The sequence below is a fragment of the Lissotriton vulgaris genome, chromosome 2_1 (assembly GCF_964263255.1).
Source record: "Lissotriton vulgaris chromosome 2_1, aLisVul1.2, whole genome shotgun sequence".
In the NCBI taxonomy this organism is placed as follows: Eukaryota; Metazoa; Chordata; class Amphibia; order Caudata; family Salamandridae; genus Lissotriton; species Lissotriton vulgaris.
The window spans coordinates 1,858,462,730-1,859,607,853 of record NC_141687.1 but is presented as its reverse complement, the minus strand read 5'-3'; the positions used below and the strand labels follow the sequence as shown (position 1 = coordinate 1,859,607,853).

General features: G+C 46.8%; 2 protein-coding genes across 5 annotated transcripts; one reads left to right on the top strand and one right to left on the bottom strand.

Moving 5' to 3' along the window:
- Positions 1 to 193,678: 193,678 nt before the first annotated feature.
- SPG21 (SPG21 abhydrolase domain containing, maspardin) lies at positions 193,679 to 568,449 on the bottom strand. Of its 3 annotated transcripts, XM_086958047.1 has the most exons (10): positions 527,161 to 527,253; positions 526,933 to 527,021; positions 524,031 to 524,124; positions 458,110 to 458,271; positions 358,895 to 358,975; positions 287,396 to 287,541; positions 283,995 to 284,103; positions 283,066 to 283,173; positions 273,632 to 273,772; positions 193,679 to 194,400 (listed from the first exon to the last, which is right to left on the bottom strand). In XM_086958047.1, the coding sequence occupies exons 3-10, from the start codon at positions 524,091 to 524,093 to the stop codon at positions 194,278 to 194,280; spliced, it is 933 nt and encodes a 310-aa protein (XP_086814173.1). In that variant the 5' UTR covers positions 524,094 to 524,124; positions 526,933 to 527,021; positions 527,161 to 527,253; the 3' UTR covers positions 193,679 to 194,277. The 3 variants fall into 3 exon arrangements, with proteins under 3 accessions (XP_086814173.1, XP_086814172.1, XP_086814171.1); XM_086958046.1 differs by lacking the exons at positions 526,933 to 527,021; positions 527,161 to 527,253 and adding an exon at positions 568,156 to 568,449; XM_086958045.1 differs by lacking the exons at positions 526,933 to 527,021; positions 527,161 to 527,253 and adding an exon at positions 548,817 to 549,712.
- A 452-nt stretch (positions 568,450 to 568,901) lies between these two features.
- Positions 568,902 to 1,112,986, top strand: CLPX (caseinolytic mitochondrial matrix peptidase chaperone subunit X). Of its 2 annotated transcripts, XM_086958043.1 has the most exons (14): positions 568,913 to 569,189; positions 602,624 to 602,784; positions 603,384 to 603,492; positions 700,895 to 701,049; positions 767,941 to 768,100; positions 820,858 to 820,899; positions 858,633 to 858,809; positions 906,856 to 907,020; positions 981,005 to 981,093; positions 1,025,225 to 1,025,389; positions 1,071,068 to 1,071,367; positions 1,071,982 to 1,072,074; positions 1,106,584 to 1,106,690; positions 1,111,649 to 1,112,986. In XM_086958043.1, the coding sequence occupies exons 1-14, from the start codon at positions 569,123 to 569,125 to the stop codon at positions 1,111,737 to 1,111,739; spliced, it is 1,881 nt and encodes a 626-aa protein (XP_086814169.1). In that variant the 5' UTR covers positions 568,913 to 569,122; the 3' UTR covers positions 1,111,740 to 1,112,986. The 2 variants fall into 2 exon arrangements, with proteins under 2 accessions (XP_086814170.1, XP_086814169.1); XM_086958044.1 differs by lacking the exon at positions 820,858 to 820,899 and having other exon boundaries at positions 568,902 to 569,189.
- The last annotated feature ends 32,138 nt before the right edge of the window (positions 1,112,987 to 1,145,124 follow it).

Below are 1,145,124 nucleotides of genomic sequence, written 5' to 3'. Positions count from 1 at the left end.
ATGCTCCCGTCTTACCTGCGGTCTGATGATCCCTTTCGTCTTGTGTCCACACTTGAACATGAAATCCAGTCTCAGCATTAGCCACCAATACCCTAAATCTATCTTCAACTTGATAAATTAATTTCTTTTCAATTCCTGTAAGTGTGCATGTTAACTTATGTCAGTGTGATTAAGCAGTATCGATTGTTTTTGGATGAAATAAAATATTTACCAGCAACCACAGCGGTTTTTGCATTTGCATGTTAATTCAGGATCTTGAAAAGTGGCACTTCTGAAAGGACCAAATCCTAATTTGAAAAATAATACTAAAAATTGCCCTTGTAAAATACTAAGAAGCAAACCACAAGTAATGCCTTATCCTTATGTCAAAGCAAAGTGATGGTAAGTGATGTCCTTAGCTGCGAAGCAGGCATGCAAACATAACAATCCCTCGCCTCCACAGTGCCCACATACTCCTAGATTAGGTTAGCATAAGCTACTAAGGTAAAATCCCCTCTAGACAAATTGGTATGTAAATGTTGCGCTCCTAACATCGCTAATGCCTCCTTTGACTCAGGTGAGGGTGTCTGTGTGGGTATCTCCTCTATGCTACCAGCAGTCTTAAACATAGCACCCCAACTAACACTTATTACTATCAGTGTTATGGAAGCACACATTATGCATTTACACTTACTATTAGAGTGATTAGTTTCCATTCTACTTTAGATTCAGACCAAGGTTCGGCAGAGAAATACCAGCTACAGAATCTTCTCTGTTCTCCACTTGTGCAAAGCGCAAACAGTCTCTTATTCAGAGTTCAATTTATTTACATGAATATACAGACTTCCTTAGCCCTACTCAGTGTTCTTCTAACTTGTCACACTCTAAATGACTCCTTCTGTTACTCGGGCCTAGGTGTACTTCTTTAAGCACATTTAGCCAGAGTTCCTAGTTTGTTATTCGCAATCTCTTATAAGTTCTGATCCCAATTCATGTACGAGCATCTGTAACAAATCTGATCCCAATTCTGCGAATTGCGGCCTTTGCGAGTCGCAAAAGCCTTGATACATCTGGCCCTTGATCTTCTAACAAATTAAATGGTGCTGGATCATTATGCTAATTTCAGTTTGCATCCATGTCACAAATTTAGGTACAAATTGTCCCATGTTCTTTTACTCAAGGGAATCTATCCCACTGTACTGCTTAAAAGCCTGTATACGCATAAACACATACATTTTCTCTCTAGGTTCCTGTGTGGTTCTGTCAATATTAATGTTCAACCCCTGATGGATACTCCACTAGTATACCAAACGCACAACTAGTATAGGTTATGACAATTAAACAGTTAGTACATTTTTGACTTGGCCCAGTAATCACTCATGAAAAAAAAAAATCAAAAAATGTTATTCTTGTATTTCTTCGAACAGTACATTGTGAATGCTGACACAGCCAGTTGAAAAATCTATATACAATAGTGCAAAAATTTGAATGCATCAACGTTGTTACATAATAATGATAAAGACAAATTAATTCGTACAGTCACTTGCTAAGACTCAAAACTATTGTATCAAACGTATAACATAGGAACACAATTTAGAAAAATTTTGGGAAAAAAAGGCCCAATGCATTTCGGGGGGTTCCCTTCTTCAGGGGCACTGCAAGAAACAAAACATTATATCAATTCATAATAACAAAATATATCAACACTTGATATTGAGAAACTTACAAAACTCGCTTGTGACCAATCAAAACATGCAGTTCTATATACACAACCTGATGAGCACAGACCAGTGTGAACAATTGTACCATATATGAGCTTATTGTACAGGTCAAAAAATAGGCTTTAAAAATTGAAAGGCAAAGTGAGTAGTAAACCACGCCACCAAAAGAACACCAAGAATATGTGAATTTTACCAACCAGTGTCACCGCTTTAAAACAAGCATCCTCACTAGAGTGAACAATCACGTGATTGATTGGAGATCTGAATACAACCATAAAACCAAGAAACTACAATTCAAGTCCTTATTTATGAAAAAACTCACTTGAAATGAGAGACTGGAGAAACAACGAATGTGGTGATAACAAGAAACTGACTTTGATAACCCTGCTGGACGCAAAAGAAACACCAGTCTGCTGTTACCTTCAAGCCTACTCCTAAGCAATTGAGCGTGAGTGAAAAAGAAACTCCGCTAGAACACTTACTTTGATAAAATACAGCTGTGCAGTGAAAAGTGATCACACTGTTGAATACATTCAATAGAGAAACTGTTCATATGCAGACACGGACATGAGAAAGTTCTGAGATCTCATACGTGTAAGACGGTGATATGTAAACGCACTCTGTAAAGAATAAAAGAAACAATTATAAGTGTATGGTTCACTCGAGAATGCTCACAATTCAAACCTGCCCCTTCGAAACTCGTGAAGCCGCCTAAGAATGAAAAAACCTACAACCTGGCTTCGTAACACTGATAACTTCCTAATCTGTAACATAATGTATGGCATAACTCATGAACCTGAGCAATATGAGGCTGAGTAAAACAGTAATTAAATATGAGCAAAGCATGAGCGGCGAACCTAGTTGAAGCGCTCTAAGTTAAACTAAATTGGCGTCTCACCTTCCGTTGAAGGCACTGCTACACTCGGGGTCGTATTCAGAATTACATGAACTCCGCTACGGCGACGGAGATGCCTGTTATCAGCGAACGCTGCCCAGCTGAGCCTGGACAATAAGAAAATAGCTGTTGTAGGCTACAAGAACCTCTATCTGATTATTTACGACTTCTGCCACTACCAAAAAAATATTCAAACTTACCGCTGAATGTCCGACCTGCACCAACTTGTGTACTCGGATCTAGTTCCTAGCACGCGACCCGCTTCTCGTCGAGAATCACTATTTCTAGTTTCAGTGCGCGCAGAACGAGGACTATGACACGCCACTGCTGTGGAGCCGCCATGTCTAAAACATACTGTATGAATGTTAAAGATAACAAATTCGCGAATCTTCAACGGAAGGTGAGACGCCAATTTAGTTTAACTTAGAGCGCTTCAACTCGGTTCACCGCTCATGCTTTGCTCATATTTAATTACTGTTTTACTCAGCCTTATATTGCTCAGGTTCATGAGTTATGCCATACATTATGTTACAGATTAGGAAGTTATCAGTGTTACGAAGCCAGGTTGTAGGTTTTTTCATTCTTAGGCGGCTTCACGAGTTTCGAAGGGGCAGGTTTGAATTGTGAGCATTCTCGAGTGAACCATACACTTATAATTGTTTCTTTTATTCTTTACAGAGTGCGTTTACATATCACCGTCTTACACGTATGAGATCTCAGAACTTTCTCATGTCCGTGTCTGCATATGAACAGTTTCTCTATTGAATGTATTCAACAGTGTGATCACTTTTCACTGCACAGCTGTATTATATCAAAGTAAGTGTTCTAGCGGTGTTTCTTTTTCACTCACGCTCAATTGCTTAGGAGTAGGCTTGAAGGTAACAGCAGACTGGTGTTTCTTTTGCGTCCAGCAGGGTTATCAAAGTCAGTTTCTTGTTATCACCACATTCGTTGTTTCTCCAGTCTCTCATTTCAAGTGAGTTTTTTCATAAATAAGGACTTGAATTGTAGTTTCTTGGTTTTATGGTTGTATTCAGATCTCCAATCAATCACGTGATTGTTCACTCTAGTGAGGATGCTTGTTTTAAAGCGGTGACACTGGTTGGTAAAATTCACATATTCTTGGTGTTTTTTTGGTGGCGTGGTTTACTACTCACTTTGCCTTTCAATTTTTAAAGCCTATTTTTTGACCTGTACAATAAGCTCATATATGGTACAATTGTTCACACTGGTCTGTGCTCATCAGGTTGTGTATATAGAACTGCATGTTTTGATTGGTCACAAGCGAGTTTTGTACGTTTTTCAATATCCAGTGTTGATATATTTTGTTATTATGAATTGATATAATGTTTTGTTTCTTGCAGTGCCCCTGAAGAAGGGAACCCCCCGAAATGCATTGGGCCTTTTTTTTCAAATTTTTTTCTAAATTGTGTTTCTATGTTATACGTTTGATACGATAGTTTTGAGTCTTAGCAAGTGACTGTACGAATTCATTTGTCTTTATCATTATTATGTAACAACGTTGATGCATTCGAATTTTTGCACTATTGTATATAGATTTTTCAACTGGCTGTGTCAGCATTCACAATGTACTGTTCGCAGAAATACAAGAATAACATTTTTTGGAAAAAAAAATTTTCATGAGTGATTACTGGGGCAAGTCAAAAATGTACTAACTGTTTAATTGTCATAACCTACACTAGTTGTGCGTTTGGTATACTAGTGGAGTATCCACCAGGGGTTGAACATTTATTAGGGCTGGCTGCCTTCCAACCAAACAGCACACAAACAATGTACTAAACATGCATAGTAACTAAGTAATAGAGTACTTATTAGGGAGTGCGCAGGCTGATCAATCTTTTTCGTATTCACTCTGTCAATATTAACCCAGATGAATATCCTGCAGAGCCACCTTATCCTTACACCATGTAATCACCTGATCATATTTTTTCATCACCATCCGTAAACGACTATGCGTCACTAGATCCCTTTCCGGCTCACCGTCTGGCTGTTCGATAGCTATTTTACCTGCCAACCACAAATCACTTGGGTCCACAATTTCAAGCAACGTATTAAGGTCAATCCATAATACTTTTGAGATTTTCACAAAACGATTGGCCTGTTTCTACCACTCTGTAGGTTTTTCTCCCATTCTCGGGAATCAATTGGTAAATGCGGCTAGATCACCCCTGCTCCAAGGCACATGTACATATCCTACACTTGGCACCTCTCATAATGGAAGTGCTTGAACACTCGCTCCCTTCTCTTTAGAAGCCTTCCTTTTTACCCATCTGTCTTCCCACTTATGCCAAATGCTCCAAATTCAAATGCACAATATTATTTCCTGAATCTGTGTTTTTTAGTCCTGGCTCTCTCAAGTTCTCTATGTCTTTATCACTAAAGGCAAACCAACGGTTTTCTGCAATGCCATAGTCTATTCCATGTAAACTTACTGGCCAATTCAGATGACTTTGTATGTGTCTTTCTCGCCGTTCTAGTAACATCTTTACTCATAAACAACAATTCATTCTAGTAGTCAGAGTCTGTTCGATAAAGCTCCAATGTTTCACTCATCATTGTATCCAACTCAGTCTTCAACTTGAGCACGTCCACCAAATCCACCTTTATGGCGGACTTATACCCTGACTCAGCACTGTACTCCCATTAGGGTTGCCATGTTCTTTTCAACCACATCTCTAAGTCCAAAGCATCAAATAAACTTTGACTCTGTTTCTCGGACTGTGCTATTGCCCACTCTGGGAAGTGTCTCCCACACAGGCGTGTTTAACCCCGTTACCTCAGAAAGGGGCCTAAGAGTTCTAGACCTAATTTGACTTCCAAAGAATCCACAGTCATTGCACAAGTGGTGCTCGAGTTTACTGGAGTCAGTAGAACAAATCTCACATGGGAATGTTCTGTTCTTTCCTGTGGTGAAACCCCCACTGTAACTACAGGTATTCTCTGACTTTCATTCCCAATCGAAGTGAGATCATAAATGGGGACAAGAGGACCAATAGTCACCTGTACTGCGAGAGCATCTGAAATCCTTTTTACAGGAGTAGAATTGTAATGTCCTGAACCTTCTGGAGCATATGTCCTCACCTCCATTCTTGCCACGCTTTATGTCATCCCTGTTGATATAAGTCCCACAACACTCAAATTAACAGCTATAGATGCCGAGGCACCTAGGGAATTACTTGTAGCTTCCTGACCTCCTCTATTTCCAAAAGGTGACTGACTATACAGAGGTGGAAGTTCAGCTAACAATACATCCAATAGCCTTTCACTTGCATCGCTATCACTGTCCTCATGCCCTTCCCCCTTCCGTCTTCTTCCTATTTACTCCCAGTATTGCTTCCTTCCCTCATCAATGCAGGATATGATTTCGCTGCCTCAATCATGTCTATGCCCCATCTCTTTTGCTTCTGTAAATGTAAATTGTAATGTAAATTGATACTTGTATAGCGCACTACTCACCCGCAAGGGTCTCAAGGCGCTTGTACGAATACCGCTGTGGAACCCATCCTGGCTTTCCCTGTGAGGCGTCCACTCCTGGGCACCCCCAAGGTGGAGGCCAGGCATCCTTAGCGTTGTGGGGGCCGTTGTGGAGATTATGCAAGCTATTGCCCAGATTTACATAGTGGGACTCCATGATTGGAATAGGCACTGAGGCGAGAATGATCAGGTCCGTGGAATTTTGAGCCCAAGACCCGCCGAGGCGGGGAATTGAACCCTGGTCCTGGGCCAGACCTCTGCATCAGGGTCTGCCACACTAAACATTGAGCCACACTTCTCCACATTATGGTTCCATTGTGCATCTTGGTGAGCATGCATTACTTTTTTCATCTTCCCCTGATTTTGATCTCTCTGCTTTGCATGTGCTGCACGCATCCATGCATTAAGTGCTTCAAATTGAGTGGGTCTTGGTAATAGTTTCATTGCAAACAACATTCCCTTGAAATATTCGAATATTCTCAAATTAAATGTGCCATAGTGTGGAAATGTCAAAGCACCCTCTTTTAAAGTGATCTTATGCCAATTCTTAAGCCAAATGATAGTGTGAAGCCCTATGTTTGTCGCCATATAGTAAGCTTCAATGTCGTCTGCTGGCGCCTCTTCACCCATTCCAGTAAGGACATGTACATATCCTCTAAACATCTCTCTGATTGCGCCTTAAAACACCTAATTTTATCTTTCTTGTTATCAATATCTTCAAATTTAACCAGTTCCATGCGTTGGATGTCTGGGTGCCATCCGATGCCACAGTGATCATGTGCGTCAGATGGCTCCCGCGTGTCCTTGCACATGGCAATGGAAATCCTTCTGGTGCGGGCTCCAGAGGGATTTCCTTTCCCCCTAACCTGCCTCCAGACCTGGGAGAGCCCCCACCCCCGTACAACAATCTAAACTGTCTTTCTGCCTCGGCAAATGGAGTTATAACACCCGATCCGCCCTCCCGCCCCAGGGGAAGGCAGACAGCCCACTAGACACCAGGGATTTTTTTTATAAAAGAGTTGTGGGGGCTGCTCACAATGGGTATGACCATGCCCTCACCCAAATTCTTTGGGTCCAGTCTTTCTGCCCCCCTGGTGGCAAAAACATACTAGGTAACATGGATTTTTATTCATGTGCATTTAAGGGGTGGAGGCTGCCTCCTAACCAAATTGCTACAGTTTTCCTCCCCCCTCCCCCCAGGAGGCAAATGGGGACATTAGCGCCTGAACTGCCATCCTGAGGCAGCAGAAAGCCCAATAAGCACCAGAGATTGGATTTGTTTTACACGTGGGGATGGGGGCACTCGCCTGCCCATTTCTCGCAGCTTCCACCTCTGATAATTGGACAGTCTTTCCGCCCCCTTAGGCGGCAAATGGGGCAGTAGCCCTCGATGTGCCCCCCCGGGGGGCAGAAAACCTACTAGGCAGCCAGGGACTATATTCTTCTAGTTGAGGGTGGGGGCTGCCTAGAATGGGCTTGCCAATGCCCCCACACCATTAACATTTGCCACAGTCCTTCTGCCTGCCCCAGGAGGCATATAGGGGCAGTAGCCCCTTATCTGCACCTTCCGGGTTGCAGAAAGCCCATAGGGACCAGGGAATACTTAATTTTTGTACGTAGGGGAGGGGGCTGCCCAAAATGGGCATGCCAGTGCCCCCACCCCAGAGCTAAATTTGAGATTTGCAGGGGATTCTGGGTTGGAAAACATTGGGGGATCCACACAAGCCACACCTCCCTGGACTTCCCCAGGTGTCAAGTTTTCACAACTGTCTGGGTTTAGTAGGTTTCTTTAGATGACCCCCTAGCAAAACCAGGTAGTTTTGTGATAGATAATTTTGATGTATTTACAATACATTTTGGGACCTTCGCTGTTGTGGGTACTCGGCCGACGCACACAAGTGGTGTACCATTTTTATCGGGAGACCTAGGAGAAATGCTGGGTGGTAGGAAATGTGTCTGTCCAGTTATACCACAAACTTCCCACACACATATGTAAGGAAAATTTGATTTTTTTGGTGCTAAATTTGAAGTTTCAAGGGATTCTTGGTAGGAAAATGTAGGAAGATTCATGCAAGCCAAATTTCCATGGACTCCCCTGAGTGGTTAGTTTTCAGAAATGTGTGGGTGTGGAACTTTTCCCTTGATGGCCGACGAGCCTGGGACCAAGAACGCAAGTGACTCCCTAGCAAAACCAGATCGTTTTGCAATCGATCTTTGTGAATTCTGCACAGTATATTTTTGGGCCATTTCCTGTCGCGGGCACTAGGTCTACTCACACGAGTGAGGTACCGTTTTTATTGGGAGAACTGGGGAAAGGCTCAGTGGTAGGAAATTTGTGGCGGTCGAGTGATCCCACAAATTTCCTACACAGGAACGTAAGGAAAACTTGATTTCTTTACCTAAATTTTAGGTTTGGCTTGGATTCTGGGTAGGAAAAGGTTGGGAGATCCATGCAAGCCAAACCTCCCTGAACACCTCTGGGTATCTAGTTTTCAGAAATATCTGGTTTGGTAAGTTTCCCTAGAAGGCGGCCAAGCCCGGTACCAAAAACACAGGTGTGCCCCTTGCAAGACAAGTCTTTTTGTGATCAATAATTCTGAAGTCTCTACAGTATGTTTTGGAACGTTTCCTGTCACTAGCACTAGGCCTACCCACACAAGTGAGGTACCATTTTTGTCAGGAGTCTTGGGGGAATTTCTGGGTGGGTGGAAGTTTGTAGCAGCCTGCAGATTCCAGAGCTTTCCATCACAGAAATGTGAGAACATTTTGAGCGATATTCTCAAGAACGTGTGATAATTACCGCAAAATTAGCTTAACGCAACTCTTCACATCACAGTCTATCACAGGAAAATAACGGCGTGTTAAAGTTGTATTCTCAACATGGCAGTACCATGCGATAGTCTCACGACAATGCGTCAAATACCCGAATAAAAATAAACGCAGTGCCGAAAAAACGTGAAACACGAACGTGGAAATAGTAGCGATGAGGTACAAAATCAGCGAAGACCAGCAACAGACCTACAATTCCCACATGTCATGCAGGAAAAATCACTATAAAAGAAGTAACAAACAAAAACAAAACAACAGCGAAGCACAATGGAGGTAGCCGGAGCAAGTACAGAGGACAACCAGAACCCCAGAAGCCCCACGGAGGACCAGCCTGGGACCTCGGGGTCAGGAAGGGCAAGGACAAGAAGAGTAGGAAGAAGCGGTTCAGTTAGCAGGAAAACAGGATCCTGATAACAGAGGTAGTTGAACACCCTCAGCTACTGTTCATCACCTCCACCGTGTCATTTACAACAGAAAATGGAATATGGCAGTCTATCGTGTACAAGGTGAATGCCGTTGGCGTGCTGAAGAGGACAATGGAAGAGGTCAAGAGGCGCTGGAATGATGTGAAGAGCAAAACCAAGCAGAAACTTGCCAACAACCGAATGTCAGCAATGCAGACTAGAGGTGGGAGTCCAGTGCCACATGAGGAGCTGGAGGAGATGGAGGTAATGGTGTACACAGTCATCAGTGGGAAGACTGTGGTAGGAGTTGGGGGACAGGACACTGCTCAACATGACCGGACACAACGGCACCAGGGTGAGTAACGACCAGGGGGGACAGGGGAGATGGGCACAATGGCACATATACACAATTAAGTAGAGCACATCTGCTGACAAACCATGCCCCAGACCGCCAACTCTCACCAAAAGACCAATGTACCCAAGTATGCAACATCTCAGCACTTTATAAGCACAGAGGCACACCGCATGAAAGGGATAAGGGGCAGCAAAATCAGAGCTGCAGGGGCGACTCACCCAAAATGCAGCACACACACATAACATGCAGAGCACATCAACATTGACAACAATGTGGTACAAATCACAACACGTCCACAACAGAACAGAGGACATAACTGGTACCGCTTGTGTGTAGATAATGGCCAATCACATTTGGCATTGCACGGAAATGTTGGTTGACAATGTACAAGTACAAACACACATCTGTGATGTCGTCAAAATGTACACTGTCCCGCATCAAATAGACAGCTCCTCACAAACAGTCATAATGTACACTGTCAAGCAGTCTGAATGTAAACATGTACAATGCGTCAACAAACATGTGAATACAATGTTAAACTGCACCTCCCCTTCACATTGCAGAGGGAAATCCAACACCTCCTACAGAGCAGGCCCAACCTCTCTTCTCTGATGATGAAGAGGACCACCACACCTTTAACTCTGACTCCCTCCAACAGCTCGTGGAGAGCCTCAGCACCCCACCTCCAGGAGCAGGGCAGCCCAGCTGCTACGAGGAGACCACCCCCCCTGCACAGAACACACAGCAGGCAGCACCCACCACCGCGGCTGCCACCTAGGACCCCCACGAAGAACACATGGCCTTCCAACGCCGAGTGTTGGGGTGCCAGGAGAAGCTGGCTGAACGGGTGGGGTTCAACCGCATGGCAGCCAAACTAGACGCCATACGTGGGTGTCAAAGTCCCATCAGGGAGCACTCACAGGGCCTAATTTATGAGAAATGACGCATCGCTGCGTGAAAGCAGCGATGCGTCACTTCTCAGTGTGCACTCCTTGCGACATTCCTGATGCGTTAAATTTAATGTATGACGCATCAGGTCACAAGGAGTTACAGATACGTCAGTATTTCTAATGTATCTGTAAGCACAAAAGTGACAAATTGCTAGAGTGTGTCACAAGAGTGATGCAACTCCAGCAATGCGTCCTTTCACATGGGGCAAGCCCCATGTGAAAGGGCCTGCGTCAGTCTTATGCCTGCTGTGAGGCAGGCGCAAGATTTTGACGCAACGGCGTCCTAAAAGTGACGCAGTGAAATCTCATAGATTTCACTGCGTCACTTCTATGACCCTTCCTTGCGTCAATACGCCCCCCTTGCATACATTATACCTGGCGCAGGTATAATGTGGCGCAGGGCTTTACAAAGTGACGCATCTATCTAGATGCGTCACTTAGTAAATATGGCGCAACAAGGCGCATTTTTTATGCCACTGGTACGTCACAAAAAGTGACGCACCAGCGGCGTAAAAGTGACGCATAGCCTCATAAATGAGGCCCACAGTCCCTAACAGACACCCACAGTCCGCTCCATGCTCTCCAACGAACCATGGCTGACATCGCTGGAGTCCTGACTCAGAGACAAGAACAAATGTCTAGTCAGAGTGGCTCCGGTGATGTCACCCAGGAGTTGGGAAACATGCCGAGGATCATGGAGAACATGGAGCGGACGCAGGCTGAAAGACCGACTGCCACGGCTGCACACCAGCGAGAGGTAGCCGGGGTTCTCAATGCCCTAAAGGCCCACCTCATGGCATTGCTGCCACAAGGCCTGGCGCCGATGCATGCTGCTGCTACCACTCCATCCACATATTCGCCACCTGAAGTGTCAGTGCGGCAGACATTCCACCTCCGGCCCCTGAGGTGTCACTGCCACACAGTGCTGGAGACAGAACACCACCACCCTCACATGAGGCACATGAAACAGCAGAGGATGGAGATGCGGATGAAACTGCCTTTGTGGTAAGAAGGACGCAGTAGCATTCATCTCGGCCATATGGCCGGTTTCTGCTTGGTTCTGCCCTCTGCATCATCACCTTCCACTGTCCCCCGGTACACTCTGCGACACTCACCTTGGACCTCGACATGGACTGCCATATTCTGTTTGGTCACCAATGACACAGCATTCAGACTGCAGACTGTACTCTTGCTCTTTTGATGAACTTGTCATTCCCTAAAGGACTCTGGCTGGCCCTCCATGGGCCAACAAAGTAAAGTGGGATTTGCAAGGCCCTGTACTGCTCCAGCTATGACTCTCCACTGAAGGTGTGTTAAACATTCATATTCACACAGATGTGTCATGTCTCTGATCTTTCAAGTGTGTAAGTATGGATGAATGTAGGATCAGTGATTCCCCCTTACGTCCATGTTGCTCATGCTGTGGGACTTGAGTGGCAGGGTGACACATTGTTGATTGTGGTCCAGGTGGCGCAGACACTACAACAGAGTCACACGCATTAGTTCCTTCCTTGTCCAGCCCAGTATGGAACCACGCCCAGAACCCCGGGGTTATTGTTCACACCCTTATGCCAGACTGGCATATGCCAGGCCAGCCCATTCCGCTTACGCTCACAGGGGGAGGGCAGAGGGGGGGCGACAATTCTACATGTCCCAGGTCTTCCCTGTTGTGATCTGCTGATCACAGGTCTAGTTGTCAGCATGCAACAGCCACTCCCTCACGTCTGGTTTACACCCACACCACACCCATCCAGCACATGCATCACAGGACATGTGACCCTGCCAAAAAAAAGGGCCTGGCGCACATGCTGGACGCCATTTCCACTCTATCTATGTGTATCCATGTGGGTATTATTTATGTATGAGGGCCTAGGGCCCTGCCACCTCACTATACCCAGTGCCGGAGGTGACAGGATGGCGTCTGCACAACAAGACTCAATCATAAAGGGTCCATGAGTCGCGGTGCACAGACATGGTAGCACCGGATACAGTGCGGCCGGCACAGGCACACCGCCACGGGACGGGGACTTTCGGTGCACTGAGGTAGGGGCACCTTAAGTGCCAAGCGTGTGTGCAGCCTGCGATGATGCCCCGGGCTTGGAGTTTGCACCGGCATGTGGTGGGCCCTCTTAGAGACACGCCGGTGGCTGGCAATGACTGCTGGGCGGCCGAGGGGCTGGAGTGAGAAGCCTGTGTGCGCAGGGGCGGGCAAGCGACGATGGGGTGTGCTACTGTATGGACTCTGCTATTCATGGCACTGAACTTTGTTTCAGATAGGGGACCTGGTGGACTGCAGTGTATTCCGGCACGTGGTTGGAGACACACCGGTGGCAGCAGGTGAGCAGTGAGGCCTGGGTCCGAAGTGTCGGCACTCTCCCTCTCCAACTTGTCCTTTCACTCTTTCCCTCTCTCTCTCTCTATCTTTCTCCCTCTCTCCATCTCTCTCTCTCTCTCTCTCTCTCTCTCCATCTCTCTCTCCTTCTCTCTCTCCATCTCTTTCTCTCCCTCTCTCCCCCTCTTTCTCTCTCTCTCCCTCTCTATCTCTGTCTTTCTCCCTCTCTCCATCTCTCTCCCTATCTCTCTCCCTCTCTTTCTCTATTTCGCTCTCTCTCGCCCTCTCTTTCTCCATCTCTTTCTCTCCCTCTCTCTTCCTCTTTCTCTCTCTCTCCCTCTTTTTCTCTCCCTCCCTCTCTTTCTCTCTCTCTCTCTCTCTATCTTTCTCTCTTCTTCTCTCTCCCTCTCTTTTTCTCTCTCTCCCTCTGTCCTTTGATGAGCGCATGACACACCTTCTTATCTAGAATTTTGTCTTGCATGCTGTGGCTTACAGATTGTCCTGTGAAGAACCGCCATGACTCTTCAAAATAGTTGTTTTGTTTTTATTCTAAATAAAACTAATAGTTTGGATTTTCTAAGATGAACGTTTGATTCTCCTTTTTCTGACCACACATGTATGTTAAGTGTTGTAATTGTGCGACATCAGGCGAATTGTTTTGTTCATGATTTCATAAAGTTAATGTAACATATCTTTGTCCCCGGGGGGTGTGGGGTGCCCGGGGTGGGCCCCGGGAAGGTGGGGTGAGGGGAGGGGCGGGACCTGGAGGCGGTGGCGTTGAGTGTTGTTGCCCTCTTGGAGCTCCGGGCAGCATGGTCACTAGCTCCATGGCGTCTGTTCTTCAGATGCGGCTCTGGGCTGGGCTCCCTTTTCTGGTGCAGGTTGTCATCTGACTTTACACAAGATCAGAGCAGGTGTTATATTCCTGCTGCTAACGCGCCTTATCGCCAATCGAGCTGGTCGTTGGGAATGGGGCGATAAAATTATCGGCAATTTGGCTGCGATACAATGCAGATAACTCATCGATAAATCCTTGAGAATATGCTCTTTTGTTTTTTTTAACAAAGTTTGATGTTTGCAGGAGATTCTGGGTAAGAGAACATTGTGAGAGCCACACAAGTCACCCCATCCTGGATTCACCTGGGTGTCTAGTTTTCCAAAATGTACAGATTTGCTAGGTTTCCCTAGGTGCCGGCTGAGAGTGGGTCCAAAATCCACTGCTAGGCACATTGTGAAAAAGGAGCCGTTTTCACAGGTAAAGTGTGATGTGCACAAGTTGCCTTTTGGCCCTTTTCCTGTCACAGGCACTAGGCCTACCCACATAAATGAGGTACCATTTTTATCGGGTGACTTGGGGCAATGCTGGGTTTGTGGAAGTTTGTGGCTCCCCAGAGATTTCCATCACAGAAAAGTGAGGAAAATGTTTCTTTTTTTTTTTAACAAAGTTTGAGGTTTACAAGGGATTCTGGGTAACAGAACCTGGTGAGAGCCACACAAGTCATCCCATCCTGGATTCCCCTGGTTGTCTAGTTTTCAGAAATATACAGGTTTGCTGGGTTTCCTTTGGTCCTGGCTGAACGGGGGTCCAAAATCACTGAAAAAATATGACGAGGCCACGTTGTTTTTTGGGCCATTTCCTGTCGCAGCACTAGGCCTCTCCACACAAGTAAGGTGGCATTTTTATCAGGCAACTTATTGGAACACAGAACAGAAGAACAGGTGTTATTACCAATTGACCTTCTATGCATTTTTGCCTCCCAAATGTAAGACAATGTGTAAGAAAGAAGTCATTTTGAAAAATGTCCTCTAATTCACATGCTACTACGGGTACCCAGAATTTTTGAGATATGCAATTAAACACTGTTTCTAAACTCTATATTTTGTTCCCATTCAGGAAATATATAGGTTTCCTAAAAACTTATTTTTCATTCTTTATATTTTACCAAATTAATTGCTATATACCCGGTACACAATGAAAAACTATTGCAAGGCGCAGCTCAGTTCCTGGCTCTGGAATGAGTTTAAAAGCACACAAAAAATAGGAAAAATAGGCTATGTTCCAGTAAAATGCCACATCTGTGTAGAAAATGTTGGTTTTCTGACAAAAGTCTGCCTGTTCCTGAAAGCTGGGAATGATTGTAACACCTTAAACCCTTTGGTGATACAATTTGCAGTGGAAAAAACATATGCTATCTTCTTCAGCACTTTTTCCCCATTTTTCCCAAAAAGCAAACTACATTTAGCTGTATTTTGGCTAATTTCTGAGTCCCCTCCAGGGAAATCTGCAAACCCTGGCTACCTGTAAAATGCTCAGGATGTTGGAAGACAAGGAGGCAAATTTCACGAGGACACCATATGTGGACATACAGTTACAGCAGCCTAAGCGCAAACTACCCCAAATAGCCAAGAAAGGCTTGGTGGGGAAGTGGGGTGGGGGGAGGGGAGGCCTAGCAGCGAAGGGGTTAAATCCTTGGTGTTCCAACAACAATACAATTTCAAATTTGTATACAACCTATTCTAGTGAAGCATACTCAGATGTCACACTAGCTGTCTTCATTGAACTCATTGGCTCACCCTCCTTCACAAATATTCCATACACTCACTCACGCATTCAATTCAACTATAAACAACAACTGTCTGCTTTTCTAAAAGAATCGATAGAGTACACTCATGCAAAGAATCCACACACACACATCCACAATGAAACCTCGAGCATGGGAATTGACCTAAAACCTTATAGAGTTCTTCAACGCAAAACTCCACCACACTATTCACAATTGTCCCATTCACACGAAGTTCCCTGTCTCAATTGGGCTGTCGAAAACGTCTCAGTACAAACCCCCACAAAACAGCAGACCAATCCTACACAGTGTCTACGGCATCTTACTATATATCCCAGCATCTTAGGCCATGTCGGACCTGATTACAACTTCGACAATAACTTGTCACCACATTCACACGACTTTCACGTCTCCACCAGACATCACACAACTAATTTTCCCCACTATCTAACATGCCACACACACACACACAACCCTACTAAAACTCAATTCTCCTGTGCCACTGGGTTCGCTGCACGTCACTGGAGTTCTTTTTGTTCTCCAACTCTAGTTCATAGACTCTAGGCTGTGGACGCTGGGGTAGAGATCTGGAGTTATTCCAGAATTGGTTCTAAATTTTCTCTTACTTTAAGGGCAGAACCATCCTCTGTAGCTACCATCTGGGAAAGTTTGAACCCATCATGCGCAACAATCTAATCAATGGTTCTTTTTTATACAGCATGAAAGGTAAAGAGAAAACTTCTTGCACAATATCTAAATTTCGAAATCCCAACTACTAAGTAAGAACTCGGGTCGTCCGCTAAATTGAGGTTTGGATTTCTATTTCAAATTATGAAACAAATTAATGTACACCAATGTAAGCATTGTGGTGTAGAAATGCTAAATAAATAGGATGAAGCCAAATCTCTAGACCCAATTCACCATATATAACAAACAGAAAACGACTAATTTGATTATCACAATATATGTTATCAGAAGACAAAAATGCACATTGGATTGCATCAAAATTCCCTTCATAAGCCCTTAAACATCCCTAATTGTCCCTGAACTGCCTAAAATGAAAATCCAAATGTAAAGATCGTTTCAGCAGAGATGGGAAAAGGTGTCGGCCATTAGAGACCTCCTAAGACATACTGTTATCGGGGTCATGTAGCATGAAGCCACGAGGGCAAAGTTGAGGTCTGGGCCACAAGGGGTCCTAAAGCAGAGCTGTCAGCTGTCTCTAACTATGTGACAACATAATCAATCACTAAATTAAAGCACCTTCCACAGTGTTACTGGTAATTTTCCATTATTCTAGCATCCTCCTCCTTCCAATCTCCACCAACATGTTCACACGTTGGGGTATTTCATACTTTCTTGGTGCCATCTCCTTCTCCCACGATAACTCATTCTCCATCACATTTATTCTTCTCAGGCCTCTATATCTACTAGGAACAATAACTCTTTCTCTCAACAAACGAAGTCTAGTCCTCTTGCAGTGGGGACACAGAATACATGCAGCGATGAAAGTAGAATGCGAATTCAAATGTTAGCTGAAAAATGAACAATGCACAGGTTATATTATGTGCGCCCTACTACAAGCAAAAAAGTTATCCTTTCAAAGCATAATTCAAGAGTTAAACACTGCAAGCCATAAACAGTGTCCCAACTAAAATAATCAAACAAAATGTATGTGCAAAACACGTTTACTTGTTATTCCCACCAGTTACATCTCTAAAGTTTACATGATATTCGCGTTACCTTAACCATCTTGTAATCCAGCTCTTATTCATAAATTAGTCACACTAAATATATGTGAGTACAGACTAACCTTAATTACACCGCATGTATCAAATTGCATTAAGGGTGCACGTTGCACGTAAAAGTCTTAAACATATAGATTGAAAACAAATACGGGATTAACATCTTATATCACTGCTCTTAAACGTGTTTGCATGTTCATTTTTGCAGTTGTTTTGTTGGGGGAAAAAATTCTACACATTTCTAGAGCAGGAATTCTTAAATCTTTCTTCAGAGATTTCAGCGTCCACATGACACATTTCCTATTCAGAACATAGACCTACAACTTCTTTTTTGGATTGAAAGAAGTGTGTGTATGTAGCAATTGGTACAGCTATAAGGCAAGTACTAGCAACTTGTATCCTTCTTTCTACAGAATGCTGTCACAATGCCTTGTTTTTGTACCTTCTATAGTAAAAGGTGAGTTTCAGAAATGATGACTGGCTTACATGAGCAGATGCCATGTCTTTCCTTTCTACATCTGCCAATTTAGTGCTCCTCATTAGAAGTCTTCATGCTCCTGAAAGATAGATGGTCTTGCGTCAGTCATTTATTTTCAACTCTACCGGATAATCGAGGAAGAGTTAACAACTTCATGTCCATGGCGGATCCTCCTCTCCTTTAGGAGAAATTGCAGGAGGCTGTTGAAGCTATTGTGCTTCCAGAGCTGGTTCCAAGGTAGCTTCTGAGTCTAAAGTCATTGAGCCTTGGCACGAGATGCTAAAGAGGGCTAATGATGGATCTTGCCCTGAATACCGGTGCCTTTACACTGTCGAGAATGCAGAGGTGCTCCATGAACCTAAGGAAACAATAAGAATTCCACACAACCTAATGAACACTAATTGTTTGTGCTCCACACAAAAGCATCAGGGCACCGTAATAAGGTGAGTTCGCCACACTGCTAAAAAGCTCAGTTTTATCTTGTGTGACACTTATGAAAAAGGTTAGGAACTTGGCTATGAGGGGAAAGTGGCTTTAGATATGGTTCCAAGATAGATATTACAATGCCAGTTTGATTGTCCTTTAACAATATGGTTGCTGTGTGGTTTCAAAGCTGTTCCTTATTTTCCAATCAATATAGGGTTGATGGATATTGAACCCATTTTTCAGTGACTGTTGAAGTGTGTACTTCAATTTGAATGGGTATGTTAGACCGGTCACCCTTAGAGTGGCTTTCCCCCAAACATATTGTCTTACTCCTTAATTTTACTGGCAATCTCATTGTTCTTAGTTTTGGGTCTCTGTGCACTTTACTACTGCTAACCAGTGCTAAAGTTCATGCGCTCACTCCCTAAACCATGGGAGCATAGGCTTATAATCAATTGGCACAATTAATTCACTTGTAAGTTCCTAGTAAAGTGGTACTACTTGTACCCAGGGCTTGTAAATTGGATTTATTCCATAAGTAGGACCCACGACATGACACATCAAGAGTGGGGCAGTAACTGAACAATAAAGTCAGTGGACTGAAAGATGCACCATAACAATTCCAAAATATAGAATTTACAAATACAAACCTTCCATAAAGAAGTACACTCCCTACAGCCTGTAAATTAAATACTTTCTTGTGGTCTTGCAACATAAGTGTGCCACCCACTTAAGCAGCCTGTCAAACATTTCTCAGATATGCTATTGTGGCCTTTGATCTTGTCCTTTTTTTAATACATGCAAGTACTCATATGATAGGCCCTACATAGCCCAGAGGGAAGGGTTCAGTGTATTTTAAAGTGTTGGGAAAGTTTGTTTAGGTTTTACATGTCTTGGTATTGAAAATTTCTTAAATTCGGGTTCCACTCATTGGTATATCTGTGTTGGGCAACGTTATGCGTGTCACTACGATGAAATCTTTTCAGGACATCAGGCATGAATATGACTTGCCACATGCTCAGTTCTACAGATACCTGCAATTGAGACATGCCTTTTCTCTGTATATTTTACATCTAGACTCCCTTCTCAAATTTAACCCTATCGAGGCGTAAGTCCTTATGGGGGACTTGGGCGATCATAAAACCGCAAAGATATACCAAACGTTAGTGATAAATCCCTCCACGACTTTAGATCCCCTCCGGGATAAATTGCAGACGGACTTGGGCCCCCTGGACAGCGATGATTGTCGAGAAGCCCTGGAATCCCCGAGATACACGGCAATTGCCTCCTGTCTCAGGCTTATTCAATTTAAATACCTGCATGCCACATATTTTACTAGGTAACGGCTTTGGAGGGCAAGAGTGATAGGCTCTCCCATGTGCCTTAGATTTGATAGCGAGAAGGGTCCATTACTCCACACAACCCGGAGCTGTGCAGCCTTGGGCCGGTTCTGGAGAGGGGTCATTCGCTGTCTATCTGAAGTATTAGGGTGGATTGTTCCTCATTCTCTTAGGCTTGTTCTTTTGCATATCACAGATGATAGGGGCAATATTTATAAAAGGCATTTACTGTTCTTGGGTCTCACTCTAGCTAAAAGAGATATTGCAAGGGCATGGAAGTATCCGTCTCCACCCAAATTCAGCGCTTGGAGGGTTGGTCTCGACTGGTGTATGTGTCAGGAGCAACCTATTTGTAAAGCGAGAGGGTGCCTTCAGAAACACTATAAAATATGGAAACGGTGGGCAGATTTTAGGGGCCTTGTACTCGAGCCATCTCCTCCACACCCTGCGGATGTTGAAACCATATAGAGGTGTAGCACTGGCCATATAGCTGTTCCGATGGACTTGAGGTATGTCATTGGGCGTGTAGGGCATAGCCGGGATTTTGTTTAACAGTATACGACACAGTGTGTTAAAATGTTTGGGGCTGTCATTCATTGTCCTGAATGGTTTCTTTTCTTGTTTTATAATTACTATATTATAGTCACCTGCCCGGTATTCAATATATGGAAGATTGTATGTTTTCATTGCCTTGTACTGCTTACGAACACTATATCAGCTGACTTAATAAAAAGTGTTTTGAAAAACAAAAACGTTTTTCTCTGCTGCAAGTCCTGCCTCTCCCATTTAACCCCTTCTCCGCGGGGCTAATTCCCCCACTGTGCTGGGGGTAAAGGGGGCGCACGCAGCGCAGCGGTGCTGATGACGAGCTCAGCTCATCATGCAGCACGGTGGCGCTGTGCTCATGACGAGCTGAGCTCGTCATGACCACGCCTGTTTCAATGGCACGCCCAGCACAGCAGGGGAATTATCCCCACATGGGTGCTGAGTAATGGTCATGACGAGCTCAGCTCGTCATGAGCTCAGCACGACCGTGCCTCAGATGAGATGAGGGACACCGCAGCACTGACTATCCTGTGTGCACTCTACAAACGTGGAGGCTTCAGGCATCCAGGAGGACTCCCGACATGGGTATCTCACACCGCATATGCCCAAGCTTTCCCCTGCTTATAATCTACAAACCGAGAGAATCATAGGGCAGTCATGATATAGCTACAGTTTTCCATGGAGGGCTGATATGTAGGCTCCCCCATAAGGGTGCAAGTAAAACATCCTGCACCTCACTACAAGAATCAGCTGATACCAACCAATAGGTGGCTTGCTCATGGGGCTGTATCCATGTTAAAAGGAGCACTATTTTGGGTATACCCCTATTATTATCCAACCGGATATATTATTCGAAAACCTATCAACATACAAAAGGAACTTATAGTACTTGACTGGAGACTCAGAACATAATTCACCCTCCACCCCCTTTAGACCATGTCTGCAACCTCTGCATTATCCTGGACAGCAAGTTATCTATGAAGAAACAGGTAAATGCAGTCTCTCTGCACGCTCTGGAAGATCTTCAGGTGCAGTGGTGGCTCCTCCGCTATGGCGGAGGATTGTCGCCCCACTGTTTTCTCGCAGTGCGAGAATCAAAAACATAAAATGGGAATAACTTTAATTTATTACCATTTTATGTTTCTTTTGTGGGCAGGGGAGGAGTGGTTTTCCCACTCCTAAGTGTGCAATGACTGTTTCGTCGGCCCTCTCAGGCCTCCCAAACCGGTCATGTGCACTTTCCCCTTCTCCATGCTGGCTGCATCACAGCCTGGATGGAGAACATGCCCACCTTTCCAGTCCCTGGCTGAGTGCTGTGTCACGGCGTCAGACCAATCACAATGCTGCATAGCAGCTTTGTGTTTGGCTTAGGGGAGGGAGCCTGGCTGCCTGCTTCCTGTTCCTGGAGCAGAGACAGGAGGGCAGGAGCCGAGCTACGGGCCTGGCAGAAAAGTAAGTTATTTATTTTTTCCATTATGCTCCCTCCCACGTGATTCCCCCGTAATCCCCCTGCGGCTGCCCCTCCCCCAACCTGAGAGCCATGCCGGCCACATACGGTTCAGGTGGCTCCTAGTCGACACTAGAAGATCTGTCACTCAGGCCCTCATCACCAGCAAGCTGGACTATGGGAACACACTCTACGCAGGAATCACTACACGCCTCCAAAAGAAACTGCAAACAATCCAAAACTCAGCCGAAAGACTCATCTTTGACCGACCGAGAAGGACCCACATCACACCCCACCTCAGGAAGCTACACTGGCTCCCGACCTACAGTGCTTTAAAGACAGTAGAGCTACCTCTAGGTCTCTAGGTTTGCAATCTCAGCCTAGAGGTTTTGGATACCGAAGATTTCAGGAATTTGGAAAGGCTGCTCCTTTTCGGGCCAACAGCAGCAGCAACGACAACAGGCGAACCCGCTTTATTGATCACACAGAGGGAAGGGTAGAGGTCATCTGCGGGGATCTGCTCTCCAACAAGTCTCCCCCTACTCCTCTCCTGTTCCCCAACTGGCTCCGCAGGGAAGCAGCTCTAGATTCCCCATCTTAGAGCATGTTGGACCCATGACAGGTCGGGTGTCCCATTTTCTACAAAATTGGAAATCTGTTACATCGGGTCTTTGAGTTTTGAATCTTGTAGAAAATGAGTATGCCCTTCCTTTCCGGGAGTTTTTCCATCTTTTCCCCCTTGCAAGGGGAAGTTCCCTAACTACTCAAGCTGTTTTTCCAAGAAATTGTTGTGACGTTTGGTACGGGTGGAAGTAGCCATGCCTGAATTTGGGTAGCATGGGCTATGCCTAAAAATAGGGATTGATTTCTATGTCTATATAAGGGCAATGTGAATTGTACCTCTATTAGGGCATGAATCGGGAAAATTCACTCAGAGCTTAAAACGCCACACAACACCCACTCCACTTTCTTATGTACGACATTACTAAGTTCTAAACACATTAAAACATATCTAAACATGATGTGTTAAAACCCACCCAAAATACCGGCGTTGGTCCCGCACACTTGGTTTCGACGCCTGAATGCGGCCTTGAGCAGTTTCTTGTGGGAAGGCGGCGCGGCACGAGTTGCGCTGCGGACATGCTTCCGCTCCACCTATACAGGGGGTCTTGCCACTTCTGGCCTACTATCATATTATCAAGCATCACACCTCCTTGTACTAAACGACTGGTGGTAAGCGGACAGGGGGGATCCTGCATACGCGGTGGAGCGATACCTTATGGGCTCTGCTTCCCTACATACGTTGTTGTACTCGGCGCCCCTCTGGGGATCGCTGCCGTCCGTCACGCGTGTGGTTTTCCAGGTCTGGCGGCAGGCCCTGCGCAGGGTGGGGTGGTGGAATGTCCTGACCCTGGAGACTCCGCTGTGGCAGAATTGTAGATTGCCTCAACTGGCGGCCCTGGTGGGCTTTCGGCAATGGGACACGATAGGTATTTCCACACTTGGAGACGTTATGTCTGGGGGGACGCTCAAATCTTTTGCTATGTTGCGGGAGGAGTTTGACATGCCACATGCCCATTTTTACAAGTACCTTCAGTTCCGGCATGCCCTTGCCCTGTATATCCGTGATGTGGAGGAACTGCCGGAGTTCAGTCCCATTGAGGCCAAGGTCTTTATGGGGGAATTGCCAGACAAAAAGATCTCCCGCATCTACCAGACTCTGGTACACCATAGCGCTTCAGATCTTGCCCACCTTAGGTCCCAATGGGAGCGGGATGTTGGGGAGCTCGACGAGGAAGACTGGGTTGAGGCCCTGGAGAGGCCCAGGGGAGCAGCCGTCTCCACGCACTTGCGACTGATTCAGTTCAGATACCTCCACCGTACATACTACACCAGACAGCGCTTGTGGAGGGCGGGATTGATTGCATCCCCGACATGTCTTAGATGCAACTCTGAGGTGGACACGCTGCTGCATACAGTGTGGGGCTGTGGGGCTCTTCAGAGGTTTTGGGACAGAGTGTTCCGGTGTTTGAGTGAGGTGCTGGCCTGGGAGTTGCAGAGGGACCCAAAACTGGCTCTCCTTCATGTTCTAGCTGGAATTGGGGGCAATAGATATAAGCGTCCTTTACTACTTTTGGGTCTGACTCTGGCCAAGAGGGACATAGCGAGATCCTGGAAGGCACCTCGTGCCCCCACCTTCACAGCCTGGCAGAATGGTATGGATTATTGTATGGGTCTGGAGCAGCCTGTCTATGTCGCACGGGGGTGCCCCCTCAATCACTATAAAATTTGGAAGAGGTGGGCGGACTACCGGGGCCTGGACTTGGACCCACCCGCAGAGGAGGAGGCCCTACAGTATGTTTGATGGCCCTACGGCCTTTGTTCTGGTCCATACTATGCAGCGCTTGGCATGACACGGACGGAGTAGGCAGCAGCACGCTTGGGAGGGGGGGGGGATTTAAGGGGGGGGGTGGACAGGGGCCGAGGGGTTTACTATTGGACATTTCTGTGTTTATATTCTTCTTCTGACTTATCGCCTAAGAAAATGTTTGCATGCTGTGCTTTTGATCATTTGCCCTAGTGATTGTCTCTGGTGTCCAGAGCATTACGTGCTATATTTTTGTCATGCAACCAATAAAATCTGTTTTAAAAAAAAAAACACCCAAAATAGATAAAAATGCATTGGTACTGGTTGTACACAAAAAGCATTTGTGCTGTAAGCGTTTAAAGCAATGTTTCATTCAAAGCATATACATGACATTTGAAAATGCTATCCGAATGAATCATGAAAATAAATTTATGAAATGGCTCTTAATTACAGAAGAAAAAGTCGAGACCATTCCTTGGCAGATTATATAAACTGTTTGAGTGTGGACAAGGCCAAATATTGTCTCTTGGAAGTTTTCAAAGAATTCTAGTTCTCTATGAAAAGTTCTACTTTCAGCAGATTACTTTGTGCCAAAAAATGAAAAAATACAAATTTGGAAAAACAAAAGTTTGATTATAGAAAAAAAGTTCCAAAGTTAGAAACTTTGGGGCATATTATCAAGAAAGCTTGATACATTATCGCCGCTTTTATCGGCAGGAAACTGCTGATAAAGCGGCGATAATGGGCTTGATAATATGCTCTATGGAATTCCAATCGAATCCCATGTTAGATGACTTCACATCTAACATGGGCTTCGATTAGAATTCCATAGAGCATATTATCAAGCCCCTTATCGCTGCTTTATCGGCAGTTTCCTGCCGATAAAAGCAGCGAAAATGTATCGAGCTTTCTTGATAATATGCCCCCTGGTTTTAAAAAATGAAGGTCGAATTCAGAGTCTCTCAGAACACTGCATGCCTAATTAAAAGTCAGTGTCATTGTTAGGAGAAAACATCAAATCTTCTGTAAAGAATTAGTCTACCATTGTAGGTGAAAGTTGGATTACCTCGTTAAGAAGATTAATCGCACATAGATGTGAAGCATCGCCGTCAGCGTTGGTCGCATTAGCAATGTTCAAATTGGATGGTACCTGTGTGCCGCTTTCCTCTCCTACCTCACCGTCAGCAGTTTGTGTCTGTGAGATCTCAATGAATGCTGTCATCAAAATTGGTATCTTGGGGACAACACAGTGCATGAGCCGTTACTGGTCCAAGCAAAGTATCAACATCCGTTGGCAGGACTGATGGGAGTGTGAGACAGTTGTCTAACATGCATTCTTCTCCACATAGCAGGCACCGTAGAACAGGTAAGATGCAATCTTGCCAGATTGGTCTGAATAACATAAACCATGTGGTATTTAATTCTCTTAAAACAAGTTTAATCCCACAATTTGGACTATGCGCTCACGACACTTCATTGCCAGTAGAGTATATTTTCCACAGTGAACTGCGTTTCGCTGGTGACTTGGCTTGCCATATCGAAGCGGGAGGAGCACAAATAGTATCCCTCCAGCGAGTCCCAAAACGAGAGTCAGTCTGCCAAACACAGAGTGCACAAAGTTTGGAAATATGCATATGACTGCTTCAAAAGGTGCTAACAGTCCCAAAAAAATGTCTTAAATACATGTACAATACCACTCGTATCAGACTTGTTTAAGATACGACTTAACTTCCTGAGAAATGTAAAGGGCAGTTTGTAGTTAATAGGGTGTGTATCTCTGCAGAAGTCCTTGTGACTTGCAGATCATAGGTCTCTTTGGCCGAGGTCAATGGCACAGTTTTCTGTAAAAGAATGGCTTTCATTCTGCTTAAAGTATCAATTTGTATAGGAGAGATGTTCAGTGAAGGCCATAAAGGTGACTCCCTGTCTGTCGTGGTTTTTGTAAACAATTGCATACAGCAAGTGACCCTGGCTGACATAGTTACAAGATAGGCTAAACCTGGCAACATGCCACAGCAGCTGTGATCATTCAACATAATGTAACTTCCATTAGAAAGTTGCCTAAAAATCGGATCAATCACTGCAGCTGGTGAACCTTGCAGTTGGTAGGAAACATTGTTAGAGGAACCATCGCAGGCCCTGTTTAAGTTTATACCCTGACAAAGGAGAGAGCTGCTTAGTGCGTTTTCACAATTATTACCACTAAGAAACACTTCTTTCCACCCCACTCCAACATCTGTGTCTGTAAGCTAATTCCCAGGATTTCTTAGTGTATTCTCTGCCCAACCTTTCATAGACATCCGCTGGTATACGTTTTAAGCAATACTGAAAATGGAAAATTGTACCAGGCAGAGTGATTGTACCGTGTATTATCCATTCGATGGCTGGTTATTCTGCTACTGTAAATGGCAATCTTTCCAGTTTTTCAATGCTCAGCACCGTATATTCTGCTCCCCTCTGTGCCAGTTTCATCTGTTTATCAGTGAGATTGAATTCTGAAAACAGTGACGTGGTATTGATTAAACACCAAGGCACATAGCCTGAGCAAAGGTTTTGTAACGACCAGCCTAATAGCATTATAGAACATAATTGTGACTGACCATGTTGCAACATGACCAAGTCCTGTCCCATTATGTCTATGGCAGAGGATACTATGCTGTCCAAAGAATATATCCTGGACGACAGAGTCGTTAACCCATTGTCAACTGCATCTGTGAGATCTCAATGAATGCCATCATCAGAATTGGTAGCTGCTGGGGACAACACAGTGCATGAGCCGTTACTGTCCAAGCAAAGTATCAACATCCGTTGGCTGGACTAATGGGAGTGTGAGACTACAGAGAGAGATTTCTCTAAATTAATACGATCAATTTCTCGTATTCGCTCTGCAGTCTCTGCTTGCGTAATCTTCCATGCATCATTATACATTGCATAGATACTGGCGTATATAAAATGTTTATGACGTGGTTTAGTAGGTCCTTGTAAGAAGTCCCTCAGATTAGTGCCATATTTAAGTAAAGATAAGTGTTGTTTAACTTCCTTTAGTGTACACTTGTGTAGCCATTCAAGGCACAGTTTTCCTACACTGTATGTTGTTACTATCCCCGGACGCTGTCTCTGAACATATCTTGGATCTGGCCTAGTGAATGTGAATAATTGTGTCTTATTCAGAAATCTATCTTGATAGTTGCTTGTGTCTGCTGGCCAGATTAACCATTTTTTCCAATCTGGATCTGTTCTGAAGCAAAATAGTATGTACGTCGACCTCCCCCTCTGAAGTGTTACTGCTATCAGGTGTAGGTGTGGGTATGGAGGGTTTGTTTAAACCTTTTATCTTGGCTAACCCAAGACAAGAGGTCTGTTGGACAGTGTCATTCAAAAACATTATTTGCTCCGGGATGATGTAAGGCTCTAAATAAAGCTTCTAAGCCCGGCACCTGCCAGCCTATTGTTCCCCAGACAGTTTTTGTCTCAATGTTGTCTTTACAAAAGTCGAAACCTAACGAAGACAGCTGAGCTTTAAAGGACCACAGGATAAATTTGCTTAGTATTTGTCAAAATACTTTTCATTCCTGGCCTATTACCATTTTTAAAGTAAAATGATTCTGGATTTGAAACATTAAAACCTGAAAAGTGAGCGGCCAGCCAAGATGGCCGCAGCTTTGAAGAGCTCTATGACCAGAAGAGCTTCCCCACGATATCCGTGTATTAATCCTGCCCCAAAAACGTCGCTACAACAGCGATTCCGAAACTGGAGCGCCTCCGCTACCTGTAGAACCTACCCATGTCGCGGAGCTCCCCCCCAAGGTGCAGATCCGCCGCCGTGACAAACGCGGCCTGTACTAACAGCCGGAGCCGGGGACTAAAGTAAGGCCGAGACCCGGTGCCTTGAGCGGCTGAGAGGACGCTGGTCCTCGGCGGTGGCCAGAGACGCCGGAAATGTGTACCAGGACCCCACGGGGACGCCAGCCAGCAGTGGGGGATCCCGTCTGCGGTCCAGAGAAGGCACGAGCAGACCCGACAGTGAGGGAGTGACGGAGCTGATGACCTGGGGCACCCTAGCGGCCGCGGAGCAGCGGCGACGGACAGCGGAGGCCCGCTCATCGCCCGCTGCAACCGGCGCCCCCCATCCCTGGTGTGAAGCGGAGGAATACTGACTCCGGGCCTGCAGCAGGTACGCAGCGCCGGCAAGCAGCCGGGGTGACATCACGGCACAGGCCTTTTCGCAATTGCTGGCAGACAGCATAGGAGTAGCATACCACGTGTGCAACTCGGAGACCGAAGGCACTCACGGTACTCCGGGAGCCCCCAGCAGAGAGGTGACGAAAACGGAGCAGGCCCAGATAGAGGGGCGCCGGGCGAGATTGACTGACCCAGGCCCGGGACGGTACAGCCGAGGTGAGACAGGCGCAGAAGCCAGATTGTACGCCGCTACTCCACAGCCACACGCAGGCCAATTGACAGTGCATCACGACAAGCGAAAATGAGCGGCAGGGGACCTAGGGCGCAACATGCTCCCCGGCTAGAGAAATATGCCTACACCAAAGACAGTGCTAACTCGGCGAAAGGGAAAACACCGCAAACCTCCACCCATGCGTCAGACAGCCCCGGCACCATCAGGGAGATCACCCTTAAAGATGTAATGGCGACTGCAGTCCTCCATGGGCACAATCTCAACGGACATTTCTTTCATGCGCGAAGACCTAGCCAAAGTGTCGGACCGCTTGGCAGAAGTGGAGAAAACGACGACAGGGCTAACGCCAGAAACGGCGGACCTACAAATCAAAGTATGCAAACTGGAGCAGGACAACACCATGCTAAAGACTAAGCTGGATGTGCAGGAAGGTAGATCCCGGCACAATAACGTGCTCCTGGTTGGCGTACCGGAGACGGTTGGGGGTCCTGCCCTTGACCTCTTCGTGGAAGACATTATCCAAAACCACGAGGGCTGTCTAATTACTTTTCAGTGGAACGGGCCCACCGCGTGCCAGGAGGCAAACCTCGCCCAGGGAATCCTCCACGTCCAATTTTGGCACGCATTTTTAACTATCGTGACCGTGACGCCATATTGCAGGCCGCACGGATTGCCCCACCGATTAAAATCGAGAATTCAGAAGTCATCTTTTACCCCGACTACACGGCGGCGGTGGCACAACAACGAAGGAGCTTCACAGAGGTGAAAAAGGAGTTCTGAGCAAAAGAAATCAAATACTCAATGATTTTTCCAGCAAGGCTACAAGTGGAGTCCGAAGGTTCTTCAAGTCCCCAGGGGAAGCAAGAAACTGGCTGGAGGGCTGGCGACCGGCACGTGGCCACAGGAATTGGGGCAACGCACGCAACAATCCGCAAGACGAGAGGCACCGCACGGAGGATTGACTATGAGGGAAGTGCATCACAGTTGATTTCATCACAGACGATGGACTAAAACTTTCAACCGGGATCCCGGTGGCGCTGCCCTGCTCTACGACTGTAGTTCATAAATGGGCTCTACTAGGGGAGGCGGGGGTGGGACGTTGAAAACGGAAACTACCGCAGCATATGGCAGATACAGGTTACAGGGGATTGGAAGTGCTCTGCTCAGTTGGAGAGGTGGATGGTTGTTGATCCGCCGGGCAGGGAGGCAGGGTGGGGGGCAGGGAGTTTTGGGTACTGTAAAGATGATGCAGGTTTGTTTGAAAGTTGAAGTTACACAGTCACTCCTCAAAATGACACATATCGACACGGACACTGGGCGCACCAACGGGGAAGTTGTTGCTGACAGCGCCAGGCCGAAGTACTCCAACCTATAAATGCAATGCCGGGTAGCAAAATATCGGGAATTGGCTCCCTGGCACCTCACATGGTCATCCCTCACCTGACGGTCATCTCATGGAACGTGAATGGGTTGGGACACAAAATTAAACGGGGTCTGGTACTACAATATCTGAAGAGGAAGGCCCCCACGGTGGTACTCCTGCAGGAAACACATTTGACAGAGATGGCCTGTAAGGCGCTGAATCGCTGGGGGTTCAAAATGGCCATGCATGCAGAATTCACCTCCGAATCCCGGAGGGTAGATATTTTAATTCACAAAAGCTCTCCACTGAGATCACGAAAACTTGGATAGATGACCAGGGACGATTCAACGCACTCACTTGTCAATGGGAGGGGCGCATATATAATATGGTCTCAGTGTATATCCCCCGACACTTCACCAAACAGCCTTTCGTGATCTCGGGGAACTCCTACTGGATCTACCTGAGGGAGACCTGGTAATAGGGGGGGGATTTCAATGCAGTCTGTGACGCGGCCATCGACCGTAACCCACCTAGAGAGGAAAATAGATCCAATCAGGATTTTCTTGACGCCATGGGCCTCATTGACATGTGGAGACTCAAGCACCCCACCGAGCAGCAATACACCTTTTACTCAGGAGCACATAACAGTCTCTCCCTTATAGACTATATACTAACACTAGCGGTAGCCCCGGAGAAGGTCACAGCAATTGAGCGCTTAGCGAGAGGGATATCAGATCACTCCCCCATACAACTTACCTACACTACACAGCTCCCAAAAAGACAAATAATCTACCCGCTCTACCCTGGCTACCTACAGAACCGTAAAATTGCGAAGGGCCTGGTAACTACCACTGACCATTATTTTGCCGAGAACACATCAACAGTAGATTCACCAACCACGCTCTGTGAGGCATACAAATAAGTAATCTGGGGCAAGCAATCTCGATTATCACCCAACACAAACGGGAACACAGACAAACCATTGAGTTCTTAGAAGCGACAGCGCTGCAGGCGGAAAGGGATCATGCCATGGATCCCAGCGAGGCCACAGCACAGACCCTGGCATTAGCAGCTCAGGAATTCAGAGCCTACGTCGAGGACATGGCAAAGACTAAGCACGCAGACACCATGCATAGGGTATACGAATTAGGTGATAAGACGGGGAAAATGCTCGCATGGCGGGAAAAAAAGGAGAGGGCGGATAGATGGATAGCCCAACTGACACTGGGGTATGGCACTCTGACGACAGATCCCAAATTGATTGTGGAAGAATTGGCAACTTACTATGCACAGGTATACACACCACGAGTAGAAGCGCCGGAAGAGGAGTGCATGCAGTTTTTAAATGACATACCACTGACCACACTATCACGAGAGGACATGGAAACACTTGAAGCCGACTTATCGGCAGAGGAGGTGGGAAAGGCACTTGGGGCGCTTCATATTGGGAAAGCAATGGGGCCCAATGGTCTACCGATATAGTTATATAAAAAAGTAGCAAGTAAGATCACCCCCCATGTGCTTAGCATGTACACCGACAGCCTCACACAGGGAACGTTACCCAGAGACCAAAGATTGGCAACCATTGTGACGATACACAAACCTGGCAAGCCCCCGGAACAACCCTCATCCTATCGACCAATTTCCCTCATAAATGCTGAAGCAAAGATCTTGGCAAAAAACACTAGCGCTCCGACTGCTACCCCATCTAACGACACTGATCCACCCTGACCAATCAGGCTTTATGCCTGGACGTAACACCTCCCTAAATCTACGGCGTCTCAATGGTGTGCTGGCCCATACCCCCTTGCTCCAAGAAAATGCGGCCATCCTTTTATTAGACGCGACAATGGCGTTCGACCTAGTGGAATGGCCATTCTTATTTGCAGAACTTCGAAAGATGGGTTTTGGCCCCAAATTCTGCAGGTGGATTAGGTTGCTGTAAATGTAAATAAATGTAAATGTCAAGGTATTTGTAGAGCACACTGTCACCAAGCGGTTTCCTGGCGCTATTACTCATACAAGTCTAGAGAATATCCCTGGAGTAGTAATAGAGATCACAGTGTACACAGGAATAATTACTATTCTGTATCCAAGACACCCATAAACATGTTGTCAAGGGACAGGCCAAAAACCAAAGTCTAACGGTTAGTCTTTTTATTAAAATAAATCCATAATATTACAGAATTAAAATTTCAGAAAAAATCAATTGTTCTGAAAACATACAGTGTAAACAATGTAGATTAACATTTCATACCTTTAAAAATAAAAATACATAAATGACATTTTCTCAATTAAAAAAGCTACATAAGAACCTTAGTGCAAAGCATATACAGTACAGTACAATGAATTTCAATAACATAAAATATACAGAATTACAGAAACACCCCAGTAACAGTACTCGCTCGAATGTTGTTTCAACCAATTTGTGGGATCCAATAGCCTTACTCAATTCGTATATTATTACCACAGTTGTTAAATTTACATATAGTTGGTATCTTCTAGGCTTTGTTGGATTCTCTATCTTTCTGTGCGTCGATGGGTTTCGGTGTTGGTACCATGGATAGGGTCACACCTTCCTCAGGACAATTAATAATGGGGTCCTCAGTTTCATATAAATTGTATCCTTCTGTGTATTAAAGAGATATGTATCAGTATGGTACACTGGAAAATCTTAACTTCACATTTTTTTCCCCTTTAATCAATTACTCGGCGGCCATCTTAAACCGGAACGAATCTATATATTCGAATGCTTGTCAACAGGGGAATTTTTTCATTTTTATGTTCTTACAACCTTATGGGGGAAGATTTATTACTTATTTGTGCCGCAATTGATTCATCACACACGCCCATATCCATAAGGCCAATGACCAAAGTGTAATGGAGGGTTTGAGGCCTATTCAGGGGCAATGAAGTTAAGAATGTATAATTTTATAAGTACAAAGCATGTATAACATTTCTAGAGAGATGATTTGTCATCTTGTGTTCTCTATAGAATAATGGTCATATAAAAAAAACCAAAAAGTTGAGACCTTAGAGATGCACCCAAGGTGGGAAACTTACACACAGTGAGCAATATAGATATCAATAGTAACACCAGAGTAACAATCAAGGTTAGCCTGTATACGATATTTCAGGAAAGATTCGTCCTAGGCTGAAAGTGTAATGGTATCGATGTAAAGTTAAGATTTTCCAGTGTACCATACTGATAGATATCTCTTTAATACACAGAAGGATACCATTTATATGAAACTGAGGACCCCATTATTAATTGTCCTGAGGAAGGTGTGACCCTATCCACGGTACCAACACCGAAACGCGTCGACGCACAGAAAGATAGAGAATCCGACAAAGCCTAGAAGATACCAACTATATGTAAATTTAACAACTGTGGTATTAATATACGAATTGAGTAAGGCTATTGGATCCCACAAATTGGTTGAAACAACATTCGAGCGAGTACTGTTACTGGGGTGTTTCTGTAATTCTGTACATTTTGTGTTATTGAAATTCATTGTACTGTACTATATATGCTTTGCACTAAGGTTCTTATGTAGCTTTTTTAATTGAGAAAATGTCATTTATGTATTTTTATTTTTAAAGGTATGAAATGTTAATCTACATTGTTTACACTGTATGTTTTCAGAACAATTGATTTTTTCTGAAATTTTAATTCTGTAATATTATGGATTTATTTTAATAAAAAGACTGTAAACGTTAGACTTTGGTTTTTGGCCTGTCCCTTGACAACATGTTTATGGGTGTCTTGGATACAGAATAGTAATTATTCCCGTGTACACTGTGATCTCTATTCCTACTCCAGGGATATTCTCTAGACTTGCTTGGTCTTAGTACCCTGTTCCCTGGAACACGAGGGATCTTCTCTCTTACCTTGAGCTATTACTCATAACGCTGTGGAACCCTTCCTGGCTTTCCTGTGAAGTGTCCACTCCTGGACACCCCCAGGGTGAAGCCAGGCATCTAAGCGCTGTTGGGGCTGGTGTGAAGGTTAAGCAAGCTATTGCCCAGAGTTGCAGCGTGGGGCCCATGATTAGAATAGGCACGAGGCGAGAATTGTCAGGTCCGAGGAAATTGAGCCCAAGACCCACCGAGGCGGGAATTGAACCCTGGTCCCGGGCCAGAACTCTCCATCAGGGTCTGCCGCTCTAACCATTGAGCTACATTCCTCCACACGGGTGCTGTACACAGCACCCTTGGCCCATGTGGTGGCAAATAGTCATATATCGAGGGAGATTGCACTGGGAAGAGGGACGCGAAAAGGCTGCCCGCTCTCCCCGCTCCTTTTTTGCATTAATATTGGAACCATAAGCGACATGGATACGCACCACACCATTGCTCCAAGGGCTAACATGGGAGGCGGACTGGGAAGACCGAATTTCCCTGTATGCGGACGACGTACTGATTTATCTGACGTCCCCGGCAGAGTCACTGGTGGTCTTCTTAGACATCCTCACAACGTTTGGCGGGAAGTCAGGCTATACCATCAATTGGTCAAAATCGCTGCTCTATATACTCCATGGCCCAGCACCAACACTTCCCCCAGACTGTCCCCTGCAAATTGCGACCAGAGTATTTAAATACTTAAGAATCTATGCCACCCCCCAAGATAATGTCTTTATGGAGGAAAATCTGATGAAACCCCTGCAGAGACTGAAATCAGACGTTTCACACTGGCGGTCCATCCCGCTGACGTTGTTGGGAAGGGTGGCACTTTTTAAAATGCTAGCACTTCCTAGGTTCTTATACGCACTCCAAAATACCCCCTTCCCGGTCCCTCGCTCATATTTTAAGGCAATTGATGCAGAAATCTCCTCCTTACTATGGGACAGGAAACCTGCCCGCATAGCACACTCTAAATTGCTGCGTAGTTGGTATGACGGGGGAATAGCCCTACCGAGCGTCAAGTTATACTACTGGGCCGCACAACTAACAATCGTCAATCAATGGCTTCACGCCCCACATGACGACCCAGCATACAGATTAGACAGGGATGTGTTGCCGGTAGATCATCTTATGAAGGCCCTTTACACAAACAAGAGACAACATACCCTGACAGGCCCCACGGCCCACACACTTAAAATCTGGCACACGGCACAGAAGGCTTTGGGATGGGAAGGAGTGCTAACACTGGCCACTCCACTCTGGGAAACGCGCAGACTGGGCACCTTGGCAAACACTAAAGGGTTCAAATAATGGGACCTAATAGGTATCACAAGCATAGGAGATCTATGGGTAAGAGGGGAGATTATTACATTCACAGCTCTCCAAGAAAAGTATGGACTGGCAGACACAGATCTCTACCGTTATATCCAAATCAGGCATGCAATCAAAGCGCTATCTCCCCGGGTACTAAACTAGCTGACGCATCGCCCCTTGAGGATAGACTCCTCACAGACCACATGACCAAAAAAGCCATATCACAGACATATCTGAAATTGATCAATAATCTCCCAGATCTGACTGTAGTTTTACGCAGCAAATGGGAGGTGGAACTAGGTGACAGAGGACTCTGATTGGATGGACGCATTGGCGTCGGCCAGGGAGGCGGCGATCCCATCCAGCTTAAAACTAGTGCAGCTCGAAGTGCTTCACCGGGTATATTACCCTCGTACCACGATACACAAACTTGGGCATGCACTAGACCCACTTTGTTTGAGGGGATGCGGGCAAGTAGGAACATACTTTCATATAATATGGGAATGCCCCAAGATACAATCTTACTGGGAGCCTGTCTTAACCGAGATCTCAGAAGTGGGAGGGGCGGAGATCCAGGCAGACCCTAAGTGCTGCCTATTGAATATATGGCAACCAACAGACCTGAATGTGGGGATGAACGCATGGGCAACACTAGGGATGGCATTGGCAAAGCGCAATATAGCCAGAAACTGGGGATCCGGGGTGCTACCCACGCAGTCGCAATGGGAAAATGATATGGACACAGCTATGGTAGCTGAAAAAGCAGTTTACACCCACTGGGGATGCCCCAAGAAATGATCCAGAATATGGGGGAAATGGAACGAATCCCAAGGGAATGTTTGTGAACCACCAAGTGTGACATTGACCCCTGAAAGTAGCCCCTGATCTGAAGGGAGACCACTGCCAAGCCGATAACAGGGAATGGAGAGGGCAGGAACGGTGGGAGGGGAGGAAGGGATGTTTACTATGGAAATGGAAATTGGAAAGTTTTGAATAACCTTGTTATGTATGTAGTGTCCGAGAACTATATGTCAATATTGCAACTGGAAGAAGACTGTAGTTAATGGATGTATGTAAACTCCTGACAATGTAATGAAAATAAAAAATGTTTTTAAAAAACTGAAGTATGGAAATTTGCCATAAAATGTTTTTGAGCTACCCTTTGGTGGTGTAGGACAATGTTCCCATTGGTTATAAGTAAATGCATTTCTAGGATTTGCAGATTTATGCAAGAAATGATGACCATACTGATTATAACAATACATTTGTTCATAATCTGATGAACCTTCTAAGTATTCATGATTTGTAAATTTTGCAGACATTTCTAAGTCTGACATCATATTATTAATAGTCTCGAAGTCCCAATCATCAGAAAAGGAATTAGAGGAAATAAAGTCACTCAAGGAAATCTTGAATTGGTGTGGTATATTCAACAGCTCCGCCGGACCAAGAATGTCATATTCAGTTCTGTCCCAAGCTATACCACCAGGTATAGGAACGGCTGTGATGGTCACTGATGACAAGTCTCTTTATTCACGATGAGATGATTTGTGTGGCTTGAATAGTAAGTTGATGTTCTTACTTGCTGTGTCCTTTTTAACATATCTTCCATTTATTAGCATTCCCAAAGTAAATACAAGAGTCAACCAAAGTAGAAGAAAAAGTACACCCAACACAATCCGAAGTTCAATCCATGGTGAAACCAGATAAGTATTTTCCAGTTGATGAAAAAGTTCTGTTGCTTGTTCTTTGAAAGTTCTTTTTACTGGCGTTGTTTCAGGTTTGCTGGGATCCTCGGAAAAGTATCAAAGTTAATGAAATAGTCAGAGGCAGTTCTGTCAATTGTTGTCAGAAACCCCTCAAAAGACTTTTGTATTATTTACCAGAGATGCACTGCAGTTGCCTTTAAGATACCTGCTATGAGATATCCACGCTGAAGAAGACGGAGTCTAGGATGGAGAGCCTCTCTTCGGGTCTTACTGCAGGAACTAGGGCGCTCCTCCAAATTGAGACTAGACCGGACGGCATCCAATTCCTGTTGTGGTGTGCGGTCTAGTTGTTTTTTTTTTTTTTAACACAGAGAACCACTAATGCGCCTGCGCGACCATCGCGCTGCGCACTTTAACTGTAGAATTCACCGCTGACAGAAGCTTTTGTGCCACGCTTCGTGTCAGAATAAGTATTGAACAAGAGTTTTGGCAGTCGATATATTGAACCGTGAGGGAAGTAACAGATTATTGTTCATATGTGTGCGGGAAAGGTGTTTTCTTAACCAAATAAATATTTGCTCAACAGAAGTTTTATAGTGAAGGCGATGTAAGAGTGAGAAGACTTATCAAGGCGCCTCAGAATTCTTGGTGAGAAGAGAAGGAGTTCAAAGTTCAGGGTTTGACTTCTGTCAAGAGAAAAACTCCACCCCTCAAGTAAGCGTGTTTGTTTCATTAAATATTTATTCACAGCGCTAAGCATATTTGAGCTGCGAATAGACAGTTAAAAAGACTTTGAGACTAACCCTGTATCGTGAGGAGAGCCTTTATGCAAAAAACGACAGAGACTTGAACTGTTAACTGAAAAAGCTCTCAGGAGTCAAATTGAACTAAAAGTGAATATCTGACAAGATTTAAAAGAAGTTTTATCAGTTCATTATCAAACCACGAAGGATTGAGTGACTGTTATGTTATGTTTTAACCCATTTGTAAAGCGCACGTAGACCAAGGTTTCATGGCGCTGTTCAGAGTAGGATGCGGGCAGGACTAATTTACTCATGTGCCTGTGTGAACAGCCAGGTCTTAAGCTGCTTTCTGAATCGGAGTAACTCAGAGCAGGAGCGGATCTCTAATGGAAGTGTGTTCCGGGGGGGGCGCTAGAGGGCGCTCTGCGGAATGGCTGGCTAGTTAGACAGCTCCGCCGGACGGTTCCGATTATCTGCAAAAACAACGTGAATGGGATCACGGAACCTGCTGCCAAACGGTAAAATCAGACAGCGGAGGATGATCGGCGCATATTGATATACTTTTCGCCGCTCTGCGAGCTGCTAGGACGAAGAACTCTGACTAGCAAGGATAGCAGAGGTCCGCGACCTAAGCGGGCAAGATGGAGACTGCCTGTGAACGGTCGGAGCAGTAAACATCGGAGACAAGTAGAGCACACACCACGGAGCCTCGCAGCAGCCCGGACACGGACCAGTGAGTAGCTGAAACAAAACAACGCACTATAGGCGGCCATAGACGAAATAACGAGTTAAACTGCGGCGAGAACACTGCTTGAGTTGATAGCGGCAGCTCGTCACTGGACCCCTGCCGCTTTATGGGTGAATATCACGTGTCGGACTGTCCGTAATGACTCTGGGTTCACTATAACGCAATGCTGCGAGAGAAGACACTGCCATGACTGCTGCTACTCAGCGACTTAGCGATAAAGCGGTCACAACCTGGTCTAGTGCAGCATTTCTGTATATAGCTGTGGGCGCGAAAAATGTCACCCAAAATGGCGGCGCCCGCTCTGGGGTAATCCACCATTGGCGCCTGATCGCTCACTGGGGCGTCGGATTGTAGCTGCAGCAGACGCACACACACAGGACAGTATGGAAACCCAAGTGCCCCGTTGGCGTATTCTTGCGAGCGATCTGCACTACTTCGTAATAACGACCATGCTGATCGCGCATGTGTAGCAACTGTAAATGTGCAAGTCGATGTGCTCAAGTCAACACACTGACCGTCACAACACGCAATACAGCTCTCAGCTGCCAGACTGAAATCAGCACCGTCCCCACGGCTGTCCCCACTGTAGATAAACGGTAACTATCTGCATTGAACACCAGGTATATGTGAAACGGGGACAGGTAAATACATGTCTTACTTCCGACAACATGTGTCAAAATTGACTATGTGCAAGCTAAGTGCCGTGCCTACTAAGTCGCTGCATGGTGTCAACAAGAGTCCACTCAGTATTACCAGAGGACGCTGGTGTGCCGCGTAACGGTGTGTTGCATCGCTCTTTACACGACTGGTGTATAGGGACTTTCACTGAAGTAACTGAAGCGCATAGTTGGGGAACTAAGCGCAGGTCGGTGCATCAATGTCTAGCGCCACTTGTTTGTGTCACAACGACTGTTTCTTCAACGTGATATACACCAAAGTTAACCAGTGCGTCAAATACCAACTTCCATGATCGCGCATGCCACTTTCACGAGTCGCTAACTGCCGTGTGCGTAACGTTCACACCCTCCAAATCTGAACTGTCCGACCATAATCATTGGCGCCAAAAACGATACTGAGACTGCCACACAGATCGCAACCCTGCACGCCAACAAGAAGCCATAGCCAAACGCGCCTGCTCTACAAGCCTGAAGTAGCAGAGTATACCGTCATCACAGCATAGTAAGGAGCAGATACCCTGCAGGATGGGGAAACCGGACAAGCAACAACCAAAACTCAACTTTGAACAACGTCGAACTGTGAGAGGGTCCCACCCCCACTCAGACACAGAGACTGAATCGGAGCGCAAACCACCCAAAAGCATGGAGGTGATGTTGAAAGCAATACAAGACAGCCTGCAGGATATGCATGGTAAAATGGACCATCTAACTACACGATTGGACAATATGGCGGCCAAAGTAAATCGGCATGGAGAGCGACTGGACGAAGCAGAGACAAGATTGTCCGCTGTAGAAGATGAATCACGTGAAAGCACCTCTAAATGTACAGGATTTGAGAAGATTCTAGAATTCATTAAATCCAAGTCCGAGGATTTGGAAGCGAGGTCACGCCGAAATAACATACGCGTAGCGGGCGTACCAGAATCAACAAACATTGGTAATATGGAAGCATATGTGGAGGAAATGTGCCTCTCCCTATTTGGCAAGGACAAACTGTCCCAAGTGTTCATTGTGGAAAGGGCGCACAGGACACTGGCACCGCGCCCACCTCCGGGTACACCACCGAGACCAATAGTGGCCCGCATACTAAACTACCGAGATAGAGATGCAATTCTACATATGGCACGTGAGCAAAAAGATCTTCAATATCAATCCAACAAACTTGCATTCTACCCCGACTACACGCAAGCAGTCCAACAGGCTAGAAGGGAATTCAATTGAGCGAAATCAAAACTGCGGGAACTCCAGGTGGAATACGCCATGCTCTACCCGGCGAGGCTGAAAGTCAACTGGGAAGGTAAATCCACACTGCTAACCTCGCCCAAAGCAGCAAATGATTTCATAAAGAAAATCACGAGCCACCGGAAAAATGATCAGCGACGACAGCAGGATCAAGAAGGGGACTGACAACGGAGAGAGGATGCAGCGTACCGGATAACCAATTTGCTGGATAGGACGCAACCATATGTTGGTGATGGTGCCGGCTCCTAGCTGGAGCCAAAAAAACAGGATTAAGCATGGCATCAGCGGGTAAGGATCAATTGCACCACAATATTGACTGTTACTGAGTGGTCTACTCCCCTCACCAGGTATGTTGGAATGTGTGAACTGTTTGGTGTATATGACATGACAAGGTCGGAACGAAGAGTAAGACACGGTCATACCGACAGCTCTTTACTAAATACTGACATAGGTTGTTCGTCTGCACCATTTGAGACTAATGCATTCTTTGTTGCAAATGAACGTCACTGACCCAATGTTACTCATCTACATAGCGGGGCAGTCTTTGGACCTACACACTTCTCTTTTATAGACAATGTCGATGTAACAGACACTGACCGCTGATGATATACAACTGTGCCAAATACTAATAATCTCCGACCTCTACAGCAGTGTGATAAATCACAAATCTGTACTGCACCGGTTTTCGCTCGCATAGCCCAGGTAGAACTGTGATAAATATTGCAGCATCATATGTTCCGCATGGAGACGCTCCATCCGTTATTGTAACTATACAGCCTTAACGAGTTACATAGCGTAAAAAAGTCTGTGGTACAACATATACTGCAAACGTAATATAGTTACGCTAGATATATACGAAGATACATGCATGTTATGTTATAATTATGTTTATGCACCTACTCGCATTTCGGGGAGGCTATGTGGAAATGTTGCTGCACCTTTGTTAGCTCCGTGAAGTTGTGCAGTCATTATGCATTGTTGTAGCATTCATGGCAGGTATCCTGTGACCTTATAAATCTATGTAACCGTCCACGTCCGTTATCTCGGACGGTGATGTGCAGTCCAGGCAGGCCCCCACATGGGTGACCCCCACTACAGTTTGCATATTAATGGGATGTTCATTACGGGTATGGCCTCAGCAGGTTTGGGCTGCTGTTGTGGGGCGGAGGGAGGGCGGGGGGGTAGTTCTTGTTATTTGTAGATCGGACCGCTTGAGATGCATTGCCTATAACCAGTTGTACCACTCTCATCACTACAAACACGGAAACCACTTGCATTACTCTTACGAATTACTGTGGTTCACCTTCGACGAGTCACGGAAGGCACGTACATTTATACACAAACCCTATCATGGCTTATCCCATATATCAGAGCCCTGAACGTCCTCTCATGGAATATTAGAGGGTACACCAACCCCAAGAAAATTCGTTGTATATTCGCCTGTCTAGACAGATGGAACATAGACATAGTTATGTTTCAGGAAACGCACAAATCTCCACACACACACGCTCAAGTGGGGCGCAGATGGGCTGAATCTAGGTTCTGTTCGAGATATTCGTCCTATGCTAGGGGTGTTTCTATATTGGTCAAAAAAGGCACAAACTTTAAAGTGAACACCACAAAACTAGACGACGGTGGGAGATATGTCATAGTGCAGGGTGACATACGGGGTAGGCAAATAACACTGGTAAACACATACGGTCCAAACACGGATACACCGGAATTCTTCAGTGAAATTTGGCACTATCTAAACACTGATACTGATCAAACAATACTGTGGGGCGGCGATTTCAACATTGCTCTAAACGATGCCCTTGACAGATCAGTAGGCACAATGGAACATCACACACGTGCTAGAACTGAGTTGCTAGACATTATACGAGATCTATCCCTACAAGATGTCTGGAGGGTGCGACATCCTGAGACTACCGAAGCGACGCACACATCGATGCCTCACGCTAGCTGGTCGAGGATAGATTATTGGTTGGGGACAGCTGACATTTTGCTATGGACACACGAAGTAACTCACATGCCCAAGACGCTATCTGACCACAACCCTGTCAAACTGTCATTAACCATCCCAAATTACATACCACCGCCATACAGTTGGCGTTTCAATTCCACCGCACTTACAGACCCACTATACGTTGATACCATCGGTAAGGCTATTGAAGATTACTTCAGTCTCAATGCAGACACCACGGAAGATGCGGGACTTCTATGGGAAGCGTTTAAGGCAACCATACGGGGGGTCTGTATAGGTACAACCGCTGGTATACTAAAAGACATCAGAGTACAGCTTGCCTGATGTGAAACTACACTCCGTGCTCTAGAACGACAATACGAAATAACCCTGAAACAAAACATACTAAGCGACATTAGAACTACACTCACTGAGCACCAAAAATTCGCCGCTGACGAAATTAAATATCTAAACAAACGACATGTGGCTAGAGCATACGGGGAAGGTGGCAGACCAAGAAGAGCCCTAGCTACTAAAATATGCACTGGGCACAAACAGCACATCATTACAAAGTCTGTTGGAGAGGATGGGAAAACTCACACCGACCAGACAGGCATACTTCAGAGCTTTGTACACACCTATCAGGACCTATATACCTCACGACCCATTGCCACACAACGCGAAACACTACAATACCTTGATGATATTGCTATTGGCTGGTTGTCGGATAACCAGAGACAATATTTGGCCCAACCACTGACAAAGGAGGAGATTGCTGAAGTCATAGCATCTTTACCGAACGGGAAAGCACCAGGGCCCGATGGATTCACTTGTGAATTCTATAAGACCTTCAGCGAATTACTGTCTCCATACCTACTAGATATGTTCGGAGAGGCACTAGAAGCCCAGATTCTTCCGGCCACATTACGAGAGGCTGTGATTATAGCATTATTAAAACCAGGTAAGGACCCCGGGACCTGCGCTTCCTATTGCCCTCTGTCGCTCTTAAATGTCGACTCAAAAATACTAGCTAAAGTTCTTGCCACCCGATTGCAACCACTTATGGCCACACTAGTTCTCCCAGACCAATCGAGATTCATCCCCTCTAGAAACACCACACACAACACCAGAACGTTATTTGCCACTGCACATTATCTTACACCATCCACCAAAGCAGCAGCGATCATGCTGGATGCTGCTAAAGCATTCGACTCTATTGAATGGTCGTATCTCATAACGATATTGCATAGAATGGGTTTTCCTCGGATCTTCATTCAATGGGTACAGCTACTTTACACCAAACCAGTGGCTAGAATTAAAATAAATGGTTATATATCGGAGGCCATCGCCATAGAGAGAGGGACGAGACAGGGTTGTCCCCTGCCCCCTCTCCTATTTGCACTGGCGCAGGAAACCTCTAGCCTGCATAGTTAGACAGAAACATCACCACCTTGCACTTCAATTCCCGAATAGGCCTCTGCATATATCCTTGTATGCAGACGACATGTTATTATATGTCAGAGACCCAGCTGTCAATCTGGACCCACTCCTAAGAGTATACATCCGATTTGGTGGGTACTCAGGGTTGCAAATCAATTGGGATAAATCCTCCATATTTCCATTGACTGACTCCACCCAACAACATACAACGGAATACCCACTAGAGTGGCAGACAGACCCTATCCGATATCTAGGCATTTGGTTCCACCGAGATCCAGAGGTGGTTATTAGAACCAATTATGGTAGGGCGATTGCCACACTTGAAGATAAAATCACAAGATGGATCCAACTTCCACTGTCGCTGGCCGATAGGATGGCGATTGTGAAAATGGTAGTACTCCCTAAATTGCTTTACCTTTTCAATAACATTCCGATACAACCACCAAGAGAGGTGTTCAAACGCATCACGTCCATGATCTTGAAGCTAATTTGGGCAGGTAAAAATGCACGCATAAAACTAGACACGTTAACGCTACCGATTCATAAGGGAGGTTGGGGTGTACCAGATTTTTGGTTGTACTACCTATGCGCACAGGCCCAATTTGCTACACATTGGTACCACACAACACCATATCTGACTCATGTCGCAGTGGAGGAAGGCGATGCAGCCCCGATCCCATTGGACGCTATCATAACGCATACCAGACCTCCACTCCATAATAAGGATATTAATACAATAGACACTACCAACGCTGCCTGGAGAACTCTGGGCCACATGATGCATAAACTCCCACTCTACGCTCCAGCACTGCCGCAACATCATCACCCAAATCTGTCTGTCACTAGTGAAGAGGTAGGCATGTGCCTATTAAGACAAGTGGGTTTCTGTACAATGGGTGACGTCTATAAGGATGGAGTCTTTCTAACAGATCAGGACTTAGCCTTTATTCAAAACCAGACAACACTCTTTCGCTTTACTTTCTACAGACTTAAAAAAGCGATGAAACAACACTTTCCGACATTCCCGAACGAACCCCAGACGATGGACACCCTACAACTCTTGATCACCTCCAAGAACACCTCACATTTGGTCTCGCGACTGTATACTCAGGCACAGACAGAACTAGATCGTAGGGCTACCAGGGCACTGGGAAAATGGAATACGCTTTTGGACACTCCTCTCACAGACAAAGAATGGGAGGCCACATGCACCCTCACGAAAATGTTAACGCCAAATGGCAACCTACGTATAATCCACTTCAAATACCTCCACCAGGTCTATTACACTCCTGCTCAATTATATAGATACGGACTACGCGAGGAAGCACGATGTAAAAGATGTGGTCATGACCAAGCAGATTTTATACACCTGGCTTGGAATTGTGTTGAGATAAAGGCTTACTGGGCAGAAGTGACGGAAAAACTGACAGAAATGGTGGGAGTGCCGATTGCATGTACAGTTACAAGTTGTCTACTGGGCCTGCTGCATAACGTGAAAGCGACGCGACATAAATTCTGCGTCATAGCATTATTATTAGCCAAACGCAGACTCTCAATGTGTTGGGATAGCTCACACACACCCCAAGTCAAACATTGGATGCAGGATATGGCGTATTGCCAAGATACTCTAAGGACATACGAGGAGTGCCTCCCACTGAGATCTAGACCCAGAGACTACTGGTCATACTTCACAGCATACTTAAACGCACAAATAGAGGACTAAGGGACACACAACATCACTGGTATTAGCTGATAACTAGCTTGTGTCTTACTGGATAGTGGTTTCACATATATTGAGTTATTGAAATGTGGAGCTGGAGTTGGAATGCGGTAGATGACTGATCAAGTTATGTTAAGTCATTCGTTATTTAAATAAAATTAGCCAAAAACTGAGACCAACTGATTTTGTAAACGCGGCCAGCCCACAGTGGTTGTAGGCGACTTGCTGTGTACTTTAACGTATGTTATGCATGCAGTTTGCTCATGTTTATCTGCTTCAACAACACGCTGCAGGTCTTCTCTTGTAAGGCTGTGGGTGCTAAGCTGTGTAACTTGTGTGCATACTGACAATAAAGGTCTTGGAACAAAAAAATGGAAGTGTGTTCCAGAGTTGTGGTGCCAGGAACCCGAAGCGACGGCCGCCATGTCGCTTCCGTTTGAACCTAGTACTCACTAACAGATTTTGATATTTGGAACGGAGATCGCGAGTGGGAGTGTGCCTTAATATCAGATTATTAATAAAGATGGGGCTATAACAATTTAAGGACTTGAATGTTAGGCAAGCTGTTTTAAAAATGGACCGTTGGAGCAGTGGAAGCCAATGTAGCTTCTTTATTAGGGGTCTTACCGATTGCCATTTTGCTGCTGATAGATCAATCTCGCAGCCTGGTTCTGTACCAGCTGGAGCCTCTTGATCTGATACAAAGGGAGTCCTCGATAGATTGAATTTGCATAATCTAGGTGAGACAGGACCAATCCTATCACAACTTGTGTCAGTGCTGCCTGGGTGAGCAAGTGGTGTATCTTCTGGATCTTTCGCAATTGAAAGAAGCATTTAGATACTACTGTACCCCCCTGAGTATTCAGACAGAGATCTCTATCAATAGTTACCCCTAGACTTTTTGTATTAAATAACTGAAATTGGCCGGTTCTGCTGGTCAGTCAGATTTGCATCCACTCTTCTGACAAAACTGTTTAGAGAGTAGCTAGCTTTAATATGACACAGGTAAAATGTTTGTTATGAGTTAGATGTAGGAAATTAGCTTCTAAAGAGTATAGTAAGCTTTGAAAGTAAATTGTGTGCCTTTTAATTACAGAAATCCTTTTCACCATTACAGAAGAGGAGCCAGTGTCCAAAGGCCAGTCTCTCTTGTTTTGTCTTCCACTCCCCCTTTCCCCCGGGCTGAATTTTGTGACAGTAGTGTTATCCTCTGTCGCAGACTTTAGCAGGTGGGATCTGGGGTGAGGTCATCTGTTCCTGAGGGAATCGCACTAAAGAATGAGAGATTCTGACAATTGTAGGGATTGCATCAGGATTTGTTGAAATCGCTGGAACCACTTGATCACTTGTTACATTTGTATAAGCAGATGCTATTTCATTGTAGACAGGCGCTTCTTGACAAACTGTTATTTGGGCCTCAAGAGGAACATGTTCCATGGCTTTGTTGCATAGTCCTTCTTTTCGCACTGCAGATTCTTGAAAGGTGATGAGTCTCTCTGTTTTAATCTCTTGGATAGTAGCCAGATTAGGGTGTCTGCTACATCTTTGGAGTCCACTTGGCCTACTGCTTATGATCCGCCACATGATGTGGTTTGACCAGGTCGATGGACATGAACCTGTTCTCCTTTTTACCAGCAAGGGGCGGCAGTAATACTGCTCTTGATCCGTGGATGGCTAGGACAGATACTGGTTGTCTGTAAGAAGGCCCAAATTCCTTCTAGTCCACAATCTTTTCTCGGACTAGATCCCCAATCTTTGGAATCCAGACAGGTCTCGCTGGGATGGATGTGTTTTCTTCAGTGGTCGTTGGCTTCAGAAGTACGTTAATTTTTTCTGGATCTTATTTCATTTAAGTCCTGCAAAACAGCCAAACGGTCTTTGATATCAGAGGGTTTGTGTTCTACCACTGAAGTGTGACAATCGAGATCCGATACAATCATTCATGTTCCAAAAAGGATTTCATATGGAGTGATTCCCCCTAGAGAACTTCTTGGCAGATTATTAAGACTACCTTGGACACTTATTAGATGTTTGACCCACCCATCACCCAAGCCTAATACCCTAGCTTTTATAATTGCTTTATGTCCCGTTATTTTCACTCCACTACCGAATTTCCCTCAGGATGGAATGGACTAGAGCACCGCCAATGCAACGCCCAATTTGACCATGGCCTCCTTGTAAGCTCGTGAGCTAAACGCAGGACCCAGGTCAGAATGTAGCGCACCAACTGCGTATGTGCCGATAAAGACTCGCAAATCTTTTATAACAGTTCGAGCGTCAGCCGAGCGCTGAGGCCACATCCAAAAACATCTTGTTTTAATATTTGTGGGACCGCATTTGTCCATGGGGGCGTCTGCGTGTAGAAAGTCTAATGCTGTCTAACAATGGTGTCTGTACTGGGCTGGCTACACTGTAGTCAGGTATCTGGCGGCGTTCTTTGCTGCGATCTCTGTTGCAGTTATGGCGGTTAATTGTAAATGTGACCATTCATCCCTGGCCACCAGTACGTCTCTTTTAATTCTAGTATAGATTTAGAGATCCCCTGATGTATCAGACCCTCTCCCAAATGTGCTTTGTGTATCAAAGCTACTCTATGTTTTCTGTTTGGAATCACTCTATCTCCCACTCCAGGGATTCGAGCAAAAGGAGTTTGCATCAATTATGTATGAGTATTTGAGTGGATAGTTTTGAGGTAACGCTGCACCGCTGCCTTTGCTTGCTGCATTGATAGCCAGCATTATTTCGCGTCTATTTTCGGTTTTGAACGAGTGATTGCCGCTATGGAAGCCGTTTGCACAGCTGCCTCCGCGGCTTCATCAGCCAATGAATTCCCTGCAACGTGAACGCCATCACGTTGATGACTCAGTGTATGTATCATGTGAGCCTTATGTAGTTCTTGTCGTAACTGAACTACCTTTTCGCATAACAACTTACGCTCGATTGTGCCACCTTTTGCATCTTTGTAACCGTTTTGAATCCATAATTGCAAGTATTCATTGTAAGTTTGAACACAATAATACGAATTGCACACTAGGAGTGTGGGGAATTCGCGATCAGTATTTTCAAGTGCCATCTTGAATGCTTGTAGTTCAGCTCGCTGAGCTGTACAATCTCCAAGAGATTGCGCTTTAGTGACCATTGGTCGGAATTTACCATCGTGCCAGCAACCTTTAACAATCGCGCACGCAGCACTATAAGCTTGTTTACCCCCTGTAGCGGGTCGGGCTAATCCGCCAGTATAAATTATACATTCATACTACTCTAGAGGCAGAATCTCAGTAGGCAGAGGACATTCTTTTTCATATTGTGGAAATGCTTGTGTTTTCAAATAAGGGTCAAAAACGTATTCAACGTCGGTTGCAGCAAGAGAATTAACCCATTGTATCCATCTCGGATGTAAAGCTTTAGCATTCAGAATGCTCGCTTTAGTCAGGAGTAACGACCATTATGCGCTTACTATCTTTTGCTACTGCAGTTTGAACCACTGTCAGAATTTTTTCTGTTGAAATGAATTTCATTTCTGCTTGTGTGTACAAGTGTGATTTGTAAGCTATTGGTTCTTTTTCTCCTTCATTAAAGGTTAATATGTGAATCTGCATTGTCCTGGAATGATTCGGATCACTAAGTTGCGTACATTTACGAGAATTTGTAAATGTTTTGTTACTAATATGTCTGTTTGCAATGTACGCAAAATTTCTGTGTGTTTTTGAGTCCACTTAACGGTTTTGAAATCAGGTTTGATTAATTTGTAGACAGGTTTAACCCTTTCTGCGTAGTTTAGAATGTAATTTCTTCCGAAATTTAGGAAACCTAGAATCGACTATGTTTTTCAGCATTTTCTGGAGGTTGGAGCAGCGCACACTTTTCTAAAAAGTTTGCTGCCAGGCTTTGGCCTTCACTTGATAATTCATATCCTAAAAATAGGACGTTTAAATGGGCAATTCTCGATTCCTTAAAATTGAATTTACACCCTTCAAAGGCAAAGCCAAGTATGATGGTGTCCACGCTGTTCAAGTGCCTATGCAAGTCATCGTCTGTTAGATAGATGTCATTGACATATGATAATGCCTCATCATCATAGCTTTGTAGTAACTCTGTTACTTTGGCTGAAAATAACCCTGGACTATTCTTGAATCCCTGGGGGAGATGACAGAATTGACGCTGTGTCCCCATAATTGAGAAAGCGGTCAAGTACCTACTTTCTGGTGCAATGTTTTGACAGAAGAAACCGTTAGAAATATCTAATGTGGTTTTGTATTTTTTACGCACTATGTCGTTTATTAGTGATGCACTATGTGCATTTCGTACTGCAAAAGTTTTGCAAAAAGAATGTAGATGTCTGTAATCCAAAACTAGATGATCTGTATTGTCTGGTTTGGAGACAGGAAACAAAGGATTGTTCATCGACGAGGTGCATGTTTAATTCACCCCTTGGTATTCAAGTTGATCTAATATCTCCCTGACTAGTTTTTTAGCTTCTTGCTTAACTGGATACTGCCTTTTTTGCAGTAGGTTGATTTTTTAACTGGATTTTATGGTGAGGAGAATCCTCATCCCATCCTACATGATTTTTATATAATGCAGGAGCCTGGGCTACTGCCCATTTCCTGGCATAAGTATATTTTAAATGAATTGGAATATGATTGGAGAAGGCTGGCATAATTAATTCTTGCCCGTGTGGGCACTCCCTGACAAATTCAGGTGGCCAGTCTTGTTCAGCTGGAAGACTGTCATAACCCTGAGAGTCTCTCCCAAAAGAGTGCTCTTATTTTTCTTGTTATGTCCCCCTCCATCCAGAGTGTTACTTCATATAACTTATGTGGGGCACTAACCCTAGTTTCTGCAGTTTCAACTTAGATGTACTCTTTCAAGTCCACTGTCTCCAGATGATCCTTCAAGTTCTTGCGAGCTGTGGTGACTTCTGCTGCGCTGTCAACATTATTTGAGCCCATTCCCCGTTCTTGAGTTGTGTCCTCAAGATCCTCGGCATGTCTGATTTTTAGATCTGCTACCTTCTTTTTGGTGAATTGAGATTTATTTTTCTGAACATGTTGATCTTCTTTGGACTTCACGCGTTCTTTCTTTTGTTCTGACCGGCCTCTTCTTTCGGATTTCTGTGATGAAGTCTGAAAGGTATGAGAGGAACATGTATCAGTATCTTGATATCTATCAGGTTTTTTCAAATTATCCCTATTCCTGAGGCTATACCTCCTTTCAGAGGGTTCCTTTTGAGGAGACCTACCTCTGGATTGAGAACGCTTCTCTTTAGAAGTTTGTTTAGTATTCTCCCACTTCTTTTTAGGAGGCTTAGGAGTGTTTTCAATAACGACCTTTAACTGTGTAATTCTACTAATTTTTGTATATTACTAAGTAATTGTTCATCCGACATTGATTCAATGTCTGGGGCAGGTCTGTAGCTGCCTAAGACCAGCCATGTTGCTCCTGGTCTACCCAGTGGACCGAACCTGGTAATGTGATGTATATGTTTTAGGGCGCCTTTAAACCAGAGTGCATGCTCCTGGTAAGTTAGTGGAATTTCTATATTCCTCTGGTGATTCATCTTCTTTGTAGAAGTGAAACACTTTTGTTCCTGGATTTGCTTCAAGGAAGACTATCCATGAATGGAATACCTCTGTCTGGTGATATTCGTGTGCCTCTATCACCAAAAATACCCTACCACCTCTTGCCGATGGGCCATTTCTTATAAGTTTTATAGTGATGGCTTTCCTTAGATTTTCTGGAATGCCTATAGCATCCTCGTCGGCTTCATTAAAGCCTGTTGCGTCAAGAGCTTGTACAGCGTTTTCGCCTTTAGCTCCACCGGCTTCAGTATTATTATCGAGGGACATTTTGTTGACTGAAAGTTTGCAAAGCAAGTTTCAAGGAACCAAAGATAAGGTGCACAATATTTTGGAACACTGTATCCTTCAACGTTGAAGGAACCAAAAACTAATACATAGGATTTTCGTCCTACTCAGTTATGGCGGATATTATCCCTTTACCCACTCCAGACGTCTATTGCAGTATTACAGAAAATGGGGTCGCTAAGAAAAGCACGACTGAGTTACTTTAGTATCTAGCGTTAAATTAGTGCCTTACCAAACGTTGGGCGCCATGTAGCGTAGTGCCTATATTCCCAATAGGCTCTGCGCATTGGAATAACATATCCTATAGATTTGACGTAGGACTTAGGTCAACTAGGTCTCTATCGAATATACTAAACTTAATTGTGAGTGTGCCAGCTAACTCAGAATTCACTAGAAACTTTCTCGAATACACAAGAAGGGATTAGTTTCTGACAACCGCTTAAACATGACAATTTTGTTTCCCAGGAATAATAAATATATCTCTCCGAGTCGCGGAAACAATAGATAAGTATTTCACTCAGTCAATCGTGCATGCTTTGTTTCAACAGAGTTGCAGAGAAATAGTGAGACAGACTTTTTCAATAAAAAGGTTTATTGAACAGTCTTCTTCCTCATGCAAGAGAAGTGAGCTGCTACAATCGTTATGGAGACTGCAAAGTATAATGTGTAATGCGAGAATAGTATTATAAAATAATACTGTAAGAGCATTGTATGGTTTCTAAGCCATATAAAAATACATACATAAATACACAGGCTAAAATACTCAACTGGTGCTTCTAAAATACGCCTATCCCAATGTACCTAACCTAAGTCTAGTACGCAGGAAGAAGTAAGTATTGTGTAGCATAGGTTTAGTTGTTTTTGCCAAGAATCTACCAAAGGTTTCTCTATGTTCTAATCAGCTCCATACCTTAATTAGAATGAAGGCGGTCTGGTATCTCGGTCTCGGGACTCGATTTCCCAACACCCCGCAAGGGGAGCGGGAAACACTGGAGCTGGATTCTCTGCAGGAGAAGGGCAGCCTCTTAATCAGTGCATCAGCTGGAGAGTCGGCTTCCTTCGGCACTTGCTGTAGCGAGCTGCGTCGGGCAAGTAGTCGAACAGCTCCGAACCACCGTATCTTGCTAGAGCAAGTGAAGGTATATTTATACCTTGAATGTTTGACGTAAAGTCGGGCATATGAACATCAGGAAAGAACCCCTAGGAAAAAGTTGTTCTTTGTAAAGTAACTGAGTTATTGGACAAATCAATATTCAAGCAAGGGGAAGTTCCCTAACTGCTTAAGCTGGTTTTCCAAGAAACCGTTGTGATGTTTGGTACAGGTGGAAGTAGCCATGCCTGTATTTGGGTAGCATGGGCTATGCCTAGATAAGGGATTGATTTCTATGCCTATATAACGGCAATGTGAATTGTACCTATATAAGGGCATGAATCGGGAAAATTCAATTGGACCTTAAAATGCCACACAACAGCACCTGCGCTATCTACATGGGGCATTCCCTGATTTGCATGGGGTCGTGCCATATGCAAATGAGGTAATCACTTTGCCTCAGCGCCAGAGCCGTATTACCGACTGCAACCACCTGCAAGGGGGTCTCAAATCCCCTTCAAAAGTGCGGGCAGGTTGCCACCTGCACAGTGAAGCCAAGGAGCTGCTGTAAAGCAGCTGCTCTGTTTTTCACAGGAATGCGCTGCTCCCAGGGCAGCATAAGTTAGCGACTGTCCTGGGGGCAGCGCATTCATGGTAATAGGACGCATTTTCACCGTTTGCATTGGGCTCACCTTTTTTAAGGTGTGCCCGTCCGCAAACACTGAAAAGACGCAATTACAATAATACAGCTTTTAATTAGCAGTGCGATTGGGCACAGACTCCATCATTAGATTGTTTTTCTATGCCATCTAGTTCAGACATGTACCGCTGGACCTCACAAATTAAAGTGATATACATGCGTGCCTCAAGTCCTCACAGTTTCCCCTCCAATCCCACCTCCAAGAAAGTCTGTTTCACTATGTATCGCTTGCAATATCTCTCCACTGCAATGTAATGGGAAGACCATCAAGCAATGCGGGACCCCAATCCTTGGAGCACCCACACCCCTCATGGACCTCATGTCCAGGGTCTTCAATCTTCGATGCAAAAGAATGTCCACAAGTGGTAGGTATTGGAACAGGTGCCATTCAGGAAATGTCCTCAATGACACACTAAACATCTGTGGGCAGACCCCAGACCTTAAAGGCGCAGAGTGCCTCTGGTCACGCTTTTTTTTTTTGTTCAAATCGTTTTTATTGAGCTAGAAAAAGGGGAAAGAAAATAAGGAACAAACAATAATATATACATACATAAATCCATTGTACAATAAAATAAGATAAAATATGCTTCCACATAGCACGTAGAGATCAGATGACATATCAATGGCTGAGTTATGTATATTGTGGTTGACATTGAGATCACATTGTTATACACATTAGAAGCTGTCTTAAAACAGAACATAATTCTCTAATATGAAGGCTATAGCAGCTAAGGCATCATTATAAGAGACAATAAATCGAGCATACGTGGACTAAAGAAAGAAAACAATTGACATACACTGTTATTTCTACTGAATGTGTTCACTAGTTAATACCATAAGGAAATATAAGATAACTCTATACCTATTGCCTAATACCACACCTACCAGTTATTCTACTTTTAGTAAGTTGCAGTATTACCCGCGTCTCATAGTTCCAGTATAGGGGGATTTGTCAAACACACATACGGTATAGATATCTTCCTAAGGTGGATCAAACGAGAAAGAGGAAGCGTCAAGAGCGTTCCACAATTTTTTGTTAGATACACGCCATGGGAAAGAGTGCAGGGCAGTGTTGTCTATCCCTCTAATGCATGACACCCACTCCTTCCACATTCTGAACGAAACCTCCGCGGCACTCTTCCTTTTACAAGACAACTTTGCACGCTAGTGTAAGTAGTAGGTCAAGTAGTTGACTGTCATGTTCTCTGACTAGCGTTGGTTCAATGGCACCCAATATTACATAGATAAACTCCCTCTTTGGTTTAATCCTAAATATGTGCTCAATGCAATCAAAGATGTTGGACCAGAATTTTTGTAGTAAGGGGCAGTGGAAGAGCATGTGTGGTAGGTCGCCTTCAGCTAGGGTACATTTCCAACATGTGGGGCTATCTCTTAGGTTCAACTTGAATAGTTTTTGGGGGGTCCAGAAAACCCTGTTTAGCAGCATGTAATTGGTTTGGGAGAGGATCGGGGACACCTTATGCGTAAGAGTCGAAGCATGAATTTTATTCCAATCAAGGTCTATGCCCGTGTTATTTGGTTCCTCCTCCCACTTAACCTTGTTTCGTCTTTGGGCTTTGCCTAGCGTTGGTAACAGCATTTTATAAACTTTCGAAACAAGGTGGCCTGTACTCAGGAGACGTGGGAGTAGCGATTTCAACCAAGGTTCTAAGGGTGTAAATGAGCGTGTGGATAAGACCGTTTTCAATTTTAAGAATGCATAAAAGTCTATTGGTTGAAGGCAATATTTAGCTTGGATCGTAGAGTACAGTAGTGGCAGTTGACCATCATATAAGTCCGAGACCATGTTGATGCCCTTAGTCGACCAATGTTCCCAGACGGGGGATGCCCCGTTAATTCGGATATTTGGGTTGTGCCATAGGGATGAGGAAGTCGTCTTTTTTACCTGGAGGCCAGTTTTATGGGTTTGATCTAGTCTCAGTAGTGCTCTCCTAGTGTTTAGCATAAAATACTTGGAATGTGAAAGGTGTGACAGGTCCATGGTAAGTATCGCTGGGAGAGGGGCTTTGCCTATGATGGAGCTTTCTATTTCAATCCATAGTGGTACATAACTTGAGACTTCATTAAACCAGTATGCCCCTTGTTTGCACAAAAAAGCCGTTTGATATTTCCTAAAGTTGGGAAGTCCTAGGCCGCCTTTTACCTTAGCTAGTTGAAGCTTTTTCATTGATACCCTGGGCTTCTTCCCTTGCCATAGGAATGTACTGAATAGTTTGTCGATTTTTTGTGGGAAGCCTTCTGAAAAAGTGATAGGGAGCATGCTTGCCAAGTAATTGATTAAGGGAGTGACCATCATTTTCAGTGTCTCCGCTCTTCCCCACCACAATAAATATTTTGGAGACCACCCTTCTAGGAGTTTGTTTATTTTCTTTAAGAGTTGTTCTTCGTTTATTTTTAGAGTCGTAAATAGATCTTTTTCAAATTCTAAGCCAAAGTACTTGAAACTCTTTGGTTGCCAGGTGAGCCCCGAATTACCTATTATGTCTTTACTACCCATATTATTGAATAGTTTGACCTCAGTTTTATCTTTATTTAAAGAGTAACCCGAGACGCTGGAGAATTCCTCTATGGTGGATAGCAAGGCAGGTAGTGCTTCTTCTGCTTGCTCAGTTAGAACTAAAACATCATCCGCATAGGCTGTAAGTTTTATAATGCAGTTGTTAAAGGGAATCCGTGGGATGTTATCATTGTTGCGGATTTGATATAGGAAGGGTTCAATTGCCAATAGGAATAAAGAGGGGGATAAGGGGCACCCTTGTCTAGTCCCTTGTTGTAATTTAAACGGGGAAGAGAAAGCCCCTCCCGCTCTTACCCTCGCCGTAGGGCAAGCATATAATGACATGACCATTTTAGTGAAAAAAGGACCTAATTCAAACTTGTGCAGGACAGCCTCAAAATATGTCCAGTCCACTATATCGAATGCTTTCTCTGCATCAAGTATTACGGCTGTAGTAGGCGTGGACAGAAATTTTGCCTTCTCGATAACATGCACCAGGATTCTAGTGAGGGATTAGGGTTGGAAGTACTTTCTGTATGCGTTGTGCCAATATTGAAGCCAGAAGCTTACAGTCCAGGTGGATTAGTGAGATGGGTCTAGAATTCTTTGGAAGTTTAGGATCTTTACCTTCTTCTGGTAGTGCGGCTATAACCGCTTCAGCTAGTGTCCCTTTTACCTCTCCGGTCTCACCAATCTCGTGGAACATATTTAATATTGGTGACGTAAGTGTCTGGGAAAAGCACTTATAAAATTTTGCTGTGAATCCGTCAGGGCCGGGAGCCTTCCCACATTTAAGTGATTTGATCGCACTTGTGACTTCCGAATCTGATATTGGTTTATTAAGTGTCTCACGTTCTGTCATGGTAAGTGTTGACAGATCACATTTGCTAAGATAGCTTCCCACCCTATCCCTCTTAACATTTTCGTTTTTGGCATACAGTTTCTCATAGAATTCTTTGAACAGTTCCGTGATTTTAAGGGGGTCTGAATTGGCCACTCCTTTGTCATCCATCAGGAAAGCATTTCTTGCGCTGAGGCCGCAACTGAAATCATAGGGTCACCAATATGGGTTCATAGGCCCAGCTAATTTTAAAGTGACAATTCAAGGTGTAACCCATGTTTTCTTGTCACACTTTTTAATGTAAGAACACTGTTCATTATCATAGAGACAGATGCTGGGCCCTCATCAGGATGTAGAGAAAAAAAAAATCTAAGAAACCCCAGATATCTTCGGAAAACTGGACCCGCCTGGGCGCCAAGGAGGAAGAAGGCATCGAGCAGGGGTGTAACAGACACCCTCGCAACACCTGCAGGGCGGGGGCTCCCAGTCTTCAGTACCTGAAGGGGGCGCCTCAGCTCATCTGTAGAGAGCTGTGTATGTCTAACTCTAAAGCAGTTGCAGTGTGCAGCCTGCTCTGAGCTCCTGTGGTGACCCAGGACTGAAGAGAAACAAAGTAACAACTTACAATGTTTCTCTTCAGTCAGAGCCAAATCCGGAAAAGGTATGGAGGTGGTGGCCCTCAGAGAGAGCATTCGCCACAGGGCACTGCTCCTCTGATGAGGTACGAGGCTGTACAATGCTGACTGGGGCAGGAAAAAGTTTGGAGCTCCAGTAACAGGACGCTGGGACGCATTGGAAGGTAAACAAACATTTGCAATGCACTTGGTCTCGAGTTAGAGCTTTTGGCGTTGTAAAGGACAATGTATTTTACCTATGCGTTTTTTTGAGTGGAGTTAATGTGTGTGGTGTCCAGTGGACATATGTGGTTTGGATTGGAATTTTTAGTTGTGGAATTGTGTTGTGTGGATTGGATCTGTGTAGTGAAATAATGTGGCATGGTGTGAAGTGTAAATATGTGATATTGAGTATACTGAAATTATGTGGAGTGGTATTGTGTGACTACAAAATGTGGGTTGATGGGCGCACAGCCGGTTTATGTTGAGTTTCTGCTGATATGTTTATCACACTGTGGGTGCTACATGCAGGTGGTGTGTCCGTCCAACACACGTATATCTAGCTTAGAGTTGTCGTGTCACCATATAACTTGATGGCATCCCTGTTCTTTGTGCACACCTTCGATGCTTAAATAATCAAGCTTCCATAGTAGTTGTCTCTTTTTCTTTTATTTTTTAGTTAATCATTATTGCTTCATAATGTGCATTTTTTGATAATCCTTATTTTTACATGTTATCTGTTCTTCGACTTAGCTCCAATGCATTTCTGGTTGTACCCTTCATCGGGGAGCATCTGCAAATAACGAAGATATAGCTAAGGGGCTACGAATAATGTACAAAGTTTACTAATCGTAGCATGCAGGTGGTGATGGGATAGGGTTAGTGAGGTACGTGCTGGCGTGGTCGAATTTAATATTCAAAAAGGAGCCTCAATGTGAGATCATTGGTCAAGCACCATCAGTCCCTTCGTGATATGATCGACAAGGACTCACCTGACCTTATTTTTCTCACCGAGACCTGGCTACAGGACACCGACTCTGCCATAATAAATCTGGCCTTTCCTCCCACCTATACGGTATTTACTCTGAACCGTACTTCCAGGGGTGGAGGCATAGCCATGGCGACAAAATCTTGCTTTCCGGCGGATTGGCAAGTTCTTGATCTGCCGATGTGCGAGAGCGCCTCCTTTAAGGTTAATGTCAGCCATCAGTTCACTCTTAGTGGCTTGCTAATTTATCGCCCCCCAGGGAATGACACGGTCTTCAAGGCCGCTCTCGTTGACATGGTTAATTCATTGGCTCCTAGATGTGCCAACTTTAACATCGTTGGCGATCTGAATATACATCTTGATCAGACGTCCTCTTTACCCATTAGCTCTTTGATAGCGGACCTTGAAGCCATGCAACTGAACCAACTTGTCACCGCCCCCACCCATATAGGAGGTCACATCCTTGACCCCTTTTTCACCACCTTGGACCGGGCTTTGGCATCTGACCCGATGGTGGTGGGATGGACTGATCATCTGTTGGTTAAAGTGTCATGTCCTTTGGATGACCAACAATTTAAACCTGTGGACAGATTGACCTTTAGAAGAAACTGGCGTAAGCTTAAAATGGAGGAGTTCGTTAAAATCCTGGAGGCACAGCCCTTGGGCAACCTGTCGAATGTGGAACAGGGATATGAACAGTTCTGTGCCTGGGTTCGTACTGCCCTTGATTCTCTTATACCAATGCGTTGGTCGAAATGTCATGCTAAAACTCGCAGCCCATGGTATAATGAGTCCCTTGCCGAGCTCAAGAGAACTTGCCGACAAGCGGAGAGGGCGTGGAGGAAGTCTTTTGACCCCACACTGAAATCACTGTACTTTACCCAGCTTAAGATCTATCACAGAGCTATCTGTCAAGCCCGGGCGGCATATTATGCCTCTGAGTTTTCTAACAGCCCTAACCCATCTAAATTAATTTTTAAGGTGCTCAAAGATCTGATGGGTAAACGGGCCACCTCGCTAGAAATCTGCACGGACTCTCATTGTGAAAGCTTGGCATCCTTTTTCGTGGAGAAGGTGCAGGTAATCTACCGAGGGTTTATGCCAGCTGTGCCCGATGTTGAGCCCAGGCCTGTTGGGGCTTTGGACTGCGAACCTCTGTCCTCCCTGCCTGCTTTGTCGGCTGAGGCTTTTGACACTCTGAGCCTCAAAATTAAATCTGGCTCTCCTCTAGACCCTTTGAAGCCAGAGCTTATTACTCTTCTCCCGCCCCTATGTCGTGAGCCCATACTGGAGCTGATCAATCTCTCACTAGCTGAGGGTGTGGTTCCTGCCTCCTGGAAACAAGCTGTGGTCAGCCCTATATTGAAGAAGCCTAGTCTTGACCCTCTGCTACCCGAGAACTACCGCCCCATCTCCCTCCTGCCCTGGACCGCCAAGGTCACTGAGGCACACGTGAATTCCATCTTGCCTGCCCATCTCTCTCGCAATAATATCCTTGACGAGAGCCAGAATGGCTTTCGTGCACAACACAGCACCGAAACGGCTCTGCTCTTTATGAGCGAACATCTTCGTTCGGTGCTGGATGCGGGGCAGACAGCGGCGCTCCTCTTGTTAGACCTGAGCGCCGCATTCGATACGGTGTCTCATGGCATTTTGTTGCGGAGGCTGGAGGAAGTGGGACTTGAGGGAAAAGCTCTTCAATGGTTCCGCTCTTTCCTCTCGGACCGGTTTTTTAAAGTGGCCATTCCACCTGGTCAGTCCTCTTTCCATCCTCTGGGGTTAGGAGTCCCTCAGGGATCTGCGTTGAGCCCCACTTTGTTCAACTTGTATGTGAAACCGCTGGCTGCTGTCGTTAGACAATCTGGCTTAACCATGACATCGTACGCCGACGACACGCAGCTGGCGGTGACACTCAGTGGGGACCCTGAGGTGACTGCCCCCAGGTTTCGCGCAGGGCTTTTAGCCGTGGCGGATTGGATGCGTATTAACTGTTTACAGCTAAACGCCAAGAAAACCGAAGTCCTGATCTTAGGAAAGCAAGCGGAATTGTGGGGAGATCAATGGTGGCCTCCTGAATTGGGGGTGACTCCCATTCCAGCGGCCGAAGTGAAGAACTTGGGGGTCTGGCTGGATTCCAACCTTTCTTTTACCAGCCATACAAAGAAGATCGCAGCCACCTGTTATGGTATTCTGCGAGGACTGAGACCAGTCCTCAAATTCTTCGACCCCCCTACTCGGCAACTGGTGGTCCAAGCCTCTATTCTTTCTCGGCTGGACTACGGGAGTGCTCTGTTGCTTGGTGTTAATCAGGCCGAGGCTACCAGACTGCAGAGGGTGCAGAATGCCGCTGCGCGGGCCATTGTGGGCCTCCCGAGACGATGCTCTGTATCTGCAGTCTTAACCTCCCTGCACTGGCTGCCGGTCAGACAGAGAATTAAATTCAAGGCACTCTGTCTGACATTTAAGATCTTGAAATTCTCGTCTCCTCCTGCCCTGATGGGTCTTGTTTCCCCATATGTCCCCAGGCGGTCTCTCAGGTCGGAATCTCTTCATCTAGCGAGCACGCCTAGATTTAGACTGAGTAGGATAGGAGGTCGCTCATTTCGCGTTATGGCGGCTGGATTATGGAACTCCCTTCCTGTCCATATCCGTGCCCTGAATAGCCTGACTCTCTTCAGACGTGCGATTAAAACCCACTTGTTCACCTCTGTCGACTGATCTCCTCTCTTCTCAGTGGCGATTTGTTGTGTTGTGGTACTTGATCAGGCGCCAGGACGCCCCTTCGCTGGGGCAGCTGTGCGCTGAATAAAAGTTATTAACATAACATAACATGGGATAGGGTTAGTGAGGTACGTGCTGGCGTGGTCGAATTTAATATTCAAAAAGAAATATCCGAAGAGCGTAAAAAAAAAAAAAAAAAAATAAGGCATGTGCTTGTTGGTGTTTAAGGTGTTGGTTCTCTTCTAATTCAGTTTGAGTGGCGATGGCCGGTAGATGATTTTTAGCCGTGTGACAGTGATGCGTTAAAAGAACGCGTGCTTGCGAATGGTAGTAAGTAACTAAAACACTTGGTAAACACTCACGTGTACCCGGTGCAATATTGGCATCTGTAAATAAATGTATAATCTATGTTCAAATGAACAGTTCGCATATATAATACATGACGCGTGAAGCGTTTACGCTAACATTACTGTTTTCTGGTGTTACTTACTGGTGGAAACAATTTTCAGAAGATTAGGTCTCCGGCGTCTCTCGAGTGCCTCACTTCACGGCGAATCCGGAAGTGTGTAAAAATCAACTACGGGTGGGATGGTAAAAATAGAGGTAGGGCTCCGATTGCGGCCATGTTGGATAAGTGAGTTAGGTAACAGCGAAAATGGGTAAAGAAAGGTGAAAGTTCGAAACGAACGTGGGGTACTAAACATATGAGTGAGAACGTACATTTCAATTTAACAAAACAATTTGACAAGAAAAATTTAACAAAAAATTTATACAAACATAATGTCTATAGACAATCAGCTGCATTCAAAGGAATCTTTGTAGGCGACATACAACACCAATAGAGGTGCTTTACAGGTAACATGAAAATTCCAAGCGGTCATTTAGGCCCATGGGTTTCATGGACTGCAATTTAAAAATCCATGCCATCTCTCTTCTTAAGAGTTCTTTATTATTGTATATTCCCTCATGTTTTTCAACAACTTCATGGATTAGAAACTTCAATTGTGAGACGTTGTGCCTGAATTCTGTGAAGTGGGCAGCCACGTTAGATTTGGCATTCTGTGTCCTGATATTAGATTTATGCTCGTTGATACGAGTCTTTATCTTCCGTTCTGTTTTGCCGATATAAATTTTGCCACACGGGCATTTGATTAGATAAATGGCGTTCTGTGTGTCACATGTGGCAGTGACTCTCAATTTTATTTCATTGCCTCTCATTGGGTGGTTTATCGAGGTGCCCTTGATAATACAATTACAGTTTCCGCAATTCATGCAGGGTCGAGCACCTTTGTGTATCATTTTAGCAGGTTCTTTTTTGTTGAGGATCTCTTTGATGTTTGCACTGCGTGTGTATGCAAAGATGGGGGTGTTAACAAAGAGGTTTCCAAAGTCTAGTTCCGCAGTTAGAATAGGCCAGTGTTTTAAAATGATCTTTTTGTAGGCTGTGCTGAGGGTGGAAAACTTTGATACGAAGACCATTCGGTCTTCATGTCGTTTGAAACTTTTTTTCAGCAGATCTTCTCTAGGGGTTGTTAAAGCTTTCTCCACGGCTTTTTTTATTATCCCGTCGGGATAACCTCTTTCTTGGAATCTTTTTCCCATTTCATTCAAGCATACCTTCATTTGGGTTTCGTCTGACGTGATCCTTTTAACCCGTAACATTTGTGATGTTGGTAAATGTTGTTTAAGAGACCCTTGATTTAAACTAGTGTATAGAAGAGTATTGTTCCTATCTGTGGGTTTTCGAAAGAGGTCAGTTTTAATGCCTTTCTCTGTGATTGGGACTTTTACATCAAGGAAGGTGATGTTTTTTTTGTCAGTTTCCCAAGTGATTGTATTCTCTCATTAGCTAAATTGAAGTTTCTCAATGCCTGTATTAGGGTCTCCTCCGAGTTCTTCCAGATGATAAATACATCATCGATGTATCTGGCATACATCTTAATATTTTCCATCCATTCCGGCTTGCTGTAAACGTGTTCCTCTTCAAACAGTTTCATGTAGATATTCGCATAGGTCGGTGCGGCACAATTGCCCATGGAAGTCCCGGACAGTTGGAGGTACCAGTTATTTTCATGTACATAGTAACTGTGGTAGAGCGTGAAAACTAGTAATTCCATGAGGAATGTCTGCATCTCTGTTTCAATCGAACTTTCAAGGATTGCTTTCTCCATTGCTTCTATACCACCGTTGTGGGGGATTGAGGTGTATAGTGAGCGAACATCTGCTGTACATAAAAACAATTCTTGGTCACTGGTGATTTCTATTTGTGCAAGTTTGTTCAAAAAATCAGTGGTGTCTTGGATGTGACTTCTCATTTCTTTTACGATCGGTTGTAAATATCGATCTATCAGCTTTCCAACTGGTTCATGGAGGAAGCCCCGTGTAGAGACTATGGGCCTGCACGGGGGGTCCATTAGATTTTTGTGAATTTTGGGGGTCATACTGATCGTTGGGCTTCTTGGAAATGGTTTAATAAGATATTTTCTGGTTCTGTCATCGATGATGGCTGTCTCATGTGCTTTATTGACTATTTGAGTAAGTTTCTCTTTGAATTCATAAGTTGGGTTATTTGGAAGTTTCATATATATTGACTCGTCATATATATGTTCGTCCATTTTCTGTCTGTACATCCCTTGTCGGCCTTCACACATTTGACGTGTGGATTGTTTGCAATTTTACGTAGGGTGTCATAGTCCTTTCTCGACATTTTTTTATGTGGAGATTTATTACAGTTCAATTTTGAAATGTCCTGTTTTATCAATGTCTCAAAGAGGTCTATGCTCTTATGACTGCTTGGAGCTTCAAAGGTGCTGGTTGGTCTTAATCCCATTAATTGGTCTGGTTTTTTGTTGGTTGGTGGATTCTTCTGGTCAAAAAATATCTCAATTTCAGTTTTCTTATGAATTTGTAAGTGCTGATTTGTAATTCTAAATGGTTGGTTTTCGTGGTTGGTATAAAAGATGTCCCTTTGGATAGTAATCTCATTTCATATGGATTTACGATGGTGTCAGAGATGTTAATAACGGATGTACCATGTTACAACGCATACCATTACAACTACCTACCGTTACAACGCGACCATTACAACGCATACCATTACAACGCATAGCGCTTTGAGGTGCTGGATAGTGGTAAGAAGGCTAAAACTTACCTGCTACTGACGCAGAAACGCAGAACCAGCGAGGAGCATTTTCTTGGGGTCGCAGGTCACCTGGAGAGAAGCCGCCACCGCCGAGAGTCATTTGCATACAATCTACACGCGCCGCCGCTCCGGGACTTCAATTCCCGGAAGCCTACGCGGCGGCGCGCTTTCCACCGACGCCAGGGCGCCAGGAGGCGCACAAAAGCGCCGGAGACACCGGCGGAGCGGGGGAGAAGGCTAAAACTTACCTGCTACTGACGCAGAAACGCAGAACCAGCGAGGAGCATTTTCTTGGGGTCGCAGGTCACCTGGAGAGAAGCCGCCACCGCCGAGAGTCATTTGCATACAATCTACACGCGCCGCCGCTCCGGGACTTCAATTCCCGGCAGCCTACGCGGCGGCGCGCTTTCCACCGACCCCAGGGCGCCAGGAGGCGCACAAAAGCGCCGGAGACACCCGCTTCGCGGGACGCGAGCGGGACGCCCGGACGAAGCCCGGACAAAGGGCGGGCCGTCTGAGGCCGTCCGAGGTCGGCCACGGTTGGGTTGGGCCAGGGACTTTGCCTCTAATTACATCATCTCCAACGCACGAGGCAGACCAGGCTTATTAAGCGCCAGGTAATCATTTACCCCACTATTTGTAGCACTTGTTTTTGTCTCAAGAGGATTTTTGTTGTCAAATGCCTGCAAAAAAGCAACCCACACCTTCTAATACAATGGAGAACTATCTTGTACAAGTTGTGGCAAAAATCAACACTGATAGAAGGACCTCACTGGGTCTGGAATCACCTCTACAATCACCACTGGTAGTTATTGAGAACGAGGATTCATTCACCTTGCTAAATAATAGCCTCCACGGCGGGGCACATGCCTCCCTCCAGGATTCAAATTGCATTCAGCCTAGCGGCATTGTTGCTAATACAGAAGAAAATAGTGACACAGAGGCACCAACTGTGCTTTCCGTAAATAGCGAGTCTGCTATTTCTACCGCTCACCCCATCCCCGCACCCAGGGTTTCAGGGGGTAAAAGGAAAGCCATACAAAAGAGAGGAGGCTTAAGGTCATCTAAAAACAAAGTCGCGTCGCCACCTAGGAAATCTATCGATGATGACGAAGAGGACTTGAATGGGGAAACTTATGTGACTCTTTCCGACGATTTATTGCAAAAACTTTGTTGTCTGATGGATACAAAAATTAAAGGGATGGTAAAACCCCTGATCAGTAAAATCGACAAATTAACTGCAGAGGTAAGCAAATTGGAGGGTCTATTGGGAAAAACTTTGGGGGAGGTGAGAAAACTACCAGAAGTCATCTCAACTTGTGTCCAGCCTCTGATGAGTGAAATTCAATCTAACCACTCTAACGGACCGACTTCTGTTGTTACACAAAATCCCCCGTTGCCCTTACTGGCAAACTCATCTGATAGGCCTCCCGGAGACGTTTCATCTGTCTTACCACATGGGGAATCAAATACCACGAAAGGAGCATCAGAGCTCGTCGTTGAAGCCTCACCATTAGTTCTTGTTCTTGCTAATGTACCCAAATTAGCCCCCGGTGATGTTGAGTCGACTGCGTCATTACTCAATAAATCGTTATCATGGCTAACTAATAACATGGCCATAACACCATGGGGCAAGGAGCAACTCGCGGAAGAACTGGTGAATGCACGAAGGGTCGAGTGGATTGGCAACAGGGCAAAAAAATTCAAGGGGGATTGCGTTGTACTTAACTTCTCTGACCCCGAGGTCCTGCCAAATATTTTACCAAATCTCCACCCGCCCCAGAAAAGATTTACCCCTATTGTTCCTCTGACTTTAGATTTCTTTTATCCTAGGAAAGGTAGAGGTCCCAATTGCAGCACTCTCAGAACAAAATGGAACGTTGTAACCAAGAGGGGCAGCAAGAACTCTGATCTTGCTGAGTGGGGTCTAGGAGTGGAAAATAGATTCGCTGCACTCTCCAACCTAGACGCTTGTGACTGACTACCATGCACCTCTACCATCGTGTCGCAAGTTCCTATGGCTGCAAACAATATAGTGGTTTCGAGTTGTTTTAAACCATTACAGGATGTGTCAGGCACTACTGTACCTAGAGCTGGTGTAGCTATTGCAAAACCTAATGTCTCTGGCAATGTTGATCTATTGTTAACAGGGTCGGATCATTGCACTTGTTCTACAGCAGCAAATACAACCGGGAATTTATTGTCTTGGAATATTGCGGGGCTTTGTTCTAAATTGGATTGTGGTATATGGTCTGGTTTTGTCAGCCAATACGATGTTTGCATTTTCCAAGAAACCTGGGCTGTAGATCCTGTATTTGCGCTTGGTTATTTGAATTTTTACCTCCCAGCCACTAAGGGTCCTAAAGGGCGACCGATGGGGGGACTTACGATATGGGTGCGCCAGGCTCTCATGGTTGATGTGAGTAATATTGAACTTCACCAAAAGGACATTCAGCTCATTCGATTAAAGGGTAGCTCATCTACCCCCATGGACATTTACAATATATATGCCAGGGGGGGAAATGTAAGAAAATCTGAGGTCCTTTTGTCTTTGTATAACTTAATAGAAACTCACTCAGCAGGGAATAATATATTAATAGCCGGCGACCTAAATCGCACTTTTGAGCCTTTAGACACTGGTGATGTACAATTGGGTATGGAAGAAGACACCCTATGGGATATCCCCGCTCTCACTACAGTCCCAATAACTCGTTGGACTGAGGACATCCTTGGCCTAAACGCTATGTGTTTTGAACACGGGTTAAGGGCCTTGAATGGCCGCACAAAGTCTGACAGAATACCAGCTATGACTTTTAACAACGGAAGAAATAAGAGCCGTATTGACTACGTAATATGTAGTATGTCTCTATGGCCAAAGGTCATTGATATGGTTGTGTTGGAAAGGTTAGAGAGCGATCATGACCCTTTATGTGTCCTTCATAACTGGTGGAAGTCTGATGTCGTCTTAAATATCTGTGCAGAACCTCTCCCGCCATTGATTATACCCACTAATGATATGCGAAGGCTGAGGTGGACCAGTGTTAAAACTGACCTGCTAGCTCTGGAAAAAATAAACATGGCAACTGACAAGGCCACTGTGGCCCTTGAGGGTGTGGTCGGGTTACCCCCTACCCAAAACATAGTTACTCAGGTCCACAACGACCTTTTCAAAGAAATACAATGCCACTTTTTAAAACCGATTAATAATAAAAAGCCAGGGAAACTTAGGCCAGCCAAATGGTATAACCAAGACTGTAAGGGGGCCAGGGCCCGTTTATGGGCCGCGATTAAAAATAAAAACACGGAGGCCACCAGGATGGCTAGGGCACAATATAAATCCTCCATAGTTAAGGCTAAAAAAGATTGGGATGAAGCCCACTGGAATATGTTACAGAGTGCCAGTGACCAAAATAACTCTAGGTTATTTTGGCATATAGTTAAATGGGGCCACGACAGGATTGAAGACGCCTCCACAAATAACGTCCCCCAGGATGCCTGGGTTAAATTTTTTAGTGAACAATATGCTTCGAGCGACCTGGCTACGGATAGCGTATGTGAACCCCATGCCACGACGGAAGCAGACACCTTTACGCAGCATGAAATAATAATGGCACTCAAAACTATCCATCATGGTCGTGCTCCTGGCATTGACGGTGTACCTGCAGACGTTTTTTTAAACGATACTGCAAGGTGGTCTAAATACATTCATCTGTTAATTAATCACATTGCCAGAGGTGCAGATATCCCTGTAACATGGAGGGGTGCCGTCATAATCCCGATATATAAGAAAGGGGATCGCGCTCTGCCTAGCAATTACCGTCCGATTAGTTTGATCGATACTGTTCAAAAGATAGTTGGTCGTGTAATTGTTAATAGGCTGCTTGATTGGGTTGAGGATAACAACATCTTATCCCCCTACCAAGCTGGCTTTCGCAGGGCAACCAGCACTGTGGACCAAGTCTTCCGTCTTCAGCTGATTCAGTGGAGGACCGTGGTACTAGGCGGAGGCAGCCTGTATGCAGCATTTGTTGATTTGCGGGCTGCCTTCGACCTGGTTCCAAGGACAAAATTGTGGGAAGTTCTTGTGACACTTGGGGTCCCCGGGGAATTGTTGTCCTTAATCATGCGGTTGCATGAGGGCAATTATGCCAAAATTCGCTGGGGTGGGTATGGTAATGACACCGTTGAATTCCCAGTTGAGCGTGGGGTTAGGCAGGGCTGTTCAATGGCGCCTACTCTGTTCACTCTTTTTATTAATGGTGTGGTTTCTTTAATGCAGTCCCAGGCAGTGGATGCTCCTTCTCTTGCAGGTGAAAAAGTTCCAATTTTAATGTTCGCCGATGATACTTTAATTTTATCAAAAACACCAGCTGGGTTGCAAAAAGCATTGGCAATATTTGATGATTTCTGTGTAGCCCACGGACTGGAGGTAAATGGGTCCAAGACAAAACTCATGGCCTTCAATCCTCACAGAAATTTTAAATCTAATATCTCGTTGGGTGGTCGTACCCTGGAGGTTGTTAAATCTTTCACCTACCTAGGGATACACATTTCCAACGATAACAGGTGGCGGTCTCACCTTAATATCGCCACATTAAGGTACAAGCAAATAGCCGGCACAATCATTAAAGAGCAAAGGAAATCGTTCACTAAGCCCATCAAACCACCTCTGATAATCTATGAGGCAAAAGCAATAGGGTCTGCCCTGTATGGTGCGGAACTATGGGGGTATGAAAACCTTCAGGAGCTCCAAACCTCAGAAAATAAATTTTACAGGAATCTGATAGGCGTCCCTCAGAGCAGCCCGCAATTGCCTCTAAGATATGAATTAGGTAGGAGAGCAATTTCTGATAAGGCTAAACTACGTCCGATTTTATATTGGCGTAGGCTTTGGACCACGCCAGAGCTCTCTCACTATGCAAATGGGTTTAAAGACGTTGTCAAAATTGACTGCTACAACAAAATTAAATGGTTTAAATCATTGAAGACCGCCTTGTTCGATATAGGACTTAACGCTCTTTGGGTTGACCCAGCTGGGGCCCTATTCCCTTCCAAATCCACTATAAAAAGTATCTACTGGGAACATGTTGTTAATAAAAGTATGCTTAGTTTAAATAGTGGGTCTATGACCACCAGCTACTTAGAGACCAAGTTGTACCCAATTTATGAAATGTACTGGGATTACATATTAAAGCCCATGGACAGGAAACTGCTTTTCCAACTGAGGGTTGGTTCTTTGCCTTTATCCAACTTAACATCTAAATGGAAAGCAGGGGGCGAGTCAACATGTCCTGCATGTGGGGTAGGTAATGAGACTCTTGGTCACTTTCTGTTCTCTTGTTCAAGGTACTCTATTCCTAGGAGAGTTTGGTTGGCTCCAATGTGTAGGAACCTAGGTACAAAAAATAGCATGGTAGCATTGCGGATTTTAAGAACTACATCTGCTAACTGGATTATTATTGCCGTTGCAAAGTACCTGGGGTGGGCTTGGGTTATAAGACAGAGAGTGATTAGAGGGCAATAACTCATTCTGTTTACAGGAATTGTTAGTACACGTCTATTCTCTGTAATAATTTATGATATATCCAGAGACTGCTCGGCCATAGTCTATTCTCTGGAAAAAATGATTATTTGGTCAGAGACTGCTAGACTTGTATCTATCTTTTATCTTCTATAACATATCTAATTTTAATGTATCATCGGCTAGAAATTTTATGATATATCTTCTTTTTTAAAAAATTGTTTATCTATGATCACTATTTTGGCACTTTTTCATATCAATCCTGCTTTTGATAATTCTCTTCCTATGTACTGTGTTTTTTATTAATTGTGTGCTTAAGTCTAATATGACGCTGCAAATTTAATTGTTTTTTATTATATGTATGTTTGTCTGCTTTTATGAGTAATACTCGAAATAAAGCACTTTGAAATGAAATGAATTCTAAATGGTTGGTTTCGTGGTTGGTATAAAAGATGTCCCTTTGGATAGTAATCTCATTTCATATGGATTTACGATGGTGTCAGAGATGTTAATAACTAAGTATTTCTCTTCTTCTTCTTTTTCATGCTCTGCGTGTTGGATTGGGTGGTCTCTTTTTCTTTTGTTCTTTCTAAGGCCCCTCCTGGGTCTTCTTGATTGTCCTGTCTTTCCTCTAAAAAAGGTACCGCAGTAGAGGTTTCTGCTGTGTTAGTAGTCTCGCGGGTTTGGGGTTGATCATTAGATTTATCTCGTCTAGGTGGTCGATTAGACGTATCACTTCCTGAAGAGGATGTATTGGTTTGGGGGTTAAACGGTTTGTTACGTCTGCGTTGGGCATACACGTCTGCCCACGTGTATACTTCCCCAAGCTTATAGTCTTGTGTGTCTCTCCTGAATTTTCTGATTTTTCGATCATTTATTTCTCTTGTGTGTTTTTCTATTGTTGCCTTGGTGTCTTCCAAGATTTTATTTAATTCTTCTGTAGTAACCATGTTGGTTAACTCGGATTCCACTTCTTTAATTTCCTTATTGAGTTCTGTTAGGATATTTGATAATTCCTGGACTATAAGAAGAATTAGATCGAGGCTATACTTATTTAACACAGCGTTCCATTTTTCTTGAAAAGATTTCGAATTCTTACATAAGGACGGTTTTAGCGCTATCCGTAACCCTCTGGGGATCCACATCGAACAATGGTATTTAAGTAGGGTACTGGCGTGGAGTTTTTGATTGATTTCTCGTTTGGATAAGTATAATAGTTGTCGGATACATTGTTCCTTTGTGCGGCTGGAGGTGTTTGTGGCTATATCCTCATTAATTAGTGCATATATGCGAGCTGTTTCACCTTCATCAAAGCCCAATGTGTCTGCTCTAGCTTCCGTTGATCTTGCAATCTCGTCGTATTGCATGTTGGTTTAAAATGGCGTGCTGTCCTTCAATGGGCGGAATGTATGTTTGACTACAAAATGTGGGTTGATGGGCGCACAGCCGGTTTATGTTGAGTTTCTGCTGATATGTTTATCACACTGTGGGTGCTACATGCAGGTGGTGTGTCCGTCCAACACACGTATATCTAGCTTAGAGTTGTTGTGTCACCATATAACTTGATGACATCCCTGTTCTTTGTGCACACCTTCAATGCTTAAATAATCAAGCTTCCATTGTAGTTGTCTCTTTTTCTTTTATTTTTTAGTTCATCATTATTGCTTCATAATGTGCATTTTTTGATAATCCTTATTTTTACATGTTATCTGTTCTTCGACTTAGCTCCAATGCATTTCGGGTTGTACCCTTCATCGGGGAGCATCTGCAAATAACGAAGATATAGCTAAGGGGCTACGAATAATGTACAAAGTTTACTAATCGTAGCATGCAGGTGGTGATGGGATAGGGTTAGTGAGGTACATGCTGGTGTGGTCGAATTTAATATTCAAAAAGAAATATCCGAAGAGCGAAAAAAATAAAAAATAAGGCATGTGCTTGTTGGTGTTTAAGGTGTTGGTGCTCTTCTAATTCAGTTTGAGTGGTGATGGCCGGTAGATGATTTTTAGCCGTGTCACAGTGATGCGTTAAAAGAACGCGTGCTCGCGAACGGTAGTAAGTAACTAAAACACTTGGTAAAAACTCACGTGTACCCGGTGCAATATTGGCATCTGTAAATAAAAGTATAATCTATGTTCAAATGAACAGTTCGCATATATAATACATGACGCGTGAAGCGTTTACGCTAACATTACTATTTTCTGGTGTTACTTACTGGTGGAAACAATTTTCAGAAGATTAGGTCTCCGGCGTCTCTCGAGTGCCTCACTTCACGGCGAATCCGGAAGTGTGTAAAAATCAACTACGGGTGGGATGGTAAAAATAGAGGTAGGGCTCTGATTGCGGCCATGCTGGATAAGTGAGTTAGGTAACAGCGAAAATGGGTAAAGAAAGGTGGAAGTTCGAAACGAACGTGGGGTGCTAAACATATGAGTGAGAACGTACATTTCAATTTAACAAAACAATTTGACAAGAAAAATTTCTTTAACAAAAAATGTATACAAACATAATGTCTATAGACAATCAGCTGCATTCAAAGGAATCTTTGTAGGCGACATACAACACTAATAGAGGTGCTTTACAGGTAACATGAAAATTCCAAGCGGTCATTTAGGCCCATGGGTTTCATGGACTGCAATTTAAAAATCCATGCCATCTCTCTTCTTAAGAGTTCTTTATTATTGTATATGCCCTCATGTTTTTCAACAACTTCAAGGATTAGAAACTTCAATTGTGAGACGTTGTGTCTGAATTCTGTGAAGTGGGCAGCCACGTTAGATTTGGCATTCTGTGTCCTGATATTAGATTTATGCTCGTTGATACGAGTCTTTATCTTCCGTTCTGTTTTGCCGATATAAATTTTGCCACACGGGCATTTGATTAGATAAATGGCGTTCTGTGTGTCACATGTGGCAGTGACTCTCAATTTTATTTCATTGCCTCTCATTGGGTGGTTTATCGAGGTGCCCTTGATAATACAATTACAGTTTCCGCAATTCATGCAGGGTCGAGTACCTTTGTGTATCATTTTAGCAGGTTCTTTTTTGTTGAGGATCTCTTTGATGTTTGCACTGCGTGTGTATGCAAAGATGGGGGTGTTATCAAAGAGGTTTCCAAAGTCTAGTTCCGCAGTTAGAATAGGCCAGTGTTTTAAAATGATCTTTTTGTAGGCTGTGCTGAGGGTGGAAAACTTTGATACCAAGACCATTCGGTCTTCATGTCGTTTGAAACTTTTTTTCAGCAGATCTTCTCTAGGGGTTGTTAAAGCTTTCTCCACGGCTTTTTTTATTATCCCGTCGGGATAACCTCTTTCTTGGAATCTTTTTCCCATTTCATTCAAGCATACCTTCATTTGGGTTTCGTCTGACGTGATCCTTTTAACCCGTAACATTTGTGATGTTGGTAAATGTTGTTTAAGAGACCCTTGATTTAAACTAGTGTATAGGAGAGTATTGTTCCTATCTGTGGGTTTTCAAAAGAGGTCAGTTTTAATGCCTTTCTCTGTGATTGAGACTTTTACATCAAGGAAGGTGATGGTTTTTTTGTCAGTTTCCCAAGTGAATTGTATTCTCTCATTAGCTAAATTGAAGTTTCTCAATGCCTGTATTAGGGTCTCCTCCGAGTTCTTCCAGATGATAAATACATCATCGATGTATCTGGCGTACATCTTAATATTTTCCATCCATTCCGGCTTGCTGTAAACGTGTTCCTCTTCAAACAGTTTCATGTAGATATTCGCATAGGTCGGTGCGGCACAATTGCCCATGGAAGTTCCGGACAGTTGGAGGTACCAGTTATTTTCATGTACATAGTAACTGTGGTAGAGCGTGAAAACTAGTAATTCCATGAGGAATGTCTGCATCTCTGTTTCAATCGAACTTTCAAGGATTGCTTTCTCCATTGCTTCTATACCACCGTTGTGGGGGATTGAGGTGTATAGTGAGCGAACATCTGCTGTACATAAAAACAATTCTTGGTCACTGGTGATTTCTATTTGTGCAAGTTTGTTCAAAAAATCAGTGGTGTCTTGGATGTGACTTCTCATTTCTTTTACGATCGGTTGTAAATATCGATCTATCAGCTTTCCAACTGGTTCATGGAGGAAGCCCCGTGTAGAGACTATCGGCCTGCACGGGGGGTCCATTAGATTTTTGTGAATTTTGGGGGTCATACTGATCGTTGGGCTTCTTGGAAATGGTTTAATAAGATATTTTCTGGTTCTGTCATCGATGATGGCTGTCTCATGTGCTTTATTGACTATTTGAGTAAGTTTCTCTTTGAATTCATAAGTTGGGTTATTTGGAAGTTTCATATATATTGACTCGTCATATATATGTTCGGCCATTTTCTGTCTGTACATCCCTTGTCGGCCTTCACACATTTGACGTGTGGATTGTTTGCAATTTTACGTAGGGTGTCATAGTCCTTTCTCGACATGTTATTATGTGGAGATTTATTACAGTTCAATTTTGAAATGTCCTGTTTTATCAATGTCTCAAAGAGGTCTGTGCTCTTATGACTGGTTGGAGCTTCAAAGGTGCTGGTTGGTCTTAATCCCATTAATTGGTCTGGTTTTTTGTTGGTTGGTGGATTCATCTGGTCAAAAAAAATCTCAATTTCAGTTTTCTTATGAATTTGTAAGTGCTGATTTGTAATTCTAAATGGTTGGTTTTCGTGGTTGGTATAAAAGATGTCCCTTTGGATAGTAATCTCATTTCATATGGATTTACGATGGTGTCAGAGATGTTAATAACGGATGTACCATGTTACAACGCATACCATTACAACTACCTACCGTTACAACGCGACCATTACAACGCATACCATTACAACGCATAGCGCTTTGAGGTGCTGGATAGTGGTAAGTATAATTTACTATTCTAACTCCAGTCCCCGTGGACCCTAGGGAAGGTGTTGGATAGTAAATTATACTTATTCCCTATCCTAGAGCGCCCCCCAGCGCAATGCGTTGTAATGGTATGCGTTGTAAAAGTCGCGTTGTAACAGTAGTGCGTTGTAACAAATGCGTTGTAACAGGTGTATACCGTTAATAACTAAGTATTTCTCTTCTTGTTCTTTTTCATGCTCTGCGTGTTGGATTGGGTGGTCTCTTTTTCCTTTGTTCTTTCTAAGGCCCCTCCTGGGTCTTCTTGATTGTCCTGTCTTTCCTCTAAAAAAGGAACCGCAGTAGAGGTTTCTGCTGTGTTAGTAGTCTCGTGGGTTTGGGGTTGATCATTAGATTTATCTCGTCTAGGTGGTCGATTAGACGTATCACTTCCTGAAGAGGATGTATCGGTTTGGGGGTTAAACGGTTTGTTACGTCTGCGTTGGGCATACACGTCTGCCCACGTGTATACTTCCCCAAGCTTATAGTCTTGTGTGTCTCTCCTGAATTTTCTGATTTTTCGATCATTTATTTCTCTTGTGTGTTTTTCTATTGTTGCCTTGGTGTCTTCCAAGATTTTATTTAATTCTTCTGTAGTAACCATGTTGGTTAACTCGGATTCCACTTCTTTAATTTCCTTATTGAGTTCTGTTAGGATATTTGATAATTCCTGGACTATAAGAAGAATTAGATCGAGGCTACACTTATTTAACACAGAGTTCCATTTTTCTTGAAAAGATTTCAAATTCTTACATAAGGACGGTTTTAGCGCTATCCGTAACCCTCTGGGGATCAACATCGAACGATGGTATTTAAGTAGGGTACTGGCGTGGAGTTTTTGATTGATTTCTCGTTTGGATAAGTATAATAGTTGTCGGATACATTGTTTCTTTGTGCGGCTGGAGGTGTTTGTGGCCATATCCTCATTAATTAGTGCATATATGCGAGCTGTTTCACCTTCATCAAAGCCCAATGTGTCTGCTCTAGCTACCGTTGATCTTGCAATCTCGTCGTATTGCATGTTGGTTTAAAATGGCGTGCTGTCCTTCAATAGGCGGAATGTATGTTTGACTACAAAATGTGGGTTGATGGGCGCTAATCCGGGTTAAGTTGAGTTTCTGCTGATATGTTTATCACACTGTGGGTGCTACATGCAGGTGGTGTGTCCGTCCAACACACGTATATCTAGCTTAGAGTTGTCGTGTCACCATATAACTTGATGACATCCCTGTTCTTTGTGCACACCTTCAATGCTTAAATAATCAAGCTTCCATTGTAGTTGCCTCTTTTTCTTTTATTTTTTAGTTCATCATTATTGCTTCATAATGTGCATTTTTTGATGATCCTTATTTTTACATGTTATCTGTTCTTCGACTTAGCTCCAATGCATTTCGGGTTGTACCCTTCATCGGGGAGCATCTGCAAATAACGAAGATATAGCTAAGGGGCTACGAATAATGTACAAAGTTTACTAATCGTAGCATGCAGGTGGTGATGGGATAGGGTTAGTGAGGTACATGCTGGTGTGGTCGAATTTAATATTCAAAAAGAAATATCCGAAGAGCGAAAAAAAAAAGAAAAAAATAAGGCATGTGCTTGTTGGTGTTTAAGGTGTTGGTGCTCTTCTAATTCAGTTTGAGTGGCGATGGCCGGTAGATGATTTTTAGCCGTGTGACAGTGATGCGTTAAAAGAACGCGTGCTCGCGAACGGTAGTAAGTAACTAAAACACTTGGTAAACACTCATGTGTACCCGGTGCAATATTGGCATCTGTAAATAAATGTATAATCTATGTTCAAATGAACAGTTCGCATATATAATACAAGACGCGTGAAGCGTTTACGCTAACATTACTGTTTTCTGGTGTTACTTACTGGTGGAAACAATTTTCAGAAGATTAGGTCTCCCACGTCTCTCGAGTGCCTCACTTCACGGCGAATCCGGAAGTGTGTAAAAATCAACTACAGGTGGGATGGTAAAAATAGAGGTAGGGCTCTGATCGCGGCCATGTTGGATAAGTGAGTTAAGTAACAGCGAAAATGGGTAAAGAAAGGTGAAAGTTCGAAACGAACGTGGGGTGCTAAACATATGAGTGAGAACGTACATTTCAATTTAACAAAACAATTTGACAAGAAAAATTTCTTTAACAAAAAATGTATACAAACATAATGTCTATAGACAATCAGATGCATTCAAAGGAATCTTTGTAGGCGACATACAACACCAATAGAGGTGCTTTACAGGTAACATGAAAATTCCAAGCGGTCATTTAGGCCCATGGGTTTCATGGACTGCAATTTAAAAATCCATGCCATCTCTCTTCTTAAGAGTTCTTTATTATTGTCTATGCCCTCATGTTTTTCAACAACTTCAAGGATTAGAAACTTCAATTGTGAGACGTTGTGTCTGAATTCTGTGAAGTGGGCAGCCACGTTAGATTTGGCATTCTGTGTCCTGATATTAGATTTATGCTCATTGATAAGAGTCTTTATCTTCCTTTCTGTTTTACCGATATAAATTTTGCCACACGGGCATTTGATTAGATAAATGGCGTTCTGTGTGTCACATGTGGCAGTGACTCTCAATTTTATTTCATTGCCATATTAGGATGTACGCCAGATACATCGATGATGTATTTATCATCTGGAAGAACTCGGAGGAGACCCTAATACAGGCATTGAGAAACTTAAATTTAGCTTATGAGAGAATACAATTCACTTGGGAAACTGACAAAAAAACCATCACCTTCCTTGATGTTAAAGTCTCAATCACAGAGAAAGGCATTAAAACTGACCTCTTTCGAAAACCCACAGATAGGAACAATACTCTCCTATACACTAGTTTCCATCAAGGGTCTCTTAAACAACATTTACCAACATCACAAATGTTACGGGTTAAAAGGGTCACGTCAGACGAAACACAAATGAAGGTATGCTTGAATGAAATGGGAAAAAGATTCCAAGAAAGAGGTTATCCCGACGAGATAATAAAAAAAGCCGTGGAGAAAGCTTTAACAACCCCTAGAGAAGAACTGCTGAAAAAAAGTTTCAAACGACATGAAGACCGAATGGTCTTGGTATCAAAGTTTTCCACCCTCAGCACAGCCTACAAAAAGATCATTTTAAAACACTGGCCTATTCTAACTGCGGAACTAGACTTTGGAAACCTCTTTGTTAACACCCCCATCTTTGCATACACACGCAGCGCAAACATCAAAGAGATCCTCAACAAAAAAGAACCTGCTAAAATGATACACAAAGATACTCGACCCTGCATGAATTGCGGAAACTGTAATTGTATTATCAAGGGCACCTCGATAAACCACCCAATGAGAGGCAATGAAATAAAATTGAGAGTCACTGCCACATGTGACACACAGAACGCCATTTATCTAATCAAATGCCCGTGTGGCAAAATTTATATCGGCAAAACAGAAAGGAAGATAAAGACTCGTATCAACGAGCATAAATCTAATATCAGGACACAGAATGCCAAATCTAACGTGGCTGCCCACTTCACAGAATTCAGACACAACGTCTCACAATTGAAGTTTCTAATCCTTGAAGTTGTTGAAAAACATGAGGGCATAGACAATAATAAAGAACTCTTAAGAAGAGAGATGGCATGGATTTTTAAATTGCAGTCCATGAAACCTATGGGCCTAAATGACCGCTTGGAATTTTCATGTTACCTGTAAAGCACCTCTATTGGTGTTGTATGTCGCCTACAAAGATTCCTTTGAATGCAGCTGATTGTCTATAGACATTATGTTTGTATACATTTTTTGTTAAAGAAATTTTTCTTGTCAAATTGTTTTGTTTAATTGAAATGTACGTTCTCACTCATATGTTTAGCACCCCACGTTCGTTTCGAACTTTCACCTTTCTTTTCCCATTTTCGCTGTTACCTAACTCACTTATCCAACATGGCCGCGATCAGAGCCCTACCTCTATTTTTACCATCCCACCCGTAGTTGATTTTTACACACTTCCGGATTCGCCGTGAAGTGAGGCACTCGAGAGACGCCGGAGACCTAATCTTCTGAAAATTGTTTCCACCAGTAAATAACACCAGAAAACAGTAATGTTAGCGTAAACGCTTCACGCGTCATGTATTATATATGCGAACTGTTCATTTGAACATAGATTATACATTTATTTACAGATGCCAATATTGCACCGGGTACACGTGAGTGTTTACCAAGTGTTTTAGTTACTTACTACCGTTCGCGAGCACGCGCTCTTTTAACGCATCACTGAGACACGGCTAAAAATCATCTACCGGCCATCGCCACTCAAACTGAATTAGAAGAGCACCAACACCTTAAACACCAACAAGCACATGCCTTATTTTTTTTTTTTTTTCGCTCTTCGGATATTTCTTTTTGAATATTAAATTCGACCACACCAGCACGTACCTCACTAACCCTATCCCATCACCACCTGCATGCTACGATTAGTAAACTTTGTACATTATTCGTAGCCCCTTAGCTATATCTTCGTTATTTGCAGATGCTCCCCGATGAAGGGTACAACCCGAAATGCATTGGAGCTAAGGCGAAGAACAGATAACATGTAAAAATAAGGATTATCAAAAAATGCACATTATGAAGCAATAATGATGAACTAAAAAATAAAAGAAAAAGAGACAACTACTATGGAAGCTTGATTATTTAAGCATCGAAGGTGTGCACAAAGAACAGGGATGCCATCAAGTTATATGGTGATACGACAACTCTGAGTGGTATTGTGTGTCATGGAGTGGTATTGTGTGTCATGGAGTGGGATTGTGCGTGATGGAGTGGGATTGTATGGAATGGTAATTTGTGTTGCGGAGTGGTATGTAGTAGAGTTTAGTTATGTGGTGTTCTGTTAAATATTGTAGAATTATGTTGAATTTTTGTGGTGTAGATTGGAATGATTTGTGGTGTGTGCTATAACCTTCTTGCCCCTCTATCTCCAATCACCCCTCCCTCCCGGCAGCCCAGTGGTATGACCCTAGTACCTTTAATGTGAAGGCTCACCTAGAATGTTAAGTTCTCTCCCTCAGCTCTGGCATCCAGGAGGCACAGAGTTCTCTTTGAATAATTAATAAACGTGAGTTCATCTTACCTTTGGTGTGACTTTTTACTACACCTTGTTGTGTAATTGTGCGGGGAATGAGATTTTGATATCAAATTATGATTATGATCAATTTAATAATTTATCTCATTCGTCATTTTTGGACCGTTTTTATCTGTCATTGAGTAAAAGACAACCCCACATAGGTTAGACAAACCCCATTAACTGACGCCACTCTGAAGAACCACTTACAACTGATAGAGTTTTAAGAGTTTTATATAAGGTTAATTTGAATGCGATACAATCCACTCAGGATAAAATCTCAAAGTATACAAAATACAAAATCAGTTACAATATCAGCCATTTAAGCTTCGATGTGTAGTGGTTCCTTCTGCGTCATCTGCAGTAAGATAAAATCATCAAGTTAATCTGTCCCTACTCTATACCACGTGACAACCCTACTTCGCAAGTTTCTTCCCTAAAAAGGTGTCAGCAGTTTGACTCCCAAAGAAGTTCAAACTCTCTTAGCCTCTAAAGGAAATCTTAAGTTTCAGAAGCAGTACCCTATCTGCCTACCCATCCGCTCTCTTTAAGGGTCCTCGGCCTACTGCTCCCTTGCGCTCTGATGTCTCAGCGCATCTGTTCAAGGCATCTACCCTTGCCTTCGCTCTGAGCAATTCACCCCTCTCTGATTGCCCTCTCCTGATTGCCAATTGCTACCTCCTCCCCGGGGTGCTGTCCCTAAAATACACAATCACCGTGTGGGTGGAACGCCCCTTGACGCCCACCACGGACTTTCCCCGATGATGTCAACTTCCTGCTTCTTTCATTGGTCCACTCCTTGCGTCGTCCGTTAAGTTGACCCTTCTCCTTTAGATGTCATCTTCATCATCTCATCGTCGACTTTTATTGACTCTTTCAGATCGAATATCATGTGAACTTAGACAAGGCTTTAACTTATCTGTACAACTTTCTAACCTTTTAGATCCTGTGAATGGTCTTGTCAAAACATAGTCCACCTCAAAAGTGTCTCTCCTCACGTTCGAGCAATAAGCTCCGTCCGGCATTGTCACCTTAAATCTAACAAGTGCTAGACTTCTTGGCTCTCACGTCCACATCAAGCTATTTACGACTTTTACAAGCCCACTAAATTTCATACATTTGACTATGCTCCTGCTAACTCTTGGTCAGTCAGGTTACAATCACAAATGACCTAAGCTCTTCCAGCATTCCTACAGAAACCCTCTACACAGTATAACCTTTGGCATACATTCATATATTCGTACTTTAGCAAAAGTCTTAGTTATACTTTGAATACGTTCTACATCAAATATATGTAATACATAGAATACGACTGCATAGAATATAACTTATGCATTTTCCTTGGTTACATTGTCACGTACGTTCTCTACATTACTCCACATTATATTCCTCCACGTCTATGTCTTTCCACGTTATATTTCTCGCCGCTTCTCCAATTCAAAGTTACACACGTATACGAATTCTACTGTGCACATTCTACATTTCGTAAACACTTCTACACATTTCTATATTTACCCATCATGTATACGGGCCTTCTAAATCTAATGCATTTTTAACATGTGAATACATTTACGTTTCCTATACCATATTATCACGTTAATTGGCTTTTATGCTATAATTGCCAACTTTACATTACGATATGCGTTTCATTCCTACGTTTATAACATATACATCTAAATATGGCTACGATATACTTTATTTTCAAATTGCGCTCTCTCAGTTCCCCCCTTTGATGACTTTTAGGAGTCATCACTAAAAGCAATTTGAATACATCTTTTATACAGAACTCGTTACATCAGTTCCTCTTTTCATCGATTCAAGTGTTCTCAGGCTTTTATACTGTTGATCTTGTAGAACAGCTAGTCTCCTTTCCTGGTCTCTCATCGATCTCTGTAACTTGTTCGACCTATACCACTTAAACAATTTTACTAATCCTAATAATGTAATTATACAAATCAAAACTATTAATACAGGCTTTAATATATACCAAACTATACTTTTGCCAAGATTAGCAAACCAACTTCCAACCTTTCCCACTCCATTTCCTACTTTTTCCCAAACATTTACTTTTGATAAATCTTCAATTTCTTGATGAATCTGTGTAATGTTCCGTATGACTTTCTCAAGTGGTTTTGAATTATCAGGAATATAAGTACAACATTCCTGAACTTTCAAAGCTTTACAAACTCCGCCTTCCTTCGCTAATATCACATCTAAAGCAAGTCTGTTCTGTAAAACCATTGCTCTAATCGACTGCATTTCCCCTTCTACTAACATTAATGATCTTGCAGTACTAGCAGACAATCTATCCACGACTGTCGCCAACCTTCTAATCTTAACATCGTTAAGAATCAACCCTAACAACGGAAACATCGCTCCAAATACATCTCCTACTACTTCTGCATCTCCTACTTCCCTTTTCGTTCTCCTCGAAGCCTTTCCTTCTATGATCGCTAAATCCTTTGCATGATATATTTTGGGGAAGACAATTGCCAAGTAACACGAACCATACCAATTGTCTGGAAGTTTTACATAGGCATTTCTCCCACATACAAAATACACATTCGGAATAGCTTGCATCCCTTTCATAAAATCTTTCGTGTAGTACTCTAGTTTAAAAGAGTGCTCGCAACTAACTTCACCTACAAATTCACTCTCATAATATGTCTTGCTTCGAGCTAAACATAACTTTCCTTTCTGCGTTCTATCCAATGCTATTGGACCATTGCTACCTTTCTTTTTATGTGCCTTCTCTTCTTCTGTCCAGTCTATTTTCCATTGTCCTGACATTTTTAGAATCTTCTGCCGTCTGCATCGGTCATCTACTTGTGCTATAAACCTTTTCTCTATTTCTGATACTTTGCAAGTCAGATTATTTCTACGTGCATATGATGTATCTAATGTGTCCCAAGGAAGAAAGAATTTAGCCAGTCTATCCTCCTTTTTGTAATAGTCCCACTTATTCATTTGCTTATAATTCGGAACTTCAGGCAGTACCGAATCATAATTTGAAAAGTAGTACTCAAATCCTTCTCTACCATAAAATATACTAAGCAGTAAACTACATGTTATCCCATAAGTCAATGGGAGATGGTGATATCTAATGCCTTCGTCTACAGAAGCCGGCAATTGCATACAAACGTAGCAATCTTTGGCCTCCATGGCATCGATATACTCATACAATAATTTGGCATATGCATTTGACCTAAAGTTTCCCTGTGATTCGTCTATATGTAATCTACGAGCTTCATCTGTAAGTAACGCCTTTTCACGTATAACAGTGCTCTCCTCCTTCTTTCCCACAAGAGCAGGTTTCAAGGTCGTTACAATTTTTACATTCGCTATTCTTTTATCATTCTCATCTCCTGTCAGGTAGGATATCGTTACTACTATGATTATGAGAAATATCACTATTGCTATAAGTGTACCTACTATACATCTAGCTTTTCTGTTTGGGTTGCCGTTCTCCATGTTATCAAAACAGCGTACCTCGTTCTCTAGCGAAAATTCTCTTTCCAGTCTTTTGGTTGCTTGTTTGCTTTCACAGTCTTTAAAGTGCTTTTTATCAACAGGTATCCTTTTCACAACAATGTCTTTTCTCTTCTTAGCAACAGACAACCCTAGCCCTTCTCCGTCCTCTAAATGTAATCCCTAAGTTTATTCTTCTTTCCACTCGGCGCTAGGTTATCTTCTTCTTTATAACCTACGTACAAAAGTCTTTTATGCATCAACAATTATTTTCGGACCTGCAGCTTTCACAACAATTATTAACAGTTCAAAGCGAATAACTTTTTCTTCTTCTTCTGTCATTTGCTGACCAGCTGTTGGAAACTGTAATCTTTTTAGCACTAGATCTTGAATTTTACTCAATCGTGGGGGTATGGGAAGTGTGAAAGTCAGTAACCCCTCAGTCTCGAGTCCAGGCGCCAACATCCATATCTCCACTGCCACAAATGGATCGAGATCGATTACTTTCACACTCTTCACTCTCCCAGATTTCTGTCCCCAATACATCTGCTAGATAAGTCCACTCTGGGGTGGCGTACCTCCTGCAGGGCACACGTACCCTTCTCGATCTTCGTGGACTCTCCGTTCCTGAATCTGTCGTCTCTTCCTCCTGATCCGATCCCTCAGCGATCGGGGCAAGAGTTCTTTCCTTCTTCCTTTCCGAACTTGGCCTTTTCCTTCTCTCCGGCCAACTGGCTTCTTCACTCTTTTTCTTTCCGCTCCTTGTTCTAGGACCTGTCTCTTGGTCACTCTCAGTTTGCTCGATATCTGTGTCGGACTCCCAATTACTTTCTTCTCCTGAGGCGACTTCGGTCCCACTAGTGTCCTGACCTTCGTCGTCCTGTTCCAACACAGTTTCAGTTTCTTCGATCACCTCCACAGCTTGGCTTTCCCCCTCTATGGCTTCTCCGCTTCCCGCCGGATTCTCATCCGAGAGAGGAGCTGTGTCTTCTGGAGGTGTTGGCACTCTTCGTGTGTGTGAGGCATGTATCCAGTTTGGCAGACCTCCACACTTCACTGCGGTATTCGTTACAAGTATGACTTGAAACGGTCCTCGCCAACGCACGTCTAAGCAGTTCTTCCTGACATGCTTCTTCACCAGGACCCAGTCTCCTGGACTCAGGTCATGGCACAAGTCTTGTACTGATGGAACCTCTGCAGCCTGGACCTGGAGGGACACAGAATTAACGGCATCAGATAGTCCCTTGCAGTAGTCCAAGATCAAATCGTCTGTGATGTTCACTAGCGCTGCAGTCGGAACCGATGGCAATCTCATAGCTCTCCCCATTAGCACTTCGTGTGGAGAGAGGCCTGTTCTTCTATCAGGTGTGCTACGTATGCTCATAAGAACTACTGGAAGTGCGTCTGGCCAACTCAGGGATGTCGATGAACAAACTTTAGCCAGTCTGGACTTGATAGTACTGTTAATTTGCTCTACAATCCCTGAAGCTTCTGGTCGATAGCTGCAGTGTAACTTCTGATCGATATTCAAAGCTGAACACAGCATCTTCACCACTTCGCTATTAAAATGAGTTCCTCTGTCCGATTCCAAAGAGGATGGCACCCCAAACCTCGGTATCAACTCCCTAAGTAACAATTTTGCTACTGTAAGTGTATCGCACCTACGTGTAGGGTAAGCCTCAACCCATCTAGAAAATATGCAGACAATCACTAACACGTATCTGAGTCTGTTACATGGAGGCATTTCTATGAAGTCAATCTGCATCCTATTGAAAGGCCCCCCAGACCTTCCTATGTGACTCAAGGTAACTGGTGTTCTCTTTCCCACATTTAGTTGCTGACAGATCGTACATCGCTGACACACTGCTTCTGCCGCTACTCTAAACTTAGGATTGAACCATGTTTGTCTGAATACTCTCACCATAGCATCTCTTCCTATGTGTGCTGATCCATGCAATTTCCTTGCCATTGGACTAATGAGTTCATTTGGTAAAACTGCCCTTCCGTCGGCAGAAACCCAAAAGTTCATCTCACCTTTCCCGCAACCTGCTGTTTCCCAGCTCCTTTTCTCCTCATCTGGTGCATTTTCCTGTACTGCTCTCAATTCATCCCATGTATCTACAGTATCTAGTAACATAGTCAATTCAGTTCTTTCTTGGATTCCCCCCACTTTTGCATCAGTGTGAGAATATCCCTGCTCTGCGCAGTAACGCGCTACTTCATCTGCGTATCTGTTTCCAAGTGATACAAAATCCACATTTTTTGTATGCGCTACACATTTGACCACGGCTATGGCCATAGGTTTTTGCAAAGCCTCTAACAGTAGTTTCACGAATTCTCCATTCCTAATAGGAGAACCCGAGGAGGTCATGTAACCTCTTTGAGACCATAACTGCCCATAATCGTGAACTACCCCGAAACCGTACTGGCTATCGGTGTATATGGTGACTCGAAGTCTGTCACCCGCTAAGCAAGCGCGAGTCAAAGCCACAATTTCAGCTACCTGTGCGGAGTGTACTCCTTCCAGGCAAGCGGCTTCTATAACTCTGGTAATCGTGCATACTGCATAAGCTGCTCTCAGCTGACCGACATCGCTTCTTACGCATGAACCATCGACGAAGAAAATTTCGTCTGGGTCTGTCAATGGCTCATTTACGATATCAGGTCTTGGTTTGGTACATAGTTCAGTCACATCGAGGCAGTCATGATCTGTACAATTTTCATCGTCCACTTCATTCGGAAGTGGCATCAAAGTTGCAGGATTCAAGACAGAGCATCTCTTTAGGGTCACATTCTCGGCAGCCAGTATGACTTGCTCATAGCGTGTGAGCCTGCTATTTGTCAGATGCTGAGTCTTCGTCCTGGTCATTAACAGTTCTACAGAATGTGGTACATACACTTCTAGCTGATGACCCATAACTACGCTTTCAGATCGTTCAATGCTGACACCCGTTGCAGCTACGGATTTGAGACATCCGGGCAACGCTGCGGCTACTGGATCTAATGTAGCCGAAAAGTACGCCACTGGCCTGCGCGCATCTCCATGGACCTGAGCTAAAACTGCTAAAGCGCATCCCTCTCTTTCGCAGCAGTAAAGCAAAAATGGTTTGGTGTAATCTGGCATTCCTAAAGCCGGGGCACGACATAAGTCCTCCCTCAGCTGCAAAAACGCCATCAAACACTCTTTGTCCCATGGTACCGGATCACTTACTCCTTTGTGCGTCAGTTGTAACAACGGTTTGGCCTTCAGTGAAAAGTTTGCTATCCACTGTCGACCATAACCAACCATGCCTAGAAACATCCTGACTTCTCTTTGTGTCGTAGGCGCGTTCATTTTCATAATCGCCTCTATTCTGTCTGGAGACACCTTCCGCTTTCCCTTTTCAATCCTATGGCCCAAGTATTGCACCTCAGTCTTACAATATTGCAATTTACTTGGAGACACCTTGTGTCCGTTCTCGGCCAAGTGATTCAACAAAGTGATGGTGTCTTCTCTGCAAGCTTCCTCAGTTTCTGACGCAACTAGGAGGTCGTCTATGTACTGGACCAGAACTGACTTCTTGGGCAGTACTAGACTCTCAAGATTTCGTTTCAATAACTGGTTAAAGATCGACGGGCTTTCTGTATACCCCTGAGGGATACGACACCATGTTAAGACGCGATCTTCCAGCTTGAAAGCAAAAAGATACTGGCTCTCTTCGTCTAACGGTATCGAAAAGAAAGCCTGGCACAAATCTATCACGGTAAACCATTCAGCTTGGAACGGTATCTGAAACAATATCACTGATGGATTCGGTACCACTGGACAACATGAGACAACAATGTTATTAATCTTTCGAAGGTCCTGCACTATCCTGTATTTTCCACTAGGTTTCTGCAAACCCATGATCGGGGAGTTACATGGACTACCCACGATCTCTTTCAGTATTCCCTGTTTAATCATGGATTCAATCACAGGCTTTATTCCTGCAATCGTCTCTGGCGTTAGCTTATACTGTGGTGTTCTTGGATACTCAGCATGGGGTCTTACCAAGATTTTTACCGGTTCTACTCCTTTGATCAATCCTATTTCTTCCCCAGTAAAATCCCATACCTCAGCTGAGACTTTCTCCCTCAAGTCCTGCGGAAGCTCCTCCACTGTTAAGGTAGGATATAGTTCCACACACTCCCTTGAGTTTACGACTTTAAAATCTGCATCTTCATCATTGGTCTGCACTTCTACTCCTTCTGGTGTGCAATGTATCGTGCAATTCAGTTTGCACAGCAAATCTCTCCCTAGTAAACACACAGGACTAGAATCGCAGATCACAAACTGATGTTCGTCACTGTAATTCCCTATCCTTACCGACACTGGTTCGGTCAAAGGATTCGTCATCCTTTTGTTCGCGACTCCTACCACCTGAACCGTTTCTCCTGATATTGGCAGACCCGGGACGACCGCAGATCTCAGCGTGGATCGAGTGGCCCCCGTATCCACCAAAAAGGTTGTAGGACATCCCGCTATTTCAGCCTCTACGTATGGTCCTCTCTGATCTACCTCCAAAGCGGCTCCTAGAGTACAATCTTCCTCCCTATTCGCCCGCTGCCCTGTAAGAGGATCAACATAGTAGCATTCTTCCCCTCCTACAAACAATGGCATCTGTCTGTAGGTTTTCCCTCCGTTTGAGATGCGAGGTGGTTGAGGAAACGGGGCTCGAGGAGTCTGAGTCCCCCCTTTGACAAACCTGCCCTTCGGGACTGTGGCTCCCTTAACCACGTTGTTCTGAACCTCTTCCTCCTCCTGCTCTAATTCTCCTGACTCAACATTGTAAGGACACTCGCGTCGCCAGTGTCCCACCTCATTACACTGATGGCATCTCGTCGTCTTTTTCAGTGTCGCGATATCCATTCTCGGTCTCGGTCTTTCTTCCTCATCTCTGCTCTGATTATTCTGTTTCCTTGCTTGCGTTCCTGTTCCCTGTTGCCGCTGTTTATCCTTTCCAGCAGCTTGCATTTGCACTAGCATTAACTTTTCTTTAAGCTTCTTTGCCTTAGAGTCTATCTCGTCACTACAGTACCTTGCGTATCTCAGAATCTCGTCTAACGGTTTGTTCTGCCAACAGATCAGATGCTGCTGGATCATTAGGCATATTTCTGGTCTCAATCCGAGGACAAACTTTGAAACAAACTGTCCTATATCCTTGGGATCCATCACATCTAACCCGCTGTATTGCTTGAACGCTTTCAGCAATCGCTCGTAAAACTCATGAACTGTCTCTTTCGGCTCCTGTGTAGTTCGATCTATCTTTACCCAGTCTATGTCTTGCACCGGCACTTTCTCCTTTAGCCATGTTATTACCCTCTCGTATTTTTCCATGACTCTAACTGATGGACCATTTGTCCGAATATTTCTCGGCGGCTCGCAAGTAGGCCATTCAACACTGAGCTTGCATGCCGTCCACAAATCTCCGGGTACTACGATATCGAACAGTGTGTTCAAATCGATCCACAGTACCTTCGAGATCTTCACGAATCTTTCTACTTGTTTGTACCACTCGACGGGATTATCCCTAAGCTTTGGGAAGGAATTGGTAAATGCCGCCAAATCCCCCCTACTCCAGGGCACATGAACGTAGCTTCCATTCGCGATTTCTCGCAAAGGGAAGGCTTCCATTCGCATCAGGCCTGCGTCCTGGGAATCCTCAAGCACACTCCGTCTAACGGAGCCCTTTCTGGACCATCTTTCCTCCCATCTATCCAGATCTCTCCATATTCTGATACTTAGGATCAGTTCCCTTATGTGTACCTTCAGCGCGATCGTTCTGCGATCATCCAAATCCTGATCCGTGCAAGTTAGCCTATGGTTACTCTGTAAAGCCTTAGTTCGTGACAGGTCTACCATGTACCTGTTTGCCAAATTAGATAAGTTCTCATGAGCTGACCTCGCTCTTCGAGTAATATCTTTGGATAGGAACAGTATCTCATCTGGTGTATACGAGGCTAGTCTCTCTAATGGCACTGTACCATCAATCAATTCATCCAGATCTGCCTTCAAACTCATTACGTCAAGCCGTTTTGCTTTTATTTCAGCTTTCAGCATCTCAGTTCTGTGTTCTTCTCTCATATCCCTCTCACCTCCACTATGCGCCCTACGCCTGAGCACAGGTGAGTTGTGAGGAGTCTTCCTCTCTTCTCTTCGTTCCCACCCCTCTAGATCCCAAGCCTTTCCATCTTCGCGCGGGGTATGGTGGAATAATGCTCCGTCCCCCAACCCTACGTTCCGATTTTTAGGCTCGGTTTCTCCAGATGTGAGATAGGATCCACCGTTCTGTTCTAACCCATTATAACTTGCTTGTTGTCTGGTGTCGCTTAATAAAATGAAAGGCCCTCGCCGGTCTTCCGTGTTCCCGTGATCTCTTTCGTGATCACCGGATGCATGGCGAGACATTTCGCGACCCCCTAGGTTCTCATGACTCCGTCCACTATCACCGGATGCATGTCGAGACGCTTCGCGACTCTCCATGTTTCCGCGATTCCAATGTCTCACATCCTCACCTGGGGCATGGTGTGTGCACCTAAAGGTATTCCGGTACTCCTGTGTCCTACGTTCCCCTTCACTGAAGGTGACGTGAGGCACTTCGCCACACCCTGCACTTCTGTCTTCGCACATTGGCCTATTGCTGTTATCAGTAGGATAAGTATCCCTTCTGCTCTCTTGGCTTCCTCTCTCCCACTCGGGACTGCTTTCGCCAGCTCCACAATGAGAGAGAATCCTGTTATCCTGCTCTCTCCACTCGGATCCCGTTTCTAAACTTCTATTCCGAGCTTCTTCGGCAGCGTCCCATTCTCTCAGGTATTCCCTTAATTCTTTATGGGTTTTCGGTTTAGGACCCCTCAAATCCATTGGTCCTCTTCGACCTCCCTGTTCTACCCTGGGACCCGTTGCAGAATCTAATGGGGTACTTCGACTTATTGGTGCTCGTATTTGCCTGTGGGGATTCATTGTGGCATTCCTATTCTCCACTTCTGCTCTTTCATTGTCCCATCGTGCCTGTTCCTCCTGCTGGACCCCTTCCGGGTTATAGATTGACACAATAGGGCCTATGGTGACCGGAACCTGCAAGGCGTCTGGCATTTGGTATGACCTAGCGCATTGCGTCTCTGGCACCTTCTGGACCACAAATCTTCCCACTACTCTCTGTTCAGAACTAGTTTGGGGTATTTCCTCAGCCTTAGTAGCGTCCCACTCGGTTACTGGGATCGACCTATATTCCCCCCACCTAGCTCCGTCCGTTTGCGGTAATATGGGACTCGCAAGTTCACCGCTGTATGGAGGCGGTCTATCCGTTAACAACCTTTCTATTAGATCCTCCTCCTGTTCGCTTTCCTCATCTTCTTGTTCTAGAGGTTTCCTTTCTCCCGTAGCCTCTATCATGGTGAACAGTTTGTCCGCTTCTATCTTCTGCACCCTCCATTTCTTAGCTTCCTCATCCCATTTAGCATCCTGCACTGCCTTTACCGATCTTCTCACTCTTTCTTGGCGCCTCTTTACGCCCCTTTCGTGTGCTGTTCTAAACCACACACCAAGAGCTTCAAATTGTGTTGGCCTCGGTAGAGGTCTCATTGAAAGCATCGTCGCTTTTAGTTGGTTCAACACCTCTAATTTAAACGTTCCAAATCTCGGAAACGCCAGTTCTTTTTGCCCTTCAGTTAGCCTATGCCACTCGGAGATCCATAATATCGAATGTAAGCCTACGTTGGCTGCCATATGATATGCTGGTGTGCCTTCTGGTGGAGCTTCTTCTCCGACATATAAGTTTCTCCTTTTTCTTTTAAAGATTTTTCCTAAACCCTTGAAACACTTCATTTTGGTCCTTGCTAATTCTTTTCCTTATTTGCGTCTTGATAACAACCACCAATCCCTGTACGACTCTCGCTAATCAGCCTATCTCAGCACGGTTCTACGCCAACCGACCAATCTCAGCGCTGCTCTACGCTGACGTCACTTCTTTCTTCAGCAGCTTCCCTCGTTTCTCAACTCGTTTCACGATTTCACATGCGTTTTCATTCATACATCGAAAAATGACTACTTCCGTCCAAGCGATCACTTTTCTCTGACTGTACGGCCACAGTCGAACTGTAATTGCTACCTCAACTGGCACAGCGTCTTTCCTCTTACGGTCGGACACTTGCCTTAACTGATAGGTTACTTACACACAGTAAACGTACGACCAGCGTCCGCTACTCATTCACTCACACATACGCTCCCCCTATCATCGGTCTGTCGGGAAATCAATGGTACCTCATGACCCCCTTTCAATGGTAGACAAATTACTCTGGGTGTTCGATACACCCGAACCACTTAAGTCCTCTGGACATAAGATTTCATCCGGTTGCGCGCGCTCACAACCTTCCCCCAATCACACTACAGGCATTCAACTCCGCTTGACATTACAACACAGGAACAACATAAAACACCGCAATCTTACAACGCATGACCCTTATACTCACTCTCGACCGATTCTGCTGCTTTTCTCTCGATGCACCGTCAGCACCGTCTTCGGCTGCAATTCTTCTTCTGGTCGACGATGACTAGGGACCTTGGGGTAAACTAAACCTGGCCTAGGTCGTCTTCCTCAAGAAGATAACCATCATTTCTCTGCTACCAACTGCGGGGAATGAGATTTTGATATCAAATTATGATTATGATCAATTTAATAATTTATCTCATTCGTCATTTTTGGACCGTTTTTATCTGTCATTGAGTAAAAGACAACCCCACATAGGTTAGACAAACCCCATTAACTGACGCCACTCTGAAGAACCACTTACAACTGATAGAGTTTTAAGAGTTTTATATAAGGTTAATTTGAATGCGATACAATCCACTCAGGATAAAATCTCAAAGTATACAAAATACAAAATCAGTTACAATATCAGCCATTTAAGCTTCGATGTGTAGTGGTTCCTTCTGCGTCATCTGCAGTAAGATAAAATCATCAAGTTAATCTGTCCCTACTCTATACCACGTGACAACCCTACTTCGCAAGTTTCTTCCCTAAAAAGGTGTCAGCAGTTTGACTCCCAAAGAAGTTCAAACTCTCTTAGCCTCTAAAGGAAATCTTAAGTTTCAGAAGCAGTACCCTATCTGCCTACCCATCCGCTCTCTTTAAGGGTCCTCGGCCTACTGCTCCCTTGCGCTCTGATGTCTCAGCGCATCTGTTCAAGGCATCTACCCTTGCCTTCGCTCTGAGCAATTCACCCCTCTCTGATTGCCCTCTCCTGATTGCCAATTGCTACCTCCTCCCCGGGGTGCTGTCCCTAAAATACACAATCACCGTGTGGGTGGAACGCCCCTTGACGCCCACCACGGACTTTCCCCGATGATGTCAACTTCCTGCTTCTTTCATTGGTCCACTCCTTGCGTCGTCCGTTAAGTTGACCCTTCTCCTTTAGATGTCATCTTCATCATCTCATCGTCGACTTTTATTGACTCTTTCAGATCGAATATCATGTGAACTTAGACAAGGCTTTAACTTATCTGTACAACTTTCTAACCTTTTAGATCCTGTGAATGGTCTTGTCAAAACATAGTCCACCTCAAAAGTGTCTCTCCTCACGTTCGAGCAATAAGCTCCGTCCGGCATTGTCACCTTAAATCTAACAAGTGCTAGACTTCTTGGCTCTCACGTCCACATCAAGCTATTTACGACTTTTACAAGCCCACTAAATTTCATACATTTGACTATGCTCCTGCTAACTCTTGGTCAGTCAGGTTACAATCACAAATGACCTAAGCTCTTCCAGCATTCCTACAGAAACCCTCTACACAGTATAACCTTTGGCATACATTCATATATTCGTACTTTAGCAAAAGTCTTAGTTATACTTTGAATACGTTCTACATCAAATATATGTAATACATAGAATACGACTGCATAGAATATAACTTATGCATTTTCCTTGGTTACATTGTCACGTACGTTCTCTACATTACTCCACATTATATTCCTCCACGTCTATGTCTTTCCACGTTATATTTCTCGCCGCTTCTCCAATTCAAAGTTACACACGTATACGAATTCTACTGTGCACATTCTACATTTCGTAAACACTTCTACACATTTCTATATTTACCCATCATGTATACGGGCCTTCTAAATCTAATGCATTTTTAACATGTGAATACATTTACGTTTCCTATACCATATTATCACGTTAATTGGCTTTTATGCTATAATTGCCAACTTTACATTACGATATGCGTTTCATTCCTACGTTTATAACATATACATCTAAATATGGCTACGATATACTTTATTTTCAAATTGCGCTCTCTCAATTGTGTTGTTGGTTTGCATTCTGTAGTTTACTGTTGAATTATGTGGTGTGGAATGGAAATGTGTAGAGTTGAATTGTGTGATGTGGAAGTGTCCGGTGTTGAGTCAAAATTATATTGAGTGGTATTATGAGTAAGGCTTCCGTTTTTCCGTTTTTACTGAATTTTACAGATAAATACAAACAGAAAACCATTTATTTTCTTGCCTGTATTTATTTTTAAAAGTGGAGAAAAACTGAAATTGGGTGCTTTTTGGGTGATTCTAAATACACTTTGCCATGTCTGCCAAGCCAATAACTGTATGGATTGATAGGTAAGGGGGTAAAAAAAAAAGCGATTTTAGTAAAGAGGCCTAAACAGCAGTAAATATGCACAAGGCGGATACTGAAAAGTGCATATTTCCATATAAGTGCATTGATTTATCTTCTGCAGGTCTTCATATCATTGAAACCTGGCAGGCATTCAAGCATGACTGCATATTTATTGGTTAAATAAATGCGGAAATGTACCAATTTCAGCTTTATTTTTTTCACAAAACTCATAATAAATATGGATAAATACAGTTAAAATTGACAAAAATAAATATGGATAAATACAGACGGAAATGTCAAAAAAATAAATACCATTAAACCGGGAGCCCTAATTATGAGGCATGGTGTGAAGTGTAGGTATGTGGAGTGTTGCTACATGGCATAGACTGGATTTATGTGGAGTGCATTTATGCAGTATGGAGTAGAGCATAATTATGTGGAGGTTAATTATGTGGTGCTGAGTGGTATTATGTGGAGTGTAATTATGTTGTGTGTTGAATTGTGTGGGGATGAATTGTGGAATTGTGTGACGTTTGGAATTATGTGGCATTGTGTGATGTATAATTGTGCAAAGTAGAACTATGCAGCATGTTGCAGAATTGTATTTTGTGGGGGGTAGCTATGTGTTTTGGAGTTGAGTGTGAATACGTTGTGTGAAGTGGAATTATATAGGTAGAAGTGGAATTATGTGTAGTTGAATTGTGTTGTGTGGAGTGTAATCATGTGGTTTGGAGTTGTATTAAGTTGTTTGGAATGTTATGTGTTGTTGAATAATGTGGTGTGAAGTGAAAATATGTGTTTCTAAATTATTTGGATTGTCATTATGTGGTATGGAATGTTGTAGAGGTAAATTATTTACAGCTGAATTGTGTGGCATGGAATTATGAGATGTTCAAATGTGCTGTGTGTGGTAGAATTAGGAGGCATGGATTTGGACAAGCTGTGCACGCTAAGGCTTTTATATCATGGGGTATAAAGTTGAAGATTGTCTATTTTTCTTTGTAAAAATGATATGGGCTGTTTCCTTACCTTCCGGTACATTTCTGCACAATTTGCTAAGCTAAATCGTATTGTTGCATTGTGTGCGCATGCAGGGAAGAACAAGTGTCTGGCAGACATGCAAAAAATCATCCTACGTCTCAGTATTCACTTCCACACGTCTAAGCAGTAATTCCAATCCTAGAATGAGTCACCCGTTTGCTTTACGACGACAGTTAGTAAAACATGTAAGTAAGTGGGTAGATGATGTAGCCTTGCCGTTAGAGCGGTCGACCTCGAAGCTGGGAAACGGTGTTCGAGTTTCGGCAATGACGCTCAACATCCTGTGATTCTGGGCAAATCACTCAATCTTCCGGTGCCTAACAAAAATGAATGTATAAGGAAAATGGTGCTCATGTAAAGTGCTCTGATACCTGATTGCTCGGGTCTATTTCGCACTAAATAAAACTCTTTTAAAAAAAAGTATGTGCTTTGCCAGCCTGTATAAGTAGCAAAGGATTTAAAGGGACTTGTTTTCGTGCAAGGTTTTGCTTTTCACAGTTCACGGAAGGGATAAAATACATCTCCAGATAATAATAGGGTTGACAGGATGGTGCTGTCAGAACTAGTAGCAAAAAATCAAACCTTCCACTGGAGCTGAATGGCCGAAGTTCCCTGATGAATATTTCCCAACTCCCCTACACCTCTGAACCAAAATCTCTCAGATATCAGAAGCACGGGGGAAAAAGGATAGGACAGAAAAGAGAGACTGCCACACTGGTTTCGTCACTGGACTCCGTCTAGAGCACACCTGACTGCACCTGTAAGGGAAGCACAATTATTTAGCCTACAATTCTAACATCAAGGTTAAGAGTGTGTGTGTCCTAATGAAAACCCGTGTATCTTAAATAGTGTGGACTGTAGCCTCTCTCCTATGATTCAATAACTCAAAACAAAGTTTCTTTCTCTTTACAATTCAATGCGTCAGAGATAATTAGTTAACTTCCTTCTTGACTGCAGAAATGAAGTTCCATAAAGCTAGCAATAGTTCGTGAAGACACTAATGGAGGTAAGTACAAATATATATATATATATATATTTCTGCCTACTTGTAGAATGCGGAGATAGAATGCAGTAGTTTTCGTAATGGAGTTTGTATAAGTCTCATGAACAGTCTCAAACAGAAATAATAAAGTAAGGCAATCGAACCCAAACCCTCGGATTCGGTACTGATGAAATAAGAGCTTGCTGTTTTCTTCCAAGCGAGCAAGTTCAAAAGGGTGAAATGAACTGCAGGATCTCAAGAACGTAGTCACGCCCAAGCAACGCCAAAGCAACAGACAAATTCTCAGTACATTGCCTTTGGAACAGCTTGATGCAAAGGTTCTCTGACTGACGACTAAACAGAGTTGCCAAAGCAATGGACAAATTCTCAGTACATTGCCTTTGGAACAGCTTGATGCGAAGGTTCTCTGACTGATGACTAAACAGAGAATTTACAACACCTCACCGGAAAGTTGTCTCAGCTGACTGACGCAGGAATTACTTGGGTCTCAATGCTCGGGAATGCGGAACTCTGGAAATTAACTTTAGAAGACGTTTCTCAGAAGAGAAACTCATAAACGCTCCTATCCGGCAAATTCTTCAGTTGAAGTGCGCCGTTGCTCATTAGTGCGTGCAGAATGCAGCCGCCCTGCCAAACAGGAGCGCTACAGTAGAGCATCAACCTACAAGAAAACAGCTATGTTGGAGAGAGAGAAAACTATTGGTAACTACGCACTATTCCAAAGAGGACTGTCTAGCCTGCGCCACTAGTTGACTCCACCAAATAGGAAAATGGAACTCGGAGATTGCCTGTCGTAATTTGAGAATTGGACCCCGAAACTTAGATTGATGATAATTTTGCCGAATCCTGACAGGTGCAATAGGAGAATATTGATACGTGTGGATCTGGTAAGGACTGGAGGCAGCAAGTGCTAGATATGCCATTTGCAGATGAAAATACAATCTTTTTTTCTCGTTATCCTCCATTAGTTAGCAGTAAGGAAGGGGGAAGAGACTAATTCACTGACAGCATTCGGTTAGTCTTAGGGAGACAAAGAATGCTGTGGTAGATGCCACTCGGAAGGCATAGGTATATGTTTCAGGAGCTACCAATAAAAGGAAGTGGAAATGCACTTTAGATATTGCCGGTATTGATGGCTACTGTGCGGTTGCAGACTTTGCTGGGTTGATAGTGGGTGGGGAAATGCTACGTTGTCACTGTAGGTTTATTTACATGAATCACGCTTTCTCTCTAGTGTTTGTCCTTGGCGTACTTGCAGACTGTTGCTACATATTGGATCAGGTTTGTCTTTGACAGGAGGTATGGTTTAGCGGGGTACATAGTGTAACTTAATGTTGGTGTGAGGAAATAAAAATCAGACCCTTTGTAAATTTAATATTATTGTGTGCATCATGCAGAGGATGAAAAGTAGCAGGTACGGCTTTGGTGCCGTAGAGGCTAGCAGGAAAATATGTTTTGGGGTGGTCAACCTGTTTTAAACTACCACATTGACATTGGGGAGGGCAGCAGCTGAAAGGCTCTGTCTGTACTGCTAGACAGTGGTCAGATGGGGACTGGCAATCAGCCTTTCTCTCGGTGGTGGACAGGGGAGCAGTGGGGGTGGCGGTTATGGGATCGCAGTGACATCGAGGGGTGGTTTTAAAGGTGGGCAGAAAAGCATATTTATGGGTTTCGTAGGGGTGAGAGTAGAGTGTAATGGATACATTAGTAGAAAGCACGATGGCAGTGGTCTGTGTGTGGAGGTGGTTAACTGAGCGGGCTTTGCTTGGAGGTGGGTCATCAAGTAGGAGGATGTGTTTGTTGGGCTGTCTGGAGGCAATGTTATGTAACTTTGCTGGAGGGCGCAGCAGCAGTATTTACTGATGTACGTAAATCGCCCGATAAGAGGGCGGATGTGACCAATGGAGGAACCACAATCCTTTTTGTATGGCTGGAGTGAACCGCCTTCATTATGGCGGGTCGCTGGCCTGAGAGCTTTTGACTGGCACGGAGAATGGGGGGCACCTTCCATGTACTTTGCAGGATGGCCCCCTCAAGTATTGTTACGCCACTGGCATAGAGTCCTCCGACATTTGCACCCACCAACTCAGCCCAGTACATCTGACGTCAATGAGTAGGAGGAAGAAGGGGCTCCATCCACTTTGGGTGTGGTCTGCCTGCGAGGCCCAGACAGCCTGACTCGTGAGCATGGTCGAAGCTTGGATCCAGAGTACCACTGCTCTCAAGAGATGTTGACCTCCGCACAAGAAATAGACACCCTCCGCTGTCTTCTGGTTCTCCTTTGCATCATTGGAAGGTGTCCTATCCACCAAAGCATTTTGACTCCCATTGGCCTTCGTATCCGAAGACACTTTCCGGCACCAACAAGCCTTCTCACCTTTCAAAGCCAGAGGCAACATCCATTGTGCACCTTTCTTGGCATCGAAACAAGGATAAATATCGAGGCCTGCTTCCACGGCTGGCTCCGATGACTTAGAGAGGCCAATCCTCAAAGAGCTGTAAGAGAATTTCAATGAGAAACAAAATTGGCTATTCATTAATCCCAGCACAGGAAAAATTACTGCCAAAGTCCCCCAGCCCCAGGAGAATTCAAACACCATCACAGGGAAAAGGAGGCATGTCTTTAGCCTCTTCGCTGCAGAGGTAATTCCCCCACGATGCGGGCGTCCACGGCGCCGCTGCGCTCCAGACGAGTCTAGCACGTCATGACTCACAGTGGAGCTGTGCTCATGACGAGCTGAGCTCCTCACAGACCCGCCCAATGATTAATTCTCCTGCGTAGGCGGGAAATTAACCGCACGTGGGCGGGCTGTGGCCGTTATGACGAGCTCAGATCGTCATGAGCACAGCTCCCACTGTGACTCATGACGAGCTGAGCTCGTCATGAGCATGGAAGGGGTGAAAGAACTTACTGCATACACTCCTTCAGAGGTCACACCAGCCACACAGAAAGTTCAAGGAGCTGCCGGCTGCCACTCCTCCTTTGACTTCTCCTCCTTCAATACCGCCGCCTCTCCCCTCACGTCTACCATACTCACCTCAAGGGTCACCACATTCATACTCAGACTAGGGGTGCCCACACACATCTCCAGAGGATTATGAGGATTCCTCCCAACCTCTCCCCAAGGAATACCCATTGGGCATTATGCTACCTATGATAAGGTATTTATGTTCCCTACTAGAGGTGGAAGACCTCCTCTTTTAAATGCTCTCAAAATCAGAGTGCTCTATCCAATTTGTTCAACCGCTCTTTGGTTTCAACTGAGTAATCATTTTGTGGTATATAAAAACTAAAGAAAACCAAGAATGTTTGTTAATTGGCTCTAAAGCGGAATGTTAATATTTGAGGCTGGTTTCACTGACAAGTTGTAAATATTTGCGCGTGTTCGTCTCACAATATGACGAGATATTTGATGTATTACTTCCTTGCTGTTAGGTGATGACGTTCTTTAGTGTGTGCTTAACTTGTGTGAGGAAGAAGGCCAAACCAGGATTTCCAGACTCCTTGTTGTGAAGAAACGCTGTCATTATTGCAGGGCTCGTCTTTAATTTAACAACCTTGTGCGTTGTGGGACTTTTAATCCACTTTGAAGAAAATATGCTCCTTTTCAAAGGTTAAATAATAGCTGATGAATTGATTTGTTTGGTTATATTTAAATATTTTCTTAAAGTTTAAACCTATTAACCTTAATAGAAACTGAAACGAAATCACGTTTTCTAAATTAAAGTGGCTCTGATTGTCAAATAAAATGAGAAATATTTTAGATAAACTATTTCCAAACTTCCCACACAGATTTTACCTTTTAAGTATTTAACAAATATTGTACAAAGAGTTTGAAACTTGTTTGAAGAGACGTAGAAAGCATAATGTGATCATATGTCTATGGGGCATACAATTTAAAATGAGTACTCTTAATGGGATATATTTTTGGGAGCAGTTTTAAAGGGAATCGAGGGTCTTTGAAGAAAACTGGGTAGATTTATGTTAAACGTCTCGTTATAATTTAACGTGGTATTTTAAGAAATAAAATGTTTCTTGGGCAGTGTGCTGAAGTACTGCGTTCTTACCCACATTCAATGACAACAGAGAGGTATGATTGCCCATGTTTCAAAGATCATATGAATTGCTCTCTCCCTCATCAGAGGGCAGTACCAAAAGGTGGGGACTGGGAAGGGATGCTGAAATTGGTTAGACATCTTCATGTGCCCCACTGAAGAGTGACTGGAGATTTGTCCTACTAGTGCCTTCCAGTCTGGCTATTTAGTACATGCGCCAGTGCTTAATTTGAGGCACTGGCACTTAATTGTCAACACTAGCTCTTGTAACAGCCCACCATAAGGTGGCGCTGTCTGGCTAATTTATTTATAACCACAACAGTTAAATATTAATTCAATATGCATTAAACATGACTATTTCCTGCCGCCCAAAGTATTCTTATGGTTTTCGGCGTCTGAAATGTCACACTTGTAGGTGTGTGGTGGTTAGTAATTGTGCTGTTACTATCTTTGGCAGTGATGGCAGGCAATGTGTGGTGCAAGCTTCAGTGGCCTCCTGAAGAGAGACCTGGCACATTTAATTCCCCCACAAATTAAGCATCGTCTTTACTCCCTGACAATATAGGGTCTCTAGCTTCACCTTGGCATATTCCAGCACTCTTTCTCAGGGTCATGCTGTGTGTCCATTTTTAGCATGCTCGTTACTCTCAGGCAGCCTGACCTCCACCTTCATCCTTTTTAGTCAAGCACAGGGCTACAGCCTGCGGTATGATTATCATTATTTGATTGATGTGAAAGGAGTGAAAATTATAAGGTGAGATAGGCATGGAAAAGGGAAAGAGAAAAGGAGGGGTGGGGGGAAGAGAGTAGGGAACACCTCACCAGTTTAAGGGATGGCAATGGCAGTCCAGGCACTAGACAATGCCATCTCTGGTTTTCATTCTCCAGAGGTCGACAAATAAAACATCTTTAAACTGGGTGACAGTTACATCACTTACAAATGGCAAGAACAATTGCTGGCATTGTTGCTGCGACGAACCACAAGTACATTTGAAGACTTCTTTGTTATGGTCCGTGCTGTTCCTGAGCTCAGCTCTCTTTGGCAGAGCCAGCTGCAAATAGGCTCATGGCAAATTATGCATTTGCAAAAATGTGGGCAAAACAACAGATTTAAAGTCTTTGGAAAAGCGTCTATGGCATATTAATTTCACAGGATTTAGTCTAGTGCAGTGACGCACTTGTGCGGTCACAGTCATCAGGCGAAAGAGCAGCTCCCTCGTAGCATTGGCAAAAAGCCCAGTGAAGATGTGATAAAAAATGAAAAATGCATGTAGTTTCTCAGCTTACTGATCCAACACTTATGATGAAGCAATTCATCCTCTCTAGTTCTGTATCTCCAGTGTAAGTAGAGTGGTCTCCCTTAACTTGGCATGCTACCCTCGTCCTTCAAGATCTTGGTAGGAACCCATTTATCTTGTGAAAAGTAGTTTAAATGCTTTTTGCAAAAGTACAGTTTTTTTCTTTTCACTTCTGTAGACAACACATTCGTGCAAATATTTTTTTCATTAGTGACCAAGTCCTAGACTGATGAAAGAAACCGAATGTCCATTAATTAGGTGAAAGCTGAAATGGCAGTAAAAGTAGATTTTGGGCACACTTGTTCTGAGTGCTATACTGTTACTATGGAAAAAACACAAATCAAAACAAAAATACCTGCTTCAAAGCAGTGCTTGAAATGGAAAAATAGAAGTGCAGGTACTCTGTACCAGACTGGTGCCTGCGTGTTCCTGAGAATTGCTGGCACTCTCCAATTAAATGTGTTACGTCTCTCTTAAGAAGTGCAGGTACTACCCGTCACAAAATGAACAAGCATTTGCAATGCAATAGGTCTCGCATTAGGAAAGTTTGAGCTATTGGTACTGTAAATGACAATTTTTTTATTTATGTGTTGGTTTTGAAAATAGCGAAATGAATAGCTTTGTCATTTACAATGCCAATAGTTTTAACTTTCGCAAATGTGACACCTATAGCATTTGTAATGCAATATGTGTTGTATTTACGTGACCTACATGTATTGATATTACAAATAAAAATGGCTTTTAATTTTTTTAAGAATTAATACTTAAATAAAAGTTATTGTAATTTATAATGGCAATAGCTTTTGTAAATATTTAACGATTATGTTCATTGTATTTTATTGTGACGGAAATCCAAGAACAGAAGTGAAATATTAACATCTTTTTGTGACATTTGTAATAAAGCTTGAAACATTGAGAGAACATATTTGAACCAGTTGTTGTTGAATGGTTGCACATATTGATGCTGTGGTGGCGCTCAGTGATGTTGTGGTGGTGACGAGTGATGCTGTGGCATTCAGTGATGCTGTGGTAGCGCATAGTGATGTTGTGGTGGCCCTGAGTGATGCTGTGGTGGCCCTGAGTGATGCTGTAGTGATGCGCTAGCTAGATAGAGTGAGTGCGATAGATAGAGTAAGTGCGATAGATAGATAGAGGGAGGGCGATAGATAGAGGGAGGGCGATAGATAGATAGACAGATAAAGTGAATTTGTTGCATTGAGTAGAGTGTAAGTATGAGGTGTGCAATTATGTTGCATATAATTATGTGGCACTGAGTGGTATTTGGAGTGTATGTTCCATTGCAGAGTGTGTGAGGGTGCAGAGTGTGTGAGGGTGCAGAGTGTGTGAGGGTGCAGAGTGTGTGAGGGTGCAGAGTGTGTGAGGGTGCAGAGTGTGTGAGGGTGCAGAGTGTGTGAGGGTGCAGGGTGTGTGAGGGTGCAGAGTGTGTGAGGGTGCAGAGTGTGTGAGGGTGCAGAGTGTGTGAGGGTGCAGAGTGTGTGAGGGTGCAGAGTGTGTGAGGGTGCAGAGTGTGTGAGGGTGCAGAGTGTGTGAGGGTGCAGAGTGTGTGAGGGTGCAGAGTGTGTGCGGGTGCAGTGTGTGTGCGGGTGCAGTGTGTGTGCGGGTGCAGTGTGTGTGCGGGTGCAGTGTGTGTGAGGGTGCGGCGTGTGAGGGTGCAGTGTGTGTCAGGGTGCAGTGTGTGTCAGGGTGCAGTGTGTGTCAGGGTGCAGTGTGTGTCAGGGTGCAGTGTGTGTCAGGGTGCAGTGTGTGTCAGGGTGCAGTGTGTGTCAGGGTGCAGTGTGTGTGCGGGTGCAGTGTGTGTGCGGGTGCAGTGTGTGTGCGGGTGCAGTGTGTGTGCGGGTGCAGTGTGTGTGCGGGTGCAGTGTGTGTTCGGGTGCGGTGTGTGTTCGGGTGCGGTGTGTTCGGGTGCGGTGTGTTCGGGTGCGGTGTGTTCGGGTGCGGTGTGTGTCAGGGTGCAGTGTGTGTGCAGGTGCAGTGTGTGTGCGGGTGCAGTGTGTGTGCGGGTGCAGTGTGTGTGCGGGTGCAGTGTGTGTGCGGGTGCAGTGTGTGTGCGGGTGCAGTGTGTGTGAGGGTGCGGCGTGTGAGGGTGCAGTGTGTGTCAGGGTGCAGTGTGTGTCAGGGTGCAGTGTGTGTCAGGGTGCAGTGTGTGTCAGGGTGCAGTGTGTGTCAGGGTGCAGTGTGTGTCAGGGTGCAGTGTGTGTGCAGGTGCAGTGTGTGTGCGGGTGCAGTGTGTGTGCGGGTGCAGTGTGTGTGCGGGTGCAGTGTGTGTGCGGGTGCAGTGTGTGTGCGGGTGCAGTGTGTGTGCGGGTGCGGTGTGTGTTCGGGTGCGGTGTGTGTTCGGGTGCGGTGTGTTCGGGTGCGGTGTGTTCGGGTGCAGTGTGTGTCAGGGTGCAGTGTGTGTCAGGGTGCAGTGTGTGTGCAGGTGCAGTGTGTGTGCGGGTGCAGTGTGTGTGCGGGTGCAGTGTGTGTGCGGGTGCAGTGTGTGTGCGGGTGCAGTGTGTGTGCGGGTGCGGTGTGTGTTCGGGTGCGGTGTGTGTTCGGGTGCGGTGTGTTCGGGTGCGGTGTGTTCGGGTGCGGTGTGTTCGGGTGCGGTGTGTTCGGGTGCGGTGTGTTCGGGTGCGGTGTGTTCGGGTGCGGTGTGTTCGGGTGCGGTGTGTTCGGGTGCGGTGTGTTCGGGTGCGGTGTGTGAGGGTGCGGGGTGTGAGGGTGCGGGGTATGAGGGGGTAGTGTGTGTGAGGGTGCAGTGTGTGTGAGGGTGCAGTGTGTGTGTATGGGTGCGTTGTGTGAGGGTGCGGTGTGTGTGGGTGCGGTGTGTGTGGGTGCGGTGTGTGTGGGTGCGGTGTGTGAGGGTGCGGTGTGTGTGGGGGGGGCGGTGTGTGAGGGTGCAGTGTGAGGGTGCAGTGTGTGAGGGTGCAGTGTGTGAGGGTGCAGTGTGTGTGAAGGTGCAGTGTGTGTGAGGGTGCAGTGTGTGTGAGGGTGCAGTGTGTGTGAGGGTGTGGTGTGAGGGTGCAGTGTGTGTGAGGGTGCAGTGTGGCTATAGACATGATCTATGAGCCATAAACAGGACCAGGCAGCTGTGCTCAGATCTTAAAGGGAGCAAACTTTCCAATGAATGAAGAAAATAACAAATAAGCTGTGTGTGAGGGTGCAGTGTGTGTGAGGGTGCATAGTGTGTGAGGGCGCAGAGTGTGTGAGGGCGCAGAGTGTGTGAGGGCGCAGAGTGTGTGAGGGCGCAGAGTGTGTGTGGGTGCGGTGTGTGTGGGTGCGGTGTGTGTGGGTGCGTGTGTGGGTGCGGTGTGTGTGTGGGTGCAGTGTGTGTGTGCGGTGTGTGTGTGTGGGTGTGGGTGCGGTGTGTGTGTGTGGTGTGTGAGTGTGCGAGTGTACAATGTGTGTGAGGGTGCGGTGTGTAAGGGTGCGGTATGTGAGGCTGCGGTGTGTGAAGGTGCAGTGTGTGTGTGTGTGAGGGTGCAGTTTGTGCGTGAGGGAATAGTGTGTGCGAGGGTGCGGTGTGTGAGGGTGCATGGTCTGTGAGGGTGCAGTGTGTGTGAGGGTGCAGTGTGTGTAAGGTTGCGGTGTGTAAGTGTGCGGTGTGTGAGGGTGCGGGGTGTGTGAGGGTGCGGTGTGGCTACAGACATGATCTATTAGCCATAAACAGGACCAGGCAGCTGTGTTCAGATCTTAAAGGGAGTAAACTTTCTAATAAATGAAGAAAATAACAGATAAGCTGTGTGTGAGGGTGCAGAGTGTGTGAGGGTGCAGAGTGTGTGTGTGTGAGGGTGCAGAGTATGTGTGTGGGTGCGGTGTGTGTGTGTGGGTGCGGTGTGTGTGTGGGTGCGGTGTGTGTGTGGGTACAGTGTGTGCGGTGTGGGTGCGGTGTGTGAGGGTGCAGTCCACAACCAATTGTTCACTTTGTACCTTTCATTAATCTCCTGGGCTGGTATGGTCAGTGTTTTCTCTCAGGTGGAGGGGGAAGCTGTTGTGCCGTTCAATATTCATAAAAACGTATTTATTTCACAATTCTGTGACCCCTTTAATATATTTTGCATCATTGATATTATTTGTTGTTGGTTTCAGGACCATAAGCCGTGATTACTGCGAGGCTCCAGAGGTTGATATCTTCCTGCAAAATCTCTAAAACATTTTAAACTAAGGCCTGTGCTTACAACCAAAATCCTAATTAATATGCTTGTTTAACTTCAGCCTGGCTTATAGCAAGTAGATCTTACGAGCTCACACCCCGAAAGCAAGTGGCTGGAGTGAATAATCATTTGAGTGCATTAAACCAATTTGCCACAAGATGTCGCTAGAGCAAGCGTTATGCACAAGGGTCTCAGTCGGTTGAAAATTCATGCTGCAATGGCGAGCACATAAAGTGAGCATGTGAAGGGCTAATTTAGGATATGTCTGCACCAGCGTTTTGGGCTGGTTGGTGTCTAGCTTTGCATCAGCGTGCATACAGTGAGCTGTGATGCTGCGAGCAATGGGGGCGGGATCAGTGAGCTAGAGGTGGTGGGGATCAAAGACGTGGCAAAAATACGTTTTTAAGTCTTTCAACTTCAATTAACTACTTATAACGCACACCTTAAATTAACAAGTCAAAACGAAACCTAAGAGCCGCGCGCGTGAGCTTCTACCATAGACAGCTCACGTCCCACGGCTCTTAGGTTTCGGTTTCCAAGGCGCATGGCAGAGTCGCGCTCGCACACATTCACAGCAAACAGCCAGCAGCAAAAGCGCGCCCACGAGGCCAAATCCAAGTCGGAAATGCGCGCCTCCGACTCGTGTCCCCATATATGTATACTAAAGTATACATGGAGGTCCATCGCTACGCTCGACCTAAAAAGTGCCGGTGCTCTGTATCACATGTACCGGCTAATTTGAAGCACTGCTTCAATGTAACTGCGCCTCTCTGACTAATAAAACGACCTGTTTTATTCACTTTTAATAAATATTTTTCAGATTTACATTCGGATTTCATTTTTTATTCTGCCATATTTATGTCAAAACAAATAAATCTAAGTGGCAAACAAAAATTTCTAAATTCTCACATTTCTAGAGCCTTGCACCTCCAGTTGTGTGAGAAAAGGTGAGTGATTAGGAGATAGGGGCTACCTGCTAAATAGGCAGAGCTCAAGGTCCGGTTTACTTTAAAGAAAGGTGGCAAACCTATCGGTCATGCAATAATACTCAAAAGAGGCACAACAATGTAAACAAGCAGCCATGGCTGACATCTACGGAATATTGAACTGCTAGTTAACTCTCAGCCAGGGAGGATAAATTATATTAGGCTCACTCTGTTGCATCAGAACGTTTAACAACTTGGGAAAGACTACAAATGAATGCAGTGTAGACCTTATGCTGTGGTTTTGCAAACGAGCCTGGGAACACACATTAAGTGTACCAGGAATTAAACGGTCACAAGTAAAAGTAGATAGTGGTGGCTTGAGGCTGACATTCCGGAAGCTGCTCAATACTTGGTGTGGTTGGTGCACTGTGTCGTGACCTGGGTAGAGGGGCATTAGGACCCTTTACCTGACTGGTGGGGTGGGGACAGGAACCGGACACCACTTCCGGTCAGGGGAGTGGGGAGGGTATTCAGAAGAACGAGGGCAGGAGGACGGAGGCACATGTGGGCAGCAGCAGCTATAGCAGAGATAAGAAATAAAGCATGTACAGAAACTGACCTGACTCTGGCGTGTTTCCTGGGGCGGAGAACACGACAACTGGCGACGAAGTCGGGATCTCAAGAATACATCAGACGCATGTGACCAGGTCCTTCTTGACCGAGTAATGGAGCCAGGAGACCACCCTGGTCCGATGGCGAAGAACAGGAGAAGAATCGCCACGACATCAGGAGCCACCCTGATTGCAGGAAGAAGCGGAGCCAGGAGCCCACCCTGGTACGAGTGCTGAGAAACATAGAAACGACGCGGGAGCCCACCCCAGCCGCAGTGAAGAAGCGGTAAGAGGCCCCCGACCACCTGACAACTAGCGGTGCACCCATCTGTGCACGTGAGCATCGTGTGTATAATGAAAAGAGGTGTACCAGACTTTCCCGTGCCCGAGCAGCATCATGAAAGACTGCAGTATCGCAACCAAATTCAAGGAAATATCGCGCCAATACAGCGGCCATTTTGGGGTCAGGCAGGAGCAGCGAATCAGCATCCAGGAAGGCCCGGTGGCCATTTTAAAGTCAGGTACACATCAAAAAGCATACAATAATGGGAGCAGCATCAGTAGCAATCCGCCAAAAATTAAAAGAACTTGATATTACTGAGCAACCGTATGAGCTTACCAGAATTTTTGAAAAATCATATGAATAACTAGGAAGAGATAGTTTGGGAGGGAAACCTGTAAAGCCTGAACTAGCAGAAAATCCTGAAAAAGTTTTTTTATCAAAAACAATTCAACTACTCCTAAAAAGAAATGGGAACATACTAGACAGTCACTTCCCAAAAAGAAGCATTCTCAGTCCAGAGGTAGGTCTCCTCAAAAGGAGCACTCTGAGAAGAGATATAACCTTAGAAATAGGGATAATATAAGAGAACCTGATAGATATCAAGATACTGATTCACGATCCTCTCGTACCTTTCAGGCTTCCTTGCAGAAATCTGAAAGAAGACAATCATAACAAAAAGAAGAATGCGTGAAGTCCAAAGACGACCAACACGTTCCGAAAAATAAGAAAACCCAATTCACCAAAAAGAAGGTAGCAAGTCTAAAAATCAGACATGCCGAGGATCTTGAGGACACAACTCAAGAACGAGGAGTGGGCCCAGACAATGCTGGACAGCGCAGCAGAGGTCACCATAGATCGCAGGATCCTGAAGGATCATCTGGAGACAGTGGATCTGAATGAATACATTCAGGTTGAAACTATCGACACCAGGGTTAGTGTACCCCATAAGTTATATGAAGTAACACTCCGAATAGAGGGGGATATATAAAGGAAAATAAAAGCACTCTTTTAGGAAAAACTATCTAAGGGTTATGACATCCTTCTAGCTGAAAAAAGACTGGCCATCTGAATTTGTCAGGGATTGCCCAAATGGTGAAGAGATCATTATGCCAGCCTTCTCTAATCCTATTCCTATTCATAAAAAATACACCTATGCCAGAAAACAGGCTGTGGCCCAGGCTCCAGCATTATATAAAAATCATGTGGGATGGGATGAGGACTCTCCTCACCATAAAATCCAGTTACAAAAATCAACCTACTGCTCAGAAGCAGTATCCAGTTAAGCAGGAAGCTAAAAAGCAAGTCAGGGAGATCTTAGATCAACTTGAATACCAGGGGTGGCTGAAACATGCACCTCGTCTATGAACAATCCTCTGTTTCCGGTCTACAAACCAGACAATACATATTGTCTAGTTTTGGACTACAGACATTTAAACTCTTGTTGCAAAACTTTTGCAGTACAAAATTCACACAGTGCAGCACTGATGAATAACATCGCTCGAAAGAAATATAAAACTACTTTAGATATTTCAAACTGTTTCTTCTGTCAAAACATTGCACCAGAAAGCAGGTATTTGACTGCTTTCTCAATAATGGGGACACAACACTTCTGACGTCTCCCCCAGGGATTTAAGAACTGTCCTGGATTATTTTCAGCCAGAGTAACATAGTTACAACAAACGTTTGATGATGAGGCATTATCTTATGTCGATGACATCTATCTTACAGATGATGATTTGGACAGGCACTTGAACAGGGTGACCACCATAATACTTCAGAAGGGTATTAATTCAACTTTAAAAAGTCCAGAATTGCCCACCTCAATGTCCTGTTCTTCAGATATGAACTTTCAAGTGAAGGCAAAAGCCTGGCAGCAAACTTTTTAGAAAAATGTGCGCTGCTCCAAACACATTGAAAAATCTACAGTCAAATCTAGGATTCCTAAATTTCAGAAGAGCTTACATTCTAAACTACGCAGAAAATGTTAAACCTCTCTACAAACTAATCAAACCTGATTTCAAACCTACAAATTGACTAAAAAAAACACAGAAATTTTGCGTTCAGTGCAAACAGACATGTTGGCAACAAAACACTTACAGACACGCGACAATATACGCAATCTTGTAATCCGAATCATCCCAGGGAGATGCGGATTCACATACCTAATCTTTAACGAAGGTGAAAAGGTTCCAATAGCTTACAAGTCACACTTGTACACACAAACTGAAATGAAATTCACTTCAACAGAAAAAATTCTGACAGCAGTTCAGACTGCTGTATCAAAGGAGAGAGCCCTAGCACAGGGTAAATGCATTAAAATCGTTACACCTGTACCTGCCTTAGAGGCAGTGACAAAGGCTAGCAAAGGCTAGCATTCCGATTGCAAAAGCTCTACATCCAAGATGGATACAATGGGTCAACTCTCTTGCTGCAACAGATGTTGAATACATGTTTGACCCCTACTTGAAGACACAAGAATTTCTCCAATACGAACAAGAATGTCCTCTGCCGACTGAAATTCTACCTCTAGAACATTACGGCTGTATAATGTATACAGTCGGATCAGCACAGCCCGTAATTGGGGGTAAACAAGCTGACAGTGCTGCGTTCGCGATTGTTAAAGGTCGCTGGCACAATGGTAAATTCAGACCAATGGTCACAAAAACTCAATCTCTCGGAGACTGTACAGCTCAGCGAGCTGAACTACAGGCTTTCAATATGACGCTAGAAAATACCGATCGCGAATTCCCCACACTCATAGCGTGCGATTTATATAACTGAGTCAGGAATTACAATGAATATCTGCAGACCTGGGCTCAAAATGGTTTTAAAAACACAAAAGGTGGCACAATCAAGCATAAAAAGCTTTGGGAACAAGTAGTTATTTTGCAGAAAGAACTACAGAAGACTCACGTGATCCATACACTGAGTCATCAGCGTGATGGCGTTCACGTTTAAGGGAATTCATTGGCTGATGAAGCCGCAAAGGCAGCTGTGCAAAAGGCTTCCGTATCTACAATCAATCGTTCGAAAACAATGATAGACTGTGAAACCATGCTTGCTGTCAATGCCACGAGCAAAGGCAGCGGAGCTGCGTTACCTCTAAATTATCCACTCAAATATAAATACATAATTGATGCAAACTCTGTTTCCTTTGCTGGAATCCCTGGAGTGGGGGATAGAGTAATTCCAAACAGGAACCAGAGAGGTGCTCTCATTTTTTAAGCACATATGGGAGAGGGTCTGATACATCAAGGGATCTTTAAATCTCTACTAGAATTAGAGGAGATGTACTGGTGGCCAGGGATGAAAGCTCATGTATACGAATTTGGAATTAATTGCGATGACTGTTACAAATACCACCAGCTTTGAATACCACCAGATTCCTGTCTACAGTGTAGCCAGCCCAGTACAGACACTGTAGACAGCATAAGGCTATCTACATGCGGACATCCAAATGGACTGATGCAGTCCCACAGATATTAAGACTAGATTAAATTGGATGTGGCCCCAGCGCTCATCTGACGCACGAACTGTTATAAAGGATTTACGAGTCTTTATCGGCACATACGCAATCGTCACGCTATATTCTGACCAGGGTCCTGCGTTTAGCTCTAGGGCTTACAAGGAGGCCATGGCTAGCTTGGGCGTTGCATTGAGATTTTCGAGTCCATTTCATCCTGAGGGAAATTCTGTTGTGGAGAGAAAAAACCGTGACAAAGCAATCTATAACAGCTAGGGTATTAGGTTCGGGTGATGGGTGGATCAAACATCTAATAAATGTCCAACATAGTCTTAATCACCTGCCAAGAAGTTCTCTGGTATGAAATCCTTTTTGGTACTAGAATGTTGGTTGAAGATGTCGATCGTCACACTTCAGTGGTGGAACAAAAACCCTTTGATATCAAAGATCGTTTGACTGTTATACAGGACTTAAATGAAACAAGAAGAAGTCTAAGCAATACCAGCGAAAAACATAGGACCACTGAAGAAAAACTACCTGTCCCAGCAAGACCTGTCTGGATTCCAAAGATTGGGGATCTGGTCAGGGAGAAAATAGCGACAAGAAGGAATTTGGGCCTTCTTACAGAAAACCAGTACCTGTACTAGCAATCCACGGATCAAGAACAGTAGTACTGCCGCCCCTTACCGGACAAAAGGAAAACCGGTCTGTGTCAATTGACCTGGTAAAACCCCACCATGTGGCCGCTAATAAGTAGTAGGCCCAGTGGACTCCCAAGATGTAGCAGACATCCAAATCTTGTTACTATCCAAGAGGTTCAAACTGAAAGACTCATCACCTTTGAAGATTCTAAAGTGAGAAAAGGAGGACTATGCAATAAAGCCATGGAACTTGTGCCTCTTGAAACCCAAATAACAGTTTGTCAGGAAACTCCCGTCTACAACGATGTAGCATCTGACTATACAAACATGTCAAGGGAACAAACAGCTCCAGCGATTTCAAAGAATCCGGATGCAATACCAACAATTGACAGAACTGCCTCTGGCTATTTTATTAACTTTGATAACTTTTCTGAGGATCCCATTGAACCTGAAACTGCGCCAGCAAACAAATCTTTCAAGGAAAAAGTAAAGGAACTTGGTCAAGAGCTTATAAATACATTTCTGGTTTCACCATAGGTTGAACTTTGGATTGTGTTAGGTGTACTTTATCTTCTGCTATGGCTCATTCCTGTTTTAAGTTTGGGAAAGCTGATAGATGGAAAGCACATTAAAATGGACACCACAAGTAAGAACATCAACTTGCTCCTGAAGCCACACAAATCATCTCATCGTGAACAACGAGACCTGTCATCAGTGAACATCACAGAGGTCCCACTACCTGGTGCAATAGCATGGGATACAACTGATTATGACAATTATGGCCCTGTTAAGCTGCTAAAGATTCCTCATCAATGTAAGGTTTTCTTGAGTGATTTCATTTCGCCCAGCACATTTTCTGAAGATTGGGACTTTGAGACTGTTATTAACATGATGGCAGACTTAGAAATGTCAGCAAAGTTTACAAAACATGAATACTTAGAAGGTTCATCAAATTATGAAGAAATGTATTGTTTCAATCATTTTGGCCATCATTACTTGCATAAATCTGCAAACCCTAGAAATGTTTTAAGTTATAATCAATTGGAACATTGTCCAACTCCTCCAAAAGGTAGTTCTAAAATGTTTCTTAGAAAATTTCAATATTTTAAAGGTTTTTATGTTACAAACCCAGAAAGCTTTTACTTTAAAAATGTGAATAAGACAGGCATGAAAAGTATGTTTACAAATACTAAACACATTTATTCTGCTGCCTTTTATGCTCAATTGTCCACCTAAGGCTTTGACTTTTGGAAAGACAACATTGAGACAAAAAAGTTTGGGGCACAAAAAAATGGCAGGTACAAGGTTTAGAAGCATTGCTAAGAGCCTGCATCATTTCAGAACAAATAATGTTCTTAAATCACACTGTTCAACAGACATCTTGTCTTGGCATTGCTAAGATAAAATATTTAACACCTTGGCTGCTGTGCATTTTCCCCTCCTGTGCTGGGAAACTTTGAATCCTACTCATCATGACGAGCTCAGCTCGTCATCAGCAAAGCTCAACTGTGCCTCATGACGAGCTGAACTCGTCATGAGCATGGAAGGGGTTAAACAAACCATCCATACCTAAGCCCACACCTGATAGTAACTTAACTTCAGATGAGGAGGTAGACGTAAATTATATTTTAAAACAGAACAGAACACATCCTGAATGGAAAAAATGGTTAATCTGACCCACAGACACTAATAACTGTCAAGATAGGTTCCTGGACAAGACACAAGGGTTCACAGTAACTCGGCCAGATCCAAGATATATCCAAAGACAACATCCAGGGATAATAACAACTTATAGTGTAGGAAAACTATGCCTTGAATGGCTGCATAAATCCACACTTCCAGAAATAAAACACTTATCTTTGCTTAACGATTTTTTTTTCTTTTTTTTTTGTGCAAAATACATGAGTCAGTAGGAATGAGTCACTCTAGTACATGGAATATATGATTGCTAGCATTCAAATCAATAAGGAAAAAATAAAATCAACACACTATTAATAACACTGAGACGTCCATAATACAAAAAAAGAGCTAAACAAACAATATAAACAGTCATAAATTCAGGATTACAATGTGAAGCGATGGATATACAGCACTTATATTGCAAACATCGGGTAACTCAGGGGAGGCCGAAGTTCAAATTTCGGACTCAAGGTAATGCGAAACTATGCCCCATATTTGCGCACCAAGCTTCTTTTTTCGATGGCCTTTGAGGGCATCTAAACTATACTCCTTATCATATACCGCAAAGAACTGTGCCCTCCATGCTTCAAAAGAAGGCTGTTCCTGGTGCAACCAAAAAGAGGCTATACTTAGTCTGTATACCGCTGTAACTAAAAATATTAAGTAAGCGTGTTGCTTTGATATTCCTGTCTCCGCAAATCCCATTTCTACACCTAAAAGAATCTGCATGGCGGAGAATTGCGTTGGAGTGCGAATGATCTCTGATAAACATTCCTCCACCTGCGTCAATAAACAAGCTAACGATGGACACCCAAAAAAAATATGAACATCGTCTGCAGATGGGTATCCGCAGCGGAAGCATTTCCTTATTAAATCCCCAGGCCATTTTGAGACCTTATCTGGTGTATAATAAAGATTAAAAAGTGATTTGAAGTGTTGCGCAGATAACTTTGCAGAGAAAAATACATTCTTGGCCATTTACAAAGAAGCTTCTATTTGTATATTCTGCCTCCCCAATTTAATCCCCCATTTAGAATTGTGTTCTTCGATATCATTGGCCTTAGTGCTTAACATTTGGCCATATAACGTGCCTATCCTTGCTGCTTTTATATTGTCTTCTATCAAGGGATTAACTTGAAAAATGTCTCCACTATTCACCAAGTAATTCCTAATTTGTAAATACTTAGCAAAGTTCTCCCTAGGGAGCTGGTACTGTTCACGTAATTGTTCAAAAGATTTAAGACAGCATTCAGAGTGGAGGTCGCCCACCACCCTTATTCCTTTCAACCTCCAATTATGAACCACCCGATCCCACAAATCAACTGGCCAAAATATTGAGGATACCAGTGGTGTATACCAAGAGATTTTCTCAAAGCCAAACATACACCTTAATACTTTCCATACCTTATATGCAGCCTCCAAGACCTTAAATCTCGTGCGCCTGTAGTAGCTCCACTCAAGGTGCAAGAACAAACAATTTTTGGCTTTCACCCCCAGTAACATCTGGTATATGGATGGGCATTCAGCAATATCTGTTAACAAAATGTTCATACCTTGAATCATACAAGCATAATAATACAGCGTAAAGTCGGGTACCGACCAACCACCTAACTTTCTTGGTAATATCATGTATCGCCCAGCCCGTCGAGCCTTACCCCCGGACCAAAAAAAACGCATACAAATAGCTTGGAGCTGTGCCAAGCTCGCCTTAGGAATTTCTAAGGGGACACATCTGAAAAAGTACAGCATTTTCAGGAGTAACATCATTTTTAGTAAATTACATCGCCCCACTAGGGAGAGATGCAAACATTCCGCCCGATCTAACTGTTTCCTTACCCCGATAGAAGAGCCTCCCAATTTGATTCAACCAGGGCAGTTGTAGAAACCCTAAGCTTAACACCCAAGTATGTAACCTCTTTACATACCCTTGGGTCGGAATACTTCGACATATTGGCGCAAAGCAACTGAATTTTGGTTGTGTTCAACTTATAGCCAGAAACCACGCCAAACTCTGCGGCCAAGTATTCAATCTCCTGCATTGCTATAGTTGGACTCGGCGTAACGACAGCAACGTCATCCGCATAGGAGAGAACCTTGAACTGATAGGTTTGTATGGTCATTGGTTGAATCCTAGTGCTAGATTCCAGCCTTTTTTAAAAACGGTTCGATGTATAATGAAAATAAGAGGGGAGAACAGGGGCAACCTTGCCTGGTACCCCTCTGTATTTGAACCACCTCCGACTTGAGTCCCATGGTGCTAATGCGGGCTACAGGTTGACGATACAGTGTCTGCAATGATGTAATGAACTCTGGCCCAAAACCCCGACGCCTCATAACATCCCATAAAAAGCACCATGAGACCCAGTCGAAGGCCTTCTCTGCATCTAATAAGATTAAACAGAGTGGTCGCCGGTTTATGTTAACATAATCGAAGAAAGTTATAACCCGGCTGACATGATTCGCCGTTCCTCGATTAGGAAAAAACCTGTGCTGTGTAGTGGAAACTAATGAGGAGATAACAGAGGATAACCTATTGGCCAAGATTTTCGAGTAGATCTTCTCATCCGCGTTCAAAAGCGAGATGGGACGATATGAGCCCGGCAGGTTCACAGGTTTGTCTTTTTTATGAAACAACTATACATGCTTCATTCCAAGTCATAGGGGGAGCGCCTTTCTGAGCCATTCTCACTGTTGCCAGAAGATCTAACTTCAAAACAGAAAAAAAAGTTTTGTAAATTTCCAAAGGTAGCTTGTCTGGGCCTGCCACCTTACCCCTTGTCAGCACGTTTACTGCTTCTTCTAATTCCTCTAGCAAAATGGGAGCTTCTAACCCTTCTATCTCCTCTGCAGGGAGATCTGCCATGCAATAATGGCTGATAAGAGTAGCGGCAGCATCCTCATCGTACTCATCTCTTCGATATAATACATCATAGAACTGTCTAAACACCTCCAAGATACCGCTTTCATTTTCAACAGAATCACCATTTGAATCTAAAATATTGTCTATCCGTTGAGCTGCCTCCCTCAACCTTAATTTTTGGGCGAGGCATCTGTCACTTGCCTTACCATACTCATAGTGCATTTGCTGTTTAATAAGACATTTTTTTGCAGTTTCCTGGGACCAATTAAGATTTAGCCTTGCTTTAAGCCGTGCCACCGCCGTGATCAAGTCAGTTATATCTTTGCCAGCCTGGATGCCCTGCATAAGTAACTCCTCAGCCTTTAGCAACTCTTGGTATAGCTCTTGGAATTTTGCTGCCTGTTTTTTTTTATTATACAATCCGAAGCTCAAGGCTTCCCCTCTAAAGGCGGCCTTGAAACTATCCCAAACGCAGCCTACATTGCTGCTCCTGCGATTAATATTAAAGAAAGTAGTAATCCATTGTTTCATATGTTCAATGAATTGCTGCTCTAATGAACAAGTTACTTACCTTCGGTAACGATATATCTGTAAGAAACAGTAGTTAGTATTAGATTCCTTACCTTAGAATATCCCCAGGCGTCAGACTGGATCCGGAAATTTTTGCGTAGCAATACCCTTGCGCGTCGGTAGGCGTCGTCTGCGGCTCCGCGTCCGTCGTCGACGTCGTGGGCGCCGTGATGACGTCGTCGGAGTACTTAGACGCCGCCTCTGCGTGCTGACGTCAGTTCTTAGACACAGCTTTTCCACGCCAGAAACGCAGAGCCATGTTAAAAACCAACACTGGTGCCATTAAAACTAGGGCCCTGAAAGGGGATGACCTTAACCCTAGATATCAGTTCGCAGAACGGGGAGGATGGGTGGGGCGGTAGGGAATCTAATACGAACTACTGTTTCTTACAGATATATTGTTACCGAAGGTAAGTAACTTGTTCATCTGAAAGAAACAGGTTACTATTAGATTCCTTACCTTAGAATAGATACCCCAGCAATACCAACGCCGGTGGTGGGTCTGCGAACCAATAATCACACCAGAAAGTCCTGGAGGACGGAATGGCCAAAGAAGCCATCCCTCCGGACTTGGCTGTGTCTTGCAAACGTGTGCAGCAATGCAGACGTAGCTGCCTGACAGATGTCCTGTAAGGGGACTCCCAGGCCCAGGGTAGTGGTAGCCGCCGTGGCCCGAGTGGATTGGGCTCTCAGCCCAACAGGAGGCTCCTTCTTCGCCAAGGAGTAACAAGCCTTGATACACAAGACGACCCACCGAGAGATGGTCCGCTTGTGCACCCCCGACCTTTCTTTGCGCCCACATAACCAATGTTATGTTATGTGGGCGCAAAGAAAGTTGGTTGGTTAGTTGGTCTTATATAGCGCTCAGCTACTCCAAAGGAGTGTCCCGGCGCTTTAGCAGATTTGGGAACAGATGACCAGGAGCGGACAGACAAGGCAGAAATTATTGAACAAAGAGCCACGACTTTAGAAAAAAATTCAAGAGGCTGGTATTTAATCTCAGGGAAACAGGCAAGGAGTTTGAGAGCTTGGGGGGCTAGATGGCAGAAAGAAAGCCCGCCCAGCCGGGCCCGTCTGGCAGGAGGAACAATTGCCAAGGCCAAAGAAGCTGACCTTAATGTTCTCAAAGGCAGATAGAAAGCCAGTCGGTTTCTGATATATTTAGCTCCTGTGCCATGGAGCGGCTTGAAAGCTAGCGTGAGAGCCTTAAAGGCCACACGTTTTTTAATGGGGAGCCAATGAAGTTTTTTTAGTAATGCAGTCGAGCTTGTTCTGCGATGAAGACCGAAAATGGCTCTGGCAGCAGCATTTTGCACAACCTGCAGGCGAGAGATTAGAAACTCCGGCAGGCCCAGGTAGAGCACATTGGAATAATCCAGGCGGCAGCCTTTCAGAGCCTGAACAGTCACTTTCCAGTGGCAGAGGGACAGCATAGGAAGGAATTTTCTAAGCATTTTTATGATGCCAAAACACTTGCCGACAAGGCCCAGGATCTGAGGCTTCAGCGTCAGTCCATCGTCGATCTGCACTCCCAGATTCTTGGCCTTGGGATAGACAGCCATGGGAGGGAACATGTCCGGTGGCCACCAAGACTGCCACCTGGGGTCAGATGGACAGCCAAAGAATAGCAGCTCCGATTTGTCGGAATTGCATTTAAGGCTGTGTTGCTCAAACCACTTGAAGACCGCCCCTAAAAAGCCTCTGATCTGCCTGCCATCGAAGTCAGCACCCTTCTGGCATCTAAAGAGAAGCTGGGTGTCATCAGCATAGGACACGATCTGGGCACCATAGGACTCCCCCAGAGCCGCCAGGGGTGCCATATAGATGTTAAACAGGGTAGGGCTCAAAGCAGAGCCCTGGGGCACCCCGACCTCCAATGGCGTCATCTCGGCGGAGAACGGAGGGGCCCAGACCGTTTGTCGGCGGCCAGCAAGGAAGGAATTAAACCAATTGAACACCGCTCCCCTCAGCCCGATCTCCTGTAGTCTGAACAACAGACCGCTGTGGGGAACGGTGTCAAATGCCGCCGACAAGTCCAGCATAACCAGCATGGCCTTACCTCCCACATCCAACACCTCTCTAATGGCATCAGTGACCTCCAGTAATGCCGTCTCCGTGCTCATATTGGCACGAAAGCCCGACTGGGTGTCATGCAAGTTGTTATTAGTTTCCAAAAAATCGGAAAGAGGCGTGGACGTGCTTCTCCACAACCTTAGCCAAAGCCGAGAGAAGGGAGATAGGCCTATATTTGGCATGCAGCAGCGGGTCCAGATTGGGCTTCTTCAAAAGCGGCAAGATCAGGGCGTGTTTCCAGGCCTGGGGGACCACACCTGTGCTCAGTGAACAATTGAGCACCGAGTTGACCAGATCGTTTCTGAGAGTTGGTCATCCACCCGGATCTATATATAACGAAAGCGCTTTTGGGTCCAGACGGTGGAGCCGCTCTTCCTCTTTTGAGGGATGCGGTGGCGGGAAGAAGGCGGGCAAGGTGATAGACTGCCCGATGTGGAAGGTCGTGACAACCTTGGGCAGGAAAGAGGGTCTAGTCCGCAACACAACCTTGTCCGGATGGACAGAAAGGAAAGGGGGTTTGCATGAAAGAGCCTGGAGCTCACTCACTCTCCTGGCAGAGGTGAAGGCAACCAGGAAAGCAGCCTTCAGAGTAAGTAGGCGGAGAGGACAGTTGTGAAGTGTCTCAAAGGGAGCACACATCAGAAAGGTAAGAACAAGGTTCAAGTTCCACTGAGGCATCACAAACGGAACAGGGGGGAACATGTGTGTAATGCCTTTCAGAAAACGAGTAACAATAGGGGACTTGAACAAAGATGGCTGATCAGGCAGCCTTAGACAGGCTGAAAGGACAGAAAGGTAGCCGTTGATAGTGCCCAGGGCAGAGCCCTGCTGGGCAAGAGAAAGAAGGAAGAGGAGAACCTCAGAAAGAGGGGCAGAGAGACGATCCACAGCCTTTGCTGTGCACCATGCCACAAATCTGTTTCACCTGCAGGCGTATACCGACTTTGTGGAGGGACGCCTGGCTGCCAGAATGACATTACAGACTTCAGGAGGCAAGTCAAATGGCCTCAACTGTCACCGCTCAATCTCCAAGCAGGGATGTGGAGACTGGACAGGTTCGGGTGGAGGACCGTCCCCTGCTGCTGCGACAGAAGGTCCTCCTTAAGAGGCAGACGAACCGGGGGATCAACTGACATACTGAGTAGCTCGAATTACCAGTACCTTCGTGCCCAGTCCGGAGCCACAAGGATGACTTGGGCCTGGTCACATTTGATCTTCTTTAGCACTCTGGGCAGAAGTAGTATAGGGGGAAAGGCGTACAACAGACCGCAACTCCACTCGCGACGAAAAGCGTCTCCGAGCGAGTGCCGCCTTGGAAATTCGAATGCGCAGAACTGATGACATTGCGCGTTCTCTTCTGTGGCGAATATATCTAATGAAGGCTCTCCCCACTGCTGAAAGAGGCCTTGCGCCACGTCCGAGTTCAGACGCCATTCGTGATCCATCATGCACCTCCGGCTGAGCTCGTCCGCCCTGGCGTTCAGAGAACCTGCCAGGTGTTGAACCATCAGGGTCACGCCCTGAAGTCCCAGCCATTGCCAAAGGCGCAGAGCCTCTTGGCAAAGGGTCCACAACCCCACCCCGCCCTTTTTGTTGCAGTACCACATGGCAGTGGTGTTGTCCGTGAACACCTGCACTACACTCCCCCGAACAGAGGGGAGGAACGCCTTCAGTGCTAGACTAATAGCCCGCAGCTCCAGAAGGTTGATATGGAGCCGGGACTCCGCCGGAGACCAGAGGCCTTTGATCTCCGCCTCTCCTATGTGGCCTCCCCAGCCCTGGAGGGGCGCGTCCGTCACAACCACGTGCTCCGGGTGGGGGAATGGAGAGGGATCTGCCGCTGACCCAATCGCGGTCCGTGACCCACCACTGCAGCGGTTTTGCAGTGCCCTCCGAGATCAGGACATGGTCGGACAGGTTGCCCTGATGCTGGGCCCACTGAAACTTCAGGTCCCACTGCAGAGCCCGCATCCGCCACCTGGCGTGATGCACCAGAAGGATGCAGGAGGCCATCAGCCCCAGAAGCCACAGCGTCAACCTGACCGAGATCCGGGATAGAGGCTGAAAGAGTGGAATCTGAGCCTGAATATCCCGAACCCGCTGTTCGGGAGGGTAAACCCGAAACTGCGCAGAGTCTAGAACTGCTCCGATGAAGAGGAGCTTCTGAGAGGTACACAGGTGTGACTTCGGCACATTGATGGAAAACCCCAGCTGGCGCAGGAGGTGTGCCGTTGTCTGGAGGGGGTTGACGACTGTCTGGGGCGAGCCCGCCTTCAACAACCAGTCGTCGAGGTAGGGGAAGACAAACCCCTAACCTGCGCAGATGAGCTGCGACCACCGCCATCACTTTGGTGAACACCCGTCTGGCGCTTGTAAGGCCGAAGGGGAGCACGGTAAACTGAAAGTGCTCGTGGCTTACCGTGAACCGCAGGTAGCGCCGGTCGGCAGGCAGGACGGGGATGTGGAAATTAGCGTCCTGCAAGTCCAACGCTACCATCGAGTCTCCTGGGTCCAGGGCAGCTAAGACCCGAGCCAGTGTCAGCATTTTGAACTTCTTCTTCCGGAGGAAGCCGTTGACGTTCCGTAGATCCAAGATAGGGCGTAGGCCCCCTTTGCCCTTCTTGGGTACGAGAAAGTAGTGGGAGTAGCAACCACACCCTACTTCTGGCCCAGGAACGCTCTCGATGGCCTCCTTGGCCAAGAGGGCCGTAACTTCCTCCCGTAGAAGTCGCAAATGATCCCCCAATACGCAGTGGAATTGCGGTGGCATGGCTGGAGGTGTCGCCTCGAAGGGGAGGGAGTAGCCCCTTCAGACGATTTGCAGCACCCACCTGTCCGAAGTGACGGTGCCCCAGTGGAGGAGGTGATGGCGAACCCTGCCCCCCACAGGCGTCACATGGGCCTGAAAGCATGGACTAGGAGGGTTCTGAAAAACAATGGTCCTTGACAAAAGGATGTGTGGATATAATAATTATAGGCCACAATGTGCACTACAATAGTAAACAAAGTCCAGCCGGACTTGCAAAATTTATTAATTAGTTCATATAACCAGTTGAGAAGAAACAATAAAACAGTGGGACACAGTCCTGTATCCTCAGTGCTTACACAGACTCAGAGACAATACAAACATATACAAAATACATCAGGCATGTAAACGAAAAATGGAGCAAGAGAGGGACTATGTAATATACTCGCTTCACAAATGTGGGGAACAAAACAAATTATGCACATAATAGTGAACTAATGTTAAGCCCACATATACTGTCGACGGCGTTTCGATCCTTTCATAGATAACGGATCATCATCAGGACTACCATTGTTTGCCTGATAAAAACCTGCAAAATGTAAACAAGGGGAACATAGAACGAGGAATTAATCGGTGTCTATCACATAGAATACTTCGAGAGTTAAAAAACTCATACCATGCTCTTAAGGTGTTGCTACTTCATACTCGTGTGGAAGGTGTCACACACACTGTGCTGGGCATACAAGGCGCAAGGTGCTACAAACCATGCAAGGATGAACACGGTGTACATAATGAATGTGAATCACTGTGCAAGAACACATGCCATTGTTGTGAAACATTTGGTGGATATTCAACTTGGAGTGGCTCAAATTTCTAAGCAAAATTTATAATTACATCAGAACGTTGAATCGCCCACGGTAATTTCAATGGTATTCTGGCAGAAGAGGTCACGGCTAATTAACCGAGGTGTGTAAGAGCGCTTGCATCTAGAAGAAGATGTCAATAAAAAGGACACGTTCCAGAACTCGGCAGCTTGGTACTAGCTCATGGAATAGTGCAAGGGGTTATGAATGCACAGCCCTGAATAAGGGGCAGCGCTTACCTGAGTCAGAATTAACCCGGCAGAGCGTGGGGCATAACGTAGCTGGTTGTTTTGAAGAAGGCTGCGTCGGTCTAGAGTTAATCTATAAGATCACGGGTAGGAGCCACTGTAAGCAGATCTTAGATTACTGGGCGTCCCGTTGTCTGCAGCGTGGGTCTTGTGGTGACCTGCCGTAGTAAGGGATAGGAGTGAGAGGGGTCAGCGCTCCGGTCGGTTCCATTATATGTGCTTAAACAATATGCATTACCCAAGGTTGCAGCGTTAGAAGGGGTATTACCTAGTCACTGCTGGGATCATAGCGCTAGTGAGGTAGAAATGAGGTCATCAACGGAATCCTTTATGGTTGAAAGACCTAAGGTGGGAAGGGAATACCAATTAATGGTGCCGCCATAAAGTGACCGTGCGGCGCGAGGAAAAGGATCTTACCCTTAACTTCAGCACGGAATTACGCTGAGTCGGTACCTGGAGGGACAAAATAATGCAAGGACTTAGCGGGCTGAGGGCAGTCCCTCGGGGGGGTTTTTTGGGGGGGGCGGGTGGCAGAACAGAGCTTACCTGCGTCCTTAGTGGAACGGCAAGGCGGTATCCCGGTGCACAATCGCGCCGTGGAGCAAGGGGAAGTGGGTGGGAACAACGGATATAGTCATTGCGGCAATAATGGGCGGGGATCAGGTGCAATTAATCCGCCATCTTGGAGTGGTGAATTAACCCGGGTTGTGTTCTAAGAGAGGTTGGGCGCTCGTCCTCGGCATAATTCCTACTGGTAAACAGACGTGGGAAATTGTGATTGTGCTTTAAGGTGATTTAAAAGTGAACTAAATTAATGCATTGGTGAAGTGCCAAATAGTCCATGCGCATTATGTTACACAGTTGAGTATGCAAGAACCTGATAAAGGAAGGGAAGTCCCTGTAATTTACAGCGACCCCAAAGACAGTTCTGCTATTCTAGAGGTAGATACCCAGAACCTCCAGTATTATAACAGTATATATGTCCTTGAGTCATTAATCACAAGAGCGAGGTCCAGTCCTCGGTACGATTCAGGCCATTGTGGATACTGTCAAGCAGGAGAATCATTTTCAATTCCTCTTTGTTGAGCAGAAGTCCGATATCTCCTCCACGTGGTGGTAGTTTCACACTCTTCAGGACAGTCCATTTTAGTTCATTGTCCGAGTGTCCTTTTGAGCAAAAATGGTCCACCAAGGGGGCGTTGGGAGTTTTGCAACGAATTCTGCTGCGATGCTGGCCAATTCTTGCCTTGACTTTCTGCCTTGTTTGTCCAATATATACAAGTTTACACGGACATTGGATTAAATAAATAACATCAGTACTGTTACAATTCGTGAAACTTCTGCATTCAATAGTGACTGTATTAAACACAAAGGATTTCCCCTCAATGGTGAGTTCACAGACATTGCATGAGCCACATTTTGCATGTCCTACCAATGGAGTTTGGGTCCATAAGGCGTCAATTGTGCTCAAGTTTGGGGGGCTGGGAAGAGCTGCGCGAACCAGATGATCTTTTAAGTTAGAGCTCTTTTTATATGCAAATAATGGTCGATCAAATTGCAGGGTACCTGCATTGAGAGTGGGCCAATGCTTCAATATACTTTTTTTGAGCTCATTGGATGAAGGAGAAAAAGTAGTAACACAAGTCAGTCTTGTGTTGGATTCCTTATCTTTGGGAGTTAGGAGTGCTTCCCTGGGGCAGTACCAGGCCCTTTTGACTGCTGTTCTCACCAGTCTGTTAGGATACCCTCTTTGTTTGAGTTTAGTAGACAGAATGGCAGCTTCTCTAAAATAGTCCTCCTTCGCATAGCAGTTCCGTCTAATGCGGAGGAACTGAGAGTAAGGTAGAGAATCTCTCAGGGCTCTAGGGTGATTACTGTTGTAAGCTAGAAGCGTGTTCCTCTCTGTGGGTTTACGATGTAATTTAGTGTACAAATGGCCATCCAGGTGGTATATATTGAGGTCCAAAAAGGGGATGGAATCTGTTTCAATGGTACTAGTAAATGTGAGCCCACAGCAGTTATTGTTTAACCAATGGATAAACTGGTTGAGGTTGGCCACATCACTGTTCCAGATCAAAAAGATGTCGTCAATGTAACGTTTCCAAATAACAATGTCAGGAGAGAAGGGGTTAGAAGTTGTTAAGATGGAATTGGACTCTATTTGATCCATGAATAGTATGGCCAAGTTGGGGGCAAAAACAGCCCCCATGGAAGTCCCCTTGATCTGTTGGAAGTATTGTTGATCAAAGGAAAATAAATTTCTAGTTAAACAAATTTCCAATAATTGGAGTATAAACACCGTAGGCATACGATGTGGTCTTGGTCTGGTATCTAAGATGTTCCGGATGACCAGAAGGGCAGCAGTTTGGGGAATATTTGTGTACAAGGACTCTACGTCCATTGTACACAATAGCTGATTGCTAGAACTGAAGGGTAATTCTTCTATAAAATTGACCATGGCCATGCTATCTTTGACGTAACACTGTGTACTTGGTACAAAGTCTTGAATGAAATAGTTAACAAACTTGCCCAAAGGTTCAAGGATAGAACCACATCCGGACACAATTGGCTGACCTGGTGGCGCTGTGGTGCTTTTATGTATTTTGGGTAAAGTGTACAAAACTGGCATACGCGGAGATTTGATGTTGAGAAATTGGTGCTCTTTCTGGTTGATAATTCCAAGATCTAGTGCTTCAGTGGTTATTTTTAGAATGATGGTTTGCAGATCCTTTGTAGGATTAGATGGAAGTTTCATATAGTGCTCAGTGTTGGCCAATTGTCTTAGGATTTCTTGAGTATACTCGTCCCTATTTTGTAGGACGATACCTCCACCCTTATCTGCGCTTTTGATGACAAGGTTATCTAGGTTTTTTAATGCGTTGATGGCTTTCTTTTCTACCAAAGGTAAATTATAGGGAATACATTTTTTCTTAGTTTTCAAGGTGTTGAGGTCATTATTGACTAGTTTCTCAAAGGTGACTACCTCTGGGGGCACCATCGACGCTGTTGGCAGAAAGGTGGAAGGAGGCCTAAATGGGGTATTGGCTATAGCCAAGGGTGATGGATTAGGTTGGAAAAATGCATCCAAGCGTACCTTGCGGTAAAATCTTAGAAGTTCCGTTTGGAGCTCTAAGAAGTCAGTGCGGATGGTAGGTACAAATGAAAGACCTTTACTGAGCAACGAGGTTTCAGTACAAGAAAGATTATGCTTGGACAAATTAAATATAGGGATGGCTTGTGACTGAGACATTGTAGACTCTACCATTTGTAGAATTTTTGTCTCGTCTGGCGTTCGCCCAGAGGGTTGTGCCATCGAGGGACCCGTTTGCCTCGGCCCTTTGCAGGGGTGTTGGATTGGCCCCTGTCTAAAAAAATATTTCTATTTTGGGGGGGGTTTCGGTTAGAGGGACCAGGGTTGTCACTGGAGTCTGAGTTGTCGGATAGGTCAGCGGAGGAATCGGAGAACCCTACCAATGTTTGGCGTTGATTGAATCTACCCCAGGGCCTTGAGTTGCGGGGGTTGGAGTATGCGCGTTCCAAGTAGAAGTCTTTCTGAAGATAAGGATACGCTGACTCAATGTGAAAAGATTTGATGTCTTTTTTCACTTTGTTAGATTTTTTGTTCTGCTCGATTCTATAAAATTCATCAACAGTTTTCTGGATTTGATCTAGAAGTTTCTTAGAATCAGGGACTAAGGTATCGTCCTTGAGGAGGGTTTTGAGGCGGATGCTGCGGGGGAAGGTGTGGACTGGCCTCGCCGTTGTCCCCGACCGCCTCCACGGCGGTTTCCACGGCCGCCACCGCGTTGGATGTTAGTCTGCGGTGCGTGGCTGGCAGCACGTGTGGGGGGGCCCCTTCCTTGGCCACGAAAGGAGCGAAAGGCAACCGTTTGCTGGCGCGGGGCCGAGAGGCCCAAGGACTTGGCCGTAGCCCTGGAGTTGTTAAAGCGCTCAAGCGCATGGTCTGCCTTGCCGCCAAAAAGGCGACGGCCATCAAACGGCATGTCCATGAGTGTATTCTGGACATCCGCTGAAAAGTTGGCGGACCTCAACCAGGCGTGGCGACGAATCGCCACCGTCGTTGCCATCGCTCTGCCCAGTGAGTCGACGGTATCCAGCCCACTCCGGATGGAAAAACATGCTGCATCTCGACCCTCCGCAAGGGCTTGGGCGAGTTTAGTCTTGACCTCTGCCGGGCATTGTGGCAGCACGTCCGCGACCGTGTCCCACAAAGAGTGGGTGTAGCGGCCTAAGAGGCATGCAGTGTTGGAAGACCGCAGTCCCAGACTAAGGGAGGAGAATATCTTCTTGCCGTATATCTCAACCTCTTGGATTCGCTGTCAGAGGGAGCCGACGGGAATGCGGTCTGGGAATTTGAGGCCTGGATGACCAGGCTCTCGGGGGTGGGGTGGGTGGACAGGAAACGAGGGTCGCCCGGTGCTGGGCGGTGGCGTCTGGCCACGTTCCTATCTACAGGCTGACTTGTAGCGGGCCTGGACCAAGTGCCCAAAAGAACGTCAGTTAAGGCCTCATTAAACGGCAGCAGAGGCTCAGCCGAGCTGGACTGCGGTTTAAGGACCTCAGTGAGGAGGTTAGTCCTCACGGCCGCGACGGGGAGCTCAAGGCCCTAGGCCTTGCCTGCCCGCGTCAATACTACACTGAAGATTGTCCCCTCCTCCGTAGCCACTCTAGGAGGCGAGACAAAACCAGTGTCTGGCGAGGTGTCCAGACCACTGGCATCCCCAAGTCCACCTGTCCAGTCCTCCTGGGACTGACACTCACGTGTCAGAGGGTCCTCAGACCCCTCCCAATACTCCTCATCACCCATCTCCTGATAATCAGGGTTGTCAAATGATGGGGCCGGTTCATTGAAGTAAAACTCCCCAAGCGGCGTCGAGAGCGGCGCCCAGCGGCGCCGCTCTGGCACCGGAACCGGTTCGAGGGAGGCATCGGAGACGGCGCCGCCCAAAGACGGCGCCGGAGGTGGACCCCGAGGGACCGGCGGCGGTGAGGTCACTCGGTCAACCGGCGACGACCCGGATCCAGAAGCGGATCCAGTGGGACCCTGCGGCGCCGGGCCCGAAGGGGTCGTCGGCGTCAAAGCACCTGCCGGCGGCGGGGCCAAAGCACCCGACCCGCTAGGACCCCCAGACGGGTCCGCTTGGCCCGAAGGCACTGCGGAACCCGCCTGAGTGTGGGACCTCATGGCCATGAGGAAGCGCTCAATCTCCTCTGGCGTCGCTTGCTGCCCAGGGACCGGAGGGTATGGGGCAGGTCGCGAGCGTCGGGGGGGGGGGGGGAGGGGGGGGTCGGAAGAGCGATGACGTCTCTTCAACTTCTTGTGCTTACCTGACGACTTCGAACCTGAGAAGTGATGTTGACTCCCGGAGCTATGATGGCTCCGAACCCGCGACCGGTCCCTCGACCTCCGTCCGGACCGGGACCTCTCGCGGCGCTGGCCGACTGCTGGAGCTCAAGCCGCTTGCAGGACTGCTCCCGCCTAGCTTTCGATGTTAAGGCCCGGCATCCGGAGCAGGCCTTGTCGTCGTGATCGACACTGAGACAGTGGAGGCACCGTCGGTGGGGGTCGGTGACCAACATCAGCCGGTCGCAGTCCTCAAGGTTTAAAACCTGGCATCCCTACAGGCACCGATCGGAGTCGAAGACTCGAAAGAATGATCAAAAAGATCTCAAAAAAGTTTAGTAAAAAAATGACTAAGGTACCACTTTTTCCGGATCTGCGCTGCTGGCGCGGAAAAAAGAAGAACTGACGTCAGCACGCGGATGCGTCTTCTAAGTACTCCGACGACGTCATCACGGGGCAAAAATTTCCGGATCCAGTCTGACACCTGGGGATATTCTAAGGTAAGTAATCTAATACTAACCTGTTTCTTTCAGATAATAGTTTACGGTCAAAAGAAAATCCCCTTGGCCTTGTGACTGCTACTATGCCCGTTATTGAAAGAACCGGCCCGTGATCAGACTTTCATCTGCTGTGGTAGACTATTTCTTTGCCAGCCTTGATGAATTAATGTTTTCTCCTGACACCGAGAATAACTTTTGAAATTAGAACACAGCGTCCTTTCGAACTCTGAAATTCGACCTTCACTTTTTGAAAAAAAAAAGCTTCTAACTATGGAACTGTATTTTTTCTACGATTTGATTTGACTTTTATCCAAAATTGAACTTTGGCACAAAAGTAATCTGCTTAAAGTAGAACTATTCATTGAGAACAAGAATTCCTTGAACACTTCCTAGAAACAATATTAGCCTAAACCACATGCCAAAACAGTATGTAAATTTTGCTATGGGATGGTCTCGATTTTTTTTCTGTACCTAAGAGCCATTAATAAATGTAATTATCGTGATTCATTCAGTTAGCATTGCTAATATCTTATCGTATGCTTACAATGAAGTCATTTGCTTTAAATGTGTACTATACAAAATGCTCATTTCAAATGCATTTTATATGATATTTTGGGGGTTGTAAACACATGCTCTAGATTAAATGTTTTAGTATTTACTCTTAGATGAACATAATAGCGTGGAGTAGACCCTATTGTAAGTTTCCCGATTCATGCCCTTATAAAGTTATAAATCACCATATCCTCATAAAGGCATAGAAATCATAACCATATTTAGGCATAGCTCATGCAGTCCAAATACGGCAGGGCTACTTCCACTAGTTCCGAAAATCCACATCGATTTCTTGGAAAAACCCGCCTTCAGCAGTCAGGGACTTCCCCTTGCTTGAATATGGATTTGTCCAAGAACTCATGGAGTTTTCAAAGAACTGAGACTCTTTGATGATGTTATTATGTCCAACCATACGTCAAACCCGGCCTCTTCAAGGTATAAATATGCCCACACTTGCGAACATACGTTCAGTGCATCATGAGAAGATGTAGCAATTTCCTGCGCTGCACCAATGTTTTTTGCCCCAAGACTTAGGTTAAGTGGATAGTTGAAGATTAAGTATTGGATTTTTCTTTTCCTTTTAAGGGAATAAGTCTATTTGAAGCTTGCCCTACCGTGTGTCTATATATTTTCTATTCGTTTTGTTTAGTTTCCAAAAGTGCTTGTCTAGTTAAGTTTCCCTAGTAGGTGCAAGGCAAACAAACTGGTTATGAATTGCAACCCAAATGGTTTGCACCTGTCTTCAGAGTGGGATTGACATGATCTCTCTTTTTTTGTTCAAGTAAAACATTGTTTTGGTGTAGTCTTTGAAGAATTTAACACTAACTACAGCAAATTAATTAAAATAGCCCTCCATACAAATACCAAGTATGTGCCAATTGAAGACAATGGTGTCTCAGAGCATTCGACTGAGACCATGACCCTTGATCAACAACATACCTATGTGAGCTCCCAAGCGTGGTTAGGGGGTACCGGTCACAGTCTTATCCACCAGCATAAGCAGTTTTGTACTGTCTGTGAAACAATCTATAGATATTTCCAGTACCTGACAGCCTTAGTTCATTGAAATGATGAACCTCTCGAAGAGCCTTAACATGCATGCGATAACAGGTGAGTGCTTAATGCCATAATTTAGAATACCTTAAATAATGTACTAGTAATGTCTAGTAAATTCCTGTCGTGCAGGTCTCAGACATTTTCTGAAGCTTGACTATGAAGATGAAAAAAGGATGAATAATCCTGTTTGTGCTGCTATGGCATTGCAGAACCTAATTTCCTATCCATCACCAACCAGTCATCCTGGTAAAAATGCACATATAAGACTCGAGACAGAAATGCTGCCATTGCAATAAATTCAGAAAGTCAATCGAAGTATTACAGTTCTGTGTAGAATCTAGGTTAGAAAGCATTTTTATAAACACTATGCCAAGAAGAATTCGCCGATGTGAAGAACCAGACATTTAATATATTGAGGGGGTCTCTGACACCATAGCTCAGTTGACATAGCCTCTTGTTTATTCTAAACCAAATTTCAGAATGTTCCTAAGAATGCCACCATAGCCTTCCTAAACATGTGGTGATTTCAGTGGTCAGACGACCTCAATGCAAGATTGTAATCAATAATTTCAGAAGCAACAGTCATCCATATTGGGATGCCTATAAATCTGCATATTGAAATCATCATCGAAACAAGAGTGCACTACGATATCAAGAGGCAGTGCTGGATTATAAACTCCACAAACATATGGAGTATTCTTTCACATAAATGGGATATTCATCCTCAAGACTTTATGGGGCTTCTAGGCTAATAAATTCCATGATGTAGTGAAACGTCATATCACTACAACCACATTTTAATGTATCTCTAATTGCTTGTTCTTTATGAGATGTAGACCTGAATGTCAATAGCTGGTCTTGCAGAGATTATCTGGGTCTTCAACTTTGTATGCCACCACGAAATTCTTGATGGTATATATGGAGTTTCAGAGTGAGAGAAGAAACTAGGACTGTATATATCTGGTCCTCCAGAAGAAAAACCTAGAAATCAGGAGGAACCAATCCTTAAGACAGGTGGCTTATTCTTGCAGCAGCTGTGGCAAGTTGTAGTTGAAAGGTAGGCAAACATAGTTGGAAGATGTATGCAGGAAGACTGGAAGTATGAAGTACACTCAGCCGCTGCCCCTGGAGGTAGTTGCGGCGGGGCAGAGAGGCGGGGCAGGGGAGGGGCAGGGTGAGGGGGTGCTAAAAAACGGCCTATGGATAATTGGAGGTAGGTACACAATTTAATTAACAAAACTAATTTCGTAGCGGGCGCTGCATCGCATTTTGCGATGCAGCGCACGCTACGAGATTCTAGGCAGAAGAGGCAGTGGCAGTAAGACATACAAGAGTCCTGAAATCTACCCTAGATGGAATGCGTCTCCAGGCAAAAGTTGCTTTGGAAACTCTAGTGTGCAGAAGTGTTGACAATACCATTCTTGGCGGTGGCTAAAAGATCAAGCCAGGGGTCTCCCTGTTGCTGGAAGACTGCCTGTGCAACTTCTGTTTTTTTTTTTTTTTTTTTTATTGATTCAGTTCAAAGCCATGTATACAAAAAATAAAGACATATCAATGTTTTTGCTTAATAATTAACATATTCAACATATATAGACATAAAGGATTGAGAATGGTTTTAACATCAAATAAATATAATCTAAACAGCAGCTTTATCTTATTTAATAACATAAATAATAATAGCTAATGATCCAAATAATCTATCAAAGTCTGCCATATTTTGCCTGTGCAACTTCTGGGTGCCTTCTGGGTGTGATCTACTAGCAGCCTGAGTTTGTCCACAGTGGCTTTATAGACCTCACCACGTGGGTCACCACTAGATAAATCTTTTGGCGGTCCAACCACTTCCAGTGGCATAAGTACTCCTGGCATAGGGTCTATGACTCCACTCTGCTTGTTGCAGTAGAAGTGGTGTTTTCCGTGAGACCCTGCACCGGCTGTCCATTGATGATAGGCAGAAATTCTTTCAACACCAAGTGAATTGAATTGCTCTCATCTCCAACAAGTTGATGCAGAGTTGAGTTTCCGCCGGAGACCAGAGTTATTTATATCCACCTCTCCCAGATGGCTGCCTCAACACTGTAGTGATGGATTTGTTCTTGGTAGGGTAAGGAGAAGGGCCTTCCACTGACCCAATTGGGGTCCAGAAGCTATCACTGCAGATCTTTTACACTCTCCCCTGGAACCTAGATACAATCCAACAGATGTCCTTTATGTTTGTGAGCAATTGAACCTCAGTTTATACTGCAGAGCCTTCATATGACACAGGCAGGTTACAGGCTAACTTTAAACACAAATGGAGAGGGGGAGGAAAATCCATTGTAAGTCCTCCCTAGACTAAATGCTCCAAAACAAAAAGGTATGGTAGCTCATGCAAGAAGGGGACCTCCTCTCCTATTTGGAAAGTCAAGTGGGAGCCTTATTTGGACATCACAGGAATTCTGTTGGATCATGTGGGAAGACTAATCATTTAGAAGAGGAAGCCTCACACACAGTTTGTCTCATGCTTCACTAGTGCAACCCTGCACACAGACTGAGATCCTCAAATCTGGCTTTATGCACTGTGCTTAGGTTCCAATTGGCCCTGATGGGAGGGCGTTCTTTTGCAGTACAAGGTTGAATCTCCGGAACTCCCTTTCTGAGTCAATTAGAAACTGTACTTCCCTTTTGTCTTTCTCCAAATGTTTGAAGACTTGGTTGTACTATGTGGGCCTTCTGCCCTCTTTTAGTCTAGCGCCTGCAAACCCCTCTAGATCTGTCTGTATAAGGTTGGTGCTTTGGTCTCTCTTTCTATGCTTAGCTCAGGGAAGCCCTTGGTGGGTAGCTGTGTGGTTTATAAGACTATAAAAAATAATAATAATAATAGTCAACCTCTCCCCAACCTGGTAGGACAGTACCGCCTGGACGGACTTGACCTCCTAATAGACTTGAAAGAAGGAGGGAGTTGTTAAAGTTCAACTGGACAGATGGCAGGATCCAGATAGAATAAAAATTCCTCGGGTACCCAGGAGTATTACCTTCAATGTTGGGGACCTCAGGTAAATCTAAAATAAATAAGATCCGTGAAGACTATGTCTCAATCCATCTCCCTAAACCAACATGTTTCTGCCCCTAGAGTTAGCCAATACAGGTCTTGGGAATCATTCTTCAGGGACAAGAATCCCTAGTGGACTGGCCTATTCGCCAAAAGCAAAACTTGGTGAAACCAAGAACCCAGGTGAATCCTAGCAGGACTTATGTATATTACACCTACAAAGGTAAACATTATATAAAGAAAGAGATATTAAAATACTGATTTAGTGATCCTAGCGCTAGCATGCAGAGTCAATGTGGTCTCAGTGTGAGAACACAAGTGACACTTTACAGTATGCTACAGAAAAGCACACGTGATAAGTGGACAAACGCACACGCATTTTAAAATAATTAATTAGCAAAAATAGGTCTATACCCTAATTTAGGTGGTACCAGGTACCCGTCTCAGAGGGGACAATATCCTCTTTAGTTGCACACTATTACAACAGGATAAATGGGGGAGGGTCAGAATGGTGCATGATGGTTCTCTATCATACATGGGGCAGATGGTCCACTCTACTCAGTCTGGTGAAACGTGACTGCTCATGTGTTACCGGATTAGCATCGCTCTTATGCATTTCTAACAGGAGGCATGACAAACAAGTCCAAATACTCTATTAATACTATTAGTCCGGGATCCTCCTTTTTAATCAAAAGAGAGCATGGTCAACCAGAATACATGGGCTTAGTAGCTGAAAGCATGCCCTTGGTAAATAACATATCTGCATTACCTGCAGTTAAAGTTTCAAAACTACACACATTTAAATGTAATAAGTGCTTCATAGTATATTTATCAGAGGATCTGTCATGGTGTGTATGTTGATACAGTGAAATCACCGTACAGTGCCGTTAATTCATTGGGGGCAATGGGGCCCACAGAGCTGCTCAAATCGCCTAAAACCCAGAATATTGCCACAGCTCATAATATTCCATTAGCCTGATTAGAGTTACTCAATAGTGGGATTCAAATATCTCCGCACCAAACATAGGGAAAATATTGTCCACATGTAAAGTAAGCACCAAGCATGCCAAAGTAGCGATACCTTCATTCATTTGTAAAAATCAATGTGTGGCTCGAAAGGGGGGCCCATAAGTCTGCTAAGAACAATATTTAGATTCCAGACTGGGGCTGGATTCGGTACCCTTGGAGGAATGACCTCCATAAGGTTTTCCAAAAAACACCCTTTCAGTGCAGGGATTTTTAAGATGGAGAGTGTTCTCTGTTCAGCGCATATGGAGCATTCGCAGCTAGGTGGAGCCTAATCTATGTGTAGAATAACTCCGACTTTTCTAAATGTACTAGGACAAATAATGTCTTATCCAGAAGGCATTATAGAGTTTATGTGGTGTGAAGGATAATAATGGACAAAACACTTTCCCTTAGCAGCACAGTAGGTGCGTGAAGCGAGTCTTCGGGCTTCTCTGAGTATGTCTATGTCCTTGAGGTAGATCCAGGTAACCAAACACTAGAAATTCAGGAGCCAAATCAACAGGTTGAGGTGTCTGACTTAGCTGTGGTTTTGTGTTAGGAGGTCAGGTCGACTGGGGAGTTTCTTGTGAGGGGCAATAGACTAGCAGTGTTAGGAACCATGGTTTTCTGGCCCACTTTTGAAGCCACCAGCATGAGGGTGATCAGGAAGCGGAGGCAAACATCCTGTTTGCCTCAGCTTCCTGATAACCCTGTTTGTACCCCAGAAACAAAGTCACAGTAACCCCATGAGACATTCCTTGTAAAAAGAAAATAAAAAACACAAATACAGTACATATATGATACACTTTAAAAGCAAACAAGGGAAGCCATCTTGAGGGCATCCAAGATCCAGCAGGAGGGAAATACGCTCTCCTTGCGTTATGATGTAAGGACCCACTTCACTTAATGCACAGTGCGTATGTAATGTCCTACAAAGCTTTAAGACTGTTGCGGTTTCAGTCCCAATCGTCATTTTACAAGACCATCCTCAGGATTTCACGAGGGTTATACAATTAATAGGGTATTGTAAGAAAGCACATATAAATTACCAATTATTCTCAACGCGACCTAAAACTGTGCAAGTATTTTCTCAACCAACATTAATATTTTAATTAATGAATTTCGGGCAACTACAACAACCATCTCAATTTCTTAATTTCTTTTTAGTACTTATAGATTCACATCGCAGGATTACGACCATGATTTCCAGAGCAACTGCCCCACCTTAGCTTTCATAAATCCAGTCATTACAAACATACATTCATTGTGAACTCATCCTTAATTATCAAAAAGTAGTATACACGTGTGTAATTAAAAAAACGATGTATTAATTCCCACAAACAAACATTGTATCTTATTTGGTCAAACACCCAGACTCAGGCTATTTCCGAACCTAACTGGACTATATTCTAACTAAAACCCAACAATAAACACACACATGAATTATCTCGTTGACGTTCCATGATTCCATCTGACAGCTTTGCTATTTAATACTGACATCATATTAACAATGCAATCTCAATTGGAATATATTTTTTCATCAAGAGATATCTGGCCATGAACTGCGAGCCTAGATACGGTCATTGTTAATTCCAAAGAAAAAAGAGAAGGGAAGGAACACATCGAACACGAGAAAAACAGAATGTACAAAACCAAGAGTCAGATAACTTTCTAGTTGCTATGAACAAAGGCGCCCATCGAAATGTAACAGCCCCTTGGAAATCCACAGCTCCTCCTCGTTCACCTTAATCAGTGTAAAGCTCTGAAGTGCTGAAACCTACCATAAATAGTTAGAAATGAATTAAACGCCTCATCCATTTACTTCAATTTACTCTAAACAGAGTCACACAGAATAGTCAGAGGCCGCACTCTATACAAACAATAAATAGACATTTCGTTATTCCCTGCATACCTACTATAAGTGCACAAAACTACCCAGAAACTACAACAACCATGAGTCACCTGGTCTGGCGATCTCTATACGAATTGCGTCCTTAAGATTAGATGAACGGGACGATGCACATATTCAAAACAATGCCCTATTAAGGGATCCTTGAATCTTGCAATAGAACTTTATCTAAAGGGGAATGATCTAGGTTGTGAAGAAAACTCATAACTTGTATCTAGCACAAAGAACGCACTCCTCCCCATATATAAATAACTACTCACTTAGTGCTCCAACCAGTTTTCAAAACTCCTCTCAGTCATCCGAATGCCTGACGAAAAGCAATGCAGTCTTCTAATTCAAGCTGGACCGCCACGAGGCAATTACCCCTTCGGTGCTGTAACGATATGAAGCTCCATGTCAAAGACAGAGTTTACAGGAAAGGAGTAATTGCCCAATCTAGTCTTGAAATATCCGAGCTAGCACGGTGATTGATGGCTTCAATCTGCGTATTGAAGCGTTTACTCACATATTCCTCCAATCAGATACCAGAACTCTCAACCAACACAGAAACCGAAGCATTTTAAAAAGGCAGGTTGCCTATTAGGTTGCTCTTCCAACAGATAGGAGCACCTGAGTGCTCCGAAGAGCATTGGACTGTGGGTGTACAAATCTGGCAGGGAAGTTTGGCATTTTGCATTTTCGTATGTGGCGAAAAGGTCTATGTTGGGTGCCTCAACTGTGAAAGTAGGAGAGTAGGACTTGTGAGTGGAGTTCACATTCATGGACTTGCTGCTGCATCCTGCTGAGCAGGTTTACAAAGGCCGTGTCCACTCCAGGAAGATACTCTGCAGGAGATAAACTTGGTGATGGATTGGCCAGGGCCAGATTTTGTTGCGCTAGGGCCAACAACTGAGGGGAGCTTGTGCCTCCTTGCTTTTGTGGGTAGAACGTTGCAGTCATGTTATCTGTGCGAACAAGGACTACCTTGCCTACAATCTGTTGAAGAAAGGCTTTGAGAGTTGGATAAATGGCTTACAGTCCCAAGTGGCAGGTGTGGAGCTTCCACTGATGAGGTGGCCACTATGGGCTGTCATGTCTTTGACGTGTGCTCCCAGTCAGCTACAGACACGTCCGTGGTGATTGTCACCTGCAAAACTGGGTCGATGAAGGGTCTGCCCCACAACAGATTGTTGTTGTTGTTCCACCACTGCAGAGAGCAATGGGTGCTGGCCTGTATCAACAAAAGATCCTCCACTTGTGACCACTGCTTTGAGAATCACGCATGAATTGAGAGCATGGAGTCTGGCATAGGGCACTATGGCAATGCATAAAGCCAACATTCCCAAAAGGGGCTTCACTGTACAAACAGGAGGTGGACTGAGTGGATGAAAAAGAGGCAGAGCTGAGAGAATGCCTGTACACTTTAGGTGCAGAGGAAAGCTTTGCCCACTACTGTGTATAAGACTGTCTATAGGAAGGGTTGGACCTGGAGCGGCTCCAAGTATGATTTGGTGGCATCACTGTGAACCCAAGGCTGTAAAGGAAGGACATTGTGGCCTGGGTGTGGGTTAGGCATTCCTGTCTGCTTGCACTCTTAGCTAGTCGTCTAGGTAGGAGAAGAAGTGAATTCCTCTCTTATTGAGATGAGTGACTACCATCACTACAACACATTGGTGAAGATCCTTCGGCCTGTGGTTACGCCGAAGTATAGTACATTGAACTGGTAGAGTTGACCACTTAACAAGAAACGGAGGCAGCGCTAATAAGCTGGATGAATTGGGATAAAGTAGACGTTGTTCAAGTCTAGCCATTTTTTGAAAACATATTTTATTCAAGGTTTTATCATCATACAATTCAAAATAGTGTTCGTATCCTTCGTAATGATCCAATACGTCTTCATATAGTTCCAACTAACCCCCCGATCCCTCCCCCCTTTGGCTATTGGTGTGGGCATATTCCAAATATACATTTCACAACATTATATCAATTATTAAGTTAACGTTCAGAACACATTTCACATCGTTGGTATCACATGTACTTTCCTCATACATTAAGCCTCATCGTTCCTTCATATGTCTTGCACAGCCTGCACCAACACTTCCCAGGCCCTGGCCAGTTCTAGAGCTTTTTCATTATCTGCGCGTTTAGCCTATCGCAATCTAATGATACTCTCACTGTTAGCCCATTTGCATAATTCTGATCTCCACCGCTTGCTCGACGCCCCTTCCTTTGATTTCCTGTGCCGTGTTATTTCCCTTTTGGTTAATACTAACCCTAGATCGATGAATTTGCTGGTTATTTTGGGTTTAGATATGTGTGGGAACCAGTGCAGCAGGCATACTGCCATGTCATAATCCAATTGTCTATCAGTTACATCATTTAGGAGTTCTCCTACCTCTGCCCAATATCGTCCCAGCACCGGGCAGTTTCAGAGCATGTGCTCCAGTTCCGCACCCTGTTCTAAACATCTAGGGCAAGCTGCGTCATGGACCTGAAAGTATTTCCGAATCCTCCCAGGGGTCAAGTAAGCTCGGTGCAGTATAAAAAACTGCATCTGCTGGAAACGTACGTTCCTGCTCCCCTTCCATGGCCTTCCGAGAATATGGGTCCACACTGTGTCCGGTATCGATCTGCCTATTTGTGCCTCCCACTTTAATTTCAGGTCATCTAGTGGTCGCAGTCCCTCGTGTAGCATCCGAGATTGAAGACAAGTAACCGCCTTAAAGGTTCCTGCCGCCATCACAGCGTATTGGCACGCCATGGAAGTTACTGGTTCCAGCAGCCCCCCACTCCAGTGCTTCCGAATTGCCGCCGTCACCGCTGCATCTATCAGGAAGCTGCCATCTGGGAGCCCATATCTCTCCTGTATCGCCTGGAATGGCATCAGCGTCCCTCCCTCATATAAGTATCCCACCATTTGAAGACCCAATCGTTCCCATTCCATAAGTGTGGACCAGTCCCCACCATGCGGTAAAGCTGTCAGCATCCCCAGTGGGATTTCCGGCGAATATGGATGTGTTACCCCTGCTCTACGCTGACTCCTGTTCCAACATAACCTCAGGGTTTTCTCCACCATCGTTAGATCCCGGGAGTGGAGTGTTTGTTGTAAAACTATGCACGAGAGCACATGCCTCTGTATCCCTGTGCCTCGCAATTGTTCAGGACCTCTAAATTCTGCTGCCACGTTTGTGTGAGCACCTGCAGCTGAGCTGCTAAATAATAGAGCTCAAAGTCAGGAACTGCCATCGCTACCTCTGCTTTGGGTCTCATTAGTGTAGTTAAAGCTACTCTCCGCCGTCCGTTGCCCCATAGAAAACCAATGGTCAGGGATCGCAGTTCTTTGAACATGCGCTGAGGGATCCAGATAGGCATGATCCGAAAATAATAAAGCAATCTGGGCAAGGCCACCATTTTAAGGAGGGCTACCTTCCCAACCACCGAAAGAGGGAGCGTGGACCAGAACGCCATGCTCCCCTTCAAGGCTCTAATACAACGCCCCACATTCCCTTCTAACATATCCGCAGTGTCATGATAGATTCGAACCCCCAGATACGTGAGGCATGTTGGTTCCCATCTCACCTCACTAATCCGCGTCAGCCGTTGAGCCTGTGGCTGCAACGGGAAGAGGCATGTCTTATGCCAATTTACCTTGAGCCCTGATAGCTCTCCATAGCGTGATAACCGGGATACCGCCCCCTGCAATGCGTCCTCTGCATTTGCCAAGAACAGGAGCAGGGCATCTGCATATAATGGTATATATTGTGGTATACCCTTCCACCACAAACCTTGGTAGTCCAGTCCCGATCTAGCTTGTACTGCAAGAGGTTCTATCGCTAATGCGAATAATACTGGGGACAAGGAGCACCCCTGTTTCGTCCCCCGCAGGACTGGATATGGGGTGGATATCAGCGCTCCGAACTGTACCCTTGCTGTCGCCGAGGTATACAATACTCTCGTCCATGCCCCAAGGTCCTTCCCTAAACCGAATCGCTCCAGCAATCTATAAAGGAACGCCCATTCCAGACTATCAAAAGCCTTCTCTATATCGACTGACAGGACTGCTGGTAGGGGAGCATCGGGATGGTCTCCTCCCATAATCCTTACTAACCTCCGAATATTCGTAGACGTGTTCCTAGTTGGAATGAATCCCGCCTGGTCCACGTGTACCAGTGAGGTCATATAAGGCAGCAATCGTGTTGCTAATATGCGGCTCAGGATTTTATAGTCCTCCGTCAGCATAGATAACGGCCTATATGAGGTCACATCCGCATCCTCCCTCCCTGGTTTTAAAAGGGGTATAATCAGTGCTTCCCGCATGCACGCGGGTAACCGGCCCAGCTCCTTGGCCTCGGTGTACACTTCCAGCAAGCGGGGTGCTACGATATCCACATATTGTGCATTAAATTCTATGGGCAGACCATCGGCACCCGGTGTCTTATTTCGAGCCATTTGCTTAATCGCGCATCGGATCTCGGGCAATGTAATATCCCTCCCTAATAGCTCCGCCTGTTCTTCATCCAGCCGCGGAAGCGGAATCCCCTCTAAGTATTCTTCTATGTCACTGTCGCTTACTCTCAAGTTACCCTTATACAAGGATTCATAATAGGTCAGAAACCGTGCCAGCACCTCATTCTGGGAATAAACCAGGTTCCCCTCAGCCGTCTCCACCCTCAGGACCGGGTTCCCCCTCGGAACCGGGTTTGCCAGCAGCACTAGTAGTGTTCCCACCTTGTCCCGTTCCGCATGGGCCTTTACCATATAATTCTTGTGGTCAAAACCTTGCAAGCGCTCCGTCTCAGCTGCTGCTGTTTCCTTCGCCTCCATAAGCTTCGCCTGTAGTAACGGCTGTTCCGGTCTCTGCCTCTCCACCTCCCTCAGGTGGTCCTCCGCTTTCTCTACTCTACTTAATATCTCTTTCCTTACCCCTGAATATTTGCTAATGCAGAGCCCGCGTACCACCACCTTAAAGGCGTCCCATTCTCCTGCTCTAGTTGACGCTGTTCCCTGGTTGTCTTCAAAATAGCGTTCTACTCCCTCCTTTACCTCCGATTGGAAAACCTGGTCTTCCAGCATTTCGGGACAGAGTCTCCAAGTAGGTATCGCGGATCTCACCTGCAGCCAATTAATATTCAGCAATTGTGGGTTGTGGTCCGAAATAGTCCTAGCTAAGTACTCAGTATTTTTTACCATGTGGGCTATGGAGTGCGAACATAGAATTGTGTCTATCCTGGGGGTGGTATGCGCGCCATATGTCTATTAGACCCCACCCGTCTTGCCAGTCTGATCGCTTCTTAGCTAATCGGCGAACTGGTGAATCAACCAGTGGGGAATGTGACCAATCAAAGGCCACGTCCGTTATTGAGTTAAAGTCCCCCCCCATTAGTGCTGGGCCAGTCAAGTAATTTGCCAGTGTCCCCGATATCCTGTCCAGGAAGCGTGCCTGATCTATATTCGAAGCATAGATGCTGCCTAATACCACATCCCTGCCATATAACCTCCCTTCCACTGCTACATATCAGCCTTCCGGGTCCGTGATGTGATTGGTGGCCTGAAAAGGGACACCTGCTCTCACCCAAATCAGTAGCCCTCTAGCAAACGCCGAGTACGACGTGTTAAAAACCTGACCCCTCCACCTTCGCTGCAACGCCTGCCCTTCTGCTTTAGTTAGATGGGTTTCCTGGAGCAGGTTCATCTGCTAGTGGAAAACCACTGGTATACCAGGTGCACTGCCTAAATAAAGTATCGGACTAGAATTTAAACAAATTGATTCATCATTGTTAACATTATTCATGAGATAATCAACAAAACTGTATACTCGTTATCATCTTTATATTTATATTCAGCTAAGAATTATGAAACAAAAACATTCATATTATGATTACTAATATCATGCGAAACAATATTATAATCCTGTATACTTCAAAATTTACAAAGGTTCATAAATTGATAGTCAATATAGAACGCTGTTACATGTGACATAAAACATATTTACAACTGCTTCTTTTTTGATGCCCAATGCATTTCGGGAGGAACTCCCTTCTTCAGGGGCTCTAATATGGAAAAAAACAATATGTAGAACAGCATATTACATATATATACTCTCATAAATTAAGATGCATATGTCAAAATCACTAGCAGTTAATTCCTCTACATTATCATGGTCAAAAGCGTCACAACACCTCATGTACCTACTGATAGTCAAATATCAAACTTGTTCACCAGCTCTCAATACATTAAAAACAACCATCATGCTGAAAATGACCTCACCCAAGTGCAAAATTAAGAATCCAAAAAGAGAGACAAAGTGTGCACAGACCAAAATGTTCAACATGCGGTTAGCTCACAGCTAAGCTAGTAACCACAAATATAACCAATGATTAAACTATCACACTCACTTCGCGATTGCAGCTGTCTGGAACTGCTCGGTACAACTGATATGGGAATTTTGAGAACGGTGAATAAGTGCTGCCAAATCTCAAATAATCATTGAATAACCAAATGCCTAAAAATAAGCAATGCTTAATAAATAATAATAAACATGACCACTCATCTGAGATTTGTCATAACAACAATATAAATGCATCTGAAAAAAGTTTTTATAGTATGCATGTGAAGAATCAAACACTCACCGTCTGATCTATGGGTGCATGTCAGCACCAACTTTCAAATATCGGGCAGATTTCTCTATCCCAAAAGAAAATACTGCATGAAGATAACTCTGTCAACAATAGAAAACAGCGCTTACTAAGTAAATATGCCGTACACCTAATCAGTGTGGTAAAATAACCTCCAAACTTGAATTCTTTTACCTTCTAATGTATTCTTCACCCTGTCACTGATCAAGCTCCAACACTCGGTCTTAGTGATCTTCTGTTGTGTTGTTTAAAACAATGCAACAAGTGTGAAGCGAACGTTAACTACAGTCTTGTGCCCTCTTCGTAACACTGAAATTGGAAGGTTGCTAAGATCAACAATTCTATGTACCTTAATGCCTCTTCTCTGTGCTGGAAACTGCCATGCGCCGAATACTGAAAATGCCGCTGCCTCGACGTGCGGCGATCATGTAATACCTCAATCCGTGCCCGCTCGACTTATTCGTTTGGAAAACGAAAGAGGACTGCGAGTGGCAGCCATCTTGTAATGGCCAAAGCCGATGTGAACTACTAAAATCGAATTAAGTAACTGCCGCTGACTGACTTATACTAAATTACTGGTAACTAGACAAGTTAATCCTATACTCCTAGTGCCAATTTCATCACACGCTAATCTTATCAACGAAGAGCAATTGTAGTAGACTATACTACTACACTATCCACCACTGTGCTTGCGATCTCACCATACTAGTACCAACCTCATAGGATGAACGTGAATGTTCCATAACGAAAGTAAAATGTGTTAATAGATGTGAAAAAATGAAAAAGATGAATGGAATGAATGACAAAAATAATTGAAATAAATGAAACAGGTATTTAAAAATTGAATTGAACAAAAGTGGTTAAAAATTTTTTAGTCACCATCAATAAACGTTGATTATTGCTCGCCTATCAGAAATCAATTGTGAACTGAAAGTGCCAAGATACCCAACAAATAAGTGAATGAAAAAATATGTTCCAGACCACCAGAACCCTTAGAATTTGACTCTTTTGTAGATACATTTACAAAACTAACGACAATATAAGGTGGACATCGTTGTGAAGATTGACCAATAATGTTACATTGCACAAGCGACAACTCAAAGAAAGCATAGCAATTCCATTCTGGCATTTAAACCTCCCGGGGTCAATGTCCCAAGGTGTTTTATCCACCATGCTTCCCTCTGAGCTAACGGATTGTGGGGATTGTGGTCTGTGGTTACAGCTAAGATTTCCAGAATAGTAAACCTCAGTTGTGCATTTGAGTGCTGTTTCTCTAGCCAATGAGAAGCAAAATGTGACTTGGTGGATTTGGTACGAAAGGTGCTTTTATGTTCTGTAATTCTTACTTTTATTTTTCTTGATGTTTTCCCTACATTTAATAGTCCGCATGGACATTTTATAGTGTATATTATATTCAGAGAATTACAGTCTCCAATGTGTCTAAAGAAAATGGTTTTGCCAGAATGTGGATGTTGAATAACATTTCCCACCATGACATTGTTGCAATGGACACAGTTGCGGCATTTCCGCATACCTAGATAATTTTGTTCTTCTCTTTTCTTGGTAGATAAAATGTCTTTGATGTTCTTACTCCGTGTATAAGCAAACAGAGGTTCTTCTTTGAAAAGTTCATTGAAATCAGGTTCTTGTCTGAGAAGGTCCCATCGTGATTTAATGATTTTCTTTATGCAATGAGATCGTATCGAGAATTTGGAGCAAAAACTTGACGATTCGATTCACTTTTAGTTTTAGAAACCATTAAACTTTCCCGATCTCTGAAAGAGATCTTTTCAGCTGCTTCAGTTAGGATGTCATCAGGGTATCCCCGTTCCACAAATTTCTCTCTTTGTTTTCGTAAACTGTCCTGCAGTTTATCTTCCTCGGAAACTATACGTTTGATTCTCAGCATTTGTGAATATGGTAAGTTCCTGATCAGCGATGGTGGATGAAAGCTTGAATGTAACAAAAGATTGTTCCTGTCAGTTGGTTTTGTAAAGACAGACGTCGCTAGAATGCCATTGCTGTTTGTAATCATTACATCCAAATAAGCTATCCTCTCTTGGCTTATGGAATGTGTGAACTTGATTCTTTCATGTTTGGTATTTAAATCAAAAATTAGTGATTCCAATGATTCTCTGCTGTTTTTCCAAATCAGAAAAATATCATCTATAAACCTGACTTAAAACGCCAGGTCAGCATTCCATTTTTCCTGCTTGAAAATGTGATCATTTTCGAATTGAGCCATAAACGTGTTTGCGTAGGCGGGAGCCCCTGGAAAACCCATCGAAGTTCCGCTTACTTGCAGATAGAATGTCTCACACCATTTAAGGTAACTATGTTGCAAACAGAAAGTAAGTAACTCCAACACAAACACTTTATTGACACTGAGTTCAGGCATTTGTAATAGTGCCCACTCACATGCTTCAACTCCTTCTTTCAAAGGAATGAAGTCACATCGATAGTACACATATACCATGATGGCTGAAAATGATCTTGTTGAGGCTGCAATAGTTTCAAAAAATGAGTAGTATCTTTGACATAACTGTGCCAAGATTGCACAAATTTCTGCAAGAAATGATCAACTAATTGCCCTGCTGGTGCAAAAATGGACTCACAGCCAGAGAAATGGGACGAAATGGCGGATTTGTTAAACTTTTATGCACCTTTGGAAGCATATAAAGTTGTGGTCTTCTGGGATATTGTACCGTGAGAAAGTTTCTTAAGGATGTATTGATCCATTCCATGTTCTCTGCCTTCTCAAGTATTTGACTGAGTGTATCCATTATCATCATTGTTGGATCCTGTTCCAATTTGATGTAAGTGGAGGTATTTGAAAGATGTTCCATTACCTTGGCTTCGTAAAAACTAGTGTCCATGACAACTAGAGCTCCTCCTTTGTCCGCCTTTTGGAAAATGATATCTTCATCAGCGCTCAGTTTTTGTAGCATGCTAATTTCATCTTTCCTTAAATTGGTTCTGACACGAGGACGTAAATTGAGCTGGGAAAAGTCATGGCGTACCAATGATTCAAAAGTATCTAATAATTTGTGAGATACTGGAGGCATGAATATACTCTTGGGTTTGAAAGGTCTCAGTTCTGGATCTTCTGCAATCATTGCTTCTGATATGGTAGTGTCCAAATTTGGTACCACATTCGTAAAAAAATGTTTCAATCTTAAGTTCCTCATGAATCGGAAAATGGAAATTTCTAGCTCCAATTGATTTGTGTGATATATTGGTACGAAGGATGTACCCTTGTTGAGAAAAGCTTCTTCGGCTTGAGTCATTTGTTTAGAGGAAATATTTATGACAAGGGTTTGCCTTTGCTTCTCATGCTCCCTGCATCCACTTCTGAATCTTTTCCTTCCTTGTCCACCTTTTTGGCTCCTCCTTGTTTTTTTGCGTCCGGTGGTTTGCCACTGGTGGGTCCCTTCTCTAAAAAAGCAGGGGTAGCCGGAGCTGATGCGGATGCAAGTTGACTGGTTGTTTCTTCCACTCTAGATGTGGATGGTTCCCCTGATGTTAATTGGGCTGCCGCTGATGGCCTTGAAGGATCTAGTTCAGTGTCTGACACAATTGATTCTTGTGAGGAAGTGTTTGGTTTCTGCCATGGACGTTTACGGGCGTATACCTCTGCCCAGGTCTACACCTAGTTTAATTTATAATCAATCGTATCTCTACGAAATTTGCGTTCTTGGATGTCTTTGCTGTAGGAATCTAATTTGCTGTTGATGTCGTCCAATTTTATCCGCCAGTATTCCGCATCGCAACGAGTAGATAAGTCTGTTTTAATGATGTGAATCTCTTCCTCTAATTCACTGATTGTTCTGGACAATTCTTCTATAAGAAGAAGAATAAAATCTAAGGAGCATTTATTAAGCACCGCCTGCCATTTCTCCATAAAGGCTTTATTGAATTGAAACTTGTACAGCAGAGGTTTAATTGGTAATCGGAGACCTCGCGGAATTCTTTGAACTTTATGATATTGAATCAACGTGGATGCATGTAATCTTTGACTCAAAGCTCTGCGAGTAATGAATTCAAGTTGTCGTATCTGCTGTGAAATTGAACTGCCTTGAACATTGAATGAAGGTGCATCTTGTATTAAAGCATAGATATCCTGTACTTGTGCTGGTGTATATGTTCGAGTTTCAGCTCTGTTATCTGTCAAGTTAGATATGCTGTGGAACGACATGATTAAAGTGGGCGGGGTGCTCCCTACTAGTAAGTGGCGAGTGTGAAAATGTTATAATGTAATTAGGAGGTGCACACCCTTATTTTTAAACAAGTGAAGCCATACACTAATGCAAATAATCAATGGATTGCGTGCTCCCTGGGTGGTGGGCAGCCAGCCCCAATTAATGTTCATCTGTTAGTGGAAAACCACTGGTATACCAGGTGCACTGCCTAAATAAAGTATCGGACTAGAATTTAAACAAATTGATGCATCATTGTTAACATTATTCATGAAATAATCAACAAAACTGTATACTCGTTATCATCTTTATATTTATATTCAGCTAAGAATTATGAAACAAAAACATTCGTATTATGATTACTAATATCATGCGAAACAATGATATTATAATCCTGTATACTTCAAAATTTACAAAGGTTCATAAATTGATAGTCAATATAGAACGCTGTTACATGTGACATAAAACATATTTACAACTGCTTCTTTTTTGATGCCCAATGCATTTCGGGAGGAACTCCCTTCTTCAGGGGCTCTAATATGAAAAAAAACCAATATGTAGAACAGCATATTACATATATACTCTCATAAATTAAGATGCATATGTCAAAATCACTAGCAGTTAATTCCTCTACATTATCATGGTCAAAAGCGTCACAACACCTCATGTACCTACTGATAGTCAAATATCAAACTTGTTCACCAGTGCTCAATGCATTAAAAACAACCATCATGCTGAAAATGACCTCACCCAAGTGCAAAATTAAGAATCCAAAAAGAACTTGAATTCTTTTACCTTCTAATGTATTCTTCACTCTGTCACTGATCAAGCTCCAACACTCGGTCTTAGTGATCTTCTGTCGTGTTGTTTAAAACACTGCAAGAAGTGTGAAGCAAACGTTAACTACAGTCTTGTGCCCTCTTCGTAACACTATAATTGGAAGGTTGCTAAGATCAACAATTCTATGTACCTTAATGCCTCTTCTCTGTGCTGGAAACTGCCATGCGCCGAAAACTGAAAATGCCGCTGCCTCGACGTGCGGCGATCATGTAATACCTCATTCCGTGCCCGCTCGACTTATTCGTTTGGAAAACGAAAGAGGACTGCGAGTGGCAGCCATCTTGTAATGGTCAAAGCCGATGTGAACTACTAAAATCGAATTAAGTAACTGCTGCTGACTGACTTATATTAAATTACTGGTAACTAGACCAGTTAATCCTATACTCCTAGCGCCAATTTCATCACACGCTAATCTTATCAACGAAGAGCAATTGTAGTAGACTATACTACACTATCCACCACTGTGCTTGCGATATCACCATACTAGTACCAACCTCATGGGATGAACGTGAATGTTCCATAACAAAAGTAAAATGTGTTAATAGATGTGAAGAAATGAAAAAGATGAATGGAATTCCAATTTCAGTGTTACGAAGAGGGCACAAGACTGTAGTTAACGTTCGCTTCACACTTTTTGCAGTGTTTTAAACAACACGACAGAAGATCACTAAGACCGAGTGTTGGAGCTTGATCAGTGACAGAGTGAAGAATACATTAGAAGGTAAAAGAATTCAAGTTTGGAGGTTATTTTACCACACTGATTAGGTGTGCGGCATATTTACTTAGTAAGCGCTGTTTTCTATTGTTGACAGAGTTATCTTCATGCAGTATTTTCTTTTGGGATAGAGAAACCTGCCCGATATTTGAAAGTTGGTGCTGACATGCACCCATAGATCAGATGGTGAGTGTTTGATTCTTCACATGCATACTATAAAAACTTTTTTCAGATGCATTTATATTGTTGTTATGACAAATCTCAGATGAGTGGTCATGTTTATTATTATTTATTAAACATTGCTTATTTTTAGGCATTTGGTTATTCAGTGATTATTTGAGATTTGGCAGCACTTTTTCACCGTTCTCAAAATTCCCATATCAGTTGTACCGAGCAGTTCCAGACAGCTGCAATCGCGAAGTGAGTGTGATAGTTTAATCATTGGTTATATTTGTGGTTACTAGCTTAGCTGTGAGCTAACCGCATGTTGAACATTTTGGTCTGTACACACTTTGTCTCTCTTTTTGGATTCTTAATTTTGCACTTGGGTGAGGTCATTTTCAGCATGATGGTTGTTTTTAATGTATTGAGCACTGGTGAACAAGTTTGATATTTGACTATCAGTAGGTACATGAGGTGTTGTGACGCTTTTGACCATGATAATGTAGAGGAATTAACTGCTAGTGATTTTGACATATGCATCTTAATTTATGAGAGTATATATATGTAATATGCTGTTCTACATATTCGTTTTTTTTTCATATTAGAGCCCCTGAAGAAGGGAGTTCCTCCCGAAATGCATTGGGCATCAAAAAAGAAGCAGTTGTAAATATGTTTTATGTTGTTGCGTGCTTATCTAGGTTCCTGATCGATACTGTGACCTTATGCCCCTATTCGGCTATAAATCCATTTATTCCCTATATTGGCATAACCGTTCAAGTGCGATTTTCTGAAAAGTCATCTCTGGCCTCACACGAACAGAGCCACATTCCAGCATGACTCTCTGCTACTTCCTTTGCGACCAATTAGTGCAATGACAGAGCAGCAGTCACTATCTGATATTCCTAGATAACACTCCGAGTTCTTCAACAAGATAAAAACTTAGCAAACCTGGAAATCCCCGCTTGCTATGTTTTGATTAGTAATGGAACTCTAATGAGCAACTGATAACTGTCACTTCCTAGTGACATCTTTAATTGACGTCTTATGTCCAGCAAACTTGCGTCAAACCCGGCACCTGTCAGGTATAAATATTACCAACGTTGCCTTAAGCAATGCGAGTTCGTTGCCTGTTGCTGATGCCAGCTGCCTGCATGACCCTGTGTTGGTAAATCTAGCACTCTGTCGCTGCAGCCTGCTATCCTGTGGTGGTGAAGCTGCTGATTACCATTATCGCCGCTACAGCGCGAACTATGGTGCAGTACGCTTAAGGAGCTGAACAGCCGTCCTCTGCGAAGACATCCAGCAGATTCAAGCTGCCCGCGGACGCTGTCCCCCCTCCTTCCTCGACGCGCTGAAGAGAAGCCGCTGCCTTTCTCGTGCAGAGAAATCCAGTCCCGGCGCTTCCGGTTTACCCTCGCGGGTGACTGGGATATCGAGAGAGACCCCTGAAGGAGATACCAATCCTCCATCATTCTATTCAGAGGTATGGTGTTGACTAAACCCTTAGACGAGAATTCTTGAAACAAACCTTGGCAAAACCAACTTAACTTAAAGCTACTTACTTACTCCCCTTTCACGTGTTAGGCTTAGGTCAGGCACACTGGGGTAGGCTTAGTTAGAAGCACCAGTTGAGTATGTTAGCCTAATGTATATATGACTGTATATATGTTTTATTACTTTTAAACCATTGTATGGCTAAGAAACCATATCAATGCTTTTACAGTTCTATTTCGCAATACTTATCTTACTGTACGTACTTTTTATAATAACAATTATTGCAATTGTGGCAATACATTTCTCTTGTACGAGAAGAAAGACTGTTCAATAAATGTTAACCTTTATTGATACACGCCCGTCTCTCTATTCTCTACATCTCGTGAAAGTAAACTGCACTAGACTGACTGAGTGAAATCTATGTCTATTGTTTCACACGACCCTAGAGATTGACTCTTGATCTGAGGAGCAAAGTTGTCATGTTGCACGGTTGTTGGAAAACTGAATCCCTTCTTGTCTGTGCCAAGGAAGCTGATCACTTCCTATGCAGAGAAGAAAGTTTCCAGTGACCTCTGAGCTAGTTGGTAACACAACCCAATTAAGTTTAGCATAGTCAGTGGAGGCCTGGAATATCCGCAGTTCCACGTCGATACTACTGTTTATGTTATTCCAATGCGCAGGGCCTAGTGGGAAACTAGGAACTACACTACATGGCGCCCTAACGTTTGGTAAGGCGATAAACTAATGCAAGACTTGTAGAGTAACTCAGTCGTGCATATTTCACACCCCTTTCTCCCGTAAATACTCCAATAGACGTCTGGAGTGGGTGAAAGGTTAAAATCCGCCCGACTTTAGTAGGAAGAGATTCCTATGTAAAGCTCTGGTTTATTCAACGTTGAAGGATACAGTGTTCCAAAATATTGTGCACCTAATCTTTGTCTCCTTGGAGACCTACTCTGCAAAGCCTGCATTTTTAAAATGACAGACAGTGAAGAAGAAAGGGAAGCAGTTAGACTGGCATCCCAGCTAATAGAGGAAGACACGAGTCTCCTAGAAACAGACCCGGATGCTATTATCATCCCGGTCCACTTAAGAAGATCTATAACGTTAAAACTTATAGATAACGGACTGACACCACAAGGTGGTACAGTAATTTTCGTGATAGAGGCTCACGAGTATCGGCAGACAGAGGTATTCTATTCATGGATAAACTTTCCAGCGGTAAACGCTAGAACAAAAGAGTTTCACTATTACAAAATAGAGGAACCTCCGGGAGAGTACGCTCCTTTCGAGGAGATTGAAATCCCACTTAAATTTCAAGAGCACCTGCTCTGGTTTAATGGCGCCCTAAAACATACTGATCAAATAACTAGGCTCGGTCCACTAGGTAGACCAGGAGCAACGTGGCCGGTTCTAGCCAGCTACACACCACATCCTGACATTGCAAAAATGTCTAAGGAAGAGCTGTTAGTACAGCTCAAAACACTAATTAAAATACATAGGCAATTAGTCCAATATGTAATGCGGACTGCAACAGTCCAGCCAGCTGTTAATTCACACCAGCTGACCCCTCATCATGGGAACACAAATAAAATTACACCACAGAACATACAGTCATGTCTTGGTAAAACACCCGTAAAACGGGAACAAATTCCTTTCTGGTTAGCCCAGAAAATCACTCAAATAGAGGCAGTATTTCCTGATACTACCCCTATTGAGAAACACAGAATCTTGACCATCTGCCTTCCTATGGGAATCGCACCACACGTGGAGGACTGTGACACTTGGGGTACAGTCTTTGCTTCCATTGACACAAAACCACACGGTGTTCCGTCTATGGCGGTAATACCAGAAGTGCTAAAACAGATTCAAAATGAATTCGGTCCAGAGCCCGCTTTAAATCTAGGTATGAAATTACTGAAAGACTTCAAGCAGGTCACGGCTATATTATTAGCCAACATTAAAGGTGAAGCAGCATCTGTGGCGATCCGCCAGAAGTTGAGGGAAACAGATATAAAAGATCCTGTTGAGCTTGCAAAAATCATAGAAAAATGCTATGAAGAATTAGGTAGAGACAGCTTGGGTGGAAAACCGGTAAAGCCCCAACTGCTCGAAAATCCTGAAAAATTATTTATTAAAAATAATTCAAACACTCCTAAAAAGAGCTGGGATGGAAATAAACAATCCACTCCCAAGGAAAAAGTTTTCCAGTCCAGAGGAAGGTCTCCTCGACGGAGGGAAAGAACTCCGACTCGAGAACGCCAGTCTCCCCAACGGGAGCCCTCTGAGAAAAGATATAACCTTAGAAATAGGGATAATCTGAAAAAACCTGATAGATATCAAAGTATTGATACACGTCCCTCTCGATCTCTTCCACAGAATTCGGAAAGAAGAGGACGGTCAGAACCAGGAGAGCACACCAAGTCCAAAGACAAGGAACCTGCTCAAAATAAGAAATCTCAATTCCAAAAAAAGAAGGTAGCCAGTATTAGAGTAATCAACCATGCCGAGAATACTGAGGACACAGTTGAAAAACGGGGAGTGGGCATTGACAATGCTGGACAGTGCAGCAGAAATCAGTATAGCGCGCAAGATCTTGATGAGCCATCTGGAGACAGTGGACACGAATGAATACATTCAGGTTGAAACTGCCGACGCCAGACTTAGCGAGCCCCATAAAATATACGAAATAACATTGCATATAGAGGGTGATAAGACTAGGAAAATTAAGGGTCTATTTTGGGATAAGCTCTCAAAAGGCTATGATATTCTGTTAGCTGAAAAAGATTGGCCCCCGGAGTTTGTCAGGGAGTGCCCTCGTGGCGAAGAAGTGATTATGCCTGCCTTCTCGAATCACATTCCGATTCATAAAAAATATACATATGCAAGGAAATGGGCAGTGGCCCAGGCACCTGCATTGTATAAAAATCATGTAGGATGGGATGAGGATTCACCGCCTCACAAAATCCAACTAAAAAGTGAACCAACTGCCCAATGGCAGTATCCAATAAAGCAAGAAGCTAAAAAACAAGTCAGGGAGATCTTAGATCAACTTGAGTACCAGGGGGTGATTGAAACATGCACCTCTCAAATGAACAATCCTTTGTTTCCTGTCTCCAAGCCAGACAATTCATATCGTCTAGTTTTGGACTACAGACATCTTAATACATGTTGCAAAACTTTTGCAGTACAAAACTCGCATAGTGCAGCCCTAATGAATAACATAGTTAGGAAAAAATATAAAACGACATTAGACATTTCTAATGGTTTCTTTTGTCAAAACATTGCACCAGAAAGCAGATATTTGACCGCTTTCTCCGCATTTGGGTCACAGAAAAAATTCTGTCGACTCCCACAGGGGTTCAAGAACAGCCCAGGACTATTCTCAGCTAGGGTAACAGAGTTACTACAAATCTATGATGATGAAGCATTATCTTACGTAGATGATATTTATCTCACAGACGACGACTTGGATACTCACTTGAAAAGAGTGAACACCATTATACTTGGGTTCGCAGCAGAGGGTTACAAATTCAACTTTAAAAAATCCCGAACTGCCCATCTGACAGTACTATTCTTAGGGTACGAATTATCAAGTGAAGGGAAAAGCCTAGCGGACAACTTTCTAGAGAAGTGCGCTGTACTCCAAGCTCCAAAAACGCTGAAGAATTTACAATCCATACTAGGTTTTCTGAATTTCGGAAGAACTTACATTCTAAATTACGCAGAGAGGGTTAAACCTCTCTACGAACTAATAAAACCTGATTTAAAACAAATCAATTGGACTCAAAAACACACAGAAATTTTGAGATCACTGCAAACAGACATGTTAGCAAAAACAAAATTAGATACACGTGACAACACGATCGATCTTGTAATCCGAGTCATCCAAGGAAGATGCGGATTTACGTACCTGACCTCTAATGAGGGAGAAAAGGTACCAATTTCAATTAAATCTCACTTGTACACACAAGCAGAAAAAACATTCAGTCACACAGAAAGAACTGTGAACGCAGTGCAAATCGCATTAGCAAATGAACGAGAACTAGCACACGGCAAACGGATTAATATCCTTACAGCGGAATCCGCCTTCGAGGCGCTATTCAGCCCAGTAAACCTGCCTACAGTGTCACTGGATCCGAAATGGATACAGTGCATAGATTCTCTAGGAGCGGAAGACGTGAAATACTATTTCGCCCCGCAATTTGAAGAACTGAATGATTTAGAGTATGAAGAAGAATATCCTCTGCCAATCGAAATTCTGCCTCTCCCACAATACGCCTGTATAATCTATACAGATAGCTTTGTACAGCATTTCAACGTAGAGAGAAAATCCTACGATGCAGCATGTGCGATCATTAAAGGTTGTTGGCTGTGCGGTAAATTCAGACCGAAAGTAACAAAAACTGAATCTGTAAGAAACTGTTCGGTTCAAAGAACTGAAATCAGATCTTTAAAGATGGCGCTCGAAAATGCAGAACGTGAATTCCCGACACTTATAGTGTGCGATTCTCATTTTTGCGTCAACTCTTACAACAACAGACTGCAGAGTTGGATCGAAAACGACTACAAAGATGACACAGGTGCCACAATAAAGCATAAATTGCTCTGGAACGAGGTAGCTCTTTTAAGTAAAGAACTACAAAAGATTCACGTGATTCACGCACAGAGTCTTCAACGTGATGGCGTTCCCGTTGCAGGGAATTCATTGGCTAATACAGCCACAGCGGAAGCAACTAACCCGGCTTCCGTAGCCACAAAAAAGCGTACAGATAAATACATAGACGGGGAAACCATGCTGGCAGTAAAAACGACCGTAAAAGGCGACTGCGCAGCACTACCCGTAAACTATCCACTCAATTATGCATACATAATCGATGCAAACTCCGTTCCTTTTGCTCGAATCCCTGGAGTGGGGGACAGAGTAATTCCAAACATGAACAGGAGAATATTTTTAATAGCAGACGCACACATGGGTTTGGGTCTAAGGCACAGAGAGATCAAGGAATCACTGACTGAATTACAATCAGTATTCTGGTGGCCGGGAATGAGTGTAGAACACCAAATATATGCAAACAACTGTGAAAACTGTAATAGGGATCGCAGTAAGGAACCTTGCTACCGGCTACCAGTCAGAAAGAGCGTAACGCTGCCTACACCCCATCCTGCGTCCTATTAATAGTTAAGACGAAAAGCACTTAAAATAATGAGGCCCCCAGCGCTCGGCTGACGCTAGAACGGTTATAAAAGATTTGCGAGTCTTTATCGGCACATACGCAATTACCACGTTCCATTTTGACCAGGGTCCTGCTTTCAGCTCTCGAGCCTATAAGGAGGCCATGGCTAGCATGGGAATTGGGTTGCGGTATTCTTGTCCGTCGCACCCCGAAGGGAATAGTGTGGTAGAAAGAAAAAACCGTGACATAAAGCAATCTATAACAGCGAAGGTATTAGGTTCAGGCGCTGGGTGGGTCAAACATTTAATAAGTGTCCAGACTAGTCTTAACAACATGCCAAGAAATTTTCTAAAAGGTTTCAGCCCATACGAACTATTGTTCGGAATTAGAATGAGAGTTCAGGACCTCGATAGTCAGATGTCAGTGGTACAAGAAGAAACAACGCACTTTGATGTAAAAGACCGTTTGGCTGTTTTACAGGAACTGAATGAAACAAGAAAATCATTAAGCAACATAAAGTTAAAGCAACAGCCAAGTACCACTGACGAGGCACCACCCGCAACAGCCCCAGCAAGGCCTGTCTGGATTCCAAAGATTGGGGATCTAGTCAGAGAAAAGATCGCGGTTAAGAAGGAATTTGGGCCTTCTTACAGAAAAGCAGTACCTGTCTTGGCAGTCACCGGAACAAGATCAGTTGTGCTACCGCCCCTTGCTGGTAAAAAGGAGAACAGAGTCGTGTCTATCGATCTGGTAAAACCACAAGCATGTGGCCTATAATCAACAGTAGGCCCAGTGGACTCCCAAGAAACAGAATACCCAAACTTGCAACAATCCAAGAGGTTCAAACTGAAAGACTCATCACATTCGATCAGCCTGCAGTGCACAATGAAGGACTATGCAATAATGCCATGGAACTCGTGCCTCTTGAAACACAGATTGAAACAGTTCGTCAAGAAACAACACCAGTCTACACTAATGTGGCATCAGAAAGTGCTACCGAAAGACAGATTGAAAGAACAATCCCATCAATTGACAGAACTGCCTCTGGTTATTTCATCAACTTCGACAACTTCTCTGAAGATTTAAATGACCCCGAAGTGATGCCAGAAACAAAAAAGTCTTTTAAAGAAAAAGCAACGGAACTCTTTCATCAACTGAAAGAAATCTACTTAATTTCCCCTTGGCTAGAGTTCTGGTTCGGTCTAGGTGTATTTTTCCTCCTGCTTTGGCTCATCATGGTACTGTGTTTGGGAAAATTCATTGAAGGAAAATATATTACAATGGACACAGCAAGTCAGAACATCAACCTAGTCCTGAAACCACACAGATCATCCCACGTGAAGAAAAGAGAACTGTCAACAGTAAACGTCACAGCAATTCCAATACCTGGTGGGGTAGTATGGGAGAAAACAGACTATGAGATCTATGGTCCGGTCGAAATCCTGAAGTATCCTCATCAACTAAAGGTTTCCTTAAGTGACTTTGTGACACCTAGTACATTCTCTGATAATTGGGACTTTAACAGTATTAATGACATGATGTCTGATTTAGTAATGTCAGCTAGATTCACAGATCATGATTATTTACAAGGTTCATCTAGTTATGAGCAGTTATTCTGTTATACCCACTATGGGGATCATTATTTGCATAAATCTGCACAGCCTAGAAATGTTTTTATGTATAATCAATGGGAACATTGTGCTACACCACCTAAAAGCAGTTCTAAAGCATTTTTTGAGAAATTCAAATACTTCTCAGGGTTTAACACCAGTGATGCAGAAACGTTTTATTACAAACTGTTAGATAAAACAGGAATGAAAACAATGCTTACAAATTCTAAATTGATATATTCAGAAGCATTTTATGACAAAATGATGACATTTGGTTTTGATTATTGGAAAAATAACATTGAAACGAAAACAATTTGGGGTTCAAAAGATTGGCAGGTGCAAGGCATAGAAGCACTATTTAGAACCTGCATGATACCTGAACAAATGTTGTTTTTAAATGACACAATACACCAAACATCTTGTCTTGGCCTAGCTAAGATCAAAGACCTTAAAACACCGTCTATACCGAAGCCAATACCAGAAAATGCAACCGCTGATATTGAGTTAGACGTGTCACAAATTTTACATTTCAACAGAACACATCCTGATTGGAAAAAGTGGTTAATCTGGCCTACAGACACAAATAGCTGTCAAGATAGGTTCCTGAATAAAACACAGGGGTTAAAAATGACCAGATTAGACCCTAGATACTCCCAGAGACAACATCCAGGGATTATAACAACATACAGTGTAGGGAAACTCTGCCTAGAATGGCTAACTACATCCACACTGGCTGAAATTAAGCAACACTTGTCTTTACTAAAAGATGGTGCTGATTTGCGCGACTTCATTCTTGGACCACGCAAACAGCGTCAAAAGCGTTTCATAGCGACCAGTATCTATGCTGCTTACAACGAGGCTTGGAAAGTAAAGCAAATTGAAACTGCTGAAAAAATACGAGAAATTGATCGTATTAATTTGGAGAAATCACTTTCTGTAGTAGACAATGGGTTAATGACTCTGTCTTCCAGAATATATTCGTTGGACAATATTGTATCCTCTGCCTTTGATGTGATAGACAGAGATTTGCTAATGTTACAACATGGCCAGTCTCAATTACGCTCTATTATAGAATTAGGCTGGACGCTGCAAAATCTTCGTTCAGGCTATGTGCCTTGGCGTTTAATCAACACAACGTCATTATTTTCCAGTTTTAACCTTACTGATAAACAGATCAGTTTGGCACAGAAAGGAGCAGACTATACAATCCTGAGCATCGAAAAACTCGAGAGATTACCATTGACAATGTCAGAGAGTCCTGTCATTGAATGGATAATACACGGAATTATCACAATTCCGATAACAACTTTCCGATTTAAAAAGTGCCTTGAGTACATACCTGCTGGCCAGTATGAACAATTGGGTAAGGGATATGTAAAATCCGAATGGAAATAACCATACACTCATTCTTGCTATAGTGACAGTGACAAAAATGTATTTCTTAGTGGTGACAACTGTAAACACTCACTAAGCGGTATACTTTTGTGTCAGGGTATTAATTTACACGGAGCATGTGATGGAAATTCAAACAACCTTTCATGCCACCAGCTAGTCACACCTGCAACTCAGATAGAGCCCTTCTTTATGCAACTCGCGAACAGGAGTTACATTCTTAGAACGGATCACAGATGTTGTGGCCTGACGCCAGGGAAAAGTTATCTAATACAAGTTACGTCCATGGTCAAATGTTGTATGCAAGCATTGTTCCCGAGCGGGCCTCCAGACATAGTGACTCCCCTCTGGCCTCGTCTGAATCTCTATTCTATACGAATTGATACATTAAGCAAAATGAAATCTGTACTTTTACAGACAACAGTGCCTATAACGTCATCTAAAGAGACGTATGATCTTCTAGTCGCAAGGACGGCTACTGAGGTTCATGACCTTTTATCAACAAATTGCCCCGTGCATTTTGTAGAAATATTCAGCCAACTCCTTAACATGTCTAGTGCAACAAGCATCCCAGGCATATTTAAGACAGTCTTTACAGGACTGCTAACACCCTTCCAGGCAATTTTGGGAATCTTTCCTAATTTTGTGCACTCCATTTTTGGCGGCATACCACTATTTTTTGGGACTCGTTGCAGGGATTCTATTTTTGACCCTCCTGCTACGTTATGGCAAGCCTCGGCTCAGACATAGCTCCCATGGGAATGGAAGAGACAATCCTAGCAATGCGCTACCGGGACAGGATAACTAACGTCCTCGGATTGGCCAGGCTGAGAGATCTAAACATGACCTGGTTCCTTTCATTCAGACCGATATGTCAAAATTGCATTTTACCTGTGCTACGGTGTATGCTTTGCGGCGATGAATGCGTGTTGGACATCTGTCTTTCACTTCCATCAGCAGTACCAATGGACGTCGATACTTTGCTCAGTCCAATAACGGCTCACGCATTGTGTTGTCCCCAGCGGCTACCAATCCGGATGACGGCATTCGTGGAGACTCCTGTACTACAGCCAAGTGGTAACAGTGGAGCGAGTGACAAAAGCAACATCATCCAGGTACAACGTTCTGTGAGCATTGCTGGTCCTGCCTTCGATGACAGCAATCATTCTCACACCTGCCAAGTTACAGCGCTATCTAATTTGGTTGAACTATCACCTGAATTTGTAGACCAATTCTTTGAGAGCCTGTCTGATACGATGTTCTCACCCACAGAGAAACAATAACTTTTTGAGAAGCTTTCCGACACACAGCGTTCCCATGAACTCTGAATTCGGCCTTCAGTTTTGATCAACAAAGACTGCAATAAGCTTTGGAACTCTATGTTTCCCCGTTCAAGCATTAAAATTTTTTTTTTTTGAATTGGACATTTTTAATAATTGACTTTTTTTTGGCACAAACAATTCTTTGCTTAACGTAAAAACTATTCTTAGAGAACAGAAGCTTCACACTTCTATTTCTAAACACATCTAGAGACATAACAACATAACACCAGCCTCTAGCACACATGTTATTACAATGCATTTTTATTTGATGATTTATCTCGCTTTTCTTCTGTCAGAGATACTTCATGTGTAATTCCTTTTGCATAATCGTTCATTGATTTCATATGCAATAATTTTTTGAATGATTACTATGCTTTAAAAAAACGTACAGTACCTAAATTCCATGTATTACAAGTACGCCTATTTCGAAGTCATTTATGTATTTTGGGGTGGGCAATGTTACACATGCATCTTATTGCTTAGTTTTAGTAATTTTGATGGACATGAAAACGTGGAGTGGGTGTTGCGTGCTTATCTAGGTTCCTGATTGATACTGTGACCTTATGCCCCTATTCGGCTATAAATCCATTTATTCCCTATATTGGCATAACCGTTCAAGTGCGATTTTCTGAAAAGTCATCTCTGGCCTCACACGAACAGAGCCACATTCCAGCATGACTCTCTGCTACTTCCTTTGCGACCAATTAGTGCAATGACAGAGCAGCAGTCACTATCTGATATTCCTAGAAAACACTCCGAGTTCTTCAACAAGATAAAAACTTAGCAAACCTGGAAATCCCCGCTTGCTATGTTTTGATTAGTAATGGAACTCTAATGAGCAACTGATAACTGTCACTTCCTAGTGACATCTTTAATTGACGTCTTATGTCCAGCAAACTTGCGTCAAACCCGGCACCTGTCAGGTATAAATATTACCAACGTTGCCTTAAGCAATGCGAGTTCGTTGCCTGTTGCTGATGCCAGCTGCCTGCATGACCCTGTGTTGGTAAATCTAGCACTCTGTCGCTGCAGCCTGCTATCCTGTGGTGGTGAAGCTGCTGATTACCATTATCGCCGCTACAGCGCGAACTATGGTGCAGTACGCTTAAGGAGCTGAACAGCCGTCCTCTGCGAAGACATCCAGCAGATTCCAGCTGCCCGCGGACGCTGTCCCCCCTCCTTCCTCGACGCGCTGAAGAGAAGCCGCTGCCTTTCTCGTGCAGAGAAATCCAGTCCCGGCGCTTCCGGTTTACCCTCGCGGGTGACTGGGATATCGAGAGAGACCCCTGAAGGAGATACCAATCCTCCATCATTCTATTCAGAGGTATGGTGTTGACTAAACCCTTAGACGAGAATTCTTGAAACAAACCTTGGCAAAACCAACTTAACTTAAAGCTACTTACTTACTCCCCTTTCACGTGTTAGGCTTAGGTCAGGCACACTGGGGTAGGCTTAGTTAGAAGCACCAGTTGAGTATGTTAGCCTAATGTATATATGACTGTATATATGTTTTATTACTTTTAAACCATTGTATGGCTAAGAAACCATATCAATGCTTTTACAGTTCTATTTCGCAATACTTATCTTACTGTACGTACTTTTTATAATAACAATTATTGCAATTGTGGCAATACATTTCTCTTGTACGAGAAGAAAGACTGTTCAATAAATGTTAACCTTTATTGATACACGCCCGTCTCTCTATTCTCTACATCTCGTGAAAGTAAACTGCACTAGACTGACTGAGTGAAATCTATGTCTATTGTTTCACACGACCCTAGAGATTGACTCTTGATCTGAGGAGCAAAGTTGTCATGTTGCACGGTTGTTGGAAAACTGAATCCCTTCTTGTCTGTGCCAAGGAAGCTGATCACTTCCTATGCAGAGAAGAAAGTTTCCAGTGACCTCTGAGCTAGTTGGTAACACAACCCAATTAAGTTTAGCATAGTCAGTGGAGGCCTGGAATATCCGCAGTTCCACGTCGATACTACTGTTTATGTTATTCCAATGCGCAGGGCCTAGTGGGAAACTAGGAACTACACTACAATGTCACATGTAACAGCGTTCTATATTGACTATCAATTTATGAACCTTTGTAAATTTTGAAGTATACAGGATTATAATATCATTGTTTCGCATGATATTAGTAATCATAATACGAATGTTTTTGTTTCATAATTCTTAGCTGAATATAAATATAAAGATGATAACGAGTATACAGTTTTGTTGATTATTTCATGAATAATGTTAACAATGATGCATCAATTTGTTTAAATTCTAGTCCGATACTTTATTTAGGCAGTGCACCTGGTATACCAGTGGTTTTCCACTAACAGATGAACATTAATTGGGGCTGGCGGCCCACCACCCAGGGAGCACGCAATCCATTGATTATTTGCATTAGTGTATGGCTTAACTTGTTTAAAAATAAGGGTGTGCACCTCCTAATTACATTATAACATTTCCTGGAGCAGGGCCACATGGACCCCTCTTCGCACCAAATAAGCATGTACCTTGTGACGCCTTGCCATGGTATTCAAACCCCGTACGTTCCATGTGATACATCGCAATTCAGGTAATGCCCCCATTGTGTTTTCTCCCCCGTTCCCTGATACTCATCTTATGTATGCCCACATCACAATTGCCGCTTCCATCAACAACATCACCCCCCCAGAACAGGACCTAATATGAAACAATCAGCCCCCATCCAAACCATGTTATAACTCACACAACTATGTCCCGTAGTAGTCACTACAGGTTGCCTTAAGGGCAACTGGAGGGTGCTCGGACCCAACAGGCAGCTATGCTGGCCTCTCACACCACTGCCTTATGATCCCCTGTATAACTTGCAAGATACATTCCCTCCCACGTTATGTCCAATCTTAATTGCGTTTTCATTCAGTTTTGTGTCAATGTGGTCGTCGTCAGCCGCCCTTCATTAAGTTTATTCATCCAGCATGCCCTCCGCTGTCCCGGGCGTGACCTCCGGACCCTTAGTACTGTCTGATTCCGAGTGTTCAGCTTCCGACTGCATCTTGTCCTCTTCCGAGTCGGTCCCCTCTACCGATTCAGTTCTCTGCGAGCCTGTGATTGCCGATGTTGCCGCCAATGCTCCTTGTCCCTCCACCGCAGCTTGTGATGACGATAGCATCTGTAGCCTTCTGTTTCTTCTCTGTATTCTCTGGGACTTTCGCATTTGTGGGGCCTCGGGTCGTTCCAAATGCATCTGCTCTGTTCGGTCCGTGCCTGCCCTATAAGTTTCCAACCATGTCCAGGCCTCATCCGGCATGTGGATGAACTGTGTCTTGCCGTCCACAATAATCCTCAGCTTCGCAGGGAAGATCAACGAATACTGAATCCCCTCCTCCCTGAGCTCTTTCTTAATTGCCAGGAACGTGGCACGGCGCCTTTGAGTCTCCTGTGTGTAATCCGGAAATATTGTCACTTTACTGTTCCCCGCTCGAAAGGGGCCGGCTGGTCGTGCTCTCTGGATCAGCAAATCCCTGTCTTTGTAGTGGAGCAATCTGGCTACCACTGGCCTGGGTGGACGGCCCGAGACTGGGGGCCGCGCCGGAACTCTATGAGCTCTTTCTAGCGTAAAAAAGGTTGATAGTCCCTCCGGCGCAACCACCGTCCTAAGCCAGTTCTCCAAATAGGCAATCATGTCAGCCCCTTCCGCTTTTTCAGGAAGACCCACTACGCGTATGTTATTGCGTTTGTTCAGACTTTCGGAGTCCTCCGCTTTTTTCTCTAATGCCTCCACGCAGTGCAAAGCGTGGGCCATTTTGGTCTCCATGGTAGTGTGAGCTGGGATCAGCTCCCGGAGGGCGTCTTCATTTGTTTTCACCCTATATGCTAGTTTCGATTGGTCTGCCCGCAATAGTCCAAGCCCAGTCGCTACCTCTGCAATGTCTTGCTGAAGGGTTTCTTTTGATGCTGCTATTGCGTCTAGGATCTTATCTAATTGTTGCTAAATGCCCAATTCTGGCCTCGCATCCACCTCCCCTTCTTCGGCCCTGTTTGCACCTTCCATGTCCACTGTCTCATCCCTCTTGCCTTTAGGTTTCATCTCGGCCAGCCCACTACACCCCGCTCTGTGCCAAGCGCCTGCGTGTCCTAGGGCAATGATGTTCTTATGTGGTCCACGGAATGCGTTGTAGTAGCCTGCAGGGGCCAACCAATTGCCAACACAGAGCCAATTCCCACCAGAGCAATCAGTAAGTATATCGCTGTCCCAGCGTGCCACGCGGTTCCTTAGTCCCAATAGGGGGGTGCCCACTGCTTACACCACCATTAATGCCGCTCAATCGGCAGGGGCAATTCACCATGTGCTAGTAGCCCATTGCAGCAATCTATCGCCATCGCATGCGGGCCTCTACGTCCGTGGGAATCGTAGCTCTCTTATTCCTGGGCCCGCAAGGAGCATGTTCCAGTGCGTAATGTCCGCAGCCCGAGGGACCGGTACACTGTCCCTCAGTTCAAAGGTCCGTGGACATTTACTATCCAGGTCCCAGGAGCCTGGCGCCGAAGACATAGGGCGCTCCTATTAGCACCCGGGGGGGGGGGGGGGTTTAAAGTGACCCCTTTCCTGCCCCCATGCTCCTGTGATGCAGGGCTCTGTGTTATGGGCCCCACTACGCCCACCGCTTCTCCCTGCCCTGGTGCATGCAGCGCCGCGCGCCCGTGGCCCGCCCCACCTCCGCAGCATAGGGCACAGACACACCGCACCCCACTCACATGGGCTCCGACATCGAGGGCTCTCATCAGATGCTCTCCTCGGCGCGTGCTGGCCGCCTCGCTGTCCTTTTCACTCCAGCTTCTCCGAGAACTTCAGGAGGCCATCCCCTCCCGTTGCAGGCTTCGTTTATACTGCGTCGCTCCCTCCAGTCTTCAGCCGCTCCACCATCAAGCGGCACCACAGGTCTCCTCTGATCTCCGGTGACACTTCACTCCGACGGTGTCCTAGGCGCGCCTTCCTGCAGTGTGTTCCGTCGTAGGCCTCCGTCTCAGCAACCGGTCCACCTTTCCGCCGCCATATTCTGGGTTCAGTCTTGAGCTGGCGCGGGATCCGGACCCCCAACCGCAGGGCTCCTCGCTATTGTTCTCCTTTCTTCTCTGCAACCAGAGCAGGGCCCCAGCTCACTTTGCGGTCAGAGATTGCCTCCTCCGCGGGCCCCTAATTCGCTCCGCTGCCCAGCTCGTCAACACTAGTGGAATTCTGCCGCCATTGTGCCGTCCCAGCTAGTCAGCTCCGCAAGTTGTGCAAAATGTCAACATGTTTCTTGCCTATAAAAAAGTCCATAAGGATCTCAGCAATTCATAAGGACCTGTAATCCTCATCTACTCTGAAGGGGGCGGCAGATTGTGTAAGGGAGAAAAGAAGTCAAAGTCACGTCCACTTATTATCAGGATTCTTTAGTAGTCCTTGGTGTGTGAAAAAACACAAATAATAAGTAAGGTAAAGAATATATACCTTCCAGAAAAAGGTAGCACAGGAAGGTTAAGGTAATGCAGCCCCAGCAGGGACAAGTTGTTGAACTTGCTCAAGTTGCGAGGGGGACCAAATGCGGTCCACGAAGTACCTGGTGTGGGACCTACCCTTGGCCAGCTGTTCCTGGGTCACACAGTCCCACCTCTACTCACTTCACATAGGTTGCCCTCACATAAACCATCCCTCGGGGTGTGTGAGGGCTCTTGTTCCTTATTGGAACTATTCCTGGACGAGCATTAACTACCCCGTCCTGCCAAGCACCTACCAGCAACTGCCATACTGACGTGGTCTGAAACCCTTTCCTCCTTCCAACTCCGTAGGAAAAGCATACTCTTTGTCTTAAGCTACTTCTATAATACCATAGTGTCCAGAAGGAGCACATGCCTGTTCAGCCCCTGAGGCACCATGCATAATATGACCCCTGGTCTGAAGCCTAAAATATGCAACAGCGTGTTAGTGCAAAACCAAACTAATAGCAAACCATCTACAGGAGCATCAGCTGCATCCAGATAAGATTAGATTCTCAGAAGTTATTTAAAATTATATTTCCTTACTGTAATACATTGTATTTTTTATTTAAATAAAGAATAAGGTCTTCAACATCTTACCACTGTTGATAACCACAGTAATTAATTAATGCTACTGCGTCAAAGTGTAGTCTCAGTCTTAACAGAGGCATCTAGTATTCTGCTTTGCAAATATAGAAGCAGCTGTGTACTGGATGCAGTTACACCAATCTCTTTGGAGACACTGTAATATTTAGAGGATCTTGCTTGGGAACGGATATAAATAAGGATATAGAGTTCTTCAGGCAAAAGTCTGACAAACTAATTTTACCTCCCATCAGGTTGTTGCAGATTTTTTCTATTTCTATAGCTAGGAATACTTAGTACCATAGCACGTATTGCATTACAAAGGACATACCATGTGAAGGAAGCGGGATTGCTCAATTTTCTCTCTGACCGGGAACAAATATTTCGGTCCCCCTCCTCTGTAGAACAGTGTAATATCCAACCACCACATCTGGAAGTGATGGGTGTAAAGAGAATTCGTGATTTTCGTCAGCTGGAGAGTCTGTTTGAAAGTCCTTCTAAAAACGTTTGTCCTTGTTTGCTATGTCTACATCTCCCCATTTGGCCTACGTGTGGTGATTGAGTAGGATATGGGGATACCCTTCTGTAGTTTTAAGTCTACTTTAGGACAATTTACAACAGAGAAAATATTCAGCGCATCTTTGAAATATTTTCTCTTTTCCCAAATAACAATGTTGTTTTAATGTATACAGCCAAACATGTTTTGCTGCCATAATTTTACTTATTTATTATTCGGCTCAAAGTAGTGGAGCCCAGTGCATTTAAGAAATATTTTTTTTACTGTGTTGGCTTTGTATATTGGTCTTTGAACTTTATGATACTGCAGCTGCTCATGTTTGAACAAGATGCTTTTTTAACATTTAGATGGCAAAGGCACCAGTGAGAGATACTAGGATTTTTTTTTATAACAATTAGATAACTTAGGAACCCACCTCGATAGTTCAGCAATAGGGCCTGGATCCTCACTAAAATAAAATGTTTGCAATGCCTATCATAAATCTGTTTGTACACATACGAGGATTGTATCAGTGCCAAAGTATTCTGTAGTCACACCCAATACATTTGCTTCACAGTAACCTTAACCAGACACTGCGGCATAAAATGCTCCTTTTTAGGTTTTGACTGGCCATGCGCTTTGCGCATGTGCCAAAAAACATCTTGAGTTGTGTGTGTGTGTTTGGGTCGGCCCTCGTCATTGATTGGCTGGCTCCGTAAATGGAGCCTTGCCATTTGACGAGGGGCCTGTCCGTCAATGCCGGACCAGACACGGGGGCGTTCCCGACATTCTTTGGCTTTTGCCGACGTCACGCGACGTCAGCCAAAAGCCGAAAACGCCCCCGAATCTGGTCTGCCATTGACGGCACTCGGCGCCCCCTCCACGAGTCCTGGAAGACAGAGGGCAGTACACCGGAGCTCGGCCGACTGACATAGGAAAACAGATGCCGGGTCTTGGGTAATGATGGCATGTAGAGCAGGAAGTGTCTAATGCAGGGAATATTTGAAAACGTTGCCGCCATCGTGTGTGTAAGAGGATGGTTTACATCGCACTGGGGGGCGGGGGAGTCCATGCCAGGTTTTCAAGGAGACCCCGAGCGACAATTGAGTAACTATCGTTCATTTCTTGAATGTAAATATCTCGTCCGTATCCGGCTGTCCTGGACTTTCGTTGGACACCCTGCGCTAGAGACATTAGTTTGATGCCAGGCTCACCAGTATAGATGTCGGTGTAACCCTTTCACTCTTCCACCAATCGCGGGGCATGACCTCGAGTAACGCGCCTGCATCTTCACCGTGCACTCCATCGCCTTCGTACCCTGAGCACAAAGCATTTCATCATTTAACAACCTACACAACTTTCAGCATTTGGGGCGACAGATTTCTCATGATGTTTTTTGGCATTTTGCTCGGCCGACTGACATAGGAAAACAGATGCCGGGTCTGGGGTAATGATGGCATGTAGAGCAGGAAGTGTCTAATGCAGGGAATATTTGAAAACGTTGCCGCCATCGTGTGTGTAAGAGGATGGTTTACATCGCACTGGGGGGCGGGGGAGTCCATGCCAGGTTTTCAAGGAGACCCCGAGCGACAATTGAGTAACTATCGTTCATTTCTTGAATGTAAATATCTCGTCCGTATCCGGCTGTCCTGGACTTTCGTTGGACACCCTGCGCTAGAGACATTAGTTTGATGCCAGGCTCACCAGTATAGATGTCGGTGTAACCCTTTCACTCTTCCACCAATCGCGGGGCATGACCTCGAGTAATGCGCCTGCATCTTCACCGTGCACTCCATCGCCTTCGTACCCTGAGCACAAAGCATTTCATCATTTAACAACCTACACAACTTTCAGCATTTGGGGCGACAGATTTCTCATGATGTTTTTTGGCATTTTGCTCGGCCGACTGACATAGGAAAACAGATGCCGGGTCTGGGGTAATGATGGCATGTAGAGCAGGAAGGGTCTAATGCAGGGAATATTTGAAAACGTTGCCGCCATCGTGTGTGTAAGAGGATGGTTTACATCGCACTGGGGGGCGGGGGAGTCCATGCCAGGTTTTCAAGGAGACCCCGAGCGACAATTGAGTAACTATCGTTCATTTCTTGAATGTAAATATCTCGTTCGTATCCGGCTGTCCTGGACTTTCGTTGGACACCCTGCGCTAGAGACATTAGTTTGATGCCAGGCTCACCAGTATAGATGTCGGTGTAACCCTTTCACTCTTCCACCAATCGCGGGGCATGACCTCGATTAACGCGCCTGCATCTTCACCGTGCACTCCATCGCCTTCGTACCCTGAGCATAAAGCATTTCATCATTTAACAACCTACACAACTTTCAGCATTCGGGGCGACAGATTTCTCATGATGTTTTTTGGCATTTTGCTCGGCCGACTGACATAGGAAAACAGATGCCGGGTCTGGGGTAATGATGGCATGTAGAGCAGGAAGTGTCTAATGCAGGGAATATTTGAAAAGGGCTTTCGTAGCAGAGTCGTGTAAACTGCACGGGGAGATGGAGGCCTGCGTTCAGAGTCGCAGGGCTTGTTGATCATCATTTGGGGGTTAAATCGCGTCAGAAGCCTCAGTCGGCTCAGTAAGACAGGCTTTTCAAGTTTTAGTCTTGGGAGAGGCCTTGCAATTGAGTAACAAATAATGCGTTCCTGTCTAAAACATGAAGAGCTATTAAGTCTGGCCTGAACCCGCGGTAGCTATGAGCTGTGGACAGTTTAAGATTTGGGTTCACTGCTCCATTTGCTGCAGAACACCCACCCCCTCTTAATTACGTGCACCCGTAAACTGGTGCCAGCTTAACCCTGTACTAGACTGAACTGATATGTTGTGCTTTGGGCGTGAAAAAATCTCCTTAATAGTATATTGACGCCAGGGCCTATTTAGGTCGTGGGTCTCGCTGGTAGCCATCGAGATCAAGAGTTACGTAAACTCACCATTGTGTTTTGCTCCAAACAGAGTGACTTCGGCGAAGACCAGATTATTGGTAAGTATAAAGAATTTCCTTTTTTTCATGTGGTGTGTGACGTTTAGAAAGGTGCGTCGTCTTTCCTCTTGATTCTGGCAAGCCTTCCACCCTGCTTGCTGTATCCTCACCCCCATCTTTCTTTCTTCTGCTCTCTGTAGATTGAGTTCACCCCAGACCAGCTCACTGGTAAGTGTTTAGGCTTAGAATGGGGCCCACGGCATCTGATCAGGCATCTTTGTTTCTTTGTGGACCGTGTGATTTAGTTGTGTAGTTGCAGTGCTCCCCATTACACTAACATGATTGAGTTTTCATTCGTCATCCCCTGTCCAGTGCCTGTTTCCGGTGTGCATTTTAACACTTCATAAGTTGATTCTTTCTGTAGTGCATTATGACAACGTAAGATCGCCTTAAGGTGATGATTGAGAGCCCCAGTGGTGGGGACCCCCACACATGTCATGGATGGTTCCGCGGACTGGTCTATCGCTATTGGCCACAGGAGTAAGAATATGGCTGAATTGTTATTAGGCTAGTACATACCCTATAATATAAAGCAACAACGTGATGGGTGGAATGCTTTAACAGCAACTGGTGTCTTGCTTGTGGCACATTTCAGTCCGCTGTTTTTTTTTTCTTGCCCAGTAAGATATTAGACATAGGCTAGATCTGTGACTTGGTCCTGCTTATATGGAAACTATCTCGACTCAGCTGTTGGGCTAGGTTCACTTCTAGAAGAGAACATAAGCACCCCCAGGCAGTATCCATCCATTGGTCCTCATCTGTGAGATGCAGATTGATTCCAGTGCCACACTGACTGCGGGATCCATGTTTGGGCTTATCTGCCATACCTTGTGTGTCTTACCTCGAAAAAGGTTAATGCGTGACGTGCTTGAATTTATCCCAGTCACTGGTAATTACTTTTAGCAAAGGTTAAGTGTTCACCTTTCAACTACTGGTTGCTGCATTTAGATGTTAAACGGGTGTTCGCGTAATTATGCAAAATTACAGCAAAGTTACACTCCAGTGCAGGCATAACCCATCGTTTAGTGCCATTTTCTTAGCGCAAAAGGCACCCTTGCATTCAAAATGGGCACAGGGATGCATTTTGCACTAAGAAAATAGCGCTAAATCCAACAGACCACGAAAACCAGCAGTTGCTCTTGCTTCCTAAATTTGTTATTGCTGTAGGATTTTTAAGCCAAATTACTCATGATTATGCAAATGGATTTAATTTTATGTCAGAGTAACACAGAATTACCACAATTACTTCACCTTAGTTAAAATTTTGCCCAAGCCTAGTTAAAATTACAAAATGGTGGGGGGGGATACAGAATATGTTGCATTATTGGGTCAACCCTTTCGAATAAATTGGTTCACCATCACGGTGGGCCTGGTCATTGGTACCCTAAAGCATCAATCTTTTGGTCTATTGACAGGTCTGGCTGTAGATACAGGGGTTTTAAATCTATTTTTGGGACTCCTTGTCTAATATAGCTGTGAATAAATTCCAGTGGCAATTTTACACCAACGAAAAAACCTAGTGTAAACAATATTTTTACAAAAAGCATGATAATGCCTTATTGAGAGCAGTGTAAATTTCTTTGGGGGGTGGGGGGGGGGGGGCAACAGAAAATCTATTTGGTACAAAGCTGGAACCGCAGCCCCATAGCTTGCTCATTGACCCCGCCCCCATGGAGCAGAGGCCACTTTAGTTGAGGGATAAAATGCCATGACACTGCCCCGATCTGTGGCGATGCTTTGCATCTCCCCACAAACCATGGGGATACTCGGGGTGCAAAGGCCTCCGATACTCTCCCGACTGGTTCTGTGTCAGTCACAGGGTGTTCTCTACAACTCACCCCTTAAGGTACACTTTGGTGCCCTGTGTGGGGATGCTGTATGGCTTTCTTGGGTTTCCCTGTTATGTCCCCGACTGCTCTTTATACTGATCTGAGCTGCATGTTATGGCTTTGAAGCAGTAGTCTAGATGTAGATTCTGACTGGCATTACGTTCTGTTTCTGGGATGCATATGGATTTAGGCGCCTGTTCCTGCCTTGCTCTGGCCATTCACTATCCGTACATGTTGGAGCTAAAGTCGCACATCGGAAAGGTGTGAACCCCAATTCTCTTTTCACATGAAGAAAATAGTTGTTTCCTTAGCCAGATGTGCACATTGTATTAGCCTCTCGCGGCCGATTAGTATCCGAGCCCCTGTGAAGCAACCCTAGTAGGGGATATTAAGTACCGTAGCAAGAACAGAACTTGCTGGTCTTCTTGTGGTGACGGTGTATACCACAGTACACGATGGCACGTCTGTCCAGTGCATACATTGACAGTGCCTCGGGCACACAGATGGCACTTTTGTGTTTTTTCATTACAGTGGCGTAACGCAAAATGAGGATCAACCCCCGGAGAGCTTGATGAGTGACTCCTTGAGTGTCCACTATCACAAATACTAATTTGCTTTGTGGCTGCCCGGGGCTCCTTAAAGGGTAGGGGGCTACGCCCCTGCCTCGGTACACTGATAGTGCTATGTTGTGTGGAGTGAGCACTTAATTTGCCGTTTATAACAAACTTTGGATGACTGTCTCGTAGAGTTGCTTGCTCCAGCCCCGTATTGGTCTCCAGCTTTCTGGACTTCAATGCTGAGATTGATATGAGTAGTGCAGTGACAGTTTCCATGGGCTTATCGGTGCAAATAGTCGCGTTATGGGAGTGTTCATTGATAGTCGGTCGCCGGTGAGCCTTGATTTGTGGGTGCTTTAACTTCAAGCAGCTCCAACTCTTCATGCTAGGAGTGAACCCGTTTGGTCTGTGTTGGGCTGGCCTTTGAGGGTGTAGCGATCACCTCGCTCGTGGGCCCAGCGTCGGGAGGGGCGGCCAGCCTGAAGAGTCCTGCGGCCAGCGGCAGTCTTCCCCACCTAAGATGGCGGGCCCGGTCCTCTCAGTTTGCTTTCGCTTCCTTATTTGGTGCGACAGGACGCGGCCTGGCGGGGGTGGGAGCATTCCTGTCTAAGAGGCCCTGCATAGCTGGAGGCTGCCCGCCCCGCCCTTCCTGTCTTGTCAGCAGGAGGAGGCGCTCACCGTGCTGCCCGGGGGAGTCCTCTGGCTTGCAGGAGGTCCCTGTTCCTACATATATATGTTAGTTACATTTAAAAAATCTGACCCCTTTGGTTTGCTTTACGGTTCCCAGGTGGGAGGGCCTATTGTATTTTATGGGCACATTTTGAGACACTTCATCCTTATTTCTTTTCGTTACTCCTCACTTGTTTCTTCCATCTTTCTCCTACGTATCCCAGTTTTCTCCCTTGCCGCTTTTTAGGTTTTGACTGGCGATGCGCACGTAGTGCGCATGCGCCAAAAAACCTTATGATTTGTGTGTGGGGTCGGGTATCCGCCCCAGTCTCCCATTGGCTAGCTCCATAAATGGAGGCTAGCCATTGGGAGAAGGCTCTGTCCGTCAATCTCGGACCAGATTCGGGGGCGTTCCCGAGAATTTTTGGCTTTTGGCGACGTCACACTACGTCAGCCAAAAGCCGAGAACGCCCCCGAATCTGGTCCGCCATTGACGGCACTCTGCGCCCCCTCCACGAGTCCTGGGAGTGGCCGACTCCTCTCAGGGCACCCGGTGCACTTTCACAACCGGAGCCTCACTGCCTCTCTCTGGTGTTCGGCAGCTCCGACTCCCAAGCTGCAGCTCAGGCCACCTCTTCCTGCGTCCCGCCGCCTCCGTGCGGCCGCCTCCTGCCCCAGGTCCTCCTCACCTCGCAGCGCCCGATGGCAGCTTTAGGCAGAAGGGGATGTCCGCTGCACGCCTTCTCGTTTGTCTTTGTTGCCGTCATTTTTCATGTGAGCTGATCTGGTGTAGCTAATGTTATTTTCTTATCCCTCCTGCAAGCATGAAGAACACTGGGAACCACCTTAAAGTCTATCTGATTATAATTCATAAAAGTGTCCACTTTACAAATCTGTTATTTCCTCGAGGACATTCTTCAGAAGAAAACCCTACCGTTTTTAATTGTATTTTATTTCGGAGCAGGTGACAATTATTTCATTGCTTTGCTTTGTGAAACTTCAAAATGTTTGTTTAATGTTTTTTGAAAACAGATCAATTACTCCTCTTCGTCCATATCCCTGGCCCAGCTCACAAAGGTATATAGAATTTCATAGTTCACTATCACAAATAATAAAGATTGCTTCCTTTTAAAAGTAAAAGCTTTTGTAGCATGCCGAGAGCTTGTTTTTCCTCAATGCACTGCAGCTCAGACATGCACACACATTCCCTCCCTGGCCAATTTCCCAATCCACATCAGATCGATAAATACAACATTTCAGGTTGATGGCCTTGAAGGTTTACAAACAATGTGTTTCTTATTTAGTCGGAAGCCCTCGACAAAAGCATAAAAATAAAAACACGTCACCCCACGCTCTTTGTTGCTGTCTCCTTGTTATAAAATCTCTTCCGTGCTTGTTAATATTTGATTTTGCAGCCACTGCTTGTCATTAGTACATGCCTTTGAGTAACTTTTTGTGGCATTCACTTTTTAGCCTGCAGGGCTTTGTTTACGTTTGTGGCTTTTGAAATCTTCATAACGTTTTGTCTTTCTTCTGTTTTAGCAACAGCACTCATTTTTTTTAATGCGTCTTTGGTACAATGCTAACTAGTATTTTTTTAATACCTACGCTGAAACAGCATCATAATACCCCGTAACTATATGTTTTAAACTTCATGCAAACACTATAACTGTTAAAGCAGGAGAAAACATACAAACAGCACATTTGTTTTATTTTATTAGTAGGTCCTTCAGCCTCTTTCTTCCCCTTCCCACGTCTGCCCCATTCCCCATCTCTCTTCTCTAGACTCTTTCTTCCGGATTGTCCTCCCTTCCTGTGTATCCTCTGCCTGCATTCCAAAGTCTCTCGCTTTCCGTTTGCTTTCACCACATCACTCTGGGACACCACCACATCACTCTAAAACACCACCATATCACTCGCATTAGGAAAGTGTAAGCTATTGGCTTTGTGAATAACAATGCTATTAATTTATTTATTTTCAAAGCCAACACATATTAAAATAAAATTGTCATTTACAATACCAATAGCTCACACTTTCCTAATGCCAGATGACAGTGGAATGCGGTGTGCCCAAACACCCCAGAAAAAGGGGCCAATCAGGGAAGCATTACAACAAGAGCCCGTAGCTCTCCTTCGTCTCTCCTCGCCCCCCCCTTCCCTGAGCCCGCAGCTCTCCTTCGTCTCTCCTCGCCCCCCCTTCCCTGTGCCCTGCCCTGCTATTGTAAATGCCAATGCCATTTATTAATGTTAAAAAAACATAAATAAAAATAATGTCAAGAGCAATGCCAATAGCTCTAACTTTCACAAAGGCAAAACCATTGCATTGTAAATGCTTGTTTCTTTTTCCACTCCTTCCAGTGTATTCACGTTCAGGGGAGTGCACACCTGAAGGTGAGTAATGTTGTGGTCGAGAAAGAAGTAGGCAAATTACAGATGGTGTGGGTGTATCCGCAGGTACAAACTCCAACACTTCGACCTGACCTTAAATGATGTTCTGTTCATGAACAGACCCTCACAAAGCACAGAAAAAAGTATTTTCAGATTGAGAGCCATTTTATATGGCCTTTTGAGATGGCGTCTTCGAAATCTGCAACACTAGAGGCTCAAAAAGTCTCTGGTTCCAAAGGAACACGTCTTCCAATCATTTTGGTGCTATCTTCTTTATTGAGGCTGTGCCTTCTCAATGTCTGGACAACCATGCGATTTATTCCAAAGGCATAAAAAAAAGAATACGATGATGGTGGCTATGTTATCAGGCATTGTGAGCTTAGTTCAAACATCCTGATTCACATAAATTCTGCCCACTGTCACCACATAGAAACTATTCATAATAAACACAAGGCTTTTTCAAACCCAAAAATGGTATATTAATGCACAGCTGCTCCATTTTGCAAACCAACAGGTTCATATAAGCTTCCCCATTGCCGTCAAACTTAAACCCTTTCTCCCACATATGACTGGGATTGACGCAATAGCTCTTGCTGTTAAAGCAAGCGTGAGGGTGTGGCATATTGGGTTTGCAGTATAGTCTTGTCATATTAGACTACAGTATAAATTGTGCTTTGGAATGTATAGTTATGAATGCTCCTAAGACTGACAGTTGAAAAGATGTGAAGGTCTCTGGGTGGTAGTTGGAGTGTCTTTACCTTGGAATAAACTCGTTCAACCGCTCCTTGTGTACTGCTTCCATGTTTCAAAGGATTAGTAGATTAAGGCAACGAGGATGGGATCAGTGTTAAAGCGCCTGTGAAAGCAAAGGGAAAATAATTCAGCGTGTTGAAAAAGCTAAGTGTCTGGACCCTGCTGTAGTGGCAAAAAAGAGGAGTGGAATAACCGGCTATGTGTTGACTTGAGGGAATTGAATAAGAGTCATGCAAGATATATTTCCATTGCCTAGTAAGAATGAGATGGTGAGCATGTTAGCTGGTGCCACATACTTTACCACCATGGATCCGAAGTACGCAAATTGTCATGGTAAGCTAAGCAAAGAGTCATCAGTTTTCATTGATATCGTCTATCATGCTTTTTGGTAAGTATGCCTTCAATATGATGCTGTTTGAACATTGCTCAGCATCACCTTGCTCCAAATACTTATGACAAACCGGTCATGAAAGTTGTAACTATAGAGTCAGATGTTGAAGATGTGCAGAGGGATTGTGACCGGATGATTTAGTCAAGGTTTGTTCTGTAACTGATGAAGGCATTGATGAAAGGGAATGGATGGAAGAGATAGACAACGACTTAGTGTTGAAGGAAGTGTGTAGTTTGGTTTGTGACACAAAGAGCTCAAAGTACATGGGAATGAAGGTGAAGGTTTTCAAGAGAGTGAATGAAGGAGGGTGAATAAATGATAGTCTCCTATTGAAAGAATCTAGATTAGTGCCGCCAAGCTTCAGAATGCACATTATATAGCTTACGCACTATTACCATAAAGAGGTAAGCAAGAGGAAATAGATACTGAGTAGTTGTTACTGGAGGCCTGAAGGACTTAATGGTAAAAAGGAAAATATGTGAGTGGACAGATTGTTGTTGGAGTGAGAATTTCTACCAAGCCGGATAGAAAACCAGAGATGGTTCTATAGGGATATTACCAAAATAGCCCTGGGAAGAGGAAACTCCTGAAAATCTGTCTTCTGTTACATTTGGAAGCAGTCTGTCTTATATTCTGGTGGCCATGGATATGCATTCCAGATGGCCTGAGATAGCTTTTGTTAATAAATTCTCCAATCATTCAGTTGTAAGGGCCTGGACTAGTATTTTTGCGTGTGAGAGCAATCCGAAGTTTGCAATTCATGACACACATTGAGTTTTACAAAGGCAAGTGAGGTAAGCCAGCGTGCTTTGCTTCTCCCTCCATTCTATCACCCTTCTAAGACCTTCGCAAAGTCTTCCCTGTAAATGGATATGCCACTTTAGTTTCACCCAAACTCTGAGCTCTTTCCATCACCGGAAGCACTGGTGAGACTTGGAAACCACATAATTATATGTCCTGCATATATAGTCAAGTGAAATGTCCTCTAAAATACAGAATATTCTCATGAAAATACCCCTTTGCAGCTGATGTATGAGCATATTGTTCTTTCTTTCGATTTTGTGCATAACGTTCTCACACTGCCTCCACCAAACTGCAAGGCCCCAGCATAGCAGAGAAATTTGTCCTGATTCGTGAATTTAGAACACTGTATTTTTCTGCCATTCACGTTTGGTGCACACAAATAAAATCTTCACTATTAGCAAATGTTCTGGCATGATGAAAATGCTGTTTCATACCTGGGTAGTTAAAAGGAGGTAAAAATAAGGCAGCACAGCTTTGTCTTTGGTGAGAGATTATTGGCCACTGTTGATGCCAACTTGCTCTTCCGTTGGTAAGCCAAATCAGACAGTGCAGTTAGTGTAAATTCTGTTGGTGTGGTTATTGCTGCCAACACGATTTGGATCAAAAGCAACAGAATTCCCTAATGAAGTCTATCATTAACAGGAATCAAAGGCCTTAAAGATGAAAACAAGAAAACAAGTTACTTACCTGTAACTGTAGTTCTCCAGTATTGGAAGCTTTCATAGATTCACATACCTGAATCATTTCCCAGTCGTCGAGACGGGAGTCTCCGGTACATAAACAGCAATACTTAGTAGAATAGCCATTTCTCTTTTGCAACCCATAACCTATGTTGTGTAAAAAAGGACCAAACTTTTCCCTTTGGCCAATCAGAGCTCCTCACCCTCTAGAACCCTCCTGAGAGAACCATCTGCCCCTCAGATTTTTGGGCACTTGTGCTATAACACCCTTTGTGCCTAATCCGAGGTGAGCCTCTCAGGGGAGAAGGGTGGGCGTATGTGAATCTATGAAAGCTTCCAATACTGGAGAACTACAGTTACAGGTAAGTAACTTGTTTTCTTACTCCAGTATTGGAGCTTTCATAGATTCGCATACCTGAATCTGAATAGTGAGTAGCAAAACATAGCACATTTTGTTTTGTCACCTACTTCTCTCAAATAGGTAACACATGATATGTTCTCAGAGCAGTAGCTGTATATAAATATGCATAGACAAATTATTCATAAATAATATACCAGACAGCATACAACACCAAAATGTGCTTCTCTTACCAACAAAGAAAGGAGGGATGACAAAGAAGGCTCACCGTTACTGGAAAAGGTTCCTCAGTACAGCTTGTCCCACTGCTTGCATGAGCGTCTAGGCCGTAATGTCTGGTAGAGGTATGCGTTCTCCTCCAGCTAGCCGGCCGGCAGATGTCCTGAATGGAGACGCCGGTAAAAAAACAGAGCAGCAGAGGTTGACACCGCTCTTATTCAATGTGCACGAACACGTGCACCCAACGGCTTCCCCACCACCTGATGACAGAATTGAATGGCATTTGAAATCCATCGTGCAATTCCCCGTTTTGACAACTGGAACCCTTTCCTAGGGGCACTAAAAGCCACAAACAACTGTGTAGATTTTCTTAAAGATCTTGTTCTTTGCAAATAAAACTTCAGACAACGCTGAACATCCAGAGTGTGGAGAGTCCTCTATGCAGCAGTAAATGTTTGAGGAAAGAATCTTTTAAGGATCAATGGCTCATTCATGTGGAAATCCGTTGGTACTTTCGGAATAAATTTCGTATTTGTTCTGAGCACCAACCTTTCTCTGAATTGCAGAAAGGGTTCTTGCATTGTAAGAGCCTGTATCTCGATCAATCAATCAATCATGACATTTGTATAGCGCGCTACTCACCCGGAAGGGTCTCAAGGCACTGGGGGAGAGGGGTCCGTTACTGCTCGAAAAGCCAGGTCTTGAGTTGCTTCCTGAAGGAGAGATGGTCCTGGGTTAGCCGAAGGTGGAAGGGGAGGGAGTTCCATGTCTTGGCTGCCAGGTAGGAGAAGGATCTTCCTCCGGCGGTGGCTCTGCGGATGCGTGGAACGGCGGCGAGGGTGGTCGATCGTAGCTGCCGGGTGGAAGTGTAGAAGGTCAGGCGGTTGTTGAGGTACTTGGGGCCCAGGTCCTGGAGGGCCTTATGTGCGTGGGTGAGGAGTCTGAACGTGATCCTCTTGCTGACGGGGAGTCAGTGCAGGACTCTCAGGTGGCCGGATATGTGGCTGTGTCGGGGGATGTCCAGGACGAGTTGTGCGGAGGCGTTCTGGATGCGTTGGGAGTCTTTTCTGAAGTTTGGCTGTGGTTCCGGCGTAGAGGGCGTTTCCGTAGTCCAGTCGGCTGGTGACGAGTGCCTGGGTGACAGTCTTCCTGGTTTCGGTGGGGATCCATCGGAAGATCTTTCGGAGCATGCGCAGGGTGTTGAAGCACGATGATGAGATGGCGTGGACTTGTCTGGTCATCGAGAGAGAGGAGTCAGGATGAAGCCCAGGTTGCGTGCGTGGTCCGTTGGCTTGGGAGTGGTGCCCAGGGTAGGGGGCCACCAGGAGTCGTCCCAGGCGGAGGGCGATGACCCCAGGATGAGGACTTCCGTCTTGTCCAAGTTCAGTTTCAAGCGGCTGTTCTTCATCCACTCGGCAACGTCTTTCATCCCTTCGTGTAGGCTGGTTCTGGCAGCGGCAGGGTCGTTGGTGAGGGAGAGGATCAGCTGGGTGTAGTCAGCGTAGGAGATGATGTTGAGGTTGTGTTGGCGTGCGATGGCTGCGAGGGGGCTCAAGTAGACGTTGAAGAGGGTGTGGTACGCCGCAGATGACTTCGGTGGCCTCGGATCTGAACGGGGGGAGGCGCACTCTCTGGGTTCTTCCGGCGAGGAAAGAGATGATCCACTCCAGTGCCTTCTCTTGGATTCCGCTGTTGCTGAGGCGCTGCACTAGGGTGCGGTGGCAGACAGTGTCGAACTCTGCGGAGAGTTCCAGGAGGATGAGGGCCGCTGTCTCCCCGTTGTCGAGCAGGGATCTGATGTCATCAGTAGCTGCGATGAGGGCGGTCTCAGTGCTGTGATTGGCTCGGAAACCGGACTGCGAGTGGTCGAGGGATCCGTTCGTCTCGAGGAAGGCGGCAAGCTGTCTGGTGACGGTCTTCTCAATGACTTTGGCAGGAAAAGGGAGGAGCGAGATGGGGCGGAAGTTCTGGAGATCGGTGGGGTCCGCTGTTGGTTTCTTCAGGAGGGCGCTGAGCTCGGCGTGCTTCCAGCTTTCCGGGAAGGTGGCGGTGTTGAAGGAGGCGTTGATGATGTCCCGGAGTTGGGGTGCGATGATGGAGTCGGCTTTGTTGAAGACGTGGTGGGGCCAGGGGTCGGTTGGGGATCCGGAGTGGATGGTGTTCATCGTGTGGGTGGTGTCTTCGGTGCTGACCGGGGTCCAGGCGCAGAGGGTGGTGGTGAGGGGCGTTGGTTCGGTGGTTGGGTGCGTGGTTGGTGCGCCGAAGCGGTTGTGTATTTCGGCGATCTTGCGGTGGAAGAACGAGGCGAGTGAGTCGCAGAGGTCTTGCGAGGGAGTGATGTCGTTGTTTCCAGTGCTGGGGTTGGAGAGCTCTTTGACGATGCTGAAGAGTTCCTTGCTGTTGTGGGCGTTGTTGTCCAGTCGTTCTTTGAATGCTGTCTTCTTGGTGGTGCGGATCAGCTGATGGTGTTTGCGGGTGGCGTGCTTGAGGGCAGTCATGTTGTCTGTTGTCTGGTCGTTGCGCCAGGCTTTCTCGAGGGTGCGGCAGTTCTTCTTGGAGTTCTTAAGTTCGTCAGTGAACCAAGAGGCTTTCTTGCTGCCGTGTCTGCTGGTAGAGGTCTTCAGTGGTGCGAGGTCGTCTGCGCAGTTGGTGATCCACTGTGTGAGGTTGCTGGCTGCTTTGTTGGGGTCCGATGTGCTGGCGGGAGGATTCTGGCTGAGGGAGGTGGTGAGCTGGTCGGCGGTGATCTTGTTCCAGCTCCTGCGAGGAACCCGTTGCGGGTGGTGGTGGGTTGTGGTTCTTCTGAAGCTGAAGTGGACGCAGCTGTGGTCAGTCCAATGAAGTCCGGTGGAGTGGCTGAAGGCGATGTACTTGCTGGAGGAGAAGACTGGGTCAAGCGTGTGGCCGCCGTAGTGGGTGGAGGTGTTCACAAGTTGCTTGAGTCTGAGGTTGGTGAGGTTGTCCAGCAGGGTGGTGGTGTTGCTGTTCTTGTTGTTCTACAGGTGGAAGTTGAGGTCCACTAGGAGGATGTAGTCAGCGGAGGGGAGGGCGTGCGGGCTGATGAAGTCTGTGATGTCTTCGCTGAATTGTGTGCGTGGTCCCGGGGGTCTGTAGATGAGGGTGCCTCGGAGTGTGGTCTTGGGGTCGGTGTGTATCTGGAAGTGGAGGTGTTCGGCGGCGGTGAAGGTGTCGTCGGCGCTGGTCGTGATGCGGATGGAGTTCTTGTGTACGATGGCGATGCCTCCTCCAGTCTGGTTGACACGGTCCCTCCGGGTGATCTTGTATCTGTCCGGGATGGCGATGGCGATGTTGGGCGCTGAGGATGCGTTGATCCAGGTTTCCGTGAGGAAGGCGATGTCTGGTGATGTTGTGTCGAGCAGGTTCCAGAGTTCGACTGCTTGTTTGTGAACGGAGCGGGTGTGGAGCAGGATGCACTTGAGGTGGTTGCTGCTGGTGCTCGGCTTGGCGGGTGCGGTGCAGGTCCGGAGGCAGGTGAATTTGTAGGCTTGGCAGGTGAAGGGTCTGTGGGTGCGTTTCGGGGTGGCTCGGTAGCAGGCGGGGGTTCGGCCGGCGTTGAGTGCGTTGAGGGTGGCGGCGTCGTAGGTCCGTCGTGTGGTCTGGCGTCGACGAGAGCCAGAAGTCCTGGCGCTGGGCGCGGTCCAGGCGCAGACCGGCTTGCCTTTGGAACGCCTTCGGCGAGGCCGCTGCGCGGGCTCGTTGCGCGTACGCGTGCACTCCGCCATAAATGGCGAAGTGGGAGGGAGGAGCAGCTGGGAGGCGGGAGCGGGGCGGCGAATGGGAAGGGAGACAGAAACAAAAGGGGCGGGCCGCAGGGGAGCAGCGGCGGGGAGCGGGGAGAAGGGCGGGAAACGCAGCAGGGGCAGAACACAGTATAAAAAAAATACAGAGGCAGAATACAGAAAATGCAGAGGCAGAATACAGACAAATACAGAGGCAGAATACAAAAAAATGCAAAGGACCAGGAACTCAGCTGCAGGGCAGCGGCGAAACTCGGCAGAAGCGGGGGCAGCCTGGGCTCACTCACGGGGAGTGTGCGCGGTGCGTGGAGCGACCGGCCCAGAACAGGGTCAAGGGTCTCTCCAACTCTCCTGGCTGATGTTAGAGCTATTAATAGAGCCACCTTCCAGGATAGGAATTTTAGATCAGTTTTGTGAATTGGCTCAGATGGTGGTTTCATCAATTGTGATAAAACAATGTTCAGCTGCCATAGTGGAGGTGGAGGCCTGATAGGTGGGTAAGCTCTAAACAACCCCTTCATGAATTTGTTTTACAATCCTTTCCGAACACAGAGACAGACCCGATGAGTTTCTCCTGTATCTAGAGATCGCCGCTAGATGCACTTTAATTGAGGCATGGGCCAAACCTGATTTTGCCAGCCGTAGTAAATATGGAATGATCTGATGTGCCTCTGCCCGCAGAGGATGCAAGTCGTTCTCCTGACACCACAAGCAAAATCTTTTCCATTTCATCGTATATGTTTTATTAGGGCTTTCAGCCCTTGCTTTTGCCAGGATCTCTCTGCATTCTGCCGGAATGTTTAACACCTTGGCTGCTGTGACTTTTCCCCTCCTGTGCTGACATTCTTTGAATAACATTGTTCATGACGACCTCAGCTCGTCATAAGCACAGCTCCACTGTGCCTCATGACGAGCTGAGCTCGTCATGAGCATGGAAGGGGTTAAGTGATTAAAATCTCTGTATTCAAGATCCAGGCCGCTAATTGCAGTGATGTCGGGTCTGGATGCCGCACCTGTCCCTGAGCCATAGTCAACAGTGCTGGTATTGGCTGTAGACGTATTGGTTCTGCTTCTGATAAAAGGAGTAGTTCCGTGAACCAGTGCTGCCTGGGCCACCAAGGGGCAATCAGTATCATACTGCACGGTTCCTTCTTCATCTTTGTGAGCACTCGCGGCAGAAGGGGAATCGGCGGAAAAGCGTAAGCAAAGACGCCTGACCATGCCATCGAAAACGCATTCCCCCACGATCCCTGCTGGTGATGCTAGCTTGCAAAGAATTGGCATTTCTTGTTCTGGGCTGTGGCAAACAGATCCACTGTCGGCATTCCCCATTTGCCAAAGATTTTCAGCAGTATGTCCTGATTTAGTTCCCACTCGTGACAGGTTGTCTACTGTCTGCTGAGAGTGTCCGCTGTCGTGTTCTGCTCCCCTGGAAGATGCACGGCTTTTAGAGCTACCTTGTGACTTATATTCCATTTCCATATCTTCTGAGCTTCCCTCGACAGGGAGAGTGATCTTGTGCCCCCCTGTTTGCTTATATAGTGCATCGCGGTCATGTTGTCTGTCCGCAATGACACAGATCTTCCTTCTACTCTCGGCAGGAAGGCTAACAATGCTAAACCTATTGTCCTCAATTCCAATAGGTTTATGTGAAGGTGTTGTTCCTGTTGTCTCCATCGGCCGCTGACCTGTTAAGTCCTGGAGGACTGCTCCCTATCCTTCCAGAGAGGCATCCGTGGTAACCACTAATGGAGCTGGCTCGGTAAGGAAGGAAAGACCCACCGAGATGTTGCTTCTGTGAGTCCACCACGTTACCGCCTGCAACATCGGTTGCTTGACGTTGATTTTGTCCTCGAAGGATCCCTTTGCTTGGCACCCCTGTAGATCTAACACCTCTTGTAATGGACGCATTCTCAATCCACAAAGGGGAATGAGTGGTATGCATTAAGACATTGTCCCCAGAATCGATTTGTACTTTCGGACTGAAAGACACTTTCTTTGCTTGAACTCCTTGGCCAGAGATACAAGTCCCAATTGTCTTTCTATGGATGGGAATGCCTTGTTCTGTGACGTGTCTAAGATTGCACCTAAAAACGTGATCCTTCTGGATGGTTGAAGAGAAGATTTTTCTACATTTAAAGTCAGACCCAGATCTGCAAATAAGTCCATGCATGCTGAAGTTGAAGCTTGAGCCGCTTTCTCCGATGGTGCCTTTATCAACCAATCGTCTAGGTATGGGAATATTTGGCGTTTTTGTCTTCGGAGACAAGCTGCCGCCGGCACCAAACATTTTGTAAAAATTCTCAAGGCAGACTTGAGGCGAACGGCAGGACTCTGAACTGGTAATGGTCCCTGCCCACTGTAAATCGAAGATACTTTCTGTGGGAAGGATGGATGGGGATATGAAAATATGCATCCTGTAAATCTAGGGAGGTCATTTGATCTCCTGGGTTTTAGAGTAGCAGAATATCTTGGGTCACCATTCTAAATGACTGTTTTTTGAGGTAGACATTTAGAGACCTTAGGTCCAGGATCAGACGGCACTTGAGAGAATTCTTCAGGATCAAGAAGAAACGGGAATACAATCCTTTTCTTCTTTGGGAGTTCGGTACCGGTTCTATTGCTCCCTTTCGGAGCATTGCCCGAATCTCCCGACGCATCTGAGATAGATGTTTGACTTCTTGATACGTAGGTGGTGTGGGAGGAGGGAAGTGTAGAAATTCTAGAGTATGTCCGAATCTTATTATGTGGAGGACCCATTAGTATGATGTTATCCTCTGCCACTGATGTAAATAGTGAGTTATTCGCCCACCCAGGGGAACATTTGGAGGGGTAGGACACCGAAGGTTGTCATTGTCTTTTATTGCTGTGTTTACCTGGACGACCTCCTCGTCCTCTGGGAGCGGATTTAGGGTAGCTTCCAGACTGTCTCTGTCCGTACTGCTGCCGGTATTGCTGTGATGAGGGAGAATATGAGGTGTATCTCTCTTGTTGGTATCCACCTCTATAAGATGGTTGTCCTCTTCCTGGGGCACATCGAAAGGGCACCTTCCGATACTGCAACGTACCCAAGGCCTTCGCTGCATCCGTGTCCTTCTTAATACTTTGAAGGGTTCATCTACCAGACGCCCAAACAAATCCTCCCCGTCAAATGGCAGATCCAGAATCTTATTTTGGACCTCCGGTCTAAAGGCAGTGGCTCTCAGCCAACCCTGGCGCCGTAAAACTGCTGCCCCTCCTAGGGAGCGAAAGGCTGTGGTAGCGATGTCCATCGCACAGTCGATGACTTCAGCTGAAGTCCTCTCCCCTTCTTGCAGAACCTTCCTCGCCTCCTGTTTACTGTCTTCCGGAAAGAGATCAACAGATGGTGCTATATCGCACCACATCTGCCTGTCATATCTACCCAGAATGGCAAGGGCATTAGCTGCTCTGACTAGAAGAGCTGACGTCGAGGAGAATCTTTCTCCTGCGTTGTTCACACGCCGTCCCTCCCTGTTTGGAGTCGCAGAAATAGGCGCCGACGGGTTCTTTGATTTTTCTTGCGCTGCCTGCGAAATTATAGAGTCTGGTTTAGGATGGCCCAGCAAACACGCTGGTGTGTCCGAGGGCGCCTTATACTTTTTGACCAACCTAGCGAGCACAGGTGTAACTGTCATTGGGGTTGTCATCACCTGCAAGCCTTCTTTCCAAGGCTTGCAGGTCAATGACTGGTATGGATCTGACTGTTTTATGTTAAGGCTCTTTTAAGTCATAAAAAAAGCGTTCTGCCAGAGTCGTCTTCATAGGCAGCTGAAATCTCTTTGCAGCTCTCTCCATCAAGTTGTGGAATCTACCAATATCCACTGGTGGAGAATCCGCTGGCTGTTGTGTGTGTGGGTGATACTGGAAATGGGATTGGATAGCCATCCCATTCTTTGTGGGGCTCCGTTAGCTCCCCTTCTTCATGATCGTCATCATCCGTGGTAACCGGGTCCTGGTGATGTTGGACCTGAGGTGTTTGTGGAGTAGTGTCCAGTAGCGATTCTCTGCTGCGGACTGGAGTAGCCGGAATAGAACGTTGACGTGAATGAGGAACTTCCTGAGGGAGGAAACCTCTTCTTATAATCTGCCAACATGAACTGTAAGTCCATCATCATGGCAGATGGCATGGCGACCATCTCCTCCTGAGGTACTTGTTGGTAAAGATGCTGTGATATTCTTCATAACCCTCTTCATCCTCATCCTCTTGACACTTCATGTGGAGTTGTGATGGGCTACTGGCATACCCAAAGGGCCCCTCATCCAAAGGGCAAGGAGTAATCTTGCTCGGGGAAGTCACTGCTGGTGTAATCTTCTTTCTTTGTTTTCTGGAGTTTCTCTCGTCGATGAGCCCGTCGACGAGATCGCCATCACAGTCGATCCCATCGTCATCATCACTGCAGTCGTCGATGTCACCGGCGTAGACGCTCACGCTGACGACACTATAACATTCTATGGCAGCTGCTGTACCTCTGTGGTTGTCGCCGTAGACGATGATTTCTTTGTCGACACTAGTCGACGATGCAGATTTTTTGCTTTTCTCCTCAGAAATACCAGAGGATGGTTTCCTGAAGGATCCTTGGACCAAAGGTGGAGTCTTTGACGGCTTAGAAGAGGCTCTCTTGGAAACCTTCTCTTTAGAAGGGTGTCCTTTGCTCTCCTTTTCTTTTGACTGAGGAGATTTTGAAGGACTACGCCCTGAAGACCCATGAGCAGCCGCGATGCGTCCATTGGGGCGTAGGGGCGTAGCCCCACTAAGCCTGGACGCACCGTGGCTAGCTAAATTACATACATAAAAATTCCCAATAAAGCGCCGCAGCGCTTCAATCCGGACCAGGACAGGCAAGGCGATAATGGTATGCGCCGGTGCGGTGCGCAGGGGGTGGGGGCGGGGCTGCTGGCCTGCTGCAGCTTGAGTGACAGTCTGCAGCAGGCCAGCAGCTGTAGTGCGCATCAGATTTATGGGCTAAGACTTGCCCGAGCATGCGCAACAAACCGAGTCCTTTGAGAGAGGGTCCGAAGGGGCTGGGGTGCTGATTTCAGCCGGGCCACGGGGTTTACAAGGCGCCAGGGCGAGTACCCTTTGTGCCCCCCTAGCCAATCCTGGCGCTGCATGCAGCGCCAGGATTGGCTCATCCACCACGCAAAATCCATCATTGGGTGGGTGGGGGCACACTGCTCAGCCCTGCTATCATGGCCAATCACTGTGTGACTTCAGCATGAAGCCATGCAGTGATTAGCCATTTGGGACGCGCGCGCCGTGACATTCATTCTAACTGTCTTTCTCTTCGTAGTGTCGCCGTCACCACGTGCAGCAGCAGCCAGTCCAGCCAGCAGACATCCGACGGTCCACACCACAACAGTCAGTCACGTCACAGATAGAGACAGAACAGTATTGAGGTGCGGGCGTGCTGTCTTAGTTGACTAGGGTTAGGTATATCGTGACGCCGGTGACATCATTTGCAAAAACTCCGTCTCCAGCGCTGCAGTGCACAGGCTACAGTGCACAGGCTACAAAGCCTCAGTGGAGTTAGGGCTGAAGACAGGATGTGCTTAGTGCTTTAAAATATTAAACATGTTATTTGCGTGCTGTGGAAGTAACCCTGAGGTAACATTTGGTACTGCGTAGCATTTCTGAACGGTGGCAGCGCATTGCGGGCACGATCCCCCTACATTGCCCATGAATTGTTCCAAGTAGTTTTCCTTTGATTCTATCTGACTTTCTCGACCTAGTACGAGAGGGCTGTCCTCAGGCTTTTGCTACGGATTCACGTGAGGCGGCAGCATAAACTTTTTGCACTATATCATATCAGTGGTAGTAGCCTAGCCATACCTGTGTTACGCAGAATGTCTCATGAATTAGTGTTTCTGTCCCATCTCATTCTTCCGGGTCACTGTGGTAAAGAGTGTCATGCTAATGCCTGCGCTGGAGTTGTGTGTGCCATGCCGCTGCAGGACTGTTGTTTCTAAGCCCCTTTTATGCTGTACCCGTGAGTGAGTTGGTGCTCACTTTGGAGCATAGACTGTTGTATAATGTTGTTTTCAGCAGCCTGGCAGTGGTAGCAGAGCTGCGTGACTTCACCAGAGCGCCTAGTTTGAAGCCCTTCGAGGTGTAGCTTTGCCAATTTTTTCTTGGACTTATTTCAAGTTCTTAAGAGGTTAGGTGTCTGTCGACTGTCTCTAGAACCAAACCCCCTGCTTTGGTAATTCCGACAGAAAAATGCAAGCCTCCGAGTTGGTTTTTGCATCGCAGCAGTTTATTTTGTGAATTTTGGTTTCCGTTTCTGGGATTAGTCCCCACCTGCGATTATTTGCATGCCAGTATTTGACTTATTAATATTACTCAAATGACATCCTGCCGTTTGTGCGTAGAGATTAAACACACATTGCTAGCAAAAGTAAGTGAGCTATAATAAGTCACATGCAAAGCGTATAATCAGTGTTAAATATTTCTCTCTCAACTGAGGCTATGCATTTACTAAATTCAAATTTATTTATTATGTTTTGGCTCTCAAAGAGGGCCACATAAACATGTACAAACAAGCAACAAAAATCATCACAAATGCAAAGGTAATAATACATAAAATTCAAACCGTGACAACAACACTGCAAACCCCCAGTCCCGCGAGGCCGGGTCGGCCCAATCTTCAGGAGACATTAATAAATAGTTAAAAATCCTTTAAAAAAGTTAAAAATATAAGCACAAAACATTTCATTCGGTGGGCAATAAAGTGCATTCAGGAAATCATGTAAAGTGACGATGCTGAGACGTAGACAAATTACTTTCAGCCATCGGTTGCGCAAGCTACGTAACATAGGACAAATCAGAAGTACGTGCAAACAGTCCTGGTTATTCAATTTACATAGATTGCACAATGGTGAAGTACCATGCCATTTGGATAGCAACACATTAAGGGGGATTAAGTCGTACCGTAACAAGAACCAAAATCTACGAATCCCGTGTGGTAAATTCCACAGGGCATACGGTTGAGGCTGTCTAAATCTATAGGAGGAGATGAGTGGCTCCACATTCCTTTTAACTCCGATTGTTTCTATATCAGTTAAAAAACAGTAGTCCCACGAAGCCTCCTTAAGGACCTGCTTTAACTGCGTGGGAGAATAGGAGAAGAGTGCACTTTCATCCAGCCTGAGAATTTTGACTGCCCTCCTAAAATTACTGACCAATTTGGAGAATTCCTTAAAATTGCCCAAAAGTTCTTTTTTGAGTAAGACTCGCAGGGTTCCCTCTCTTCCTCTGGCCAAACTGGCTACCCACCTTATCAAGGCACACAGCCCCTGAACCCAGGCACTCCTGAGTCCAAAATCCAACCTGCAGGCGGCCAGCGGACAGGCGTTGTTTAAAGAAGAGAGGGATCTTAGGAGTTTTCCCTCAATCTTGTGGCAAAAGGCCCAAAGTTTTATCTCTATTATTTCTATACCGTATAAGATGGTTGCGGGGATTTTAGCTTTAAAGACTTCAAGAAGGCTAGAGAAATGTCTTTTCCCCGTTGCCAGGTATAGAGACTTTAATCCATTGCCATGGGCAAGAGCTTTGCGAGAGCAATGCTCTATATGCGGGTTCTCACTCATATTGGCCGAGACTATTTTCCCTAGAAATGTGTAGCAAGTTACGACCTCCAGTCTATGAGCTCCGATAGCCCAACCAAAGTTTGTCGAGCGGCATTTCTTCCTGCCAGCAATGCACATCACCTTACTTTTATTGATGTTAATCTTCATATAATGGACCCCAGCAAAGTCCTGCAGAGCCTGGAGCCGGTTTGCTAAACCTGCGGGAGTTAAGTCAAGTAATAAAACATCATCCGCATACATCAGGCAGGCGATTGGCACCCCTCCTATCAGAGGTGCGATCCCCTCACTGTGGGACACTACAGCAGGGAGGTCAGTAGTATATAAGGAGAACAACAGGGGCGCCAATAAGCAGCCCTGTTTGAGGCCATTTTGAGAAGGAATTTTGGCCGAAAGTCCCCTCTCACCCCCCATTAAGACTCTGCACCATGTCTCGGTGTGCAGAGCCCGCAGCAGTTCCAACAGGGAAGTAGGGACACCCAATGACGCCAATTTTCTCCACAGCGTTCCCCGATCTACTTTATCAAACGCTGTGGAGAAATCAATAAAGGCAGCGTAGACAACACCCCCTCTCACCTGGACATATTTGTCAGTAATAACCTGAAGGGCAGTCAGGTTGTCCAGAGTGCCGTGTTCCCTCCGGAAGCCAGTCTGTTCCAACGGCAAGATATTTCGCTCCTCGACCCAATCAGACAGGGAACTCAGGAGGCATTTCGCGAAGACCTTTCCGATGGAGTCGAGGAGCGCAATCATGCGATAGTTGCCGGGGCAGTCCCGTGCCCCTTTCTTGAAGATGGGGACCAGAATGCTTCCTCTCCATGATGCAGGAACACATTTGGAAAGATGACATGCCCTAAACAAGGGAGATAAGATTTTGCTCCATGTTGATGGGTCCTTTTTTAGGACCGTCATCGGAAGCTCATCCGGTCCCATGGCCCCAGAGGAACGCATATTTTTTATAGCCAGCTCGATTTCTTTCTCAGAGGGAAAGAAGACCGAGTCATCAGGGGTGGCATAGATGAGGTTATCCGTACTTGTAATCCCATTCCCTGCATATAGTTCCCGGATATGAGAGGACCATATATCCTCAGAGATTGCTATGGGGATAGGGGCGTGGCGTGTACCACATCCTTTCCCAATTATTGCCCAAAAGTCTTTAATGTTACCACGTGCAGCGGATTCCCTTAGATTAATCCATACTTCATCCTCCTTATCCCGTTTAATTTTTAGCTTGAGTCTGTTTCTCTTTCTTCTTAACCTAGCAATATTTTTCCCTCGTTCTGGAACCCTTTCAGCGTACTGTGCGCGGATCAGTTTGTTTAAATCCCTGTTTAGATTACGGAGAGTCGGAGGGACTACCTCTCCTATTTTCCTAGGTGGGAGACGTTTTTTAGCATTCAAAGGAATCTTTAACATGAATTCCTCAAAACAAACTATTTCATTTCCTTTCCACTGTTCTATTCCTTTAAGGGTATCGGACAATAGCTCCTGAACTGCATTTATGGCAGCATTATTCCAGAAGCATCTTCCGGTAGTTGAGTGGAAGGTGACCTCCTTGCCCTTTAACGACCAAGGTGCCGTATTCAAGGAGTGGGCATTTACTATTAAGCTTCTCTTCCCAAGGTGAGAAGTGCGATCGGGCAAAAAACGATGCCACTCTTTGCAAACAAAATGAATAAATAAACTATTACAAAAAAGATGTATTTTTACTGAAGCTCCTATGACTATTGCTTAAAATGTGCTTTTCCGCTGAAGGAATTGAATTAAATGTTTGAAAGATGAATTGGCAAAGCTGATGGCTTTCTCACCTGAAAAACCATTGACATTGAATTGGGAACGTGACGTGTTAAAATATTACAAATGCATTTCTTGATTGCCACGCTGGTGTTTAGGCGTGCACAGCGTTATCTTTGAATGCCTTCTATTTTAAGAAACCTAATTGATTTGGACGGCAGAAAGCAGGTGTTCAGTATGGAGAGCACACGCGGAGGGCAGAGAGTGAATATGAAGGGTGTGACGTGTATGGACATGGTGTGCAAAGTGTGGTGTGCTGAGCAGGCTTTGCCAACACATGAAGAGACAGCAGTTTCAAGGAAAAGAACTAAGAGCGCCAAGATGGAGTCTCAGTAGATGTTCAGTAGACTCTGACATGTATCTTTTTCACTTTCTAAAGCTGCAGCCATTTTTAATTGAAGTAAGAGGCTATATGTTTTTAATTCGGCTGCGGATTTCTGTATTGCCTTTCCATTTCTCCCTACAATTCTTGTTAAAGGGGTTCTAGGTATAGAATTGGGGTGGATGAGGTGTGCACCTTCACTCTCTATCCAGACTTCCCTGCAGATGTGATCAACTCTCTGACGTGCCCCTGAACTGTGCATTGAAAAAGCCACCAGTAGTTAGTGTGTTTTACAGCTGTATTAGTCCGAAATTTTCAAATTGTTTTGTAATATCCTTTATCAAGTGTGGTTTTCCACTTTTACTTTCTGGGTCGGTCCCAACTTCTGACTAATGTTCATAATTCTCTTTTTGAAGGAGTGTTAAGCAAGTGGAAATGTATACGTTTAATGGGGAGCTCATTGTTGGTGCCATTTCTTTGTTGCTGAAACATGTTCATTTTGCTGTTGTAGTTCACCTATGATTCTATGTGGGTATGAATGCCCGATTTAAACTGCACCTGTGCGGTTCAATTCCACTTAATCTGACACACCCCCCAGGGTCACAGCATGCATTGGAGTGCCTGCAGGCAGCTGATGCTGATTCTGTCTGTGCACCTCTGCCATTCCCCAGGTTCTCAACAAGTCAATGTCAACAGATATTTTTGTGTATCCAGGTGGACACTTGTTTCTCCCATACAAGATCTTTAATAACTATGTTCTTGGTTTTGGATGGGTCCGAGTAGGGTTTTGGCTGGTAAGGTGCTACTCACACCCTAGAAGTGAGACAACAGTGCAATTAGTAAGTTATGGCTTATTTTAAAGATGTCAGATTATTCCATTCAGGCTGCCCATTATCATCAGATCTAAGGTGTTCAGTCCATGAGGAGAACACACCTCACTGCCTTATGTTATTCTGTCTGAAGTAAGAGGACATGGAAAGGGGTACTGTCATTTCCACCTCATTATCTGTAAAGGAGCACAGATGTGTCCCTAGAGGTTTCATCTCACAAAATAATTGGCAACTGAAGCGGACAAACATTTATTTAAGGGATAGATACATTTCCGTTTCTTCTAGAATCAAATTGTGAAGGAGTGCCTGCCCATCTCCACCCTTCACTGCCATCAGCAGTTTGTACCACGCCACATGCAGGTGATCAGTAGCTTCAGGGCGCTTGTGACTGGCTGAACAATAGATGGGGTGAACGTGATAACATGACTGAGGCAGGTGTACTAAGGCGGTTTCCCAACTGCTGTGCAACTTCTTCTACTCTTAGAGCTGAGATTTTCATGAAAGTCTTATAGTCTGAATTCAGCAGCGTAATAGGACAGAATGTATGAAGCTCTGTGGTTATACTGAATAAGCAGCTACCTATGTTATGCCATATATTAATGTAATAACTGCACTTTCACAATTACTTTATTAACCTTTCTGCTTTCTCAAATTTGCTTGAAAATGCACGATTTTTCTTCAAAAAAACCCCTTTTGGGGTTCAAGCTCGCTCGCTACGGTGCTGTATGCAAATCACTTTGCGCCTCACCACTTTAAAATCTCACCCACCGCCCCTGCCCATGAGTGGTCTTTTTTAGAGCCTTCTCAGGACGTTCCTCTGAGGAGTGAGCCTGAGGAGGTCTTGATCTTTTTCTAGATCTCCTAGATGTAGAGGAGGACTCCTGGTCACTATCACTAGAGACCACCTCCTTTCTGGCCTTGCTTTTCTGAAGCCTGGTGGTCTGATAAAGACAATAAATGCAGTCTTCATGTGGGTCATCAGTGTAGAGTCTTCTTAGAGCAGGTGGCACAGGCTCTAAAATGAGACCACTTCTCTTTCCCAGACATTCTACAGAATGTAGATGAGAACAGGTCATAATAATCTCAAATCCAAGAGAAAAAAAGATAGAATTCAAGTATCTATAAAGCTGGATATCCAGAGTTTGAGCAGAGCTCAAAGAAGACTCCCTAGCACAACGTGCCAGTAGAAAATCTGAGGGGCAGAAGGCTCTCTTACGAGGGTTCTGGAGGGTGAGGAGCTCTGATTGGCTAAGGGAAAAGTTTGGTCCTTTTTTACATAACAAAGGTTAGGGGTTACAAACGAGAAATTGGCCTAGGCCTCTTTTCAGTTGGCTATACTACTAAGCATTGCTTCTTATGTACAGGAGACTCCCGTCTCGACGACGGGGAAATGATTCAGGTATGTGAATCTATGAAAGCTCCAATACTGGAGTAACTGGCGGATACAGGAAAACGCAGTTTGGAGTTCTATTTAGCCATCATTACAGGCCTCATGTGCAAGAAGTGATGCCTCAAAAGGGAATGTGTCATATGACTCTGGTAAGGATTAATGCTACTCTTAATGTGTAAAGTTACATTCTCTTGATCTGGGTCTCTGACAACAGGATTCTTACTCTTCCTCGATCTGAAATATCTTCTGATTTAGGAGAACCTAGAAGTAGAACAGGAGTAAGATCTTTGGGTTCTGCCACAAACCCCAAATCTGCTGGAATAGGTGGCTATTTTTGTTCATTCAATGTGGATTCTCTTGCACCTGATCTAGGAATGGTCCATTGCAGTCAGTTTCTCAATATGAAGGCCTGAATTATAAGTTTCTCAGTGTCTGCCCAGAAAAGTCTTACGTAGCACGGAGGAGCCCTCCTGGCTCTTCTGCCAGTGAAGCAGTGAAAGGTGTTCTTCTCGGAAGGCAAAAACAAAATCTTATCAAAATTCCGAATTTGAGAACAAGCAAAATCCTTCGCTGTCCTGCAATGCCTTACTTGCCATTTCCTGACAAATACAGTATTAATCGATGACAAGAACATAAGCAGGAAAACAGTTAATCCATCAAGGACTTTCCCAGAATAGGAGAGGCATTTAGCAAAAAGAACTAACATAATGGGCGAGAGAAAAGCTAAAAGGAAAGCAGTCGAGCAAGAAACATCAGAAAATTAAACAAAACATTTTGTTTACAAAAGCAATGTTAACAATTTGGAAAGAGTTTTCTTTTCAAAAACTTGTTGGGGGTCCTGCATAGAGACAGATATAATCTGATGCTTACAAAAATTAATTTTTATAAACAAATTTGCTTTACAAAATCTATAACTTTATTAGACCCTACATGCATGGAATGTTTACTGTGGAGACGGGTAGGGTATATTTCAATTAGCCATGCACCATGGCTTATTTACTAGCCTCCTACAACTATTTTGTGGTATATTTTCCATGTTACGTAAAGAGCTGACCAATTCCACATTATCAATTATTTCATACCTATAGCAATTGGGTGAATTGAGATTTTTTTATTGAAAGATATTACCACAAAGGCACAAGATGATACAGATAGGATGCAACTGCCCATCAAGCTAGTGTGGCAGACATTAACTGTGGCAAAAACGTAACTCAGTGGATATTGACGCAGAATGAAATATGAAGCAAACAAGACTACTAGAATTGGCACTTTAAAAGTCAATTTACAAAATATGCAACCATATACAACACAATTATAAAACATCCTGACAAAGAGATAGGCAATTTCCATGTGCAATATATTCACAGCTTAAAGTAAAAAGAAGTCATTTACCATTTGAAATGATATGATTGAGTATACTTTCAGTAGCAAAACCTTTCTATTTTTCTTCTAAAAAAAAGAAAGAGCAAGGTTTAAGAATTGTATTTAGTTGCATCGTATTCTTATATACATATTTAAAAAAACACAAGTTACATAAAGTGTCCTGGACCTCTCAACGTTGAAATCCCTGCCCACGAGATAGCCTTTTCACAGACAAATGTTCAAATTGCATTGCTGGAACTGAGAAAGGCCAGGCAAAGACTGGGACTGATAGCGCAGAAGGCCCCTTACTATTCAGCATGACAAGGCCCAGTTGCTAAGGTTGCGCCTGGTCACCGTTTGAGGTCAAACTGCCTTTCTGAACTTCCAACTCCTCTGCGCTGACCATAGCAGGGTCAATTGCTGCGTACCGTGTGCCATGAAATTGCCGTAGATGAATCTAAAGAATGAAATGAACAGTGATTAAGAGGGACACTTTTATTTAACAGTCGAGTGTGCATTCTAAATCACAACATAGAAACAAATACCACACTAGCTATAGGAAAAACAACATTTAAAGCAAACACTTATGAACTGGAAATAAAGACCATTATGATTCGATTTCTTTCATATCTATAAACATATGACTCCCATCTTGTTGATTTCCAGCAAAATAATGACAAACTTGGAAACTGCACCTAAAAATAATGAATAATCAAAGTTCGCAGAAGCTCTTACTGAACATGCATGCCCAAATGCTTCTAGGTAGCTATGCTAATTCCCCTAAGCAGCTGCATAGCACTTCAGTCCCTTCATTCGTTCCAGATGAAAGAAGCCAAAAGGTAGAAGATACTCATGGTAGTAACTCATCATTAGTCGTCCACAGTCTCCTTTGCTCTAAACTCTTATTACATCCTTGCTGCAAGACATTTTATTGGAAAAGGTAAAACTAATGCAATTGTGTGGACACATGCTACTTCCTTTTTGTGCCTACTGGCTAGCCATAGTCTATACCTGCTGTAGGGCACAAACAAATACACAGAATGGAATTGTTTAATAGAATCATCTGTGTGAAAGAGTAGCCGAAGAACTTCCAGTAAGTCAATTTGGTGAATAATTTATATTTACTCTAGATTCATAGGGCATTTTAAAACACAAGAATTCTGATAGAGTGAAATACAGGTCTCTCGGTCTCTCTCTCTCTCGGTCTCTCTCTCTCTGTCTCTGTCTCTGTCTCTCTCTCTCTCTCTCTCTCTCTCTCTCTCTCGGTCTCTGTCTCTCTCTCTCTCTCTCTCTCTCTCGGTCTCTGTCTCTGTCTCTCTCTCTCGGTCTCTGTCTCTCTCTCTCGGTCTCTGTCTCTCTCTCTCGGTCTCCGTCTCTCTCTCTCGGTCTCCGTCTCTCTCTCTCGGTCTCCGTCTCTCTCTCTCGGTCTCCGTCTCTCTCTCTCGGTCTCCGTCTCTCTCTCTCGGTCTCTGTCTCTCTCTCTCGGTCTCTGTCTCTCTCTCTCGGTCTCTGTCTCTCTCTCTCGGTCTCTGTCTCTCTCTCTCGGTCTCTGTCTCTCTCTCTCGGTCTCTGTCTCTCTCTCTCGGTCTCTGTCTCTCTCTCTCGGTCTCTGTCTCTCTCTCTCGGTCTCTCTCTCTCTCGGTCTCTCTCTCTCTCTCGGTCCCTCTCTCTATATATATATTTATATATACCTATATATATATACATATATATACATACATATACACACACATATATAGTAAAATACTCATCTTAAATAAAATAAAACATTTTCAGTAGTTAATGGCCAAAGTGATTATCTGATATGCACCTATCAGAGAACATTCAGACCCCATCAGGGATATTAAGAGTTAAATGAATGCCTCCGTTTGTCATACAGTTCCTTTCTAATTCAGTAAGACTGTGTGTTTGGGCAAAATAAGCATCAAAATTACAGGGGACTGCGTCCACTTATACCATCAGAATATGTTGACCTAGTTCCGGGTTAGCTCACAGCCCTCCTTTTGGATCTCTAAACCTTACAATGTAATAGATTGTGCCTGCAATTTCAGGACATGATGAGCTTGATTCCTCCAAGGAAATCGTGGAAACCATCTACCTATTTGATTGTTTAACTCCGGCATGCCCAAAGGGAGACAGAAGGATACACAAATTGGCATTTCAAACATTTATTGAAGCAAAAGGATTCTTGTGTAAAATAGACGAGCTGCAAAGATTAATAGAAGAACACAAAGAAAAGTAACCAGTATTACAAGAATGGTGGAAAAGATAAACAAGTCAAGCATTGTGCATTTGCAATGATTATATGAATACGTATTATTGTACTTCTACCTAGCAATGCCCAGCCTTGAGAGCATAGAGTGGATGCGATTCTGCCAAATACCTTAAAATGATCTAACGTCCTATTTACCTGTGTGCATATGTCATCTGGTAGCCAGTCTGGTGTAGAACAGGCCGCCGTCCCTCTCAGGATAGGGATGAGATCACCTAGGCTAGGATTCAAGCACAGGGCAACTGCGATAATCCATCAAAATGATCCTCTGCTTAAGCGAAGGTTTGATGCAGTGTATATGATAAACTAAACCCATTTGTACTGTGCACAAGCTCTGGTCCAGCCGTCAATGTTGATTCTACCCACCCAATGCTGTTGCCGAACAGACAACAAACAAGGCCAGTGTGCTCAGTGTACCAGGTCCTTGAACAGAATAAGGTATGGTAATTTTCCTATCAGGAAATGTAATTGTAACCAAACCATTTCTAAGTACACTATCTCATGCCGACGTGCAAGCAAAGGTGTGCTAAAAGTCATTGTTTAAAAAGATGTCAACTTTAAACATGAACATGTAAAATGGAAGTGTCTGTGCAATGGGCCTATGCAGCCTCACAACAATATGTACCAGTTGAAGATCACTTCGGATGATTTGTTCAAGACATAACAGACCAGAAAAATCAGGTCCTACAAGATGCTCTCTGGAGAAAGGGGAACAGGCATAGGAGCAGGAGCAACTCAAAATAATGCATTATAAGAAATTACTGCAAGCACAAATGTTCCTGGTCTGGATTTGTGTATTTATAAGAAGCAGCTAAATAAGATTTACAGGTTTAGAGGTTTGCATCTGCATATCAGACCTGACTTTGCAACACACTAGTCAGTGAACATCTAAGAGTAGATTTTCTTTGCAGTATTAAAATGAGCTACACGTTCATACGAACAAGTTACTTACCTTCGGCAACGATATATCTGTAAGAAACAGTAGTTAGTATTAGATTCCTTACCTTAGAATATCCCCAGGCGTCAGACAGTATCTGGAAACTTTTGGGTAGCAATACCCCTGCGCGTCGGTAGGCGTCGTCCGCGGCTCCGCATCCGTCGCCGGCATCGTTAGCTCCGGAATGACGTCGCTGGAGTACTTAGACGCTTCCCTCGCACACTGTCGTCAGTTCTTATACACAGCTTTTCCGCGCCAGATACGCAGAGCCATGATAGAATCAACACTGGTGCCATGAAACTAGGGCCCTGAAAGAATATGACCTTAACCCTAGATATCGGTTCGCAGAACGGGGAGGATGGGTGGGTATGTAAGGAATCTAATACTAACTACTGTTTCTTACAGATATATCGTTACCGAAGGTAAGTAACTTGTTCATCTGAAAGAAACAGGTTAGTATTAGATTCCTTACCTTAGAATAGATACCCCAGCAATACCAACCCCGGTGGTGGGTCTGCGAACCAATAATCACACCAGAACGTCCTGGAGGACGGAACGGCCAAAGAAGCCATCCCTCCGGACTTGGCTGTCCAGGCAGTAGTGTCTTGCGAACGTGTGCAGCGAGGCCCACGTAGCTGCCTGACAGATGTACTGCAAGGGGACTCCCCGACCCAGGTCAGTAGTAGCCACCGTGGCCCGAGTGGAATGGGCCCTCAGCCCAACAGGAGGTTCCTTTTTAGCCAAGGAGTAGCATGCCTTGTTGCACAAAACGACCCACCGAGAGATGGTCTGTTTCTGCACCGCCCGTCCCTTCTTAGCTCCCACGTAACCAACAAAGAGTTGGTCATCCACACGGAACTGGCGTGTGCGATCCAGAGAGAAGGAAAGCGCACGTTTTGGGTCCAGACGGTGGAGCCGCTCTTCCTCTTTAGAGGGATGCAGAGGCGGAAAGAAGGTGGGCAAGGTGATGGACTGCCCAATATGGAAGGCTGTGACTACCTTGGGCAGGAAAGAGGGTCCTGTCCACAACACAACCTTGTCCGGATGGACAGAGAGGAAAGGCGGTTTGGAAGAAAGAGCCTGGAGCTCACTCACTCTACTGGCAGAGGTGATGGGAACCAGGAAAGCAGTCTTAAGGGTAAGAAGACGGATAGGACAGATGTGAAGCGGCTGGAAGGGAGCGCACATCAGATATGTTAGTACAAGGTTCAAGTCCCACTGAGGCATCACGAAAGGAACAGGGGGGAACATATGAGTGATGCCCTTCAAGAACATATTTACAATGGGGGACTTGAACAAAGATGGCTGATCAGGTAGCCTTAAGAAGGCTGAAAGGGCAGAAAGGTAGCCCTTGATAGTGCCCAGAGCAGAGCCCTGCTGGGCTAGAGAAAGAAGGAAGAGGAGAACCTCAGAAAAAGGGGCATTGAGAGGATCCACATCCTTTGCTGTGCACCATGCCACAAATCTGTTCCACCTGCAGGCGTATACCGACTTTGTGGAGGGACGCCTGGCTGCCAGAATCACAGTACAGACTTCAGGAGGCAAGTCAAATGGCCTCAACTGTCGCCGCTCAATCTCCAAGCATGGAGGTGGAGACTGGACAGGTTCGGGTGGAGGACCGTCCCCTGCTGCTGCGACAGAAGGTCCTCCTGAAGAGGCAGACGAATCGGGGGATCGACTGACATACTGAGTAGCTCGGGATACCAGTACCTTCGCGCCCAGTCCGGAGCCACAAAGATGACTTGGGCCCGGTCGCGTTTGATTTTCTTCAGCACTCTGGGCAGAAGTGGTATAGGCGGAAAGGCGTACAACAGACCGCAACTCCACTCGCGACGAAAAGCGTCCCCGAGCGAGTGCCGCCTTGGAAATTCCAACGCGCAGAACTGATGACATTGCGCGTTCTCTACGGTGGCGAATAGATCTAACCAAGGCTCTCCACACTGCAGAAAGAGGCCTTGTGCCACGTCCGAGTTCAGACACCATTCGTGATCCATCATTCACCTTCGGCTGAGCTTGTCCGCCCTGGCATTCAGAGAACCTGCCAGGTGTTGAACCACCAGGGTCACCCCCTGATGTTCCAGCCACTGCCAGAGGCGCAGAGCCTCCTGGCAGAGGGTCCACGACCCCACCCCGCCCTGTTTGTTGCAGTACCACATGGCGGTGGTGTTGTCCGTGAACACCTGCACTACACTCTCCCGGACAGAGGGGAGGAATGCCTTCAGTGCTAGACGAATCACCTGCAGCTCCAGAAGGTTGATATGGAGCCGGGACTCCGCCGGAGACCAGAGGCCTCTGATCTCCGCCTCTCCCATGTGTCCTCCACAGCCCTGCGTGCTCCGGTTGGGGAAGGGAGAGGGATCTGCCTCTGACCCAATCGCGGTCCGTGAGCCACCACTGCAGCTATCTCGCAGTGCCCTCCGAGATCAGAACATGGTCGGACAGGTTGCCCTGATGCTGGGCCCACTGAAACTTCAGGTCCCACTGCAGAGCCCGCATCCGCCACCGGGCGTGATGCACCAGAAGGATGCAGGAGGCCATCAGCCCCAGAAGCCGCAGCGTCAATCTGACCGAGAACCGGGATAAAGGCTGAAAGATTGGGATCAGAGTCTGAATTTCCCGAACCCGCTGTTCGGGAGGATAAACACGAAATTGCCCTGAGTCGAGGACTGCTCCAATGAAGAGGAGCATCTGAGAGGGGCACAGGTGTGACTTTGGCACATTGATGGAAAACCCCAGCTGGTGCAGGAGGTCCGCCGTTGTCTGGAGGTGGCTGATGACTGTCTGGGGCGAGCCCGCCTTCAACAACCAGTCGTCGAGGTAGGGGAAGACTGAAACCCCTAACCTGCGCAGATGAGCTGCGACCACCGCCATCACTTTGGTGAACACCCATGGGGCGCTGGTAAGGCCGAAGGGATGCACAGTAAACTGAAAGTGCTCGTGGCCTACCGTGAACCGCAGGTAGCGCCAGTGGGCCGGCAGGACGGGATGTGGAAATAAGCGTCCTGCAAGTCCAACGCTACTATCCAGTCTCCTGGGTCCAGGGCAGCTAAGACCTGAGCCAATGTCAGCATTTTGAACTTCTCCTTCCGGAGGAAGCCTTTGACGTTCCGTAGGTCCAAGATAGGGCGCAGGCCCACTTTGCCCTTCTTGGGTACCAGAAAGTAGTGGGAGTAACAACCACACCCTACTTGCGGCCCAGGAACGCGCTCAATGGCCCCCTTGGCCAAGAGGGCCGTAACTTCCTCTTGCAGAAGTTGCAAGTGATCCCCCGACACGCGGTGGTATGGCGGTGGCATGGCTGGAGGGGTCGCCTCGAAGGGGAGGTAGTAGCCCCTTCGGACGATTTGCAGCACCCACATGTCCGACGTGACAGTGCGCCAGTGGAAGTGGTGATGGCGAACCCTGCCCCCCACTGGTGTCATATGGGCCTGAAAGCACGGACTAGGAGGGGTTTGAGGCGGATGCTGCAGGGGAATGTGTGGGCTGGCCTCGCCGTTGTCCCCGACCGCCCCCACAGCGGTTTCCACAGCCGCCATCGCGCTGTGTATTAGTCTGCGGTGCGTGGCTGGCAGCACATGTGGGAGCGCCCCTTACCTGGCCACGAAAGGAGCGAAGGGCATCAGTTTGCTGGCGTGGGGCCGAGGCCCAAGGAATTGGCCGTAGCCCTAGAGTCCTTAAAACGCTCAAGCGCATGGTCTGCCTTGTCGCCAAAGAGGCGACGGCCATCAAACGGCATGTCCAGAAGGGTGGCCTGGAAAAGTTGGCATTCCTCAACCAGGCGTGGCGTCGAATTTTCACAGTCTTTGCCATCGCTCTGCCTAGTGAGTCCGTGGTATCCAGCCCACAACGGATGGACTAGCGTGCCGCATCTCGACCCTCCGCAAGGGCTTGGACGAGTTTAGTCCGAACCCCCTCCAGACATTGTGGCAGCACGTCCACGACTGTGTCCCACAGAGTTAGGGTGTAGCAGCCCAAGAGGCATGCGGTATTGACTGACCGGAGTCCCAAACTCTGGGACGAGAACACCTTCTTACCGAATTGCTCGGTAAGAAGGTGGAGGTGCCGTTGGGAATGCGGTCTGGGAAGTAGAGGCATGGATAACCAGGCTCTCGGGGTGGGGTGGGTGGACAAGAACAAGGGTCGCACAGAGCCGGGCGGTAGCGTCTGGTCACGTTCCTATCTACAGGTTGACCTGTAGCGGGCTTGGACCAAGTGCCCAAAAGAACGTAACACAAGGCCTCATTAAACGGCAGCAGAGGCTGAGCCGAGCTTGCCTGCGGTTTAAGGACCTCAGTGAGGAGGTTAGTCCTCACGGCCGCGACGGGGAGCTCTAGGCCCAATGCCTTGGCCGCCTGCATCAACACTACACTGTAGGCAGCCCCCTCCTCCGTAGCGACGGTTGAAGGGGAGACAAAACCATTGTCTGGCGAAGAGTCCAGCCCACTGGCATCCCCAAGCTCACATGTCCAGTCCTGTTGAGACTGGCACTCCTGTGCCAGAGGGTCCACAGACCCCTCCCAATCTCCCTCGTCACCCATCACCTGAAATTCAGGTTCAAAGGATGGGGCCGGTTCATTGAAGTAAAAATCTCCAAGCGACGTCGAGAGCGGCGCCGCAACCGATTCGAGGGTAGGATTGGGGACGGCGTCGCTCGGGGACGGCGCCGCTCTGAGGCGGCGCCGGGGGTGACACCCTAGGGGCCGGAGCCGGCGAGGTCGTGAGGTCAACCGGCGACGACCCGGATCCGGAACCGGATCCAGCAGGGGCCTGTGGCGCTGGGACCGAAGTCGCCGGCTGCGCCGGGGCTGAAGCGCCCGGCGGCGGCGGGGCCGAAGCACCCGACCCACCAGGCCCCCCCAGTCGAGGCCGTTGTGAGAGCGATGACTCCTTCCCGGCCTCTCATGCCTCTTACCTGAGGATCTTGAGCCCGAAGACGACTCCGACCCCGCGACCGGTCCCTCGACATCCTCCTGGACCGGGACTTTGAATGGCGCGGGCCGACTGCCGGAGCTCAAGTCGCTTGCGGGACCGCTCCCGTCTAGCCTTGGACGTCAGAGCCCGACAATCGGAGCAGGCTCGGTTGTCGTGGTTGGGGCCCAGACAATGAAGACACCGGCGATGGGGGTCGGTAACCGACATCAGTCGGCTGCAATCGATGCAGGGTTTGAGCCCGGGCATCCCTACTGGCACCGGAGGAGTCGAACGACTCGAGAAAAACAGATCAAAAGATCAAAAAAGTTTAGTCAAAAATTGACTAAGGGGTAGAGCTTCTCCGGATCTGCGCTAGCTGGAGCGGAAAAAAGAAGAACCGACGTCAGCCCACGAGGGCGGCGTCTAAGTACTTCGGTGACGTCATTCCGGCGCGAACGACGCCGACGACGGATGCAGAGCCGCGGACGACGCCTACCTACGCGCAGGGGTATTGCTATGCAAAAGTTTCCGGATCCAGTCTGACGCCTGGGGATATTCTAAGGTAAGGAATCTAATACTAACCTGTTTCTTTCAGATAGTGCATTATCATGCATGTATTTCCTATCAGCTGGAGAATGGAAATATTCCTCTTAATGAGTTATAAATTACAATTCATTAAATCCCAAGGAGCCAAGCACAATGATATGACAGCCTCTCAGCAATTCATTATGGGCGAGTGCTTTGCTGGACTGGTGTTGGAGGTATTCAAACGGGCAAATTAATTACTCTAGTAAATTAAAAATAATCAATTATAAATATGTTAAACCACTTTTGTACATATTAAAAAGGTTCACATTAAGAAAACAACCGCTAATATCAACAGCATTATCCTGCTGGAGCAGCATCACTTTGTAGCCTCTTATAAACTGTCACACACACTCTCACTGTCTATGCCCACTTTGCGCATCCTCACCTTTCTGCTCATTTTCCCTATTTGTACAAACTGGCGCTCTCTCTCTCTCCCTTAAAAGCAAGTAAGCAGGCTCTTTATATAAATTCAAACAACCCTTGAGTGCCACCCCCCCTAAAGGTGAGACCGACCATGCCCGCACCAACGATGACAGACACTGGACCCCCAAATTCCTCTAGCTAAATGTATAATAGACCATTAACCAAATATGATCTATTTATTTATCTGCAATGCTCTACCCACAAGTGGTCTAGACATCCACCAACAGTTAGTTTGGTACAATAAAACTTGCAGCTATTGGACGGTTTGTTAAAATACTAAATTATCCATAAATATAAATCCACACACAAGATGACAAAACAAAATCCTGTTTTTAACAGATAAGCTCAAGTTCTGATGAAAACCAGTCATCTGTTTTTATTTATCGTGAATGACGTGGGGGGTGTACAGTTAAGAGATTCATAACAGCATTTCATTTAGATAATTTTTACAATTCATGAGATGTCAGTAAAATAAAGTTGTATCTGCACAGCACTTTACTGTCTCAATTATAAACAGCTGCTTCCCCAAATTATACAAATTTCATCTTAATAAACATATATTGTTTAAATTTAACATATGACTAGCTTCACAATTCTTGAACTGCTTTTCTGCAAAGGGTGCTCAGGCAACATACTCGAGCTGAATTAATAACAAAGTTGGATTAATTTTCTACTCCGAAAACAAAATGTGAGATGGGTAAGCCCTACTGGAATAGATTTTTACTTGTCTGTTCTCAACTCCATCTTCACTCAAGTCTGAAATCAAAATGACTATCAAGAGGAAGACTTCAGTCTTACGTATGGATATTTAAGCATGACTGACAAAGAAGCAGGCACATTAAAGCCAGAGGCAGAAAAAGTTTCATGGCTAAATCACAAGACACTTATAATTAAACCAGGGACAAAGAGCTATATGTAGTCCTACAGCCATACTCCTCCTAGGATTAAGTGCTTAAAAATAACAACTGGAATAGGTCTCTCTAGGGAAGTATGGACTCTAAATCTGGTGGAATCTCAGTACAGACCAGATGGGTCACAGGGAATCCAGATGGTCAGATCTTAATACCCTCACACACCTGGTAGTGTGTCATGCTACATCAGAGGGCACTTCTCGTCAAGCCGGCGTTGCAATGCCTTACGGGCCTGGGGGCTCTTTGTCGGAGATTTTGACCTGTAGATGCCGTAAGATGAGTGCATGTAAGGGTTTATTTGTGCACATAGGGTGGTGGATAGGGGGAGAGTAAAAAAAAGTCTCTTGACTCATGAAAATTTATGGTGCTATCCTCAGGTCACAATGTACCCTGACAGCTACAAATGTGAGAAATAAGGTGGGGTCACCACTCAATAAAATCTTTATCGGATTCCTATAGACTTTGTACCTAGAGCACATGCAGGCCACCATACGAGTAGTATGGTGGTCACCATGTGCACTAGGTATTGATGCTGTGTGGCGCTCTTGATCAGCCTGCCGTCTAGAACACATGAATGCCGCTCTATCCGACGTAAGTGGCTAGCCCAGCTAGGCACTTGGTTAACACCCTGGGGGCCATAGTGACCCCAAATGTTAGCACATTTAACTCATAATGCTGGCCACTCACCACGAATCGCAGGTTATCTTCGATGCGCCGGGTGGATAGGTATCTGGAAGTCTGCTTCCTTTAGATTTAGAGTTGTCATGAATGAAGTCACCTTGTTGTAGCAGGCGGGTGACAAGTTGGAGTGTAACCATGTGGTAGTGCTCCTACAGGATGTATTTGTTTGAGGGGCTTGGGGTTGAGGATGGTTCTGAGGGAAACGTCCTTTTTGGGGATTATAAAATATATGGAGTACACCCATTGTCACCATGTTGTAGGGGTACTGGCTTTATGCCCCCCCTTGGTGAGTAATGCATGCACCTTCTCCTGGAGCAGTCACTGATGTTCGGGGAACAGTGTGTATCTCTGTGGTGGTGTGTGTGTGAACGCTAAACAAAACCCTTCCTGGCTGATGCTTAAAACCCACTAGTCGTAGGTGGATCTCTGCCCATCGGTGCAGTTAATCCTGCAACCTTCCCCAGACAGGTGTTGTATGGTCGAGGGAAGGGCAAGAGCATCACGGTTTTTGAGGCTCACCCCCTTTTGGGGCTGTGCCCTTTCCTCTTTTATTATTTCCCATATAGCCTCCCTTTTAGCAACCCCTTGAAGGAGTCTGCTGATGTTGTCTGGGAAGGTGGTGGAACTCACTGGGGTGGGAGTTTTTGCTGCACTGCAATACTGGTAGAGGCAAAAAAAGCTCCGGAAAGCTGGTGTTTGGAGGGTCCTCATGTCTTTGGTTATGTCATCCTTGGTTTTTTCTAGCACCTCACCTACTTGGGGTCCGAAGTGATGCTTCCCCATCGAAGGTCATCTTTAGGAGGTGCTGTTGAACCTTCAGCTTAAAGCCAAAAACTTGTAGTCATGCGTGGCCGCGTAGATGAACAACAGAATTCCTGCCACAGGCAGCTGTGTCTGCACCTAGAGCGCAGCGGAGGATGTTGGTGTTCAAAATGAATTTCCATTCTTCCACCAACTCCTATGTCGGTTTCCCGAATTGCTGTGGGAAATGTTGAACGAGGTCTTCCATCTGATTTCAGTGAACTCTGTTGTACCTGGAGAGATGCCCTACAGAATTGGAAATGCACCAATAGGTGGCAGATTGTGCTGCAACACGTTTACCACTAGCATCTATCTTTTTACTCTCTCCGTCTGAGACGGGGCATCCCCTATGCCCAGTGAATTGTCATGCTTACTAGCCGTGTGGACCACTTGGGAACTGAGGGCAGTAATTGGCCCCTGTGGTAGGGTGGGTCAGCGGGAGAAGCCTTGAACATTTTTTCCACCTCAGGCACAACTACCCTTGTCTTCACAGTCTCCTTAAAGATGTCCCCAGCAGGTATAAGCATACCCTTTAGCATGGAAAGGTACTAAGAGACCTCTTTATAGAGGAGAAGGTCTCCATGAGGAAGTCTAATTCCTTGCACTGGCCATGAATTTCCACATTGTGAAAGGTGGCCGCTGGGGGCTCCACATCATATTCTTTCCATGGATCAGGGCCCTGAGGATCATAGGTGTGTTAAGTATCGAAAGGAGAGCCCGGGCTGTTCCCTACTCCCAAATATGAAGAACCATGTGGCGAGTGCGTCTGAGTCCACAGGTGGCAGTGGAGATATAGGAAACGGATGAAGAAGAGGAGGAGTGTGTGAGTATAAAGATCAGCAAGCTTTGACCCTGCAGTATGAAATGCATGGCATAATCCATCGTAATATATCATTGTTTGACAAAGAGCAACTTTTATTAGAAATTCCATTTAAAACAAATAACCAGTTTGTTTTTCAGAGGTTGTTTGTCCTATTAATGTACAACTTTAAACATCTCATGATGCCCAGTGGAAGAAAAGATCTTTTAGCAGCTGCTGATGGCAAAGTAATAACTACAGGGATCTTTTCATCACAATGAAAGGAATTTGAAATATTTTGATTCAATTTCGCATTAGTAGACAGTATTACTATTTTTAATACATTTTATGTACAGGGGTTTAATGGAGAAGGCTTGTATCTTGTACTAAGAAAGCAGTGTTCCATGACATTTATGATTATGCTTTATGTATTGGTTCAAATATCTGCCTTATTAGATGAGCTCCTATTGTATTCAGCTCTCACACCAACAGGTTTGTTACCAAAGGAAGATAAGTATAAAGAGACCCTTAAAAAATTCCTTCAATACCCTGTGGAAATGGCAGGTAAGTATGTTCTAATAGAGCAGTATCTTGATCCAAATTCAGACAAGCTCAACAGATAAGGTTGTATTTCATGAGGGGGGCGTGGCCAGCCAGCAAACATGGTGGACGTGACTAAATAGAGCTCTGTCCTTAGACCCCCCCCAGTTCTCCTGCAATTATCCTCTAGAGATGCCTCTTCGTGCCCACGCTGAGTGGAGACGTGTGGGGGCGCGGTGAGGAGTCCCGGGGACTCAGCGGATCCCAGCTTGAGGCGGTGGCGGCGCAGAGAACAGACGGTCTGTGGCAGCGCTGCCCTGCTTGGCAAAGGCGCGTAAATCGCCCGGAAGTCCGGTGCCCGTTGGCGAGCCCCGCGCTGTGCAGTGGCCCTGCCGGGAGGCTTCATGCGTTGCTCTGGGCCCGGGCACCCCGCAGACCAGGCTGAGTGCTGCCCTCCGGAAGGATTGGCGGACCCTGTGGCTACCGAGGTGGGCGGAGAGCTGAGGTGAGGCCCTGGCGGCATCGGCGGACGACGCCTGGGAGGCTCCGTCAGGGCCTGTACTCGTGGCCCGGGAGGGCGGACGTACTTTATGTGGCAGAGACAGACGCACCTACGTCTGGGGGCGGATCAGCACTGGAGGAGACCGCGGTGACCGTTGCGGCCTACAATGCCGGGGCCTTGCGTCCCCCTCGGGGCCCGGGCCTGTGGAGCTGCGTGACCGCACCGGCCTGCAGTGAAGCGCCACATTGCTGGAGGAGCAGAAGCAAGTGGGCGACATGAACTTTATATGGTGAGGAGCGGGGCCTGGGAACGGACTGGAAAACTTGTGTGGAGGTGCTGCCGCATGGCAGAGGGTGCCCACTTGTCGCCCGGAGTGGTTGTGGTGGCGCCTCAAGACCATTGGCGGTGCTTTGGAAGCTGCAGAGATAGGGCCCGGAACGCAAGCAAATCGGGCTGCAGTGATGTGCTGGAGGCTGAGGGGCGAGACTCTGGTCCCTATGCAGGCCAGCTGGGTGGAGGTCCGGGCCTTGAGCTCAGAACTTTGGTTACGAAGTGTTGCCCTGCGGGTGCTGCTGGTGCTAGGGGCCATAGGGAACGACAGAGTCGGCGGCTGGGGCGGCTTGGGACAGCTGCCCACACGATATGGACAAGACCCGGGGGACTCCTGGATACTGAGGCGGCGAGACGCCACACCGTGCATAGTGTGACGATGGAGGGGGTAGCCCATTAGTGGAGACATCTGCGACTGGGCATTGTGGCTGCTACACTGGGACACTGCGGTGAGCCTCGCCGGTGCGGGCAGAGCGGTTGCGACCGGACACACCGGGGCCTGGGCGCCATTTAGAGTTAGGCACGATCTTATTATTATTATTATTATTATTATTAGGTTTCTTATATAGCGCCTGAATCGAACCCCGAAGGGGTATCTCCGCGCTTGCCTTGGGAACCCGTCCTGGCTTTTCCCTGTGAGATAGCCCCTACATGGCATCCCCAAGGTGAAAGCCAGGCATCCCGCCGCGGGGGGGCCGTTGTGGAGATTAAGCAAGCTTAATGCCCAGAGTTGCAGAGTGTGAACCCATGATTAGGTCAGGCACCGAAGCGAGAATTATCGAGTCCATGGACATTTGAGCTCAAGACCCTGCCGCGTCGGGAATTGAACCCTGGTCCCGGGTCTGAGCTCTGCTTCAGGGTCTGCCTGCTCTAACCAGTGAGCCACACTTCTCCACTTAGGTGCCATCACAGCCAGTGGGCCCTGCTTCTACGGCAAACTCTGCATCACGCGCAGGCATCAGGAGTTTGGGGCTGTGCTGGGCGCGCTGGACCCATTCCCCTGTGCTATTGAGGCCCCTGTAGCCTGGGGACACAGGTCAGGAGCGAGAGCTGCTTACTGCTGAGGGGACAGGCGCAACAGAACCCCTGGTGTGGGGTTGGATGGCGAACTCTCCCTGGGCCACGGGGTGATGGTGGATTGTCACCCGGGCTGCCCCCAGAGCAGACATTGACCACCTGCCGACACAGCTCCTGGCGGTGACAGGCCGTTTTATTTGGACAACTGCCCCCCGCCACTGCCGGCGCTGCAACTGGTCTGGTGAGGTGTTTCTTCCCCTAGCTTCAGAGAGTCTGACACCATGCGTGGATGCCTACGGCGCAGCAGCTGGTGATGGGAAGACTTAGGGATAAATCCCAATCTAAACAGCACACGGCGGGCGACCTGGGCTCTGCGCAAAGGCATCAGAGTGACAACATGGAGCCGGCGGCAGCCCTAGCAGCCAAGATGGACTCTGTGTTGGCGGCGGTGGAGCGCATCAGCACCACTTTGGAGCAAACTAAAGTGTCCCTAGAAGCCCGGATAGATACGGTCACATCTGACTTCACCCTCCTACATGAGGACCACTGTAAACTGTCAGAGTCCGTCGCCGCGCAACGTTGGTCGGTCCAAGAACTGCAGCCTGTGGTGCAAAATCATGCTTCAGTACTACAAGACATAATTGACAGGGTTGACGTACTGGAGGACCGCATTGAAGACTCGGAAGGGCGCTCCCGGCGCAATAACGTTCAGGTAGTTGGACTGCCGGAGGGGAAGAAGGGAAAGAGGCTGTATTCAGAGAATTGGTTGCAGGAACTCTTAATTCGGGGGACGCTGTCCCCACACTTTGTGGTAGAAAGAGCACACAGAGTGCCAGCGCAGACGCCGCGACCTGGAGCCTGGCTTCCCCCGTTCCTCTTCAAGCTTCTCAATTATCGTGACCGGGACGTGGTGCTCCATGAAACCAGGAAGTTGGGCGATCTCAAAGTGGGGAACAGCAGAGTGATGTTTTTTCCAGATTATACGGCAGCAGTGCAGAGGAGGAGAAGCACATACATGGCCGTGAAGAGACAGCTGAGGGAACTAGACTGCCCTACTGTTCCCCTCTCGTCTCCGAGTGGTCTCCAAGGAAGGTGCCCGCTTCTTGGATGCCCCATTGGACGTCTGGGCCTGGCTGGAAGAGACGGGACAATGAACAGGAACGAGACCCGCAGGCTCAGAGAGCGGGTGGCAGGAGCAGCGATCGAAGAGGCGCAGAAGGAGGGGGGCTCGTCGGGGTGCGGGCCTGGGCCAGATCGCACCCAGCCCGGAGAAGATGCGGCTGGAACGGCAAGAAGCACTTCAAGCGGTTGCGACCTTGGGAGTGGTGAACACCGCTGCCCACCCGGACGCTCGACCGCACAGTGACCTGGACATGAGTGGCTCGTCCTCCCCATCTACCATGCTTTCAGAAGACATTAACATGCCGGTGGTGACGCCCCAAACGGCTGACCGGATTGTGTGACTGAACAATGGACTAAGGCGACCAAGCCAGAGCTCCTGTCTCTGAATGTTCTCTTTTCTATATCCTTCTAATAATGTTGCTATGCGCGCTGCTGCTATGTGTCTTCTGCCAAATTTGTTTGCCCTGCATGGCGATCATGCACAGCTCAGTGTATGCAGATGCGTTTACAGGCCCGCAGTTGAACAGCGCTGAGCGAATACTACATGCAGGGGCTCCTCTATTGGTGACTCACATTGGCTCTGCGCGTTTAATCTTCCAAACCTCCTCATGAGCCTATTGAACGCCTGGGGGTCTGAGGCAGGGGTGTAACATAACTTGATTGTTGGCTACACACTCACCCGAATAGCCACTGTGCTGGGCTAACACCTTTCCAAGAGGTAGATCTATTTTAGGTTTGGAAGTATGTCCCGTTGGGAACTCGCCCATTTAATTACACGGTTTGTCATTGTTCTCACTTTTCAGATGCGGCACTTCGATTCCCCCTTCCATGATGTCACCCGTAGGCCCCACTTTGAGGAGCTCCCCCGACCCCGTGCGGGTGAGCTGCGTCCCGACACATGACATACACTAATATAATGACCTGCAACATCTGCGGTATGCACACCCCATCATGGCGCTACTCTGTCTTCTCCTATCTGCAGCGACACGAGGTGGGGATTGCCCTCCTCCAGGAGACGCGCATGACTCAGTTGGAACTCGACAGGCTCCGCAGGCACTGGAGGTGGCATATTTATGGTACGACCTTTTCTGCGCATGCGCGCGGCACTCTGATTTGGGTGAGGGCGGGTGTCCCCTTCGTATGTGACACAATCAGGTGGACCAAGAGGGAAGGTACTTCCTAGTATGGGGGCGGCTGAACGGTCATGAAGTTCTGTTAGTATCTCTATATGCCCCTAATACGGACCAGCCCTCCTTCCTGTAGTGCTTGAATCAAGTCCTTCACCCATATGCTGGCCTTCCCTGGTTGCTTGGTGGGGACTTCAACATTGTGCTGGATGTACATCTAGACCGATCTTTTCCTCCCCTCTGAGCCGCAGCGGTAATGTCGAATGTGCAGGCGTTCCGGGACTGGCTCTCACACAGGGGGGTATATGACCTATGGCGCGCGCAGCACCCTATAGATAGAATATACTCCTACTACTCATCAGTTCACGACTTGCATGTCCGGTTAGACCGAATAATTGGCACCCAGTCACTGCTCCCGCTCCTGGTCGAGTCAGAATACCTGGGTAGAACACATTCTGATCATAACCCCCTAGCTGGGGGGGGCCTGTGCCCATGTGGAGGCTACAGCCTGCCGCGCTCGAAGATGCTGAGTTCCGCTCTTCACTGGGCACAGCCATCCTAGCCTACTTTGAGGACAATGCAGGGACGGCAAGCGATGCCATGGTGGAGTGGGACGCACACAAAGTAGCCATTCATGGGCATTGCATGGGGGCTACGTGGAACATCCGTAAAACACTGTCCGCTTCCCTGACACGCCTGGAGTCTGAACTCCTGCGGTACGAGAGGGAGGATGAGGGGACTGGTGAGCACTCCCGCATGCTGAGTGACCTCTGTGGTAAGCATGCAGTTCTCATGGAGCAGCTAAGGTGCCACAACTACGCGGTGCACACGGCTAGAACGCACGCCAAGGCGGACATAGCTGGTCGGCTGTTGGCCTGGTTAGTACAGAGAGTAGGACGCGGTGCCCAGATAGGAGCCATTTGTGCAGGGGGAGGGGAGATGGTCTACACGCAACGTGAAATACATTGATCCCTGACTGACCACTACAAGCAGCTATACATAGCCTGCGGCATTGGCCCCAGACACATGCTAGACGAGTTCCTAGACTCTGCTACCCTCCCTATGGCCTCTGAGGAACACAGAGGCGCACTTAATGCCCCCCTCACGCTGGAGGAAGTGGGAGGCGCGATTCAGGCTATGGCGACGGGGAAAACCCCAGAGCCAGATGGCCCGCCTGTCGAATACTATAAGGCGAACAGGGAAATCTTAACGCCCCTACTCCTTCAGTTGTACAATACAGCGATCGACGCAGGTTCGTTTCCCCCATCCATGCGAGAGGCATTCCTGGTATCACTGCCCAAGCCGGACAGAGACCCCACAGCTCTGGGTTCCTACCGGCCGCTGGCAATGCTTAACGTTGACTATAAAGTCTTCGCAAAAATTCTTGCAGAACGCCTGGCGCCAGTGGTCCCCCACTTAATACACCCGGATCAGAATGGATTTGTGCCAGCGAGGTCCACGTTCCTGAACCTCAGGAGGTACTTCAGGGTAGCGGCTGAGGCAACGAGGGAATGGCCTAAGGCAGAGTGCCTGGTATTAGACCTGGAAAAGGCCTTTGACTGTCTGGAGTGGGGTTATCTGTCGGCGGTGCTAGCGAGATAGGAGCTGGACGTAGATTTCTTACAGATGGTTGACCTCCTTTACCGAAATCCAGAAGTCTGCGTACGACTGGGGCCCTATGTCTCGGAGGCTGTGGCAGTGGGCTGGGGGCACTCGGCAAGGATGTCCCCTGTCCCCGCTGCTGTTCGCGCTGGCCATGGAATCCATGGCGGCGGCCATGAGGCGGCCATGAGGCCCTGGGAAACGGCATTCCCTTGGGTGATGCTGCCCATCAGGTATCACTATATGCCGGTCGGTTGGTGTTTGTGAGGGATGTGGGATGCATACTGGACCAACTGGCTTGGTTGCTGCGTCAGTTCGCAGATGTCTCGGGGCTTCGGGTGAATGCAGGCAAGTCGTGCCTTTATGCATTTGGAGGTGGGGTAGAAGACCCGGAGTACTGCCTTGATGGCACGAGAGTCCAATGGAAGGGTTACACCTTCAAGTACCTGGGGATCCACATCTACCGTCAACCGGCTGACTTATTTGATGGAAACCTGGGACGGGCGGTGGCAGCGCTTAGGTCTCAGATAGGCTTTTGGTCCACACTCCCGATGATACCCACTGGCAGAGTGGCCCTTGCGAAAATGGTCATGCTCCCCCGCCTCCTGTACTACTTTGTTATTTTACCTTTATACCGGCCTCCTTTTTCTCCACACTCAACACGGTCCTGCGGGACTTCATCTGGGGTACGTCCCGGCACCAACTGGCGATGGGGAAATTGCTCCTACCCACGGACAGGGGAGGATTGGCCGCTCCTTGCTTCGAGCATTACTATCTAGCTCCTATGGATTGCCCGCTGGTTGGCGGATAAAGGGAGAGATGATACAGCCATTGGCGATCCGCCATACACTCTGGAGGGTGTCACTAAACTCTTTCACCCACTGACGGCGACCGAGCGACCCACCCTGCTGCTGCTGGTGGTGGCGTATAAATGCTTCCGCAGAGCACTGTTCCTCACACGAAAGGTGCTCTCCTACGCGCCTGCTATACCTCTAGAGGATTCTCGAGGTGGCCAAGGGGTTCTCACGTGCCCCATGTTAGAGCAGTGGCAGGAGGCAGATGTCCAGACGCTGGGCGACCTCTACAGGGATGGAGAGTTGGAGACTTATGAGACGCTGGTCTCTGAAGACAGGCTTCCTCCCGGGAGGTTCTTATTACATCGCTCCCTAGTGGCGAAGCGGACGGCCAGGTGGGAAGATGTCACGACGGAGCCTGAGCAGCACCTAACCATGCAATATCTTCACGTCATGGGGAGGGGTAGACATCTGGTTCGATGATTTGCTGCATCCTTACGGATGCACACGGAGATCAGTTTGGCCCCACTCCGAGGCAAATGGGAGTGGGATCTGGGAAGGACGCTCGCTGATAAAGAGTGGGAGAAAATCCTTAGAAGTCCGGTGCGCATCCCCAGAAACATGCGCTTTCGCCAGATCCAACTCTACGTTGTTCATAGAGACCATCTCACACCTGAACTAATCAACAAGTACTTCCATAGATCTGACGATTCTTGCCCCAGGAACGGGGCGGTGGATGCGGATCTTCTTCATCTTTTGTGGAACTGTCCTGGGCTGGGCACTTACTGGAGTGCCATCAGTGAGCTGCTTAGGAAATGTACCGGGCGTACTATTCCCTTTAATTGGCCTGAATACCTTTTGCATCACTTCCGGAGACCACCCAAAGACAAGGTGTCGTCCCGTTTCTTAGACCTGGGGATGGTAGTGGCAACGCACCTACTCACGAGGAGATGGAAGGCGCGTGATCCGCCTAGTGTGCAGGCGTGGACTTCTTCCCTCCAGGCTTGGGCCCGGGCGGAGTGGACTGCCATACCTAGGGAGGAAACGGTGGGGCTCCGCAAGGAACCAATGGCAGAGTGCTGGGAGCACATGCTTAACACCCTACAGCTACCAGATGGGGCTACAGATGCGGGGGCTTAGATATGCACTCTAGGGGGTTGGAGTATACCGCGAGCTGCTCTCCTGTCTGGACACTAGATCTACTGACCCACTGGGCTGTACAGGTTTGCAGTATAGGAACAGTTGATGTTGGAGGTGCGAGCACGCGTGGGGGGCGGGGGGACCTAGGGGGAGGGAAGGGGACCAACATGAATATGTGTCTGTGGTTTTGCCGCTGTTCGTTTTGTTTCTCTAGAGTTGTTGCATAAACATCATTTCTGTATGCAGGTCCAGGCCGTACAGGTACCCCACGTTTCAGCCAGTTCCGGGCGCTTATTCATTGTGTTTGAGATACCATATCTGTAACGCTGTGGCGCCTAATTGTCATGTTATTTTGTAAATTAAGGACTACTTGACATGCCCAAGCTGATGTGCTGTATAGATTGAAGCTCATACTGTATCGTTAAATTTTCAAATGCCAATAAACAGATTTGACAAAAAAAACCATTAAAAAAGGTTGTGTTTCATGAGGATGCATAGAGAAAGCATCAATGTTTCTCACTGAGGCCCTAATACACAATCTCTTCTATTTTAAAGAGCAAGTTTTACCAGTGGAATCTGCTCTGTGTGCTTAAAGGATCTTAGGGCAGTAGGTGGGATGTTCAACTAGCATATTCTAAGTCAGAAGTAGCCAGGCAGTCAGATGGAGGGATGCCACATTTGTTCTCAGTTCTTCAAAAGGAGAAAATGATCTATCTTGAACCATACTGGTGTCTGAAAGAAGAGGTGCAAAATTAAGGTCTGTGTATCAAAACTGTCTGGCCCAACTGGGGGGGACTACTATTACGGTGTACTGTTATCTTCCATAGAACCCTCGGGATGAGTGTTATCAGAATAAAAGAGTATGCAAATTTCTCTTTGCAGGGAATCAAACTTGCTTTCCCCAGGAAATAGAAAACCATTATCTTGTGCAGTTTTGACGTTTGTCTTTTTGACATATCTTCTGCTCAGGGCACATGCTGGTTTGTTCTGTGAGACTGAAAAGTGTTACACTGTTAGAATTATGATGTGTCGTAGAATGCAATGTCACAGTTCTTGAGCCTCTTTTGACAGCTTCTTGGTCTTTGCTCCTCTCCGCTTCTGAAAGCAATATAAAGTTGCCCATGTTGTTTGTTCTTATCTTGATGTTATTACATTTTATTCAAGGTAGGAACAACTTCATGGCAAGCCTGACACGCTCAACTCCATTGAGTTTATAAGTAATGTTTGCGTCTGAAGACATAATAGTCCGCTTAGTGAAAGTTAGTGCAGATGTGCACGTCATACCTTCATTGAGGAATCTATTCTCAGATGAAGACACTGTTTGATTTAGTAAAGGTGTTGTTCAGTAAAAACGTTTCCTTAACATTCCGCCTATCTATGGTCTGCTTAATTTCTTTGGCTATCAGTATGTAAGGTGTGCTACTGTTACTTCACAGTCATTCCGTTGTGAATCTTACTTTGCAGGAAAGTACATGAGGATGGTGGTTACATTGCAGGTAAATATATCATAAGTATTTGCTTTGCATGCTTTCAAGAGAATTACAAGACACACAATGGAGAGCGTTTTTTCTGTTTGCTAATAACTTTGGCCCCGTTTGACAAATATTCACAAATCTTTCCCCAAAAAAGTTCATCCAGCTCAACTGCTTCCTGGAAAGTTTCAAGGTGATCCGTCCAGCAGGGGCCGAGAAAAAAGGGTCCCAAAACTTAAAATCTCCATTCTTTTTCCAAAGACCGGTTTAGCAGAAACCTGTTGAACCGAATGACACCAAATTAGGCAAGAAGCTAGATCTTGGTCAACAGATTTGATTTATGTGATTTGGTGTAAAACCGTTCAGTAGTTTTTTTGTCAAACTCTTTTTATTGAACTTTTCCAAGCACGAATCAGAACGACAGTATACATTAGAGATCAGCCATTTATCGAACAACAAAGTGATAGTGATAGATAAAGGTGCTTACGACATTGCTTAACTCCTTGGACGCTCATGACGAGCTCAGCTCGTCATGATATACACCTCCATACACTCATGACGAGCTGGGCTCGTCATGAACAATGGGGAATCTCAAGTTCCAGCACAGGAGGAAAATAACACTAGCATCGATGGTGTTAAAACTACTTTTCTACATAAGATGAATTTACAATTGCAGCCGGTCAATGAAGTGGTGTGACCGAAGTGGAAGTTTTGAGTAAGTGCGTGAAAAGGGACTAAATGAAAGCTTTGGTTTCTCCGGATTGCTGTACTAGTTTCTCAACATACAAAAATTCTTTGGTGGCTGCCAGACGGTTTTCAGGTTGTAGAGCCCAGTGTTTCAGTGTAGTATAGTGATATCTTTTGAATGGTGGTATTCCGCAATCTTGTTGACAATGTTCAAAAGTCAGGATATTCCACCAATGAAAGATCTGAGATGACGAGACAGCCCGCTTCCCTTCAAGAATCAAAAAGACCTGGTAGAAAGGCTGGGACAAAAGCGGAGTTAAAGTGAATAGATGTGTATGGTGAAGGGAAAGTTCAGCCAGGCAAATGGGCAACCATGTCCCACACCACAAGAGTTGTTTGTGTAGGTGTGCTCAAGTAGGCACTTGGTAAACAATCGGTTTTTGGCTTCCAAAGGACATTCCAAATGTAGCGAACCACCACTGCCCTGTCCATATGGAGCCAAAGTTTGTACGACTCACTGTGGGACCATTCTATTACAACCCACAACTGAACTTCTTTAAAATATAGGTGAAAGTCTGGGAGGGAAAGGCCACCTGCCTCCTTTGGGAGTGATAGTTGTTTATAGGGAAGTCGGACTCTATGGTTTTGCCAAATGAAGCGTAGGACCAAAGAGCGGAGTTCCGAAAAGAATTCTCGGGGCACTACTATGGGCAGGCCTTGGACTAGATATAAGACGCGTGGCAGCACCGTCATATTAATGCGCCATTACCATGAAAGACATTTTTGGGACCCATCTTTTGAGATCCATTTTGAATTGATAAAGGGAAGGTAGAAAGTTGGCTGTATACAGATCAGAAATTCTGGGAGTCAGTTTTATGCCTACATAGACTATTTCCTTTTTCTTCCATTGAAACGAAGTCATGGACACCAGGTGTTTCATTTCATGTGTGCGAAGGGTTAGGTTTCGAAGAAAAGATTTGTGTACGTTTATGCGGTATCCTGCCACCTTCTCATAGATAGCTACTGCTCTTTGCAGACAGGCTAAAGAGATGGAGGGTGCAGTGAGAATAACATATCATCTGCAAAAAGAGATAGCTTGTCTTCTACAGATCCGAAAGGAATACCCTGAATTTCTGGTGTAGCTTGGATGGTTGCTGCGAGGGGGCATCCCTGGCGAGTACCCCAACTTAACTTTAAAAAGTTGGCGTCCACCCTGTTATTTACCACTTGTGAGAGAGGATTTACATAACACGCTTAAATCATATCATAGAATTTGTCGGTCAAGCCAAATTTTATGAAGGGTTACAAAGAACCAGTCCACCCGATGGCCTTTTTACCATCTAGTGCTAATAGGATAGCCGGAATCTCTTTTTTGGTGGCTTTTTCAACGAGGCAAACTAGCGGTCTCAAGATATCATGCATTTGACGCCCTTGAATAAAGCCGGATTGGTCTAGGGGAATCAATTTAGGGAGGACCTATTCCAACCATGTGGTCAAAATCTTAGTATAGAGCTTTGCGTTTAGGTTAAGTAAAGCTATTGGCCTGTAGGAAGCGCAATATTGAGGGCCCTTCAGAGGTTTAGGAATTACAGAAATGAGCGGTTCGCTCATTGAGGAAGTAACCATTTTGTTAGTAGTTATGTTGGTGAAATAGAAGTTGAAGATAAGGAATTAATTCTGCACTAAAAGTTTTATAAAGTAGCATGTAGCATCTAAAGGCAATGGCTCGGCCCATCTTAAAAATACTCTTCGCCCTTATGTTAAATCTAGGGTACTACGCTCCAACTCCTTATTTTTCCTAGAAACTCCCCGATTTAAGCGTTCCCGTGCTGGTGGAAAAACCTTTGAGGTTTGTGCCTCCAAGCACTGGAATAAGCTTCCGTTAGCTCTTCGCACTTGCCAGACAGAACCAGCATTTCGTAAATCCCTTAAAACCCTTCTTTTTTCTTCCTAGTTTGGTACCTCTGACCTGTCCCTCTAGTTCTCAGAGTCTCCCAGCGCCGGGATGCCCCGTTGGGGCCGCTGCGCGCTTTACAAAACACACTAATAATAATAATAATAATAATAATGGTGAATCCGTTGAGTCCAGGTGACTTTCGTGATTTACGATTAGCTATCGCCAATCAGACCTCCTCCTCATCTATTGGGTTGCTCAATTCCTCGTTTAGGGCCACTGATACCTGGGGCAGTGCTATTCTAGCCAAATGATCTTGCTGTCGGGCTTCACGAGGTGGGTCTGAGGTATAGAGATTTTAATAAAAATCATGGAAAACCCAGGCTTTGACACGTTCAGTAGTTGCGGGTTTCCCGATCTCTGTCCAAATTTCATTAATATATTCTTTTTCGTGTTTTATCCTGAGTTGGGATGCTATGTGGGTGCCTACCTCATTTCCCTTATCATACAATAGATGTTTAAACCTTAAGAGAGTCAACTCAGCTCTGCATGTATAAATAGCATTCAACTTAAACCTTAGGGCTGTGACCTTTCTCTGAAATGTAAGTGTTGGTGTTTCATTATGTGTTTTCTCTGTGGAGAGAAGTTCCGCTTCGAAAGTCCATCAATTCTGAGTTTCCTGTTTAGTCAAGGCAGAAGAAAGGGCGATGACCTTCCCTCAAATGAGTGCTTTGAAAGTATCCCAGATATTGAAAAAAATCTCATATCCTGTAGCTTATTTAGTTGGAAATATTCTTGAAAAGTTTTGCGAATCTCATCTCTAAAAAGACAGTCTTTAGTAAGGCATTCAGTAAAGAATCAGCAACGGAGTGTCGGTTGGGGAGGGGGGGGCCTATACTAGCATCAGCTCGACTGGGACATAGTCCGACACTGTTATAGGATGAAAGTCCCATGTTAAAATAGCCAGACTTAAAGATCAACTAATAAAAACATAATCAAGTCATGAATAGGAACAGAGGGAATGTGAAAAGAAGGTGTAAATCTTAGTGTAACGATACGTAGATCGCCAAGCATCCAACAAGCCATTCGTTTGTAAAGAACGTGTTTATGAAGGTGCCAGTGCTTGCCTGTTGTGGGTGTGTACTATCTATCTGTGGGTCCCAGATGAGATTGAAATCGACCATGAGTATAATATCGCCCTCAGCATATCCTCCTAAAAGCGATTGGAGAAAAGTGATCTGGGCTGAATTTGGGGCATAAACTGCAGCAATAGTAAAAAGCCTACCAGATATTGACCCTTAACCATTAAGATTTGCCCAGCCCTGTCCGTTTTGTTCCCTAAATGATGAAAGTTGAGGGAGGAGTGGAATAACCGGGCCACCCCACAGCATTTAGTAGGAGCGGATGATTGAAATAGTTGGGTAAAGCTTCACGCAACTTCCAATGAGTGTTCAGATGTTTTTGAGAAATTAAGGGTAAAAAACATTTGTATATTTTGGCAGTTGGTCTTGTGAGAGGCCCATGGGCGTCCCGTGAAAGCGCAAACTCAAAAATAGGCCTTCATGTTCTCGCAGGAGCGAGAGGCTCCCGCGAGTCCTGCAATAGCAAGCACTCTGATTGGATAGCTGTTAGAATGTTAGAAATAAAATGGCGACCATTACCGATTACTGTGAAAAATTCGAGGTGTTGTGGAAGTGAAATAAAAAATCTATATGAGGGGGCAGCAGAAAGGAATGCCGTCCCCCTTAAGTTTAGAGGAGGCTTCAAAGGGATAACTACTATGAAGAAAATAAATGTATATTGTTTAACACATTTTTAGGATCTGGCAGGACTCTCGTGAGAATGCGAAAAGTAAAAAGGGGTGGACGAGTTCTGAATACACTCCATTAGTAGTAATGCCTATTGTGGGCATTGTTTTTGAGAGCGAGGGTCTAAGAGAGAAGTACTGTGTTGAGTAGATTGTTAATTCCTATTTTCCCACAAAACTTTACTATCTTACTTGAATCTCGCAGTGTTGTGAACAGTAGAAAGGAGTAGTAGATCTCTGAATACACTCTGGAATGCACACCTGTTACTGTAGGAAGGCATTGTTATGTTTCGTAGAGTACCCCAATATAGGCTTGAGTAGTCACCTGACCATTCACCTACATTTACCGTACCACTGTATTACATAACAGGTTTTGGTATTGACCTTTTACCTAGTTAAGCGCTGCATAAATGCTGAGTTTTCCCTGAAAACTAGCCTCAATAATTATGCATAAGGATTCTCAGAATCACAGCAGGATCACCCCTTCAGCCATCCTTGGCTGACATGACAGCACGGTAGAATCCTCGGAGGGTACCTTTTGGGTATATATACACTACATCTTTGCCAGGGTGGGCAGAGGAGACTGGCGCAGGACGCTGCGGTTCCTGCATGCAGACACTCCAGCGCGCAGAGGGGTGTCCATAGCCTTCAGGTAATAGGGTTGGCTACAGCCTAGGGGGATTCTTGGCTCTACACCTACATACATGCTAGGCACACTTCGGTACATCAATTAGGGTTGCATCGTAGGAGTACGCATTATTATTGTCATGTATTGCTTGCATATATGCATTGTTTTTAGCACTATGGTAGGAATCTACCATCTCTTTACTCTGTTGGTGCTTATAATCATTTATATGTGTTTCTGTCTCATGGTTGTTTCAGCACACTTATTTCACACTAGAATGACGCCAGTTCAATAAATACTTATTGAAAAACGTCCCCACAGTTAATTCTGTGTATCTCTCTGAGACAAAGTGAGCACGAGTGACTGAGCGAATAGTACTGTACTTCTGAAGAGCCGGCCACTGGAAGAACTGGATGGACTGGGCCCCATGTCACAGCAAATGCCCTGAGAAACTGCACTGTGCGCTGTTCCCCGTTAAGCAGCTGGCCCCCATGACAAGAAGACTGCGCAGAACAGGCCCTGGTGGGAACTGCTGGAGCCGCGCGTGTGCCGATCGGGCCTGAAGAAGAGGTCATCCGGACTGACAGGGAAGTGAGCTGGGCCCTGGGGAGAATCGTAAAGGGGTGGAGAGACTCTGAAGCACCCCTTCAGACTTTGTACTCCTGGCTGGTCCTCTAGTCCTGAGGGGCCCCTCCCAACCTGCACTCAATGAGGAAGACCTCAGCTGTTCCTTGGGTCCCTTCCCTGGACCCCTGACTATTACCATCCTGCAGGTGGAGAGGACTTGGCCCGAGGGTCCCCACTCCTCCCGCGCCGGGGCAATGGCCAAGATCGTTGCATCCTACCTGGCGATCGGACCTAACCCCCCTTCCAACCAGCCTACCCGACAAGAGTGTGGAGGTACGCTCCCCTCTTAGACCTAATCCTGATGTCAGCGCTTGCCATCCCGGAGGGCCTGGACGCCGGCGGCGGGACCCACCTCTTGGACCCTGAGCCGTGTGGCATCAGCGGCTGCGAATGCTGGCCAGACCACCTTCCGAGAGGGAGTAGCGGTCTCCTTCTGAATCCCTCCTTGGGTCCAAGTGTTGAGACATGCTACCACTAGGGCGGACCCAGTCACACTCGGCATCCAAGATGGGGAAGGATCGGGCCTCAAGGAATCTACCACCCAGACCAAAATGGACCAGTATACCACGAACGAATCAGGCTCAGTTGAAGGGGCGACTGGGGGCTCTTCCCTCCCAGGAGCTGATCTCGCTGCATTTCTACAGGCTATTAGAGAATAAGATTGGAGTGGTCCGGTGGATGTGGCCCTTATTCGCCAAGACCTGCTCAGAGCTACAGCCTGTATTTCAGAAGCGGAGTCCCACATTTCTACAGCTGAAGACATCCCCCAACTGAAAGCGCAGGTAACCCACTTACAAGCCCACAATAAGGAACTACACAGAAGGGCCGAAGATGCCGAAAATCTGTCACGGCGCAACAACCTCCGCCTGGTGAGAATCCCATAAGGGGGTCGAGCGAGACCAAGTGGCAGCCTTCCTTGAAAACTGGCTAACCTCGTGGGTGTCCAGGGTCGCTCTGTCACCGTAGTTCGCTATCGAGCGGGCCTATCGATTCCTTGCGCCTAAACCACCTCCCGGCACCCCACATAGGCCGAATTTTAAACTTTAAAGATAGAGACGCTATCCTGAGTGCGGCCCGGGCCCAGGGCACCTTGAAGTTTCAGAACCAAACAATAATGATTCTCCCAGTTTACACTAAGGAGGTTCAGGCCCAGCTGCGCTCTCAAACAGAGGTCAAGCAAACATTTTGCAACTTGGGCCTTCAATACAGACTTCTCTTTCATGTCCGCCTCCGAGTTGTGTCCCAAAACAAAACACATTTTTTGGAGTCTCCACAATCGGCCTGGACAACTGAAGAATGACCTTTCTGGGTCCGCTCCAGATCCTCGCCTGGGCCATCCAGATCACAAGTAACTGATCAACCGTCCCCCAAGCAACGTAGGAGGCGCACACAATAACGTAGAGGCCGTGGAGCGCGCAAGGAGACTTCCAAAACACCTGATGAGATGGCACGAAAACCTGATGTTCCCAGCAGCCTGTCAAGCCTCTCTTTCCCCCACATCAGGATGGTTCTGCGGATGAACTATCCCCTGCACGGAGTCCCCCCCACGACATTAGATCCGGCAACCACGGACTCTGATCTCTCCAGAAGCCCTGCGATTTGAGGTATCAACACCACCATTGAGGGGCGGGATTGAGAGGTTCCAACGGGAACGCTGGAACCTTATATGGTATGCTAGAGGTTGGTACATGTCTACACTGATTGGTGGTTGTATCTGGTGTTTCTATTGGATTAGGGTTAATGTCCTCATTGGTTGGGTATTTGAGGGTGCGGATTGGTTTCTGGGTCTATGATTCAATCATTGTAGGGTTGGGGCTAGGGTTAGGATTTCTATTGGAAGTAGGGACTAGGGCTTCCTATGTTATTGGTTGTTGGAAGAAGGGTGGGACTAAGGCTAGGGTTAGACCTTTAATTGGAAGTAGCGATAAGGGCATCTGGTGTGATTGGTTGCTGGACTAGGTGTGGGACTTAGAATAGGGTTAGGCTTTCTATTGGAAGTAGGGACAAGGGCTACCTGTGCCATTGGTTGCATGGACTTGTTTTGGGAATACTGGTAGGGCTAGGGCCTTTATTGGACGTAGAGATCAGGGTTTTTGAACTGATTGGGTGCTTGGACTAGGGCTAAGATTGGCTGTAAGGTCCTGGTCTCCTATTGGCTCTAGATTATAGGGCTAGTGTTGTGATTGGATATGGTTAGAGCTAGGGTTCCCATTGGCCGAAGGGGTCACCTGATTACTAGAGCTATAAAAAAGGCCAGGCTTAGGGCGTCTCAGCCCGGGCGTCGAGGCTAAGGGCAGAGAGGACAAGGGCAGTTTCCTGTTTGAGCCTGTTAAGAGCAGAGAGGACAAGGGCAGTTTCCTGTTTGAGCCTGCTCGAGACTTGTCGGGACTAGGGCCAGAAATGCTGCCCTTTTTCTCATTTAGCAATACCCAGACCACACCATCCACATTCACAAACAGAGCAACACACTCACACCAAATGTACACCATGCACAACACTATGCACAAATTAATGTACCAGCCTGCACTACAAATCCAACCAAACCACATCTACACACCCTACAATCCCAACTACCACAAATATCCACCGTCACCTACAAACAGTACACAACTCTATCCTATACCACTAAACAATACACTCATCACTAACACAACGCCAATCAACACCATACATAACTACATCCCATTCAGACACACTCTCCCTGCTGCAATTACACCTAACAGACCACCTTTTATCTCCTACTCTACCCCTCCTTGCATCATCTGACACAGTTTACTATACCGATCCCCTAAAACAAACCTTTCTAAACTCTTTCCTCTGAGTCCTCCCCTCCAAAACTACTTTTTACTCATCCAATCCTCCTGTTGCGGAGACCTAAAAAAAAAAAAATTGAAAAGGATAGTGGAGGGATAAAAGAGTGAAAGATTTTTTTTAAATCAAAATTAACAGACTGACACGTTCACTTCTCAAATTCCATATTAAGCTATACTAATATACTACCCAAATAACTGAATAACCTATCCACTACTCAAATTAATTCATATTTACTGAACTAATTTTCAACAGTAATCCTTTCTCACTCCAAGTAACTGACTAATATCCACCACTGAAATTACTTCATATTTCACCATATTAATTCACCACTAATCCTTTGTAGGCTTCCTGAATAGTGTGCGTCAACAAGCGCTATATAAATACTAACCTTTGTCCTCCTCTATCCTACTGCTATCATTCCAAATCCAAATAACTGACTAACCAATCCACCACTTAAAATGTACTTGCATGTTTCACTATACTAATTCAACACTAATCCTCTATGGGTCCCGGAGTAGCGTGCTACTCGCCGAAAAAGCGCTTCGACGCCTCGTCAGGGGTAGTAAGCGCTATATAAATGCAATTACAATACAATTACAATACAGATCTTAGAGATAACTTTCAATGCGAACATTATATCCGATTATATGGAGGGGTCCACCACGCAGTTCTCAGCTAAACGTTTTAGTTTAGTTTAGCTAGTTATGTTTTACTTTGCAGGGCGACAGATGCGTCCGTTCCACAAGTATAGGATGAGGGGGTGGGAGAGAGTAGGGCGGGGAGGGTTAGGACCATTGTTCTCTGTCTAATTTCATGTTGGGATTTGCCAATGTTTCTCTGTTTCATTGTTTGCAGCACCTCGGCACTCGTTCATCACGTAGGCGTCGCAACCACACACCCCACAGGGAGAGGATCGCAACTGCGCCTTCCCATAAAACTGTACCAGTCCCCGGGGTTCTCAATGCCCCATGTCCCATTCACTCCTCACTCCCGTACTCCATGAACATTTACTAGGGGTAAGCCCCTCCAAATTTTATCCTGGAATATGAATGGTCTGCTAGACCACATTAAACGGACTGCAGCCCTTAAATATTCGCTCCTGGGAACTCAGTGCCCCTTCATGGCGAGATATGGCTTCGATAGGATGTGGCAATCTGGGTTCGAGCGAGGGTCCCAAGGGGTTGCAATCCTGGTACGACAAGGCTTTCCTTTCACGCCCAACCACATCACTACAGATCCTCAAGGCCGGTTTGTCACCTTATCTGGGACGCTGGAAGGGAACACCCTTAACTTGGTATCCATACACATACCACCAGCAACGCTCACCTCCTCTCTGAGACACCTCACTGCCCTACCCATGGGCCGGACGGTGATAGGGGGAGACTTTAATACAATCATGAAACCATTGCTTGACACAACTGGCACACCCACTCCTGCTAGGATAACAAACACAAAGAAACTGGTTGATTGGACAGCTGTGTGATGTCTGGAGAGTCAGGAACACCCGAAGCACTCAATTTACTCATACTTCGGCGGCACACTACACGCATTTACGAATTAAGAGGATCCTCATGCCTTCCCCCAAGTGCCAGAGGGTATCAAACATTGCCGTCCTCCCCCCGGGGAGTCTCGGCTCACTTGGCCCTAATTTTTCACCCGATACGCCTCGCTCACTGTGGCAACTAAATGCATTATTCTTGCAGGACAAGGAGGTCAAGAAAGCGATAGGGGAGGAGCTGCGCCAGTACTTCCCCGCTAATCTGGAGTTGGTCCCCTTCCTGAGCACCCTCTGGGAGGCAAGTAAAGCCACCGTCCGGGGAGTAGCCAGAGGCCAGGTCCAGGCACGCCGGTTGGCTCAGACCAGTCATCTAACCCTTCTTGAGGCGCAAGCAACGCGTTTCGAAACAGCCCCAAGTGATCTGCGAGACAGGCAACTCGCAGCCATACGTGAGGAGATCAAACTTATCTCCCTGGAGTGGGCCAAGATGCTGTGGCACGCCTCTGTAGTCTGAGTGTAAGACTGGGGAGGGACAAGAATGGGAGGCAGCTCCACAGCCTAGTCTCTTATCCCTTGGCCAATCGAATAATCCCGAAGTCCGTAATCTTTCAGCGACCACTATGCACATCTCACCTGAAATCGTGCAGGCATTTGCAGACTACTAAGCCCACCTATATTCCGCTCGTAAGCCTGACGCTTCCCACCCAGACATGCTTAGCCAAGCGGGGTCCAGCTCCCCTGCCTCGCAGAAACCAAGGCGACAGACCTAGATTTTCCCTTTGCCCCGAAAGAAATACACATTGCAATCTCTTCGCTGAAAGCGGGGAAAACGCCAGAGCCAGGCGGCTTCCCGCAGGAGTACTATGCCACTTAACGGGACCTACTGGTTCCCAACCTTGCTGAATTGTACCGACATGTTGCTGAGGCCGAGTCCTTTCCCCCTGAGAAAGACGTGGCAACTATAGTGGTGATCCCCAAAACCCAACCGCCCTCAGCATCCTGTGCGGACTACCGCCCCATTTCCTTAATCAACACCGAAGTGAAGATATATACCACAATACTGGCCCAGCGCCTGCGTTGACTGAGCAAACCAATACACCCAGACCAATGCGGCTTCATGTTAGCACGCAGCACTGGGCACTGCCTGAGGCGCATCCACCTGGCTCTAGCACACTGTCATCTCACACCCTACCTGATGCTCCTCCTTGTCGACTTTGAAAAAACCTTTGACACGTTGGACTGGCTCTACCTGGAGGAGGTTCAAAAAGACGATGGGCATGGGGCAGCAATTCAGACGCTTCGTTCAGGTCCTTTACAGCAATAGAGACCTGTCAGAGGCGTTCTCCTTCAAAGAGGCACGAAACAGGGATGCCCCCTCCCACCTCTCCTATTTGCACTGGCAATGAAGCCCCTGGCGTGCCTTATTCGGTCGGATGATTTGATCCGGGCTGGGCTTGGGAGAGCCACCAAATCGACAACATTGCCTTATATGCGGACAGTGTCCTGCTTTTTCTGGCGACCTAGCCAACTCTGGCACTCTGTGTCTCCAGACCCTCCAAACCTTTGAGAGCATCTCAGGACTACAGCTTAACCCAGCAAAATCGGCCATAGTCCCCCGAGATCCCTCGAGGGAATGCTTCGACTGGCAAACATCCAGCCCCATTAGGCGACAATCCTTCAATTATCTAGGGATATGGATCGCTCTGTTCCCTGAATTAGAATGGGGATTAAACATTACCCCGCTGGTTAAAAAAAACAATGGGGACCTCAAGTGCTGGCAAACCGTACCACTCATCCCTCTGGGGAGAGTGTCCTTGTTTAAAATGATGATCCTTCCAAGATTCCTTTATGTTATCCAGAATACCTACTTTCACTTCCCATGCAGCTGATTTAGGGAAATGGACGGTGTGGTAACGAGATTCCTGTGGGGGGGGGGGGGGGGGGGGGGGGGGGGGGGTGGGGGGGGCGGGGGAACCACACATCGCCCTTGCCTGGTGTTGGATTCCGCCCTTTGATGGAGGCATGGGCATGACTGACCTTCACCTATAATACAAGGCTACCCGGGTTTTGGCCCTCCACGACTGGTTCACTGGGGGCTGGTCTGACCTGGCCTATAGAACAGAGCTCAAGGTCCAGGAATGTCCCCAGATTTAGGTATTTCTATATGGAAGCCAAATAACGACAGCAATGCCGCCGATCACTGCGGCAGTCCTGATAGCCTGGCGTACGAGCCTAAGACACACACGTTGGGACAAAGAACTAAGCCAACAGACACCTCTCTGGCAGGGTAGGTGGCTGGGAGAGGTGACGGCACTCACGGGATTCAAACAATGGGATTATCTCCGCATATCACTACTGGGTGATGTCTGGGTGGGGATCACATTAGAAAGTTCCAAGACCTGCAGAGACACTACACTCTTCATACATCACAATTCTCTAAGTATTACTTGCAGCTACGTCATGCACTCCTTGTGCACATTTCAACGGGCACAACACTCTCCAAATTTAGCCCACTAGAGGCTCAGGTCATGATGGGAAACCTGGGGAAGGGTATCTCGGCTATACCGTACCTTGATTAATAACACCCCGATAACGCTCGCCCCACTCGGTGGGAGGGATGGTTGGGCCCCCTTGAGGTAGAGGACTGGGGCAACGTCCCTAATGGCCCCAAAACCATTACAACTTCAGCCAGAATCCGTCTAATCCAACTATATTACCTACATACCGCTTATCTCACCCCAGAGGGCCTTTACAGAGTAGGCCTACGCCCATCTCTGAGCTGCACGCGCTGTGGCCACGAACCGGCAGATTTTTATCACATGACCTGGACCTGCCCACGCCGAGCCTCATACTGGGCTGCAATAGAGTCCAAGCTCACACACACATCTTGGGATGGCAGGTTCCCCACGATCCCATACAACCCATTCTAGGAGTAATGGACTGCCTAGATGGGTCCAGATCTGACAAGGTGTTCCTGGGAACAGCTATCGCGGTAGCTAAATGCGATATTGCCGCCACATGGGCACAGCCCAAACCCCCCCCCCCAAGTATAACCAGGTGAAGCCAGGGAGTGGACTGGTGTGCCACACAGGAGAACCCCTATTTGAGGCCCGGGGATGCCCTAAGAAATACCACAGGTTATGGTGCAAATAGGCGAATCAGTTAGACTGACTATAATTGGAGCGCGCCTATATACACAAATGTAATGTTTATATGTCATGGTTGTGGACCGTGAAGCTTACATGTACCTGATCAATGCAAATGTAATCTGCGATGTCATGAAACAGGGATCAAATGTGTCATGCTGCTATTTGTCTGTTAAAAAATCATTAAAATTGTTTATTAAAATAAAAGAAAAATTACTTCCCACCCTTTACACCTATAAAACACACAGGACATACCTAAAATAACTTACACAATTGCCAAAATTAATTAAAAATCAATTAATTAAAATTAACAACCAATTCTTATATTGAAAATAAATTACTTCCCACCCTTTACACCTATAAACACCACAACACACACTTAAAATTAATTACACCATTACCAAAATTGACCCATTAATTAATTAAAATTCATTAACATTCAATTAATAATTAATTATTAATAAATTACTTTTCGCATTTAACACTATAACATCTCAATTAAACCAATATTAATAAATACCAATTATTCAATACATTTAATATAACTAAATTACTTCCCACCCTATACCCCTATAAACCCACAACCCACTATGGAACTAAAAGCGCAAAATTCAAATAAAAAATAAACATTAACTACTAAAAATGTAACATATATTAAAAATACAAACAATTCTTATACAAATATATATATATAATATATACTAAAATACATATTTTTAACTATATTTTTGCAAACTATATTAAATACTGATATTTTTAAAACCGCTATTACTTACCTTAAGTCTATATTCTTGACCACGACATTCTTGCTGTCGATATTTCTGACCCACAGTAATAATGACTCGATATTTGTGCAACTCGATATTTTGTACTCAATATTCTGTCTCTGCACCATTGCAATTTCTGATGATTGTGCTCATTGTTAGGAAAGGTGTGTACAGAGGAATGTGTTACTTTACAAATTGTTATGAAACCATGCTCAAAATCATATTAAAACTTAATTGTGAATAAAAAAAACTGCAGTGTGTGAGGCTGCGGAATATTTGAATAGAAAGGAACATTAAGTTAGTGGTGCAGAACATTTAAATATGTGATTGTGGGTGAAAAATTTAAAAATCTTCAGAGAATGTAGTGATATATCATCAATTACTGATCAGTATGAAACTTTTAATTATTGGATTCTTTTGTCTATTTTATTAATGAGAAAATGGAAAACAGAAGCTCTGTAAAACATAAGTACCATATCAAAATATGGAGGATAAAACAAAAATTGCTTTCTTGGAAGCAAAATGCAAAAAGAAAGTGAGGGAAAAAAATTGCACAACTGAGATTTGCTGTTGGTGCCTACGGCAACATTTGTACCCGTGAATACGTTTGTTCTGTGTAACTCTACTTGTTTTTGATGACAAAATGATCTGCTTACTTAAACAGGAAAAAGTGCTTTATACACAAAAGGAGTGATCAGCTTGAGCAGATCTAGATTCCTGTAATGGATGCAATATACACTAGTTGTTTCTAATTTCACTGCTGAAATCATTTTTGCAAATGAGTTCTAGGCAGTAGCCATGTTGGATAATTTGTCTTACCCACCTGTCTGTTGTGATGGAGTTCCAGACAGGTAGGAACTGTGAAAGTCTGCCCCCCACAGGAGTGGAATGCTGTAGGGGAGGCAGAGGGGAGTCACTGTTTAGGAGTTGTTGTTACTACCTCTAGCTCTTCCCTTGTTGTTATTGCCTCTGTATCCTCCTCTAAAATAGCCTATATTAGAGGAGGTCTGCGAGTGTGTTTTAAAAGATGATGTTGTGTCTGCGCCGGTCTGCTTGGAGCCTCCTCTATTAGAGGAGCGGCAAAAAGAACCTCTAGTTTGGGTGGATTGTAATGCCCCCATAGACTTGGCGGTGTCTGTGTCTTTCTTCATCTTTTCTAATGTGTTATCTACTTCTGGCCCGAACAATTGGTTCTGATTAAAGGGCTGGTTTAGGATGGTAGTTTGTACCTCTGGCTTAAAACCCGAAATGCGTAACCATGCGTGACACCTGAGAATAACACTAGTGTTCACTGCTCTGGATGCTGTGTCAGCCACATCTAGTGTGCATTTAATTGAGGCATTATAAATTAATTTGCCTTCCTGTAAAAGTTCTGTTGCCAGATCCTTGTGTTGATCTGGTAGGTGTTCCATTAACTTTTCTAGTTGATCGTAATGAGCCCTGTAGTAGCGTAAGAGTAAAGCCTGTGTATTTACTATGCGCCATATGTTTGTTGCATGTGCAGCAATTAGTTTCCCTGACGCATCAATAATTTTGGACTCTTTGTCAGGCGGGGGTGTGTCCCCAGAAGTTTGATAATTGGCCCTTTTGCGTGCATTTGACACTACCAAGGAGTCTAATGGCAGATGGCCCTTAATGTATACTGGATCAGCTGGTGCTGGCCTATACTTTTTCTCTATTCTAGGATTTAGCACCCTACACCGTACTGGATCTTTAAAAATCTCTGGAGCATGTTTAATGACTCCCTTGATCATTGGTAATATTTGGGTAGACCTTTGTGACTGTTCGGAAGTGTCTAACAAGAAGTCCTCCTCAATGGCATCAGAGTGCATAGGAACCCCATGGTAAAGTGCAGCTCTGTTTAATAAATGATTAAAACCAATACTATCCTCTGTAGGGGAAGGTTATGTTGGGTAGTACTGAGGATCAGGGATGTCTGGTGCATTATTTGGTGCAAAATTATATGCATCATCATTCTTAGGGTATTCTGTGTTAACATCCTCATCTAAAGGGTATGTATGTGGCTCTGGAACATCATCCCCCCCACCCAAATCATACTCCTCATCAGTGTGGTGTGATGATGCAGGAGATTGAATAGGAGAAGTTATAGGTTCCACATATGGAGTAATAGGAGAGGAAGAAGGTGAAGGAGAGGAAGGGTGCATTGGAGAAGTTGCACAGTCCTTTTTGGCAGGAACCACAGGTGTAAGTGGTGTGTCTGCTGGTCTCTTCTTATAAGGAATTGCTTCCACATGTCCAGTTTTTGGATTAATATGGACCTTTTTCTGTCTAGGATCTGGTCTAAACAGTTCTTCCTCTTCTATAATCTTCTTCGGCGTCAATTTTTTTCGGAGCAGATAGAGGTTGTTTAGTGCTTTTTGCCTTAGGAGGAGTAACTGAGTCTTTTGGCAATGTTTTCGGTGCCGAAGGTTGTTTAGCCTTATCTGGGGTCTTTGGTACCGATATTAGAGGTTTCGGCGTGGAGACAGGTTTTGCTGGTCCTGTGGCGCCGGAAACTGGCTCCCCCTTTTTGTTTTTTGAACCGGAAGGTTTCGGAGTTGAAGCTTTCGGGTTTGGTACAGGGTTTGGCTTCGGCACCGATGGTACGGATGCTGAAGTGTCCTTGTCTTTGGGTGCCGAAGGGTGTCTTGTTTTTGGTGCAGACGAGTCCTTCGGTGTCGAAGGATGTTTTGGTGCCAATGGAGGAGGTGTAACTGGCACATGGTGTTTCTTGGGTGCCGAGGCACCGGAAGGCGTATTCTCTTTCCTCGGAGCCGGGCCCGAAGGCGGGCGTTCGAGGGTAAATGTCGGTCTCGACTGGGCCCCATGGGCGGAGTGCTGACCGTTGCTTTCTGTTTGGGTAATGTCTGTCGTGCAGGTGCAGATGTACTCACGGGTTGTCGAGATGGAATCGAATCGTCCGAATCCTCTGCCCTGATATTATCTGGAGATCAGGCGAGTCCTCCTCTGCGCCAAGTGGAGTCTCGTCCTCGGAGATATCTTCGATTGGATATTCGTCCTCGGAGAAGTCTTCTTCGACGATCTCCTCTTCAAAGGTGACCTCCGGTGCTGGTGCTGATCTCATTTCGTGTCGACGGGCCCTCCTATCCCGGATGGTCTTCTTCGATCGGAAGGAGGCACGGGCTGTGCAGGTCGACTGGTCGTGTTCTGGCGAGAGACAGAGGTTGCAAACCTCGGGATGGTCGCTATGAGGGAATTTTGCTCGACATACCGGGCATCCCTTGAATGTAGTTCTGTCCATGAGGCGTAGGCCGCACCGCGCGGATGGGCCCAACGACCCTCATCGACGCACCGGAATGTAGCTGGTGATGCCGAAAGTCTATTCAATGTCGAAAGAAGTTTGTTTGAAGTTTCTCGCTTCGAAAAAGCAGAAAAAGTATTTTCTAGCCGGAGCAGAAAACTTTCATCCGAACCCAGTGGGGGAAAAAAACTATCTGAGGATGGAGTCGATGACCATGCGCAGTATTGTCCAAGGGAGGAGCCATCTATCTCGTGACTACAAAAAACTTCTTCCAAGAAGACAACAACCTGCAATCATCCGAGCCCAACACCAGGTGGCGATCTATTGCTAAATGTAGGATCTGCAGCTCATATGCCTCGAATAAGAAGATCTATGTAGTACAAATTCCAGTAGGCAAATTCTGCAAAAGAAGAGGAGGTGTTGGTGCCTTGTGATCGGAGGGAACAGAAATTGTACAAAATTGATGACGCTAATTATTCATTTGCTTTACAGTTGTTGATGTAAGAAATATAAAAAACGGATAAAGTTTGTTGTTTTTTGTTTTACAATTGTTGATGTAGTTTGTTAATGTAGTTGTTTGTAATGTTGTTAAATTGTTTTTTTAAATGAATGTTTAAAATTACTACAGATTAATTTTAATAGCTTTTAAAGATTTCAATATTATTACAGTTTTGCAATGTTGACTTAACGTGCCAGTTCCATCTTCAAAAACTAACTGTACTGCTGCATTCATATGTATGTTTAAGGTACTATAGTACAATTAACATATATAATGGAAGCTTATGGTAGCTGCTCTGAAAAGAGCTTTTCCAAATAACATTTTGAACAACAATTATTTTGTGTTTAACATTTTGAGCTTCTTTTGTAATTTTTTTTTTTTTTTTTTTTTTAAAAGGATGGAACGCAAATATGAAACGGAGTAAATAAAAAACATTTACTTCAAAACAAAGGAGAGGGGCGTGGCCAAGATGGCGGGGTGAGCGGACGCTTCCTCCCGTAGCTCCTCCGGCCCAGCTCAGCCCGAGCCCCGATTCCTGCGCTTCTCTCCCCCTGCGGCTGCACTGCGGGTGAGAGAACTGTGCCGGAGTTCGCGGGGCACATTTTGAGACCACTTTGACTTCTGTGGCCCTGGGGGAAGTCCCCGAAAAGTTTATTTGGAGACCGCTCCGAGGAGTGGAGCCCGGGTCGCCCCGAGGTGAAGAGCCGGGAGGCGGAGCGTATTGCGGCGCTGTCCGCACGCCTCGGCTGGGCCGAGTGCTGAAAAGCTGAAAGCCGGAGATCCCGGGGGAGCGGACTGGACGGACTCCGCGGAGTGTGGTGGCTTCCTGGCCGGCGGCCTGGTGGCGAGCACCATTGCTGGGCGACGAACCCCGGCCCTGCCCCGGCGATCTTCCCCCTGCTCTGGGTTTCGAGGAGCGCTGACTTGCGAACTCCGCGCCTGGAGGCTCTGGATGGCGGAGTTCGAGCAGTGCCCGAGCCGGGCCATCAACTGGTGGTGAAGGGAAACATCGGTTTCGCATTTTCCGGACCCGTTGCCGTTTGAGGGTTGCCCACGGACTTGCTGGCCCGGGCTGCCTTCTTGGGTTCCACCCTCCCGCCATCTTGTCTTTGTGTAGCTGAGCCCAGTGGCCCCTGCCCGCGCCCTTCTCACACGGGAGCCTCGGCTCGTCCTGGTACCGGCTCATCTGCTGCCCCCCCTGGGAGTACGAGGCTGGAGGCCTACACTTTGGACGTTGCTGCCTGCCCTGCTGGCCCGGGGGTCGTCTTGCCCAGGCCCGGGCCGCCATTTTGTCGCCTGTGACGCACTACCCTTGTCCCCGACGAGGGCCTCACATCTGGTGCCCGCGAGCGGTGGCGCTCGCCTACAGCAACTGCCCTGGGCTTCAACGGGGGCCAAGATGACTGGGAGACGCGGCGCGAGGAGATCGCACTTTGCCGGAAATGCACGGCAGGTCCCAGCAACTACGCGACAGGGCGCAGCCGTCCCTGGGGGCTTCCCGGACATCAACAGACGCAACCGTGGGCGAGCCACCGGTCACGAGGTCCTTCATGGAGGACTTATTCAGCTCCCTCAAGGAGGAATTTCAGACTCTTAAGACCGAAGTGGCCGGAGAGGTCCGGGAGGTGCGCAGGGAAGTCGAAGGCCTGGGTGAGCGGGTCGATGCTGTGGAGACGGCGGCCCAACGTCGCGATGAAGAGATAACTCATCTCCAGCAGGACGTCCTCCGCCTTCGGGAGCAGTGTGTCGAGCTCCAGGCCCACTCGGAGGACCTCGAGAACAGGTCCAGGCGGAATAACATCCGGGTGCGAGGGGTTCCATCCGCGGATGAAGGTGCGGACCTAGTGGCCTATTTGCAGGACCTGTTCCGCGACATCTTGGAGGAAGGAGCGGATTTCCCGATCCGCATTGACAGAGCACACAGGGTGGGCCGCCAGCGCCAGTCATCGGCACCCCCGCCTGATATCCTGGCGTTCCTGCCGGATTTCCCCCTAAAAGAGCGCATCATGACGGAGGCCCGCAGGAGGCAACCGCTGACCTTCCGAGAAAGACCGGTGGCGCTCTATCAGGACCTGTCCGCCATCACACTGCAGAAGCGCAGGTCTTTCCGCATCGCTACGGACTTTCTGCGAGAGCATGAGACAGCCTATTCCTGGGGTCACCCCTTCCGTCTTATTTTTCGATGGAATGGGGTGCTGCATCAGCTGCGCTCTTTACAAGATGTCTGTGGAGTACTGGGCCTTACTGCTACGGAGGAGGACGGGGCTACACCCGCATGGCGGCGCCCCGAACGGCGGGGCCGACGGAGATCGAGGAGGCGCCCATCGTCAGCGGCGGCGAGTCGTCCAGACTCGCCCACCATAAGAGCAGAAATGGAGGAGGCCCTGAGGACTGCGGCCAGGAACTTGCCTGAATCAACTGGTGTGGCCCTAACGGCCTAACTTTTCTCCGGGGGGAGAGACTCTTCGCTTTAACGATGCTGGGCTGGGGTTGGGAGCTGGGGGGGCGAGGGGGGAGGGCTAGACTGAGACTATGGGGTGTTGTTTTCTGTTTTTTGTTTTGGTTGGTTGCTATGGGTTGGTTCTGGGGGGGTTTAACTGTTGGTTTGGTGTGGGGGGGGTCCCGTCCGAAGCTGTCCGACCTTGTGCGCTGCTGCCTCTGGCCTCCCCTGCGCCCCTGCCTCGCGCGCCCCCTCCGCTGCTCCCTCGCTCGCTGCATAGCGCGTTGTTTCCCCGGAGGCGATGCCGCCCCTGAAAGTGGTGACCCTTAATGTTAAGGGTCTAAATAACCCCGTGAAGCGTAGGGCGATCCTTTCCCTGTTGGAGGGGTCGCGGGCGGATATCTGCCTCCTGCAGGAAACCCATTTACTTTCCAAAGATTGCCATAGGTTGCGCTCAGCCAAGTTCCCCACGCAACTCTTTTCCTCTGCTGCGACTAAGACTGCTGGGGTGGCCATTCTCCTAGCCAGCTCCTTCAGGGGGGAGGTGTTGCATAAACATGCTGAGCAGAAGGGGAGGCTTCTAGTGTATCGCATGCGTTTGGGAGGTGCTTCCTTTACGGTTGGTTCGGTATACAGCCCAAATGACCACCAGGATCGCTTCCTGGAATCAGTGTTGGTGGACGTTACTGCCTCGCCCGATCGCCATATCATCTTGGGGGGAGACCTGAATATGGTCTTCGACTCCACCCTGGATAGGTCTGCCCAGCGCTTTCCGCAGACAGGGGAGCTTTCTAGGGCGGTACAGGACCAGATTGCAGAAATGGACCTGCATGACCTCTGGCGCGCCATGCACCCCACCGATAGGGACTACTCCTATTTCTCCCACGCGCACCGCACGTATTCACGGTTGGACTACCTCTTGGTGAGCGGACCGCTTCGTTCGGCCGCCACAGCGGCAGACATCGGGGTCTTGTCCCTGTCCGATCACGCCCCGGTTTCCGGAATCTCTGCTTGGCCGGCGGCCCCCCCCTCTAGGGGGATGTGGCGGCTTCGGGACACGCTTCTCCATAAGAAATCGGTTGTGAAGCGAGTGGAGGAGGTCATCCAGGACTACCTGACCCACAATAACAACTCTGCCACGTCCCTGGCAACGCAGTGGGCGGCTTTGAAAGCGGTTGTCAGGGGGGAGTTTATCTCCATTTCCTCGGCGGAAAACAGGGAACGCCAACGCAAGAGGGAGGAACTGACGGCGCAGGTTAGGGAGCTTGAGCAGGTTCACCGCCGAACAGGGGCTCCTAGGGTCTGGAAGCAGCTGAAGGCGGCACGGAAACTCCTCTCTGCGTTGGATCTAGATCGGGCGGAGTATGCCGCGCTGCGCCTGAGGCATGCCTTTTACACCGGCGGAGACAGGTGCGGTAAGCTCCTGGCCCATAGGCTCAGGGCTGCGCAGCAACGCAATGTGGTGAAGGAACTGGTGGGAGTGGATGGGATCCCGGTTTCCGGTGACGCGGAGGTGGCAGATTCCTTTCGTTCCTTTTACGAGGCGCTGTACGCTGCAGAGCCTTCCCCACCGGGAGAGGCTGAGGCCTATCTGGAATCCGTGACCCTCCCGGCCCTGGATTCCTCCCAGGCGGACCACCTAGAGAGGGACATTCACGTGGAGGAGGTCATCTCCGCGATTGCACGGCTAAAGCATGGTAAGGCCCCGGGCCCGGATGGCTATACGGCCTTGTTTTACAAAACCTTCTGTCCCACTGTCGCGCCTCTACTGGCTCGCTTATTCAACTCCTTCTCCGAACCGGGAGCCATCCCACCGGACCTTCTCTCAGCGACTGTGTCGGTTATCCCCAAGCCGGGGAAGGACCGGACCCTGTGCGGCTCGTACCGGCCCATCTCGCTCCTAAATGTGGACCTCAAGCTTTACACCGGAATCTTGGCGGCCAGACTGGGGCTACACCTACCAGGTTTGGTGGAGGTGGACCAGGCCGGTTTTGTACCCGGTAGGCAGACGGTCGACAACACAAAGAGGGTGACGCACGTGCTGGAAAAGGCCTCACGCGTCCCAGGGGAGCGGATGCTGCTATCGGTCGACGCGGAGAAGGCCTTTGATAGGGTACATTGGCCATATCTCGAGCTGGTCCTTGGGAAACTGAGGATCGGCGAGAAGTTCCGCACTATGGTCTTTAACTGCTATAGGAGACCATCAGCGTCAGTGCGTGTCAACGGACACAGCTCCAACAGCTTTGCCATTGAGCGCGGCACGAGACAGGGTTGCCCCCTCTCGCCGCTCCTCTTTGCCCTTTATATGGAGCTGTTTGCACAGAGGATTTGCGATAACCCGGATGCTATTGGGGTGAAGATGGGGCAATACACGCACACTGTCAGCTTATACGCGGACGATGTCTTGCTGACCCTGGATGACCCCAAGCGGTCGCTTCCAGCCTGCGTCCAGGAACTGAACGCTTTTGCCCGCGTAGCGGGCTTTAAAATGAATATGACCAAGTCGGCTGCACTGGATGTGTCGCTCTCTGCCGACACCAGGCGGGACCTTCAGAGTCTCTTTCCTATGCAGTGGTCCTCCTCCACGGTGCCTTACCTGGGAATTTTGCTTGCTCCCTCCCTGCCTGCCATGGTTGCAGCTAACTATTCCTCTCTGGGCAAAAAGATCAAAGAGGAACTCGGCCGATGGAACAAGGGCCTGCTCTCGTGGTTGGGCCGTATCGCGGCGGTGAAGATGACGATACTGCCTCAGATCCTGTATCTTTTCCGCGCTCTGCCACTCCAGCCCCCCGTGGGTTGGATACGGCAGACGCAGGCAGACATCTCCCGCTTTGTGTGGCAGGGCCGTAAACCTCGGATGAAGCGGGTCCTCTCCATGCTTGCCCCGGAGGCGGGGGGTCTCGGAGTCCCGGACCTCCGGAAGTAATTTCAGGCGGCGCAGCTCCGGTATTTAGTGGAGTGGAGCCGGTGGGAATCGGACAAACACTGGCTCTTTCAAGACCAGGCAGTTGCAGGCCGTACCCTCCAGGAGGTCCCGTTCCTGCGGCGCACTCACCGCCCGCCTAATCTCTACGCCTCTTTTATCACCCGGGTCCCGCTCAGAGTGTGGGACGCGGTGTGTGAGCTGCGTGAGCTCACCACTTTTCCATCGCCGTTCACTCCCATTGCTGGCAATCCGGACTTTACCCCGGGTCTGGAGCCGGGAGCTTTTTCCCACTGGGTGAGCGCGGGTTGTAGGGCGCTTTTCCAGATCTACGGGCCGGAGGGCGTGCTCCCCTTCCAGCAGCTCCGACAGGAGTTTTTCCTGACGGAGGGGGACAGACTGCGATACATGCAAGTCCGCCACTGGGCTCTTCAACCCCCAGTGTGTGACGTCGCTGCCCGTTCGATTACGCCCTACGAGCGATGGTTGGTAACCCGGACCTCGGACGCCAAGCTCATCACGGATTTGTATAAGTTTCTCCAGCCCCCGCCGTTTCATTACCATAACCCAGGGAGGGAGCGCTGGCACAGGGAACTGGGCAGGACCCTGAGTCACAAGGAGTGGGACAGGATTGCGTATCGGGCAAGGCACTCTGCGTACCACACTGGGCTGACGGAAACCTTCACTAAAGTGTCCACCTATTGGTACTACACCCCGGAGCGGCTCTATGAGATGCGCAAAATCGGCGATAAAGGTTGCTGGCGCGGCTGCGGACAGGAGGGCACCCTCACGCACATTCTCTGGGAGTGCCCGGTGCTGTCGGCCTATTGGAAGGAAGTCTTAGATGAGGTGGATAGGCATTTTGAGATCGAGCTTCCGCGCTTCCCCGCGTATGTCTTGCTAGGCCTCCCCAATGACTTGATGTACCCGCTGAAATCCCGCAGGGGCAGGCAGATTGCGATTGCGCTAGGCTCCGCTGTTCAGAACATACTTGTGCTCTGGCGCACCCCTACTGCCCCCTCTATCACTGGTTGGCTGCATAGGCTCTGGCAGGTACTGGGCATGGAGAAGATGTCGCTAACGGTGGCTGGGAATGTTGACCAGTTTGAGGAGCTCTGGCACCCCTTTCTGGCACTACTGTCCACGGAATTTCACGAGCTCACGTGTCCACGGTATTTGCGCCTCCTTAGGCTGACGCCGCCGGCGGCTGCGGCGGAGTGAAAGTGCGGATCGGGGGCCGGGGGTTGGGGGCGGGAAGAGGGGTTATATGCTTCTAATGCTGACTTTCGGACGGGGATGTTGGGGGTATTGTTTTCTTTCTTTTCCTCCTTTGCTTTCCTTCTTCTTCTTTTCTGGGGTCGGGGGGTTGATGGAACGGTATGCTTCTCCTTTACTGTGTTGCGGGGTGTTATTCGGGCTCGGCCTTGCCTAGGGAGTGGGGGTCTACAGGGGGGTCGTTCACAATGCCTTATTGCCTTCTGTCTTTGCCTTGTTACCCTCTGGGGCTTCCTGCCTCCCTGCTTTTCTTCTGACTCGCTGCAACGTTCCGCTTCTTGTACTGTATGTTTGCTTGACCTCCTGCTCCCCTCCCCGTGTTTTTGTGCCTTAATAAAATACTTTAAACACAAAACAAAGGAGAAACAATTATTTAAAAAAACATGTGGAAAACAAAACAAACTACTGCCTAGGTGGGCATATATGATCCTGGACAAGCTGCCCCTGCTGGTCTCACAAGAAACCATTCTCTCCTTGCAGAAGCAGCAAAAAGGGGCTTTGTTCACATAAGCAGAGTGGTTATCTGCTTAAGCGGTGAATACCTGGGCGGGAACAGTGTTACTAGGTTGAAAAGATATAGATGTCCCTGATGAGTAATCAAGCTCTGCAGCACGGGCTAACTCAACATGAGCTAGGCGTAGAGGGTGCATAGCCTTCAAATGTTACCACATCCCAGTGGTACTCCTAGAATATTGATTACTCCGGCTGCCACTGCTCAACTCTTTTTTGCATATGTTACAAATTACCTATTTGGAAGACACTTTCTTCCCAAAAAGCCTCCGAAGAAAAATGTGTCAGACCAAGGCCTCCCTGGGAGGCTGTTGTGGTAACTTGCAAGCGCAGGAGTAGAGTTCTTTTCTGAATCAGATGATGACATTCTGATCACAGAAAGTCAGCAAAGTTGGAGAGGTAGCCTAAAAGGCCTTAGTACAGCAATACCCAATAGGTAAATGAAGCAACAAGGAAGGAATCTTTCTTTGCTAAATAAAGATATCCAAAAGAACCAATACAAATCTTTCCTTGGGATGTCTTTCTTATTACAGGCATCTCTTCGGGTGTCTCGCGAGAGGCCCAAAAGATTGCAAAAACAGAGCACTTTATTAATATCTCAAATTCAAAAACACATCAACTATTTTTCTACTGTAAGTAACACCTCATATCTTACTTTCTTCAAAATGACAAAAATGCAGGCTATAAACGTAATTCCAAATGTACAATCTCGCAAGGGGGTCGCAAGAACAGGACAGTAGTACAGGCACCTCTAAGCCCATGCAGGAGACAGTGTGTTCGACTTTCACGATTGTCTCGCGAGAGGCGTAAGTTTGTAAAGGAAATAATTGATACAATAAGCATACTTAATTTATTGTTAAAGATGAGAATTCAATAATAACTAATCACATGTAAAAAATCTTTGTGCAATAGATCAGAACGAAATGTATAACTATGATCTTGCAAGCCTCCCGCAAAAATGATCACACACCTTAACAAGCATTAGAAATGCAATAGGTCTCGGATTTATTTGAGTTAGAGCTAATGGCATTGTAAATGGCAATGTCTTTTAGCCATGTGTTATGGAGTGTATGCATGTGGTGTGCAGTGGAATTATGTGGGTTGGATTGGAATTGTAGCAATGGTGGCATGCTGTGCTTTAGATGAATATGTTTAAAAATAAAGTGCACCATACTGCGATTGCTACAATAGTTAATTGTGGATGCGTTAACAATTGATGTGTGCACTGATGGCTGGTGGTGTGTGTGCCTGTAGAAATTGTGCACTGATGGCTGGTGGTGTGTGTGCTTGGTGGAAGCGTGCACTGCCGGCTGGAGGGGTGTGTACTTGGTGGAAGCGTGCACTGATGGCTGGTGGTGTGTGTGCCTGGTAAAAGCGTGCACAGACGGCTGGAGGTGTGTGTGCCTGGTAAAAAACGTGCATTGATGTCTGGTGTTGTGTGCTTGGTGGAAGCCTGCACTGACAGCTGATGGTGTTTGTGCCCGGTGAAAGTGTGCAGTGACGGCTGGTGGTGTGTGTGTGTGTGTGTGTGTGGTTGTGTGTGTGGTTGTGTGTGTGGTTGTGTGTGTGGTTGTGTGTGTGGTTGTGTGTGTGGTTGTGTGTGTGGTTGCGTGTGGGGTGGTAAGTGTGTGGTGGTGGTGAGAGTGGTGTGTGTTGTCTTATGTGTGTGGTCTTATGTGTGTGGTCTTATGTGTGTGGTCTTATGTGTGTGGTCTTATGTGTGTGGTCTTATGTGTGTGGTCTTATGTGTGTGGTCTTATGTGTGTGGTCTTGTGTGTGTGGTCCTGTGTGTGTGGTCCTATGTGTGTGGTCTTATGTGTGTGGTCTTATGTGTGTGGTCTTATGTGTGTGGTCTTATGTGTGTGGTCTTATGTGTGTGGTCTTATGTGTGTGGTCTTATGTGTGTGGTCTTATGTGTGTGGTCTTATGTGTGTGGTCTTATGTGTGTGGTCTTATGTGTGTGGTCTTTTGTGTGTGGTCTTATGTGTGTGGTCCTATGTGTGTGGTCCTATGTGTGTGGTCTTATGTGTGTGGTCTTATGTGTGTGGTCTTATGTGTGTGGTCTTATGTGTGTGGTCTTATGTGTGTGGTCTTATGTGTGTGGTCTTATGTGTGTGGTCTTATGTGTGTGGTCTTATGTGTGTGGTCTTATGTGTGTGGTCTTGTGTGTGTGGTCTTGTGTGTGTGGTCTTGTGTGTGTGGTCTTGTGTGTGTGGTCTTGTGTGTGTGGTCTTGTGTGTGTGGTCTTGTGTGTGGTCTTATGTGTAAGCTCTTTTCGTGCACACTCACTCTTACTGTGCAGTCATTCTGCACTCAGTCTGCAGTTATTCTGCACTCACTATCATTCTGCACTCACTATCATTCTGCACTTTAGATGAATATGTTTAAAAATAAAGTGCACCATACTGCGATTGCTACAATAGTTAATTGTGGATGCGTTAACAATTGATGTGTGCACTGATGGCTGGTGGTGTGTGTGCCTGTAGAAATTGTGCACTGATGGCTGGTGGTGTGTGTGCTTGGTGGAAGCGTGCACTGCCGGCTGGAGGGGTGTGTACTTGGTGGAAGCGTGCACTGATGGCTGGTGGTGTGTGTGCCTGGTAAAAGCGTGCACAGACGGCTGGAGGGGTGTGTGCTTGGTGGAAGCGTGCACTGCCGGCTGGAGGGGTGTGTGCTTGGTGGAAGCCTGCACTGACAGCTGATGGTGTTTGTGCCCGGTGAAAGTGTGCAGTGACGGCTGGTGGTGTGTGTGTGTGTGTGTGGTTGCGAGTGGGGTGGTAAGTGTGTGGTGGTGGTGAGAGTGGTGTGTGTGTGTGTGGTCTTATGTGTGTGGTCTTATCTGTGTGGTCTTATGTGTGTGGTCTTATGTGTGTGGTCTTATGTGTGTGGTCTTATGTGTGTGGTCTTATGTGTGTGGTCTTATGTGTGTGGTCTTATGTGTGTGGTCTTATGTGTAAGCTCTTTTCGTGCACACTCACTCTTACTGTGCAGTCATTCTGCAGTCAGTCTGCACTCAGTCTGCACTCAGTCTGCACTCAGTCTGCACTCAGTCTGCACTCAGTCTGCACTCAGTCTGCACTCAGTCTGCACTCAGTCTGCACTCAGTCTGCACTCAGTCTGCACTCAGTCTGCACTCAGTCTGCACTCACACTCTGCACTCACTCACACTCACACTCTGCACTCACTCACACTCACACTCTGCACTCACTCACACTCACACTCTGCACTCACTCACACTCACACTCTGCACTCACTCACACTCACACTCTGCACTCACTCACACTCACACTCTGCACTCACTCACACTCACACTCTGCACTCACTCACACTCACACTCTGCACTCACTCACACTCACACTCTGCACTCACTCACACTCACACTCACACTCACACTCACACTCTGCACTCACTCTGCACTCACTCTGCACTCACTCTGCACTCACTCTGCACTCACTCTGCACTCACTCTGCACTCACTCTGCACTCACTCTGCACTCACTCTGCACTCACTCTGCACTCACTCTGCACTCACTCTCACTCTGCACTCACTCTCACTCTGCACTCACTCTCACTCTGCACTCACTCTCACTCTGCACTCACTCTGCACTCACTCTCACTCTGCACTCACTCTCACTCTGCACTCACTCTCACTCTGCACTCACTCTCACTCTGCACTCACTCTCACTCTGCACTCACTCTCACTCTGCACTCACTCTCACTCTGCACTCACTCTCACTCTGCACTCACTCTCACTCTGCACTCACTCTCACTCTGCACTCACTCTCACTCTGCACTCACTCTGCACTCACTCTCACTAAAATGGAAATAAAGATACACAATTCACATATAGAAGGGACCCTTCTATGCACCTCTTGAAAACAGCATGAGCCATCTGTTTTTTTCTCACTTCCAGTCCCCCAACCTTTTGACCCTTTCACTGTGGCCTCCCATTTCGTCCCTAGCTAAATGTTTTAAAAAAAGAAGGCAGAGGCAGGGTGGGAGAGAGCTGCGGTTCCACACTAACAACAAAGATTAAGAAAAGAAGAGTTTTTAATACCGAAAATGTGGCATTGTATTTATTTATTACTTATTATACGCTTTCATGCTGCCGAAAGCTTTTTAAGTCGGACGTGACTCTTCCTACTTTAACAGGTCCTAGCAGCAGACTGACCCTGCCCCAGCCCAGCGTCCCTCTGTGTCACAAGAACCATGCACTGCGACCAGACTGACACTGCCCCAGCCCAGCGCACCTCTGTGTCGCAAGAACCATGCACTCAGTCACTCTCGCACTCACTCTGCACTCACAGTCACTCTCGCACTCACTCTGCACTCACTGTCACTCTGCACTCTCGCACTCACTCTGCACTCACTGTCACTCTCATGCGCACGGACAGAATTCATGTCCGTATTACTTCATATAGCACATTTGTTACAGTTGTGTCACATTCCTACCCTTTCCTCTGGCCTCACATAAACCTGATTGCTAAATGTTTCAAAGAAGGCGGGTGAGGAGATTGAAAGCTTTGTTTTCCCACTAACACCACAACTATTAAGAAACGAAGAAATGAGCAAGATTTTCTCCACAATAAAAACTCCCTAAACCGTAATAACTTACATTACAAGTTAATGTTTAATACAAAATAGAACACTAAATGTAACCTGCTTACGACGTTTAATGCTTATAATTATCTGATGCTTAAAAAGTGTAATCGTGGTAGGTGTCTCATGTTATGTTATGTTAGGAGTATTTATACAGCGCACAGCTGCTCCAGCGAAGGAGCGTCCTGGCGCTTGACAAGGTATCCAACACAACACAACCAAGGGACCATGGACTCAGAAAGAAAAACTCAGGGGAATAACAAAGTCTTGATGGCTCTACGGAATAAAAAGAGATTATCAGTTGCACGAATCTCTAAGGGAAGAGAATTCCACAAGGCAGCAGCCCGAACTCGGAAAGAGCGTCCTCCAGCACGACTGAGTTTAAACCGAGGAACAACAGCCAGATCCTGACCCAGAGATCTCAAGGAGCGGGCAGGAACATAGGGCGTCAAAAGATTCCTAAGAATCGGGGCCGAGAGGCCCTTGAGAATTTTATAAGACTGGCACAGCACTTTAAATTGCTATGATGAACTATGATTGTCGTTGTGTAATGCTGGTTGTGACTGTCCGATGAACGATGATTGTCGATATGAAATACGCTTGTACTCGAAATCTCTACTTCATACAGTTTTTAACTGCACACTAAAATGGAAATAAACGATACACATATAGAAGGGACCCTTGTATGCACCTCTTGAAAACAGCATGAGCCATCTGTTTTTTTTCTCACTTCCACTCCTCTATCATTTTGACCCTTTCACTGTGGCCTCCCATTTCGTCCCTAAAAAAAAAAGGCACAGGCGGGGTGGGAGAGAGCTGTGGTTCCGCACTAACAACAAAGATTAAGAAAAGAAGCGTTTTTAATACCGAAAATGTGGCATTGTATTGAATTACTTATTATACTCTTTCATGGCGATGGCGAAAGTGTTCACAGAGAAGACGCGCTGACAGGGAGAGCTCCATGAAATGGATTAAAAAAAAAACGCAGTGGGACGGTAGGCCCGAGGCCTAAAAAAGAAAGAAACTCGAGAGTGGTGCACGAGCGCCCAGCATGTGTCTTCAATTATCTCTGCCGTGACGCCGAGATAATTGAAGATATATGGCCTTCCGGTGCGCGTAACAGACACCAATGGGGCATAGGCGGAGCTACTCGACCACCTATGGCCTACTGCGTGTTCTGTTTCTAAAGCACACGCACGCGAAGACCAATAGCATTGCACATACCAAAAAAAAAACACAAAAAAGCACGAGCAGCCTGGAATTCGTAGGTACGTTTTTCGAAGCCCTGAGAATAGGACTCTGGGCCAGGCCCACTGCTGAAGCAGTGGGACGGTAGGCCTGAGACCTAAAAATGGATGTACATAGTGAAACCACAGTTTATATTATAGGAAATATGATCAGCATCTTTTTTAAATATAAATATGAAGTTTATATAAAGACTATTAAAACTATGTTGGGAATATTTCTGTATATTAGTTACAAAAACTAAGAAATGTAACATTCTCAACGCAAACATTGTAGTAGTTAGTTTCTATGTATTTTTAAATATATTTTTGTTTTTCACTGAAAAAAAACCAAAAGGTTGAAGTAACATAGTTAGGTCTAATGAAAATATGAGTTTTTCATTTTAAAAAAACACCGTAGAAATTCACTGAGAAGAACAAATATTAAAGTAACGTTCTAGTTAGATGAATTTTTCAGTGACAATATCAACATTTGTAACTGAAAAAAACACATAGAAATTCAGCAATTCTAGTTAGTAGCACCAACTATAACTTGTGTCCCGGGCATGCACTGCTCATGACCTCACATATGGGATCACTGATGACATGTTCGATGACATCATTTATGACATCACTGACAGTTCAAAAAACATAATTGATGACATCACTGATGACACCATCCAAGCTTTGTTTTCACACACATTGCTGTATACATTGCTATGGCTTTACACATAGCATTGCTCACATTAACTATCAACCACATATATAGGGCTAACGCTCATTAAGTACGGTGTAAAACTGTATACAACTGTTGAGAGAAATCCAAAATAGTGAATGCCAATTCCAAAACCGATGCCCTACTATGTACAGTTTTTATCTGTATCAAACCCTTAACACAATAGGAACTTACATTAAAAAATGAAGCTGATATTGGTAGAGAACTGGGAACTATAAACAGTGTTTACTCTAAGGAGAGAGTTCATTTTATACCACACTGCTTGCAAACAGTAAAACTTTCATGAGAAATACACCACAGAGTATTCAAAAGAATCTACTAAGAAAAGTGTTCATTCTCTGCAACAGTTGCAAACAAAACACACAAAAACACTTTGCTAAAAATAATCAAGATCTGAAAGTGCGTAAAATCATACTACCGACATCCTTCATACTGTGGCAAAACTGTACAGATAGCCCTTGTTCTGAAGCAAAACAAGCATGCGTACATAGGATACTACCAGGTGCACACACTTTCTTGTTAAGTACAAATTGTGCCAACAAAATTCTCTCTAGTAACTCAGTCTGCTCACAAAAGATAGTAACTACTATGTAGAATCTTTCTTCTATTGAAAACTTTTTCTGCAGAACCAAAAAGCTGTGTGTAGCATAATGAATATAAGTCAATGGTCACTTGCACACAGAGTTACTCTTGAATGCAAACATTTATAACCTGTTAAGTACCTCTATACAGCTATGATGCAACAGAAGCATGCACATTTGTAAACACTTACACCCATTTGCTGCACCCAAGCTGTACACAATTATGTAGAATTAATATGGTAGTTTCTCGCCACTATGTAAACTATAAAACAAACTTATACACCCATTCAATGATATTGTTGATGTCATAAATTAAGTCATTGACCATCTCATGAGTGATGTCGTGTGAGGTCATAAGCAGTGCATTGTGGGGGCATAAGTTCTAGTTAGATCAGGTGTTGAATTTCACTGGTTTTGTACGTGTGAAACATGAGCCTAACTATAACGTCCCTTAACCTTTGTTTTACATTTTTTTTTATCCCAACAGTAACCTGTCGTCTTTGAGAGTTGGTGTGTGAGTTGCTGTGTGAGCGAGTGTTTGTGTGCGAGTGCCTGTGAGTATGTGTGTGAGTATGTGTGTGAGTGTCTGTCTGTGAATGCCTGTGTGAGGGTATGAGTGGGTGTGTGAGTGTCTGAGAGTGCCTTTGTGGGTCTGTGACTGGGACAGTGAGTGGAGCTAGGTGTCCGTGAGTGGTGTTTGGTGCTATGGGTATGTTAGTGGGTGTGAGTGGGTATGTGCGAGAGTGCCTGTCTGGGTCTATGTAAGGGTTTGTGAGTGGTGTTGTAGAGTTAGGGTATATGCATACATCTGGGTATTGGGAGAATTATGAACTACGCTCTCACGAGGAGACATAAAAGAAACGACACAAATTAGACCGTACATCCCAAATGAACTTCAAAATGGTTGTCACCTGTTGGACTTGGCCCTTCTGGCAGGTTCACCCCTAAACTTTTTGCTTTTAATGGTGACCTGGTGATGGTGATTTTTGGTTTCTGCGCACTTTCACTGTGTCGCAGTGGAAAGTGCGTGCGCACTCTGAGTGCATGTGGTGAGATAGGCCTGCCCTCCCATAGGAATGCATCGGGAATGTCTGTGTCCCTGGTAGTTCCTGATGCGTGAGGTGTGCAGGCTCGAGTTTGGTATGTGCGGACTCATGTGATTGAATGCTGTGCAATGACGTATGCATGTTTGTCTCTAATATGGAAGTGCCACTTCTAGACATGGGTGTGCGTGTGCAGTGAGTGTGCTGGCACGTGATTGGCTGGAGGTGGCTGGTGAGCCTGGCTCCAGGAGTCTGGATGGGTCTGCCCGGTGGTGAGTGTGGAGATTAGCATGCTGATGGCTGGGGAGGAGTGCACCTGGGTCCTGAATAGGGCTGGGCTTTCCCCACACAATGCTGGCTCCGCCCCCCGTGGTGCGACTGATGACCCTAGCCCTGCCAGTGAATAGAGTAAGGGGATAAGCACATCAAGAGTGCTCACAAACCAGCTGCGACTGGTTTTCCCCCTCACCCTGAGCAAAGACAAAGGGAAAAGGTGTATAAAAGAGGGGCTGTAACCCCATGAAAATGTTCTCTTCCAGGATCCTATCTGAGGGGGGGCTGCTGCTGTTGCTGGTTCCAGGAGGACCGCCACTTGGATTGCCTCCCTGCCTGGAGGCCCAGTGAGCTGGCTCTGGGCCCAGCCTTGCCCCCCTACCTGCCTAAAAGAACTTTGCTGAACTATGTTTCCTTATAGCGCTGGGGAGCGCTTTATTTTCCTTATAGCGCTGGGGAGCGGTTTATGTTACTTATAGCGCTTGAGAGCGCTTTACCTAGAGCCCTTCTAGCGCTTAGGAGCGCTTTATTTTCCACTAGCGCTGGGGGAGCGCTTTATGTTCACAGCCGGTGCCCACCCGGCATTACCTCGCTAGATAGCGGCATTACGAGTGCCCACCTCGATTGATTGATTGCTGGAGAACCGGAGCGTGCCACAAGTTGCTTTTCCCCCCACCAGGCCGCCGCGCTGCCTGCGACGACCCGGAAGCCGAAGGTGCCACCTGCAGCACGATAGGAAGAGCAGGGCGGCGGAAGGCAGGCGGGGCTCCGGTGTTGTGGGAGAGCCCCGCGCCGCCACGAGGGAAGAGACGCGCTGCCCCCTCCCCCGCAACCTCGTCCCAGCCGGAGAACCCCAGCAGAGAAGAGCCGACGCTGCGAGGAGACGTCGCCTCCCGAAGTATCTGGTGAGTGCGGGCGTGCCCCGGGTCGCTTCTCTGTCGGGCAGTATCAGGGGCCTACCGAGGGACGATCCCTGAGAGGCTCGGGGGCATCTTGTGCTTTGAGTCCCCAGAGGGGGGACTCCACCGATGGCCGCATTTCTTTAGGGCCCCGCCGCTCCAACCCAGGGGGCATTCCCTGTTAATCGAGGCTCAGCGCGCCCTTTGTAATTACGAGCCTGTGAGGCTCTGAGGGGCATTTCTTTGATTCAGAGTCCCCCGAGGGGGGACTCCAACGTTCGAGGCACATTTGTAACGAGCCCCGAGAGGGCTCTGGGGGCATTACTTGTTCTTGAGTCCAAGAAGGAGTCCAACAACGGGCCCAATCCTATTCGAGCCCTGGGAGACTCCTACATTCCAGGGGGATTTGCGAGGGTAGAGCAGCCCCAGCTGGCAGCGGGCCGCTCACCTAGTGGAGGCAGCAGTGATTAGAGCCCATAAGAGGCCCAGGGGCACAGTTGTTTTGGTTGTGAGAGCCTGCGAGGCTCCCACCATGCCCCACCTTTTGCTCAGAGCCCACGAGGCTCACAGGGACACAAGTGTTTGACCAGAGCCTGCGGGGCTCCACCGTGTTGGCCACCCCATTGTCTCCTACAGCTGCCCAGCACTTAGTGGGCAGCTGCTTCGTTTAGGCCCCTGACATTGGGACACAGGGCATCCTAGCCCCAACAAGGCCAGAGGGCCTAGGGACAGTCACAGGTGGTGACTAATGTGAGTTTTGCGCAATTGTGTTTTCCTGCACCTCTGAATGTGTTTTTATACGTGATGTGCCTTGTTCTTACACCGCTGAATGTATAATTATGCATCATTGTTTTCCTTCCCTACAAATCTGAATGTGTTGTGATGCATCATGTGTAATGTGCTTATACCCCTACAGGTAGTGTGATACTTAGGTGGTGGTTTTTCTCCTAGTACAGGTGTTGCTGGTGAGATCCTGGTTTCCTGCGTGACCTTTTCCTAAGGTGGTTAGGGTTGCGTAGGTGGTACTTACCTGTTACCAGTGGTTACTGGTTGTGTGCTACAGTTGCTATTTTGTGCTACAGTAATTTTATATTCTATGTTCTAAGTGCTAATTGTACCCAGTGCTAAGTTCTAAAAGTGCATATTCCTGACAGTGGTCCATGTGGCCCTGTCCTGTACATATCCCCTGTAAATTCTGCCCGTGCCTGTTGGCACATTGTAAAGTGTGTGTTTTTATCTAAGGTGTTTTGGTATAATACAAAGGCTATTTTAATATAGACTATAAACAAATGTGGGGGGTCGGTGGGGAATTTTTAACGACCGAGCAATGGTATCATCCCCTAACTGTAATTATAACCAAAAGATACCATCGGGTCACAAGAAAATGAGAGTAAACTGTTAAGGTATGTGTTGATTCGGGAACAGTCACCAACTCCAAGTTTGAATGGTACGTGGTGGCCATCAAATGATTCCCATCAGATACCCGTCCTGTGCCGCCCTACATCATTTGGGATCCTTCACCAGAAGGAATAGATGTTTAACCACTTAGGATTAGGTGAACTGTAACCTAATCAAGTGGGAGAAACTCAAATGTGCTGGTTTGTGTGTGTGGCATAGGGAGGGTAAAAATATATTTACCGCTCTGTACTCCGACGGACAGAGCGGTGCTCCGTTTTACCTGAGCTGTAGCCAGGTGAGGTGGAGAGCACATTCCCCACATATTGGGCGAATTTCAGGTGATATTTATTTTTCACTTTTCATTTTCAACCACATCATGCAGTAGCATTGACATAAGGTCCTGACGAAGCTGGAGGAGATCTTGAGACTCCAACTACCGCAGAAACATGTTGACCTTCAATCTGAGTATTTATATGTTGGATACCACTATGCACTGTTTTTAATATTGGGTGTGGATAGGAAATTATTAAACCGTTCTTTTTCCATTTCTACAACCCAATCTTAATTCACTCACTGTTATCACTTTAACACATTTATGCACTGCAACAAAAAATATATTTTTACCCTCCCTATGCCACACACAATCCCAGGTCCGCCTCCCAGGCCGCCCAGGACGGCACGACCGGCGGGGCGGTATCCCGTCGCATGGCCGAGTACAGTAATGTGATCAGCCGCTTCCCCCTGCCGCAGGAAAGAAGGATGTTGAGGGTGTGGGTCAACGGGGGCGCCTCTGGGAACTGGGGCCAGGTCGCCCTTGCCTGGAGTCCCCTATAGTGCAGATATTGTCCCCTGTTCAGGTCAAAGGCTTCCGTAGCTCGTTCAAAGGACACGAAGGAGTCGTCTGGATAAAGGTCCACCAGAGTCTCGCATCCGCCGTCCCGCAAGTCCCGGAAGGACATAATCTACTCCATAAGGGTCACCGGGGCCAAAATCCACACTGGCAGCTCCCTGTGAAAGGGGGCCCGCCGCAAGATCTTTTCAACAAACAGCTGCCAGACCCCTGCCGCATGTCGCACTACATAGGGCAGGGCATCGCCTGCTCCCCGTCTCTTCATCAGAGCCACCTGCAGTGTTGTCTCGTCCGCCCTGCCTGTCAGGAGCCGTAGTTCCCAATTATCCGTGCCCGCGAACCACCTCGCGGCTGGCAGGAGCTGTGCTGCGTAATAATAGAGGTCAAACCTCAGAGCCTCTAGGCCTCCCTCCTCCAAGCTCTGGACCACGGTATGCAGGGCGACCCTACTACGCCCGCCTGCCCAGAGCAAAGATGTGAGCAGCGTGTTGAGCGTACGGAATATTCGCGGGGGAGCGGGCATAGTGTATATTGCAGAACATAGAGCATTCTCGGCAACATCACCATTTTAGCAACCGCTAACCGCCCCATGAGGGAAAGAGGGAGCGTGTTCCAGAAGGACACAGATTGGTGCAGGGAGCGGAGCACCCGGTCAGCATTTTGGACCAGCATTTGTTAATCAGACGAGGCCACCTGGATTCCCAGATATCGGAAGGCCTCCAGCTCCCATTTCAGCCCCAGACATGGAAGGCTCACTCCCGGATCGACCGCACAGCCCGCCAGAGGAAAGATCAGGGACTTTCAGGGTTTATACGCAGTCCTGAGGCTGCACCAAAGCGGTCCAGCAATCGCAGTAAAACGGGCAGCGATTCGCTCTGGAGGTTAAATAAAATAGAGCGTCGTCCGCATAGAGGGAAATCACGTTCACAGTATCTCCCATCTTGATACCCCACTGCTCCATCTCCGTACGAACAGAGACCGCCAAGGGCTCCATCGCCAGGGCGAAGAGGAGTGGCGACAGGGGGCACCCCTATCGAGTGCCCCTTCCCAAAGACCATTCCTCAGAGCGGGCCGACCCAAGCCGGACCCTAGCCCGGGGTGCTCCGTACAGGATCCGGATCCAATTGCAGAACACTGTCCCCAGCCCCGCCATTCGGAGCACCTCCAAGAGATACCCCCAGCTGACAGTGTCGAAGGCCTTTGCCAGGTCAACTGACACCAGGACTTGGGGATCCTCCCTACCACGCACCTCATGGAGGATATGGTTCAGGCGCCGCAGTTCATTGCGGTGTTGCGACCAGGGATAAATCCACACTGGTCCAGATGGACCAAGTGTGCCATGTGTGGAGCCAGCCGAGTGGCCAATAGTCTGGTAAGGATCTTCACGTCCATATTGATCAGAGTTATAGGCCGGAACGCCGCAGGGTCGCAACTATCTCCTCCCGGTTTTAGAATCTTACAAACCTCCCCCTGATTCATGGTGGGCGGGAGGACGCCACACTCCAGGGCCTCATCATAGACCTGCAAGAGGAGGGGGCCCAGGACATCACCAAACGACTGGTAGAATTCAGGCGGGAAGCCGTCGTCGCCCGGGGCCTTAGCCCACGGAAGGGCGGCCAACGCCACTCACCTCCCGGAGCGTTAAAACTGCGTCCAGTTCCTCCGCTGCCTCCTTCGAGAGGGATTGGAGAGTCAATCCCTGGAGATAAGGCCGATAGGAGGCCTCCGTGATCGAGGGATCGGCAGTATACACCGCCTCCAGGTGAGATCGGAGGGCTCCGAGAATATCAGACTCCGAATGTACCATGTCCCCAGCAGGATCCCTCAAAGCAACTATCCGCTCCGGAGCAAATTCTCGCCTAAGAATCCAGGCCAGCAGTCGACCAGACTTGTCCCCTTCACGATGGAGACGCTGCCGATACTGACCCAGGGTGTACTTATCCAAACGAGTAAGAATGTCATGAACGGACACCTGGGCCTCTCTTTCTGTCTCTCGATCAGAGTCAACGGGATCCGATAGAGACTGACATTGCCGAAGTCTATCCTCCTCGTCCCGCAACTCACAGAGCAAGTGCCTCCGGACCCCATAGGTGAGGCCCATGCAGGCCCCACGCACCACCACTTTCAGAGCCTCCCATTTAGTGGAGTAGGGCAGATCATCGTCCCCCCAGTTTAGATCTATATAATTAGTAAGGGCCGTCGCCACATGGTCTCTTCCCACCTGGTCCTGCAAGAGGTCCATATGCATCCTCCAGGTCCAGGGACGGGAAGCCTGGTCAACCCACTGCGCCACGCACGTCACCGGAGCATGGTCCGACAGAAAATGGGCCTGGTGGGTAACCGTCAAGGAGAGAGACACAGCAATAATTGCAGCGGTTTTGTAGTTTCATCTCCCGGAGTTTTTGCTTTACCCCCAAGAAGGATTTTCTCTGCTCCTGAACTTGTTGGGTATAGTCAGGGTAGATGGACACCCGGCTATTCTCAATGGTGAGATCCGCTGATTCCCTAGCCGCTCTCAGGATACCATCACAATCCCTATAGTTCAGAATCTTTGCGATCAGCGCCCGGGGGAGCCACAGGACGCGGCGGCGGGACCAGAACTCGATGCGCCCGCTCGATGACAAAGACATCGGAGAGGCCCCTCGGACACAGCGTCGTTCGGATCCAGGTCTCCAAGAATCTCTCCGCATTACCAGCCTAAAGCCGTTCCTGTACCCCTAGGAACCTGATGTTGCTGCGACGCGCCCTCCCTTCTGCGTCCTCAGCTCTGCGCTCCAGGGCATGCGTCGTGGCCGTGAGGTGCGTGACCGCCTTCTTCAGAGAGGCCACCTCACCCTGCAGTTGTGTGATATTGCCCTCAGCGTCCGAGACTTTATCCGCAACCTTCCAGAGATCTGTTCGGAGCAGGTTGACGTCAATTGAGACCGTCTCAATCTGGCGCTCCAGTGCAGTATGTGAGCCCTGTATGGCCTTTTTTTTTTATGTTGGATTTATATTGCGCCAATCACCTACAGGTTTCTAGGCGCTTGGAAATCGATGGAATTTATACCGATGGAATTTGTACCATAACTACATACAACACAGAAGGTTAATACAACAGCCTATACTGCACCCAAAGCCTTCCCAAACAACCATGTCTTTAAAGACTTTCTGAACCTTAGGAGGTTTAACTCTCTGCGCAGTGCCTCTGGCAGCTTATTCCATAACTGAGGGACCAACACAGAGAAGGCTCTCCCTCCCTTAGTCACCAATCTGTACCGAGGACAAATCAGCAGCTGAGAAGCAGAGGATCTAAGTGTTCTTTTTGGATTATACACGGCCAAACGGTCTTTAATATAGGCCAGTGCATGGCCATAAATTACTTTATGAGCCGTGCATAGACTCTTGAACTCTACCCTCTCTTTTATGGGGAGCAAATGTAAGCTCTGCAATAGGGGAGAAGCTTTAGTCCTTCTTGGGAGTCCAAAAATCAATCAAGCCGCGTCGTTCATCACGACCTGCAATCTGTTAGTCAGAGTTTTTGGGAGGCCTAGGTAAAGGGCATTCCCATAATCTAATCTAGAGATAATGGTTACCGCTACGATTGTTCGCAGCATGTCCTGAGAAAGGACTGGAGCTAACTTCCGTAGCTGCCTGATGATGTTCGTACAGCTCCCAACAACAGAAGAAATTTGGCTGCCCATTGACAAATCGCAGTCCAACTTAATCCACAAACTCTTTACGGCTGCACTCGGCTTCCGAGTTGGACCTAACTCTGGTGGCCAGTAAAGATCGCTCCAAGGTGAGGTGGCCAATGGAATTACCAATACCTCAGTCTTATCTGGATTGATCTTCAGCAGATTTCCCGTCATCCACCCAACCGTATACCTCAGAATGTTCTGTACTTGGGACTGCGCGGCCTCAGTATTATCGATACTCAGAACAAGCTGAGTGTCATCAGCATAGTTAAAAACTCTGCAACCCATGCTGGCCAGAGACACAATCAGAGGCTGAAAATATAAATTAAACAGCAGTGGGGACAGTGCGGAGCCCTGGGGCACCCCACACCCTAAAGTCCCCATATCTGATGTCAAGTCCCCCAATTGTATCCTCTGTGTCCTTCCCAAAAGAAAGGATTTCAGCCACTTAAAAGCAACACCTTTCACCCCGAAGCTGTCAAGCCTTTCCAAGAGCGTGGCATGGCTGACAGTATCGAACGCCGCTGACAGATCTAAAAGAATCAGGGCGCTCGATTTCTTGATGTCAGCCATGCCTCTTAGTTCATCCAGCACCGAAAGCATCACCAATTCGGTGCTGTGATGTGCTCGAAATCCTGCCTGTCGCTCGTGGAGTAGATCATGGGACAAAAAACACCCAAAGGAACAGACCAGGTCTATGAGATGGTGTGTCGCCATAACAAGAGACTGTGAAACAATAGGATGCGTGTATGAGCAAATGCTGTCAGAGACATGAGTACATTTATTATGTGTCACTTTACACTTCACTTTCATTTGCAGTAGCTTTTTCTACATCTTTGGTCCTGAAGAAAGCCGGGGCAGTGCCCCTATGGCTGAAACATGTCGACCGTTCTGCATAGCGCCATCAGGTAGTCTTACTACTAGGCGTGTTTTTAACCTTTGACACACTGACTTTCTTTTAAATGTTTTCAAAGTCTATGTAGTCAATTTTATTTTTCACTCTCACCAGAGCACTGCACCTCCACCAACCTCATTCTAGCACAGACAATATGGCTAAGATCACGGACATTCACTCCCACACCGGCAATACATGGTCGGTTGTGGTATTGAATGATCAGCAATTCCCACATGACGTTAACTCCACCATAAGGGTGGGCTGATGGGTTTTGGTCTAGCTCATGTCTCTGACAGCATTTGCTCATACACGCATCCTATTGTTTCACAGTCTCTTGTTATGGCGACACCATCTCATAGACCTGGTCTGTTCCTTTGAGTGTTTTTTGTCTTGATATTAGGGGTATGAACAGACAGGTCATTAAATATTCCCCTCGACCCTCCATACACATTTTTGTTTTTGTTGTAGATCATGGGACTCCACGTGAAGGGATAGGAACTTCAGGATGTGCTGTTCTAAAATCTTGGAAAGAAAAAGGCAGCTGCGAAATTGGTCTGTAGTTCTTTAAGACCGCAGGATCAGCACCGGGTTTCTTCAATAAGGGCCTCACACGCGCTTCCTAGAATTCAATAGGTAAGTACCCAGTTTCTAAAGATCTGTTAAGGAGGGAGATAACACGCTCCTCCAGTATAGGACGTGCCTCTCGGAATACCCTGGGAGGGCACGGGTCAGCTGGGGAACCTGATTTAGTTCTACCCATCAGTTGCTCCAGACTCAGCACATCCATCTCTGGAAACTCCGTGATAGTGTGGTCCGTGGAGTTATGAGAATCAGGGTGTAGGACAAGTCCATTCATCGTGTTACTCTTTATTTCTGAGATGATGTTCTCCACTTTTTCTAGGAAATATCCCTGAAAAGTATTACAATCTATGCTGGTTTCTGAATTTTCCGGTTTCTTGCTCAGCTCAGCTAAAATTTTGAAGGTCTCTTTCTGAATATTCCCGGCTTTATTTAGACGAGACTCATAGCGCTCCGCCTTTGTTTGCAGTATAAGTTTTTTATACCTATAAAGGAAAGCTTTATACTGGTCCCTGGCTATATCATGTTTAGCAGTTCCGCCCGGGAAGGCTCGCTGGAGCCCTCTGGATCCCCCGCGCCCCCCGTCCTGACCCGACTGGCGCGCGATCCGGTGCGAGGGCAGGCGCGGGGTGGTATATTGTGTAACAGTGTTGGGCTGCGTGGAGCGCGACAAAATGTCCTTGCGCATTGCCACTATCCGAGACGTCGCAACCAGCACTCCAGTGGGGTATCCAAAGCACTCCCAGCTATTATCGCCTCAATGCGCGGCACAGGCCGGTTCCCCCGGGCCAGCTCACTGTACGCCTGTTGTCCTCAGCCTGCTAACCCTAAAAATCTCCAGGCCAGAAGTCACCGGGAGGGGGTCGCCAATCTCAGCAGAGCGTTGTCACCCGGAGTGCGGGGCCACTCTCCCCATAAACCGCAATCCTATTTTCGGGGAGGGGGGAAGGGCAGAGAGCCCCAACCCAGGAGGCCTACCAGGCAGGTCGGTCGTCCCCAGCTGTAGATCGAAGCGACTTCGCCCGGGCCAGTACTCAGGAAAAACACCGCTGGGGTATCCTCTGGGGGAGCGCCCAGGCCATTGGCGCTGTCCCGGTTGAGCAGGGTGGCGCACACGCCGGTCCTCACAGGGTCACCAAGGCAGCGTCCTCAGGGGCAATACGGGGCCACAGCCAGCCCCCACTGGAGGGGCACAGGAAAGGAATGGGGCCTGCTAGGGCAAATCGGTGGCAAGGCAACACGCCACCCAGTCCACCGTCCAGCAGCAGGGTCCAGGATGATCAGGCCTCTGTAGGGTGCAGGCCCCTCGCGCCACCCGGCCCCCGGGGGCACTCAGGCCAACAAGCAGGAGCGGACAGCTCGACCCACAGCCCCTCACCGCACGGCCACAGGCAGGGCCTCCCAGGCCCCCCACCAGTAAGTCTCCAACCAGGGCAGGGCGCCGCGGTGCGCCGTCAATGGGCATCAAGTCCCCTAGCAATCAGGCCCTCCGTTGCAGGCAATGGCCGCACTCCCGCAGTAGCGAGACGCCGGCTGAGCAGGGAAAGGAGTCGCAGACCAGGCCCCCTGTGCCTCCAGGTCCGCTCATCCTCTGTCCGCCACAGACTCCGCCGAACCCCTCCAGGACTCCCAGGGTAGGAGAAAAGGTTCCTAGGCAGCGCTCAGCAATAGACTAGTCCTCCGCGCCGCGGCCAGGGGGAGGGGCAGCCGCCGCGTCTCCCCCCGCAGCCCCCGAAGCAACGCCAGGGAGAAGGGCCGCCAGCAAGACTCGCCGGCAGTCCACAGCCTGCCTCAAGACGAAACCCCAGATGGCAGCGGGCTCAGTCGTCGTCAAGCGGCACCATGACCTCCGGAGACCGCAGGTCCGCCCCTCCGAGTCCACTCCGTAGTAGGCCGCAGACCCCGGCCTCGCGTAGGCAGAGGCCCGGTCTGCACAGCGCCAGCGTCTTCTTTGGTGTTACACGCGGAGTCCCGCCTCTGCCGCACACGAAAGGGGCCACCGGTGGGAGAGGAGCCCTCGACTCCCGATTTCAAGTGGGTAAGAGCCCAAAGAGGATGATATAAACAGGATTTCTGGGTCCACAGTCCGGGAGCTGGTGGAGCTCACATCCTGTCGGCCCATGCTGCTTGGCCACGCCCCCCGATGAGAGGTGAAGTTGATCTGTGTACCACACCTTTCTTGGCCAATCCGGGGCGATGAATATAACAGGTCCGGTCTTGGCGAATCTTCCTCAGAACCCAAGGAATCAAAGGTACGGGAGGAAACGCGTAAAGGAGTTGCGTGCTCCAATTAATTTGAAACGCACCCCAAAACTCCCTGCATCGGATACTGGAGACTACAGAACAACGGGCAGTGCGCGTTCTCATGAGAGGCAAATAGATCCGACCGAGTAGACCCCCACATCTGGAAGATGTAATGGACCACCTCCAGATGAAGGCGCCATTCGTGATCGGCAGAGTAATGCCGACAGACTGTCAGCACGAACATTCAGCACGCCGGCAAGATGATTTGCAAACACACAAATCTGATGGTTCTGAGCCCAGGACCAGAGTCGCAGAGCCTCTCGACAAAGACAATACGACCCTACACCTCCCTGTTTGTGGATGTACCACATTAAAGTAGTGTTGTCCGTCAAGACCTGAACCGATCGCAAAAGGAAGGAAGGAAAGCCTTTAGTTCCAAACGTATCACCCGCAATTCCAGAAGGTTGATATGAAGCAACCTTTCCTCTGGAGACCAAAGACCTTTGACCTCTAGATCGTCCAGATGAGCACCCCACCCTATAGAGTGGAGGCATCCGTGATCACACTGGAAGGGCTTTCCGTGAGTCAAGTTGCCTTGCAAACTCCACCAAGTCAGCTCCGCTGCAGCATCTCTGGAGATTCTGACTGACTTCCTGAGATCTCCGTTGTGTTGATACCACTGCCTGCGGAGGCACCACTGGAGTGCCCTCATGTGCCAGCGTGCATGGTTGACCAACAAACCGAGCAGGTGAAGGACCTTCAAGACCGGAACAGCAGCTCCATTGCGAAACAAAGGAATCATCTCCTGAATGTCGAGAATTCTTTGTGGCGGTGGAAAAGCTTGACACACAATAGTATCCAGTACCGACCCTATGAACAGGTTGCGCTGAGAAGGCACCAGGTGAGATTTGGGCACATTTGTTGAAGAGCCCAAGTTGAACAACAGCCGAGTTGTTCATCGCAGATGATGAAGCACCATCTCTGGCGATTCCGCTTTGAGCAGCCAATCGTCCAGATAAGGGAAAACTGGAATCCCCGACCTCCTGAGATGAGCTACCACCACTGCCATCACCTTCGTGAAGGCTCGAGGTGCAATAGTAAGACCAAAAGGTAGGACCGCAAACTGGTAGTGCTGCAATCCCACCTTAAAATGGAGATACTTCCTGTGCGACTTCAGAATGGGGATGTGAAAATATGCATCCTGTAAATCGATCAACGCCATCCAGTCCTCTAGCTGCAGCGCCAGATGAACCTGAGCAAGACCCTAAGGACCAGAATATGACATAACCTGCCATCCTTTCTGGGGATCAGGAAATACTGTGAGTATTATCCCTGACCCCTTTCCTGCTCCGGAACAACCTCTATCGCACCTTTTTGTAATAAAGCAAGGACCTCCTTCTGAAGAAGGAGCAAATGGTCCCCCGAACAAAAACCTTGGCAAGGATGGTAAGGAGGAGGAAATTCCTTAAAGGGAAGGGAGTGCCCATTTTCTACAAGGTTTAAAACTCAACGGTCTGACGTGACCGATTTCCAACCCTGTAGAAAGTGAGACAGCCGACCCCCTGCAGGACCCACATGATCGAGGATGGGGGATATAGGGCTGCTTTCCTGCGTCACCAGGGGGAGCAGAGGAGGTAGAAGAGGAGGAGGAGAGATTGCGGGCCGACCCACGTTGGTGACCTCTAGTTCTTCCTCTATAGGACTGCTGAAGTTGTCACAAGCTACGAAAGGAGGACCTCCCAAACCCTCGATATTTCTTATAACCGAACCCCCTTGACTTGGGTTGTAATCCCAACGATAGTGCCGTGGCTTTGATGTCTTTGAACCTTTGAAGAGCAGAATCAGCCTCCCCTCCTAAAAGTTTTGAACCATCAAAGGGAAAATCAAGAACGGTAGCCTGTACGTCTGGGGAAAATCCAAGCCTGTCTCCTGGTAACTATGGAGGAACTCATAACCCTGGCCACCGAATCAGCAGTTTCCAGGTCAGATTGTATAAACTGTCTAGCAGCAGCCTGAACATCCAACGGAACCTCCATTAAAGCATGTATATAACGGCCCAGCAAACAGGTAGCATTGGTTGATTTTAGTGCCATGCTAGAAGAAGAAAATACTTTTTTAGCTGACGGCTCCAACTTCTTAGAGTCCCTGTCAGCATGAGCCTGAGGAAATGCGCCTGAAGATTGTTTAGAGCAGGATGCCTGCACCACCAAGCTTTCTGGAGAAGGATGTGAAGGCAGAAAGGGAGGGTCTTCTGGAGCAGATCTAGATCTTCTTGCCACAGATTAAGATACAGCAGGAGAAGAGAGTGGTTTATGCCACACTTCCTGGATAGGCTCAGTTGAGGCTTCATTAAAAAGTAAAAAGGGCTCTACTATTGAAAAAGGCGAATGCAAAACTTCAGTGAGCAAATTCGGCTTCTACTCAGCAGTAGGTAGTTGTAAGTCTAAAAGCTCCGCAGCCTTTCTGATAACAGTATGATATGGAGCTATCTCTTGAGGTGGAGAAGCCCTTGACGAAGAAAGTTCCCACTCAGGGGAGGTATCTAGTCCACTTGCCTCCTGAATTCCTCCGAATTCATCTACAGATCCCTCTATCTCACCCTCTTCAACCTCCTCTCTCCAATACTGTTCTTCTTTCAACAGCCTCTGTGCCCCTCTCCTTGAGCGAAACCGTAGATGCAGAGTCTGCGGTGCCATACGCAGCACAGACAGCTCTGGAGCCAGCGTCGAAAGTTGATCCAAAGGAGAAATCGGCCGTCGCCATGGAAGGCACAAAGGGTGCCAGGGCATAATGCTGAGTAACGCCCAAATTGAAGACAAGTGGACCCACGGGACCCGAAGGTGCTGCAGAGGGGAAGGTTGCCTTGGCAAATGCCCCATACATTGCATTTAAAAAATACGTTGGATCCGAACCTGGAGTTGGAAACTGTGGATATTGAATCGAGTCAGCATCCACACGAGGAGCATCCGATGTCGGGACAGCCGGATCCACTAGTGGAGCCACAGGTTCAACCTTGTGCACAGGAGATGGATCATCCTGAACTGGTAAGCCCCCCGAATCCGGCGAACACCTCGGCACCGGAGACTGCGCCAGAGTGCCTTCTGGAGAAGGAGATCTTTCCGGCGTCACCTGAGGAGATGGCGAAGGAGACACCAAGTCCTTCTGACGACATCGAGGAGCCGGTGAAGGTGACCTCGAAGCCTTACCCTTCGATGAACGGCGCAGAGAACCATATCTCCCCTTCTTCTTGTGGTTCCTCAACTTTGACGCATGCAAAATCGACGATTTCGATCTTTTACGTCTCTTACTTCCTTCTTTGCCTTTGCCATAAAAAACTTGGCCTCCCATTCTTTTAGAGCCTTTGGGTTTCATCTCTCGACAACTGAAACAGTCTTCCACATCATGATCCGACGACAAACACCATAAACAATCTTCATGGGTGTCAGTGATAGACATGTGACCCCCACACTCCGTACAGGGCTTAAACCTGGACTTCCTCAAAGATGCCATCTCAACAGCAACAGTTAAAGATGAAAGAACAACAAAGTAATTCAACACTTTATGGAGAGTCCAGAAAACTGTTATGCTTCGACGGGGTGGATAAAAGGGAACTGACGTCATCACGCCGACGAGGCTCCCTTATGGCTCCGGTGACGTCATGCGGAGTCGCGAGCGGAGCCATAGTATTGGGACGTCCTCGTCTGTGTGGAGACCTAGGAAAAAGTTTCCGCAAAATGCTGGCACAGGGGATATTCAAGTGAGGAGTCCACAGGCAGATGTATCCATCAGAAGTCTGGTTTACAGTCACTTTCTTTACTTAAGACCTTTGAAAACACAAGAACGGTGCTGCACTAGGCTTATGCCTGCAGAGCAAAAGGTCAGCATAATCCTTAGCCTGGATCCTTTCATCCCTTTCACCCAACCTCCTGCAGTTCGCTTATAAGTAAAGTTGTTTTATTGAATGTCTGAGTCACGCACTTTCATTTGGCTGGAACAGGATAACGGCTTTCTTGTATAATAGATACGTGTCTCGTTTTCCCGCAAACCAGATCAAAGCATGCCATTATTCTGCAAGTCGGAACAACGACTTGCTCTGGGGGGACGCTGGATGTTGGAATAGTATAATTTACTATTCCAACCCAAGTCTGTGTAACAGTAGGGAAGGTGTTGGATTTTAAATCCAACACCCTCCGACCCCTACAGCAGGTTGTCGTATTGACTTGCGGAGTAATGGCATGCATTGTAACAACACAGTTGTTGTAACGACCGCGTTGTAATGGCATGCGTGGTTCTGGTTTCTGGATAAACGAGGTTTACAGTCTAGTATGGACCCAGCACAGCGTTTTTAATTTACATAATAAGAACAGTTAAACCTTTACTTTTCGGATTACAAAATATATTTGTACAGAGAATTCAGGTGCTCGTTATTTCAGTTTTCTTCACTGAGTTTTACACTTGCTTTGCTTTTGACAGATTCTCTTAATACCCTGTTTTATACTTTGGTGCATGCATATTTGATTGTCTTGCTCTGCTTCCCAATCTTCCTATATCCCCAGTCAGTGCCCCTGCTTTCCCAGTGTGCCTCTTTGGGAAAAACCTTAATCTTCACAGATGTTACGAACTCATGCGCTGTATCACAAGCCTTGCGTCCTTTACCATGCTAAGATGGTGATGTACTCGTCAGTGCAAGCAACACAAAGATTGACCTCGCCACCCATGATATATTTTTTAATGGGTTTCTTTAAAGAGGACGGCAGGTCAGACTGGCTGGGATAGTAAACTTTAAGCAGGCTGCTGATGTCCTATTTTCATAAGTTAATAATTATTTTTAAAATAAATTAGTCACCAAATCACTAATAGATTGCATCAAGTGAATCATCTCCCAATACAGAAACTACAGGAGCACCGTGGCCAATGAACGTTTTGTGCAATTGGCTCAAACATTTTGTACCACAGTTTACTATATATGAGAACTAAAAAGAACTAACCTTTTAGAGGGCATTCCGCTGTAATATCATGCTAAATGCATAAATGCATATGCTCCATTCCTAATCACATTGTAATTGCCAATAGAAATATTTTTTCTCTCGTTAAAAGCACACAGTAGCTATTTAACTATGCAGCGTTCTCCTTAAAGCAAATAAACACAAGCCTTGAGCCACACTGAAAAGTTCATTTTTACACAAAAACTCTTTTCGAAGTACTGTAGTTAACACTGCAAGGAAATAACATTGTAGAAGTTAACTAATATTATTTGTTGAGACAGCATGGTAATCATATTTGCTCCTGTCGGCTTCATTGCGTTGGATGGGCTTTTAGTTATAAACTAAATTAGATAGTAGGTTTAAGATTTTTTCTTTCATTATTTGGTTTTACCTGTAAACATCTCAACATATATTTCAGTACTAATTATACCTATTGGCATAGCAAATGACAATGTCTTTTATTTATGATAGTTATCAAAACAGATAAATAAAAGGCATTTTCATTTACATTGTCAATTACTTAAACTCTCGCAAATGCGAGATCTATTGCATTGCAAATGCTTGTTTAAATAGGCCCTTGGGAGGTGGTGGTCCCCAGGGCATAAACATGCCCTCGGAGGGGGGGCCACATGCTCCCCCCTCCATTATTTTGATAAACCTAGCATGCCCCAGGAACCTGGCCCACATGGGGGCTTCATTAAAAACAAGCGTGGGAACCCGCACTTTTTTGTTTTTGCTGCAGATTTGCTACTCCGTCGCAATATCATTGAAAAATCTTTTTTTTGCCATGGCGAGGTCCCAGTGGTATTCCTACCCTGTCCCACCCCCCCCCCCTTTTTTTTTTTTAACTTTTTCTTTTTCTTTTTTTTTGGCTTTGATGAAGTAAAGTCCTTAGATGGCTGTTAACTCTTCTTGGTTGAAATGTTGTCAGTCACTCAGATATCAGCACGGGGACTGTCGACTCCTCCGAGGGTACGCGCCTCCAGATACACACATTTGGTTTTCTTTTAAATACCTGAAAATCTACAGACTAGATTTACACCAAATAATAAAAAGCAGTCTTTTCTGGACCAAGAGCTGGCTTTCTGACAAATTTGGTATAATTCCATTCTGCAGTTTAGGCTGCAGTTGTGTCTGAAATTCCTATGAGAATTAACATGGGAAATACCCTTCTTTTGACACCCCCTCAAAATTTTTCTCGGCTCCCTCTTGATGGATCACACCAAAACGTCCCATGCACAACTAGAATCACCTGTGCCCTTTTGTTGAAAAAAAATGTAGTGAAGATTGGTCAAATGGTACCAAAGATACAGGCAAGTCAAAAAACACTTTCCCCACTGAAACTAGGTCCTAATTAGAACTCCCAACTATCTATCTATCTATCTATCTATCTATCTATACACACACACACACACACACACACACACACACACACACACATGTACGTATGTTCAGGAATGGGTGATATATAGAGACAGTGAAGGTTTTTAGGTTTGGAGGACAGGTAGTGAATAGGGGTAGTATGATGTGATTAGGGTTCTGGGATGGGTAGTGTATGGAGGTAGTATGGATTTTCAGGGATGCAGGTATGGGTAGTGCACAGTGTTAGGGAGGTGTTTTAGGCCTCGGGATGTGTTGAGGGTAGTAAGGTAGTCTAAAGGTTCAGGGATGGATTGTATATGTGGCTGGTAATGGTTTTTAAGGTTTCAAGTAAGAGTAGTACAACAGGGTAGTAAGGTGTTCATGGTCTGGGGGATGACCCTTGATGTTTGATTCAATGACAGAGTGTTGATAAGCCACTATTTGAGGTATGGACTTACTCTTTCACCTTGATGATGTAGGTAAGCTGAAACAAGGTATTTTGGTAGTAAGCTAGGTTCCGCGTTAAAGCTGAAAGGCAGTACCTTGAAGTGGTAGCATTGACTATCTACTATGAAAAGGAGGTATTTTCGATGTTTTTGAAGGCTCAGCAGATGGAAATAGACACCTTCTAAATCTAAAATAGTATTGGTTATTGATTGTAATACATCTTTATATTGGTAGCATTCTGAATGTTTCTTTATAAACTTGTTTGGTGTCCATAGATCTAGAATGGGCCTCCATGCTCTGTTCTTTTTCCAAATTTGAATGATTCAATAGTATTGTGGCACTGGCTCTAGGGCCTCCTTGACTGGAGGCGATGTTAATTCACCAAAGTGAATTCTACTGATGACCATGCTGAATTATGTCCAACATCAGTGGTCTGATTTGCCAGCCTGATAGATATGCCCGTAATCCCCCTCCCACCCCACCCCCCACACACAGGCATTACCTGTAAGGGGGATAGGCCACTCAGAAATTCTGGAGTGGCAGCTACTTTCTTAACCTTTGTTGGAAGATGGGTTTTGTGCGATGCTGCATTCCTCCTGTTACTCCTTTCCCATATTGAGTGGTGGTCTGAGACTGGATAGCAGTCTGAAAGGGAGACCAACGACACAGTTGAAAAGATAACTTGACCTGATTACTGAAGTCTGTAATATAAATAGGGCTGTCTCCAATGTAGAAAGCCAAGTGGTTAACTTATGTCAGTATTTGACTTCATAACTTGCAGGATCTCATTAACACACTTGCCAAGTAAATGTTGATCAGTGGAAGGCATATCAATCACTCTTGACTGTATTCTGGCTCGAAAGTTGTACTATAAAGCAGTATGTCTGAAAATGGTGATTGAATCATCCATTGATGAAGCTATGAGGGTCAAAGACAGGACCTCCCTTATCTTAGAGTGGTGTTAGTCTGTTCTCTTCAGTCATCAGTGAGCTTTTTGATGAACGGGGGATATGTCGTTCTATAGCGGTGCATCATAACTCAACACTCACTATGTTAGCCATTGCTGCAAATATGCCACTCTTTTTCCTGTAGTGTTGAATCCCTTTCTGAGAGGATCGGAGATGGTGTCGCTGGAATACTTGACTTCTGTCGTGCTTCTACTGAAATGACCATTTTGACTCGGGTTAGAAAGCATGCTGATATTATTTGGGGCATCTTGTATTTCTTTCCTAGTCTTACAATCAGTGTGGATCCTGTTACACAGTTTCACATGCAGAAAAGGCCCTCTGCCTATAAGAAGACCAAGATTGTTAAACAGAAAAGGCTTATTTTCAGTAGTGGTCATGGGCAAATCAAACTTCTGAGCCTCCTTGTCCACCAGCATGTGGAAGCTTTAACACATCATCTGGCGCAGTCTCTTGAGATATTTCTGGGCTTAGCTGCTCTCTGGGAACACAGTCCTCACATTGCGGGGCATGATTATCTTCCTGTGAGGTGTTACTGCCATGATTTGCATGTCTATCATTTTCCCTCGATCACCTACTTCTGATGGTGTATCATGCATAGTATCCCTACTTGGTAGTGTATGCTAGTTGAAAAGTGTAAAAAATCCACTGGTACCTAGGACCATTTGTGAACTGGGAGCTTGTGGTATTTCTAGTTCTAGAGGTTGACCATAGTAAGTTGCCATTTGGTAGTCATACAGCTCTTTTTCTTTGCCTGAATTCTATAACATGATATGGATGTCCACGAGGTGAGGCCATTCGTCCCCAGAAGCGGTCTCTGACAGCATATTTTCATCTGAATAAATCATCTCCCTAACCGATTATTGCTCACTGAATTCCTCACTGTGTGAGGAGCCTGAAACAGAATAGATCAAAAGTTGGGTTGGTGGTTGTAGAGGGATTTATATAGGAGACACCAACTGCAATAATGGTAATGTAATGGTAATAGGTTTCTGAGACAAAGCCAAGGCTACTAGTGTCGTGTGAGTGGATGAGGCAGATGTCACAGTAATGGAAGGCAGGGCATGCATATGCTATGATTAATTGCCCCAGATGTTTCAGTCACTGTAGTCACAGGAGTAGTAAATGCTGTCTTTGACGGAGATGGTTTTGCCATCGACAGGTACACCAATGGTGATTTCATCGACAGCAGTAACCTGGTCTTTGACAGTGATTTCTGTGTGTGTTTTTCGTTGATGGGGAAATCCTAAGTCTATGATTGAGTTGTCTGAGATTCCAATGTGGTTCATGGATACTTTATTGACAATGAGGTTTTAATGCTCACCAACGGTGTGGTTTTTGCAGATGGTAAGACAGTCATTGTAGATGAGGTTTTAGATCTTGGTGTTGTCAATGTGGTTTTCGTCAACAGATTCAAATGAAACAGAGTGCGCCACACTTTTAAGTCAGAGGAGGCACAGTCTTAAGAGTCTGAACTTTTCTTTCTCTGATGGTGAACCTCCTGACTAAGTTTGTGTGACCTCACCATGGCCAGAAGTTTTCCCTTCAAAGCAAACTGTTCGTGAATTTCACAGGACTCCGAGAAGCCCATTGGATTAGCCTTTTCACATAGGTCTCACCAGCTTGCACATCTTGCTCTTTGGAGCATTTGTATCAGAAGATGTTCCTCAAGATTTAGCATTCAGCTGAAATTTGCACAGATGTCACAGTTAAGGGGTCAGATTTATGCAGGCAAAATATATATATATATATATTTTGTGGGGGTCATCGTTGCAAACCGACCAGGCCTCGCATAGCTTGAAAAGAGTCCCTGAATGTGAGAATTCACTCATGGTTTTAGTCACCAAAAAATGAAATATAGCTCAAATCCTGAGACAAAAAAATAGAGAGTATTGCCTGCCCATTGTTCCTTAAGTTTCTTTAAAGAGTTCAGGTCAAAGTTTGCAATAAGGATAGCTGAGCAGAGCTCGGAGGATTCCCTGTTGCCAGATACCAAGCTAGAGAAAATCTGGCCTAGGAAGATTGGAAGCCTGAGCCCCTCCACCTCACTGACTGGACTTTGAGTTATAAAATCAGGAGGATGGCTTAACCCCTTCCAAGCTGATGACGAGCTGGGCTCGTCATGGTGTAGCCTCCTCGTACACTGATGACGAGCCCAGCTCGTCATAAAACAAGTAAAATAGCAATTCCCAGCACAGGAGGGGAATTGCCTTAGCAGCCATGGAGTTAATTAAGGCCTATGAATGTTTTCCATTTGCTATCAATGTCAAATGCTGCATTGAACAACAAGTTACGTACCTTGGGTAATGGAGAGAGCGAGAGAGAGAATAACTACAGATTCCTCACCTCAGAATATTTTCGGGTCTCAGACTGGGTCCTGAAAATCTTGAGCAGTACCTCGCACACTGGTAGGTGGTATCGGCAACTCCGCGTTAACATAATCTGCGTTGGATATGAAATGCGCAGTGCCTATAAAGACACCCCCCCAGTGTGTTCACATCTGTTTTTTCATGCCTATTCCCGCACCAAAAACAAGGAGCCATGTCTAAATGACGTTTGACCAGTGTGCAGGATATATTGAGGTTTTATAGGTGAAGAGCCCATTTGGCAGGATGGGGAGATTTTTAGGGAGGTGTGGGTGAGGAATCTGCGGTTAGGTAGAGTCTCTACGACAAAAAGCGTAGATTCCTCACCTTAGAATAGATACCAAAGCAATAACCCCAGCTCAGAGGTGGGTCTGTGAGCTGGCATAAAACAAAAAGTCCTTAAGGACTGAATGGGCAAAAAGCCCATCTTAGAGGAACTGAGCATCCAGGCAGTACTGTTTCATGAACATGGGTAGTGGCACCCATTTAGCAGCTAACGCAGTAGTAGCAGCATTGGCTCTAGTGGATGGTGTCTCAAAGACTTCAGGAAGCCGCTTCCTGGCTAGTGTGTAGCAGATATTGATGCAGAGTGCAATCTATCGAGAGATAGCCCATTTCCCCACTCCCTTGCCTTTCTTTGCTCCAGCAAGCTCAATGAAGAGTTGATCGTACACCTGGAGTTCTTTAGTTCGTTTGATTTAAAAGAGAAAGTTCTATTTGGGTCCAAACAATGAAGACTCTTTTGCCTGTGAAGGATGAGGTAGAGCGAAAAATGTCAGCAGTGCAATGTTTTGGCAGATATGAAAAGGGTCCACCTTTGGACGGATTCTAACACTTGGGTGATTATGAGGTCTGCGGTCCTCCGATAGCCATCATATATAGTTTTCAATAAACCAGGTTTAGGTTTGTGGTGCTCTCAAATGATGGGAAGATACACCCTTCTCCCCTAATTATCAATCCTAGGACTGAACGCCAATGATTATACTCATAAGGCACACACAATTCATATAATCACAATTATTTAAATTGTACTGTACAATGAACACAGAGATATTCTTGTCTTGACTGTTGGTTTTATTTTCTGTCTTTTTCTTTAAGCAGTTAGACCTCCTTTAGCCAGCACACGCTTCATTGTTTCGGGAAAGTATCCCTATTTTATGTCCAAAATATATTTGGTGTCCTTCCTTCTTCGCAGCGTGACAGTCCAGACCAAGATAAATCAATCAGTGTGCCTGTGGATGGCACTGTTATCAAATGATGAGATCTTTCACCATGAGGTATATAAAATGACGGTGTGTAGATGGGCATTCCCCCTATTAAGGACTGCCGAAAGATCAGCAGTAACACATATATTACTGCTAATTTCAAGAAAATGACAGCATCCCTCTTTTATGAGTAAGCTAGGAGCCTGTGAAAGTGTAGGTAATGGACGGGAACGTGCGTGTGTAAAGTCTGGGCTAGTCGGCTCCTGACATATATATATATATATATTTTTTTTCTTCTCTCTCTCCCTCCCTCCCTCCCTCAAATGTGGCAAAGGAGGCAGAGTTTCCAAAAATGGCAGGGCAAAACCCCAAATGACAATCTGAAGCACCCAAATGCCTGATGTTACTGCTTGCCTTTGGGGGTAGGGTCTGATCCTGCTGCCAACAGGGTGTTGCTGTGTTGAGGACATGCTAAAGAGGCTTGGAGGCTTAGCGTCAGGATACCAGGCTACCCACAGAGTGCTCTATAAACACTATAAATAAATATGTCGGATGCTGCCAGAAGGATGGGGGATTTGACAGTACACTTGCTCTGAGTCCCATGTCTTCTGTCTCGGAACAAGGGGGAGCCATCGAAGGGCAGGTCCATTAGTGATGATTAGACATCCCTAGAGAAGCCAGTGGACCTCAACCACACGCAATGGAGGAATACCACAGTGGACGCAATGGCCCTGCCCAGCAAGTAGGTAGTCTCCGATCCACACCGGATGGTGAACCTTGCTGCATCCAAGCCATCAAAGATGGTATTGCTCAGTTTAAATTCTTTCTCCACCATGATTAAGGGCACAAGTTGTGGGAGTACCAGCTAAAGAGACACACAGTGTTCACGGACGGTAATGCAAGGCTGAGAGAATTAAAATTCATCTTCCTGAAGGTATCCAGCCTCTTGGATTCCCTGCCCGGTGCAGTGGTAGGGAACACACTCAGGTTGACTTTGGAAGTAGAGGCCTGCACTAACAGGCCTCTGGGTGGGATGCTGAGTGAGGAAAGTTGGGACTTCAGGTGCGGGCGGTGGCAATAAGCAATTATCCTGTGCACAGTTACACCTGTGCAGGGTTTGGCCCAGGACTCAGAAGAATGTCAGTAAGGTCTTCACTGAAGGGAAGGCAGTGGCTCTGCAGAAGAGAGCCCCGGTTGAAGCACCTCTGTCAAAATGTTGAACTTAACTGTGATGGAGGGAAGAGGAAGGTAGAGATCCTCTGCCGCCCTCCCCACCACCAGAGTGAAGGATGCGCCCTCCTCAGGAGAGACCAGGTCAGTATCTGATGACATGGCCCAGATCATTGGTTTGGGCACGGAATCCATAGATGTCGTCATCAGCATCCCTGAAGTACAAGCCGTCCCCTGTCTATTAGTGGACCTGAACCGGATTGGTCAGGTTCAGTTGGTGCCGGAGTCGACATCATCAAGGTGGCACTGTCTTGAAATTGGACAGGACAATGGGTTCTGCGTGGTTTGCGTGGCGCTGGCAATATCCAATGTGGCATTGGGAGGACTCTCTCTCGTCCCAGTTAGCGTCTAGGTTAGGCTATCCGGCTGTAACACAACAAGGACCCCTTTCAACTCCATGGGGTCTAAGGCACACCAGACGACGTAGGAGGCTGAAAGACAGAGTGCATGGTGGTATACACCTTCCTAATTTACACAGGGGTTGCTCCGGCTCCAAGCAATTTAGGGAGGCATGAAGTGGTCCAGGCATCCAGCTCCTTAGACGGAGTGCGGGAGCAGGGCCTAGAAGCACGAGGTAGAGAGGGGGAATATTAAGTATGGTTCGACTTCCTTTTCTTGTGCTTCTTGGACTCGCCTTACTTTGATAACTTTGAAGACAACTTAGTAGACAACTGATTGCTGTACTGATACCCAAGGAGCTTCATAGCCGGCTTACGGATCGCTTTTGGGTGCATCGAACGACAGTAGGTGCTGGCCCTGGAGTCGTTGTCAGACACCAAAGACCGACCAAGTGAGCATCTGACACAGATCTTCCTGTGACAGTCCCCATGATGTTTGAAACCCATGGTTTTTTTAGGGGACTTGTCCACAGCACACTGGGAGCAATAGCTCTAAACAAATCTGCAAAGAGTCAATACAAATAAAAGTGGTCAAAAAGTGATTGAGGCAGCTCTCCCGATCCGTGCTATTGGCTCAGAAAGAAAGTATGTGACGTCACAACACCATGCATTTTACGTCGGACGCGGATTACATTGACGTCACCTACCAGCATGTAGAGGTACTACTCAAGATTTTCCCAATCTAGTCTTAGGCCTGAGAAATATTCTAACGTACGGAATCTGCGGTTAGAAGTAGTATCAGACAAACTGCTATGCTAACAATGACTACCAAAGGTACCCAGCTTAAAGTCAGGGAAGAATTCAAACATGTTAAAATGTACCACAGCAAGGTATATTCTCTCCCACTATGAACATTTTGTTTAAGTACCTAGGGAGAACAAATTGCATTAAGACACTACTATAACAAGGTAAGTACGCTCTCTCTTATATTTGCTCTTGCTGCATTACTGAGGAGACTATTTTCTATGTTAAGAGTCAACCAAATACACACCTGTACATAAATGTTTACTTCAGCACTTCTGCAAAGGTAAGGAAAGTTGCCCCCTGTTTTGAGATGAGCTCTTCTGGCGTTAGGATACAATTTATACATTTCTTCTTTGGCATCAGTTGAAAGCGCACTGTTGTCGAACACCTACATAGAAAGTAGAAAATTACTAAGAATTGTTATATGTAAAGAACTGCTTTTAATAGAAAGACTGTCCAGCACATTTTATTTTTATTAATTCATAATAACTGATCAGATGACCTTATACTTCACTGAAGCATTTTCATGCTATTAAAATGGAAAGTCACTTCCTTGTAGTACTCGCTCTCTTTTAAGGGAATCTTTATTGGACTCTTAAGGAACTGAATTGTTTTGCCCAGGTGTGGGATCCCTCAGGAGTTAAAAAAATATTTACTAAGTCTATTTTGACTTTTAAAACAAATTGTAGTAGTCCATTTTCAGACTTAATTGGCAGGTTTTAATTCATTCTTTTCTACAAAAAAATGCAATTAAGATTTAAATACCCTTGCGTAAAAATCGGTTACCTAGAAACATGAGATGAAAACAATTTTAAAGGAGAACGTATTTCAAACAGGGTACCGTGTAAAATAGCTGGATAGACTAAAGTGTGGAGAGGCTAAAAAAGCAGACATTGCCTTTTTAAGGGAGTCATAACAATTAGTATGCCATTATACGCTGGAGTGGCAGTGACTTCAATTAACTTTCACTGGATCTCACAAATATGAAAACCATTGGTACACCGGTCTGATGCTTTTACCAGATGTTGCTAATGAGTTTAATGAAGAACCACTTGAACGAGAATTAAGATTCCAAATACCTTTTCATTCTCCTACAAGAGATCGTCAATCCTAAGCAGAGAAACTGAAGGAGAACACATCGGGTAGATTTCCCTATGGCTGCAGAGGTTCCATATGGAGACTTGATCAACACAGAGATTTTGATCAAGATAGGAGTGTCCCCTATAGATATTAATTGAATTCCAGGTAGATTCCTATACAGTTTTTCAATAATCTAATATTTCATGGCAGTGGCCACTTTTCCAGCTGAAGAAATCTTTGGTCTGCCCATCGAAGATTTAGTAGCTCTTTAATGGGAAACAAATATAGCAGGCACTAGCCATCTCAAATTGGTCTGTACAGCAGTCTGTGAAAAGGGAGGAGTGGACACACTTCAGATAAACAGCTTTTGTCTATAGTAAGGTATTTGGGTTGCCAAGCCTTCTAGCATCTAGCATTTGAAGAGAACCCTCTGCTGTACACACAGGACTCTGAAAGAAAGTCAGGAAAGATATTGTTTGGTGAGATCAGGAACCACTTTAGTTTGGAAAGAGGATGTTTTCTTATTGCTCTGTTATTGTTATGAAACACCATGTACAACGCATAAGACTTGCGTGCCTGTCACTAACCTGATTGGCTGAGATAACAGCCACCAAAAATGCAGCATTACAAGACCAGTACTGAATAAGAGGCTGTATCTGTTCAAAAGGTAGTCACAAGTTTAGAAAGGACAATATACAGTTCCCACAGAGGGGAAGGCCTTGCAGGACGTTGAAATATATTTTTAATACCCTCCAAGAATTCGGTTATCACAAGACTCTGGGGGAAAATAGAGATTTGACCTGGATACTTGCAGTACGCTGTAAGCCAAGCCTTTAATGAGGAAAACTATCGACCACATTTGACTAGATAAAGCATGTGAGGAAAAATTGCTTCTTCTTGGCATTTTATTAGGTCATGGTTTTTTTTAATGCATTATACGTTAAACCTTCACCAATTAAAGATAGTAGAACGTCTAGAGGAAGGACTTGCAACTCTTTAAGGATGAAAATGCATTAAAAAATATAATATTTTAATCGGTTTTCATTTCCCCTAAAAACAATAAAACAAAACGTGCCACCATATTACATGTATGATTTACCAAATTACTCGAGTAGTCTGTTACAACTGACATCAGGTCAATGCAATGAAAGCGACAGGCACATGGGGCTGGGTTTCCTCAACACAGTCCATCCCCCAGTCCCTCATCCCCCAGGCTCGATCCTGGCCTTTCAATTTCCCTGGCTATCTCGCTCTGCCCCTCTCTTGAGGGAGCTGTCCAGGAAGCCGTGGTTTCCCAGTCCAAGTTGTGGTAGGTGCGCCACACTTGAAGAGTTGTCTGACAGAGAGAGGAGCACTCATTTAGGCAGCGTACAGGGTTTCCCAACATAGAAAGCCTCACAAAGTACAACAGTGATGCAACAAATTTAAACAGTACATGCAAGAATCACAGTCATGTCAATACTTGAGCCAATCACCTTTCCCCCATATCGTTTAAAGAGTTTGCCTTCCTGAAGTACTGCCATACAGGCCACCAAGGAGACACCACGTTTGCTATCTCTGTCCCCCCAAACGAGACTTGAAGGAGTTGGGTCAAACCTTGTAAGGAGAGGGGCAGGGTAAGTCCTATTCCTCACTAAACAGATCACAGCTCTAGTTTTCCTAAACAGGAACTGCTTCTCAATATCGGGACTAATCAGAAAACGGAGGTGAGGAACAGGATTGTGTCATCGTGGGGAGTAGTTCGATCTAAACAGGATTATCAAGTAAGTCAATATGATGGTAGATACTGGAATGATGCCTTGCTGATCAGAACTTGCTTTTTTGCAGACAAGTGGGGAGATAGGAGGGGAGAATTTTCAGGTTATAGGATAGCAGGTGGGAGAGGTTACAGAACTGGGGAGATGTCTTGTGAATCAGACCTTGTTTCTTGCAGGACATTTGATAAACATATTTTGGAAATACTTCTCACTCCACCAGATACTGCAAGCTTGCAATCTACTCCAAAATGTTCCATTTGGAATCCCATGTATTTGAAAATAAGATTAATAAATTAGTGGATCTGCAACATTCAAACCAGGCACTCAATTTCAAATGCAACAAACCCAAGAAAAGGAACATGCCCTTCAACAAACCCTACAGGTACAATAGGCGGGACTCAGCATTTGGCCAGCCAGTAAGAATCAAGCAACCTTAATACAGTTGTCTGATACCAATGCCACCACATCCAAACATACTCTTCCATCTTGCAAAAGTATAAGGAAGACGATGACTGAATATATTTATGGTTTTTCAGAGGGCTGTGAGGAATATCACATGACTCAGAGAAAGTTGCTACCACCATCTCACCGTTCTCCTAAATGAAGATATACAGTAAACATACCATGTTGTGAATCCTACTGGAGTTAGTGAATAAGAAGGAGTGGGGAAACAAATTATGGAAAGGCTTGTTATGATGAGGACGACAATGGTCAAAGTTCTGATCCTCCAATTGAAGAGCATGGAATCCCCTTGATAACTGTAGCCTTGCACAAAAGACGGACAAGTGACTACAGACCAACAATGCCACTAAGAAGGAGATCCAGTATATGTGTTACTGCAACAATATGTGGAGTAATTACCAGCATTAAAACAAAGGTGGGGATCATTCCTCCATACGGCCCATATGTGTGTGAAGTAAGTGTGAATGGGATCATCGCCCACAACCTGGTAGGCAGTGGGTGTCTGCAAATAGTGCTAAGCTCCGACCATGCACCAGAGAAACACCAAGGGGAAATTATTCCAATCACATGTAATCAAAGAGAAGCAAAAATGTACCTGCAGCATGTACACAGGTAAAGGGAAACCCCCCGCTGCCCAATCAGTTGAAGCCAGTTGCATGGCAAATTCATTACCCCTTAAATATTGAAAACAGACCTGCTCATCCATTTTGAGCTCACAGATATATTCCACTGCCAGTCCCTGCAAAATGGAAGCTTTTGGCTCACCATGCTAATGCTGGCAATGGAAAGAGGACGGCACACGGGAGACAAACAAAGTACTACAGCTACTAGCTTAGCCAATCTCGACCAAGTGGCGGCCAACCGGTGAATGGCTTTGTACATCCATTGTTTTCAATTAATGTCCTGATGGGTTTAGAATAACACAGGGAATTTAATTGTTTTCTTACGCCCTATACAACTACTTTCTCCCTTAATGGGCATAGATATGCAGCAATTCGAGGATAGTCAAAGATGCCAACAAGCACCAAAGGATACAGCAAAGTAGGTGTTACTACTGCAGGACCACCCGAAGTGTTGTATACCTACCTTCAATTATCTATCCTTAACTATGTCCAGAATCAATCTGAAAACAGCAGGCAGTAACTCCTACACCATAATGTACCCTTCTAACCTGTCTAAGAACGCTGCCAAAAACTTCAAACACAACCTAATTAGGAAAAACCCAGATACGCTAATCTCTGACCCATCCTTCCATCTAAAAAAGGGTTTTACTGTAAATGACCTTATATTTATCATCAGAAGAAATGCGAAATTGGGCAATGCCTTGACGGAGATGCTCAACATAAATAATATAAGAAATATCCCACATGGTACCAAGTTATCAATCGTCCCTTCTCTAAGGTTAAGAGCTGAACTATGCATAACCATTTACAAGAATGGCATTGTGTTGATACAAGCAGCCAACGAGTTGAAGAAATTTGACGACGTTTTTGCAACACTAACAGATTGTGTATTCAACACAAGTTCCAAATAATACCTTATTACACAAGAAGACAAACAATCTATCCCCATGACCATCAGAACAACAGAAGACCCCCAACAGCCACTACCTTCAACTATCTCCAGGGACTCACTTGACACAGGTCTAGAAGAAGAACCACTACAATACGCCAAATTCATCCCAACGCTAGTACACCGGGAAAGGTCCGATCGAATCCCCCAGGATATGCCTACCCCCACTCATATGCCATGTAGTGGGAACCCCCTTCCATCAATAGAGAGTAGGGAGCTTAACCCTCCTTTCAAACCCCTCACAACAACAGTACAAACAGCATTGGGTCCCATACAAAACTGGTCTCCTCCTAGTTTGATAATAAGATCACTGGACAAACGTAGTTCATCACATATCATATGCAGGAGAGGCTCAAATGAGGAAAAAAGGAACATCGGAGAAGTCACTGATCAGATTCCCCAGGTCACTAGACCCTCAAGCAAAATACAAAATAGGCAAGTACACCTACGGCTACACTAAAGGAAATCGAAAATCTCAAAAGTCAAGCCGACAGTATTTCACAGGACATACTAAATGCACTACAATTTAAGAGGAAAATACTAGGTCACAATGACTTCTCACTCAAATATTTAGCTCCTACAAGACTCAGTTCTTGAACTTCAAGGAATGCGTAAATGGACAGGCATGCCACCATCAAATAGACAAATTCAACCATACAAAAATCTCAAACATCTATCGGATGAGGAAACCCACGCTAACCTCAAGCCCCTGCGGAACTCCACCCCCCTCATTTCACAGAGCTCCAAAACCACCCACTACCGCTATCCTTGAGACACCTTCGCCCTCGCAAGCAACCATGCCACCTCTCGGAGGAGGAAACCCTAGCTCTCGTCCTCTCCTACAACTCTACCCTTGCCGCTCCCAGGTCGAAAGACCTCACTGAAAAGAAAATCCTTGCCATCCTCAGGGACTACAACTCTGCCTCAGTTACTCCTTGTTTACCAGACGTGAGTACCGAACATGCCATCTGCTCGGTCACTTTCAACCCCAACAGATCAGCTACCCTCCGGAACAGAAGTGTGATTCAAAGCAACCTAGCGCCTATACACCTGTCTGACCAGACTCCTGACTCTCCCTCTGACCCCTCCCTATCTGGCCTCTTAATCAACTGTCGATCGGCAGTAAAGCACACTGCTGATATTGCTCATCTCATCCTGAACAAAAATCTCGACTTAGCAATTCTAACAGAATCATGGCTCAACGAATCCTCATTTACCATGCCTGGACCTCTTAGGCCCTCCCAACTACAACATTGTAAGGCTGGACAGGCAATCTAGCAAGAAAAGAGGAGGCATCGCCTGCATCTACCGCTCTAACCTCCTCGTCACAGAACTACTGCCGAGACAACTGATTCCTGCGAATACCTCACCCTCTCCATTTGCAGCTACTCGACCCTAATATTCAATCTGCACATCTTTTACCACTCCCCAGGCATGAACGACTCCTTTGCTGACCACCTTATGGAATTCATCACAGCTAAGATTTCCTCCAACAATAAAGATATTGTCCTTGGGTATTTCAACCTGCACTGGAATGATCCCAAGGAAACCCATGTCAACGCCATCAAAGACCTCATGGCTGATCAAGCCCTGACCCAAGCCTGTTCACTCCCAACTCATTCGAAAGGGGCCACTCTCGACTGGATCATCTCTAAGGAATCAACAGTGAAGCTAATCTCTATAGTCCCATGTGACTGGTCTGACCATCACGCCATCGCCTTCCTATTACCTGGCACTCACAAGAAAAGAGCACCGCAACCGGTGATTCCTAAACGCTGGGTCAGAGACACCAAGAACCTGGACCACAGGAACTAAAAGCTCGCTGCTTATCGGACCCCCTCCCCCCCCGCATATTGCAAATGCTAGTGAACTCAACGATCATTTCTCTGCTGCTATATTGAAGATTCTGGATGACCTAGCCCCACTAAAGCTAAAAAGAACCTAAATCAAGAACTGAAACCCCTGGTTCACTGGATTCCTCAACAATGAGAGGAGATCACTCCGGCAATCCTAAAGAATCTGGAGACAGCACCCCTCTGCCGCACACCTAAAACTCCTCGGCCAGAAATGCCTACAACAGAAACATCCTCAAATCAAAAAAAAGAATGCAATAATTAACGCCTCTCTCTGGCATGTATCGATTCCTAATGCTCTGAAAGCCAGCCAAGTCCTCCCCGTTTTGAAAAAAACATCGCTGGATCCAGCTTCCCCAGACAACTTCAGACCTATCACCAACATGTCTCTCTTAGCTAAGGTGTTGGAGAAGTGTGTGCAACCGTAGCTAAGTCAACACATCAACAACTTTCACCTACTAGATGACTTCCAATCCGGATTCAGACCTGGGCACAGCACTGAAACCACCATGCTCCACATTGTTGATGATGCCCTCCAAGCCCTTGACCAAGGCAAAACCTGTCTCCTAATCCTCCTAGACCTATCCTCGGCCTTCAACACTGTCAATCATGAAAAACTACTCGAATGCCTCAACTTCAGGATGGGACTGGATGGCCCTGTTCTAGAATTGTTTAGGTCCTTCCTCCAAAACCGTTCACAGAGATTCCTAATTAACGGCAACCAGTCTGCTCCCTCTCCGGTCATGGTTGGAATCCCTCAAGCATCAACGCTGTCACCCACCGTGTTCAACCTTTACCTAGAACCACTTGCCCAAGTACTACATACAGCGATTACCTCCTTCCATATGTATGCTGACGACACTCAGATCTACATCAAAACCTCATCTTTGGAGATCTTCTCCCTGAACGAGACCCTGAAATTGACTGTCCAATGGCTCGCCTCCAATCAACTCAAACTCAACGCGAAGAAAACAAAATGTCTCTTACTTTCCCTTCCAAAAACCAACTCTGAGATTCAGATGTGGACTAGGGCTATCACAGCCTTAAATTGCCCACCGACAATCGTGGTCTATGCCAAATCTTTGGGAATAACCCTTGACTGCAACTTGAACATGCGAGACCACATCAACTCGATGGCCAAATCAGCCAGGTTCCACCTGAGCTATTTTGGAAACTGAAACCCTTCCTCGACGCTCCCGACCTAAAAATGGCAGTCCAAGCACTAGTCATCCCCAGACTGGAATGTGGCTGCTCTACCCTCTCGGGTTTACCCAAGATCTCCCTGGCACCCTTAAAAGCCTGCCTCAATGCGGCCGCTTGACTACTTACCGGCACAAGGAAATTCGACCACATTTCGCCACACCTGAAAGCTCTGAACTGGCTTCCTCTCGAGGCCAGAATCCAGCTCAAACTGGCTTGGATCACACACAAGACATTATACTCTAACTCCCTTGCATATCTCGCACAAGAACTTGTGGTATCCGGAAGAATCAGAAACTCCCGGTCCACCAGAGACCTCTTGCTCCAACCTGCACGCTTTTGGAAAAAAAACAACTCATAATCGGGCTTTCTCTGGGGCCGCACCAAGAATATGGAACTCACTCCTGCTCGCCATCAGAAGAACCCCTTTTCTAGCACGCTTCATAAAGGATGACAAAACATTCTTCGCTTACATTTTTGCCCTCAACCACCTCAGAGATCCTTATTTACTTCAGACTACTGCCTCCCCTCGTGTCTTGCTATCCCTTTTGTACCCAGCACTCCGTCCCCTCCTAACCTTTTGTATATTCTTATGATTCCTAGCTTTTTGTACACTTCCATGATTCCTGTAAAGCACTCGGATACCCTTACAGATCAAGTTTGCGCTCTATAAAACACAAAAATAAATAAATACCTTAAACTAAAGTTACCCTAGGATTTTGAGAAAAGTAACATCCCCATTTGGTTGGAGTCCTTCCACATCTGCCCAAACACCTTTTTCTCAGGAAGCAATATACTTTACTTTCAGAGTCTGTTTCTCCCAGAGACATTGTCAACCACATTGGTTCTAAAAGCTAATTTCCCCACAATAAATTTCCCAGTGGAGACAATGCCGAAGGGAAGGAAGACACCCAGAAGAAAAGAGAACAAAGAGGTAAAAGTCACTTCTGGAAACCAACTCTACAGGGTGAGCAGTTGAGTGGAGGCTTGACAACCACATTACCTTTCGGAAAGCCAAAGGACAAAGCGCGACACTCCAGTACGCCACATTGATTCCACACTTTGCATGCCTGGTAGATGAACTGCTGAGATGTTCAGGTTTTTCTGTTATTAGCCATTTCCATATGACTTGAGATTCAACAGATTGCTGTCTGGAATGAGTGCTTCCCTGTTTGTTCAGATAATACATTGTCAGGGTATTGCACAATCACTTTCATGGGTGAAACAACCGAAAACCTTACTAAAAGGGATCTCATTCTTTCACGGTTGTCCAGTTCAAACTCTGGTCACAGATGCCTCTTTCAGAGGGCAGGATGCTCACATGGGCCATTAAAAACAATTGTCAGTCAACAAAAGATGACTTTATCAACCTCCTAGAGCTAAGATCGGAACAAGCAGGGAAGGACTCATTCTAGATTGCTATCTGTTGAATCTCAAGATAGCATGATATATATATATATATATAACATGCTATCAGAACTATATATGTTTGCGTATAAGAAAGAAGGCCAATGATAGTAACAAGAAAAAAGTTAAAGATCCCACATTACAGTGAGGGACCATCTCTAGTTTACACATGCCTTTCAAGACCGTTGATGAACTTGGCCCAAGAAGACCTTTTCGAAAGTGATTATGTTTGTGACATTCAATAGAAGCTTCCTTACAAAAAAAATGTATTGCAGGCAACTCAATACGTTATGTTCTTTTCAGAGAATATTCAAGGCAATTTCATTTTAAAACTTCGCCTGCAAACTTACATCCATGATCGTTATTGCAGTGTCTCTGATTTTGTGGGGCTCCACATAGGAATTCTGGCAGTTCAGAGTTAGTCGAGAAGCCAGCTCACTTTGATTTAAACTTTCCAACTTTAGAAAAAGAGACAAACAAGTTAGAAGTTCTATTTCTGAAGTAATTTTGTGTCCGCTACAATCTCATGAAACACATTTTAACTGCTGTCCAAATCCGGAATCTTTCCTATTACACGTTGATAGTGGCGTTGTCTTTCCTGAATCCACTTTAAAAGACAAATATAGCAACTGCCTGTGCTACAAAAATAAATAAAAAGAATGACAAAAATGAATAAAAAGAAAGACAAGTTCAACACAGGCAAGCAATTTTTTTTAAAAAAGTGACGTGAAATAAAATGCTTTTTTTTTTTACACATCAATTAATAAAACTTACACTAGCCATTTATTAATCTGTCCTGTTTTATGCTTTGAACAGTGCATTAGAGAGACCATGTTAAGGGAAAGCACAAGTCCACTGACAAACTGTACAATTGTAGATCTTAATACAATATGGCAAAAAAACATTGGTGGACAATAGTGCTATGTGGTCAGCTTGCTATGCATGCCCAGTATGAACCAGACAGCTTTGTATTAATTTGTAGCAACAAACTGGAACCAAAACGTAATAAATAAATTATATATATATATATATATATCTATCTATATATATATAGATAGATATATATATACATACATACATACATACATACATACATACATATACAGCTGGAAACTACAGAAGGAAATGTACCAGGAAACAGTTTTCAACTTTTTAAGCAGGTAATTACATATCCAAGGTCTTTTAACCTGCATAATACTTGTACACATGAAAGGACTGAGAACCAAGACAAGCAAACCTGGTGAGGTCATCACACCCACAATATCACACGTAACCTTACCCGATCTACCATGAAATCAATACCATTGGCCATTACAGGATCCATGGGCCCAGACGCAAAGTTCCCCAGGACTATTTTTTTCAGCATGAATGCTGGCATCAACCAAAAGCTGTAACAAAAAAAACCCAGTTAAAATAGAGTATTGAAATAAGTTATTAAAAACCATGTAACACAAACAGACTCACGCACAGCTAAATGAAAACACTACTGTTTTTACCCAAGATGCTTTTAACCCTTGTTGCATGCTTGCCCTCTATACGGTGCTGATTCAGAAAAGGGGGTGGTGATGAACAGAGTGTCTGAATTAAGCAGACCACTCTTACCCAGTCCAAAGATCAGGGCTTGATCCATCACCGTTTTTTAGCTCACTGCACCATCCCAGCTCAGAACCTGGCTACATGCAAATTAGTCTGTTCCTGTCCCATTGCATGATGGGAACAGGGCAAACCAAACTACCAAGCCAATTCTTATACTGGGAAGGAAACAAGCTACCGGGGACCGGTTTCTGGCATTTCAGCAGTCGTCGGCCCCGGTTGCTTGAATCCTGATGGTGCAATGAGCAAGGGACTCACATCTGAGTATACCCTTCCACGCTTATGGTGGACAAAATGATTCAGAAAAGGGGGTGCAGCAACACCACAAAGAGAAGAGTATTCACATTCAGTGACAATATTTATAGCAGAAACTACCTTCGGGAAGAAGGAAGGGTTGGTGCAGGGAATTAACTTAGCGTGACAGAAAAACAGGCAAAACCACACGATATTGTTTGGGACTGGCAACTTCCAAACCCTGATGGGCAAAGAAAGTACAAGAGAACAGAAGTCAGTGAGACAAAGCTAGAAATGGTTAAATCCTTCAGTTGTGAGCAACACATTTTAACAAGCGGCCCATACAAATGAATTTTGTAGCAGGCTTTCCAGCAGCCATGACATCTGCCACTATTGGTGGTAAACCCATTTCTAGTTTATACAGATCATTCTTCATGCATGCAACTGCAGTGCCATCCTGCTGAAAAGGCATGTTTCCCCTGTGTGGGAGAGAAAGAGGGCTACGAGTTATACAAGATCAGCATATCAAATCCTCCTCACCTCATCGGAGGTCATTTCGATCAGTTGAGGTCTGTCGTCCAGCACCCTCCTTCTGCAGGACTTTTGAAAGCAGGATGAGTGGGAATACCTAAAGCAGACCCAGTGGCGAGTTGATCCTAAAGTCTTCACCCGTGTAACCGTTTGGACAGAAGCATATTTCACAAAAAGGAGCACAATTCCTGTGACTGTAGCGTAGAGATTTATGCATGGATATCCGAATGCGAAGACCTTTTCTGTCACTTTGGGATGAAGCTCCCACTCACGGCACTCTAGTGAGAGAAGAATTTGTGCATCTACTATCACAGTGAGGATGCCCTCAAGGGCAACTTTCGCCAGGAAGATGCCTGCTGCAAGGTCCAGCACTACAACACAAGGTCCAACACAAGGTCCACCAAAGTACACTACACTGTCTGTTGGCATAGTGAGCATTCGATTTAGTGTTCGATGGAATCTCTAAGGCCCTTCATAAGATGAAAAGGAAAAATGCCTTCAAGGCATGATAGACTGCCAGCAACTCCAGAACATTTATGTGCAGCTGTCGCTCTAACAGAAACAAAGGGCCCTGTGCAGTCATGTCACCCAGATGAGCGCCCCAGCACAAAGATGAGGCACCTATTAAGTACAGTGTCTTGTAGCTGCAAAAGGCTGAAGGGACAACCCTCCATAAGCTAGCAATGGCCCATTCTCTAATGCAGGTCCGAAGAACAGAAAGGAACATGTGCGCCTGAACCAAGAAAATCCTCTTGTGCTAGAGCTATCACCATCTTCTTAAACACTACTCAAGGGCCTTCATCTACCATCTCACATGTGGGACAGACCAGATGTGCGAGACCATCAAGCCCAACTAGTGTATGACATACAGAACTAGGACTGCAGCCACATTGAAAAAGATTGGAATCATATCCCGAATAGGTGCAAACCTTAGATGAAGAAGAAAGGCCCTCAGACTGTGTTGAACACAACACCTAAGAGGTCAACCTCTGCCCAAGACTAAGTGACTTCTGAGCATTGATGGAAAAGCCCAAGTCATGTAGAAGGGTCATGGAGGGCTGAAGATATCCGGTGACTAGCACAAGATGAGCTGCTTTTACTAGTCAGCTGTCCAAGCACAGACATACATAAACTCCTGATCTTCAGAGTAAATATTCCACGAAGGCCAAAGCTTTCATGAAATCTTGTAGGATACTGGTTTGACCACAAGACAGAGATTGGAACCTGGCCATTCTCACAAAGAAGTTCAAAAGCCTGAGCGCCGGAATTGCCCGATCTATTCATCTTTCCTAGAATCAAAGAAGTAAAGGGAATAAAATCCCTTTACTTCCTGGATCTAGAATCTCTTTACTTCTTGAATTTATTATACCAGTTCTAAAACCCTACTAAAACAGGCAGAAAGACTGTGGCTATCTAAAGAAGCTGATGAAATGGTCATGTAAAAAAAGCATGATTCATTTTACACGAAGCCCACCTGAAAAAAAGATTTAGAGAGGAAAAACAAGCTGGGATCTATTTAAAAATATACTGTCCCAGCACCAGCCTTGTTAAAATAATTATTAACCAAAACTAACATATGCTCTTTGAATTGAAATGCAATTTGGAAAGCCAACTTTGCTTGGCAGGAGGAAGAATTGAAGTATTAAAAAAAATATGCATCTGAGTGCCTACATTGAACCTGACTATGTCAGGAGCCTCAATCAGACAGGACATCAGAGTGTAGATTTGGCCAATATGGTTCCCAGAAGCTGTTCAAGGGGACAATAATGTGGCACGAGTATTTGGGACCAAGAGCTGGTGGCATGTTCAAATTGTGCCCTGGGATTCGATGGTTGCACCACTGATAACTAACTCTTTCTGTTGGGTCAGCTTTGCACTAGCACACAGTGATCAATGACTATTTTTAAATATATACAAAGAACAAGTGGGATTTTGTATCCGGTTCTATTCACAAGACTTCCTTTCATTATGAAACACTTTCTGTTGGGTTAGTTTTGCACCAGCACACAGCAATCAATGACTTTTTTGGGGGGGATTTATACAATGAACAAGTGGGATTTTCTCTCTGGTCCTATACATAAGACTTGCTTCCAGTATGAAACAATATTGGAGAATCGCAGCCTTCAGTTATTTCATATTGATCTGACTGTGCCGTCATCATCATGCAGTGGCATTACCCAGACAAACACATATCCCAAAAACTAGTATTTTGACGTCTTGAGTTATTGTTTTAGTCTGAGGAAGGTCATAATGAACAGGAAGCCCTGCACAAATTCATACATACACATTAGCCAAACAACAGCTTGTGCTTGCTTTCTTTACCTGCTAGCTGTCCAGGACTGGTTGAAGATGGAGGTGTCACTGAAAGCATTGCAAAGTATGAGGGACTGGACCCGAGGGGACTTGTGGGTGTATTCAGCAAACTTCTGAGCCAAAAAACCTCCTAAAGACGCCCCAAAAAGATGCACCTATTTGTGATTAAATACAAAAGTACAATTCTAGATTATTTTCAATAACAAACGTGAATATGAGACTTATGCTCGATTAACCTACTTCTGTTGTTACCCTCATTTTCACCTCAATCACACTGTCGGGCCTCTCAGTTCTTATGAAATTTTAATTGCATTATCCCCTAGTGTCCTAATCTACTTACTCGATTTAGGGTTCCATTAAACTCTGAAGCCAGCAAAAGGAGACTTGTTTATACTACACAAATAATAGAAAAGAACGAAAATAAATAATGAATCTGCTATATTCATGTTCACTAAACATTTAAATAGAGGAGCATATTGATAACCAATATATCCAAGAACCCATAGCCAACATACCAAACAAGCATCTTTGACTGCAGTTTAATTCATTTTTATACATCACATGCCAAATAAAATTCCCATTTCAAAGCTGTGTGCAATCATACCCCAAAGAGCAAGAAAAGCGAGTGAAATTAATGGAAAGTGACTTTTAAGATGAATCAATTTCTGAGATACTTCTCATCCCTTCACAACATGTTTGTAAATGCAGCTTTTAACAGCCATGGCCAAAGTAGCCCGTGGGAGGCTGCAATCATTATGACCCCATCCATGCCCAGACTCCTACTAACCCATCCAGACCTCGCAGCCTCCAAAGCTTTTTCACCAAATCAGAAAGAGGCAACTCCCAATGACAGTGGGAAAACTGTGAGGCTTTTGTGACTGAGAATAAAATCATCTAAATTTTAAGATGAAGGATATTAAAAGTTGTAAAGTAATTGCCTCAACCAACTATATGCTGCCAAAGAGAACATTCAGAAGGTCACAAACTCAGACATTATGTGCAATATCCTCCAATATGGGCTGTTTTATTTCGTTAAATAAAAGGGTCAAACCTGCACACTCCAATCTTTCACAAACCCATTTTAAATATTGTGGTATCTTGCACTTTCAGATGAGAGTTCCAGGCCGCGTATATGAAATCTGTACTGAGAAAATAAACCCAACAATATGCAAGCTGGGGTCCGTCTCTCGCATCACACAAACGTTCAGCACGAATTACTGGATTTTTAGATCAGAAAGTCCAAAAGAATGAAGATCGAAGACTATTATCCAAGCAAGCTATTTTAAACCTGGTCTGTAGCTGTGGCAAGAGGCACTGTAACATCAAACCAGAAGGTAAAAGTTATTTATCTCCAACAGTAGTTTTCCAGTGTTGGTATCTTTCATAAATTTAAATGCTTGATACATTCTCAGTCGATGACTAGCACGTCCCACTGTAACTTTAAAGAACATGTTTCTTCTGATAGAGACTTCTAACCGCAGATACCTCACCTTCTGAATAGATACCAAAGCAGTACCTACTAGAAGGTGGGGCGGTTAAAGGACTCAAACCAAAAAGTACTGTAGGATTGAGTGGGCAAAATGGACATCTCGGTGAACCTAGCTATCCAGACAGTAGTGCTTCATGAATGTATGGAGTGATGCTCATGTAGCTGCCTGATAGATGTTCAAGTCAGGAACTCTGCAAACCAACACAGTGGCAACCGCTTCGGCTCTGGTTGAATGAGCTTGCAGCCTTTTCACAGGCTGCTTTGCGGCCAACAATTAGCAGATTTTAATGCAGAGCACAATCCAGCAGAAGATGTTCCTTTTCTGCAAATCTTGCCTTTTTTTCGCTCTGGCGAACACCACAAAGAACTAATTGTCCACTCTGTGGTTTTGGTTACCACAAATGTTCAAACCAAGTGCTTTTTTGGGGTTCAAGTCATGAGGTCTCTCCCCTTTCTTAGTAAGGTGAGGCGGAGCAAAGAATGCCGGTAAGATGATATTTTGACCAACGTGAAACAGCATCACAACTTTCACAAAAAGGATGCTTGTGTCCGTAGAACCAGTTTGTCTGGGAAGAAGATGGAGTATGGCAGGTTGACACGGAGACCCACACACTCACCTACACGCTGTAATGAAGTTAAGGAAAAGAGGACACAGTCTTCTGGGTGAGATGCCACAAAAGACAGATGTGAAGCAGCTCAAAGGCAGCACACATCAATGATGGACCAAGTTCAAGTCCCACTGTCTCATAACAAATGGAGAGGAAAAAAACATATGTTGTGAGCCTTTCAAAAATCACTTCACAGCAGATAATTTAAATAATAAGGACTGACCTGGTAACAAAAAGGCTGAAAAGTAACCTTCAACGTAGCCCGGAGTAAAACCTGGCTAGGCGAAAGAGCGAAAGACAACAAACAACAAAACGTCAGATAACTTTGCCTGGAGGCGGTCAGTCTGCATGCAGTATGCCAAAACAAACAAGTTAGAAATTTGCCCAATTGACAGGTATATACTGAATTTGTCAAGGGATATCTGGCTACCAAGATGACCTCCCCATCTCTGGGAAAAGGTTGAAGGTGTCCAGCTTTGCCGCTCAATTTCCAAGAATTAAGGTGGAGACTGCGAAGGCCCGGGTGCAGGAACATGCCTGGTTGCTGCAGCAGCAGATGCTCCCAGTGGGCCAGCCTGATCAGAGGACAGATGATCATGCCTAAGAGCCCTCTATGCTTGAGCCGGGGCCAGTAAAATGACTTTGAGACGATTGGACCTGATCTTCTTCTGAACTCGGGGCAGAAGTGTTATTGGTAGGAAGGCATACAAGAGTCCCAAGTTCCACCCTAGATGGAATGAATCCTAGCGAAGAGATGCCTTGGAAAATCCAACACACACAACTGTTGACATTGTGGGTTCTCTGCGTTGGCAAATAGATCGAGTAAGGGTTCTACTCATTTGTGGAACAGTCCTTGTGCCACCTCCAGGCGAAACTGCCACTCATGACCTGCCTTGTGCTGACCTGGCATTCAAAGATCACCACCTGGAAAATTCCTTGATGGACCAGCCATTTTTAGATACATAGTGCCTCCTGACACAGTGTCCTGGCCTCACCCTCCCTGTGTGTCTGCAATACCACATGGTGGGGTGAGGTCCTTAAGCACCTGTACAAGCCTATTTTCGATGGATGGAAGAAAGGATTTTAACAGCAAGCAGATGGCCTACAGGTCTAGGAGGTGGATATGGAGACGGGGCTCTACTGCGGAACATAGCACTTTGATCACCAACTTACCCAGGTGGCTGCCCCAACCCAGAAGTCATGCATCAGTCACCACTGTTAGCGATGGGTGGGGTACGAAGAACGGTCTGCTGCTGACCCAATCTTTGTCCAGTAAAAACCACTGCAGTTCTTTTACTGTCTCCTCTGAAATCTGGACATGATGTTGGGACATGCAGGAGGCCATCAGTGCTAGCAGCCTGAGAGTTGACCTCACTGAAATCCAGGACAGAGGGTGATAAATCCAGGATCATAGCGACCTCTGACCCTGCTCGCAGGCAAGTCGCTCCCCACGCAGTGGCGGCTGGTGACATTTGAAAGTGGAGAGGCGTAAAATTCTGATGAAGCATTGTTGTGCACATGCCCAGCCTCTGTGCAGCTTTGTGCACAAGGCCAACCTCGATACAGTATCCTACACAAAGAAGGACGTTTGACAATGCTGGTGTCGGGCCTTCTAGGGCAGAGTAGACTGGCACTCTTAACACAGTACCGTGCACAGTCACCAGAGATACCACTGTAAGCATCAATCCCGAAACATCATAGCATGCACAACAGTGCAACACTGTGCACTTTTAATCTTCTCACAACACAAGTGCATGCAATCAGACCCCTCACACCACCGGGCATACAGCACACCCCCACAGCGCTGTTCACTCCCCTCACAGCACTATGCTCAAAAGCAGCCCGGGACACCCTAGCATCTTTGGAACAACTGAACTGTGTATGCATTTTGTCACTGAACATACAAGTTAACACTCAACACTGCACACTTTCAACGCTGATGCAGCACTGGCAGTGTACACAATGTCTCCTCTCCTACTGCACACCTGGACAGTCAGTACAGCGCTGCCTTGTACTGTCTGTGTACATTTTCATTGGCACACCATTGTAGAGGTAGTTTACAAAACTGTGCATAGCAAGCCCACAGAATCTGCTACAAAATAGGTTGACCAGTCGCCAGAATACACACTACTAGTACTACCAAACCAATAGGACTACTAACAAAACAATCTTAAGTATGTATGGATATGCACAGTAGACGAGGACCTCCAGGGTAATCAGCTGCTCATTTCTATATTTCACTTTTCCCTTTCTAGCTAGTTTAATCATTTGCTAACACACGGGTAACAGGAAGCTTTAATAAAATACAATGCAGCGACCATAACACGAAGGTAGCCAGATCCATGCTGTCAGATTATAAATCCTACATCGGACATCGCAATAATTTAAAACGAGTTTACAATTTCAGCTAGTTTACTGGTAACATCTTCATTTTGAGTCAACCTGTATTAAATGAAAATAGCTTTATTTTGACATGTATGGCAGCATCATTTTTCAAACCTATTTTTCATGTATAATAATTAAGCCAGAGCTAGACGTCCCCGGCCCTATGATACAAGCACGCAGCAAGTATTCACAGCTAACGGTTGTCCTCTGATAAACAAACACAAGGATAAACCTGCATAAGAAATTTGCAGTGAAGCCCTTGATTATTTCTTCCCTTTCAGATTCTAACCGTGGGTCTTGATTTGCTTTTGCTGAAAGATGACTAGGCCAAGGTTTAATGCACTGTTAGCCATGCTTAGCCCAGAAAAAAGAAAATGACCGACCGACCCCCCCTACTAGAGCGGCACACTATCGTCGCAGTTACTTGCCCTCTGAATTTATCCATCAGTGACCCCCAAACCAGGCATCATTCATTAAACTAACTATTTAACTCATTTTTAGGATTCTGAAGCCCTGGCTGTATTCGTAGGCCCGGAGCCGAGAAGTGAACCAAGATTTCAGTGGCGGCCGGCATTAGGGATGGGGGGGGGGGGCCTTTGGAAACATCTGTATTACACTGCCGGTAAATGTGCCTGTTAAAATAACTCTGTGTATATATATAGAATACATGCGACCAGAGAAGCGGGCAGCCATCAGCAAACGTAGAGGGAACTGAGACTCACGTTACTAGGCATGATTTAGGCGCCTCTGGTCCTGCATGAACGCGATTGAAAGAAAAGCGCTGTGAGGCCTGACAGCTCGGTATCATTTTGCCACTGAAATAGAGTTATTTTAACAGGCACATTTACCGGCAGTGTAATACAGACGTTTCGTTAGAAGAAACCACCGCGATACCAAATTTTACCAACATAATTGAAAACATCAACCGCCCTCACCCGTTACCAATCATTGGAGAAGGAACACTGGTACAGGTCCAGTACGAGTATCGATTTCAAGCAAATGCTCGTGCTGCTAAATATCGTTATAATACAAGAAGACTTCATAGAATGGTTCTTTTTACTGAAGAGGAACGATTGTATCTAGACTACGACAGAAACCAATTCTTCTTTGTCTTGATAAAGGTGGATAGAATCTCAACAAACCACCGAAACGCGTCGACGCTTCTGTACAGAGTGATTCATAACTCAGACACTGATGTTGACATATCATGTTTTAAGAGTGCACAACATCGGTGCTATAAAAAAAGAGACCAGAACACACATCCTGTATTGCACAAATTGCATGTCTTACTGTCTTTCTGTCTGCCCTTAGCAATATTGCTGGTCAATATTGAATGAATGTTTGTCATTTTATTGCTATAATTGTTTTAACCTGTGTCAAGCAGTATATCTTGTTTCTGCTTTTTTAATTTTATTTGTATACAATAAATTTTGCCAGTTTTATTTACCCAATATTTTCTTGTAATAGTCATTAGTTTTTACTTTACATGGTGTTCAAATATGTGATTTTGCTCAAGGGAATTGTTGTTTTATATTGGTTGGTTAACCCTATTTCCCTTGACCTGAGTTAAGGGGTACCTCTCCTTTTTTCCCGCAAAGTCACCGAAGACCAGCTGACCACCACCCTCGCCCAAAACCCACCAACCGACCCCACCAACCCAGACACCGCATCCCGCAACCTCAGACAGTGGATCGACAACTGCGCCAACACCCTCGCCCCACTCAAGAAACCCTCCAACAACCACGCCAGCAAGAGAGCCACCTGGTTCACCGACGAGCTGCAGACCTCCAAAAGCGCATGCCGGAAACTGGAGAAGATATTGCTCCACGAACGCACTCTGGACAACCACGCAGCCCACAAGGACGCCACCCGCAGACATCACCACCTCATCAGATTAGCCAAGAGATCCTCCTTCAAAGACCGCCTTGATAACAACGGACACGACAGCAAAGAGCTCTTCAGCATCGTAAAGGAACTCTCCAACCCCAGCGTCAAAGACATACCGCTCTCACAAGAACTGTTCAACTCATTGTCCATCTTTTCCACCGCAAGATCACTGACATCCATTACAGCTTCAACACCATGACCGCCCCGACTACGCCAGACCCCACCTCCCCTGTGACCACCAGCGCCAACCGCCTGACCACCTGGTCCAACGTCAACGACTATGAGACACGCATGGTCATGAACTCCATCCACTCAGGATCTCTGTCAGACCCGTGCCCACACCACGTATTCAACAAAGCAGACGCTGCCATCGCACCCCAACTAGGGAAGGTCATCAACATCTCCTTCGAAACAGTGACATTCCGGAAACCTGGAAACACGCCGAAATCAACACCCTCCTCAAGAAGCCCAAGGTGGGCCCCAAGGACCTCAAGAACTTCCGCCCCATCTCACTGCTCCTCTTCCCGGCGAAGGACATCGAGAAAATCGTCAACATGCAACTGGGCCGCCACCTGGAAGACAACAGCATCTTGGACCCGTCCCAGTCCGGGTTCAGACGAAACCACAGCACCGAGACAGCCCCATCACAGCCACAGACGACATCAGGCGCCAACTAGACAACGGTGTAACATCAGCCCTCATCCTCCTCGACCTGTCAAACGCCTTCGACGCGGTCTGCCATTGCATTCTAAAGACACGCCTCCGAGAAGCCGGAATCCAAGAGAAGGCCCTTGACTGGACCACGTCCTTCCTCTCCGGCAGAACCCAGAACGTCCGCCTCCCGCCCTTCCGATCCGAGGTCACCGACATCATCTGCGGCGTCCCCCAGGGCTCACCCCACAGCCCGACGCTGTTCAACGTCTACAGTGGAGAAGTGTGGCTCAATGGTTAGAGCGGCAGACCCTGATGCAGAGGTCTAGCCCGGGACCAGGGTTCAATTCCCCGCCTCGGCGGGTCTTGGGCTCAAAAATTCCACGGACATGATAATTCTCGCCTCGGTGCCTATTCCAATCAGTGTCCCACTCTGCAACTCTGGGCAATAGCTTGCTTAATCTCCACAACGGCCACCACAACGCTAAGGATGCCTGGCCTCCACCTTGGGGGTGTCCAGGAGTGGACGCCTCACAGGGAAAGCCAGGATGGGTTCCACAGCGGTATTCGTACAAGCGCCATGAGACCCTTGCGGGTGAGTAGTGCGCTATACAAGTATCAATTTACATTTACATTTTTACATTTACCTGGCCCCCCTCGCGCAAGTGGCCCGGTAACACGACCTCAACATCATCTCTTACGCTGACGACACCCAGCTTATCCTCTCCCTCACCAAGGACCCGCATACCACCAAAACCAACCTCCAGTAGGGAATGAAGGCAGGTGCCGACTGGATGAGGAACAGCCGTCTGAAGCTGAATTCTGACAAGACGGAGGTACTCATCCTCGGACCCACCCCCTCAGCGTGGGATGACTCCTGGTGGCCGACCACACTGGGAACAGCACCGACACCCACGGACCATGCACGCAACCTAGGTTTTATCCCGGACTTCTCCCTCTCCATGTCTAAACAGATCAAAGCTGTCTCCTCCTCCTGCTACAACACCCTCTGCAATGCTCTGCAGGATCTACAAGTGGATCCTGACCGAAACAAGAAGAACCGTGACACAGGCCCTAGTCAGCAGCAGACTGGACTACGGCAACGCACTCTACACAGGAATCCCAGCCAAACACCTTCGACGACTACAACGCATCCAAATGCCTCTGCCCGACTGATAGTCAACGTCTCCCGGCGCAGCCACATCACCCCCCACTGAGAGACCTACACTGGCTCCCCGTCGACAAGAGGATCACCTTCAAGCTCCTCACCCACACACACAAAACACTCCACAACGCCGGACCAGCCTACCTGAACAGCAGATTCAGCTTCTACACCCCCACCCGCCAGCTTCGCTCTGCCAGCCTTGCCCTCGCCGATGTCCCCCGCAACCAACGAACAACCTCCGGCGACAGATTCTTCTCCTACCTCCCCGACAAGACCTGGAACACCCTCCCTACCCACCTACGGTAGACGCAATACCTACTCGCCTTCAGAAGACTCCTCAAGACCTGGCGCTTCAAGCAGTAGCGGCACCCCCTCCCCTCAGCGCCTTGAGACCCTCACGGGTAAGAAGCACGCTTTACAAGTACTCTGATTGATTGATTGATTGATTGATTGGATGACCTGGACTCTCCTTTCCAGGATTGTTTTTTTTTTTTAAATCATAAAACCGAACCATGTTCAGAATGACTCAGATGAAGGGAAGTGTCTGAGAAGACGTCAGATGTGACTTTGGCATGCTGATAGTGAACCCTAAAGATGGCAGGTGGTTTGTTGTAAACTGGAGATAGTGGACTGCCTGCGGCAAGCCCGCCTTCAACAGCCAGTTTTCGAGGTAGGGAAAGACAGAGATCACTTAACTCCAAATATGTGCTGCCACTCCTACCATCAATTGTGTGAACACCCGAGGGGCACTACTGAGAAATAGGGCAACACAGCAAATGAAAAATCTCATATTACACCATAAATTACAGGTTGCGTCAATGGACCTGCAAGATGGGTAAATGGAAACAGGCATCCTGCAGATCTAATGCTACCATCCAATCTCCAGGGTTGAGGGTAGATGAGACCTTGGGCAGGGTAAGCATTTTGGATCTGTTCTGCTGGACAATGCTTTAAGAGGGCGCAGGTCAAAAAGACCGCCTCCATCCTCGTCTGTCACCAGAAAGTAGCTGCAATGACAGCCACTGGTCACTTCTGACAAAGGCACCCACTCTATTGCCTCTGGCTAAAAACAACTTACACTTCCTGCCAAAAGACAAACATATTGTCCTCCGTTAGTCATACCAGGGATGACAGATGGTGTGGCAGAGCAGCCACCCCTTCTGGACAATTTACAGGACCCACTTGTTAGATGATATGGTTTACCAACCCGGTAAGAATTGTTGAGTGGCCTTGCCCCACTAAGAGCACACTAAAGGGGTTTGGCAGGAAAGGGCAGCAAGTAGACTGCCTGGCATGCTGTCCATGAATGTGGAAGTGGGCGGGTGCCATGACCTTGACCATAAAACAGCTGGGGACCTCGCTGAGGCTGAAGTGGCCGTCTATGCAGGGTGTTCTGCCAAAGCCATGAAAAAAATTGTAAGATTGGTGTGGTTGGCATGGTAAAACAGGCAGGCCTAGGAAGTTCACTGAGGCCCAAGGAGTTCACTGTGGCTCAGCTCTCTTTGAAACCCTGCAGAGCAGAATTTGCCTGGTCTTCAAAGAGGTACGTTTGGCCAAAAGGCATGTCCATAAGGGACGGCTGGACATTGCATGAAAAACCTCTCAGGAACAACTAAGTATGGAAAAGGAGTAGTTTCTTACCTGTAACTCCAGTTCTGTAGTAGGGGTATCTCTGTTATAGTCATAATCTAGTGAATAGTCCCGCCCATGTGCGCGTACCCCGGAGCAATCAAAATAGTCTCTTAAGTTGTCTTCTTCTGCAGTCCTGCATAGACACTTAAGAGAAAATCAAAGACACATAATGCAGCCTAAAACTACAAGGCTACACTGGCCAGCACTTCATCTTGAAGTGCAAAAGATAGCCAAATAATATTAAATTTTATACACCTTGTAAAGTTTCACACCTAGAGAAATTCCCCTTCACAAAAATCCTTTGTCATGATAGAGAGGAAGGGTTGGACAGACAAGCCCCATAGGTTGCCATTATGTGTCTGGAAAAGGGATTCTGTGCCTTTAAGGAACTCTCCAGAGACCCTCGGTATCCCAGGATGCACAGCCAAAGGCCTTTTACCTTCAGTTATTTTTTAAGGTGTATAAAGCTAGGCCTGTAGCATTCAGTACATTATCATTTCATCCACCGGGGAGCAGAGTGGGCGCTTATGACTATAACAGCGATACCCCTACTACAGAACTGGAGTTACAGGTAAGAAACTACTCCTTCTGTAGTAGGGGATCTCTGTGTATAGTCATAATCTAGTGAATAGAATGGCAAGCCCATCCCAACAAACCAAACCAGCGATGGAGAATACAGATACTATTACTGTGCAAACAGATTTCTCAACGAAGCCTGCCCAACCTGAGCATCTGCTCTGGTATCAGAGTCCAGGCAGTAGTGTTTGGCAAAGGTATGGACCGACTTCCAAGTGGCAGCCCTGCAGATATCTGCAATGGGAACATTACGTAGCAAAGCCGCTGTAGCTGCTTTGCCCCTGGTGGAATGGGCCTTAGGCTTACCCCCGAAGGTCTTGTTAGCCTTTTGGTAACACAACTGGATACAGGACACTTTCAATTTAGAAATGGACTGTTAAGTAGTGGCAAGACCAGTCCTGACCGAACCATAATTGACAAACAATTGGTCTGACCTAAGAATGTCCTTAGTCTGATCTAAGTAGAACTTCAACACCCTTCGTACATCCAGGGAATGAAGAGACCTCTCTGCCGGAGAGGAAGGATGTTGAAAGAACGTAGGCAAAGTTATCGTCTGATTGACATGAAAATCAGAAATTACTTTAGGCAGGAACTTAGGGCGAGTTCTCATGACAACCTTAGAAGCATGAAACACTGTATAAGGCTTGTTGCAACACTAGGCCTGAAGCTCACTCACCCTGTGGGCCGATGTGATAGCCACAAGGAAGGCCGCCTTCCAGGAAAGATGCGGCAGAGAAGCCTTATGAATGGGTTCAAAACGTTCCTTCATCAACCGAGACAGCACCACATTCAGTTCCCATGAAGGCGACGGACGCCTAACAGGAGGAAACCCTTTCTTCAATCCTTCCCAAAAATCCTTAATTACAGGAATCTGGAAGAAGGATGTTTGTGAAGGGCATTTCCTATACGCAGTTAATGCTGTGAGGTGAACCTTAATTGAATGGAAATTAAGGCCAGATTGAGCCAAATGCAAGAGATATGGAAGGATGACATCTTCCTTGCAGGAGGTAGGATCAGCATTCTTGGACGTGCACCAGATGCAGAACCTCTTCCACTTATAGGCATAGGAAGTCCTGGTGGAAGGTCTCTTAGCTTCCTTGAGTATCTCCATGCAGTTGCCAGGCAAGTTCAAGTGTCCATACTGTACTATCTCAGGAGCCATGTCGCCAAACTCAACGATGAGAGGTTGGGGAGCACCACCTGCCCCCCGAACTTCGTTAAAAGGTCCGCGCGACATGGAAGCCGCAGGTGGGGTTGGAGAGACCGGTGGAGCAGGTCTGTGAACCACCACTGTCGAGTCCACTCCGGAGCAATGAGGATCATTCGCGCCCTAGACTGAGACAGCTTGATGAGCACTGCCGAAATCAGGGGAATGGGTGGAAAAGCGTAAAGAAAGCTGTTCGACCAGCTGATCCATAGCGCATTCCCCAGAGTCCTCGTTTGGTAAAACCTGGAGGAGAAGTCTCGGCATTTGCTGTTTTTGGCGGTGGCGAACAGATCTATGTCTGGAGTGCCCCATCTTTCGAAGATGTTTCCTAGCACCTCGTTGTTAAAGAACCACTCGTGGTTCTCCTGAACGAGCCTGCTGAGTGCATCCGCCTGAGCATTCTGCACACCTGGTAGATGGGTTGCCATTATCGTCAGTCCTCTGGCTAACAGCCAGTGCCAGATCGCCTGCGCTTCTTGGGACAGTGTGCGTGATCTCGAGCCCCCCTGCTTGTTGAGGTAATACATTGTGGTCGTATTGTCCGTCTGCACAAGCAAGGAGTTGGTCTGGAAGGACGGATGAAACGCTTTCAGCGCCAAATGAACAGCTCTGAGTTCCAGAAAGTTGATGTGGTACGTGGATTCCGCCTGGGACCACGTTCCCTGGATCTGAAGATTGTCTGAATGCGCTCCCCAGCCGTGGAGAGACGCATATGTCACAATAGTTTGTGTGGGAATGTCCTTGTGGAAAAGGACCCCCTTGAGGAGATTCTCTGCCGAACACCACCATCTCAGAGACTGTTGAGCGTGTAGAGACAGTTGGATCCTGTCGTCCCAGCTCCCTCGTTTCTGGTCCCATTGATCCTCCAAACATCCCTACAGCAGTCTCATGTGGAGGCATGCATGTGGTGTGAGGAAGATGCAAGAGGCCATCGACTCCAGAAGAGAAGACACCGTCCTTACTGTCGTTGATGGAACCGACAGGAGAGCCTGAGCCTTCCGAAGGATCGATAAGCGTCGCTCCTCCGAAGGAGACACGCTTGCTCTGATAGTATTGATGAGGCTCCCAAGTACTGCAGGTATTTGCAGGTATTAAACAGGAGTCGGAACGGACTTGGACATGTTGATGTGCAAACCCAGCTGATTCAACAGAACAGCCTTTCTATTGAAATGCAATTGTGCTTCCTGGAAGGTGGAGGCTTTGATCAACCAGTCATCCAGGTATGGGTAGACAAACACCTTGTTCTTTCTCAGGTGCGCTGCCACCACTGCCATGCATTCTGATAAAGTCCTGGGTGCAGACTTCAGTCCACACTGTAGTACGGTGTACTGATAGTGATTGGTGCCGACTGGGAATCGTAGGAACTTCCAGTGTTTCCGTGCAATGGGCCATGGAAGTACGCATCGTGTAGATCTATTGCGCAAAGCCAGTCTCCTCGCTGCAGCTAAGGATAAATTTGGTGCAAGGACAGCATGCAAAATTTCTCCCTGCGAATCCATTTGTTTGCTTGTCGTAAATCTAGAATGGGCCTGAACTCGTTCTTGTCCTTTTTGCGTACCAGAAAGAACAGTGAGTATAGACAGAGGGACGTCTTCTATCGCCCTTTTTCTTAATAGGGTATCGGCCTCCGCTTGGAGTTCTCGCAGCTGGTAGTGCGAAGGAACCGGCAGAATAGCTGGAGCAGGGCTGACAAACCGAAGACTGTATCTATTGCAAACAATATTCAGCACCCACTTGTCCTGAGTAATTTTTCACCACTCTGCCAAGTAATTCTGTATGCTTCCACCCACCGGAGCGGATAACCACCTCAGGGCTTAGACCCGGCCGGGCCCTTATTTGCCGAGGAGGACTGCTGTCCGCCTCTGCCCCTCTGAAGTTTTTGGAAGGGTTGTCGCTGGTATTGCTGTTGTTGCTGCTGTTGGCCCTGCTGTTGGCCAGCTTGGCGACCTTGCCCCCTTTGATACCTCTGGGAAGAGTAACGCCTCTGGAAGGGACGGTACGACTTCCGCTGATCCTTCTGTTTCTCCAAACCTACAGCCTTCATCATTTCCACTTCCCCCTTCATGCGGGCCATCTCCTCGTCTGCATGAGCCCCAAAGAGGGAGGATCCTGAAAAGGGCAAATTAGCAATCCGCTGTTGAGCCTCAGGCTTAAGAGAGGTAAGGCACAACCAGGAATGTCACCTCAAGTTAATGCCATGGCAGTACCCATGCGCGGCCAGGAGAGAGGCATCCGCCGTCGAACTGATGACCTGATTTGAGACCATCATGCCCTCATTCAGAAAGTCTTCCCTCCTGTCTCTTGGGAGCTCAATGAATTGTTGCAGGGACTCCTACAACTCGCGATCATATCTGCCCAAAAATGCTGATGCACTAGCTGCCTTCATCAAAGTGGCAGCCCTACTACAGAATTTCCTTCCTGCTAAATCCATGTGCCTGCTCTCCTTGTCCAGAGGGACCGTAAACGATGGGGCAGTTGAATGCTGTTTCTTGGCCGCTGTCACAATGACAGAATCCGGAACAGGATCTGCTCTCAAGAATGCTGGATCCGAATCCGGGGGGCTGTACTTCTTTTGAAGTCTCGATGGCACAGAGGCCGGCATCAGAAACAGCTCCATGGCCGGTTCTTCCAGTCCTGGCACCAAAGGGCGAGAGAGGTGTCTGCGCTGAAACGTTTCAAAGATCATGGAAGTGTTAGAGGTGGGCACAGTCAATGTGATGCCCTACTTCGCTGCCCCCCTCAGCAGCACATCTTGGAAAGACACAATGTCATCCACTGGGGACACACTCGTTGGAGGAGAGTCCTCCTCCTCCTCTTCCAGAGCTTTGGAAGAGGAGGAGGAGGAGTAGGCGTCCTGGGCCTTGAGTGCGAGTAGGTCCGGGAGTAATCAGATTCCGGTGACCCAAGGACTCGTCTCTTCTTACAAGCAGGCCTTGGGAAGGACACTCTGGAGGCTGACCTCTCTGAGTGCGAGCGCCGGCTCCGCCGCGACCGGTGACTCGCTGAGGACGACGAGACTCTCACCACAGAAGCAGTGTCGACGCCAGTGAACTCCTCAACGTCGACCTCGTCGGAGGTCTCGACGTCCTACCCCTCGACGACGACGTTGCGTCGAACCAGAGCCTCGGGTCGACAGGGAGCAGATGGTAGTCATACCTCTCGACGCAGACGTCCAAGCCATCGACGTAGACCGGGACCGGTGCCTTTTCTGGGCCTTTTCTTAACTGGAGAGCCCCCCAGAGGCCGATGCACGGGCAGAGGATGAAGACAGAGTCCCTCCATGCCCAGAAGTCCCACCTGTTTCTTGATGTCTCCTCTGCTCCAGGCCTTGGAGACGAATCTTCTCCCTGTCACGCAGGGTCCTCCTGGAGAAAGAGTGACAAATATCACAAGAGTCAGGGACATGGCTAGAAGGGAGACAGAGTATACACACTCTGTGGGGGTCAGATTTAGCCTTCTTCCTACCACACTCAGTGCACTTGTCGAATAAATCTGGCATTTCAACAATATAGAGGTGGCAAAACTGGTCAAAAAACACAGCAACTGGAAGAGGAAGACCCAGACTTCGAGTGAAACACTCAAAACACTGGAAAAGTTCCACAAATAGAAGATATACCCAAAAAGGTAGAGCTCAATGCTCCAGGGTCCTGCTAGCAGGAGCCGGAAAAAAGAATTGAAAGTAAAAGGCCTTTGTGCATCCTGGCATACCAAGGGTCTCTGGAGAGTTCCTTAAAGGTACAGTATCCCTTTTCCAGACACATAATGGCAGCCTATGGGGCTTGTCTGTCCAAACCTTACTCTCTATCATGACAAAGGATTTTTGTGAAGGGGAATTTCTCTAGGTGTGAAACTTTACAAGGTGTATAAAATTTAATATTATTGGCTATCTTTTTCACTTCAAGATGAAGTGCTGGCCAGTGTAGCCTTGTAGTTTTAGGCTGCATTATTTGTCATTGATTTTCTCTTAAGTGTCTATGCAGGACTGCAGAAGAAGACAACTTAAGAGACTATTTTGATTGCTCCGGGGTCCACGCACATGGGCGGGACTATTCACTAGATTATGACTATACACAGAGATCCCCTACTACAGAACTATAGCAACAGTAGTGCCAATTGTCTATTTGATGGAATCTGTGGTATCTAGGCCACAGATTATTGTAAGCTAGGCAGCCTGCTTTGGGTCAGAATGAGGTGGATAGCTTCTGGTACACCTGTGAGGATTTGAGCAACAGACTCCCAGAGAGGATGGCAATAATGGCCCAGAGACAGCTGGAATTGACCAACCGGAGGGCTAAACTAGTGGAACAAATGTCCTTTTCCCAAAGGTCTCAACTGTTTTAGATTCGCTATCATGGGGAGTAGTTCGGAAAATGTTAGGATTTCTAAGTAGTGGAAGCTTAGACCACTAAGCTTTAGACAGGGGTGCTGATACAAAATGGCAGGGTCGCAGGGGCAAATTGGTAGTGCCTCGCTATCTGGCGATTGACTGGGGGACAGAGCAAGGTTTGGCCAAGGCATCTTAGAGTGTGTCGTGAGTGTCTTGTTGACAGGCAGCAGGGGCTCAGTATCGGTTTGGAGGACTTCTGATAGGACATTAGTTGACAACTTCGGCCGCCCTCTGCATTGCATGACCATCGATAGGAGGCACTTTCCTCAGTGGCCGGACCAGGGAGTGAGATGAGGCCAGAATCAGGTCAGGTGTCAAGACCCTTTTATCCGAGAGGTCATCATACCAGTTTTCTTCGTGGTAGGGTTGGCCAATCTCATTAGCAGCATAATAATCATTGCTGGAGTCTGCTCCAAACAAAGAACGCAGTCTTCAAGACCAGGCCTACAATGGTGGGTCACTTAGTGGTCAGATGAAGGGTGCAGATCAACAAGAACCGACCACATCCCTCCCTGAGTTCCAAGAGGTACCAACTTAAAGTTTGAGAGAACAATGGGTACTTAGTCCTCCAGCATCAATGGAGTCTGCATCCCCATCCATGTTACGGGAATCGGCGTGGGTTGTGGAGCTGGTGATGGAGTCGTTAGGACACCGTAAGAGGCGTAGTGATGAGCTCAGAAGGTCCAACTGGCGCGGAGGGAAAAACCCACTGGCGGTATCCTAGATGGAGGGCTTCTCTGCTTCCTGCGGTCCACAGGTGTGCAACAGGGAGTCTAAAGGGATTCAAAGAACTGAAGCATTGTCTTGCAGAACTCTTGGATTTGTCTCAGTGGTGCAGACGGCCCTGGAAACTCAATTTGTTCCGGAACAAGTAGCAGGATAGGCTCTGACATTGACTGACTTCGGGAGCAAGATTAAGAGGCATGAAGACAATCTCATGAGATTGTCTTCATGCCTTTCCTAGTGTATGAAAGTGTTGGGAAGGGGCAGAGTCCCGCTTGGATTTTTTATGTTTCTTCTCTGACTTATCCAATGATTTGGAGCGAGAAGACAAGTGTCTTCAAATAGACTCCTTTCACTTCAGGCCCTGGAACGAAAACTAGTCAGATCCTTGGACCGGTCTTGTACATGGGGTCTTCTGATGCTCTGAAACGTACAGCTTCACCTCCCAGTATCGTTTGTCCTTTGGGTTGATTGACAAGCAGTCACTGCAGGCCTTGGAGTTGATTCCAACCCCAGGTACCACATACCTGCTTGTGACCGTCCCAATTAGGTCTAAACACTGTATTTTTGGGAGGCAACATTTCCCTTGCACGTTGAATTTTCAAATTTCTGAGGTAAATGGGTCTCTTGGGAGACAAGCAGTAACTCCAGACCCACGTCTGGTAGCACTGAAAAATAGGAACTGACATCGGTGCGTGGCGTTGATATTGGCCTTGCGGAATGACATCAATGCGGAGCTGCGTGGCGTAAAGAGGTACTTTTCAAAAGTTTCTGGATCCAGTCTGAAGCCTGGGGAATATTCAAAAGGTGCTGAATCTGCAGTTAGAAGTCTCTGAAAAAGCAGTACCAAGCACCAAATGGCTGAAGAGTCTTCAAATAGTGTTACTTTAGTAGCACATTCACCTCAATGAAAAAGACCAGTGAATGATGTGAGTGAACTCTGCCTCACCCTGCCAGAGGCCATCTCACATAAGATTTCCTACACGTGTGACAATGGTAACACTACAATGAATAAATCAGGGAGAGCCTCTGTATTTGGGGAGGAGTGAGGGAAGCATATGAATCTATTAAAGATACCTACACTGGAGAACAACAAATATAGATACGTAACATTTTTCTTCTTCAGAATTCATGTTCTCATATATACATTGCGGAAGGTGGAAAAAAAGAAAGCCTCACATAATCTAAAGAGATGGGCAGAACTGATTGAATCAAGGCAGTATCGCTGTGTGAAGGTCTGTCTGTTTTCTCAATGTAGCTGTATGATAGATGTCCACCAGAGATCAACCACCACAGAGGACTGCTGTTGTAGCACAGCCCATGTACAGTGGGCCATGACAGCCCTTGTATGTGGTCTTTCATGTGGCAGAAATTGTTGCTTTCACCCATCTAAAATTTCTTTGGTTTGATACTGGATAACTTTTACATGGATAATAAAATGACGAAGCCAATCGGTTAGATTTTCTGAAGACTTTTGTCCTTTCCAGATAAATCTTAAGACATCTTCATATGTCAAGTGAGTTAGTGAAGTACTGTTTCTGCTGCACCTGAAGGATTCTGGAAGAAAGGCTTGTGAATTACTGAATAATCTGTGTTAAAGTCTGTAGGATGTTCGGTATGAATTAACGGTTAGTACACAGCTGGAGCTATTGAACAAGTTACTTTACCTTCAGTAACGGATAAACGAGAATTGCAACTCGGCAAAATAATTATTTAGAGTAGTGAAGGAGCTCTGTAAACCAGCCAGCCTGTCTCAAACTTTGTCTCCTTCAGAGGAAAAATGTGAAAAGATCAGCAAATTTTTCGCTGATAAGATCAGAAAAATCTATTCCTCATTTGACACTAACAATTCCTTAGCCATAACCAACTGGGAACACCTACCCCCTCATGCAGAGGTCGCAATAGAGATGGGCAACTTCTCCCATCTAACAGAACTAGAGGTTGAGAGAGCCATGCTGGAAGTAAAATCAGGATCCCCCCCTCGACCCATGCCCCCACTTCATATTCTCCCAGATTACGAAAATAATATGCCCTTAAGTCACTCACCTTCTTAATAGATCCTTGGACACGGCAGAATTTCCAGAAATATGGAAACAGGCTGTAGTGACTCCTCTGCTGAAGAAAGCCGGAACAAATGTTCATAACCCAGAGATCTACCAGCCCATTTCTCAGCTTCCATATCTGTCTACGGTCTTAGAAAACCTGGTGAACAGACAACTGTCCAACTACCTGGAGGTTAACGAACTACTGGACTGTTCTCAGACTGGCTTTAGAGCCACTAACAGTACATAGGCCACTCTCCTAGCCGTCCTAGACAACATAAGATCACTGGAAAGGCTGTTGCCCTGATCTTATTGGTCCTGTCGAGCGGCGTTCGACACAGTCTCACACAATCTCCTGTTGGAAATTCTCTATGAAAAGGGTATCCACGCCAAAGCTCTTAAATGGCTCAACTCATTTTTGAGGAACAGAACTCAGATGGTACAAATGGGCCAGTTCTCCTCGAATCCAAAAAACATCAGATGTGGTGTTCCCCAAGGAGTCTCCCTAAGCCCAACACTTTTTAATGCCTATGTGTCATCTCTGGCATTGATAAACAAGAAATGGGGCTTTCTGCATCTGCTCCTATGCGGATGGCACACAACTGATGATAACCATTGAAGAAAGGCATGAGGACACCAGGGTCAAGTTAAATAACTGCCTCTCAGAGATGGCAACCTCGATGTCCTAACACTGCCTTAAGCTAAACGCAGGTAAATCAGAAGTACTGCTTTTCGGAGAAGCTAACTTAATCTGGGATGCCACCTGGTGACCACAATCCTTGGAAAATGCTCCAGCGCCTAAACAATGCGCAAAAAACTTGGGTATAACCATTAACAACACCCTGTTCATGTAGGATCATGTGCGGGTTCTGTGTGTAAGAGGTTTTGCGATTTTAAAGATCCTAAGAAGGCTTTTCCAGTGGATCCCACTAGAATGTAGAAGGATGGTTACACAGGCATTACTCATCAGCAGATTAGATTATGGAAATGCAGTGTATGTGGGCATGGCAGATCACGCCTACAAGTGCTGCAAAACGCGGCTGCCAAGCTTGTGTGTAACAAAAGTAGATTTAGTTCAGCATCCGCATGCATGAAACAGCTCCACTGGCTACCTATGCGCCATAGAGCAAGATTCAAGCTGCTGAGTCATTACATAAGGCACTGCATAACCTTTATCCTAGAATTCTCCAGAATAAAATCGAATTCTACGTACCCACGAGGGGCTTAAGATCACGACACCAAGCTCTAGCATGCCCAGAAGTATAAAAAAAGTAAGAGCAGGAGGCTGATCATTCTCATACCTGGCGGCTAAAGACTGGAACGCATTACCCCAAGACCTACGTCTTACTGAGGACGATGTAACTTTTAGGAAAAAACGAATAACCCAGTTTTTTCCTAGGACGTAAGTGTGAGCAGCTGAAGGCACCCAATATAACCTACCATGTGTTCCACAAGACAGCGCCGTGATATGCATCAGGATGAATGTTGCGCTTTATGAATAAATAAATAAAAATAACCATCTTTTTGGTGTATACTCTATCTTACCACAGACTCCTCACCCTGTGAATACTCACAGGCACCAGACTGGATCCAGAGATGGCTCAGGATTACTGCCAAACATCAACATTTTGTTTTGCCAAGTAAATGCTCAGAAGTTATGCCATAGCCACAAATAAGCACCACCCTTGCTCTGACATCAGTTTTGTTTTAGACTGTGTGTGCCATAGGACGCCATGCCTCTTAACTGATCAGAGGGGACAGCGTGCAAATGTCTAGTTTGGGAACTTTTTATAGCTGGATAAAAGAGTCCATTCCACAAAGCGGAGAAGTATGAGGAAGACGAGGAATCTGCGAACAGCGTTACTGACAGTAAGTAACTTGTTCTTCTGATGCATACTTCTAATCGCAGATTCCTCACCTCATGAACAGTAACAAAAGCAGTATGTCCTAAAGTAGAACTGATCAAATATGCAGGACCAAACAGGCAAAGTGCCCCTCCAACCACAATTATCTATCAAGGGAGTAGTGATTCGTGAACATATGATTTGAGGGCCACGTCACAGCCTGACAGATGTCCAAAACATGTGCTCTGTTGGTCAATGTCAATGCTTTGTAGAAGCTTTGGCTCTGGACGAATGAGCACTCAAACCTTCAAGAAGCTTCTTCTTGACCAGTCCATAGCAGATCTTAATACAGAGCCCTATCCACCTCGATATGGTCCTTTGCTGCACTGCTTTACCCTTCTTTGCAACACCGAACTTCACAAACAAATGATCATCCAACCGGTTCTTAGTGCTATCAATGTAAAAGTGAAAGACTCTTGTCCAAGCAGTTCAGCCTCGTCTTTTCTTTTAAGCAGTGAGGTTGTGTAAAAAATGCCAGAAGGGTGATGGATTGTCTGAAACGAAAAGTTATCACATCATTATGATGGAATTCCACCCTCGTCAACAACACCAGTTTGTCTAGGAAAAAAGTGGTACACAGTGGGTAAAAGGAAGGGGCCTGTAGCTCAGTCATGCGACAACCTTAGGTTATCGCCATGAGAAAGACTATCTGGAGAGTCAGTAGATGCCAAGAGCAGCTATGCGTCAGCTCAAATAGGGTACATGTTAGGAAAGTGAGAAACAAATTAAGATCCCACTGCATTGAGCTACTGTAAATCTAGCATGGGCATTTTTTGGAGGGGGGAGAGGGGAAGAGGGAGAAAACATGCAGAGTTAAAACCTACATTTTGATGTTGCTTTGGGAATGTTCCTTACCATAGCATGTTGCAAACCCCTGCCTTCTGCAGATGTGGATGTTGGAGTCTGGCTTTGGGCGGGGCATTATGTGTTGAGTGAATTCTAATGTACATCCATAAGGAACAACATCTGACACCATTCTGTCTGTCCTAATATTTTGTCAACTCCATGAAGAACGTACACTCCATGAAGAACGCTGCAATTTTCACACCTACAGTGTCAACACTGAGATGAAAGGAAGCAGTAGCTGGAGCTAAGGGTCCATCAGTGGCTGCATGCATTCTCTTTATTTTTGGTCTGTCTTAAAGGACGTCTGGTTACAAGGTGGACGATATACCACTGCTGGTGTGGCCCATATGGTTTTCAAGATTGTGGCTGCAGTTGATAGGTAGAGCATATCCCGGGCTGATATGACCCCCAATATGGTACGGTCATGCTATTAGGTATACAACAGGGGTGAGGAAGGCGGTGCATCTTTGGTGTAAAGGAATTTACCAATAGCCTACCTTTCCTCCTCTGTACTGTCAGTCCTCCAAGCTGGCAGAATCCTACGTTGTTGACATCCCTGCTGACGCCCTTCATAGATGCAATGTCGGACAACATCTGGTGGTCATATCTAACCAGTGCAGCCACAGCATTTGCTTCTCTAATTGACATTGCTGCTATAGAAGAGACTCTCTTCTAAAAGGAATCCATCATTCTAGAGCATTCTCCATCCGGTGGAGAGGCGCAGGGTGTTCCAGGGTTCCCAGACCTCCATTCCAGAGCTAAGGTGAGCATAAATGCTGCATGACAACTTAGAATTTGGATTTTATTTCCTTGTAGGAGTGAGACGCACTAGGCACCCAACCCCAGTTTGGAGGTGCCTGGCTCCCTCTCAACTGTGGGCGCCGTCTTGAATGGCCCAATTTTAGCTTTGATCACTTTATGTGATCGTTTCTCACCTCTGTAATTTTGTTTTGTCTTTGTTTCTAGGAACATTCCTCCAGAGGGGAGCCTGTGCAGGGTGTCTGGACCCAAGCTGAGCTCGTCATGAGCATCGAAGGGGTTAAGTAGTCTTTTTTATCTTCACACACGCCTTGTGCTGCTGTGGTATACATGCCCCCTTTATGGTGGGCTACTTAATGCACACACCAAAGACCAGCCCGTCTGCGCCCGGACTGCGCTCAGTGCCAGCCATGCTGGCAGTTTTCATCTCCAGCACTTTGGTCGGAGGACATATTCAAGGAACCAACTGCTCGAACTGAACCTTTCATGTAAGCATTGTCCAGGCCCCCTGTTTTGCCTAGACCTCGCCCCTGAGATGATTCACTGCCCGACTGCAAATTCAATCTCTTGAGCACAAAGCTGAAAACACTGTCCGGTAACTCAGCTTTAGTATCTATGGCACGATATCTAGCAGAGTCATTCCGTTGCACTTTAATTAATGGGTGCTCCTGAAGTAAACACACAATTGAGTTTGCTGATTTCATGGACTCACAAGCCATCAACATAGCATTTGTAAAGGAGACCTGGGCAGACAACTCTTCAGGCCCAAATCTAGCTATAGCCATTCCAACAGGCTGTGCCATCTTCAGGCAAGATCGAGTGGGCAAAAAAGGTAGTAGCTTAGCTTAGTTAAGCCAAAGTAATACCATGATCCTAGAAGCCCTGTTCTTTAGGATGGAAATTAATAATCAATATTCATTTAATGGTCACTTATCTATCAGCCCCCTGGTCCCAGGGCAGAAATCTTATTGGATATCATTTCTCAATCGTCCGATTTTAATTCTTAGACGACTTCAATTCATATAGTTTTGTTCTTGTAACTCAATCTCGGCAGAATCCATGGAAAGATCCCTAACCAAGAAACTCTTGTTGTTTAGCTTCACAACTGTCTCTTTCAAGATGGACTCGAACTGTTTAAAGCGTAATTCCAATAAAACAGAGGTCCTCCTGTTTGGAAATAAGGCATCCTGTTGGTCACCTTCCTACTGGCCTCAGGAGTTGGGCTCTCTCCCTATTCCAACAAACAAAGTGAAGAATCTGGGAGTCACCGTTGACTCCAAGCTCACGTTTGAAGGTCTTTTACACATTAAAGCTTCTTAGGAAAGTTTTTCGATTTATTCCTTACAATCTTTGAAAACTTGTCATCTCGGCCCTCGCCCTGTTCAGAGCAGACTATTGTAATGATCTTTTCGTGAACTGAAGGAAAAAATGTCTCACCAAAATCAAATTGTGCAAAATGCAGCTGCTGTATGCGGTTGGGTATTCCCAATCACAAATCTGCTACAACTTCATTAGCTCCTGGTAAAGAGACGCATTGACTATAAGGCTCACTGCAGGACTTTCAAAGCACTACACTGTGTAGGCCTGAGCTTTTTCACACAAAATCTCCAATGATACGTGCCAACTTGGTCGCTGAGGTCTTACCTTGCTCACAACCTAGTGATTCCCAATTTCAGGAAAGATGGCTGGGGTGGCAGAAGCTTTTTGGTAGGCACCAGACTTTGGGACTCCTTCCCCATAGAACTAAAAAGAGAACCTCCACTATTGGCCTTTAGAAAAGCATTAAAAACTTGGCTTTTCAATCTCTAGTCCGGTAGGTTAGTGTTTAGCGTTCATCTGCTCAAAAAGCTAGCATCTAGACACCTTTGGGTATTTGCAGTGCTTCATAAATCTATTTTTCATTTAATTCCGTTATTCATTTCATTGGACTAGCTCCATTATCAATGAATTCAATTTAGAGTCCTACTAAGCAGACTGGCGGTTTGCAGGTACTTTAATTTTTTGGTCTAGTCAGGGTACACCACAGAAGCTGGTGTGAGCAAAACTTGATGCCTTCTTGCCAGAAATTACCTGTTACTGAAATTACTTTGACTGCTCTTTTTTTAGGTTACCTGGAGTCAAACAAAAAGCAGTTTGTCAGAGAGAGGTTGAATCTCTTGGCTGCCCTTTCAACCAGTGTGATACCAGGAAATGTGATTGAATGGAAAGTCTTTTGGAGGGCCGGGGGCTCTGCTGTAGGTAGTTAACCCCTACCTCATGAGGGTTCTCGAACTTCACCCTACTCCACATTGGAATTCAGTCATCATTTGAGAAGGTAACTTTTACTGCTTTTTCTTGAATGTCTGCAAAATGTTGAACTTTATGGCATATATAGTCCACTAGGGCAGATGTGTCAAGGTCCTGTCCATGATTGTCTTGCTTTTGTGCTCGGGCAGTAAATTTGATGGTTGGTTAAGTTCTTTCTGTGCTAAGTCCCTCACCAATGGAGAAAGGTCTAATGTCTACAAGTTTCATTGATGGCTTAGTAGAAGATGGGAGTGGTGAAGAAGGCTTTGATGAAAATCACTGACTGGTTCATCATAGGTGGAGATCTTATCAGCGACAGTGCTGTCAAAAGTAGCCTTGTAGACACAAGCTGTTTAGATTCATGTATCATCCTTACTATAGTCATCGGTGATGGATTACTGACGACATTATCATCGACATTGGTACCCGCAACAATGCAACAGAAAAATGTCAAACGGCACTGTTAAAGGTGGGGTGTACGCCTTCCTTTTAATCTGTCAACATTCAGGTTATGGAGAAGAGGGTATCAGAAATTAGAGCCTTCTTAGGGATTTACTCCTCCGAGTTTTTTTTAAAGCAGAAGTGATCCTTCAGCTGAAGATTTATACTCACAGGGTTAGCTGCATTTGAGTGAGGCTTAGGCATTTTTTTCTCTGGGGTAAATTTTGGACCTGGGCCTAACTCATCCCCTAAGGAAGGGACTTAAGTTGCTTTTAGCCTTTTGAGAATACCTCAGAAGTCTCCCCTCTCGATAATTAGGAAATCTGGTTGACAAGGTCCAGAAAATATTGCATTTTCCGAGTATATGAGGAAGGTGAAAGCAATAAATACACTTTTTATGAGAGTCTTCACAGAACACCCTCACCATCCCACAAGTGTCCCAACCCTTGAAAAGTCTTTTTGATTATTGGTCAATAAATAAAATCAGTTAAAATCACCTTTTCCAAGGATTGTGGTGAAAGAGCTTGGCGCACACATAATCTAAGGATAGACCAATGATATAGTTTTCCCCAGTAAAAGTTGAACATATCGGTTAGAAAAGAGAATAAAGCTCGCAGACTCCTTTTCCACACAACATGTGGAAGAAATCTGAGGTGAGATTGTCTTTGGGAGGGGTGAGGATGAGAGCACTGACTCACCTCATTGACTGGAATTTGTGTCTTTTTCAATGAGATGAATGTGCTACTAAGGTGACACTGCAATTCAATGCCCAATACTGCTATTGTAAAGTTACAGTGGCACTCCCATCTCAATGACTGGGAATTATTTAATCCATGTGAATCTATTCAAGTCAATAATGGGGAACTAGTATTTTACATTTTATCTACCATATGTATATCACACAATTGATGCAATCAAGCTAAAATAGGCATTCAAATTAAATTTTGGGGTTGGGAGGGGATGGGGAGTAGAGTGCTCCCACTGAGTGTTGTTCATGCTATGTCCCAGGTGACCAAGGCAGATGAGCATCCTCGCAATGCCTTGAAGGTGGTGGACTGGAAGGAGAGATGATAATTAAAGCATGTAGCAAAGTAATTTTCATATTTTAGGTGCATATTGGGGGCAACATTATACTGCAGTAAGAAAGTCAGACCTTTTTTGCAAGGATTGCACACTTCCATGTTATATATTATAATTCTCTTTCATTCTTCTCCCACAGGTATTTTACTCGGAAAGGAAAGATTTCATGGATGAGGTGGTGACAACATAAGTAGGGCCAAGTATCTGGAAGAAGAGGGGTTATGCAAGTTTCACTTCTAGAGTATAATTAAGCAGCGGCCCACATGTCTGAACTACAGATTTCCAAAATCTCAGACAGACTGATCTTGCAGCTTTAGCTCTGGTAGAATGCACCCAAAGTCTCTCTGTGACATGGACACCATGAATTTCACCTGACAGCTTCTTTCTTAAAAGAGGATAAACAATCACAACAGACATAATGTCTCAAACTTTCTGCAAAGGTGCAGCCCTTTTGAAGTAGATTGAGACTACCCTGCAAAACGAATAGCCACCTCAGTAGATGATGGGTTAAGTAAATTGGAAGGATTATTTCCCGATTTTAAGTATAACCCAATACAAACTATTGTATATAAGAAGATGCTGCGCTTTAGGGTTATTTTATCACTATGAAACAAACTGAAAACTTATTTTAAAGCCAGAAATTGTAAATTGCAGATTCTTTTAACTATTTTGTTAGTCAATGGCAAAGGTTTTTGAAAAAAATAAACTCCAAAACGCAGAGTCATGAGTTTGAACAGCTTGTGACAATTTAGATCCCACTGGGGGTCTTGGTCTTCAAAATGAGGATAAGGATTATCAAATGACACTCTTAATCTAATGTATTTTCTTAAATGAGAGAATGTGGATAATTTTGTTAAAATAAGCAGCATTAGCAGAAAGGTAATTTATGCAGGAGTGAACTTTAGTGTCACAACTAAATAAGATATGAAAGAAAGATCATCAAATCAATGGTAAAACTTCAGCTTATTCTGCTGCTAAGTCAGCACTAGCAATCGTGGGAAAAGGAACTCAAGTTCTTTTGCATTTTTATTTACAAGACTCCTATGATAACTAGCTAACCAAAAGAACGCTAATCTCATGTACAGCAAAATCCTTTTTCTCTCTATCAGAATATCCAGAATTTTGTTCTCAGACAGACAGCTGAAAATCAGAAGCAACTGAAATGACAGCAGCCAGTAGACTGCTCCAAAAAAATCACCATAATCTTGTGGTTCAATGGAACTGAGGAACAAGTACAAAGAGTATTTTCTTATTTCAACTGAAAAATTCTCCTAGGTTCCTTTACCCATCTAAGACCACGAGTTGAAACAATTGGCCTTCTCTTTGGTTTTAGTGGTAGTCATGTATTTGTACAATCAATAACAAGCATTTGCAATGCAATAAGTCTCGCATTAGGAAAGTTTGAGCTATTGGTATTGTAAATGACAAATTTGTTTTTTATGTGTTGGTTTTGAAAATAGCGAAATTAATAGCTTTGTCATTTACAATGCCAATAGTTTTAACTTTCGCAAATGTGACACCTATAACATTTGTAATGCAATATGTATTGTATTAACGTGACTTAGATGTATTGATATTACAAATAACAATGGCTTTAATTTATTTTTAATAATTAATACTTAAATAAAAGTTATTGTAATTTATAATGGCAATAGCTTAAACTTTGGTAAATAACTTTTGTGAAGATTATGTTCAGTGTATTTTATTGTGACTAAAATCCAAGAACAGAAGTGAAATATTAACATCTTTTTGTGACATTTGTAATAAAGCTTGAAACATTGAGAGAACATATTTGAACCAGTTGTTGTTGAATGGTTGCACAGATTGATGCTGTGGTGGCGCTGAGTGATGTTGTGGTTGCGAGGAGTGATGCTGTGGCTTTCCGTGATGCTGTGGTAGCGCATAGTAGTGATGTGGTGCCCCCGAGTGATGCTGTGGTGGTGCTGAGTGATGTTGTGGGGATGCGATAGAGTGAGGGCGATAGATAGATAGAGTGTTGGCGATAGAGTGAGTGCGATGGATAGACAGATAGAGTGAGTTAATAATTTTCTGCTGTGGGCAGCGTGCTCCTCAGAAGCATTCCCCAGGTAAAGGGAGGCTTTGAGTGAGCCGCATTCCAGGCAATTTACAGTGACGGTATGACGAGAGAGGCTGAGAATGTGATGAGAATTGCCGACCTGCAGGCCTCCATTTTTGCTGATGCGCATGAATCTCAGTAATTAGTCTGCACACAAAGTGATAAATGTATCCCCCTTAGCCGTAGCCGTTGAACCACTGGCTCTATGTGTTGCATGCATGCGTTAATGTGGCAGTCTATTTTGGCCAGCAGGTGCACTCACAACAAAATGAAAATGAACTACTATTACCCAATGTAACGGTACTCAATTCATCCACCTTAGAAGCTGGAAGTGTAAGTTGGTCCTGCCAGGATGTGAATTGATGACCTTCATTACATAACTGCAGATGTACGCAGCGAGCATTTAAAACACAGAAAAATCTTGCTGTGAATGTGTGTGTGTGTGTGCGTTTGTGTGTGTGTGTGCATGTGTGTGAAAGAATTAGCACTAAATAGCACGTGTGTGAGTTGGTCCTGCCAGGATGTGAACTGATGACCTTTATTACATAACTGAAGATGTCAGCAGCGAGCGTTTAAAACAGAAAAATCTTACTGTCACTGTGTGTGTGCGTGTGTGTGTGTGTGCATGTGTGTGAAAGAATTAGCACTAAATAGCACGTATGTGAACTGATGACCTTTATTACATAACTGAAGATGTCAGTAGCGAGCGTTTAAAACAGAAAAATCTTGCTGTGAATGTGTGTGCGTGTGTGTGTGTGCATGTGTGTGAAGGAATTAGCACTAAATAGCACATGTGTGAGTTGGTCCTGCCAGGATGTGAACTGAAGACCTTTATTACATAACTGAAGATGTCAGCAGCGAGCGTTTAAAACACAGAAAAATCTTGCTGTGTGTGTGTGTGTGTGTGCGTGAGTGCATGTGTGTGAAAGAATTAGCACAAAATAGCACGGGTATTAGTTGGTCCTGCCAGGATGTGAACTGATGACCTTTATTACATAACTGAAGATGTCAGCAGCGAGCGTTTAAAACACAGAAAAATCTTGCTGTGAATGAGACTGGCTGGGCGTGATCTGGGCTACTGGCGGCACGGCAGCGCCGAGATCGGCCGCCGATCGCAGCGGCCGCCTGAGCGGAGGGAGAGACGGGGGCGCGCAAGATGGCGGCCGCGACGGAGCCTTGACTGACCGAGGGCTGCGCAGCGGTCCACACACCCGAAGCACACCGAAGGGGCGCGGCCGCCGTCAAGGACTATTCCGACGGCGATCCCCCCGCAGCGGGAGAAGCTCCTTGACCCTCGGCTGCGGTGCGCGGCGACCGCGACCGCTAGAAGAAAGGGCCGCCAGGTACGCCACTGCAGGCGGAGCTCCCAGGCGGCTTCAATAGCCAGGAGTGCGGTGGGACGAACTGCGACCCAGCCCTGGGCACCGAACTTGATGACGGGTGAGCGGGAACAGTCCTGAGAGGTGGACCACAGGGGACGGGGACTAGTGCAGCACGGCCCGGGCCCCCCCCGCCCCCCATCTCCTTTCTCTTGTCGCCCCCCCGCCGCGGAGGCTCGAATGGTGGATTAAGACATAGCGGAGGCGCCCTGCAGGCCAGCGGAGGTCCCCCGGCAGCGCCAACCCTCCGATAGCGCGACACACTTGAGCCGCTAGCCCAGGAGAGGGAAGACGGTATACCTCAGTCCCCAGGGAGCAAGCAGCACGGCAGGCGCTGCTTCTGGAGTGCGGCAACAGCGCAGCGGGTACCCGTGGCGCACAGGAGCCGGCCACGTGGCTGGGGCCCGAGGGGAGAAAGAACGATCATCCACAGATCCCGGGGGCCGAGAATCACGACAGGCGCCACGTCTGGGGCGCGACATCTGCGAAGCGCGACCCCATAGCGCACAGGGACAGGCTGCGAGGCTGTGGCCTGGGAGGTCTCAGCCAACCGGGCAGGCCGAGTAGGACGAGGTCAGCCACAATGGGGAAGCTGAGGACCAAGGAGGAGGAGGCAGCGACGTCTGATGCGGCGAAGGGGGGCCCCACCGGGCAGTCGGACCTGCAGCGATTGCAGGACCGGATACTGGAAGCCATAACGGCCACTCGAGACGCGCTCCACAACGACATAGCGCAAGTGGCGTCAGGACTGGGCTTGCTCCGGGCGGACCACGATAAATTAAAAGACAGGGTCAAGGACGCTGAAACCGTGATCAAGGACCTGGCGCCAGCTCACAAGGTGATGGAAGGGAAGCTAACGGAAGCCCTGGACCGCATACGCACCCTGGAAAGGCGGGCGGAGGACACGGAAAACAGAAGCCGGCGCAGCAATGTGCGGATCGTAGGCGTACCGGAGACGGAGGGGACGAGGGACATGGTTGCCTACATGGAGGAATGGCTGAAAACAGTGGTGGCGCCCGAAGGGCTCTCGTCATTCTTCACACTGGAGCGTGCACATAGAGTCCCCTCGGGGCCTCCCAAGCCCGGGCTTCCACCCAGACCGATCATAGCCAAGTTGCTTCATCACAAGGATAGGGATTTGCTCCTGCGGAAGGCTCGAGAGGATGGCCCCTTCCAGATTGCGAACAGCAAGGTCACACTTTTCCCAGATTTCACCTTCGAGACACAGAAGCAGCGGGCCTCCTTCCTTACAATCAAAAAGGAACTGCGGAATGAGGGGATAGCCTACTCGTTGCTTTTCCCGGCCAGGCTCCGAGTGGTGGTGGACGACAAGGCGAGCTTCTTTAACACGTCAGCGGAGGCCTGGGACTGGTGGGAGACGTACAGAGCTGGAACGGACGGCGCCAGGGTGCAGGAGGAGCGGGAGAAGGAGCGGGAGCGTTCGCCGCAGCGGCCGCGGAAGTCGAAGAGGCTGAGGAAACGTGGGCAGGGGAAGCTGGGTCCAACGGCCTCCCAGACTGAGGCAGAACGGCAGGCCGCACTACTGGAAGTGGGGAAGCTGAGTCGAGCGGAGGGCCCCGGCTCTGGGGTGGCCACGGACTCGGACACTCTTATATCGGCCTCAGGTTCAGAATCGGACCTTTCTGGGATTCTTCGGACCGGAGGGCCGCTGGTGACACCGCAGACGGCGGACGAGACCCTGAATGTCTGAACTGCTGGCAGAAGACTATGGGTAATGTTTGGAAAGCTGGGAGGGAGACCCATGCCTAAGTATATAGCGGGGGCTGGGGCACACCGGGGTGCTCATGGCAGGGAGGACATGGGAAATTGGGGAGGGAGCGAGGAGCTAGGCGGCGCAGCCCCCCTCTGGACAAGGCCGCGCTCCGTAGGCCCTTAAGGCACCCACGGCTGCGGCTGTGTAGTTAAGGCCTGGGTCAATCAGGTGCGGGAGTTTGGATGGGGACTGATATCTTGGTATTGGGGCCTGTTCTGGGGGAGGGGGGGGGGGTTCCACAGTTGGGGATTGTTTACCCTTTTTGAAGTTATTGACCCTGGGTATACCACGGGTAGGACTGTTGAGATGCTTTGTTTTGTTAAGGGGGGGCACCACCACCATTGAAGGGCGGGAACTGGAGGAAATGTGTCGACCGGATCACTGGGACAATGGCTAATGTGAATAAATTGAACTGTATTACCTGGAATGTGCGGGGCCTACATACCATGCAGCGCAGACACAAAGTACATGCCTATTTAGTGCGGAGGGGAGTGCACATCGCCATGCTGCAGGAGACGCATCTTACACGGCAGGAGGGGGCGGCGCTACAGAGAAGGTGGCGGGGGCAGGTTTTCCATACCAGCTACTCAGCATATGCTAGGGGGGTACTAATCTGGATTAGAGCAGGCACACCTTTCCAGCTCACGCGCCAATGGGTGGACCAGGAAGGGAGGTATGTGGTGGCGGAGGGGAAGCTGGAAGGTAGAGATATCGTCTTAGCTAACATTTATGCCCCGAATTCGGACCAGCTGGCTTTCCTCGCGACACTATCAGGAACGCTAGCTCACTCCCTGGCGGGCCCGGTCCTGCTGGGGGGTGACTTCAACTCCATTGCGGACCCCTTGCTGGATAGGTCCCACCCCCCCCTACACGATTCCCCGGTACACAGGCTATCTAGGGGTAGAAGGGAGTGGCAAGAGAGTTGGGAACTGACGGATATCTGGAGAGGGCAACACCCGGCTGACCGAGATTACTCATTCTTCTCCAGACTGCATGACTTGCATGTCCGATTGGACACGATACTCTGCTCCCGGGGGGTGCTGCCATACGTCACGGAATCGGAGTACCTGTCGAGAACGATCTCTGACCATAATCCACTCCTGATCCGGTTAGCTTGGGTGGCGGAGAAACCCAGGATCCCGATCTGGAAACTACGGCCTGAGACCTTAGAAGACCCCCTATTCGAGGCGACCCTGGCGGAGGGGGTGGCCTCATATTTCGCGGAGAATGAAGGGACGGCGACCTCCAGGGCGATGGAATGGGACGCCTTTAAGGTAGTGGTGAGGGGTATCTGCATCAAAGACTATGTAGGCGTGCGAAAAGTGTTGCTGGGCGATCTGGCTAAAGCGGATACCAAGCTGAGGGAAGCGGAAAGGGAGCGGCCCGGACACCCTGAACTCCAGGAGACACTCTGCGCGGCTAGGGAGGCGGTAGCGGTTGAGGTGGAGAGGCTTCGAGCCTTTGACTTCAAGAGGTATGTGCTGCGCTCCCATGTGGACGGCGACAAGGCGGGCACCCTTCTGGCGTGGCTTTCGAACCCCACTAGACGGTACACTCCCATACTCCAACTGAGAGATACGTCGGGCGTAGTACAGCACACTCAGTTGGGCATAGTTGACGGCTTCCGGAAGTATTACGAGGGCCTATATAAGAGTGCCCTGGGAGACCGGCCGGAACTAGCAGAACCCTTCTTGACGGGTCTACCCCTACGACGGCTGGAGGCAGAGCAGGCGAAAGACCTGGGCTCGGACATTGAGTTAGGGGAGATCAGGTCGGCGGTGCGACGCATGGCACGTAACAAGTCGCCCGGAATAGACGGGCTCCCCATAGAATTCTATGGCAAATATCTAGATATCCTGGCGCCAAGACTGTTGACCGTCTATAAAGAGGCCAAGGCAGCGGGCCAATTACCGCAGTCCATGCGGGAGGCATTGGTGGTTCCACTGCTGAAGCCCGGTAGAGAGAGTGGTGACCCGGCGTCCTATCGACCACTCTCTATGCTCACCGCAGACTATAAGATTTTGAGCTCCATACTAGCAGCAAGGCTCCTGCCACACATGACGGACCTCGTGCACGAGGACCAGAATGGTTTTATACCATCGCGCAACACCACAATCAATATCAGAAGGCTTATCCGTATCATGGACGGGCTGAACGGCGGAGCTGGGACGGAACTGGTCCTTTCGGTTGACATTGAAAAAGCCTTCGACAGTCTAGAGTGGGACTACCTCTATGCAGTAATGGAACGGTTTGGCCTGGGGGCTGGCTATATTCATTGGACGAAGGTCCTTTATGCGGAGGCGATAGCAAGAGTGAGGGTGGGATCATCGGTGTCCCTCCGATACCCGGTTGAGCGAGGCACCCGACAGGGTTGCTCTCTCTCGCCGCTGCTATTTGCACTGGCTATAGAACCGCTAGCGGCGCAGGCCCGGACTGGGCGGCACTTCCGTGGAGTGCGGGCCCGAGACGGGCAACACTTCATCTCGCTATATGCCGATGATTTACTGCTATTCCTCCATGACGGCGTAGAGGACTTGCAGGGAGCGGAAGCACTACTAGAGAGCTTCGGGAAGATGTCGGGCCTGAAAGTTAACTGGCCAAAGACGAGCTTGTTCCCGCTGCAGGAGGGCGCTGCCCAGCCACAACACCGATCGGAAGCAGCTTGGGAGCCTGCCTGTATTAAGTACCTGGGGGTCCAAATTTACCATAGGGCGGAAGACTTGCTTGAGGGCAACCTGGGGCGATGTGTGCGTGGATTGAGGGGCTGCATGACCTTCTGGGCCACGTTGCCGTTATCGGTGGCTGGCCGGATCTCCTTGCTGAAGATGGTTGCACTGCCAAGATTATTATATTACTTCCGGACGCTCCCGATCTGGCTACCTAGCTCCTTCTTTAGACTACTTCAATCTCTGATCACGACGTTTATTTGGGGAGCGGGACGGTGTAGAGTGGCGCTGGCCACGCTCTCTCGCCCGAAAGATGAGGGGGGATTAGCGGTTCCGGACTTCGAGCTTTATTACCTAGCGGCCCAACTGCAGATCTTCACGCAGGAGGTGGCAAGGGTGTTTCGGGGTCCGGAAGACGACATCTTGCGGGGAACGCCCAGGCACGTCCTGGCATATATCACTCTCCAACAGCGGCTGGACAATAGGGACTTATCGCTGGAGCAGCGCACGTACCGCCAATGCTGGAACCGGGCACAGAGGAGAGCCGGAATTCGGCGCCCGTATGCACCGGAGATCCCTCTGGGCATGTTAACAGCCCTACCGCATGGCGGGGACTGGTCGCATCTGCAAGGATGGGAAGAAGCGGGTGTGCAGGTGGTGGGGGATCTATACGAAAATGGCGCGCTGCTCCCGTTTCAGGAGTTAATGGAGCGCTTTGACATCCCAAGAGGGGGATTTTTGCTTCATGCAGCGATAACCAGGGCAATGCAGGCCCACTGGGGCACGGGACTTGAGGAGCCTGAGACGGCAGCAGCGTGCCAGTACACTATGATGGCGGCGGGAACACTCAAGGCGGTAACATGCCTTTACAATCGGATGATAAGAGAGAACATTCCTCCTCTTGCATCTCTGAAAGCCAAGTGGGAGGCGGACCTGGGTAAGGACATCCCAGACACAACATGGGCGCAGTTGATCCGAAGGGCCCGCAACAGCACAAGAAACGCTAGATTCCAACTAATCCACTACTACATCTTACATAGAGCATACATGACCCCGGTAAGGATCAGGCGATATTTTGGCGCGGAAACAGCGTCCTGTCCCCGGTGCCGTGATGAGGGGGCCGAATTAGTGCACATGCTGTGGGCGTGCCCGGCCCTGCGGGGCTATTGGCAGGAAATAGGGGTGGTACTGAACGAGGTGACTGAAAGGACCATAGACTATGGCCCAGCGGAATGCATCCTGCACTGGTTTCCCCATACCCCCAAAAACAAACTCACGAGCAAGTTCATTGATATGGGACTGATGGTGGCTAAGAGGGAGATCACTAGGAACTGGAAGGCGAGGGTGGGGCCAACTCCACGGAGGTGGCGGCAGGAATTCTTGAAGTGGGCGGCGGCTGACAGCTCTTACAGGTACCAGCTTGCGCGCAGGTCCCCTAGCCAGACAGCGGCAGATACAGCGACCTCATGGGAAGTAATGGTACAGGCACTCAGGGACAGCGAGGAGGATGAGGATGAAGAGGCCCCCGAGGCGGGAAGGGCGACAGACTAGCTGAGTCCCCGAGAATATCAGATAAACAGGGGAACAGGCACTAGTACTCCAGGAACGAACGCTATAAGTGCCTTAGACGGGTGGTGGTGAATAGGGTGGGATAAGGGGGGGGAGTTCTAGTTTTTGCGCAGGGGGTGGGAGTTGGGGGGTTAGCGCATAAGTTAAGTAGGACTGTAAAAGTAGTCATGCACACGATCCGGACACCGATTACTCCTTTGAACTGACCGTCAGGCATGTGAGCACAGAGATATCATCGCCGCCCGACCCCCGGGTTGTCGGCATAACGGCTGTGTACTGACCACCAATTAATATTGTATGCCTGCTCGATTTTATGAAGCTACTTGCACATGTATGGGCCTGTACAGGCATGACTGCAATAAAAATTATTAAAAAAAAAAAAAAAAAATGTTCTGCATTCTGTCCATCAGCTGTGGTTTTTGCATTTGCCATATTGAAACTGGACAAGACTGAGTGCACAGAAGAGAAGCCCAGCAAGTATTCACAGCATGAAGCAGAGGTGGGAAAACATGAATTAGAAGTGAGGGAACTGTGTGTTATAGATGAGAGAAATGTCTCTGTGCTGCCTTAGGGGCGTCCCTGTGCAGCGCCACACCTGTACAGAATCTGGCTTTTGAGCCCTGTATCGAGGGATGTACGACAACTTATAAATCAATTCTTATTGTACATGGAGTCATGCGCCATCCGCAATTTAGGTATGAATGCACTGCTCTGGTTCCTTCAACAAAATCAATGAGCAATCTTAGTGTCTTCGCTATAAATAAAATACACCATATGTATTTTCGGTAGCCTTCTGTCTGCACTTCAACTGTTGTAATAAGGGGTGTCAAAAGACACAAAAATAAACAGTGGAGCAACCAATGTAAAATACTTTGAGATCACACATTTTACACTGACAACTCAGCGGTGTGCCCCGTATGTGTTGTGGGGCATGTACTCATCGGCTTTGTGAAAAGATTTAGATAGCATTGCTTCTCCCACGGTTTAATAAAGCTGTCTTTGTTAGAGGCTGGACTGCACGGTCTTCTACATTTTATATGTACACTATTAAACACTCATCCGTTTGGGCTGGGCTATAATTAATTACGCAACCTCTCCATTACCACTGGCCATTTATAAAACATTTCAGAGTTCTATTAAGACAGTCCGCAACCACAAGCTTTCAAAAACAAGCAAACATCTTGGATTGTAGCCCTGATAAGACAGTCTTAAAGTAATGCCCGCTCAAAAAATATCACCCTGCTTCCAGCTCACCAACAGCTGGACATAAAATTTAAAAGAAGAGTGAGAATTTGAAGCCAGATTTACAGTAGGGAGGTGGCAGAGGCAGGAAGAAAGGCGGGGGTATCGGGCGGTAGGGTCTGAACTGAGTCAGGATATAAACACAATAGCATGTAGAAGTAGGTGGAAAACTGAAAACACGTGGTAGACTTTGGAGAGCATAATATGTGGCAAAAACTACACGTGAAAGAACAGGGAAAGGGAGTGGTATCAGAAGATGGCTGATAGGAAGCAGTGAGTGACGAAAGGGCTATGGAATGAAAGTTGTGTGAAGTAGGAGTCCATGCAACTGAAAAGATGCTAGCAATAGGGGAGTACAGGTCGAGGTGATGCAGAGAAACGTGGGAAAAAGAGATACTGATAAGAGGCTAGGGGCAAGGTCGCAGACGAATAAAGAGATGTGGAGAAACAGGAAGAAAATACATATGATTGTGAGTGGGAAAAGAGAGAAAAGGGATTCTATGAGCAAATGAGCCTAACAAGTAGAGGAGCTGGGAAAGAATCAGGAAAGATGTGGGTTAAGGAGAGAAATGAGGAAGTGTGCAGAGCGCAGGAGAGATGGGTGCGATAATGGTAAAAGGTTTGGAAAACAACAGACTCGCTCAAGCAAGAGATGAAAATAATACATTAAATTCTAATACACAGTGATTGGTGAGCGGAGATACGGCAAAGGAGGAGTGAGGCGAAGTCTCGCTATAAAAAAAACAAGTCGGTGGGGGGGCGGGGGAGTGAGCGAGTGGGAGGGAAGCGCTGGTGAAGCGTCGCGCTTCAAGAGCCTGGAGAGGAGGCAGGATGCGAGCGAGTGGGAGGGAACGGGCCAAGCTTGCGCTGGAGAAGCGTCACGGTTGAAAAATGCATTGTAGGAAATCCGGCTAGTTCAAGAGACTTTGGTTCAGATGTAATAGGTTCGAGTAATAAATTACTCGACCTAAAAATCATTACAAAAAAATGAAATGAGTTGATTCAAGGTTAAAAACAGTATTATCCGCATGCATATTTCTGCATGCATATTTCCCCACACATCAAAAATAATTAAATTTCTCAAGATAAAAAAATCAATTAAAATTGCTAGGATGATTAATAATCCTTTAATTTTATGGAAGTACATTAAAATTGATGTAGAAACAATGGCTAATCAATCTATTTAGATACATAAAACATGGGATGTTTTGATGCACCTAGACGGAAGTCCAGATTGAATGACTACTACTAAACTATTCTTTAATCTAAGAATTGTATTCAGTGCAATCACCATCACGCATTTTTAAAGTAACCTTTTCAAGTTCTCTAATGGCTAAATCTCACGTATATTGTTGGTATCAGGTCGGCTGTGAAAAAATTTAAAAGTAATGGTGGAGGCACCCAATCCGCCTGAGGCCATGATTGGTAAAGATTTTCTGAGTTATTGATGTGCAATTACCGATCTTTATTTGTACTCCGTGTTCATGTGCAATACACAAATGGCTGCTAAGAGAAGTTCTGGCATGCTCCATTGTCTTAATTTGCCCCAAAGTAGTGTTCTATTTATTTTATCAAAAGCTGCACTAAAATCCAGATAGCACGAATAGAGTAGAATGGCAATATCAATTAGCAAAAATTGTTATGATATTGTCTAATGTTTCCGAAACCTTCCGAAGCTCAGTCTGGTACAAGGGTATTCTATCCCTCTGTTGGACATTCTTCTAGTTGCGTATGAAAATGTTTGCATCACTATCCAGTAAAACTTCTATAATTTATGAAAGCTTACCTTCTTGAATATCGAATGTAGGAATGTAGGGCTGAATCTCTCCAGGAGCTAGGGATTGTGGCTATCTCCAGAATGGAGTTGTAAGGGCAACATAATGGTCATATTCAAAACTTTAATTTGGTTTAAAATATCAAAATGGGGATACAGTTTGGTCCAGGGGCACTATTTCCCAGACATGCCTCCAGGGCCTCTAATCATTTTTTCAGTAATAATCAATTTTGCGAATTTTGCCTTAGCTTCGGTGCAGGTTTTAATTGTCCATCAAAATACAACTCTGTTAACTAATGAATCTATGTCTCTGCATCAATGTTATTATATTTAGCTTGTTCTGATGTTCTAACTAAACCCTGAAATGTCTTTGAATCATGCCCTTCTGCCTACTACCTGATATCAATTTGAAAATAAAAATGTATTCCAACACTTTCAATTGTCCTCTGCTCTGATCTCCTATTACACTACATGTAGCAAAGTTAATTTGTTCTTTCATACCCCCTCCTGAGGTGGTTTCAATTAATTAACATGGCTCGAAGCTCAGCAGTGTATCAAGTATTGCATTTGTATTGACCGCTATTTCCTTTTTGTTTTGACTAGTGAGGTGACAGATTCTTGCCAACAGCTGAGGATACAACAATATGTCATATAATTACCAATGTTCTCAATTAGTATATCTCCAGACAGATTTCTCTCTATCAGATACAATAATTATCTTCACAGAGTGTTCTTTCCATTTAATTTTTCTTGGACTTGGTTACACCTCTTTTTCTGCTATTGTTTTTAGATTTTTGGCCTGCATAAACTCCTATTTGATTTAAACAGACTAGCATCAATGTTCACCATATTTTTTCTATTTGGAATGACTCTACTTGTAGTAGAGATGGAGTGGCAAAAGAACAATCTAAGAGAATACCTTTCGTGGCCCTAAAATGTGATGACTCTGCAGGAATATCAGGGAAGAATCAGCCATTCTGGTTGATTACTGGAATACTAACAAGTTTCAACAAAAGTTGGGATTAGTACTGCTAGAAGATTTCCGATTTCATGGCAGGTATCTCTAAGAAGGTTTGCAGTTCTTTCACTTGGTCAAGAATAAGGTGTTAAGAATCTAACACACAATTTAAGTCGCCAATTATTAAGAGATCAGCATTCACTGACCGAAGTAACTTTCTTTAAGTGTTCATGTAAGCCATTTTGTTCTATCTGTTTTTGTACCATGTCTGTCAGAATATAGAAGTTATAAACAAATTAATTTAGAAGATGTATGGCCCCTTGAAGATTAAGCTCAGAAACCAATACATTATTTTCATCATCCATCTATAAAGAACTGACATTACTGGATTTCCCATTATCCATCTGCAGAGGAAGTGACATCATTCCTCCCCCTCCCAGGAACACCTCTACAGCGCCCAGTGCCAAGAACCCTGGTCTTCACTCTGTGAAGATAATTATTGTATCTGATAGAGAGAAATCTGTCTGGAGATATACTAATTAAGAACATTGGTAATTATATGACATAGTTGTATCCTCAGCTGTTGGCAAGAATCTGTCACCTCACTAGTCAAAACAAAAAGGAAATAGCGGTCAATACAAATGCAATACTTGATACACTGCTGAGCTTCGAGCCATGAAAATTAATTGAAACCACCTCAGGAGGGGGTATGAAAGAACAAATTAACTTTGCTACATGTAGTGTAATAGGAGATCAGAGCAGAGGACAATTGAAAGTGTTGGAATACATTTTTATTTTCAAATTGATATCAGGTAGTAGGCAGAAGGGCATGATTCAAAGACATTTCAGGGTTTAGTTAGAACATCAGAACAAGCTAAATATAATAACATTGATGCAGAGACATAGATTCATTAGTTAACAGAGTTGTATTTTGATGGACAATTAAAACCTGCACCGAAGCTAAGGCAAAATTCGCAAAATTGATTATTACTGAAAAAATGATTAGAGGCCCTGGAGGCATGTCTGGGAAATAGTGCCCCTGGACCAAACTGTATCCCCATTTTGATATTTTAAACCAAATTAAAGTTTTGAATATGACCATTATGTTGCCCTTACAACTCCATTCTGGAGATAGCCACAATCCCTAGCTCCTGGAGAGAGTATGCTAGATTAGGAATGAATGATGAAGAATGCATGATGTTTTTTGATAGTACCTTCTACTTTGTGGGGTCCTAATCAATTTTCTTCTTTTTGTTAATAATGTTTCTTGCACTGAAATATTTATAAAATATGAAAAAGATGATAAAATGTTTCCTTGATCTTAAAGTGTTAAATGATAATAAATAGAAAACTAAAGTATTCTATGTCTATGTGAATATTTTCATCCATGTTGCATCCCTAGAGAAATATATTAGATTTATTCTAAGTTTAGAAAAATAAGTAGGTCAGTATAGAGGTTCTACTTTCTAGTTTTTTGCCTTCACTCCCTCCTCTAGACCTAAAATAAACATTGGGAGTACCCTGGTCTAATTTTCCTAAAACCTATTCAGCACCAAGATATGTTCCCAGGTGAAAGGGCACTCTGCAAATCTGAATAACATAACAGACTCAACAGGCAAACTACATTAGTATACTCCAACCAAGTTCTTATTAAGGTTACTAGCCCACCAGACAATCTGCCTTTATCAGATAGTTTTACTGCTGGTTTACTCCAAGATACTTTTGGAGCTCAATCCCATCTTTCACCCAAGTAAACAGATAATGTCAATCGTGCACACATTTTTGTTCATCTGTGTTTTTAGTTTATGTGCCCCTGCTAAAGTTCATGATAAGATTGGAGAATTTTGGTCACATCTTTGTGGTTTAATTTTTGGGTGTAGTTATGCCAAAAAACTATCAGATGCATCTAAACCAGGGCGTTAAGTCCAGTCTTCATTTATGGTTTTATCCACGATATGCATCTTTTCATCGCATTTTATTCTGCAATATAATGGTAATGAAACAATTGTGTTATTGCTGTAATTTCCTTTGTAACAAATTGCCAAGTGTATTTCTAAGGATGGATGTTGATTGTATTCTTCGGCCTAGTAGTACAGAGGTAACTTTACTGGACTGTCTCTACAGAAGAGAGGGATAGTTGATAAGGACCTAATCTACTTTATCTAGTCTCGTTTTTCAAAATAAATGTGTGTTCATGCAGCAGTACAGAGGTTTACTCTGAGACAGAAGTGATTTTAATACCAGGAATAAATTACACAGACTGTATATCAGTTGTCTTTATCCTTGCCGAAGCTGGGACCCTTGCGAAACAACTGAAGAAGCATGCCTCTCTTAAGGATGTCATGTGAACTTCATGTTTATAAAGAGGGGGAAAAATATGAATGCAATTTTAAGCTGGTTCCTGAATCACTGTTGATACCTTTTCGGTTGGTAAATTGAGGCTCTCCAGGTTTGGGAACGTATTACCCCTCAATCTGATCAACTCTATAATTTTCTATGTCAGTAAATTTGGGGCCATTGGCTAGATCTTATTGGATTGTCTTACCCCTTTTCGACAGGAGTTGAGAACACTCCAATTTTGGACATTCATTTTCCCACAAGGTATGCTGCTCAGCAATTCTCTTTAAAAAATGAATTGATCCATTAATTCTATCTTCCCAAATGGTGAAAATAGTGTTCTGTAGCGCAACAGGGCCCACCTTGGTTAGTTCATACTGCACTGCTTTGTTTGATACTGCTCTTTGCCGATTGGATCAAAGATATCATTTTTGTTATTATAGTTGATGACCTCTTCTCTGAAGCTCCTGGGTCTGCACGATTCACATTAAAGTGGAAATATTGTAACATTTGTAATATCTACTTGATCAACTGGATCCATTTTTAGGTTTCGCTGAGTCAGCGCATGCGCTGCTCTTCGAGCCATTTTGTAAGCGGGTTTTAAAAGTGCTACCAAAGGCTTGGCCACCAGCTTGCGATTACGCGCACAAGCGCTCGCTCCGCCTCTCCAATGCAGCGTGCCTCGCTCCACCCCTCCCCGACCACAGAGCACGTCGCCGCAATCGTGATCGCTTTCACGGTCTTTCGCGCGCTTGTTTCGCTATTATCACAAAGAGGTTTCTTTCATGCAAGGCTAGGAAATCTACAGTTTATTCTCTTCTTGTGTTCACCATTTGCTTCAGTGATTTCTAAGGACTTTAAGGTAAATTTCGAGAATTTGAGTTTTAAAAACATTGACAATTACCTATTTTGTCTGGAGTAGTGTTTCGCCATATTTCTGCATACGTAACATGCATTAGACAGAATGTGTTTTTAGAAGCTTTGTGTTTATCTGAAATTACACGCTTTGTGTATGAATAAGAAGTCTCTACATGCACAACACAAACACACAGTACCTGGACTGCAGCAGCTCTCTCTCCATCGGCTTCTCTAGCTCTTCCTGTCACTTGACCATTAGCCCTTCACCAATAGGCCCTCCCTCCCGGCCGTGAGGCTCTGCCCCCGATTCTCCACCTCGCTTTGCCCGTGACAGCCTCCATCCACAGCTGATGAGCATCGCCGGGCGTTGGCTGCGGCTGCTCCGCTATGGTGAGTGTTTTCTTGTTCATTCTTCTCCCGCTACAGCGTGTGCTGGCTCCGATCTTAACTCCAACTAAATCCCCGGGACACACAGCGGTCCATCTCTCTGGGTGACTCTCTTGCAGTCTACACCCATCAACATTCTGTGTCACTGGGAGGGCGGATCCCACTCATCCTCTTCATGACACACCCATTACTTGCCACAGAATAGTACATCAAACAATTTTAAGAGTGGAGCTGCTGGCTTCAGTGTTACATCAGTGAAGTCATTCCAGTAGCGATAAATACAAGCATTACACGGAACAAGTGTAGTAACCGTACTTTGCACATTAGCAAGATAGTGGTATTGGAGCAGTATGTGTCCAGTGGTGCATTTTGGAGCTCACTCTCCCGAATATGCTTCTGGAGCATTTTGTGATGGGTAATGCCATTTACACAAAGAGCACCTTCTCCATCAAAATGGCCTCTTCAAATGGCCACTAAATTAGCATCAGAAACGTAGTTTTACTATTCAACCTATATGCCAGACAATAACTTGCCCAGTTTGTTTTGATTCATTCATTTCTGCTCCAGAATGACAAAAAACCAACACAACCTCATTTATAATTTCCATACAATTGATGTAAAATTTAAATCCTTATAAAGCTCATTTACAATTTGAATTTTATTATGTACTGGACAATATTTGACATCCTGCAGCCGTTTCTTTGTGCTCTCTGTACCCCAGCAAGATTGCTATTTAGGTCACTTTAGTAATTTCTGTTACCTTGCAGTTACAGAAAGGAGCAGTAAACTGCAAACTGCATGTAAAAAGAACCTGCAATTTATCAGCAGACTTTGCCAGATATTTGACCTTGGCTTGGCTTCTGCACTCAATATCTGATATTGTGCTCTTTGCTTTATTTTTTGGTTTACAAGAGCCAGACAGCTGCAAAGTACTCGCAAACTCCTTTTTCACACACCACAATATTTTTCACCAGTTTCATTTACCGTTATAACATGGCCATTCAGCATTCTATACCATCATTAAAAATATTGCACCCCATCATGACACATATGCACACCGGCGTCATGGCATATGTGCACACGTCATAATACATGTGCAAACTTGCATCATGACGCGTGCCGATCATCTTGGAATACGTTGCTTTGATGAAAAGATTATTAAAAGATTGCAGGCCATACCTGGCATGAGTTAACGCATGCTGGTACAAACAAGCATTGGCAAAGCTTCTACTTCAAATACTTAAAGCAGAGACCTACTGACTTTGCCAATGCCTAATTTTCGAGAATGCAACTAATCTAGGGAGCAGTGAGCAAGTGAGGCGTTTTCTGGTGGGTAGTAAATGGTGACTGGTCAGGTTCTTGTGTGGGTAGTTTTGTTTATCACTGCTGCTCCAAGGCAATAAATAGTGTTGCACTGCAATCTAATAACAAAGTTCCTCTCAATGGACCCTTGACTCTCCAGGAGTAACACAGCTGAGCAGCCATGGCTTACTTCTAGGAGTTGCGGGGAGTTGGAAACTCAGACACTAGACCATGCAGTAAAGAACACTCTAACTTCAAGTTCAGTCAGAGCTATAGCTTCAAAGAACAAGCATTGTCATAGCCAATAGGTCTTGCCTTTGGGACTTTATAAGTGTCATGTGGTCTGCTGCTAATGACTCATCCCCAATGAAGTGGTTCCGACACCTTTATATGGGGTGGGAGCTAGGGGCATCAGTGATTGTAATTCCCTAAAATGGGAAAGACAAGCGACAATGCGCTTCATACAGGCCCATTTCCTTTTTAGGTTTCAGTCTTGCGATACACTGCGCAGCAGTGTTTGCGCAGCCGAAATTTAATGATTTGGAGTATGGGGGCTTAAATCCGCCCCTCCTCCATTGGCTGGCTTCCTAAACAGAGGCCAGCCATTGGAGGAGAGGGGCGTCACTCCGTTCGAGCCCCGTCCATTTCGGATTCTGGGGCGTTTTTTTTTCGTTTCTTTGGCCGTCACTCAACCAGAAAAAGAACACGCCCCGATTCCGAAAATCTCTGGCTGTGGGTCTGTTACTGAGACCCAGCACAATGGAGCTCAGTTTAGGCACTTCAGAAGGATGAAAGACTGACCCGGCGCTGCCCAGCCCTGGGCCTATGAACCGTAAGCTACATACAGATCCGTTTTGTTGCAGGAAGCGCTTCAGTCGCTGCACTGTTTTATTACCCAGTCGAGAAAGTTTCCTTCCGAATACCAGATCCGGACGAGGAGGGGCGGGGTGCCTCGAAGACATCCAATAGATTCCAGCGGCATCCTTTTATCACCTTGTTCCAGCCAGGAAAAAGAAACATGGCATCATGGCAAAGTTGTAGGAACGCGTTTTGCAACTGCGAGTCACAATCACTGACAGTTTGCACGTGTTCCCTGTGCACTGATCCTGCTCCGCAGTGTAACTGCTGACACTGTGTGCACGGATCCTCTGTGCTTCTCACCCCCAGCCTCAGGGCACACCTAGCTCCCACCAGGCGGTCTGTGCTTGAGACCTGTCCATTCCAACTTGGCGTAGGGCCATTTTACGGCCTGATGGACGATAATCTAATCCACCCTGCCCCCGACCGAGAAGGCCGCTGCCATAAATAATAACTTCTTTGCTTTGATTAGATTTGTGGCCGACTTTGAACTTTCTCTAATTAACTAAAGTGTTCATCACACACGGTGACTCGCCCCATCTCACCAAAGCTGCCACACTCCCCATACCCGCAAGAACACACACGCAATCACACTACTGGTAACTAACACACCTTCACGAGCGAACCCAACGCGATGGACAATACAGAACCGTCTGGAAACTCACCACTGGACTACTAACAAAGCTGCGATGACACACTGGGCGCTACAGAGGCGACAGGTCTTTAACGACCGATACATCCCCCGCCAGTAGGCTACAATATACACGACATTGAGGCCCATTGCAGGCAGCTGCTTTAGTGTGCCACCACAAAAGGCGTCATTTTGCAAACAATCACATCACAATAGCCATTTTGTTAAGGGGAATAGAAAGATACAAACAAAGAAATATTATTTTGCCTGGTGCCCCAGGAATCATTGTTCTACCTCTAGTTGAGGACAATTGAGGAATGCAAACAAAAGCATGGCAGGGAAGGGCACTGTGTTTGCTGAGGGGCGGGCAGACCCCAGGGGTGGGAGGTGGTTCTCGAGGAGGGACATGCTGCTTCTAGCAGGGTCTTTGTTCATTTCTCAGTTTCAGGAGTGATCTATCGCAGGACGCACCTGCAATGGGGGTGGGGGGCTTGATCTCTGCCCTCTGGGCTCACCTTTTTTGCATTCCCGGTTCTGAGTCTGCTGGTGGTGTTGTGACGGCTGACAGAGACCTGTAGTTTACCCAGGTACCAGTGGTAGCTGCTGCCTTGTAAGGGGTGCATCAGTCCTGGACGATGGTGCGGTCCTCCTAGGGCAGCCAGTGAAGGGTGTGACGTGGCTGTGAGGTCTGTTTAGAAGCAGCGACTCCTGCGAGGACGGGCACTGCCACCCTCCAGGTGGGCGACAGCCAGAGCCTGGACACTGGTCCTGAACTCTGATTTCCGAGGAAGGGTATTATTCTGCACAGAGGTGAGGTTGGTACCCTGCTCTTTGGGGCGCCTTGGCCAGTGTGTTTAGATGGAGGCTGTGGCGGCCCATGGTGATGTGAGGGACTTGGTACCTGTGTGGGTAAGGAGCTGGAAGGAGTGGAAAGAAAGGGTGGGGGTGGGGTGCGTTTGAACAACTTGGAAGGGACGCAATAACTTCATTTTATTGAAGCGTCACTCTTCACGTGAAGTTTTGGCCAACAATAGAATTACAGTCAAGTCTCCGAGGGGTTTAAAGTTGTGCCGTTTTTCTTGCCTTCTGCCCCCTTGATTGTGCTATTTTTCTTGCCTTCTGCCCCCTTGATTGTGCTATTTTTCTTGCCTCTGCCCCCCTGATTGGGGTCTGTGTGTGTTTTGGGCTCTGTGTGTGGGGTGTCTGTGAGTGGGGTGTCTGTGAGTGGGGTGTCTGTGTGTGGGGGGTCTGTGTGTGGGGGGTCTGTGTGTGGGGGGTCTGTGTGTGGGGGGTCTGTGTGTGGGGGGTCTGTGTGTGGGGGGTCTGTGTGTGGGGTGTCTGTGTGTGGGGTGTCTGTGTGTGGGGTGTCTGTGTGTGGGGTGTCTGTGTGTGGGGTGTCTGTGTGTGGGGTGTCTGTGTGTGGGGTGTCTGTGTGTGGGGTGTCTGTGTGTGGGGTGTCTGTGTGTGGGGTGTCTGTGTGTGGGGTGTCTGTGTGTGGGGTGTCTGTGTGTGGGGTGTCTGTGTGTGGGGTGTCTGTGTGTGGGGTGTCTGTGTGTGGGGTGTCTGTGTGTGGGGTGTCTGTGTGTGGGGTGTCTGTGTGTGGGGTGTCTGTGTGTGGGGTGTCTGTGTGTGGGGTGTCTGTGTGCGGGGTGTCTGTGTGCGGGGTGTATGTGTGCGGGGGGTCTGTGTGCGGGGGGTCTGTGTGCGGGGGGTCTGTGTGCGGGGGGTCTGTGTGGGGTCTGTGTGCGGGGGGTCTGTGTGCGGGGGGTCTGTGTGTGGGGGGTCTGTGTGTGGGGGGTCTGTGTGTGGGGGGTCTGTGTGTGGGGGGTCTGTGTGTGGGGGGTCTGTGTGTGGGGGGTCTGTGTGTGGGGGGTCTGTGTGTGGGGGGTCTGTGTGTGGGGGTCTGTGTGTGGGGGGTCTGTGTGTGGGGGTCTGTGTGTGTTGGGCTCTGTCTGTGTGGCTCTGTGTGTTGGGCTCTGTGTGTGTGTGTGTGTAGCTTTTTTTGGAGGTGGCCCTGTGTGTGTGTGTGGGTGGTTCTGTGTGTGTGTGTGTGTGTGTGTGGCTCTGTGTGTGTGGCTCTGTGTGTGTGTGTGTGGCTCTGTGTGTGTGTGTGTGTGGCTCTGTGTGTGTATGTGTGTGGCTCTGTGTGTGTGTATGTGTGTGGCTCTGTGTGTGGCTCTGTGTGTGTGGATCTGTGTGGGTGGGTGGCTTTGTGTGTGTGTGTGGCTCTGTGTGGGTGCAAATGCAATGGGTCTCGCATTTGCGAGCCATTAAGCTATTGGCATTGTAAATGACAATGCCATTTATTTATGTTTTAAAAACATAAATAAAAATAATGTCATGAGCAATGCCAATAGCTCTAACTTTAACAATGCCGAAACTATTGCATTGTAAATGCTTGTTTAATGTTGATTTTAAGTTATTCACAGGTATCCTGCCATCCCGCTTGTCGCCTCTCCTGCCCAGGTTGATCGACCCTGACCAAGCAGGTTTTGTCCACAACCGCCAATGGCGCGGACAACACCATCCACATACTTCATATAACGAATATGCTACTTACCAGTATGCATCTGTTCTTGGCATGTAGGGCTGCTGACATTCATATCTGTGCATAGATCGCCGCCTAGTGCTGGGTCCGGATGATCGCACATTGTTGTCCTGGAAGAGTCTTCGAAGTATCACGAGATAGGTGGCTCCTCCCCTGGACTACAGTGCGCATGGGCATCGACTCCATCCTCAGATTGTTTTTAGCCATAGTGGCCAAGATGGAGTGAAACTAAGTGAATGATGACCATACCAGAAGTATGTGTGAATGCTGCAGCCGCTACAGGCGCCGGGGAGGAGGGCGGGCGATATGAATGTCAGCAGCCCTACATGCCAAGAACAGATGCATACTGGTAAGTAGCATATTCGGTTCAAGGTATGTGGGCTGCTGAATTCATATCTGTGCATAGAATAGATAGCAGTCCCTCCATTAACGGCGGCCGCCCGTGCCAGCTGCAGCAGTTTGGAAAAGTGTTTAGTACAGCCTGCCCTACAGCTGCCTGCTGTTTGGAGTGCACATCAACACAGTAATGTTTTGTAAATGTGTGTGTGGTAGACCATGTGGCTGCTCTACATATGTCTTCCAAAGGAATATTTCCAAGGAAAGCCATGGAGGCCCCCAACTCTCGGGTGGAGTGGGCCCGCGGTGGAATGGTGAGAGTGCGCATGGCTTTCTGATAGCAGTTCTTTATACATTTAACGATCCACCTGGCTATACCAGCCTTGGAAATGGGGTTACCTTTGTGTTGTGGCGCAAAGGCAACAAATAGTTGTTTAGTCTTCCGAAAATCTTTGGTCCTATCAATGTAGTGCATTAAGGGCCCTTTTGACGTCAAGTGTGTGGAGCATTCTCTCTGCAAGTGACTCTGGATTTTGGAAGAACACAGGTAGTTCTATAGTCTGGTTGATATGGAACTGAGAAACTACCTTAGGAAGGAATTTAGGGTTAGTGCGAAGCACCACCCTGTTGGAATGAATCTGAATAAATGGCTCTTGGATAGTTAGTGCCTGGAGTTCACTAACTCGTCGTAGCGGCGTAATCGCTATAAGGAAAGCCACTTTCCATGTCAAGAACTGAATCTCGCAGGAATGCAGTGGTTCAAAAGGGGGACCCATTAGCCTGGTGATGACCACATTGAGGTTCCACTCGGGAGCTGGTGGCGTCCACGGAGGAATGACTCGTTTGAGTCCTTCCAGAAACGCTTTAATGGCAGGCACCCTGAAAAGTGAGAGGTGCTGTCTGTTTTGGAGATAAGCAGCTATTGCGGATAAATGTATACGAATGGAAGCATAGGCCAGATTACATTTGTACAGATGTAAGAGATAACAAATGATGTTTTGAATAGATGCATCCAGCGGGTTAATGTTGTGGTCTGCACAATAAATGACAAACCGCTTCCACTTCGCCGCATAGCATGCTCTGGTGGTGGGCTTCCTTGCCTCCCGGATGATGTCCATACAGTCAGGAGGTAAGTTGAGGTAGCCAAACTCCAAGACCTCAGGAGCCAGATCGCCAGGTTGAGCTGTTGCTGATGTGGATGCTGAATGTCGCCATGGCTCTGCGTCAAAAGCCTGGCTGTGAGGCGAAGCCTTTGATGCGGTACCACGACAGTTCCAGAAACGTGGTGTACCATGGTTGGCGAGCCCACGTCGGAGCAACCAGGATGAGAGTCATCGAGTGCTGCTTCAGCTTGCGTGCCACCAGCGGTATTAGAGGTGCTGGGGGAAAAGCGTACGCAAATTTGCCTGACCAGTTCATCCATATCGCATTGCCTTGCGACTGTGGGTGTGGAAACCTGGCGGCAAAGCTTTGGCATTTTGCGTTCTCCTTTGTGGCGAACAGGTCTATCTCTGGATGAGCCCACCTTTGGAAGTACGGGTGGAGTACTGATGGATGTATCTCCCACTCGTGCATTTGGTGGCTGTACCTGCTGAGCTGGTCCGCCATCAGATTGTCCTTGCCTGGGAGGTGTTTTGCCATGAGGAAGATGTTTCTCTGAATGGCCCACTTCCACATGCTCTGAGCCAGATGAGACAACTGTGGAGAGTGTGTTCCTCCCTGTTTCTGAATGTAGTACATGGCCGTCATGTTGTCCGTCCGGATCAACACGACCTTGTTGCACAGATGTACTTTGAAGGCTTTCATTGCCATGAAGATCGCCATCAGTTCTAGAACATTGATGTGCATCTTCCTTTGCTGTGGTGTCCATAGTCCCTGCACAGTGTAGTAGAGTACATGAGCTCCCCATCCCTGGAGAGAAGCGTCCGTCGTCAGAATGATCTGTGGCACAGGCTCTTGGAACGGTCGTCCCTTGCAAAGGTTTTGTGGATTCCACCAATGCAGAGAGTTGTATGCCCGACCGCTCACCAACACTAGGTCTTTCAACTGTCCGTGAGCCTGAGTCCACTGACGTGCTAAGCACTCCTGACGCGGATGCATGTGTAGTCTCGTGTGCGGGACTATGGAGATGCAGGAGGCCATCATGCCTATCAACTGCATGAACACTCGCGCTGGAAGCGAGTGTTGAGGTCTGAATTTTTGTATCAGCGATTGAATGCTGCTGACCCTGACTGAATTTGGCTGTGCTTATCGTCGCACCCAGATACTGCCGTATGTGGGCGGGTTGCAGGTGGGACTTTGGGTAATTCAGTGAGAATCCCAGATCGTGAAGAAGGTGAATGGTGTGGGACATGTGAGCGGCACACTGCTGGGCCGACTTTGCCTGGATGAGCCAGTCGTCCAGATAAGGGTAGACGTGAATGTTTTGTCTCCTCAGGTGTGCCGCCACCGTCGCTAGGCACTTTGTAAACACCCTGAGTGCCGTGGTGACCCTGAAAGGCAGAACCTTTAACTGGTAATGCTGGTTGTGGATGGTGAACCGGAGGTATTTTTTGTGTGACGGGTGTAGTGGAATAGGAAAATACGCATCCTTCAGATCTAAAGTTGCGAGAAAATCCCCCGGACTGAGCAACGGTAGGACTTGCTGCAGGGTCAGCATGTGAAAGTGCTCCGATAGGATGTACTGATTGAGGGGTCTGAGGTCCAGTATGGGTCTGAGGGACCCGTCCTTTTTTGGTATTAAGAAGTACAGTGAGTAAACTCCTGTGCCTCTTTCTTTCACAGGCACGAGCTCGATTGCCCCTTTTTGCAGCATGACGAGGACCTCCTGCTGCAATAAGTGCAAATGCTCGGCGGACATCTTGGGGGTATGTTGGGTGGAGTGGATGTTAACTCCAGACAATAACCGTACTGTATAAGCTGTGTGACCCACCTGTCTGTGGTGATGGACTTCCAGACTGGTAGGAACTGTTGAAGTCTCCCCCCGACAGGTGTTGCGTGGTCGGAGGGCAGTGACAAGGGGTTACTGTTTGTTAGTAGCGGAGGATCTGGAGTTGTTTTTTTCCATGACCTCTGCCTTTGGCGCTGTTTCCACAATATCCACCTCGACTGTTTGGTGTATGTGGTCTGCGTGCCCCCTTTATAGTACTGTGTGGTTTGGGAGAGCTGGCCTCTGGAAACACCTCTAGTGCTTGAGCGACGAAAAGAACCACCCCTGAACTGCTGGGACTGCAGAGCCCCCATGGACTTAGCAGTTTCAGTGACCTTTTTGATTTTCTCCAAGGTGGTGTCCACCTCTGGGCCAAATAGATGATCAGGGTTTACTGTCTGATTGAGAATGGTGGTCTGTATCTCCGGCTTGAATCCTGAGATTCGGAGCCAGGCATGTCGTCTCAGCATGACACTAGTGTTAATAGCTCTGGCCGCGGTGTCTGCCGCGTCCAGTGCACATTTAATAGAAGCATTTGATAAGAGCTTCCCCTCTTGGATGAGCATCTCAGCTGCCTCTTTGTATTCGTCTGGCAGGTGCTGTAACAGGGTCTCCAGTGTGTCGTAATGTGCTCTGTCATACCTGGCTAGAAGTGCTTGTGTATTTGAAATGCGCCAGATATTGGCCGCTTGAGCTGCCACCCTTTTCCCTGATGCCTCAAACACCTTAGATTCCTTATCTGGGGGAGGAGCATCACCCGTTGTTTGTGAATTAGCCCTCTTCCGGGCATTAGAAACAACAAGAGAGTACAACGGCAACTGTCCCTTGATGTAAGTAGGGTTACCATGCGCCGGTTTATACTTCTTTTCAAATCTAGGGTTTATCACCCTGGCTCTCGTAGGCTCCTTAAATATCTCCCCAGCATGCTTCAAGACACCCTTCAACATAGGCAGAGTCTTGACAGTCCTCTCTGAGATGGAAAAGGTGTCAAAAAGAAAGTCCTCTTCAATGGGGTCAGCATGGAGCTGGACGTCATGATTCTTCGCTGCCCTTTCAATGAGGGCATTAAACGTAGCTGAATCCTCTGTAGGTGATGTTTTTACAGTATACATCTGAGTGTCTGGGGTAGAGTGAGGATCACCTGGGTCAGCAGCAGCTGCCCAGGGTTCATTGGTATCATCTGGCTCAGTGTAGACAGGATAGCTGTATTCATCCTCATCACCTTCCCCAGTATCCACATCTGAATAAGTGGGTGAGACATCATGGCCATGTGGAGAAACCGGTTCCACAAGAACATGGGTCGAAGTGGAATCCTTTTTCTTCTTTAGTGGAATTTTATAGGACTCCATTGGCTGTTCCGGGGCAATTTTCCGCTTATGAAGGGAAAGTCTGCCTGTTTCGGCATCGATAAATTGTTCTTGTTGTTCTTCTAACGGAGATTTTCGATGCTTTAAGGCCGGGACCACTGTCGTCGACTTCGGCACCTTCTCGGGCAAGTTGGTGGCCATTCTAGGGGCGAAAGCCTTCGGCGCCACTTTCGGCGGCAACGTGAAGTGAATGGGCGTCGACGCCTTCTGAGGTTTATCGACAGGCTTCGAAGGTGGAGGATCTTTTGACCCGACACTCGAGGTCTTGTCCTTGATGCGCTTTAGGGAGTCCGCCACTTGCTTGGAGAAAGCGGCGGACGGCTGCGTCGACTCAACGGAATCCTTTGAGGCACCACTAGACTTGGACTCGTGGGTCGGTCCGCTCTTGGCCTAGTCTTGTCGACGCGGAGTCTCGAGAACCTTCGGATCACTGAGCCCTTTGTCGGTGTCGACCGTCTTTGGCGTCGATTTGTTCGGCTCGACTGCCTTGACCTTTGTCTTCGGCGTGCCAGACTTCGTCTCGACGCCCTTGAGCTGTTTCTTCGGGTCGATAACGCCCTTTTGCTTCGTTGATGCAGACAGGTCCGAGGGCTTTGAGCTGACCAAAGCAATACGCACTTTTGGTTTCGATGAGGGCACCAGTGCTTTCACTTGCGTCGAGACCGGTGTCTTCACTTTCGGTTTCGATTTCGCAGGGTGCCGCTCCTTAGCAATGTCCGTAGCCGAGCCCGAAGGCGGGCCCTTAGAACTCACTGGAAGAGCTTGGGTAAGGCCTAGTGGCGATCCCTCGACCTGAGCCTTTTGAAGCGTTTCGGCCCCAATGTCAGTTTGAGTTAGCTCCTCGCTCGAGCGATCTTCCATGGCCCCAAAGGCCCCGTCGTCGTCTCCTACCTCGTCGACGACTTCTTCCTCGTCGAGCATTTCAACATCCACGTCGTAGTTGTAGTCGACCTCCGATGCGGGATTCGACAGGTTCTCACAAATTTCCCGGTCAGCTCCTTCATCATCCCCGGCATCGAATATGTCCACAGGCGCCGGTGCAGTCTGCTGGGCCTCCTGGCACGCAGCGCGACGATGCAGAAGTCTTCTTGGATCAAAAACGGGAACAAGCCATGCAGCTGGCTTCATCATGATCCGGCGAGAGACACTTGTTGCACACCGGGTGGACGTCGATGTGGGGATACTTTGAGTTGCACACGGGACATCACTTGAACGGACTCCGTTGCATGATGGTTCGTCGATAAGGTCTCTGGTGTTGACTGGGCCTTCAGCGTCGAAAGCACGCGGCTCTCTGGAATCCTCCTCGGAACTGAGCTGGAAGAATCTGGCACCGAACGCAAGACTATACCAACGAAAAGCTAAAGGCCTTTTGGCCTTAAGAAAGTTTTAAATCGATTCCGACTAGAGGGAACCAATATACATCCGAACCCAATGGCGGAAAAAAACAATCTGAGGATGGAGTCGATGCCCATGCGCACTGTAGTCCAGGGGAGGAGCCACCTATCTCGTGATACTTCGAAGACTCTTCCAGGACAACAATGTGCGATCATCCGGACCCAACGCTAGGCGGCGATCTATGCACCAATATGAATTCAGCAGCCCACATGCCTCGAACTCGATAAAACCCTACGCTTAGACACTGTAGGAATGCTTCTGCCAATGGACGCTGAGAAATAAGACACTGGGTCATGTACCCTGGTGTCTGTCCGCTGGCACAGAGTCACCTTACCGCATTTGAGAAGTGGCTATTGTCCAAAGCTAACGACACCCACCTCATATCGCAGTTATATTACTTAATAAGACAGACTCCAACACCTCATAAGTCGCAGAACCAAAAGATATGGGAACTATAATTAGAACGTACACTTGCCCAGCGAGAATGGGAGGACATTTATTAGAGAGCTTAGCATACTGCTCTTAACGTGGCTAGCGTAGAGACAGACACTAAAATAACAACTTATTGGTATCTCACTCCTGTCAGACTCCACAAATGCAACCCAACAAAAGACCCCTTGTGCCGGCGCGAATGCGGCATACCTGGCACTTTGACCCACATACTGTGGGATTGCCTTCTGTTAAAGTCCTACTGTGTTCAGGTACTTCAGAAGATAGACACTCACTTTGACACTGAACTGCCACGGTTACCAGCATACATACATTCTCTTAGGTTTACCGAACGCTCTCATGTTCCCTCTCAAATCACGCTGGGGTCCCTAATTATCACTGGCCCTGGGTGCGTCTCTCCAAAACATCCTTGCACACTGGAGAACTAGCCGTCTAACAGGATGGTTGCATAGAATGTGGTACATTCTTGGCATGGAGCGGATCTCCCTTTCACTTACCGATAAGAGTGCTTCATTCCCTGCCCTTTGGAAAACCTTTTTATTGCTACTATCCTCTGAATTTAAAGAACTCACCTGACCTAGATATTTGAGACTACTGCGCCTTTCTGACCAGTTGCAGACGGTCCCACAGGATACGGCATAACAGGCCTGGCCGCTGTACAGATGTGAGAGGGAGGAGGGGAGGGCTTTTTGGGGAGGGGGAAGATGGTGGGGTTTAGTTAATAGTTTTATCGCTTATCCCACGTGGAGGGATGTAATAATGCATATTTAGTCTTTGTGGTGATTGCATTTATTGAATGCCCAAATTCAATAAAGAAATTTTAAATACGAATGGGGTGGGAAAATAGAAATTTACAGGTGGTGTCTCGGTTAGAAAATTTCAAGAGAGGTTAATGCTAAAGCTGCTGTCTATTCATCAACGGTTATGAAATACTAGAGCCTTTGAGAAGGACTGGATGTACTTCTGAGCCGATAAACTGGAAAGTAGTCTAAAAATAAACGTGCTCCTGAATTTCAGCTCAAGATCGAGTAGGATAGCATCCAGGTAGATACAGTGCCCCACGTAAGTGCTCACGACAGCTGCGTTGTTGCATTTTACATGGGGAATCTTCAGGGAGACCTGAACAGTAATTTTGTTGCTGGGGAAAAAAAGGTTCAATATTCAGAGATCAGTGGGACCAGTGGGGTAGACTACTGTAGTGGGTGGGGCTTTATGAAATGCAGCACATCCTTCAGGAATAACTCTTTGGGATGATGCAGGTTATTAAGAAGGCAGTCCAGGAAAGTAATGTAACAGAACTTGATGAGGAGAAGTGGATGGAAGCGCTGGCATCCCAGAGGGAGTGGGCGATATCCTCGAAGCTAAAACTGGCACCGCTGAAAATATTGCACAGGGTATATGTTACCAGGCCAGCTTTGGTCAGGATGGGGTATGGAACTGAACCTAATTGCAGGCGGCGGTGTGGCCGGGAGGGCACCTTTTTTCATGTACTGTGGGAATGCCCCTACATAGCAAGATATTGGAGGGCAGTCACCTCATGTATGGGGGAAGTTCTGGGGCAAACAATAACAATGGAGAGGCCAAGCGGTGTCTCCTCCATATATGGGACTCGACTGACTTGATCAGTAAAGAAAAAACTTGGTTAAAGATAGGGTTAGTGGTCTCTAAAAGGAACATTGCTAGGAAGTGGGGAGTTCAAATAGGCCAGACAATGGTAAAGGGACATGGACTGGTCCATGTTTCGAGAAAAATCGGTATAAGTCACAAGACGATGCCCTAGGAAATGGATAGAAATATGGGGGAAGTTATGTTATGTTATGTTAGTGCTATTTGTATTGCGCACGGCTGCTCCAGCGAAGGAGCGTCCCGGCGCACCGACAAGGTGGCGAACACAACACAACTGGGGAACAGAAATAATTATTAAGAAATTGGGGAGGGAAGGATTTAACAAAGCTCAGAAAATAAATGAGTTTTAGCGGCCTTGCGGAAGGAGAGCAGGTCACCAAAGGTCCGGAGTTTCAAAGGGAGAGCGTTCCAGAGTGCGGCTGCCCGCACCTTAAAAGAGCGGCCCCCCACCTGACTGAGTTTGAACCGAGGGGCTACCGCTAATTCTTGGTCTAGCGAGCGCAGAGTGCGGCCCGGGATGTAAGGGCGCAAAAGTTGGTGCAGTAAGGGAGGTGATAGGCCCTTCAGAATTTTGAAGGAAAGGCACAAAACTTTAAAGTGGATCCGCTGCCTAACGGGTAACCAATGCAAGGCTCGCAAAGATGGACCGGCCGAGCAAAATTTAGGAAGACCTACAATCGCTCTGGCCGCAGCGTTCTGCACTCTTTGAAGTCGAGTTAACTCAGCCTGGTTTAATCCTATAAAAAGGGAGCTGGCATAGTCCAACCGCGTCAAAACCGTTGCTTGCACCACCAATTGGCGAGTTGCGGCATCAAAGTATTTAAGGGCAGGGCGCAGATTGCGCAGGATGCCGAAGCAGCAAGCCGCCGTCCTTTTGGTGTGGCCAACGAAGTTGAGGGAAGGGTCCAGCCAAACACCAAGGTTTTTGATCTCCGCAACCGGAGTGGGGGTCGGCCCCAGATCAGAGGGCCACCAAGTATCTCCCCATAGGTCCGTCCGCTTCCCAAAGATCATCACCTCCGTTTTTTTGGCGTTTAGTTGGAGACAGTTGGACGTCATCCAACCAGCCACCGCCCTGAGTCCTTCTCTGAATCTTGGGGCATCCACCCCAGAGTCCCCGCTGATCGTGACCGCTAGCTGGGTGTCATCTGCGTACGACATCATGGTCATACCACAGAGCTTCACAACCTCAGCCAGCGGCCTCACGTAGATGTTAAACAACGTGGGGCTCAGTGAGGAGCCCTGTGGGACCCCAAGAGACAGAAGATGACATTTGGACTGGTAGGGCGGGGACGCCACACAGAAGGAACGATCCCTGAGAAACGAACGGAACCACTGGTGTGCAGTGCCGATCACCCCTATCTCCTCAAGACGTTGCAGGAGAATGTCATGGGAGACCGTGTCAAAGGCGGCGCTAAGGTCTAACAAAACAAGCGCCGCCGTTTGACCTGCATCCAGAACTACCCGAAGGTGCTCGACCATAGATAACAGTGCTGTCTCCGTACTGTGGCCAGCCCGAAAACCATTCTGGGTGTCGTCCAGAATGTTGGCACGCGACAGATGACCAGTGAGGGCGGTGTTGACATGCGCCTCCGCGAGTTTGGCTGGCCACGGGAGAAGCGAAATCGGGCGGTAGTTCTCCGATTTTGTAGGGTCGAGAGATGGTTTTTTCAAAATGGGCATTACTACCGCATGCTTCCATTTCAAAGGCACCTGGCCTGATGCTAGCGACGTGTTGATTAAGTCGCAAACCGGGCGAGCAAAAACCTTGTCTCTGAACATAGGTGGCTTGAGCGGGTCGTCCGGCGACCCCGACTTAACTCGGAGAGCCAAGGCCGTGTAAGACTCCAAAGAGAGAGAGGGGAGAGAGTCTAGCACCACCTGATCCAGCCGGATGGGAGGCCCCATACTGGTTTGAGCAGTGGAGGAGGGGAAGGCCCTATATATGGTCTGGACCTTCTCCAGGAAGAAAGCCGCCAGCGCTTCACAATGAATATTGGAGCTGATGGAGTTACCGGCCGGCTTCCTTGCCACAAGGTCTTTAAGGGCCTTAAAGATGGTTTTAACAGGATTCCCACTATTGCGAAACTCCAGAGCGTAGTATTCAGCCCGGGTTCTACAAACCGCGCGGTGATAAGACTTGACCGCAGCCATATACAGGGTTTTTTTGCTGCTGTCGTACCTCTTCCTCCAGTCTCTCTCTGCACGTCTGCGGACCCTTTTCAGAGCCCTCAGATTGCCATCATACCAGGGACTGGGGGCGCGGGAGCCACACTTACTGGAAACCATCGGGATAAGGGAGTCGAGGGCCCTGGTTACCCATCCGCAGAAATGGTCATAACCAGACTCCACGTTCTCCACTGCACCCAGTGGGTCGTCAGTGAGAAGGCGGTGGAGATCTTCTGCCTTTAATTTGCTCCAGCGCCGTCTGGGCATGGCTCGCAGTGGCACCTTAAGTGGGGCTTCGTCAAGAGGACAGTGAATGGTCATGAGTGAGTGGTCTGACCAGGTCAGGGGGACGGGGGGGGGGGGCACTGTAACCCCTTCTAAGTTAGAAAAAAAGGGGTCCAGAGTGTGGCCACCACTATGAGTGGGGTCCGAGACCAGCTGGAACAATTGAAGGGCCTCAAGGTCCGCCACCATCCCTCCCACAGAAGAAAGACACGGAGTGTCAAAATGGAGATTCAAGTCACCAATGATAGAAATATTGGCAGACCCTACTGCTAGTGAACTAACCGCCTCAGGAAGAGCCTCTCGAAATGCCACTGAACTACCAGGTGGACGGTAAATCAGCAATCCTGACAAGGTAAAATGCGGAGTAACCGCGACCTTGAACAGGGCGTTTTCGCAGCCCGTGATGTTCTGCACACTCCAGGCGCAAGAATAGCACGATTTAACAGCAAGAGCGACGCCACCCCCTCTCGAAGAGCGGTTGAGCGTGTAGATGGAATACTCAACGGGGAACGCCAGATTCAATACCGTAGAATCGGTGTCTTGCAGCCATGTCTCTGTCAGACAAAAGATGTCAGGGGGGTCATTGTCCACAAGATCAGCAATATCCTGATAGTGCTTGACCGCCGATCTGACGTTTAAATTCCAGATGGTGAGATGTCGCGGAGAGACCTTACTGCTTATGGCAGGCTGCACTATACAAGACCCCAAACAGGAAGGGGCTTCGAGTAGCCAGCCGCCACAAGCACAGCGATGGGGGACACACAAAGGGTTAACACGGACTTCGGCGCAGGGAGGCAGACAGGTGTTAAATGCCAGGAGCCTATCCCTGGTATACATAAGCATGGTTAGAGAAGCACCTGATGTAAGTATCGCCGCGAAGCCAGCGCAACCGAGCGCGGACGGGCGCAGACGGGCAGGACTCTGGCACGACTCCGGCCACGCCCGCTGCGCGATCCCGCTGCGCTAGGGGAGGAGCCTTAAATAGGTGTTCCCAGGCGTCACATGCACATTCAAGCGCTGTCAGCTGGAAAAGCCTCACTCCACTCACCCCACTCCAAGATGTCCGCCAAAAACGAACCAGGCACCCACCCCAGGACCAGACCCGCCAAAACGGCGGTGAAGGGGCACAATTTATGGTGCAGGTAAGGGGCAATTTAAAAAAGGGTCAAAATGACCAAAACAAACAAAAAGAATATATAACGTTTTTAAAACAGCAGTTTTACTGCAAAAACGCGCAAACACTCTCGCAGCAGCAGCTACCTTGTCAGGGGCTGCAAGCAGGAGGGACTCGCCCTAAATAGGTGTTCCCAGGCGTCACATGCACATTCAAGCGCTGTCAGCTGGAAAAGCCTCACTCCACTCACCCCACTCCAAGATGTCCGCCAAAAACGAACCAGGCACCCACCCCAGGACCAGACCCGCCAAAACGGCGGTGAAGGGGCACAATTTATGGTGCAGGTAAGGGGCAATTTAAAAAAGGGTCAAAATGACCAAAACAAACAAAAAGAATATATAACGTTTTTAAAACAGCAGTTTTACTGCAAAAACGCGCAAGCGCTCTCGCAGCAGCAGCTACCTTGTCAGGGGCTGCAAGCAGGAGGGACTCGCCCTAAATAGGTGTTCCCAGGCGTCACATGCACATTCAAGCGCTGTCAGCTGGAAAAGCCTCACTCCACTCACCCCACTCCAAGATGTCCGCCAAAAACGAACCAGGCACCCACCCCAGGACCAGACCCGCCAAAACGGCGGTGAAGGGGCACAATTTATGGTGCAGGTAAGGGGCAATTTAAAAAAGGGTCAAAATGACCAAAACAAACAAAAAGAATATTTAACGTTTTTAAAACAGCAGTTTTACTGCAAAAACGCGCAAGTGCTCTCGCAGCAGCAGCTACCTTGTCAGGGGCTGAAAGCCGGAGGGACTCGCCCTAAATAGGTGTTCCCAGGCGTCACATGCACATTCAAGCGCTGTCAGCTGGAAAAGCCTCACTCCACTCACCCCACTCCAAGATGTCCGCCAAAAACGAACCAGGCACCCACCCCAGGACCAGACCCGCCAAAACGGCGGTGAAGGGGCACAATTTATGGTGCAGGTAAGGGGCAATTTAAAAAAGGGTCAAAATGACCAAAACAAACAAAAAGAATATATAACGGAAGTGGAACGACTATAGAGGTACGATATGTGAGCCACCTGAGTTACCGACACAGCCACCCCTGGAGGAACTAACACCCTAATGTTCTATTTTGAACAATACTGTATACTTAGCAGAATACTATTTATTTTTATTTATTTATAAAGTTTTATATAGCGTGGACTTGATCCCGAAGGATATCAGAGCGCTTTACAGTTTAATGGAAATGAAGATAACAGATCAGTACATGAGTCAAATAGGGAATATACATAGGCATTAAATCAAATAGTGCACACATAAAAGACCATATATAAACCTGGGGTAAGCGAAGAGTGGTCTAATCGATAAAACAATGACAAAAGGGGAGCAAATACAATAGTAAAATACAAGATTGACAACCAATACTGTAGTATGTCCGATGTGATTAGAGGGGACAATCGTTCCTCTTGTTAATGTAAGAACTTATTCATGAGGAATCTTTTTGCTTCCAATTTGAAAGCAACCTTGGAAGCGATTCTATGGATTTCCGGTGGAAGAGAGTTACAGATTTGTGGTGCAGAGCCCGAGAAGGCTCATTGGCAAGTTCTCTTTTTGCGGAAGATCAGGGGTTTCAAGAGGAAGGAATTAGCACTCCTTGACGGTCTACTCCCTCTGGATAGTTCTAGCTTTTGAGCAAAGTAGTTAGAGGGCAATTCAGGCCGCCAGGATAATGGTGAGCGAGGCAAGTAGAGAGCAAACCAAGCCGCACAGGATAATAGTGAGCGAGGAAGGGAGATGGCAAACCAGGCCACCAGTGATAATAGGGAGCGAGGCAGGGAGGTTTGAAAACCAGGCCACACAGGATAATAGTGAGCAAGGCAGGGAGAGAGCAAATCAGGCCACACAGGATAATAGTGAGTGAGGCAGGGAGAGGGCAAACCACACAGGATAATAGTGAGGGAGAGGGCAAACCAGGCCACACTGGATAATAGTTAGGGAGGGTGAGAGCAAACCAGGCAGCACTGGATAATAGTGAACAAGGCAGGGAGAGGGCAAACCAGGCCGCACAGGATAATAGTGAACAAGGCAGGGAGAGGGCAAACCAGGCCGCACAGGATAATAGTGAGCAAGGCAGGGAGAGGACAAACCAGGCTGCACAGGATAATAGTGAACCAGGCAGGGAGAGGGCAAACCAGGCCGCACAGGATAATAGTGAACAAGGCAGGGAGAGGGAAAACCAGGCCGCGCTGGATAACAGTGAGCGAGGGAGAGGGCAAACCAAGCTGTATGGGATAATAGTGAACAAGGCAGGGAGAGTGCAAACCAGGCCGCACAGGAGAATAGTGAACAAGGCAGGGAGAGGGGGAAACCAGGCCGTATGCCGTACGGGATAATAGTGAATGAGGCAGGGAGAAGGCAAACCAGGCTGCATGGGATAATAGTGGACGAGGCTGGGAGAGTGCGAACCAGGCCGCGCAGGATAATAGCGAGCGAGGAAGAGAGATGGTAAACCAAGCCGCACAGGATAATAGTGATCGAGGCAGGTAGAGGGCAAACCAGTCCACACGGGATAATAGTGAGCGAGGCAGGGAGAGGGCAAACCAGGCCGCACGGGATAATAGTGAACAAGGTAGGGAGAGGGCAAACCAGGCTGCACAGGATAATAGTGAGTGAGGTAGGGAGAGGGTAAACCAGGCCACACAGGATAATAGTGAGCGAGGCAGGGAGAGGGAAAGGCCTTGCAAGGGTAGAGCGCAGTGGAAGCCGGAGCTCGCCTCGTTTGGTCTGGAACCGAACCAGAAACAGAACTGACTGTACCACAGAGAGTCCACGGCTAGAGTGAGTCTAAACAGAGCAGCGAGGGCCACCGAGCCGCGCACATGAATGCTGGATGCACACAACCACTTGAAACAGGCTCATAGCACACCTTCCCACAACAGACTCGTCCAATGTTCACACGTGCGAATGAAAGGCTACACAATCTAATCTCCCACTCCACCCTCGTGGACTCACCAGTGCTACACAAAGCACATACACAGCTAGCTACCATGCCTTGTGATTTCTATCAAAATGTATACTGTGACGGTGTTATGATTGATAATAAAAAGAAGTAAAAAAAAAAAAAAAGGAAGGCGGTCCTGAGTGGACTAAACTGCTATGTCCAGGGGAGGACCTGACGCGGCACAGGAAAAGATGAGTAGCCCAGAGGACGGGCCTACAGGGACTCCCAAGCAAAACATAGATCATAGACGTGGGACGTAGGCAGAATGCTCCTCATCTGAGATGATGTGAGCACTAAGTTGCAAGAACCTTCCACTCCCCCTCCCCTCCAACCCATGTGCACGTATAAAAAATAAGCAACTGAATAAAAATGCTGGAGGACTAAACAAGGTTCTACAAGTGCTTGGTTACTGGCTATCTCTGGTCAATCCTGCGTGATCCATGAGATCCTAATTACACAGGAACAAGCCAAAAGCAAGAAAAGATACTGACCCTCTGAGCCTGGAAGAGTAATATAAACGTCAATTGAAAGGGAGGTAAGCAAGAATGATCCAGTCCTGACTAAACTTCCAAGTTAACACAAAAGAAGGGGATGGGACTTCTCATGCCTCTAGTGTCTAGTATCGTCAGTTGCCTTTACATCGGATGGACCTCTACAGAATAAATTAAGATGTGTGGAGGGACACCCATCCTCTCAGAGAATATTCTTTCTGCTCTCCAGTATTTAACCGCTGTGGTACTTCCGATATATGCTTGCACCCCACTGCACCACCATTTAGCAGCCTTGATTATTAATGTGGAATACCTCGGGATACCAACATTTGATCACTTCTTCTCTATTGCTTTATTTTCGTGGTGAAGGTGGCTAACCTTCATCTTGACATTACATAAACTGGCCTTCAAAATACGATTTGAGATACCATAGTAAATTATATCAAAGAGCATGCTGACTCAATGGGCGAGGCAAGCTTAGAGTGAGAAGCTGTCAAGATCATGGTCAGAGGGCTGTACATCAAAATAGGTCTGGGAGTAAGGAACGCATGCATTGTAGGAAGGAGAGACATATGTTACAAAGAAAGTAAGTTATGTGATTTTAGTACAAAAAAATTGTTAAAGAAAGTTTATTAATAACCTCCTTACTGGAGCATAAAAAGTAGTATGTTACATTACTGGAGAGACAAAGGTGTTGTGACTTGAAAATATACATCTCATTTGTAATTTGTAAGGGAATTTATAAAGCGCAGAATCACCCAGAAAGGGTATCTCCGTGCTGCAGGGAAGACATCTCAATACCTAAGGTGATAAACCTGTCAGATTAATGGCACGCCTAATCAAAACAAACACTTATAGATAGTAACGAACAGCTTTGAAAGGTAAAAATGATAACATCTATGTGCAAATTACATTAAAGCCATCTTCTATGCTTACTATTCCCATCTCTGCTCCTCCAGCATCAAGCATGAATCTACCTTACCAGTGGTTACTTTGAAGTTTTCCTGTTGCTTGCTTATAACTGATAGCTTTCTTAATCTATATGTATGACTTGTTTGCTATTTTTACAGCGCTCTAATACCCTGACAGGTTATATTTGTGTTATATAAAACACGTCAAATACAATAAATAATACTCTCACTACTGCTTCAAGCTAAAATAAGACCATGTAAAACGCAAGCCAAATGACCACTGGAAAGGAATCTATGGAAAACATGCTGCAGCCTCCATGAGACTCAGCTTCACTAGATATCACCAGCTGCCATATACTGTACTTATAACTGAAAATAAACGAAGCAGGGGGGACATAAGACTATGAATACAACAACCTGACTTCTAGGGGGCAGTACCGCTAAAGTCAAAGATAGCACATGACTGAAAAGTTGCTTGTGAAGAGGATTTGAAATCATGCACTGCAGATCATAAAATTGGCTTTTATAAAGCCCTCATGGACCGAGGCAGACATCACCAAAAAGACAACAGATCACAGCATTAATGAAAGGATAGAGACTGAAGAAGGCCTACTCTAAACAGAAGCAGACACTTAACAGCTGGTAACCAACACCTCAGCTCTCTTAGAATAACAAACCAAAATGATACTCATTAGTGCAAAAAGCTGTAATATAGGTCCCATAGAAATAGTAGTCGCATATAAAAATTGAGAAGACATGGTGCAATAAAATATGCACAGCCACTTACAGGAGTTTTTAAGAGGCATATTGCCAGAGGGCCTACAGGGTTGGAGGGAGTACAGCAAAGGTCAAGGAGAAGTCCAGGCATTTTCTTGCAAAGATGCCTGCATTTGGCTAATGGAGGAGATCTTGTAGCAAGCCAAATCCAAAGTAAGTGTGGCACATTGCGATAAACAGATCACATTGTACCAGGATCTGTCAGCTGCTATGCTGCAGAAGCTAAGAGAATGTAACCTGCATTGCAATAATCCAATAAGGGATGCATTGGGCATCACCGATTACTCCTTTGAGGAATTCAGGGCAGATAGAAACAAAGGTACACAGAAGGTGGCATGGGAATGCTTGACTGGGATGAAAAAGACACTTACGGACTTAATAGATCGCAGACCAGGTTACTTATCTTCTGTAGCTCTTTCTGATGTATACTCTATTTAATCAAAGAATCATCACCTTTAGAGTAATACACAGTCCAAGACTGGATGTAGATTTTCAAATCAATTGCTCCCAAATGCAGGTAGGTGACAGTCAAACTAAGCAACAACCTTGCACCGCTCTGGAAGTGATAGTGCAGAGTCGCATATACGCATCACTGCTGCACACTGACATCAGTTCTGTCCTCCATGAAGCCCAAAATGGTGCGTTCTGTCCTCCATGAAGCCCAAAATGGTGCTAACAAAGAATTTGAAGTTTTTAACAGACATGTGTACACTCCAGAAAACAAGGAGAAGGAAGGGTGGTAAACAATCAGAACACATCAAAAAGAGTGTTGCTGATGGTAAGTAAATTGCTATTTTGATGGATGCAAACAGACTCCTCACCTTTAGAATATATACCCAAGCAGTACATCCCCACAGGTGAAGGGTCTGAGAGGTGGACTAATACCAAAATGTTCTACAGAAATGAGTAAGCAAAATGGCGCTCTCTGTGGACCAGACTGTCGATGCAGTAGTGCTTGTTGAATGTATACAAGGGTGCCCATGTAGCAGTCTGGCAGATGCCTAGGACAGAACACCCATTGCTAATGCCAAAGATGCAACTATGACTTGGGTGGAATAAGCACACAAGTCCTCTGGATGTCCATGCTGGCTAGGGAATAGGAGGATTTTATGCGCAAGATGATCCACTAATAGAGGGTCTGTTTTTGCACTGTCTTCCTTTTCTTAGTACCTTCAAAGTCCACGAACAGCTGGTCAGCTACACATTGTTTCTGTGTGCACTCAATGTAAAAACTTAGCTCTCTCTTGGATCGAGCCAATGGAGTCTCTCCCCCTAAAAGGGATGAGGCGGAGAGAAAAAGGCAGGAAGAGGGTAGGGCAACCTTTGGCAGAAAGGAAGCCCAGGTTCTCAGCACAGATTTGTCAGAAAATAAAGTGGATTATGAGGTTTGCACTGACAGAGCATGCAGTTCACTTGCAAGCTGCACCGAAGTAGCTGTGATCAGGAACAACCTTTGTGAAATGGAGCCACAGAGAAGCAGTGCGCATGGCCTTGAATGGCGTCCACACCAGAAATGCAAGGACCTAATTTAGGTCCCATTGAGGTACAATGAAGGGCTTTGGAAGAAACACGCAAGTTAACTATTTTCAAAACTTCATTACAAGAGGTGATGTGAAAAAAAAGGCAGACTAGACAAATGTGAAAAGGCAGAATGGGCTGACACATAACCTTTCCATGTACCAACTGCAAAGCTTTGCTGGGCCACGGATAAATGAAAACAATACAAATCTAATGCCTCAGCCTGTGAGGGAGCAAGGTGACTCTCCTCACACCACGGCACATACTTCTTCCCACATCAGAAACAAATTGACTCAGTCGAATGGCATCTGGTCACGAGAATCATATCCACTACTTCAGTTAACAAAATTAAACAACTTAATTGTCGCTGATAAATCTCCACTTAGAGAAATATAGATTTGGGTGCAGGATTCTGCCTTGAGGGCGAATCAGAAAGTCCTCCCGAAGAGGAGAAGAAACTGGAGTGCAAATGGTCAGACTCAACAGATCTATGTGCTACAATTTCCTGCTCCAGTCCGGAGCTACGAAAATTACTTTGGTCTGATCTGTCTGACCTGCTTCAGAAATATAAGAGTTAGCACAAGGAATGCATATAGCATGCCTTTGATCAACTGCGGGCAGAATGTGTCACTTTAAAACCCTCTTTGCAAATACTCCTGTGCACAATATTCTCAAAACTGCAAGTTCTCATGGTGATGAAAAGATCCAGCCAGGGCAGGCTCCTTTGGTTAAAGAGGTCTCGGGTCACCCCAAACCCCACGCCCGATTGAAGACACTATTCGTGGTCTGTGATGAGGTGCCTACTGAGTAAGTCTGCTCTGGCATTTAGAGAACCCGCAAGGTAACAGGCTACCAGGAGGAGTCCTTTGTTGATCAAACCACCTTCAAGGGGAAGCTCCTCCTGCACATGATCCAAAACACCATGCGACTTTGCATGTTGCAATAAAGCAAGACTATCATGTTGTCCATTGGGACCTGCACCTGCCTTCCGTTGATGGATGGAGGAAGGATGGAGGATTTGGGAGAAGCTGTTTCTTCACAGACCCCTGATATCCACCTCTCCAGGTGACCTTCCCAAACTATTATTGCTGAATCAGTCACCACTGTCAGCCTTCAGTGGGCTATGAACAGTAGCCTACCACTGAGCCTCTTGGTGTCCAACCGGACACTACTGAAGATCTTGGGCTGTCTCCTTAAGGATGCAAAGAAGGTGCCATGGGAATTTTTGAGTGATGCATCGGTCACTACTGTCAACTGGGTGGGGTAGGGTGAATGGCCTGCTTCAGAGCAAGTTGATGCCCACTGGCCACCACTGAAGATCCTGGGCTGTCTCCTCTGAGAAGCAGATGTTGTGAGACAGAAACCCTCAGTGTTGTGCCATTAGGCACTAGGGACTAGGCCTGAAACCCAAGAAGCCTAAGAAACATCTTTACCAAAACCCAGGAATGAGACAAACTGACATCCTATTCTGAATTTCCCAAAATTCGCTGCAGGGTGGAAAGGCCTTGAACGTCAGCGTGTGCAGGATGGCCCATATGAAACCCCGATAATAACAGAAGGATCACAGTTGCCTGAAAGTTGTCAATGAAGGACCACGGCAAGCCAACCTTAATCAGCCAGTCACTGAAGTACAGGCATATATGGATCCACAATTGCCATTACCTACGTAAAGATTCTGGGCCACAATGACGTTTTTGATTTCACGTGAAGGTTTTCAGAGAGCGAAAATGCAAGAATGGCCTTAGTCCACCGTACTTCTTGAGCATTAGGAAGCAGTAAAAGTGACACCCCTCACCCCATCTACAAGTGCATTACCATCTTGGTGGCGCCATTGGCCAGAACTGACTTGACATACTTAAGAAGGATGGAGGTATGCACTACCAAATCTAGAGTAGGCACGGATGGGATACAGAGGTTGAGGGGGATGATATGAATGGCAGGGTGTAACCTTTATTAATAATGTGCTGCCCTCAGTGACCTTAAGTGATAGATTCCCAGCTGGGTAGGAAAAACTGAATCCCTCCTTTCTACTGGTTGTGTGAGCGCCTGCAAGGGGGAATCAGAGCAGCTTGGAAGCTGTTGTCGTATGTCAAGAGGAGATGGAAAAATCCTGCCCAAGAGGGCGTCTGTACCACGTTCTCTATAGCTGTAAAAGGTTCAACCCGCCTGCTGAACAGGCTGCAAGTCCATAGGCTAGACCACGCAAGTTGCCTCTAAACTCTCTGCACTTCAGGTTCAAAAGATGACCAATAAGAAGAAGCCTAGAGAGTGGGTTGTAATATGTCTGTCTTTGAAGCTTTAGCGCCAAGTCGACCTTTTCTACAAAGAGCCTGTATCCATCCAAGGCCATCTTGTGTTCCACAACAAAGAGTTTTTCTTCCTGCTCTTTGATCACCTTGGAGAACATCATGATGCATCTGTCGCACAACTTCGATCATGACTGGAACCGAGGCACCACAAGTGAATGTTGTGCGTATCCGTGACATCTGCTTTTTTGCAGTTGTGGCACAATTTAAAACGAGTCAAAGTGGTGAGGGCAGAGGGCATTTTCCCTGCACACGATCTTCATTCTTTTTGCCACTGGAAGAACCAAGAAGAACCAACTTAGCATCTACATTGAAGAAGTACAAACAGAAAGGAACGGTTAGGATGCAGAGTGTACACTTATATGCAGCTTCACACAATCACTTCCTGGGTAGCATGAGGCTGTCACAGAGTTGTAACTTGTACCGCACCTCCTACTGACAACTGCTTTGAAAATCAGAATCCTGTCTGGCAATTGGGATTATTCTAACTAAGAGGACTCGGGCGCGAGAAGTATACCTCGGAAGCATACAACACGTCATCAGGACTGAACTGCACAGACAGAGACCAGATTTCTCTTTCCACAATAAATGATGCCACTGTGGAAAAGAAAAATTGTGTGTTTTGTAAAATACATCCTCCAAGGAAATATTATTTGGTTTTGAAGCCAGAAAGCAATGGAAGTTGAGCGAAACAGCACTTGTGTAACTTCATACCTAATAGCCGAAACACAGTACAGTGTCTTAAGGTAGTAGTACAGATGAGCCTACTGCCTATTTGTACTTCGGTTTTCTTCTTCTGATTATTATTGCTTTTGAAAACAAAGCATGCCTTATGAGGATCAGCTTCATCCCCATAAGGCATGCTTTGCCTGATCCTCATATGGCATTCTTTGTTTTCAAAAGTGGTAAAGACTTTTCAGAAGAAGCAATGTTTCCAATCCCTATAAAATGCATTAGGATTTCAAAAGATAGGCTGTTTTATTTTTGGGATAACCAGCACCAAACTCCGAAGCCCTGTGTACTCAGAGAGCCAATTGCTTGGTCAAGAACCATAATGAAGTTGAGCTTAATCGCTAAATTGCTTAGGGTTTTTACAGTGCAAAGGAATTTAGCTCAGATTAAAAATATGAACACTCACCTAAAGAAGTTTAATTTGAAAAGCGTGTTGATACCAGAGTACCTAAAGTCTTGTAGCTGGTATTGTCCATACAAGAGGTATACTCACAAGTGCATTTGCCTAGCTTTCGTCACCTCGAGTGTGGAATCATTCCCCATATTCTGACTGTTATGTTGCACAGATACACTATCGTGTGTCATAATTTTTTATAATTTGTAGGAACCGTATGACGCTTGGGAGAGGAAAGGAGACCTCATCAACCACTGATCAATTCCAGCACAGACGTTCCAGGAACTCACTATATGCCAACCTTCAGGTACAAAACACAAGTTTCGTATGAGTCTTTTGTTAAGCACTAACTGAAGTAAACCATGAAAAAGATGCAAGGCAGAGGGAGGAAAGTACTTCAAGTTTAATGAGAATGAAAATTTAAGATAAAAGCCCTTCCAGAAGACAGAAAAAGCCGAAGAATTAAAGCACTGCCCAAAAAGGAAAGAGCACCGGCAAAGTCAAAACTAGAAGTTTTCCTGGCCATTAAGGCTGTTGATGTCTCACAGATATTGCTTAGGGTTTGCAGAGAGACACTTGCATGCGAGTGCTGCAATTGATATCATGCAGTTTTTAGAAGCTTTTGTTTTTAATTCCCAACCGTTTGGGAAATAGGTCAACCAGGGCAACAAAATGTGCATATTAAGAAATCCAACTTAAAGGGACAGAGTGTAGCTTTGATCCACTTGCTGAAATATTGTGAGTCACTGCCTATCCTATATGGTCCTCAGTTTTGCGTTCTGGTCTGGCTGTTATACGGAGTCAGTCTTTATGGAGGTGTATTGCAACAGCACCGTGATAATGATTTGAGTTAAGTTTTTACCAAACAAATAACTCCAGACTATTAAAAATGTGTAAGGTTTTTAGCTATATGAGATTGTTCTGTTTTTCCGGCTTGCTTTACTTTTGTGTTAGTGTCAGCACTGGGATTCCTCAACAGGCCTTGGATGTTTTACAGTGTTCCTTCCCAACATTTTTCCAGGATTATAGGTAAACATTTTGCAAACTGTACCACAGAATTATTGTGCTGGTGACCTTCAAACAACTACAACACTTACGCTTTGAAAAAGACATCCAAACTGACCAGCCCCACTAAACCTCTAAAAACACACCAAACCTCACGACCCTACTGGTAAGAAAGGGTCAGAACACTGCAGCTGTGCATACATAGCCAAGCAGAAAGATTAGTTTCTATAAATCGTAGGCCATAAAAGATGCATCAATTCTCAATTTTGGTGAACTCACTCTGTCCAAGTGCAAGTCATCAAGCAACTTCCTGAATCCATCACAAAACTCCAAATGGTCCCAGTACACTGGATACTGCAACTGAAGACGAAAAAAATAATCTGGTTAACAGTAAACCTGTTACAGTACCTTTAGAATCTCAAATTAGAAAGAAAGAAAAAACAGCACAAGTATTTAACTTATAATAATTAAAATAAGATACAATCTATCACATGGTATTTAAAATTCGTATTAACCTCATATTAGACTGAACTATGGCAATTGTACTGTGACCTAAAATGCTGCCACCAATACTAGCAGAAGCAGAGCCCAACTGGTAGCAAAGGAGCCACCATGGGCTCCAACTAGCAGTGGAGGCTTAAAAGGGACAGTCTACTATTTAAAGTCTTGGTACTCAACTCCAGCATCTAGATCTTAATGGTTCTAGCATTTATTTAAATTTTGCTTTGTCAGATAAAACAGAGGACTCAATTCCTTCCTACTCCTTCGGGACGGTCAGCTTGAACAGTAGGGAACCACAAGACTCATTTACATAGATGTTTCAAATATACTACGCTCCTTGTTCTGGCAATTACCACCTACAGATTTTGTACTACACACACAATACACAAAACCTTGTGTTATTTAATGCAGTTCTAGCCCAAAGTCAGTTAATTGCCAGACTTTGTTGGATATCAACAGATGCATGAGAGAAGACTGGCTACAACTCTAGTTTAATATATACGATACCACAGACACCTACTGAAACTCATGTTTTCTTCATTTTGTGGGCCAGTGTCTTAAGGCAGTTAGTACAGAGGACAATTTAGTCTCTTTTGGTTAAAGAACAATCTTTGAAAACGGAGGCCAAAGCAATGGCAGGAGTTTAACAAAAGATCTTTCAAAATCCCATGTACCTACGCATGACTGACTGCCTATCTAGATAATTTGTGATCCACCTATTGTTGTTCTGATTTCAAAAGAACGTATTGCAGTAATGTTGCATGCTCACCAGCAGCTTCTGAACTCATTTTCGCACTCCGAAAGTCCTTTTAAAAATTAACTCCTGATGAATGCCTCATAGAAATGGTGAGGAGAGCAGACTACTGCTTTTGATATCGAGCTGCTGTGCAATGGAATTCACATCCCTGTGCTGAAATAGCTCATTGTCTTCTACGTTGTATAAACCCAACTGTTTTTATTAGCACACATCCCCATTATTATTGCCTAAATTCAGAGTGTCACAGAAGCACAGATTAAGCCGAGGCATACCTTAAGGGCAACTTAATTTTCATAAATGCCTTTAAGTAAAAATTACTTTTCCATATAGAGTGAGCACATAGAACTGTAATGGTCTTTGTTAGAACTGGCTATTTCTGGTTGGCTAAGGCCGACGCCAAAGCTAGGCAGAAACCACCATTCTAGTCAGGGCAAGGAAGTCACACGCCAAGATAACCCCTGCTCACCTCCTTGGTAGCTTGGCACGAGCAGAGAGGCCTATCCCGGAGGCAATGTGTAAAGCATTTGCGCCAGCACACAACAGCAACAACATCCTAGGCACACCACAAAAGGAACTCAACACAAGGTTATATAAAAATAACTTCTGTATTTTCAAAACACGCCAGATAGAATAAAACATGTACATTGTGCCAACTGGCACGAGCAATATTCACAAGGGATTATTTACACAGGACAGGGCCACGTGGGCGCCTGTCAGAATCAGCACTTAGTAGAAATTAGAATATAGGATATAAAATCACTGTAGCACAAATTAGCAAATATAAATCACAGCCAGTGACTACTGGTAACAGGTAAGTACCACCTACGCAACCCTAAACACCTTAGTAGAATGTCACGCAGGGAACCAGGACCTCACTAGGACCACCGGTACTAGAAAGAACAACCACCTAAGAATAAAATACATTTGGGGGTATAGGTAAGAACACATTACACATGATGCAAAACCAACATTCAGAGGTGTAGGGAAGGAAAAACACATGATGCATAAACCAACACATTCAGATGTGTAAAATCAAGGAAGACACATGATGCATAAAAACATTCAGAGGTGCCAGAACATAACTCAATAGCTCAAAAACACATGATGCCCAAAAACATTCAGAGGTGTAAGATAAAGGTGCAAAATCATATTAAATGCATTACATTTCCTAGCACCATATCACATTGCGCAAACTCACATTAGGCAATTATCATCACATAGATAATCACATTGCGCCTAAATAAAATCACATACCAGCCCCATCTAATAATAAAGGGACTAAAGAGCCCTGTGTCCAGAATGTCAGGGCGCGCTGCCAATGCAGCGCTAGTCAGGGAATGCACCACCGGCGCCAAACCTAAACGTTGCAGGTGCCCACTACTTGCTGGGCACCTGGGGACATCACAAGACCTAAACGGTGCAGCTGGCCACTAATTGCTGGGCAGCTGGGAAACAAACTGCCACAGGGGCTGTCACTAGCCCCTAGAATAAATCTGCGCCCTCTGTTGGAGCCCCACAGGCTCTGAACTGCGCACGTTCGAGCCACACAGGCTCTGGACATCACACATGCCCCAAACGTTGGAGCCACACAGGCTCTTCAACAAATACTGCAGCCAAATGCTGGAGCCACACAGGCTCTTGAGACATAATGGGGCGAGGGAGCCATCTAGCTCCTTAAGGCGAACATGCCCTTGAGCCACTCAGGCTCTTAAAAACAAATCTGGCCCCTCTTTAGAGCTTCGTGGGCTCTACCACAAGGAATGCCCCCAGAGCCTCTCGGGGCTCTGCACAATTGCCGCCTGCGCCGGAGTCCCCCCTCTGGGGACTCAGAATGAACAAATGCCCCTCTTAGGGCTTTAAACAATAAGGATGCCGCCTTGAGCCTCACGGGCTCACAACCACTCAGGCCCTTGCACTGGAGGGGAGGGGCGGGCACCGGCAATGTGCCCCGACTGCCCCCTCCCCTTTGTGGGCACTCACCAGGCTTTTGAGGATGCTTCCACGATCTGCGGCTCTCTCCTCGGCGGCGGCATGGCCGGGCTCTCTCCTCATGGGAGCCCCGCCTTCACGAAACGCCCGCTTCGCTTTTCACCTTGTCCCCCATCTCGGGACCGGGCCTTCACTGGCTCGCGCTCTCCTTCGTTGGCGGCCCCGGGGCTCTCTCTACAGCTCACGGGAGCCCCGGGCGGCCATTAATCGTCCGGCTTCCTCTTTTCCTTCGTGGCGGGCAGCAACTAATCACGGCGCGGCCATCGGGAGGCTCAGGGGCGCCTGGGCCAATCCCAGCGCGGCCCTTCTGGCGAGCCTCCCGCAGGGAACCAATGGCGGCCGCGGACACTCTTCTTTGCTACAGCCAATGGCAGCGCGGCCCTACTGGCGAGCCCCCTGGCTCCGGTCGCGCTGCCGAGGCCAGCGCTACCATCTCTCCGGTCAAGCACGGGGTGGGCTCCCGTTGCAATTCCCCTTTGTTTGACCCGTCAGGGGTCAAACAAAGGGGAAAGACCATGGCAATACGCGGTGTGGGCAGCCGCGAAAGGGGAAAATAAAGCGCTCTCAGCGCTAAGGGCCAGATCAGCGCTCCCAGGCGCTGGAAGCTCCAAAAGAGAAGCGCTTCCCAAGGCGCTAGAGGCATAGGCAAGCCCACAGGCACGATCCCCATCCCCAGCAGGGCCCCAGAAACACAGGATTCCAGGGCAAAGGTCCTGGGGGCAAAAGATGGAGCAAACAGCTCCCAGGAAAAAGGACAGTCCTTCAGCCTCCAAGTCCATCAGGTATCCAGGGGCTGGGAAGGGCTCAGGGAGGCAAGCCTTCCCCTGAGCCCAAGCAGTAGCACACCCCTGGTAGGATTCAAGTCAGAAACAAGAACATTTTTAGAGTGTCACAGCACCCTTTTTATACCCAAAATCCTTTGTCTAAAGGGTGCAGGCAGTGTGAGAACCAGCTAGAACTGGTTATAGGGAATTCCTTTCACTGGCCAGGCTAGGGACATCAGACGCACCCCAGGGGGTGGAGCCAGCATTGTGTGGGGAAAACCCAGCCTCATTCAGGACCCTCAAACCAGACGGTCAATCCACAAGCAGGCCCAGGCTCACTCCTACCCTCACATCAGCATGATAAACACTCCATCCACCACCGGGGCAGACTCTTGGAGCCAGGCTCACCAGCCAATCACACGCCAGACACAAATTACACAAATATGCCAACTTCTAGAAGTGGCACTTCTACACTAGACACAATCATGCCGCATATACCATTGCGCAGCATTCAATCTCACGAGTTTGCACATACCAAACTCGACCCTGCACTCCCCACACATCAGGAACTACCATGGGCATACATATTCCCCATTCATTCCTATGGGAGGGCAGGTCACTCACCACACATACACAGAGAGCTCACGCACTTTACACTGTACCACAGTGAAAAAGTGCGCAGAGGCCTAAAATCACCACCACCAGGTTCCAGAAACAGGCTAGGAAAAAGCAAAAAGTCTCGGGGTGAACCTGCCAAAAGGGCCGGGTCCAACAGTCTTGCAATGAAGTCCTGAACTTGAAGAACTTGTAGAAAAATTGATATGTTAACATTAACCACAGTAAAGGGAGAAATTATGTAAAGTGCAAAAGCAGCATTACTGTTTGTAAGAATCTGAAACTCCCAACAGCTCATATGCATATTTTAAATTTCCATAACTACTCAGGATGGATGAAGGTGCTGAGTAGAGGTGTGTGAAATTCAACAAATTTGCATACTTATGAGAAACTTCTGGAAAATTATGCTAAATTCGAAACGATCATTTAGCGCTATATTTTTAGCTAGTAATGCATCCTTGTCTCAATTTTTGTTACATGGATGCATTTTTCTGTAAAAAAAATATATATATCTCTTAAAACAAAAGTGGAGTGAGCAATAACTACTCGTGTTTTAGACTTTAAGTTATTATAAAATGAAATTAAGATTTTTAAAGCGCACTACTACCCGTAGGTGTCTAGGCGCTGACTCCCAGTAGGTAGTAAATGGTGATAGATAGAACCAAACATCACATATAGAGCAGAGGAAACGTTGCTGCGCAAGACATATAATTACACAATGTGGCATAATGGTGTAATTTTAGGCATGTCATAACAAGTAAACATAAAATCTACCAAATTACGTCAGCATCATTTTCATTTTACCAAGGCCTAGCATTGAGCCTCCTAAATAGTTGGAAATAGAATAGTAGATGCACAAGTTACTTACCTTCGGTAACAATACATCTGTAAGAAACATTAGTAGTGATAGATTCCTTACCTTAGAATTACCCCCAGGTGTCAGACTGGATCTGGAAAGTTTAATCAGCTGTACCCCTGCGCGTCGGCAGGCGTGGTCGTGCAGCTCCGCATGCGTCGTTGGCGCCAGGATGACAACGCTGGAGCTACTTAGACACTCCCACGCGCACTGTCAGTTCTGTACACGACATTCCACGCCAGGAACGCAGAGCAATGCAAGAAACGGACCACTGGTGCCATGAAACTAGGGCCCTGAAAATGAAGACCTTAACGCTAGAAATCAGTTCGCAGAACGGGGAGGATGGGTGTGATGGTAAGTAATCTATCACTACTAATGTTTCTTACAGATATATTGTTACCGAAGGTAAATAACTTGTGCATCTGAAAGAAACACGTAGTGATAGATGCCTTACCTTAAGAATAGATACCCCAGCAATACCAACCCCGGTGGTGGGTCTGCGAACCAAGATCACACCAGAAAGTCCTGGAGAACAGAACCGTCAAAGAAGCCGTCGCTCCGTACTTGGCTGTCCAGGCAGTAGTGCTTGGTAAACGTGTGCAGCGAGGCCCACATAGCTGCCTGACAGATGTCATGCAAGGGAACTCCCCGTCCCAGAGCAGTAGTGGCTGCCATCGCCCTGGTAGAGTGGGCACGCAACCCCACCGGAGGCTCCTTTTTAGCCAAGGAGTAACAAGCCTTAATGCACAGAACGACCCACCAAGAGATGGTCCGCTTGTGCACAGCCCGACCTTTCTTGGCGCCCACGTAGCCAACAAAGAGCTGGTCATCCACCCGGGACTGTTGTGTACGGTCCAGATAGAAAAAGAGCGCACGTTTTGGGTCCACACGGTGGAGCCTCTCCTCCTCTTTTGAAGGAGGCGGAAAGAAGGTGGGCAAAGTGATGGTCTGCCCAATGTGAAAGGCAGTGAAAACCTTTAGCAGAAAAGAAGGACGAGTTCTTAGAACAACTTTGTCCGGATGGACAGATAGAAAAGGAGGCTTAGAAGAAAGAGCCTGGAGCTAACTCACTTCTGGCAGTGGTGATGACAACCAGTGAAGCAGTCTTCAGAGTGAGGAGACGAAGAGGACAATTGTTTAGTGGCTGAAAGGGAGCACGCATCAGAAAAGTAAGAACTAGATTCAAGTCCCACTGAGGCATCACAAAAGGAACAGGAGGAAACATGTGCGTGATGCCTTTCAAGAATCTATTTAAAACAGGGGACTTGAAAAGGGAAGGCTGATCTGGAAGCCTTAAAAAAAGGAAATGGCCGAGAGATAGCCCTTGACAGTGACCAGAGCAGAGCCCTGCTGGGCCAAAGAGAGAAGAAATAGAAGGACCTCTAAAAGAGGGGTAGAAAGGGGATCCACAGCCTTTGCTGGGCACCATGTCAAAGAAGTCAACTGCCGCCGCTCAATCTCCACGCAAGGAGGTGGAGACTGTACAGGTTCGGATGGAGGACGTCCCCTGCTACTGCGACAAAACATCCTCCCGAAGAGGCAGACGGATCGGGGGATCGATGGTCATACGGAGTAGCTCAGGATACCATATTCTTCGAGCCCAGTCCGGAGCCACAATAATGACTTGCCCCGGTCGCGCTTGATCTTCAGCACTCTGGGCAGATGTGGTATAGGCGGAAAGGCATACAACAAACTGCAACTCCATTCACGACGAAAAGCGACTGAAATTCCAACGGGTAGAACTGATGAAATTGCGTGTTCTCTTCGGTGGCGAATGGATCCAACCAAGGCTCTCCTTATTGCTGAAAGAGACCTTGCGCCACATCTGAGTTTAGACGCCATGCATGATCCATCATGCACCAGCGGCTGAGTTCGCCCGCCCTGGCGTTCAAAGAACCTGCCAGGTGTTGAACCACCAGGGACATGCCCTGATGTTCCAGCCAAGCCCAGAGGCGCAGAGCCTCTTCGCATAAGGTCCACAACCCCTCCCCCCGCCCTGTTTGTTGCAGTACCACATGGCGGTGGTGTTGTTCGTGAACACCTGCGCTACTCTTCCCATGACAGAGGGAAGGAATGTCTTCAGTGCAAGTCGAATGGCCCGAAGCTCCTGAAGGTTGATGTGGAGCTTGGACTCTGCCGAAGACCAGAGGCCTCTGATCTCCACCTCCCCCATGTGGCCGCCCCATCCCAGAAGGGACGCGTCCGTCACAACAGTATGCTCCGGTTGGGGAAGGGAGAGGGATCTGCCATTGACCAAATCGCGATTCGTGAGCCACCACTGCAATTGCCGTGCAGTGCCCTCCGAGATCTGTGCCCACTGGAACTTCAGGTCCTACTGCAGAGCCCACATATGCCATTTGGCATGATCCACCAGCAGGATGCAGGAGGCCTTCAGGCCCAGTAGTCGAAGGGTCATCCTGACCGAAACCCGGGACAAAGGCTGAAAGATCGGAATCAGGCCTCAAAGTCCCAGACTGGCTGTTCAGGAGAATAAACCCGAAACTGCGCCGAGTCCAGAACTGCTCCGATGAATAAGGAGCCTCTGCGAGGGAATCAGGTGCGACTTCGGCACGTTGATGGAAAACCCCAGCAAATGCAGGCCGTCGGCCATAGTCTGGAGGTGGGAGACCACTGCCTGGGGCGAGCCCTTCTTCCACAGCAAGTGGTTGAGATAGGGGAAGACTGAAACCCCTGATCGGCGCAGATGAGCTGCGACCACCGCCATCACTTTCGTGAACACCCGAGGGGCGCTGGTAAGGCCAAAGGGGAGTACGGTGAACTGAAAGTGCTTGTGACCTACTGTGAATTGCAGGTAGCGCCTGTAGGCAGGCAGGACGGGAATATGAAAATAGGCGTCCTGCAATTCCAATGCCACCATCCAGTCTTGCGGGTCCAGGACAGACAAGACCTGAGCAAGTGTGAGCATCTTGAACTTCTCTTTTCGGGGAAGCGTTTGACGTTCCGAAGGTCTAAGATAGGAAGCAGGCTCATGTCCTTCTTTTGAACCAGAAAGTAGTGGGAATTACAACCATAACCTACTTCTGGCGTCAGAATACGCTCGATGGCCCCCTTGGCCAAGAGGGTCGAAACTTCCTTCTGGATAAGTGCCAAGTGATCCCCGTGCATGTGGTGGCACGGCTGGAGGGGTTGTCTCGAAGGGGAGGGAGTAGCCCCTTCGGACAATTTGCAGCACCCACTTGTCCGAAGTGATGTTGCACCAGTGGAGGAGATGATGGCGTATAATGGGCCTGAAAGGTCATACTAGGAAGGCTTTGTAGTGGATGCTGCAGGGGTGGAAGTGGACTGACCCGCAAGCTGGCCCCCTGAACCGCTTCGACAGTTCCCACGTCTGCAACCACGCTGAGGTTGTTGCTGCTGTGGCCTGTGGGCACCCCTTCTGTGGCCACGAAAGGAGCGAAAAGCAGAAGGCAGAGGAAGCCGAGCGACCAACAGCCCCAAGGACTTGGCCGTAGCCCGGGAGTCCTTGAAAAGCCCAGACGTACTATCTGCCTCATGGCCAAAAAGGCAAATGCCATCAAAGGTTATGTCCATCAGAGTGTTCTGGACATCCCCTGAGAAGCCAGTTGTCCTCAACCAGGCGTGGCGCCAAAGCGCCACTGTCGTGGAAATCAACCGGCCCAGTGAGTCGGCGGAGTTCAGCCCAAACGTATGGTGCACTTTCCTGCGTCTCTCCCGGCCACAACCACCTGGGAAAGAACTGTCTGGCCTTCCTCCAGGCAGTTGGGCAGCCCCTGCGCCACCGTGTGCCATAGAGAGTGGATATGACGGCCCAAGAGGCATATTGTGTTCACCGACTGCAGCCCTAAGCTGGCAGATGAAAACAGCTTATTGCCAAGCTAATCCTGCTTCTTGGATTCCCAATCCGGAGGTGTGGTAGAGAACGCGCTCTTGGATGTAGAGGCTTGGCCAACCAAGCTCTCAGCGTTGGGGTGTTGGGTAAGGATGAGGGGGCCGCCCGGAGCTGGGCGATGGGATCGGGCCACGTTCCTGTTCACAGGAGCCCCTGTGTTGGGCCTGGACCAGGTGCTCAAAAGAACGTCAGACAGTGCTTCATTAAAAGGCAGCAAGGGCTCCGAAGAAGTAGCCGCCAGTTGGAGCCCTTCTGTCAAGAGGTTAGTCCTGACGGCCAGCAAGGGAGTTCGAGGTAGAGAGTCTCGGACGCCCTGCCCAACACCACTGGCTCCCTCCCCCGTAGCCACGGTAGGAGGAGACTGCATGCCAAGGTCAGGCGAAGTGTCAAGACCACTGGCATCCCCCAAATCCTCTGCCCAGTGCGGATCATAAGCACAGTCCTGTGCTAGAGGGTCCTCAGACCCCTCCCAGTCCTCCGAAGTCTGTGGAACAGGCTCAAAATAAAGAGGATGGACATAGGGCACAAAAGGGCCCATCGGTATCGGCGTCGGGCGACGCCGATCCGGCACTGTGTCCGGGTTGGGGCTGAAACTGGGGACAACGTCGTCTCGAGGAGCGGGCGACGTTGGAAGCGGTGCTGGGGAGATCGGTGCCGGTAGAGGTGTCACTAGGTCAACCAGCGCTGATCGGGATCTGATCCCAGATCCCTGGGGGGCCTGCGCCGTCGGGGCTGGAACCGCCGGTGACGGCGGGGCCGGACCCGCCGGAGATGGCAAAGCAGGACCTCCCAGTCGGGCCCGCAGGCACACAGGCGGGGCCAGTCGGCCCAAAGAGTCAGGCCATGGCAGCAAGAATCTCTTGCACCTGAGCAGGCATCGCCACCGCACCCGGGAAAATAGGGTAGACTGGGCGCGACGTCGCAGACCCCGCCAGAGCCGCAGGGGTGGCACCGCCCGCACCCTCAGCTGCGACGGGCGAGGGGAAGTCGAGGAGCGACGATGCTTCTTTGACTTCTTTTTGGAATGCTTCGACTTACCTGACCCAGAGTGCGAAGACTTAGATCCAGAAGAATGATGACGACTCTGCGACCGGTCCCTCGACCTCCCATGGGACTGGGACCTCGAGCGACACGGAGCCGACTGCCAGACTTAAGCAATTTTCAAGACCGATCCGGCAAAGTCTTCGGCGCCATGGCCCGGCAGTCGGGGAACGACTTGGGGTCGTGGTCGTGCCCCAGGCAGCCGAGACACATGCGTTGGGGATCCGTCACCGACATCATGCAATGACAGTTCCCACAGTTCTTGAAACTGGGCATCCCTACGACACCAGGAGTCGATCGACTCAAAAAGATTAGGTAAAAGGTCTTGAAAAGCTCAGGCAAAAAATGACTGGGGGTACCTGCTCTTCCCTTATCTGCGCTTGCTGGTGCAGAAAAAGAAAAAACTGACGTCAGCGCGCATTGGCGAGTCGAAGTGACTCCAGCGACGTCATCCGAGCGCCAGCGACGCCAACGACACACGACGGCACCTACCGACGCGCAGGGGTACTGCCAACGAAAAACTTTCCGGATCCAGTCTGACGCCTGGGGGTAATTCTAAGGTAAGGAATCTATCACTACGTGTTTCTTTCAGATTTAAAATTTAAGAACATTTGAAAGCTAGTTCATCTATGAGAACAGAGCTCATTGTTGAAATTTCAAGAAACTGCAGAAAATGTAAACCAGTTATATTAAATAACTTAAAGAAATGAATAATAAAAAAACAGCAAATTTTAAGTACAGAAGAATAAGTTACTTACCTTCGGTAATAAGTTATCTGGCAGAGACTCCATCTAGCTACATATCCCTTACCTTAGAATCAGCCCCATTAGTCAGACTGGATCCGGAAAGTGTTTGGGAGCAGTAACCCTGCGCAAGTTGGTTCAATTTGGCTCCGCATGGCAAAGTCGGCTCCACTGGAAGTGACGTACGTGGTGCCTATATAGGTGCAACCCCAGCACGCGGAGGTGCATTTTTTCGCGACTTTCCACACCAGAAGCATAGAGTCATGAAGAACACTGATCACAGTAGTGTGCAACTAGGGGCCAGATGTAGGAAGCCTAATTACGGTCGGTAATGGCCGAAATTTCCGAATTTCGGCCGTTACCGACTGGAATTAGGCTTTTCAGATGTAGGTGGCCAAATAGTAGGATTCGGTAATTTACCGAATCGGTAACTTAAGGAATCAGTAAATTACCGAATTCTTAGCATACCGATTCGGTAAATTACCAAATCCTTAATGTAGAGAGCACTCAAGTGAGTGCTTTTTACATTTAAGGATTCGTTATTTACCACCAACTATTAGTTGGTGGTAAATTCCGAATACCTTCTAAGAAGCAATTTTGTGCTTTTTATTCAGTGCCATGTGGCAGACATACACGCCCTAAGGGCATGTATGTCTGACACATGTGCACCCATGCACTATACAGGGGTGCAACAGGGTGTCAATGTGACACCCTGCCACCCTTGTAGGTCTACTCCCTATTACCGATTCAGTATTTACAGAATCGGTAATTCTCATTCATTCCTATGGGCCTCCAGGCCCATAGGAATGAATGGGGAATACAGATTCGGTAAATACCGAATCGGTATTTACAGAATGTTACCGATTCAATAAAATTTACCGAATCATTAGCTACATATCATTTACCGATTCTAAAATACTGAATCGGTAAAATTCGGTATTTTATAATCAGTAAATGATATTTACCTACATCTGGCCCTAGGTCCCTAAAAAGAAGAACAGCCTTTAGCTCTAAAACCAGTTTGCAGGGGGCTGGGGAATGTGCTGTCCGTAAATAAATCTACAGCTAACAACACTACCAGATAAGTCATTACCAAAGGCAAGTGACTTATTCATCTGATAGAGACTTCTAGTCGCAGATTTCTTATCTTAGAATAGATACTCAAGCAATACCTTCCCGGAGGTGGGTCTGCACACATGATTTGAAGTAAAAAGTCCTGCAGGACCAAACAGGCAAAGCGCCCATCCCAACGGACCAACTGTCCAGGCAGTAGTAGTTGTTGAACTGTGAAGCGAGGCCCAAGTTGCTGGCTGGCAGATATCAAGGACTGGAACGTTTTAATGCAGTGGTTACAGCATTTGCTCTGTTGGAATGAGCACCCAAACCCTCTGGGGGTTGCTACTTGGCCAATGCATAGCAGATCGTAATGCAAAGTACAATCCATCTGGAGACAGTCTGTTTCTGCACACCCTCCCCTTTTTTAGTCTAGACATATCGACAATGGATTAGGGAACGTAATCTCGCTCCCATACCAGAAGCACTGATGAAAGGCTTTGTCACACAAAAGACACCAAAAATGGATCCAGTTTTGTCGATTTAATCTATTTATTCCAGTTCTCAATTTTTAATTCCTTTTCGTCTGTCACATGAAAAACCGTTATGTATTTAATTCTGATGCTGTAAATATGCCCATCCGAGCCTTATTTTTACGGTAGGAAACATACATAGTTCATCCTCAGTAGTATCATATTCCTAATGCATTTCGGTTGCTTTCATCAACCTTCGTCAGGTGTACACTACAAATTCAGACAACAACATTTTAGACTTCATGTTTTAAAACGCATGTCACTTCATTACAATGTCATTATTTATTATGTACTTAGTTAAAAAAAACTCCATCAGCGCTTTCCCTCTACTGCCTTCCAATGCTGAACTACTCTAAATCAACTCTCCTCCATTTCTGCTTTGGTTTACAATAAGACGTTAGAAAATATCTACGAAACTGTCTCCCCACTAACTTAGATGACAAAACCTGCCCATTGCCTCTCGTTCCACATTAAATTACAATCCCTCCTTCGATTCAACAGTCCCTCCGCATTAACTAGATTGCTCCGCCCACCCTTACGATGTGTAAATCTGCGCCTATTAAAAAGATTACATTCTGAGTTTTAGTGAATTAAAAAGTACACATATTAAACAGGACTTTCAAGGTTAAAATGCATCCACTGAATAACTATTTGATATAACGTCTCTCCTATGTTTGTAACTTCAAATCGTCTTTCACGTTTGTTGCTGTTTTAGAGCAGTTCAAACTTGCTCCCCATAATGAGGAGTGTAGGTTTCACAAGTGACCTTGATTTTCATCAGTCTTAACTTTTTAATCTGTGGATGCTACTCCAGGTTGGGCTGTCGAATGAACATAACAATTATAGAGTGGAGTTCACCAGTGGTTTAAATGGAAAAAAATAAGTGCAGGTACTCACCAAAAGGAGCAGTGGGTGGAGTTAGGGGCGGTGCTAAGGTGGGACACGGGGCAGAGCTAGCTTTTTGACTTTGCGAAGGTTGTATGCACAAAATCTGCATGCTTTGTTAGAATGTCGGATCCATCTGTCCATTAGTTATCTTACTAATAATTATATATATGGCACTTATAAGTGTTTATTACTACCCAAAGTAGTTTTTTTTTAGCATCCTTAAAATAAGAAAAGATTGAGGAAATAACAGCGAGGTTTTAAATACATGCCTTCTTGTTTGCAGGCAGGTCCTTGCTGCAGGGTCATATCTCACTAAGCTATTTTACCAGGATCTTAACTTTTGACCTGTAGGTAACACAAGGCTCTATGCAACAAAAACTGTAATGTTTTGATTTTTTCTGCATTCCGTCCATCAATTGTGTGTATTTTACTCAGTTTGTACAGCACACACTATTGGTGGTAGTTATTTGTCAAGATAACCATAAAGGAAATGTGACGTATGCTGTGAAGAAAGGCACAGCAAGATACTGTAAGGTGACCAGTAGAAGCTCCATAGTTTCTTTTGTGAGTTTGTATGCGTTTGGTATGTGTTTAATTGTATGTGTGCATGTTGTATGTGTGTGTCTACCGATGGAATGTGTGTGCTGTGTGTCCGTGCTTGTGGTTTTCGCATGTGTTTGCATGTGCGTGCTTGGGCATGAATCTTTGGTGCATGTACATCTGTGCAGTATGTACTCATCCGTGTCTGTGCATTATGGTTTGTGTGCATGTATCCGTTAATGTGTTGTGTGCGTTTGCCTACGGTGCTTGTCTATTTGTGGAGTGTGTGTTTTATTTGGGCAACAGTGAAATCAAGCATTTCATGAACATTTGTTTAAAAAAAAAAATGTGTAAAATTGAAGGGTATCGAAGAGTGTGTTCTTCCGAATGAGCTGCGTTCATTCCGGTGACTCATTTTGAAACAGCAGCCAGAGTTCAGTGCCTTCCTCCAGCTTGTTTTCTCAACCACGTACACAAACACTTGGCACTTATCCATTATAAAGGAACACGTTTCAAAACAAGATAGAGTTGTATTGGCAGGCAAAGTGCTTAATAAGTGTTGAAGAACGGTGCCCCCCCCCCCCCCACCATACACCCAGGGCAGGTCAGTGAGGCCTGTAGTCGGAAGGGGTCCGAGGCCGACAGGGGCAGGCCAGCTGGCGCCTGTCCCCAAGTGCGCTTAATGGGCCGCCGTTAGTTAACACTCAGTGGACATCACTCTCACAGCCATAAACCCACTTTTAAATCTGTTCTGTTCAGTGCGTCCCGCCGCCACCCATTAGATTTTACAGCCCCTTCTCGGCCCCACTGTGAAAGAACAATGGATCCGATAAGCACTCTGCAGACCCTGTCCCTCCCTGCTCTGAAGACTTTTAAACTTCCAAAGGTGACTAGCACTCCCGTGATTAATTCCCTGCAGTGCTCGTTAAAGGAGCTGCAGAGATAGTGGAGGAGATAAAGGAAGCGCTGCCTGGGCTGAAGTCAGGTCCCATGAGTACCGGTACTCTCTTCATTCTAGGAAAAGTGCCGGTACTCAAGGAGAAAAAAGAAAAAAGTGACGGTACTCCATACCGGTGAGTACCGGCCCATTTAAAGCACTGGAGTTCACTCCATTTCATCCATATATTCAATGTCATCAGTATTAGCAATAGAATGCGTGCATTCGGGAAACGTGGTCCGACCTCCAACCTCGTAAAAAAGTAAATGACAATGGATCAGGGAACGTAATCTCACTCCCATACCGGAAGTACTGCTGAAAGGCTTTGTCGCACAAAAGATTCCAAAAATTGATCCAGTTTTGTCGTTTTAATCCATTTATTCCAGTTCTCAATTTTTAATTCCTTTTTGTCCGTCACATGAAAAATTGTTATGTATTTATTTCTGATGAGGTAAATGCATTGGGAATATGATACTACTGAGGATGAACTATGTATGTTTCCGGCTCGGATGGGCATATTTACTACATCAGAAATAAATACATAACGGTTTTTCATGTAGATCAACTCTCATTCTATCCAATGGGGCAAGATAGCCTTTCAATAGTGAGAACGAAACTGGCAGTATTTCACTATCAGGACATGTCACACACACATGTACATGTCCTACCTTTCACATACACTGCACCCTACCAGGGGGGGTACCTTGGGCTTATCATAGGGGTGCCTTACATGTAAGAAAAGGAAAGGTTAGGGCCTGGTAAGTGGTGCACTTGCCAAGTCGACACGGCAGTTAGCAAACTGCACACAGACACTGCAGTGGCAGGTCTGAATTTCCTTTTCAGGGCTACTCATGTGGGTGGCACAATCAGTGCTGCAGTCCACTGGTAGCATTTGATTTACCGGCCCTGGCACACTCAGTGCACTCTACTGGGGACTTATCAGTAAATCAAATATGCCAATCATGGATAACCAATCATGTTCACAATCTACACAGAGCATATTCACTTTAGCACTGATTAGCAGTGGTAAAGTGCCCAGAGTCCTATGGCCAACAACAGGTCAGGAAAAATAGGAGGAAGAAGCAAAAAGTTTGGGGATAACCCTGCAAAAAAAGGGCCCAGTCCAACAGGAAGGAATTGAGAAGATGAAGGTCTAGAATAAGGCGCAGATGTATGTCAATTTTTGTCACCAGAGAGCAGTGGAGGGAGCAACCAAAACCGAGTTTTGGTGTTGGCGCCCTTTCAATAGCCCCTTTGGGCAAAGGAGTCTACCCTTCCTGGTGCAGAAAGGACTGGTGATCCTATGACAGTCAGTGCACTGATGGTGGCTTGGGTTGTGATGCTTCGACAAATAGCAGGGTGTAACCCTGCTGCACTATCTGCAACACCCACGTGTCTGAGGTGACTATCTGCCTTTACGGTAGAAAGTGCTAGACCCTGCCATCTACCGAATGTTTGTGCGCCAAAGAGAGCATACAAACGAGGTTTGGGTGAGGCTGAAGCCTTAGGGAGGGGCTCGAGCATCTGAGAGGCCAACATTATTGAGCTGCACGGTGTTCTGGTTGACTGTGGGGTCTGCGGGAAACTCGCCCATGAAAGGGCAGGGCAGCCTTCTGGCCTTTTGAATTTAGATGGTACTGGCATGATGGCTCTGTAGCCCTCTCTTGTAGCAACAGAAGGGGCAAAAGGAATGTGGTTGATGTGGAGTGATTGACCACCCCAGGGAGTGAGCCGTAACTCTGCTATCTTTATTGCGCTCCAGTGTGGCATCCAAGAACCCCCTGGTGCCAAGGCGTCAAGACTGACTGCAAGGTGATGGGTTACACTGAGTCAGATTGAAAGAAAAGCCCATGACAGACAGCTGGAGAGTCCTGGTTGATGGCCCATACTCCAAGAGGGATAGTAGGCATAAGCGCAGAATTTGCCTTATCGTCGAACATCGATGGTCATTTCCACAAGAAAGCTTGTTGATCATAGCCTAGTGTGGCGTCTAAGAGCCACTCAAACGTATCTCTCTGCCAATGGAGTCTGTGTAGTCTTAACCACCCCAGATTATGAACGTGGCAGTGTACCAGTCATCCATCATAGCCTGCATCAGGACCACCCGAGCCTCCTCCGGAACCAGAGGTAGAACTTGGGCACAGAGTCACAGAGCATTAGAGTATCTGCTTAGGAGACCGGTTATGTTGACTGACTCCAAAAGGTATATAACCATTGGTCCTCCCTACTTGGAGAGGACGTAGGGAAGACACTTGGATTCACGCAGGCCATTGGGGACTGCATGTCAAAAATATTGGGGGTGGGGTACTGCGTGAGTAATGTTGGGTCCCCCGAGGAAGGACGATGTCAACAAGAAACCTAATGGTTCACATGGACCCTGGAACATGGTTGGGCCCAAACCCCTAGGAGTACACCTGTGAGGATTTTGTTAAATGTGAGTAGAGGCTCCATGCTCGAGTGACCCAGGTGCAGCATCTCAATTAAGACATTTGTCTTAACCTCCACAGATGGTAACTGAAGATCAAGGACCTCTGCTACCTTCCTCTTAACCATGGCGAAAGACGCACTTTTTTCGTGTGGAGGGATGGAGGCGGGGGGGGGGGAAGAGACTTACAAAGCCAGTCAGGTACCCCCCAACTACCTTAGGAGGAAGTGGGCTAAATTCTCGGTGGAGGAGTTTAATCAAGCCTTAACCAGGGATGGTCAGCCTGGAGGCGAGGACATAGAAACAGCGGTCTCCAACATGAATCAGCGCATCACGGAAGCGCTTGATCAGATAGCCCCACTTTGCCGTACAACCACATGTGCGCGGAAAGATCGCTCAGCTCCATGGTTCAGTGTTGAGCTGAGATCAACAAAGGCGGATTGTAGGCGGGCAGAAAAAGTTTGGAGAGGGTCCTATGACTACAAGGCCAGGGATTTGTTTTTGGAAAAAAGGCGCCTTCACCATAGGCTGATAAAAAAGTCTAAGGCAGCCTATTATGCTGGGCAAATTCAGGGGGCGAAAAACTCCGCTAAGGAACTCTTCGGCATCTATAAATCCTTGACTTCGGTAAATGCACCTATAGAGCCGGAGAGCTGCTCTACGGAGTCATGTGATCGGATTGCCGAATATTTTTCCGCTAAAGTAGAGAAGATCTACTCAACCTTCCCTATCCGGTCGACAGGGTCTGACCTGGAGGTTGCAATGGGGGATACAGAGACGGCAGGGCATATTACACACTTCTGTTCCCCTCCTCTTGAGGAATTAATAGCGGTGTGCCGCTCTGTTACATCAGGGTCCCCGTGGGATCCGGTGTCGCCAAAACGCTTGGCAGACAGCCTGGAAGTCTTGGAACCTTACATAAGGCACATCCTCGACGTTTCTTTCAGATCGGGAAAGCTGCCGGAGGGGTGGAAACAGGCGGTGGTGCTCCCGCTCCGGAAGAAACCCCACTTAGGCTTCGAGGTATTAGAAAATCTGAGGCCCATCTCCCTCCTGCCTTTTCTGTCAAAAGTGACGGAAAAGGTGGTCAATACCCAAATTATGAAGCACGTGGAAGAAAGGGGACTGCTCCATGCGACGCAGTTTGGCTTTAGGCCACGACATTCAACCGAGTCCGCCCTTCTCATGGCTACGGAACATCTGAGAGAGGGCGTGGATGCAGGCCAAACTATGGCTTTGATCCTGCTGGACCTCAGCGCGGCGTTCGACACTGTAGCACATAACATCTTGCTACAGTGTCTGACCAGAGGTGGCATCTCTGGCACCGCGCTGAGATGGATCCAAGACTTTCTCCATGGGAGAAGTTTCCGAGTCAGGCAGGGAGACTGCTATTCAAAGGGGGTGCCTCTGGGCCAAGGCGTGCCGCAGGGCTCATCTCTGAGCCCAACCCTCTTTAATATGTATGTCGCGCCTGTTGCCTCGATTGTGGAGAGCCATGGCCTCCAACTGGTCTCGTACGCCGACGACACGCAGCTGGTGATCTCCCTATCGCATGCGCCCTGTCTTGCTGCCGATGGCTTCCGTTCGTGCATGAAAGATCTAGCCGAATGGATGGCCATCAATTGTTTGAAGCTGAATGGCAGCAAGACAGAGGTGCTGGTGGTGGGGAGAGCCCAGTCTGCCTGGTCGTCGGCGTGGTGGCCTTCCTGCCTTGGACCTACCCCAACCCCCTGCCAAGAGGCACGCAATCTGGGGGTGTGGTTTGACACGGGTCTCACTTTTGGCCCCCAGATTAATCGGGTGGTGGGAGTCTGCTTCGGGATTCTGAAGAAGCTGAAAAAAGTCTTGGACTTCTCCCGATTGAAGCCCGTCAAACCCTGGTCCCTGCCCTGGTGACAGCTAGGTCGGATTACGGGAACCTGCTGTACCTGGGCGCTCCAGAAAAAAGCATGGCTCGTCTGCAAGTGCTGCAGAATGCGGCAGCGCGTCTGATTCTCAGACTGCCTAAAAGGGCGCATTCTAAGGCGGCCCTTCAGCAGCTACACTGGCTCCCTGTGAGGAGAAGAGTGGAGTACAAAGCCCTCTGCACATGTCATCGTATCCTGAATGGCAAGGCACCCGACCCTCTGACAAAATTGATCGAAGTGTACAAACCAACACGTACGCTTAGATCCACAGGGGGCGGCCTACTGAAGATTCCAAGAATTAAGAAGGCCCGCATGGGAGGCAGGTCTTTCAGATGCCTAGCGGCTACTAACTGGAATAAACTGCCGGCGGACCTGCGCCTGGAACCAGAGGAGGCCAGCTTCCGAGCGAAATTAAAAACATTTCTCTACACTAGTTAACGGCCCGCGCAGTTTTTGTGCCCCTGCTTTTTGCCGCTCCCACTGTTAGCGCGTGGACACGCCGGTGTGCGTAATCGCTGCGCTCTACAAATATCCCAATGAATGAATGAATGAATACCTGGAGTCCGGCAAAGTGTCCAGCATTCTAGTGTTCCCCAACTTCTCATACCAGTTTTCCTCTGGAAATGATTGGGGTATGTCATCAGAAGGGTCAAAGGCCCCATAGTCGGCATCCTTCCAAAACGGGTCAAAAGATAAAGACTCTGTGTTCGGTGCAAGGGTTTGTCTCGGGTCAATCAGCGCCAGTCTCTACCGTGCCATCTCCTTGGATTCTGAGTGGTCGATACATTTCAGACTCATTACGCGCCGCTAGGGATGTCGGCAACAACGTTGAGAGACCTGGGCCTGGGAGAGGCAGCGCAGCCATGATGAGGCTAGGGAGCGGATCCGTAGGTTCTCACTGGTGTCAGGAGAGGTCCCACTGACAGTACTCCAGGTGGGGCACCTCTCTGCTCTAGGGCCTCAAGGTGCACCAGAGGGAGTCGGTTGGCCAAAAGATGCTGGCCATAGCATCATAGAAATAGTGTAGATGGGCCAGAGTCACTTTGGCTTCGAGCAACTTCGAAAGATCCAGAAGCACCAGGAACCAGAGGTAGTACTTGGGCACAGAGTCACAGAGCATTAGAGTATCTGCTTAGGAGACCGTTTATGTTGACTGACTCCAAAGGTATGTAACCATTGGGCCTCCCTACCTGGAAAGGACGTAGGGAAGACACATGGATTCACGCAGGCATTTGGGGACTGCATGTCAAAAATATTGGGGGGGGGGGGTGCTGCGTGAGTAATGTTGGGTCCCCTGAGGAAGGAAGGACGATGTCAACAAGAAACCTAATGGTTCACATGGACCCTGGAACATGGTTGGGCCCAAGCCCCTAGGAGTACACCTGTGAGGATTTTGTTAAATGGGAGTAGAGGCTCCATGCTAGAGTGATCCAGGTGCAGCATCTCAATTAAGACATGTGTCTTAACCTCCACAGATGGTAACTGAAGATCAAGGACCTCTGCTACCCTCCTCGTAAACATGGCGAAAGACGCCCTTTTTTGTGTGGAGGGGATAGGGGGGGGGGGGGGGGAGGGGGAAGACTTACCCGGAGTCCGGCGAAGTGTCCAGCATTCTAGTGTTCCCCAACTTCTCATACCAGTTTTCCTCTGGAAATGATTGGAGTATGTCATCAGAAGGGTCAAAGGCCCCATAGTCAGCATCCTTCTTAAACGGGTCAAAAGATAAAGACTCTGTGTTTGGTGCAAGGGTTTGTCTCGGGTCAATCAGCGCCAGTCTCTACCATGCCATCTCCTTGGATTCTGAGTGGTCGATACATTTCAGACTCATTACGCGCCGCTAGGGATGTCGGCAACAACGTTGAGAGACCAGGGCCTGGGAGAGGCAGCGCAGCCATGATGAGGCTAGGGAGCGGATCCGTAGGTTCTCACCGGTGTCAGGAGAGGTCCCACTGACAGTATTCCAGGTGGGGCACCTCTCTGCTCTAGGGGCCTCAAGGTGCACCAGAGGGAGTCGGTTGGCCAAAAGATGTTGGCCATAGCATCATAGAACTTGTGTAGCTGGCCAGAGTCACTTTGGCTTCGAGCAACTTCGAAAGATCTAGAGGCATCAGCGCCGCTTAGACTTCTTTTTGGACTTTGCGGATTTCAACTTGGATGATGGGGCTGATTTCAACTTAGAGGATGAATGGTTGAAGAAACGGCTTCAGGAGTGAACCCAAGGTCATCCACAGGACCTAGACCATCCTTGAGAGCAGCAAAGAGAGTCTTTCACAACAGTGCCACAAGGAGCTTTAGCAACCTCTCTCTAATCGCCTTCAGGTGCATCAATTGGCAGTATGTATTTGGAAAAAGGGGACCCCTATATAATACAGTTGCACTTGCTATACATAGGGAAGAAACAGGGTTGGGAAAGGTCTATAGTCAAGTGACAGACAATGATTAGTTAATTTAGTTTATGTTTTTTTTTTTAAATAAAAACCTGAAATGAACGGTATATTAAGTCCACCTGTGTACAAAAAACAATAAGCATAAATTATTTCTGATAAAGCTTTATTGTTTATCATTATTGATTATTTTTTCTCTATTTTCTACTGTTTTTTATATAGTTTTTATAAGTGATTATGTGTTTTAGTTTATATAGTATTGAATTAAAAATACAAAAGGGAAAATACAAAATCAATAGACATGAAACGTATATAAAGTGATGAAGGCAAAGCGGTAGACACCAGTACGCGCGTTTCGGCTCTTGAGCCTTCTTCAGGTGACCGTCTATTGTTCTATAAGTAATAAAAAGATATACGGATAAGATTACACATACACAGACATATTAAGTACAATATATTGAAAAACATATATACAGGTTATTTACATTTCTCACAATTTACTCATGATTGCAAACATTATGTACAGTGGACTAAGGACAGACATACATGTTATTTACATTTATAGCAGCTCATTGAGGGCAGCACAGTTGTATCATCATATTGGTGGATATTCATTTCATCTACAAATGTATTACGTCAAGGTTTCAAAGGTTGAGGCCAACCTGGACCCAATCTCTTGGAGCTCCTGAATCAGCGCAAGATCATCCACCACTGTGCTTGGGTGAGTCTTGTGGTGCTGCTGTGGTTTTTGTGCAGTTGGAGCATCCTTTGGATCACTAAGATATTGAACAGGGGGCGTGGCTTGAGGCGTCAAGATAGTGGTCGCACTCTTAGAGTGCTCCGGACCCCCTCCGTCATCGGCCTTGCATCGGCCCGCTTGTACCAGTCATCGAAGCCCCACGTTCTCAGAGGTGACTCCTTTACCCCACCTGCATAGCTATGACCCTTCTTGTGGACTGCCTGGTGCCCACGCCTCCTTCGCTGGCTCTCTTCTCCGGGCTGCCTTGTTTCCTTAAAATGGCAGTCCCTTCGCTGCCTGATCTCTGGGCCCGACGTCTGGGGTGGGCGCCCCGGCTTCTCCTTCCCCGTCCTGCCCACCTGGGATCCTCGTGGTGGCAACAGTCTGTGCCGGTGGAGGACGGTTGGGCTGGAACCCGGAATGGTAGGGTGGGTTCCTGCCTCGGTGCCTGGGGATCGGAGGAGACCGGCCCCGGGGAGTATTGGAGGCGTGGAGCGGCGCCCTTTTCCTTCTGGAGGTGGAGATGGCTAGGAGAGACTGGGTGTGGCGCTGCCCGCACGCTGCACCACATCTGCAAACTAAATAAGCCGGGACAGCGGATCCGGGCCTTGCCACTCTGCTGGCCCTGCCCCCGAGCTTCCCTGTGGTGAGTGGCGGCGAGGCCTTGGTAGACACGGCCGCCTGGCTAGCTGCGGAAGTGCCTGGAGCCGGGTGCGACCTGAGCTGCTCATCTGGGGAGGTAAGGATGTAGTGTAGTTCCTATATTCCCAATAGGCTCTGCGCATTGGAATAACAAACAATAGTTTAGACGTAGGACTTAGGTCGACTAGGTCTCTACTGAATATGTTAAGACTTAATTGTGTGTGCCAGCTAGCTCAGAGGTCACTAGAAACTTTCTCGAATACACAAGAAGGGATTAGTCTCTGACAACCATATAACTTGACAACTTTGTTCCCCCTGAAATAAGGAATATCTCCAGGGTCGCAGAAACAATAGATGGCTATTTTACTCAGTCAATAGTGCATGCTTCGTTTCACCAGAAGTGCAGAGAAATAGAGAGACGGGCGTTTTCAATAAAAAGGTTATTTATTGAGCAGTCTGCTTTCTCATGCAAGAGAAGTGAATTGCTACAATCGTAATACTTGCTATGAAGTAAAGTGCGTACAATAAAAGGAGTATTATGAAATACTGTAAAGGCATTTATATTGTTTATAAGCCATAAGATACTTAAAATAGATAAAATACATACAATGATAAATAATGACTAAAAGTACTCAACTGGTGCATCTAAAATACGCCTACCCCGGTTTACCTAACCTAAGCCTAGTACAAGGGAAGAAGTAAGTGAGGTGTAGCTTGAGTTAAATAGTTTCTGCCAAGAATCTATCCAAGAATTCTCTTAAGGGTCTAATCAGCTCCGTACCTTGGTTATAGAATGAAGGAGGTCTTGTATCTCTCTCTCTCAGGACTCGATCTCCCAGTAACCCGCAAGGGTAGCAGGGAAACACTGGAGCTGGATTTCTCGGCTGGAGAAAATACAGCGTCTCTCTCAGTGCATCAGTTGGAGGGTCGGCTTCCTTCGGCACTCGCTACAGCAGGGCGTCGGGCAAGTAGTTCAGTCGATCTGCTCCAGAACCACCGTGTGTTTGCTAGGGCAGATGTGGGCATATTTATACCTGGAAGGTGCAGAGTTTGACATAAGGGTGGACATAATAACGTCACTAAGAACTCGCAGTTCTTTACACACTCCAGGAGTTCTGGGACAAATCAATACTGAAGCAGGGGGAAGTCCCGGGCTGCTGAAGGCTGGTTGTCTTCAAGAACTCGTACTCTAGGAGCTTAGTGGAAGTAGCCATGCCGTATTTGGACTGCATTGGCTGTGTCTAAATATGGTTATGATTCTTATGCCTATATAAGGATATGATACGTTATATCTATAGAAGGGCATGAATCGGGAAAATTACACTAGAGACCTAGATACGTTACAACATGGAGGCAGGGGGTTCGTTGTGTGTGTCCCCTCCCCCCCCCGATCTCTTCGGCGGCCATACCGGGCAAGATTGGTGAGGTGAGGGTACACGTGGCATTGATTCCACAAGACCTCCGTAATGCCACGGCCCGTATTACAGAGGCGGAGTCCCGAATCTCCACGATGGGGGATGACGTGTGCACTCTCAAATCCCAGGTGGCCTGCCTTCAGACACAGACCTCGGAACTGCATAGCAGGGCAGAGGATGCAGAAAATAGGGCCCGCCTCCTGGGTTTTCCGGAGGGAGTGGAAAAAGAACACGCCGACACTGTTATCGAGGCCTGGGTCCGATCCTGGATCCCCAAAGGGAAACTCTGCCCCTGGTTTGCGGTTGAACAGGCTCACCGCTCCCTCACTCCCAAACCCCCTCCTGGGGCTCCCGCTCGTCCCATTAGCCTCCAAATCTTCAACTTCCGGGACAGGGATGCGATTCTGGAGGCCGCTAGGACACTGGGTCCATTGCACTTCCAAAACTCCAAAATTATGGTCTTCCCGGATTACTCTAGAGAGGTGCAGACTCAACGCCGGTCTTACGACGAGGTCAAGCAAAAAGTCAGGGCCATGGGCCTCCGATACGGACTCCTCTTCCTGGCTCGCCTTAAGGTGTTTTTCCAGGACAAAACATTTTTCTTTGATACCCCATAGGCGGCATGGACCTGGCTTACGAAGGAGCGGCCCCTCCTGCCTGGTGCAGCACCCTCCCCTGCCCGGAAAACAACGACCCAGCCTGGCCAGGAAGTACCCAAGTCACAGCGGCGCCAAACTGGATCTAGAAGACGAGGCAACCGCCGGGGGGGGAGCTCTCATTAGCCCGGGCGCAGTCCCGGCGCTTCCTGTCTCAGACCTCGATCCAAAGGGCCTCCTCCCCTACCCTAGTGTCTTCACTTATCGATATGGGTAGCGCCCCAAGATCAGATGACACCTGGCGGAGGGCCATGTCGGACTCAGACCTGTCTGGGAGCTCCGTGATCCGTGGCTCAAGTGGGGATAAGGGGGTGTGATCAGTGTTATAAGTTGTGTACCTTCATTCCACCCTTCAGGACCCTGTATAGCGGGCCTATTCCCGTCCCCGTGAACGGGGCTCTATCTGGCTCCTCTGGACGACCCGGCCAGGGTTTACCTTTTCATTGAAATCCCGGATCTGAACCATCTTATGACTCTTATGTTATCCACTCCATGTTTATCTACTGTGGGCATTCATCCGTATACATGGAGGGGGGTCCAACTCAGCCATGCTCCTGTCTGTTTGTTGCTAGCCGTTTTAGAGTAGCGAATCACCTCTTTGTGGGGTAGTTAGTAGTTGGGGTTTTTGGGGCGGCAGATGCTTCCACTTCAGAAGTGTAGGGTGAGGGGTTGTTGAGGGGGGGGGGGGAGGGAATAGGGACCGTTGTTCCTCGACAGTTTATTATTTGTAGCTGCCTACAGGCCGCTGGTTGCAGTTCTCCTTGGTAGCCATGTTTCCCTGATTGGTCCACAGTTGACAAGCAGATCACATCTCCCATCAGTTTGTTATTTTTAGCCGCCTACAGGCCGCTGGTTGCAGTTCTCCTTGGTAGCCATGTTTCCCTGATTGGTCCACAGTTGACAAGCAGATCACATCTCCCATCAGTTTGTTATTTTTAGCCGCCTACAGGCCGCTGGTTGCAGTTCTCCTTGGTAGCCATGTTTCCCTGATTGGTCCACAGTTGACAAGCAGATCACATCTCCCATCAGTTTGTTATTTTTGGCCGCCGTTGGTGGTTCTCATTGGTAGTCGTGTTTCCTTTTATAGTTTCCACAGTTGCACTTCCCAGGGCCCCTTTTCTGAGCCCTCATCTGGGTGGGGCCTCCCCTCGGGCTGGGCACGGTCCCACATTGACATCAGCCCCTCCACATTCCATTCCTCTAGATGACTTACACCCTCATTAGGCCTATCCACATCCTCTCCTGGAATGTCAATGGCCTCTTAGACCGAATCAAGCGCACAGCCGTCCTCCGTGCTGCTCACCGCCACACACCGGACATTCTTTTCCTCCAAGAGACGCACCTCCTGGGTACAAATGCAACTTCCTAGCTCGCTACGGATTTGACAGGGTCTGGCACTCTGGTTTTACACGGGGCTCCCGGGGGGTGGCTATCTTACTCAGGAAGGGGCTTCCCTTTACCCTGGCTAAAGCCGAGACTGATGCACAGGGCCGTTATGTGGCCGTCTCGGGAACCATTGAAGGGCGCCCCTTGAACCTCCTAAGCATTTACATTCCCCCTGCACTCCTGCCTCCAACTCTTCGCCAACTTACACAGGTAATCTCCTCCTTTCCACAGGGTCTTACGGTGGTAGGGGGGACTTAAACGCCGTCCTGCAACCCCTGCGTGACACGACGGGACCCCATCGGAGACCCGTGGCACCTCCGCGAGGATCCTTTCGAGCTGGTCCTCGGCCCTGGACCTCTGTGACATATGGCGGGTTTGGAACCCCCGCGGGGAACAATACACCCACACATCGGCAGCCCACCATGCTCACTCCCGAATTGACCTTCTCCTGATGCCTGCCACAGACTGCCCACTGGTAGCTGGGGTCATGATATTGCCCAGAGGGATTTCGGATCACCCCCCATCTCCCTCAGTCTCGGGTCCTCCCCGACGGGTCCACAGGCGACTTGCCGGCTAAACGCCTTGTTCCTGCAGGACTCTGAGATAGTGGAGTCACTTGGTCAGGAATTGCATCACTATTTTTCCACTAATACGGGCTCGGTTCCCTCGCCGGGGACTCTGTGGGAGGCTAGCAAGGCCATTGTCTAGGGGGTGGCCAGGGGACTGGTCCACGCGAAGTGGTCGGAGCAAACGGCCCAGCTTGCCAAGCTGGAATCTCGAGCGGCACAGCTGGAAACAACCCAGCTCACTAGCGGTCTCGGAGATTCCTCCCGACAACTGGCAGCGGTTTGCAAGGAGATTCGCCGGATCTCGTTGGAATCCGCTAAAATGCTTTTGTGTTCATCGGTTGCCCCTATTTATGGGTGGGGTGATAAGAATGGTAAGCTCCTCCACAACCTAGTGTCCTATCCCAAAGTCAACCGTATTATTCCCGAGATCCGTTCGGATACCGGGGCCTTCCAAGCGACGTCCTCAGCCATCGCGCAAACGTTTGCTGCCTACTACGCGACCCTCTACACCTCTCGTCCCCCGTTCGCTCCTCTGGCTGATTTGCTGGACAGGACTGGTACTCAGCTGCCGTGTCTCCCTCAGGAGACTGCAGAGGCACTAGACCGCCCCTTCACCCTGGAGGAAATCCAGGAGGCTATTTCGCTATTACACCCCGGTAAAAGGCCTGGCCCCGATGGGTACCCTCAAGAGTACTACGCGGCCTTTCGGAATATTTTGGCCCCCTATTTGGTGGACATATTCCGCCATGTGGCGTAGACAGGGACATTCCCACCCGAATTTGATGTGGCCACGATAGTGGTCATTCCAAAGAAGCAACCACCCTCCCTGAATTGTGCGGACTACTGCCCGATCTCACTGATCAACACGGAGATCAAGATCTTCGCTACTGTGTTGGCTCAGAGACTCCGACCCTTCCTACAGGACCTCGTCCACCCCGACCAATGCGGGTTCATGCCTGCCAGGGGCACTCGTCACTGCATTTGTCGCATCCACCTGGCTCTGGCCCACCAAGGTTGCCCAACCTTGTATTTGGTGCTGCTTTTTATAGACTTTGAAAAGGCCTTCGATACGGTGGACTGGGATTATCTGGAGGATGTGCTGGAAAGGATGGGTTTCGGTCTCTCCTTCCGCCATCTGATCAGAGTTTTCAACACTAACCCCAGAGCCCGTGTTCTCATTAATGGGGAGCTTTCCGAGGCATTCCCGATCCGGAGGGGCACGCGTCAGGGGTGTCCACTCTCACCACTCTTATTCGCGCTGGCGATGGAGCCCCTGGTGGCGCTCATCCGACAGGACCCACTTATTCGGGGTTGGGCCTGGGACTTGAGCCAGGTCGATAAGATAGCCCTATATGCGGACAACGTTATTTGGCGGACCCAGACAGCTCTGGCCCCAGGTGCCTGGAGGTCCTTTCCGTTTTCCAGCGGGTCTCTGGACTCCGCCTCAATCCGGCAAAGTCAACACTGGTCCCTCGGCATCCCTCCAGGGACTGCTTTGTCTCCTGTCAATCTGTCAAATACCTAGGCGTGTGGGTAACTCTTCTGCCAGAGCTCGAATGGGCTTTGAATATCACACCTATGGTCGCCAGGATGAATACAGATCTCAAGAGATGGCAGACCCTCCCCCTTAACCTCCTGGCAAGGAGTGCATTCTTCAAAATGATGATCCTCCCCCGTTTTCTTTACATACTGCAAAACATTACTATCCACCTGCAGGGTAGTTGGTTCAGTGAACTTGACTGTGCTCTCACCCGGTTTCTCTGGGGATGAGGGAGGCCACGTTTATCTCTGGCGCACTGTCGTATCCCCCCGTTTGATGGGGGTAACTAATCTCCACCTCTACTACCTGGCCACGAAACTCATCGTGATCCACGATTGGTTTCAGGCGGCTGGTCCGACCCAGCATACTGCGTGGAACTCAGCACATCGGACTTCACGCAGATCCAGGCGTTTCTATACGGCAGCCCGGTGTGTCAGATTCAGGTATTTCCTTACCAAGGAGCACAGGAACAGAGACGCTTATTCCCACCTCCCTCTCAAGAATGCTCCGGAGGCCAAAATATATCTAGACTCCAGGCCAACCCCAAGGGGGAAGGGGGAATGGATAAAACAACAAACAAGAAGAGACTGGTCCTGGAACTTGTTCTCTCTCAGCTTCTCCTGTTGTCTCTTTGTCCGACCTGCAGACTGTAACTCTTTTTTGAGAACCTAGAATGTAAACACAAGAATTATCTCCTATCCGGTCTAAAATTATTCTATTCTTTCAACTATGCTACCTACCCTTAGTCCAAGCACTGTGCATCTATCCTTTTATTCTTACTTCTTTCTTTTCTTACACAGTGTGATTCTTGACCTACAAAACAAGATTTTTTTTCCTTTATTTATTTCTACGTAACTCTTATTGTGCCTTAAATAAATCTAAGTAATATGATCTACTTACTTCCCCTACTGTGCTTTCTATTAAACTTCTTCAGTTTTTTCTCTCACTATTCGCTGTGTTGCTTACCTATAAAACAAGGTGTTCTGACATAACTCCACTTCAACTCGTATGCTATATCTATCTTCTCTGTTTTTAAATATTCCTTACTTACTCTTTCAAACAACACTGCTATCTTGTCTGATGCTTCCTAAATGTATTTTTTATTATCAACAGTCCTGTTTGTATAATACTATATTAGCAATTCTAAAGATTGTCCATTCCTTTCCTTCTAGTTTATTACGGTAGTCTTTTCTTTCAAATTACAGGTAGGTAAACTATCATTTATGTTGTTAACAGCCTTAATAGTTTTCTTTTATTTCAAGTCTATTTTATCTTTAGTCACTTAGCTCTGTTCTTCTTGACGAGTTTTCTTTCTTCCCCTCTGCTGTGCACAAAAGCTGCGTGTTGAATTTACTCTTCTGCCTACAGCCATTGCGGTCTCTGGCGCTATTATTTGTGAGGAGGAGTGACGACGTATACTCCAAAACACGCTCCCTCCTCTGTGCACGTTCGAAAAATTAAGTCGGGAAACGGGAACTGTTAACTCTAATCCCGACGAGTAAACAAAATGTGAAACGGGACGAAAACCCGGCAAAATTACCTAAAACCTTTCTCTTAGATTCGGAGCTACAAGTACAGGGTGCGTTCCTCGAAGACTCTTCAGTGAAGTGCGTATTGTTTTTAGAGCGCGCGCTTCACCTCAACTCTGCACCTGTGCTAGCATTAACTAGACCGCTGCCTTGATCTCGAAATCGGAAGCCATCTTGAAATTCCGATCTCGAGTAAGCTTTGTCCAATTATTCATTCCTGGCCATTTTTTACTTGTTGGGCTGAGACTTGCATTTATCACTGCTAAGGCACGATCAGGAGGTCTGACACGTTGCCACAGGGTCTACCCCCTGTCACCAGGACGGTGCTTCTGGCCTGGTGTACGGCCCTACGTCACGTGCGGTGGGACCGGAAACTCACTCAGCAGACGCCACTTTGGCATGGGTCCTGGATGCAAGAGGTCTCGTCCTTGCAGGGGTTCTGACGCTGGGACCTCATCGGGATTTCACTGTTCGAAAATATATGAGTGGGGCACCACATCCGATCCTTCGCGGACCTGCAGCAGTGCCATGCTCTTCCCCACTCTCAATTCTATAAGTACCTACAACTCAGACACGCCCTTCATAAACATGTGTCACCCCCTGTCTCCCTTCCAGAGTTCAGCCCGCTGGAGGCCCAGGTGATGATGGGGAACCTAGGGAAGAGGGGGGGGGGGGGGGGGGTTGGCGCATATACCGGTCACTGGTGAACAATGGTCCCACTTCCCTGGATCGGCTCAGGGCTCGATGGGTGGAACTTGAACTCACGCAGGCCCTGGGATGGGAGGTTCCCTACGATACGCCTGTTGCTGGGGGTGTTTGTCGGCCTGGAAGGCTCTAGGGCGGACAAGCGCTTTTTTGGGACGGCCGTGGCGGTGGCCAAAAGGGACATAGCGATGGATTTAGGCCCAGATCTCTGTACTGGGGTGAATGTATGACATTGTTCTGCATTCTGTCAATCAACTGTTGTTTTTGCATTTGTCACCCCGAGTGGGATGGGTATGCTCAGACGTGAGTCCCATGCACTCCACACCACTGGATTCAAGCAAGCCGGGCTGAAGACAGCTGGAATGCCAGAAACCGGTCCTCGGAAGCTTGTTTCCGGTCCAGGGAAGGCATGGCTTGGCAGTTCAGGCTGGACTGTTAACCTGACGCACAGGGTCAGACTGATTTGCCTATGGCCATGTCTGAACTGGGGTCGTGTGGAGTGCAAAAAAACGATGGATTTAGGCCCAGATATCTGTACTGGGGTGAATGTATGACATTGTTCTGCATTCTGTCCATCAACTGTGGTTTTTGCAAAAGGGACATAGCGGCACACTGGTCCCAGGCTAAGGCACCTGCTGTACAGAGATGGAGGAGGGGAGTGGACTGGTGTGGGAACCAGGAGGAATCCCTATTCGAAGCCCGGGGATGCCCTGACTTATTTAGTAAAGTGTAGGGTAAATGGCTTAATATGCTACCACTATGACGATCTGCCTTCATTTTATTTTATTGTAGAAACATTTGCATTTATTGTCTGGACTGCCATGGCCAACCCTGATGGGCCGGCCCTTGTCTTGGCAACTGTGTACATTGTCATGTCTATCTCAGTGATTAATGATATGCTGCCAATGAATTTCCATGTTGTTACAAATTCCGATAAAGTTGATTATGAAAAAAAAAAGATATTGAACAGATTGCGGACTGGTCCACACCATTCCTATCTGCAAAGTTTGTAAAATCCATATTGAACTCATAGGTGGTTACTGTTATCCTCCAATATCTTCCTGTTGAACTTACAGGTGAGTGTGGGACTCAAAGTTAAAGTTCCACAAGCAGATCAATAATAAGGATATTACCATTGATGCACATTTGCTGTTCTATCTTCCAGTTTATTACATGCTAAGTAACTTGCAGAACAAGACGTTCTCCAACCTGTTTCCTTTCTTGTCTTTAAAGACGCTTGTGTTCTATGATATGGGTGGGCTGTGGAAGAAAAGGAGACTGACTGACTCCTCACACTGCTCCAATTGAGTGCTGATTATCTAGCAAGGGAAAGATGATTTATGTGTGTTTTTTTATATTCTTGTTTCACAATGTGACCAAATAGCTGCAGAAACAATGACAATACACCTATGCCCAACCAGCCATAGAAATAACAGAAATATGCGCGAGTTGCTCCGAGGTGCCAAATCTGCTTCTCGCTGTTCTCTTTCGTGTTGTGTCATTTGCCTCCAATCTCTGTCTCTAATGCCTTTCAATAGTCTGTCAACAAAGTGGCATTCCAGTGTTTCCAAGGAGTTTATGTGGGTGAACACTGATTATGGGTGAACACTGATTGTGACTGTTCCGACTCGTGCCACCCTTACTGAGCTGGAGTCCTTGGGTGACCATTCTAAAGAGCACTGCTGCCGACTAGGAAATCAGTTTGTTGCTATTAGGGGACGCTCTGTGGATTTTAAAGCTTTCCTTGCTGGGACTGACCTGCTTGCACTCCTACAGCTCGCGGAACCCGCTTCGCGGGTCCCGCATCGCGTTGGTGTCATTGCTGCTGTTTAAAAGGTTTGGAGGGTCCCTGGAGGGAAAACCTTGACTGGGGCTGCGAGCGAGTGCGTGCGCTCACGGAGGGACTCCATATCCCAGGAGCGCACGCCAGCACAAAGGAGCAACACCTGGGCCGCTCTCCCCGACCCCTCCCACCCTTCTACTGATGATCTTCAAAAGGGCACTTTTCAGAGCAGAAAGCGGGACGCTCTGTGGATTTTAAAGCTTTCCTTGCTGGGACTGACCTGCTTGCACTCCTACAGCTCGCGGAACCCGCTTCGCGGGTCCCGCATCGCGTTGGTGTCATTGCTGCTGTTTAAAAGGTTTGGAGGGTCCCTGGAGGGAAAACCTTGACTGGGGCTGCGAGCGAGTGCGTGCGCTCACGGAGGGACTCCATATCCCAGGAGCGCACGCCAGCACAAAGGAGCAACACCTGGGCCGCTCTCCCCGACCCCTCCCACCCTTCTACTGATGATCTTCAAAAGGGCACTTTTCAGAGCAGAAAGCGGGACGCTCTGTGGATTTTAAAGCTTTCCTTGCTGGGACTGACCTGCTTGCACTCCTACAGCTCGCGGAACCCGCTTCGCGGGTCCCGCATCGCGTTGGTGTCATTGCTGCTGTTTAAAAGGTTTGGAGGGTCCCTGGAGGGAAAACCTTGACTGGGGCTGCGAGCGAGTGCGTGCGCTCACGGAGGGACTCCATATCCCAGGAGCGCACGCCAGCACAAAGGAGCAACACCTGGGCCGCTCTCCCCGACCCCTCCCACCCTTCTACTGATGATCTTCAAAAGGGCACTTTTCAGAGCAGAAAGCGGGACGCTCTGTGGATTTTAAAGCTTTCCTTGCTGGGACTGACCTGCTTGCACTCCTACAGCTCGCGGAACCCGCTTCGCGGGTCCCGCATCGCGTTGGTGTCATTGCTGCTGTTTAAAAGGTTTGGAGGGTCCCTGGAGGGAAAACCTTGACTGGGGCTGCGAGCGAGTGCGTGCGCTCACGGAGGGACTCCATATCCCAGGAGCGCACGCCAGCACAAAGGAGCAACACCTGGGCCGCTCTCCCCGACCCCTCCCACCCTTCTACTGATGATCTTCAAAAGGGCACTTTTCAGAGCAGAAAGCGGGACGCTCTGTGGATTTTAAAGCTTTCCTTGCTGGGACTGACCTGCTTGCACTCCTACAGCTCGCGGAACCCGCTTCGCGGGTCCCGCATCGCGTTGGTGTCATTGCTGCTGTTTAAAAGGTTTGGAGGGTCCCTGGAGGGAAAACCTTGACTGGGGCTGCGAGCGAGTGCATGTGCTCACGGAGGGACTCCATATCCCAGGAGCGCACGCCAGCACAAAGGAGCAACACCTGGGCCGCTCTCCCCGACCCCTCCCACCATTCCACCTTTTTGTTGCAGGTCCTATAAACATCCACTAGTACTCCCGCAGCGCGGGAGAGCGCGCGGGAGAAGCCCGGGACAAGGGCGGGACCGTCTGTGGCCGTCCGGGGCCGAAGGAGGCCGGGCAGGGCCACCCCCCTTGGATTGTGTGATACACCATCTATCTCAGTAAGTGACACAGATTCCCTTGTATTACTTCGTATTTATTATGGCGACTGCTGCTAATACAAGTCCTACAACCAGTCACTTGATGTCTCTTCCAACGGAGTCTGGCCCTTTGGCCATTGGTCCCTTAGATAAATTCTTTTTCAATCGCTCAGTGGCAATAGATAAAGAACTGACTTTGGCAGAGAAGCGCGCCGAGCGTAGGCTATCTATTGAAATACTTAAGAACTCCACGGACAAGTCTTCAAATGTTGTCTACCCCACTTTGGTAACCCCTCTTTCATCAGTGAGCCTTCCAGTTACAATCGAAGGCTCTGAGGCCCTGGGTGACAGCATAATCAAGACTGCCGCGACAGATTCTAACAATACTTGCGGTAGTACATCTCACCCATTATCGCTCTCTGACTTGGGCCATCAAGTTATACCTGCCAATTCTAAAACTGGGGCTAAAAGGAAACGTCCAGCTGCTGTAAAAAAATGCAAAAAAATGGCCCGACTTCCACCAAAAATTAGGAAGTTACATACATCAGTGAACATTGGGAATACAGTTAACGAGCCAGTACAAAGTACAGGATGTGTAATATTAACTATTCCTACTCCTCAGGATAACCAAGACAAAGTGGACGACTCTTGTTCTGTTCCTAAAGTACCAAGTAAAGACAATGATGTATTATTTGCAAATGTGCTTCCAGAACTGGAAAAAATGTTTAGACTGGTACTCACTCCCATTGAGGATAGAATTGCTAAACTCATTGATAGGTTAAACCACTTTGAGCAAAAAACTTTAGACAATTTCTATTCTACAAAATCCCTGATCAAAGCAAGCAGGGTGGAAACAAACTCAAACCCTCAGGTCGTGAATACCCCCCACATTCAGGACAAGGGTAGAAATCCTAGAAACGGCTCCCCTTTACCTTCCAAACAAAATAAACCCCCAGCAAAAGTCATTGCAAAACCCACAGCTAGGGCCGATAAAGCGACTTCGGGTTCTGAACCATCGCAGTCGAATCCAACACATCCCACACAGTCCTCATTACCCCAGTCACAAAACCAACCGGCTGTTGTAAACGTTGTGGCTACCTTGTGCCAACAAGTGGGTAAAGCACCAACATCTGTAAGCGTAACTACCAACACATGTATACCCCCAAACACCAAGGGGGTAGGAAATGGGGTTAATGTTCATCAGCCGGCTGTTAAAGCCTCAACAGCGTCCCTAGCTAATAGCAAACAGGTCCAGAAACCTGCCCTTCAACCTGTTCCCCAAGTTCCCAAATCAATCCCAACGCCCTTGCCAAAGCCACCTCATAGAAAACCCCCAATTAATCTAACTCCAGACTCCTTCCCCTATGTGGCAGTTCTCATCAATGTACCACCTCTACCCCCAGGACAGAGAGAAAATTTCCAGATGCTCAAAAACAAGACCATGCACTGGTTAAAGGAAAATCGTCCTCTGCCGGGTGGTATTGATGGGCTAATAATAGGGGCTAGGAGAATAGACTGGATGGGCTATACACCAAAAACCCTGGGGGGGGAATGTATAGTGGTTAATTTTCAAGATCCTAGGGTGGTGGGATGGATAACAAGGCAGGGATGGGGAACAAATAAGGGTGGTATTGGTATTGTGGACCTCACCTTCTTTTACCCCAGACCAACAAGTGTAGCTACAAGCCTACTAAACGAGCCCATAATCCCCCCCATTGCGCAATGGCCAGTTGTTTCTTTACCACCTCCCCATGCTAGTTTTAATTATACTCCATATACACACAATAATCCCCATGTAGGATGGCAGGATTCGGGCTGGGGGTATTGACACACTGGTATTGACAGCACGGGCGGAATTATAAAAGAAGTAGAGGTGTTGGGTGATGTCTGTGGTAATATTATTACTACAAATATAAAGGAGAACAACACCGAGGCTGGGTGTGTGGCCGAAGAAGGTGGCTCTAGACTAGGAACATCAAATCCAAATGTCTTATACCCTGTAATGGACGACTTAGTTGTGGGCTCAATGGATGACTCAGACAGGCTGGCTAGTCTAATGGGAATTTCTATGTCATCCCATGAATCTCCGCTTGCAAAAGCTCGGGTCGGGACAAATGCAGATATTGGCACCCTTTTGTCTTGGAATGTCGCCGGGTTGGCCAGCAAGTTGGACTCCCAGCTTTGGGTAGATTTCATAAGTGGCTTTGACATTTGTTGTTTCCAAGAAACCTGGGCTTGTGATCCTCTCTTTTGCTTAGGTTACTTGAATTATTATATACCAGCCATAAAAGGGGGAAGAGGGCGGCCAAAGGGTGGCCTAACAGTGTGGGTCAGACTGGGTTTGCATATTGATATAAAAATCCTTGACCTGGGAAATAGTGATCTACAAGCCCTTAGAATCTCTGTTGCAAAAGGCCAACCAATAGATTTATACAATATCTATGCGAGAGGCGGCAAAGTAATAAATCTATCTACCATTGAGTTGTTGTCTGATGTTATGGAGGCTAATTCCCAGGGAAATGCAAAGATAATCGCTGGGGATTTAAACAGGACCTTTGAACCCTTGAACTGCACAAACGACCTTAATGAGTGTGAAGAGGATAATCTCTGGGGAGTACCATCTTTAAACTTACAACCTGTGAAGCGATGGACAAAAGAGATCCTACTGTTAAATGGAATATGCTTGGAGTATGGTCTAAGAGCTCTCAATGGTAGGACACCTGGTGATAGGGAGGGCAGTTTCACTTTCGACAATGGTATTAATAGGAGCCGAATTGACTACATATTGTGTAGTCTCCAGCTGTGGAATGGGGTTGTTGACATGGCAGTTAGGCCCCGGGTTGAAAGTGACCACAACCCCCTATGTGTGTCACATAAGTGGTGGAATGCAGGTTCAGGAAACCCTATTGAGACACACGATGAAACCCCTCTTTTAAGTAACGATGAGCGAAGGTTAAAATGGCCCAAGGTGCTAGCAAATGAAGTCACTATGACATATATCACTAATAAGGTTGATGGTGCAATTTCCGAGATTGAAGCTGCAGTCCCAGTGGCTCCCGGGGACAATGTTATCACTGAAATCCACAACAAGTTATTCTCCTCTTTAAGACCATGTTTTTTTATAAAGAAAAGAAAAGGGAAGAAAACTAAAGAAGTGGGTAGGTGGTTCGATAATCATTGCAGAGCAGCACGTCTAGAACTGGGGCAGGCAATAAGGAACAGGGATCGTGCTGCAGTGATTAAGCATAGGAAATTGTACAAAGCAGCCATCTATCGTGCAAAAAAGAAATGGGACGAAGACCATTGGGCCCAATTAAAAGCAGCCTCCGATAACAAAGACTCAATGTTATTTTGGAAAATTATCAAGTGGGGTAGTGGAGCGGGCCCAGCAAAACCCGACAATAATGTACCAGTGGAATCCTGGGTCGATTATTTCGGGCCCCAGTACGCGGAAAGTAATATATCCGTGTCAGCTGATGATATAACCCCGGCCTATGCAACCGAAGATTTATTCTCCCTCAGTGAAGCAGAAATTGCCATCAGTTCTGCGAAATGTGGGAGGGCGCCAGGCCCAGATGGTATCCCCCCTGATATTTTTAAACATGACGTGGCTAGATGGGCGAGATACATTCTGCTTGTAGCAAATGCCCTAGCAAAGGGGGCAAAGGTTCCAGACATTTGGAAAGGTGCTACCATTATCCCCATCCACAAGAAGGGCGATCGCTCACTGCCTGCAAATTATAGGCCCATAAGCTTAATAGCCACCGTGCAGAAAATAGTCGGGAGAATGGTAACAAACCAGCTAATGGACTGGGTAGAAGACAACAGCGCCCTCTCCCCATATCAAGCGGGATTTAGGCGAGCTACTAGTACCATTGACCAGGTCTTTCGCTTCACAATATTAAGGTGGAAAACCGTTGAGCTGGGAAGGGGCAGCCTGTATGTCGCGTTTGTCGACCTGCGGGCTGCGTTCGATCTAGTCCCCAGGTACAAGCTATGGTCGGTGCTCCAAAAGCTGGGGATTCCTGCAGAACTGCTAACATTAATTATGCGACTGCACGAATCCAACTTTGCCAGAGTCCAATGGGGAGGAAGTAGCGAGACAACAGTGGACTTCCCTGTGGAAAGGGGTGTTAGGCAAGGCTGTTCTATGGCCCCTCTACTTTTCTCGTTATTTATTAACGGGATAGTCGAGAGAATGTTGAGGGCTAGTGTCGATGCCCCTTCGTTGGCGGACATCAGGGTTCCGATCCTGATGTTCGCTGACGACACTCTTATTTTGTCCAAGACTCCCATGGGGCTGCAGCGTGCATTAAGCATTTTTGATGCTTTTTGCATGGAGCACGGGTTAGAGGTAAACGTAGGAAAAACTAAACTAATGGCCTTCTCTGCTGGAAGTAGAAGCCATCCTAAGATAACCCTAAATAACAGCAGGCTCGATATAGTCAATGAATTTACATATTTGGGAGTGCAGATTGCGGGGGGGACTGGCTGGACGCATCATGTGAACAAAGTAGTCCTAAAGCACCAGCAGCTATCAGGTGCCTTAAGGGGGGACCACCGTAAATCAAAAACAAAACCTATAAAACCCGCACTGACAGTGTATGATGCGAAGGTTTTGGGTGCCACCTTATATGGCGCTGAACTATGGGCTTGGAATAGTTTGATGGCTCTTCAGACCTCTGAGAACAAGTTCATGCGCGGGATTACTGGACTTCCGCAGAGCACCCCCCTAATCCCATTGTTTATGGAGCTTGGTAGACGAACGATCGTCGACAGAGCTCGATTGCGACCAGTTCTTTACTGGAGACGCCTCTGGACGACTCCAGAAATAAGACAGTACGCGGAGGGCTTTTTGTGGATAATTAAGGAAGATACCTTCCATAAGATAAAATGGTTAAAACATCTGAAGACCATGTTGGTAAATCTAGGGTTTTCAAACCTTTGGAATAACCCCGAGGGAGAAACCTTCCCAAGCAAAGAAGCCCTCAAAGAGCAATATTGGGATTGGGTGGGAGGCAAGATGCTGAATGACACCAGGGCAGATTCAATGTCTGGTCGTTTCCTGGAGACTAAAATTCTACCTGTCCTAGAAAATTATTGGGATAATATCACGGTACCAATGGACAGGAAACTCATTTTCCAGCTAAGGTCAGGATCTATCCCTCTCAAGAAATTGACATCTAGTTGGCACAGACCCACTAATAGCCTATGTCCTGCCTGTGAAAATGCCGAGGAGAGCTTAGGACATTTTCTCTTTTCATGTGAAGCTTATGTGAATCCATGGAGGAAATGGCTCTCGCCGGTATGCAAAAATTTGGGGACACGCGAAAGTTCCGTGGCTCTAAGAATCCTATGTACAACATATCAGGATTCGATAGTCATGGGTGTCGCCAAATACATGGGTTGGGCTTGGGCGATAAGACGACGGTCCTTAGGGGATTGCAGGTAATCAGGGACTCCTTTTAATAAATTAATAAACTTTATGTATTGGTATAAATTGTTTTATCTGTAATGTTGTATGAGCTGCATTGTGTTTAATGAATTTTTACTCTGTATTATGTATTTTGTGTAACTGTCCTGATTTTATGTGCTTTTATGAGAATTGTCTCGAATAAAGCTTATACAAACAAACAAGCTATTAGGAGCAGAGTCAGCACGGATAAAAAACAATGGACGGAAATCAAGCCCAAGCACTTGCCAACCTCCAATCTACCACCATCCTTTCCTGCCTCCCTGGGTACACACAATGGTTTACCATAGTAGACCTCTGTTCTGCCTTCTTTATCCCCATGCACCAAATAAATCAGTTTGAAATAAGGATCTGGACACATAAGTTTTCCTTGCCATGGGACTACTTTGGTTCAATACATTGAGGATTTATTTTTGGCATCCATTAATTTAGATCACTTAAAGGTGGAATCAATCTACCTACTCACCGAATTAGCCAAAAAAGGGGCACAAGGTTTCAAAAGAAAAACCCCAGTTGTGTTTTCTCCGAGTACAATTCCTTGCTCATGAAATGTTTGTTGTCAGTTACCAAATGCAAAATCTGCTGTACTTGGTGCACTCACCCCCACTTGTGTCCTGGCCAAAGAAAGAATGTTCACTATGTACATGGACTCAAAGTATGAATTTGGAGTGATGCATAGGTTTGGGCTTGCTAGGATTCAAAGAAAGTTCATAACACCTGACAGAACCCCCATATAGTTATGTCAAATACATACCAAACCTCCTCATGCCCTGATGTTGCCAAAGCAGTTAACGGAGTTCAGGTGCACTACCCAATAACTTCCCAGTGAGAACGAATTTGATTCTTGTACCTTCTCTAAAATATTTGCCTTGCAGAAGGAACGAGGCTCTAAGTGTAAGAAATAATGTTGGATCAAACAGAAATGTGAAAAAGACTCTGAAGGTGTGTGGAGAGAACACTGGCATGGGCATGTGGCTGCACCACAATTTCTACTCCCCATCCTTGCATGGTTGTATCACGGAGCAGACCATGTCTTTAGGAATTGCATAATATGTGCTGCAGCAACACTCTTGTATGAGCCCTTCTTATTTTCTATGGCTCAAAATTATTGTCACTCCCATGTCACTTGCACAACACCTGAAAATTGATTAAGAGCACCCCATTGCTCACCTTCCCACTTGAGGCCCCTTCATACACCTGCAGATGGAATTTACGGAGAGGCTGTGGTGCAATTCATAGTCATATGTCCTGGTGATAGTCTGTATGTTTTTGAGGTAGTTGGAAGCTTACCCCTGCTCAAAGGCAGATGCCATCACAGTTGCTAAGCACCTACTTAGAGACTATGTTTCACACTCTGGAACCCCAAGTCGCTTATAAAGTGACTGAGGAGCACGCTTCATTTCAACTATTGGGAAGGAGATCTGCAAAGCCTTATGGAGAGATCAACACTTCCATTACACATATCTTCCTGGGTCAGCAGCCAAAATGAAAAGGTACAATGGTACCCTCATGAACAAAATGGATATGTCTGAAATACAACTGAAGCGCACTGATGCTCTCCCTTTCACTTTGTGGACTACTCAGGCCTACCAGCTAAAAAAACCACAAATAAGAGTTTAAGAAATAGTGTTATGAGAACTATGATGCAGTTTCAAACCCTACCCTCCACTCTTTCCTGCTTAGTTAGATTTACAACTGAGTGATGCAGCCGTACAATATTGCAGAAAGCCTATATGCTGTCTTTACGGTTTCCATTCTCAGGTTTAAGCTGCCTTACTGGAGTGTCTAGCAAAAGACACACAATTGATGGATGGAATGCAGAACAAATCAAAACATTCATCCCATCATTCTTTTGCTCACCATGCCACCCCAGTTTAGACCTGGCCATATGCAAATCAGTCTTAACCCTGTGCCTCATGGGAACAGTCCAGCCCTTACTGCCAAATCAGGTCCTCCCTTGACCGGAAACAAGCATCCTAGGACCGGTTTCGGGGTTTCACCCCTCTTCAGCCAGGATAGCTTGATTCCAGTGGCACAGTGAGCTGAAGAGGGGTGAAACTCCGAAACCAGTCCTAGGATGCTTGGTTCCAGTCCAGGGAGGACCTGGCTTGGCAGTTCGGGCTGGACTGTTCCCATGAGGCACAGGGTCAAGACTGATTTGCATATGGCTAGGTTCAAACTGGAATGGCATGGTGAGCAAAAAAAAACGATGGATTTAGGCCCAGATCTCTGTACTGGGGAGAATATATAACATTGTTCTGCATTCTGTCCATCAACTGTTGTTTTTGCATTACTGGAGTGTCTAACCAGAGCATGACATTCTCTTTAGCCCAGACACCGGGTCTTCACATTAGGAAGACAGCTCTGCAACCTCTCTGCATGGACCATTCCAGATCCTGCTCATCACCAACACAGACGTTAAGCGCTGTGATCTGGCAAAATGTATCCATTCCTCCCACTCCAAATGCACTCCACAGCCTCTGGACATCTGCTCACCACGGTCTACTTCAAGACCTGCAAAAAAGCCAGATGCCAATGCACTCTGCCAAAGTTGAGCCTGTTGTAAAAGTTACTTACCTATGGTAATGCTACATCTGGAAGATATATAGTCTAGCCGCAGACTCCTTAACTTTGAATTCTCCCAAGGCGCCAGGCTGAATCCAGACATTTTTCAGCAGTACCTCTGGGCACCGGGGGCCGGCGTCCTATGGCTCCGCAGTGACAGTCTCCGTATGTGAAGTCAGTCGAGCCATACAAGTCCCCTCCAGCGCACAGACGAAAGTTTCTTCAGTGAAACTTACCACGCCAGAACATGGAGCCACTATAGAAACTAGTTGTGGAAACAGTGTGCCAAAAGAATACCAAAAATCTTTTAAAAACATCATTAGGAAATGAAGCATCAAATGGTATGAAAATACCAGACACGGAATGTAGAGAAAAGCCCACACAAAAACAACTTAACACATGGCTACATGAATTTCTGCACCCTGGTGAATAACCACCTTAAGAGGGAAGAGACCAAACCCTCTACGCACCATACATCAATGGCCATGAATTATATGGTAATAGTCAAACAGCACCTACAACAACAACACTAAGCTGTGTGTTAATTTACACCCACATCTGATTTATTGACAGTATCAGCGTCAAAGTATGACATTACTAAGAAGTCTTTTATAGAAAGAACAAACCAGTTAATACTGCTCATTGGTGTGTCAACCTGAGAGCAAGAAAAACACACACCCATTCTACCAACCATACATATTCAGAATGGACGGGATTGCAACCTCTATGCAAAAGCTAAGTGGCAGGCTATGCAGCTTCTTTAACCCCAACATAGATTGAGATAGTGATGACTGGTATATAAAGCCAGTATTGAAAGGGTATAACCCGTACCTCAAGAATCATTCGCAGAGCGGGTGAATGGGCAGAGTGTTAGGGAATCTGCGGCTTGACTGTGTCTCTACCACATATAGCATTACCAAAGGTAAGTAACTTTTACATCTACAGAGATATCTAGCCACAGATTCCTTAACTTTAAATTAAATACCATAGCAATACCTCACTGGAGGCGGGTCTGCGATCGAATTCTCTAAAAGAACTAACCGGTCAAATTTACCACTGACCAAGTGTACATTGGAATAGCACAACAAGGGCTTGGTTCTTAGGTTATGTTAATATGTTTTGTATAGCGCACAGCTGCCCTAGCAAAGAGGCATCCCAACGCTGAACCAGAAAACAGAGGCTGGGAGTCAGGGAAAGCACTAGACTATGGGGAAGAGATAGGTTTTGATTGCTCTGCGAAAGACCAAGTCATTTTCCATGGCACGAATGGAGTATGTTAGAGTATTCCAAAGCTTGGCAGACAGAAAGAGCGTCCGCCCGATCGTACCTTCCTCGTACGAGGCACAGTAGCCAGGTGCTGTCGAGTACAGCGAAGCTGGCGCGTGGGGTGGTAAGGTAACAGCAGATAGGTCAGGATGGCCAGAGAGGAGAGTTTTAGGATTTTAAATTCAGTACAGAAGACCTTGAATTCCACTCAGTTGGCAACAGGGAGCCAAGCCAGTGCAACTGACGGATAGCCATAGAGGTGGGACAGGTTCTGGAAGGCCCAACAGGGTTCTAGCCACCGCCTTTTGGAATGGCTGAAGCCTCAGGGTTTCGATCTTATTCACCCCCAGGTACAGTGCAATGGCATAGTCCAGTCTAGATACAATGTAGGCCAGAATAATCATTTGCCTGACTGGTGGCTCAAAGAACTCAAGCAACAGTTTAAGCCCCCCAAGTATGCCAGAGTAGGTCCCCGTGACTTTTTTGGTTTGGAGCTGAAAACTTGAGACCTGAATCTACCCAGACTCCAATATCTGTCACTTCCAGCTTAGGAGTAGGTGTGCATCCCAGTATGGCTGGCCACCACCAGTCCCCCCCATAGCTCTTGATGGTTACCCACCAGCAGGATCTCTGACTTGTTGGAGTTCAATTGGAGACAGTTATCAGTCATCCACTTGGCAACAGCTTTGAGATCTTCATGCTGCACTCCCAGTGTGGTCAGAGAGGGCTACCACTAAATGTGTATCATCAGCATATGATACGATGGTAAGCCCTCTTCTCCTTGCCAAGACTGCCAGGGGTTCAACGTAGAGATTGAAAAGCAGAGGGCTCAAGACGGAGCCTTGGGGGACTCCTTGCTTATTAGCATGGTACAAAGAGGTGAAAGGGGAGCTGTAACTTGGAAGGTCCTATTTGAAAAAAAGGACACATACCAGGTCAAAGCTCAGCCCACAACACCTGCTTCTTCTAACCTGCGTAACAAAATCTCATGAGAGACTGTATCAAATGCGGCGCTGAGGTCTAACCGAATCAGCGCTGACGTATGTCCCTCATCCAGAGCGAGCCTAAGGTGTTCTGTGACAGCCAGGAGAGCAGACTCCATACTATGACCTGAGCGAAAGCCATTCAGAGAGATGTCCAAACAGTTGCTTTCTTCCAGAAGTTTGGCAAGGATGGAATGGACAGAAGTCTTGGTGATCTTAGCAATCCATGGGAGGAGAGAGATTGAGCGATAATTCTCCAGTTCTCCAGTTTGGCTGCGTCTAGAGTAGGCTTCTTAAGCAAAGGAATCACCTTAGCTTGCTTCCAAGAACTGGGGACTGTCGCACTGGACAGAGAGTTGTTAATCACATGTCTTACAGTTGACAGCAGCAAATATAACTATCTCATAAACTGGTCAGGTTTAAGAGGATCAGAAGGGGAGCCTGATTTGATCTTGGAACACACTAACCGTAGCTCATCCAAGGAAACCTGTGGGAATGAATCCAAAGTACGCAGGGGGCGGACCCCGAACAGGGTCAGAGCTCATAGCAGTGTGAGTGAAGGATTGATAAATGTTCTCTACTTTTTCGACAAATAAAGTAGCCAGAGCCTCACACTGCTCATTAGAGGAATTAGGGGGCACAGCCGGGATACTGTGCTGTTTTAGACTTTTCAATATGGAAAAGATAATTTTAGAAGGGTTGCCACTACTCCTAATTGCCCCAGAAAAATACGCTGCGTGCGCAGTATGAATGGCCCTGTGGTAGCCATTGCTGCTTGGTAGCGCTTCTTCTGTGAAGGGTCATACTCCCGTCTCCAAGACCTCTCCAGCCTTTTACAGGTTTTTCGCAAAATGGCCAGGTCATCATTATACTATGGGTTTGAGTGGGAAGTACAGCTGACTGACCACTTTGCCGGGATAAGAGCATCAAGAGAGCTGCAGATCCAATCAGAAAATGCTTCAGCAGTGTTAGGGTCGTCAGGCAAGTTGATAGCAGCCCTGGAGAGACGGTCATGGAATTGGAAGAGGTCAAGTTTATGCCAGGGGCGTTTGAAGGCCACCTTCTGACACTGCTAACATGGAGGGGAGACCCCTGAGAGAGACATAGTAATCAGAAAGTGTGAACTGACAGAGAGTGGAGGTTTGAGAACACCGGATCCAGCAAATGTTCTGCAGAATGAGTGGGACCCTGGACCAGTTGAGTCATCTGATAAGCACCCAGGTCAGCCAGGAAATTGCCAAGCTCCATTCCCTGGGGACTTTCTAAGTGCGGGTTCAGGTCTCCGATGACACCGAAGGTGGCTGTCCTTGTAACCAAAATGTTAAAAGTGTCCACAAGTGACGGCATGAACTCTGTGGAGGGGCCAGGTGGGCGATAAATAAGTAAGCCCAACATAGTATAGCAGGCGTTCAGAGCAAGCCCGAAACGAGCGCACTCACAGCCAGCAATAGTCTCTTTAACAAAAGAGCAGGTGTAGCCGGATTTAAAAATCATAGTGATGCCTCCACCTCTAGACTCTCTATTGAGGTTAACAATGTTGAAACCCTGAGAGGGTTTATTTCTCATCTGTGCTTTTTAATGGGCTAGTCACTATCACTTAAAGTTTGTGGCATGAATTGTAATGCACCTGAGGTTACTGGGTGTTACCCGTGTTACCCGTAACAACGACCCCTCCTGATGAAAAAGTGAACATGGAGTGGCAGTACATTTTGTTTACCCAGATTGACACGAATGCCTGATATAGAGGCATACATGTTATTACCTTTAAGCACCTATTGGTAATTACCAGCACAAGGTCACCAAACGCATTAGACCTCTTGATTGCCTGGCAAGAGATACCACTAAACTCACTGAATTGTTGTATGTGTTTTTATGTGTGTTTTACCATTTGTATTACTCCACAGGTTAGGGTGCGCTTTAGAGAGTGCACACCGCCGTGGAGGCTTGGTCCTGATGAATGCTTAGCAAGTCGCACTTCATAAGCAGAAACATGTCGACCACCAACCACACTTACGCCAAATCGGATGCGCCAAGTCAATCTAGCCAGACAGCTAGCGTCTGCCTCACTTGTTTTTAATGATATCTGGTTTTCCACCACTAGAATTACTTTGGGATTAAACCAGGCATCTTTTAACCTGCACTATTTCATCGCTGCACGGACACTATCTCAACAATACCCGCTCCATTGTAATTCAGGCTTTGTACCACACCAAGGAGGCACTCGGCCGCTCTGGTGGGAACACAATGATGAAGCATGTCACCAACTAGGTTGGTGAGTGAGGGTTCTTTTAAATAAGAGGTATTCCTCGTGCTGTCCAGCCCGCTCTACTCACTCTGTTGTTATTAGAGGGTGACATGAATTCAAAATAAATATGTCAGACCTCGGGAAGTATACATCAGAGCTAAAGAGATTCTATTTACATCCGCATACAAACGTAACTAAGGCTACAAGGAACGTAGAGGTATGAACTGCTGATGTGTGATATCAGTCTGACCGACTAGGGTTTTGCCAATAGTAGGCATTCACTAAAACATGAGCTTGAAATATATATTTGTGAATGGAGTCATTAGTCCCAAACATCTGTTTGTCAGTTTATGGAAATGCTCACATTTTACTATGAAATAACAGCTTTTCATTTAGGCAAATTAAACATGGGTGCCTCAAACACAACCATATCTTTTACATGGAAAAATACTTATTTGGTCAGAAATACCAGTTTGTCATTTGTAGTCAAACATGTTTGGTGACAAAATGCCAGTTTATTTCTATCAAATAGTGGCATATACATTCCGTACGTGTCACAAATGGATAACATGCATGACTGATTCAAACTGAAAGCATTAAGGGAATGTACCTGACCAAACCAGGTGTAGGAAGATTTTGTGTTTTTTAAAGAGATTCTTGAAATATCTGGAATGGATTTCCGCCCTGGACCAGCAGCTCCACAGCAGTTCTATTATCAGGACTGCAAGATACTAAAGTGAACGAGCAGGGCAGGTTTTTGCTACGTGAGGTGCCACATCACCACATCAGGAAATCCAGGCATGAACTAATTCACAACATCAAAAAATTGAACAATTCCTAGGGTTTAGCTGTAGTTTTTTTAGATGCCAATTGAAAGGAAATGTCCTCACGTGAGCTAATATGAAAATAACTGTATGCTTTCCACTGATAACACTGGTTTCCAAGGCAATTGTGAAACCGAAACTGCACAAAATGAGAATGATTCTAACTGCCACAGATGATCAAGCCAACAGTGGTATTAAGATCTTCTTTTCCGATACCAGTAGTTACAATGGATATTGTAATGCAGACAGGACAGATATGCAGGATTTTAGGCACAGTTCTCTCTCACAGCCTTATGTTAATGAGATTAGCCTCTTGGCTCATGAGTGCGCAGTAGGACCACCACAACTTTTTGCAGTGTTGGCCTTAGGGTGGTGCGACCTTTGCAGTCGCATTGGGTCCAAAGGTGAAGGGTGAGGCTCACAAACTTAAGTGCCAACACTATATGATTGTAATGAATCGTCTCGTCATAGAGAGTTAGATTACAGTCTACAGTCTACAGCCACACTGCTCTACAGTATAGATTATAGACTTTGGCAAAGCCAAAATATCTGGCTCAACACTTCTAAGGCCCCAACGGCAAGACCTATTGGCTATGCCAATGCTTGTTATGCCTGGTGCGAGCTTTGAAGTCAAAGAAACATCTAGAGGTTTACCCCCTGCACAGATGGCATTGACATTTCCTGCCTCCCTACCCAGGCTCCACTGGGTCTAGTGTCACAAAAGCCTAGTGTGAAGTTTTTTGTGTGCAGCTCCTTTGAAATGGAAGTGGGGCTGTGCACAGCATTGTCCCTCCTGCCCGGATGGCTGATCCTGCCAATGCTTAGTTCCCTCTTTGTAACTGTGTGGGAGAACTATACAAAGGATAACGGCCAACAACAAAATGCCCACTTTCTAAAAGTGCCAATTTCCAAATTCTTTAGAAACCAAACATGGCATCCCTAAAAAAGTTATCACTTATTAAATGTAATGATGTAACGATGTAACCCAATGTTATCTTATGAGAAAGGTAGGCCTAATAGTAGTACAAAACGAGTTTGTGAGTTTTTCACTATCAGGACATGCTAAACTTAAAAGTCTAACTTTTTTAATATAATGCACCCTCCCCTATGGGATTTTTAGGGCCTATGCCAGGGGTTACATATGTATTAAAAAAGTCATTTTAGGCTTGTCAAAATATTTATTTTGCCATGTCAATGGCAGTTTAAAACTGCACAAAGGCTGCAATGGCAATCCTGAGGCATGTTTTAAGGGGCTACTTAAGTGGGTGGCACAATACGTGCTGCTGGCCACTAGTAGCATTTACTTTACCAGCCGTGGGTATATGGTATACCATTTTAATAGGGAACTAGAAGTAAACTAAAAAGGGGAATCAGCTGCAAGCCAATTTTACCATGTTCTAGGGAGTGACCACAAGCACTTTTAGCACTGATTAGCAGTGTTTAAGTGCACAGTCTCTTGATGCCAACAAAGAAATTCAGCAAAACAGGAGGAGAGAAGATAAACTCTTTGGGGGAAGACCACCTGAAGGCTGACCGGTCTCACAGGGTTCTATCAAGATCGTTATTTCGATTTCTACTTCGTCTGTTTTTAGGTCGAACCTACGGCAGCGTGTATGCTCTGCATAGGAAATCGGCCACTTGGAATCACTTAAGCTAGTGTAGAAGCTCGTGCGTGTAGTACTCACACACGACTGGCCTTTGCGTCTGGCTTTAGTACGCAATTGGCCAAAGGTGTGTGGAGGTCCCAGCTTCTTGTGAAATGTTTACTCCCAGAGCGTTTTGCTCTCGGGAGGCAGCAGAGGCGCGCAGGGGCCATCTGTTTTTAATTAGAGTGCCTGCGCTTGTCTCCCATGCAGTATCTCTCCCCCCTAGTGCAGGCTGTGGTTCTTGGACTTTGACTTTCCCAGAAGTTGGAACGAATGAACGAACATCATGGTTAAGCAAAATAGTGTCACTCACAAGTGAGGGGAATGAGTTGCTAAAGGGTACTCAACCACAGCCCACATTAATTTTGAAAGAGTAAATTACATAGGGTTATCTACTGGATTTCTGAAAGTTGTCAACAGCAAATTTCACTTAAGATGATGTAAAATCTGCCAATTATGAACAGAAAAGGGGACATTAGTAGCCCCAGCAAAATAAAGCTAACATGTGCAAACTCGTGCACCCACTAGCATTCACAATCCCTTTGTAGGTGGCGGCTCACCCTGGAAACTAACACACATATATTCCTGCAAAGAGCAAGCATCTTTTCAAAGTGGCAAATGATGTGAGTGGCACATTGTGTTTAGGCCTGCAACATTTGTAAAGATTCGATATATACCAAGTCTGCAGCTGGGTTTACCATCATCAGCAATGCAAGGTTTGTTTGTGCACCACAAGAAAGTCTCATGGTCGAATCAACCCTCCCACAGTGGAAAAGGTGAACGCTTATTCTCTGCGAGTTTACATGTTACAGAGGTCGTTTATCAGAGTATCAAATGTTTGCAGAATGTTTCTCTGCAAGTTTTCCTTTTGAGACATAAATTGTTGTACACGTCACAACTGTCACTCAAATGTTGGGGGAGGACAACACTGCATGAAGTTGCACAGATTTCGCTAGAAACAAACTGTGTTGCCCCCATCCCCTTGCCCCTATCCCCTTACCCCCCCCCCCCGTCCCCTCTCCACACACACCTCTAGGAATGACCTGAACTTTACATCAGTGCACGGGGCTCTCACTAGACAAGAAGCAAGCTCCGCCTTCCTCCGGGTCCCCCGTGGAAGCTGAGAGCGAAAGCAGCCGCCACACGCCCTGTGTCTGGCCCAGAAAATGTATATTCCTTCCAGACTATCACCCTCCTGGGAGTTCAGAAAGTTGTGGAAAAGATGCACGTTTAAAAAGATCCACTCAGTGAGAAGATATGTTTATTGCAAACTTTGCTCTCTGCGCCCACTGAAGCCCCGCTTCTACCCGCTACATCCTGGATGTAATGCAGTTGTATTGAGTGGTGTGTTGTTGTCCACTGTAGACCGCTCTGTCAAAGCTTGCTTAACCCTTGCCCTGAAACCAATGACAGAAAATGAAACCCACCCGTATTCCAGGGATGCCGGAAAGAAAAATGTCTCTGCAAAGGGATAAAAACTATTCTGATCCACAGGTGTGCTGGAAAGTTTCTCAAGCGTTTACTCAGGGAGATCTGCACCAGGGGGAAAACTGGCATCAGTAAAGTTTGCAAAGTTGGAGTAAACCTTGAATCTACAGTGTAGCAGACAGATACACATAAAACAGACTGCAAGAATATATGTTCAGAACATCTACTTTTAAAATATCTAACACATACGAAGATCTTCCTACAAAATGTTGCCCTTAAATTCTTCCATGCAGCTTTTTTATGAATAGGTTAGTTATTCTCTTTTTTACTCCATTCCCACCATATTAGGCAGCAAGTGATTGATGATGGATTTTGGGAGATATGAAGCTTGATATTGGTTTGTGACACTAGGTTTTGAATCCTGTATTTTTAATATATAGTTTAATATCCTGCTGCTTTTATAGATTTCTATAGCTACTCAGTTGGGGTTTTGTGAATCCATAAAAGTTAGATATCTACTCCAAACGTAGGAGTAGCCCTTCGGGGGAAGTGTTCCAACTTTTGCTAATCGGGTGCAGGATGTAAAGATCTCCAAGGTACACATCTCTTGAGGGTCATCCACAGTCCCACAATCCCCTGCTTGTCTTACCAATGGTACCCACAGTGGGTCTCCCAGGGCAGCATTCTGTCTATTGCGCTCTGGGCTGCATGACCTGAATGTCAATGATATCTACTAAATGTACTTACCGGGTCACTGACGGTCACTCTGTGAAGTGTGGTGACACCAACCCCTGTGTCTGTAGCTCGTTACAAAACATGGGCAGATATAAGAAATACATCAGGGCCCACCCCCCCCTAATCATGGTCCACCCCCTAATCATGGTCCACCCCCCCTAATCATGGTCCACCCCCCCATATCAGGGTCCACCACCCCCTCCCACAAATCATGGCTCCCAACCCCCCCCCCCCCCCCATCTCAAAGAATTTCTCAGAATATGGGACACATTCCGCTACTAGACCGATGAGGAAGAGTTCCTAGGAGCCTGCGCCTTGCAGAGGTGGAACCCCCACGCAACAAGGGCTTCCTACAATAGTAGGGCCTGACTTGGGGCATTAATCAGAATTACAACTTATGCACACTCTGATCCCCGCCAAGGCCTTGATGTTCAAAGGCGATGCCGTATTGTCAATTTACCGCGGTTTTCCCCCAGCCTCTCCTGGAACCCCATTTCATAACACCAGCAGATGTGCTCTGTACATACTCAATAATCAAAAAACATTACATAAGCAAACCCCCAGAGATGGGGGTCTCCAGGAACAGGCGGTGGGCAGAATTTACCATAAGACCTTTGGTGAAAATCACGTACGCCTAATTTGTATTTCGTGCTGCAAGTAAATCACTCCCCCCGTAGTAGTGGAGAGCGGGGTTTGGAGGGGTCACCAGATTCCCACCTCATATATCCCCCACTAATCCATAATTAGATATGGTTGAGTCCTGGTAATGAATGGAAATGTAAGGCCAGGCCTGTGAGATGTCAAACTCTCATCCCGTTGGAAAATGGCGGCGCTTCCAGGCCTCCGAAAACTACTGTAACAAAGGTGCAGCCTAGAGAGGCCCCCCCCCACAATGCTTGCTTCAGAAAGGGGGCTGAGGCTATGGGGGTGTCTGCTGGACTCACTTTCAGCACAGCTGGGAGGGAGATGATGCCAGGCCGGGCCCACCCAGTGTAGGAAGGGAGCTAGAAACACTTACCTCCTAGACATAGAATTCATTGTAACAGACAGATGGACACACAGACCGACCGAACTGCAGACACCACAACTCCCCTGCGTATTTTAATGCTCTGATATTCACTCAGAAAATATTCAATACAAATATAACAAAAAGAAACAGAGGAGACGTAAACTACGGCAACAAAGAACCTTTACTGAGTACACATCTTTTTTTCTTCTTTCAAGCAGGGGTGTGGAATTTATTAAAATATCTATTTGTCCATGGGGCAGGTTGCTTCATAAATCTACTTGTCCTGTAACAAAATCCACTTGTCCCTTTGGTGCCATGTTGTGCGGCGACAAATTATGGCAGCAATCTCATTATAAAAGAGCTCTTATATAGCCTCTCTGATTATGCTAGGGCTCATACCATAGTAGTGTTTGAATACTAGTAATCCCTTTATGTTGCTACGTTTCTGCAGATCTACATACTGGGTCTAAAGGAAGTGGTAACAACAGTTCCAGGGTTGGAATGTCCTTTTGAGTCTGTGCAAACCTACTAACTTGCATGATTTAAGGGTTTTCAACTCTAATCTTTTCCAATACTGAGAAATGTTGGAAATGTACTCCTGACAATGGCAGACGTAAACCTTCTTCCAGAGTTGGGGAGAAAAAGTGATTGGAGGGAAAATAAACTTGCAAACACTCATGTTTTCGCATGAGCTAATCTACACATGCAGATTTGCTCATTCTAAAATGCAGTTCACAAATATTTTCTAGGAGTACTATTTCTTGCCCTACTGCTGTAAATTCTTGTGAATTCACGAAAGCCATATATCTGCCCTTAATGCAAGGACATAAACCAAGGGTGCACTTTTGAAACTTTCTTTAATAATTGGGCCCCTAATTAGGTCTGGTGTTAACCAGGACCTTTAGTGTTTATTAAAATTCTCTCTCTGTATCGGCTGGCTTCACGTGAGTGACAGCATTCTGCTCTTTCATAAGGAGCTTATCGGCACACCAAGTAGATTTGGTAAGTGCCAATAACTAATGTGGCAGTGTGTGCTTTTTTGAGACCAAAAACATTTTTTTCTTTTGCCAATGTTTGTTATAATGGTCAGGGTCCGGCAGCTCTCACATCAATAAGGTTTTACAAAAACCCATGCCACAACAAGTCATGCATTGCCAAAACGAAAAAGCTGACCACCATTTCAAACCTACTGGCTTTACCAATGCTTGTTTATTTTTATGTTTCCCAAAATCTTATTGAAACTGGTTACACTGACTTTCTAATATGAATATTTTGGGGAAATACTAGCATGCATCAACACATTTTACTAAATGATGCAGCAAAGAAATGGCACCTGAAATTTCACAGTAGTTTAGCAAAAAAATGTTTTTCCCACTTTCATTTTTAGGGACATTTTATATTGAAAGCAAAGAATCATTAATCTTGCTTTCAAGCTTCTGCAAATATTTGCATCTAATCAGAGAGCATTCTGGGAGCATTATGCATAGCCTCATATTGCTTAACTTTTAAACTGTGTGTCCACTGTCAGTAGTGCAGTCAGAACTTACATTTACTGAAAGCGCAAAGCCTAATAATAAAGGCTGTCAATTAATGAACCATGAATACAAGTTTGAACAGCATTAACATATGCACACACATATTAACTTAACTGCAGGCAGTGCCCTTCTCTGATCCTTAATGTGGTACTGCAAACTGGCAGCCAAAGGGTCTGTGCTGCAGGGGGTTGGGCCTGCTTGTCCCAAGGACAAAATGCACATTAAAACTTTTTGCCCTTGACCCCCGACAATATGTCCTGGGCGTCGGGCTACAGGAATTCCACATCCCTGTTCAAGACAGCATTGTTTTTTTCCCACAGATTCAATTAAAAAAAACCACAAAGCTGCTTTTTTTGAAAATGAGTCTTTTTGCTGGTGTCGCACCCCTCAATGGCTGGTTGTCGTGTTTGTTTTTTTTAGGTCGAGCCTATGGCAGCGTGCATGCGCTGCATAGGAAATCGACCTCTTCAGCTTGTGTAGAAGCTCGTGTGTGTGGTGCTCATTGGCTTTTGCGTCTGGCTTTAGTACGCAATAGGTCAAAGGCGTGTGGAGGTCCCAGCTTCGTGTGAAATGTTTACTCCCAGAGCGTTTTGCTCTCGGGAGCCAGCTGCGGCGTGTAGGGGCTATCTGTTTTGAATTAGATGCCTGCGCTTGTCTCCCACGCAGTGTCTCTCCCCCCTCGTGCAGGCCGTGGTTCTCAGACTTTCATTTTCCCAGAAGTTGGAATGAAGGAACGCACACACGTTTGTCTCAGCATACTCAAGTGGCGTAGACTCGACTCCGCACTGTATGGAAGTCCCTCTTTAAACGATAGCTTACTCTCTTATAAAGTTCCAAAGAGATTCAGAAGTGTCTTAGTGAAAATCCCCGTCCCCCCCTCAGGTGAACCAGGTCTCGACCCCCATAATTTTTATTTACTTTATTAAATCAGATTTTTACATCAGTATGGAGCCCCCCTTGGGACCCACAACTTGGCCACTGTGTTGTGGACGTGATGCTCAGAATGGCTGGGATCTTGCAGCCAGTAAATAAGGTACAGACACACGGTCTGAGGGTCTCCAGAGGTAAAAGGGGGGCTGAAGGAAGTGCGCTCCGAGGCCGCCATAATCCCAGAAGAGGCGCTGGCCATTGTTGTGGGGTTTCTGCTAATCCCCACGATTCCTCATTCTACTGGTGTTTACGAGTCGCGGCCAAGGGCTCTCCAGGGCAGTGGGTGCAGAAAAGGAGGATATAGTGCTTTACACGGATGTAAACAGGGCGCTTCCGCTCCGGCACCCCCAACACCGACTGGAGCAGGAGACAAAGTGGTGATTTACCCCCTGCCCTTGTATAGTCTGGCCCACCAACCCCCCTATCCCCCGCTCCTCGGCTCACATTTCTCACGTGTAGATTATTCACAACACAGATGAAAGTCACCGAGCACTACAAATATTAGCGCCCAGAGCACCACTCTCAGCAACTTTAAACTGCCCTATGTAGCCCTCACTCCCCAGGAGCACTGTGACATCTTGCCTGCGTCACTTTCTCTGGGAGCCTCATTTGGAAACATCATATCCCAAAAACATAATATCTCCTGCAATCGGTGCAAATCTGGTGGTAGAAGTGCTGGTTGTTGTGTGATTCTATCATGTGTGGGAAAAGCCCTTACAGGGCCCTGAAAGTTATTATAACCATCAATATAAGGCTTGTGAGCATAACATTAAAAAAAAGCATTCACCCAGTCATCCATCACGTGTCCATTTCCTCTGTGTCTTCTCCGCCTTTCCCCCTCCTGTTTCTTCTCAGTATGTCTCTGGTTGCCTCGCTCTCTCTCCTCCCTCCCTGTCTGTCTGTCAGTTGGTTGCATTTTTCTCTCTTTGTCTCCTTCTCTTCTTTTTTCTCCTTCTCTTCTTTTTTCCCCCTTCATTCCCCCTTCTAGCTGTCTCTGCCCTCCCTGCACTGCCCTCGGATGGTATTAATACAAGTGTAGTTTTCAATTAGCTCTCTTTACTGCTGTGATTAGGCACCCGCCCGGTTCTAATAACTTCACATGCAGCCGAGCAGTGAGATATGCTGCCCAATCTCCGTCTTGCGCGTCTCTCACTGACCCCTGCCCCAAATGTCTTTTAATTCACCCTTCATTGCCCACCTCTAGTTCCTTCCATTTCCTCCGTCTCCCCATGCTCTCCTCATGCTTTATATTAATTCCCTTCCCACCAGTGGTGCTCTGCCACATACTCCTTTCCTCTCATTCACAACATCTTTCCCTCTTCAGCCTGCCCTCCTTCCCGTCAGTGTTCGGTCTCCTCCTTCCCACATATCCGTCCCTGCACCTCTCTTTCGCCTTAACCCACTCCCTGCCCTTTCTTCCTCCTCATAACAGCTTCTTCCCTCCTACTCTTCGTCTCTCTCCCTTTTCATCTCGCCCCTTCCCTCCAGTTACTCCTCTCTCTCCCTCTCTGTCACATCATCCCTCCCAAACCAGCCTGACTCTCTCCCTCCTGATCTCATGCCCCTTCACTCCCTGTCTCAGTGCAATACGATAAAATCAAGCATTGGCATAGCCAATAGGGCTCCCTTTTGGTACCTTCTAAGTATTTAGTTATGCAGCACAGTATACTTGATGCAACAACATTAACTGTTGCATGGTTAAACACTTATAAGGTCCCAAAGGCAAGACCTATTGGCTATGCCAATGCTTGTTTTCTCTTACTTTCCATTCCTTTCCTGTTACTGATACTCACCCAGCTTCACCTCCAACCGTGACGGATACCTTGTATAACCTAGATACACACCAAAGGAACTCTCCAGAAACACTTTTTGGCAGGCATCTCCCATCGGGGTGGACTGGGTGACAACTCTCTATGCAACCCTTATAAATATCATAACTGCTGATGGATGCTAGTGTTCAGACTTTTGTAATCAGATATCCATGACCGATCCCCAGGAGGTGCATCAATGGAGTTTAGGTTTGGGCAATGCATCCAAAGGTGATACGGGATTCTGAAGCTAAGCTGTATGCTGCGAAACACCACAGGAAGTCATGTAAGTCCTGTTCCAAGTTGAGAGCGATGATCTGTTCCTACGGCCTGGGCACTTCCATGACCGGTCTTCATTGCGGTCCAAATCTTTTGGAAAGTGGAAATCAAACGTAAGAAGTGGAGGACTGGTACCAGTCTTGACATGAGGAAGTTAAGAAGGCCCTCGATCCCACTCCCGGTCCCCTGCTAAGAAGCCAACCTGATGAACCCTGAATTTCCTGAGCCATCAGTGACGCCACAACATTTTGAGGTTTTCAAAGAAGCCATGTCTCCCTCTGGCACGCTGTCGGGCCGCATGGATCTGGGAAGGTCCCCAGCTGGCTTTTCACTGGCAGATCTGTCCTCGCCACCACCTGGGTCTCCTGAACATTTGTTAATTATTTTTGTATTGATTTTAACCAAAGCTCTCCCAATGTTGATACAGAGCACGCATATAAATCAGGAACAGTTACAACACTATACAAGAAAATTAGTGACTTGACCATACAGTCCCAAAGACCCTGTTGCCAAAACCGCCATGCTAATTAGTCCCTAACAACCGTGTTTCCCCATCTAAGCACCAAAGTCTAGCCAGACAAGGTTCTACCACGACCCCCTGTATTCTGCCCAATCCTTCCAGATCTTAAGCTGTTTCTGGGGAGAGCCTCTATGGGTGGCTCCAAACCCATACAACGATCCATACCCAAAGCCCATTTACAATCTTCCATGCTTGCGTGATGTCTTGCTAAATGATCATCAGACCCATCCAGAGCAGCACTCTCTGAAATCTATTCCCTACCAATTCATCCGTAAGATGTCGGAAGATCAATTTTGGGTCTCTAGGGATTGGCCAACCCATTACCGATTCCAGGGCACCTAGCACTTCATTCCAATAAAGCGACAGAATGTGACAGTGCAAAAATGTGTGCATCAAATCGCCATCAGGCTCATCACAGCGCAATCAACTTCTTGTCACGATCAGCCACATACCAGATAGGCATGAGCTAGTGGAATATGTGTGGTGTAATAGTAGAAGTTGCATCAGACAGAACAGCGTAGCCATCACAGCCTCCCTATGGGTGGCTACCGTCTGAATCTAGTCCTCATCCTCTAGCGGTACCAGGTCTTGCTCCCACAACGCTCTCACCCCCACAATTGGATGAGGTTGGTTACGAAGTAGAGTCTGATAAATGGAGGATAGTTTATGTTCCTTATTGTCAGTGAGTAAGACCTTAGCTTCCAAGGGGAAGAATTCAGGTATTCGATCTAGTCCTCATTCTCTTGCGGTCCCAGGTCTTGCTCCCACAATTGGATCAGGTTGGTTACGAAGTAGAGTCTGATAAATGGAGGATATTTTATGTTCCTTAATGTCAGTGAGTAAGACCTTAGCTTCCCAGGGAGAATATTCAGGTATGGATTTGGCCAATTGTAAATAAGGGCTCAACACATGCCTGGGTTGAAGATACCTGAAAATCTGAGTGCAGTGCATCTGAAAATCTGCTTGTAAGTCCTGAAAAGACTTCAGGGGCACATTATAGAGGATGTTGCCCAGCAAGGAGATGCATATGGTGTCTCAGGCCGAGAACCCTTGTAGGGCAACGACCTGCAGAAGCAGGTGTCCCAGTCCACAGTTGAGTATGCAAGGTAAGCCTACCTGCCCACCCTATGGACTTTACCGCATCCACACAGATCTTCTGCACTACTGCTGTAGCAGTTGGGAGGGTAGGTGGGATATTTCCCTCATAGAGTAAGTCGGGGAGGTTATGACGACCTGGGAACCACCCCTCTGTTTCATAGGTTGGATCCTCAAACCACCAGTTATTCACAATTAGAAGGTGTGAAGCCATATAGCAGAGGAGGATGTCGGGAGGAGTTATACCCCCGAAGGTATGCCGAGAAGGTTTATTGAGGGAAATTCGAGGGGCTCCCCCATTCCATTGCAAGTCGCAGATCAGAGCGTTAACCTTAAAGAAAGTCCAGGGTACCGCGAACTGATAGCGAAGTCTAGGCAGGGAAACCAACTTCAAGTTCAAGTTCAAGTTCAAAAGCTTTTATTCGATTTGTACATACAAATCATACAAGCAAAAACACAATTGAAATATTAAAATCACAAAATAATCTTTCCTGAAAAAGGGAAAAAGCTAAAGTGCAGCAAGTGGAAGGTATTCATGCCTCTATAGGTCAAACATGTTCTTATAAAATACACGACGTTCTTGCATGGACTAACTGGGAATCAATAGAAATTACTTACTAGGCCTTTACTGGGGACTGTATATTAAAATTGTTAAATAATCATTCAATACTGTGGGGCACTGCATAAATACCTTAATACAGACATTGATATAAAATTCAAAGAAAGATAAAACATATGTATACAGACAGGGATAATAACATTAATTTCATCATGAATAAACCCTGGCAGCTGTATAACACAAGTACAGACAGGTCAGTAAACAACATTAAAGTACAATACTTTTCCTGGCAGCTGTACATTTTAAAATAAAAGTAGCCAAGAAGAAACAAATCTCCTCGTTCACTAGTAAGGATAAAAATATCAATGCTGTTTGTGTGGTACAGATATTATATTTGATAAAAATTGGTTTAAGGTATTTAAGCCTAAAATACTGATAAAATTTACAAAAAAGTAAAAAATGGCAACTACTCTGACGAGAAGTACCGTCACACGGACAAGGTGTGTTTGAACTAGTCTTTGTGTTTGGAAAAGCAACCAAGTGGTGTACAATACCCAATCTGACTCGTGTTAAAACATACTGGTGGGAAGGGCGGGTCACAAATACAAGATAGGACTGCAGTCCAGAAGCTAAATTTAGATCTTTGTAAAATTTCAAAGTAGCAAGATTTCCAACAGCTTTGTCTCGCTCAGCCTTACGAAAATTAAGGAACGTTGTCTTAATTTCTTTTTTTGAAATGGATACAACCTTTTCCGGCTCACGGAACACATTAATGTTAAACAAAAGTAGATACCAATGATGGATGTATCTTAACCATAATACCCGTGAGGAATGATCCAAACCTATACAGTCAAGGATAATATCCTGAGTGAATCGGGTCTCCGGCTTAGCCCAAATAGATCGCCACAATAAAAGTGGCCGAACTGCTGCTAAGTCAGAGATGTACTCGATCCCAACTTCGTCATGGATCAACTGTATGGAGGCGGAAGGGGGAACACATAATAGCCTCCTTAAGAACTTATTTTCCTCCTTCTGCAAGAGAATACCCTCACAGTGACCCCACACCCCTGCCCCATACAGAGCAGAGGAAACACAGCATACATTATATATGTTCGTCATATCATAGATACTTCGTGAGCCAAGTTTAGAGGCAAAACGAAAAATGCTACTAGTGGACCGTAACATTTTTATTTTTACGGCATCAAATTCCGCATTCCAGGACCCACTGTTACTATATGTTATTCCCAAATAACAAAAGGATTTAACAGAGGTCAGCTTTTCCTTATCTAGGAAAAAAGTATGTTTTACCTGCTTGGCTGCCTGACCACATGACATTACGTATGTCTTAGTTTTATTCACACGAAGCTGCCTATCTTGTATAAACTGCGTGAAATTATCAATAAGGCGCTGTAGGCCCAACTGTGTTCGAGATAAAAGAACAGCGTCATCCGCATAAAGTAACAGCGGAACAGGTTTACCACCAATCAGGGGGGCATCTGCTAAAATGTTGGTCAAGGATCGGTCTACACCATTAATAAAAAGGGAAAATAAAAGCGGGGCTAAAACACAACCTTGACGAATGCCCCGAGACACTTTAAAAAACGGGGTACATTCGCCAAGGGTACCATAGCGGACTTTACATGAAAGTTTTTCGTATAGTCTGGCTAAAAAATACACTATTTCCCTTGGTGCCCCTGCTTCAAGCAGAACCTCCCAAAGAATACTATGGTTAACCAAATCAAAAGCGCTGCTCAAATCAGCAAAACATAAAAAGAGGTTGCCACTTTTGGCCACAGTATATTTACTGATTAAAAGGTCCAGATTTACGCATTGGTCCAGTGTACCCAGACCTTTGCGGAAACCGTATTGGACTTTAGTTAAGATGTTAAAATCAGTTGCCCAGTCTTCTAGCCTCTTCAGTAAAATCCTGCTCATCACCTTTACAGAGGCATCCAGTAATGAAATTGGGCGATAATTAGAGGCCTCTGACTTATCGCCCTTCTTATGTAAAGGGATGATGATCGATTGACCCCAGGTAGAAGGGAATTCATTTTCAGCCGCACAATTAAAAATCCTTGTCAAAATGGGAGCCCATAACGCTGTTTCATCTTTATATAAATCCAGCGGGACCCCATCGGGGCCAGGTGCCTTGCCTCCTTTACTTAAAGAAATTGCTTCCTGACATTCTTCCAATGTTATAGCCAACGAAAGGGGCAACCATGGGTTTATATTTGGTGGTGGTAACTCAGAAGTTGGCCCTTCAGGGTTAAATATTTTAGAAAAATGATTAACCCAGTCGCTACATGCCACATATGAGGTCAGTTCTGGAACATTTTCTCTACTGAGAAACGAACTATTAATCGTTTCCCAATAGAGTTTACTGTTTTTAGTCTCAGCAGCCTCCCTCAGCTTGTCCCACGCCTCAGACTGTAATACCCTTTTCCTTTTATTGATGGCTAATTTATAACTAGCCCTGAGGTGTTGTATCACAGTCTTAACACGTGGTTTGGTGCCTAGCGCATTCTTTAGGTTACGGAGGGCGACGATACATGTCTTATCAAACCACCCCTGCTTTTGACCACTGTTGGCTGACGGGGTCTTAGTGAAGATACCCTCAATAATGATGTTCAAAGATACAAAACATTCTATTAAACAGCCAGAATCACTGTCATCATCCAAACAATAACTAATTTGATTCTTGCATTGGGTGACAACCTCCTTCTGCTTAACTTTGGAATTTACACCGGTCCATTTAACCCTAAGGCCCTTTGGTCTAGTAGGCACTATATCGGTTGTACATTTATCACCTGAAACTGTTGAGGTGCCATGCCCCAAGAGGGTAACACGTAGGCTATTATGGTCACTGAGACTTTCTTCATTCACATATAAATCAGTGTAGTCTCCACTGCTAGACAACAAGATATGATCAATAAATGAACATGCATCTCTACCCGTGAATGTAGGGCATGTTATTGCCCGATTGTTAACATTGCAATTTAACAGGGTCATATCTAGCATGGCTAGCATATTATTTAGGGTGGAACCATAGCTGCAGTGTTGGAAATGAGGGGAATCCTCCTTCCCCCCCTGATCTCTCCAATGGCTATTTAATACTACATCAAAGCCACAGATATTCCCGTTAGATAGATGGCAAGGCTGCAAATTAAAATCCCCAGCCCATACCACCTCAGCCTTTCTTTTCGAGATATCTAAAGCTTTAATGATTTCCTTTTCTAAAGGCAGTAAAATATCCCCCCTGGTGGCGTCAAAAATGTTGTTATAGAAGTTAACAATAACTAAGTCAATGTTCTTTCTGCATTCCACCCTTATAACTTGGCTGTGTGTCCCCACAGTTGTACTATATTTGACCGTACAGTCACACAGCTTAGTTGACACTAACAATAAAAGGCCTCCCTTAGCCCTACCCGAGCTGGATTTGGTTGCTCTGAGACAAAAAGATGCATACCCTTCAATATTAATAGGGTCTGGACACCAAGTTTCCTGTAATAAAATTAAATCAAAACCCTCGCCCAAAAAGCTGGTCCAAAAGGGTGTACCCAATTTACTAGTAAGACCAGCAATATTCCAGGAAATAAGAGAGATTCCTGCTGGTTTCCCAGCACTACCAGCAACAGGTAACTCCTGCTGGTTTACTGGTGATAATAAAGCAGGACCCTCTTCCTGAAAGATGGTAACCGGACTTAGGCTAGGGCTAGCAGTAGTTGTACATATATCCAGGCTACCCTGATTGCCTATGTGCTGGGAAGGTCTTAATGATGACAATTCAATAGATTCGTGGGGTACGACTGGGGGCTTGGCAGAGGAAAAAAAAGAATACTCCATCTCAGAATTAGGGTTGTTTAGATCCAATGCTTCAAGTGAGCTGAGTCAGTCTACCTCATCTAGCACGGCATATCTATTTGGGTGGGCGAATTGTGAGGACATGGGGTCTTGAGAGTGGGGCGGGTCCTGCCACGTTTGTTGCCAAGAATATTTATCCAATTGAGGTGGCTGAAAAGATTGCGGCCATTGATAAACTGACTGAGGTAAAGGTGGCGGAAAATGAAAAGGGTGTTGCCAGTGGGCTTTTGCTTGATGCATAGGAAAGAGTGGGGCAATTGGGGGCTGCTGCTGTAAATTAACATGATGTGGAAAAAAAGGGGGCGGATAAGGTGGTTGCAACCAAGATTTAGCAGGTTGCTGTGGAAAATATCCAGGTCCACTGTTGCTTTGAAAAGTGGGACAGGGAGTGTTAGGTCGTACGGGCTTTGATAGAAAATAAGACAGGGGAAGTGGATTAATTTGGGTCGCAGGACCACTATTGGGTGCATTACACACGTAGCTTGCTGCCCCTACATCCCTAAAATTAACAGTTATTACGTCCCCTACTATTGATTTCTTGCTTCTGCCCACCCAATCCCCTCTACGCACGGTAAGGATTTCACCGTTCATGTTATTAGGTAGGGGTTTATGTAAATGGAGCCATTGAGCACATTTGTTTCTAAGCTCGGTAAACGATTCTTTTACTCCCTCCTTCAATGGGGGAACCGCCGTCAACACGACTACAAAAGGGGAAACCTCTGGTGGTAGGTTTATGGACCTAAAACGTGTCTGCTTTGGTTTGGGCCCTTCAGGTTTGTTTATAATGGGAGGTGCAGAAGTTGAGTTAGGTTTCCCTGCTACTTCTTTAGCTTGGATAGTGGGGGTAGCAGTATTATCAACAACAGAATGTTGGGTCGCCTGGACAGGAGTATTCCCCTTTGTAATCTGAGCAGATATTGATTGAGCGGGAATATTCCCTGTTTGCGGCTTAGGGAGTATAACTGGGTTCCCATGGACTGCAGTACCTTGAGCCTTATTTAATACACCTTTGGGGGCCTGAGTGCTCATTGGACATTCAGGGGTTGATTCTATGGTCCCTTGTGACTGGACAGACACTTGTACCTGCTTTTTTTGTGGCCATTTGGAGTGTATTAGAGAAGTAAGCCTATCCACTTTAGAAATTAAAGGCTTAATTTGTGCTGCTAAAGTGGCTTCTAGGTCTAGTTTTAGGTCTATTACCATGTTTTGCACCCAGCACGGGATACCTGATGTCAATTGTGGGGTAGGGGAGATCAAATTATGATTCCTAACTGGGGCTTTTGCTTTACTTTTGCCCTTCAATATGGCCTTAGGAGCCCTTCCCCGTGGAGCAGTGGGTACAGAAACTGTTTCCGCATCCTTATGCCCACTCAGACTCGGCTCCACTTTGTCAGGTGACTGACAGATTTCGAGATCTGGTGTAACCTCCAGATCTTCAAAAGACGGGTCCGAGTCTGACGGGGCAACCGATAGATCTACAGTATTCGGTACAGTCGAAACATGATTAGTGGGCAAAGTTATAGGTAATGAACAATTATTCACATTCTGCGGGACAGGAGATTTAGCCTTTGCCAAAGGGCCCAGGGATGAACGCCTAGCGTTAGCGAGGTCCATAGAGACTCTTTTTTCCAATATAACAATACTTTGGTCGATAGTCTCATGTACGCGTGAAATAAAGAGATCAATAGGACCAGTCACCTGAGCTACCGCCGTAGCTTTCTTCGCGCAACTTCGAGTTCTGTTGCGTATGGTCGACATCTTGGGTATTGGTTTTCAGGGGTGAAGACACAAGAGTTCTGGGCCAGGGCCGTCCTCTGCCGTCCTTGAACGGCCTTAAACGGCCCGCTCTTTGCCCGGTCTTCGCCCCGGTAGTCGCCCCGGTAGTCGTCCCGCGTGCGCGTTACCCACGCCAATTATAAGGACTAGGCAGGAGGAGGGGGCGGGAAGAGGACCAGCTGCGGCCGATCTCCGCCGCTCGGAACGCTGGTCCTCGCAGTCCCGCCTCTACCCTGTCAGCTGGCTGTTTGGGTCCACAGGGCGCGTTGGTGCACAAAGCACGAGCAGTGGCTTCAAAGGGATATTTCCCCACAAGTGAGACTCGCCTGCGAGCGGCTCCCGCGGAGCGGGGGCCGCGAGGCGTTGCAGAAGGATCAGGCAGCAATTAGGGACAGCGCTTCCTTTAGCGAGGGCTCACAGGGCAAAACTCACTCCCCAGAGGTTTTGAAGAGAGGAGGAGGGGGCGGGAAGAGGACCAGCTGCGGCCGATCTCCGCCGCTCGGAACGCTGGTCCTCGCAGTCCCGCCTCTACCCTGTCAGCTGGCTGTTTGGGTCCACAGGGCGCGTTGGTGCACAAAGCACGAGCAGTGGCTTCAAAGGGATATTTCCCCACAAGTGAGACTCGCCTGCGAGCGGCACCCGCGGAGCGGGGGCCGCGAGGCGTTGCAGAAGGATCAGGCAGCAATTAGGGACAGCGCTTCCTTTAGCGAGGGCTCACCAACTTAAACCAACTTAAAGATGGCCGAGCAGCCCAGTAGGGACAGGTGGAGGGAGGACCAAAACTTTTGCAGCTTTAAAGTGATGGTAAAGCTGGGGTTGGAGGTTAGAATCATATGCTCTTCACCCATCCTCAATAACAAAGACTTCAACGTAGTTAAAACCCGGCAGAAGCACCCGCAGATCAACTGTCTAAGGCATGGTCAGAGGACATGGAGAGAAGGGGGTATATGGAGGACTTGACCTTAATCATAAGAATACCTGAGTAAGAGGCAAATACCTGAAGGATCTGGCGAGCCCAGGGCCGGTCTCCAATGGATTATCCAAGAACAGGACTTTATCAGCGTAAAAGGAAATCCTATCACTTACTTCCAGAGACCACTAAAACCAGCGAAACAGGGCATCTACCCACATTGCCATGGGTAGAGGAGGCACACGAACCAGAGTAATTTAGGGCCAAAACTGAAGCAGTCTAGAAGGTGGAAAAAAGGTAGTCCCAGTCGACAGAATCAAACGCTTTTTTAAAGTCCACCATAAACAGGGCCTGATGTCCGGGTAATTAAACGTTTTTGCTCTATGCCGTTGTGAATTTGGCATATATTGTGTCAAGTGGCACAATGGGGCATGAATTCGGATTGGTACAGGTGCACCAAGTGGGTAATCACACCCATGAGTCAGTTAGACAACATCTAAGCCCTGATTTCAACTTCTGAATATAATAGGAAAATCGGCTGATAGTCCTAGCAGTGGGGCTCACCTTCGCGATCACTAACATTTCGGCTGATCTCAAGGTAGTGCAGCTCTCGTAAGAGCTTCACTAAAGTTTTTAAGTAACAAGGGGACTACTTTGGGCCACAGGAGGCTACCCCAAAGAGTTGTGTTCCACCAGAGGGAGACGTGGGATTGGTACGTCAGCTAAAAATGGACTGATCTGAGGGGTGCATAACCAATGTAGCGTTTTACTGGCTTAGTCCCCCTCGTTGATCAATACAGCTGCGGGTGCCATCCATGCTACAAAAGGCTCATGCACGAGTTCTTGTTTAAGCAAAGGTTGTTTTTGGAGGGAGTTATGTAGGAGAGTGTAGGAAGGTGGATATCTGACTATGGTTGCCCCCAACTTTTTGCCTGGTGTTTTGCTGGTTTATCGACTTAGTTGACCTGGGGCCCTGCTATTCAGGACCCCAAGCCCACTGCTCTCTCTAGAAAATGGATTCCATGTACTCCAGGTACATATCTAATTGGTACTGGGCCACCTTATCAGTCTCTGTACAGCATACCTTAGGTATCCAGGGCATAGGTGTACCCAGGGCCTACCAGGGGCTGAAGCATGTATTATGCCCCCCCTGGCTGGCCATCTAAACAGACACAACTGGCTGCACGACAGCTGGGGCAAGGTGGTGTAATCACCCTTTGCTTTAGATATAGTATCTCTATATCTAACCCTAAAATGGACACATATATTCCTATCAGTCACTCCTATGGCAGACCTTAACAAACCAGAAGGCAGAGTGCTTGGAATTATGTGAGATGGTGCTCTGGCATGAGCTGAGCCCGTTTGCAGCTTGCGGAACCAAGTCCTAATAGCTGTTCCATGATAACACTATACCATACACTCTTAAGTGCATTATGAACCTCGCGGTCAAATGCTAACTTTGGTATAGCATTATCAAAACATGTCGAGTAAGGTGTCATACGAATTGGAATACTACCCCCTCGCCAATTCTGGCGACGGGGGTAGCATTCCACCCTTCTAAAGAGACACGACATGTATGTAACTGTGAAGCCCGGTTAAAGTTAACTCGAGCCTCAGCATCACAAAATGGATGCTGCCACCACAGACACAAGTCTGACCTCCTGCTGCTGGGAGTCCTTCCAGCGAGGGAGGCTTGGACAAAGGGTTTCCTGCTTTGGGAGCACCACCCCAGACAGGATTTTGTGTATTAGATAGGCCAGGGCTGAAAGGAATGAGACATGCCTGGGGCACACAAGGTGTCCCTGTGCATATGCCGGTCTAAACCAGTTCCTGGGGCACTCCAGCCCCAGAGCTGGCGCAAGACCGGACAAAGGAGGAGGGACCTAGTCGTAGTGCAGCCCCCTTTAGGAGAATAAAGGTAGGAGCTGGTCCCATTCCAACTTAGATTAATCTTGACAACTTCCACGAAGAAACTCTTGACCTTCGACCTCCTGATTCCAGAAGACTGAAGAATCACCCCTATGGTCAGGGAGTGACCATCCTGCTTCGCAGGCACCATCAAGCTCCTGTGCGGTTTGCTGCAGAGTCCTTCCATCCCGGAATCCGACGACCCCGCTTGACAAGACCCGGACCTCCAGACCTCTCTGACCTCTACCCACATCCACAGCACAGCTGGGACCCGTGGGTGCGACGAGCACGTGGAGACGGCCATCTTGAGAAACCTGCACAGCGCTTCCAGCACGACCGCCGAGGGATCCTCGAGTGAGTGCATTGGGGTCTGAGAAGCCCCACATCGACGCAGCTCCTGCACCAAAGACCAGCCCCCCAGCATCCACGAGATCTGCGTGGGGCCCTTTTGCCTGGTTGCTGCTTGTCCTGTTGTCTGGTCACTTGCCGGCTGGCTCGTGACCTCTGAGACGACGATCCGAAGAATCCAACACTGCTGGTCTGGTCCCCCAGACTGGCCCTTGCTTCCTTGTAAAGGAGAAGCACCCCTGACCCTCCTGGTCCGCACCAGACGCCATCTTTGTTCCACCGCGTGGCTTGCATTAGCCAAGGCCTGTTGTCCAGATCGACGATCCGACACCGCCAACAGCAGCAGACTACGTGGGACAGCTCGTGCCTCCAGCCTGGTCGTGAAGAGCAGCTCCTGGTCCGCGCAGCTACAGAGAGAAGCGACCCTTCCTTCACCTGACTGCGGCGACAGCATCTGGTTCCCTCCTGGTTCCAGCACCGTCACTGGCTAGTGACCGAGACTCTGTCCCCTTCCCTTTCAGGACTCCTTCTTCTAAGTTCCATCCTTGGAACCACCGGACTCCTCCATCTGGCTGCCTGCCAGCAACTCCTTGTTTCAGGCATCACCGGGATCAACGCAGCGAACCCGACGCAACTTCAGCCCTATGCACCCGCAGCCTGTGGGTTAGGTAACTAAAGCTTCTAGGTGCTGAAGTCTGTGTACACTATCCTAGTGTCCAGGTCCACTGTTTTCCCTCCATCCAGCCGGGTTCGTCCGGAATCCGTAACTTTCTAAACTGTAAGATCCATAGACGTTGGTACGCATCCCGTGTGAGAGTTCCCACTCTGCACGTGAGCCCCGTGGGCCTCCTGCTCCTTACTTACCCAGTTTGTAGCGTAGTCCCAGCGGTCCTCCAGCCTGTGGATCTCCTTACAGTACTTTCCTTCCTCGCATTCCATTGTTTTGAGTATATGGTTTGTCGTGCCCCCTAAAGCGCACTTGTAAATATTGTGGGAACTCTTATTTCCTTTTGAGTATTGTCATGTGCTTAGCCCTCTGACCTCATAAAGAGTTCAGAGGTGTATGTTAGATAATAAATATCTATTTATTTTCATAACAACCTGTGTGGTGTCCTTTCACTTGGTATTCAAGGGGTTATATGTGGTAAAACAGCTGGCTTCACATGCCATTCAGAGTTTAGCCTAAAGACTGCTTTTGTCCACGCTACTAGGATAGCTGGTCTATAAGGTTGACTTACAACCAATCACCATAATGGGTGTTTGGACTGATACAAGGTGGGCACTAGAACTAGTGAACATCATATATCAGGCCAACTTCTCACAGAGAGCTTTCTCCATCTTTGCAATATATCGTTGTTCAGAATCTAGCAAATGAGTCTCGAAATCGTCCACCTTCCGTTGAGTATGTGCCCTCTGCCCCTGGCAGTAGCTAATGAGGTTTCCTCCAAGGATGACCTTTAAAAGTCTCCCAAAGAGTTCCAGCAGAGGACACAACTCCTGATTCTCACGCAGAAATTGTGGCTCATGACCCAACAATTGACTCAAATCTTTGTCCTGGAGGCACCAGCAGTTCAGCCGCAACACTGCCCCTGAGGTGTGTATGGCCCACGGCAGGTCTAGCAGGACCTGCAAGTGATCCCAGAGGCCCCTCCCTAGGATACACACGCCAAGTTCACAATGGCCCTCACGGCAAGGTAGGAGAACAGACGGGAAAAGAATAAAAGGGCCCCAGAATATATACAAAAGCAGAAGGATGATGAGTGAGCCCTACATCAAGTATGGACAAGCTGTTAAGAAAGGTGGAGAGTAAAGTTGGGCAGCGTCCAGATGCTGCAAGAATGTAAGAGCGAGCAAGTCAAGTTTGCCCACCCCTTTGAGGTAGCCCCTCAAAATCCACGGACCATTAGCAGCTCCCAAAGGAGGTCACCCAACTTCTCCAAGAACCCGGAGAGGATGGGTGCAGCCACAGATCAAAGAGATCGGAAACCCCCGTATAGTGCCAATGACTGCCACATATCAGCCGAGATGGTCGTGCCACACCCTGGACACCACTATGAGCACGTGTCGACCAATTAGGATGGCCGTGTCTTGAGAGCCCCAGTGGAAGCCAGAGTAATATACCTGGGAGTATCCTCTACGGTCAGGAAGGGGCAGCTGTTGTAGCATGAGGATATCAGGGTTGGACCTATGAACTGCCTTAAATTTTGCTATACACTTGGTTTTATTGATCATACCATTGACATGCCAAAAAAGGAACGTCAGCTTGGCATAGAGGCAGGTCGCTAAATCTCAGTCAAAAGTAGCGAGGTGTCGTGCAGTGGACTGCACAGTGAGTGGTCTCTGCACAGATGATTTGTGTATATGTCGCTTGGTGTAGATGTAGTGTACTATCAGTGGGTGAAACCCAAAACAAACCCCACCTGTTGTATGTCGATTTAGATTACGAATTAATTTCCAGATTCATGCCCTTATATAGGTTCAACTCGTATTGCCCTTATATTGGCATAGAAATTCTTATTTAGGCATAGCCCATTCTACCCAAATACAGGCATGGACTTCTATCCGTTCATCTACGTCACAACAAGTTCTAGGAAAAACAGACTCTTAAGCTGTTAGGGTCTTCCCCTTGCGTGGATATTGATTTCTCCAAGAACTCGTTTATTATGCATGAACATCTATTCCTTAGGGGTTCATTCATGACGTTCATATTCCTGACTTTTACATCAATACTGGCATTCCTAAACACCTTCAAGGTATAAATAATAAATATACCTTCACTTGCTATGTAAATGTAAATGTAAATGTTATGGTACTTATAGAGCGCACTGTCACCAGACGGTCACCTTGCGGTGTCGCCTATTCGGCTTCCTGGCGCTGATACTCATACCACTGTGGAACCCCTCCTGGCTTTCCCTGTGAAGTGTCCACTCCTGGGCACCCCCAGGGTGAAGCCAGGCATCCTTAGCGCTGTTGGGGCCGGTGTGGAGGTTAAGCAAGCTATTGCCCAGAGTTGCAGCGTGGGGCCAGTGGTTAGAATAGGCACCGAGGCGAGAATTAACAGGTCCGAGGAAATTGAGCCCGAGACCCCGCCGTGGCGGGAATCAAACCCTGGTCCCTGGCCAGAACTCTGCCTCAGGGTCTGCCGCTCCAACCATTGAGCCACACTCCTCCACCTATGGAAAAGCACAGTGTGGTTCGGTGCAGTTCGACTACCTACTTGCACAATGCAGCTCGCTACAGCAAGTGCCGAAGGAAGCAAACTCTCCAGCTGATGTACTGAACAGAAGCTGTCATCCTCCTGCCGAGAATCCAGTTCCAGTGTTTCTGACTCCCCTTGCAGGGTGTTGGGAAATAGAGTCCCGATAAAGAGATACCAACCTCTCTCATTCTAAGGTATGGGGCGATTAAAACCTAGAGAAACCTTTGGCAATTCTTGGCAAAACTAAACCTATGCTAAAGAAAGCACCTATTTCTTTCCTCGTACTAGACCTAGGTTAGGTACACTGGGATAGGCGTATTTTAGAAGCACCAGTTAAGTATTTTAGCCTGTGTCATTCATGTATGTATTTTTATATATGTCATAGCAACAGACAATGTTATTACAGTATTATTTCATATTACTGTTTACGCTGTACGCATTATACTTTGCGATCTGTCTAACGATTGTAGCAGTTCACCTCTCTTGCATGAGAAATTAGACTGCTCAATAAACCCTTTTATTGAAATACCTGTCTCTCTATTTCTATGCAACTCTGTAGAAACGTAGCATGCACGAGTTAACTAGTTATCTATTGTTTCAACGACTCTGAAGATATTGTTTCGATTCTAGGGGAAACAAAGTTGGCATGTTTATGCGGTTGTCAGAGACTAATCCCTTCTTGTTTATTCGAGGAAGTTTCTAGTGACCTCCGAGTTAGCTGGCACACACACATTTTATATACTCGATAGAGACATACCGACCTCAGTTCTATGTCAAATTTAAAGTGTGTATTATTCCAATGCGCAGAGTCTATTGGGAATATAGGAACTACACTATATAGCGCCCAACGGCTTGGTAAGGCACTAATTTAAAGCTAGATACTAAAGTAACTCAGTAGTGCTTTTCTCAGAGACCCCTTTTTCCCGTAATACTCAAATAGACGTCTGGAGTGGGTAAAAGGGATAATATCCGCCATAGCGGAGTAGGACGGAAAATCCTATGTATTCGTTTTTTGGTTTGTTCAACGTTGAAGGATACAGTGTTCCAAAATCGTGTGCACCTTAACTTTGTTTCCTTGAACCTTGCTCTGCAAACTTTCAGTCAACAAAATGGCTGACGAAGATAACAACACCGAAACCGGTGGAGCTGCAGCTGGTCCAGCAGTTTTCAACCTAACAGGTTTCCAAGAAACTGACGAGAATGCTATAGTCATTCCTCAAATTTTAAGGAAAGCCATCACTATAAAACTTATAAAACATGGCCTAACATCAAGAGGTATTCTATTCATGGATAGTCTTTCCAGAAGCAAATTCAGTAACACACGTTTCACTTCTACAAAGAAGATGATCCACCTGAGAAATACATTCCTTTCGAGGATATTGAAATTCCACTAACATACCAGGAGCTTGAGCTCTGGTTTAAAGGCGCCCTAAAACATTTAAATCACATTACCAGGCTCGGTCCACTAGGTAGACCAGGAGCAACATGGTCGGCCATAGCCGGCTACACACCTGACCCCGACATTGAAGCAATGTTGGATGATTAATTACTTGGTAATATACAAAGATTAGTAAAATTATACAGTTAAACCACAACTGTCTGCAAGTCTTGAAAAGGTCCTTACTAAAAACATTCCTACTCCTTCTAAAAAGAAGTGGGAAAATAGCAAACACACTTCCAAAGAGATCTATTGCGCAAAGCCAGTCTCCTCGATGCAGCTGAGGATAAATCTGGTGCAAGGACAACATGCAAAACTTCTCCCTGCGGATCCACTTGTTTGCTTGTCGCAAATCCAGAATGGGCCTGAACTCGTTCTTGTCCTTCTTCCAGAAAGAACCTGGAGTATAGACCCTTTCCCCTTTGAGACAGAGTGAAGTCTTCTATTTCCAGAGGTAGGTCTCCTCAAAAGGAACCCTCTGAAAGGAGGTATAACCTCAGGAATAGGGATAATTTGAGAAAACCCGATAAATATCAAGACACTGATAAACGTTCCTCTCGTACCTTTCAGACTTCGTCACAGAAATCTGAAAGAAGAGGACGATCAGAAAACTAAGAAGCACACGTGATGTCCAAAGACAATCAACACGTTCAGAAAAACAAAAAAGGAGTAGTTTCTTACCTGTAACTCCAGTTCTGTAGTAGGGGTATCTCCGTTATAGTCCTAATCTGTGAATAGTCCCGCCCATTTGCGTGGACCCCGGAGCAATCAAAATAGTCTCTTAAGTTGTCTTCTTCTGCAGTCCTGCATAGACATTTAAGAGAAAATCAAAGACAAATAATGCAGCCTAACATTAACCAGGCTTCATTGGCCAGCACTTCATCCTGAAGTGAAAAATGATAGCTAAATATATAAATTTACACATTTTACAGAGTTTAACACCTCTAGAAACTCCCTTCACAAAAATCCTTTGTCATGATAGAGAGGAAGGGTTGGCCAGACAAGCCTCATAGGCTGCCATTATGTGTCTGGAAAAGGGATACTGTGCCTTTAAGGAACACTCCAGAGACCCTCGGTATCCCATGATGCACAGCCCCAGGCAAGTTACTTTCAGTTCTTTTTGAAGGTTTATAAAGCCAGGCCCGTAGCATTCAGGAAATCACTGTTTCTTCCTCCAGGGAGGCAGGCAGAGATACCCCTACTACAGAACTGGCGTTACAGGTAAGAAACTACTCCTTCTGTAGTAGGGGATTTCTGTGTATAGTCATAATTTGTGAATAGAATGGCAAGCCCATCCCAAAACCAATCCAGCGGTGGATGAAAACTGAAGAATAAATCATTACTGAGCAAATAAATTCCTCAGCGAAGCCTGCCCAACTTGTGCATCTTTTCTGGCATCAGAATCCAGGCAGTAATGCTTCGCAAATGTGTGGACAGACTTCCACGTAGCCACCCTACAGATGTCTGCAACGGGAACGTTACGTAGCAAAGATTAAGGCCAGATTGAGCTAAATGCAAGAGGTATGGAAGGATGACATCTTCCTTGCAGGAGGTAGGGTCAGCATTCTTGGATGTGCACCAAATGCAGAACCTCTTCCACTTGTAGGCATAGGAAGTCATGGTGGATGGCTTTTTAGCCTCCTTACGTATTTCCATACAGTTGTCAGGCAAGTTCAAGTGTCCATATTGTACTATCTCAGGAGCCATGCCGCCAAACTCAACGATGAGAGGTTGGGGTGCACCATCTGCCCCCGAACTTCGTTAGAAGGTCCTGCCGACATGGAAGCCGCAGATGGGGTTGGAGAGACCGGTGGAGCAGGTCTGTGAACCACCACTGTTGAGGCCACTCCGGAGCAATGAGGATCATTCGCGAGCTGGATTGAGACAGCTTGATGAGCACTGCCAGAATCAGGAGAATGGGTAGAAAAACGTACAGAAAGCTGTTCCACCAGGTGATCCATAGCGCATTCCCCAGAGTCCCCGGTTGGTAAAATCTGGAGGCGAAGTCTCGGCATGTGCTGTTTTCGGCGGTGGCGAACAGATCTATGTCTGGAGTGCCCCATCTTTCGAAAATGTTTCCTAGCACCTTGTCGATTAGAAGCCACTCGTGGTTCTCCTGAACGACCCTGCTGAGTGTGTCCGCCCGAGCATTCTACACACCTGGTAGATGGGTCTCCTTTATCGTCAGTCCTCTGGCTAGCAGCCAGTGCCAGATCCCCTGCGCTTCCTGAGACAGTGTGCGAGATCTCGAGCCTCCCTGCTTGTTGAGGTAATACATCTTGGTCGTATTGTCCGTCTGTACAAGCAGGGAGTTGGTCTGGAAGGAAGGATGAAAGGCCTTTAGCGCCAAGTGAACAGCTCTGAGTTCCAGAAAACTGATATGGTACGTGGACTCCGCCTGGGACCACGTTCCTTGGATCTGCACATGGTCCGAATGCGCTCCCCAGCCCTGGAGAGATGCATCCATCACAATGGTCTGTATTGGAATGTCCTTGTGGAATGGAACCCCCTTGAGGAGATTCTCAGCTGAACACCACCACTTCAGTGACTGCTGAGCGTGCTGGGACAGTGTGATCTCGTCCTCCCAGCTCTCTCATTTCTGGTCCCACTGATCCTCCAGACATGTTATGTTATGTTATGTTATTGGCTTTTATACCGCGCACAGCTGCCCCAGCAAAGGGGCGTCCTGGCGCCAGGAAAGGTAAACACAACATCACACAGCGCATTCAGCAAAGTCAGGAAAATTAGTTAAAAAGAAAAGTTTTGATGGCACGTCTGAATTGCAGTAAATCCTCCATAGCTCGGATTTCACTGGGAAGAGAGTTCCACAGTTTGGCCGCCACTACCCGGAAGGAGCGGCCACCCATCCTGCTCAGCAGAAAGCGTGGAACAACAGACAAATTCTGACCCATCGATCTCAAGGATCGAGAAGGGACATATGGGGTCAGTAAATTCGTCAAAATCGGTGGAGCCATACCTTTCAAAATTTTAAAAGCTAGGCAAAGCACCTTAAACTCGATCCGACGAGCGACAGGCAGCCAGTGGAGCGATTGCAATGCTCTAGACGTCGAGCAACGGCGGGGCAATCCCAGAACCGCTCTTGCGGCCGCATTCTGCACACGTTGCAGCCGCAGGAGTTCTGCCTTGTTCGCACCTGCAAGTAAGACACTGGCATAGTCTATCCTGGATAGGATCGAAGCCTGGACTACAAGCTGTCTAGTGGGGGCATCAAAAAATTTGAGCACCGGCCTGATACCCCTGAGTATGCCAAAACAGGAGGCAGCCACCCTCTTAGTTTGGCAGATGAAGCTCAATGTGGGGTCCAGCCATACCCCGAGGTTTTTTTATCTCTATGGCAGGAGAAGGTATCGTTCCTAACTCAGGGGGCCACCAGTTGTCGTTCCACCATCCAGGTTGCTTTCCCACCACCATCACCTCAGTCTTCTTTGTGTTCAATTGGAGACAATTTAGGTTCATCCAATTGGCCACCGCACGTAGCCCCTCACAGAAATCGCGGGCGTCCACAGCTGAGTCCCCACTTAGTGTGACCGCCAGCTGCGTGTCATCCGCATAGGACACCATTGTCAGGCCCCAGCGTTTGACTACCGCAGCCAGCGGAGTCGCGTATAGGTTAAAAAGAGTGGGGCTCAAAGATGAGCCCTGTGGGACTCCCAAGGTGAGCGGGTGGGAGGTGGATTTGCCAGGTGGTATCGTAACCTGAAAGGATCTGTTGGTAAGGAAGGAGCGGAACCACCCTAGCGCCGTGCCCCTAACCCCATCTTCCACTAGCCTCCGCAATAGGATCTCGTGGGACACCGTATCGAAGGCGGCACTCAGGTCTAACAACAGGAGTGCCGCTGTTCGTCCGGTGTCCAGCACGGAGCGCAGATGTTCAACCATGTATAACAAGGCAGTCTCCGTGCTGTGGCCTGCACGAAATCCATTTTGCGTGGGATCCAAGATGTTAGCTTTGGCAAGATGGTCGGCCAGGATCCTATTCACGTGGGCTTCGGTGATTTTAGCAGGCCACGGTAGCAGTGAAATGGGGCGATAGTTTTCAGGTTTTACAGGATCTAGGGTAGGCTTTTTTAGGATGGGAGTAACTACCGCTTGCTTCCACTTGGTGGGCACCACCCCCGAAGTCAAAGACGTGTTAATAAGGGCCAGCAAGGGAGGACGACATATCGCCTGCATGTTTTTGAACTGAGTCGGTATGAGAGGATCTGCTGGGGAGCCAGATTTAATTCCTGCAGAGGTCTCATGTGGAGGCGGGCATGTGGTGTAAGGACGATGCAAGAAGCCATCGACCCCCATCATGTCGTTGATGAAACGGACATGAGATTCTGAGCCTTTCGAAGGATCGATAAGCGTTGCTGCTCCGAAGGACACAAGCTTGCAATGAGAGTTTTGATGGAGGCTCCCAAGTATTGCAGACACTGAACAGGAGTCGGAACCGACTTGGACATGCTGATGTGCAGACCCAGTTGGCTCAACAGAACAGCTGTCCTGTTGAAATGCAATTGTGCTTCCTGGAAGGAGGAGGCTTTGATCAGCCAGTTGTCCAGGTACGGGTAGACAAACACCTTGTTCTTTCTCAGGTGAGCCGCCACCACTGCCATGCATTTTGAAAAAGTCCTGGGTGCAGACTTCAGACTAAACGGAAGTACGGTGTACTGATAGTGGTTGGTGCCGACTAGGAAGCGTAGGAACTTCCGATGTTTCTATGCAATGGGTACATGGAAGTACGCATCCTGCAGATCTATTGCGCAAAGCCAGTCTCCTCGATGCAGCTGAGGATAAATCTGGTGCAAGGACAACATGCAAAACTTCTCCCTGCGGATCCACTTGTTTGCTTGTCGCAAATCCAGAATGGGCCTGAACTCGTTCTTGTCCTTCTTCCAGAAAGAACCTGGAGTATAGACCCTTTCCCCTTTGAGACAGAGGGAAGTCTTCTATCGCCCTTTTCTTAATAGGGTATCGGCCTTTGCTTGGAGCTCGCGCAGCTGGTATTGAGAGCGAACCTGTGGAATAGCTGGAGGAGTGCTGACAAAATGAAGACTGTATCCATTGCAAACAATATTCAGCACCCACTTGTCCAGAGTAATTTTTCTGTACTCTGCCGGGTAATTCTGAATGCTTCCCCCCACCGCAGTGGATAACAGACTAGGGAGAAGTAATCCCTCAGGGCTTCGACCCAGCCGGGCCCTTATTCCCCGATGAGGCCTGCTGACCGCCTCTGCCCCTCTGACGCTTCTAGAAGGGCTGCCTCTGATATTGTTGTTGCTGCTGCTGCTGTTGGCCAGCTTGGCGACCCAGCCCCCGCTGGAAACGTTAGGAGGAGTAGCACCTCTGGATGGGGCGGAAAGACTTTCGCTGGTCCTTTGGTTTCTCCAAACCGACCGCCTTCAGCATCTCAACTTCTGCCTTCATGCGGGCCATCTCATCCGCATGAGTCCCGAAGATGGTAGTGCCCGAAAAGGGCAAATTGGAAATACGCTGCTGCGCCTCCAGCTTAAGAGAGGTAAGGCGTAACAAGAAGTGGTGCCTCAAATTTACTCCATGGCAGTACCCATGAGCAGCCAGGAGAGAGGCATCCGCAGCCACACTAATTACCTGGTTGGAAACCTGCCTGCCCCCATTCAAGATCTCCTGGAAATCTTCCCTTCTGTCCCTTGAGAGGAGTTCAATGAATTGTTGCAGGGAGTCCCACAAAGAGCGGTCATACTGACCCAGAAGTTCTGTAGAAATCGCAGCTTTCATAGACATGGATGCCGTACTGCAGACCTTTCTCCCCGCCGAATCCATATGACGGCTCTCCTTGTCTGGAGGGACCATTGACGAAGGAGCAGTCAGTAAAGTATTGCTTCTTTGCCGCTGTAACGATAACTGAATCCGGGGCAGGATCCGTACTCAGAAATGCCGGATCAGAATCCGGGGGCCTGTTCTACTTCTGCAGCCGGGATGGGGCAGATTTCACTGAGGCCGGCGTCAGAAACAGCTCCATGGCCGGTTCCTCCAACCCTGGCACCAAAGGCAGCAAAGGGCGAGACAGGTGCTTACGCTGTAGCGTTTCAAAGATGACAGAGGTGGAAGGGGTGGGCACCGTCAGTGCTATCCCCAACTTCGCTGCTCCCCTCAACAGCACGCCCTGAAACGTCACGATGTCATCCACTGGCGACACCCTCGTTGGAGGAGAGTCAGACAAAGTAGGCGAATTACTCCTGTCACTGGAAGAGTCCGTGTATCTGGTAGGACTGGACCGTGACCTCTCTCTACGACGACTATGTTGTGACCTTGTATGAAGATCTACGCTCACTGCGAGAGCGATGCCTCCCCCGTGATCTTTGCAAAAACAACAATTGATGGACGGAATGTTGCACAATGGCAAAACATTCACCCCAGTCACAGATCTGGGTTTAATCCATCGTTATTTTGCTCACCACACCACCCCAGTTCAGACATGGCCATATGCAAATCAGTCTTGACCCTGTGCCTCATGGGAATAGTTGAGCCCGAACTGCCAAGCCATGTCTTTCCTGGACCGGAATCAAGCATCCTAGGACCGGTTTCTGTCTATCAGCCATCATCAGCCAGGATAGCTTGATTCCAGTGGCACGGAGAGCATGGGACTCCCTTCTGAGGATACCCGTCCCACTCGGGGAGACAAATGCAAAAACAACAATTGATGGACGGAATGTTGCACAATGGCAAAACATTCACCCCCAGTCACAGATCTGGGTTTAATCCATCGATATTTTGCTCACCAGACCACCCCAGTTCAGACATGGCCATATGCAAATCAGTCTTGACCCTGTGCCTAATGGGAACAGTCCAGCCCGAAACGGCCCAGATCTTTGTACTGGGGTGAATGTGTGACATTGTTCTGCATTCTGTCAATCAACTGTTGTTTTTGCATTTGTAACCTCGAGTGGGACGGGTATGCTCGGACGTGAGTCCTGTGCTCTCCATGCCACTCGAATCACGCTATCCCGGCTGATGAGGGCTGAAAGCCCGAAACCAGTCCTAGGATGCTTGTTTCTGGTCCAGGGAGGACCTGGCTTGGAAGTTTGGGCTGGACTGTTCCCATGGGGCATAGGGACAAGACTGATTTGCATAAGGCTGGGTTCAAAGTGGAATGGCATGGTGAGCAAAAAAACGATGGATTTAGGCCCAGATCTTTGTACTGGGGTGAATGTATGACATTGTTCTGCATTCTGTCCATCAACTGTTGTTTTTGCATTTCCCCCGTGATCTTGACCTCGGTTTCCTGGGTCTCGCCTGACCCACCGGCAGTTGTGGAAGAAGAGGCGGCTGAGCCGGAATCAAAGGCCTCGGTTCTAGAGGCTGAGGTGGAAGAGGAGGCGGAGGAGGTGGCTGTTGAGGTGGAGGAGTAGGAGTCCTAGGCCTTGAGGGCAAGTAGGTCCTCGAGTAATCAAAGTCCGGAAACCTAAGTACTCTCCTCTTCTTATAAGCAGGCCTCGGGGAGGATGTTCTGGGTGTAGACTCTCCAGAGGAGGAACGCCGGCGCCGCCGCAACCGGGAACTCTCAGAGACTTCCTCTTCGATGTCGACTTTTCCTTCCTCGTCGTCGATCTCCTCGACGTGGCTCTCCTCGATGTCGATGTTTGTGACGTTGATGTTTGTGACGTTGATCTTAGTCTCCTCGACGTCGATCTTCGTGTCGACGTTGAAGGCAAACGGCGGTGTCGCCTCAATGGCGAGCGCTTGCCTCTTCGGGACTCAGCATGACGACAATGGTGTGTCAACGCAGGTGAAGTCCTTGACGTCGACCTCGTCCGAGGTCTCAACGTCCTACCCGTCGAACGTCGAGGTCGCTTCGACCCAGAGCCCTGGGTCGACAGGGAACAGATGGTAGTCATACCTCTCAACGCCGAAGCCCTCAATGTCGACCGGGAATGGTGTAGTTTCCGGGCCTGTTCTTCACTGGGGAGCCCCCAACCCCAGAGGCCGATGCACAGGATGAGGATAGTGTCCCTCCATGCCCAGAGGTCCCACCTGCTTCTTGACGTCTCCTCTGCTCAGGCCTTGGAGACAAATCTTCTCCCTGTCACGCAGGGTCCTCCTGGAGAAAGAATGGCAAATATCACAGGAGTCAGGTACATGAGTAGCAGGCAGACAGAGTATGCACACTCTGTGGGGGGTCAAACTTGGCCTTCTTCCTAACACACTCAGGGCACTTGTCGAATAAAGCAGGCTTTTTGACAAGATAGAGGTGGTAAAACTGGTCAAAAAACACAGCAACTAGAAGAGGAAGATCCCAGACGTCGAGTGAAACACAAAGCTCACTGGAAAATACCCAAAAATTGAAGATATACCAATAAAAGGTAGAGCTCAATGCTCCAGGGTCCTGCTAGCAGGAGCCGGAAAAAGAACTGAAAGTAACTTGCCTGGGGCTGTGCATCATGGGATACCGAGGGTCTCTGGAGTGTTCCTTAAAGGCTTGGTATCCCTTTTCCAGACACATAATGGCAGCCTAAGAGGCTTGTCTGTCCAACCCTTCCTCTCTATCATGACAAAGGATTTTTGTGAAGGGGAGTTTCTCTAGGTGTGAAACTCTGTAAAATGTATACATTTATAGATTATTTGGCTATCCTTTTTCATTTCAGGATGAAGTGCTGGCCAATGTAGCCTGGTTAATGTTAGGCTGCATTATTTGTCTTGGAATTTCTCTGAAGTGTCTATACAGGACTGCAGAAGAAGACAACTTAAGAGACTATTTTGATTGCTCCGGGGTCCACGCACATGGGCAGGACTATACACAGAGATCCCGTAATACAGAACCTCAATTCACCAAAAAGAAGGTAGCGGGTCTAAAAATCTGACATGCCGAGGATTTTGAGGACACAACTCAAGAACGGAAAATGGTCCGAGACAATGTTGGACAGTGCAGCAGAAGTCACAATAGCTTGCCAGAATCTGAAGGATCTACTAGAGACAGTGGACTTGAAGGAATTCATTCAAGTTGAAACTGCAGTTACCAGGATTAGTTCTCCACATAGGTTATAAGAAATAACACTCGGAATGGAGAGACATACCAAGAAAGATAAGAGCACTCTTTTGGGAGCGACTTTCTAAGGGTTATGACATTCTTCTAGCTTAACAAGACTGGCCACCAGAATTTGTCAGGGTGTGCCTACATGGTGAAGACGTCATTATGCCAGCCTTCTCTAATCATATTTCAATTCATTTAAAATATACTTATGTCAGGAAATGGGCAGTAGCCCAAGCTCCTGCATTATCTAAAAATCATGTAGGATGGGATGAGGATTCGCCTCACCATAAAATCCAGTTAAAAATATCAACCAACTGCACAAAAGCAGTACCCAGTTAAGCAAGAAGCTAAAAAACAGGTCAGGGAGATCTTAGATCAACTTGAATACCAGGGGGTGATTGAAACATGCACCTCATCAATGAAAAATCCTTTGTTTCCTCTATCCAAACCACACAATACATATCGTCTAGTATTGGATTACAGACATCTAAACTCTTGTTGCAAAACATTTGCAGTGCAAAATCCACACAGTACAGCATTAATGAATAACATTGTGCGAAAAAATATAAAACCACATTAGATATTTCTAACGGTTTCTTTTGTCAAAACATTGCACCAGAAAGTAGGTATTTGACTGCTTTCTCAATTATGGGGACACTGTCACTTCTGTCATTTCCCTCAGGGATTTAACAATAGTCCTGGGTTATTCTCATTCAAGGGTAACAGAGTTACTACAAATTTATGACGAGGCATTGTCATATGTCGATGACCTCTATCTGACAGACGAGGACTTGGATAGGCACTTGAACAGGGTGAACACCATTATATTAGGGTTTGCCTTTGAGGGGTACAAATTCGATTTTAAGAAATCAAGAATTGCCACTCCCAACGTCCTTTTCCTAGGATATGTATGTATGTATGTGTATGTATAGGCATTTATATAGCGCACTACTTACCCGTAGGGTCCCAAGGCGCTTCGACCGCTGCGAAACCCTTCCTGGCTTCCCTGAGAGATGGTCCCTTAATGGGTATCTCCAGGGTGAGACCAGGCATCCCCGGCGGTCTGGTGGGGCCGTTAGTGAAGATGAGGCAAGCTAATGCCCAGAGTTGCCGAGTGTGATCGCTGATCAGAGTGGGCACCGAGGCGAGAGAATTGTCGAGTCCGCTGACCCTGGTCCAGAAACCTGCCGCGCCGGGAATCGAACCCTGGTCCCGGGCCGGCCTCTGCTCTCGGGTCTGCCACCTCTAACCAGTGAGCCACACTACTTCACTGATATGAATTATCAAGTGAAGGCAAAAGCCTGGCAGCCAACTTTTTAGAAAACTATGCGCTGCTCCAACCTTCAAAAACGCTGAAAAACGTAGTCAATTCTAGGTTTCCTGAACTTCGGAAGAACTTACATTCTAAATTACGCAGAAAGGGTTAAACCTCACTACGAATTAATAAAACATGATTTCAAAAAGGGTAAATTGGACACAAAAACACAGAAATTTTGCATTCACTCCAAACTGACATGTTAGCAACAAAACATTTGCAAGCACGCGTAAATGTACGCAACTTAGTGATCTGGATCATTCCAGGACAATGCGGATTCACTTACTTAACTTTTAACGATAGTGAAAAAGTACCAATAGCTTACAAGTCACACTTGTACACACAAGCAAAAATGAAGTTCACTTCTACAGAAAAAATTCTGACAGCTGTTCAAACCGCTGTAGAAAAAGAAAGAGCCCTCGCACTGGGGAAAAGCATTATGGTCGTAACTACTGTACCTGCCTTAGAGGCAGTGACAAAAGCGAGCATTCCAAATGCTAAAGCTTTACATCCGAGATGAATACAATGGGTTAATTCTCTTACTGCAACAGATGTTGAATACATTTTTGATCCATATTTGAAAACACAAGCATTTCTACAATACGAACAAGAATGTCCTCTGCCTACAGAAATTCTGCCTCTTGACCAGTATGAATGTATAATTTATACTGACGGATCAGCTCAACCTGCTACGGGGAGGTAAACAAGCCTATAATGTGGCCGCCGCGATCGTTAAAGGTCATTGGTGCGATGGCAAATTTAGACCAATGGTCACTCTAGGAGATTGTACAGCTCAGAGAGCTTAACTACAAGCATTCAAAATGGCACTTGAAAACACAGATCGCAAATTCCCCACACTCAGTGTGCGATTCTTTTTATTCTTTTTATTGTGATCTTACAATGAATACTTGCAAAACTGGCTTCAAAACGGTTTCAAAGATATTAGGACTAATCCTAGCAGCATATGAAGGGCTCACCTCTGCTAATGCAGGTGTTTCCGCCACAGTATCGTTATTAAAACAGAGATACTGGTAGCCACGCGTGAGGAAACAGACCAGAAACTAAGTCTCCACTGTGAAACGTCCTGCGCAGACGCCCCTGTTAATTTCAGATAAACCATTAGCATTTGTTTACCTGGACCACTGCGGTCCCTTACAAAGGGATGGTAACTATAAATATATCATGGTCGCAGTGGATTCGTGTTCAAGATTCATTTGGATGTGGCGTCAGCGCTCGGCTGACGCTCGAACTGTTATAAAAGATTTGCAAGTCTTTATCGGCACTTACGCAATCGGCACGCTTCCAGGGTCCTGTATTCAGCTCTCGAGCTTACAAGGAGGCCATGGCCAATTAGGGTGTTGCATTGCAATATTCTAGTCCATTCCATCCGGAGGGAAATTCGGTTGTGGAGAGAAAAAACGGGGAGATAAAGCAATTTATAACAGCTAGGGTATTAGGTTCGGCCGACGGGTGGGTCAAACGTAGTCAAGAAGTTCTCTAGGGGGTATAACTCCATATGAGGTCCTTTTTGGGATAAGAATGTTGGTCGCAGACCTTGATTGTCAGACATCAGTGGTGGAACAAAAAACATTTGATATCAAAGATAGTTTGGCTGTTTTACAGGACTTAAATGAACTAAGAACGAAAACAAAGCAACGTGTTCCAGAAGCCAACCACCACTGGGGAAAAGCCAACCGTCCCAAAGCTTGGTGATCTAGTCAGAGAAAAGGTCGCAGACAAGAAGGAATTTGGGCCTTCTTACAGACAACCAGCACCTGTCTTAACAATCCACGGATAAAGAACAGTATTACTGCCGCCCCTTTCTGGTAAAAAGAACAGGTTTGTGTCCACCAACCTGATAAAACCACACTATGTGGCTCATACTAAGCCGTAGGCCAAGTGGACTCCGCCAAAGTAGCAGACGCACACCTCTAGCTACAATCCAAGAGGTTCAAACTGAGAGACTCATCACCTTTGAGGAATCTGCAGTGCGAAAAGAAGGACTATGCAATAAAGCTATGGAACTTGTACCTCGAGGCCCAAATAACAGTTTGTCAAGAAACACCTGTCCACAACGAAGTAGCACCTGTCTACAATGAAGTAGTAACAAGTGATCAAGTGGTTCCAGTGATTTCAACGAATCCTGATGCAATCCCAACAATTGACATAACTGCCTCTGGCTATTTCATTAACTTTGATATATTTTCTGAGGATCGGAGGGTCCCGGGGACGCGTAGATGCCTGTACGCTATTCGCCGAATTGAAAGGGTCGCGGTGACGTTACAGAATTAAATCACCTCGCAGAATGCCTGTTTATTATGAAAAACGATCACCACTAAATATTAGATTGAAATAACATAGGAGTGGACGCCCTACGCGGACTACAGTATCCTGGGACCCTCTAAATATTAGGAGTATCTCTTCAGAACCCACATATCAATGGAAACAATTGGCGCAATTTTGCCTACTACACTGAATCTGATTTCGTAGACATTATTATGAAAATTTGAGGATCACTAAATACATCCGACTTGGCATTTCGGATGCAGCGACTTTCCCGTGACCCGTCCTATGTACTCTCGTAGAGACCAAGTTGGAGTGATAGCTTACCTATCACCCTGCCAATTTCTCTCTTGCCTGATCCCCTGTTACCTGCACTATCCGATGTTCAAGGTCCTGATGAAGGTGGCTTGCCCACCGAAACGCGCGTAGACCCGCCATAAGAGCCAACAACTACATCTTGTTGACCTTTTACCACATTAGCGTAACCATCTCGCTAATAGGGATCCAGTTCCTTTTTCATCTCTGTATGTAGTATGAATGTAGAATGTCTGTTAGCACGTGAGTGAGTTGCTGTATATGATTGTTGTTCAGGGGTTACTTCTGTTTATTTGTTATGGATTTTAGATTTGTCCTTGTGTCTTTTTTGAATTTTTTCAAACATTTCATGTATTGTCTATGAACTTTATAAAAGACGATTCGCTGATTAAGAATTTAACTTATATGTATCTATATTCATACAAAAACAAAATATAATAAGTAAATAAAAATATATATATTTTTTGAATGAATTTCACTTGCACTTTTTCTGTCACTTTTTGTGTTGACTAAATTTGAGATGTACACACATTATTGAATGATCGGCCACTGCAGGAACATCTTTCTAGTTTTGTGCAATCCCAACAATTGACATAACTGCCTCTGGCTATTTCATTAACTTTGATATATTTTCTGAGGATCCCAGCGAACCTGAAACAAAGCCAGCATATAGAACTTTCAAAAAACAAGCAACAGACCTTTTTCATCAACTCGAAAAGACTTATCTGGTTTCACCATGGATTGAACTTTGGATTGTGTTGGGAATATTGTTTCTTCTACTTGGGTTGACTCTGGTAATAACTCTGGGTATGCTGATAAACGGAAGATATGTCAAAATGGACACAGCATGTAAGAACGTCAACTTACTCCTCAAGCCACACAAATCATCCCATTGTGAACAACAAGACTTGTCATCAGTGAACATCACTGCCGTTCCTATACCTGATGGTATAGCTTGGGACAAAACGGAGGGCATTTTTGGCCCGTCGGAGCTGTTGAAGATTCCACACTTATTCAAGATTTCATTAAGTGAATTTGTTTCATCTAGTACCTTTTCTGATGATTGGAACTTTGAGACTGTTAATAATATGATGTCAAACTTAGAAATGTCTGCAGTATTCACAAATCATGAATATTTAGAAGGTTCATCAGACTATGAACAAATGTATTGTTATAATCATTATGGTCATCATTTCTTGCACAAATCTGCAAATCCTAGAAATGTATTAATGTATAACCAATGAGAACATTATCCTACGCCACCAAAGGGTAGCTCAAGAAAATTTGCTATGAAATTTCCATACTTTTCAGGATTCAATGTATCAAATGCAGAATCATTTTACTTTAAAATGTTAATAAAACAGGACTCAAAAGTATGTTGACCAATACAAAACAGATTTATTCTGCAGCCTTTTTTGCCCAACTGTCTAAACTAGGTTTCAACTTTTGGAAAGATATCATTGAGACACAAACTGTCTGGGGTACAAAAGATTGGCAAGTACAGGGTGTAGAAGCTTCATTTAGAGCCTGCATCATCCCTGAGAAAATTATGTTTTTGAATGACACTGTCCAACAGAAATCTTTCCTTGGGTTAGCCAAACTCAAAGACATGAACAATCCGCCCATACCTACATCTACCCCTGATAGTGATAACAGTTCAGAGGGGGAGTTTGACGTACCTACTATTTTACATCACAACAAAACAGATCCAGATTGGAATAAATGGTTGATCTGGCCCAATGACACAAACAACTGTCAAGATAGATTCCTGAACAAAACACAAGGGGTTAAATACAATAGGTCAGACCCGAAATATGTTCAAAGACAGCATCCAGGAATAGTAACAACATACAGTGTAGGGAAGCTCTGCCTTGATTGGCTAAACAGATCTACACTTAAGGATGTAAAGCAACACTTCGCTTTACTTAAAGAGGGCGCTGATCTTAAGGAATTCTTTCGAGGACCAAGAAAACCGCTTCAAAAACGTTTTACATATGCCGGTATCAATGCTGCTTATAATGAAACATGGAAGATTACGCACGCAGAGACTGCAGAACGAATACAAGAAATTGATCGTATTAATTTAGAAAAAACTCTCTCTGTAGTCGACAATGGGTTAACAACTCTGTCGTCCATGGAACAGGACTTGGTCATGCTGCAACATGGTCAGTCGCAATTATGTTCTATCATGCTATTAGGCTGGACGTTGCAAAACCTTCATTCAGGCTATGTGCCTTTGTGTTTAATCAATACTATGTCCTTGTTTTCAGAATTCAATTTCACGGATCAACAGATCAAATTGGCACAAAGGGAAGCAGACTATAAGCTGCTGATTATTGAAAAACTGGAAAGATTGCCATTTACGGTAGCAGAGAAGCCAGCTACTGAATGGATTATACGTGGAACAATCACTCTGCTGTTACAATTTTCCATTTTCAGTATTGCCTAAAACACATACCAGCAGGCACATATGAAAGGTTGGGTAAAGAATACATCCTGGGAATTACCATACACACACAGATGTTGGAGTGGGGGACGTGAAGTGTTTCTTAGCAGTTCAAACTGTGAGAACGCACTAAGCGGTTCTCTCATTTGTCAGGGTATAAACTAACACAGGGCCTGCAATGGTTCCTTTAACAATTTATCCTGCAAGGTTCACCAGCCGCGGTGATTGATCCAATTTTTGGACAACTTTAAAATGGAAGTTACCTCATGTTGAACGATCACAGCTGCTGTGGCATGTTGTCAGGCATACCATATCTAGTAACTGTCTCATCCAGGGTTACTTGCTGTATGCAAGTATTGTTTCCAAAAACCAAGTTAGTCAGGGAGTTGCCACTTTGGCCTTCACTGAACATCTCTTCTATACGAATTGATACTCTTAGCGGAATGAACGCCATTCTTTTGCGAAAAACTGTGCCACTGACCTCGGCCAAAGAGACCTATGATCTACAAGTCGCAAGGACTTCTGCCGAGACACATGCCCTTTTAACTACAAACTGCCCTATACATTTCTCAGAAATGTTAAGTCATACCTCAAACATGTCTGATACGAGCAGTATTGCAAGTATATTTAAGACCATATTTTACAGACTATTAGCACCTTTTCAAGCATTCCTCTGAATATTTTCAAACTTCATGCACTCTGTGTTTGGCAGACTGCACCTCCTTTTGGGACTCGTTGCAGGGATACTATTTTTGCTCCTACTACGATATGGCAATCCAAATCATCAGCGCCACTTCAAGCACCATAGAGAGAGGAGAGAGCTCTATTGGAGATGAAGTGTTGTGAGCGCATCGTCCAAATTTTGGGATTAACTAGTCTACGTGAATTAAATACCACATGGTTTCTGTCATTCAGACCTATCTGGCAAGATTGCATTTTACCTGTTCTATGCTGCCTGCTATGCGGAGAAGAATGCGTGCTAGACATCTGTCTGACACTTCCATCAGTCATGCCAACGGATGTTGATACTTTGCTGGACTCGGTAACGGCCCATGCTACCAATCCTGATTACGGCATTCATTGAGATCTCACAGACGCAAAATACTGATGCTAAGATACAAGAGGAGACTACAGGCACACATGTAACATCCGATTCGAACATTGCTGATGTGACCAATGTTGTAGGCAATGCTTCACATCTATGTGTGGTTAATCTTCTAATTGAGGTAATCCAACTTTCACCTACAATGGTAGACAACTTTTTTACAGACATACAAGATTTCATGTTTTCTCCAAGCGCAAACACTGACTTTTGATTTTGGCACACAGTGCTCTGAGAGACTTTGAATTTGACCTTCATTTTTTATAAAATAAAGATCTTTTTCCTATGACATTTTTTTTTCTTCCAAATTTGAATTTTTCCTTTTTGGCACAAAGTAATCTGCTTAAATTAGAACTATTCATAGAGAACAAGAATTCTTTGAATACTCCCAGAGACAATATTTGACCTTGTCCAAGAACAAACAGCTTTATGTAATCTGACATGAAATGGTTTCGGCCCTTTTTTCTTCTGTATTAACAAGCCATTTCATAAATGTATATTTCCGTGCTTCATTCATTTAGTATTCAAATGTAAATATATGCTTAGAATGAAACATTGTTTAAATGTGTACAGCACCAATGTATTTTTATGCTTACAACCAGTTCTAATGCATTTTTTATGTATTTTGAAGGGGTTATACCACATATGTTTAGACATGTTTAGTCGTACCTAACAAAGTGGGGTGGGTGTTGTATGTCGATTTAGATTCCGAATGAATTTCCCCGATTCATGCCCTTATATAGGTTCAATTCGTATTGCTTATATAGGCATAGCAATCCAGTCCTTATTTAGGCATAGCCCATGCTACCCAAATACAGGCATGGCTACTTCCATCCGTTCATCTACGTCACGAGTTCTAGGGAAACCAGATTCATAAGCTGTTAGGGACTTCCCCTTGCTTGGATATTGATTTCTCCAAGAACTCATTTATTATGCATGAACATCTATTCCTTAGGGGTTCATTCATGACGTTCATATGCCCGACTTTTACATCAATACTGGCATTCCTAAACATCTTCAAGGTATAAATATACCTTCACTTGCTATGGCAAAGCACGGTGTGGTTCGGTGCAGTTCAACTACCTACTTGCACGACGCAGCTCGCTGCAGCAAGAGCCGAAGGAAGCCAACTCTCCAGCTGACTAACAGAACAGAAGCGGTCATCCTCCAGCCGAGAATCCAGCTCCAGTGTTTCTGAATCCCCTTGCGGGACATTGGGAAATCGAGTCCCGAGAAAGAGATACCAACCTATCTCATTCGAAGGTATGGAGTGGATTAGAACCTAGAGAACCCTTTGGCAATTCTTGGCAAAACTAAATCTATGCTAAAGACAGCACCTACTTCTTCCCTCGTACTAGACCTAGTTGAATATTTTAGCCTGTGTTATTTATGTATGTATGTATTTTTATATATGTCATAGCAACAGACAATGCTATTACAGTATGATTTCATATTACTGTCTATGCTGTACGCATTATACATTGCATTGTGACTAACGATTGTAGCAGTTCACCTCTCTTGCATGAGAAAGAAGACTGTTCAATAAACCCTTTTATTGAAACGACCGTCTCTCTAGTTCTATGCAACTCTGTAGAAACGAAGCATGCAAGATTGAATGAGTGAACTAGTTATCTATTATTTCCACGACTCTGAAGATATCGTTTTGATTCTAGGGGAAACAAAGTTGTCATGTTTATGCGGTTGTCAGAGACTAATCCCTTCTTGTTTATTCAAGAATGTTTCTAGTGACCTCTGAGTTAGCTGTCACACACACAATTAAGGTTAATGTATTCGATAGAGACATACTGACCTCAGTCCTATGTCAAATCTATAATTTATCTTATTCCAATGTGCAGAGCCTCATTGGGAAAATAGTAACTACACTACACACCCAACAGCTCGCACCCACCACTCCCACCCCATACTCCGTAAAATGGAAGTACCTGTTGTGGTGAACTTGGAACAGTAGCCAACTGGGCTAGACTATGATGTAAAACACCACCTACTATGCAAACTCCCGCCCCAAATATTCTAAAGAAAGACACAAGAAAGGAAACCAACAAAGGCCAAGGGGCAAGAGGATATCACTTCTGAGTCCTAACATGGTTTCTCCATTGCCGTTTTGCCACAAATCCAGGACCAGGCAGGGTGGGTCCCAAAACAGTCTGCAGGCTCCCGGTGGGGGTGCATGGTGAAGCGCAGAGTAGTTGCGGCCATCCAAGTCAGGTCTCCGTAATGATGGCAGCATCCACTGCAGGATACATGGGCACAGAGGGTTGTTAAGATGAGGCCCATGCCGCTCACCTCCAGTGGTAGGCGACGCTATGTTGCAGTGCTGGAGGGGGCGGTCCAAACCATCAGTAAGCACCCGGCAGGCCGCTTGCCTCCGATACATCCCAGGGCAGGCTCCAGGTCCAAGGTGCAGCCGGCATCTGAAACAGCTCAGCGAACCGGCAATCCTGGTCAAGGGAAAGGAGAGAGGCCCTTCTCGCCAACGTTTCCCACAGGGCCTCCTGGACCACTAAGCAGTTACCTCCAAGTCTGTGGTCGGAGACCCACGATCCCCTGAGCAGGGAGGCTGACGGGTACAATAAGTGTTAGGAGGAAGGGGTCCCAGTGAAAGTGGGAGACATATAATACACTTCACAAGAATAAATCTAAAGCAATGATTAGATCCACAGAGTTTTATTCAATAAGGGATCCAGTGTCATTAGTACACATAGCAAAGAATACAATAAGGGCACTGGGTCTAAGAGGTCCTGAAAAGGGAAAGCGCAGGCCTCCCCTCTCCCCGTCAACACCATCCAGCGAGGGCCCCCAACCAATAGGCAGTCCATGGCCTCCCACAGGCATGGTCACAGTCTTTTAATCCCTTGATCTGGCAGACTGTCGCCTACGAGGGCGCCGGGACCCTCCGATGCGAGTGGCGGAGGGCCTGAGGACCCTTGCACGGGAACCAAATCAGGTGCTGCAGCAGTGCTGTCAATTTGCACTCAACCTGGGCTAAAGAGCCCTGAAGAGCAGGCGGGTTCTCCAGATTATTGGCATGTTGCGACAGAGCTCTAACAGAGTGACTGCCATTTCTGGCACCAAAGCCATGCCCTCTCCTGAACCTGGTTTGAGTTGATCTCTGACTCCAGATCCGACTCAGAGCTCGGCAACACTGTCCACACTCGTTCCTGCCACTTTGATGCAGACTCAGACTGTCCAACCCTGAACTGAATCAATCTAGACCAAGGTTGTATACTGGAGCAGTCTAGAAGAAACTGACCAGAGTTCACTATGATTCAAAGAAAAACAACACCTGTGCCTAGAAGCAACCCGTCCGAGCATGAATTTCCCCCACCATAGGTGTACAATTTATATTTGGAACTACAAGATACCAGTGGATTGTACATGTCCCTAAACATCGTGGTGGGTTTCGGCCCAGGTCTTTCAAATGGAAGAGACAGCATATTGTCCTGCAGTCATTACATACTCAGCTCAAGTTCTGGATTTACAACTGCCATTGGTTGAGTTGAAAACTAATGTCCTCACTGATGTTTTGCAGCTTGGGCAGAGCTTATTCGAGCCCTTGCTGCCATTCAATAAAGCTCTTAATGACACTCTCATGGGCATTTGGGCAAAACCTTGCTCATGCCCACCTGTTAATAAACAGGCAGCACAATGCAACACACCTGGTCTGGGTGGCACTGCTTTTTTGGCGCAACACAACTCCTATAAGTCTGATAGTTGAGGCGCCCACAAGCAAGAATAATCCAAACTCATTCGCTATGAACCCTTCAGACAGAGTTGAATAGAACTGAAGCATTCAGAAAACAAGCGTTTTACTCAGCTAGCCTTGCTTTTAGGTTAGCCGATGCCAGCTGCTGGGTACACACACACATTATGGGTCCTAATTGCAAAGATTTTGCCATCAGTCCAGGAGGAATTCAGTGTCTATGTGGAGTAGAGGCCAGGATGCAGCAAAATATATCATAAGGTCTGGCCTGGACATGACTGACTGGTTAGGCAAAGCAGTCGGGACTAGTGTGGTTGCCAGACGCGAGCTGACGAGAAGCATAGATTCTATGTCAGGACCGGAGGCTTCAGATTATGCTATATCTTCCTTCGCTTTATTAACATAAAGAAACCACAGCAGCTTAGGAAAAGATATAATAAGAACAAAAAATGCTTTAAACATAAAGCATTAACGTAATGTTCAACAAAAAATCAACAACAACTCCCAAGAGTCTCTTTGTTATAATCATAGTCCACAGTCCTTTGTCACTGTTCATCATCCCTATATAACCGGACTTCCCATCATCTTCCTCCTCTTTCTTCGCTGCTCCCGCAGCCAGATAAGTGCTTTTCTATTTGTCTTCTTTTATTGTGATTGATTGTCTTGCGGTCTTTGGGGACTCCTTGCATGGTTTATTTCCTTTCAGAGTCCCCTAGTTGCGGGAACGTTCTGCCGTTCCTACGCGACTTTTTTCCCACTTGTGTGCGGTGTGTACATAGACCGCAAGGGGGCGGCCTGTCGCCTCGCCGACCCTCCGGCGCGCCTCCGCGGTACGAGGAGCCACGCCGTGGGGTCTGCTTGCGCAGGGGCCGACCCTCGCGTACCCCTCTGACACCTGGTGATCCGGGTCTGTACTTTCACAATCTTGACGCCCTTTGGGGTCTGTATGGCGGTTGTGACCGCGTGAATCGCCTTCGGGCGAGATCTGTGCACCTCTTTATTCGTGTGTGGCCTAGCGCGCTTGAGGGGTACGTAGACCCGGTCCCGGCGAGGAGGGTCTGCGCGCTTGGGGGTTGGTGCAGCCCACCTGCCACGTCAGCTGGCCCAAAACGTGATCGCAGCCGCTGGGCCTGCCCACATTCGAGAACTTTCTCGGTTGCCGCCCTCCTGGGTGCCCCGCATTTGCCCTTGGTTCCGAGATGGAAGGGGAGTATGAGGAGGAGGCCTGCCCCTATCTGCAGGATGATGGGTTTTATCAGGCGGTGGACAACTCCATCTATCGTTGTGTGACGGAGGTGGTAGGGCCCATGGAGGACCGCCTTTCGGCCCGCATCGTGGAGGAGTGTCCCAAGCTGGCAGCGGCGCAGGTGCCGCCGTCCCCCGTGCTCCCGGGGACGTCCGGCGAGTTGCCGCCCGCTCCGAAGAGGCCCCGGGGTGAGGGGCCCTCATCGGAGGCCCATGGCGTGGATAAGGGCGCCTTCGAGCGTCTTCGTGACGCCTTCCTGGCCAAGGCGACGGCGGTGCCTCCGACACCCTTGGTGGACCCTGGCACTTCGGGCGGCCTGTCGACGGCGCCCGCCTCCCCGATCTACGACTCTCCGGACACGGATGACGACGGGGAGTCGACCCGTTCTTGGCTCCCGGCGCCTTCGGGAAAGGAGATGCCCCGAGATGAGTCGGGCATGCTGGACCCGGACGAGATCGTCCACCCGCGTTCCGCGGCCTGGGCCCCGGGGGAGACGGTGGCGAAGTTTGTCGCGGGCCGGCTGCGCAAGCCCCTGGAGAAGGAGGCGAGGGGTTGCCTGCGCGGGGAATGCCCTCGGCCTACTTTGGAGGGGAAGGTGGCCATGACACCAGAATTGGACCCCAAGATGGCCACCTTCCTGGCGAAATTCATGAAGGACCCCAGGAAGGGGATCGATCGGTCCTGGCGGGCCTGCCAGGACAAGCTGTTGGACGCAGTCGGGCCCGCCACGAAGATCCTCGATATGGCGGAGGAGGCTCGAGCGAATGGCACCGCCATTTCACCGGAGGTGCTCTCCAACTGGGCCCAGAGGGTGATCGTCTTCTTGGGCAACGCCAACTGTGCCCTGTCCACGGAGCGGCGGCGGTCGCTCCTTATTAAGCTGGACCCGAAGCTGGGGGACCTGGCCTCGTCGGAGGCAGGTGCCGTGGCCCAGGGTGGCCTCTTCGGTGAACCTTTCATCCGCGAGCTTGGGAAGTTCGTGAACACGTTCACGTCGCTGGACAAGGCACAGTCCAGCATCAAGAGGGTGTTCCACCAGCGTTTTACTGGAGGGGCCGGTCGCGGCAGGGGCCGCGCGATCGGCCGTGGTCAGCAGACCAACAACCGTGGACAAGGCTCCGGAAGAGGTCAGTACCAGACCTCGGCCAACTACACCAATTTCTGCCCCACAAGGGGACAACGCTATGGTGGAAGAGGATTCCAAAAGAAGTCCGGACAAGGAAATGCCCCCGGTAAGTGTACTTTGCTTGGATCAAGTTCCGATTGGGGGGCGGCTGGCAAGCTTTTACGGGGAGTGGGAGTTGCTCACTGCCGATGCTTGGGTTTTGCAAACTGTGAGAGGTTTCCATATAGAGTTTCACGACCAGCCAACTCAGGTGAGGCCCCCGCGCCCAATGGTTTTCTCAGATTCCGACGCGCGATTGATAGACGGGGAGGTCTCGGACTTGCTGCGCAAGGGAGCCATCCGCCTATCAACGCGCCACCCGCATGGGTTCCTCAGCAACGTCTTCTTAGTAGACAAGACGGATGGGGGCAAGAGGCCTGTGATCAACCTCAAGGAATTCAATGGGTGGTTGGTCTACCGTCACTTCAAGATGGAGGGGATCCACCTCCTTCGGGACGTGCTCCTCCCTCGGGATTGGATGGTGCGACTGGATCTCAAAGATGCCTACTTGGTCGTTCCCATCCACCCCCCTCATCGTCGTTTCCTACAATTCCTGTGGGACGGCCAGGTGTTCGAATTCACCGCCCTGCCGTTCGGCCTTTCTTCGGCCCCGTGGTGCTTCACGAAGGTCCTTCACCCGGTAGTGGAGTTTCTCAGAAGCCAAGGGGTCCGTATGATAGTATACTTAGACGACATCCTCGTCATGGGGCAGTGCCCGGAGGTGCTGGCAGGACAGCTGCGTCAAGCGGTCGACCTGCTTCAGAGACTGGGGTTCGTCGTCAACGGCTCCAAGTCAGTCTTGGTTCCCACTCAGCAGATCACCTTTTTAGGCTTCGTGGTGGACTCGGTGCAGGCGGTTTTGAGCCTGCCGAGCCGGAAGGTCGCAAAGATACGACACCTGCTTCGGCAGACGATCGCGAGGGATCGTACGTCACTGCGCCATGTCGCCAAGGTGGTGGGTCTTCTGTCGTCCTCCATCCAGGCGATTTTCCCAGGCCCACTGCACTACAGGGCTCTTCAGCGCCTGAAAGCGCAGCATTTGCGCCGTGGGATGTGTTACGATCAGTGGGTTCCCCTCACGGACGAAGTGAAGGAGGAGATGTCATGGTGGCTGTCTCACATGGAGGCATGGAATGGGCGAGCGATCTTCGGGTCGGCCCCGGACTTAATAATAGAGTCCGACGCCAGCAGGTCAGGCTGGGGCGCCCGGTGCGGGGATTTTTCCACCGGCGGCGCCTGGTCGTCAGAAGAACAACAATTGCATATCAATTGTTTGGAGCTCCTTGCGGGCTCCTTCGCGGTTCGCTGCTGGACCAAAGATTCGGTCAAGGCTTGTGTCCTGCTACGGATGGACAATGTCTCGGCGGTCCGATATGTGAACCACCTGGGAGGTCCTCGGTCCCGCGCATTGGCGGATTTAGCGAAGGACTTCTGGGATTATTGCCTGTCTCGTCACATTGCGGTGACGGCGGAGTATCTACCAGGCCAGTCCAATCAGGTGGCGGATTGGCACTCTCGACATCTCAGGGATGCCAGCCAGTGGAAACTGGATCCGGGGGTCTTCCGGTGGCTACACTCCCTTTGGGGCCCCTTCTCGGTGGACCTATTCGCGTCCCGTCTCGACCACCAGCTGCCGCGGTTTTACAGCTGGAGGCCGGACCCTCTGGCGGAGGCCACGGACGCGTTCTTGCAGGATTGGAGTCGGGAACAGCCGTTTGCGTTTCCCCCGTTCTCCATGATCATGCGAACGGCGGCTCAAATACGCCGCCAGGGTGCGGACCTGCTGTTGGTTACACCGCTGTGGAGGTCTCAAGTTTGGTTTCCGGTTCTTCTGGAACTTTCCTGGGATTTTCCAATCCTACTCCCCCTGTTTCCTCTGCTCCTGACGAGCCCGGATCGGGAACCTCACCCTCTCGTCATGCAGAACACTCTCCGCCTCGTGGCGTGGAGGCTCTCAGGAGACGCTGGACGCTCCCGGGCCTTTCGGGGTCAGCTGAGCACTTGCTCTCCAAGGCATGGGCCGATAGTACGACGAAGCGTTACAGATCCGCTTGGCTTAAGTGGATGCGTTGGTGTTTACGAAGGGATTTGGATCCCATAGTCGCCGGCCTTGTTCCCGTGCTGAATTTCCTGGCTCATTTGGCCGACAAGGGCTTGGCGTATAGAACGATCAATGCTATCCGGTCGGCGATTTCTGCGGGCCATGATAACATCGATGGCCACCCGGTAGGGGAACACCCTTTTGTGTGCCGGCTTCTGCGTGCGGTTCGCCTCGCACTGCCGCCTGAGCCCAGGTACTCCGTCCTTTGGGACGTCAATTTGGTTCCGAACCTGTTCCTATCGTGGCCAGCGAATTCTTATCTGTCTCTGAAGGAGCTTTCGGCGAAATTAGCCATGTTGTTATGTCTGGTCTCTTGTAGGCGCGTCTCGGACTGTGGACTATGATTATAACAAAGAGACTCTTGGGAGTTGTTGTTGATTTTTTGTTGAACATTACGTTAATGCTTTATGTTTAAAGCATTTTTTGTTCTTATTATATCTTTTCCTAAGCTGCTGTGGTTTCTTTATGTTAATAAAGCGAAGGAAGATATAGCATAATCCTCGCCTCCGTGTCCTTAATAGAATTGAAACTTACCGTTACGTAAGCTAGGCAAATTTCGATTCATTCTGCCTCCGATGGTACCCAATTGTCGTTTTACTACAACACAAACGGACCAAGACTGATACAGATACAGTCTACCTTTGGACTTTTTGTCCCGACCTTGTGCCCTGATTTGTTTCCAGCGTGAAAGCTCATCCTAATTACCTAAGGGCTCTTCAACATCGGCACTACATGGTCCGAAGTTAATACCACAAAAAGTATTCCACTTTCTCTACTTTCAATCTGAAGACGAGCAACAATTAAATTGGTTGCCTGCCCCTACCCCGTCCTGATGAAGACCCCGAAGCAAGGGTACAACTAACTCCTGCGACTATAAGAGGGTCGAAACGTCGACAACTGTCTTTTTGTTTATCAACTTCACCCCATCATTTAAACATTCAATGTGTTATGTGGAGTATGATCTTTATTAAGTGATGTATTGGACCCATGGTCTTTTTGTTGGTTTATATCTAAATTGACATATAAGGGCAGTTGCGCCATTTGGTTGTTTTTTATTGACACTATCCCCTATCCACACCATCCTCACTTTATCACTTCCCTTTCCCCCTGGGGCACTTTACATCCTATGAATGTTCATTTAAAGATACGAAAATTAACATATACCTACATTGGGAATAAATACAGTGTAGGCCTAGCAATTGCTTCTTTATTTATATTAACTTGTTTGAATTGATTGTTATTTGCTGGGACCCCTTTCTCTCAGTAGTGTGGTACGCCAGCGCCAAGCAAGGATGAGATTCACAAGCTTATTGGGTGACATCCAGGCATCCCTCATGGATATGGCTTTAGACAGGTCTCGCATATTTGGCAAAAATGCCTATTTTGTCATGGAGTGCTTCAAAAAAGAGCAGTGCCACAGTGTGCTCCCTGGGTCTCTCCACACCAGCAAGGCAGTATCCGCAACAGTTTGCTCCCTTGTGAGGCATCACCAGGGGTTTGGTATACAGGCAATGTCAAGGACTATCACTCCAGTAACATGTACCCCAGCTATTTCAGCATCAGAGTAGGTAATCCAGTACACAGGGTCCAGGCACATAGGGACGGTGAACTTCCCAGTCCCCCGCCCCTCCTAGAGTAGCCTCAGGGACACTTTAGTTAGCTCTTAGCATAACACAACCACCATATGGGAGGTAGAATCTGTCATTTTCTCTATCTTCTCCTCAGATGGCAGGCCATAATATTCGAAAGGTGGGCACTGCTGGTCCTTTCCGATCTGCTACATTTTCCACAGAAAAACTTCAATATCATCACTCTACGGGTACTTGAGGAGTGTGTGTTTTTAGAGCTTTTGATCGAAGGATCGGATATTAGTTACCCGTCTACCTTATGATTGGGGCTTCCCAAAAGATTGTCAGCTCCACAGGTCCAAGCTTAAGCTTCTTCCAGCCAGTTCATCAGCAGTATCAAACAGTGTAGAAAGACTGTTAATTCTATCTTGTGCACTTCATAACCTGCCATTTCATTTGCAAATTGGTCTGTTGATATTACTATATGGAGCAGGCATTGGGGAAAAACACTATTCACAATAATAAAAACATATGATTAACTCGTACTCACTGCGATAACTCTGTAACCCCACGTCGTCAGAGCCAAAATCTGCTGGAAAAATACATCAGCTGTACCGCTGACAGGTGGCAGGAAAATGATAGGGCAGCGGACAGATTTGGGCCCAGCATCATACAAAGTCCACACTTTACTATCATCGTCGTCCACTATGATCTGGAAAAAAGTGGGAAAATGCTGTGTCAACAAAGGTCAGTGGCTCTGAACGTGCAGCAAGCAGTAGGGTGATCATATGGCTATTTTACCATGAAAACAATTTTCATTTCTGGGTTTTCATTGAACAAGCCTTTACTTCTGTCCCTCACATCAGATACACTAACTGGACTAAGCGTCCCGACTGTAAAGGGTTTTTCATATGTACACTCAAGATTGGAAAAACAAAGGACCAAAGCAGTCTCCTTACAGGTAAGCGATCTAAAATACAATTCACTTGCTGAATCTCCTTAGTTTACATCTAATGCATAAGATAGCAGTGGTCAAAAATAGCACAATTGAACAAAGTATGACACAGCAGTTCCTGGATTGGAGAACCCTTCTGTAATTAGAAGTAATCCTCAATTTGATAAAAAGGACCCGGTCTGTTCTGTAGGCGAGTGCCTACAACAGTTATCAGTGCACATTTAACAGCAGTGGTGCCTTCTTGTTTCACCAATGACTTACGGTCCACAATGACGCCAAAAAAAAGCATCTGGCCTTTGAGAAAAATGCTGAGCACAACCACAAGGTGGCTATCTTTGTCAAAACCAAGCTCTGTCTCCCTTGAACGACACATTTTAAACTATCTGCTGGTCTGTTCATTACACATCAAATTTGGATGCTTAATATGGTTTGTAACATTTCTTTAGTTAGGTGTCAAAATCTTGCAAGATAATGTTTTTTGCCTGTATGTGAAGGCAAAGACTTAAATCGCCGAATTACATTTTTACTGTGGGTTAAAGGTTGAGTTCCCAATAAATTGCAGTTTCAAAATTACAAATCGACAGCAATCTAGCTAACCATTGATGGTATGTCGTAGGTGTAATGTCTAACCAAGCCGAAGCTATACATAGCCTGAGAACTGCCATTGCAGCAAATATAAAGTATCCCCCCCCCTTCATCTGCCTATCATTGTTATTTATGCCAAGCAATATCATCGAAGGAGTCAAGATAATCTCCCCACCGAACACTCTACTAAGGAATATCTCAATATATTTTTGCGCTGATTGCAGGTGTGTACATGTCGCAAAAATGTGCTAAATCAGCCTCTGCGCTTCCACATCTAGGGCAGTTAATTCGCGAAGTCCCTCCCCATTGTGCAATTCTCACAGGGGTATAGTAGAGGTGGTAGACAGTTTTATAATGTTGTGCCTGGAGAGATGCAGAACACAAAATATTCTGCCCCAGATCTAATGATAAGTGAAAGCACTCTTCCTCTATTTCCAGCTTGGTCGCCCATTTCTCAGCCATCCTATCCATATCATCCAGCTTCGCTTTTATCAGCTCGGAATAAAACCTCCTGATTGTACAGTCCAAGCCTGCTTGTATAATATCCATAATGGGGATTTTGTCGAATCCTGCGGGTCCCCCCCTCTTTGCTTCCAAATAGCTTCTCACTTGTAGAAATTTAAAAAAAATGGCTGGACTCTAAACCGTACTTCATCTGTAGCTCCGAGAATTGAAGCACTCCTTGTGTACCCAGAAGATCGCTAATCATCCTTATCCCCTTCCTCCTCCATTCTCCAAAAACCGACCTTGAAAAAATATCTAAAGGGAATGTAGGGTTAGCACTCAGCCTAGTGTAAGCATTATACTTCCCAAGTCCAAAGCTCTTTGCAAACGCTTTCCATACACAATGCGCAGCCAAGATCGTCTTAAACCGTGTCCTTTTGAAATAACTAAAGTCAGTGTGCTTCAAAAACAAATTCTCCGCTTCCGTCCCTAAAACTAAACCATAGATTGCTAACGACCCAAACTCATCTTGCCCCTCTGTTTCTGCTCCCCCTAAAAGGCCTGCCATATACTGTAGTGCCGCAGCCCAATAGTAGAGCTTTAGATCTGGTAACAACCAGCCTCCCTTACCTCGAGGCAATGCCATATACGTAAGAGCTCTCCTCGTCTTTCCCTTGGCCCAAATAAACCTGTTAATCATGTGCTCACATCCCTTAAACCATTTAGATTCAAACAGCAATGGAATCGATCCTGCATTAATCCGAATTGCAGCCCTCGGGTCCGTATATAATGCTTGGATTGCCTTAATGAATCCATTTCTAAAACCTGATCTTTTTAAAATATACCACAGATAATCCCAGGAGACCCGATCAAAGGTTTTCTCTGCATCTAATAGCATTACTGCCATCGGGTCTCCTGCGACCTCCGCGGCATCAAATAGCATAATAACCTTACGTGTATGGTGAGTTGTACCCCTACCTGAAATAAAACCATGTTGGTTGGTGCTCACCAGAGTGCCTATTATTTGAGCGAATCTTGTTGGTAATGATTTAGAAAATATTTTTGTGTCAGAATTCATGAGTGTAATTGGTCTGTATGACCCAGGTTCAGTAGCTATTTTCCCCTTCTTTAAAATTATAACAATATCGGCACCTCCCCATGACCCTGGTATAGAATCCCCTACCTGTGCCTTCTGCATCGTTATAACCATATCCTCACAGAGTACATCCCAGAATACCTTGTAGAACTCAATTGGGATTTGGTCTGGCCCCGACGCTTTTCCAGAAGGAAGATTTCATATGGCGACCTTAATCTCTTCTAAATCTACCAATTCTTCCAGTTCTTCCGCTTCTATGTCCGTCAACCGTCCCATCGGAATGTCCTCCAAATATGCCCCTATTTCCTCAGGATCTCTGCCTTGCCGGTCATCATACAATGTGGCATAGAACTTTCTAAACACTTCCCGTATTTCATCAGCGTCTGTATGTAGTCTACCTGCTGTATCCCGAACTTCCCTTACCTCCCCTGAAGCAGCCTTTTGCCTTGTGCGTATGGCTAACGTTCGCCCAACTGCTTCACTATACTCATGACATCTCTCCATTCTGGTAATAAAAATCTCAGCTGCCTTATTTGCAAAGTCCTCTTCCACCTCAATTTTTGCCTTTGCTATCTTAATAAGAACATCGTCTAGCGGGACCCCTGTTAACACACAATGATTAAGCTCCTCCTCCACATCTATTACTGCCCTAACCAACTCTTTATTCCTAATCTGCTCCTGTTTGCGTTTGAAAGTGTTGAAACTTAAGGTCTCACCGCGCACTCCCGCCTTAACCCCTTCCATGCTCATGACGAGCTCAGCTCGTCATGAGGCACAGTTGAGCTGTGCTGATGACGAGCTGAGCTCGTCATGACACCAGCAAATTGGCAATTTCCAGCACAGGGCAAAAATAACCACAGCAGCGATGTGGTTAAAGGCGTCCCAGACTACTCCCGCAGCCGCACTACCCCTATTAATTTCAAAAAAATCTTTAATCCATTGCGACATGTGCTGGACATACTTTTGATCCTGCAGGAACTCTCTTTCAAATGTCCAAACTCTCTCCTTCCTACTTCTTATTGATGCATCCATACTTAATATCAAGGGATTATGATCGTCAAATATTCGGGGAAATCTCTCCATCTTAGCACAAGAAATCAATGAGTTAGAAATGAGGAAGTAATCCAGTCTTACGCATATCTGATGAGGGGCAGAGTAATACGTAAACCCTTTATCACCAGGTCTTGTTATTCCCCCACACATCAGAGAGCATATTGTTTCTTACCATTTCCCCTATTGCTCTATGTACTCTTTTTTCCTCCCTTGATAACTCCCAAAAGATCCTAGCCCTAACCCATCCGCTCCATTGATATTGAAGTCCCCCCCCAAAAATAACACTGGGAGCCCAAGCCGCCAGCTCCAAGTCTAGAAACTCAAAGACCTCCGGATCATCCTCAGCTGAGCCATAAATTACCCCTAGTGTAGTCCTCTCCCCCTCCAGAAATCACTCAACTAGTGCCCACCTGCCCCATTGGTCCTCGAGTTTCCTTCTGGTTATCTGAGAACTGTAGACCCTACCCACAAAGCGGGCCATATTCTGGACTGTATTTGTTCCAACTTAGATTCGATTAAAGTAGAGCCCCCCCCTGACACAAACCTGGTCAGATCACAAATTCATTGCGTTCGGCATCTTAGTGGACAATACGGAGGTAATAAAGAAGGAGGTACAAAGCTGTGGGAGGAACTCACCACGCTGGGGTAAAATTATAGATCACCCTGACTTTCTGAGATGGGTGAAGGAGGGCAAACCCATCCTGACAGGGAATACCACCACAGACAATCAGCGGTTTGGGGAATGGATCAGTGATATAGGGAATCGGATGAAACCCTTAGGCTCAGATTCCAGACCCCGCCCTAAGACGAAATCGGTGCCCTGGTTCTCGATAACTCTAAAAGTAACACTAGGTGAAGTTAGAAAACTAGAAAGTAGATGGCGCGGTAATTACGATAGAAAAGAACATGATGTGTACAAGACGGCCAGGAGCCACTATCACGCTCTTATTAAACTTGCAAAGGCCGACTTTTACACAGCAGCTATCGAATCCACAAAAAATAAGCAGAAGGAAATCTTTAGAATTGTCAAAAGTTTCAGAAATCCTAAATTCCTGACTCAGAAAATTCCACCATCCCAGTCTCTTTGCGACTCCATAGCCAATTATTTTGAACAGAAAATACACAACCTCACTAAGGATTTCCCCCCCATTCGAGCCAGTTGATTCAGAAGAAATTATCAAGGCCGATACAAATATGGTCTGCCTGAGGGCCTTTTCCCAGATTACTATGGAGGATACCCGCCATGCCATATCCCCAATTAAGTCAGGATCCCCTTTTGACCCATGTCCTCCGGTCTTGTTAAAAGCCATGATAGAGGAGGCAACCCCCGTGATAAACTCTATTATTAATTTGTCACTCCTCTCAGCTGAGATTCCAGCACAATGGAAACTCGCAGCCATAAAACCGCTCCAGGAGAAGATTTTACAGAATCCCACAACTCTGTCCGATTTGCACCCTATTTCACTTATCCCAGCACTCTGTAAACTGACGGAAACGTTTGTAAACAGACAGCTTACTGTATTTTTAGAAGGGAATAATATACTTCATGCTAATCAAGCGGGCTTCAGAGCCCAGCACTCCACGGAGTCTGCCCTTCTGTTTACAACTGAAACTATACGAGCTGCCATGGACCAGGGGAAGAAGGTTGTCCTGATCCTTTTAGACCTATCTGCAGCCTTTGATACAGTGTCCCCATGCTATCCTTTTAGATCGCCTGGCTATTGCTGGCATAGCAGGAACCGCATTAGAGTGGCTCAAGAACTTCCTGACGCATAGGCGTCAAGTAACTACTTTAGGGCATTTTTGCTCAGGGGAAAAGTATTGAAGACAGGGGTACCTCAGGGCTCAAGTTTGAGCCCAACGCTTTTCAATCTTTACATGGTCCCCCTGATCAAGTTAGATTCTTCCTTTGACATCAGCACGATTGCGTATGCTGATGACACGCAGTTGGTTCTAGTCCTTGATAAGGACATGGCGAATGCAGAACAAACCCTTAAAAACTGTCTAGCAGCAACATTCACATGGATGAAGAACAACCATCTGAAGTGTAATTCCGCCAAAACGGAAATTCTGCCATTTGGACATAACAACCCATTCTCTTCTCAGAAATGGTGGCCAGAGAATGCGGAAGCTCCTCTGAGCACTATTGACCTAAAGACTGCCTTTGACCTGGTTCCTAGGGAGGAACTTTGGAGGGTGCTACACGGTCTAGGGATGCCCCCGTATTTACTAAACCTCCTTATTAAACTGCATAACAACACCTATGCCCAGGTTAGATGGGGGTTGAACGGGGAAAAGACCGACAAGATCAGGGTCGAGAGGGGAGTAAGGCAGGGTTGTGTCCTGGCCCCCACCCTATTCTCCCTCTATATCAATGGGGTGGTAGACCATCTACTCGGCGAATCAGCAGACGCTCCCACTCTGGGAGGCGTAAAAATTCCAACTTTGCTGTTCGCCGACGACACCCTCCTCATCTCTAAAACCCCCCAAGGTCTCCAGACACTACTGAATCGCTTCCAGGACTTTTGCACCACCAGGGGACTTGTCATCAACGTGGAAAAAACCAAGTACCTAGTTATGCACCCACCCCGCAAACTTGGCCGCCCTCCCATTCTGAACTCTACACCCCTTGAAAGAGTGGCAGAATTCGACTACTTGGGAATTCGACTTAACGACGCGATGAGCTGGACCGCCCACATCAATAAAATGACAATGGCCCACAAAAGGGTGGGGGGGGGGCCTCCTTAAGGAGTTTAACAACTCAACAAAACATTGCGTTGCCCCTCTACTAGATATATATAAAGCACGTGCGGTCTCTGCGTCACTTTATGGAGCCGAATTGTGGGGCCTGGGCAAAGTGGATTTACTGAGCAAGGCTGAAAACAAATTCATTAAAGACCTCCTTGCCATCCCATCGAGTAGTCCGACTATCCCAGTGCTCATGGATGCTGGCTGTAAAGCAATAGGGGATCAGGCTCGTCTTCGACCCCTCTTGCTCTGGGCTCGCCTGTGGAGGGTACCAGAGCTAAAACCTTATGCTGATGGCCTAGCTGAGGTGATGCACTCCGACGGTTGGCATAGCATTAAATGGCTAAAGGACATTAAACATCTCTTAGGGGACCTAGGCCTGGACTCCTGCTGGCATAGCCACTCCGCTCCCCCGAAGGAGACCTTAAAAAAACTTTTTTGGGAGTGGGTTCGTGTGAAGCGCATCAGTAATCAGCAGCACTGCAAAACCACCGCAGCTTTTCTGCTGATAAAAGATGTCGTCGCCTACGAGCCGTACATGGACATAATAACAATCGCCATGGACCGGTCCTTGTACATCAAATTCCGGTTGGGAACCCTACCCTTGGCCGACCGATGCTCCAGGTGGACTAAATCCCAGTCCTCATCACGCTATTGTGCCCTTTGTCCGGATAAACCTGAGACGGTGCCACACTTTCTTTTCGAATGCCCGGACTATAGTCGCCCCAGAACACGTTGGCTTGGACCTATCTGCAGAGAATTGGGTACCCGCCAGTACTCTGTTGCCCTTCGGATTCTTTTAACCAATACAGCCCCTCCTATTGTCTGTGCTATTGCCAAGTTTTTAAAATGGGCTTGGTTGATTAGACTTAGAAGACTGTCCATATCAATTTAATTCTCTTTTTAATTAATTTATGTTGATCAAATGTATTTTACTCTTTTATCTAATGTACAGTCACACTTTTTCCGACATGCTGTTTTTATCTTTTGTACCGCTTTTATGATATATGCATATCGAAATAAAGCAATCAACCAACCAACCAACTATTAGTGCAGCACGAAATTTAGGGATTACATTTGATGACACCCTTTCATTTAAACAGCAAGCAGAGGCGGTAGCAGGCTCCTGCTTCAACATCATAAAGGGTCTAAGGAAATTTTTCGACCTGCTTCCCTTGGAAGCCAGGCGCACGGTGGCAGTGTCATTAATTACATCAAGACTGGACTACTGTAACAGCTTGTATGCAGGGTCAAATAAAGCGGCCCTTCACAGACTTCAGATGGTCCAGCACGCCGCCGCCCGCCTGGTACTTAGATGGCCCAGAAAGTCCTCTGCTTCGGCTGCACTGGATGCCCTTCACTGGCTCCCCATCCACAAACGCATTTGGTTTAAGGTACTAATCATCACCTATAGGGCCTTTGATATGCAGGGTCCGATATACCTCCGCAAAAGGTCTACACGATATCATCCCTCCCGTAATCTTAGGTCCGCCACAGCCAACCTGCTCATTGTTCCCAAATTCAGACTTTCTACGAAGGGAGGTAAATCCCTGGCAGTGATGGGCGCTAGGGCATGAAACAAACTCCCTCACCACCTGCGTCAGATCCCCTCCGAACAAGGTTTCAGGAAATCTCTTAAGACCTGGATTTACAGCCTCTCGGATCCAGTATGCAAATCATTAGTGTAAGGTTTATCCCCTCTGTGGACAGTACGGCTGCAAACCATCATTCGGCTGGTTTGAGTAAAAGCACCAAGATGCTCCTTGGAGTGATAGTGCGCTATACAAATGTTACATCACATCACATCACACATGTAATGTATAGTGTACAATCTGCAGCTCATATGCCTCGAAAATAGTGTTTTCCTTTTTGAAAGTAAAAACCAATGGGAACTGAGAAGCGGGGTGAGAGGCGGGGTTAAAAAGCAAAGATGGGGCACAGTAAAACGGCTGATGCCACTATCCTGTCATTCACGTTCAAGGGTCAATGTACCACTACAATGGGATGTAGAATATTCTAAACAGTGCAACACTCCCTACAGTAATAGTTAAATGCAGACCTTTCACAGAAGTAGTACACATGCCAAATTCACTTGCAGCTGTAAGCATGGTATAAACAGTTGCAGAATTGCGCAGTGCCAGAAGTCTCAGGGTGTCCTCAGCCTAACAGGGGGCAATTCCTAAACAATTAGCGGTTATCCAAATAGGTGAAGAGAGGGGTTCACTTGTAACCGTAAGTCCCTTAAGGAGAAAACCGTAATAGTAACGTAATATTTTACTCCATTATGTCTCAATGAATGCCATGGGCTTACAATTGGTCACAGTTGCCCGGACCTCCGAATTTGGTGATTAGAGGCAGCCATAACAAGGCAGGCCCCAATGCTCCTGCACTTGCTACACTAATGAGCGATACATGCCTACATTAACCATCATTGTTAAGTGGGAGCTTTGGCTGCCAGAAGCAGGGGCGGCTCCTCCGTTATGGCGGAGGAGCACCTCTCCCCCTGCTGAAAGCCAGCAGAGGCAAAGGACAAAAATAATATGATAGTAAAACATTTGTATTGTCATTTTATTTTTCGGCCTGCAGGCTGCGATGGAGAGCACAGGCAGGGGCACGGCCACCCGCACTCATGCTGCAGCACCAGGGAGGAGGGGTGGAGTGGTGGGCACGGCCAAGTGCACGAGAGGGTTTGGCCTGCCCTGTGGGGCCGGCCAACCGTCATGCCCACTACACATTTCTCCACTCAAGCTGTGTTGTACAGTAGGGTGGAGAATCCAAACAGACTCCCATTCTATGTTTGAGCGCTGAACACAGGTGCCACATGCTGCTCACATATTGGGAATACTATTATACTGCGCAGTGTGCAGCAGTTTCCACTGGACGAGAGGATTGGGAGCAAGGCGGCGGACGCCAGACCAATGTAAATACACCACCCCACCACTTTGCAATATGAGTGGCCACTATTGGCCAGAACTATGTTAAGCTGGTGTCTTTCACAGGTATGCAGGCTGCCCTATGGACAAGTTTTTCCATATGGCTTATGACTGTTGGGTGCTGTCCGGGCCAGCTGAAATCTGTACTGTTGAGCCAAGTGCCTGAAATACCTGCTTTAGCCTGCACCCACTCTGCTTTCTCTTTCAGCACTCTGAATACTGTTGAGCACAGCAGTTATTAGAATGTGAGTGAGATTGTCCAGCACATCTATGTATAAACTGATTTTTTCATCAAAGACATTTGTCTTTTTGTCATCCCGTGGAGTCTTCCCTACTAGGATCTAAAGAGCAGCTTTGTGTTGAAGTAATTTAGTTACACCATAAACTGGTTTCCCGATGATTAACCGTGAAATAAAATTTAAATAATCTTATTTATAAATGTATAAAGCTGATACTCTACTTCAACTAATCATGGAACCAGGGAGACATTTGTGATGATTCCATGAAAAGTAAGTGTCTCTGTAACGCTGCGTTTGGAAACCTACTCAAAAGTTTGTTCAGGTTTTTGTTATTGTATTTTCACACTGTTTTGCAGCACATTCTTTCATCCACCAGCGAGGTTTAAAAGGTCACTCGACAGCCACAGTGGCCTCTGTACTCCTGTGGCATTAAATCAGGCATCATTGGCCTTATATAATAGCTGCCCTTCAGTAGTTTATTTTCGAACCAAACAAGACAGTTCCTTTAATTGTTTTACAGAAAAGTATTAAAAGGGTTAGCAGCAATTTCAGAAGGCATACAAATTATAACTTGCCATTCCATTAAAGTACTTTTGGAGAGAGGGCTCGTGGTATGGTGGAGTGGTGTCAGGACAGGTTTCTGGGCAGTATTTTTTGTGTGCTTTTATTTTTCACTTGTTACCAAAAGTTCACAGTTTTTAGGTTTGCAAGGACAGATTGACCTGCTCAGTAATTGCCTTCTTTACTCCGACTTCTGAGGCTTTTCTTGTATTTCTGCAGACATTTCAGTAGATGTCATGGCCCTTGGAACATTTAGCTAATTATTCTCAGCCATAACGCTCCATTTCCCAAACATCCTGTGCCCTTAGGGAACAAGCTGTGAAGTGATGTAAACTACCACAAAGTATCACTCACCAAATCTCAACTGAGGAAACGGCGAAGACTACAAATTGTAACAGGCAACTAAATAGAGCCACCATTTTAAAACTTGGCATACAAGTACTGGTGTGCTAACGTTCATGGTGTTAGTATTGTATGAATTAATTCAGCAGGAACACTTTCACTAACATGTTTATTTACTCTGAGCACTCAAAAACTTTTTAGGTGTCTAAGACAGCTGGTAGAGGTTTTATTAGTCATGTTTATGATTAGAAGCATTAATATTTTGTAAAGTTATGGCGTCTGTAATTGACCGTAGAATATGCTTAGCTGTGTCTTGCCTGAGTGGACTAATACTTTTTGTTAATCAGTTTGGGTTTCGATTAACCTATAATATTTCTGAGTCTGATAAGAAGTAACATGAAGTTGCTTAACTGCATACACCTTTCACCTCTTCACTGCACCAAGAAAGAGGCTTAAGGGAATGAGGGCATTACAGTTTGCACCTCTGCAGATTTTGGCATCTTAGGTTTTTTGGGTGTACAATAATGTGCATGTGGGCATCCTCGTGAGCTCAGACTACCAATTATACTAAAAAAGCACTTTAAATATGTACTTCTCAATGCATTTCTATAGTATGCCTTTAGTGTCAAAGCTTTCACGTTAAAGCGCAGTAGATTGTAGCACCCAGGATAATTTGCTGCATGGCTAAAAATGTATAAGGTTCCAAAGGCGAAAACAATTGCTATGCCGATGCTTGTTTGAAGTGTGTGGGTATGTGTTTTTTTTTTAATAGGTTGGATGTATAAGGCTGGGTGGGTGTGCAGGAAACACCATGCAGCGCAGCCGTCCATGCTGTGCTGGTTGTCGAGATACGGCAAGTAAGAAGAGACAGTATGCAACCTTGGTTTTTTTATCAGCAGGTACCGGGACTTAAAAGCCCATCCCTGTAAGGGGCGAAGTGAAACTACAAGTGCCACTGTGCTTTGTGCGGTGTGCTGAAAACTGACACTAAGTCAAGGTCACTTTATTGGCACGGAAGCAGCAGATAGTGAAGAATTTGCTTTCAGTCAAGCGTAGGGGAAAAAGAAAGAAAGAGCGATCCAGTGTCTTTGTTTCTGAGGTGTGTGCTTAACAGTACCTCGGTGTGTGCCATCCTGTGTGTGTTGTATCTGAACTGTGCGTGTGATTGACCTTCGTTAAGCAAGCTTGAACGGCCCTATCTGTTCTGCTGCCTTCTCGCGTCCGTCATGCTGCCCATATTAAGCGCCAGGACAGACACGACCAGGCAAGCAGAACAGATGCGGTACTCGCCGCATGCATGCATGTAGGTGTAGTACTGGAGCGCTTGCTGTTTGTACTAAACTGGTTAGGCTTGTATTCTGTTTGCTGCCAGCTGCGGCTCCTGTGCCAGTTCTGCGTGAGGGGAGGAGTGACGACGCAGCTAGGGGAAGGAAGTGAGCAGCCAGCAAGTTAAGGAGAACCTCCCCCCGCTCCCCCCCCCCCCCCCCCCCGGAAATGCCACTGTCCCCTAAAATACTTTTTTTTAATCCTACAATTTATTGGCCAAGGTAACTGGCCTAACGTGCTTTCCAGTGGATCCTGTGCTGCTGTTTACCCGCCCCGAGCGCCATCCACCTACTGCTGGACCACAGAGGAAGTAAGACTTTCGGCACAGCTTCTCCCTGGGTGGAACTTGCACTACTGCTCACAAGCTCCTCCTGTGTGGTGTTTATAGGTGAAGCTTCAGAAACGTCTTAAATTTAAGAAATCTAAAAGTAAGGGCGTTCGGAGTTCTTGGTTTAGAGAAAGACACGGTGATTGACGGAGCAGAGCATGTGCTTCTCTCGCTCTCATTGGAGGCTTCTGCGGATTTGCGGCTTACGATTCATTCGCCAGTGAACCCGCTGGACCGAGCTCAGAAAGCATGTGAGCTTCACATGATCTGATACGTAACGCGCCTGCAAATAGCCTAAAGCCAGTAGTAGGGAAATAGACCTTTCAACAGATCTTTGTCGACGCAGGTGGCTTACAAAGAAAGGGGGGAGGGGTTAATCAGAGAACATTAAACACAGAACGTAAGGAGGTTAGTAAACCTGGGAAAGGTCCTTCCCTCTAAACCCCCCATCTTCAACCGTCCTGCCCCACTCGCATCTTTAGCTGAAATCGTTCCTGTCCGAGTGGCCTCAAAGCAGCAAGTTAAAGGTACCTTCCGGTGATTGATGTCACAATATATCCCAAAGCGACATCAAGCAACAAAGGAACATAGTATAATACTGTTTGTTGGTGATTATTAGTGACGCAAAAAAGATAAAGACAGCTGGTTTCCCCATTTCACTGAATGGTTGTTTCAAAGGTGAAAACACACCTAGTGATCCCTGCGTCGCATGCAGGAGACAGTTTGGGATGGGAACAGCTTAACGCAGCATTCCCATGCCAGGCTACAGACCTTTCTTCCCCTGATTTGTACCGCCTGTGGGACTTAGGTGCAGGGGCTGACATCCAGGGAGCCAGCCTCCCGCCCTCAAAGTTAAATCACTTCCAGAGCACGGCTGGGATCTTCTATATGGACCTAAACACCGAGTTCTTTAACGAAAAGACGCACAGAAGAGCATCTGCTGAAATTTGTCCCTGGGTCCCAAACCAGCCCTGCCAAGTACCACGCATCAAGCGTTAGGGTAACACATTTCAGTGTGGTGGTGCTTCACGACACTAAAGTGCAATATCACGCATTATAGCACCTAAGTTCTCAAGCTGGGGCTTCTATAATGCACCATACTGAGAAAGCTGCTGTGGTAGCGCACAAAGCATACTGGTCCTGTCAGCTCAGGGGCTGACTCATCTGCTGCAGCTCTACTAGATGCTACAACTCTGCTACAATGTAACCAAATGCACCAGACACCATGCAGCACATTACATTCACATAGACTGACGTTTCAAGTCAGAGCCGATAGGTGACCTAAACACCGCCTAGGCATTGTCTGTCTCAACGAATGATCATCTGCGGCGCGAGCGGGTGGCATTTTAAGAAGTTTGCAGTGGACAATGACACCACAGTGGCATGCGATCCTGCGACTGGATGGACCCGATCACACCAGGGGTTGGCTTGTGCACTACTTGCTGCTGGCTACATGTAAGAGCTGCTCGCACCGCAGTGGAATTCCTTGATCCCGCGTCCAGACTTACTCGACCCTACCAGGAACTGGCCCCTGTGAAACACGGACCGCCACCAGTCCTGTGTGTGCGTGCCAGAATCACACAACCTTGCGTTGGTTGCCGCAGGAGTCCATGAGTGAGGGCAGGCCATTGGGCCCCACCTCACATATAAGTGAGTCACTGTGTGTTAGACGGGGACCGGGAGGGTCGGCCGAGGACAAGGGGAGAGGCCTCCGGTGAGGGCCGTCTCCAGCGATCGTACAGACAAGTAACTTCCCCCCCACAGATGGACACCACACTAGGATAAGTTTAACGTTCTTTATAGGCAATTCTTGAAGTACGGTGATACGATACAATGGAGCAGGACACGAGGGTCCTCTTAATTCTAGTCTCTTGACGGGGAAAGGGGTAGTGGGACAGTCTTTGTTACCAATCTGGTACTGCGATGCGATGATGGTAGCTCACAATCCTCGAGCTCGGCGTTCGAGAGGGACGGGCCGCGGCAGCACCAGCAGGTCCCGACGAGGACGAAGGTTGCAAGAAGGCCGCGGCAGCGCCAGCAGGTCCAACGAGGATGAAGGTTGCAGAAGGCTGCGGCAGCGCCAGCAGGCAGGACGACAGTTCACAAGGCAGGGCTGCGGCAGCGCCAGCAGTCCGTCAAGGATGAGTTCTTCACGGTGTCTCTCGACTCCAAGATACAACTGCCTTCCTGCTCTGGAGCTGCCCCAGTTATAGGTCTGGGGCCCTTTGATGTCCGGACCCTCGCACTTGGAGGTCGGGAGGTCCGGGATGAGGGAGTCCAGACACCCAGCAGGGGGGTGGAGCCAGCGCCCGGGGAGGCTGGGGGCGATCGGCACCTGGCGGGGGAGAGCCATCGACACTCCTTTCTCCCATTGACCTGCCAAGTGGTCCGTTCACCTCCTGGGTGGATGGTGGTGCCGGGATGTCGGGGCCTGGCCAGGCCCAGGGTTAGGGTCGAGCTGAGGCCACGCGGCCTCGTGGTGCAGTGTCCAAGATGGCGGCCGGGCCGGGCAATGGAGCTGACAGTGGCCCGGGCCGGTGATACAGAGATGTCCGGGAGCAGGAGTCCCGTAGGGGACGGTTTGCGGGTTGCTTCTGTGGTTAGCACCTGGAGAGCCGGCGTCCGGGCCCTGTCATGCGGGGGGGGGGGGGCGAGCCCTTCATGTGGCCTGTCCAACATGCGTCCCCCCCAGCTGAAGGCGGGGAGAGTCACCCATCCTCTTGGGGACTTTCCTCGTCGAGGCGGAAAAAGCGTGACAGGCCATCCGCGTTGGCGTGATCCTGGCCAGGTCGGTGCTCCACAGTGAAGTCCATCCCCTGCAGGGAGATGGACCATCGCAATAGTTTGGGGTTTTCCCCCCGCATCTGCATTAGCCATTGCAGGGGGCGATGATCTGTTTGCACCCGAAAGTGGGTACCGAAGAGGTAGGGCCGGAGCTTCTTGAGGGCCCACACTACTGCGAAGGCCTCCCTCTCGATGGTGCTCCAGCGCTGTTCTCGGGCCAGTAGGCGTCTGCTGATGAAGGCCACTGGTTGGTCAAGTCCATCGGGGTTCAGCTGGGAGAGGACGGCCCCGATGCCATGGTCGGAGGCATCAGTCTGGACGATGAACTCCCGGCTGTAGTCGGGAGCCTGGAGCACAGGGGCGGTGCACATGGCGGCCTTCAGCTTCTCGAAGGCCGCTTGACAGTCTGGAGTCCAGTTGACCATTTTAGGGTGTTTCTTTGATGTGAGCTCTGTGAGGGGCCCCACAATGCTGCCATAGTCCTTCACAAACCGCCGGTAGTATCCGGTGAGCCCCAAGAAGGCTCGGACCTCGGTTTGCGTTACGGGGGGCTGTCAGGACTGGATGGCAGCGATCTTGAGCTGAAGGGGGGCCACCAGACCGCTTCCCACTTGGTGTCCGAGGTAGGTCACGGACCCCTGGCCAATTTGGCACTTGCTGGCCTTGATTGTGAGGCCGGCCTGTTGGAGGGCCTGCAGGACCTCTCGGAGGTGGCGGAGGTGGTCTGACCAGTGGCGGCTGTACACAGCAATATCGTCCAGGTAGGCGGCGCTGAACTCTTCGAGGCCCGCCAATACCTGGTTCACAAGGCGTTGAAAAGTGGCTGGAGCGTTTTTCATGCCGAATGGCATCACTTTGAAATGGTAGTGGCCATCCGGGGTGGAGAAAGCGGATCGTTCTTGGGCCCTGGGGGTGAGGCCGATCTGCCAGTAGCCCGCTGTCAGGTCGAAGATGCTGAGGTAGCGGGCCGCCCCCATGCGGTCAATCAGTTCATCTGCTCGGGGAATGGGGTGAGCGTCGGTTCGGGTGACAGCGTTCCGACCCCGATAGTCGACGCAGAATCGGAGCTCAGGGGTGGTGCCTGGGGCAGCAGCTTTGGGGACCAGCACGACTGGGCTGGCCCAGGGGCTGTCCGAGGGCTCGATGACTCAGAGTATGAGCATTTTTGACACTTCTTCTTGGATGCAGGCCCGTACCCGATCTGGTACGCGGTACGCCCGATGTCTGATAGGGGGACTGTCCCCAGTGTCCACGTCGTGCAAGCACCAGGGGGTGACCCCTGGGGTGAGGGAAAATAGGGTCGCAAATTGCAGCAGGAGGGCCCGACAGTCTTGGCGCTGCTCCGGGGTTAGGGCATCTGAGAGGCGGACCCCGTCCACTGAACCATCTTTCTCCCGGGTCCTCAGTAGGTCAGGGAGGGGCTCAGAGTCTTCTTCCGCTCCACTGTCTGTAGCCAGCAGTAGGCTGAGCTCCGAGCGCACAAAGTGGGGTTTGAGTCTGTTGGCGTGGAGGACCCGGAGGGGGTTCCGGGGAGATTCCATGTCGATGAGATAGGTGACTGGGCTCTTGCGCTCGACCACCTTGAAGGGCCCTGTCCACTTGTCCTGCAAGGCACAAGGTTCGGTGGGGGACATCACCCACACTTGCTGGCCAAGTTCGAACTCTATGGAGGAGGCATTTTGATCGTACCATTTCTTCATGTCCTCCTGACTGGCCTCAAGATTGGCTTTGGCGATCTCTCTGAATCGTCTGGTCTGATTGCGTAGGGTCAGGAGGTACTTGTAGACGTCTGGAGGGGTTTTCAGGGGGGCCATCTCCCAACCTTCTTTGACTAGGCTGAGGGGCCCTCGAACAGGGTGTCCATACAAGAGTTCGAAGGGGCTGAAGCCGAGGGACTTCTGGGGGACTTCGCGGTAGGCGAAGAGGAGGCACAGGAGTAGCACATCCCACTGGCGGCGGAGGGGCTCTTCCAACCCCATAATCATTCCCTTGAGTGTGCGGTTGAACCGCTCAACCAGTCCGTTTCCTTGAGGGTGATAGGGGGTTGTGAGTCGGTAGGTGACCCCGCACTGCTGCCAGAGGGATTTCATATATTTTGAAATAAAGTTCGTGCCCCTGTCGCTGACGACTTCCCGGGGGAAGCCCACCCAGGAGAAGATCCCCATTAAGGCTCGGCCGACCACCGGTGCTGTTACAGTTCGAAGGGGAACAGCCTCGGGATAGCGGGTGGCGTGGTCCACCAGTACCAGGATGAATCGATGCCCTTGTGCTGTTCGGGAGTCCAGGGGCCCCACAATGTCTATTCCCACCTTTTCGAACGGGGTGGTAACAACCGGGAATGGTTGCAGGGGTGCCTTGAGTTTGCGGCCGCTCTTCCCGCTGGCCTGGCAAGTGGGGCAGGACCGGCAGTGGTTGAGGACGTCATTTCTCATTTTTGGCCAGTAAAAGTGGGTCACCAGGCGGTTGTAGGTTTTGTCCTGTCCCAAGTGTCCAGCCAGGGGGACATCGTGGGCCAAATTCAACAGGAAGTCTCTAAAGCGGAGGGGCACCACCAACACTCGACTGGCCCCCAACTCCGCGATTCTTTGTTCGCTGTACAATAGGTCATTGTCCCAATAGATCCAGTTGGCCCCGGCGGTATCTCCCGCGCTCTGGGCGAGGGCTTGCTGTCGTAGTCCCTCGAGGGAGGGACAGGTCTTTTGCTCTTGACGGAATTGTTCCTGGGTTGGTCCCCCTTCTTGACGCCACTGAGCCAGGTCTGGAAGGTCCTGGGGCTGAGCGAGCCTTTCTTGGGTTTGTTCCGGGGGGTCGGTATGGTCGGCGTCCCCCACTGGAGCGATCGGGGGAGGAGGTGCTGGCCATTCGGGTTCTTCAGGTCTGGGGATGGTGCGGGCGGCCATGGTCCGGGTAGTTACGCATGCCCAGTCCGGGAGGCCCAACATCCCCAGGTGCTCTCTTCTTTCCACGGCGGCCCACGGGGAACTCTCGAGATCGTTCCCCAGGAGACAGTCCACGGGGGCATCGTCGCGGACCGTCACCTTCAACATGCCGGATACTCCTCCCCATTCGAAGGGGACGCAGGCCATCCGACACAGGCTCTCAGAATTGTCGGCTGAACGGATGGGGCAGAGAACGTTCGGCAGGATCTGTTCTGGGGTCACCAGGTGACAGCGGACGGCCATCACACTGGCCCCCGTGTCACTTAGGGCTTCAGCCTTGCGCCCATTTATGTTCACCCACTGACTGTATTTTCTGGTGTTGGCGGGTAGGGGAGCCCGCGGGATCATGTCTCTTCCCCCTAGGCACGCCAGGACCATGGCGGCCGGTTCCCACTCTGGTTGCTCCTGTTCGTATTCTTCATGCTCTTCGGAGACTTGCTCTTCTCCTAGGGCGGCGGCAGCTACCTGGCGGGGCCCCGGAGTCTGGTTCTTTGGGCAGTTCGGGTCATTGGCGTAGTGGCCGACTCGCTGGCATCGGTGACAAGTGACATTGGCTCGGAATCCCGGGCGCATCGGGGGGTTGCCCCGGCCGGCCGGGGGCGGGGTGCTGGTAGCGGGAGCGGCCGGGACGGCGTCTTTTCCCCGGCCCTGGCCTCCTCCTCCTCCTCCTCGGGGACGGTGATGACCTTGGTTGTTCCTGTTCTGTTCGTTCGGCCCACTCGGGTGCTCTCCCATCGGTCAGCCTCGGCGGCGAGCTGCCGTGGATCAGTCAGTTTACTGTCGAGGAGGTGCTGCCTGAGCTCGACGAAGCAGTTGTTGGAGAGGTGCTCCCACACAATGAGGTTAAAAAGTTGCTCGTAGGTCGTTACGCGGCTCCCCTTGATCCATCCCTCGAAGGCTCGGCTGAAATAGTTCACATATTCCACCCAAGTTGTACCCGGGATTCGGGTGCAGTCGCAGAACCTCTGGCGGTACATTTTGGGTGTAAGCCCATATCGAGTGAGGAGGGCGGCCTTCATGTGGTCATAGGACGTCATTTGATGGTCCGGGAGCTGTAACAGGGCATCGCGGCCTACATTGACGAACCTCCCCCATAGACCGGCTCCCCAGTCACTTCGATCGATCTGGTGGGAGGTCATGGCGATCTCGTAGGCCTTGAACCACTGTTGTATGTCGTCGTTTCGGAAATACTCTCGGACGACATCTTTGGGGATGTGGACCTTTGGTTCTGTAGCTCCTGGGGTGCGCGGTTGCTCGGGCACCCCCAGGTCTTTGTTTTGCTTCCGTAGTTCTATCTCTGCCAGTTTGCGCTCGTGTTCGTATGCCAGTCTTTTTTCTTCCAGCTCTCTTTGTCTTTGCTTTTCTTCCCGCTCTTCTCGGAGCCGTAAGTGTTCTAGGTTCATTTTTTGTTCTGCTAGTTTTAGTTCTCCGTCCAACTTGAGCCGTGCCAACTCTAATTCGTGCAGTCTGCTTTTTTCTCGCTCTTGGATCTCTTCCCGGGAGAGACCCGCTCTCCTTTCTTCGGACGGAGCGGTGCTCGTTTCCAGTGCTTCGATGTTTTGGTCCCGGGGACCGGCGGCATTTGCTTCTGCCCATGCTTCTAGGGTGTGTTTAAAGTCATCTTTTGTGCTCAGACCGGTGGTAGCAATGCCCAGTTCCATACAAAATTGTTTTAATTCTTGATGGCTGTACTCCTCCAGTTTTTCCATTTGGAATTTCTCTGTAGATCCGCTCTCTCTGGTCGACATTGTGGTTTAGTCGTGGGGTGAGTTGCTTTCTGTACTATTACGCGTTGGTTCGGATCGCGCCGCTGGCCACCAAGGTTAGACGGGGACCGGGAGGGTCGGCCGAGGACAAGGGGAGAGGCCTCCGGTGAGGGCCGTCTCCAGCGATCGTACAGACAAGTAACTTCCCCCCCACAGATGGACACCACACTAGGATAAGTTTAACGTTCTTTATAGGCAATTCTTGAAGTACGGTGATACGATACAATGGAGCAGGACACGAGGGTCCTCTTAATTCTAGTCTCTTGACGGGGAAAGGGGTAGCGGGGCAGTCTTTGTTACCAATCTGGTACTGCGATGCGATGATGGTAGCTCACAATCCTCGAGCTCGGCGTTCGAGAGGGACGGGCCGCGGCAGCGCCAGCAGGTCCCGAGGTGGTCGTAGATAAGAACGGGCCGCGGCAGCGCCAGCAGGTCCCGACGAAGGTTGCAAGAAGGCCGCGGCAGCGCCAGCAGGTCCAACGAGGATGAAGGTTGCAGAAGGCTGCGGCAGTGCCAGCAGGCAGGACGACAGTTCACAAGGCAGGGCTGCGGCAGCGCCAGCAGTCCGTCAAGGATGAGTTCTTCACGGTGTCTCTCGACTCCAAGATACAACTGCCTTCCTGCTCTGGAGCTGCCCCAGTTATAGGTCTGGCGCCCTTTGATGTCCGGACCCTCGTACTTGGAGGTCGGGAGGTCTGGGATGAGGGAGTCCAGACACCCAGCAGGGGGGTGGAGCCAGCGCCCGGGGAGGCTGGGGGCGATCGGCACCTGGCGGGGGAGAGCCATCGACACTCCTTTCTCCCATTGACCTGCCAAGTGGTCCGTTCACCTCCTGGGTGGATTGTGGTGCCGGGATGTCGGGGCCTGGCCAGGCCCAGGGTTAGGGTCGAGCTGAGGCCACGCGGCCTCGTGGTGCAGTGTCCAAGATGGCGGCCGGGCCGGGCAATGGAGCCGACAATGGCCCGGGCCGGTGATACAGAGATGTCCGGGAGCAGGAGTCCCGTAGGGGACAGTTTGCGGGTTGCTTCTGTGGGTAGCACCTGGAGAGCCGGCGTCCGGGCCCTGTCATGCGGGGGGGGGGAGCGAGCCCTTCATGTGGCCTGTCCAACACTGTGCCTGAGCGACAGAGCCAGTATTCTCGTAGTTGGCACGGTCTTGCTAGGTTATAAAAGTGCACCATGGTCATCATCATGAGCTGCGACCAAGAACTGTGCAGCCACGAAGTCGGCCTGCTCAGTAATTTTGTACATTTGTGCGCTAACTCGTTTTAGATTGGGGTGAAGTGTCACTCAAAATTGCACTAAAATTATCAAAATGTCACACATAGCAATGTGAAACCTTGGCAGCGGTGCCAAACAGATTACGCACTATAGGCTTCATGAAGGCGCATGTTAGACGGACCGGGAGGGTCGGCCGAGGTTACGGGGAGAGGTCTCCAGGGAGAGCCGTCTCCAACGACTGTACAGATAAGTAACTTCCCCCCCACAGACGGACACCACACAAGGTTGAAGGTTAACGAGACTTTATATGCAATTCTTAGGTTACGAGGATGGATACAAGGAGGTCTGGACTCAGGGGTCCCCTCGGTTCTAGTCTCTGGTTTAGGAAAGGGGTAGCGGGACAGTCTTAGTTACCAATGAGTACAAAATAGCTCTCAATCCTCGAGCTCGGCGTTCTAGATGATCGGGCCGTGGAGGAGCCAAGCAGGTCCCGAGATGGATGAAGGAAGGACGACGGTCCGCGGCGGAGCCTGCAGGTCCCGGTGGAAGATGACGGTTACAACGGTCCGCGGCCACGCCAGCAGATCCCGACGACGATGAAGGATGAAGGTTACGACGGCTGTGGCAGCGCCAACAGGCAGGACGATGGTGCACAGGACAGAGCTATGGCAGCGCCAGTAGTCCGTCCAGGATGAGTTCCTCTTTACGTCTCTCGACTCCAAGATACAACTGCCTTCCTGCTCTGGAGCTGCCCCAGTTATAGGGCTGGCGTGCTTTGATGTCCGGACCCTCGCACTTGGAGGTCGGGAGGTCCGGGATGGGGGAGTCCAGACACCCAGCAGGGGGGTGGAGCCAGCGCCCGGGGAGGCGATGGGCGAGCGGCACTTGGTGGGGGAGAGCCATCGGCACCTCTTTCTCCCATTGACTTGCCAAGTAGCCCGCTCACCTCCTGGGTGGAGGGTGGTGCCGGAATGTCTGAGGCCGGGCCAGGCCCAGGGTTGAGGTCGATCGGGGGCCAGGCGGCCTCGTGGTGGAGTGTCCAAGATGGCGCCCCAGGCTGGGCGCGTGGGCCGGCAGTGGATCGGACCCTCGAGGTCGGCAGGCTCGAGGGCAGGGGTCCCTGAGGGGACGGAGGACGTGCAATGGTGGTGTGTGGTACTTGCGGGACTGGGCTCAGGCCTGGTTGGGCCGGGGGAGAGCGGCCCTTCATGTGGCCTGTCCAACATGCGTCCCCCCCAGCTGAAGGCGGGGAGAGTTACCCATCCTCTTGGGGACTCTCCTCGTCGAGGCGGAAAAACCGGGACAGGCCATCCGCGTTGGCGTGATCTGGCCCAGGCCGGTGTTCGACTGTGAAGTCCATACCTTGCAAGGAGATGGACCAGCGTAGCAACTTTGGGTTCTCCCCCCGCATATGCATCAGCCATTGCAGGGGTCGGTGGTCGGTCTGCACCCGAAAGTGGGTGCCGAAAAGGTAGGGCCGGAGCTTCTTGAGGGCCCATACCACAGCGAAGGCTTCCCTCTCTATGGTGCTCCAGCGTTGCTCCCGTGGTAGGAGTCTCCGGCTGATGAAGGCCACCGGTTGATCAAGGCCTTCGGTGTTCACTTGAGACAGGACTGCCCCAATGCCCTGGTCGGAGGCGTCCGTCTGGACGACGAACTCCCGGCTGTAGTCTGGGGCCTGGAGCACAGGGGCGGAACACATGGCGGCCTTTAATTGTTCAAATGCAGTTTGACACTCTGGGGTCCAGGTGACTTTCTTGGGCTGGTTCTTTGACGTGAGTTCTGTGAGGGGCCCCACTATGGTACCATAGTCTTTTACGAACCTTCGGTAGTAGCCCGTGAGGCCCAGGAAGGCTCGTACCTCGGTTTGGGTGATGGGGGGCTGCCAGGCCTGGATGGCGGCAATTTTCAGCTGTAGCGGGGCCACTAGGCCGCTTCCCACCTGGTGTCCGAGGTAGGTTACAGACCCTTGCCCAATTTGACACTTGCTGGCCTTGATCGTGAGGCCAGCTCGCTGAAGGGCTTGCAGCACTGCTCGGAGGTGGTGGAGGTGCTCGGTCCAATGGTGGCTGTATACAGCGATGTCGTCTAGGTAGGCGGCGCTGAATCCTTCGAGCCCCGCCAGGACCTGATTGACGAGCCGTTGGAATGTTGCTGGGGCATTCTTCATGCCGAAGGGCATGACCGTGAAATGGTAATGGCCATCGGGGGTGGAGAAGGCAGAACGTTCTTGCGCCCGGGGTGTGAGGCCGATCTGCCAATAGCCTGCTGTCAAGTCGAAGATGCTGAGGTAGCGGGCAGCTCCCATTCGGTCGACTAGTTCATCTGCCCGGGGGATGGGGTGCGCGTCTGTTCTGGTGACCGCATTCAAGCCCCGGTAGTCGACGCAGAACCGGAGTTCGGGTGTGGTGCCGGGGGCAGCTGCTTTGGGGACCAGTACGACAGGGCTGGCCCAGGGACTGTCTGAGGGCTCGATGACCCCGATCGTGAGCATCTTGGCTATTTCTTCCTGGATGCAGGCCCGTACCCGGTCTGGCACGCGGTAGGCCCGGTGGCGGATAGGGGGGCTGTCCCCGGTATCCACATCGTGCACACACCAGGAAGTGACACCCGGGGTGAGGGAGAACAGGCTGGCGAACTGTGATAGGAGGGCTTGACACTCCTGGCGTTGTTCTCTGGTGAGGGCCTCTGAGAGCCGGACCCCATCCACGGAGCCGTCTTGCTCTTGAGTCCGTAGGAGGTCAGGGAGAGGCTCGGAGTCTTCTTCAACCCCAGTGTCTGTGGCCATCAGGAGGCTGAGCTCTGTTCGCACAAAGTGGGGCTTTAGTCTGTTAGCGTGGAGGACCCGGAGAGGGTTCCGGGAGGATTCCATGTCGATGAGATAAGTGGCAGGACCCTTGCGCTCTATTACTTTGAAGGGCCCCGTCCATTTGTCTTGCAGGGCGCATGGCTCAGTGGGGGACATCACCCATACCTGTTGGCCAGGTTCGAATTCAATGGATGAGGCATTCTGGTCATACCATTTTTTCATGTCCTCTTGACTGGCCTCTAGGTTGGCCTTCGCTCGTTCTCTGAACCGCCGGGTCTGGTTGCGGAGGGTGAGGAGGTACCGGAAGACATCTGGAGGGTTCTTTAGCGGAGGCATCTCCCAGCCTTCTTTGACGAGACTGAGCGGCCCTCGCACTGGGTGTCCATATAGCAGTTCAAATGGGCTGAAGCCCAGGGATTTCTGGGGGACTTCTCGATATGCGAAGAGGAGGCACGGCAGCAGCACATCCCACTGGCGACGGAGGGGCTCTTCCAACCCCCCGATCATTCCCTTTAGCGTGCGGTTGAACCGCTCAACGAGTCCGTTCCCTTGAGGGTGATAGGGGGTTGTGAATCTGTAGGTGACCCCGCACTGTTGCCAGAGGGACTTCATGTATTTGGAAATAAAGTTCGTGCCTCTGTCGCTGACGACTTCTCGGGGGAAGCCCACACGGGAGAAGATCCCCATCAGGGCCCGGCCGACCACCGGGGCTGTCACAGTTCGCAGAGGAACAGCCTCAGGGTAGCGGGTGGCGTGGTCCACTAGCACCAGGATGAATCGATGGCCTTGTTTTGTGCGTGGGTCCAAGGGCCCCACAATGTCTATTCCGACTCTCTCAAACGGGGTAGTGACCACGGGAAAAGGTTGCAGGGGAGCCTTTAGTTTGCGGCCGCTCTTCCCACTGGCTTGGCACGTGGGGCAAGATCGGCAATGCTGGTGCACATCGTTTCTCATTTTGGGCCAGAAGAAGTGGGTCACTAGGCGACTGTAGGTTTTATCTTGTCCCAGATGTCCTGCCAGGGGGACATCGTGGGCCAGGTTTAACAGGAAGTCTCTGAAACGGAGGGGTACCACTAGTACTCGGTTGCTCCCCAGCTCGGCGATTCTTTGCTCGCTGTACAGCAGATCATTGTCCCAGTAGACCCAATGAGTTCCGGGGGTATCCCCTGCGCTTTGGGCGAGCGCTTGCTGGCGGAGTCCCTCGAGGGAGGGACAGGTCTTCTGTTCTTTGCGAAATTGTTCTTGCGTGGGCCCCCCTTCTTGAGGCCACTGGTCGAGGTTAGCGAGGTCGGTAGGTTGAGCTGGTTCGGCGGGAATGTTACGGTCGGTGTTTTCGGCCGGGGCGACCGGAGGCGGTGGCGCCGGCCATTCGGGTTCTTCTGGCTGGTGGTTGGCACGGGCGGCCATGGAACGGGTGGTGACGCACGCCCAGTCTGGGACGCCCAACATCCCCAGGTGTTCCTTTCGCTCCACGGCGGCCCACGGAGAGCTTTCCAGGTCATTGCCCAGGAGGCAGTCTACGGGGGCATCGTCTCGGACCGTCACTTTCAACATGCCGGAGACCCCCCCCCATTCGAAGGGGACGCAGGCCATCCGACACAGGCTCTCCGAGTTATCGGCTGATCGTACAGGGCAGAGAATGTTCGGTAGATACTGTTCTGGGGCCACCAGGTGACAGCGGACGGCTGTTACACTGGCCCCGGTGTCACGAAGGGCTTCGGCCTGGTGTCCATTGATGCTCACCCATTGGCTGTACTTCTGGGTGTTAGCGGGTAGGGGGACCCGCGGGACCATGTCTTTCCCCCCTAAGCAGGCTAGAGTCATGGCGGCTGGCTCCCACTCTTGATGCTCTTGTTCGTACTCTTCCTGTTCCTCGGAGATCTGTTCTTCCCCTAGGGCTGCAGCGGCCACTTGGCGGGGTCTTGGGCTCTGGTACTGCGGGCAGTTTGGGTCGTTCGCATAGTGGCCGACTCGTTGACATCGGTGACACGTGACATTGGCTCTGTACCCCGGTCGCGCTGGGGTGCTGCCCCGGTTGGCCGGGGGGGTGGTGTTGGTAGTGGGGGCGACCGGGGCGTTGTCTCTTCCTCGCCCTTGGCCCCCTCCTCCTCCTCTGGGTCGGTGCTGACCATTGTTGTTCCGGTTCTGTTCGTAGGACCCATTCCGGCCCACTCTGGTGATCTCCCACCGGTCAGCTTCGGCTGCGAGCTGCCGGGGATCCGTTAACTTGCTGTCGAGGAGGCGTTGGCGGAGTTCAATGAAGCAATTGTTCGACAGATGCTCCCATACCATCAGGTTAAATAGTTGCTCGTAGGTCGTGACGTTGCTTCCTCGGATCCAGCCCTCGAAGGCTCGGCTAAAGTATGTTACATAGTCCACCCAAGTTGTACCCGGGATGCGGGTGCAGTCTCGGAACCTCTGACGGTACATCTCGGGTGTGAGACCATAGCGGGTGAGGAGGGCCGCTTTCATATGGTCGTAGGAGGTCATCTGGTGGTCCGGGAGCTGTAGTAGGGTGTTGCGGCCCTCATTGAGGAATCTTCCCCAGAGACCGGCTCCCCAGTCGCTTCTATCGATCCGGTGTGCAGTCATAGCGATTTCATAGGCTTTAAACCATTGCTGGATGTCGTCCTCTCTGAAGTATTCTCGGACAACATCCTTGGGGATGTGTACCTTTTTGTCTGTGGCCCCTGAGGTGGGGGGTCGCTCGGGTACCCCTGCTTCTTTATTCTGCTTGCGTAGGTTGATCTCGGCTAGGTTTCGTTCGTGTTCGTACGCTAGTTTTTTTTCCTCGAGCTCCCTTTGTCTCTGTTTCTCCTCTCTTTCTTCTCGGAGACGCAGGTGCTCTAAGTTGATTTTTTGTTCGGCCAACTTAAGTTCAACGTCCATTTTAAGTCGGGCCATTTCTAGTTCGTGTAGTCGGGTCCTTTCTCTTTCCTGGATCTCGCCTTGCGAGAGACCCGTTCTTTGCCCTTCCGGGGCCGTGGTCGTTTTTTCTACGGTGCTTTGATCAGGGGTTCCGGCAGCCCCGGTTTCTGCCCAAGATTCTAGGGCATGCTTAAAATCGTCCTTGGTACTCAGTCCGGTGGTAGCGATACCCAGTTCGATGCAGAATTGTTTAAGTTCACGATGGTTGTACTCCTCCAATTTCTCCATTTGGAATTTCTCGGTTGATCCGCTCTCTTTCGTGGTCATTGTGACTTCGTCGTGGGGTGAGCTACTCTCTGTACGTTTATGCGGTGATTCGGATCGCGCCGCTGGCCACCAATGTTAGACGGACCGGGAGGGTCGGCCGAGGTTACGGGGAGAGGTCTCCAGGGAGAGCCGTCTCCAACGACTGTACAGATAAGTAACTTCCCCCCCACAGACGGACACCACACAAGGTTGAAGGTTAACGAGACTTTATATGCAATTCTTAGGTTACGAGGATGGATACAAGGAGGTCTGGACTCAGGGGTCCCCTCGGTTCTAGTCTCTGGTTTAGGAAAGGGGTAGCGGGACAGTCTTAGTTACCAATGAGTACAAAATAGCTCTCAATCCTCGAGCTCGGCGTTCTAGATGATCGGGCCGTGGAGGAGCCAAGCAGGTCCCGAGATGGATGAAGGAAGGACGACGGTCCGCGGCGGAGCCTGCAGGTCCCGGTGGAAGATGACGGTTACAACGGTCCGCGGCCACGCCAGCAGATCCCGACGACGATGAAGGATGAAGGTTACGACGGCTGTGGCAGCGCCAACAGGCAGGACGATGGTGCACAGGACAGAGCTATGGCAGCGCCAGTAGTCCGTCCAGGATGAGTTCCTCTTTACGTCTCTCGACTCCAAGATACAACTGCCTTCCTGCTCTGGAGCTGCCCCAGTTATAGGGCTGGCGTGCTTTGATGTCCGGACCCTCGCACTTGGAGGTCGGGAGGTCCGGGATGGGGGAGTCCAGACACCCAGCAGGGGGGTGGAGCCAGCGCCCGGGGAGGCGATGGGCGAGCGGCACTTGGTGGGGGAGAGCCATCGGCACCTCTTTCTCCCATTGACTTGCCAAGTAGCCCGCTCACCTCCTGGGTGGAGGGTGGTGCCGGAATGTCTGAGGCCGGGCCAGGCCCAGGGTTGAGGTCGATCGGGGGCCAGGCGGCCTCGTGGTGGAGTGTCCAAGATGGCGCCCCAGGCTGGGCGCGTGGGCCGGCAGTGGATCGGACCCTCGAGGTCGGCAGGCTCGAGGGCAGGGGTCCCTGAGGGGACGGAGGACGTGCAATGGTGGTGTGTGGTACTTGCGGGACTGGGCTCAGGCCTGGTTGGGCCGGGGGAGAGCGGCCCTTCATGTGGCCTGTCCAACAGCGCACTAGATGGGGTGGGAGGGTGGGGAACGTGGCCAGCCAGCCAAGATGGCGGACGTAGCTGACTGAGGCTCCATATTATTAGCCTGTTATCCATAAGATATCTATGCAGAGTGGCCCCTAGCACTGTCATCCTGCCGCCTGAAGGACATCTGAACCTCGCTGCGACAACTTGATGGGTATCTGTGGAGCTGGGATTCGCTGGCCTCCCCAGACCGGCACTGGAGCGCCGCAGCCCGGGAATTATCCTGAACATAAGCAGCGAACCGTTCAAAGCGGAGGCCCTTAGTTGAAATGGCTGCAACTTCTGGAGGCCTGTGGAGACCAGGAGCGCCGATCTGACGCTGCTGGAAGGTGAAGTTGTGTGCCACGAGATCAGAGGCACAATGCTGTGAGCTGCGGCTGACACTTGCGATCTGTTGAGGCCCAGGGCCTGGTGAGGCCTACTTGAGCGGCATAAGCTAGAAGCAGAGCGAATCGTGGCTCAGACGCGGACACAGAGCGCCCAAGAGGAGCAGCGGGAATGCAACCAGGCAGCAGCCCTCATGACTGACAGGCAAGTGCACAAGCGCTCCCAGTACAGATATGTTACGGAATGTAGGAAGGGTATTCCCCTCACAAACTGCCCACTGTAAAGCTACAGAGCGACTTGGCTGTGGTTGAGGGGCGGTGACATCTGCTTGTCCCACATAGGAGTTGGTGCGAGGACTGCATGGTTCACTGCAGGAGATCAATTGAGTCCGCGGTTGTAGGGAGGGGTATCTTCGGTGGCCTAACCTAGGACCCATTCCCATCTGGTAGCCCATGTCGTACGATATAATCAATGCACATTAGCGAGAGTGTACATATTGGTGGGATCTTGAAGTCTGTCAAATGCCCACAGAGCAACAACTGGTAATGGGACGTCTTCGTCTAACATCCGCACCAACCCTGCGCGGCCCACGCAGTCCTCGTGGAGACCCATGGAACACGTAACCCAACCTAAACCAGCACAAATGGACGCAGCATTAAATGAAAAGCTAGTCAGTGTACTGGCTGCAGTGTAGATTGGGGCATCCCTGGAAAAAACAAGGGAAGTGCTGGAAAGCAAAATAGATACTATTACCGTTGATTTCAACAATTTACAGGCAGACCAGTGTAAACTTGCGGATAAGCAGCAGGCAACTGAAGGTGTTACAGCCAATCACCCAAGAAAACACTACCACACTACAAGCTTTACTTGGCGGAATAACTGCGCTGGAAGACAGAGTGGAGGATGTGGAAGGCAGATCGTGCCTCAATAATGTCCGGGTCATAGGCCTTCCGGAAGTTGCTGAGGGTCAAAACACTGTAAAATTACAGAGGGATAGCTGCGTGAATGGATGCCTCAAGCAGCCTTATATGCATAATATGTGTAGGAGAGAGCACACTGTGTGCTGGCGAGGAAACCACAACCGGGAGGGGCCCCAGACCGTTTCCGGTTTGTTTGCTGAAATTACTGAGACTGCAACAGCATACTGCATGAAGCACGCTACAAGCAAGATCTTATGGTAAATGAAGCCACAATGATGTTATTCCCGGATTACACACCAGTGGTGCAGAAATGGAGACATTCCTCTTTTGCAGTTAAACAAAAGGTCAGGGAACTTAAAATAAGTTAATTGTTGTTCTTTCCAGCATGCTTACGTGTAGTGGACAAAGGAAGCACCAGATTCTTTGATAGCCAGGCAGACGCATGGGAATGACTGGTGCGGACAGGACAAGTAGCTACAACACCATAACCCTCAGACCTAGAGAAAACAGCTGGGGCCTCACATAGATGCATCTGAGGTGGAAAGGCGCGCTGGTAGGAGTTGGTGGCAGTACCTAATCTAGAGCAGAGGATAACGGAAAGACCGAATTCCATATGGACAGCAGCGGCGCTCAACTCTGAGCAGCAAGCCTCGGACTCAGATGACAACCGGGAGAAAATAGCCAATGACGAAGAATCTGTGGTTGAGCAGACTTCGGAGTCAGATACACCTACGCCGCCCGAAACAGCAGGCCACATCATTTAACCATGGAGAGCTGGCCTATATGGGGGTACCCGCAGATGCATGAAGTACATACACGCTGGTCTGTGCTGAACCCACTAGCATTGCAGAGTGGAACTGGGAACTTCTCTACTGCATAATCAATTCCCAATGGGTGTCACATGTGGCAGAGGGAAGCCACTTAAGGAACGCACATCAGCACACCAGGGAAAAGGGGCCAAAGGCAAGTCATCCTAACAAACAATGAAATGAACAGAGCTACATTGGACACAAGTGAGGAACGGACAAGGGAGGAACGGTATTTCATATTTCCCACCTTAGCATTTGTACAAGATGCAAATTCCTTCTGAAAAACATGAAGCGTACAGCTTATTGCCACAAGTTAGTGTGCTAGTTTGGGCAGACCCCTGTTGCACATCTGCTCTATTAAGGTTGAGTAGGTTACACTTTACTAGTTATTGTTCACAAACTAGTTACTGAGCAATACCACCATAAAAATGTTGTTCCCTCCTCTCTTGCCCGTCGACAGTGGTTGAACGCCACTGATCACGGTGTGGGGATTACCGTACAGAACATGATGCAGCAAGGCAAAAGGTAGCTACAAAAATAATAACGTGGCATGTGAGAGGTATGAATACACCTTTGTGCCGCTATGCAGTTTATTCCTACCTTAGGAAATTGTTTGCCTGCAGGAGACGCATCTGGCTGGGGATTGCTTGCGACGATGCTTGCGGGGCCAAGTCTATACCACTGATTATTCCTCATATGCGAGAGGGACATTATTATGGGTATGGGCGGGAACCTCCTTTGTGTATGAAGAGGTTAAAGCCGACATAAATGGGACATAAGTCTTTATAAAAGCTTGCCTTAACGGAACTCCAGTGATACTTGGTGTGGTGTACGCTCCCAATGTAGAACAAACTATTTTTCCGTACAATCACGAAGTTCTTAGCTAATTGGTGTGACCTTCTGCGGCTGATAGGGGGGACTACAAAGTATTTGATGCTGCGTTGGACCACTCTTTTCCCCATTTGACAAGCAAACAATCTTAAAATTCTTGGGCGCTACGCGAATTGCTTTACCACTGGTCACTGATAGATCTGTGGCGTATGCGTCATCCTAGCACAAGAATATACTCTTATTACTCTGCCCCGCATGACCTACATGTACACCTGGATAGCATAGTGGGTTACCCAGCATTCCACACCATGCTAGAACAAGCGGAATACCTCAGGCACACGCACTCTGATCACAATCCTCTGCTGATACTGCGGACAAGGGCATAACCCCGTCCACCAATACCCATGTTTCACCTCCAACCTGCTGCTCTGGAGGATGCGTCATGCCGGGAGGAGGTGGGTGCAGTCACGGCTGAGCATTTTGAACTAAATGCTGGGTCGACTGGTGATGCACTCACTGAATGGGAGGCGTACAAAGTATTCATCATGGGTTGATGTCTGGGCATCAACTGGAATATCTGCAGGCAATTGGAAGTGACAATGCAATGGGTGGAAAAAAGAGCTCATAGGCTTAGAATAGAATTGGGCAACCAATTTCAGGGGAATAGCGTCGCTAGAAGCAGAGCGAGCTGGCAGAGCTGCTGGAGCATTGGAGACAAGTTAACTATGCTGCGCATTCGGCCTGTACACATGCACAGTCAGATAAGGAAGGACGACTACTAGCAAGACTAATCCAGCAAGATCAAACAGCACAGCCTATAATGGCCCTCTGCACCAGGGAAGGCCGATTGCTTTACACACCAATAGAAATACACACACAGCCAAAACGTCACCACACAGCCCTCTTCGCTTCCAGAAACGCATTCAGTGATACGAGATTAGCCTCTATGCTCTGCCAGATAACATGAGCGACACTGGATCATTAAAACTAGATGAGCCAATCACCTCTATGGAAATAGGAGCAGCGATAAGGGCAATGGCCAAGGGAAAGACCCCGGCACAGAGAGCATCCCAGCGGACTACTTCAAGGCCTATGCTGCTATAGTGACGCCACATTTACAACAGCGCCCTTAGCGTGGGCGTCCTCCACCCCTCCATGCGGGAAGCATTCTCGTGTCCCTCCCCAAGCCAGAAAGGGATCCGACTGAGCCTGGGTCATACTGCCCGTTAGCATTACTAACCGCAAACTATAAGAAACTGGCTATGGTGCTCGCCGACAGAATGGCCACGCAGCTCCTGCTACTACTCATGGAGTGTGCTGACAAAAACAGCTTTGTCACAGCTCATAGTACGTCACTGAATATCCGTCGCTACTTCAGGGTGGCTGAGTATTCTCCCCAAAACTGGCCACACTTGGGATGCATGGTATTAGATCTGGAGAAGGCGTTCGACTCCCTCGAGTGAGACTACCTATTTGTGGTGCAAAACTGGGCGCCACAGGGCGGTTCCACCGGTTTGTGCAGTTACTTTATTCGCAGCCAACGGCGAGAGTAGAAAGAGAGGCGCGTACATCTGTGAGCCTATACGGATTGGCTGTGGGACTCGGCAGGGATGCAATCTGTCCAAACTGCTTTTTATCTTGGAGATAGAACCTTTAGTCCCAATACTCAGAGAGCAGGGTGCGTACTGGAGCATCCCTCTGGGTGACGGCCGGCATGCAGTATCTTTGTAGGCAGATGACATTCTGATATACCTCAAAGATGCGCGTGTGCTTCCGCCCACACTTACAAACACATTGGCGACCTTTGCTGACCTCTTGGGCCTGGGGGTCAACTGGGGCAGATCTTGCTTGCACCCCTTTAGTCAGGAACACTCCGACCCTGCGCACTGCTGAAACTGAGTGCAAATATCCTGTCGACCTGACATATTTAGATATATTGGGATTCACATCTATCGCAAGCAGGACGATCTACTGTACGGCAATTTAGGTAGAGCAAATTTATAAGTAATGGTGGCCGGTGCCAGGGGGCGCTTGCGAAGCTCTATCTCCCAACTAGTGGGGGAAGCCTAGCGTTTCTAACATTGAACAGTACTATCTGGCATCACAGCTGCAGTGGTTGTCGAAGTGGCTGGCAGGTCTGCAGCTATCCGAAAGTGATGCATTGGATCCTTCCTCGACCATAGAGGACATACTTTGCATGCTTCACCCGTGCACCAGGTCTTCGCCGCCGGGGCAACTGTTGCTCCAGGTGGCACACAGAGTATACAGCAGAAGCCTATACATTACACGTCCGATAAGCCCATACCCATCGGCCCTCCCATTTCAGGGCACATCTAGAAGAGTTGGCTCAATTACTCCTGTGGAGCAGGCGGACTGGCTGACTGCCGGAGTACAAACACTGGGTGATTTGTATCAAGATGGATTGCTCATTTCGTTTGCAAAGTTGACGGAAATATACGGTGTGCCCCTGGTCAGTTCTTACAATATTACACAACGCTGGCAACATTCAGAGACAACTAGAGAGATAAGAGCACAGAACTGCTCATACATCTAATGGTGCAGTACCTCCATGTCATAGGCAGGAGCTAACATCTTACCAGATGGTTTGCAGACTGGCTCCGGCTTCACAGGGCAACATCAATGGCTACTGTCAGTCACAAATGTGAAGCGGATAAAGGGAGGCTATTCACGGACAGAGAATGGTCAGAAGTGCCGTTCAGCCCTACACACATCCCGCTCAACACATGCTTTAGACTCGTACAACACTACATTATCCAGGGGGCCTACCTTAACCCGGGGAAAATTACTTAAGTTCTATGGGCGGGTGATGGGGAGTGCCCCAGGTGCAACCACATAGGCGCTGATCTATTGCATATGCTGTGAACCTGCACTACACTTCATAATTATTGGCATCACGTTTGCAATATCCTAGGGGTGTCAACAGAATGCCTACTTGAGCACATCTGGGCGTATGGCATACTGCATCTTTATGCTAGAGGCAAAAGTCTGAGGGCAACCTCTCGCTTCCTGGACCTGGGCATGCTAGCCACAAAACTCCTGATAACCAAAAGATGGAAAAGTCCGGAGCCGCCGTCAGTAATAGCATGGAATCAGTCTCGGTTGGTATGGGCTAGGGCAGCAGCAGCAGTGCTCTGAACAGAAGCTATTCAGGTGCTCAGTAAAGTCCCTATAACGCGGCAATGGGAAACCATGCAGCAGGAATTATGTGGGTGATTGAAAGTGGCACTGAGGCCATGGCTAGTACCTCTCTGGGGTCTCACATCGGGTGGGAGTTCACAGCCAGTGCACACCTTGGGGAGCAGTAGAGAGGCAGAACTGCCCCTACCTGTCTTGCCTGTCACCTAGAGTTTATGCTTTGATGCCGGGGACCTGGAGGGCGATGCAGTGGGGGGGGGGGGGGGGGGTGGCACGTGAGGGGATGACCCAGATGCAGCAGTTATATAAACATGACTGCGCCTGCAACTGCCAGCCCAAAGAAAGGCATACTTAGTGCACACCTCCCTCATGTACGCATGATTTTCATTCCACTAATACGACACACTGTTTTTGTAAATATACATAGCCCTAAGGGGGGGACAGCAAAGTAATGAGACCATTTAAAATGAGGGATCGCACAACTGTAGTATGGTCAGAAAATGTTGTTAAACATGTTCAAATCTGTTGTATAATCATTTGATAACCAGTCACAGCAGCTGTGGGGTTTGTTGCAAACTGGACAATATGATTGACAACACTGGCTCTGCTGAGCACCATATAGACAGTTGTGTGGCTGTTGTATGTGCATGCTTACTATATGTACAGGCGACCCACATCCAGAATGAATTATCACCAGACAATTATCACATATGCTATACTTGTACTATGTTTGCAACTCTACAAAAATCTAATAAACAGATGGTTTAAAATAAAAGGCACACTAGATAATTATTAATCCATACAGTACAAATGAAGAGTCATGTGGCTCTTGGTTTGAGTTTATCTGCCCATGCATATACTAACACCACATGTCTAACCTGCTAGCTAAGTGGGTAGGGCAAACAATTTTGTATTCACAAATGTAGTTAGGTCTAACTAACATATATAAGTATTATCCAGGGATGAAGGCCACTGGGTAGTTATAGTTGGTCTGCTTTCCATAGAAAAGGCGGTTTTTTGTTTGCTAACAATTTTGGCACTGTTTCACAAATCTTCACAAAACTTTCCATGAAAAATCAAATTCACTTTAGCTTCTTCCAGAAACGTTTGAGTGATCCATTAAGGAGGGGCTGAGAAAAAAAGAAAAAAAAAAGGGGGTGGGGGGGCGAGAGAAATTCCCAAAAGCAAAATGTCCCCATGAATTTTCCATAGACTTCTTTAAACAGCGCTAAGGCAAAAAACTTCTGAACGAACTTACAACAAATATGGCAGGAAGCTACATGTTGGTTCGCAGGTTGTGTTTTTTTGTGATTTGGGGTAAATCGGTTCAGTAATTTGAGAAATTATGGTTTAAAAATATTTGTATATCTGGATCTTCGGGTTTGTGGGACTCTCGCAAAAGTCCCTCGAACCCAATCTTAAAAAAAAGGAGTGCGCCGATTGTCCCAGGGAGCTTTTTTTCCTTGACCCAATTCACTCCAGAGGAGTCAGACTCTCACAGGAGTGATGAATGAATGAATGAATGGAACTTATAAAGCGCACAGCTACTCCGTCAGGAGTGTCCGGCGAGGGAGGTTCACACATGACTGCACCAGAGGACAACTTAACTCTTAAAAAGCCATGTTTTCAGCTGTTTCTTACAGGTGGTTGCTCTCAATGCCGCCGGAAGTTTGTTCCATGCATGGGTACCCAGGAAGCTGAAGGATTTACCACCCCTATGCGCCAAGTGTACCTTGGGGGGATGCAGGCGCAATCAGATGATGATCTCAGCGATCTGATAGGTGCATAGTGACAAAAAAGCCTTCTGATTTGATTTGATAGTTGTATTTATAGAGCGCGGCTGTCACTCCAAAAGGAGCATCCTGGCGCTATTCAGAGGAGGGGTGCGAGGAAGCCACGGGGGCCTGATATGAGGGATAGGCAGAAGTCATCAGGAGATCCAAAGATTCAAGTTTTCAGCAGGGGGGCTTATGTAAGTTTGCTGATGAGGACCTAAGGGTCCTGGTTATGGTATAAGGGGTGAACCTGGCTGGGAGGTACGTTGGGCCGAGGTTTAGAGGCGGTCTGAAAGTGATTAAGACAATCTTAAATAGGATTTTCTTATGCAGTGGAAGCCAGTGCAGGATTTTTAGAGCTGCAGATGCGGTAGACCTACGCGGTAACTTCAGGACTAAGAGGGCCGCAGCGTGTTGCACCACTTATAGTCTTTTTAAAGTTTGTTTATTGGCTGCCGCCAGGCGGCTGAGCTATCTGGCGCCCTTACCATGGAGGGCTTTATAAATATAGAACCATGGCCTTGAATTTTATCCGCTCTCTCACAGGAAGGCCTTGACACGAGGGGCCACATGAGATCTGGGTTTCAGACTGAGAAATCGCCCTAGCCTCTAAGTTTTGCACCACCTGGAGGCGCTGAAGGATGTAGTCTGGTAGGCCCAGGTAAAGGACATTGGCATAGTCTAGTCTAGACATAGCCAGCGCCTGAACCACTATCTTCTTGGAGTCCGGTGGAAGGAGAGGGAGGATTTCTTTCAGCATACGGAGTAGGTCAAAACCGGTTCCCACCTGAAACTGAACTTGGGAACTCATCTACTCAATGTAGATACCCAGGTTTTTAACAGTGGATTGGGTGACACTTGAGGGGGACAATTCCTCGAGCCACTATTGGCTCCAATTGCACACAGAAGGCAGTCCAAAGAAAACAATCTCCGATTTAGCAGGTTTGCACTTGAGTTGGTTAACATTCAGTCATTTAAAAACCTTGGGTCCTCGCGATGCCAGCGCACCCGAAGAACTTACTATGCCGCAGCCCTCCACGCACTCAACGCCGGTCGATACCCCGCCTGCTACCAAGCCACCCCGAGGCGCACCCACGGACCCTTCAGCTTCCAAGCCTGCAAATTCTCCTGCCTCCGAACCTGCACCGCACCCGCCAAGCCGAGCACCAGCAACAACCACCTCAAGTGCATCCTGCTCAACGCCCGCTCTGTCCACAGGCACGCCGTGGAACTCTGGAACCTCCTCGACACAACATCACCATTACGGAAACCTGGATGAACGCCTCCTCAGCCCTGACATCGCCATAGCCATCCCGGAGGGCTACAAGAACACCCGGAGGGACCGCGTCAACCAAACCAGAGGAGGCATCGCCATCGTCCACAGAAGCACCATCCGCATCACGACTAACTCCGAGGACACCCTCACCGCCGCTGAACACCTTCACTTCCAGATCCACACAGACCCAAAGACCACCGTCAAAGGCACCCTCATCCACAGACCACCGGGATCACGCACACAATTCAGCGAAGCCATCGCTGACTTCATCAGCCCGCACGCCCTCACCTCCCCAGACTACATCTTCCTAGAGGACCACAACTTCCACCTGGAGAACACAAAGGACCGCAACACCGCTGCCTTGCTGGACAACCTCAGACTCAAGCAACGGGTGAACACCCCCACCCATTACGCCGGCCACACGCTTGACCCAGTCTTCTCCTCCAGCAAGCACATCTCCTCAAGCCACTCCACCAGACTACACTGGACAGACCACAGATGCGTCCACTTCAACTTCAGGAGAACCACGACCCACCACCACCCGCATCAGGTTCCCCGCAGAAGCTGGAGCAAGATCACCGCCGACCAGCTCACCACCTCCCTCAGCCTGAACCCGCCCACCAACACGACGGACCCCGACGAAGCATCCCGCAACCTCACACAGTGGCTCACCGAATGCCCCGACGAAGTCGCACCACTGAAGAACCCTCCCAGCAGCCTCGGCAGCAGGAAAGCCTCGTGGTTTACCAACAACCTCAAAAACTCCAAGAAAACCTGCCGCACCCGCGAGAAAGCCTGGCGCCACGACCAGACAGCAGAACACATGACCGCCCTCAAGAACGCCACTCGCAAACACCACCAGATGATCCACACCACCAAGAGGACAGCATTCAAAGAACGACTGGACAACAACACCCACAACAGCAAGGAGCTTTTCAGCATCGTTAAAGAGTTCCCCAACCCCAGCGCCTGCAACACCGACATCACCCCCTCGCAAGACCTCTGCAACTCTCTCGCCTCGTTCTTCCACCGCAAGATCGCCGACATGCACAACAGCTTCGGCGCGCTGACCACGCACCCAACCACCAAACCAGCGCCCCCCACCACCACCCTCTGCACCTGGACCCCTGTCAGCACCTAAGACACCATCCGCATGATGAACACCATCCACTCTGGATCCCCTACCGACCCATGCCCACACCACATCTTCAACAAAGCGGACTCCATCATCGCACCCTAACTCCGGAACATCATCAACAGCTCTTTCGCATCTGCCACCTTCCCGGAAAGCTGGAAGCATGCCAAGCTGAGTGCCCTCCTGAAGAAACCCACCGCAGACCCCACGGACCTCAAGAACTTCCGCCCCATCTCGCTCCTCCCATTTCCAGCCAAAGTCATCGAGAAGACCGTCAACAGACAACTCTCCGCCTTCCTCGAGACCAACGGATCCCTCGACCCCTCACAGTCCGGCTTCCGAGCAAACCACAGCACCGAGACCGCCCTCATCGCAGCCACCGACGACATCAGGTCCCTGCTCGACAACGGGGAAACAGCTGCCCTCATCCTCCTGGACCTCTCAGCAGCCTTCGACACCGTATGCCACCGCACCCTGATACAACACCTCAGCAACACCGGAATCCAAGGAGCGGCACTGGAGTGGATCATCTCGTTCCTCGCCAGAAGAACCCAGAGAGTCTGCCTCCCCCGTTCCGATCCGCGGCCACCGAAGTAGTCTGCGGCGTCCCGCAAGGATCCTCACTCAGCCCCACCCTCTTCAACATCTACATGAGCCCTCTCGCAGCCATCGCCCGCCAACACAACCTCAACATCATCTCCTACACCGACGACACCCAGCTGATCCTCTCCCTCACCAACGACCCCGCCACCGCCAAAGCCAACCTCCAGGAAGGAAGGAGAGACGTCGCAGAATGGATGAAGCTCAGCCGTCTGAAACTGAACTCAGACAAGACGGAAGTCCTCATCCTCGGACCATCTCCCTCCGCCTGGTGGCCCCCTGCCCTGGGCAGTGCACCCAAACCAACGGACCACGCACGCAACCTGGGCTTCATCCTGGACTCCTCCCTCACGATGACCAAGCAAGTGAACGCCGTCTCATCATCCTGTTTCAACACCCTGCGCATGCTCCGAAGGATCTTCCGATGGATCCCCACCGAAACCAGGACGACTGTCACCCAGGCCCTCGCCACCAGCCGTCTGGACTACGGGAACACCCTCGACGCTGGAACCACAGCCAAAGTCCAGAAAAGACTCCAGCGCATCCAGAACGCCTCAGCACGACTCATCCTGGGCATCCCTCGCCGCAGCCACATCTCTGCCCACCTGAAAGACCTTCACTGGCTCCCCGTCAACAAGAAGATCACGTTCAGAATCCTCACCCACGCACACAAGGCTCTCCACGACATGGGCCCGAAGTACCTCAAAAGCCGCCTCACATTCTACACACCCACCCGCCAGCTCCGATCCGCCAGCCTCGCCCTCGCCTCCGTCCCACGATTTCGGAAATCCACCATCAGAGAAAGATCCTTCTCCTACCTGGCAGCCAAGACAAGGAACTCCCTGCCCACTCACCTATGGCTGACCTAGGACCATCTCTCAACGTAAGACCTGGCTGTTCGAGCAGTAGCGACCCCCACCCCCTTGCCCCCTCAGCGCCTTGAGACCCTTACGGGTGAGTAGCGCGCTATACAAATTTTGGGGATTGATTGATCTGATTGCGTACCTGTCAAAGTCTGTGCTTTGTTACAAGAAAACATAAGCCGAGTATCGTCCGCATACAAAATTATCTCACCATTTGCCTCTTCCAGCAAGGGTACTAGGAGTGACATATACAAGTTAAAAGGAGTTGGGCTCAAGATAGAGCCCTGGGGGACTCCTGCCTCCATGATGGGCATGGGGGCTGTGAAAGGGGGAGTCCATATCTCCTGTTCTCTATCCTTCACATAAGATGTTATCCAGGCTAGTGACAGACTGCGGAACATGGGCATCTGAGGTCTATCGAGGAGCATCATGTGTGGCACCATGTCGAACGCTGCTGACAGATTGAGTAGTATAAGAATCGCTCTGCCCCCCGATCAAGCTTATCTAACAGAGCTGTTTCAGTTCTATAATTAGCTCTAAAGCCAAGATGAGTGGGGTGCAAGAGATTGTGACTTTCAGCATAACCTGTGATCACTTTACTAACATGTTTGTCCAACACTTTGGAGAAGGAGGCAAGAAGAGAGATTGGTCTAGAATTTGTGGAACTTTCGGGTCCGCCTTAGGTTTTTTAAGGAGTGGCAGGATTTTTGCCTGCTTTGAATGAAATGAAATGAAATGAAAAAGATATTTAATAAAGCTTTCAGAGGGATGGCACAATGCCAGTTCCCAGAGAGGAGTTCAGTATCCTATTGACTGATTGGTTTATGGTGGATGCTATGGAAGGTAATAATTTAGCTGGGCACGCATCTGCTGGTGCTCCTATTGACTGCTAGCAACATTAGAACAATGTTGCTGCTGCCATTACAGGACTCAAGGACTTAGTTTCCTGTCCTGAAGTACAAAACAAATAATACATACGGGTTCAGAGTAGGGATACCCTGCTCCCCCTAGGCCCAGAAGGATCCCTCCTCTACCAGGGCAAAAATAAAATAAATGTTTTTAAAAAGGCAGCCGCCTCCCCTTTATTAAAACAACAGCCTCATGGGATAGGCACCTGAGGCAGTTTTAGGCTGTGGATGGGGACCATACATCCTTCACCCTCTTCTGAGATAGACATTGCTTTCCTTGTAGCACTAGAGTGCACCTGGAGGTGCCCGGCTCCCGCAACGCCCAGTTTTTTATCACTGCCATCTTCAGAGTGCGGTTTTATGTTTTATTGTTTCTCCTTTTCATTTAGTTTAGATTTTTTTTCACAGGGGAGCCTGTAAGACTCAGCAGCGGTTGCTGCACACCAGTCAGCGTTTACTTTGCCCTCACTTCTTGGTTTGTTTTCTAATTATCATCAATGGTTAGACTCATCACTAACCCAGATAGCCCCAGTAAAAAGTCACCATAGTCGCAAGATTAACCCCTCCGAGACATAGTTTAATTAAAGTCTCAGACATCAAAAACAGGAATGCAGGAGATCTGAACGTAAATGGAGGCTGGATTACAAAACAGCCGACAAAGATTTATAAAAAACAATATACACATTTATATTAAAAATAACTGATTCAAACCGAGAAAGAGAGTTACTCCACTGCAAAAATAGAAGAAACAAAAAATTCCTCAAAGGATTATTTGCAACAGTTAAACTATCGAAACTTCCAGAAGCAACAAAATCACAATATCAGTCAACAATTTTGCAATAAGCTAGCACTTTACTTTCAAGATAAAGTAAAATCAGTGTATGACTCCTTAGATGCTAATCAAATTGTAGACCTAAATAATAGACTGCCAAGATGCATTTATAGCTCCAATACTCTATCTCACTTTGGCCCATTGACAGTTGATATATATATATATATATAGTGTTTAGAGGAAAAAGAAATGAGTAGTGATGTTTCTGTATACTTATGAAATGCAAAATGCAAGACAGTCTCTCTTACAAGGCAATACAAACAACTAAGAGGAGACAGAAAGATACACCAAACAGCCAACAGCATGAGAAGAGTGGAAAATGCTTGGCTGGGAGGAGTCAAAACCAGAAATATGTACATTTTGGAGAATGGTTCAAAATAGATATTGCAAACAGGTCTCCGCAAAGCCAAACCTAAAAAAAGCAATAATAAAGCGAATAATAATAATAATAATGACACAATATCCAAGGGATTGGATATTTAGGAGAAACCACTATGGTTCCTCTCTTGGTGTCCACATTAGGCTGAAAACATAGGAAGAATGTCCTATCCCCACCACACATCAACATGCCACAAATGACTGCTGAAATGCTGAATCATTTGGTTCGGATCAACAACGCAGGTTTACATGGACCTCAAATTGACCGTGCACAGTTTAAAACCTTAAAAGGGCTGTCTCCCAATTTACCATTTGAGGGCTATGACATAGCAACTTGCAAAAACTCCCAGGGTGCTGCCAGCCATTCCACCTTAGCTGAGCAGTGCAGCATAACTGTCTTGTCTTTGTAGGACACAGATTTCGCTCTGTGGGGCCATTTACAGGACTAGAATTGCACCAGTTGGTGCTGGCAGCATGACGTGTGACTTTGAAGAGAAGTCATATAATCTTGACCCTTTCCCCTTTGAAGAGATGCCACCCAATCATTTAGGAGGTAATTAGATGCACACATAGCTGAATTCAGCACCCATAACATGGGTGATAGCGGAGTTCGGATAACCTTATAAATAAGGGGTCTTGATTGCTTTATTCAGCAATCAGGGGTCGTATTGGTTTTTGGGTTTTGACAATGTAAAGACACACAGGGGAAGGAAAGGATACTGTGATTATTCCATAAGTCAGACATCTGCTTTATTACCACTGCATGTCACATGATGGAGGCATCTAAACAGAATTGCCAATAAATATACATATATATTTTTATTTTAATTAAAAAATGAGCAGTGCAAATTTTGAATGCGGGCGGTAAGTACAGCTGTTGCAGGGATATCATTGTGCCTCTAGCTCAACATTATGGGTGCTTTTCTTGCTCGTTTTGCTTTTAAGGGAGTATCACACGGTCAGTTAAAGACAAATAAAGACTTCTGTATAACCCCAGACTTCACAGAGAAAGGCACGAATGTTGTGCAAGGATGTTAGGTTTCAGATTGCTATGTGTGACATTTTGATCATTTTAGTGCAATTTTGCGTGGGGGGTCGGAGGCAGCCCCGATGCCCACGTGTGGCACCGGGGGCTCTGAAGGGGCGGCCCCCATAAGATCCAAGAGTTGCTAGAGGCGACGTGGCCAACGTGAGGTGTCGCTCCCAGAATGCCTGACCCTAAGATGGCCGCCGTCCTCGAGGAGCCTATGTAGCCGAAAATGGAGGACTTCCATTGGGTTAATGCATGGCGGGGAGCCCAGAGCACCACTGTAAAGGGTGTCCTCGTCTACTGAAACGAAAAGCCTGAAGCTGCATGCAGGGTAAGGTCCGATTTGGAGGAGGCGTAAGGGAACCCAAGAGGGACATAAAATATTCCAGTCGAGAGGATAACCAAGCTCGGGGTGCTGATCACGTCTGGAGACGGGGAGTTTCCCAGAGGAGCCACTAGCTACTGGAGGTGAAAGATGCTTTAGTGGCAGGGTCCCCCGTTCTCTGCAGAAGGCAGAGCGCATGTGGGGTAAGGGTGGCAACCAGTGTGCATCTATGCCACCAAAGAAAGTGACAAACAGAGTTTCCAACTAATTTACCCCTACAGAGAAGAGACAGCTCCCGGAACAAAGAGAAGCCACCACTGCCATGGCGCATACGAAAGATGATTTAATGGCCTTCCTTAAGGAATTCAAGACAGAATTCCGCTCAGAGATTTAACTAAATATCAAGTCCTCTATGGATCAGCTCAAAGCTGACCTCAACAAGCGCATGTCTGCCCTCCAGCAGGACGTAGACTCCATGGGCACCAGAGTTCTGGAGGTGGAAGCCCAGGCGCAGGACCTGGACACGTGCCACGATCCCACAAGACAAGATACAAGACCTCCAAACACAGTTACAGCTGGCCCTGCTGAATACAGAGGATTTGGAAAATAGATCAAGAAGAGACAACATCAAAATTAGAGACCAAGAGGAGGGTGCAGAGGGACCAGACTTGGAGGCCTTTATTTAAGGCCTATTTGCAGAGATTTTGGGACCACGCCAGCTAAAATTCAAGATTGAAAGGGCACACTGCATAGAGAACGAAGTGGCGGGGGGACGTCGTCCCACACGCAACTGCCTTGTCAAGCTCCACTCTTTCAAGGTAAAAGAGGCAATCTAGCCGGCAGCCAGAAAAAAGGATGTGATGGCCTTCCAGGGTTTCCGTTGCGGACCATACCAGGATCTAGGGCCTGCCACGTTGCTGCAAAGGCAACCATCTAGGCCACCACGAAACTGAGAAGGGAAAAAGTCAAATATAGATGGACATATCCCTTCGGCTTGAGTTTTTAACAAGATGCGCCATATCACGGAACTAGAGGCGGGCCTGAGAGTATTGCCCCCTCCCCCCCCATGGAGGCTGAGAGCAACAAGGGTACGTCAAGGGGGAAAGAGCGCAACAGCAACAAGGCCTCCCAATGGAGTACACCTGCCAAAGGCGGACATCCCAGATCGTAACGTGAAAGGTGCAGTGTAGCCGGGCCGAGAAACACACGCAGATGAGGCACGCCTCGGAAACGAACAAGACAGGGGGAAATAGAAGGCCCAGAAGGATGTGGAGAAACCAGACTGATCAAGGGCGCCCGTTGCAGACTGGTCCTGGCCCCAGGCATGTCATGACAAGAGCTGCCTATCTGTAGTAAGCAAGAGAGACAGCTGTTACTGCGGGCTCTGATCGAGACGCTTGTCAGCACTACCTAGACTACAAGGACACTAGAGCTGGAGGCCCACAGGCTGTCGGCACAACTTACTTTTGATTATGTTGTTTTTAGGTCTCGCCTGAGCCAGCGCATGTGCTGTCTGCAAGACATTTAGTTAGGGCTTTTCAAAGTGCTGCCACATGGCCTAGCGCTTGCGTGCACGCGAGCAGCCACCAACTTTCAGCCCCCTGGCTTTCCTTTCCCGCGCGCACCACTCGCTGGCTCACCTCCTGCTCCCCCTCCCTCCACAGAGCGCGTCTCGCAGCTGCACATCTTGCCACGTTGCTGTGTAGACTGGCTTTCCTCTCTAGTTTATTTAACTTTCAGCGCGAGGCTACACATCCTGTCGCTTTCACTTTCGTTCGCAGCCCTCAGACTTACCACGGCTGCCGTGCTTCAGTAAATGCCAGCTCAAGCCATTACAAAATGCTTCACCTCCTGCAGGGCATGGGTGTGTGTTGAAACCTAAGCCGGCTTCTGCGAAGCGAGAGGCGGGAAACCATTGGCTTCATAAGGAATGAATGCTATGTTGCTTGGGAGATCGTAATGCGTGCAATTCAGACTGGAAACATTCTAAACAACCTCCAGACCTGCCACATCTGAAAGGTTTGCTACATAAAACGCGATAACTTTGCCATGTTTCCTTTCTTTTTTAATTGCCGGGCTGTTTCGTTTTGCCAGCTTGCCTCTGGAAAGTGCTTGCATGCATCCCCGCCGCAGCCTGTACCTACATTCAGAATGGTAATGCATATGCTGGCGAGGGGCTGTGCATACCGGCGCAGCAACATATTGGCACAAATATCTTAAGGCACACAGATGAATGTGAGCGCCTTCTACCACTTTTTAACTGGTGTAGGAGTAGAAGAGCTGTAATGGGGTGACGGGCGTAGAGCGCAGGCTTTTAAACAATCACTCTGGTGACTTCCCTTTCAGAGCACAGCTGATCGATGGGTCACAGTGACGGGGTGCATGCGTCTCGGAGTTCTACATGTGTGCTCTGGTGTGTGTTAGCAGTCCAGCCGAGCACCCATGGCTGCCTTCCTGTAAGGGAGCAGTGCTTGCTTTTTTCAGCAATGCTACCGAGTGCAATTGACGTTTTCGAGCTCCTTCCTCCTGTTTTTTCTGGGTATTTTTTTAATCTTCTGCCTTTTTAAATGGCTGTACAATGAGCGGAAGCCCACGCCTCCCTCCACCTGGTTTCCACTCTGTAAAACTGCAGAAAGCCTTCACTTGTAGAATGGGCCCCCAACCCCTGCCATTCGGAAAGCGTGGAAGGGAGAAACTTCTTCATAGCCAGTCTAGACAGCCCAAATCACACTGGGTCTGTCTCTGTTGACAACCTCCAAAGGTCACGCAGCTGGTATGTTGAAAGTACGGCGATGCCACAGCAATGCCAAACCCTGCGCAGTCCAAGTGCTGAAAAACTCCAAAGGGCAGGAAGGTGTAAATCACCGCCACCAAACCCAGCATGGTATATGTTCTTGAACACAAACCAGATTTCATGTACCCCCCCGCCCCCTCCCATCATTGCCTTGTTCTAGCACCATTCATGGTCGAGCATGCACAGCACACAGGCTCATGCCATGGCTAATCCCATCAAACCTGTTCACATAGTTTTATAAGGCAGGCCTCAGACCTGTGCAGCTACACTTGAAGACTCATTTGACGGTGCCAATTTGTGATAATGAGAAATTGAACATAAACTAAAGCAAGCAGTCCGATTTTTAATTGCCATTTGATCCATATTGAAACGCATAACATAGGTTTCTTGTACAGATTAGTGAGACAGATCAGTAGCAAATGGTGCCTGCATGTGGCGATATTTCATTCTTAAATTGGATATTTTTGATTAAAAAGGGAGCACTCAGTGCTATTACCCTTGTAAAAGAGTCCTCACCCAGCATGCCTGAAAAAAAAGCATTTCTTGACAACAGGAAAGCAGCCCCATAAACCTGTGGCTGGTACATGTGTGTTGACAGAATTCTGAGTCCGTTTGTAGGTTTTTTGGTGCAGCTAATGTTTACACTTTCAGTGCCTGTCGGTCTTCCTCGGGCGTCTTAGGCATCACATCTCTCTCTGAAAGATGCTCTTTACCTACGTTGCAAAGTGCAATAGTGAAACACGATCCTGCACATGGCTTCATTATGTAAATGCTGGTCTGCAGCATGGAAGTTTCCATCCGCAATGACTCTGAGTGACACACATACTTTGGGGCACACATTTCGATCACCAGCACATCTAATTAATGGTTGCCAGCTATACCACTACCATGCAGACTCTGGAGGAACGTTTTTTGAACAGAAAACTACCATGATTAGAAACCTACACAACTGCTTTCTAAGTGCATGCCATTGAATGCCTGACACATCTTAGCGCCTGGCAGCGCTACTCTAAGCACAAAGCTTCCGTGTTAAAAAAAAAAAAGATATTGTAGCCCCAAGTATAATGTGCTGCACTGCTAAATACTTATAAGGTCGGAAGGCAAGACCTGTTGGCTAAGCCAATGCTGGTTATTGATGGGGGGAGGGGTTTCAAGGGCAGATGCTGGCCATCAGGGGACACCAACTATGCAACTTCACTGGGCCAGAGAAACCAGACGAGAGTCCTGAGACATCAGAGATCTCGGCGACAGACACGGCAGGAGGGACCCGGATGCTCACAATAAGAGGTTCAAGGGCGGGGGAGCTCGAAAACAGAGCTATGGGAATTTCCATTGCCGCCTGGAACGTGAAAGGATTGAATTTGCCTCTTAAGAGACATAAAATATGGAAGTACTTGGTTGATCATCACTTCGAAGTAGTGGCCCTCCAAGAAACACACTTAAAACGCTCTGAGGAGCTCAGGCTACGCCGTAGAAACTACACCCTAATCTACAGATCCTCAGCTGGCCCCAAACAGAGGGGTGTGGCACTGCTCTTCCATAACTCTACTAAGTTCCAACCAGAATCTATAAAGTCAGTAAAAGAAGGCCGGATTGTCATGGTGAAGGGGAAATTAAGGGGGCGATTATGGACGTGTATTTCGGCGTATGCTCCCAACGTGGGTCAACCTGGGTTTCCATCCTCTTTGCTTGACCTGGTGGGAGAATTTGCAGAAGGCCCATCAGTCCTTATGGGGGACTTTATTCTCACATGGCAGGTAGGAATAGATAGCACACATCCGCATAGAATCGCTACAGGCAATGTTCCCAAGGGGATTGAACAGGCTCTGCAAACCTTAGGGCTCAAGGATGAGTGGTCGCTCCCAGTGTCCCCTGCAAGCATCTGGTATCGTTGGGCTGCTTAGCGACTTGCATTTCCTTTGCTTCAATTACTACTGCCAATTTCATATTGCCTGCGTTTAGCCTGCTCGCCGCTTTAGCTGCATTTGCACATTTGTAATTTAAAGTGTACTTTGTACTCGGTTTGCGCGTCTGTGCTCCCCCCCTCCGCCTCCATTTTGTTTGTTTGTTGTTGTCGTCCTCGTGGACCCGCCCCGCCTCCCAGCTGAGACGCCCTCCCACTGAATACAACAGCGCTCTCCTACCTAAAGGCGCCGTGACTCGCTCCTCTCACTCGAGCTGAGTGGTCGCTCCCAGTGTCCCCTGCAAGCATCTGGTATCGTTAGGGCTGCTTAGCGACTTGCATTTCCTTTGCTTCAATTACTACTGCCAATTTCATATTGCCTGCGTTTAGCCTGCTCGCCGCTTTAGCTGCATTTGCACATTTGTAATTTAAAGAGTACTTTGTACTCGGGTTGCGCGTCTGTGCTCCCCCCTCCGCCTCCATTTTGTTTGTTGTTGTCGTCCTCGTGGACCCGCCCCGCCTCCCAGCTGAGACGCCCTCGCCCCTCCTCCTCCTCCATCCATATATGACCACTGCATTTACGTGCAGCGTCCACGCGCAGCGACCGCGCCCAATCCGCGCCAAAGGTAAGCCCGTCTACGCCGTCCGCGCCTGGACCGCGCCCAGCGCCAGACCCCCTGCCTCTCGCGCTGTCCAGCCCCCCGCATTACCTACGATGCCACCACCCTCCTAGCCCTTAACCCCGGTCGCGCCCCCAACTGCGTCCAAGCCGCTCCTGGACACACCCATGGACCTTTCTCTTGCTACTCCTGCAAATTCACCGGCACCGACAACATCCCCGCTACGACCACACCACAGATTCCCGACCCCAATCACCTACAATGCATCCTTCTCAACACCCGATCGGTCCACAGACACGCCATTGACCTATGGAATCTACTAGACACCATCTCTCCAGACGTCGCCTTCCTAACAGAAACATGGATGAACGCTTCCTCCGCCCCAGACATCACCATTGCCATCCCTGAAGATTATAAGATCACACGCAAGGACCGTACCGGACACACAGGAGGAGGAATCGCTATCATCCATAAGAAATCCATCCACATCTCAACCAGCTCTGACGTCAACCTCGCCAACTCTGAACACCTTCACTTCCAGATCCACATCGACCCCAAGACCACACTCAGAGGCACACTCCTCTACAGACCACCAGGACCCCGCACAAAATTCAGTGAAGATATCACGGACTTCATCACCCCACACGCGCTCCCCTCCAAAGATTACATCCTTCTGGGAGACCTCAACTTTCACCTTGAAAAGAACAACGACCGCAACACCACCACCCTCTTGGACAACCTCGCCAACCTCGGACTTAAACAACTTGTCACTTCCCCCACCCACATCGCAGGTCACACACTCGACCCCATCTTCACCTCCAGCAATCATGTCTCCTTCAGCCATACTACGGATCTCCTCTGGACTGACCACAGCTGCGTTCACTTCACCTACAACAAGCCGAAACCCATCACCCACCCCCAACCAACTCTGCAAAGAAACTGGAACAAAATCACCATCGACCAGATCTCCTCATCGCTCCTTCTAAACACCCCACCCCACTCTTCTAACCCAGACCAAGCCGCCGTCAACTTCACCCTTTGGTTATCCAACACCGCCGACACCTTAGCACCACTGAAAAAACGTCAATGCAAACCTGGCAGCAAGAAGGCCTCATGGTTCAACGATGATCTTAAGAAGTCCAAGAAACTCTGCCGCTCCCTTGAAAAGGCCTGGAAAAAAGACCCAACCACTAGCACCAAGGACGCCTTCAAAAACGCAACCCGCTCACACCACCAACTAATCCGAAAGGCCAAGAAAACAGCATTCAAGGATCGACTAGACAACAACGCCCACAACAGCAAGGAACTTTTCAACATCGTCAAGGAATTTACCAATCCCTCAGCCAACTCCAACGACATCACCCCCTCTCAAGCCCTCTGCGACTCCCTAGCCTCATTCTTTCACAACAAAATTGCAGACATCCACAACAGCTTCGACAACCAACCCGGAGACCAACCCACCCAACCATATGTTGAACATTCTCCCCCCTTGAACACCCTCAACGACTGGAACCCAATCTCCACTGAGGACACCATCCGCCTGATGAACTCCATCCATTCATGATCCCCCACTGACCCATGTCCTCACCACATCTTCAACAAAGCAGACTCCGTCATAGCACCGCACCTCCGAGACGTCATCAACTGCTCCTTCAACTCCGCCACCTTCCCGGAAAGCTGGAAACACGCTGAACTCACCGCCCTTCTGAAAAAACCCACAGCGGACCCCACCGAACTCAAAAATTACCGCCCCATATCACTCCTTCCTTTCCCGGCCAAAGTCATCGAGAAAGCTGTCAACAATCAGCTCGCCGCTTTCCTCGAAGCCAACAAATCCCTCGACTCCTCACAATCTGGCTTCCGAGCAAAACACAGCACTGAGACCGCCCTCATGGCAGCAACAGACAACATTCGAACTCTACTGGACAATGGAGACACAGTCGCCCTCATCCTCCTCGACCTCTCCGCAGCCTTCGACACAGTCTGCCACAGCACCCTTCTACAACGCCTCAGAAACATCGGAATTCAAGGAAAAGCACTTGAATGGATCACCTCGATCCTCACCGGAAGAACCCAGAAAGTCCGCCTTCCACCATTCAAGTCCGAGGCCACTGAAGTCATCTGTGGCGTACCACAAGGATCCTCACTCAGTCCCACCCTCTTCAACGTATACATGAGCCCCCTCGCGGCCATCGCACGCCAACACAACCTCAACATCATCTCTTACGCGGATGACACTCAACTGATCCTTTCCCTCACCAATGACCCCAGCACCGCCAAAACTAACCTACACAAAGGAATGAAAGAAGTTGCCGAATGGATGAAACACAGCCGTCTGAAACTGAACTCAGATAAAACAGAAGTCCTCATCCTAGGTACATCCCCCTCTGCATGGGACGACTCTTGGTGGCCGGAAGCCCTTGGAAAAGCACCCATCCCGACAGACCACGCACGAAACCTAGGCGTTATCCTGGATTCTTCACTTTCAATGAACAGACAAGTCAGCGCCGTTTCCTCATCCTGTTTCAACATTCTTCGCATGCTCAAAAAAACATTTCGTTGGATCCCCACCGAAACCAGAAAAACAGTCACCCATGCTCTGGTCACGAGCCGACTGGACTACGGAAGCACCCTCTACGCAGGTACTACCGCCAAACTCCAGAAGAAACTCCAACGAATCCAAAACGCATCAGCCAGGATCATATTAGACATCCCGCGTAACGAACACATCTCTGGTCACCTGAAAGACCTCCACTGGCTACCCGTCAATAAGAGGATCACTTTCCGACTGCTAACCCACGCTCATAAATCACTCTACGACATCGGAGCAGAATGCCTCAACTCACGACTGTCTTTCTACACCCCCTCCCGCCAACTACGTTCTTCCAGCCAAGCCCTCGCCACTGTACCTCGCATCAACAAGACATCCATGGGAGGCAGATCCTTCTCATACCTGTCTGCTAAAACATGGAACTCACTCCCCACTTACCTTCGCCTTACCCAGAACCACCTAGCATTCAGAAAGCAACTTAAAACGTGGATATTTGACAAGTAATCCTCTTCCCCTCCCTAAGCGCCTTGAGACCCTCTGGGTATGTAGTGCGCTATATAAATTCTTTGACTTGACTTGACTCTGCCCATGACCAAAGACTATACATTCTTTTTCCATGTACACTAAACATACTAACAGTACGATTATATGTTTATCAGTCAAAGCCTACTAGGTTCGCTCCAGGCGGCAAAAATTCTCCCAATCACTATCGCTGATCACAGCCTATTCCCGTCTGCTTGACCTGGGGCAACACCACTACCAAGATACCAAGATGGTACTTCCCTGTGTCACCGACAAGGCACAGAATGTTAAGAGACAAATAGGGGGCCTATCAAATAATTTTTTCAACTAAATTGCCCAAATGACATCTCGCCCCTGAACAACTGGGAAGCATTTAAAGGGATTCCGAGGGGGAATGCTTAGAGCTTAATTCCACACTGAATAGACAGAGGGCTAAAGAGAGGGAAGACTTGAAGACGGAACATAAAAAGTGGCCCTCCTGGGAGCTGCTGTGTAAACTAAACGCTCTAAAGAAGAAATTTAAGGCGATTTATACCAACAGGGCTGAATCCACCCTGTTATGATGCCGGCAAATCTTTTACACACAGGGGAACGAGGTGGGAGTCCACTTAGCCAGGCAGCTTCGGGAAAAAAGAGAGAATGCATGGGAGGTATACAAGATGGAGAGGGCCATATAGCGCACGCTGATATAGACAAGGCAAACATATTTAGGACATTCTACAAGGAGCTTTACACATGATACCCTTGACGCACCCATCACCGACGAAGAGGTAGGGAAAGATGTTCAAGGCACTTACATCCAACAAAGCCCCTGGGCCTGATGGCTCACTGTTGGAAACATGTGCGACAGATATCATTCCACAGTTCACCCAGCTTTTTAACACTATGGCGGAGGGCACAAGGGTGACACCATACATGACAGAACCTGTGATAACGATGAACCCCAAGCCGGGGAAAAACACACAACACTGCGCCTCATATAGGCCAATTGCGTTCTTGAATCTAGACGCCTAACTATACTCTGCTATAAGGCTAGAAGACTTGATGCCAGATCTAATCCACCAGGATCAATTAGGCTTCCTAAAAGGTAAACAGACCCACGACAATATCTGCAGGACATTACATCGGATTAAAAAAGTAACTAAACATAAGATCCCGGCGATACTTGTGGGCCGAAAAGGCTTTTGACAGGGTGGATTGGTCATTCCTATTCCTCACACTTGAAAACTTTGGGTTCGGGAAGAAATTCATAGACATGATCAAGGCCAACTATGCACAGCCACGATCTGGAGTGCAGGGTAATGGGACCATCTCAGACCCATTCCCGCTTGACAGAGGGACAAGGCAGGACTGCCCACTGTCGCCCCTGCTATTTGCTCCAAGTATAGAGGCACTGGCCAGCGGATCCCGGCTTTCTCAGAGATAAGGGGCATTAGCTTCAGGGGAGAGGAGCATAACATCTCATTGTTTGCAGATGACATCCTGATGACGTTCACCGCCCCGGACCAGTCGCTACAGTCCTTGCAGGGGGAACTAAGCAAGTTTGAAGAGGTGGAGGGTTTCAGAGATAACCTCAACAAATCATCTATACTAAATCTTACGGTAACAGAAGATGAGGCTAAGCGCTTTCGTGAGCCGAGCCCCTTTCAGTGGGTCAAACGCTCGCTCCAGTCCCTGGGCATACAACTAACACCACGACCAGAGGGCCACTAGAGGGCCAACTACCCGCCTCTCTTGCTCCAACTCCAGCCAGATCTCAAACACTGGAAACCACTTTATAGCTCTTGGCTAAGACGCATAAAGGCGATAAAAATGACAGAGCTGCCGAAATTTTTATATTTGTTCCAGGCGCTACCAATTGACCTAGGTAGGGATCTTCAGCCCAGACTACGTTCCCTGACCACTCGATATATCTGGCAGAACAGCAGGGCTCGCCTTCCCTTCCATACCCTGAGATGCACGAAAAGCGAGGAAGGAGTGGCTCTCCCCAATTTTAACTTATACTACAAAGCGGCCCAATTGAGGATTGTGACGGAATGGTCCAAGAGGGAATCAGATAAGCACTGGTTGCATATGGACAGGGCGATAGTGGGAAGAATATGGTATCTCATATGGAAACCTAAGAAGGATAGACCCACAAACTCCTATATTAGCACTCCTACCCGAACCACTCTTATGGCGTGGAACGAGGTATCTCGGGGAAACAAATGGACCACATTTCTGTCACCCTAAATTACGATTCATCATAACCCGGAATTCCCCCCTGCGCTCCACGAGGGCCCGTTTGACGCATGGAGGAAGGGGGGTTGCTTCATGCTTTCAGAACTATTTCACAACTATGATATACTCATATTTGAAAGCTGCCAAAGGGAGTTTTAACTATCCCATAACGAGCACTTCCACTATCTCCAACTCAAGCACTGGGCCCTTCACCCACAGGTCAAGAGGCAGCAACACGAGAACGAACACTAATAGAAAACTTTGTGCAGCGGGTGGGCTCCACGAGGGGAGTAAGCTCCTTCTTATACAGCTTACTGCTCTCTACAACACACTCACTGAGACCCAGATATATGAATCTCTGGGAACGTATGACAAAGAGGGAAATCTCCGACAAGGAGTGGAAGCGACTGTGGACAGACATCACCAAGAACAATCACTCCCTAGACTTGAGGGAAGCCTGTTTTAAAACTTTTTGACTGGCATATGTACCCCACAAAACTCAAAAAGATATTCCCAGACACCTCGGATCAGTATTGGAGGCGGTGGGGCATTCTTGGAGACTTCCAACATTTTTTGGTGGGACTGCTCCACAATCAAAACATTTTGGGAGGAAATTCTGGCACACATGAAAAACATGATGGGCTACCCCGTTTTGACTTCGATGGAAGGGATCCTCTTGGGTATAAAAGACCCAGAGCTGGAACACCAAACTAAAGCGGACAGAGCCATTATGTGGGCTTGTATAGGTGCTGCTAAAACCGCAATTGCTGTGGCATGGAAGAAGAAAGCGGCACTCGAGCTGTCTCAATGGCACTAACGCCTCTGGAAAATTCTAAGCATGGAGAGGATGGCAGACATTTTCATGGACTACAATTTTTTTTAATACGAATGAGGTCCATTAGTCACATTTCTTACGCAGGGCCTCCCCTTAACGGTTTGCCCACCCTTCCTTCGGGCCATGCATTTTTTCCAGTTTTAGACAACGATGTCCCTGAGACAGGTATTTCCAGAGAGGAAAAGGCCCCCCCCCCGTACCCCCTCGGTGGAGGTTTGGTTGGGGCCTGGAGCCCGGTAAAACACCCATAGTCACTCCTTATGCTACATGGCCAGTGAACACAACATTTTGCTACCACCACCATTGTTTTTTGTTTTTCTCCCCACTCTTTAGGGGGAGGGTGGGGGTGGACCAGTTAGTTTGGGGTTTTCAAGTTCGGCAGCTTAAGAGGCTCAATGCATAAGAATGGCAGGGTTGGCCCGACATCAAATCAAAGCCGAGGATACCGCTACTCCATGTAAAGAATCTTTACCTCCATTAGCGTACACCACAAGTGCAGGAAGCGCTCGATTCTCTTCAGTGTACTGTCAACCTATGTATCACTTGTCTCATAAAAAGATTACTGTAATGACATGTTATATTGAGAAGTGTATACCATGTACTGAGAAGAGCTGATACATTTGTCAAATGAGAAATTAAATGCCAATAAAAACACGTTTGAAAAAGTTCTGTGTATAAGATACGACTCACCTGGCAGCATATCCTGGAATTGAAGCAACAGCTGAATGGGCCGGGCCAGGGTTAGGTGAAGAGCTAAGATTTCAGATTCTTGCAGAATTCAAGAACTGAGGAGGCAGCTCTGATGTGAAGGAGTAGGTCTCCTTCTGTTTTGTCTGTGTTTAGTAGCAAGGTAGGGGATGGCACAACCACCAGATCTGGTTCTGCATATGCAATAGGGTAGTGTGCGAGTAGGAATCCAGCTGAGCCGAGGTGTTTGGTAGGTTTGTGGAAGTTTATGCAGTTGTTGAGGTACATCAGGCAATGTTGTTTAAGGCTTTGTATCTGTATGGGAGTAGTCTGAAGAGTGCTTGCTAGTCAATAAGGACTCAACGGAGCTCTTTGAGGTGCGGGGTAATGTGAGTGCAAGATGGGAGGTTGAGGGTGACCCTGATGCAGAGTTTTGTATGGCCGGAAGTCTTCTGATCAGCTGTGCTTTGATTCGGGCAAACAGTGCGTTGCCACAGTTCAGGTAGCTGGTAATGAGCCTTGGGTGGGTGACAGTTCTGTCAATGTTGGTGGGGAGCCATTTGTAGGTCTTCTTTAGCATCTTGAGTATGTGGAAGCAGAAGACAGCAACTTAGTTCACTTGGCTGGTCATAGTAAGTTGGTTGTTGTAAGAAAGTGCCCTCTTTTGGCATGGTTGCCCCCACTTTTTGCTAAACTGCTGATGTACTTTAAGTGAGTGTGCCCTGGGTTCCTGCCAAACCGGTATACATTTCCTATGTTTTCCCTAAACTGCATTAAAAACATAACCCAAATGGCACTCTTTGACCACAGGTTGGTCCCTTGTAAATGGTACCAAGGTCACTATGGCCAGGGAAGGCCTCTAAGGGCAGCAGCACTTATTGTGCCACCCTTAGAGGCCCTGTGCCCTTTACACACAAACACACACACACACACTGCCATTGCAGGCTGAGTGTTCTGTAGTAGAACAAAGTGAAGAGTCAACATGGCACGCATCCCTGTGTGCCAAGCCTATAACCCACTGCCCTGGCTTAGATCAGTCACCCCTATAGCTGGGCGCACTATATCAGTGGAGAGTGCACAGATGCATGAGCCCAGTACCCCTACAGTGTCTAAGCTATTTCTTAGACATTGTAAGTGCAGTAATGCCATTAAGAGGATATGCCATTAGGAGTATATGGTGCTGGGAGTTTGTCATTACAAATGCCACATCATCATAATGGCTTTACTGAAAACTGGGAATGTTGGTATCAAACTTCTCAGCACATTAAAACTACACTGAGGCCAGTGTGGGATTTAATGAAAAATGCACTGAGAGGGCATCTAAAGAGATGCCCCCTACAAAAGGACCTAACACTAGTGTCCAGGCTGAGTGGCTGCTCACTAGCTGCCACCACCAGACATGTTTCTGGACCCGTACAGACGGCGTACGGGGTGAAGAGGGCCAGGTTGACCAACTGGGTGCAGCTTGTCAGGTAGAAGCAAATCCAGCAAATTGCAGGTATTTGGATGCCGGCTTTGTGCAGTTGTTGGATAAGGATGGAGTGGGAAATAGTGTTGAAGGCTGTGGAAAGGTGGAGTAGGAGGAGGGCCAAGGGGTCATCTCTGTCCATGATCATATGGGTGACATCTATGGCAGTGATGAGGGTGGGTCTCTGCACTGTGGATGGGCCTGAATTGGGAGTGAGTGGTATCAAGGTGGTGGTTGTTTAAGTGGGTGACTAGGCGTTTACCTTTTTTTTAAAAAAGTTTTTACTTTTGCAGGGTAAGGTAGAAGGGCGATAGGCCAGTAGGTGGCTAGCCATCTTTAGGCCTGCCCCTGGATAATTGAGAAGAGGGAGTACTGTAGCATTTTTCCAGGGATCTGGGTAGGTGGGTGAGATGGAAGGAGTCATTTAGGATCGAGGTGCGCACTGTGCTGATGGGGTCCAGTGATTTGTGGAAGACATGGGGAGGGGAGGGATTCCAGAATACTCTGGAATGTATGGACTGTGTTGTCCTTGTGATTTCTTGAATAGCGATGGTGGGGCTGGTGATCAGGGTGGCGATTCCAGATGGGCCGGAGGGTTGGGAGTGTTGACGGGTCCGGTTGGGGCTCAAAGTTTCAGTTGATCTTGATAATCTGGTTGCTGAAGAATAGGGACAGTTGGGTGCAAAGTTCCTGTGAGGGAGTTACGATGGTGGCGCTCGCTTCCTTGACGCAGTTAGTGATCTTTTGATGCGGTCGGTCAGCATGGAGTGTTTTGTGGCTCTGATTTGCTGATGGTAGCGTTTAAGGGAGGATTCGGGAGGACTGTCTGTGTGATCCAGACTGCCTCCATCTGCATTCAAGCTGCTTGCTTGCGGTCTGGTTTTCAGGACTTTCAGAGTGGCCACGGTGTTAGCGCAGGCGGTGAACCAGGTGTTGAAGCTGGAGATGGATCCAGGGAGGTTCCGGTTGAAGCTATTGGTGTAGAAGTTTGGAAGACCAGGACAATTCTGGGGTCTTGTTGCAGTCCCGTTGGGAAGATTTGGCGATGGTGTGGGAGGAGTATACTGAAGGTGATGATGGTGTGGGTGGACCAGGTGATCGGTGTGGGCTTTTCTACTGTTATGCCATTGAAGATGTGGTCCGATAAGTGTCTGTCGGCAAGTGTGGGGCCTTTCACTCCCCGGGTGAGTCAGACGTTGGACAGGTCCCTGAGGATGTTGGGTCGGGGGTCCTCCAGGTGGTAGGTAGGGTTGCAGAGGACGATTAAGTCAAGGATCGGCAGGGAGGAAGGTGGGGAGGGGGCAATAAAGACAGCAAGGGTGCTGCCACAGCTGGTGCATCACACGTTGTGGGGATAGATAAGAGTGTCATGCAAGATGTGGTTTGTGCAGAAGAATTTGAATATCAAATGCTCCATGTTGCTGGTGATGCTTTCCAAGGTGATGGAACATTGGATGGATTATTTGAAGAAGATAGCGATTCTGCCTCCGAGTCAGTTTGTCATGTTGTGTCTTGCAATATAGAACATGGGGAAAGGGGTAAAGGAGGCTGGTGAGGGATCCAACCAGGTTTGATAATAATTATAATAAGGATAACAGTAATGAAATGCAAAAAAAACCCACTAAAAGAATCCAATGATAAACGAAGCTCCGATAGAAAGTTTTGCAGCAAATAAATAAGGGAATGAAAAGCAATCTACCCCATTCACATGAAATGTGCATAATTTATGATTTTTAGTGGCTTAAGTGTTTGCTCCAGCATGCAAACCGCACCAACATCAGGACAATTTAATTTGCTTAATAGAGGAAGGCAAGTCTCCAATTCAGAAACTTATTTGGCTCCCGCTTGAATGCCTTCTAACATAGAAAATGCTGCAGGATCCGGGTCATTATTAGCAACTTTAAACCTGGAATTTGCAAAGCACTCATGCTGTGAGATACCACGTTTGGAGTGAAGCAATACAGAGCAGCAGCTGTTTTACATACCGCCGAATCATCTCATGAAAGAGAGCACACATAGTGTGCATGCTCCTCCCACCCCTTCTCTCAAAACTGGGATCAAAGTAAGAGGACGATGGGACACATCTAAAAATCTAGCACATCTGGTCAACCCAAGACAAGGAATACATAGAAGAATGGCCAGTGAAATTATGGAGACAAAAAGTCTCCCAAAGAGTGAATGGTGGACAAGGGCATACAAGGTCACGGATTAGATTGGACTTTTGTCATTTACCAGGACACAGGAAGGTGAGGGTAGAAGTAGGGGGTATATGCTCACATGAAGAGCAGCTCACATGCATTCCTCCAACAGGGTTACAGATTCGGAGCTCATCAGTGTAGCCCAGGTGTGGTCAGTACCAGACCACACTTGTTGCTTACCCATTTGTGTGGCCTCAATGAGAGGCAGGTAGGAGCAAAACGGAGGGTAGGTGCCACAGACTATATGCGGTTAAGGCTGATAAGTGATATCTGGATTTGGAGTTCTGGATTGAAGAGGCTTTATTAAAGCGAGGAATAAGGTTATTTCATTTTTTTTTTTTTTTTAAGCGCAAAACAGCTGCCCCAGCAACGAGGCGTCCCGGCGCTGAACCATAACAGAAACCTGAGGGGAGGGAAGAGAGGGAGTGTGACAACAGGAAGATTATATCAGGGAAAACAGATATGTTTTGATTGCCTTGCGAAAGGCCATCAGGTTTGTCATGGAGCGGATGTGAAGTGGCAAGGAGTTCCAAAGTTTCGTCCCCAAAACCTTGAAAGAGCGGCCACCCATTCTGCTGAGCCTGGTCCGAGGGACAACCACAAGGTGTTGTCCTAAGGAGCGTAGGTCTCGCTGGGGGGGGAGTAGGGTACCAGGAGTGGGCGTAGGAGTCCAGGACAGTCTGATCTGAGAATTTTAAAGGCGGTGGTGAGAGTCTTGAATCGAACTCGAGACTCAATACGCAGCCAGTGTAGCTTCTGGATGGTAGTTCTAGCAGAGCACCTGCAGGGAAGGCCCACCACAGCCCTAGCTGCAGAGTTTTGTACCCGTTGCAGCCGTGCCATCTCTGCTTTATTGACGCCTAAGAACAGAACATTGGCATAATCCAATCGAGCCAGGATGATTGATTGAACTATCAGTTGGCGCGTTTTGGGGTCGAAGAAGCCAAGTATCGGATAAAGGCTCCTCAGCAGACCCACACAAGTAGCTGCCACTTTCTTTGTGTGGGTCTGGAAATTGAGGGAGGAGTCCAGCCAGACACCCAAATTCTTCACCACAGTTTTGGGCGAAGGAATGGGGCCAAGCAGGGACGGACACCAATGTTCACTCCAGTAGCAGGGATTTTTTCCCAGGAGCAGCACCTCTGTTTTCCCAGCGTTCAATTGTAGGCAGTTACGTGTCATCCATTGCGCAACTGCCGCTAAGCCATCCCTAAATTTTGCAGCTGAAATTGAGGGGCCCTCAGTTAGAGTGATGACCAGCTGCGTGTCGTCAGCGTACGACACCAGCGTAAGGTCCCACTCTTTTGCCACTTCAGCGAGAGGCTGGACATAGAGATTAAAAAGGGATGGGCTAAGCGCCGATCCCTGAGGAACTCCTTGTTCGATGGAATGGGGCTGAGAAATAAATGGGGGGGCTGAGACCCGGAAGGATCTATCCTCCAGGAAGGACCGAAATCACTCAAGGGCAAGATCGCAGATCCCTATAGCCTCGAGACGTTTTAACAGGATATTATGGGAGACCGTATCAAAGGCCGCGCTGAGGTCAAGTAGAATCAGCGCAGCACTTTGACTGGCGTCCAGTATGTTCCGGAGGTGTTCAATGGTAGTCAGCAGGGCGGATTCAGTACGGAATCCTGGCCTGAAGCCATTCTGGGATGGGTCCAAGATTTTATTTTGGACCATGTAGTGGGACAATACTTTGTTCACGTGGGCTTCTGCCAGTTTCGATGCCCATGGAAACAGCTAAATAGGTCTAAAATTTTCTGGCTTTGTGCGGTCTAACGTAGGCTTTTTGATAATTGGAGAGACCCATGCTTGCTTCCAGCAGGTGGGAACCACCGCCGAGGGGAAAGAGAGATTGAGCAGAGTGGCCAAGGGAGGGAGGAAAAAAATCAAGGGATTCTAGAAATTTGGCAGGTCTCATAGGATCTGTAGGAGAACCGGACTTAACCTGTGTGCATAGTTTGGCTAGGTCGTCATGGGTTATACTAGGTATAAGTGACAGGCTAGGTTTGTCGGCCGAAAGGTTAAGAGGGTTGAGGAGTTCAGGGAAATCCTGTGGAAAGGTGTTGTAGATTTCTCACTTTTTCTATAAAGAAAGTAGCGAGGTCATCACATTGTTGTGAGGAAGTAATGCATGGAGCTGGGTTAGAGCTATTTTGGAGATTTTGTACTAGCTTAAAAATGGTTTTGGTGGGGTTGGCACTTATGTTGATTTCCTTAGCATAAAAGGATGCACGAGTGGTACGTATCGCCTTATGGTACGTCCTTAACTTTGAGAGCATTGCCAGGAAATGTTCTGGAAAGCATGGACTTTCTCCTGAAATGTGGACCTTCTGTTTTTGCAACAGGGAGTCTCTAGAAAAGGAATGTTTTTTGGAGAGTTATGTTGGAGTTTGACGGTTCTGAACATTGGATGGCAAGCAGTTCTCATGGTGTAACATGGTGCTTTGACTGGAAACCATTTAAGCAGGACCAGATGTTTTATGTTACTTCTTTTTTAATGTTTATGAGAAGCATGGCAGCAACATCTAGGACTGCTCGAAGCGTGGCTAGTTTGTTTTTCAGTACACCAGTATGGTGGGAGGAGTAAAAATTAAGATGGGAGTCAACCAAAGGCTCAAAGGCCATCTCCAAATCCAGGAAGGAAAGAGTACGTTTTAACTTTTTGCATTTGTTGAGACTGAAAGTGACGGACTTACTCATAGTTCAGATGTGACTTTTGAGGTTAAGATTGAAGTCAAGCAAAAGTCAAGCACTTTCGTGAAGATAACCGTTCATTTTTATAAACGACTTAAGCAAGAGAAGATTGTAGCCAAACCAGGTTTGGTTTGCATTTGAGGTGGTTTTGCTAAATCTGTCTGTTGATGTGGTGAAGTGAGGATTTCAATTTCTCTTTCATTGTATTTACATGATCCTTCCTTATAAACAACTTTAACTGTTTCAGTCTAAGAGATTGGCCTAATTCATAATAGTTTTCCATTTGCAAAGATTTATTACCCTAATGAAGCGCTATTGGTGCATAAAATGCATTGGGATTATTTTTAAGGATTTGTTTTAAAGACACTTGGATTAAGAATTCTAAACCAGGAAAAGAACTATTGTTGAAATAAGATGTAGAAAATGGATTCAACAATGTGCACATAAACAATAATACCGGAGGAGGGTATTCAACACTAACTTTTTGTCAGTACTGCTGTTGATATATTTAAAAACGATGCCAAATGCATTATGCATAGAAAAGTTTAAGGATTTTCTCAATGATCGTTGACTCGGAGTGCAAGGAAGTGTACTAGGTATTTTGCATCGAGAAGAACCACAGAACTGTGGCATACACTGAGTGACAGGGCACTTTACCTATGCTCTTCGAATTGTTTTAAAGCAAACTAGAAAGTGCTCACTAGATATATTTCAAATATACAGACATTGAGTAGAATTAAGTAAGCAGTCTCACCAGCTATTTACAGTTTGTTCTGAAAATAGTAAAAAGACTCCGTTTGCAATAAAAAATCAGCTACAAGGAGTGTAAGAATTGTGCATGAGCGCGCAAACAGGATAGACTACTTTTATGCATGATAGCGACACCATCCCAGTTTTTCTATGGTTATCTCGTTTATTGATGATGTATATAGAGGAGGTGGGGGAAGGGTGTTTAGAAGAGAGGTTAACAGGAATAGTTAAGGCGTGGTTAAGTCAGTTTTTAGTCACCAATAGATAACCTCCATCACAGCTAACTAAGATCGAGAGGTTAGTGAAGTTTGAATTTTTAGATCTATAGTCAAGGAGCGCACATATGATGGTGGGAGAAGCAGAATGAATAGGAAAGTGTTCTTACAGACAACCGTCTTGAATAGATTTGCAGGTCAGCGTCTTCCAGAAAGGAAACTAGGCTTTCTAAGGCAATACAACACATGAATGGTGTGGGAGTAAGCAGCACAAGTAGTAGGGGTTGGAGGAGAGTTCACAGGGGTTAGTGTTGTGGCAGGGGGAGAATGCCAAGGACTGCAGGGAGAATTTGCTGGTACAAAAATGGGGCAAGGAGGTGTAGAATTTCCTCCATGGTATGGACTTTCTTGGTAAAGACCTCAACCTTTCTGGTAATAAGCTCCAGAGTGAAGGAGAGATGATATCGAGGTGGAAGAGGATGGCAAGAAAAGCTAACTGGTAAAACAATAGATCCAGAAGAGCGTTCGGGCAGATAGCATGAAGCACATTATGGGGAGGGAAGACAGTTTATAGGGTTAATTCTTTGGAGAGCTAGTGCAAAACACCTTTTCTGTGTTCACTTGATATGAGGGCGAACAGGAGGTGGAGGCACCAATAGCAATTTGAAGAGCTCCATAAAGATGAAGAATCCGGGAGGGGGAACATTGAGGGGGCAGGAGAATTGGAAGATTAAAGAGAAAGGTGATGGCAGTTGCATTGCCAGAAACAACCAATAGCAATTTGAAGAGCTCCATAAAGATGAAGAATCCGGGAGGGGGAACATTGAGGGGGCAGGAGAATTGGAGTATTAAAGAGAAAGGTGATGGCAGTTGCATTGCCAGAAACAGAGTGGCAGAGGAGTGATTATCAACTGGAAATGGTGATCAGGTTGGTGGAGGGCAAGTATAAGGAGGGGGTGGCTGAATCAGGATGCTGATGGGGAACATATATAGATAACTGACAAATGGGGAGTAGAATGAAGTAAGTATTAATAAACAGAGGATACGAGCACTGGAAATGCAAATAGGTTTGACTCTTGTCCCGGTGAGTCTCACATAATTGTCTGGTGACTGTTGCGCTGTCAAGCCAAACCATAAAAAGTAGCTTGGAAGCATACAGTATTTAAAGTTCATCTATAGAGCTGCTTCACCAAGGAGTGATGAAGAACTTTACAGTCAAAAACTGAAAAAACGAGGAATTGGAGGTAGAAATAACTGGCAACAAGAAATTACAGAGAGAAACAACAGCTGTAGGAACGAAACTCCAAAGTTCAGCTTTTAATCAGTGATCATAGAACGGAAGTAAACCAACATCGGTAAACAAATAGCTATGCTCCATGACACAGAAAACAAGAAGTGCAGGGAAGACAACGCAGCCATGGTACCATGAAAACATGACAATGGAAAAAAGAATATGGATAAATCACAGTGAAAAAATAGGACGCGGAGAAGAAGTATATTCAAGTAAATGTGCAGAGACAATTCGACCTCCCACTCTATCTCAGAAAATTAGATCCAAATGGAGGGAAGCAAATGTCCTGCTGACATGACAGAAAGAATGGAATGAGACCTGTAGCATGTTCAGATATTGTACTCTAATTTATCAAATGGCATGGATGACTGACTATATTGAACACTCCCCAAGTCTAATATGATCAGCAGTAGGATAGCACCACCCATCTCTCCTTTCATACCATCTAACAGGAGAACACAACTGATTAAATGCTATGTAGATAGTGAAAACAAGCCTTGGTTGGATATAGGGTGTCTATAGACTAGATTACAAAAATGTTTTTAGCTGCTGCACAACAACGCCTGCCTAAGTGTGCTATGGCCAGACGTCTCAACATTTTCCTGGAATTCGCTTCAGGCTTCTTCAGAAGGGGACATAAGCTGGGTCTACAAAGCCTTCATTTAACTTTGGTTGAATCTGTGTCTTTTTGGAATGGCCTCAGCAATGCTGACCGACAGACCACAAGACTCAAATTGTCAGTAGGTTTCTCCAAAGAAAACCCTACCCACCACCCCCCACAGCTGAAGCTGGCTTTCTTCTCTTTCCACCACTGGACTATAAGAAGAGGCTGCTGGCTGGTGGGAATCGATTCTTTTGTAAGGAGAAATAACATGGTACCTTTACTTCATGGATGTGAATGCAGCTTTCGGAAGATCTTGCACAACCCCACACAGAAAGTATCTTTGCTTCACTCCCATGTGTGTATATTATACTGTATTTGTGGTCGGTTATAAGTGTGGGGGAGGTCGTGGTGATAAGACTCAAAGTTAAGAGTGCTTTATGAAGTGCTGTAGATGACAGGGTAATCGATATCAACATGCATTTCTTTGGGCCATTTACATTAGAGGGTGAGCATTACATATGTAGCCTAACAGATGAAGACGTGCTGAATTCATTAGGAACAGTATCAGAAAAACAACATTTTAGACAGCTAGGGATTAGTTACGACGACTATCAGTCCTATGGTCAGGCGGGGTGGTGGTGGTGGGGGGGGGGGGGGGGGGTGGGGGGGAGGTGTTGGTATACTGATTATTAAACGGATTATTTGTTTTACTGTATTAAGCCTGAAATTCAATCCTGGTTGTGTGCTATCGTTCCCCGAGTGAGAACAAACTGGCAGGTTGCTCTGGGATGGAAGTAATAGAAAATTATTATGTGTTTATGTGGAAGAGGCAGCAGTGGGAAGGGCGGGCAGAGACCTTCCACTTCAACATGAGGACGTTTGTAAACAGAGGAGGCTGTGGGTGCTTTGTTTCTTGAGAAATAAAAGCCGGTTCCTTTAAAACCATAAAAAAGCACGCAGTTTTTCAAACACAGAAGTATGTTCCTCAGTGGTGTGTTCGGTCCTCCTCCCCTAAAACCTAAAGGGCAGACAGGGGTAATCTTTATGCGAAAGCAAGGGGTCACGGATACAGCCCAGATGGGTTGGCTACTCTCTGCTACTGTTAAATGTTGTAAGAAACCATGGAGAAGAAATCTAGAGTCAAAGCTTAACCACCGCCCTTCTCACAGAAATAGCATGTTTTATGTAATTTCCAACTCACGTGGCTAGCAGGAACACATATTTGAAAGGTTGCTTCGGTAATGAAAGAAAAACGATTAGTTTCCCACTCAGCCTCGTCAAAACATGCAAACAAGTCACCTGAAAAAATCCCTTCACATAGATGGAAAAGGAGTAATACAGATCTTAACACAGATAGTGGACAAAACCAGCCTCGCCTCATTTAAGTTTCTTAAAGCTGATTAAACAACAACTACGAATATCTCGGAAACTCTGACAATGTAATGGTTTAAACGAGACGAGAAACTCCTACCTTTTTAAGCGGAACCGTGCTTCTGAACCAGTTGTAATCCGGAGAAACTTTGATCTCCCCCATGATGTCCGGCGTGAAGGGAAGCCAGCGGAGCCTGTAAGTAAAGACGTGAAGCATGAGACCACGCAGAATGAGCCGCCCAATAAAAGGCTGCCTGCACTGCAGCCTTGTGATACCAACACACGAGTCTTGCATCACAACAATCCTGACCGCAAGGGTTTCCTCTCTCCGCCTCTGCGAATCAGTATTACCGATCTCACGGTTTTTCACAACGAGTTCTAGATTATCAAGAACATGCTTTGCTGCAAAGTTGTTTTACTACAAAGGCCTGCACGGCTTATACGGTTGCAGCAGTGTGCTCCTCTGGTCGCCGATAGCCCCCCGTATTTAAACAGCCAAAAAAACATTTTTAAAATATCCTATAAAACCGTGCCCGCCCTTAGGTCCAAGGCAGAGATGTGATACCCAGAAATCTGATGCCTGCCTTCAATATTTACCATATATGCCACTGCCAGGATACGCAGCAGAGGCTACATGGCAATGATCCATAGCGGCCAATCCGATTTAGTATTTTTTGTGAAATCGTACTGCAAGATATTTATGTCGACACCTAGAAATTCCTGTCACCCAGGCATTTTCATTTGAAGCAAGTCTCTTAATTTCTAGATATATCGGATCATAGGTACTTACAAACTTAAATAAGATTACTAAAACAGACATAGGTTGAATAAATAAAAGGTATGATAAGACATCCAGCTTCTTCGTACGATACTAATGCCTTGGGATTAAAGGGAGACACACACTTCACAGTGTAAAATTGCTAGTTTAAATATAAGTGCAGTATGCTTAATTGGCAGGCACGTTGGAATGTATTTAGTGAAAATCGGATATTGAATTCTGGTGGTGGTACAAAGTATAATGCCTGATCAGGAAAAGGGGATACAAGTAAAAACCTAGGGACACCACTGTCAGTGCTCCCAATGTGTGAATACAATGCTGACTGAGATAAAAGCTTAGGAGGATTGCACTTGGCAGAAGTTGCAGGAATCACTAAATCCATTTTTCCGGAGTCTGATGGATAACTAAATCCATTTTCAGAGTCTGATGTTATGCTCGTTCTCATTTACAGGGGGCACGGCCGAGCCGGCTACCAAGATGGCTGCACGGCATTGAAGTAACACCAGCTCATCCCCAAAATAACTGGATAACTGCAGTATTGGGGACTATATACATCACCTACAATCATTTTCACCTTCCCAATGGTGCAGTGGACATGCGCCTTGCCTGAAGTGGTCACTGGGGAAGTTAGACATGAGCAAGATCAGCCTTGCATGCGGTAAGGGCCCGGCCTTTCCTCGGAAGCCCAGGGGCAACAAGGGCCGCGGGCAGGCTTGAAAGTAGGTCTGACAAGACCTGCAGGGTCCCACCGTTGCGCACAAGTTCTCACCGCCGCTCCTGAGCCGCAGCCCCCAACCCATATCCTGTTGTGTGGGGCGGCCGGCCATTGCTCACCTGACTGCTGGCGCCAGCCTGCATGGAGATGCAGCAGCGCTGCCACTTGCGGTGGCTGACTCAGGCCGCGGGCGCGTATCGTCTGATTGACCTGCATTGGGCTGTTCAGGCCTTCACATCAGTCCATTGCCATTGTGTGGCCGAGGCAACAGTGGGTGATGGCCCTGAACCCTCCCCCACTCCCACGTAGAGGCAACCAGTGGGAGCGTCAGCTAAAACCAACATGAGGCATTAGGATCGGACTGGTCCCTAGTAGGCCGTGACCTGGGGACCCGTTCACTGCCCTGGTGGGCCAGTCCAGGTGGATTGTTGTGGCGCCAACTATAAGGCATACCACCACTAAACACCAGGGGGCTTTAATATTACTACATGTCTTACCTGGTCCATAAGCATTGGAAACCTGGCACGGACCTGCAGGCTATGGTGTGTTCCGCATTTGCTTACTGTGGCCCCACTCCTAATCATTCCTGCCTCTTCAACAGAATGGTCCGCAAAGACCCCAAACAACAGAAATTACCGTTTGAGTTCGCAGCAAAGCGGTACGAAGCTGCAATGCCTGTTAGAATGGTGGAGGGGATGGGGGGACCCTCAAAGGTTGCGCAGTCTGACCACGGAAGGTTTGTTGGCAGATATCTGAGTGGGGTTCAGGGCTATGGACACCAGCTTTGACGCACTGGTGGGCAGATTGGAAGGCATGGGAGAGCACCTTGATCACCATCAGGCTCAGCTTGATGAGACAGAGGACCAGATTTCAACACTGGAGGATGGGTCCACCACTGTGTCTAAATGGTTTCATTCATGAACCACATGTTGCATTGGTGAAAAATCTCTTTCACAAACTTATTACAAAGACAATGCAAATAGTGTCCAATATTTTAGAAAAATCCACTTTATTGTTCCATTTGTACTCAAGAACAGCAGACGTGTTTCGTCCCTCACGGGACTTCTTCAGGGCTGTATTATAATAAAACAAAAACATACAAACATACAATTAAAATCATGACCCATTAATATGCTCAGCCGAACAATAATAGTCACAAATTAAAAACAGGGTTTACTGGTGTTACAAGAGTTCAATTCTATCAGAATATACATTTGGCGCTTTTGATACCAGGCCATTGAACCACAGCCTCCCCAAATCCAGTACAATATTTTTAAAAAGCAATACATACAGTTGAATTATTCTCATTTCATTCCTAATTAGACCATGTACAATGGGATAGATCATATCCAGAAAGAAAGCATTTGTATGATACTCAAAGAAGAGTCACAATCAGAAATATCATCGGCCTACACCTTTGTTATCAACAAGGAGGAGGGTAAGCGCTAAAAAACATTGCATGGCAGCACTACGTAACGCGAGAAAGGTATGGATGACAATGGGACCTACCGTGAAAGATAATTGTGGGTAAATCAGCCGGTAATGAATGGCGAATAGATGTTGGAATAGCTGCTGAGAGTGATATCGTCCGTATAAATCTATATCAAAACAAAGGAATGTGTAAGAAACCAACCGAAGTTTCGCATATGTCCTCAATGACCTGATGAGTCTCCCCTCCCATTTCTAAAGATAACCAAGATAGAAAGTTGTCACAAAAAGACAAAAGAAGTGACTCACATTTAAATATATGTAGTGAAGTTTATCTATTCACTTTTTCGAAGGAGACAGGATCCCTGGTCAGGGTAATTGGAGAGAAGGCTGTAGTAAAGACTGTGAAAAATATCAAAAAAGAACAATATATAAATAGGTGTATATATATCACTGGGCCAACTATAGATTCCGGTCCCAGGATCTCTAGATATCATGGCATGATAAGGATAGGTCCCACATTCATATTATTAGTGAACATGGGTCCCATCTATATGCTAATGTTATTATTGCAAAGATAAATTAATTTATTGTTTTATTATAACACAGCCCTGAAGAAGTCCCGTGAGGGACGAAACGCGTCTGCTGTTCTTGAGTACAAATGGAACAATAAAGTGGATTTTTCTAAAATATTGGACACTATTTGCATTGTCTTTGTAATAAGTTCGTGAAAGAGATTTTTCACAAATTCAACATGTGGTGCACCTGAGCTTATGAATGAAATCATGTTAAGTTCAATTTAGAACTATCACTTTGATGGTGGGTGGTTAATCGGGGTGGGCACAAGTCCCCTCTTAGAATATAAGAAAACAAGTTACTTACCTGTAACTACAGTTATCCAGTATTGGTATCTTTCATAGATTCACATGCCTGAATCATTCCCCGTCGTCGAGGCGGGAGTCCCACGGTAAATTATATATATATATAGCAGTGCCTAAAACCATTAGTAGTAGGCTAAGAAAGGATATAGGCCCAACTAGGCCCAAAACTTAGCAGCCTATCTACCTCATTATGTAAAAAGAACTGAAAATGTAGCCTCAGCCAATCAGCTAACCTCACCCTCTAGAACCTTCCCAGCCCAGGCAGCTCTCCTCAGATTTTCCCAGCACAAGTGAGAAGTAGTATCCTATATAAGAACTGCCTAGCCGGGGAGGAGGGTGGGTGCATGTGAATCTATGAAAGATACCAATACTGGATAACTGTAGTTACAGGTAAGTAACTTGTTTTCTTATCCAGTATTGGGGTATCTTTCATAGATTCACATGCCTGAATCAGAGTAGCAAGCAGTAACAACCATAACTGTCGGTAGAGGAAGGTGGGAGACAATCCAAACCATATATCCCCACACAACCTGGAAGGTACTAGAGCAATAACATATCTCAATACATATGCAAAATCATGACAACACCTTCATATAACATGTATCTATATATAGAACATTAAAACAGTATATTAGTAAACATGTAGCAATAGAAAAGAAAAAACCATAAAAGGCTGACCTCAGTGAAGAAGATGCTGCAACACTGCTTCTCCCACTGACGTATCTCCATGTAGTACCGGCTGCAGGCAATAGTGCTTCGTAAAAGTATGCACACTTTTCCATGTAGCAGCACGGCAGATGTTTTCCAGGGACACCCCTGCAAATAGGGCTGTAGACGCTGACATCATCCTGGTGGAATGCGCCTTAACCGTTCTTGTCAGGGGCTTGTTCGCTTTCTCATGACAGAAGACGATGACAGAGGAAAGCCATCTGGCTATAGTTGCCTTCGTCACTGCCTGACCACGTGTAGCTTGTCCATAAGCCACAAACAGTTGGGTAGATTTGCGTAAATCTTTTGTCTTTTGTAAATAGAATTTGAGGCATCTTTGGACATCCAAGGAATGCAGCATCCTTTCAGCTGGAGTCTTGGGGTCTGGAAAGAAAGTCTTGAGTTTCACCGGTTGGTTGATGTGAAACTGGGTCGGAACTTTGGGAATAAACTTAGGATGAGTTCTAAGTGTCACACAATCTTTTGAAAAATGTAGGAAAGGTTCTGATATAGTGAACGCTTGTATCTCACTTACTCTCCGGGTTGAAGTGAGGGCTAACAGAATAGCCACTTTCCAAGTCAAGAATTTAAGTTCCGATTTATGAATTGGTTCAAAAGGCCTTTTCAGCAACTGAGATAACACAATATTGAGATCCCACTCAGGAGGAGGAGGCCGCACTGGAGGGAAAACTCGAAATAATCCTTTAAGGAACTGTTTAATTAAAGAAGAAGAGCACAAAGATGGTTTGTTGTAACTCTTCCTGAATCTGGATATGGCAGCAAGGTGAACTTTGATAGAAGAAAAAGCGAGACCTGATCTGGCTAGAGACAGCAGATAAGGCAGAATCTTCTCTGGAGGAGCCTGTAGTGGATGGACGTCATGCTCTCCGCACCATAAACAGAATCTCTTCCATTTGAAGCGATAGGTTCTGATGGTAGACTGTGCACGAGCCTGAGATAGAACAGCTCTACAGTCTGGAGAAATCTCTAGGTCCTTAAACTCTAAGAAATCAGGAGCCAGGCGTGCAAGTGTAGCGACTGAGGATCTGGATGAAGTATTTGTCCTTCCTCCCTTGTCAGCATTGAAAGTGTCGGCTTGAGGCGCAGTGGAGGTTGATGGGAGAGTATCAGAAGCTCCTGGAACCAATACTGCCTCGGCCAGCGAGGAGCAATTAGGATTAGAGAGCAACGCTCTCTCTTCATTTTCTGTAGAACCTTTGGGATGAGAGGAATCGGCGGGAAGGCATATGCAAAGATTCCGGTCCACCTCATCAACAGGGCATTTCCTCTCGATCCTTGCTGATGGAACCTGCTGGCAAAGTATATGCATTTGCTGTTCTGCTGCGTGGCAAACAGGTCCAGCGTTGGTGAGCCCCAGAGCTGGAAAATTGTTTCCACTTGGCGTTGTTCGAGTTCCCACTCGTGACATCCTGTGAACGATCTGCTGAGATCGTCGGCCAGAGAATTCTGAATTCCCTGAACATGTTCCGCTCTGAGGGAAAATTTTGTGGTGGAGTAACCATTCCCACATTTCCTGCGCTTGAAGAGACAGGGCCAGAGATTTTGTGCCCCCTTGCTTGTTTACGTAAAACATGCTGGTGGTGTTGTCCGTGCGCACCAGTACTGCAGAGCCTGCAATTCTTGGCAGGAAAGCTCGCAAGGACAGGAAAATTGCCCTCAACTCGAGGCAGTTGATGTGTTTGTGCTTGTACTGATGGGACCACCGTCCCTGCACCTGAAGGTCCTGGAGATGACCTCCCCAACCCTCCATGGAGGCATCTGTCGTTAGAGTAAATTCCGGTAGAGTCTGAAGAAAAGTGAGCCCCGGAGACAAATTGTTCTTTGCCGCCCACCACAGAAGAGCTTGTTTTATCTTGGGCGTGACCTTGATACGGTCCTCGAAAGATCCGTCTATCTGCCGCCATTGTCGATGCAATTCCTCCTGGAGAGGCCTCATTCTGAGTCGAGCCAGTGGAACTAGATGGAGTGCGGAGGAACACATCCCTAGCAGGGAAACAAACTGTCGGACCGAAAGAGACTTTTTTGACCGTATTTGACTTGCCAGCCTTGTGATCTTGTCCTGACGAATTTGGGTTAAGAAAGCCTTGCACTGAGAAGTGTCTAGTACTGCTCCCAGGAACGTCAGAATTTGTCTGGGTTGAAGTTGAGATTTTTTGGCGTTGAGGGTCAAACCCAGATTCGAGAACATTGACAGAGCACTCTTGACCGATTGCCTTGTCGAAGTCCTCGTCGGACTCTTTATTAACCAATCGTCGAGGTACGGGAATACTTGGATTCCCTGTGACCTCAACGCAGCTGCAACTGGGACTAGAGTCTTGGTAAAGATTCTTGGTGCAGACTTCAGGCCGAAAGGGAGCACCTTGAATTGAAAATGGACACCAGCCACTGTGAATCTCAGATACTTGCGGTGATTTGGTTGAATTGGAATGTGGAAGTAGGCGTCTTCCATATCCAGGGAAGCCATGAAATCTCCCTCCATGAGGCAATTGAGGACATCCGTGAGTGTCACCATTCGGAAACTCTGCTTTTTCAGATATGTGTTTAAGTTTCGTAGATCCAGAATTGGACGCCACTCTCCTGAAACCTTTTCCACAAGGAAGAAGCGAGAATAAAACCCCTGATTTTTCTGGGATGTTGGGACTTTCTCTATCGCATTTTTGTGCAGCATTTTCATGGCTTCCATGTATAACAAATGAAGACGAGGAGGGGAGGGACCCCTGGGCGGTAATGTTGGAGGTTTCTGCAAGAACTCCAGAGTGTGTCCGTGTTTGACTATGTCCAGAACCCACTGATCTGAAGTTATCTTCCGCCACTGTTGATAAAAGGCGGAAATCTTGGCGCCCACAGGGAGGGAGGGAAGGGAGGATGGTGTCCGGCAAAACTCACTGGCGTTTATTTGAATCACGTCCCTGGTAGTTAGAACGTCGTTTCCCTCCTTGACGAGAGAAACCCGCTGACGATGACTGCCGATAGGACTGTTGGTAGTACGGTTTATTTTGAGGTTGATACTGACGGTTTTGCTGATTTTGATAATGTCCTCTTGATGAAAAACCACGGCCTCTTGCTCCTCTGAAAAAACCTCGCTTATACTGTAGTGCACCAAGCGATTTGGCCGTATCAGTATCCGTTTTTATCGCAAGCAATGCTTCATCTATGTGCTTGCCAAACAATAACTCGCCATTATAGGCCATGTCCAGTATTTTGGTCTGGACCTCAGGTCTGAAAGAAGTCGCCTTGAGCCATCCTTGCCGTCTGAGAACTGCCGCTCCGGCCAATTGTCTAAAGGCTGTATTAGATACGTCGAGGGCGCAATCGATAATTTCAGAAGCTGCCCGCTCGCCTTCCAAGACAACCTTCCTGACCTCTTCAACACGGTCATCGGGAACCAAATTGATGAACTCCGACAGATCTGACCACATTTGTCTGTCGTACCGTGCTAAAATTGCCAAAGAATTAGCAATCTTGACAGTAGCAGCGGCATTAGCCGAGAACTTTTTTCCAATTGCATCCAATCTCCTGCCCTCTTTGTCTGGAGGCGTTGAAAGAGGTGCAACCGGATTTTTGGATCGTTGTTGAGCCGCTTGTGAAATCACTGAGTCAGGACGCGGATGACCAATCAAACATGAAGGAGTGTCCGGTGGTGCTCGGCACTTCTTGTCGACTCTTGGAAGAACCGCCGGGATGGAAGCTGGCGTCTTCATAATATCAATCCCTTCTTTCCAGATATAATCAATGATAGGGATAGATCTGGACACCCTTCTATACCCTTCTTTGAAATCATGAAGAAAACAGTCGGTTTGTTCAACCGAAACTGTGATTGCAAATCGAGCAGCTGCCCGGTGCATGATGTTATGAAAACCTCCTATGTCTTCTGGCGGAGAATCTGAAGGTTTTGGCAGATTAGGAGAGGGCATAGGAATGACGTAATCATTCCATGGTTCCGTAGGCGTGAAATCCGGAAGTTCCCCATCCTCTCTTTCATCCTCATCTGGAGATGAGATGTCAACATCCTGACCTCCAGTCCCGGGGTCAACATCCTGCCTTGGAGAATGTGAAGGATGTGGCGGTGGATTTACTGGCATGTCCTCTGGCACAGTATTTGGAGTAGGCAGAGTTGGTGGAAACCTCTGACGATAATCGGCCAGCATGGCCTGCAAATCCTGTACTAGAACAGACGGAAGATGAGTCGTGTCTTCTGTGTGTTGTTGCTCCTGATGGTAAGGAGTAGCTAAATTTTCCTGATAGTAATGAACCTCATCATCATCCTCATCCTCTTGATATTTTATGTGCAACTGGGAAGGGTGATGGGCCACTCCAAAAGGATCATCATCATCATCCTCATCCTCTTCATTATCCGAATCTGCTTCCACGTAATTTTCCAAGATATGCGAAGGCAAGAGGGGAGACAAATGAGAGTAACTCTGTCTCTGAAAAGATTTCATCTGAAAATGGGTATACTGCACCCTAACCGGAGATGTGGGCAACAAATGCGTAGACGGCACATTCAAAGATGCCAGCGCTGCTGTCGATGGCAAAAGTGAAACCGATGTGTGAGTTGCCGATATAGTCGTCGACGGTATCGTCACAGGTATTGTAATCATGGATGAAGACTTCTTGGAAGGCGTCCTAGTAGACGGATCCGTCGAAGGACTCCTCGTCGTCGAGCTAGTCGTCGACGGAGCTGAAATCTTCGTCGACGTGTTTGTCGTCGACGGGCCTGTCGTCGACGGGGTCTTCGTCGACGAGCCTTTCGTCGACGGGCGCTTCGTCGACGGGCGCTTCGTCGACGGGCCCTTCGTCGACGGGGTCTTCGTCGACGGGGTCTTCGTCGACGGGATCTTCGTCGACTGGGTCTTCGTCGACGGGATAGTGGAAGTCTTCGTCGACGGAGGAGCCGTCGACGAGAGCGTCGACGGAAGCGATGACGAGCGCTTCAAAGATGGTGATTTGGTCGTCGACGGTAGACTCGTCGACGACGCGCTTTTCTTTGACGATCTTGTCTCAGAAGAAGAGGCCATGACGGACATCACAGGAGAAGTAATTGCTGAGGTGGTAACAGTATTTGAAGAAGTAGAAGACGTAGAATAGGTGGTAACAGTGAGAGAAGACACTAAAGTGACAGCTTTAGTGCGGACTGTACTCACAGTAGAAGACTCTGTTGACGCAGCACTCCTTGTGGATTCAGAGGGTTTATGAGAGAACTTAGATTTTTTCAATCTCTCAGGGGAACACCTCTCTTTGGAACTGGCTCTCTTACTTGAAGTAGAGGCTCTGTCCTCGTCATCTCTGACAGACGACTTCAGCCACAAAAGAACTCTCGCCTCTCTATCCCTTTTGGTCTTAGGAGGGAAGGTTCGACATATCCTGCAATCCTTCACAACATGTGAAGGATGCAAACAATAAATACAGTCCGAGTGCTCGTCGTCCACGTGAACTCTCTTCTTGAAGCATGAAGCACAGGCCTTGAATAAAGCCTTCTTTTCCGACATCTTGAAAGAATTGAAGAAATTTCTGAAGAAAACTGAGTAGGCACTAGGGAGACTCCCTTACACACGAAGTGCGGTGAAAATCTGAGGAGAGCTGCCTGGGCTGGGAAGGTTCTAGAGGGTGAGGTTAGCTGATTGGCTGAGGCTACATTTTCAGTTCTTTTTACATAATGAGGTAGATAGGCTGCTAAGTTTTGGGCCTAGTTGGGCCTATATCCTTTCTTAGCCTACTACTAATGGTTTTAGGCACTGCTATATATATATATAATTTACCGTGGGACTCCCGCCTCGACGACGGGGAATGATTCAGGCATGTGAATCTATGAAAGATACCCCAATACTGGATAAGGGGAATTTACTCTTGGGGTAATTTTGGTTAGGTGCATGTACAAAGAAGGTTCCACTGTCTGCCGTGTTTTAGTCCTTCTGTTCCCTTCGTGTGCACTAACCAGCCTAATACCTTGACTTTAACTTTTGGATATATTGTGATACCTCCGGTATTTTCTAGAGTATCAACATGTCGGTCTTTAAAGATAGGCGCCAGGAGTTAGCTCAGGACCTATTTGCCACAAACCCCAAATCTGGCACAACCACTACTTCCAATACAGATGGCTTAAAAGCAAAATTCCAAAAATTAGAAAGACTTAAAAAAACTGAAATGTCAAGATGGTGGGATGGGACCACCTTAGAGAAATATATCGAAAATGAGAAAATTCCGAGGGGATTGAGAATATTAATTTTCCCCACGTTTGAGGACTTAGATCCAGAACAACTAGTAGACTGGGAGGGTAACCTCAGGAACGCTTCATATAATATGATGAAGATTCTTATAATCAATGCTGAGAAAAAAGGTGAAAAGTTGAGAAAGGAGATTGAAGAACTAGAAAAGGAAATTGAGAGCTCACCACTTAAGGAAGTAATTAAGAAAAACTATGCGGTCTTAGAAGGTATCTTAGAAAAACATCAACTATATCTAAGAGATAAAAAAATCAAAAAGATAAAGCGTGACGATAGGGACTACAGGGATGGAAGGATATACACGTTTTCACATAAATATGACAACGTCAAGATGACTGGGGAGGGAAAGCGACATAGAGAAGAGATCTCGGAATTAACCTCAGCTAGTAGCATAACGTTCTTATCATCAGGAGCTAGCTACACCTCAATAGATACAACATCTCAAATAGCAGAGGGGGAGGTGAGAACCAACACCAATAATTTTTTATTGGAAATGGAGAGGCTGCGGTTGGGGGCAAGACCAAAAGACTCATAACCAGAAGGGGGGGTAGGAGGTGGCAGGAACGACAACAAAGGAAGAGGTCAAGGTGTAGAGACTGTTGCAAAAAGAACGAGGTCGAACAGAACGAAGAACTAAATGATGTGACCACCTGTAATACTGTTGAATGTACAAAGTCCATTATTGTCAATCTCTCTGATAAGATGTCTGTATTGAACAAGGGGTTGGGCTTCTGTCCTAATCAAGTGGGCGGGGATACTGATGTTTTTGTAGATCTGTTTAAATTTATACAGACTCTAAAATTGAAAGATCACTTTGCTAGAAATCCCCCTACTATGACCACTCCTCGTAATGTTGATACTGTCTCTACACATACGGCTACTGTAATAAAAGCAATTCAATCAATGATGGCTGTTGAACTTGAAACCTCTGTGGACAGGGATCTCATCTGTGATGAGTTGGGAATTGTTGAAAATGTGACGATCGATAGTGGCCTGAAACCTAGGTCCAAATTTTCACCGACAGGAACTCACCCCAATATTGATACTTTTAGAGAGAAAGTGACACATGGCTTATACCATTTACTAGACCACCCGATTCGCCCTAATATACGGCATCACAATCTCACTTTGGAAGAACGGGTCGCCCTTAATAAACTTAAAGCTGACAACTCTATTGTCATCCGTGAGGCAGATAAGGGGCGCAACCTGGTCCTGATGAAGAAGGTTGACTACCTGATGGAAATTTAACGGCAATTATCTGATACAGCCTACTACACCAAACTTCCTCAGAATCCCATTGCCCCCCTTGGAACCTATATCAACTTGAGGCTCACAGATTGGCGTGAGAAAGGACTAATCAGTGAGGAGGAGTGTAGATACCTGATGGTCATAGAGCCGACATTCCCTTGTATATACATTCTACCTAAAATCGACAAGGGCGGCCTGTTTCCACCTGGCCGCCCTATCATCTCGGGTGTTAATTCACCAACGGAACGGTTATCAGAATATGTGGATGTTTATATACAACCCTTTGTGCAGAATCTCCCAGCATATATCAAGGACACCAAGGATATATTAGCCAAATTTGAGGAATTTGTTTGGGCTGAAAATCTAATTTTTGTCACACTTGATGTAACCAGCCTTTATACGTGTATAAAAAAAGAATCCAGTATAAAGGCCCTTGAATTCTATCTAGGACAGGGAGCAGCGGAGCACCTTTGTCATTTCAATCAAGACCTCGTTATGACCAACATCATTCTATCGAAAAACTTTTTTTATATGACTCCATCTGGTACCAACAGACACAGGGGACTGCAATGGGGGTCCAGGTTTGCTCCCGCTTACACCGGCCTATTCATGGGCTGGTTCGAGCGGGAGCATGCCTGGGGCCGCTGGGCATCGCGATGGTCTGAGCAGATTATCTACTGGGGCAGGTACATTGATGACGTTATGTTATGGAATGGGCCTGCCCCAGACCTCCTGGCCTATTATGAATATCTCAATCACAACCCCTATAAAGTACATTTTACAATGGAGTATAATAGTAGAGAGATTGACTTCCTGGACGTGACATTTTTTGTGGAAAACAATAAAATCAACAGCAGGACCCACAGGAAAGCCACCAGTTGCAACAGTACCTTACACTATGCCAGCGCACATCCACGGCATGTTATTAACAACATCCCCTACGGGGAGATGATTAGGATGCGACGTAACTGTAGCACCCCAGATACATTTCTTACTAATATTAATGAGACTACAGCACGTTTCCAACAGAGGGGATACCCCTCTGATATCCTGGACAAAGCATTAAAAAAAGTCACCAAAATAAGTAGAGAATCGACCCTGTCATTATCGACAAAAAGTAAGTCGAAACAATCACATGTTGTGTTTAATACACCATTCACAGACGAAAGCGGTAGAATCTACAACACTCTTCGTAAACATTGGCACTTGCTGACAGAGATACCAAGCCTGCAGGGAATAGTGCCAACTAAACCTAAGATAACATATAGACAGGGCCAAAATTTGAGAAATATGCTTTGCCCCAGTTAAATCACAAGGGACAAAAAAAACTGACTGGCTAAGTCACAGATTGGTGTTTTTTTTACATGCAGAGGATGTAACATGTGCAAACTGGGTAATGACAAAACAAAAGAGTTCTGTTTTAATACCACACGTAATAAGATCAACCACTACATTAACTGCAACTCTAATTATGTAGTTTACGTGTTGGGATGTCCGTGTGGACAAATATATGTGGGCAGCACAAAAAGGGCGCTCAAAGTAAGAGTCCAGGAACATGTTAGAGCACATAAAAATGGGGATCTAAGATACCCTATGACCCATCATATGCAGGAAAGACACACATCAGAAGAAACCATATGGTTCATGGGTATAGATCATGTTCCCGCACATCCTAGAGGTGGAGACAGACTAGTAGCCTTGAGGAGAAAGAAGGAGGCTACTTGGATTTGTAGATTAAGAACATTAGAGTTTGGTCATAATTTTGATGATGAGATGCATCATTTTTTGACTTGATGCCCACTACAATTGACCATTCATTAATAAATGCACACATCCCCACACTGTATACAATAACTTCTTTTTGCTCGCTGCTTATGTGAAACAAATGCCTTCTCTGTTTCTATCCCTGCATGTATAGGGTGCTCAGATATTTTGATGATGAGATGCATAATTTTTTGCCTTGATGCCCACTACAATTGACCATTCATAAATAAATGCACACATCCCCACACTGTATACAATAACTTCTTTTTGCTCGCTGCATATGTGTAACCAATGCCTTTTCTGTTTCTATCCCTGCATGTATAGGGTGTTCAGATTATGTTCTGTTCATGTATAATTGAGACATGCCCTTGCATCTCCTAAAAATGCTTGTGAGTTCTCTAATTTATCTGAAAATCACAATCTTTTGGAGTAAAAAATTGTATCAAAATAATTTTGTTTCTTACAAAAACTGCCCTTATGAAACTGGGTGGTATAACATGAGCTTTTTGGAATTGTACTGCAATAATAATATTCAAGTTGCTTGTGTAAGATCACACACGACCATGAAAAGATACTCTCTTTCTCATTTTCTGTTTGTATCTTAGCACAAGGTTAAATACACACCAAGGTGGGTTCGCATTTTGTGATGTAGATGTAGTTTTCTGATTGGTAAGAGCACTAAAATTTCTTAGCATTTTCATGGCAGCACAGCGTCTATTTGAGAAAGTATGGAGATTCCCTTTCCCCTTCTCACCATTCCATTAGGACCTAGACATCTCCCCTGCCCTTGTGAAAGGGTAGTCTTTTTGCCAGTCCCATATTCAGTTTTGATCTTTCCAATATGGCCGCCACATCTATCCCCAACAGTTTGCATGGACGTTGTTCATGTTATTGATTTCTTTCTCCGGTACTTCGTATAAGCCCTTATGAGTTAAGACTGAGTATATAAGATGACTTTTGGGGCGCGATACGTCGCATATAGTGTTTATTAAACACACTAGCCCTTTAGAATCGGTCTTTACTACACTAAGATGGCGGCCGTCATGTACTTCACCCTCCAGGACATAATGCAGTGTCTTTTCTCCCTCTTTACATTCACACAGGTGTTTTGGATTGGTTAATTACTATGTGTATATATAGGAGCGTTTTCTATGGCCCCTCACCACCAGGTGCTATACGGACTGGAGGAACGTGATTAGACATCCAAGGAGACTGATTAAGCACTTTCGTGCTCCCGCGGTAAGCGCATATGCAAAGTTGGCGATTCCTGGGACTGCTCATTGCCCAGGGGGACTTGGGGGATGCGATTCTGATTGTTTGGTGTTTTGTTCCGACTACCGGGCAACTTATATATCTATCTTGCCCGTTGGTGTATTTACCTTCTACACACCAATTTCGGAACTCCAATCTTTATCTACCAGGTTGTTCGTCCTGCCTGTAATTGAGGGGGCGTTTTGGTACGGGATATTTGGTAAAGCCCAGTCACACGCTGTTTAGTTGGTTTAAAAACACACTTGCCATGTGACTTAGAAGCTAGCTATGACTCATTTTGTCTGGCAGGGGGGTACAACTGGACCACCTGAGGACCGGAGTGAGGATTTTCCACATTTGGTGCTTTAGGCGTGCGGTTTGAGTATTTCGTTATAAGTATGTTTATTTACGCTCTTATACTTAGCTTGTCTCCCGTTTATATTGAACACCTTCCTGAGCCCTTTTTATTTTAGACACTAAATTCTGCTCCGAGTCTGCCGTGGCCAGAGGGAAGGTTTCCATTGAAATGCCGATTTGACTAATAGCTTTGGAGACCAGGTAATTGATCCTACCCACTCCTTGCTCTATAGACGTAATATTTTCCACATGCTAGTTCGCTAATTATGCTGCCTCTTCTCTCCATCTTAGGCTCTAAGTGACACATCAATTTGAAGGTGCACTTCCTGCCCATAGAAGCCTCTTGACTTTTGAGACGATTAGGGGGTAAGCATTTCCAAAACGGGAGTGCTTTTTTTGATATTGAACTGCTAGGGGTTCCCCCTAGGGGAGATTTGGCAGTTCACACCTAATTTTGGTGCTTATTGTACATAGATGGTAATGCTTTTAATTATGTTAATCTTGAAATATTATAGTTCCCTTATTGCCTGGTTTTTCTTCTCCTGCTTAGGTCCAAAGTGGCACACTACTTTGAAGGTGCCTCACTCACACAAGCTTCTCGACCTTTGGGACTAATAGGGGTAAGCATTGCTTTCAGAGGGTGATTCCCAGATAGGGAGTCGTCCGGAGGTCCCCCTAGGGGTGACTTGGTGGATTTAATTTAAACTCTGATGTTTATTACACGTAGATGGCTGTGTTTTGTATGATGTTGACTTTTAAAAAACTTAAACCTTACTTATCTTTGCAATAATAACATTAGTATATAGATGGGACCCATGTTCACTAATAATATGAATGTGGGACCTATCCTTATCATGCCATGATATCTAGAGATCCTGGGACCGGAATCTATAGTTGGCCCAGTCATATATATATACACCTATTTATATATTGTTCTTTTTTTATATTTTTCACAGTCTTTACTACAGCCTTCTCTCCAATTACCCAGACCAGGTATTCTGTCTCCTTCGAAAAAGTGAATAGATAAACTTCACTACATATATTTAAATGTGAGTGACTTCTTTTGTCTATTTGTGACAACTTTCTATCCTGGTTATCTTTAGAAATGGGAGGGGAGACTCATCAGGTCATTGAGGAGATATGCGAAACTTCGGTTGCTTTCTTACACATTCCTTTGTTTTGATATAGATTTATATGGACGATATCACTATCAGCAGCTATTCCAACATCTATTTGGAACTTCTTTTTAATATCTACTTGCAGCCACTAATTGCTCTCCTGAATAGGATGGACTGCCTAGTATACAACTATGCCGATGACACCCAGATAATCATCCGGCTGGATGATGGTCCAGGAGCATCCACCAGGCTACAAGACATATTGAAAACCACTGTCAATTGGATGTCTGAGAACTCATTAAAAGTTAACCCGGATAAGACGGAAGTATTACCCATTTCCATCTCGGGTAACCCCTGGAGTGATAAATTCTGGCCTAGGGAGCTGGGTGTCCCCCCAAAGCCGGCAGTTGCAGTTAAAAGCCTAGGCCTATATGTGGATAAGAAATTATCCATGGAAAAACAAGTTACCACCGTAGTAGGCACCAGTATAGGCTTGCTAAGACAACTTAGAAAGATCGCTGCCCTACTCTCCTTTTCCACCCTGAGGCACGTAGTCTCAGCCACAATTCTGGCTAGGCTGGACTACGGGAACGCCCTTTATCTGGGTTTGCCACAGCGGCTGCTGGACAAACTACAGGGAGTCATGAACGATGCAGCTAGGCTGATATTTAAAAAACCTAGAAATGCCCATGCCTCTCCCCTGATGCAGGAGTTACACTGGCTGCCAGTTCGCCAGCGAATCATTTTCAAAGGAATGTGCATTGCTCACAAGGCTTTGTATGGCAAAGCTCCAAAATACCTGAAATCCCGACTATCCCCCTACATACCGGGTAGGACTTTGCGTTCGTCGGACGCTACTCTTCTGTCCCAGCCCCGCTTCAAATTGACCACGGTGGGGGGCCGTGCTTTCTCCAACACGATCCCAGCTTTATGGAACAAATTGGATCCAGAGCTCAGGAAGGAGAGCAATCTACTTTCCTTCAGAAAGAAACTTAAAACCGTACTATTTAAACAAGCCTGGAGCAGGTCTTAGGTGCACAGCTGGTTTCCAAGTGAATTTAACATCTATCATGTAAATCTGGTCAGACCGCGCTTAGAGACCCCTGTGGTTATAACGCGCCTTACAAATTAAATAAATAAATAAATAAATAAATATTTGCCATTCATTACCGGCTGATTTACCCACAATTATCTTTCACGGTAGGTCCCATTGTCATCCATACCTTTCTCGCGTTACGTAGTGCTGCCATGCAATGTTTTTTAGCGCTTACCCTCCTCTTTGTTGATAACAAAGGTGTAGGCAGATGAAATTTCTGATTGAGACTCTTCTTTGAGTGTCATACAAATGCTTTCTTTCTGGATATGATCTATCCCATTGTACATGGTCTGATTAGGAATGAAATGAGAATAATTCAACTGTATGTATTGCTTTTTAAAAATATTGTACTGGATTTGGGGAGGCTGTGGTTCAATGGCCTGGTATCAAAAGCGCCAAATATATATTCTGATAGAATTGAACTCTTGTAACACCAGTAAACCCTGTTTAATTTGTGACTATTATTGTTCGGCTGAGCATATTAATGGGTCATGATTTTAATTGTATGTTTGTATGTTTTGTTTTATTATAATACAGCCCTGAAGAAGTCCCGTGAGGGACGAAACGGGGCGGCTGTTCTTGAGTACAAATGGAACAATAAAGTGGATTTTTCTAAAATATTGGACACTATTTTGCATTGTCTTTGTAATAAGTTCATGAAAGAGATTTTTCACAAATTCAACATGTGGTGCGCCTGAGCTTATGAAAGAAATCGTGTTAAGTTCTATTTAGAACTATCACTGTGATGGTGGGTGGTTATTCAGAGTGCACACAAGTCACCTCTTATAATATAAGGGGAATTTACTCTTGGGGTAATTTTGGTTAGGTGCATGTACAAAGAAGGTTCCACTGTGTGCCTTGTTTTAGTCTCACTGTGTCTAAATGGCTTGAAAAGTTGGAGCAACAAGTCAAGACCGTGGATATCAAGAATGAAGATTTGTAGGGCAGGTCACGCCACAATAATCTTTGTATCACTGGCATTGCTGAATCCACAGCTACTGGTAAAATTGACTTATTTGTGGAAAAACTGCTGGTGGACTTGTTCGAGTGGGAGGAATTTTCATCTGCCTTCCTGGTGGAGTAGGCTCATCGATCCTTGGGCCATAGACCCCCTCCATTGGGGCGACACCACTTCCTATCATTGCCCAAATGCTAAACTTCAGGGATTGAGACACCGCACTTCCTCTGGCACGGGAGCATGGCCAGGCTCAATATAAGGGAACCACCATTTCATTCTATTCTGAATTCACCATGTTGGTCCAGGAGGCTTGTCGTAAATTTGCGGAGGCGAAGGCTGAACTTAGGGGGCTGGGCCTACGCTAGGGCATGCTGTACCTGGCCCACCTCAGCCTGGACATTCAGGGTAAATCTTGGTTGTTCGAATCCCCCGCGGATGTTCAGGCCTTTTGTAAACAATACACAAAGGAGCAGAGACCGGACCCTGGGAGGTCTCCTGGGCACTCCCTCCCTGACCTCCATGCTACAAACAGCTCGGATTTGTTTCCCACAAAATAACAGAAGTTCTCCCGTGGGAAGCCATTACTAAGGTGTTTTTTTTTTAAAAGCAAGACTCTGCAGCGGAACATTGCTATGTTTTATTGTATTGCTATGGTTACCTCAGTTGGCTTATAGTTCTATTTTCTACTCTTATGTATTCTTAATCCAGTTCTATTATTATTGTTCAGTGTATGCAATGGGGATTGGCTGTAAAGGCACTGCCCACCCTCAGGAGGTCTACACCGCTATTGTTACTTATTCTTATTGTTCTTTTTTGTTGATTTGCTGTGTTATGGGAATTCATTGAGATGACCTCAAGCACTATATAGCGCTACAGCGTGCGGAAGCAGCAGTCCTGGCCCCTTCTCCTCATGGCTATACGAACTGGGGCTTGAAGTCCCCAGAACAAGGGCAGCAATGCACGCAGAGTTGAAAAGTTTATAATGAAACAGCATTGCATACCAAGGAGTGGCTCAGCTGGCATACAACTCAGTGTGCTTATTGAGATGTAACTGAAGTGGAAACTGTCATCCCAATATAATTTTGGATCTGTGGCGAAGACAAGCATTCAATTTAAAAGCTGCATTGTGCAAAGATTATTTTGGGAAGCGGATGTTATTTGAAAAAGCACAGTTACAAGTGAGAGAATTCATGTCGGAGGCTTGTGGGTGCCTGAGACAATTGACTGATGTGTGTGCACAAATGTAAAGGCACTGTGAGAGTGAAGGATCTGTGTGTGTTTAGGAGCGGACACTCGTACGTGAGCACCGTGCTTCAAGAGCCTGGTGGGGGGGCGGGGGAGCGAGCGAGTGGGAGGGAAAGCTTAGAATGGACAGCCCAGGAGCTCGAATGATAAAAAGAGACACGGCCTGGCGGCCGTGAAAGTACGGCCGTGGGCAACAACAGCAGGGGTGAATAATTAGGGGGGAGGAGAAATGCCTGAGGCCGAGCGCACGCAGGGGGAAGCTTCAGATGCCTGTGGGAGGGAGGCTGATGGCTTTGATGTGGACGCACTTTCCGCACGAGTGCACCACACGAACTGTACAAAATCCGCGATGGTTTCAGACCTTGGTTTGCCCTCTATACTCTCGTCTATTATCCCTTGCGGGATTAATAGGCGAGACCTAAAAATGTGAGAGCATTCAGGAATTCATATTAGAAAAGTGTCAGGAACTCAAAATCAAACTTCTTCAGAGACAAACTTGACCAAGCCAGAAACCGGCCCAAATAAAACAATTTGATTTTGTCAAACTTCAAATGGACCCCCCAACCCTTATCCAGCTGGATCCAATCCACGATCTAACTGCGAAGATTTGTCCTTCTTCTTCCTTGAGAAAACTGAAAACATTAGATCTGACTTGTAGATGACAGTGGGGCATAGTCCTGTTTTACATCTCCCTAGCCATTCCACCTCCATGACTGTGTTGCCCTCAGATTTATCAGGGCACATCCTCCAAAACAACGTTTTATAGAACTCGTTCTACACCTTGTAGGAAACAGCTATTCTCAAAATTCTAGAATATTTGAAACCCTCAACCCACTTCAATGATCACTTCCTCCCAACTGCTTCAACAAGATTAAATTGGCGACACTCCCACTTTAGACCAAGATCATAAACGTCTCTCTACCTCAAGGTACAATCCTGGATTGTCTAAAGGCTGGGCAGGTCACCACTATACTAAAAACATTCCAACGCAGGTGAAGCTCCTTGAAAAATGTGCACACGTCCAACTACGTAACCACGTTGAACAATTCCATCTCCTTGACCAATTCCAATCAGGTTTCCGCACAGGGCAAAGCACTGAATTGGATCTTATAAACATAGTGGATACTGCACTAAAAATGCTGGATCAGAAAGAATCTTGCTTCCTAATCCTCCTTGACCTATCTTCCGCATTCAATGCGGTTAAGCATAAATACATACTCAGGGCTTAAAAAATCATAAAAATTTTACTAGTCCTGCAGAGCTAGTAACTTTAATAATCTACTTGACCTAATTGTAATGTGCCTGACCCGTGAACTGGTCTCAAATTGTGTGATCCGAAGCAAATATTTTGTCTATTGGAGCCGCCTTATTCTTTATTATCACATAAGAGAGCACGTTTAAATATGCAAGTTTACTATTTCTGCTGTACAAAAAACTCTTTATTTACTAGACTGTATGTTTGCTCTATGTATAACTAGAATCGAGCCCATATATACGGTGCACATGATTCCTGGCTAGCCTCCTAGTTCACTAATAGCATGGTCATCTGGGCAGGAGCAGTAATAATTCCCAGTTCATGTTTAAAAACTCACTTCGCTATTTCAGTGTTTTGTTACAAAAAATCCTGACAACTTACAGTCTTTCATTTAACATGCTTTGCACAGTTCAATTGTCACAGTTCACTTTACCAAATCTTTAAGTCACAGAAAGAAAAATAAATGTAATAAGATAAGCTGACTTTCGACCTATGTCTCTGATAGCCAGCAAATGTGACAAGGTAACAATATTTAATGGCATTTTTATTGCTTTTTCACTTTGTGAGCAATAAAGATGCCTTTAGATCTTGTTATTTTGTCACATTTTCTCTGCTTTCAGAGACAGAGGTCAAACGTCCGGTAGTCTTCCATGAAGTTAGAGGATTTTCAACTGACCAGAAAGGGCTAGTAGTCCCTAAAAATAGCTCATCCTGAATATCAAGTGGACTCAACAATACGAGTAGATTTTTCACGCCCTGATACTAGATTCATTGGAACACAGGATAAGAATCTTAGGTTCAGTCCTAAACTGGTTCACCTCGTTTCTCCATAACAGAACTCAAAAAGTCAAGGTAAATCAGCACCTGTCCAAGACCGCTCCAGTTACACACTCCAACTTGTTCATGGAGCCACTAACGGAAATGCTAACTTCATCTAACATCCACTATTACTTGTATGCCGATGATATCCAACTATACCCAAAAAAGTATCCTCCCGAGAAGACACCAGATCACTACATTAACTCTACAAAACACTTAATATTGGATAGTATACAACCACCTTCAACTTAACACATTCAAAACGGAATTCTTCCTAATCGCACCAACCAATTAGTCTCAGATCATTAATGAATTGATGAAGCAACTAAGAACTTACAACTGCCTACCACAAATTATCGATTTAGCAAGATCTCTGGGAAGAACTCTCAATAAGAACCGTAATATGCAGAAGCACATTAGTGCTGCCATTAAAGGAGCAAACCACCAAATGAACATCTTAAGAAAATTAAAACACCTCTTTCCCTGCACTAACTTCAAGACGTACATCCAGGCCCTAGTAATTCCCACATTAGACTATGGAAGTGCTACCCTTTGCGGTTTGCCAAGTTCCAAATCAGCCCCATTAAGGGCCTCCCTTAACTCTGCTGCAATGGCTCATCAAATCAACCCTGGTCTGAGGTGCCCCTTCCAGTCTCAGGCCTCAGAAGTGGGTTTAAGCAGCTTTTACACCGATACAGCAGCAGCCTTGTGCCAATCAGAGCCAACGCATTGCCCTTTGACACAGCTGAAGCAGCTGCAACTCTACAGCCAGCATTGGCTTGAAGACAACAGACACCTCAGCTCCACGAAAGTCCCTTCATCATACAGGGACTGTCTACAAAGCTTCCATCGACGGCGTGGATTCGCACCAATGCTCGCATCCATCAACTGGATTAGCAATGGCACAACGCCTTCTCGATGTCCACGCCTTGCTCAATCCAAGGTACTGTGGCAGCGGGACCTGTACGAGTCCTGTAGCCGACCTGCCCTCAATAGCGGTCGGCCTAAACTTTGAATTCCTCTCGGCCTAGCGCAACCTCAAGTAATCTTTTAGCGCTATTGACTTCGAAGCACTATTTTTGGTTTATTCTTTAAAAATTCATAACTCAAATTCTATTTTGGGGATTTTTGTTGTTTTTGGACTTGATTTTCTCATAAAAATATTATCTATTTTTCTAAATCTGGGTGGTCTTTCTGTGGGATTTTCATTGTGTGAGAGTGTATGTGTGTGTGTATGTGGGTGTGTGTATGTGGGTGTGTGTGGGTGTGAGTACGTGGGTGTGAGTACGTGGGTGTGAGTACGTGGGTGTGTAGGTGCGCATGTGAGTGTGTGTGCACATGTGTGTGCGCATGTGTGTGTGTGTGTGTGTGTCGAATACTTTATACTCAGACAGAGTGAAGTATTGGCAGAGGAAAGTGTACATTGTTTGAATAGGGCACTAAACTGGCTGTGAAACATCTGGGAAGACATTGGCATACCCGAAGATCAGCGTTTGCAAAGAACCGATGTTGTGAGGACGCACATTAAAGTATGTTGCTCTAATTTTACTTATGTGTATTTTTTTTATTTTATTTTAAAGGCATACTGACGTGTGGGCTGTAAAAGCTAGAAAGAGGGTATCAAAATAGGATGGTTTACTTCATTTGCTACACCGTTTCCTTAATGTGCTGGAGGCATTTGTGGTCAGGTGCTATTTCTAGGTCAGTAAAGTAAGTCTTTAGTTGGTAATTAGTTTAGCTTGGAGTGTGTCTGAAAAGTTGGCAAGAAACTAAGTGCTCTGCTGTAGAGGTTAGTCACTCTGCTCCGCATAGTTAGAATTTGAAAGGACATAAAATGAGGTGGAGAAGTTGTGGGTGGATGGAGGTGTTTGGGAGCTAATGGAAAGGTACACAGTGTTGTTTCGAAGTTAGGGAGGGTATTAGTAGGTTGTGGATAACTTAAAATAGGAATTTGAACAAGGGTCTTTTGAACGTGGAGAGTCCACACATGTACTGTTTGTTGTAAGGGTATGGTTTGGAACTTTACACGATGTGAGAGTGTGATAGTTGAGGATTTTGCCCATGCCTAGTGGACGTGTATGTGTGGAGTTTGGGTAGGAGACTGTTTCATGAGTTAACTTTGGTTAGATACTATGAAAGGCAAAATTAGTCTACGGTTTATTTTTAAATAGCATTTGTGGGTTTGTAGCAAATATGCGCTGTGCACTCGTATAAACACACACACATACATACACACGCCTTTTTTGTGAGTTTGCCTATTTACATATTTATCTACATCGTTAACTATTTGTTTAAATCCTAATTCCTGTCGAAATAAAAAAACAGTTAAGTGTTTTTTTCGGTTCCAAAAGACACAATTTTCAGTGCATTTTTCACACCAAATAAAATTATAAAAGATGACCAGGAATAAAGAGCGACAAGTGCGTTTAAAACATCGAACACCATGTTTTATTTATCTGTGTGGGTGGAAAGGTGCATGATGTGAATAACATTTACTCTCAAATTCAGTCTATACCCTTTCACCTGCACACAAAGGACATATGTCTGGCCATTTGTGGAATACACCCCCCCCCCATCCTGTGACGTTAAGACAGGAGACAGAGAGGGTGTCTTAGGTCTAGTGCAGGGAGGTGAGGCCTTAGATCAAGGCCTGAGGGGCTCAGATCCGTTTGGCAAGGAGTAAAGACTCACCCCCCCCCCCCCCCACCCCCCCCCCCCCATGACTACAGAGGCTATAAATATGCTCCATTCACGGGGTTGTCGCCCACACTTCCTTTACTCATTAGGTCCTAGTTTCTTAACAATGGGTGTCATGGCCTCCTCCACACCTGGGAAGTGGTGTTCAGCTGGGATTGGCCCATAGGTTTAAGGGGCTAATCAACTCAAGTGCCATCTCCCACACCATCTCCCTCCCCCACCATCCAGGACATCCCCTGCAGTAGCCCCCATCAGTAAGTCTCCAGCCCCACATCTGCATATCCAGTTCTGCTTTCCTTTGTCTTTCATGCCAACCCTCTTACCTTTTAAAGGTACTGCTGTGCACACACCCCCATGGCATCACCGCACATACTTTTTTTTATTGTTTTTTTTTGTTGCACTTTTGTATAGCGCAGATTCGATCCGAGGATGTTGGAGCGCTTTGCATGAGCACTGGTTGCATTGTTCAAGGGCACATCAGTTTTTGTAGGCACAGGGAGATGGAGCGGATTGCCTGGAGTCGTAGGATGTTGGGTTGATGCCCTGCAGCGAGCCTTGTTCCCCAGCTCCAGATTCAGCAGCTCTGACCTTTACGTCACACTCTCTCTAAGCGTGAATGAAAGAGGGCGTTACAAAGCATACTGATTTTATATAATATCCACCAGCCTGTCTATCCCACCAACGGTTCACCTGAAGCCACATATCCCGCACTAATGATCACATCACATCTACCTGGTATTAATATCTAGCCAAGTAAATGGATTAAATGGATGCAATTTTTTTGAGAGCACATTACTAATCACAATAACCACTGGACTAACCACGGGTTCCGGAGTAGCGTGCTACTCGCCATAAAGCGCTTTGACACCTCGTAAGGGGTAGTAAGCACTATATTAATCCAATAGCTTTTTAAGTTCAGTTTGCCTGCTCTGTGCTAAGCTACCAAAGGGCGAGCACAGGTTAATTTAAAGAGTGCATCTAGCTTACCATGACTGAGTGTTTGTTCCTGCTTTAATCGGGTGCCTACCTCTACCAACCAGGAACCCCATTTCTAACATTGGTGATCAGCAGCGAGACTAGGACTCATGTTTTTGTAATATCATATAGTAATTCAGTGTTCACCACAACTCTATACTTAAGACCAATTTGAACGTTTTTCAATTCTCCCTGACTGACATTTTTGATTTTTCCAAAAGTCTTTTTGCCCTATACTCATTTTCGCTACAATATCTATGGTTGGACCAAATGGAATTTGTATTGGCCACTCTGGAGGCATACACAGTGGCTCAAGGAGGTTTGTGAGGAGAAAACAGTGTTCAATAAGGGAAGTGTCAAGAAAGCAGAGCTTCGGAAAGTCTTAAGAGCATGGTGACTCCCAACAGGGTGGTCGGGTTTCCACCAGAAGAGGGGGGGGGTTGAATATAAAGAAAGTTTTCTAAACGCCCCCAAAACAACTCACAGGGAAAAGGATCTGGTTCTCATTCCCAATCTGGCCACCAGAAGAAAAACTACCCTGACAAAGGTCAGCAGCCCAAGCCCATCAAGTGATATGAGTGCTACAATGGTAGACACTACAAGAGGGTTCCCAAGTGTACAAAAGAAACTCCACCTCCCACTGGAGGAAAAGAAAGAATCCAAGGGTGGCTAACAGTGAGAGGATTCCTAATTTCCATGTACCCTCAAATACTACTAAGTGTAGGCAATGGGTCACCATCAGTGGGCATGGTTGTGAGGCTTTGAGGGATACAGGTGCCAAAATGACTATGGTAATGATTCAGTTGGTGCTCCCAGAGCAGGTAATTCCAAATGCATTCCACCAATTAGGGTGGAACCATCCAGTGGCCCTGGTTCTATCTGCGTTGGGGGAAGTGGAGGCTTACAATTCTTCTGAAAGTTGGTGTGAGCCCTGCCATGCTTGTGTTCTGTTTGTTTGGTAATGACCTGGAGCACATAGTCTAGAAGGAAATGGAGCTCAAGGCTCATGTGGAGTTGTTGCGGTTACCTAATTTGATCTGTGCAACAACAAGGTCCATGACTACCCAGGATGAGAGCCAAAAAGAGCTAGAGCCTGAACAATGGCCAGGACAGCTGCTAAAAAGGGGAAAGAGAGTAAAGCAGCCCCTGAATGTCTTCCCAGTGAGGTGGATGGGGCACCTGCGGTGGCCACCCCGGAGCCCAATGAGAAGGGCAATGCTTTCCTTGGTGACCTGCCTACACTTGCTGGATGGTATGTAGTTGGAGGACCCACCAAAGAGGAGTTCTGTAGGACATAGAGGGAGTGTTCAACCCTTGAGGGCAGGAGGAAACAGGCTAAAGCCCAAGCAGCAGGGGATATGTCTGGGAGTAATCACATTTACTAAGAGGACAGCCTCATTTACAGTGAGCATAAGGCTTCTGTGCATGAGACAGCAAGGGCCCTGGTGATCCCCCAATGCTACAGGGCCTTCATACTAGAGCTGGCTCACAAGATTCTCCTGGCAGGACACCTGGGCCAAGACCAGACCGTTGCAAGGCTTGTATCACACTTTTATTGGCCCAGGTTCAGAACTTCTTCAGATGCATTCTGCAAGACCTGTGTAACCTGCCAGGCTAGAGGGAGACAGGGCAAATGCTTAAAGCCCCCTTACCCCACAGTCAGTCTCTGGCACATGCTTTGAGAGGGTGGGCTTCGACACTGCAGGGCCTATGGATCCTCAGACCACATCAGGCAAAATAAAAACTTCATCCTACTTCTGGTGGATCATGCTTCTAGGTACCCACAAGCAATCCCTGTGAGGACCATGACTGTACCTGTGGTGGCAAAGGTCCTGATGGGGGTTTTATCCAAGTGGGTTACAACAAGGACGTTGCGTCGGACAGGAACATACACTTCATGTTTGCATACAATCAGTCAGTTTGAAAGGAGTGTAGGGTAACCTGCAAGTTCCCCACTCCTTTCCATTCACAACCCAAGGGGCTTCTTGAGAGATTTAACAAGACCCTGAAATGCATGATTAGAGGTCTACCTGAGGCCCTTAGGAAAGTGTGGGGCATCCTCTTACCAAGCCTGTTTGCCTAGAGGGAGGTACCACAGAAGTGAGTGGGCTTTAGCCCCTTTGAGCTTCCGTATGGGGATCCCGTTAGAGGACCTCAGAGCCTGGTGAAGGAAGGGTGGGAGCAATCTCCCACGAAGTCTCCCCAGGATGTGTTACATGATGCCCTTCAAAAGTCAGACGGCCAAGTTGTAAAAGTAAGGGTCTTACAACTTAGAAGCCGGTTAGGATGTGATGAAAGAGTGGTATGACCAAAATTCTATGATTCAGGAGTTGCATCCTGAGCCGAAAGTGTGGGTTATGGAACCTGCGGAACTCGGGGCCCTCCAGGACCATTGGACTGGGTCCTATTAGGTGACCCAAAAGAAGGATAAGGCTATCTACCTACTTAAGACCCCCAGGAAAACCCCACAGGGTGCTGCACATCAATGGCCTCAAACAGCACTTTGAGAGGTCTGAGATCACCATGCTGTTGGTGACAGGTCATACTTAGGGTAGTCTTTCCACAATTTTTTGCCCACTTACCTTCACTTTTTGCTGCATCTTTTTGTTGGCCTTAGGACTCTAGCACTGGTTAGCAGTGGTGAACTGCTCAAAGTGCATGGGCTGCTCCCCTAAACATGGTGACATTGGTCTATACCTGATTGGTAAATTTAGTTTACCTGCAAGTTCCTTGTAAAACTCTATAACGTATGCCCACGGCCTGTAATCTAAATGCTACTAGCGGGCCTGCAACACTGATTGTACCACCCACACAAGTAGCCTTTCAAACCAGTCTCAGGCCTGCCATTGCTAGGCCTGGGTGTGCAGTTTACTGCCACTTCGACTCAGCATTTAAAAATACTTGCTGAGCTTTAAACTCCCCTATTATTTCACAGGTGACCCCTAAGGAAGGCCCTAGGTAGCCTTATGGGCAGGGTGCTGTGTAACTAAAAGGTAGGACATGTACTTTTAAGTTTTATTTGTCCTGGTAGTGAGTAACAGCTAAATTCACTTTTCAATACTGCAAGGCCTACTCCTCTCATAGGATAGCATTTGGAATTCCTTAAATACACTTAAGCTGTAATTCCTGATTGGAAAGGAGTTGCTGCATCATGTTTCATATCTTTGAAATGGTAATGATAAGTCCTCTTTAAAGGTAAAGTTAAATTTAACAGTACTATTTTAAAAATGCCACTTTTTGCAAGTTGACATTTCTCTGCTCTTAAATTTCCTCTACGTGACAGCAACACTTAATGCATTTCCTCTAGATGGCCACAAGAACATGAAGTGTGGGTGTGACAGAAGACTCATCTGCGTTCATCTGCCTTCTGGTAACCTTCCTGGGCAGGAAGGGAGAGAGGGAGCGGAGACATCTGAATAGGCTGTGTCCTGCCCCGCAAAAAGGACTGATTACCACCCATGGATAGTCTGGCAGACAGGGCTGGGAGGAAAGGGGACCTGTGCACTCCAGGTAGCTGCATTGAACTCACACCCCTCCCCCACTTCAAATGCACATTAGAGTATAGGTTCTGGGGCTCTGACAGAATCGGTACACTACTGGACCTGTGAAGAACTCGGGCAGGAGTAAGGACTGCTTCACTGCGAGGATTGTCACGCTGCTTGTCTGACGGATTCTCTCCTGTGCTGAGCTGCCCCTGCTGAACTCTACCATGCTGAAGACAAGGATTGGAACCATCTCGCTTAAACCCAGACTAACTCAAAGAGCTTGCTTTCTTGCCTCCTGTTTTCTGACGTCTCTGGGTCATAAAAGACTTATTGCAATCCTTCTGATGCAGCTGGACTCTGCCATCCAAAAGTCCTACCCTTGTCTGAGGTGCCCCCTCTAGTCCTGGGCAACAGAAGTAGGTTTCTGCAGCTTTTCACACAGCAGCAGCTCTGTGATGATCGGAACAGACGCCGACACAGCGGCTGCTCAACAATCGCGACTCTACAACCTGTGCCCGACGAAGACGGACAGTGAGGCCCGACGACCAGATATTGCCTGCATCATGCAGGGGATCATCAACGAAGCTTCCATTGATCAGCGCCGATGCTCGCTTGCATCCACGGGATCAATTGATGACACGCAGCTTCATTGACGCCGATGCGTTGCTCCATCTAGGATACTGTCTCAGCAGGACTTGTCTGAGTCCTGTAGCCAGCCTGCTCTCCATCGCGGTTGGCCTGAACTTTGGATTAACCCTGATCTGCCTTGAGTAACCTTTTGGCGCTACAGACATCTCAACATAATTTTTAGTTAATTCTTTAAAAATTCATAACTCCGGTTCTACTTATTGTTTTTTGGGTACTGATTTTCTCATAAAAAAATATTCTCAATTTTTTAAACCTCTGGGGTCTTTTTGTGGTTTTTTCATTGTGTTACTGTGTTTTGCAAAAAAGTTTACACATTGGCAATTAAGTTAAGCCTGCCTGCTCTGTTCCAAGCTACCAGAGGGTGAGCGCAGGTTAATACAAAGTGTGCATCTAGCTTTCCCTGACTAGAGTGGGTGGTTCCTGCTTGGACAAGGTGCATACCTTTGCCAACCAGAAACCCCATTTCTAACAATGCGTTTTCAAATTGTTTGTTTATTGCAATACACATAATATAGGCAGCCATTAAGTATAAAGATACACTAAGCTGGTTGTTCAGATCTACTTTGTGTCTTTACTACTATTAGAGACAATAAAAAGTCTAATTTTCACAAGCACTTGAATCAAGTGTGTGCTTGTTGCAACATTAATTCACTGATTTTTGGCGCAGTGTGGTACATGTTCATGTATGATTATTGTTGACTTCAGCTGCTGTGGTTCTGAATGGACATACTTCTTTTTTTTGGCCCACATCATGATGACTGGGAGAAATCACAGGTTTTTAAGACATGTGCAAAGTATTGGTAGGTTGTAATACCCAAGTACTGCTCTCTAGGGTGAAGACTTGAGGATTACTGTTTGTACTTCTGCTGACTCAGCAATAATATAAAGTATCAATGTCGCTAGATCAGGGATTCTTTATCCTTTTACTTTTGTCTGGAACACGGGACCCCCCACTGAATAATTATCAGAATGCGGGCCACTTAATGAATCATTACTAGAAGCCAGGGACCCTGGAATAAGCATTTTTCAATGCTTTGAACCACTAAACAGTACACTAAAAATACTAAAATAAGCACCCATCAAATAAATACACAAATTATTAAATATTACAAACAAATTGCTGGGTTCTGTAGATTTGCTTTAGGAGTTCATGTAGCTTTATATATTAGTGTTTCTTTGAATATGTGAACATGCCACCATTACCATTGTTCTAGTATAGAATGGTGGCATGTGGAATGGTCAGAACGGCAGTTGTACTTTGCTGTTGCTCTGGACGGTCGTTTACTCTGGACATCTCTTGCTCCGCAAATAAAGAGTTTCAACTTACCAGGCTTGCAGTCACTTACTTTCACTGGTGACGACGGGAGATGGACCCTGAACCGGATGGAAGCCTATTGATAGCGGAGGAGAACTTTTTACGACCGGTTCTTGTTCTCCGTTATTGACGACAGTGCATTTCATTTTACTTGGGAACCTTCCTTAATTTTGATGAGCGGACTATGGTAGGACTTAAACATTTTCACTTAATTTCTGGCACGACTACTCTCCCCTGTTTGCGCTTATGTGTCCCAACCGCTCGAGCTTTGTCACAGGACTTAGATTTATTCTATGGCAGGACCGTAGGCTTCTGATTATGCTTTCTCTATTTCTTTACTGCAAACACAGCAGCCAATTAGAGTAAAACTACAACAATAAAAAACATCAATACCCATGAAGCTTTGAACCACGCCTCCTTTGAGACAGCCAATCACTGCAATATCAAGTATACAAAGTAGAGAGACACTAATCTGTCTTACTCTTTCTTTGCTGCTCCGCAGCCCAGATAAGTGCCTCTCTACTCTGTATACTTGCACTGTTCTGTGTTTCATATTTGTATACATTTATGCTTATTATTACCATGTATTAACTTGATATCGCTTTGTTTGCGCTTTGCTTACTTGGGGCTTTCATATTTGATCCGCGCTGTTCGTGGCGTGCTGTTAGTGTAGCGCTGCCCCACATTCCTTTCCCTCTCGGACGCGCGGCTTCTCCGCCCGCTCCGTTCCTTTATTAGCCCCCTTTAAGTGCGTGTTGCGCTTTAGCAGCTCCCCGTGCCCGTTTGTGTGCTGCCTGCAGCTCTGGCTGCTTCCGATCGCTATCATGAGGGACTTGGCCCCCCCGCAGGGAGAGAGGCGCACACTGAGGGCTTCACGGGCTACCAGCGTGCGTCCCCGGGGCTCACGCGCGTATCAGTACGCGCGCAGCCCCGTTCAGTGCCGGCAATTACGCTCTGCCCCGAGCTGAAGAGGGGTTTGCCACGCAGCAGGCCAGGAGCCGATTTGGGCCGTTTTTCTCGACATTGAGGCAGCATTAAGGTCGATTTTGTGATTTCTCCTACTTTATGCCTGTGGCAGAATTTAACCCCTGATTGATCAGGGCTTTCCAAGCCACAATTTTTGGGACCCCACATAGGGGTTTATACCTCCATTAGTCCTAGAAAGGGACTGTTTACTCTTTGAGTGACTTTGGTGACTTTGGTATTGTTCCTTGGCTGGCTCCTGCGCCTGGCACTGCTCCCAACCGACGCCCTTATTCCTGGGCTGACAATTAAGCTTCCCTCAGGAGATTTTGAGTAGATTTTTCCAAATCTGTTGATGAGAATGGCAGACTACGACTGCTTTTAAGAGGAGGTTGCTGCGTGCGTTGACCAGGGCGATAAAGAGTACTATGAAGAGGAGTCCATGGAGGACCTCATTGACAAAAAATTTGATGCTAAATTAGGTAAGGCCCTGTTCTTCAGTCCTGCTGGCCCTCGCTAAGAAGTTAGAATGGTTGGTCCCTGATAAGCCCAAACCACGTTCTTACACTGTCCCTGACCCGACCCCTCCCCCCTGGCGAAAGTTCCCACAGGTTCCTCTTGGCCCCATGTACGCTCCTATGCAAAATGTACAAATCTAAAGAATTGTGTCCCAGGGTGAGTCCTCTGCCCCTTCCTCAGTCATCTCCTATCCCGATGCAGGACATCACCACTGATACAGATACCGACACGGATTCCTCACAGGATTCCATGACACGTAAGTGCGCAAAAAGCGTAAGCACGCTTCCACCCCTGTTAACCCTTCTCCCTTCCTGTTCAACCCCTCAGACATTATCCATCCTACATCTTCCGATTAGGTTCCCCCTCCTGCGGTGGCTGACTTCTTGCAGACCCACCTGCGCAAAGGTTTTTGACAAGGAGGTTAGAACCAGTTTGAAGTCAGAATGCCCAGGTCCAGACCTTGCCCACAAGGTTGCCCTACCCCCGTGATAGATAGTGCACTGACTACCTTTTTAAGAAATATAAAAAAGGACCCCAAGAAGCGGATTGACCGTGCCCTCTGGGCGTGCCAAGACAAGGTCCTCGACCTTTCGGGCCCTTTAGCGAAGATTCTAAAATTAGCCCTCCAGGCGCAGGAGACAGGTGACGCTATCCACCCTGAGGTCCTGGCTGGCTGGGCGCAAAGGGCTTTGCATGCTTGGAAACGCTAACTGCTTCCTGGCTTCGGAGAGATGCCAATCCGTACTTCTCAGGTTTGATCCACAGTTAGTGGAATTAGCTTCATTGGAACCGGGCCCGTTGGCAGAGGGCCAACTATTTGGTGCCAAATTTGTAAAAGATATCGCCAAGTTCGTTAGCACTTTCGCTTCCCTCGACATATCTCAAGCTTCAATGAAAAGAGTGCTACACCAGGTCCCTGGTAGGGCTGGGCGTGGTAGAGGACGCTCGACCGGCAGCTACTCGAATGCTAATCCTCAACGGGGATGTGCCCCAAGAAGTGGCAGAAGTTATACTCAAGAGCCCGAGCAAGCTGCTTCTATCCTTCCAGATCACGCGGCTACAGAGGCCATTCAACAGAGGTGTTAACCGAGGATATAAGAATTTTGACAACCAATCCCCTGGCAAGTCCGGTGTGTCCGTCGATCCCCCTCGGGGGCAGATGGTTAATTGTGTAGTCCATTGGACGAGTCTCATCTCAGATGTATGGGTTCTTCAAACTGTACAGGGTTACCAGGTAGAACTGTTAGATTGTCCCCGTCAAGCTTCCTCCCCGCCCTCTCCTTTTTCCCTTCACGAATAGAGTTTTATAGACTCAGAACTAAGAGCTTTTGGCCAAGCAAGCCATTGCCCTAGGACCCTTCATTCCCGAAGGTTTATGCAGCAACGTCTTTTTGGTTCAAAGGAAAGGTGGTGGCCAGTCTCTGGTGTTAATATTGAGAGATTTCAACCCCTATGTAGTTTATTGCCACTTCAAGATGGAGGGCATCCATCTTTTGAGAGATCTCCTTGGGGAGAGATTGGATGGTCCAGCTGGACCTGAAAGATGCATACCTCACGGTCTCAGTTTACCCCTCTCTTCTTAAAAAATTCTGGCAATTTTTTATGGTAAGGGCGTTGGCACCGGTTTCAAACTCTCCCTTTGGTTATCAATTCCAAGAAATCTGTGTTGACTCCGAGTCAACAGATGGAGCTCCTGGGCATCCTGATAGATTCCATCTCTGTTCAACTCCTCCTTCCAGTATCCTAGCTCAGACCCATAAAGAGAGAGATCAGAGTCAGAGGTTTCACTACAACCACCTCATTCCCTTGTCCCCGGAAGCTCGGGAGGAGCTTCAATGGTGGTTGGAGCACATGACGGCCTGGAACGGCCGGGCAAATTTCGGCGCAGCTCCAGACATGGTTGTCGAATCAGACGCAAGTCATGGGGCTGGGGCGCTCGCTGTGGGGATTTTACCACAGGAGGAAGATGGTCAGCCGGAGAATTGGAATTACACGTAAACTGCCTAGCTCTGATAGCCGGCTCTTGTGCCATCAGGTCTATCTCACCCCTGAAGAGCAATTGTTGCATCCTCCTTCGAATGGACAATGTACCAGCGGTGAGATACATCAATCGGTTAGGGGGGACACTGTCCCGCATGCTTGTGTACATAGTGAAGGAATTCTGGCAGTTTTGCCTGGACCACAAGATTTCGGTTGTGGCAGAGTACCTTCCGAGGAAGCTCAACCAGGTGGCGGACTGGAACTCCAGATTTCTCAGAGAGTTCAGCGATTGGAGGCTTCACCCCTCGTTGTCTGCTCAGACCATGGATATGCGAGGCCATTGCCAGATAGATCTGTTTGCCTCTCGCCTCAATGCCCAGCTTCCCCTGTTCTTCAGTGGGAGACCGGATCCGATGGCTATGGGAACAGACGCGTCCCTTCACCATTGGAGGCATCTAAGGAACTATGCCTTTCCTCCGTTTACTCTGCTCCCGAGAGTGGCAGCCTTTGTCCGCCGGCAGTGAGCTTCATTAGTGTTGGTGACACCTTTGTGGATGGCTCAGTCGTGGTTTCCCACACTATTGGAGTTTTCTGTGGATTTCCCGTTTCAGCTTCCAGTTTTCCCGACTCCCCTCCAGGACCCAGTGGGGTCATGCCATCCTCTGGTCCCCCAGAATCAGTTAGTACTGATGGTATGGACGCTCACAGGCCACATGAGAGCATTGCAGGACTTTCGCAGGATGCTGCCAGCTTATGCACCAAGCGTGGGCTCCTTCCACCAGATAAATATATTCTGCTTCATGGAACAGATGGGTGGGTTGGTGCCTTCAAGGACAGGAGGATCCCGGGGGAATCACATTTAACAGGAATTTTGAATTTCCTGTCAGTATGTGCAGAGTCAGGCCTTGTGTATAGATCAGTTAATAATTTTAGGTCTGCCATCTCTGCTGGACATGATCAAATTGAGGGTTAGCCCTTGGGGATGCTCCCCCTGGTTGTAAGTTACTTAAGGGTGTCGGAGTGGCCAAGCCTCCTCGGCCTAGGTATTCCACGTTATGGGATGTTTCTAAAGTTCTCTCCCTGTTGGAATCCTGGCCGGATAATCTTGATTTAGCTTTAAAACAGCTTTCTGCTAAGCCTACTATGCTGCTTTGCCTCATTTCATGAAGAACAGTGTCTGATGTCCGGGCTTTGGACCTGGCTGGTAAGATGTTTTCTCCTCAAGGTGTCTCTTTTGTGATCACACGACGGACTAAGACTATGTCTCAGACAGTGGAGTATCCTTCCTTTCCTCATAATAACAAGTTATGTGTTTTACAATGTTTAAAGTGTTATGAAGAACGTTCTTTGGGTCACAGGTCTGATCCTTGGGTCAGTTGCTAATTCTGTCCAGAAACCATTCAAACCAGTCTCTGCTGCCACCTTAGCTTGGTGGGTTAGATCGGTGATGTCGGAGGCAGGTATTGACATTTCTGTTTATGGTGCCCATTCTGCCAGAGGGGCTATGGCCTCCAAAACCTATTTGTTGGGTTCCAGGTTGGAAAATATCCTCAAAACAGCTGACTGGTCTTCTGTTTCAATGTTTAAAATGTTTTATTATAAACGAATTCCTCATGTTTCTGATGCTGTGATTGATGAGCTTTGAACCAGCATAATCAGAAGCCTCCGGTTCTGCCATAGAATACAAAATTTTCTAGCTATCCCGACAAGAATTTTAGATTCTATTAAGGACACGGAGGCGAGGATTATCCCACCCGTTGGGACAGTTTATGCAACTGTGTAAAGGGGTGCCCGAGGCGCCCCCTGGGGTTAAAGTAACATGTGAACCCCCCCTTTATGTTTTCACAGCCCAGCCTGGAGCTTCCATCGTGGCACCGAGTGGAGGAACAGTATAGCGGCGATGAGGAGGATCTGGTCGGCGGCCCCTTTAAGTGGACACCTGGTTCTGAGGGGGAGTGGCCGGACTCAACTAGAAAAGAGGAGGGTGCGCCAGACCAGGTGTGTCTTTACACCAGAGGAGCGGTTTGTGGAAGGAGAGGCGCGGAGTGGAGCAAGGACGAAGAAGACGGCGAGTGGTGGGAGGACGATTCGCCTGACTGGAGACTTCAGCGACGGACCCCCCAGGGCGAGCGAACGGAGGAAGAGGAGACGTTCCAGGGATTTCAGCGGATGCGGGAAGACCCTCAGAGACTGGCTGCACCCCAGGACGGCGACGCGGAGCAGGACCGGAGCTCGTGGGACAGCACACCTGGAGAAGAGAGACCGCAGGCGAGGCCCGAGGGAGATTACGGAGAGGACGGCGCCGGTGAGGAGCGAGCGGAGGAAAGCAGCGTCGAAAGGCAGCCTGAAGCGGACAGGAGTCAGTAGCTGAGCCAGGAGGCCACCGGCATCGCGATTCGCCCAGCCACTCCCCCGGAGGGGCGTGGCTTCGCGAGATTTCTTTACATAAACACCAACTGGGAGGACGACACGACGGAGCCAGACGCCGTAGACCGAAGGCGGACTCTAAAGAAAAGACGGACCGAAGGAGTCCTTTCCAAGAGCCGGACAGAGAGAAGGCGCTCTCCAAGGAAATCTAGTGTCAGACTCAAAAGTACAGACCAGCTCTTGTCTAAAATAAAACCTATACCAGTGGTAACTAAGACACGTCTCTTGCCTCTTCCTACCACCCCGCTTACAAACTGTAAAGTTGTTTTGATGTTATAAATGTTTTAACAAATTTGATGCCCACCCGATGAGAAATGAAGTAGTGGGCTCCCTTTCTCAACCTTGTTTTCTGTTTTAGGACATGATTCCAACGAGAGTTGATTGCATACTCCGGATGAAGCCGTCTCGCCTTCCTGACAGAAGAGGAACTCTTTGTTTGCTGTGGATTTTTCTCCGCTGAGAATTCTTATGGAACTGTTCATCTCTCCGTTTGGAGTTTAAGACTTTGATTGTTCTTATTGGACTGAGTTCGCGCAAAGAAAAAGGAAGACAGATTAGTGTCTCTCTACTTTGTATACTTGATATTGCAGTGATTGGCTGTTACAAAGGAGGCGTGGTTCAAAGCCTCATGGGTATTGATTATTATTGTTGTAGTTTTACTCTAATTGGCTGCTGTGTTTGCAGTAAAGAAATAGAGAAAGCATAATCCTCGCCTCCGTGTCCTTAATAGAATTTAAAATTCTTGTCGCGATAGCTAGAAAATGTTGTATTCTCCAGCATTGCCATAGTGCGTGAGAGTTTCCTGCCACACGTCATCTCTACGCTCCTACTATGCAGCCTCCACTATCTACGTTCGTTGTATTTTCGATTCCTAGCAACAAAACAAATTTACGCTCCTCCTGTGCTACGCATCACGTATTCAGTGGCCATTTTGAAGAGACTTTTCCATTGGTCTCTTATCTGGCAAACATCGATCTGTGACGTCATTGTCATTGTGTGCACAGCTGATTCGCACAGATTTAAATAATCGGTGGCCATTGTGAAGACATATTTATACTGGTCTCCTAGCAACTGACATACATCGATCTGGATTTCATCATCATAGTTGCTCATAGCTTTCTCAAGCATCACTGATGTGCACAGCATTTAAGAGACAGACTTTACATTGAAGAAGTCTTTATATTAGTAACTGATCAATCATCCATCGGTGATTTTATATTCATACATGTGCACAACTGAGTCAACCAACGCTGATGTGCACAGCTTTAAATCGATTTGACAGTTTACATTGACATCTATTAAGTCAAGTAGCTTATCTGCACAGCTGTAAAGTTTCATTCTAGTTTTCTTTTTTACGCACAACCTCCTTACAATTTATATATATATTTTTGCTAGTACTACTGTACTTCTAATTGTCAACATGCAATAATCTGTACTTCCACCTTCTCCCTTTCTTTCTACCCCTGGCAAACCTCCTGTAGAATGGGAGTTGTGGTTTGAAGGTTTTGAGGCTTATTTAGAAGCCATTGAAGCTGAGGTTTTTACCAAAAAAAAAAAAGTTTGCTTTACTGTGTCACTCTTTGGGCACTGAAGGAAGAAAAGTTTTGAAATATTTACCGCCTACTGTAGTCATGGGTGAAGGTGATGCCATTGAGGATTATTCCTCAGCCATAAAAATGTTAGACACTAGATTTAAAAAGAAGCATAACATCATCATGGAGAGGCATACATTTTATATGAGGAAACAGTTACCTGGTGAACCTGTTGATACGTTTGTAAGTGACCTAAGAGTTTTAGCCTCCACTTGTGACTACAAAACATTTCATGAGAAATGTTGAGATCAATTAGAATGTGATTATGTAATTAGTGTGGATTTCTTAAAGTGTTTCCGATATCTTCAAGTTAAGGTTATGAAACAGACTTCATTGGTAATAAAATAATAGGATGAAAGCAAATCCGAAAACTTTACCTGGTGATGTGCAAATGATGAATATATATCTGCTTAAACCCAATTTTCAAACATTGTTTATGCGCTATATAGTTTTATCAGTAAAACAGCACGCTAGTGGGAAAGTTTGTGGCAATTTCAATGGGAAATGTGCTGTATGAAAAGGACAGTGCACTACCACATCATGCTTTAGTAATATATTCACTAAAAGTGAGGTGTTTTTTTTTTTTTAAACATGAGCTGAGAAATATCCTTGTTCCTACTCTGATGACAATGCTATTAGATAACACCGAAGGTGATGCATTTATTACTAACTGCTGAGCGAGCAATTAGGAAGACTATTTTTACAAATAGTGAAATCAGGCCACTTCCCAGATGCATGGAAAAGAACCTCAGTGCTGCCACTACTAAATAAACCAAATCTAGACCCACAGGAACCATAGACCGATTGTGAGAATTCCTTTCGCCGCAAAAGTTCTGGAGAAACTATTGAATAAACAGCTGGCCCAATTCCTCTCGGAGGGAAATGCCTTAGACTACTCGCAATTTGGTTTTCCGAGAGGGACATGGAATGGAAACAGCACTGCTCATGGCAGTAGAGGAACTCAGGAGTGTACTGAATGCCAGAGGAAAGGCCGCCTTGATCCTTTTGGATCTTTCGGCGGCCTTCGACACGGTAAACCCTGATACACTCATGATCCGACTAGCCAAAGCCGGAGTTCATACGTCGGCACGAACGCTGCTAGCATCCTATTTGTTTAACAGAACATTCACAGTTGAGCTGGGGGAGGCAAAATCAAAAAACCATTCAATTCTCCGTATGGTGTGCCCCAGTGGTCCTCTTTAAGTCCCACCCTTTTTAAAATTGTATGCAGCACCTTTAGCAGCAATTTTAAGGAATTGTGGATTCCTACCGGTTTCTTATGCTGACGACACCCAAATAGTGGTATCTATCGCAAAGAATGCTAAAGAGACGGCAGATACATTTAAAAACTGCATGCCACAAGTCAATCAATGGATGCAGAGTAAATGCTTAAAGTTAAACGGAGATAAAAGTGAAGTCATGCTGCTATGGACAGATACGGAAATCTGGTACCCGGAGTGGTGGCCAGATTGTTGACTGGGTATGGGCAGTCGCCTAAACTAAGTCAAAAATCTGGGTATGATACTGGTCAACAAACTATCATTTGACGCCCAGTCAAACAAAATGGCATCCACCATTTGGTACATCCTGAAAATGATAAGGAAGCTCCTGTCATTTATCCCCCTTGATTCCCGTTAAACAGTGGTAACAGCTCTGGCCTTATCAAGGGTAGATTATGGGAATGCTCTATATGCTGGGATACAGGTCCAGGACCTAGCAAAACTGTAGCGCCTGCAAAACGCAGCAGCGAAACTGGTGCTGGACATTCCCAGGTCTGAGGTGATTGCACACAGACTAAGATCCCTCCACTGGCTTCCAATGGAAAAAATAATAAAATGTAATTCTGTGTGTCTGGCCTATAAAGCCCTTTATGAGTCTGGTTCTCAGTTTTTAAAAACTCATTTAAAATTGTATGAGCCTTCCAGGAATCTACGATTAGCCAAGCAAAACTGATTCAGGTCCCAAAACACAAACAGGTCAGGCGGGGGGGGGGGGGGGGGCGGGGGGGGGGTGGGGGAGAAGCTTTCTGCTACATGCAGCTAAGGCCCGGAACGTCCTCCCAATCGCAATCAAAAATAGCCCATCACTGCTTTCTTTCGGGACAGAGATACAAACTTGGATATTTACTTTACTACATATTAGATCTTAGTCTTGACAGATCCCTGGTCTCTCTGCATCTACCCAGCGCCAAGACGCCCAAAGGGGCAATTGCGTGCTTTATAAATTCATAAATCAAATCAAGTCAAGTCAGGGGTTATGCGTACCCTATATGTGGGCTAGATGGAACAAACGTGGGCAGCAATTCACAGTCAGATTGTGAAAAGGGCTGTTATTCCGATTCAGAGAGGAGAGGGGCAGGGAAGTGTATTTGTTCATATTCTTGGTCTTCAAATCTTCAGGACAATTCTACATGATAATAGATTTTAGAGGGGTGAACAAGTGAATAAAGAGAATTCCATTAAAGATGCAGACATTACAGAGGATAATACCGTTGATTCCAAACAAATATTTCATGATCACAAAGGAGTTGATGGATGCTTATTTACATATTTTCCTTCGCATGGGAATATTAAAAAAAAAATCAGAGAACTTTTTTTTTTTAAAGAAGAAGCACTATTAGTTTCAGGTATTGCTCTTTGGAATGAAGTCTTTCCCAAGAGCGTTTACAGAAATGATGGCCTCCTTGGTGGCACAATTACATCTGCAGGGCTGGAATAGTTTTCCATACCTGGAGAATTGGCATCTCCATGCTCAAAGGAGGCGGTGATGAAGGGATGCAATGTAATGAAAGGCTGTCTATAACAACACAGTGTAATGATCAATCTGTAAAACTGCAGGCTGGATCCTTCCCTGGACAGAGTATTTATCAGAGCACATTTCAGGATGGGCATTGGCATGGTGTTTCTGCTGTAGAAGAGAGCGGCAAGATTACGAGTGATGTTTATCTCTATTATCTTGAGCAACAGCGCAAGCAAGATTGTAGCTGAAGGTACAGGACACATGGCATCTTGTATATCCCTATTACCATGGACAAAAATTCATATGGGACCACTCTTGTCACACGTACCAAAATATTGGGGACCTTCTTCAACAAAGTAGAATAAGGAGATTCGAACAAATCTGATCAGGAGACAACTACAAAGGAAGCTAAAGCCAGAGTCCTTGAGCAAGGGTTTTCACTTATAGTACACTCAAGAGAAAATAAATACAACAGATACCAGAACCAGAGCATGGCGACAACGTTGTTGATCAATAAGACTCGGGAAAGGTGGTCAACAAAGGCCAGACTGAGGTCATAAAATTGAAAATAATTATTTGAAATTGCTCAGGTGCTGATAGATTTCAAGGAAGACATCGAACATCATCATGTGATTACCCAGAAGGTGGATGAGTTGGGTGCAGACAGAGAATCATCTCCTTTCCCTGAAGGGAATTTACATCATGTAAAGTGAAATGTACTGGCAAACAAACTGAGCAGAGTCTTTATGTCATTCCAGACTTGGTCTCTCTCTACTCAGGTTTTTGTCCAAGTATGCCAGAGATTTAAGAAACCCTTCAAACTACTGTTTGCTTCCTGTGAAGACACTTAAGAAGCAATATCAGGATCCAGAGGCATGAGGATTAAGTGCACTTTCGTCACCTTTGCCTCATCAGCTTTTAGATCAACTCCCACCTACTCTGCGCATCCCTTCTCTACTATAACGGTTTAGAGGGTAACCACAGAAGTGAAAGTGGTAATCCCATTTTGGCCCCACGGCTCTTGATTTCTTCATCAAAATACCATAGCCTTTCTTCTCCATTAGATATTTATGGTGTCTCCCCATCCTCTCAGGTCACGTGGTTGCCTTGCACTGCAGAAATTAGCCATGTAGGTTTGGAGATTAAGAAGCTCTGACTTCAAAGGAGAGTGGTACCAGAACACTTAACAGAAATCGTCAAGGTTTCCGGACACCCTTCCCCTTTGAAGTCCTCCTTCAAACACTAGAGACATTTTCAGGAAGGTGTTTTCCTAGATCCCTATCTCCGGTAGAATGTGAAATGTCCTTGTTCCTACAGTTCCTGCTAGGAGGGTTCCAAAACAGTTGGCTTTGACTACTTTAAGTGCTCAGGGGGCAGCCATTAGAGAGTTTAGAGAGCCATGGGGTAACTCTTGCAAGGATTTTGATTTGGTGGTCAGACTATTGGAAAATGTTGCTACTTCGAGGCCTAGACCTACAGTTCCACTGTGGAATCTGCCGCAAGTCCTGAAAGCATTTTAGGGCATTAATAGCCAGTGAACTAAAAGGTTTATCAATATAGGTGTATTTTAGAGGCAATTACTTCGCTACAAGGATTGACGAATTTAGAGCCTGAATATGTAAACCGCCATTTACGAAAATCCTCGAAGATGGGGTTTTGTTTAGACATAATCAATCTTTTCTTCCCAAGGTGGATTTGTAGATCACTAAGAAGTCTTAGTGCCTGTGTTTTTTCACCTCCTTCTTCTAAGGAGAAGGAACAGATTATATTTACCTTCAGTGCTGTAGTAGGTTTGGTGGTGTTCACTAGGATAAAAACGTTTCTAAGCTTACTTTGAGTTGCTGTATTAGGACAACTAGTGTACTGGCAAATTCTCTGTCTAATGCTCCCTACCTGAAGGAATACAGGAAATATCTTCTAGGGGGGCGGCGGCCTCTTGGGCAGATACACAAGGGGCCCCTCTGTCTCAAATTGTTAGAACAGCAATTGAGCTTTATTAAGCACTATCAAAATTAGTATATAGTGAAGGAAACATCTTTTGGGGTAAAATGTGTTCAATTCATTGTTTTCCTCATAAATTTAAGTCGTCTTTTCTGCACTAATTAAAAAAAGCCTAAGCATGATTACTCTGCTGTTTTCATTGCGTTTTGAGATAGGTTGGTGGTGAAGGCCAGCTTAGTTTGGTAATTTTAAAAAATAATTCGATTTACTGATAAAAAACCTGGCATTTTTGTGCAAAGATGATATCTCAACCAGTAAGTGAACGGGTGCGGAAGAACAAGGAGGTTATGGCCTGTGTATATAGTGTATTGCGCCCCCTCAAATGTTTTCAGCGATTTCATGCGTTATAACGCATCAGGGGCAGCATAACGTTTGATGTCTCTAAAACAATACAATGCACAAAAGTCACTTAAGGAGAAATATCACACACAAGCATTGCAAGTGTGAACATGTCACATATAAGCATCATCCATGATTCTCCATAGCTGCCAAGGTTTCAGATTGCTATGCGTGACATTTTCATAATTTAATTGTAATTATGAGTGACATTTCAACAACTTGCGAGCAAAATCAAGCAAAGAAGACGATAGAAACTTATACAACCATTTGAACAAAGTGACTGCGCCAGGAAAGGCACATATTCACAGCATAGGAAGTCAGTGCAACGGCAGGAGATCACGACTTACACCATCACCTCCAAGTTTCTCTTCCACTAGCTGTTCTCAGAGCAAGTTAAGCTTCCAGTGCTATTGCCAATTTGTTATGTGCTCTCAGCGTTAATAAACGTATAAGCCTTTGGCGCTCTCAAAAGCCAACCGATTGACGTCAATACTTCCATGTATCCTACCTTCAGAGTTTTAGTTAATCCTTCACTTCTGTGCTAGCTAACCCAATTTGCAAACACCCTTTCCCCGTTTCAGTTTTCATTTTCCCATTAACTCAATCTATTACACCTGACACCCGGTTTCACAGTCACACGAATATCCCCGCATCAAACGCATCAGGACACCAGCCTTACCTCCCACCTCCTGACACAGAAGTTAATATCCGGATTGCCTTCTTTTGGCAGTTTAGCGTCCCCCTCCAACGACTTCCCCTTCACAATGTATAGGACTCCAACCAATTAGCAAGACACTGCGGGGCAATGAGAAAGATAGCTAATACAGATTGCCAAAAGAATAGGCGTTACTAAGAGAACCTTCGTAACACAAAAACTGCAATTGGTTAGAAAATATGACTCCCATGAGCGAGACAGTCTTACTACCCGGAAAAAAAATGCTTCTTGATCCGGAAGTGATAGTCCAGATGTTCCGTACATAGTTCTCCGGTCACTGTTTATCTCCATGGACTGCGGGGAGGGGGCGGAATATTTTGACTGCTGTGGAAACTAAAGGAGGACTACATAACACAAGGCCTTCAGTCAAAAAGAAAAGCGGCGGCCATTTGAGAATGAAGTTATTGACTAGGCTTCGTAAGCTCCACTCGTAGGAAATTCAAATGTAAAACAACGTTTTGATTATATTAGTGTCATAAATATTTATAACGCACACGTTTGTAAAACTTTGAGAAGATGGGGGTCCATATTTAAAGTGTACAAATAAAAAATTGCACTAAAGTCATGAACTAAATAGTTAAAGGTCTGGAAAGTAGTAATGGCTCCTTTTAATTAATGACATTTCTGTCTCCATAGCCCTAATATACGAATGAATATAACTTACTTCAAGGTGGCTACCACGCTCCTCCAAGGTACAATTAAGCCGCCTTACTCTTCTACCGTGGTTTGCTATGGCCTTGACGCACGGGCCTCTTTCGGGCGTCCTGATGGCAGAGTGACGTAGGGCCTGACGCCATACAGCTGACAGGTCAGGTCTGTTGCTCCCGGGCTGGCTCAAGGGACAGTGCAGGGGAACTGCGCGTCACTACGGGTGGCCAGGAGAATACCACCTGGGGGTCGACGTTAAGCAACTGCGAGGCCCTAGTGGGCCATGGCCTCCTGTCGGGGCTCGAGCGCGGCCCGCATCCTCCGCTCTTCACTAGTCCCAACGCAGAGAGGTGATGTGGGAATCTAGGGACACGAGTCCCCTAATATATTTATTATGTTTTATTATACTAATAGTGCTGCCAACCTAAGGAGGTCACGGAGAACCCCTAGAAGTTTGCATGTGTAGAGGGAATGCTGGTAAGGGCTCTGGTAGAGTTTATGCCAGTCTAATGTTGTTTTCGAAGGAAGACAAGTGCTGAGTGTCTAGAATACAAAGTGTTGAAGGGAGTCACTGCCTGAATCTAAATTGCGAAAAGATACAGCCCTTAGCTTCGAACTGACACTATATTAATTATATTATATGTTATACTTGACAAAACTTAAATGTTATCATGAGGGCCGGAATGGGACAGATAATGGGAGCTGGCACCGAAGTAAAAGTGACCCCATTAACTAATCAGATGGCTAAAAAAAACTGTCCCACATTTGTAAGGTATGGGGGACTGCATGCATTTGTGCTTGTCACAGGCAATGTTTGTGTTAACATCTGTTATTTAGCGCCAAGGTACCCTCCTGGATGAATGTGCGCACAAATACACGTTATGTTAATATCAGAGAAATCAACAGTACAAACCGACCCTCCAGATCATAATACAGGGCCCCAAGCAGCCCACATATTGACCAATCTGACCAGATCCTCAGTCACTGCATGACTGCCTTCTAGTCCAGGCCAACCCAAGCTATGATGTGTGACACCCACTTCACTCAACGATATCTACTCCCCTCTATACTACTACACTTTACGCCACTCCACTACACTCCTCGCCACTCCATGCCACTTCCTTCTGACACTTTATATCACTCCACCCTACAATACTCTACTCCGCGCTGTTCTACTCCAATCTTTCAAGCTGGAAGATAGGCCTCGGTCTCTCCAAAACTAATCTAATTACTACAGTGTACATTAATTGTTTCCATATTCGGGAATGATTTAAATTCCTAGACTGATAGGCCCAAAACTACACAGCGCGGGTTCAATTGACTCTCTAGCCTCCCCTTTACATTAGTGATGTTTAAGATAAAGCATTTGTTTTTCAGCCAACAAGGGGGATTATCGCAAAAGATACATGCGAGATTAGGTGATTGACCTGCAAAAGCAGCAGCAAACAACAGAGAGCACAGATTCCAAAAGATAAGAAAAGGAGACCGCACAAAGGTCACACACAGTTGGGGTGGATAATATATTTGCAGACAGAAGCACCAAAGGCTGAACCACACCTGCACACTGAGCTCTTATACACCGCAATTACGCTCAAACTCTACTTTTAGGTTGAATCCTACCAGACAACACAGCTGGGGACATGCTAAAACCTTCCATAGCAATGTATTACACCCATTGCTTACATTGGCTTTGTATTTGCCTGTTTTCTATTTACTGGCTTTATTTGTTCAGATGTTTCCTGTATGCTAGATCTCAGCAGTAAACCTATTTCTTTGAAAAGGTTTCCAGTCTCGTGTCTTTCTGCTTAACTAATTCTACTTATCTCTGCCAGTACATCACTTTTGCATGCCTGTAAAGAACTATGTTCTGTCTAAAAGCTTGTTTATTTTAGTCGGTGCTATTTGTTAATAGCCTAACATAATCATGTCTCTCTCAATTTCAGGCCCATGCCATAGGTGTTGGAAGTAGGAGAGTAGGGGGTGCTGAAGCACCCCTAAAATAGCCATACTGAAGTTGAGAAGTGAATGAGCAATACATATTCCTTTAAAATGTTTTTTTTATCTTGTCACATTTGCTGTGCAAAGATGCAGGTCAAACGTTGGGCTCTGTCTTCCAGGGAGCTTGGCGAATACTTCTTTCTCTGACTGCTAAGTGAGATGATTTATGTGACTATCTTGCTGTGGATGTGAAAGTAATGGCTTTAGGATGTTATATTTGTATAGCACACAAAAACATTTAAATGCTATTAAATTAACTGTACAAATATTTCAGACTATATCACAATTAGGAAAACACAAATGAATCACATTTTATTTGTAACTCTGAAGTGTGGTAAAAATAAATATTTTAGTAGGATCAAACCAAGTGATGCCAATTGCCACAAATTGTTCGCTGTATAGTTTTATCAGTAAAACAGTATGTCTGCACATGTAATGAGCAAAAAATCAAGTTGGGGAGAATGAACCACTTGTCCTGTGTTCCCAGGGTCTATGATAATGTGCGGGGGTTGCCGTTACCAGGACTTGTTCTGACTCTAATCACACGAGGATTAGAGTCAGAACAAGTCCCTGTAATGGCAACGCTTCAACAGGTTTGCCAAGCTGGCACCAATCCGCCGATGCCACCAAAACAATTGTGAACTAAGGTACAGATAAAATTCTTACTTCTAAAACATAAAGTTGGTGAGTACGCCATCTTTTTTCATTTAAGAGCAAATATATATATACTCTTAATCACTTCGTTCTGATGAAAGCCTCTAGAGATGCCAGGAGGCTGAAACATGTTGACCGATCTCACTAGTGCCAAAGGCTAGTAACTAGGCCTTAACACGCACGCTATTGTTTTTATCTTCCTATACCAGTGCTCTACAGAATAAAAACACTAGAGACTAGATATAAGGAATTTTATACTACACCCACTTGAGCACTAACACGCCCTCCTTTTTTATTCCTGGCCACTACTGTCAATCCAGTTGGTCTTCCTCCATCTGGAGGTCAGCATAACATACGAAGGAAAAGACCCAATGATAATGCTGTTGCAGCACTGAACGGCGGAGAACCAAGATATACCGCCTAACGCTAGTGTTTGCATATGAGGGTTTTTTTACTATCATGAACACCCGCATGGTATCATAGACCCTGAGAACACAGGACAAGTGGTTCATTCCCCCCCAACTTGATTTTTTGCTCTAGCCTAAGGAAGCTTAATGAACTACAATTCTTCTTTACCCCCACCCTGCATTGATCTTTGCAAATGTAATGGCCATTCCTCTTAAAAATTTATTGTAATAGCAGTGCGCTACTACACCATGTATACTCAACTCTACAATACTCTGCCGCTCTACATCCCTCTACTCCACGCTGTTCCACTCTACTCCGCTCAATTCCACTGCACTTTACAACACTCTACTCCATTGCACGATATCTACTCCACCCTATGATATCTTATTTATTTATTTATTTTATTTAAAAAAGTTTTATATAGCGCGAACAAGATCTTTGCAGATATCAGAGCGCTTTACATGGACAAGGGGGTGATAGAATAATAGAATGTAATAGTTGAGGTAGTTGGGTACAAGGTGCATAGTTACATTGGTAGGTCAAAATACAAGAGGTAGGTCAAAGTTGAGGTAGTGTAGGCACAGGTGCATAGTCAAACAGGTGCGCCAATAATATACAAGTACAAAAAGAAGGAGCATATACTTGTTTAAGCTTGCTTAAATGCTTTTGGAGATAGCATAAAGGTAGGCATAGTTGAGGTAGGTGAGTACAGGGTGTATAGTCACACAGGTGCATCAGTAGTACAAGAGTAGGAATAGTTGAGGTGGTGTAGGTACAGTATGCAAAGTCAGACAGGTGCGTCAACAATATAAAAATATACAAAGAGGGAACGTATACAATCAAATAAGTCGATAATGCAAGTAATACAAATAGACCAAGGGGTCAGGCAGGTAGTACAGAGCGAATTCTTGAGAAATACAGAATAATAGATCATGTGTATTTAGCCATGAGGATCTACTTCGCTCTTCGCTAAGCCACTCCATGCCACTCCACAACACTAGTCTACTCTATTCCATTTCCCTCTATGCCACTCCACTTTGCTCTATTGTACTCCAATCTACAAAACTCTAGTCCACTCTGTGCCACACTATGCCACTTCAATATAAGCTACTCCACGTCACTTCACTCTGCTCCACTCCATGCCACTTTACTCAACTCCACACCACTCTGACCCTCCAAAAGACATACAAATAATGGACAGGATGCCGAACAAATCAAACCTTCACCCCCAGTCAAGAGATCCTGGGTTAAGTCCATGCTTGTTTCTGGTCCAGAAAGGACCTGGCCTGGCATTTCAAGCAGAACTGTTCCCATGGGTAGCAGGGTCTAAATTGAATGAGATATGGCTGGGTCTAAGCTGGAATGGCATGGCATGCAAAAAAACAATGGTTTTAACCTAAATCCTGGACTGTGGGTGAACGCTTGATTTGTTCAGCATTACATCCATCATCTGTTCTTTTTGCGTTTGTCACCCTACGTGGGAAGGGTATGCCCAGATGTGGGTCCCATGCTTGCTATGCCACCAGATTCCAGTTAGTCTGGCTGGTATGGGGTGATACACTGAAACCGGCTCTAGGATGCTTGTTTCTGGTTCATGGAGGACTTGGCTTGGCAGTACTGGCTAGACCGTTCCCATGGGGATCCGGGTCAAGACTGATTTACGTATCGTTGGCTCTAAACTGGAATGGCGTGGTGTGAAAAAAACAATGGATTTAACTCAGATCTGTGACTGGGCATGAATGTTTGATTTGTTCTGCATTCCATCCATCATCTGTTCTTTTTAGACACAGCGACACACTTGTGCCTCTCCAGTCTGTGCCACTCCATTCTGTCACTCTTCACTACGATATCTACTCCATTCTAAACCTCAATACTCTTCCACTCTACTCTACAACACTACTCCACTCCACAACACTCTGCGCCACTCCACTCTATTCCAGTCTACAGCACTCTACATCACTCCACTCTTATGCCACTCCCCTCTACCACTCTCCGCTCTACCACTCTCCGCTCCACTATGACACTTAACACCACTCTGATACATACTCTGATCTACTCCACAACACTCTGTTCTACTCTATGCCCCTCCACTCTACGACACTCTACTCCATTCCTATCTCCAACAACCTCCTCCACTCTGCGCCACTCCACTCTTTGAAATTCCGCTCTATGATACTCAACTCCACGCCACCCCATTCTACAACACTTTACTCCATGACAGTCTACCCCACGCCACTTTACACCTGGTGGGGTAACAGAGGAGCCCGCAGTTGGGGGTGTGGGAGCAGGGTTTCTTGTTTTCGATGGGGCACCCACACCCTAATCCATGCCATTGCATGCTTTTGAGCCTGCTGAAGGTTTTTTTGAGCAGAGAACAAACACAGCTTTTTTAGTTTTTAAAAGTATAGAACTTATGACGGGGCAAGCAAGATATTGCAAAAGGAGTTCAGGGCAGGAGCCCTATGAATATGCGAGACATACACAATAAGACGGGACCCCAGGAGGGGACCACCTCAACCTTTACCAAAAGAAGTATCCCCATGAACCAGGCAAATGTGTCCTAAGAAAACACCTGTCCTGAAGATCTTCTTCTAACCAACAATACCGGCCCACCTCGGAAGGTCGAAACTCACCAGCATAAATAACTTTGAGGCCAAGAGTTTCCATTTACATCAATACACAGTGACCCGCCCCTTGAGACCCTCACGGGTGAGTAGCGCGCTTACAATTCCCTGACTGATTAATTGAGTGCATAGTGATAATGCGCAACGGGAAAAGCAAGTTGGGAACCTACCCTGAAATACCAGCAGAACTCTGACCTATATAGGCCACAGAGTAGTAGGGATAAAAAAATAAGGAGGAGGACCCAGGCACAGGTCCCAAGCTAAATCACCCTAAGGATATCAGTCAGGTCACAGCAACAGATGGTTGCGATATTGTGAATTTATCCTAAAAAATAATGAGGTGTGTGGAGTCAGTAAATATGTCTTGTAGATAACTATTGATGTATTGAATGGTTAGATAGTTTGTGTTCTTTTAAATGTATTAGTTGTTTAATCAGTTGTTGGGCATACGTCAAAGCCAAACATGGTATGTAAAAAGAACAGTTGTCTTATGTCTTGATGGTGCAACCTGTAAATTAATTATGTCTTCGTGGTGCAATTTATAAATTAATGTGTCCATGTGTGTGTAAAAATGTATATACCTTTAAAAAGTAAAAAGGCAAACTGCAATTAATCGCAAGTGTGATATAAATTTACTTTAGAATTGAAAGGTGCGGGATAGGGGGCGTGGCTTCGAGGGCGACGATGGCGGACGTGGCTCTGTAGAGCTCCCGCCGGCCCGCAACTTATCCTCTTGATTTATCCTTGCCCCGAACCCTTCATTATCCGTACAGCGACGGCAGGGACTGCTGGAGACTGGGGGCACCCTCCGGGGCGGTTTCCAAGGCCCCCGATCGCGGGTTGGAGCAGCTGTTGGTGGCGGCGCCCGCCGGGCCTGCTCGCCGCGTGGTGAGCCGGGGCCTTAATTTTCTGCCTGGCCCCGCCTGCTGGCTCTGAGCGCCGGGCGGCCTGCTTGCTGGTGGGTCCCTCGGGTCCTGGACGGCTGGTTCCAGGCCGCCGGAGGAGGGGCGACGGAGTCTCCTGCCGCTTGCGGACCCGAGGGCATTGCTGGGGGCCGCGGGGCGGCGGCTCTGCGGGAGGACTCCGCGAATCCTGAGACAGTCGGGTCCCCCGGGGCTGCCGGGGACAGTGTGGTGGCGGAGCCGGCGCTGGATTACCGGCATGAGGAGGAGAGCGCACCATCCGATCTGTGGACGGATATGAGCCTTGTGGTGTGGCCCTGAGGGGAGCCGGTCCGGTGAACTAGCTGTGCCTTCTGTTCCCGCCGAGCCGGCGGAGCGGACTGCGGCGCATCGGCGCCTTTCTCGCCCCCCTGACTCTGGGGCCAGAGTTGGTGGCTGGTGCAGCCCGGAGGAGCGGCTTTGCCTGGTTGCCGCGGCCTCGGGGTCCAGTTGTGCCTGCCTTCTCGCAGCGGTGAAGTGCCCGGTGGATTGTGGATAGCGGAGGTGGCTGGCGCGGACCGGCAGGGCCCCGTGACTGTAGGGAGCTGAGCTAGCCGCTACATTTGCTGCTGGGGCCCGGTATACCATCTGGTGCACTTGATTGCTGGTGTTTGGCGCGGTGGTGGCGAGCGGGTGTGGCGCAGTGCCCTGCTGGACTCTGATACCCCATTCTTACCCCGAGTGGTAGCTACTCTTGGAATACAGTGTCAAGAAGCCTACTACGGACGTGAGTCGACCTGCCGCTACTGTCAGGACCATGACCAGAGGCGGGGGTGGCACGGGCGCCACCAAGCAGGGGCCCATCGATAAGTTCACCGGACCTGGTGGAGGCTCGGGGACGGCCGGGGGTGGCCAGAATGCCGGACCGGACAACGCGGCTCTGATTGCGGCCATCACGCAGTCCAGAGACATGTTGGATGCAAAGATTGGCGCGGTGGGTGCCGATGTAATGCTGCTGCGCCAAGATCTCCGCAACGCAGTCGCCCGCATCACGGAGACCGAGACCAGAGTCGCGGAGGTGGAGGGAGACGTCGGCGCCCTTAAAAAGAAAGTGGCGGAAATGGAGAGGATCCAGAAGGGACTGGCTCTTCGCGTGGAGGACGCAGAAGGGCGAGCGCGAAGGAATAACCTGCGCTTCGTAGGCTTTCCGGAAGATTGCGAGAAGGGACCCATGGATACCTTTCTGACGCAGTGGTTGGAGAGCTGGCTTCCCCCGGACACCCTGTCGCGCTGCTTCGTGGTGGAGCGCGCACATAGAGCCCTGACGCAGAAACCACCGGTGGGGGAACGGCCTCGGCCAATCATCGCCAAAATCCTGAACTTTCATGACGGGGATGTCATACTCCGGGAAGCAAGGATCAAAGAGACTTTGCTATTTGACAATCACAGGATCATGATCTTCCCGGACTACACCAAGCAGGTCTAGCAGCAGCGACACTCCTTCCTGGCGCAAAGGCCAAATTGCGCGGCTCAAAAATCCAATATTCACTGCTGTATCCGGCCCGTCTGCGGGTTATTTTCAACTCCAAAACCCACTTCTTCGACTCTCCGGAGGACGTCTTCAAGTGGACAGATGAGACGGTCAGGATCCGACCGAACGCCCAACCGGGACTGAGCTCTGGACCTTCGCGTGGATCATCCCAGGAGAGGAGCGACCCCGCTGGTAAAGGGAAAAGACATTGGAAGTCCCGTTCATGACGGAGGTCCCTGTCCCGAGAGGGCCTTTTGGGTGACACACAGCCCGACACTGATCAATCTGGCAAAGAAAACTGATCACCATATAACTCTGGCTCTTGTCGATTAACCCTGGTCTATTGATGGACTCTATGGAGGACCTGGCTCTTGTGGTGGAGCGGACGACAACTGGTGCAGTATGACCTGGGTCTTGGTGGGGCTGGGGGGCCCTCGGTGGGCTGGCGCCTGTTTGCTGCGCCCTCCCTGTGAACCGGATACTTGGTACAACAGGGTTCGGGGTACTGTTTGTGGGCCGCCTGGTCCTCCCAGGTTTGGGGGTGGTCCTGAGGGTGCGCCCTGTTAGTTGGGGGGAGTAGTTGGGATCCATTGGTATGGTTGGTTTTAGGCGCTCTGTTCTGGGCCTGAAGCTCCCCATGCCGCGACAGGTGCTTCAGTGTTTCATGAGGTATAGAGGTGGGGGGTGGGACTTGGGAGTTGGGCTGTTTGGGGGTCGGGGCTGGTTGCTGGGGGCAAGGGGGGACGTGGGTGTTCTGAAAGGGGTGCACGTGATTCTTGCTATTTTGGCTTGTATGGTGTTGGAGACCTGGGCCGGGCCCTGGAGGTCGCAGAGACTCGTTCATCGAGACCATGGTTGACACCCCGGGACCAGTACTTGCTAGTGACTCTTTGCGAATTTTGAGCTGGAATGTCCGGGGGATGTTGGACAAGATTAAGCGCGGGGCCGTGCTGCGCTGGGGTAAAAGGGAATTGGCTGATGTGATGCTCCTCCAGGAAACGCATATGTTGGGTACTAAGGCACTGAGTCTGCAGCGATTTGGCTTCCACCAGGTATTTCATACAGGGTTTTCCAGGGGCTCGAAGGGGGTGGCCATTCTTGTCCACAGACGGCTGTCATATACTCACGAGCGTCAATGGCTTGATCCTCAGGGTCGGTTTGTGTTTGTGAGGGGGAGGATTTCAGCAGAACCGGTGGTGTTTGGCAGTGTGTATGCCCCCCCCCCGCTACAATGGTCCCTGGCGGAGAAACTGTTTGACTTATGGACCGAGATCCCCCACTCCCTGGCAGTGATTGGGGGTGACTGGAACGATGTAGTGGATGTGAGTCTGGACAGGCAGAGATTGCAGGGGGTTGCGGCTGCGGCCTCTCTTACGCGGCTGAAAGCGATGATTGATGGGCTGGGATAGGAGGATGCATGGAGGCATCTGCATGCCAGGGCGCGGGAATATACGTATGTGTCAGCAGTGCATGGTTCCTTTTCACGATTGGATTGTGTATTCGTACCAGGGGCCTTCCTTGACAGGGTGAAATGGGCTGCAATTCGGCCTCGGGGGCTGTCTGATCGCTCCCCAGTAGCGGTACAGATTGACCTGCGCAAGGCACGCCAACCATTTCGGTGGCGGATGTCCTCATGGCACCTACAGCAACCGGCCTACACCCAGCATATGCGCAGTGCGATTGCCCACTATTGGCAGGACAACTTGGCGGTGGGGTTGACGCGGTGACGGTGTGGGAAGCCATGAAGCCCACAATAAGAAGCATTGACATTGCATGGTGCACTGCTGCCCGTAGTACTTGACAGGAGAGCATTGTTACAGCTGCGGAGCGGGTGGAGGTGCTGGAGACACGATGCCGGGGAGAGGGTAATGACATGGCGCTGCGACTGCTTCTACAGGCGCAGCAATCCTACGCCTCGGTGTTGATGGACGAGGCTCGCCAAGCGTGGCTGGCTACGCGGAGCAGGGTGTACCAATGGGGGGATAAGTCCTGCACCATGCTACATAGGCTCTGTCAGCAAACGCTGCAACCGATCCCCCTACCAGGTCTCACTGACGGGGAGGGGGCCGTGATAACAGACCCTGCGACTCTTGCGGCGAGCTTTGCACGCTACTATGCGGAGCAGTACGCCTCTCGGGAATGCCTCCCACCCGAAGCGATCGATGGGTTCCTCGCGGATGTTCCCCCTCGCGCAGTCTCGGACGAGGTACGGGAGGCCTTAGACCTCCCCTTGACGGCAGAGGAACTGGGTGATGCACTGGGTCAGCTTAACGTAGGCAAAGCGCCGGGACCGAGCGGGTTCCCCAGCGAATTCTACAAGAAATTCCACTTGCAGCTTGGGCCGCACTATAGGCGGGCATTGGAATTGGCGCGGGAACGCGGTAGCCTGCCATCAGACTGGCGTCAGGCCGAAATTGTGGTCTTCCAGAAGCCGGGTAGGCCTCCCGACCGCCATGAGTCCTATCGCCCAATATCCTTGATCGACTTCGAGGCCAAACTCCTGGCCAAGGCACTGGCGAACCGCCTGCTCCCGCATATTGCAGACCTGGTCCACCCGGATCAGGCAGGCTTTATGCCGCACCGGGCGACGAGACACAACATTCGGCGTGCACAGGCTGCGGTGGACGCTGTGGGGGCGACCGGGGATCGGGCAGCGTTGTTGCTCGCAGATATCGACAGGGCGTTTGACTCGGTCAGCTGGACCTACCTCTTTGCCCTCCTGCCGCTCCTTAACTTGGGGCCAGTGTTCATCTCCTATGTGAGGCTGCTGTATACAGACATCACCGCCTCGGGCGTGTCTCTGGAGCGATCTCTGAGAAGTTCCCAATTGCCAGGGGTACCCGTCAGGGATGCCCCCTTTCCCCCTACCTCTTCGCCTCTTCGCACTGGCCATGGAGCCATTGGCCGTACGAGTGCGTCTAGATGCACAGTATCGCGGCTTTGTGTGGGGGGCAGAACTTTCAGACCGCATTGCATTGTATGCGGACGATGCCCTTTTCTTTATGACCGACCTTCACCGCTCTGGCCCTCGCATACTGGACCTGATGCAAAGGTTTGGCGAGGTTTCAGGGCTCTTCCTCAATCCACGCAAATCGACCCTGTGGGTGCTGGGTGATGAGCCGGAGACATACCCATGGGCCTCGGCTCTACAGGTGGCAGTCGGTGGTCTAAAATACCTAGGTGTCTTCCTGTCGGACTCTGCTACGGTGGCATGGGAACGTAACGTGCTGCCGGTATGGGACAAGGTCCAATTGGACGTTAAGACCTGGTCACGCATGCCCCTTAAATCTATGGCAGATCTGCCATCTTTAAGATGGTCGCCCTGCCACGGCTCCTCTACCAACTACGGAACCACCCGCACAGGATCGACCCGCAGTGGTTCCGTCGTGTAAATTCAGTACTTGGCCGATTTCTGTGGGCCGGGGGTGCCTCTAGAGTGGCACTGCGGACATGCTTTCTATCCACATACTGTGGAGGTCTGGCTACTTCTGACCTTCTGTCCTATTACCAGGCCTCTCATCTCCTGGTGCTCAATGAGTGGTGGTATGGTGACCACAGTGACCCGGCATATGCATTAGAACACTTTCTGATGGGGAATGCCACGCTACATATGCTACTATACTCGGCCAGGCGGCGGAGGGTGCTGCCGCGGGTCACCCAGGTGGTCTTCCGATATGGAGACAGGCACTGGGCATGGGTTGGTGGGGCAGGCTGACAGCCGAAACTCCGCTGTGGAATAACGGACAGCTTCCAGCACTGGCCTCCCTATCGGGCTTTGGAGGTTGGGATGCTATTGGGATCTCCTCACTCGGCCATGTCCTTACGGGGACTACACTCAAATCCTTTCAGGACCTCAGCTCCGAATTCAATATGCCCAAGACCCAATTTTTCAAATACCTCCAGTTCCGCCATGCACTGGCCCGAGCCTAGTGGGGTTGGACCAGCTTCCCGAATTCAGCCCTGTTGAGGCCAAACTCTTCATGGGGGACCTGGGTGATAAGAAAGTTTCCCAAATATATCGAACACTGGTTACGCACTGCTCTTCTTCTCTCCTGTCACTGAAGGCCTCCTGGGAGACTGATATTGGCCCCTTGGATGAGGATGATTGGAGGGAGGCCCTTGAGTCCCCCCGTGGGGCTGCCATAGCTGTACGCCTCAGATTTATACAGTTTAAATACCTGCATAGGGCATATTACACTAGAGAGAGGCTGTGGAGGGCGGGCCTCATTGCCGCCCCGGAGTGCTTGCGTTGTGGAGCTGAAAGAGGAACGCTACTGCATACGGTGTGGTCTTGTGGGGGTCTGACCCGATTTTGGAATGGGGTGTGGAACTGTCTGTCGGAGGTGCTGGGGTGGGACCTCCCTCGTACGCCTAGACTGGGCCTCCTCCATGTCCTGGAGAATGTGGGAGGCAACATCTACAAACGCCACCTCCTGTTACTGGGGTTGGTTGTAGCTAAACGGGATCTGGCGAGAGCCTGGAAGAGTGACCGTGCCCCCCCACTCAGCGCCTGGAAGGCGGGATTAGATTTTCTTATGGGGCTGGAATTACCTGTGTTTGAGGCCAGGGGGTGCCCCCGGAAACACTATAAGATCTGGAAGCGGTGGGCCGACTACAGGGGGCTGAATCTGGATCCCCCAGTTGACATAGATGATGTGCTACCTCTGGATGGGGACCTTGGGACCTAGGTCGATGTCTGACGCCTGCATTGCATTACCCATGTATGTGATAAACTGTGAACACGTGCACTGGGTTAGGGTGGGATAAGGGGTGGGTAGCCGGGGAAGGGAGTTGGGGTATGTTTATTGGGGGTTGGTGGGACAGGGGATTGGGAGGGGGGTGATTCAAAGTTTAGGGCTTCTGGTCATTCTACTATTTGTCTATTGTGGACAGTATCCTCCTGATTGTGGAGAACTGTATCTATGCTTGCCTGAACTTTCAATAAAAGCGGTTGTGAGAAAGGTGCGGGATAGCAAATTATACTTTAAAAAGTTTTCTAAAAGATTACCTATTTATGAACGCCAATAGGAACAAGAAATAGGTTCTTAGTTTTGAAAATCGACTGTAATTTATTGTCTGGGAGGCACTTTTCCATGAACAGTTTATTTTTGATTCCAGCCTCCACAGCCCAGAACAGAATCACTCCCCTATCTGATGGCAGCATGGTTTTTCTCCATTTTCTTTGTTGGCTGGCTACTGGGTCTAATGGTCTTGGAAGGCACGTCGTGGCCATGGGGCAGGATATTGTATTTTCGGAGGAATGCCACTCTATGTTGTGGTCTAGGCATATGCAAACAACTTTGTTCATTGTCCTTATTATCCACTGTACTTCCCCATTGGCTTGGGATTATTTTGATGTTATTTTCTTGTGGCAGATCCCAAGAGAGCGGCGATACTAGTGAAATTCCATGTTCTGAAACGGGGCCCATTGTCTCTTAAAGAAATATGAAGATGCCAAAATTATTTCTCCAGCTTTGGCTAGACATTTTGGAACGCTGCTGGTGTTACTATTTTAAAAACAAGGTATTTTGTGCGTTCATCTGAGATAACCAATCAGTGTTTTCCATCTCTGAGTGACCCAAAGTCAGTGCTCTTATAGTGCCACAGCCCCTGTCTTGAGTCTTTGGTTTTGACGGGGCTTGGATCTCTGGATTTCCAGAGACTTGGCAGCATTTGCATCTCTGACAATTTGATCGGCTACACATCTTTTCTCATAAGCAGGCTTTTATTTTTGGGCTTTGAAGTGCTAGATGAGCAACGTGTAGGCATAGTGAATGTGTTATGACTAGCTTCTCAACTAGGAGCAAGACACCTCGGGAGTTACTGCAAAATGTGTGTTGTATGACCCATAATGCCTTTAGGTCTTCCTGGCTTTTGGCTTATTTTGCATGTGCATCTACTATGAATGTCTTCCATTGGTTAGTTTCAGCCATTTACCTTGCTTGTTTTAGAATTTAGAATTTAAAATTATTTATTCAGCGCACTTTTACCCAGCGGTTTCATGGCGCTATGTGTGATGCAGTGGACGGTAGCAGCTGGGAGAGGTTTAGTCAGTATAGGCTTGAGCAAATAGGAAGGTTTTAAGATCCTTCCGGAACTGAGGGTAGGAAGGAGATGTTCGGAGGGCAACAGGGAGGGAGTTCCAAAAAGTTGGAGCAAGGACAGCTAACTTCGCTCCACCCGCCCTCTGTTTTTTAAATCGAGGAATGGCTAGGAGGGCCAAATGAGAGGAGCAGAGTTCTCTGCCTGGGATATAAGGCTTAATAGCAGAGCATATGAACGCGGGGGCGGTGCCCGACCTTGCCTGAAAGGTGAGTCAGCCAAGTTTAAAAAGGGCCCGCTCTTTCACCGGCAGCCAGTGCAGTGCTTTAAGTAATGGAGTGGCCCGATGAAATTTAGGTAGGCCATAAATCAGGCGAGCTGCCTGGTTCTGAACCAGCTGCAGGTGGTGAATCGCATAGGCGGGGGCCCCGTTGTAGATTATGTTGCCATAATCAATCCGCGACAGTAACATGGCCAGCAAAATAATTTTTAGAGCAGAAGGGAGAAAAAAACGAGAGACTTTCCTGATTACTCTAAGGGAGAAACAACAGGAGGAGACCACTGAACCAACTAGTGAATGGACAGAGTTGTGGGTTTAGGAGAATCCCAAGGGTTTTAACTTTGGGTACCGGGAGTGGGGGGACACCAAGGGACGGGGGCCAAAAGGATGGGGACCACGGACTGCAACCACCTCCGGTCAAGACCAACTCGGTCTTGTCCGGGTTGAGTTTAAGGTGGTTGCAGTTCATCCAGTCCTGGATGAGCTTCATGGTTGTCTGAACATTTTGGGCAGATGAACGTGAGTGGGAGAGGTTAAAGATTAGCTGAAGGTCATCGGCGTAATTAAACACCGTGACCTCCAGCTGCTGTAACATAAAAATGAGGGGGTATATGTATAAATTAAACAAAAGAGGGGAGAGCGACGATCCTTGGGGGACCCCGCACTCTACCTTGCGGGAGGCCGCGGCGAAGCCAGCCAGATGGACCGCTTGAGCTCTCTCAGCTAGAAAGGACTCGAGCCATGAGAAGGCCAAGCCCTCGATGCCCGCCGCCCTGACACGGTTGAGGAGGATGGAGTTGTCCACCGTGTCAAAAGCGGCGGATAAGTCCAGGAGTATCAGAGCTTGCGGAAGGTTGATGTCGATACCTTCTCGCAATGTGTCCATTACTGAGATCACCACCTTCTCCGTAGAGTGCAGGGGGCGGAAGCCAGCTTGACGGGGAGAGAGGCAATGATTTGCCTCTACGTGAGTGCTGAGGGTGGACGTGATATGGGTTTCAAGAATTTTTTCTAGATGAGGCAGAAGGGAAATGGGACGGTAGTTGGAAGGGGCAGATGAGTCGGCGTCAGGTTTTTTTATGATGGGGATGACAACCGCCGATTTATGAAAGCTGGGGACTGTGCCGTGTTTGAGTGAATCATTAAGCAAGGTCAAAGGTGGGATAGGGCAAGCCAGATAGATTTCCCTAAGGATATGAGCTGGGGCGAAATCCAGGGGGGAGCCTGATTTTACCCGACGGAGCAGTGGAGGGAGTGTATCATTGGTTAACAGCGGAAAGGTGGTCAGTTTAATGGCTGTTGGGGGTGGGGAGGGATTGACAAATGTAGGGGAAGGTAGGGCAATGTTAAGTTTGATTTTAGCAACTTTATCAATGAAAAACTCATTGAGCGAGTTGCAAAGGGTCTGGGAAGGGGGATGGTGGCCGTGGTTCTGCTGGATGATGCCAGTTCATGGACAGTGGAAAAAATTTCCTTCGAGTGAGACTCTGCTGCCAATATCCTGTTCGTGTAGAACTCAGTTTTAGCCTCGAGGATGCCTTTTTTATAGGTTTGTAAGACCGACAAGTAGGTAGTCTTAAGCTCGGGGCTGTATGATCTTCTCCAGGCTCGCTCGGCTCTCCTTGCAGCTAGTTTCTTTTCTTTTTTTTTTTTTCAAAACCATTTTTATTAGAGGGTCAAACAAGTGCAGGCACAGCCCTCCACAATCAGGAGGAGACTGTCAACAGCAAGTATGAAAAGGCACATTTATGGCATAGCATCGAACCCCTCGTATACAGCAATTTTTCAAAATATGCAGAACACACAGCCACCCACCAACCCCCAGAACTCCCCCCCAATCCCCAACTACTGCCCACCCCTTATCCCACCCTAACCCTGTGCACGTGATCATAAGCAACCAGAATAGAAGAGGGACATATGTGGGGCCGGCCAGCGGCCTATGGTGCAGGGTCCACATCTTGAGGCAATGCATCGTCCATGTCCATAGGAGGGTCGAGGGAGAGGCCCCTATAGTCCGCCCACCGCTTCCATATTTTGAAATGCTTGCGGGGGCACCCCCGAGCCTCAAAAACAGGCTGCTCCAGTCCCATGATGAAGTCCAGGCCCGCCTTCCATGCGCTAAGGGGAGGGGCTTGTTCGCTTTTCCAGGCCTGCGCCAGGTCCCTCTTTGCCACCACCAGTCCCAACAGCAGTAGGTGGCGCTTGTAGACGTTGCCCCCAATGTTTTCCAACACATGCAAAAGGCCCAACCGGGGTGTACGGGGCAAGTCCCATCCCAGCACCTCAGACAGGCAACCCCAAACCCCAGCCCAAAACCGAGTCAGCCGCTCACAAGACCATACAGTATGAAGGAGGGTGCCCCTCTCTGAACCACACCGCACACACTCCGGGCTGGCAATCAGACCCGCTCGCCACAGTCGCTCCCTCGTAAAATAAGCTCGGTGCAGATATTTAAATTGTATAAAGCGGAGGCGGACTGCAATGGCCGCCCCCCGGGGGGATTCCAGGGCTTCGCGCCAATCGTCTTCGTCCAAGGGGCCGACATCGGTAGTTTCTTTTCTTTTAAGTCTGGGGTGAACCAGCGATTGGCCGCATGAGTCCGCTTGACTGTAAGTCGCCTTAAGGGGGCGAATTCGTCACCTACCAGGGTCAGCCAGTTGTTAATGGCCGTCAGCTGGGAAGTAGCTGCAAGGCCTGAAAGGTCAGGACTGGTTTTGGCTAGGGTCGAGCAGAGAGAAGGCAAGTCGATTTTGCCCCATTTTCTAACCCAGGTGTTCTTGGGGAGCTGTGGTTTGGTCGTAGGGGCTAAGGCGAGGGAAAAGGTGATGATGGAATGGTCTGACCAGGAGCAGGGAGATATAATAGGGGATGTGGACGGGACGTTCAGAGCCCAAATTTGATCTAGCGTATGACCATGTGTATGAGTGGAACTGTGAACAAGTGAAGAAAAATTCAGGCTGGTCATGAGGTTAGTAAACTCTTTGGATTGGGGAGTCTCGACAGGGTCATTGGGCCAAAAATGGAGGTCCCCTAGGACTAGTACTGAGGAATTATTAATCACCAAGGTGGCCAGGAGAGTCTGAATGCTAGGGAGAAAGGAAGGAGTTGGTTGGGGGGGCGGTAAATTAGAACAAAAGTGAATGGAGCCTGGTGAGAAGTTGAACGGGCTACAAGGCATTCTACGTCAGGAATGGGGGGGAAAGGAAGAATGTGAAAACTGAAGTCGGTACGAGCTATTAGGGCCACTCCTCCGCCCCGTTTGTCTTCTGGGCGATCCGCCCGAATGGCGAAATATGCAGTTGGTAAAGCAGCTAGCACGTTGGGCAGGGAGTCGGCCTTGAACCAGGTCTCTGTCAGAAATAGGAGATCTGGTTCATGAGAGTCGATGTAATCGAATAGTTCGTATTGGTGGTTGACTGCAGACCTAGTGTTTAGAAGTGCGGCCGAGGTGCTAAATACTGGAGCAAGGTGGATAGAAAGTAACGGAGGGGCAAAGGGGGCATGGTTGGTGACGTAGCGAGGAAAGATACAATCCTAGGAGGTGACGAGGGAGGGGGGTAAACAAACCAAGATGCATCAGAAGGGAAGTTGTTGCGGGATCAATAGTGCCTGGTGACCAATATGAGCAAAGCAGAGAGGGTGAATACATGGAACATCGGGCAGCGTCTTGTGCCCCTGGCCCCGGCCGGCCGCAGATGGGCGGAGACGGGCTTAACTCAGGCGCATCTCCGGCGCGCCTCCGTCGTGCCCGCTGCGCTCGTCCGCTGCGCTGCCTCATACCGCCCGTTTAAATAGGGGCGGAGCGGCGGGGGAGTGGCAGGGCTGGGATAGAGAGTTGAGCCCAATCAAAGATGGCGCCCGCTGCCGCTGGGAGCCCGCGAAAACACGATCAGCCCCCGCCGGCAGGTAACCCCTAGGAGCAGAAATTACATCGGCACCTGCATAACTTTAAAAAGGTTAGTGACAGTGAATAAAAACAATCAGCAATGAAATAGCGCCTCCGCTTGCAATCAGCGGGGCGAAAATGCATAAAATGATGACAGGCTCTCCTAAGCGCTAACCAGTCTGCCCACTGCCACCGGGCCACTGGCAAACACGAGGGAGAGGGGCAACACGCTCCTAAATAGGGGCGGAGCGGCGGGGGAGTGGCAGGGCTGGCATAGAGAGTTGAGCCCAATCAAAGATGGCGCCCGCTGCCGCTGGGAGCCCGCGAAAACACGATCAGCCCCAGCCGGCAGGTAACCCCTAGGAGCAGAAGTTACATTGGCACCTGCATAACTTTAAAAAGGTTAGTGACAGTGAATAAAAACAATCAGCAATGAAATAGCGCCTCCGCTCGCAATCAGCGGGGCGAAAATGCATAAAATGATGACAGGCTCTCCTAAGCGCTAACCAGTCTGCCCACTGCCACCGGGCCACTGGCAAACTGTCTTTGCACAAGTTCTCAGCAGTGTATTCTAGACGGTGAGCACATAGGTAGGCAAGTGTTTCAACCCACTCGTCGACTTCTGTTGATCTTTCGGTCTGCAAAGGGTTGCTGAAAAACATAATCGTCTGAGTTAATGGAGCTGAGTCAGTATTTTATGGTGAATTGGTACTTTTCTAATTGGAATCTGCATCACTCTAACCAAGGCGGGGGTTGTGGGGTGTTACCTGTGAACAATGAAAATACTAGTTAGTTGTCAGTTGTGACTCTGAATCAATACCTACAGAGAAATCGATTGGAAAGGGTGCAGCTCTAATTTACAGCCATGGCTTCTTGTCCTATCTGTGAGTACCTTTTTTTTTTATTGTCCTCGGGAGCTCGCCTTACAAAAAAATCAGCCTCACCCATCTGTATGGTGGCGTTAAGCCAAGACAGCCCCAACACAGACAGGGCTGGCATCGACAACCAACTTGGAGTATTTGGTTGGGTCGAAGCACCCATCATGGTATCGGGCAGTATGGTCTTCTTGATCTTCTGGAATGCTTTGTCTTCCTCTGCACTCCACTGCCACTACGATGAGTTTGTGAGGGATTGCAAGGGCAGGCAGAGTGTGCCATGGTTCAGAAAGAACTTCCCACAATAAGTTGCGATTTTGATGAAGCTTTGAACATCCAACCATGTAATGGGCAAAGTAGCATGCTTGATGTCCATGACTTTCGCAGGGTCAACTTTTATTCTGCTTCCTGAGAAGATGTAATCATATTATTTCATTTCTTACTCTAAAAATTACTTTTTTATTTTTAGCAGTGGTGAGGAGACTTTATCTTCCTCATCGTTGTCAGCGACGTGTATGGCACGTCATTTTATCTTCACATTTGATGTATGGTGAAAAAGTAACATTGTTAACTAATGGATTCCTTTGAGTTGCCAAGCTGAGTCCAACTGTAAATGAGTCCCACAGGCGAATAGTTATAGTGCATATATAATATCCTTTGTGGTTGGTAGCAAGAAGTTGGTGTTCCTGGAGATGTTGTATAGTGTAACAGAGGGCCCAGTAGGGGTGTATATTTGTCATAAATTCTAAGGCAAATCCGTCCAACCCTGGTGTATTATTTCTGTTTTTAAAAAAAATTATAGTCTGTTTAGACAAGCCGGCCAAGCCTATTGGCCAGGACCTTTTACAAGGATTTTGACATCACTATTGAGGACTGAACTAAGTCTCTGTGATTTACAGTTAAGATCTTTGGCCAGTTTGAGGATCAGAGTTCTAAGAGGCATAAATTCTAGGTGTCATGACCCTTTTGTGCTACCTCTTTGTACATTTTACACAACAATTCTGAAAACTTAAATTTGTTTATCTTGCTTTTCTTCTACTGGGAACCCATCAGAACTTGGGTCTTACACTGCGTCATGTCTGCAGGAGCCTTTGTAATTTCCGCTTTAGATATATTATTGCCCAAGTTCAGTCTTACCTACAGAAAACCTCAGTAGAGTGACCTCCAATATGAATCTGTCTTCAAGACAGGTGAAATTGGCATGGTCAGAATTATATATATTTGCAAAAAAGGAAGCAAACTCCTTAATGATGTACAATTAGTGTGAAAATAAGCGTGCCTGATCATGAGCTTTAGATCACCGGAATAGTTGACATTGATTGCTTCTGATTTTTAGTGTTAGCAAACTCTTAGACTTTTGCCCCTACTCTTCAGTCTTTGTAATGCAGACTCTGCCTTTAAGTTAAGAGAGCATTCTGCTTACATTTGGCATTGGCCAAATCTTGCAAGAGTTGTGCATTCCATGCCGCATTACTGAGCACCATGAAGTCTCCCAAGGATGCTTCACGGGCCTTCTGGTCTACCGCTGCTTTGTGTTTTGTTAGGGTAGAATGCCTCAGAATTTTTGAGGATACTTCATTGTACCTACAAAAAATATGCCATTTCCCTGGATGTTTCTAGCCTTAAGTCTGGTTGTAACAACACATGTGCATGGTCTAATAATCCCTCCCCACTCCAGAAAATAGAGCACTGTAAGAAATTGGATTAATTGGGGTGGGTGTCTACCAACCCTACAGAATAATCACAGCTCTTGTAAGAGTAAATCCTTAAAGTCACTAAATTAACCTGATCTCAACCCCCTGATAGCTATGGCACAAAGCAGACAGGCATAATTTAGGGTAAACTGTAACGTTTTGTACAGTACCAAAACAGTAATAAAGTCAAAATCTAAACCAATATAAATTTCGAAATGAATTTGAAAAAAACCTGAAAAATTGAATAATAAAGCGACCTCCCCCAAAGTGACAAAAATCCAATAATGGGAACCAGAGATAAATAACAAAAACTTTTAATGTCAAAATAGAGGTGAAAAGCACAAAGTGCTGATAATGGTCGCTGATCACGGTACACTGGGACTTGGGCATAATTTGAATCTGACCACGATAGAGAGATAGCCAGAAACCGGTCCTAGGATGCTTGAATCCGGTCCAGGAAAGACATGGCTTGGCAGTTCGGGCTGGACTGTTCCCATGAGGCACACAGTCAAGGCTGATTTGCATATGGCCATCTCTGAACTGGGGTGGTGTGGAGTGCAAAAAAACGATGGATTTAGGCCCAGATCTCTGTACTGGGGTGATTGTATGACATTGTTCTGCATTCTGTCCATCAATTGTTGTTTTTGCAATTGTCACCCGAGTGGGATGGGTTTGCTCAGACGTGAGTCCCGTGCTCTCCACACTATTAGAGTCAAGCTATCCTGGCTGAAGACGGCTGATAGCCAGAAACCGGTCCTAGGATGCTTGATTCCGGTCCAGGAAAGACATGGCTTGGCAGTTTGGGCTGGACTGTTCCCATGAGGCACAGGGTCAAGGCTGATTTGCATATGCCCATGTCTGAACTGGGGTGGTGTGGAGTGCAAAAAAACGATGGATTTAGGCCCAGATCTCTGTACTGGGGTGAATGTATGACATTGTTCTGCATTCTGTCAATCAATTGTTGTTGTTGTTTTCACGGTAGATAGTGGGTCAACTACACCAACCAGATTTCAATCCAAGGTGGGTCAGGACAAATATAGAATATTGTAGTCCAATCACGGAAAACATTCCCAGACTCAGCTTCTCGTTTGTAGTGTTTAGTATACAATTGACAGGACTCCTGAATAGGAGACTATTCAGGAATGACAGCCAACACGTGTTTCGCCCCATTACATGGCCATCCGGCCTGGGGCTTCGTCAGGGCGTTATATTAATAGTTGGACCAAAAATTGTCCGGGTAATTTGATTTCTGAATACTTAATCTCTAGATCGTAGGCGTGAATGCCTGGTGGCAACCGGTCTCAGCAGTCGGTGTCAGTCCTTTGTCATCCATCTAGGTTTTCACTTGCGTAGCGGTGAGTGACCTTATAAGGAGTTTGGTCATCCACCTTGCTTGTAAGCAGTCGATCCTTGCCCCTCCTTCATTTTGTCACAAGAGTGAAATATCTTGCCCACCCAATTTTGCTTCATCTTCTGGACCTGGGCCTTAAATGTCTATCACTCGGAGAGAACTGAAGGGCTAAGTCAGCACTGCCAGGGTTCAGATTTTTACCCTGCAGAGCCCACAGTCACCAGGAATGACTTAAGTCACGAAGGTAACCCCAAATGTTGCAACCAGAAGACTTCTGATGAGCCTCGCATTGCATTGCTGTGGAGAGGTAGGGTGGTAGCGGCACATTAAGTGCTGTATGACGATAGCAGTAGATGGATGTTTTGGCGCCTTTTGGTACATGCCCATAAAATGGACGTGCACAGGGGAAACATGCAAAGGTAGCTAATAGGAACAGAGACTTGTCCTTGTGCATGTGATGATAATCTCCCCCCCCCCCCGAACAGAAGTTAACATGTGGAATATTAAAGGTGTGTTGAAACTGCTCACAAATGTGCCTCCAGTGTGATGTTTGACAATGCTGATTTAGGAGGCACATACAAAGCTCATAGTTTTGTCAGCGCTGATGGTGCAGTTTTATAACGGGAACCAATTTTAATTCTGGTGTACCCAAAATTATACTATTCTTATTTGGGACTGATTTTGTCCTGAGAAAGATCCCAATAAGCATCAGTCTGCTAGGGTTTGAAACACACTAGCTTGTCTAAAATATGGGATGAGGATTCCTGAAACTTAAAAGTAATTTATTAGGGAGAAAAAAAGAGTCTGTCAGTTCATAAGAACAACAAAAACTTCACATGGTTCCCCTTGGGCACACAAGAACAACACTTCTGTTACCACACAACTATAAATGAGAATTCTACTACCCACATGTCTATGGCTATTATAACTGGGGTCTTTAAGAAATTGCATAGGTATTGAGTATAATTCCTGTATGGTAATGTTTTGATTCTTTCCACCATTTTGCCACATTGGAGTGTCACGTTGGAAGACTGGCAGTGAAAAAAGGCATCACAAAAACATGTTTGCAAGCAAAATTTCGAAGTCAAGTAAATTAATGTGAACTTATTCATTTAAATATTTATTTCCATTTTTACACAGAGGTTGTGCCAGATGTTACACCTGATGTGGACAGTGTTGAGTAATTCAGTACAACATTTGATGAATACATAAAAATATATTTCTATACCTTGGTTCCACTCGGCAGTGATACCTTAATTAAGGATTGTTCCAGCTGCGGCTGGTGGGCTCCATTAGTAGGTCCAGTGCTATCCAAGACCTATTTGTTTTACTAACAATTGTTTGTATAATCTGTCAGGTGTGCGGAATTCCTATAGCTCAACACCAAGGGCATATTGTTAAGGGTCAAAGGCAACAAACAAGATTTCATGTTTATTTTGTCCTTGGGACAAGTAGGCCTACCCCCCTGCAGAACAAACCCTTTGGCTGGCAGTTTACATTACATTATGGCTCAGGGAAGGGATTGTCTGCAGTTAAGGTAATATTTATGTCCATATGCTAATGCTTTTCGAGCTTCTGTTTATCATTCATTAATGCTAAGCCTTTATTATTAGGGTGAGCACTCAATGGAAATATTATAAGCTCGGGCTGCACTACTGACAGTGGTTCGTGGATAAAAATGTGTACACATGTTTGCAGAGTTTAACAGTATGGAGCTGCTTTTATTGCTCCCAAGGTGCTCTCTGAATAGATGCAAATATGTGCAGAAGCTTGATATCAAGATTGATGATTCTTTCCTTCCAAATTAAAATGTTCCCAAAAAAATGCAACTAGGGTAAACATTTTGCTAAACTACTGGAAATTTTATCTACCATTTCTTTGAAGAATAATTTAGTAAGGTGCATGCTAGTATTTCCAAAAACATTCATAATGGAAAATCAGCGTAACCAGTTTCCACAAGATTATGGGAAACATGAAAATAAATGTGAGGCAATACATTATCCAGTCCGATTAGCCCTTAACACAAGAAGAGAAGTGGATCAAAATAATAGACAATAACATGCATCTCTGCATTTAAAAGAAAGAAAAACGGGGCGGCGGAGATAGGTGCGAACCGGGATGGCTGCACCTTGCTGAGGCTCCTGTCTGGTGCTGCTCCCCCGGACCAAATGCCCACGAAACTTGGAGGCTGGTCTGAGTCTCCCTTGCCTGAGGGGTGCCGCTCCACACTAGGGGACCCCCAGCAAGCCAGTGCAGGGTCTCATGTCTCCCGGTGAACGTAGCTGGAAGAAATAAATCTGCAAGTTGCCAAGGCCCTTCAATGCCAAACTAGAGTGGGTGGAGTTGCTGTCCTGCCTGGACTCTGCCGGATGCTGACTGCACCCAGGAGGCATCATTGTTCCTGTATTAAAGTCGGGTGGCCCGAGATACACATAGAGATCAATGCGGCCTGTCTAGCCCACTTAGTCTTTCCCACACATTGGCTTAGTCCGCGTCTACCAGGACTCTGGCCGATTCCAGGGCTCAGGCCGGTTCCAGAGGCCACTACTTGCCTAGCTGTGCACTATCCACAGACAGTCTTCCATCAACCGATCCTCGCCAATGACCCTGCTCAGATTGTATGTCCAGCCTTATAGGAGGCCTCCCTCCGTCCTCTACTACATTATGATGAGCATGAGATTTTCTGGCTCACAGCCAATGCTCTTACCTCCTATTGGCTCCCTTGCAAGTCACAGCACCCTTCCGCCCCCTTGATTTGACAACGGTGCAGGGGATGCACAGCGGTGTAAGGTAATGGTGACCCACTAGCTCTCTATGTCTCCTTTCTGTCCTCCATCAAACACTGATTGAGGAGCTGCTAGTGCCATTAGAGGGGGTGAGCGGTGGAGGGCGCCTGCCTGCAAGAGATCTGTCTCCACTGCCCCATACACCCACGAATGCTGCCCAATGGGGCAATACTCAAGTCTAAGGAGTCCCTGAAATGGTGGACGGTGACCACTTGCTGTCTTTTCTAGGGGGTTTATCCCTAAACTGATTGACATTTGTTTCACGGAACCCCTGGAGTTTCATCAAGCTCACAGGGTCCAATCACATTCCACAGCCCCTAACTAGCCTCCACAACCAATAATCCCTTACCTTCTACGTCACCAGCATGCTATGGCCTTTCGTCAGGCACCGAAATAGGCCCCTACTCCGCTGCTCTTTAAGAGCGCCTGCACTTTTGCAGTAGCTACCTACTGGCACCAACTCCTGGCTTCAACATTGGGATTTTAAGTTCAGATTGCTATACTTGGCTTGTATGAGAGTTCCATAGATGGAAAGACCCAGGAATTTACCGGCTCAGGAGACCTAGAGTTCTTTCTGGATGACTTTGAAGACTCTTCCATGGATAAGTGGTCCCCCCCGGGCGCTTCTGATGATACACCACCATCCAAAGATGTCTTGTCTCTGCCTCACCCGCACCAGGGACACCATCACCCCTTCATCCATTCATCCTTGCGGCCTGTGAACCAGAGCAGAAGAGACTGGAACAACTCTGTCCCCTCTCAAACAGTCAACATCTGGAGTGGAAGCGGTGCCCACTACCTGATTGTCTCGCTCTCAGCCTCCTTTGCACTGCTGTTTTTGGTGTATCCTTTATTTGGAACCCATCCTCCTGTGCTGTCTAATAGTGACATCCGTTCACTTTGTGTTGCGGGAAATGCCCTCATTTGCCTGCTGAGGGCGGTTTTGATTATTTGACTCTCCACCCGACACGTCTGGTAGGCATTGGGCTGCCTAGAGCCACAAGCCTGAATTCGGGCATTGCAGGGGAGGTCTTGTGCTCATACACTTGCTTCTCTCCCCTCTTACTTGTCTCCCCATCACAGCACTCCTTCAGGCTGCCTTATCAAGGGGTTTGTACAGCCCATAATTCAAATAGAAGTTATAAAGTAGTCCCAGCCGTATCATTGTTCTGATATGGAAAGATGTGTATTAATTGACCACACATAGTTGTTATAAGGGTGGCAGTATCTTGGGGTAACTCGTACTATAGCAAGTCATTGATGGACATATTTTAACCAATGATGCAACTTCCGGTGGTAACACTGAGAGGTGCTACAATTTGTATTTTCTTGACCCCAAAATGTTAACCCCTAGGTAGTTAGAGTAGCAGATGCTGTGCGTAGCCACAATAAGTTGTTAAAACTGTTGTATATTAGGGGGTAAATCAGGCTATAGCCCGTCAGTGGAAGCTAAGTAGCCAATGTTGCATTTTCCCCCTGATTATTCAGGCAGGTGCTATAGTTTATTTAGGGTCCTTGTATCTGAATCCCAGTATGATAGTTATAGCAGTTGCCCCCTTGGTATGTCTTCATTTAATCCTGATTTACGTGTCCCTAGCTTGTATACCCAGCGTAGTTTTTTGGTCAGTAATTTCTGTGTCCGAGCCCTAACGGTGTCCATTTTTAGGTCTCGCCTGAGCCAGTGCGCATGCGCTGCCAGGCGAGGCTTCTAGTAAGGGCTTTTCAACACTCGTGCATGTGCTTTTTTTTTCGTCACACAGATTGGCCTTTGCGTTCGTCTTTCTAAGAAAGACAACACACAATTGGCCAAAGGTGGGTGCATGGCCTGCCTTCTCTCTGCCATGGCCTAGGCAGCTCGGGAGCCTGCAGCAGCGCCATCTGTTTCCAATTGAAAACAGATAGAAGTTGCGCTGGCTCTGGTGCAAATTCCATTTAGTGCGCGCGCGCACCACTCCCGGGCTTGTTTATTTCCAAGACTGTTGTTCTTGTTTCAAAAAGCGAAAGACCTGTGTCTTAAGCTGATAAATGGGACATCGGTGTCCCAGTATACACCCGTTTTGCTATTTATCAAAAGATTTCCTCTGCTGGCTCGAGTTTGAAAATATTTTATAGCTTTGGGGAGGCTCTTGGCAATGTCTGCTGTGCTTCTCTTTGTATTTAAAGAGTCTGGTTATATTGTAGCCATAACTTTTGAAAAAACTTGTGAGTGCTAGTTTTGATCACATTTTGTTTAGTAGCTGACCTAAATTACAAGTTGAGCTGACTGGCGTTTTTGTTTTTTGGTGTTGTTTGAAAAAAACATATTCCTCATGAACCATATTATGTCAAACAACGTTTTTTGGTATGCAGTAAAATAGTACAGAAAAGGGTAATGTGAGAAATATATTTGTTTTTCGTTAATCCACATTTTAAAGTGATAGTCTCGTTGACTTGAGATGAGCCGGTGCCCTACAGAATCTTTTCTCAGGGTAGTGAAGTATTGTTCTACCAAAGCCAGTGAATCAAAGTGGAATATACAAACATAAATTAGTCGTACAAAAACATTGCAGCCCCATGAAATATAAATGCATATATTTGTCCTAAATGTGAGGCACACAGTGAGGAATACAAGATGGGGTTACTGAAATCTTATTATAATTTGAAAACGTTAACGATAAAAGTTTATTTTTGCATGTTCCTTTGTTTTCTGCAACTAGACCTTGAAGAAAGAGCTGAGTTTTATGGGCATGGTTTTTTGTGGGGTTTATCACAGCCAGTGCAGACCCCAGCGCCTCCTATCTGTGAGCAGTGCTGTGGGCAGAGCCTGCCCCACGGTGGGCGATGACCACCATGTCAGCAATGTGCCTGTTTTCAGAGCGCCGAGAAAGGCTGGCAGCAGGGAGCCGCAGTGAGCTGCCAAAACATTAGTAAACTGAGGGGTGTGAACCCGAACTTAAATAGGTCCCGCGGAGACGATGTCCCTGGGAGGATGGCCCAGGCAACAAGGGGGCTCTGCAGGCGCTGCACGTCTCCAGTTGACTCTGTATAGGCGACACGATGGGCACCACTGAATGGGTGTATCAGAACATTCCTACCCCAAAAATGATGGTGCCGTTGGGGGAAGTGCTGGGGCAGCGAGTGGGAAAAATAGTAGTGCCCTCAGAGCAGCAACGGGCGATACACCTCACTGTCCACGGCCAATGTCCCCCCAGAGTGGAAACTGGCAGCGGTGAAACCACTGCAAAAAAAACAACTTGCCGACCCCACCACATTGTCAAACCTACGTCCCATCTCACTACTTCCAGCTCTGTGCAAAATCACAGAGTCAATTGTAAACAAACAGCTTACATGCTTCTTGGAAGATAGTGAAGCATGGCACCCTAACCAAGCAGGTTTCAGGACCCAACATTCCACGGAATCGGCCCTCCTGTTCACTACAGAAACTATCCGCTCAGCTCTAGACCAAGGTAAGAAGGCCGTCCTGATTTTATTAGACGTATCGGCGGCCTTGGACACGGTCTCACACGTCATCCTAATAGACCGGCTAATAACATCTGGCGTTACAGGGACAGTACTAGAGTGGATAAAAAAAATTTTAAGTGACAGGAGACAAGTGGTGACCCTGGGGGAATTCTGTTCCAGTGAGAAATCACTGTTGACGGGAGTTCCTCAGGGTTCAAGCTTGAGCCTGACTCTGTTTAATGTTTATACTGCACCTCTGATAAAGCTGATATCGTCATTTGGCATAGATGCTATAGCCTATGCCGACGACACACAACTGATCCTGGTAATGGATAAGGATAACCAGGTCTGGGAGGAAAAACTCAAAGGTTGCCTAACGGCCACTTTTGAATGGATGCGCCTAAATCACCTGAAATGCAACACAGGTAAAACTGAGATCATGCCAATGGGCCCAAAAAACGATTTCATCCCAAGACTATGGTGGCCAGAAAAGGCTGAAATACCGCCCCATACTACCAACTCGGCCCGCAATCTGGGGGTGTATTTCGACTCTGACCTGTCTTTTAGACAACAAGCGGCTAGAGTGGCAGGAATGTGCTTTGGGGTGATAAAGGGACTGAGAAAGTTCTTTGATTTGTTGCCCTTCGAACCAAGAAAAACAGTTACGTTTGCACTAGTAACATCGCGCATCGATTACTGTAACAGCCTCTACGCTGGTACAAATAAAGCAGTCACATATAAACTTCAGATGGTGCAACACGCAGCAGCAAGGTTGGTTCTGAAATGGCCGAAAAGATCATCGGCAACCAAAGCCCTCAATGCACTACATTGGTTGCCCATAACAAAAAGAGTCTTGTTTAAAGTACTACTAATTACCTTTAGAGCTGTTCATAACCTAGGCCCATTATATCTAAGGAAAAAAATTAGTAGATACTGTCCAACTAGAGCATTACGATCCTCAACTGCCAAACTTCTTACCGTCCCGGGTTTCAGACTTAAAACCCGAGGGGGCAAGTCCCTGGCGGTATTGGGTGCAAAAGCATGGAACACTCTCCCCCCACATCTGAGAATGTTGGACAAGGAAACAGACTTTCGTAAACATCTAAAAACCTGGATCTTTAATCTCCAAGACACAACTGCCAGAAGCCTAGTGTAATCTTGGATTTGGTCAAGTAAGCATAGAGACAACCTAACATCTTGTTGTCCTCACTCGGGCGCCTAGATGCTCCTTGGAGCTATTATTACGCGATACAAATTGGCATTTAGATTACATTACATTACAGGCACTGGGAGGTCATATTTACTATTCTAACTCCAGTCCTAGAAGATTTGGACAAAGACTTTGCCGCAAAGTGCAACTTTCACAAAAATAGTCTGAGGGGCGTATTTTTTATTCTATCTCCAATCTCAGAATATTTTTGAGAAAATGAAGGATTCCCCAAGTTCTCAAAACGGGTTAAAAATGTGGTAACTGCTCAATATATAAACAAGCATTGGCATAGCCAATAGGTCTAGCTTTTGGGACCTTATAAGTATTTAGTTATGCAGCACAATGTCCTTGGTGCAACATCATCGACTGTTGCATGGCTAAACACTTACAAGGTCCTAAAGGTGAGACCTATTGGTTATGCCAATGCTTGTTTCATTTATTGTCCACTTCACATCCATGTCAGAATGCCCTTTTTCCCAAAAATGTGGTGTCAATTTCGTAGAGGTTTTCTCACATCGTATTGTCCTCCTGTGCTCATTAATTCTAATTTTGACTTTCCTTGTTGTCATCCCTATATATCAAAGATTCCATGGACAAGTAATCATGTGTATTAAGCCCCAAGTCAATGTTTTTAGATTTGTTGGTGAGTGCACAAACTGTGCTTGAGCCACAGGGGTAGTAACCCATGAAACATATTGGTTCCATAGTGTCAGTTTGCGTTCGGGTTGGACTTTTCGTGTGCCACTGTGGACTAATAAGTCCCTTATACTCCTATTCTTTTTAAAAGAGAAGAGTAGGGGCTTGTAGGACAGCATGTTGGAGGTCAAAATTCTTCAGTTCCAGGATATTTTCTTAACCGCATTGGAGCAGGAATTTTATTAGTCAGTTTTAGGTTGTAGGCTGTAGGCTTTTTATTTAGTGTCCAGTAGAGCTGCCCGTGGTGTGTTGTAGCATGCTTTTTTTTTGCTCCTGTTGTATAATCTTTTCTGGATATTCTTTCTCCCTTAATTTTTTGGTGAGCTTTTCTGATTTATCCTTAAAATCTTGTAGGTCTGAACAGTTTCTCCTGATGCGGACAAACTGACCTATCAGAAGATCTCTCTCAGAGCCCGGGGATGGCACTGTTGAAGTGCAGTAGGCTATTGCGGTCAGTTGGTATTGTGTATAGGGTGCTTACCAGTCTAGCATTTTTTGCCAGAATGGCCCTGTCTAGGAAGGAAACTTCCTCTTTATTTGTTGGTAGTCATTGTGAAGGGTAGATATGGGTTAAGTTGGTACAGCCATTCTTTAAATGTTTCCATGGTGTCGTTTGTACCGTGCCATATTATCAAGATTTCGGATTTGATTGCCTTCCTGGCGTGGTTGTTCATCTCACAGGACCACTGAATGGTGCTCTTACTCTACTGTCATTATGCTGTATGTTCTCTAAAAATATAACTGAAAGTTACCACAAAAAAAGAGTTCACATTTTCTTTTTAGAGATAATCTTTGTAGATATCATGTTGTGGTATTATGAAAATGAGTTCTGGGCAAAAGGGCCTGTGTGCCTCCGCATTTAGCTGATATGGGGATCTAGTGTAAGTTTAAGGGACGTAAAAGAATTTAGGAAGGTTTTTATGTGTGATAACTTGAATACTTCCTCATCTACTCCATTTATTTTTATAAAATAAACATTTCAGCCACCTTTGTTTCATAGTCTGACATTTTGCTGGGCCTGATCTGTGACGCACCATCTGTCTAGCGTTTCTGACTTTTTTTTTGCAAATCTTTCCTTGATATTTTTTTATTACCTCCCACGTTCAGAGTCTTTATTGCTTAACAGTAGGCTGGCTCAGCGGGCCAAAATATTGGAGTAATTTTGTACTCCAATCAGTGAGGAAGTAGTAGAGCTGTTACTTACTTTGCTAAGGTAGATTTTTAATTGCAAGCTATGAAATAACCTTTAGGTTCTTTGCAAGAGTCTCTGACTGATGCTGTTTTTATCTCCCTGAAAAAAAAACAGGGTTTGACATGTTTTCTGTAGACTATTGCCCCACTAAACTTTGACACTCTAGCATCAACGGGGTACTCAGAGAAGATCACCACTAGGTTGTGGTAAATTAACTGAAAGACGTACATCATAGATTTGTTTTAATCGCAAAATATGTACTGGGGCTCACTCAACAGCACTGCACTTGCCTCCATAGTGGCTGAGGAGCAAATAGTTTTTTGCTTTTTGGCCAACACCTTTTGCTATGTTGGTCTGGCATTAGCCATGCCCTTAAGATTTTACTAAAATTATTTGTATGATGTACTCTGGAAACATTCATTACAACGCAGTCATTACAACAACCTACCTTTACAAAGCAACTGCCTTTCTTACGCATGTCACTGCAACGCATACCATTACAACACATTATAAGGTAAGTGTTGGAGATTTTTTTAGTATTAGGGTGGGTATGGGTTTTGGGGTACATAGGAATGGTCATTTATACCCCTACACTATTCAACATGTACCCTACTGTTGAGCACTTTGGAGTGGGATTAGTAATTTCTACCCCTAGACTATCCAACACTTACCCTACTGTTTGCCCTAAAAGTATTATGCGCTGTAATGGTATGCGTTGTAATGTTGTAATGGTAGTTTTTAAAAATGTGTTGTAATGACGTCTTGTAAAATCATGCAATGTAATGGTATTGCATTGTAAAGACTGCATTGTAAAAGCATGCTTTGTAACGTCATATGTTCGATATGCTCGATTAGAGGGGCTTTCAGGCAATTCTCTTCTTCCGTTAGTCTTTTTTTGCCATTCACATTTTCTTGTGCCCATTACGTTACACAGCATGGGTCAGCCCACTTCCACCATATACTAACTTTGGTGTGAGTTTTGGCATTCTGCCCTTTACCAAGGTGAAAATCCACACAAAAAGTAGATCCCTTCAGTGATGGAAATTACTCTAGCAATGTGTCCTTTTTCAAGACCAAATAAATGTTTTTTTGTAACACTGGCAATAATATAATTTTTACGTTGACAAAAACTGCAACAAAACCAGCATTGACAAAGCCAGAGCCAAAGTCTGGCATCGGCTGCCAGCCTATGCCTGACCGTTTGGCTTTGCCATTGTTTTTTTGTTTGGTTGTGATGCATTATGGTAATTATAGACAGCTGCCTCTTTGACAGAATTTTCTTGTATTATTTTTAAATACAACATTTTATTGTATTATTTTTCAACATAGACAGAATTCGCTTGCATTATTCTTTTAAATGCATTTAGATAGAATGTGATGGTAATATATTTGAGTTTTGTAGAATACAATGTGAAATAGTTTCTTCTATGCAATTTAGGAGATTAAAAATACTCCTTGAAGGTTTTTAAGAGCAAGAGGACTAGAGATATATCAGACAATAAGAAATTGCAAGGGTATTGTTACATAATTATTATTTTTTAATCTGCGTATAATATGTGATACAAGATAGACACATTTGATTGTTTTTAGCTATAGTGTTTACTAATAAATATGAAGTAATATGTATTTTAAGGAGACGGAGTTGGTCCATTATTGATATAAATATGGGTGAATATATACAGTTTTTTAGTGTATGACTCTTGAGCCAAAGATAGTCTAACTGGGGTTCTGGAAAATTAACCGTATGAAATGGAACCATTTCTGGTTTAAGCATTTTCCTTCCTCTTTACATTAGACTGTCTTTAAAAGAAAACTGATAGGGAGCATAAAGTGACGGAAGTTGTGTCACTTTTTAACCCAAACATGCTAATGAAGTTGGGGGAGGTGTTCAAAATTAAGAGGTAGCTCTTTTCTTTTCCCCGCTTGTGAAAAATTGTGTTTTAAATTACGTCTTGCGCACAAATGGGTCTTGATAATAAGTCAGAGATTTACAAATGTTTTGTCCTAATGATTAAACTCTCTCTAAAAAAATCAGAATTTTTTATGACTGTAGAAAGAGGGTGATTTAAAACAAAAAATCTTTATTTCAACAGTGATAAATTTGCTTAGTTTAGTTTCCATTTGAACTTCCAAATCCCATATTTTTAACAGATAAATTAACTCAATCAACTTTTAACTCCAGACAAGGGAAATATATTTCTGATTTTAACACGCTTAAATCCGATTTTCTTTTAGGTATCACTTGTGCTCGCTATCATCGCTCAATTTTAGGAAGACCTGGAACAATTGAGCATCAAGTTTTGAGAAATGTTCCTTTTCGAGCGTTTTCGGAAACTCCTTCATATTTTGCTTCCAAAGATGGCGCTAACAAGGATGGGTCTGGAGATGGAAATAAGGTTTGTATTTACAGAGCTGAAAACATGGTTCATTGTCTTTCTTTTCCATGTACCTTATGTTTTTTAAATGCTTTATTGACATGCATGATCTGATCTTCCACGGCACTCAGCATAATAAATTAAGTGTATGCAGTGCCAACACGTCAAAATTTCAGTTGAGAAGTAGCATCTCTGCCTGGCGTTGCTCCTTTTCGCAGTGTAACTGCATTGAGGCGACTACCTCACTAGTTTCCCCTTGTACCAAAACTTTTAAGGCTTACAAAACAGTCTGAGATTCGCACCAAATAGCAAATAAAATAAAAGTGCACATTTTATTTTATTTTCTACTTTGTCGATGCTTATCATGACATTTGAAGGATGCATATGGAGTCCCCTTCCTGATTGCTTTTTTTGAGGCCATAGTGTTCAGTTTTTTGGTAAATACCTTAACCTAGCCTTTTAACGGGCTATTTTGTGTTTTTTTTTACCATGTTTAACTCTGCTGCAAAAGTAGCTTGAACTCCTCCTGCCAAAGACTGTTTCATTGGAAGACACTGCAATATGATGTTTATTAGCTTTAGTGTGGGCTGATATTAATCAAACTCAAAACCTTTTCTTAGAAATCTGTGGGGGAAGGAGGTGGTAAGAAATCTGGGTCTGGAAAAGGAGGCAACCAGCTTCGCTGCCCAAAATGCGGAGATTTATGCACTCATGTGGAAACCTTTGTTTGTAAGTATCATCGATGTTTTTATTTTCTTTATCCACGTAATTTTCCGTAATGGACTTGATTCAAATGAGAATTTAGCAGATAATTCTGACTAAATGTGGAATAATTGGAGGTCTTTGCACGAAAGACTTTGTTCTTTTTTCTTTTCTGTTTGACCTATGTATGCACTTAAACGTCTGTTAATTGACACATATACGTATGGCAGAAAACAAGTTTGTTACATAGTTCAAACATTTTATAATTATAATCCCTATACTGAAGATTTTCAAAATATAGGTCTTGAGAGCAACAACAAATAAAGTTCTCTATCGCACTATCCTGTTTAAAAACCCCTGTTTAACACTTTTTAGTCAACATAAGATCACAAACCTACTTACGTTACCGAAAGCTATGTAGCAGTGTTCAAGTAAAGTATTAACCAGACCAACGCAGCTATAGCCCACTTTTGTGGTTGAGTTTGCCATCCTGGAGTACATTTTTGTCAACAGATGTACCACCTTTTCCCTATTGCGCCAATTCTCTTTGTATGGCCAAGTGTCCTCAATATACTTATGGTGGTTTTTAAATTTTATCTTAACATTAACATCTTGTTCTTTCATCCTTCTTCCGTGTATTTCGAGATGTTTTTGTAATAATTTGGGATAAGTAAATGTAGAACAAAGAGCTTACAATAATGAAGGTTTTACTTAAATGTATATTCGAATTAGATGCTCGCATTATTCCCTTAAAATTTGCATATGGACAGTACCCGTCTCTGTTGTACATGCTTCTGTGCTCTTCCCGTGACCAATGCATCACCATATCACAGTTTGATTCTTTGCACATTGCAAACTCGTAGGACACCGAGGCACTGAAAGTAGGGGTTTTACTGTTGCTCCAGCACCTCTAACATTACCATGCTGGAGTTCAGATGGTGAATGAGCAATAAAGAGGACTTCAATGGTGTTTTATCTTTTCACATTTGCTCTGTGGTGTTCAAAGGCCATGCTAAAAAATCAGGCTGTGTCTTCTGACAAATTGCTGCTCGTTCTTTTAATACTGGAATTGGCTTTTAGTTCCTCCCACTACATAGTGCCCTATATAACAGTCTGCTAGGGTACAGGGAGTGTGAAAGGAAAGGCTCCAAGATGTCAGTTTATTTAACACAACAAAATTAAATATCTTTACATGAACTCTACAAATATTTGAAAATATATCCGCAGTGAGGAAAGCACAAATAAAGCATGTATATATTTTGTAACTCGGAAATGTGATAGAAACCAAGATTTTAATAGGATCAAAAACGAATCAAGACAGATTACATAGTGATGCTTAGTGATTGCTGAAACCCAATTTCCCCTCATCATTTGTGTGCTATATCATTTTATCAATAAAATTGCATGTCTTTGCCAATTTAGTGTCCATTTCATTTAAAAAATGTTGTGTCTGTAAATGAGTGTATTGCTTTAGTAGTATATTTGCTACAGTGTGCTCCAAACTGGACCACCGATTACCTACTACACCCTTACTACTCTCTTGCTGAATGGGTGTAGCTCCTTTGCTACACTTGTTGTTTGTGAGACGCTTGGATTTTTAGGTCTTGCCTAGCGACGCAGCGCATGCGCTGCTCGCCTTTGCGAGATCTATTGTTGTCGATTTTTGTTTGGAAGGAGATGTGCACGTGCCCGGACAGGCGATGTGCTAGTGTACGGCGTTTCTGCATAACATCTCTCGCAAGGTTTCTGTGAGCAGCAGCCCCTCATCCGCGTGGCTAGACTCCCCCTGGCCATCGGCTATTTTCAGTGAGACTCTTGACACGTTCCGCAGGCCTCCTGACACTCTCGGCAGGACGTTTTTCACGAGCGGTGACAGAATAGCCACAGAGGGTCCTAGGAACTCCAGCGGTAACAGTAAGGTGGCACTGAATAAATAAATGAACGAAACTATATCTCACAGCTCAGGGTAAGCTAGGAAACTGGCCTGATTCCAAAGTCAAGTGGGGCCCGAAGAACCTCAGAACTTAATATAAGGTCACACACTGAATGCGTGAATGAATGATTGAATTTGTAGCTCTTCAGCTCTACAGGGTAAGCCACAGGCAGGGTCCGGAGTCACGCAGGGCCCAAAGTACCTCCGCACCAAAAGTAAGGTCACATTGACCGCAAGGATTAACCTACTTGTATATCAAAGCTCTAGATGGTAACCCATTTCTGCTTTGACAACACTCTTTTTTGCCTTTCATTCTATCCATACTGGGCTCATTTTCCCACTGTATGCTAGCATCTGTAAATTTATACTGTTGCGGCCATTGTTCCATTTCATGCTGTGCAGTGCCCTGACATCTTAGCTGTGTAAAGCACTAAAATGCTCATAAATCCCAGAACTAAGCATAAATGCATGCAGAATAGGTAACACTGAAGATGTTCATATTTTAGATAACTTTGCTGGGACCCAGATATGTCACGTTGTGTCTATTGCAGCTGTGTGCTGGTGATAACTGACAGTGAGGTATGGTTGTATTTGTGTACGATTCATTTTCCTTCCTTATCACAAACTCTACCTAACACACAAGAAATCAAGAGCACAATCCTAAAACAACTAATGCACAAGAAATAATAACCAAAAAGTAATAATAATTGTACTAAACTACTAATCTTGGATACGGAGTAGCGTGCTACTTGTTGCAGAAAGCGCTTCAGTGCCTCTTCAGAGGTCGTAAGCGCTCTAACATTAACATTTTGATTTTCTAAAACGCTGTGAACTTCTGGGTAATATTACAGAGTTAAAGAAATGTGCGTTATTCGGTTTATTGAGTATTTCTGCACTTCAGAGCATTGCTAAAATGGGGGCTATCATTTTTTTGTTTTTCTCTGTGAGAAGCTGAAAGCGTGACGGGTAGGCCCAGATGTGAGCCCCATGGTTACTGTGTCTAGGACCCAAAGGTCACCTTCTATAAGGAGGCACACAATCTCCAAAACGGCTGTGAGTTTGCTTAAGTTTCCGTTCGGAGCAAGAAGTGATCCAACAGTTCAGGTTAACTGTTCCTATTGGATTAGGGTTAAGCCTGCTTTCCATATACCTGATCTTTGCCTAGAAAAGCACAATCCGCAACAAAAGGTTTGAATGGAATGGAGCCACAGCAATTGCTAGTGGCTCATATTCATTCAAGCATTCCCTCCATCTCTTTTTTAGTTGAGTCTTTGCAGCCCATGCGCTGATGCGCGGCATGCAGTATTGGCTTAGAAGCCCCGCCCACTCTCTGCCCAAATTTGTCATTGGCTTGTGTCCTTGTCCTTTGTAAACGTTGGCATGCGAGTCGTTATTAGGCACGTTAGTCCCTCCTTGGTGCAGCTTTGTCTGCATTTGTAACCTCCCATGGTGACTGGCCCTTTTACTTCTGTTGCGACACAGTATGTCTTATTCAGTTTGTAAGCACTCTTTTCTTTCATGGGTTTCTTCTACTGCAGGCACGATGTGCTTTCCTCGCCATGGGTGCTTTCGCTTTCAAGCAGCCCCAGACATTGGCAGCAGCTTCTCTGAAGTGAAATGGGTCTCTCATTTACAAGAGTTTGAGCTAATGTCATTGTAAATCACAATAGCTTAAACTCTCGTAAAAGCGAGCCTATTGCATTGTAAATGCTTGTTTACTGTTCCTATGACTTCAGTGATGTAAACTTGATGGCAGCACCCCCACTCAGAAATTTTTTCCAGCACCACTGCCTTCCTCTTTACACAATTACAAGCAATCAGTAGATCCTAAATCTGTTGGATGACCTGTGGTTAACTTTCCTTGTAAGCTAGTGGTCTTCAAACTTTTTAATGCCATGAAATAAGAAAACCATTGAGTACCCTTCAGGATTTTTCACAACTGTTCCATGACATTGGAAAGGGTTAAATATGTCTAGCCTTATTTAAACATTGCTCTTACTTTCTGCTACCGTTTTAAAAATGCAATCAAATACATGATTGTCAAACATACTATTTTGGTCATGCAGACCTTACTAATGCGTACCGCCATCCACAGAGTGATTTATAGGAGTGGGAGTTTTGGAGAATTTTTGTGGTCCCTTCCTTTGTAACACATACTCCCAGCTAGGATATAAATGATTTTCAAAGCATGTTAATGATGGCCAATTACAGAGCAGCTTAATGCTGCTCAAATTTTCAGCTTAAAGCAAAGCAGTGTTATCCGCCTACTGCTTATTTTGGCCAAAGCCTGTTTGAAGACCCCTGCTCTAAGCTCTTTGTTAATTGGCGCATGTTAACGAGCAGTAACACTTCAAGAGCATTCTTCATAAATGTAATCTTCTCAAGGTGCTAGTCACCAAACATTCTGAGGTACTAATTCAGTTTAATAGCAACAAAAAAATGCAAATGGAATAATCTTTTTCGCTCTGCTTTTATTTTCACTGTAACAAATCCTGCACATTTCTGCTTTTGGGGTTTTTTGGTTATGTGATTTAGTGATGTAGTTTAAGTGTCTGCTATGAAGAAATCCTGTTATAACTTCCTCATCCGGTCCTGCAGTCCCTCTTGTTTTCAACGTGATTGCCCTAGATGGTGGCATGGCAAGTGCCTCCGCCATGGCTTTGATCCAGCAGACATGTCCAATACAAAAGCACAGCACACCTGTACCTGGAGCCGTGGTGTTGCATCTGGAACTTCTGCTGCACTTGTGTACACCGAATCCACCTTCCACTCTGAGGCACGCAGTGAGATCGGCAACTCGCTCCCATCCGTCTGAAGTGTGCAGCATGCATCTTCCGAGGGTGAGGTTGACATGTCAGGGAAGAAGCTATTGGATATGATTAGGGTAGGCTGCTGTGACACTGTCTAATATACTAACTGATTCAGGGATGTGTACAGAACTGCTGGTTATTGCAGCCAGCACATAATTTAATGCCTGCCAATTCTAGTGGTGCAAGGCCCTTGTAATTTGAGGAGGCCTGTGCTTGCTGTCCAAGAGACAATTTGGTGTGACAGAGATGACTATTGCCTCAGAATCAAAACTGAACACACTGTTTCCCGGACATGGAAGAAGAAACTTACTAAGATATGTTGTTCTGGCGACCAGGATCACTTTTGATCACTTGAATGAATGAAAGATTATTTATATTGCGCAAACTTAACCCAAAGGGCATCAAGGCGCAGTCCACACATAAAGGTATATGAAAATAAAAGAAGAGGATGAATTAATAACCCTGAGAAAAGAGCCAAGTCTTCAGAAGCTTCCGGAAAATCACCAAAGAGGGTTGGCTGGAGAGTTCAGGGGGGAGGTTGTTCTCAGTTTAGGGACCAGAATAGAGAAGGCTCTTCCTCCCCATTTCGCCTTTTTAAATCTGGGCACGGCAAGCAAATTTCTTGAGGACGAACGGAGGGTTCTCTTGGTGGAATAGGGACTAACAAGAGTCTTTATACCTTCAGGACCAGATCCAAACACAGCCCTGTGAGCCATACAGATAAGCTTGATGGACATACTGGCATGTATAGGTATCCAATGGAGATCCTTCCTAGCCTGAGTTGCAGATTATAACCTGGGTAGATTTAGGACCATCCTGGCTGCAGAATTTTGAACCATCTGGAGGCGATGGAGAGATTTCTTATTTATGCCCCCATAAAGCGCGTTGCAGTAGTCAAGCCTGGAGGATACCAGGGCAACTATTGACTGCTTACGGGCATCAGGTGACCGGTAGGGGGCGATCTTTTTCAACATCCGGATGGTGTTACAGCAGGTGGATACTGTTCTGTTTACCTGAAGGTCAAAGGAGAGGGCAGAATCTATGAGGATGCCAAGGTTCCTAGCCGAGTTGGTAGGTGAGGGCAGTCTCCCAAAGAGGGGGCCACCAATCTTCCGACCAGATGGTATGGTTTCCTCCAAAGATTAGGACCTCCGTCTTCTCCCCATTGAGCTTTAGGTAGTTACGCACCATCCATTGCGAGACTGCTTCCATGCACGTTCGAAATTTGGAGGCAGCCTCTTTGGTCGGTGAGGTGGTGGAAAGGATAATTTGGGTATCGTCTGCATAAGACAATATTTGGTACCTAAAGATCTTATTACCTCGGCAAGTGGGGTTACATAGATGTTGAATAACAGGGGGCTCAGGGAGGAGCCCTGAGGGACCCCACATTGCACGGCCTGAGAGGGAGATAGAAAGCTACCGAGCTTGACCCTTTGCTGTCTCTGACAGAGGAAGGAAGGTAGAAGACTCAGGGCACTTCCCCCCCTCCACCCCTATCCGCTTCAACCGGTCTACCAGGATTGAAGGGGACAGGGTATCAAATGCTGCAGTAAGATCAAGCAGCACCAACAGAGTAGTCTGCCCTCTGTCCACCTCAGAGCGGATGTTGTTAACTACGACAGTGAGGGCAGACTCAGTGCTGTGAGCAGCACGAAACCCATGCTGGGAGATATCCAAAAGACCCATCTTTTCAAAATATGTAGTCAAATGGGAATTAAGGTGGGCCTCAAGTATCTTTGCAGTGGCTGGAAGCAGAGATATTGTCCGGAAGTTTTTTAGGACTTCAGGGTTTAGGGAAGGCTTCTTTAGAAGAGGCTTAACAACTGCCAGTTTCCATGGGGTTGGAAAGGACCCCTCATTGATGGCCCTGTTCATAAACTCTAAGCGGGGGGAAGGACGGCCTCTCTGCATGACTTCAAGATTTTTAGAGGGCAGGGATCAAGAGGCGAACATGATTTAGTGGCCTCAAGAAGGCAATTTAATTTGTCCTGCATCAGATGAGGGAAGCTGGAGAGGTTGGGACGGGAGCCCAATTTAAGGGTGTCATTGTAGGAAGGAGAGGGGGGAGGGGGCAAGAGTGCCCTATTGGTATCCAATTCAGTGTTGAGGGATTTGAGGGAAGTATGACTGTCAGAGATTTTGGAGTGGAAGAAGCTTGCGATATCAACGCAAAGCTCCTGCGACTCATTAACTGAATAAGTGACTTTAGGTATTGACAAAGTATCGATGATTTTAAAAAGCTCTCTAGATGATTTTAGTGAGGTTGTGATCTTGCTGAAGTAGTTCTTTTTTTTCTTCAGCTATGGCCTTTTTATATTCTCTCAAGGCTAACTTATGTAGGTTTTTCCCCTGGGGGTCAGGACAGGCATACCAGGCTCTCTCCTTCTGTCTACATTTCTGCCGTAGTAGTCTTAGATGTTCCGAGAACCAGGGCGACGAGGGACTTTTCCTGGCTGAGTAATGTTTTTTAAGGAGTGCTAGCTTGTCCAAAGTGTTAGAGAGAACAGCCGACAGACCCAGAGCAGCTTCGTTTGCATCATGCAGAGAAAGGGGACGGATGTCTGTCAGGAAAGGGATAAGTGTGATGTTGGATATATTGTTATAATTCCTCCTAATCTCCCATCCTTTCCTATTGGTTTGATCAGAGCCAAAGGAAGTCATGTTGAGATAGAATGGTATTGCCCTATGATCGGACCAGGACAGGGGGATCGGAGTTCACCAAATGACCTGAAGATTGCAGAAGGCTATCCCTGCACCTTTGGTGTGCTAGTTAAGGCTTTGTGCAGCCCCTCTGGCTGGCCTGCCACTGCCACCAAGTGTTTGGATTCGCACAATAGGGAAGAGATGGGGGTGAGGGGGGCTCAAGCCCTTCCAAATATTTTCTCTACACCACCGGGTTATCCTATCACCCTCTTTTCTCAGCTCTACTACATAGAGCAAAAGGTCACCTTTCAAAGACCATGAAATTACTGCTATTAGCAGTGGAACTGAACATCAAATAAATACCAGTGAGATAAGTAGTAAGTGAATTAAGATGCATAAAGGGGCCAAGTCACCCTAACGCTACAAGCTGGGCTAAATGATAACTGTATGCATCCAAATCATGCATATTTGTGGCTTGAGGGAAGCACCCTAAATGTGCCTTATTGACCAACTGGCTGGGCCCAAGAATCGAGCTGCCAAACAAAGTTAAAATAATAAGCAGACAACCAACAAGTACTGCCTGCATTGCACTTGTGGATATCTATTGCACAAGTTATAATCCTATTTTTTGTTACTTATTGTTGGACTAACTACTAAATCAAGTTGGCAGACTCAAACCAGTGACATCGGAGCCAGTAGCTACAGCAGTAATACCTACACCAAAACAATCTCAGATAGTAGAGTCCAAGGCTTCAACATCCGATGACAAACTAGTTGCATTGCCATCTGAAGATAAAGATAAGCTAAAACCCATACTGCAAGCTGTGAGGGAGTCCAGAATGGCTGTGGAGCACACACTGGCCATAGAGATCAGTCTTGTAAAAGTTGATTAGTGCTAAGTATGTTGTGGAGTTTCTATAAACCTATATAGGAGCTGCGGGTTTAGACAACATATAGTGTAGGATTGTAGTCAGACTGATTCTGGACACCCCTACCGGATATGTCAGCCTGTATACCAGCTAGCTCACAGTGCCACTAGAAACTCCACTTACCAAGGAGAGAATAGTTATTTGCAACTATCGAACATGACAACCCTGAGCCCTCAGGATCGTGGAAACAGTGTACTACTTTTTGCTCAGTCGCTCGTGCTCACTTTATCTCAGATAGCTACACAGAATAAACGGTGGGGACGTTTCTCAATAAGCATTTATTGAACCAGCGTCATTCTAGTGTAAAATAGGTGTGCTGAAACAACCATTCCACAGTAACCAATGTTAATTATTATAAGCACTAACACAGTAAAAGAATGGTACATTTCTACCATCGGGCTAAAACAGTGAATACAGGATGGTATATAAAATAGATGACTGTAGAATGGGTACTCCTGCGATGCGTCCCTTACTAGATGTACCTAAGTGTACTGTGGGAGTGCGGGTCTATTATACAGGCGAGGAGGCTGGATAAGTTTGCGAACAGGCAAAGTTTTATTTTGAACAAGAGTAGGGTCCGGTAACACAGATGTCCGGGCGTCACAATAGTCCTCTTCCGGTGAGTCTTTTTCTTTATATAAGGGTGCAGAAGGCGATGGTTCAGGCTCCTCGTCTTCGGAGTCGAAAGGTGTTCCCCGGAGGCTCATAAAAGAGGAAAGAGAAGGAGCCGTAAGAACACTAGTTACCTTTTTATCAAGGAAGTTTTAACCCGTCACCGCACCTCGGTTGTGTTCAGTACTAGGCAAATTTGGGCGTGAAGTCAGTGATTATGCCAAGGTAAGGAACCAGTGAGGGTAAGGAATCATGGGGACAGGAGTTAAGGAATAATCAGGAATCCAGTGAGGAGCCCACGCCTTAAAGAAATGCCTTTAAACTTATTAAAGATAGGTTCGGGTCAACGCAGTATTTAATGCACATGAGATCAATAACCACTATCACGGGTCAGGTTTAGGCTTATAGCGGATGTGTTCAATCAACAATACATACTGTCCTTATTTTACACTCCTCCCGCTACCCTCCGGTACCTTCCCGCCACCCTCCAGTTCTTTTCCCCCACTCTCTAGTCCTTGTGGTAACCCCTCACTCACCGGCCCCTGCCGCAAACTCTCCTTAGTCCGTGGCCGCTCTTCAGCGTCCTCCGGTGGGATCCACCACTCCTCACTCCAGGGCTCGTCCGATTCTTCGTCCTCGGTCTCTCTGCTCCTGGGCTTCTCCACGCTGTCTCCTCCGTACGGTTTCTCTTCTTGCGCCGCTCCTCCTGACGTCTACTCCCGCTCTCCTGCTTCGTCTGGATGCCCCCCCCTGTCCTCGCAGTCCGCTGATTTCATTGGTCTCCTTTGACCACTTCCGGGGTTGCCGCCGTCCTCTTCCGGGTCCTGCCTCCCAGCTCTCTGTAGGGAGAGGAAAAGACGACATGGATCCGGATTGGGAGTTTCTGTATCTGGAGTCCGCTCATGAGGGTTATCGGCCCACGGGACCGCATCGGTGAGTACTTCCTCACATCCCCTTTCCCTTGCTGTCCTTCTACTCTGGGTTGGATCCTGGGGAAATCTAGATAAAAAGTCCACGTTTCCTTGTTCACTTCCTTTCCTATGTTTGTTACGAAATCGGTATGGTTGTAGTGAAAGGAACCATCTGAGCACTCTCTCGTTGTGGCCCTTATTCCTAGCTAACCATTCTAGAGGGGCATGATCTGTATACAAAGCCTTCAAGATAGTATCTTAAGGTTTCTATTGCCCATTTGATGGCTAATGCTTCCTTTTCTATAGTGGCATACTTCTTTTCACGGGGAAACAATTTACGACTGATATACAATATGGGCTTCTCTCCCTGAGAAGTTTCTTGTGATAATACCGCCCCTAAACCCTGATCTGAAGCATCAGTTTGTAGGACAAAAGGAAGGGAATAGTCAGAACTGGTTAACACAGAGTCAGATGTCAGGGAGTGTTTCAGGGTTTCAAATGCTTCTACTATCTCTAAGGAGGGGTATTGTAACAGCTCTTCTGTCTTGCAGTTTTTTTGGAGCAAGTCTGTTAAAGGGGCAGCCGTCTGGGAAAACTGGGGAATGAATCTCCTGTAATATCCAAGTAAACCCAGAAAGGCTCGTAAGTCCTTTTTAGTACGGGGTAAAGGAATCTGTGATATGGCTGTCAGCTTGGAAGCCTGTGGTCTGATTACACCATCCCCTAACAAATAGCCCAAGTACTTAACAGTTTGAGCGGCTAGATGGCTTTTCGCAGGATTAATCTTTAAGCCGTATTGTCCTAGAGCTTGTACTACATTGGAAAGATGACAGAGATGTTGTTCCCAAGTCTCGCTATATATGACTATGTCGTCAATATAAGCACCAGCATATGTCTCATAGGGCCGTAAGATGATATTCATAGCTCTCTGGAAAGTTGCTGGAGCTCCATGCAAGCCAAAGGGTAAAACCTTAAACTGGTATAGCCCATCAGGAGTGGAAAACGCAGTTTTTTCTCTATGTTCGGGTCTTAAGGGAATTTGCCAGTATCCCTTACACAAATCGAGTGTACTGATATATTTGGCTTGTCCTATTCTTTCCACCATTTCATCAACTCGTGGAAGGGGGTAGGTGTCAAACTCTGAAATCTTATTGACTTCCCTGAAGTCGATGCAAAAACGCACCGACCCGTCTGGTTTGGGAACCAAGATTATTGGCGATTCCACTCGCTTATGGAGGGCTCTAAAATGTCCATCTGCAAAATTTTTTGGACTTCTTCCCGTATGGTTTGTCTCCGGGCTTCGGGAATGCGATAGGGTCGAAGTCTCACCTTCTTCCGGGGAGCAGTCTTTATCGCATGTTCTATAAACGTGGTTCTACCGGGTTTGGTGGAAAAGGTATCTTGTATAGCTCTCAAAACCTGTGATAGGCTTTCTCGCACGTCTTCAGGCAACCCAGAGTCTACACACTGATCAAATGGGGTTGACTCACTTTGGGCCATGTTTACATTGGTTGGAACAGGGCCTTCCCATTTCTTTAGTAAGTTAACATGATATACCTGGGATGTATGCTTAACTAGCTCTAACTCAAGTCGATAGGTCATAGGAGTAACCTGGTCAAGTATAGTGTATGGGCCTTGCCACTGTCCTAACAACTTATGATCTGAGGAGGACATCATAAGTAGTACTGAGCCTCCTACCTTGAAAGACCTTTCTTTTGTTCCATTATCGTACTGTTTCTTTTGGGCTTCTTGGGCTTCTTCTAAGTTGTTTTTGACAATGGTCCTGATTTGACCTAGGTGTGTACGCAGATTCGACACATATTCAGTAATGGGTTTAGAGTCATGGGGTTCAGTCTCCCATCTTTCTTGTGCCATATTTAACAAAGTATGCGGTTTATGACCGTACAACAACTCAAACGGAGAATACCCCGTGCTTTTCTGTTCCTTGCACCTAATGGCGAATAGAGCCAGTGGTAGCATGTCTTCCCACTTTCTGGACTCCAAAGCCAGGAGTTTTTTTTGTGTGATTTTTATGGTGGCGTTGTACCTCTCGACTAATCCATCCGTTTGTGGATGATAAGCCGAGGTACGGATTTGTTTAACTCCTAACTGAGTACAGACTTGTTTCATTAAACGAGACACAAAGGGTGTCCCTTGGTCAGACAAGATTTCTTTCGGAAAACCTACTCTAGAAAAGACAGTGATCATGGCTTTAGCGATGTTAGGCGCATCGGGTCTTCGTAGGGGTATGGCCTCTGGAAACCTCGTGGCGTAATCTACCATTACGAGTTCACATCGACAGCCACTACGCGAGGGTAATAGAGGCCCTATTATGTCCATCCCTACTCTCTGGAAAGGTTCGTCAATGATTGGAAGTGGTCGAAGGGGAACTCGTGGTGGATGGTATCTGCTATTCCGCTGACAAACGGGACACTCCCTACAATACCTCTTAACCTGTTGGTATATCCCAGGCCAATAGAAGAGTTCTAAAATCTGTTTCTCAGTTTTATCAGCCCCGAAATGACCTCCAAGGAGATGGCTGTGGGCTAAATACAATACTTTCTCTCTGAAGGGACCTGGAACCAATAGTTGGGCTTTTTGATTAGGATTTCCCTTCCGGTATAACAAACCGTTCCTCGTAAAAAAATAAGGACCTACATGCTGGGGGTCTTCGTCTTGTAATGCATGACTCCATGCTTCCTGTAGTACAGGATCTTCATGTTGGGCTGCATGAAAGCTTCTGTCAGCCACTCATGGATTCTCGTCTTGAAACACCGGCAATACACTTTGAGTCCGGTTTTTCTCTGCTCTCCTTTGACTTTTGCTTTTTCGTGCTTTGGCAGTTGGCCATTCTTTTCCCTCTTCCTGGGCAAACGGAGCATTGGCCCACCATTCGTCCGCTTGGTCAGGTTTGTCCTTTAATAGCTGTGATAACTTGGGATAGTCATTCCCAAGAATAGCCTTTTCCGGTAACCTTGGTATCAGACCAACAGTTAAGATGGTGCCGGTATCACCGGCATGTTGTATCTGTACTTGAGCGGTAGGATAGGGTTTAGTGTCCCCGTGAACACATCTTATAGCAACTGCTCCATCAATGGGACCAATATTAGGGCCTAGGTCCTGTGGACGTACCTCACTATGTAGGCATCCTGTGTCGGCCAGGGCAGTCACTGGCTGTCCATTCACTGATACAGTGCAATGATAGGGTGGTTGTCTTCTATCTGATGAGGAACAGTAATAATTCCGATCTACTCCGATTTCCATGGGCTCTTCTTTCTCTCTTTGTGGACAGAACCTTGCCATGTGTCCTATACCTCCACACTGGAAACACTGAGGTCCCATCGGGGCTCTAAAGATGGGAGTTCCTGGCACAATAGATATTGGTTCTGGTTTCTTAACCACTGGGGGTCGAGGAGGGCGATGAGGCACCTGGCCTCCTGCTCTTCCAGGGAAGTCATCTTTACCTGTCTGTAGGTGCTGTGCTCTGCTATAGGCACTAGCTATCTCCACCGCTGTCTCTAGGGTAAGGTTGGCTTGTTGGCGTACCCACTTTTGAATAGGGGGATGTAAGGAGGTCCGGTATTGTTCCAAATAGATTTTGGCCATAATCCTGTCTTTATCGGTTGTGGTGGGTCTTAACCATCGATCTGCCATGCCCTTAACCCGGAAATACAAAGCTCTGGGTGTCTCTTGGGGTCACTCTTTCATTTGTCGAGGTTTTTGTCGATATGATTCATCATCAACTCCTAGGCGTTCCATAATACATCTCTTAATGTCAGGATAGGTAACTCCCGCTTGTACTGTCGCCGCTTGGTATGCTGCCTGTAAATCTCCCGATAATAGAGGACCTAAGTATTGCCCCCATTTGTCGGCGGGCCATAAGGCTGCCACAGCCATCCGTTCAAAATTGTTGAAGAAATAGTGCGGATCTTCCCCACTCACATATCTCTGTAACACCACTGAAGGTAGGGTTGTGGGGCCTCTGCTGTCCAAAAGCCTCTGTCAATTTATTCATGGCGGCATCATGGGTTTGTCCTTGTCCGGAAAGTACTTGTTATATTTTGCCTCCGTCTTCTTCCACTACGGTCAGGAAAAGCTCCATAACTTTCCCCAGATGTTCTTGGTTTTCCGCCATTTTAGCTAGAGCGGCCTCCATAGCACCTTTAGATCCCACTTCTGACACCACTTGTGGGAGTGCGGGTCTAATATACAGGCGAGGAGGCTGGATGAGTTTGCAAACAGGCAAAGTTTTATTTTGAACAAGAGTAGGGTCAGGTAACACAGATGTCCGGGCGTCACAATAGTCCTCTTCCTGTGAGTCTTCTTCTTTATATAAGGGTGCAGAGGGCGATGGTTGAGGCTCCTCGTCTTCGGAGTCGAAGGGTGTTCCCCAGAGGCTCATAAAAGAGGAAAGAGAAGGAGCCGTCAAAACACTAGTTACCTTTTTTATCAAGGAAGTTTTAACCCGTCACCACACCTCGGTTGTGTTCAGTACTAGGCAAATTTGGGCGTGAAGTCAGTGATTATGCCAAGATAAGGAACCAGTGAGGGTAAGGAATCATGGGAGGGGACAGGAGTCAAGGAATAATCAGGAATCCAGTGAGGAGCCCACGCCTTAAAGAAATGCCTTTAAACTTATTAAAGATAGGTTCGGGTCAACGCAGTATTTAATGCACATGAGATCAATAACCACTATCACGGGTCAGGTTTAGGCTTACAGCAGAGGTGTTCAATCAACAATACATGCTGTCCTTATTTTACACTCCTCCCGCCACCCTCCGGTACCTTCCCGCCACCCTCCGGTTCTTTTCCCCCACTCTCTAGTCCTCGTGGTAACCCCTCACTCGCCGGCCCCTGCCGCAAACTCTCCTGAGTCCGCGGCCGCTCTTCGGCGTCCTCCGGTGGGATCCACCACTCCTCACTCCAGGGCTCGTCCGATTCTTCGTCCTGGGTCTCTCTGCTCCTGGGCTTCTCCACGCTGTCTCCTCCGTACGGTTTATCTTCTTGCGCCGCACCTCCCGACGTCTTCTCCCGCTCTCCTGCTTCGTCTGGATGCCCGCCCCTGTCCTCACAGTCCGCTGATTTCATTGGTCTCCTTTGACCACTTCCGGGGTTGCCACCGTCCTCTTCCGGGTCCTGCCTCCCAGCTCTCTGTAGGGAGAGGAAAAGACGACATGGATCCGGATTGGGAGTTTCTGTATCGGGAGTCCGCTCATAAGGGTTATCGGCCCACGGGACCGCATCGGTGAGTATTTCCTCACATGTACCTAACATGTATGTGAGTCTAAAGCCAAGTATTGCTCTAGGATAAAGTCAACCCCATTACCTGAAGTGAGAGACTGTGGAACCCCGTCTTGGTCTCGAAAAGAACACCCTGCAAGGAATGTCAGACCACTGCAAGTTCGAGTGTTTGCGTGCAGGAGCCCCAGCGTCTCCCGTCTGTGTGTCGGCATGGAAGTCCTTTTCTCCTCTGTGTGTTGGCATGGTAGTCCTTCTCCCCTCTGTGTGTCTGCATGGAAGTCCTTTTCACCTCTATCTCAGCAAGAGATGATGTATATATACCCAAAGTGGTGTGTCATGTCTAACTGTGATGACGGAAGGAATGATCCTTGTACATAGTTATTATGCAGGAAACGGTAGGCCTGCTGTGGTTCCAAGAATCCTCATGAATAATTAATGAGACTTAAGCTTTTCGAAGAAAACCCCTTGTCATCTTTGGACATTACCATAACTAGGTAAAAGTTCAGTACTAAGAATCGTTATGTAGTGTAATCATAGGGAGAATATATAGTGAAGGATTAGGTGACTACCTGAGCCTATATTAGGGTACCTATATGGAACATAACATTATGTTACTGAGTTTGCAACTCCCAAACCAAGTTAGCTGCCCTGAAACTTGGTATCACAGATCTGCTTGCTCTCATGGATAGTGTACGATTTGTGGCATAGAGAACACAGTGTGCAGCTAAGCGCTCCAGGCGCTAAAAACATTCTTCTGGAAAGCACTAAAGGTGTCAAAATAAGTGTTTTGTAAGACTGGCTTTCCCAAACAGTGGCACCTTCGAGTCTGTCTAACTTTTTCCAGTGGAACAAACACACTGAGTCCCAGTGATTCCCTGTCATGGTGGCTATCTTGTGACTGATCATAGTGAGATTTTTTAATCACAGAGACAGAACTATATTTTGCAGTGAGTCAGAGAAATGGGCCCTATACAATTGGAGAATACTACAGTGTTAGGTTTTCAAGGCTACTATTTAGCTGTTGAAAGCAAAAAGCACAAACTACTTCTTCACAGATGTTAAGGCAGTCTTCGACTGGGTAATGTTGAAAGAAGACCTTCCAGAAGGCCAGGATCAGTCACAGCAGATATAGCAATGGCTCACAGCTAGAAGTATGAAACGCCTTATATTATTTGGTAGACCCTCGGAAGCACAGATTGCAAGAGACAGGCGTTGGCAAAGCCAATAGGACTTGCTTATGGGTGAGCTTTTGTCTTTGGCAATGGGTGGGGGTGGTGAACGGAAGTGTGGATTAATTAATAAGGGTGCGGGCACTTAATGGGACATCCCCAAGCAGCAATATATTTTAATTCCAGTGCTAGGATGTTAAAATCATTTCAGAAGCGATGGATGTAACCTATACCCTGCTAACAGTATGCACAGACGTGCATTTAGGCAAGCGCACACACAACCAGTCGGCACACTTTCAAAACATGTAACACCTTTAACATTAAAAACAAGCTTTAGCATAGCCAGTAGGTCTCGTCTATGGGACCTTGTAAGTGTTTCGCCACACAGCACATTATTCTGGGTGCTACAACATCTACTGTTACTACTCATCTTTTCTCTTTGCATCTGTCAAGACTCTCATGATCCATGGCTGTCCTCTGAGCATCTTTAAAGGACGGGTGGATATTCCTCGCCCCCATCTCAGGTTGCGAAGGAGAATATGAAACTAAGTTACACGGAAAGAGGTCAGTGTTTAGGGAGGTGCTGCAGGAGCCGTGCCTCTCCTTCGGGGGTTATTAACCCATAGTCTAAGGCCACAGGCGAACACGCAGTACAAATCCAGAGCGCACGCAAAAACTTGGCCCCATATAAACACCGCAGATACTGAGCAAAAGCAGACAAACTGACCCAGGAGCAGAGAAAGAAAACTAAGTGCATACCAAAACAGCAGAAGAAACACACGACAGCCACAGAGCAAAGACACACAGTGTATGGAGGGTGATGGATACTTTCTGTTTGGAGAGCAGTGCATTTAGAGCGACGAAAGAGGTTCCAGGCACAGTGTGCGTGCAGGGAAACACAGAGGGAGGAAAGGGGTGCCAGTGAACAGTGTGTCCGGCAAGGGGGGCTTGGGGAAAGGGAAGCCTGAAAATGTACCATCTACTGAGTGGGTGCACGCTGAAGGTCAAAGGGAATAGAGCCAAGAGGTGTGTGCGCGCAGAGGTACATGTGGGAGGTAGGTAATATGGGTGGTTGGCAGTGTGTGCGTAGCTAGACACGGGAGACCATCAGCCGAGAGAATGACTGGCACTGAATGGCCCCATGGAGGGATGGGGGGCAGCATGAAAACTGAATATGCAATTTTAAAATTAGCCGCTGAATTGGCGGCAGTGCTGATATAATGGTTTGCGGGGACTGGAAGGACACAAATGCAGCAGGGCATGTGAGATGCCGGGGAGGGGGTGAAAATGGAGTAGGAGGTCGTTAAGAATTGTCGTAGCCTAGGAATGCGAGCTGCGAGGTGTATAATAGACATTTCGAAATCAAGAAAGCTGGGGGTAATAGGGGTGCTCCATGGAAGGGAACAAACAACGAAAAAGATGGGACACACAACAAGCATCATCCAATTAGAAGTAACGTTTTTAAAGGACACTGACAAAAGGCAATCAAAAGCTAGAGACAGGCTATAAGCCTACAGAGTTAATACAGCATGTCTCGAGAAACAAACAGCACATGCACTGCCTAGCTCGGAACTAAAAACGGACAGGAGCAAGGGAAAAATTGCCAAAGGTAATGCAGAACAACATTATATGGGAGATGATGCAAAACCTTTTTTTAACACTTTACGCTATATTTAGCAAGTTTGGTAAGATGAAAACCCCTGGCATCACACGCTGTAATTACACTGGGGCATATAGTCAAAGGAAACAGGTGCCCTCTCGGAAACAGTGTCTGACATTTCATCTAAGGTGAGGAGAAAAGAACAAGAATTACAGCCCTGTTTACAGAAAAGCACACAGCAAGTGAAAAAACAGCGCCCTCGTGTCAACTGCTCACACGAAACAGTTTTTTTTATCTATTTGAAAAAAATGAATTCAAAGGTTAAGCAGATCATTAATCTATTGAGTCATGAAAGCAAACCCTGCATATGCGTGTTAACATCATTTGAATCGTACTGTCTGTCCACTCTCCTTTCTTTGAAAGCAGGAAGCCGTGTGTGTATGTGCACGCCCACGCATGTGATGGCTGCTTGTGAGCATGTGTGCTTGTGTATCTGTTTTCGTGTGTGTACCCGTGTTTTTACGTTTTTTTGACTGGTGCAGTGTGATGTTGATTTGGACGCAAGTCTTTCTATAGTCATTGCTTGAAATTTATCTTAAGTACTACTACAAACAAAAAAACTCAAAGATACCATGTTTTTGATAAAAAAAAAAAGATGGAGATGTCATTTACAAGCAAAGCAGCAAGACACTGCTGGATATTAAAATCGTTTTTAGAAGAGACGCATACAATCTCTAACCAGCTAACAGAACTCACAGGCGTGCATTTAGGTAAGCGCATGCATGACTAGTTGGTACACTTTCAAAACATGTAGCATCTTTATCATTAAAAAAACAGGAACAAGGGAAAAATTGCCAATGCTAATGCAGTACAACACCATATGAGAGATGATGGAAAATCTTTTTTTACAACTTACATTATATCTAAAACGTTTGTTACAATGAAAACCTCCGGCATCATACGATGCAATTGCACCTGGGCAGATGCTGAAAAGATATTCAAGCAAAAGCAGACGCACTCATGAAAACAGCTATTTGATCTTGGTCTTTAAATGAACAGCAAATGTGAGGAGATAAGACCTGTTAACAGAACAGCTCTCAAAACATGGACGCTTGTGAGAAGTGCTCTTTCTGAATTAAAAAAAATACAAAGTTCCTGAGGCATTAACTAGAATAAGACAAGTGGAAGGCTACAAGTAATGGAGCGCTGCTCCGTGAGAGGGAACAACTGACAAAAAGTAGTGAGGTATAGGAAAGATTAACCAATTGGAAGCAAGGATTTTTAAAGGACGCTGAAAGAAGCAAATGAAAAAGGGGTGGTGTTAGAACTGGGGGTCTCTAGTTGGCAGAGGTAGGTACCTTTGACCAAATAAGGAACCTTGCTTCTAGTCAGGGTAAGGGGCTACACTTCTAAAAGAACCCATGCTCACCCCCTTGGTAGCTTGGCACGAGCAGACAGGCTTATCTCAGAGGGAGTGTGTAAATCATTTGTGAACACATACAGTAATACAGTGAAAACACTACAAATGGCCACCACACCTGTTTAGAAAAATAAGTAATCTTTACTAGACTTAACACACGACCAAACCACAAAAATCCACAATTCTGTAATCAAAGAAAGACTTTAAAATGGTAGACATAGCTTAGTTCAATGTAGATGGTAAATGCAGCACTTTACTCTCAAAGTACCTTGGACGCGTCACGCAATACAAACAAAAGGGTCGCAGGGAAGGTGATGCGTCGGTTCCTTGCTTTGGGGTAGGTGGTGCGTCGGTTCCTTATTGCAGCGCAGGGGAGGTGATGCACGGTTTCTAACTGTGATCCGGTGCGATGCGACGATCCGTGTGATGCGAGAAAATGGCATCTTGATGCAATGCGACAATGTTGGATGCAATGTGTGCACGTCCGACGGCCATGCGGGAAACCCTATAACTGCGACACGCTTCTCCGGTGAAGCGACACGCTTCATCGATGATGCGATGGCGATCAGCTGGAGCGGCGGCACGCTGCTTTGGCGATGCAATGGCTGTAGTAGCGACACGCTTCTCATTGCGTCGCGCTCCCAGCTACTCGCAGTCTTCTCAGAGGGCACAAAGAGTAGGCTCCTCTATGCAGGCAGAATTCCACAGCAAGGGAATTCAGTGGAGCTGGTGGTGAAGCCTTGCATCCCTGAGACTCAGGCAGGAGGCAAGCACAGTACAAGCCCTTGGAGATTCTTCTTCAAGATTGCAAAAGTACACACAAAGTTCCTTTTCTCCTTTCCTTGGCAAATAAAGCAACCACTGCAGGCCAACCCCTACAGCACAGCACAGCTGTAGTCTCCTCCTTCAGCTTCCTTGGCTCTTCTCCGTGGCAAAGAGTTGTCTTGATTCCCAGACGTGATCTAAAGTTCGGGGGTCTGAGTCCCCCTTTTTACACACAAACATCATTTGTCTCTGAAGGCAGACAGTGTCTGTACCTAGTCCAAACCAGTTCTGGGTGCATTCTGCCAGTGCACAACTTCTTTCTCTGTCGGTGTGGGCCAGGGTCATCAGACACACCACAGGAGGTGGAGCTAGCATTGTGGAAGGCAGGCATAGCCCTATTCAGGCCCAGTTGCTATTCCTCCCAACACTCCCAATTTGACACTTTCACAGTGGTTTTTGATACCTTAACTCGTATCTACTTAACCACGCTCTGCACTTCTTTTAATAATACCAGCCGGGGATTAATAAAATACTGTTTTTCTCCCACGTGCCAGGTATTTTTTAACTTTTCACTTTTTTCACCTCACCTCACTCACACCTTGGTTGTATACACACACACCCCCACACATAGTTCACTTCAAAGTGCTCCTGCGTACCCGCGAGTCGTAGCACGCCGCATCCCGTAGAGGGGTGCGAAGGCCCCGATGATGAAGCATGACACCAAGGGGCCTGTTGGTGTGTGAGGGGCATTTAAACAACACTGCGTGTCTCCCCATCACTTTAGGGATCACCACCTTGAGTGGATTCCACTTTGTTTACTTATACGCATAGGGAGACTGAATCCACTGACTCTCTCTCTCCCCCCTTCTGTTACAATTTGTGGCCAGGGTCATCAGACACACCACAGGAGGTGGAGCTAGCATTGTGGAAGGCAGGCACAGCCCTATTCAGGCCCAGTTGCTATTCCTCCCACCACTCCCAATGCAGATAGGTCTATTCCGCTTTGTGCTGGCTCACCCTGTCTCCTGGAGCCACCCCAGCCCCTTTCACTCACAAACCAGACATGGAATACACAAGCCTAGCAGAGGCAGGCTGGATGGTTAGGCAAGAAGATACCTTCTTTCTAAAAACGGTATTTTCAAACACCGAATGTTAAAACCAACTTCACTAAAAGATGTATTTTATCATTCAGAGTTCAGGCATACTAAACTTTAATTTCTACCTAGTACCCCGAGACAGTTAGGATTATAAGATGTTATAATCAAACTGCCCATTATGGCCTACAGGTAGCCTTGCAATAGTGAAAAACTAAATTGGCTGTAATTCACTATCGGGACATGCCACACAAATCAGGGCATGTCCTACTTTTCACATACAATGCACCCTGCCCTAAGGCCTACCTTAGAGGTGTGTTAAGGGACTGGTAAGTGGGTGCACTTACTAAGTCAACATGGCAGTACTAGACTGCACACAGGCTCTGCAATGGCAGGCCTGAGATGCATATAGAAGCTGCTTCTGCGGGTGGCACAATCAGTGCTGCAAGCCCACTAGCAGCATTTGATCTACAGGCCCTGGGCACACATGGTGCACTGTAATAGGGTCTGACAAGTAAATCAAATAAGCCAATCATGGAGTCACTAATCTATTACAACGATTTACAATAGGGAGCACTTGCACTGTGCACTGAATAGCAGTGGTACAGTGCCCAAAGCATCTATGTCAGCAAAAGCATAGCAACAATACAGGAAGCAACAGCAAAAAAAGTGGAAGGGAGACCCACGACAATGGTGCCAGGTCTAACAGACAGGCTGCAGGCCCACAAAATATATACAGCATGTCTCGAAGCGACAGTGCAAGCGCTGTTTAGGCTCAACCTTATAATAGGCAAACTTGGCTCCAGTAAAGGTGATATGTGACCACCAGTCAACAGCTTCACCAGAAGATCCTAAGGCCATACTTGCAGATTTTAAATCTGACACTGGTAAATTGACCAGCATGGCAGTTGGCCCCACGTTACCCTAATGGCTGCCAAGGTGACTATGTAAATTAGTAGGGAAGACCCTGCCAATTCTCTTTAAGATTTTTGTAATTACATTATTGCAGATGTCTTAGTACAGCTGCTCCTAACTAGCTCTCATAAGATAAGAATCCCTAAGCATTCACTAAGGCCTACGTTCTAAAGTACAAGCTGATGAGAGAGGTGAATACTGATGAATACTGATGAACTCAGGAAAAATAATTCTGTTTGTAATTAAATGTAGCCCCCAGCATAAAAGTTTGCAAAGGCGTAACATAGTTCAAATGGAACAGTCTGACATCTGGCAATGGGTCTGGAAGTTTAGCATGCTGTGAGACTCAAAACCTCAGTTTGTACATATTTATCTACATGTAAAGCACTATTACAGAAGGAAACATACGCCTGCCTTATGTGGATTATGTATAGATAGTGACTGAAAGCATTTTAAATTAATGCATTTATTAGATACAAAGGAGCACATGTAGCATTCCTTCAGGTGACACATTTAATAGTGGTGAAAGGAGAGACTCTGCTGACATGCTGAAGAGGACAAGTATGCTGCTCCGAATACACTTCATACAAAAGAGTAGTCTTCAGTGGGATGAGGCCACCTTCTAGTGCACCAAACAAATAATTGACCTGGAGAACCAAACATAATGATCTCAAGATATCCACCAAAGTTTGATCAATAAGTTATAAAAAAAGTTTACTGATGCAAAGTCCTGCTTGACAGTGAGGTGCTTTTCATCTGGGGTGCGGGCTTCTATTATATTATGGACACAACAATAGATCGATCCTTCTAACCCTCCCTGGGTCAGTTATCTCAAAAAGAGCACAATACTTCAAAGTGTGGCTGACAAATTGGAAATTTAGAGAAGTGTAGAGGAACACCCATCCTCTTGACAGAGAATATTCCTACTGCTCTCCAGTATATACCCTCTGTGGTGCTTAGGATATATTTCTCACCTCCTAGCACTCCACTACCATGTAGTGGCCTTGATTATTAATGTGGAATACCTGGGGAGATAAATAGTTAATCACTCCTCCTGTATTGCTTTAATTCCTGTGGAGAAGGTGGCTAACTTTTATCCCTACCTGGAGATTACAACCATCTGCATTACATGAACCAGCCTTCAAAATGTGATTTTAGATACCATAGTAAATTATATCAAAGAGAATACGGACTCAAAGGGCGAGGCAAGCATAGAGTGAGAAACTGTTAAGATCATGGTCAGAGGGTTGTACATCATAATAGGTCCTGGAGTAAGGAATGCATGCATTGTGGGAAGGATAGTGGTTGTCCCAAAACCTAATCTAGATTCAAGAGAAGAACACCCTTCCTCCCTTTGTGAATGTTAAACCTAAAGTACAAAATATTGAGAAAAATACTGGCTGCTAAATTACTTACTACTTTACTGTAAACCCATCATGAGAGTTTGTATGCTCCTAGTGGCCGCTGATGGTTGAAGGGCACAAAAACCCACTTGCTAGGGTTCCCCGTTCTCGTCCCTACATGTTGCACGTAGCATGGAACCACTGGCTAGTAGTGTAAGAATAGAAAATAGTGTGAGAGGAGTAACTGTGGAGTGACCTACATTATTTTGTTTTATGCTGAAGATATCTTTCTATTTTTAAAAGGCGCTTTATGTGAACTCTCCCCAACAATATGACAGATTACCAAATTTAGTGACTTCACAGGTTTCCATGTAAATTGGATCAGTCGGTGTAGTTTTCCACTAACATATGGGTACTCACAAACATTATCCCCAAGGGCCAAAATGTATGATCTGGTACGTTACTGAGGGCTGTATTGATGCCAGCAGGGTAGTGGTCAGGGCAGGGGAGATGGCTTGGGAGGGGGTGTTGGTGGTATGGTGGGTATAGGGGAAGCATCCCGGTTTTCCCATTTTACCAAATTGTGTGATCTTAGGCAACTGTTTAATATCACTTTCCCTCCTTTTTCTTCATTTTTACACTTAAGAGAACTTCGAAATAAATCCATGACTTCACAATGTGTGCTGTACAAAACCTTCTACTGTGTTTGATTCAATACACTATAATGTTGTTCATGTATAAGAAGAACTCTGGTTACTCAGATGGTGCATGTAACAACTGATTTGCCTCTTAGTTCATTACTGGCATTGTTGCCAGGTTGGGTGGAAGAATCAATCTTTCTAAATTTATGTTTGAAAATTATCACTTTTAAATTAACACTTCTCAATGCACTCATATACTCTCATATACCAAGGATAAATGGCTTGGCCTGTTAATGAAATACCCTTTTTTAATTTTAAATTGACTATCCAATTTTTACAGGTTTATTGCATGGTGTTTTCACTTTAATTTTACATAAATGCTTGCCCGTTTACTTAACATTTTTTTTATGTTTTGTGTTGAGTCCAGTAAACGGCAGCCCAGGACTGCTGTTGACCAGGGGGGTCGCATGTAAAGGTTAGGAGGGCCACACTTTGAGTTTTACTGCACTAAACAACAGTATTGTATGCCACCTGATTTCCAACTGCATTGAACTCCAACAACTTTTACGTATGTGAATTTAGCAGTAACAAAAATGATATATATGAGGGTGATTTGATGAGAACAGTATCAGCACTTCAGGGTTCCTTCACCATCTGCTATTGCCTACCCCTCTCAATATTTGGATGAGTGGGCCTGACCAAAATGGTCATACCGTCTTATCTCCTTTACTGTTTTGCTAATATAATGATGGCTGTTGCGCAGAGGTTCCTCAGACCGCTTCAAGCAACACTAATACATTTGGTATGGAATGGTGAAAAGAACTCAGTTGTGTTCAGGACCTAATATTACAAATTCCTGACAATTTCCTGACTTTGAGCGGTACTACCATGTGGCTCTGCTTCAGCGTGTGGTCAGGTGTATTGTGCAAGATAAAATCAAGGAAACAAGATATGTAGGATGTGCCCTGAAGCCAGTAACTCTACCACTGGCAGTATGAGGTGAGATGTCCATGCAATTCCTGCTTTCTGTGCTTGTGTAGTTGGCAAAAAGAGGTTGTCACATATATTGTGCATGACTGGCTGTAAAATGCCATACATCTCGATTCTTCCTCTCTGGTGCCTTCCTGCAAGAAGATTTGCGCAAGGGACTTGAACCCACCTTGGGAAGGTCTGGCAAGCAAGCAAAAGCGCCCCTTCTATCAAGCATCAATCTTCAGTCTCCAGATACTCCCTGAGTGGGAGATCCAGAAAGAGATATGAAGATGCAAATCAAGGAACAGTCTACGTTGATGACTGGAACCTTGACTACTTGTTTCACGATTGAAAGCTGGTACTCAGTTGTAGCTCTTGATACTGAAGTGCTACTCATCATCAAATCAAGGGTTAACTTTGAAGGCTCCAGCCCATTTACTGTCAAAGACGACCGCAAAGTCAAAACAGTATTTCGCATTGTTGGCACTGACTTCGACCAGATCTTTGCAACTGTCTGTAGAATTGTCCCCCTGCCAGTTAAAAAAGTGGTTACTGGCTATGTCAGTGTTTGCTCCTTCATTTGAAGTTACTCCTCAGATTCCAATATCTTCTACTCCTTCTCCAAGGTGATGTGTAACCTTTATTTCACCAGCTTCTCCCAAGGCTCCACAGCCTGCTGCACTGGCACCAATGACACCAGCCTTGCCTCGGATACTGGCTCACACTGCAGCTCAGACTTTTCGGTTTGTGTGAAACCATGTACAAAGAGTCCTTATAGAAGGTCAAGATCCATTGGCAGGAGTGGTTCCAGGCATTCATCGTTCTAGACACTTCGAGAGATGGTCTTGTACGCCTCTGTGTTCTCTATCTCTCTCTCTCTCTCTCCCCAAGAACAGTTGAGTCCGTCTCTTCATCCATTTGATCCGTCAATGGATATTTAGCAGACTTTATAGAGTCTCCTCCATCTAGTATGGCTCTCATTGATAATATTAGCACGTTCAATGAAATGCTGTTGAGAGGAGTTGCAAAACTTAACATACTGGTGCTTGCTCCCCACTTCAGTGATTTTTAGAGACACTACCCCAGCATTCAGCCATAAGACGCATCCTTTGTTTAATTTCAGGCCCGTTGTGACCAGCCACACAGCTTTTTTCTTACTCCTTCCTCCAACAAGTCTGCTCATGCCGGTCTTCTCAAAAAGTACAAATCTCCAGATTGAGACTCACGGTTGCTGTACAGAGCCAGGCTGTCTGATTTTTCTTTTTTTTTCAGCTGCGAGGAAATGTCTTGTTATGCTGGCAGGTACCTCCACAGTGCCTCCACATGAAAAGAGCAAATGTCTCAGCCGAAAGATTTGTGGGATGTCTGTCACTGTGATGAAAGCTGCTAGTGCTACTGCCCTACTGGGGAGTTATGACCAATCTCTCTGGGATTCCCTGCAGTGCAATAGTTCACCAACAAACTTACTAGAGAAAATAGAGAGGATTTCCAGGAATTTCTCCATGTAGGAATGTTGGTTTCTAAACGGGTTATCTGTTCAGCTGCCTCTTCCATGGTTAAGTTGATAATTATTACGTCCACACAATTATTGAAAATTATCAAGTCTTCATTTTCTTGACCTCAAATTTATTTCTATAAACCTTTTAGTTATTTTAAACCATATACCTGTTCACTTTATGTATTCTTTGGACAACAACATTGTACTTTTGTTAATGTTTTAAGCCCACATACTTAAAATAATGAAGTTAATAACCAATCACCATCATAAATATTTGAAAGAGAGGAGGCTAGCACCTACCGGCTGCCACAAAAAAACTTAATTCAAAGCAGTGTTTTTTTTGTGCCTCCCCACATCTATTAGCCTCTCTGGTAAGGGGAAGTATCACAATAGAATTAGGATGAATATTCGCGTAAATGGCAACTAAAGAGAACAAACGTGGCCTCAAGCATGTGATCTTATTTGCATGGTTCAATGGTGTACAGTATTTTCATACTATGGCATGCCTGAGACCTCTTCAGCAATGTTAGAGGATCATTGGTCCTAGTATTCAATCAATTGGGAAGAAAAACTGACCCTATCCAGACTGCACTTCACTCGTTCCTTTAGGGTGCAGATCAGAGTATCTTATTTAAGCAGTTTCCTTCTGTTGACAGATTGTGACTCAAACAGTTTTAACAGATGTATCTCTTTAAAGATGAGATGCGCATATCGATTACCTTCAATTACAGGGGACTTAGTCCAAGAAAGAGATGACTTAACACATCAGGTTTCTAGAAGTGAAGCTCGCAAGTCTTTTCTCCATCTTTCAAGACAAATTCCTTGCTTTTCCAAATGGAATATACTATCTAAACAAACCATGGGTGACACATGTCAGTCATCTGTAACTGGAAGCTTATTCAGTATGGTATTGGCTTATATCCATAAACTTGCAGATTATGGCCAAATCTATACCTGGTGTTAAGAATGCAAAAGCAAACTCACTCAGTCGAACATCCCAAGAAAATCAGAAATAGTTGGAAAGTCCTGCGAGACCTTTTCAGGTAAAGGTAACCTCAGATAGACCTTACAGATGCAGAAAACCTAAAATGCACAGACTTTTATTCCATTCGTTTCCAACCAGGAAAGAAGATAATGTCCTTTTAATGGAATGTTGAGGGGTATATTTCTTATGCCTTTCTTCCAATAACCTGATTCAGCAAAATCAAACCATTCAACTGCAAAGCCACAATGGTTCTCAGAGCTCCTGAGTGACCCTGGCCAAATCATGCACCCCAACCTTCCATTATTGAACTTGGGAGCTTGGCTTCTAAAACTAACAGTATGGACATTTGAATCTCCCTCGAGACTTTATGGACATTCTGAAGGAGGCTAGACCTCCATCAGCCAGAGCTTTTTCTTTTAAATGAAGAGATTCTGCATTTGGTGAATCTAGAACATGTTCTACCCAAGCAGATGTCAAGATGAACCTATTTTTCCTGAAATTCTTTTTTGGATAAAACTGCACAACCTTTAATTTAAGACCTACCTCACAGCTATTATGACCTCTAGAAATAATGATTCAAGGCTTTTCAGGAGGTTGTTAAAATAGTCTGGAGTCCCTGTAATCTATGGTAGAGTAACATTGTTCTGTCTGTGAGAGTGTTTCCTTTTAAAACTGAAACCTAAAGCTTTCCTTCAGTATTTAACTTGGAAAGCTACCTCGCTTTGTGTTATCATGGGCCTCACTCTGTTTTCCATAAGAACATGGCGGTTTTGAGGACACGTCCACATTTCCTCAAGTAGGTAGTGTTGGCTTTTCCTTTGTAATCAGACCTTTTCATTACTGACCTACTTTCTTTATCCAATCACTCCAGATGAAAGATCCCTTCACTTTCTTGATGCGAATAGAGTTCCAAAAGGTTATTTGGATAAGACTAGAGGACTAAGGCAATTGGAATATATGTTTGTCAATTGATGGCCAGATCAGACCGTTAAAGCCAATACGAAAAGCTAAATTTTAGGTGGATTGTTTTATGTATTCTTTTGTATTGACTCTCCCTGAGTGACTTAAAGGCCACTCTACTAGGGGGGAAGTTAATGCAACAGTTTTTCTTACAAATTACCCCATTTGAGAGGTATATAATGCTTCCATTTAAAAAGTTGCCAACGCATTAATATGACAGTACACACGAGTGATTCATACTTATCTGAGAAGTAATTTTAGTTTTTCATTAGTTCTTTTCTTCACCTTTAAAAAAAACTCATTTCGGTTTTACGTCAACTTGAGCCTCCTCAACTAGATGTAATTTGTACCTTGTTAAATGCTTCTCTTGATTCAGCCACGGTCCCTCAGAGCTGGAAGCATGCAATGGTAACCCCACTTCTTAAGAAACCCAATGCGGACCCAAATGTTGCTGCCAACTTCCGTCCAATCTCGTTGCTGCCGGCTTTTTCGAAAATTTTGGAACGGCATATTCATCTTCATCTGTCTCGCTTTGTTGTCACTAATAATCTCCTTCATCCCTCCCAGTCAGGCTTTCGTCAAGTCTTCTCCACTGAATCCACTCTATTAGGAGTAACTGAGAATATTCGCCAACTACTCGATTGAGGTGAAACGGCTGCACTGATATTGCTCGATCTCAGTGCAGCCTTCGATACTGTCTCGCACAGTATCCTTCTCAGTAGCCTTGCCTCCTTTGGTATATGTGACAAAGCCCTGCATTGGCTTTCGTCCTTTCTTACTGACCGGACTTTCCAAATTTTCTCCAACACCTCCACTTCCAACACTTATCTTTCTCCTTATGGTGTTCCCCAGGGTTCTATCCTAAGTCCTCTTCTTTTCAATCTTTATGTTGTCCCTTTAGCACATGTTGCTTATCACTCTGGGCTTAATCTTTTTACTTACGCTGATGATTCACAGATTGTGTTCTCCCTATCCCAAGCTGACCCTTCATCACCTTCTTCTTTACAATCTGGTCTTAGGGACATCTCCCGCTGGATGAGCTGTAATTTTCTTAAGCTCAACAGCGATAAGACGGAGGTGCTTGTCTTCGGTAACAAGCCTGACCTATGGAGTTCAAGACATTGGCCATCAACTATGGGCGACTTACCCATTCCATCGGAACGAGCGAGAAATCTCGGGGTCATTATCGATAGGGAGCTATCGATGAAGGATCAGGCTAACAAGGTTGCAGCCACCTGCTTTACTATTCTTAGGTGGCTGCGTAAAATCTTTTGGATCCTGCCTTCTGACACCCAGAGATCTGTTGTGACGGCGCTGGTGACCTCCAGATTGGACTACAGTAATGTGCTCTATCTGGGGGTGACCAGGGCGGTCATGCGCCGTCTCCAACTAGTCCAGAATGCCGCTGCTCGGCTTCTGTGTGGATGTCGGAAATATGATCCAATTTCCGAACGCATCAAACAACTCCATTGGCTCAACCTTGATAAACGAGTTAAATTCAAAACACTATGCTTTATGCATAAGATAAAGATTGAAGCTGCCCCCACCTATCTCCAATCTCTCGTTAAACCCTATGTTCCCGCACGCTCCCTCCGTTCTTCCTCCCAACATTTTTTCTGTGTGCCTAAGTTTAGGCTCACCAGAGTGGGCGGTCGTTCCTTTTCTGTACTGGGACCCAGACTTTGGAATTCTCTTCCTTTAGACCTACGAGTGGAGCACTGCCATCTTCGCTTCCGCAAGGCCGTTAAGACCTGGCTTTTTGCCCAATAATTTCCCTTCGGAAAGCTGCAAAGCCTTTAAGACCTGGCTTTTGCGCTTTAACTCCCTCTGGACTACTATGCTAAAATGTCAATCAGCGCCGGGAAACCCTCACGGGTAGCTGTTCGCGCTCTACAAGATTAATAATAAAATAAAATAAATAATAAAAATCCTGCATGCAGTATTTGGGATTTCATTCGATATCTAGTATGTTAGCACTTTTTTGTACCTTTTTTTATTCCTGGGGATTTTTTTTTATCCTGTTTTCTCTTGGTAGAGTTTTAACCCTGGTGCTACTATGCTGGCTCTTTTGAATAAATTCCCATCCCCCACCCCAAGCCCTCATTCATGAAAAGGTTTTGTGGGAGGAATGAGTTCAGGTGAAGCGCCAAAGGAGAAGAAATTATTTTTGGTTCGAGGGTTTCGACCATTCTCTTAAGTTCCGGAGTGCGGGCCTCAGATATGCCAGGCAAACTGAGGTTTTTGTCGAACTGGGTGTTTCTCCTCATCCCTCCCATGGTTTTCACCTGTTTCATAATCATTGGGCCTTATGTGGATGTTGTCTAGAAAGTGTTCTTAACCCAGCGCTCCTATACAGCCCAAATTCTGGCTCTCTTTTTAAATAGCCTAGCCTCATCGTAATTGGGCCCCAACTCTCTAATGATATTTTCCATATATTAAGTTCTTGACTTTCAGGCTTCCCCATATTCATGCATCCTTCCCCATATTCATAATGAGCTAGTTTACTGGCTTCCCATTTTTTTTCGTAGTATGCCATCTATTTAGTCTACTAATTCTGTTTTGCACATTTAATTTCCTAATCATCTTGTTGCAAGGCACTTTCTCTCAAGGGCCTCAAGATATTATCTTCCAGATCTTTTATTTCATGTCTTTCTTCCTTGTGTTTTTTTCCCTGCTAAGCTGATTACCCTACCCCTAATATGGGCCTTACCCCTAATACAGGCCTTATATACGTTCCATATTATATATTTTGAAGCTGAAGTGTTATATAGTTCAAAAAATGTCAACGTGTCCTTTTTCAATTGAATTATTACTGTTGAATCTAATAAGGCTCTATCAAATGTCCACCTACTATGACACTTTTTCTAGCTGTAACTCTAAATGATCAGAGAGATGCTCAGAAACATGTTCCACCTTCCTAACTCTTCTGACCAACCTAGAGTCGACCAAAACCAAATCGATTCTACAGGCATGACCACGCGTTTATTATGAAAAGTAAAGCTTTAATTTCCTCTTGCCTCTTCAACTCTTCTCTCCATATGTCTATAAAACCGAAGTCTTCTATCATTGTCTTTATGTATCTTCTCATGTTTGGTGAGTTTGTTGATTTCCTTTTGGAAGTTTATCTATACTTTGATTCAATAGCACATTAAAAATCGCCTCCAAGTATTATTGTCACTTTGATCCCCGGAAGCTGGCAAAATAGGGATTGAACGGGCATGGTTTCGTAAGTATTTGGCCCGAAATACCCCACCAGGCACTCGGTATTTTTAGGTCCGCTATTATCCAGTGTCCTCCCAGCACCTACCTTACACTCCCCTATAGTGGCTTTAATATTTTCTTTATAAATAAGGCTACTCCCTTTGTACAACATGATTGAGTAGTATATATAGACTCCTCAATCCACCTCTGTTTTAGCAAGATGTCTTTTCACTCATCCTGCATTAAATGAGTCTTTTGTAAAAAAGTGGGCCTGTTTCAAGTATTGCAGAATTCTTCCCCTTCTGTTGGCTACTCTGACTGTTTATATTCTATGTTAGAACTTTGAGTGAGGTGTAATTGATCAGTTCAGACATTTTGGGTAACTTATCTTAAAAAACGACCTTTGTACCTTTCACCATGTCATCTGTTTGGTCTGTGTTCCTTAATCCCACTCCATCAAAGACAGATTTGTCAGAAAATGTCATTCAAAGGGCTGAGGAACAGAGAGGGAATTGATTGTTAGTTGACAGCTTCTGCCTCCGAGGGTACACACGCTCATCTTCCCATAATGCTGCTTCTGGCACTCAGAAGATATGTGGCCATCTACTTATCATTACTGTCACTTCTGATCAATGTTAAGAGATACTTCAGAGAGATTTCTGACTTCAAGGCATACTTGCGCTTCAACATCGAGAAACTTTGTGTTGCCTGGGCCGATACTGAGGCAGACTTAAGGAAACCTCTTGATGCTAGGGGGATCGCCATCTTGCTGGGTGTCTCCCTTTTCAGCTAGAGCTGAGATGCCTTCTACCTGCAAGTCTTATAATAGAATTGTAAATCTTTCTCTACCTTTTATGGAACCTGCGGATGTGTTTATTGCTGTCTCAACAGAGCATGATGTTGAGACCAATCTCTCCCTGTGGCATATTTCTCTCTTCCGAGGGTTTGTCTTAGACAGTCTCCTGATGCTGTTAGCTAGCATCGACAGGATGATGGTAAGTGTCATTGCCATGGTAAGTGTCATTGCAGATTCAGTGATGTCACCATCTTGTCATTCTTTGAAGAGTTGCAGAGAAGAGGACCCTCAACACAACTTTATTTGCAGATATCCTGGTGACTGCCAGCCTGAATCATTCGCTACTAGGAAGGGACATGCCATACGTATTGGCTTCAAGAATCCGTCCTTGACTCTGGTTCGTCATCTGGTGTGATTTAGCATTGCCTTCTCCTGCATAATATCCATCTAGGATCTCCTATTGACAAACCTGTGGATTTTCATTAGCTCTCTAATAGCACAGAGAAAATTAACTACTAGATAGCATATCTGAGGTCAGCAGTTTTTGAGACCATTCAGATGGAACCTCTAGTTCACCCTTTTGCACCTCTGCTTCCTGGTCTCTGAAAGTATGTGATGGATGCTTTTGTGATTCCTTTCTTTACGCTTCCAGAAAAAGTTCACTTATTCTGATTACCTGTCCTTGAGAGAGTTGGTCCCTGCAGATTTGATCTGTAGCTACAGCAAAGTTGTTTAATGCAGCAGACTTGACGTCCTCTAAATTGCAGTGTAAAGAAAGAAAGAAGATGGGATGCTTTGATTGAAAAGGGTTGTCAAAAGTTGGCTGATATTGTGACAGCTTCCATTTCGAGTTACTAGGATTTATCTCTTTTGGACTCAGTGAACCAATTCATGTAGTTCCTTCCATAAGTTAAGAAGATGCTCTTGAGATGCTTAAGGAAGGCATTATTACATTGGCTAACGTCATTTGCTTAGTGAGGAGTACTGCGGATATTGCCATAGTCAACATTAGTCATGGAGTTTGTGTGATGCTCTTCCTGGTTCAGACTGAAGTAGATCATTCATGCACAACACAAGATGCTAGAACTGCCCTTATATTGGACTTATCTTTTTAGACCTTTTTAGACTTCAGGCTGATGAGGAAACCAAAAACACTGAAGGAGGATTCTGAAACCTTGGAAGTATTTGTGTCTGTTAAAGAGAAAGGTGTTCACATGCATGCAGTTTAATTATTTGAGCAAAGAGAAAAATCCCTCACACAACATGTTAAAAAAGAGACAAAAAAATAATAGCAACAGTCCTTTCAGAAGCAAAAATCTCCCCAAGTGAATGATATTGGGCAACAGCCTTTTGCTGCCACCTACAAAACACTGGCTCCATCGTCCTGTCCCCAACAATAAGAACCTCTGTGAGATGGAGCATGTCCTGCTCTCTTCCTGCCTGGCAGGAAATTACTAGGGATATGTGTGTGAAAGATATGCAGTAAGGATTCAAAATAACGTTTTCCCACTCTCCTCACGTGGATTCCAATGCAGGGAATTGATCCTACAATGCTGAACCAGTTGTTTCAAGAGACTTTATAACTGTTTGAGAAATGGGTGATGGGCCCTTCAACAAGACAGCAGTGGAACACGGGAATCCATTCCTTTTATTTACTAATCCAGAACAAATGTCCCAAGCAAGATGTTTAGCTTTCGTTAGATTTGAAAATGTAAACAAGTGTGTAAAATGTGAAAAATTCAGAATGTTTATAACATGTTCCTTTATCTGCATCAAGGCAACTACGCTTCTGCTATGGATATGCAGGGAACCTATTTTCATCTACCTATCTGTTCAAATCATAGAAATATAGATTAACAATCAATTTTGGTATATAGTATTTACATTTGGACTGAGATAAACTCTCATGATTTTTATCCAAAAGTTGTGACAGTAGTACCAGCTTATCACACAAAAAGTGTTAATTTGCCCTCATCTGGAGGATTGGTTAATCACAGCTTCTTCTCATCCGTGACTTCAAGACTTTACCTGCAGTAGACTTGCTCGTCAGATTGGGTCTCCATGTAAATGTGAAGAAGTCCACATTGCTTCTGAGTCCAAGAATACCATACTTGGTTGTGGTTTTTAGACCAGGGAAAAGGAAAGTGTCAACTCCCAAGAGGTTTCTTAACATCGGTCAGAAATTTCTGACGTTCTGTCTGGTTGCACCCTCTATACATCAAGTGTCATCTCTTCAGGGATCCATGGCATAACGCATTTCTTTAACCTGGAAGGCAAGGTTATATATGAGACCTGGCAGGAAGGAGAGTTTGGAAATTCTGTGGTTTCAGAATTCTGAAAATGGGATGACAAAGTACAACTGCCAAAATAACAACCAGCTTGATGGAAATGCTCTTTGCTCTTAGATTCCTTGATAAGAAGTGGTTACAAACACATTTGGGAAGACCTCTGGTGCTTACATTGAGAGTCTTGTCACTTGCTGCCCACTTAAAAAGGGCTACCACTTTTACATGTTGTATTTAATGGAATTCACCTGGTCCTAAAATCCTTCAAGCTTGTGGTTCGAGTTGAGCCTTTTAAACTAAAGACAGACAATATGTCCACAATGTACTAATTGAGCAAGCAGGGAGGGACAAGATCCAGTGTGATCTCCCTTCAAGCACAGGCATTTTGGCTTTGAGTGCCAACCAGGGGCATTTGGCTGCTGGCCATTTTTCAGGGCTGCGGAATACAGAAGCAGATGAACTAAGTTACGGTATAGTAGAGCAACACAAATGGAGCTTATACTACAAAATCTTAGCAACATTATCTTCCACTGAGGCCAACTATACATAGATTTCATTTTAAAAAGGGGGAAATGCAAAATGCTTCACGAACACCTCCTGATACCAAGAGTCTATATCGCTATGGAATGGACTTTTGGTGAGGTAGTTGAAAGGATTTTGTTAGTTTTCTTCTTTCAATCCCTCTTCTCCCCAGAGTAACCAACACGTTCAGACTACCTAAGACTAAGAGGGCTCTGTTTGCCTCAGACTGGTCTAGTCAGTGGTGGTGCCCGGTCCTTCTTCAGGTGTCCATTCTACCGCAGATGTGAGTGCCAGTGAGATTGAATCTGCTTTCCGGGATGTTCCGCTTTTGGCCGCCATAAGTGTGGCATGGTATGCTCAGACGTGAGTCCCTTGCTCACTTTGTCACTGGATTCAAGCAAGCCGGGCTGAAGACGGCTGGAATGCCAGAAACCGGTCCTCGGAAGCTTGTTTCCGGTCCAGGGAAGACATGGCTTGGCAGTTCGGGATGGACTGTTCCCATGAGGCACAGAGTCAGACTGATTTGCATATAGCCATGTCTGAACTGGGGTGGCAGAGTGGGCTAAAGAATGGTGATGGATTAAACCCAGATCTTTTGACTGGGTGTGAGTGTTTGATTGATTCAGATGCGCCGTCCATCACGACCCCCCTTTTGTACCGCTTCCGGGATGTTCGGCAGAATGTTCCTTTTCAGCCTTTCAGTGCTTATCATGACTGCCTGAATCAAGGGGTCTTGCAATGTGGACAGTTGAGGCTCCCTGACGACTGGGTGGCCATTCTGAGACGTGTATCATCCATTCACAAGGTCTTCATATACATTTACATGGAATCAGTGCTGCTTTTAATGGATTAGGAAGCAAGTGGTTTCAAGAACTTGCCAGGAGGATACAATAGTATTCTATCCTCTTTGTCTGGCAAAGTCTCTTTTTATCTTTTAATGGGGGGCATTTGGCTGCCATCACAACTTATCATAAGCCTACTTGCAAAGCATTGTTCTTCACTATTCCAGTTATTAAAGATTTTCCGCAGGTTTTGTCAACTAGTTTCTTCTGGTTAGCAGGCCTTCTCATCCCTGGAACTTATATCTTATACTTTGAAAGCTGGTGGGTCTCCCCCTTTGAATTAGTGCAATAGGCTGATTTACTGCACCCTTTATGGAACCTGTTTGTACTTATGAACCATTAATGTTTTTTCTAGACTCAAGTTATCATTAACAGCCTTTCCTTCCTAAAGTCTGATTTTCGCATTAATGGTACTATTTCCTTGCCAATTTTTACCTAATTCTTCTTCCCCTGGAGGTCATCACGTTCACTCGCCATTAAGAGGGTTTTAGATAATTATTTGGAAATGACCAAAGAGATCTGTAAGGACAAACCGCTTTTTGTAGTTTTTGGTGCTGTTCACATAGGACTTGGCCTCCCTTGAGCATACTAAGATGGATATTATTTTGCATTGTTACCCTTGATTAAGAGGATAAGGGGGCCTTTCCTGATAAGTCTAGAGCCCATTCCACAAAAGGGGTGATAGTTACAGCTGCTCTGATGACAAGTATCCCCATTCTCGACATTGAAAGGCTGCTACTTCAAAGTCACTTAATTCCTTTGCAAAACATTGTCTGACCACTTATTCCATGACCGGTATGTTGGCAACTCAAGCTTTCTTTTGTAATTTGTCTAAAAGACTTCACACAGTGAGCCTGATCGCTCTTTTAAGGGTGTGTTATCTCCGTGCTCAGTCTGCCTTTTAGGAGCATTGTGGTGAAAAAGGAACATTTCTCTACAACATAGAATATTTGAAAGTGGCATTTTCAGGTAAGGTTCGTTTCTTGTATTTTGGATAATTGGTCAACAAAATCCAGTAAATGTTTCCTTCCTGAGCATGTTCTCTGTGTATTCGACATGCAAGAAGATATTCTACCTATTATGAATTCATAGGCAACAACCATGGCGAAGAGCTAGAATTGTAAGCATGACACGTTTTCTTACACTTGAACCTCTTCTGGAGAAGCCCAACAGTGTTACAAAACTAAAATCCTTATTTTGTTGTAACAAACTAGAAAGACATGAGTTGTAATCTTTCAGGAATCTACCTGCAGGGCTTTATTTTTTCCGTTACCTCATTTTTCTTCTGCTGATTATTGTATTACACTAATGGCTTTGGATGAAACCCTCCTGAACTACATAGATACATCAGTACTGATTGCCGTAGAAGCTTCACGCTACTTTAATGACTCCGGTGGTAGAAAATTATTTACCGTTTAATATTCTGCCTTGTAAACCCATTTTCAGTTTCAACTTTTGCAAAAACTTAAGATCTCCACTAAAAATCCTCTTTAGGCCTTCCCTCTTTCACAAACCTAAAGGCCCTTTGCAGGACACAATCTGAAAGCGTCTGAAGGTGACCCTAAGAAAAACGCCAGGGACGCTGTGAGGACACATTGCCGGTTCTGCTCCATACCTGCACCGACGCCCACCAACACTGCCTGTTTGCCCCGTGCTTGCTGGTCACCTAAGGCGCTGAGAGGCCGCAGGGGAGTTGCGCGGCAGGGACTCACTCTCCCAGGAGTCCCTGCGAGACCAACCAATATCCGGTCAGCGCCCCGCCCACAGCCGCCCTCCCACCTACAAAATCAGGTGAGGGACCGCCTCGCGGGAAGCCGGGCGAAGCCCGGGCAAAGGGCGGGCCCTCTACGGCCCTCATCGGCAGGAAGAGACAGGGACAGGGACGCTGCCCAAAACATCATCTGTGAGTTTTTATTACTACACCCATCGCTGCAATTGTAGGAAAGTCATCCTGTGCAACAGTATTGTACGGTATAACTCGGGGGTAACCAGCGTTACAACCCCTTAATATGTCGAAGTCAAAATCTACCCAGCTGTCAATACTATTGACAATTACATGGTCCAGGTTGTTGCAAAAATAAACAGTGATAGGAGATCCTCACTGGGGTTGAGCCTTTCCACTGTACTGCCAGCACCTGATAATATGCTTCTTGACACACCTGCCCTTGATATTAGCAATGAGGTTTTTCAGCAACCTGAGATTAACCCATTAACCCAGCTATTAGTAGCCATAGCTGACTCAGACGCTGAGAGTATACCTGATGAAGACATAGTATTGCTAGAAGAGGAGCGCCCAGCACCGGTACCAGCCCCAAGAGTTGCTAAGGGGGGGAAAAGAGTCTGTCAAAACGGGGCGGGCTACGCTCAAGCAAAAAACGCCCAGATGTATCCCCACTGAACAGTACTGGAGAAGTTGTAAGGGGAACTCTGGGGGGAAGCTACTTTTGGACGAAGACCAATTTAAGAAACTGTTAAACGCCCTAGATAGTAAAATCAAGACCATAACTAAACCTCTCCTAAGCAAAATAGACCACCTCACTGAAGAGGTGAACAGGTTGGGGACTTTTGCAAAAATCACTAGAGGAAGCAGCAAAAATTCCTAAGCAGGAGACACTTAGAGTCGAGTAAAAAAAAACACAGACAGCCCCCTGGCCAGAACCCTTGAAAAATACTCCCATTATCCCTATGCTGTCCAACGATATGGGGGGAGGGGGGGTCCCAGGGGACTGGGTACTAACATCGGTGATTCTGAAGGGCCAAGGCAAAGGGACAGGCTGGTAGATTCCAACATAGAGAAGGGACCAGTAGAATTAATTTTAGAGGCATCCCCCCTAGTACTGGTTGGCGAATGTTCCACTCCTAGAAGCTGGGCAAGTAGAGAACCCATCTTCTCTAATAAATAAATCACTGCACTGGCTATCAAGGAACATGGCCTTTTCTCCGGGGGGGGGTATGGACCAGTTGGCACAAGAAGTTGTGAAGGCTAGAAGAGTAGAATGGATTGGGGGTGGTAATAAAAAATGTAGAGGGGATTGTGTGGTGTTACACTTCTCTGATCCCGAAGTGCTGCCAAACATTCTAGCAAATATATATCCTCCCCAGCGCAGATCCACAGAGATAGTTCCTCTAACGCTAGATTTCTTCTATGCAAAGAAAGGGAATACTTTAAATCCCACAGTACTTAGAACAAAATGGAATTCTGTGGTAAGAAAAGGCAAGCCCCTCGGTATAAGAAGTAATTGGGGCATACCGATGGAAAATAGATTCTCTGCCCTTTCTGATCTCAACGAGTGTGACTGACTGAATGGGCGGATGAATACAGTCAAGGGTAACATAGCTGGGATTCAAGAGAGGGGAACTGGCATTGCTAAGAAGTTTATTGTCACTAATTCTAGTAATGGGAGGATACTCTGTTGTACTGGGGATCATTCTTGTATTATGGGGCACTTGGCTCCCACTCCCTGCATTATTGAAAACAGCAGGGCAATTAGCCGCCCACCTATTCTGGCCCAACCCCTTCATGCCCAACATGTATCACCATCGAATGTGAGGGCCAGTCCGTCGAAGGAAGGTCTTAAATTCCTATCCTGGAATCTAGCGGGAATTTTTAACAAACTAGAGTCCCCAGAATGGTGCGAATTTGTTGACCTCCACGATGTAATTATGTTCCAGGAAACCTGGGCAATGATCCCTGTCCATCGTCAGGGTTTTTTAAACTTCTTTGTCCCTGCGAAAAAGAATCCAAAAGGGCGGCCCTCAGGGGGACTAATTACATGGGTACGCTAATCACTACAATGCACCATTAGAGCGAGACCCGTTAACAATTGTGACTTACTCCCAATTGTGATAACCTGGGCTGACGGCCATGAGATGGCCCTCTACAACATATAGGCCAGGGGAACAATAGGGGGTAAAGCCTCAGAGGTGGTAGTAGCACTAGATAATGATCTGGAGTATCTTCCAACGCATATCACCATCCTAGTGGGGGGAGACATGAACACTACATTCGAACCACTAGGTCAGGAGGATAACGAAATGTCCTTAGAGGAAGATACTAAATGGGGAGTCCCTCAATTGGATTTACCCGCAGTAAAGAAATGGACTGAAGTGGCAGTACAAGTAAAGAGTTTGTGTTTGGCCAGGGGGTTGAGGGCAGCAAATGGCCGCACCCAGTCAGACCTTCAGGGTGTTCATACCTTTGACAACACAAGGGCAAGCAGTCGGATAGATTACATCCTTGTAGATGTCAGAGATTGGCATAAGATGATAGATATGAAAGTGACACCTAGATTGGAGAGTGACCACAACCCGTTGTGCTTGCTCTTCAATTTGGACCAAGGAGTAATATTGCCAAATCCTGAAAGGGGCGTCATGCCACTAGATATTATTTCAACTAACAACCAACGCCACGTTAAATGGGCAACTCTGTTGGATAAGCCAGGGGAAATGCAGGATTTATTGGAGGCTGTTGTAAAAGAGGTTAGTAGCTTGCAGGATCATTGTAATGAGCCTAATTTTAATAAATTAATCGAAGAGTCACACCCCAAGTTTTTTCTTAATATACAGGGGTTCTTTTAAAAAAAAGTTCATCAGGGAAAGGATGCTTGTCCTCTTAGAAATAAAGGATGGTATGACCATTCTTGTAGAAAGGCATGGCAGAACCTCAGCCTAGCGTTGAGGAGTGAAGGAGTGTTGAAGGCCAGGGACGACTATAGAAAAGTTCAAGCTAGGGCAAAAAGGCTGTGGGATGAAAATCAATGGCTAGATCTAAAAAAAGCCTGCGCAGCTAAACAGCAAAAAGAGTTTTGAGCTATCTTAAAATGGGGCAGGGGGGGATTGCAGAGTGTCCAAAAAATCATGTGGCTAAGGAAGCATGGGTGGATTTCTTTAAACCGCAATATGCTGATAACTCGCCTCCGGGCTTCCACCCGCCCCCCAAAATGGTATTTTATAGTCATGAAGTATTCACATTGGGGGATGTAAATGTAGCATTGGACGGGGTGACCAGAGGTAGGGCTCCAGGAATTGATGGAAAACCGGCAGATGTATTTTTATCTGACCGGGCTAACTGGTGCCAATATTTTGTTTGGCTTGCAAACTCTATCGCTCAAGGAGCCGTGATACCAGTTTCATGGAAGGGTGCGGAGATCATTCCAGTTTTTAAAAAAGGGGATAAGGCTTTACCAAGTAATTATAGACCCATCAGCCTTATCGACTCAGGACAAAAACTGATGGGTAGAACGATACAAAATAAAATACAAGCCTGGATAGATGATAAGGATATCCTCTCCCCGTATCAAGCTGGCTTCCGCCCCCTAACTAGCTCTGTCGACCAGGTATTCCATTTTTGAACCCTTTACTGGAAAAACGTGACGTTGACAAATGGCCCATTATATGCCGTTTTTGTCGACTTAAAGTCCGCATTTGACTTAGTACCTCGACAAAAACTATGGATTGTTCTTAGCGAGCTTGGAATTAGCCCCGAATTATTGACATTGTTAGTGCGAATGCACGAAAACAACTACGCCAGGATTAGGTGGGGTGCACAGGGGGACGTCACAGATTCTTTCCCCGTGGAGCGTGGGGTGAGGCAGGGATGCGTCCTGGCCCTCGCCTTATTCTCCCTTTATATCAACGGCGTAATAGACTATTTAAAGAAATCACCAACTGATGCCCCTATGCTAGATGGGGAGCGGGTTCCAGTATTAATGTTTGCTGACGACACTCTACTGGTCTCGCGGACCCCTAGCGGATTACAAAAGACAATTGATGCATTTGGAGATTTCTGTCGGGTTCGGGCCTGGAATTAAACACTACTAAGACCAAGTTCATGAACTTGAATCCTGCTAAGCAATTCAAGGGCAAAATAAATTTTAATGGGTCTGTTTTGGAAGAGGTGAATGCTTTCACTTACCTTGATATTTCCTTGCAGGGCAGTATGAATTGGAAATCTCACATTGATTCTGTGGTTTTAAAGTTCCATCAGCTGGCTGGGGCCATAGCACAAAAATATAAATCTTCGTTAACAAAACCCATCGAGCCTATTATGGAGATTTATAGTATGAAAGTGCTGGGCGCCTGTCTTTATGGATCAGAGCTATGGGGCTTCGCCAATCTGAGTGTCTTGGCTATTGCAGAGAATAAATTCCTTCGACAGTTGGTTGGTGTCCCGCAGAGCACTCCTTCGATCCCACTCCTATATGATCTAGGGAGGAAAAAGATCGAGGATATGGCTCGATTGCGCCCACTTTTATATTGGAGGCGCATAAAGACAACACCTGAACTGGGCCATTATGCATCTGCTCTCATGGACATTATTAGCTCTGATCGGATCCATAAAATAACTTGGCTTAAAGAAATCAGGAACTTGCTACAAAAACTGCATTTAGACCACTTATGGACTACTACTGACCCTTCCGCCTTTCCATCTAAGGTGCTGTTGAAAAAAATGTATTGGGACATGGTATATCAATCTGTTTTCATTTCCAATCAACCCTCTATGTTGACATCCCAGTATTTGGAGTCCAAACTAGCCCCAAATTGTGAGCAGTACTGGGATCTGATTACAAAACCCTTGGACAGAAAGCTGTATTTCCAGTTTAGAGTTGGCTGCTTACCTCTAAATGCTTTTACTTTAAAATGGTCACCAAGTAATGTTAATACATGTTGCTACTGCAAGGTCCACGTTGAGGATATTCCACACTTTTTGTTTGTATGCCCCTTGTATGCTGCTCCAAGAAGTAGATGGCTAAAACCAGTGTGCAAGAATTTGGGATAAGAAAATACCTAGAAGCACTAAGAATATTAAGATCAAATTGTGCCCCCAATTTTGCAATTGCCCTAGCCAAATATTTGGGTTGGGCCTGGATTATCCGCACCCGCACTTTAACTGCTATTAATCACGAATGATGAAAAGTATTTCGTTTTAAGCTCGACTTATTCTTTATGTACTAGGCATAGTGACCCTGATTTTTAAACTGTATGAATTCCTTTTAGTGGAAAGAATTCGCCAGCATTCTGTATTTAATGTGTATCTTAAATTGATCTTAAACTTAGTATAGTATTTATTTATGTTTAGAATATGGATAAAATGCTTTTATGACAATGCTGTCGAATAAAGTATTGAAACTTGACTTGAAAGCGTCCTGCTTCCATTGACTCTTAGTAACACAGTTCCTCTCTTCGACATCTATGGTGGCCACCAAACATTCCATATGTGCACAATCCATTTCACAAATCACATCTTCAACAGGAAGTTTTTTAATACAATCAGATCTTCTATTGTTCTTCTCTGGAATGTGATCAATCACAAAATTGTACTCCAAAACCGTAGTTCCCATATTGACTAACCAGGTCTTGAGTTTCTTTCTGAAAGATCTCTTGCTTTCAGTTTGGCGCAACTCAAGAGTAAGACTATTCCAGGCTTGGGGGCCCAGAAGAGAGAAAGATCTACCTCCTGTTTTAGCGAGCCTGACTCTAGGAACTTTAGTGAGGTGAACATAGGAAGAACGTAGAGTTCTAAGGTGACTGTATTAATGAATCCTGGAAGTCAGGTACTCGGGCCACTATGGTTCAAAGCTCTGTGCCTAAGGACAAGAGTCTTTAACAGTATTCTTCTATCAACACGGAGCCAGTGCAAGTTATTCATGTGCAACGAGATCATAGTTCATCTAAGTAGGTTGAGAACCAGACGGTCCACCGCATTCTGGACCGTTTGTTGTTTCCTCAGCAAATGTTGCGGGAGGTCCCCCTAAGGGGTATTGGTGTAATCCAGCCTGTACATGACGAAGGCCAGGATTACAGTTCTCCTCACGGAGAGGATCTGAATTGCATTAGGAATAAATCCTACTGACCACCGTGTTAATATGGCTTTGAAGTGTCAACTGTTTGTCAAACTAGACTCCCAAGTTTTTTACATCGTCGGCTTGTACATTAGATGGAGGTGCCCGTCCATCCAATTAGCTTGCAGGTTTATAGAGAAATTGGAACCAAAGCTGAGAATCTCCGTCTTATTGGTGTTGCATACGAGTTGGTTAATACTCATCCACTGGAACACAGCTAATAAAGGATTTAATGGCATCCTGGAACATTGGCTCACCTTTTTTGAATAAAAATAGCAGCGGAGTGTCATCGGTAAACAAGATTATCGTGGCCCAACCAGTATCGCTAGAGGGGGTCATATAGATGTTAAACCTGATCAGGCGAAGGACCGAGCCCTAGTGCACTCGTACCTAGTCACTGCTCTTAGAGGATATGAAAGTTGGCATCCAAACCTCTTCGCATCTGTATTCAAGGATTGACTTCAGCCACGTGAACGCTGTTCTCCTGATACCTATATCATATAGGCTGGCAAGCAACAGAAAGGTCTAGCAGTACCTCAATGTCATTTTACCACTTCGGAGACTACCGGAAGAGCTGTCTCAGAACAGAATTTTGACCGAAATCCTGACTGACTGGGGTGAAGGAGCAAGTAAGATTCAATGTAGTTAGATATCTGCAGATTAACAAACGTCTCCACCAGTTTAGTCGAGGCTGGCAACCAGGAGATAGGCCTGTAGTTATTTGTGGATATTTGGTTCTGCATTAAGTTTTTTTAAGAGGGGCCTAATTTTGGCCTGTTTCCAATTAAGTGGGACAATACCAGATGACAGAGATTTGTTAAGTAGTGAGTTCAGGACCGGATTAATGCCCCTTCCACTCCTTGTGCTAGACCAAAAGGGGGACAGATAGTGTGTAGATCTGTATGTGTCGAATTGCAAACCCTTAAAGAGTGGTCTAGAGGGGACATCATGTCTTTAAGTGTGTGACTTTGTCTGAGAAGAAATCTCAGTGAATATGAAGTATCTTAATATGAGATATTGCGAGCAGCATAACGAGACCTATGCCACTGCTTCATTCAGAGAATTCAAAAAGGGACCCGCAGGGCCGGGTGGTCTGTAAATCCGAATGCCACTGACACTGTTGGGCATTCAGTGCTAGGCAGAGACCAAGAGCTTCAACCTCCAGTAAGTCGTCAGTCCGAAAAGTGGAGTGCGAATAAATGTGCTTAAAAATAATCACAATTTTTCTGCTACTGGCACAGTCTAATTTCTGAATCTTGTCAGCGGGAATGGCAGTCTCCAAGATAGGTTTGGTAGAGGCCGACAGCCAGAATTTCTATGATAAAAAGGACATCTGGCCTCTATCACAAGAGGTCATATATGCTGACTATATGCTTTTTAAGGCACTGTGCACTAATAATGAAGGCTTTAATAGGGGTTTTATAATGGTTGGTGGAGGAGTTACCACCAGCGACTCTTAACAGGTGTGATTTAAACTCCCATTCACAGAGGACGCAGGTGGGGACAGTTTCTGCCATATGGGAGAGTGTTACAGTTTGATCCTCCCCCTTGTTATTTGAGTCAGTCCTCTATTGCTTGCATCCAGTCACACATACAGATACACCATGGACATATATCTGTAATCATCATTTATCATGTTCTTCATTAATCTGGAAAACTGCTTAAAAAAAACGAAAGTGACTCTGCCAAGATAGAATTGCGTATAAATTTGGAGTAGAATTATCCTGAATCCTGAGAGGAACGTAATTTGAACTCTCTTTAGAAGCTGGTGCTTCTCCACAGACCTTACCTTGGTTTATCCTTCAATCAGTGACCACATGCGTCTGATTTTTAATTGGTTTCGCCCAAAAACCCATTCGTCTAATCTTAAGGTCATCCACCTTCGTGAAGAATTTTCAGAACTTAATCCAGCTTTTTGTTGCATTCTTCCAAATCTTTTCCAAAGACTAGAATGTGGTCCTGGAAGGCTGGGACCCTTGAACAATTGCACTATGATGTGCTGAAACACAGTGGCTGCCGATTCTAACCCAAATGCTGTGTTCTTGTACTGGTGTGGAGCTTAATAATCAATAAAACAAGTACGAAGTTAAGTTAAAATTAATACTTTATAAAACACAGTAGGGTGGAGGCACCCTCCATGCGGGACTGGCTCGTAGCATCATGATTTACATGGTTTTCTATACTCATCTCACCTTATTGACACAAACAGTTGGCCATTTTCAGGCAATTGTAAATCATTTATCGACAACAGACATTTAGCTAAATTTGGATATTAAAGTGTGAAATGTGCAAACATAGCAAAGTGGCAGTTTGACACGTATTTTCATAATCTCATGATTTTCTTTGTTTCTCAAGGGCTTACTAAAAGCTCCGCACAGGTCATTAGGCCCTTGAACGTTCTGCAAGTTAATATTAATTGTCGCAATTGCTACAGTGTCTGAGCAAAGGAGGGGTGAGAGGGGCAGCGTTGAAATGGATCCACTCATTTCTAGCTGGCCGAGGCTTCCAAGTGAGGCAAGGTGACTACTACTCGGAGCGAGTTTCTTTGGACCAGGGGGTGCCGCAGGGCTCGTCCCTGAGTCCAACTCTCTTCAATCTTTATGTTGCCCCGGTTGCCACCATAGTAGAGAGTCACGGCCTCCGCATGGTGTCATACGCCGACGACACGCAGCTGGTCATCTCCCTGTCGCGTGCGCCCGGTCTCTCGGCGGACATCTTCAGAGCATGCATGCAAGACCTAGCTGCCTGGATGTCCGCCAATTGCCTCAAGCTCAACGGAGGCAAGACCGAGGTGCTGGTCGTGGGGGGAGACCAGGCGGCTTGGACGTCGGCATGGTGGCCGCCATGCCTAGGTCCAACACCTACCCCTTGCCAAAAAGCAAAGAACCTGGGTATCTGGTTTGATACCGACTTGACCTTTGGCCCTCAGATTAATCGGGTGGTTGGATCATGCTTCGGGACACTCAAAAGCCTCAGGAAGGTATTGAAGTTCTTACCGATTAAAGCCCGTCAAACCCTGGTGCATGCACTAGTCACATCTAAGATGGACTATGGCAACCTTCTCTATTTAGGGACTTTGGAGAAGAATCTGAGCCGCTTACAGGTCTTACAGAACGCTGCTGCCCGACTAGTGCTCAGACTACCCAGAAGAGCTGCCTCTACAGCGGCTCTCCGGTCCCTGCACTGGCTTCCGGTTAGAAGCAGGGTAGATTTTAAAGCACTATGTACTTGCCATCTGTAATGGCCGGATTTTCCGCTTAGATGGGATCAGCCCCCAGGGGCCCCTATAACCCAGCCAAAACGTACTCACCTCCCTCCTTAGAACGTATTCACAATGAATATGGATAGCTATATAGGTATATACAGGTCGCATCTAAGGATGGGGAATAGCAATACACATGCATAGATTCTCTACAAGGTCTTATTCACATCAGTTGGTCTCGCGGCCACCCCGACCCAGACCGGTCTACCCTAGGGCAGATATGACACACAATCCGGTGCGTCTACACATGGGCCTGCAGAACCCAATGCTCCCCTTTCCAAACGATCCACAATCCGGTAGATCTACACGCCAGTATCCTCCCTGACGCTCTCACTTATGCAAGCCACAATCCTGTGGGTATCCACGCTGGTATCCTACCCAACGTTCTCACTAACGCCGCATATCAACGACGACCACATTCCTATGAGCAATTATCGGGACAATGTCTCAGTTATCTACTTGGGATAAAACTATAATAAATGACTTTTAATATGGTTCCCAAATTATATGATGTACCTCCTATTCTTGGCATCAAAGGTCCACTCACTCCCTCTTTGTTCGATCACTATTTACCTGATCGGGATTTCACATCCGTTCACATAAACAACTTTGGACTAGGAGGTCCATTTTCCAAGATTGAACAGGAACACAAGGCACACGTTCGTTCTATAAGAACTAGGGTATTTATTAACAATAAACACATATCACATTACTATGCAACATAATTTCTGTAAAGAAAAGGTAAAGATTAGAATGCGCGCTAATTGGGAAAAGGGCGGAGATCACCTTGTTAACATGAAGTCTGGGCTCGGCAGTCATCTAGGTTCCCTTCTTGTCTCTGTGTCCTGGCTCGCCTCGCAGTCACGCCCCAGCCGTCACAAGTACACGTCTGCACCGCTAGGCTCAACCTCGTCTGCTTCCCTCCAGGCCACCGGAACCTTGCTGGTTATTAGCTACCGTCTCTCTCTCTCTCTCTGTGCCAGTGCGCTCCGCGCTAATTCTCCTTCAGTCTTTCTCAGAGAGTTTCGGTCTTAAATCTTTCTCGGACTTCAAAGATGGCGACTGTCCGCCATGAAATAATTAATGGCATAGATGCTAACGGCTAGGTGCCGCCTACGGACTAACTAACAACTGACTAACACCTTCGCTAATATCAAAGCCCGTTCCTTCATGGAAAGTTATGGCCAGCCACCTGCCGCCCACCAAATTCTTGTACCTCCCCGTACCAAGGACACGTTCCCAGCCGGCCGGCCTGAAGTTGTGTCTTCGGAGTGGAGAAAAATACATTCCTTCGATAAGGGCCAGCCTGAGCCGGTTCTCTCCAAGCGAACAACAGCTTGAAACTAAAACACTACACTTGACCTAGAAAGCCTTCTCGAGCTACCAGGCAGAAAGCAAAATGGAGTCTGTCTCGTTTAAGGCCTACAGGGCCCGCAATATGCGTAACTCCATGGAAAATATCCTAACACGTTAGCAAATGGGCAAATCATGATTAGTACTTATGTATCTATCCCCTAACTTAAATTCATAAGCCCTACATTAAGGAAAGTGACACGAAAATGCTCTAATATATGGAAGGCAGGGGTCCTGTCTATAGTCCTAATCCCTATGCTATGGGGGTGATAGGCTGGAGTCACTCTCCATCCTTCTCCCTCTTAAAAGAGCCAGAAAAGGGCAGCCATTACACCATCGGATTATCAATGGGAGGTCTCCCCTCCCTTTGAAAGGACTGCTGACACCTTACGAGCCGTCCCGCTCCCTTAGATCTTCCGGCACGGGGCTCCTGTCCATTCCCAAGGTGTCCAAAGCACGGATGGGCGGCAGATCCTTTAGGTACCTGGCAGCATCTAGATGGAACAAACTACCCATGGCGCTGCGCCTAGAACCATCAGAATCACTTTTCAGAGCTAAGCTCAAAACTGTACTATTCACCCAGTAAGTTATTCCGCTCCGGTAGTTTCCAGTAAGCATCAGCTCCTCAGCGCGGGGACACGCCGTTGCGCGTCACCAAGCGCTTTACAAAACCCCCTAAATAGAAAAATAGAAAACAATGGAGCCTTTAAACAAACTGGATTGTACACACGAAAGCACCCTCTGTGGTAACAAGGGCAATGAGATCAAGTGAAGATGGAGACAAAACCCCTTGATACATTGAGGGTAGATAAAGTTTTAAAAATTTACTAGCACTATCCAAAGTAGTGAAACGCTCATCTGTTTTAGGAAGTGGATACATCAATCCAAATAAGCTGCTTCAAGGAATGTAAATCCTCTGCACCCTTACTTCATTATTCGTTCTATTTCTATTGAGATGGGAGACAAAAACAATGAGTTGTCCACGTCTTCAACAATTCCTTTTAATTTCAAACTGTACAACATTTTTGTAATTCGTGTCTGATATTAAGTTAAGCTTCAAATGTATTTCAATTATTTAGCATTTTTACCAAATACGTGCGGATGTATAGGAATCCTAATGTCTCATCATATGCGCACCCCTGCGCATATGATGAGGCATTCTTTGCTGTTCGAACAGACATCACAATAGAAAATGTTTTAAAAAATAAATAAAAACTACCTGTACTATAACTATAACCCAACCCATCCCCACACACTTTCACCCATTAGGAGGGAGAGGTAAGGGCAGACTGTTTAATGGAGATGCGTAATTACTTCAGATAGCAACAACTGGCCTAACTCGGTGGAAAGTCTTGTGATGTAGACTAGAGCAGTAGTATGTAGCAGTAGCATTGTATTTGAGAGCATTGCTTGGGCCATCATATGCAATATAGTACAACTATTTTAAAAGCAGCAGTGCCTGCAGTTTGGAGGGTGTGAAGCATGTAACGTCCAGACAAGAGAGGTAGACAATCAGTGTCTTCTACCTGCTGGTTTCTTTTTGGAGTGGGATATATTGTGAGTTGTTTGTTCCATGGCAATGATCAGCCAGAGTCTATTGAACCAACGAGCATTAGGAAGCAACACCATCATTTTCCAGCGTAGGGCAATAAGCTTCTTTGCTGTCCCACCATATGCCTAGTTAGGGCCCCGTGTGCTGAGTTCCTATCTCCAGGAATTCAGGAAAGGACTCGAGAGCTGGCTGTTCAACTGAACCCAACCCATAACCCCAGCAGCCATGTTATGAGCACCTGGATACCCTCAAGGGTAATTAATCACACTATACAAATACTGATTGATTAATGGCTTGGTCAGCGTGAAGGGCAAGTTGTCAGCAAAGAGGCAGGCCTAGTGGGATTATCTGCTAAAGGGAATGCCCGACACCCTGCTTGAGGCCCTGATCTGTATAGGGAAGGGTTCTACAGGAAGAGCAAAGCGGGGAAGCGGACAATCCAGCTTGGTTCTCCCAAACAACAGTAAGCTGGGCTAGTGTTGTCCGTTGATCCTAACAGATGCTGTGGGAGCTTTATAGGCTACCAAGATAATGCCTTTTATTCTCTGAGCCAGTTGTAGTTTGTGCATCACAGTGCCCAAGAAGGCCTGGCTGGCAGTTGAATGCTTTTAATAACCGCACAAGTGCCACAGGAAAAAGCCCAATGGCACTTCTCAACCCGGGTATGAGAGACTGCCAATCTGTGAAACAAAATCAGCTCAATTCGGCTGAAGCTGGAGAGTGCTTCAAATTTCTAGTTCTGTAACGAAATAAGAATCAGTGTAAGGGTCTCCTAGGGTCTTTTCCGGTAGCAGTGGTGACGAAGGCAGTCCTTATCTGCAGAAAAGTGCATAGATTTGAATTGAAGTGATCATTGGGCCACAGAAGCATGGAGATTAACGGGTCAAATATGTGCAATAGAAAATTCTGAAATATACGAAGGTATGCTCTATAATAACAGATTGTATGTGATGTATAAAATACATATTTTGAAATTATTATACATGTAAGCTTTGATGTAATTAATCAAAACCTCAAGATATAGTCAACAAGAGGATTAGAAGACACGTTTTTTTTAACTGATTCTGTATTGTTTTGACTGAACGGGTTATTGTGGTATGTGTGTGATTGATGCTATGGAGATTGTGTGATTATGTTCTGATAAGAGAGTGAAGGAATGTGACCATTTTTTAATAATGTAGTTTAGTACCCTTCTCACACTGATTTGACTACTTTTCCCAATTGTAATGTAATTTATAAAATGTGTCAAAAGATGTTTTAGATCTCGTATGTAGAAGCAAAATGAATTGGAGACAAAATATGAATGATATTGAATTGAAAAGATTATTAAAAAGATTATTTACCATATGGTTGATCCTAGTTTTTCGTATTAGCCACATACATTACAGTTATTGAGTGATGAGAGATTGACTTTATAAGTAAGATTAACGGGGACTCTTTCTCGAAGTCTTGTGAATGTTTTTCCAGCTTGGAGTGAGAGGATGATAGATGAGTTCTTTATTTTATGAGCATTTTTACTAAGTGAGCAAGTCTCCTTACGTCCGCTCCCTGATGGTTTTGGATGAACCTGACTTTGTCAGGATCCCTCAGCACGGGAAGAAGAGGTTCCAGGCTCATAGCTAAAATGTTAATGTAGAGCTTTGCATCCCTACTAGGGAGGGTGCACAATCCTTGCCTGGCTTGCAGATTAGTGCATTTTCAGCATTGCAAATAGTGGAAATTGGGTATGATAATTTTGGGACTGAGTTGAATAGAGTAAGCATGTGGTCGTTCAAGAGAGGAAACGGTTTGCAGAATTCCAATGGGAAACCATCTCGGCTGGGCGTTTTCCCGAGCAACATGGCTTTTAATGCATGCCTTGGTTTTGAGATATCTGTGGGTGCCTCGAAAGCTTCTCTTTGGTCCAGAGACGTAATCTGCTGCATAGTCCATCTCAATAGATCAAATTGTCGCTTTGAATGCGACCTAAATTGTTGTTAAGCAGCATGACAGCAGTACAAGGATTGAAGGGACTGGCCACTATCAGCGCTCACAAGAGCACTGGAGGCTTTTGCTTTCTCTAATCCAGCTGTCTCAAACAGCTGGGTTGAATTGGTTTAAAGTGCACATGTGTGGCTGGCCATCGCAAGACATCAAGCCAAAGAGACATGCGCACTTTAAACTAGTGCACAGGCATGTCACCACCCCTCCCTGCCATTCAGCAGGCCCCACCTTCCCGCCCTGTCACTGTTCGGGACGAGTTGATGAAAAACAAAATGGTAATAAACTACATTAATTATTTTATTTTTCATTTCTGGGACTTTTCTGGGGGCAATTCAGTGGGGTGACGCTCCTTCGCTGTAACTGAGGTGTCCCTGGTTTCACAGTAGAGTTTTTAGTGTCTTGCGCAGTGTTCATATTTTTAGAGTTGACAAGTGTCTTGGGGATACCCATGGTGCTGCAGTTGAACTTTAACATATCACTACTGTTTATCCCTGTTGATGTCAATGTTGCCTTTACCTATGTGTGCTTTACACATTATGGCCAACCTAGCAATTTTACCCTCCACTGAGGCCCAGATTTGGTGGGAATATTGTGTATCACATACGTGTTTGGTACATTTTAAGGGAGTTTCTTTTTTGTGGAAGTATGTCTGTGTTACAACTTAAAAGCGAGATCCCATACTTGATGTCTTTTTATTTGACAAATTCAGGCCCTAAAAGTGTGTGCACTCACAACCATTAAAACGTTTTGTATATGTCGAAAGGCTCTGGACCCACATGAGAATAGAGTCTGAGGTTTGTTCCTGTATCTGCCTTCCCACTCTCTTAACAAATAATGTTACGGTTCTGGTGTCTGCTCCAGTGCCCCTCTCAGTGCCCCACTTGTGGTTAGGAAGGTGGCTGGTGGGGAGGGGGGTCAAAGCTCCGGTCTGGGGGCCCCCCTAATTTTCTTCAGATGAGATGATATCCACTTTGGCCTCTTCATTTGATCTAACGATTCACTGTTGGAGTTTGGGGCTGTTAGAAATGGGGATCTCTAGTTGGCAGAAGTATGCACCTTTGCCCTGATAGGGACCCTTGCTTCTTGTCAGGCTAAGGGAGTTGCACACTTTAGATAACCCCTGCTCACTCCCTTAGTAACTTGGCACGAGCAGGCAGGCTTATCCCAAAGGCAAAGTGTATAGTATTTGTACCCAAACAAAGTAACACAGTGAAAACACCAAAAATGGACACCACACCAGTTTAGAAAAATAAAGTATCTTTATCTAAACCAAACCGGACCAAAACGACAACAATCCAACATAAACAATTCAAAGGAGAACTTAAAAAATGTTTTAAGCAACTTGTTCCCATAGAAAAACTATAGATGCGTGATTTTACACCAAAGTACCTGTAGATGCGTCAAAGTTCCCAAGGCCAACCAGCTGCAGAGAAAGGAAGTGTTGGAAAACATGGTGATGTGTCAGTTCCTGAGTCCGTGGGGTGTTGAGGCAACAGTTTTGCTGCACGCAGGAGAAGTGATGCGTCAAATCCGGACTGTAGGGGAAAGCAATGCGTCGAAATCCAAGACGATTCTGGTCTGCAGATGATGCGTGGAAAAACTTGGCACACAGGTGCGATGCGTGACACACCAGAGGTAATGCTTCGTTTTGCGTATCCGGTATCGGTGGTGGGGGCTGCGCAATGATGCTTAGCGTCACTTGTCGGTTCCAAGAGGCTTTTAGCTGTTGGGTGGGACTGGGCAAGGCTTTGCATCATCCAGCGTTTGTTCCGAGAGGCTTTGCATGGTTTTGCGATTTTTGACGCCAGTTCTTTCCGAGATTAGCTGAAAAACCCTCTTCTGAGACCCTGTAACTGGTAGGATGCACCTCAGTCAAGGGTAGGACTCACAGATGAGAGTCCAGAAGCATCAGCAGAGTTGCAGGAAGTCTTTTGTGTCTGAGACTTCTTAACCGGAGGCAAGCGCACACAAGCCCTTGAAGAAACTTCACAAACAGGATACACAGCAAAGTCCAGTCCTTTGTCCTCTTCATGACAAAAGCAGCAACTGCAAACCAACCCAGCAAAGCACACACAGCAAAAGTATAGTCCTGCTCACAGCTCTTTTCCTTGGCAGAGGTTCCTCTTGATTCCAGAAGTAATTTAACGTTCGGGGTTTAAGGTCCACTACTTATACCCCATTTTGTCTATGTTTTTCTTTGTGCAAGGGTCTCTGAGGCCAGTCCAAACCAGTTTTGTTCTCATTGGTGCAGGGGGGTGGATACAGCATTTTGCAAGGGAGGCAGGCCCTATTCAGGTGCAAGGGAAACTCCACCCACTACTTTAACTGCAGCCAAGCTCCTCTATTCAGCTCAGCTCTGAGTCATCCAGGAAGGGCCAGGCACACCTCAACCCCCCACACCTCAGTGTCTGTCTACAGTAAATGCACACCCCAGCCCTGTCACTCCAAAACCAGACTGTCCATCCACAAACAGGCAGAGGCACACAGAATCGTTAAACAAGAAAATGCGTACTTTTTAAAAGTACCATTTTCAAACACACAATTTGAAAACCATTAAAAGATGTGCTATTAAATGAGTTCAGAGAGCCTACACTTTATTAGGGCTCGCTGGTACTGCATCCGAAGGATGCGTCCAGCTGGAGCCTTTTAGTTGCCTGTCTCGGGGAAATGAGGGACAAGAGGGTGTTACTAGCTTTTCTCCAGGATTTGGGTGCGCGAACGCGCATGTCGGCTCCGTCCACGCGTGCGCACACAGCCAGCCACCACACAGACTGAAACACACACGCGCTGGTTACTTTCACTTTCCATCCCCCCACCAGTCATCAGCTCTTTTTACACACGCACGCATGCATGCATGCATGCATGCATGCATACATACACACACACAGACAGACACACGCGCACACACAGGCACACACGCGCACAACCACACACAGATACCCCCATCATGTGTGGCATTGGCTTTATCCTGAGATTTGGGTGTTAGGGCTAGAATCCGGGGCATTTGCCGAGTCCGGGAAATATCAGACTCTACAACATCATTAGAATAACCCCGGTCCAAAAATCTCAGTCTGCTGGCTTGCTGCGCAGCTGCATAGTCTGCTTCCGAACTGCATATCCGTCTTATGCGCAGCATCTCCCCAAAAGGGATGCTGCGGATAAGATGGTGCGGATGATGACTTGCCGCATGCAGAATCGTGTTGCCTGCTGTCAGGTTTCTATAAAGTTTAGTGGCTAAATTGTTATTGTCCACATAAACTTGCATGTCTAGAAAACAGATGGAGGTGACATGAATGTTAGATGTAAATTCTATGTTCAAGCTGTTGTTGTTGAGTTCCCTGACAAATTCCTTGGCGCATGCCTCCGTACCTCACCAAACAAAAAACAAATCGTCAATATAACGGAGGTACAACATGATGTTCTGCTCCATAATGCCTTTGAGTCACTGCGATAGGACCTGCTTCTCCCACAGTCCCATGTGCAAACATGCGTAACTGGGGGAGAAACACGCCTCTGTGAAGAAACAACGAGGGACTCAGCGGACAGTGCTTCAGGTAGGTTTATTGCAGCAATTCTTGTATGGCATGACGCGTTTCGGGAAGTCGTCCCTCTTCAGATGCCTTCACTCCCTGTACTGGCGCTACATGCAGTCCCGCTAATAGGATATATATATATATATATTCTTCAGCAAAGGACGGACCCAACCAGCTCCAGTACGCAGCCAGGAGGTCCACAAACACCACAGCACAAACCGGGTCCAACACTCGATTTCTAGGTAAGGTGTATTTTTATTTTCTCAACACCATCGTGCAGACAAGGAGGACGGTCAACGCGTTTCAGCGATTGCCTTCAACTGGACCATAGAGTCCCGCAGTCCAAACAGTCCATTTAAAGTGAAAAGTGCATAAAGTCCCTTCATTTCCTTTAAAAACAGACTAGACTGTTAACCCTGCTAATCTATTATTTTCAGTGGCCATTTTAAGCATTTATTTATGTTCACAGTTTTACAAGCAGAAAAATATATTGGTAAAGTACCCTATGACAAGAAAAGCAAATAAAATCTCATTTGAGCAACATCACTCATCTTTAGTTCATGATTAAAATACAAGTTCTTTAAAATTACATAAATAGGGGAAATGTGGGTATAATATACAATGTATTCACAATAACTATCCCAAACAGTTACAATAATTCATAGCAGGACCAGGGATATATATATATATATATATATATATATATATATATATATATATATCTATCGAGGACTGCCAGGCCTGCCATAGGAGAGATATATATATATGTATATCTCACTCCTATGGCAGGCCTCGCTATCCTGGAGGCAAAGTGCTTGGTTTTGTGTGAGAGGGTGCCCTAGCATGGGCTGAGTCCCTCTGCAGCTTTCTGAACCATCTCCTTATAGCTGTACTATGATATATACTCTTAAGTGCATTATAATCCTTGCGGTTAATACTAACTTTGGGTTGGCTTTATCAAAACATGTTGCGTAAGGTGTCAAACACCTTAGAATACTACCCCCCGCCCCTCCCCCCCCACCGGTTCTGGTGGCGGGAGTAGCATTCCACCCTTCTAGAGGAAGAAGACATGTAGTTACTGGTAAACCCGATTAAAGTTAAACAGAGCCCAGCATCACAAAATGGATGCTGCTGCCACAGACACGAGTCTGCCCTCCTGCTGCTGGACAAAACTCCGGCAGGGGAAGCCTGGACAATAGGTTTCCACGCCACCACCTCCCCAGACAGGCTTTAGTGTATTGTGGCAGGGTGGGTTGCATTCAGTGATTGCTTTTCAGTCACTGCCTGGGGCACACAAGGTGCTTCATGCATTTCCCAGTTCAAACCGGTTGCTGGGGCGCTCAGTCGCAGCTTTGAAGCGAAACTGGACAAAGGGGAGGGGGTGTAACCACCCCCTCCCCAGGTCCTCCGATAGGTGGGACCCTAGAGTTAGTCCAACCCCTAAACTTGCTGTAAGAATAGGAGCCCAGTCCCTGAGACTTTAGATTACCCTGGACGAAACTCTGATACATAATTTCTGGACCTTCGACATTCCATTTAGACTGGAAGACTGAAGAAATCTCCCTTGTGGTCAAGGAGTGACCACCCTGTCTAAACAGGCACCAACTGCATCTTTGCCGGTCTGCATTTTCGAGGCTCCCGCCGGATCCCGAAGAATCTGCGACACAGGACACGGACTTCCAGACATCTCTGACACTGACCTGCGCTCCCAGCAAAGCTGAGACCTGTGGCGGACACGAGAGACGTGGGACCGGAACTCCTGAACATCCTGCATTTTTTCAACTGCACCTACTTCCCGAAGTATCCCGAAGTTGTGCATTGGGGTATTTGAAGCCCCTGCCCCGAGCACCTTTTGCACCGAAGCTCAGAGGCCTACACTCCATGAGTGTCCTTTGGGCCTGCTTTGTGCATTTCCGCTCGAGGCCCCTTAGCGGTTCCTAGTCCTTTGGCTAGCGAGCCCCCACGAAGGGCCATCTTTGATATCTTGAGCTTTCCTGGTTGCTCCAGACGTGCTCTCACTCCTCCAAAGGAGGAGCCCCTCAGACCTTGCTGGTCTCCACCTAAGCCAATCTCGACATCTTGCGTGGGTTGCCGTTGCCAAGGCCTGTTGGGTCCAATCCGGATTCCGACACCGCAGTCAACTAGATCCTTCGTGGGACAGCTCAAATCCAGCTCCTGGTAGTCGTCAACACCTACTGGTCCTCGTCACTGAAGAGACCAGCTTCACCTCTCTCACCTGAAAACACCCGACATCGGATGGCATCTTCTCTTCGCCATCCTGATCACTGGCTAGTGACGCAGACTCTGTCCCTTCTGCTTTCAGGTTCTTCACATCTCCGATCCATCCTTGGATCCACCCGGATCAACCCTAACAGACTCAATGTCAGATGATATGGATAAAGTCGAATGGTCGTGGATGATGAAATTAGGGGACCCTGATTTTGATTTAGATAAGGCTCTCCAGCTAGCGAATAAAGAGTTTCGTTCTACCAATTTGAGAACACAACATTATAAAGTACTCTTTAATCTGTACTTTACTCCGGCTAAGCTCTTTAACACCTTCTGAGCGTCGAACGTTCAGCGCCAGCGCTGAACGTTCGAATAACGAATGCTGACCGGTCGGCCAACGGTCGTGCGCAGCACTGGCAAGGTTGTGCTCGTGACGACCGTTGGCCGACGGCAGCACTTAAAGGGTTAATTGGGGAATAAAGGAAGATGACAAATGTCCAAGATGCCAGGAGGGACCCGCCGATCTAATTCATATGTTCTCTCAATGTAAAAAAATGAGGGGAATAGGTGTAGAGATAGAGAAGTTTCTGGGGCTGCTGGATGTTCAGGTAAATGTATCCCCTACACTAATGATATCTGGTCTTGGTAATAATCCTGATTTAGAATGGGATAAGGATGTCTCTGTATTTATATGTGTAGCAGTACTTCTGATCCTGGTGGCAGCTGGATGAAAGGATAATACTGCACCTACTTTTCAAATGTGGCTGGCCAGGTTGCTAGGCATTCACAACATCGAAACTGCTCTCTATAAAAGAAGGGGAAGAAAGGTGAGGGAGTGGGGCCTTTCTGTCTGGGCTCCCCTCGCTTTGTCGAGACAAACCCCTTGATTGGTTTATAATATATTTGTATATGTATATCTTCCATTAGCAGGCAAACTTGTGTGTTAATTTGTAGCGACTAGCCTGGGTCGCGGAAGAGGACCCGATGCTCTCCAGCATTCCAGTGAAAGCGCTGACGGCGGTTTCACCTTTGGCACGGGTGCCGGCTTTTTTCACGCAGAAAGCAAAGCGGTGGCATTCTTGCAGCCTTTCCATGCCTCTACCCACTTGGTGAACACGAACTTTACTCTTAAGAAAACGCACAGGCTACCCACTTGGGATTCATGGTCGGGACTACTGCAACCAGAAGGCCTCAGTGAAGGCCACGCCCATGGGGGCGGGTTCGTGTAGTTGAATAAATGCCGCCTAAAACTTGCCTGACGTCTTCTTCCAGTCCTACTCCCCTGAGGAAGTCAATGATGAAACGCGTTGGGAAGGACTCTGTTAATTCAGCGGATCGAGAGGCTGATGTGCTGCTGCTGACGTGAATAAACGATCTCTGGCTAAAACCTACCTGTGGTGCATGTCCTCTTCCATTAGCAGGCAAACTTGTGTGTTAATATGTATATGTATATATATGTGTATATATATGTGTGTGTATATATATATATATATATATATATATATATATATATATATATATATATATATATATATATATATATATATATATATATATATATATAATGAATTTTTCCTCTAAAGCTTATGCTATCTTTGATCCTTACACTAAGCAACTATGAATTTAATATTTTGGATTTCCCAATGTTTGAATAATCTGATGCTGATAAATATGTTTCTCAATACATATGATTTTCTCCTCGAAGACTTATCCTGTTTTGGTACCTTATGCTACGCAACAGAGAATCGTATATTCTGATATATCAGTCCTTAATCAATCTTAAGTAATGTATTGTAAGTTAAACTGAAAATATAAAAATTGTAATAAAAAAAAAAAAAGGATCCACCCGGGCACTTCTTCTCTGGTCGCCTGCAGCATTTCTTCGCAGCTCTCCACTGGAATCGACGAGGAAACCAGACACCAAAAGACACCTATGCACCCGGCTTCCCTGGGTGAGGTAACATGAGTACTCCGGTGCTCCCGTGAGTCTTGACTCTCGAAGTGTCCTAGTCTAAAAGGGTTCCATTGTAGTCCACCTAGAAATGCCCTTAATCTTTAAAATTGTAACTTGTTTGTTTCCCATGGAAAGTCAATGGTGATCCGCGGTTGTGTGGTGTGCTTTCATTTGGTCATTCAAGAGATTATAATTGGTAAAACAACTTGCTTAACTCGCCTCTAAGCCTTAGCCTGAACGCTGCTCTCCACAGCTACCACTAGGATAGCTTTCTATAAGGTTGACATAACAACCGTCCATCAATAAGGGTTGTTTTGACTGGTGCAAGGTACCCACTAGAATAGTGGACATCATATACCAGGCCAACTTCTCACATTGGTGGCAGTGGTGGGATTACAGCTTGCATTGTTTTACCAAATAATCTTGAGAATATAATTAGAAAAATCACATTAAAGTACCAGTAGGTACATATAAATCAAGCTTATAATACATAAGTTCTACGGGCTTAGCACACCCTGACTGCAACTCCTAGAGAGGTTCTAGTAGGAAACCAAGTAGTGTAGGTAGGTGCCCTTACCAGACCTCACTAGTTATGGCCTTAAGGGCAGGAGTTAGTGTCTCTCTGCCAGATGTCAGCCATGCGCAAACATCTAAATATGACACCTTCTCTTTCCAATAGTTAAGAGGTATGTGTGCCATAAGAAAATTAAGGCAAGGGCAAAGTCCCACCACCCAACACCTGATAGATATGTTAGTGGCAGATGACTTAGAAAAAGCATCAGATCCAGATAGACTAGGTAATGGGAGGGGGGGGGGCATCCATCAACAGAAGAGGCTCCAAGTGTGGTTCCCCACCAGGACTCTGAAGATGAGAATGCAGACCAGGATGTGGTCAATGGACCCACCCTGGTAGACACAGGACTACCTGGAGATGAAGTGGGCCAAAATGTGCTTCCCTCCATCCCCCCACGTAGACCAGGTAGTGTACCTAGAAGGAAAAAACCACCTTCATCAATAGGGTCCTCTGCCTCTGCTCATAGGAGAAGAACTTCTCCTGAGAAAAGGGAACATGAAGCTAGAATGAGAGAAGTCAAGCTTAGGATAAGAAGCCAGGAAATTCCCTTAGAAAAAGAGACCCTAGATCTTGAGAGAGAGAGAAAAACAATGGGGTTAAAAACCCCTGGTGGCAGCAATATCCCTAGTGGTAGGGATAGGTCTTATGACCATAGAAACCTAAACGGGATTGTCCATCCCTATCAGACTGGGGATGACATCCACAAATTTGATCACTCCACTGGAAAGGGCCTGCAAAGTACAGCAGGTACCCCAGGAGCAGTGGGCAGCAATCTTGTGGCTCTCCTTTGCAGACAAAGGTAGAGATAAGCTCCTCACTGTAAGAGAAAAGGATGCTGATGATTAAAATGTCCTGGAGAGTGCTCTAATAGATGGGTTTGCCCTAACCACTGAACAGTATAGGTTGCAGTTCAGAGACACCCAGAAGGCACAGACTCAGGACTGGACTAACGTTGTAGATTGTGCTACTAAGGCTCTGGAGGGCCTGTTACTGGGCAGTAAAGTGTGCGACTATACAGGATTGTATAATCTAATCACAAGAGAATAGATTCTTAATTGTCAGAACTAGTTGTTGCATCAGCACTTGGTTGACTCTGATCTGACCTCTCCCCAAGAATTGGCTATGATGGCAGACACATGAGTCAGAACCAGGGTGAAGCAGAAGTAAGAGAACCAAGGTGGTGACCAGAAGAAGCAAGACCAAAAGGGTGGGGAGAAAGGTAAAGACCAGAAGTCTTCACAAGGTCCCAAAAAAGCTTCTAATGGTGGGGGTCCCCAATCAAAAAAAAAAGAAGGTCCAAAGAAACCATGGTGCAAAGTTCGTAAGAATAATTCTCACTGGACTAGTGAGTGCACCAAAAAGGAGACCGCTCCAGCCACCATTGCCCCTAAGGCAACTGTTCCCCCTAGTTCAGCTCCAAGTGGTGGTTCTGAACAGAAGGGTGTAGTAGGGTTAACCATGGGAACTGAGATGGACTCTGGCCTAGTCAGAGTACCAACTCAAGCTGTTTTGATCTGTGATGAAGGCATGGATATGTCCTCCTCTGTGAGTCCCAGTAACCTGGGCAAGTACAGACAAACTAATTTAGTCAATGAGAAAAAGGCGCAGGCCTACAGGGACACAGGTGCCAGTGTCACAATGGTGATACCCGACTTTGTGGACCCTGGACAGTACATCCTTGGTGAAACCTACCAAGTGACCAATGCTAGCAATGTCACTACCACACATAGTATGGCAGTTGTTAATTTCTCCTGGGGAGGGGTTACTGGCCTTAAGAAGGTTGTTGTTAGTTCAGACCTCCCTGTAGAATGTTTGCTTGGCAATGACCTAGAGACTTCAGCCTGGTCTGAAGTGGAGTTTAGGACTCATGCAGAAATGTTAGGAATTTCCTCATATGTCCTTGCAGTGACTAGGTCACAGGTCAAAAAGTCTAACACTGAACAGGCACTGGATTCTGGAATAATGGACCAGTTGCCTACCAGGAAAATGAGCAGTAGGGTTAAGGCAGTGCCTTCCCCTCTGCCTCAGAGTGAGGATCAGCCTTCTGAGGAAGCTGATTGTGAGCCTGAAAAAGGAACTGGCCTAGAAGAACTGGAACATGATCAGGTTGAGTTTCTTGGGACAGAGGGCCCTTCCAGGGCAGATCTGAGGCAGACGCAGTTGGACTGCCCTTCTCTTGAAAACCTCAGACAGCAAGCTGCTGCTGAGGCTGCAGGGAATGCTAGTGGCACCCATAAAGTTTATTGGGATGAAGGGCTCCTGTATTCAGAGCGTAGAGACCCCAAGCCTGGTGCTTCCAGTAGGTTGGTCACACCTTTGGCATTCAGGGGCTTCCTTTTGACACTACCAGATGATATTCCCCTCGCAGGACATCTTGGCCAGAACAAGACTTGGGACAGGCTTGTCCCTCACTTTCCCTGGCCCCACATGTCAGAAGACACAAAGGAGTTGTCGCTCCTGTGTAACCTGCCAAGCCAGTGGCAAAGCAGGTGGCACCACAAAGGCCCCCCCTTATACCACTACCTGTGGTGGGGGTTCCCTTTGAGAGAGTGGGGATTGATATTGTTGGACCAATGGATCCTCAGACAGCCTGTGGGCACAGGTTTATTTTGGTGGTAGTGGATCATGCCACTAGGTACCCAGAAGCTATACCCCTTAGGTCCCCTACAACACCTGTTGTGTTAAGAACCCTCTTGGGAGTTTTCTCAAGGTTGGGTTTCCCTAAGGAGGTTGTATCAGTCAGAGGTGCAAACTTTGTCTAGTTACTTAACTGCAATGTGGAAGGAGTGTGGAGTGAACTACAAGTTCACCACACCTTATCACCCACAGTGCAACGGTCTAATTGAAAGATTTAACAAGATCTTAAAGGTTATGATTAAGGGTCTACCAGAAAAGCTGCCTTTTGTTTGCAAACAGGGAGGTTCCTCAGAAGGGGGTTGGCTACAGCCCATTTGAACTTCTGTTTAGGCACCCTGTCAGAGGCCCACTTTGTCTAGTGAAGGAGGGATGGAGTTACCTCTCAAACACCCTAAACATGACATTGTGGACTATGTACTTGGTCTCCGCTCCCAGAGGGCTGAGTACATGAAAAAGGCAACCAAAAACCTTGAGGCTAGCCAGGAATTACAGAAGGCCTGGCATTACCAAAAGGCTGAGCTGACTGTTTACCAGCGAGGACAGAAAGTGTGGGTGTTGGAGCCTGTGGCCCCAGCAGCTCTGCAAGACAGTGGAGTGGACCCCACACTATTGTTGAACAGAAGGGAGAGGTTACCTATTTGGTAGATCTCGGAACTCCCAGGAGCCCCCATAGGGTGCTTCATGTCAACAGACTGAAACCATATGTTGACAGGGCAGACATGGGCTTGCTCATGGCTACTGATGAAGGACAGGAGGACGAGATTGACCCTCTCCCAGACCTGCTCTCTCAGAATCCTGATGATGGGTCAGTTGATGGTGTAGCCTCACTGACCAGCAGCAAAGCGACTGCTGACAACTTCTGCAACAATACAGACATATGTTTTCACTGACTCCAAATCAGACTACCTGGTGCACTCATGAAGTGGACACTGGGGAAAGTCTGCCTGTTAAAAATAAGATTTACAGGCAACCTGATCATGTCTGGGACTGAATCAGGACTGAAGTCCAGAACATGTTGGAATTGGGAGTAATTGAACCTTCAGATAGCCCTGGGATAGTCCAGTAGTCCTAGTGCCAAATCCTCACACCCAGGGTGGTAAGAGAGAGATGAGGTTTTGTGTGGACTACAGAGGTCTCAGTGCTGTCACTAAGACCGATGCCCATCCAATACCCAGAGCAGATGAGCTCATAGATAAGTTCGCCTCTGCCAAATTTCTAAGCAAATTTGATCTCACATCTGGCTACTAGCAGATCATACTAGCTGATGATGCAAAGCCAGAGACAGCATTGTCAACCCCTAGTGGGCATTATCGGTCTGTGGTGATGCCCTTTGGTCAGAAAAATGCACCTGCCACATTTCAAAGGTTGATGAATAAAGTCCTCACAGGCCTGGATGACTACTGTGCAACTTATCTTGATGATATTTCTGTCTTTAGCTCCACCTGGGAAGATCACCTTATCCACCTGAGAAATTTTTGTAGGCCCTGCAGAGAGCAGGCCTAACTATCAAGGCCACTAAGCGCCAGATAGGGAAGAGTCAGGTTGTGTACCTGGGCCACCTTGTAGGTGGCCAGGTTCAACCATTGCAGAGCAAACTCCAGACCATAATGGACTGGGTTGCTCCAACCACCCAGACTCAGGTCAGGGCTTTCTTGGGCCTGACTGGGTACTATAGGAGATTTGTCAAGGGGCACGGTTCCATTATGACACCCCTGAATGACTTAACTTCTAAAAGAATGCCTAAGAAGGGGGCGTGGCCTGGCAGCCTAAGATGGCGGATGTGCTTCTTTAAAGCTCCGTCCCGGCTGCCCGCCAAAAACCGCACCAAACACAATGGGGATCCTCTCCTGACTCCCCAACCACCAGGCCATCAAGCTGAGCACACCGGGACGCCTCCGACAACACTGCGGAGCGATATGACCCGGGATTTCCTCACAAACGAGTCGGCTGACCTGCGGCCGGGGAAAACACTGAAAATGGCGGCGCCCTGGTGAACGGACGGCAACAGAGCCCCGCGGCTGCGGGTCCGGGTCTCCCATCAGTGGCAGAGGGCGATCCCGACTGCCGATTTACCCAGAGTAGAGGAGGCGGTGACGTGCACGGAGCCCTCCCCGGCGTCTCCGGGACAGAAGGTGAGAGCATTTGCTCCGGCGGCTCACCGGACCCGGCTGGCAGTGAGTGACGCGTGCGGGGGAAACTTCACCTCCGAGCCACATTATCGGAGGCCATAGTGAGAGCCTTCCCGCTGCCCTGAGAAGCCCCCCTACCCACCTGCCTGCTACGAAGGGGACCCGCATGCGGGACAGACTCCAGGCCATGGATCGGTGGCCTGCGGGGCGGAGACGCTACTCAGCCTGACACCCCCTGCACTGCATTGCTCACTGAGACCCCCGGAAAGGCCCGTTAGCACGCGCAACAACATTCGCGCGGACCACTCTAGGCCAGCACCACTCCAGAGCCATGGTGAATACCCCCCGCCCCCCCTTCCCCCCTGATCGGTGTTAGGGTTCGAAGCGCGGGGTGGGGAGACGAGACATAACGGCGCGAGTGCCGACGGAGGAGGCAGCACTGGAGTCTCACCATGCGGCGCCCTCACACAGAGACAACTGAGCCCCCCTACACAGGCTGTACCTCGACACTCGAGGACCCCACAACCAACCATATACCATCAGGCTTGCACCCACGGTACACACAACGTTGGCCACAGAGCACGACCACCAAGCAGCCAGAGGCCCTCGCATACCCTCCACTTCACCTCAACTCCGTACTAGCGTGGGACAGTGCCCCTGGTCCTTCACTCCCATCAGGCATTGGGATCCAGAGTGCGCCGGGAACAGTTGTGGACACCGCATTAGGCAGCTAGACACAGGTGAGCGCCCCACATAACCACAGCAGCCACGGTGACCGTGGGTGGCCAGAGGACGGCGCAAACGAGACCGACACTTGTCCAGAAATACAGTGATCGACACTACGGACAACAGACGCGGACGCCGCAGCTACAGTGCCTCGACGGCCACCCGCAATGGACTGCGTCTCGCGGACCGTCACCGGACGGCGGCCCCCCGGAACCTCCCACCTGCTCCTGATGCTGGGACCCGAGGCGCAAACCAGGGAGCCAGATCGGACCTCTTACCTGCGACATCATGGGGCGCCAACAAACCACGCAGGCACGGAATCGCTGGCAGGATTCCCCGAAACCCACACACTCCTCAGCAGGCGAAGAGCCCTCTCACGAGCCATACACATCAGATAAACTGGATAAAGTCCTCGCCGCCATTGAACACTCAAGAGTAACGATGGAGACTAAGTTCGGAGAGCTAGCAGCGGATATTAGTATCCTAAGAGAAGACCACCGAAAATTGGCGGGCATAGTTAAGCATGCCTAAACGACACTTCAAGCTATGGAACCACAGGTGCGAACGAACCAGGATGCACTAACAGACATGCAGCGTATTTATTTAATTTTAAGATTTATATAGTACAGCTTCTACCCGTGGGTGTCTTGGCGCTGTAACTCAGCTTATTATCCAGTGGGAACATTATCAAAATCCAAAAGTGGTGAAGTGGAGAGAGAAATCATTGGTCGAACAACCTAGTCTTCAGCAGCTTTCTAAGCGGAAACATTGAAGGGGTAGATCACCAGCGGAAGAGTTTTCCAAAGTCTGGCCGCGGTGTTTGTGAAACATCTGTCTCCCCAAGTGAGAGTCCTGGTCCGCGGCACTGTCAATTGGTGCAAATGTTCAGATCTAAGTGGTCTGTTGGGATGATAGAAGATAAGCTTCTGTTTGAGAAACACTGGCCCCAGACCGTGTAATGCTTTAAAAGTAAGGCATAAGGTTTTAAATCTAATCCGATTTCTAACAGTTAGCCAGTGGTAGTTCCTGTTTACTTGCTTAATTGGTTTAAATTTGGGGGTGCCAGACAGTAGCCTTGCCGCTGCATTTTGGATAAGTTGTAATTTGGCCACAACTCCTGGAAAATAAGACCGACGACCTGGAAGTACGCTCTTAGAGGAGTAATATCCGCATTTTAAATCTGCCGGAGGGCTCAGAAGGGTCTCACCCAATCACACACATGAAGGCCTCGATAAGATCCTTTACCCGACCAAAAGACCTAACTCCTTTCTTCTCCATAGAAAGAGCACACCGAGTGCCGGCTCGTAAGTTCATACCAGGCTTACCACCTCGACCATTCCTCCTGAACCTACTCCACTTCCCGGATAGAGACACCACTCTTCGGGCAGCCCGGGAGAAGGGCACACTGCTCGTGGAGGATAAACGCTTCATATTATTTCCGGACTATTCAAGAGCTGTTCAACAGCAGAGAGCCACCTTCCTAGCGGTCAAACGATCCCTACAACAGAAACAGGTGCAATATGCTCTTCTCTTTCCAGCCCATTTAAAAATCATCCATAAAGGTTCTAAACATTTTTTCACCGACCCAGCGGAAGCTAGTACCTGGATAGAACAGCAACTACCCGACCAGGAGACCGGAGGGGACTCATCACACCGCCGACACTCGAACCGCCCCAGGAGGCAGCAGAAAAAAGTTACCCTCACACAACTTACCTCCCACTCGGGTCGCTCACACACCACACCCCCAATCTGGAACAAATAATAGCAGAGCGCAGGAAAGCCCTACAAGCTGCAGCAGAGAGAAGGGAAGCTGAGCACAACTCCGACATAGAAGGCGCTCCCCACATCTTCACATCCGACGACGAAGCCAGCGATACCCATACATCACATGATGGCTCTGGTCACCCCACAAACGGCAGACACGTTGATCTAGACAGCAACGAGAAAGACAGTTCACACTAAAAACTGCCACGCCTTGTCCGCTGTCTATACTCCTGCACTGCCAGTATACACGCAACAAATATGATTGGCAAAGCTAGGCAACCCCGAGGGTAACCTACCTGGACTGGTTACAACACGAACTGCAACATGAACAACACCAAGAGAGACCGTCTCCCCAGAAACATGAACTGGTCTTTATGCAGCGGGCAGCCAGACGGTTGGAGATACCCGCAACCAAGCAACAAACCCCCGCCCCCCCACAAAACAACTTAAAGACAGTACATGCAGTACAGTTTGGACATCCCGTTCCGAATGCTATGTCCCTCATTTTGGGAAGTTTCCCGGACATCCAGGTTTTGTTTCCCTATCCCAAAGACTTACCCTATACCCCTGGCGGATTAATCTAATGGGAAGATATGCAATCAATGGACTGTGGGCGGACAAAGGAGTGGGGTGCAGGAGGGAAGAGCAGGGGCGATACACGGGAGAGATAGCCCCGAGTTTTTGACAAGCCATGACACACATTACCCCTAACACAGATATAAAGATCATTACCATAAATGTCAGGAGTATGCAGACGGCTAGCAAATGTTATGCAGTTTACGCATATATCAAAAGACAACAGGCGCAGATAGCGCTCTTACAAGAGACCCACTTGTCCGCACAAGAAGTGACCCAACTACATAGGAAATGGTGGGTATAGTATGTGCCACTACCTACTCGGCATATGCCAGAGGTGCCCTCATCTGGATCAGGGCAGGAGTCCCGTTTAAAGAGCACACCCGAGTCACAGATAAAGAAGTTTGATATGCCCTCTTGGAGGGCTTGCTAGAAGGCCAGGCTCTCCTGCTGGGAAGTATATATGCCCCTAACGTGGACCAAGACCACTACTGGGCACGCCTCACAGGAGTACTCAGTTCCATGGCTCCTAGGCGGGGATTATAACTGCGCCCTGAATCTTCGGCTTGATAGATCCCACCCCCCACCGATACTCACAGCACAAAAGCTGACTGCCCAATATCAAGCGTGAGTACACCACTGGAACTTGCAAGAGCACAACCCGGACACGCAACTATACTCTTTTCACTCCATACCTCATAACCTGCGCGTCCGTCTCGATAGGTTCCTCTGTTCCGCGACAGTGCTCTCACATGTACAACACTCCGACTATCTTGGAAGAGTCCTCTCGGATCATGATGCACATGTCCTGACACTTAGATGGAGACCCCCACACCCCTCTGTGCCCACCTGGAAAGTACCGGGAGACTGTCTTTCCGACCAGTTATTCAAACAGACACATGGCTCCTACATCCGTGAACACTTCGCGATCAACACAGGCACAACAGGGTCTAGCCTAATAGAATGGGATATCAGTCAGGGGCCACTGCCTACAACAAATACTCTGGGTTCGCAAAACACTCGGCAATACCCTACAAGCTGCAGAACTGACACTGGCAACACTCACGAAACAAACAGACACCACTGACACCACTACCGAGCAGATAGCGAAAGCTAGAACCACATATGCAGAGGTGCTACGAGACCTGCGCAAATATAACTTTAGAGCTTATGCTGCCAGGACACACAGGAGGGCAACAGGGCGGGCGCGTTATTGGCGTGGCTAGCCAGACAGGAGGTGGCCACGAGCCCCATCATAGAGCTACTAGACCTCACAGGTACCCTCAGACACTCACAAATAGATATTTTGGACATCTTCCGAGATTACTACGCGACAATCTACCAGGCCCCAACGCAAACAAACCAACGAGAAATAGCACACTTCCTCCGGCCCCTACACATCCCGCGCATCCCCAGAGCCATCAGGAAAGACCTGGACTCAAAGATCAAAGCCCCGGAGATCACCCAAGCCCTTAGACAACTAGCACGACGTAAGGCCCCGGGTATGGACGGGTTCCCACTTGAATACTACAGCACATTCTCAATGCACCTTGTTCCCAAAATAGGGACAGTACTTGACGAGCCGCTGGTCCGGGGAGAACTCCCGAAATCACTCAGTCCATTATTGTAACCTTTCTCAAACCACATAGAGACCCTGTCCTTCCTGCCTCATATAGACCGATAACACTCCTAAATACAGACTGTAAATTATTAGGGAATGTCTTAGCAACCAGATACACCCAGATCCTCCCGCCCTTGGTGCACCCAGACCAGAACGGTTTTGTCCCAGGGCGAAACACCTCACAGAACATACGTCGGCTATTTCACATCCAAGGTAGTGTGAGAACACGATTCCCCATCGCAGCCTGCCTGATCCTAGATCTTGAAAAGGCGTTCGATACCTTACTCTGGTCATATTTATTCACAATACTGCGCAGAACCTGGGTCGGGCCTGTTCTGTTAAAATACACCAAACTACCCTACCAGAGCCTCACATCTCGATTACGTATAGGCAAATGCATATCAGCCCCGTTTCAGGTGGACAGAGGGACAAGGCAAGGGTGTCCACTGTCCCCCCTCCTGTTCGCCCTAGCAGTCGAACCACTTGCAATTAAATTACGTCAGAAGGGCAGAAATGGGGTATACCGATAGCAGACGTGACTCACTGCGTGTCACTTTACACGGATGATCTCTTGATTTATGTCAGAGACGTCACGAGTGACTTATCTACGGTCTGGTCAACACTACAGGACTTTGAGGTGGCCTCAGGTCTCAAAGTCAACTGGACAAAGTCCACAATATTCTCTTGAAGCCCACATCTAGCTCCACACGACCTTCTGGTGGGCCCCATACGCTCACCTTGAGTACAGCAGCACCTCGATATTTAGGTGTGCAACTGTTTTACACCCCCACGGTTTTATTCGATGGAAATCACAGTAGAGTCTTTGCGGGACTACGAACGTCAATACGATTCTGGAAAACGTTACCACTAGCCCCCATAGGTCGCATCGCACTTGCAAAGATGATAATGGTCCCGCGACTCCTGTACCATTTTGCCAATCTTCCGGTGATACCACCACGTTTTTTTTTTTTTTACAGAACTAAACACGCTCCTCACGACCCTGATTTGGGGAGAAAGGAAATGCAGAGTAGCCCTGTCCACGCTTTACCTTCCTATCACCCAGGGAGGGCTCGGAGCCCCTCCTTCGAGTCGTACTTCTTGGTGACGCAACTCCAGTGGCTGTCGTACTGGACAGCGGAGCGCCATATCGGGGAAACACTTACAGAGCACGGACGGATCCCCCTACCGAGCATCCACAGACTATTGCTCCCAGGCACAAAACCCCTACGCACATACCGCTTGCAGGTATCAGTGGCGCGCAAATGCATGCTAAGGATCCACCGACTGTCCAAAGGGAAACCCCCATACTCACCATTACTCCCATTGGTAGGCCTCCCCCGTAATGATATCTATTATACCACCCGCGCTCTCCAGGTCTGGACGGACCACTCCATCACAGACATGGCGTCCCTTTTTAACGATGGACAGTTAATGACGTTCGCCCAATTGGCTGATCTCTATGACCTCCCATCTGGTCAATTCCTCCTACACCGACGGCTCATAGACAGTTGCCGCCCGTTCTGGAACGCGTGGGAGGGTGAACCCTCGACACACCCGGTAATACACGCCATCATACACATGGGAGTGGGTAGACACCTAATCACATGGTTATACAAGGCAATCAGAGAGCTGCTTCTACGGCCCCTAGACTCACTACGGCAGACGTGGGAGGAAGAAGTTGATCGGGTATTTAACGATAAGCAATTGGAAAAAATCCCGGAGTATCCCAAAAAAGTCTCTAGAAACGCCCGCTTTCGAAACATCGAATTTAATATGCTCCATAGAGCGTACCTCACCCGCAACGACTCCACCGGTTCTATCCTAAAACACTTTTCGTCTGCCCCCGATGCCAGGTCCCCGAAGCGGACTTTATACACATGTTTTGGGATTGCCCCATCATTCAACAATACTGGAACCGGGTGCATCATATACTTCAGGAAGTAACTAGTAACACAACCATGTGTACATGGGAGGCAAGCGCCCTGGGGTTGTTCCGCAAAAGGAAAACCGAGAAAGTGCCATGCCGATTCGCCTCGTTGGCCATTCTCCTAGCAAAAAGGGGGATAGCCATGCACTGGCAGGCCCCGGCTGGGCCCCCGGAGCCAGCATGGACCGGGGCAGTGAAGAAATGGGGGGCAGTGGAAGAGGCAGTGTTGCGAGACGAGGAGGTGAAAGGCAGACGAAAATACCCAAATTTCCGTTGCATGGGCGCAACTGATATAACGCAACCACCCTCCCTACCCACTTCCCAGACTCAATCTGCACTGGGCTCCTCACAAGGAGGGATAAGAGAGGTCTCATGGGTAAATACTGGTCCCTAGGCGGTAGGATAGGATGTCAAATGACATATCATCAGTGATGATATGTCATTTGAGATGTCATCAGTGATGTCACTGACCATGTCATGAATGATGTAATATGTGACATCATCAGCAGTGGATTGCGGGTGCGCGAAATATAGTTAGTACAACTAACTATATAGGAGCAATTTCAATGTTTTTTTTATTTAAATGCTAATTCTTAACTATATAAGGCCTGAAACCTATGGTTTTTTTAAGTGAATATATATATATATATATATATATATATATATATATATATTCCTTGGTGACTCTATTTTCGTCGGGGCTTGGCGCCTCTTTTAGCGGTGCGTTTTCCACGGCGGAGCCCAGCCGTTCAATATTCTTTCACTCTCCCAAAGAAGAAAGGATACGCACTCACGGGTACTTTTCCAAGTGTTTTCTTTTTATTCCAATGAAGCTTGCACAACCGACGCGTTTCAGCGTCTGCTGACACCTTGATCGCGGTCGGAGGTTATCGCTCTTTCACATATATACAATTTTAAAAAGGGTTGATCACATGACTTCCTGTTTCCTCACAGGTGGAATTCTGGTATATGTAGTTAGAAACAACTTATTGCATTTTAACAAATTCGTTTCCATTTCATTACAAACCCATCTTTTTAGATCAGTTTAGACTCGATTTGTGCATTAGGTCCCAAGGCCAAACTTTACCTTTTCATATAATTAAAAAAAAAAACCATTCAGTTTACTAATTATGCCCTCCAGTGGGCATTTGAAATGTTCCATTTTTCACATTCAATACCTTTACTTTTTTAAGTAGCGTTTGTCTGACCTATATTTTCAGGTTGGTACATGTTTTGTTCACAATATTTATCGATCAGTCGGGGATAAAGATAGGGGGAGGGGTTTTGAGGAAGGGTGGAGGGTGGGATAAGGGGGGAGGAGGGAAGGCAGGGTTTGGGTAAATGAGTTTTATTAATTCCGGATAGAGAATAGGTATGTTTAGGATTGCCCCTCTTTTGTAGAGGCAACTTCCTAATCGTTCCCAACTACTGAGATTTCTTGGAAAACAGGCCTTGTGACATTTGCGATTCCCCAAAAAACAGGGGGAAAACTAGGGGGGGGGGGTTAAGGAAAATGTTCTATTGTCTCTGAGAAGCTATTTACATGTGCTGGCTATAGGAAATGTACATACATCTCCTCGTCTTGGTTCAATCCATACAGGTTGAATGTTCTCAATGAAAGAATCCAACGAGACTCGCATTGTCGTAGTCTTGTTTCCCGATTGCCACCTCTTACATGTTTGTTGACACTTTCTATGCCATAAATCTTTAGAGCCTTCCAATCGCTGTTGTGTTTCTCCTCCATGTGCTTCGCCACCGCATTACTCCTGTCCTTATTTGCAGTCGCTCTCACATGTTCTAGAATTCGTAGTTTTGTTTCTTTTATGGTGCTGCCCACATATTTTAAAGGGCAGGGGCATTCGATAATATATACCACATATGATGTTTTGCAGTTTATCAACTGTCGAATGTTTCATTTTCTTTGGTTGAAGCCTGTGAATGTTTTGGTGTTTTTTGCAATTTGACATGGCTTGCTGCTTGAACACTTTACCAAGCCTGATGCTTTGAGCCACTGTTTCTTTTTTGCTTTGGTTTTTCCAGTACTGGCTTTGTACTAGTTTGTCCTTCAAGTTGCATGCTCGTTTGTATGTTACTTCGGGGTGATTTCCTACAATTTCTGCCACCGTCTGGTCTATTTTTAAAAATTTCCAGTTCTTTCTCAAAATTTTTGTTATTTCTCCTGACTCTTGTGAGTAAGTCGTGAATGAATCTTATTTTGCCTCCTTCGGGGATAATTGTTCTTTCTTTCAGGATTTCGTCCCTTGTTTTCTCTTTCGATTTCTCCAGGCCTTCTTCAATTACTGTTCGTTGGTATCCTCTGCGTTCAAAGTTTTTTGCTGTTTTTTCGCTGTGTTTCTGCCATTCGTTGTCTTCAGAGCAAATTCTATGAATTCTCAAAAATTCCACATAGGGGATTCTGCGAATTAGTGAGTTTTGGTGGAAGATATTTGCATGTAAAACTGAGTTGGTGGCAGTTATTTTGAGGTGTAGTGTGGTTTGGATTTTTCCTTCATTGATATAAATTTCTGTGTCCAAGAAGGTTACACGTTCTCTGCTCATTGTGTAGGTGAAATTAAAGCCAGCTTCTGTTGTGTTCAAGATGGAAAAATAGTTTTTGAAGTCTGGTTCTTCTCCATCCCATATGATTAGCAGATCGTCTATATATCGTAACCACACAATGGTTTTTTCAGTATGTATGTCGTTATCCGTGTGCCAGGCGAGGTGCTGCTCCCACCAGCCCATCGCCAGGCACGTGTAGACAGTGCTGTTACGATAGCTATATTTTGCGGGTGTTTATCTAACTTCACACAAACATAAACCGGCATGCACAGATGCAATATACTTGTTTCTCCTTACCTGACGGTGGATTCGGCAGCCTTCCTTCTCCCTGACGGTTACGGAAAACTTGCTTTCCTTTCCGCTTCGGTTTTCCATTTCCAAGTTTGCCGGTGTACGCCGCTCCGACTATGTTACATTGTTTCCTTGGTGACTCTGTTTTCGTCGGGGCTTGGCGCCTCTTTTAGCAGGGGAGGGGAGGCCTGGACAATAGGTTTCCTGTCCAGCAGGCTTTAGTGTATTGGGGCAGGGTGGGTTGCTTTCAGTGAATGCCTGAAGCTCAGAGGCCTACAATCCACGAGTGTCCTGTGGGCCCAATTTATGCATTTCCGCTCTAGGCCCCTTCGCGGTTCCTAGTCCGTTGGCTACCGTGCCCCCACAAAGGGCCATCTTTGATTTCTTGAGCTTTCCTGGTTGCTCAAGACATGCTCTCACTCCTCTCCAAAGGAGGACTCCCTCAGACCTTGCTGGTCTGCACCGAAGCCAATCTCAACATCTTGCGTGGGTTGCCGTTGCCAAGGCTTGTTGGGTCCAATCAGGATTCCGACACCGCAGTCAACTAGATCCTTCGTTGGACAGCTCGAACCCAGCTCCTGGTCGTCGTCGACGCCTCCTGGTCCTCGTGGCTGAAGAGACAAGCTTCACATCTTTTACCTGAAAGCACCCGACGTCGGCTGGCATCTTCACTTCGGCATCCTGGTCACTGGCTAGTGACTCAGACTCTGTCCCTTCTGCTTTCAGGTTCCTCACATCTCCGATCCACCGGACACTTTTCCTCTCCATTGGAATTGACGACGAAACCAGACACCAAAAGACACCTATGCACCCTGCCTCCCTGGGTGAGGTAACACAAGTACTCCGGTGCTCTCGTGGGTCTTGACTCTCGAAGTGTCCTAGTCTAAAAGGGTTCCATAGTAGTCCACCTAGAAGTGCCCTTAATCTTTAAAATTTGAACTAGTTGGTATTCCATAGAAAGTCAATGGTGATCCGTGGCTGTGTTTAGACACTGCAAGCGTCCCCTTGGACCTCCTGCATCCTAACCTTTAGTGATTCTAGAAGCTTGCCGGTACTTCGGTCCTGCTTATTGCTTTGTCTTACGGGGCTCCTCCGGTCCCCACGTATTTTAAAATCATTGTTGTGTGATGTTGATATATTTTTAGACTTTTCCTTTTAACTCTCATCGTATGCTGCTGCTCACCTGATTTCTGGGAAGCCTAGGTTTGCCGCGCAACCCGGTCCACTGCGTTTTTTACCGTTTGTGTGGAGGGTGCTTAGGCGGCGCCATTTGTTAATCGGCCGGCTGGTCGAGGGGCCGAGACTGGGGGGGGGGGGGGGAGCGCTCTAGTGTGAGGCCTTCTTTTCATCTACTTAAGCAGCATGCAATGGGGCCTGCGCAGCGGACGTGCGCAGCGGACGTGCCAAATGCAAGCCCGTCTGCGCCCGTCCGTGCCAAGTTTGTACCGGGGGCCGGGGATGCTGCCCTGATGCAACCAGAGCCTGGCTCAAGAGGTGAGTTGCTGGATATTTGAAAGAGAAATCCGCTGCTTTGTGTACACACTCTGAAGGCAGAAATGTTGTTTGAGAAAGGGCCCTTTTCATGTACTTGATGTGGCCTTTGCCTTAAGGGGGGAGAAGGACCCAACCCGCCCTCTCAGTTTTAGAGAGCTTACCTTAGGAAAAGGCCTTTGCAAAGTTTTCCCCTAAACGCTAGGTCCCTGATTAAGAACAACATTGCCTTCAAAGATTTTGTCCTCCAGCATGGCCCTGACTGGGTCTTTCTCACTGAAACTTGGGCTAATGACTCTTCCGGTCCTGAGCTGGTGGAGGCTATCCCGTCGGGTTACTGCCTCACTAGACTGGACAGGGCGGGCCGACGTGGAGGAGGTCTAGGTATCCTTGTTAGGGATACTTTTTCTTGTCAGTCAGAACCGCTGACCTCAGTACTTGATCCCTATCAGGCACTATATTTCTCAATAAATTTTACTCCTACGGAAAGTTTCTCTTGGATTCTGTGCTATAGGCAACCAGGCCCTAGGGCCTCGTTTAGCCACGAGCTGGGTAACCACTTAGAGCCCTATCTCGAGCGCACAAACTTCACGCTCCTCGGGGCTTTTAACTTCCATTTAGAAAATATAACTAATCATGACACTCCGAGTGTATGAATGGTTGTGGTTTTCCACAATTAGTGAATACCTCCACTCACAGTGCTGGTCACACCCTCAACAGGATTTTTTCGAATGATGATCGAATCCTGGTGGGCGTGCCCCTGCCCGCTATCTTGGTCAGACCACTTTGCAGTTCCATTTGAACTAAGGTCTACTACTTTAGGTAGCTCTTCGAAGGATTGCTTTTAAGGCTGCCGAAAAACGAAATCTTACTTTGATTACAAATGAAGCCGTAGCCACTGCCTTCGCTAACTTCCAGCTATCGGACCTGCACAACGTGGATATGGCTGCGGGCAATCTTTCCAAAAAAATGACAGCTATGATGGACTCTCTTGCCCCAATAAAACTGTGCTACTCGGCCAGGAAAACGCCCTCCGCTCCCTGGTACTCTGACCGGCTATGAAATATGAGACAAGAGTGTAGAAGGTAGAAAAGATATTGGTGGAAGGACTTGGCTCCTTTAGGCAGGGAGTCACACAAACAATGTCTGAAGACTTATAATGCAGCTATAATCGAGGAAAAGGAACAATACTATTCCAAGATTACAGGGGATATCACCTCTCCTAAGGAGCTATTTAACATCGTTAACTCCCTCACTGCTCCTACAGCCTCTGATAGAGTGGAGCCTTCACAGGTGCTCTGCGATAGTCATTCCTCCTTGATCTGCACTAAGGTTCGATAGCTATGCCCAGTAGGAGATTCTAAATGCCAGTCAGACACCGGCTGCCTCCTCTGAAACTCTCTCTAACAGCTGCCTTAGTGAAATTACCTCGGCAAGTTTCTGTGCTTTCCCGAAGCTATCATCTGAAACTGTCGACCTCTTGCTAGAAGGTACCAAATCCGGGTTGCCTTTGGATCCTTGTCACCTTAAAATCATTAAAATGGCAAAGCTGGCTTTGACCCCCCATTTCGCAACAGTCCTGAACTTAGCCATATCTTTGGGCCAATATCCTTTAACCTGGAAGGCGGGGTGGTCCGGCCCATCCTAAAAAAGCCTTCCTTGAATCCTCTTAATTTAAAAAACATCTGTCCCATTTCTCTTCTGCCACTCCCCGACAAAATCCTTGAATCCCATCTGAATTCCCACCGGAGTGCTTACCTGAGGGACCATCAGATCATGTATGGCTCTCAACATGGTTTAATAAGCTCTCATAGTTCGGAGTCCGCTCTCACCGCAGTGTTGGATAATGTTCGAATTCAGGTGGATGCTAGGCACACCACTCTCCTGATTTTACTCGGCCTCATCGCCCCATTCGACACTTTGTCTAACCTGAGACTGGTCCAGCGTCTCAAGGAGATAGGGGTTGGGGTCTGTGCACTGGACCTTCTTGCCTCGTTTCTCAATCAGCGGTCTCAAACCGTGAAAATGGGTGGTTTTTACTCGGAGCCCTCCCCCCTTGTCTGCGGTGTGCCTCAGGGCTCTTCTTTGAGCCCCACCCTTTTCAATATTTGTGGCCCCGCTGGCCAAGGTGGTGAAATCGTTCAGGCTTGAGGTGTTGTCCTATGCAGATGACACCCAGATCATGGTTTCTATTACTCAAAAAATCAGGGACTCCGCATTGAACTTTAAAAACTGTATGACAGCTGTTTCATCTTAGATGGTTCAAAACTACCTCAAATTAAATGGCGATAAGACGGAAGTCTTGATTTTTGGGGTCAGTTCTGACATCTGGTCGAGTGAGTGGTGGCCCAACTCCCTGGGTACCTGTTCCACTCCTGTTTCATATGGGAAAAATCTTGGAGTTGTGGTTGATGATTACCTTTCTATGACTCGGCAAGTCTCCAGAACTGTGGCCACCTGTTTTGGACTTATTCGAATCTTAAGAAAAATCTCCTAGTTTTTGTCGTCAGAAGCTCGAAAAAAGGTGGCCATGGCCTTAATATTGGCCAGACTGGATTATTGCAACCCCCTCTATATGGGAATCAATAAGGGTCAGTTGTGCCACCTTCAGCTGGTGCAAAATGCAGCTGTAGGGCTGGGGCTAAACCTTCCGAAGCATCATTCTGCATCATCTTCTCTTTGTTCGCTGCATTGGCTTCCGGTGGAACGTAGAGTTTTATTTAAGACTCTATGCCTCACTCATAATGCGTACTATGGACATGGCCCGCAAGGCATTAAAAATATCTTCCAAAGGTACGCTCCTTCTAGAAACCTCAGGTCAGCTAATAAAAATCTGCTTGTGGTTCCTAGATTTAAAAAGATGAGATGTGGTGGGAGAGCCTTCTCGCTGGCGGCTGCGAAGGCATGGAACTCTCTCCCAGCTTTCCTCTTGGGGCAGCAAGTACTCAATTTTTCGTAAGACCTGGCTGTTTCCTGAGAGACTTGTCTGAGTATGAGTGCAGTTTTACCTGTAGGCTTGTTTGTACACAGCGCCTTGATGCACTTGGGCTAAGTCCGCTCTCTATAAATTGCCCATTCATTCATTCATTCTAGGTAGCCCCAGCGGTTCTACAGGCACTAGGCCTGCTTTCTAACTCTCACATGGTTCTTATACCACTATTTTAGTATATGGTTTGTGAGGCCCCTAGGGCATAATGTATACTGTGCAACTTATCGAATGCTAATTAAGTTCCTTGTATTGTACTTTAACCTCTGACCTCATAAAGAAACCAGAGGGGTTGTGTTTAGATTAAATACATTAATGTTTGATATATACCTTTTGTGGTGTGCTTTCATTTGGTCATTCAAGATATTATAATTGGTAAAACAACTTGCTTAACTCGCCTCTAAGTCATAGCCTGAAGGCTGCTCTCCACAGCTACCACAAGGATAGCTTTCTATAAGGTTGACTTTACAACCTTCCATCAATAAGGGTCGTTTGGACTGGTGCAAGGTGTCCACTAGAATAGTGGACATCATATACCAGGCTAACTTCTCACAACCATAGTACACTTCCCACACACACTCCAGCCCTCCTGTCAAGAAACAACTCGTTTCAGGTGTTTAGTAGTGGAAACCAGTAAAAAAACTGAGAGGTTGTAGCTTCTGTATTTACCTTAAGAAATTTCACTAAATGGCAATTATCTTGGCCAAATATCGGGATTTATTGTTATAAATAGTTTTTCACATGAGGAAGTTTATTTAAGATATATTTTTTCTATTAGTGGTAGTCAGTAGAGATATGTGTAATGTGATTAACTTTTTCGCGACAGTGGCAAGCCTCGCTTCGGAATGTAAAACAGCCTTGACTGTAGCAAGTGAGGATTGATGGATACTTGCTAAAGTAGCATTTGCAAATTTAAGCGTGAAACTATTAGTTTCTTCTGTTCTCAGATGGTCCAGCAAGATCGAAATGTTATTGCTTCCTGAAGTAGGCATAGCAATTAGCAGACCAATTCACATGGTTGATGTTTCCTTTAGTCAAGAGACGTAATTTTTATTGATTTTTATCTTAAATTAACAGTATAGATTTTATTTTAATAGGTTTCGCTTGAGCACTGTACATTTTTCGGTGGCATTTCCAACTTGGAGTGGATGGTTGGAAAACTTTCCTTCATCCCCTTGTGATAATACCCCGAAGCACTCTTCGTTGCCCTTTTATCTTTTATGTGCACTTTATAAAACCCCAAGAATAACGTTGTTGCTCCCCTTCTTGAGATTACATAGTCCTTCCTTATATCAACTAGCATTTACAATGCAACGGTTTCGCCTTTGTAAAAGTTAGAGCTATTGGCATTGTAAATGACAAATTTTGTATTTGTGTTGGTTTTGAAAACAGATAAATAAATGGCATTGTCATTTACAATGCCAATAGCTTAATCTCTCACAAATGCGAGACCTATTGCATTTGCACACACACACAGAGCACAAACACACACACACAGCCACACAAACACACACACACAGCCACCCACACACACAGACAGAGCCACACAGACAGAGCCACACACAGAGCCACCCACAGAGTCATTCACATAGAGCCACCCGCACACACAGAGCCACCCGCACACACAGAGCCACCTACACACACAGAGCCACCTACACACACAGAGCCACCCTCACACACACAGAGCCACCTACACAGAGCCACCCTCACACAGACAGAGCCACCCTCACACAGACAGTGGGGGGTGACGGACACCTGCACAACGAAGAGGAGCAGGGGTTGAGGGGGGGTGGGACACCAGCACAACCAGGAAGAGCGGGGTGGGGGGTGACGGACACCAGCACAACCAGGAAGAGCAGGGGTGGGGGGTGACAGACACCAGTACAACCAGGAAGAGCGGGGGTGGGGGGGGGGACGGACACCAGTACAACCAGGAATAGCGGGGTTGGGGGGTGACGGACACCAGCACAACCAGGATGAGTGGGGGTGACAAATATCTTTTACACGAAGGGGGCCTGAGGTTTTAAGAGCAGTGTGACCGACTGAAGGACAGTGCACAAGCGCCCATTGTTCTGCTGGGAAGCCATCTCCACACTGCTGACCATCACAACCAGGAAGAGCAGGGGTGGAGGGGTGAGGGGGGGGGGGGGGGGCGGACACCAGCAGGACACCACACTTGCACCAGGATTGAAAGCACGGCCCGGCCCGGCCCTTACAGCAGTCTCAGTAGCAGGGGCCCACTCACTGAGGATGCTCCAACCTCCTAATCACAAGTACATCCCGGGACAGAGTTTTGCAGCAGAATAGCGCCCCAGGGTAGTGTGAATTTCCAGGAGATAAGGGGCAGGGTGAACCACTCCCCCGTTAACTGGAGGAGCATTGGTTCAGGGAAAGAGAGCGCTGGCCCCCTGCGAAGGCCCCATAATCGGGCCAGCAAGCTGCACATGCAGTCACAGAGATCAGAGCATGCTCACTTACCGGTAGTGCCATCACGAAAGGCCTTAACACCTTCGAGTCTTACGGGTTCCGTCGCAGACACCAGTGGGCAGTCTCCGCTGTGTCGTGAGGAGAGTTGCATTAGTCATCAATCAGCTACTCTGCCAGCCGCAAAAGCACCAACCATGCCTCCACTCGCATATGGACACAGGCCCAGTACAGGTAAGAAAGCAATTTTCGGCCAGTATAAAGGCTCCGTCACACAACAACAAGAGGGCATTACATTTCGTGATTCAAAGCACGGCTCGGCCCAGCCCAGCGCGTGCAGACACAGCCTGCCCCGGACTCCTCACCTTTGTCGTCTACAGCTTGAGATGCGAGATTGAGTAGCAGGGGCCCACTCACTGAGGATGCTCCAACCTCCTAATCATAAGTACATCCCGGGACAGAGTTTTGCAGCAGAATAGCGCCCCAGGGGAGGTGGGAGTTTCCAGGAGATAAGGGGCAGGGTGAACCACTCCCCCCGTTAACTGCACTACACACATGTTGGAGACTACGCTCCAAGGAGTGAGAACCCACCTACTCACTGATACTGTTGTCCAATCTGTCTCACTGATACCCAGTCACTGAGTCTGTGGTCAAATGTTTTATATTTACACTAATTAGGGATGTTGTGCTCCCAAGTGTGAGGATTAGATCCAGTAAGTGAGACTGCATTCTACTGAGTGAGACTCGGACCTATCAGGGAGAGTATATTCAAATGTGTGGAACACCAAATTCCTCGGGGTCTGAGGGTGAACAAAAGTAAATGGGTTCACTGAGGCGGGGCAGCTTCGGGGTTGTCTTCATCAGAGTCGGATTTGGACACATTAGGCCCAGACACAAAACAAAATCGCCCCCTGTTAGCGAACTAGAGAGCTAGAAAAGAGACCCACATTTGCAAATTAGGCCGGTTCTGAACTTGTAGATCTGTGTGTGGGTATTTGCAAGGTATGGGAGGCTGCAGGCGTTTGTGCTTACACCAGGCAATGTGTGTGGTAATACCAGGACAATCAGCAGTAAAAACCACCTTCGGTTCGCAGACAGGCAAAAGTGGCCCACACGCTGATTTGGCTGATTGCTCCAAGACCAGTCCGACCCGGGTCTCCCTGCGTCCTCCGCGCGAAGTGATTGCCGGCGAGGAAGGGGAGCAGGCATGGCATGGCATGGCATGGCATGGGAAGGAGGCAGGGGAGTAGGCATGGATGGCATGGGAAGGAGGCAGGGGAGTAGGCATGGATGGCATGGGAAGGAGGCATGGAAACAGGCATGGCGTGGGAAGGAGGCATGGAAACAGGCATGGCGTGGGAAGGAGGCAGGGAAGCAGGCACTGTATGGGAAGGAGGCAGGGAAGTAGGCATGGATGGCATGGGAAGGAGGCACGGGAGTCTCCGAATGCTGCGAGAGATGGATGAGAAATTAGGGAAGAGAGTGAAAGAGATGGAGAAAAATAGAGTGAGCGGGCGGGGTGGAGCAGTAAGAAGTGCCGAGAGTGCGGTGTAAGTGAGAGGCTTGACGAATCCTAGAAGATTGCAAAGGAGACATTAGTGGCGAGGTGTGAATGAAGGAGGAGTGATAGGGAATGGGGAGAGATTGACTGAGGGAAAGAGTAAAAATAACCAAATAGATGGTTAGTTAGATCTGTCCAATCATCCTTTTCACGTGTACCTCTACTTATTTGCGGCACCGAGACGCTCTACTGAGGTAGCTATTGTACTTTACATGAATCTTCATTTATACATACATTCGGGACATTTTGGGGCTCCCGAGTTTGCCAGTTCTAACTCCTATTTTAGTAGAGCGCAGATTTACCCGGAAGTGAGTCAATGCTCCATGTGATGGATACTGACCTGCCATCGGTGGAACGTCATTTTAGAACGTGCCTGGAAATAGTGATGAGGGCTATGTTAACCAACCGGATGTTCCTCTATTTTGTTGTCCGGCTTTGACATCGATGTAGATGCCTGTGTGATTTACTTAGGGGGAATGACAGACACCCATGTGATGCTCTAGACATGAGGGGTTGAGAGGGAAACGCACGAGCCACGTGTTGATTAGACCCCAAGGGGTTCTTTTTTTAAAAAATCAGAAGAGAAAACCATAACAAAGCCAAGAATTGTAGCAACCTTATGTTTTCTTCATATTGGCAATGATCATTTAATCAGTTGCAGTCTATCTAACCAATCAGCAGGTCAGTCTTAGCGGGGGCACTGGTCCGACCATCTCCTGTGTAGATGAGATAGCTGACTGTGTCTGTTAGGAGGATTGATGCAAGAGAGCCTTCACTGGAAATACCCTGCTGCTTCCTTGTGGGTGGAAGGGGGCGGGGTGCGTGGCTGTCCACTGTGAGACACTGCTAGCCCAATCAATCACATGGCAAAACAGGGGGTCAAAGACATGCATTTGCAGTAAGTTCCCTGGCCGGCAATTGTCAAGCGGACTCTACATCAGGCTGAGGCCTCAAATAACATGACTGTGGCATTGGCCGAAGCTTGGTAGAATGGGTTTATAGAGACAGTGACTGGTGCACTCTTAAATCCGATCTATGTACATACTGCCTGCACTCTGCCTCACTGGTGAAGGCAGGTAACACTGGTGCACCACAGACTAACCACAAGGACAAGTGAAGGGTAGACATGGTCTATCAGCTCAGCAACCAGAGTTGTTGTAATCCGTCCAATTCCACATCTGCAAATTGTGTGATCGTGGGCACCTCCGTTGAACTCTTTTTACTTCTCCACGAACATCTTCCTTATCGGGAGCACTTACAAACAGGCCTAGTCCAGCGTTAACGGCGGTGTGAAGCTAAGATGAACATAGAATCGTAAACGGAAGTCCTGCAAACACAACAGATGGTCCTTTGTGTCCTGTGAAGTATGTCCTCACACCTGCCCAGTGTGAGCCTGAGTCTCTCGAGTGAGGCCACGTGCAGCGGCCAGGACATACATCCTGGCACACAGACGGTGCACAAGTGCGACCAGTTTATTGCCGCGAGAAGTGGGTGCAAACGGGGCCAGCGACAGCATCACTTCACCCCTGAGCCTGCGCCGGGACTCGTGGACGCGCACCCCCGGCGCCTGGAGCGCGCCTCAGCTGCAGCGCCGGCCCGTCTGGTAATACAGCGCACTGCTTCTCTGCAGAAACAGCGAATTACTGAGGTTCCCAGACTGGGGTAGCGTCTAAAATCAGCCTGAGCGTGATAGGCGCTAGGCTGAGATGCGAGCATCAGTGCCAGAATAGCACCCAAGCTTCGCTTTAAAAGGCTGTCAGTCCTCGTGAGGAGTGCTAAGCAGGGTTTACTACACAGCTGCCGAGGCACAGCTGGAGGGAGGAGAGGAGGGGGGAGGGGGTTGGTAGCTGGGAGGGGCGGGCAGACATCCCATATGAGGCAGGTACAGTGACTTTAGATTCTGTCAACAGACGTGCCAGCACCTACAACTCTGAAGCCACGCCCCCGTGCTGGCTCGTCAGTCTTTTAAATCTGGGGTGAATGGGCTACAGCAGCTCCAGGCCCTGCCGACACCCCATTACTGAGACTTAGCGCATTTTCTGCATTCTCCTATAGGTTCGGGATCCCGTCTGTTTACAGCGCCTCGAGGGCTCGGAAGCAGAGCTATACAAGGACAGGATCTAACTAAAACAAGCCGTCTGTAGGTCAACAGCAAATACCAAAATACAAACCAAGCATCTATGAGTGTAGACTTCGCATTCGCCAGCAGGGGGCAGTGAATGCTTTACACCGTACACAAACATTGTTCGTATGTACTTAGCGCACACCGTCCTCTCTCAAAAAGCACATTACCAAGATTACACCCACAAGGGTAAACACATCAATATATTGAATAACATCAAAACAATACCCGAACTCTGACCTGTTTTGGGGGCTGAAGAGGAGGTAAGAAGTAGCTGTCGGACACAAGAGGGTAAGGCACCCCGGACTCCTCCCCACCCCCCTACCCCAGGAAGGTAGCAAGGTGCGTCTTCGGAGGAAGTGACCACCGACTTTCTACAAGGTGCGCCGGGCCACCTGGAGACCTCGTCGGGGACTCTGTCAGCCGCAGTTGACTCCCTCAACAATCCTAGCGTCTTGGTCTGATACAATTGATTGGGGCAAAATAAGTCCAAATGTGGAACAAGTGGGCTGCAGTGTTTCAACAAATGTTTAACAATGACCATCATAAATATATTCAAATTATGAACCACGCAGCTTAACATTTACATCTGATATTTCAAAAGTGGATCCGTAGTTTATAAAATAAAACTATGCCTTTAAATGTCTGCAGTGTTCAGCCCTCCGCGCTACTCCCTGTGATCCTGCCTGGAGACTGGCTGCTGTCCAGCGCCACGAGGCGGGCATGGAATCTTCCTGGGCTCGTCTCCTATTACTTTATCTCTGTCGTCAAATGTGCAAACATTTCTACAGCTTGCTCCTTTCTCCTTTTCCCTTTCCAAAGGATTTTGAGATTCTTTTTTCATTTATTTCTACTTTTACGGCGCTGTTCTGCCTGTAAGGCATCAGGGCGCTTTAAAAAACCACAAGAGAAGGTTACAATGCAACGTAAAGTTGGGATTGGAGACGATCGACAAAACTCTGAGCAGGTACAGGAGAGATGCTCGGATGCAAGGCCTTTTAAACCAGGCAGCAGAGTGTAAATTCATCTGCTCCAGGTGTAAACCAGTGTAATGCCCTCAGCACCGGTGAGATGTCATTGCATGTTCAGACCACTGCCAGGAAGGCGACCTTGACTGGTGCTAGAAAGAATTGGGGGCTGTAGTAAAATGGTGTCATTTGCCAAAACGAATCGATGACTGCATGAGTGGCAAGTTTTAGCAGGCTGGCCACGCACGACAACAAATGGAGACCACAGGACACCCACCCCTGCAAAGCACACGTCGGAAATGACAAAAATATGCCGAGACGAAAAAAAAAAAGAAAACATCCGCCCACCGCCGCAATGACGTTTACAAAGGGGCAGAGAGCGAAATAATTGCCAGAACGCCCACGAATCTGCTCCGACAATTACGGACAGATCTCTCTTCCAATGGCTAGCCTCCATTTTTGGAGCTAGCCAATGGAAGAGAGAGGCGGGACAAAGCCCCGTACTAGTAAACATAAGATTTCGCCTGCGCGAACACTGCTGCTCAGTGCTACGCCAGGCGAAACCTAAAAAGGCTTTAGATCTGTGCCTTCCCTAGAATCCTTTGAAACCTGTTTTGCCATTGTTAACTTTATAAGAAGGGCCCTTTATATTAAGAAGCGTTATAGTCTAATGCATGGGTACTCACAAACTTTCTCTCGGGGGCCAAATTTACAGTTTGGTTTGTGTCCGAGGGCCGCATCGGTGGGGGGGCAGGGTCAGTGGGGGAGGGGGAGGGGGAGGGGCTAGAGCAACAACATAAAACTGACCATGAGGTTGATCATAGGTCCCTGCAGCGGACGCCTTTGTCCATTGAGCCGTCCCGACATACACACATCTCTCTTGGTCTCCCTCCTTCTCTCTAGCTCTCTCTCCCTCTCTCCTGTCTTCCTCTGTCTCACTCCGACTGTCTCACTCCGACTGTCTCACTCCCTCTCTCTCTCACTCCCTCTCTCTCACTCCCTCTCACTCCCTCTCTCTCACTCCCTCTCCGTCCCCCTCCCTTTCCCTCCCTCACTCCCTTTCCCTCCCTCTCCCTCCCTTTCCCTCCCTCTCCCTCCCTTTCCCTCCCTCTCCCTCCATTTCCCTTCCTTTCCCTCCCCGTCTCCATCTCACTCCCTCTCCCTCCCTGTCCGTCTCACTCCCTCTCCGTCTCACTCACTCCCTCTCCCTCCCTCTCCCACTCACTCATTCACTCTCACTCTCTCCCTCTCTCTCTCTCACTCGCTCACTCCCTCCCTCTCACTCCCTCCCTCTCACTCCCTCCCTCTCACTCACTCCCTCTCATTCACCCCTCCCCTCTCACTCTCACTCCCTCCCTCTCACTCACTCCCTCCCTCTCCCTCCCACTCACTCACTCCCTCCCTCCCACTCACTCCCTCCCTCCCACTCACTCCCTCCCTCTCCCTCTCACTCACTCCCTCCCTCTCACTCACTCCCTCCCTCTCTCACTCCCACTCACTCCATCCCTCTCACTCACTCCATCCCTCTCACTCACTCCATCCCTCTCACTCACTCCATCCCTCTCACTCACTCCATCCCTCTCACTCACTCCATCCCTCTCACTCCCTCCCTCTCACTCACTCACTCCCACTCATTTACTCACTCCCAATCACTCACTCCCTCTCACTCACTCTCACTCACTCACTCCCTCTCACTCACTCCCTCTTACTCATTCTCACTCACTCTCATTCTCTCAGTCACTCTCTCCCTCACTCCATCTCCCTCACTCCATCTCCCTCACTCCATCTCCCTCACTCCATCTCCCTCACTCCATCTCCCTCACTCCATCTCCCTCACTCCATCTCCCTCACTCCATCTCCCTCACTCCATCTCCCTCACTCCATCTCCCTCACTCCATCTCCCTCACTCCATCTCCCTCACTCCATCTCCCTCACTCCATCTCCCTCACTCCATCTCCCTCACTCCATCTCCCTCACTCCATCTCCCTCACTCCCTCTCCCTCACTCCCTCTCACTCTCACTCACTCACTCACTCACTCTCACTCTCACTCCTTCCCTCCCTCCCTCCCTCTCACTCACTCACTCCCTCTCACTCACTCACTCCCTCTCACTCCCTCTCACTCACTCACTCCCTCTCACTCACTCACTCGCTCTCACTCACTCACTCCCTCTCACTCACTCACTCCCTCCCTCTCACTCTCTCTCTCTCTCCCTCTCTCTCCCTCTCCGTCCCCCTCCCCCTCCCTTTCCCTCCCACTCCCTCTGTCACCTCACCCTGCCTGTGCGCCAGCCGGGGCGCACACACACTCACAGCCGCACCCCAGCACTTCACAGGTCATTAAAAGACCATTTGCATGTTAATGTGGCCTTTGTATTTCACCTCTTCTTAGGCCCCTGCAGCTTTACTCTGCCATTCCTAGGATCGCCCGCTGGCAGCCCCCAAAAAAGCAGCAAGAGTCTCTCTCGCTGCTGCAGACACTTTAAAAAAAAAACTCGGGAAACACAGGTTTGATGTCTCGGGGGTCCGCGGGGCGCCAGGGAAGGCTTGCCGGGCCGCCACTGGCCCGCGGGCCGTACTATGAGTATCCCTGGTCTAATGCCTTTCCTTGAACACGGAGGAAATCATTGTCTTACCAATGTAATTTTTTAATTATGTGTGACATTTCTCTGATGCACATTGCACTTTTATACAACGGTTTCCGTCCTTTTTATAAAATCTTAAACTCAATTATTGCCCCTTCTGAGACTGAATAACTTGTTGTTAACATGAAAACAGTATCAGGTTGTTATACTCCTCAAAACCCTTGAAATTTGTCAAGCTATTGTGAGCGTTAAAACAAGCACTTGCAATGCAATTGGACTTGCATTTACACGAGACCTATTGCATTGCAAACGGGAGTGCGGGCGGGTGAGAAGGTCAAGGCTGCGGGAGGTAAAAAGCACATGGAAGAAAATAATACTCACAGTATAAATAAACCATACTGTTCAATTCTCGAAGCGAAGGGGCCAGTCGCCATGGAAGGATACAAATGACGACATGTCTGTCATAAAAACCGATTGGAACGCCGCATTTAAGAACTAAGCCAATGAAAGAGATGGGCAGAGAGTGGGCGGAGCTTCCACAGAGCTTCCACTCCATGCTGAATACTGCATGGCTCGCAAAGCAAGAAGTGCATGCGCGCTGTTGCTATAGGCTTGACCTAAAGTGTGGCACTCTCAACTATTGTTTATGGAATGACAATGAAATTGTTGAATCACTATTGTATTTTCTTATGTATGATGCATGAAACTTTGTGCTTTGCTGTGTGCATGTGAATAAAGTTTATGGCTGACTGGCATGGTTGATGTGTGGAATTGAATGTGAAAGTTAGGTGTAGTGTAACATGCCGACTTTTAGCTAACCAAAAGGTGATAGAAATTGTTTTCTCGCAGTTTATCCACCAACAGTACATTAAATGTGTTTATGTAGGTGTGATGAGGAGGAATTTTGTTCTTTGTTGGCTGATCATTAGGAATTTGACTGACCTACAGGTCAGGATTTATTCAAGCACACCTTTAAATGTACATTCTGTGTCAAAAAAGAAGAGCGTGAATTAAAGGACCATCTGGCAGTTTGAAAAATTTCTGGGCCGTGGAGAGGAAAGATGGGGTCTCTGAAATATTGTAACATTTTACATTTTTATTAAGAGAGGAAAGAACATTTTGCCTTTGGATGGGAGGGTTTTGTTTTAAATAGATGATCTCTTTTGAAAACGTTCTTACATCCTTCACTTAGATGGCACTCTGAAGTGTTAAAGAAGTTAGTAAAAATTACGATGATGGTGATTGGTGTTAAGTTGCATCATTTCCCAATCTTCTCTACTATGACTCTCTAGTTTCATATTAATATTTCCACCTATTTAAATCTATAGCACCTCCTCTGATTTCTCCGAACTGTTGGTATCTCACATATTTCATATTTTTTAAGGAATTGCCATTTTTTAGGTCGAGGACCTAAAGGCTGCGCTTGCGCAGTCTTAGGTCAGAGATTTAATGTTTTTTCGACGGGGCTTGAACCCGCCTCTCTCCTCAATTGGCTGGCTTCCTAAACGGAGGCCAGCCACATTGGATGAGAGGGGCGTCACTCCAATCAAGCCCCGTTTCTTTTGGATTCGGGGGGGGGGGGTGTTTTTGGCGTTCTTTCCACCTGTGACGTCATCCGTCACTCAGAACGCCAAAACACACCCCGAATCTGAAATTTTCGGATGTTTGCGGCCGCCATTGTTGCCCGGCCGCCGCAGAGTCTAGTGAGGTGCATACACCCTTCAAAGATGCTTTTCGGACTTGGCTCCCGAGTAGGCACTTCTGGTCGAAGTAGACACTTCTGGTCTAAGCTGGGGACTCATCAGCTGTCCTCGTGGAAAGCCCTCTGTATAACTGAAGCAAGCCGGGATGAGTGAGCGGTCCACTCTGGGGCAGGCAGTGAAGGCCTCCTCTGTAACTGATGCGGGCCAGGTGCAGTACAAGCACTGGCTGGCACCGATGCCCCCTCCTTAACTGAGACTGTACGGAACGCACAATGTGGGAGCTACCCTCGCACGGTTAGCGCCGAAAGCTTCCTGCATAAATAACGCGGCAGTCCAGCCAGAATCTAGGTGCTGTCCTGGCACTGCATGGCACCGCAGCCCCCCCGTATGCAAGCTGGGAGCAGCCTTGGCACGGAGGGGCCCCTCTAGACTACTTGCATAGGAGCCGCATTGATTCCTTTGGTGCACTGTGGCCTTCCAGATGTACAACACAGTGCAGCCAAGAGCGGCGGCTGCCCTGGCTCCAGGGCCCTGGGAGGGTTGCCAAGGGCCCCCGGGCTGCAAAGAAAACTAGCTTCTATTGCTGCTCGGGTAATAAAGGACGGCAATCCTCAGGGTCCAGTGGGCCTCTCGGGGTTCCGGGCATTGGTGCGACTGCCGCACTGCTCTCATGCAATGCCCACGAAATAAGCCCTCTTCCCCTTCCATACACTGAGGTCTAAATGATATACCAGCTGTAATGAAGTTTTTGATGTGTGACACGGTCTGTTTCCCAACCCCCCTTCTTTTCCTTTTCTTTCAGTTGCCAACTCTTTTCACTTCTCGTTATTTCTCATCCTTTTCACCTTCCTGACTGGTACTGAAGGTTTAGTGGGGATTAGGTTTCATCCAGTGCTGCCCCCAAAGTTTGATTTACAGTAAGAACTGCTTGGCCCAGAGGCCTCCTTCGTCACTGCGTAGGGACCGTAAACTCCCCGAAAATCCGTGTTTCGAGTGAGGCATGCGGAACATGGCCGGCCTGGCAAGGCCCTTCCTCTGATGCCCAGTGTGTCAAGGGATGCCTCCAGGCCATTGCGTCCTCTCCCTGGATGCTGGTGCCATAACCTGGCAGAGTCCGCTCTCTGCGGAGTGTTAAAGACGTGACTAAAACAAAAGCAGTGCCCCCTGGACCGAAGTCCATCCGCGTCACGACTGTCATAGTCCTGACATGGCATGCTGGGCCCAAATGTAATGACACCGCCCTCTGCCTATACAGATAATCATTATGTTCGCATAAGAGGCAGTAAGCGCTACATAAATGCAAAACAGTGGTATAATATCCATAAACCGCAAGCTATGTATTATTAGGGCGCTATGGATTCGAGGCGCTATGGATTTGTGGCGTTAATATTTTCTGGCCCGTTCGTTCTCCTTTGACTTGAGGCTGCATGAACCATCTGAGCTTTATTATTCCGTTTCTACTAGGCGCTATAATGTTGGCTGTTACGACAGAGAAATGGATACGCTCACACGGGTTGGTTTGTCTTAGTGGTTTCCCCGCTCAGCCCCCGCTCCCAGCGCCCGGAACAGCTGCTTTCAGCTCGGCAGCAGAAGGCGCTGCTCCGGCAGAACAACACAGGCCCTGGCGCGGCGCCTATCAGGGCTTTCACCATATGCGCTGCAGTTACATCAGATCTGACTCCAAGGGTGCATAGATCGCTGGTCAGCGACTCTAGGCACACGTATGCATTTTATGTCCTCTGCAATCGTGTAGGTTAAGCGCCAGCTCTTGGTCTGAGCCGACAAGGATGTAATAGCTATATATGTGTGTGCTTATGTATTATGCATGTCAGTTTACTGTGCCACCAGCATTTGTAAATGTGAACAGAACCCCAAAGTGGCAGTGTAGAAAACTAACCAACACTACCGGTTTATTTTTATATTCCATGTTTTTTTCAGGTACTAGTCTTGAATACATGAACATATATCTACAACCGCGTGACATGTAATAAACAGTAGATGAATACTGTCCGGAATGCTGCTCGTTTGTAGAAAAAAACGAGTCTTGTAGTGAGTAGAATGTAGAATTTTAGGAGAAACACACTTGGCTAAGGTTAAAAATAAGTCGCCTAAAGGAGAGAGGAGTTTGTCATGCGCGAGCTGTGGCCGACAATAGGCCCTGATTGGAATTAGAATGTGCAGATTTGTGCACTTGTCATGAATAGAATGTTGATTAGGCAAAGGGCAGTGGTGAAGCCCCACTGCAGTTACAGGCTGGCGGTGATGAAGCCGCTATTTCATAAGAACCCGTGAAATACTTTCCATATTTCACTGGGCCCTGTGAATGCAGCTTTATGTGGCTCTACGTTTTGTGCAGTAGGAGCACAGAAACATTAACACAATTATGCAGTTCCAGTGGAAATAATTGTGGGCCCTAAAACACAGAAGCCGAGTCCAGGTGAATGAATGCTGCTGGGTGTACAAGCTCACCCACCCTCACATTACTACTTACAGCACCGGGTCAGATTCAGTGTCATTACAGTAGTATATATAGCATTAACATGAGAAAAGAGCTTTCTATTGTCTGACTGCCTGTCACAATGACTTAAGAAAGGAGAATGCATGCTAGTAAACGGTGTATTACTCTATGCACATCTGCATATATTTTATATGTCCATTCTGGTTCTTTAAAAACTTCCATTTTGTTTAATGCGTGCGTATGTATATTTTGTAACCTGCAGGTTAATCAGATGATCGTTTTTTTCAAACCAGTCCAGCATGCTCCTAATCCTTCGTCATCGCGCACGTGCTGAAGAGCTCTTTAGAGGCTGGCCTCTGCTCTGCCCCCCTTCTCAGCCTTGCACAATTAACCACGCAAGGGAGCCCCGGCTTCCCCTCGCCCCTGTTGAATGTTAATGTATAGGCATTTATATAGCGCACTACTTACCCGTAGGGTCCCAAGGCGCTTCGACCGCTGCGAAACCCTTCCTGGCTTCCCTGAGAGATGGTCCCTTAATGGGTATCTCCAGGGTGAGACCAGGCATCCCCGGCGGTCTGGTGGGGCCGTTAGTGAAGATGAGGCAAGCTAATGCCCAGAGTTGCCGAGTGTGATCGCTGATCAGAGTGGGCACCGAGGCGAGAGAATTATCGAGTCCGCTGACCCTGGTCCAGAAACCTGCCGCGCCGGGAATCGAACCCTGGTCCCGGGCCGTCCTCTGCTCTCGGGTCTGCCGCCTCTAACCAGTGAGCCACACTACTTCACACTACCTGCCTCCAACACCCGCCCCAAGGTGACGACACTCCCGGACGGCCCTGGGAGCGGCAGGTGGAGGCGAGGACCGGGAGGCCACCGGGTCCCTGAGCATGCTCCGTGGTGACCACGGTGGGGTGGGAGTGTGACTGACTGCTTCACTGCGACACTGACCTGTCAATCATTTTAACAGCAGGAGGTGAAGACGGGAACACTGGAATTATGATGCAAGGAGGAGCAAATTATGAAGCAGGGTTGACTAAATAATGTGTCAGGCAAAGGTAGATTATGCGGTGTGTAATACGGTACTTGTGGCAGTATTACTTTATCCTTTTTACGCATGTTACCGCCATCTGGACAAAGGGGCTTCCCCTCAGCACCAGCACCCTTGACAGCGTTTTTAGTAACTTTTGATCCATTAGAGCTCGAAATAGTTTTTTTTCTTAATCTGCAAATTCTGCAGCAGTAGATGGATTATGTGGCTAGTGCAGAAAGCGCTCCAGCTAGCAGTTGCATAGTTCCATTGATCCTTGCTATAGACTGTGTGGTGGAACAGTGTGGCAATGGAGCACCAGGTCGTGTCCGGATTCACCGAAGTACGTAGGAAGGGCGGTCATGTTTTGTGGGACCTGCTTCAGAATGGTGGAGGGCCCATTATTAAGATTGTGCAACACTGAGCGACATGGGGGCTTGTGCAACCTTCAAATCTTTTGACGTTTTATGGGCCTGGGGAAATAGAGGCACCTCTGCGACCATGGCAGCCGCCCCCTAGAGTCCATCTTTACAGTGTAGCCCCCCAACCCAGGGATGTCTCCGCCCAGTGACTTCATACTCCCAATACCACGTGCTAGCTGGTAGGTGCTCCATAATGCAAAGTGAAATTGCGGAGGAGGGCCTGAGTATGGCATGTCAGGGTGCAGGCAGTCTAGCATCGGAGTGCTTAGAGTTTATGTAAGGGACTCCTATCCTGGCCGCAGCACTTTTGGAGATGTTCACATACTTTTTCCAGAGTTTGACTTCTCTGTTTGAGGCTTTTAAAATAACACCAGGTCTCCCACGGTAGCCAATCCCATACCACTTCCTGCTCATTCTAACAATAGAAAGCAGGTGGTGCTGCTCCTTCCAGCAGCAAACGAGTGATTGTGCCCTTCTGGCTGGAGGGCATTGTGCCAAGATCAGAGGCTTGGCAACAAAGGACTTGGCAGATGTTCCCAATTGAAAAATTGAAGCTGAAAAAGAGTGGGGTGCGGAATTTGGTCTGTTGTGGGGATGTTACTCCGGTTCCTGGCAGAAGAATTGAGATAAGTGACTGGTCATATTCCGAAGGGTTCTTGACGTATTTCAGTGTTGGAAAAACGAGCTGTTTCTGCCAAAAAGGTAAAGGATCAAGCAGAATTGATCTTTAGGCTGAGGATGACTGAAGGAAAGAGCTGAGTGATGGTATAGCCTATGCTGGAGGGGAGCACCTTGGCCTCCAATCATGGAAGCCGTGTTAGGGATGTTGAGGTGGCTGTTGACTTCTGTGATCTTGATTTGTGTCGATGTCCACCTTTATTTTTCTTTACTCATTTTTAGGTCAAGGACCGAAGGCTGCGCTTGCGCAGTGTCCGGTGGGAGATTGAATGATTTGGAGTATGGGGCTTGAACCCGCATCTCTTCCATTGGCTGGCTCCCTAAACGGATGCCAGCCATTGGATGAGAGGGGCATCACTCAGTTCAAGCCCTGTCTCTTTCGGATTCGGGGGCGTGTTTTTTTGAGTTCTTTCGACTGTGACGTCATCCGTCACTCAGAACGCCAAAACACGCCCCCTAATCCGAAATTTCCGGATGTTTGCGGCCGCCATTGTTGCCCGGCCGCCGCCGAGTCTTCCAGTGAGTGCTTGTTTTTAAAAAAAAATCAAAAACCGCTTTATTGAACTAGGTTTCGGACTGGAACAAGCAAACTAGAACAAACATATTCAGGGCCAATAGGAGCATGCGTTGCCGCTGATGGAACTTCACTGACGGCAAAAAAATCTACTCTGTCTATGCTTGAACTTTACGTGACCCGTGCGTGATTAACCATTGCTTGGATTTTGACCGTCTCGCAAGCCTCTTGACCAACCACTAGTCGTTCCCAAAGGTGAGGAGGAGGAAGCAGGAAGCGTAGGACATCAGGAGGAGGCCCGCTGCAGGCCTAGCTAGCACGCCAGCGCCGGTAAAAGGTAAGCCATCTGCACCGGTCTATTGTCTCTTTGTTTGGAGAATAAGCACTGAAATTCTTAAAGTTAAAGCCTCTGGAACCTGGAGCGACCAGAGTTTCTGCTAAAGACGGAAGGGCACTGGGCCAATGCTAATGTTCGCAGGATGTGGTGTTTGTTGTGTACTCCAGGCTTTATGGGAAGCAGCATTCTCTTCCACCCTGTACAGTTGCGTAGTCAGTTATCCTGTTGAAGTTCTGGATATAAGTGACGTATTCTTCCGACCCAGCAGAGACAGCGACCGCTACGGCATTTCCTGCCCATCTTGCAGGGGAGCCCAAGCACCTGGCTCGCTGGATAATGGGTTTTCGTGTAATTCATACACGTCTCGTGTAAGATCGTTCTTGGCGCTTAGAAAAAGTGCATGTAGGGTGCCTCGTAAATTAAAATGTATGGCTTAAACCGGGGCAATACTCTACCCTATCGGCATAACTAAACTGTAATGGCCCCTTTAAATATACCGGGACATTCTTGGATCTTACTTTTGACCCGTATTTGGCATGGCCTGCCCTCTAAAAAAAATAATGAACTGCTTATTATTGTTTTGTATATGATCGTTCACTGCTGAATGCGTTGCCTTTTTCCGTACTCTGTATATCGCCACACTAATGGACCATTGTAATTGCACCCTAGTTGCTAATTGGATTTGCGCATTTGTGGTTCATAGTGTGGGTGAATTGTGACACATGGGAACATTATTATTGCTTATTGTGTTGTCATTTAAGTGGTACTTCTTGTCAAGCTTGTGTGTGTGTGTGTGTGGGGGGCTCTATTTGTGTGTGTGTGTGGGGGGTCTGTGTGTGTGTGGGGGGGGGGGTCTGTGTGTGTCTGTGTGGGGGGGTCTGTGTGTGTGTGTGTGTGTGTGTGTGGGGCTGTGTGTGTGTGGGGCTCTGTGTGTGTGGGGGGGCTCTGTGTGTGTGTGGGGCTCTGTGTGTGTGTGTGTGTGGCTGTGTGTGGGTGGGGGGGCTCTGTGTGTGGGGGGAGGGCTCTGTGTGTGTGGGGCCTCTGTGTGTGGGGGGAGGGCTCTGTGTGTGTGTGGGGGCTCTCTGTGTGTGTGGGGGGGGCTCTGTGTGTGTGGCTGTGTGTGTGTGTGTGTGTGTGTGGCTCTGTGTGGATAGCTTTTTTTGTAGGTGGCTCTATGTGTGGGTGGCTCTGTCTGTGTGTGAGGGTGTCTCTATGTGAATGACTCTGTGTGGGTGGCTCTGTATGTGTGTGTGGGTGGCTTTTTGTGTGTGGCTCTGTGTGGGTGTAAATGCAATAGGTCCTGCATTTGCGAGCGATAAAGCTATTGACATTGTAAATGACAATGCCATTTATTTAACGATTAAGCTATTGGCAATGTAAATGACAATGCCATTTATTTATGATTTTAAAAAAAAAGTCATGAGCAATGCCAATAGCTCTACCTTTAATAATGCCGAGACCATTGCATTGTAAATGCTTGTTTGGCTTTCCTAACTTGAATTCACCTAAGACAGCATTGCCTAAACATCATTATTAAAATCCAAATTATTTTTGTTTCAGCCTCCACCCGCTTCGTGAAGTGTGAAAAATGTCATCATTTTTTTGTTGTGCTGTCAGAATCTGACTCTAAAAAGAGTATTCATAAAGAGCCTGAAACAGCAGCAGAAGCTGTAAAACTGGCATTCCAGCAGAAACCGCCGCCACCCCCAAAAAAGGTGAGCATGTGACAAGAATGAATGTGATTCCAGTATAGCCACTTTGGTAATTGTATCATAAATTTCTGTACATTTTGCTGATGGTGTCATAGACACTGAAATGGTTCTGAATTGAACCTAACATGCAGGCTGTGACTCATCAATTTCAGTATTAGTTTTTGCTTTTCGAAATTTCAGTGGGGCTGCACATATTGTTTGGCGGAGAGTGAGATCTCGTTGGGAAAGTCACTATTTGTAAGTAAAGGCAATCAGGCAGAAAATTGCAAATTTGACTCACCTGCATGAAAAACATTTTTGACCAAGCATATCACCCACGAAGAGACCAACTAATTATTAACTAGAACTGTTGTATTCCTTGTTAACTAGAACTGTTGTATTCCTTGTTAAGACATTTTCTTTATAGTTGCATTTGACCTGTATACCTTGGCACTACAAGTTACACGCACTATTATGATAACTGGTCATGGTTTGAACATTCACATTGACTCTCTGAGCAGTTTTGATAATGGCCTTTATTTCTGAAAAAAAAAATTACATTAACTATCCTGAAGGGGACTGTTGACTTTCTCAGCCAGGGAGCCAAAAAATGTTGTGCCCCTTGAGGTCAGCCCAAGGTCTGGTGTGCTGCCAGGTTTTGCCTACCTGTTCATTCTGGCCGTATTGATAATGTGTCGGTTACCATTGATGATGTGTTGGTGAATAGGTGTGGCACTGATTTAATGGAACATGGATTTGTGGTGCTGGCAGCGTTAGGGCTATTTTATAAATTACATACTTGTTTTAATGTGCACTGTTTGGATCTTATAATAAATTGCTGTTTCTCCCTGGTTCATATTGTATTTTCACTTAGCACTGCAAATATTTGTTTTTGCAGTGGGTTGTTTTGTTGTCTTTTTCCGGCTTCAACAAGTGCACAGTTTCAGTGGTAAATTTCTGCTGCTGGCACTGTGACTACATCAGCTACGTGGGCAGTAAATTCCTGTTGATTTACATTTCAGTATATGACATCTCACTTTGCAGATTGGCAAGGATACAAGGCCGGCATTTATTTCTTAAAACATACCTCTTTCTGAAGCAGTTGAAGCTAGGTTTTCTGATCTTGTACTAAGCGATGTAGAGTGATTAGCAAAGCCCACTAGTTCTGATTACAAGCGCGAGGACACATTATTCCACAAAACCTGAACTAGGTCCAAGTTCTCTCCTATCGCCACCTGATGATGCCTGTGCTTATTAGGACCTTATAGCACGTGCAGCTGCATTCCATCAAGTACCTCTATATAAAGACCCAATAGAGGAGTATTTTCTGTTTGAAACTTTGTGTAATGCACAGAGAGGGGCACAATACTTACCTTTACTTAAAGGTATCATTCGGACAACATTTTTAAAGATCCAGTCAAAGCAAGTATAATTATTCCACACATTGACAAAAAGTACAAGGCAGCACTATCAAACCCCATTTTTTTTTATTATTAAAGGTCAACCAACTCTAGCCTCTTTAGTGGTGTAAAACGCACCGAAAAGACCTAACTCCCAAACAGTGGGAGATGCACCTTCTCGAGAAAAATAGTTCAAGCTCATAGATGCCTGTGGTAAAAAGAGTTGCGGCACAAGCAGCTAATCATTGGCGTATAGCCAATAGCCAGGCTTCGTTAGCGAGGTATGATGGGGCCCACTGGGACAAAATGGAGGGGCTCCTCCAAAACCTCACAGAGGAGCATAGAAAAGAGGAGCATAGAAAAAGGGTCAAGCAATAGTAAATGAAGGTCAACTTATTACCAACAATTCTATTAAATTTGCACTTGATGCAGCCAACACCACGGTTAGGGGTATTAACACAGTATCCTTATACACAGGCACGCATTGGTTAAGTGTAGCAGGGTTTAAGCCTAAAGTACAGCAAGCCATACTAAATCACCCCGTTCAATAAAGAACATGTTTTTGTACCTTAAGTGGACACATCCCTTGAAAAAATGAAAAAGGACACTGAAGTTGCAAAATCTATAGGATCTCCACAAGCTAACACCTATCGTGCTTCCTTTCGTAGCCCCACTTATAAACAAGATGCCAAAACAGCTACAACAGTTAGAACATTCCTCAGAGGTTCTTGAGGAGGTAACCATTTTGAAAGGAAGAGGTAAAGGAAACATTACCCGTTCCTCAAATGCGAATAACAAGCAATGACTTCCTTACTATTCCTCCAAAACACAAAGAACCTGTTGGGGGTCGTCTGCAACAGTTTCTCAACAATTGGAAGTCAATCCAACATGGTTATTGTCTGGCGCTCATAACAACACCTCCAAATATCCCACCACGCAAACACAAATTATCTACACAACATTGAATCCTCCTGCAAAAAGAGATAACCGCTCTATTACAAAAGGGCAATACCAGCGTATGCCCAGACGTGGGTCTCTTGCTTACTTTGCCACTGGATTCAAGCTAGCCTGGCTGATGACGGCTGAATAGCCAGAATCCGGTCCCAGGGTGCTTGTTGCCGGTCCAGGGAAGACATGGCTTGGCAGTTCGGGCTGGACTGTTCCCATGAGGCACAGGGTCAGACTGATTTGCATATGGCCATGACTGGGGTGGTGGAGTGAGCTAAAGAATGATGATGAATTAAACCCAGATCAGTTGACTGGGGGTGAGTGTTTGATTTGCTCAAGCGCTCCGTCCATCATCCCCTTTGGTATTGCTATTACGAAAGGGAGCAATAGAACCAGTCCCACAGCAAATTCAGGGAACAGGAGTATATCCACTATAGTTCCTTTTCCCCCAAAAAGATGGATCCTACATCCCATTCTCTATCTAAGATCATTATATGGTATCAGAACACTTCCAATGGTAACTCACTTCGAGATCATTCCATTATGACAAAAAGGGGACTTCATAGCTGCTTTAGATCTAAAAGACGCCAATTTTCATATACCTATTCATCCTGCACACAGGAAATGCCTCGGATTTCTCTTTCAAGGGAAACATTATCTTTTTCAAAGTTCTTCCCTTTGGGGTTACCACTGTGCCAAGAGTATTCACAAAATGTCCATCAGTGGTAGCAAGCAGCACATCTGCATAGACAAAATATTCATGTCTTCCCATATCTAGCAGTCTGGTTAAGCAAAGCATACAACTTCAATCTTTGCAACCAAAACACTCTACAAACCATATAATATATATATTTTTTAAAAATGTAATGTAAAATTGAGGAGCTTCGGATTCCTAATTGGGAAGCTTTGCTTTTTACTCTCTTCCTCATGCTGAAATGTGCGTTCTCGGTTGCTCTCCTCTATCGCCCTCCTGCGTACCCCAGGGAATGGTGTTCCACTTTGCTGGATCTTCTGGCTCCCTATATTCTGCAGGCTGCCAACTTCACCTAGCTTGGTGATATTGGGGGGGTGTGGCCAAGCGCGATCCGAAATGGCCGCATAGTTGAGTAACTCTGTGTTCGGTGAGCCCTAAATCTATCCTGGCTGCCTATTCTGTTGTCCCGAGTACTTCACCCGGGACTGGAGGTGTTTCGGAGTTAGTACCGCCAATCCGGGGCTGTTTGCGGCCCCCGTAGAGGTGCTGTGGCGGCTTGCTCTGTTCTACCGAATGTGGACCTTCAAGCCGGGACCCACAGTGGTAGCTCCGATCCGGAAAAAAGGAACTTCCGGTTTGGCCAGAAGGTGGTGCTGCAGCGCTGAGAGTCTTGACCGGGCCGCTGGACTGCAGGGCTCTGCGCTCCCTCGATGAGAGTGCGGAGAGGAAGGTAGCGGCAGTGAGGGGCTGCGGCGGCTGTGGCTTGGGCAGACGCAGCCTCTGCTATTGATTGCCGGTCCCGGAGCAGAGAGCGGATCTCCCCTCTCCCCCCCACCCCAATTTTGACTGCCTATCCTTTGAGGTGCTGTCTCTCCCGGACCCCCTGCACCCCCCCCCCCCTCCCCCCCCCGGTGATGCTTGGATTGTGACAGAGGGGCGGCATCGGCGGGGACGGATTCCTCCTCCCTCTCCCTCCCCCTTCTCTTCTTCTTTGCCGTGGGGGCAGAACTGTGACGCTGGTGGCCCTGAGTTCCGGAGCTGTGGCGCTGGTTTGCAGCTTCGTGGACGCTTCTGTGTGCCTCCGTGGCCTGGTGGGGGACCCCCTTCCCCTCCCCTTGATTGGCAACTTAATCGGCCTGCTAAGTTGGTGGTGCGGGCTACACTGTATGGAGAACGACACTGCTGTTTGGCGCTGTGAGTTGCGAGCAGACGGCTGGCCCTGAGGTCACTTCTTGTTGACGGTGGCTGTATTGCAGGAGCCCCTCCCCCTTCTTCCCCTCCGAACTTGCCCTTTGGGGCTGTTATTGGGGGCCACACTTGTGTCTTGTGGAGACTGGCGCAGGTAGGACCTACAGGTGTGTGACGGTCCTGTTGCGAGCAGTTGGGGCTTCACCATAGGGGGTGACCCTGCTCCCTTGGGCTGACATCGACTTGGTGTGTGTTGGACTACTGGGCAATCAGCGGATGATGCACTGAACCTCTCTGTACATGAGCATTGTATGGGAAGCAGTGAATGGGCATTAAGACGCAGCTGATTACTGTCTGATAGTGCTGCAGTGATGCTGCTGGTATCCCCAGCTTAGGTGGATTTATCCTGCTGTCATTTCTCCGACGCAGGGCTCCGGCATAGCGCCCACCTCAGTGCTCATATTATTGGTGGGCTCTGCTGTCTGTCTTTGCTGCTGTGGACTCCGGAGGGCTCTTGTCCGGAGTTATCGTGTTGGGTGTGCTCTCTGGCTGTCTCTGGGGGCTACCCTGTATAGTGCTCTGCCCATTGGGACATAGAGCGTGTGAAGGGCACCGGAACCAGGGGGTCGAAACCGGTTCAATCAAATAAGCTCAACAGGTACACCGTCACTAGGGATATCTCAAAGGGACGGCTGTTGGAGGATTCGGTGAAGGGAGCGCTGACTGGAGATGAACCTGAGCTCTCGCTTAAAGATGTTATGGACGCTATTTCCCGGGGTTAAAACTTCGCTGGAGCATAAGATGGACTCAATGGCCATAGATATTAACCTGATGTGTGCTGATATGGGGAAACTGAACGAAAAGGTAAAATAGGTTGAACTTACCACCTCCAGTCTCGTGGAAGACATCACCCAGTTGCAGAGGGAGGTCGGAGAGCTGCGTGACTCACGTGTTGGCTTTGACCTCAAGTTGGACAACTATGAAGGCCGCCTCTGCCGTTACAATCTGCGCATCCTGGGCGTGCTTGAAAAGTCAGAGGGGCAGGCCCTAGACCTGTTTGTAGAGGATATTATTCTCAAGCACCTTCAGCCGAAGGGCCTCAGCAAGTTCTTTGTCGTTGAGTGGGCGCACAGGGTCCCGGGCTGCCGTCCCAAACCAGGCGCTCCCCCGCGGCCCATGTTGGCAAGAATCCTGAACTACCGAGACAGAGATGCTATTCCTCTGTACTCAAGAGCCAGTGATCCCCTTAAATATGAGAACGCCACTATTTCCTTCTTTCCTGACTTCACGCAAAGAGTAAATGTAAATGTCAAGGTATTTGTAGAGCGCACTGCCACCAAGCGGTTTCCTGGCGCTATTACTCATACCGCTGTGGAACCCTTCCTGGCTTTCCCTGGGAAGTGTCCACTCCTGGGCACCCCCAGGGTGAAGCCACGCATCCTAGCGCTGTTGGGGCCGGTGTGGAGGTTAACAAAGCTATTTCCCAGAGTTGCAGCGTGGGGCCCATGATTAGAATAGGCACCGAGGCGAGAATTGTCAGGTCCGAGGAAATTGATCCCAAGACCCGCCGAGGCAGGAATTGAACCCTGGTCCCTGGCCAGAACTCTGCCAGGGTCTGCCGCTCTAACCATTGAGCCACACTCCTCCAAGAGTGCAGAAGCAACAAAAATCCTTTTTGTCTGTGAAGCGCGACCTGCGGGAGAGAGGCATGAAGTACTCTGTTGTTCTCGGCCCGTCTTAAAGTTGAGGCGGATGGTAGGGCATGGTTTTTTATCAGCCGGAGACAGTGTCGGAGTGGCTTGAGTTTCGGGGCCCTCCTGATCGGGCGAACCAGGGAGGAGATGGTGACTCAGAGGCTCAGCCTTCTTAAATGGTCGTCCATCCTTGTGTCTTGACGATGTGGGGGGTGGTGTGGTGTGTGGGGGGATGGGTGAGTGGAACGTGATGTATCCTCTGTTTCAATGAGGGGGGCAAGAGGTACAACGTTTGGTATAACTGTATTTTGAGTTGGAATGTGAATGGGTTGGGGGACAAAATTAAACGTAGTGTGGTCCTTCAGTATCTTAAACGCCAGGCGCCGGATGTGGTTTTGCTTCAAGAAACACATTTAGTTGGTAATTCTTGTAAGGCGATGCATAGAATGGATACTAGTTGGTGGCCCATGCGGGATTCACATCTGGTTCCAGGGGAGTGGGTATCCTCAATCGGAAGGCACTCCCTCTTGTGACAGATTCCACGAGTGAAGATGATAGGGGCAGATATGTTGGCATTACAGGTCGATGGGAAGGGTATGTTCTTACCCTCTTGTCTGTCTATGTCCCCGCGGGTATGCAGTCCACCCCCTTTGTTGATTTGGGAAAGTCTCTGCTCGAACTCCCGGTTGGGCTCTTGATCCTGGGAGTTGACTTTAACGCAGTTGTCTCTGGAGATATGGATGGATATCCTCCGCGTAACATGGGGCACGCCATGCGATGGCTACCCGACTTAATTGACGCAATGGGTTTAGTGGTCGGCTGGAGATTGCTTCACCCGGATTAGAAACAATATACAATTTACTCCGGTGCTCATGGCAGCCTCTCCCGCCTGGATTACTGCTTGGTTCCGGCAGCTCAAGCGTCTTACATCGTGGAGGCTGCTCATCTCGCCAGGGGTATCTCTGATCATTCCCCGCTTTGGTTCCTGCTTTGTATCACCTCTGGAATGGCGGCCCGGGTAACCCCCATTAACCCCTGGTATTTACGTAACCCCAAATTTCGCACGGACCTTATTAAGGCTCTAGATGAATATTTTATGAATAATGAAGGATCAGTGTCCTCCTCCATATCTCTCTCGGAGGCCTTTAAAACGTTCATTAGAGGTCATGCTCTGTCGCTGATAGCTGGAACAAAAAAGAAAAGGAATAGAGAGGTTGTGAGGCAGAGACTGAGATTGGTCGTCTGGAGGGGGAACTGGAACAGGAAGTAACGCAGGCTAAACTTCATCTCTTGAGCCTTAAGCGGTATGAATATAAATCACTGGTCACGGATAGTGCCAGGGCTCTTGGTAGGGAGCAGCAGGGCAGGCTGTACGACCTCGGGGATAAGGCAGGGAAACTTATTGCTTGGTTGGACAAAAAGGACTGGGCTGACCTTGTCGTCCCAGAACTTGTTACGGAGGAGGGAGCGTCGCTTACGGAGCCACAGGGTATCGTCGATAACTTTGCGCCATATTTTCAAACTGTTTATACCTCGGTCTCAGTTCGACCGGAAGAGGACTCGCATTTGCTGCTTCGTGATATACAGCTCCCTTGTCTGTCCCGTGAAGACCGTGATTTTATGGATAGTGCCTTAACAGCTGACAAAGTAGCCTAAGCTATTCGCTCCTTGAACTCTGGTAAGGCGCTGGGACCCAATGGACTCCTAATTGAACTCTACAAGCTCAGACCCGATAAGCTGGCTCCCTACCTTAAATGTATGTTTGTTGAGGTCCGGGAGAAGGGGTTCTTGCCCAGTGATCAGAGAGTTGCTTCAGTGGTGGTGATCCACAATGTGGGTAAACCCAAAACGAATTGTGCCTCTTATAGGCCTATTTCGTTATTGAATGCCGAGCCCAAAATTCTGGCCAAGCTTCTTTCTAATAGGCTTGTGAAAGTGATCAGTGGACTGATCCATCCGGATCAATCAGGCTTTATTCCCCATAGAAACACAGCCCTGAATCTATGCATGCTGCATGGCGTGATAGCCAGGGCCCACACTCTGCAGGAACCAGCTGTAATCTCTTCACTTGATGCAACCATGGCTTTCGATACCATAGAATGGTCTTATTTGTGGGCAGCCCTGACTAAATTTGGCTTTGGCCCGAGTTTATCGGCTGGGTGCGCTTGCTGTACACTGAGCCACTCGCCCAAATAGTCGTTAATAATCGGGTCTCGGCGACCTTTCGAGTTGGTCGGGGCACTCTGCAGGGTTGCCCTCTCTCTCCCTTTCTTTTCTCGCTGGCCCTAGCACCCCTGGCGGCTTGGTTACGATGGGAGCCATCTATCCGGGGCATTTGGTGGTCCCCCGACTGGGAGGACCGAATCTCCTTGTACGCGGACGATATTCTGCTTTATTTAACCTCTCCCCGAAAGTCCCTCATTGTGGTGTGTGACGTCCTGGCCTCGTTTGGCAGGAACTTCGGGCTCTCCATTAACTGGTGGAAATCTCAGTTGTTTATTTTTAGTGGAGAGCCCCTGGTCGGCCACGAAATTCTCCCATTCAAATTAATACAGACGGGTTCAAGTATTTGGGGATTTTCATCTCTCTTGACCCAGCAGTCGGGTATACAAAGAATCTCATTCCCCCTTTGCAGAGGCTTAGGAGTGACATCGCTAACTGGAGGAAACTTCCACTCTCTTTACTGGGGCGAGCGACTCTTTTTAAAATGATGGCTCTGCCTCGTTTCCTTTATGCCCTTCAAAATACCCTAGATGTAGTGCCAGCCAGCTATTTCCTTGTGGTGGAAGGGTTGCAGCGTAGTTTTAAATGGGAGGGCAGACCCCGTATTTCTTTAGCTAAGTTGACACTCCCCTGGTACGATGGAGGCATTGCCCTCCCAGATATTAAACAGTATTATTGGGCTTCCCTGCTGGCTGCGATCAATAACGGAATATATGGCCCCGTCGCAGATCCCAGCTACGCCATGGATAAATGGCTCCTCCCTGGAGGCAGTTACAATATGGCTCTGTACTCTAAACCAACGAAGTTGGACTTGACGGGCCATCTAAACGCGCTGTTCGGATCTGGCACGATGCTACGAGTTCTTTGGGATGGAGAGGCAAACTGACGCTAGCTACCCCTCTTTTTGATTCGGAGCGGCTGGGTAAGCTTTGGAAGACAAGAGGGTTTGATAAGTGGGACCTGATAGGGATCTCCACCATTAGAGAGATCTGGGGCAAGGGGAGGATTAAATCATTCGAGGAAATGCAGGCTGAATTCAAGCTGACGAGATCGGAGTATTTTCGCTAATCGCAAATTCGACACTCTCTACAGGCAGCCCTGACGGTGGACGCAGACCTTCCGGAGACTTCGCCTCTCGAGGATAGGATTTTAGATGGTCACCTCCCCGAAAAGGCGATCTCCCTGATCTATAAGAAATTAATTAATCATAGGGCGGATTTACTTAGGGAATTTAGGGATAAGTGGGTGCGAGACGGAATAGAACTGGATGACGAGGATTGGAAATCTGCTGTGTCCTCTCCTAAAGTGGTTGCCATTCCTGCACGTCTGCGGCCCGTCCAGTTAAAAATACTACATAGGGACTATGTCACGGGCCCCGCCTTGTATAGATGGGTTTGTCTGATACTGGATTGTGTAGACGGAAGCGTGGTCTATTGGGTACGTTCCTCCATATCATCTGGGAGTGCAGATATATTACGGAGTACTGGCGTAGGGTTCACAACACTAAACACAAGGTCTTGGGGGTCTCTTTGCAACCAGAGGCTAGGAGATGCCTTCTTAACATATGGGAACCTACTGATCTTAACTCTGCACAGACACTACATTAAGCTTCATGTTAGCGAAAAGGAATATTGCCCAGCCGTGGGATCCGAGCAGCCTCCCACCATTGAGACCTGGAACAATAACTTAGATTGGTGCATGTTCCGGGAAAAAACTGTTTTCATGGCAAGAGGCCGCCCTCGAAAGTGGGCTTCAATAGGGGACCTTGGAATAAATATAGAGGCGAGATCTGTGTACCACCCAGAGATGCTATTTTTGATGTACCCCCATGGCTTTTGACATGTAGGTATTCTTTTTTTCTGTACCCCCGAAGGTGTTGTAATGGCTATGACAAAACTCTTCTGTACTGTCTTTTATTGATGCTTGTTTCAATAAAAAAAAATGTTAAAAAATAAAAATAAAATAGCTTGGTGATATTAATCTCCATTTGGAGGATGTCAATAACAACCTGGCATCAGCTCTTATTGAGGACCTAGGCATTCTCAATCTAGCTCTCCTTAAGGCTGCACCTACTCATATTGCAGGGTACCTTTTGGACCCTATTTTTTCTAACATAAAATCTTTGTCTTCTGCTCCCACTCAAACTATGTTGGTTTGATCATTTTGCTGTGCCTTTCAGTATTCGGGTCCCTTCTGTCCCTTTTTTACACCCTTTGTTGAAGCCTGAGGTCAGGAACTAGTTGAAACTCCATATTCATGCATTGAATGAATTGCTTCTTAATACACAACCTATTGTTACTTCTCACCCTGATTGTGACCATAACTGTCTTTCTATGGCTTATTGAGGCTGTGGACACCATTTTGCCACTCACCTCAAAACGTTGTATATGTCTCATCCCCCTGCTTCTTGGTTTATGGATTTCCTTAGACTTGTAAAGAAACCATGTAAAACACTTGAGAGACAGTGGAGGAAATTATATGCAGACAACGCCAAATCGGTATATATTGTAGCACTGAAAAGATATGCCCTTTGCAAGGAGGCTCATGCTAAGTACTTCACTGAGAAGATTGTCCGTTCTCAACGCTATCAGAAGACACTTTGTAAGGTGGTGAAAGAACTCTCGGCGGCTAACAACATTCTGCCTCCGCCCTCTCTTTCACAGAACCAGTGCGATGAGCTAGCAAGCTTTTTCTAGAAAAGGTGGATAATAAAATTCACCTCCAATTAACTGAGGAGGCTACACAAGCCGACAGCGGATCTGGCTACCTCATTAGGAAGCCATGTTGAAGGTTCACGTACAGCAACTAAGTTGGCTGAGACCCTCAGAATCAATTCTTGGTCCTTGTTTGATCTGGCATCTCTTAAGAATATTCTACAGTCCATCAAACCTGGCTCTCTGCTGTATACCCCCTTCCCCTGCCAAACGTAAACTACTTAATGACCCTGTCTAACCGTCATTTTAAAACTCCTTAATTCCTCTCTGAGTGTGGGTACCGTTCCTCAGAACTGGAAACATGTGTTGGCTCTCCCCCTTTTAAAAAAAAAAGTTGGTTTGGATCCCTCCTGCTGGTCAACGTCCCACTCTATTGCTCTTCTACCGCTCTTAGCCAAAATTTTTGGAAAGCATGTCCGCTCACAACTTTCCACTTTCAGTGAGACTTTAGGCTTTAGGGCAGCTCTTAGCACAGGCTCTTCCTGGGTTGACTGAATTTCTTGGAAAACATCTGGACTCTGGTAGTACGGATGCTCTCATTCTGCTTGACTTGAGTGCTGCGTTCAATACAGTGACTCACTATTCTGATCGACAGACTTTTTATTTTTTATTAATTGTTTTTATTATTGTTGTGTTGTCGTTTACATCTACATAAACAATAAACACTAAACATCTCCATCTGAAGTTAATTTGTACATATCATATCTTACGGCACACTTGACAAATGCATCACATCTTAAAAACTTTCCCCACAATATGCAGTATTATCGTCCGGTCGTCCCTCCCATTTCTGATCCCTGATATCCAGCTCCTCATTACATCCTCTGCGGCCCCTCTCACAGTCCATGGTCTTGCTTCGGGGGTTGAGTCGGCTAGTGGACGATCGCATATATTCCCCCGGAATTCGTTCCACTTTCCCCATATTCTGGTCCAATTGTTGGGACACCCCCTACTGATGTATATCGCCCTTTCCGCCACCATTGCAACATCCATGTCTTTTCCCCATTGTTGGTGTGTAGGTAGTACCCCAGAGCCCCAGTTCTTGGCTATGTTTCGCTTGGCGATAGTTGTCCCTAGTGTGGCCCAGTTTTGTAGCGCCAGATTTAGGTCAGTAGGTTGCCACACATTCAGGAGGCAGCATTTGGGTTCTAGCAGGACTTCTGCCCCCCCAAACCTCCGAGATCTCGGACATCACTTGTTCCCAATAAGCTTGTATATGTGGGCACTCCCATATTATATGATAAAATGCTCCAGTGAGCCCACAACTTCTGAGGCAGAGTGGATCGGGGGTATGTCCAAGCTTGTGTAATGTGGTGCGTGGATAATACATTCAGTGTAACACTTTGAGTTGTATGAGTTTTAGCCTGGATGGTATTGCAACCTCTCGGGCCGACGCTAGTGCATCCAGTGTGATTCCTCCATGTCCCCCAATTCTGCCTGCCATCTCTTTCAGTGTCCCCGTGGGGTCTGGTTTGTTGTTAATTAGCTTACGATACGTCTGGGAGATGGCCTTCTTGTCCATGTAGTCCGTGAGGAGTCTGTCTTCTAAGGGCGAAGTCTCAGCTAGTTGGGTATCCGGGGGGATAGCGTTTTGGAGCGCGTGTCTAATTTGGATATATAGATAGAGTTCTGTCTCCGCCATCCCATATTTTTCCCGCAGCATTGCAAAGGGGAGAACCTGACCCCTCGCCCATAGATCCCCTATTTTTGTAATACGATGAGGTCCCACTGTCTAAAGTCCTTAGTGTTAGCCAAGGTGCCCAAACGTCAAGTCTCCCAATGTGGGGTGGCCTGTGTCAGTATGCCCTACCAGCCCAGCGTTCTTTGTGCTGTGTGACATATTTTAATCGTGTGTGCCGTTGGTCCCGTGAGTGTACTTTGTCTCTTATTGGAGTAGAGGGCTTTCATCAGACGATCCGCGGACAGGAGGCATCTGTCTAGTCTGAACGCAGGATCATTTTGCGGGACGTGTAGCCACTGGTTGATTACCACCAATTGTGAGGCCCAATAGTATATTTTAATATTTGGTAATGCGATTCCCCCATCGTACCCGCTGTGCGCTAGTTTGTGCTGTGGTATGCGGGCCGGCTTCCCATCCCATAGTAATGTGGATACTTCGGCTTCAATTGAGGTAAAGTAAGAGGAGGGGACTGGGAATGGGGTATTCTGAAGGGCGTATAGGAACCTAGGCAATGCCAGCATTTTGAAAAGCGCCGCTGTAATGACCAGATTTTCAGACGAGATAGAACCAGCTCACTGAGCAACACCAACCTGGCCAAAAAGTAACCACCTCCCTCCTCAGGACCCATCTATCCAGGCACCTGGGTACCTACCTGAGGATGGGGAACTCGCAATATACAAGCTCATATCATCAGAAACACCACTAAATCTATAGGGATTACTAGGAATACTCACTGATTACTAAGGACATCCATGCCCTACACCATACTCATACCTCATAGTCTCGCGACCACATGGGTCCAGACTAATCTACCCTGGGGCAGTTCTGATTATGTACCATTACACACTGATCACCCTCAGTGCTCACTCGACACGCAATCCGGCGTGTCATACACACTGATCACCCTCAGTGCTCACTCGACACGCAATCCGGCGTGCCATACACACTGATCACCCTCAGTGCTCACTCGACACGCAATCCGGCGTGCCATACACACTGATCACCCTCAGTGCTCACTCGACACGCAATCCGGCGTGCCATAGACACTGATCACCCTCAGTGCTCACTCGACACGCAATCCGGCGTGCCATACACACTGATCACCCTCAGTGCTCACTCGACACGCAATCCGGCGTGCCATACACACTGATCACCCTCAGTGCTCACTCGACACGCAATCCGGCGTGCCATACACACTGATCACCCTCAGTGGTCACTCAAGCCCATCTATCTTTAGAGTCCCGTAAGACTGTTCTCTATCTTTAGAGTCCCGTAAGACTGTTCTCTATCTTTAGAGTCCCGTAAGACTGTTCCTTTTACACAAGCCACAATCCTGTGGGTATACACACTGAGTGCTCTCACTAATGCCACTCTCTCTCTAGTGGCAATCTCTGTCCTATGAATACCTTCAGCTCTCTGTCTCTCTGTGTTGGGAAGTCTCTCTCACTATTCACTAAGGGTTCGCTACTACAATAATATTATGGGATGGCCGAATCACTTGGTGTCAATAATTCCCTAGCTCAAGGGCTCCTCTCTCTCCCTAATTATTCAGTGGCTACTTACCGGATCAGGGGCAGCATCTGTTCTGGCTGTAACACCGGACTAGAAGGAAAGGTTACCTGTGCTTTAAGAACAATAGACACACACTGTATGCAAGAGTTATTACCTGATTAAAACGCTCTCTATCATAAGAACAACACATGCACACTAGTTCACTAAGAACTGGGGTATCTTTATTACAATAACAATAGAATACACATACACAAATCTGCGGGGTCTCTGTAACACACCGCTGAAAGGAAAGGGATTAGACATACAGTATAAGGACAAGGTTATCTGCGGGGTCTCTGTAACTGTAACACACTGCTGAAAGAAAAGGATTAGACATACAATATAAGGACAAGGTTAATATTTATAAAGTAAGGAACAATGTCACCTTGGGAGTATGAAGTCTTGCTCTAGCTGTCATCTGGGCTTCTCTCTCGTCTGTGCCTTAGCTCGTCTTAGATTCTCTCCTGCACTCTTGGACACACATCTGCGCTGATCACTTTGCACTGAACTCCTCTCCCCCACGGACTCTCTCCACCTTCCAACTTCAGTCTAATGGTTTCTGCCGCTCTGATAACCGTTCGCTCCACTAGCTTCTTCACTCTGTTTGATTATTTCCATGCAAATGTCCAATTAACTCCAGCTGCTCCCACAGATTAATCCACGATATAACTTCAGTCTCTTCTAAAAGGCATTACTTCAGACTCCAGCTATTCACAACTCCTCCTGATAAGTAACTGCTTCTGACTGCTTCCTGCAGTTCCAGCTCATCTGTCTTCTCTCTGTTCCAAGCATCTTCTGTCTCTTCTCCTCCTGCAACTCCACTCCTCTCCTCTGCTCCAATTCAACATAAACTCTTTCTGATTCTCCACTCCTTCTGCAACTCCACTCCTCTCCTCTGCTTCAATTCAACTCCACTGCTTTCAGCTCAAACTCTTTCCGCTCCTCCAACTCAACTAACTGACTCCGCCTCTGCACTTCACTATTATAGAATGCTGTTTCCTCATGGAAAGTTCCAGCCATCAGCCCGCCGCCCATCAGATCCCTGCACCACTCTGCGTCAAGGACACACACCCAGCCGGCCGGCCTTTTGTTGTGTCTTCCACACAGAGAATAATACAGCCTACCGATAAGGGCTGGCCCAGACCGGTTCTCTCCAAGTGGACAATAGCTTTAACTATAAACATTACCTTTCCCCTTCAAGCATCTCAGCTCTGCAGGGATAGAAAGCAAAATGGAGTCTCTCTAGTTCTGGGCCTTGTAGGCCTGAGAAGGATGAAATAACCCTTAGCTCTGTCAGAGGACCTACACAAACCATACCAATATGTCAAGACCACAGGATCCACCCTCTACTATAGGCAGGATAATGAAAGAACACATAACCACGTCAAAGCCAATAGGCAATAGATGAATTAGAGTCAAGAATAAGGGATCTATCATCATATAAAGCAGCTATCCTCTTCTAGGTCTGGAAAAAGGGCTTAAAAGGGCCAACACAAGGTAAGAATACAGATAATGGATGTGAGCAAGTTTAAAGTCTTCATCACTCCGAAATAGAGCCAAAAAACCTGTCAAGACAGCCGCCCTCCCCAGCCATGTCAACGGAAGGGATCTCCAGTGTTTGACATCTGCCCGGACCTTTGCCAGCGGACGCATCAGGTTTTCCTCTATGAAAATAGTTTCCTGCGGGGTAGCATATATACCTAAATATTTAAAATTCTCTGGTCGCGATTTGCAACTCACAGCCCTGGGGGAGCCTGGGAACAGGTCCACATAGCACATAAATCAGTGATTTTGTCCAATTAATAGTGTAACCTGATACTGTCCCATATGCCGAAAAGATGTCCAGCAAGAATGGCAAGGATCCTGCCGGGGACGTTACGTATATTAACACGTCATCCGTGTAAAGCTAAATCCAGTCTTCCCAGTCCGCCTCCCATTTTATCCCACAGATCGATAGGTCCTGCCTTACCCATGCCGCAAGTGGTTCCAGTATTAGGGCAAAGAGGAGTGGGGACAGCGGACAGCCTTGTCTCGTCCCCCTCTCCAATTTAAACTCCGGCGATATGCGCCCATTTGCTACCACCTGCGCTAAGGGCGCCGTGTATAACAATTTGATCCATTCGCTGAACTTTGGGCCGAACCCGATCTTTCGGAGTACTGCGAACAGAAATGGCCATTCCACTAGGTCAAATGCCATTGTTGCATCCAATGAGAGGATGGTCGCATCTTCTTGGATCATTGGTACCCGAGCCAGTACTCCGTTTAAGAGTCGTAAATTAAGGGAGGTGTTGCGTCCCGGCATAAATCCAGATTGATCTGGGTGGATCAGAGTTTTAAGGTGTGGCAGCAATCGAGAATGCCAATGCTTTGGCCATTATTTTGGCTTCAGCATTTATTTGGGATATTGGGCGGTAGGACGAGCTAACCATCGCAGGTTTACCTGGTTTGTGTATCGCTACAATCATGGCCAATCTTTGGTCTATGGGTAACATCCCCCATTCTAGGCTCTCATTATATATATTGAGGGGATGGGGCGTGACCTTCCCCGCCACTCTTTTGTATGGTTCTACCGGTAGACCATTGGGCCCCATCGCTTTCCCAGTGTGAAGTGCTGTCAGTGTCACCCCCAATTCCTCAGTCGTAAAGTCTGCTTCCAGCTCTTGCATAGCCTCCGGTGGTAATGTAGGAATTTTGATGTCTCGGAGGAACTGTATATTTTCCTCTATTGTGGCAGTGGCACCGGGTGTATAGACCTTTTCATATTATGTTTCCAACTCCTCTACTATGAGTTGTGGATCAGTCGTTATAGTACCGTCAGCTAACGTCAGTTGGGCTATCCATCTATTCACCTTCTCTCGCCTCTCCAACAATGCAAGCATTCTTCCAGTCTTATCACCCAATTCATACATTCTATGTAGGGTAGTGTCTGGTTTTTGCTGTTTCCCATGTACAAGCCCTAAATTCTTGGGTTGCTAACGCCAGGGCTTGCATCGTGGCCTCAGTAGGATTTGCGGCATGTGCCACCTCCGCCCTCTGCACTACTTCTTCTAGGGTATCTAGATTCTTCTTATATTCTTGTTTGTGTCTAGTAATGACCGATATGGCCTGACCTCTAATTACCTCTTGTATGCCTCCCATAAGGTGCCCGGTGATTCTACCGATTGTGTGTTTTCAGCAAAGTATTGTTCAGTGGATTTCGCGAGGGCTTTTGCGATCTTAGGGACCTTCAGATAGCCCGGGTAGAGTGGCAAAATCCTTTTCCTGCCAGGAATTGCGATTCTCTTATTAACATGCCTAGAGAATCTAGATTTCATTAAAGACACGGAGGCTCACATTATGCAATGACTTTTAATTGCAGATCCAAGCAGCCGCATCACAATACAAAGGTTCCAATAAGAACACTGAGATAAACTAAGAGAAATAACATAGCAACTATCTGCCTCTTTTAAATCAGGCGAAAAGAAGATCCAGAAGGAAGGAGAGAATTCGAAATGAAATCCAACCAAGAGTTGAAGAAGGCGACCAGCCAGTGAGAAACCATCCAACGTAGCTCAAGTAGAAGGGTTGTCTGAAAAGAAAAAGGGCAATGAAAATTATGTCCAAAGGAACAGAGTAATCACAACGAATTTAACAATTTAAATCTCATGTCAATGCAAACATATTAGAAATAACATGTAAATGAAAAAACATGAGCAATCAGGTTATAAGTGAGAATAATAATGAGACACCAAATACCAAACAGGGGTGAATAATTATCTTTTGTATATTTAAAAAAAAAAGAGGGAATATTAATATGGAAAATGTATCTGACTCTGAGTCGGAATTAAATAATACTGCACTCCCTAATTTTGATAGTCAAGAATTTCGACTTCTAATCCAAAGAGGGATGAAGTCTTGTATGTTGGAGACCCTTGCCCAAGTCGCACCTTATAAAAGACCCCTTCCCTCTCAGGAAGAGGTCTCTGATGAGACTCCCTGCATTGGCTTACTTGTGAGCGGCAAACGCGCAAAGAAGTCTAATTATACCACTCCTCACGTCCCAGCGAGCACAGGGGACCTAGCACCTCTAGCAATATTGGTCGTCTAAGCACCTCAAAGCAACCTGGAGGTCTTCGCACCTCATCTAAAAAGGCTGTCCCTAGCGACACGTTACCTTTGGGTGCCCTTCGCCGCCCAAACATCTTGGATGCCCTCAGCGGCTCTATCTCACATGGTGCTCAGAACTATACAGGGGACTCGAATGATGATAATTCTGATAATCCAGACAAGTATGTTCTGGACCTTGATGATGAGGATGTTGATCTATTCGACACAGAGGTTGAACCCCCTTCTTCATCGAAAGACAGTATTTTAGATCCATTAGGGGAAGAAGTGTTCTCCCCCCTGAATTTAAAACACCCCCGTTCATCACAATGGTCTCCCCAAGAGCATGTCTCGAAGTTCATTAAGAAATGGATAAGTTTCCCTCTTGAAAGGGAGAGGAGAAATATATTAAGGGCGGAGAGTTCTAGAACCTCCATTGATGAAAAGGCATGCTATACCCCTAATCTAGATCCAGAGCTGATTAAGTTCCTCTTCAGGCTTGGGCGCGATCCCAGGAAGGGACTAGAAAAATAGTTTAAAGGCTGCCAGGACCGCCTATTAGATGCCCTTGGGCCACTTACCAGAATACTTGATTCCGCAGAGGAGTGCCACCTTCACGGTACTCCCCTCAATACAGATTTGATTAGGGGATGGAGTAAAAGGGCACTCATTCTTCTAGGCAATGCCAACGCGAATGTTAATGCCGAAAGGCATAGACTGATCCTTTATAAACTCGATCCCAAACTTTCTGATATGGCAGAGAAAGAGCCATCTTCAAACTCGAAAGGCCTTCTCTTTGGGGAGGAGCTTATAAAATCGCTTAGAAAGTACGTGTCTACTTTCACAGCACTCGATAAGGCCCAACTTAACATAAGGAGAGTATTTAACAATGATGTTTTTGGGAGGGCCGGAAGAAGGGGCCTTTCTTCCGGCCGATTTAACCAGAGGCCCTACCAGAGATCACGCCCCTTCGGAAGAGGCTATCAACAATATAACTATAACACCCCCTTCAATCGTGGAAGAGGTAACCGAGCCAGAGGGGCAAGATCGCGAGCTTCATTCACCTCGAATCCTCCAAGTAAGTCCTGCTCCTTTACTTTCTCCTTCTATCCACTTAAAGGTGGGAGGCAGACTCAAGCTTTTTTCGAAAAGATGGGAGGGAAGAACACGGGATCCCTGGGTTCTGTCCACAGTGAAGGGCTTTATGATAGATTTTGTTCAAACTCCTTCTCAAGCTTCCTTACCAAGGGACATCCCTGTTTCACTAGAAAAAGAGAAAGTAGTAGAGGAGGAGATCTCCTCTATGGTTCAGTAAGGAGCGATAATAGAAGTTCCTTTAGATTCTTTAACTTGCGTAAGCACACTGTTCCTCGTGGAGAAAAAAGGAAAAGGTTGGAGACCGGTCATAAATTTGAAAGGCCTCAACAAATTTCTTGTCTACAGGCATTTCAAAATGGAAGGAATACATCTCCTGAGAGATCTTCTCCAAAAAGAAGACTGGTTGGTCAAACTAGATTTGAAGGATACCTACTTCACAATTCCGATGGCGGTTTTACATCAGCCGTTCTTACAATTCCTATGGAAAAATCATCTTTACCAGTTTCAGGCTCTCCCCTTCGGACTTTCTTCCGCCCCTTGGTGCTTTACCAAGGTTATGAGAGCAGTAGCCTCCTTCCTGAGGGAACGAGGCGTTCGCCTTATCATTTACCTCGACGACATTTTGATAATGTCTCAAGACCTCCATCAAATTCTCCTAGAACTGGAAACGGTTAGGAATCTGCTAGAAAGTCTAGGATTCATCATCAACAAAGAGAAGTCCATTCTATCCCCCTCAAAATCCCTGGAGTTTCTGGATTTCACTCTGGACACTTCCAAGTGGCTTCTCCTCTTACCTCCTTCAAAGATATCGAAGATCAAAAAAGAGATTCAACATGTATTGAGACAGGAGGATATCCCTTTAAGGGAGCTGGCAAGACTACTTGGTCTCTTATCGTCCTCCATCAAAGCGATCTTTCCAGGCCCTCTGAATTACCGGGCCTTGCAAAGGATAAAAGGAAGCGCCTTGAGGTCCGGTCTCTAGTACGAGGACCAAATTACCCTAGATTTGGAGGCCAAAGCAGAACTAGACTGGTGGTTGGAAAACCTGGAGGCTTGGAATGGGAAAGCAATTTTTGGTTCAGAACCAGATTGTGTTGGAATCGGACGCTTCCCTTCATGGTTGGGGTGCATGCTTCCTAGACCGGAATACGGGATGGGTATGGTCTCGGGAGGAGTCATCTCACCACATAAATTTATTTGAACGTACTGCTGGCCTGTACGCCCTTATGAGTTTCAAACACTCTATACAGGGGAGGTCGGTTGTTCTAAAGATTTGCAATGTTCCGCAGTGATCTACATCAATCAATCAATCAATCAATCACGGCATTTGTATAGCGCGCTACTCACCCGGGAGGGTCTCAAGGCGCTGGGGGAGAGGGGAGAGTTACTGCTCAAACAGCCAGGTCTTGAGCTGCTTCCTGAAGGAGAGATGGTCTTGGGTTCGCCGAAGGTGGGTGGGGAGGGAGTTCCAAGTCTTGGCTGCCAGGTAGGAGAAGGATCTTCCTCCGGTGGTGGCTCTGCGGATGCGTGGTACGGTGGCGAGGGCGTGGCTGGTCGATCGTAGGTGGCGGGTGGGCGTGTAGAAGGTCATGCGGTAGTTGAGGTACTTGGGACCCAGGTCGTGGAGAGCCGTGTGTGTGTGGGTGAGGAGTCTGAACGTGATTCTCTTGCCGACGGGGAGCCAGTGCAGGTCTCAGGTGTCCGGTGATGTGGCTTTGTCGGGGGATGTCCAGGATGAGTCGTGCGGCGGCGTTCTGGATGCGTTGGAGTCTTTTCTGTAGCTTGGCTGTGGTTCCGGCGTAGAGGGTGTTCCCATAGTCCAGTCGGCTGGTGACGAGTGCCTGGGTGACGGTCTTCCTGGTTTCTGTGGGGATCCATCTGAAGATCTTGCGGAGCATGCGCAGGGTGTTGAAGCATGATGAGGAAACGGCGTTGACTTGTCTAGTCATCGAGAGCGAGGAGTGCAGGATGAAGCCCAGGTTGTGTGCGTGGTCCGTTGGCTTGGGAGCGGTGCCCAGGGCAGGGGGCCACCAGGAGTCGTCCCAGGCGGAGGGTGATGATCCCAGGATGAGGACTTCCGTCTTTTCTGAGTTTAGTTTCAGGCGGCTGTTCTTCATCCAGCCGGCGACGTCTTTCATCCCTTCATGTAGGCTGGCTCTGGCGGTGGTGGGGTCGTTGGTGAGGGAGAGGATCAGTTGGGTGTCGTCGGCGTAGGAGATGATGTTGAGGTTGTGCTGGCGTGCGATGGCTGCGAGGGGGCTCATGTAGACGTTGAAGAGGGTTGGGCTGAGTGAAGATCCTTGTGGTACGCCGCAGATGACTTTGGTGGCCTCGGATCTGAACGGGGGGAGGCGGACTCTCTGGGGTCTTCCGGCGAGGAACGAGATGATGCACTCCAGTGCTTTCTCTTGGATTCCGATGTTGCTTAGGCGCTGCACTAGGGTGCGGTGGCAGACAGTGCCGAACGCCTCAGAGAGGTCCAGGAGGATGAGGGCCGCTGTTTCCCCGTTGTCGATCAGGGCTCTGATGTCGTCGGTGGCTGCGATCAGGGCGGTCTCGGAGCTGTGGTTGGCCCGAAACCCGGACTGCGAGGGGTCGAGAGATCCGTTCGTCTCGAGGAAGGCGGCGAACTGTCTGTTGACGGTCTTCTCGATGACTTTGGCAGGAAAAGGAAGGAACGAGATGGGACGGTAGGTCTTGAGGTCGGTGGGGTCCGCCGTTGGTTTCTTCAGGAGGGCGGTAAGCTCGGCGTGCTTCCAGCTCTCTGGGAAGGTGGCGGTGTGGAAGGAGGTGTTGATGATGTCCCGGAGATGGGGTGCGATGATGGTGTCGGCTTAGTTGAAGACGTGGTGTGGGCAGGGGTTGGTTGGTGATCTGGAGTGGATGGAGTTCATCGTGCGGGTGGTTTCTTAGGTGCTGATCGGGGTCCAGTTGCAGAGGGTGGTGGTGGCTGGCGTTGGTTCGGTGGTAGGGTGCGTGGTCTGTGCGTCGAAGCTGTTGTGTATGTCGGCGATCTTGCGGTGAAAAAACGAGGCGAGTGAGTTGCAGAGGTCTTGCGAGGGAGAGATGTCGTTGTTTCCGGCGCTGGGTTTGGAGAACTCTTTGACGATGCTGAAGAGTTCCTTGCTGTCGTGGGCGTTGTTGTGGGCGTTGTTGTCCAGTCATTCTTTGAGTGCCGTCTTCTTGGTGGTGCGGATCAGCTGATGGTGTTTGCGGGTGGCGTGCTTGAGGGCGGTCCTGTTGTCTGTGGTCTGGTCGAGCCGCCAGGCTTTCTCGAGGGTGAGGCAATTCTTCTTGGAGTCCTTGAGTTCGTCGGTGAACCAGGGGTTTTTCTTGCTGTTGGGAGGGTTCTTTAGTGGTGTGAGGTCATCGGCACAGGCGGTCAGCCACTTGGTGAGGTTGCTGGCTGCTTCGTTGGGGTCCGTTGTGCTGGTGGGAGTGTTCTGGCTGAGGGAGGCGGTGAGCTGCTCGGCGGTGATCTTGCTCCAGCTCCGGCGGGGAACCTTTTGCGGGCGGTGGTGGGTTGTAGTTCTTCTGAAGCTGAAGTGGACGCAGCTGTGGTCGGTCCAGTGGAGTCCGGTGGAGTGGCTGAAGGAGATGTGCTTGCTGAATGAGAAGACTCGGTCAAGCGTGTGGCCGGCGTAGTGGGTGGGGGTGTTCACCAGTTGCTTGAGTCCGAGGTTGGAGAGGTTGTCCAGCAGGGTGGTGGTGTTTTTGTCATTGTTGTTCTCCAGGTGGAAGTTGAGGTCTCCTAGGAGGGTGTAGTCGACGAAGGGAAAGGCGTGCGGGCTGATGAAGTCTGCGATGTCTTCGCTGAATTGTGTGCGTGGTCCCGGTGGTCTGTAGATGAGGGTGCCTCGGAGGGTGGCCTTGGGGTCGGTGTGTATCTGGAAGTGGAGGTGTTCTGCGGCGGTGAAGGTTTCGTCGGAGTTGGTCGAGATGCGGATGGTGTTCTTGTGTACGATGGCGATGCCTCCTCCCGTCTGGTTGATCTTGTATCCGTCCGGGATGGCTATGGCGATGTTGGGCGCTGAGGAGGCGTTCATCCAGGTTTCGGTGAGGAAGGCGACGTCTGGTGCTGTCGCGTCCAGCAGGTTCCAGAGTTCCACGGCGTGCCTGTGGACGGAGCGGGTGTTGAGCAGGATGCACTTGAGGTGGTTGTTGCTGGTGTCTGGCTTGGTGGGGTGGTGCAGGTCCGGTGGCAGGTGAAACGGCAGGCTTGGCAGGCGAAGGGTCCGTGGGTGCGTCTTGGGGTGGCTACGTAGCAGGCGGGGTTCCGGCCGGCGTTGAGTGCGTTGAGGGTGGTGGGGTCGTACGTCCGTTGTGTGGGCTGGCGTTCTCGGGGGCCAGGGGTCCTGGCGCTGGGCGCGGTCCAGACGCGAGGGCATCCTAAGTAGGGAGCCGGGTAGGCGGGTCAGCTGGTTGGCAGGAGCGGGGCGGCGAATGGGCTGGCGGGGGGCGGGCCGCAGGGAGGCAGCGGCGAGAAGAGGCTGGTGCGGCCGGGCGGCTCAGCGGCGGCTGGGTTGCCCGAGGCAGGAACCAGGAAGCAGGAGGCCAAAAACAGGAGGCAAGCAGCAAAGGAGCGTGGGGGCGACCAAGCCTGAACACAGGCTCAGCGGTTCGGTTGGGAGGTACGAAATCTGCCGACCTTTCCAACCTGGCCATGAGACTCTGGATGTTCTGCTTAGAACACAAAATTGCCCTCAAAGCAAGGGTCGAAACGAGGATAAAAGATTGAGTCAGACATGGTCTTGGTTCTTCTGTAAACCTCAAATTTGACTCCAAACAAATTATAGGACCTGTTGGAGATCTCCAGAGCTTTAACGTCAGAAACTCTACGACAAGAGATAAGGCAAAGAAGAGTGGTGAGTTTAATAGAGAAATTTTCTATTCAAAAGAAAATTATCGGGCCAAGAAGTGAAAAGATCTAGAATCCAATTTACATCCCAGAGTGTATCATATTTCGGCTTCGGGGGTCTTTTGAGACGAATACTCTTCATGACCCTACAAACAATGACGTTTTTACCGACCGTCTTGCCATTAACAAGAACATGACCCGAAGAGATAGCGGATCTACAACAATTGATCAATCTATAATTTGACAAAAAGTTCAGCCAGAAAGTTCACGATAGGTGCCTGTATGGGATCCAAATCCCTCTCCAGGCACCAACGAAACAAAGATTTTCAGATATTATTGTATCTGTAGTGAGTTCCCGGCGCCCATGACTCTCTGAGGAGAGTAGAAGTTGATGTTGAAACTCCTGAGACTTCGTTGGATCTCCTGACACTCTCCAAGCAAGAAGGTTCAAACTCCTGGAAAGGGTCATGAGGTGAGGATCTCCGTTTACGTCTGTAAGGAGATCTTCTAGAGAAGGTATCAGAAAGGGAAGCTCGTAAGTTAGTTGACAGTTTACCTCCAATGCCTCCTACACAAGGTCAATCTGGGGACAGACAGTGGAATGTTTATTTGGAAGCAATCGCAAGACTAAAGAAACAGTTTTCGGATATGCCTAATATCATGTTAGAAAGGCATAACACAAGCGTAAACAAATGGAGTAACAAATAGTGGAAGAATATATATCGGCATTGAGGGTATTGGCAACTACTTGTGGGTTTGGTCCCTTGGCTGATGACTACATTAGGGATCAATTTGTGTTCGATTGTGCTACACGCAAGATCAAAGAAAGATTACTGAGTTGTAAAATCCTTCTCTGTCAGAAGTGATAGATTTAGCGTTCAGTATTGAAAGGTCTACAATTTCAACAAAGGCAATGCAGTTGGAAACGGTGTCTGAAGTTAATTTGATTTCTTCACAGGAGGAGATCACAGAAGAAGGGACATATGCGGTGGGCACTAAAGATAAGCTACAAAGAATGTGTCAAAAAAAGGGTCCCGTTTTTAGGTCGAGCAGACCTAACCCTCAATGCGTGAGTATTGAGGTGTCTGCTTCAGACCTAATGTTATCCGTATTTAGGAATGTGGACAGCAATCAGACGCGCGCTTTAACATTGTCAGATTTCACCTCGGGAGCGCGCGTCTGAGCCGCGCTTGCGCAGACTAACTCGCTTCCCTCGCACGCATTAACAGCACAGACACAGCCATCCCCCACCCCCCTGCACGCACGCACGCACACACACAGGCACGCGCACACACGCTGCGGCCCCCCCCACACACAGACACGCACGCATATACACGCCGCCGCAGCCCTCTACCCTCCCCCTCTTCATTAGGTGCACAATCCGTAATAAACCCGCCGTAGACCAAAGCGCGATCACCCGACACCGTAGTGCTACCCCCTGCGAGCTTTAAATTATGGTAAAAGCGAGCACAGCATTCGTAAGTACAGCAAAGCGCAATGCCGCCAATCGGTACAAGTGAGCAGCGTGTTCTAAACACTTGGGCCCATCCACGTTAACGAGGTGCAGCGCAATCCCCGCTCACCGGGCACACGCAGGGCTTCCATCACTGGGGGGGGGGGGCGGGCACCGTCAATGTGCCCCGAAGCCCCCCCCTCACCGGGTCTGCTATACTGTTCCCCGTCCCACAGCCTCACAGCACTCCGGCGAAGACTGCAGGCGCCGCCACTGTCACGAGCCGCAGGGAACGCCAACGTGCACTCTGACGGCGTCACGCTCCTGCCCTCTCGCGTCTCTTCTGCGCTCCAGGCCGACGTGCGCCAAACACAGGAAAAACAACAGAACCTCAACTGCGTGCTCAACAGTTTTATTTATTTCATTTACGTACTTGTTTTTAATCCAATGTAGTTTTTCCACATCCCACAAAGGCAATCCAATAGCTCGTGAATCATGCCCTGTGCTGTTTTTGGCTCAAATGTCGCTGTCTGAAAATTATTACATCTTTAACCGTGCACGCACAGCGGCCTCCCACGCCAGGCAGGCTTCCCAGCAGATCTGCCGTTAGAGGTCAACGTCTCTGAGTAACATTTCTGAAGGTGCATCTGCAAGCTGTCCTTTTCCCAGGCGCCGACAATCACGAGGAATCCCACAGACGGTATGTGTCCCAGCCTGCAGGGCAATGGGGGAGGCACTACTGGTTATAATTTTAACTACTATTTTGCATGCAATCATACATGCTTAGTGAACTGACATGATAACGGAAGAGGCGTTAGGCACGTGCGTTCTTATTCACCATCATTAATTTACTTGCATTATGAGCACAGTTGGTTTGGGATTGGAGGAGCCACGGACACCCTGCGGGCAGTCAGTGCAGGCATTCTGGGAGATGTAGTGCGAATGTGTGTGGGCGGGGGGGTCATTTGTAAATAGCACGGCATGCACAAAGCCTGGTGTTTGTTTTTATTAGGTCGAGCAGACCTACCCTCAATGCGTGAGCATTGAAGGTGTCTGCTTCAGACCTATTGTGGCCCGTATTTAGGAATGTGGACAGCTACCAGACGCGCGCTTTGACGAGGTCAGATTTCACCTCGGGAGCGAGCGTCTGATAGCTGCGCATGCGCGGTGCAAAGCCCTTGCTCACACACAGACACAGGCAGCCCCCACCCCTCTGCATGCACGCACGCACACACACAGGCGCGCGCATGCACACGCAGGCATACGGCACACATACAGGCACACATACAGGCACACTATCCCCTACCTCACATTCTCTCTCAATCACACAATCACGCATGCGCACACACGTTCCCTCGCGCACACACGTGCGCACACACTACCCCCCCCCCCCCCTCCCCCAGGCATACACACAGGCACGCACGCACTTCACATCAGCCCTGGGCCCCACTCACCGACTGCGCTCTTCCGGCGGGGCTCCTCACGGCGCGGCGCGTCTCCTCATCTAAATCGGGGCTCCCTCAGGTCAGAGGAGCCCTGCAACAGGCGCCACACTCCTCCTTCTCCCCGGCCCCCTCCTGGGGACCCGGGCTACCCCGGACGGCAGGGCGCTCCATGCGCCGCCAGCTCGCGGACCTCAGGAGGCGGGACTTCCAGTCGGCCGCGAGCGGATTGGCCGGCCGGCCAAGAGCTTCCGGGTCGCCGCGGGCAGCGCGGCGGCGCTGAAAGGCTGACCTATATCTCAAGGGCTTATATAAATCACACAACGAAACACGCAAATGGGAGTTGAGTTGTAAATGGGTAAATGCATTTTAGGTTGCAAATTAAATTTTTTTATTTCTTTAGTTAACTTCCTTTGATTCTTGTGAACACTGTGGTTATGTCTTATATTGCTGCTGGTTAGCATCAGAATTTGGACTTTTGAGCAGCTTTTAGGTTGTTTCAAGGAAAAAGTTACCAGTATCCAGAACGTTTTAAAGTGAACTCATGAGGAAACTGCACACACTTTTTCAGCGCTAGCTATAAATTGTGATGAAACGCAGCCACTTTTTGGGAGAAAGACGATGCTAGAGTGTAAGAGCAAAATCAGGAAGCTCTGCAAACTACAAGTAGACTAATAATTGAGATTTTGTCAGATTTTGCTCCTATGGTGCAGCCATTTTTGAGATGCGTTTGTCAGGACTCGAATGCAAGCGTCAAACTTGTTGGCGTTGTCCATGCTGGTTTTTAAATTTAATAATGCACACACCACCAGCTAAATCCTTTGGATCGAGCCAACCATCTCAGTTGCAACGTCATTGCCTTTAGAATGCCTTAAGGTCATTGAGGAGCAAGCCATATAAATATGAGACTGCTTTTGTAACCTGCATGAAAAATAACGGGTCTGTCTAAAAATTGATTTTTGCTTCGACAGGTAAGAAGTGTGAGGTATTTAACGGCAAACACCGGTGTGGCCTTTATGGTGGCGGGGGTTGAATGGGTTGCCATTCCTAGTTTGTCAAAAAATGACTTGCCTGAGTGCACCACGTACATTCGGGAAGTATTAGTTAACTGAGATTTACAAAGTGTCTTTTGCACAAAAGGGCTCGATGCTGCCGCACGCGCTGCGATTGTGCAAGGCGTGCGCCTACACAAATGTCTGAGGAAGCGCGTGTGAGCTTTTTAGAGTTTGAAAACCTCAAGTACACTGTGAATTTATCGTGCGTACCTGGTCTTCTTTATGCAACGGAAACATGCATCAGACAAAATCATGTCACATACCCACAGCACGGATATGCCACTTAAGTGGCTATCCACGAGCTTGCAAGAACACTTACGACGCACCATCCATCCAATACCTAGACTATATGGCAAACACTGCCCAAAAATGCCATTAAATGGCTTTGGCATCAAAAAGCACTTGATACTATTAGCTGCATACTTCACATATTAACAGTGCCATTGGAAATATGCTGCAGGGGAGCACCAAATTGTTCCGCTACGAAGGGCAAATTATGCAGCACATTTTTTTTATACTATTGCTTTATTATTTTGTAATTTTTACACATGTAATACTGTCTGGGCTCATTTATCTTCATTAGTACCAGTTCAAAAACCAAATGCAGAAAAAAAACGAAAATATGTCCAGTTAAGTTTTGCAAAGAGCCTTCTACTCCTTGTGGGTCCAGCTCGCCACATTAAGCGCCTTTTGATCGGTTTGAGAAGGAAAATGTTGAAGATGAAGGATTATGTGGCAAATGTATAAATATTCACACAAAAAAACACAATATAACTTAATTCCGGTGGCCTTGCAGATATATCTGTCAAACAGTGGACAGCCACCACTGTGGGACTTTTTAATGTTTGGTGCTGCCCATCATTGTCCCTTCTGTAACAGATGCCATGCTGCATCTACTCTCGGCTCTTTACAGTATAGTCATTAATTTTGCCTTCTCTTCTCACACTAGCATCGACTCCTTGTGTAAATTGTATGCCTAGCTTTTTCCTCCTGAACCTGATGGGTTGTGACACGGTGTCAACTTTGCCTCGGTATCTACTGCACGCAAGGTTTGATAACAACAGCTTTGGTACACACGTCACTATCAATGTCTGCATATTCCGCATCCACACGTCCCACAGGCCTAGGACCAGACCTGTGCATGTGACGTCATTGTCACTTGTGTATGAATACCCATCTCAGCTCAGTGTTTGTTATTCTGCACTCTGATGTGTGAGCGGGCATGGGCCGCAATATATGAGAATAAATGCAATATTTAAGGGGTTTGAGTAACAGAACGTTTTTTTATTGTTAGCAACCCAGGGAATTCTGGGTCAGAAATAGGGGAACTCGCACAAGGTGTGGTATTTGCAGCCATCTCGTGGGTGACTTTCTGCATGACTGACATTGATAGGAAGGTCACCACAGATAAATGTGCACAAAGAGAAGTGTGCTTCATCTGTCTCCGAGCTAAATTTTTCCCAGTGGCTGCAGGTGGTTTGCACTGGCACCCAATTTTGAGTGCCGCTTATGTGTCCTCATCAAACCTTGACCCAAGGCAAGAAAGTGAGTGGCAGAAAGGGAAAAAAGAAAGAGGATAAGGAAGATTGCAAAACTGCGCTAAAGTACAGAAAAATGGTGCTAAAGAACCTGGATGAGTGAAAGAAAAAACAAGGATTTGCAATGCAATAGGTCTCGAATTATTAAAGTTTGAGCTATTGGTGTTGCATTATTTAACAATGCCAATAGCTCAAACTTTAATAATGCGAGACCTATTGCATTGTAAATGCTTGTTTCGCATGAGGGTGGAGCGCATTGAAGTTAATTAGTCGGAGGGAAGATAAAAAACAATCGTTTTCAATGGCACAATTGAAATTTAGCCAGGAACGGGCTGCTTCCCTTGAAGTTGAATGAAGGAGGCCAGGCTACATGGGAATTCCAAAAAGCTTATATTGGTCACCTGCAGTCACGAACGTAGTCAAACATAAGGTGTGGTAAGCAAGGGAGTGGACATTGTGATACAGGGGTGTTCTCTCCGAGGGAAGGGGTGTGACTGGCAAACATGCATTTTTAGCGGATTTGTAAGCACGCATTAAATAGGGATTTCTGAAGTTTCCATTTGGGACATAAATACGGAGTTCAAGATCACTGTTGCATTTGTTTTAAGGAGGATTCTTTTTTGCATTGTGGGGGGGTTAGTAGAGTTACTGGCAAAAAATGAGTTACTCTCTGGAAACGTGCACCAGGAAAGACTGCACTGCCACTCACGCCTGCACCACTGCTCAACATTGATCTACGTCTCCCTTTTGACAGCACCTTAAACTTCAACAGCTCAGGATGGGTGCTGCACAAAATCCTCAGTTATACATGAGCTACATATAGAAAGCAGATGACACCCGAATGATCACTTGGTTCGCTCCTAGCATCGTCGTCGACAACAGGGAGTGGGGAGGTGGGCGGAGTGGGTGGGGCGCGTGGGGATACTAGCATAAATGTTTCTAAGTTTATCTGGCTCAAAGATATAAACAAATGTACTAAATGAAACGCTCCCACGTTACGGCAACTTTCATGAAATGTGAAACATCTTTGTTCTTTGGTTACGTGATGTTTGTTGCACGAGTGCCGAATATTCTGTTGGCTCGGCTCGTGCTCTTAGAGCCCAGACTGAAATTTGGCTTGGCTCTCTCTGCTAATTAGCTGGCTCGCCCACCTGTATTGCTAGGCCTCTGGTCTGGATCAATCTGATTCTGGACTCTTACTTTCAGTCCTTTTCCTTTAAATGAGTGCATCCTGTTTTCGGTTTTATATATCGGGGAGTCGGCCCGAAGGCATTGGACCACCTTTACATGCGCAACAGATTACACACCCTCACCCTCACACCACCTCACCCTCACACACTCTCACCCTCACCCTCACACACTCTCACCCTCACCCACCCTCACTCACCCTCACCCCCCTCTCACCCTCACTCACCCTCACACCCACACCCTCACACACCCTCACCCACCCTCACATACCCTCACCCTCACTCCCCCTCACCTTCACTCCCCCTCAGCCCCTCTCACCCTCACACACCTTCACCCTCACACACCCCCTCACCCACCCTCACCCTCATGCCCCCTCACACCCTCACCCTCACAACTCCTCACCCCCACAACCCCTCACCCTCACACACCCTCACATCCCCTCACCCTCACATCCCCTCACCCTCACACACCCCTCACCCTCACACCCCTCACCATCACACCCCCTCACCCTCACTCCCCCTCATTCTCACTCCCCCTCATTCTCACACCTCCTCACCCTCACCCCCCCTCACCCCCCACCCCCTTACCCTCACACACACACCCCTTTACCCCCTCACCCTCACACCCCCTCACCATCACACCCTCACCCTCAGACCCCCTCACCCTTACACCCTCACTCACCTTCATACCCTCACAACCTTCTCACCTTCACACACCCTCACACCCCCTCACCCTCGCACACCCTCACCCTCGCACACCCTCACCCTCTCACCCTCACACACCCTCACCCACCCTCACTCTCACACCCCCTCACCCTCACACCCCCTCCCCCCTCCCCACCCTCACCCCTCACACCCCCTCACCCTCACACCCCCTCACCCTCACACCCCCTCACCCTCACACACACCCTCACCCTCACACACACCCTCACCCTCACACACACCCTCACCCACACACACCCTCAGCCTCACACCCCCTCACACCCCCTCACATACACCCTCACCCACCCTCACCCTCACACACCATCACACCCTCTCATCGTCACCCCCCTCATCCTCGCTCCCTCACACACCCTCACCAGCATAGCATAGCATAACAAAAAAAGAATAGTATAGCATAACAAAAAAAGCATAGGATAGCAAAACATAGCACAGCATAACAAAACAAAGCATAGGATAGCAAAACAAAACATAGCATAACAAAACAAAACATAGCATGGCAAAACACAACAAAGCATAGCATAGCAAAACACAACAAAGCATAGCATAGCAAAACACAAAGCATAGCATAGAAAAACACAAAGCATAGCATAGCATAACAAAAGACAACAATACATAGCAGAGCATAACAAAACATAGCATAGCATAACAAAACACAACAAAACATAGCAGAACAAAACATAGCATAACATAACAAAACATAGCATAACATAACAAAACAAAGCATAGCATAACAAAACATAGCTTAACCCCTTCCATGTGGCCGCGTTTCTGCGCCTGTGCAGCAGAATCGCGAGGGGGTGGGTTTATGACGGCCCCCAGCTGTCATCAGCACACGAGCACCGTAGTGCATGACTGCTGGGGGCCGTCATCAGCATAGAAGGGGATAACAAAACAGCAAAACACAATAAAACATAGCGTAGCATAACAAAACACAACAAAACAGCATACATAACAAAACATAGCATAGCGAAACATAGCATAGCATAACAAAACACAACAAAATATAGCATAGCATAACAAAACACAACATAGCATAGCAAAACAAAACTTAGCATAGCATACTATAACAAAACATAGCATAACAAAGCATAGCATAACATAGCATAGCAAAACATAGCATAGCATAATATAACACAACAAAACATAGCATCGCATAACAAAACGCAACAAAACATAGCTCAACAAAACAAAGCATAGGGTAGCAAAACTAAACATAGCATAACAAAACAAAGCATAGGATAGCAAAACAAAACATAGCATAACACAACACAACAACACATAGCATAACAAAACATAGCAAAACACAACAAAACTTAGCATAGCCTAACAAAACACAACAAAACATAGCATAGCAAAACATAGCATAGCAGGTGGAGAAGTGTGGCTCAGGGGTTAGAGGCGGCAGACCCGGAAGCTGAGATCGGTCCTGGACCAGGGTTCAATTCCCCGCCTCGGCGGGTCTTGGGCTAAAAATTCCACGGACTCGATAATTCTCGCTCCGGTGCCTTCTCGACTCACGGGTTCATACTCTGCGACTCTGGGCAATAGCTTGCTTAATCTCCACAACGGCCCCTCGCGGCGGGATGCCTGACTTTCACCTTGTGGATACCCGCTGGGGCTATCACACAGGGGAATATCAGGACGGGTTCCCTAAGCAAGCGCCGGGACACCCACTGCGGGTAGCTGTGCGCTATATAAGCTCAACTACATTTACATTTACATACCAAACACAACAAAACATAGCATGGCATAGCATAACAAAACATAGCGTAGCAAAACAAAGCATAGCATAATAAAACACAACAAAACAGCATATCATAACATAGCATAGCAAAGCATAGCATAGCAAAACATAGCATAACAAAACATAGCATAACAAAACACAGCATAGCATAACAAATCAAAACATAGGATAGCAAAACATAGCATAGCATAACGAACAAAAAAACATAGGATATCAAAAGAAAACATAGCATAGCATACAGCATCACTCAGCCCCACCACAGCATCACTCAGGGGCACCACAACATCACTATGCGATACAACAGCATCACTGAACACCACAGCATCACTCGTTCGCCATCACAACATCACTCGGTGCCACCACAGCATGTATCTGTGCAACCATTCAACAACAACTGATTCAAATATGTTCTCTCAATGTTTCAAGCTTTATTACAAATGTAACAACAAGATGTTAATATTCCACTTCTGTTCTTGGATTTTCGTCACAATAAAATACACTGAACATAATCTTCACTAAAGTTATTTACCAAACTTTAAGCTATTGCCATTATAAATTACAATAACTTTTATTCAAGTATTATTTGAAAAAATTAAAAGCCATTGTTATTTGTAATATCAATACATTTAAGTCACGTAAATACAACACATATTGCATTACAAATGCTATAGGTGTCACATTTGCGAAAGTTCTAACTATTGGCATTGTAAATGACAAAGCTATTAATTTCGCTATTTTCAAAAACAAAACATAAATAAAAAAATTGTCATTTACAATACCAATAGCTCAAACTTTCCTAATGCGAGACCTATTGCATTGCAAAGGCTTGTTGTTATAGATGTGGTTCAAAATTTCATTAAAGTAATTCTACTGGGTGCCCTGCTTTAGGCAAATGATGTTTGAATTGTAAGAAGATAGGTCATTTTCAGAAGGTGTGCAGGGGAAAAAAGACACAGCTGAAAGTGAGCAGTGTGGATGTGGAGATGGACTTGTGTGCAGAGCCCTTGAGCAATGTGGTGCCAACATTGGAGGCTGACGTAGAACCTATGGAGGTGAAAGGTCCGATAGGTGTAGCTAAGATTGATAACCTGGAAATGCAAGTCATGGCGGATTCAGGCTCACCCAGAACGATACTTAGAGATTCCACTTTTTATGAAAGTTGGGGAAAAGGTTTTCCACTTCTGAAAACAGATGTAAACCCCAAAGCTCTCAGGGAAAAAGACATTCAGATGGTGGGGTATTTTGTGACTAATATACATGTACTTGGCAGAGAGACTGTTACAAAAGTATACGTAGCAGTCAAGTGGAAGAATATAGTTGGGTGGAAGGACATAGCAAAGGTGGGCCTGTGTTTGGCACCGGGTGGTGACGTACCTATTAAGATACTGGAACTATCTGTGTGTTGTGTGGGTGAAGTTGCAAAGGGGTTTAACCAACTATTAACAGAGTTTAATATGGTATTCAGCGATCAAGTAAATAAATAATAAATCAATACCAGCATATGTAAAGTGCACAGCTACCTCCGGAGAGGTGTCCCGGCGCTGGGGGCCTTCGGAAAGATTAAGCGAGCTATTGCCCAGAGTCACAAGGTGCTGGGCTAACCTGCCACCGGCACCGGGGATCGAACCGTGACACAGCCGCCCTGGCCAGTGCACCACACCTGTTCCACAGAGTAGAGATAGCCCGGGTAGAGTGGGAAAATCCTTTTCCTGCCAGGAATTTGTGCGGTGTAAATGATCTGTATTGGTGAGTGGTCTGAAATGCCTCTTGGCAAGTGTTCGACCCTATGTATCCGTTCCGGGGTTATTGCTAGAGTGAGTATGTAGTCTATTCGGGAAAGGCTGTTGTGTGCCCCCGAGTGAAAGGTGTACTGGCGTTCGGTAGGGTGCTTAAACCTCCGATGTCTGTCAACCCGACTGCCTCTAGGAATTCCCTCAGGGCCTGGTTGGATCCATTTGTTTCCCTGGGCGGACTTCGGTCCTGAGTAGCGTCTATCACTGCGTTAAAATCCCCGCCTACGATCAGTTTTCTGTCAGGAAGGTCCAGCAGGAACCTCCCAAGATCCTGAAATGCTGAAGCACCGAGGGGGACATACACCGTCACCATGTTGTACATTCGTCCCTCCCACTGACATGACAATGCTGCGAAGCGGCCCCGATCATCAGTCCAAGTCCTCTTTATCACTAAGGGGGAGCTTTTATGCACCAGGATACCCACCCCCCTGGATCCAGACGTGAACTCCGCATGAGCTACCATTTTGTATCCCCAGCGGTCTAGTGCTTTACATGCCGTACCCATCGGATGTGTCTCCTGAAGTAACGCTACCGTGGGGCCCTTCCATTTTAGATATTGAAGAACGAGCCCTCTTTTGATCTTATACCCCAGTCCATTCACATTCCATGATATCACAGATAGGGGAGGGCCTAGTGATTGTGCCGTCTGAGATTCTACGCCCGGAGCATCACGTCGTGACAGTTTATGTGATATGCGGTTACAGTGCTGCCAACTGTGTCAGTGCCAAGGTGCGGTCCAAGTTTACTAAAACAATGTACGGTTGTTGTGAACTTCATTAGGAGAAATACGTGAACTAGAAAAACAAAACATATCCAAACGATTCTTTCCTGTGCCCCCACCCTACCTCCCTGCCCGGCGGTTCTAAAACATCCCGCTCCCCATCCCCAACTAAGTGCTTAAGTTCCCAAAGAAAACACTTCATTCTCGGGGGTGAGTCTTCCATGGTCAGAACAAGGCCTCCCCATTCGCAAATTATCTGTGCAGTGTTGCCCCACTTTAGTTAGGTCCTACCTGCGGGGGTTCCGACCCCCGATCAAGGTTCTTGTATTCGAATGTTCATGGCCCAGTCCTTACATGGTCAGTGTCTCGTCTCGCACAATAGTGTTCAACAAGGGGCCTCCTCCAAGATATGTGGCCCCCACAGTAGGTCATTAGCTGTCGCTGTCCGTGTTGCGTTTGTCCTGCAGGCGTCCATATTCGCAATCTCGCAGTGACACTCCTCCTTATTGGGTTCAGCCCCCAGTCTCTTCGGCAAGCATTGGGTGTGTTCTCTCTATTTCTTTGGTCCTCTGGCCGGTCTCCATCCTTCTAGCCAGTCACGTGCCTCACCCGGTGTTACGAAAAACAGTGTCTTTCCTTTGGATTCAACTCAGAGCCTCGCCGGGAAAATCATTTAATACTTCAGCTCCCTGACACGCAGTTCTTTCTTGACCTCAGTGAAGCTGTGTCTTTGTTGCTTGACGGCTGCTGTATAATCAGGATAGAAGGAGACCTCCGAGTTATCAACCTTTAATGGTGGTGCGTTGCGTGAGGCCTTCAGGATTGCATCGTGATCACGAAAGTTGAAAATTCACGCCAATATCGGCCGCAGCGGTGCTCCCAGACGTGGTTTGCCTCCTGGTACAGCAACTGGCTCTGGATCAAGTCTTCCACAAAAAGATCCAGGGCTGGGCCGCCTGCATTTTCCGGCACACCTACAAGGCGTACGTTATTTCGCCGGGAGCGGCCTTCCTGGTCGTCCAGTTTGGCCTTCATCATTTTGTTGTCCTTTTCGAGTCTTTGCACTTGCTGCTGTAATGTGGCCGTTTCCGTCGAGAGCCCCGCCGTTGTCTTTTCAACCTCCATCAGTCGATCCGACATTTTAGCAAAGTCCCCCCGCATTAGGGAGACATCTGTAGAGATTGTGCCCATCGAGGTCTGCATTGTCCGTAGGGCCGCCATTATATCTTGGAGGGTCACCTCCTCAGCGCCCTCCGTTGTGTCCGAAGGTCAGGCGTTCCGGAAGAATCCTTATTGTACGCATATTTGTCTAGCCTAGTGGCCTGTTGTGTTCTGGGCCCTCTCCCACTCATCTCTGCGGCCGATTCTCTCCTTTAGTAGGCCTATCTCTCTGTGCCGTCAGGCGTGGTCCGCTCGAGGGTAGTGAGTCTGCTTTCTGTAGTGCGCTCTTCCGCGTCTGCACTGGCTCTGTAACTTGATGGTGGGGGTCTATGGACCCTCACTATCTATTTTCTCTGGCTCCCGCTATCGGACTGGTATGGATGTGCACCCTTAGAATTAGTAGTTCTTCGGTGTCCGTGTTCGAGTAGTGTACGTCTTCCTCTGTGTTGGCAATAATTATCTTATGCCGGTCTCCGCTTTCTTCTGTGTCCCAGGTTAGTTCCGCTGGCGCAATGGGCCCTAGCTGCACAGGACCTCTGTGCTAACTGGTGGTCCTTCTTATGTCCCTCACCTCGGGTGTACTGGCTGGTCACGGTTTGACGTTGCGCGGTGGTGGCTGCGCTACGCTCACTTCAGTCCTGCACTGGCTCTCTCAGAGCAGCTCCTACGTGACGCCCCGGCTGCCGTGTGGTTTCAGGCGACCTTGCTCCTGATATCAGACCACAATGTCCTCTTTTACATGGGGCGTCCAGCTTTGGTAGTCACTGCCTCCGGAAGTAGTGGGTGACACTTCTGCAATAATTTGCGCTATTTCATCATGCGACCTCTGGTGCCCAGTCAACGCCGGCAGTAGGTTTCAGTTGTGCGGGGCCTCCTCGGGTACCAGTGGTCTCCCCCAGCTGCTCTCATATGCCGTCACCTATGCCTCCCGGCCGCGGACGCAGTGACCTATTTCCGCACGGCGGGTCACTGCTGATTCAGCGCGCCTTCAGCCTCCGCGTCCAGTTCCGTCATTGTCAACTCAGTCTACCTCCGTCTGGGGTGAGTGAAACTTTAGGTACCGGCTGCAACTTGCGCACAGGCCGCGACCGTCTCGCCGCCAGATCTCGGCGCTCTCCGCAGCCACGGGGGTCCCGCTTAGCTGTTCAGGGTCGGAAGTTGTCCTTTACTAGATTTTCAGTGCAGCTCAGATAATTGTGCAGGATCTGTTACCGGATTGATACAGGAAGGCCCCGTCTACCACAGAGCTCGTTTAAGCTGCGGCCATCTTGTCTGGACGCTAGCCACACCCTCCCTGATCGACAGACTTGAGGCCTTGGGCATTGAATGTCTGGCCTTTGAATTGGTGAGCTCCTTTTTAAAGAATCACACTTTTCAGATTTCTTTGGCTGACTCCAGATCAAAGACTCTAGCCCTGACCTCTGGAGTCCCTCAGGGATCCACTCTGAGTCCCTTGCTCTTTAACAATTATGTTTGCCCTCTAGCGGACGTCATTCAGAAATTTGGGCGCACCCTGTTTTCTTACACTGATGACACTCCGATCATCTTCTCGTTGTCTGATGCCCTTCAACAGAACCCATCCCTGCTTCATGTAGACCTGAGGAATATTTCCTTTTGGATGAATAATAATGCATTAAAACTTAATGGCTAAAATATTGAGATTCTTGTCTTGGTCAACAATCCAGGTCTCTGGGGACCCAGCCGCTGGCCAGACTCTCTGGGGCCCAAATCCTCTCCGTCTATGACAGTCAGGAATCTTGGTTTCATCATAGATGACAAACTTTCCTTGAAGCCACAAGTATGTAAAGTCACTGCTGTCTGTCTCTCAGTCCTTAAATGGCTGAAAAAGACCCTGTGGCTAATACTTTAGAAGCACAGAGCACGGTCAATCAGGCCATGGTCATGTCCAAAGTGGACTATAGCAATGTGTTATACCTAGGCGCCGACAAGAAATTGATTTAGACGCTTCCATTACATTCAGAATGCTGCTGCCTGGCATATATTCCGACTACCTCGACATGCCCCTGTCTCCCCTCCGCTCTAGGAATTTAACTGGCTAAAGATTTCATAACGTGTTGAATTTAAGGCACTTTGCTTATGTTTAGGGCCAAATATGCCCTTACACCCACATACATTCAAGGATTGGTAACTACTTATGAGTCTATGCATTTGTTGAGATCTGCCAGCCATGCTTTGTTCAACACGCCTAGGTTCCGCTTAACCCACAGCAAAGGACGCTCCTTTTTTCCAAATCTCTGCCTCAAACTGTAGAATTCTCTCCCTTCCTCCCTTAGGAACTGTAATTCCTTACTGATGTTTTGCAAAAATCTGAAAACGTGTCTCTTTTAACTATTGGCTAGGGTTTCACTGTCTGGAACTAGCCTACGGTGGGAAACCCCGTGGGGTAGCTGTCCGCATTATAAGTTTGTCAAATAAATAAGATTACATCTTCCAGCTATTGCAGCATATCCGTAAAATAGATAACACATATCTGTGTTTAAAATTCCAGTTATCAAAGCTTTTATAGAGGGCCTTAAAAGGATCATTCCCCCTAGACTTCCACCCGCGCCAGCATGGAACATAAACTTTGTTCCAACAAGATTAATGGGTTCTCTTTTTAATCCATTACATACTTGTCAATTGCAGTACCTTTCATGGAAACTTGCTGTTCGAGGCATATGAGCTGTAGATTACATACTGTGCATAGATGGCCACCTAGTGTTGGGCCCTGATGTTTGCGGTTTGTTTTTGTTGTAGAAAAGTCTTTGGAAGTCACAGAACAGGTGACTCCTCCTTTGGATCATACTGCGCATGGGCATCAGCTCCATCCCAAGATAGTTTTTTCCGCCACCGGGCTTGGATGTGTTACCAGCAATCCGTGTTGGAATAGATTTCCTTCGACGCGCAATCCTCACCGGCTTCCAGAATTTAGTTCGAACACGTTTCCAGTCGACGCTACTCTTCAACATCTTAGAATTTGATTCCGGTCGTCGACTGTTTTCGGGCCTAACTAGGCCTCGACTCCAGCTCATGGAAAGGATGCCATTTAAAAAGTGACCTCGATGTGGGTCGAAGTTTCCCCACACCGACCTTCATGAAGTGTGTACCCTTTGCCTCTCCCCGGAGCACGAGGCCAGAGACTGTTCCGCTTGTGTCTCCTTCCTCTCCAAGAAGATGATCCGGGACCGAAGAGCTAGGAGAACAATGGCTCCATCTTCAGCTCCAATTCCAGACGACATCTTCACAGAGGCCGTCGATGTCCCAGAACAACATGGGGCAGAAGATTCCGAAGTCGAGGACATCACTCCAGCATAGCGGGTCGTAAGTGAGACCGTTGACCCCGACCCTTCCTCGACACTGTCAAAAAAGGCTACGGTCACACACTCTGGCTCGGGTGCACACGAGACACTGCTTCTACTGCCCCACCTTCGGGCCCGGCTAAGAAGCTAGCTAAGCCTTCCGGCGACTCGGGCTCGAGTCGGCCTCCCCACGGTGCCGGCGCACACCTACCGGCACCATAAAAGACAACACCATCTACCATGCCGGCATCGAAACAATCGGCACTGAAGCATACCATTAGTCCCTCAGCACCAAAACCCAGGTCGGAACCAAGCAAACACACTTCGGATTCAAAAAGACCACCGGAACCGAAAAAACCATTGGATCTGAAAAATGCACCAGAACTGAAAAAACCATTGGATCCGAAAAATGTACTGGAGCCGAGAAAACAATCGGAGCCGAAAAAAACATCGGAGCCGAAAAAGACTTCTGCTTCTCCTGTTAAAGACATTGCCAAAAAAGCTACTTTGGTGCCGAAATCTCCCTTCGCACCAAAAGATCGGCCTCCTGCAGACACTTATTTCACCCAGACCCTGCACAAAAGACTCTGGTTAAAGATCCAATCACTGGTCGATTAACTCTTAAGTTAAAAAAAACAACCACTGGATACACCTGCACCGGCTTCTCATCCAAAAAAGAAGGACATGGCTACCTCTCCTCTAAGAGTTCCTTCCCCTTCTCCTCCACCTATGCCATCACCACGTGTGCCCCTACCACAGCATTCCCCTACATCCTCTATCATACCAAATGATGACAACAGGGATGATCACTGTGATGATATAGGGGATAATGCAGATGATCCATCTATTCCTCCAGGCTCACCTGACCCGTGGGATGACTATAACACCCCAGACATCCCAAATGTCCCTCAGGACGACATATACCCATCTAGGCCTTCCCCACCAGAAGACACTATGGGCTTCAATCAATTAGTACACAGAGTTGCGCAGTATCATGGGGTGGACATGCATACAGAACCTGTAGATGAAGACTTCCTAATGGATACCTTTGATAATGCACAACGATCCTTATTTGTTTTACCCATGCTTAAAGGAGTGATTAAGCAGTCTTCAAAGACCCAGTTAGAACTCAGGTCATAAGCCCACGAATAGAGAAGAAATATAAAGCTGCCCCTTCAGACCCAGCATATATTAATGGCCCAGTACCACTAGACTCGCTTGTGGTTTCCAATGCAAGCAAAAGAGCAAATTCACAAACATCAGGTGAAGCTCCCCCACCAGATAAAGAGTCTAAGCTCCTTGACGCATCGGGGAAAAGAACTGCGTCTCAAGCAGCAAACATGTGGCGTATTGCCAATACACAAGCATTATTGGCAAGATATGACTGGGCACATTATGACGAATTAGAATTGTTAATGCAGCACCTCCCTGATAAGTACAAAGCTAGAGCAAAGGAGCTTATCCAAGAAGGGAAAGATATTACAAACACCTCCATTCGTTGTGCACTTGATGCAGCAGACACTGCCTCCAGAGCAGTTAACACCAGTGTTTTGTTGCGTAGATAAGCCTGGCTATGCATATCAGGGTTCAAACCTGAAGTCCAAAGTGCTCTACTTAACCAACCCTTCGATGAGCAACACTTATTCGGACCCAATGTAGATGTATCTCTTGAAAAGATGAAAAAGGATACAGATACTGACAAATCTATGGGAGCCCTGCAGTCGCAGGCTCCCAGACGTTCATTTCGCCGCTCATCTTACAGAGGCGGCACCAGGGGTTACTTTTCAGACACACCTTCTACCTCGTACAAATCCCCCACACAGTCCACCTATAGTAGGGGCTACCAAAGGGGTGGTTACAGAGGTAACAACAATAAGGGCAGAGGTAAAAACAACAACTCCCGCTCTGCCTCTACCTCTGCCCAATGACTACCTTCCCCTTCCCCCGCCCCATTCCACTCCTGTCGGGGGAAGACTACAACAACACTTACCAGCCTGGGAAAACATCACATCAGACAGGTGGGTCCTTCAAATAATTCAGTCAGATTACTGTCTAGAACTAACATCTACCCCCCCCCCCCCCAAACATGCCACCCAGGCAGCGTCCAATGTCACAGGAACATTTGTCACTGCTCAGGCAAGAAGTGATATCTTTCCTGTACAAAAATGCAATAGAAATAGTCCCAAGGCATCAGCAAAACAAAGGAGTATACTCCCTATATTTCTTAATCTCAAAGAAGGACGAATCTCTAAGACCTATCCTAGACCTCAGACCTCTAAACATTTACATACAGTTGTATCATTTTCATATGGTCACACTCCAACAAGTCCTTCCGCTCCTGTTACAAAACGACTTCCTTGTCACTCTAGATCTCAAGGACGCCTACTTTCACATTCCTATCCACACAGCGCACAGAAAATATCTCAGATTTGTGCTGGACGGGCAGCACTACCAGTTCAAAGTGCTCCCATTCTGAGTCACAACAGCACCAAGGATGTTTACCAAATGCCTAGCAGTGGTAGCAGCACACTTAAGGAGACCGGATATTCACGTCTTCCCATACCTAGATGACTGGCTCATAAAAGCCAGCTCATACAGCCAGTATGTACTACACACTCACGCTACGATTCAACTGCTCCACGACACAGGATTCACAGTAAATCACACCAAGTCACATCTGCAACCTTCACACATACAACAATATTTCGGCGCTACAATGAACACCCAACTAACACTAGCCTATCCCTCTCCAGCCAGGATAACCAGTGTACAAACTCTCCTAACAAGATTCAAATTACAACACTCGCTTCCAGCTCGAGTGTTCATGCAGCTCATAGGAATGATGGCATCTTGCATATTTATAGTACCTCACGCAAGACTGCAAATGCGTCCACTTCATGAGTGCCTAGCACGCCAATGGAACCAGGCTTGTGGTCAATTAACAGACCTAGTGTTGGTAGACAGTCGGACTCCTCGCTCTCTGCAATGGTGGAGCACCAAAAACCTTTCAAAGGGTCGACCGTTTCTAGAGCCAGTTCCTCAAATAATCATGACAGCGGACGCATCGCTCTCCGGCTGGGGAGCTCACCTACTGCATCACACCATGCAAGGCAGGTTGGCACCGCAACAAAAGTTACTCCACATTAATCACTTTGAGTTACTAGCTGTTTTTCTAGCCCTAAAAGCATTCGAAAAACAAGTATCAGGCAAAGCTGTCTTAGTCCGCACAGAGAATATGACAGCCATGTACTACATAAACAAACAAGGGGGAACACACTCTCTGCAGCTCTCTCAGTTAGCACAGCAGATATGGAGATGGGCTATACCACTAAAGATCTTCCTCTTAGCCCAACACGTTCCAGGAGTACAAAACACCATGGCAGATCTGCTAAGTCGACAGACAGATCAGATCCACAAGTGGGAACTTCATCTGCAAGTTCTTCAACCGTTCTTTCAAATGTGGGGACAACCTCAGATAGACCTCTTCGCCACCCACGAAAACGCAAAATGCCCAAACTTCGCCGCCAGATATCCACACCCGCTGTCCAAAGGCAATGCGATATGGATGAACTGGTCAGGACAATTTGCGTATGCTTTTCCTCCTCTCCCACTGCTTCCGTTAGTAGTACGCAAGCTACAGCAACATTCCCTAACACTCATTCTAGTTGCTCCAACTTGGGCCAGACAACCGTGGTACACCACGCTGCTGCAACTATCTCTGGTACCACACCAGAAACTAAGCCTATCTCCACGCCTATTAACACAGAACCATGGAGAAATCAAACACCCAGACCCAGCTCAGCTCAACCTAGCGATCGGGCTCCTGAAGTCCTAGAGTTTGGTTACCTCAACCTTCTTCCAGAATGCATGAATGTTATTAAAGAAGCTAGACGTCCCACTACTAGAGCATGTTATGCTGCTAAATGGAAACGGTTTGTGATATACTGTCAAAACAACCACATAAATCCTTTAGATGTGTCTATTCAACACATCATAGATACCTATTACACCTTCAAAATTGTAATTTAGCCTACACGTCTATCAGACTACACTTGCTGCCATTGCAGCATATTTACAAAATAGACAACATCTATCTCTTTTTAGAGTACCTGCTATTAAAGCTTTCATGGAAAGACTCAAAAGAATAATCCCGCCCAGAACGCCACCTTCACCAGTGTGGAACTTAAACATTGTTCTCACACGGTTAATGGGACCTCCCTCTAAACCGTTACATAAATGTTAATTGCAATTCCTAACTTGGAAAGTAGCTTTCCTAGTAGCTATTACTTCTCTCAGAAGAGTTAGTGAACTACAAGCTTTTACCATTCAAGAACCCTTTCTGCAAATGCATCATAACAAAGTAGTTCTATGCACTAATCCTAAATTCCTCCCAAAAGTCATTTCACCATTCCATCTAAATGAATATGTTGAGCTGCCCGTATTTTTCTTGCAGCCACAAACAGTCGCAGAAAGAGCTCTACACACCTTCGATGTCAAAAGAGCATTACTGTACTACATCGAAAAGACACAAAATGTTCGTAAAACTAAACAACTTTTTGTCTCTTTTTCACCACCACATAAAGGCAACCCCATATCAAAATCGGGGATAGCTAGGTGGATTGTTAAATACATACAAATATGTTACCAAAAAGCCAAGCGTACGTTAACAATTCCTCCAAAAGCCCATTCTACAAGGAAAATAGGGGCTTCAATGGCATTCTTAGGGAACATTCCCCTAGATGATATATGCAAAGCAGCTACATGGTTGTGGCGGGGTAGGAGAAAGGGACCGGAGACTGGATCGAGGTATATATAGCTTTATTTTTGTGAATGACCTCTTTTTAGTAATAGATAGTCTTTCCCGTGAAAAACTAGCTGTGTCCGTTGTTGCAGCTAATCCCGGGGAGCTTCTCCTGCTTTTTGCTTTCTTCGGGGGACGCTCTTGTGTTGGCTTGGTTGGAGCTTCTCCGCCATACCACATGCAGAAGGGAAAACGATATAGGCCGCCGTCAGGCAATAGTCTTCTTTATACAATTGCCCCAAGGGTAAACCAGGGAGTGAGGGACCACCGCTGTCTGTGTATATACAAAACACTGTAGAAACCTGTGTATATACAAAACACTGAAGAAACCTGCAGAAGTGTGGTGACTTATATACAATTAGTGCCCCCAGGTGGCGTCTCTGTTACAGGCGCTCTCACTTCGGGAAGTCTCCCCGCCTCCCCACCCAGCCCACCACTCGCTGCCGTACCTGGCTCAGCCACACTCCTCCGGGAGTGCGCTGGGCGAATCGTGGAGACGGTGGCCTCCTGGCTTCTCTTCTTTGTTGGTTCTTCTTTCGACCACTCCCGATGATTATTCCGCTCTCCGCCTCACTCGACTCTTGAACTTCGCTCGCTCTGCTCCCTCCTCGGTGATGTCACCCGCCAAGTCTTGTGCTTCCTCCTTTTTGACGAACCCGGTTGGACCTGCTTCCTCCATGGGCGGGGCTTCAAACGTTGAATAGGCACAATTAAAGGAGCCGTCCTCTTCTACCTCGCATTGAGAATTCCAAAGCGGTTTTATGTCCGATGTCCACTCGTTCTGTGGTAAGTTGAGAGAGGGGAGATTGGCAGAATCAGCTACCCACCATTCCGTTGTTGAGGGGACATTTTCTATGGATGGGGTCCCCTTGCTACAATGGTCTACACCGCACACATTCACAAAACACTATTGTGTAGATGTGCAAACTAAACAACAAGCCACTGTGGGCCAAGCTGTACTAAAAACTCTGTTTCAAACAAATGTAACAGATACGGGTAGTCGCCACTAAAGGTGGGTCCTGCTATACAATCTATGCACAGTGTGTAATCTGCAGGTCATATGCCTCGAACGGAAAAAGCTACGTACCAGTATGCATCTGTTCTTGGCATGTAGAGCTGCAGAGTTACACACGCCCACCCGCCTCCTCGGCTGCCTTTATCTGTTCCAGTATTATCTTAATTAGATACAAATCACATGGACATCACTACTTCTTGTACAGCCCCATCACTTCCCTCAAGGCGAAAAACAATCTGGGGATGGAGCCGATGCCCATGCGCAGTATGATCCAAAGGAGGAGTCGCCTGTCCTGTGACTTCCAAAGACTTTTCTACAACAAAAACAAACTGCAAACATCCGGGCCCAACACTAGGTGGCCATCTATGCACAGTGTGTAACTCTGTAACTCTACATGCCAAGAACAGATACATACTGGCAAGTAGCATTTTCCTTTTTAATCGCTAATACTTCTCTTAGAAGAGTGAGTGAAATTCAGGTGTTAACTCTCGAAGACCCTTTCTAAAAACAGCATTGGGACAGAGTATTAATTAAAACTAACCGAAGAAATCCTACCAAAAGGGGTTTCTAATTTTCATATTAGTCAATCCATTAATGTACCTGTTCTTTTCCTGCAACCAGGCACAGTTGCAGAAAGGGCATTACACACTTTATATGTGAAAAAGGCTGCTAATGTATTACATTGACAAGACTAAATCATTTAGAAAAACAAAATAATTGTTTTTTGCCATTGTACCCCCTCAATATAGGAAAGGCAATTTCAAAATTAAGCATTTCAAGATGGATAATTAAATGCATATAAATGCTTTGCAAAAGCTAAACTAATTTACCGTCTCCCCCACCTCCTTAAATGCCCACTCCACTAGAAAAATTGGAGCGTCCATGGCTTTCTTAGGGAACATTCCTAATGCTGATATTTGTAAAGCAGCAAGATGGTCTACTCTACACACTTACACAAAACGTGTGGATGCATTTGCACAACAACAAGCCAATGTTGGCCAGGCAGTACTTAAGACTCTTTTTCAAACAACTGCAACCCCCACAAGTTAACCATTAGCTCGGAGAGGGACTGCTTTACAGTCTATGCAAAGCATGTGTATCTACAGCACACATGCCTCGAATTGATTGTTACTTAACCTGGAAGCATCTGTTCTTGGCATGTAGTGCTGAAGATTCACATGTGCCAACCCTCCTCCCCAATAAATCTTGTGTAGGTTGGAGTTCATACACTTTATTTTCATAATAGCTTACATAGACATCATTCTTACCCACGGCAAAACAATCTGAAGATGGCGTCTATGACCATATGCAGTATTACCAAGAGAAGGAGTCACAAAGCCTTGTGACTGGAAGAAAACTTCTTGGAACAAAAACAACTTGTAATCATCCGAGCCCAACATTAGATGGCTGACTTATGTAAAGCATGTAAATCTACAGCACTACATGCCAGAACAGATGCTTACAGGGTAAGTAACATAATCCCTTCCTAAAATCATCAGCAGAAAAGAGATATAGAGCGGGATGGGGTCGAAAGGTGATGAGGAAAACAAAGAAAACCGATGATATGCGAAAACGATGGGCAGGCTCCACACTATGTGAAATTAATTACATTGAAGCCCAGAGTCTTTTACCCACTCTTTAAATTAAGATTCATGGTGAAAGGGAAGCATATAAAAGAGGACCATGCCAATCCTTATCTCTAAGAATTGACAGTAAGGTTTTTAAAATAGCCACATCTGCATCATGGCTGTTGGAAAATAACCAGGACAGTGGTAATGGCTACACATCACCTGGAACTCCACAAACCTCCCTCCCACAAACTTGGGATGGTGCTCGCTAGTCAGTTGGACACGGGCAAGAGCACTTTTGGAGTTCGCAGAGAAGGCACATATAGCAGCCTGTAGATATGACTCACTGCATTGGGAGACACAAAGAAAGACTGAAAACTTGACGAGTTAATGAAACAGGGACACAGTCAATGTAGAGAACACTCTGTAGTCAGTCTTCCACTGTTTGGCAGGACACTCTTGTGCCAGCTCCACACAACAGCCTTACACCCCACACTGACCTAATGACCGGCTCACTTTCCAAACTTTGTTGCATTAAATTATGGTTGATTAAATCTCATTTTATGAATTAGTCCCACCTGACCACCCCCAGTTTATTTACTGGTGGTCCTCATAACTCTTGGCAAAGCCTCAAGGTTGCATTTAATACAGATGAAAGAAGGGGTAAAAGCACATGCCTTGATTTGTGATGTTTCTGATAAGTTTAGACCTAAAGGCTTGAAATACTTAAAACCTTTGGTTTCTCTAATGGTAGCAAGCACCTGGAGCTGTTTACTATATCGATGTGCAGTATTAGCACGCAGTACAGAATTCTTGTGTTTCATTAATATTTCAGGCTACTACTGCCCCTGGAGTTTCAGGGAGAGAATCTTGAACTAGATTACAGAGCTTCTGGGCAGCAGCATGAACTTGATTTATAGAGGGTTTTGTTGAGCATTTCTTTCTTATCCTCCCATGAATCAAAGCTCTGCTTTGGGCCCTCTTCACTAAAATCGTCTGAATTCTGAGCCTCCCCTCTAGCTCTCTAGTCACCCTGTTATTGGATACTCTTCAAAAGCGCTTACTCCACAGATTTTTCCATCTACGGCAGGTTGCCGTCTATTGAATGAATGTCACATGAACTTAGTTCGTATATTTTCAGTCTGCATCAGATGCTTGCTTAACCCATGACATGTAAGCAATCTGAGTGCCATTTACCAACTCTTTTGGTCAAAGTGCTATTTATGAGGCTGTCTCGACTACAACACATTTTCCTGAAATTTTCCTTAAGTATGATTTGTGCAGGGGAAGTGGCCAAGCTGCGGGCTGGAATGGCTGCACAGCAGTAAAGCTCTGGAGCCGACAGCCCTTCGCCTGAGGGTTACAGCATCCATCCTCACTCCAGCTGACCAGCAGTTGGGAGAATCCATACTATCAGCCCCCCAGAACTGCAATGAACTCCTCCGGGAAGCAAATACCTCAGCCGACTGCGGGATCTCGCTGAGGGAGGACACAGCTGAAGCCACCTCGAAGGCCATGTGGCAATAGGGGCAGCGGGAAAGGTTGAGGCTGAGAACCTCCATCCTGTGCAGCATTGGTCATTTGCGTTATATTGCTCTCGACCGGGGGGTGAGGCAGAACCAGCTTGCCTCGGAGGCCCTGCGTTGACAGGGGCTGCGAATGACCCTGTGGCTGGGACGGCGTCGTCTCACTGGGCTTCCTCCCTGAATTGCCATCTGCTGCGGTCTGTGGCCTCCACCCGCATCTCTTGTGACCGGCCGCTCACTATCTAACGGCTCGTCCACCACGCTGACATATGCAGAGGCTCACTGAGGGATACTCCCACATTGACTCAATCTGTGTCTGTATTTGGACTTCCGCCTGCATTGATGGCGATTGGCTGTCCACGAGTGGGTGCCAATCGACCATGCCCTGCAATTGAAGACAGCAGAACAGGGGCCACTATGCTACGATTTGGCAAACTCATCTGAGGTCACCACACTGCTCCACCATCACCCCCCTTGTGCTGATGCCTAGGGCCTATTACTGATCATCTTTCTGTCACCTCCCCAGCAGACATCATAGATGATCGTGAGGCAACAGGCATCCCCACCCCCTGAGGGTATGGCTTAGACATGGCAGAACTGTTGGATGGCTTTCGTGCTATTGACGCTCGTTTTGATGCCCTTTCATCTCCGCTCGACAGCTTGGGGGAACTCCGAGATCTGCACAGCAACTGCATTGACGGTGCGGAGGAACGAGTCTCGGGCTTGGAGGACAAAACTACTACATTGACCGGTAGATTGGAAAAGCCAGAGCGCCTCTTGAAGGCTGTAGCCATTAAAAATGAAGAACTAGAGTCGCGCTCACGCCGGAATATTATACACATTGTCGGCCTGGTGGAGTCCACCAATTTGGGGCACCCTGAACACTTTGTAGAAACTCTACTAGTTGACTTATACGACGCCCAACACTTTATATCTGCCTTTGTTGTGGAGAGGGCGCACATATCGATAGGGCCTTGTCCTCCATTGAGAGCCCCATCTCGCCCCAATGTGGCTACCCATTGAATTGTAGAGACCTCAACACAATAATTCACTTGGCTTCGGAGATGTCCCCTCTGCAGTACAAGGTACCACAATTTTGATTTACCCCCAACTTCACACTTGTGGTACAGGAGGCAAGGCGAGCATTTGATAATGTGAAGCCGTTGCTTAGAAGACACAGCTTAAATATGGTATGTTGTATCCAACAAGTAGTGACAGATGGTAAACCACATGTTTTTTTTAATGTACTTACCTTTTGAAAACTGCTGGGACCCATCAGGCCCGCCTCAAATCGCACCACCCCGGATCGTTCTTCTCCGGACCTTAGCGTGCCGGCCAGTGCTGGTCTTTTCTTCCCTTGGCTAAATTGTTGTATCTTAGCTGTTTTTCCACACTATTTTATGTAAAGTTATATTCACATTATAATGTCATCATTACTCTATGGTATGCTTCTTATCCAACTTCTCCCTGCATGTAAACCTCCCTTTCCCCATTACTGCACTGCTAGTTATTATCTTTCACAACAGGCATTGAGCTCCGGTGCATTGCCCGCTCCCCAAGGATGGTTCAGTTTCTCGAATGTTGAGACCTTTGTTCGTTGTTCGGGTTCCTCTGGGATTCACTAGGTTCCTTATGCCTGGTGTGGGGCGTGTGTTGGAGGGACCGGGGGGGGTCTCTCAGGCTTTCACTGAGATTGTTATAACTCTGTTTCTATATGTCTTCATTTCCTTTTTCTACAGTAGACTGGATGAGGCTGATTCTTAAATTTTCTGTACATCTTGACATGCTTGACAGTAACATGCTTTACATTGTTGGGGAGACCTAAAAGATCTGTGGGCCTAGCGCTCCATACCTGGAATGTCCGCTGACTGAACAGTCCTAAAAAGGGCAAATTGGCGTTATCATATCTTCAGCGATACAGTATTGAAATGACATTTCTGCAGGAAACTTACCTTCCCCTGCATCATCTCCTGCATTTGCAACATCATGGGTGCTCCACCGATACTTGATTAATTATAGTTCCTACTCCCGGGTAGTCTGTATACATTTACAAAAAAGCCTTGCCTTAATGCACCATTCAACCATTGCAGACAACCAAGGTTGCTACCTTTTAGTGACTGGGACAATGCTGGGGGGGAGAGTTCTCCTCTTAAATATCGACTCCCCAAATACCAACGGCCCTCTATTTTTCCAAAATATATCTACTCTAGATGACCGGTTTGTTGCAGATGTTATTTTATTTGGAGGCAACTTGAATTTACTGCTTGATCCCGCCTTAGATTCCTCAAGCACCAGTCCTGGAGACAAACCACGCTTCTTAAGCTTTCTTCAAGATATTGTTCACGCCCTCAGACGTTTAGCATCTCCGACACCCTACAACCCCTGGCTATACATTTTACTCTGCTCCACATGGAGTGTGGACATGACTGGACTACTGATTCCTCTCCATGGACTGTAGCCTCTGGCTGCTGAGCATGCAAGTACTTCCACATGCCCTTTCTGATCACCTGCTGGTTAGATTACTACTAACCCTCTCATATGTTGGAGGCTGGGAGCTTTGCTTGTCCTTCCCCACGACTGCCTTGCTAGACTAGATTTTCGGACTGAGCGTCATGATGCCATGATTGAGTATTTCAAAACCAACACAGGGTCTGTTAACCAATATGCTACTCTGTGGGATGCCTTTTAAGGCATATATCTGCGGAATCTGCATTTCCACACATGCAGGAGCATTGCGCAATCTCTGCAACAGTCTATCTCAAGAGGAAGCCAACCTCGCAGACATTGATAAGTAGAGCACTCTTCTCCATCATCTTTACACAGTCGCTCTGTCCTTTTGGAGGAATACTGTGATCTCACCGAGAGGAAAGTTGCTTTTCTTGGTAAATAGTCTGCGTCTCGCACATATGGCGAAATGGAACGCCCTGGAAGAGCTCTGGCACGCCTTTTGCTCCCTCCCCGTAGTTTGGGGTGTATTACTGAGTTCAGCCTGGTTGATGGCTCCTGAGTCATGACAAATGAAGATCTAATCTGAGAAATCGTTTCATACTATAAATCTTAATAAACTCCAGTATTGGAACTTTCATAGATACACATGCTTGAATCATTCCCTGTTGTCGAGATGGGAGTCCCATTTATTCAAAATAGCAATGCAAAGTTAACATAAACTAGAAAAATAGCCCTGGGCCCATTTTAATTTTGTAACATATCCCTATTGCTTTGTAAAAGAGACCAAACAGAATACCCTACCCTCTTGGACACTTCTGAGAGAACCTCAGACCTTCAGATTTTCTACTGCACGTCGTGCTAAGGGGTCTCAGCTCTCCTCCTTTAAATCTACCACTTCAGGGTTTTAGAATAAATTTCTGTATTCTTCTGTATCCAATTTACCACTGATTTAACTAGCTTATCCAGTCTGCAATTCCTTCTCTGAATTTTATGTCTGACAGGAAAAAGAAGAGTCTCTTCAGGGCCTGTGCCACCTGCTCCAAGAAAAGACTTCATACTGATGACCCACACAGTGACTACATCTATTGCCTGTATCTCAACCACAAGGTGAAAGTTTGGAAGGCATGTCATACCTTTTGTACCAAAACGTTGAGGCATCGTGGAGGACCCCTTCCATTTTGGCTTCAAAAGTTGAGGACCATCAAGAAACTACTATCAAGTGATGAGGCATCTTCTTTGTCATCTAGAAGATCTCACAAGAAGGAAAGATAACAAACTCACTCATCCTGTGAGTGCCCTCAAAAAGCCTCAAAAAAGACCACTCTTAGGTCTCACAGGAGTAGTCCATCTAAATCTCCTCACAGATGTGAAGAGGAGAGAAAAGGACCTAATTCAGGGTACACTAAAACAAAAAGGCAAGTTAAGAGCCGCCTACAAAATCTTCTTGGGGCAGGCATGCTTTCAAAAAGCCTTCTTCTGAACCCCCTGCAGCTAAACCGTTGTTGAAGGCTTTACTGTCAACGAAAACTTTGTTGTCAACGAAATAAATACTCATCCTTGTCGATGTGGAGTGATGTGCCCCCTTTTCTTCGTCCCAAGTCAAGGAGCCATCCTCGACCTAGTAGATGGCGGCGATAAAGGCGACAACAATACAGTCTATGTTGCAGCCGATCACGACTATGGTAGATCCGTCGGCGACATCGCCGACAAGGGAAAAATCCCCTAGACAACGGGAAAAGAGCTGAAGTAGACATCTGACACCAGAAGTCACCTCACCTAGTAAAGTGACAACTTTTCTCCAAATTCTGACGAGGATGATGGACCATTTGGTTATGTCCTTAGTCCATCGCAGTTGCTCTTAAAGTGACAGGAGGATGACTATGAAGAGGAGTATGAGGAATTCCACTATCATATGCTTCAACAAGGGTACCACCAACAATATCAAGAAGAGATGATTTGCTTGCCATCTTCATTACTCTCGGACTTGCAGTTCATGCTTTCGGACAATAAGAAAAGGTTCCCATCCGTTTTTGCTCCTCCTGAATATTCCACAATGCCACCTCTGCAACCGTTGGTCCCTTCCACTCCACAGCAGGGTCCAGCCTTACAATCTACAGTTCCTACACAGACTCCACCTCCTCCCACTCTGCGGGATCCGGTGACTACTGATGATTACCATGAGGAGGGAGAGCCTCTAGATCTACACCAGGAGTGGGACGACTACCTTATTCCCAATCCGTCGTCTCCCTCTCCAGTTCCCATCGATTCACCACCGTAGGACATCAGTGGATTTCACAATTTGCTGCAAAAAGCGGCAAGAGGTTTAACTTGCAAATGCCAACATCCCAAATGGAGTGCTTTCTTTATGACTTCTAAGAACCCTTTAGATATATCAGTGCAAGCCATTCCGATTGTTAATTACAAATGGGAGGAAGCCCTCAGTCATGAAGGCCACGGTGACTCTGGTTCTTCCCAGGTTGGTGAAAAAATATAAAGCTCCAGAGGATGCTCCCACCTGCCTTATGGGCCTCCTGAAGCCTGACTCTTTGATCTCTCAGGCTGCATAGAGAAAGTCCACAAACTCGCCTGCTCCGATTACAGCACCTCCGGATAAAGAAGGCAGACGCCTTGATAATGCAGGCAAACGTTTCTAATCCATGTCAGGTCTTAAGGTCAGGGTAGCAAATGCTCCAGCAATCTTGGGACAATAGGATCGTCCGATGTGGTGTGATCTGGCTTCATACATTGATCAACTCCCGGATGACGGTAAGACAGAAGCCAAAAAGATCCTCCAGGAAATTGAACCAGTATCCTCGGAGATATAGACTGTGCAGTGGTCATCGCTACCGCAGCCTTTAGATCGCTAGGAGGTGCTGCAGTCTTACATCTCCAGGGTTGGCTCAGAGCTGCATCTTTCCATTCAGAAGTGCAGAACAAAATATTTGGTCTTCCTTTTCATGGAGAGGCCCATTTCGGGCAACCCATTGATGAGGCCCTCCAAGACATAAAGAAAGACACTGACGCGGCCAAGGCGTTGGTAAGACTTCAGTACCACAAGGAACCCTTTCGAGGAGGAGTGCAAGGAAGAGGTCTTCCATCATATAGAGGTGGATACCAGCAATATCGGTAACCTTCTTACACCTCCTCTTCCCAACCATATCTGCCTCAATACACCCAGCGTCAGCTGCAATCTGCAGCATATTCCAGATCTGCCCTTGGTAAAACAGTGGGGTTTCAGGGGAAAGATTCCTCACGTCACCAATGACGACTTTCAGGTTCCGGCTAACCCTTCTCCCCTCTTTTTAAAGTCACCTTGGGCGGAAGGATCTCTGCACAACTCCAACACTGGCCAAGAATAACAGACCGGTGGGTTCGCACCCTAATTCAGTTTGACCATACTCTAGAGTTTCTTCAAATTCCACCATGCACTCTGCCCAGCTTACAAGCGGCTGAAGCATCTACATCTCCTGCATTTGGAGGCCCTTCTGATGTTCCAAATAGGGGTAACAGAACCAGTTCCTGCATTCCAAAGAGAAAAAGTGTTCTGCTCCCGTTTCTTTTTGGTACAGAAGACTTTCAAAAAATGGCGATATAATCTGGGCTTGAGGAATCTCAACACTTACCTCATAAAACAGTCCTTCTGCATGGTCACATTGCAAGACATCTTATTTCTTTTAAACCCAGGAGATTGCATGGCCACCCTAGACCTACAGAACACATACTTCTACATCCCCATCCCACATGAAGTATCTCCGACTTTGCTATAGCCAGGAGCCACTACCAATTCAAAGTCCTGCTATTCAGCCTAAAGTCGGCGCCAAGTATATTCACCCAATGTTTGCCTCCTGTGGCAGCCTTTCTAAGAAGGCAACAACATCAGATGTTTTCCTGCTTGGACGACTGGCTGACCAAAGCACCATTAATACCAGCAGCCCAGTCGGCAGCTTGCACAAGACTGTTTACCAGTTTAGGCCTTACCTTGAACAGGGAGAAATCAGTCGTACAACCTTCCACAAACATTTCTTTTTTGGGGGCTATTCTGGACACCGCTCTCAACACAGCCTTTCCATCTCTCAAGAGGCAGACAAAATTATTATCATTGGCTCAGCTTCTCCTAAGAAAACAGTCACTTTCAGTTTGCGGTTACAAGTCTCTCCTGGGAGCAATGTCATCCTGCTTCCCTCTTAATCCCTTTTGGCGTCTGAGAACGGGTTCTCTTCAGTACCAGCTAAACTTGCAAAGACGTCAAGCAGAAGGGACTTTTGAAGATGTGATTACAATAACACCAGCAATGGTCCAAGCCACTTCTTGGAGGACCCAGCAAGAAAATATTTCAGTATGTCCTTATTTTGTTGCCACCCTCACTCTGCTCATAATCACGACTGATGCTTCTTTAGACAGATGGGGGGGGGGGGCTGTCTGCAGGATCTCCAGGCCAGTGGTCGTTGGCAACATCTGCATCTCCACAGCAATTTACTGGAGCCCAGAGCTGTGTGTTTAACCCCACAAGCTTTCCTGCCAGAAATAAAGAACTTGTCTGTTTTAAACTGAGCAGACAACACACTGCAATGCACTATGTCAGCAAGCATGGGTGCACTAGGTCTCATCTTCTGTCTCAGGAGGTGCAGTGCATCTGGGAAAGGGCTATCCAAAACAGAGTCTCTTCAAGAGCGGAACACCTTCCGGGAAATCAGAACACCACAGCAAACACGCTAAGCGGGCTCAAGTCCACATGCCACAAATGGGAATTGCATCAAGGGACACTCGGCAGCATCGTTCTCAAGTGGGGCAAACCAACCATAGACCTGTTTGCGACTAAGGAGAACAAGAAATGCCGATACTTCGCAATTTATTGTTCTGTTACCCATTGTTTTTAACAGAGCGTCTAGCCGGAAGTTAGTTGAACCCATTACAAGCGAGCAATGAGGATTTCTTTAGTAAGTGCTCCTTTTTATTTATTCCAACCAAGCCAGTGATGCTCAAATTAAAATACAGGACTAAATCTTGTTTGTATCCTACCACAGGTACACAAGACCTCGATCAACCTTATATATATCTATATATACACAGCACCTTGGGACCTCCAAGCGACATGTAAGCTTGAACCCCAGTATGAATAGGAGAATGCTAGTTTTTTCTTGATTGGACCTCTGTGCATTAAGTGCTAATGCCCAGGTTATGTTTTCTGTTATAGTGTCCTGCGACCGGGTTTGTTTCACAAGTACAGACAGGTAAGAGAGGCTCCTGACAAACAGAGAGAGGAGTTAGGCTTTTAAGAGGAATGAGACTAATTAAGTTGTTATTTCCTTTCCCCACAGCTTGTTTTTATGGTCCTGATGAGAACTCTAGAAATCAGTTAAAGTTCGAAACGCGTAGACCAATTTTCCAGCCATAAGATAGTCTGAACTTTGGACTGAAAGATTCAAATTCAATAATTTACTTTTGATTCTAGTTTCTATGGCATTGTAAAAAGAATGATGTAAAAAGTTTTCCGATTTATGTAAATATAATGTGTGTTCTTTGTGGTGAATGTATAGAGTGGGTGTGACTGAAAGTGAGACAAATCTGGATTTTGGAGTGCCTGTGAGTGTATTGTACATTTATGTAAATTGTATATTATAGGTATTTTTATTGTTGCAATTTTGAAAAAAATGAAAAGGAACAAAATTGAATGAAAAATGTGATTTTGAATAAAGAATAATCTCAATTTGATTAATTCAGACGGAAATAGTAGTCTACCTCACTTCTTGTTTTGTATCAATTAGTGGATGGCCATTAAGATAAAATACAATACACAGTACTGGCAATCATTTTGTTATTTAGTTCGTTCAGGCTTTGCCTTGTAATGTAATGTAAATTGATACTTGTATAGCGCACTACTCACCCGCAAGGGTCTCAAGGCGCTTGTACGAATACCGCTGTGGAACCCGTCCTGGCTTTCCCTGTGAGGTGTCCACTCCTGTACACCCCCAGGGTGAAGGCAAGGCATCCTTAGCGTTGTGGGGGCCGTTGTGGAGATTAAGCAAGCTATTGCCCAGAGTTGCAGAGTGGGACTCTATTATTAGAATAGGCACCGAGGCGAGAATTATCATGTCCGTGGAATTTTGAGCCCATGACCCGCCGAGGCGGGGAATTGAACCCTGGTCCCTGGCAGACCATGATGCTAGACCTCCGCATCAGGGTCTGCCGCTCTAACCATTGAGCCACACTTCTCCCTTGGTGTTGGGAGCCTAAACCCAGTGGTGTTTCTTATGATTATAGCAGACGGTGGTCTGCGAGGTTACCCTCTTAAGCAGTGACTGTTTAAGTAGGTTCACGAAGTGTTGTTCTTGTAAAGTATCGGGGCTTGTCCCGCGTCGTGAGAGTAACGGAAGCTTGAAATTGCAAACTGTGTCTTGTCTGGTGTGTGATAGAATGTCGGAGAATGAAACTTTTTCATACAGTGAAGATCATATTAAAAAACTAATAGCTGCTCCCCCTCTTTTCGCGTCAGCAGCCTTGAGCCTCACAGCACAAAATCAAAACGAAACTGATAAATTAATCAGATTAAAAAAGAAATAAGAATTGACCTGCATGGTAATTTTTTGAATCAACACCTTAGAGCGGGTACAATCCCGGGCGGACTTCAAATTAAAAACATTCCAGTAATTTTTACTGAAGACCCAATTTATAAGAAAGGGTACAGCTTTATAGAGACAAAATGCAGTAGGGACCTGATGGTCCTCACTGTTGAAACAGCCCAAAGGCTATCAAAACAACAACTAGAAGAAATTGAGTCTCTGGAAAAAGCAATTTCAACAAACCAACAGATTACGGATTCAAAAACACTACTGGATAAAGTGGAGATAGAAATAGCGGACTTTAAGGACTATACCATCAATCAAAAGAGCAACCAATTTGAAAAAGAAAAAAAAACTTCAGCTTAGACAAAGTATACCCGTACTTACAATCTGATTTTTACTAAAGACCAGAGTCAAGGAGACACCTTCAGGAATTCCAAGGGAGATCAAAGAATAATTTTTTGAACTTCTGGGAGACTTCATCCTCAGGAAGCAGTAGCGAAGAGGACAATACTGAACCTCGAAGAAATACAAACAGGAGAGGCTCATATCAACATCAACAGAAACAGTCTTTTTTTAGGAAGAGGCCAACCGAAAACCAGGGCACGAATAAGGTTCAATCAACCATGGAAAATGTCAACACGCCGTCACAACTACAAGAACTGGCAGTGTCCCCATTATTCAATTTGTCTAATAAAAGTTTAACAAAAGAAGAAGAAAGCATTCTGAAAAAAGGTCTAACCTTCGTACCCTCAAAACATACGAATTTTGTTAAATTAAAAATGGAGGCTATAGAATTCTGCAGAAAGATCAGATTAAAAACCTTTTTTGCAGAAAATCCAGTTGAGATGTCAATCGAAACAACTGGCCTAAGAAACAAATCAACCTTCTGTCCTCCAACAAACAAAATACCAAAGGAAGTTGTCATTTTTGAAAAAACTATATTGTCGGCAATTACTGAAATGGAAAAGAAAAAAAGACGATTTAAATATAATACCTCAAAACTAGAAAAGGAGGCTCTGAACAATCTCAAGAAAGATACGTCTGTGATAATAAAACAAGCAGACAAAGGGGGCTCAATTGTTGTCTGGGACAAAACTAAATATATAACAGAAGTATTGAGACAGCTAGAGGACATTACATGTTATAAAAAGATCAGCAAAGATCCATTAATGGAACTCAAAAATGAATTGTACTTCATTCTTGAAGAAGGAAGAACCCAAGGTTTTATTGGCAAAAAAGAATATGAGTACTTAAAAATCAAATGTCCACACACCCCTTTATTTTATGTACTCCCCAAAGTACATAAAGATGAAACAACCCCACCCGGACGTCCAATTGTGTCCGGTTGTGAATCACTGATGGAACCCATCTCCAAGTTCGTTGATTTCTTTTTGAGAGATACAACAGATTTTATTAATAAATTGACTACTGTGGATTTCGAGGAGAACATACACTATCTAGTTACTCTCGATGTGGTGTCATTGTACACTAAGATACCCCAAGACGAAAGTTTGAAGGTGATTGAATCCTTTTTAGAGACACGTGAAAGACCCATGAAGGTGCCCACAGAGTTCATTTTAAGCCTAGCTAAATTTGCGCTAAAAAATAATTATTTCAACTTCAGCAGTGAATTCTATTTTCAGGTTGGCGGGGTAGCTATGGGATGTCCGTTAGCTCCAGAGTTGGCCATATTGTTTATGGCAAAATATGAAGAAAAATAATTTATCACAATAACCCGTTTGGACAATTCCTCAAACATCGGAGTCGTTATATCGACGACGTCTTTATGGTGTGGACAGGCACGAAGAAAATCTGATCATATTCCATCAATGGTTAAACAGCCGCACACCTGAGATACAATTTACTCTGAACTACTCCAAAAGTAAAATGCCTTTCCTAGACGTGGAAGTATACCTATCAGATGGGGGACTTGTTACCACGTTATATAAGAAAAAGACCGATCGGAATAAGGCATTGCATTTTACCAGCAACCACCCCCAGAGTTTAAAGGAGAACCTTCCTTTCGGAAAATATGTTCGAATTAGGCAAAATTGTCATTTCAAAGATGAATATCTATTACACGCCAAACAACTTTCAAAGAATCTACAAGAACGTGGCTGCCCAAGGAAATTGTTAAAGAAAGCCATGAAACGAGCGTGGTGGACTCCGCGTGAATGCCTTCTGGAAAAAGCCCCCAAAAAAGAAACCGACAGGATTGTATGTGTTTTAACATTTGGCCCAAACTCAAATATGTTGAAAAAAGTGATAATGCAAAATTGGCACCTGGTAAAAAACTTGGACCCAACTCTGAATACAGCACCGTTATTCGCTTTTAAAAAAGACTGCAGCATAGCCAATCATTTAGTACGAGCCGCGCATCCTCAGATGAGACCCATGACAGTTAGATCTTAAGCAGGACTCCCACCCATCCAAGGCCATCGGAAATGTGGAACGTGCTCGTGTTGTTCCTCTACAAAAGAAGGAAATATTTTTGAACATCAGAACATCTACTGGAAACACGGCCCGTTCACAAACTACAAGTCACGATACGTGGTATATGGGATCATATGCCCTTGCAACCTGCTATATATTGGTAAAACAAACCAGGAGATCCGGTCACGCATAACACAACATAAGTCGAGGATCAAAAACAACGTTCAATCTGCACCGCTTGTTAACCATTGGCGCTTACAAGATCACAAAGAAAAAGATCTATCATGGACAGTCATCTCAAAAGTTGAGAGAGATCAACGAGGAGGTGACTTAGATCAAAAGCTATCAAGGAGAGAGGCCATGCTAATTGTGAAATATAACACAGCAGTTGATGGCCTCAATGAGCTATCCGAAATCTATAACCTCACTTGAAACAGAGTCACACTGAGCTTGAACTTTGCCCTCAGCTAATATGCATCGAAAGGCAGACCCCTCATTCAAAAGAGTAAACTTGACTACCTCTCTTGTACTTTCCACAAAGACAAAAGAGATTTGATATGGCCTTATTCAAATGTTTAAACTTTACCGACCCCCACAAAGACAGAAGAGATTTGATGATTTGGCTCCACTTCTCCCTCCAAGCCACCCCCGGAAAAGAAGATGGTAAAGTTTTGTCGTCCAGCAGCAATTAGAACAATCTAAATATAATTTTTCCAACATAGACACAGTGAGATGTCTCTTGTCACGCTGAAAAGTGTCAGTAAAGAAACCCACATGCTTTTTTTAAAAAAAACTCCGTAGTTATTAACAGGTCCCACTGTAGCCGGAAGCGGCGATTATTATATTTTCGGGAAAGTAATGAACAAACACCACAATGGTTCACATTACAATAACTTTTGACACAAATGCAGCAAACTAAAGCAAAAGGGATCACTGCAGAACAATTCCCAGGAAATTCATACAAAAACGTACATGGCAGCATTTTAAAACTACTTGTCCCATGATCCCTTGAGTTTAAACTACTACTCCGTGAGCCTCTTGGACACCGGCTTGCTCATGCTGTGAATCGCTGTGGTTAATCCGCAACCAGTATACAGACGGAGACCAAAGTGCCCTGAGGAAGAGGAAGGTAAACGACGACCCGACTTACAAGCAGGTACGTCCTCGCGCTCTTGAACCGCAGACGAAACGCGGACATGCTGTCCCTCTTTAAAATGTCTGATTCCTTATTAAAAACAACCCGCCTGATTCATTGTTCTGTCACCCATTGTTTTTAACAGAGCGTCTAGCCGGAAGTTAGTTGAACCCATTACAAGCGAGCAACGAGGATTTCTTGAGTAAGTGCTCCTTTTTATTTACTCCAACCAAGCCAGTGATGCCCAAATTAAAATACAGGACTAAGTCTTGTTTGTATCGTACCACAGGTACACAAGACCTCGATTAACCTTGTATATTTACACAGCACCTGGGGACCTCCAAGCGACATGTAAGCTTAAACCACCAGTATGAATGGAAGAATGCTAGTTTTTTCTTGATTGGACCTCTGTGCATTAAGTGCTAATGCCCAGGTTATGTTTTCTGTTATAGTGTCCTGCGACCGGGTTTGTTTCACAAGTACAGACCGGTCATAGAGGCTCCTGACAAACAGAGAGGGGAGTAAGGCTTTTAAGAAGAATGAGACTAATTAGGTTGTTATTTCCTTTTAGCCACAGCTTGTCTTTATGGTCCTGATGAGAACTCTAGAAATCAGTTAGGGTTCGAAACGCATAGACCAATTTTCCAGCCATAAGATAGTCTGAACTTTGGAATGAAAGAGTCAAATTCAAGAATTTACTTTTGATTCTAGTTTCTATGGCATTGTAAAAAGAATGATGTAAAAAGTTTTCCGATTTATGCAAATATATTGTGTGTTCTTTGTGGTGAATGTATGGAGTGGGTGTGACTGAAAGTGAGACAAATCTGGATTTTGGAGTGCCCGTGAGTGTATTGTACATTTATGTAAATTGTATATTATATGTATTTTTATTGTTGCAATTTTGAAAAAAATTAAAAGGAACAAAATTGAAAGAAAAATTTTGAATAAATAATAATCTCAATTTGATTAATTCAGACGGAAATAGTAGTCTACCTCACTTCTTGTTTTGTGTCAATTAGTGGATGGCCATTAAGATAAAATAGAATTCACAGTACTGGCAATCATTTTGTTATTTAGATACTTTGCAAGTTGGCATCACCATCCAGGATCTTGGGGGGAATGCATTTTTGATAGCATGGTCAGGCACCTTTGCCTTCGTTTTTCCATCTATTCCCCACCTGCCAAAAGTTGCTGATGAAGATGAAGGCAAATACCTAAGGGATCATCCTCATAGCCCCATCTTGGCAGCGCCATAACTGGTACACAGAACTCCTGCTGCTTTCGGAGGCCCAGCCCATTCTCTTGGATCCCTTTCCGTCACTTCTGGCGATGTCCCGGGAAAAAGTCTTACATCCGCACTCCAAATTGCTTCGATTAGCGGCATGGCTTCTGAACACTGGGAGTTTGACCATCTAATCCTCCCTTCTGAATGCAAGGACATTCTTTCCAATGCCAGGGCACAGAGCACTAACAAAAGATATAGGATGAAATGGGAATGATATTGCCTGTGCTGTCAGAAATCGGGCGTAAATCCTTTCTCTTCCTCACCACATTGAGACCCTCCCTTACATCCTCCTTTGGCAAAGTCTGTGCTGACTCACACATCCATTATGGTCTATTTTACTTTTATATCTTGCTTTAGAAGGCCCTCTTTGGGGCCCTCCTTATGGTCAATGAGACTCCTTAATTCATGAAAGGGTTATTTGGGGTGTTTCCACCTGTCAGACCACCTCCACCGCTCTGGCATCCTAATGTGGTCCCATCTCAACTCATGAGACACCCTTTTCAGCCTATTCATAAAGCGGATCTCAAGTACATGTCATGGAAAGTTGCCTTGCTTCTAGCGTTGACTTCTGCTAGAAGAGTTGGTGAAATTCAGGCTCTCACTATCCAGGAACCATTTCTTCAGTTCCATGATGACACAGTAGTCCTGCGTACTAACCCCAAGTTCATCACAAAGTTCCTTTGGACTTTCACCTGAATGAGCCTCTTATCCTCAAAATCTTTTTCCTGCTACCTGCAACACCAGTGGAAAGAGCTCTCCACTCCTTAGATGTACAACGTCTTAATTTCTATCTTCAGTGAACTAAAGCCATCTGGAAATCCCCTCTGCTGTTTGTTGCCTATAGCACCCCTCGGAAGGGATATCCTCTCTCCAAGCAGAGTATTGCACATTGGATTTCAAGTGCTATTCAGTATTGCAATTAATCAGTGGGAAAACCCCTGCAGGCACAGGTTTGTGCCCATTCTACTATAGCAGTGTCAGCCTCAACTGCTCTATTTCCTGGAGTACCCATCAGGACATCTGCAGAGCTGCTATCTGGAAGAGTACCCATACCTGCACTACTGCTTTGGACTCCCCGGTTTGCAGTGCCATGGTAGTGGGCCAATCGGTGCTGAGAAACCGGTTTCAATGACGGTGAGCGTTCTCCTTCATCCATCCTTCCTTTCTATCTTAAAGACTGCGAACATTTTTTCTTCACTAGTTTATTCCTTTTTCTTCTTTACCTTATTATTTCCGGTTATGCTTAGGAGTTAAATCTCTTCCGTTGGTTTCATATTGAGAAGATCATAATTTAAAGCATGTTTTGTTTTTTAACGTTCAAAATATAAAGGCTATCAAATACTCTATGAAAAGAAAATGTGCTAATAACTGCAAGCTGCTGTGATTTAAGCGTGTTAATCTATGAATGTTTCAATATCCAATACAGCAGTAAGAAAATAAGTTACTTGCCTGTAACTATAGTTTTCCAGTATTGGAATCTTTCATAGATTCACATGCAACCCGCCCTTCTCCCCTGAGAATCTCACCCTTTGCACCTTTGCATGTTTATGTCTTGAACTCTTGCGATTATAATCTGAAGGTCAGGATTGTTCTAGAGGGTAGGGTATTCTAATTGATTTAAACTTAAATTTTGTCTCTTTTACAAAACAGGGATATGTTAAAAAACTTAAATGGGCCTAGGCCTATTTTTCTATTTTTTTAAGTTTGCATTAGTATTTTGATATACCGGGGACTAACATCTCGACGACGGGTAATGATTCAAGTATGTGAATCTATGAAAGATTCCAATACTGGAAAAGTATGGTTACAGATAAGTAACTTATTTTCTTACCCCACGATTGACCTTTAATGTCCCAGCACATCAGGCGTACCTTGAAGAGATTGCTATGATCTGGCTTACCACAGGCCATTCCCAATGTCTAAATGAGCTCTTTACTGCTGAGGAAATTGCCCCGGCAGTTGACTCCTTGGATGACTTGAAGACCCCCGGCCTCAATGGCATTACTGGCGCTTTCTACAAAGCATATAAAACCACTCTGATACCCCGTTTATTGGAGGTTTACTCCGAGGCCTTTGACCGAGGAGTCCGCCCCACTATCAAGTGTGAGGCAACGATTTCCCTGCTACTCAAGCCCGGCAAGAACCTCACTCTTTGTTCATCTTATAGGCCGCTTTTTGCTTAACTTTGACAACAAACTTCTTGCCAAAGCCACGGCTAATAGACTATCCTTATTTGCTCAAACAAATACTCTCCCCTTACAAATTGGGTTCCTACCCACATAGATCTACTTCAATCAACCTCCGCGCTGTGTTCTCTGTTTTGAAAAGGGTTTTTCCAGAGACACCTGCGATGGTGGCTCTTTTGAACTCGGAGAAGGCGTTTAATTCTTTAGAATGGGCTTTTGTGTACACAACATTATGAAAAAAACAGTATTCCTGTAATATTTACCTCCCTTGTCTCCCTGCTATACTCAAAACCCATTGCTCGTATCCGTTATAATGGCTCCATCTTGTACCCCTTCACTATCTCCAGAGGCATTAGGCGGGGATGCCCGTTATCGCCCTTAATACATCCTCTCCAAGAGCACCACATGCACCGAGGCCTTCAATTTAAATCTGGGACACTTCTCATGTTGATTTATGCTTAGGATATACTCTTATTTGTCAGGCACCCTTCAGATAATTTAACCCCTTTAATGCGGGAAATTATTCGATTTGGTGATCTTTCAGGTTAGGTGTAAATTGGGTGAACTTGGAGTGATTTCCCCTCACCGATACTACTGATTTCCAACCACGATTCCAGCCCCCCCCTGCCCCTCCCCCTCCCACCAGGACTTGGCTGGGAGATTCTGAAAGTGAGTATCCACTGTTGTTATACATATGGGGAAAATATGTAAAGAGTGGAGTACATGGAGAGGGAGTGCAGTCTTTACAATCACTGCTATAAAAATCCAACAGAAGACAAACATGGCATGCTTGATGAAGGCATCATTGTGGAAAGCTTAACCATTCCAAGATGGCCATAGAAGATGCAGTTGGGCAGACCAATGCAGTTTATTTTTATTTCTATGATCTCGTACATTGATTTCAAGGCGGCATGTTTGTAAGATACAACAATAAAGGCATTGGTTTTACATCCACTTTCCTGTGGTTGGATCTCCGGAAATAGATTCATGGACTTGTGGGAAAGGTGATCCAAAGGATGCCAACATCGCTGAGGCATTTTCCTGTGTCAATGGGGAATAGTGGACAGGACTGTAGAGCTGTTGAAGGGGTGTTCTGGGATGAGATCATCAGGGATTGTACGTGAGGAATAACCAAGATGTTAGATTGGACATGGTCCTAAGGACCATTTGTTGAAAAAACGGAATTTAAGGAGCCAACAAAGATAATCAGGGCTGTATAATTGACCCGTATATTCATAGCCCTACTGTAACAATGAAAAGTGCGAAGTTCGTGTAATTTTCCATGTTGCTCACATGTATAAAGTAAATCAAAAGGATTTAGCTTTTCAAACGGTGTTAGTTTCAAGCTATACGAGAATGCCCTTTCAGTGTTAATGAAAAACTAAAATTCAGACCTATAACATGGCTTCTTCGTTGCTGCTTCTCTGCTTGCTAAGCAGTTTCCAGAGTCTTGGCGGGTTGATGGAATTGGACGTTGGCGTGAGGAAACGTATCCTATTATATACAGCCATGGAAGGCAGTGCATTTTAGTAAGCTCTTACATTACATTGCAAGTGCGCATTATACAACTACATATATTTATAAAAATGCACTGTGTCCGTTAGTTTTGACAGTGTTGAACCTGTAGTGCTTAATATGCTTTTGTGTTGAAGTAACTAATTGTCTTTGAAATGCACAAGGTCTCATCAATAATTGTTTTTCTTACAGATATATAACTATCTCGACAAATATGTTGTTGGTCAGTCTTTTGCCAAAAAGGTGCTTTCAGTTGCCGTTTACAATCATTACAAGAGAATATATAATAATATTCCCACCACTCTGAGACCGCACACTGAAATGGAAAAGCAGGCTTCATTAACCCCTAGAGGTCAGTGTAACTAGTTTCTTGTTCCGTTATAAAATATGTTTAGTGTATTCTGTTTCTGTTAAAACTTGTAATTTGCACTAAAGTACAAACATCACATTTATATGGTATAATTTTTTTCGTTTTCCTCTGGCAAGAGCAGTTAAATGGGAACACCAGTTTTACTTTCGAACTGTAGTTTCCTATTACTTACCGCTTACTTAGTTGCTGTCTGGAAGAAATATCAACCTTTTTTTCTAAATACTTTTGTTATCCTTGTAGGATTCAATCTATTAATATACAGTCCGCACTTGAAGTTTGAGACAAGCAAAGTGTATTGCAATGACTCGCCATTCCTAGCCCGGGGGCAGGGTTCTCAACTATGATTGTACAACAGTTTATGTGATCGGACATGTTCACAATAGACTCCCATTATGTTGAATACCTTTTGCTCGCTGATCTGAGTTGAAACCTGCACTAACCCTTCAACTCCAGATTTCTTGCCTTAGACCTAGAAATATATTGTGCTTAAGAATTGAAGTCCCTAGCTCAATGAAAGAAGTTTTAATTCTATATCCGGACCGCAGCTGAGGATTATGCATTTCTCTTATCCATGTTCCTACTTCAAAAGAATACTATGACAACTTATGTTTAAAATATAAGATAGATAACTACATCTCCTGAATATTGTCAATATTATGATGGAAACTCAACCAGTCACAAAACACAGTCCATTCTATCCAGTCTGGACCATAATCCATCTTCTTTTCTTCCTGCTCCTTGGGCAGATAAGCATCTGTGTTTTCCACTCTCAGCTGCCGGTTAATGGATAGGGTTACCAATGCTATTTTTAATAATTGCATCTGCTGGTTTTGTGTTCGTGTTGATGCTGTTCTGTATTGCTCCCACCACCACTTTTAATGCGGTCATCCCTAGAAAAACACAATCACTCCTCTCTTTCACTTATGCGGCAGCTGTCCACAGGCTAATTGCTTAAGTCAACTCCACATGTTAAGGCAGCATGGTGATGGTTTAATTGCGGATCACATTCTGTTGATTCCTTTACGGTAAGCTTGCCCATTGAATATAGGTCCTTTGGGTGCTAGAAAGTAGTGCTACTTGGACATGTCATGGTCTCTGATTGTCTCAGGTCAGCAAATGCATTGGGGAAATCTCCCTGGGGTTATTGATATGTTTATCAGGAAGGTGGTCGCTTGATAGACACCATTCTATCAAAAGCCCACCATTTAAAAGGCTGTTGCCCTTATGAGCTGTTCATTGTCCAATTATTCCACAGGTAACCCAAGACCTCGGATCCCTTGTTGGTGAAGGGAGCTTTAAGTCAACCGAAAGGTAAAGCAAAGCCCACGTGGGAATGAACAATTCCCCTCCAAGTCCTTCTGTGCTCATGACAAGCTCAGCTCGTCATGAGTCACAATGGAGCTGTGCTCATGACAAGCTGAGCTCGTTCTAACGGCCGCGGCCCGCCCACGCGCGTTTGATTCCCTGCCTGTGCGGGAGAATTTATCAGTGGGCAGATTTGTGACGAGCCCAGCTCGCCATGACCACAGCTCTACTGTGAGTCATGACGAGCTGGGCTTGTCACGAGCACAGCCGCACTGCGGACCCCCCTCTCCCCTTCAAGCTCCCCCACACCGTGGGGGAATTACCCCCGCAGCGAAGGGGCTTAAGGCTGTATGTATATCGGGACACATTTCCCCTGTACTCCAGGGAGGCTGGCAAGTCTCTTGACCCATTCTTGGCTGGAAATGTGATGGATAAAGCCACATCGGATCACTCAGATGGGTCAGATCCCAAACCAATTCCCAGTCGCACCTTGGCGTCCTGCAACAATAAACCTAAAGGCTCTGATTAACCCACAGAATCAGAGAACCCTGGGGACATGGTAGATTCTTTAAACCTATATCATTCCAGGTCATCAAAATAGGCTCCTGCGAATAAAGTTAGTCAGTTTATAACAGCAAGAATTTGTACACCTCTTGACAAAGAAGTCTGAGAACAATTAAGGGATGAATTTCCCAGACTTTCCCTGAAAGCCAAAGTAACAGACAGTGGAGGACTTCACGAAAGATGCCACTGGAGAAGACTGTGCAAGAGTCCGGTGGAATCCAAGGGTGGATTCTGGAAGTAAAGAACCTGTATGCAGAGGGGACCATGTCTATGCCACTCGGAGGTGACCAGGAGGCACGGAAGAGCAATGCCCACCGATGACGAGCGGCTCAGAAGAGTTGATGGTGACTTTATCGCTGCAGCTGTGAGGACCATGCGACAAAGAGGAAGACCAGGAGTCATGCACAAGCTGTCCCATGTTGGAAGTTGTGTACTAGGGGTCGGTGTCTGGCGGGAGCTCCAACAAGCCTTGGCAGCTGCAACAGTCATGGAAAGCAAAGAAGGAGCAATGTTGGGACTCTGTGCAGAGGATGCAGTGAAGGAAGGAAGAGTTGCTGGAGGCTGGAGATTCTTGCAGCCCGAAGACCTCTGCAGTGCAGAGCCAAAAAGCCTTGGCGATGGTAAGTCGACACTATGCACAGGGGTTTGGTCCTAGTGGTTCCGGTGAAGGATACTGCCTCAAAATTGCAGGGAGGACAGGTCAGGCCTTGAGGGAGTTGCAGAACCACCGCCTTTGTTGCTGAGCCTTTTGAAGTCCATGGGACGTTAGGAGCAGCAGACCAGTCAGCCTCGTTGTGGTGCCTGCAAATACAGGGAAGTGACTCCTTCACTCTAGGGGAGATTACTTTGGGTGTCCTTGATGCACACTGGTCTGTTAAAGATCTTGAAAGAAGCACAGACACAGACAACAAAGATTATTTGTGGAACAGCAAGACAAGGAGCAGCAGGAGTCTTCCTTGTCGAAGTCTTGGTTTCAGGAGAAGTCCAGCGAAGTCCATGTGTCCAGATGATTATAGAGTGATGTGGTTTCCGGCTTGAGTCTTGTCACACGACAAATCTGAAGAGCCACGCTCAGGTAAGCCCTTAGGTACCCTTGGGAAAGGGTTGGACCGACTTGGGGTCCCTCCCAGAGGTGGGGCTGGATGGGGAGCAGGGGGGGGGGGGTGAATACTTCTAGGTCCTCTTCCCAGTTTTATGCCATAGGGGGAGCCAAGCGCTCCAAGAACTGGTTCTAACTGGAGTATGCAAGGAGGGTACCAAATGTGCCCTTCAAAACAGTTCGGTGGCGCTGCCCAGTGCTCGAACCCCAGCTCAATACACTAAGTCCTGTCTGGGAGGTGGTCACACCTCCCTACAATGGGAAACCTATTGTTATACCTTCCCCTGCTTGAGCTTGACGGTGCAGCAGGGGGGCAGAATTGTGTCTGTGATTGACAGCAGTACTAGCTTGCTGTTAACCCCGAAGCCTGTTACTGGTAGTACAGAATGGCACCCCCAGTACATGGGATCATACGTCCAATACTGGAATCAGTGTTGGAGTATGATTCCAACATGTTTGATACTAAATATGACTGGGTTTAGTGCAGCCACTATATAGTTAAAAATCTCGTAATGCTTGATGTCCACTATATGTATTAAAATGGCTGACCATACTTACAAAGCCTGGAGAATCACCTCTAGAGTTTGTGGAGGTGTCCTGCTTATGAAGGGACAACCTCACACTTCTAACTAAGCACCATGCTCTCAGGATTAAAGAGCCTGCCGTAGGGGTGACTTGTAGGGTTTAAGTGCAGTGACCCTAGATATAAGGAAGCTTATATCTGTTGTGAATGCTGCTAGCACCAACTCAGACCGGCTGGAATTGCAGGCCTGTAGACACAGTTTAATTGGTCTCTCATGGGTGGCACAATACGTGCGGCAGCCCATGGGAGACCCCTTGTGTACCTATGCCCTGGGTACCTTAGTACCATATACTAGGGACTTACAGGGGTACACCAGTAGCCAATTGTGGAGGTACTACAGTATTAACCTTGGTCAATTTAGAGAGGAAGCACCGTGAATGGGGTCCTGATTCGAAGGATCCCAGTCACTGTTAAAAAAAAAAACATACCGACAACAGCAAAAAGTGTGGGTAACCTTGAAACCAGATCCTACTTTCCTGCACAACCTACCCTCCAAACGAAAGGAGATGAGACTAACCTTGCCCGGTTGAGTCTTTATTTTTTAAGTGGAAATATCTGGAGAGTCCATCTGTGTTGGCTTGGTTACTCCCAGGTTTTGGTTCCTCAGAAAAGTAGGGAAATGGACCACCTCAAAAGTTTGGGAATTTTTCCCTTCATTTGGTTTAGCCTTAAGAGGCACTTATGGTCTGTCTGAACAATGAAGTGAGTAAAAAACAGATACTCAAAGTCTTCAAGGCCTAGACCACAGGATAGGACTCCCCCTCAATACCTGACCAAACCTTCTCTCTAGTGTTCAACCTTCTTATGAAAGCTCCTGGTTGGTCCTGGCCATTTGCATTAAGTTGTGATAGAACTGCACCTACCCCTGTCTCAGAAGCATCTGTCTTGACAGTGAAGGTTTTGGAGAAATCAGGACTTTGCAGAATTTGAGCAGTGCAGATGGCCTGCTTCAGGTCATCAAATGCCTCCTGACCGATAACTGTCCACTGAAATTTCTTATGCTTTTTTTTGGAGGTGAGATCATTAAGGGGAGTCCCTATGTATCCATAGCCCTTAGCAATCCTCCTATAGTATACAGTGAGGCCCAAGAAAGCTTGCACCTGATTCTGGGTAGTGGGAGAAACCCAGTCCATTATGGTGTGGATTTTGCACCCCAGCAGTTGAACCTGGCCTCCACCTACAAGGTGCCCCAAGTACACAACTTGCTCTGCCCTATCTGGCACTTTGTGGTCTTGATAGCGAGGTCAGCCTTTTGCAGGGCCTCCAGAACATTTCTGAGGTGGACCAGGTGATGCTAAAGACCAAAATATCCTCTAGATATGCTGCACTGTATGCTTCCAGACCTGTGAGGACTTTTTCATTAACGTTTGAAATGTGACAGGTGCATTCTTCAAGCCAAAAGGCATTACAATAAATTGATAATGCTCACTAGGAGTTGAGAATGCTGTCTTTTGGTTTGGCATCTTCAGAGAGTCTGATTCGTCAGTACCCAGCTCAATCCGCTCATCTACCGTGGGGATTGGATGGGCATCAGTCCTAGTGACTGCATTGAGACCTCTGTAGTCTACACAAAACATAATCTCTCTCTTACCATCTTGGGTGTGAGATTTTAGCACAAGGACTACACCCATGAGCTACCCGAAGGTTCAGTGACCCCCCCCCCCCCACCACCAACTCCAGCATCTTTTGGACCTCAGTCCTGATGCAGCCTGAAGACTTTACTCTTGACAGGCAGACTGTTACCTGTGTCCACTTTATGGGTACACCAGGTGGTTTGACTTCGAGCCAGAGAGAACAAGTTGGTAAAATGATTAAGGACTTCCCAACAGTCCACTTGCTGCCTGTCAGTGAGGCTGCCTGCCATGGCTACTCCATCAACTGACCCATTTACAGGGTCCTGAGAGAGGAGAACAGGGAGTGTGTCACTCTCTTCCGCCTGTCCCTCATCAGTTTCCATGAGCAAGCTCATGTCAACCTGGTCAATAAAAGGCTTTAGGACGTTCACATGAAAATCTCTGTGAGGACTTCTGGAGGTGCCTAGGTCAACTAAGTTGATGGCCTCACCTTCCTTTTCAAGGATGGTATGGGGGCCACTCCACTTGTCTTGGAGAGCTGCTGGGGCCACAGGCTCCAACACCCACACCTTCTGTCCTGGCTGGTAAACAGTCAGTACAACCTTTTGGTCATGCCAGTCTTTCTGAAGCTCTTGGCTGGTCTCAAAGTTTTTTCTGGCCTCCTTCATGTATTCAGCCATGCGTGAGCTCAGGCCAAGGACATAGTTCACAATGTCATGCTTAGGGGGTTTGAGAGGCTGCTTAAGGAGGGGTTTCTCAGCCCTCCTTAACCAGACACAGTGGACCCCTAACTGTATTTCCAACAAAAGCTCACATAGGCTGTAACACACCACCTTCTGAGCAACCTCTCTGTAGGCAAAGAGAAGGCAGGGTATTAAGACATCCCATTTTCATCTGAGGTTTTCTGGGTGTCCCATGATCATATCTTTTCGGGTCTTTCAACAAGCCCATTGCACTGTGGATGGTAGGGTGTGGTAAACTTGTAGTTTACACCACACTCTTGCCACATTGCTGTTATGTAAATAGACATGAAGGTTGTACCTCTGTCTGACAAGACCTCCTTAGGAAACCCCATTCTGAAAAAGACTCACAGAAGGGCCTTAGCCACTACAAGTGCTGTAGTTGTCCTAAGTGGAATAGCTTCTGGGCACCTAGTACCATGGTCAACCACCACTAGGATGTAACTGTGTCAAAAGGCTGTTGAAGGGTTTAAGGGACCAACAATGCTTATTCTTACTCTCTCAAGAGGAACCCCAACCACTGGAAGTGGAATTAGGGGGGCCCTTGTAGTGCCACCTGACTTACCACTGGCTTGGCAAGTGACACAGTAGCGACAAAAATCCTTGGCATCCTCAGATATGTGGGGTCAGTGAAAGTGGGGGTCAAGCCTGTCCCAAGACCTGCGTTGCCCAAGATGTCCTGTAAGGGCAATGTCGTGTGCAAGGGACCGAAGAAAACCCCAGAATTACTGAGATATAACCCACTTCCTAGTGGCACCAGGCTTGGGATCTCTATTTTCAGAATACAGGAGTCCATCTTCCCAATAGATCCCATCAGACCCACTGACATTCCCTGCCTCCTCAGCAGCACCTTGCTGTCAGAGCTGTTCAAGAGAGGGTCAGGATTTCTGCTCCAGGCTCAAGTCTGCCCTAGAAGGGCGCCCTGCCCCCAAGAACTCCGTGTGTCAGGCTCAAGTTTCTCTGGGACAGCTCCTTCTCATGGGCTAAGGTTATCTCCCTCAGGAGATTGATCTTCACTGGGGCCTGGGAGGAGGATAAATCCTTACCCTTCCTGCTCCTTCTCTTAGGTGCTAGCTCGTCTATCTTTTCAGGATCCAGAGCTCCCTCAGTGCCTAACAGTTTGGCCTGAGCCCTCGTAACATCAAATGCACTGGTAGAGATTCCCATAATCTCTGCATGTTTTCTGAGTTCCACTTCAGAACAGGCTGAAGTTTCTAAATCCTCGCCCAACAGACTGTTCACAGGTAGGTCGGAGGGAAACCACAGCTCTTTTAGGGCTAGTTATCCCTCCCTAGCTGAGATTCAAAACTGCCAAGGAATGATCAGCCCTGACATTGGTTGCATTGGTCACTTTGGTCACTTGGTAAAGTTGACCAAGGATGATCTGGACAGGAGGCACACAATTCTCTGTCACCATAGTGACACTGGCCCTCTATGCCGCAGCTTCCTAACCATTAATCAGAGGCGGTTGCCTATACTTACCCAAGTTAATGAGACTTGCAAGTAAAGTGGCAAGTTCCATGCCACTGTCACAGACAAGGACAGCCTGAGTGGGTGTTCTGACAAGGCCTGAACCCACTTCAAACCTGAAGATTAACCATGCTAATCCCTTAGGAGCACTACTACCACGTGTACTGGTGCTAGGATCTCTAGTTGCCTTAGGGGCAGTAGTAGTAGCTTACTTAGTGTTGGCTTAGGAGCAGTTGGCATCCCTTGCTCAGATACCACCAAGGAAGAGAAGTTTAGGACCCACCCCCAGAGGAAGATTTTTGGGGGCCTTGAGAAGACTTTTTTATCTTTACTTTTCTCCCCACCCTTCCCTCGGGCCCTAGAAGAATCTTGCCTTTTCTGCTCACCACCACCATTGGTTTTCTGCTTGACCCTGGTGTGGACCCATTTGTCTGCCTTTGTTCCCAGTTCCTCAGGAGAGGTCAGATCAGAGTCCACCAGGTACTGGTGCAGCTGCTGATTTGTGCTCCCTAATCAATACGTTGTACCGTCCCTCATAGTCATGTTCATTACTTCCATGAAGCCAGCCTTCCAGAGCCTTAACAGTGCTGTCTACAAAGTCAACCCAGTCTTGGGTGTGTGCCTTCTATGTGTCCCTAAACGTAACTCTGTATTGCTCAGTGGTTAAACCAAACCCATCTAAGAGGGCACTCCTCAAGACTGTGTAGTTGTCAGCATCTTCCTCCTAGACAGTGAAGTTTGTCTCTACCTTTTCTAGCAAAGGAGAGCCTCCAATAGCTGCCCACTGCCCTGGAGGGACCTTCTGTATTTTACAGGCCCTCTCCAAGGTAGTGATCCACTTATGGACATCATTCCCCTCCTGGTAAGGAGGGACTATCCTGCTCAGGTTCCTAGTATCAAAGGACTGTTTCCTGATGCTAGGCGTGCTAGTGCTGCCACCATATGGGACCCTAGTCCCAAATTCTTCCTAAACGTTTGTACTTGTAGGGTCTCCTTATCAAGGGCCAACTGTTGCTTCTTCAGCCTGAGTTAAGCTCTCTCAAGTTTGAGCAGGTGGTGTTCCCTTTCTAAGGTGTCCTCCCTCTTGCTAGAGACAGAGGTGCCTATGGAAGTGTTGGAGGCATTGGAATTGACAGAAGAGCACCTAGACCTGCCCTGAATTCTTTTCACCCTCCCAGGAGGAACAAAAGGGGGCCTACCTCTCTGGGTCTCCTCGGGGTCATCCGATCCACTCCCTGGGAGATCAGAGTCTACCAATGTGGGGTGTTTAGAATCCTTCCAGTCATGCTCAGAAGTGAGGTGATTGGGATGAGCCACCCCTGAAATTTCTTTATTAGACCCACCATCACAAAGTTAGCCTGCTCTTCTTGCCTATCAGGATTCTGAAGGTCATGCTGTAGGAGCATCTCTGGAAGTTGCTCTTTGTTTGGGATATTGCCTGTCTTTAACTTTCTGGATGCAGCCAAGGTCCTAAGTTCCTGAAACTTAAGAACACTGTATTTAGAGGAGGGTTAGGACCCACTGCTTCCCACCCCCTCCCTACCCTTCAGCGACAAACATGGTAACGTTTAGCGTGGCCTAGCAATCCTAGAGAAAACTAAACTTCCAAAGATTGGAAAAAGGGTTGTGCTAGACCCTTGACTGCCAATCCAAAAAGTTCAGTAGAACTTACTACTTACAAAAAAGTATATTATATATGCCTAAGCTAGTGATAGTTTTTCCTCTAACCGCACCTAGATTCGCTGGTAAAACAGTGCTGGCTTAAATCCCAACCGCTGCATGCCAGTGTAGGAGGCTGACTTAGTGTTTGGTCACTCTTATGTAAGTGAAGCACCTTCCATTTATCCAGACAACCCTTATGGTGATTGTAAGTGGTAGTTGTGAAGAGCAGTCTTCAGGCTTATCTTGAAGGAGTGTTAAGCAGCTTGTGTTACCAGTCCTAATCATGTAGGATAGGTTAAACGAAAAAGAACACTGTGTGTTTATATATAAAATGTCAATTTATTGCTCAACACTCTGTAGCATATTGATATATCTCCTACCCAGAGATATCAACACAAATACACAATAATACTTCAATTGCAATAGGCAAGTAATCACAAAGTACAGTGCTCTCCAGCGGGAGACCAAACCTTATATTAAAAAAGTGGAATGAGAACTGCGTCCCAAGTCGGGACCTGGACCAGGAGACTGGGAGGAGCTGGGGACACAAGGAACCACCCAAGGTAAGTATCCAGGAACCCCAGGTAGGCGGTGTACAGAGTAGAAACACAGACACGTGTCCAATAAAAGTCAACGGGGAAGTCACAGTTGCAGTTTTGAAGAAGGTGCCTTCCCAGTAAACCCCGATGAAACCCACCTGTGAATTCCCCAGGAACCAGGAGGTTGGAAAGTCACTCCACCTGTGAATACCCCAGGAACCAGGATACCTAAACCAGGGAAGCCGAGTGCAATGGAGGACTTCAGGAAAGGTGCAGCTGGAGAAGACTGTGCAAGAGTCTTGTGGAATCGTAGGGTGGTTTCTGGACGTGAAGAACCTGTAAACAAAGGGGCCAGTGTCTATGCCACTCGGAGGTGATCAGGAGGTACGGAAGAGTAATGCCCACCAATGGCGCACGTTTCAGAAGAGTTGACAGTAACGTTTTCGCTGCAGCTGGGAGGACCATGTGACACTAAGGAAATCCAGGAGCTATGCACAAGCTGTCCCACGTCGGAAGTTGAGAACCAGGGGGGTCGGTGTCCGGCGGGAGCTTCAACAAGCCTTGGCAGCTGCAACAAGCTTGGAAATCGCAGAAGGAGCAACATTGGACCAGCAAGGTCCAAGGGACTCTCCACAAACAGGAGAGTCTGAGCAGACCCCAGGCAAGCAGGGGAGCCCATTGAAGCAGGAGAGGAACCTAAGGCCGAGTGTACAGTAGTCGAAAGAGGATCTCAAGAAGCTCACCAAGCAAGTCCCACGGTGCAGAGGATGCAGTAAAGCGCTGTGTTTGACTGGAAGAGGTGCTGGAGGCTGGAACTTCTTGTAGCCGGAAGATGGAGTGCCAAGCCAACAAGCCTTTGGAAGAACAAGTCGACGCGATGCACAGGGGTTTGGTCCCAGAGGTTCCAACGGGGGATACTGGCCTCAAAATTGCAGGGAAGACAGGTCAGGCCTCGAGGGAGTTGCAGTACCACCATCTGTGTTTCTGAGCCTTTCGAAGTCCATGGGACGTCAGAAGCAGCAGACCAGTCGGTTTCACTCCAAGGGAGATTACTTTTCGTGTCGTTGATGCTTACTAGTATGTTGAAGATCCTGAAAGAATTACACACGCAGATGACCAAGACGACTCATAGAACAGCATGGCCAGGAGGAGCTGGAGTCTTCTTTGATGCAGTCTCTGTTCCAGGCAAATTCCAATTGTCCAGTCGGCCGAAGAGTGACGTAGTTTCAGGCTTGCGTCTTGACCCATGACTAATCTGAAGAGCCACCCACAAGTAAGCCCTTATGTACCCTAGGGAAAGGTTTTGAACGACTTGGGGGTCCCTTCCAGAGGAGTTTCGCACCAGAGCTGGATCCAAGGGCTTCTAGAACTGATTCTAACTGTAATATGCTAGGAGGGCACCAAAAGTGGCCTTCAAGACAGTCTGGTGGTGCTGGCAAAGTCCTGTCTGGGGGATGGTCAAACCTCCTTGCGACAGGAATCATCTTGTTCAACCTTTCACTGAGCTTGGCTCCGCAGCAGGTGAGCAGGATCGTGTCTGTGGTCAGCAGCAGCCCTAGCTTGCGGTCAGACCCTTAAAGTCTGTTACCTGTAGTATAGGGGGGTACTCTAGGAGAGCACCCCAGTACATGGGATCGTACTTCCAACACTGGAATCGGGGTTTTGGGCATGATTCCAACATGTTTGATACTAAACATGAACGGGTTCAGTGCAGCCACTATATAGTTAGACATCTCGTAATGACTATATGTATTAGAATGGCTGACCGTACTTACAAAGCCTGGAGAATCGCCTCCAAAGTTTGTAGGGGTGTCCTGCTAATGCAGGGACAAAGTCACACTTATAACTAAGCACCGTACCCTCAAGACTAAAGAGCCTACCATAGGGCAAATTTTAGGATTTGTGTGCAGTGACTCCATATATAAGGAAACTTATCTGTTGTGAGTGGTGCTAGCACCAACTCATACAGGCCGCAATGGCAGGCCTGTAGTCACAGTTTGAGTGGTCTCTCATGGGTGGCACGATACATGCAGCAGCCATGGGAGACCCCTGGTGTACCTATACCCTGGGTACCTTAGTACCATATACATTACAGGGGTACCAAAAGCCACTTTGGAGGTACAGCAGTACTTACCATGATCAATTTAGGGAGGTAGCACAGTGACTGGGGTCCCGTTTAGTAGGATCTCAGTCAGACTAAAAAACGTTTACAGACACCATCAAAAGGGGGTGAGGGGGGACCAGTAAAGCAGATCTTACTGTTCGAGGCATGTGGGCTGCTGAATTCATATCTGTGCATAGATCCCCCGCCTAGTGTTGGGTCCGGGTGATCGCACATTGTTGTCCTGGAAGAGTCTTCGAAGTATCACGAGATAGGTGGCTCCTCCCCTGGACTACAGCGCGCATGGGCATCGACTCCATCCCCAGATTGATTTTTCCGCCATTGGGTTCGGATGCATATTGGTTCACTCAAGTTCGGAATCTATATAAAACTTTCTCTTGGCCAAAAGGCCTTTAGTTTACCGCAGGTATTGTCTTGCGATCAGTGCCCAGTTCTGTTCCTGCTCAGTTTCCGAGCCGGACATCCAGATGAGCCGCGTGGCTTTTCGGCACTGAAGGCCCGGTCGACGCCAGAGGCCTTATCGACGAACCATCATGGAACGGAGCCCGTTCAAGAGATGTCCCGTGTGCAACTCGAAATATCCCCACATCGATGTCCACCCGGTGTGCAACAAGTGCCTGTCTCCGTATCACGTTGAAGCCAGCTGTATGGCTTGTTCCCGTTTCCGATCCAAAAAGACGATTCAACTTCGGCGCGCTGCGCGCAAAGAAGCCCAGTAGACGGCACCTGACCCGGTGAACATCTTCGATGCCGGGGATGATGAAGCAGCAGAGCGGGAGGTTCGAGAGAACCTGTCGGATCCCGCATCGGAGATAGACTCCAGCTAAGTCGCTGATATTGAGATGCTCGATGCGGAAGACGTTGTCGACGAGGTAGGAGACGACGATGGGGCCTTTGGGGCCATTGAAGATAGCTCGATCGAAGAGCTAGGCCTACAAACTGATACTGGGGCCAAGACACTTCATAAGGCTCAGGTCGAGGGATCGCCACATGGCCTTACCCAAGATCTTCCACTGGGTTCTACAGCCCGCCTTCGGACATTTCTAAAGAGCCGCAAGTTGCGAAATCGAAACCGAAAGAGAAAGCTTCGGTGTGTACCCAACCCAAAGCACTAGAGACGAAATCGAAACCAAAAGTGCGTATTGCTTTAGTCGGCTCGAAGTCCTCGGAACTATCGGCTCCGATGAAGCATAAAGGTGTTATCGACCCGAAGAGGCCGCTAAAGGGCGTCGAGTCAAAGACTGACACTCCAAAAGCACCGGTCAAGGTCGTCGACCCGAAAAAAACGGCGCCAAAGACCGTCGACACCGACAAAGGACTCGGAGCTCATAAGGTTCTCGAGCCTCTGCATCAAGGCTAAAAGTGGTACAACCCTCAAGTCCACGCCAGGCGGTGGCTCTAAGGACTCCGTCGAGTCAACGCAGCCGTCCTCCTCCTTCTCGAAGCAGGTGTCAGAATCGCTGAAACGAATCAAGGACAAGGCTTCGGCGGTCGGACCAAAGGATACTCCACCTCCAAAGCCTGCCGATAAACCTCCGAAGACGTCGGCGCCCATCCACTTTACGCTTCCACCGAAAGTGGTACCGAAGGCCTTCGTCCCTAAGATGGCCGTCGAGGTGCCCAAGAAGGTGTCCACGGGGCCGAAGCCCACAACTGTGGTACCGGCCACAAAGCATCGACAACCCTCGCTTGAAGAGCAACAGGAACAGTTCATCGATGCCGAAACAGGCAGACTTTCTGTTTATAAACGGAAGATCGCCCCGGAACATCCCATGAAGTCGCATAGATTCCCATTGAAAAAGAAAAAGGATTCTACTACTGCACCCGTTCTTGTGGAACATATATCTCCACGTGGCCAGGATGTCTCGCCCACTTATTCGGATGTAGAAACCGGGGTAGGTGATGATGAGAAGTACAACTACCCTGTGGACACTGATCCAGAAGATCATAATGAACCCTGGGCAGATGCTGCTGACCCAGGGGATCCACACACTGCCCCGGACACTCAAGTGTATACTGTAAAGACATCGCCTACTGAGGATTCAGCGGCGTTTAATGCGCTTATTGAAAGGGCAGCCAAGAACCATGATGTCCAGCTCCATGCTGACCCTAGTGAAGTGGATTTTTTGTTTGACACTTTTTCCACAGAGAGGACTGTCAAGACTCTGACTATGCTAAAGGGTGTCTTGAAACATGCTGGGGAGATATTTAAGGAGCCTACAAGGGCCAGGGTGATAAACCCCAGAATTGAAAAAAAGTACAAGCCGGCGCCTGGGGACCCTACCTACATTAAGGGACAGTTGCCGCTGGACTCTGGTTGTTTCTAATGCCCGGAAGAGGGCTAACTCACAAACAACGGGTGATGCTCCTCCCCCTGATAAAGAATCTAAGGTGCTAGAGGCATCGGGGAAAAGGGTGGCGGCTCAAGCGGCCAACATCTGGTGCATTTCAAACACTCAGGCACTCTTAGCCAGGTATGACCGGGCCCATTACGAGACAATGTAGACCCTGTTACAGCACCTACCAGATGAATATAAGGAGGCAGCAGAGATGCTCATACAAGAAGGGAAGCTCATATCCAATGCTTCTATAAAATGTGCACTGGACGCAGCAGACACCGCAGCCAGAGCAGTTAACACAAGTGTCATGTTGAGGCGCCATGCCTGGCTCAGAATCTCCGGGTTCAAGCCAGAGATACAGACCACCATTCTAAATCAACCAGTAAACCCTGATCATTTATTTGGCCCAGAGGTGGACACTACCTTGGAGAAGATCAAAAAGGACACAGACGGCAAAGTCTATGGGGGCTCTGCAGTCGCAGCAGTTCAGGGGTGGTTCTTTTCGTCGCTCAGGCAATAGAGGAGTTTCCAGAGGCCAGCTGTCCCAACAAACACAGTACAATAAAGGTGGCACGCAAACCACATACACCAAACAAAGTAGAGGTGGCTATCGTGGAAACCTTGCCAAGGGCAGAGGTCGTGGAAACAACAGCTCCAGGTCCTCTGCCACTAACAAACAGTGACGCCTTGTCACTGCCCCCCGACCATACAACACCGGTCGAGGGGAGACTCCAGCAGTTCCTGCCAGTCTGGAAGTCCATCACCACAGACAGGTGGGTCACAAAGCTTATCCAGTACGGTTATTGTCTGGAGTTAACATCCACTCCGCCCATAATACCCCCAAGGCACCGTCCTATGTCCACAGAGCATTTGCACTTATTGCAGCAGGAGGTACTCGTCATGCTGCAAAAAGGACCAATCGAGCTCGTGCCTGTGGAAGAAAGAGGCACAGGAGTTTACTTACTGTACTTCTTGATCCCAAAAAAGACGGGTCCCTCAGACCTATACTGGACCTCAGACCCCTCAACCAGTATATTCTATCAGAACACTTTCACATGCTAACACTGCAGCAGGTCCTACCGTTGCTCAGTCAGGGAGATTTCCTCGCAACATTAGATCTGAAGGATGCATATTTTCATATTCCGCTACACCCGTCACACAGAAAATACCTCAGATTCACCATTCACAATCAGCATTACCAATTCAAGGTCCTCCCTTTTGGAGTGACGACGGCACCCAGGGTGTTTACAAAGTGTCTGGCGACAGTGGCGGCACACCTAAGGAGACAGAACATTCACGTCTATCCTTATCTGGACGACTGGCTTATCCAGGCCAAGTCGGCCCAGCAGTGTGCCGCCCACATGTCCCACACCATTCACCTTCTTCACGATCTGGGATTCTCACTGAATTACCCAAAGTCCGACCTTCAGCCCGCCCACATACGGCAGTATCTGGGCGCAACAATAGACACTCTGGCAGCCAAAGCACAGCCAAATTCAGTGAGGATCAGAAGCATTCAATCGCTGATACAAAAATTCAGACCTCAACACTCGCTTCCAGCACGAGTATTCATGCAGTTGATAGGCATGATGGCCTCCTGCATCTTCATAGTCCCGCACGCGAGACTACATATGCGTCCGCTTCAGGAGTGCTTAGCACGTCAGTTGAACCAGGCTCAAGGACAGTTGAAAGACCTAGTGTTGGTGACCGGTCGTGCATACAACTCTCTGCATTGGTGGAATCCACAAAACCTTTGCAAGGGACAACCGTTCCAGGAGCCTGTGCCACAGATTATACTGACGACGGACGCATCTCTCCAGGGTTGGGGAGCTCATGTACTCCGCTACGCTGTCCAGGGACTATGGACAACGCAACAAAAGAAGATGCACATCAACCTTCTAGAGCTGATGGCTATCTTCATGGCGATGAAGGCATTCAAAGTACATCTGTGCAACAAGGTCGTGTTGATCCGGACGGACAACATGACGGCAATGTACTACATTCAGAAACAGGGAGGGACGCACTCTTCACAGTTGTCTCATCTGGCTCAGAGCATGTGGAAGTGGGCCATTCAGAGGAACATCTTCCTCATGGCGGAACACCTCCTGGGCAAGAACAATCAGATGGCGGACCTGCTCAGCAGGTACAGCCACCAAATGCACGAGTGGGAGATACATTCATCAGTACTCCATCCGTACTTCCAGCAGTGGGGTCATCCAGACATCGACCTGTTCGCCACAAAGGAGAACGCCAAATGCCGAAGCTTTGCCGCCAGGTTCCCACAGTCGCAGGGCAATGCGATATGGATGAACTGGTCAGGCAGATTTGCGTACGCTTTTCCCCCAGCACCTCTAATACCGCTGGTGGCACGCAAGCTGAAGCAACACTCGATGACGCTCATCCTGGTTGCTCCAACGTGGGCGCGCCAACCATGGTACACCACGTTTCTAGAACTATCCGTGGTACCGCATCAAAGGCTGCACCTCACACCCAGGCTTTTGACGCAGAGCCATGGCGACATTCAGCACCCAGATCCGCAACAGCTCAACCTGGCGATCTGGCTCCTGAGGTCTTAAAATTTGGCTACCTCAATTTGCCTCCAGACTGTATGGATATCATAAGGGAGGCAAGAAAGGCCACCACCAGAGCATGCTATGAGGCAAAATGGAAGCGGTTTGTAATTTATTGTGCTGACCACAACATCAACCCGCTAAACGCGTCTACTCACAACATCATTTGTTATCTGTTACATCTATACAAGTGCAATCTGGCCTATGCTTCCATTCGTATATATTTGTCCGCAATAGCAGCTTACCTACAAAACAGGCAGCATCTCTCACTTTTCAGAGTGCCTGCCATTAAAGCTTTTCTGGAAGGACTCAAACGAGTCATTCCTCCCCGTACCCCGCCAGCTCCTGAATGAAACCTAAATGTGGTCCTCACCAGACTGATGGGTCCACCTTTTGAGCCTCTACATTCCTGCAAGATTCAGTTCTTGACGTGGAAAGTGGCTTTCCTGATAGCGATCACATCACTGAGACGCGTTAGTGAGCTCCAGGCACTAACTATCCTAGAGCCATTCATAAAAATTCACTCCAACAGGGTGGTGCTTCGCAGTAACCCTAAATTTCTTCCAAAGGTAGTTTCACAGTTCCATATCAATCAGACTATTGAACTGCCTGTGTTCTTCCAAAATCCTGAGTCAGTGGCGGAGAGGATGCTCCACACACTAGACGTCAAGAGAACTTTAATGTACTACATTGATAGGACCAAGGATTTTCGGAAAACGAAACAACTGTTTGTTGCCTTTTCACCACAACACAAAGGCAACCCCATTTCCAAAGCAGGTATAGCCAGGTGGATCGTTAAGTGCATTCAAATTTGCTATGAAAAAGCCAAGCTCACTTTACGTTCCCCCCCGGGCCCACTCCACACGAAAGTTGGGGGCCTCCATGGCTTTCCTTGGAAATATTCCTTTAGAAGATATATGTAGGGCAGCCACATGGTCTACCACACACACATTTACAAAACACTACTGTGTAGATATGCACTCCAAACAGCAGGCAGCTGTAGGGCAGGCTGTTCTAAAAACACTTTTTCAGACTGCTGCAGCTGGCATAGGCGGCCGCCGCTAATGGAGGGGCTGCTATGTATTCTATGCACAGGTATGAATTCAGCAGCCCACATGCCTCGAACCGAATATGCTACTTAGCAGTATGCATCTGTTCTTGGCATGTAGGGCTGCTGACGTTCATATCGCCCGCCCTCCTCCCCAGCGCCTGTAGCGGCTGCAGCACTCCAAATTACACTTAGCATGGTCATCACTCACGGTGTTACACTCAATCTTTGCCGCAATGGCTAAAAACAATCTGGGGATGGAGTTGATGCCCATGCGCACTGTAGTCCAGGGGAGGAGCCACCTATCTCGTGATACTTCGAAGACTCTTCCAGGACAACAATGTGCGATCATCCAGACCCAACACTAGGCGGCGATCTATGCACATATATGAATGTCAGCAGCCCTACATGCCAAGAACAGATGCATACTGGTAAGTAGCATATTCGTTACTACAGAGACCCTCTGATTTAAATTGGGAAGAAGGTGACCCTTTTAGCAAAATTGTTGAAGGACCAGAAGAAAGGTATTGATCGGTCCTGGAAGTCCTATCAAAACACTTGCTAGATCTCACAGGGCGGCTCACCATTACCTTGATGTGGCAGAGGAGGCCAAAGCTATAAAGGCCTAAGCCCCTCCAGGCAGCCTTTCTGGCGTGATGAAACCTGCAATCTGTTTCCTTGGAAATGCCAATTGGGCTCTTTCTGCTGAAAGAAGGTGTTCTTTACTCATCAGGATAGACCCCATTTTGAGTGGGGGGACCTTGGCCACTTCTAAAGCAGGACCAGTAGCTGAAGGGGGCCTCTTCAGGGAGCCTTTCCTACAGGAACTTAATAGATATACAACATGATTCTTGTGATTAGGTGCAAATGTCGATCTTCAAAGTCTTCAGTTAAAAGTAGTTCATTTCATCAAGGCATGGGGCGCTCTACCAGCTACTATAACCATAAAAGCTCCCACAGAGATGTAGAAAATCAAACGCCTATCAAGATTAAATGGAGTTCGGGGGATTTTTCACCACCAGAGGCAGTCATGACAATGGCTGTAGTGGATACAAAGATCCCAGAGGATTTCCAGGTAAGGATCATCCATTTTCCCAGCTTAAATTGGGGACAGGGTGGCAGAGTTTGTCCTGGCATGGCAAAAATGACTAACAAACAGTTCTTCGAAATCCAAATAAACTTTTATGCCTCCCCAAGACAAAAGTTAAGACCATGTCCACTTGGGTTATCCAACAAAATACACAGAGATGCATGAACTGCAATCAAAGGGGGTCATATTGTACACTACATCTTGTGGGTTAATGAGCAATCTGTTCTTGGACCAATATAAATACAAGGGTGTTTGTCCTGTAATAAACTTCAGAATATTCAACGAGTGGGTAGTATACTGGCATTTCAAGATGGCGGGAATCCATTTATTACAGGCTGGCCTTAGGCAGGGAGACTGGAATGGTTTGGCTGGACCTGAATCTTTGCCTCATGATGTTGATTTTCAATCAACATCACAGGTTTGTCCACTTCTGATGACAAATCCCGATATTCAAGCTCAAAGCCCTTCCTTTCGGATCTCTTCAGCCCATGGTACTTCACCAAATTACTTTGACCTGTAGAGGATTTTCTCAAGAGCAAGGGGCCTAAGGCTGATAAACTACCTACTGACGTTCTTTGGATGAATTGACCACAAGAGAGAAAGAAGTTAAACTAATATTGCATGTCCTCTTTAATATCATTCATAAACTACACAACAAGTCTGATAATATACCAGATCAAACGGTCTATTGCAAAGAAAAGGGCCCAATAGACGGTCTGCTTTGTGACTGGAATGGAATCTGCTTCTAGTGGGAGCGACCCTTAACCATACAGGACAATTGGTGCTTTTCGGTCAGCAGTTATGTCAGACTGTCTTTATTAGAAGGGTTTCCAGCAGGTGAGCACTACTTCCAGCAATTGTTCTTTATAGACCACTAGAACCCAGATACGCCTGTCTCTGATCTGTTACACTAGTTCTCAACCTTTTACTTTTGGCTCCAAAATGATTTCCTGTACCAGAAAGAGATGTAAGCTAAGCTTGACATACTGCCGTGCCTGGCTTCATGCAAATAAGTGCCAGATGTCTGCATGTTGGATTTGCCGGCCCGGGTCTGTTCGGCAGGTGAATAACCAGTGTGCGCAGGCTTACCAACAATAAATAAGTAATTTTTTATCTTTGTCAGGATGATTAAATAAAACACTCAGTTGGTTTCCTACTCAGTGTTCTGGACGGTCCCAGAGTTACTTGGTGTGGTGCTTGGAAGCTTTTGAAGCTATGACAGCAGAACTGAGGCTAGCAGGTGTTAAGTTCAGTTCTTCATTTCTTCATTTCCATTAGGAAACCTTTCGAGGCAGTTATCTTCAGCAACAATAACTATATGGTGGGCATTGATTCATCAGATTTTGGGTTCATTCAGTGAGAGAGACAATGGCGATTATAGCCTTTGCCTGGATGGGGGACTAGAAAATGGTATGATCGCACCAGACTGGTCCTCTGTGTCTACATGTAAGCAATTTTATTTTAAGCCAGTCGCAGGGATAGGTTCCTCTGTTGTAGGTAAGCTTTACACATGCATAATCCTTGCTTCTCGTCCTTACATAAAATATCTTCGCTTTCATAACGGAAAGTTTCAATTCTGTTAAGGACATGGAGGCAAACATTATTCCCACCAGGCATCAGGTTAACCTTTTAGGGTTTAAAGAAGAAGTACTTCTAAAAGAGTTCTAATATTTGCTATTCTTTGATGGTGCTCATGTAATTATGAGAATTTTAGGTGGTACCTGTTCTTGTTGTGTTATGATCGACAGTTGATGTTATTGTTGGTACACTGAAGTTTGCTTGTTAGTTCCCATTTTTTCAACTCTTGGTCACAGGTTAGTATCAGATACAGGAGTGATATCCCGACGGGAGGTTAAACACGTGATCTCTGAATGTTTTTGCTTAGCGGGAAAATGTTATCTCGTTTACCTTAGATCATATCCTCTTTTGGTTTATTATGATACTCATGCAAAACACCCAGTGATTAAGCCACATTGGTGCAATACTCTTAATTATTTTATTCACCAACAGTACCAAACCCAACAGGACATAACCCTCGGAGCCCTATTTTCACCCAATTGTTTCGCTACACTTGGTACACAATGTAACATCCTACAATACTCCAGTAATCACCAGTATCATTCACCCCCATTAGCTAACTTGTTGAGGAGTGGGCAACAGCAACTCTAATGCACAAGCACATAAAGATTAATCCCTTTAGCTCTATTCTTACTCCAACTAATTCACATGCACTTCAAGGAAACAAGTTAATTCAGAAATGAACTACTTAATGGTCTGCCAACCAACCATATATGTTTCATGGCACATCAATATTCACAGACCTACAATACAAATCCCCTGGAACAGCCAGCACACCTGACTCAAGAATGCATAATACCCCAAATGTAGGTCTACAAGTGCCCTGAAGAGTGTGGTCGTCCACACAGCACATGACCCTACCAGTGGCAGATGGACATACTGTAAATTCTGCTAATATATCTTATATTCCCTTTGCTAGAAAGCAGAATATTTTAGGTCTGTTAAAGAGTGTTAGAGGAGACAGCCTGCGCTCTAATCTTGGCGATTGTCAGTCTGTCTTCTCTGGGGCTGTGAGGCAGACTAGGGCTACTAGTCCCCCAGCTGTGGTGGTTTAGTTAGTTCGCCACTGGTGCTTTCGGGTCTGTCCTAGTATGGCTCTGCTAGCTGGTCCAAATACATCGCTTTCCATACTTGACTTTCTGGGTATCTAAGGTGAGCATTTACAGACTTCAAAGGAATGTAGTTAGGGGTAAAGAGTTCAAACTCAACAGCCAAGCGTCCGATACAGTAGTGTCATTTGCAGCCCACACCTTCTCTTTTGTGGAAAAAGAAAGAACTATAAACAAACAGAGCTATAATACACAGGACAATGAGGGTGAACTAAAGGGTTATAATCCGTTTCACCGAACAGGGAAGTGCTACATCCCTTCTTCCTTGCTCCTCCTCCTTCCCACTATGGTCTAGTGTCGGGTGCTGCAGTTCCCAATTCTGTACAGAGTAGGCAAGGATTAGGCACAGGTGCCGATAAATCCAAGAAGTCTCACTCCTTAGCAGAGCAACTTCATTCCCTTTTCAGACCATGGCAAGGCCGCCATGTCAGTCTTGGCACTTGGTTGTGTTGGAATTCAGCTTGTACAACAGGTGCAGAACGCATTTGCACACTTAACGTGCTGGTCCTTTCTTCTTGGCAGAGGGGACTCACTGGGTAGGTCTTTTCAGTTTCAGGAGTCTTCGATAGCAGCACCGTCATTGCTGGCTGCAGACCTGGTTATAGGACATAGCAGTAGCTACCTCCCAGTTACATTTTATCATGATCAGGTCTCTGTGGAAGTGTTGGCCTCTTAGCTGATCCTGGCTTCTCGCTTTAGCGGCAGTGTGACTTTCAATTTCTCTGCCAGCAAAGGCATCGTAAATAATTTCAAGCCAGCAGCGGACTGCCAGTGAGACAGGAGTCTTTACTCTTTTGCTATTGTGATAGTTGACTTGGAAACTACGTAGAGAACACAGGGACCTCTTTTCAGCACATATCAGCGTTCCCTTCTGCTGGGTGCATCTCGTGCCAGCAGCACGTGGGCATCTCCTTCCCTTTCTCAGCAGACAGATGGACTTCTCGGTTCTTTAAGCAGATCTTTAGCTCTTCAAGCAGAAAGTGTAGACTTCAAGTTATGTTCCTTCCCCTCTGTCAAACTGACTGTCGGGCAAAAGCCAGCCCTCGTTAAACAGCAGCTCTTTGAGTATTCTGCAGAGCACTCCTTTCTTTTTTTATTTTTTTTATTTAAACCTTTATTATATCGTTCACAAAAATTACAGAAGTATACCTACAACCACAGGGGCTGGACACTGCACTTAGGAGATACGTATCAGAAGTTCAATAACACAGCTCTTCAGCCGGCAGCCCTGAGGTCAGGCAGCGGTACAGGATATACGGTGCAGGGAACACAGTGCAGATCACATATTATTCATAAGGTTTCATTTTACATTTAATCCCCCCTACCCCCCCTCCCCCCCCTCCTCTGAGACAAGATAAAGAAGATGATACAGGATATCCGAAGCCACACATTCGAGGGTACAATAAAGGCGGGTAGGTGTAAGAAGGTAGTCGCGGACCAACTTAAAGGAACAGTAAAGACGCAAGCGCTAGCAAGCTAAAGGAGGTTAAAGAACCGAACAACCGATCTCTCATCGTAGCCGCCCACCCTCAGACCCCGCCCACTCGTATACTTCAGGATGTAACAGAAAGTACTGCTACCGGACACTGCAAGAAGAAAAAAGGGGGCCATAGAACAAAACAAAGGCAAAATAATAACCCACACCCTCCACCCTGCACCCCTGCAATGGCTACGGCCTAACCCACTAGCAGCGTGCCTGTCGCCCAGAAGAATACCCTAAAAAGAGAGAGAGAAAGAAAGATAAAGGGGCCATATAACAAAACAAAGGCAAAATAACAAACCCCCTATGGCCTAACCCACTAGCAGCGTGCCTGTCGCCCAGAAACGTCCCTAAAAGAAAAGAGAAGCGGAGGAGGAGGGATAAAAAACACACTCCCGGACTCCCTTACTCCCCACCAGATGCGACCACCCCGAAACACGGTCAAAATAGAATGCAGCGAAGTATGTATTGTGCTGTATTGTATTTTTTCCCCACTGGTGCCGAATTTCATCACTCTGCTGTTTGTTTTCATCATTTGTGCCGTCTTTTAACAGTTTATTGTTTCCCCTGTCTAGTGTTGAACCTTTCATCCCCATCTTGTTTCCCATTAACTTTTCTATACCCCCAGTGCCGTGTTGTTTAGCATTTGCATTTGCCCGCCCCGCTTCCCGCCGCCGTGCTAGCGGCCACGCCCCCTTTCCCTTCTGTGCCCTCCCCGCTCCCGCCTCCCAGCTCCTCCTCCCTCCCTCCCACTTGGCCATATATGGCGACCGCGCGGCGCAGGTGAGTGTGACCTGTCTCAGGACATACCCGCGCCGCACGGCCACCAGCTGCTGCGTGTGTGCTCCTTGCCCCACTGCTGCTCGCAGAGCCGACCTCGCTGACCTCGCTCACCCCGCCCCTCTGCCTCGCTGTTCCCGACCCTCGCCACAACTTGTGCTTGTGCTGTATTGTATTTTTTCCCCACTGGTGCCGTATTTCATCACTCTGTTGTTTATTTTCATCATTAGTGCAGTCTTTTAACAGTTTATTGTTTCCCTGTCAGGATCCTTCCTAATGAACGGTCAGCAAGAGTTCTCAAAATGAGGAAACAGGACTGGAGTTTGGCTCCTTCCTGGTCCAAGGCGTGGAATTCATGGAATTCTAAGATGGCGGGCGAGCAGGACCACTGCCAGCCTAAGTTGCCAGTCTAGTGTTCTGAACATTCCAGACCGGAGTTCAGGTGAGGCGCGCGCTCTATCAGAGCTGCGCACTTCACCGAGAATTCAGCCCGAGTCAGTTAGATAAATCCTGTCAGAGTAGAAACGTTGTTAAAGAAAAGTTATTTTCAGAATTCCAGAGAGTAAGGAGATATATTCTTAGAATCACCTCAGTTTAATAGTTTCCTGCAGATATTGCCACACAGAAGATAGCAGTTTGGCAGAAAAAGAGATTTCAGAGCGACTCAGTCAAGACAACACATCGCCGTTTCTGGAGCAGAGCAAGCAGTCTTCACGTTGAGAGAAAAAACGGCTTCCTCAGAGCTAAGTGACAATTAAATCTAGACTGTTTTTTGGCTGAAATTGTATAACGCTACAGCCTGTGACAATTACTATTCAAAAGGATAACAGTAGCGTTATAGAAGCAGATGTTTTCAAGACTCAGTAACAAGAAATTAAATACGTTCTTCAGGGAAATGTAAATAGTTCGTTTAAAAGGCAATTTAGACAATTATTTGAAGTTAAAAGGAAAGGAATGCTTACCTGAATCTAGTGAGGTGAATAACTCGAGCAGGAAAAGCAGCAGTCCTTAAGAAGAAGAAAGACAAGAACTGAACTCATTATAGGATAGTGGAATCCAATACAGATGAGGTATTCACAAGCCAACTATAACAAAGGGGAAGAATAAAAGACACCAAGTTGCATAGCGTGGTAGGTTTATAGTTTTTATGTATAAGACAGCAACACATATTCTAAGAGAGTAGCTAGAGTGGAATATTAACTGAGTCATTTCATTTTAGTGAGACTGAACACAAAGGCAACTCCAGATAAAGAAACCCCACAGTAGAAAGAAGAGCTACAGGTCTATGCAGTCCCATGGGTATGTAGGTCTAGATATCAATAGACGAAGGTAGATCAGAGTTAAGGTTATAGGCTAAAAAATATTTGTATGTGTTTAGTATTCACAGGAACCTAGTTTGGCTGATAAAGTCAGAGAAGGATTCACTGGAGTATCGAGGGAACCGGACCAGTCTCTTCTGTGCTTTTCTTTTCTTATGGTTATTTTCTCCACTTTTCCCCTTCCCTTTTTCTGATTATTTGGAGTTATGATTCTAATCTAGCTCCGACTGATTGGAGAGAGGGAGTTGGAAAGCAAGCATCTTCTGTTCCTGTGCAAGTCGACATAGAGACAAGAATTGGAAATTCGTGGAGCCCTGACATTCCCCTGTCTAGTGTTGAACCTTTCATCCCCATCTTGTTTCCCATTAACTTTCTGTACCCCCAGTGCCGTGTTTTTTTGCATTTGCATTTGCCCGCCCCACTTCCCGCCGCCGTGCTAGCGGCCACGCCCCCTTTCCCTTCTGTGCCCTCCCCGCTCCCGCCTCCCAGCTGCTCCTCCCTCCCACTTCGCCATATATGGCGACCGCGCGTACGCGCAGCGGGCGCGCCAAAGGTAAGCCCATCTGCGCCCATCTGCGCCCGGACCGCGCCCAGCGCCAGGACCCCTGGCACCCACCGAAGCAAGACTAACCGAAGGACCTACGACGCCAACGCTCTCAACGCCAGCCGGAACCCCGCCTGCTGCCGAGCTGCCCCGAAAAACTTCCACGGACCCTTCACCTGCACAACCTGTAAGTTCACCTGCCTCCGAACAGGCGCCGCGCCAGCAACGCCGAACCCCAGCAGCTATCTCAAGTGCATCCTGCTCAACACCCGTTCTGTCCACAGACACACCGTCGAGCTCTGGAACCTGCTCGACACAACATCTCCAGACATTGCCTTCCTCACCGAAACATGGATGAACGCCTCCTCTGCCCCCGACATCGCCATCGCCATCCCGGAAGGATACAAGATCATCAGGAGGGACCGCGTCAACCAGACCGGAGGAGGCATCGCCATCATCCACAAGAACACCATCCGCATCACGACAGACGCCGACGACACCTTCACCGCCACCGAACACCTCCACTTCCAGATTCACACAGACCCAAAGACGACGCTCAGAGGCACCCTCGTCTACAGACCCCCGGGACTACGCACACAATTCAGCGAAGACATCGCCGACTTCATCAGCCCGCACGCCCTCCCCTCCGCCGACTACATCCTCCTAGGGGACCTCAACTTCCACCTGGAGAACAACAAGGACCGCAACACCGCCGCCCTGCTGGACAACCTCGCCAACCTCGGACTCAAGCAACTGGTCAACACCCCCACCCACTACGCCGGCCACACGCTCGATCCAGTCTTCTCATGCAGCAAGCACATCGCCTTCAGCCACTCCACCGGACTACACTGGACAGACCACAGCTGCGTCCACTTCAACTTCAGAAAAACCACCACCACCCGCAACAGGTTCCTCACAGAAGATGGAGCAAGATCACCGCCGACCAGCTCACCACCTCCCTCAGCCAGAACCCACCTGCCAGCACACCGGACCCCAACGAAGCAGTCCGCAACTTCACGCAGTGGCTGACTGCCTGCGCTGACGACCTCGCACCACTGATGAACCCCCCCAGCAAACCCAGAAGCAAGAAGGCCCCCTGGTTCACCGACGAACTCAAGGACTCCAAGAAGACCTGCCGCACCCTCGAGAAAGCCTGGCTCCTCGACCGGACCACTGACAACATGACCGCCCTCAAAAACGCGACCCGCAGGCACCACCAGCTCATCCGCACCACCAAGAAGAAATCACTGAAGGATCGACTGGACAACAACACCCACGACAGCAAGGAACTCTTCAGCATCGTCAAGGAGTTCTCCAACCCCAGCACCGGCAACAACGACATCACCCCTTCACAAGATCTCTGCGACTCCCTCGCCTCGTTCTTCCACCGCAAGATTACCGACATCCACAACAGCTTCAGCACACCATCCTCGCAACCTACCGTCGAACCAACACACCCCGCCACGACCCTCCGCACCTGGACCGCAGTGACCACCGAAGACACAGCCCGCAGAATGAACACCATCCACTCCGGATCTCTGACTGACCCCTGCCCCCACCACGTCTTCAACAAGGCCGACTCCACCATCGCACCCCAACTCCGAGACGTCAACACCTCCTTCGACACCGCCACCTACCCGGAGAGCTGGAAGCACGCCGAGCTCAGCGCCCTACTGAAGAAACCAACAGCGGACCCCACCGACCTCAAAAACTTCCGCCCCATCTCGCTCCTCCCTTTTCCTGCCAAAGTCATCGAGAAGATCGCCAACAGACAGCTCGCCGCCTTCCTTGAGACGAATGGATCCCTCGACCCCTCGCAGTCCGGTTTCAGAGCCAACCACAGCACCGAGACAGCCCTCATCGCAGTCACCGACGACATCCGAGCCCTTCTCGACAACGGGGAAACAGCGGCACTCATTCTCCTGGACCTCTCCGCCGCGTTCGACACTGTCTGCCACCGCACCCTAGTCCAACGCCTCAGCAACACCGGCATCCAAGAGAAGGCATTGAAGTGGATCATCTTGTTCCTCGCTGGAAGAACACAGAGGGTCCGCCTCCCCCCGTTTCGCTCCGAGGCCACCGAAGTCATCTGCGGCGTCCCGCAAGGATCATCACTCAGCCCCACCCTCTTCAACGTCTACATGAGACCTCTCGCAGCCATCGCACGCCAACACAACCTCGACATCATCTCCTACGCCGACGACACCCAGCTGATCCTCTCCCTCACCAGAGACCCCGACACCGCCAGAACCAGCCTCCACGAAGGGATGAAAGACGTCGCCGAGTGGATGAAGAACAGCCGCTTGAAACTGAACTCAGACAAGACAGAAGTCCTCATCCTTGGACCATCACCCTCCGCCTGGGACGACTCCTGGTGGCCCCCAGCCCTGGGCACCGCCCCCAAGCCGACAGACCACGCACGAAACCTGGGCTTCATCCTGGACTCCTCCCTCTCGATGACCAGACAAGTCAACGCCGTCTCCTCTTCTTGCTTTCTCACCCTCCGCATGCTCCGCAAGATCTTCCGATGGATCCCGATCCAAACCAGGAAGACGGTCACCCAGGCCCTCGTAACCAGCCGGCTGGACTACGGAAACACCCTCTACGCCGTAACCACAGCCAAGTTACAGAAAAGACTACAACGCATCCAGAACGCCTCAGCCAGACTCATCCTGGACATCCCTCGACGCAGCCACATCTCCAGCCATCTGAGGAACCTGCACTGGCTCCCGGTCAACAAGAGGATCACCTTCAGGCTCCTCAACCACGCACACAAGTCTCTCCACAACCTAGGACCCAAGTACCTCAACGACCGCCTGACCTTCCACACGCCCACCCGCCAGCTACGGTCCGCCAGCCTCGCCCTCGCCGCCGTACCACGCATTCGAAGAGCCACCGCCGGAGGCAGATCCTTCTCCTACCTGGCGGCCAAGACATGGAACTCCCTCCCCATCCACCTTCGGCTGACCCAGGACCACCTCGCCTTCAGGAGACAACTCAAGACCTGGCTTTTCGAGCAGTAGCGGCCCCCTTCCCCCAAGCGCCTTGAGACCCTCCCGGGTGAGTAGCGCGCTATACAAGTGTTTGATTGATTGAGTATAACATCAATCCGGGGAAGTATGAAGCACACCACCCGACTCCCGTACATTACAGGTCACAATCCCAGCAGCGAATTAAAATAGTATGCCAAACCCAAAAAACACAAGTTAACCCTGGCCGGTACGATTCTTCAGTAGAGCCCTCATAATCCAGACCACAACAACAGTGAAAGAAGCAGAGCGTTCATAAAAGTTCAAGTCAGTACGAGCGAGTCGGAGAAAGGATAAAAGTTCACAGTATTCACAGAGCAAGTGAGGAAAAGAGTGGAAGGATAATGAAACTCTCCGATAACCACTGGTGATCTTGGTAAGGCCCTCAAGGTTGTCCATGTCGATGTTTAGCGGGATATGGCTCAAGCAGGGGAAGCTAACAGTGTTCACGGGCGCGCAATCTATCCTGTGGGGATCAGCAGCGCACACGGAATCCGGTTTCCACACAGGGTCCTCGAAGTTGAGCATGCAATGTTCCATGGGTATTACAGCTGGCTGATATAATGCCAAAAAGTCACCGTCCGGTCTCCGGCAGATGTTGTCCACTGTTGCAGACAGTGCCTGGTAATTGACGATGATCTGCGAGTGGAGCGCCCCAATGGCCGCCATTACGGCATGCAGCGATGGTGTGCCTTCTGTCCCCTCCATCTCCTCTCGCGAAGCGACAGAGCAGGATATGAACCCTGGAGGTCGACTACTCCGGGGTAGCAGGCACAACCGGAGCAGGCAACAACAATCGGCGCCCTCACCTCACGATTTCTACACCTTCGCCGCTAGTCAGGGCTCCGGTCCGTCACCCCCGGGAGGCTTACGGTGTCTCTGGGCGTCGGATACAGGACCGCAGCAACCGAAGAGTCACGCTGCAGCGTCTGCGGTGTAGACAGGATATTAAATCGCCGTTGGAAACGAGTAAAGTGTTTCTCCGTTCGGGAGACCAGACGAAGCCCAAAGTCCACAGCCGATGTTGTTCAACTCCAGCCCGGGTGGGCTGGAAATCGAGGCCCCGGCTTGCACGCTTAGTTAGGCCGAGAATGAAACACGGCTTTTCTTCGTCACCGGATGAGTTAAAAAGTTCGGGATTGCACCTTCAGAGTCAGTCACTCCTCGTGCACACGGGATTCAGGTGTGAAAGCAGGATAAATTGCAGGATATACGAGCTGCTGGCGGAGGTCGGCGGAGCCGGGAGCTTATGCGGCCATCTTGCTTTCCAGCATAGCTCCTCCCCCGAGCACTCCTTTCTTAAGGGAAAAAGAACTTGGAACTGGAGCAAAATTGGGTGTTTTTATTCCCTCTTATATGCACAGTTTCCAGATGGAGATGTGATTTGACTGTTAATGTTTCATAGCTGGTTTAGATTAGGTCCCTTTTACATGTAATTTCCAGGCTACTCTTATGACACAGCCTTTGTGTAAAGCAATGCTTCTCACAGCAATTAGCAATATAGCTGTCTGAAAGTGGGAATATACATGGACACAATGAAGTGTGAGCTTTCTGCACTTGGCTAACAGCCTTCCTGAAACTGTAATTGAAGATTGAAAAAAAAGGGCAAGCCTCGCCCAGAAACTTACCTTGAACAACAAAGGACCGTCCCACCCCTTACCTCTACCATCTACCAAAACGCAGTGGTCATGAAGAACTAATCCGCAATCTTTTGGTTACCAGGATCTCCACCCACAGGAATGCAGGCAGTACAATTCCACTGTCTGGGGGAAACTACCCTCATCCTCTATCTTGTGTCATACTAAATCATGACATCCAAAATAGATCCCATTGGCCCCTGTAGTCTGACTCATGTGACACACAATCTTACTACGATATATTTGCTTCACATGAACTGTTCACACCAACAAGATTTGAGATGCATGTCAGTTTTGGGTTCTGGGCCTCACATCGCAGCTGAACTTTGCACATGTGGTGTTCAAACACACACGCACAGGGAAATGTCAGGTCTCACTATATATTCAAAATACAGTACCCTGTCACCACCTCTTAATGTAATACTCCCAGGGCATGAACAGTAATCCCCTGCCTAATATGAGGACACGCCTTGTGCCCTGCTCTAGGTCTCCTTTAGATCCTGTACTTTGCATTCTCAGGGGCAGCCGAGGGGTCTGAGCACGTACAATGAACGAGACACCAGGATCAAAAAAATTCAGGATGCCAGTTCCCCATATATCCTGAAACTCTTGGCAGGAGTACAAGTTTGGTTTTAATGCAGGGGGCTTTCCCACCCCCACCAGCAGTATATTGCTGATTTCCCACCTGCATCCCAAAATATAGTTCTGTCATCAAGGATATCCTGTTCCAAAGCCACAAACTAACAAAGAACATTTCTCCAATGCATTTGTAAAAACCTGTTTATCAGTATCTGACAAGTTCATGCTGTACATTCTGCTGCACAAGAAAAGGGATAATCTGGTGAAGGGAATAATGTTGGGTATAACTTTTTATTTTGATTATTAGAATATACCAATATACAAATTAAATAAATCTGTACAAGTAATTCTTAAGTTTAGAGGCACATGCAAATGTTCTAAGACACTGTTAGCAGTTACAGGATAAAATGTCATCTTACACAGGTGCTCAGTCCAAGTGTACTATTACTTTTGTTCAGAGTAGAAAAATGTGCTCGTTTTCTAGTATCACCTTTCACCTAACCTCCTTAAACTGCCTTGAAAAGTATATGAAAGTTGAGTTAGGCTAAGAAAATCAAACTTTTAAAAATGGGATAATCGTGGTAATGCGAAGTCTTTGTGAGGTTCTACTCTTCTTTGTTACGGTAAAAACCTAAAGTGCAAATATGTGTGTTGCTTGCCCAAAACTGATTTACAGTGCATTTCAACACAACTAGGCTACAAAATCTGTGGTGCTACGCCAGGATACTCTTGTGAGTGATGGTGCGTGTTACAAATACACATCCCATAATATAACATGGCATGTGTACTTTGTCCTTAAAAGGTCCGAAGTTGGAATAAACCTAGACTTTTACTGCTGGGAATATGTATAACATTTGAAGGACTTCCTCCATCCTGCAACAGGATTATAAAATCGGTGTTAGCTTTAAAGTTAAGAACATTTACCAAATACAAAGTGGTGGACTGGTCAAGCCCACATACATCCATGGAACACTCGTATGGCATAAATATGCTGGAGCATAGTGTAGTCTATCTGATTTAGACTCCAGAGCATCTAGCTAAATTCTGAAATTCTACTTAGAACAAACAGTACCCTGATGATAATTTATCTGAAAAAGGAAAAAGTAATACATTTGGATACTCTAGAGTTAGGTAAAGAATATCTAGTTTCCTGCTTGGTTTTCCTTACGCATGCGTTTGCAGAATCTCCGAACACCAGATTCAGAAAAGATGAGCGGATGTCCTTAGAAACTACAGGAATGGTTTCTGAATGAGATGGGGCCTTGTGTACCATCTGCAGGGGGGAGGGGGGCTGCTCTTTTCACAAGCTGTTCAGAAGCATTTCACCATGGATGATTTTTCCTTCAATTTCTCTCTGTCCCAAAGTGTCACCAAGCTGAAACACACAGCATGAGGTATCTTCCTTTCACTTTAGTGACTGCAACAGTTCAGTGATATGCAGATAGTCTTGTTTCCCATTAAAGGCACATGATTTTTCTATGCAGGTTGCAGTGTGCTGTACTTGGCATTTGTGGGCCTTAGTACTGTCATTGTAGAGAATTAGACCTTCTCTCCGATTGCTTAGAAATCTTGTAAGCAAAAGCATCCTTCCACCCAAACATCATATGCCTTCAAGTGGAGGAAACTGTTCATTTGGTGTTTGAGGAAGCAGTTAACTTAGAAACATGTCTTATTTTTGTATTTCGCTAAATGCGGCCTCCCTTGTAGAATTACATTTCATTGGTGTACCTTTCTTTAGTAAGTGTCTATCTGGGGCATTTCTTCTCCGTCACCGTTCTCAAGGTTTTTATGGAGGACCTTTGTCATGTTTTTACCCTGAACTGAATGTTTAACCTTCACCCAAAATTAAATAAAATCCTGTGGACATTGAATTACCAATTCCCACCTTCACATTCATGCACAAGGAAAGCATTGTGCATGTGTCTTGAAAGGTTCCTTTTCTAGTACATCTGTAATTACTGAATTAATTGCTGCTCGATAGGACGCATTCCACAAAAGCCTTTTTAGCTTCACCGTAGTCTTGATGATGTGCAAACAGGCCACCTGGGCATTAGTACTTGCCAAACTCTAATGCATTGAATCCAGCTCCCAAGTCAACTCTATAGTGGATCTTTCCTCACCGCAAAACGTATTTGTTTATTTTATTAGATCATTTATGCTCTCTCTATTCGGTTTTCTTCCTACAGAGTGAGGGCATGAACTTGCTTTTCAATTGTACTGCATAAATATCAAATAAATAACATGAATATCAAGAAATTCCAAGAAAGGTAATTTGCTTGTAATCTCCACAATGGAATTATTTTTATACATAAAACATGGTATTATCTCTGCTTTGTGGTTAATGAGCCTTAATCTACCCTGCATTTACTGAGCTCCTCTACGGACTGGTACATTGCCTCTTCTGGAATGCTTAAAAAGCATTGTCTGACTCCACTCATTTGAAAGCTTATGTATACATGGGTCTTTTTCCTGCTTAGTTTTTTTTATTTCAAATTCTTTAATGAGTATTCATATATTTTAACCCAAGCCAACCCCCCACCCCCCAATCTAATCCAGCAGACCTACATATCTGGCAAGCAAACAGAAGAAATGAAATAAAGAGATAAGAGGGGCTCTTAACATTCTGCAACCATTAAGCATCACAGAGCCGACCTTTTCGAGTGCAGACCGCCATTTCTATACAGTAAATATATATAATTCACGCCAACCATTGGTTCCAGGATGGAGGAACAGTCAAGCCTTACTGTTGCTAGACACAGCCTTATTACTGCCATGGCAAGAAAAGTAAAGGTTTGAGCATAAGGGGGGATCTTTTCCTTTTGTACCCTTAATAAAATCAATTGGGATGAAGCACAACCCGCAAACCCAATATAGCCTCGAAAACTCAACTTATGTCTCTGTTTAAATCTTCGAAACATGGGCATTCTGTGAGCATGTGAACCAAGTGTACCACATAAAGCTGACATTGAGGACAATTTGTGCCGGATACTCCTCCCCATTTAATAGTTTGATATAAAGGTTGAACCAAGTTTTGTAATGTTGTGCTTGCAGATTGGTTGACATAAAAGTTGAGCTGGCCAGATCTAGTGAGGCGACGCTTTCCCCACTTACCATAGGCAGTGCTGCTTGCCAGTGACAAATATGCTTACCCATATCATCTCCCATCCTGCTATTCAGCATTTTATATAAAACCCCAATGTATGGCTTTTTCTCAGTCAACACATCTAACATATCCGCCCTGGACAACCAACCAGGCCCTCTTCATTTTTTCCCTAGAATGTCCCTTAACTGCATATATATAAAAAAAATTGTACCCGGAGTTGAAATATTTTTTAACAACTTCAAAAGTGGTTATACATTTATCATCACAAAAATCCCCAAGAATTAACGGTCCCTGCTCTTTTCAACGTCTAACCTGGGCATCCTGGAATATATCCAATAAAAGGGGGTTTTCTTGAAGATGTGTATAAAAGCTAAAGCAACCAATCCCCATTTTCTTTCGAACAGCAGACCAGATTCGATATGCGAACATAAGCATTTTGAACCTCACTCTTGTGAAATTTCCAAAATCTACTTGACGCAGCAGGCACCCCCTGGCTTCCCCCCATCAATAGGTCATACATAGTATGTGGGAGGATCATTACTTACGGCATATTCCTTGTTTTTGCCATAAAGCAAGACAGCCATCAGTTGCAGTGCCGATGCTCAACAATACAATTGTCAATTCAGAATTTCCCCCCTGTTCTCTCGGGAGAGTCAAGAACATCAATGGCCTCCGAGGCCTGGCATAGGCCCAGAAAAATCTCCAAGTCATCCCATCCAAAACCTTAAACCAATAATTCTCCACCTTGATGGGTACACCTCTAAAAAAATATATATAAAAGAATTTGGGTAAAAATATAATTTTTACTAAGTTGCTTCTCCCAATCAGAGTGAGTCTGAGATTATTCCATCTCCCAAACTCCTGTTTAGCTTTTACTAATATGAGGGTCCAGATTAATCTCCACAATGAAATCCATGCCTGCCATGACATTAACCCCAGATACACTGTATTCCGCACTACCCGCCTGCCATCACACTGCACATTGCCATTGATGACTATCTGAGTTTTATCCTGATTATGTCGGTACCCAGAGAGTCTACCAAATTGATCTGCCACTAGTTCCATTTCCCTTACTGCCCTGACTGTGTCCGGGGTAACAATTGCCAGGTCATCCGCATACGTCAGGATCTTAATTTCCCACCCCTTCGTACACATCGGTGAGATTGCAGAAATTCCCTTAATTCTCTGAATTAAAGGATCTATGTGAAACAAAAGAGGGGAACAAGGACAGGCTTGCCTTGTGTCCCGTTTAATCACCACCGTCCCGGATTCATCGCCCATTAAAGAAATCTTAGCAGTTGGGTCAAGATATAATGTTTTAATCGAATTAATATATCCAGGCCCAATTCCCTTTTTTTTCATTATCGCCCACGAATATGACCAGGAGACTCTATCAAACGCTTTCTCAGCATTAAAGTGTATTAAAGCTATGGGGTCTCCTGATGTCTTAGCCGCGTCAAATAAGGTAATGACCCAGCGGATATGATCCGTTGCACCCTTTCCTGGGATGAATCCGTACTGGGGACACAAGCTTTTTCATTATACAAAATAAGCATGTGGCTAGTATCTTGGCATAGATTTTAGTATCATAATGAATTCAATTAATTAAAGTAATTGGCCAATAAGACCCTAGTTCCAGCACAGATTTATAATTTTTGGGAAACACCACAATCTTTGCAGAGGCCCATGAATCCAGTGAGGCAGCACCCCCTTTGGATTTGCAAAAATACCTCTAGGATATACGTTTTAGGACTAGTAGCAAAGGTTTTCTAGAATTCTCCCAGAATGAAGTCAATCCCCACTGGTTTTCCAGATGCTAAATTAGATAGGGCAGATGTTACTTCCTCTATTGAAATAGATTGCTCTAAAAACTTGAAATCCTCTTTACTTAAAATTTCCCGGGTATCTTGATCCAGATATCCCCATATCTCTCCAGCTTCTACCTCATCCTCAGCATATAGCCATTGATAAAAACTTATGACAGGGTGCCCATATTCCATCTGGATCAGAAATATTTCCAAGACTAGGGTCCCGAATTTCTTTAATCTTTCCTCTGGCTATCTGCTGTCATGCGCGAAACGATAATAAGTGCCCCACTCTTGTATTATATTCATATACTTCTTTTTTCCAAACCCTGTATTTATCCACTGCTTTCTTTACCGATATATCTACTATTGTTACCACAAACAAGTGATGGACGGAATGTATGACATTGTTCTGCATTCTGTCCATCAATTGTTCTTTTTGGATATATCTACTATAGCAGCTTTGGTGAATGCAACGTTCATCTGAGCCTCTTCACTCCCTGGTCCCCTTGATGCAGCCTGTACCAACCCTACCTCTGCCACCAATAAAGCTTGATAAAGTTCCTGCAAATGCTGCTTCTCCCTTTTCTGTCAGAACCAACTAAATCTTGAGGTTCCCCTCCCCGAACCTCTACTTTAAAAGCATCCCAGGTTATTCCCATAGGGGCAGTCCCTATGTTTTCGGCCCTTAAAATTGGGATCCACTTCTTCATGTGATTAACGTAATCCGCATCCAGCAACAGTGCCCTCTCAAAAGACTAACCCCTAATAGGACGTGGAGGGGACTGATTGTCGAGTTATAAAACTAAAGAGTTGTGATCAGACATTACCCTTGGGTATTGTCAAGGTTCCCTGTCTGACTGCTCATTCGGCACTCAGTGCGGCCGTCATTTACAGCAGCCGGATCAGGGGACACAAATTGGGATGTGCGATGTCCAGTGCTGAACACGTCTGCTGCAGTCTTCTGAAAGCAAATGCGGGCACGCGAGTAAGACATTGAGGCTTGCTGGTCTAGTCTTTCGCAAGTCTTTAAAGGTGCGAGGACAGACTCAGCAGTGAAGTGCGTTGGTAGCGTTTGGAGCCTTTACTTCACCAATGTTCATGAGAGAGAGTGCTTTAGAATTTGTTCAGAGTCAGATAGGGGTTAGAGTAGTGAATATCTTTTTAGTAGAACTAGACTAGGTTAGTCTGCGTTCCGTGTGCGACTTGAAGGTAGTTAGGGTTAAATCTTAAATAATTAAACAATATTTTTTTTGAGAGAGAGAGAGTTGAATTCCTTTCCTAGTGGACCTGTGTTCACTCACCTGTTCATCTTCAGGACATTCTGGCACCATAGAAGATATTCCTGATGACTAAACTGCAAGTACCTGAATGAAAAAATAAATTAGTTAAACAAAGATTAAATAGCATTTTGCATAATCAAGAATAGTAATTAAAACCACAGTATTAAGAGTACTCCAAGACCAATAGAAGAGGGGCAAGGCCTTGACTACAGAGGGGTAAGAGAGCGTATTTAAAGGAAATAATAGAATGTAAGAAAAACAAGGCTTCATAGAAGTTGAATTTAAATACTGTCATTTTAATTGCAGTTCAGATAGAAGTGTTACACAGAAGAAGTAACCGAAAGTGCCTAGTGGTGCTGAAGGGTACCCAGAAGCAAGGCATCTCTTCTCTCTCCTTGAACCCCTGACCGGGTTCATGCGGGTGCTTGTTACTGAAGGGCTTGTGTGGAGGTCTGTTGGGGGAATTTGCAACATTCTGCTCCCGTGAGTGTGCGGAACATAGTGAGTATACTATTGGGACAGAGTGAAGTGCCCACGTAGTGAACTCACCTGAGCAGAATGGCTAAAGGCTATGAATTGAAAAGCTTAGGGAGAATTCTAGAAGTTATACAGCAAGAGTTAATGGCTGTTGGGGAGGAGAACAAGGCCCTGAAGACAGAAATGGAAGCCTCTAGACGGGAAACATTAGAGTTGGTGGTCAAGTTAAGGAGTGAGAGTTCAGGAGTTACATTTCACCTATCCTCTTCTAGTTAAGCTACGTCAGGTTCTAGTGTAGTCCTTAGTCCAGGCAGTACCACACAAGTAGTGCATTCTTTGGCCCCCATAATTCCCCTAGCACTACCAGAACGCTTAAGTGGGGACCCCCAAAAGGCTCAGATCTCCCTTACTCAATGTTCATTACATTTCATGTTCTGTCCAACCGTCTTTCTAGATGCACAGTCTCGAATTGCTTTTATCCTCTCCTATTTCAGTGGAGATGCTGCTTACTGGTCGGTGCCTTTGGTCATGCAAGATTATCCAATATTAAATGGGTTCTTTTTATTAACATAGCTCATAGTACCATACAATGTCGGACAGTATTCAAAAAGCATGTTGGGGAATAGCATTGCGATATACAAGTTAAAACATTTAAGGACACAAGTGGGAAATCCAAGTGTTGTACTTACACCCGAGGCTCTCTCTCTGTCTTCCTATATTTCAACCAAGGCCCCCAGAATTTCCTCAATTTCTTAGTGCAGCCCCTACTCTTGTATATAGATTCTTCGGGCCTTTGGCACCAATCAAGTTCTCACCTCCACTGTTCCCATTGTGGCGGTGTCTGTGACCCCCACCCACTGGCAATGTTTCCTTTCGCCACACCCGCTGCCATTGCCAGCCAGATCTCCATATATCTGGACCAGTCAGTGTCACCTTTAATCATTAACAACAGCCACTTGGGCTCCATTGGGACCGCAGTGCCCACTACAGCAGACATAGTGTCCGTGACCCTGGTCCAGAAGGGAACGATCTCAGGGCACTCCCATAGTATGTGGTAAAAGGTGCCCTCCCCTTGAGAACCCCTCACACAAAGGGCCGACTGACTCCTGCCCCAGGCATATAGGTGTGTACGAGGATAATAAATGTGATGTAGAATCTTGAACTGCACCAATCTGAACCTTGAATGGATTGCTATTTCATGCGGACTCTGTATGGCGTCTTGCCAGTCAAAGTCATCCAGGGTACCTATGTTAATGTTAATGTTAAAATCGGATTTATATAGCGCTCGGCTACTCCGAGGAGTGTCCCGGCGCTTTAACAAACCCGATGCAGAGGTCAGGTGCAGATGAGCGGACAAAAGAGTTATTGAGCAAACAGCCAAGACTTCAGCTCCTTCCTGAAGGCCAGGGGCGTAACACAGGCCCCCGCAGCCCACGCAGTGCGGGGGGGCCCTCACGCTCCAGGGGGCCCCGAGGGCCCCTCAGCAAAGGAAGACGGCTGCCGCTGCAAGCAAGCCTAAATTAAACAGTGTGCTCGCACGCCGCCACGGACGGTGACGGATCTATTTAAACATGAAATCACAGGGGGTTTTACAGGCCCCCGCAGGGGGCCCCCTCGCTCCAGCTCCCAGGGGCCCCTTCTCTCACTCCGGACTCGGCAGAGGAAGACAGCAAAACCCCTTACCAGGCGGCAGGCCTATTAAAACAGTGCACGCACGCCACCGGTGGTGACGGTCATATCACAGGCCGCAGGCCGCTATTTAACTATAGGGGCGTATTAACATAGGCCCCCGCAGGGGAGGGCACGCTCCTCGGCAGGGCCACCTCACTCTTGGCAGAGGACCGAGGAAGACGGCGACGCAGTAAGCAGCTGAAGGCTGAAGCATGGAAGCAGGCAAGCCTATAATAGTTACAGTGCGCAGCAGCCACGCACACCACGTACGGACGGTAACGGGTCTTGGCCTATAATCATTCATTAAGGTGCCGTGGTGCGCACGCCCTGCCGGCCTGCCGGCGCCTTTTTTACATTAATGAAATAGTTGGTAGTGGTACGCACTGCGCAGTACGGCCAGGAGGCGGGCCGGGTCTTCTTAATTAAAATGCTGCGGTGCCGCGATCTTCAGGGTGGGGGCGAGATTGGTGTTCAATGCTGCCAATATTGTCATGCGCATGCGCATTGTAAATAAAACTGCGCGTTACATTAGTATTAGCTGTAGGGTGCGGCCGCCGTGGTAGTAGAAGATGAGTACTCCTACTAGCCCCTGCCTTGGCCTGGTGGCTAGCCTCGCTCAGTCGCCCTGTTCTTCTGCTGCCCGCCTTGCTCGCCTTCAAAATCAAAGCTGCAGGCCAACCAGGCCTAAAGGTGAGCGTCTCGAGTATGTCGTGTCCTGACTCTCGCCTGCTCAGGTAGGACTCGGAGGAATCGGTCGACTCGGATCTAATGATTAATATGAATGAATGAAGCCGGCTATGCATTTTCAAGCATACATTGTTGGTGGTATACAGAGGCGCAGAAGGGAGATGTCCGGCCCGGATCACAGTGTTAAGGAATATCCCTTAGCACTGGCACAGGGCTGGCTGGATATCAATGAGATTGGTGAGGGGGGGGGGGGGGGGGGGGTGAGGTGAGGTGGGGATAGGTGTGGTGGGGAGGGGGGCAGGTGTTTTGGGCAGAGCAACTAGTACCGGTAGTAGTGCTGAGCCTGAAACTGAAAGCAGTAAAGAGTAGGTAGACTTGGGAGGTGCCAGCAAAGCTTTAATGTTCCCCCTCAAGTGTCAAAGAGATAAAAGACCGGGAGCGTGGGTAGGAAACAGGGTGGGTCCCAGATAGCTGAGGGCCCGGCTGGTGGTAACTGTCATTGCGCTAAATGTCAACTGGGTTACCCACTGGTATTATTTTCTTAATTCCATGTTCAGACCATGTCTTTGCTGTGCAGTCCATTGGCTTCATTCTTACGGTCCCTAGGTGAGCAAAACATAATTGCATCCATAGACTCATCACACAGCTACAAAATGCCTTTTGTAACACGAATCTTAACAGCCAGAACGACTTATGGTGGCAAGTAAAAGCCCTGAGCTGCAGCCATGGTGTGTCCTGCTGACATGAAGTAATTAGAAGTCACTTGTGGAACGTGTTTTTTTTGCGGCTTTTGAAATAGGCAAGTTGTAAGATTTGTTTTAAAATTTGTAGATTGCCAGTTCAAACTATAATTTACCCCATTCAAATAAATAACAATCTAGGCACCTTCCTCTCTCTCCTCCATGTGTCTCACTTTTTTTGCTGCATTCCCTATCTTTCACCATTGCCCTGCCAATCCTCTTAGCTTGTACCTCCTTTACGTACAGTGCTCCTTTGCAGCTATATTTGTGCTTCACAAGTGTGCAGAGAGAGCACAATGCACCCAAACTTGTACTGCTGAGAATTCGGACCATAGAAGCCCAGGCTGGGTGTCAAGTGGGCCCATGTCATCACAGGCTTGGCTGCCACATGGCCCCCGTGTCAATGTGACACCTTCTGCCAGACATGGCTTTTAGGCTACCTCAATATGCGTTTTTGCACTTGAAGGTTCGCTTTCACATCATAAACATGAGCTTCAAAATCCCACAATGGAAACTGCTGATGTCTGAAAAGCCAGCCCTGGCTGAGTTTGTCACACATGCCCAGGGACCAGTGGTGTAAAGCAAAATGACTGGGCCGCCATGCAAACTGTATTGCGTGGCCCCTGACATTACAAACCGTCCTTCCAGGTTTCCCAGGTCCATGCATCGCTAGCTGCTCCATTCCAGGATTTTTCTTAACATTCTGGAACTTGAAGTCTTGTTTATTCCATTATAACTCAACATAAAAAAATATGCCAGCTGCGCAAAACATTGGTAAATGATTTATGACAAACTCTTAGTGGGTGTCTGCTGCACTTTAGATGAAGCTGGGCCAGATGTACAGCTACGTAACAAGAGTGGGAGGGATAAAAGAGGGGTGGGGGCTCTTAAAGACAGAAAGAGGGGAAAGGAGAGAGCGGAATGGAAGGAAGGAGAGGTGGGGAGACAACAGGAGAGTAGAAGGGAAGGAGGAAAAAGCAAAAGGGAGTGATGGACAGAAGAAAGGGTGGTTGGGCAAAGTGGTATATGGTGGGCCGTGCTGCGGAGGGGGGCCCCCTCCATGTGCTTTGCAGGGGGGCCCCCTCAAGTTTCGTTACGCCACTGCTGAAGGCTAGTAGTTTGCTGTTTTTCCTCAAAGAGACGGGCAGGGAATTCCAGAGTTGAGGTGCCAGGTGACGAAAGGAGCGACCTCCAATTCTCGCCCGTCTAATAGATGGAACAGATGCCATGGCCAAGGAGGCCGATCTCAAAGTCCTAGTGGGCAAATAGAAAGCCAGACGTTTCCTAATGTACTTCGCACCTGAGAGATGGAGCGATTTAAAAGCGAGCGTGAGTGCCTTAAAAGCAATCTGTTTTCTAATAGGTAGCCAGTGCAGTATTTTAAGTAATTCCGACGCACTGGTTCTCCGATGGAGACCGTAGATAGCTCTCTCAGCAGAGTTCTGCACTATCTGAAGGCGCGAAAGGAGATACTCTGGCAGGCCCAGGTAGAGTGCGTTTGCGTAGTCCAAACGAGAACCTAACAGGGCCTGCACAGTAGTTTTCCTATGCTCTATGGAGAGGATCGGAAGGAGTTTTCTCAGCATTTTCAGGATGCCAAAACACTTCCCTGCGAGTCCAAGAATCTGGGGCTTCAGAGTAAGGCCGTCGTCAATAAGTACTTCAAGATTCTTGGCCTTGGAGGACGCAGCCGCCGGGGGATACATGTCTGGGGGCCACCACGACTGCCATCTGGGATCGGGTGGGCATCCAAAAAAGAGCAGCTCCGAATTATCGGAGTTACATTTGAGGCTATGATGTTTAAACCATTCGAAGACCGCACCCAGACAGCTTCTGATCCGCTGGCCATCAAAATCGGAACCCTTCTTGCAAGTAAAGTGGAGCTGGGTGTCATCAGCATAGGACACGATCTGGCCACCAAGCGACTCCGCCAGTGCTGCCAAAGGGGCCATATAGATGTTAAAGAGGGAGGGGCTTAAGATGGAGCCCTGAGGCATCCCCCCCTCGAGTGGCGGCATATCGGCGGAGAACGGTGGGGCCCAGATCGTTTGACGGCCGTCTGCCAGAAATGACTCAAACCAGCTGAACACCGCTCCCCGAAGCCCGATCTCTCGGAGTCTTAAAAGGAGACCGCCGTGGGGAACGGTGTCGAAGGCCGCCGACAAGTCCAACATTACAAGCATGGCCTTACCTCCTGCGTCTAATACCTCTCTTATGGCATCAGTGACTTCTAACAGCACGGTCTCCGTGCTCATGTTGGCACGGAAACCCGACTGGGTGTCATGTAAGATGTTATGATGTTCTAGGTAGTTGGAGAGAGAGACTGTTACGTGCTTCTCCACCACCTTAGCCAGTGCCGGGAGGAGGGAGATGGGCCTGTAGTTGGCATGGACCAACGGGTCCAGATTAGGCTTCTTCACAAGCGGCAGGATCAGGGCATGCTTCCAGGCCCGGGGAACCACTCCTGTGCTTAGCGAGAGATTAAGCACCGGGTTTACCAGGGAGTTGATAGCAGAAGCTATTTTTCCAAGACATTTTGCGGGACAGGGATCCTGAGGGGAGCCAGATTTTAAATGAGTGAGAAGGTCCAGTGAGGAAGAGAGAGACAGGGGGGAGAAAATCAGAAAAAGTGGGACCGTCAGGGACCGAAGATGTGGGCAAAGAGACACTGGTCTCTGGTGAAATCCCCACGCTAGTGGGGGGGGAAGCGTCTTGAATAGACTTAATTTTAGTAGCAAAATAGTTTGCAAGTTGACATACCCACGGTTCAGTATGAGAATGCGTGGGCAGGACAGGGATGGGTGAGATAAATTCTTTTACTATGCGGAACATTTATTTGCTGGTATTTGCCTCATCCTTAATTCTCCTAGCAAAATAGGCCTTTTTCTCTGATATGATGCTACTATGATAAAGTCTGATGGATTCTCTGTATTCAATTTTTTCAGTAAGATCGTAATGGCGACGCCAGGCTCTTTCAGCTTTCTTGCATCTTCGCCGCATCTCAGCTAGGGAAGCAGTAAACCACTGGGCGGAAGCCCGCTTGCTTGCTTTACGTGAGACCATCTCTGGGGCAAACTCTTCAAATCTATCGATCAGCCAAAGATGAAGAAGGTCCAGATCCTCCTCTAAGCTCCCTGACAGCTGGCAAGGATGGGATGAGAGTGCCTGCGCCAACATGTCTGGAGACACTCGATGAAAGGCTCGCGCAGACTGCCGGGAGTGTTCAAAATGTCTAAAAAAAATTTATTCATCGAATGGATCTGAAAATGGATCAAATGATGGTCAGACCATAATACCAGGACCGGGGGGGGGGACATACCGACCGACATGGTCGAGAACACTTGGTCCAGGATATGGCCCTTATTATGCGTGGGGCAGTGACATAAGGTGACAGCCCTAAGGGAGCTGTAATATTGAGAATCTTAATGACATCGGCGTCACTGCATAAATCCATGTGAATTTTAAAATCCCCCAGCAACAAACAATGTTCTGATTTTAAACAAAGTGCAGAGACCGCGGCCTGAAGCTCCTCAAAGAAAGTGCCTATGGGTCTCGTGGTCTATAAATTAGTAACCCGACACATGCTTGGTGAGTGGACAGGGACAGGGTAAACCCCAAGGACTCACAACCCAGAATGTTATTGGTGGGAATGATGGCACAGGAAAAGCGTTTGTCCACTACCAAGGCTACACCTCCACCCCTTCCCGAAGGCCTATCTTTCCTAAAGATGACATAGTTAGAAGGAATATCTGTCGCTATGTCTGGGCCAGAGCTTCTCCCAGCCAGGTCTCTGTAAGAAAGAGACACAGAGGATTAACCTCTGTCAGAAGGTTATAGATGTCCTGTGAGTGCCTGCTTAGGGATCTGGTGTTAAGAAGTAAGCAAGGGTTAGAGGTGGGCAGATTACTAGAAAGTGCTATATCTGAGCTAGCCATACGCCAACCACAACCAGGGCAGCGCTTTTTAAAGGCCTGTCTACCTGGGAAAATACTACTGCAGTTGCCCACATCACCCCTTAAGGAGATGAGCTCCGCGTTGGTATAAGTACGCATACTGACTAGAATCAGGGGGAAGCCTGAAAAAGGCAAAGGCCCCGTCCGCACCCGTCCGCCTCCGGGACGCTGACGGGCGCAGACGTACTTACCTTAGGCGCTCCTTTGGCACGGGGAGGCGCATCCGCTCTACACGTCCGCTGCGCGGAGCAGAGGGCCTCTGAACTTCTAGGCCGCACCACTGGGCCGCCGACCAGCGTGCCTGCCTTCCCAAAGATGGCCGCTATCGCTGTCTGCAGCCTACACGTCCCAGAATGCCCTGCGGCACCTAATCGGCCGTACGGGTAAGGGACAATCGCAGACAACCAGCGCGACCCTGTTGCCCCCGACAGAGGGGTGGGAAAAGGCACAGACAAAGGTAAGCAAAGAGCAGGGAGTCACCCGGCATCCACCTCAGGTGACGAGCGTGAAGGAGAGTGAAAGACACAGATAACACTAAAGCTGAATTCCTAAAAAGCGCTAGCAATCAGCGCGACTATCAAACCTAAAAACAATATTTTATGTCCGCGAATTAAGCACCCACTCATCCGATCCTGCATCCACCTCAGGTAAAGTGGGAGGGGTTAGATTCAGACGAGGGCGTCCACTAGCTCAAACTTATAGGCTAGCAGGCGAGACACTGCACCACTGGACCGCCGACCAGCGTGCCTGCCTCCCCAAAGATGGCCGCTATCGCTGTCTGCAGCCTACACGTCCCAGAATGCCCTGCGGCACCTAATCGGCCATAAGGGTAAGGGACAATCGCACAGAACCAGCGCGACCCTGTTGCCCCCGACAGAGGGGTGGGAAAAGGCACAGACAAAGGTAAGCAAAGAGCAGGGAGTCACCCGGCATCCGCCTCAGGTGACGAGCGTGAAGGAGAGTGAAAGGCACAGATAACACTAAAAAAGCAGAATTCCTAAAAAGCGCTAGCAATCAGCGCAACTATCAAAGCTAAAAACAATATTTTATGTCAGCGAATTAAGCACCAACTCATCCGATCCTGCATCCGCCTCGGGTAAAGCGGGAGGGGTTAGATTCTATGTCTTGGACCCATGCCGCCTGAAGTGCCACCAACGGGTCCGGCATATTGTTTCTGAGCTTGGATGTCAGCTTTTCTAGTATGGGATCCAGGAGCAGTCTATCCTCCATGGGGGAGTACTCCAGGATTGATGCGCCACTGCGTATGTATGAACGTATGGCGTGACTGAGGCGTAAGTAATGGTAGTGTTGGGAGTCGTGGAGGTCATATTCCTTCTTGAGGTAAGCAGAGGATCTGGGCATTCCCTTTCCACATGTCCCCCAAATATTTAATGCCAATGAGCTTCCATCCCCTGAAACCGGTTAGCCATGTCACATCTGTTAACTGATCCCCGAGCCATAGAGGGGTTCTACGCATCAGTGAGTCTGTCCACCCCAGGGACTTTTTCGCCTCCCTCCAGCATTGAACTACCACTCCTGTGTGTGTAGGCCACCCCTTTAGCGGCCTCCGAGCATAGGGAAGGGGCTCACAGTTCCCCCCCGGCATGACCATCCTATCCACTCTATAGGCCGGTTCAGAACCCATCCATGAATTCCCAGTCATTGACTACCTGGAGCTGCAAGGCCCAATAATCAGTTTGACATCTGGAAGCACCAGCCCCCGTCATATACCTGTCTGGTAAGCTTGTGTAGTGCTATCCTCTGGATCCCACAGCAGGGTCCGTACCACCTGTAATATTCGTATAAATACACCCAGAGGGACTGGATATGGTGTGTTTTGTAGAATGTATAAGAGCCTCGGCAGTACAAGCATCTTGAACAATGCAGCCCAGCCCATGAGGGAGAAAGGCAGTGATCGCCAGGGACTCACGTCCGCCCGAGGCGTGACAGTTGGGGCTCAAGAATTCCTCCTTATCTCTTGTGACGTAGATCCCTAAGTCTAGTTCCATTTTGGAGCGTCATTTCGCGCCAATCCGTCGCACAGCGTCATAATGCCTTCTGGCACATTTTCCAACAAGTATACCATATTTTATTCCAACTGATCATCCTTCTTCCATTACTAGTCTTTCCACATATTAGCATATTCCTCAAACGGAGTGATCATGCCATTTGTCCAGGTTTCAAATGTTCACACCATGTCCTTCCAGACCTTTCAGTGAAAACACGAATGAAGCATTCTTCGTTCAGGACAGTGTTTATTTGTTTAAAAAACCCAATGCATTTCGTGCATAGTTGCACTTCTTCAGGGGTCACTATAAATGCAAAAACAGTAACAATAATCGGTTGTTAAATTGCTATCTTTACGATTGGGCACAAAACATCATTAACATCTCTTTACTACTAACTCCTCATGATACTCTATCAGGTGTCCAATGGTAGCCCCTCGATTATCGAACTATAGATAACCAACCCTCGCTGCCTCTTCTGGATATGTAAACTTTAGTGTTTACTGGTTGCGTTTTATAATCATACCATAGTTGTAGCAATCATTATTCTGGGCTGCCGCTAAACATTTCTCTTCTTCTCAACATACGCGAGGGATTTACTATTAAACTTCTCATGCTGATAAACCCGTTTTTAAAGCATTTAATATGTATCGTTTATCGCACGTCTGCCCAGCCTTTGAACTCCATTAGTGTGCCTAACTGCTGATAACTCCCTTGTGGTTGCATGACCTCTCTCATTCTACCAAACACATTTTCAAAAACATATGGTATCAGTTAATTATCGTGCATTGGCAAACCTCTAAACTAAATGAATCGGCCCAAATCCTGGAATCATTACAAACTGTTTCACATACCTGCGCTGAACTAGTACAAAGCACCTCCCGTATCTCTGATGGCTGAAACTCTTGACGATCACTCTCCCTGGATCATCCCGCCTTAAAACCTTCCTAATTAGCCCGCCCATCCCTAAGTTGCCACAGAGGCAGGGCACCTAGTGGGGATCTGAGGGGGAGGACCAGAGAGTGGGTAGATCACTGACTTCTCCCAATTGATTGTGTAGCCAGAGTAGCTACCGAATAGTACAAAGAGGTGTAACGCCTGCTCTATCAAGTGATTCGGTCTTGCCATGTATAACACAATATCATCGGCGTATAAGGAAATACGCTCTTTCCACTCATCGGTCAGCACCAAGCCCCAGAATGAACTGTCCCTCCTGATCCATTGAGACAACGGCTCCAGAGCCAAGGCTAACAAGAGGGGGGGATAGGGGGCACCCCTGCCTAGTGCCCCTTCTCAGACGGAAGACCCTGGATATGGCCCTGTTGACCCTCACCGAGCCATATATTGCTCGTATAGAAGATGTACCCAACTACAGAAGATCGGGCCGAAGCCTAGTTTCGTGAGCACCTTAAATGGGTGTGGCCATTCAATACTATTGAATGCCATTGAGGCGTCTAGCGCCATCAAGGCTGTCTGTGTGTTCCCCACGTCCTCGGTCATGTAGAGTACTCCATATAGACGCCGCAAGTAATTGCGGGTGCTCCTTCGTGGCATAAACCCTGACTGGTCAAAATGCACCAAGTCGGGAAGAACAGACAACAATCTATCTGCTAAAGCAGCGGTCTCCAAACCAGTCCTGGAGGGCCGGATCCATGCCAGATTTTTAAAATAACTACATGTATCTCAATGGGGATATCCAAAAAAAATCTGGCATGGATCCGGCCCTCCAGGACCGGTTTGGAGAGCCCTGTGCTAAAGCCTTGGCCAGGACCTTGGCCTCTATGTCGATAAGTGAAATGGGGCGATACGAAGAACAATGGTCTGTCGGCTTCCCTGCTTTATGAATGACTACAATCGTGGCCTATCTTTGATCGGTGGGGAGCCTACCTATCTCTCGTACCTCCAAGTACATCTGTAGAAGGAGGTTGATAATGGCGTTCGCTTGTCTTTTATATATCTCTACTGGAAGCCTGTTGGGGCCAGGCGCCTTCCCGGACTGAAGGGAATTAAGGCCCTTCTCAATTTCTTCCCCCGTGAAATCCGCCTCAAGGCGGTCTCGTTGGTCGTGGGAGAACGTGGGCAGCGCGAAATCCTGTAAGAACTCTGCGCAATCGTGTTCAGTCCTGGTACAAACTAGGGAGTATACCCTTTTTGAAGTGGGATGCAAACGCTTCTGCTATGCCCGTGATGGTGGATACTAGGGAGCCCAACGCGTCTCGCACTTCATCCACCCGGAAGCGCTCCCTGCTCGAGCCACACCAGCAGCTTCAGGGCCTTATCTCCCACGCCGTAAATTCGGTGTTGTGTGGCGAGAGCGTAGGCTTGTGACTTCCCCTCTGCCAGGGCCCGGATTTCCCTCTGTTTGACTGTCAAGCTGTGACTGAGGTCAACAGAAGAAACTATGTTGACATCGCGTTGGAGCATCTCAATTTCGTTTTCTAATTGCCTGATCTGTAGGGATTCCTCATTTTTCTGGGCACCTTATCAGTGCCTGGGCCTGCCCTCTCAGCACCGTTTTGTAAGCTTCCCATAATGTTATTTGGGACTCGACCGAGCCCCGATTTTCCTCAAAATAAAGATGAGAGCCCTCCCGGAGTTTATCCCCTATGGTCTGGTCTCAGAGACGCCACAGATCTATCCTAGAGAAAGACGCCCTATTGATCACCGGACCCCTACGCTACCTGGAGAGTGATTGGAAATTCCATGGCCAGGATGTGGGGTTCATCAAAGTCGCCCAGCTGGTCAGTGCGGGTGAAGAAGTGGTTGAGTCGTGAAAAAGACCTGTGTCAAGCTGAATAGAACGTGTATTGTCTGTTTGAAGGATTGTGAGTGCGCCAGAGGTCGCTAAGTCTCAAGGCTGTGACAAAGCCTTTCAGGCCCGCAACTCAACCCAACCCAACACTAGAACGGTCCAAGTCAGCGTCCATAACTGCGTTAGTGTCGCCAAGGAGACCAGCCGCGGGAGAGTCAAGGAGTGTAGGCCTAGTGGAACATAACAGGAGCAAAAGACTATGGTGCACCCCTCCCATCTGCCCGCCACCGCGACCATGCAGCCCGCATCGTCAGTCCCCTTGCCCAAGCTCTCGGTGTATCAGAGCTAACCATTCCCAAGGGGGTGCTACCAAGCTACTTAGCATGCGCCTCAGGAACAAATTTAAGGGTAGTGGACCTACCAGAGGTCTTTGCAGACTGTCCCCAAGCCTTCCCCGTGAAGATCTCCGGTATTGAGGGCTGTCTCTCCTTCGGCGCCTCGGCAGTTGATTGCACACTCTTCATTCCCTGAGGCTCCCAATTCAGATCGTCAGCACTGACGTCGGATTTCCCTGCAGCTGGTGCAGCAACTTTCTTTGTCTTCCATCTGGGTACTGGTTTCCTATTCACACTGGGTCCGATGCTGCAGACTCGGCAGTGGCGGCCTTAGGCATGTGCAAGCTGTGCACCTACACAGGGTCACCATACCCCAGGGGCCACCACGCCAATATATATCCTTAATATAATAATCCTCTGAGGATGGATACATATTTGTGTGGCGGCCCCTGGCAGGGATTTGGTGGCCTCCGGCTCTGTTCCACTTCCAAACACCCTGACCCCCCTCTTCACTGGCCTCCCGCTCCACCCCGCCCGGACCCCCTCTTCCGGGGCCCCCTACCTACGCTCCCTGCCCAGGGCTGCCATGAGCCTAGAGCCGCCCCTGGATTCGGCTTGCTCCTTTGCTAACTTACTCCCTTTCAGGGACATCTTCAAGCCCTTGAACTTCAAGCGGCAGAACTGAGCAAGCTGCCAAACACTCGTGCAAGCCACCGACCAGCCTTCCCCATGCACAGAGGAACCACAGTCAATCTGCTCCCGAGTACCGTCAGTCGGTTTCTTAAAGAAAAAAAATGAGGTCCAGCATCTCTTTTCTAAAGGGCAACCAGGGTTTCTTTTCCGTTCTTCTCCACACCAAATAGCCACGGCTGGAGATACAGCTAGCGCTGCACACTACTCACCCCCATTTTGCTAATACTCGCTTTGTTTTTTCCTTGTTGGAAACCTTTCTGATGATGTTTGAAGTCAAATGTGCTTATAGTAACTCCATTAGATTCCCTTTGTCATAAAAAAAAAACAGATAAGAGGAAGCATCCCATTTGCCTTTTTGTAAATGTTATCTTGAAAGAAATAACTGTGATGGAAAACTAGAGTTAGAAGTAAGTAACTTTACAATTTTACACCGTTAAAGGAGTCATGTAATTAAATGGGTTTGGGGTGTTATCTTAGAGAAAAAATTATAAAAGGTACATATCTTAAAATGTTTGCCTTAGATTGATTCCATCTGTGAACAAGTCAAACATCTGTTTGTATTACTATTGTTGTCTCTTACACATCTTTGTGTAGAGGTAAATTTATGTTCAAGGGGTTCAGAAGTGCACAAAGTTAATTGAAAACTGAAAAATAAAGCCACTTTGGGCACTCTCGTCCTTGCTGATGACAATGTTTAGTCTTCACTGTGTACCATATATTTAGGTGTAATGCTCTTAAAAACTCTGAAGCACCAGAGCTTTTTGGGTCTTCAAATACTGTCTTCTTTGCAAGCCCCCTTATGGTGCTCTAGAAGTAAACCTTGTATGTTAATGGAAGTGGATGCTTGACTTGTAAGGCGGTTATGTAGATGTTGTAACTTTTATATTGAATCATGCTAACAATTTCTATTACGTTGCCAAATGATAGACTATTGCTTATATGCACATTCTTTAACGTGGCTTTTAATGTGTTGAAGATAGGTGAAGTATCTAACTTTAGTAATAATTGTATTCCCAAATGGTTTGATTTAATTTTTCAGTATTGTAATCATTATTCTAGAAAGATAGTTGATTTAAATAAACTATTAATAAACATGAAAGGAATATTTTCACTCCTTTTGAGCTTGTATTTTTTCCCAGCCATGACGGTTTCACTTCACACAGACTATTTTATATGCTAAACGTAAATAGAATTCTTAGAATAGCATTGTAAAACTTTGGCTATCGCAAACTAAAGCAGAATTCGTATGTGATTAATTGCCATTAGGATAAGAGTTACTCTAATGTAAAGTTTAGCACAAAGTCCCGAAATTATCCACCAATAGACCACTGAATTAGGCAGACTTGTTGCCAAGTGTTTCTTGTATAGTCTGGTGGTGTAACTGGTTTAGTTTCCGGTTTCTTCTCAGTGTTGTATGCAGTGGACAATTTGTCTAGTATAGAGGTTGCTGATAAAATATGCGTTCAAGTTACATTTTTTAGCAGAATAGTGAAAGTCGTAAAACAGAAGTGCTTTGGGGAGAGACCTCAGTAGAAACATAGATTCACTCGAGGAAAGGCAAACCCTAATTAACATTTGTATGCCTTCGGGGATATCAAGGGAAATCCTCGTTCTTTAAAAGAGCACTCCTAGAATGAGCCAGCATAATCTGGAGCCCTGGCAGAAGGGGAAAGATTTTCGAGTTTCATTAGGAATATAGCATGGTTTTCATTCCGAAGTGAAATTAGTGAATGTAATTAACTTCCTTGCTAGTAGTGTATGCAACGTAATATATCAATCAAATTGCAAACCATATAGAAAGTAGAAACACAAGTAATGAAAAAAAATCAGTAAGCTTACGGCATCTATTTAAAATTAAAATAGTAAACTCAAATTAATTAGCATATTTGCCACGACTGGCTCGATGTGTCCGACTGATCTTACTTCCCTATTCAGTTTACTTTCTGTGATCATTGGAAAGTTGCTGCTGATAGTTAAAAAAATAATTAAAAAAGACTGTTGCTGCTGCTCCTTCCGTAGAGCATTTGACCCATGGATTCTCACTAGGAGTACATTATTGTGAACACCCTACTTATTTTTAAAATGTTATTCCCGTCCAGTCTTCCACTTGACAAAAATACCCTGATGTTCTGTAACTGTCAAGCATCGTTTGTTTTTGTGGCTCTTAGCTCCGTCTGCTGCTTAGTTTCAGCAATGTGAATACAGAATTTTTTTTGGGGGGGGTAGGTGGGGGGGCATTTGACCATTCACAGATTTGCTATAGCATAAACCAAAATAAAAGGAAAGATGAGTTCAAGCTGAGCCATTGAGCCGAAAGGAAGCTGCCTAATAAAAGCTTTAAATAGTGTAGTCCTGGACAAAGGAGGAGCTTAAATATACATGCTTCTTTCTTCAAGAGGGCATGAGGTTGAATAGTTAAACTCTACTTAATATATTCTTTTTATATATATCCTGTTTCCATCCTCTCTTTGTAGAGTTAGAGATCAGAAGACGGGAGGATGAGTACAGATTCTCAAGTAAGTTGCCTCTCCGGATGTCCTCTTTTGAAGCGCCCCTGTCCTTTGGTGGTGGTAGGCACACTTAGTTTTGAATCAAAACAGAATGCACGTAGGACTGGTAATGTGTAGGCACATCTGCAAGCAGCGGTGTCAAAATATAAGACAGTAACTCAATTACAGAAATGGCCTTGGCGCCAGTAATATAATAATGCAAATGAAAGTCCGTAAACTGAAGAGTAAAGATGTACGGTTAGAAAATAGCCAGGAATCCTCCAGACTGTTCTTCTGATCTACTGTAAAATGTGTAAGTTTTCTTGACAATTCTAATAACTGCCTCAGTGACAGAATTAAAACACGGAGAACACCCATTGTATTGAGAAGTCGAGTAGATATAGTGAGTATGTTATGATTATCTATACACCTCTCAATCAGGTACTTCCACCGAGCAGTGTTTGCATGGGAAAACTCCACAGAGAAATTACTGTAACAAGTTAAAAGTCTAGCGACTTTTGGCGTTCATGGTCAGGTCTTGAAAGACCCCGAGGTGCAGAGAGGAATTTTATTCTGGTTTCCGTGTTTAGTATCTGAAAACTGGTCGCCTGAATCTTGCATTACAGTTTGTTCAAAGCCACTTCCCTTTGTTGGTTTCGCCAGGGCGATACTGAGCCAACATATATCAGTCCTATAGAAACAACGAATATATAACCTATTAGTAGATGCTAATGACATTGTAAACCTGGGTAACAGTATTACAATGTGTAAATTGTTTTCACATTTGCATGACGATCCTGATCAACCGGGCTTGCAGGTGTGAGTACTTGAAAAAAACAGTTAAAAGAATTTAGCAGTTGCAGTTTTTTATATTCTGTGGCAAGTGTTTTTGGATTGTTATAGGAGATATGTGTGCCGTAATTTTATTGTTTTTTTTAATTACCGTATATTTAGTTCACAATTGCAGTTTTTTTGGTGTATGTTCATTTAGTAATCGTTAGTAATTTACCATACTGCACTTGTACCCATTGATATGTTCTCTTGAAATTTAGCTGCTGTCAAACACTCAGTATGTTGTTTCTTAGAGCAAAGTGTGTGCATGTAGAAAACCTCTCACTTCATTCATGGCCGATATTCTTCTGACCCCTACGCATATATTTAGCTCTTTATATTTACCTAATCGTTATCTAGCTTACTATATACCTCCCCCCTTCCGCTGGCGTTTTAGCATCGATTCTGCCTACACCTGTTTTATCAGTTCTCCTGTATGCAACAAATTAGAAGGAAAAGACAAGCCGCGAGAGCAAGATGGCGGCTGTGTGAGGAGCCGCAGAGCAGCAGCGCGGGCGAGGTGCGCTCCTCGTCCACCCCCTCCCCCCCCACCCCGTAGAAGCAGCGGCTTACCTGGCTGACCCCCGGTCTAAGAGAAGGAGAGCCGATGCTGATCGTTCCTTGGAGCTTCCAGCTTCCAGTGGAGGTGGTCGGTGAACACGGACGGGCTGCTGGTGTTCTGGGTCCGACGTCCGCGGCGGTGGGGGCGTGATAGCAGCCGACCGAGGCAGGCAGTGCGAGCCGGCAGAGAAGCAGGCTGAATCTTTCGGCCGATTAACTTCTTTTGGCTGAAGGAGCACTTTGCTCCTAACGTGCTGGCAATGGCCCCGAAAACGACAGCTAATGCAGCAGCTAAAGCGGCAGCTGCAGCCAAGAAGAAAATCCAGGCAGCCCAAGCAGCACAAGCGGCGCAGGCGGCGCAGGCAGCTCCTGCTTTACCCTTAAACTCGGAGCAAATACATCAAGGGAAGGAAGACACATCTCAGCCCACAGTGGATCCAAGATATGGTGAAGGTGATGAAACACCAATGCCGCCCAAGAAAGGTAAACAGATGACACAGCATCCCTGGCAGTCCCCTTAAATTTCGGAGCTATTGATTTGCGGGGGAAGGAGCCAGAAGAATGCGGTAGTTGAGATGCCTCAACCCCTAGTCCAGGAACCAATGGCGCAAAACCTCAAGGAGACTGGAGGAGCTGCAACTATCCTCCCCCTGGATGAGGTAGAAGGGCAGGAAGATGTATCATTGTCAATGGCTGCGTGGGCAGAGGAACAGGCTGAGGCAAGGGGGCAAGAGACAGCCACAGGTACCCCTGTGGCTACATGTACAGATACTGATAAACAATTTGATGGGGGTTCATTAGATAACGGGGGGATAACTGAGACTGTGTCATCTCCTGTTCACCTGTTGAATGAACAGCTGGAGGAGGCCGTGGGACAATGTTTGGTGACCGAAGAGGGTATGGAAAAAGGGAAGGAAAAAGAAAGTGCGCTATGTTCCCCATTAGCTCACCCTCACGGATGAAGGGGGTAAGGAGCAAGAGAGAGAGAAAGATAGCAGTGAGTGCTTCTTCTCGGTGGCAGAGGACGCGGAATGGTCCGATGAGGAGAGGAGCTCCCATGGTGGGAGCAACCTGGACTCGGATAGTGACAGCGACCTAGAACGGAACCCCCATCCCAGTGCGGCCAAAAGACCTGGTGGCCATGGTGAGACCCGTGCGCATCAGATGCGGGATTTGACCTGGGATCACTCTTCAGCTACGCCCCTACAGGGAAACCCTAATACTGAGGCCCCATCATCGTACCCTCCACTGTTGGATGTCATATATCAGACCATCCTTACGCATAGAGAAGAAGCTAGGCAGGACACCCGCAAGTCACAGGCAGCAATGCGTAAGATGCAGGGGTCTGTTAGAAAACTCTCTACGGCATGTACCAATGTGGGGGATAGAGTCACTAATTTGGAGGAACGGATTGTGGCAACCGAAGCTGAAGCCGCAGCAGCATCTTCTAAGGTAGATTCCCAGTGTGCTCAGGTTGTTGACATCCAGTGGAAACTGGAAGATATGGAAAACCGGCTGAGGCGCAACAACCTCTGAGTCTTAGGAGTTCCGGAAGGGGCAGAGGGCTCAGATATTAGGGCCTTCATGATCAACCTGTTCAAAAAAGCGTTCCCGGAACTATCTGAGTGGAACTGGGCTGCGGAAATGCAGAGAATTCATCGTACTCCATTTAGAGCTCGCCGGGGGGCTGGAAGTGATGATAAACCCAGGGCAGTCTTAATATTTTTTGGTAACTTTGTTCTCCGGCAGATCATATCGGAAAAAGCTCGCCCCAATGCTAAAATATCTAATGGGGGGTTTCTTTCTTCGTGAGGCCAGACGTTTGTCATGCGACAGTGGAGAGGCGTTGGAGACCCCGCCAGTTGATTAAGCCCTTTCAGGACAAGCACACCCAGGCTTATTTAGTAAATCCAGCGCAACTTAAGATACTGAAAGGTGGGAAGACCATATATTTTTCGTCAGAAGTTAAGACAAAGGAGTTCTTGGACTCTTTGTGATTTAAATAGTCTGACTGGTGGAGTATTAAGTCCGCCAAGGTGTCTAAAATTTAGAATATTTGTTTTTTCTTTTTTGGTGTGTGGTGCACTATCTATCTGAGCTGGTTGGTTCAACAGTGGGATTTTGCTTTGTCTGTTAGGGGGGTTCGGGCTGGGGGAGGTAAGATATGGTTCATATGACTGTGAGGGTTTAAGAAATAGCTTCGCCCTTGTTCCGCGCTTCTGCACACAACCATCATTAGCTCAGACCAAGGTCTGAGTGCTCCCAGTGGGAGGGGGAAGAGGGAGGGTTCCTCTGGGGGGGCACTGGTGGGAAGGGTAAGGGGGGAAAAAAAGCAGAAAAAAATGAAAATTTGTGGTACAATGTTTTTTACAGCTTTGGGGTTTTTGGAAAATGGTAAACTTGTTTTGGAAAAGGTTTTCTTTTATGATTATGATGTTCAGTTGAAAGTTAGGCTATCCTTTAACAATAAGCATGGCAAATCTTAATGTATATTCAATAAATATAGGGGGGCTAAACAATTGGACGAAGAGATCAAAATTGGCACAGTTTGTCAAGACCGAGTCCGTAGATATTCTGTGCCTTCAGGAAACCCATCTACCATGGGCGAAGAGGCAGCTGCTGAGGGTTGGAGGGTTCAATATTTTGGCATGTTCTACCCAAACGTCAACAGTAAGGGGTGTAGCGATTTTGGGGAAATCCTTTCTGGGGGAGGCAAAACGGGCTAAATCTGACGCACATGGTAGATGGGCTCTGGTGGAATTGGAGTGCGGCCTCACTATCTGTGGCATATATGGCTCAAATCAGGACGACCCAGAGGTTTTTGAAAATTTGGAAGAGGAACTGTCATCATGGCCGATTCCCATACTGGTATGTGGTGATTTTTATATCTCCACGGATCTTTTTGAGGGAAGCTCATATGCTGGCAGAAAACCAAGGGTATTCATGGCTCTCCGTTCTATGATGATGTCGCACGGTTTAATGTCTGGGGGGCAAAGGAGCCTAAAGATCCAGGCTATACATACTTCTCCTGTCCCCACCAGAGGTATAGCAAATTGGACTATTTCCTAATATCATCTACAGAAATTAGTAAGATCAGTATTAGGAAACTTCCCAAGGTCCTCTCGGATCATAACCCATTGGCAATTATGTACAAAAGTTTGGGGCTAGTTAGGAATTGCAGGGTTTGGACATTCAATCGAAAGCTCCTGGCTGATGTACATTTTGTTGAACATATGCAGAAATAGGCCCGCAAATTCTTTGATGCCAATCGGTACAGCGCATCAAGGAATTCTGTGTGGGATTCATTTAAAGCAGTATTAAGGGGGGAGGTTATTAGTTACTCTGCTCAGTCCAGGAAAAAAGAACAAGCCACCAGGGTCAAGCTTTTGGGGGATCTAGGTAAGGCAGAAGAACAACACTGCCAGGATATAACCCAAGGAAGGGAAGGTAGAGAGAGCCAAATTAACATCTGCCTAATTAAAGCTGAATTACAAAAATACTTTGCAGAAAAGGCGGCAGCAGAATATTGGACATACAGGGGGAGGGTATATGAAACCAGGGAGCAGGCTGGTAAGGAATTAGCGCTAAGGATCAGGCAAGATTATAATACCAAGCATTCGCGAGAATGGACGTGATGTGGTTGAACCCCAGGGCATCCTCTCAGTTTTTGCTAATTTCTATGAAACCTTATATAAGGAGGAAATGGGTGGGACACGCACAACTGGCGGGTATCCGGATAATGGGCCTAAATTGGGGCCAGTAGAGAGAGAAAAATTGGAGCTGGATATAACGGAGGATGAGATCTGCGAGGCACTATCTGACCTGGCCGCTGGCAAGGCTGCTGGGCCAGATGGCATCCCTCTCGAGATGTATAAATGCCTCTCAGGATAGCTGGGTCCAATACTGATGGACCTATTCAATGGCATCATAGGTACGGGTAAGATCCTGGAAACATGGAAAGATACTAACATCATAGTGGGAAACCATTTGACCCAGTTCCTGAGGCGGAAGCCGGGAACTGGAGGTACTCTGTTATTTTAAAATTTAACTGTGTGGTGTCACAAATTCCATCTTTTGTATTTTTAAGGACCTAAGCCTCATACCTCACTCAGCGCTCGCGCACAGCTGATGGAATAGCTGCTTCGCGCCCTTCCTGGCTCTTCCAGCCTGCCGCCGCCATCACCACCGGCGTGCACGCTGACTCCGCCCCTTTCTGAGGCCACGCCCCCCGCCCAGTGTACATAAACAGCCGATTCTCGAGCTGCAACGGAAACCATTTGACCCAGTTCCTGAGGCGGAAGCCGGGAACTGGAGGTACTCTGTTATTTTAAAATTTAACTGTGTGGTGTCACAAATTCGATCTTTTGTATTTTTAAGGACCTAAGCCTCATACCTCACTCAGCGCTCGCGCACAGCTGATGGAATAGCTGCTTCGCGCCCTTCCTGGCTCTTCCAGCCTGCCGCCGCCATCACCACCGGCGTGCACGCTGACTCCGCCCCTTTCTGAGGCCACGCCCCCCGCCCAGTGTACATAAACAGCCGATTCTCGAGCTGCAACGGAAACCATTTGACCCAGTTCCTGAGGCGGAAGCCGGGAACTGGAGGTACTCTGTTATTTTAAAATTTAACTGTGTGGTGTCACAAATTCGATCTTTTGTATTTTTAAGGACCTAAGCCTCATACCTCACTCAGCGCTCGCGCACAGCTGATGGAATAGCTGCTTCGCGCCCTTCCTGGCTCTTCCAGCCTGCCGCCGCCATCACCACCGGCGTGCACGCTGACTCCGCCCCTTTCTGAGGCCACGCCCCCCGCCCAGTGTACATAAACAGCCGATTCTCGAGCTGCAACGGAAACCATTTGACCCAGTTCCTGAGGCGGAAGCCGGGAACTGGAGGTACTCTGTTATTTTAAAATTTAACTGTGTGGTGTCACAAATTCGATCTTTTGTATTTTTAAGGACCTAAGCCTCATACCTCACTCAGCGCTCGCGCACAGCTGATGGAATAGCTGCTTCGCGCCCTTCCTGGCTCTTCCAGCCTGCCGCCGCCATCACCACCGGCGTGCACGCTGACTCCGCCCCTTTCTGAGGCCACGCCCCCCGCCCAGTGTACATAAACAGCCGATTCTCGAGCTGCAACGGAAACCATTTGACCCAGTTCCTGAGGCGGAAGCCGGGAACTGGAGGTACTCTGTTATTTTAAAATTTAACTGTGTGGTGTCACAAATTCGATCTTTTGTATTTTTAAGGACCTAAGCCTCATACCTCACTCAGCGCTCGCGCACAGCTGATGGAATAGCTGCTTCGCGCCCTTCCTGGCTCTTCCAGCCTGCCGCCGCCATCACCACCGGCGTGCACGCTGACTCCGCCCCTTTCTGAGGCCACACCCCCCTTGATCTCCCATAAATGTGCCTATACAAGACGCGCAGCGGACGAGCGCAGCGGGAGCGCCGTCTGCGCGCCGAAGGCGCGCCAAAGGCAAGCCCGTCTGCGCCCGTCCGCGACAAGACCGCGACAGGCGCAGGAAACTCTGCCCATTTTACCTCCCACATTTCCTACCATTCTAACGACCTCCTGCAACTACAGGTCACTAAGCACTGTCCATGTATACTCGACCTAGCTACACTTTCTGGCCCAGTCAGTTGCAAACACTGCCAATGGTCCACCGGGCTCCTTTTCACGGTCCCACCGGCCAATATGCCTCAGGCCCCTCGGCCCCCCTTCAAAGGCGGCCTGATCAACGCGCGCTCCATGTGCAAACACAACCAAGATATACACGATCTTATCTTGGAGTCTGACCTCGACTGCCTCATGATAACTGAGACATGGCTAACAGCAGACAGTAACCCTGATATTGCTGTCGCTCTTCCCCTGGGCTACTCACTCTTCAGGGAAGACAGAGCCAAGGGCCGTGGCGGAGGTGTTGCAATCATTCTCAAAGACACCTTCTCCTGCCACACCTTTAGTCTAGAGTCCCTAAAAAAGACTGAAGGATTAGGTTTCTCCATTAAACTAAACGACCATACTTCGTTCTCAGGCGGACTCATTTATCGCCCACCCGGCAACGCATCCGAGTTCCTCGACTCACTGCATGACTCGCTAGGACAACTTTCACTCAGATACCCTTTCTTCACCCTCCTTGGTGATTTTAACCTCCATCTAGAATCGACAACAGACATTCATACCATCAATTTCGAACAAACCCTCGATATATTCAATTTTAAACAACTTGTTACCTCACCCACCCACTCCATAGGTCATACCCTCGATGGAGTCTGCACAAACTTCTCTCTCTTGACCACACTATCGCCCTTGCCCCAGATCTGGTCTGATCACTTCTTGATCCCATTCCACATCCTTAACGAAAACCTTTCCAACCGCAACAAATCTGCTTCCCTGCCCGCCAATCACATCAATTGGAAAAAGGTCCAGGATAACATTACTCTCAATCCGTCAATACAAACTCAAGCACCCACCCTCTCAGGTAATATTGATACCGATGCCGATCTTTTTCACAACTGGATCACCCAAGAAATAAATTCCAGAATCCCGCCTTCACGTCCCCGTACCTCCCGGGGCAAAACTAAACCCAACGCCCCCTGGTTTACACCAGAACTTGCTAATGCACATCTGCTTTGTAAAAAAGCAGAAAGAAAATGGCGGAAGGCCTACGAGGTTACTTATCGTTCCTCCTATATCGCAACTAGAAAAAAATACCTTTCGGAAATTAAACTGGCAAAGAAAAACTACTACACCAACGCCATAAAAAACGCAGGCCAAAAACAAAAGGCGCTGTTTGCGATAGTCAAATCATTTACACAACCCAAGGCTCTGTTGCCTGAAATCCTACCCTCTCAGAAACTCTGCGATCAAATTTCTGACTTCTTCGAGGAAAAAATTGCCTCGATCCAAATCAACTTTCCCCCCCCCCGCCACTCTCCCAGTGCCCCCCCCACTGGTCTCCCAAAGCTGTACGCTAAGTCGCTTCTCCCCTGTCACGCTTGAGCAGTCGAAAAAAGCCATCCTGGCCTGTAAATCGGGCTCCCCGTCCGATCCTTGTCCTCCCAAGATACTTCACCAACTAATCAACGAGGTTAACCCGACCATCAACAACCTAATCAACTCCTCGCTTAGCTCAGGCACAGTCCCTAGCCGCTGGAAAAAAGGAATCGTCAAACCCCTTATGAAGAAGGCGAATAAACCCCCGACGGATCTTACCAACCTCCGCCCAATTTCGTTACTCCCGGCCTTGGGAAAAATCACGGAACATCTAGTCCACAATGAACTGAAACACTATCTAGATGAAAACAACCTTCTCCATCCTCAACAATCCGGATTCCGCCCCAAGCACTCGACAGAAACCGCCCTCATTGAACTGTCTGACACTATAAAAACTCTGCAAGATCAGAGAAAAAACTCCATCCTCATCCTTCTCGATCTAACGGCGGCGTTTGACACTGTCTCCCACACTATCCTTTTCAGCAGACTCAGGGACATCGGCATCTCTGACTCTGCCCTTTCCTGGATCTCCTCTTTTCTCTCCGACCGTTCCCAAGCCGTTTCTTTGGGCCCATTTCACTCCAAAGACAAACCTGTCTCCTCAGGTGTCCCGCAGGGCTCCATCCTGAGCCCTCTCCTTTTTAACGTTTACCTCATTCCCCTCCTTAATCTAATAGAATCTTTCGGCATACCTGTTACCTCCTATGCCGATGACACACAGCTCATTGTGCCATTAGACAAACTATCCACCAAAGCTGAACTCAACCTAAAACACTGCCTGACTGAAATATTTCGATGGAGCAAAACGGAGATCCTTCCGATCGGTACAAACATCTCCTTCTGTCCAGCACTTTGGTGGCCTGACAATTCTGTTGCCCCCCCCCAGACAGTTTCGTCAGCCAGGAACCTCGGCGTTACCTTTGACTCCGACCTCTCCTTCGATCAGCATGCCAGAACCGTCGCAGGCAAATGCTTTGGAATGATCAGATCCATGAGAAAGTTCTTTGACTTTCTTCCCATCGATGCCAGAAAAACGGTGACAGTAGCACTCATTATCTCGCGACTGGACTACTGCAACGGCTTGCTCGCAGGAGCTAAAAAGAAAACCATCCAAAAACTGCAGAGCGTACTACACACAGCCGCCCGTCTTGTCCTGGGCCTTCCCCGCAGATCCTCTATTTCTGCAGCACTTCGCTCACTTCACTGGCTCCCCCTTCACAAAAGGATTCTCTTCAAGATCCTGATTATAGCCTTTCGTGCCTACAACAAAACTGGCCCTAAATACCTCACCAAACGCTTCCCCCACTACCTGCCCAGCCGCCACCTTCGCTCAACCAACGACAACCTCATTCTTCTCCCCAAATACAATCTGAAAACGAAGGGCGAGAAGACCCTCAGCTTCCTTGCAACCAAAGCCTGGAACAAACTACCCAAATCCCTCAGACAACAAACCCAGGAAAAACCGTTTCGAAAACTGCTAAAGACCTGGATCTTTAATCTCCCGGACGATCACTCCAAAGCTTCCATCTAATCCTCTTGCACTGGCTCACTTAGGTTCCCTAGCGCCAAGATGCTCCCTCCGGAGCGAACGTCGCGCTCTATAAATACCCCACAAATATACAAAAATATACATAGTCTTACATAAAAAGGAATGCCGAGGGAAAACCCAGGGTCATATAGGCCTATATCTTTGATTAATTCTGATAATAAGCTTTATGCCAAGATCCTGGCTATGCGGTTGGGGAGGGTTATCGGCGGACTCGTCTCCCCATGGCAGCACAGGTTTATCCCTGGTCGAGGAACGGCTGATCCTGTTAGAAGAGCAATCTCGCTGTTCGAGGCCATTGCTGCTGGGGGGAGAGGAGTCGCCAAGATCCTCCTTGACGCAGAAAAAGCGTTCGATCGCGTCAGGTGGCTTTACCTATGGAATCTATTGATGGAGAGAGGGTTTGGGCCAAAAATCAGGACGGCCATTAAAGCCATGTATTGCGACCCAATGGCCCGAATACAGCTGATGGGCCAGAGTTAGGACAGGAGTGGGATAAGCAGGGGCACCCGCCAGGGTTGTCCCTGCTCACCCATCCTGTTTGCTCTGTATATCGACTCGCTGGTTAGGCAGATTCTCGAGAACTGGGGAATACAGCCGGCAGTAACCAATGGATTTACGAGCAAAATATTGGCATATGCCGATGACCTGGCAGTAATTACACCAAAGCCAGCTGAGGCTATGCAGATACTGGTAGAGATCGCTAGCGAGTTTGGTATGCATTCGGGGTATCGCCTAAATGAGTCGAAGACCCAGGTAATCTGTTCTAGGGAGATAGTTAAAATCGATCAAAGATATGTCGACTCTGCCACTTATCTTGGGGTAGTAATTAATGCTGAAATAGGCTCTATTATACAAGATCATTACCTCCCGCTTCTTAAGAAAATCGAATCGGATTTAAAGCGGATGGACTCATTACACCTAACACTCGTTGGGAGAGCCAACGTGTTAAAGATGACCATGCTACCTAAACTCCTCTATCTGTTTAGATGTATACCATATTTAATTGATGAAGGGATGTTAAAAAAGATCGAGTCTATCTTTAACAGTTTTTTATGGCAGTATGGTAAAACCAGGAGGGCACTAAAATTTATGACGCTCCCTCAGGAACGTGGAGGCTTGGCAATTCCAAATATCAGATTTTACCACTGGGCTGGTTTGTTAACTCAGATGTCTATATTATTCGAGCCAGCATCCAGAGGGAGATACACAAATGATCCTACCTCAGATCTATATGTTTTGCCTTCAATTTATGAATTACTGATGGGAAAGGAGGCTGTGGGGGTTTTGTTGAGAAAAACCAGTTGCAGATTCTTTTTTAAATCCCGCTATAAGGCGGCTTTAAGCGCCTGGGATTTGTGGAAAAATCTGCAGAAACTGTGCCATATCCCTAAGATAAATCTATATACCCTGCTGTGGAACTCGGGGTATACACCAAATTTGAGTGTGGATGGGGCTTGGAAGTGCTGGGAGCAGTTGGGTATTCGGACTGTGGGCGATGTGATGTTGAATGGAAGCACCGCTAGCTTCAACTGGCTGCAAGAGAAGTATGGTCTCCCCAACGACCAAATCTTTAAGTACTTCGAGGTTTCACAAACACTTAAATCGGTTATTCCTGATATCTTGCCCGAGTCATATTGCCCTGTGTTGGGGTATTTGCTAGGAGGAGGAGATAGGATTAGCAGTATATATCAAGCCCTTATTGAAAAATCCCCCGATGATCTTGAGAAACATGAGGTTGCCTGGGCAGTTAGACTTCAAGATCCAGATACTGATCTCGATAAGGCCCTGAGCTTGGATAATCAGGTACTTTGATCCTCAAATTTGAAGGTTCAGCATTTTAAAACACTTTTTAACCTGTATTATACACCATCTAAGCTACATGATTGGGACATGAGGATCGACAGTAACTGCCCTAGGTGTTAGAAAGGTCCAGGGGACTTATTACATATGTTCTTTTACCGTGAGCAGCTTAGTTTGATTAAAACTGAGATAGAGACATTTTTAGAGGGGCTGCTAGGCTTAAAGATCTGCCTATCCCCGACAATAATGATCTTTGGGAGTGACAGTAAAACGGCCCTTTTGAATAAAGAAACAGATGCTCTTATCTTTCTAGCTGTTGCCGTTTTACGTATCCTACTATCAGCTGCTTGGAAGGACCCTAATGCCCCAACCTTCCAATTGTGGCTGGCCAGGCTTCTTGGTATTCACAACATCGAATCTACTCTATATTCTTATAAGGGTTAGAAGAAGCGTGATTTTGGAAATAAAATATGGGACCCCTTTAAAAATTGGAGGGAGGGGCAGCTTTGATCAACCGATGATGAGTCTCTTATATTTATATTTATTTGTATATGTAAACACCTGCATATTTATTTATTGAATGTCTAGCTTTATTTAAGATGTTTTAATGCTTACTGAAACGTATTATGAAATAATGGAATTTTCCTTATTAAGCTGTATCTGTTTTTGTACCAAGGAATTTTCAATTAAAAAAAAAAGGAAAAGACAAAACTGAAGATGTACTAAAGCATGACCAGATATAACTCTTTGTCCTAGGCAGCGTCTGGTGCTTAATTGATATGTCTGCTGCTGGTTGCAGTGGCCACCTTTAAGAAGCAGAAGAGAAAATATGCTTTCTCTGAGCTTGTGCTGCAGGGTTGTAGGCTGTATTCCTGGGATCATCATGAAAACCCTTATTGTTAAATAGAAGGAAATAAAATCACTTGCAGGCAAATTACAGAGGAAAGGAGTGGGCTCGGGGAGATCTCGTCTTTTTTAGGTCTTGCCTAGGCAGCGCGCATGCGCAATCTCTCAAGACATGATGTATCTACTGTATGGGTATTCTTCCACTTCCCCGGCCTTCAGTTGACGTGGCATGTCCGAGCGTGTGGTTTAAATGCCTCCTGAGTACAGAGCCGCTACTATTCTACTGGGCCTCTATGCTGAAATCAGAACGCGTGGGAAACTCGCGGACCACCATCTGCACCTGGCCCCAATCCTACAATTGTCTAGAGATGCGGGCTGCCCATGAAGCAATAGCCTGTCCCATGCAGAACAACAGTTACAAGAACATACATGGAAATACCAGCTGCCTTCAGCCATGAGCTGTGCAACTGTTATATAACCAGGTTTATGGTCCATCCCAGCCATATTTTGCTGCACCGGCCTAATGCCCATACCACCAGGTATGCAACTCCTCTTTATTTATGCATAGATGCCAATATTTGATGAATGTTTAATTTCTCATTTGCATTAACCTTCATTAGAGAGCTTGAATCGATAGTAGTAATCACCAAAAAGGCAAAGCTTTCCACACAGTTCCAGGCCACACTTTTCAACACAACACATTTCCAATCCATACCACATAATTCAACACAAAACCAGATAATTCAACTCAGCAACACAATTTCACAACACACCACATACATCCAATATACAAAACAAACTATTCCACTACATGCCACAAAATTAAACAGCACACCACATAATTGAACTCCACTACATACCACTCCACAAAATACCATTCCACATAATTACACTCCATAACACACAATCCCAGTCCACATAATTCCAGTACAATTAATACCATATAATTACCAATCACATAATTCCACATCACACCATGCCACATAATTCCACTACACAAATCCACTCCACTTCTATAACTCCACAACACGCAATTCCAAGCCACACAATTCCACAAATAACTAATACAACCCATATATTTCCACTACACAACACAAACATACACTCCATAACACATAGGTAAAAAATTAAATTGCCATTTGCAATGCCAAATGCTCCAACACAAACAAATACGAGACCGATTGCATTGCAATTGCTTGTTCTGCGTCCAGTCAGCATGCTAGTTAACAATTTAGGCTGCATATTTAAATACTGGATATTATATCCATGCCCACAGTCTTGTACAGCACATGTATGCCTGTTTCCTCTGTAGCCAAACATTTTTCTAATGGCCTTGGAAAGTGATGCAAGTTGGTTTTTCTGATTGATCTTTTTACTACGGATTATGAATATCCTCCAGGTGCCATACTGGATCTTGGGTTTTATTTTTATTGCAGTAACTCCCCAGTAAAGCTAAGTGGTACTGGAGCAACTCAAGCTTTGACTCTTTTCACCCACCTAGAATTAAAAGGAGCCATGCCTCCACTAAAGATTTGAGAGTTAATTCCGTGCTTGTGACGACAGAAACAAATGTCCATTTTAAGACCGACACAGCAAGTATATTTAATACCTGGGGGTTTCAGCACAAGGCTAACAATTGTCTACTCATGCAAGCTTTGTCACTCCTGTTTTCCTTCTCAAGGCGAGTTTTCTCAGAAGCATGGGGTCTCCGGGGAAACATTGTATATGTGCAGAAAATACCACGAGACACAAAGGAACAGTCCTCTTCCTCCTCCACAACAGTCTCATTGTAGGAAGTCCTCCCTAGCTGGTGGCACCTCTGTGACATCTGACTTGACCTCCTCCTCTTCTGAGCCTTTGCTGGCATTCCAGATTTTCAGTTAGAATTCATTACACCTTCTGCTGATGTTGTACATATTTCTGCATTCAAGTAAGCCATATAAGAAATATGGAAGGCAGGCCCACGCCTTGCTGATTTGTCGACTTTGAGCTTCCAGACAACCTCCATGGACACCTGGCTAAAACAGTCCGACATGAAGCAAGAAAGTGCTGATTTTACCCTGTCTGTGCCCAGGCGTTCTTTGACTAAACAGATCTTGGCAACATCTTAGAAGACAGAGTCCTCCCCTGAAATATAGGCCTTTGCTGATTATTTTCCCATGTTAAAGGTTAACATCCATAGAATTCTTGTTTAGCTTGGACACCATGGAAATGCTAGATTGGTGGTTTTCTTGTACTGAAAATGAGATCGAAAACTTGTTGCTGGCATAATATATTGAGGCAGATTTTCATCTTGACCTTCAAAATGCTAATAGGTTGGATATTTCCCTCTTTCAATAGATACGTGGCAGAAGTTCTGGAACTCTTTTCCAACGACTGAGCTTAAATACAATTTCTTGATTGATATCCTCCAGTGTGCAACTGTGTCACTGCTTCTCTTTAGAAAAGCACTTATGGAGCCGATCCTGGCAGTTTGGGATGAGCCCTTTTTGAGTCCAGAGGTCAGCAGGCAGATATGGTGCCATTGTACTGTTCCAATAGACTCCCAAGATTTTGTCCACCCATACCTCACTGGAGAGTCTTGTGGTGCATGCATCTTTTGCAAGGTTGACCCCAAATTCTACAAGTATTGTTCGTCTAGAATTCAAATTGAAGTGGCTTAATGCCATCATACATAAACCTTTGCTCCTGCACACAGCCAATCCTACTTGATTGTGCTTTACATCCATATTTTGAGGGAAATGGCTGACCTTACTACTCCGTGAGTTTTGCATGAACATTTAAAGGAACAGTTATCCCAAATGATTAGAGGCAACCAAGATGCTGGAAAGTAAATGTTGAAGACCAACCTTCAAACAAATGCCACTGTAGCGCTGTTGATGAGTACTGAAGTCGCCCTCTGGAGGCATACATGGATGCACTCTGCAGACTTTTCAGGTCCTATATAAGCAAACCTAATGGATACACCATTTGACAATGAAATTCTTTATTGCCCAAGGCAGATCATTTGCTTCAATGGTTTAAGTAAAGTAGAGCCACAATGACATCCCTTTCTGTGGACTTCTCTGTGGTCCATTTCCATAAATTATATTACAAACTTCACCACTTTCAACATTTGAGCTTTTAGGTCAGTTGCATCATCTCAGCCTAAACAGCCTCCCCAGAAAGATTTTTGTTGCTGAACGAGCAGGTGAAGATGCTGTCCTGAAACTCTTTCAATGCAGCCAGCTTTTCAAAACTGCTTTAATTGTATCTTGAAGGTACACAATCACCTTTAAAGGAAAATAACTTGGGACTGATTTGTCCTTTGTTGTTCAGGCAGTTATGCACTTTCCAGGAAGCCCCACACACTATTCTCATGTTTCATCTGGTGCCTTGTACCTCCTCTCACACTTCCATCTTCAGGAAGAACGTTTTTGCGCATCTTACCAAAGGTGCATTAAAGAAAGTTTCAGAGATTGTGTGGGTTTCTGGGTGCTATTCCAGATATTTCCTGTTGTGCCCCATTTTGTATCTCTGGATTCTCAACACCTCCCTGATGAAAAAGACATTCAAAATACACTCTTCTCCACAGTTACTGCTGGTCATTGGCTAACAAGATTCAATGGTCTTTTGGACCTGCAGAACACCTACTTCCATATCCTGATCCTAGAGTCGGGTAGTGTATGTGGTATGCACTGGCTACTAAATAGTCGGAGTTTACTAATCTGCCTTCGACTTCATGTCTTTATCAGTATTCTCTCTGTGGTGGCCATATATCTGCAGAGGTCTAGGGTCCGTGTCTCTCTATCTGTAGTGTTGGTTGATGATGATCACGCCTCAGCTGGTGTCTGACCACCGTATTCAGACTGCCATCGTATTTGCACCACGTAGCATTCTCCATCAGTGTTCTGAAATTGATTTTATGATTCCAACTTGAACAAGCTATTATGCAGTCTCCTCTTCAACTATGTACATTAGAGGACACTTTTGCGGTCTGCCCCAAGACGGTTAAGTTAAGGTTGTCCCAAAATTAAGCATAGTCCTACAAAATGCTCCATGTGGGGTAATAATGAAATCAAAGAAATCTTGTAGGTGGCAGATTATTGCACTGGGTCTATAGGATGGAGGTCTGCTATGGGATATCCTTAAGACAGATATCCTGGTGTTGGGCTCGGACATTACATCTTGTTTTTTAATGAAGTAGTTTTGAGTCTGGGTGTGCTGTGACTTCTCCCTTAGTCCACAATGCGTATGGGCACAGACTCCCCCTTTAGATTGTTAGTTCCGCCATTGTGTTAGGACATTTTCAGTAATGTCTCAAAGATCAATGATGTCCTTGCTGTCTTTTGAGCCTACCTTCTCCACTTTTTCATGACCAATAACTCTGCAAAATAATCATTATGCTATCGACCGCTGTTTTGGTAGCTCTCTCGATGGGAACACCACAGTAATCCAACCAACCCAAACCTTTTTCAATTTGGTGCCCGGTGACTGGCGCTCTGGTTTGCAGCCTTTCCCTCTACCCCAACTACAACAAGACCTCTCAGAAGTTCTGCCTCACTTTCTGGTGCATGAAGATCCTGAGGTACCAAAAGGAAAGGTGTTGAGTGCCTTAAAAAAGAAAGTCAAGGCATCTTTGGCAGATAGGACTAACTCTGCATTGAGGAAGAGAAGGCAGGTCCCTCTGGGATCCTAATGACCCATTCAACACCAAACCCCCGAGGCTTCATCCCTAAGCTGCTCTGAAGATGAAAAGGGGCACCTTCTGCGTTAACATAATTAGGGCCTGGTATGAATAAAACTGTGAGGGCTGCAAGTTTAACTCCAACACAAAAGCATGGGCCGACACTATGCCCACTTACAAACCCCCACACTGAGACAGACCACAGCTCCTGTGAGAGTGAGGCATAAGGTCCTGAGCCAGGCATAAATAGATTTTCTGCTTCCGGTCGACCCTCACTTAACCCTGAGCACAGGCGTTGCAGTTGAGCAAAAATCTGAAATTGGCACAGTTAGCATTTCTGAAACAGAGCCTTAAGCTAGCCCTGAGGGCCCCTTCAACGCCTAGATTGGAGGAATAAGAGTTGTCCCATCCGGCAGACTGGCAGAGGAATTTAATGCCAGACAAAAGTGGCTCTTTATCCCAGAGACCAGCAAGATTTTGCTAAGCCTCCACCAGGAAAGCTGTCTACCACTCTACTTCTAATTCTGACTTTCGAGGAGGAGCTTGCTTTCAGTGCACCAACAATACCTGGTGCTAAAAGTGAGACAAAGACCAAAAACAAACCCTCCACCCGCCTCCTACACCCAGGCACTTTGCACTGCCAACTACTCCTACACTGCCACCACCACCATGCCATTATTCACTTCCACCTCTACTTCAGTCTTCTGATGAGTCAGTTTGATCCTTTTCTGACCCTGGCAGTCTGTATGGGGAGGAAGACCCTTATGTCCAGCCTGCTGGGGCAGGGAACGAGACAGTCACTGGAATGACTACAGTATCAACCCCACAGATGAACTAGATCTAGAGCCATACCCACCAAGCCATTTCTGCCAGATGATACCACCGCACATTATGCTGTCATCCAGAGAGGAACCTGCCACTATAAAGTGGACATTTATTTGGCAAGAGACGAGGATGACTTTTTTTTTATAGAGACCCTTCAATACAGTAGGCACTGTCCAATTCCTGCCCATGTTCAAGTTAGCCCCTGAAAACCTCAAAGACCCAGTCAGGGCTAAAGTGGTCATGCCATGAGTTCAGAAGAAGTTTAAGGCTTATCCCAATTACCATCTCTACATCCGAGGCTAGGTCCCCCCCAGAATCTCTGGTGGTACACATAGCAAGGAAGTGGGCCTCAGCCCAAGAAGCAAGAGCATGCACTCACATTCACCCAAGCAAGTACATCAAGTGTCTTGATGCCACCAGCAAGCGGATGAAGGTTGGTGGATTGCCAACTTGGTTGGTATGCTGTTAAGGTACAACAGGTTTCATTGGGTGGAGATGGATGCACTGATGCAGTGCCTCCTTTATGTATAAAGAAAGAGCAAGGAGTTGTCGCTGTTGAAAGCTTTCTTTCCAGTACAAACATTTGCTTCACTCTTGAAGCTGCGGATACTGCTTTACAGAGTGTAAGCACCAGCATCCTACTCTGCTGCATGCATGACTTTCTACCTCACACTGAAGGTTTAATAACACCTCCTCAAGATCCGATTCAAGGGTGAACATCTCTTTGGACCCCTAGTGAATACAGAGATTGCATAGTCCATGTGCGCCTTATAAAGTGCCACTCTGAGGAGCACCTTTCCTAGGCAGCAATCCAGGGAATTACCAAGACCATACCCTCTGGTTGGAGGCAAACCTAACAGTGCCAGCAAAAGGCCTTTCACAAGTCCCAAACAAGCAGCAGAGTCTCCAGGGATGGTTACTTGGGCAGGAACGGCAAGAGCAGGGGCAGAGGCGGCTCTGGTAAATGAGCTTGTGCCCCCAAATATCCATTCCCACTCAATCACACAATACCAGTCTGGGGAGACAAAAGGATGTCCAAACACGCAAGGAGGAAATCTCCTCAGATCACTAGGTAGTAGCAGTAGTTAAACTGGCCTGCTACTTAGAATTCCATCCTCCTCCCAACTTAGCACCAAGCCGACAATACCTCAGCCAAGACCTCCTTACTCTCCTAAAGGAAAAGGTTCAAATGCTTCCTTAAAATGGCGCCATACAGGTCATGTCCGCACTCCAATGGAACAAAGGCTTTCTCATTTGAAGAACTTCTCACCCCAAAGAGAGACAACTCGCCCTCAACTTAGACCGGAGGCTGCTCAGTCAACATATCCAGTCAGGGCAGTTCCTTATGACATCCTTGCCGGACGACCTACAGCTGCTCTTCAAAGAGACTTTATGACCGTATGGGACCTAGAGTATGCCTAATTCCACATCTCCGTCCCCCCCCACCCCCCCCCCCCACACCAGTTCCCCTGGTTAGTGGTAAGTGGATAATACTAACAATTCACAGTACTGCCTTTTGGAGTCACTACATCTCCAAGGGTCTTTACCACATGTCTAGCTATGGTGTCCATTCATCTCTCAGAACTGGTATTGACATCCTCCGATGTATCAATGACTGGCTAAATGAGAAGCATCAGGCAATAATGCCTGTACATATAGGACTAGTAGGTCATACAGTCATAACAATATTGTAACTGTGTATAATCTGTAATTTCCAATTTTTAGAACAGAACAGAGCAACAGATAAAGTACATGTTCATATAACCTTTTTCTTTATTTGAAGATCCATAAAATTTGAAGTTGATAAACAGCCGACACATGTTTCGTCAGTACTAGCAATAAGTACTCAGACTTTTTCAAGGCTGTGAAACAAAGTATATATATACAACATTACAAAATTTGCTAAATTGTACGATCTAGACAAATAACATCTGTGGGCCTAAAATACATAAATGAGAAAAAGTTGATGTAATACTAAAGAAAACATTGGAAACCAAAGAACCAGAAACGTGGTTTGGTGATAAAAGAAAAGAAAAGAAAACATTATGTTGTTATGAGAGAAGAAAAGGATTGTGAAAAATAAAGAAGACCTGGTAAAGACGACCAAGTGCACAGTCTAGGGTTCACAGTAAATGTAAAGTATTCCTACATCCAACCCCAACAGATCCTGCCCTTCTTGGGCTCAGTTTAAACGCTGCCACAGGGAACAACTTGCAAAGGGTGAAGGCATTACAACAGCTGCTGCCTCTTTTTCAGTGAACTCATCTGCTAATTATATTGAAGCACTTTGGTTTAGATAGCCTCATGCATAGCAGTTGTGCTGCATGCTATAATGCACATGCGCCCCTTCCAACAGTGCCTCGTGAGCCAATGGTCCCAAGCAGAGAGTCAGTGGGCAGAACTAGTTTTGATAAAGCACGCTGCATTCTCTGCAATGATGGAACAGCAACATGTTCCTTGACAGGTCTTTCAAAGTCCTCTTTAAGCTGCGCTCTGCGCAGCTTTTCGGCGCAGGCGAAATCTAATGTTAGAAAAGAGTGTGTTGGAATCCGCCCCTCTGTTCCATTGGCTAGCTCCATAAATGGAGGCTAGCCATTGGAACAGAGATCTGCCCGTCATGGCCGGACCAGATTCGTGGGCGTTCCCGAGATTTCTTCCCTCTCCACCCTTTTTGCATCGTCATCGCGGCGGTGGGCGTCCCGTGAGAGCCGCAGTCGGTCCCGATGCCGATGTAACACGGCCTCCGCTCTCCCCTCCTCCCTCTCCCCTCCCACAGCAGATCCACGCCTCCCGAGCCGCAGCCGGTCCCGATGCCGATGTAACATGGCCTCCGCTCTCCCCGCCTCCCTCTCCCCTCCCACAGCAGATCCCCGCCTCCCTCGTCTCCGGCCAGGCTCCCGGCTGCTGCTCTGGAGGCCTCCCTGGACATGGCAGCCCACATGGCTGCTCAGGAGGAGGGGATCCGCCTGCTGACTGGGGAGATCGGCCGCCTGACGCGGCAGGAAGAAGCGGCCAGCAGCCCGGGACTGGAGCTGCTGCGGGCCGAGAACCAGAAGCTCCACTACCGGTTCCTGCATCTGCAACGTAGCCTGAAAGCCGAGCAGGAGGCGGGGCACGGCACACGGGCCTCACCGGCGGACGCCGCGGTGCTCCCGGCTGGCGAGAAGCAGGTAGGGTGAGAGGCGGAGCCCTGTCCGGGGAGTTCCCTGCACTGGCATGTCACAGCCGGGGAGGCACGGAGCAGAGGGGGCAAGGAGACCGCAGGGTGTAGGGATGCTGAGAGTGTGCCAACTGAGTGTGGGGTTGACACAGTCATGTTGGCGCGAGGTCATATAAGTCACAGACAGCCCTACTTTCAAAAGTACCAGCAGATAGTGAAGACAGCACTGCTGGTATCACGTCAATATGGCACTTTGCCAAGGACCCTACTGGTGGCAGAGAGTGGTTGTAGCGCTTGGCGAGTCAGGGTGTAATGTAATTCCCTCGCAGTTGAGTAGTAATTGCATGTAAACTTGTGTATGTGTAGAGAGCTCCTTGCCCAAAAAAACAAAAAAGGAAAGACTTTCCCTCCCTTTGCATCCCTCATGCAAACGACTTGGAATTCAAGAAGCACGCGGGCAGAACGAGCGGAGTTTCTTGGTTTAACTAAGGGCGTGCCTGGGTGTCGATGGCTATACACGTGACTATAGAAACAGACACAGGGGTATTTGGCGCAAGCTGAGGTTAGAAAAAGAGCTCCAGTCAAGGAGATGGCACTGTCAGCAATGTTCAAGCTGTGGGTGAAGGGAAAGGGATACTGTTCACTTTATTTGGAGGTGTAGCGAATTGCAGAGAGACTACTTTGTCTTTGGTGACGTGGAAATAAAATGACACTTTGATATGTCAGTGGGCGGTAGTTGAACACACTGACAAGATGATGCAGTTTAAAAAAAATAAAAATGTCAGTGTCACCCGTTGCTTCTACTGAAGGCTTTTGCATGCTAAGAAGGATGAGTTATAGTGTTCACGGAGGCAGATATACAGCGTCTGGTGAGCTGGTGAGGACAGGAAACGTTCTTGCCGTAGTCTGATGTTTGTAAGATCGTGTCAGCATCTTGTTTGTAAGTCGTTAGCCTTTGGGAGCTAGTCAAAGGAAATAATGGCCATAGAAGTTTAGTCTGACTTTAGTACGCAAATGACCGGAGTAACAGTTTTGAACTGTTTGGTTTTGACAATTTTGTTTTCGAGCCCCACATACAGTTAAAATGCTGAAATCAGAACTTCGTTATTGCCAGGTACCAAAGCAATCCTCTGAATAAGGACATGTAAAGGCCCACTGGAGGAGTTGCAAGTGGAAGGAGTTCTTTTTGGCATTGAAGCTTGATGTAGGTAGAACTGATCCATGTGACTCCTAGGAAATACACCTCTTCAGTGTTGAGAACCAGCACATTTAAACCATTGATAGAGAGCATTCAAAGTCGAGGGCGTTTGCTTCCACCAATCCAATCAGTCTCATTGGGTCTCGCCCGCCGACAGCTCATGTGCTGTCCAACGGGAGTGGTTTTGTTTAAAATAAATGGATTGGAGCCAGCTCATTGCCTATCATTCTTTGGAATCATTGTCATTCTTCTTTGCCTACTAACTGGCCAGCAGTTACTGGGTGTCACTTACTCTTTTTTTTTCTGTGGAGCATAGATTGATTTATCTTGATTAGTGTCCATCCGCTGCTTGCTGTGTGATTGTGATACTATTTCTTCTTCCCACCCTTTCTCTGTTTTCCCTTTCACTTTACAGAATGGAAATTTAACTACTGTTCCTAAAATGCCTTTGTAAATTCGTCCGTCTTGTGTCTATTCACATACTTGCTGTTGTACTCACTTTTTACCTTATCCTGAAAATTACTCTTCATTAATCAGCATTTGTTGCTGTTTCCTTACCATCTGTAGTGTGCGATTCTTACATCCAGCACCATTTATTTCATTGCTATAATTTAATCTTTGTGTTATTGTACAAATTTGTGCGCTATTTAATATCTGGAAGCAAAGCACAAGCTCCTTGCATTTTAATTTCTAATGCTACGTATAGAGTTTGAAACTTCCATCAAAACCTCTTTTTTTTATATTTTTGTTTTATTGCAACTTAAAAAAATGCATTGAGAAATTTCAAGGATTTGCCTGCCTGGAGCATTGCAAAAAGCTTAATACAACCATTCGAGAAGCTCTGGGGGGAATGTCAGAAGTAGTTAAGTTTAGATGGTTGAGAGAGAGAGAGAGGGGGCAGCAATGATTTGATATCACGCCACACAATGCCACTCCAGTCCACTCAATGCCTCTTCACTCCACTGTATTTGTATTTATAGTGCTTACTAGCGGATGAGATGTTGATGCGCTTTGCGGCATGCCACTCCGCTATACACAATGTCACTCTACTCCGCAGTCTCACTCCATACCTCACAATGCCACTTCAGTGTGTACTAGTGACGAGTTTGAATTTGGGCCAACTGAAGTTGTATGAAAGTTTATTAATGGTCTAGAAATGGCATATATTTCAAATAGATAGTTGGATTTCTGAATTTACCAAATCTAATTTCACACTGGGCATGGATGTTTGGGGGAGGCACCATATCAGAGGCCCACGGTGGACGGGCCCTGCTAGGGGTCCCCAAAGTCCCTTTCCATGGTGGTCGGACAGCCACGGAAAGTTTGTCAGAAAGGGACATCGTAATCCCTACAGCGGTTCCTGTGCAGATATCGCCACTATTATAGGGATTACGATTAGACCGACGTGCTCCTTGAACCTGTTAGAAACGCTGGTCGGTCCCTCAGACCCCATTGGTCGGACTGACTGCATCATGATGCGACAGCCAGATTACTGTGCTGGATGGCGGTCCGAACTCAAGCCTAATCAGGCCCACAGACTTGACTAAATTGAAATGCCGCTCGAGGAGGTGGTGTTGTTTGGAGCTGTGCTACTGTGTGCGGGACTGCGAGGACCAGCAGCCCTTGAGCCCTGACGCTGGTGCCTCTTCCTGCCCCTCCCACCCGCTCCTATATTTTGGGCCACACCCTCCGGAACGCGGAAGCCCGGGCCAAGGGTGCGCCCGTTTTAGACCGTTCTAGACCGGACCGGTCCATCCCTCTTTTGTTTGTTGTAGCACACCCTCTTCCCCCCCCCGCCCTCCCCCTTTTTGGTTGGGCTTGTTGTAAGTACTCGGCGGGTGAACATTTCCATTAGCAGTATGGCAGCTCGTGAAATGAGGAATAAAACTTTGGCTGCTAGAGGTCAACTAACAGGAATTTTGGGCAACTTTATAACTAGAGCCAACTCAGTCATTGACCAGGGGATAACTGTTATGGAGCGTAGGGTGTCGCAAGATCTTGCCATGGCCAAACGTTCTTCAATGGGCCATTTTGCTACTGCCCGTACACCCGAGCACGACACTCGCGCCAACACAACTCTTGTCACGGTAACTGTTCACACCCCACCCTCTTCTCAGGAGCACGAGCACAATACACCAATTGTTTGTTCACAAACACCGGAGGCCCTAAAGATCAACAATCCTCTTATTCCGGTTAATTCAACTGAGAAATCAAGTACCCGGAATCTCCAGGAGAGACATGCGGGCGCAAAACCAAAGAGAAAGTGTACAGCCGCGACTGCTAGTGGCGGCAGGAAGTCGAAATTTGCAAAAGGGTCGAGTGACAGTGATATAACATCTACAAATAAGGTGTGTAATGCTCTGAGATATTTGACTAGCCATGGCCCACTGCCATCAACTGTATTGAGCCCAGGGTCAATGGTTGCAGATGTGGCTCAGTTTACCTGTGGTACAATGACGACAGAGGACCACTTGCTCATAAAACTGGGTGCTTTATTGAGATCCACACTTCGACTGATAGAAGAGAGACTCTGGCGAATTGAGTATCAGCTTTCCCAGCTTGAATTAGTTTCACAGGGTATTGAGGCCAACACAAAGTCAAATTGTTCACGACTGGGTAACGTCCAAATGAATTCTGTGCCTGATGGGACTGTAATACATAATACCCTCCCTCATACTGTGTTGTCAACCTCAGATGCCAATAAAGCTTCAACTCCTAATATGGTAGATGCCCTGCCCGCATTATCTAAAAACCGGAGAAAGAACATTGCAGTATCCACAGTAATATATAATAATAATCGGCATAATCTCGCTTTTTTGGGTTGTTATCCAAAACAAAGAGGCGGGCTGGATTCCAGACTGTATCATTGTAACCACATAAGCAAGCCACACAATCTCTTAATATGCAAAAGTTCCTGAGATAATAAAACAGCAAATAAACATTGTTTTGTTCTACTTCAGGTAATGACATTATCGGGCAAACAGAATCTACTTTGGGGGAGAATTCGACGTGAAGGTTGTTTATTACAGCATCTGAATAAGACAAGACCTGGCCTTTTGACTTTGAACCACTACCAAATTTCAGGCTGTGAGGAAATTGTTCTACATTTCCTGACAAATTGAGTTAAGCAGACATTAAGTGGGCTGTAAGAAAACAAATGGCCATCTTTATCACAGGTGGACACTGATGGGTTAATGGGGCCTGGGCTGATTGTATCACTTCTAATGGCTTGACGGGAAGCATTAGGGGTTTTTGCATAAAGAACTGGCATGGCGAACCCTGCTAACACAGACCTGTCAAGCGCTCTGTATCCCTTTGTGCACGGAAGCAGATGTGTTTATGCATACCATGAACTGGCATTAGAGCAAGCGACAGATGCCTGTACGGATGCCAGGTTGGAGCATTTTTTACTGCAGGAGCATGTTCCGAGGAAGTGCAACCGTGCCCTCTATCCTAGGTAATTCCCAGCGGGGCTTAATAAATCCCAGCTATGTTTCCATTATCCGGCTTTCCCAGCACTGGCTGCGCGCGCGATTTCACGAATACTCGCAAACCAGCGAAGGAGCAAACAAATCGATGCAGACAGATTTGCATTATCTGGCCATTTGAAAATTCACACAGCCTTTTCTTCTGCACAATCTCTTTTATGATATTTAATAAAACGTGGGCCTATTTCTAAGAAGCGTCAAAGCACTTTACAGCAAACCTGTATTTATTCTCAACGTTAGAAGCAGGTTTGTTTTGGTGGTATGTCAAGTTGTTGGGGGTATTGAGCGGCCCATTTAGGCATGTGTGTGTCAGCAGTATTTGAACGTAGTAAAGATGGCACCGGTATTTGACGTTGTTGTTAAATTGTATGTATTTAAGCCTTCCTTCAGCAAACCAAAACACAACACATGGTGCAACGAGATGCCAGCATTAAGCACAGAGAAATATACTGCTGAAAAATTTAAATACTGCAAACCAGGAGCTAAGCTATCAGTAGTGCAGCAGGTTAAGTGGCACCGGGGCTCAAAAAGTTTATAAATCAAAGGCATCCCATTTACGCTGTCTTTTATTGCCCAACCAAAGAAAAGGGGGGCATTTTCTTTGCTAGCAATAGGGCCCACAAAGTCCTTGCTACACCACTGCCGCCAAAATACATTGCCACAAACAACACACATACTACAAACGCAAATCTGTTTCTATTATTTGGCTAGCACAAGTGACATATTTAAATAGCGCTGACACAAAACGGTTTTTTTGATGTGGCTTATGATGCAATGGGGTATTGGGGACCGAACTACATAAACCTACATATTTTCAATTTCAGCCATATTGTACTAAATGAATTTGCCCAGAACACACATTTTGTAGTGCAGTGGCAACGCTGGGATTAGAAATAGCACCCCCAGCCCGTTTCCCGGGTCAGGAATTTAGTTACCGTGACACCTGAACTGAGAGGAATATCAGACTTGCGGGGTCATTCCCAGGCTGCCAGATGTCTCACTATCATGGGGATACAAAAGATCCAGGACGTCCCTGTGTGTGTGTGTGTGGCTCTGGGTGTGTGTGTGTAGTAGTAATTGCTGTCTGCTGAGCTCGTCCGTAGGGTACAATAGGTCTCACAGTTGTGAAAGATTAAGCTAATGACAATGTAAATGACAATGACATTTATTTATCTGTATTCAAAACCAAATCATAAATACAAATTTTAACATTTACAATGCCAATAGCTCAAACTTTTCCAAAGGTGAAACCATTGCATTGTAAATGCTTGTTCCTCAGGTGACCTTCACCACTACTGTATCACTCACTGGCTGGGGCGCACATCTTGGCAACATGACTGTGCAAGCTTCTTGCACCCCCTGTGCCAACCGGGAACTGATGGCGTGCCATCTAGCCCTCAAAGCATTCGATTACTTACAGAAACCATGAGGTACCCACCCCAAGCTGTCTGTATTACCTTAAGAGTTCTGCCACTGAGTAATCCACAACAAGGTCCACCATCAAGCAGAACACCTGTTCGAGGTAGACACTGATTATGCACACCTGTTAAGCAGGACTCATCAAGGCACCGTGCTCCGAAGACCGGCTGCCGGCGGGCATTAGCAGGCGGAGCAACGTGCCTGACTTGATGGTGGGCGGCGCGGCGGAGACTGTGGCCTGATCCCTCGCCTGCATCCCCGGGGACCTCTGGGAGGGTGCCTTGAGTTGAGGTGAGGCCCCTTCCCCGCCCCTTTGCCTTGCTTACGACGGCGCCCGGCGACAAGTAGAGGGTCGGTGGGTCCTGAGTACCCTTGCTTCTTCCCGCCTACGCAAAGTGCCCTTTCCCGCCTGGACTATACGGGTGGCTGTGCTGGATATTGCCTGGTGTGGCCCAGTGCCTCGCTTGCAGACGGCGCTTTGGGACGGTCCATACTGCCTTGCGTGATTGACTGGTATACTCCCTTGGCCTGTCCAGGGCGAGAAGATAAGGATCATTGAGGAGGCCTGGTGGGCACGGCAAGGCCCTATTCCCCAGTTCTAACACTAAGCGCGGCGGAGTACAGAGCCTGAAGGGGGGACGGCAGGCCCTCGCACCACCTTCCTTACGACCCGCGCTGTAAGAGGTGAGGTGTTGGCAGGAGACTGCCTGAGCAGCCAGTAGATCGGTTCGCAGATCAGCGGACAACACCAGAGGTTGGTGGTCGACAGGCGCTGCGGAGTGGGGCGGTAAGCCTGGCCCGGAGGAGAGCAGTGCGGCCTTGTTTGGCGTGTGTGCCCGTGCCTGCAGCCTGGGGACCTCAGTAGGCCTACATCCCGAGTAGCATTGCGGAGGCCTGGTGGGCACGGCAAGGCCCTAGTTCCCGCATTAGCGCCAAACGCAGCGGAGCACGGAGCCCGGAGATGGGGTGGCAGGCCCTCAATACCCCCTTCCTTGCAACCCTCATTACTGCCTCCGGCCTTGAATCTCGGCTTTCCTCACGGAGGGTGCAAGGGCGATTGTGCTGGTCTTCCCATGCTGGGGGCCGGTTGAAGTGATTGAGGAGTACGTATTGGGCAGGCCGCTGCTGCCGTGGTGGTCCATCTACGAGACGGTAGGGCTGCGACTGGAGTGTGCCGTCTCTACCTTTTGAGACCTGCGAGGTGGGGGCCGCGAGAGCGCGGAGATCCCTGGCTGGTCCCTTGCGCCAGAAGGATCCGATTGACCGGGTGTGGCACGAACACGCTGCCCGCTGTTTGTGGACTGAAGCAGGACGCCCTCCGCGACTTGACAGGGGTGCTTGGACATTGGCTGGAGCTCCCTCCATTGTTGCTCTGCTTGTGAGCTCCCTCGGGTGACAAAATGGCGGCAAACAGGCTCAAGAACGACAAACTGCTGAAGGAGAGCGCTCAGACAGCCGCTCTACAGCATGCCTCGCTGACAAGTCCCCAAGGCGGGAGGACACCGAAGCGCCTGCAACCAAAGCTTTCATGTTAGAATTATTTGCAGCTAATAAGGAGGACATTACTGAACTGCGCTCCCAGCTGGCAAAACTGATCTGAGAGAGTTGCAGCGAGACGTGGATGGCGTGGGGGAGCGAGCCGCGACACCGGAGGAGCATGATCTGGGGACTGCGGACGACATACATCGGCTTCAGCAGGACGTAATACGTCTTACGGAGCAGAACCTGGACCACACTGAGGATCTAGAGAATAGATCTGGATTATGGCGGTCCCATGGAAAGGCGAGGGAGCGGACCTGTGGGAATATGTAGAAGCTCTCTTTCGGCACATCTTGAATGAGGAGGACCTGCAAGAGCTTCAAATGGACCGTGTGCACCGTGTTGGCCTACCGCGGGGTCCCAAGGCCCCTCCACCTGATATATTTGTGTGTGTGCACGATTTTCAGCTCAAAGAACGGATTCTCAGAAAGGCACGCGACCTCGCTCCCCTCCAATTTCGAGATCACCACCCCATGCTGTTTCAGGACCCTGAGACCTCTACTCTGGTGAAACTGAGAGATTTCAAGCCTGTCACTAACTATCTAAGGGAGCAGGGTGTCCCCTACTCGTGTGGGCATCCATTCAGGCTTATCTTCAAATGGAAGGCCAAGCTCATCCAGGTCCGGTCTCTGGAGGCGGCCCTCGACATTTTGGGTCTGGATCGGCCCACTACCCCGACTGAGCCCGGTGGCTCACCCAACAGGCGACGGCGGTGTTCCACAGAGTGGCAGAGGGTCGGCAAGCCGGCATCAGCGACAAAATCTGACCTGTCAGTAAGCCTGCAGGAGAGAGGAGCGGCGGTGGCTTCTGTGGCGTTGGTGACGGATGCTCCAGGGGGCACGTGGGAATCTGACCCTTCGCTCGGCCCTTACAGGGCCTAAGCTGGCGCCGGAGGAGACTGCTCACAGGATGTAGATTAGTATTTCAGTGTCCTTATGTAGGGAGGTGTCCTGTATCAGGAACTGGGTGGAAGGTGGGTTGGATCCATGTTCCCCTGCTGTTGGGGCCTGTTTAACGGACTATTGTTTACTCCTTTTGCTTACACTGTTGGGTCCTGTGTTTCTGGGGTTTTCTTTACTTTGGGATAGGGGATGTTGTGGGCGGGGGAGTCAGGGGTGGGTCGGGGGGCTTGCATCAGCTAAGGGGGTTCTGAGTATGCCCTGGAGGGTCCCACATCCATGTGCAGGGGGCCTGAGGGGGGTCCTTTGGAGGATTGTAATGTTTTGGCTATGCAGTGTGGGTCTAGGCGCAGTATTAGGGGTTAGCGCTGCTCCTCTGATGAATGTAGAATGACCAGGACCTTGAAAGTGGTGAGTCTCAATGTTCGGGGACTCAATAGCCCGGTGAAGCGGGCTGCTATCCTATCCCTTTTAGAGGGCGCAGATAGTGATGTGTGCCTCTTACAAGAGACGCATCTCCTTTCTAAGGATGTCCGGCGCATGTGAGATAAGCGCTTCCCTCTGCAGCTTTGGTCCTCTGGCCCGAATAAGAAACATGGGGTTGCGTTACTGTTTAGTGCCTGTATGCATTGTAAAGTGCTTTCCCAGGTAGTTGACATCAGAGGGAGGTTACTGGCTGTGCCGGTGCAGTGGGAAGGGACGATCTTTACAATAGCATCTATTTATGCCCCTAATGTCCAACGGGAATCCTTTCTGCGTTCAGCCCTCGCCCAGGTACTGGCGTCCCAAGATGCACTGATTTTGGTGGGTGGTGACCTCAACCTTGTGATGGAGGGGGGAACAGATAGATCGGAGCAGCGGTCAGGCCAAACAGGCGCTTGGTCGCAAGACGGGAAGCAGTGGCTTTCAGAGGGGGGACTGCATGATGTGTGGTGCGCCCAGCATCCCCAAGAGCGCGATTACACCTGCTACTTTGCTGCTCACAAGACCTATGCGCGCCTAGATCACTTCTTAGTTTCATCCCTCTTCTTGCCTCACTTGCTGCAGATATCACGCCACGCTCCCTCTCCGATCCGTAGATACCTCATATCCGTAGAGGTATCGTTTAGCGGCGCCCGGCCGCCTTCGGCTGTCTGGTGCCTTCGAGACTCCATGCTACACTCTGACTCTGTGGTGACGAAGATTCGTGACACTATTACTCACTATCTGGCACAAAAATAGGGTGTAGGACAGTCCGCTGGCCTCGATCTGGGAGGCGCTGAAATTAGTGGTAAGGAGAGATTTTATAGCGCTTTCGGCAACATACGCTAGGCTGCGCAGGGAGAAGCGAGCGGAGCTAGAGGGAGATGTGCGTGGCCTGGAAGCAATACACAAGAGAACCGGGGCGCCTCGGGTATGGAGAGAGCTCGAGACGACAAAGACGTATGCTCAAACACCTGGATCTTGACAGAGCGGCACATGCACTTTTGTGCTTGCGGCACAAGTTTTTCTTCTGCCGGGATAAGGGGGGGTAAGATGCTTGCACATAGGCTCCGAGCGCGGGCGTAGGCGCACACAATTCAAGCAATCAAAGATCACCAGCGCGGACTCACACCACTGACGCTGACATTGTTAACATCTCTCGCCACTTTTACCAAGCGCTCTACCAGAAGGAGGGAACGGTAACTGAGAGCATACAGTATCTTGCATCCTCGGGTATTACACCTTTGTATCAAGACTCGGCTGAGGCGCTGGACGCTGAGATACTAGTGGAGGAGGTTATATCGGCCATTGCGCGGCTGAAGCTGGCCAAATCGCCCGGGCCAGACGGGTTCTCAGCTATCTTTTACAAAACGTATTGTAAGGAGCTGGCTCCTATCCTGACCTGACCTGCCTCTTCAATTCTTTCCTCGACACCGGGGTGGTCACTCCCTCCATGACTGAAGTGGCCTTAACGGCCATTCCCAAACCAGGGAAGGATCCTACGGAATGCGGCTCCTATAGACCGATCTCACTCCTCAACATTGACGCTAAATTATTTGCGGGTGTGTTGGCTGCGAGGCTTAGCCCTTTGATGGATGGATAAACGACCCTGATCAAGCGGGGTTCATACCAACTAGACAGGGGGGTGATAACACTAAGAGGTTGCTCCACCTTCTGGACCTGGTACACCGCTCCAGGTCGCTAACCTTTCTGCTTTCTATCGATGCGGAGAAAGCATTCGACCGCGTCGACTGGGGCTACATGTTCAAGGTACTACGGGATTTTGGGATAGGCGATAACTTCCGGCGGTGGATTCAGTGCCTCTATGCGACTCCTACAACTGTGGTGTGGGTGAATGGGTGTCGGTCTGCTGCCTTCTCTATCACTAGGGGGACGCGGCAGGGGTGCCCCCTATCCCTGCTGCTCTTTGCGCTCTATGTGAAGCCTTTCGTCCAGCGTGTGCGCGCCCACGGGGATATTTCGGGGATACGTTTCGGGGCTGATGTCCATAAAGTCAGTCTGTATGCGGACGACGTCCTCTTCTCTTTAATTAACCCCCACCCTTCTCTGCGATGTCTATCCGCTGAACATTTGGCCTTCCAAAACGCAGCAGGATTTAAAGTCAATTTTTCTAAATCACAAATTCTCAATGTCTCGGTTCTGGACGTTGATGTGTAGACCTGCAGAGAGATTTTCCCCTCCAATGCTCCAATTGGGCATCACGTACTTGGGTAGACGGCTGGCCCCTACCCTTCCCAAGACCCTCTCCTTGAATTATTCTATATTGGCTGAACAGGTCACTAAGACACTGGCCGACTGGTCCCGCCTTAAGTTGACCTGATTCGGGAGGTTGGCCGCTATCAAAATGACGGTGCTGCCCCGCATTCTTTATCTTTTTCAGATGTTGCCTCTGAGCCCACCGCCGGGCATGCTGCGGAGACTTCAGCGCCTCCTCAATAAGTTCCTATGGAACCACAAGAGGCCTCGCTTTGCATTTGCCGTGACAACTACTCCGGAGGCCGCTGGTGGGCTGGGTTTTCCGCTGCGTGCTGCATACTTCCAGGCATCCTGTCTTAGGTACATAGTCAAATGGAATAGGCCTTTGTCCAGTAAGCACTGGAACTTTATGGACCAGTCGGTGGCTGGATGTAATATTTGGCGGGAGCGATGGCTACCGCGCAAGCGTAGGGCATGGGGTTTGTATTCCTCCCCGGTGACTTTGCCGACACTCAAAGCCTGGGATCAGTTGGCGCTGCGTAAGGGATGGACGTCCTTCCCCTCCGCAATGACACCCATACTGGATAACCCTGACTTTCCGCCGGGTTGTGCATCACCGGTCTTCCATCGCTGGCGAGTGGAGGACTGCAAACGGGTGGGTTCGCTCTTCGATCTAGACGGGCTGATTCAGTTTCCCACGTTTGCCCTCAGAATATTTTCAGTTGCACAAGGACGCGTTCTACCATGCACAAGTGGCACATTGGGTGACCCAACCGGCCAATGTAGCACTCATGTCGCGGCCACTCACAACCTTTGAACGTTGGCTGGTATGCAAAAAAGATGACCGGAGTCTTATCTCAGAGCTTTATGCGATGATTCTACGCTGCCCGCGGAAGCAACGTACCAAAGCGTAGGTCCGCTGGGAGGTGGAGTTAGGGTGTCCTCACCGGGCACTTGAAAGACCATGGCATGCAGTCGGACTGAGTGGATCCGTGGGGGTAGTTAAGATGTAGAGAAGCTGATGTGGGGTGGGTCTGGGAGGTTGGGGGGGGGGAAGAGAGGTTTCAGACGGGTTAAGGGCTGGGGGCTTGTTTTTCCTGTTTCCTTCTGTTTTTCCTTATAAATGGTGGCTATGAATCGGGTGGGGCAGTGGAGTTTCTCCATTTACGCAGGGTCGACCCAGACGCTGTGTCTTTGATCTGTGTGTCCGCCGTGCCGGCAGGTTGATGTAGGCAGCTGGGCTGTGTTCTGAGATGTCCTTGCCGCATAATAAAAAATTATTGATTCTAAAAACAAAGCCATAATCTATTCAGGAAGAGCATCTAAATGGATTATAGAACCCACCACCTGAGTCAGATGACCTTAGAGGTGCCCCGTGCGTTTGGGAGATATATGGTGTAGAATCACTGTTTGAAGTGTACAATGATATTTGTTTATTTCACCACGTGTTATGGTGGAGAGTCACCCACTCAATAACATGTGCTACATTTAAGAGTATATCTGTGGTTAGAGCATGCAATGATATTCGTTTCTTCCACCACGTGTTTTGGTGGGGAATTACCCAGACAATAACATGTGCTAAATTTGGGAGTATTTACCTGATCTTATGTGTATTAGGTGTTGAGGAATGTGTTGAAGTTAATAGTGAGATACAATAGGGGCTCAATAGGGTACTCACTCAGTTTTATTAGACTATTGTTGATGTGTCTCTTTTATAAGAAGCTTTCACGAGTGCCAAGCCCATTATCTGGAAAGAGATACAAGATGTATTGTTGCCATTTTCTATTGGACAACAGCAATTCAAGGTTTAGGTAGAAGTGAAAGGTCAGGTCTTACCTCAAGTTGACTTAATCCTGTGTGTGGGGCTGTTATTATTTGTGTAGGCTGATAATATATAATGGGAGTTAAGAGCAAGGTGTTACGTTCACTGGTCGATGTGATGGCCTGTGCATAGATAGTTAGGTCCTTTTACTGTAGACAAGTGTATTATTGATGGCCGCTGCTTTAGCATTTTAGTTGATAGCAATGGTATCTTGTATTAAGCATTCCATTCTACATATTCTAGCTCTATTTAGTCCGATACATGAACGTCCATATGAGGTGGGAAATAGAGTTACGAAACTATGTTAGAAAGTGCCTGTATCAGCTGAAAATCTCCCTGCAAGTTCTCCAGAGGTACTTTGAGCGTGGCAAACCCCAGCCATTAACCTTTTTGCCACCCTAGCAAAAGCAAAATGCCCACGGTTCACCTCCAAGTACCCACACCCACAGTCAATGGGCAATACGCTGTGCATGAACTAGTCAGGGATATTTGTGTGTGCTGTTCTGCCTTTCTCTCATTCTTTACGTTATGAGGAAAAGGAGGTAGGTGTCCATGACCCTCATCCTGATGCCCTTGCATGGGCCGGACAACGCTGGTACTCGATGCTCATAGAGATGTCCATCAGTCACCACAAGAAGCTACTGATCAAGCTAACCTTCTCACACAGCAACATGGCCAAACCGGGCTCCAGATTTCATGCAGGTCAACCTAGATATCTGGCACCTGGGGTGAAGAGTTTGGCTACATACACCTTCCTGAGGAGCATATGAACATGTCATAAAAAATGGAGGATGATGGCCTGATAGTGATGTCTCCTCCACATGTGGTTCCACCATTTGGGGTGCTTAACTGACTGAATGACAATCTAAGCCAGAGGATCTTCTGTTGTGGATATGTATGGGTAACGTTTTGGATACGTAGGCCTTTAATCCTTGAGCAGGTCAACTCGCTGTGATTAGGAATGTCTTTTAATTTGATTGGGCAGTGTGTCAGGAAGATGAGGTTAGTGCTGAAGGTATTTGTCCCGTGATGCAGGGTATAGCTGTTCAAGTCATGAAGGAAAAAACAGACGAATACACTATAAATAAACAGGGTGGGATGGTGTTTAGAATCCTATGTGCAGAGTCCGTCAAGCTATGGAGTTGGGTGTTTGTAAACAACACATTTCTGGTTGCAATTCCCTCATTTCTCATTGATTGTAAAGGCGGATTGAGCAAGCAGGCACCCCATTGCAGGCCACAAGAGGGAACTGCCATCTGCTTGTTTGGGGGTTTTCTCAGATGGACCGGGTTTCCTTATCTGGCAATGTGAACTGCCTTCTGGCAATTAATTCTATATGCACTTCCCTTGTTCCTGTGAACTCTCGACTCCTGCAGAAAGTCATGCTGGACTGAGCATACCTTATCCTCCTAGCCCTGGTTTTGGGTTAGAGGGTCTGGTATTTAGAGCTGTTGCAACTTGGCACTTTACCCATTCCCCTTTTCAGTGCTGCTCAGAAAGGACCATCTTTTGCAGCAGTTGAGGAAACCATTGCCCTCAAAGCCTGAACAAAGACCCCAAGCCTGGATATTGAAAGGGCAAATTAGAAGTTATTTGCTGTCCATCTGATAGTTACAGATGTTATTCTTAAAGTGAGGCATGTCCTCACTTTAAGCCCTCTACAGGCCAGATGTCATAGTGCTTTTTTTGGACAAATAAGATGTTAAGATTATCTGGCTGCCTTGATTATTGTGTTTACCGGGTCAGCCTTTTCTGTTCAGATCTCAAGTGTTGACTCATTATATTAAAATAATTTTCCCTTGCCTTTTACGATGCCTCAATGGGAGTTGGTTTTGGTGCTGAGTGACCCTATTTGAACCTACACTTGATTGCTTCAGGAGACTGAGTCTAAAGACAGTTGTCTTGAAAGCCACTCTCAAGAGTGTGGAGAGTCCGTGAGCTGCAAACATTGTCAGTATCTCTGTTTACAGTTTTTCTTCAGACAAGCATCTTCTATGTGCACAAATCTTTCCTGTACTCACCTTTCCACCTGGCATAATCCATTATTCTACTGTCCTTATTTCCCCCTTCATCCTTCCAAGGATGAAATGGGATGTACTGATTTGACCCTAGGCATACATTCCACTTTTATTTGCTCTCGCCTCCAGACATATGTGAATGACAAGTTATTTGTTAGATTTTGCAGGTCGAAAGAAGAGCACGATTGTACCAAAGTATACTGACAAGTTTGTTTATAATCTGGTGAAATATAGCCTTTTAAGGGCTACTAGGGCTATGTCAACCTCCTCCTTGTTTTCCGGGGAATACTTATGTGTGATATTTGCAGCGCTGTCACTTGGGTGTCTGTGTTCTCATGAAGTTTTAATTAACATGCTATATGTGAGGCCCATTTTTACAAATCTTTGCTATGATTTCCTGGTGTAACCATGGTCCCCTCAGTTTCTTCCTTTCGAAAGAGTATTGCTAGGAGAATCATTTGAGATGCAGAATACATGGAAAGAAGAATACTCTTAAAAGAATGAAGTAATTTTCTTCATAATGGTTTTAATGGTGCATTTTATATCTTCCAAAAGATTCTTTATTGCCCTCCATGTTCTGAGGCATGTGTTGGATGAGTTCTGCTTTAATTTAGAAGATCCTAGTAGGGCTGTGTTTTAGAAGGTGGTATACTTCCCATGGTTTCATATATTTCTTCACCTTGGTGTAATTTGTTTCTTTTGGTTTAATTTGTTTCTTCACCTTGTCTGTGGCAAGTATGTAGAAAAATGGATAGGGGTTTGGCATCTGCACAGGGGATGGTCCCTTGTATGACTCAGTGCCTTCATATCTGGTGGTTGAGGGGAGCCACTCCAGCACTGTGAATTTAGTGCTATATAAATGTTTAAATACAGTCCATGCACAGACTACATTGCAAAGATGAGTAATCGGCGAAAGACAAGTATTCACCAGAAAAACGTTTTAAAGAAGGTAAGTTATCTTTCTAGTTTAGTAGTTTTTGTCAGAACAAACCTTCAGTTTTCTCAGAGGTGACATCTTGGTGGTCTGTGTTTGAGACAAGAGGCGAGGGGTAGGAGTAAAAGTAGTTTCAATAAAATGTGTGTATTGCATGTTGCTCCTGTGAAACAAAATGCATCAAAACATCCTAACATCCTAACATGACCTGACACTGGGATAAAGTTGTATCCTCTTCTTGCGGCCTGGAGCCACTAATTCAAAGTTTAAAGTTTCAAAAATTATCGTTATGTTCTAACATGTTAAATACCATTTGATGTGTCCTGTTTGAAAGCTTGTTTATTTTCAAAGTTCATTATCGAGCGACTTTGAGAATGTATTTCCCTTTTTGACAAGGACTTCAAACCTTGTTCAAAATGTTGATTGCATATCTTGATGTGCATGTTAGATACATTCTGAACAGTTCAATAAGTTCCAGGTATTCTGGTGAAAATATGCCAATAGTGTTTTTTCTTTTTCCTGGTTTCAGAGTTGCTCCAAATTGCTGGGATAAGTCCGCATGGTAATGCTTTAGGGGCGTCTATGCAGCAACAAGTAAACCAACAGATGCCTCAGGAGAAACGTGGAGGGGAAGTTTTGGATTCGAACAACGATGACATAAGGCTTGAAAAGAGCAACATCCTGCTGCTTGGTCCAACAGGGTCTGGTATGAAACGGTTAATCATTGACGGATAGTTAAACATTCTTAAGCTTGCTGGTATCAACATATTGGGAATGCACATACATCTCATGCCTACTACTTGTAAGCCTGGAGTCTTTATGGCTCATATTTAGTAATGTAAAATATTTTCAGTGTTCCTATCTTTGGACTTCAGTATAAACATTGTGTTTGAGCTTTCTTTAGTTTTGTTTGCTTGAAAAAATATTTTTATTTCTTTTAAAGCTTCTATTTAGTCTTCAAAACTTAATTCTTCTTTTCTGATTATTTTCAGCCCACTTTGATATCTTCATTTCTATTTTATAAAATTCACTAAAATCATTAACAATACCGTTTGTAGGGTTAAGGTTTTTTTGTGTGAACCATACTGATGTAAATGTTAAAGAATCCTATTTATGATTAAACAGTGGTCAGATGTTTCATATGTGTTTGTTTTCATAAAAGCCGAAAACTATTCACTTGGGATATATTCTTCCTTTTTTGCAGGTTGCTGATAAATGTCACTAATTTTTATTTTTTCAGTTCGGGATCTTGCATGTAAGTCTTGTAGCAGTGTTTCAATAATATTGTTCCTTTAATGGTGATGAATATAGCCTTATAGCCCGCCGTAGAGGGCTAAACCGGCTATTAAAGGCCCCGAGCCGAAGGCGAGGGCCTTTAACAAGGGAGAGGGACTTTAATAGTGGTATGGCCCATCTTCGAAGGGCTATAAGGCTATTAGAACATTCTGTCACTAGAGGACAGAATGTTCCAACAAAAAAAACAAAGCCTTTTGGGAGCGTGAGGGGATTGGAATCCCCTCAGGTTCCCTGAAGCCTTTGTTCACAGCCAGAGCTGTGAACAAAGAAACATTAGAATGTTGGAGCTTCAGGCTTATACCAGCCATTATACGCCAGGAGCACTCCATTGTTTTCAATGGAGCTCCCAACATTCCAATGTTCTAATAACAAGTACACATTTCAGTATGACAATGCAATGTACTAAGAGGTCAGTACTGGATAAACCTCCTATCACTATACTCAAGACATACCGAATTGGTAGAATAGTTTGAGGCCTGCAACATTGTAGAATTTACTTAATGTTTCTTTGGCCTTAATCATTATTAGAACATTGGAATGTTGGGTGGTCCATTGAAGACAATGGAGTGCTTCCTGCTTCTACAGGGCGGTAAGGGCCCGCAGAGCACCATTCCAATGTTTTACAAAGGCCTCTTGGAGTTGGAGGGGATTTAAATCCCCTCGAACTTCGAGAGGTCTTTGTTGTATTTGTTAGAACATTCTGCCCTCTAGTGGCAGAATGTTCAAATAGCCTTATAGCCCTTCGTAGCAGGGCTATACCAGTTATTAAAGTCCGGCTCCCTTGCCTTCGGCTCGGGCCTTTAACGTGGGAGCGGGATAACAGGCTATAATAATGGTATTTCAAATGTGCAGTTAACAGTGCATGTTCATTGGATTATTGGATAACGTTAATATTCACACTGGTACACTAGAGTATTCCTTTCTTCAAATGTACTATGGATTCTGCACTATTCTCGGAAGTAAGGTGAAGGCAAGTGTGCTCAACATGCACACTATGGCTTTTGTTTGCTGCCCAGCTATAACTTCATTCTAGCAGCAATATAGTATTTTGCCTTCGAGACCTGCTGCACCTCACAGGTCTATTGCTCCATTCCATCCACTGCTCAAGTCCTTGCCCTTTCGATCGATCAAGCTCATTGGTGTATCTTCCCAAGCCTTGCAAGAATTGAGGTCCAGAGCTTCTCTGCCTCATTGCCACCCTAACATGCAACGGCTTTTGTCTGACCTGGCTTCTCTTTCAAAAGGATGTTGGTCATACTCTTTATCAGAGCATTTGAAATCAAATGTACACAATCATATCATCCCTGTAAATGGAAGCTTTGGGTTTTATGCCTGTAAATTTACCTTTAGTCACTGTTGTTGTCAAGGGCAAGAAAAGCTCAATGCTTCTACACGTTGTTTGGGACGGTATCTTTAAATTGTCCCACATGCTCTCTGGGCCATCATTCACTACGATAGCAGCCCTAGTCACCAAATTCGCCCCATCGGTGAACCTGGATTATGAAAGTTTGTGATGCGCCAGGTGAAACATGGTCCAGACGAATCAGTCGATGATTTTAATGTCACACTGAAAGAATTTGCCAACACCTCCACACTGCTGCATGAGAATGAAGAAATTCGAGTTCAAATAATCAAAGGCTGTATGTCCACAAAAGTGCATAGACAGATCCTGATAGAATCTGGTAAGACTGTGCCAGACATTCTGCTGCTCAGAAATTCAAAGGTATCGCACATGAAAACAGCCTTGAATAATCCAGTCAAAGCCGAACCGGTCTATCAAATTACAAAAGGTTCCACTTAATTAATGTTAGCAACTCGCCCATAAAGAACCAGTCGATGAAGATACTGCCGAAATATGATCCCCTTCCATCTTGAGGAAAGAAGTGTTAAGCATGTGGAAAGTTGGAAAATGTAGCCACAGTTTAAAGCTTTTCCTATTTACCCGACAATGGCACCCAAGAAGACAATGAGTGCATCACACCACACATGCCTGGACTCCCCCTCCGACGAGAGGGATGATGATGATGATGAACAAAGTGAGGGTGATGTACATGTAGTGTATTCTGTTGAGCAAGATATTGGTCACTGTCTGCCTCAACTAAAAGACTAAGTATTTATCAACAACCAGCCGATAACTGTCTAACTGACACTGGAATGTCCATAAACATCATCTCCACATCTGTTATATTCTTTACAACATCCTCTTGCCCGAAAGCCCACAATACTTCAGATCTTTGCATCGAAAAAAATTTGCTATTATTGTTTGGCATTTTCACTGCAGAGACAATGCATAACATCCTTGCATCACCACTAAATGTTATGACACCCATATAGATCTGGAGCCCTTATCAGAGGTTGTATGTCAGAACTCAGCCTAGTACACTTTGCCTATGTGGTGCATGTTTGGGACCTAGTTAACCTCCTGAAAGACTTTGAACTCTTTCGAGGCACAGGGTGCCACAACAGAAAACTGTTCAGCTTTACATAATTCATTGCACAACCTGTTGTCCCCCAACCTATAGACCTATATCATCGAGGACTCACATGCCACTTGTGTCCCAAAGTGGAAGCTGCTGACATTGAATGAGTGGGTGTTCCCTGTGATCATTGCTCAAAAAACATAACAGTCCAACTAGGTGCGCATATGTCTCAACATACACCTCCCATACGCAGCCAAAAGTTGTTCCAGAGTCTAACTCAGAATACCCTTAAATACAGCTAGAACCTAAATTCTAAATTCTTACAACAAGGTAGAAGAGGCTCAACTCTGGCTGTTCTTGAACACCATCCAGGAGGTCCTAACTAAACTAACATGGATTATACATGTCAACAACTGCATCCTGTTACATGCAAAGACACTCTGAGCATAACCATCAACTTGGTGCTGTGATGTGGAGTCTAAAGGAGTGACCCAGTCACTCGGGCTCTTTTGTTGATAATATTGAGCAGCGCAAGTACGACACAGTTTATTCTCCAAACTGCAAATTGATACTTTTGTTTTGTTTTTTTATAGAGTCCAATGACTCACCATTACTGTTCACATGTGCAAACTTATTTTCTGTGTTTACCGCACTTGGATTTAAATCCCCTATACCTATGGAATGATGCATCACCTTAAGCCGCAGTCACAACAGCATTTTAAGTGGATGCAATAAAGCATTCCTCCAGACACTCTGTTTGTGCTCCAGTTTAGCTGGAGTTGCTTTAAAGTGCTCTTGTGTACATTCCATGCCTCTTCTATCCACGATTGATACTTCCTGACACTCTATTAAAATATTTTCCTCTTTGGGCCAGATGCATCAAAGGGTTTTGCCCATTCTGTGTCTGTTGGAAAATGTGTTCATGCATATGGCCCCAAGTCCCTTAAATCAGCCTGATGACACACGCCGCTAGAACATGATGCTCTGTTCACACTTGATTACATCAGATACCTACTTAGGGTGTTTTCTCGTTTTCACATTACAATGGGATTTTCTATAAGAATGCTTTTGTACATTACCACGTGGAACACTTGACATGATTACCACATGGCGTCGTTTAGTCTCATAGAGTATTTTTGTATTACTACTCATGCATGCCTGATTAGAAACACTGCTAAACCCTTAATGAGATATACAGTGAGAATTTTGTCAATGGAATAAGGTGAGCATTTTTCAGACACTTTTTGTGTCGCTTTGGGTTTGGTTTCAATAATACCATCATTATGGAAATTTTAAAATGTAAGGGACAATTATAGGATGCTTACCTGTGCTTATCCTGAAGAAGACCTGCTGAAAGCAACTAAGTGGTTGAAACATTGACCAATGATCACTGGTCTACATTCAGGTTAAGTGGACTCATTATTTGTATATACATTGTTCTTGCGCACATGTTTGCTTTGTTACATGATTGCAGGTACACTAAACCATCAACAGCAGCACCTTTTGTCTTGGATTTTGATGTTCTTCAGTAATATTAATTCTACAGTTATACTTAATGTGTTATGTGAAGTTGCCTTTTGTCTCTGTTTAAATTCAATGTTTGTAAATTAGGATATTGATTTAGCACAAATTTAGTAGTTAGTAGGTCTGACATCACCTAATGTGACAGCCACCTGAGAAACTCTCTCACCCCTTCCCCATATACTTTTACAAAGGCACTGCTTGGACTCCAAACAATGCACAGGGAGCAACAGTGATACATTTTGCTCTGCTAAGTTCTCTTTCTCTTTAGGGTGGCTGCCTGCAGGGTGCTTCCAAATTGATTGGGCAGGTGGTAGGTAGCACAATTTAATTGATGAAGGTTCAAACAACAAGGGAAAGAGCCCTATAATTTAAATTAAGTGCATAGCCTGATTGAGCCCCCTTTTCCATGCTGTGACATCAGAAAACATATGGCCTTCTTGCAGTGCTGGAAATCGAAAAGATTAATTCTGGGAACTTAGCAATGGCAGAGACAGAGTTCTGGTTATTTTGGGCAGGGCTGACGAGTCCTGGTGTTTGCAAGCTGATACGCTTCCTTATTGTCTGAAGAATAAAGATTAGGAAGTATTGCTGATGAACAGCATTTTCCAATGTTATGCCCTTTTAATGTTAAGGGCTGTTAGCTAGCAATGTTGTTTAGTTGAGACCATAGACACGTTTGCTCGGATGCCCATGGTCCTAGTGTCCATGGTCTTCTGGTCTCTCATAGACCTAGTCTTTGTACCCATACATTAGTACCTCTGTCCTCGTGGCCTAGTGACAGTGACCTGGTGTAACCTGATATTTTCCTCTCGTGACACTATGTGCATGTATCCCCAGGTCTCCACGTCCGAGGTCGCAGGGGGTCTCCCTTAGTCAGTGTAGGTCACAAGTTGATGTACCAGTGCCTCCATATCAATGTCCAAATTTCAATGTCTATGTAACAGTACCATTTTTTTTCAAGACCTTTTGCCGATGTGTGTCCCCATGTCAGTGCCAATATGATTGTCTCAGTGTGCACCAGTGTCCCTATTCCAATTGTAGTTTCCCATGTAATGTTAACTACCTCAGTGTCTCGCAGTATCCAGAGCTGTGTGAAGTGGCAACAATAGACTGCTTACTGTGCATGCAAGTGCTCCACTATCAATATTGCTAACCCTCTGTTCAGTGTCTCGCAGTATCCGGAGCTGTGTGAAGTGGCAACAATAGACTGCTTACTGTGCATGCAAGTGCTCCACTATCAATATTGCTAACCCTCTGTTCTTGTGTCACTGCCACAATGTCAGTATCCCTTTGTCAGTCCACCCCCATCAGTATTCATGTGCAAGTGTTGATGCCCCATTGTGTCTCCCTTTGCTAGTTTTGGCGCTATAGTGCTAGCAACCAAGAGTCCGTGCCTCCATGTTGTTGTGTCTCTTCCTAGTGTTAATACACATGTAAATGTAAATGTCATGGTACTTATAGAGCGCACTGTCACCAGACGGTCACCTTGCGGTGTCGCCTATTCGGCTTCCTGGCGCTGATACTCATACCGCTGTGGAACCCCTCCTGGCTTTCCCTGTGAAGTGTCCACTCCTGGGCACCCCCAGGGTGAAGCCAGGCATTCTTAGCGCTGTTGGGGCCTTTGTGGAGGCTAAGCGAGCTATTGCCCAGAGTTGCAGCGTGGGGCCCGTGATTAGAATAGGTACCAAGGCGAGAATTAACAGGTCCGAGGAAATTGAGCCCGAGACCCCGCCGAGGCGGGAATCGAACCTTTGTCCCTTGCCAGAACTCTGCATCAGGGTCTGCCGCTCTAACCATTGAGCCACACTCCTCCACATGTCTTTTATTATAATGCATCAGTGTCGCAGTGCTGGTGCCTGTGTGTCAGTATTTGTGGACTTGCCAGTGTTCCTAGATAGGTGTCCCCATGGCAGTGTTAGTGCATACGTGTCAGCGTCCCCAATGTATTTCCTCCATCAGTGTTCCAGTATCAAAGTAAGTGCCCTTACTCTTCTACCTAGTGTCAGTACCTCGGTGTAAGATCCCAGTGTCAATATCCTTATGTCAGTTGTTTTGTGTGATTGTTCATGTTCCAAAGGTAGCATCCCAATGTCAGTGTCTCTGTGACTATGTTCTCATGTCCCAATGTCACTGGCAGTAACTCTTGGCAGTGTTGCAGTGCCTATGATAGTGACCAATTATCAGTATCAACGCTGTATCTCTTTGTCAGTTTTCTTGTGTCTATATCTGAATACAAGCGACCCATGTCAGTAACAGCGGGTCTGTACCCCATTGTTGTGTCAGAGCCATTGTATTAAAGTACCTGTGCCATTTCTAAGCATGATTATTATTTTTGTGTGATTATCATAGTTTCTGCTTGCATAGGTGTTTGGGCCCCCTGCCAGTATTCCATTGTCACTGATTCCAGTCAATATCTCCATGTAGATGTTGGTTCTCCTGTACCATTGTCTTTGTAGTAGTAGTGGTGCTGTGTGGTTGCTGGTGCCCCTATGTCAAGTGTTCCAAAGTTAGTGTTGGTGCTCCTATGTCTGTGTCCTAGTGTCACTGTTTGTGATCCATATCAGTGTTGCAGTTTCACTGTCCCCAGGTTGTTGGTGTCCCTTTGTCAGTGTTCTAATGTCTGTGTCCCAGCATCGGTGCTCCAAGTCAGTCTTTTTGTCAGCACACCTATCAGTATCCACATGTCCGTACATTGATATCTCGTCCCCACCAGTCAGTGTCCCTTTGTCATATTACTGTACTGGTATTGTGTTCTAGAGTCAATATCCTTGTGTTCTAGCGTCCATGTGTCGATATCCAAGGAAACATCTTATCTAGTATTTCATAGATTCACATGCTTGAATTATCCCCGCCGTCGAGGAGGGAGTCTTGTGGTATAAATAAAATATATACATAACAGTAATGAAACATGATACAATAGGGTATAATGGACTGTACAGTCACTACATTAGCCCATCCTTGTCCTTTTCTAAAAAAGAACTCAATCTGAAACACAGCCAATCAGGCTCTAGCACCCTGTTGATCACTCCACAGAAAGGCAAGTCCCTCAGATTTTCTACTGCACGTCGTGTGACGGAGTCTCCCTGAGCACAGAATGTCTGATACTTCTAAAAAAATTATTTTTGCCTTGTGGCTCCTGTGGGGAAAAAGAGGCTACATTTTGAAGAAACCCACAAGGGTGTATTTATTGCCTTTATCCTGCTCATAAGGTCAAGTATTGTAGAATCTGCAGAAGCTTTTCTTCAAAAAGCTTAAAGGACAGAGAAGGCAGATTACTGATTCGGTTGGAGAAGTTAAAATCAAGATCCAATGTGGTATCTGAAGATGAAGGCAGTGGCAGTTCTCAGGCAGCAGTCCAACTGACTAAAAAGAAAGAGGGACAGATCTGGAGAATCCCCTGAGAGACTTGGTAAGACATCTAAAATTCCCATCATGAGACTATTCACTCTACCTCTAAAAAAGGGAAGATGACATTCTCTTCAGAGGAAAAATCTGGTGAAAAATCGAAAATGCCACTGAAAACTGACTTTAAACACTTTAAAACTCAGTCTGTCCGATCATCCTAGTCATCGAAAAAGACACCGTCGACGACGAAACCGCCTCAGTCTTTGTCGACGCTATCTTCATCGACTGAACCATTGGATAAAGCTGTACCTTCGTTGACGACTCACCTCGCCGCCATCAATGGTACCACCAATGACCAGTTTCTCCCCCGTCGACGTCTCTCCTGTCGACCACACCATCGGCGTAGACTGTCCCTCCCTCGTCGACGCCTCCATCATAGACGATGACTACTGCTTCCACGACACCATCAACCACGATAACGCTTATGACGGTCATGTCGGTGTCTGCTATATCTATGTCACTTTCTACGGTCATCTTGTTGATGCTTACACGGAGAAAACCTACTTCATTGCAAGTAACACATATATTATCTTCCGGGCTAGCGTCCATATTCCCGTCGACGAGAAGATTTTACCAGCACCCTTCCTTACCTCCTAGCCATTTTTGGGAGGAATCAGAGGATGATGGGTTGTTCATTCCAGCATGCATCCCCTCTCAACTTCAAGTGAAATACCATGAGGAGGAATATTATGAACATTATCAAACCATGAGAAGGCCTCAAGTGTTGTTACCTCGCCAGGAACCTATGGTTCAAATGCCCATTGCATTAGTGCTGGGCTTGACAGGTATGCTGCAGGACTACCATACTAGTTTCCCATCTGTAGCAGGTCCCGTTCACTGTCAATCCTCTCCTCCACCGGCTCTGCTTACTTGAGGGCCCTCTATTCATACTACTGAGGCCCATGATACTTTACCTGCGCCACAAGATCAGGGAGCGCAAGGCGATGACAACGATACAGTCGCCGAGAAAGGTGAACTCCCTAAAACACCAACTACCATTGATGAATGGGAGGATTATTTAATCCCAACACCGTCCTCACCGGTTCCTCAGGCAATTGATTCTCCTCCGAGGACATTGGAGGTGTTCATGCCATCATGGAAAGAGCATATTTACAACAAGGGGTGATGAGGGACAGAGTCTCTGAATTAAGCAGAAAGCTCTCACCCAGTCAAGAGATCAGGGCTAGATCCAACACCGTTTTTTAGCTCACTGCACCATCCCAGTTTCAGAACCTGGCTGTATGCAAATTAGTCTGTTCCTGTCCCAGTGCATGATGGGAACAGGGCAAACCAAACTACAAAAGCCAATTCTTACACTGGGAAGGAAACAAGCTCCCGGGGACCGGTTTCTGGCATGGAAAGAGCAGCAAACCATTTTCATCTACCTATGCCGTTAAGCTTTTTATATGAGTTCAAAGATCCGATCAGGAAATTGGTCCAGGCCATTCCTATTATCGATCATATTTGGGAAGAGGGCGTCAAGATTATGAAAAATCCTTTCTCCGTGCCTGCCATTCTTCCCAGAATTGATAAGAAGTATAATGCCCCAGATGATGCCCCTGCATGCCTGTCCGGACATCCTAGATTTGATTCTGTAATCTCTCAGGTGCTTCGGTGCGTGCTTCCAACTCCTTGGCAATTCTAGGAAGGTATGACCGCCAAATGTGATCAGATGTTGCTTCGTAGCTCGAGCTTTTGCCAGATGACAAGAAGCAGGAGGCGAGAAAAATTCTCCTTGAAAGGGAGAGGGCAGCATTTGAGAAAATCAACATCTCTATCATTTTGGCCTCTCTAGGTTTCTGGCAACTGGCTGGAACGGCGGTCCTCCGTCATCACGGATGGCTTAAATTTACCACCTTTCGTCCGGAGGTATAGAGAAAAATTCTTGATATGCCATTCGATGGGGATACGCTGTTTGGCAAACATATTGATGATGCCTTGCAAGAAATTAAGAAGGACACTGACACAGCCAAAGACCTGCATACGCTTCAGTACAGGAAAAATTCCTTTCGAGGCGCCCGTGGCAGAGGAGCTTATTCTTTTCGTGGTGGCGACCAAAAGTACAAACCCCAAAATTACCAGAACAGTTATGGCTATCAGCAGGCATCAGTCTTACAGCGCCCGCCCCCCCTCTCCTCCTGCTACCGCTTACACCAGACAGCAAAACAGGAGGGAACAGCTGCAACAGGGTAGAGATAATGCCAGGAAACAGTGACATCGCCTCAGCAGCTGCAACAGTTCAGCCACGCTTCAAACTCAAGACGCTGAATATTTCTCGTCATTTCAGCCAATGGGGAAAAACGAACTTAAATGAATACTGGACATAGTCAAATTTGGACACACCCTAGAATTTGTTAAGATCCCACCGCCCTATCCACCTCCAAAGAAACAGCCACCACATCTAGAGCTCCTCAAGGAAGAGGCCAGGAGTATGCTCCAGAAAGGAGCTTTGGAGAGAGTTCCTCACTGTCAAGTGGGAGGACGTTTTTACTCCAGTTTCTTTCTGGGCAAGAAAAAGTCGGTAGAATGGAGGCCAATCCCAGACCTAAGGAAGTTGAAAAAATATCTGCGGAAAACATCCTTCTGCCTGGTTACTCTTTAAGAGATTCTGCAGCTCCTGGATTATGCGGACTTCATGACAACACTAGATCTGCAAGATGCTTACTTCAACATCCCTATCCATCCCAAACATCGAAAGTTCCTCTGTTTCACGGTGGCAGGTGCTCATTTTCAATTCAAGGTTCTCCCTTTTGGTCTGCGGTCAGCTCCAAGGGTTTTTACAAAATGTCTTGCGCCCGTTGCGGCTCACCTCAGATTGCAGGGCCTGCAGCTATTCCCCTACCTGGACGAAGATTGCTATTTCCATTGGCACAAGGAATATTGATATTATTTAGAATTGTTTTTAGAAATGTAATATGAAATATTGATGTTTTTATAAATGTGTACATGAGACAAAAAACAATTGATGGTTATGTGGCAGGAATTTTTAACTGCGTTTGTATTTTAATAAAATAATGTTTTTAAATGTAGTTAACCCCTTCACTGCGGCGGCTATTCCGCCGCAGTGCTAAGGCGGTGGGGCGGAAATGCGGCGGGCGCATGCTGGTGACGGAACCGCTCCGTCACCAGCGTCGGTTGCGCTGTGCTTATGACGGAGCGGTTCCGTCATGGCTCCGCCCACTCAATAGAACACTCAGCGCAGGCGCGGAATTCGGGCCGCGCAGGAGCGTTGGGCGGGCCACGACGGAACCGCTCAGTCAACAGCACAAGGCCACCGCAGCTGATGACGGAGCGGTTCCGTCATCAGCAGGGGAGGGGTTAATTTAGTTTTGATTGTTACACTTCAGTTGTTTTTCATTGTATTGCATTTTGACAAGCATTGAGACATAAGGATCTATAACGTGTATGTATTAGTAAATTGCCTAGGGATATATATTTGACTTAAATAGTCCCTGCCCTGGGAATTGTCAAATCAAGGTCCCGTTCCAGGATTCACTCTGGTTTTTTAGGGCTGTCCTACCTCTCCCCACCCCACCCTGTTCTGTTCTGTTCTGTCCTGTCCTGATAAAGACCCGCCCTTGACTACCGAAAGGAGCATTTCTCGGGTTGAAACGCAGACGACCACACTAGGTTCAGATCGTCGAAGGCTCTGCCCAAAGAAAGAATCATCAGCTGGCAGAACTATTGCCATTCCCTATATTATTTGGCCCATTACCCACATGTACATAACCGTCACCAACTTGTATATATTGCACACCACTGAGCACCAATGTCACTTGGCCACCACTTATTTTTCTTGTTTTGACTGCCGTGATTATATGTGTAAAATACGTGGATGATATATTCTGGATAAAAACGTGCGCATTAGACAGCAATTCAAGTTATGTGCCTTATTGTTTGTTAAAATGTTGCATGCATCTAGATATTTGGGATACTTTTGTGAATACAAAATTGATATATGCGTCACTTAATGCACTAGCAGAAGTAATCAGTGTCCCGACAGAACCACTCTTGTTTATTACGATATACCCAGGTTCTGAGGGACACAGGGTTACCCCATTTTTGTAGAACCATAGTTGGGTTATGGCACGGTGGCCAAACAGCTCAGATGCGAGGATGCGTGAAATTGAGAGCGGGGGAGCCCATTCAGATTGAAATGAGGACGTGCAAGAGCGTGCACGCAAAAATCGGGATATTGAAGCAAGCTGGAGAGGTGCCGATGGGAGGCAGACCTCTTCCCCTAAGAAGGAGTAGGGTGAGAACCTCAAAGTCCATAAAGAAGAAAATTCGAACAGACAGAGGATAAGAGGAGGTCAGGGACCAATCTTCATAAACTGGAGATCGGGTTGACCGGGGTAGAGAAAGGAGGGTGGGGATAGGAGGGGGGGGGGGGGGGGGGGTAAATGAGTTAAGAGGAAAGGTAAAACAGTTTAAACAGTATTATAAAGTAATAGTAAGGTAAATGTAAATGAACGTATCTGCTGTGAGCTGCATTTAAAAGAGGCAGATGATTATGGGCTCATACCTTTTATTTGCTGTTAATGTACTATTCTGGAACCTTTTTGCTTTATGATGTACGAGGCTGCTTGGACGAAATTAAAAGAAATATGCATTATGGTAGCCTCCGGTCTTGTAATGAAATCTATGAAAGATACCAATGCTGGATAACTGAAGTTACAGGTAAGTAACTCGTTTTCATGCCACTGCACCAGCATTATTAACTGTGCTACACGTCAGTGCTCCAGTGTTACCTTTCTTATGACCGAATTGGTGATTGTGTTTGTGTCACCTGTGCCAATGACCTAGAGTCAGAGTTGATTTGCCTGTGTCGTTATGCAAGTGACTGTCTATTTATTAGTGTCTCATTGTTAGTGCCCAGTCTAGTTTTATCGCTGTTTAATTAAACGTAAACCGGTTCTATCAAAAAGGAGAACCGCTGTACCCATGTCAGTGTTGATGCTCATATGGTAGTAAGCCAATGATAGTGTAGATGCTGCCTTATCAGGGCCTCTTTGTCATTGTGGGTAGCCCTGTGACCGTTTTCTGGTGTCCGTGTGACTGCACCAGCCTGAGAGACTTTGTTTGCCTATTCCACCCGAGCCCACTTCGAAACACTAAGGTGGTTGGATGACGGCTGAGGATAAAGTTGGAGAGGTCTGGTGATCTTAAAAAAATAACTAGGGGTGATGAATATTTAAGGAAGCATGACTTGAAAAAAGCTGTGAAATAATGGGACAGATTAACTAGGTTTTAGCACAACGCAGCACAGCAACCAAAGTTGCTCTGCTGTGTTGCGCAAGGGAGTGAAAGCAGTGCATAGACATAGACATATTTACTAAGAAGTATTGGCAAAGCCAGTATGCCTCACCTTTATAATGAAATTGCTGAGATGTTGACTTTTGCCAGTGGAGGAAAAGATAAGACATCTTGTGGTATTCTCAAAGCTCTACATTGAAATAAGTCTTTTCAATCTTTATAAATGGCACGGGTTATTTTTCAAATTCATTGCTCTCAAACCGTGAACAGAATTAAAAAAAATAATGAATTGTCTGGATGTAAAGGGAAATGCTTGCTAAGGCCTATTTAACTTTCCACAGGTTTCATTCGTGCTCTTCTGCAGTAGCCCAGGAAGTAGATTTATGGGCCTCCAAGAGCAGTGCAATTTTTAAGTACAACTTCTGTCTCAGACAGAGTGAGTGCAGCAGAAGTCCTTTCCCCAGTGCCTTTGTGTGGTAACCGTTGTGCTTTCATGCAGGGGATAAAACAACCCTTCAATTGTGGTCATCAGCAATACGCTATCATAAATATCCCTGTTGTGCTTTAAAAGACAAGCTGGGTGGGGATTAGCCCAGTGTGTTACTTGAGGGTGAAGCAGAACTTTAGGGTGAGAGTAAAGTAGTTCCCTAAATGTGAGCAATGGAAGCATACAAGCCAGGCAAAAGGAATGTAATGAGGGTGTGGCAAACACAAGAGGAGGAAGGAAAGCCATTGAATAAGAAGCAAACAAATGAGGCCAACCCATAGGCAATGGGAAGGCTGTTTGCCCACTGTAAGCTCCCAGCAGGTCTTTTGCGCCTGGCTGGAAAGCTTGCACTGTCTGGTAGGCTTGACATAAAAATGGCCTCCTGCTGCTCTCCTCGTCTGCTCTGTCGCAGACAGGCTTCTTAGTGCCATGCACACACCTTTGAAATATGGTAGAAAGGTGAGTGGCACGTAGTGAAAGTATATCCTTTAAGTAGAAAATACTATGCCTAGTCAATTTTTATAACATTCCACACATTGGATGTGTCTTTCCTGTCCGATGCAGCTCACATGCATTATGTGACATGTTAGGAGAACTAAAAACGTTTGTTGAGCTTTGCTTCAACCAGTATTAATTTTTTAAGCAAAACCCTATCCGGCTATGTTACTAGACCAAGTTTTGTGCTGTGGTGTAATGTCGAAGTAGCCCCTAGGTTACTTCCTTTGAAGCAAAGTGATGCAAAGTAGAGCAAAGTGCAATTTGCACATTTCCAGTTCAAGATACTTTGTGCTTTGAAATAAATTAATTTACCAGACATTGCAGCAATGCATATTCTTTCTAACTCTGCCCCAGGGCTTTTCTGGGAGACAGGTGAGGTAGAGAGAGAGGGACACCCACTTCAAAGAAGGGAGATTTGGCAAAATAACATGCATTTTATTTATGCATACATTACATTGACTCGTGTAGCATTATGATTAACAGCAGATTTACTAACAATTTGCTCTGGGTTTTCATCAGAAAATTGACACAATCCAGTGCAAATTGTTGATTTAAAATGTATTTTTCACCACAGAACTCTATTTGCGCATGAAAGAAGTAGCCCTAAAGTAACGCAATGTAGAGTTGGTGCTGCTTTGCCTCAAGGGAGCATCCCATAGGAGGTGCATGGGCATCCCCCCCCCCCCCTCCCCCCCGTGGCTACAGGCCTGCATTGTGCTCTGCGTTGTGACATTAGACAAGAGAAATCATGTATTTAGTTTTATTAATCACTTTTGTTGTTTTTTTTGTTTGATTATCCCGTTTGCATTACTAGTCGCATTTAAAAAAAAAATAAGCGATCTGCTTCAAATGAGAATGTTGTTTACCATACCTGTTCTACTACCTTTCCTGGGCCTCTGAAATGCCACATCTCTTGTCAATAAGTCTTCTGTCTCCTTGGATTTATTTCCTTCTTTTAATTCGACTTCCTAGATAACACTTGCATTTCTCTCTTTAATTCCAATAGCATTGGTGCTCCTACTGTTTTTCTTTCACCCCTCCAGAAGCCATGCGTGTTAACGTGGGTGTTCAATCTTCCTCTCCATTTCATTCGATCAGTCATCCATGTTCCCTGTCTTTGTTCCATGCACTTATTTGACTATCATTCCTGCACATTCTGAAAACTCATGCTGTCTCGATCTTCGTTATTTGACATCGGAATCCTTTTTGTCGTTTTACCGTATTAGGCAAGTTTAATGTTTTTTTGTTTGTAATACCATCTACTGTCAGTCTTTCAAAAATGCCAAGGAAGACCATTTTCTCTGACTTACTAGAACTATTAATACGGTGTCTTCTTTATTTTCACTTCATCTCAATATTTTCTTCAGTCTTTCTCTTTCACCCGTTTTTTCTCACCTTTTTCTTTATCTGCGACTGTTCTTTCTTTAGTGAAAAAACCTTCCGATTCATCACTTTCGCATAACTGTTGACTTCATAGCCTCACTCGTCCAAACTCTTGCTTTCCATTTCTAGATTCCATCCAGCAAATTCCACAGAAATGGTTTTGCTTGCTCCTCATCCTTGGCGTCGGTCTTCAGATACTATCTCTGAATTTTTATTTATCTTTCTGCAACATTTGAAATTGGGGGTTGCATTTCTCTTATATCTGCTCTGTTTCTTGGATATCTTCTCCCACTTTCATTGTCCCCTCTAACTATACCTTCATTCTTTGGATTATGAACGATTCAAGTCTAACGTTCTAAAAAGCAAGTCTCTGATCTCATGACATTCTATTTTCAACTTTATACCATCAATAAAATCTGATTTGAGCGGATAAGCATCTTATCTATTTCCAGAAGTGCCAAGTTTGGATTGCTGTTGCTCACTCTGTTGGTCTTCAACAATATACTCTCTTCCCCTTAGAATATTTGCTTCACTCTTCTGTTAAAATATTAATTGGAATCTTGCTCACATTACATCCTACTTATCTCATTTCCTTTGGTTGCCTATTTTGTGTAATTTTCAATTTCATTATTTGTGTATTGTTTTAAATGTATCAAAGACACTGTTCCTTCTTACCTTGTTGATTTGCTCCATCTTTATGAATTGGTTTGTGATTACAGCAAAGACAAGATGTGCTTACACTTCAGTCATCTGTGCCACCAAGCAATGACCTTCCTCTCACTATTGTGCCCCTTCCCACAACCACTCAACCTGAGTCAGCAGAAGACTGGGTTTATCCTTGTTCAGCCCTTCTGTGCCCGTCCGTGACCCAACGCGGCCAACGCCAGGACCCCAGGTCCTCCGGCCCTCCAACGCTACAGCTCATTGACGCTGCACAAACTCAACGCCGGCATGAACTACAACTGCAAGCTCTCCTCACCCCTCGACACCCATGGACCCTTCACCTGCCATTACTGCCGCTACTCCTTTACCTTCGCCGAGACCCAGGACCCTACAACTTCCTCCAGCAACAACTCAGTCGCACCCCAAACCCTGAGATGCATCCTCCTCAACATCCGCTCCCTCCACAGGCACACCACAGAAATCTGGGACCTCCTCGACAGCACCACCCAGGACATCGCCTTCTGCACCAAAACCTGGACGAACGCCGCCTCTGGACCAGACTTCGCGACCGCCATCCCAGAAGGAGATAAGTCCACCCGGAAGGAACCACCCCGGGGGAGGCATCCCCATCTCCGGCTGAGAACCTATTCCGACGGCCCCACAGACCTGATGGAATACCTCCATTGCAAGATCCAGACTAACCCGTCCTCCACCCTCTGAGGCACCCTCCTCTACAGACCACCCAGACCCGCTCTCCTTTCTCCGACTCATCACATACATCATCACACTGCATGCCATCCCCTCTACCGATTTCACACTGCTAGGAGACCTCGACAACCACCAGGGCCCCAACTCCACCTCCCTCCTGGACAACCTCCACAACATAGGACTCAAGCAGATTGTACCAGAACCAACGTACACAGCTAAGCACATCCTCGATCCCTTTTTCACAGCGGAGAACTCTTATCACCTTCAGCCACAACTCCGAACTCCCATGGACGGATCACCGCTGTGTTCACTTCACCTTCAAAGCCAACATCCCCCACAGGCGCCTGCATCAGCTCCTGCGCAGGAATTGGAACAAGATCTCTGATGACCAGCTCTCTGCCGCCCTCGGCAGCTCCGCTTCCACCACCACAGATGATGACCCCATCACCGCCGCCGCTGGCAATCTAGACAATTGGATCACCGACTGCGCCGACACCATCGCCCCCCCCTCAAGAAAGCCTCCAAGCCTCACGCCAAGAAAGCCAGCTGGTTTTCCACCAAACTTTGAGACACTAGACGCACCTGGAGACGACTCAAAAAAACTGTGGAGGACCTCCAAAAACCCGACAGACCTCAACAATTTCAAATCTGCTACAGCTGCCCACCACAAGCTGATCAGACTCTCCAGGAAGAAATCTCTCCAGGACAGAATCTCCACCAACGTACACAACAGCAAGTAACTCTTCGGCATCATCAAAAAGTTCGCCCAACCTAACAGCAAGTCCACAGACATCACCCCCTCCTAGGACCTCTGCAACAGACTCAGCACTTTCTTCCATCACAAATCACGACCATCTATGACAATTTCGACAACAAACCCCACGAGTATCCCGCCCCACCCCCCAACGCTTCCAACAGCATGCAGCTGACACTAGACAGCAGGACTGCCCTCAGCATCGAAGACACTCTGAGAATAATGAGGACCACCCACTTCAGGGCCCCCACAGACCCATGGCCCCACCTCATCTACCGCAAAGCCGCAGAGATCATCACCCCTGAGCTTCAACGTATCAACCTTTTTTCCGATAACTGAAAACACGCAGAGATCAACCCTCTCCTGAAAAGACCTTCAGCAGGCCCCACCGACCTCAAAAATTTCAGACCGATCTCCCTACTCCCCTACCCGGGCAAAGTCCTGGGAAAAGCCGTCAACAGCCAACTCGCCACATCCATTGAAGAAAACCACATTGACTCTTCTCGATCAGGCCTCTCCGCGGCCTTCAACGTCTCTCACAGCACCCTAGCCCGCAGACTCCACGACGCCGGATTCCGGAACAAGGCCCTGAACTGGATCCTCTCCTTCCTCTATGGCAGAACCCAGTGAGTCAGACTCCCTCCATTCCTCTCAGAACCGACTCCAACCACATGCGGAGTCCCAAAAGCATCCTCCATCAGCCCGACCCTGTTTAACATCTACATGTCCCCACTTGCATCCATCATTAGAGCACATGGACTCAACATCACATCGTACGCAGACAACACCTAACATCACCAAACGCAAATTCCAAGACTAAATGGAAGCCGTCGCCAGATGAATAAAGAACAGCTGCCTTCAACTCAACTCGGACAAAACCAAGATACTCATCATGGGCCCACACCCCGATGCCTGGAACAACACCTGGTGGCCCCCCACCCTCAGAGCCCCTTCCTCACAGACCAGGCATGCAACCTCGAAATCATCCTGACATCCAAACTCAAAATGGACCACCAGATCAACGCCATCATCTATTCCTGCTACCACACCATGCCAGACTAGTCCTCAATCTACCACGCCACTGCCACACCAGCCAACACCTGCGGACACTACACTAGGTCCCCGTCGGGAAGAGAATCACTTTCAAGCTTCTCACTCACGCACACAGGGCCCCTCCACAACACCGGACCCGCCAACCTGAACCACCACCCCACGTTTCGCGCTCCTCAGCGCTCTCTCCACTCAGCCCTGTTCTCCCTCGCACCGGTTCCTCGGATCAGGAAAAACAGAAGAGGAGGGCGGTCCTTCTACCTCTTGCAGCCAAGGCATGGAACTCTCCAAACCTCCACCTCCGCCAGACTGCATCGCTTCCTAAGTTCCTAAAGGACTTGAAGACCTGGCTCTTCGATGAAACTCAGTGAACTACCAGGACCTGTGGAAACCCCTCCCCCCCAATCTGCACCTTAAGACCCGTTCCGGGTGAGTAGATTGCGCTCTAAAAAACCTTGATTGATTCATTCATTCTGTGGCCATAATATGGGATCAGTTAGCGATATCCCTCATCGCCCTCAACTGCTGCCTGCCAAATTGCTCACCTTGCCATTACAAAATCAACAAGGATCACCACAGATATTGCTGGTGAAAGAACAATCACATCTACGAAAAAGGCGCAATTGAGATGCTGCTGGTGCATTAGAGTTGACTAGTAGTGTACTCGCTATACTTTGTCTCCAAAAAAAGAGAAAAGTAGTCCCAATTCGATCTCCGAGCTCTCAACCAATAGATTATGTCCAACTACTTCAAGATGACGACTCTGCAGGATGTAATGCTACTTCTCAAAGCAGGGACTACATGATGAAGCTCTATCTCAAGGGCTGTCCCATACACAAGGCTGTCAGGCAGGACCTAAAGTTTGTGTTAAGTGGAACACAGTACTAATTAAAAGTTTTTCCGTTTGTGGTTACAACAGCCCAAAGAGTCTTTACCAAATGTTAATCGGTAGTAGGAGTGCACATTAGGCGCAGCCAAATAAATGTTTCTATCACTCAGCATACCTCACCCATGCTCAGCAACTTATACTCCACAGATTAGAATTATTAATCCGTTGCAAAACTCGTCACTGCTGCCCACAGCGCCTTGTGTTTTTTTCTTTATAGTTACTCTGAATAGAGTTGCAGGGAAAGCTTAAGATAGCTATAAGAGAGTGGTGACATTTCCGACACTCCTTCCCTTTTAGTAGACCCCTTGTCTTCTTGTACTAAGAATGTTAAGGAAACTCTTGAGGATAATGACTTAATGTATTGCACTAGACCAGAGTATAAGGTTATGTGTATCCTGTACCGAAATGTCTTTCAGACAATGGTATAAAGCAATTGTGGACTCAGAGGATCTAGTGTTGGTGGAGCTAGTATTCAGCACAAACTGCAGTGGTGGAACAAGAACAGCTTGTAACTGGGTAGATGATTTATCAACCCACAGATGCCAGTGACCATCAACATAGACTCGTCCCTTGCACATTGGACTACCCATTTGATTGACCTCACCATTCAGGGTTTGTGGTCCTCACAAGAAAGTCTGCTCTACATCCAGTTGTCCAAGCTGACCCAAGCTATTTGGTATTTTGCACTATGTTGTTACTTACAAAATGCTAGTGGATCGTCTCCCGAAGGTAGACCACTTTGCCGATTTCAAAAGAATGCATCATGAAACACAAGAGAGGGAGATGAACATCCAGGTTTTTTGCCTAGACTTCCATGGGTGAGGGGACTTAATCAGTAGATCTGTTCATCGCCCACACAAACTATAATGCCAAAAGTGGGCTCTAGCTTCCTACAGTCTCTGGAGAATGACTTCTACATAAGGTGGTTACTGATATTTGCCTGTACCTTTTTCCCCACTACCATTGATTCCTACCATCAAACCCTCATCAGAAGACTGGAGGAGTGCGGGGTCACAGGTAGGGCAAGAGATTGGTTGGCCTCTTATCTGGCCAGCCGGCAACAGCTGGTCTCGCTTCCTCCTTTCCGCTCTGAGCCACGGAAAGTGGGACAGGGGGTTCCACAGGGCTCGGCCATCAGCCCGATACTTTTCAATCTGTATCTTCGTCCCCTAGTCCAGCTTATTAAATCTTGTGGTGTCTCGGCTTTTAATTACGCCGATGACACCCAGCTGGTCTTTTCTCTGGAAGGTAACAACGCGGTCTCACTGGAAACTTTCCATCGCTGTATGGCAGCTACAGCAGATTGGCTTCGAGCCAACTCCCTCCAATTTAACAGCTCTAAGACGGAGGTGCTCCACTGCTCCAGTGACCGAATTCCGCGGGCTCTTCCAGAGAACTTCTGGCCCACTGCTTTCCCGGAACCAGTAGCGGCGGCGGAATCAGCCCGCAACTTAGGGGTTATTTTTGGCCCAAACCTACAGCTCGACCTGCACGTAAACAAAACTATCTCTACGTGCATGATGCTGTTACGCATGTTGCGCAAAGTGCTGCCTCTTCTCCCCGCCCAGGCCAGGCCAGAGGTAGTTCACAGTACTATTTTAAGTCGTTTAGACTACTGCAATGCGCTGCTTCTGGAGGCCCCAAAAAACCTGGTGGGGAAGTTACAACGGGTGCAGAACATGGCGGCCAAGCTGGCTCTCTCACGGGCTAGATCTAGCTCTTCCACTCTGGCTTTAAGAGACCTGCACTGGCTCCCGGTGCATTTGCGAGTGATGTATAAGGCCGCGTGTCTGGTGTTCAAGGCCGTACACCAACAGGGCCCAATACCTCTTCGCGACATGTTTGCTTGGTATGCTGCTTCGCGGCCCCTCCGCTCATCTTCAGCCAGCTTGTTGGTGGTCCCGAGGTTCCAGAGAGTCAGAATGGGTGGCCGCTCATTTAGTGTTGCGGCGGCCAGATTATGGAACTCCCATCCTCTCTCTCTGAGAAGCCAGAAGGATTACCTACCATTTAGGAAAGCGCTGAAAACGCATTTGTTCCCGAAAATTGTTTGAGCAGTGAGTTGTGTGTTTGCCGAAGTTCAAAGCGCCAGGATGCCCTCTGGGTGATAGGTTGCGCTTTATAAGTACACAAAAATAAATAATAAATAAATTGATTCCTTATGTAGTAGTCAAAATACGACTGGCAACAGTGATAGTAATTCAGTGCCATAACATGGACCCATCATGCAAGGTACTCACTACTGTTAAAGGTGTGCCATTGTCAATAGCAAGCTTAAGAGCTACAGTCCATCATATTGTTAACCCCTTCGATGCTGATGACAAAGCCAGCTCGTCATGGGCGTTACCTGCGCTGCGCGCATGACGAGCTGGCTTTGTCACGTAACCCGCGATTTTCAAATTTCAGCGCGCAGCGGGAAAACCCGCTAGCACGCATGCGGTTAAAGAATGCTGTGCTAGGAAGCATTTCTATACATGTCCATGTAGTGGCAATAGCTGCATGCTTACTTGCAGAATGGAGAATAGCAATTCATTTTAAAAAAAACTCTTGTCATTAAAGCCTTTGCGGAAGGTCTGAAAGGGGTTATTTGCCTTCGCCGGCCCTCATTTCCCTCCTGAGAGCTTAAACATTGTCTTGTTTTCTGCCAGCAGTATCTCCATTTCATGCCAACCAGTCTCTTTAGAATTGCCTTTTTTTCCTACAGTCGCTAGTGGAAAAAGTATTACACACATTAAATTCCTGTGGTGCCATCTTGTTCTATGTCGACTGCTCAGTGCATAAAGAAAACCAAACAACTTTTTGTTGTTTTTACGCAGCCACCACATCTTGGCAGCCCCATCTCAGAGGCAGATATTGCTAAATTATTTTTGTGATGCATTCAGTTAGGCAATGCCAAAACCAAGTGCACAATGTATAACCTACTCCGAGCACCTTCCACTGGCAAGGAAAGATCCACAGTGGGTAATATTCCATTAGAATGCATTTGTAAAACTGCCACAAAAACTTCAATCCACATGGTTCCTAGGTGTTAATGTGAGAACCCTCACGCCGGAGGCAAAAGTGTGTACAGCATGTGAATCTGCATCACCAGATGGGGCTAATTCTTTCTTACAGGTTTCCTTCTTATTTATTTTTTATTTTATTTTATTTATTGGGTTTTCATAAGACATACAAATGAAAGGAGTGTGCATTGCATCATATATATCAAAACAAAGATATAAAACATTCAGAAGCTATCCCCCCGTGATCGATCAGTTCAGTACTGTGTTTGCTCATAGATAAATTCGAACAATCCATTTGACATGTAATAGTGCATGTCATACGCGACCAAAAGTGACCTTCAACTTTTGCAGTGGTTATATCCTAATCTTTAGTCCGTAAATATTGCACAAGTGACTCCCAAATGTCTTTTGGTCTCGAAGTTGTTGGTAACTCCTCGGCGTAGAGTTCAAGATTCTCCTTGCAATATACAAGGTCTTTAATCCAGTGGTCTGGTCGTGGTGCAAGAGAGCCCTCCCATGTCACTGCACCCTTCTTTTCGCCATCAATAAAGCCACTCATATGAATTTGCCAATGGCCCCTTTGAGGTACTAAGTAAAATTCAATAGACCGGTCTGAGGAATATACGTTAGAGTGACAGTTGTCATTACCTTGAGCCATTCCAGCACCTCAGCCCAGAATTCAGCTACCCGTCCACACTCCCAGGCCAAGTGCCAGAAGTCTGCACCTGACACCTCACATCTTTTACATGTATCACTGTCACGAAGGCCGTATTTTTAGCTGGCATGTGATATGTTTGATGTGGGTAATTGAAATGCAGTATACGCAAATTGCCATTCAATGTAAACGCACTAGTGAGTTTACAACAATATTCCCACTCTTGTGCCAACTAAGGATGTAGTCTGGCGTTCCATTTATCCAGGCTGGTGTGGTCTCCTATTGCTTTCTCTTCCCTAGCTGCCCTGTATAGTTTCGTTATTAGCTTTCGTAGCGAGGGGCTGACCAGGAGCATTTATAGCACTTGCAATGTCTGCTGCTCATCCGGAAAAGTTTGGTAGTGTGTCTGTATTGCCTTCTTGAGTCTATGGAAAGTAAATAAGAAGAGTGGGGAACTATTATGGACATATCCCATTTCCTCATCCATGAGGAAACTGCCATTAGGGAACAGATCCTGCATACTGTCTATGCCTGCCCGTGCCAGTGTGTGCATAGCACCCGCTTCTTGAGTGACTGATAGTGCTGTGTGATGTGCTAGCCGGAGCGCCGGGGCATACAATGGGAGTTTCGCAGCTAGTCGGCCTTTATCCTGCCATCCCCCATTTGTGTTTATATCTTGCCTAGGAGTGCCTCTGTGGGTGTTCGATAGTATACATTTTAGTGGGACCGAGTGAGCATCCCCATCTTCCACCGCAACGTGAGTGATAGATTTTTGGTGACAAAGATAGTACAAATGCATGTCAGGCACGCTAAACCCGCCCTTGTCATATCTAATGTCAAGACTTCCAGACTCACGCTGGCTTGCTCCCCTCTCCAGATCAGCTGCACCAATAACGAGCGTAAGTTTTTGAAAAAACGTTGCCTCAGTCTTATTGGTATATTGCTTTACAGATCCAGAAATCAGGGCAAAATAACCATCTTGATGAGCTATGCGGTCAGCCAGTGACCGCAGCATCTTTGACTAGCGGTAAACTTGCTGCTCAAGTTTAGCGCATGCAACGCCGTAGTTCTGCTGTATTACTATGTCTGGATCCCGGTATACCCACACCCCTAAGTATTTGACTGTGTCGGAGGACCATACAATTGGGAAGTCCAGGGGGTGAAATCAGTGTGCATTCAGTCAGAGGGGTTAACCAGTGACTTGTTCCAGTTAATACACATCCCTGAAAAATACCCAAATCTAATATATTTGCACAATACAGGCGCCAGGTACTCCTGCAGTTCTCGAACAAAGAGCAGCATATCATTGGCATATAATGAAATGCGCACAGGTCTTGTGCGAATCGCAATGGTTGTTCCCTGTGTCTTTGCCCAATAATGTAGGCTACTGGTTCCAGCATTAAGAAGAAAAGGAGCAGTTATAGAGGACACCCCTGTCGTGTGCTGCAGGATACGAAACATGTAGCCCCATTCAATCGAGTCAAATGCTTTAGCCGTATCTGACATAATTGCCGCCGCAGCCGGCTGGACTTCCACCCTTCGTCACGCCCGATTTCCAACCCGATGTGGATACGGAGCCGGACCGGCATCGAGGGACGCCAGATCCGGCGCTGATGGGTACTTTTGTGCCTGCATTCCACCCTGGCCATTTTCAGCCAGTTTGGCTGCCAGAGGAGGCTAAGGAAGACTGGAAGGGGTCTGAGGACCCTCTCACTGCCAGCTGGAGTATGATCAGGACTGGAGAGAGGACCTGGGGGATTCCAGTGGTTTGGATACCTCACCAGACCTTGGCATGTTGTCTCCTCCTACCGTGGCAACGGAGGAGGGAGTGCCTTACGCAGTGGTGTTGGGTAGGGCCGTCGAGGCTCTACACCTCGAGCTATCTACTGTGGCAGTCAGGACTAATCTCCTGTCAGAGGTGCTACAACAGCATTGATCTCTTCGGAGCCCCTGCTGCTGTTTAATGAAGCCCTCGTGGACATCCTTTTGGGTACCTTTTCCAGGCCCATCACAGGGGCTCATGTGGATAGGATGGTTGCCCGACGCCACCGTCCGGCCCCCTGGTGACCCCACTTTACTCTCTAAACATCCCTTCCCCGAGAGCTTGGTAGTCCAAGCCTCAACGTCCCAATGCGCATTCCCTACCACACCACAAGACCGGGAATCCAAGAAGCTGGATCAGTTTGGGAAGAAGTTGTTTTCTTCCTCCAGCTTAGGGCTGCGGTCGGTGAACACTGCTTGCCTCTTGGGCCATTATTCCCACTCCGTGTGGGATACGTTGATGCAAGTGCTGCCTCAGTATCCAGAGGAGGCCCAGGCTCTGCTCTCCCTTGCTGTTGCCGAGAGGGGAGACGCAGCAAAGTTCGACATTCGCTGTGGACTAGACACTGCCGACTCACTGGGTGGGACTATTTCAACGTCGGTGGCGCTTCACCGTCACTCATGGTTGAGAACGACTAACTTTTCCGGCGACCAGGCAGACCATGCACTAGAGCGCTTCAAGGACTCTCGGGCTATGGCCAAGTCCTTGGGCCTCTACACCACACTGCCTTTCGCCCCTTCCGTGACCACGGAAGTGGTGCCCCCAATAGGTTCCTTTCAGAGCCACAGGCCAGCACAAGTTGTTCAACCTCAGCGCGGTCGGGGACGTAGAAACCACCGACATGGTTCTGGGGGCCAGAGGGCGGTCCAGTCCACCACCGCACCCTCTGCAGCAGCCTCCAAACCCTAATAGTCCGTCCTTTCAGGCCCATCAAACGCCAGTGGGCGGCGGAATCCACCATCACCTCCTCCACTGGCACACCATCACTGCGGACAGGTGGGTTTTGCAGATAGTCCGAAGGGGCTATTCCTCCCCTTCGAGACTAGCCCTCCAGTCATGTCACCCCATTACCATCGCCTGTCGAGGGATCATCTGACCCTTCTCCAACAGGAAGTTAGGCTCTTTTGGCCAGTGGAGCCATCAAGCACGTTCCTCCCCAGAAGTAGGTTGTGGTTGCTATTCCCACTACTTTCTGGTGCCCAATAAGGACAAGGGCCTGTGTCCTATCTTGGATCTCAGGGGTGTCAACGACTTCCTCCGGGAGGAGAAGTTCAAAATGTTGACCCTGGTTCAGGTCTTGTCTGCCCATGACCCTGGAGACTGGATGGTGCGTTGGACTTGCAGGATGCTTATTTTCACATCCCCGCCCTGCCGGCCCACTGGCATTACCTGCGGTTCACGGTAGGCCATAAGCACTTTGTTTACCATTTTCCCCTTTGCACTTACCAGCGTCCCTCAGGTGTTCACAAAAGTGATGGTGGTGGTCACAGCTCATCTGCGCAGATCAGGGGTTCCAGTTTTCCCCTATCTCAACGACTGGCTGTTGAATGAGGGCTCGCCCCAGGCAGTAGGGGGGGCGGAGATTGCTGGCAACTAAGATGGTCGCTTGAGCGTGTAGCTCCGCAATAACCACCTAACTATCCTCCAGTATGCGACTTCTGAGGAGTGCAATCGGTAATGTAGCGACTGATATAGCCACCGGAATTGCTGGGGAGTGGAGCGCTCTTACTCCAACAGCCGTGCTACCCCGGACGCCGAAGCGGGACACATCTACCTGCTGAATGTGCGGCTAGGCCTGAATCACTGGACTCCTGTGGTCAACAGAGGCGCCACCCCTCCCCACCCCTTCTCATTGAAGTGGCAGCTGGCAGTGTCCCACACCCGGCGGTGAGGATTCGTTCCCCTCCTGTCACTGAGCGACGTGCGGACCCTGCACCCTCTGGTTTCCCCTCTCGGCCTGTGGAGTTGCTGGGTGGGCTGGAAGCCTCTGAGGCGAGTGCCAGCTGGAGCTCTTTTGACTTGGACGACTCCATACCTGCAACCCACTGTGAGAAGTCGCGAGAGGCCTTGCTGTGGCGGCCGAATGCCGGGAGATCTCTGTAGGTGCTCTTCCTGCGGCGCTGCTGGTTTGGAGCTCAGGACATTTTTTGTGTTTTGACTGCGTGCTACGTGGTGAGACTGGAGCTGCATTGAGAAAGAGGTGTGCCTGCCATTTTAGAATGCATGTGCTCTGCCCAGTTTTCGCTGCTTCCTAGATGTTTGGAGAGGGCGCAATTGGGGCGACGATTCTGCAGGGCCTGATCACGAGGTGGGATTTGATGGTGATCTTTGCCTAAATGAGACCGGCTATGTTGGGAGCTGCAACTTCTCTCCGAGACTAGTCCACGCCTGGAGTGTGCACCTGACCGAGCGGCCCCAGACGCATGACGCACATTCGCCGCAGCCACCCCTGAGGAGCCGCTACTGCAACACAGCTCGTTCAGCTAGGCGAAAACGGGCTTCTTCCTCTCCACTTTAGTCATTACCAGTGGAGGGCTGGGTAAGCTCTGTGCTCCTGGATTGGGGAGAAGTGTGCTGTATTGAGGGGTAGGCGCCTGTGTTACTTTGTGGAGGAAACTCGATGTCCACCAAGGAGTGAATGGTCGCCCCCCAACCCCCTTTTTTTTTTTGCAACCACAGCGGGCACTGCAAGGCTCCTTTACCACCCCCGGGTATCCTGTGGTTGCTGAACGGAGCGGTTCCAGTTCGATTGCAATACTCATATCTCGCCATCACAGACATGACCTGTTTGTGTCCACGTGCAGTCGGTGGAAGACTTGCATCGGCTGAGCACTCGACTTGGCACTGCTTGAAAACTGATCGGAAATGGGCATGGTCGACAGAACTTACCTAAAACTCACATTCGATCAAAGGAAGTCGAAGGGACGTGAGGCCACTGTAGAGGATGGTGAGAAGAAGCAAGACCTGCCTCAGGAAGAACCAGAAGGAGACATCCGTACCATGCGGGCAGAGATGGAAAAGGGCCTGCAGAGCAGCCTTTCTGTACTTGGCTCTAAGTAGACTCTCTTTCCTACCGTATGGATAGAATGTCTGAAAGACTGGACAAACATTCACAGTGTTTGGATATGGCAGAACGCCGGGTCATGGAAGTTGAGGAGGCACAGCCGACGCTTGACGTTGGCTACCAGCAGTTGGGGAATGTTATGCAGGTCCTGCAGGACAAGACAGAGGACTTGGAAGAGCGATCGAGGCGCAGCAACCTTAGAATTACAGGCCTTCGGGAGTCTACCCCGACTGGCAATATGGAACAGTTTGTTGAAAATTGCTTTTCACGTTCCTAGGACATGAAGCTTTCTCATCCATGTTTGTCGAAAGGGCGCACCGCTCCTTGGGTCTGCGTCCCATTGCCGGGAGCTCCGCCGAAGCCGATCATAGCGAAGCTGCTTAACTACCGCGACTCAGCACTACTGACTGCCAGGAACAAACAACTGCTCCAATATGAAAGCTCCACTATATCGCTGTTCCCTGATTTAACTCCCAAAGTGTAAGAGGTGCGCCTGCAGTTTGCCTCATTGAAGATGCAGCTTTGGGAGAGCAACATTGACTATGCTATGCTCTACCCTTCCAGGCTTTGGATTAATCGCCAAGGACAGTCTCGTATCTTTACAGGCCCGAAGGCCTTGCAGAAAGCAATGAAGGACTGGATCAGGGACAAACGTCGAAGCTTAGTTAGAGCCCCACTGGATGAAGCGGAAGGAGGCAGTTTGGAAGAACAGGACTGATTATGGGACTACGTACTATGCAGATGAGATTATTTCAGGGGAGTTATGTGAGGTTGAACTGCCTTGTGAGGAGTATTTATGCCAAGATGCCAGGTTTAGTGCCTTTTCTCTAGTGCTGAAACAGTTTTGTTTTTTTTAATGTTTTTTTTTTGTCCGCATATATGTATATGCCACCAGAAAATGATGTATGCTCTAGATGGGATCTTTCAGAGCCTTTCGCACATATAGACTTAGATTCCGCCCCTGGATTATGTGCACGGCCTACCGAAATCGCCCAGAGGTAGGCTGTCTCCTTGTCCAACTCCCTATTACCTTATTACCAGGGAGGACCGGACCGGACCACAAAACCTCTGGCATAATCATTGGACTCTTGATTATTTTTCCGACCAATCTTTTAGCGCGGACCAAATCTTATTGGCACTCTCTCCACCACACAACCTATCCGACTGGCCAATCATCATAATACTTTTTAAGCAGTCAGCAAATCTTGGGGGTGGGGGGGCTTTGACTTCCACTCTCTGCAGATTTCCCTCTTGGCAATAACTACAACATAGAACAAGAACTGTGTGGCTGGATTATTCATTGAGTACCCCTGTGGGAGGCCAAAGAAAATCAGCCTGGAGGAACAGTTAAATGGTATTAGTAAAACCTCCTCCAGGAAATCACACACATATCTCCAGTAACTGGTAATTTCTCGGCAATCCATAAACATGTGTAGGGCGTCTGCAGCCGAAGAATTACACCTCGGACAAAGATAATTTTCAGCAGATATCCTACATAGTTTGGCAGGGGTCCAATAAAACCTATAAGCGGTGAATAGGTGGTTTCTTCTAAGATTAGCTGGTTTGATTATCTTTTGTGACATAGTAAATGAGTCAGCCTAGACTTTCTGTATCTCCTCTCTATTCCCGTTATGGAATTGCCCCATAGACTCATTATATCAGAATCCAGGCTATCCTTTGCAGTCAACAGAGTATTGTACCAGAAGGCCACCTCCCGCTTCCAGCCTTGACCTCTGCTGATGAAGTCTAGAAACTGGGTCTCCTCAACCTCTCCACAACACTGTCTTCCCCACCATGATGACAATTCGTAGTATTTGAATCTTGTAAGGGACCAGTCAGTTAAATTAGATAAAGATTCCCAATCCTAGAGTTGAGTGTTAACGCAGAGGTCTCCCCACTTTCCCAAGCCTGCTTCCTTCAGTGGTTGTGCCAGCCTATCCAACAAGCAGTCCGGGGGGCCCGGGGAATCCCAAATTGGGGCTTGTGTGTTATAGTAGGGGATCCCCAGGATCTTCTGAATATGCAGCCAGATTTTGAGTGCCGCCTGTAAAATCTTCAAGCGAACCTTTTTGTAACATTTTTGGTCCCCAAATTTATATAGAAAAATTTCAAGACCTTGAGGCTGGTCCGATAGCATTGCCTGAAAAAGACGGCCATGTGAGGAGGAATCTAACTTATTAGCCAGCATTCAAAAATTCTTAAACTGGAAGGCATAGCAATAAAAAAGCAGATCAGGTAAAGCCAAGCCACCCAGTTTCAACCCCCTTCTCAATTTCCTCCACGCTATCCTTGGAGTTTTTGTGGCCCAAATAAATGACCCAATCTTCCCTTGGAGGTTAGCAATATCCTTGGGGTTAAATATTAGAGGTATGCAATTAAACAAAAAGTTTATTTTGGGCAGGATGGTCATTTTAACCAAATTCACCCTTCCATAAATGTTCAAAGGCAAACCCCCCACCTAGTTAGTAATGTATCTACCTCCTTCACCACTGTGTGCCAACTAGTTTTAGAAGTATCCTCTAGTTTCTGTGTGAGATATATACCTAGGTATCTAATTTTAGGTTTGGCCCCCTGTACCGGATCTGTGCTGTTCCAACTCCTTATGTCCATTTTTCTTTATTAATGTTGTATCTGGATACCCTGCCGAAGTCTTCAGCTAATTTAAATACTCTAGGAATAGCCTCAGTAGGGTTAGCAGTATAAAGGAGGAGATCGTCTGCGTATAAAGCTGTTTTAAGTTCCAATTCCCCCATTTTAAAAGGTGTGATAAGAGTCCGATCTCAGGGAGCAGATGAAAGGCTCGATATATACATCAAATAGGAGAGGAGACAGGGGACAGCCCTGCCTCGTTCCTCTGTAGATATTAAACCAGTCTGTCAGACCCCCATTAATCAATACCTTAGCCCGAGGACTCCTATACAAAGATTTAACTCCCTATATAAAGATAGAGGGGAACCCAAAACGTGTCATAGTCTCCCATAGAAACACCCAGTTGACCTGATCAAAAGCTTTAGCAGCGTCGCGACAATGGTGAGTGGCAGCCCTTTATCCTGAGCTAGATCGATTGCCCTAACCACTTGAAACGTAAGCTCGTTGAGCTGCATGCCTGCCTGGTATAAACCCTCTCTGATCTGGATGAATGATAGCCTTGATGACCTTAGCTAATCTGGTTGCTAGAATTCCCGAGAATATCTTCAAATCAGAATTTAAGAGAGAAATCGGTCTATACGACTTTATTTTTTGAGGATCTTTATTCGGTTTTATGATTAGGGCAATCGTAGGCAATCGTAGCCTCCAGCCATGAAGGGGGAACTTCACCTCCCTGTAGGAAAATTCTGTTGAAGAGTGTCATAAGCCCGGGCAGAATTTCCTCCAGGATGTCCGCATACACCTCTGTCGGCAAGCCGTCATGGCCAGCGGCTTTCCCTCGACTCATCTTCTTCACCTGCACCCTTATCTCTCCCTCTGAAATCTCACTGGCCAACATGGTCTTATCTGCTTCACACAATTGTGGCAAATCTCTGAAGCCTAACCAAGCCTCCATCTCCTCGACTCCACAACAGCTATCCTCTTGATATAACCCCCTCATAAACCCCCTTGCTTCCTCCCTAATCTTTTCTTCTTCCAACAGCAATGCCTCTGAATCCTGCTGAATTAATGAGTCGATAATATTCCTACTCCTCTCTGATCTTGCCTTCCAGGCCAAGAGAGCACCACACTTCTCTCCGTACTCAAAGTTTTTCAGCCTGCTAACCTCCCACCTATCCTTAATTATTTTATTGCCCCTTGCTTTAAATCCTGACTGTAATTCTAGGAGTTCTTTTTCCAACCTCGGGATGTTGTCCCTATCCGCGATGGCTGCTGCCTGTAGTTGTAATTCTTTCTGCTTTATAGTTTGCAGGTCATCAGTATCTCTTTTCTTACTTAACCTCCTTCTATAGGTCATTTGTGAACTTAGTATGCCTCTCAAATAGGCCTTATAAGATTCCCACCCCAGTTGCTCTGTGCCAGTGCCTATATTAAAACGGAAAAACTCTATAATACTTTCCCTAACCTTAAGTTTACTTTCCGCATCCAACAAAAGTTTATATCCAAGGTCCATCTAACCTCTATAGACCTAGCCCTTAAATTAATTACTAGTTCCACCACTGAGTGGTCGGACAAACCTATTGGAATATGAGATACAGACACGACATCCGGCATTATAACACGATCTACCAAAAGATAATCAATTCTAGTATACTGTTTATATTTTTTGCTATAAAAAGAATATTCTCTGACACATCCTGTAAGTTAAAGTCCCTCTTTATGTTCCCAAGAGCTGAAAAATAATTTTTCGGAACACAATATTTTGCTCTATAAGTACTGTCTAACTGATTATCGAAAACTAGATAAAAATCTCCCCCCAATATCACCGGTGCAGTATGTTGTAGTAACATACCCCCTAATTTCAAAAGGAAACTAGAATTATCCTCATTGGGACCATAATATACCGCACATGTGTACGGAGAACTACCTATGGAGAGGGCTGCCACCAACCATCTGCCAGACTGATCGGTGTCCCATTTCAGGACCTTAATCCCCTTATTTGCTTTAACGATGATGGCTACACCCCTTGAAATACCCTTTTGCCTGGAGCATAGTACCTCATTTTCCAAAAACTTGTTTGCACAGTTCCTCTAAATGCGTCTCCTGTAGTACATACATATAGGCTTCAGAATTTTTTAAGTATTCACAGACCCTAGATTGTTTTCTTCTACCCCCTAAACCGTTAAGATTCCAGGAGAGGAATTTATTACTATGTACAGGGGTGGGAGCAGGAGGTATAGAAGGAACTGAGTCTGAAACCTGGAGTAACGATTTTAAGGAGGGTTTTATTTTCATATACGCTTTTCTTCTCCTACTAGAGTCTTATTCTGGCAAACTCGTCCGGCTCCGTTCTTACACCCTTGGGAAAAGCTGGGAGTTCCAGGGTGGTTCGGCCACGCAGGGGAGGTGTATCAGCCAGACCGGTGTTTTCGGCACAATCCTCCACAGGCGATTCCCTCAGTATACGTCGGGACAGTAAAGAAAGGAAAAAGAAAAGCAATCACTGGGACGTCCGGAGCAGGATATTCGGGCCGGGAGTGAGGGAAACCAAGTGCGCAGTGTATTTACAGCAGCTGGTACAGTGCCGATAGTGCTCGTGAGGGAAAAGGTACTGGGAGACTGTGCAGGTATTTACACAGGCTTTCAGTCGGTAGGCTGGCCACTCCGTCCCACCCAACCCGCAACTCTGCCCCGTACCTTTGTTAGCCACGCTCCTCCCGCGGGAGCGTGGCGGGGCGATTCGCAGAGACATTGGCCTCCTGGCTTGATGTCCGCAGCTGGGCTTGTCGGTGTTTCCTCTTCTTCTTCTCCGCAACTCTTCGATTCCGCTCTTCGTCTCCACTCCGTAACACCTTCCTCCTCCGGGGAAACGTCGTCTTCCAGGAACCACCTCCTTTTGGCTCTGTGACTTTCCAACTGGGCGGAGCTACGTTGTCCTGAAAGGCTGAATTAAAGGAGTCTTGTTCTATTTCGTCCTCGAACTTCCATCGGTGTTCGGAGTCTGACAGTAGCCACTCCTCTGGGTCAAGGGAGTCGGGCTGTTTAAAGGGAACAGAAAGGGGCGTCAAGGGAACAGCTGACCACCAGTCTTGGGTATTACCATGTTCTTCACAGGAGCGTCCCGCCCCGTCACATACTAATAACCCTACTGACAGCCATATCTGAACTTAGACCAAAACACGCCCTCCTTCCAGAGCTCCAGCCAGCAACCTAGCCATTTTGCAACATATGAGGACATTTTTTCATTTCCCCCCCCCCCCCCCCCCCCCCTGTGACCCCTCCCAAACCCTCCCCCAGGATACCCACCCATCTACCAGGCGCTGCTCTTTATTGTTTTATTTTTGCGGAGACAATATACCATTTATTTTTATTTTTATTTTATTTTATTTTTTTCCCCCTTCTTTCCCCCCCCCCTTAAATCCTTATTTCAGCCCTAAATGAAGTCCAGTGAAAAGAAAAAAAAGAAAAAGACTATACACTTTTTGACCCCCCCTTTTTTTCTCCCTTAAAACCCTCACCCTATGTCACTCCACCTGTTTAAATCTTCTTCTAATAACTTGAAATATAACTATTTCCTCATCTGGGCCAAAAGTTCGTCAACTTCCTCCGGGTGATTACAATTGTGCATTTTATTGTTCCACATCACCTTTAGGAGAGCTGGGAATTTCATCTGCACTTGTGCTCCCAATGACCTAAGTTCTGGCATCCTAGAACCTAATTCCCACTGTCTCTGGGCTGTCCGGCCTCCTATATCAAATCTAATTTGATATGGGTTGGCTCTATAGTGAAGGGTGGAACGTGTGAGACACCTACTTAGAATTAATTCCTTGACACTATTTGTCTGGAAATTAACAAGAATCTTCCTAGGCGCCTTCCGGTCACGGTGTAACCTAAAGGGGTCTCTATGCACCCTTTGAATCTCTGCCTCAAGATCAATATCGGGTCAATCTTTCAGGACCCCGTCCCGTAATAATTTACACACAAATCCCTTGATATCCTCCACTTCCTCCTCCTCCAGAATTTTCAAAATTCTCAAGTTGTTCCTACGGGTCTGCATCTCCAACCTCTCCATATCCATCAATAGAGACTGGCTCTGTGCCTTTAGAGTAACGATATCCTTAGAATTGCCCAATGTGGACTCCGATAGCATAGAGACCTTACTCTCCAATGCACTGGTCCGGTGCATATGTCCTCTAACCTAGTCTCCAACACGTCGAATCTATCATGCAGACCCCTTTGATTAGCCTCAGAGACTTCAAACTTGCTCATTAGGTCTTGTCTCAATGATTGAAATAAGAGACTGATCCTGTCCACCTCTAACTCAGTACTAGCTGAACCTCCTAACTGCTGAGGGACAGGACTGCCTTGGGACATCCACTGGGCCTGTGTCGAAGTATGAGCTGGAACCTGAGCCTGAACTACGATCAAAGACAGGGACTGGGACTGAGATTGGGACTGTGTTGGAGGAGACTGTGGTGCCTGAGTCTTACTAAGGCCAGCCGAGGCCAGGGGCAAAAACGGGTCTGCGGGTTCAACCTGAGGCTCTACTGGCTCGTTAGGCTCTTTTGGAGGGACTATTGGTGGGAGAGGGGCATCGCTTAATGAGATTACTGGCGCGGGACTGCCCGCCACACTCATCCCCGCTTCTGGGTTCTCCTGGAATTCCACATCCTGAATAGTTCCCAAAGGTGAATATCGGTTCTCCATAGTCAGGGTGGTTAGAGTTGTTGGATCCAAAACCTGGTCTATAACCCCCACCTCTGTTGCCACTGCCTCCTTCGGACCCACCAGGTGCTCCATGATCTTAAAATAACTTTTAAGAGATGGGGTGTTCTTTTGTGCCTGCAACTGCTGAGACGCCTTAATACTTCCAACCTTCTTGGCTTCCCACTTTTTTTTCTTTTTATATGGAGTTAATGGGGTTGCCCCCCCCCCTCTCCACTGTGACTGCAGCGTCAAACACACCCTTCAACTCTTGTTTGGACCTTAACTGATACCTGTTTCTATGTTTTAACTCTACCACAGTCTCACTCGGTTTGCTCCCACTAAGTACAGGGAGAACTGCCACTAGGTCAGGGGCCCCAGACGCCTCAGTCGATTTTGTAGCACCCCCCCTCTCTCAAGGGGTTAACCGAATTCACCGATTCTGCTGCTGCTGCTGTTGCCGGTAGCACCAACTCCATACAGCCTCCCCCACTTGGAGCCTCCTTACCGGTGTGTGCAGTGTAGAGAGACGCTGCTGCTGAGAATTGCCCCCAGCAAACCGGACCCCTGAAGTGTAGCAACAGGAGAGCCACTCATGCCCGACTCCACAAACTGCTCCGATACACTCTCGCCGATGGAGCCGCCACTGCAACTGCTGCCGCTGCCGTCGGTGTGAGGCGATCCTGCCTGCTGCCTACAAACGCCGCATCCACTATCCCTATGCGCCTCAGGGTCCTAGCGCGCCGGAGCGCTGTTCCTGTTATTCTGCTTCCGCCGCTACCAAGAAGGAAAAAGATGCCGGTTACTGAAAAAAGCCCAGAAACCTTAAAAAACCTTTAAAAAAATCAGGTGCTCCGTCAGACCCGTGTCCGGTGGCTGTGATGAAAATGGCCCCAGATCTGATAGTTTCATCGCTGGTGACCATTTTCAACATGATGCTTGGGACAGGAGGTTTTCCAGCTTGTTGGAAACAGGCATCAATTTTGCCCCTACTAAAGAAACCTAACCTGGATATTAGGGACCCAAATAGTTATCGCCCAATAGCAAGGCTCCCATTACCAGCTAAATTATTAGAAAAGGCGCTGAACGCTCAATTAAGTTCCTTCCTGGCGGCCACTCAATCCTTGGACCCCTCTCAACATGGTTTTAGACCTTACCATAGTACGGAATCCGCCCTCATTAAAACAACTGAGGAGATTAGAGCAGTGACCGATGCGGGAGGGAGGGCAGCCCTGGTGTTGCTGGACCTCTCTGCGGCCTTCGATACGGTCCACCATGGGATTCTACTTGACCGTTTGAAGGCCCGCGGAGTTCAAGGGAAAGCGCTTGACACACTTAAAGCCTTCCTGTCCGGCAGAGTCCAGAAGGTGGCTTTGGGAGAATACGAGTCAAAACCCTTCATCCTGCCCTGCGGAGTTCCTCAGGGCTCGTCCTTGAGCCCTACGTTGTTCAACGTTTACGTTAGCTCATTGGCGCCAGTAATTCGGGCACAAGGGTTTGATCTCCCATCCTATGCTGACACCCAGATCGTGGTGTCGGTATTACCAGGGAGGGAAGAAGAAGTAGCTAGGAATTTACAGGAGTGTATGCTGGCGGTTGGAAACTGGATGGCAGTTAACTGCCTTAAATTGAACTCGGCCAAAACCGAAGTTATAGTGTTTGGTTCAAACACCAACTTTTAGAGCCCAAGCTGGTGGCCAGACCAGATGGCTAAGGCCTCCACTCCAGTAGCGAAGGTGAAAAATCTAGGGGTGTTGATCGATGATCAACTTACTTTCCGGCCCAAGGTCAGTGCTCTATCTTCCTCAGTGGCCTACCTGCTTAAATCCATTCGCAAGATCCTTCCATTCTTCCCTGACAGTGACAGGAAAACAGTGGTCACAACGCTGGTCATGGCAAAGTTGGATTATTGCAATGGTTTATTTCTTGGTGCCCAACAGGGGAGTACTTAACAAATTGCAGGTACTTCAAAATGCGGCGGCAAGGCTTATTTTGGGGATCCCTAAACTTGCCTCCGTGTCTCAGGAGTTGGTCAAGCTGCACTGGCTTCCAATGCAAAAGAATTCTTTTCAAAGCCCTATGCCTAGTATTCAAGTCCTTACAAGGCAAGGGACCTTTATTCTTTCGGCTGCACTTTTATTGGTACCGTCCAACGAGAAATCTTAGATTAGCTGACATGGGGTTGATCGTGATGCCTCGTTTTAGGAGGGCACGGTGGGGAGGCAGAAGCTTTGTGCTGGGTGCAGCCAAAGCTTGGAACACCTTGCCCCACGCTCTCAGGAAACTGACAGACCTAACGGCCTTTAGGAAAGCATTAAAGACTTGGTTGTTCACCATTTGATTCCCTAACCTGCCTCTATCTCAGGAGTGACACTTAGCGCCAGGACACCTACGGGTAACAGAGCGCTGTACAAATGCCAAAAATAAATAAATAAATAAAATAAACCTAAAATACGATAGCCCCCAGCCTCTCACCGCTTCAACGGGGGACCGCCATCCTGTCTTCTTCGCTTCTCCGCTATCTACCCGCCACAGCGGCCTGCAGTGCCGCCGAGTTACGGAGGTCCGCGACCGGCGTTAGCCTGCCGCCGCCATGTTCCCCCTGCAGTGTCATGCTGCTACCTCAGTCTAGTGCTGGAACTGTTGGGGGATGGCGCGCGCAGCGATAGGCTGCGGGAGGAGACTGCTACAGAGGTTTAGCCTACTTGTTGGTCCCGATAGTTGAAAATCACGATGCTGGGATGGGGATTAATGGTATGATAACCTCAGAACTTCTAACTCCTAGAGGTGGTATGCAGAGCAGAGTACAAGGTAGGGGTCTCATTCAGTTTAGGAGTATGGAGCGTGCTACCTCTGCCCGCGAGTGTAATGCACAGTTGGGGTATTGTTTTTTAGGGGATGGGACCTCTGTACGCAGTATTGAAGTATTTGCAACTGCTGTTTTCTTTCGGGATGGCTCAGGAGGTCCGTTTGCCAGTCTCGTCTAGTCTCAGTTTGGGATTGCCTGGAGTGGGTGGGGGGTGGGACAGGTTGGAGTTTTGAGTGGAGCAGAATTGGTAAAGGACACAATACACTTTGTACACTTGCTTGCACATAAAGGTTTTGAGTGTCGGAGAAGACCTGGGCGCTCTGCCGTAAGTGGACGCATAAGAAGTTGTGGGGTGCTACAAGTGGGTGGTGCAACTGGGTGAGTGGAATAACCCTTGTAACCACTGAAAAGGTAAACCAGAACTGCTGATTAAGCAAAACATTCAAAGCAAGAATACCCTATGCGCACACACATGTAAAATCATAACATTGTATATAGATAAATATACAGAAGTTAAGTAAAACATAGGCAGCAGAAATTAAGGGATCTCCTGTGTAGTATTAGTCCAATGGAGTTCTTTAATTTTCTTTCACAAAAATGCAGCCAGCCGACACGTGTTTCATCGCTTCTGCGAATCCTCAGGGCTCAAAATCGGCTGTATCTAGGGAAAAAGGTCGCTCTGCCGGTGATACTTCCGACCCGGTACGGCCCGTAACCTGTTCAGTGAAAGCAAGGAAGTGGAGACGGCACCCTGTGGTGAAGAATCCAGTACTGCAGTGAAGAATCAAGCAAATGATATATCAAAGTTCGAAGAGGATGGCCTAAAAATCCTTCTCGAATTTCCCAAATGTGGTAATTCGGGCAAAAGGCCCAGGAGCAGCGTGAGAGGAAAAGATGCAGAGCGGATAACTCTGTAGTCTCTCTTTGAAAGGTAGCATGAAGCGTAAGAGAAAAGGGAGCAGAGTGGGTAACTTTGTAGTTTCCTATTTTGAGAGTATGCGGCAGTACGTGAAGTGTGGCTTGCTCCCGGGTCGCCGTGTTCCTCGTTGAGGACACTTTGTACAGTTACTATGCAAGTCACAGATTGTAATGGCTCACACTGACAGGCTGAGTCTGCCAGAGAACGATGCAGCTGGTGGCTCTCAATGCGGGGTGGTTACACAGGGTAAACTGCGTGCTCTCACGTGGAACGTGTGAGGTCTCAGCGACCACAGGGAACTACACAAGCTGCTGGCCTACCTGACCAGGCATGGCATTGACGTTGCACTACTACAGGAAACACACCTTCCTCTCTCTAGTCCACTGCTTCGTAGTAGGGGCTTGCAGGGAAACATGCACGCTGCAGGCTTCACCACCCATGCCCGGGGGTTACTTACATGGGTTCGCCCCAAATCTGCCCTCACACTTGAACCTTTGCATACGCATGTTGATGGTATATATGTGATCTCCAGCTGTCAGGGTAAGGTACTGGACGTACTTGTTATAAATGTTTATTGGACCAATTATGACAATCCTGACTTTTACTTATCTGGTAAGGTGCAGACCTTTGGGTGAGGCAGTAACTTTGGGGCGGGGACTTAAATTTAGTATTGAATTCGGAACGTGACCGCTCAGGGGGACCAGCCAGACAAGTCACTACTGCGGCTAGAGCACTCACAGATTTTATGGTACAAACAGACCTGCATGATGTGTGGAGACTGAGGTTCCTTGATAAAGGGGGATATACACATTATTCGGCATACCATAACTTACATACACGTATTGATTATTAGTTGGCCTCTGGGCAACTGTATGGCCATGTGAGGACTTTCCTCATTCCCCGGTTCTGGTTGTTATTGACACCCCCTTAAAGATTGTCTCTCCCCCCCCCCATCCCCCCTACACTTGGAGGTTCCTCCCTACTGGATGCGATGTTTAAGGCTGAGCTAGCAGAGGCAATTGAAACATACTTTGACAAGAATGTGGGCTCGGTAGAGAGCTTTCAGGTTGTGTGGGACGCGTTTAAAGTGTACGTTCAGGGGGTCACCATGTCTAAGTACTTGGGAGTTCTCAAAGTGCTGCGCGAGAGTTTGGTTGACTTGCAGGCCACTTTGGCCAACTTAGAGACACGTCTCCAACAAGGTATTGATGATGAGGTGATGTGATAATTCAAGGCCCGACTAGAAGAGTTCCAGGACACGGCTGATGCTGAAATTGAACATCTCTGTAAATATGCCACTGCTCTCCTATAAACAGTGAGGACGAAAGCCTGGTACAGTCCTTGCTCATTTATTAAAGAAGCGTCAAACACACAGGGTCACTGAACTTAAGTCAGCAGAGGGGGAGATGCTATCTGACGACTCTGCTGTAGCGGAGAGATTTAGGCAGTTTTATTCGACATTGTACTCTTCACGTAGTTCAGGCACTGAGGAGGACATTTTTGACTATTTAACACATATTAAGTTTCCCTGGCTGACTAACACGCATCGCGAATTCTTGATGTGTCCGTTGGAAAAAGAGGAAATACTCCTAGCACTTTCTAATAGGAGAGCCGGTAGTACCCCGGGGATAGATGGCCTGACGTGGCCTTCTATGAGGCGTTTTTGGACCTACTGTTGCCGCACTTAGCTGCTTTATTTGTTGAAATGTGTGTGTTGGGCACAATTCCGCTCTCAATGAGAGAAGCTGTTATTGTGGCCATCTTAAAGCTGGGTAAACCACCTGAGGAGTGTTCGTCATATCATCCTCTTTCATTGTTTAATATAGACACTCAAATCTTTAAAAAGATCTTGGCTTATCGACTGGTCCCTCTGGTTCCAATGTTGGTTGCTCAGGAGAAGGCTGGGTTTGTTCCGGGACATAACATTACTTATAATGTACACAAAGTGTTTGGTGCCGTCCAGCATATTACACCTGATACTCATGCAGTAGTGGTGTTTCTAGATTTGTAGAAGGCATTCGACTCCGTTGAATGGCCTTCATGAGACAGGTTCTGTTGCGAATGGGCCAGGGAGAGGTCTTCTTGCAGTTATTAGGAATACTCTATAGCTTGCCCGCGGCCCGTATTAAAATTAGGTACTTTGTAACGGATCCTATACGTATCATGAGGGGTACAAGGCAGGGCTGTCCCCTCTCCGATTCTCTATGCTTTAGTGGCCGAACCCTTAGCCTGTGCACTATGTGAATATTATAGATATAAGTATTCGCATCTCAGGCTATGACCTCATAGTTCCGACATACGCGGACGACACGCTTCTTTATGTTTGAGATCCTGAACGGCATCTCTCATTAGTCTTGCGGGAAGTAGTACACTGTGGAGGGTTTCAGGTCTGAGAGTCAATTGGTCAAAGTCCATTATATTCCCCCTTACGCCATCCACAACTCAATTCGAACTGGATTACCCATTGCAATGGACGACCGAGTCGGTAAGATATCTTGGTATCCAAGTGCACCCGGACTCTGAAGTGGTTTTTAGGGAAAATGATGGCGTGTTAGTCAGTAAGCTTGAGGATGAGGTGGATAGCTGGATTAGTTTGCCGTTGTCACTCCTATGTAGAATCTCAATATTGAAAATGGTGATACTCCCTCGTATATTTTTTAAGAGGCAAACAACTTAGGGCAAATTCTCACGTTACCTTATCACATGGGGGGGCTGGGGGCACCCAATTTGTATCTTTATTATAGAGCAGCACAGAGTTCACATGATCATCTTTGGATACACCGTTCGCCAGACTTTCCTCATCTGCGCATCGAGCGGGAGGTTGCTACCCCCGCCTGTTGCCCATGTTGCTCTTTATACCTCAGGACTGGCATTCTAGTCTCGATAAATGCGACCACTCACGCCTGGCATCACCTCCTAAAGATGCGGGCTGGGGCTATTCTGTATTCACCTTTAGCTCCCCTGGAATGGTGTCACTGTTTGCCGCAGTGTAGAGATGGGCGTAGTTCGCCCATTTAACTCCATCGGGGTCAACACTAAAGGGGATTTATTTGACGGGGCGCATGAATGTGGGGGATACTACGCCCTCACTTCTCAACAAATTTCAATACCACATAACCCGTCATGCGCTTCTACAGCTATTGGGGAGTGACCTGGCTGAACCACCAGATGTGACCGCCCTCTCCTTAGTCATAAAATCGCAAGCCCCGACTGGACTAGTGTCTCAAATTTATAAACATGCTATCTTGTATAGGGGAGAATCATTTTACATGGGCCCGCTAGGCCTGGCAAAGCGACCTGAATAAGGAAATCGATGACGATATGTGGTTGTACTGCTGCCTTAATACGAAACGAGTTTAACTTAATGGTAGACACCATTTGATACACTTCAAATACCTCAATAAAGTCTACTATACCCCGAAAAGGCTTGCAGATATGGATTGAGGGAAGACTCGAGATACGAGCGTTGCTGCGAGCAAGTAGCTGACTTTATGCATTTAGCATGGTTTTGCCCGCTGGCTACGAAGTTTTGGGAACATGTGTTTTCGGAAATGGCAGCGATGATAGGGCAAGCACGTACACCTGAGCCGGCTCTAGCGCTGTTAGGTGACTCGAAACCTTTACCTAAAGGTATGCGCAGATTAGTTGACATGGGGCTGATGGTGGCCAAGCGTAGAGTGGCGATTTGTTGGTCAAGGGGGCCGCTTCCTACGACAGCTCAGTGGGCTTTTGACAAGATCTTCACCAAAGAGCTCTTTGAGGGCCCGTGAGGTACTGCAGCGCCACCCCCACGAGGAGCAGTGCCCAATGATGATGCTTTACACTCGCAAGGGTGTGTGACAGCACAACAGACACAGGAATACCTCTCCTCACTCGGTCACACTCATACCTTAGTTTTGGAGACTCCCCGCCCTAACTTGCAACCACAATAGGCTGCAATCTTTCCTCTCCCTCTTATGAACTGGTACCACCATTTGGAATTATCATTATCTTTAGCTCCTTGTCCACCTCTCCTTTGAATTGTGGTCACAAGGAATAACTAACTGTTTCTTTCAGATGAGCAAGTTACTTACCTTCGGTAACAATATATCTGTAAGAAATATAGGTTAGTTATCGATTGGTTACCGCCCCAGACATCAATCAATCAATCAATCAAAGCATTTGTATAGCGCGCTACTCACCCAGAGGGTCTCAAGGCGCTTGGGGGTGGGTGGTCCTCTACTGTTCGAACAGCCAGGTCTTGAGTGGCTTCCTGAAGGAGAGGTGGTCTTGGGTCAAGCGGAGGTGGATGGGGAGGGAGTTCCACGTCTTGGCAGCCAGGTAGGAGAAGGATCTTCCTCCCGTTGTGGCTCTTCGGATGCGGGGAACGGCGGCGAGGGCGTGGTTGGTCGATCGTAGCTGGCGGCTGGGAGTGTAGAAGGTCAGGCGGTCGTTGAGGTATCTGGGGCCTTGGTTGTGGAGAGCTTTGTGTGCGTGGGTGAGAAGTCGGAACATGATTCTCTTGCTGACGGGGAGCCAGTGCAGGTCTCTCAGGTGTCCGGCGATGTGGCTGTGTCGGGGGATATCCAGGATGAGTCGTGCTGAGGCGTTCTGGATGCACTGGAGTCTTTTCTGAAGTTTGGCTGTGGTTCCGGCGTAGAGGGAGTTGCCGTAGTCCAGTCGAATGGTGACGAGGGCCTGGGTGACCGTCTTCCTGGTTTCAGTGGGGATCCACCGGAAGATCTTGCGCAGCATGCGTAGGATGTTGAAGCATGACGAGGAGACGGCGTTGACTTGTCTGGTCATCGAGAGGGAGGAGTACAGGATGAAGCCCTGGTTCGTTGGTTTGGGTGTATTGCCCAGGGCAGGGGGCCACCAGGAGTCGTCCCAGGATGAGGACTTCCGTCTTATCTGAGTTCAGTTTCAGGCGGCTGTTCCTCATCCACTCGGCTACGTCTTTCATCCCTTTGTGTAGTTTGGTTCTGGCGGTTGTGGGGTCGTTGGTGAGGGAGAGGATCAGCTGGGTGTCGTCGGCGTAGGAGATGATGTTGAGGTTGTGTTGGCGTGCGATGGCTGCGAGGGGGCTCATGTAGACGTTGAAGAGGGTGGGGCTGAGTGATGATCCATGTGGTACGCCGCAGATGACTTCGTGGCCTCAGATCTGAACGGGGGGAGGCGGACTCTCTGAGTTCTTTCGGCGAGGAAGGAGATGATCCACTCCAGTGCCTTCTCCTGGATTCTGACGTTGTTCAGGTGCTGCACTCGGGTGCGGTGGCAGACCATGTCGAACGCTGCGGAGAGGTCCAGAAGGATGAGGGCCGCTGTTTCCCCGTTGTCGAGCAGGGCTCGGATATCGTCGGTGGCTGCGATGAGGGCGGTCTCGGTGCTGTGGTTGGCCCGGATGCAGGACTGCGAGCGGTCGAGGGATCCATTCGTCTCGAGGAAGGCGGCCAGCTGTCTGTTGACGGTCTTCTCGATGACTTTGGCAGAAAAAGGAAGGAGCGAGATGGGGCGGTAGTTTTTGAGGTCGGTGGGGTCCGCTGATGGTTTCTTCAGTAGGGCGCTGAGTTCGGCGTCCTTCCAGTTCTCTGGGAAGGTGGCAGTGTTGATGATGTCCCGGAGGTGGGGTGCGATGACTGAGTCGGCCTTGTTGAAGACGTGGTGAGGTCAGGGGTCGGTTGGTGATCCGGAGTGGATGGAGTTCATCGTGCGGATGGTGTCTTCGGTGTTGACCGGGGTCCAAACGCGGAGGGTGGTGGTGGGGGGTGTTGGTATGGTCGTAGGGTGCGTCGGCTGTGAGCTGAAACTGTTGTGTATGTCTGCGATCTTGCTGTGGAAGAACGAGCCGAGCGAGTTGCAGAGGTCTTGCAAAGGAGCGATGTCGTTGTTTCCGGTGCTGGGGTTCAAGAGCTTTTTGACGATGTTGAAGAGTTCCTTGCTGTTGTGGGCGTTGTTGTCCAGACGTTCCTTGAATGCGGTTTTCTTGGTGGTGTGGATCAGCTGGTGGTGTTTTCGGGTGGCGTGCTTGAGGGTGGTCATGTTGTCTGTAGTCGGGTCTCTGCGCCATGCTTTCTCGAGGCCCCGGCAGATCTTCTTGGAGCTCTTGAGTTCGTCGGTAAACCAGGATGCTTTCTTGTTGCCGGGTCTGACGGGGGGGGGGGGTCTTCAGTGGAGCAAGGTCGTCTGCGCAGTTGGTGATCTACCTTGTGAGGTTGTTGGCGGCTCGGGAGGGTTCTGGCTCAGGGATGTGGTGAGTTGGTCGGTGGTGATCTTGTTCCAGCTTCTGCGGGGAAACTGTTGCGGGTGGTGGTGAGTGGTGGTCCTACTGAAGCTGAAGTGGATGCAGCTGTGGTGTGTCCAGTGGAGTCCGGTGGTGTGGCTGAAGGAGATGTCCTTGCTGTAGGAGAAGACGGGGTTAATCGTGTGGCCGGCGTAGTGGGTGGGGGTGGTCACCAGTTGCTTGAGTCCGAGGTTGGGGAGGCTGTCCAGCAGGGTGGTGGTGTTGCGGTCTCTAGGTGGAAGTTGAGGTCCCCAAGGAGGCTGTAGTCAGCTGAGGGGAGGGCGTGCGGGCTGATTAAGTCGGCAATGTCTTCGCTGAATTGTGTGCATGGTCCCGGGGGTCTGTAGATGAGGGTGCCTCTGAGGGTGGTCTTGGGGTCGGTGTGTATCTGGAAGTGCAGGTGTTCGGCGGCTGTGAAGGTGTCGTCGGAGTTGGTCGTTATGCGGATGGTGTTCTTGTGGACGATGGCGATGCCTCCTCCGGTTTGGTTGACGCGGTCCCTCCGGGTGATCTTGTATCCGTCCGGGATGGCGATGGCGATGTCGGGGGCTGAGGAGGCGTTCATCCATGTTTCCGTGAGGAATGCGACGTCTGGTGATGTGGAGTCGAGGAGGTTCCAAAGTTCGACGGTGTGTCTGTGGACGAAGCGGGTGTTGAGCAGGATGCACTTCAGGTGGTTGCTGCTGGTGCTCGGCTTGGCGGGTGCGGTGCAGGTCCGGAGGCAGGACAGCTTGCAGGATTGGCAGGTGAAGGGTCCGTGGGTGCGGCCTGGGGTGGCTCGGTGGCAGCCGGGGATTCGGCCGGTGTTGAGTGCGTTGAGGGTGGCGGTGTCGTAAGTCCGGCGGGTGGGCTGGCAGCTTCTGGGGCCAGGGGGTCTGGCGCTGGGCGCGGACGGGCGCAGACGGGCTTGCCTTTGGCGCACAATCGGCGCGCCCGCTGCGCGTCAACTCTGCAAGTACGCATGCACTCTGCCATAAATGGAGAGTGGGGGGGGGGCGGGGCGAGGGAGGAGCAGCTGGGAGGCGGGAGCGGGGTGGCGAGTGGGGGGGAGCGGTGTGGAGATGCGGGAGGGAGCAGGGGTGGGGCCGCGGGGGAGCAGCGGCAGGGAGCGGGGTGGGGCAGAGAACAACTGGATCGACAATGGGACAATAACAGAACCAGACACGAGATAGAAAACAGCAACGATACAAATACTGTTAAAAAACGAAGCAGGCACAGAGGGAGTGTCAGGAACAGGGAGCCAGACCAAACAGGGGCACAAAACATATCTTAGCGGTGGCGGCAGCGGGAGGAGATCGGGCACACTCTGGGTGGGCCACGCAGCAGGAGGAGCGACCGGACTGACCGGGTCAGGTCAGGTCACCGCTCCTTGCCCCGTGAACCTCGCCTTAGGAACCCTTGTGGGAGAGGAGCAGCTGGGAGACGGGAGCGGGGAGGCAAGTGGGGGGGGAGCGGTGCAGAGATGCTGGAGGGAGCGGGGGTGAGGCCACGGGGGAGCAGCGGCAGGGAGCGGGGTGGGGCAGGGAACAGCTGGAGCGACAATGGGACAATAACAGAACCAGACACGAGAAAGAAAACGGCAACGATACAAATACTGTTCAAAAAACGAAAAAAACGAAGCAGGCACAGAGGGACAGTCAGGAACAGGGGGCCAGACCAAACAGGGGCACAAAACTTATCTTAGCAGCGGCGGCGGCAGCGGTAGGAGATCGGGCACACTCTGGGTGGGCCACACGGCAGGAGGAGCGACCGGACTGACCGGTTCCATGAACTGACTTCTAGGGCTGAGGACATCCTTCAGGGCCCTAGTTTTGTGCACCAGTGGTCAGTGTCTTGCATGACTGCGCTTCTGGCATGGAAAGTCGTGAACAGAACTGACGTCAGTGCGTGAGGGCGGCGTCTATGTAGAGTCATCCCGGCGACCACAATGCCAAAGACGGATGCGGAGTCGACCTACGCCACCTTCCAATGCGCAGGGGTACTACTGACGAAAAACTTTCCGGATCCAGTCTGACTCATGGGGGTATTTCTAAGGTAAGGAATCTATAACTAACCTATGTTTCTTACCGAAGGTAAGTAACTTGTTCTTTTTTTATAGTACACATCTTGAATCCATTCAGTGAACTCATATGAATGTATTCTACAAATTAGAAAAGCAAATGTTTAATACTACGTATTGACCCCTTTAATTGATGTGTATGTTAAAGATTAATGTAACGTAAGGGCTAGAGCGTTCTACCCCGAAGCTGGGGAACCAAGTTCAAGTCTCGGCAGGGACGGTCTACATCCTGTGATTCTGGGCAAATCACGTAATCGCCACGTGCCTCACAAAATGAATGTGTCCTTCTGTAATGCAACTGTGCAACTCGTGCTTATGTTAAATGCTCTGATATTTTAGGGTCGAGTTTGTGCTATATAAAACTCCCCAAAAAATAGAAATAAAGTGATAAAATTGTATATTTTATGTTAAAATACCAGCTGTATACAAGGGAAATGCCAATTGTCTTCTTTTCAAAGTTATCTGCCCAAATGTATTTATTCACATAGGGGTGAATCTTATTTTCTGTTAAGAACTTATTTTTTTATTTTTTAAAAGGTAAGACCCTGTTGGCTCAGACGTTAGCGAAATGCCTTGATGTACCTTTTGCTATCTGTGACTGTACAACACTCACCCAAGCTGGATATGTGGGAGAAGACATTGAGTCTGTTATTGCTAAGCTACTACAGGATGCCAACTACAATGTAGACAAAGCACAACAAGGTAGGTTTGATGCAACCTTTTGCCATCTTCACACTGGTGGAAGAGATTTTCTTAGCTTTGTATGATCACTGAGTGTACTGCCATGAAGTATGCCTCCACTAATGTACATATTGCCTTGGTCTAGAGTAAACTCCTAGCCTGAGTTCCAACATATGTGTTTGCATTTACTCTTCTCTTGAACCTTCAACAGGGTTCTTGACAAATGTATTAAAATGAAGGAGTCAAGCAGCATTACTGTTCAAGCATATTCTTGTATGAAACTTCTTGCTGTTCCTGTAGTATTTATTCTGCTTCACACAAGCAGGACCCGGAACATGTAAACAAATATTTAGAAATACAAATAAATTTTACTCTTGTTTAAAAATACCTAAAGAAGTTCCTGCTCTCCATAGCTGCTATCCAGCGAGCACCTACAGTGCGCATGATTGTCTCAAACCTTCAATCTGTTTTATTTTTGCCTTGACAGGATCCCACTTCATTGCATCATTCTTAACCCTTTCCATGCTCATGACGAGCTCAGCTCGTCATGATGCACGGTTGAGCTGTGCTGATGATGAGCTGAGCTCGTCATGATTAGTAGGAATGACGAAAAGTCAGCATAGGAGGGGAAAACACCTAGCAGCCAAGGTGTTAATTAGACTGTTATTCATCAAAAACAATACTTTATCCATAAAAAAAATCTGAATTTCCTTAGTGTGGGGTCTCACTTTGCAATCCCTCATTCCCTCCATTTTCATTTATGCATCAGTCAGTCGGATACAGTGTTTCTAGAGTAGTTCCTTTCGACATTTCTGGGATTGTTGTTTTCACCCTCTTCTTTTTTTTTTGTTTTTGTTTTTACTACAATGTTCTTTATCCTTTAGTCAAAGTGTAGAGAGACCAGTAAGGATCATGTGTATTAAATAACCTTTCTGATGATACTTCGATTTCCAGATTCCTCATCTTTCAAATGCCCCAGGCAGCAGACTGGAACCAGAAATATCTCACATAGCTGTTCTGCGCCAGTAGGGATGTTGACTTTATCTCTGCCCTGGGAACATTGCCACTATACGGCATCAGTTAAGCCTTACAATGCCCACCTGGGTACTTTGATGGTCCGTTTTTTATTTCTTTTTCTGCGCCCATGACATGTATCTGTAGCGCTCTCCTCTCACATTTTGTCAATGAGTTTTCTCACAGATGCTGACTAAATTTTCCATAAACAGTACCGTGCATATTGTCTCCACCCTTAATTTCTCAGTTTATAATAGGCATATGTCCATTTTGGACCCCCTTGAGATGAGTCTTTGGTGTTAAGTCACCTCATGACTCAAGTTTGTTAAGCAAGTGAGACTCATGCACCTCTATGAAGTTAAGACGCGCGAGGTCGAGCGCTTCATCCCCGTACCCGGGACGGAACACCAATCTTTGTGCAACTCACTGTATAGGACAAAGTTGCCTTCCAGATCTTCACCTTCATTTAAGTAGTTGAGGGAAGAATGACACAAAAAGAAGAAAAGGCATGGGTGATGCTTTGCCTAAGAGAATGCCCCTATCTAAAGGTGACGATCTCTACTTTTTGTGTGGTCTTCTTTACAGCTGGTAACTCCTGTCGAGCATCTGCATATGGAGTTGTCAGTGCTGGGTCCAGGGCCAGTTACAGTTCTTCAGCCTGCAGTTGCAAACTCAAGCCTAACTAGAGTTTCCAGCTACAAGTCCTATCCCGGCCTCCTTCTTGCAGGCAGTGATGTAGCTCTTTAGGTGTGCAGTAGTCCCCCCCCCCCTGGAGTACCTAAGGGCCAATGGAATCTTATTCATACAGATTTCCAGTGGTTGGCACGATTTGTCTCCTTCGTTTCCACTTGGACTGTAACCAGCCTCGAGATCTTTGTCAGTTGACCCTCTGGCGCCTCTGACACAGTTTTCTTGATCCTGGACACCTCCTGCTGAAACAGTTGCTAGCACATAGGCACTGCTACAAAGTACTCAATTGATAGTTGAAGAGGGGAAGACTCCGCAGCAAGGTGACAAATCCAGCTTGTGTTCTAGGCACACATCTTTGGGCTGACTCCGATCTAACATTTATGCCATAAGCCAAACAGAACACAGGTGAGAGTGAGGGTACAAATCTATATTCATTTCCATTGCCAGACATGGCCAACAACTTGGCCTTAAAACAGACCAGTGGATGGGACATTTCTCTAGAGGTTTTTTTTTTAAACCTTTATTGATAAACATGTAAATACAATAGCAGTCATATAGCCACATCGGGTCGGCTGGCAACAGTTCCAATATTCATATCAGGACGAATGAATACACAGCCCTTCAGCCGACAACCCTAGGGCCCGGCGGCAATTAAACAATCATGTTGTGTCATACATTACAGTACAGGAGGAATAAGGTTTTTGTTTTGTATTTTTTGAAAAAACAAACAAACCAAAAAAATAAAGAAAATAACTGCAGAGGCTAAACGGAAGGCAGAGACATAAGTGATCCTTCTGGGGATGGTGTACCACATCCACAACTGTACATAGCCTAAAGGAAGAGCAGACGGGAGGGGGAAAGAGAGATGGCCAGCAATACATAGACAAAATCCAAACTGGAAGGAACATCATGCTAAGGGGGGTGTAACACCTCCGGTGGAGGCTCAAATGGGGGGGTACAAATTTCACCACGATATTGGTTCCACTGATTCCACACCCTCCCCCATTTCTTGGGCCTGCCCCGAGCAATATAGACTGTTTTTTTACGAAACATGCACCTGTCCATGTTTCTAGACCAGCCCGACAGACTAGGTGCCCTAGACGATCCCCACAATTGCGCAATGTCACGATTGGCGATCATGTTACCCATAGTGGCCCACTGCGTCTATGCCACATTATAGTCATTGGGTTCCCATCACATTTAAGAGACACCTTCGGGCCTCAGGCAAAAGCGAAACACCCGTCACCTCAGTCCTAACACCACGCACACGATTCCAAAAGGACGCCACCGCCGGACATTCCCACAAAATATGAAGGAATGTACCCACCATGCCACACCCACGCTTACACAAATCATCTGAGACATACCCCATACGCAGCAAGCGGGGACCCGTCATGTACACTCGGTGTAGGATTGTTAACTGCACCAATCTCAGACGGGCCGAGATTGCTACCTCCTTCGGGGAGGATATCGCCGCCTGCCAGTCCTCATCATCAAGTTCCAGTCCATCGCCGGTCCAGGCCGTACGGAGCTGGAGAAGAAGGTCTGCTCGGTCGTTTATCAGCTTTTTATAAATAAGAGAGATCGTACTGTCCGGGACGTGCCCATCGAGTACTCTGTCCTCCAGGGGTGAGGATTCTGGAACGGGCGTGCCAGCCGGAAAAACAGAGAAAAGGGCGTGTCGGACTTGTAGGTACCGAAAGTGTTCTCGAGGACTGAGTTTGAATTCTAGTTGCAACTCTTCAAAAGACTTTATCTTGTCCTTCCGCCAAAAGTTCCCCACCTTACTAATCCCAATAAGGTCCCATTTATCGAAACCCTTGGTCGTCCACAAATTGCCCAACCTCTCAGCTGCGTAAAGCGGAGTCACTCGAGTGAGAGTGTCTGACCAGCCCATACCAGACCCGCACCGCAACTCTGGTAGGCCCAGTCAATGCCACATCGGACCGTTTGGAATAAAGCGTCCTGTTATAGTCTCCGCCCGGCAGCAACCATTTATCCATAGCAAAAGCCGGGTTAGAAGCTGGACCATACATCGCATGGTTAACCGAGCTCAGTTGTGAGGCCCAGTAATATCGTCGTATATCCGGCAACGCAATACCGCCATCATACCAAGGCAACATAAGCTTAGCCAAGGCAATCCGGTGACGTCCGGCCCACAGCAGTTTCCTTTGTAGGCACTCGATCTCGTGGAAGTAGCTGGAGGGCACTAGATCCAATGTATTCTGAAGCGCATACAAAAATCTGGGAAGGGACATCATTTTGAATAAGGCTGCCCTGCCCACCAGGTACAGCGGCAGTCTGCTCCAGGCTTTCACATCTGCTTTTAAGCGAATAAGCGGGGGGAGTAAGTTGCGCTGATACCTGACAGCCGAATCACGCGAAATATAGATTCCTAAATATTTAAACCCGGTGGATGAAATTTGTATTGGACAGGTGCGCGGTAAGAGTGGAGTATCGTCTGTGAGCGAGTACATGCAAGACTTGCCCCAATTGATGACCAGTCCAGAGTTCCTCCCAAAGGAATTAAGGACGTCGAACAATAAACCCAGAGATTTCCGAGGGGAGGTGAGGTAAAGGAGAATGTCGTCTGCATAGAGTGAAATGCGATCTTCAAAACCGGGGGCCCACCTGATACCCTTGAGGGACGGCTCCCATCGCAACCAAGCGGCCAAGGGCTCAAGAGCCAAGGCAAAAAGCAGCAGAGAAAGAGGGCATCCTTGCCGCGTACCCCTCCCCAGAACAAAGGGAGCTGACACTCGACCGTTAACGACCACCTGGGCCAGGGGCTCCTCATACAGCAATCGGACCCACCCGATGAACACCGGTCCGAAGCCAAACTTCGCCAGAGAGCCCATAGATATGGCCATTCCACTGTATCAAATGCCATAGTGGCATTTAAAGAAACCAAAATGGCCGGCTCACGTAGCGTCTCCGCCCTCGCCAGCACGCCATGAAGCCGGCGTAAATTCAGCGCGGTATTACGGGCTGGAATAAAGCCAGACTGGTCTGGGTGTACCAAATCTCCGATCACTTTAATCAGACGGTTAGCTAATATTTTCGCCAAGACTTAAGGTTCCACGTTCAGAAGTGAAATAGGTCTATAGGAGGTACAGAATTCACGGGGTTTACCCTCTTTAGGGATCACCACGATAGACGCTAAGCGCTGGTCACGGGGAAGCGAACCCCTCTCCCTGGACTCCAAGAACATCGAGCAAATATACGACGCCATTTTGTTCGGAAACAACTTGTACAGCTCAATGGGTATGCCGTTTGGGCCCGTGGCTTTTCCAGAGCGGATGGAGTGAATTGCGAGTGCTACTTCATCAGTGGAGAAATCCGCCTCCATCAGCTCTCTATCAGAGTCGGACAGGCAAGGCAAAGCAATATCCCTAAGCAAAAGATGGGAGTCTTCCTCCGGCCGGTCCGAGACCGGCGCGTACACCGTTCGAAAGTGACAAGCGAACTCCTCCACAATCTCCAACGAATCTGTCACACGTACACCATCCACTCGCTCAACCACAGGCATCACACGATTCAATCTCTCCCTCTTGTCCAACCAAGCTATCAACTTCCCCGCCTTGTCACCCACATCATACAAACGGCCCTGTTGTTCTCGACTCATAGCTTTCGCGGCATTCGTAACCAAGGCTTTATAATCAGACTGCTTCAGTTGCAAAACATGCACTTTTTCACGCGTGACCCCACCCTCAAGATCCCTCTCCAAAGCCACTATATCCGACTCCAGCTGTTCAACCTCCCCATTGTGGCGCTTCTTAGAGCTGGCGACCAGCGACAGTGTCTGACCCCGTATCACAGTTTTAAAAGCTTCCCATAGGGACACAGACGAAGATACGGATCCCACATTGTCAGCGAAGTATTGGTCTATAGCTTTAATCACCCCAGCCCTAGTCTCTGGAACACGGAGATGCCAGGGATTAATTGGGGCGACCCGGCCCCCTGCGTTTAAATGGAGATCTATATGGGTCCATAGCGGGGAGTGATCCGAAATGCCTCTAGGCAAATGTCTGGTCTCTCGCACCGTCGTGGCCTGGGCTGCGGGCACAAGGAAATAGTCAAGTCTGGCTAAGCTCCCATGGCCCACGGAGTGAAAGGTATATTGGGCCTGCCCTGGGTGAAGCATCCGCCAACAATCCACCATTCTAAACGTTTCCAAGAAACCACTAAGGCATGACTGCGATGGTGTAAGAGCCCTGGGAGGATGTCGATCTTCCAGGCCATCAGCCACTGAGTTGAAGTCCTCTCCAACCATCAGAAGCCCCTCATGAAGCCTCAATACCAAATTCCCCAGGTCGACAAATGTGGTGGCCTGTAAACCCGGGAGGACATATACCGAGAGGATGGCAACCGTTTTCCCCTCCCACCTACCAACAATCGCCGCATACCTTCCCCTGTCATCCAATATCGTTTCATCAATCTCCAAGGGAAGGGAACTACGGATCATAACACCAGCCCCTCTAGAGCCCGAAGTGAATCCTGAGTGTGCCACCAACCGGTAGCCCCTCCGGTTCATTGCATGGAACGTGTTCCCCACCAGATGTGTTTCTTGCAGTAATACAATGTCGGGAGAATGGCGCTTCACATATTGGAGTACAATTCCCCGTTTTATTTTGTCCCCCAAGCCGTTGACATTCCAACTCAAGACTCTCAACCCCCTACCCCCCACCCCGAAATTGAGTAGTTGGGTCCCCCAAACCCCACGAAGGAAACACAGAATAAGCAACTATACGTAGCCTCAAGAACAATGCAAACAAGGAAAAAGAAAAAAAACCTTCCCCCCCTTCCCCAGGTACCAGAACAACCCCCCACCCTGCACCCCTGCGATAAACCAGAAAACCACCCCATTCAGCAGTGTGCCTGTCGCCCTACCCCAGAAAACTAAACTACAAGTAGAAAAGGAAACACCCCCGGAGGAGGAAAAGTCCCGAACACCCCGCCGCCCCAGGGCTTGTCTTTAAGAAAGTCATCGACCCTAAAAAGGATAACAATCCACCGTAACACGATACGATGGTAGCACACACCGGTGCCTCTACTCCTCCTGGTCCCGTTGGCTCCCTTCAGCACCTCTGGATTGTTCCGCATTGTCCCGTGGCATAGATAATGTGTTCAACCAGTCACTGACCACCTCTGGCATATCAAAGAAGAGCACCCGCTCATTATGTTCGATGCGCAATCGGGCGGGGAAGAGCATAGCATACTTCTTGCCCAGGTCCCTTAATCTCTGCTTCACCCCTGAAAATGCCAGTCTCTGCTTCTGCACCGAAGGGGTAAAATCAGGGTAAAAGTTGAAGGATGCATTCTCGAACTTAGTGGGGCCGCTAGTCCTCGAAGCCTGCAAAATGGCGTCCCTGTCCCTGAAGTTAAAGATCCACTCAATGATGGGTCGCGGGGCAACCCCCTGCTTGCGTCTGCCGCCCGGAATTCTGTGGGCGCGCTCCACCGCAAAAAGGTTACTCAGGCCCTTAGGGGCGAGCTGGTTGACGATCAGATCTTCAACGAGCAAGTCCGTCGATTGATCGGCTGAGGACTCCGGAACTCCGACTATGCGGACATTATTGCGCCTAGCGCGACTTTCGAAATCCTCAAGCCGATGGGCAAACTGGTCACTCGAGGTCCGAAGAGTCCGGATCTCAGTCTGGAGTTCGGAGACATCAGTGGTGAGACTGGCTGTCTTGACATCCAACGACTTGACTCTCTCGTTAGTCTTGGCCAAGTCCGCCCTGATCAGGCCCACATCCACCGCCACCGTGTCGATCTTGGCTGCCAAGGTTTCGTATTGTTGGCCCATCGATGATTGTATGCTAGCGATGGCACCCATCACATCTCGAAGAGTTGGCTCCTCCGACTCAGGGGGGCCACCACCAAGGTCCTCCGGGGTTTTACCAGTCCTGCTGGGCGAGCCCTTATGGCGCGCAAATCTGTCCATAATGGTGGTCTGAGTCACGCCACCGCGAGTCGCATTCTTGAGGTACCGCTTGTCACTATCAGACTTGGCCGCCATGGTGGGTTGCGCGCCCCTCAGGGGCTTTTGGGACCTGGTGTAAATGGCTCCCCCCAAGGAAAAACCACGAGAGACTGAAATGCAGGGCGTCGGTGAAGATCAGTCAAGCGACTGCGCTCACAGGCTAGCTCGATCACTAGGCAGCCACCTCCAATCTTCGTAGCCAGAGAAAACGAAAACGAAAGTAGACCCCGGGTAGCCATCCCCTACCACAGGCCGTTGTTGTTCAACTACTTTCAGGGTGCTCCAGATGCCCAAGTCCCGGGATGAGCCACGGTGTAGGCCTCCAGGCTTCAGGAAGGAGTAATTCGGGCGTCCGGCATCCAATTCAAAATCTGAAAAAGGCCTTTCAGATCAGGAGAGTCTTAGCTATTAGAACCCGTCGTCAGAAACAGGATTTGCGCCAGGATAGACGTGGAGGCGGCGAGGGTTTTGGAGCTCACAGCTCACGTGACCTTCTTGGATGCGCGCTAAGCTCCTCCTCCCCCATTTCTCTAGAGTTAAAGATTAAATTGCTTTCAGGCCCAACCCCCATACCTCCAAGATGGCTTATTCCCATGCTGTGTTATCAAATTCAGCAGATATCCTAGAGTTGCCTCTTCCATTGATGAAAACATAATCCCACATTCTCAATAAAGTCCTACAACCTGCTCTTCAGAACCTTTACTACCTTTCAGCGAAGTGCTCTTGGACCTTGGGCGGCAGCTTGTGAGAAACCCACATACGCACAAGCAGTAAACTGGCTCATCGCCAGGCACTATAGATCTCTGCCTGGGGGCCTGCTCTTTCTATCCACCTGACCCAGAGAGCTTAGTTTTAAGGCTTTGGAGACACTTACATAAAAGGAATTCTCATCTGGCAGCCTAACTCTCTGCTCTCTCAGCATAGCCTACTTTTTAGGCACAAATATGAACACCCTCTGGACCATGACCCAGATGGTGGTACTTAATCTATCCAACAACCTTAGACACCCCTTTGCAGGGGTGGTGTCGGATGGACAGGACACCTACATGCAAGTAGGAGCTGATCTGGATACAGCAGATTCCATAGTTAGAGCAATGGGTTCACCACCATTTAATGGCCTTGATTATTAATGTAGAATACATGGGGATAACAATATTTTCTCACTTGTCCCTTATTGCTTTCATTCTCGTGGAGATGATGGATAACTTGTATTCCAACCTGGAGATTACAACCATGCATTACATTAAATGACCTTCAAAATATAACTTGAGGTACCATAGTAAATTATATCAAAGAGAATGTTGACTCAATGGGCTAGGTAAGCATAGAGCAAGGAGTTGCTAAGCTCATGGTCAAAGGGTTGTACATCAAAATAGACCTAGGAGTAAGAAATGCATGCATCGTAGGAAGGAGAGGCATATTTTGCAAAGAAAGAGTTGTGTGATTTTAGTACAAAAAAAGTTGTTCTAGACCGCTTATTAATAACCTCCTTACTGGAACATAAATAGTAGTACATTGCATTCCTGGAGAGACACGGGTGTCAAGACTTGAGAATATTCATCTCATTGCCATACCAAAGGTGATAAGCCTGGCTTATCTCCTGAACAGGGGAAATGTTGAAGACACCATTTTGAACTCCTGTGAAGCAACACTGGATCAAGCCTAGTGATTGGCAGAGGAGAACGTGTTTCAAGGGATGTCCTTATGTCCCTCTCAAGCTTTGGCCATGCTAATGATGTGTGCGGGTACTCCTTTAGAGGATTAGGAGATTACTGAGGCTTTGGTCTACAGAATAATATAACATTCACAATAAACCAGACTAACTGAGGGCAGTTCTGCTGGTTCTCAGGCCTCTTTTCCATCATCTTTGCAGCCAGTCCATCCAGATCTTGACAGTCAATAAAAATGTGATGTGGTCTGTCAACAGATGGTAATCAGCTGGGTCTCACCTTCTATTGGAAAAATTTGAAATTTGGGCAAATCAGCATGGAATTTGGGTAATCACTAACCATCTAGTTGGCTCTCGTAAAAACAGGTGCCGGCAGCTTCCGTCAGCATAATTTTGCCAACTGTGAGTGCCATCTCCATTCTGAGGTGATTCAGGTCATCTTTGCTCAGTGGGGATCTCTTCAGGTGGTTCTCTTTACCACACATTGCAATTCCTATTACCTGAAGTTCTGCACTCTCCAGCTTCATTGTGTGTAGGCGTAAGACAGATTTCAGTACGATTCCTTTATTACCCTTGATTCTTTGGGTTTTAAGGAGGATGATCACCAAGACTGGGCCCAAGTTACCTTTATTGCCCCAGATTGGTTGAGAAGGATGTGGTATGCAAACCTTCTGCGCCTCACCTTGTGTCCCCTGCTGTGTCTGCATCATAGAACTAACCTTCCCTCCCAGACACAGGAGTAGTTTCTGTATCCCCAACCTCCAGAATATATGCTTTCATTCTTTGAGATTGAGCTGAGACATCTGAGCTCCCTCAAGCTCCCACAGTAGGTGGTTGACATGATCCTATGTGCTTGTTGTGCTTTTTCCCCTCCACCAAGTCGGTCAGTTTCAGGAGTTGGAATAGATTTGTACCTGGGGCGTATTACATAAGGGGCCCTGGGGGAGCAGCGGGTGTTTGTGCGCCCCCGAAGCATTTTGGTATTATAGAAATGGGGCGCAGACGCTTGTGCATCCCTTTCTATAATACCGATAGCGCTGGCGCACTTAAAGTGCCAGTGCTATCAAGAGGTTGTCCCCTCATTTGCATAGGGGCGTGCCCTATGCAAATGGGGGATTTCCGGGCGCAAACATTGCCAATGCGTAATTCGGCCCAGGTGCGCTAAACACCACATGGATTCCTTGAAGGCTTGCTACTTGAGGTCCTCCAATTTGCGCTTTCACTGGCGCATCAGGGCTGCGTGGCAGGTACCATCAAGAGATACACAGAAGTCTTGTTAGCCATTATCTATTCCCTGTATCTGACATCCCTTTTTAGGTCTTGGCAAGCGTAGGCTGCGCTTGCGAGATTTTATGTTTCTTAGTAACAAGTGTTAACCCCACCCCTCTTCTCTATTGGCTGGCCTTCTAAATGCTGGCCAGCCATTGGAGAAGAGGTTTCAGTGACGATTTAAGCCCGTCTTTTTCGGATTGAGGGGCGTGTTTTTTAACGTTCTTTCTCATTCTTCTCCATTGGCTGAAATGTTAAAAAAACAGTCAAAAACACGCCTGTTGTTTACATTCCAGCCATTGGAGAAAAGGGGAGAAAGAAAAACACGCCCCCCATTCTGCAAACGACGGGGCTTAGTCAAAAATGGCGAGGGCTCGTTTCTCTTTCTTGTTTGGCGCTGGTCTCACTGTTTCGCCGTCCGAGTTCTCGTCGTTAGGCTGGTGAGGTAGGCACCCCGTCCCACCGCGTGGTGATCCCGCGCGGGACCCTGCCCCAGCTGCAAACCCCGGGGTCCTTGTGGTAGCCCTTGTACCCCTCATGACGTTTATGTCAGTTTTCGCAGAAGTGGTTGTGGCCTGGAATCAGGTCGGGGATATTTTATTTATTTATTTATGCAATTTTATATAGCGCGGACCTTACCCGAAGGTGTCAGAGCGCTTCACAAAAGGACCAAAAATGACATATAGGAACAAAATACAAATGCAGACAATAGGTTACATGGATCAAAAGTGACACTAGTGAGCAACCAAAATACATGAGTTAGCAATCGGTGCAATACAGGAGAAAAAAAGTGAAATTGGTGCAAGGTACAAAAAATGTACAAAATACAAATAGAAATATAAAATTGCAATAAAAGGCAGACACTCCATTATAAGAACAAACGTTACGTAGGCAATGGAGGCACTTGTGCAAGTAACTAGGATAAACAAAATGTGTGAGGTAGCAAACAGTGTGTTACAAAACAAAAGTGACGTGTGCAAGTTCCAAAAGGGTACCATACACAGGTATTGGGATAATACTAGACATTTAAACTACCAGAACACACTGGGGAGGGATAGAATGGAGTGGAATTGTCCCGACCTTCACAGACCCGGATATCATTACCCTCTCCCTCCCCTTTCCCCCTCTCCCCATCCCCCAATTCGAGGGCGACCAGCAGGACTCGCCATCGGCTTGGCATGGGACTATCGGCCGCCCCCCTCCCCTCCATGTGGTTGCATGGGCAGGGGGCAGCTGCACACTCCTTCCCAAGAAAGTATGGTGCAGGTGCCTTTGATCCTGTTTGAAGACTTCTAAGGGATGCTGCAGAATTAATAGAAGAGGTTTCCGCAGCCCACTAAACCACCATCCCCAAAACAGCCTAGTGGGCTACCTCTGCCTTCATCTCTAAGGCCACCCTTGACATCCAGGATGACACTGGCTTCTAACAATTCAGCACCTCCTAGAGATAATTCCTCCTCATTGGATGATGACAGAGAAGAGGGAGAAATAGCAGTGAGTCAGTCCGTTCCCATTGAATGGAATGACTACTTAATTCCTACTTCATCGCCACCTGTGCCACAATCGATGGCACATCTCTGGACGACATTGAATGTTTACATAACCTGATGGAAAGAACAGCAATATTTTTTTTACTGCCAATGACAGTTAAACAATCTAACAGTTTTCTTTTTGATTTCAAAGAGCCTGCCAAAAAGCTCTGTATGAGCAATGCCCATAGTGGGTTCCATCTGAGAGGAGGGCACAACAATGAAGAATTCAGCGATGGTTGCAGCCATCTTACTCGAATAGACAAAAAATATCCCCAGGTAAGAGATACTAAAAGGAAGCAGTGACCTCCCTCAAGTGTCAGTCACACCCAGTGCGACTCAAGCTGATTAATTGGTATTAGAACTCATCACCAACAGGCATGCTCTAGAATTCATCAAGACTGCCAACTACTCTACTAAAGAGAGTGCACCCACCTAATCTTAACTTACTCCAGCAGGCAGCCCGCACCATGTTAAGCAAAGGAGCAATCGAAAAAGTCCCAGTTCTAAAAGGGAATGGGGTTCTACTCTCTTTTTTCCCTCATAAAAAAGAAATCGGGGGAATGGTGACCCATTTTGGAACTCCAACAATGTAATTAATGTCTAGAAAAACAATCTTTTTGCACGGTAGCCCTTCCAAACATCCTGCATATCCTCAACCACAGAGACTACATGACCACCCTGGATTTTCAGGATGCATATTTTCATATCCCTATACATCCCAAACATCGTAAGTTTCTAAGATTTACCACTATCAATTCAAAGTCCTCCCATTCAACCTCAAACAAGCTCCCTGCGTTTTTACAAAATGCCTTGCGTTTGTGGTAGCTTCCTTAAGGAAAAAAGGTTCTCCGGTATTTGCATACCTTGACGATTGGCTGAAAAAAGCATCAACGGCTCGTCAAACGTCAAGAGCCACGGAAACCTGCCTAACCTTGTTTAACAGTTTAGGTTTTACTATCGATCACCAGAAATCATCCATTCTTCTAGCAAAAAGAATAATATTCCTGGGAGCGGTTTTGGATACCACCCAAGAGAAAGCATTTTTATCTCCGGCCAGACAACAAATGCTCAAAGAGCTAGCCCTCAGACTCTTGAGAAGAAAGTCAGTTTCAGTAAGTCTATTCAAATCGCTCCTGTGGATGATATCCTCTGCCAAATATCTGGTCCCTTTCTGCCATCTGAAAATGAGACCTCTACAGGAAGAGCTGGACAAGCAATTGATTCAGACAAAGGGATCTGGTACAGATCGCTCTGGGCATGACAGCCACTCTAATCTGGTGGACCAAAGCTAACCATCTATCCAAAGGCCTATTGTTCTTGCCTCAAATACTCCTTGGAGGGCTGTAGATGCCATTTGCAAGACCTTCAAATCCGTGGAAAGTGGTATCTAAACCAAAAGAGCATACATATCAATTGGCTGACTCTCAAAGAATCTATTTAAGTCTGAGTTTTCCTGGCAAGAATAACAGGCTCTTCATTGTTCGTTTGCACAGACAATGCCACCAGCATGCACTATGTGAACAAGCAAGGGGGCACAAGATCGCTAGTCCTTTTCAACTAAGCTCAAGAAATCTGGAATTAATTATGACTCGCAGGATAACACTTCGGGTGGAACATGTTCCTGGGACGATCAACATCTTAGTGGACATGCTAAGCAGAAAGGGTAACAGCTGCATCAGTCTGCTCTGAACAAGATCTTCTCTCTATAGTGCAAGCCGGCACTAGAACTCTTTGCTACGAAATATAACCTAGAAATGCCAGTTTTATGCAAGCTGGCATCCATATCCAGGGTCGTGTGGGATTGCTTTTTCGATCAGATGGTAAGGGATCTGTGCATACGATTTCCCTCTGCCTCTTATACCCAGGATTCTCAGCAAGATGAAGACAGAACAGTGTGGTGTATTCCCGATAGCCCCCTGATGGCCCAAACAGCATTGGTTCACGGAGCTGCTCCTGTTATCAGAATTTAACTTCATTCACCTGAAACCCTCCAGGATGCTCTTGACGATGAACCAAGACTGACTTCTCTCCCGACCTGACTTCTCTCCACTTATCCGCTTGGCTCCTGAATTCACAGATCTGTATATCGCTCTAGACTGCTGAGACATTATTTCAAAAGCCAGAGTGGGGACCACTACAAAAACATAAATTGAAATGGAAACCTTTCTGTCTATGGTGCTAAAGTCAAATGTTCATCCTATTTAAACATTGCCAGAACAAATACTACCTTTTCTCTTTTTACTGGCAAAATCAGAATTAGTCCGTGCATCAATTAATGTACACCTGGTTTCAATATCAAGATATAGACGCTCTTCAAACTCTGTCTTTGTGGTCTAATAAGCTCATTAAACAATTCATTAAAGAGCTAGTTAGGGTTTTCTCTCCAATAAGGGCTCCTCCTCCTGCATGACAGCTGAATGTAGTGCTCACATAGTTGATGAAGAATCTATTTTAACCCATGCACAAAGTGGACCTCACGTTCCGATTATGGAAAGTAGCATTACTGCTGGTGTTAACATCCGCCAGAACAGTGAGTGAAATACAGGCCTGTACGATTATGCATTTTACAGAGGACTCTGTTATGCTCAGAACCAATCTGAAATTTATCCCCAACATTTTTATCCTAATGAGCCTGTGGTACTAAGAACTTTCTTTCTAAATCCTCAGTCAGCAGTGGAAAGATAACTGCATACACTAGGCTTCGAAAGATGTCTAAAATTTTATTTGCATCACACCAAACCGTTCAGAAAAACAGATCAACTGTTGGTAACAAATAGAAATAATCGTAAAGGTGCCCAAGTCACAAAGGCAACCATTTTTCGAATGATCTCAGCTGCTTTCCAGTTCTGTCATTCCAAAGGTGGCAGACCATTGGCAGCTAAAGTCAAGGCGCATTCCACTAGAGAGCTTTCTACTTTAACTACATTGTTGCTGGAGTGCCTCTCGAAGTTATGTTATGCTGCAACATGGAAGAATGTGCATACATTCAGGCAGCATTATTGCCTGGAATAGGCACAACACAGTGATGCGTCTATTGGACAGGCGTTGCCACGTCATTTATTTCAATCAGGTGAGCTGGTTTTGGTTACATGTGTTTGCTTAAAATGTTTATATATACCCACCCATTGTTGCAGAGAGTTGATGAAATGATCCGGTTGAGAGCAAAATTCAAACTCCAAGTAAGTTCCTTGGGGGTTTTAAGCCATTGTATATGCGAAGCTCTTTTAAGCATGTAACAGCTTTGATTCCCTGAGAGAATTGAGTTGGAATCAGATTAAATATGTACCGCCGAGGCTGGGTCCCTGCATTATAACCGCGCCAGTTACGAGGAGTATTAAAGAAAGAAAGGCTCATGGTGAAGTGCCTCACTGGCGAAGCAGTGTTTTGGGCTGCAAGAGGAACTGTTCTGCACATTGAGTGGAGTAATGCGTAGGGACACTGGCAGTCAAGCGCCGAGGTAACCCATGCTGGAAAGCGCAAGTGATTTGGCTTGTCTCCTGCCATTAACATGCATCAGCGATGCTGTTTGAACATCGTTAAGACTGCATACACTCTGAAACTGCTGCTGTGCACCCCGATGAAACGGGTGAACCAACAGGGACTTTGGGGTAGATAGAGTAAAGAAGCAACAGAAAGGAGGAGATAGGTACTTACCACTTCGGACATTGGAGTCCAGTTAGATCATTAATCTGAAACCGTAGAACCAAATAGGCTCAACATGAGTGAAGAGTTGGCAGTGCACCTAGATCTTTAATGTATATTGAAACCGGATCCCTTCACCCTGATGCATTATTCTCATCTTCCTGCTTTTTAACTCCTTCCTTGTCCCTTTTCCGCTAAAGCTGATAGAACTAGATTGAAGTAACTGAAAATGTCCAGCCTGATTTTAATTTTTCATTTATTGCTGCTCACTTCCTCACTTTACGGTTAATTCAGCACGTCAGCATAAGATAAGAAGTTTTCTTCCCTTCCTCTTGTGTTTTTATGCCAAGTCAAATCTTTTGAGAATTAGCTAACATGATTTAATGCACATGTTGACCTACATGATTTTTCTCATGGTATATGGGGGTTGATAGATATGGCCCACAAGGACAAGATTGAGTGTGGGGAAAATGGGCATAATATGTATGTAATGAGCATTTGCTGTGCCAGAAGGTTAATGAATTTTCAACAGATAACTGTGGATTTAGCTGTCCACTGGGTTAGATCGGATTTTAACAATAATTATGGAGTGCAGTCTTTCATGCTCCTTGTATCAGAGGGTTTTTCTTGCATCCCTTGCTCCTTGCTCACTCCTGGCGCCCTTTGTTCTCCGCCATACTACTTTTGCTCAAAATTAATGTTTTTGGAAGAACCTTAAAAAAGGTCCTAAGTTAAGGGGTGACCTTAATCCTCTGCTCAGGGATAGGTTTTATTTTCAATACTTTTTATAGCTTGAAGAGCACGAGGCACTGGTTTTTCCCTTGCTGAAGGTCTTGCCCTTTCAATTTCTTTTACCTCTCCCCCTTCCTCATCCTCCTTAAGTGCAATTCCACCTTAGTCGGGATTTACCAGCCCTCTACCTCTCTCTGCACTCAAAGTGTATCTCGAGATCCCTCTAGTCCCCTCCCAACCTCTGTTTTCCTCCTGCCCTTACCGCATTTTGATCTTGTATGCTCTGTAGCTATGCACCCTTCCAGGGACTGAATCTGGAGTGAATGTCGAGTTATCTGGCTTGAATCCTCCAGGCTGTCAGATTCAGTCTGCTCCTTGTTCCTGACAGCGTCTCCGTTGTCGCTATCTCACTGTCCTGAAGGGGATCCTTGTGGAAGCTCGCCGCCCTATGCGCAGCCCCCGTGCCACTGCCGTGATTGCTGCAACCCAACATGGTCCGCTCACAAGACGCTGTTGCCCCCTGACAGTCCAGATAAAGTAATTTCCCTCAAGGTGCAGCTTTCTTTTTACCCCCAATATGAGAGCTGTTTCCAGCTGTTTCCTTCAGGCTCCTATTAATGTATTTACACCATGCAGCACGCGTCTAGCAAGTTGCCATGTTGAAGCACTTCTTCTTCTGGACTAAGGATATGAGCCCAAATCGGTATCAGGTTCTTGCCTCTGATACGCTAGCTGCCTCTGTGGGGTGTGGGGTGTCCTAATTCTGAGGAGGTGGAATCAGAACCAGAAACATCAAAAGGCTCTAGCTCTAATACTGACACGAAACAGCTTAGAACTGTGGGGTACCAGAAAGAGAGAAAAGAAGGCAAGGGTGTTGCGTAAAGTTCTAAAAATGCAAATAAGGGGGACCCCTCAATTGGAGCTCTTCTAGCAGCCCTTACCACTGAAATAAAAAGCGGATTTTAAGTCTAAGACAAATCCGAGGGAGATAAAGTCAGATTTTGAAACCCTGGAAAGGAAGATTGATGACTTGAGCAACAGAACAGCAACCCTAGAAGGGGAAGTAAGAGAGCTCAGAGAGGCAGTGCAAACTAGCAGCGCTGAGATAGAGGTGCTAAAATTGAAAGAGAGAGAGCAGTAAGACTGGGTGGAAAGGCTGGAAAACTTCCAGAGACTGAACAATTTGAAGATCTTAAGGGTCCCGGAAGGCAAGGAGGGGGATGACATTAAATCCTACATAGTCCAACTGATTAATAGAGAGCTACAGTTGGAGGAATCAGAGCAGGAGATTTCTAAAGACATTCAGAGGATTCATAGAAACTCCTTTAGACTAAACACAAATAGGATTAAGCCTAGGAGAATATTGGCGAATTTACTCACACATTAACAGAGAAGATTCTGTCTAAAGCCTTGAGCAAGAAGTCGATTGAGGTGGACGGGGTTAAGTATGATTTGAAATCTGATTTGTCGAGCATTCCCTCCAAAAGGCGAAGGAAACTAGGGAGAAGGATTTAGCCACTAAGGAGGTTGGGTGCCTCAGGTTAGCTGACGTTCCCTGCGTATTTGAAGATGATGTTCAACAATTAGATGCACAGATTTCACTTGGTTGAGGAGGAAGATGAGTTTATTGAAAGTTTGCAGCAAGGAGGCTAGTAACTTTGGCATAGGAATCCGAACATCCCAGTATGACTGTGCATTCATTATTTTTTTTATTAAAAAAAGAATTTTGGGCTGTTTCATACTTTTCTCTTTAAATTTCCTTTCTTATTTATCAATAATCACTCAAATTTGACGCACACTTCAGGGGGCACCCATAGGGCTCAGCCATGAAGTGTCGGAGTTGGGTTTTCCAGGGTGGGGGGGAGGGGGACAGGGAGCACTGGGTGAGGAGCATGTGGGAGAAAAAAAATCCTCAGAAGCCTCATTAACGCTGAACTTACACTTAGAATTAGTCTATAAGGGTGATGGGTGAGAAACGAGAAAATGCTATACATATTTTTCCTGGAATTTGAAAGGGCTTAGGGTGAGGGGGAGATGAGAGAGAGTACTGCAGCATTTAAAGGATTGCCCTGTGCAGATTATTATTGTACAGAAAACACATTTGCGGAGAATGAGGGCCAGGAGATCTTTAAGGCAAAAAAAATTGATTTATCAAGCAGTAAGTACAGGGCATTCAACCGGGACAAAGGGGGTGGGTGTTCTGGTGAAACATGAGGCAAAAATCTCTATAGAAGACCGTGTCTCGGATAAAGCGGTAAGATGCCTTGTGATAAAACGGAAGATTTCAGGGCACAATCTCACGTTGGTGTGGTAGTACGGTCCAAATCAGGATGACACTGTCCTTTTAGAAGAACTGTTCACTGAATTACTGAATTTTTCAGACCTGATTATTATGGCAGGGAATTTTATTGCCGTTCTGGATAATACTTTGGATGGATCTACAAATAGCAGGGATTCAGTAAATCCCAAAATGTCAGTGCTGATTAGACAAATGATGGAGAAGTTGGGCCTGTGCGATATTTGGCATCAGAGGGCTGTGCTTCAGAAAGGTTACACATTTTGCAAAAAGAAGTACAGTTATCAGTCAAGGATTAATTACTTCTTAATAGACAGCAGTTTGAAGGATTGGGGACAAGAAATTAACCATGTGGGGGTACACTTGTCAGACCACTCGGCAGTGATGCTCCACTTAAGCCTAGGCGAGGGGGTTGGTCAATCTAGATGGACACTGGACCGCACAATCCTATTAGAGGAAGAAGTCACAAATGTATTAAATAGGGAGACAAAAGAGTTCCTTGAAAATAATCTGGGATCCTCTTCAATATGTATGGTATGGGATGCATATAAGGCCTATTTGAGAGGCAGATTAGGTGCTCTATCGGCTGCAAAAAGGCGGCTATACCATAAAGAAGTTGGGACGATAAAGGAGCAAATGCGTACAATAGAAAAATAACTGGTCAATCCAAAAATAATCCAGGTGGACCATGAAGTTTTACTATTGGAAATAACAGAAATAAAATCAAAGTTAACTGCAATATTACAGGACAGGGTTAGTAAGAGATGGGAGGTCAGTCGATTGGCCCTCTTTGAATATGGCGAAGGATGCAGTAAGTTGCTGGCATTGAAAGCCAAAAATGAGCAGGTGAGAAATCCGGTAAAACAGATTAGGTGTGAGCAAACAGGGACCCTACTAGGTAATTATAAGGGGATCACACAAACCTTTTTTCAGTTGTCATGTCATGTCAGATGTTTTTATATAGCGCAGCTTATCACTGTGAGGTCTCAAGGCGCTTGCAACCAAAAGGTTGACAACGTTTGAAGCTACTGTAGTAGGTATCGGAGGTTATTTGGAAAAAGCCACGTTTAGAGAGTTTTACGGAATTGTTTATGTGCAGTGATGGATAAAAGGTGGGGGGGGCAATTTGTTCCAAAGCAATGGAGCAAGATAGGAAAAGGAACGATGGCCGTTACGGAAGGTATGGACACGTGGTTGGATCAGAAATGATTTGTTGCTAGACCTTAAGGGTCTTTTAGGTACATACCAGTTGCGTTTCTTTCGAAGGTATTTAGGACCAGTGTTCTACAGAGTCTTGTTTGTCATACTCAAAATCTTAAAATGGCTTCTCAGACGAACAGGGAGCTTGTGGAGTTTTTTCAGGCAGGGAGCACAGGCTGTTCTGGGAGGAAGATTCAGGACCAATCTGGCTGCAGCATTCTGGGGGGTCTGCAGCTTTGAAAGCAGGTCCTCGTTGAGTGCAGCATACAGGGCATTGCCATAGTCGAGAAGGCTGCTGATAAGGCCCTGTACCAGAGGTTTCCTGGCTTCAATAGGAAGCCACTTGAAGATCTTCCGAAGATTGCGCATGATTTCATAACAGATTCCTGTGACCTGGTTGACATGATTTTTCATGGATAGGGCACAGTCTATCGTTATTCCCAGGTTACGTACTGCTGATTTTGGGGAGGGACATGCTCCCAATTCCGGAGGCCACCACTCATGTTGAAGGACTGGGTTTTTCTAAGACCCAGCGGTGCCAGGGGACAACACCTGTTCCGGCGTACAAATGACAGAGATACGGGACACTTCCTTCGGCGTCAAAGATCTAGTTTTATTTACTGCCGGGAACACAGAAGTCACAAGAAGTACATAGCATGTAGGTTCTAGGAGACTGCTTCAAATTGCATCTGTGGATCGTTCCTTTTATACAGTTTTTCGTCATAGAACAACATGGCAAACAAAAGGTTACAACCCAGCTCCCACAGTAAATTTCATAGGGGGTTGCTTTCATGTATTCAAGGTCCCGGAACATAATTACAGTAGCATCGCCGGTTCCCAACTAAAAAAGTACATCTTCCCACCATTAGTGCATTCCATTCCGGCTGTAAACGAGTTAAGGAAGAGTCAGAAACAGGTGCAGAGGAAGACAAAGATAACCAACAGATTGAAAAGAGTGTAAGGGGGGGTGATATCGGAAACACGATTGCAGGATCAAAGGAGACGTGCCTAATGAATGCATGGCTGAGACAATAGACCGACACGGCAAGATGAGCCTCGAGCGGGGCCATCTGCCTTTGCAGTGTCATCCCCCTCGCCATAAAGACACCCTCAAAGGAACACGTGTCTTCCGCAAGAGTTTGGGAATCCCAGGGTCACGAAGCGGACAGTGTCCGTTCGCTGGCTACTTGAGGGCAAGAAACAAAATGGATGCCGTATCTAAAATGGAACCCGTGGGTTCAGATGAAGAAACCCACGAAACAGACGAACGGTTTAGGTTAGCATAGCGAAAACGCGTACACCCACTAAACTCGTCATTTGCGGTTCATAGATACCAGACTCGACCATATTCGAGCGAGTTGAAAACACCACTTACAATTGTCACAGAACCTCAGACGCTCCTTTTGCCCTCATGTAGGCAAGCACTAGTCGATATCGGAATCGATCTCGATATTCATCAGACCATCCAGATGTTGCTGCAACATTATTCTATCCATAAGTGCTTCCTTGGTAACAGATGGCCGTCTTATACACGTCGTAGCACAGAGGCCACATAAGGCAGGACCACACTGTACACAAAGACAACACCTGAACAGGAATGCTACAACAACCCCAATGATCATCAGAATTTTCCAACCCCACGTCGACATCAGGCCCCAAAACCATCCTAGTAGCGTCCAATCACCTACGTCCACGTGTATGGACTCGGAGATCTTATGCAACTTCGAGATGGCTTGATAGACAGTTGGAGCGTTATCAGGAATGAAAATGCAGCAACTTGAATGGACCACCTTACATACTCCACCTCTATCTGCAAGGACAACGTCTAAAACCATACGGTTTTGTAACGTCATAAGCCTGTCAGCCTGAAGCTCTGCTGTGATGTTACCAAGGGCACTTGCAGTAATATTAGCGGTCGATTCCACCACTCGAGTCAACTGTCTCAGGTTCCTACTATTGATCATAGGTCCCCAAAACGGCAAGAAACCCTTAAAGAAGTCTCCTGCTTCTTGACCGGCAGTGTCCTCTTCGCTAATCACGCCTCTCACAACTCTGGTCTTGTGATGATCCGACCCAACAGTGAAGGTCGGCGGCAACAGATTCGCAATATAACATGTGCCTGAGAAGTCACGAGGCAATCATGTATATGCGCGGTCGTAACAGACAAAGTATGTACCCTTGGCAGTCAAAAGAACAGGGGAAGAGGCCGTCGGAAAAACATACGTTTCAGTACAGGCAGTCCTCCCAAGCTGAGCTCGCGGGCTTCGGCCAAGACCTTTCAGACAGAAATTACCGAGATGGGGTACGATCCAGATCGGAGACGGGCTTTTAAGCTGCCGATCACCCACTGACATGCTGTACTCAGCCTCACTCAGATCTCTGTATGCTCGCACCTCTTCCTCTGGGATAAGCGATGCGTCGAAGATATCCCTATCTAAATCGGCAATCGCTCTTGCCAAAGGCTTGTGGTACGGGCCAGGACCATGATCTGCAGTGCGTGGCTCTCGATGGGGGTAGGAATCTAGTGCGCTACGAAACATTGTTTGGAATGCTCGAGCTGAACCCTGGGAACTGTAAGGAAGGACCAAGTACGGAATTCCCCTATCAGTGGTATGTGGCATTAAACCACACACCCAACAGTTGGTAGTATTCATCACCAACTGATGTTGATGAAGAAGCTGGCCAAAGGAGTTGTTCATGAATTCCGCACGTCTAACCTGTTCGTGTTGAGGTAAAAGGTGAAAAGAATGAGGAGAAACAGTGGAAGTAGGTTTTGGTTCAGAGGGAAGGGTAGGTGAAACAGAAGGCAAGAACGATTGTATTCCATAATATACCCCACCCACCAGTAACATAGGAACAGTTAGGAACAGTAGGAACACCTGAAACAGAAAGCATTTGGTATGTACAACCCTATGCAGTAATGATCTTTGCGCAAGATTCTTCTCCACTTCCGACAACTTTGAGAATTCCATCCTCTAAAAACCGTCCGCAACGTTCTTGACGCACTTTGTTCTGTGTAGCAATTGTCAACCCCCAGGAGTTCCTAGGAATCGACGGCCTCCGACCTAGTGTCAGGAACCTACTAAACAGAAGGAAGAACCCGCACGGCCCTACGGTCAACCCGGATGTAAGGTTCTTTTAATCAAACAAAATATACAAAATCTCCTAGCTGTGGAAAAACACACACGTGGAAAAGAACTCAGAATGTAAACAGAAACCACAATTGTTCAGAAATGTTCAAGATGATAATGGGGGGTAACGTGAAAAAGGAAAAGCAAAAATAATTTATTAGTCTCTGGTATTGGAACGAAGAAAATATCTGCTTCTTCCAGGACGAGTCTGTTCTTCAAATAATTGATCAGATTGTGGAACAGAGTCCTGTCGGTCAGACGATAGTTCAGGTCTTGAATTCTCCAATGGCAAATGTTCAACAAAGTTATCTGATTGCACTGAAGTATCTCCTACAGGCTGAGCGTCACTGAACTGCACAAAGTTCGGCAAAGCTTCTGTCTCTGATGCGGCGATGCCAGTCCTCACCCATGAGTCCGCTGGTAAAGGTATTGGTACCTTTTTGGTGTGGGTGGCGTGCACCCAATGCTTGCGGCCCTCCAAACGAACTGCTGTTCTCGTGGCGAGTAGCACCTGGAAGGGTCCCACAAACCTCGGCTCGAGGTTTCGCTTCCGGACAAAATGTCTTGTCACCACCCAGTCTCCCGGTTGGAGCCGGTGGCCAGGACCCTCCGTCTGTGCCGGCAGTGCTTTAAAGACCTGTTGATGAATTAATCTCAGTTTAGCAGTCAGATCATGAAGATAATCAATTAACATTGGGTATCCAAGACTTGCAAAAGACCTGGGTCTAGGAACCCCCCAAATATTTGCAGGACGGCCGAACACAATCTCATATGGGCTAAGCCCTACTCGAGAGTGCACAGTCGCCCTAGTCGAAAAAAGAGCCAGAGGCAAAGCGTCGGGCCACGACAGACCAGTCGTAGCCTGAATCTTTGCGAGTTTTAAATTTAGGGTACCATTGTACCCCTCAACCAAACCTGCTGACTGGGGATGATTGGCGCTGTGGAATTTTTGTGTAATTCCAAGGCCCTAACACACACTCTTCATCACACTCCCCACAAACTCACTTCCGTTATCAGACCATACAATCCGTGGCATTCCATACCGAGGAAAGTATTCCTTCAGTAGGACTTTCGCTGTGGACAGGGCAGTATTGTCTTTGAGAGGATAGGCTTCGATCCATCGAGAGAATGCGCAAACCACAACTAAAACGTACTTCAGGTTATTACATCGCTCCATATGGATGAAGTCCAGTTGGATTACTTCAAAGGGACATGTAGGAGGAGCAAAGTGGCCAGGGGGTGTAGGAGTGCCCTTGCCAGGATTGTACATCATACATACCATGCAATTCTTGACCAATCTCTCAGCACACTTAGCAATACCATCATTCTTCCATACTGGGGACAACAACTTGCAGATACCTTTCGTGCTAATATGTGACAAGCCGTGCGCCATAGTCACAACAGCTAGCACATATGCATCCGGCAACATCCATCTTTGATTCTCCGACAAATCAATCCAACATCCATTCGCATCCAACTTTCCTGTGCTCTCCTTCCACTTGGTCTTTTCAGTTTCTGTGGCCTCATTCTGAATCGCTTTCACACTTTCAACAGTATCCTCACACATACCAGTTTCTGCAGGCCACCTTACCAAACTCGTCACATACATTCTGGTTGCAAGATTTCTGGCAGTCTCCTTAGCAATCTCATCAGCAAACGCATTGCCACGACCAACATCATCCGTCACCTTACGGTGCGCACTGCATTTAATGATCGCCACCTGCTTGGGCAATGTAAGTGCGTCTAAAAGATCGTTCACGAGCTGTCCGTGTTGGATCTTCGTGCCATGCGATGTCATAAAGCCTCTCTCTCGCCACAATCGACCAAAACTATGTGCGACGCCAAAAGCATATTGGCTGTCGGTAAACACATTCACCCGCTTTCCTTTCGACAAAACACACGCTCTCGTCAATGCAGTTAATTCTGCCGCCTGCGCAGAATTCTGATTCAATCTCGCAGTTTCCACAACCGTACTCAACGTTACCACAGCATACGCAGTCGTCACATCACCATTCGGCAACTTAAAACACGAACCGTCCACATACAAAGTACCATCGGAATCTTCCAATGGAGTGTTTTTAAGGTCAACACGACCCTTCGTTTCTTCCTCAGTTCGCAAATAACAATCATGCGGTGGTACCTCGTCTGATTCCATATTGGTTGGCAACAAAGTCGCCGGATTTAGGACATTGCAGCGCTTTATTTGAATGTGACTTGCCAAAAGCGTCAACTCTTAACCGGACAACCTTGCGCTCGTCAAGTGTTGAGTTTTCGTACGATTTAAAAGAGTGTCAACTGCATGCGGAACCATCACCGTAAGCATATTATCCATGACCAATCCTGCAGATTGTCGGATGGACACCGCAGCTGCCGCTGTCGCTCTTAGACAACTCGGCAATGCTCTAGCTACTGGGTCCAAGATCGAGGAAAAATATGCACATGGACGCTGCTTACCGCCGAATTGCTGCGTCAAAACACTCAACGCACAACCTTCTCTCTCGTGAACGTATAGTGTAAACGGCTTGCTGTAGTCAGGAGTACCTAACACAGGGGCCGAACACAACGCATCACGCAATTCAGAAAAACTCTTCTGACATTCTTCCGTCCATGGCAAAGGAGTAGGAACATCCTTGCACGTGAGGGCTACCAATGGTTTCGCTAACAATGAAAAATTTGGAATCCATTGCCTGCAGTATGACGTAATACCTAGAAAGGCACGCACATCTCTCTGAGTTGTTGGCACAGTCATTCGAGCGATCGCTGCAATTCTCTCTGGGGTCAACCTTCTTCCCTCCTTTGACAATAAGTGACCTAGATAGGTTACTTCTTGGCAACAATATTGCAGTTTAGAAGGTGACACCTTGTGATGTAAGTCACAGAGATGCTGTAACAGAGACACCGTAGCAGTCTTGCAAATCTCTCGTGTGTCCGCAGCCACCAATAAGTCATCAACGTATTGGATCAAGGCCGCACCAGCCGGTAACACAAACGCATCAAGTTGACTCTTCAGGGCTTGGCTGTATATCGATGGACTCTCACAGTAGCCCTGAGGAGCGCGCTTAAACCTAAAGCTGCGGCCACCTAAAGAGAAACCGAATAGGTCCCTGCTTTCCTCAACAATCGGAATGCTAAAGAAAGCATTCTTCAGATCGATCACTGAGAACCAGGACGCAGATGCTGGAATCAGAGTCAGTAAAGCCGTGATGTCAGGCACCACAGGGAACTGAGGAACCACAATTTTGTTCACCTCCCGTAAATCAATGACAAAACGATAAACAGGAGGCTTAGATGGATCAGTGTGTTTCAGAATAGGTAACACAGGACTATTACACACGTTTCCCCGAGTCTCCTCGATAACATCTTTCTCGATCAAGTCATAGATGATCGCTAACAACGCTCGCTCACCATCAAGGGAGATACGATACTGGGGAATACGTGGTAATCGCACATTTGATTTCAATTGGACAACATAAGGGGAGATGTCAAGCAGGCCCACGTCATTGGGACCTGTTGCCCACAAAGATGCAGGAAGAGATCTCAATTCCGGTGGGAGCTTATCAGATGACAAGTACATGGGAGAGACCACTCTCTGACCCAACGTAAGCTCCACTCCCGCAGGAGAACAATACAAAGTCGCATACAATCGTTTCAGCAAATCCAGGCCCAAAAGATTCTCACCACAACCAGTAGTCAAAATCAAAGGAGCTTTCAGCTCACGAGGCTCGATTGTGAGGGGCAAAGGGCGAGAAACCGGATTGCTAACAGGGGCGCCAGAGAATCCAACGGAAACATTTGTTAAGCCAGACAAAGGTGCGCCAGGGAGTTTCGAATGCATAATGGAACTTTTCGCTGCACCAGTGTCCAACAGAAAAGGCTCAACTAGGCCCGATGTGGCAACTGCGACGTAAGGCCCTCTCTGATCAACCGGAACTGATACTACTCCCTCTCTTTGTCTGTGGCTGTCCTAGTAATTACCGTCATCAGTACCCTGTTCGATGTAAAAATCGTCCACGTGGTACTGTGCGGATCTACCTGACGATGAACCACGCTGATCAAAACAATTATTGGAATCAGAGGAATTGTTAGAACGCTCATTTTGGTTCTGACTAACACCACGACCTCTACCTCGCGAAGCCTGTTGAGGACCACTACGACCTCCTCTAGATGAATTGCCATTATTTCGATCACGCAAAACCGGACAGTCAAATTTCAAATGACCCTCACCTCTACAATAGGCGCATTGATTGTACCCAAGCATAGATCTCTGCGAAGAAGAGTCATTCCGCGACTGCGACCTAGCGGACTGCGATTGCGATCTATTCTGCTGTTGAGAATCATTTTGATTTGAGCGCGGAGGATACGCTTGTTGTAACAGAACTTTCGTTTTGAGGTCTTTCGTCTTTTTATCTGCACGATCATTTTCCTCCTTCTCTCTATTTTCATAGTATTGAACCGTAGCCAATATCTGAGCAGAGGTAGAAACGGCCCACGAACTCTCTGAATTTTTCAATTTGTTGCCAAGTTCAGGCAACAAATTCGATACAAATGTATCCACAAATAATCTCTGACCTCCCTCAGTGCTCATATCTTGACCACTGTGATCGATGAATGCCTCCTCAAATCTCGTAAAGAAATCAGAGACACTCTCGTCCTTCTTTTGCTTACAGGCAGACAGTTTATCCCAGTTAACTTTCATTGCTGGCATAAGTGTCTTCATCAATGTAATAAGTCTTTGAGGCAAAGCCGTAATTAACGGCTCAGGCTTAGCCCCACAAACCTGCAAACCGTCAGCCGCTGTAAGTGCCGCCCAATCACCACCTAATTCGGCTGCATGATCTTCATGACGTATTTTCGCCCATACCGGTTGCGGTACGACATTACCGAACAACATGTCGATGTCGGCAAGATTCATAATCGTAACATCCACTAATTGGGACAACTCTTTATAGTACCCTGCAGGATTTTTGCGAGGGTCAGGCAAAGTTTGTTTAACCTGCAAAACTTCCGATCGCTTCCATGGAAGGTGTATCCACTCTCTGGAAGTGTGGCAAAATGGGAGGAACTTGAGCAGCATCACCCGGCATCCACACTGGTGGAACTTCACGCATGGGATACTGACCAGGCGTTGCCATCCATTCCTCAGATTCATCTTTAAACAACGCTCGAGGTATCACGGTGGGACGAAAAGATAGAAGATGCTCGACAGCACGTCGAACATTGCTACCCACAATCATACCACTCGAAAACTGAAGCTGCAGTTCAGTTACAGCGATCGGTACCTCGTTCACCTCATCATTTGATATCGCTTCACGTAAGAATTTGCACATTTCATCAAACACGAATCTCTGTGTTGGCTCATTAAATTGAGAGAAAGTCTCAACAACTATGCGCGGAGCATTTTTAAGGGGATACCTAATCCAATCCGCGCCATTTTTATCAGCGTATCACGTTCCCTACCGCCAGGAAGCTGACTTCGTCGTTGGGGAACATCAGAATCATCAGACCCAAGAAGCGGTCCAAAAGGAGAGTAAAGATTAGCAACAGTATTAGGATTGCGTCTTCGAACAGACGGAGAAGAGGAGTAAAGTACAGGAGCAACAACATGAGAGCTAAATACAGGAGCAGCAGGAGCAGTAGGAGTAGCCACAAGAGCAGAAGTAGCGGGAACAACAGCTTGAGAAGGTATAGACGGTGGAGCAGTAGGGACAGTAGCAGGTAGAGGAATAGGGACCGAAGGATTCGCAAGGACAGGACCTGCGACAGGCTGATTAACAGCTGCCGGAACAACAGGTTGAGGAACAGGGGGAACCACAGGGGCTGTGGTATCCTGTGCATATGGAGGTGGCGACTGCAGTAGATAAGACAACAAAGGGTCCTCTACTGCTTCCTCCACCTTCTTATCAGTACCCGCCGGTAAAGCGGGATAACATTTATCCACTGTCATACGTTGTAATCTATCAAAAATTTCCTTTTCCTTCTCTTCTTTGTCCCGCTGAAACTGCTCTGCATTTCTCATCGTTGTAACGATACCTTCTCTCTTATTACGTTTAAGCTGCTTGGCTTCTTTACGCCATAACCGAAAGGAATCAAACATGCTTTCTTTTGAAACAATTTAGCTTCAAGATTATCCAAAATAGGGGTCTCAAAACTACCATGAGGTGGCCAACTAAGGACACCGTCATCTTTAGTGTAGCGGACCCAACAATTATTAAATGTGATAGGACCCACACCATGGCAACTATATAATTCATAGATTGGAGTTCCAACTGGAGGTATCGGACATGAGTCCTCCAATCTGGAATCCGCACCACAACCTCTAAAGCAGCTAAACAAAGTACTACGGCCAGGCATTGTGCACACTAACCGAGTCTCACAAACTTCAAGGGTTATTGGATTACAATGTCCCTGCAAAATGCAAAAACCCTCGGTTTTTGGCGACTGCAGTCGTCAAATAGAACAACTAAGAACAAAGTACGAAGAACCACAAATGCAATGGAACCATGCAACAACTAAGCACCCACAACAACTAAGGATTCTGGGAGCGACCCACAAATACTTAACTCAAAGAACAATGGCGTCACTAGGAAGGCCCGTCAATCGTCTCGCTGTACCAAGGTCTACGCCAGGCGCCAAAACAGGTCGACAGTCAGGGCATCAGTCCGTCGCAGCCGTCAGGAGGCGGGGATCTTCGCGGGAAAAGTCTTCGGGCCACTTATTTCGACAACAGGATCGATGAAGCGGGGTGCACCTTCCCTCAGAGATTTCACACGAAGTTCCTCACGATCGTCGGGCTTTGGACCGGTACCGCTGATGCTGCCCCACGTTGGGCGCCAACTGAAGGACTGGGTTTTTCTAAGACCCAGCGGTGCCAGGGGACAACACCTGAAACCTTCGTGGGTTACCTGTTCCGGAGTACAAATGACAGAGACACGGGACACTTCCTTCGACGTCAATGATCGAATTTTATTTACTGCAGGGAACACAGAAGTCACAAGAAGTACATAGCATGTAGGTTCTAGGAGACTGCTTCAAATTGCATCTGTGGATCGTTCCTTTTATACAGTTTTTCGTCATAGAACAACATGGCAAACAAAAGGTTACAACCCAGCTCCCACAGTAAATTTCATAGGGGGTCGCTTTCATGTATTCAAGGTCCCGGAACATAATTACAGTAGCATCGCCGGTTCCCAACTGTAAAAGTACATCTTCCCACCATTAGTGCATTCCATTCCGGCTGTAAACGAGTTAAGGAAGAGTCAGAAACAGGTGCAGAGGAAGACAAAGATAACCAACAGATTGAAAAGAGTGTAAGGGGGGGTGATATCGGAAACACGATTGCAGGATCAAAGGAGACGTGCCTAATGAATGCACGGCTGAGACAATAGACCGACACGGCAAGATGAGCCTCGAGCTGGGCCATCTGCCTTTACAGTGTCATCCCCCTCGCCATAAAGACACCCTCAAAGGAACACGTGTCTTCCGCAAGAGTTTGGGAATCCCAGGGTCACGAAGCGGACAGTGTCCGTTCGCTGGCTACTTGAGGGCAAGAAACAAAATGGATGCCGTATCTAAAATGGAACCCGTGGGTTCAGATGAAGAAACCCACGAAACAGACGAACGGTTTAGGTTAGCATAGCGAAAAGGCGTACACCCACTAAACTCGTCATTTGCGGTTCATAGATACCAGACTCTGCATTGCCACACTAGATGACTTCAGTTTTACTGGTGTTCAATTGGAGTTTGTTGTTACTCATCCAGTTGCTTATTTCAATCATGCAGTTTTTAAAGCAAGAGCGGGTACCAGAATAATCTGTACCGCATGTGATAAGCAATTGAGTGTCGTCAGCATACGATACGGTTACAAAACCGTATGAGTTGATCATTTTCGCCAACGGGGTTAGATATACATTGAACAGCAAGGGGCTTAGGATGGATCCTTGGGGTACCCCCACGGTTACAGGGCGACTACTTGAGACCAAAGTGTCGACTCGCACGGTGGTGAGGCGGTCAGTGAGATAGTTTTCAATCCGGCCGAGGGCCCTACCTCTGATACCGATCTCCCACAGTCGATGTTTCAAAATGCTGTGGGAGATGGTATCAAATGCTGCGGATAGGTCCAAAAGGATGAGAATCGCTGATTCACCTCTATCCACCGCGAGCCTGATGTTATCCACGATCTCAATGACCGCTGTCTCTGTGCGGTGAGCAGCCCGGAAACCAGATTGAGAAGGATCCAGAACCCCGTGCGATTCTATGAAGGCCGTAAGCCGCCTGTTGACTAGATGTTCCAACACTTTCCCAAAATAGTGTAGCAAAGAAATGGGCCTATATTGAACTGGTAATGTAGGGTCATTAGAGATTTTTTTTAGGATAGGCTTAACTTGTGCATGTTTCCATTTGGTCGGCACAATGGCTTGCTCTAGTGAGGTGTTAAAAATTTCCATGAGAGAGTCAGCCAGTAGTGGTGTAATTTTAGTGTAGCGGCAGGGAGGGAAGGGGTCCAAAGGGGAGCGAGATTTTATTTTATTTAGGCCCTCAAGTATTTGAGTGACAGTTATTTGGTCAAATTCAATCAGACAGGGAATATCCTTGGAATTAGCCAAAGGGGATCTTATCAGTGGGTTGTTCAAGTCAAGTCATAAGCTTTTATTCGATTTGAGAATACAAATCACACAAGCATAGACATAAAAACAGTTCATTACATACATGATTAATCTAAAAAACACAGAGACTCAAACGATCTCAGAGATAATTCATAAAGGAAGGAAACATATACTAGTCATACACTGGGCAGCGATACATGATTAAGAATATAAAAAGCTAAAAATTAGAAAGTCATGCATGTACAGACAGGAATAGTGATGATTATCACGCCAAATACTATTCCTGGCAGCTGTACATTTTAGTATTATTTCGATACGGGTAAAACAAAGTACAATACAAAAGGAAAGGTAGTTGGACCATGCATTTACAGGCAATGGGCAATGGGCATAATACGAAATTAAATACAATATGCTGTAAAAAAAGGAAAATGTGTACAGACAGGAGTGTATATAATTATGGCAGCACTATACACTTCCTGGCAGCTGTACACTTCAGGATAAAAGTGGCAACAAAGAAACAAATATCCACATTCTCTAGGGTAGATAATAACTCTAGAGCACTCTTAAAAGATCGAATATTGTATTTTATAAAAATAGGTTTTAGATACCTTATTCTTAGAAAGTGATAACATTTACAGAAAAGTAAAAAATGACTGCAGCTTTGGCGTGAAAAGTTGTCACATGGGCAAAGAGTCTCAGACCTTAATTTCTGTACTGGGAAGGCGACAAGATGATGTGCAATACCCAACCTTACACGGGTTAGTACAAACTGATGGGATGGTCGAGAGACATTCGAAAGGTAGGCTTGAAACCCCGGAGTCAAATTTAGTTCTTTATAAAACTTCACGGTGGCTAATTTGCCGTACACCTTATCTCGGCCTTCCTTTTTAAAATTTAGAAATGTTTGTTTGATTTCTTTTTTGGGGATTGCAACCGCCAGTTCGGGGTCCAGAAGAACATCAATTTCGAAAAGGGTTTTATACCAAAAGTGAATGTATTTCAGCCACTCAATGCGAAGTGAATAATCCAAGCCTATACAATCAAGAATAATTTCTTGAGTGAATCGAGTTTCTGTCTTAGCCCAAATAGAACGCCACAATAAGAGTGGCCGAACGGCTGCTAAGTCAGAAATAAACTCGATCCCCACCTCATCATGGGTTAGTTGGACAGAGGCGGAGGGGGGGAGGCATAACAATCTTATTAAAAACTTATTTTCATCCTTTTGGAGAGATGGGCCCTCAGTATGACCCCACACACCCGCCCCGTACAATGCGGAGGAAACACAACGTATGTTGTATATGTTAATCATATCTAAAATACTTCTGGATCTGAGCTTGGATGCAAAGCGAAAGATACTGCTAGTGGTTCGCAGCATTTTATATATATATTATGAAACTCGGGTATCCATGACCCGTCATTGGCGTAGGTAATTCCCAGATAACAAAATGTTTTTACCTGTGTCATCTTGTCGCTATCTATGAAAAAACTGGACTTCAGTTTGTTAATGGACTGCCCACACTGCATTATAAACGTCTTAGATTTATTCATGCGGAGCCTTCTGTTTTGGAAAAGACAGCATAAATGTATCAATTAATCGCTGTAAACCAATCGGGGTATGAGATAAAAGGACAGCGTCGTCCGCATATAATAATATTGGGACGGGTTTTCCTCCGATCAGGGGGGCATCTGCTGGGGTATTAGCCAAGGTGCAATCAATATAATTAATAAAAAGAGAAAATAAAAGGGGGGCCAGCACGCATCCCTGGCGAATGCCTCGTGAGACTTTAAAAAATGGCGTACATTCACCTAGGGTGCCATAACGAACTTTACAGGAAAGTCTCTCGTAGAGCCTGGCCAAAAAATGAACTATTTCCTTTGGTGCCCCTGACTCAAGTAAAACCTTCCAAAGAATGGCATGATCAACTAGATCGAACGCGCTGCTCAAGTCAGCTAAACATAAAAAAAGGTTGCCCTCTTTTGCTACAGTGTATTTCTTTAAAATAAGGTCCAAATTTACACATTGCTCCAGGGTGCCCATACCTTTCCTGAAACCATATTGCACTTTTGTTAAAATATTCATATCTGTAGCGTGGTAAATATAATTTACCGTACAAGTTTTGCCATATAATTACAGACAGGTAAAAGAATAGCTCAATCAAATGAGAGGCAGAGTCCGTGGTGTCTGAGTCATAAGGGCTTTAATCGGGATGGCTCGAGCCATGGAAATCAATTCCATCAATACAAGGGTTCGGGGGTATATGCAATGTTGGCAGAAAGATGTCAACGATTTATTAACAGTACATGACATATATAGTAAAACACACAATAGCAATGGATACAGTAGGCGTGACAAGTGAAAAGAATATGATAAGAACACATGTGCGTAGCAAAAAGGCGTGTACAAGGGTGTGCACGAAGGCGTGTGCTGGAAACGTCACAGAAAAGTGTCATAAGTGGGTGGGTGGGTGCGTAGAGGATTCTGCAGAGTCAGCTGAAACCTATGACCTGGGTGCGCGCGCAGTTAATATGACGTGTGATTGACGTGTATCTGGAGAAAGCTGAGGGTCTGACTTTTAGCACTAGTAGAAGAGACAGAAGTCTGGCATGTCAGATCGACCTGTTCCTATAACATGTCTGATATCTTGTATTTGGGGGATGTTTAATCTGAAGTAAAAGGTCTCTCGGGCAGAGGCTATTCTATACTGAATGCATATGTGTCTAAGTGCGATGCACGGGGCCATGGGCCTACCATGGTAACGGGAGCAATGAATTACATGAAGGAGACAGGAAGACTTGGCCCTTTGCTCTGCAGCCGGGGATATGTTTACCTATTTCACTAGACAGGAATGTGTTTTCGAGGAGGCTGAACTGGCTATGCTGATAACTTGAAGGCAAAATACTGTTTTGGCAGGCAGGCCAGGCCGAGCCAGGCACCGCTTCGCTTGGCAGGAAGTAAGGCAGGGGTCAGGGATGCATCTCCATGCTGCAGCTTTCAGAGGCAGAGACAGAAGTGGCTCGAGGGCAGAAATCAGGGCCTAGCTCTGCAGAGCCAGGAAAAACGTGAAAGTGCACCATGTAAAGACGTTGGCATGGCATGGTTAGGAACTGAATTATCGATCCATTCATGGTGGATCTGATAGAGGACATGTTAACGTTGGACGCAAATGTATTTGCGTCTTCAGATTCGGTTGCGGAGGGAAGTTACATGCACTTTAAACTCGTACATGGAGCCGTTGGGGTACACGTTAGGGGACATACTTGACCATAAAAATTTCAATTACCTCATTCCCTCCTTGTCCCCTACGGACCCATCAGGATATATCAATTTTCATGAGACCATCTATTTGTTCATATAACATCATCTGTTCATCTTTCTTTATTCGAGAATGGGAACGTGAACTTGGATGGGGAACACAAGCTGTGGCGCACAAGCCGCAAATCGCTGGCCCACATTGAAGACATAGACAACAACTGAATACTATGGCCAATATAACTCCTAGGAATGACAGTAGCTTCCATCCCCAGGCCGTTATTACACTCCAGAGCCAACCGGACCAAGTCCAGGAGCCTGGGTTCTGATGTATCTGATGGGCAATTTCGTGAAGTCTGGTTATGGCCTTATAGACTGATGGCGCGTTATTAGGAATAAACACGCAACAACTGGATCCGATGACTCTACAAGCTCCGCCCCTATCGGCCAGGATGACGTCAAGGACAAGGCGGTTCTGAAGAACAACAAGTCTCATAGCAGACTGCTCCTCTGTTAAGTTGCCCAAAGCAGAAGTAGTCTCATTCACTACTGCTTCGAGGATTCTGGTTAATTTGAGTATCAGTTTACTATTGGAGACAGTGCCTAGATAGGGAAAGAATCCTTTATTGAAATCTGTATATTGTTCCCATGTAGTTTCAGTCTGATCAACTATTGGGAGATCTCTCTTGTGTCTAACGAGATCGAGGCGGGAATTCCTGTGATAGTCAGATGGGGCTAGAAAAACGGGTGGCAATAGAAATGCAATGAAACAGGTACCATCCCAGTCTAGAGGTAAACGGACATAAGCTGTCTGACCACATATAAAATAGGAATGTCGGGAAGCTTTGAATGTAGACTTGCCTTTATCACTGAATTCGACCACAGTAGTACAGTCACTGTGACCTAGATGTACTGAACCATTCTTTCTAACACATAATACACCTTTTGCTGGTAGAACTGATATAGATGGCAAGTCTGGACTAGTCTCGGACTGAACATTTAGAATCATGAGGTTAAGTGTAAAATTGCCTAATCCATACACTTCATTTTCTAGATCGGTCCCTGTCATTTGTGGAAGACCTTCTTCGTTTGGGAAACATGCTTTATTCATGACAGTGTTCAGGTTTCCCCATATCCATTTGCCTTGGGAAACTCGGGATTCAGTGTCTAAAGAGGATATTAAACTAAACCATGCACCACAGGAACCATTATGTGTAAACGGGTAAGGAAAGAGGGGCAGAGCTCCCTTGTAGTTCTGATAGGGTGGAAGTCGGCCACATATCCAACAATTAGTAGCATTGTTGATCTGGTGAGAATGATTTAACATACGAATGAATGTATTGTTGCGCAGCGCAAGTCGATAAGACAATTCGTGTGGAGGCAGAGCACTAAACGTGTGCTCTGTAGTGTCATTAGGAAAAGAATGTGCAATAGGAAAGTACATATATAACATCCAACTCATAACAATAACCGTAAGACTCAGAAAAAACATAATAAGTAATGTGCAGATGCAACGGCTTCGGAGATCCTTACAATATTTCTGTTTCTTGGTCTCCTGTCTATCTCTCTCTCTATTGGGGTCTAACTTATACATGTCAAAAAACTGTCTAACCGCTTCACCCAGGAGGGGACTTAAACAATTAAACTGTCTGACTTACTAGACCTCAATTTCATTCGATACTCCTGCTGAGGAGTTTTCTCTACCAGGGGGAGTTTAGTATCAGTCTCTGGAATGCGAGAGTCCTGGGAATCAGTCTTTGGCGGAAGTCCATAAAACTTTTTCACATGGCTGGAGTGGATCCAGCCTTTCCTTCCTTCTAATTTCACCGCAGTCCTGGTTGTTAACAAGACGATCTTCGGCTCTTTCCAGCGGGGCTCCAGAGGGCTTGACCGATCGAAGTTGCGGACTACGACGACATCTCCTGGGACCAGTTCATGCGGTTTCACCTCGGTGTTGTCTGGGAAGGCTGCCGCAACCTGTGAACGACATGATAGTAGTGCAGACATCAAGGAGGCAAGGTAATCTGTCAGCATAGTACTGTCAACATTGGTTATTTTACGTGGCATAGGCGTCCCCCACATATTAGGAGGCCTACCGAAGACCACCTCATACGGGGATAGCCCTGTCCTAGAATGGGCTACCATTCGCATATAAAAGAGGGCAACTGGTAAAGCTACTATCCAATCTATACCTTTCTCTTTACACACTTTGGCAAGACGGGTTTTCAGAGTCTGATTGTGTCTCTCCACGAGACCTGCTGCCTCGGGATGTTGGACACAGTGAAACTTCCATTGATAACCTAACAGAAGTGAAACCTGCTTCATGAGCTCGGACGAGAATGGCTGACCGTTATCTGAATACACGACACGGGGCAAACCGTACCGTGGGAAGAACTCACGAACCAACTGCTTGGCAGTGGTCGGGGCAGTGTAATCTGGGACGGGATATGCTTCTGTCCATCGGGATAGGGCACATAAAACTACGAGGACATATTTGAATCCTCGGCATTTTTCCATCTGGATATAATCCATATGGAGGACTTCAAAAGGATGGTCGGGAGGATGGAATCCACCTCGTTCCACGGGAATCCCTTTTCCTGGATTGAACTGACAACAGATCATGCAGGTACGCACTTTCTGTTTTGCTGCGGCTCGTAAATGTTTGTTGAACCAGAGGTTCTGTAAACTGTCTAACATGGCTTTTTCTACTAGATGTGCTGGACTGTGTGCTGTGTTGATGATAACTTGAACCATAGAGTCGGGGAGAAACCATGTGGTCTTTCCCCTCGTCATCCATCCCTGTTCTGTCTGGACCCCTCCTTGTTCAGTCCATTTCTTTATTTCATCTGGAGTAGCATGTGTCTGTATGTCGATGACATCTTGTGTGGGATCCCTGACTGTCATGCAATGTGTCAGTGAAGATACGTCAGTCTTTGTCATATCAGTCGTCTGAGTATGAGTCAGTGCTGTATGTTTAGCTGTTCGATCTGCAAAGTCGTTACCCTGGGAAATAGTGTCGGTGACTTTTGTATGTGCTTTGCACTTCATGATAGCTATGGCTGTAGGCAAATGTATTGCTTCCAACAGAGCTTGAATGAGGGGGCCATGCTGGATCTTGGCTCCGTGAGAGGTCAAAAAACCTCTTTCTTGCCAGAGGACACCGAAGTCGTGTACGACTCCAAATGCATAACGTGAATCTGTGTATATGTTTACTTTAAGGTTCTTGGCTCGTATACAGGCTTGGGTCAGAGCAATGAGCTCTGCTGCTTGGGCTGACAGGGTGTCAATGCGATGTGTTTCTATGACTTCAGTTTTAGTGGTCACTGCATATGCGGCCACTAACTCTCCTGTACTTGTTCTCATACATGAACCATCCACATAAAGTGTCAGGTCTGGATTGGGTAATGCAACATCTGTCAAGTCTTGTCTGGGCTTCGTAATCGTATTAATGACATCCACGCAGTCATGTGGAGTAGGATCTGTTGTGTTTGATGGTAAAAGTGTAGCAGGATTTAGTGTATTGCAACGTCTGATTTCTATGTGTGGTTGGAATAATGTCAATTCATAACCTGTCAGTCGTGCTATAGTCAAGTGCTGGGTCTGTGTTCTGTTTCGGAGAACTTCCACAGAGTGTGGAACCTGTACTGTCAATTGATGTCCCAATACAATGGAGTCACTTTGTCTGATTGCTAGAGCTGTTGCTGCAACTGATTTTAAGCACGCAGGCAGGGCCTGTGCTACTGGATCTAATGTACTCGAGAAATAAGCACACGGTCTGTGTTTGTCTGCTTGAACCTGAGTGAGAACTGATAACGCTGTGCCATCGCGTTCTGTGACAAAAAGTGTAAAAGGTTTGCTGTAACATGGTGTCGCTAAAACAGGTGCTTGACATAAGGCTTTCTTTAATTCGTCAAAAGCTTGTGTATGTTCCTGAGTCCATGGGAGAACAGTCGAAGACGCTGCCTCCTGTGTTGTCAACTGTATAAGTGGTTTAGCTAGAAATGCATATTGAGGAATCCATTGTCTGCAATAAGAGGTGAGTCCAATAAAGGCTCGTACTTCCTTCTGTGTCTTGGGTTGCGGAAGATGTGCAATTAACTGAATGCGATCAGGTGTCAGCTGCCTACCCCACTTGGACAGCAAGTGCCCAAGGTACACCACTTGCTGGGCACAGAATTGTAGCTTCGAAGGAGGCACCTTGTGTCCCTTGTCCGCCAGGAAATACAAGACTGTCAGTGATGCATGTTTACATTCTGGTTCACTTCGGGCGGTGATCAACAGATCATCGACGTATTGGAGTAGGGCAGTGTTAGGAGGCATGGGAATACTGTCAAGTTGTCGTTTCAATGCTTGGCTGTAGATGCTGGGGCTTTCTGTGAATCCTTGAGGGGCGCGTGCAAATTTGAAGCTACGGCCATTTAAACAGAATCCGAAAAGGTACTGGCTTTCTGGATCAATGGGGACACTAAAGAAGGCGTTCTTGAGATCGATTACAGTAAAGAACGTCGCCTCTGAATCAATAGCTGTCAATAGTGACGAAATGTCTGGGACCACTGGATACTGTGGTTCAATGCATTTATTTAACTCTCGCAAATCGATCACTAATCGATAGACTGGAGGTGCATTCGGATCAGTGCGTTTAAGAATCGGAATGATAGGGCAATTACAAACATTGGAGTCGGTTTCTACAACCACTCCTTGTGCAATGAGCTCGTCAATGATTTTCAGTAAAGCCACTACAGCATCAGGTGGTAACTTGTATTGTCGGATTCGTGGTAGTACAACTCCTGGCTTGAGTGTGACACGGTATGGAGTAATGTGCATACAACCTACATCAGTGAGGCCTGTTGCCCATAAATGTGCAGGAACATTCTGTAACCTAGGATCAAAATCTCTCAATACATAATGTCCCTTAAAATCACGAAGGAACAGCCTTACTCCTTCCGGAGAACAACAAATTACAGCTCCTAGAGCTTTCAGTGTTTTTATACCAAGCAAGTTTTCTGGACATGATTTCGTGAGCAATAAATCGGTAGTACGGGATAATGGACCAACTGCAAGAGGAACTGGTTTCGATACTTCATTAACAATAGGCTTTCCTGAAAATCCAAGGGAAACATTCTGTGAGCCTGAGAGGGGTGCCCCTGGAACCTCGTCATGACTGATGGTAGTTCTGCTTGCCCCTGTGTCAATCAAAAATTTTCTATCCTTTCCTAATACCTGACTATGTACATAAGGACCCTCTTGATCTACAGGAACCTCAATAAGAGGAAAGCCAACCTCCCTCTCTAGGCTGTTTCATGTGTACTGCTGATAATCAGGGTAGTCTGATTGTGCATACTGGTACATCTGCTGTGTAACATGTTGTGTTGCGGCAATGGGCTGGGGCTGCGGTACCGCTACGGTCTGTTGTGGAATCTGCATAGGCTGTACATTCTGCGGAATATGTTGTTGGACCTGGTCCTGTCTAGGGGGACGCGGTCTCTCTTTTGTTTTACCCGTGGCTATATTGTGTTTCAAAACTGCACAATCGTTTACATAGTGACCTGGCTGTTTACAATAGTTGCATGTCCCTTTAACAGGAGCGGCTGAATTGTTGGACTGTGTCGTACCCCTTTTCTGACCATCAGCTGGAACTGACTGAGCAACTAGCACTTTCATTTTCGTGTCTTTCATACGTCTCTGTTCGTGATCATGTCCCTCCCTAATTCTATTCTGGTGGTACTGTAACATTTGTAACATTTGGGAAGGCGTATTTGCTTGCCATGTGCTCTCGACTTTCAATACAGGGTTCTTAACCTGGGGCAATGAATTCTCGACTAATTTGGTCACAAATAGGTGTGGATAAGACTCGCTACTTCTTTTCAGGCCACTATTAATAATAAAACATTTCTCGAATCTGGAATAAAAATCACTAGTGTCTTCGTCAGGTTTCTGTTTGCAGGCTGAGATTGCATCCCAGTCCTCCTTTTTAGTTGTCAACAACCTTGGCAAAACCTGTACTAATAAACCTGGTAATGCTTTAGTTTTCTCCCCAAGACCTAAACCTGGGGTTCGACCGGTTTCTTCGTTTTCCAATTCAGTCCAATTAATCTTTTTATCTCCCACCTCCCATTCTTTTTCTTTGAGTTTCTCGTAAATACCGGCAGGCAATAATACTTTTAATATTTTCATAATATCGGGATATGTGTAATCTCCCATGAGTAACATGTCTTTTATTTCACGGTGAAACCCTGCTGGATCTTTATCATGACTAGGCACTATTTTCTTCATTTCTAATAATTCCATTTTAGTTATGGGCGTGTATACAAATACGCGTTCAAGTGTATCATCTGGTTTCCGGATTGGATGTACTTCTCGTAAAGGGTTCTGTCTGTCTAGGTGAAAAGGATAGCTTACTGGGGGTGGAACAGGTACAAAATGTGGTGTCAAAAATGTTCTGTATTTATGGCGTTGTTCGAGAATAACATTAATCAAATCAGTACCTAGGCCTCTCCATCTTCTCAGGAGGAAGTCTTGCAATAGATTATACAACGGACCTGGGTCAGATTGTTGGTTTTCATACTGTACAATAAGATGTTGGGTCATGTATATACCAGCTAGTCGCTGTTCTTCTGGAGTAAGACTTAAAAATGTTTGCACTACTAAATCATCTTTATATATACTGTCATCCCCGGCCCATTGGACTGCGGACCGGGCTAGTTCCTGATCACGTAAGGTATTGAGTTCATGATAACCTACTCTTTCTTTCAGGATTTTATCAGTAACTTGGAAAATATGTTCAAGGGAACATTGCTCTGGTATCGGGGAAAGGTAACGTTTCTTGCTTTCTGGACGAATGGGTCTGTCGAAAGGTCTATCAAGAGAATACTGTTTAGGGAGTTTTACTCGACCTACGTACGCTATTGTACCCTCCGTCGCGACTGGAGTCTCTGCTTCTACCTCCTCCTCCTCCGAGGAATCATCCTTTTCTGATTCAGCTTCTTTTTCGGCTTTCTGTCTGGTATGTATCGCTACTATTTCCTTACGGACCTTTCTGGTCATAGCTTCTATACACTTCTGTCTGTCATGTTTACCTTCCGCAATATTTTGACTCCATTTTGTCAGTACATTCATCTCTTCCTTAACAACACCTGTCTGATCTTGTTCCCTTATCAAACAATTGACTAGGAATCGTAATAGTAAACCTTGTGTCTCAACTTTCTGATACGCCATGGCCTCACGAACACATTCTGGTCTCTCCCCTGTTCTAATAAAATGGTATATATTGTCTAGATGTTCTGGCATTTCCGGTAATAACATCAGATAATCTGTAACACGTCGTAGGCGTATCGAGGCTAACATCATGGCTCCTGATTTTCCAGGTACTGGATCATATCTGCAATCTGTAAGATACTGTTTAAGTTTTTCATGGGGCATTGCTACCGGAGTACGCTGGTTGGCTAGTTCTCTCATTGACACTCGATGTATTTGTGGCGGAGTGTGATAGGGACCTCCTGAAGCACCTCCTGAGGCAGAACCATGAGCATGACTTGACGTCATTGGTTGTGGGAAAGGTACATTTAACGGGGACGACTGACTCTGAGTCGCATCTGTAGCAAAAGGGTTAAGAGGACCAATAGTAGGGGGAATAGTAGGGGAAGTGACAACAGGTGCGGGAATTTGGTGACGTGGAGGGGTCGTGGCTTGATCAGCAGGAATATGCTGTGGCAGATTATTATTAGCAGGTTGTACGGGTACATTGGTATATGCGGGAGCTACATCATCTAAATAGGAAGAAAGGAAAATATCTGCTGCGGTCTTTTTATGACGTACTTTAGTCGGAACCAAGGAGGTGGCAGATCATTTGGTATTTCCGGGGTCGCCTTGGGCAGGCCCTCGGCCAGAACTGGATACAGTCCTGTTATAAGGGCATTACTCTGTCTGTCGTGCTGTTCCATTCTGACTCGCTGTCCTTCTACTAGTAGTTCTTTTTCTCTAGCCTTTTCGGAATCCTCTCTACTTTTCTCTGCTTTTCTGAGTTCTTTCTCTGTCCGTCTATGTGATTCTTTACGCCACAATTCTATGGCATCTTTCTGTGATTGTCTGGCTTTCTTTTTCCATAATGCTTCTTCTACTCTCATGATGCACTCGGCATCCCATGTCCCTGTAACGGGCCATCTCTGTTTCTCTTCCAAGTCTTTCGTATAGTCCACCCATAAGTCTAAGTACAGTATGGCATCTAAGCCATGCTTATGGTACATAAAATGTCCTGGAGTGTCCCTAGGTGGGATGGGAACTGCTTCTTCAAGTATCCCTTTCCTAGTTCCTTTCCGTGGTAATTTCGAAAACAAAGGCATTGCTACTCCTATCTGGACGCAAACACGATAAACACAGTAAAGAAATGCAAACAATCATTCATACCACAACATTAAGCACATAGAAACATTTCGAACGAATACTGACTAATAAGTTCTATAACAAAAATACTGAATAACTGAAATTACTAGATGTACTGCTAAACAGTACAGATACACTGCTAAAACAGTGCAGACCGGATCTGTGTACCCAAACCCGTCTTGACCGGATACAAATTAATGCACCCGTCTTGATGCGTCCCCAGCAACGGTACTCACCGGGAAGCACGGAACGGAAGGCCTCGGAAACTCGACTGGACTGGACTGCTACGACGTCACTGCTACTGCGCACTACGCATGCGCCTCGACGCTTCGGACAGGTGGGCCTCTGGACACCTCGGACACTGCTCTCTCGGCTGGGCTCTGGTCGGGATTCTCCGCACTCCTCACCGCCTCGTCTGGATGTCGACCGCAGTCTCCGTCACCTCCGTAGGCCTGAGGGATATACAGGAAAACCTGCAGATGCGCATAGGAGTCCGTCACGGCTGTGGTAGGGGGCAAGGCCTGCGACGCATCGCCGGCGCGTGGGGTGGGGGAGGGGTACCTATTCGGGCGCCAAATTATGTGGTAAATATAATTTACCGTACAAGTGTTGCCATATAATTACAGACAGGTAAAAGAATAGCTCAATCAAATGAGAGGCAGAGTCCGTGGTGTCTGAGTCATAAGGGCTTTAATCGGGATGGCTCGAGCCATGGAAATCAATTCCATCAATACAAGGGTTCGGGGGTATATGCAATGATGGCAGAAAGATGTCAACGATTTATTAACAGTACATGACATATATAGTAAAACACACAATGGCAATGGATACAGTAGGCGTGACAAGTGAAAAGAATATGATAAGAACACATGTGCGTAGCAAAAAGGCGTGTACAAGGGTGTGCACGAAGGCGTGTGCTGGAAACGTCACAGAAAAGTGTCATAAGTGGGTGGGTGCGTAGAGGATTCTGCAGAGTCAGCTGAAACCTATGACCTGGGTGCGCGCGCAGTTAATATGACGTGTGATTGACGTGTATCTGGAGAAAGCTGAGGGTCTGACTTTTAGCACTAGTAGAAGAGACAGAAGTCTGGCATGTCAGATCGACCTGTTCCTATAACATGCCTGATATCTTGTATTTGGGGGATGTTTAATCTGAAGTAAAAGGTCTCTCGGGCAGAGGCTATTCTATACTGAATGCATATGTGTCTAAGTGCGATGCACGGGGCCATGGGCCTACCATGGTAACGGGAGCAATGAATTACATGAAGGAGACAGGAAGACTTGGCCCTTTGCTCTGCAGCCGGGGATATGTTTACCTATTTCACTAGACAGGAATGTGTTTTCGAGGAGGCTGAACTGGCTATGCTGATAACTTGAAGGCAAAATACTGTTTTGGCAGGCAGGCCAGGCCGAGCCAGGCACCGCTTCGCTTGGCAGGAAGTAAGGCAGGGGTCAGGGATGCATCTCCATGCTGCAGCTTTCAGAGGCAGAGACAGAAGTGGCTCGAGGGCAGAAATCAGGGCCTAGCTCTGCAGAGCCAGGAAAAACGTGAAAGTGCACCATGTAAAGACGTTGGCATGGCATGGTTAGGAACTGAATTATCGATCCATTCATGGTGGATCTGATAGAGGACATGTTAACGTTGGACGCAAATGTATTTGCGTCTTCAGATTCGGTTGCGGAGGGAAGTTACATGCACTTTAAACTCGTACATGGAGCCGTTGGGGTACACGTTAGGGGACATACTTGACCATAAAAATTTCAATTACCTCAGTAGCCCAAGTTTCTAATCTTTTGAGCATAATTCTGCTCATGACCTTTACTGAGGCGTCCAACAAAGAAATCGGACGGTAATTTGAGGCTTCAGATTTACTCCCTTTTTTAAATAGGGGAATAATAACTGATTGACTCCAGGAGGGAGGGATATTACCTTCTACTGCACAGTTAAAAGTCCTCACCAGGATAGGAACCCACAGATTAGGTTCAGCTTTTAGTAGATGAATGGGGACCCCATCGGGGCCCGGGGCCTTTCCCCCCTTACTATTAGAGAGCCCTTCGTATCCCTCTTCCAGGGTTATTTCCAAAGGTACGGGTATCCAGGAGGAGGGCTTATTAGCTGATGAAGTTAGGTGTATCCCTTCAGGGTTAAAAAATTTTGTAAAGTGGGTTATCCACTCCTCACAGGCCACATAAGAAGTTATTTCCGGAATTCCTTCAGTATTCAGAAAGGGACTATTAATTGTTTCCCAGTAAAGTTTGCAGTTTTTAGTCTCTGCTGCTTCCCTCAGCTTGTCCCATGCTTCACTTTGTAAACCCTTTTTTCTATTGGAGATTGCCAACTTATAATTAGCCCTTAGTTGTTTTATTCTATTGTTATCTCGGGGTTTAATGCCTAGGGCTTTCTTCAGTTCCCGTAAAGCTACTGTACAGGATTTGTCAAACCAGCCTAATTTTTCAACTCTTTTGGATGCAAGTTTCCTGGTAAAAATAGCATTAATAATAGTATTAAGACTGATAAATTGTGTTAACAAGAAATCAGGATCAATATCATTTTTTAGGCAATAACTGATTTTGGTTTTGCAATTATCTATAACCTCCCTTTGTTTAACCATGGAGTTGCTTCCTGTCCATTTAATCCTTGGACCATTTGGTCTGATCGGAGCTATATTAGTGGAACAGGTTTCTCCAGTCACTGTAATGTGGGTTGTTAATTTGCTGAAGTTGACTTGAGTCAGTGTTCGGGAAGGAGGAATAGATTGATTTAATTTTATTATCAAAGAAAATGGACATAGACTCGACCCATTCTTGGGTGGGGACAAAAAGAGGCTGTTGGGCCCGGGGTGAAGTAAATTCTTTTAGTATTTTATATAGTTCTTTACTTGAATTGGCTGCATTATTTATGCCCGAGGTTAAATAAGTCTTTTTAGCCATTTTGATATTTTTACGTAAAGTGAGTGCAGCAATTTATAGTTCATTTGATCCTCCTTCTTTTTTTGTTTTCCGCCATTGACGTTCGACTAGATTGCTTATCAGTTTTTAGAGCTGCTGTGAACCATGGAGAGGCAACGGATTTCACATTAACATTTGTCTCAGGAATGATCTCATCAAGGGTTTGTAGGATAGAAGTCTCTAAATTAGTTACCATTAGTTCCAATGGAGTCCCCTGATTTATTAGAGGTTTAAAATGGTTAAGAAAAGCTTCAGACGTCAGTTTGCACCATGGTCGTATGAGCGCTCTTTTTTTACTTACTGATTTGACCGAGGTGTGTCTGGGGAGACTGAACCTTAAAAGATAATGGTCAGCCCAAATCATGGGGAGCGGGGTCTCATTACTCATTTTAGATGAGATACTATGGACAAGTGTACCAGGAAGAGCTGGATATCACAGAAAAAGAGGCAATGGCTTGGCTGAAACCAGGACTGTTTAAGCCTTAATGGTCGATAAAAGCAAGAAGTTGAATGAGAGGATAAATATGAGGGAAGTAAAACAGGCTAATGGGGGGGGGCAAGAAAGGGAAGGCACCTGGACCAAATGGCCTGCCTCATGATTTGATTTGAATAAAACTTATATTGCGCAGACAATAACCCGAAGGCATCAAGGCGCCTAACAACGTATATCATAAGCAAGGGCATGTCACCATTACATATAGGCCTGCACGAAGAGATGAGTCTTCAGGGCCCTTCTGAAAGCCTGGAGAGTGGGTAGGGATCTTAGTTCCAGTGGGAGGGAGTTCCACCATTTGGGCACCAGGGTAGAAAAAGCCCTGCCCCCCCATTTAGTTCTCCTGAATCGGGGGGCTGACAGAAGAAGTCTACTCGAGGAGTGTAGGTTCCTAGCAGGAGTGTAGCGGGACAAGATGGATCCTACACCAGTGGGACTGTTTTCAGCTAATGCCCTATAGGTCATGCACAGAGTCTTAAAGCGGATACGGTCCTCCACAGGAAGCCAGTGTAACAGCTTTCTAGCCGCTGTGGCTGAGGCCCGTTTGGGAAGATCCAGGACAAACCTGGCAGCAGCGTTCTGGACTACCTGCAAGCGCTGCAGTAGACTTTTATTCAGTCCCACATACAGCGCGTTGCAGTAGTGCAGCCGGGAGCCAATCAGGGCAACTGTAAGCTGTTTCCTTGCCTGCAATAATAGGTAATGTCTGAACCTCCTGAGGATGTGGATGATGCCCCAACAGGTAGAGATGGTTCTGTTGACCTGTTTATCCAGATTGAGGGCGGGATCAATCATGACCCCTAAATCTTAAGCAAAGGAGGTGGGGGTGGGGCAGGCTCCTAATGAGTCTGGCCACCAGCTAGATGACCAAACATCCTCTTTCCCTCCAGACACCATCACCTCCGTCTTCTCTCCATTCAGTTTTAATGAATTGTAGATCATCCATTGCCCGACTGCCTCCATACAATATCTAAAATTGGAGGCAGTCGGGGCACCTGATTGGGAGAGAGAGACGAGGATCTGGGTGTCATCCGCGTATGATACTATCTCCATCCCATAAGATCTGATTAGCCTGGCAAGTGGGGTCACATAGATGTTGAATAGGGTCGGACTCAGAGCCGACCCCTGAGGGACCCCACATTGCACAGGCAGGGATGGAGATAGATACTCCCCCAACTTCACTCTTTGCACTCGGTGGTTGAGGAAAGAAGTGAGTAGATCTAGGGCTGCCCCCTGAACCCCAACCTCCCTCAGCCTAGCTGTTAATACTGAGGGAGAAAGGGTGTCTAAGGCCGCCGTCAGATCTAGGAGGATCAGGAGGGTGGTCTGGCCTCCATCAACACGCGTCATGAAGACTACAAAGTCTTGGCTAGTATAATAACACCTATCCTAGTCGAAATTTTCAACAAACTATTTTTGGCAGGAGCTGAAATGCCTGAATCGTGAAAAGAAGCCTTCATCACATTGATTCTGAAAGCGGGCAAATGCCCCAAGAATTGTGACTTGTACAGGCCAATATCGTTCTTGAACTGCAACTATAAGATTTTTGCCAAAATTATAGCAGGAAGACTCAATGGGGTTAGGTCTGAGCTTGTACGTGAAGATCAAAAATGGTTTATTTGAGGAAGATCTTTAAAAGAGCTGACTTGCACGCTTATCGGCTCTATAGATTTGGCCACTGCCTGCGAGCTCCCACTTGCTGTAGAGCCGTTAAATGCTACTAAGGCATTTGACCAGGTAAACTGGGTCTACTTATTAGCAGCTGTGAAGTCTCTCAACCTTGGGACACATTTTTGCAAAGCACTGGCAGGAATTTACGCCGCACCAGAAGCTATGGTGCTGGTTAATGGCTCCCTGACAAACTCTGTTCGGATCACCAGGGGCATGAGGCAAGGCTGCTCCCTGTCACCACTACTGTTCAATTTGTACATCGAACCGGAATCAGGAATGACCCAGATATCTTAACATTTCAATACTGTGGTTGGGCAAAGAAATTAGGCTTATATGCTTTATAATTTATAGAGCCCACCTAGAGAGAACTCTGAGTCTTGTCTTGACATTAACGGCAGACTTTGGGAAGATCTCTGGCTATGACATTAGTAAAGAGAAGATGGAGATAATGGCTTGGAACAAAGAGGAAGGGGGACGAGAAGGGTAAAAGGGAAATGAGATACTTGGGGGTAAAGACCACTCAAGATATCACCAAGCTGACCAAGGAAAACTTTGAAAAAGTTAGGAAGGAAGTGGGTGCTTTGCTGAAAAACTGGTCATATCTCCCGCTCACTTTATTCGGCCGAGCTAACATGGTGAAGATGATAGTCCTCCCCAATTTTACCTTTCTATTTGATTCAATTCCCTTATCCTTTAAGAAGGAATGGTTCACGAAGATGCAAAGCCTGAAAAGTAGCTTTATTTTGTCATGGACAGCATGGAAGAAGCTGTGAAGGATGGCGGACGAAGGGGTGTTAGCACTACCACATTTGTTATTTTACTTGCTAAATAATGGGAAAATGCTGTTAGATAGACCCATAAGCTCAGAGATTGGGAGGTTACTGGCGGGGATGTTGAAGCAGGAGGAAGGAGGGGAATGTGGCTTTGTACAAAAATATGCTGATCCTAAGTACTTTAAAAAGGTCAGGCTGAAAATGTTATGGGGTATGGCCAAGACATGGTACAAAATTAAAAAGGCTTTGAAACTTCCGTACTTCAGTCAATTTGCCCCATTTGGGATTCTCCGGGCTCTCCAGAATGGACAAAGGAGATGATGGCAAATCCATTACGTAAGGCCCGTACAACAATATGAGAGCATTTGATCACTTGGGAGATGTGCAAACAAAATCGGACCATAAGGTCTCAGGATTCAAGTTCCTCCAGATACAGAGCTGGTACCAGTCCCCAGGCACAAGAATAGGGGATCAGGATGAACTCGAAGAGAGACTGATGTTGGGGACTGCGGGGAAGAAAGAAATTGCTGTGTGGTACAGGCTGATGATCGAGCTGGAAGACTGAGAATTTACCTTGCCGGTGTAGTTGTGGGGTGGAGCGCTTGCCGGAGATTTTGCTGGAGTACCAATGGCAAGTATCTATGTCTATTATGTACAAAATAGTAAAACCTGCCTATCTGAGGAGAAATCCTCTTTTTACCATCCACAGTGCTTACTAGACCACTCGCTAACTTTCAAAATTTGGAAAGGGAGGTGAGGCGACTTGTCCGAAATGCTGTAGCATGAAAGAAGACGTTGTGAATATGCTTTTGCACCGCCCAAAGATCCTGATATTCTAGGAGGGTGTGAGTAGAGCCTTGTCTAATACACTAAAAATTCCAATTAACATAAGCATTTTGCTGATTATTTTTGGATGTTTGGACCCACAACAAAAAATTGGCAAAAACTATGTGAAGCTGGTATTTTATGCTATATTACTGGCACGCAGAGAGATCTGTAAGCAATGAGTGGCCCATACTCCTCCTCAATACGAGGATTGGCCACTTTCTGTAAAGAGTATAACTAGATTGGATATGTCGGACAAGGGGAATAGAAGGTATGAGTTTTGGTTACCTTTATTACCATGGTTTGAGCAACAAGGTAGCAGGTTGGATCAGGGGTCCAATGATTAATCCTACTCCGCCTCGGCTGGCACTTTTCTAAGGAGCAGGAGTGCTAGCAGAAAATGTGGTTTGAAGAAGGGGCCGTCACAACCTGAGGGTGGGGCTGTGTGAATCCACCTTCTTTCATTCTCTTAGCAAAAGGGCAGGACACCCCAGTCAAGGTGCAAGTGGAATTGTGTTTATGAGGCAAATGAGGACAAAAAAGAAAATGATTTTGGAGTGCATATTTGCTTTCCAGGTCAGATGGGTTATATATTACAATGTTTTTGTCCTAACTCTGAATCACATGCAGCTTCCTTGTAAACTATGAATAATCACTGAAGTTGATGAGGCAAATGGGAATTCAGTTGCCCACTAGGGCTTCATCCAATTCCACATAATTATTGTATCAAGCATTATTGTATGCCCTTCCCCCCCGCCACCCCTTCATAAATGAATTTAGGAATTATTTTGCTGGAATTGAATTTCTACATGTGCTTCAATTTAAAGCTAAACTGCATATGTCTAACGGGTGCAAGAGTAACATCGAAACACCGATGTAAAAAGAAACGAGCATTTGCAAGATTTTGAGATATTACCATTGTAAACAACAATGCCTTTTATTTATGCCATATTTTACATTCCACAGGTGTTAAAAGGTCACGGTGTAGGTTGCAACCTCAGAAAAGGGAGTCCACAGAGTGACTTCTTGAAGAGTTAAGATTGGAGAAAGAGCTTTAAAAACAAATGGGGACCCAACTAATGCAAGCAATGTCCTAGGCCAGGCATCAATGAGAGGCAGCAGCTGAAATCAGACGGTGGTGACTCAGTTTACATCACTGAGAACAGGAAAAGGTCAAGGAGAATCCCTCTTCAAAGGGAGTCCACCCTCAACTGCCTGTGATTGCATCAATCACAGTAAACACACTGAAGATGTAACCATCAGGTCTTTCTTCTGAGGCAAGCGTGTGGGCATCCGCAATGATATGGAGGGCAACGCAGTGTACCAACCCACCCTGGCACAATTCATGTTGCGTTACATGAGGCTACATTAATTTTTGTTAGGCACTGGGAGTTTAAGTGATTTGCCCAGAATCACAGGATGTTCAGCGTCATTGCTGAGACTCGAACCCAGTTCCACAGACTCTAGGTCGACCGTCTTAGCCGTTAGACCAACTCCTCTCCTCCTATCTTGTATATAATACATTGAGAACTTTCATTTATAGACAGGTTAGTGCCACACCACCTTAATTCCGAAAATGGCAAGATAGAAGGCCTAGAAAAAGGCAACAGCCAAGGGTACGAAGGAGTTAAAAACATGAAGGGGGACGGAGAAAAAGGACAAGAGAAAAGAATAAAAGAATAGCGAAAAAAGATGAGAGAAGTAAAACAAACAATCGGTCACAAGAGAACTAAAGTAAGCAGTAAACCAAGATTAGAAACAAAAATGAAAATAGAAAATCCCTGCTGATACTGTAAACGGACAGTCCATTCTAGTACTCTAAGGTAGGTAGATCCACCAACAAGATTCAGCCGGGGTACAAACAAGCAAAAGAAGTGCACATACACCAAATGTCTGAATCTGCGTTCCTCTCGTACTGAGCAGGATTAATATTGCAACAACACATCATCAGTAGGTTAAAACTAACCTGTCTCACGACGGTCTAAACCCAGCTCACGTTTCCTATTAGTGGGTGAACAATCCAACGCTTAGTGAATTCTGCTTCACAATGATAGGAAGAGCCGACATCGAAGGATCAAAAAACGACGTCGCTATGAACGCTTGGCTGCCACAAGCCAGTTATCCCTGGTTGATAGACCAAGCCTAGGTTAATGGCATAAAAACGTTTTAAATAAATAAGCAAAACCAGCCCGCATAATAATCTCTCACACTTGATGCCCACCAAAAAAGAGTTCCAACAAGCAAGGATATTGCTGGGGTATTCGCCCAGGTAGGAAGATGAAACTTTGTGAGCGGTCCTAGCACAAATCTACAGAAAATAAAACAACAAAGAACAGGTCGACTGCAATAACACCATAAACAGTTGATAATCACATGCCACACTTGAATGCAATGGATAGAAGGCAGAAGTCAAAAGAGTGACGGAGGTTGAACACAGGAAACACCCGACAAGCGCATATCATTGGAAATAAAATAGACCAAAAAAAGAAGCAAATGTATAGAACAAAGTACGGCGTAGCTCGTATCAGAGGCCACAAGCAAGGCACATAGTCCCGTATACCATGTCACGTCCAAAATTGAAAAGACATGCCATAGTGCTGACCCGTTTGTGAAGTAGAGTAATGAAAAAGAACAACCAGTGTGCACAGGGTACAAACCCCATTTGTGGGGTAGCGTAGTGCAAGAGAACAACCAGTGTGCGCAGGAAATGCCAAACAAAGATAGCATACCTTGAATATGTAATAATAGTAATAGAAACAAGCTTTATTTCGATATATTGGTCATATCTTAAAAAGCATTACAGTACAAAGAAAAAAAAACATTTAAAATACAATAAATTTTAGCATTTTGTTCCTTAATTAAAAGCATACAAATTAGGCATTTGTTAAAAACATGTAAGTTAACTATAGGAAAAGCACAATATAGATTACGAGAGGCTCAGTTGCCAAGAGAATCTGATGACAGCATGGGATTTAACAATAGAACAAGTGCAATATATATTAAGGGAGACTCAGTTGCCTAGACGATCTGACCCGCCATGCCCAACCCAAGAATTTTGCCAGGCAGCAAGCAAACAGAGGACGGAAATCAGATCTTAGGATACGTAAGGCCTCCATGTGAGATCTAGTGCCGAGACTCCTGCATAGTGGCTTCAGCCAAACACGTCGCGGGGCTGCATATGCTGGGCACTCAAACATTAGGTGGGCAACTGACTCGTGCCTATTATCACAAAAAGGGCAATATGGTGTAGTTTGCACCGGTGGCTTCCAACTTGCAGTCAGCTTCCCTAATGGCAATAGACCCACCCTAAATTTGAAATACAGTGCCCTGTCCCATGGTTTACAAATCGTATCTAAATATGGTTCTCTGAAGGGCAACTCCTTGACCATCAGGAATTCTGTGGTGGATCTTCATAATTTAGAATTACTATTTCTAACATCTACCACCCAAGACCAATATAGCTTCTTTAAGGTCTGTTTGGGCGGAGCAGTTCTGTTTACCCAGGCGTCTTCAAGGCCCAGGTCATAAAGAAGCCGCTTAACTTCTTTAAGCCAACGGACCTTGTGCCAGCCAGGTGTTAAAAGGAGTTCCCTTAGGCCTTCAGCATAGCTGGACAATTCTGGTACCCTCCATATTCGTGCCCATAGGAGAAGGGGACGTAACCTCGCCTGCTCACTTATTGGGCGTGTGCCCACATCTAGGAGGAGAGGAAGAGAAGGTGTACTGTGCGGTAAGCCCACAAGGTCTTTGTGGAATTTATTTTCCAAGTGCATCAAGAAGTCCACTTTCTGCACGCCCCACAGTTCAGACCCATATAGAGCCGCGCTCACCCCCCTTGCCCTGTAGATGTCCAATACAGGACCAATTGGTTTGAGGGACGAAGCACGTTGTTCCTTCAGCAAGGCCCCTGTCACCCTCTTGTGGTTCAGCAAAATCTTTTGGTGGTGGGCTTTCCAGCTCATAGAGTCACAGAGGTGAATACCTAAGTAATCGAACTCTTTTACCCTTTGAAGTGGGACTGAATCCAAGGAAGGGGGGATGACAGTTTTCCTTGGGGATTTAGGGCCAGGAATTTAGTTTTACCTACATTAATAGCAAGACCCCTAGAATCGCAGAATTTCTTAAAACTGGAGAGTAATGTTTAGAGGCCTGCTGGAGTTTTTGAGATCATGAGGGTGTCGTCTGCAAATAGGAGGGTAGGGATTTTCCTGCCAGCCAGGGAAGGTGCATCTGCTGGATGTTTAAGCAGATGCTCCACCACTCCATTAATGTATAGTGAAAACAGAGTGGGGGCTAGCACACAACCCTGGCGGACACCCCTATTTACAGGGATACGTGGTGTTTTTTGACCCTGATCACCCCACCTGATCTGTGCAAAGTTACTCTCATGCAGCTTAATAAGCATATTAAGCAGGTATGAGGGAATTCCCAAGGCCTCAAGGACACTCCACAGTTGGGCACGTGGGACCAGGTCAAAGGCAGTCAGTCTATGAATGCAAGGTACAGACTGCCCTTGCCCAGTACAACCACTTTCCAGTATAGCATTAGTAAACGGAATGTCTGTTCGATGGTCCCCGTTCCGGATCTAAAGCCAGCCTGGAAATCTGACAGTACTTGATTTTCTTCAGCCCACTGTAAGACCCTGCCTAAGACTACCTTGCCAGCTACCTTCTGGGTGGAATCTAACAAGCTGATTGGGCGGTAATTAGCGGGGTCGTCCCGACTTCCTTTTTTGAAAATCGGGACGACCTCCGCACCCCTCCAGGAGTATGGCAGACACCCGCCCATCAAGGCCGCATTCAGGAGTAGAGCAATAAGTCTGCTCCACACTTCTGGGTTGGCCCGTAAGAGATCACCTGGGATGCCATCAGGTCCAGCAGCCTTATTAGCAACCAGGCACTTAATTGCCCCCTCAACTTCCTTGGGAATAAAGAAATGTTCCTCATTTTGGTGGTCAGTAGACACTCGGTGTGGCTGGTCCGTCAGACTATCTGAAGAACCCCCAGGAAGGGAGTAAAGCTTGGAAAAGTGGGCAAACCACGCCTCCCCAGTGATGTTGCATGTCAATAGAGAATCGGCGGGTTTATCCCTAGCACTTAACAGTTCCCAAAAGGCCTTCGAGTCTTTCTTGGAGCTAGCCGCCATTAGATCGTTCCAGAATTTAGTATCATAGGCACCCCTAGCCGTGGCTAGAGCTTTTTTGTAGCTTTTCCTAGCAAGACTGATGTGACCAGGAACCTTGGATTTCACTGCTTTAATAAGTTCACGTTTTGCAGCGCTACAGGAAGTAGAGTACCATTTTGCGCCGCTCTTAGATGTACCTCTTTTCGTGACCTTTGCTCCTGCTCGCTGGACAATGAATAGCTCACCTAGTGCTTTGGTTGTTTCTATGAAAAATTTAGAGACATCAGATTTACTAAAATCCGGGGAGTCTAGCCGCAGCTTTACAGTTGACATTATAGATTTTGCTAGAGCCATCCTTCCCTCATCCGCGGCAGCTTTATTCCATTTCAGCCGCCTGCCACAATTCGAGGGGTCTATTTCATGCGATGATTTCCATATATGTGGTGGTGGGGTTGGAATCATGTCTTGCCAAGGGGGAGTGAGAGTCGGGGCTAGTGGGTTGTGGTCACTATCAGAAGTTGACAGGACCTTCATATCTTGAAGATATGCCCAGAGCCTATGGTTCAGCAGTATGTAGTCAATCCTTGAGGTATGCCCCACCCTATTGTAAGTGTGTGCTCCTTGGGCATCAGACTTGGATCTGCCATTAGTTGCTCTGAGGTCATATTCCATACAGAGGGCATTAATGTCTGTGGCACTCTGGGTCCATTTTTTGATCGGGTTTAGTGAGAGCAAGGGGATACCTCTCCTAACATCAACTTCCCAGATGTCTAATATATCCTCACTGGCTAGAGGTTCGAAAGAACAATTGAGATCTCCAGCCAGTAGAACAAGGGAGTCTGCATGACGGGATCCGAGCTCCTCCTCAATTCCTGTTATAGATAACATAGAAACACCACCCCTTGCCCCCCTTAGGTAGAGGTTAAAAACTTCTAGCTTTTTCCCCCCGTGACATTTGACTGATAATCTCTGCAAATCGGGTGATTTTGTGGGTATGTGCCTTATAGTTAGCCCTAATGTAATACTAACCCAGATCAGGAGGCCGCCCGAAGGGCGACCTTTGCTACCAGATGGTTGAGATGCAGGCACAAAATAAGTTGTGTAACCCACCCTGTGTCGGGGTTCCAGGCACCAAGTTTCTTGCAGAAGACGTAGCCCAAAGGATTCCACAAGGGAGTTCCAGTCAGGAATGTCGATGTTGCGTGCAAGTCCTGCTACATTCCAACTAAGGACCCTCAGCAGTGGATTTCCTACGGCCCTCAACCCCAGTAAGGGGGCAGATGAAGGGGGGACGGAAACAGAGCTAAACCTTCATGACCCGTGTGGCAACACTATAGCCTCAACATCAGCCCCCAGTGGAGATTGAGTGTCCTCCCCCCTTATAGGAACAGTTACCCGTGTGTCATAGTTACTAACAACATTAAACCTTTTGCTAATAAGCGGGGCCAGTGGCTGTGGTGTTAAGGAGGTCTGTGGGAGGGTGTCTGTCACATGAGCTGCTTTGATAGTAGAAATACTCAACACCCCCTGTTCTTCTAAAGCACCCACGGTTAATTGACCAGGAGGATAGGGGCTGCTTCCCCTAGGTTTGATCGCCAGAGGTGTAAGGTCAGGGACCGCAGGAGACAAAAAATCCTTGACATAAGGTGAAAAACCAGGAGGCATGGGAAGTCCATCTACCTCTTCAAGGCAACCAAACCTATTGGATGTTGGTGCCCCAAACCACCTTCTATTTGGGCCTTGCCATTTGTCTCTTGCCCCTCCACGAGCCTGGTATCGCACCGATGACCACTCCCCCCCCATTATTTAAGTTAGTGCGAGGGGGGGTAGAAGAATGTTAAAGGCCTGGCTACAATGGATGAATTTTCCCCATAGGTAGTCCACGAGCATATATGGTGAGCCGTATGTGGGTCCTCAAAAGACACAACAATACAGTCACCTGCAGTGGATTTTCGAGAAGGACCTACCCAAGGAACTCTGCGCACCATTAGGATTCTACTTCTCGTGTGATTAGGGATCGGTCTGTTTACATTCAGCCAGTGGATAACCTTATTCTTCAGGGACCAGTGGTTTTCTTGAAGGTCACTCTCAATTTCCGGTACACCTGTCAGTACCACCACATATGGCTTTGCATCTGGGGGAAGATCTATCTAACCCCCGCGAAAGTTATTTCTACTTTGTGGGCCCTGGGGGATAGAACAATCGGCCTTGTTGTCATTCAGCCTTGGGACAGCTCCTGCTTTATGCTGTATGATAGGTTGTGGGGTAGGGTGCTTCGGTGACTTTGGTGGGGGTTTGGAGGCTTTGTGATCATAGCCCTTTGTGCGTGGTTTATGTACTGGCCTGTTTAGGAGCGGTGCTGGAGGGATAGTAGTGGGTGTTGGTGCAGCTAGATTACCATCTGGAACATTAGAGTTTTCCTTTTCCCGCAAATTAAGAGATGCTAGGGTTAGGATACTCTTTTCCACCTCTAAGAGATGGGTTTCAATACGTGAAAGTCTTAAGTCCAGGGGGGATAGCAGCTTTTTTTGGGTTTCCCAGACTATTTTTATAAAATCCACATCCTTTCCCTCCTGCTCATCTAATTGAGTCCCGATGTCCTCTATTGCTGCGTTCTCCTTGGAAATATCCAAGGTTACGCTGTTCTCATCTGCTCCAGGGGGCATCTGCACAGGGAGAGCAGTCCTACCTTCAGCAGTGTGCACAGGCAAATTGCTAACATTTAGATAATGGGCCCTAGCGACTTTAGCCTTCTTGCGTGAATAGGCGGATCTTGTGTTGTGTTTTCTTTTGTGTGCTGTACCCTTAGTTTTAATACATAGGGGGTTCTCATGGGTCTCAGTGATCAGTGGTGTATTAGCGTTCAGTTGTCCGTGATCTAGTTCAGGAATGATAACGGGTGAGATCTGACTGGCGTGCTGGCGGGTGAAGCATGGGGTTGGAATTGGCACAGGGGACGTAACTAGAGTGTGGTGAACGTCAGCCTGCGTTGAAATGTGTTGCGGGTTTGGCAATCGCTCCGGGGTTATTGCAGACGCTATGTGGCCCAGGGATGATTTTTTGGACTTGGCAATGTCCTGAGACAATCTTCTAGCTGCCTCCAAGTCTAGGGAAACACGGTTTTGCATTTTAGTGATTTCCTTGTCTATAGCAATATTAGTTCTCGTTATGAAGTCATCGAGGGTCCCTTTTTGCTTCAACCCTCCCTTAGCAGCCCTACTACGGCTTACCCGTGTGCACATGTTCCTACAAGGATATACAAAACAGTGGCTACAATAAGAATTGCAAAAGGATGGTACCAGAGGCACAAGAGAGGGCGAAAGGGATGGGGCCCAGTCCAGTCTCTTCAGTCCTCGAACGGCCTCAAACGGCCCGCCCTTTGCCCGGGCTTAGCCCCGGGCGCTCCCGTGCAGCGTGTGCACGTCCTTCTAAAGTAGCCTATGCAAGGCGTAATTGGCGGGTGGGCGGAGCCGGCAGGGAGAGCAGCCCAGGTGGAACAGATGAGGCACGCAGGGACTCCTGGTCCACGGAGTCCCTGCCTTCTACTCGCAGCCCTGCCGGTATCCGCCGTCAGCAAACAGCAACAAAGAACCCCTCTCTAGCTGCAGCAGCTCCCGTGGCCAAGAACGCGCTGCGGTAGTCCTGCGGTGGTCCCAGGGGTCTAGGGCGCCAGGAAAGAGGTCAGCAGCAGGTTGGTTTAAGCAAGTGGCAAAGTTTTGTTCAGACGATCCCCTTGAATATGTATACTATACTATCCACGCCAGCAGTCACAGCAGAAGAAAATCTCAACTAACATTAAAGGTTCACGAATAGTAGCGTCGAGAACCAAAGCGCATCAGGTGTTGCGCTATACCGATGGGCTGGAAAACAAAGCACATTGGGGTTGACCATGTCAACATGGATAATTATAACAAGCGTTAAATAAGACCTAATAGAAAATTACAATGGTCTATGTAGTAAATAAAGCTTAGCACCCGCAGACCTTGCAGTGAACTCGCCTATATGCGGACGACGAGAATACTCCTTCGACGTCCATTTCCAAAATACCCGACATTCCGGATGAGTAGAACATCAAGTAGCCAAACAGACGTGACGTTGACAATCGCTCAGACGCAGCATCAGGTGCAGTAGTAGGAGCAGTCCTTTCGGTAACTAAAGCGCAAACCGAGGCCTCCATCTTTAGAGTATAATTTAGTCATCTCGCATGTCACATGCAAAACATTAAAACGCGACTCGCACAATATTACCGCAACAGGTAGCGAGAACAAAGCAAAAATTACCCAAATGCAATACATTGTATCAAAAACAAAAATATGGAAAAACTTAATAAAAAAACAAAAATTACATGAATAAAGTCTCGAACCTCGTGCATCCATAAACAAGAATCTGGTTTCTAATAGTATTATTAGAACTCGGAGTTCCAGTACTGGTTCAACAGTCATCAGATCGATAGAGCCACGCACTTCGTGGGTGCAGGCTGATAAGAAGTAGGTCTGAAACCACTTTATGCATTCCAATCGGACTAAATGGAAAGGCATCCGTTCCACACAAACAAATAGAACACAATTTTTGAGCAGCAGAACATTTAAATGCTACAATACAAACTGAGTGTCATCCAGAGGTATCATATAAACATATATGGCAGATATCAAGCATAGTCATCCACGAAATGAAGGCTTAGCAAGTTACTACAACATAATGTTTAATGCATCCACACCATAAAGCCTGGAGAGTTACAGGACGGTGTTGTTAACCATCTCTATAAATGTTGCAAAAGTGCCTATATTTCAAATTCAACGACGGACAAACATGAGGACCAGACACTTAATTCAATCACAATGTTTTCCATACAAGTAACGCCTAATCAACTATTTATGACACATGATATCCTTTTAACTACGGACTAAAGGGGCGGTGTATGAAGTGTCTTAAACTACAGTTGCTCACGAAAATGAACAAACTGGGGCAGCCTAATATTACAAGACGTAACCATAGAGGCGAATCAATGACTTTAGAACTATCTTGTTAAGAAAAATATCTAATCTGAGGGAACCCCTTTTAACACCTTCGCTGCGGGGGAGGGGGGCGCGCACAGCGCCCACATGCTCATGACGAGCCGAGCTCGTCATGAGCTCCAGTGCTCCTGTGCTCATGACGATCTCAGCTCGTCACAGGTGCATTGGCTCCCGTGGAACGCTCAGCACATCAGGGGAATTCTCACAGCACCTGAGCGTTCCACGGCCCTTGACGAGCTGAGCTCATCATGAGCACCGGAGCACCGTGCCTCATGACGAGCTCAGCTCGTCATGAGCATGCAAAAGGTTAATTCTCACCATTTTTCGATGTTAAGGAATATACACAGATAAGAGTTTTGCTGTTTATATCTAACATTGTTAGGCCATAGCAGAGATAGTCAGATGTCCCAAATTATCATCTTCCGTTGTTTGATGTTGATAAACAAATTTACAGGAATATCATTCTAAAGTATTGAAGGAAATTATAAGAAGTATTGCAGTTCTGTGTCCAAGTTCAGTTCCTGAGTCCTAGATCGCAACCTACAGATCCATGTCACTTCTAGCTGGCTTTGACACAGTCCCCTATCACCACCCCTAAGCATATTGGGTAAGAGATCAATAGCATGAAACTTAAAATTAGATCTATTCTTGATTGAGGTACACACATGGGACACCAGTGCATACGACATGTGGAGGAGTGTGGCTCAATGGTTAGAGCGGCAGACCCTGATGCAAAGCTCTGGCTCTGGACCAGGGTTCAATTCCCGCCTCGGCGGGTCTTGGGCTCAATTTCCTCGGACCTGACAATTCTCGCCTCGGTGCCTATTCTAATCATGGGCCCCACGCTGCAACTCTGGGCAATAGCTTGCTTAACCTCCACACCGGCCCCAACAGCGCTAGGATGCCTGGCTTCACCCTGGGGGTGCCCAGGAGTGGACACTTCACAGGGAAAGCCAGGATGGGTTCCTCAGCGGTATGAGTAATAGCGCCAGGAAACCGCTTGGTGGCAGTGCGCTCTACAAATACCTTGACATTTACATTTGACATTTACATGTCCCCGTTAAGGCATGCTCTCCTATGTTCTTGGATATGTGTCTTAAGGGGACAGACCGTACTCCCTACGTAGGCTTTCCCACATACACAGATAATCACATAGATTACATATTGTGTCAAACAGTTAATAAATAGTGTATGTCCTTTTTGTATTGTATTCAAAGTCTTTGTTATCTGTCCTAGGTGGCAGATATTACACCCGCCACGGGTAAAAACCAACGGGACGGGTCAGCTAGGTATCCTGCACCTTTTAACTTGGTCATGTATATCTAGGACGCACTTCCTCTCTAATGGTCTTGCATCTTCTATAAACAATACTCCGATTTTCCTGCAAAAGATGGCCCACTCCAGGTACTCCCTTCAATAAGTACCAATGATTTTTGAGGATTTTGAACAGCTCTTGATTCAATGCAGAGTTTGTCGTAATAAACAACAAAGGCTCTTTGTTAGGCCTTTTCTCTAGATAATAGTGTATCTGGGCGTTTCAGTCTATTTGCCCTATCAACTGTGTGCGAAAGTACAGAATCACTTTACCCACGACGTCTGAGTCGTTGTAATAATTCATGACTGTGAATTTTATACTGCGCTTCTTCACTGCATTTTCTCTTTATGCGTACTAACTCCCCATAGGGAATTGCTGTCTTGGTACTGGGGGGATGTAAACTCTGATAATGTCACAGACTGTTAACAGCTGTCTCCTTCCTGAATAGAGTACTCTGCAAAATTTTATTCTGCACATGTAACAATAGGTCCAAAAATTGGATCTTGGATTGGGACATCATCATAGTAAATCTCAAATTAAAGTATGCAAAATATGATTTGAAAGCAGTTTCTGTCCCAGACCCTATTATAAAAAATTTTGTCACTGTACCTTCCCCAAAAATTAATGGACTTATTCCAAGCTGCAGCCGCCGCGGCCCAAAGCGTACACCAATTCCACCTACCCCATGAATAAATTGGCATACGAAGGGGCACATTTTGACCACATCGCTGTCCTCTGTAGTTGTTTAAACCAGGTATCATCATAGAAGAAATTGTTGTTCAGAATCAGGGAGATCATGTTGAGTAATATTTTATTATGGTCATATGACTAGCTCTTTGTGATGATAGGAAATGCTCTGTTGCTCTACAACCAAAGTAATCTCTTACACAGGTTTAAAGGGACTATACATCAAAAGTGCAGAGCCACAGTGAATCATCCCATATGAGACCATCAAGTTTGTTAAGTAGGTCAGTAGTATCTTTGAAATAGGATGGGAGATTGTGTATCATAGGTTGAAGAAAAGAGTCTACAAACTGAACCATTGATTCTGTAAGGGAACCTATGGGAAACAGCCGTTACAACGCAACTTTTACAACGCACTACCATTACAACGCTACTTTTACAACGCAGGATCCATTACATCGCATGCCTTTACAACGCATGACATTACATAGCAGATGCTATTACAACGCATACCATTACAACGTAAGTATAGGTAAGTATATAGTTTTATTTTATATTTTATTTAACATTATTTAATTAATTTAATTAATATTAAAAATAAATAAATATATTAATTTATGTATTTTTATATAATAAATTAAATATATTAATTTAAGTAATTTTAAAAAATAAGTATGAGTATAGGAGTATATGTTTTGGGGTACTGAGGTATATGTTTTGGGGTGTTTGGGTATTTTTAGGGTTCAGGGCTAGGTTTGGGTTATGGGGTACAGGGGTATTTTAGGGTTCAGGGCTAGGTTTGGGTTATGGGGTACAGGGGTATTTGTAGGTTTCAGGGCTGGGTTTGGGTTTTGGGGTACAGAGGTATTTTTAGGGTTCAGGGCTAGGTTTGGGTAATGGGGTACAGGGGTATTTTTAGGGTTCAGGGCTAGGTTTGGGTTATGGGGTACAGGGGTATTTTTAGGGTTCAGGGCTAGGTTTGGGTAATGGGGTACAGGGGTATTTTTAGGGTTCAGGGCTAGGTTTGGGTTATGGGGTACAGGGGTATTTTTAGGGTTCAGGGCTAGGTTTGGGTTATGGGGTACAGGGGTATTTTAAGGGTTCATTTTTTAAAAAAACGACTTTAAATAAATTAAATTAATTAAATTAAATTAAATTAATTACAATTTTTTAAAAAAGGTATACTTACCTATACTTACGTTGTAATGGCATGCGTTGTAATAGCATCTGCTATGTAATGACATGCGTTGTAAAAGCATGCGTTGTAAATGTTTCTGCGTTGTAAAAATCGCGTTGTAACGGTGTGCGTTGTAAAAGTTTGCGTTGTAACGTCATACATCCGAACCTATACCAGAGATGATAGGCCTGCCAGGTGGAAATTTCTCCTTCTTATGTATCTTCGATAAAAGATGCAAACAAGGGTGCAAGAGTAAGCTCGAAACACCAATGTAGGAAAAAAAGACTATGAGATGTTCAGGAAGTCTTTTATTTATGTTGGTTTGCACATGGTCACTTTAAAATGAGGGTTAGGATGGTGACGCCCATTCTTGAGCAGGGTTTGTGAATACCGAAAGCATAGGTCAGTTGCAGCCTGCCATTTTTTCTGCAAATACCTTTTTTTTATAATTTTGCACCAGAATTGAGCTCACTCTCCTGTTCTTCTGTGAGGAACAGGAGAGTGGAGATATATGCATGTATGTATGTGTATATATTTATAAATATTTGTGGATATTTCTCTGTATACTTATTTAAACCTGCAATCCGCCATTTGTACTTTTAGCATTAAAAAATTTTAAATGCTGTAACTACTTATTCTGATTCAAGCATGTGAATCTAGGAACAAATCGGTACTGGAGAAGAAAATAAGTTATTTGCCTGTAACTGTAGTTCTCCAGTATTGGTATATTTCATAGATAACCCTTGGGTTCGATTCTGGCGCTCTATAAGCAATTAAATAAATAAATAAATAAATATTTCATAGATTCAAACGTGACCCACCCTGCTCTCCTTAGAGGTTCCCCCTCTTGTTATAAGAATAACTTTGCCCAATAGTTCTTGGAAATCTGAGGGAATCAGCCTCTATGGGGAGTGTTCTAGAGGGTGCTGATGCCTAATTGGCTGGAGTTCGGTTCTTTTCAAATGATATGGAGAAGTTATTAAAGTGAATGTTACAGTTCGAGGCATGTGGGCTGCTGAATTCATATCTGTGCATAGATCGCCCCCTAGTGTTGGGTCTGGATTATCGCACATTGTTGTCCTGGAAGAGTCTTCGAAGTATCACGAGATAGGTGGCTGCTCCCCTGGACTACAGTGCGCATGGGCATCGACTCCATCCTCAGATTGTTTTTTTCCGCCATTGGGTTCGGATGCATATTGGTTCACTCAAGTCGGAATCGATATAAAAGTTTTCTTAAGGCCAAAAGGCCTTTAGTTTTTTCGTCGGTATAGTCTTGCGTTCGGTGCCCAGTTCTGTTCCAGCTCAGTTACCGAGCCGGATATCCAGGAGAGCCGCGTGCTTTTCAACGCTGAAGGCCCGGTCGACGCCAGAGGCCTCATCGACGAACCATCATGGAACGGAGCCCGTTCAAGAGATGTCCGGTGTGCAACTCCAAGTATCCCCACATCGACGTCCACCCGGTGTGCAACAAGTGTCTGTCGACGGATCATGATGAAGCCAGCTGCATGGCTTGTTCCCGTTTTCGATCCAAGACACTTCTGCATCGACGCGCTGCACGCAAGGAAGCCCAGCAGACTGCACCGGAGCCTGTGGACATCTTCGATGCCGGGGATGATGAAGGAGCAGACCGGGAGGTTCGAGAGAACCTGTCGCATCCCGCGTCGGAGGTCGACTCCAACTACGACGCAGATTTTGAGATGCTCGAAGCAGAAGAAGTCGTCGACGAGGTAGGAGACGACGACGGGGCCTTTGGGGCCATGGAAGATAGCTCGAGCGAGGGGCCATGGAAGATAGCTCGAGCGAGGAGCTATGCACACAAACTGACACTGAGGCCGAAACGCTTCATAAGGCTCAGGTCGAGGGATCGCCACAAGGCCTTACCCAAGATTTTCCGATAAGTTCTACGGCCCCACCTTCGGGCTCGGCTACGGACATATCTAAGGAGCCACAAACTGCGAAATCGAAACCGAAAGTGAAAGCTCCGGTATCGACGCAACCAAAAGCACTGCTGACTGCATCGAAACCAAAAGTGCGTATTGCTTTGCTCGGCTCGAAGTCCTCGGACCTGTCGGCACCGACTAAGCAGAAGAGCGTTATCGACCCGAAGAAACCGCTGAAGGGCGTCGAGACGAAGTCTAGCACGCCGAAGGCAAAGGTCAAGGCAGTCGACCCGAACAAATCGGCGCCGAAGACAGTCGACACCGACAAAGGACTCGGTGATCCGAATGTTTTCGAGCGTCCGCGTCGGCCGGACAAGGCCAAGAGCCGAACAACCCCCGAGTCCACGCCTGGTGGTGCCTCGAAGGATTCCGTCGAGTAGACGCAGCCGTCCGCCTCATTCTCGAAGCAGGTGGCAGACTCCCTGAAGCGCATCAAGGACAAGGCCTCGGGTGTCAGGCCTAAAGATCCTCCACCTTCGAAGCCTGCCGATAAACTTTAGAAGACGTCGGCGCCCATCCACGCCACGTTGCCGCCGAAAGTGGTGCCGAAGGCTTTCATCCCTAAAATGGCCGCCGACATGCCCAAGAAGTTGTCCACGGTGCCGAAGTCGACAACTGTGGTCCCGGCCGCAAAGCATCGACAATCCTCGTTGGAAGAGCAACAGTAACAGTTTATCGATGCCGAGACAGGCAGACTTTCTCTTTATAAACGGAAAATCGCCCCGGAACAGCCAATGGAGTCCTATAAAATTCCACTAAAGAAGAAAAAGGATTCTACTTCAACACTTGTAGAACCTGTATCTCCACGTGGCCATGATGTCTCACCCACTTATTCAGATGTGGACACTGGAGAAGGTGATAATGGCGAATACAGCTATCCTGTGGACACTGATCCAGATGATACAAATGAACCCTGGGCAGATGCTGCTGACCCAGGTGATCCACACTCTGCCCCAGACACTCAAGTGTATGCTGTAAAAACGTCGCCTACTGAGGATTCGGCAGCGTTTAATGCTCTCATTGAAAGGGCGGCTAAGAATCATGATGTCCAGCTCCATGCTCACCCCATTGAAGTAGACTTTCTTTTCGACACCTTTTCCACCTCAGAGAGGACTGTCAAGACTCTGCCTATGTTGAAGGGTGTCTTGAAGCATGCTGGGGAAATCTTTAAGGAGCCTATGAGAGCCAGGGTGATAAACCCCAGGATTGAAAAAAAGTACAAACCGGCGCCTGGAGACCCTACTTACAATAACCCCTTGCATGCTGATGACGAACCCCAGCCGTCATGCACTACAGTGCTCGTGTGCTGATGACGGCTGGGGTTCGTCATGGCCCGCCCCTGTTCATTTGTTTACAGCACAGGGGCGGAAACGGGCCAGCAGTGAAGGGGTTAAGGGACAGTTGCCGTTGGACTCTCTTGTTGTTTCTAATTGCCGGAAGAGGGCTAATTCACAAACAACGGGTGATGCTCCTCCCCCAGATAAGGAATCTAAGGTGTTCGAGGCATCAGGAAAAAGGGTGGCAGCTCAAGCGGCCAATATCTGGCGCATTTCAAACACTCAGGCACTCTTAGCCAGGTATTACAGGGCCCATTACGATACACTTGAGACCCTGTTACAGCACCTACCAGATGAATATAAGGATGCAGCTGAGATGCTCATCCAGGAAGGGAAGCTCATATCAAATGCTTCTATCAAATGTGCACTGGACGCAGCAGACACCGCGGCCAGAGTTGTTAACACTAGTGTCATGTTGAGACGACATACCTGGCTCAGAATCTCCGGGTTCAAGCCAGAGATACAGACCACCATTCTAAATCAGACAGTAAACCCTGATCATCTATTTGGCCCAGAGGTGGACACCACCTTGGAAAAAATCAAGAAAGACACTGAGACTGCAAAGTCTATGGGGGCTCTACAGTCGCAGCAGTTCAGGGGTGGTTCTTTTCGTCGCTCAAGCAATAGAGGTGTTTCCAGAGGCCAGCTGTCCCAGAACACCCAGTACTATAAAGGCGGCGCGCAAACCACATACACCAAACAAAGTAGAGGTGGATATCGTGGAAACAGCGCCAAGGGCAGAGGTCGTGGAAACAACAACTCCAGGTCCTCCGCCACTAACAAACAGTGGCGCCTTGTCACTGCCTCCTGACCACACAACACCCGTCGGGGGGAGACTTCAAGAGTTCCTGCCAGTCTGGAAGTCCATCACCACAGACAGGTGGGTCACTCAGCTTATCCAGTACGGTTATTGTCTGGAGTTAACATCCACTTCACCCAACATACCCCCAAGACACCGTCCTATGTCCGCTGAGCATTTGCACTTATTGCAGCAGGAGGTACTCGTCATGCTGCAAAAAGGGGCAATCGAGCTCGTGCCTGTGGAAGAAAGAGGCACAGGAGTTTACTCACTGTACTTCTTGATACCAAAAAAGGACGGGTCCCTCAGACCCATACTGGACCTCAGACCCCTCAATCAGTACATTCTGTCGGAGCACTTTCACATGCTAACACTGCAGCAAGTCCTACCGTTGCTCAGTCAGGAGGATTTTCTAGCAACATTAGATCTGAAGGATGCATATTTTCATATTCAGCTGCACCTGTCACACAGAAAATACCTCCGGTTCACCATCCAAAACCAACATTACCAGTTCAAGGTTCTACCTTTCGGAGTCACCACGGCACCCAGGGTGTTTACAAAGTGCCTGACGACGGTGGCGGCACACCTAAGGAGACAGAACATTCACGTCTACCCTTATCTGGACGACTGGCTAATCCAGGCAAAGTCGGCCCAGCAGTGTGCCGCCCACATGTCACACACCATTCACCTTCTTCACGATCTGGGATTCTCACTGAATTACCCAAAGTCCCACCTGCAACCCGCCCACATACGGCAGTATCTGGGTGCGACTATAAACACTCTGGCAAACCACAGCACAGCCAAATTCAGTGAGGGTCAGCAGCATTCAATCGCTGATACAGAAATTCATACCTCAACACTCGCTTCCAGCACGAGTGTTCATGCAGTTGATAGGCATGATGGCCTCCTGCATCTTCATAGTCCCGCACGCGAGACTGCTTCAGGAGTGCTTAGCACGTCAGTGGACTCAGGCTCACGGACAGTTGAAAGGCCTAGTGTTGGTAACCGGTCGTGCATACAGTTTTCTGCATTGGTGGAATCCACAAAACCTTTGCAAGGGACGACTGTTCCAGGAGCCTGTGCCACAGATCATTCTGACGACGGACGCTTCTCTCCAGGGTTGGGGAGCTCATGTACTCTACTACACTGTCCAGGGACTATGGACAACACAGCAGAGGAAGATGCACATCAACGTTCTAGAACTGATGGCTATCTTCATGGCAATGAAAGCATTCAAGGTACATATGTGCAACAAGGTCGTGTTGATCCGGACGGACAACATGACGGCCATGTACTACATCCAGAAGCAGGGAGGTACACACTCTCCACAGTTGTCTCATCTGGCTCAGAGCATGTGGAAGTGGGCCATTCAAAGGAATATCTTCCTCATGGCGGAACACCTCCCGGGCAAGGACAATCAGATGGCGGACCTGCTCAGCAGGTACAGCCACCAAATGCATGAGTGGGAGATACATCCATCAGTACTCCACCCGTACTTCCAAAGGTGGGATCATCCAGAGATAGACCTGTTCGCCACAAAGGCCAAATGCCGAAGCTTTGCCGCCAGGTTTCCACACCCACAGTCGCAGGGCAATGCGACATGGATGAACTGGTCAGGCAAATTTGCATATGCTTTTCCCCCAGCACCTCTAATACCGCTGGTGGCACACAAGCTGAAGCAACACTCGATGACTCTCATCCTGGTTGCTCCGACGTGGGCATGCCAACCATGGTACACCACGTTTCTGGAACTATCCGTGGTACCGCATCAAAGGCTGCGCCTCACACCCAAGCTTTTGACGCAGAGCCATGGCAACATTCAGCATCCAGATCCGCAAAGCTCAACCTGACGATCTGGCTCCTGAGGTCTTAGAGTTTGGCTACCTCAACTTACCTCCTGACTGTATGGACATTATCAGGGAGGCAAGGAAGCCCACCACCAGAGCATGCTATGCGGCGAAATGGAAGCGGTTTGTCATTTATTGTGCAGACCACAACATTAACCCGCTGGACGCATCTATTCAAAACATCATTTGTTATCTCTTACATCTGTACAAATGTAATCTGGCCTATGCTTCCATTCGTATACATCTATCCGCAATGGCGGCCTATCTGCAAAACAGGCAGCACCTCTCCCTTTTCAGAGTGCCTGCCATCAAAGCCTTTCTGGAAGGACTCAAACGAGTCATTCCTCCACGGACCCCACCAGCTCCCGAATGGAACCTAAATGTGGTCCTCACGAGACTAATGGGTCCCCCTTTCGAGCCACTGCATTAATGCGAGATTCAGTTCTTAACATGGAAAGTATCTTTCCTGATGGCGATTACGTCGCTACGACGAGTTAGTGAACTCCAGCCATTTATACAAATTCATCCCAACAGGGTGGTGCTTCACACTAACCCTAAGTTCCTTCCTAAGGTGGTTTCTCAGTTCCATATCAACCAGACTATAGAACTACCTGTGTTCTTCCAAAATCCTGAGTCAGTTGCGGAGAGAATGCTCCACAAGCTTGACGTCAAAAGAGCCTTGGTGTACTACATTGATAGGACCAAAGATTTTCAGAAGACGAAACAACTATTTGTTGCCTTTTCACCACAACACAAAGGCAACCCCATTTCCAAGGCTGGTATAGCCAGGTGGATCGTTAAGTGTATTCAGATCTGCTATCAGAAAGTCAAGCGCACTCTAACGATTCCACCGCGGGCCCACTCCACCCGGAAGTTGGGGGCCTCCATGGCTTTCCTTGGAAATATTCCTTTAGAAGACATATGTAGAGCAGCCACATGGTCTACCCCACACACATTTACAAAACACTACTGTGTGGATATGCACTCCAAACAGCAGGCAGCTGTAGGGCAGGTTGTTCTAAAAACACTTTTCCAAACTGCTGCAGCTGGCACAGGCGGCCGCCGCTAATGGAGGGACTGCTATGTATTCTATGCACAGATATGAATTCAGCAGCTCACATGCCTCGAACCGAATATGCTACTTACCAGTATGCATCTGTTCTTGGCATGTAGGGCTGCTGACATTCATATCGCCCGCCCTCCTCCCCGGCGCCTGTAGCGGCTGCAGCACTCACACATACTTCTAGCATGGTCATCATTCACAGAGTTTCACTCCATCTTTGCCACAATGGCTAAAACAATCTGAGGATGGAGTCGATGCCCATGCGCACTGTAGTCCAGGGGAGGAGCCACCTATCTTGTGATACTTCGAAGACTCTTCCAGGACAACAATGTGCGATCATCCAGACCCAACACTAGGCGGCGATCTATGCACATATATGAATGTCAGCAGCCCTACATGCCAAGAACAGATGCATACTGGTAAGTAGCATATTCGTTGCTTTTATAGGCTATGGTAATATTATGTCTGGTTTGTATGGTACCGTTGGACTCCCACTTCGACGATGGGCATTGATTCAGTCACGTGAATCTATGAAAGATACTAATATTGGAGAGCTACAGTTACAATAAGTAGCTTATTTTCATATATAACAAAAGTTTTGCCCCAACTTGGAACTCTATGGCTTTGCATGAAATTACCAATTTTTGGACGAATTTCTGGTTTTCCCAATGTTAACACATTTTATCAGAAACTGGCTGTGAGGGCTTCATATTGCAACAAAATTGGAAGAGCGGGTGAATTGTTCTCCACCAATAATTTGAAAAATTTAGCCACAACTATCCTTTATTCACTCCTAATGACATAAATTATGAATGATGAAGGGATGTTTAGTTTTCAGAAGAGCATATATCAAAATGTATAACTTCTCCACCCTTATTTGGAGAACTCACTACAACAATTTACTTATCTAGACCATTTAACTATTTGCAGAGAATTTGAACTGAAGTCAACAGACAGCCCTGTTTAGAGTACCCCATTACACGTGTTATTCCCCATAGCCTCTAAATCTGCTGATTCATTAATGGTAATTGCCAAAGACTTCAAACTCCATTTCAAGTAGATAGCAAGTACATCATCCGGAACTGGATGGTTCTGTCCATTGTGATAGCTGAGTCCTGGAGCATGAAAGATTTGCCAGAAATCCTTTAAAGTACAGAATGACTAAGGTATATAAACATTTGTCTATTGTGTGGCACAGTAGAAGACCTTCATGTATGAGATGAATGACTAATCCATTGCAATATTGATTTAGCCTCCACTGTAAATTACGAATAGAACAGAATTAATGTTGTCCATTTCAGTATCTTAACTTGACCGTAAATTGAAATATGCAGACAAAAACCTTATTTTACACTGCAACAGCTACCATATGGGACCTAGCTCCAAATAACCAGGGACTCTGACCAAAACATACTTTTACAAAGTGATCTACTACTTTGATCATTTGGAGAATATGTGCAGCAAACTAATTCAGAGAATACCTAAATGTCCTGGCAAACACTTAAGAATGCAAAGGTCTGAATCTATTTGCCATTCACCCAAAGAGATATGAATCTGAATGCCCTCAGGTTGCACATGGTATGGTCCAATCTCATATTCAAAAAGTAGTTCTTTGGACATATTCAGAAACAACCAGTTGTTACCACATACAAGCCTTAATTAGGTCGCATGGACTATTCAACTCCATAGTTTTGGTGAAGTTCCACAGCGGAAGAAAGAATAGACAAGTTATCGTCTGTGCACCCCTAACCCATATCCTTCAAGAGCTCATGGAGCAGATGCATCAGTTGGGATTAGAGCATGGGCACTCCTTTAGAATCACAAAGTTTACTAAGCACCATGATGCTAATAGGTCCAAACATTTTACTTTGGTGGTATCTTCGATAAACCAAATCCTTGATACACACAATTAAGCTGTTAGGGACAATCAGTACACTGACTACATGTTCCAACAAAATGTTCAAAATCAACAATATAAAAAGTGGCTCTTGTTGATCTCACTCAGGAGGAGTTCTCTCATATCCAATATTTTAAGCTCAGTACCTCTGTTAGGATGACAACCTTTACTGCATGTGCTACCAGATTTTAAGACAATGGGATGTCTCCAACTTCATCATCAAGTTTGCCAAGAAGCAAGTGCCAGGGATTGTACGAAAGATAGTTAGGGGCATTTGATCAAGTGAGCTTTTCTAGGAGTAAAGTCTGCTTTAAGCACTCAGGTATTCAATTTTCTAAAAGTGATTCTTTAATAACTCCTAATGGTGGCCTCCATCAATCCTGGATGTTCCTTAATAATGAAAGTAAGGCGGGGATCCCTTGGGGAGGCGGTAACATTTATACCCTGTGTGATTGCATGGTCCTTTTCTAGGCATTCCAACGGTTGTTGCGGATTTCTATCAGAACTAGAAGCTCCTTGTCTTAAACTTTTCTTTGTTCTTGATCGAGGTTGACGTACGTTTGGATCCATTTGGTCTAAATAATCTCTTCAAACGGGTATAGGCTAGTGTGTAAGTTGTTTGCAAGAGGGTGTGAGGCATAATTCATAATTGTAGGAACTTGCCCCAACAAGGATATTCAATCTTGGAATGCACCATCCCTTTTTCTCCTAGCTGGCCAAGGGCTATGCTGAGTTACCATGCAAGTGATGGTACTGTGCTTTGTATTTAATTAAAAGTGATTTGACAAATTCAGGTCATAACCAATAGGTGGTAACTTCTAACTTTCCCTAACAAAATTGGACTTATGGGGACTCTATAATGCGTTATATTTCCTTTAATGTACCAGATGTCACTTGAGTAGAATATGTCTCTGAATCACTGCTCATCTGATCTCCCCTAATTTCCTAGAGCATAGTAGTATTCTGTATCAAAGAGGATTAAAAGAATAGCATCCAAAATGTTTGACTCTACCTGCTCAGTTCAAGACCAGATCACGTCAAGGCATTCACCTCATCCCAGAGAGTTGATCACTCTCATTGTTAACTGTAGAAAAAGCTGATGAAGGTCACATGGAGTAGGAGAGAAGAAGAGCCCCATCTGCCTTTCATGGTCTTTACACTCCAACATGGAGCAGGTGCCCATTGTCCTATTTAGAAGGCACTGTGCATTTAATAGTGATTGATCTCTAAATCTCACTGACTGCTAGTCTTGTGAATGCTTCCATTCACAATGTGCAACGTAGATCATACAGCAGAGGTTTATGTTATGTTTAAAAGCACATTATGGCAGTGTTTCTTTAGACCTGCAATTCACCTGCTCTATATGTCCCCTTCTAGATTTCATTATCTGAATTTTCTGTGCATCTGTAAGATGAAGATACTTTTAGTATTTAATCCACAATTGGTAATATTTGAGATCTCCAGTTTTAGCATTAGAACATTTCTTTTCAATGTCAAAACTAAAGGTATTTTTTTGGAGTGGTACTTGCTGCATGTGTTAAATTCAGACGCCCATAATATAATTTAGTTGCTGAAAGGCACCCCCAGTCACTCACCAAGATGAATGTGATTGCACTGTGTGAGAATAAGCATTTTGATACAAGGCTTTCATAATGTGAAGAGAATTGTTAACGCCATCTCAAATGTTTTTCACTCGATTGCAGGAATTGTCTTTTTGGATGAAGTAGACAAGATAGGCAGTGTGCCTGGCATTCATCAACTGCGAGATGTTGGTGGTGAAGGAGTTCAGCAGGTATGCATCCAATATTAAACTTTTACTATACATCTTTGGCACTCATATCCAACATTATTACTGATTTGCTGGCAGGTTACTAGAAAATATAATTGTTTGATGCAATTGCTCTTTATTTTTTCTCAGACTGCACAATTGTAATGATTGATGTGGTTTGAATTATATGCTGGTTTTGAAAACCTCACGTCTGTTATCTAGAATTGTCTGTTTATTTTCCTATTGTTGGTTCCTGTTATAGAGGTGGTTTATAAAGTGAAAATCAGTTGTGTGTTTCTAATTGATGCTACTAACCACAGATTCCTCATATTGGAATATTATATAGAAGCCAATCTAGGTCCTGAAAGTTTTCTGCAATGCTTATGTGTGCTGATAAGGCTCCAGAGCTTTGCAGGATATTGGTTATGGACCTCCAAGACCTTAGCTGCCTGGGCTCCCGCCATGTCTCAAAGTTCTTAGACACGCACACACACACACACCCTCCCTCATTCACCAAAGGTGATTTGATACTATGAGAAAAAGATGTACTGACATAAGAAGTTGGAGTCCTCAATCGGGTCCAGCTCCAAGTCACAGACCCGGTTCTGTTTCTGGTCCCAGTCATTTCCAGAGACCACTCCACTTCCTCCTCACAATCTTCAGTGGAGTGGAAATAGTCAATCGCAATCTGGCCCTGAAATCTGTGCCAGTCCCTATTGCTCCAACATCAGTACTGACTCCATTGGTGCAGGATGGTGACACCAATGTCGAACCATGAGCTGACATAGTTTCGAGCTTGACCACTGTTTTGCTACTAAAGCGAACCAGTTGACATGCATCCTTACTCTAATACAGTGACTTTAACAATACCCAACTACCACCAAAAGCTCCCTTTTTTTTGGGTTCTGACACCGATACTATGGTGGAACTGGCTGCACCCCAGGATATTAATGATGGGGATGAAGATAGCCTACGTCCCCCTTAATAGGATGATGCCTTATAAATTGACTTGGAAATCTCCAATGCGATGGACACCTCTCCTGAAACGTAGTTTCACTCACCACATGGGCCACCGGTGGAAGAAAGTGCCTTTGTTTTTTGGAGTGGTGGTTGGGAGGACAGTTGAGGTTGGTACTAGAATTACAGTTGCCCTCCATTAAGACTACAGTACATGTTTCGACAAGTTTTACAGCCTGGTACACCTAAATCAGAGCCCTTGATTCCATTCAGTGAGGCACTTTTGGATACCCTGATGGGTACCTAGTTGAAATCATATTCATTTCTACCCGTTTCCAACACGTTAGCCAGGTAACTTAGACCTAAACCAAATGACTCAGATTTTTTCACCCAGCACCTTATTCCAGAAAGTCTCTTTTCAAAGCTTTGGCCAGTAAGGTAATGACCAGTCCCCTAGATAGGGAATGCACAAGGGTGGATGCTATTGGCAAGCAAAGGTTTTCTTCTGCCAGCAGGACTGGACTGGGGACCATAGGCAGCTCTGGAAAAAAATGCTGACAACAGCCCTGTTCGCTTTGTTTCCTTGTGTTATTTCTATATTTCTATTTCCATTCATACATATACATTCTCTCTCTCTGTCCCCCTCTCTCTGTCCCCTCTCTGATCTCTTTCCCTCTTCCATTGTCCCCCTCTCTTTTGCCGATGAAGCCCCACTACACCTGCTGTAATTTAACACAAGGAACTGGGGAAATTGACTGCCCAGGCTCGCCCCTGGTGCCTCTTTCAAAACCAGTTTGCAAAAGCCCCAGCCCGATGGGGAAATGCCTGGTGAAATAAAAGGCCTGTCCGTCCTGTCGGGTAGCCTTACACAGAGGTCCAAAAACAGTCTCTCTCTTGAACTGATATTCACATACACTATGGGAGACGGCAGAGAAATCTTGCAGCTACCTCGTAGGACCTTGTTGCTTGCTTGACCCAGACGATCCATGATGGGCAAGACATATCGAATGACATGTCCACAGGCTTAGATGCCTCAGATTGCATTGACAGGGCAGTGGGTACCAGGTTTCTGTAGACACACCTGTATAAAGTCAGCCATATCTTCTTGCAATATGCAGGTATCACTGCCCTTGATGTGTGTTATTTCTTTGGAGGAAAGGTGGGCTCTCCTCTGGAATCCTTTAAAGATAGTAGGGCCTCAACTCATTCTTTGGGACTATTGACTCCCACAAAGCAATTTCCCATTGGTTCTGCAAATTTAGGGGCTAATTCAATAGGCTAGCCTGTCCGTAGCAGCAGCCTTCCAAATCACTGATGCACCAGTTAGCCCAGTCTTTCAGAGTCGTAGATGCGGAACCAGCAGACAACACACAGTCCAACAAATAGATCAGTTCTCCAACTCTCCTTCCCCTGCTACAACAGCAAACAGGCCACTTTAATTTGACAACAAAAAGCATCAATGCAAAACGGTTGATATTCTCAAAGGAGGTCAGCCACTTAAATCTGAAAGCTCCTAAATCTTATGTAGATGTCCAATGACAATTCAAGATATGTCCAAATATTTAGCCGAGCCCGCACATGTGAATCTAGGTGACATGCTTAATCATAGGGTTGTCTCATTCATCAGACATGATTACAGTGACAAATATGCTTCTTATGTTTAGGGGGTACTTCCTGTGGTGATAGTATTGTATCTAGAATTAAAGACTAAAAATCTGCTGCTTTTCAAGAATACTACTTTAATAATTTGTGATCTGTCACTACAATTTTTTTTTTTAAAATGCCAGAACATCAGTAGGTGAACCTTGTACATGGTAGATTTTACATTACAGTCAGTAGTTACTTTCAGGGAAACAAAGATTACAATTAGGGAGTTCATTCTCCAATACAACGTCCCCCCTCCCTGGACTAAACGTGGCCCTTCCCATTTACATATCTGCCAACTACTTGCTAACCTGTGTGCTGGGGTGTGTATTGTCAATCTCGGCTCCCTCGATTTCTAGGTTGTAATATCTCAGCCACAGCTGCCATATTTTGGTGAACTTTTTAGGGCATCCTATGGCTGTGTACGTTGTCTTCTCTGCCCCCTTATATAGGTCCACACTGGCTCGCCATTCCGCTCGATTGGGCAGGCCCTCAGCTCCCCAGTGCCTGGCAATGTCTCTTTGCAACTATCAACCCTAAGTTGCTCAATAGGAGTTTGTGCCTTGGGAGATCAACTTCTGTAGGGATGCCAAGTATAGCATATTTGGGGTCCATACATATCTGTGCCACTAATATATTGTTAAGTTCCTGCACTATTTGTGACCAGTATCTTTATCCATGCTTACATTGCCATAACGTTTATATGTAGGGGCCTCGGTTTGTTTTACAGCGTAGACAGTTGGGCGTTAGTTCGTTGGGCGTAGTGTGTAGTCAAGCCCTGTGAAGGACTTTAACTTATATCAACCTTAAAACGAGCTTAATCGACACCTCTCTTCGGTGCTTCAAGGCCCCCTCCCAGTCGATGTCATCTAATGGACCCGTGGTTTCTTCCCATTTAGACCAGAGAAATATCAGCCCGTGAGCAATATTGTTAACTAGAGATTTATATGTCCAGGAAAACGCCTTTGAGGGTAGTCCCTCTTGTAGTAGTCTACCTTACAATGGTGCATATTCGGGCATGCCTGTAGTGTACATTTTCTGTGCCCTCCAGGCTTGTTGCCGTTGTAAGTATTTGTAGTGTTGATTGTGTCAACTGCTATTCGTGTTGAACAGCCGCAAAGGTGATTAAGTCCCCTTCTTTGAGTATGTCACCCACTGTAGCGATCCCAACCGTGCCCCAACCCCTTAAGCCCTGCATTTTCGCAAATTCTGGCAATCTCCTAACCTCCCACAGTGGCGTCGTTTTTGTTAATTTCTTTTCCCATCCCATCTGTCGATCCCCCCTGTTCCAGGCCTCAATTGTCCTCCGTGTGGCAGGTAGTAGGTCTTGGACACATGCACCCCCTTAGAAATAGTGGAGGTGGGAGTGTTTCCAAAATTGGAGTCTTTCCAAAGCGTACATGGGGTGATCTCCCGCAGCGTGTCCCCATTCATTGATTACAATTAAATTTGCTGCCTGGCAGTAGGCTTGGATATCCGGCAGGGCAATTTCCCGTTGTATTAGTTGCTCTGCAATATTTGCAACGCCACTCTTGGATGGCCCCCGTTCCATAAAAGGGTTCAGAGTTCATCATTGATTGACTTGAAAATAGCTCCTGGGACTCTGTGGTGTGTCTCTCCGGACCAATAACCAGTCAAAAGGAAATTGTGGAACTTTTCTCAATGGAAGTTCATAGGGAGGAGATTCAATTCAATTTATTTGATTCCCCACTGTTTGGAATCATATTGGGTCTTCCCTCGTTGACGGAACACAACCCGACCATTAATTGGAGTGATAGAACAGTGAAGTTTGACTCTGGCTATTGTTTGGAACACTGCTACGGAGAAAAACTGAAAGAGCACAAGGAAAGCCCAGCGCCTTTACTATGCAAAAGGAAGATGTGTGTGCAGTGCAGACTTTGACCTTATCTGTTGAATACCAGGAGTCTGCTGCAGTGTTCAGCGAAGCGGAACTGAAAAGTCCACCGACCCCTCCCCCTCTCCCCCCCCAACCCCCGCGCCACCACCCATCGATCTTACGACTGCAAAATCAATTATCAATTTGGAACCAGGATCCAACCTTCCATGTAGTTGGATTTATGCACTTACAGAAGCTGAGAATCGACATGTAAAGGATTGCATTCAGAAATACTTGGAAAACAGATTCATTCGACCGTCCCTGTCCCCAGTCTCATCTCCTCTGTTTTTCGTCCTGAAACGGGACGAAAACGGTATAAAGCAGCTCCACCCAAGTCATGAATCCCCATCCAAACCTCCCAAGGACTTGCCTCATAAATAGCCAGTGGACTGTGTTGAAAGCCTTTTCCACATCCAGGGAAAGAAGCACATGTGGGGTAGACCTGTTCGTCGGTTGGCCAACTGGATAGCCTTAGTGAAGGAGATTGAAACGTGTGGCTCGGCTGGGCATAAAGCCCGATTGGTAACGGTGGATGAGGGATGTGATCACCTGTAGCAGTTGTGCTGCTAGAATAGAAGCCAAGATTGTTTCAACGTTGAGCAATGATATTGGGCGGTAGAATCCTCGCCTCTCTAGGGGCTTACCCAGTTTAGGAATAACCACCACTGTGGCCTGACAAAGGTTTAATTGGAGCGATCCCTCCTCTCATGCCGCTGGATGCATATTTGAAAGGTGCTGGCCTAACAGGCTAGGGTTTTGCTTCAAGAATTCTCCTGGTAGCCCGTGCAGTCCTGCGGTTTTACCTGATTTTTGTCTATTAATTATGTCTAATATGGTACTATCAGTCTCAAGGGCTTCCTTACCGTCCCGCGTCAAAGTGGGGGTATATATTCTACTAAGGTACTCTGCTATCTGGTAATCATCTGCTAGTGGCCTAGAGTTGTATAGTTCAGTGTAAAAGCATGTGAATTCCTCTGCTGTAGTGTGTCAGGCAACTTCCTTGATGAAATCACATGATTTCATCGAGGAAGTTTCCTCGCTCGTAGTAATAATCTACGCGTTAGCGTTTGAAAACCCCTGATGAAGTCGACATATGACCCGAAATGCATTGGGTATGTTTAAATAGCGTTCTGATGAAGTCAAGAGCAGTGAACCAATGAATTAAATTGCTAATTGAGTACCATTGATGAAAGAATATATTCATGAAATAATCTGCGAAGGAGTCTATGAATGTTTTTTGAAAATACTTATGAAATGCATTGAAGAAATGTTTTGTTTCATGAAAAAGTGCACGCATCTAAGGAACTGATTTGACTGACCCACGTAGCCTTTACTGCAATAAGCAGGGCATGTGGGGTCCTATTCCGGGAGGCTCAGTGCCTCTGTAGATGGCTCTAATGGAACATATTCCTGGTCCCCAGCCACCAGGCATGCTCCCTGAATACCAAAGTGGACAAACTGAGCAGATGTTGTCTGGCAGATCACTTGTGACATTAACATCCCAAGGTGACGCAGTGCATATTGATCAGTAGGAAAAGCACTGGATAGATTTTTTAGCCACTGTCAAGATTGTGCAGTGTCAACGATTTTGTGTGTTGGAGTTCCCGTGACAGTACACATTAAGAGACCTTTTTTTGGCTGGAATTGGACAAGGGACTCTTACACAGCTTTCGCCACTATCTCTACTGCCCAAATTCTGAAGAAGATCAAGAACGGCCAGGTCCAAATCATACCAATTGCCCCAGATTGAGCTAGAGGAGAATGGTACCTGGAACTCCTGAGCATATGTCCTGAAATCAGGTTACCACTGCTGGAGGACTTCCTGTCTGAGCAAAAGGGTTCGGATTCTCCATCCATCGGATCTTCTGCAGTCAACATACGTGAAGATTGAGAGTCAGCAATCAACTGCATTTGATTGGCCATCTGAAGTGGTTAATTTCATTCTTGCCGGCAGGCAAAACCGAAAACTGTTGTGACTGGTTCACAGACCCCTTCCAAGCACAGCTGTCAAATGTCTTTTAGTTTGTTTTGTTTTTGGCCCTGCAAGGCCTTACAGTAGGCACTGGAGAATTTTGATAACGTCAGCTGGTCACATGAGTGAACTGCATCCACTTTCAATGCATCCGCCCCATACCCCTTTCTTTCTAGACAAATTGGCGCTGAGGACCCTGCAACCTTTTTGCCTAAAGTTGTGACTCCCTTTCATCTCAGGCAGCCCAACCAGCTTTCTTTGCTCTCATAATCCCTCAAAGAAGGAGATACTCCATCAGTTGGACCCCCAAATGGGCTTTAAGATTAATCGTGATTGTACCAAGGACCATTGGGTGGACAATAATCTGTTTGTATGGTCTCCTGGAGGAAGTATGGGGTTGTGCAGAAGGGGAACCTGTCAAGGTTCCCCTTCTGCATCAGATTTCGCCACACGCTGGCCAAGAAGCAGCCCTCAGAAGATGTGAGAGCACATTTCACCAGGGACAAAGCCGCTACTACTGCATTGGCGCAAGTGGTGTCTGTCCTTGATATCTGCTAGGCTGTGATGTGGGCATTGGGGCTTATATTCACCAAGCACTACTTTCTGGAAAGCCAGATCCGATGAGAAAGACACTTCCTCCGCTCAGTTCTGCAAGTCCTTTTGGTATGAGTCTGTGGTTAGAAGTTTCCATCAGAACGTCAGGTTATTTACCTTCAATAACACTCTTTGTGATGGATATTCTATCTAAACATATATTCCTTACTGCCTTCCCCGTTTTGTGGAGTCCCCCCCTTTTTTTTAATTAACATCCAAAAAATGTCCAAGTTCATGATTAGCACACTGCTACCAATAGTTTAGATTTTTCACTGGCCTGTGGGCAGAAAATCCGGATTTTATTAAAGACACAGATGCTAAGTTTATGCAAATCTCCTTTATTTCCAGCTCATAGCAGCAACAACTGAAGACTCTAGAACATTCTAATAGGCTATAAAGTCACCCCTCTCGCCTGCCCCAAGTAGTCTTTTACCTTTTTTGGCGTAGCGAACAAGATAACTTCTAATTTTCTTAACTTCCACCAAAAAGATCAATTCGTGACAGAAAAATTCTTTCTCTGAAAGAGAAAAAACCAAGTTCAGTAATTTTGACCCATTAGGGAGGGTATCAATTGTGGAGAGATAATCTTAGCTTCCTGTGTCTTTAATAAAATCCTGGTTTTCTACCCACTTGGCTGTGAAAATCAAAATTTAATGGCATTCCAATTAGGCTAACATTATGCAAGTTTAAAGTGCATTCAGCACATTATCAACACGTATAAGATAGCAACATTTAAACATACTTTTATTGGACCTATCCGCAGCCCTAAGGATATCTTGTAAATATCTCCCAGGAAGAAAGCTTTGGAAGCTGAAGCACCTGTAAGGGAATGTGCACTAAACATAGTGATGTTGACCCTGGCTTCTTTCATTACTTTCTTCATCCATCTTGGTAAGGTGGGTGAAGAAACTGCTCTATGAGGAGATCTATGGGTTATTGCATTTCTTCTATACTCCCTCTTAACCTCTCAGTCCATTTATCATATTCCATCAAGCATTTCACCATTGATAGTCTTTTATTCCTAGTAAAGAAGGGGTAGAAAACCGTACTTGACCTGGTCTTTGTTCGTCTCTTTAAATAAAAGCAAACACGTATGGATTGTTAGTCCCTGCTAGTTATCTTTAAGACTTTCACATCCAAGGTCCGTCTGAACGATGCTATGCATAGTAAGACAGTGAGTTTATAAGAGATACGTTTTAGAGGTAGCCCAGAGTTCTCACCCCAGCTCATTATCACCTGGAGAACATCTCTAACATCCTATAGGGCAGCATATTTTGCAGAAGGTTGGTTTAGTACCCGCATTCTTCGCATGATATGTTTAATTAGTCGGTTTTGACCTACAGAGAACTAGTCTATACTAGAAAATGACCTGCTGCAATAGATTGTCTGTAAACATTAACTGTTCTATAAACCTATTAATATGGCCACCAGCAGTTCTTAAGGGCTTTTCCTTTAATATAGGTGTCCTTCCTCTATTGCAATGCCTCTCCCTTTTTTTAGGTCTCGCCTGCCGATGCTCTTGCGCATTCGAGCTGGCGAAAGTATAGGGGCTTTCCCAGAGTTGAACCAGACTGGCGATTTGATGCAGTGCATGTGCGCTTTTAGCTCAATGCGCAAACGCAATGAGTTAAAATGCGCATGCACAGCATCAAATCTCCAGCCATCGCCATCTGTTCCCCAGCTTGGTGCCGCCAGCACCACCCCTCTCTCTCCCCGCACACATCCTTGCAAAGCCATCTGCTTCCCTCCCACAGCTTCCCCCAGCGTGCGCTCTGCCCTCAGGCATTTCTCCTCCCCTAATTATTCACGGCCGGCTGGCCGTGTCTCGCGTTTCTCCTCCCCCCTCCCAGTGTACTTTTATTTTTTTTAACTTGTCATTCTCGGAGCATATCAGAGCTCATCCTTTCTTCATTTGACAATGCAGTACTGTAATACTTTCTTATTAATCAATGTGTTTCTCAAGTTTAAATAATGGTCTGGAGACACAGGCTAAATGCGCGCCAGCATTTTTGCTTGATCACGCTGTTAAGCGTTAGACTCACTGGCACTTTTTCACCCGATGCTAAATGTGCACCAGTTTTCCCTTTAAACCACACGCTTCAAGCAGCGCTCTGCACTGGTTAAGTGGACTGGTTCTTTTAATGGATGTTAAATGGCACTGAGAATCCGTGTTAAATGCACACCAGCATTTCTGCTTGATCACGCTGTTACTCGTTTCTATCCGGCGTGTTGCTAGACTCACTGGCACCTTTCACCCCATGTAAAATGCACGCAAGGGTTCTCTTTAAACCACACGCTTTAAGCAGCGATCTGCACTGGTTAAGCTGACGTTTGTGGGTACTACCACTACTGTTAGGCTCACCAGCTTCCTCGTAACCCTTGGATGCCTGGCATACCTCATGAGCTTAACATGTTTATTGCTTAGTTTAACAAGTGAAGCCTCACTGCATTCCGTGCTGGCACGCAAATTAGACACAGGCACTCTATCCAGGCGTCTAAGTGCCATTCTCCAGATGCTGTTAATATCTTTTTATAGATGCCGAACAAAGATTAATTGCAGCATTAAAGAAATGAAGAGTTTTTAGCGGAAGGATGATCTTCCCCCCGATGAAACTCTCTTTACCTGTGATGTTAGTGTGTTGTTCTAACTTGGTTCTCTTGTTGTATCGAAAGGTGGCAACGCACCAAATGTTGTTGCCTCTCTATTTAACTGCCGGAGTGAGTTACTATCTTCGATGCAACATTAAATATTACATTTATTGCATCTCTATTCAAGCATTTTCTGGTACTTGTAGAAAGAAGGCTTGCACATATATATTTTAGTAATGGGACAATCAATTTACTTGATGTTCACCAGCAATCCTGTGAGATTTTCTAATTATTCACGGCCGGCCGGCTGGCCGTACTTTCACTTTCACGGCCTCCAGGCCGTGTCTCACGTTTCTCCTCCCCCGCCCCCCCCCCCCCTTCCCAGTGTACTTTTATTTTTTTCAACTTGTCATTCGAGGAGCATATTAGAGCTCATCCTTTCGTCATTTGACAACGCAGTACGGTAATATTTTCTTATAAATCAATGTGTTTGCCCCAGTATTGGAACTTTCTTAGATTCCCATGCTTTGTATCATTCCCCGTCGTCGGAATGGGAGCCTCGGTAAATAGAAAATACCTTAGTAGTAAGCACAAAGTGAAAAAATAGGCTTAGGCCTCATCTCATTTTGTAGCTTATCCACCTCTTTTTGTAAAAGAGACCAAATTCTTGCAGTAGCCAATCAGAGCAGCCTCACCCCATAGAACCTTCCTGAGAGAGCCTCAGAGCCTCAGATTTTCTACTGCACGTTGTGCAAGGGAGTCTCCATTGGGCTCTGCTCACTTTTCTTCAATTCTTAGTATTTTTTCTTCAACTTATGCCTATTTTTTCCGTCATGTCTGACAAAGAGAAGAAAGCACTTTTCAGAGCCTGTGCTGCTTGCTCAAAAAAGAGGTTGTTTGTTGAGGACAAACATGAAGACTGCATATACTGCTTATATCCGGATCATAAGGCCACGGACTGCAAGATTTGCAGAACCTTCTCCACCAAGACCTTGAGGGACAGAGAGGGACGTCTCCTCACTTGGCTACAGAAAATGAAAGACAGCAAAGAACGTATGTCTTCTGACAGTGAGGGCTCCTCTTCGATGGTGTCATCAAGAAGGTCGAAAAAGAGGGGTAGATCTCCAGAGTCGCTTCGACGACGAGGACAACCTAGACGACGACCATGTCGACGACACCTGTGACCATGCTGCTGATGACGAGTTCGTCGCCGGTCCCGTCGACGATCCATCTCCCCGTCGACGACTCAATCCTCGACGGCGAGCGCAGTTTCTTCGTCTGCGCCTCCGTCGACGAAACAGTCTCTGAAGACACTACCGTCAACGACGATTCCGTCTGGAAAAATTGTTTTTTCACACAGAAGGAGGCAAATAACACCGGAAATTACATCTCCACAGCAAGTCAAAGGTTTCCTCCTACCCTATTGCTGGATGAGGATTCTGAAGAAGAGGCTTGTAGCGATTTTGGACAGGCTTATAGCCCTTCTGACTTACAAGTAAAAATTCAAGACATCAGTTCTGAGGAAGGGGAAATGGAGCAACAACAATATGTTCCACAGGATTATTATGAACAACAGGAAATGCCAAGCATGCAGGTTCCTTTGCAGAAACCTTCACGTCAATCTTAGCAGGAGAAGGTGGCGATGCCATCCACTCTCATCTCTCATCTACAACTAATGTTGCAGGACTATCTGAGGCGATTTCCTACTCCTCGGGAGGTTCAACAGGTGCGCCCTCCTACACCTCCGCCTCAGTTATCACAGCCTCTGGCTGGACACTCTTTGCCTTCAAGAGGGCGTGATACAGAGCCTGTAGAACATCCACAAGAAGTGGTGCCCGTTCGGGATGATACAGATGATAATGCCTCATCGGATGTAGATCAGCAAGTGGACCCTGACCAAGACCAGAATGTAGACTGGAATCAGGATGACCTTTGAGAACCAGACGTCACAGGGCCGGATACCGCAATCTCTCCACCAGCAGATATCGGAGGCTTTCACAACTTGATGGAACGAGCTTCCAAGAGATTTGGTCTTCCGGTTACCACAGTTCAGTCCGAATGTTTTTTGTACGATTTCAAAGAACCATTCCGGAAATCCGTACGTTCAATACCCATCATTGAACATGTGTGGTCTGAAGGCCTAAAGGCTATGCAGAATCCGGCCACGGTCCTCCCGGTGCTCCCCTGACTGGAGAAAAAATATAAGGCGCCAGAGGGCAGCCCGGCATGTCTACTAGGTCAACCAAAAACCGGACTCGGTCATTTCCCAGGCCGCACAGAGTAAATCTAAAAACCCATCCACGCCGCTAACGACGCCACCGGATAAAGAGGGCAGGCTTTTGGACAATGTTGGAAAAAGATTCTCCACAATGGCCAGCCTCCTCGTTAGGGCGGCTAATGCTTTGGCAATTCTGGGGTGATACGATCGCCAGATGTGGTGTGACCTCTCCCCGTTCGTGGAAGAACTTCAGGATGCATCTAAGGATGAGGTCAAAAAGATCTTACTGGAAGGAGAGCGAGCCTCTTCTGAGGTAATCGACTGCGCTATGGATATAGCAACTACGGCCTTCCGAGCGCTAGCCGGCTCGGCAGTTCTGAGACGCCAGGGTTGGTTGAGAGCCACATGGTTCCGACAGGAGGTACAAAATAAAATTCTAGATCTGCCATACGATGGGGAAATGTTATTTGGCAAACACGTGGATGACGCACTACAGGGCATAAAGAAAGATACGGATACGGCCAAGTCCTTAGGAACTTTACAATACCGCAAAGTGCCCTTCAAAGGAGCAAGAGGTAGAGGATTCTCCTCCTATAGAGGCGGCAGTCCGCACCGCTACTCTTCCAACTCCCAACCTGGCCAAACATACAAACCCTAGTATTCACAGAGGGGTTCTTTATCTCGCCAGCCGCCAAGAGGACGACAAGGGCAGCAGAGGAGAGATAATACCAAGCGACAATAGCGGCCAGGTGGCTCTTTCTACTGTTCCTGTGCCCTCATTAACACCAGTGGGGGGCAGGAGTGCCCATTGCCTCAACAACTGGATGGTCATAACAACGGACCAGTGGGTCCTAAACAACATCAAGAAAGGACACACGTTGGAGTTCCAAGATCTTCCTCCAACGAGAGCTCCAGACGCCTTTACACCCAAACATCTGAAACTCCTTCATCTCGAGGCCCACCAACTCTTCACCAAAGGGGCAATAGAACCTGTACCTCTCTCCCAAAAGGGGAAAGGGTTCTATTCCAGGTTCTTCCTGGTTCGGAAGACGATGGACAATACTCAATACTTATCTCTTCAAGTTGTCCTTCAGGATGGTCACTCTTCAGGACATCCTCCGCCTTTTCAATCCAGGGGACTACATGGCGACCCTAGATTTGGAAGACGCTTACTTCCATGTACCCCTTCATCCAGCTCACAGGCAATACCTTCCATTTACAGTAGGCAAGAGCCATTTTCAATTCAAAGTACTGCCTTTTGGTCTCCGGTCCGCTCCGCGGATCTTTACAAAGGTACTGGCTCCGGTGGCAGCCTTTCTCAGAAAGCAGTCTTTCGAAGTCTTCCCATATCTGGACGATTGGCTGCTAAAGGCTCCTTCGTTCCAAGAGGCGTCCAGGGCAGTCACGAGCTGCAGACAGCTGTTCGAGCAACTGGTCCTTCGGCTCAACAGAGAAAAATCGATTTTGCGCCCCTCCAAAACAGTGAAGTTTTTGGGTGCGATCCTAGACACGGAGTGATGCCTGGCTTTTCCTTCGGAAGAGCGCCTGTAACGGGGTGTACACGAGGTCCCCAGTCACCGGACCGACACCACCGCCTACAACTACCAGAATGCATTGTGACAAGGGGGACTCCGGGGAGGAGGACAGCAATGTACTTTTACCATACTCCCCTGTCTCTCTCCCCTCTCAGGACCCGGAAGCCGGTATTGCCGATAATGCTGGAGAGGACTGGCCCTTTAACTCTTGGCAGGAGGCGGACTGGGAGGAGTCGGCATACTACTCATTTCCGACAAAAGGACTCCACCCCGAGGCACAGGTGTGCTTGATCACCCGGAGGACGGAGGAGGAAGGAGAGGAGCGGACTGAGTGCGAGGAGAATACGGAGACCAGAGGAGAGGACGGCGAGAGAAGAAGGAAAGCGGAGGAGGCAGTAGAGAGTAAGAGAGGCGGAGAGTCACCTACAGGAAGCAGAGTCGGCGCCTGCTACGGACGGAGAGAAGCCAGGAGGCCACCGTTCCCGCGAGTCGCCCAGCCACTCACCCAGGGGAGGTGCGTGGCTTTCACAGGTGCGTGACCGATTGCGGGGCTGGGTGGATCTTAGAGGTACATTAGGTACCAGACCACGGGAAACCTAACATCCCGGGACCCCTACCCTGTGCACACGCCCCTCCCATTCACGATAGTGCACCTTTGTGATTCCGAGCACCGGTGGTTTCCCTCACTCCCTTACCCTGACATCGAGTTATAATACAGTTAGCTGATACCTCCCTTGTTCTCTTTTTGCCTTCTGGGGAACGAGAACCCTGCATTCGCAGCGACGGACTCCGACGAGGACGAATCACCCCCTCGAAGCCCGGAAGGGGTCCGAGAGAAGGAGAAGGTCACCCGACGAAGGCGTAGCAGGAGTAGATCCCCAAGGAGATTCAACCCGATAAGGAAGAGTAGTACTGATCACTGGTTTACTTCAATAAAACCTTCTTTACCACGAGCCCGCCTGTTGCCCATAACTGAACCCCAGCCGACCCCCAGTGTCACAGCGCCAAACCAAGCTAATTCTTTCGGCTCGCCTTCTACAGACATGGAAGTTTCTGTCAGTTCGCAAATACAAATCGCTTCTCGGATCGATTTCATCCTGCATACCATTGGTACCACACTGCAGGCTGCGAATGCGTCCACTGCAGGAACAGTTGGACAAACAATGGCGTCAGGTGACAGGCTCCTTCGACGACAGGATTGTCATCACTCCGGAAATGCGGAAGGCAAGCAGCTGCTGGTTGCTAAAAGACAATCTTTCAGTAAGTTTACCATTCCAACTTCCACCATCTCCCATGGTATTGACAACAGATGCTTCCATGGAGGGATGGGGAGCGGTCCTCCAAGAACTAAAGGTCAGTGGTCATTGGAGCCCAGTCCAAGTCAGGTTCCACATCAATCTACTGGAACTTATGGCCATTCGTCTAGCCTTACAGGCTTTCCTTCCAAGGATCCGCAATCATTCAGTGCTGGTTCGTACAGACAACACCACAGCCATGCACTACATAAACAAGCAAGGCAGAACGAGATCTTGCACCCTTTCGAAGGAAGCACAGCGGCTTTGGAATTGGGTGATCCAACACAACATCACCCTTTCAGCTGAACATCTGGCGGGAACACTCAATGCCACAGCGGACGCTTTGAGTCGCCAAAAGACTATCAGCCACGAATGGGAACTGGATCAGACCATTCTAGAGGAACTGTTTGCACGTTGGTGGACCCCAACCATCGATCTTTTTGCAACTCCCTGAAACGCCAAATGCCAGTCCTAAGCAAGCAGGGTTCACCATCGGGGATCCTTGGGGAATGTGCTTTTGATTGCCTGGTACGGCGCATTTGTTCACGCCTTTCCTCCTATTCCGCTGATCCCGAGACTGATCCGCAAGCTCAAGGCGGAACCGTGCAGAATGATTCTGATCGCACCAGCATGGCCCAGGCAGTTTTGGTACACAGAACTACTTCTCCTTTCCCAAGATCAACCAATTCTCCTGCGTCCTGTTCCATCACTATTGACAATGGCTCACGGACAGGTTCTGCATCCAGACCTGAAGTCACTACGATTGACAGCGTGGCTCCTGAGTTCAGAGTTCCAGGGTTTAAATCTTTCAGGAGAATGTAAAGAGATTTTGGCCCAGGCCTGAGCGCCTAGTACGAATGAAACCTATCGGGCTAAGTGGAAGAGATTCTGCCTTTGGTGTCGGAGAGAAGGTCTACATCCATATACTTCTGCACCGCACCAACTCTTGCCTTACATCCTTTCTCTTGCGAAATCCGGATTGGCTCCTTCTTCTCTAAAGGTACATCTAGCGGCCATTTCTAGATTTAGACGATCATCATCAGGTCCTTCCCTTTGGTCTGCAAGGATCATTAAACAATTCCTGAAGGCTTTATTCAGGGTTTTTCCACCAGTCCGGCCTCCACCACCAGCCTGGCATCTTAATTTGGTCCTCTCACATCTAATGAAGGCCCCATTTGAACCAATTCATTTGGCCGACCTGAAGTTTCTCTCATGGAAACTGGCTCTTCTCTTGGCCCTGACATCGGCTAGAAGAGTTAGTGAGCTCCAGGCTTTCACAATTGAGGAACCTTTTCTACAATTCAAAAATGATGTTCTCATCCTAAGGACAAATCCTAAATTTATTCCGAAGGTACCCTCAGAATTTCATCTGAATGAGCCGGTGGTCTTAAAATCCTTCTTCCTGCGGCCCTCCACACCAGCTGAAAGGGCTTTGCACTCTTTGGACATTCACAGATGTCTTAAGTTCTACTTGGAGCGAACAAGGCTATTCAGAAAATCTTCCCAGCTTTTTGTTTCATTCAGTGCTCCACGGAAGGGGTGTCCAGTTTCTAAACCCTGCATTTCCCGCTGGATATCCAGTGCACTACACTTTTGCCATCAAGCAGCGGGGAAACCACTTCAACGAGCAGTTTGTGCTCATTCTACGAGATCAATGGCTTCATCAGTGGCTCTATTCTCAGGTGTCCCGATCAAGGACATATGTAGAGCTGCGACATGGAGCAGTGTCCACACCTTCACTCGCCACTACTGCTTGGATTCTTCTGTGAAAGAGGATGCGGCAGTGGGCCAGGCGGTTTTGAGGAACCTTTTCCGATAAGTCGGTGAGCTTTCCTTACTATCCCGCCTTCCTGTTTGCATATTTTGTATTACTTGTTATTATTCTGCTTTGTGATGCAAATGTGTATCTGTTTTTTCTTATCAGGATTATGTATGACATTTACAGGTACACATATTACAAAATATGCTTTTTCTCTTTACTGCTAGCTATTCTGATACAAAGCATGGTAATCTATGAAAGTTCCAATACTGGGGCAAGAAAACAAGTTACTTACCTGTAACTTTGGTTCCCGAGTATTGGTAACTTTCATAGATTCCCATGCGCCCACCCTCCTTCCTGGGAAAGCTCAGCCTTATTGTCCTATGATGTTGCTGTTCACAACGGCTATGAAAATCTGAGGCTCTGAGGCTCTCTCAGGAAGGTTCTATGGGGTGAGGCTGCTCTGATTGGCTACTGCAAGAATTTGGTCTCTTTTACAAAAAGAGGTGGATAAGCTACAAAATGAGATGAGGCCTAAGCCTATTTTTTCACTTTGTGCTTACTAATAAGGTATTTTCTATTTACAGAGGCTCCCATTCCGACAACGGGGAATGATACAAAGCATGGGAATCTATTAAAGTTACCAATACACTTGTTCGCCACCACAACATCAATCTGTGCAACCATTCAACAACAACTGGTTCAAACATGTTCTCTCAATGTTTCAAGCTTTATTACAAATGTAACAAACAGATGTTACTATTTCACTTCTGTTCTTGGATTTTCGTCACAATAAAATACACTGAACATAATCTTCACAAAAGTTATTTACAAAAGTTTAAGCTATTGCCATTAGAAATTACAATAACTTTTATTTAAGTATTAAGTAATTAAAAAAAATTAAAAGCCATTGTTATTTGTAATATCAATACATGTAAGTCACGTAAATACAACACATATTACATTACAAATGCTATCGGTGACACATTTGCAAAAGTTATAACTATTGGCATTGTAAATGACAAAGCTATTTATTTAGCTATTTTCAAAACCAACACAAATAAAAAAAATTGTCATTTACAAGACAAATAACTCAAACTTTCCTAATGCGAGACCTGTTGCATTTCCAATGCTTGTTTTAGTTGGTTGAGTTTGCAATCTCTGTACTTTATAGCGTTGCTGTTCATTAGCTGCCTCGGCAACCGCTGAGGAGTAATGGTTGCCTGTTTCTCCTATATGCAGTTTTATTCTCGTGTTGGCGCTCCGACGGGTGAATCAACACCAATTGTTTACGCTGTGTGTCAGAATGCGGAAAGGGAAAAGACAGAAAACTGGCAACGCCCAGGTGTGGCACATATATACAGCTCTGCTGCGTCACTTCTTGGGCGTTACTTAGTCTGTGTAGAGCTGGACAGATGTATTGCTGGAAAATTCTCCAGGTCCAATCTTGCGCCTGCAGGATATTCAAAGATGAGGAGTCTGCAGTTAAAGCAGCGACCAGAAGGAGCATTGCCAAAGGGAAATAACTTATTTTTCTGGTCTTTTCCCTGACATGAAATTCTATGTAATGGTGCATCATCAGACTTTCTACTTTTAGGGTGCAAACCATACACCACTCTGACTGAACTGGAAATTGTTCAAGTATTTGCTTAAATGCACTTGACAAACCACCTGAATTTTTAAATAATCTTAAAGATGTTTAAAAGTTGTGCAATTTTGGCACTAAGCGGTCCTCTAATCTGTCTGCTCGAGATCTTTGGCAGGTTTTTTTGTTTTTTTTTAACAAAAGACACAAAAATGCAGAAAGAATTCTTGTTGAAACTAGTACAGTCTGGTTCCCCAAACCTAGAGTTTGCCGTCATTAATAACTATGAGTTAACAAGGCACACAAATGCTTGGAGAATTCCAGCCACTATTTGAACAAAGTAAATGCTGTGGATTGACCAAGCCCTCTGCTTGAACTCCATTTTTAAATTGCCATCTCTGCATTCCTCTGTGCAGCCATTTTAAGACACATGATGAACATCTCTATCTTACTTTATTACTGTCTTCTGGACACATCTGACCCTTATTGAAATGTGCATTTGTTCTCCTACTCGAAAAACCTCATGCAGAATTCTTTGGATTATTCCAACTACCGTCCAATTTCGAATTTGCCCTTTTTATCTAAGGTTTGCTCTGTTGAAGCTACAGAAATACTGGATTCCCAGAAACAGAGTAATTTTGTGCCCTGCTTTAGTTTCACTTCACCATTAGTGGTTCTTGTAGTTTCTTCACCCAGATCACAATGCATGCAGGATCTACTTTCCAAACCATTATTGTGTAATATGTAGTAGAAAATGATGATTTTGTTCATGTCTTCTAGATGAAATAAATGAAGGATCTTCTCCACACAGACAAGTTGCGACCATTAGAAAATTGTGCCACATTATTGGTTTGAGAGTTAGCCATTTTAATTGAAGCACTGTAGGATTGCAGAATGTTTTTCTGAATATTTAGAGATTAGGTGCTTTATAGGGCTAGGGTTCTGATTGGCTCCCAGGAGTAGTGTTTCTAATTGAACCTAATCGTTGGGTTCTGATTGGTTATGGTTAGGGCTCCTAAGCCTGATCACTATTGCTATTTAACCCTATTACAAGGGTTTCCCCTGTCTCCTAGCTGCCACGGCTTGCCCTTATTGGCACACAGCTAGCCCGTGGGAGGTAGGCTCAGTAATTTTCTACTTTGGTAGAAAGCACAAAAATCTGACATGGGAACCTGCAAATAGTCCAACGGGGCCTTCGCCCTTCCATTCTTTTGCTTCCTGACACATCTTCCACCCTCATCAGACCGACTGGCTTTTGAAGGAAGATTTGTCAATTTGCTGCAAGACGTTTGAGCTCTTTTGTATAAAGGAGGTATAAAGAAGGTTACAGCCTTGGAGATTTAACTGAGAGTTACTCCTGTTATTTCCTAGTGCTGAGAAAGGGTGTAGGCCTTCGTCCTACTTTAGATCTTCGACCTTTAATTCCTTGCTTCAGAAGAACAAATTCCAGTTGTTCACGGTGGCCCAGGTCCTATTTACCCTGGACCCAGGAGATTAGATGGTGGCATTGGATTTGTAGGATGCCTACTTTCATATCTCTAGCCTCAAGGCCAGAGACTCTACCCGGCGTTCAAGGTAGGCCCGAGCATTTTCAGTTTGCCTTGCTCTTTTTCTGCCTTATCTGTGCCCCTTGGATGTTCAGGAAGGTGATGGTGCTGGATGCAGCGTACTTTCAGAGGTTAGTGGTATCAGTCCTTCCTTACCTCAATGGCTGACTGTTAAACTCCGGCTCACCACTAGCAATCAGGGACCACCTCCAAATGACTGTGATCCTCCATACGTTTCTGGGGTTTCATGTCCATATGCCAAAGCCACACCTGACTTATTTGCGGATGAATCCTTACATCTGAGACATCCTGGATATAGTGCACGTTTGGACCTTCCCTCTGGACCAGCAAGTCCAGGACTTTTAGGCTATGATCTCAATGTTTCAGCCTCGGTCCTGGGTCTCAATTAGGGTGGCTTTGAGGGTTCTTGGACTACTGCTTCCTTCTTGTTGACCATAACCAGTGCCGTCCCTGCAGTAGGATTTAAAGTCTCAGTGGGTCCAGCACCAAGAGAACCTTTCAGATTCCATCCAGCTTTCAGAGAAGACTGCAAAATATCTTCAGTGGTGACTGCTCGAGCAGCACAGTTGGGCCAGCAGCAGACCACTGTCTACCCCACCCAGAGACGTTGTTGACAGATGCATCACTGCATGGTTGGAGAGGTCGCCTATTTTAGGTAGAGATCAGAGGACTCTGGAGCTGTGATTGCTGGCCAGTCACTAGCCACTGAAATATTTCTTGCCTTCCATCAAGAGCAGGTGGTTTCAAGTGCCAATGGACAGTACCATTGCCATGTGGTAGTGCAACCTGCAGGGCGGGCGGTGTGGAGTCCTGCGTCACTGCACCAGGGAGCCCTGTGCCTCTGGAGCTGTCTGAATTACCCAGGTATCTCCCTGCTTGTATACCACCTGGCCAGATCTTTAAATGTCATGGCAAGCAAACTCAGTTGGCGACACCCAACGGATCATGAATGGCAGCTACACCTGTAGGTGACACAGAGCATCTTCCAGCAGTGGGTAGAACTCTTGCTTGATCTCTTTGCCACCACAGAGAACATGCAGTGTCAACACTTTTGCACATTCAAATTTCCAAGAAAACTCTGTCAGATGCCTTCCCCTTAGAGAGAAACACCGAACTCCTGTATGCCTTCCCGGTGCTGCCTCTCCTGCTCCAAGTTGGAAGAAGATCATGAACGACTGGGCCCAACTCATCCTTGTTGTTCTGGATTGAGCCAAGAAAGTGTAGTACTTGGAACTTCTGACCATGGATGTCTGTCCTCCGATCAGGCTGCACTTCAGGAGGATTTTCCCCACAGCAGCAGGGTAGGGTTCTGCACCTGGGCCTGCGCAATCTACACCTCCATGTGTTGGGATTGAGCAGCCGCAGTTGACTGCATTCTGTCTAACTCCTGAAGTAGTGAATGTCATCCTGGCTGTCCTGCAAAATCTATTTACGTCAAGTACTGGGACAAGTCTAAGGCTTGGTGTGGCACATGTAATACGTACCCTTTGCAGATTATTACTGTGTTTTTGCTTTAACCTGTCAAGTAATTACAGTGGACACTGGTAGGCGTTATATGTTGGCCTTTGCTGCCTTTTTGTGTTTACCGGACCAAATGTCCTTGTTAAAATCACCTGTTGTGTTGCGTTTTCTCAAAGGTTTTGTCCACACGTTTCCTCCTAATTGTTTAGTGATGCAACAGTGGAACCTTCATTTGGTCCCTACATGTACCGTTTTGAGCCGTTCCACAGCAGTTTCCTACATCTTCTGTGCCTGAAGACTGTCCTTCTCATTGCGATCACCTCAGCTTCATGTGTTATTTGAGCATCAGACTTTCAGTCCAGCTGCCATACACTGCCTTCTTCCTGGACAAACTGGTGCTGAGGACTAAAGCGGTCTTTCTGCCGAAAGTTGTGACTCCCTTTTACATTAGGTAGCACGTCTCTTTTCCAGTGTTCTTTACCCCATCTTGCTCCTAGAAGTAGGAGGAGCGATTCCATCATCTGAACCCCAAGAGAGCGCTCAGTTTTTACATCGATCATACCATAGACCATTGGGTGAACAATCAAATCTTTGTGGGGTTGTCAAGGTGCAAAGAGTAGCAAGGCAGTGCAAAAGAGGACCGTATCCAGCTGGATAGTCCCTGCATCAAGATTTGCTTCACAATGGCCAAGAAGCAGCCTCCTGAAGTATTGAGCCCCCACTCTGAGGGCCAAGAGTTCTACCACTGCGCTGACTCAACGTTTCTTCATGCTTATACGCAAATCACAAAGGATTTTGCGTATAAGCATGAAGAAACGTTGAATTTTGGATTACTATGATAAAATAAAAAGATTTTTGGGATAAAAGAATTGAGTTGCTGGCATTTATGGAATGCTGCGGACATTTAAGCTGTGCACCCGGCTTGGGGTGGAACCCGCCCCTACTTCCAGACCGCGCTTTCCGGGGAAGAGCACGCGACAAAAGAGATTAATGTTGAAGGAAAAAGATAATATTGGTGTGCACTTTGTCACCTCTACAGTGTGATTAGAATCCACCCACCAGAGGGACAACCCACCAAAGGACTGCAATTAAAAACGGTAATTGCTGTAGGAACGTAACAGGGAGACAGCATGTGGCATACCTTTGAAGAAGTTGAGTGATAAACGAAACGCATCAGGACTGCCAAATCTGCATAAATTAATAAAGAAGTGTACGTGAGCCTAGTGAAGTACGACTTCAATTCTTCAAGCAGAGGAAGAGGTGGTAATCATATATATATATATATATATAGATATATATATATACGCTCCAGTTTACACCATAGAAACGAGTCACTCTACAAGCGGGTGCTTTTACCGCGGTGGTGTCCGCGGTCATATAACAGCTCCGTATTCCTAGTATTACCCAGCCGGGTTCAGGAAACAGCACTCACGAGCACAGCAGTGTGTTTAGCAGGGGGGTTTATTCAGAATATATGTGTGTGTGTGTATATATAAAAAATTGTTTTTTCGCATTCATGCGGTTATTTTTGAATTCTCAGGTAAAATGACACGGTATATATAATTACCTGCGTGAGATCAATATGTAACTCATGTGACCAATAACAAGCATTCATGCATATTATTGTTCTTAGTTAACCTCCATAAGAAATCTTTACGCATTCATGCGGTCATTTCAAACATTCAGTCAAAATGCCACTGTATATTCAATTATATGTACAGAATCACAGAGTGACCTATGTGAATATGTTAATAGGCCTACACGAATGTTTTTATTCTGGATTGCAACAATGTTATACTTACATGGCGTCACAATGCACTGTGCCTTTAATTAAGGCTCTGTTGTTTTGAATGTTGAACCATGTGACTCACGTTTGGAGGTGGGACCCGGATGGGTGTGTCCTCACTGCATAAGATATAAAAAAAGTTTCCACTTTGTGCAATGTGGTGTGTGAACAAGACTACGTCAGTAGTCGAAACGTTGCATTTTGGAAGGCACAAGAACTAAATAAAACATCTTGCCTGGAAAGCGTGGGGTCTGTCTCTTCTCTCGCCGCTGTGCAGTGGAGGTTTGAAGATTTGTGCTGATATTATTGCGGAAGCTGGCTGTCTCCGCTGGCAGCACCCCCTCCTCTTTGAAGCGGCTCTTCGAACAAACAACCGAACGTGGATGCGAATTCCTGGAGGAATACGACAGCGAAGAGCTCCCTGACACGAACAATTGACGGAGTGCTCAAATTTCTTCACGCCGGGGGAGGCTAGTTTGACTACCGGCCACCGCGGTGAGGGGAGAGAGGCGGGTTCCGTTGCATCAATCAACGTCAGGTGAGGAGGCAGCGCTCGATTCCAAGGCGGCGTGCAAATGCGCGCAGGGTCTAAATCACTCTGACCCAAGTTCCTCAACATTGGTGTGCACATTTAAAACTTCCAAAATTACACCACTCAACTGGGCTGCTCGAAGCTATGGCAGCCAGCTCTGAAACAGAGCGGGAGGCGGCAGCAGACGCTTTGTTTGCACAGATACCACGTGGAGTAGGTAGCAAACTTGCTCAAGCCAGTGCCGCCACTACAGGAAATCAGGATGTCAAAAAAATGTTAACTCTATTGGAAAAAAAGTCTCGTTCAGAGATTACGAAGTGGTGGGAGCACAAATCGCTCACAAAATATGAAGAGGTCGGACGAGTCCCAAGAGGGCTACGAATCATGCTGGCACCAAGTTTTGTGGATCCAAACCCCAATATGCTCAAGGAATGGGGAGAACTCAATTTGGGAGCATCCATGAACTTAATAAAGCTGTTGATCAAATACGCTACTATAGACCGGGCTGTATTGTTGGATGAAATAGTACAAATCAACAAGGACTTGGATGCAATAAGTGACGCAGAAACGCAGGCAACAATTATCAAAGGGCGTAAAGACATCAGCGAGCGTCTTAAAAAACATGAGGACAAAATCAAGACGCGGAAAATTAATAAATTCGCAAGAGATCTCAATGATTATGAGACCGGACAAATTTACACATTTGCTCGCAAATATGACCAAGCAAAAAAACAGCGGCAAATACAGAAAACAGCCTTAAAAGCAAAAACAACCGTGTCTCAACAAAACTCAGGCACAGCAATGGAGAACCTTGAAACAACGTCCACGGATACCATTTCCTTAGCTGGCTCATCCAGCACATGCGGGTCTTTATCAAGTCTAACAGACTCTCTTGATATTCTTGATCTAGGTGAGGAGATTGATTTTTTGGTCGAGGCTCAATTGCAAGCGCAAGGCCCGCGGACACGCTCACGCAATGCAGGAAAAGGAAAAATGCAAGGCGGAGGGCAAGAAGAAAGCGCGCCAAAGGAGCCGCAAGTGCCAACAAAGAAATGGTTCAAAAAGAAAACCAACAAGCAATAATTGACGCAAGTACAATAGTCAATTTATCGGACATGACGTTAACCACTGCTGAAGAACAGATCCTCAAATTAGGTTTGAATTTTTGCCCTGAGAGCTCTTTTAACTATACAAATACCAGAGCTGATGTCTACCTTTACATTAGAAAATTAAAACTGCAAAAATTTTATGCGATTAAATCAAAATCCGACGCCAGTACAACGGATTCCAACAAAAAAGCAATCAGTGAGCAGAGTCCCGCTCTGGTACCAGCAAATGATGCGAGAACTCTCATCACTCTGTGTAATCTCAGCAAGGCTAATCCAGCAACGGATACAAATGCGGATGTTCCTGACACCCAAAGGGAACTGCGTGAAATTGATGTCCCCCAGAAAGGTGCTGGTGAAAGTCCCTTCAAACCCAAGAGTAAATTTGTCCCCGTCATGCCGAAGGATGCGGTGGACATTTATCATGACTGTATTGTGGAGGACCTCAAAAAACTCAACAAAAAGGTCTATACTAAAAAGGACATGTCCAGTTTTCCAACCAAGTAGTATCACAATTTAATGACCAAACTATCTAAAAACCAAGAAATCATTGTGAGTCCCTCAGACAAGGGGGGGAACATAGTGTTGTGGCAAAAGGAGCAATACATTGCGGAAGCAAAACGTCAGTTGAACAACGAAAATTGTTATGTACTTAGCAACGGCGTTCAATACAAACAAGCGAAGGAGAGCATCAAAAAAATGCTGTTAGGCTACAAAAGAGATAGCCTAATCACCTACACTGAATGTGCATTTTTACTGAAGGAACATCCAGTCATTCCGCATATGTACTTAATTCCAAAGGTGCACAAGAGACAAAATCCAACCCCCGGGAGACCCATCATCTCCACAATTAACAGTATGGGTGAAAATGTTTCTCGATACATAGATTTTTATTTACAAGAACATGTCCAGGGATTACCTAGTTACATCAAGGATACTGGCGACTTTTTATCCAAATTGGAAGCCATACCATGGCAAAAGGACTGGTGTATAATAACCCTGGACATTGAATCTTTATACACGTGTATCGAACACCACAAAGGAATCAAGGGTATTAAGCATTTTCTGGGACGTAAGTCATGTGCATACTATAGCCACAACAAAATGATTTGCAACTTAGTATTGTGGTGTTTAAACAATAACTTTTTCTTGTTTGGTAAGGACATATGGAAGCAAATACGTGGTGTAGCCATGGGTTCCTGCTTCTCTCCCAGCTACGCGTGCTTGCACGTGGGGCTGTGGGATATTTTTTGTGTGTGGGAGGGTGACATTAGCAGTGCTCGGATCTTTGTTAATGCACTTAACAAAAATCATTCCAACTTATTTTTCACTTCTAACATTAGTGAAAGCACTGCCGAATTTCTTGATGTATCTATCAACATCATCAATAATCAAATCATCACTGCCCTCCACAGAAAGTCCACTGCTGGTAATAGTATTCTTCATGCCAGCAGTGGCCACCCACAACATGTCATTATGAGCATCCCGCTGGGGGAACTGCTACGCCTTAAGCGAATATGTAACACCCAGGCGAAATTTGAGGAAGGGGCGTCCGCAATGCTTGCAAGACTGGAGGCAAGAGGATACAGTAAATCCTGTCTTGCCACTGCATTGAGGAAGAGCGGTGAAAGAACTAGAGACTCTTTGTTATTACCTAAACCCCTTGAGAGTGATACAACCTCAAATTCCAGCAGACTAATAACAACCTATAGTCAACAGCACCGCAAAATCAAATCCATAGTAAACAAACATTGGGCAGTCCTAAAAACAGATGGAGTTTTACGTGATCTAACTCCTGACAAGCCTACAATTACATTTAGGCGCGCGTTTAGCATGCGCAGCAAGTTATCACAATCCAGCCCCGAACTGCCTAGGATGGATCAATGGTTTGGAAGAAAGGGATTCCACAAATGTTCCTCCTGTCGGGCATGCAAGTTTGGACAAAATACCACTCATTATCGCACTCCGTTCACTGATACTGAATTTTCAATTCAAGGCAATTACAACTGCCGCACGGAGTTTGCGGTATATGTCTTAACTTGTACTTGCGGCCTACGTTATGTGGGCAGTACTGGTGCACAGGTGCATGTCAGAATACTGCAGCACCTCAGAGCCATAGTCAACCATGATGGGGCATACCCAGTGGCGCGTCATTTTAATAGCAGGCATAATAGGGATTTGTCATGTCTTACCTATTATGTCATTGACGCCGTGGCCCCCCTCAGACGAGGAGGCGACCGTGACAAATTATTGCGCCGGTTGGAAACGCAATATATCATCAAACTCGACAGCAAACAACCCAATGGGTTGAATGCGACGGAGGACTTGCACAACTTCCTGTAGGAACATACATTTTGCACAGATACTCTGCATGATAATTTACATAGTGGATACAACGTGAGTACAATGAACAAAATTGTATATAGTGTGTATATATATGAAATCCTGTATTCCAGCACCTATTTTTAGGTATTCTGTAGTCCTGTCTCTTAAAGGTCTGGCTGCTTAGTTCTCTAGACAGCACAGTTTTTTAAACAAACACTTGGGAATTTCTTTTTTGGTGATCTTCATTACACTGGTTATTTATTCAAGCACTCTCTTTTTTTATACACAACATTTTGATGTAATAGTTCCTATATAATAATGATATTGGAAAATTGAATAATGTACAGATATAGATACTTCGTCATATATAGGAAATTGGGACTATATTGGGTTTACAATTGTGTAGTACACTTAGGTGCTGTTTTGGTGTTTTAAAGTCAATATTTTTGGTTGCTACAGCAACAAACTGCAGGGCACCGCCATGATTTGAATGAATAGATTTATGTTGCTAGTCCTTGAAAGTTGAACAATGAGATTTTCTTATGGAGTTGTATGAAGTTTACATTGCATTCATGCACATTATCATTTTCTGGTCAACCTTATGAAAAATTGTTTTTTCGCATTCATGCGGTTATTTTTGAATTCTCAGGTAAAATGACACGGTATATATAATTACCTGCGTGAGATCAATATGTAACTCATGTGACCAATAACAAGCATTCATGCATATTATTGTTCTTAGTTAACCTCCATAAGAAATCTTTACGCATTCATGCGGTCATTTCAAACATTCAGTCAAAATGCCACTGTATTTTTTTTTTTTTTAAATATATTTTTATTGCAGGAATTAGTAAATCGTTACAATATCGACCAGCATTGTATCACAAGCAATATCAACATAGTAAAACCCTCTGGCCCCCCAACGTAAGTTTCGTACACAGCCATCCGGCCCACAACCCTGGGGTTGGGCGGCGATATGCAATGGGGGCTCAGCAGGATGCTTGAGCTGGTCCGGATGATCCACTGTCCGTCATCTGCTTTTCCAAACAAGCCTATAAACCCAAAAGAAAACCCCCACCCTCAAAATACTACCAACCAAAAGAAACCCCACCCAACCCCGCCACCAGCGCCTGGGAACTACCGCCACAGGATCTGCCATGGGACCCACGGGGAAAGCAATAGGACTAACAGTGCAAATGTTTACCGGGACTCGGGGCGAGTCGCTTCTTCACCTTCAGAGTCGCTGGGGGCACAATAATCCCTGAGGGCCTGCACCAACATTTCCCACTCCAACGCGGCCTCCTGCGCCTTCTCATTACGCTGCCTCCGAGCCAGTTGATATCTCAGCGCGCTCTCCCCCGCCGCCCACTTCAAAAGCTCACTGTGCCATCTGCTGCCTGTCGGACCAACTCGTGCCTTCCAGTTCCTGGTCACCTCTCGTTTAGCAAGGAGGAGCCCTAGGTCGATAAATTTACTAGAAATTTTATTCCTGGGGGTATGGGGGAACCAGTGTAGGAGCCCCACCGCCGCATCAAATGATAAGGATCTCCCCGTCACCTCCTCCAGGGTCTTCTCCACTTCCTGCCAGTAAGATGACAATCCCGGACAGGCCCATAACATATGTAGGAGGTCCGCTTCCTGAGCTGGGCACCTAGGGCATTCCGCCGAATTTGTGGCAAAATACTGTCTAATTTTCACTGGGGTCAGGTACGCTCTATGGAGAACGTAATAGTGGACCAGCTGGAAACGGGCGTTACGTGTGCCCTTCCAGGCTCGTCTCACCAACTGGGCCCAGGTCGTCTCCGTGATCTCCCTGCCAATGTCCTCCTCCCAGCGGTTTCTCAGAGTGGTGAGGGGAGCCAACCCTTCGTTAATCAACCTGCCGTAAAGGCAAGTGACCGCCTTCACCGTGCCCGCAGACATCATCACGTACTGGCACACCTGAGATAAGGGGGGTTCCTCCTGCCCGCTCCTCCAGTGTGCCTGGATTGCTCGGACAATGGCAGAGTGCAGCAGAAAATCACCACGGGGGATCTCGAAGCGGTCGATAAGATCCTGGAAGGACAAGAGCGCTCCGTCCTCGTACAGATCTCCAACCAGCTGTAAGCCGGTTTCCTCCCAGGCCACCAAACGTGACCAATCCCCTCCATGGGGGAGGGCCGTCAGCATCCCCAATGGTATTTCAGGCGCATATTGTGTTCTCAGTTGGCCTCGGGCGTGAGCCCGATTCCAACACAGGCGGACAGTCCGCTCCTCCATCGACAAATCCCGCAGGGCCAAACGTTGTCGCAGCGCTATAAAGGAGAGAACATGCCTGGCCATGCCCGTTCCCCTCCTGTCTTCCGGGCCCCGGAATTCCCTGGCGATCTCCTGGGTGAAGGTCTGGAGCTGCGCCGCTAGATAATACTTTTCAAAGTCCGGCACCGCGAGCCCCCCCTCGTCCTTCGGCCTCATCAGGGTTTTGAGGGCTACCCGCCGGCGGCCCGACCCCCAGAGGAATCCGACCACCATAGAGCGTAACAGTCGAAACGTGGCCGGTGGGACCCAGATTGGTAGAGTCCGAAAGTAATATAATAGCCGGGGAAGCGCCACCATTTTAAGCAGGGCGATCCGTCCCGCCACCGAAAGCGGCAGCGTGGCCCAAAAGTCCATGCAGCCTCGAAGTGCTCGAATGCTGCGGGCAATGTTCCCATCCAGGAGGTCGGGTTGGTCGTGATAGACGAACACTCCAAGGTACTTAAAGCAGTCGGGTTCCCATCTAATCTCCCTATGTAGGGTAGGGGCGGGAGCACCTTTGCGTACCGGAAAGAGACAGGTCTTGGACCAGTTCACTCGGAGGCCCGAAACCTCCCCAAACTCTGTGAGCGCCACCGCCGCTCCACGTAAAGCGTTGAGCGGGTCCTCTAGGAAGAGCAACAGGTCGTCCGCATACAGCGAAACATAATGCGGGCCCGCAGGCGTCCACAAGCCCGTATAGTGGGCTCCCGATCGAAGGTGCAGCGCGAGTGGCTCCACCGCCAGCGCAAAGAGAAGTGGGGACAATGAACACCCTTGCCGCGTGCCTCGTTCTACCGGATACTGTGAGGAAATCAGTGGACCCGCCCGGACCCTGGCAGATGCAGAGGCATAGAGGGCCGCGGTCCACCTGACAAAGCCCTCCCCGAGGCCGAATCTCCGCAGCACCGTGCAGAGGTAGTCCCACTCGAGGCTATCAAAAGCCTTCTCTAGGTCCACCGACAAGACGACCGGGGACGGGGCATCCACAAATGGTTCCCCCAGCAAACGGAACAGCCTGCGAATATTCATAGTCGTGTTTCGCCGTGGGATAAAACCAGCTTGGTCTTCATGCACTAGGGAACTCATGTGTCCCAGCAGCCTCGAGGCCAAGATGCTGCTCAGTATTTTATAGTCCACCGTCAACATCGATAGGGGACGGTAAGATCCCGGGTCGGACGAGTCTCGTCCCGGTTTGAGGAGAGGAACCACCAGCGCCTCACACATCGAGCTCGGGAGTCGCCCCAGCCTCTTCGCCTCCCTGTAGACCACCAACAACCGAGGGGCTAGGAGATCAGCGTAAGCTGCATAAAACTCCACGGGTAGGCCATCCAGGCCCGGGGTCTTGTTTCTCGCCATCCGTTTAATGGCCCCGCGGATCTCCCCCAATTCAATGTCGGACCCCAGGGCCTTCGCCACTTCTTGCTCCACTGCGCGAAGCTCCAGTGGACGCAGATAATTATCGAGCCGGGCAGGGTCTCGTGCGGAGCGACTGCGGTACAAACGTTCATAATAATGCCGGAAGCAGCTAAGAATCTCCGGTTGAGTGTGTACCTGGGTGCCGTTTGCCTCACGCATACTTGTCGTCAATTGGGACTGGCGCGTAGGGTTGGCCAACCATGCCAGCAGCGCGCTCGATCTGTCCCCCTCTGCGATGGATCGGACCGTATAGGCTTTATAATCAAAACAGCGGAGCCGTTCGACCTCTGCCGCTACCTTTTCCCTCGCCTCCGCCGTTCGCACCTGCAGTTCCGGGTGTCCAGGGCGGCGAATTTCAAGCTCGCGGAGTTGCTGGTCCGCTGCATCTAAGTCAGCCAGAATAACGCGCCTCATGCCCACTTTCTTAGAAATACAGTAACCCCTCACCACTACCTTAAAAGCGTCCCATTCTAACGCTCGTGTACTCGCGGTGCCGCCGTTGGACTTAAAATATTCCAATATCTTGTCTCCCAGGTCCGCTCTGAAAACACTGTCCTCAAGAATCTCGGGTCGCAGCTTCCAGGTGGGCACCGCCGGCGCCCCGGGGAACCAGCGAAGGTCCAGCAGGAGCGGGTTATGGTCTGAAATGGTTCTGGACAGGTACTCAGATCGGACCGCTGCCGAAACCAGTTCGGGCGACCCAAGAAAGCCATCCAGTCGGACATGCAACTCATGCAGGCCCGAGAAGTATGAATAATCCCTAGATGCGGGGTGATGCGCCCTCCAGATGTCCGTCAAACCCCATCGGGTCTGCCAATCCTGACGACTCTTAGCCGTGCGACGAACCGGAGAATCGGGAAGTGGTGGATGGGAGCGGTCAATATCCACGTCCACTACGGAGTTGAAGTCTCCCCCAAGCAGAAGGGGCCCGGAGAAAAAGTGGGCCAACGAGCCCGATAACCTGGAAAGGAAGGCAGTCTGGTCCACATTAGGAGCATACACACAGCAAACGTTCAAGTCCCTCCCTCCTAGAGTGCCCGAGATGGCCACGTAACGCCCCTCTGGATCTATCGCTGTTCTCGTGACTTGGAAGGGGACCCCTGCTCTGATCCATATTAGCGCCCCTCTGGCATACGCGGAGTACGACGTGGAAAAGACCTGCCCCCTCCATCTACGCTGTAGCGCCGCCCCTTCCGCCTTGGTCAAATGAGTTTCCTGCAGCAGCGCCATTTGCACTCCCCTACGCACTAAATAAGCGTGGACTTTGTGGCGCCTGGACATAGTATGAAGCCCCCTTACGTTCCAAGTAACACATTTCAAGTTAGCAACATCAGCCATTGTCCCATATTGTTCTCGCCCAGTCTCCCCGTCCGGGCTCCCACAAAGAAAAGACATCACCCATCCCAGCACTGATGGCGGCCATTTTCCCCAACCAAAACCAAACAACCCAAGAACAAACCGAACCCCCACCCACCCACCCCAGAACAGGACCCAAACTGCACCATCCAGATCCCATCCAAACCTCGCCTTCTATCAACCCAATAACCCCTACTACTCCTACGGTCGCCACCGTAGGAAGGCCTTAAGGGCCAGGTGCGGGCCGGGCGGAGGCAGTGGGCCCTCGACGCTCAGGCCACCAGGACTAAAACAAGCCCTAAACAGTACCAAAAATCCCTCAGGGCAGAAACAGGGGCACCCCACCCCTCCCTCCCTCTTTGTCAGCATCAATGGACGGCAACCGCCTCCCCCCTGCCGGGCCCCCACCCAAAATAAGGCAGCACACCCCGTTACCCTTGTCCATCCAAAAGGTCCTCCACCGATTTCGGTGTGATCACCGGTGTATGGGCACTATCAGTCACTGAGTCCTCCGATTCCGATGGTGCCTCCTCATCACCCGGGTTGTCCTCCTCCTCAATGGCTTCGTCCCGTGCACCAGACAACTCCGACAAGACTTCCAACACTCCCCTCCGTTCCGACGACGTCTCTGCAGTTGAGGGCCCTCCCGTGCGGCCGCGGCGATTCCTGATCCTCCTGGATCGCCGTCTCTGTTCCGGCTCATCAGCCTGTTGGGACGAGGAGCCGAAGCCATCTTTCCCTGTCCTGTAAAGCTCAAGCCAGGCACAGACATCCTCCGGGGTGTCGAAGAACTGAGTTTTGTCATCGACAATGATGCGGAGCCTTGCAGGATAGAGGAGCGAGTACTGGATGCCCTCGCTCCTGAGCTCGCGCTTGACCGCCAGGAAGGAGAACCGCTTGCGTTGAGTCTCGTAGGTGTAATCCGGGAAGATGTTCACCTGACTGTTCGCCACTTTGAATGGACCATTATGTCTGGCGGCATTAAGGATTAAGTCCCTGTCCCGAAAGTGCAATAACCGCGCCACCAACGGTCTCGGGGTGCGTCCCTGTTGCGGTGGCCGCGCCGGGACTCTGTGGGCACGCTCCAGAGTGTAGAAGGAGGATAGCCCCTCCGGGGCCACCGTGTCACGGAGCCAGGTCTCCAAGTATGTCACCATGTCGCCATCCTCGATCTTTTCCGGGAGGCCCACTACACGGATGTTGTTCCTTCTGTTGCGGCCTTCCGCATCCTCCGCCCGCTGCTCCAGGGTCGCAATTCGGGATAAGGCATCCTTCATCGTTGCAGCCAAGGTTCGCTGCGCCGGCTCCAAGGTTTTCACCGAGCTCTCCACTTCCTTGACCCGGTCCGACAGTTTACCGTGGTCCGCTCTAAGGAGGCCTAGGCTCGTCGCCACCTGGGCAATGTCCTGTTGGAGGGCCGATCTCGTGGTCGCTATCGCCTCCAGGACGCGGTCGAACTGTTGTTGCATCGTTGCGCCACCAGAACTCTTTGAGTCCCCATGTTCCTCTTTGTCCTGGGCTTCCGAGTCCGAGGCAGTCGGGGTAGTCCCCTTGGCTCCTCTAGGTTTCCCCATGTCACCGGGGGCACTCCGTGGAGGTCCCGGGGTAGGCGTCTCCGGGTGCAGCTGCCGACCACGACCCTCCCGGTCACTGGTCTTCAAATCAAGTATGGGAGACCTCCTTCTCCAGGGCCTGTGGAGACTTCTCCGCTTCGGCTCACGCCACCGCCACGGCGTCCGAGGGCACCGATGAGGGGGCGGAGACAACCGCCGCCGAGTCGGGCAGGCCCGCTCAGCCGCTAGAGACCCGGGGTGAGGGTCACCAACTCCACCGGATGATTTGTGGCGCCAAAGTGTCGCGCCTCCCATGGAAGTGGACTGGGCAGGAAAACGTAGCTAGGTGCGGTGTCGTGAGTTGGGCCACCGCCTGGATCACAGGGCGTCCGCTCCCGGGGTCCCCTATACCGTGGGCATCCGCCCAGTCACCCAACCGAGTGCAGACTCGTTGTAAAAAGTCCGATCAAGTTGATATCTGGTGCACAGAGCAGCCGGGGATGGCAAAGCCGGGCGCAAGTCGCTGCTCGCGACGCTCCTCCGAATCAGTGGGTCCGACCAGGGGGACAAAGAAGTCCGGGCGCCATGTTGGGTCGCACTCCGCAACTCCGCAAACTTCGGTTTTACTCCGGATCAACCCTCGTCCGAGCCCCACCAGGGGCCCCGGCAGGTCTCCGTCGGTCCGCTCAGCAGAATGCGGGGTCTGGGGTGCCCCGCAGCCTCCGATTTACAGGATAATTCCGGGCTCAGTCCCGGAGCCGAGCTCTCAGGCGACCATCGCCATCGGCGCCCAAGCCACGCCCCACAAAATGCCACTGTATATTCAATTATATGTACAGAATCACAGAGTGACCTATGTGAATATGTTAATAGGCCTACACTAATGTTTTTATTCTGGATTGCAACAATGTTATACTTACATGGCGTCACAATGCACTGTGCCTTTAATTAAGGCTCTGTTGTTTTAAATGTTGAACCATGTGACTCACGTTTGGAGGTGGGACCCGGATGGGTGTGTCCTCACTGCATAAGATATAAAAAAAGTTTCCACTTTGTGCAATGTGGTGTGTGAACAAGACTACGTCAGTAGTCAAAACGTTGCATTTTGAAAGGCACAAGAACTAAATAAAACATCTTGCCTGGAAAGCGTGGGGTCTGTCTCTTCTCTCGCCGCTGTGCAGTGGAGGTTTGAAGATTTGTGCTGATATATATATATATATATACATACATAGATGCACATAGATGCACATATACACACACACACAAAACTACATACAATGCAACTGAGTAACGCCTCCCAGTCAAACTATCAGAAAATCTCCAGCCCAGAGTTGCTCACAAGAGTGTACAGGTAGGTGACAGCAAACATCAACTTCATAGCTTTTTTGAAACGCTTGATAGTTTGTATATATATATATACACCATTTATTATATAGCACATAGCACACAAGCACCCATGTGCATGTAGGCACTTTACATTTAACCAGAACAAGACATGACCAGAACTAAAATATATTGCTAAACGTAAGCAGTAGAGAGAAAGAGGTAGGATAATGTGGAGAAGAAATAGGGTAAAAATAAGAAATGTCAATAGGTGTTCATACTTGGAGTAAGTGAAAGTGGGTAGGGGGGTCTGTTGAGTCCACTCCAGGACAAGATTAGTGGGAAATTGGTATCAACTAAGTGAGCAGCTGAATAAGTGGATTTTCAGATGTTTCCTTAATGAGAGAAGAGTAAGTTCAATCCTGATATTTATAGACTGCGAGTTCCAGGCAGAAATTGCCGCCTCAGAGAAGGATCTGTTTTCTGATTTTTAGAGACTCTAATGTGAGATTAATATGGCTGCATGAAATTCTTTGTCCTTCTGAGATGGGGAAAAAGGTGGCCAGGTATGAGGGGCTGTTGGTGTGTAATACCTTTTACATTCAGCAGCAGAGTTAGAAGATAATTCTAGCTTTTGTAGGTAGCCAGTGTAGTTCTCTTGGGATAGGTGAAATGTGATCACATTTCTGGCCACAGAGTGAAGCATAGCGGTTAATGGGGGCCAGGTGCTATAAGGGTGAACCCCTGCTAAGATAATTACCAAAGTTCATCAAAGAGATAAATAGGGAATGCACAGCTGTTTTCAGATTGTTTTTTGGGAATGATGTTTCTGGTTTGTTTTAGGGTGGATAAGTTAGCACTTTTGGCCATGTTGCCCATGTGAAAAGTAAAGGATGAAGAAGGAGGAGCCAACCGATTTCACAGGTGGCTTGAAATTGTGAGAGAAGTCATTGAGAATAAGATAATAGAGTATGGTCAGCACTAGGTTGCATTTTCGTGGGGGAGAGAACAGTTTGAACGCGGTCTTTTCTGGATTCAACAGAAGTAAATTTGTATGACATCCAGCCCTCTATTGTGATCAAGCATGTTTGCAGATGCCCAGTGTCTTTGATGGTTGAGATCTTTGTGCAGAGTCGTGTGTTGTATTCATATTAGTGGGACAACACACTAGTGAGGTTGAGCATCTCACATAGTGGTTCTACATAGATGTTGTAAGGAAATGCCTTTTTTGTATTGTCACCCTCTAGTTTGTCAACTGATGCTGCTGATTTTTGTACTCTGAAAGTGAAATGAAGCTTGCTAACCAGACCTCTGTGCCAGTTGCCTGACCCTAAAGTGTGTCCAATTGCCTGTACCCGATTGGAAATAGCTAACTGTAAGACCGTAGTAAATGGTTCCCTTCTACCCAGGACATGTGTATTAGAGAGTCCTTCAGGGCTTGAAGCACTGATTTTGCCACCCTGGACGTCCCCCAAGTAAAATAAGTCCCCAGTCTGCCACTGCAGACTGGTAGAGTTGCTGGCTCGACTTTGCCATTGAAAGCCATAGCAAAGCCACCACTGCCCTAAGGCATGTGTGTAAGTGACCCATCTGGCAGGCCTACCTAACCAAAAAGGCAAGGTGCCACACATGACACAGGCAGGATATGTACTTTGAATGTCCTGACCGTAAAATTCGCAAATCTGCTGTTTTTACAGTGTAAAGACTTACTCGTCCATTTGGCGAGTACAGTGTTACATACTGTGCTAATTCTGGAATGGTGCAACCAAAATAGGCACTCCTAGGTATCACAAAATGTGTTACATTAAGCCCCACTGGTTTCTCAAGTCGAAATTAATGCAACTTGTTGCGGTGTGCAGCTATAGCAAAGCTTCCATTTTGTTGCCTTTAAAACTTCTGTGCCTACCTGCGCACACTGTAGCCTGCTCCACAAGACTGCTGTCTGCCTTCCTGGAGAGACGTGCCAACAACTCTGAGGAAGAAAAACAATGAGGTATTGCAGGCCAGGGAGGTGTCACCTTTCTCCTGCAGGAAGCCACTTGGGAGTTAGCCCCAAAAGGCAGACTTCAATGTTGAAACTGCCTTTGAAGTGCAGATGCAAGGCCGGACTGGCCATAGCGGGCACCGGGCATTTCCCCAGTGGGCCGCTAAGGTGGGGGACCCCGGGGGGCTTTTTTTGTTTCTCGGGGTCTGCAATATCAGCCCCCTGTAACAAAATCGTCCGAAACCGGCCCTCGCAAACTGCTCGGCTGCACCCCCCTCACGCTAGGGGGAAGTGGGGGGCTGAGCAGTTTGCCAGGGCCGGTTTTGGTTCCAAGTCCGGCCCACATGTGTAACATCGTGGGGGGAGGGCTGCTCTATTGTTGAGGTAGACCCACTGGCACAGGAAGCAAAGGGGGAAACCAGTTGCCAAACTGGTTTCCCCAGGCGCGTGTAGCCCTGAGGTGAACTGTGGAGGTCTCAACATCGAGAGAGGAGTTTCAGCATCTTGGGAGTGGGCAGAATGATGCATCCTGGGATTGCCAGATACCACACTCCACAGGAAGTTGTTGCCAGGTGTGAGGAAACCTGATAGCCCATTGGTTACCGACCGCATCTTGCCCTGGGGCACTTAAGAAGTATAACGGGGGGGCACCCCTGGCACCCAGACTTTAGATCTCGACCAACTTGGACGAAGGACTGCTTGCTGCATTGAGGGACCAGCAAAGAGAGGCTGCAATGTCTAAGACTGCGCCTGGTTAAAGAGAAGCTGTCTCCAGATCCCAGCCCAGTTAAGCCAATAGCACTCCAAGGGCCAGCTGACTGGCCTCCTGTTCACAGCATATAGACACAACAAATGGAGTCTGCTGGGGCAAGTTGGTAGCCCAAAGTCTTCAAGCTGCTACTACTGCCACCGTGCAGCACTGAGGAACAAGACCTGCGCACAGAGTTGCACTTGAGTTCGCTGAGCCCAGGACTGCTGTTGGAGAGTTGCTGGGACCCTCAGAATGAGAGTTATTATTATAAGAGAGGATTGGCCTGTGACAACGACAACAGGTGAGGGTAGTCTAGTGGCGACTGGACTTTGGCCAGATTGGAGAGGATTTCATGGAATGTCGACTCTGAAGCCAGGATCCCCTCACCATCTTCGTAGACCAAGGAATCCCTACAGAAAGCCCTCCATCGACCGCATTGCGTCCACAGTCTCCTTAGAGCATCTTCAGCATCTTTCATCCTTTGCATCTGGGCCACTTAATAGGAATCCATTGCAACACACATAAAGTGACTGGAACTGCTGAAAGACTGCTTCTTTTGTGAAGGTAATTGTTCTTGAGGACATTGCTGGTCCCCCTGACTAGCTCCCTGCCATAGTTGATCTCCCTAAGTACTCCTAACCAATCGCATTGACACTTATCTAAGTTTTCTTTGAAAGTATCAAGGTGCCTGATTCATTGACTTTGCCAAAGCTTGTTTGTGGTTGAGTAAAATTGCTTGATTTATTATTGCTTCTATGGAGCTTTTTTTTTCTTTTGCCTAAATTCTTTAAAAATACAGCCTATTTTTATAAACTGGTGTCGTATTTCATGAGTATTGTATCGATTTCTTCAGTTGTTTTGGTGAGGTTTAAATGCTCAACACTGGCTCAGCTGCCTAGGGTTGAGCTGGGTGTTTTACATACGAAACCTACTGGACTTGTGGGGTTGGTAAGTGTATTACATTGTGAGGTCGCACAAACACATTATATAATACACCCATTTCCTAACAGACATTGAAAAAGGAGTGATGCAAAGATTGAACCTTTAGGGACTTAGCACATCACTTTGGTTTCTATGGAGGTGAAATTAACAATTGTTATAATTTCTTTGCAGTTTAAGAGGAAGGAAGTAAATCATTTAAGGGCAAACCATTTGATACCCATCATTGTTCTAGAATATAGAGGAGTCTACAATGGTCAACCATATTGAAGGCTACCGATCAGTCCAGTAAGACAAGGAAGCAACATTCCTGCCTTCTAGGATTTAATGAAGGACTTTAAGTGCTGTCATTTCTGTACGGTATCCTGAATGAAAACCGGTTTGAAATGGAGGGATCAGTTGTTCATTTCAATGATTTCAATCAGTTGATTGGCAGGTAATGTTTTACTGCTTTCTCTAACCAATGGAGAGTGGCATCCACTGATCAGAAGTTGGCCAGGATGGTGGGGTAGAGTGTGTGTGTGTGTGCTTTTATAAAATAGGTGTGGAAGGAAGATAATCTAAGAGCTTATTTATTTTAAGCTCCTTGATAATTGTTGCTAATCATTATGTATTGATGTTAATTCTACAAACACTTCTGATGTTTGTCAGGAGTTTCTGGCATGTCGAGTTTTGATGTTTAGGTCTCGCACCTGCGACGATCACGAAGTGATGTCGCTGCGAGCCCTATTGTGGTCGGCTCTGCTTACAAGAAGCCAAGGGAGACAGGAGATGTGCACGCGCCTCCTGCCTGCCGTAATCGGATCAGGTTGCGCGCACGTTCACCATCTCCTGTCTCCTCTAGCTCGTACAGCACACAGAGACACACGCGCACGCACACACATAGACACTCACGCACACACCCCCTTTCCCCCCACCAGTCATCGGGCTCTTTTTACACACGCATACATACATATACACACATGCGCACACAGACCCACACACACTCGCGCGCACACACACTCGCACACACACACTCGCACACACACACACGCACATATCCCCCCTCACACCGGGTTCTTTTCGCGTGTCCCTCTCTCCCTCGGCAGCCAGCGGGTCATTCTTGGCAGCAGGCGGGGCTCTCCACGAGCACGGGAGCCCTGCTAGCTGACATGCAAATCTTCCGTTCACGGGCACAGGAGCGCGGGGTAGGCTCCCGTCTGCTTCCTGTATTTTTGCGGCCCCGCCCCCTTCCCAACACAGGTTGCCTGGCTTCCTGTTCAAGCCGGGCTGCGGCGGTGAGTTTTTTTCAATACCTAACTTGTTTTGACTGCCTATCGCTCTATTTTAAGAGCGAAATTACGGATGTTGATGATTTGCTTCAGTTTAGGTAACCTTTCCTCTTATACGTTCTAGCGTTGCTTTTACTCGTTACTTTTAAATTGCACATCTTGGTATGTATTTTACCATTTTCAAATTAATATATTACCGCTGCTGCGGCTGACACACATGCCGTCAAAGCAAGGTCTGCCTCAAAAACTGTGTACGAGTAGGTAATTTATTTCTAAAAACACTCACAGTAAAATCAACCAATGGGCAGCCTGCAGCAGGGGCAGGTGGGGAGGGCCCGTGCTTCTCGCTGGGGAAGCCTGGCCATACTGCAGAGGGAGAGAGAGCCCTTGCCCTCGCATCTACCAGAGGGCAGTTTGCGCATTTATTGTGGAGCACTTCTGCAGCTCACTGCGCCAGTATCCGGCATTCAGAGTGTGCACTGAGCAAAGACCTGCTACTATACCGGCATAGTCATTGACAAACGTGTGTTATCTTTTAGCGCTCAACCTGTCATTATTAAGGCCTCGTAGCGCTGTGTAAGTGCCGCCCACACAGTTACGAGGTTTAGAGTCCGAGTCATCCTGGGATATGTTTCATTCGTGGAGCTTTGCATTTATGATGTTAGTGTCCGGGAAGTGGCGTGAGGGAGGGTGTCGGGCTTTTCTGTTTTATCTCCATTTAGTAGATCAGTAGGTCATTAACTTTTGTGCAACAAAAGCTTTTCCCAGGTTTGTCTATTACACATAGAACAGGTGCATCACGGGCTGCATCAATGCAAGATTCCATCAAACCTAGAACAAGCCTTTCCATCCCCCATACAAATGTGGAGGGCCGTTGACTGTCAGTGTCTGTACTGGAAGCAAGGCTCCAATCTCTTGGGGGACACACTCTGCGTGCCACTGACTCCCTCCCCAGGACCATCGGACCCTAACATACATGTCTCATAACGAAGATTTGAAGTATAACATTTGCCCCTATCAACCCCATTCCCTTTCCTGTATTTTAACATTAGTTGATTGACTGTTTTAACTAGTGTCCCAGCATTTTTTTAGGCAGATTCTGGACAAGAGGGTTTGATGCAGCTCAGTACTTTAAATGGCAGGTACTGTCTGGTACTGAGTACCTCCGCCTTTTTAATATTAATTTATTGGAGAGTTTTATATAGCGCCAGCTAGGCCTGACGGTATCAGAGTGCTTTACAAAGTAAATGTTCACGTCAAAGAAAACAAGTCCATACAGAGCATCCGACTCTGAGTGCTTTACAACGGCAAATGTTTACAACCTGGATAACAAGCATAGTGGGCATTTATGCTTTATGAACAAATGCCCCTTTCTCTCTGGCACTAGCCGCAAGCCACCAGTAGCGGCTAATCTCACAGCAGAGTGGCTGGGGGAGGCTCTGGGGTGATTAGGGGAAGGGAGAACTGACGTACAGACAACTGAAAAAAATGAAAATAACTTACTTGTTCCTTGCCATTCGCTCTCCTGCTCTTCTCCTTTCTGCTGTGTAAGTGCTGAGACCACAAACACACACCACTGGAATTTCTCCATGGTAGGGAAGTAGAGACTGTGGGCCTCATGGGTGAGCTGGTCTCTAAACATGTTTTCACACAGAAGAGCTATCCGAGATTTAAATTTTTTGACGATATATCCCTCGTGGTTCTACTCAACATAGTAGCTGTAAATACACAAAAATGTGGCAAGATGTCCTCACACACCACCAGGTGGGAGGAAGGAGCAGATGGGATCAGGTTTCTGGAGAGGAACGCACCTTGACAAACGTGTGACGACAGGGGTTCCTGAGCCCTTCCTTCATGGGGCCTGGATGAACAGATAGTGGAGTACATATGGGACAAATAGAAAGGGTGACCTGTGTCAACCTCTTTCACCAAATGGGCACTTCCTCTAATGGTAACTGGATGCTTTATTCTTTGGTGATTTACATGCACTTCCCTGCCTGTCCCAGAAGGCAGTCTCTCTTGGGGACACCCACATGTTGCTCCGCAGGTCTCCATCCCCATGTTGTGCTTTCTGAGGCCAGTTTGTTAGCAAGTCACGTAAGTACCACGCTTCCAGAGTCCAGCACACGCCGATCAGCAACACTGTATTCATGCTTGGGAAAGATAGCTAATCAGCAACAGGAGGATGTGCAGCGAACCGGACCGTCCATAACTAGGTAGGAGCCAGTGACCGGAAAGTAAGTTAGAGGAGCTGGTTGGATGGGGGAAGAACGTACTGTATGAATTTGATGGGATTACTTTGGTCTAAAGTTATGTTGAGGCTAATGCAGCTGGAATCAGAACGAGTATCATACCTCTAATCAGTGCGGTGTAGGGAGACCTCATTAGAGGTGTCCCAGTGCTAGGTACAGGTATCCACCGGCCTCAATCCAGTTATCAAACCGTGCGATTTTAAGCTATTAGAATTGGAAATACCAATGCCTTGTATTTAGGTTTTAAAACGCAAAACATAAATAGAAGGCATTGTCATTTACAATGCCAATAGCTCCAAATCATGTCAATGCGAGACCTATTGCATTGCAAATGCTTGTTTTCCTAATGGTAGTATTTATAGACTTAGTTGCAATTTCTAGTGAGGGGGATGTTAGTTAGAAGCTTCTTTAGAGGGGATGAACTGAATTTTAAGTGCTTTAAGAAGATAGGCTGGATTTTATTTGGTGCTATTAATTAGCTTGCTTTCAAGCCAGTCATGGCTTGTTTGTATTGCCTTTCTTCAGTTTAGATAGTACGGCAGGGGTATTAGCTTCTCACCATTTGGTTTCAGTGCTTCTGATAACATTGCATTTCTTCTTTTATAGAGTTGGTTGGAGTTCCATATTGGCTAGTTCTGGATTTAGTGTTGGAGCTCTTCGGGTGGGCAGGAGTGTCAATGGTGGATTTTATTTCTATGTAGGGCCCCGTTCATACCTTGATGTCTCCGGAGTAGTCGATACAGATGAGTGTAGGAGTGAGGTGCGCTTTTAGCGATTTAGTTGTGCAGTTTCTTAGCGGGCAAGTCCATTGTAATTCTTGGGATGATTTGGCGATTGGTATTTTGATGCGACTATCTGTAATAGAATCAAAGGGAAACATATGATGCCTGGCTGAAGTGCAAAAGTATATATGTCTTCCCATCCACTCCTAAATCTTTGTTACCTTGATGTACTTTATTTACCTAACCATGCCTCCTACAAAGCTTTCCCTGCTATGGGAAGAACATCCTACGTAGCATTTGAATATCGTACTGGCAATGTCAACTAAAACGGAAGTCCAGTGGGTTTCTGGTATTCCATATTTCTTGTTTTAATAACCACATCTTGAGCATTAATAACATTGCTTTTTATGTATTCAAACCCATCTGTCATCTAGACAAAATGTTTTGTATTATATTGGTATTCTAACCAGTCTTTCGTCTAGACAAATGTTTTGTAACATGTATAGTGTTTATGACCCTAATGGATGGAAGGGGAGTAGAAAGTGTATTTGTCTTTTTAGGTATATTTCTAACCAAGACCATTGAGTTTCACCTAAATTATATGCATAATGTACTTAATTATTATGGCTTTCAGCCAACCCTCTTATTCCATTGCTGTTTTATTTGCATCCACATTTGTCTTTTGTCCTCTGGAGAATACAGCAAAGAGAAGTGGGTCAACCACTTCAGCCAGTGGTATACTTCAGTGTGAGTGACTGCATTCTGCCCCATCACAAAGAGCTCATCCACATATAAAGTTGTTCTCTTAGGTTTCAGTGATTACTATAGCAAGGTGTGCCTTCTGAGAGCCAAAAACATTTATTGGTTTTAGTCAATATTTTGTTTTGGATCAATGAGGGCCTTGCAGCTTCCCCAACAATTAAGTTTTACAAAAAACATGAGAAAACAAACACAAGCAAAGACAAAAGGCTGGCATCCAACGCCAAACCTATTGGCTTTGCCCGTGCTTATTTTTTTATTATTCCTCCCGTGCATATGGAGTTTAATTAACTCGTTCCCAAAAGTGAACCCTGGCTTTTCAAAAGAGCTGATGTATAATTTGCTGAGCTCTTCCTTCAGGGTCTGTTCACCTGAGCCCTGATTTTGTCTTTGCTGTCTGTTTTTTGTGATCTTCTTTTTGTAATGCACTTCCACAAGTTGCAAATGAAATAAAACATAAGGTATAATATTTAAATTTTTACGTATATCATGTATACCTTTCAGAGACAGTTTTGTAGTCTTATAGCCTCACATTATGCATATGTGCTCCAGAACAGAATGATTTTCATTCCTACCTTAGTCCTTGTCCTAGTAATATGACATTGCATGAGTTATGAAAGGGCTGAAGTAACACAAAATCAGTGATGCTGCAGCACCAGCTAAGCCTAGCATAGATTATTAATTAGAGAGATTGTTTTGTTTTAATATTTTATTTGTTTCCTTTTCCAGGGATTGCTAAAACTACTTGAAGGTACAATTGTTAATGTTCCCGAAAAGAACTCTCGAAAACTGCGTGGAGAGACTGTACAGGTCGATACAACAAATATACTCTTTGTGTCATCTGGTGCTTTTAATGGTCTGGATAGGATCATCAGCCGGAGAAAGAATGAGAAGGTAAGAGATTGCAAATTCTCATGCACCACCCTAGAAGTCTGTACTCTATTTGTTTAATACTTAACTAATTCTGACTACTGTTGAGTCATTTCCCAGGGGTCTGAGCAACCCATCATCTTTCCTTATTGGACTTTTTGACATGTGGCCAGACACGTTCCTTTATATATGCAGACTGTCTCCATGGTTGAAGTATAGAAGGAGTGAGGGAATATGGGAAAGTGAGTTCTCTGCTTGTTCACCTTGTTGAGAGAAATAGGAAATCTCAAACAATGTTATATCAGGGCTCCTGTATAAAACCTGTTTCTTCATTACTTTTATGTTAAATGTGCCAAGGATTCCTTGCATGACGATGGAGGAATAATTCAAAGCAAGTATATCTTAGAGGTAGAAGCGCTGAAGTACTGAATGTATGAGACTTGTATAGATCAAGTCTATGAAGTGGCAGAGCACTGTAGAGGGGTGGAGTTTGTCATTGCAGTGATAGTTAGACATAGGTTAAGGGTGAGCACGAGTATGCTGGACGGTGAGGCGTTGGAGGGAATCCCTTCTGTGGGGATTCTGCAGCGGGATCGTTATTCTGTTTTGATGTGTTGTCTGGTCTGTAGTTACAGGTAAATAACCTAAAGGTGAAGAAAATGTATGTTCATAGCATGTGTGGCTATAGGTACACAAGCTTAACGTATTCCTCCCATCTAGTGTTGAGCTCAGAAGTACTCAAGTTGATTTTCTTTGAAAAGGTCATTTGGGTTTCAAGGTATGCTGTGACTCCTCCTTTTGTACATTGTGCATGAGCACTGACTCCATGTTAAATTGTTTTTTACTGCCATCTGGTTCATAGATGCATCAACTCTACTCCAAGTTCATCATATTCCTAACTCGTGTTCTGTAGGCCCATTTAGTTACTCTTACACCACACTGCATTGGTCTCCACAGAGTGTCTCTATCGTCTCTGTACTGGCTTGCACTCCCTTCAGGAGTATTCAAGATTGCTGTTGATGCTGTAAGCGTCGCAAGCTTAGCCCCCCTTAGGGGCCCAGCCCCATTTCCAATCCTCTGTTGCCGTAGACAGGTGCAAGGGTGATGGAATGGAAACCTTCCAGAATTTTCTTCGCTGCCACTCCAATACCCTTTAACAGACCACCAAAAAGTGTGAAATGTCTTTTACTACAATGACGCCTCCTGCCCATTGTGTCTTGTTTTTCACTCCAAAAAGACAGTTCGGTACCAAAGAAAATGCTGCTGTGCACACAACTGAATGCATCCCAATGAAACCTCTGGCTTCCAGGACATCTTCTGGAAAGAAGATCCTCTTGGTGCCCAAGAAGTTAACAAACCCGGAAAGTCTGGACTCAACCGCCACCCAGTCGGGAGACTGTGTCGTTCAGCCACTCTGCCAACCAGTGCATGGAGAATGCAGTGCCAGTGACCGGTCGTGACATAAAGACCACGCCCAGGGTTGTGAGCATGCCTTTTGCCATATTGCCAAGGCGAGGTTCCATAACAAAAACCTGTGCCAAGGCAGAGCACTGCTTTGCCTTGGCACAGGTTGGCACGATGTTTAGGCCCAAGTATGGACTTTGACCCCATTACTCATCGAACCCCAGCCACTTAAACAAAGATGGCACCAATAACTCCTTTGGTGTCTGCCCTCAAGACATGGTTGTTGCCCAAGCATTCCTTTGCTCCAAACCCCTCCGTAGCTCTGAAATCCTCATCCAATCTGAAGGCTAGGGAGAAATCCAGATCTCGGACGACCAGAGACGAGGACAAAAAGCCGCCCAATGTTACAGAGGCTTCAGCAAGAGTTGGACGCTAGGCAATCGATCAGTCCAAATTGCTGCAAAACTGCCTACAGTGGCACCAGTGGCGGTTCTTCTGATAGAGCGCGCAGGTCACCCGGCTCTGAGTTTACCAGATTTTCACGCACTTGGGCCCATGACGTGATTATGACACTAATTTTGTGAGTCGGGCGAGTTTACACACCACTATCAGTACTTTGTATGTGTCTTCTTTAACACTATTACCATGGTACCTGACTTACCACAGGCACTTACTCTTCCTGACGGATCATGAGCTAGTAGAGGACAAGTGACAAGATAATTCTAAACAATTACTTCTATTCATTCAATAATACTTTGTAATTCTTCAATGACCACAGACACCTGAAGGGTTTTAAGGATTTTTATATAGAAAGTAAAATTCAAAGTGACAAGAGAATAAGACTGATGCAAATCAGAACATCAATAATCAAAATTACCACAATTATATAGCTATGGATAAGGGCAAGCACCATTTGAGTGTAAGAAGCAAATCTACTGGGTAAGGGTAACAGGGAACATACTATTCAGTTTCAGGCTTATACTAGGGAAGGTAAGTTTAAAACACATTAGTCAGTGAATTCCTAAAACCTATAAGTGATTCAAACCCTAAACTTAGTCTATCTATTAACCTAAACTTAGATCCTAAACATCAATAATGTTCATCACACTATTCAAGAAAAAACAGTTTCAATACGCCCTACAGGAAGGGGAAAAGTGGAACATACTAATAATCAGTTTGCAAATGCGACATTAGAGAGAATAGGAAGAATATCATGGGCATAGAGGCTTTATTTGAAGAATAGGAGGAAGGTGGATAGAAAGACGAACACCCACTGGTTTATATTTATCTAGGACAGGAATGAGGACTAACCCTGGCCACGGGTCAGCTTTGGAAAAGACGAGGACAAGGACCCTCCAGGATTTAGGATACCAATAGGTGAGCAGGTACAGCTCACGGACAATCAGGACAGGATACCCCTCAGGACTTGGGTCAGGACTGGGCTCACCAAAGGGCACGACAAACACCTGCAGCTTCGGATGCAACGCCTGCGCTATCCCCTCACTGCACAGAATCCGCCAGTAACCCCGAGTGGGTTCTCGAGTCTCCCAGCAAAGTGCTCCGCCAGCACTTAAGACTATTTCCACCCCTTGGAGTTTGTGGAAAATTCGGACAGAGGGCTCCGCAGCTCTCTGTATCAATCACCTATAGAGTCGTGGGGTCGGGGACAGGTCAGCTATTCGGACAAGTCGGACAATTCCTCTAACTAAACTAGGCTAGTTATACTCTTTTCGGGTCCCTAGACCACACAAATGTTGCAAGTGACTGGGTCCCCACTTACGATTGGTCAGGAGAGGTGGTTAGGTCATTGTCACCACCTAAAATTCTGGGTTCACATGATTAATATTTATTTTTCCGTACCCACCCCTTACATTCCTGTTCCCAGGCATACGTGTAGAAGAGGACAATAGAGCACACAGTAAAGTATCAATATGTTTCGATTTCAGGTACAGCTCGGCTCCCCTTGTCAGGTCACAGTTCAGTTTCTCATGAGCATCCCAGCCTCAGCAGCCAGCTGGCGGGGTATTGCTTCTGCGCAGTTTGACTTCTCCCTCATCACATGACGGGGTCGAAATGGGTTTCAAAGATGGCGCTGCTCCCCACTCCCAGGCCCCCAGATACACGGTACATGAAAAGTAAGCGAAAACAAATTAGAAACACAAGATAAAATGAATACACTGTATACCATGATAATCTACACTGCACCCTTTACTTCATAATAACTATAGCGGTTAAGAGTTAAGCAGAAATAGATAGAAATGCAAAGCGGCAGGGCAAGCAGAAAGCGTGTTTAGAGACAAGCGGCCATTTTTAGCTACAATGCGCATGAGCGACATTTCCCTCCAAAACTGCGAGTGCGTCACATCACATGGGTATGACCGACGCATGCGCAGACTGGATTTCTGCAAAGCAGCCATTCTGTAGTATGCAAGCTTTGTTAGGATAAATAGACACATAGGCAAGCGTCTCTGGGACACCCGCGTGTACTGAAAAAGTGAAATATTAATGACAAGCAGGATTGATTAATACTATTACAAGTTAAAGAGGTTCATGAAAGAGAGCAAGTCGCTTTACGTGCGAATCCTTGCTCCATCACTTCCATGGGGGCGTTTGGGCGCTGCCCCCCCCCCTGCTTTCTCGCTGTGCGAGAAGAAGGCAGAAAGAAATGGTAGTTATTTATTTATAGCTACCATTTGTTTCTGCCTGCCCTTCTCGCACTGCGAGAAAGCAGTAGGGAGAACTTCCTGGTTACTCGATCCTCTGGGCAGGGGGGAGTGGCTTGCCCACTGTTGTTAATACTGACTGTTTGGACAGCCTGAGAGGCTGTCCAAACAGACAGTATTAGCAACAGTAGGCAAGCTGCTCCCCCAAGCCACCTCCCACTCTCCGTTCTGCAGGATACAGACTAGGAGAAATGACGCGGTTAGGGCAGCCGGCCGAACCAATCAGCGCCTGCTGCCATGGAGGGAGGGAAGGGAGGCTGCCTGCAGCCTTCAGTGACGAGAGCCCACACCACGTCAGACGCAGCGGCGGCATTCAAAATCCAGGACGGCGGGAGTCTGCAGTCTCGGGACTCGAGTCGGGAGTCAGCGCGGGAAGCCAAGGTAAGTTTTTTATATTTATTTTATTATTCTCTTGGGACCTCTGTGCTTTTCTTTAGGAGCAATATGGGAGGCAGTAGGCACAAATCCTCTTCTGCGCTTGGCCAAAAAAAACTGGACTGGCTAAAGGTGCCACACGTGACCTGTGCTCACTTGGCAGCTGCCAGTGGCTGCACAGATAATGTCTGTGTCATGCGTAAATGCACTGTGGCCAGTTGGAATTTGATTTTTAAATTGTACTGCCCGGCCACATAAGTAGCTGATTGGCTGGTTTAACATCCCTTTACGCCCCAGATAGTAGGCACTCCACGAATGACGCTTTCATGTTTGCAGACACTGCTGTGCCTGTTCTATGTGTGATGAGTAACCTAAAGCATGCTCTGTGCTGCTTCCTGATCTGTACTGCTTCCTGATCTGTCCGCTTCGGCTTAGCGATGTGTATCATATGGCTGAGGAGCGTTTCAGCTCCAGTCTTTAATCTGAGTCTGTTAAGCTTGTACCCCTGCTTTATGTGCTGTCTTTTCCATGTGTGAGTGTGTGGGAAGTCTGCAGGACTGTTATCTCGTGTGGTGCATAGTATGAAATCACCGGCCAACTTTTCTCTAACATTCTAATAGCCTCTGATGTTTGTTCCTGTATGGACTTTTCTCCACCGCCAATTTCACGCCTCACCAATTTCAAATGTCACCAGCCGCGCCACTGAGTGGCACCACAATCAACTTTTGAGCTGGTTCCTTGCAAAAAGGGACTCTATTGAGGGGGAGAATTCTTACAGGTCTCCTTGTCTGGAACTGAAATCCAAGAAGCATAGGGACACAGCCACTAGGCTTGTCCCCTTAAAACATAGCCCACCTCTGACACCATCTCCACCTCCTCCACCTCCTCTGCCACCACCACGCCCATGCCGTCTTGCTCCACTGCCCCAGGCAGAGTCTTCTTAGTGGTCGCCCTTCTCAGATTCTCACTGGGCAGCTCTTTTGGCAACTTTGACATATACGACAAACCCACAGGCAAGGGTCCCACCGATGACCCCCTAGGTCGATTACAGTGTGGAGCCCCCAGGTGATCCAGACTTTGATCATTATCCAGTGAGAACCTCACCCTCAGTTCCTCCCTTCCCCATTGACACTACAGAATACCAGGAGTTCACACTGAAGGAGGATGACTTGCTGCTGGATATGATCATCAAGTCGTAGAGCACTTTCTGGTTTCTCTCCAGTCTCAAGCGCATGTTAAACGCTGCCCCTTACAGTGTCAGTCTGTCAAAGCTCGAGTGGTAACCGGTAGGGTAGAGAAGAAGTTTAAGCCTTTTAAAACTCATCTTACATAGAGGTTTCCCCAGGCTCCATTACAGTAGACTCCACTTGCAAGCGTTCCTGCAACCAGGCCACAAGCAGTGACCCCTTCCCACATAAAGGGGAGAAAGAAAATAGACCGAGCAGGCAAGAGGGACACAGTAGGAGCAGCAACCCATTGGCGAATAGCCAAATCAGTGGCATTATTTTCACAGTACAATAGGGTACAAAAGGCGGGATGGAGGATCTTCTTAAGCACTTCTCTGTGCAGTACAGAAAACTGTGGGAGGAGATGGTGGTTGAGGGCAAAGTCATCTACAATGTCAGCATCCTCTGTACGTTGAATGTTGCAGACACAGCCTGCAGAGGCATTAACAGAAATGTCATACTCAAGTTTCACGCCTGGCTCTGTATCTCAGGGTTCAAACGCATAACTTCAACCTCCTGTTTGACAGGGTGCACCATTTGGACACCACTCTCGTGAGATGCTTAGAAAGACCAAGAAAGATACAGATACCGCAAAATCCATGGTAGCTCTTCAGTCCACTCCTGCACAAAGTCTCATTTCGGATACACCAGCCTACAGGAGGACAAAGCCCACCTCGCCCAAGCAACCCCATTTCTACCAAAGGGAGCAGCAGGCTTACCATTACCAAGCCAGCAGCTGTGTCATAATGGGGGCTCTTACAGAGGTAATAAAAAAGGTAAAGTCAAATGAACTACAACATTCAAGCAGGGATGTGCTGCGCCCTCCAGTCCCTCACCCTGATCACATCACCTTTTGGGGGTAGATTATGCAATTTCCTCTCTTTCTGGGCAGATATCATGTCGGACAAGAGGGTCTTAGTTGTGGTCCAGCATGGCTATTACCTCAAACTACATAACACCCATTCCCTCTTCTTTTCCTATCCAAAACATACCTCCCACACACCAGAACATACCAACTCAGAATCGCACCCTCAATCAGGAACACCTCCCCTTTCTTCAGAATGAAGAGCAGCCCCTACTGCAAAATGTATCATAGAAATGTTTTCACCGGAGCAATACTGGAGAGATGTGTACTCCCTAAACTTCACAATTCCCAAAAAGCGTGTCCTTAGAACCATGCTTGATCTCAGACCCTGAATTTTATACATCTCATCAGAACATTTCTTCATGACAAAGTTGCAGGACTTCATCCCACTCCTTCAGCTCGGAGGCTTAATGATGGCACTCAAACTCAAGCACACTTATTTCCACATTCCTGTCCAACATCATATATACTATCACTTTGTGGTAAGTGGCAGCACTGCCAGTTCAAAGTATTCCCCTTCATGGTCACTATGGCTTCAAGGGTGTTTACCAACTCCTTAGCAGAGGTATGAGCACATCTGCGAAGGCAGGGCATTCACATCTTTGCCTACCTAGACGATTGGCTGACCAAACAACAACAAGCTGCAGTGTCTGACGCACACTTCAGCAGTGGCGTCCTTGTTTCACACTTGGGTTTCACAGTAAACACTACCAAGTTCCCCTTACAACTGTTGCAAATACAGCCCTTTCTAGAGTCCCTTTTAAATGCGGTCACAGGCAAACCCTATCCCAGTCACCAAAGAGTCTTCGCTTTTCAGCACCTGGTTCCTCTTTTTCAACCCAATCATTAACTCACTGTTTTCTCTGGCATGCACCTTTTAAGAAGGATGGCCTCCTGCATTTCCCTCGTTCCTCTTGCGAAGCTGCATAGGCACCCCCTCCTAGAATGTCTCTTGGCTCAATAGTCTTAAGTGGAAGGTTCCTGGGAAGATGATACAGGCAAAAAGGCACAGTTTTCTGGAATGGTGGAAGCCGACTTTTTGCAGACCTTGTTCTGCCGATGACAATTACAAGACTCGTCATGGGTTGGGGAACGCATCTCCACATAATTATGATCCTGGGGATGTGGTTGTGTCAACAGCAGGATCACCACATTAATTGCGTGGAACTGCTCGTCTCCACCTAGTCCTGAAAAGCTTCCTACAAGTTATTCGTAGCAGGACTGCCATTTATTGCTTTCAGGAGCAAAGCGGCACATTTTCCCTTCAGCTTTTCAACATAGCTCAGAGAATGGGCATTGGACATTCCGCTATAGCATTCCCCGGAGCATCTCCTGGGGGTGGGCAATAACTTTACGTCCCTGCTCAACAGGATGCATTAACTAGTCCACATGTCGGAACCCCACCACCAGGTTCTTCACACATAATTCCAGTGTTAGGGTACCCCACATAAACTTTTCCATCCCACCAAAAAATGCAAAATGCTCAAACTTCACTGCAAGGTATCCCAGTCCCTTGGCAATGCATAATGGATGAATTGTTTACAGATGTTTGTCTATGCTTTTCCACCTATCCTGCTGCTTCTGTTCATGGTGCAGAAATCATGCAATCGTCACTGACCCTCATCCTAGGAGTGCCAACCTGGACCAAATAGCACTGCTCCTGCACTCATCTGGAAATCTCTTTCAGCCCCCTCAAGAGGTTTCCCATCAGGCCTTACCTTCCCACACAGTAGAATGATCAAATCAGACATCAGGATCTCTGGTAGCTCCCAGATGTCATGCAGCTTAACCTTCCACAAGATTGTATGGCTATTTTAAAGGAGGCCCTCTGCCTACAGTTTGAGCCCGTCACATGGAAAATATAAAAGATTTGTTTATCGCGGAATTGACTAAAATCATGTATCTGCTAAAACCAATCTGGTATCTATAGCCACGCATGCAAAGAAAGGAAACTGCTACTTCACCTGTAAGCATCTTCTCGGATTTTGTAGTGCTGTAAATTCAGATGTCCTCCTTGTAAGCTTATTCCTCCTGTTGCAGATCTTACTTTCATTATTTTCCCTTGTGCTTTATGCATCTTACTGTTCATTCTCACTCCATACATACTCTAACATGATGTGCGAAAAACAATCTAACATTTAGTCAGTGCCCATACCTAATGTATAAGAGGAGTAACACAATACCTTGTGACTCAAAATACTTTTTTAAAGAAAAAGAACTTGCAAATTTCCACACTAGAGCTTAACACTGGAAGGCAGGAGTATGCCTTTAAGGGTTATTGGCATATTCGCAGCATGTGCTGACCTTGGGTACATATGCTTAGCATACTCCTGCTATCTCATGTTCTGCTCGGACGTTTGCAGCTTGTTTTTCTTTGAAGAAGTCTTTTGAGTCACAAGGTAATGTGACATCCCCCCTATAGTCTGTATTGCTCATGTTCATCAGCTCCTTTGTTAGATTGTTTTTTACGCCATTGGGTTCGGACGTCAACCTGGGCGCTCTGCAATCAAAGCTTTGATTCCTGCCATTAGGCTTTATCTCCTCGATTCACAACCATTCGATCGAAGATTTAACAACAACAAATAACTACTAGTTTCCTTCACATATTTCGATCTGCCCGCCCAGGCTCGGTCCTGGTTTGACTTTCTTCCACCATCTTCTTCAACTCGACGACTCAGAGGGATGGGAAAATGCCCTCCAGTTTCTGCCCCAAGTACCACCCCAAGTACTTCAGGTCGGGTCAACACTCGTTCTGTAACCTCTGCCTATCCGCTGAACACGCAGAGGTGTTGTATGAGATTTGCCTGGCTTTTCGGTCTAAAAAGACTCTTCGGCAATGGAGGGAATGTCGCTGGGCACAATCCACTATGCAGGCTCACCAAACAGACGTTGTGCCCAATATTTTTGGGGAGCAGCTGCTAGAGCCGGAAAAAAAACTAGAGAACGGCTAAGCACACAAAATGCCTATAGATGTTCCCATACTACTCGGCAGCAGCGGGGAAGGCTCCGATTCCGACCATGACCCAGCCACATCCAAAGGGCATGCGAGTACTCCGGTGAAAGCCATACGGACCCCCCCCGACCCCTCTAAATCCTCCAAACTGGCTCACAAAACCCCATCGCTATGGCATATCTGGAAACAAAGGAGCAGACACACGTCCCTCCACCTAAGCAAGCACACAAGCCATCGAAAAGCCAAAGGCACCGACTTCACCAAAGTTCAGGGTCGTCTCGTTGCCAACTTAGAAAACACAAGCTTTAACACTGGAAAAGGTCCGGAAAGCATCACGCCTAAAAATACTACCTTTGGCTCCGAAAACACCCTCGCTCCCAAAAGATGCTTTATCGCACAAAAAATCACCAGTTCTGAAATGTCAGCGATGCCTATAATACCCTCTGCTCCGAAAACGGCAAATACACACTCTGAGCCAAAACATCGGCCTGTAGAGCTAATATTTGCAAAACTGCAAGAAAGACTGGATAATAAGCACACAGAAAGGGTAGTTGTAAAACCACCTCTCCCACCAACAGACACACTCCCTAAAAGGAAATAGATTTTTGAGGAAAAACTAATGGGGCCATATCCACCCAAGGCCCAAAGGAAAACATAAAGACTGGGTCACTAGCCCCATACTCTGTTCGCAAACCCCATCTTCTCTACCTGCTTCTACACCACTACCTCTACCTTCTCCTCCACCTCCTGACATTCCCATGCTACCAGCACCTGCTTATCACCAGTTTGTCCTCAGTCACCTGAACACTTTCCTTGCACATAACCACAGGCATCACCTGCACCATCATCAAAAGGAACTTGGAACCAGGGGATGAGAATCACCTGTATGACACACCTTACTTTTCTGACCCACAAGTAGATCCAAATAATGTCAATGACCCATGTGATCACTACGACTTAGACCCTGTAGATGACCCTGATCCATACCTACACCCCTCTAAACCCTCCCCACCAGACGACACAACAACCTACAATGAGGTTCTCAGTAGAGCTGCACTCGATCATAAAGTGGATCTCCACTTATTACAGGATGAGGATAATTTCTTAATGGAAATATTAAGCAGATCTCACAGGACAATACAGTTCTTGCCCATTCAAAAGTGTATGGTTATGCCCTCAGAGGAAGTTTTTAATCGTATGGTAAAATCAAGAGTCATAACCCCCAATGGTGGACAAATAGTATAAACCCTGCCCTTATATTCCTACATACATCAAGAGACAGGTTTCACATGTTTCGTTGGTGGTTCAGACTGCCAGGAAAAGGGCTAATGCTCTTGGAATGGATCATACTCCCCCAACTGATAAAGTTAGCATGAATTCTGATGCGGCCGGAAAACATGTCGTCCCACAAGCAGCCAACCATCTACAAATAGCCAATTCAGTAAGGCTCCTTGCACAATACAATAGAGGCCAATGGTATTGTTATACGATTCCTACTAGAAAAGGTAGGACTGTCTATTATGATGACAGAACTTTGGAATGCAGAGTCTGAGTCCATCTACACTGGAATGCTCCTCTCTGACCTCCAACAGGACAGGGCACAGCTTATATAATAAAAGCACTGTTTTAGAGATACAGCTCTGATGTAATGATGTGTCTAGATGTTAGACTCTGTCGCTGAGCAGACAACATAAGCACCCTAATATTGTCCTAAAACAAGCAGCATGTATCTTGTAGTCTCAAAATATTGTGCAAGCAAAACATGTAAAATAGAACCTTGCTAAAATGATGTCGGCTAAAATGTAAAAGTAAATGGCAAACCAAAGTGGGTCCAGGAGGGAAATCGCTATGTGATAAAATGCAAGAACTGCTCTGGCCTCTCCCAGACCAATAAAGGCAAAGAGGGGCTGAGCTAGAAGAGAAAGGCGAGATTGTTCTATTGCCACCATACAGTGTGCACTAGACTCCGCTCATACCAGTGCAAGGAAGGTTAATACTAGGGTCATCATCAGGCTCCACGCATGGCTTACAGTCTCTGGTGTTAAGCCTGATGTCGAACAACATCTACTGAATTTACCATTCGATGGTGAATATTTGTTCAGACGACAGGTAGATTAAATGTTTGAAAAAATTAAAATAAGACACTGACACTTCAAGGCCATGGGTGCACTACAAACCTTCCAACATAGAGAGTACTTTAGTAGAGGACACAGTAGTGGGATATAAAGAACTAGCACCACCACAGAGACCGCCAATAGACAAAAGTTGAAGGTTCCTACCAGTCCCGAAACACCAGAGGGACATACTATGGGTCACACTACAAAAATAATAGCAGGCAGGGTTGTGGCTCCACCTCCAAAGGGACCCCCCGACTAAACAGTGACCCTCTACGCCCCCCTCATCCCCCATCTCAACATTTAACACCTTTATGGGGACGGCTGCAGCAATACCACAAATTATAACAGATCAGTGGGTCCTTTCAATCATAAAAAATGAGTACTGTCTATAACTTACAGCTATCCCGCCCACCATACCGCTGCATGAAAAAATTTCAACAGAGCACCTAACACTCCTACAAGATGAGGTCCAATCTCTACTTCAAAAAGGGGCCATAGAAAACGTCCCAAAACAACATCAAGGGCACAGAGTGGACTCCCTATAATTCCTCATTCCAAAGAAGGATGGTACTTTTAGGCCTATTCTAGACCCCAGGCCACTAAAAAAGTACATTCTATCAGAATATTTTCATATGGTAACACTTCAAGAAGTAATACATTTGCTACAGCAAGGAGTTTTCATGACTGTTATAGACCTAAAGACTCCTTCTTCCACATTACAATACACCCAGCACATCATCACTACCTCTGATTTCAAGTAAATACATACTACCAGTTCAGTAGGTTGCCATTCAGATTAACTACTGCCCCACGATTATTCACAAAATGCCTGGCAGTAGTAGCAGTAGCTCATCTCAGAGAGGGAAGGGTGGAGAAACACTTTTTTCAATATCTAGACGATTGGTTGATCAAGAGTACCACAAATGTCAGCAGGACACTGAAAAGATAATCAATCTTCCACATAAATTATGCCTCACCGTCATCAGCCATTCCATAAGCAGCCGGTCTTAAGCGCAGCAGTAAACTCTGCAACAGCCAAGGCCTATCACAGTCCGGAAAGAGTTTTTTAGCATTGCCTCTTTTTCAGCCACATCATTATGTCACAGTCAAAACAGGTTTGAGCTTTCTTGGAATGATGGCATCATGTATCGTCATAGTGCCACATGCAAGACTGCATATGCGCCCCCTTCAGCGCACTCTTCAGTCACAATGGTCTCTAGTAGAGGGGCATCTACATGATCTAGTGTTGCTAGGGCCAGCGACCCACCCCTTTTGCAGTGGTGGAAAAGCAACAACCTGTTGAAGGGTCATCCTTTCAAAGCCCCAGTTCTGCAAATCACCATTACCACAGATGCATCCCGACAGGGTTGTAGGGCAAATTTGCAGGACCTCACAGTATGTGGTCTCTGGTCTCCAACTCAGAAACACTTTCACATCAGTCATCTAGAGCTTCTAGCGGTTCTGTTAGCACTCTAAGCTTTTCCGCAACATCTTCATCACAGAGTAGTACTGATTTGTACTGACAAGACTGCAATGTACTATATTCAAAAACTGGGAGGGGCGGGGAGGGGGGGGAGACACACTCCATACAGCTCAAACATATAGCACAGCAGATATTGCACTGTGCCATACATCACAAAATACACAGTCCAGCAGAATACTTACCAGGGGTGGACAACAACTTTGCAGATATGCTCAGCAGAATGCATCAGCAAGTACACGAGGGAGATCGACAACACTCCACATATTTCCAACAGTGGGGTACCACAGAGATGGAAATCTTCACAACACAACATAATGCCAAATGCCAAGGCTTGGTCTCCAAGTTTCCTCACCCACAATCCAAAGACAATACTTTATGGATCAGCTGGTCAGGGATATTTGCTTCGCTCCCACCCCCACTCAAAACGTTTGTGGTTCAAAAGCTAACACCAACATTCCTTATGCTAATCCTAATAGCCCCAACGTGGGTGCTGAAAGTATGATTCACAACCCTGCTACACCTGTCGGTAGTGCCACACGAGAAACTACCTATCTGGACACATTTACCTTGGTAACAGGGAAAGGTCAGACATCCAAATCCCAAAACAGGTCAATCTGGCAATCAGGCTACTGAGGTCTTGGAATCTGGACATATCAATCTACCACAAGAATGCATGAACATTCTAAAACAAGCTTTCAGGCCAACCACGCGAGCCTGTTCGCCAAAGCGAAAACATTTGTCCATTTCTGCTTAGCCAAACAAATCATGCCACTCTCTTTAACAGTGCATGTTCTTGTTTATCTACTTTATTTACAACAAGGAGGCCTTGCATGTACCTCTATCAGACCACATTGAGCAGCTGTTGCCACTTGCATGCAAAGCATACAATATATGTCGCTCTTTAAAATTCCAGTAATCAAAGCATTTATGGAAAGACTAGAGTCATTCCACCTTCTATTCCACCAGCACCAGTCTGGAGCCTATATATTGTTCTCATCAGACTCATGGGACCACCCTTTGAACCACTACATTCATGTCATTTACAGTTCCTCACATGGAAAGTAGCATTCTTAGTAGCTATCACATCTCTTGGACGAATAAGCGAGCTTCAAGCGCTCACTTTCTTCCAAATGTATCCAAATAAATTAGTACCTAGGAATAACCTAAAGTTCCTCCCTAAAGTCTTTCGAGCATTCCATGAGAATCAAACAATTGAGCTACCATTGTTTTCCTAAACCAGATTCAGTAGCATGCCCTCGATGTTAACAGGACATTAATGTATTACATCGAAAGGACTAATGCTTTTCTCAAAACATGCTAACTTTTTGTTGCTTTTGCAAACCCACAAAAAGGTTCCCCTATCTACAAAGCTGGAATCGCAAGATGTATAGTATGATGTATTCAAACTTGCTACCAAAAAGCGAAGCGATCACTTCCTGTAACCCCACGTAAGCTCATTCCACACGCCGGAAAGGAGCCTTTGTTTTTCTAGGAAACATTACATTAGCGGATATCTGTAAAGCAGCTACATGGAAAACCCCAATAAATTCACAAAACAGTATTGCGTTGATGTTGTGGCTAATCAATAAGCTAGAATGGGTCATGCTGTATTTAGAATACCTTTTCAAACATCAACATCAACCACTTAGCTAACCACTGCTTTTTGGGAGCACTGCTTTACATTCTATTCTAAGCATGTTTATCTACGGCAAACGCATACTATGAAGGGAATAGGTTACTTACCCTGTAAGCATCTGTTCTTAGCATTCAGTGTCGTAGATTCATATGCACCCACCCTCCTCCCCGGAAGCTGTTCGCTGACGTATTCACTTCCTTACTAAAACACTCAGCCTTATTATAACTTTACTCGCATGCTCATCCTTTCTGTCACTATAATGCTCCTGTCCTAAGCTCACCCCATTAGCCAAACAAGCATTGGCATAGCCAATAGGTCTCGCCTCTGTAGTAACTGTGGACCCAATTCACAAACTACCAAGGACAAAAGCAAGAAATTGACAACTGCAGGCTTAGTAGAATGCTTGAATTTCATATCTAACTTTGTAGGATTTTACAAAGAATTCCAGGAGTACTCTTGGGATAAAGTGGCTGTCACAGATTATCAAGGGTACCCATATAGTAAACATTTTGGCATAGCGAAGTGAAACAAGTAGACATTTTCGTAAAAGTGATGCAAAAGCGCATTTTGCAGTTGATATTTTGTTATTTTTTTCTTCTGAACAGTGAAGAAAATGGCCTCTATATGGAGAAATACCTTTTCCAACAACCCCATCCATTTTGGGAATGTCTATCCCAATTCCTATCCCATAAAGCTAATTTACTCTTGCTATTTAAAGGACATTTACATGAGTTAGAAAATATTCTTGAATGTCCCTTAACCTATCCAAAGGACCGCCTAAAAAAACTCTCAGCTAGTCATAAATTTGCTCATACAGAAATTCCACTTCATCGTCAGGATTTACTTTGAGTAGATCTCACTTGTGAAGGCAAAATGTCTGTCTCTGTGAATCACGAATGGGATTTCGTGCTTTTAGAAGACTTGCATGAGGTAAGCTTAGGTGCACAAAAAGGTTGAAGAATCGTGCATTAGAACACCCTTACGCTCAATAATTATACTCTACTGTTCAACACCAAGGTGAATCCAGTAGTGCAGCTTCATTCAGGTTATGTCAACAAGCAAATTATCTAAAGAAAAACAGAAAATAGGGGACAAATCAATACGTTTGACGTAGAAAAAGCATACTTTAAAAATACACTTAAAATATTGCCTCATACCAAAAAGGTGCAATGGAGGCGGTACTTGAAACTAAGTTTAAAATAGAATCTGAACAAATGTATTCCGTGAGGCCAGTAACACTACCCCACACAGCCTTTGCTTGGGAATTAAATAGAATCATGGCACACATCAAAGCAGCTGGGCCAGAAAAAAAGAGGCACGTGAAAAATTAATACTGCTACCCGACACAAGGTAGATCAAAGAAGCCAACAAAGAAAACGAGGAGCTAGGGGGGTCTATTAAATACTGTCCACTTCCTCCGAGTCGAGCGGCGACCTAGGAAGCTAAAAAAAATTAGGTCAGTGGGTTTTGTCTTGGTTGTGACTCCGGTTTCCAGAACCGGTGCTAGATTTCTGCAAACCGTGCTGCGGTTCTCTTTTTTCCAAACACGGCTCCCAGACGAAGGACGCTCCGCTCTGCTTCCAGGAGGGAGAGCGCTAGCGGTGGCTGTATGAAATTGTTTCAGCCGGACTGCCCCAGGCAGCGCCCCGGGAGCTGCTTTGGTTAGGAGAAATATGGCGACCCAAGGCTACTCTTTATTTGGAGGCCTCCCCATCTGGAGAAAAAACTTCATATTCACGGAGGGCCCTGCACCTTGGGGCAACAGATCAAACCTGGCAGTTGACTGTTTCAACTCAGCAGCAGAACAAGCCCTGAAGTGGTACGTGCGTGATCGCGCTTATGTCTGCCACTGCAGTAGAAGACTGCCATCTGTTTCCTATTAACGGGCGCAAAAATTGAAAACAGATGGCGCTAATGCTCGCTCCATAGGCCAAAGAACAGCGAAGGCGGAACATGCACCCGCCTTGGGCCAATTGCGTGCTGTCTTTCTTAGAAAGATGCGTGCAAAACCTAATAGCAAGTTGTGAGAAGTTGGCCTGATATATGATGCTCACTAGTTCTAGTGATCACCTTGTATCAGTCCAAGCAACCCTTATAGTGATTGGTTGTCAATTTACAACCTTATAGACCAGCTATCCTAATGGTAGCATGGACAAAGCAGTCTTAGGCTAAACTCTTTTGGCATGTGAAGCTAGCTGTTTTACCACATATTACCCCTTGAATACCAAGTGAAAGGACACCACACAGGTTGTTATGAAAATAAACAAGATATTTATTAACTAACATACACCTCTGAACTCTTTGAGACCAGAGGGCTAAGCACATGACAATCTCTTAGGAAAAATACGTTTAAGTTGCACAAATTACAATGGTGCCCTAGGGGCACGACAAACCATATACTAAGTAAGTGGAATGTGAAAGTCGATAAAAGGAATGGAGCTGTCCAGAGGCTGTAGGATCGCTGGGACCACGCTATACTAACTCTAGGTAGGTAATAGGAGGCCCACGGAACGCGTGTGCAGAGTGTGAACTCACACGCGAGATGCGTAACAGTGTCTATGGACAGTACAGTTCAAGAAAAAGGTGAGTACGGACAATCCTGACTAGGTAGAGCTAAAACGACTGTGGAACTGGACACTAGGAGAGTCAAGCTACCCTTGAGCACCGAAATGCTCGTGTTACCTCACCCACAGGCTGCGGGTGCATAGGTGCCAAGTCGTGTCGGGTTCCGGCGTTGAAGTCTATGGAGCCTGGAAGAAAAGATGCTGCAGGCGTTCAGGAGGAAGATGTTTGGTGTGATCCAAGGGTGGATCAGTGAAGAGAAGACCTGAAAGCAGAGGGGACAATGTTCAAAGTCACTAGCCAGTGACAAGTGGAACCAGGAGTGGAACCAGATGTCGTTGTCGCGATCAGGTGAGGGTGGACGCTTGTTTCTGCAGCCACGTGGACCAGGTGGTGTCTTCGACCAGGATGGAGGCACGAGCTGTCCCATGCAGGCTCTCGCTGTCGGCGGTGTCAGCTTCGGAATCGGAGTCAACAGGCCTTGGCAAAGGCAACCCACGCAGTGAGTGGAAACAGCGTCTGGAGTGGACCAGCAGGGTCCGGGGTGCTCCTCTTTTGGAAGGGAGCAAGGGCCAGTCTGGAGCAACTAGACCAGCAGTGAAGATTTCAAGGTTCGTCGTCTAGGAGGTCACTAGCCAGCCGGCAAGTGACCAGACAACGCGTCGAGCAGCAAACAGGCAGAAGGGCCCCACGCAGATCTCGTGGATGCTGGAGGGCTGGTCTTCGGTGCAGGAGCTGCTCAGGGTCGGGGCTTCTCAATCCCCAAAGCACTTGGACGAGGTTACCTCAGAAGTTGTGCTGTGCCGAAGTGCTGCTTCTTTCAAGATGGCCGTCCCACTTGTCTCGTCGCACCCACAGATCTCAGCTGTGCTGCAGATGTAGGTAGAGGTCGGAGAGGTCTGGGAATCCGGGTCTCGTCGGGCACTGAAGTCTGGATCCTTGAAGGAAGACAACAAAAGGAAGCCGCTGGACGCTGATGGTGCCTGCTTGTGCAGGGTGGACACTACTTGCCCACAAGGGAGATTTCTTCAGTCTACTGTGGAGCAGAACGTCGAAGTCCAGAGTTTCTTCTTGTAAAGTTGTTCAGGATAATCTAATTTGGAATGGGACCAGCTCCTACCTTTATCCAGCTAAAGGGGGCTGTACTACGACTAGGTCCCTCCTCTGGGTGGGACCAGGAAGGGGGGTGGTTACACCCCCTATCCTTTGTCCGGTCTTGCGCCAGCTCTGGGGCTGGAGTGCCCCAGGAACTGGTTTAGACCGGTGTATGCACAGGGACACCTTGTGTGCCCAGGCATGTCTCATTCCTTTCAGCCCTGTCCTACCTAATACACAAAATCCTGTCTGGGGTGGTGCTAGCACCTCCCAAGGTAGGAAACCCTTTGTCCAAGCCTCCCTCGCTGGAAGGACTCCCAGCAGCAGGAGGTCAGACTTGTGTCTGTGGTGGCAGCATCCATTTTGTGATGCTGAGGCTCGAGTTAACTTTAACCGGGGTTCACCGTTACATACATGTCTTGTCCCTCTAGAAGGGTGGAATGCTACCCCCGTCGCCAGAATTGACTCGGAGACTGTGCAATTTGGAAATGGCCTGGTATACTGCTGGAGCGTCATCTGGAATATAAATGCAGCAACTAGATCCGATCAATCTACAGACACCTCCTCGATCTGCTAGAATAACGTCTAGCGCAATTCGATTCTGAAGTGTCATAAGACGGTCTGCTTGAAGCTCTGCTGTAATGTTACCTATCGCACCTGCGGTAACATTAATAGTGGTCTCAACCACTCGAACCAATTGCCTAATGTGTCTGCTGTTCACCATTGGACCCCAAGAGGGAAGGAATCCCTTAAGGAAATCTCCTCCCTCTTGCTCTACCGTGTCTTTGGCATCGAATACGCCTCTGCTATGTATAACTCTGTGATGGTCTGACGAAGCCGTATATGTAGGGGGCAGAAGAAAAGCTATGTAGCAAGTTCCAGAAAAGTTAGAAGGTAACCAAGTGTAGGTTCGATCGTTACAAACTAAGTATGTTCCTTGAGATGGAACTAGCGGAGGGAAATCAAGAGACGAAAGAATATATGTATATGTACATTTGTGGATATCATCAGTTTTCTTGCTATTAATCTGGAGACAAAGATTTCCTTTATGGGGCACAGTCCACACTGGAGGAGACTCGCCTTTTCTAGTTTTATCGCTGAGAATGGAGACATAGTGGGTAACATTCCATCCATCATAAGCTTTCTTTTCATCCAATGGAATCTTACTCTTCTCTACAATCTTGGCCATTACCACTATGCTTTTTATCAAGGAACTATGACTGAAATCTAATCCATTCTCACAGGGCTTCTAAGCCTGTTGTGGTATGCGGCCGAAAACATAGATAGGCCCAAGCTGAACCTTCGTATGAAAAAGGAAGAACCAGATATGGCATTCCCTTTTGTGTATTATGTGGCATGTGTCCGCACACCCAACAGTCAGTCATATTAATGGCCAACTGATGTTGGTGCAACAACTGAATAAACGTATTATTCATATACTCAGCTCTCCTTATCTGTTCATGTGGGGGTAAAGTATGCATTTTGTGTGAAAAGACAGAAAGTCGAGAAGGCAAAGAAGTCGTAGTGTTAGCAACATTTCTTGATTGTAAGATATGAACAATCCATCCTATGCAGGCTAATAAAATACACCAAAACATAAGAGCACACAAAGCTATGCCAAATCTACTACGTAATAGTGTACAATATTTTACTCTCATTTCTTGCTTCCTATTTTCCCTACCTACAATTATTGTGCCATCCATCTTTATCTAAAAAAATTGTCGCTCACGGCACTCTTCTCCAATCACTCAGCTAATCACTTCTGTATACCTGAGGCACTAGCCGCTTACTAAAGAACAGAATCAGGTTACAGTCTGAGTCTCCTACCGTGATCCTGCGACAGAGACAGATGGCACATCTAATACTAATATTACACAAAAAGCAAAAAGAACAAAAAGTATGTCTTTAATTAAAAAGTGTTCAAGAGTTCAGATCGTTGGGTCTTGGCCTTAAATTGTAGCGTGTTTTGCTCGGCATGGTCTGATCTTTAAACAGTATTTCTGGGTTGGTGGTGTCTATTCGACGAAGCACAGCAGCTTGAAGAATATCGTCATCCGCTTTTTCAGACAGAGTCCCATAAATCTGAGCATCGCTGAACGGGACAAAACAAGGAACAGCTGCAGTGTCCGATTCTCTTACACCACTACGAGTCAACTGGTCAAAGGGTAATGGAAGTGGCACCTTTTTGCAGTGCACTCCATGCACCCAGTTGCGTTTTCCCACCACCTTAATAGCCGTGCAAGTAGCAAGCAGCACCTGCGTAGGTGGGGACCAACGAGGCTCCAGATTCTTGGTCCGTTGAAAGTTCTTCACACAGACCCAGTCGCCGGGCACGATGGTGTGACCTGGGTCTGTGGAGGCCTCTGGCAGAACACCTTGTACCGGTTGACGAATAACACTCAATTTAGTAGTCAAATCGTGCAGATAGTCCATTAACAGAGGATATGGTATATCTGAGTATCTTTTGGGACGAGGGACACCCCAAACATTAGCTGGGCGTCCAAATACCAGCTCATATGGGCTAAGTCCCATACAAGAGTGCACAGTAGTTCTGGTTGACAAAAGAGCTAAGGGCAGAGCATCTGGCCAAGCAAGACCTGTACTGGCTTGAATCTTCGCCAGCTTAAGCTTGAGCGTACCATTGTAACACTCAACCAAACCCGCTGACTGTGGATGGTTTGCCGCATGGAATTTTTGTCTAATACCAAGACCAGAACATACTTTCTGCATTATCTGGCCTACAAATTCACTTTCATTGTCACTCCAGACAATGCACGGCAAACCAAACCTAGGGAAAAATTCCTTAATTAATACTTTTGCAGTTGACTAAGCAGTGTTATCTTTCAAGGGATAGGCCTCTATCCAGCGGGAAAAGGCACATACCACCACCCGAACATACTTGAGGTTGTTACAGCGATCCATATGAATGTAATCGATCTGCAACACCTCAAAAGGATATGACGGGGGAGCAAAATGGCCTGCTGGAGTTGGGTTCCTTTTCCTGGGTTATGCAATAAGCAAACAATGCAATGTTTAACCACATTTTCTGCACATTTCGGAATTCCTTCATTCTGCCATACTGGAGCCAAAAGCTTACATATGCCTTTTGCACTAATGTGAGCTGGGCCTTGAGCCATAGTCGCGACCGGCAACACATAAGCGTCCGGTAACAACCATCGCTGATGTTCTGACAACTCTGTCCAACAACCCGTTGGATCTAACATTCCTATCCTTTCTTTCCACACGCTCAATGCTTTCTCAGTAGCCTCTTCCTGTATCGTTTTCACACTCTCAATCGTATCTTCACACATTCCAATTTCCCTCACCCAATTTGCAGGGCCTGCCACATACATTCAACTAGTGGTGTTTCTAGCTGTAGTTTTCGCTATCTCGTCTGCAAACGCATTTCCACGACCCACATCATCTGTGATTTTCTTATGTGCACTGCACTTTATGATCTCTATCTGTGCTGGCAAAGTAAGTGACTCCATAAGATCAGTTACCAACTGACCATGCTGAATCTTTGTCCCATGAGAGGTGAAAAATCCTCTCTCCCTCCATAACTTTCCAAAACTATGCGCAACACTGAACGCATACTGACTATCTGTATACACATTCACTCTCTTTCCCTTCGACAGTACACATACTCTAGTCAAAGACATCAATTCAGCTGCTTGGGCTGAATTATGTCCAATACGTGCTGTCTCAACAATAGTGCATAAGGTAGTAACAGCATAGGCAGAAGTGGTTTCTCCATTTGGAAGTTTAAAACAAGAACCGTCCACCCATAGGGTCCCATCCAGGTCCTTGAGCGGAGTGTCCTTTAAATCAATTCTCCCCTTGGTTTCTTCTTCTGTTCAAAGAAAACAATCATGCTTTTCCTGATCATCTTTCTCATCTGGAAGTGGCAACAATGTAGCTGGATTTAGCGTGTTACATCTTTTGATATGTACAAGTCTCGCTAGAAGTGTCAGCTCGTAACCAGACAAACGAGAGCTCGTGAGATGCTGCGTCTTGGTTCTATTAAACAAAGTATCCACTGCATGTGGAACCATAACAATGAGTGTGTTAACTAATACTAATCCGGCAGACTGTCTAATAGAAATTGCGGCAGCTGCTGTAGCTCTAAGACAACTGGGCAAAGCCTTAGCTACTGGGTCTAGTGTAGCGGAGAAATATGCCTTTGCTTCTCTCCGATTTGCTGTGTCAAGACTGACAACGCGCAACCTTCTCTCTCATGCACGTACAATGTAAAGGTCTTACTATAATCTGGGGTACCCAACACTGGAGCGGAACACAGGGCAGTACGTAAATCAGCAAAACTTTTCTTACATTCATCCGTCCAAGGGGGCGGATGGGGCGTATCTTTCAGCGTTAATGCCACCAATGGTTTCGCCAAGAGAGAAAAATCGGGAATCCATTGTCTACAGTAGGAAGTGATACCCAAAAAGGCACGCACTTCTCTCTGTGTGGTGGGTACAGACATCTGTGAAATTGCATGAATACGTTCTGGGGTCAATCGCCTTCCCTCCTTCGACAAAAGATGACCTAAATAGGTCACTTCTTGTCGGACATACTATAATTTGGAGGGCGATACTTTATGATTCAAAACAGCCAAATGATGCAACAACGCCACAGTCACATCCCTTCACACATCTTCCGTATCAGCAGCTACCAGCAAATCATCCACATACTGAACAAGCATAGCACCTGGAGGCAAAGGAAAGGTATCAAGTTGACATTTAAGAGCTTTACTGTAAATAGAGGGACTTTCACAATAGCCTTGAGGAGCTCTCTTAAAGCGAAAACTTCGGCCACCTGGAGAGAAACCAAAAATATCCCTACTCTCCTCAGCAATGGGAATGCTAAAGAAAACATTCTTAAGGTCTATCACTGAGAACCAAGCTGCCGAGGCATGAATCATCGTCAATAAGGCTGTAATGTCCGGCACAACAGGAAACTGTGGTACCACTATTTTGTTGACTTCCCTTAAATCAATAACAAATCTATAGACAGGGCTCGAAAAATGTACTCGCCCGCTCGCAAATGCGAGTCAGTTTCTTACAGGGCGAGACACTTTTCAGGCCTACTTGACCGGCCTGGCGAGTGAGCTTTGTCGCTGTGCTAAAGCGCAGTACCGGTAGAAGGCTCTAGAGGGCAGCTGGGTGAAATGTTCAGGAACTGCCGTGATAAAATGCGGGAAAAGCAAAGGTGTTAATTGGCTGATTGCAACGCGGGTTCGGTCTGCTGAGGCCTAGTTGCAATCAGCCAATCAGATGGTAGCTAATCATCTGCAAAGTAAAGTTTACATGCTTCTCATTGGCTGATTACAATGAGCCACAGCAGGATATACTGTCTGAAAAGCGTGTAAACTGCCTTTGACAGCCCCAAAGGCAGACCCTGAACGAGACTGGTGCCCTAGCGAAGCAGAATTTCTCCTGCACCTTGGGTGTTTAACCATGATCCTGGGAGCCCTGCGAGTGGAGCTCTGGCTGTGATGTAAGCCTGCGCCTGCCGAGGACTGCTCGATCTCTCTGCGGGGGACCCTACGGTACGTGAGCTTAAATGGGAACACCAGGGGTTCTTGCTCCGATTGTTGGGGAGAGTGGCTTTGAAGGGGATTGACGCACAGCCGGGGCTATTGTCATGCTTGTTATTGTTTGAGTCTTCTATCCTGGAAAAGCACAAATTTACCGGCAACGTAAATAAACCTAGTTGACTAGAAATTAGGCATTAGACATCATTATAATTAACGTGTGCGATCACATTAGCACTGCGAACTGCCTGTGATCAGAGGGTTGATATCAAATAGCGAGCGACACAGGCAGCCAGAGGGCACTCACTGCTTGTGCCTTGTCAAATGGTAGCTCGTGAGGTGCCAACAAGCTGCCTGCAGTGCTCATCAAGGCGCCAGATATCAGCGCAGGACATTTTGTGTTTTGAATTACCCAGCTCTATAAAGGGGGTGCAGTCGAGGGTGCACAGTCTGGATGCAGAGGGTAAACAGCGCCCCAAGATTCCCTTTGTTATTTTAAGTACAAAAATATTTAGCTGTATAATACGAACTATAGTAAGGAAGAAGTGAATGGGTGGGTTGGCAAAGATAAAAGTGGTATAAATATAAGGAGGCTGGAGGAAAGTGGACAAGAACAAAAATATATGTCCACTCCAAATTGTACAACCAATCACGTTAAACAAAACACATTTCTTTGTATTTCCCGGGGTGATTTGCAATTAACTGTATATGAAGCACGGCCGTTCACAAGGAGGACCTGGCTGGCGCCGACTTCTTTAAGTTGAAAGGCCAAGCCGTGGAGCCCACCAGGAAGGGAAACAGGTGTATGGGCAGGTTATAATCCCAATCTATGGTGTGAAATCGCACTGAAAGGCTTCACCGTCGCTTGACAGACAGGTCCCCACGTCAGCAATTTGGAAAGTAGAGTGATGGAAAATGACAATATCATGTCACGAGCAAGCAGGGCAATATTGTTTATGTGGCCTACTTGTGCTTACACAGCATGCCTGGTCTGCTAGCTGGGACATAAAATACAAATGCAAGTAAATAAATTCCAGTCATACAGTTACTTCTGTCCCAAGCCATGGTGCGAGCTGCCCTTTCCTAGGCTCTGCTCTAGTATGTTTAAGGTACAGCAGTGTACCGAGTACTGGGAAGAGTGTTTATCCGGGCCGTACTCTAAAATGTTTAAGTTACATCGGTGTACCCGAGTACTGCTAAGAGTTTTTTGTTGTTGCAGATTTATATAGCGCTTACCCGACCTGAAGGTATTGCAGTGCTTTACATGAGCACCAGTTAGGTTACACAAGGACACACTAATTTTTGTTAGGCACAAGGAGATTAAGTGATTTTCCCAGAATCACTGGATGCTGAGCCACCGGAGCCGTACTCTAGTATGTTTAAGGTACAGCTGTGAACCTGAGTTCTGCTAAGAGTATTCATCCAGGGCCACACTCTAGTATGTGCAAGGTTTAGTGGTGTACCTTATTACTGCTGATAGTGTTTATCCAAGGCCGTGCTCATAACTTTCAAAACATTGCAGTGAGAATAGTAATGAGGCTAAACATTTCGATCATGTCTTACTGGTCATAGATCAACTGCGCTGCATATGTTTTGAAGTAAATTTGTATTCAACCAATTTGAGGGTCGAGTGCCTTGACGTTAGGTCGAGCAGAAAATTCTAGTCACTAGACCTGCAGGTCAAGTACGATTTTTAAGATTTGTCGAGCCCTGATAGACAGGAGGCTGTGAAGTATCCGTCCTTTTAAGGATCAGGAGAACAGGACTATTACAGACATTGCCTCTAGTCTCTTCGACCACACCTTTCTGAATGAAGTCATCAACAATGGCTAATAATGCTCTCTCTCCATCACTAGACTTACGACATTGAGGAATGCGTGGCATTCGAACATTATCCTTAACTGTGACGACATACGGTGGGATCGCAAGACGACCCACGTCATTCGGACCCGTAGCCCAAAGACTTTCTGGGAGAGAACATAACTCAGGTGGAAACTTGTCCCGAGATAAATTAATAGGGGACATTAATCTTTTTCCCAACGTGAGATGCACACCAGAGGGGGAACAATACAATGTTGCATGCAATCTTTTTAGCAAGTCTAAACCCAATAAATTCTCATCACATCCAGTCGTCAATATCAGTGGAGCTTCCAAATCATAAGGACCAATCGACACAGGCAGGGGGCAAGAAACCGGATTACAAACTGGAGCACCAGAAAATCCCACAGAAGTATTTATTAAGCCAGACAAAGGGGCCCCAGGGAGTTTAGAATGAATAATCGAACTTTTCATCGCACCAGTATCCAAAAGAAACGGTTCTGAGACACCCATTGTATTAACAGTGACATATGGTCCATCTTGATCTACTGGAATCGACACAACTCCCTCACTTCGTCCTTGGCTGTCCTATTCAGTCTGAAAATTGTCAGCACTTTCTTCAACGTAATAATCATCGTTGTACTACTGCGTAGACGGTACTGCCTGCTGGTCAAAATAATTCGATGTAGATGGGACACGAGAACGCTGCTCCTGAGAGGGCGTACCTCATCCTCGTCCCCTAGATCCCGTCTGAAAATTACCTCGACCTCGAGAAGCAGACGTTCCATTATTACGCTGTAATAAAACTGGACAACTACTCTTAAAATGTCCTTCCTCCCTACAATATGCACATTGATTAGGACCTAATGAAGGTCTCGGCGTAAAATACTCAGGTTTCTGCAACAGTCTCTGAAACTGTGGAGGCTGCTGAAACTGAGTGTTTTGCTGATGCGGATTCAAACGAGGCGGATACGCCTGCTGTAAAAGAACTTTAGTTTTCAAATCCTTATTTTTCTTCTCTTGCTTCTCCTTCTCCTCCTTATCCTTATTCCCGTAATACTGTGCAGTAGCCAATATTTTGGCAGGAGAAGAGACAGCCCATGCACTTTCAGAACTCTTCAGTTTATTCCATAATTCAGGCAGTAAATTATATACAAACTTGTCCACAAACAATCGCTGGCCACCCTCTACACTCAAATCCTGACCGCTATGGTCTATAAACGTTTCTTCAAAACGAGTGAAGAAACCCGAAACACTTTCATCTTTCTTTTGCTTACTCGCGGTCAACTTATCCCAATTTACTCGTACCGCCGGCATCATTGTCTTCATCAATTCAATTATTCTACCTGGAAGAGCCGTAATAAAATCCTCGCATTCTGAACATAGGGCGGAGGTGAATTCAAAAAGCAAGTCATTAGGGGATCTTCTTCTAATTCCTTACTCTTAGCTGAAGAGGAAGTAGGCAACACCGGATAGCATCTATCTATCGCCATACGATGTTGTCTCTCTGATATCTCCTTCGCATCATCTACTTCGTTATCTTTAAACTGCTGGGCAGCCTGAAGGACTGACATGTCTTGTGCTTTCTTATCCTTTTTCGCCTGTTTAATTTCTTTCTGTTTGGCTTCTTTACGCCAGAGGCGAAAGGAGTCAAACATAGGGCTTTTCTTCTGAACAGAATTGTTTCCAAATTATCCAATATAGCGGGATCGAAGCTACCATTCTGTGGCCAACTCAAAATTCCACTATTTTTCGTATATCGGACCCATGTCTCGTTAAAGGTAATGGGACCAATACCATGTTTCGATTAGAGCTCATAAGTCGGGGGTTCCAACCGGAGGAATCGGACATGACTCCTCCAACTGGGAATCCCTTGTACAACCCAAACAACAAATCTTTTGAACTTACTCAGCCCAGGCATCGTCACTTCTCTAGACTGATCACAAACAACAAAGGGTATAAATCAGTGACACAGTACAATCGTACTTACCCCTTGGCTTCAGTTATTGCAATGACTGAACAAAGAATAAGAATAAAAACAAAACAAAGGTCTGTGGGAGCGACCCACCAAATATTTAACTAAAAATCGTTCCGCGCCAGCGAAGGTCCGTCTATCGTCTCGCTCTACCAAAACTTCAGAAGGGTCCAAGGCAGGGCGACAGTCAGGGCAGCAGTCGTCAGCAGCCATCGGAGAGGAGTAGCCGCGCCGTCGGAGACCTTCGGTCCACTTCCGACATACAGAGGTCGATTACGTGGTGCGCTTCCTCCGGAGTTTTCCTGCGGGGCTCCTCACGACCCTCGGGCTCAACCGCTACCGCTGAAGTCGCCCCACTTTGGGCGCCAGTTGGAGAACCACAGCCTTAAGGCCCGGTGGCGCAGGGTACGCCTAAATCCCCGGGATTCACCTGCCTTGTCAAAACAGAGACACAGACTCTTCGTCTGGCGTAGAAGATGATATTTATTAGCTGCAGCTAGTACAGTGGTCTTAGAAGTCGCCAGTACAACGAGGTTCAAAAGAGACTGCCACTTAACTCCGTGGCGCACAGGTTTATATATCATACAGCACAATGCAAAAATGCAGTCACACACGAGCATGAGCTATAGGCAAACGTTATAGACAATACTTTAAGTCCAAAACAACTCAAGTTCCCGAGTATGTTTGTCACTTGACTCTTTAAGTAAACCACAAATGAATCCACACAGTTCGATTTACTAGCAGAGAAAACACAGCTGTGTGTCGTAGAAGGACAGTCAAGAAACAGGAGAATGCATGAGATGTGTAGCGAAGGACAGCAGATAAGATCACTTAAAGGAAACAATGGTGTGAAATGACATGTAGTCCGGACGGGGATTAATCAGCTCAGAAAGGAATTAGTGTACTCGGCCAGACCCTGACACTCGTTAGTAAACATAGGCGAGGAAGCCACCTGACACGCAAAGCAGAAATAAAAAAAACATCGCGTTCGCCGAGCTGCCTGAGTGAGGGCAACACAAAGTGGCGGCGATCTCAAAATGGAGGTTGAGCACGAACAAATTCGTAATTTACAAAACCTCAACACGTACAAGTGTGTGTTTGGAGTTTAAAAGCCCTTACTAAATGCCTCGCAGAGCAACGCATGTATGCTGGCTCAGGCGAGACTTAAAAACAAAGGAGCCGAGGAACATGTGCAATTCAGACCAAAGGAGAAGTCACATTGCCTCATGACTCCAAAGAATATTCCTAAGAAAAACAAGCTGCAAACATCTGAGCCCAACACTAGGTGGCAGGTGTATGTTAAGCATATAAATCGATGGCAGTACACGCTACGAATAGACGCTTACAAGGTAAGGTACATAATCCTTTTCTATGCCTTCAAGCAGACTGGTATACATTTATAAGCAAATTTCTCAGGCATTTTTGTTTAATGTACGCCTAATACCATCTGCAGTCTGTAAACTGTATCAGCTCGTCCTAAAGCATAAATGGAAATTTAATGGCAATCTATTACAATGTGAAACATGCGGTTGATGGCACAGCAATGTCCTTACATTTTACTTTGTAGAGCAACTAAGTAGAGATTAAATTGCGTGTTCAAGCTCTCAACCTGACCTATGCTTAATGCTGGGTAAATACGCCAAGTGTAGGCGCATATAGTTTCACTTAATTGACAACTGAGAGTTCTATGCACAAACTGTTTTATGCACCCCGTATTAAACACAATGTTCTATGCATAAAGTGTAGTTGTGAATTCATTAATTGCACCAGTACTGCAAAATGTGCTAATTCGCAAGTGTAGGTTTATGGATAGCTTTGTTGGACATTATAAGTTTGTCCACCTTTGAAAGTTGAGTACTAGCCAACAAGAAAGTTTATGGATACTCAACAACAATTTACAGGTAAGTTTCCCACCGCAGAAAGACGAGTGGATTTATTTCTGGCAAGGGCAGGAGTATGTCAGTTTCCACAGTTGGAATGTGGATGGATCACCCCCATAATTAATGTGGTATAGGGAGAGTTTCTTCACACAGCCCACCCAAGTATTAAGGTGTACTATTAGGTGGCACATCTGCTAAATATAAACAGTTGGAATTTTGCTCTCCAAGACCACTGAACTTTTCGATTAGAGAGGGCAAAACTCCAGGCACTTACACACCACTATTACCTATATGGAGGGAAAGGAACCCGACATTTGCTGCCGGCAAATCAAGTGGCGCTAGATGCATTGGAAAAAGCCACTAAATGTATTGGTTGGGCACATACATTCACCAGAGAAACACTACTATGGGTGGGGTCGTTGCCACGCGTACTAAAGAAACTGCAGGGGTTTGAGGTGTGGGACACCATATTAATCTCTAAAGTTGGAGATCGGCTGTAAAACAGGGATCTCATGCCCTTCTACTTTCTGCGAGATTTTCAATGAAACCAAATCAGTTTCTGAAATACACTAGATTGCAACATGCCTGGCAGGCAAAGGGACTAAGAAGCTGGGGGGTGTCTGAGATCTCAGAGAATGTGAACTTAGAAGGATGAATATTAATGGATGAACTGGGGAAGGAGGCAATTTCCTTCACATATAAGATGTTGAGCATTAACATGCCAGACACACTATGTAAGCTGAGGGATAGATGGGAGAGAGACACAGGAGCGTTAAAAGGTATTAGTTGGGATGCAGCATTGATCCAGCCTTTGGAAGTGGCGATAATGTCTAGATTGAGATAAATACAGCTCAAGATATTGCATAGGCTCTACTGTGACCAAGACAGACTAGGTAGGGCGATATCCCAAACACGTGTGCTGTGTAATGGGGACAGAGGGTCCTTCCTAAACACGTTGTGGAGCTGCGCGCTCATTCAAACGTACTGGATCAATCACGCAGGAATTAAGTGCTATTTTGAAGGTCACTATCCCACTTGAGCTGCACTACGTTCTCCTGGATATTCCTAATGTTGTAGATGCCCTAGGGGCCAAGCTCCTATTCAGTGGCCTTGACTTGGTAGTGGTGGTGGCTAAGCTGAATGTGGCCAAGATATGGGGGGTGAAGGAGGGGGGGGCACAGGAGGTCCCTACCTTACGAGAATAGGGGCGGAGAATGGGCATGTATATGGCTGTAAAGAAAGTCACCTATAAAAGCAGGGGCTGTCCCCGTAAATACCATAAAGTGTGGACCTACAGATGGTGAGGACTGACTTTAACCGATACCAGATGCAACCTTATGCCATGCAAAAACTGTGGTAATGTTTCACATTTATATTTTTGACCGATTAATGGATACCTTATACTCGCTTTGGGTTTGCAAAATTGCTTATTCTTGGAAATAAAACGTACTTATAATAAAAAAAATGCTCAAGTGTGACACTCAAATCAATAGGTTTTGGACAGATGCAACAGCACAGAGCACATAAATGCTTTTTCTTAATTTATTAAACAGTTTTATAAAGTACTGAATGTTGACTTTCTATTACTTAAGAGCTCTAGGGTTGTTGTCTCACGCTTCGTTTGCCTTTCCTCTGCTAGGTATCTTGATTCTACAGTGTTCTCTCAACATATCAGGCATTGGTCAGGCAAGCTGAAATTTGGCCCATTTAATTTTCTCAAAATGAGCAAAGTTTCCTTTAAGTTTGAAGCAAATCGTTTTTAAACTACAAGTGATGTGAACATTGACTTTCATAGCCTCTGAGTATGTTGACATTATTCTTGAACAGGATAGCTGTGCGTAGGTCGCCTCAAGATAGCTTTGAAGGCAAGGTGAGATTAAAAAAAACACAAATTGATAGCTCAGATATGTTTTAAAAGCCATAATGTTGAGGTCTCAAGAATCCTTCTCCTCACCCAGACTTTGCTCCTCTACAGATTTCATGAATAATGAGCTCTGGAATCATTTGTGAAATGGCTCCAGGAGTGGTTTTCAATGTTTAAGTTTGGCAAGGTGAGTGGTCTGGCTGTGGTGCCGACTGAGCTTTTCAGGGCCATGTTTATTCACGCAAAGGGAAGATCCTCACCACTATGACCCTATTTTGGGAGAAGTTGTGTCCTGAACCAGCTTGTTCCTCAGTGCTTCAGGTGTTTGAAAACTCTGAAGTGCTAAATAGGCTCCCCATTGAGGCGCTTATGGATAAAACTTCCCCAAGACGATTTTGGTGATTATGGGAGGTGGGGGCAGGAAGTACAGGTTTGCTGAATCAGAGTGTTGCTTTTCTGAGAAAGACAGGGAATGTGAAGCGCATATAAATTCTACAAGGTCGGGATGACTTTGATACTTTATCGGTGTGATGAATATGCTTGTTCCTCTGGTCTCCTTCAGATGTTTACTATTCGTAAGTTGCCTTTTTGATGACGCTTCCTCCACTTTGTGTTTGAAGCTATCAAGCACTCCGGAAGCGGACATTGCATTTGTTTGATTAAATTTCACTTGTCTTTGCTGTCTCCTAATTGGCCATCGCTGGCCACACATCACTTCTGCTCATCTCCATGGAACCAAACATTGATTGATTCAACCTAATCCATACCCTTCTGCTGCTCCTGACGCAATTTGGGTACTAGTTCTTCCCTCGCATCCCTTTCAAGCATACTGCCTCTCTGGTACGCCCTCCCTCCTCCCCCACACCTCCCTCGTATTATTTTCCATCCACCCCCATCCTGCTTAGGAATCGGTGTTTACAACTGACATTATTGTGTCCGGTATGTTTTTAACTCCCGCAACCCGACTTTTCTATTAATGAGCATACTACCCATATGTAGCTTTCGCAATGCACTCAATTCCTGAAGCACTTCTTCAGTTCCATTACCGGAGCGCACACAGCACAACCAGTAACTCCCATTCACAATCTGCAACTTCCCTGGTAATCCCGGACGGGCATTACACTGTTCTGCCAATGCAGCCCAGTCAAATCCTGCTACTTAAACCATGCATGTTCAGGACCTTGTCATCCTTCGAAAGATGTGCCATTGCATCTCAATCTTCCTTCAGTATCCATTGCTGTCCCTTCACCAGGAACAACCAGCAGTTCAGCCAGTGCACCTTGATCATAACAAGACTCGCCTGCAACCATTCAATCATGGAGTCAACCGCATTGACCTCTGCTAATGCACCACAATCATAACCTGCAGCTTCCACTTCCGAGACCCTGCCACAGTCCCAGCAATGCACCTCACCCCTGACCTGCAGAATTTCTGCTAATTCGGTTCAGGAGCTTACAACAGCCCTGCCAATGCTCCCCGTTAACACCATCCAGAACCAATTGCTGTTCCATTACTGAGACCAAGAAACAGCTCAGGGAATGCATCCCAGCTCCGACACTATTCCTGGTTTTCCAGTACTGGGTCACTAGATTTTCCAGTTCCCTCAATCAAGCATTGCAAGCCTGACTGAGCCCATGTCCCATGCCTGGCATTTCACCTTTGGAAGGAGGCTACCAAACTTTACCATGACTTCTGAGCAGCTTCCCATTGCTTTTTTCCTGCCCATCCCCACATCCGGTCGGCTTCTATGCCCTAGTTGAATGTTACTGGCCGGTAGCGAGGCTGTGTGGATACTAATGCACTACACCCGGGGCGTACCATTGGAGCTCACGAAAGACCCATTGAACCTGCTATAGTTTGCTAACCCAGCAGCAGTCATTAGGTCGAAACCTCACAGACAGCGCAGCTGTCTTGTTTGCTACAAACATCTTGGGGTGGGGACATTCCAAAAAGCTTCCCTCGGAATGTATTACGCCCATTGTTCATCATTGACTTGGTAAGTCACATTTGCTTGCTTTCTGTTTGCTGCCTTTATTAATTTTAGGCTGTCCAACTTGAGTTAGTTCAACTTGTAGAGCATAGCATGTTTACCAGGGCTCCTTGTATTCTTTAACAAAAGTGTCCATGAGTGCTAACTTTCTGTAAACAAGCCTTTACATTTTGTTTCCAACTAGTCACATTTGCTGTGCATCCAAAGACCGAGGTCAACGGCCAGGCTTGGTCTTCCGTAGGAGCTTGGTGTTTATTTTTCTTTATCGAACCTCAAAGTATTAGGTTTTTTATTGTGAGCTACTTGTTGGAGACACCTGTACTAGGCTACTTGAGATGGCGGATGTCTGGCTGTGCCTCTACTCATTCGCTTCCCTGCTCCATTTGCTATTTGAACATGCAGAAAGTGCAGGCGTGCCGCTTGCGCACCGAAAGTGCACCAAGGGCAAGCCTAACAGTGCCCATCAGCGTCCAGGAAGTGACCAGCGGCAGCCACCATGCACATTTTACAAGAGATCCAAGGGGGAGAATTAGTTATTCAAAGGCTAATTTACTTTCCCTCAAAACTTCTATTAGCTGCCCCATGAAAACAAATCCTCACAAGGTGTACAATGGTTCTACCTGCACCTTCTGCTGCCTTGTCTTTGAGTCAAAGCCTCTTATTACAATGACGAACTTCCCTCGGACCCTGCCGCCTCCCCCCACCAACCAATGCTTAAGGACCAAGAAAAGCTTTTCTCATTTATGAGCGCTCCCTTCAAAAACGTGCAATCTTTGTACATGACCTCCTCTGGGACGATAGACCAGATCTGCTATTTATTACGGAGTCTTGGTTGTCACCTTCATCTAAACCAGTAATAGAAACGGCCATTCCTTCTGGCTAGACGATGCAGAACCTTAACCGTGCTAATGGGGGTAGGAGGGGTTTTGAAATTATTTACAAAGACGCCTATACTTGTTCCAGTTTTCAGAAGCAGAGGCGCTGGGCTTTTGTTTCTCATTGTATGCTGAGCCGTCGAAGGGGGGCATCATTATTTACAGACCTCTTAGACCAGCAGGTCCCTTCTTGAATTATCTTAGTGAGATAATCTCTCAAGTTCTTTTGTGTTTTTAGCATTGTCTCATATTAGGCGATTTCATTATTCATTGGGACTGCCCTTCTGATAAATAAATTATCACCCTAAACGATATTGGTCCTCACTGGCCATCTCACTCGTAAGAGAGGTCATACAATTGACATAGTATTTTGCAATCAAAGCTGGAGTCTGTCTGATCCTATTCCTCTAGCATGGACAGATCACTAGCTGATTCATTTTAATTGGATTAAGTCCCCTCAAGGTAGTTTATATGGCCATCCTGCTCCTCGCCTAATTAGACCTTTCTTCAAGATTACCTGCCGAGTGCCCTGGAAAATACAGTATCTAACCTTTCGGGGTGATGCTCAGGAGGTCGATAACTGGATTCGTGTCTCTGTGAAGAGATGAGCCCCTCTCCCAGGTCAGAGGCAAGGTAGAAATAAGATTTCAAGTCCTTGGTTTAATGACACCTTGAAAAAGGAGAAACAAATATGCAAAAAGGCAGAAATGGCATGCCACAAAAATTACAGTATCGAGTATAGAGCAAAGTTCAAGTATTTAAGAACTATCTGGTATTGATGAATTCCACTAAAAGGGAATTCTAGGAGGGAAGGATTTGAAAAGGCAGAAAACCAATCAAGAGATATTTTTAAAACTTTAAAGAATTTCGCAGATCCGGTTGCCTGCTACAGAAGCAAGGACCCTACTTGCCAAGTGGTGTGAACAGCTGGCCTCTTTCTTTCATAATAAAATACAGGAAATTCAAAACCGCTTAATCACAAGGTCTTTGGATGTTGATTTTCTTGGTCCAGCAATGCATCCAAATAATGTCCTGCTTGTTGTCCGAGTTGAATCATATCTTGTTGGAAGACTCTACAACAGTCATTTTAAATCTCAAGTCAGGCTCCCCTTCTGATCCCAGCCCCCTTTTCTTTTAGCTGTGGGAATGGACGTTATTAACCTAGTGATGAGTTCTCTGTTAAATATGTCCTTGGCAACCACCACAGACCCGTCTTGCTGGATACAGGCCAAAATGTTACCTCTTTTAAAAAAAGAAAATCTAAAGAAAATAGAGCAGACCCTGCCAGGCAATTATATGCCCATTTCACTGCTGCCAGTGCTGGCTAAATTAGTAGAAAAAGTTTGTTAATTTGCAGCAGTATAACTATATCGAGTCAAACGAGTTACTACACCCCATTCAGTCTTGTTTCAGGCCAAAGTTCAGTACAGAGACTGTCCTTTTAGAAGTCTAGATGCAGGGTTAGGACAGTCCTGCTATAGCTAGACATATCACCAATTACCACAGGGGAAACCCAATAAACCAACATGGCATCTGGGAAATACAACTAAATTCAATACAGTGATGCCTCTGGTATTATTTATCACAATTCTTAATCTAGGACCGATACCACAAATTATCTGTCCACTTTTTTTTAATTACTTCTTGACTGAATCTCTATCATTCTTTCTTTTTAATTCATCTAGTAGCTATTTAAACACTTATACAAATCACGACAGACAAAGAACTGGTTTGCGTAACGTTTTTAGTAGCAATAGTAAAACTAGTTATATTTTACATCAGGAAGAAGGTTAATTTTCACTTTTTTTCTCTAACTTTTTTCATTTATACATATATACACACTTTTATCACATTTGGCATGTATCTTTACACAATATATACAATATATAATCAAACATAAACATTAAATCTTTCTCCTGAACCGTTTTTAGGTTCAAATGCCCAACATTTTGAATAAGGATATCTGGGGTACTTTATTATATCCTTAATTCCTCTATCTGGATCACCATATTCACAGAAAAAAAGCCTAGGAAGCACAAAATAACTTTTTGCCTCTTTTTTCAAGGCTATCATAAAGTCTTTCAAAATCAATTTCAACGTTTTATTATGGTGTCAGATTATACAAACAGTTGACGCGTTTTAGCCTATAACTTATTTTAGGCCTCTTCAGGACTGTGGGCAACACAATTACCTAAAAAATATAATAAAGGAATTAATTACATTTATATACATAACAACGAATAAATAAGTCACGGTTACATACACCCAATCCCGGGTGACCATCCTACTATAGAGGTGAAAGATACCTAAAGGTATATTGGCAAAATTAGATACAGAAAGTGACACCACATAAAGTGCAAGAAAATAAATCCAAAGTGTAAAAAAATAATTAAATAAATACATAAAATAAAATCAAAATTGTGATAAATAATACCAGAGGCATCACTGTATAGCTAGACATATTAGCAGCTTTTGACACAGTTCCTAATTCCAGGCTTCTCACCTGCTTTCAGGAGATGGGCATTAGCGATACTGACTGGAAGTGGATGAAATCCTTCCTTGATGAGGGGTCAAGAAGTCTGGCTGCCCCCTTGTTCCTCTAGCTGCAGAGGTGTCTCAATAGTAGCTCCCCAGTGTTCAGCCCTTGGCCCCACAATCTTCAACATCTGTATGACTCCGCGTGCAGCCCTGGTTGAGTCTTTTGTGGCCAAGATAATCTTGTATGCAGATGACACACAGATTGTCTTCTCCTTCAAGAAAGCGGAGTTGATTGAGCCGGGTGCCATCAAACCCTGTCTTTCTGCAGTTTTTTAATGGATGAATACCAAACAACTTTAATGTAACACGGAAAAGACAGAGTCTCTTGGTTTCGGGCACAACTTCAACTTAAACTTACAAGTTCATTGGGCGGATGGTGTCTCCGCGCCAAACTTGCAAGTTGATACTGTGAAAATCCTGGAGGTTGTTTGATAAACACATCTTTTCACAACCAAGTCAACATGGTTGTTTGCATGCGTTTTGGTCTCTTGCATGCGGCAAAAATATATCTGCATTTCATCTCGGTCCCAGTAAGGATAGCAGTAGTTTTGGCCTTGGTTATGTCCAGGTTGGACTAGGTCAATGCCTTATATGCAAGTCAGCCACAGTACTTGTGGAGGAAATTCCAAACGGTCCAAAGTACAGATGTTCAGCTTGTGTGTAATATGATTTATGTACCAATTCGTCTGTTGGTTCATTTTTAACTAAAGGAGATAACTGATGCAGAAGTCTTACTGCTTGTCGTACCTTGTTCTCTGAGAGTTAATCTACAACAATACATGCGTTATTAGGTCTACTTAAAGCAATGGGGTCAGTATCGGTGCTTGATTTGCCAGTCAGTGGGAAAGGTATAGGTTTGTTGTAGGTCTCTTACTTCTCCGAGTGCATGGTGGCTAGCCTCTACGGTTGAATGACAATATCACGATCAGGTTCTATATCAGCCATAAAGGGGCTGGCAAAGTGTACAGAAATGTTCTGATTTGGCTGTTAACTATCCTTACAAACTCACTTTTCAGTTGCTCATTTCGTTGGGAGGCTGAATGTTCAAGTGGATGCATTCAGCAGTCATTTTCACAAAGTCTTCATCCAGATAAAGCTACAAAGCTTATCAAGTTTGTGAAGTCCCACAGGTGAATCACGACACAACGTGCCAAAATGTAAATTGCCTATTTTGCACCTGAATGTTTTGAAGAGTGACCCTCTAAAAACAGCAGTACAAAGGCAAGGTGTCTTCGATGATGAAGTTATCAGAAACAAAATCCAAATCCTATTTGAAATTGCCAGCTTTTTTCCACTCCCTCATCGTTTTTTGCCATATATTGTACAGTCTAGATCTTATGAGGTCTTTCAGGTGCGAAATGGCCAAGTATGATGAGTACAGATGGACAGACAACGTATTACATGTGGTTGTACTTCTAAGGGCTGTTAGAAAATAGATCGTTTCAAGCAAGATGGTGTTATTCGTCTTTAGTAAGGCAGCCAGCAGCACTAAACTGGATGAGAGGAATGCGGTTTCGTTGAAGGAAATTTTAAAGGTAAGCCATTCGGTGTTCGCTCTGTCTATGTTCGAGGCATATGGGCTGCAGATGGTACATTATGAATAGATCGCCATCTGGTGTTGGGCTCGGATGATTGCACTTTGTTTTTCTCTTGGAGAGTCTTTTGTCTCTTGGTGACTCCTCCCTTGGTTGGTAGTGCGCATGGGCATCGGCTCCATCCTTAGATTGTTTTTTTTCCGCCATCGGGTTCGGATGAAGATCGAGACGCTCCAGATCAACTTCGCAAGAAAGTGATTTTCGGCGCGTATTCCCTTTCCAATTCGACGGTATTGTTATTCGAACGCGTTCATTTCCATTCCGACGCGTTACAAATTCAAAATAGAAGAGAAAAACTTGGAACTACGTCGAAGAACAGGAGGCCTTTCTCGACGCAGTCAAGCCCGGAGTCCATGGAAAGGACTCCATTCAAAAAATGTCCAACGTGTGGTGCTAAGTTCCCACACAAGGACCTACACGAGGTGTGCAACCTCTGTCTATCGCCTGAACACGAATCCAGGGACTGTGAAGCCTGCGCAGCATTCTCCTCCAAGCTAACGATTAGAAATCGTCGAGCTCGAAGACACGAGGTTTCCAGAATGCAGGCAGAAGCGATCCCGGAGCTGTTCGGAGACGAACAAATCGAGGAAGAAGAGGACCAGTCGGGGTCGGAAGGGGACCAGTCGGAGGCTGAAGAACTCATCGAGCTACAAACCGTGAGTGACGACGTCCCCTTACCGAAAAACCGACCCCGTGCGGTAACGACCCCGCCCTCGGGCCCGGTCAAACCGCTGAAAAAAGTTTCCGACGCCCCGCCTTCGGGCCCGGCAACGAAACCGAAACTGAAACCGAAACACTCGGACTCCCACCATGTCGGATCCGAGAAAAGGGCGACATCGACTTCGGCACCGAGGCTACATACAAAGGACAGCTCGGGATCGAAACATTCCATGTCGAAACATAAATATGACTTATCGCCCAAGAGACACTCGATACCAAGAAAGTCGGAATCGAGCAAACATTCGGTTTCGAAAACAACAAGATCTGACGATCGAAAACAAAAGCACCTCTCGGAACCAGGACCTTCAGTACCGATTCAGGAGCAACAGACAGATCCCAAACAAAAGATCTTGTTTATTGATCCACAAACTGGGAAAGTGGTCACAAAGAAGAGAAAGAGTGAACAGTCAGAAGATAAACCTCTTCCTTCAAAAAAGAGAACAATGGGGACGAATATAACTCCTCCTGCTTCTCCTCGTCCTAGACTAACACCCTCTTCTCCTATTCCTCACAATAGGCCAAATATTCCTACACCTTCCACACCAAGACCAGCTACACCTCAGTCAGATGTAGACAGTGATCTGGGGGAGGGAGAACCTCAAGGGGATGACGAAACTATCCCAGATGAGGAGGATCCATGGGAAAATTATGATGTAGGGTCAGATGAAGACAACGACCCAGAGCTATATCCCTCAAAGCCTTCACCACCTGATGATAACACAGGTTTTGTGCAGCTCATTAATAGGGCAGCGAAATACCATAAAGTAGATATACATACAGAACCTCAAATAGAGGATTTCTTGTTAGAGACTCTACCTAATGCACAGAGAACATCAGGTACTCTCCCTATGTTGAAGGGTCTTCTTACTCACACAGATGAGATATTCGAAAACCCAGTGAGAGCCAGGGTGTTAAACCCAAGAATTGATAAAAAATACAAAGCGGCTCCAAAGGACCCAATATTTATTAGAGGGCATGTACCGCTAGACTCGCTGGTGATCTCAAACGCTCGTAAGAGAGCAAACTCGTTATCTACAGGAGAGGCTACCCCACCAGATAAAGAGTCAAAGTTAATAGATGCATCAGGTAAAAGAGTAGCATCACAGGCAGCGAATAGCTGGCGTATAGCCAATACACAAGCACTACTCGCACGTTATGACAGGGCACATTACGATGAGCTAGAAAAACTTCTTACACATCTCCCAAAGGAACATCAGAAGAAGGCAGACCAATTAATACAGGAAGGTAAAATAATAACAAATACTTCCATTAAGTGTGCATTAGACGCAGCAGACACTGCAGCAAGGTCTATTAACACTAGTATCATGCTAAGAAGGCACGCATGGCTTAGAATATCAGGATTCAAACAAGAGGTACAAACAGCCCTACTGAACAAACCATTTGATCAGAAGACATTGTTTGGTTCAAGCACAGACGAGACATTAGAGAAAATGAAGAAAGATACGGAAACGGCTAAGTCAATGGGAGCATTGCAACAGCCAACACACAGAGGTTCCTTTCGTAGATCCACCTATAGAGGGGGCTCAAAGAATACAGGAACGAATCAGCAATCCACATCTTTCACACCTACATCACCCAGAGGTAATTCAAGAGGCAGTTACAGAGGTAACAACAATAAGGGAAGAGGCCGCGGAAATAATAATAACCGCAACGCCTCAACACCAAAACAGTGACTTCATAGAACTCCCCCCAGACCACATAACACCGGTCGGGGGACGTCTATCACAGTTCCTACCTGTCTGGGAAAACATCACGTCAGACAAGTGGGTGAGACAAATTATCCAACATGGTTATTGCCTAGAACTCACAGATACCCCGCCAAACATCCCCCCCAAACAGCGTCCAATGAGTCAGGATCATCTGACATTGTTAAGAGAAGAAGTGCTAGCACTTCTACAAAAGCAGGCAATAGAGAAGGTCCCAAAAGACCAACAGGGCACAGGAGTATACTCTCTATACTTCCTGATCCCCAAAAAGGACGGGTCCCTAAGACCAATATTAGACCTCAGACCTCTCAATGCTTACATAAATTCGGAGCACTTCCACATGGTCACGCTCCAACAGGTACTCCCTTTACTGAAGAAAGGGGACTTTCTTTCTACACTGGATCTAAAAGACGCTTACTTTCATATCCCAATTCACAAAGCCCACAGAAAATACCTAAGGTTTGTGTTAGAAGGACAACACTATCAGTTCAAAGTCCTTCCATTCGGTGTCACAACAGCACCGAGAGTTTTCACAAAATGCCTAGCTGTGGTGGCAGCACACCTAAGAAGACAACAAATACATGTCTTCCCATACTTGGACGATTGGCTAATAAAGGCCAAGTCAAAGGAAGAATGTCTTCACAACACACAGAAGACAATTCAATTGCTGCACCACCTAGGGTTCACGGTGAACTACAAAAAATCACACCTGCAACCAAACCAGATTCAGCAATACCTGGGGGCTACAGTAGACACAGAAAAGGCAATAGCATACCCCAACCCAGTCAGAGTACAGACAATGGTCGGGCTAATACAAAGATTTCAACCACAACACTCACTACCAGCACGAGTGTTTATGCAACTATTAGGCATGATGTCCTCCTGCATACTGCTAATACCACATGCCAGATTACAAATGCGCCCACTACAAGAGTGTCTAGCGACACAGTGGAATCAGGCTCAAGGGCAGATTACAGACCTGGTGTTGGTGGACGACCGGACGTATCGCTCTCTGAAGTGGTGGAACACAGAAAACATTTCCAAGGGACGGTCGTTCCTAGAGCCAATTCCACAAGTAATAATAACAGCGGACGCATCGCTCTCCGGATGGGGAACGCATATGGACAGATACACAGTACAGGGGAAGTGGAGTGTGCAGCAAAAGAAACTGCACATCAACTACCTAGAACTATTAGCAATATTTCTAGCACTAAAAGCCTTCCAAATGCAAATAACAGGCAAAGCAGTCCTGATCAGAACAGACAACATGACTGCAATGTATTATATTCAAAAACAGGGGGGGACACACTCTCTCCAACTGTCCAGACTAGCACAGGACATATGGAGATGGGCCATTCCTCAAAAGATCTACCTGTTAGCGGAACACCTACCAGGAGTTCAAAACCAAATAGCAGACATCCTAAGCAGACAGTCAGAACAAGTGCACGAATTGGAGCTGCACGACCAAATACTGCAGCCATTCTTCCAAAAATGGGGGCAACCAGAGATAGATCTGTTTGCCAATCATCAGAACGCAAAATGCAAAGAATTCGCATCCAGGTACCCACACCAAAGGTCCCAGGGCAATGCACTGTGGATAAATTGGTCCAACAGATTTGCGTACGCGTTCCCTCCTCTACCACTAATTCCATTACTGGTTCGGAAACTGCAGCAACATTCAATGACAATGATACTAGTGGCACCCGCGTGGGCAAGACAGCCGTGGTTCACCACGCTGCTACAACTCTCACAAGTACCACATCAAAAGCTAAGGTTATTACCCATGCATCTTACACAGAACCATGGAGAAATAATGCACCCAGATCCCAAACAACTGAACCTAGCGATCTGGCTCCTGAAGTCATAGAGTTTGGGTATTTAGATTTACCACCAGAATGCATGGAAATCATTAAACAAGCAAGACGTCCTACCACCAGAGCATGCTATGCAGCAAAATGGAAGAGGTTTGCTATACACTGTAACAGTAAGCACATCAACCCTCTGGACGCATCTACTAAACAAATCATTTGCTATTTGTTACACTTACAGCAATGCAACCTAGCATATACCTCTATCAGAGTTCATCTAGCAGCCATAGCAGCATACCTACAAAACAGACAACATCTGTCATTGTTCAAAGTACCAGCAATTAAAGCTTTCATGGAAGGACTCAAAAGAGTCATTCCACCAAGAAGACCACCTTCCCCAGTCTGGAATCTCAACATAGTGCTTACCAGACTAATGGGGCCACCATTTGAACCTATGCATAGGTGTGAAATACAATTCCTCACATGGAAGGTAGCCTTCCTCATAGCTATCACGTCACTTAGAAGAGTAAGTGAACTGCAGGCTTTTACGATTCAAGAACAATTTATGCAGCTACACCAAAATAAAGTGGTTCTTAGAACAAACTCAAAATTCTTACCGAAAGTTATTTCAGCATTCCACATCAATCAGTCAGTGGAATTACCGGTTTTCTTTCCAAAACCACAAACAGTAGCTGAAAGAGCCCTACATACACTGGATGTTAGAAGGGCCATATTGTACTACATAGAAAGAACACAAACTTTCAGAAAGACAAAACAGCTATTTGTTGCGTTTTCTCCCACACATAAAGGCAATCCCATCTCCAAAGCGGGCATTGCCAGATGGATTGTAAAATGCATTCAAATATGCTACTTAAAGGCAAAGAGAACATTAACTGTTCCTCCTAGAGCTCACTCTACACGTAAACTAGGAGCATCTATGGCATTTCTGGGAAACATTCCACTAGATGACATATGCAAAGCGGCTACCTGGGTTACACCGCACACCTTCACAAAACACTATTGTGTAGATGTGCACACAACACAACAAGCTAGAGTGGGACAAGCAGTATTAAAAACATTGTTTCAGACAGTTGCAACAGACACGGGTGACCACCGCTAGGGAGAGAACTGCTATATAGTCTATTCATAATGTACCATCTGCAGCCCATATGCCTCGAACGGAATATGCTACTTACCAGTATGCATCTGTTCTTGGCATAGAGGGCTGCAGAGTGGTACATGCCCTCCCAGCCTCCCCGGAAACCTGTGTCTGTTCCAACATTATCTTATTTAGATACACTTACATGGGCACTCTTATCTGTATTCTACTATACTACTCCATCTAACCCTACTATGGCAAAACAATCTAAGGATGGAGCCGATGCCCATGCGCACTACCAACCAAGGGAGGAGTCACCAAGAGACAAAAGACTCTCCAAGAGAAAAACAAAGTGCAATCATCCGAGCCCAACACCAGATGGCGATCTATTCATAATGTACCACTCTGCAGCCCTCTATGCCAAGAACAGATGCATACTGGTAAGTAGCATATTCCTTATGAAACAATGTTGCCACATACCATGGCAGAAATCTTATTTTAAAAATGGTTATTCAGCATCTTTTCTTCTGTTTTGCTAATCCTAGCCTCCTTAATCTAAATTTGAGAGTAATTTGTGGGTAAACTTTAAATGATTATAAATCTGCCGAGCGAAACACTTGTGTATCACGCTGTTTTCCTCTGCATCTCCCCTGTTTCCTGAGAAACAGGGGAGATGCAGAGAATTCTGGCAACTGATGGGGTCGATTGAGACAGTGCGAGTTACATCCTTCCACATTGTAGAACGCCAGATGCAACACAGTATCCAATCAAATAAATGTTACAAAAGGTATGTAACTTTTGTGCAAATTAATGTGATTTTTAATTAACTGCTAGTGCAGTGTATCCTTGAGTAAAATGGGAAAACACCCGTTGTTCACTGGGCCCCTTCTGATCCAAGTACTATATGTCGATGCAAGCAGAACCATGTCTGCCTCTGAACTGCGTGCAGTTGTCTACCTTAAAGGTGTACCTCCAATTAACATTTCATGAAATAATTGCTAGGCTGAAACACTGTCTGCTTTGATTGGCATTACCACTTAAATCTCATGGCCACGATTTGTAATAAATGTAGATTAATTAACTCTGCATTTTTCCACATTACATACGTTTTGATATTGTGACCTGTATGTCTGTGATGTCAAGTCAGAGAAACATACTATGTTGCATTTCGTAATGTACTTGTAGTGGTAGCAAATTTGTTTACTGATCACTTATTTTAATTTTTAGAATTTGAAGATGACCAACTTTTACCATCTAAAAACAGTTTGTGTATCATTTAATAAATTATGTTTATTCTATACTAAATATATTGTACAGTTTTATCAGCCAGTGTTTTCCGGGCTGCGCATGAGTACTTCATCCCTACACTCCTCCATGAATTGTTTATTACTCTTTAAAGAGTCCTGTGGTTGTATTCAAGAATTATAGCTTTTCAGATACAAATAGTAATATTCAATGGAAAAAACGATTTAAGTGGCAGAATGATTCAGTAGGAATTGTCCTTGATAGTAACAAAGCATAAATTACTAGTTTGGTAACCACGCTTCTCATAAACTTTCTAAGAGTTGTCCTTGTTCTGTTAGTTGTGGGTTTATTCTGAGAAAACCGCAGATAGGGTGACGGTGATATTCTTGTAATGTCTTCAGTTCATTGAGTATATGGTGGCTATAAAAAAAGTTCCCATCTGGCACTGATGATATTTCAAGATGTAAAGAGTATGCGAAGTAAAGCCTATCTACATGAATCTTCGTTGCAGACAGGGCTTTCTTTGTTAATGTTCACAGATGACTTGGGACTGCTGCATTAAACAGCTGTGTTTTGTTGTTTGGTTTTGGCAGTACCTTGGATTTGGAACCCCATCGAACCTTGGAAAGGGAAGAAGGGCTGCAGCGGCTGCAGATCTTGCCAACAGCAGTGCAGAGTCCAATGCTGTGCAAGATATTGAAGAGAAGGACCGTCTGCTTAAACACGTGGAAGCCAGGGATCTCATTGAGTTCGGAATGATTCCAGAGTTTGTAGGACGACTGCCTGTGGTGGTTCCACTGCACAGCCTGGATGAGAAAACTCTGGTGCGGATTCTTACTGAGCCTCGGAATGCGGTTGTACCTCAGTACCAGGCACTTTTCAGCATGGACAAGGTTATTATCGCCTCTGTTCTAGAGCCTCTAAAAGACTGAAAAACAGTAGATGATATTTTATTGTCTAGAATAGTAGTTTTGGTTACCGGCATGGGAAATAAATTGCTGGGTCATTATCACCATGTCCTGTTGCCGTCCTATTAGCGTTAGGTGTATGCTCAACACTGTTTCCCCTGGGAAAGCTAAATCTGGAAAATATTGGTGCCACATTTTTTGAGTAGTTATTTAAGTCGAAATTTCGCAGACAGTTCAGCTGTCTGGTTTGCTAACAACATCTTGGAGACATTCGGAAAGCTTCCTTGGTAATCCATTCCGCCCATTGCTTGCCATTGGCTTTGTGTTTTGTTACTCACATGTTCTTGCTTTCAATTAGCTGGCTTTCTTTTTTTTTTTAAGCTGTCCAGCTTGAGTTCGTCACGTCCATTGCCCAATGCACGCATTTCCTTTCTTGTCTTTAGCAAATAATATATCCTGTATAATATCTGAAATCAGTGTTGGTTTTAAGAGTGAGGCGCATTGTCTTTCCATAAAGTGGATGCATGCCATCATCTGGCCAACTGTTATGGAGATAGTGAAGTACCCCTCTTAATATAACTGATTTTCTTTCTTTTCAGTGTGAGTTAAGTATAACTGAGGATGCACTAAAGGCTATTGCCAGATTGGCTTTGGAACGAAAGACCGGTGCAAGAGGCCTTCGATCTATAATGGTAAGCGTGTACCAGCCTTGTGCTTTTGAACAAAGTTATTGTTTTGTAATCTACCAGGATATTTTGAAGACTATTCCAGAATACTCCCATGTCTGGACATAACTGTAAACTAAGAATCTTTGTAACAAAATACCTTGTACATTTGTGCAATTTTTGTATCTTCAACCACTGTGTCTTTGAGTCGACCTTTAAGGCAGCTATGAATTTGAATAGCAAGTTTTTCAGAGAACTGACTTGATGTAGTTCAGGATGCTAAAGATCGTTCCATGCAAGTCTGTAACTGTGGAACCACTATTGTAGTGGCTATGCTAATTACGGAGCAATTGTTAGGATGAAAACTGCATTGCTGTTTGAAACATTTACAAAGAATGCTGAACCTCAGTTGGATTCTCTGGTTTTAGAGTATTGTGAAAAAGTATTGTTACCCTTTTTCTGGCTGTCAGTTTGCCAATCTATAAGATCGTTCCGTAGAATAAGCTTCTAGAGGAACCCAGTATCTCGTCACAGGATGGGGATGACATACCTCAATATTGCTTATTGTAAGGTTTGGAAAGTTCGGTGCATGTGTAATGTAACAGTAGTACATAATTTGCTCACCTTAGTAGCACACCCACTCCCCTTTAATGCTCTTCTACTTTATGCGAGAACGTGGGTCAGGCAATACCTGCGTCCTTGGAGCGCTGGTCAGAGCATATTGAGTGAAAGAGCCTGCATTAAAGCTTTTTAGATTAGTATCATTCTATTTTTAAATGCAGCTAGGCTTCAAGGGACACGAAGGGTTGAAAGCTTTTCTTTTTAAACTTGTCTGGCTCCTACAAAGCATTACTACGAAATGCTATCTCTGTTTTTTTAGAGAAGTGTGTGAAGTTAGGGAACAGACAACCTTTTGGTTGTACCCTAGATGCAATGCGTGCTTAAACACAACGAGGCTTCTTGCAATATTAGCTGTGCTTTCCACTGTAAGAAATCCCGCTGGCATAGAAGAGAGAGGCATTGGGTACATCACAGAATGAACTGCTAAGCCTCCCCTGAGGCCTCTTACATCTTGAGGCCAGAAGCTGTCATTGGTGCTGATGAGGAAGGAGCAGGCCCATCTGGCCTTCCAGCCACCGATGGGATGAGAGTCTAGAGGTGATATCCTCAGAATTCCCAATGTCGAGCAGAGAGAGGTCTAGGCCCGGAAGCACAATTAAGCAAAGAGCAGGTCAACATCTAGGGCCCCTGCCATTTTAACCTCAAAAGAGTCCCCAGACCGAGGCAGAATGCTGCTCAGGGTATCAACTAACTAAAGAGAGTTTTGGCCCATAATCAGTACGGTGGGCCAAATATAACCAAGCATACCATAACACACATGCCAGTACTGATATTCTTTGATCAATCTTTCATTGGAGCACAAGTGACAACTCAATGTGACCCAAAAACATCTGTTTACATTTCTTCTTTGTTTTATTTATGAAAGGTCATTTTTGTTTTTAAAAAATTCGTCGGTTTCTACAAGAATAACGTATAAACTAATACAGAACCACAAACAGAATTTTTGCACATATAATGCAGACACTTTTACAAAAAATTAAATAACCATATCTTTAGACAAGACCAAAATGTGACATAAACAATGCATATGGTGTACAAATACATGTCATGTGTGCTCCAATGAAAGATTGATAAAAGACTATCAGTACTGGCAGGTGTGTTGTTGTATACTCCAAGGTATCAAGCATCCACTTCAAATCCAGACTGAAAAGGTTTTCAGCTTGAGCTCTGCGGGCAGACCGCGTTGGACCCAAAAGGTTCCTTTGATGCCGAACAAGCCTCCACCTAAGACTGCAGGGTCACACTGCCCTTTTTCACCCTGAGGCATAGAGTCCCCAGGTTTGATACCAAAGTCAACACTGAAAGGCCCACTTAGACCTGTCTCTAGGCCTGGACCATTGATGCAGAGTTCTGGCATCCAGATGTCAGAGGTCCTTAACAAGAGACAAACACCGCCACCGATCCCCCTCCAGCCCCCACTACACACAGCCTGCCATGTACCCAATACCTTCGGCTGTGTGCAGCGGGGGCTGGTTGAAGGGCTTGGCTAGCCTCGTACCAGGCTTAATTTGCTAGCTGACCTAAATAGGAGCTTAGAGGGAAAAAATGGACCGGGTCGCCCTCCACTCAAACATTAACCAACAACAAAAGACCCTGTCCAAAGGACGCTACTTGTGTCAGTTACTTATATAATAGGACAGTCTAAACGTACTGATATCTATTATCCTCCCCTACATACTTTTGTTCTGATAAGGGCACATTTCACTGCACTAAGGGCACATTTCACTGCACCTCGTCCATAGTTTTCTTGCAATTAGGAATAAAAACCAAAGGCCAGACCTCCTTGACAGAAACACAGAACACCATATTGAAATGTCTGACACTTCTAATCAATACCAAACGTCCACAACATCAGTATTAGACCAAGTTCTACTTAGGAAAAATGTGCGAGAAACTAATGACACCTCACGGAAACACCACCAACGAGGTAACTGGTATGTAATCTCCAGACAGGCCCCTGTCTCATCATCAGTTGTCATCCGATTCTCAAAGAAAGAGTGTCCAAAACAACAAACCAAACGGTGCAACAAACAGTGGAAGCAGAAGAAATCTGCTAGTGACAAAAGAATTACATAAACAAGTGCATAAAGCACAGCATCCAAATCTCTTTAATAACTTTATTCATAGAGAGATGAATGTCTGCAGTTGAAATTATAAAGGCTGGTAGCTATTCATGCATACCATTACCTATTGCCGACATGTTTCACTGCCACAGCAATTTTGGCAGATTCATCAGGGCTGCACTATATGCTGCCACTCCACTCTTGGACACTTGTTCTGTGTTAACTGTCAAAGAAATAGGCACATATAGGTAGTTAAAAACGTGCACTCTCAACCTAGTCTGCTGTATGTATTAAAAACAATGTGTCAACGTTATTTACCCAAAAGCAGCCTGAATGCTCATACCAGCTGCTTGGGAATCCAATGGGATATAGAAGTACTCCTACAGTGAGTCTCCACCTTCACATTACTTGTATGTATCAATCTGGAGGTATAAAAACACAAGGTCATGCTAGCTATCAGCAGTATTTCAGTGCCGTTAGCATCTTCTTGCACCATTTGGGGCCATCCCCTCCTCAGTAAGAGACACAGTGTGAAGCGCCGTATTTTCCCCGCCACACTTTTCTTACATGTGTAAAGAGCCTCACACAAACACTCATACTGTTGGATGGACAACCAAACATACTGATGACACGAGTTGCCTGGACCGTTTCTCTGCTGATATAAGGTATCGTCCCAAGCCGTCACCACTCACACGCGGTTTTTAGAATCTCACAACTGCCAACAATTCCATTGTTTCTACGCATGCCCCATATTCGAGGCACCTTTTAAACCGCGTACAATTTCACCCATTTAGCTAGTGCAAAATACACGTAGAATCAACAACTCTATGTCTCACCGTGAAGCCGCCCGACAAGCGCCTTGTCTCGTTCGTTATTGTCTATGACCAAATCCTGTATTGATATGCATCCGTGGTGCGTGCAACCGCCCCCGCGTTTTGATCACGTGTGCAACTATCCCCACCATAGCGGCCTTCTTAGAGCAGTAACTCATGACTAAAAAATATATATAAAAAATATATGTATGCCATCTACTTGATTTTACTGCGCAACCGACAGCGTACCGTTGTTCCTAAGACTGCTTTTGTTTACCCATCTAGTATGCGTATTAGAGCGTTTACTTACAAAGGGTACATCGATAAATTAAACCCCCTCGAGATACATAAGTCACGTGATCCGGTATAGGATATGGCGGCCATCTTAGACTGGTCCGAGATAGAACTGTTAGGGATAGGACTTTGATAGGAGCTGCACACATCACAGACTCACAACAGAAGATAGTAAAACCAATGTTTTAGAATAGATTGTCTTATGTTTGGTAGAACCATATTTCAAAAAAATCTTTCAAAAAAAGAAAAGATCCGATATAGTGTGAACACTTAACAAATGTTTTTACCATTATCTTGCATCAAAGAAAGATGTCTGTTATAGCTCAAAATAGGGCGTACACGCCACATATTCGGGCCCATTATCGATTTCATCCACAAGACCACACTCCCCTGAAATATCAGAGTTCAAGGAGGGTAGCTCTGCATTCATTGATACCAAAGGGCAAAGGAAAAAGGCACGGAGCCTACATAGATAAAGTCCAGACATGTCCCACTATGTGTGCTAAGGTACCCTGTCAAGAAACAATACTTGTATGTACTCATTGATATAGTAGAGAATTTTAAAAGTGGGCAGAAAAACTTTGAAAATGGGCAGCAAAGAACGGACGATCACATTACAGTTTGATCCTGTTCCACTCTATAATCTCGTTAAGCCCACATTGATCCGTCTTCTCACTATAAATCCAGCGCACTTCTTTTGAGAGCAAAATACTCTCCATGTTTTGCGGTGTCCCTTTCACCTTTTCCAAAACTGTCCAGGTGAAGGTATGCTTCTCATTAAAACAGTGTTGCACCAATTTTGTCGTTAATTTACCTGCCCTTATAGTGCTTAAGTGCTCTTGCACTCTGTTTTGATTTTACGTGATGTTAGTCCTATGTAGTGTAAACCACATTGGCACGTAAGTCTGTACACCACATGGGTAGTATTGCAATTAATGAATTGATTGAGAAACCATTCTTTGCCTAATGTTAGCAACACACTGGTGTTCCTCTTAGTGAGAGGGCAGACAGAGCAGGTACCGCAAGGGTAGTGACCATTAGGAACAGTAGACAACGGGGCAGTTCTTTCTACAGGCTCACGAGTATGTACAACTTTGTCCTTGAGATTACATGCTCTTTTGAACGCGAATCTCGGTGGCGGCATTTGAAATTCATTGTTTGATAACAGGGGCCAATGTTTTCGAATAGATTCTTATTTTGGTCGCAATGGAATCATATGTCATAACCACTGGGACACACTCTTCTCTTTGCCTAACAACTTTCTCCAAAAGGGCACTGCGTGGTGTGTTAACAGCTCTTTTTAGGTCGAGTTCACTCGAACCTATTGTTGTCAACCCAAAAGCTGACTTTTTACGATCCGGATTCTCAACAGTTCACGTGAAATCACGTGACCACAAGCTCCTTCTTGCACGAGCTTGCATTTCCCCACAGGCTTCCCAATGCCAGCAGCAATCGAAGGCTTCCGCTGCACCGTCCCCCTTCTGCAACTATAACATAAGTGAGTGCCCTTCCGGCGCCCCTGCCCCAAGCACACTAAAGGGGAACCGATGTAGCGTAACGGCAAGAGCTGCTGCCTTTGTGTAATATAACTGGTGCTCATGTAATGCTCTCCAATAATTTTGGGCCGAGTTCACGCTTATATAAAACTGCAAAAAATTACTGCACCACAACTTCCCATATACCTCTATTTAACTTTTATTGATGCTGTACCATACTGTATTTTTAACATGCAGTTGAATGCCAAATCGTTATGCAAGAGCTCAGGCAAGACTGATGACAGACTCACTAATTCTTTGTAGCTACAGTTCCCAGAGTTGTTAAACAGACTATAGAAGCATTTGACCAGTGTGCATCCCAGAGCTTTGAATCACGTCCTAAACCTATACAGGGTGCGTAATGCAGCTGACTCCAGGCCTTGGCATGCAGCTGAAACAAGTAAGGAGGCACTGACAGCAGTACCACAATGGCACCGACTTCAGTTAACACTGTGTGCATGCCTGAAGACTGAATGTATAATAGCTACAATATTAACAGTCATAACATTGGCGTTCTTGCTATTGCGTCTGCAGCTCATGTCAAGTTAATGATATGGAAAGCAACTCATGTCGGATGTGGGTGTGCATGTTTGTCGCGCTTTCAGAACTCAGTGATACCATTTCTTTCAAACTTCATTGCTCTCACTCTCCATCTGTTGACACACGCACTAACCAGGCAGCCCACCCCCTCCCTCTACCACATCAAAGGCAGCCCAGCCTCCTTCCCCCAGCGTGCGCTCTGCCTCAGGCCAGCATCTCTCCTCCCATAATTATTCATTGCAGGCCCTGCAATTATTCATTGCAGGGCCTGCGTCTCATCACCCTTCCTCCCAGTCCCCACAAGCAGGCTTCTCCAGTGGCTGCATGCAAATCTGAGCCCCAACCTCTCTGACATCGCATCTCTCTTTCCATTTGTCTTCCCCAGTCTCTATCTTTCTTTCTGACTATTTTTTTTTCGTCTATCTTTTTTCTCTCTCTGTCGATTGGCCTCTGCCCGCCTGCGCCCCTGTGCCTTTCAGCCTTGTGGGGGTTATCTAAGCAGCTGTCAGTTTCCACTGCTTCCACTTCGCTGCAGCTATCGGTGTGTATTTGTCAGGCACTCGGTTCCTGTTGCTTTCTGTTTGTAGTCCACCGGTGACTGACAGTCACTCTCTGCCCCTGTGCTGATATGCCTGCCAGTATCTTCCTCAGTTTATTGGCGTCGGTCTTTACTCTACTCCTTCTGTCCTGGCATTTCATTTCACTTCTGAGACATATTTAGGGTAAACAGGGCTCTGTGACACCCTCAGCCTCATACTTAAACTACCGCTGAATGTGCTCACCCCTCAGCCTGGCCGCCATGTTAGCCCTCACTCTACCGCCCTCATTGTACCGCCCTCATTCTACCGCCCTCATTCTACCGCCCTCACTCTACTACTCTACTGCCCTCACTCGACCGCCCTCTACCACCCTCACTCTACCACCCTCACTCTACCACCCTCACTCTACCGCCCTCACTCTACCACTCTACCGCCCTCACTCTACTGCCCTCATTCTACCACTCGACAGCCCTCACACTCCAAATACCACTCAGTGCCACATAATTACAAGCCACATAATTACACTGCACTCAATGCAACTTACACTCCAAATACCACTCAGTGCCACATAATTACACAGCACTCAATGCAACATACACTCCAAATACCACTCAGTGCCACTTAATTACACGCCACATAATTACACTGCGCTCAATGCAACATACACTCCAAATACCACTCAGTGCCACATAATTACAAGCCACATAATTACACTGCACTCAATGCAACACACACTCCAAATACCACTCAGTGCCACATAATTTCATGCCACATAATTATACTGCACTCAATTCAACATACACTCCAAATACGACTAGGTGCCACATGATTACACGCAACATAATTACACTCTACTCAATGCCACATAAATACACTTAATCTGTCGAACACTTAATCTGTCGAACGAACTATCGCCCTCACTCTGTCTATCTATCACACTCTATCCACTCTCCCCTCCCTCTCTCAAATCCCACTCTCTCCTCACTCACTCCTCTCTCCCCTCTCCTCACTCACCCCTCTCCTCTCCCCATCTCACCACTACACTCCCTCTCCAATCCCTCTCTCTCTCCTCACTCGCCTCTCTCTCCTCTCCTCACTCACCCCTCTCCTCACTCTCTCCAGGCCTGACTCTCTCCTCCCCTCTCACCACTCTCACCTCTCCCCTCTACTCTCCCCTCTCCCCTCTCCTAATTGCATTTTTTCACGGCCGCCAGGCCGTGACACCACATCAAAGGGCTTCTCCTCCCCTAATTATTTTTTTCCGGCCGGCCGTACTTTGTTTCACGCACGCCATACAACATACAACCACACATACAACCACAAGCCCAACCACACCGTCAGTGCACAATATCACCAGGCACAGACACCATCAGTCGTCAGTGCATGCTTTCACCGGGCACAAACACCACCAGCCGTCAGTGCACGCTTCCACCAGGCACACACCACCAGCCGTCAGTGCACGCTTTCACCAGCCACACACACACACCACCAGCCATCAGTGCACGCTTTCGCAGGGCACAAACACCACCAGCTGTCAGTGCACACTTCCATCAGGCACACAACACCAGACGTCAGTGCACTCTTTCTCCAGGCACACACACACCACCAGCCATCAGTGCACGCTTTCACCAGTCACACACACACCACCAGCCGTCGGTGCACGCTTTCACCAGGCACACACCACCAGCGTCAGTGCACGCTTTCACCAGGCACACACACACCACCAGTCGTCAGTCCACGCTTCCACCAGGCACACACCACCTGCCGGCAGTGCACACTTCCACCACAGCACCACCACAGCACCACTCAGCACCACTACAGCATCACTCAGGGGCACCACAACATCACTATGCGCTACAACAGCATCACTGAACGCCACAGCATCACTTGTCCCCAAAACAACATCACTCAATGCCACCACAGCATCAATTTGTGCAACCATTCAACAACAACTGGTTCAAATATTTTCTGTCAATGTTACAAGCTTTATTACAAATGTCATAAAAAGTTGTTAAATGTTTTCACTTCTGTTCTTGTTAAAACATTGTGATTTGTCAGATCAATACATGTAAGACAGGGGAAAACTAAACATGTACCTTTACTAATGCTATAGATGTAACATTTGCTAACTTTATAACTATTGGCATTTCTAATAACAAAATTAATATTTTTATATTTTGAAAAACAAACAAAAATTAAATTTTTTTTACATTTTACACACCAAAAGCTCAAACTTTTCTATTGCGAGACCTATTGCATTGCAAATGCTTGTTTTGGCTTATTTCGCAACTTTTTTGGGGTACTTCCGATTTATACGTTTATTGGTCAGTTCTTCTGATTGATCCAAAAAAGTGTTTGTCGAGGAACAATTCCGCCTGTATCTCAAAAACTGACCCACCGGCAGGTTATCTCTCAATGCCCTGGGGTGGAAGGAATCATAAGAATGCAGAGAGTTCCTGTCCGTGGGCTTCTGATGTACACAGGTATTAATCTTATCATCTCTGTATTCAATGCCAAGGTCCAGATATACTGCCTTGTGTCTGTCGTAGGTCCAGGTGAATTTTAAATTCGCATCTTGCTCATTGAGCCAGTTCGGAAAGCTCAGTAGGTCCTCCTCCGTGCCTGACCAGATGCAGAGCACGTCATCTATATATCTCTTCCAGAGACGTAAATTGCTCTGGAAGGGGTTGTTATTGGGATAGATGACGTGCTCCTCAAACTGACTGACATAAATACATGCCAGGTTAGGAGCCATAGTGGCCCCCATTGAAGTCCCCGAGATCTGGAGATAGAGCTGGTCCTTGTAGCAGAAATAGTTTCTTGTGAGGGCCAATTCAATGCACTGAAGTACAAATGCCTGGGTGGTATCATAAAACCATTCCTGGTCACCCAGGGCGCGGGCTGCTGCCACCAGCGCCCGGTCCTGGGGTATGCAAGTGTACAAGGATTCAATGTCAATCGTGACAAAGAACTCTTGAGTGGGGTCATATTGCATGTCCTCCAAGATGTTGAGAACATGTTATGTTATGTTATATTAATTTATTATGCGCACAGATACTCCAGCCAAGGAGCGTCCCGGCGCAGAGACAAGGTAGAACATAACACAACAGGAGAATGAAAACATAAAAGCAGCTAAAACAGGAATGTTTTTATAGCCCTCCGGAAAGTCAAGAGGTCCTCCATCAGACGGATTTCAACAGGAAGGGAGTTCCATGCTGACGCGGCCTTTACACTAAACGAGCGGCCTCCCATGCGACTGAGCCTGAATCTGGGGACCACAGCAAGGGCCAAGCCCTGGGAACGAAGGGTACGGGTGGGAACGTAAAAGGAGAGACAGCTAGATAAGATTTCCGGGCCAATACCTCTCAGAATCTTAAAGGCAAGGCACAGAACCTTAAAGAGGATGCGCTTCCTTGCAGGGAGCCAATGTAGGGAACGAAGGACACCTGCCACCGAACTGAATCTGGGCAGCCCGACAATCGCCCTAGCCGCAGCATTCTGAACCCGCTGCAGACGGGTTAACTCGGCCTGGTTGGCCCCAGCCAGAAGAGAGCTGGCATAATCCAGGCGGGAGATGATAGTTGCCTGGATCACCAGCTGCCTGGTCGGGGCGTCAAAGAACTTGAGAACAGGTCTCAAGCCCCTTAGCAATCCAAAACAACAGGCCGCAGTTTTTTTGGTGTGCCCTACAAAGGAGAGGCCCGCATCCAGCCAAATCCCCAGGTTTTTTACCTCCGATACCGGGGTCGGAGTGGGTCCCAGCTCTGAGGGCCACCATTGGTCACCCCACAACTCCACTCCCTTACCGACAACCATCACCTCCGTTTTTGTGGCATTTAGCTGGAGACAGTTGCCTGTCAACCAGCTAGCCACCGCCTTCAGTCCAGACTGAAACCTGGGGGCCTCAATCTCCGCATCCCCGCTGAGAGTAACCGCCAGCTGTGTGTCGTCGGCATATGAGACCAAAGTTAGGCCCCACTGCCTAGCGACATCAGCCAGCGGTCTCACGTAAAGGTTGAACAACGTGGGACTCAGCGAGGACCCTTGCGGAACCCCCATGGCCAGCGGTTTGAAATTGGACTTGAAGGGAGGGATGGCAACACAGAAGGAGCGGTCATCTAGAAAGGAGCGGAACCATTGCAACACCTGGCCGCCAATGCCAGTCTCCTCAAGCCGATGCAGGAGGATGCTGTGGTCTACCGTGTCAAAGGCGGCGCTGAGGTCTAATAATATGAGCGCCGCCGTTTGACCAGCATCCAACCTTGCACGGAGATGTTCCACCATCACAAGTAACGCGGTCTCTGTGCTGTGACCGGCACGAAATCCGTTTTGTGTGGGATCGAGGGCATTGGTCCGTACAAGATGTTCAGACAGGGCCAGATTGACATGGGCCTCTGTAATTTTGGCTGGCCAGGGTAGCAACGAAATGGGGCGATAACTTTCGGGCTTGGACGGGTCCAGGGAGGGCTTTTTGATAATTGGGGACACCACAGCTTGCTTCCACTTAGCTCGAACTACTCCCGTTTCCAAGGAAAGGTTGACAAGGGAACATACAGCTGCACGTCCCATAAAAGCCTGATCTCGAAAGAGAGCAGGCCTTACTGGATCAGATGGAGATCCAGATTTGACTTGCAACGCAAGTTTGTCAAACCCGTCCAAGGTGAGGGGGGGAAGACAAGCAGAGTAGTCTGATGGTGGGTCCCACTGGTGCTTTCCCAACCGGACCCTATGCTAGGGAATGTCCGATAGATAGCTTGGACTTTCCCCAGGAAATAAGAGGCAAGGGATTCACAGTGGGAAAGGGAACTTACGGTCGTAGAGGTAGTCCGCTTTGCCATGAGATCTTTTACGGCCTTAAAAATGGCTTTCGACGAATTAGTACTGTTCCGGAATTCTGCGGCATAAAAAGCCGCTCGAGCTTGACAGATAGCCCGATGGTAGAGCTTGACGGACCTGGCATATGCAGCTTTTAAATCAGCCCCATAGGTCTTCCTCCAGGCCCTCTCAGCCCGTCTACAGGCACCCTTCAGAGCCCGAAGGGCGCCATCGTACCAGGGACTCGACTCTCTAGAGTTGATTTTAGTTGATACAATAGGTATCAGAGTCCAAGGCCCTAGTGATCCAGGAACAGAAGAGGTCATACCCCTTTTCTACATCCGTCAAAGGACCCAGCGGCTCCTCTAGTAGAAGACGATGGAAGTCTTCTAACCTAAGTTTCTTCCAGGCCCTCTTCTGAACCCGTCTAGCCGAGGAGATGGAAGGGGTGGCTGAGACAGGGCAAAGGATGGACACCAAGAAGTGGTCTGTCCATTTCACCGGCAAGATGGAGGTGATTTTAGTCCCCGGCAGATTGGTAAACAGGGGATCTAAAATATGCCCCCCCGAATGGGTAGGCTGGGAGACCAACTGGGGAAGTTGAAAGGCCTCTAGGTCAGAGGAGATGGAACGCACTGTCAGGCCTGAGAGGGTGTCGAAATGCAGATTCAAATCGCCCATGATGGAAAAGTTGGCACAATCTGCGACCAAAGGGCCAACAATGTCGGGGAAAGCATTTCTAAACACCACATCGCTGCCGGGCGGACGATAGACGACCATCCCGGAAAGCGTAAATTCAGGGCTGACAGAGACCTTGAACAAGGCACTTTCGCACCCAGGGATATTTAGGGCACTCCAGACACAGGAATAAGTGGACCTTACTACTAAAGCTATACCCCCACCTCTGGACACCCTATTCAAGGTGTACATAGAATAGCCGGGTGGGCAGGCTAGATTTGAAATAGCGGTGTCCGCATCCTGTAGCCAAGTTTCAGTCATGGCAAATATGTCCGGGGCTTCCTCCTCAATAAGGTCAAAGATGTTCTGATAATGTTTCAACGCAGACCTGACATTCAGGTTCAGGATCCGCAAGGAGGAAGGAAAATCTGTAGTACGGCGGGTCGCCGGGAAGTTAGTACTAGGGAGAGGACTCGGAGAGCCGAGAGCCCACCCATTACAAGGACAATGGTATGGGCCTCGCAATGGGTCTACCGGTGGAAGGGCACAACTACGGCTTACCTGACCGATGGCAAACAGGCACTCCCGCGAATATGACAGCATGGCGGCAGTAAGATGGAGTATTAGTCGTTACCAGAGTCCCACGAAGTCCAGCGTGTCCTTAGCGCGGACGGGCGCAGACGGGCAGGACTCTGGCACGACTCCGGCCACGCGAGGACACGCCCGCTGCGCGATCCCGCTGCGCTAGGGGAGGAGCTTTAAATAGGTGTTCCCAGGCGGCACATGCGCACTCAAGCGCTATCTGATGGAAACGCCTCACTCCACTCACCCCACTCCAAGATGTCCGCCAAAAACGAGCAGGGCACCCACCCCAGGACCAGACCCGCCCAAACGGCGGTGAAGGGGCACAATTTATGGTGCAAGAAAGGGGCAGTTTTAAAAAGGGTCACATTGGTGGTGTCCTTGACAAAAGATTTCTGATTCACCACTGATTCTCTCCAAAAAAAAAGTCTGCGTACTGTGAAAGTGGTTCTAGGACAGATTGAATCCCAGAAACAATAGGACGTCCCGGTGGTGGACGTGTAGGTTTGTGGATTTTGGGAAGTATGTAAAAGGACGGAGTCCTGGAGTTGGTATTTACCAGGAACTCCGCCTCTTTAACCAAAATCCATTTCTTTTCCTTTGCTGTCCCTACCATCTCACGTATATTTTTCAGTAGATCTTCCAAGGGATCACGGCTTAGTGGCTGGTAATTTGTCCTTTCGCTCAAAAGGCGCATCACTTCAGCATCATAGTCTACAGAATTCAGGAGGACAATCTCCCCGCCCTTATCTGCTGACTTAATCGTCTAATTATTATTGTTTTGTAGGCTCTTAACGGCCTCCCAGTCGTCCTCGGTCATATTCTTGTATTCAAACTTTCTCTGTGTATTCTCAATTCTTTCTATTTCCTGCAACACCAGAGACTCAAAAACTACCACCTCTGGGCCAATAGAAGAAGATGGAGGACAGAAAGTAGAAGGTTTTCTCAAGTCTGTACAAAACAATACGGCTTCCTCAGTTTTTTTGTTTTTAAAGAACTTTTTGAGTTTAATCTTCCTCATAGTTTCGTGGAACTCAAGCCTACATTTAAAGGCATCATGAGAAGGGGTTGGAATGAACCCAAGTCCTTTGTTAAGCACTCTCTCTTCATTCCCTGTAAGAGTGTGATCTGAGAGATTCACTACGATACTGTCCCTCATTTCTGTATCCTGCCTCTGCTGAGGATCATTCTGGGCGAGAATTTTTGCCATTGTGGGCGTTGCTGGTTGGGCAGGTTGGGCTGATTGCCTCAGCCTCTGCACCCTCCTGCCTGACCTCCACCTTGATGCTTGTTCCTTTGGCCCTGGGACAAAAAAGACCACAGTAAGGCACCCAAATCCTCGTTGCTTCGATTCTGTTGGTTAAATCTCACCCGGTTACCCTGTGGTGTATCTTCTTGTTCCTCACTGGAAGTATTTTCAAATGTCCAGTGGTTTGGGGTCCGTCTAATTTGTTGCCTTGCCCCTCGAACCCTCTGTCGCCCACCAAAGGTCTTAGGATCTTGTGGTGTCTGATAGTATTCGTCTTTTACATAAGGGAACGCCCACTCATGTGTGAATCTCTCCAAATTTCGGGTTAAACCTTTCAATTTCTGGATAACCATATAATTTCAGTAATCAGTCAGATGGTCTTGAATCTTTTTCAATTGCTCTTTGGTATCAAGCAGGGTGGTATCACGCTGTATCGTTTCTTCAAGTTCAAGGATTTCCTTTAGAAGTTCCTCACTCAACCTTTTAGCGGTACTAATGATTAGAATGAGCCAATCCCTGGTACATTTATTTGCAATAAAACTCTAGTCAAGTCTAAACTTGCTATCCTCCAAGAATATCCGGGGTTCTATTCTCACCAAAAGACTCGCTGGGGCTGCTCCAGCTGTATAGTATTCGGTCATTAAAGCTCCATGCAGAGCAATCCTGACCTGTCTCTTTTTAGACGTTCCCATTCCTCCCTAGCTGTAGTAGTACCTAGCAAGGGAGTGTCAGGTAAGAGTGAGGGGCCTGCTAAAATGGCAGCTATCTGCTTATCTGTAAAAGCTAGGCAGTTTTTATCCATTGATACTCGATATACAGGAAACTCAAACCTAAACATACACCAAAAACAACGTTGCTCACACACACCACACACATACAGCAGGGTACTTCAAAGGTAGAACCTGGAGAGAGGTGCTACTCAGGGTAGTTTGCACACACGACCTCAAACAAAATCCTCCTCACCGGGGGAAAAGACTCTCAAGGCTGATCCGCCGTACAAAACTGTCTGACCTAAATAGGAGCTTAGAGGGGAAAAAATGGACCGGGTCGCCCTCCACTCAAACATTAACCAACAACAAAAGACCCTGTCCAAAGGACGCTACTTGTGTCAGTTACTTATATAATAGGACAGTCTAAATGTACTGATAACTATTATCCTCCCCTACATACTTTTGTTCTGATAAGGGGACATTTCACTGCACCTCGTCCATAGTTTTCTTGCAATTAGGAATAAAAACCAAAGGCCAGACCTCCTTGACAGCAACCATATAGAAATGTCTGACACTTCTAATCAATACCAAACTTCCACAACATCAGTGTTAGACCAAGTTCTACTTAGAAAAAATGTGCGAGAAACGAATGACACCTCACAGAAACACCACCAACGGGGTAACTGGTATGTAATCTCCAGACAGGCCCCTGTCTCATCATCGGTTGTCATCCGATTCTCAAAGAAAGAGGAGAAAGAGTGTCCCAAACAACAAACCAAACGGTGCAACAAACAGTGGAAGCAGAAGAAATCTGTTAGTGACAAAAGAATTACATAAACAAGTGCATAAAACACAGCATCCAAAACTCTTTAATAACTTTATTCATAGAGATATGAATGTCTGCAGTTGAAATTAAAAAGGCTGGTAGCTATTCATGCATACCATTACCTATTGCCGACATGTTTCACTGCCACAGCAATTTTGACAGATTCATCAGGGCTGCACTATATGCTGCCACTCCACTCTTGGACACTTGTTCTGTGTTAACTGTCAAAGAAATAGGCACATATAGGTAGTTACAAACGTGCAATCTTACCCTAGTCTGCTGTATGTATTAAAAACAATGTGTCAACGTTATTTACCCAAAAGCAGCCTGAATGCTCATACCAGCTGCTTGGGAATCCAATGGGATATAGAAGTACTCCTACAGTGAGTCTCTACCTTCACATTACTTGTATGTATCAATCTGGAGGTATAAAAACACAAGGTCATGCTAGCTATCAGCAGTATTTCAGTGCTGTTAGCATCTTCTTGCACCATTCGGGGCCATCCCCTCCTCAGTAAGAGACACAGTGTGAAGCCCCGTAGTTTCCCCGCCACACTTCTCTTACATGTGTAAAGAGCCTCACACAAACACTCATACTGTTGGATGGACACCCAAACATACTGATGACACGAGTTGCCTGGACCGTTTCTCTGCTGATATAAGGTATCGCCCCAAGCCGTCACCACTCATACACAGTTTTTAGAATATCACAACCACCAACAATTCCGTTGTCTCTACGCATGCCCCCCATATTCGAGGCACATTTTAAACCGCGTACAATTTCACCGATTTAGCTAGTGCAAAATACACATATAATCAGCAACTCTACGTCTCACCGTGAAGCCGCCCGACAAGAGCCTTGTCTCGTTCGTTATTGTCTATGACCAAATCCCGTATTGATATGCGACTAGTTCGGCTTACTTACGTGTAAGGTCATGACTGATTTGTGATCAACATATGATTCAGAAAGCCAGAAGTATTTAAGTGCCACAGGCATAGTTCTAACCTATATGTGTGGTGGTTAAACAAGGTCAGTTTACTGGAGGATCGGGAAGAACACTCGGATCCTGTTTCGGAGCATGACTCAGAGTATGACGCCGAAGATGAAGAGATATTGGAAGAAGAAGAAAACGTCGTCAATAAGGTAGGAGACGACGCAGAGGCCCTTGGGGCCGTATAAGATAGCTCAGGCGAGGAGCTAGGCCCAACCATTGATACGGGGGCCGACGATGAAGTACTCGATGAGGCTCAGGTCGAGGGATCGCCACGAGGCCTTACCCAAGATCTATCGAATCGTTCTACAGCCCCGCATAAAGGCCCGGCTAAGGACATATATAAAGAGCCATCGGTATCGAAAATGCCATCGGTCGATCCAAAGAAATTGAAACCGAAAGCATCACTACCAAAAACGAAACCAAAAGTGCAGCTTACTCTGGTCGGTTCCAAGGCCTCAAACCCCTCGGAGCCTAAGAAACAGAAGAAGGCCATCGATACCGAGAAGTTCAAAAAGGTCATCGAGCCGAAGGTTGGGGCACCGAAGACCAAGGTCAAGGCTGTCGAACCAAAGAAGTCGGCGCCAAAAAGAGTTGACGCAGACAAAAGGCTCGAACCGACAGAGGAGGTCGATCCTCTGACAAGGCCCGAAACCAAGACAAAGACTGGCTCCAAGGACCCTGTCGAGTCGACGCAGCCGACCTCATTCGTATCCAAACAGGTGTTGCAGTCCCTCCAACGCATCAAAGAAAAGGCTGCAGCGGTCAGACCAAAGAAGGCCCCAACCCCGAAGTTGGTCGGAAAAATTCAGACCGCATCGACACCAATCAAATTCGGGTTGCCACCGATGGTGCGACCGAAAATGTTCGAACCGAAAAAAGGTAACGGAGCTATTAAAGGAGTGTCGATGGGACTAGGGGCTACAGAGGAGCCTGAAGAACAGGAGTCGAGGCAGTTCATCGACTCGGACACTGGTAGACTATCCATGTATAAGAGGAAAATATTACCAGAAACACCCATGGAGTCATATAAGATTCCATTAATGAAGAAGAGGGATTCAACCACATCACCAGTTCTTGTGGAACCTCTGCAGTCCTATGGACAAGAACCTCAGTCTTTTTCACCTACATACTCCGATGTGGATGCAGGGGATGACGATAATGAGGATGACACTTATCATGTGGACACTGATCCCGACGATCAGAACGAACCATGGGCAGACCCAGCTGAGCCAAGGGATCCACAGAATGCCCCTGACACACATACATACAATGTAAAAACTTCTCCTACTGAGGACACTACTGCCTTTAACGCCCTTATTGAAAGAGCGGCAGGTAACCATGATGTGCAACTGCATGCTGACCCTATTGAGGAAGATTTTCTGGTCGACACCTTTTCCACTTCGGAAAGAACCGTCAAGACTCTGCCCATGCTGAAAGGGGTCCTTAAGCATGCTGATGACATTTTTAAGGAGACCACCAGAGCAAGGGTGTTAAACCCTAGAATTGAAAAAAAATATTGACCGGCACCTGTGGACCCTACTTATATAAGAGGACAGTTGCCATTGGACTCATTAGTTGTTTCTAATGCACGTAAGAGAGCAAACTCCCAGACTACAGGTGATGCTCCTCCTCCTGACAAGGAGTCGAATGTACTGGAAACTTCGGGAAAAAGGGTGGCAGCGCAGGCAGCTAACATCTGGCGCATTGCCAGCACTCAGGCACTCTTAGCCAGAAATGACAGGGCCCATTATGATACCCTTGAGACACTGTTGCAACACCTACCAGATCAGTACAAGGAGGGAGCGGAGCTACTAATCCAAGAAGGGAAGCTTATAACCAATGCTTCCATCAAGTGCGCGCTAGACGCAGCTGACACTGCAGCCAGAGCCATTAACATTAGCGTCATGTTAAGGAGACATGCCTGGTTAAGAATCTCGGAATTCAAACCAGAGATACAAACTACTATCCTCAATAAGCCAGTTAACCCGGACTACTTATTTGGACCTGAGGTTGAAACCACCCTTGAAAAGATTAAAAAAGACACAGAGACTGCAAAGTCTATGGGGGCTCTCCAGTCACAGCAGTTTCGGGGTGGCTCCTTTCGTCGCTCCAATAATAGAGGACCTTCAAGAGGCCAAAACACACAGCAGACACAGTATAATAAAGGAGGTATACAAACCACCTCCAATAAAAACAACAGGGGTGGATATCGTGGAAACAACATCAAGGGCAGAGGAAGAGGAAACAACAATTCCAGATCCTCTGCCAATAACAAACAGTGACGCCCTGTCACTGCCCCCCGACCATATAACACCTGTCGGGGGGCGACTGCAACGGTTCCTGCCGGTCTGGAAATCCATCACCACAGACAGGTGGGTGAGAGACATTGTCCAGTACGGGTACTGTCTAGAGCTGACATCCACTCCACCCAACATACCGTCCTATGTCCGCAGAGCACTTACACTTATTGCAGCAGGAGGTCGTCAGCATGCTGCAAAAAGGAGCCATAGAGCTCGTGCCTGTAGAAGACCATTGCTCAGGGGTGTACTCTCTGTATTTCTTAATACCCAAAAAGGACGGGTCTCTCAGACCCATACTGGACCTAAGGCCTCTAAACGGATACATTCTGTCAGAGCATTTTCATATGCTCACCTTACAGCAGGTTCTACCGTTACTCAGTCAGGGAGACTTCCTCGCAACACTAGATCTAAAAGATGCGTATTTCCATATACCCATACACCCATCACACAGAAAGTATCTCAGGTTCACTATTCAAGACCAACATTATCCGTTCAAAGTCCTCCCTTTTGGAGTAACGATGGCACCTAGGGTGTTCACAAAGTGCCTGGCGACAGTAGCAGCACACCTCAGGAGACAGCACATACATGTCTACCCTTATCTGGACGACTGGCTGTTTCAAGCAAAGACGGCCCAGCAGTGTGCCAGCCACATGTCCCACACTATTCATCTTCTTCACAGTCTGGGATTCTCGCTGAATTATCCAAAGTCACATCTCCAGCCCGCCCACGTGCGACAGTACCTGGGCGCGACAATAGACACTCTGGCAGCCAAAGCTCAGCCAAATTCAGTGAGGATAAATAGCATGCGATTGCTGATACAGAAATTCAGACCCCAACACTCGCTTCCAGCAAGAGTGTTCATGCAGTTGATAGGCATGATGGCCTCCTGCATCTTCATAGTCCCGCACGCGAGACTACATATGCGCCCGCTTTAGGAGTGCTTGGCACGTCAGTGGAATCCGGCTCAAGGACAATGGAAAGACCTAGTGTTGGTGAGCGGTCGGGCATACAACTCTGCATTGGTGGAACCCACAAAACCTTTGCAAGGGCGGACCGTTCCAAGAGCCTGTACCACAAATAATACTGACGACGGACGCATCGCTCCAAGGATGGGGAGCTCATGTACTCCATTACACAGTGCAGGGACTATGGACGACACAGCAGAAGAAGATGCACATCAACCTTCTGGAATTGATGGCAATCTTCATGGCAATGAAAGCTTTCAAAGTACACCTGTGCAACAAGGTCGTGTTGATCCGGACGGACAACATGACTGCCATGTACTACATACAGAAGCAGGGAGGAACACACTCTCCAGTTGTCTCATCTGGCTCAAAGCATGTGGAAGTTGGCCATTCAGAGGAACATCTTCCTCATGGCGGGAGACCTCCCGGGCAAGGACAACCAGATGGCGGATCTGCTCAGCAGACACAGCCACCAGATGCACGAGTGGGAGATACATCCATCAGTACTCCAACCGTACTTCCAGCAGTGGGGTCATCCAGAGATAGACCTGTTCACCACAAGGGAAAACGCAAAATGCCAAAGCTTCGCCGCCAGGTTCCCACATCCGCAGTCACAGGGCAATGCGATATGGATGAACTGGTGTTTGCGTACGCTTTTCCCCCAGCGCCTCTAATACCGCTGGTGGCACGCAAGCTGAAGCAACACTCGATGACAGTCAACCTGGTTGCTCCAACGTGGGCACGCCAGCCATGGTACACCACGCTAGTAGAACTTTCCGTGGTACCGCATCAAAGACTGCAGCTAACACCCAGACTTTTAATGCAGAGTCATGGCGAAATTCAGCACCCAGATCCGCAACAGCTCAACCTGGCGATCTGGCTCCTGAAGTCTTAGAATTTGGCTACCTCAACTTGCCACCAGAATGTATGAACATCATCAAGGAGGCAAGAAGACCCACAACCAGAGCATGTTATGCGGCTAAATGGAAAAGGTTTGTCATATATTGTAACAATAATGACATTAACCCACTGGATGCATCTATTCAAAACATTATCTGTTATTTGTTGCACCTATACAGATGTAATCTGCTGTACAGTTCCATTCGTATACATTTATCCGCAATAGCAGCTTATCTTCAGAACAGGCAGCACCTCTCACTATTCAGAGTGCCTGCCATTAAAGCTTTTCTGGAGGGACTCAAGACACCCACCTTCACCAGTCTGGAACCTGAATGTGGTCCTCACCAGACTGATGGGACCACCTTTTGAACCTCTACACTCTTGTGAGATTCAATTTCTGACCTGGAAAGTTGCCTTCCTAGTAGTCATTACCTCTCTAAGAAGAGTTAGTGAACTCCAGGCACTAAGCATTCAAGAGCCATTCATACAGGTCCACGCAAATAGAGTTGTACTACGCACCAACCCTACATTCCATTCATGCCTAAGGTGATTTCGCAGTTCCAAATGAACCAAACCATAGAACTGCCAGTTTTCTATCCTAATCCGGAAAATGTCGCAGAGAGATCTCTACACACATTAGATGTCAAGAAAGCTCTTATGTACTATAGAGACAGAACAAAGGATTTCAGGAAGACAAAACAACTGTTTGTTGCCTTTTCTCCACAGCACAAAGGCAACCCCATTTCCAAAGCAGGAATAGCCAGATGGATCGTTAAGTGTATACAGATTTGCTATGCAAAGGCTAAACGCACACTAACCATTCCTCCAAGAGCACACTCCACACGTAAGTTAGGAGCATCCATGGCTTTCCTGGGGATTTACCTTTAGAAGAGATATGTAAAGCAGCCACATGGTGCACTACACATACATTTACGAAACACTACTGCGTAGATGTACATTCAAGACAGCAGGAAGCTGTAGGACAGGCTGTTCTCAAAACTCTTTTTCAGACTGCTGCTGCTGGCACGGGCAGCCGCCGCTTACAAGAGGTACTGCTATGTAATCTATGCACAGATATGAATTCAGCAGCCCACATGCCTCGAACCGAATATGCTACTTACCAGTATGCATCTGTTCTTGGCATGTAGGGCGGCTGACATTCAAAGGCATAGTCAAAGGTTTCAGCAACTATAGACACCTTTTCGTCATATTTGAATAAGCAAGAAGTTTAGGGCATCCAGAACATGTGCCTTTTAATGATCTTTTGTATCGATGATAGATTTGCTTTGGCTAATCTGTGATTGGTGCCTTGACTCTTATAATCTTGCAGGCTGGCTACAAAACTTAACAAGCATTAGAAATGCAATAGGTCTCACATTGTTTTGAGTTACACCTATTGGCGTTGTAAATGGCAATGTCTTTTACACTTGTGTTATGAAGTGGATGTATGTAATTCTATGGCGTGGGATTGTGTGGTTTTTATTTCATGTAACGTGTTCAGCTAAGTCAAAGGGACGTGTTGTTGACATGTTCTTTTATCAACGACTTATAATTTCCTAATGCCTTGCATGAAGAAGCTCTGGGGCGATGCATTTTAATGTCATGTTATGGACAATGAAAGAGCCATGCTGTGTGCAACATGTGAACAAGCAATGGACAGAAACCACAAAGGCTAGAATGTGTCAAGCAATAACATCTCGTCCACAATTCTTTACCAGGCCAATCCACCCGGACTCCGATTATTGATTTTAAACTTTAGCAACCAGCATTTCTTCCGTACAGCACAGAAACTGACTGAGGCTTCTGATTTCATTCACCATTTTAAAATCACAAAGACTGCATCATGTAATTCTATTATACACATCCTTTTTCAAGACCTTATGGTAAATCATTACACAGTTACTGTTTAGTCATCCAGGACTTCAGTGAGTGTGTATGGAGGAAAATATATTTCATTAAAAGGCATTGTAGTTGAATAAAAATTGAAGTGAGGCCTTCATTATAAATAAAACAATTTTGATTTAAGCACCAAAAGAAAGATACTGTGGTTTGAGTTTCAAAATACTCTGTAAGCATACATTTGTTTCTGCCTTTCACACAGTTTGGTGAAACATAGAAGCAAGGATTCGATTGTAAATCCTTGGGTTTTATAGCCAATCAGCCACAAGGAAACATCTCCTTTGACAGTGGACAGCTCCCTTCCGCCCTCCCTCCCTTGGAGAGCTGTGCACATCTGATAGAGACATCTAGCCGCAGATTCCTTACCTTTGAACTTCCAGGCGTCAGACTGGTTCCGGAAGAATTTTCTTAGCAGAACCCCTGTGCGCCGGTAGGTGGTGCCAGCACAGTGTTGGTCGACGTTGTGACATTCGCACTGTGAATATAACCTCCACAGCGGACCGCTGACGTCAGTTCTTTTCTTTCCGTGGCAGACACTGCAGATCCGTCGAAGAGCGCTTACTCCCTATCATTTTTTGACAGACTTTTTTCGATTTTTTGTCCACTCCTTTTGGTGTGCTAGGGATGTGCAAGAAGACCTCGGGGGCGCCTGTCACCGCACCATGTCGGTCATGGACTCCCACTTAGTGTGTCTCTGGAGCCTGAAGTGCGACCAGGACACAAAGGCATGCTCCAATTGCCGGGCCATGGCGCCAAAAGCTTTGAGAGAGCGGTCCCTAAAGCTCATTGCGGCCCAGAGTCCGGTGCCTAGAGGTCGCTCCGCCTATCTGTCTTGATCCCGGTTAAGTTCTCGGTCGAGAGGAAGGTCCTAGCACCGCTCCAGAGAATCAAAGCCTTCTTCTCCCATTGTCAGGTAAGAGGCGTAACAAGAAACCCAAGAAGTCGAAGCGTGCTTTATCTTCACCACATCCGTCGCATGGCGAGATTGAGGAACCTCGGTGCTCGAGGCTCCGCCCCGGGGAGCGGGCCCGGGTTGGTTTCGCATTTCCCTTCCATCCCGGGGCCCGGAGCGACCCCCATCCAACTGAAGGAGTTCTCGGACGCCATGTGTGCTTATTTAGACGTCCTGACCCTGCCTGCCCGTCTTCCGGTCCCAGCAGGCTAAGATGATGGAGTCCCCTTGGATTTCACGCCTTCGGCTCGTGCCACAGTATCCTACTGGACCCTTTCCGGGGTCTGGACCAGTTCCAGACGCACCTCTACAGCGACCTTCCCCGGCGTCTCCCCAATCCTCATTCCTACGACACGGAGCCAGTCAGGTGAGACTGGTGCTGACGGAGCCGTTCAGGTAACTCCATGCAGTTACCTGCCCTAGTCTGAATGGTTAGGAATAGATGAGGTTTGGGAGGGGGAGCAGGACCCCTTAGAAATCCCACAACCCCAGGACATGGATTGGTATGAGGAAATGGGTGATGCTGGCATTCCGTCTCTCCCTAACCTGGCTACGGAGGAGGAGCATCATTCGCTATGGCGGTGTGTAGGGCTCTGGAGGCCATGGACCTGCAGCTCCCTACAGTGGCAGTCAAGACTAACATCTTGACAGAGGTCCTGCAGCCTGGTGTCTCCAGCTCTTGCTAACTTTTGATGATGCAGTGATGGACGTTCTACTGCGCACCTTGTCAAAGCCCAGCACAGAGGCTCCTGTGAATAGAACGATTGCCCGTCGCCATCACCTTGCACCAGGCGATCAGGCTTTCGTCACTGACCACCGCGCAAAGCTTAGGGTTCAAGCTTCCACTTCCCGTGGCACGTTCCCTTCCGCACCCCCGGGCAGAGTATCCATGAGACTGGAAAGCTTTGGGAAGAACTTTTTTTCTTCCGCCAGTCTAGCATTACATCGGTGAACACTGCATGCCTTTTGGGCCATTATTCCCATTCGATATTGGAAACGGTTGCGCAAATGCTGCCCAGAGTCTTGGTGGAGGAAAGGATTCTACTCTCCCAAGCCATTTCAAACAGGAGAGATACCAGGAAGTTTGCCATCTCATATGTCTTGGACATGACTGACTCCCTGGGCAGATAGATTTCCACGACGGCTGTTAGACCTGTCAGCCTTAGGGTGGTCTTCCCATTTTTTTTTGCTTTTGCCTCATTTTTCCCACCTACTTTTTGTTGGCCTTAGGTCTCTGGGCACCTTCCCATTGCTTAGCAATGCTAATGTGCAGGTGCTCTCTTCCCCTAACATGGCTACCTCTGACCCCTGCTACTGCAGCGTGGTCTTTTTAGGCGCACTCTAGTAGCCAGGAGCTGGCTGGAACCCTTAAACAATGTTGCAATGCCAGCCTGCCAGCCTGCCCATAGCTAGAGTGAGGGAAGCTCCTGGAACCTTCCAGAATAGGGGAGTGGACACCAACTGCCACTGCCAACTGCCAACTGTCGCTATAAAAGGAAAGGGAGGGAAACTTTCTAGTCAGAGAGATTGGGGCATCACTGACCTGGGGGAACCTATGCAGGAGATTTAGGCGGTAGAGCCTAGTCAGGAACCTATACCACTGGGGGTGACCGGGTTTAGGCGCTTCCCACCAAGCTGAGTAAGGAACACTGAACTAGCCCACTGATCTGGCCCGGTGGGAGGGGAACACAGGGACCATCTGAAGTGACCTGCTGAGGGAAGCCTTCAACTCAACCCCACTCCCTCCTTCAGAAACCAAGAGACTGTCATCTAACCCAGGCGCAGGAACCAACAAGCGGCAAGCAGAACTCCCCTGCTCCATTCAGGACTACTGAGGTTCAGTCAGGTACTGGGCTGTGCCATCCCTGCCCCCTCTGTCTTCATCAGGGACCGCGCTGTCATGCCTTGCCCTTCTGCGCTGTCCTCCCTAATTCCTCCTGACTGAACTGCCTGGGCTGTCCTGGTGCAGAGGGCAGTTTAACTGCCTAAATAACTGGTACTGTGCTAAACTCAACCAGCGCTCGACTCCCCATTGTGCCCATGAGCCTAGAGGCTAAGGTGGCCCTGAAGGGCTATAATTTCCAAGCGTTACTTTACCTCACGCCTGGGCGCGAAGAGCCCGAAGCTAGTGTCCCACCTGAGCCTGCCTAGTTCCGGTTGCGACCCCGCGCCCTGGGAGGCGCTGACTGTGCCGATCTCTGCCCTGGCGGCTCCCGGTGACAGAGAAGGGCCGCCGCAGTACTGTTGATGGCCGCGTCCGGCCTGGCTGTGTGAAGGCCTTGTAGAGGCCCCCAGGGCCTTGAGGAGGCCGCCGCGGCAGTTGACAAGGCCGCGCTAGGCCGGGAAGCCGGGATCTCTCGTCACTTGACGGCGGCGCGTTCCAGACTCCGCCCCCGCCACACACCAATTGGGTAGTGCAGCCGAGCCCCCGGGAGGCGAGCCGTGGATTGGCTCGGGGGACCCGGCACGCGATCAGATCAGCCAGTGTCTGGCCAAAGCAGCCTCATCCCTCCGCGCCACCTTCTGACTGGACCTGGGGCCTGAGGAACGATTGATCGGCCCGGGACCTGTCCCGCTGCAGCGCGAGACGAACCGGAGGGCTCCAAGAGGAGAGAGGGCCCTCCCCTGCACCGGGATCATCGCAAGGGGCTGCGGAGGCCCGAAGAACGAGGTAAACCCTGGGGAGGAGGGCTGAAGGCTTGAGTGGCCCAGAGTTCACCCCTCCCCCGGGTAAAACTATTGCCAAGCCCCGTTGGCTCTGACTAGCCCTGCCGGTCACCTTTGGGAGCCAAAGCATACTGGAAGTTGCCCCTCTGTTGGGGGGTGGGAATCCCATTGTTCTCATTGCCCTAGGCCGGCCCAGAAGAGTATGTGCTTATTGAGTTGGGCCCGGACCTCGGGTAGGCCCCTATGACTGAGGCAGACTAGAGTTAACCCCTGGCTAGGGGTCTGAAACTGGCTAATGAAAAGCTTCTGAAGTCTGCATAAGGAAATGTGTCATCCGGCATAGGGAGAGTGTTTATTCCGGGCTAAGGAGATGTTGAAGCAAATGGAAAGGAATGTTGTGATTCAAAGTTAAGGAAATGTTTATTCATACCTGACGTAATGCTTCACTTTACCCAATGGGATTTTGCTTGATCTTGTTTGAAATGTTTATCTTTGCAAGATGAAATGCGTACTTCTGTCTAATGCAGTATTTCTTGAAATGCTCCCAGTTATTTAATATTTATCTATTTAAATATTTATGACCAAGGAATGCAAAATATGTGCTTTAAAGGGCCAGGTAATAAGTTATTCCTACTGTGATTCTTGATTGCCGTGATCCTGACCTTAGATAAAGGTTATTTATTTGAATCAGCCATACTGGTGTGGTCTCTGTCTTTGCATGCATTTATTGTCTCGGTGGATGAGTGTGCTGTGTAGTCACTTAACACCTAAGCTTCCGGAGCCTACCTGCTCGGGCCAAGCTACCCCCGGGGACCTGGTGAACCCAGTTCCTACATTTGGTGGCGAGCGGTGGGATCACGACCTGTGATCATACAGCACCCTCAAGTGGGTTAGAGAGAGCTGCAATTAGACTAGACACCTATCGTGCATGCAAGCCTACTCAATTGACCCCCGCTGTCTAACCTGAGTGTGTAGGGTCCTGTTTTGACCCAAGCCTGTTACCTACGTCCTAGTGCTTTTCCATAAAGGTATCTGGGTCCCCACCTGTCAAAATGGAGTTCCAGCTGGCCAACCTTGAAGAGTATACGGTGGTGCAGTTAAGGGAATTTTGTCAGGGGGTGGGGGTGCCGGTTGGGTGGAGAGCTGCAAAGGAGGAACTCCGTACCGCCTTGAGGGCATGGGTAGGAGTCCACCCAGAAGGGATGGGGGGACAGGAGGGGCAGGGCACACCAGGGGAAGCGGCCACCCAAGAAGAGCTAGACGTACTGGGTATTGATGTTACTGAAAATGTGTTGCCAGGAAGACGTTCCAGGGCAGGTAGTAGTGGATCTAGGAGGAGTGGGTCGTCAGAAGAATGTGAGGACAGGAGGGAGGAGAGGCTATTGAGATGGGAGCTTGCCAAGTTAGAGCACGAGAGGGAGAGAGAAAGATTAGCTTTGGAAGAGAGGAAGTTGGTGCCCGAGCTTCAGCTTAAGGAGTTGGAGCTGAGAGCTTTGCAATTGAGTGTGCCAGCAAGTCCCAATGGTGGCAGCGTACCAGGGGCTCAACACGAGCCTAGATTTTGGTTACCCAAGGAGGTGATAGCGAGCTACACTCAGGGGGATGACATCGCCAAGTGGTTGGAGGCGTATGACAGCCCATAGGGTGCCCGAGAAACACTGGGGGGTGGCCTGTATCTGTATTCCCCCATGAAGGAGGCGCTTCTTAAAAAGTTTAGCCTCAACCCCGAAAGGTATCGCCAAAAGTTCTGTGGCAGCCATAAGCTGTCCACGCAGAATTGGGTGGATTTCTTTGATTACGCCCGTAAGGCTCTGGATGGTTGGGGGCGTGGCAGCGAGGTACATGATTATGAGGGCTTGTACAATCTATTTTTGATAGAGCACCTCTTGGATAAGTGTTTTCCGGAGCTGCGCCAACATCTGGTGGACCGTAAGCTGACTGATCCCCGTGAGCTTGCGGAGGAGGCGGATACTTGGGTTAGCAGGGGATGTCTGGTTTTTCGGGCGATGTCCAAGCTAATCTTATGGACATGCCCTTTGATGGCTCCCATCTCTTAAGAGACAAAGCATTTGCCACCTTTGAGCATTTCAAGGACTCAAGGGTTACAGCCAAGCCCTTAGGCCGCACCACAACATCCCGTCCTGTGTTTGCTTTTCGCTCTTTTCGTAGCTATGGAAGGGGCTACCAACCACGCCAACGTTATTCCGGCCAGAGGCAGTGGACGCTGTTGACCCCAAACCCGTGGGTAAGGAGCCAGAAGTCGAGCCAAGCCACAATACCCTCCTCCACCGCAAAACCCTAATCCGATCCCCTAGGATCATTCACGACCAGTTGGTGGCAGAGTAAGCCATCATCTCCCCCACTGGTGAAACATCACCTTGGACAAATGGGTGATGTAAATAGTCTGAAGGGGCTACTCCCTCCCCTTCGACACTACCCCTCCATCCATGCTTCCAGTGTATCATCGGCTAACCTTGCATTACTCCTCGAGGAAGTCAAAACTCTCTTGGCCAAGAGAACTATAGAGAGCGTACCTGGGCCAGAAATAGGCTGTGGTTGTTATTCCAGCTACTTTCTAGACTCGAGAAGGACTGAGTCCTTCGTCATATTTTCGACCTCCGAGCCCTCAACTACTTCTTCAAAAAGGAGAAGTTCAAGATGCTCAGCCTAGCTCAGGTCTTGTCTTTCCTGGACCCAAAAGACTGGATGGTAGCGCTGGACTTGCCGGATGCCTTCGTCCATATCCCCGTCCTGCCTGCCCATCATCGCTACCTGCGGTTTGCAGTGGGCCATGAGCACTTTCAGTTTGCTGTGCTACCCGTCTGCCTCACCAGCGCCCCTCGGTGTTCACAAAGGTGATGGCGGTGGACGCAGCCCATATGCGGAGATCAGGGTTTCCAGTCTTCCCCTATCTCTACGACTGGTTTTTGAAGGCGGGCTGCCACCTCCAGACTACAGCAAACCTACATTTACTGGAGCTCACCATCAACATGCAGAAAACATACCGACTCCCTCTCAGACACTCCCTTTCATTGGAGCGGTTCTGGACACGGTGCTGTTTAGGGCCTATCCTCCCAAACGACGAGTCCAGGATATTCAGGCTATGATACTGATGTTTCAGCCTCTATCCTGGATTTTGGTGAGAATGGCCTCCTGCATCCTGCTGGTGGACCATGCAAGATGGCACATGCAGGCTCTGCAGTGGGACCTGAAGTTTTAATGGCCACAGCATCGAGGAAATCTCATCGGCCTGGTTCAGATATCAGAGGGCACTGCAAAAGACCTGCAGTGGTGGCTGAAAAACCGCGATTGGGTCAAAGGCATACCACTCTTACTTCCCCACCCAGATCTCACAGTAGTGATGGATGCGTCTCTTCTAGTATGGGGCGGCCATCTGACTCTGGACTGAGGTCTCTGTCAGAATCCATGCTTATCAATCTATTGGTGCTTTGTGTGATCCGACTGGCACTAAAAGCCTTTTTACCATCTATCAAGCCAAGGCTAGTTCAGGTGTTCAAGGGCAACACTACCGCCATGTGATACTGCAACAAACAGGGCGGAGTGGGGTCGTGGACTCTGTCAAGAGGCCATTCACCTCTGGATTTGGCTGGTACAACAGGGCATTTCCATGGTGTTTCAACATCGACCAGTTCTCTAAGCACCAGAGCAGACAAACTCAGCCTAAGGTGCCTTGCGGATCACAAGTGATGTCTCCTTTCGGAGTTGGTACAAGGTCACTTTCAGTGGTGGAGAAAGCCTTGAATAGATCTGTTCGCCTCCGAGGAGAACGCTTTGTCAGCAGTTTTGCACGTTGGAGTTTCCAAGGTGGCTCTCGCTCTGCAATGCTTTTTGTCGCAAGTGGAGCTCAGGCCTCCTTTACGCCTTTTCGCCCATACCACTCCTGCCCAGAGTGCTCACGAAGATCAGGAGTGACCGGGCACAATTGATTCCCGTGGCTCTGGATTGGGCACGGAGAATTTGGTATCCCAAGCGTCTGGCTATGAGCATCGATCCTCCGATCAGTCTGCCCATATTGTAGGATCTACTGTTGCAGCAGTAGGGGAGGGTCCTCCACCTGGCCTGTCCACTCTCCGCCTCCTTGCGTAGAGATTGAGCAGCGACAGTTGACAGCTTTTGACCTTCCTCCTGAAGTCTTCAAAGTTATTCTGGCTTCCAGGCATCGCCCCACGAAATCGGTATACGCATGCCAATGGAATGAATTTTGTAAATATTATTACAGAATGGTCTATTGACCCCTTTTCTGCTTCTTTGGCAGCTATTCTCTCGCTAATCCTTTCCTTGGCCCAGCAGGGCTCTACTTTGGACACGTTGTCCTTCTGATTTTCTTCAGCTACTAGATCAGCCTTCACTTTTTAAGTCCCCTCTGATGCAGAGGTTTTTGAAGGGGTTAACCCACTTTTTGCCCCCTTCTACTTTTCTTATGCCACAATGGGCCCATAAGTTGGTTCTTACTTTCTTTATGTGTGCATGGTTTGAGCCACTGCACAACTGCCCTCTACATTTGCTCACTATCAAAACAGCCTCCTTACCTTACAGTCTTTCCGGACAAAGTGGTGCTAAGAACTAGGGCATCTTTTTTGCCCAAGGTTGTAACTCCCTTCCATTTGGGGCAGCCCGTTACTCTGCCTAATTTCTATGCACCTCCGCACCCTTCCAAAGAAGAGGAGCGTCTCCACCGTCTGGACCCAAAAAGAGCGTTATCGTTCTACCTTGATGGCACTAAAGAGTTCTGAGTGGGCGACCAACTCTTTATAGGATACGTGGGAGCAAATAAGGGGCGTGCTGTCCAAAAGAGGAACATATCACGCTGGATTATCCTCTGTATCTAAATAGGTTGCGGCCTTAGCAGAGAAGCAGCCTCTTGAAGGCCTTAGGGCCCATTCTTCCAGTACGAAGGCAGCTACCATGGCCCTCCAGCGTGGTGTTTTAATTGCTGATATCTGCCAAGCGGCCACATGGACATTTCTACACATGTTCTCCAAACACTATTGCCTGGATTCTCAGGTTCGCAGGGAGAGCCAGTTTGGCTGCTCTGTCTTGCAGGATTTCCTGGTTTAGAGCTTTTCCACAGTCCCACCTCCGGGGAAGGTATTGCTTGAGTATCTGTTCAAAGGTAAGGAATCTACGGCTAGATGTCTCTATCAGATGGATATCTTACTTACCTTCGGTAATGCTTTATCGGGTAGAAATATGATCTAGCCGCAGATTCCTTACTGACCCACCCATCCTCCCCGCACTGCAGAATTGTTTTTAGTGTTGTGTTCCTTTCCCTTCAAGGGCTGAGCTTCTTTTTTTAACGCACCATGGTCAGTCACGTCATGGCTCCACACTTCTGGCATGGAAAGTCATTAAAAGTACTGACGTCAGCATGCCGGAGTGGTGGTTATATTAAAGACTGGCTCGTCACAACGATGTCACGCGGAGTCAACCAACGTCACCTACCGGTGCGCCGGGGTACTGCTAAGAAAAATCTTCAGAATCCAGCTGGACAGGAAGTTCAAAGGTAAGGAATCTGCTGCTAGATCATGTCTCTACCAGAGAAGGCGTTACCAAAGATAAGTTACTTGTTCGTCCTGCAGAAGGTCCTGAAACAGGAACGCTTGTGTACACAGTGCTTGGCAGGGACCTGCTGACAGAAAGTGTTCCCTAGGCCAACATAAATAAAAAATGGTGGGGCTGGTGGGGGGCACAAGGGGGTGCTGAAGGGGTAATGTGAGGGGCGTACTGATAAAAAAATGACTTACCTGAAGCTGCCGGCCGCCTCTCGCCTCGCGCCTCATTGTTCTGCTGGTTCCTACTTCCGGCAGACACTGACCCCATCAGAGACTCTAAGCAGGCTGGTTTAATGCTCGCTCAGGCACAGGGAGTCTGTGCTGTTTCTCCAACCCGGCTGTGCAATACAGATGGGATGGATAAACCTAACTGCATATGTCTGTTTGGCTGGCCTAAGGTGGCCGGCCAAACAGACATGTGCGCTTATAAGTGCACACACCACTTCGTTCCTCCTCTCTCCCACGGCCCGGCCCCTCCCCTCCCAACACATGCTAGCTCAGCCAGCACCTGAAACATAAAAAAATGATAAAATATGGTTTTATTTTTCAACTGCTGGCTCTGAGGCAGCACTCCTCCCCCATTGCAGAGGAGATGCCACTGCCCTAGGCAAGGCACCGAACATGGCAGGAAAAGAGCCTAGTAAGCGCTAAGCCCAGGAGAACGTAGTGTAACACACGACAGAACAAAAGAAATTTGCAATGCATCTGGAAGCGGCCGCCATGATTAAAGATGAAGCACGGCAGCTGTGAAGCTGCCCCCACACTGAACTTAAGTAAAAAGTAACAAGTGGCATGTGCAAAACAAAAAAGCTTGTGCAACGGGAATGGAGTAAAACAATACGTTTCCAGCTTCCTTGTCACGTCGTCATGAAAGCGACATCTGGGGTAGGATGTTTAGCTTGGCAAGTAGACATGAGCAGTAACCAATTAATAACAAGTAGCAACGTTACAATAACACAAGCAGTAACCATTTAATAACAAGCAAAGAAAACAAGCTGCGAGGGGTTGGAGGTGATGTTGGAACGAAGCAGCGCCATGTGCCAGCGAGGAAAGAACAGAAAGAAAAAGTAGTGCACTGAAACTAAAACATATGGCCAATAGTGAAAGGAACCATGTAGCAGGGACAGTCTGCAGGGCGCAACAAAACAGCCAAAAGGCGGGTCAAATGTATACCATTCACCAATAAAAACAAAGTAATTTGGAAAGGCAGACGAAAGAACCAATAGTAAGCTCTGGGCATGCTCAAAGCCCATAGAATTGATTACCACATGTCTCTAGGACAGCTCATGCGCTGCCTAGGCAAGACCTGAAAAGGAAGGCGTTGGAACCTGGTGTAAAATTGATAGGCAGTAGAAATTCCTAACAAATGGTAGCCTACTGACTAAATCAGTAGACTTGGCGGGCATGCCCTGGTTGTAGGCTGAGATCTGCTTATGTTGCCCTGCTTCAGTCTCCAGATGGTTTAGGTGTACCTGGGCACTGTCTCTTTCATTCTTAGTACAAGTGCTCTTAAATGTCCAGAATCTGGGAAGTTGAAACCTTACAGGCCACATTTCTTTTAGGAGGAGACTGAAAATGTTGCTTCTCTATTTTTTGCATCTTTTGAAGTGTTTTGATGAAGCCATTCACTGTAAAAGGTGCATTCTATAAAATTCAAATATCTTTGAGCTAGTGGATAAATCTCCAAGAAGCTTGTAACTTGAAAGTCAGGTTTTCTTGGCACAATCAATTCTCCTCTCGGTTGAGTATCTGTTCACAGTATTTATATGATATGTTCGTACTGCTAACTAATTCACATTTTGTGTACTAATGTCTTAATTTCACATCTATATAAATCTGAGGTCGTAACTTCTGAATCAAGCCAAACTTCTGATGGGGAAAATGAATTCCTAATAGATTATATATTAGAACAGCTCTCAATGTTTAGTTGAGACACAAGTCTGAAACATTCTCCGACGTTGTTACTTGTGGTGGATCATGTCCTGAAAAGGTTTGACAATCAGGCATTCACTCCTAGCAGCAATTTATGCTCCTGTCGTTGGAGGAAAAGTAGCCTCTATTGCCTTCTAAAACATAGTCCTGCCACTTGTGTTCATAATGTTGCTACGTCCTATGCTTTCTGAATGTATTCTCTACTGGCTTCTAATTTCAGAGCTGACGCTTTTTGGCCATACAGTGCAAAGGCAAATTTAATACTACATTTTTAATGCACGTCATTCTTTCCCCCTCCCATTTTCTGACACTTTCCACTTCAGCATTGTCTATCTCTTCTCATACCGTCAACTTGTCTGTATCTGACTCACTATTGAACTGCTTTTTCCAAAGCATAGCTGTAACCTACTTGCTACCAGTGTACTGTGCATCTCCAGGGAATCTCACGCTGAAAGCACCCCACTGAGGCTGCTCTCACTGATAGTTTCTAACTTTATAACCTCTGCCCCCCACAGCTGTGTTTCCTCCATTCTGATCCTGATTGATTTTACGCCACATGCCAATGAATTACAATAAAATATTTGTGAGCATTTTCATAGCATCACGCGTTGAGCAGTCCTGTTTGGTGTCCAATCTGTTTTCTTCGAAACATGTAAACCTCTGTCTCGTATTGGGTTTTATTTACCACGTTTTGTCCATCAAAAGTACTCCTCTTCTTCTTGTGTGTCATTGTGGCGGTTTGCTGCATAGTGCATAAACAGGCAAAGCACGAGATCCACTTCCTTGTACCTTTGCACCTAAATTGATGTATTTACACCTCCCCTCTTTATATTCTCTGTACCCACACCTGCCAGAAATCTGTTTATTCAGGAGTGAATTACGTTTTCAACATTATCACCTTGACTATGTGATGCCATCGTCTACACATAATTTACAGTCATTCCTGCTCTTGGATTTCCATTAACCATAATAAATTAAATAGACCAATATGGTTATTGAATGTGCATTCTGTAACCTATACTGTGCATTGTAACCACAGTACAGTTTTGTTTACCATTGTTTTTAATCTGTTATGGTTCTATCTGACAGGAGAAGCTGTTACTGGAGCCCATGTTTGAGGTGCCAAATTCTGACATTGTGTGTGTGGAAGTTGATCGTGAAGTGGTTGAAGGCAAGAAAGAGCCTAGATTTATCAGGTAACTATGTACTCTCCAGCATCCGTTGCATGGATATAGGTTCTCATTGTGTTGGAATGAAAAGTGATACAAGGTTGTACATGCCTGTCCTGTAAGTATATCAGCATTGTTGTTCCACTTCTAAAATAGCTGCATCTCAAAATGCTGTACTGTTTTGCGCTGAATTTTAAAGAGCACTTTTCTTTAATCTGTGCTAAAGCTTGGTGGCCTGAAAAAGCCAAATTCGCTCCAATATTGTCCAGTGGTTTTGTTTCAGGGGCCCTGCAATCTTTTTGTAATCTTCATTTAGTTGTACCTGAATGAATGACAGATGCTACGCTGCAGAAAACTATGCTGCTTTAATCAGAGTATGCTGTATTTCCATGTAGTCTTGTTAATAATTGATGTTTGCTTTCACATGGACATACCGTTAATGTGACAGTCTCACTCAGATTATGCACAGTTCATTTTAAACATCTCTAATCCTTCCTCGCATATTCCCCTCCGAATGCTTAACTGACAATGTTTCATCTAGTTCATGGGTTCTCGCAAACATTTGTCCAAGTGCCACAAAGTTTGATCTGTTATTTGACCGAGGGCCACAACCATACCAGCAGGGTGACGATTGGGGGAAGGGTGCAAGATAACTGTGAAAGTAAAAGCGTTCTTAAGGTTAAGTGGTGCTGGAAAAATTAGTCACTTCCTTTCTTTAACTTCAATTCACCGTTAAATAAAGGCTTGTCTGTATATTTAGCATCTTTTTAATGTTAGTCCTGAATGGAGGGATTGAGCAAGGGACCGTAGGTAAAGATCAGGAGGGCCGCATGCGGCCCCCGGGCCGTACTTTGAGTATCACTGATCTAGTTATTGCTCTGTACTACATTTTACACCAATCCCGCTTATGTTTATGGTATGACTGCCACCTCCACTGCTTACTTTTGTGACCTCGTTCATGGCTTAGCTGCCAGCACTCGCCCCATCTGTGCCTCTTGAGTGCTTTCACTATAGCAACCATCATCTCTGCGTGTTCACTCCTCCATTCTTGCTCCCTCTCAACTGACTGTGATGTTTACACAGCTAGTTTACGTGTTGCCCATCCCTCGGTTTGCCTCTTTGAATTCCCAGTCCCCTACTATTTGCCTATGCTTTTGTCTGGTCAACCCTCCACCCACTTCTGCATTGTCTGACAACCAATTGCTCACACTCGCATCGCATCTTCCTACTTGCCCTGGGACTGCTACTGTCCTCTCTCCACTGCATTATTATAATATATTGCTTTCTTTTCATTAGATCTGTAATCTGGATCTTACAGTAATTTCCCAAATGCTGTATACTCTAATCACCTTTTATAGTGTATGTCTCCTTTCAGCAGTTTGTTGCTCTGACCCACATAAACACAACAAGCATTTGCATTGCAATAGGTCTCGCATTTGTTAAAGTTCGAGCTGTTGGCGTTGGAAATGACAATCTTTTTTACTTTTGTTTTTTTATTTGCAGTTGAGTAATTATATTTGCTTAACACTATTGCCATTGGTATAAAAAAGCAAAAGTGAAAAACATTGTCATTTTTAATGCCAACAGCTTTAACTTCTACTAATGTGAGACCTATAGCATTGCAAATGGTTGTTTACCTAGCTATGTTGCAGGGTACAGTACCACGTGGCCAAAAGGGGCCTCTTTTGGCCACATATGGTACTGCACCCTAAAAAGTAGGAGTTATTTATTTTATTTATTTATTATTTATTTATGAACTTATAAAGCAGCGCTGTGGACATGGCAGTGAGCGGGAGGATTTATTGGTTGAACAACCAGATTTTTATTTTTCTTCTGAAGGTCACCAATGTTTGGCAGGATCGACTCTTCATGTCCAGAGAGTTCCATAGTTTAGCTGTGGAGACAACAAAATGCTGATCGCCCCAGGAGACTGTTTTGGTTCTTGGCATAGAAATCAGAAGTGCATTGGCAGATCGTAATGGTCATGGGACATGAAAGGTTAGAGAATTAAGGAGAAAGCGTGGTCCTTGCTTGCGGGAGGCTTTGTAGGCGATACACAGTGCTTTAAACTTTATTCGGTTCTTCACCGCGAGCCAGTGGTAGCTTTTAATTACGTGAGCAATGGGCTTGAACTTCCGGGTTCCTGACAGCATTCTGGTAGCGGCATTCTGCACGGACTGCAGTTTCCGGATGACTTTTTGTTGGGTATTAATGAAAAGCCCATTGCAATAGTCCAGAGAGGACATCACAAAAGCTGTGACCAGTGTTCTTCCTGAGCTGGGGGGGAGATAAGGAAGAATTTTTTTTAATGGTTTTGAGTATATAGAAAGAGGCAGAGACGATAATGTTCGCTTTGGCAGGAAATGTCAATTTATCGTCAAAGATAATTCCAAGATTTCTGACCTTGGTAACGGGGTTAGGTGGGGAGCCTAGATTTGAGGGCCACCAAGAGTTTGACCAAGTTGGGTAGAGCTTACCAAAAATCATCACCTCCGTTTAATCGGAGTTAAGTTTAAGGCAGTTATTTGCCATCCAATTTCTGATGGCCAGCATGCCGTGCTGGAAATTGGCTGCTATCCTCTCTCCATTGTTTTTTATCGCCAGTACCAATTGGGTGTCATCTGCATAAGATGTTAGGCTCATCCCATGTGACTTGATGATTCTAGCTAGGTTATCTCTATGTTTTTAACATTGGTGAACAATCCATCAAGGGGATGACCTGCTTCATGGGTACTTTCAGAGACCAACTGAGTGAGACCCAACGATTCTAAGTCTGATAGTAGGGTTTTAGTGTCGCTGTTAGTCAAGTTTTCTAAGGGGAAGTTAAAATCGCCCAAGATGGTAGTTGTGTTTTCAGTGGCTAAGGATTCCACTATATCGAAGAAAGAGGTATGAAATTGTGCCCTGCTGCTATAAATGCCAATGTATTTTACCTAGACATGTTGCGGGGTGCAGTACATATGTGGCTAAAAGAGGTCCTTGGGGACCTTATAAGTGTTTAGCCATGCAGCACATTATCCTTGGTGCTGTACCACCAGGAATTGAAAAGCTATACAATATCTTCACTTGCTCTGCTTCCGCTTTTCATTACCTGCTTGGCCTTTAATGTATTCATAACTATTTTGCATTTCTACCTTGACACCAGCACACCGTAAGCTCAACAGTGCACTAAGCAAGAACCAGCATTATGCAATGGTGGGCACAGTCATGGTCATGAAAAGGTTATGAATCACTGTCATAGATATGAGCCAAGATTTGATTTCCGTGTGTGAAGGAGGTTCACAGTGTCGAGAATCTCTAACCGTATTAAATGAACGTTCCCAATATACCAGAAATTACCACAATTCCACCTGGGTAAACAGGATACCAAATATGGAGACAAATGTGCAATGCACCCCCGATTACCAATGCAAAAGGCACTTCTGTGCCATGGATGCACATAATTCTGATTATATTAACATCTAACTAGTCTGCCAATGCGCCAAAGATAGGTGCTATCATGCCATGGATGCCCACAAAACGCCAGCAGTTATCACCATATAACAGGGTTTTTTCGGCAAGTGTGGGCATTGGGCACACCACTGAAGCTCACTCTACACACGCACATGAGCACAGGCCGTGCACACTAACAGCATTGAGGCATATGCTATTCATACCTGCCTTCTGCTGCTGTCCAGAAAGAAAGAAAGGAAGGAAGGAAGGAAGGCAGGCAGGGAAAGAGGGAAGTGTGTCAGGCAACCTGGGATAGGGAATAAACAGCAGGGCCTTGTCTGGCCTTGGGAGGAAACAAGCAGGAGTCCTGCATGCAGCTCAAAACGCCAGTCCGGCAAACCAGTAGCTTCACTGCAAGATTTCTTTACTCACTCCCCATGCTGCAGTGTCGCCACAGGTACTTTTGGTTGTGCCCTTGCAAAGCAGGGGGAGGTTTTTCAACTGCCCTATTCCCTGCATGGCAAGGGGCAATTGTTTTTCCATAGTCCCGTTCTGTGGAGTCCTTTTACAAAAATATTAACCTAGTATTTCAGTTCTAACACTGCCACACGGTGCTTTGAGGCAAAAGCAAAGAACCATGGATTCCAAAAAAAAGGCACGAGTGCATTCACCGACGACACACACAGATTAATCAATGGAGAAGCACCAAAACAACCCACAAAAATTCAAAATGGCTATTCACTTTTATGCATCACTAGCTAATGGATCGCAGCACATGTGCCTTAGCTTGAAACATCTTGAGCTAAACCGCGTGTGGCGCGATTGCTTCAAAAGTATATAGTAAAAAAAAAGGCATGCAACCGCTTCAGCAAAAGCGAAAGGCGCGGCCTCCATAATTCTAGCCAAGGCGTGCCGCGCTACATTAAAAGAAAAAAAACACTTTTGCGGGTGAGTGTTTCCTGCCTGCAATAGCAGGCAGGGCAAAGCTATTCAATAAAAAATAGTGCCCCGAGACTGTAGATCAAACAGAAGGGGTAACAACACATGTAACAAGGGAGGTCTTCATGAGAGGTTACAAGAAGAGAAAAGCCAGTATTAAGAAGGGACTACTAAGCCTATTGACCAATGAAAAGCCACAATTTACAAGAGACAATGACATGAGCCAATTAAATATCTAGGACTAAGTGGGTGGAGCTTAATGTCCATATCCTGAATACTGAATGTCTCGAAGAGACAGCGCAAGCGCTGCCTAGGCAAGACCCAAAAAATAAAGGGGGTTGGGAAAACAAGAAGCTTAAGCAGACTTGGAATAATGTGAAAAAAGTTATGGAAAGGAAGAAAAGTTTTCCATGCAAGGATAAAAGGGTGATTAATAAGAGAAAAACATTGCTAAAAAGTGATGGAAACAGAAAAGGAACAAGGGAGCAATTTAAAGTTGTACAAAAAAGTTACGCCACAAAAAAGAAAACTTTGAAGTAATACATTTGAATTGAAGATGTACATTCAGCAATACTTGAGCATTTTCTTTATATGATAAACCTTTTTCATTTCAGGGCCCCTGCAAAAGAGACATCAGAAGAGGAATATGATTCTGGAGTGGAAGAGGAAGGCTGGCCCCGTCAGGCTGATGCTGCAAATCGCTAAACCACAGCAGCTTTCAGATTCAATGTGAAAACGTTTGTCTGAATCTCAAGTTGTTTTTGCCCTCTGACTAAAAAAATAACCTCTGTTATGGAGGGGACACCTGGTCAGACAACTGTTCCCATAAAGAAAAATCAAAAAGATCATGTATGTTATGTTAATGGAACACTGATTTATACATGGAACTTTGTGGACTTTGTTAACAGTGTTCATGTGCAAAAATGTAAATTTTTGTTGGGTTTTTAAAAGAAGAATTTTGTTAACAATGTTCTTAGAGCATTGCACTGTGCAGGTATTGGTCACAGTTAATTTTACAATAATGTTACATTTTGAATAAGGATTCATGTGAAACGGCAGTGCTCTACTGGAACATCACAAGGATAGTTTTATGCCCATTCACTTATGCTAGGATGTTGGACTTATTTAATTTCGTAATTTCATTTTCAAGTTTGGAACCAAATTTATGATTTGGGCTTACATCTGTCAAGGCTCCATTTTCTGGAAATGGAGACTGAAGTCTACAGGAAAATAAATGTACTGTTTGGCTTTTACTTTACTGCTATGAATCGCACAGTTTGTTTAGCTACACATGGATGAGGCCTCTTTAGCTCCTCTTGGAGGAGGCATATACGATTCCCTGTTACAGCACCAATGTTAGTTTCCTGGATCTGTTTTAAATACTGTAAAAATGTAAATTAAACCTGGGAAGCAAAGTACCTAGACACTATGCGTGGCATAGATCTGCACATTTTAAACAGAATGGCATTCCAGTGGAATGTATTTTGTTGATTACATTGGCACTACTGTGCACCTTTTTTTGGTGCCCCATATTTACCAAGTCTTTCTTGTACCAGTATGGAACTAAAGAAATGTATATTTAATGTAATCAGTGACTTCATCACATGAAACTTTCTTTTTGTTAATTTTTACAGTTCAACACTGTAGTTCTCCTATGTCTTCCACCCAAATACGTGGAACGTTTGGTGGCCTGCAGTGGGTCTGTCCTTGAATAAGCCCATTGGTGTGGCCATTGGTGTGGCAGGGGAAGCTCCTGTTCACTACCCCTCACATTCTAAAAAGGTTTTCAGGTGTATTGTGGTGTCTTCGATTTTAGAATCAAATAATTGCAAAGGAAAAAAATCTTTGATACCTTTTGAATAACTTTGGTTCTTTAGAATAAAATTTGTAAGGCGCTGAAGGAATTGTAACTTTTGGCTCATTTAAAAGAAAAATGAAACTCTGTACACCTCTTCTGGCCTTTGTGAATTATATTATTTGCAGCTATTTAAGAATTGTAGACATGTTTTTGGTCAGCCCCTTTATGACCTTTGTATTGTACACAGTTGGGAGCATCATGCAACCAAATTTGAGGAATTTACACACATGCCAGTGCAAAATCCTAGTGTCATTGTATAAATAATTTCACAACTTGTATGCTTTTACTATTCTACGCGTAAAGCAGGGGCGTCCAACAAGTAGCCTTTGAGCTACCACTAACTTCACAGCTGCTAATGTATAGCTCATATATATACATGCAACCCAGCATGTACATAGTTCGTGGTGCCTGGTCTGGAGTAGTAAAGCTCCAGACACATCATGCAGGAATTAGCTCTACTTGTTGAGTGGCAGCCATTCAAAGAAATATCACCACAGAGGGACCCTGCAAAATAATTGATAATTGTGTGGTAAATACTAAAGCAACCTAAAAGCAAAGGAAATAAAACTATGGGTGTGACATAGGTAGGGCATTTACTAGCTGTGCGCGTTTGGAAGTAAGAGATGTGCTTGTGTATGCGAACATCTATGAGTATGTGTGTGTGTCAGTGTGGCTGGTGTAGAGTCTTCCTTGGCAGGCCGTGTTCCTTTCTGGTGACAGTCCCTGGTATCTGAGGCCACCATTGCATCTGATGTCCCCTTCTGGTAAGAATGTTTAGGCCTGACACAATGTTGCCCATTCTTGCCATAGTAATGAACACTCCTTGGAATCTAGAAACACGTGTCTGGGGATACACTTGAAAAGAATACTGGTACTGGCACTGGCCAACAAACTGTGAGAACTGTTTGTGAAGCGAGCAACATTGAACCACATAGACCACGATGCATGAGATAATTCAGCTGTGACGTGTCAGCAGGGTGCTCCAAATCCCTTTGACTCCTTGCATAATGGTGGTTGTGACATAACTGTAATCTTTCTACACCTATTTCAAGAAACCTCTGCCTAATTGTGGCATCCACTGTGTAGGGGTGGCCACTCTCAGTATAATGATTTCCGGTATACAACCGTTACCACGCATCTTTTACCACGCAATACTATTACCACGAAACTTTTACAACGCAAGGGTATTTACAACGCATGTTTTTACAACGCATGACATTACATCGCAGATGCTATTACAACGCATGCCATTACAACGTAAGTATAGGTAAGTTTATCTTTATAATAAACATTTATTTAATTTAAAAAAAAATACATTTATTTAATTATTTTAATAAATATTAAAATTAAATTAAATAAATTAGGGTTTAGGGATAGGTATGGTTTTTGGGGTATAGGGGTATTTTTAGGGTTCTGGGCTAGGTTTGGGTTATGGGGAACATGGGTATTTTTAGGGTTCAGGGCAAGGTTTGGGTTATGGGGAACAGGGGTATTTTTAGGGTTCCGGGCTGGGTTTGGGTTATGGGGTACAGGGGTATTTTTAGGGTTCGGGGCTAGGTTTGGGGTATAGGGGTATTTTTAAAATATATATATATATATATTTACAAATTCTTTAAAAAAATGTATTTAATAAATTAAATTATTTAAATATTTATTAATTACATTAAAAAAAATATATATATACTTACCTATACTTACGTTGTAATGGTATGCGTTGTAATAGCATCTGCGATGTAATGTCATGCGTTGTAAAGGCATTCGTTGTAAAGGATCCTGCGTTGTAAAAATTGCGTGGCAATGGTATGCGTGGTAAAAGTATGCGTGCTAACGTCGTACATCCATGATTTCAATCTCGTCATACTGTGGAGATCTTTGGATTAGTTCCCATCCTTGGCATGCCCATACAAGACCGTATCTAGTTATGTGAGGAATTTGTACAAATGATCAGTGATTTGAGTAGGAGGCTAAAATTGAGACAGGAGTTTTGAGGCAAAAAGTGTTTGTATATTTAGAAAATTCGTTTGCAGAAATAGATGTTTGAGGCATGTGGGCTGCTGAATTCATATCTTGTGCATAGATCGCTGCCTAGTGTTGGGTCCGGATGATTGCACGTGTTGTCTTGGAAGAGTCTTCGAAGTATCACGAGATAGGTGACTCCTCCCCTGGACTACAGTGTGCACGGGCATACTCTCCATACTCAGATTGTTTTTTTCCGCCATTGGGTTCGGATGCAAACTCCTATACTCCAACTTTGGAAGCGAAAACAAAACTTTTCTAAAGTCCAAAAGGCCTTCAATTTTGACGGTATTGTTCTCGATCGGTACCTCTCTACTTGATCCAGCCTTCCATCTCCAAGCGGTCGTCGACGCGGCCCGTTGGGCCTTTTCGACGCCACGTGAGCCGACCTTCTATGGAAAGAAGCCCGTTTAAAAAACGCCAAGTTCCCACATACTGATAAGCACTCAATATGCAACAAGTGCCTTTCCCCTGACCATAAAGAGGAAAGCTGCCCAGCCTGTGCACAGTTTAGATCCGAGAAAACTATTCGTAACCGACGTGCAGCCAGGCAAGAAATGCAGCGACAGGCACCAGACCCAGACAACATCTTTGATGACGACCAAGAACTACAAGAGGCGCCAGACTCTGACCTAGAGATCGTCACCGTGGAGGACTACTCGGACTCCGATGACGAGATCCCACCGGTGCAAATCTTGAGTACCCTGCCCCCGACACCATCTACCCCAATAACAACGGCTCCTGTCAAGGCATCGCCAAAAGGCCTTATCCAAGATCATAAAAAAGTTTCGACTGCCCCGCCATCCGGCTCGGCTCCGGAAACCCTAGGGCCCAGTAACATCGTCCCAAATAAGGTTCCAGAGCCAAAGAAGGTCGCCGACCTGAAGGGCGTCGATCCGAAAGCGGCCGTACAGCCAAAGAGCGTCGAGCCGAAAAAGACTGTCGACCCCAAGAAGGCCGTGCAGCCCAAACTTGTCGACCCAAAACTGGTTGTCGACCCGAACAAGGCCACACAACCCAAGGGCGTCGATCCAAAGAAGGTCGCCCACCCAAACAAGCCTTCGGCACCGAAAAACGTCGACTCGACAAAAGGCGCCGTACTGAAGCACACGTCCAAGCCAGAACGTCCTCTCGGACCGAAAACACCGGATCCGAAAACACCAGTCGATCCAAAAAAGACAATCGACTCCGGAAAGGACACTCAGCCGAAAAAACAAAAGACTTCAGTCGATCCCAACAAAGACATCGACTCGGGAGACAACACTTCATCCGAAGAACCCGACGGAGCACAAAAAACGCGTCGACCCGATAGACAGTCGACCCGAAAAAAGGCCCGAGACGAAAAAGTTGGTTCCTAAACCTAAAGTCGTCTACAAACCAAAGCCTAAGACTCAACCCAGGACTGTTGAGGAAGAACTCTTCCACCCAGATCCCTCTGACGACCAAGCAAAAAATGTTATTGACCCACAGACTGGTAAAGTTACCATCCTTCATAGGAAAAAGAGGCCTTTAGACTCTCAGTCCTCTATTCAACTAAAGAAAAAGGGCTTTGGAACTTCTCCTTCTAGACCCTTCATTCCTTTTCAACCTATCATGCCTACTACTCCTTTCAATCCTAATATTCCTTACTCTCCCTCTCATCACGGGGACGTTGAGGGTAACACAGGGGATGAGCACAGCCTCAATATGACTTCCCACAGGACCCTCAACCACAGGAACCATGGGAAGAGCCAACTGACCCTTACAACACCCATCCCATCCCTGACATGTCCTCTTATCCTACTAAGTTGTCTCCTACTGATGACACCGTACTTTTTAATCAGCTCATAGACCGGGCTGCACAGTTCCACAATGTGGATATGCATAACAACCCTGTTGAAGAAGACTTCTTGTTTGACACCTTCCCTACATCAGAAAAGTGTCAAAACACTCCCCATGTTAAAGGGAGTTCTGAAACATGCACCTGACACAGCCAGGGCACGGGTAATCAACCCCAGAATAGAAAAAAAAGTATAGGGCAGCCCCTACAGACCCTACTTACATCAAAGGGCAGTTACCACTTGATTCACTGGTAGTGGCCAACACACGTAAAAGAGCCAACTCCCCAACAACCGGGGAGGCACCTCCCCCAGACAAAGAGTCAAAAATACTAGAAGCATCAGGGAAAAGAGTAGCGGCACAAGCATCCAACTCGTGGAGGATAGCTAATACACAAGCTCTACTGGCTCGTTACGACAGGGCGCATTACGACCAGCTAGATACCCTAATGCAACACCTACCTGAACCTTTCAAAGCACAAGCCCAAGATCTCATACAGGAGGGAAAATTCATAACAAACACCTCCATCAAATGCGCGCTTGACGCAGCAGACACTGCAGCTAGGTCAATCAACACTAGCGTTCTACTCCGCAGACATGCATGACTGCGTATTTCAGGTTTTAAAAACGAGGTACAGTCCACTATCCTGAACCAGCCTATTAATCAGGATTTTCCGTTTGGCCCTGCTGTCGACACCATTTTGGATAAAATGAAAAAGGACACAGAGACAGCAAAATCAATGGGGGCATTGCAATTTGAGCAACAAAGGGGCTCCTTTCGTCGCTCCTCCTACAGGGCAAATACGCGAGGACATAGCTCACAAACAACGGCCTCATATAAAGGTAACGCACAAAGTTCCTTTACCAAGAACACCACCAGAGGAGGCTACAGAGGTAACAATACCAAGGGAAGAGGACGTGGCGGCAATAACACCAGAGCCTCCACTGCCTCAAAACAGTGACTCTATTACACTACCTCCAGACCACATAATACCGGTCGGAGGCAGACTCCAACAGTTTCTACCTGTCTGGAACACAATTACCACAGACAGGTGGGTGAGAGAAATTATCCAGTCTGGCTACTGCCTAGAACTGACTTCTACACCACCAAACATATCACCAAGACATCGTCCAATGTCCAGAGAACACATCTCCCTATTACAACAAGAGGTGAACAGTAACGCACAAAGTTCCTTTACCAAGAACACCACCAGAGGAGGCTACAGAGGTAACAATACCAAGGGAAGAGGACGTGGAAGCAATAACACCAGAGCCTCCACTGCCTCAAAACAGTGACTCTATTACACTACCTCCAGACCACATAACACCGGTCTGAGGCAGACTCCAACAGTTTCTACCTGTCTGGAACACAATTACCACAGACAGGAGGGTGAGAGAAATTATCCAGTCTGGCTACTGCCTAGAACTGACTTCTACACCACCAAACATATCACCAAGACATCGTCCAATGTCCAGAGAACACATCACCCTATTACAACAAGAGGTGAACTGCATGCTAGAAAGGGGGGCCATAGAGCAAGTCCCTTTCCAACAGCAAGGGAAGGGAGTGTACTCCCTATATTTCCTTATTCCCAAGAAGGACGGCTCTCTCAGACCAATATTGGACCTGAGACCCCTAAATCAATACATACTGTCGAAGCACTTTCACATGATAACATTACAACAAGTGCTCTCGTTGCTACAACAGGGGGATTTCCTAGCAACACTGGACCTCAAAGATGCGTATTTCCACATACCCATCCATCCAGCCCACAGAAAATACCTCAGGTTCACAATAGAAGGTCAACACTACCAATTCAAGGTTTTGCCCTTCGGGGTTACTACGGCTCCAAGAGTGTTTACAAAATGCTTAGCGACCGTAGCAGCACATCTCAGGAGACAGCACGTACATGTGTACCCTTACCTGGAAGATTGGCTTATACGAGCAAAATCGTACCACCAATGTGCAGCACACACGTCTCAAACAATCCAGCTGTTACACAGCCTAGGATTCTCAATCAACTACACAAAATCACATCTGCAACCATCCCACATACAGCAGTACCTGGGAGCCACCATGAACACCTCAGTGGCAAAGGCCTATCCAAACTGGGCAAGGATAGCCAGCATGCAGACACTCATTCGCAAATTCCTGCCACAACACTTTGCCAGCCCAAACCTTCATGCAACTCATAGGCATGATGGCCTCCTGCATATTCATTGTCCCCCATGCCAGACTTCAGATGCGCCCATGGCAGGAATGCCTAGCACGGCAAGGGAACCAGGCTCAAGGACAACTGAAAGACCTAGTGTTGGTAGACAGTCACAATCACAACTCTCTGCAGTGGTGGAACCCACAAAACCTTTCCACGGGGTGACTATTCCAAGAGCCGGTTCCACAACTAGTACTAACAGCGGACGCATCACTGACAGGCTGGGGAGCCCATCTCCTTCAATACACAGTACAGGGGCTCTGGACAAACAAGCAGAGAAGGCTGCATATCAACCAACTAGAGCTGCTAGCGATATTCCTAGCCCTGAAAGCATTTCAGAAATACTTGCACAGCCAGTAATTACACAAATGGGAGATTCACCCCCAAGTCCTACAACCATTCTTCGAGGAGTGGGGTCACTCAGAAATAGACCTGTTCGCAACAAAAGAAAACTCGAAATGCCAATTCTTTGCCACCAGATTCCCACATCCGTTCTCACAGGGCAATGCGATATGGATGAACTGGTCAGGCAGATTTGCGTACGCTTTTCCCCCAGCACCACTGATCCCGCTGGTGGCACGCAAACTGCGGCAACACTCCCTCACACTAATCCTAGTTGCTCCCACATGGGCGAGACAACCGTGGTACACGACGTTCCTAGAATTCTCAGTAGTTCCCCATCAAAGACTGCACCTTGCACCTCATCTTCTAACTCAGAACCATGGAGAAATCAGACACCCAGATCCCAACCAAATGAACCTAGCGATCTGGCTCCTGAGGTCTTAGAGTTTGGATATCTTAACTTGCCCCCAGATTGCATGAATATCATTAAGGAGGCAAGAAGACCAACCACACAAGCGTGCTATGCAGCTAAATGGAAAAGATTTGTTATTTACTGCACCAATAACCAAATCAATCCATTAGACACATCAATACAGAACATTATATGTTACCTGCTGCACCTACAAAGATGTAACTTAGCATACTCTTGAGTATGGCTACACCTTGCTGCCATAGCAGCATACCTTCAGAACAGACAACACGTTTCACTGTTTAGAATACCTGCAATCAAAGCTTTCATGGAGGGTCTAAAAAGGGCGTTTCCTCCTAGGCACCCCCCTTCCCCAGTCTGGAATCTCAATATAGTGCTTACCAGACTCATTGGCCCTCCTTTCGAACCTTTACACTCTTGCGAACTACAATTCTTAACGTGGAAAGTTGCTTTTCTAGTGGCCATCACCTCACTCAGAAGAGTGAGTGAATTACAAGCGCTTACAATTCAAGAACCTTTCATGCAGGTACACGCCAACAGGGTGGTTCTTAGAACAAACCCTAAATTCATGCCAAAGGTTGTATCCAATTTCCATATCAACCAATCAATAGAACTGCCAGTGTTCTTTCAAAATCCAGTCAGTAGCTGAAAGAGCCCTGCACACACTAGACGTAAAGAGAGCTCTACTTTACTATGTGGACAGAACTAAATCCTTTCGGAAAACAAAGCAACTGTTTGTTGATTTGCACCACAACACAAGGGTAATCCAATTTCAAAATCAGGAATAGCCAGGTGGATAGTTAAATGCATTCAGATATGCGATCAAAAGGCAAAACACACTTTAACCGTCCCCCCAAAAGCACACTTCACTAGGAAAATGGGGGCATCCATGGCTTTCCTAGGAAATATTCCTCTTGAAGACATCTGTAAGGCAGCCACATGGACCACCATACACACTTTCACAAAACACTACTGTGTAGATGTACAAACATAACAGCAAGCTGCTGTAGCCAGGCTGTCCTCAAAACTCTTTTTCAACTCCTGCAGCTGGCACAGGTAGCCACCGCTAGAGGAGATACTGCTATACAGTCTATGCACAAGATATGAATTCAGCAGCCCACATGCCTAGAACGGAATATGCTACTTACCAGTATTCATCTGTTCTTGTCATGTAGGGCTGCTGACATTCATATCGCCCGCCCTCCTCCCCGGTGCCTGTAGCAGCTGCAGCATTCTCTCTGGCATGGCCATCTCTTACTTTGCTATCTCCATCTCTGCCACAATAGCGAAAAACAATCTGAGGATGGAGAGGATGCCCATGCGCACTGTAGTCCAGGGGAGGAGTCACCTATCTCGTGATAGTTCGAAGACTCTTCCAAGACAACAAGTGCAATCATCCGGACCCAACACTAGGCGGCGATCTATGCACAAGATATGAATGTCAGCAGCCCTACATGCCAAGAACAGATGCATACTGGTAAGTAGCATATTCCTTTTAGCAGGTTTACCAAAACGAGAAGCATTTATTTGATAGTGAAACATATTTTCAGAAACTTATAACTGATGTTATGGTGTCAAGATTATTGAATTCCATAACCTGATTAAGGCTAATAGATTGATAAATAATTCATGCTTTGTTGTTGCAACTTCTCTGAAAGAGATACCTGCCTGCAGATCTTTTAATTTTTTTAATTGCCCAGGCATCAGACTGGATCTGGAAGATTTTTCTTTGAGCAGTACCCCTGCGCTCCTGTAGATGGTATTGGTTGTCTCAGCGTGACGTTCGCTTCGGAAGTGACATCCACGTCACCTATATAGTCGCCACTTCTGCAAGCTGACGTCAGTTGTTTTCTTTCCATCCTAGTCAAGCACTGATCCCAGAAGAGAGCTACCCTCTGTCACGTTTTGATAGGATTTTTCGACCTGTTGTCGACCTATTTTTTGGTGTGCAAGCTGACTTCTAGAGAAACTTCGGGGTTCAAGCTGTGTGGCGCAGTCATCTCGCAATGTTGGTGACGGACCCCCATTTTTTTTTAATTTAAATTTGTTTTTATTGTTGCAATAAAGCATATCAGTACAGAATAAACAGTCCGCCGACGTGGCCTCAACATTCAGCCACGAACAGCTATGTGTGCAACGTTTTCTCATTTTATAGAACTGGTACACATAAACATGACTTCGGTTAATCAGTGCATTACGATCATGTAAAGGCTCCTGCAGGCTGGGAGGCAATGGGACTGTATCGCCACGGGAGCGATGAATAAGAACAGACGGGTACTTTCATGCCGCAACAGCGCCGGATCTGGATCTGTACTGTGCACATAACAGTGTTACCAGTGAACAGAGGGGTAACGAAACTGTGGGAGGGAAGCATGTAGGCGCTAGCAGGGTCCAAGTAGGGAGATATTGGCGGCGGGTGTCGAGGGGGGGGGGGTGGGGGGGGGGGGGGGGGTAAACCCACGGATGGCCGGACATGCGAGAGGTTGCCCAGGACGTAGGGGGTTATCGGCGTCCGACCCTGGGGTGGCTCACTTCAGGTGGAGGCTACCGGTCTTCTCGGGTGGGGGGAGGGGAAGGGTCAGGCGGGTCTCCAGCCTGCGTGGACTGTCGGAAGCTGTGAAGGAGCATGGCCCATTCCATGGAGATGGGAAATTTGCGCACGCCCTTGGCTTCTTCTTCTCTTAAGGCGTCTTCCTCCGCCGCCGCCCATTTGCTAACCGTCCCCTTCCATTGTGCTATGGGGGGACCCTCTGGGGATCGCCAGCGCATGGTTATACATCTATTGGCCAGTAGAAGCGTCTATGCACCGGTTCTTGCTTAGAGATGTGGAGGATGCCTAGTGCACTGGACTCCCAGGTGGCTAGTGTAGTGAGACCCGTGAGTTCCAGTAGTGTGTTGTGTACCGCCTGCCAGAAAGGTTGAAGGTTGGGACAGTCCCAAAACATGTGACGGAAATGTGCAGCTGGGGAACAGCATCTGGGGCATAGGAATGGCGTGGAGGGGTAGAACTTCTGTAATCGCGCTGGGGTGAGATATGCCCTGTGTAATATATAATATTGAATATTTTTGAAGCGGGCGTTCCTAGAGACGCGTTTAGGGGCCTCTAGCGCTTTAGTCTACTCCGAGTCGTGCAGAACACGGCCTATGTCCTCTTCCCAAGTGTCTCGTAGGGTCGTCAGGGGAGTGTATGAGAGTTCCCGGATGGATTTGTATAGCCATGTGACCAGGTGGCGACCCACCCCCATATGCAGGATAGCATGTATTACTGGATGCGTGTCTGGCTCGCCATTTTAGAGATTGAAATGGGGTCGGTATCCGTCGAGCAGTTGCCTATATCTAAGGAATTGGCCCGGGGGGAGCCCGTATTCTGCGATCAGGCGGTCCAGCGGTTTCAGCTGACCCTCCTCGAAGAGTGATTCCAGGTCTGTGATGCCACAGCGGGACCAGTCGGCGAGCAGTGGGGCCGTAAAGTAGGAATCCTGCCTGGGGCCGCCTATTAATGGCTGCAGCGAGGAGTATGGGGGTCTACCGGGGGACAGCCGGTGTACCCGTAGCATGCATCGGCGCGCTATTGTCACATGGAGGGGGTATGTGCGCCGTGGCTTGGTGCCCGGGAGGAGCAGACGGGTGAGCTCCGGAGTCGCGATTCTGCCAGTAGGGGTAACCGTCTCCTGAGGGTAACGGTCCGCTGTCCAGTAGGACAGCCACTGGAGCTGTGCCGCGAGGAAATATGCCTCGAAGGATGGTGCTCCAAGTCCCCCCTGTGCCGTGGGGAGTTGAAGAGTTTTCAAGGCGACCCTGTGGCGGCCTGCTCCCCAGATGAGAGTTCCTAAGAGGGAATCCACGTCACGAAAGAAGGATCTGGGCGGTATCACCGGCAGGTTTGTGAAATGGTAGAGGAGCCGGGGGAGCATCACCATTTTGGCAAGGGCTATCCGCCCTATCGGGGCCAGTGGTAGTTTATTCCAGAAGGCGACCGTCGGGCGCAAACTCTCGAGTACTTTGCGGTGATTGCCTTCAAAGATGTCCGTCGGAGAATGGTATAAGCGGACGCCGAGGTATTGGGGAGCTTCCGCGGACCATGAGAGCCTATGTGGTCCAAGGTCGATGTCTCGGGGGGGGGGGTAGGTCCGGGTGTAGGGGGTAAACTGTGGACTTGTCCCAGTTAACTTGTAGACCCGAGGCAGCTGCAAAGTCCGCCAATGTGGCCCCTATAGGGGTTAGGTCCATTTCAATGTCTCGGACATATATGAGGAGATCATCCGCGTACATGGACACACAATGGGTCCCGTCTGCAAGCGGTACTCCCCAGTCCACACCTTCCCGACGCAGTCGAACCGCCAGCGGCTCGACCGCCAGCGCGAACAAGAGGGGTGACAGGGGGCATCCTTGTCTTGTGCCTCGTCGGACTTCAAACGCCGGTGAGATACGTCTCCCGATACGAACTCGAGTAGTGAGGTCGGTGTATAGGAGGCGGGTATATGCCATGAGCGTCGGGCCGAGATTGAGGCGCCGCAGGACCGAGAATAGGTAGGGCCAGGTGAGGGTGTCAAACGCCTTCTCCAGGTCCATAATGAGGCAGGCAGCGCGGGGAAATCTGTCGCGTACCTGATCCTGGATATGGAAGACTCGGCGGAGATTCTGGGAGGTATTTCTCCCGGGGACGAAGCCGCATTGGTCGGGGTGGACCAGCGGGCGTATGATCTGTGCATAACGATCAGCCAGGATCTTCCCCAGGATCTTACAATCAGCCGACAGGAGTGTGATAGGCCGGTATGACCCCATGTGAAGCGGATCTCTGTGAGGCTTGAGAAAGGTGACAATCACGGACTCCCGCAGCGACTGGGGCAGTTTCCCCAAATGGAGTGACGCCCCGAACACCCGTGACAGACGGGGGACCACCAGGGGAGAGAATGTTGAGTAGTATTCTAGCGGGAAGCCGTCCAGTCCCGGTGCTTTATTTCGGGACATGGCGCGTATCGCTTGGGTGATGTCAGAGGGAATTATCTTGACGTCTAGTGCGCGCTTGTCGGCATCCGATATCGTGGGCAGCGTCAGAGGGTCTAAAAAATGATCCGCGGTAAACGGGGTACAGCATGCCGGGGCTTCGTACACTCGCGTATAATGGCGTTGGAATGCTAGGAGAATCTCAGCTTGTGATTGCACCAACACACCCTCCGGGTTGAGAATGTCCGTGATCGGCTTGATTTCGGTGTCCTGCTTCGCCATCCAGGCCAGAAGCGCCCCGGTTTTGTCTCTGTCTTTGTGCACCCTAGAGGCGTATGCCCTGAAATTATACTTTCGGAGGTCAGCGCAGGCAGTCCGATATTCCGTTTTGGCCTCTGCCGTGAGTACGGCGTGTTCCTCCGAGTCGTCAGGCCGTTTAGTGAGAGCAGCTAGAGCCTGCTCCGCTGTTAAGAGCGACCGTTCTAAGGTGCGGCGGACCCCCACTATCTGTTTGATGCATTCTCCCCTCGCCACCACCTTATACGCGTCCCACTCCACTAGTACCGATGACGCTGTGTTCTCATTGTGTATAAAGTAATCGCGTATGCTGGTTTTGTGTGCGTCCCTGAAGACCGGGTCCGTTAGACAGTCTCTAGGGAGGCGCCAGGTGGGGACCGGTGGATGCGGGGGGCGCCACATAAGACGTATTATGTGGGCATAATGATCTGAGAGGATCCGTCCCAGATAATCCGTAGATGTAATCTTAGGGAGGATCGGAGCAGAGCAGAGGAAACGGTCTAGGCGGACCCGAAGGTTGTGTGGAATCGAGTGGAAGGAGTAGATGCGGGCCAGTGGGTGTAGGTGTCGCCATGCGTCAGTGAGCGCCCAGTGTGCCCTGAAGAGGGCCGCCTGCCGGGGGGCCGGGGAGTGAGTGGGGGGAGGAGGATGTGAGCGGTCCAGCGAGGGGTCTAGTGTGCAGTTAAAGTCGCCTCCCAGCACCCATGGGACTGTGGTGAACTGGGCTAGGACGCCCGTAAGGTGATCCCAAAACCGGTCCTGATCCGTGTTAGGGGCGTATATGCTGCCAAGGAGTACCCCTTGCCCATCAAGAATTCCCTCCAGAAGCGCGTATCTGCCCTCTCTATCTACTACTCGCCGGAGCGCCCAGAAGGGAGTACCCGGTCTCGCCCAGATTAATGCGCCGCGCGCGAACGCTGAATATTGTGTGGCGCAGATGGTCCCTCGCCATTTGGCTTGAAGGCGAATGAGTTCAGTAGCGTTAATGTGCGTCTCTTGTAAAAACGCTATATTGGCCGCCATGCGCCGTATGTAGGAGTACACAGAGTAGCGCTTGCTGGGTGTGTGTAGGCCCCGTACGTTTAGTGTAAGGATATTAATGTCTGAGTGGGGGACAGCCATTCCTAGGGTGATGTGGTTGGGGGAGGGGCACCTCTACAGTTCCCGTGAGCCGCCCATGTGTGCGTGTCGTGTATGTTCCTGCGCGCCAAGCTTCCTTAAACGTGGGGGGGGACTGGGGGAGTGAACAGCAACTAGAACTTTGGGTGGGCAACTGTCCCAATACTGAGGATACGTCACTGGGGGTGGCATATCCAAACTAGTGTCCCACTAGGGGAGAAATTCAACAGAAATTTGCGGGGGTGGCAGCATGTGTCGTTGCTGGGCCTGTGCGCGGGTCGGGCTCTAGTAGGAGAAGTGCCTATCGCTCGCTGGCGCTTACATTTATCTAGTAGATCAGTCTAGGCTTCTAGACGTCGCGCATTACAACAGGCATTCATGAAAAGGATATGTCAGGTGACAGTTCAGTTGTTCACGAGGAGGTGACAGGTTGGCTGGCTAGGGCAGCGTCCAATGTGTGTGCCACAACAAGGGGGGAGGAGATCGGGCCAAATCCCGACATAGTTCCATCACTGTCCCGGTCTTTCTCTGGGGTGAACAGGTGTGGCTGACCTTCCAAGTCTGAAGCAGGGGGTAACAAATGTAGTTCAGTGACCGCCCGTAGGGCGTCTCGTCGTTCCTGCATGATTTCGGTGAGATCGGGTGAGCCCGCCGGGGAGGACGCCTGGCTCTTGGGGTGGCCAGATCGCTCATGTTTTGCGCCCCGTCTCCTGGACCGTCTGGAGTCATTATTGCGTGCCTTCTGGGGTCTGGGTTTAGGGATCAGCGGGCAATGAAATTCGGTCCAATCCTGCGCGTCCGCCGCCGTGTCGAAGAAGAGGGCTTTCCCTTTGTGGATCACCTTAAGGCGGGCAGGGAACAGCAGGGAATATTGAAGATCGTTTGCGCGGAGGCGCCTCTTGACTTCTAGAAACGTGGATCGTCGCTGTTGGACCTCTCTGGCATAGTCCGGGAACACCATAACGTGTTGGTCCTCCACCCGCAGGGGGCCCGCCGTCCGGGCCGCACGAAGCACCGCATCCCGGTCTCGGAAGTGTAGAAACTTGGCTAGCATGGGCCGCGGGGGAAGACCAGGTTTGGGTGCCCGGGCCGGGACCCTGTGTGCCCTTTCGATGGAGAAGTATGGCGATCGGTCGCAGTCCGGGGTGAACGATTTAGTCCAGGATTCCATGTAGGTCAGAGGGTCCGAGTTTTCAATCCCCTCCGGCAGGCCCAGGACGCGAATGTTGCAACGTCTCGAGCGCCCCTCCAAATCCACTGTGCGTTCCTCCAGGGTCGTCACGCGGCGCAGGATCTCCTGCATATCTGCTGCCTGCGATTGCACCGTTGGTTGCAACTCAGTCACGATCCGCTCACCTTCCTTCACCCTATCCGCCAGTTTACGGTGTTCATCTCGGATTAGGCTAATGTCTGTTGCCAGGGTGCCCAATCTCTCCTCCATCGAGAGGCGAGACATTTCTATTGCTGCCAACACCTGGTCCAGCTTCGTTGATAGCGTAGGGTCGGCTTGCACCGCATTGGTCTGTGTCCATGCCCTCGTCTGGGGCATCTTCTCGACAGCCGTTTCCGGGACTGTCGTCCCCTGGGTGCCCCTCTGCTTCCCCATGGGTGCTGCTGAAAGGAAGAGGGGGGGGGTTCCCCTTGGTCGTCGCGTGTCTTGCGGGCGGTAGGTCGTCGCCACGCGGTATCGGTGGGTGAGTGGTCAGCCTCTTCGGTTCCTCCGGGTCCAAGGCGAGGTTCGTTCCACCTCGGGGGCCACCACCGAGGGCGTCAAGGGTGGTACGCGGTTACCGGGGCCGGTGGTTTCGATCGCGTGGGGGCCTCTCCTCTCCGTGGGGTGGGGCCCAGTACCCGCGTTGATCGGCAGGGCAAGGTCGGGTGGCGTGGGCCAGGGGAGGCGCTGATATTGTCTTCAGTGCAAGTGGGGCGCTCCCGTCCCCAGAGCGAGACTCGTGGCTGTCCCTGGCGTTAGGTCTTCACAGGCGCCATGTTAAGGTCAGGCACTCGGATTCACTGGGCAGTCTGTACAGTTGAGTGCGACCCTGGCGCACTGGTCGGGTGGCGGCGTGCTCGGTGGCTTTCCCCGTGGGCGGACGTGAGAGGGAGGCCACCGGGGCGTTGACTTGAGATCTTCGGGGAGGGGGAGGGTAAATGGCAGCACAGCACTCACCGCACTCGGTGATAGTGGCGGGTTTCCGAAGCGCTCCGCGTGAGCGGCGTCCCTCTTGCGGTCCGCGGTGGCAAGCTGTCAGGATTTGGGGGCCGATCAGGCTCCTGGCAGGGAAATAGCTCCAAGGTGTCGGAGCCCCATCTTGGGAGCCGGGGCCCCGGGGTGAAAGAGGGCGCCGCTCGGTGTTCTCGCCCCCGCAGGGATGTCTCCCGGTCGCCGGCTGTCCGCGTTCTCTGGGGCCGCTGTTCAGGGATCCAGCGCCCGGGGGTTCAAGGGTCCGAGGCTGAGGCGCCGCGGTCAGGATCTCCGGGGGGGGGACGGGAGAGACCACCACTCACCGCCCACGATGAGGGTGTCGGGCACCTGGGATGGTCTGCTCCGCATCGGTGGCGTGCTCGTCGGCTTCTCGTGGTCAGTGGTGCCAGGCCGTCCGGGTCTGGAAGCCGATCAGGCTTCTGGTAGGTGTTCAGCTTCCATGCATCGGAGCCCCGGGGCGGCGGCCGCCATCTTGCATGTCGGGGCTCCGGAGCGCAGAGAAGTGCCGTGCAGCATGCCCCCCCGTGGGCCAACGCCGTCCCTTATGCAGGCTCCTCCGTAGTCGCTGCTGGTCGCGTCTTCAGGAACCGCTGTCCAGGGAGCCGGATCTCGGCGGCTCACTGATCCGCAGGTTTAGGTAGCGCCCGCCATTTTCCAGGGTCGGCGTCCCTCGGTCCTGGCAGGATACAGCTCGACTTGCGTTGTCCGCCCGCTGTAAGTGCTGGTCACTCGAGGGGTGCCCCAGTGTGCGGGGCATCCCGAGCGTTGTTTCGGGCAGGTTGAGGCTCCCGGCGATCTCGGGAACTGGGCAAGGTGCTAGCCCGATCGCGGAGCCTCAGCAAGACACAGCCGCCATCGTGGCTTGCTAAGCCACGCCCCCATGTTGGTGACGGACCCCCATTTGTCCTGCCTGTGGTGTCTGGAGCGCGACTACAACTTCAAGCCGTGCTCCGACTGCCGGGTCATGGCACCGAATGCTTTGATGGAGCGTTCCCTGAAGCTGCTCACGACACACCAGTCGAGGCCGTACCAGACTCATAGGAGATAACGGTCCCGGTCGAGAGGAAGGTCCGGGCGCCACTCCAAGAGTCCCAAGTCCTCTTCGTCCCAATCAATATCATTGGGGCACTCAGGTAAGAGGCACACAGAACGTAATAAGTTGCTGCGAGCTTCGACTTCTCCCCGTCCGTTAGTTGACACGGCGGAGGGACCTCTGTGTTCAAGGCCTCACTCCCTGAAACCTGTACCTGGGCCTACTCCTTGTAGCCCTCCTTTTCAGGGAGCCGGAATGACCCCCACTCAAATTAAGGAGTTCTATGCGGCCATGTGCCTCATTTTTGAGCAGCCTGACTCCCTCAGGTGTACCTTTGAGCCCCACAGGGTCTGGCGGGCCCATCAAGTTCCATGCCGGCAGCTCCAGCCCCAGCTGTCCCCCATGGATCTAGACTGGCACCAGTCATACCACTGTGACCTTCCCAGATGCTGGTCCAGCCCTATTCTGATTCCCGATGGCACAGTCAGAGCCACATCTATCTGCATTAACAGATTCTAGGTCGTTTCCTGAGCCTTATTCTGGAGTCCTGGAATTGGGAGAAGAATGGTACGGGTCACTGGACCTTTTGGAAGACCAGCCTTATGAACAGGCTATGGACTGGTATGAGTAATTTGGTGAAGCCAGCGGACTTGATACTTCTCCAGATACTGGAATTCTACCCCCCACCCCACTGTGAATAATGAGGGGAGCATCTTAAGCAGAGCTGATGCCTTGGGGGACTGCTCCAGCTACCCACAGTGGTGGTCAAGACTAACATCTTGACAGAAGTGCTACAACCGGGAGCTGTTCTTCTGAATCCATGCTCCCTTTTAATGAAGCCCTCACGAATGTCCATCTGGGAACAGGGTCCAAACCCAGCACAGGAGTTCCTGTGAACAGAACGATCACCCATCAAGCCCACCCGGCCCCGGGCAACCCACATTTCCACACTTCCCACCTCACCCCACCCCAGAGGGTTTTGTTGTGTAACATTGTAGGACCCTATTGCAATTTTCCCGATTCATGCCCTTATATAGGTATAAATCACCATATCCTTATATAGGCATAAGAATCATAACCATATTTAGACATAGCTCATATAGTCCAAATACGGCAGGGCTACTTCCACTAGTTCCGAAAATCTACAACGATTTCTTGGAAAACTCTGCTTCAGCAGCTAGAGACTTCTCCTTGCTCGAATACTATCTTGTCCAAGAACTCATGGAGTTTTCAAAGAACTGAGACTCTTTGATGACGTTACTATGTCCACCTTTACGTCAATCTCGGCACCTTCAAGGTATAAATATGCCCACCATAGCAAACACACAGTGGTTTGGAGCAGTTCGGCTATCTACTTGCCCGACGCGCCCTGCTACTGCAAGTGCCGAAGGAAGCCGACCCTCCAGCAGACGCACTGAGAAAGACGCTGTCTTTCCTCCTGCCGAGAAATCCAGCTCCAGTGTTTCCAAGCTTCCCTTGCGGGTTGTTGGGAAATAGAGTCCTGAGCCTGACCTTCTTCATTCGAAATCAAGGTACGGAGCTGAATAGACCCTTAGAGAAATCTTGGACAGATTCTTGGCAAAGATTACTACATTTATGCTACACCTCACTTACTTCTTCCCTCGTACTAAACTTAGGTTAGGTACATCAGGGTAGGCGTATTTTAGAAGCACCAGTTGAGTACTTTTAGCCTCTGTTATTTATGTATGTATTTATCTATGGTCTAGGAGCCATACAATGATCTATTGTTTCCACGACTCTATACATTTCTTACTCTTGGGAAACAAAGTTGTCATGTTTATGCGGTTGTCGGAAACTAAATCCCTTCTTGTGAACTCGAGAAAGTTTCTAGTGACCTCTGAGCTAACTGGCACTCACAATTAAGTCTAATATATTCGATAGAGACCTAGTACACATAACATACGTCACATCTATAGGATATATTATTCCAATGCGCAGAGCCTATTAGGAATATAAGAACTACACTACAGCTTGTTAGTCCAAGCCCCTACCTCCCAAGATACATTCCCTGCTGCTCCCCTGGACAGGGAATCCAAGAACCTGGACAGTTGGGGCAAGAAAATGTTTTCTTCTGCCAGCCTTACACTGTGGTCAGTGAACACTACATGCTTACTGGGCTCTTTCCCTCTCTATGTGGGAAACTGTTCCGCAAGTGCTGCCACAGTTACCGGAGGAGTCCCAGGTCATGCTCTCCCAAGCCATAACAGACTAGAGAGATGCAGCAAAGTTCGCCATTCAATGTCGCTTAGACGCGACCGACTCGCGGGACAGAGCAATTGGTTTTATGATTTTATGATGAAACCACACTTAGGATTATATTGCATCCCTTAACAATGCAGGATTTACCACGACTGCGTCCCTGTCACGCATGCCTTTACCAAGCATGCCTTTACAACAAATTTCATAGTAAAAGCATGATTATTAAAGGGATATGCATAGTAAAGATTACACCCCAGCCACATGCCCTGAGCCCTAAAACCAGACCCCAGCCCTGAAACCGACAACTCCATCCCTAAAAAACCCCACCCTGAAACCAGACCCTCAAAACCCCTCAGCCCTCCTTTCTGAACGCTAAAACCGGCCCCCAGCTCTGAAAACTACCCCGCCCCCTCACCCTGAGCCCTAAAAACAACCCAGATCCCAGCCCTAAAAAGGCTCTAGCTACCTGACCTGAGCCCTAAAACTCAGCTCCCAGCCCTACTACCCAAGCCATGTTCCGATCCTTCCTGTACCTTCCATTCTCAGGAATTCATTTGAGGAAGTCCCTCCAAGACTCCAACACCTCTCACCCCTCCCCGCTTATCTACTTTGAATCTAGAGCGCTGACTGCCTTTGCCACGCATATGCCTTTACCGCTTTTACAACTAAAATCATTGTAAACGCATGCATGGTAAAGACTTGCTTGGTAACGCTTGTGTGGTAACGTAACGTGTGGTTCTGTCCAAGTTTTACATTCCATTTCCGGAGCAATTTCTATGATGTTGGTTGTTAGACGGCACGCTTGCCTGAGAACATCTGGCTTTTCAGTGGATGTCCTGGCTTCGCTCATGAGCATGCGCTTTGATGGCACCCGTCTCTTTGGAGATGAGACAGAAACTGTGCTGGAGTGCTTTAAAGACTCACTGGCAACAGCCAAGTGCTTGGGCCTCTCTGCTGCCTCCAGTCACCAGTCTGCCTTTCGCTCCTTTTGTGGCTACGGAAGGGGCTTTCAACCGTGCCAGCCCTACCCCAGCCTCCAAACCGCGCATGTACCACAACCTCTGTGCGGACAAGGGTGTGGTTTGTTCCGACCTTATGGGTTGGGTAGCCAGAGGTCCGGTGAAGCCGGATGTATGTCGTTACAACGCATACTTTTACTCCGCATACCATTACAACGCGGTTTTTACAACGCATACCATTACAACGCATAGCGCTTTGAGGGGCTGGATAGTGGTAAGTATAATTTACTATTCTAACTCCAGTCCCCGTGGACCCTAGGGAAGGTGTTGGATAGTAAATTAAACTTACCTCTTATCCTAGAGCGCCCCCCAGCGCAATGCGTTGTAATGTCATGCGTTGTAATGCCTGCGTTGTAATGGTAGTGCGGAGTAAAAGTTGCGTTGTAACGGGTGTATACCGGTGAAGCCACCACCCCTTTCAGCTTCGGCCTCTAAATCCTCCTAGTCTTGCCCTTGATGAACATGGGCATCCAGTTGGTGGCAGGATCTGCCATCACTTCCACCACTGGTAAAACATCACTTCAGACAGGTGGGTTCTCCAGATTATCCGTAGGGGCTACTCCCTCCATCCTTCGACCAGCTGATGGAGGATCATCTACTTTTACTCCAGGAGGAAGTCCTGGTTCTCTTGATAAGGGAGCCGTAGAGAAGGTTCCAGTGTCAGAAGTAGGCTGTGGTTGCAATTCCTGCTACTTTCTGGTTCTGAAAAAGGACAAGGGCCTTCATCCTATCCTAGACCTGCAGGCCCCCAACTACTTCCTAAAATCCACCTCCAGACTATTGTAGACCTCCTGCATACGCTGGGGTTCAGTATTAATGTGCTGAAGTCACACCCGACTCCCACTCGGATGCTTCCTGTCATCGGAGCTGTTCTGGACACAGTGCATTTTCAGGCCTATCCTCCTGAGTGGCGAGTCTAGAATATTCAGGCTATGATACCGATGTTTCAGCCTGTATCCTGGATTTCGGTTAGAATGACTCTGAAGCTGCTGGGCTTCATGGCCTCCTGCTGGTGGCACATGCAGATTGCATAAGCAGGCCCTGCAGTTGGACCTGAAGTGCCAGTGGACACAGCATCAGTGGAATTGCTCTGACATGATCCAGATTTTGGAGGAACTGCACCAAACCTGCAGTGGTGGCTGACAAACAGAGATTGGATCAGAGGCAGACCCCATTCTCTTTTCCAACCTGATCTCTCAGTAGCGACAGATGTGTCACTTCTGGGATGGGGCAACCAACTGGGAGAGGTAGAGATCGGAGGACTCTGGTCTCCGGTAGAATCCAGACTACACATTAACATGCTGGAGCTCGGAGCGTTCCCATTGGTGTTGAAAGCCTTTCTACCCTTCATCAATGGAAGGCTAGTTGAACTATTCAGACAACACCACCTCCGCGTGGTACTGTAACAAAAAGGGCAGAGTGGAGTCGTGGACTCTTAGTCAGGAATCCCTGGCATTTCTGGACATGGCTGAAACAGTAAGACAGATCCTTGGTGGTTCAACACTTGGCTGGTTCCCTGAATGTCAGGGCAGAGGAACTCGGCTGTCGATGCCTAGCAGATCACAAGTGGCTTCTCCTTCCAGAGGTGGCACAAGGTGTCTTTCAGCAGTGGGGAGAGCCTTGGTTAGATCTGTTTGTCTCCGCAGAGAACGTGCAGCGTCAATAGTTTTGCACATTGGAGTTTACTCCAGTATTGGAACTTTCATAGATTCCCATAGCTTGTATCATTCCCCGTCGTCGGAATGGGAGTCTCGGTAAACAAAATAACATACCAGTAGGAACAAAAGAGAAAGAAAAAGGTCTAGGCCTCATATCCACCTCTTTTTGCAAAAGAGACCAAAGTAAAGCAACAACCAATCAGATTAACCTCACCCCATAGAACCCTCCTAAGAGAACCTCAGAGCCTCAGATTTTCTACCGCACGTTGTGCTAAGGGAGTCTCCATTGAGCTCTGCTCACTTCAACTCTAGTTGACTACTTTTTCAGCATTTTTCTTCACAATTGTTTGGTATTTCATCTGGAAATGTCTGATAAAGAGAGGAAAGCCCTCTTCAAGACTTGTTCCACCTGTGGCAAAAAGAGGCTGTTTGTGGAGGACAGGCATAAGGACTGCATTTATTGCCTGTACCCTGATCATAAGGCAGCGGAATGTAAGATCTGCTGCACCTTCTCAACAGACTCTCCGGGACCGTGAGGGTCGCCTCCTCCTTTGGGTCCAGAATCTGAAATCGAGGAAGGAAACTCTGCCGAGTAGCAGTGAGGATTCATCATCTGCCACCTCATCTAGAAGGTCAGTGAAAAGGGGTAGGGCTTCCCCGTCACCATCCTCAGAACGTCTTGTAAAGGCCTCAAAAAAGAACCACCCGTGAGCCTGGAGCTGGAGTCCTAGCAAATCTCCTCACCATGGTGCAAAGGAGAGGGAAGGACTATCTCCAGCTACAGCAGTGGTGGAGTCTGCTAAAGCTTTTAAAAAGCCCTCTTCTGTAGTAGGGGATCTCTGTGTATAGTCATAATCTAGTGAATAGTCCCGCCCACGTGCGTGGACCTCGGAGCAATCAAAAATAATCTCTTTAAGTGTCGAAAAAATGCAGAACTGCACAGACACTGAAGAGAGAATTTAAAGACATATAATGCAGCCTATAAACAGGCTACACTGTCCAGTACCTCAACTAGAAATTCCACCAAAAATCCACAAAACATCAAAGCCTGTCCAGATTTCCCTTGCCTTCAGCAAAAACCCCTCTGGAATGATAGAGAGGAAGACATGGACAGACAAGCCCCATAGGCTGCCATTATGTGGCTCAGAACAGGATACTGTGCCTTTTAGAGAACTTTCCAGAACTTCACAGTATCCCAGAATGCCCTGCAGGCCCCTCTTACTTTCAGTTCTTTTTTCCGGCTCCTGCTAGCAGGACCCTGGAGCATTGAGCTCTCCCTTTTTGGGACTTATTTGGTGTTTTTTCACTAATTTTCACAGATTTAGTACTTTATTGTACTGTGGGGCTTTTCTTCTTGGTTTTCTCACTCTGTTTTTTGTCGAATATGCCTGCATTATTCGACAAATGCCCAGAGTGCTCCAGGAAAAAGGCCAGGTCGGACCACCATGAGGTGTGTATCCTCTGCCTTCCAGCTTCTCATGTTCCAGAGGAGTGTGTTATCTGCCAAGGCTTCTCTGGAAGGACCCTGAGGGAAAGGAAGAAGATCAGACTTCAGGGTCTCGAAGGAAGAAGACTGAAGGCACAAGGTGGGTCTGAAGGGGCTTCTTCTGCCCATGCTGAGGCCCCTGGGGGGCTCCCAAGGGGCAGGAAGACCAGCAAACGTCACCATTCTCCGCCTGGGTCCATTGCGCCCACTACGGCGTCGAGAGGAATGACTGCGGTCTGTTCCCCATCGTCGGAGACGAAACGACGTTGACGCTCGGCGTCGAGGGATATCACTAGACCTTCGAAGTCCCCGGTGACTGTTTCATCGTCGTCGGCGTCGAGCGATCGACGTCGACGAGCCAGGCGTCGGCGCTCGCCGTCGAGGCGATACCGCCGCTCGCCGTCGGCAAAGAGGAGGCGGACGTCGTCTTTGAGGTCCTCGCTGTCAAGGTTGCCGTCGAGGCACAGGAGGTCGCCGTCGAGGCACAGGAGGTCGCCGTCGAGGCACAAGAGGTCGCCGCCGAGGTTCGTGTCAAGGCACCGAGGGTCGCCGTCGAGGCTCCGAGGTTCGCCGTCGAGGCGCAAAAGGTCGCCATCGAGGCACAGAAGGTCGCCGTCGAGGCGCAGAAGGCGTTCGACGCCGAGGAAGAGACGCTCGACGTCCAGGGGCCGACGCTCGCCATATGGTCGCCGTTCTTCGACGCCGAAAAGAGGTGGAAGGAGACCTGACGCCGTCGGAGGTTCGCCTACGTCCCAGGCTGGAAGAGAAGGGGGTTCGCCGCACTCGGTGTATTCCAAGGTGTATACCCCGTCGGGGAAGGTGACTCCCCCTCCTCCGTTACCGAGGAGTCCCCCTCCGAGGACGCCTACTCCGCCTCCATTGCCTCCCCCGCAGCCTGGGTCAGGGTTGCCTGAGAAGCCACCTCCGGTTCCACCGAGGTCGACTTCGTTACCTAAGCTTCCGACGCCTCCCAAGGGTACACCTAGACCGAAGGCTCCGTCCAAATCCAAGTCACCCGTTCCGGTGGACCCGGTTGATCGTCCTCGGCCGAGGAGGTCCCGTTCACGCTCCGGACGCAGAGGAAGATCGAGGAGTCGTCATAGATCCTCCACCAGATCAAGGCGTCGCCATAGGAGGCGGGGGTCTAGGTCCCGCACGGATTCTTACAGGACCCATTCCTACTCGCCGACCTTATCGTACTCTCCTGAGACCAGGATCTCTCTAGTGGACGACATTGCCACATTCCAGGAAGTTCTCCTGAGGGGAGCTGCGAAGCTAGGTATCACGGTGACGGCTCCAACACCTACGACGTCCGTGATATTCGAGACGCTTCACAAGAAGCACTTGTCTCGCCCTCTTCTGCCTCTGGTACCTGCATCGAAGGAACCTGCGGAGGAGCTGTTCCTCACGCCAGCGGTGGAGAAGGCTGCTCCGTCCCAGCTTCTAAAGACGTACAGGGCCCCGGATTCGGACCCTGCCTTTCTGAGAGTGGATCCGGTACCGGATTCAGTGATTGTGACGGCGGCCATTAAATTGCATTCTACCTGCCCGTCATCCACGGTGCCGCCAGATAAGGAGAGTCGATGGATCGACTCGGCGGGCAGGAAAGCGCGTGGGACCGCTTCCGCAGCCATGAAGGCTGCCAGCGTTACAGCTCTGCTGGGCCGTTACGACCTGGCACTGTGGGACTACCTACAACAGTTCGTGGAACTGCTAAAGAGAGACAAGAGGGAGGACTTCCAGGAGATCCTCAAGGAAGGGATGCTGGTTTCAAACCAGGTGATCAGTGCAGCGGCGGACTCCTCCCTGTTGGCCGCACATGGTTACTGCCATGGAATCAATCAGCGGCGGCATGCCAGGCTACGGCTCACGTCACTCAAGCCGGAGGCCCAGGAAGAGGACGGGGACAGTCTTCGGGACAACAGCAGCAACAACAGCAGCAGTTCCAAAGACCCTCCCAAAAACGGCAAAAGGGTAGAGGAGGACAGCAGTCCTCTACCGCGAACAAGGGCCCGGCCGGGTCTCGACCCTGAGCGGTTACTTCCCCTTCATCCGTTACCTGCTCCGGTGGGGGGAAGCGTTCAATTTTTTCTGGCAGAGTGGAGAAAAATTACTCAGGACAAGTGGGTGCTGAATATTGTTTGCAATGGATAAAGTCTTCGGTTCATCAGCCCTCCTCCAGCGATCCCTCCGGTCAGCTCACAGTATCAACTGCGCGAGCTCCAGGCGGAGGCCGATATCCTGTTAAGGAAAAGGGCGATAGAAGACGTACCTCTGTCTCAAAGAGGAAGAGGTCTGTACTCCCGGTTCTTCCTGGTTCGCAAGAAGGACAAGAACGAGTTCAGGCCCATTTTGGACTTGCGGCAGGCAAACAAGTGGATTCGCAGAGAAAAGTTTTGCATGCTGTCGTTGCATCAGATTTATCCTCAGTTGCAACAGGGGGACTGGCTTTGTGCCATAGACCTACAGGATGCTTACTTCCACGTGCCCATCGCGTAGAAACACAGGAAGTTTCTGCGATTTCGAGTCGGCACCAACCATTATCAATACACAGGGCTGCCATTCGGGCTGAAATCTGCGCCCAGGACTTTCTCGAAGTGCATGGCAGTGGTAGCGGCACACCTCAGGAAGAACAAGGTGTTTGTCTACCCGTACCTGGACGATTGGTTGATCAAGGCCTCCTCCTTCTCGGAAGCTCAGGCAGACTTCCAGAAGACATGCGTTCTCTTGAACAAGTTGGGGTTGCACATCAACATGTCCAAGTCTGTCCCGATCCCGGTCCAGTGCATTCAATACTTGGGAGCCACCATCAATACGCTGTCAGCAAGCGTGTCTCCTTCGGAGGAGCGACGGCGATCGATCCTTCGGAAGGCTCAGGCTCTTATGACCGCTCCATCTACAACAGTGAGGACGGTGTCTTCTCTGCTGGGGTCGATGGCCTCTTGTATCTTCCTCACTCCTCAAGCACGGCTACACATGAGACCTCTGCAGGAGTGCTTGGAGAACCAATGGGACCAGAGGAAAGGATCTTGGGACGACAAGATACTACTGTCTCTGCATGCTCTTCAGTCTCTGAAGTGGTGGTGTTCAGCGGAGAATCTCCTCAGAGGGGTTCCCTTCCACAAGGACATCCCTACTCAGACTATTGTGACGGATGCTTCTCTCCAAGGCTGGGGAGCGCATTCGGGAGACTTACAGATTCAAGAACCGTGGTCTCAGATGGAGTCCACGTACCACATCAATTTCCTGGAACTAAGAGCTGTTCACTTGGCACTGAAGGCCTTTCTTCCGTCCTTCCAGACCAACTCTCTGCTTGTACAGACGGACAATACGACCACGATGTATTACCTCAACAAGCAGGCGGGGGTCGAGATCGCGCACTCTGTCTCGGGAGGCGCAGACGATCTGGCGCTGGCTTCTGGCCAGTGGATTGACGATAACGGCTACCCATCTACCAGGTGTGCAGAATGTTCAGGCAGACGCACTGAGCAGACTGATTCAGGAAAACCGCTAATGGCTCATAAACGACGACGTACTAGGAGAAGTCTTCGAAAGGTGGGGGACTCCAGACGTAGATCTGTTCGCCACCGCTGAAAACAGCAAATGCCGAGACTTCGCCTCCAGGTACTACCAGCAAGGGACGCTGGGGAATGCACTCTGGATCAACTGGTCGAACAGCTTTGTTTACGCTTTTCCGCCCATTCCCCTGATTCCAGCGGTGCTCATCAAGCTGTCCCGGTCCAGGGCACGGATGATCCTGATTGCCCCGGAATGGCCCAGGCAGTGGTGGTTCACGGCCCTTCTACACCGGTCAATCCTTCCACACATACGGCTGCCGTGCAGGCCGGACCTTCTCACGAAGTTCGGGGAGCAGATGTTGCACCCCAACCTCTCGCCCTTGAGTTTGGCGGCATGGCTCCTGAGATAGTGCAATATGGCCATTTGAATCTGCCCGTAGATTGCATGGACATACTGAAGGAGTCTAAACGGCCTTCCACTCTGACTTCTTATGCTTACAAGTGGAAGAGATTTTGTATCTGGTGTGTGTCCAGGAACTTTGACCCAACGACGTGCAAGGAAGATGTCATCCTTCCTTACCTGCTGCATTTGGCGCGGTCTGGCCTTAATGTCCATTCCATTAAGGTTCATCTTGCTGCATTGACTGCCTACAGGAAAAGCCCTTCACAGACTTCCTTCTTCCAGATCCCTGTGATCAAAGACTTTTTGCAAGACTTGAAGAAAGTATTCCCTCCTGTCAGGCTTCCTTCGCCTTCATGGGAATTGAATGTGGTGCTGTCCAGTTTGATGAAGGAGCCTTTTGAACCCATTCGTAAGGCTTCGTTGCAGCACCTGTCCTGGAAGGCGACGTTCCTCGTGGCCATTACATCGGCCCGCAGGGTGAGTGAAATTCAGGCATTGTGTTGTAATGAACCTTATACTGTATTTCATGCTGCTAAGGTTGTTATGCGTACTCACCCTAAATTTCTTCCCAAGGTTATTTCTGATTTTCATGTCAACCAGACTATAACTTTGCCTACGTTTTTTCAGAACCCTTCATCTCCAGCGGAAAGGTCTCTACATTCCCTGGATGTTAGGAGGGTGTTGAAATTTTATCTGGATAAGACCAAAGGTATTCGTAGGTCAGACCAATTGTTTATCAATTATGGATCGGTCAGGACGGGTCTTGCGACCTCTAAGCAGTCCATCTCTAGGTGGATTGTGTCCTGCATACAACTGTGTTACCAGAAAGCTAATAAGACCTTAGGAGGTAAGCCTAAGGCTCATTCCACCAGGGGCAAAGCTGCCACGACAGACTTGCTCCGTAATGTGCTGATTGCAGAAATTTGCAAGGCCGTCACTTGGAAGTCGGTTCATACCTTTGCTAAGCATTACTGTCTGGACTCTGATGCCAGGGCGGATGCTCAGGTTGGACAGGCTTCGCTGCGGAATTTGTTCGCACAATAGTGGTGTTGGTTCTTTTCTCCACCGCCGCTTTGGTGTGGGGGTGGGCTTGCCATTCTATTCACTAGATTATGACCATACACAGAGATCCCCTACTACAGAAGGAGTAGTTTCTTTTCTGTAACTCCAGTTCTGTAGTAGGGGTATCTCTGTTATAGTCATAAGCGCCCGCTCTCCTCCCCGGTGGAGTAAGATATTCATGTAAGGAATGCTACAGGTCTGGCGTGTTACGCCTTCAAAAAGAACTGAAAGTAAGAGGGACCTGCAGGGCATTCTGGGATACTGTGAAGTTCTGGAAAGTTCTCTTAAAGGCACAGTATCCTGTTCTGAGCCACATAATGGCAGCCTTTGGGGCTTGTCTGTCCATGTCTTCCTCTCTATCATTCCAGAGGGGTTTTTGCTGAAGGCAAGGGAAATCTGGACAGGCTTTGCTGTTTTGTGGATTTTTGGTGGAATTTCTAGTTGAAGTACTGGATAGTGTAGCCTGTTTATAGGCTGCATTATATGTCTTTAAATTCTCTCTTCAGTGTCTGTGCAGTTCTGCATTTTTTCGACACTTTAAAAGATTATTTTTGATTGCTCCGGGGTCCACGCACGTGGGCGGGACTATTCACTAGATTATGACTATAACAGAGATACCCCTACTACAGAACTGGAGTTACAGAAAAGAAACTACTCCTTCTCTTACATCTGAGAAGTCAGAGAAAGATTCCAGATCGTCGACGACGCTGCAGAATACTCCGTCGACGAAGACATCCAAATCTCAGGTGAAAAAAGTTGCATCGTCGACGGTACCGTCTACTCTCCACATATCGACGTCCGTGTCGACGGGAGCGTCGACAACGGTTAAAGCGACGACAATGATAGTGTTGACGTCAGTATCGGCGATGGCGGTGTCGTCGACGAGAGCGACTACGACGGCAGGAGCGTCAACTGTTTCGTCGAAGGCAGTGTCGACTATGCCCATCTATTCGGCGACGATTCAACCGTCAACCGTGAATCTTCCGCCGACGACCTAGTCAACAATGGTTTTTCTTACAACCTCATCGTCGACGGTACCATCGACGACATCTTCGTCGACGGAGATGATCACTATTTCCTTAAAGAGGATAACGCCGGATATGACGTCTCCAAGGAGGGCTACCCCCTTACCTCCCGCACTATTGCTCGAAGAAGAAGAGGACTCTGATGGAGATGACCAGGATTCTTTTGGCGATGCTCATAGCTCTCTCAATTGTTGGTTAAATGCCAGGACACTGATTCTGAGGGTGAGTACCTTCATGAGTGCCCATACCAGCAATCCTTTTGCCGTCAGGAAGGCGTAGGCCAGGAGATGGTTTCAGTACCTTCTTCCCTCCTGGCAGATCTCCAGGGCATGTTACAGGATTATAGAAAGAGGTTTTCTCAGACTACTCCTCCTCCTCCTCCCTTTTCTGCAGCATATGCTGTGTCGGCACCTTCCGCTTCTGCAGTGGTTTCTCCGGAAGATCCATCCCAGATGGTTTCACAGCTGCAGGTATCCAGCCCAGGTATACCACCAGTGGTTCAAGAAGGACAAGAAGATTCCTCGGTCGAGGATCAGGACGATGGCAACAGATCGAACCAAGGTGTAAAGTGGGATGATTATGTGATCTCAGACCCATCTTCACCTATTCCAGATCCAGTGGATTCTCCCTCAGCAGACATTGGGGGGTTCCACAAACTGATGGAAGGAGCCTCCAGTAGATTTAAACTTTTTATGCCTTCGGTTCAGACGGAATGCTTCCTTTATGATTTTAAGGAGCCCTACAGGAAAGTGGTCTCATCCCCATTGTCAGCCATGTCTGGGTCGAGGGGTTAAAGGCAATGAAAAACCCGGCTACTGTCATTCCAGTTTTGCCATGCCTGGAAAAGAAGTCCAGGGCCCCTGAAGATAGTTCAGCGCCCTTGATAGGTCAGCCGAAGCCGGATTCGGTGATAACGCAGGCGGCTCAAAGAAAGTCACCTAATCCTTCTGCATCCCTGACGACAACTCCTGATAAAGAAGGCCAGCGCCTTGATAATGCAGGGAAATGGTTTTCCTCTATGGCCAGTCTTTTGGTAAGGGCAGCAAATGCTTTGGCGATCCTTGGCAGATATGATCGCCAAATGTGGTGCGATCTATCACCATATTTAGACCAGCTCCCACAAGAATCCAAGGTGGAGGCCAAGAAGACTTTACAGGAGGGAGATGCTACATCAGAAGTGAGCGACTGCGCCATGGATATTGCCACAACAGCTTTCCGTTCGCTGGCAGGCACAGCTGTTCTTCATCGCCAAGGCTGGCTCAGGGCGACATGGTTCCGGACGGAAGTCCAGAACAAGATCCTGGACCTTCCGTTTGAAGAGGAGGCATTATTTGGCAAACATATCGACGATGTCCTCCATGACATAAAAAAGAATACGGAGACGGCAAGACCTCTAGGAACTCTTCAATATCGGAAGGTCCTTTCCGGGGTGCCAGAGGGAAGATTACCACTTCCTACAGAGGTTTGTACCAACAACGGTACTCTTCTTATGATTCTACATATCAGTCGTATCGACCATCATACCAACAGAGACTAGGCCAGACCAGTTCTTTCTCTAGGTCCAACGCAAGAGGAAAACAGAATCGCCAGGGACGTGACACCTCCAAACTGCAATAGCGGCGTTCTGGCTCTGCCTGCTGTACCCACTTCCCCGTTAACATCTGTGGGAGGCAGGGTGTCTCACTACCTCCACAACTGGAAACGGATAACATCAGACCGTTGGGTGCTCAACATCATTCAAGATGGCCATACGCTGGAGTTTCTTCATGCGCCACCTACCAAGCCCCCTGCCGCCATGCCTTCAAAACATCTGCTTCTTTTGCGACTCGAAGTTCATCAGATGCTCCTCAAGGGAGCAGTGGATCCAGTTCCCCTTTCTCAAAAAGGGGAAGGTTTCTATTCCAAGTTTTTCCTGATCATGAAGACGCTGGAGAAATGGCGTCCCATGTTAGATCTCAGGAAGCTAAACACCTATCTCATAAGTCAATTCTTTCGGATGGTTACTCTCTCCAGGATATCTTACGTCTACTCAACCGGGGAGACTTCATGGCCACTCTCGATCTCGAGGATGCGTATTTTCACATACCCATTCATCCAGCCCACAGGAGGTTTCTACGATTCACAGTAGCCAAGTGCCACTTCCAATTCAAGGTCTTACCCTTTGGACTTTGCTCTGCCCCGAGAATATTTACCAAGGTGCTGCCACCTATTTTTAAGTCTTTCCCTACCTGTACAACTGGTTGCTGAAGGTCCCGTCCAGGCGGGCAGCGGAGGAGACAGTTGATACATGTACGACTCTGTTCAGCAATCTGGGCCTGACTCTCAACAAGGAGAAGTAGTCTCTCTACCCATCCAAGAAAGCTCGATTCATAGAGGCTATCTTGGACACATCTCTCAGCAAAGCTTCTCCATCCTTCGAAAGGCAAGAGAAACTGAGGTCCATGGCTCATCTGTTGAGATAAAGGTGTCTTTCGTTACGCCATTACAAATCCCTTCTAGGAGTGATTTCTTCATGCATTCCTCTGATACCCCACTGCAGTTTGCGGATGCGAACTCTTCAGGAGCAGCTAGACATGCAATGGCAGCTAGTGCACGGCTCCTTTGACGACAAGGTGGTGATTACTGTGGCAATGAAAAAAGCAAGGTCTATCCTTCGTAAGCAATCCAGCTCCTCAAGTGGTGACTACAGATGCCTCGCTGGAATGCTGGGGTGCGGTGCTTCAAAACTTACATGTAAGCGGGCATTGGTTGCCTTCTCACCGTCTCCTTCGCATCAACCTACTGGAGCTCAGAGCGATTTATCTGGCACTGCAAGCATTTCTTCCACAATTGCAGGGTTCAACGGTTCTCGTCCGCACGGACAACACCACGGCCATGCACTACATAAACAAGGAAGGGGATACCAGATCTCTTCGTTGTCGCAGGAGGCCCATAAGATTTGGGAGTGGGCGATCCTACACAGAATATCACTACAGGCAGAACACCTTCCAAAAGTGCTAAACGAAAAGGCGGACAGGCTCAGCAGGCTGTCGTCAGTCAGCCACGAATGGGAACTAAACCAGACTGTCTTGGAGGAGATTTTCCACCGATAGGGCAAATCCTCAATAGATCTCTTTGCCACCCGGTGATCAGAAAATGCCAGTTTTACACAAGCTAACTACACCATCGCGGATCACTGGGGAATGCGCTTTTGATTGCTTGGTCAGGAGCATATGTATACGCCTTTCCCCCATTCCGTTAATACCGAGGGTACTCTGGAAGATCAAAACTGAGCCGTGCAAGATGATCCTTATATCTCTAGCTTGGCCGAGGCAGTTTTGGTTCACAGAGCTTCACCTCCTTTCTCTGGTCCCTCCACGTCCGCTACGGACGATCTCGGATCTTCTCACTATGTCCCAGGTCCAGATCTGGCATCCGGATC

Coding starts and splice junctions, on each gene's coding strand:
- SPG21 (XM_086958045.1), bottom strand. CDS start 548,854: ATGCCATGGGGGTGTGTGCACAGCAGTACCTTTAAAAG. Junction 458,272..524,030: donor GCACGGTTCCGCTTAAAAAG/GTAGGAGTTTCT, acceptor ACTTTTTTCCAG/ATCATAGTGGACGACGATGA. Junction 284,104..287,395: donor CAGTCCTGGACAGCTAGCAG/GTAAAGAAAGCA, acceptor TTTTTGTTACAG/CTTTTGGTTGATGCCAGCAT.
- CLPX (XM_086958043.1), top strand. CDS start 569,123: ATGGCCTCCTGTCGGGGCTCGAGCGCGGCCCGCATCCTCCGCTCTTCA. Junction 602,785..603,383: donor GGTCTGGAGATGGAAATAAG/GTTTGTATTTAC, acceptor ACCTTTTCTTAG/AAATCTGTGGGGGAAGGAGG. Junction 981,094..1,025,224: donor GTGGTGAAGGAGTTCAGCAG/GTATGCATCCAA, acceptor TTCCTTTTCCAG/GGATTGCTAAAACTACTTGA.